Raw genomic sequence first — 817,815 nt, forward strand, 5'->3', positions numbered from 1 at the left:
ATTGGCAATTGGGTTCTTTACCTCTAGCCCCACCTGGGAATACTTCACTACAGGGTCAAAATTCTACTCAAACTAACATATCTGAAGCTCACCAGTCACGCAGTCATTAAGGATTTATTGGGCACACAGGATGCTAGGCTCCAGGGCAGAGAACTGAACAAGAAAGTCATCATTGTGCCCTTGAGGAGCTTAGAGTCTACCAGGGCTGGGGGAGCAGGGAGGAATCACCCAGTAGCTTAATCGATTAATAACCATTGTGCAGATGGCTATAAAAAAGAGTGAGGATACGGCTGATGCCAGCTGGGGCTGAGGCACCCAGCACAGGGCGGGGAACATGACAAGACAGGCTCAGAAGGAGAAGTGGAGGGGACAGCGGGAGTTATGAGAGTCCTGGAATAACAAGCCTAGGAGATTATTCTCCATCCTACAGGCAACGGGGAGTCACTGAATGCTTTTGAGGAGGGAGTTGGCATGACCAGATCTAGGATTTAGAAAGCCCAGTCTGTGTGCAGAATGAAGTGCATGTGGATCAGAGAAGGTAAAGCCAGTGACAAAGAGACTGGTTAGAAGACCACAGCAATAGGGTAAGTGAGAGAGAATATGCAGGCCTGGTGGAGGGAGAGGGGATGTGGAGAGAGTTGGCAGGACATGGTGGCTAAGGGCATCTGTAGGATGAGGGAGATGATACAGTCAGGAGTGATTCACACTCTGGCTGAGATGACTGGTAGATCACAAGGCTAAAATGAGGACCTCACGTGGGGGGATTTTTTTTCTCATGGGAAGAGAGAACCTCTGAGTCTGAGGGTCTTTTGATGGAAAACCCCAGAAGCTGTCAATAAGAGGTTGAAGCTCAGGAAAGCAGAGAAGACTGAACATGTGTTGGCACCTTCAGCCTGTTACAGGGAATTACCAGCCTGTACCCTAGGAGACTGTGAAGCCTTGGGAAAAAAAAAAAAAGATAATTGAAAGTTGGCACCAGGGCAACCCAGCATTTAAGGATGAACAGAGAAAGGGCTCAGTCTAGGGGACAAATGAGAAGTAGTAGGTGAACAAAGAGAGAACAACTATTAAAAGAGAAGGAAGATGGTTCAAAGAAGTGATTGGTAGCATTACCACAAAAGCTAAAAGAGGTAGTCTCTAGATTTGGCCAAGGAAGCCACTGATGGCCTTAGTAAGAATAATCTGGGTCAAGTGGGAAAGACAAAAGCCACTCTAAGCATATTACAGATGAGAAACAGCAAAGTAGAGAAAGCCAGGGCAGCCACGGGAACAGAAAGACATGGGACCATCTTGGGAGAAGGGAGTCAGGGCAGGCCTTTTTAAAGGAACCAGCCCATTGCTGGAGGAGATTAGGCAGACCGGAGAGACTTCGGGGGTGCTAGGGAATCAAGTCCGCTAATGCGTGTGGCAGTGAAAAAGATGACCCCTAAGCCCCATGCCAAATCTGAGATTCCAAGTCTCTCTGGAGCCACGGTCATTCCACAGGGTCTGTCAAAGACAGAGAGCCAAACTTCAGCATCAGCATCAGGATAGCAGGGTTAGAGGGGGAGCTTTCCTGCACATCTTGGACTTGAGGCAAGGAACGTGTCCGTCTTCCCTAAAAAAACACCTGGAGGCCACATGGCTCAGGCTTGAGAAAGGGACGCAGGAGGAAACCCGTTTCCTCCCACTAAGAGAACATCAGCTCTCCCTGGGAGGGATCCAGAGAAATAGGATCAGGCTGAAAGCACCCTGCAGGGCCGCAGAGCTGACCAGCCCTGCCACCTCTGTGCCTCTCCCCAGGGCAGAGGCACCGTTCCCCCAGGCTCCCTGCGAACTGTGCCTCGACCTCCCCGTGGGCCCTGGCCCGGCCAGCTGCTGAGGCAGCCTTCCTGGGAGCCAGCATCTCCGCTGCCCATGTGGTCTCAGCTCTCAACCCTGGAACACAGAGGAGGGAGGGAGGAGGAAAGACAGACAGGGTGAAAAGGAAGCACAAGGGAGAGAGGGAAAGAAACAAAGGCGTGCTGAACAATGAAGAGACGGGCATTTATAACTAGAGGGTTAAGTGCACGTGTGCATCAAAGAGAGAGAGAGAAAATGAGAGCGCCCTGGCTTCTATATCTGACCCTTGAGCAAGTCACTTTACCTCTTTGGATGTTAATTGCCGGATGTGTAAAATGAGAAAAGTGGATTAGAAGATGCCTAAGGTTCCTTTCAGGTGGAAAATCCTGTGTTTCTCAAATTCTGTATCTGTATATATATAGCACCCCCAGAGGCCAAAAGCATTAGCAACACAAAGAAAATATAATAAACCCCGGTAAGGGTGAGGTGCTCACCCGTGTGTGTCTGACAAACACGTGGACACATGCACACGGGCCCGTGTACAAACACACACACACACACACACACACACATACACACACGTGGGGCACACACTGGAGGGTGTGCACTGTTTCAGGGCCTGCCTCTCAGTGAAGGACGTGGTTTAGAGCCCATTAGAGCTCACACATAAAACTTGTCTGATCAATTTACAGTCACGCCTCTTCTACATACTAGGAAATGCTAAATCTCAACTAACCTAAATATTTGACAAATGAATCATTTTAGATTGTCAAGCTTTCTAAGTAGCTAAGGATTTACTCTTCAAATGATCAAAACTAGTTTTAAAAGCCACCCAGAGGGATATATTTGGTTTTTTGTGTGTGTTATAAGCAGACTCTGCCAAACCCGGCTTCACTGTGGCTTCCCAACAGGGCTGCTTGTCCTGCTGCCTGGCGCGTGCCAGGCTGGCCCCTCGGTGGAAGGGCCATCCCCCAGTGCCCCCAGACACAGCAGTAGGAGGGAACAGAATACAGGAGCCTTCCTGATTTGGGGAGAAGAGCCAGGAATGAAGACAAGAAAGAGCAGGCATTCTCACTACACAGCATACCTGTCCCACCCCAGAGCTGGGCCTTAAGCAGAAAAGGGAGGGAGAGAGAGAAAAACACATTTTCAAAGGAAGTTAAAAGCTGGGTGCTGAGCAATACCTCCTGTTTGGGTGGCTCTGAGCAATGTGGAGCCACCGCTAGGAGGGTGCGTGTGAGCTAAGTCGTTTCAGTTGTGTCCGACTCTGCGACCTCATGGACTGTAGCCCGCCAGGCTCCTCTGTCCATGGGATTTTTCCAGGCAAGAATACTGGAGCAGGTTGTCATGCCCTCCTCCAGGGAAACTTCCCAACCCAGTGATCTAACCCGTGTCTCCAGCATTGGCAGGCAGGTTCTTTAACCACTAGCAGCAGCTGGGAAGGGGTTGTGTACAAAAGAGGAGTGGGTTTAGGCAGGAAGATGGGGTTAAACAAATGTTTTCATCCATTCTCTCTCCCTGTCCATTCTACCTGCCTGAGGTGTGGGAGAATTCCAGAAGTTACCTGGTTGCCATCTGGGGTGGGAAACACGGAAAGAAACCTGGAAGCCAGGGTATGCCCCCCACCCCCTGGGTGAGGGAGGGGGAGAGGTTGTAGGTGGGTGTGGTGGGGGGCACTCAAAGGCTGGACCATGATGTCCAGTTGTGGCCTGGTGGGCAGGGGAACTTGTCAGCTCCCACTCTAGGACCCCCAGGATGGAGATCCCCCAGGAGCCCATGGAGGCCCAGACATCTGCACAGGACAGCCCAGGGCCCTCCCCCCCCCACCCCCCACCCCCCCCCCCCCCCCCCCCGTCACAGCATCTCAGATGATATCTTGGCTACAGAGAAGAAGAGAAAACCCTCCAAAGATGCAGAATTTGCCCATATGAGACTGATCACTAATAGTAATCCGAGTGACTGACCACTAATGAACACTCCTGAAGCCTTCCTCTCCCCCTGGCATGGAAGAGCTAGGCCGGGAGAGTCAAACGGCAACTAAAGAAAATAAAGGCCACTGTGTGTTTGCCCCGTCAGGGTGAAGTGAATGCGGCTGCAGGTGGCAGCTGGCGGGGCTGGCTCTGGCCCTGTCCTCACCTGCTGCCCCCACCTAAGGATCTTCCAGCCCTTCCTGAGAGGTCTCACCCCAGGGCTCAGAGCCAGGGACCCGAGGACAGGGGCATTGCCAGCCAGAGAGGCACACCAGCCACCGGGGGAGGAGGGAGGTGTGGGCACCGGTGTGGCTGGAGGCCTCTGCCCCGTCGGAACATGAGCTAGGGTAGCAGAGAGGAGGGAAGGCCGGCTCCTTCCTGAGACACCAACTTCAGGCCAGCCTCGGACTTAGCTGGTAAGATTCGAGGGGCCAGAGCTACCCCCTCAGGCTACCCCCAAACCATTTCCAACAAAGCCCTCTTGCTGAGACAAAGGACTGAAGAATACAAGAGCCTGTAAGAATATTCAGGCAAAGGGTGAGCTGGGAAGCGGACAGGGAGTATCCCCGGGGTGGACTGGGGCCTGGACAGGTGGTGGACCCATTGAAGACTGGGTCCTAAGCATCTGGACCTCCTCCACGGGCAGCCCAGGGCCCAGTGTGACTGCCAATAAGACCACAGCCAGGGCACCCTCTGGACATGGTGGTCTTCAAAGCTCTCAGGCCCTAGGTCCTCTGGCTGATTGTCCAGGAGACCCCTGACTCTGCTCACCACAGACCCCGACAGGCCCCACGGCCCATGGTCACCTCTTTGCTCTAGACCATGTCAACACACACATGGACATACTCACAGACAGACACACAGACACATGCCAAGATGACCAGCACTCAGGATAAGGGGACTCACTCAGAGTCAGGCCTCCCCCTTGCGATCCTGGTCATTTCATTATTAGATTCTCAGGGGTGTGAAAATAGAAAATAGCCTCCATTTCCGGCATCTCTCAGTGCTGGCACAGACCCTGCCTATTGTTTCGCAGCCTAGAAATGGACTTTTGCCACCATCATTGTCATCACCATCACCACCGTGGGGTCAGAGAGATAAACCAGATAGATGGGGGAGGGCGCTGGTCAGGAGCTGCAAGGATCAGGCCCTAGCAGAGACACTCAGGAGGATACAGATCAAAGTTGGGAAAGGAAGATGTGAACAAGGACCAAAGCTCAGCTTTATCCCATCTGCGCAGAAAGATGCTTTATGAATCAAAACAGTGGAGGACGGGTGAGCTGTGCCCACATAGGACCAAGGGTACCTACTTTCAACTCAAGGGCTATAAGGGTCTCAGAGTAGTAGAAACCAATGCCACTGCAGCGGTAGAGACAGCTGTCCGAAGGAGGTGGCACGGAGCAGAGTCCCCAGGGCAGGTTAGGACTTCCACAGAGAGCTGTGGCATCAGTCAACTCAATTTTGATTTTTCACTCTGACTCTTCCTGGCTATGTGACCCTAGGAAAGACACCTAACCTCTCTGATCTTCAGTAGCCTGATTTGTAAAATGCCAACGTCTCCCTCATGGGATGCAGAGAGGAGGCGGAGCAGTAGTAAGCAAGCAGCTGGTAGCACCAGGGAAGGGTAAACAAAGGCAAAGGAGCTTAAACGCGGACAGTGTGCGCATAAATGCAGGGGCCAGAGGACGCGGGGAGGGGATGGCTGGGAACGACCCAGAGGGTCAGGCCCCAGAAAACTGAGGTTCCTGGGCCGGATGAGGGTGTGACTGGAGGGGGCCCCATCTCTGATGAAGCTACAGCCGTGGAGTTGGCGGCCTTCCCAAACAAGTTGTCAGACCAGCCCTTGAGAGCTTTCTTCTCATTGGTCCTGACTGACGGAAATCAGCAGGCCGGCCGTGCGGGCTGGGCAGCGCAACCGACAAGGCCCTGGGGACAGCTTAAGTGGACAATAATTGCAGGTTATTATATACCGGGCTGCAGCCAAAAGCCAGGCGGCTATTAAGTGTGATTGGGAGAAATAATCAGGAGAAGGAGGAAGGATGAGCAAAGCGAGCCGCTCGCCCTCCTCTCAGGGCTGCTCCGAGGCCGGCCGGAGCTGTAGGAAGTCAGGATGGGGTGGGCGGGGCCAGGTAGATGACTATAAGCACCCTACACTCCGGGAAGCAATTCCGTTGTTCCTTGCCGCTGATTCTGCCTGCTTCCCACCCTTTGTGCAAAGCAAGGATTACAGTCCCCATCCCATAATTCAGAGAATAACACCCAGAGAGGGGAAGCACGTGGCCCAATGACAGTGAGTCTTGCCCGAGTTCCACCAGAGCCAGGATTGAGGCTCCCTGTTATCTGACAGCCACAGAAGTGACTCCTGGCATCAAGCCCATCCAGGCTCCGCGCTGCCCTCAGTGGGGTGGCATCATCTCAGAACTGGGACTGGGAACACGCATTAAGACTCAGTGGGTCTTTCCCACTTGTCCTGAGGCAGGACAAGAGCAAGGAACTGGGATATACAGAGGAGGCAGGCTTATAACAATATGATTGATTATTTCTTAGAGCTATATATATTCATTAGATCGTTCTCTGGCATACAGGGAGAAATGTATGTCCATTTTCTAGATGAGGAAACCAAAAGCAATCACATGACTTATCCCAGGCGGGGCAGTGATGCGGTCAAGGGCAGGGCTGGTGTGACAATGCTGGCCAGGAAGCTTGCAGACCACACTCTGGATCTGTCTACTGGTGAAGACCTTGGCAGAGGTTACCTTACTCCATCCTCTGCCACCAGGCCAGGAAGACTTTATCCAGGAGGACTTCATCCGGCTGGTCAGAGTTTCCGATTTCATACTGATGAAAGAACCAGAGGTGGTTCTTTGTTTCCAGGCCAAGGATGACATGAAGTTGCCCTGGTATGATGTGTGGACCACACGTTCCCAACTTCCCACCTCCCACCCCTCCGTTCCTCCAAGCCCACAACTCAGTTTGGATCCAAGAAGAAGGCACCTTCCTCCTTGAAACACAAACACCATGAACAGCTTCAAGGAGACGCCCGGAGACCAAACACTGCCTTCCTTATTTCCTACAGTAGCTTTCGTACAGACAGCCCTGCCCTGATGGGGACACCACAGTGTGGTGGTGGGCGATGGACCAAGCCCCGGCTCCTGCAAGCACAGCACCTCAGCAGACATCCAGAAAAGTCTGCACCGGCTCGGGGCCACCCTCAGGTTCTGACGACCCATCCCTCCCACCACAGACTGCCTCTCCCCAGCCAGGCCCCTTCAACCAGGCCTCCCCAACCCCCCCAACCCCCGCCCCCCGGTCTGGAAATGACCCTGCTTTGGGCCACAGGAGAGCAGGAACCTCAGGCGGGGAGGGATCAATTACACTGTGACTCAGCTACAAGGCACAGAGCCAGGGAGTGAGTCACAGAGGCTGCCCACCCGCTTCTTCCCAGGGAGGGGGTCGATCATGCAGGTCTGTGGGGGAGCCTCCCGGGGTCTGCACACAGATGAGTGGGTTCAGGCTCCCAGGCAGCGGGGGGTGCTAGGTGTGCTACAGTGTGGGCCCTTCCCAAGCCTAAATGAAGTGAGCATCGCTGAACTGCTGGGTGGGGAGAAACCCATGGGGCCCCTCCCTGACTTGGGCTCTGCTCCCCCAAACACCTTCACAATACTACACCCACAACCAGATGCTTATATCACTTTTATCTCCCCAACACACGGGGAGGACCACTGAGGAGAAACCCCAACTGTCCTCTTCCTCAGAAAATACCCATGTCCTGTTACACATGGTCTAAATGCTATTTCCAGCTACAGTTTATATTTATGCCTGGAAAGGAGAGCCTTAGTTTACTTTTTAATAAATCCACTCACAATAATCACAGCTCACTTTTAATGGCAGTGTGGCAGACATGATATATTTATTACCTTTTAGGGCATAAAGATTGCCTCTTTATGACAATCATATGCAATTTTATCATGCCCGTATTTCAGATGAGGAAACTGAGGCTGAGAGCAGGACTTCTGTGGCTGGTAAGTTAAAGACCTGTCTGATTCCAAAGTTCAGACTGTTTCTATATACAATGCATGCACTATGCATATATGTCTCTATAGTCAAAGTCATATACATATTTTAAAGCAATAAATTCCCAGTTGTATTTATAGACTGTGTTTCTTTAAATTTTACTCTGCACAAGATTTATATGAATGTGTCTGCTTAGTGAGAGAGCAGAATTTACATATACAACTTTGCTTAAACACTTTGAAAGACTTTAAACTTATTAAAAGAAGGTTGCCATCTGGAAATTATTTGCTGGGAGGAGGATGGTTCTTAAAAACCTACGACACCTTCTTTAAATATTCCTAGTGGTAGCAAACCTTCAGCTTTTGAATGTAGAAATGACCTGTGGGACATGGGCCCAGTAAAGTGTCCATCCCACTCAGCACATGTCTTGGGCTGGAGGTAAGGGGTGATTTCTTCCTTCTTCATAAATACCCAGTCTTTACCTTCTTTGTCCCGGTCTTGTGCCATCGATAATACGCTTCTGTGTTAACAGATGGTCAGAGAGTTCCTACCCAGAGTCTTTCCTGTGGGCTCAGCCTGCTGCAAACCCCTACCCCATGGCCACCTGCCACCCCAGAGCACAAGCCCACATCCTGCCCTGGCCTTCACTGTGCCATGGGCCCTCTCCACCCACGGCCCATCTCTGCTTCACTCTCCCCAGACCAGACAGCCGCAGATTCCTTGTCAAGCTCTTGTCAGCCCTCAGCTGCTGGGTGAGGCCTCAGGAGGGGTCCACACAGATGGGTGATTCTGAATCCCCTGAAAAACAACCCTGTGAAGAACCAGCCTGATGTAAATGTCCTGCTAGTTCACCTTCCCCATCCCCCTTCCAGTTGGGATCTCCTCCAGCCACCACACTCCAGGTCAGCAGCACAGGTCCACTGCCAGAGAATGCTGGGTTTCTTAACCCCCAAAACTATGTGAAAGGTGCCGTGCCAGCCTGGGAGCCTGGCAGCAGTAGGGCGAATTCAGATGAGAGAGCGCAGATAGAAGCTATCCATCCAGCAACTTTATCAGAGAAATCACAGCCCTGAGAAAGTGACATGTATGCACAGCGCTGGGTGTGTAATAAACACAAGTCACTATTCCAGCTTCTAAAGTGAGCCCAGTGTCTGAAAACCTCAGGGCTCATGTACAATAAATTAACATAATTAAAAACTAATTAGTAAAACATCACAATGAAAAAGACTTGCTGCAGCAACACCTCACAGGTAAGAAGGGGCCGCAGAATGCCAGCAGCTGGTACCCAGGGCAGGCCCCAGGTAGAGGTGCAGATGATGCCTCGCTCACCCTGAAGGATGCCCGCTCCCAGGAGCACCTTGAGAAACAAGCAGGCAGCAAGTGAGGGCACCCACTGTGGGTCCCACTCAGGCCCCAGCTGGAGGGGGCACACCTCCTCCTCTGCAGGATGTGGAGGGGCTTGGGCCAGCCCCTCAGTGCCCCCCTTGCTCCCTACCCACAGCCTATAGTGATGCTCTGACAATACTGGCTGATCAGACATTGATCTAAGCACTTCCCCTGCATCTACTCATTTACCCCTCATCACCACTTAATGAGGAAGCTTCTATTCCTCTTCCTATTTCACACATAAGAAAACAGAGCCACAAACAGACTAAAGAACCTGTCCAAGGTCCCAGAGTTAGTAAGTGGGAGAGGCAGGACTTGAAGCCAATTTCACCTAAACGCAGTCGTAAATACCTGCTCCTGGTGGACTGAGTGCTGGCTCCTTTCTAAGAAAAAAAATTAAGTGTTTAGAAAAGATAAAGAGTAAACTCCCAACCCTTCAGTTCAAATAAGATAACTTTCTCTACACCTTTCTGTCACCCATTTTGACCCTCAATTTCTATTCTTACCGTAACAGTTTTTACGTGAGAAACATAAGTCAGCCTCCCGGGTTCTGTCTCCCCTTCTTGGATGTGATGTGAGGAAGGAAAGGAAGGTGGCAGAAAGGACCCCAGCCTCCATGTTACAGAGGAGGAAGCTGAGACCCAGGAAAGGCATGACTAGGTCCCTCCCACTGACTTCAGGCTGGCCCAGCCCAACTTGGGATGCAGGAAGCAGGATTCCAGAGACAGCATCTCCAGGTCTGTCTGTCCTGCCCTATTTCCTGCCCGCTCTCAGCGAAAGTGAGGCAAAGCCTGGATCGGCATGAAAGCCTGGAACGGGAATCTGGAGGGCACACCCATGCTGACCCAAAGGCGGGAGACTCCCCATGGCATTCCCCGCCCTGCCCAGGCCCAGGGGCTCCCACAAGACCAAGGCCACATGTCCCAAGGGGCTCAGCCAGCCAGGAGAGAAGCCCAGAGGCCCCGGCCTTATCAGCCCTCCCACTCACCTGAGCTCCAGGAAGCAGCCAGTCCCTTCTGGGGAGTCCCTGGGTTTCCCCAAACACACAGGGGACCACCTCCAATTCTCTTCCTCCCTCCAGGGGTTCACTCCCCTGGCCAGGCCTGCTGAGGGCTCGGGACAGGAGAGGGGAGCCCTTTGACCGACACTCTGGGTGGCAGGAGGCTGCTAATTAACTGAGAAAAGGCAGATGCTGTTTTCCTCTTTTTTCCCACCTCAATTATTGTTCCTTATACCACGAAACCTTCCCAAATTATTCAAGGACAGAACCCCTGGGCTTATGAGGAATACAGAAAAACAGACGTCCAAGGCTGCCTTAAGCCTCATCTTGCCCACCCTACCTGCCTCAACACAAGAGCCTCACCTCTTCGGCATCCTGCAGAGCCCAGAGCACCGAGCCCCTTGTCATTTCCAGGCCCGGCAGCTCCACCCACTGCCTCAACCTCTCTCATCTCTTCCCAAGTGGACCCACCACTTCCTGCAGGGCCAGATCGGAGCTCACTCCACCAGCTAGCCAACCTTGGGTGCCACTGCCCACAGCAGCGCCGCCTTCTCCAGGGTCCCATGGCACAACTCTCCCGCACCTTTCCCTCTGGCCCCCGACTGGGTCTCGCCCTTATGTGGTCACCGGGCTCTCTGAATCAGTCTCTTGGCCCAAACATCGAGCAATTGAGCCTCTCTCTCTCTCTCTCTCTCCAACCTCCCCTCACTGCCCTCTGCAGGGCTGGGCAAGCAGTTCCCTCCAGAAGGACTTTAACTGGAGGTCTGGTCTCTGCTGGGGGAGCCCCATCAGGTCGAAGGTCCGTTTTCAGCTGGCTCTCAACAAAATCTTCGAGAACAGACACTTCTTGCCCTCCTAGCCCTAGGGCCAGGCCATCAGCCAGCTCTCTGGCCATCTACCCTTCCACATCCTGCCTTCCCAAGGGCCCGTTTTCTCTCAAGGCTGCTACCCCCAACACAGATCATCACACACAGCTCGGGATCATCCTCTTGTTTTCTCACGTGTAGATGTGGAACTCCACGGCCGGGAAGACATTTAACCATCTGTTGCCGTTTGCTGTTCTGGGGCTTTTCACTTGGGATGACTTTGGTCTTTCTAACAAGATAGCTGGGTCTTCCCAGGTCTGTCGTTTCTCTGCTGCTGCCAGGGGAGAAGAGGATGCGCTGGATCGATGCAAGAACAACTGAGTGGGTGCCACTAAGCCAAGTTGCTATGCGACTTCTACCTTGCTTGTGTCTCACCCTGGGCTTTGAACTCCTTCTGGGAGAGAGTTTGCCCAAGGCCTTGCAGCCCCCCATCCTTAGAGTCTACTTGAATGAACACAGCCTTGCCCCCAAGGGATCTAGAAACTCCACCCTAGCACCTGCTGTGTGCCCTTGCCTATCCAGATGGCTTGGTTCCCGCCCTCCACCAGGTCCCAGTCTCAACTGAGAAAGAAGACTCGCAGGCAGGAGAGCCTGTGCAGGTCTGAGGGCGTGTGGTCATGGCCAGAGCTGCAAACGTGGTTCTGTGGGTACCAGAGCGGGGGGAGTAATGTGCCCCACCTGGATGGGAGCTGAGCACAATGAGGCCCTCTTCCCTTCTCAAGGAGGAGGGGGCAAAAGGAAGTGACAGCAGGAAGCAAGAGGCTACACAAGGATACCCCCTGAGCCAGGATTCCCACCACGTGGATGGGGTGCCTTACATCCCCAAAGATGAATCAGCATCAACATGTAAACCCCAAAGGCAGAGAGCAAATGAGGAGCAATTGATCCCAGTTCCCCTTCCATTTGCCAGCCTTCTCCCTCTCAATGGATGGAACAATTGTGGCCATGAAGTGGCACTTGCAGAAAAAGTTTTCAATCTGTTTAAATGCCACAGTGAGTCATACTTTGCCCCCATCTTCCTCTAATTACATTTCTCTTTGATGATTGAAGGTTAGAAATATTTAAGTCTTTCTAGGCGATCAAGGACAGGAGGCCAAAGCACCAACCGAACCACATTCTTTACTCTCTTCTCAGGGGCCCTTTATGTCCTGAGACACCTGTCTGTGTCATGGTAACCCTATCTTTCAGCTGTGGCTGAAAGGAGGGAGCCGAAGAGATCCTCACTGCGTCTTTAAGAGATCCAGCCTTGGCAGAAGCCGCTCCTGGCCCAGGAAGCTGGGGGGAGGTGGGGTGTTTCACCACACACCTGCCCTGGAGCTAAAAGTTGAAGATAGTGCAAGGGAAGACAGCCCAGATCCAAAATAAGCCATCCTGAGATGGGAGAGAGGGGAGAGTCAGGAACCTTCCCTAGGGAAGAAGAGGCTCTTCAGAGCTTCAGGTCCAGGGTCCGGCTGTGGAGAGCAACCAGGTTGCAGGAGGCAGATGCGCAGAAAGGCACGAGCAAGGAGTCTTTGCAGGCCTCTGAAATAACCAGACGTCCCCCTTCAGTAACAACTCCATGCCCCAATTCACTCCTGCCCAGGGGCTGCTTTTATTTATGTATTGGCTATTATTATTAATAATAAAATATGAATAATGAAATGCCTGTGAATAATTTATTTGAACCTGGAGGGAAGGGGCTGAGGTGGGGTCAGGAAGAAGTGGACCATGAACCTCAGTTCCCTCTTCTGTGTAGGCCCCTCTTTCCCCAGCCCCCCTCAGCTCACTGTCTTTACTTCCCCTGGTCCTCACTTCACTTTGGCAGGTGGGGGGGAGGCAGGGAGAAAAAGAGGCTTCAAGAAGGAATCACTCTCCTAAACTCCCCTTTTACGGCAGAAAATACATTCCACTCTGTCTGCGATTCTGGGAGTAAGTATCAGTGCCACAGGATAATGTTGGAAGTGATGTTTTGAACAAAGTTATTGGCCTCTGCTGATGTGTCCTGTGGGAAAGGGGACAGGGAGGTCTTATCCCAGTGGGTGCACACACACACACACACACACCCAGAGTATAGACACAAACAGGGTCTAGGTACATAACTACACTGCATCCACACAAGCACCCATAATTCTGACAGACATACGCACTCATCTCCCAGCCACCAGCTCAAGCCCTCCGTGTGGCTACAAGGAACACGGTGCTTTATTAGAGCACTTCACAGGCACGCCAAGCCCACAGCCACATGGCAGGGAAGCTCTCCGTGTGAGTTTCTGTTGCATTCCTTCAACTTGGGCCTTTTATAGACCATCAGATAACACTGGATAATGTAAGCCCTGAACCGAGTTATGAACCCACTCTACTTACACAGGATTCCATCAAGCAAAGGCAGGAGTGTCTTAAAATGAAAGGATGAAGTTCCACAATTCTCAGAACTGTACTTGCTGTGAGGGCTGGGCCCCAGATCGTCAAGGAGAGGTGTCCCGGCTGGACTCCGGGCCTGGGGCAGCGAACCTCGGGGCCTCCTCCGGCGCTGGAGCGCTTGGCGGCGTCGTGGCTGTACCAAACGGGCTGGGTCTCGGTTTTCAGGCAGCTAGGGTCTCATTTCCTTAACTAAATTTTTAACATATCGTCTAGTAACGTCACGTCAGCCAAGAGAGAAACCCAAAACACCGGAAAGGGGCCGACGGGGACCAGCCCAGGGTCACACCATCAGCTCTGCCCCCGCAACCCGCGAGGGAGCGGGCGCGTTATCTTAATTGGTCGGGTTTCTGAAGCCGAGAAGAGGCCGTCCTGGAAACGCCAATGTAGGAGAGCATGGGGCGCAGGTAAATATCATTAAAAAGGAAAATCTGCTCTCCCCAATCAAGTTCACCACCAGCCTTGGCTCCCAGGGGCGGGGCTGCTCGAACCCAGCTCCCGCGCCAGCCGCTCCCTCGCCGGCGCAGCCGACGTCCCGGCCACCGCGGGCCGGGTGGGGAACCCGGCGGAGTCCGGGCTGGGCGGCCGGACCCTCGGCCCTCTCCCGCAGACGTGCCGCCCAGCCTCGCACTTCTGGAGCGGGAAGTGCTGCAAACGAAGCCCGAGGGGGGCAGCGCACGCAGCGGGTGTCTGAGTCCGGCCGCAGCCCGGAGAGCGACTCGGGGACTTTATTTCTTTTGATGGTGGATTTACAAAAGAATAATAATAATAATAATTTTTTTTTTTCAATTTGAACCAGTAAAGCAGACAAGGGCAAAATCAAGCCAGTCCCTCATGCTGGCTCACCGGCCACCGCGCCCAGAAGCTGCCTGCTTCCCCGCCGGGCTAGCGGCCGACGCGCCCGGCTCCTACCTTCCTCCCGCCAGCCGCCTGCCGGTGCAGCCGCCGCGCTTCGGGGCGGGGAGGCCGTCCCGGACGGAAACACCCACCTCCAGCCTTCGCGGGCGGGCTGGAACGAGGGTCGGGCCCCGAATCTCTACGCCCCGGCCCCCCGGCGCGGCCCGACTGCTCCCCAGACCCGTCCTCCCCAGGTAGCTCGGTTGGCGGTAGACAGTTTTGCGGGAGGGCGAAGATTTGGGGTTGCTCTGGCAGGTTGGGGATGCGAGGGAAAAAAGCAAAGAGCGCGCGCGCGCGCGAGAGAGAGCTCTTGTCTATAGATTTATCCACATAATATATATTTATGTAGCTTTTTTTTTCTCTCGACACTGATCAATGCGCACTCGGATCGCTGGGCGGACTTCCTCCAAGCCGGCTCGCTTTTTCGAGTCTAAATAAATAAATAAAGGGAACCAGATGGGAGGAAAAGAAGCGCCCATTCTACCTTCGCCGCCGCCCCGCCCGCCATCCCAGCCTTTGCTTCGCCCGCCTGGCGCCCTAATAAGAGCTCGGTGGATAACGCCCCCCTACATACCCACGAGAAAATGAAAATCAATGTTTGTTTGTTTTGTTAAGAAAAGACAAAAAGTTGCACCTGCTGCTATGAACAAAAAGAACCCCCAAAACGCAAAAGAGAAGACCAGCAGCCCCGTTCCTAACTGGCACCCGCTCCCCGCGGCCGCCGGGCCCGGAATCTCAGCGCCTCCCGAAGAGCCATGCGCCTGGCGCTATTTATAGCCGGGGGCCGTCTCGGACTGTACCACCGCCGCTCGCCGGGGCCGCCGACGGGGGAGGCGCGGGGGGCCGGCGCCGCCCCACGCCGCCCGGCTCCCAGCCGCCGCCCGCCGCGCCGGGCCCCCCCCACCCACGCCCGCCGCATCTCACCCTCTCCCGGCCCCGCGCCCCCCTCTGCCGCGCTCGCGCACTCGCCGCCCCCACCCCTGGTCTGACTGCGAACTTGAACCGGTCCAGCCTGTTTAAACGGAAAGGACAGAGATCCTGTCTGTTCAATGTAAAAAAAAAAAAAAAAAATTAAAAAAAAAAAAAAATCAGATCAGACCGAAAGAGAGAGAGAGAAAGAGAGAGAGAGAAGAGAGGGAGGGAGAGAGGGGGGAGAGGAGAGAGAGCGCGAGCGCGAGCGAGAGAAGAGAGGAGAAAGAGAGAGAGAGCAGAGAGCGAGCGCAGAGCGAGGTGTAGAGCAACCGAGGGGGAGAGAACCCGAGTGTGTGTGTGCGTGTGCGTGTGTGAGCGCGAGCGAGCTTGCGAGGGAGAGGAGCGAGAGAGTGCGAGCGAGAAAGAATAAAAGGAAAGAAGATTTTCTCTATGTATATAAAGATGGCCACGTTAGCAAACGGACAGGCTGACAACGCGAGCCTCAGTACCAGCGGGCTCGGCAGCAGCCCGGGCAGCGCCGGGCACATGAACGGATTAAGCCACAGCCCGGGGAACCCGTCGACCATTCCCATGAAGGACCACGATGCCATCAAGCTGTTCATTGGGCAGATCCCCCGCAACCTGGACGAGAAGGACCTCAAGCCCCTCTTCGAGGAGTTCGGCAAGATCTACGAGCTGACGGTTCTGAAGGACAGGTTCACAGGCATGCACAAAGGTGAGTGCACCTTTCCCTCCCAACTTTGCCGGGGAGAAGGAGCGGCGGGCGGGCCGGGCGGGCGGCCGGCGACGAGCGAGCGAGAGAGCGAGCGGGAGACGGCGCGAGAGGGAGCCTCGGGCGGACGCCGAGGAGGGAGGCGCTCGGGCAGCGGAGACCGGGACTGGGGTGCATGGGGGAGCTGTTCGCCGGGGCAAGGCTGGATTTTGGGCAAGAAGCTGATAGACGCGGTTTCGTGAGGAGAGAAGCGGGAGCAGAAGAAGAGAAAGAGAGAGAGAGGATCGAGAGAAATCAGGGCTTGGCTTTTTGGGTCCAGCGACTTGAAAGATTGGGATGGGGACGGCTGCGCCGGCCGAGCCCGGGACGCTGAGCGGACTGGCGGGCTCTCCAGCCGGCCGGGGACCAAGGGTGCTGTCCACCGCCGTGGTGCTGAAAATGCTAACAGGAGATGGTCTTCTCCTTCTCCGCTCCGGGTCAGAGTAGCAGGGAGCGCAGCCGTCTAAAAAGAAGAAAGGTGACAAATTCAAAGAGATATTTTTATTTCGCTATCAATCTGACAGTAAACTCTCCCTGTCGAGCCGTGTGCCTGAATAATCCGGTTGTGGTTTGAGTGGTGGAGGAGGCGGTGGGGGGTTGGTTGTTTGAAGGAAAGAGGGACAAAACCTAAGGCAAGAATTAGCAAGGAACCAGCCATCCCCTGGGTAGAGTGGGGGGTCAGGGAAGCCTAAATGATTCCCCTTCTCAAGAAATCAGGCAGGGCTTCGGGAAAAAATGTGTGTGTGAAAGATAGGCATTTTGGAGGGTGTATCCTAAATTATCCCAAACTCACCGTGCAGAGAGGTTTATAGTACATTATTTCTCTCCCTTGAAGCAATCATTGCTAGTGAGTGCTTGGAGGAGGGGGACTCAAAATGATCAAAGAATTAAAACCCAGCAACTTTTTAGGAAAGTGGTCATGGGAATTGTCTGCAGCCTGCCTGTTTTCTCCTTGTTTTATTACCTTTAAGGCAGAGCCCCAAACGTGTTCAGTTGTAGAATGTGTGTGGGTGGCTGGTGGGTGACGAAATTAGCCCAGTGCTTGCTCCCTAACAGTAATGTATAGGGTGTGCAGCGGGAATTAATCGGGGCTGGAGCTGTGTGGGCAAGTTAAATGCTTTCTGAGAGAGATTGATCGTCAGGCAGAGAGGGAGCACCGGGCTAAGGAAGTTGTAAGGGATGTGTATGGACGTTCCGTTTTTAATAAACAGTAGTGGGGAGAGCTGCTGAAGGTGCTGTGTTAGAGCTGGTGGTTTTAAAGATGAAAACACACACACGCACACGCACACCCACCCACACACAGAGAGCAGCCTCATCCCTGGCCACAAATGGGCTATGAACAGAGCTGATCCTCCGGCACATTAGGTGCAGAGTGCGGAGCTGTCTGGTTCTCTGAGCAGCAGTGGTTTTCACTATCACAACCTCCCTCCTTCTCCAGCCCTCCCTTCATCCGAATACTAAGCAGAGCTCCAAACTCTTCATAGTTGGAGTCCCAGAGAGCAGTTTTTATTGGCTTTAGCATCTTCCAGCTTGCCTGCTGAGGAGTAAATCTTAAAGTTAATGGCATGTTGAGTAGCACAAAAACACAGCAGAATGGAAATATACTGGGTTTGTTGGGGTGGGGTGAGGGTGGGGGCTGTAATGGAAAGAGAAACCAACCTTTATTCAATATGGAGAAAATGTCTGTCTGTTCAGAAGAGAAACTGGAAAGGTGGAATGGGGAGGCAGTCTTCAAAATAATATTTGTTTTCCCCTTTTATCACCCTCCCTCTCAAGACAACCATATCTCTGTAGTTTTTCCCTTTCCAATCAAGCTCCCTAGAAGCTAGTCAAGGTTTGTATCAAACCTTTGTCATTTTAATATGTTCCCAGATTTTAAAATAGCAATAATGAAAATTAAAAAGCAGAGGTAGGGAAATTCTTTGCCCATCTTAATGATAGGTTCATGTGTGGATTTGAGATTTTAAAGTTTAAAAAAAATCAGAATCCACTAGAGGCTAAAAAGACAGTTGTGAAGAACTGAGCTCCCTGTGAGATCTGGGTTGGAGCACTTTCTTTGCTTCTTTATTTTAAATGAAGATAATCTTAAACAATATTCCTTGGTCTTTTCTCAAGACCCCTGCTGGTATCATCACTCTGTTTCTGATGGTTTCAGGGGCTCCCTTTTATTATAGTAAAGACGTAGAATTATCATTATTTACATCAGGAAGGCAGAGAAGGTTAAGATATAGTGGTATCATATGTAACACATCATATATATATACATATATACATATACATACACATATCTGGCCAGAATTCCTAGGTCAAGCCAAACTTCATTTTCTAAATAATTCCTCCCCTAAACTGGCTCAGTCGGGGGCAGGCAGGCCCTTTGGCTCTGGGTGCCTCGTTGTCAAAGCTCACCCTTCAGAGCCTGAGCATATATTTTTCCCTATGAAACTTCCTGCCTCTCCATCCCTTGGATTTTTATAGGCAAGGTTGGGCCACAATGTCCCTAACAGTGCCTGGAAGATCCGAGAGAGCTGAATAAATGAGACAGTTTCCGAGGGCTGGTTTATTCAGTCCTAGAAGAGTTTGAACTCCTCCTTCAGTGATATAGCCTGATTTATTAGCTAATCCTGATAAAATAAGCCTCCGGCCACCTTAAAAAATTACTCGCTTGCCATTGGTGATTAATTACTGTTAAGTCAAAAAGCATGATGAGGCTTGAAGAATGAGGGTTGCATTTGGCTTCTAGATTTCCCCCAACTCTGAATTATAACATGAGGCTAGAGATAGAAACGTGCCTTTGTTAAGCCTGGTTTCAGGGTATATTTGTGGCTTTTTCTTTCCCCTGCTTGAATTTCTAACTTCTAATGAATCAGACTGGGGTAAAATTGAGAGACATGATAGGATACTGGCCTCCAGTGTGGATGGAATAAGTATATTATTGGTTAAGAGAAGAAGAAAAAAATAAGTAAAAATTAAATTAAGTGCATGAGATTTCAGGTGGGTATCCATTTGTTGGCCACCTGCCATCTCTGGTAACTAAAGAAGGAAAGAGTTCTAAGGGTTAATGGAATACCTGCCATGCGTAGAGTGAACCTTAAAAGGCAATTACTCCAGTCAAATTGGGAGTCTGGAGGAGGGAGTAGGTGGGTGTTGTGGAGCAAACTCAGCCGTATCAGAGAAAGGCTGTTGGGCTGGGGAGGCAGCAAATAGCAGTTGTGGACTGGGGTGATTACTGTAAAGGTAAATTCACCCCCTGGAGACCAGAAAGCAAATGGGCAAAGGGAGATCTGGGTGCCAGGCAGAGTGAGAAAGAAAGAAAAAAAGCCCAGAACAATTTGAAGAAACAACACCTAGGAAAGACAATCCAGTTTAATGCAAACTCTCCCAGCCAACTCAGAGCCTCCTTTTCTCCCCTGTTTGAAGCACTTTGAGAAAGATTGTTTTTCCAGGCTCCAAAGAGAAAGACATTGTGCTATTGATTAAAGAAGAGAGAGGTAAACTCCCGGGGTAGCAGCAAAAGTGAGCTGAGGACCAATGTTGCCTCTTCCTGTAGATATGTTCTCCTTTGGAGGAAGAAACAGGTCACCCACTAGTCTAATTCTTCCCTTCTCTCACTTTTTATTTATTTCTCTTTTTTTCCTTGTATTTTCTGGAGAGGAGAGGCAGGGCTGAAAATACATACGCACACATAGTCATGACCGTTAACACACACACATGCAGTTAGTGGATCACACATGAACAAGCCACAATCCATTCATAACTTTGGTCTTGTCTAGCAGGATAGGAGGCAGCAAAGACTGAGTTACTGGGAGACATAAAGACTAGTGCTCTCTGGATAGCCATATTATAATGCATTATCTTTGAAGTCATTTAAGTCCAATTTAAGTGGTATTTAGTATAATATTTATGAATTAATGTAATCTAAACATAGGGCTGTCCCCAAAGGTTTAAACAGCCTTTACTACTGATGTGTGCTTGTTCCCAGAGCCTGCAATGCATTTTAATCTAAACAGCCGAGTCCTCATCACAGTCCCTCTTGTTAACTAGTCAGAACAGATCTGTGGCCTGGATAACCCTTCTGCATTGAGATTTTCCTCAACTACATGGAGGAAAGTATACTCCACTAGCAGCCCCGGGGGCTGCCAATCTGGGAGCCACAGCTTCAGGGACTTCAGCCCCTCATACTTTCATACTACATCCAGAGGGAGGGTGGGGACAGAGTAATGGGACCTTCTGTGAATTGAGCTTGGAGAGTATATCATTTTGAAATATACTCATCGTCAGGTTCACAACCTCTCATTTCAATGGTATCTGAGTAGGAAATTCCTCAGGCCCCTTGATTTGGAGTGCAACTGGGGGAAAGGGAAAGGGCAAGGGTTATGATTATGTTTGGGTGATTTGTGACCAGCTTCATAAAATTATGTCTCATAGTTTTGTGTAAGATGTAAGAAAATCACCGAGTTTCCGCTGCTTGACTTTAGCTGAGAGAGCTCGTTGTTGTTTTTTTCCCGAGGTAGGTGAATTAAAGCCAGTGAGGTTCTATCTGATTTCTGTTTTCAAATGAGTCTAAGACACAGGGAAGCCAAAGTATCAGCATGGTCATCAGCTCAATTAAGATGAACTTAAAAAAAAAAAAAAAACACACTTTGGAAAAATAAAAATTCTGTTCTGTCCAGGGAAAGACACTGGCAGAGTGGCTGGACACACACATCTAGCTTTTAAAAGAAAGATTTGCCTTGTGAGAAAGAGATGGAAAATGAGAATGCTGTAATAAAAAAAAGAAGAAAAATATTTTAAAAAATAAGTTTCACTAAAGAAAATTAGCAATAGTAATCATTGCAAAGTTAAAATAAATCTAAACCACAGCCCCTTTTTTAAAAACCTCCAAATTCCAGATGTTGCTAAGTATTCTATTTAGGAGTAAGGAAAAAAACTACTGGGAAATGATTAGTTTACTTAAGATGCTGGTGGTTATTTGCTGGTTGTGCATGATTTCATTTATCACACTTCCTGAGAATCAACACATGTGTGCACACGCACACACACACAGAGAAATAAATCTGCACATGTGCACGTACATGCATCCATGTGCAAGCATGACTAAGCGCATCCCACACATATGGGAACCAGGGCTGGCCTAGATTTTACTGCAATTCAACAGGGAGATGTTAACACTCTTTTTCCCCCCCACTCAGCTTTAATGGGAATTCTAGATTGGGTTGAAAGAACCCCCTTGGCATACTTTCACTCTCTCCACCTGCTCCAGTTGGCTGATGTTTGTGGCTTCTCAAACAAAAAACCAAAATAAAACAAAAAGAAAAGCTTTTCTTGAATGAAGTCATAGCTTAAAAACAACCCAAAGGAAAACAATTACAAAAATGCATGCCACAGATATGCAAACGTCCCCTCTGTTCTGTGTATTGTAAAGTTTTCAGAGTGCTTTCAAGGAGCTTATTTTCAGGGGGCATTCCTAATACCCAGCGATCTCAGCACACTCCAGTGACTGGAGCAAAGGCCGTCACTGTCATTATTATCACCATCATTCTCGTTATTGTAATTTATAGACCAGGATGGGAGAGGAGTTTCTGAGTGAGGCCTGAGGAGATATCCAAGACACCACCTCTTTGGTTGAGAAAACAGCTGGGTTCATTTGCCTCTGACGGATTAGGGGAAAACACTGCACAACTCACACCTTCCACATCACCGGAAGGTGGTCAGTTTCCAAATGGACCTAGGAGGGATCCCACTGGAGAAGATCTGGAATGAGTACTCCATAGAGGAGAGGAAGAGGCAATAGAAATTAAGTTCCAACATCATAGGCAGAAAAAAAGAAAACTGAAAATTGGGAGGTCCAAATGCCAGTCAGTAGCTGGGAGCACTGGTTTACAGTGGCTGGAACTGCAGCAGCTTCTGAACTTGGAAGGGAAATCCCATGTGACATGCTGAGAGAAGAGCTGGAGGGTGTGAAAACCTGTGTGTGTCTCTGGGTACTGGAGGGCTGGGGGAGGGAAGTTGCTGCAGCCTGCGTGGGTGTTGGTGTAAATGTGAGTGAGTGAGTGTGTGTGTGTGTGTGTGTGTGCAGGGAAGACATGATGAATTCAAGTGGCATGGAGATGATGTTAGGGATAGTTTCATATTGCAAGGCTGTATGTGTGGTCAGGGAGATGGTTGATGGAGAAAAGAGAATAACGCTGTCCTTGTGATTAACGTGCATGCTCCACCTCAGAACTCGTGGCTTGGATCTGTCAATGATCTAAGTTCCAGTGTGGAGGTGTGCTCTTGTTCATCAGCCTGATATCCCCACCCAAATGTCCAGGTCGGGGAGAGGTTTCATCTCCCCTCACTCATTGCTCTTCAAAGGCTTGCCCACTTCTGCTCACCTATTGACTCGTTTTAGAAATGACCTTGCATCCAAGATCTCAGTGGCTAACCACAGAGCCCAGCTCTCTGCAGGGATCACTCCCTCCACCAACTGCATTCTTTACCCCACCTGCTGCCCCTTGGCATCCCAGTCCTTCTTTCCTCTTGTAGTGTTCTCTCTCTCTCTCTCTCTCTCTCTCTCTCTCACACACACACACACACACACACACACAGAGGACTTGGTCATGTCAGTCGAGCTAGGCCCTGGCAAGCAGAGGGCTGCATTTAACCTGAATGCATGCAGAGGTGGCAGGGACCTGGTGGCCCACCTTTTGGGCTCTCTGCAAGGAAAACATGTTCACTTCCTTTACTTTCACCTTTTCTGCAGCCCTTCAAATACACATATCTTCAAGAATCACCGAAAGCATCTAATCCTGCCCAAATAGCCTAGGTGAGGGGAACAGAGCCCCCAGCTCTGTTGAGGCCCTTTTATCATCTTCTTCCATCTCCCTCTTTTCTTTCCCCCCTTGTTACTTAAGATGCGCTCAGAAATCCCACAGTGGGCCTGGAGAGAAAGATCCATGTTCCACTTGGTGACATGAGGGTGTGGTTAAAGATGTCAGGGCAAAAGGACAATGATGGGGTAGAAATAGTGACAGAGGAATTTCCAGAGTTGATGTGCTTGTCCTAAGGGCTTCCTCCATCTCCACTCATCCGATCTCCAGTGGTCCCGGGATGGGTATAAAGCCCAAGCCACAGCTCTGCCCACAGAAACCAACAAAGCAGTCAGTGGGCCGCCCCAGGGCAATTGCCCTCCTTTCTGAGTCCCTCTGGGAGCAGCAGCGGACGCGCTCAGGACCGTGCGCTCACGGGGCTTCTCCCCTCTGCGCGCTCCACCTCTGGTTTCCCTTATCCTCCCTTGTATCTCCCCGCCAGCATGAGCCGACTGACACTCAAATGAAGCGATTCCCAGCAGCTCAGCTGAGGAACAAATCCTACGTGGCTATCTGCAAGATGTAAATAAACCAGTGCCCTCGCCGACACAGACACAGTACTGCTTCTGCGAGGATGGAACAGCCAAAAAATATTGATCAAAGCTTGGGGGGGGAATTGATAATGAACTGGCCTCCAACAAGAGTTTAATTGACGGAGGCTTCCGAAGGCCGGCTCGGGACAGCGCATAAACTGACCGCAATGTTACTTTAGTGCAATACACTCTGCTTTAATTAATTATCACCTTTGTTAAGAGCGGCTCCAGATCAAAGGTTTCTGATTACTTAACAGATCTTGCTATAACAAAGCCCCCTTGCATGAGGCTATCCCACTGCTCGAGGTGAGGCAAGCGACCTTCCTTCTCATTTCCTTTTCTCTGAGCTGTTGCTTCTTCCTCTTTGTTAAAGACAAACACATCTTACTGCATAGCCGCTCCGTCCTAGGATGGGGAGGGAGAGGGGTGTTGCCCACCGAGGGCATGGGGCCGCCGCTGCGCAGCTGTTTCTAAAATTACACCACTGGGACTTAGTTCATCTTCAGATCTATCTGGCTGAAACGGGGAGTGTCAACAGAATAAGAACAGACTTCATGGAAATGCAAAAGAAAAGAAAAGATGTGTGTGTGTATGTGTGTGTGAGTGTGTTTGTGTGTGGGGGCACGTGCATAAGCGTCTATGTGCGCATCCACATAAATATTACGGGATCGATACATTTCACATCCGCTGCCCACACCTCTTAACTTCTCCCTCCTGTCTCTTGAGCACCGTGCTACTGTCATATTTCACTCTGAGAAATGCTCACAGCCAAAGCGTGCATAGATGATGCTGTATCGAACCAAGCCATTGTTTGGATTTGGTGGTAGAATCTGGGTGCCCGCTGAAGAATGGTCCTTGCCTGGACTAGTTGGTGCCTAATGAGTCCACTTCTCAAGGTATGACAGGAACCTCACTCTCCAGAGTCCCCCAAACCTATAAACTGACAGGTGACTTACTTGAAAGCAACCTTTGGAGTTGTTCTAGGCAGATTTGAATGCCATACATGGCTGTTTGTTCATTATTCTAATTTAATGATGCAGTCACACCTAATTAATCCATGTCTGGTTTATTCATACACTATGTCTGAGGATCCAAAAGATCTCTCTAGCTAGCTGGCTCCCCTTTACAGGGGCAAGAGAGGGGGCTCCCCCGACAAGTGACTGTGTCTGGGTCCAAACAGGAACGGATCAGTGTAGACAGATTTGATGGAGGCACTGTCCCTGACACGCTGTCCACCCACGTAGGAATGACAGAGATGACAGCAGTTATGGAGAGACGCGATGAGATCTGTGTGCCTCTGTGCACACACACGTGGGCACACAATACGTGCATTCTACCAGGGCAACCTTCTAGTAGGCAACGGGCCACACTCCCAGTGTGTATGGAACATCAAGGCCTTATGGAGTGTCAAGCATTCCCCTGACTGGGAATTTCCGTGCAGAAGGCTGGGAGGCTGAGCTGAGTCAAACTCCCTCTCTGGCCTGAAGCAAGCCAGATGCATTGCTGCCACTGCACAGATTCAGAGACCGAGGCTGGGAGCAGCAGGGCCCCAAAGTCCAGTTTGCAGCGTGGCCCTCAGGGAACCTCCCCGTGGCTGCTTCTGGCCAGACTGGTCCCAGTGAGCGCTGCCTCTTGCCTGGCAGGTACAGTGAGAGAACGAAGCATCAACCTAATAATATCCTTATAAAGCCAAGCCTCCTGCGCTAGTCCTAGGAGACAAGAGGCATCCAAAGATCAAACACTACATCACAGTGTATTTGTAGGCACTCTCTGATTCTGCTACCTCCCTATAATGCTCTAATTGACTATTTGATCAGCTCTAAAAGGGCCGGTGTTCAAGTCAGACACACGCACATCCACACGCACACTCACACACGCATGTCCACACATACATACACTCACCACACGAGCACACACCTGCAGACTCCCTCTTGCACATGGCATCGTACCCATACCAGCTCACCCAACAAGGGTAGATTTGCACAGGAGATACTTGAAGGTGAGTGAAATCACACACCTAAGATTGTACATGCCCTTCCAGTAATGGGCTTATCAATACCTCTTAAAGAAATGTGACAGCCAGCCCAGAGTGATTCAGTTGTGTGGACAAAGGTCAGCATATAGATATCCATTATTAATAATATCAATATCTTGGTTGACCAATATAACCAGAAACTGTATCATGTCACTGCTGATGGGCGAGGCTGGGAGGACTCCGTGGCAAAAGCAGGAAATTAGGCCCATGTAAAATTAATCATATTGACTGGTTCTAAGAATATATGGAGAGGCGAAGACGTCGAGAGTGTTTGCCGTGGTGGGAAAGGGGGACCTTGCTCCCAGAGGCTCCCTGGTCTTGAACCCTTGGAAGGAGCCCAGGGAGATGGAGGTGTCCCTGAGTGACCGGTGAGCACACTTTCCTTCATCCGGCCTCTGCTTTCCAACAGGGTGAGGTGGAGGAGAGGTGTTCTCTGAACAGGAAAAGAAAGAAATAGGATCCCCTCACCATTATCCACCTAACATATCCATATCTTTCTGTCAAATCGATACTTGGCTTGGTTTGGTCTCATCAGATGGAGCACAGTGAGCATCCTTGAGCCTGCTGGGTGAAGAGGTCCATCTCTGAGGGGCGGTGTGAGCCTGGAGCCGCATCGCCAGGTACATGGCGGGGACGTTGGCCCCCAGGGGATGTCAGTGTGTACCCTTTGCAGCTTAGGGGGTCCCAAGGAAAAAGACACCCAATCCAACCAACCTTGTGACTAGCTTCTTGAGACCAGAGGAGCCAGAGGCTTAAGGTCTTGCTTCACCGGCGTTGCCGGTGGGGTTGGAGCGGTCTGGACTGTAGAAGGTTCCTGCTCACTGAGGCTCACCTCCAGGCACAGTGAGCAGGAAGAAAAGGGAAGGCCGTGCGTCCCTGACCTTGGAATCACTGCAGGCCCGCCCTGGCCCCTCACGGCCTTCCTGCCAGAGCCCAGGTCACACCATGCATGGTCTTCCTCGGCCATCCTGGGCAGCACCAGGGCGGATGTTCTGGGGAAGGAGTGGACAGCAGAGACTCCAGTGGCTGGGGGCTTGGCTAAGAGAGAACAGAGCTGACATTTCGGCTCGTTTCTTTTCTCTGTTCCCAGAGCCTGTGGCGGCAGCTGGAAGGGAGACTGCCTTAGAGGCCGGGTCCCTGAGTGGGGTGACGGTGGATAACAGGAAAAGAGCCTTGCAGGTGCAGGGGAGATACCTTTGATGAGGAGGAAGGAGAGGAAGTGGTTCGGGTGGCTGGCATGGGAGCACCTGGGCTCAGCAGACAGGCCACCTGTCTCCCCGTCCTGGCCTCAGGCACACTCAGAGCCCGGCCAGGCGCTTACTCCCAGTCCCTGGGATCAAGGGTTTTGGCCAGTCTCTGCTCAATCACCCACCCACCCCCCGGGGCTAACGGCCTTGCCTCGTTATTCTAGGCTACCTTGGACAGTTCTCAGATCCCCACCTTGCTCTCCACTCCCATCTCTGACCCTACGAGGCACTGGGTGTGGCCACAGAGGTGCTGGGGAAGACAGGTCGTAGCGCCCAAGGGCACCCCCGCCTCGCTCGCAGAGCCTCGTCCCCTCCTGGGCCCCAAGGCCTCGACCAAGGAGCACAGCCCAAACCCAGAAGCTGGGCCTCTCCTGTAGACTTTCCCTACTTGGGGGAGGAGCCCCCAAACTGTGCTTGTGGGAGGGCGCCACACTCCTCTAGCGGCTGCCTGCCCTCTTCCGACTCTCAAGCCGGGCCCCTGAAGCCCAGTCACCGATCCTGCCACAGTCCTGACTCGACCCCGTACCCCACTCCTTACCCCTACAGGATGAGGAAAGCTTGCCTCTTACAGGGGGGGAGCCCCGTGCAGGAGTGGGCTTCATGGGACCCAGAGCCTGCACCTAAGGGTGCCCGTCAAACAGCATCAACGTGAAATAAGAGGAGAATCAGAAAATCCAGAGAAAGTGCTGCAGTTCTGTATGCGTGTGTGTTTTGTTTCGTTCCAAACATGAATAACTAGTGTATGGTTTAGTATGGGTTTTATTCTTCATTCTGTATGCTGGGACACCAGAATCTTTTCCATACTTTGGGGTCTGATGCGGGTCCAGCTCTGAATTGTTATATCTCTCAGCTTCCGCAAAGGGCTCCCCAAATGCCCCCCAGAAGACACACTGGCACACTTGACCGTGTTCCTGACAATCCAGGCCCGGCTGCAGGGCCAACTCACGAGTGATCATTCAGTTCACCCGCCCCCTCAGGTCCAGCCGAGACCCCAGGGCACCAACCGAGGTCCCATCAAGCGAGGGGCGCAGAGCGGGAGCCACCACTGGCTTCTTGCCAGGCCTCATTTCCTCTTGCAGTTTTTAAAATTCTTTTTCGGGAAAACCAAGACCTCCTCTTTGCTCTCATCTTGATGATTTCAATAAGTGAGTTATTAGATTTATTCGAGTCAATTCTGTTGTGATTGTGTTGGGCAGCTTTGAAAGTCCACTGGAATGAGGAGCAGAGGGTGAGGCCTGGGGCTGCAAGGGCCGGAGCAGGTCCCCAGAGAGAGGAGTGCAGCAGAGATGACCAGGCAGTGTCTCCACAGGGAAAGCGTGCCCAGAGGTGGCAGGGAGGGGCCACTCTGCAGATCAGGTCACAGTGGCAGACGACTGGACCGGGGGAGGAGGGGAGAGATGGGATCAGGGGCCCAGGTGGCGGCCACGGAGCTGAGCAGGGGGCGGCCAGGCTCCGGCTTTCATCTGAGCAAGACCCTCGTCCTTGACTCACGCTGTCTCCAAAGCCTTGGTGTGTTTCTCCTGAGTTTCTCAAGTTTCTCAGTCAAACGGTAACTCTTGAGCGTTCTGACCCGGGTCAGCAAAGCCGGGCTGGTCTGCAGCAGAAGCTCCGTGGCCAGGAGAAGAGGGTCCCCTAAGGCTGGCAGAGGATCCTGCTGGGGCAGGAGCAGGGGTATGGATCGGCTCCAGTCGGCTGCTAGGATGACGACCAGAGACCAGCCCCAGGAGGAGTACGGGGTCACACTCCCAACCTTGGGGCTGGGGGCAGCCTTCTGCAAAGCAGAGGGCAAGTGTGGCATTCCAACTGGGGAGCCACACCATGCCCTGCACCAGGAAGAACCTGGGATGATGGGGCAGAAACAGGGCTCCCTCGAGGAGGCAGATTCACACGTGACTCAGGTGTCCAGAGGGTCAAGTTCTCTCCCCAGAAGGTGAAGCTCCACCGTCACCACCATGAAATAACTGTGTGTGTTAGGAAGAAGCAGACCAACAAAGAGAGGAGACTACCCAATGTGGGTGTCCTGCATGGGGAACGAAAGCAGCCCTCCGCAGGGGAGACATCAGATAAGGATACCAGCCTCCTGCCCAGGGGGCTCGGCCCAGGCTCCCAGATAGAGAGGGTGGGGACAGCCGGGCTGGGATGCTGCGGCTGAGTCGGACAGGGAGGTTGGCTCGCTGACGGCCTGCTTGTTTTGTTTCGTTTTGTTCCATTATGTTTCGGTTTTGTCCCACTGCAGTGAAGTCTCATTCTCTGGCTGGTGGATAAAGGAATGTCTCACTTTGAATAAATCTGGACCCACTACCAGCTCGGCTGAGGGAGAAGAGATGGGGGCAAGGGTAGGTAGGGGGGTTGCAGATACGTGTGAGGGAGCTGGGGACACACACAGGACCTTCAAGGACAGGCCTCACCTGCTTTGGGGCTGCAGTGTCCTTCAGCTGTCCCAACAGCAGCCCACTTGGGCTGAGAAATTACTCATGAAATATTTCCACCCTTGCCCATGTTTCCTGTCACCCAGGCAGGAGTCCAGACTGTCCCCCACAGGCTTACTCAGCTGAACGCCCTGACAGGTGAACTGGGGGTTCCAGAGGTAAGAGTCTCTTGCCGGCCCCCCCACCCTTCGTCTGGGGGGGCCCCCAGTTCAGGAGTGGCTGCAGGCAGCCAAGCAGTGGGAGGAAGCCGAGGACAGCGTTTCCTGGGGGGACGCTGGTCTTGTGGCCGGAGGAGTCTTGGCAGACTCCAGGAGGAGCCGCTCCCAGGGTGGACAGCTCACCAGGGCAAGGGCGCCAGGCTCCCCAGGCAGCACATTTACTGCAGAGGAGCAATCGGGGCACCTCCTTCCTCTCTGGGAGACAAACCCAGCCCAGAGGAGCAGGAAGAGACGAGGTGACCCGTAGGGGCCCGAATGCGGCTGTGTTTGTGACCCACTCTTCAGGGGAGGGAGACTCCTCCTTCAGGCCTGCCATAGAGCTTGGCCCTGGCATCATCCCGACCCCTGGGGCTTCTCAGGAAAGGATCAGAACTGGGTTCTGCCAGGGAGCTGGAGTAACTGCACACGGCTGGCTGCTCCCCGCAGGGACGTGGAGGTCAGTGACACGGTCTTCCGGTGCCCTCCCAGGTCACTGTCACCCAGCCTCCTCTGCATTCCCCTGAGCCCCTCCAGGGGACAAGCCCCAAGCCCCAGGCTCTCAGGGGACAACAGTCCCCTACCCAAATGACCTCCCTTTCATGTCCCTTCCAAGTCCTGCCTCTTGCTGATCTGACAAATCAAACTGGGCAGATGCACCCCTAGCGGCTAATGGACCTTAATGCGTCACCATCATTGGTGACATGTGCCTCATTCGGAGACCTTTGAGAGCCCAGGCTGTAACCCTAAGAAACATCCCTAAGGGGGGAATTTCCGGCACAGGCCAGACCAGAGAGAGACACTGTGGGGCCAGGAGGCCTCTGGTTGCTCCCGGGCATGGACCAGCCTGGCTTAAAACTGCGTGGCCAGGACATGGACATGGGCCCCCCGCCCCCACGCCGCAGGACCCGAGGATGTAGGCAGCAGAGGGGCTGAGACCCTGCCTGGCTCCCGGCAGGGCCTGCGCACCCAGGAGGCTGCCAAGCCAGAGGTCTAATCAAATATTAAACACAGTCAGTAAACTTAAACCAGCGCCGTATCTGGAGCACCAAGTCCCTCCCGGAGAGCAGCCCAGCTCCAGCCCGGGGACGCTGCCAGCTCAGCTTTGCCTGGGTGTGGGGCCGGGGGCTTCTGGACCCAGACCCTGCTGTGGGCAGGGAAAGGGGAGACCCACAGCGACCATGGCAGGGAGGGAGGCTCATGGCTTTTCTCCTCCATTCTATTATTCATTTCCTCTGATTTTTATCTAATCTCTCCTGATTGTCCTGGTGAAACTTAATAGACAAAGTGAATTTTTATTACATCATCAATATAATCTCCAGCTAATCAGCAGACTCGGGGGCCACGGCAAGCCCTATAGCTCCTCATCTGGCCTCATAAATAGTAGGAACAATCACTGCCAAGCAGGCCTCCTCCACCTCCTCCCAAGAGGCCCTCTCCCCAGACCTATTCTTGGGGTTTCTTCCGTCCCACGGACCCCCGCCCTGTGGGCCATGTTGCCGGTCGATGGAGATGTCTTCCCCATTCATATTTTTAGTTTTCGCCATCCCAGCTTCAGCTGTTAAAATCGCAAATCTGGGGCTGGTGTTTTGAATGCCGAAATAGCCTAATGTCGACTGATTTTTATTCTACTTTCCTCTGTGCTAGGAATGTGATATGTCATAAGGTATTATATAATCCAACAGATCACAGTATGTACTCTAAATCATGTTATATACCAAATTAAGTCCTATATCTTACCATTTACCATACGTATATAACCTATGTGCCAAAGGTGTTTTGGTCATTTAAAGTCAGACCTTGCATCTTATAGACTGTATCATGGATGTTAAATTATATATTTCATTTATGTTTTACTATGCCTTCCATTTATATAGCATTTTAATCCGTAAAGTGCTTTCTTGTCTATTACCTCTTTCATCCTTCTTGCAATCAGGTACAGTTGATACCTTTTTTATAAAGAAAAATGAAAAAGGGATCATGAAGGAAAATTACAACCTGGTCAAATCCTGCCAGGGTTCAGCAGAGCGGCTCAGACTCAGAACGGGCGCTGGTGAGCCAGGGAAGGGGCCCAGGCAAACCAGAGGGGGCAGAGGCCTGGCTGCTAGCCAAGCAGGCAGATTCCTGGGGCCTGGCCTGCTGGGCAGCCGCTGGCCGAAGGGCAGCAATGATTTAAGGAATGGCCGTTCGGTTTGTTTGTTTCCCTACCAACCTGTGCAAAGTTAAATGTGCAGCTGAGTGCATCTTCTTGGGAGACTGAGTCCATTCAGTAACTCCAGGGCATCTGCTCCCCTGCCCTTGGGGCCACACCACTCTGCTCTGGGGTGGTTTGGATTTGGGGAAGCCAGCAAGCATCACTTAGAGTCAAATCCTATACATGAGGTGGGTGACACAGCTACTGAATCTGGCCTTGGCCATCCACATGGGGGAAGGGGGCATCTGCTCCTTACAGGCAGATCGGAGCCGACTCAACGACTGACCAGCCATGATTCCTTCGTGATTCCTCCGAAGGGTAGAATCGGCCGCCGGCCACCTCCTCTGATTCTGTGCAAAAGGCTCCTTCTTTGAATCTGTCCAGTAGATGGTCTCTGTGCTTTGGGGGTCTTGAGAAATCTCCTTTCCTTTGGCCCTGACAGTGCAAGAGAGCCCAGATCCTCTGAGGGGGGCCCTGGGAGCAGGCAGTGTTTGGGGCCCTGGACACTGCCCACTGCAGAAGTGGCCGGCGTGCCAAACATGGAGCTGGACACCTGGGCCTCGCCCTGTCTGGATGCCCCGCTCAGAGCTCTCTCCTCTCTAGAATCACGGCAGTGACCCCTGCTCACCCCACCTCTTAGGGTCGTTGTGAGGTTGGAAGGAGCTGAAAGGAGGGGAAGCGAGGTGTGAAAGTTAAAATCTCCAGGCTCAATGTCATGTCATGTCTTCAGTGCCGGCACCTGCATCAGACCACAGGGAGCTCTGAAAGTCCTGCTCCGTCAGAAACAGGCTGCTCGCGCTGACCTCAGGGCCCAAGGATGGACAGGAGATACTATTGACAAAGGACCTACCACATGGCACGCATAGGACTTTTGCTTATTTTATCTCATCCGATCCTCGTGACGAAACTGTGACTGAGGTGTCACGGTGCCCCTTTGAATGCCAAGGGAACGGAAGCTCGGAGAGCAGCAACTCGACGGAGCTTACACGCTACAGAGACACGGAGCCAGGATTTGCAACCAAATCTGTCATATTCTCAAGCCCACCTCATTTCCATGACTGCAGCTCCCTTTATGGAAGTAAATAAAAAAATCATCTCTCCCATCGCCGTCACTTTACAGATGGGGATGCTGAAGCCCTGTGACATTACAGGCTAACGTTTTCTTAAATCATTCCACACCATTTTTCACAGAGGCTCTGAAAACACGTGCACACACACAAGTACACGTACACATTACAGACACACAGAGGTAACTCACACAAATACACCCTCTTAGAGATACACATATACACAGACACACACATATACAGACACACAAAGAAATATACACTCACGGACATACATAGGAACACACTTGAATATGGATCCCCTGGAGAAGAGATAGGCAACCACTCCAGAATCCTCGCCTGGAAAATCCCACTGACAGAGGTGCCTGGTGGGCTACAGTCCATGGGGTCACAAAGAGTCGGACATGACCGAGTGACTGAGAACAGACTACACACACCCCAAAATACAGGTATAACAACATATATAAATACATTTCTCAGATGCACATATAGAAACACACAAAGACACACACGGACCCATGTAGAGATGCACAATAGAGGTATGCACACAGACATAGATGCATGCACTCACATGGAAGCACACACTCGAAAACACCAGACCTCAACAAGGCTTAATTAACCACAAGGCCACAGGCACAATTTAGCCCCATACCTCTTGAGCAGGAGAATTAAAACCAGCTGGTTTAGAGAAAGGGCTGACCCAGGCCCAGCGCACAGGCAGGGAGGGGACCCGCTGACCCCTCAGCTCACCTCTCAGCCTTCTTAGGCCAAAGGCCAAAAGTCCTCAGTGCCTGTGTGGCCCAGGAACCTCACAAAAGTCCAGGCCAAATCCTCATTAGAAATCAGCAAATCCACAGAAGGCATTTGCTGAGAACACTCCCTCTGCCATTGCCCTTCCGTGTCCACCTGCAGGAGCCTGGCCAAGCTTCCTTTCATCTGACCAACACCAAGAAAGGTCCTGGAGAAGTATGGAGCAGACCTTACAAGGACCCCACTCCCCCTCCACCCCTCTAGCCCCATATATCTGCCCTGGACTGGTCTAGAGCTGCTAAAGCCAGGCCTGTGAGCAAAGAGGTGCCTCCAGGAAACAGTGATTGGAAGGGATCAGACAACAAGTCTAGGTTGCAGCCGGTCTGTCCTGAAGGCTAGCATTCAGGCTGCCTCTTCTGTGGCTCCAAGCGACGTGGAAGGGTGTCTTCCCACAGCGAGCCCTCTGCTATCCAGCCAGGCCTGTTCCTGGCCTTCAGGGCTCTCGTGGGTCTATGGAACCACACTTGTTCCAGGCTTGGCAGACGAAGTGGCCCTGTGCATCCATATTAAGAGAATACACACACACCCATGCCGTGGAGCAAAGGGTTAGCAATGACAAGGAGCTCATCAGAGAATGGGAAACTTATGGTTTTCTCAAGGATAAAATCCTGAGGAGTTCTCTAAGTGTTCACCACCTGGACGATGAACAAAGCATATGGAAACTGAGACTTTGCCAGAATAATGGGGTGGGGCTTCGCTTCCATGAAGAGACGTGGGCCGGACCTTCTGGACAGGTGACGCTGTGGGCTGCCCTTGGAGGCCATGTGTGTGTGTGTGTGTATGTGTGTGTGTGTGTGTGGTGTTGCCCCATTCCATGTGACCTTAATGTGCAGACGGGCTGCGAGGGGTGAGGCTCCGTGCGCAGCTCTGGGGATCATGGAGACGGCTGTGAACGGCCGCGGTGTGGCAGTTGCTGGCGTGTGGTGTCCTCTGGAGGAGTGCTGCGTGGATGCGTGTTGTCTCCTTGTGTTTGGCGTTGCTGCATCCTGTGTGCATGTAACCCGTGTGCTGATGTTGTGTGGGTCGTGTGTGTGTGTGTCTCAGCTGTAGAGACCTGTGGTCTCTGCCCTGGCTCTGGAAAGGGAAGGAAGAGAGCAGCGGGGGCTCTCGCTTGTTCCTGCACGGCCACAAAGCTCCCTCATCCCAAAACTTGTGCCCAGGAGGCCCCCCCTTTCTCTCAGCCCAAGGGGATCTCACAGCTGGAGCATCTCAGCTCCCAGCCTGAGGCTCTGGGTCTGAGCAGAGCACTGGGATCTGGAGCCCTTCCCTGGAGCCGCTGTGAGAACGGGGTGTGTGTGTCTATGTGTGTGTCTGTGTGTGTGTGTAAATACATGCATGCACACCACCTCCATGTAAGCACACTGCAGTCTCAGCTAGGGAGGCCCAGGCCAGGAGCTGTGTGGACGTGCGTGCTTGGATGTGCTGAATGGACGCGAGCATATGGGGGCTGTAATGGGCCCGGGTGGGCCAGTCTGTAAGTGACAGATTATAAGCCTAGGACTAGAGTTTCTACCAAGTGCATGTGAGAAACAGCAGAAAGGTGGGTCCAACTCCCTGGCTGGGCATTCCTGCAGTTCTCTGCCAGTGTGCGTGGGGGAGGTCTCTGTGGGGCCTCTGGCCCAGGTATGGGGGATGAGTGAGGAGGTCAGGGGGGAGGCAGGGTCCCCACCCAGGCGGTGTGGGCAGCCTGAGGCAGTGGGACGCCAAGGGAAACTGTCCTCCCAAGACCTCACTGCTTCGTGGCTGCACGACTGGGCCATCTGTGGCGTTTTTCTCACATTCTGCCCACAGCTTCCCCAGGTACAGCCCTGAGCACCCAGCTCTTCCTGGAGACAGCCGAAAGTGTGGGGCGGTGTGTATGTGTGTGTGTGTGTGTGTGAAAGAGAGAGAGAGAGACACAGGCGGGGAGCTGGGGTGGGGTGGGGTCGCAGCTGTGTGAAGAGACCGGGCCCCCTCCCCACTGCCTCCATCTGGGTGGGAGCAGACGGCACTCCTACCCCACCAGCAAGGCCAGAGGCAGCGCTGAGAAGGAAGGAAGCAGTGAGTCCTGAGGGAAGGACAGCACGCAGGAGGCCAGGGTGGGGCTCCCAGGAAGTGCTCCTGGCTGAATGCTCCTCTGTCCGGGCGTGCAGAGTCCCTGAACCCTGCCCTTGCATCTAGCTGCAGGGGCCCAGTTCTTTCGCCTCATCTCTGGGCCACTTGGAGTGGATCCAGCTCCTGGGGTGCAGGCAGGAAGGGCAGGCTCTCTGTAAGCCCAGCCCCTGTGTGAACTCACTTTGCTCCAAGGCCAGGCAGGAGGAAGGCTGTCCTTGCTGCCCCCAGGCTCCGAGGTCTTGGGCTTATCTGGAGGCACCCACAGCCCTCTGCCCACATCCAGGGTCGTCATCTGGATTTTCCTGCACGACCCGCAACTGGCAGCCCCCGCGCACACCGAGCCCTCAGGAGAGCCTGCCTTGTCTTCCCGCACCCAAGGCCAGACCTCCACCCTGCCCAGCCTTTCCCAGGTCACCTGCATCCAAAGTCCCGGGAAATCTGATGAGGAATGAGGATCCTGGCCTCCACCCCAGACCTCAGAATTCCCTGAAAATGGGGCAGACACTCTGCAGCTGGAGGACAGCTCGGGGGTCTCCAGAGCTGCCTTGTGGGGACCCCCAGCCAGTGGTCAGTACCCAGCCCAGATTGCCACTCCCTCCTGCCTCGAAGCTGGACACCCTCCCAGCCTTCTTCCCCAGGGGACGACCTCCCCACAGCCAGGAACACGTGCTTGGACATAAGGCCCCCACCTCAGACTGCTGCGTGACTGCCAGAGCCCCATGACTTCCCCACCAGTTAAAAAAGGGTCCTGACCAAACAGTGTCACATTTTCCCTTCACACACTCACACATGTGGGTGCACACACAGATACACTCATCCAGACATAGGTGCACACAGGTGCAGTGACACACAGACACACACAGACACAAACAGACACACACACAGACACACAGACACACACACACACACACACACACAGAGACACACACATAGACACACAGACACACACACAGACACACATAGACACACACAGACACACACAGACACACAGACACACACACAGACACACACACAGACACACACACAGACACACACAGACACACATAGACACACAGACACACACACACAGACACATAGACACACAAACACACAGACACACACAGACACATAGACACAGACACACATAGACACACACAGACACACACAGACACACACAGACATACAGACACACACAGACACACAGACACACACGGACACACACAGACACACACACAGACACACATAGACACACACAGACACACACAGACACACAGAGACACACACACAGACACATACAGACACACATAGACACACAGACACACACATAGACACACAGACACACACACAGACACACACATCAACACAGAGACACATACATAGACACATAGACATACAGATAGACACACACACACAGAGATACAGACAGAGATACACAGATACACACAGACAGACACATAGACACACGGACATACTCACACAGACACAGAGACATACAGACACACAGAGACACACACATAGACACAAAGACACACATAGACACACAGATACAGAGACATACACATATACACGCAGATACTCAGAGACACACACATAAACACACAGATACACACACATAAACACACAGATACACACACAGACACACAGATACACACATAGGCGCACACAGAGACACACACATGGGTGACACTGTTCTGTTCCCAAACCTCTGCTGTTGGTCATGACTGTGCTCAGCACCTCCCCTGGCTTTCCAGCCCCCTGAGATCCCGTTCAGAGAGGGTCGAGGTTCCAGAGGTGGCCAGGGGCTGTGAGACGGGCAGTCCTGAGGTCACACCCCAGCTGTTCCATCAACAAGGTAGTCACTTTACTTCCTGGGCCAACCTCAGTTTCCTCTTCCAGCAAATGGGAACCTATAAACTGTCTAAATGGGTTTATTTTGAGTATGAAATGCGGTAATCTAGGCAAAGCGTTTGGCACCGTGCCTGGAACACAGTAAGCCTGAGATGAATTGTAGCTGAATAACAAGCGAAAAAGAAAAAGAAGGGAGAGAATCCGCAGCCCGGACGCTTGCCTCTGGCCTCGCTGCCCCTCCGCTTCCTGGGAGACCGGCTCCAGCTCTGCACCTCTGCTCAGACAGTCCCCGCCCTGTGACCCTCTTTCCTCCACCCCGCTCAGCCCAAAGCCTGGCCCTCTGCAGAGGATCATCCAGGAACGCTGGCTCCCTCAGCAGCAGCGCAAACCTCCACCCGGGGCCTCCGATCTACGGCGCCAGCCCCCAGCCAATGCACGTCCATTGGGTCCATCCCACCTCTGCTTCCCCTGTGAGCTCCCAACAGACTCTCCTGCAGGCCTTCACCAGACACACCTCCAGCACACATCCATGGTGACCGCCTTCACTCACCTGAAGGCACTGTCCCCCTGGCCCTGGAACAGGCCAGTCGCTTTTTTTAACATTAAGTTTACTATAAATGTTTCCCATTATGAGCAAGACTCATAGAAAAAATTAACACGATGGGGACGGAGAAGAAGAAAAGGCGCCCGTGGTTCCATTTCCCAAAGATGCTCCTGTGAATGTCACGGTGATTTTCCTTAGGTCTGGCTGACAGTTCCGCTCAGAAGCAACACACACCGAGGTTACTTGTCTCCAGCCCGCCCAGCGCTGGGCTTCATGTTGTGTCACAAGCCGAAGAAGAGCCACAGCCCCCGGCTACAGAGGCTCACAGTCTCGAGAGGAAATAACACTGGGGAAAATGACACCCGAAGCATATGAAACACAGCCTCCCCGCACCGACAACCACCAGCAGCCGATAGCACTGTGTGCCTGGTCAAGGGGGCTGCACACAGCTCCTGTGCTCAGGGTTTGGAAGTGGGAAGAAGGCCTGGGTTCTGGGGCAGGGACCCCTGCAGGAAGTCATTGGGTTTTTTAGATTTGCACTTTCTCACCCGAGAATGGAGATGAAACCAATCGCCTCTGAGAACACCTCCTGTTTCGCAGTATATCAGCCACGAGGCAAAGCTCAGGCTGGATTTAAAGCCCAGGGTTGCACAACTACGAGGGACTCTTGGAGGCGGATGGGCAAACGTGGGAAGATTTGAGGAGTTGCTAAGAGACCAGTCGGGGGTCGGAGGTAACTGGCCGTGATGAGCCCACAGAGGGATTGAACTGCTTGTGACTGGGGCTTGGTCATAAGCTGAAATGGAAACGGAGTGATGGTTGGCCGTCACTAGCGCCAGCTTCTCCCAGGGAGCTAGAGGAGGCAGTGGTGGCGCCATGGAGAGAGCACTTCAGCTGGAGTCCAAAGACTTGAGTTTTCATGCTTGAGCGGTGGATGATGACCACAAGTCTTTTATTTCCTGAGCGCTGAGCTCCCAGCCTGTAAATCGAGAATAACAACACAGGCTCCACGGGTTATCGTGGCAATTAAATGAGAATATATAGAAACATCTAGAACAGGCTTGGATAACGGTAATAAGCGTAATAATAATAGGATAATAAGTGAAATGGTTAACAGGCCTTCATCATTTACCGAGCGCTCAGCACGAAACCAAGCATCTCGGCTGTGTTGTGTGATTTCGTACTCCTGTTTCTCCTAGAAGGAAGGTTCAGTTTCCATCTTTATTTTGCAGACAAGGAACAGAGAGTTTAAGTAACTTCCTAGGTCACACACAGAGGAAATGACAGAGCCAGGATGCCAAGCAGCACCCCCCAAGAGTCACAGGCTTGGTTAAGGGTGCCCATCCCGGTTGTGGTCAAGTCCCCCATCCAGGGATGGGAACTTCTTCACGCATAAACATGATGGAAGATGAGGAGAGCCAGTTCCTGAAGTTCAGTGGATACACAGTAAGCACTCAATAATGAGTGTTTATTTATTGCTTCTGTTTACAGCTCTATTCCCAAAGTGAATTGTTTGTTTAAGTAAGGAGCATTTACCTTTATTACAGTCATTGGTAAATAAAATTATATTTGCATTTCCACAAATATGTATGAGTTTAATTAGTCTTGCAATTCGTACACAAGAGCCGGTCCAGGAAACACATTCATGAGCTCACACTTCTACCCCAGGCAAAAAGCCTTCTCAGACAAACACCATCAGGATTAAATAATTCATTCATTCACAAATAGTTATCGATCACCCACCCTGTGCCAGGCACAGATCTAGCTGCTGGAGACACAACTCCTGGCTCTCCTGGAGCTTATATCTTCATGAGAGGACTTAGATGACAAATTAAAAAATAAAAATTAAATGCCATGCTGAGGATTAAAATGTATGGATGATGTATGGAGTGACTGAAGCTGTTCCACACTGTGTGAGCCAAGAGCATCTCTACCACAGGATCTGACAGTGAAGCTGAGCTCCAAGTACCAAGTCAAGATGGAGGGAGAGAGCTCTTTGGGCAGAGGAAACAGCAGATGCAAAGGTCCAGAGGCAGGAATGTGTGCAAGGAACAGGAGGAAAACCACTGTGACTGGAGCATTGTGGGGGTAATGGGGAGGGGGATGTGGGAGGGGAAAGTGGTGTTGGGCTTGGCAGGTTGAGTTCAGTTCAGTTCCGTCGCTCAGTTGTGCCCAACTCATTGCGACCCCATGGACTACAGCTAGCCAGGCTTCCCTGTCCATCACCAACTCCCAGAGCTTGCTCAAACTCAGGTCCATCAAGTTGGTGATGCCATCCAACCATCTCATCCTCTGTCATCCCCTTCTCCTCCCGCCTTCAATCTTTCCCGGCATCAGGGTCTTTTCCAATGAGTCAGTTCTTCATATCAGGTAGCCAGAGTATTGGAGTTCCAGCTTTAGCATCAGTCCTTCCAATGAATATTCAGGACTGATTTCCTTTAGGGTTGACTGATTTGATCTCCTTGGTTGAGAAGGGGTCTGAATTGTATTCTAAGTACAGTGAGAAGCTGGAAACTGTCTGATCTCACAGACATTTCACAAAGATCTTTCTGACTGCTATGGGAAACCAGCTACTCTTGGAGAGCAGACGGGGAGGCAGGGAGCCAGGGGAGTGATGATGAGGGTGTGTATTGGACAGTGATGGTGAGAGAAATAGATGGGTTCAGGGTGTGTTGGGAAGATAGGGGGTCCCAGGATTGGTTGATGGATTGGATGTGGAGCGAGGGGAAAGTGAGAATGATTTGAGCCACTTGATGGCTGGTGGTGCCAGTTACCAGGAAGGAACACCTTTTAAGGGCGGGAGATCAAAATCCCATTTTGGCCAGGTTGAGAAGAAGATGCCAATTAGACATCCAAGTGGCAACATTAAGAAGACAGGTGGATTATGATCCTGGAGCTGAGTAAAGATCTGGGCTGGCGGTATAAATGTAAGAAAGTGAGAGTGTGGAAGTGTTAGTTGCTCCGTCGTGTCTGACTCTTTGCGACCCCACAGACTGTACTGTCCATGGGATTCTGCAGGCAAGAATGCTGGAGTGGGTTGCCATTTCCTCTTCCAGGGGAATCTTCCCGAGCCAGGGATCAAACTCGGGTCTCCCACATTGCAGGCAGATTCTTTATTGTCTGAGCCACCAGGGAAGCCCATACTTAAAGTTATTCATTATACGACAGATTAAACAAGACTTCATAGATGTGATTATCGTTTTTCCTCGGTGTGGTCTGAGCAGCAGTGAAGTCACTACGATACACACCGAGTCAAACATGCCTGAAGCCTGAGACAGGGTCTTGGGAGACCCCTCCTCCCTCCACCCCTCCCCAACTTCTGAGCAGGATTTTACTACCGTGCCAGACACCTCTGGTGCTCAATTAGTCATTAACAAACGCAGCAAAGGAGACTGTTCCTCTTGCCTCGGTTCCCCCTCGGACCAGCTCACAGAGCTTATCTTGCATCTGTCCTTCTCATGCTCCCACTTAAATCCCTCCTGCTGTAGTTCCCTCCACTCTGGCTTTTGCCAAGGCCACTGCCACTGTCCTTTTCGGGAGTGTCTCCTTCCCAAAATGCCACGGTGGCCTCCCACCTGGGATGGCGAGCAGGAGCTGTCCAGGGTGAGTCAGCCGGACTCTCTGCGGAGATGTAGGTCGCCCGGCTCCCTCCTCCCTGCTGCTGCAGTGGCTGAGTCGCCCTACCCTGCCTGCCCCACCAACCACGTCCTTGTGGCCTGCACACCCACCAGCCCAGCCTCACTCGTGGCTGCTCCGAACCCCTGGAGGAGAAACACCCTGCAGGGGACTCCCATGTGGCCCCCAGAGCCACCGCCAAACACCTGAGACAGACTGCTGGCCCTCTTTTCTCTCTTTGAAAGCTAAAAACTAACAAAAGCAACGCACAATGGAAATAAGCTGATATTTTACTTACAGATTAGAGCTGAACTATTCCCCAGGCACCTGGGAGTCTCTGAGAGCCTGGATCGGGGTGAAGGAGCCTGTGAGTGGAAGGGCCCCCCAGGGCCACAGGCTGCCCTCCCCTGGCCTGCGGCTCCCGAACAGCTTCCCTGGGGGACCCCAGAGTCAAACCCCTCTTCCTGTCACCATCATAGACATGTCTGGGTCAGAGCCCCCTGTCAGGAGGGTGGTCTTCAAAAGCCCCCTCTAAGAAAGTGATGGGTACAGTCAAGCAATCATCCTTCAATTAAAAATAAATTAATTAAAATAAATAAAAGTAAAGTAGAGCATTGAAAAAAAAAAAAGAAAGTGATGGGTGGCTAGATGGGAGGACAGGTGGAGGCAGAGTTGACCCACGCATCAGCGCATCACTAGCAGGTGGTAACAGTAAACACGCTTCTACTCTGAAGTCCCACATGGTCCTACAGAGTCCTGCATCCTCTCAACCACCCCACGATGTCACCAGCTGGGCCGTTCCCAGCCACGTGTGGCTATTTCTGTGTCCATTTATTAAAGTGTAATTAAAAATGCAGTTCCTCAGTCGCTCTAGGCACATTCCAAATGTTCAGTAGCCACAAGTAGCGAGTGGCTACTATGCCAGACACTGCAGACGTAGAACCTGCCGTGCCGGGCCGAAAATCCTATCAGATGATGCTGCTATAAACTACTGCAGGCAGGTAAGGAAGCGAGGGTGTCACGTGCACATGCCAACCTAAGTGTGTGTTGGTACGTGTGGGCTTCACTATGCCGTGTGTGTGTGTGTGTGTGTGTGTAAGTGGGTGGGTGTCCCAGAGGTGCCGAGCCCTTGTCTACCACCCCAGGCCTCCTACCACCATGAACAGTGTTAAGAACACAGACTCCAGAATCAAACTGCCTGGATTCAAATTCTCCCTCACCCCCTCTCAAGCTGTGTGACCTTTGACAAGTGGCTTAACTTCTCTGTACCTCAGCCTTCTCTTCATAAAACAAAGATAATAATAGAGCCGTGGCAGAGGGTTGTTAGGAGCATTCCGTGAGATGATACACACACACAGCTCTCAGCGTGGCTCCCGGCACACTGCGAGCTATTAATAAACCTTAGCTGGTACTGCCGTTTCCAGGAGGCAGTGTGTTTGCTGTGCTGGGACAGCCTTGGAGAAGAGTCACGTAGCGGGGGGACTCTGATGACACATGAGGATCACCTCACACTCGTGCAGTTCAGGGGCTGGGGAATGAGCTGGTGAGAAGTTGCACAGGATGGCCCTGTGGGTGCGGTGACGGGGGGGTGCAGATTAGGAGAGGTGCGTATGGAAGAGGAGGTGGGTGGAAACAGAAAAGGAATTGGACCTTACACGTTCTTTACAACCTAGATTTTTGTATTTTGCTCTAAAGATGTCCTGCTTGGAAGGGAGAGAGAGTCGTGTGCATAACTGTTTTGCAGTGTCAAAACTGCTTTCTCTCTTCACTGAAGCAGCAGGACAGATATTCCCTCACACCCTGCCCTCCAGGATCGAAAGTCTCACCTGGGAGATGAGACCAACCCACACGCGACAATTGGAACGAAAAAGAATCAGCGTCGGGGTGGCACCTGAGGGAATTTCTGGTCCAAGGCAGACATTTTAACAGAAATCATTTCAACAGGTATTTGTGGAGTGCCTGTTGTGTGTCAAGCCAGCTTGTGGGAGCTGCAGGGGATTCAGAAAGAGAAAAGATATGAAAGGATCTCTGCCCTCAAGGACTGGAGGGCCTGAGAGAGAGATCCCAGCCCTCAGCCACCAAAGGTGAGACGGACGTTCCAGGGTGGCCGGAGCCCTGTGTGGGGGCGACCACAGTCAGGGACCGGCGTGTGAAATAGGCTCTGAAGGGTGGCCAAGACCTGACTGGGCAAAACGGGGTCCCGAGAGGTAGGGCGGCTTGTCCGGGACCTCACGAAGTCCCAGGCACGAAGGTCCTTCCCCCAGGGAGAGACGAGAAAAGGGGTCCTACCCCTAAGCGTGTGGTTCCGAGAGCGAGGCCCTCAGCGAGGCCAGGGCGAGACCAGAGCCATCCCGCCCGGCCAGCCCTGTTTGTCCTGCAAGCCTCCCTTTCCGACGGCCCCGCCCAGACGCGGGCGGGAGGCTGCGTTTTCAGACGCGGCCAGCAGAGGGCGTCAGGACTACTGCACAACCTGGACTGTAGAGGGGCCGCCCGGGTTCTGCATCCAGAGCCTGGGGCCCTCAGGGCGTGGGCACAGACCTGTCCACACTCACACATCCACACAGGGTGTGCCTGCCATGGGACACCAGACGGGAGAGCTACCCAAGCGGCTCACCGGGGCATGCTTGGGTGGGCGAGAGAAATCTCATGGCCCGCCCCGGCCCCCGCCCCCTGCCCCAGAATCAGGCACGTCCACAAAGGTGGCACCTGCAGTTAATAAAACAGGTTCCTCCCAAGATAAACCTGAGCCTGGTTGTGCATAAAATGAGGGTAGTTTTAAGTAGTTTCTATTTGGAGAAGGCAAAGGGAGGGGACCTCCATCTGTCACCACCTCTGGGGTTCATTCCCCAACCCCCCACAGCCAACCAAGAGGGTAGAAAGAGCTCCTACCAGCCTCTGTGGAGTCGAGGTGGAGAGAGGAGTCTGAAACGGGCCCCAAAGACTTGCCATCTGCATGTCCTTTTGCAGACAGGGGAGCCACGTCCTCGTCTACAAACCCTACTGGAAACCATCCTTCCTGCCCCAGGGAGAAGGGCCTTGGGCAGTTACCACTTGGGCTGCTCTTCTGCAGATTGTTTCGTTTTCACGCCGTGCAGGAGGCTAGCGTGAGCCCATGCATGCGTGCTAAGTCACTTCAGTCGTGTCTGACTCTTTGCGACCCCATGAACTGTAGCTCACCAGGCTCCTCTGTCCATAGGATTCTCCAGGCAAGAATACTGGAGTGGGTTGCCATGCCATTCTCCAGGGGATCTTCCTGACCCAGGGATCAAACCTGTGTCTCCTGTAGCTCCTGCACTGCAGGCAGATTCTTTACCACTGAGCCACCAGGGAAGAAGACACCCCCAAGGACCTCCCTGGGACCCCCAGTCTCATGAACAGAGGCACCATTCCCAATTGAGGTGCCCAGGTCTTCAGAGCATCTACAGACCCACCTCCGCCCAGCCTGGGTGAAAGTCAAAACTCCAAAGGATGTGGGTCTGAATTCAGCTTCTCTCCTCCTGGCTCCGAGCACCAGCATATGTCCTGTTCGGGAGATGACAGTCTGGAGACTCATATGACAGAGATGATCGAGGGGGTGATACCTGAGTGCAGAGCCGGAGAGGCGAGGGGAGAAGGGGCAGAGATGGAGGGCCAGGTAGATGCGGAGGGGAAGGAGCACAGGGGCCGGGGAAGGGGGACCGAGTGACCAGAGGAGCTCAGGAACACCAGGCTGGGGGCCGGCATCAGCCAGCCCTGCTGAAGGGCGGTGCCAGGCCCACGAGAGCAGAGCCACTGCAGACCCTGTCGGCCCGTGTCGGGCCACGTCTGTCCTGGTGTAAGCGTCTTAGTCTCGGGAAGTCAGTCACCTGGCGAGGCCTGCCTCCTCCCTACCCCGCAGCCCAGGCAGCCAGAGTAACATCCCCCCACCCCTCGGAGCTGTGTGTGCAAGAGCTGTATGTGCATAAGCGAGGCCGCGAGCCCCAGGGAGTGGCCGGGGCTCCGTGAGTTGGACACGCATGTCTGCAGGTTGTGTGCAAAGGCATCGGACTTGCCAGCTGGGGGTCAGGGGTCGGGGTCCCAGGCTGCCATCCTGTCTCGCTGACTCACCCCCTGTCTCGGGCGGATCACCACCTCACTATGGCTCCTCCCAGGCCTCTGTGAATGCAGTCAGAAACCGCTGCCTGGCTAACCTCACACAGATGCTGTGATGCTCAGATTAGGGAAAGAGGTATAGGAAGCCACAGGCCCACGCAGGAGCCCACGAAGGCCATGAAGCTGGAACACCAGCTGAGCCCATGGCTGCTGCCCAGGGTGGAGTGGGCAGCCAGGAAAACACGCAGAAGCCGGTCACGCTGCAGGCGAGGAAGAGTCCCTGGTGGTCCGGGCTCCGCCCCACCTCTTGCCCTAAAGTCTGTCTGCTGGGCTCCCTGAGCAACAGCAGCCTCAGCCCACAGGCCGGGTGGCCTGCACAGTGCTCAGCGTTCCCTGGGGAAGGCTGCTTGCTCCCATCCCCACCCCTCCCAGCGCCCCTCTAGGGAATATCCTCCCACCTCCCCCCTTTGCTGCAAACAGCTGTGATTCAGAGAGAGAGTCATTTCCAAGGAAACCAAAAAAAAAAGAATTCCAGGCATCGGGGGAAATTTCAACCACAAAGCAAGTGGTTCCAAAGGAGCATTGACAGCACCCAGGACGCAGCTTGGGGCTCCCGCTTTGTCAACACTGTTCTCCAAGTAAGGGACATATGCACAGGGGTGTGGGGAGGGAGAGGAATGTGTCCCCCGAGTGGAAATTAAAGTCATCAATAACATTTTGTTGTCATCGTTGTTTAGCCACGGGGTCCCTGCAGCTACGGGAACTGAAAAAGAGCTGAGCAAAAGTTAGCAAGGGCCTGCTCACCTGGGATGAATCTGGCTGTCCCTTGGGATGTCAAGAAGGGATTCAGACGGGGCCCAGCTCAGCCTGCACAGATCCCTCGAAGCAGGGCTCACCTAGGCTGGCTTCTCAGGGTCCCCCTGTCCTGGTGCCTGCCTCACCCTCTAGGCTCAGGGCTAGTTTGGATCCCACAGGCACGACCTTGGTCACTTACTGTCCCTTCGGAGCTCACAGCACAAGTATACACTCAAAAAATTCACTCATAAATTATCCACCTATAGCCCATGCATGGGCTTCCCTGGTGGCTCAGTCAGTAAAGAATCTGCCTGCAATGTGGGAGACCTGGGTTCAAACCCTGGGTTGGGAAGACCCCCTGGAGGAGGGCATGGCAACCCACCCCAGCATTCTTGCCTGGAAAATCCCCATGGACAGAGGAGCCTGGCCGGCTGCAGTCCACAGGGCTGCCAAGAGTTGGACATGACTGAGCGAATAAGCGCAGCACAGCACAGGCCATGCGTGGGGCTTCCCAGGTGGCCCTAGGGTTAAAGAACTCACCTGCCAATGCAGGAGACATTAGAGATTTGGGTTCTATCCCTGGGCCAGGAAGATCCCCTGGAGGCGATCAACCCACACTAGCATTCTTGCCTGGAGAATCCCATGGACAGAGGAGCCTGGCTGGCTGGAGTTCATAAGGTTGCCAAGAGTCAGACACGACTGAAGTGACTTAGCACACACACACATGGCCCATGCATGCATACACAGGCATGCATGTGCGTGAGCATACACACGTACACACACACACACACACACACACACACACACACACACAGGAGGGTGCATGGCACCATATCAGGTGATGGGTTCCATTAACTTGTTATTCCCACTCTCATCCTATGCTAACATGATAAAGTGAGTCAGGTCCAGGATCTCGCCACGTGCATCAGCAAGTCACGTGGGGACTGTCTTCTGGTTGGCAAGCCTGCTCCTCAGAGCCTTGGGGCCACTGGTCTTCAGAGAACGGGAATAATTGCCTTCAGAATTTGTCCCGGATGGTGGCGTTAGTCTCATTTCTGTGATGACCAACTAGGAAAAAACAATGAAAACACTTAACTCAATACGGTATATACTCTCTTGTAGCTTTGAGTATAAAGAATTGGATTCAGCCTCATCCAAATCACACAGAGATGTTCGTTTGAATTCTAGAACTGCTGACTGTAGGCAGAAAGGCTTGCCAGCAGGGTATTCCATCCAGGAGAAGGCCTGCGTTTGAGGAAGGAGCCACAGCGCAGAGGCAGTTTCCACCAGCCCTGCTGGGGGCGCTGCACCCCGACCCCTTATTGCCGAGAGTGTTGTAAGCGGCTGAGCCCCTGCGGCTGTGGAAGGGGTTCTGCAAACACCCGGGCTTGTGGGTTCTGTGAGGCGTGTCTCCACTTCTCCGAGGCTGAAACCCTGCAGACAATAGGCCAGCCCGGGAAGTGTCTGCATTCATATTCAGTCCTCCGCTTTCCCTCCCCTCTTCTCCCCTCCCTCTCCTTCCCCTCTGGCCCTGGGGATGTATTTTGCATCCTTTAAATGATCTTGTTTATTCTATGTGTCGGAATATAGTTATCTGAATATTAATTATGGCTTTAGTGAAGTTCATCGGTTGAACGCAGGAATTGAGAATTCCTCCTTCACTTTCAGCCACCTGCTCTGATTTCTCTGTTTATCTGCTTGACTGAGCTGAAATCAGTTTCTGTAAGTGAAAGTCGGCTGCTTGGAGCAGATGTTTTCGCTCAGAAATAGTGTACGGTCTGCTATTAGCATAAGTAGCATGATGCTAATAAATAGAGGTGTGCAACGCTGGTGGCGGTGGGAACCGAGGGACAGTGGCCTGCCCGGGGACGGGGCCTGAGCGCGGCCTGGAGCAAGAGCGAGAGGCCCAGCCTGGTTGCGGGCACCTCTCCGCCCCTGCCAACCCCGCCCTCCCATCCCCGGCACCCCAGATGCAGCCGACTGGGGGCCGATGATTAATGACGGCTAGGGCTGTAACCAAATTGTAGTGCCATTAGCACCAAGTCACGACTGACAACTAGATACATCATCTCTGAGGTTTCTATCCAGCTAACTAATTTAACTATGTGAATACGGGAAACGCGGCACTGATGCCATAAGGCAAATATTGCCAAAGCCGGGAGCCCGTCAGTAATGAACCAGAGGGGAGGAGCTCACCAGGACCCAGTGGCCAGGTCCGTGGTCCCGGCAGGGTCAGCAGCTTTGTCTTTGGAAAAACTCCGCCATAAGCTCCATGGAGCTGGCTGGGGGCTCCACACCCCATGGGCAGCTCACAGTGGGGAGTCGGCCAATGCAAGCCCTGCTGCCCAGATCGCCCCTTACTCCCTGCCCCTACCCCAAGCCGGGAGGTGACAGGTTTCCTCCAAGCCAGAGGACGAGAGATTCCATCAGAGCAGCACCTCTCTTCCTGTCCCCCAAGTTTTCTTCCTGTCTCTGCAGCTCCCCACTTTCTCCAGGAGAGGGACTTGCAGGCACTTTGATGAGAAACAGGTGGGCCTCACGTTTCATAAGTGCTGCTCCTGAAATAGTGAATGCAAATTGTTATTATCTTCTTTTCTGTCGTCTTCCTCTTCTTCTCTCTTTTTTTTTTAACAATGAATCCCGTTTGAAATGTGCTGTGTTTGCTCATCAGAAGAGCCTTGTAAGGAATCCTTTTAGAAAGGAGAAAATCATCTGCCGTGTGTATAGTCACCCTTAATTCATCTGGTTTATGAGCTGAGCGTTCCCACATGACCGTGTTTCTTAAATCCACCCCCTGAATTACCAGGTGATTGGTTCTCTGAATCAGAAATCCCTCACTCCGCTCATCGCCCCTACTATGCAGGTCAATGGTTGGGGAGGTTTGGGGGCAGGAACATCAACTCCATGAGAAAAACTCTCCACCCTCAAATGTCTCACCGTCCACTCTGGAGGCAGAAGAACCAACCCCACAGGCTTTGTGAGGCTCAGCAAATTCGGCCCCAGCCAGGGATGCATCCATGGGATAACGTCTGTGAAAGCAGACATTTCAGAAAATTCAAAGTACTGCATAAGCAAACGTGTGGTTCTGCCTCAAACTTGCATCCCCAGCCCCGGCTGCAGGGCGTGATGTCTGGAGTGGCTGAGCCTGCTTGCTGGAAGGCTTCACGCTGGAAACGGCTACCCATACCAGTAAACTCAGAAGAAAGAGATGGCAACAGCCCAGACCGTTCTGGGAAATTTAACTTCCATGAGAGTGATCCAGATAATGGAGACAGGAAAAGGGACTTGGACGCCTGAACGATTGTGGGGGCACCCCTCTTTCCAAAGGATCCCAAAGACAATAACTTTAGGTGATTCGTAATCATCTAAACAGACACTACACGTCCATGGGTGAAGCACTTTCTCCTTCACAAAGTTCTCTCTTCACTTTTCTCTCATGCACGATTTGTAACTGCCCGGTGATTGGGCTTCCTTGGTGGCTCAGTGGTAAAAAATTCACCTGCCAGTGAAGGAGACCACCTGCAATGCAGGAGATGCAGGTTCGATCCCTGGGTCCCCTGGAGAAGGAAATGGTAACCCACTATAGTATTCTTGCCTGGGAAATCCATGAGTAAGCAGCCAGGCAGGCTACAGTCCATGGGGTCCCAAAGGAGTCACACACAGCTAGTGACCACTTCACCAGCACTACCACAGTGGGGTGGAACAGAGATTATCATCCCAACTGGCAGATGAGAAAACTGAGTTTGAATATCAGGGTCGAGGGAGAAGGGTAGTTGTTTCCATAGGCAAAAGGCTAGGTTCATTTTTGTTAGAAAATTAACAAAGTGTCACTCAATTTTTTTTCCTGCCTTATCTTCCAGAAATAAAAAAAAAGTTAAAATCGTGACCAGGTACTCTAATCTTCTTGTCTCAAGTACAAAAGCACATATTTCCTCTGTGTCCCTCGAAGAGGCTGTTCTCATTTCCCTCGAAGGCCAGTTTCTTAATCTGAAAGCTACTCCAGATGTAAATGGGGTACAGTCTCCCCAAAAGAGAGCCTCCACCCCCTCCATCCATTATTCCACATACTCTGGGCAGGGGTTAGAGAGGTGACTGAGATTCAGTCTCTGCCCTCAAAATACCTACAAAGAAATCAAGTACAAAGCCTCATTTTCCCAAACTGCCACGGGAACACACGTTCAAAGTGCCGGGAGCATTCAGAAGAAGAAAGGCCATCTCCTGAGGGATGGCTTGGGGAGCTGCCGCACGGGATGTCCTTCGATATTGGCCTTGATGAATGGATATGATTGTGAAATGCGGAGATCAGCAGGAGTGCCCTCCACAAGGAGAAAGCAAGTTGAGTAATGGCGGGGAGGAGCCAGGGCCTGGCTGGGCCGGCCGACAAGCCCCTGGGTGGACCAGGCAGAGGGGAGCTGGCATGCTGGCGGAAGTGGTCCAGGGCAAGGAAGGCGGGCTGTCGTCCATCGGCAGGGACCACACGCTCAGGCCTGGCTCAAGGAGATTTCCCAGGGTTAGCACGCCAGAGATGAAGGCCAGAGGCTAGAGGGAGGGTCCGAGGGGGCTGGGGTCATGCATCTGTCACCCCACAGTAATCAAAGAGGACCAAACCCTCCCGAACCCCTGTGCTGCTCTGGATCCCCCGGTGCTGGGGCCTGGCTCCCCTCATTCCGTGCTGCATCCTATGTCTTGAAAGCCTGATGGAACTGGTCCTCTAGCCCCAGCGCAGGAGAACACCAACTGCATCATGGAAACCCTTCATTCCCCAACTTCTCCCCAGAGAGACCCTCTACCAGTCCCCTCCCACCCCACTTCCACCCCCACCCCGGAGTCCTCCACTTTCTTAAAGGTTTTGCCTTTAAAACAAACTGCTGTTATTAAATAAATAATTGATTCCCATCCCCATTTTTTATTAATCAAAGGCTAATCAGAGCTGCGGATCGGCATGCGGCAACCAGTGTTGGCCCCACGGAGTGGATATAATTCTCGCTAAAAGCAGCGAGGTGCTATTTTTATTTTCCCTGTGCAGACTCATCAAGGGGACATGTGCAGTCTCCATTAGGCTTGGTGAAATACAGAGAAAGAGCTCGGGCCCTGGCCCTTGGCTAGGTTGCCAAGCTCAGCCTAATGGTCCACACCCTTGAGGGATCTTGGGAACGTAGGAGATGGCAGTTTGGGGACCCGGCTCCTGAACATCAGGGACTAGCTGCTGGGAGAGAAGAGTTTTTGCCAACTTGGGAGGGTGTACAGGACAGGCAACCCAGGACTCAGAACCTTCCTGGGCCAAAATTCAGGCTGGAACCTGGTCTGACCTGAGGCTGAGGGTCCTGGGGCCTCAGTCACCAGCTCCCCTCCTCCACCGGCTCCGGAGCTGAAAGATACCACTGGCAACATCAGGGTTCTAAGACCTGGACCAGATTCTTATCAGCTTTTTTTTTTTTTAATCCTGCTGACTTCTTTCCTTCCTTTTTTTCCTCTCTCTCTCTCTGTGCTTATTGATCCCAAACGAGGAAAAAGTCTATTAATCCTAAACCCAGAGAAGATTAGAGATAGGGCCAAAAGGGCTTGTCAGGACAGAACCACGCGGGCATTATCTCCTGGGAAGGTGACCACATCACCAGCAGGAGGAGGAAGGGGAACAAAGGAAGGGAAACAAAGAGTGGCTGCCCCAGGGTGCAGATATGATCCATCCATCCATCCGGGTCGGGAATCCAGGGAGGGGTTGGGAAAAAAAATCGGAGATGGCCATGCCCACCCCCTGCCGTTCTCAAAGCATCTTGCTGTGCAGACAGAGACAAGGCTTTCCTATCCTCTGGAGCTGCAGAGTTGGTCTCTTGCCTGAGGAGGACCACAGTCAGGGACAGCCAGGCCGCTCCAATATGGGGAGGCCTATTTGGGTCCAGGGGTCTGCGGGAGTGGCACTCGGCAAGGGTACTGTGGAGATGGGTGACCCACCAGAGACCTTAGCCAAGTTCCTGAACCCCTTTCTACCTCGATTCCCTGTACCCCCACTCCCCACCGTAAAACAGACACAGTAATTGTCAGAACCTTAGAGGGTCATGGTGAGAATTATTTGAGATTATCTGTAGGAAAAGCCTGAGTGTTCGTCTTATTATGAATAAATAGTCACTATTACACCTTCATCTGGAGGAATGAGTCTGGCTCACTGGCCTCTTTGTAAGATGGACTGGGTACCGGCTGGGGCGGGGAGATGCAGTCTTCAGAGACAATAAGACAGTTAGGCAGTGAGTCAGCTCTGATGTAACCAAAATCGTCTGGATCAGTGCACTGACTGTCATCCATTCTGTGATTGGACCCCATACTAGAAAACCCACAAGACGGTCTCCAGCAGCCTCCTGGGACCCAACTTCATGTCTCAGCCCCCTGCAGGCCCCATTCGGCACTGACAGAATGAGAATCCCTGGAGGTGAGACCCAGGCACCTGCATTTTTCAGCTGGAGATACCAGGAGCGAGTCAAATTCCTACCCAGGCCCCAGTGGTTGCTGGGTGGCAGCTGAGTGCTGGACACCGCCCCCCTCAGGAACAGAATCTAGTTTCCTTTCCTGCAACCAGTATCACACCACAATCTCTCTCCAAAGGTCATCCCGACTTGTCCAGAAATCTGCCAGCTGTTTGCAAAGAAAAATCCAAAAACCTAGGGCTTCCCATGCCTGGGGGAAGGTGAGGCAACCAGCTGTCTTACCTGCTGGAGTGTCTGTTCCTCCCTTCCCCACCCCCTGCCCCTGCCCTTATTCCTCTCCCCACTTTCCACCACGCGGGAGCAGGTGCTGGGTTCCTTGGCCGTGCCCTTGTTTATCGGCTTCCTTCCTGCTGAGCGGCGTCCAGCCAGGTCTGAACTCCCCAAGGTCAGAGACAGTGTCTTCAAGTTCACGGGCACCTTCTTCCCGTGGTCTGGGACAGGGCAGCGGACAGAGGGGAACTCTGCTCCTACTTACCTAGGATCCTGGAAATGTGATTATTCCCATTTTACAGATGAGGAAGCTGAGGCACTGAGCACGTGAGGAACCTGCCTTGTAAGTACTGGGCTGGAGATCCTGGTTCTTAACTCTACTGCACCTCCTCCACATGGGGTGTACCACCCTAGAGCTTCAGTTCCCTGAAAAAGCACAATTTGGGGCTTAAAAAGAAAAGGGATGAGCTAAGAGCAGATGGCTTGTTTGTTGTTTATTACCCGCTTGAAACTGGGCTTCCCTGGCGGCTCAGACAGTAAAGAATCTGGAGATCAGGATTCGATCCCTGGGTCAGGAAAACCCCCTGGAGAAGGGAATGGCTACCCACTCCAGTATTCTTGCCTGGAGAATTCCATGGACAAAGGAGCTTGGCAGGCTACAGTCCATGGGGTCGCAAAGCACTGGACACAACTGAATGACTAACATAAACACACACCTACTTGAAATTATGACACTTAGGCTTCAAGTTACCAATTTACAGAATAACAGCAAGAGAGGCAGCTTGGTACAGTGAAGGGAAACACTGAACTGGAAGACTGTGGTGTTGAGGCTTTAAATCAGTATTATTATTATTATAAGAATAACACACGCACATGGTAAAAAGTGCACGGGCTACACAATGAAGTGAGATTCTCCCTCCCACTCGAGACCCCATCCGACTTGTCAGAAGGAGTTGTTTCCTGTGTATTCTTCTAGAAATATGTCAAGTACAGTCAGGTAATGCAGACACAACCATGGACACTTCCTATTGTGGAGACTGGGATGTGTTCCCCACACCGCTGTGCACCTTGATTTCTGACTCTGCAGTCCATCTCGGCTCTTTCCAGACGGACACTCATGTGGATCCATTGTATTCCATTTAGTAGCTGTGAGGATTCAGTTGGGCTTCTCAGGTGGTGCTAGTGGTAAAGAACCTGCTTGCCAATGCAGGAGTCTGAAGAGACATGAATTTGATCCCTAGTTCAGGAAGATACCCTGGAGAAGGGCATGGCAACCCACTCCAGTATCCTTGCCTGGAGAATCCCATGGGCAGAGGAGCCTGGCCAGCTATGGTCCATCATGTCACAAAGAGTCAGACACTACTGAAGCGACTTGGCACGCATGCCAAGTATTCAGGTATCCAGATATTTACTAATTAATGTGGCCAGGCCCCACTGAGAGACCTTTCCATTTCTAGTTCTAGTTCTGTGTTTTATTTTGTTACAAAGCACACTCGCTGCTATCTTTGTGTACATCAACTGCACACATATGTGATTCCACCTGTAAAATAAATTCTTACAAGTAAAATGATTTCTGAGCATCCCACATTTGATTGATATCTGCTTCCAAAGAGATTGTACCAAGTTAAGCTCATACTAAATCTTTTTTTTTTAAATCCTGTCTTCCCAACCTCCTTACTAACATAGTGTATAATCAGAAAAATACTCAATATTTGTTGAGCCTTGGGTTTCAATTCCTGCCCTGACACTGACTAGCTATGAGGCCTTCAACAAGTCACTCTGCATTCTGGGCCTCAGTTTCCTCACCTGTGAACCGGAGGTTGAATGAGCTGATCTGTAAGGATCCTTCTAGCTCTGTCTGTCCGATTGTAAGCACCCACTGTGTGTTGAAACTGTCTGAGACCGATGAGTTCTCCAAGCCCAAAAGAATCTAAAACCCAGTTGGGGGGGGGGGGGAGATTCAGGGGAACACACTCATGAAAGATTTAAGGAGAAACATGTGACCTTCTGAAATCAAGCACAAATTTGTGCTGTTTAGGCTGAGAGCTTGTGGAAGGTCACAGGAGAGTGACCGAGGGGCCGTGGCTGGGGCGGCTCCTTGGAAGAGGCAGAACTTGCATGAAATGAGCAGGGCAGTGCCCGGATGTGGCCTCTTGGACAAAATAATAGGAAGCTTTTTATCCCACCCCTACCCAGAGCCAGCCTGGAAAGCCAGCCTGTGTCCTCGCTCCCCCAGGAGCCCAGAGTCTGCCTCTTTACCCACCAAGAGCTGAAACTCAGGGAAACATCAGGGTTGTCTCGGTTCCAGCTCAGCGAGGATCCATTCCCATCCCAGCACTTTCACTAAGTACTGTGTTCTTTGTGGAGACATGGCTTCAGTGTACTGTTCTAGGGGGAAAAAATTACTGCATATAAACCTTGATTAACCCAGGTTCTCGGAAAAGGGAGGATTCTAATTAATTCTGTTTTCTGGGTAATGGAGGGTTAAAAAAAAAAGTTTGCTGGAGGCTTGAGCTCCTCTCCCGCTTCGGTCAACCCAGGTGGGTGACCCTTCTCTGGTGCAAGACTCAAAACCCCAGGATCCACACCCATGGCCTCCATGGAAAGGCTTCCTGTAGCCAGAGGGTCGCAAGTTTGATTGATGGTGATGAGCTGATGTTAGGGAGCTCAGCTGTCATTTTTTGGCATTTGATGGGCTCTACAAAGCACAGGGCTTGCTATTTTTTTCTTGAGACGATTGTGTTCATTTGTAGGCAGACTGGCTCATCTTCCTGAGAAGGGGGTGGGGATGGTGGGAAGACCACTGCAGCAGGCTGAGGACTCTGCTAAATTGATGTTACGCCGTTTGGGGCTTATATTCATTAAAAGTGTTAGCTATGGTTTGTTACAGCTCAAGAGGCTCCTGGTTCCAACTGGTCACTTATAGATAAGGAAACTGGGGCCCAGAGACACTGGTTTCTGAATTCCAGTGGTGACCTTTACAATTCGGGCTCTTTCATGACATTTCGGTTACAGGACTTGTCCAAGGTCCCACACAGCCCACTAGGGAGAGAGTTGGGGGTTCAAACTATAGCCATCCTTCTATGGAAGCTCTGGAAGACACCAAAGCTTCATCCTTGAGATCCCCAAGGTCCTGGAACCTCCTTCCCCCTGGACTTCGGCACCAATTTGTCAGACAGGGGGCCTGGGAGCCTGTATTTCAAAGGACACCTGTCACAACCCTGAGGTAGGCTGTGGGTGTAAACGATACAGCTCTACAACAAGCTGCTTTTAAGCTGTTTTTCAAAGTAAAAAAAAAAAAAAATCAGTCTTAAAGAATCATCCTGCTTTCCAATGTAAGTGGTTATACCCCCAAGTTACTTCCCCAAGTGCCAAGGCCAGAAGGGCCTCAAAAATCCAGAACCTTGCCAGCTCACACAGGTCATAAGCAGACTCACAGCCAGGCAGATGCCACATCTCTAAACGGAATACTTACCTCCATAAAGGGGTGCTTGTGCCGTGAAACCAAATGCCCCTCTGATACCCTTAAAGCCTTCCTCACACTAAAACCAAGTCCCAGCCCTCTGGCCGAGCGAGGGCTGTCTACCACCATTCCTCCAGAGGTGGAAGAATCATTTCCACCCACCTATCTCCAGCGGAAACTGAGGTCAGCGGTGTTCAGACTTCAGGGCTCTTCAGAGTCCCCGGGGGGGCTTGTTAAACACAGATGGCCGGGTCCCTCCCCCTGAGTTTCTCATTCAATCAGTGGGTAAGGCCTGAGAACCTGCCTTTCTAACAGATTCCCAGGTGAGGCCCATGACCCCATATTGAAGGTCTGGGGCCACTCTTGGAGACCTATGAACAAGAGAACTTGTGAAAAGGAGTGCTTTTAACTCTTCTAGATTTTGCAAAGTGCGGGATTTATCTTTAAAATAGTAAAAGTATGACTTTTCCCCTCCAAAACCATATCTTACAAATTTGAGCTTTCATGCATGCCATTTGTTTGTCTAAGAAGCTGTGGAAGTTTCAGGAAATAGTATAGATCAGTCAACCAATCCCCAAAGGAGCGCAACAGCTCATCCCCTCCTTGCCCCTCCCCACCCCTAAGAAAGGTCAGCTCCAGAAGAGAAACTTTAAACAGTGGCTCAAGTCCACAGCCTGCCTGCTCCCACCTGCTGGCCTCCACCTGGTCACAGAATCACAGAACCCCCACCCACCCAAATACAGACGGTGGCTCCCACTCTCCTCCACCCACCCCAGAAACCCAGCGGCCAAGGGCCCTGTCTTCCCAAGGCGTAGCCGTTCCCGATTCGATGTGGGGGTCCTCCGCTAACGTGGGGCTATTGTCTGAGTTAGAAGGGACACATGAACACTGGGAAGGGCTGCCAGAAGTCCCTGACCCCAAAGCAGAAGGGCTTGATGTGGGTTGCTAGGGGTGAAGACAGATGGTAAGGGTCATGAAATCCGAAGCGAGGGACCGCCCCCCATCCACTGTCCCAGCCTGGCTGCGGCTGGTCCAGTGCCCGAGGGGCTCGGAACACACTGGGGGGGACGGGAAGCAGGAGCCACCCTGTGGCCGACTCAGGAAGAAGGGAGAGGCCGACAAAAACAACGGAAGGGTGGTCCGAGGAGCTAGCCAGCTAGCCGCACCGAGGCGGGGAGGAGAGGTTATAACAAAGAGAAGGAGGCTGGGGGCTGGAGAGCGGGATCCCAGCGAGAGCGCGGGAGGTGCAGACAAAAGAGAACGCCAGCCCGCCCCAGCGCCGGACCAGCCCGCGCGCGAGACTCCGCGCCACCCCGCCCGCCCCGGCCCCCGGGGTCTCCCCGGCAGCCCACTGGGGTCACTGACGCTGACCGCCGGGGGCCGCGGTCGGAGCGGCGCGCGGGCAGCCCAGCGCGGGAGGCGGCTCCGCACCCCCAGGGGGCGAGGCCCGGCGGAGGGGTGGGGAGCCCCGTCTTTCCTCCGCTCCCTCCCGCCTCCCTGCCCTTAATGGCTCGGTAATTGATTGGCCCCGCGTCCTATTTTCACCGCGGGCGGCCGGCGCCAGAGGTCGGCTAATATCAATATTTCCCGCGGCAGCAGGATCCCGTGTGGACCCTGCTGCTCCAGGCCGCCCCGCCGGCCACCAAGAATTTACCTTTGGTTTCAACGAGAAGTGGGAGCTGAGTCAGGGATTAGGGCTTGTCGAGTCAAGTCAACACAAAGTTTTTTTTTCTTGAAAGGAGGTGGGGGGTGGGGAGAGACATTTGTCAACGCGGGAAGCAATCGCGACAGCCTGGGGTTAATTGTGGGAAGGAGGAGGGAGGAGCGGGAGGCAGAGACCGGCGGGGAAGGGAAGAGATGAGTGAGAGGGGAGAAAGAGATTTTAAAAGGCGAGACTCCTTACTCCTGGGGTTGGCACTGAAGCCATTTTCCTTCTTCCCACCCACCCGGTCACCCGCGACCCTCACCTCCAGCCAGCAACCCCACAGGTAACCCCTCTGCAAGACCCATTTCCTTACCTCTCCCTCCTCCATATTATCTGGCCCTACTTTAAGTGGTATATTTTTTTTTCTCCAGCCTGATGAGACTCATTCAAGGCAGAGAGAGGAAGCAACATTATGTCATACAACATACCGCTGTTCGCTAGGCACTGGGCCTGGTCATCACCAACAAGTGAAGTCTAAAGTGAAGTCGCTCAGTCGTGTCCGACTCTTTGTGACCCCATGGACTGTAGCCTGCCAGGCTACTCTGTCCATGGGAGTTTCCAGGCAAGAGTACTGGAGTGGGGTGCCATTGCCTGGTGATCATCAAATAGTGGCTCATTTAACCTCCTCAGTAGCCCCAGAAGACAGGTTCCATGGGTGCCGGGGCAAGTCTGTCTCCTCCCCCCGCCCCAGCCCATCCACAGCACCCAGAGAAGCCTGTGTAACTCAGAGTCAGTAAGAATCTGTTGAAAGACAATTGAAGATACAAACGAATATGGCAGTAACAGTAGGGCAGGTACTGTGGACCCTCAGCGAGCCTGAGTGAGTTACCCAAAGTCACTCGCTCTCCTCTTCATCACTCTTCCTCTCCAGTCTTCACCTCTTGCTGACTGATTAATTGTAGATGACTGATCATCTGATACATTAATACACTGTAGAGATTCAAGTTTTACATGGGGATGAAGGACTGGAAGGTATTTGTGGCAAGAGACTCATTGAGACAAAGGGTAGAGGAACCAAGAAAGCTCTATCGGGTGGGGTCCCCCTCCGCAGGCCATGGGGTCTCACCGTCTCCCCCAGGACTCATTTTGCTTGCTGCCTAAGCTGCAGGAGAGAGCTGATGAGCATCCTGTGATGGGCCTGAATTTCCCAGAGCCAAGCTGGGCCAGTGCCTGCCAGCCGGCTCTCCCAGCAGTGGTAATCCTCCTCCTGCAGCCTGTCTCCTCCGCCTGGGTCACCAAACTTCTTACCCTTGGTCAGGACTGCAGGTGTGTAGCTCAGGATCCCAGGGCTGGGGGTGGCGGGGGGCGGGGGAGGCGGGCAGCCCAGGAGTAGGGACACAGAGGCACAAGTGGTGAACAAACGATGGAGCTTCCTCCAGGCCATCACCCTGCAGGGGAGGTAGGCGGTGTGAATGGACTTTCTGATACCCCAGAAGAACTTCTGGGATTCCTCTGAACCCTGCTCCTGGCCCCCAAAGAGACTCAGAGGAGTAAGTCTAGGACAATTCTGACCTTTCCTTTTTAGAGATGCCTGACAAATGAGCCTCTGAAGACTTCTCCAGATCCATGGGGTCTTCATGTCTGTGCCAGCTCCCATCCAGAGTCTTGAAGGGTCCAAACCTGCACATGTCCCTGGCCACACGGTGAGCTCAGGGGATCAGAAAGAAAGACACAGTCCCCACCCACCACATTCTCAGTCTAGCTAGGGAGCACAAATCTGTCCACTGCCAAGCAATTACGGAAGACTACAAGGGGGTGACCAGGAACCTTGTCCTTTGGTTCTTCACACTTGAAATCATGCAGTTCGGAAACAGAAGCCCTCCATGTGGCTGGCCTGATATGGGAGGGTTTTGTGAAGGAGGGTGAACCGGGAAGCACTGAATACAATGCTGGAAACTTGAGGAGGCTCAAACAGATGGGTCAAACCTCGGAGACTGGATTTTGCCTGCCCAGGTGGGCTCACAGAGACTGGAAGGAAGAGAGTGCTCAGAAATACGGCCCCAGGACCTAGCGTGCCGGCAGATTCACGGTGAGGGTAGGGACCACTGAGATGGCCTGGAGCTCTCTCACACAAACAGTCCTGCACCTGTTGAAAATTCCTCTACACCACTTCCTCAGCTCTCCTGTCAGCCTCACTGTTAATTTAGTGAGAAGGATAATGCATTTTCCAGGCTCACTTCATCATCCCCCTGCAACACACTCACATGCACACACACACACACGACTATCTAGTCGGACCCAGGAGAGTCTCAGCAGAGAGGTGACTAGATGTGCCCGCCTGCAGTTGACTTCTTTGTCCCAATCTCACTCCATGTCCCATTCTGCTCCAGCTGGGTCCTAGGCCAGGACTGGGAGCTCAAGGAGAGGCAGGAGTCCATCCTGGAGCTCACATCTGGCACAGGACAGACGCAGAGAAGAAGCTGGGATGGTCAGTGTGCTGAGAGGTAGGATCTGTACAACAAGGGCAGGGATTTAGGGACAGGAAGGACTGTAGGGGTCAGAGAAAGTGGGACTTCTTTAGAAAATCTAAGAGCTACCCTTTAGTGATGCATCACTCGGTGTGCAGGCCACCTGGCTTCTATGAGCTCATTCAGTCCTCACATTTCCACCGGGAAGGAAGTCCCATTTCCTTTCTCTGGTTACAGATGCAGAAACAGGCTACGGGAGGTTAAGAACATAGGTTAGTGGCAGAGATGAGGTTTGACCCAGGGCTGCCAACTCAAGAGCCCCATCTCTTAAACTCACGGGGTACTGAGGGATGACAACCGGCTGTACCCAGAGGGGGTAGAGAAGACATCAAAAGTGCTTCTGTGACTTAAGAAAAACGGGAAGCTGGAGTCTTCTGTGTTCCAGAGGGTACGTGAGGTGGCGTCCAGCTCTCCATGCCTGTCACTCCTCAAGCCCTCCTGCCTGCTTGGCAGGATGAAGGACAGGCTTTCACAGCAGACAAGAGAGGCCAGGGTCACCGCCGGCAAAGGCGCACCCAGCGCAGTTTCTGCCGCCTAGACGGGTGCTCTGATCCTCCGCTGGAAATGTCACGCGGGAGACAGGCAGGCTCTGATCTTCAGAGAGCTGTGGAGCATCTGTGATGACATGTGGGCATCAGGATTTGCATATTTATTATAGATAAGCTGTCAAAATGTATGTTGTCAATTTCACCTTATACTCCAGATTTAATGGTGCGCGTAAAGGACAGAAAATCTTTAATATTAATATTAATATGATTTTAGATTATAAGACCGCATTGTAGATATCAATCAGCCAACCCTTAAGGACATGTCACTCAAGTTGATATAGTTTATAGAAAATTAATGTAATCCATCCTGTATGATCTATTACAGGGGGGCATGAAGAGAGAGAAGAATGTGTGTGTGCTTGGGGCGGGGGGGCTGGGGGGCCATTATTACTCATCCACAGTTTTCCACACGTGCTAATTTGTTTTCGTGCCTGAAACATCAGAGGGGGGACATCTGCATATTTTAGGCTTAGCACAGACCTCAGATATCAGCCATGCCAACTCCTTCGCTTTGCTGTGAGGGAGCCAGGGGAGAGACAGGGCCACAGTCACTGGGTAACTTGCTGGCAGAGGTGGGCTAGAGCCAGGCTTTGTCATGGCCAGCCCTGCCTTTCTGCCCACTCTGTGCCCTGGGCTCCAGAAGCAGGAGAGGGTCCTTGGTGCAGGCCCCAGGGCTCCTACCCTGGGAGTCTACCAGACTCCCAGAATCCCATCCCCAGCACCCAAGCCCAGTGTGGGAGGCTGCCTGGGCAAATGGTTTCTTAAACTGTTTCAAAGGATCCCAAGGGTCTCCTGATTCTATGAAGGACTCATCCACATGACCAGGGGCCTGGAGGGCTGTAGAAATGTGGTTGTAGATGGGCCAGGAAAGCCCCCAAGCTCCCAGTGCTCACTCACGTGCATCCCAACACCTGAAGCCTTGGCATTGACCCTCTACTTATTCAAACCCTGGACTGAACATTCACTAGGGCCATGGCAGCATGATGTGCCACCAAGAAATGTGTGATGTCATAAGACTCTTGCCTCTGAGTGGGAAGGGATGATCCAAAACACATCGTAAGATTGGGCTGAAGTCTCTGCCCTAGCCCAGGTTTGTGCCAGCAGCTCTAGGCAGGCTCCGAGGTATTTGAAAAGGGCTTTTGGGTTCCAGGAAGCCGGCCAGGCTAGAAGGTATGGACAGAGAGGACCAGTGACTTCTAGGCTCTGCTCTCAGTCCCTGTCAACTGCCTGCCCATCCAGGCCCAGTTGGCTTCAGTTATTCAGGGAAAAAATCTGAAGTCTGTCACCCTCCACCTGCCAGGTCCATAGGTAACCCAGAGGCCTTCTGGACCAGAGAAACCAGATGCAAAGCCGGATCCAAAGCTCTCTTTAATGCTTGAACACACTGGCTGACCCAACAGTCCTCTCTGGGCCTTCTTTTCTACGCCCATAAGATGTCCTCCGAAGGGTGCAAATGCCCATAGCACGCTGGTGGGCTTTCTGCAGCCCCAGGCCCGGGCCTCTGCACTGCTGGCCTTTGCCCAGGAAGTGGGCAGTGAGGAGAAGCTGCCACTAGGAGCTTGGGCCAGGGGAAGGGGCAGCCTATTCTTCTGGGGTGGGCTCAGCCAATGTGAGTGCCCAGGAAATGAGGGCAGAGAATATAGACCTGGCAAGGTGAGGGGTGGTCCCTCCTTCATGCCCCCAACTTCCTTGGGGGCCAGAGATCTCCAGAAGCCCTAGTCTTACCCAAGGAAGTGAGGGCAACAGCATCTTGTTGCCTGAGTATCCACTGAACCTCCTCCCCCTACCCCAGGATTCTCCCAAGGTTTCAAGAGAACACCTGGTCTCCCACCAGTTGGCCGGCCTCCTTACTTCAGTCCCCGGTTCCTGCTCAGGCCCCCTGACTCGCTCTCCCTCTTGAGGACAGGAAACAGGAAAGTCCAGGCTGGGCTGGTTCATGACTACTGGAGCTTACATGCATCCATGCTTCTTATCTGAAGTGAGACAAGGCCTGGCGGGGCTCCATAAATCACAGTAGCGCAGAGGGCGGGCAAGGCCCAGGCCAGCTGGGGAGACACTTGTGCTGAGGATCCTCAGTGACCCCTAATAGACCCAGGGAGCCAGACCCGCGTTGGGCTGCCCACAGATCTCAGCATGTTATTTACATACTGCTGCAGACTGACAAACACCTGAAGCATTTTTCATTCTGTTCAAACTACAAAAGACTCCTCGGGTACTTCTGTGTTCCTGCTTGCACACAATGGCAAAATGCTGATAGGAGAAATTTTTTTTTCTTTCTTTTTTAATCTTCAACTGAAGCCTCCAAGAAAGATGACCCACGGAAGGGGGAGAAAGGAATAAACAAGCCAGAGGAAGGCGTGGCGGCCCCAAACCTGCTTCTTCCTCCCGGGAAATACAGGGAGGGTTTCAGTCTGGGAGAGTGTGGCCACCCCTAACCCTGTCAACTCAATTCACCCCAGCCCTCTCTGGGTGAACCTGTCAATTCACCCCAGCCCTCCCTGTGAGGCAGCGTCTTCTGGGTCCCAGCTGTTAAAGGTTTAAAGCTGAGTGGGTGGGGACAAACCCCAGTGTCCAAGAAGAAAGGAAAATAAGGTGGGATCCAAAGGGCACCCCCTCCTCCATCCCGTGGTCAGACCCTTAAAGGCTGCCCGCCTCTCTGTGGGCTCCTAGCACCTCCAACTAGAACAAGAGACAGGTCTTGTTCCTCCATCTCCAAGATTCTTCACCTGAGGCTCTCAGTCCCCTGGGGAAGGGAGAAGCCATAATCAGTTTTCAGGGATCCAATTCCGCTCCCCCCCAAACTGTATGCAAAATGTCTTGTTTGTGTGCATAGCTTGTGGATGCATTCAGGCACACGCACGCACTAGGCACCTTTTTCTAGGAAGAATGCCTTCAGCGTCCATCAGATTCTCACAGGCCGAGAGGCGCCTCTGAAGCATTAAGAAACCCACTGGGCTGCCCCGAAGCTGCTCAGCCGTGGAGTCAGGGCCTCCTGAGGCAGTGGACTGCCCGGCGGGGCAAGTGCACACGCCGAGGCCCTGCACTTAGTAGATCACACTCCAGCCTGAACAAATGGCCCAGGGCTGGCAGGGTCAGCGTGCTCTCCCGGCCCCAGCAGCCATCAGAGGTCAGGGGCCTCCATGCCCTGGAAGGGAGGCCAGGAGGGCATCCAAGCTGGCTGTGGCTCCGGGCACGTGGGCTCCTGGCACCTCTGGTCTTCCATCCCCCGTTGCCTGCTCAGAGGTTATTTTCTCTCCCTGACCCTGTCTGTTTATTTCTGTGTCACCAATGTCTGTTTTATGTATTCTCGGGCCCCCTTTCCTCCATTTCCTCCATTAATACTTCTCGTTCAGGGCAGGATAAATAGGGTCATAATCACACCATAAAGTGAGCCATGGGCTGCGTGTCGCTTATTGCCCAGGGGTCTGCTAATTGGAATTTATAAAGTTCAATAAAAACTATAATCCAATAAGGCCTGAAACTCTTCTTCATTTATCTTAGGGGTAATATTCAGCCTACCCGCCCACCCGCCTGCCTGCCTGCCAGCCAGCAGTGGGAGGCCGGGGAGCAGCCACCAAAAGGACCTTCCCCAGGGGCCACGGAGTCCCCAGGGGTGGCCAGCACTGAGTCAAGAGCTGGGTGGCCAAGCAAGTGAGAGTGGAGGGCCTGACGGGGCCCCGTGATGGCCATGCTCTAGAGGCCTGGGGACCCCCACAGTCCTAGCATTGTCTCTTACATCATTACAAGATGCAAATCCCCCAGTTACTGCCCCCACCTATGCTTGTAATTGCCCTCCCCCATGCAACACCCCATCCAAAGCCTCTGGGAGACTCAGGGGGCCTGCTTCAAAGAGGTCTATGTAAGGGTGATGGATCTAAACCTGGACTGAAGGTGCTGTCCCTGGCCCCAGGGGGTCCACAGAGCAGGAAGTCATCACACAGTGTACTTAGAGCTGTGCTCCATCACCCAGTTGTACGCCATTGGGCACCCATGACAAGTCGTTTCCCAGACTCCCTACCAGTGAGGGAGGCAAGTGAAGGTGGAGGGGAGGTGTCCCCAGCCCAGCTGAGGAGCTACACCCAGAGACACTCAGAGGAGTGTGCTGGACAAGAGGGTGACCAGTTGTCCCGCTTTGCCTCAGACTGAAAGGGTCCCTGTATATGTGATATTCTGTGTTCAAAGTGCAACAGAAAAATGTGACTAAAGAATGATCCTTGCAGTGGGCTGAGTGGTGGAGAAACCCAGTGGAGCTCACCTCTCCTGGGCAGTTCCTGGGAGGATCCGGCCGGCCCCTTTCTGGCAGCCACTCTGGGAACAATACTCTTTTCCCCAAAACACCTCCTGCAAAAATTGTGGAGTTTCCCATTACCTCCCAGGAAGCCCTCATTTAAAAAAGTAGAGTGTATTCCCTCCAGCAAAAATGCCCATGAGCCTGAATCCCAGATGCAAACAGCTGCCCCCTTGCTGGACATTCTGTGAGTGGTGAGAGGGAGCAGGGCATTCAGTGAGCCAATTCCAGCCTTCCAACCCGGACGAGGGGGGAGTCACTCATTTTCAGAGCATTTCTGGCTTGCTCAGGGATGGGTGGAAGACAGAGACCTCCAAAACCAGCTGCCCCGCCCCAGTCCCCGTGCTGGGATGAGATGTGTGTGCATGTGTGTGCACCCAGGCCCCGTGCTGGGATAGGATGTGTGTGCATGTGTGTGCACCCCAGTCCCCATGCTGGGATGAGATGTGTGTGCATGTGTGTGCACCCCGGTCCCCATGCTGGGATGGGGTGTGTGTGCATGCATGTGCACCCCAATCCCCATGCTGGGATGGGGTGTGTGTGCATGCGTGTGCACCCCAATCCCCATGCTGGGATGGGGTGTGTGTGCATGCGTGTGTACCCCGGTCCCCATGCTGGGATGGGGTGTGTGTGCATGCGTGTGTACCCCGGTCCCCATGCTGGGATGGGGTGTGTGTGCATGCGTGTGCACCCTGGTCCCCATGCTGGGATGGGGTGTGTGTGCATGGGTGTGTACCCCGGTCCCCATGCTGGGATGGGATGTGTGTGCATGTGTGTGCACCCCGGTCCCCATGCTGGGATGGGATGTGTGTGCACATGAATATGTGAAGGGTGTGTGCTGGGATGGGGTGTGTGGGCACACGAGTGTGTGACGGGGGGTGTGATGCCAAAAGGAGAAGGCACAGTCCCCACAGCCTCTCAGGCCTCCACAGTCTCACATGGAGACGATACAGGCCTGTTATTGTCCTAACACATCCCCCGAGGGAAGGAAGGTTGGTGAACAGGTGAAGCTGCTCAGGTGCCGAGCTCTCTGCCAAGGGCGGTAGCAGGATCCCACCACCCATGTCACGGCCACTGTGGCGTGAGCTGCCCTCTCCGAGTCCAAGGCCTTCAGGACTAGAAGTGTAACGGAAAGCTCTGAAGCCAGATCTGCCTAGGTTCTAAATCAGCTTTCTGTCTTGTCTATGATGTTTAGCCTTGAGTCAGTCATTTACCAGCTCCACCTCTCAGCTCTTACAAAATGCTGACTGCCATGCCTGGTCCACGTGTAGTTAATTCTAGCTACTGGTGAGGGTCATTTATGTTTTGTGTGAAATGCCCAAATGGGATAAGGGTTCATCTGTGGCAGTGGTCAGGGCGGCCCTATCTTCCCCTGGGTCTCCTTTTACTGGCCGGGAGCCAGGTTAGAGTCAGCACCAGGATAGAAGGGAATGAGGACTGGAGTCATCCAGGTATCTGACTTGGACTTTGGGATCAAGCAGGAATCCCAAGAGGTAGTAATGTCTAAAAGTGGTGGAATAAAGATCCAGGAGGGGACAGAGTCCTCAGCAGAGGGAATATGAGTACACAGGCCTGGAAGGGAGTAGAAGGGACGGCCTGGTGCACCAGGAAGGCAGGGTCTGGGGGTCCTGTGCTTAGGGTGATGGGAAGTCAGGAAATGTTTGTTTGCTTTTGTAGAAGAGGCAGTTTGCCATTTGGACCAGGAAAGGTCTAACACACCTGAACCCCACCAATCCATCTTCAGCCTCCCCGACTTTTTCCCTTCATAGCCTCAATCATTCATTCATTTATTCACTCCACCAAAGTATATCAAGTGCCTCCAGGCACACTGTCCAATCCAGGTAGCGGGGAACTGAGTGCCTGCTTTCCCATGGGATGAAGTACTCCCATCCCGTCTGGGTCTGCCTCTGCCCTGGAGCTCTTTCCTCCCCTCCACCCAGTCCAGTCCATCAGGCAGGGCTGAGGTCCCTCACCCACTTTGTGGTCATCACCTCTGCTCTCTTCTTGCGGGGAGGAACGAGAGCAACAACATCCCAGGCCTGAGCGGGGCCCAGCAGGGAGGGCAGCTCTCCACCTGGAATGTCCTCAGTTCACTGCCGAGGTCCTGATCCAGCACCAGCCTTTCGTTCCCATCCCTTAGGTTGGGTCTGCTCTGTCTCCAGGGCAGACGGTGAGCGCCACAGAGCTGGGGCCCTGCCTCCCTCCGGTGTTAGGGTCCCCACGCTTCCTCCTTTTAGCTGCAGAGATAAAAGACCCACACGTAGGCCCCCACTGGAGGATGGGTCGAGAAATGCCTGTCCATCTCAGTCCTGTGCAGGAAGCCTGGGTCTGCAAGAGACGGGAGGAGGGAGAAAACCCTTAATGGGATGGGGTTCTCCAGGAAGGAGGCCGGGCTAGGGAGAAGTCTAGGGGGCAGAGAGAAGCACGTGGCCGAGGGGGAGGAAGACTTGTTGCATCAGAAAGTGGTGGAAAGCAGAAAAAATAAAAAGACTGAGGGGAGCCACGGGGGAGGCGAGAGGAGCGTGATCTAAACCGCAAATCCGCCTCCTCCGGGCTCCGGCAGGCTTCACCATGCTATAAGAGCCACCGCCGAACAGCAAGACTGCTCGATGACAAAGAGAGATAATTGGTTCTCATGCAGATTTAAGCCCAAAGTTATCAAATAATAATGGCACGCAGAAAGAGACACAGGCAAATGGGCCTGGAGTGCCCGCTTCTTCCAGGGGAAGAGATTTGTTCAAAGTATCTAAATTATGCTCCTGCAATGGAACAGGGAAATGGGGCATTTTTTTTTTTAAAAAGATTTTTCTGGTACTGCTTGGATACATTTTTTAAAGTTCTTTTATAATTAGGGCCGTAATTTATATAATTTATTTTAAAAATATCCTTTTTTTAATTTCCACCCGGTCCAGTTAAAGTTGAACTGAAAAGCCCAGAGTAAATGATTTTTTTAATAAAACCGTTTAAAGGAGCCCCAACCTGAAGCAAAATAGATATGTGGATTTTCAGAGGAGAAAGGGAAAAAAATCACATATTGAAAAAATAAATTTCCTAACCCATTTTACACTCCAGATTTTATTACCACCGGAAGGTTTTTAAAATTCTAATTCCCTTTGCTTTCCTTAAGCTGTTTATTCACCACAGGGCCTCCTGGGGCCTGGGCCTGGGGCCCAGTGGGTTAATGTCAGATGAGTGGCCAACACAGTTTCACTACAATTTGACTGTTCATGCATCAGCTTTGCTTTTCAGGTGAACTCTGAGCTCCCTGAGGTCAATACCATACCCAGGGGAAAAAAATCTCCCTCTCCCTCTCTTTACCATCTAGCACAGGCCTATGCATACAGTAGGTGCTCAATAAATGCTTGTCAATGATGTGTCACATGTAGAGAAGCTAGGATCATGTGAACACAGGCATGGTGGTGGCAATGAGCGGGTATGACTCAGGAGCCGAATTGCATAGAATAACCTAGTAGATGAAACAGGAGAGAAAAGTTTGGTCATGGTTAAGAAGAGTCTGGGTGAGTGAATGTAAGAATAGAGAAAATCAGACACATTCAGTAAGAATGGTCCTCACCTTGCCAATGGTTCTGGGAGCCTTTCTTTGAAGGAAGGCTCCAAATGCAGGAAGCCCACACCACAACCCAACCGTGGACACGTTTGCTGAACAGCCACGAGACTGCGGAGGAGCCCATGAGGACAAGGCTCGGCCCCACTCCCAGGCTGCTCCCACCCTGTCTGGGGGTCTCCCCACCTCCCAGACAACAGACAGGCCTTAAGGGAGAGAGCCCGGCAGGCAGAAGGGGAGGATGGGCCGTTCGAGTTGGTGCAGCCAGAGAAGGCTTCTTGGAGGCAGGGAGACCGGAGCTTACCATTGGAGGATGAAGGGGTCCACACGGGGGGCCAGGGAGGGAGGCCTTTTGTCCATCTCAGTCTCCACCGGACCACACGCAGCCTGTCCAGTGGCTGGGAGGTGGCGAGGAAGATGGAAGTTCCCTCCTCTCACTTTTGCTTGGGTCCCTGTGCTAGCGAGCCACACCAACCCTCTCTCAGCCCTGGGCACCCCCACACATCTCAGAATGCCCATTCCCTCAGCCTCCTGCCCCCACAGAACACAATCCTGGGCCCCAGAGGCCAAGTCCTTCTGCAAGACTTCCAGGGAGAAGTGCATTTCTTGACAAGACAACAGCAAGAAAGGACAAGGAGGTGGAGGAGACAGTTACCTCCTGGAGCTAAGCCCCGATGGTGAGGAAAAATGGCTGGGAGGGTAGCCAGCCTGGAGTGCGGGTCCTATAGATGGCGCCTCCCACCATGCTTCCCATGGAGATGCTAGCCACTTCCTGCCAGGACACGGGGCTGGAAAGTAGGAACTGCAGCTCAGACACCAACGGGAAACAATCAAGGTGGCTGAGGAGTGACTTGAAAACAGATCCTCCTGCCAAATGCCACAGGAGGGTGGGAAACACCCTCCCAGCTGTCCCTCGCCTCCCCAGACCCAGGAAGGATGCCGGAGTCCAGGACCCCCAGGCTGCAGCTTCGTTGCCAAGGAGACAGCAATTACTCTGTGAGTTGGGTAGGGTTTTTCTGCCTGCCTTTCTTTCTTCCTTCTCAGTTTGTAAATGCTGGGCCTGATGAACTCCGCTGGCCCGGCTGCCCCCGCCTCCACCTCACCCCCAGCCGCTGACTCTGCATTCAAGGTCGGAAGGGCTGTACACAGTCGCTTCCCAAATGACAGATGCCCCTGCTTGGGGTAAGCATGGCAGCAGAGAAACCATTTGTCAAAGTATTTATAAAGTGGGTGGAGATGCTGAAGTTGTATTCCCTCCAGGTTAAAAAAAGAAAGAAAGGAAGAAAACGGCAGAGAGCCATGAGGAAAAGAGGAATCCAGCTACTTAGCTCACAGAGCGACACTCCTTTTTTTTTTACCAGCTGGAGATATTTATTGAGTGTTGAGTGCTGCAGTGGGTATGGGGGTGGAACGATATCTGTGCCCCCTGCCCTGCCGGGGCTGACAGTTTGAGGAGACCCACACCTGGGTAGTCAGGTGTGGGTGAGACCGTGAGCATCCAGCTAAGCTTCTGGGTAGTCAGAGGCTGTACACGGGGTAAGAGAGATGTCAGCCAGGGTGTGAGACCAACAGGGTCCCAGGCTGAGCTGGAGGAGAGCGGGTGTGGGGTGAAGGGTCTGGGCCTCATGCGCTGAAGGAGGCGCAGGCTGAGCGGGGCGCCAAGAGGAGAACACGGGAAGCAAAGCCCTTGGGTTGAGAATGATGGCAAGAGCCCTGGGCAGGGCTCCCGGAGGTGGGGTGACCAGTCCCTCTCAGGGTGTTTGGTGCACCCTGGGAATCCAGACTCAGGCATCGGTCACCCGGGCTGTGCACAGCGGGAGCGGGCTCAACACGGTGCTTGACTTAGGAGAGCAACTGATGCCTGGGTGTTGGAAAGATGGATGAATGAGTGACTAAGGAACTTGTAGTTCTGGCTCTAAACATATGTATTTCAGGGAACGTTGAGGTTGGTGAGCACTTCCCTCACCACCCCCTTCATTTATTCATCATTAGGAAGCCCTGGTAGCTCAGATGGTAAAGAATCTGCCTGCATTGCCGGAGACCTGGGTTTGATCCCTGAGTTGGGAAGATTCCCCTGGAGAAGGAAATGGCAACCTAGTCCTGTATTCCTGCCAGGAGAATTCCATGGACAGAGGGGCCTAGTGGGCCCCAGTCCACGGGGTCGCAAAGAGTTGGACACGACTAAGCGACTAGCACACATACCAGTTCAACAGATAGTTACACTGCCTGGGAACTGGGAGCAGGAAGGCTGGGGAGCCCTCCATGACCAGGAGGTGGGATGGTGAGTGGCAAGCGGTGCCCCTGGTCAAAGACCAGAGGCTGGACTACATGCAGAGCCATTCCCAGGGAGCCACCCTTCCCCCTACCTCCCTTTCAGGTCCAGCCTGGGGTCTGCTCCGACTGGTCACATCTTCTTGGCTGTTTCAGTGCTGTGATGGGAGGGGTGGCATGTGCGCAGGCCAGGGGGGAGCATCTGGGAAAGGAGGGAGGGCATTTCCAAAGAGAAAACAGATGCCCAGGGAGGAGAAGTTTCTGTCATACAATTTCACAGGGAGGCACCTTGGCAATGTGACATCTACCCCTCAGTCTAGAGGGCGAGCGGGAAGGCTGAGCCAGGGCCAAGGGCAAGCCAAGTCTCCTTCTCCAAGGATGGAGTTTCCGTTAGCATCCAGCTAAGCTTCAGGCTTCAGACATCCTTGTGGCAGAGAGCGGGCAGCTCATAAAGGCTTTCCACTAGGGAAATGGGGACACCTCTTTGGCCAGAGCTTGAGCTGTGGCTGAGGGAAGTTTGCTAGGGTCACTAAGGAAGCCTGGAGGAGCAGGGGAGCCCCAGAGCTGGGGCTCCCCAAGTGCCCAGGAGCTAGGGACCATGGACCCTGGCTAGCACTGGGGAAGAAGGTCAGTGTCCCTGCAGTAGTTTGGCCAGCAGGCCTAAAGAGTGTCCGATTCTAGGGCAAGGACGTGCCTGCTGTGCACGGAGAAGCCCAGCCTGGAGTTTCTGCTCAAGCCTGAGCGGGAGGACAGAGGTCGTGTGCTTTAATGTGCTAATTTCCCCCTGGTGCTTTCTTTCCTCTTTTTTTTTTTTTTTCAAGTTAACCATTAACCATTTTAAAGTGTACAACTGGGCATCATTTGGTACAATCACTGTTGTACAAGCATCACCTCTATCAAGTTCCAAAATGTTTTCATCACCCCAAAAGGAAACCCCATCTGCCTTAAGCAGTTAATCCTCATCCCCACTTCCTCCCAGTGCCCAACCACCACTGGTTTTCTTCCTGTCTCTTTGAAGTACATATTCCAGATGTTTCACACAAATCATACGATATGTGACCTTTCGCACCTGGCTTTTGTCACCGTGCATAAAGTTTTCAAAGTTCATCCACATTGGATGGATCAGAATTTCCTTCTTTTTTCTGGGCTGAATAATATTCCATTGTGTGGGTATATCATACTTTGTTTATCCATTCATCTGTTGACATAAATTTGGGTGGTTTCTACTCTGGGGCCGTTGGGAATTGCGTTGCTTTGGATATATGTGTACAAATATTTATTTTGAGGCTTGTCATCATTTCTTTGGAATATACAGCTGAGAGAAACTGTTGGATCATATCAAACTGTTGGATATCATCTTATTTTTTGTAAATTTTCAAGCTGGTTTGTGTGTTTCAAGGTCTCCACTTTGACCCAGTTTAACTCAACACTTAGTACATGCCTACTGTGTATCATGCCCTCACTGGTCTGAGGAGCTATCCTGTCTAGTAAGTTCTATTCCAGTTTACAGGTAACAAAGTTAAGGTTCAGTTAGATCAGGTCTGCCAGTCAGCTGACAAAGGTCTGTATGGTCAAAGCCATGGTTTTTCTGATAATCATGTACGGATGTGAGAGTTGGGCCATCAAGAAGGCTGAGCGCTGAAGAATTGATGCTTTTGAATTGTGGTACTGAAGAAGACTCTTGAGAGTCCCTTGGACAGCAGACAGGAAGGGGATCAACCTAAAGGAAATCAACCCTGAATATTCATTGAAAGGACTAATGCTAAAGCTGAAACTCCAATACTCTGGCCACCTGATGCGAAGAGCCGTCTCATTGGAAAAGACCGTGATGCTCGGAAAGACTGAAGGCAAACTGAGACAGGGGTGGCAGAGAATAAGACAGTTAGATAACATCACCAACTCAATGGACATGAATTTGAGCAAACTCCAAGAGAGCGTGAAGGACAGGAAAGCCTGGTGTGGTGTAGTTCATGGGGTCACAAAGAATCGGACACAACTTAGCAACTGAACAACAGCAAAGATCAGGTCTGAGGGGTGCCAGACACTTAGGTACTGTTTTCTGTATTTCCCTGCTGCTCTACATAGCTCTTCCACACAACCACCTAGTACCTAGTACCTAGAGGTTCCAGCTTCACAGTGCTCACTCCAGAACTCGAAATATCCAAATACTTCATTCTATATGAAATCGATATCCTCCACATTCTACCATGGACAGTTGCAGGTGCTAATATTTTTTTAACTGGAAGAGAGGACATGAAATGGATAACATTAACATTTTTCCATCAAGTTTATGTTTGTATAAGTGAGTTGGGGAAAGCTAAGCTGAAGTCCGTTTCAATGGCTGATCCCCTCTGCCCCACCAGTAGGAGAGAGAGGGAGACTGCTATCCCAGAAAAGACAAAACGGGGCTCTGGGGTGTGAAGACCACATCAGGGCAGGAGAAAGGTAAGCAGGATGCAGCAGAGATGTTGGGGAAGCTGGAGAAGTGACCCCAGGGGCAGGAGAGCTGCAGACTGCAGAGGTGGCTGTTCTCACCCCGAGAAGAGAGACTCTAATCTCAGGGTTTAGGTTGGCATATGCACAGTTGAGAAAGCTTGACTCTGAAGGAAAGGACCCTCCCCACTTCCCACATCTGCTTCCCCAGCCAGGAAGAGACGGATAGCTAAGGGGACCCATCAGTGGCAGTAGGGGGCTCCAAGCCTGCAGCCCACCAGACCGCTTGAGCTCACAGCGTGACCTTGAACATCCCATCACAGATGTGATGGGAGCAGCTGGCTCACGTCCCCTGCGGCTGCACCTGTGGCATTTGTCAGCCTGGAGAACAGGCATGCCCGACCTGTGCATACCTAGTACCATCTATCATCCCAGCAGGAGGTGGGGAAGGGGGCAGGGTGCCACTGCACCCGACCCCCCACCCCCACAAAGACCTCAGCTGCTGAGTGTGTGATGAGACCACAGCCCAAGTCCTGGACACCTGCCCTGTAATTCTGTCAGGCAATTAGCACAGCAAATGGGCCCAGAGGAGCCTGCCTGTGGGGAGTCGCCCACCTGACTCCAAATGCTTTCTGCTGCCTCATCCCACGTGCTGGTCCCAGGCGGACAGCGTGCACACATCACTCCCCCGCCCCCGGGGCTCAACAGCCACAATCTCCATTGGCTCCACGACCCTGACCAAACCCACCCTGTCTCATTTGCCAGGGCAACTCAGCACCAGATTTCAGCCAGATCGGGGAAAAGAAGTAGGAGACAGGAGAGGCCCCGAGGAGGCCTGCACAGGAACACTGGGATGGGGTGGCCACTCTTGGGAACTGCAGGAGAGAAACGCAGCTGGTGATGACGAAATCTGGGCCTGGACAGGGGCAGAATGGAGAGGAGATACCCACCTTGGCAATGACTTCAGAGGACATCAAGATGAAGGAGGAGGCAGTGCTCCCTACTTTCTGGCTTGGGATCCAGGAGAATGGGTCCAGGAATGGGCAAAATTTTGGTCATCTGATGTGAACAGCTAACTCATTGGAAAAGTCTCTGATGCTGGGAAAGATTGAGGACAGAAGGAGAAGAGGGCATCAGAAGATGAGATGGTTGGATGGCATCACTGGATGCAATGGACATGAACTTGGACAAGCTTGGGGAGATGGTGAGGGACAGGGAGGCCTGGCATGCTGCCGTCCATGGGGTCACAAAGAGTCAGACACGACTGGGTGACTGAACAACAACAATGAGCAAAATAATAGTCACTGCTTTGCACAAGTTAAACCCCAGGCACCACAAGCCCTCCAAGCAGTGATGCTCAGCGGATAGTGGTGTGTCTAGGAGATGGACACTGGGCCACTGTGGCTTAAGGGGTGTGGGGGAGCCACTGAGACTCCAGGTGAAAATAGCAAAGGGGAGGGCCGACCTGGTATGAACCTAGATCGGCTCTCAGACGGTTGCCTTCTCACCATGGAGTGAAGGTTTAAAGTAATTTCTCCAACGTCGAGACCTGAGAGATGGAGAGACCAATGGCACCAAGGAGGCAAGGCTGAGAAATAAGTGCTGATCTTAGAGGAAATCGGAAGTCACGGAAGCTTTCAAAGCCAGGAAGTGACAGATCAGAAGCTGACCTCAGGATGATCGCCGTGCTGGCCTGAGACAGACACTGGAAGCCAAGGGACAAATTAGGAGGTTGTTGTTAACAGCCCAGACAAGAGAAGATGAGCGAGGAGATAGCAGACGGGAGCTCAGAGGGGGAGATCTGAGATTTCTGTCCTTAGAAATAACTGGATAAATGCTCCTTATCTAAGGGGGTGGGGTGGGGTGAAGAAGAGGCTTCCTCCCCACCCGGGGCCCAGCTGTCATTCAGATGAGGGGAGGGGGTCTCAAGGACCTTCGCCAGGGTCCCTGGGAGCAGAGTAGGCCAACAATGCGCTCAACGAGGATCCAGGCTGGTGACTTGAGTCATCCAGCGCAGCAAGGAAGGCGAGACATAGCACCCGGGTCAGACCCAGAGCTGCCTTGCTGGTGACTCTGATCATCTGCAGTGTTTCTTCACCCTGGCCCCTCATCCCCTGACCCTGAGACCATCCCTTCCTCACTCCTTTCATCTGTCACTTGGAAACTTCAGGGTGCCTGACCCTCCACCTCCCAGAAAGCGAGGAGCACTGGGGTGGAGGAGTTGGACATGTACTCAGGGAGGAAGCAGTTTTCAGAGTTAGAAGGGCCGGGGAACAGGAGACATTGGCTGTTTCCCCCATTTCCCAGGGAGGCTCCACATGGTCCGGGCATGCTGACTCCTCACTGTGCGCTGGGCGTCCATCCTTCCGGGCTGGGGAGTTTGAGCAGCGAAGGCAGGTGGGTGGGAGAGGGAACGGGAACGTTCCAGCCCACCTGCGGCCCCAGCCCAAGTTCAGGGAGGTTGCCAAGGCCATGTGATCACATAGACTGCCCCCAACCTCCCCACATAACTGCCTCCCTACCACCTGCCTCCATGGGATGGCCCGAGTGGAGGTTGTGGATGTGTTCTGAGAAGTCACCCTGGGCCCAAGGGGATGGCTTGTCCTGGCCACGGCACTGGGCCCTTCCTGGAGGATCCGAGTGAAGAAAGCGATCCTGAGAGAGGGTCTCACAAGGGACCCCTCCGATGGGCCAGCCAGGGGCTTGACCTCCGCAGAGCCGGTCCAAGACTGCCCTGGCCTTCAGACACTGTGGGCTTTTTGGTCGGCTGTGTTTTCCCCAAACAAGCTCATACAATTAGTTTCTTCTTGTTTCCTAAATTATTTTTGCCACTGCTAATTATTTCACACTCCATATACAAGAGTTATTGGGGTGGGTAATGGGAAGCAAGGGATCGCTTCGTGGTAGCATCGCGGGCTCCAAGACATGCAGGCAACTTTGATTTGTTTTTCTGCTCAGCTGCCTGCCTGAAAGAAGGAACAGAGAATGCTGAAAGAACAGGGGGGCGGCAGCGGGTGGGGAGGGGAGGGGGAGACACAGACGTGGGCTGAGGCTTTGGAAGGCGCAGCGGGCCCACAGCCCAGGAGGGAACCCCTACCAACAGGGCCAAGGCCGCCACCCTGGTGTCCCAGACTTGTCCCAGGGCAGCACAGTCCAGAGGACACCCTTGCTCAGTGGCATCACGAAAAACACGTGAGCACCGCACAGGGAGCTTCACATCTGTTCCAACAGGCCTACATCAAATCCATTGTACAACATGGAAAGTGGGGCTCAGAGAGGTTAAGTAAGTCACCTGAGATCACACAGCCAGGACGCGGTAGAACCCAGACAGGGACCCAGGTCTGTCTGATACCAAAGCTTGTCATCTCTAACTGCCCTGCTCCCCTGCCTGCTTCCAGGATTCTCTTTGCCGCCCCCCCACCCCCAAGGATGCTCCCTGGTGGTGCTTCCCTGGGAGGAGAGCACTGACCTTAGATGGAAAAGGCTTGGCCCCACAGCCATCCCCACCTGGTCCCCAAGAGCCCACTGCACCTGCGCTCCATCCAGGACAGACGTACCTGCTGCCACACCCGCCTTGGTCCAGCCTTTGTGATGGGTGCTTAGCTTTGTTCTGATGAAGGGAGGTTAGGATTTTATGAAAGAAGATAAACCAGGAATCTAAGTGGGGAAATGAAACCAGAACACACAAGAGCTATAGAAAGGAAGGGTGTGTGGAGCCCGGCTGCCTTCCCTGCGCTGTGGGTCGGCCGGGCTGGCCTTCATCAGGCTCAAGCATCTTGGCCCGGTGAAGCCACCCAGACTGAAGGCTGGTGAGAGGATCCCAGTCCCTGCCAGGAGAGCTGGCTCCCTCCTCTCCTCGACCAGAAACCTCCAGATCCTCCCTCACCTCAGCAGGCTTAACCCCGGGGGCCCTTGGAGCCTGAGGACCGCCGCCCCTGGGGGCCCCAGGCCTGGTGGTCACCGGCCTCCCTAGCAGCTCAGGTCGGTCCTCTGAGGAGTCTCTCACAACAGCCAGATGCTGGGAGCTGGGACCGGCTCCGTAGATGCCAAGTGAGGCAATGCTCTGGTCCTGCCTCTGGGAGTCCACGTTTGCACACACGCACACACACACACGCACATGCGCAGACATGCACACACGCACACACACAGGCACACACGTGCACACAGGCACACATGCACACACAGACATGCACAAACACGTGCACGCGCGCGCATACATGCACACGTGCTCACACGCACACATGCACACATGAACACACACAGAGACATGCACAACCATGCGCACGCACGCACACACGCACACATGCACACACGCACAATGAAAGCAGAACTACTCTACTAAGCGAGGAAGCGCATGCACGGTGCTCACCGGGACGCACTCCATCACTGGCCAGGACCATACGGCCTACAGATGAGCAGACACTGCCCATCGCACTGACCCCACACCGGCACAGGTGTTCTCATTTAGCCCTCAGCAACCCAGAGAGGCAAGCGTTCTTAGTCTCCCATTTTACAGGTGAGGAAACTGAGGCAGTTCCTAAGAAACCTGCCCCAAACCACTGCTAAGGTGACAGAGCAAGCAATGTGGGAGCCCCACTCGACACCCGAGAGGGAAAAGCCAGCGATCACCTGGTCCGGTCCCATAGCTCTCCTCACGAATAAGGCCCCAGGGTCTTACTTTCTTGATTTTTGGCCCAGGGGTCTCTTAAGAGAGAGTTCTTCCGGGGGTTCCTCTCCCCTCCTCACCCGCGCCCCCTGCTATGGGAGGTCTCTCAGCTTCAGCTAGAGAGGAGAGTGAGCTCTGACATCACCCATCTACCCTGGATGGGTGGGTGGGGTCAGGAGGGTCCAGGGTGAGCATGAAGCTGGGTGTGTGGGACAGTGGCCTTGAGGGAAATGACCAACATCCAGGTAACACTACTGTCATCTCCAGTGATGCCCCTGCCACACACACAACTCCATACCGCCACCCGGGTAAGGGAACCAGGGCAGGCATTGTTGTGCCCATTTGATGGATGGAGAAACTGAGGCCCAGAAAGGTGAAGGGATTCACCAAGCCTTGGTGGCATAACTGACTTTGGGAGGGTGCCTTATCCTGGGCTGTGGGTCTCAGAAAACAGAAGTTAAGGGATGTGGGAGAGGTGATTTATGGACTGGGATCGTAGTGCAGTGTGTCCCTCAGCACAGAACACAGAACGGGCTCTGCCAAGGGAGGGAGCAGCGCTTCTGCTGACAGGGCCAGGTTGGTGCAGCGTGCCATGACCCTTGCAGGCTCTGGGGGCCTCTCTGACTTTATTGGCTAGAGTGCTGGAACCTGAAACATGGCCAGTGATCACAGAGCTCTCTGGGCCTGCCCCAGACCTTGAGAAACCTCAGCGGGAAAGTTCTCCTGCCCTTTAGATGCAAGCACTCTGAGAACCGGGGCTGAGTGCACAGTCCTGGGCTCGCCTTTGACAGAGGTGGGCGGGAAGCAGATAGTGCCCCCAGAACTGTGCCAGGGGAGCCAGAAGAGAGCGCACAGCAGCATCTGACCTTGGGATGCAGACTCATGTGGTTTAAGTCCCAGCCCTGCCCCTTCCTAAGTAACAAATGACCATGAACATCCTCCTTGAGCTCTCTGAGAAAAAAAATCAAGAAGGCATTTAATCTCAGGGGTGTGGTGAAGCACCCAGAAGGACCTGCCCTTGTAAGCTACCCACCTAACTTTAGTGCCCACCCCTTCCTTGGCAGTCAATGTGCAGACTTCAAGGGGGGGCAGAGAACAGAACAGACCCCACCCACTGCTGGGTGCCTGGCACAACCCCTGGAGTTCAGAATGGAGGGATTGGTGCTGCCTAGCGGGGTCAAGGAGGCCCAGCCTGGCCGAGACAGGATGGTACCCAGGCCCTAGATCATGGGAGGAACTCATCAGGCAGCCATCCTCAGTGAGGCGAGACCAAGGATGCTAGGCATGGGCCAGGCCTGCAGGAGTACCAGGGAGGCTACGGTGGGGAAGGCGGGAATAAATACTGGAGAGGCTGGGAAGGGGGACTCTGTCACCGCAGTGCCCAGCAGTGGACAGAGGGCCCTGGCCAGGCTCAGACAGCCAAGAGCCCCTCCTCCCAGGCCACCGCGCCATCTCCCCAGTCCCACCTTTCCTGAGTGCTGATTACACCCTTTCTGCAAAATAAAGAACAGAAGGAAGACGCCTGGCCCTCTCCTCGGAGTCCTCCCCCCCTCCCACTCTCCCCGCATCCCTCCTCTCTCCCCGCCTCCCACCCGCTCCTGCTCTCCCGTTGCTAAGTCGATGGTAGGTTTATTTGCGGCTGTCGGTTCCCAGCAGAAAAATTTCGTCTTGGAGAGCCGCCTAGATGGAAATGGCTTCAGCGCCGATTTCATGGAGAAGGTCTGTGCAGTAATTAGTGTTCATGAGGGAGGAATTGGACTGGCAGGCTCCCAAGAAAACTACTCCCCAAAAGTTAGCTCGAGTCCAGAGGGCTACATCAAATCCAATTCCAGAGTGTGCATCTCCATCGCTATATATAGACCCGCGGACGAAAACAGCCAGCTCTGTGGTCCCCGGTTCAAGGGGGAACTGGCCCTGGGAGGCAGAGGCGGCCTGCGCCCCTGGAACCAGGGGGGAATGTGCAAAGTCGAGCCCCCATGTGTCTACCCCACTTCCTATCCCAGTTTGGCGGGGAGACACCTGGTGATGAAGGGAAGGAAAGAAGGGGAAGGGAGGAGAGAGCAAGGCTGGGCTACACCCGTGGGGCCCAACACAGGGTACCACCTCACTTCCGGTGCCCGCTGCCCCGCGGGCCCCACACAGAGCAAGCTCGCTCCTGGCACCAGGGATGGCATGCCCCCTCCTTCCCCATCCTTCTGTAAAGGCCCAAGGGTGCATGCCTGCCTCCATGAGGGCCGCCTGCTCCCCCATGCTGTCCGTGGTGGTCCCCCGGCCACTGGGTGGGATGCCACCTTTCTCAGCTTCCTCCATGTTCCTCTGTTCCAAGCTGGGTGGTGTCACTGGGGTCTGTCTAGCAGCCTGTCTTCCTCTCCTGTCCTCGCCTCCTTCCCGAAGCCAGTCTGGGCAAAGAGCAGGTGGTGCCCGTAGACACTGAGGGAAAATAATTGAGGGCCGCCGGCCCCAGAGGTCTGCTAGGACCTGGGGGCTCAGCCACGTCCACCTGGGCCTTCAGGGTGATGGAGGCACAGGGTGAAGCAGGATTAGCACCCAGAACTCTGCATTCGGCCTCCTGTCTTCATTCCCGGGAAGTTTGTCAGCAGGAATCTGGGGCTCCTCCAGGATCTTACAGGCAGGGAAGTCGGGGTCCCCAGAAGGCTGGCGACCTTGTCTGGTCTCTGATCCAAGTTGCAGGGCCCACTGGATCCTTTCGCACTTCGTGCTGAGGGGCCTTTGCATCCAGGGTCTCCGTCTGTATTCCTGCCTCTCTTCACCCCAGTCCTGGACCCCCTGTTCTCACCCAGCCTGACCTCTGGGCCCCATGTCTGGCACCGCTGGGGACCTCTGAGGCCAATTCCCCAGCGTGCGTCTCCACCGCTATCTACAGACCCACAGATGAAAACAGGCAGCGCCCACTGGGAGCAGGGATATCAGACCCATTTCACAGAAAAGGAGACTGAGGTCCCGAGAGAGCTGGTGACTTGCTGGAGGCTGGGGTTTACCTATCCAGAGGTTGCCTTCGGTCAGTCGGCATCCTGATGTGAAACCAGTGTCCACCCCTCACCGGGTGTGTAAAGCAGGGGGCAGGGTCCCCTGCTCAGTGGCAGAGGGGCCACCGCTGCTGGGGGGTGGGGGGTAGGGAGTGGGCGGCCCAGCAGACATTCCTTTAACCACCCCAAGGCTCCAACTCTCCTTCTGGGCCTCAGCTCCCCAAGCTGGCCTTCCTGACTACAGGGTTCGGTCAGCTCGGCCAAGCAAAGGTCTAAAGGACATTTCTAGGAAGCCAAGAGAAAGGGGAAATCTGAGGGTGCAAAGACTGAGGCACGGGCAGCTGCCAAGTCAGCCCCGTGATGGAGGTGACAAGGCCAGGCCTCAGGCTGGTCCCACCTGGCCCTGCTCACCGAGCCCCCATGCCCTCCCGAGGGCAGTGAGAAGGGAAACTAGAACCATGCATGCCTCTAGGACACAGGAGCGGGTCAGGCCTCACCTCCGCTTCCCCCGGCCCTGCCGGCCGCTCCCCTGTCTCCCAGATTGGGGCCGGGTGCTGCGTGGACTCGGCCCCCACCCGCTCGCATGAGTCTGCTCTCCCTGTTCCCTTCCACGTGCTGCAAAGTCTTGGCGACACTCCTGCGTCTGCGGACAGTCTGCTCCCTGCGTGTTCTCTCTGGGACCTTCCACGCCCAGCACCCAGCCTTAGCCTGCTCACCCCTGCAGGGCGGCCCTCTCACAGGCTTACCCTCCAGGAGGCCGGGTGGTGGGCCTGAGCTGTTTCCCTTGCCAACCAGCTGTGTGCTCTTGGGATGGGAGCCTCACCTTGACTTCCAGACGTGTCCCTCTCCTCTCCTGTAAACGAACGAGGTACACTGCCCGCTCTCTTACCTTCCCCATTCATTCAGTTCAGTTCAGTTCCGTCGCTCAGTCATGTCCAACTCTTTGCGACCCCATGGACTGCAGCACGCCAGCCCTCCCCATCCATCACCAACTCCCGGGGCTTGCTCAAACTCATGTCCATTGAGTCGGTGATGCCATTCAACCATCTCATCCTCTGTCATCCCCTTCTTTTCCCGCCTTCGATCTTTCCCAGCATCAGGGTCTTTTCAAATAAGTCAGCTCTTTACATCAGATGGCCAAAGTACTGGAGTTTCAGCTTCAACGTCAGTCCTTCCAATGAATATTCAGGACTGATTTCCTTTAGGATAGACCCATTCATTCACTTACTGACAAATCCATCATATACACCAGAACCTGCTTTGTACCGGACTGTGCTAATGCTGGAGACACAACTCATGGTCAGGGAAATCAGACCCATTTCACAGAAAAACAGACTGAGGTCCAGAGAGAGCTGGTGACTTGCTGGAGGCTGGGGTTCACCTATTGCGAGATTGTTTTCGGTCGGCATCCAAATGTGAAACCGGGGCACTTGGTGTTTCCAGCCACTGCACGTGCCGGGAGCAGGGCTTACCAGGGTCCCTGGTGAGCAGGTCCGCTCTGCCATCAGAGAGCTCACAGGGCCCTCAGAGAACTGAGTGAGGAACACGGATGAGAGTGCCCAGTCCACAGCCATCCTCTCCCCACCAGGGTGGAGGAGCCCATGCCCACCCTCGGGAGTGGGGGGCCCACTACCCGCCATGGCAGGTCTTGCACCACTTCTGAGTGAGACACCCCCCACCCCCGACTTCCTCTCCCCGGTTCTCCCAGCTCACATTCCCAGGTCTTAACAGTTACTCTCACAAAAAAAACAATCGACACAGAGGTGCCTCTTTGGGGAAGCATGAAGCCAGCTCTTTGTCACCCAGGTCCCTGCCAGCTCATTACTGCCTCCCTGTCATTAGCATATTAGATCCATGAGGTAAACAAAACACACTCACATCCCAGGCTGTCAATGCCAGCCATCAGTCAGCCTGCCCCCGGCGAGCCGGCCTGTGCCGGGGCCGGAAGCACACGTGGGGTCCCCAGTCCCTGGGAGTGTCTACGCGGGGGACGCGCAGGTCCCACGCAAAGCCAGCAGACACCAGCAGACAGTATAAATGCCAAAGCTATTTTTCACACCGTGGGGAATCTTTAGCATCACATCACAACTGCTGCTACTGAAAATGGCAGCAATAGTAATCCTCCCCATTAATTGTATGCCAGGCACTCTGCTGGACACCCACGACCCCGGCAGATAAGCGTCATTGTCCCCACTTCCCGGGGAAGGAACCTGAGGCCGGCGGCGGGGATACACACACGGCCCAATCCCAGGGGGCTTCAAGAAGAAGACAGAGGTTACTGCTGGAACCAGATCCTCAGCCGTCTCCCAGGATTCAGACATCCTGCTGATGGAGGCCGTCAGGCCACAGGGGTTAAATGGTTTTCCCAGAGGCACACCCCGGGGTCAGATGTGACCGCTGTTTCCAGACGGAAAAAAATGGTGTATCCTGGAGGAGTCAGGATGGAAATTGAATAGATGGACAGGAGAAAATAAGGGGCCCCAGTCGTGGGGCCAGAAAAGAAAGGAAGGAAGGAGGGAGGGTGGATGTTGGAAGTGGGGGTGGGGGGTGGGGAGAAAGAAACAAGGAAAGGAATGAAGGAAGGGAAAAGAAAAGAGAAGAGGAAAGGAAGAATAGACAAGGGGGAAAGCCAAGGAAAGGTGCTGGGAAGGTGTCTGGGGGAGCTCTGAAGGGGCCCTACCCTCAGAGGCTCCAGCCTTCTAAACAACTCCGGAGGCCCCAGACTCACACCTCTGCACACACGTCTGCACCTTTGCACACATGTGCTAAATCGCTTCAGTCGTGTCCTACTCTGCATAACCCCATGCACTGTAGCCCTCCAGGCTCCTCTGTCCATGGGATTCTCCAGGCAAGAACACTGGAGTGGGTTGCCACTTCCTCCTCCAGGGGAACTTCCCAACCCAGGGATCGAACTCACGTCTCTTATGTCTCCTGCATTTGCAGGCAGGTTCTTTACCACTAGTGCCACCACATAGAGCTCTTTCCTAGCACATCTTTCGCTGGAGGTCACTCTGGGTTCAAGAGTCAGGAGGCCTTGCACAGTGTCCCCCTCCACGAGGGTCAGAGCCCATGGCTAAGGTCACAGATGCAACAGGCAGCCTGCCCAGCTCACAGCCCAGCTCCACCACGGACCTGACCACAAGACCTTGGGCAAGTCTTTCATCTTTGGGTGCCTCAGTTTCCTCATCTGTAAAATGGGGAGAATTGTACTACATTGTACAGTTACTGTATTAAATGAGACAGTACATGTAAAGCACTCAGAACAGTGCCCAAGATACAACCCCAAATCACCAAGTGTTTGCTGTTATCATTTATGCCACTGCTGAGCCCTACACCAACCTTGGTCGAGAGGGTATTCTTATTGCAGGCATGCTACCTGGCCTTGCAAGTGTGTTTACCTGGCAGCTCCTTTAAAGCAGGAAAGAAAGAAACAAGGGAAGAAAGGGAGGGAGGGAGGAAGGGAAAAGAAAGGAGAAGAAGAGGGAAGGGGGTATGTCTTTCATCATTTGGCAAATGATGGTCTATCCATAAATGGTCGTGGACTGAATGAATGAATGAGGTATGAAGCAACTTTTGCTCCATCCACAGACGACAGTACCCCGATCCCAGGCACAGGGTTTGTTGAGTCTTGAGTACCAGTGAACCAATTAGTTAGTTCAGCCTTCTTTCTTGTTGAATTCTGTGGGTATGTGGGGTGGGGGTCATCCCAGCCTCGATGCTCACACACTGAAGCCAGCATCCCAGTCACATTTGCTGACTACTTCCTGGCTACAGCCCTCAGGTTAAATATTGCTAAATGCCTGTGACTGAGCCTATCTTATTGACGTTGGGTGAGGCCCAAAGCCTGGCCAGAAGAGTGGCTTAGGTGACCGGGATCATGAGGGAACAGCGTCCTCCACCGAGAGCTGGACCATGGCCTGCCTGCACTGGATGAGATTGTTTTTCTGCTTTTAAAAAGAAAATCACATTTTCCAAACATTGATCCTGTTAATATAGGACTCCTGGCTATTGGTCTTTTCAAAATAGCCTGTCTTGGATGCTGAGGTCGGAATTTCTTGGTTGGTGTGCTTCTATTTTTTTTTTTTGGTTGTTGTTGTTGTTCTTTAAGTGAATTAGGGCCTGTTAGGAAGGAGCCGGAGAAGAGAGGTGAGATTAATTCACCTCACTGGTGGATCCTGGGTGCCCATTTGCTATCAAAGTGGTGCAGCGCTCCCTCCCCCTAACTCTGAACAGTTCAGCTGCTCTGGTGAGGCCCCCATCCCAGGGCTTGCCATGGTTACAGGAGGAGAGACACAGCCCCATGAGCTGCAGTCTAGCTGGGGAGAAGTTCCCCAAATGAGAACAGCGGAAAGCTGTTCAACCTCACTCTTGCTTTCATGCTTCAGACACTTGGACGTGAAAGGGCCCGTTGCGGGGAGGCTGCGGAGGGTTCTGATGGCCGGCGGGTCTGGAAGAGGACCCAGGAGCAGGGAAGGCAGCCTGGGGGGTGTAGGGAGGAGCAGGAATAAAGGCCCAGGGGTGACATGACACCCGCTGTGGGGAGCGTGGCTCAGGATGACCCCCGAAGGGACCAAGGGGCTTGTCAGCTCCCTGCCTGTCGAGTCTGATGGCCTCTCCTTCAGAGGAGGAAGGAGTCAGAGAGGTTGACCCCCACCCCACCGGACATCGTGGGGGTAGAGAGCTGTCTGTGGGTGGGCTGGGGACAGCTTCGGGCTGGGGGCCCGGGACTTTGGGGTCATGCCAAGGAGGGATTCCTCTGCATGGGGAAAGGGATCCTAGGGGGGAAGTGACCCCGCCCCACCCCGCCAATTTATCCTGTCCAAAAACCAGGTAAAGCTCCAACAAGGGGAGTTCTATGCAGCTCAAAAAGTATTCACCTGGCTCCTCTGTGGGCACAGAACCTGTACACGTCCGGCAAACACTGGGGATGCTGGGGGCTCAGTTCCATGTCAGCCCCGCACCCTGAGGAGTCCAGTGGGTCAGCAGCAAGGCCAAAGTCAGCCAGCGAGGCTCTGCACTTCTGGCCAAACAGGCTAAGAGGGAGAGGCGCTCAGAGGCAGGCAGGCGTGGAGAGGGGCAGGCAGAGGGCAGAGGCAGAGGCCGGGTCTGCCTCTCAGGTAGGTCAGACGGACTCGCTTTCTCAAGGGCCCTACCCCGCACGGCTTAGCTACTGCTGGGGTCACAGCAACAAGGTCCTGGAGAGCCCCTTTCACGTGGGGCCCGGTGAGCAGTGGTCGCTTCCCACGGAGTCCCACCTAGCGTCTCAGCAGGGGCACCCTGAACTAAGAAAATTCAAAAGCGGGAAGATCTAAGCCAGGTTCATCAGAAGCGGGCAGAGTTCAGTTTCTCAGCTCGCGCTGTTATCTTGGTGTTTGTAGAAGGAAGGAATACCCCATGCTCATTTCAAATCCGACCTTGATGCTCAGATAGAGCTGTCTGTGGAGGCGCCCACGACCTGACTCTTACATTGGAGACGGCACCCAGGGGTTAGAGGGAGGTCAGGGGTCGTCGGTCCAGGGAGCCCCCCAGAGAGCCCAGCTGTCTCCCCTTGGGTCCTTAGAGGAAGAGAAAGAAGATATCCCTGAGCCCCTTACCCCAAATCCCGGTTGCGAAGGGGAAGGGGCGTGGAGGGAGGACATCTCGCATCGGGGCCCCCAGGGCCCCCACTCACACTTCCTGACACCCTGCCCAGGGGCTCAGAAGGGACAGGCAGGATCTGAGCCGCAAACCAGGTCTCTCTCCCATCACCGGACGGGTCACATAGGCTCGCCCAGCTTGTCAGATGCTGATAAAACCCCAGACTGCTCTGAGGTGTAAGAATCACGAGCGCGCAGGCATGACAGCATGGCGGAGAGTTAAAAACTCCCTGCAAGACCAAAGGGGAAATTGGTGCATCCTGGGCACAGCGGGCGCTGCCAGCCCAGAGCCGGGGCCCAGGGGCAGCCGCTTGACTGCGCGAGCAAAACCCAGCGCATGTATCATGAAGCAGGTTGGACTTGACTTGAGGGTTGGGCCTTAGAAGGGCTGACGGACACCTTCCCGGGACCCGTCCCCAACCCCTGAGCCTCGCGGCCCGTCAGCTCCAGCCACAGACCGAGAACTGTTTGCTGAGAAAGGGGAGAGGCCATCAATATGTCATGTCCACTCCTTGTCCTTTTTCACAGTGCCATAAAGATGTTGCAGCCAACACCAGACATGTAATTCTCCAGCGCTGAGAGCGTAAACAAGGGTTACTGGCAGGGACAGGCACTTGGCAAAGGCCTGCCCGCTGGGCCTTCATCCTCCAAGGCCCACAGCCCGTTAGGTCCTTGGGTCTGAACTCACTGGGCCTGGCCCAGTGCCCGCAGGAAGAGAGAGAGGACTGGTCCCATCCCCTGGGGCTCCCCAGTCTAGGTCTGGGGAGGTCCCACAGCCCCGTGCTCACATGCATCTTGTGGCTGCAGAGGGCAGGAGAGCTGAGACAGTCACGGGGAGCCAGGCCCAGTCCCTCACACCACACCACCCGCTTAGCTCCGAGAAACGTTTGAACTCAGAGCTCACCTGAGTTCAAACTCCTCCGCAGTCTCTGGTGTAAAGAGAGTTGACGCAGGAGGGCAGTGCTGAGCCCGGAAGCAGGCTGTGGGCCAAGGGTGGGGTTTCAGTGCTGGAGGGCCCTGCAGAAGGGAGCAGGCCAGCACCCTGACTCACTGGCTGAGGGCACAATCCACCTCCCCTGCCTGCCAGTCTCCCCATCGTCCCCACCCCCCAGGCCTCCTCGAAGGAAGACGGATGGCTCCTGCCCAAGCTGGGGCGGGGGGAGTCCCATCTAAGACCCATTCCACACAGTTTTTCCTGCAGTCAGCCATCTCCCCACTCTCACCCAGCCAGGCCCACAGTGGGTTTTAGTAACCACTGCATTCAGTGATGTCTGTCACTGCAAGGAGAAGGGGACCCTGGAGTTGGCAGCTCCTAGAGTACACTATTTCCCCACGGACAGACACATATAAATGTGAGAGAGACAAAGATGTGTCTTCTAACTGCCAAATGAGAGGGGCCATTGCTAAGGGCTTTAAGAAATGTTGGTGTAGTCAAGGAAGGCTTCCTGGAGGAAGGGAGGCTTAGTCACTCCTGGAAGGATAAATGAAAGTGAAGTCACTCAGTTGTGTCCAACTCTTCGCGACCCCATGGACTGCATGGTCTACCAGGCTCCTCTATTCATGGGATTTTCCAGGCAAGAGTACTGGAGTGGGTTGCCATTTCCTTCTCCAGGGGATCTTCCCAACCCAGGGATCGAACCCAGGTCTCCCGCGTTGTAAACAGACGCTTTACTGTCTGTACCACCAAGGAAGTCCCCTGAAAGGACAAGTGAGGTCCAAAGGAGGGAGGCGTGGAGGAGGCAATAGTGGTAAGGGTGTGGTTCTGAGGCTCAGGTTTCCCCTGATGGAGGTGGAGAAGCAAGAGCGTCATGATGTGGGTGGACAATCATCGTCCCTCTCTTACGGAGAGAAGAGAGCATCAGAACTCCCTGGGGGAGGGGGAGGGAGGGAGTAAGGTCCAGATGGAATGACTTGAGGAAACTGGAACGGATAGAACAGGTCCTGGGGCGATGGCAAAAGGAGCCAGCCCGTGGCTGGGCACTGGGAAATAGAGGCAGAGACCGTTGCAGGGCCAGCCCCGTGGTTTCTTTCTCTGTGAGCTCTGGAGGAGCTCACAGACTCTTAAGGCACTCATAGATCAGAGGGGCAGATGGGACTCACCCTTGGGGCAAGTCATGAATAGTGGTCAAGGGTGCAGCCGCAAAGGAATCCACAGAAGGTGAGACCACGAGGCGGAGGTAGGCTCTCGGGGCCTCGCTGAAGAGCAGGACACAAGCTCTGGGTCTTGAAGAAGGCGCAGACCCAGAGCAGGCCCAGAGCCGGGGGGAACATCCCCAGGGGCAGAGTGTGTATGCAAGGACCGGCCCTGCAGGTGTCTGTCCCACACGCGGGAAGGGGGCATCTGACCCAAGAGGTACCCTAGAGGCAGTTCTTGCCCACCCAGAGCAGGGCGGGCAGGGACTAGATGGAGGGACAGACCTGCTCCCAGAAAGCCAGTAACCCTCTTTCCAGGGAAGCTGGAAGACATTCCCTCTCGCCCTCGCTCTATCCACCCCCAGACAGTCTGCCTCGATTTCTCTGAGGTGGGGCCCACGTCTGTTTTGTGAATGCTGGGAGGAGAATCACCAAGGAAGGATGCGCTGAGGGTGGGGTTTCAGGCACCACCGCAGGCGGATGCGTGGAGATTCCGGGCCGAGAAAAATCACTCCGAACAGGGAGCCCCTCCTTGACCCTTGGGTCTACCTGGTTGGTTGGTGGGCTTCAGTTTCCCGTCCCCGTCCCTGGCCCCTCTCACATCCAGCTTCCCCTCGCTTCCTCCAGGCCAGCCACGTGCAGGGCCTGAGGATCTGATGTTTTATTAAAGTCCAGATCATCCTATTCCAGGGCCACCTTCCTCTGGCTAATTCTGTAATTCAATTAGTAGGAAGCCAAGGCCCGGCTGGGGTGGGAGGAGGTGCGCCTCGGGAGTGTGCCCTTCCGCAGCGCTTACACCCTAGGCAGGCGTCAGCCCTGTTCAGAGCTGGGCAGGAAATTGTACTTCCTTCACTTCACAATGACAAGGCCTTTTATCCCCGCACACGGGGGCTTTGTAAATGACTGCCATCTCCGTGCAATTAATTCTGCGGCGCTGTGTTTTTCCCTCACGTGGGAGAGCACCCAACCCCGCCCAGCTTCTCAGGAATCAGCTGCGCCCTTGCACCGTCAGCGCCGGCTGCCCCGCTGGAGCAGGGCGTCTGCCACCCTCCTGAGCCGCCGACGCCCACTCCGCTTGCCTCCCCAGCTGGCTCACCTCCTCCCCCGGGGCCACACCCTTCTCCTCCTCCACCCTCAGCGCTTCCTGCTTTCTCTGCGGAGCCCCAAACCTTCAGTCGCGTTCCCCCAGCCTTCTCAGTTCCCTCGGGCTAGAGGCTCAGCCTCCCTGTAGAAGAAGCTGTCTCCACCCATCACGGAGTTGACAGCCTCTTCAAGGATACGGGACATGAGGCTGCTGGACAGAAGGACGAGTAAATCAGGACGGTGAAGGAACAGGTCAGAAGGCCGCATGAGGAAATGTGAGCGTGGACCCGTGTCCAGCGCACACAGTAGAACCGGGAGCAGCAGAGGAGACGCAGGTCTAGGGGGGCCAGAGGGGTCCTTCTCCTGCAGGGAGGCCAGGGGATAAGCAGCGGGTGCCCGCACTGGGCGTGACTTTTCTGCAAGTGTGACACTTGCCTGCTCCCACGCCCACCCTGATGAATTCCCAAAGCTGCTCCCGCCCTGCTAGGCTGCAGTTCTATTCCGCTCACTCCCATGTTCAGGAGGCTGTGGCTAGAAAGCGCTGATTCTGAAGGGTGGGAGAGTCAGGTGATGAGCTGGAGCTGGGACAAACATCGCAGACCGGGGGATGGAGAAGACAGGGGCTGAGGGGAGAGGAGGTCAGACCTCTCCCAGAGGTTCTGAGTCACTCCCGCAATTTTTCACCTCAGATCCCACCATCAGCGCCACACATCCGGTTGGGTCTCAGATAAACTGGAGAGCGGGCCAGGTATGGGGAGAGGGAGGCCTCTATGTCCTAGCATGGAGTCTATCCTCAGACCAGCCCAGATACCTTCTGGGACTCAGGGGCCACAGGACCCAGACGAATACCATGTACAGCTTGCTGGGCGGAGAGAATCTGCTTCGAGTCCCAGAGCTGAGAGGAAGCTTTGACCCAGGGCCATCACAGGACCCACCATGATAATGCCTTTCATGAAGAACCTGCCAGGAGGCTAACGTCCAGAGAATTTTGTCCATCTCCTCGAAACGGGTCCTGCCTCCTGTCTGGCTCACTCATTTCCACCCACCCCCTTTGCACTCCATCTTCCTCTTTCAGCAGAGTTTCTATTCTTTAAAGTTAATTATATAAGTGACATTATGAATACATTCTGGGTCTAAATGTGTCAAACAAAACAAAAAATGTTGAAGTCATGAGAGACACCCGCTACCCCCTTCGTCCCTGTTTTCAGCTTGGCGGGAGTTCTCGCAGACCTTGTGCTATGGCGTAGGCACAGATACGGGTGCGTGTGGGAGTCGTGGAGATGTCTCTGATGTACACACGTGGCGTCCGCTACTGTGCAACTTGCTTCTCCCATCTGACAATGCGCCTTTGCACATTGGACATTTAGAACCATTTCGTCTTATTGACTGTTGTAGAGTATTCCACAGTTTAAACATAAAAGCATTATGGCACTGAGAAATCTTTAGATGGTTTTCAATTTTATTGTTTCTCCAAACAACAACAGGGGATCCGTGTTCCCTTTGCTGTGAGCACAAGGATATGGGCAGGATCAGGCTTGGGAAGGCAAGTGTTGGGCCTGAAGGCAAGGTTAGATGTCTGTGCCACCAGCCCCATCCCTGGGAGGGGCTCTCCATCATCAGAGCTTCTCAGCCTTGAAGTGCAGAGCCTGGTACCAGCCTCACTCTCCCCTCCACCCACCAGTCTTGGATCAGAACGAGGCTGTTTCCCTGAAAGAACCCCATTTCCCAACTAGACTGAGCATTCCCAAGGGGCCTCACAGGGCGTGTCTCTGGGGATACCTTGGCTTCTTACAGGAGGTGAGCCTGGGAGATTTAGTGACTCCCCTCACAGCTCGGAGCCCCCTCCTCAGTTTCCTGGGAGAAGCAGTGATGAGGACAGGAAGTCACAGTTCAGCAAATGTCCAGGAGGATGGCTTGGGACCCTTCTCCCCCCTGGCCACCAAGGGCCCCCACCTCGACCTCTACCCAGGCCCACTGCACTCTGCAGTATCCTGTGAAGGCAGAATCCCCACCTGAAGCCCCATCTCCACCGAGCAGCCGCTCCTGGGGTTCTGCCCCCAGCAAGGGAGCCAACGAGGTCCTTTCAAGCACCTGGAGCCAGCAATTAACACCTGCACGTCAGTCTCTGAGTTTTTTATAGAGCTGTAGTGAGATGGTTCTCCTAAGAGGAGACTATCAGACAGGGCACCTGGTTGGCCGAAGAGATGGTTTGAGCAGGCCGGGTGGGTGGGCACCAGTTGGCCCCCATGTATGACTGGTCCATCCTCACAGAGGTGCAGAGGGCCAGGAGGGACTCTGCCTCTCTGAGTCCCCGCTCCTATCCACCAGAGTGACTATGTTTTCACCGCACTCTGCGATCAGAGAGCTCTGCAGAGATTGTTAACGCTCGCTTGTTGTTTAATAGTTCTCTCCACCAGCCTCTGAAGGGAGTTAGAGATAAGACGACTGGGACTCAAGAGAGAGGAACCGGTAAATGAGCCCTGGCCGAGCACAGCTTCCTGTCTGTGTGTATCAGCCCCGTCAGGGGTGATGATCTGCTGGGGATAACAGCAGGACCACGATGGCAACCACGCTGTCAAGGGCCTGAGCAGATGGGCTCAAGGAGGCCTCGGGAACAAAAGTCTTCCTGCCCGGGCCACCCATCAGCTCTCACATGCAACCTCTGACCCCCTGGTATGGAAGTCCAGTGTGGCTCTAGGTCTTCAGGGCCTTGATCAGCTCCCTGCACCACTCCCAAGTCTCCCCATCCTCTAGCACCCCCAAAGTAGCCGATGTGTTCAGGATTCAATGCTCTCAACAGACATGCATTGAGCTCCTGGCCCCTTTCTGGGAACTCAGAACCAAGCAGAAACAGAACAAAGTCAAGTCCTGACCTCATCTGAGCCAGGGAGACACTAATCAAGGAACAAACAAACAATGTTAATATTTCGGGGTGAGGGCTGCCAAAGAGAAGCACCAGCAGGACGAGGGGTCAGAGAGCAAGAATGTGTCCTGTGGGGCTGAGGGGTGCTGCGTTCAGTGAGGCTGTCAGAAGAGATATCCTTGAAGAGGTCACATGTGAGCGAAACCCAAGGGGAAGGAAGGAGACGGCCATGCAGACAGCAGACCGGGCTCCTTCTGGGCAGAGGGAACCACAGGTGCAAAGGTCCGGGGGCACAGTGTGCCTGGCAGGGCGGAGAGGCAGGAGAAAGACGGGTGAGTGAGCAGGGGAGCAAGGGGAGGAGGTGAAGTCAGGAGGTGGAGACGACAGGGGAGGTCACGCGGGGCCTGAGGGTCCCTCACAGATTCTGCTTCACAACACAGCTGTGAGCTCTCCCTCAAACGAAAAGAAAAAAACTGTGGCAAGAATTCCTGGAAGCTGGACAAAAGCAACAGATTCTTGTTTTTTCTTTCTCTTTTCTTTCTGGAATCCTTTCCTTGGTATCCTGGGCCATGGAGACAGTGTGGCCATTTCCTCTCCTTCCCCCTCCTCCCTTTCCTCTCCTGCCTCCCTCCTCCTCCCCCAAACCTGCCCCTGACCTTGTCCTGAGCTGGCTTGCCGGCTTGCAGCGAGACAGCGGCCGCCTCCCGGCTGCAGGCAGGCACAGGCGGAGGACAAGGCCAGCGAGGGGACAAGAGGAAAGAGGCCCCGGGAGAGACAGGCAACAGCACAAGGGCCGACGTCACGGGGGCCTCTGACCGCTATTCATTTCAGTCCCCAAGTGTCTCCATCAATAACCGTCTGCCACGACCGGGGAAGGAGGAGCGGGGAGCGGGGAGGAGGGGTGATCCAGAGTCTGGCTGGGGAGGGATGACATGCAGTGGACAGAGGCTCCGTGGTACTCACAGCTCCTCCCAGCTCCGGACAGGCAGGAGGAGGAGGATGGGAAAGTGGAGAGCCCCTGGGAGCGCAGAGCTCTGTCTCCCTGCTTCCTTCTCCCCATCTCTGTGTCTCCCTCACACATACAGTTCCTTCCATCTCCTCTCTGAAGCTCGGAGGGAAGGGAGGCAGGACCAGTTTTTAAAATGGAAGAGGAGGATACCCGTGTGTGAAGTCACTTCAGTCGTGTCCGACTCTTTGCAAACCCATGGACTGTAGCCCACCAGGCTGCTCTGTCCATGGGATTTCCCAGGCAAGAATACTGAAGTGGGTTGTCATTTCCTTCTCCAGAGGATCTTCCCGACCCAGGGGTTGAGCCCATGTCTCTTGCGTCTCCTGCGTTGGCAGGCGCTTTCTTTACCACTAGCGCCACCTGGGAAGGGAGCTTTTTACTGGGTGATGGGGAAGTCAGCAACTGCAGAGGACGCTGGGAGCACTTTATGCCCAGGGAAATGAGATGCTACATGGAGCCTGGTGATAAGGCTTCTACCAGCCTCTTGTAAGAGGGCCTGGGCTCCTGGACCTGCCACAGAAATTGCCACAAGGACGCTCAGGAAATAATTGTTAAATGGCCATGAGAATGACCACTTGGCCAGCTGTGGGCAGTTAAGAAGGGAGGTTGACTTAAACTGGATCAGACCAGTCAAGGTGGCTGCCTGGAGGAGGTGGACCTTGACCAGATTCTTGAAAGATGGATGGGATTGGGAGATGTGAAAATGCAGAGTGTGTGAGAAGACTGTGAGAGCAAAGGAAAGGTGGGGACAGTGGTGAACTCAGATGGTTGGGCGGTCAGATCATGGGGAAGAGAGTGAAATATGGGAGAGAAAGAAGAGAGTGAAACAGAGACTGTGGCCGGTTTGCAGGATGCCTTCTCTGGGGCCTCGGGTAACTTTGGAAAGTTTGAGGCCACTGCGCCCCCATGAAACTCAAGCCTGCTGTTGGCTGAAGTTGACTTTTTGACCTTCCATAAGGCCCTAAGTGCCCTAAGACACCCTCAGCCACGTCTGCAGGCACAGGGAGAAGCCTTGACACGGAGAAATTTGAGGGGACTCTCCCATCCACAGGCGTTCTCTTTGCCTTGTCTCTGGGCCTGAAGGGCCAGCATTAAAAAGTCACCCCTTGAGTAAGGCACGGTGCTCTGTAAAATCCAGATTTCCTGGTAAGGTGCTGTCAGAATCACGCAAGGGGAAAACGCAATGGGACTTTGCAGACCCTTTAGTCAACCCCCTCTGTTCACATGAGGGAAGACTGAGGCAGCAGAGTGCGGCTGGAGTCTCCTAGGGAATTAGAGACAGGGGGTCTGGTCTCTAAGCCCTCCAGGAGGGGGGTGAAGATAGCACTGCAGACCCGACAGCCGACTGGGGCGGGGGACACACGGACAGCCCGGTTCACTTCATTAGGAGCAGCCTGGCCTGGGATCCTCCTTACAGATGGAGCCTTTATTTGAAAGACCTGGAGGGTCCCTGACTCATCCCTCCTAAGGGGGCCAGAACAGGAGGAGTTCGTGATCAAGAGTGACCAGAGGTGCTGGGGGTGCGGGGTAGAAGCTGCCCCTTTCTGGGAGGTATGGGGCTGGAGCTGAAATAGCAGAGCACCCAAACGGAGGCAGGCAGGCCCCCCCGGGGCGCGGGGACCGTAAGAGACCCGCGGGGAAAGGGGGCGTGGCAGGGGGGGATGCTGAGTGGGGAGACTTCGCCCAAGGACCGAAAGAGAAAAGCAACGAACGAGAGGGACGAAAAGCAGGCACCGGGGAAAACGAGGAGGCAGGAAAGCTCGAGTAGAGCCTACGGGAGAGAGAAGAGAGGTGGGGAGAGGGACGGAGAGCGGGGAGGGGCCGGAGCCGGGCGGGCGGGCGCGTGGGCGGCCGGGGGGCGCCCCCACTGACCCTTCTCGGCGCTTGCTTCCCTCCCCAGGCTGCGCCTTCCTCACCTACTGCGAGCGTGAGTCAGCGCTGAAGGCCCAGAGCGCACTGCACGAGCAGAAGACCCTGCCCGGGGTAAGTGGCGCCCGGCGAGGCGCGAGCGACGGGCGCGCCGACAGGGGGCGACTTCGGGAGGCCGGGCGGCGGCGCGGCCGGCGCGGGGAGCGAGGGCCTTCGCCCCGGATCTGGCGCGCCGCCCTTCGGGCCCCCGGCGGCCGCGAGGCGCCGGGCTGCGAAACGGCCGCGTGGGCGCCGAGCCCGGACCTCGCCTGGCGGCCCGCGCACCCGGCCGTCCAGGCCCGACGGAACCCCGGGCGGGGGGGCCGAACTTGGCCGCTGCCGCGAAGCCCGGGCGCGGCTTCTCCCCTGGCGCTCCCGGGCGCCGCCGATCGGGCTTCGGCTCCGCGCGCTGCCGGCGCGGGCGGCCCGGGGTGGGGACGCAGGATGTCCGGGCCCCCTGAGCGGGGCCTCCGGTGGCGGAGTCGCGCGAACACCCGCGGATCTCCGTCGGACAGTCGCGGTTCCTGGGGTGGGGGCCGGGCCGGGGCGGGAGGGAGCGCCTACCCGCCCGGGCGCGGCGCCGCGAGTGAGATCACCGCGGTTTATTTAAGGAGCCAGCCCTCGTCTTTGATAAACTATCGCGCCTCAGCCCTGGTTTATAGCTTCTGTGCGGGGGAGAAGAGAATTATTTATGGCCCCCCTAACTGGGTGTGATATCAGCCATGGCTATTATCGAGGCTAGTTCATCACCATAAAATAAGAAGTGTAGACCGGGTCAAGGGTCTGCGCGGTCTCTCCTGTGGGTTCAGAGAGATGGGGGCGGGGGCGGGGGCGGGAGAGGGGGAGATATACGGCTGGCCGAGTATCTAAAGATAAATGGAAAGATGTGAGCGTTTGTGGGCATAAAGAATTTTAAGATGTACCTTGTTTAAGCTTATACAATGGACACTGCAGGGAAGCACGTGTGTTCTATATGTATGCTCACCAATATTTACACATGCATGTTTACATTCTTACCAAGCAAACCGTATGTAAACACACGTTTCTATTTCTGCCCTGCAGCGGGAAAGGTTAACCAGGTAGACAGAGAGAAAGCCCAACCCGGGTCGGGGGCAGGCTTCCTTTGCATCAGAGAGCCTTCTTTACCCGTTTAGGGGTGGGGAGGGCCTTCCTTCCATTAAGACAGCCTTTGTACTGTGTTTGTTATTTGTGATTGCAAAGCACGGGGCTGAGTCATCTTAATAATACACCCGCGGATGCAAATGTATGGAAATCGTGCCCCGCTCAGGTTTTTGTGTGGAGCCCCGCTCTGGCACGGTGGTCGTTCCCCAGTTGGTTTTTTAGTGGCGCGGCTACATGCACATATATTATAGTAATTACTTTCTGGGTGCCCTCTGTAAGATGGCAGAAATATGCTCCACATCGCCCCATGTTATGTGTGAGGCATAAAGCCATATTGTAAGATAATCAAAGGCTTCTGAGAAAGGCTTGTGCTGATTAATAAAGTGTTTATGGTACTTTGTTTTGGGGGAGATTGTGATAGATATTTTAGAGCCACCCAAATGGAATAGAAAATACCACATTGTTATGGGAGGCCCTTCATCAGCTTGAGAGAGATTGCTGGGGAGTTTCGTGATGGCTAAAAGCCTGGAATTAGATAGGGAAACAGAAAGAGAAGCTGGGAGGGGGGAGGCTTAGGGTTTTGAAGAGGGAGAGGCTGGGAACTGGGAGAATTTCAGTAGCAAGTGTGGATTGTTCAGGATCTAACATTAACTTGTGGTTGTTTATTTTACATATAATAGAATAGCTAAATGATGGAGTGTATTAGTTCTTTAATAATTTATAGAAATACTTTGATGTTGCAGTAATTACATTAAAGGTCACATATCAAAGGTAATTTGGTTGAGCAGCTGTGATGGTTTCTCAGAAGCAATCAATACCACTGTCCGTGGTGCTGATTTCACCAAGGGGCCTGCCAGATTAAAGAAGGCTTATTACCAGACAGAAAGGCCCAGGGGAAATCAGCAGCACATTGGAGCAACGCGCCTGCCCCCCTTCCACCGATAATTAACACTGTTCCCCATAATCTGTGCTAATCCTTCATACTGGGAGATCCAGTGGCATTTTTCTGAAACCACAAAGACAAGTTGGGCAAGTTTGGAAGAAAGGAAAAAAAAAAAAAAAAGTAAATGTATGTTGGGAGGTGGGAGGGGTGAGGAGAGGCCACCAGTGGAACTAAAACACAGCCCAGAGTCCCCTGGCGGTGCCTGGAAAGCTGTCCTTTCTTCAGAGGCCTCACAGGAGACTGGGAGACGCGAGGCCTCAAAGACTCCATCACAATTCTCAGGGCAGGCACAGCCCACAGCAGGAGGGACGGGGAGAAAAGGATTGCAGCTCAAACTTCCCAGGGCACATTGTCTGTGCACAAACTCACATGGAGATTAATGAAAAACAAAGTGACCAGATTTTAAAGTGGAGTCATTTGGATTCCAGAATACAGGACTTGGTGTCATTATTGAGATCAGAGAAAGTGAGCCGCTGGCAAATGCTGGGACAGGACCAAGCAAAGTGCTCCCACCCAACCGTATAATGGGTGTCACCATCAGCTGAGGCAGGCTGACTGGCTGCTTGGTTAGGGAGCAGAGAGAGGACTCTTCTTGTCTGGAGTCACCACCCGAGGTGCCCTGGTGAGTGCACTCCTTGTCTGATGAAGAAGAAGAGAATCGAAAAAAAAAAAAAGAACCTGGAAACTGGTAACCTCAGCAATTTAGGCATTTTTCCAGACTTCAAAATCCATTAACATCAATCAATTAAAATCAGTCCTCCACTTTCTCACTGGAGAGAGGCAGAGGGGAGGAGATGGGACTGGCAGTCCATTCTGTTTCCCAGCAAGTTGCAGGGCTAGTATCCTGTTGACAGCAGGGAACACTGCCTTGGTTGTCATCTGTGGGCACACACATGCACACCTCCATCACCAAAAACAATAACCAAACAACAGAGACAGAGCTAGAGACACCCCTCCCACATGTCCTCGTGTGGGGACTGGGAAGAGGAGCTGACATTACTGTTAGGATCAGTGGAAGCTCAGAAACCACATTACAGTGGCTGTTTGTACAAGTCAGAGGTCAGTATCCCTGGGAACCAGCCTAACCAAAGCCTCTGGGATGGCTGATGGAGTCAGCCCTGGACCAGTGTTACAAATGGATTATTGTTTCTTAATTTGGCATGCCTTCAGTAAAATGAGATTACTGAGCCACAAAGCCTCATCAGGGTCCCTTCGAGCAGGGTCTTCTGCCAGCATCCAGGAAGTGATTCTGCTTTTCTGAAACTCTCCACCTCTCCCTCACACTCAACTTCACTCTCTCTCCTGACCCCTTGCCCTCTTCAGCCCACCTTCTTCCATCCCCAGTGTATATTCATCATTTATAGGGTAACCGTCCACATGGTTTCTCAACCTATCGACAAGAATTTCCTGTGTGTGTGCCGAGCACTGTGCTAGGCATCCAGGCAGACACGGAGATAAGAAAATTGCATTCCCACCTCTCTTGGAGCTGTCCATCAAGTTGGAGACAGAAGTCACACATACATCAGTGATACAAGACAGCATGCTATCATAAAGTGGGCAGAGTAGAAAATAGCTCAATGATAACAGTTAATACTTATTAAGCACTTAACTATCTGACAAGTGTGATGCGAGCAGGTTACCCCCATTACCCCATTTTATCTTCACAGCCTCCCTGTGGGGAAGATGCCATGAGTATCCCCCATACATGAGGAGACCCCAGACTAGAGAGATTAAGCAGTTTGCCCAAGGTCACACAGTCAATAAATGGTCAAGAAAGGACCATCACCAGCTCTGCTACCACAACCCAGGATATCTACGTCTCCTTTCTAGGGCCACCAGTTGCTTTAGAGGGTACCCGGAAAACTATGGGGTCATTGTTAGTCACTCAGTCATGTCTGATTCTCTGCGACCCCATGGACTGTAGCCCACCAGGCTCTTCTGTCCATGGGATTCTCTGGTCAAGAATACTGGAGTGGGTAGCCATTCCCTTCTCCAGGTGATCTTCCCAAGCCAGGGCTTAAACCCAGGTCTCCTGCATTGCAGGCAGATTTTTTACTGTCCAAGCCACCAGGGAAGTTATCAGGAGTTGCTCAAAAGTGTTCAGGATCTGGGCAAGGTGGCACTAGAAAGTTGGAAGGAAGGTGAGGGTGTCAGATAAGAGCAGTGGTCTGAGAACCAACCTAAAAGACGAGGTGCCCACGACAGGCCAGGAGCCGTGAGCCGGGCAGGAGAGGTCTGCTTGGACGGCTCCCTGGGGCCTGAGTAGGCACAGGAGGCCTCGCAGAAGAATTCTGTTCCTTAAAATAGGCCCGTGCTGCTCAATTCCAGCTCCCCCTGCCTTTGGGACTTCACCGGGAATTGTCTTCCAGGAAGAGCCCATATGTTTCCAAAGTTGGGATTGCAGGCCCTCTGGGAGGAGACTCTGATCGGGGAACCAGGCTCCGTGGGCCGCAGACCAGGTTCCTCGCCAGGGCTGCCGAGGGGCCGTGAGGTGGTCCAGTTAGCAGGAGCCTGGAGCAGGGAGAAGAGGGGACGGGCAGGGGGAGGCAGGCAGGGGCGAGTGGGAGCTGTATCTGCTTGGTAAACATTAAAGTTCCAATTCACTAGTTAAAGATTGGCTTTTGTGCCCTGACTCCAGCAACCTGAGAATACAAAGCAAGCCCGAACACTCCTCCATGGCCGTCCCCCACCCCCACCCCGGCCCCGGTTCAGCCTGGTCAACAAGCGCCATCGCTGCCATCACACCTCCCCATTCGGGTCCCTGCTGCTCAGGACGCGTCATCTCCATGGACATTCAATGTGACCTTCTTTGAGTTTGCCAGGAAAGATGTTAAAATGGAAAATTAAAAAAGGGAAAGACTCAATTGGACTTCCAGAACCGTGGTCTTGGGGTGCCCTCCTTGCTCCCCCTTCCTCCCGTGTTTGTTTCCTGGAGGCCCATCTTCATCTTTCTGTTTGTGCCTGTTTCCTCCTCGGTTCTGTCCCTTCTGGTCACCTTCCTCCTCTTCTTCCCTCTCACTTCCCATCCTTTCCCCTTTATCCTTCTCACTGGCCTCTCCCGCACACCTTCCCTCTGACTCCTTCTCCCCACTCACCTCTGCCTCCAACACCCATAGGGGGCTCTCATGGGACTGCCACCAGCTCACCTGGGACTTCCCTGGTGAGGCCCATCTCCCTCCTGACAGCCCCACCTGGGAAGGATCCGTCTAATTTTATGTATAACTGTAAAGATGAATGATAAGTAGAAAGGATGCAGGCAAGAACAAGATGAATAAATTATAAAGGGCAAATGATGACAAGACAGGGGTCCCCAGAGACAGTGATATGATAACAGAAACTAAAGATGAATTTATGATGGATGTAGGTAGCATGTACGGGGCAGTTTTACAACTTCTAGCGATTGGCACAAAGCGTTTCATTTTAGAGATGTGATGTATTTCCACTTGTCTGTCCTGTAGGCTCAGTCTCTATATGGTGAGTTTGGGTCCCAGCAGCATTTGTCTCTGATTTAGATGATGGGATCACAAGCCAGGTCCATGCATCCCTCCAACTCCCTTGTCCAGTGGTCCTTCTTGCTACTGGTTTGGGGGGCTGTTGTAACAAAGTCCCACAGGCTGGATGACTTAAAATGACAGAGAGGTATTGTCTCACAGTTCTGATGCTAGAAGACCAAGATCAAAGTGTTGGCAGGGCTGATTTCTTCTGAGCGCTGGGAGGAGGACCTGTTCCATGCCTCCGTCCTCACTTCAGGTAGCCTCGGGGGCATTCCTGGGCTGGTAAATGGTGTTCTTATGCCATCATGTGAATTTCCTGGTATGCATGTCTATTTCTGTATCCGAATTCCCCCATCTGATAAAGACACCAGTTGTATGGGATTGGGGCCCAACCTGATCCCTCCTCCTCCCAGCTTGATTACATCTGCAAAGACCCTGTTTCATATAAGGTCACATTCACAGGTACTGGGGGTTCGGTCTTCTGCATCTTTTGGGGGGAGGGGAGGATGCAATTCAACCTATAACACTGAATTAAGGGCAGCCCTGTGGCCCTTCCATGGCAGAGAGAGAAAGGTCTTCAGCAGTGTTTAAGTCACTGGGTGGGGTGGGGGGATCCCACCAGCCCTTCCTCTGCTTCTCCCCACCGGCCTCATGCTCTTTTCTTTTTCTCTCTGGGGGAAATGAATGACGTGTCTTCTCTCTTTCCCCATATTCTCTACAGAAAACTCTTCATCTGTCCTTTTAGGGCAGTGGGTCTTAACAGGGAGCACATTTGCCCCCAACAGGACCTACGGACATTGTCTGGAGATGCTGCAGGTATCTAAGTAGAGGTCAGGATGCTGCTAAACATCTCACAGTGCACAGGACAGCCCCACAACAAAGAAGCATCTGACCCCGGAATGTCAGTGGTGCCGAGGGCCCTGTGCTGGGACTGAGGGCAGTTGGAAAATGCACAGTGAGGCCCTGCGGGGAGCTTCCGTCTCTCTTTCTCCTTGCTTCTCAATCACCTGGGGGACAAGCGCCGGGGTCCTCAGGGTGTTAGAGGTGGGAGGGTTCGTCGGGGGGCACAAGCTCAAACGGCGTAAGCACCGAGCGGACAGTGGGCGGCAGAAGAGGACGAAGGCTCCCCTCCAGGCTGAGAGGCATTTCTGAGCAGCCATTCACGCACTCCTCTCTGCAGGCTGTCCGGTCTCAGCACCGACGTGTCGCTCAGTCTTCTCGTTTTACCCACACGGAATCTGAGGTCAGGTGACATGAGTTGCCGTTCACTTGTGACAGAGCTGGGGCCAGAATCCAGGCCTCCCTCACCCACCCACGTGTGGGGGTCTCCAGCCCCCCATTTTGGAAGAGTCCCCATCCTGACCGGAAGCGGATCGGGCAGGCGCGTCTCCAGCCAAGTCACCCCTCCGCTCCCCGCAGACCACACCGCAGGCTGGGGCAGAGCTGAGCCCACAGGGTGTCCTCCCAGGGCTCTCCCAGCAGGAGGGAGCATGGGCTTCCAGGAGAGAAGGCAGAAATGCCTGAAATCCGGAGCTACGTCTGCATCCGCAGCACGCTCAGCTTGCCTGTCCTCTTCACGCCGGGGTCCCGGGTCCCACCTCCCTCAGCTTCCGTGGGGAGTCTTCCCTGCCCTCCCCTCCTCCCAGGTCGCGAAGCCCTCCTCCTGCCAGAGCTGTGCCCTGTGTCTGGGTGCGCCCTTCTCTTTGCTCACCTGGGTGTGGGGGGTCCCCAGTTTTCCAGGGAGTGACTCTCACACCCACCCTGCGACCCCCACAACAGAACCCAGGCCTGGCCATGGGCTGTCCTCAGCAAGACTCTCTCACAGATTTGTCTGAAGGACCCAGAGAGCCTTGTGTCCACAGCCACCATCTCTAAGTTGAAGGGATAAATAAGAGGCCACGTGAGGTGATGGTCAGAGCCTGGGCCGGCGTCAGGGAACCTGGGTGCCAGGTCCCACCTGCCGCAAACAAACCAGGTACTTTGGGGCAAAACGCTCAGCTCAGAGCCACCCTGAGCCTCCACCTTCTGGACTGTGGAAGGGGGTGTGGTCTAGAGGGGCCTCTGGACCCTCTGACATTTTCTACAATTCTGAGACTAATAGACTTGGCATTACTCACCTTGCTGAAGCCAAGAGGGAGGGGAGGGGAGGGCGAGGGGAGGAAGGTGTCTCCTGGCCTCCACAGCCCGACTCCATCTGTGACAAGTGTAATAAAGCGAGGATCAGCTCGGGGTCTCCCCGAGGCAGAGCGGCCAGACTGCCCACCCTGGAGGGCTGGCTCCAGGACAGCTTCAGGGAAGGGCTGCACCCCCGCCTCCGTGTACGTCCCTGCCCCTGGGCCCCACGCCTCCCCCGCTGCCCTCTGCTCAGGTTTCTTCCTAAGGAAACCAGGCAGAAATTCCTCCACTTTCTTCAGCACTCACCCAGGTATCGTTTGGCCCATGACTGCCATCAGCCCAGTCATCAGCAGCAGTGTGTACAGGTTACCTGCTTGTGCCCATTTCTTTTGAGGGAGGGGGGCATCAGACAAATGAGTAAGACACAGCTGAAGCTTTGGGAGGCACGTGTGAAGACCGCTCGTGATCCAGAAAATGGCTTTAGGTGACAAAAAGTGGCAGTGATGGGAAGTGCCCAGGAGTTCAGCTGCGAGAGGCCTTAGGACAAACCAGCGTGTCCTGGAGGAGCCTGCCCCGTCCCACCGCGGTGGCCGCCCAGTTCCAGGCTCCTCCCCCTCTGACGTGCTTCCTAGACTGGCCCAGTTGTCGTGGTGACATAAAGACTGACCGCCTGCCTGGAAACCCCTCGGGCTGCAGTCACCCAGGGGCCCAGCTGAGCGCAGCTCCCTCACCAGCCACAGGTCCACCAGCTCTCAGCCAAGCACCTGGCTTTCTTTCAGCCTCCTCTTCCTGCCCAGCCCTTTGCTTCCAGGCTGCTTCATTGTCTGATCCCTGGGTCGGGAAGATCCCCTGGAGGAGGGCATAGCCACCCACTCCAGCGTTCTTGCCTGGAGAGTCCCATGGACAGAGGAGCCTGGTGGGCTACAGGTCATGGGGTTGCAGAGTCGGACACGACTGAGCAACTAACACACAGCGTTAACCCTGCCTCTCAGGGCTTGGAGTCCCACCCCCCAGTGCTCTCTGTACCCGCTCTCTTGCCCAGAGCTGATTCACAGCTGGGCGGTGGGCAGGGGCAGGGGACAGCTTCTCTTTCTACCCCTTGACCTCGCAGGCCTTGGCAACACCCAGAAGCATTCCAGCAGATCCATTCTCAGGGCTCCTCTTCCATCCACATCACCCCATGCCCCGCGGCTCCCCAGAAAGTTTTCAGCTTAGCTCAACCTGCAGGGTTACACTTGATAAGACAGGATAAGCCTGTCTGATAAGCCTGGAGGAAACACTGTGTAGAAGGCTCTTTGGCCTGGCCAGTGGCAGCTGGCACGCGTGTGTCTGGGCGGCCAGGAGTGACCGGAGTGAAGGGGTTTCCCCACACACGTGTGTCAGCTGCAGGGGTGGAGGGAGGGGGTCTCAGTGGAGTGCCTAGGTGAGACCAAGCGAGGCTGTTTGAGGGTTTGCTGACCTTTCACCAGAGCACGAGGCAGGGAAGCGGGTTCCCTGTGTGAACTCCTGCTGTGGGAATGGATGTGTTTTAGGACTGGCAGGGTTTCCTCTATAGAGGGCGTGCGTGGGCAAGAATAAAGAGCCAGGCGTCTGCGTTGTGGGCCTGCATCGTTGCAGAACGGTGGGCTGCCAAGTCCCGTCAAAGATGGGCAACCGTAGGTGATGATGGCGGAAGACACTGTGGTTATTTGTTCTTCAGATCTTCCTGAAAATAGTCACAAAGAGAAAAGGGCTGGAGTTCAGGGCCCCAGTTCCCTGTGGCCCTAGTGTGTGTTTTGAGCGAAGGCATTTGTGGTATGTTCTCAATGAGACCACCAGGGGGCGCCATGCAGGTGGGCTCCTGCTCTGTTGGCTGGGTGGACACAAGGCAACCTGTAAGACTGTGGTGTCCACTCTGCGCCCAGCAGAATGCTCTGCTCCACCTTCCAGAGCGCTTACAGCCTGTGGGAATGAGAGCAAGCTGCTGGATGACTTGGGACGAGCCTCATGACCTTCCTGGGCCTGTTTCCTAGTTCCATAGTGAAAATCTTGTGTTGTGTGTGCTGTGGAGTGCTGTAAATCCAGGGATTGCCATGAAGGACAGAACAGTGATGTTGGGTGTGCTTGACCAGGGTCCTCTGGGACAGTAACCTCCAGTGGCTCCTAACTCATTCATGAGATAGTTTCAGGACGGTAAAATTAATGAATGGTCAACGGTGTGATTTGAATTCTAAGCCTCACTACATCTCAGAGAGAAGGACTGTGAGGACCCCGTGGACAGGGAGACCATGAAGGACCCCGTGGACAGGGAGACCAGCCCAGGTGTGCATCAGGGAGAGGAAACTGGAAAGGGAGTTAGGGGGCAGACTTTGGGGAGCCAGGATGGTCTGAATTGTCCTCCCAGAGTTAGGGGTTGACTGGAGAGACTATGTTGGGAAAAGCAGCAGGCCTTTCTCACATTGCTGCCCTTCAGAATGTCCAGCCCATACAGCCTGCAGGCCTCAGTCAACTCCAGGCAATGGGTCCTGGACATCCTGCTCGCTTAGGCGTGTTTTGGGCATTAGCAATCCCTAGCCTCCCTCCTCCCTGGGAAGGCCCTGCCTCCCCCTGCCCACCCACCCCAGTCCTCCAGGGCCTCTGGACTTAGCTCCAAGCCCTACCATCGTCTAGGAAGCTCTCCTAGGCTGCTCTCCTAGGACACATCGGTCTCCCCTTGGTCTGAGCAAGGTCAGCAGAACTGGAGGTCTAAGCCCTGGCTAAGTGTGGACCTGGGCCCAGAGCATCATCACCAGGTGCCTATTAGATGCTCAGAGTCATCAGCGCCACCCGGACCAGCTGAGCCAGGTCCCTCAGCCTGCACCCCAAGGCATTTTAACAAGATCGCTAGGAGAATCATGTGCACGAAAAGTCTGGGGACCACTGGCCTAACTTGAGGTTCTCAAAGACACTTTGTTTAAGTATTCCCAGAAGCAGACTTCAGAAAAGCATTTGAATGCAAGTGGGTTTTTTCAGATGGTGACCCCAGAAACACAAATGGGAAGTGATGAAGTACCACAGGGTGACAACCACCACTCACTGAGGACTCCCTGAAGGCCTGACGCTTCACAATATTCTCTCATTTATCTGTCAAAACAGCACCACATGGGCGCGTTCTCGTGTAAGCAACGCCCGCACTGTTTGATGGATGAGGAGACTGAGGGGGAGGGGCTCACTCACCAGGGAGGGGTCTGGCTCCAGGGCCCACTCCTCTTCCACCGCATCCTGTGGGGCCAAGCCTGTGGAAAACCCGAGCATCACAAGGGCGGGAATGGGGTCACCTTCTTCTGTTTCTGTCACTCCAAAGTCAAGACCAGGCTGCTCCCATAGGAGGCTCTGGCGTGATTGCTAGACTCCCTGGGGGGCCACGTGAGGCAGGGCAGTGGCCCCACAGCCGTCACCGCACACCAACCTGCCTTTGGGTTGGAGAATCTTTATTCTGCATGGGGAACAGAGTCTAATTCCAGCCCCAGTTCTGCCTGGAGCCTGACTGTGTGCCCTTGGAGAGTCACTTAACTTCTCTGAACCTCAGTTTCAGTGACTGCCCTGTTAGTTAGAAATGTGTTTGGCAGCAGTGGCTTCAACAAGTGGAGCTTTGGATTTTTGCATTAGCATGGAGTCAGGATCTGATGTTGGCTTGGCAGGATAACGTCAGCATCAGTCTCTTCGCTCATGGTTATAAAATGGCTGCCTCAGCTCCATGCGTCATACCCACAGTCCAGCAGAGTTAAGTCCAGTTGTGTCTGTCCATTTTATCAGGAATGCAAAAGATTTCCCAAGGCCTCTCCCCAGTAGAATTGTGTGTGGGTCTCATTAGGCAGAACTATGTCCGCTAGTGGTAAAGAATCTGCCTGCCAAAGCAGGAGACATAAGAGTCATGGCTTCAATCCCTGGGTCAAGAAGATTCTCTGGAGGAAGGTATGGCAACCCACTCCAATATTGTTGCCTGAAGAAGCCCAGACAGAGGAGCCTGGCACGCTACAGTCCGTGGGGTTGCAGAGTCAGACAACTAGACAGGAACTCACATGTCCATGACCACCCTGGCTGCAAAGGAGGCTGAGAAAAGGAATATCTTGCCACGAAAGAGGCATATATCTGCCATGATCAAACCTGCTTTGGTCAGTAAGGGGGGAAAGGGGATGGATAATGTGTAGGAGCCAAGAGAGTCCCCCCCATTAGCCTCCTAGAGATGGGTGGGGTTACAGAAGGGCAGGCTGGGCAGCGTGCAGAGATCCTGAGCTCAGATCCTGACCTGACGCTTGTGTGAGGAGGCCGACTCAGAAAGAGGGTATCCTAAGAACTGCTTCTTCAACACAGCACTGCTGACTCAGTGCGTCCATCCAACTATTGACATGGTTTCTAATTCCATGAAATCCTTCATGGGGGATGAAGATTTCAGTCCCTTAGCTATCATATTTTTATCTTCTACATCTCTCTTGGACTGGTATCCTTCTGCACCCCTGTCTGTGGCTTAAATACTAGTCAGAAGCCACCGTGCCACCCCCCAGCTGTCCCCACGTCACGGGGATCCCATGGTCAGATCCCCATGCTCACTTTGGGGCCTGGGGGGTGCATGCCTTCTGAAAGAGCCCCGCTGGTTTTCGGGGTGACGACTTGACTTTTCAGAAATGGAAGCAGCCGTACTTCTGGCCTGTTGTTGGGGGTGTGGAGTGAGGCGTGTGTACTCTGTGCCAGGCTTACCTGAGGAGGAAGGATGTGCCCGCATGATTAACTTCCACCCGGCTGCACTGAGCATAGGGAGGGAAGGGGTGAGAGACGCCCCCGGCTGGCCTGTGTGGCCCTCGACTTCTCAGGCCCTCCGTCTGGGCTCAGCCTGCAGCACCAGAAAGGCCCACCCAGCCCTCGCCACTCCCCAGGGCATGGGCTGTCCCAGGAGGGAGTGAGCCTCCCGCCATAGAAGCATTCAAGCTGGGACTGAGTCCCTGGAGGTGGGGGGTGGGGAGGGGGAACAGTGGGGGAGACTCGGGAGGAGGACAGCGCAGGCAACCCCACGCTAGACGGCTCACTTCTGGGAGGTGAGCCAAGACTGTGATTTTAAATGGCCCCGCCGCGCATCAGTGCCAACCCAGTCCTCAACCCCAGCTGCACCCGTGACCCGCGCTGCCAGCCTGCTCCCAAGAGGAGGGCCGCCCAGCCCTCCCAATCTCTCCCTTCTCTGAGGACACTCGGGACCCACCACATCTCTGGGCAGGTTCAGGCCCCAAATTCAGCCAACCCAGCTCCGCCACTCTGAGCGCTGTGACCCTGCACAAACCACTTCACCCTCTGTGCTGCGGCTTCCTCCTTGTAGACCCTGGGCTGCCAACAGTGCCTCTCCCCAGGGCCTGCTGCATGAAATGATGCCAGCAAAGCGATGAACACCCTGTGTGCATGTGGCAACTCCATAATGGGCGCCCCCTGTTGCCACCATTGCTGTAGCCATCACCTGCACCCCCACCCTGCCCAGGAGGGAGTCCCCTGGTGTGGCCCCCTCTGTCCATCCCCACCCCTCCTGCCCTGGCCTGGCAGAGAGCTGGCCCAGGGCGCACAGCTCCATGGCTGACAGAGGGCCGGCCACGTAGGGGACTGACGTACCTCAGTGAGAGGAAGCCAGGTGTGGGAGTGGTGGGACCATCCCTCAGACCCCGGTCCTGTTCCGGCTGAGGCCTGGCCATGCTTGGAGGGGGAGGTTCCTGCCCCTTCCTGCCCCTCAGTCCCCAAGAGGTGTTAGTGAAGTCCGTGCTGACAGTTTGCACGATCCCGGCATCCATGTGGTTTCGGATGGTCCAGAAGGCCCTTCAAGGCAGGGTGACCCAGGGATCTGAAATGAATATGCATTTGGCTTCTCCCAGCAGCTCTGACAGCTGGCATCCAACAGCTGGGACCGTTCAGAGCCTGAGAGAAGGTTTTTCATTCAATTGGTGTTTCCTGAGCACCCATCAGGAGCCTGGCCCTGTGTAGGTGCTGCTTGGCGGGTGGGCACGAGGAGAGGGCAAGGACCCCTCTGCCCTGGGGCTTCCCCTCCTGCAGAGGGGAAATGATGTATATGCCATGTGGTCAGGGGACAATGGGTTGGAACCCTGGGCTGAAGTGTAGAGCTCTGAGTAGTCAGGGAGCTTTGCAGAGCTGTGTCTATGGGGTGCCTTCTCTGAGCCTCGCTTCCCTGAGCACCAGGGCCGCTGTCCTGGGAAGGACTGGCAGGATTTGGGTGGATGGAGAAGGGCTGGGCACAGCATTCCAGGGAGGTGATGCACATATTGAGGAGGACGGAGGAGGGAGACTGCACTCCTGGAGCTCTCAGAAAGAGGTTGAGGGGTCCTAGAGTTAGAGGAGGCTTGGGACCCCAGTGGGGAAGGTCTTGAACATCTCACTGAGCAATTCAGTCTCTTCGGGTACTTGGGAGCTATCGAAGCTTCCAGGGTAGGAGAGTGACAGCCTCAGGGAGTGCAGCTGGCACACCTCAGGCCTGGGTTGGCAGGGGCTCCTCTTTGGGGTTGGGAAGGCCTGCTGGAGGGGGGTTGAGGGGAAATTGGCTTCCTCTGGACCCTGAAGCTGGTGAGGGGAACTTGACTTCCCCCCTACACAACCACTTGGAGGGCTTGTCTCATCTGAAGGAGCGTGTTGAAGAGGTCCCCAAACCACCTGGCTGCACATGGAAGTTTCTGAGACATTCAAGTTTGTTACAAGTGCAGGGCATAGAGGTTTAATCTCTCTCTCTCTCTCTCTCTCTCTCTCACACACACACACACACACACACACACACACACACACGCAGAGGCATGAGGTCAGGGTGGGCCTGCAAATCCCCATGTTACAAGGGCTCCTGCCATGATCTGAGTGCCCATCCAACTCTGGCAGCCCTGGGCACCCACACTGTCTGTCTGGCATTGTTGGAAGACTTTCATTCCTCCTCTCAGGCTAGAGGAGTTTGATCCATGAATGAGATGCTTCTCTACCATTATGTTTTCTTCCTGACGGCCAGAGACCCTCAGAGAAGTAGAAGGGGTAATGCCTGAGCACCATCCTCTCCCCACCATTGTGCGTGGGAAACACAGTAGCCCAAAGAGGGTACGTGGCCTGTGAAGGTCTGTGGACAGTGGGCATGGCTCTGCCCAGATGCCACATTCGGGTCCTTTCTCATTTACAACACAGCTTTTATCACGACTGATGAATCTGGTCATCTGGTCAACCCGGCCCAATTCAGCAGCACTAGGGGGACACCCATTCCCATTAGCATCCATGTGACAGGGTTGCTGAGTGCAGTTTTATGGCTTCTGAGTAGACTATCCAATAGTGCTTCCAAGTTAATGTCCTGCCAAGCCTGCTTTAATGAACAGATACAAAGTGTGTGTGATTAGCACAGCCATGGTGTGACGGTGGAAACAGCCACTTGTAAATGCTGTTGGTCTCTTAGGTAGACAACATATTCCTACAGACAGTAATATTGTCTACACTCTTTATTTGTTGCTTAAAATGTTTTATGCTATAGATTTTGCAAAGACTGACTTCTCCTCAAGTCCAGATTACCCCTTCCATTCTGACTTGGTGGGTTCAAACTTTAGTGCTCTGTGTCAAGCATCTCACACAGAAGGAACTTTCAGTGCGTGGGTCACTGCCTCTCTAGAAAGCCTCCCCTGATGGAGTGAACCCCATTCTCTATATTCCCAGGGTGTCCCTGGGGATTCTCCTGCATTGTGAACCTGCAGAGCAGACTAGATCCCACTGATGACCCTCACGCCTCTCAGACCCCGTGGAGCTTTCCCACTGTTTTGTGTGCTTCAGCCCACACCCCACCTGGATGTTCTGCAGACATTTCCAACCCTGTTAGATCACTAGGCAAGAACCTGATCAGTCACCCATCAGAGAATCCCACTGTCTGACCGCTATTTGAGCCCCCCTGCCTCCTGCCCATAGGTCCTGAAAGACAATACGTGCTGTCTCCCTCCATTCTTATTAAAGGACTTATCTGGGGGAACTTAATATTTTCTTTTAGGATAAACTGAGCTAATGCGATGTGCTTGTTTTAATTTGCGAGGTTAACTGATCTAATTATCTGTGGCGTTTAGTTAAATCCTTGTGCCTGGGCCGGCTGCAGGTGTGGGCTTTGAATCCTGCCAACAGGAAATCTCTTAAAGCGAGCTGATCTAACACAGCGTGGTCTGCTGGTATGAGGGATTTTGTAATAATGCATGAATTTATTAACATCCAAAGATAAATAGAGGGTGTATTTACATTAAACAAATTCACAAGGAACTGTCTGTTTTTTCCCTGCCTGCCTTCTAATGGAAGCACCCCCAACCCCCATCACTGTGCCATCCACTCCGTGGAGTCCAGAGCAACCTCGGGGGTCAGTGAGACTACAAGTTAATACTCCACCGTAATGACACTATGTGGGGAGCTGGTGTGGCAGGGGTTAAAGGCTTGGAGTTTTAGTTGACCCTGAGAAGGGAGCCACTGGTGTTGCCCAGATCCCTAAGAGTCGATACCATCTTGCCAGGTGAATAGGTATCTCTCCCCAGTAGAGGAAAGCAATGTTCCCTTGTCCGTGGCCTGGGAAGGGAGTCCTGGAAACCTGGGTTTAGAGCTGAGAGCTACACCTCCCAAAGGAGAGTGTCAGGGAAGGTGACAAAGGAACGAGAAGGAAACCCTTCCATCTGAAGCCAGTTGATTGGCTGGTGCCAACCAGCCTGAAGGTGAGGGGCAGCCCCGTCCCCACAGGATGTATCTGGAGCAGCTCCTGACTTCCTGACCCCACCCATGCCTGACTCTCCAGGAGCTGTTCCACTGCCCCTGTACAGGGCTCCAGAGTCATCTCAGAAGCTGGGCTGCAACACCAGCGCTGTCCAAAGGAAGTGGAATTCCAACTCCAGAAATTCCACTCTGCTCAAAAATACGGCTGGCCTGTGTTGTCTGGAAATCCGAGTTTGGGATGAAGCCAGGCCACTGTAGCTGCCTCTGAAATGCATTTCCCATGACCTGAGGCCCAGACGCCCTGACAGCCCGAGTCATTCAGCCCTGACCTGTTTTCATCCCACGTCCAGCTACCCCCGCTTCCACGTGAGTGCTCCTGGATGAAATCACACTTGCAAAGGCACGTGAAGAATAAGCATGCACGCGCGAACTGTCCGTGGGCATGCAGAGACAAACACCCACACTCACCATTCAAAGGTGCCCACACACGTACACCGGGGTGCCTGGCATGTGTGTGTGTGTGCAGGAAGCTCTGTACCCATACGAGATGCATGTGTGTATGCATAAACATACATACAGGAAGGCGTGCACACTCTGGCACCCAGGCACACGCCCGCGTGTGGGTGCACAAACACACATGTGCATGGACGCTCTCCTCTGGCTCCTTTTAGAATTAAAAGGGAAGGTTGCTCTACAGGGACAGCTAAAGATAAACTCTTGATTTCTGATTTCCAGAGTAGTTTGGACAAGGTCCTCTGAAATGCATTAAAATGCTAATCACAGCATCTGTCTGAACCCTGGCAGCTGTGTGACTTGGGGGGAAATCGACGCAGAATGGATTCTGGAGCCGGCGACAACTCTTCGACTCTCCTTGCCTTGCTCTCTCCTTTGTCTCCTGCTCCCCTCCCTTGCCTGTCCCCCCTACCAGCCTCCACCCAACACCAGCCTCCCTGCCACGTCATCCCCAGCCTGGGCCACAAGGGGATCTTGCCTTTGCTGGACTGTGGGTCCCAGAGTGTCGCAGCTCCCCAGAGCTAACAAACAAAGCCTCCGCTAGGATAGCCGGAGCCAAGAGAAATGGCCTCCCTCCACTTGGACCCACCGCTCCCCTGGGTACCTCCCCACAGCTGCCAGGCTCCAGGCCTCTGCCCTCAGGGGAGAGCAGAGAAAGTGCCTGAGCCCTCAAGGATGGATGCTGAAAGCGCATTGTGTTTAACCCACAGAAGGGCACTCGGGGTAGACCAGGGAGCGGGACTGGGTAGATCTGCAGCCACACTCCCAGTGAACAGGACAGGCCCTCCCCCAGCCATCCCTGACTTGGCCCAGCTCGTCTCCGCAGCTCCTCCCTGGCACCAGGGATACCCCAGGGCCCAGGAACCCCTGGCTCTCTGCTTTCTGCACAGCATCACACCCCATGCTCTGCTCTGTTGCTCCCCTTTGCCTGGCATCCCCCTGTATCCCAAGCCCTGGTCGACACTCCAAACTCAGCCCAGCCATTGGCTTCTCCAGGAAGCCTTCCCCAGTCTGGACAAGGCTGGATAGGATGCTCCCTATCTGGGATTCCCAGAAGTTCCCATGCGTTCCTCAAATTCCATGTTGTGACATGACCTCTTGGCCAGTCCCTCACCCTGGACCACTTGCTCTGAGAGGATACGGGCTGGGCCCCGCCAATCCCTGTGGGCACAGCGTTGGCACAAGGATTAGCCTGCTAATTTCTCAGAGGCTGGGAGGATGTTGGAATGTGTGGGTGGATATGCCCCTGAAACCTCAGGACCAGAGCTCCTGTAAGGGACCCCTCCCAGACATCCTGGAGGTGTTTCTCCCTCACTGCTGGGACCCGGAACGGGCTCTGGGCAGGCCTCTGTGGGCACAGGTCTCACATGGGGTTCATATGCCCCCCCTTCACCCCCACCCCACGAAGATCGAAGCTCCCAGCATCCCACGGTTCCATTTTTCCTCTTAAGCACCAAACTGTCATTTCACTAAACACCATCTGGAGACTCCTGGCTTCAGCCCCTCACTTCTCCCCAACTCTTATTAATGTGACGGGTGTTTATTCCTTCTTCCTCCCCTTCCACTTCCTCTAGAGCATCGCAGCTCTGTGGCCTGCAGACATTCATCTTATCTTCGGGGAGCTCAGCTCTGCTGGGGAGGTGGTTGCTCAGGCTTGGCTTTAAGCAGCTGACAGTGATAAAGAGCAGACAGAGCAAGGGGGAGCTGTGCCCCCCCACCTTCCTCCCGAGCCCAGTCCCTGGCGGCCTGGGCAGGGGAAGGCAGGCAGGAAAGGACCTCGGGTAAACCTGCTCCGCAGAGGCTTCAGCTCTGCCATGCTGATCTCCCCAGACCTCCGGGACCCTCCATGAGTCGCCAGTGCTGCCAAGCACAGCCCAGATTCCCACCCCAGCCCTCGGCACTTGCATCCTCTGGCTGTTCCCAGCATCAGTGTCAGCCCCTGGGCACCCATCTCGGCAGCCAGCTCACTGCTCCTCCCTCCCTCCCTCCATGCCTGGGCCCGTGTTGTGACTCTCACCTGAATGCACTCACCCTCATTTCTCGATTGTCTTTAAAGGAGGAGCTCATGCCTTCCTCCTCTGGGCAACCTTCCTGGACTCCCCGTCCGCCCCCGCCCCCCCCCCCACCGCCTCATATCAGGAAACTTCCCCGGCCCTTGCTACATGATTTCACTCATGCTCTAACCCACATCGTACTCATGAATCGTATCTCCCAAAACAAACACCAGACTCCCCGGATGGTGCCCACAGCACCCAGTACACGACTGGACACACGGGTCAATCCCTGATGACTTGAGTCAAAGAGAACCCACAGCAGTGACCCCATCGACATGAGCCCCAACTCCTTGGGGTGACTGGTTGGCACTGGGGGGCTCACGGGTGGAGCCCCCGCCCCCAGTGTCCACACGGAGACCCACCCATTCCAGTTGCCGCTGTGGCCCAGGCTGGCACTCAGAGGCCACCCTGCTTCCCCTGGTAAAGCATTAAGCTAATGCGTGTTGTGTCTCATTAGTGGTGTTCTGTTTGTGCCAGGGCCAGGCAATTTGATGGATAGTTGATTGGCTATTCTGTTTATTTATGGCAGGAAAAGCGTTCTTTATTGAGGACTGGGCAGCACATTTCTGTCCCTATGGCGCTAAGATCCTCTGGCAATCATGCAATTATAAATTAAGACTAAATAAATAATATATAATAAGCAATAAAGACGGCACGCCTCCACGTAAAGAACTCTCCTCGAGCAGGCCCCGTGGTTGGGACCAGAGACCCAGCAGAACCCCAGCCTGAGAGATAACTACCCTCCCGAGCTCTCAGCCAGCTTCGCCGTTGCAGTGAACTTGAGCATCCACATGGCTCAGCCATCACCCCTGGGAGTGGGGAGCACAGCGGCAGCGATCAAAAGCCTGTAATATTCTACTGCCACTGACCCCACAAAACCTTGAGGAAGAGGGGGTGGGGCAAGTACTGTTATCAACCACTGATAGGCAGGGAAACTAGGTAAGGCCCATGGAGGTGGAGAGAGCTGCCCGGGCGCCCGGATCATGTTGTCTTGCCCTGGGCTCCGTGATGTCTCATGGGTGGGTCAGGCTGGGGGATGGGAGGCGGAGCCTCTTCCAAGGACACAAGGCTGGTGCTGCCATCCTTCCCAGGGCCAACTCAGAGCCCACCCTTGGTTACCTGGGGGTGAGAGAGGAGAGCAGACTTCCAAAGCTCACCTCTGCCGTCAGCATCATGCTGGGGCCCCCTCCCCCCCACCATCGAGAGGATGCAGCTGAGTGGGTAAGAAGTCGCCACCATCACTCTGGTTAGGCCTGGAGGGGCAGGGGTGGGTGAGTGAGGCAGAGGGGGCCGGTCCAGCCTTCGAGCCATGGCTGGGGATGGAGAACTGTCATGAACCCGTCAGGGTGGCACCAGTGGGAAAGAACCTGCCTGCCAATGCCAGCGCAGGAGACCTAAGAGACACAGGTTTGATCCACGGGTAGGGAAGATCCCCTGGAGGAGGAAATGGCAACGCATTGCAGTGTTCTTGCCTGGAAAATCCCATGGGCAGAGGGGCCTGGGGGACTACATTCCATGGGGTCGCCAAGAGTCGGACACGACTGAAGCTGTGTGGTGTTACTGGTGCTTCAGGGGACATGCCGGCCCCCTGAGGTGTGGGAGCAGAGAGGGGAGAGTGCCTGGCAGGGCCTGGACGGGGTGGCTGGAGGGGTCCTGGGGGCCTTGGGAGGGTCCACAGAGAAGTCTCTGGGGACCTGTTCACGCACTGGGAATGCACACCAAGCAGGTGGTTATCGCCAGACTGTCTCTGAGGACAGCAGGTCAAGGTTCTCCTCTCAGCCCGTCACCCACGTGGAGTGGGAGGAGCACGCTATGTTCTGAAAGTCTGGCGACGACGCTGTCACCCCGGCCCCGTGTGCACCAGCCTCGGCGAGCTGCAGCCGGGCTTGGATGGTCTCCAGCCGTGAGACGCCTCCCCTCGTGGGGCCGCTGGGATCCGGGGTGCCAGGAGCCCTGGAATGCACAAGGGCTCTGAGTCCCTGCCAGCTGCTCTGCAGGCCGCGTCTCCACGGCAGAACCCCGGGCCAACCAGAGTCCTGAGTCACAGGGCAGATGTGCACAAACACAGTGTCTTCCCTGAGGGCCCAAGCGCGATCCAGAGCGTCTCCGTGCAGTCTTCCCAGCGGCCTGGAAGGGCCCGCCTGAGTGTATACTGAAGCCAGAACGTCCTGGAAAGGCAGGGCTGCGCCTTGCTGGGTGGGCTGTGAGAGCCTCGGCTACCTGAACGCATCTGCCTTTCCCTCAGTGCACACCCCTGTCCTGACACCCCATCCCCACCCCGCTCCCCACAATCTTTCCCTGCTCTCCTCCACTTCCTCTTCGCAGAAACTAATTGTCTGTCTCACCAGCCAGCGCCCAGCGCTTCCGAGAGGGTTCTGCACGAAACTAATTATGCACCACTAATTTGGAAGCTCGCAGCTTTCCCAGGAACGTTCATTCGATTTGGGTTGTTCTGCTGAGTGGCATTTCTGTAAATGTGCCCCGGGGCTGGGGGGCCTATCAGGGAGGGGTAACTGGAATTTGGGGTCAGGAGGAGGGGCCTGGGGGCCTGGGGTGGCACCGGCCGTTGTGTGTCCATGTCAGGGAGGGGACAGGAGATGCCATTACCACCAACCGTGGGTGGCCTCCCCAGGGACTTGATGGCCCTGCAGGGATGGAAGGAGGAATCCCATGTTGCCTCGCACTCAGCTGGCAGGGGCACTGGGGGGCAGAGGTAAATAAGCGCTAGGTTGGCAGGATCACTCAGGGGCCTGAGTGCTGAGCAGGGTGGGAGCTGGGACTGCCCTGGTCTCAGGGTGAGAGCGCTGGGCAGGTCTGGAGAGGGTGGAGGAAAGCAGAGGCCATTGTCCTTCGAAGCTCCTTCCAAGGAAAAATCCAAGCCCCAGTGGGTGATCCCAGTTTGGTCCTGGAGGGTCAGGGAAGGAAGGGGGTGGGCAGAGCTGGGGCACAGCAGAACGGTTCCTTTCCTGACCTGTTCTTCCCCAGTCAGCTTGGCGGGCAGGTGCCCCATGCTCAGAGAGCCAGCACTTGACTCCATGCTCTGCTGTCACCAGTTCTAAATTCTTAGTAATTTCGCAACAACAGGTTCTGATTTTTCACTTTGCACCCACAAACTATGTCCCCACTCCTGTCAAAACCATCAAGGACAGTCCTAGGGGACTTCTGTGTATTCACTGTGCCTGCTGGAGCAGTGGCTCCCTGAAGACAAGGTCTGGGTCTTCTTCCCGCTGTCCGCAGAGTGTAGGCAGGGCTCCCCCGAAATGCTCTGCAAAGAACTGTGGGGTTTAGCCTGGGTCTTCCATACCGTGCACCCCAAGTTGGCTGAGATAAGTCACATCGGGCCATCTATTCATGCACACAGGCTTTTTTTTTTTTTTTTTTCTCCCATCTCCCTGCAGCACACTGCCATCTCTCAGCAAAACGGGTGCCCCAGGTCCCAGCTCAGCAGAGAAGTGTGGATGCTAGTGGCGCCTTGCTGCAGCCTCCGCTCTAGACTCTGGCGGCCGGGAGCTCACCCAGCTGTGCCTTGGAGATTTCAGGGCACATGCACAGGGGGAGGGTTGGCAGAGAAGTCAGGATGCCTACAGGGCTCATAGATGGCCAGCCTGACAGGAAGTCCTCCAGGGAAGCAAGGAGGAGGGTGGAGAGAAAAGATGTGGCACCAAGGTCAGCAGGGGGATCCCCAGCTTCCTGCTCGAAGGGAAGTGGGGCATGGGGGCCACTGGACCCCTCTCATTTTCCCTCCTGAGATGATCAGGTAGTGCCAGAGGAGCCCTTGTGATACAGGGGAGACTAGATGGCTACAGGGCAACACCCAGATCCCCTCCCACTTCCACTGGGCTCTGGGAGCTCCCCGGAATCCAGCACTCAGTAGTCAGGGTGAAGCTTATTGTCGGCTCCTGCTCTACTGCACACACACTGTGGACCAAGCATCCATCACTGACCAGCCATACTCCCCTCTCTGGTGGAAGGAATTTGGCCATGCCAGGAGCTGTTTCAGCAGTACCACTGAGACCACCCCTCACTTATCCCCAACCCTGCCTTGTCCTGAGTGCCTTCACCAACAGACATACATGAAAGCTAATTCTAACCCAACCATGTTGCTTCAGAGGTAATCTCTTAAACTGCTCTGACTCCTTGGCTATAAAATTTGCCTCCTTTGGGCTTCCCAGGTAGTGCGAATGGTAAAGAGCCTGCCTGCCAACGCAGGAGACATAAGAGATGCAGGTTCAATCCCTGGGTCAGAAAGATCCCCCAGAGAAGGAAATGGCAACCCACTCCAGTGTTCTTGCCTGGAGAATCCCAGGGACAGAGGAGCCTGGCAGGTCCACGGGGCTGCAAAGGGTCAGACACAACTGAAGCAACTTAGCACGCACTCACATGCCTCCTTTGGTGGAACCCTCAAGACAAGGTGGTAATGGCAACCTCTGGCGGAGCAGAGGCTCCCGCTGTGTCTCGGTAGCCATTCTGATGTACGACCACACAGCCTGGCAGGCGTTCTGACCACCTTCCTCCCGCCTGCACTAAAATCGGTCCCAACCTTGACTCTAAAGCTCAAGCCCCGACTTCTCCAGGGGACCCCAGTGAATCCCTCCAGGACTCAGCAGTGAATCAGCCCCCATGCCTGTGGGTTAACTGGCTGCTTCTGTGGGTGGCTCTTGTTTTACAAGTCACTTATCAGCCTACATCTCATCCTCTGAGTCTCACACTTCGCCAACACACAGGAGACAGCCAGGAACGAGCTAGCCACAAACGTACATACCTCTGCATTACCCCTTGGCCTTCCACACGAACTCCACAGTGTATTATGTGGTATTTGTCGCTGGTTTTTCCTTCCCCCGATGAGATCGGACTGTCATTTTCCAGCAGGCTTGTTCCGTTCCCACAGTCAGCCTTGGGAGGCCCACTTCCCATGTGGAAGCAGCGAGAGGCTGTTACTTGACGTTGTCAAGGGTCCATTAGTTTCCGAGTCTGCCTAAGAGGCAGGCCTCCTGCTGAGCCATACTGACCAGCCGTCTGCAGTAACCAATGCTGAGTAATGGTTCGAATGGTAACCAGCATTAGCGAATAGTTCCTGTGATAATTGCAGCCTAATTTGTGTGTGCGCACATGAATTAGCATGCATCTGTATGCCATTAGCACTCTGAATTATCTCCTGAGCAGCGCTTGCCTCGGGCCTTGTGGACAAAGCCAACAGTGCACTGTATCTAGAGCTCATTTTCTTCTAAGAACAAAGGACAGAAAAAACGGAGCTTTAAGGAAGGGAAAGCGTTTGCTTAAGCCCCATCCATGGATTGTGGATTGAGGGTCATTGGTCCAGTGAGGTCCTCAGTGGCAGCCTCCTGGGGTCTCTGGGGCAGAACTGAGAGCTGGTCGGGAACCTGTCACAGCCTAAGAGATGGATGTATGTAGCTGGCCTATGGAAAGGAGTGTGTTCTGTTTCAAATGTATCCAGGAGTTATTTGACAAGCTCCTTATGAGCTTCCCTGGTGGTTCAGATGGTAAAAGCGTCTGCTTGCAATGCGGGAGACCCGGTTTCGATCCCCAGGTCAGGAAGATCTCCTGGAGAAGGAAATGGCAACCCACTCCTGTATTCTTGCCTGGAAAATTCCATGGATGGAGGAACCTCATAGGCTATAGTCCATGGGGTCGCAAAGAGTCGCACACAACTGCACAGTTTCACTTTCACTTTATGTAAAAGGAGTGACCACCTCTGACTTGACTTTTGGTAGCACAGATTTCCTAAGAACAGACACCCTTGGTGTTAAGGTCTCTACCTGGACTCACTGTGTTCAGCTGTGGCAAGTCCTGGGCAATGGTGATACTGAGGAAAATCCCTGAAGAAATGCTGGTGACATCAGGGTCAGTTCCTTGTACTTCATCACCCTTGCTCACTGCTGTCTATCCATTTACAATGGGAACTGCTAGATTTCAGTAAGAAGAAATTGGAAATTGCTATTTGATCTTCCTTCCAGTTTTCTGAAAAGTCCCTCCATGTGACAAATCATGCCTCCAAACTCTTCCGAGGACAGGTGTGTTTAAAAGACTATGTCCCCTTAAAAAAAATAAACACTCAGCCCAGGACTTCCCTGGTGGTACAGTGGATAAGAATCTGCCTGCCAATGCAGGGGACCTGGGCTCAATCTGTAATCTCGGAAGCTTTCATATGCTGTGGGGCAGCCAACCCCAGGTGCCACAACTACTGAAGCCCATGCACCACAACAGGAGAGGCCACTGCGGTGAGAAGTCCATACGCTGCAACGAACAGTCACCCCCACTTGCCACAACTGGAGAAAGCTGGCACACAGCAGCAGAGACCCAGCACAGCCGAAAATGAATAAATAAGCAAAAACACTCAGTTCAGCACAGGGGTCCTAAGTTGGTATAGTTTTACAGATTGAATGTGTCCGTGGGTGACCAGGACTGGTTGGGGCATGCCAGCTGCAGCCAAACATAGTGTATTAAAAAGCGGAGACATCACTTTCCTTACAAAGGTCCATCTAGTCAAAGCTATGGTTTTTCCAGTAGTCACATGCGGATGTGAGAGTTGGACCATAACAAAGGCTGAGCACTGAAGAACTGATGCTTTCAAATTGTGGTGCTGGAGAAGACTCCTGAGAGTCCCTTGGACAGCAAGGAGATCAAACCAGTCAATCCTAAAACTCTAAATCCTAAATCAACCCTGAATATTTATTGGAAGGATTGATGCTGAAGCTGAAACTCCAGTACTTTGGCTACCTGATGTGAAGGGCTGACTCAAGATTGAAGGCAGGAGGAGAAGGGGGTGGCAGAGGATGAGATGTTTGGATGGCATCACTGACTCAATGGACGTGAGTTTGAGCAAACTCCAGGAGATAGTGGAGGACAAGGAAGCCTGGCATGCTGCAGTTCAAGGGGTCACAAAGAGTTGGACTCAACTTAGCAACTGAACAACAACAACAACAGCTATACCTAAGGACAGTCTTGCTCAAGGAGCACCAACAACCCCCCTCCCAGTCCCAGAGGGGCACAGAGGCCCATAAGGCAGCTCTGATGAACATAATCATGAGTTATCCTTCCAGTTTCTGAGGCCAAATTCACAGGGCTTTCCCCCAGGGCCTGGAATCGACCTCATATGTGACACAGATGCCCTGCTTCTGTCTAGTCCTTACTCTTTCATTGCAGGATGTCACATCCATGAATTCTGTGTGTGTATGCTGTGTGCTCAGTCGTTCAGTCATTTCCAACTCTATGTGATCCCGTGGACCATAGCCCATAATGCTTCTCTGTCCATGGAACTTTCCAGGCAAGAATACTGGAGTGGGTTGCCATTGCCATCCCCAGGGGATCTTTCTGTCTCAGGGATCAAACCTGCATCCCTTGCCTCTCCTGCATTGGCAGGCGGATTCTTTACCACTGCTTCACATGAATTCTATAAACATCTGAGAATACGAAAACATTAGGTCTTTATGCTAAGGAGAGCACATAGGCTAAAGGACATCAGATCTTACTGAGCCAATAATGATGAGAACCCAGGCACCTGCCTGGAAGTTCAAGAGCTCTGAGCAAAGATGGAAGAGTTGATCATACAGACTGTTAGCTCTGAGAGGGAGAGAACTCAGAGCATGTTGGTTTTGGAGAGGAAACTGAGTCTGGTCATTGAGCCAAGATCATGGGATACCTGGAGACCAGAGGGAATGATGTGGGGTCTCTACATGCCAGGCATCTTGGAGAGAATCCGAAACCCACAAGTGCAAGAAAACACTTCAAAACCTGAGGCTATGGACACTTGTCCTTAAAAATTCACCACAAGGTGGATAATACAGGCATAGGAAATAGAACCAGAATGTGTCCCAAGCTCTATTATCGGTGGTGAACCCTGTAAGCAATGTCAGACTTGCCAACAACCCCAGGTTCTCTGACCAAGAGAAGCTTTGTGGGCAATGATGTTTCTGCAAGTAGAGCAAGCTCAGCAGACAGCAGTAAGCTTTGTAGCTCCTGATGAACTCAGCTTACAAAGCCAGCATCCGCTAAAGACAACAGATCCTAAGGACAGTACCTGGTTCGAAAGTGGGTGAAGAACTCTGCCAGCAAGGACTGACTCTGCAGACCACAGGCTCTACAAACTGGTCTCAGTTCTGCAGATTCTCCTGAGCTTTGCAAGCAATATCAGGTTCCACAAACTCCAAGAAACTTTACAAGTGGAAGCCAGCTTTGGGGCTAGTAATGAGCTCAGCTTATCAGGCCTGGTTCTGCTAACCACAGACTCTACAAACAGCAACGGGCTCTAGAGCCAGCGATGAGACCTTCCAGAAACGGCTGACTCTACAAGCAGCAGAGGGCTGTGCAAATGTCAGTCGGCAGAGCCGAGCTCTGCAAGGAATAACAGAGGTGCTGCAAACTGCATCAAGGTCTCCCCTGTCTTGGTCTCCAGAAATAGCAGGCTGAAGAAAGCCGTATCCATGCTGGGAGAGCTCTGTCCAAACCGAGTCCTGTGGTGCTCCCTTCATGTGAGCTCCTGGGGGATGAGAGGGGCCTCCCTCCAGCAACACCTGGGTGGCCAGTCTCCTCCATGGAGAAGTCTCTTCTGCGGGTGCATCCTTTTAAGGGCAAAGAACACTCGCAGATGTGGGAGTGTGAACATGCACTTGGAAAACTCAGAGGTGCTGCCAGGGGTGGGTGTGGAGGTGGCCAAAGCAGATGCTTAGATATTCACATCTGTGGCAAAGAAGCTGTACCCTAATGGGAGGAAAAATTGCCTAGGATAGAGCAGACTCGGCCATAGTTACAGAAAGAGGCCACCCCTACTCCATGATCTTAGTGGCCATGGGGAAGAACTCCTGACCAAAAGGATTCTGCCGCCTAACCTTCCCTGTTGCTGAAATCCCACCATTAGAGCTTACACCATTCAAGTCAAAGCGTGAACTTCGTTTAAATGAAATTACCACCCACGCACTCTCCCAACACCATCAGCCCACAGCCTCGGTGTGAATCAGCTCATCATGTCCTCTCCCTGGTGATAGACGTCCAAGAGCAGTGTTGGAAGGTTGTGTGGGTGCCCGTGCGCGCCTGGATCCTTGGAGCATCTATGATGCCCGTGAAGGCTGGGCACGGTGGGCAGGGAAGGGAGCAGGAAGACAGCTCATGGGTCAAGCCTAAAAGCCGAAGGGTCAAAGTTCATAACCCTGCCAGGCCAGAGCCTTGGAAAGCTGAGGTCAGGGGATGGAATGGCCTTCTTGGCATCTCCCAGGTCTGCAGGTACTGAGTTGGAAGAAAGAAAGGAGGGGGAGGGGGAGCTGGGAATGGTCTTCTGGCTGCAGGATGTGAGGTCTGCTCCCAGGCCGAGCTCCCAGACCTTGTCGATAGCAGGAAGCCTTGCTCGGTTAATTAATGAGTTATTCAGGCTGACCCTTGATCTCTAGAGCAAATCAAGGGCTTTGTGTGGCTCCTATTAACTCCCTGGATTTGCTCAGCAGCTGCCTGGGAGGTGGGTTGGCGAAGCCTCCTCCCCCTCCTCTCTTCAAGCTCTGATCACACCCAGAGAGCTAACAGGACTCTTGGCCACAGGTCTTAGGGCACCCCTGGAGGGGGCTTCCAGGAGAGGACACCCCTCAGAAGAGGAGGAAGACCAGCAGATTCAACAGTCGTCCAGGGCTCACAGAGGGGCCACCATGGGCCGTCTGCTGGAGGCGGCACCAAGCAGGCTATAGAGGTGACAGTGGTCACGTGGAACCAGCTCCTCTGCCCCTCAAGGAAAGCCACAAATACCCAGAGGCCCTACGAGTCCCCAGGAGACAGCCTGGCTTCTGCAGCATCCAGTAATAGAGCCAACTTCTTGGCACTCACACTGTACCTTTGCAGTGGGGGCAGGTCTCAGAAGCTCTCTCAGGAGAGATGCCACCCCAGGAGAGATGCTCCCAGGAAGGGCCAATGACAGAAGGCCTCGGAAAAGGAGCCCTGTGATCCAGGCTCACTCTGTAGGCCTCTGAAGATGGCTCACTGTCCATCACATCCAAGGATGAGGAATAGAGTGGAGAAGTGAGATGGAGGCTGGATCCCAGAACATGGAGCCCTGGAATAGGAGGAGGGTCCCCAGGCCGGGTTGCAGGCCCTGCCCCTTGCCTAGTGGAAGAGATCCCTGGATGGGCAGCTGAGAGAGGAAGTGTGAGTCTCCATCCCTCACCCAGGCATTACTGTGGTTCATCAGGAAGAGGCCCCAGAGTGAGCATCCACAAGAGGGCACAGTCCTGGTTCTTCTCCTCCCAACTGTGATCACCTGATCACCCACGCCTCAGCTTCCCCACCTGTAAATGGGGGCTAAGAAGACCCTCCCTCCCCACCTTTGACCCAGGAGGATCCAATCAGAAGAGGGCAACAGAAGCCCTTTGGCAAGACATAGTCCTGTCTTCAAGTTCTTCAAGGAGCCGGGTGGCCCTGAGCCCTTGGAGAAGGTTTCCTTGGCAACCCCGTGTGCTGTCAGAGTGCAGGGGTGGGGTTCAGGGCAGGACTAGCAGGACGCTAACCCAGGGCCCTGCATGGAGACGCTCAGCCTCACCCTTCCTTGGTCCGTCCAGGGAGGGCGGAACCTAGGCTGGAGGAAGCCAGCCTGTGTCTTCAACAGACCAGCACCTGCTCTGAGTGTTTGTGGAAGAAGAGGCCTGGGCTGACCGACCAGGAGGACGAGGAGTGAGATGGAGAAAGTGCTGGCCAGAGTGAGTGAAGTCAGAAACAAGGCCTAAACGGGCCAGGCCCACCCCCATCCAGCCCCTTCCTTGAGTTCCTACTGAGAACCCTGAAGGAGGGTGTGTCAGGATGTAGAGATGGAGACGGGGCCTCAGGAGGGAAAAGGAAGACCGAGGTAGCTGCCCGGAGAAGAACTTGAGTCCAGACAAGCCTCGGGGAAGGTGGGCAGCAGAAGAGGACGGTGCTGGCCCCGAAGCAGGCTGGAGGCACAGGGTCCCTCTGCCACGGGTGCCAAGGGGAGCTCCAGACACTCCAAAGGCCTTGAGCAGAAGCCTCAGGCTCAGAATCAGCCACAGGACTCTCCCGTTGCAATTCGTGGCACTAGAGATACAAGAGGAAAAGAGATGCCCAGCCCTTGGGGAGCTTCCGGTCAGGAGGGGGAGACAGATTGAAAGGGAGGGAGGAAACCACAAGATCCAAGGGTGGAGAAACTTCCAGCTCTCTGGGGTTCAGGAGAGGCCTCCCCACAGAGCCCTGGGGAGGTGGGCAGCCTTTCCCAGCTGAGTTTATGATCAGCCACTTCTCCGAGGAAAACCCATGACCCTGTGACCTGAGATTCCCTCTCTTGAGAGGGGTCTGCACAAGGATCACCGTCTGTCCTCCACCTCATTACACAGCTGCCAGTTCTGAGACCCCACCCGCAGACGAGCCATGAGATGGGGGCAGAAGCAGTAGCAGCTCTGGGCTCAGAGCTCCAGCCCCGGTTCCTCAGATTCCAGGGCTTGAAAGGGAAGGGTTCTCAGCCCTTGGGGAGACCCCACCCCAGGCTTGGTCCTTCCTGCCAGGAGAGTGGCACTGAGGAGAGCCTAGTTGTGGCCCCAGCTCCTGGCCGTGTTGTCCCAGGAGGATAAGGAAATAGCAGGGTGAACAGCAAGGGGAATCCAGGAACGAGTCTTGGAACCGAGGAGGGGGGAAGGGAGAAGACTGGGTAGAGAAACTTTTAAAAGGGGGAATCTCACTCACCAGCATCCTCAGAACAAATTAAAATCCTAAGTCTTAAGATGAAAGGAGGGAGGATGCATTTTTGCCCAGCTTCTGTATCCTGTGCGCCAGGTACATTTCATCCTTTGGAGGGTGTGAGCAGGTAGCCTGAGAAATCCACCGCCTCCTGTCCGCTCCTCCCACCTCCAAAGGCTTTAAATCCATCAAACTAAATGAAAGCAGCTGCTGTTTTAAGGAAATAAAAGGCTCTCATATTTAAAAGCCCAGAGATTTTTGAGTGGAGAGGCAGAGAAATATATACGAATGTAGATATTTTTCTCCCAAAGTACCACTTAGCAATGCAAACCCTGAGCAGCCCTGGAGAACGCTCTCACCAGCAGGGGTGGGAAGGGATGCTGGCCCTGCAGGGACTGACACCAGAGGTGGGTGCCCGTGTCCTCCCAGCGTGGCCACAGCGAGGGACGGGGTCAACGGCTGTGAGTTAACTGATGGCTGCTTTCCTCCTTAAGGTCCTTAGCACATCCAGAACCTGTTCTGTGAGCCTGGTGAGATGTGAGGGGCTCGCTGCTCTGAGACAAGTGCTAAGGGTGCAAGAAGGAGACCTGCAAAGAGCTGCGGTACCTTGTCCAACCAGGAAGGGGTCACTGGGGAATCAGGTGGTCTGACTGGCACCATTCGAATACAGTGAGCCTCCAGGGAACCAGGCTCCCCTGCAGAACACAGTCACTCCGCCTGCCTCCCAGCGCCGTGTCCAGGTGTGGCTAGGCTTCTGGCACCTGCCAGCGTCTTTCACAGTGAGAAGCTGCTTTCCACCCAGTGGGACTTACTTTTCTTTTCTTTCTTTCTTTTTTTTTTTTTTTTTGCATCCTAAGGGACAGATCTTTGCAAAGTTGTTTCTGCTTTCTGTTTTGTTTTGTGTTGTTTTCGCATGAATTACAACCATCCCTTTCCTAATGTGATTGGTTTGTCTGGAGGCAAGGAAATTGGTTTTTGGCTAGAAAGACAGATGAATGGAGAGGAAAGCGTGGGGTGGGGTGGGGGCACGATGTGAGCTCATTGGACAGCAGCCTTCCAAGGTCTCCCCGTCCAAGTGCAGGCAAGGCCCAAGGTCAGCCTGACTGAGAGCAGATGGGGGGTGACAGAAAAAGAGGAGGGGGAGAAAATTGGGCCCTATCTTTGAGGAGTCCATGATTCCTTCTAGAGAAATGAGCTTTTCTATGTTGCCTTATTTATCATCAGGAGGAAAAGTGAGGCACAGGCTCCTCCAGGCATTTTCTTTCAGCAGCCACCCCTGTTCCCAGGCTGCAATCCATCCGGTGATAACCAGTGCCTTGGAGCTTTGGTGGTCCTACCCTCAGCCTCCTGGCCATCCGAGGCTGGCCGACCTGCTCCCTGTCAGTCACCCTACATTGTCCCACCTCCATGACATCGCCCCAAGGGTCCCTCCACCAGAAATGACCTCTTCCCTCCAAATCTTCCCCAGTTCACGTGTCAGCCCTTTGTCCTTAGAATCTGGACAGCACCTTCAGACCAAGCGAAGGGTTCTGGCAGGAACTGGTTCTCCTCCAGAGAGCAGGGCATGCCACCTCCACCTGGAATCCCCTCCTATAGCTCCGAGGGCTGACCCGGGCTTGGTTAGAATCTTAGTGCTGAGCTGAGAGTTAGGGAGGACCCCAGATGTGTGGCCTGTCTTCTCTGGACGCCCCTCGATGTTCATCTGTTCATTCAGCCAATAGCAATAGCACATGGCATTAAGGTGGTCAGTTTAGTAAAACGAATGCAGTAGGAGGTGCTGGCGACTAAGTGAGACCAAAAAGGAATATTATTTCCATAGAGCAAAAGAGGAAGGGTGGTCCAGGCAGAGGAAGCCTTGAGGTCAATGGCCAGCTGTAGGAACCATGTTGAGGAAACAGGAGTATTCGAGTGGAGGCAGGGGCCCGGTCTCCTCCAGAGGACCTGGACTGGCCTGGAGGCAGCATGGTCCTTCTGGAGCCTAGAGCAGACTTGAGCAGACCAGCCACACCAGCCCTGTCTCAGGTTCACTCAGGCTGTGGAGACCTGGCTTTGGACTGTGTTGGGGTCTCAGCTGGGCAGAAAGAGAGGAGATGAATTCTGTAGTCATTGCAGGGGTGAGATAAGGGAAGTCAGGTTGAGGCCCCAAGTCAAGACAAGAAGTACTGGTCTTTCACGCCTTTACTTACTTTGTTGTTGCTGTTTTCCAGTCACTAAATTGTGTCCAGCTCTTTGTGACCCCATGGACTGTAGCATGCCAGGCGTCCCTGTCCCTCACCACCTCCTGGAGTTTGCCCAAGTTCATGTCCATTGAATCAGTGAATCTATCCAACCATTTCATCCTCTGTCGCTCTCTTCTCCTCCTGCCTTCAATCTTCTCCAGCATCAGGGTCTTTTCAGTGAGTCAGTTCTTTGCATCAGGTGGCCAAAGTACTGGAGCTTCAGCTTCAACAGCAGTCCTTCCAATGAATATTCAGGGTTAATTTCCTTTAGGACTGATTGGTTTGATGTTCAAGGGACTCTCAAGAGTCTTCTCCAGCACCACAGTTTGAAAGCAAATATTAATGGAAAATCTCCTAGCGTGGGGTCCGCGAGAGAGAGGATAACCCGAGAGCAGCATCCAGTGGACTCGAGGTTAATGGTGGGGCGGGCACTTGGATGGTGGGGGCGTTGTTGACAGAGAATCATGCAGAAAGCCTTCCTGCTGCTTCCAACACAACCCGCATGTGGTCTCACTGCAGGAAGGAGGCGCTGGGCCTAAGAGCCCAGATCCTGGGTAAACTGCTCACCAAAGGCTGGGGTGGCACAGATGTGGACTCAGGGTCCACCTCAGGGTCCCGCACACATGGCCATCGAGAGCACAGTGGCCTTGGTTAGGCAGGTGATGTGTTTCACATTTGTGTGACATTCACAGTCCTGGCCTCAAGGACTGGCCATGGTGAGTGTGCAGTTCTACCCACTGTCCCTCACACGTGGCCGCCACTTAATAAGCAGGAGCTATCGCTACTCCCACTGCTATGATTACTGTTATTATACCCCCAGCGGGGCTAAGGGTGGGGTGCGTTCCATTGTCACCATCACTGGAAAAGAGCAGGGCCACCAAAGATGCTCCGTGCCGGGCATCTTGGCTGGTATCTCCCTGGGCTCATCTACTGGCCGCCAGGCAGGTCATACATGCCACCCAGGGAAGGGGCCAGGGGTGTCCAGTCAGAATCCAGGGCTCTGACATAGACCAGAAGGAGGGGCCTGGCCCACCTGCCTGCCTGGCAAGAGGAGAGCTCAGACAGAAAGTGCTGGGACACCCCCACCTCCAGGTCTGCCAAGGGTTCAGAAACCTGACTTCGTGTAGGTCTCATGAGACCAGAGCTGGGCTTGGTACCCAGAGGGTGGAGTGGTGATGGAAGAGGACCAGGGCCAGTGGCAGGTCTCCCCGGACTGGTTAGAGCAATCCCACTTCGCGTTTGCTGGCTCCTCAGGGTGTGCTGACTGGGGTGTTAAGTATGCTGCCCTCCCCGAGACCCCTGTCAGGAGCCTCTGAGCTGTGAACACACAGTCTAGTGTGGTCCAGCTTGGATGCCAAGGGAGGGTGGTGTGGAGGGGAGTGTAAAGCAGACATGTGGATGAGGTCACACACATGCACACACAACACGTGTGCACACAGAGCAAGTATGCACACAACACATGTGCATCCGTGTGTGCACATACAGCACGTGTACACACAACACACATGCACTCAACATACATGCACATGCGGCACTCAAGCACACAACACGCATGCGCACACACCCCACCACTCTGTATAGGGCTTACTTACCTGGACCACAGGGTGCCCCTCAGGCACCAGAAGGCACATCCTTCTGGGGTGCCCCTCTCCCCCTGAGGTGCCCAGTGTAGGCACCACCCTCCCCCACCCTGGTCTTCCACAGCGGGGCTGGGGCAGCCTGATTCCCACACCAGTCCCTCTGCAGAACTGTGCCACCGTAGGAAGGGGCTTTGGGTCCACCCCCTTGCAGTGCCCACCACCTTCGTGTGCCCAGGGGCTCTGCAGATGGGAACTGCAGTGAAAAGGCTGCTTCGTGTTGACAGCTCTTGTGCTCACCCCGGGTGTGGCTGTGGCACGTCTGCAGGTCGGGGGTGAAGCCGAGAGCACAGCGCTCTGACCAGGGTCCCTCCCACCCCTAAAACCCGGGCCTAGGTAGTGACAGAGGAATGCTTTGTCCTCGGCCAGGAACATGTGCATTATTGCTCTGGACCCCAGAAATGTCCCGAGGAGTAACCAAGACCAGGGTGGGGGAGGGGGAAGGTGCTCGGGGCCACCTCGCTGCCCTGCCAGGGTGCCGCGTGGGGGCAGCTCCGGGGCCAGCAAGGCTGCAGAGCCCGGAGGCCCCAGCAGGGAGATCGGAGGGCAACATTCCAGCCACGGAGATCATCAGGGATCGCCATGGCAACGGGGGTGCAATTAAGGCCCGTTTCAGCTGGGAGCAGCTGTGTGCACTTTATCTGCCTTGAATAAGGAGCAGAGAAAAAACCTGGGGAGGGAAAGGGGGTGGGGAGGCGGGCGGGAGGGAAATCGCAGTTCTTTTGCAGGCCTCTTCCTGTTCTGAGAGAAAGAGGAGAGGGGGGCGGGAGGAGAGAGGGAGGGAGAGAGAGAGATGGAGACTGAGGGAGACAGAGCCAGCCAGACAGAGAAAGAGGCACCGCGGGGAGACTGAGAGGCTGCAGGCGGCTCGGAGACGGGATGGAAGAGAACCAGAAAGAGACATGCACGCAGACTCACAGACTCACTCAGAAACACAGACACAGGCACAGTAGGAATCGAGGGCTAACAGAGAAGGGACGAGGCCCTTCTAGAACATTACCACCCCTCCCCCTTTCTTACAGGGGAATTTTTTTCCAGCTGCCATGGGGCCTCTTGGCTTCTCCTTGCTCCTGACACACACACACACACAGTCATCCATCCCCTAAGCCTTTGCTCCTCTCTTGCCCCAAGCCTGGCCACTCCGAAGGCTTACACTCCTTGGGGCCCTCCTCCAGGAAGCCCTCATGCCTTCCTCCCCAAGACTCCCTCCACACTCAGGGACTTCAGCTCCCCTTCTGTCTTCCCAGGGGATAGGCCCAGAGTCCTGCACATGGAGGAAGGAGCAGTGGGCAGAGAAAAGAGCCTCACACTAAATAAGGGACACACCTTGAGGTTAAGAATTCAGAGTCATATTTTTTCCCCTTCTTGGCTGTGCCCAGATTCCAAATTCCATGTTTGGATCACCCTTCGGCAAAGGCGTCTCAGCTCTCCTGCCTGGGGGAGGGGGAAAGATGGGAGCGTGAAGGCAGGAGAGGCTCTGTTTGAGGAAGTTTGATCTTGGGGTAGTGAGCTGAGACACTCTTGTGACACACTTGGTTCCACAGGGTGTAGACGGCTCTTCCCCCAGCCAGCCCAGCACACCTCCGCCTCAGGGCCTTTGCACTTGCTCTGCCCTCTGCCTGGAACACTCTTTTTTCCACCCAATCACTTGGTTCTTTCCCTCATTTCCTCCAAGCGTTTTCTCACATGTCACCTTACCAGAGAGGCCTTCCCTGGCCATTCAGTATAAAACAGCTATGCCTGACCCCAGGGCCACCATCCTTTTCCTGTTCCTCTGCTTCACTGTGTCCACCTCCACCTGACCTGTCCCATCCTGACCTGCATGCTGACCTCTCTCCATGTGCTTCAAGGGAGCAGGAAACTTGTTCTCTCTGCTCTTTCTGGATCCTAGAACAGGGCCTGCCCCACGGTGTCAAGGGGCCACTCCATAAACCCTGCATGGCCGTGGCTGGTGGCAGAATCTCTTCCACCCGCTGGAGTCACACTGGCAGCCTCATAGCAGAGTCGAGATTGAGTTTCCAGTGCCTTGACATCTCTTTCCCTGGGTTCCATATAATCAGAGCCCACCCTCTCCCTTTCCTTGTTCCTCATGGGCACCCCTGTCCCAGGCCTTACTGTTCTGCTCAGTGGTGCTCAGAGGTAACCCATTCATCCCTGCGTCCTGGGACCAAGCCCCGCCTCTTCTCTCAGAGGGGTTCAGGTGCCCCATTCTCTCTGGCGCCCTGCCCTCTTCCGGCCCCAGAGTGTCACTTTTCCTGCAGACGCCTAGGGCTCCTGACTGGAGTGAGGCGCTGTGGTTAGTGGCCAGCTGTGAGTGAGCAAGCACCTCATCTCCCTGACTTGGTTTCTGGGCCACGAATCCAAGAGGTACAGCTCCATCAATAAGGGCTCCCGCTCGGACAGACCCACTGGGTGACTGGCCAGGGTGGTGGGGGGCTGAAGTTTGGTGGCTGAGAGGTGGCCGGGCAGCGTTTGCTGGGCTTTCATGGGATACGGCTCTGCACATTCCGAACAACCCAGCACGCGGCGGCATCCCACGGAGCCTTCACCTGTATGTCGGCTGGGACGCTCCTTGGGAAGTGCACAGAAAGGCTGGAGAAAGGGCAGGCTGAGGCTGCCAGGCCCACGCGGGCGGCGGGGTGGCCGCATCTATTCCTGGCAGTGCCCTTGAAGGCGGTCAGAGCGGCTCGAGGCAGATGCTGGAGCTCGGCTGGGGGCCACGGCCTGTTCCCGGGGCCCACGCGCAAGAGGAGGGGCGTGCGGGCGGCTGCCCCTCCTGACCCCGCCAGCCAGCGAATGCCTGTCAGCGAGACACCCCCCTGGGGGAAGCGAGCAGAATGGGGGAAAGAAGAAAACCTTCCTGAAGAGACAACTGCGGGGCTTGGGGGGTGGCAGGTGGGCCGAGCCGGGGCGTCAGCCATGGAGGGGGCTGCCCTGGCCTGAGAGGCTTCAGGGAGGCGGCGGGGGGTGGGGGGCGCCTCATCCCATTCTCCACAGACGGGCCTGGGACCTCCCAGAGGACAAATAAAAGGTCCCTGAGACCTGCCCAGGCCTCAGGCAACCACCGTCATCACTGCCTCCAGGTCTCTGCGAGAGGACTCTGGTTCCTTCCCGTGAGCCTGAGGCCGGAAGCGGATGCGTGGTGACGCCATAGAGCCTGGAAGTTCTTTACCAACCATTCCAGGTTCTACCCAACTGGCCATTTGGCAGCCTCACAGCTCTGGCTAGTTCTAATGTGGGATTCGCTGAGGGCCTCACGTGCGGGCCGGGAAGACACGTTCCTGTCAGCAGAATGGGGGCGGGGGGCCCGGGAGCCTGGGGGGACGTGGAGCTGCCTGTGGCGGGAGGTGAGGGGGATACACACCCGGGGTGCTGGCGGTCGAGTGCGCAGTCAGCCCGTACGGAGCACGTGGACGGGGGTGGGATGACGGGCTGAGGACCCGATGAGGCCCCCAGAAAAGACAAGACAGTCAGCAAGGTTGGGAGCACTGCTCCCGACCTCACTTGGGGTAGATGCAAATCAGAAGAAATGGTCAAATGCCAAAGGGAGGGAGGGTGCAGATACCATCACCCGCCCCCAGGGCCCCTGGAACCCCCAGGCACCACAGCTGAGCTTCACAGAGGGTTCTGCTTTTTCCAGGGGCCAAGGATGTACTGGGGCTGCCGGGGCTGCTCAGGGGCCCCCTGAGGATGGGGGACGAGCTGCCCAGGGAGGTGAATGGAAGCAGTCACCCCCCCATCCAGCTCCTGGAGAAGAAAGCCCGGGTGGGGACAATGGGGCCTAAATGGAGTCCTAGACCCAAGGGAGGCCAGGGTGTCGTCCCGGCTGTGACAGTCACTGCAGGGGACTGTGGGTGAGACATGTCGCTCTCCGTGTAGTGTCCACAGGAACAGCCGGGGACACTCAGCCCCAACCCGGCTGCCTCCCAGAGCTGTTGAGAGATGCAATGAAAAAGGCACACAAGGCTTTTCATAAACCTTGACCATGAGGGTGAGAGTGAATCCTCTCTGTGATAACACCAGGTTGTGTAACTCAGGATCTGTGTGTCTGCTAATTGGCTCCTGGGTTCCGGAGCCCCTTGGCAGTGGCTGCACAGGCGCCCCTATGGTGTGACATTAGCCTCCCAAGAAGGGGACCCTCCCTTTATGAGGCTGAATCTTTTATTTTACTCCACTTCTCATGCCCGGGCAGAATTCTACTCTTGTTTCCTCACTCCTGCAACTGATCACACCCTGCTAGATCACTGATGATCGTGAAGGAAAGCTTAGTGGTCAATGAATGAGTGAGTGAGTGAAAGTTACTCATATATGCCCCATGTTCCTCCTATTTGGTAGAAGCTCCTTGAGGGGAAAAGAAAGTCTAACTAACATGCCTGGTGCTGATCACAGGGTTCTGTAGGGAAAACGCTCAGGAATGTTGAACTGAATTAATTTGGCTCCCTCTTCCTCACTGCCCCGTGGCCTTCCCATGAGTGGCTCCAAGCATAGCAGAGGCACAGCGCCTGGAGACCCTCTGAAAACAGGCATGACAGTTTGAGGGAGAGGGGATGGGGCTAAGGAGTAGGGAGAGAGGAGGTGTGAGAAGCCAAAGCAATGATGCTCGTGATTAAAGAGATGTCAGCAGATATTTACCGAGTCTTGCTGTGTGCCAGTGGAGAAGGCAATGGCAACCCACTCCAGTACTCTTGCCTGGAAAATCCCATGGACAGAGGAGCCTGGTAGGCTGCAGTCCATGGGGTTGCGGAGAGTCGGACAGGACTGAAGCAACTTAGCAGCAGCAGCAGCAGTAGCAGCTGTGTGCCAGGACCGAGTGCATCACATGGACTCTCATCTGATCGTCCACCCTGGAGGCTGGGACCATTTCAAAGGCGGTGAAGCTGTCTCATAGAGGTTAAGGACCTTTCACTGAAGGTACACAGCTGCTGAGTGGCAGAGCTGGGACTCAGGCCCAACCCTGTGGATCGGCAGCCCAAGGCTTTCCTGCCTTCCCCCACACAGGGAGCCTGGCGGTGGTGAGACCCACAGCCTCACTGGGGAGTAGCGAAAAGATATTTTCTCTTCCCAGTTCTAACTGGCTCCTTGTCCCCATCCTCCCAGGGGAGCACCCCAAGGTGAGGGCTCTGGGGGGCTGGCACCAGTCACCCAGACCTGGGGTGACCCCTTCAGGCTGGGGCTATGCAAGGGAAAGGAGGGGCAGGAGCAGCCTGGGCTACCACCTCTACCTGGCCTGGGACATAAAACCCAAGGTTTGCACTCTCCGATCTATCCAGCACCTGCAAGTGGATGGTGAGAGGTCAGAAGTAAATGGGGGGCTGTGGTATTTGAACTGTCCTGGCCCCCTCCTCACACACACATGCCCACCTGGACAGACCCTCGCAGGCCCAGTTTGGTCTCTTCCTGCTGAGGCAAACTGTCCGTGTTTGGAAACTTCTGTGGAGCAGTGAACAAGCCTAAGGGGAAGATGGTATTAGAAAGTCGCAAGTCAGAGCCCCCCTTCCCCTTTCTATAAAGTGGAGATCTTCACACCAGCTTTGAGGTAGGGATGTAGGAGGATAAAGGCTGGCGCACATGGGGTGCCTGGCACGGCTCAGATACTCAAAGGGTAGATAGTAATAGTGAGGAGGAGGATGGTGATGTGGTGACAGACCAAGGGACCCCAGAAAGCTCCCCGGGCATCCTAGCTGCCACCGTCTCTTCTCCACCATCGTCTCTTCTTCAGCAGATCCTCTTTCAGCTTCCAAGAGAAGCTCTGTGGGTGACACGGAATGAATCCGACTCACCCCTCCCCTTTCTCCCTTCTTTCCGAGTTCTCGTCAGTATGTCTGTCCCCGCTGCCAGTCTGTCTGTCCCTCTGCCCCACTCCCTGCCTCTGTCTCCCGGTGTCTGTCACCCCGCCTCTCTCGCCCTGTCCCCTCACTCTCTTCTTGGCTTAGCCACCTTAATCATTGTGCCCTTGTAACTCAGCCCGGCTGTCTGGCGGTAGCAGCGTCCCGCGCGGGGACAGCCCCGAGTTACACACCCGCACCTGGATGCCAGCTCTGACCACTGGACCCCAGGCCCCTCCTCAGCTGGCCCCACACATTCCTTGGGGACTCAGCCTCCTGATAAGGCTGTTCAGCCCTGCCTAGTCCTATTTCTGTCCCCAGGGGAGGGATGGAGTGGGGCAAGCCCTCGTCATGCTCACTGGGGCTGAGAGCAGCCCCAGGGGCCTCTCTTTGGGTGTGAGTGGGAGTAGATGGGGGGGGCTGTGCCATAGTAGGGTCTCATCCACCCTCTCTCAGCCTGCCCTCGGCGGCCACCTGAGTCAGCCTCTCAGGAAGCCGCTAAGGCTCCCGGCCCCACCCTCAGGCTTGCTGCATTTTTAGCGAGTGCACCAAAGTTAGACCCATCTGCAGGGTCCCTCCTGCTTCCCGCAGGGCCGGGCCCAGCCCAGGGCTCTAACCGGCCCTGTGTGCCTGCTGCAGGCCCGCCCAGTGCCTCCCACTCCCAGGATGTTCCAACAGCTCCCTCTCCTGGAAGCTCCCTCTCTTGTTTGTAAAGTCAGACCCCACTTGCTTGGGGAAGCCGTGCCTGGTGTGTCTGAGAAACTGGCAGGGGAGGCAAGTCGGGGGAGCCTGCAGGCCAGGACACCCCCTCCCCATGGAGCCAGGGGTGAGGAAACAGCTGCCCCAACCCCTGCACTTCCCCCTCCTCCTTCCCCCTCAGATACTGCAGGTGTGAATGTGAGTGTGAGTGTGTGTGTGTGTGTGTGTGTGTGTGAGAGAGAGACAGTGTGTTTCTTCTGGAGAAGGGCAGCTTTGTTTATTTGGGCTGTAACCTTGACTTTTGGGTAGAGCAGGGCAGCGGGACTCTTCGGAGCCTGGAGCAAAGAGTTTAATATTCATAAGTGACCTCCCCGTAAATGGACTCCAGTGCTACAGAAGGACTCAGAGATGACACCCTCCAGCTCCCCGAGCAGTGGCCTTTCTCAGGGAGCTCATCAGCACCTCAAGCAGCAGCTCCTGATTGACCGTTTGTGGTGTTCCCAGATCTGACCCGGATGCTGGTCTCCTCCATGCTCAGGGGCTCCGTAGGGCTGTGAGGGCCCTGCGTGCAGGGTAAACACCACAGGGCCCAGGGCGGTGGGCTCAGCATCTCACACACAGCAGGAACCCAGGAAACGACAGTGTAATAGGTCAGGTCTAACATTCAGTTGACACAGTGGCTCATTTCACAGATGGGAGTGATGAGGCAGGGAGAAGTTAAGTAATTGGTCCCAGGTCACACCAACATTGGGCTTCCCAGGTGTCTCAGCAGGTAAAGAATCTGCCTGCAATGCAGGAGACTCAGGAGATGCGGGTTTGACCCCTGGGTCGGGAAGATCCCCTGGAGGAGGGCATGGCAACCCACTCCAGTCTTCTTGCCTGGAGAATCCCCATGGACAGAGGAGCCCGGCGGGCTACAGTCCATGGAGTCACAAAGAGTCGGACACAACTGAAGTGACTGACTACACATGCCTGCAGCACCATAAGTGGCAGAGCTGGGATTCAAGGTCAGGCTTTACAGATCAGAAGGAGAATCTCACGGACACACATGACTGTGTCATCGGGCTATATTCAGTTACATAAACCTCTCAATTTTAGCATCTGTTTTAGGCTCTGCTCTCAGAATATGCAGGCATGAATGTTTGTTGAGCTGACAGCTTGCCGGCATCTTGTGGTGGGCAGTGCATACCTGGTAGATGAAGGCTGGATGAAACTGGACCCACACGGGTCTGGGCTTGTGGGTGTGGGAAGAGACTCGGCCTCCATGTTGACGACCCCCACCCCCGCGGGGAGCCGTGGGTGCAGAGGGCTCGGGTTCTGCTCCCCACTCTCCCAGATTGGGGCAGGAGAGCTGACTCCTCTTCCTGAGGGTTTCAAGGGACAGAGCTTGGTGGCCTGTCTCCAGCCATTGGGGAATTGACGCCTCATCTTCCTCTTCTTACCCACTCTGTGTGCTGGCACTGGGGTCAGGTAGGGGCAAGGTAGGGGTGCAGCTGGAAGACGTTGCTCATTAACCCAGAGCTGCCTTGTGCATCTACCTTTAAGCAGAAGGATGACTCCCACCTTGTCTTCTTCCACTTCTGTAAGCAAAGGAAGGAGAAGAAAGAAATCCCAGGAGGTGTCCAGGCAGATACGGGTGAGGATTCACCCCCTGCATGGCCTCATGGTCTGGCACTAACTAAAATCCACTGGGGACCCAGCTTCACAATGCACCAGGGTCCACAGGGGACACCGGGTGTCACAGAGAGCCAGGGTTCTCACCCCCTGACTAGCTCACAGTTGGGGGGACAGACAAGAAGCAGCCCAGTGTTGGGCCATGTGTGCCTTAGGGCCATGTGCTGGGGAGTCAGGGGGGGCTTAGGGACCAGGTAGAATTTTGGAGCATGGAGCAGACAGGAAGATAGGTGTAAACCAACCCAGCACCTCAGGAGACAGAGACAGCTCTGTGATTGGTAGCGGGCACTGTGCAGGCGACGGGGAGAGCTTAATAGAGCAGGCAAGGGAGATTATGGAGCCTGGCCCAGCGGCTTCTTGAAGAAGTCTGAGATTCCAAGTCGCCTGCAGTCCTGTGCACATAGCTCCCACCCCTCCCGCAGCCCAGGCTACTGGCTGCCCAGCCACTTCTTAAGGAACGTCCAGAGACGCACAGCACGACCTGTTTCCTGGCATTTGGACTTGGGCTCTGTCGACCGAAGGCAGCCTGTCTGGGTTCCTTCTCCTGCAGGGTCACTGCTGGGCCCTCTCACAGCACACCTGTGGTTTGCGTCTAGCTCGGCTCAGCAGTCTCTGGCCCCGTGAACCCATCACCCCAGCCAGACCCTACTGCTTCTCCCTTCCAGGAGGGGCTTTTGGCCCACCCAGCCATTAATTTGCAAAAGGGCCATTTTCTGCTTCAAAGGAAAGATGTTTTCCCTCTGAGATCTGCAGTTTTTTAATATTCTCAAATGACTAGCCATAATCGATCTAAGGTCGAGTTTGGTGCATGTTGAGTGTGGATTCTCAGTGTCTGTTTTCATTTGTTTACAGCAAGACCCAGTGAGCAGGCAGATGAATGAGGGGCCTGAGGCTTGGGGCCCCACGGAGCCCTTGTCACCTGGATTTTCCAATTTCTTCCTTCAGCTGAGCTGCTGATGATTTTTATCCCTCTCCTCCTCCCCAACTTCAACCACTTTCCTAAAGCACCCCCCACCCTCACCCCCAGATGTAATTGGTCCTCCTTTCCCAAGTCTGCGAGCCCAGCAGCATGACCAGTCCTGTGCCGGGCACTAATGGGGAGCCCATCACTAGGAGAAGCTCGGACCTCTAAGCTGTGTGGTCAAGGGTCTCTGCAGTTCAGACTCAGAGATCCAGGAGGTCTGAAGAGAACACCTGTGAGTTGCGGTAGTCAGGAGGGCTTCCTGAGAGAGGGCGACTGACTGGGACTTAAAGAATAGAAGGCTCCCTGGGCCAGGGCCACGTGTTTCGTGCTGGCTGGGGAGGTGATCTGGCTGCCACTCCAGAAACCCTGGGCGAGGAGATGTCCGCTTCTGTTTCATGCGCGCCTTCCCCGAAGGCGGGTGACTTGTGAGACAGAGGGTAACCGCAGGTAGACCGCCCGGTTCAATAGGACGGCCCCCAGGCTGCCCCCAGAAATCCCCCGGATGGACTGGGCCGCTCCAGCCAAAACCACCCTGCTCACTGGGCACCTCCTTCCTCATTGCCCCATTACTGTAAATATCTTCCCATCTGAACAATTAGCCTCCTGGTTCTAAAGCTCCCAGTTTGTTTTTTTTTTTTTTTTTCTGGTTCTGAGGCCCTAACGTTGGAAAATACAAGCACAACCAGCACCTGTCTGCGGTCTCCCTCCAACCTGCCGGGCCATTAACGCTCTTACAGCCCCCCTCCCCGCTTTGCTCCTCCTCCCGTTGCCGCGTTCTGGGAGGGGGAGGGGCCAGCTGCCCTGCAGGGAGGAGGCGGGGCAGCTGAGCTTCCTCCAGGATCTGCCCCGCCCTGCAGGCCTGAGAGGAGATCTTTAAAACAAGTTCCCAAGCCTCCTTTCCGTGGATGTGCAGAGTCACCGGTCCAAGGGAGGGGAGAGTCGGCCAAGATCTCAAGTCAGGAAGGGTTTAGACAGCAGCAGCGTGGTAGTAATGGTAACAATCGTTAATATACCCACCGTCTGATATCTGTATTCTTTGCACCACTTGCCAGAATCGTCCTCAGGTCCATCAGATCCTTTAACAAGCTCAAGAGGAAATCAGGGGAGAATTCTTATCTCCATTTCAGCAGAGAAACTTAGGCCCAGAGAGACTGCATGGTTTACCCAGGATCCTAGGAGAACAAGCAGATGGATGGCTAGTTGGGTGGGTGGGGAGTTAGGTGGATGGGTATTTAGCTGGGTGAGGTAGGTGTTTGGGCAGCTGGGTACTTAGGATGACAAGAAGACTAGCTGACTTCAGCCAACAGCCATGTCTCCCCTCCTGGCCACTCAAACAGTAATCACCTGCCCCGTAGGAGGCAGTTAGTTGTATTTTGATTAAGCCAGTGCTATTCACTAATTATTCCCTGCAGGTCTCACGTCCTCCCTGGAAAGGGAAACAGCTTCTCCTCTGTCTGTTCCCTCACCTCCATGTGTGTGTATTTTTGGAGCTAAAACTCGGGACATCTGGTCCAATAAGGAGGATGAGCTCCTAGACGGTAGGAGACGCGAAATCAGGGCTGCCCGGGACTGAGAGGTGAGCTGGCCTGCTGCCCTGCTGGGCTGGGGACAAACTGGGCACTCAGCCATAGCCAGCAGGGCCCGCCGGGGCTGAACGGGAGGCAAGGACACGCCTGCCCTTCCTCCGTGGTTCTCCAGGATGTCCTCAGAGCTCCAGGGGGAGTGCACAGCCCAGCATCCACCTCCCCCCCCCCCACCCCCAACCTGGTTGTCAGTTCCAGCACGTTCCCCCTTGCTGAGGCCCCCCAGCAAAGGCTGCCTGAAAAACTCCACCGGGAGCATGTACAGGACACCTTGGGTCTAATGTAACATTTAATGGCCAAATCTCCTCAGGCCCCTGCGTTAATACAGAACTATCTCACTGGTTCTTACCAGACAGAGTCACACTGCTGATGGCTCCAGGGCTAAACCTAGGCAAGAGGGAGGGGGTGAAGGAGGCAGTGATCACAGACACCTTGCAATAGCCAGGAGAGGCGGAGGTCTGCCCTTGACCTCCAAAGGCCGGGCCCACAGCATTCATCTCTCACATCCCGGGAGCCTGAGGTTGGGTTGTGTCCACGTCCTTGGACACCAAGGGGCAGGAGGAACTGTACCCTGGCCAGCCAAACATTGTCGGGGCCCCATCCATGCCCCTCTGCTCCGTCAGGTAAAATGGAGCAGGCCTCCCGCTGGCACTCTCTCCAGTCAGACCCCCGTCCAGCTCCGCCTCTGACCAGCTGCTCAACCTTGCACGTGTCGCTTTGCTTCTCTGAACCTCAGTTTTCTCGTCTGTAAAATGAAGGACGGCCCGGAGAGTCCCCGAGGCCCTCTGCAGCTCCAGCCTCGGACTGCAGGGCCGCTGGCTCTCAGGTGGAGGCAATTTCCCAGATCACTGAGCCCCACCTGGCCACCATCGTGTGAGGGCCTCCCCTGGGCACCGGCCGTCTGGAAGCACCGCCATCCATCTTTGTGAATATCTGGTTAAAACACTCACCTAATCCTAACCTAATCCTTTCAATTTGGGGAGAGAATTGAAGGGGAAAAAAAAAAAAAAAACGCAAGCAGCCTGAAGCCTGAATGCTAACAGATGGGTAAAAAGTATGTATAAATTACACCCGCTGCTGTCAATTCAAGCTCTCCAGATAAAGTGATATGAAAGGTGTTTCATTTATAGGGGAAATTAATTGCCAGCTGTATGACTGGATGGTGCAAAGAAACCACAGCCACACGATGTGTCCCATATATTTTTCCTGGCTAGATTCAATACTGTCTGTGCCAAGGGCACCCACTCGATTCCAGACCTTGGGGTGGGAAGCACTAGGGTAAACATGACCCTAAACCGACCCTTCCCGAGTTAGGATGCAGCCAGGGCAGCTTCAGACGTGGAGGCACATGGCATTGCCTCCTCCCCTCCCCCAGGAGGGCTGGTGGAGGTCATATCCATGACCTCGTCGTGGTCCCGCTTTCCTCATCCTTCAGGGCTTGAGTTGTATCTATTCTATGTGTGAAGAGACACCTTCTACCCTGTCAGGGCTCTGAGCACAGGACCAAATGGCAGTCCTCTTGTGCCCCGACACGGGGCACTCCCAAGGTGGACACTGACTCCTGTGTTAGCATGCAGCATGGTACCTGGAGCACCAGTCGCATCATTTATTCTGTGACCACCCACCCCCTCTGCAGCCAAAGGGCAACACTTGACCTCTCTGGCCTCAGTTTCCACATCTACAGAGAGTAACTGTCTTAGTCAGCTCAGGCTGCTATAATAGAATACCACAGACTAAGTGGCTCGAACTGAAGAAATTTGCTTCTCATGGTGGTAGAGGCTGAGAAGTCCAGGATCAAAGTCCTGATGAGACCCCCCCCCCCCCAACCCTCCCTGGCTTGCAGATGGCCACCTTCGCACTGTGACCTTACCTGGCAGAGAGGGATGGAGCTCTTGTCTCTTGCTGTTCTTACAAGGGCACTAATCCCATCATGAGGGCCCCACCCTCATGATCTCATCTAAATCAGCCACTCATCAAAGGCCCCTCATCCCATTACCATCACCTTGGGGTTTAGGGCTTCAAGGTAGGAATCTGGGGAGACACAATCAGTCCATAACAGGCATGCCTAGAGGAAGGCCCACAGTTCCTTTCCTGTGCTGATCTCAATGTTAAGGGTCTTATTATCACTGTACGTGCTGTGGAGATCAGGCGGCCAAGAGGACATCTCTGCAGGAGGTGGTAGCAGCAAGGATGAGCCTGAACTCCTCTTTGCTAGAGACTGTTGACAGAGGAGGAGGCAGGCCTCACAGGAAGGGGCCCCCTAGGCCTTGCCTGGGTCCCCTGGGATAGGGTGGGGAGGCAGAGTGTTGGTAAAGCCAGGACAGTTTGCACCCCACACTTCTAGTGTCTGTAGGACCTCCCTCAACACAGCCAACTCCACCAACAGCTGTCTCTGGATTGTTTGGTGATGAAGTGTGTTGGTCACTTAGTTGTGTCTGACTCTTTGTGACTCCATGGACTGTAACCCATAGAGCTCCCCTGTCCCTGGAATTCTCCAGGCAAGAATACTGGAGTGGGAGGCCATTCCCTTCTCCAGCAGAGTCTTTCAACCCAAGGATCAAACCCGGGTCTCCCGCATTGCAGGCAGATTCTTGACTGTCTCAGCCACCAGGGCACCCCTGCTGACCAGGTCCTTCCTTAGCAGAACCATTTCTGAGAAGGGCAGACTGAAGTGCTAAGAGACTTCCCAGCTCTCAGACCACAGTGCCCTCTGCTGACGGACACCCAGAAGCTGTCTCCTGCACTCTCACCCTGCCCCCTCACCCCATCCTGTCCAAACAGCAGGGGTAGAGCCTCCAGACTGAGAAACTTTGTGGCTCCTGCATTCCCCGCCTGTCCCTTCTTTCTCCCTTGGGCAGAAGGCCGGGCCTGTGTGGAGAGGGCTGTGTAGGGCACACACAGGACCCTGCATGTGCACAAACCCGCCTGTGCACCCTGGGGTCTAGAGCCACCCCCCCCCCCACACACACACCTGCCTGAGGGGGTCTTTCCATTCTGATGGGGGGAGGGGTGAGTGGGAGGATTTCCATCCTGTGCCACCCCCCCAACGTTTATCAGAACTATTAAGACAATGAGCTAATATTCTATTCAGATTTAAATAATAAATTAATCTGCATAATACTGAGGAGGCCTGAGAGAGACTTAATTATCTAGTGTACTTTAGGGTGGAAATGGAGGGTGGGGATCGTGCTGGGAATAGACAAACTTACCGGTGATCACACTGAGGCTGGGTTGAGATGCCGGCCCCTGGGCCGAGGTAGGGAAGTGCCCCGGCTCCATCTGGCCCCGAGAGACTCCCTCCAGTGGGGAGGATGCCTGCGTCTCTGACCACCCCGCCAGGAGCACCGGGGATGTGGGTCCTCACACCACTTGCCCTCCTGTGCAGGAAGCAGGCAGCAGCTGGGAGACAGCAACAGAGACTGGAGACCCTGTGCAGCCTCCAGTGTTTGCTGGGGAAGCTCTGGGGTCTTGCTAAGTCATGTCTGACTCTCTGCAACCTCATGGACTGTAGCCCGCCAGGCTCCTCTGTCCATGGGATTCTCCAGGCAAGAATGGGAGTGAATTGCCATTTCCTTCTCCAGGGGATCGTCCCGACTCAGGGATCAAACCTGCATCTCCCGCTTTGGCACGCGGATTCTTTAACACGGAGCCACCAGGGGGGCCCGGTGTGACCGTAAGCAGGCTGATTAACTTCTCTGAGCCTCAGTTTCCCTCTATCAAATGAGGGCACTGCCACCTGTGTCCAGAGTAGAGGTGCCCGGGTGTGCAGCTTCTAGTTCCCAAGGACAGGAAGCCCTCAGGAAACAGAGAGGCATAGAGGGTTGCCGTGAACTGTGTAGAGTGAGCGTGTAGTCCCCCCAACATCTTAAAACTCAGCAGTAAGCAGGGCGGCAGGGTTGACGCTTGTGTTCCTCAGCTAGGCAAGCAAGCGCCAGACCTGTGGTTAATTTTTCTCTCTAGCTGGTTCCTGCTGCTCCCTGGGAGACAAGCTTTTCACACCCCGAGCCAGCGTGCCCTAGAGAGGACTATTTTCAGCGCAGCAGCTACAGCAACAAAGATGTGAAGTCACTCCTGCTGCCTTCAGCTCACTCTGCCCGCCCTCCCCAGCTCCTGGGGGAGGTGAGGGGAAAGGGGGGAGGCCAGGCAGGGGTCCAGAGCACTGCCCACCCACCCTCCATCCCCTGCATTCTGTGACCCCCCCCTTCTGGGGCCCATTTCCTCCTATCCACTAGTTTTCACCTCCCCTCCCTGCAGGTGGCCTTAAGGCTGGGGTGGGGCTCTGCCTGGGAGACCAGGGGTCCCGCTGGGCTCTCCCTGGGAAAGACACACTGGGATGGGCTAGCTCGCTGAAGACCAGGGTGTCAATCAAGACTGAACCCAAGGGAGCGGCTTCCTCTTCTGGGAGTCTCCAGGGAGCGGGGACCTGGTAGGTGTGTGATGAGGTGGGGGCATGGGGGAGGCACCTGAGTGATGAATCATCGCAGAGGACCCAGGCAAGTGGGTGTTGCTGAGATCTCGAGCTGAGAAGAGCTTGATCATTTGTTAAGTTCAAAACCTGTCAGTTGTCTCATTCAGCTCGGCAAAGAGAACCGAGGATGGGAAACCTTCCACCACAAGGGAGAGAAACTTAGTGGCCAAGGGAGCAGACACCAGACCAGAGGAGCAGGAGCTGCCACTGGCTGTGGAGAGGGGAAAGCGTGGCAGCCTTACCCAGACCCAGACTAGAGCCACACACGCAGGGCAGTGACGTGACAAACACAGCCCACAAGCCAGGAGCACCCCCCAAAACTCACACCCCGTCCAGGTCCAGGGAATGAGGCAGCGGTAACCAGTCAGCCTGCCGATCCCTGGGCCTCCTGCAAGATATGCAGTCCCCATGGTTTCTAGTTGCTCCTGTTCCTCTCTTGGAGAACATGCAGCTAAAAAAATACCCCCTTGTCTCAGCTCGGCTAGTAAGGAGTTCTGTTCCCAGGCAGCCAGAATACTGAGGATCTAAGCCCTGACACGTGGGATGCTGTGAGAGGCAGCACCCCCCAAGCACCCAAAGAGGGGCCAAGGGAAGACCCAACAGGGGCTGAGGGAGATGGGAACCCTTACAAGTGAGGGCAGGGCCTGGTTCTGGCCCCTCACCATGCCCCCTAGAGTTTCCCCTCCTGTGGACTGGTCATTCTTCCCACCCGGGGTTTCAGAGGTGGTGGTCCAAAGATCCAGATCCATACTGCCAGCACCAATGAGCTGCCATCCTCCCCCAGGGACAACAAGAAACAGCAAAGGGACACAAGCTTGTTTTCCCTGCTTGGGGCATCAGCTGGGATATGAAGGTGGGGGCTGGAGGCTGGGTGGCCTGTTCAAGGGTGAGCTTATGAGCTGCCTTCCAAACCAAGTGTGAAGACACTCAAGGCATTGGCTACAGGGAGCAGAGTCCCCTCCACACCCTCTCCGCTGGGACAGTCTGCTGGCTGTAGGTGTTTGTTGATTGCAGCTGGGTCTCCTGCCATCCACAGACCAGCCTGTAGGAGCCAGCCTCTCCACTGCTCCTTCAGCCCCCTAGGGAGAGGTACCAGCCTGCCCCAGGTCCATGCCACACCTTGCTGGTGTAATGAGGCGCAGACCTCACACCCAGAGGCAGGCAGGCATGGCAGGGAAAACAATGGCCAAGCCCCTTGATTGTCACTCTGCTCTAGGGACAGGAGCCACAGACAGCCACTCGGGTGAAGAGGATGGGTGATATGCCCCTCCCCCAGGGAAGCCACAGGAATGGCTCAGGGCTTTCCAGCCATCAAGGGGCTCCCCTGGATGGTCCCTGGAAGTCAAATACCTATGGTCACAACTGCAGTTAACAGACTGAAAATGCTGGAAATCAGCCTCCAGAGCTTTGCACGAGCCCTGCAGCCAGAAGTGGGTGCCCCCTCCTCCTCTGGGTAACCCCAGGCCTTGTTGTCTACACCCGTCATTGGGTGGTTAATCGTGTATGACCTTGAAACACAGCTTCTCTCTTTATTCTGAACTCTTCGTTATTAATTTGCTTTTATGGTTTATGTTTCAGAGTTTATGGGCAGCTTCTCTTCTCCCCAACAAAACTGTAAGCTCAGTGAAGTCAGACACCAGGCCTGGTTTTTCTGTCTTACCCTTGGCACCTGGAGAAGGAAATGGCAACCTACTCCAGTATTCTTGCCTGGAGAATCCCATGGACAGAGGAGCCTGGTGGGCTACAGTCCATGGGGTCACAAGAGTCAGGCACAGCTTAGCAACTAAACCACCACCACTTCCACCCTTGGCACCTAGGATGATAAATAGCACCTCCTATGTCCTGGACACTCAATTTAACATTTCTCTATTTAAAGCCGTCCGAACTCTGCCTCTCACTGGCATTTCAAGTCTTACACGAGCTGGCCAATCTCAAGGGCTGGTTTCAACACAGCAAGCCATCTTCCAGGGTTCCAGACACAAGTCACCCTACCAATTTCCATCTGTCCCTTCATGCTCAGAGGGGCAGGATCATAAAACCACGGAGAGAATGAAAGTTCAATATTCTGTGGTCCCACCCCCTGTGCTCTAGGAATCCCTCCCTGGCATCTCTCACCCATGGTCACCAGACTTTACCTGCACCCGCCTTCCTACAGGTTTACTTACTCCCCACTTGCCAGGTGGCCCATTCTGTTGTTGGCTGGTACTTATAGATGTTCCCAGACAAAGATAGTCATGGCCAGGACATGGCATTTTAAGATAATTTCCCAAAACAATGGTTTTGATGTTACTAATAGTTGCCTACCTGTGTGTTCTGTGCTCTGTGGGACACTCTGGGGACACAGACAGAAAGGAAGATGTGATCCTGGCCTCAGGCCGCATCCAGTCTAGTCGGGGACCAGACAATGGAAAAAGGCTGACCCCACAGAGGAGAAATCCTCACCTGATACACTGTTTTGGCAAGACCAGAGCCCAGGTCTGCAGGCGGGCCACCTCTAACTGCTGGGTGAGCTAGATCCTTCCCTGGACAGCCCCTAGTGTCCTTTCCTGCAGAAAGAAGGCGTGGGCCCACAGGGTCTCTAAAGCCCACCCTGGTTCTCACATCCCTGGGAGCACAGTCACCTCCCTGGACAGATGAGCATGGGAGTTATTGATTGTGGAGGTGCAAGGGTGGCACCCCACTGGCACACTTTACATCACTCCTCACCTCTGAAGGCAGTTCATGCAGTTCACTCAATCCATTCGTTAGTTTTACCGAGTGTCAGAAATACATGTACATGGCAATGTCATTACTATGTTGTACAGCCCATGATTAGAACAGGAGCTGGATGTTAGAAGGAAATTTGGCAGTACTTACAAGTTCACATCTAACCAAGAACAAATCAAAAGAGCATAAAATATAAAGAGTATGAAGGTGCCGAGAGGATATGGTAAGAAAATCATCAGAGGCAGGAGGTCGATCTAAGAAAACTTCCTATAAGAAGGTATGTTGAGAAGAGTGTGAATCAGAAGGAAGGGCTGACCACAGGTCTGGGGCCCCAGAGCCCGTCTCTCTGGGGGGCCACAGCAGGGTACCCAGGCATGGCTCCTGGGGGCTGTCCTCAGGGGCTTCCAGGAGGAGTCCAGGACCCTGCCTTGAATGATGCCACTGACCCTGAAGCATTAATGGTCATTCTCAGTAGGACATGGATACACAGTCTTGGTCAGACACTTATGTCAGACTGTGTGAGTGAGAACAAGTTATATTCTCCCCTGCATTTGCCATCTAAAAATGCCTGTGTGGCCTCTTACAGCTCATCTCCACCCTTCTGCTGTGGGGGGTTTGCTTGGCTGGGCCACGCTTAGCCTTCATCGCACTGTTTATTGTTGTTTATAAAGATGGAGGACAGTACCGCCTGCCCTGATTTCTCTTATTTGTTGAATCCTTCTTTCTCTAATTTAGTCTTTTCAAATAATAGATAGGAGCACAGAGGCCCTCTTTCCTGTTTCCCGTCTCCCTCTCTGGGCCCAGGTGGGATGAAGGGGTGAGGATGGGGGGCTCCTGGGATGGGACCAGTCTGGGTGAACTCTGGAGCCTTCCCCAGCACCCCCAGATGGGGTGCACAGGTGAGAGCTGGGGTCCACTGCAGTGCTGGTTGCTCTTCAGCCACTGTGTCAGGGACCCAGGAGGAGGGAACCCAAAGGAAAGACCGGGTAGAAGCCAAGACTAAGCGCCAGGTGTCCCAGCCTCCCTGCCCCTGCAGAGGCTGCAATGGACAGGCATCATTTGTGCTTCTCACTCCTTGCCATCAGTGGAAAATTAAACATTCACAGTGGGGAGACCTATTTCATGCCTCTACAGCTTTTCCCTAGCACGGCAGCCTAAGACTCAGGAGGCCTAATTATGTGAGCACAGCCAAGCCTCTCGGGACCTCAATTTCCTCATCTGTAGATTGGGCATGATGGTGCCTGCCCCGACAGCCTTGCGGATGTGTTAGGAAGATGAGAGATTTAATAAGATGGCACTTTGCAAAGTATAAAGTGCTAAGCTCACCTGCCATGGATGTTTAATACTTTAATCTCATTACAGTGACTGGTTTATGGAGGTTTCAGGTAACTTAAAGGAGGCAGCAGCTGTCTCATGGAAGGAGAATGGGACACAAAAATCAGAAAGGGACGGTAGCCCTCCAGGATAAAAAGTACCTGTCCTCCACAGAATGACTTTGTAACCAATCAGTTGGCCAGCTCTCACTGGGTACCTACTGTAGGTCATGGAGTGACTAGACGGTGGGCAGATGATGAATAAGGAGAGAGCTGTCCCAGGGCAGAGGAGCATGGAGGGGGCCCCTGGCACATGACTCACACTGACGCCCAACAGGACTGGGGTCTGGAGACCTTTCTGCCCTTCCTCATTCCTGGACCCAGGCGGGACCCAGTGCCCAGGCCTCCAGTAGCTGGGCCCAGGGATACGTTTCCTGAACCAGGGCTGAGGGGGAAGCTGGCAGCAGAAGAGGCCTCAGGGAGGCAGCCCCGCCCAGACACCTGCAGCTATAAAAAGCTCCTGTCCCACCTTCTGCACAAGTGAGAGCTGCTAATGTGAGCGCCCAACAAGCTCCCCAGGGTGAGGAGAAGCAACGAACACCTCCTCTGGGGAGCGGGGTGCCCAGGAGGAGAGCAGCATGGGTGGGGCATCCTGAAGGGGGGTCATTTTGGCTCAGCCCCTGGGATGGGGGCATCTCTGGCAGAGGCCAGGGGGTGATATCTGCTGTGGAGCCAGGAAAACAGGCTCCCCGACTCCCTGCTTATCACCCCTCCCATCACTGCACCCCCACCCCTGCCCGCAAAGTCAAGACACATCAACCGCTTCCTGTATCCCTTTGTTTGCCTTAAACCTTCGTTATCTGGGGTCAGTCTCTCTCTGCGCTGGCTTTGGTTTCATGCCTGGCTTCAGGTTTTGTTTCAAGTCCCTGCGGGCTTGAGCTCAGGGGCGGCTGTGCTATACACCATCCTGCCTGGCTCCGACCTTCCCCTCCCCAGGTGTGTGCGGGGTGGGGGTGGGGACCACGGCAATGCTATTACAGTATTTGCATTTATATGAGGCACAGACCCCAAGTCTCCGGTCTCTGGATGCTTTTACAACCCTATGTATACATAATTTATTTTTGTTGCTATTTAATCAGTCTCCGTGTTGAGATGAAAAGTTTCCAAGGGGCCCCAGGTTATTAGGCAACTTTCAATTCCAGCAGCATTGACTCAGAGCATGGGCCAACCCGCACCCCCCCACCGCCCCCAGCCTCCGCTCAGCTGCAGAGGTAGGGGCAGGGGCTGGGCAGGAGGTCGTGTGGTTCTGGCCCGCAGAGCAGGCTCAGAGTGAGGCTGGGGGTGTCTGGGGACAGGGTGCAGAGCCAGGGGTGGACAGGAGAGTGAGCGTCCCGACCACAGTCCCGGAGGTGGGCAAAGAGGCTACAGGAGGAGAAGTATGGGGCAAAGGGCGCAATCTTGGGAGGAACCAGCTGGCCTGGAATTTTTCAGAGTCAGGAGGCTGAGGGGCCAGGCAGGTTGCTGGTGGCTAAGTGGGGAGCAAAAACTGCAGGTGGGTGCCTGACTCAGGAGGCAGAGGGAGGGAAGGATGAAGTCAAGGGTGTTGTCATCAGCAGAGATGAGGTTGTTCTGGGTTCCTGGAGTAAGCCTGAGAGGGCAGCCTCTGTGTCAGGCCAGAGGGGAGCCCCAGACTAATCAAGATCTCCACCTCCGACCATTTGTGGAATGTGGTGGGTTATAAATAAATAACCAAGCAAAGCCGCTGTGGTGTGAGCTTAAGTTCTTGCCTCTGCCTGGTGGGGCTGAAGCCCTGGGAAGGGGGCAATCCTGTGGGGGGTGGCGCTGCCCACCTGGAAACTCCAGGACCCTTGTCATACAAATGCACACACACACACACACACACACATACTTGTGGACACATGTAGCTATTCAATGACACAAGCACACATTGGCCTGCATACACACAGACTTGCATACATAAACACAGGTTTAGAGACACAAATGTACAAACACACGTGTACACACACCTTCCCAACCCTTGGCTTCGCTCTGGAGCAACTCACACCTGTGGCAGGCGGCAGGTAGGGGGTTCCGTGAGAACACTGTTTGCAGTGTGTGTGGGAAGAGGGAAACCTGAATCAGGGTGCTCTCCCTGGAAAAGCATCCAGTCGTGAGTCCTAGGTGCCCACCGGCAGGGTAGACAGTAACCTGTCCAGCAGACTCCCTCTCCCATGTGACCCACTCACAGCAGGTCTTTCCTCCTGGGCGTGCAGATTTAAAGTTTGTACCAAGCTGAGATTATAGGGAATTACATGAGCCTGTTCAGGAAAACCCAAGTAGTGAGTCCTTCCAAAGGCCTATGTGTCCCAAGGACTGTTCTGTGGGTGCAGTACAGTCCATGGGACAAGAATACAGTCCAAGCTCTTTTGTCCCAGCGCCTGTGGGCTGACACCCTGGAGACATCCTTGGGAACATGCCACAGCCCAGTGGATACGCGCAGAGTAGAACTTCTCTGCTTAGCTGCTTCCTCCCACCCCTCCTTCCTCACAGTCGGAAGTCCATAGAGAATGGCCCCAGGGGCCCCTCTCATTTTATAGATGAGAAGACTGAAACCCAGAGCAGAAGTGTGGTGTCAGCCCCTTTACCCGACCCCGGCCCATCCTGGGTTCCTTGCCCGAGTGAGGACTGGCCAGGTCCAAGCTCCGGACCCAAACCATCCCTCTCTTTCCCCGCATTTGTGAGGACTCAGTCACTGGCTGAAGCTTTTATTTTCCTCTCATCACCCTGATTATTCCCTGTTTAATTAAAATTTGTTTCAGCTAATAGGCCTTAAATTAGTATTTTCAAATATTGACATCTACAGGACCCTCATTCATTATTTTCGAAAGCTCTGGGGCTAATCGCTTTATCACCCTCCAATTAATTACTCATCCACTGGACAGGTAGCCGGTGCCCCCAGAACATGGCTGGACACACTCACAGACAGGCGAGGTCATGTACAAAACAGTTGTGCATAGAAATGCATGAGCACAAACACACCCACACACACCACACACACACCCCTCACACACCCACCCCCCCACACACAACACTCACACACCACACCCACACACACACTCACATATACCTCCCATACACACACCATACACACCCACACACACTCACACACACCCCACACACACGCACCACACACACACACACCCCACACACACATACCCACACACACACACATCCACACACCCACACATCCACACACACCCACACACACCACACACACACATCCACACACACCCACACATACACAAACACACATCCACACACACACACATCCACACACACCCACCACTCACACACCACACACACACTCACACACACCCATACCACACACACACCACACTCACACCCCCACACCCCCACACCCACACATCCACACATCCACACATACACACACCCCCAACACCTACACACACACCCCACACACACACCACACACAACACACACACACCCCACATACACATCCCCACACACCCCAGACACACACAAACCCCACACACACCCACACCCCACACACACAAACACATCCACACACACACCACACATACACACACACCCACACACACCACACACACATCCCTCACACACCACACACACCCACACCACACACACACCCCACTCACACCCTCACACACACACCCCCACACATACACACATACACACACACCCACACCCCACACACACAAACACATCCACACACACACCACACACCCCACACACACCCACACCCACCCCAACACACACACCACACATACCACACCCCCACACCCACACACACACACACACCCTGGATATGTTCCCCAATAGAAGTCAAGCCTGGCAGAGGGGTCTGGGGAGTCTGGAGACCACGAGGAAGCAGAGCGTGGCATAGCAGGTCTCTGGTGGCAGGCCGGCCTCTATCAGTGTCTCAGCAAGCACTCTGCGGTACCGAGGCTCTCCGGGTCCCCTCCTTTGCAACTGCACGAGGCACTCAGCTCCCCAGAGGGGCCCAGCTGGCAACACCTGCAGGTCCATCATGGCCTTGGGCATCCACAGAGCAGCGGCCCGAGCAGCCCTGGGGGGAGGGGGTGGGGGAGCTGAACATCGGCCTCCCTCCAAAGGGCCTCCTGTGCTGCTTCCCACCTGGGTTGCCGAGATCTTTAGGGAAAACCAGGAATGAGTTCAGAAAGTCAGCTAGGACCCCCAGTCAGCTAAGGCCTCAGCAGAACAAGGACCTTCCCCAGACGCCCACCGGGGTGGGCTCCAGGCTGCTGGGGCCAGGGGCTTCACCTGTGGGGCCCACCTTCTCAGTCTCTCCGTGTCCCTGCCAAGGCTGAGCCTTGAGGGGCAGGACTGGGAGACGGCGCTCAGCTCCATGTGAGCAGGTTTTTTTTTTTTTTCTCCTTGTAAACAGTCTGGAGTGATTGGGATTAAAGTCTCTGCAAGTTACTGGTATCGCCTTTCAGAAGAGCCAAGTAATCCACGGGGATTAAAGAAGCAGCCGTGCTCATCTCCCACAAATGAATATCTGTCAGAGGCATTGACCTGTTAAAATAATGAATTTAATGTGCAGCAAACCGCACAGGCGGTGACGCAACTCGGCCTGGCCAGTTGTTGTCCACGTGTCCTAATGAGAGTCTCAAGGAAACAGGACCCCCATCAGGCTGCCCTGCCCCCTGCCCTCCACACCCTGCGACCTCCTTCCTCGCCTCCCTGAGCAGAGAGGTTCTGTGGCCTTTCAGATGGAAAAAGGAAGGTGGTGCTCTAGAAGCCATCAAGCCCAGCCTTGCTCAGCCTGCTTGGGAAGCTAAGTTGTCCCTCTCAATTTTCTGCAGGTTTGCTGTTGTTTTTGTGGCCATCGTGGCTTCCTCCGGAGCTTTCCAGGGGGCACTAGTGGTAAAGAACCTGCCTACCAAAGCAGGAGATGAGACGTAAGAGACACAGTTTTGATCCCTGGGTCAGGAAGGTTCCCTGGAGGAGGGCATGGCAACCCACTCCAGTATTCTTGCCTGGATAGTCCCATGGACAGAGGAGCCTGGCAGGCTGCAGTCCATGGGGTCGCAAAGAGTCGGACACGACTGAAGTGACTTAGCAGGCAGGTGGCCCTCCATGGGCCCTCCCATAGCTCAGCCCCCACTTGGTCACCAGGAAGGTCTTTGTGTTCCTGAGTCCCTCTTAAGACTCTGTCACAGGACAGTCTGTCTTCCTCCACACCCTGGGCCTGTCCAGCCCCTAACCCACCACCAAAGCCTAGGACCAGGGCTGGGAGCTGAAAAGGCGGGCGCCTGGGGCCAGCGCTCTCCTTTTACAGAAGGGGAAACTGAGGCCCGGAGGGGGGCCTGGCTTCCCCTCAGTCACCTCGAGTGCCCGTGGCAGGCAGAGGACCAGCGTCCCTGGAGTCCGTCTCCCACCCAGTTCGCTGTCCACGCCCACTCTTCCGGGGACACTGAAAACGGCGGTCGGGGCTGCCGTCCGACAGCTCACCTCACAGCACACTACCGCGTCTTACGGTGGTTGAATCATGGAGCGGGATTCAGGAGCGGGAGCAGGGGGCCAGGGAGCCTGCCTCTCCCCTCGGCCAGGTTCCATGTCTGGGGGCAGATCGGGCTGGGAGGTGAGGTATTGAGAAGGGGGCGGGCAGCCACAGAGAGCGGGGACCACCTTCACTCGAGGGCAGGGGCTGTGTCCACTAGCGGCCTGCCGTCTGTCCCTCCACCGCTGACAGTGCCCTCACCTGCATCCTCTCTGAGGGATGGAGCCCCCGCTCCCAGCACCCAACAGAGAATCGACGTACAGACCAAAGCCCCCTTGGCAGGCAGCCCTGTTCTGTGCTCCGGGCCGTGCCCATCTTCCACCACGTCCCTCGGCTGGCAAGGACAGCGGCCCCAGCTTGCTTTCACCAAGCAACTTTAGCTGTTGCTAATACAAATGGTCTAGCCTTTGCCAGGGGAGCCGGTCCCTGCCCCTAGAGCTCTCCCAGGGAACCCACACTTTTCCTTCTTGAATATCTATGAGATTTCTTTCCCCATGGACAAGTGCACGGTGCCCACTCTAATTAGGTAATTATGAACAACTCGGTGGAAAGGCAATGCACTTTTTTTCTCCTGTCCTTTCTTCTTTAAAAAAAAATCACGTGATTATGAATTTTCTAGGTCTCGGGTATTCTAATCTAGGAGGTACTGATAAAGCCGGGGGGGCAATTAAATAAAGTCGGGTGGCAAGCTCGGAGGTGAAGTTGGAGGAGGGGGCTCAGGAGGCACGCAGGGAGATGAGGTTGGGGGGGTTCAGGTGGCAAACTGGGAGATAAGGTGGGGGGGATCTCCTTGAGGTAGCTGTTCTGAGACCCCTTTAGTCATCCTGGCTGAGGCACAAGGAAAGGGTTAGAACCCGGAAGGGCCTTGTCTTTGCTGCAAAGCTGAGATATTAATAGATGTGTACACAACTTCCGCATTTTAACTTGAGGGATTCTGCCCGAGTCACCAGCCCACAAGGGACAGGTGACGTCATGGTCAGATGATTCATTTTCCCAGTCACGGGCAAAGCATGTTCAGGTGCCAGCCCTGGCCGTACCAGGATGGGAGGCCCAGATAGCTGGAATAAGTTGTCTTTCTCTTCCGGAGTCCCACGGTCACACCTGACAGCTGGGTCCCACGACAAGACAGGGCGAGACCGAGTGTCCAAAAAGGAGCCCAGACTTTAAGACAGAGGAGTGTTGGGCATGGAGGGCCAGCCGTGTGAACCGCAGTGGTCAGAGGTCAGAGGACGCTCCTGGGGAGGGCGTGAGGGGACCTGCCCGGGATGAGGGCCAGACGTCGGGGGGAGAGAGGATTCACATGGGTCTGAAAGAACAGAGGACGCCAGGGAGGTGGCCAGTGACATCAAGGTCACGGAGCAGGAGAGGGGTCTCTGGGGCCCAGGCCTCGGGAGTGAGTGGGGAATCTGGACCTCCTCTTCCAGCCAGAATGGAGAGGGTATGTGAAGGGGCAGGGGCGGGAGACAGCGGGGGCTTGGGAGTGAGGATGGGGCAGACCATCCTAACCGCCAGGCTGGGGGAACTGCAGGGGATGGCAGATGTGACCCCTCATCCACAGCCACGAGAGACCTGCCCCCATGGTGGCCATAGGCATGCCTACCAAGCAGCTGGGAAGCCTTACCCCAGCTGCAAGGTGACTGCACAAACCCTTAGTAATAGCCCGGGCAATGTTGCTTGACGAAAGTGTTAGTCACATAATCACGTCCAACTCTTTGCAATCCCGTGGACTATAGCCCATGAGGCTCTTCTGGCCAAGGGATTCTCCAGGCAAGAATATTGGAGTGGGTAGTCATTTCCTTCTCCAGGAGATCTTCCCAACCCAGGGTAGTCCTCCTCGCAGGTGGATTCTTTACCATCTGAGCCATCACTTTCATTTTGGGCTTCCCAGGTGGCTCAGTGGGTAAAGAACCCACCTGCAATGCAGGAGACCTGGGTTTGATCCCTGGGTTGGGAAGATCTTCTGAAGGAGGGCATGGCAATCCACTCCAGTATTCTTACCTGGAGATTCCCAATGGACAGAGGAGCCTGGTGGGCTACGGTCCATAGGGTCACAAAGTGTCAGACACGACTGAAGCAACTCAGCCCACAAGCATACAATGTTGCTTGCACACACTCATGAAGCTCAGAGTACCCCAGGCAAGAGGTGCCAGGTTCTAGAGCCAGGCCAGGACCGTCCAGGGTGGGAAAGAGGGAGGCACATTTCCCTCTTCATCTCCCTCTGATGCTGACAAGCCTAGTGCTTGTTCTGAGTCCCCCTGCACCTCTTCCTCCTGGGCAGAGCAGTCGCCTCCATTCCTTCTAGATGTCACTACTCCCCAGAGCCTCCCATAATAGCCCACTGCTCCTTGGCATAGCATATGTTGTGCACAGCTGGGCTGTGTCTTAGATCTTGTCACTTTACTGTTTAGGCCTTCTCGGGATAAAGCCAAGAACATATCATTCCTGGGCAGAGAGTACCAGCAAATCGGAGCTTTGCAGGAGCCACAACCTTAGAGAAAGTTGTGACTTGGGACCATCCCAAGTTCATGGAACGGGGAGTTGTCTCAGTAGGCCAGGCACCATGCCTCCTGGAGGGCTTCTCAGAGGAAGAGATTTAGGAGGGTGGAGGAGGGGAACACTCAGAGAAAAGGAGAGGGTGGCCTGGTATATGAGCAGCCTGGCATCTGACCAAGAGGTGGACAGGGAAGCATGATGAACCCCAGCAAAAGATCCGTGACAGTCTCAGCCACGGCCAGTCTCCTGGAAGCCTCCCAAAGCCATTCCCCTGAAGGGTTTGAGTGGCGACAAGGAGAAAGGAAGACAGGCAGGCTTCCCTGCTTTTTCAGCGGGCCTTCAGGAGACCAAGGCCGCATCTGTTGCCAGGACTACGGGTACCCCCACTAGTCTGATTTCTCACCACAGTAGTTTCACCCCGTCTCCCAGCTCGGGGCCTGGAGGAGGACAACAGGCCAGTGACCAGAGGAGACACGTGCCAATAACAGGGAGAGAATAGAAAGGCAGGCGTCTCGTGCTCCACCAAGGATGAATTCAAGGGCGCTGAATTCAGGCCCCACCTCTGCCCACAAGGTCTCTGAACCCCACTGCAGACTCATCTCCAGCCCCACCTCCAACCCCACCTCCTCCAGGAAGCCTTCCCAACCCAGGTTGGTCCCACAGGGGACTCCCTTCCCTGTGAGAGCCAGTCCTCCCTAGAGTCAGCACCCTACAAGACCTGAGAAATTCTAGTCAAATCCCTGGTGCCATTTATTTCACCAGGAAAACCTGCACAGCCCAATCAGACCTGGATGAGCCAAGGTCAGGACCCACCCATGTCGGCTTCCTTTGCCCCCAGCCCACCTTCTAGAACTCTCAGCACTGCCCTGGGGCACTGCATAGGCTTGTCTTGGCTGATGAGCAGCCGGGGGTGTCCATTCTACCTGAACGACCGGCACACTGGGAGCACCAGCTGCTCCTGGATCCTTCCCAGCCCTGTCGAGTATCCGAGAACGTGGCTTGGAGAAAGAAGATACAGGGTAGGGTACTGCATGTCCTATGAAAAGCCCAGAAGAGGTTTGTGGGGTGGCTGTGCTCACTGCAGAAGCTAGGAGGGTCAGGAGCACATGTGGGTCGTTTCTGCTGGAGAAGTAAAGCAAGGGAGTAGCTTGGGGTAGCTCTGATCAGTCTCCTTGACAAAACATGGCAGGATACAGGCTTCTCTGTGGCCATGAACATCACCAGGGCAGCTGGAAAAGGCAGCATCCCCTAGTCACAGGACTCTCCCTCCCCACCCCTCCCCACGTGCGGGAACACACACATCCACACTCGCACACATTCACTCACATGCTCCCACGCGCAATAACACACATTCAGTCTCACGTTCTTTGGCTGCAGCTGCTCCCTCCCCCAGGCTCCAGTCTCCACTCCCAGCTTCCCCACGTATTCCTGACACTTGCAGGAGCAGCTTTGCCTTTTGAATGGTGCCCTTCATAAAGGCAGGGCTTTGGAGTCAAAGCTACAAGGAGTGCAAGGGTAGGGGCCACTGGGAGCCAGCTGGCTCCTCCTTTCTCCCCGGTAAATATCCTGTTTGTTTCACGGGCGGTCTGGCTGGCAGCAGGGAAAAAACAACTCTTTTCTTAATGGGCCACAGGGGTCACCACTGCCCGGCCATCCCAGGGTGAGACAGCCTGCCAGCTGCACCGCCCTGCGCTTGCAGATGGAGGGAGGGGTGCTAAAGAGTTTGGTCCCCGCTCAGGCACCAGCCCCTTCTGTAATCTTGAGGCAATCCCCTGCCCCCAGACTCAGTCTCCCCACCTATCTAATGGGCATAGTAATTTGTCGTCCCCGGCATAGTGGCATCTCTTACAGCAAGAGGGCTTTGAATTAGACACAAAGGACTAGCTTTTGGAAATGAAAGCTCTTAAGGGCAAGGATCCAGGAATATCTCCTCCGTGTTTGCTCACACTCTGCTAGGTTCTGAAAAGACACTGACGTGGGTGACCGGGGGGTGTGGGGGAGGCGTGAGGATTGCTTTCCATGGAGAGAACCAGGCCACAGTCATCCACATGGACCCAGGGAGGCTTGAATTCACATCAGCTGTTTACAGTTCACATTCCAGAGGCTGCACGTGACTGTCCTGGGTTTGCCGGCCCGTTAATTTGCTCCAGGAGCGCACTGTCTACACAGAGAGCAAAGGTTGACCTCAATCACCCTCACGCCTGAGTCTCCAATCCATTTATCACTCACGGCTCCCGCTGAGTCCCCACTGTGCGCTCGGGCCACGGGGCTCTGGAGGAAGGAACACGTGGCTGCCGCGGCAGGCGGCCAGGTCACTGTCTGGCTGGGGAGACATGACTCACACACATGACACAATCAAGAGCAGGGGTGGCCGTCGATCAGAGCCGGAGGACTCCCAAGGCTGCCTCCTCCTTTGCAGGCGGAGATACTTGAGCACTGATGTGGTTAAAGAAAAGCTTTAACCCGGGGTAGCAGCAGAGAGGCCCCCTGCATTTCAGAAGGTGGCAGAGACCCCACTGCAGTCTGCAGCCAGGTCAGCCAGAGTCCAGGGAGGTAGAGAAGGATGCACTTTGTCTGGGGAGCCAGCGAGCCGTGTTCTGGTCACAGCGCTGCCTGTGCTGCTTTCTCGGAGCTTTCGTTTCTACCTCTGCAAACTGGGGGTACAAGGAGATCCCACCCCCCACCACGGGCTGGGAGGCAGAATGTCAGCTGGCACACAGCCAAGAGAGCGTGGTTAGAGTCAGGAAGGTCAGGACCAAAAATCCAGCAGATCCTACACTTGGATAAAATGGTGGAAAAGAAAACAAGGAACGAGTGAGTTGGGGGAGGCAGGGACATCGGCCAAGGAAACTGGGACGGCCCCAGACTCGAGCTGGACCAGAACAGGGCTGTAAGACATGGCACAAGGCTCTTCCTGGGGAAGGCTAGGCCCTGCAGTCCCTCACAGGCTTCCAGACACTCGAGGCTCCATGGAGACCAGGAGACAGGCGGGGAGCTGGGGTCACTGTGGACACACCTCCTCCTAGTGTCGGGTGCTCCAGGTCTGCAGTTTGTGCTCGGAGAGTTCCCTTCGTATGTTCAAGAAGCCGCTGATCTGCCTGTTGTCTGAAGCACTCATATACCTCTGGGCAGGTCCAGCCTCCCAGGCTCAGGGCACCAGCGGGGGACCCTGTTCTCTGCCAGGAGCTGGGCCATCCTGAGGGTGCGTACACCACCTGGACCCCTGCCTGGCTGAGCAGAGCATCCTGGCAGGAGCAGGGGGACACAGCGCCCCCCACAGGACTCCCAGCCCATCCCATCTCCTCACTGAGCGCAGGCAGTTCCCTGCACTCCCCACTCTGGCCACGGGGCGCAAGTCCCACCTCCTACACACAGCCTTCCCCGAGGATCCCGTCCACAGGCGGCATCACACTCTCAGCTGCTTCATTCACTCCTCCTCCTCGCAGCCCTCTGAGCTAAGTGCTGTTACCCCTTATGTGCATGTGTGTGTGTGTGTTAAGTCGCTTCAGTCGTGACCGACTCTGTGCAAACCTCTGGGCTGAGACCTTCCAATCTGCTCTGTCCATGGGATTCTCCAGGCAAGAATACTGGAGTGGGTTGCCATTTCCCCCTCCAGGAGATCTTTCTGACCCAGGGATCGAACCTGCATCTCTTAGGTCTCCTGCATTGTCAAGCAGGTTCTTTACCACTAGCGCCACCGGGGAAGTCCATTATCCCTTATACCCGATAAAGAAACAGAGGCGCCTAGAAAATGAAAGTGCTGCCTGGAGTCACGTGGCTGGTGCAGGGTGAAGTCAGAATTCCACCCCTACTGGGTTGGCTCCAGGGTCTGAGCGGGCACCCTGAGGTCACACGGCCTCTCCCAGCGGGTGCGGGACATCGGGCACCAGACGAGAGCAGCCCCTGCAGCTGCTTCCGTTGTTTGGAGGGCCTGTGCCCCCCGCCCCCCGCTGCACGGCCGGCCTCCTTCAGGCAAGATCAGGACTTAAAAAGTCTTCTGCCCACTCCCCACCCCCAAGCCCGCCAGCGGGGTGCCAACAGCTGGTGGATCAACGTGCTGCTGGACTAGGGGAGACGCTGGCTCCTGTGAGCTCAAGACAGCAGCTGCCAGAAGCTGGGAGTGGCCGTTTTGTGAGTCCTCTGCAGAGGACTAACACTGCCCCTGTGCCACCGCAGGGCGCAGTCCCTCCCCCAATCCTTCTGTGAACTGGCCCTGCCCCAGGGACCGTGAGAAACAGACGGGCCAGGAACCCTGCAGGATGGGGTCTCTCTTTGCCCTTAATCCTGCAGGGACCCTCCCAGTGTACTGTTGGAACCTGGGGGCTTTCTGGTCTCCACTCTGCCAGGTAAAGGGTGCCCAGCTGACTTCCTGACCAGCGGTCCAGGCAACAAAGGCCACCTCCCTCCCCTCCCCGCCCTGAGCACAACTCAAGGCAGCTCCTCCGGCCTCTCCCCTGTAGGAGCTCCAAGCTCTCTCTCTGTCTGACCGCTCCCTTTGGAAAGGGTGGGACAGGGGCTTCCACGCATCCAGCAGTGCTGCAAATCCTCAGGCTTGGCCTCCACTCTAGCCCCCCCAGCAGCCCTGAGGCCAGGCCCCTGGTAGGAGGTTTTCCTGGGGTCACAGACCGCAGCCCTAGCCCGTTTTCCCAAGCCTCTTGTCCTGATTCCCAGAGGGCCTGCGGTCCCCCGAGTGGAACATTCCAGAGAGATGAAGCCCCTCCCCAGTACATCTTTCTTGAGTTGCAAACACAAAGATACTTCTCGAATCATTTTAAAGAAATGCAGTTTCATCACTTAAACATGCGATTCATTTGTTAAACCCGTGTAATCAAACATAGAAAAGTAAAACCAATATTGATTAGCAATTAGCCTATATGTTCCATCACATTGATTGAACTCCTCGTGGGTGTGAGGCCCTGCACTAGGCGTTGAGGAAAGAAAGAGGAACAGGGCACTGCCTGCACTTGAGGACAGAGGGGCCCGGCAGCCCAGGGACTCAATGGCTGGACCCTGAGCTGCAGCCTCGTCATCACAAGGATCATCACAAGGATCCAGCAGGTCCCTTCCATCCACGCCCCCACCCCACCCCACTCTGTGCACCAGCTCCATGCCAGACACCGGCTTAGCGTGCAAGTCAGCCGAGACTTCCAGAGGATTGTCAAGCGCAGCTAACCTTGGCCCGGAGGTCAGTCTGGCTCTCAGGGTCTGACCCATGTGCTCCCTGACAGTGGGCGCCCAGCCAGCGGCTTGAGAAAGCTATGCGTCTTTGGAGGTTACTGAGTCTCTCTGGGCATGAGTTTCTCCTCTAAAAAGACTGTTCAGTGGCCTTCCTCCTGCTTGGGAGATGATTTGCAGCATTTTTTTGATTATCCTCACAGTGACCATATGAGGCAGGCTGGGATAGGTTTTTATCCCATGTTAAATTTTGAAAATGGGGAAAAGGTCAGTGAGGTGACGAGCTCGACTTGGCCAACACAGTGGGGGAATGGAGCCGAACCCAAACCTTCTGGTTCCTTCTTCATGGCTCCTTGGGCGTAGGGTTAGGTGATCCCTAAAGTTTCTTTACTCTGAAAATCCTATGACTCCAAGGGATTAGGGAACAAGCAGAGCCCAAGTCTAAGAAAACTGGGACAATGTTTAGAGGCTCAGAGGAGAGGGTGGTCCTGAGAAGAGTGAGCAGAGCCTACAAGAGTGACCCCCAGGACAGCCTGAGTGCTCAGGGTTTAGGACTCTGGATAAATCAGACCCACCCATACTTGACCAATGCAATAATTGGATTTTTCAAAGATGTTCCCCCCTGGTTTATTTGTTGTTGTTGTTGTTGTTGATGTTGTTTAGTCATTAAGTCACGTTCGACTCTTTTGAGACTCCCTGATGCAGCCCACCAGGCTTCTCTGTTCGTGGGATTTCCCAGGCAAGAAAATTGGAGTGGGTTGCCAGTTCCTTCTCCAGGGGATCTTTCCGACCCAAGCATTGAACCTGAGTCTCCTACATTGGCAGGCAGATTCATTACCACTGAGCCGCCAGGGAAGCTCCCTTGTCTATTTCTCCAGTGGTAATTAGCACCAGAGGAGCGGGGCACTGGGGCTGTTGGCATCCACAACCACACCCTGACTGCTGCCTCCCTGCTCTGTTCAGGGGGCACAGGAGAGGCCAGGAGGGTACTTGGCTGGGGTCCTTGGTCAAACCACTTTGCCTTGAAGGAGAGATAAGTTTCCATGATAGCTCTAATTGGTGGTACTTCCAGGAAATCACATACACCAAGGGTGTGGACAGGTGCCAGCCATTGAACTGAGGGGTTAAGAGGAAGGATTTAGAAACTTGGGACTCAGTTGGCCCCAAAACATCCTGCAGACCATCCTTCAGATAACTTATCACCCACACAATTCATTATGAGCAGGTGACCCTTCTTAGCCAGGTCTGGGCTCTAAGTGGTCTTTGCAGAGAGACTGGGATGCCCAGAGGGTCTGACAGGACATCTGGGTGGGGTTGCCAGGGTCCAAAAGGGGCTGAGATTAGGATCGGACTGGGCTCTGGGATCCCTGTAACCCTGTCACCTGTAACTCTGTCCTCCTAGCTTTATCTCTCTCCTGGTTTCCTGGTGGGCTCTGGGGCAGGGCATTCTCCTGGGAGAGGATTCCAGCCACTGGTCAAGGAAGAAACACCCTCCTAGGTCGCTGCTAACCCCCTGGCCAGCAGCAGGTGTTCACTGGGCTTGCTGTCTTTTGCTGGCAGGGCCCCGGGAAGATATGGGAAGGGACCCTAAACCCAGGAAGAGGAGACTCCTTCCCTTGTGGCTCAGCTGGTAAAGAATCCACCTGCAATGCGGGAGACCTGGGTTCGATCCCTGGGTTGGGAAGATCCCCTGGAGAAGGGAAAGGCTACCCACTCCAGTATTCTGGCCTGGAGAATTCCATGGACTCTATAGGCCATGGGGTCACAAAGAGTTGGACATGACTGAGCGACTTTCACTTCTACTACTTCCACAGGTCGAGTTAGAGAAACAGGGACGAGAAGGGGAAAGTGGGGGCTATCCTTGGGCTAGGGAGTGGCTGGGGGTGACTCCCCAACTCCACTCAGCCGGAGCCACCCCTGCCGATAAGCTTGTCCACTCCCAGACTTGGCTCCTAGCCTAGCCCCTCCTCCCCTTGAAGCCCAGTTTCTCTTTCCAGAAAGCTACAACTGAGCTGGTTCACCAGGGATTATGGGCAGCCTCACCCGATGGGGGTGGCTTCTTTATTTCCTCTTTCTTTCCTTCCATCCTTCCTTGTTTCCTGCCTTTCCTTCTTTCCCCCTTTCGTGTTTTTCTTTACTCTTTCTTCTTCTGTACTTTCTCCTTTCCTTCCCCTCCTCTCTTCCCATTCCTTCTCACCCTCCTTTTTATCCTCTTTACGTCATCCTCTCTTCCCCTCCCTCCCTCCCTCCTCCCCTCTCTCTTCCCCAGGGAGACACTGCCGCCTTTAGCATTTCCACCTGCCTTGCTTCTGAGCCTCCCTGATCCAGAACACTGCGCTTCTGCCTCCTCAACACCAAGCACATGTGTTATAGCAACAGGGAACGTGCAGAGCAAGGAAGAACCACAGCCTGTTAACAAGCCCTGGATGAGCAGAAGTCTATAGCCCCTCAGCTGCCTGAAGGCCCAGCGCTGGGCGTGGTGCCTGAGAAGACAGAGGGGGCGGGTCTCAGACTGGCCCAGAAGCATGCCCAAGGATTCCCTGGGTCCTCTTTTAAAGGGCTGACTCCCAGGCCCCAGCCCCAGAGGTCTGATTCAGTGTGTCTGGGGTGGGGCTCTGGGATCTGCCTTCTTAAAGAACAGACCAGGTGGTATAAAGCAGGTCCCAAGATGCTTTGAGGAATTTTGAACTAAGGAGTCAAGACAATTCAAGTGAAAGCTGTGTTCAGTCAAGTGTGGATACATGTTGAGTGAAGGGCTGGAGAATTCTTGGAATAGGAGCTGGAGAGTTGGAAAATCAAGGGTAGGGGGGTGTCCTGGAAGTTGATCACTTGAGTTGGGCTCTGACAATTGGAAGGGTGTGCATGGGTTGTCAGAGGAGGGAGGATTACAGAGCCAAATATTTGAGTCAGATACTTCAGATGGCAGGCAATAAATTGGAGGGATGGACAGATGGGTGGATGGATGGATGGATGGATGGATGGATGGTTGATGGGTAGGTGGGTGGGTGGATGGATGGGTAGGTGGGTGGATGGGTGGGTGGGTGGGAGGGTGGATGGATGGATGGATGGATGGATGGATGGATGGACAGATGAGTGGATGGATGGATGGATGGGTGAGTGGGTGGGTGGATGGGTGGGCAGATGGGTGGATGGAAAGCTGGATGGATAATTGGATGGATGGAGTGGATGAGTGGGTGGATGGGTGGATGGATGGATGGGTGGGTGGATGGGTGGATGAATGGATGGATGTCCTCAGTTGGCCCTGACCGACCTCTAGGCTCTGCACTGCTCTGTTGTATTGGATGTCTGTTGTTTCAGAACACAGCTCTGAGGGGTGTGAGATGCTCCCTCTAATCAGACTTCTCACTTGCCATCACCCTTAGCTGTCCTTCCACATTCTAGAAGAGTCCAAACCAAGGAATGAAGGTTAAATCTGGCTGTTCCCCCCCCCCTCCCTATCCCACCCTGGGTCCAACATTCAGAGAAGAGTTAAGTGACAGAGCCTCATTCTCCTGTATGAATTAATAATTGATTTGGTAACAAATCACTAATATTGCAGTAGTCGTGGTGAATAAGATAATGAATGTGTTCTGTCCAGGGAGTGTCGTGTTGTGAGGATTCAGCTGAAATTATTCATAAATGTGCTACTTTTCCTCATCTCCAACTGCTGCTAGTTTAGCTCCTCTTTTTAATCTTCCCAACCTGTCACATTCGATGGTGGAAATCGTCAGGCTCCATATACAGCAGAATATTAAGGGGGAGCTGCCAAGGCATTATGTCAAATTTCAATAGGTAATAGAAACAAAGTGCTCACAGACCCTTTCCCACTTCTCTTAAAGTTAAAAAATAAGACTTTAAAAACTTCCTGGATGGATTCTTTATCTCACCATTGAGAAGGAGACTCCAGGTCATTGGGTCCAGAGACTTGGGTTGTGGTCCCCACTTTGTCACACACTTGCTGTGTGACTTTGGGCTAGATGCTCAACCATCCTGGACCAAGTTTCCCATCTCTGAAAGACAGACGATAGTGCCTCTCTGCTTTTGAACTAAGGTTAGTGAGAGAACTGCAAGGTGATGGGAAAGAAAGTGCTATAGGCCACGAATGGGTAGTTGGGCTGAATTTTCTCCACTGCTGCCCCCTACTTGTCCATGCTCTTACCCAAACATGCTTCCACGCACCCAACCAGAGAGGGCCCCTTCTTTTTTCCTTCCTTCCCCATCTGACCAATCTAGTCGTCTGGGCTCAGTTCCACTCCCACCACCTCCCTCATGAAATCTCTTCTCGCACAGGCTCTCTTCCTCCAAGTCCTTCCCAGAGCACCCTGGCTCTTTCTTACCCAGCTCTTCCCTACACACCATCCTCGTTAGTAGGCTGAAAACATCTCAAGAGGCGAAACTGCCTTTGAGTATAGTAAGAAGGAAAAATGTAAAATGAACCCATGGTAGGTGGGTGGATGGATGGATGAAGGAATAAGATGCTTGACTATGCCTTTGAATATAGTAAGAAGGAAAGAAATGTAAATGAACCCATGGTAGGTAGATGGATGGATGGATAGATGAAGGAATAAGATGCTTGAAACTGACGACACACTATTTCAGTCAATGAGCCAGTGTTTGCTGAGCCCCTGCCATGCATGTAGGGTTGGTGTTTACCTCTGCTGTATCAGGCTGGAAATCAGAAAAAGTGTCAATGACCCAACACATATGCTTGGAACAGGATAACAGTGATCAGACTGGACTGGAGAGTAGGAATCATAACATTACAGCTGACAGACCCTAGGATAGGCCTTTCTGAGGTCTTACTTTGCCCCCCTACCCTACAAAGATGACTAGGGTCTTACTGTGGCCCCCTACCCCACAAAGGCGACCTAGGGTGTACAGAGCATGCAGGCACTTAGCTCAACCACACAGCTGGTGGTACTGGGCCAGATCCTGGGCCTCCTGAGGAATGGGGCTCTGGAAGGTTGCAGGGCTTGAGTGGGAAGGAAGCACTTGTCCCAAGGGGTGGATGCTGATTCTGCCAAGAGATGGAAGGGGCGAAGTGCTCTCTGAGCTCCCCGAACACGTCCCAGTCAAATCAAACCTTTCCAACACACCCCACAACAGCCTCACAAAGCTGTAACCACACGATGAGACAACACAGCACTTCAGAGCAGATGCTGACACACACAGACGCTCACTGACACAAGTGAAAACACTACCGACACCCACATACACAAATGCAGAGACACACCCCAGGCAACACACAAGTCCACACATGTGGGACACACACACGAAGAAGCACACGTGCTCATCCAAGCCTTCGTTCTGAGTAAGTTATTAAAAATGTAGACATCACTGGCTCCCAGGGTCAATATGTTGTTTTTAAATTTAAACATGAATTTCCATTTCATTGAGCCTCCAGGGCTAACAAGATGTGCTGTGACAGGAGCGGCTAGCTGGAAAAGGCATGATTGAGGAGCAAGCCAATAATGTGTGTGCACAGCCTGGGCTGGGAGGAGAGGCGCCTTTGCCCAGCTCCCACCCCCTGGGAAGAGCCGGGGGCGGGCAGTGAGTGTCGCTGCTGGCACCCGACACTGAGTCCTGACCTGGTTGAGCAGTCCATGCTTCCAGAGCTGAGAGATCAGAATGAGATATAAGCAACATCCACCCACCCATCCACCCATCCATCTTTCCACCCATGCGTCCATCCATCCATCTAGGGATCCATCCATCCTTTCATAGTCTATGAAAACCCAGACAGATCTGGGATAAGGACTGTGGAGGTGTTGGCAAGAAGAAAAATGCTATCCTTGCTGCCGCCTGGGAAGCTTCCACTCTGACTGGGATTAGGTGTGTGTCTCAGGGACCTCCAGCCTGGAGACCTTCTGTGTGTTCCAACCATCTCCCCATTCCCATATTAGAAATGGCACCAGACATTCCGGTTTATAACCACACCATTAGCTATCTGCACTAGGTTATAAATTCTGTGAAAGGAGGTACCCTATCTGTCTTGTCCAGCAATGGACTCTCAGCACCTAATCCCCAGTAGGTGCACAATGAATGCTTGGTGAACATGTGTGAGATTGAATTGAAGTTCACCCTTTCTCACTCCCCAGTACCTGGCTGGCAGCCATGTGTATGGTTGATCAGGGTATGATAGTTACAGGGCTGAGTGGCTTCCTAAGTGGCTCAGGGGTAAGGAATCTGCCTGCCAATGCAGGAGACTCGGCTTGGATCCCTGGGTCGGAAGGATCCCCTGGAGGAGGAAATGGCTACTTGCTCCAGTGTTCTTGCCTGGGAAATCCCATGGACAGAGTAGCCCAGCAGGCTACATATAGTCTATGGGGCTGCAAAGAGTAGGACACCGCTGAACACCATCATGAGCACAGGAGTGAGCGAGTGGGAAAAAATCAACACACAGCAAGGAAAGGGGTGCTGAGTGGCCAGGACTTGCTCCTTGAAGGAGGCAGATGACGAGGAGGCACCCTCATTGCACCAGTCCACTGGAACATGGAGAAACAGTGGCTGGGAGAGGCGGCATGAGCAGAGCTCCTGGCTGGGAGCAAGGGCCAGTCAACAGCTGAACCCACCCCTGAGGGCAGTGACCTAGGCGCGTGGGGAGGTTGGCCAGTCCCTCATCCATCCTAGCCCCAAATCTGGCTGCCCCTCTGAATACTCCCTGGTGGCTCAGATGGTATAGAATCTGCCTGCAATGCAGGAGGACCCGGGTTTGATCCCTGAGTCGGGATGATCCTCTGGAGAAGAGATCCCACTTGAGTATTCTTGCCTGGAGAATCCCATGGACAGAGGAGCCTGGAAGACTACACAAAGAGTCAGACACAAGTGAGCAACTAACACTTTCACTTTCTGGATAAGACTGGGGCAGAGCTCTGCCTCAGGGCTGGCTGTTCTGGATTTCAGAGACTTTCAACCTGCTGGACCTGGTAGACACTGTAGGACTTCACATATCTCACTCTCCTAAGTGTCAGTCAACTCCCAAAGTTGTTCACCCACCAGAGGGGTTAGTGTGAGAAATAGAGAGCAGAAGTGACCCCCTACAGACAAGTCAGGCTTCCCTGGTGGCTCAGCTGGTAAAGAATCCACCTGCAATGCGGGAAACCTGGGTTCAGTGTCTGAGTTGGGAAAATCCCCTGGAGAAGGGAAAGGCTACCCACTCCAGTATTCCGGCCTGGAGAATTCCATGAACTGTGTATTCCATGGGGTCGCAAAGAGTCGGACATGACTGAAAGACTTACACGTCCACTTTCACAGACAAGTTACCCCACAGCCTTGTGTCCTGGAGATGGTTTGAGCAAAGCTGACCTTCCTGTCTCCTCCTTCTCCACACACACACACATACACACACACACACACACACACACACACACACACACACACAGACATGACCAGGAACCACTGGCTGTCATGGGATCAGCTTGTACCAAACTCACAGTCTCACGTGCACACAGACACACACAGCTGTCACGTTTGGGGACCATCTTTCGTATCTTCTAGATTATCTGCACTCAGAAGAAATCCCAAGACTCTTTCCTTCAAGTGTGGGCAATTTGGTTTCTGTCTCTGGGAGCACAGCCCCTCTTGAAATCTCTGGATGTCACAGAACCAGAAGTTCAGGAAGAGGGCACTCCCGCCGGCCAGCTCTGCCAGGCCGCGAGGCCAACCCCTGCCAGACCCTCCTCACTCAGCTCACATACGGGGATGTGAACATTCACTCACGTACTCCTTGATTCACACAGTCACACCTACACACATGTGTACAAAAGACCATTGCCAGGCACACACAGAGCCTTCACGTGCCACATCCACGTCTCCCAAATGTGTCCACAGAACTGTGTGTCCAAACTGTGTACAGATCTGTGTGCTGAGACAGTGTCCACCAGCACACACCCGTGCAGGGTGCCCACATGTGTCCCCCAAGCACACCGGAGGTGTCAGGCCCCATCCTGGGGTCATCAGTCTGAGGTCCTGGCAGCACAGCGAGGGGGCAGGCAGAGGGCAGGGCTTACCCCCCAACACCTCCCTGCAGGACCAGACCTTCGGGTGCCCTGGCACAGAGGCCCGGGCCTCTGGCCCTTTAAACATCCATTTAAAGTCTCATCTCTCAAATAATTCAGCAGAGGCATCAGCCAAAAGGGCACACTCTCCTTCCCTCATCTTCAGAAGCAGGAGAAGGAAGGAGACAGGGGAGAGTGGAGATTAATTGGACCTGGAACACGGACCAGGGATTGTGTAAGCCCGAGCTGCCAGGGACGTGGGGGGGGCAGGGGGGCTGTCCACAGCTCCCTTCTCTTATCTCCTCCTTCTGTCCTTTACTCGTCACACTCTCCCAAGGACCTCACGCACATCTTCACAGGGAGGGGCAGCCCCTGGCCAGTCAACACCTGAAAATGTCCCCGAGGCCGCCTCTGCCTCCCACGGCGTTGCTCGTCTCCAGGACTAACAGCCAACCACCACGGCTTTCAGGCCCAGCCTGAGCAACATACTCTGCCAGGGTGCGCGTGGCCCTGATGTCCCGCAGATGAAGGGTCGTAAAGCTGTGTGTCTCAGTTGCCCAGGAGGAGCCAGGGAGGGCTGGTGGTCTGGACAGGGTAGCAGAAGGAACGTCTGTAAACTGAAGCTCTGTCCCAGCAGTGGGTCTCAGGTGTCGGCCAGTGTCTCTTATGTCTGTCGTCCCCAGCAGACCCTCACTCTCCGTCCCTCCTGCCTGTCACCGGCCATGAATGGCCCCACTGTTGGGAATCCAAAGGGAAGCTGGGAGGGCATCGCTGCCCAGGCCCTGTCCCCACACCCCCTGCCCCCTGCCATCCAGCCCCTTCCAGATGTAGCCCCCACCCTAGGCTTTCTGAACCTCGATGGCTGGGTAAGGTGGGGTCTGCCTGGCCCTGATCGTGGGCCAGGGTGTAGGAGGGAGGAGCGGGCGGAGCTTGCATAGAGCAGGGATGTCCCACGGCACACAGGTGGCTTCCCGTGCAGGGATCAGCTGCCCCAGCCTGGAAGCATCCACATGGGGGCCCACGAAGTCCCCACGATTCCTCCCAACTCTCTGCGTTGCCCGTCGGCCCCAGTTAGCCCCTCAGTGGGATCCAGCATATCCCACCGCATGCCTCTTATCAGCCAGCAGCCCCAGGTTCTCAGAGAACGGAGGAGCAGAAACTGCTTTGTGAGTTCGGTCCAGTCACGTCTGAAAGTGGGAAAGTGCTTGCGTGGAAAATCCCTGGGGAGAGTCACGTTCTTCAGGATATAGGTGTGCAGGTCAGGTGCCGGATTCCTCCTCATGACCTTGGACTTCCGAGGAGTCAGCCAGGCCCCCTCCCGAGCCTCCACTGACAGTCAACCCATGTGTCCTGACCAGGGTGGCCCCATGGCAAGTCCTCAGGCCAGGGTGCAGGGGGCCTATGGTGAATCCTCAGACCAGAGTGCAGGGGGCCCATGGCGAGTCCTCAGACCAGGGTGCAGGGGGCCCATGGCGAGTCCTCAGACCAGGGTGCAGGGGGTCCATGGCGAATCCTCTGACCAGGGTGCAGGGGGCCCATGGTGAATCCTCAGACCAGGGTTCAGGGAGCCCATGTCAAGTCCTCAGACCAGGGTGCAGGGGGCCCATGGTGAATCCTCAGACCAGGGTGCAGGGGGCCCATGGCGAGTCCTCAGACCAGGGTGCAGGGGGCCCATGGTGAATCCTCAGACCAGGGTGCAGGGGGCCCATGGCGAGTCCTCAGACCAGGGTGCAGGGGGCCCATGGCGAGTCCTCGGACTGCTCCCGTCTGCTGTCCGGAAGGGCCCATGTGGGGCTGGGTTGTGGCTACTGCAGCTGCCACCCTCTCATCTCACCCCCTCAGTTTATCCCCTGTAGCCAAGAGGCCAGAGGAGGGCATAGCAACCCACTCCAGTATTCTTGCCTGGAGAATCCCACCAACAGAGGAGCCTAGCAGGCTACATTCCATGGGGTTGCAAAGAGTTGCAGCTGACTGAAGCGACTGAACACACAGCCAAGAGACCAGCTCTGGGGACAGGGAGCACAGGGAAGGGGCAGAGACAACCCCACACACCATGGAGCCAGAAGCAACGGACACTGTGCGTCAGGAAGACCACGGGACCCCACCAGCCATCCCGGGTCGGGGGAGAGAGTACCCAGGCCTGAATCCAGACCCTCGTGCTTATTAGCAGCTGCGGCCTGTGGACGAGTGACTGGGTATGCTGAGCCCCGGTCTCCTTCATCCCTTCTGTGGATACTGATTACCCCTGCCTGAAGTCTGGGGAGAAGCCCAACCCTACATCACCTATCACACCCCTCCCATGTGGTTGGGACTCAACAAACGGGAGTCCAGGCATTCCCAGCCGGGCCCCAGAGAAAGGAGCCTGGAATCTGGGTCTTCCGAACTCTGCCTGCACATCTGGAAAACAGGAAGAACCAAACAGTGACATGTGATGAGGTCTTCAGATCTGCCAAGCCTTCTCCTCTGCTATCCACCCCTAGAGGAAAAACAAAAAACAAAAACACCTTGGTTTTTCCACGAAGGACACGTGTTTAGTCAGGGCGGAAGAGAAGCACCCGGGGGTGGGGTGGGGGAACTGGGGCTCTGGGTCCCTTGCGCAGCCTCTGAAAGGGTCTTCTTAAGAGGAAGGCAATGGCCCCAGATAAATGAAGGAAGCTTCCAGAAGGATGGGCACCTTACACATAGTTCTTACCATGCCTGGGATAACATTCCAATGAACAGTCCTGCTTTCTAACAAAAACAAAGGAGCCACGTGATCCCCCCACCGCACCTCCCCGCCCCCCACCCCGCCCCAGCTCCTCAGTCTAAGAGCAGAAGAATCTGGAAAAGAAGAGGAAAGGAGTGAGGCGGGAAAGAGGGAAGGTGGATGGAGCAGGGGCTTTTCCAGACCCCACTTGCTGCCCTCCAGCTTCACTCCAGCCCCTTCCCCTTGCCCATGACTCTGCCAGCCAAGTTTCCTACACATGGCAATGTCAGCGTAACCGGGTCTTTTTAAAAATCCTTTTCTTTCAAATCAATGTAAAAATATTCTGCAGTACGGAGCCGATTTGATTAAAAAGGGGAAAGGTTGCCTGAAATATGCCCAAAAAAAAATCCAGCTAATGGGAATCTCATTCATTATTTAATCTCCTGCTTATCAGAACAGGACCAAAATGGAATCTAATATGGCATATGCATGGTGTTGTCCTGGAGAGCAGACAGAAGGTAGGGAGCAGGAGGAGGCAAAGACGGATAAAGACTTGCCATTTCACTTAATATATTAAACCAGGCTGCAGGCTTTGAATCAGATTAATAACAGTAGTGGGCCTGAAAATCCCAATAAACCTGTGCACACGTGTATATATAGATAGACACACACATCCATATACATTTATCTGGTATCCATTCTTGTGCGTTACACTGTGATTCACACACTGCCGCATTACTGGACTTTATTAAATACAAATGAAAGACACCTCCCCCGGCAGCGGCCCGGGAGACGGCAGGCTGTGGAAAGGCCGGGCAGCGCTGGGTCCTGCTCACTCGTTCTGCACTGGCAAAACCTGCCTGGTTTTCAAGAAGACCTGGAGGGGCCTGGAGCAGACGCCCTGCAGTGCCCTCCCTGAAGTGATGCTGGAGGCGGGGACACCTGCCAAGTCCCTCTGCTCCCAGTTTTAGGTTTGTGGGGTAGCTCCAGGCGTGGGTGCATGCTAATGCCTCAGTTGTGTCCGACTCATTGCAACCCCATAGACTATAGCCCACCAGGCTCCTCTGTCCTTGGGATTCTTCAGGCAAGAACAGTGGAATGGGTTGCCATCCCCTCCTCCAGGGGATCTTCCCGACCCAGGACTTGAACCCACATCTCCTGCACCTCCTGCATTGCAGGCGGATTCTTTACCGCTGAGCCACAGGGGAAGCCGGGGGTAGCTTCACAGGGTCCTCTAATCCCCATAGTAACTCTGAAGACAGTATCATCCTCGCTATGCCAGTGAGGAAACTGAGGCACAAAGATGTAGGAAAGCGGCCCAGACCCACAGAACAGTGAGTGGTAGATCTACCCACCCAAAGATCCGTGTCCTTCTCCCTAAGCCAGGCTCCTTCCCTGAGGGGCATCCACGTGAGGCTGACTCTGCCTGGACGGATGAACTGGAAGGCGGCTCAGCAGCAGATGTTCATTTTGTTCAGACTGGTGTCTCTCACCAACCCCCAGATATGCCCCCCTCCACTCCCTGGCTCACCGCCTTCCCCCTCCCACCCCTCAAGACCTATCCCGGCCTCTCTTTCAGAGATACACCTTACACCTCGCCTCCCCAGCCCACTGAGCACCTGCCGAATACGAGGCCTGGAGGGCCCTGCACAGAGGGCCACATTCCACAGGCAGCTTTGCTGGGTTCCCTTGCCTTCAACACTGACCCCCAGGGGAGCATTGGCAGGAATACTCTCTCCTTTCAACCTGCTTTGTGGCCGGGCTAACAAATGGGTCAGCTGTGTTGGCACAACTTCCCAGTAAACAGCTACCTTCCAAGTTGTCCATCTGTGGATTGTCTGTGATTCAGGCCCTTGGAGGCCCCATGGATTAGGCTCCCCAATATCCCATCCCCCTTCCCTCCCAGTCCCAAAGGGCCCACAGCACATGATATCAGTCTTAGCCAGAAGATAGGGACATATGTGGGAGGCAAAGGATGCACTTTCCTTCTGGCCCAGACAGTAAAGAATTTGCCTGCGAAGTGGGAAACATAAGAGACACAGGTTTGATCCCCAGGTCAGGAAGATCCCCTGGAGAAGGAGATGGTTACCCACTCCAGTATTCTTGCCTACAGAATTCTATGGACAGAGGAGCCTGGCGGGCTGCAGTCATGGGGTCACAAAAAGGTCAGACCCGACTTAGCAATTAACACACATACACATACACACACGAAAGGAGTGATTTAATGACCTATATCACGTGGTGGATCCCACTGACCAAATCTGGAAGTGGTGTGGTGGCAATATGTGGGGACTCCTGGGGTGAGAAGGGATGGGTGCCATCAGCCCTGCTAACTTCTTTTCCCTCTTTAATGCCAACCAGAGATATCTCTCCTTTACTCTCATCTTCTTTGAAATTCAGCTTGAGCTGTAGGGGAGTAAAGGAAAAAAAAAAAAAAAGAAAACCAGAGCCAGGCACCAAACCATCTACAAAACAACTCAGCAAGGCAGTTTCTCTAGCAAACCTGCGTCTTATATCTCCTGTGACAAAAAGATTTATAGCAATTTTTTTATTAAAAAAGAGAGAGAGAGAGAGCTGCAGATAATCAGATCTGAGACACAGAAATGGGAGCGTGGGGGTGTTTTGCGTGTAAGTTATTTTAAAATATATGTTAGGTGCGTGATGGATTTTTCCACTCCTGACTGGAGGGGGGCCAGCCAGCCCCCTCCCCAGCCCCACTCTTGACTAAAATGATGGAAAGGACATGTGAAGGGAAGGACAGGGACAGACGGGGGTCCAGAATCAGGAGCTCAGCTCACAGTGCTCTTCATGCAGGGACTCTGCTCTTAGACTTCACCCCTGCCACAGGCCCCTCCCTCTACGGGTAGGGAGAGAGGAGCGCCAGCTGCTTCTAAGAGGGGAGGGCACAGCCACAGGCTCTGAAAACCAGAAGCAATCGTAGGACCCCCACCCCCACCCACCCAGCCAGTGTTACGCTCTCCACCTGGTTTCATAGATGAAGGAAATGATGGTGGTAAAGAGAAAGGCTTGTTTTGCATTTGGGAACACAGAGAGGGGCCTCACTGGCCTTGCCTATAAGAGACACACCCCTCTATCTTCGTTCTCAGGGTCTTCTGGGTCTCCTTACCCCAGGGAAGTGCCCCCACCCTGGACAGGGTAGACACAGGAACTGGTGTGCATGCCACATGGGAAGGAGGGGGTCTGTCCCAGAGTGGGCAGCTTGGTCCTGAGGCTGCAGACCATTGGGCTACCTGATGGGAAGAGTCAATTCACTGGAAAAGACCCCAATGCTAGGGAAGATGGAGGGCAAGGGGGGAAGGGGCAGCAGAGGATGATGGTTGGATGGCATCACCGACTCAATGGACATGGGTTTGAGCAAACTCCGGGAGAGAGTGGAGGACAGGGAAGCCTGGCGTGCTGCCGTCCATGGTGTCACAAAGAGTCATACACAACTTAGCAACTGAACAACAACAACTGAACCAATGAGAGGGGATTGTCTCCATGGAACAGGCCCCCACGTGAGGAAATCCCCCTGCCAACCACCAGGACACCCAAACCTATGGGACCTCTAGACAGCACTAAAGTGATGAGACATTCAATGGCTGGTGAAAACGACCTGATGGTACGGTGAAGGAAGTACCTGAAAAACAAATCCCACGAGGAACAGTTCATAGGATCTACCGGAAACAACCGGGGGAGGCATGAGCCCCGCCTTCAGATACCGGCCTAGCCAGCTAAGAGCAGGGAGGAGTCCCCGTGGGCCAAAGGGGCGGGTACAGGCGCTGAGGCCTGGACAGGAGGGCGTGTTTGGTGGGACAAATAGAAAAGGTGTTTCTGAGGGTAGAGCAGAATGAATAAAAAATACTGCAATACCGAAGAAAGGAAAAGCACAGTGCAAGGGATATGCAGGGCTTCCCGGGTAGCCCAGCTGGTAAAGAATCCGCCTGCAATGCAGGAGACCTGGGTTCGATCCCTGGGTTGGGAAAATCCTCTGCAGGAGGGCATGGCAACCCACTCCAGTATTCTTGCCTGGAGAATCCCCATGGACAGAGGAGTGGTGGGCTGCAGTTCACGGGGCTGCAAAGAGTCTGACATGACTGAGCTACTAAGCACTGCAGAGCACTCGGGATAGGCAGTGCTTTAACCTCAGATTAAGTGCCGATGGCAGTGTATCTGCCACCAGGGCAGACTCACAGGGCAAACACTGGGAGGGCAGGGGCTTCCCATGTACCTCAGATTTCACACTCTGCGTGTCCTCATTGGCCCTGGCTGCAAGGGACACACCTCCATCCTAGTTCTCTGAGCCCTCCCAGGACACTGGCAAATCCTCTGTGAGCCCAGCTCCCCGAGAACCAGAGGGTGAGGGGTGATGGGCACATGCAGCCCAAGTGTGCAAGGACCCTTGGCTCCTGGGCATCCAGGTATGCACACACTCCAACCGGACAAAGCCAGGCCCCCTGCTTTCCAAGTCTGCTTCCCTGACTCCCATCCCCAGACCACATCCAGCCTCTTTGTCAGTGAATTAATAACCTGAAAAAAAAAACACACAAAAACTCAACTCCAGAGACACCCTGCTCAAAGGAATCCCGGGTGAGTTATTCAGAAAAGGGAGCGTCCTCCTCTATGGGGTGAGATCCAGAGAGCAGAGAAGCCCCCATCCCTTGGCTGGGGCCCTCTGCTTCCCGTCGGGCAGTGAACTGGCCGGGAGCTGGGCAGGAGCGCGGTGGGTCCGCCTCACTGTCCGCTAGCACGTGCTGTGGCCTCTTCCTGTTGTCACTGTCTCTCGGTCAGCTGCACCTGGGTGGTGGGGCTGCTGTGGGGGTGAAGGAGGTGAGGCCGGCAGGCCTGGCCAGGCCCTGGGAGCGGACGATAGAATGAGCGAACGGTGGTCAAGATCCCACTGGAGGAGAAGACGTTGTTGGCTCTGAACCATCCTGGGCTTCCTGGACAGGTGGCCTCCCGGCAGGGGCAAGGCTGAGCAAGGCCAGCCATTGGCACCAGAGCCGAGGTGGGGGAAACAGGAAGGGAGAACTGGGGCCAAATCTGGGGGAGCCTGTAGCCAAGACCCGCTCCGAAGAGGGGGTGACGACCTGTTTCTTGAGGACAGTTGCAGCCCAGAAGATCTGGGCACTGCTTTCCCCGCTATGATGTCCGTCTGTCCATCCTTCTCATACAGTGTTCTATCACACATCGTTTGAATGTGTACTGATGGCAACACTGACACGTGTCACACTTTGCCCAGCGCCACGCCCTCTGCCAGGCAGAAACACACAGGACAGCACCCACGCCCCCATGCCTGCGTGGGTCACCTGCCCCTGCCCGGTCACAGCCCGTCACAAGCCCACACCTGGAGGGCGGCACTCACAGGCAGGGCCAGGCCTCCCAGCTCTGCACCATCACACACCTGCCCAGCCACACAGGCCACCCCAGCAGCCCACGCACGGCCCCGCGGCCCCCGTGGCGCACCACATCACGTGCAAGCACTGCTCCCCACCCTCCGCTCCAGCTGTTTGTCGCCAGCCCCTCTCCTGGGCCTGGCTGGCCTAGGGGAGGGGTGCAGAGAGCAGCAGGAGAGGAGGTGGACTCGCCTTCTTGGAGGGTGACTCCTTGCGGTATTTTTAAGCTTTTCCCTCATTTGCTAAATGAGGCTTTCGCTCTGGCTCCCTCTCGCAGCGGCTGCTCCTTTCACGGCGGGGAGCGGGGAAGCGGTGGCCTGACAGATGCTTAGGAGATTGTGGGTGAAACTTGCTGACTCAGGCCTGAGTCCCTGGCTGTCCCGGGACTGTGTCTAGTCACCTTCCTCTTCCTTTTCTGGCCTCCCCATTTCTGCCACCCTTTCCCCCACCCCTCCCTGTCTCTCTGCCCTTGCTCTTTCTCTGTCTGCCTCCTTCCCTCCCTGGTACCCCTCCAGCCCCCTGCCCAGGGAGGCAGAAGACGCCAAGCCACTCCAGCCACGGGAAGTGGGGTGGACGTCTGGGTGCTCTCGGAGGGCAGGGAGGTCCCGACAAGGTTGGGGCAGGGGCTGGAAGAGGGGGCCCTTGAGTTAGGCCTGGAAAGGACTTTAAACTTGGTAGGTGGTGGAAGGGCACACAGCTGCCCAGAGAAGGAGCAGCATTGCTGTGCCCAGGGTGTAATGAACTGGGCAGAGAGGATGGTGGGGGGAGTTCTGTAGAGGAGGCAGGCTGACCATTTTGAATTTTAGAATTTCCCTTTGACTTGAGCTTCGATTTCTCTCTTATTTATTGTCTTTCCTCCTCACCTTTTCCCTCACCCAGACCCTGGCTCTTTGTTGAAATAAAGAAGGACAAAGAGCTTTTTCCCTCACCCCAGCCCTTACCCACATGTCCCTGCCACTTCCGAGCTGCAAGGATTGGGAAAGGGGCTCCTGCTTAGGCCACAAGGAGAGAATGCCAACCCCGTGGGACCTAAGGGCAAGAGGGGTCAAGGAGGGGGCAGCAGGATGGTGGGGCGGGGGGGGGGGGGTACCAAAGGTGGTGGTTGGCCAGAGGTGGGGAGCCAGGTGTCCATCCCGAGCAGTTAGAGGGGCCAGAGTGCTGAGAATTAAGAGCAAGAGTCCAGGGGCTCAAGTGCCTCTTCTCTACGTGGGCAACCTGAAAGGCAATGCTAATCAAACTTGATGCACATTAAAATGGTCCAAATCAAACACTTAAACACTCACCTTGGCAGCCTCCTTGCTCATTCCTACTAAAGCAGGAGACAGGACTGGCCCCCTTTCAAGTGTCCCTGCAAATAAAATGGGAAGGAAGCCCAGAGCCCAGGAGTCCAGATGCCCCAAGCCTGAGGCCTGGAGAGATGCAAGCATTTGTCCCAGGCCCCCAGCAACCTGGGAACACTCATAGTGAGGTTTAAAGGCCAGGCCATGGCCAGGGTGGAGAAGGCAATGGCAACCTACTCCTGTACTCTTGCCTGGAAAATCCCATGGACGGAGTAGCCTGGTAGGCTACAGTCCATGGGGTCTCGAAGAGTCGGACACAACTGAGCAACTTCACTTTCACTTTTCACTTTCATGCATTGGAGAAGGAAGTGGCAACCCACGCCAGTATTCTTGCCTGGAGAATCCCAGGGATGGGGGAGCCTGGTGGGCTGCCCTCTATGGGGTCGCACAGAGTCGGATGTGATTGGAGTGACTTAGCAGCGGCAGCAGCAGCATGGCCAGGGAGTGACATACCTGGACAGGCAGGGAGACCTGGGGCCTGGTTCTGCTTCCTCACAGGGCACCGAAGGCCCTGGTCAAGGCAACTCCAGGCTTGAAATGTGAAGTTCTCATCTCTTTACAGGGCTGGGGACAGCCACAGCACCAGGGAGGTGGGACACGTGGTCGGTGAGAGTATGGTCAGTGGGAACGAGGCTGAGTTGTTTCCTCCTCCATCTCTCCAATCATCTACAAGTACCTTAAAGGCTGGGGGCTTTCTGGGCCTTGGCTGGTGCCAGGGAACCCCCAGATCCTTGTCACATGGGATCCGGAGCTGGGCCCTGTGGCTCACTGGCTGGAAGGTCTTGGACAAGCACCTGGACTCTCCCTGGCTGTGTTGTCTGTGAAACTGGCTCACAGGGCTGTTCTGAGGGTTAATGAGCTAATGCCTGGACAGCACTCAACCCGTGATCAGGGCTAGGTCAACACAAGTTAGTATTAGTTCCCAAGATGGTCCAGCTCACGCCAAAAGGTGCTTTTCTGAGGTCTTCCCCAATAAATGCAAAGCCCACTCTTTCCCATGATGCTACACCCAACGGGAGCCGGGACAAGGCCTCCCCAGTTGCTTGCTGAGCCACCAGACACAGCGCCTACACAACACGGTTCAATTTTAAAGGAAAGAATGGCCTGAAGGCAGAAGGGAAATTGTAACGACCACCATCTCTATTTCCATCACTCTTCTCTGATTGGAGAAGACCCGCCTGGGCCCACCTGCTGCACCCCTTTGGAGCTGGATCATCCCAGTGGCTGGCCAGAGTGCTCATCAGGGCCTCTCCCACAGCCTCTGGGAACCAGTGGAGCCCAGCAGAATTAGCCACGGGAAGGTCTCCACCACCAGTCCCTGCCCAGAGCCAGCTCTGCGTCAAGACTGCCCCGGACCTGCTGGGAGCAAGCTGTTCCAACAATGAAACACAAATCAGCCGCCCTCGGCCCTGCCATTTGCCAGAACCAAATTCATGATCCTCTGATAAATAATTCAGGTTTCTCCATCTGTGGAAAAGTTGGATTTGGCCTAATTTCTCTCATAAACAAAGAACATCATCTGCTCGGAACAGTAAAATAGATACCAGTCAAATTTTTTTTAAAAATATAGCCCAGCGAACCTCATGCATTCGAGGTCTGGGATCACGGAATCCAAGTTGCCTTTAGGAATCTGAGCAGATGGAATGGACTGAGAATTCCAAGTCTGGCCTGAGAAACGGGCTGGACGTGCAGCCTGGTGAGGAAGAGGACATATTTAAGAGCAACCGTGAATGAGTCTCCATTACTGAAGTCCTCCTGATTTGTTTCTAAGTATTTGCAGTCCCTTGGACTGCAAGGAGATCAACCCAGTCAAACCTTAAAGGAAATCAACCCTGAGTATTCATTGGAAAGGCCAAAGCTGAAGTTGAAGCTCCAATACTCTGGCCACCTGATGCAAAGAGCCGACTCTTTAGAAAAGACCCTGATGCTGGGAAAGATTGAAGGCAGGAGGAGAAGAGGATGACAGAGGACAAGATGGTTGGATGGCATCACCGACTCAATGAACATGCATTTGAGTAAGCTCCAGGAGATAGGGAAGGACAGAGAAACCTGACGTGCTGAAATCCATGGGGTCGCAAAGAGTCAGACACAACTTAGCGACTCAACAACAACAATTTGCTGAAAGAACATCAAAACAAGAAATGCATCTCTCTAAAGGGTTCTTGAGCCCTGAGGTATCAGCAGTGTTCTCTAGAGAAACAGAACCAATAGGAAATACACACACATACTCACATACATAATCTATATTGTTGATTAGTCTCTAGGTCATGTCCGACTCTTTTTGTGACCCCATGGACTGTAGCCCACCAGGCTCCTCCATCCATGGGATTTCCCAGGCAAGAATACTGAAATGAGTTGCCATTTCCTTCTCCAGGGGATCTTCCCGACTCAGGGATTGAACCTGCGTCTCCTGCATTGGCAGGCGGATTCTTTACCACTGAGCCACCATATATATTAATATGTATTAAAAGGTCTATTTCAAGAGATTGGCTCAGGCGACTGGGAGGGTAATGCTGGGTCTGAAATCCGTGAGCAATAGTAGACAGAGGCTCTCAGGCGGGAGGCATCATCGGTGTCTTGCAGGATATTCCTCCTCCTCAGGGAAAGCTCCACTTGCTCTTAAGGCCTTTCAACTGCTTGGATGAGGCCCACCCACATAATAGAGCATAGTCTCCTTTGCTCAAAGTCAATCCATGTGGATGTTCCCCACGTCTTCAAAATGTTGTCACTACACCACCTAGATGCGTGTGTGACTGGCTACCTAAGTGCCAGAGGCTTGCCAAGCTGACCTATGAATGAACCCCCTCTCCAGTCAGCTTCTGACAGTTGTTATTTCCCTCGGCATCTCCGCCCCCAAGTGACCTAAAGCAGTGAGGCTCAGCTCACGGGGCAGGAAGCAACGCGTCAGGGAATGTAGGAAACCGAGCAGACGCCCCGGAGGATGTGACTGGTGAGACCGATGCCAAGAGCTCGAAATTCATCTGCCTGGGGTCCCCCGGCCACTTAGACGAGCAGGTGTGTTCAGGGGTCAGGATCGCAGTGTTCCCACCGGCCACCCAGACGAAGCTCTCGCACCCGCCTGCAGGTCATGGGTGGGGTCATGTGCTTAGGAAGGCAGGTGAAGTGCAAGGGCTCCAGGGGTGCGGCTCCGCGACACACCCACCGTGGGCCAGTGGACAGGGGCTGGAGGGTCTCGGGCGCCCGGTGTTCCCGTTACTTAGGGCCTTCGTAGCAGACAGTCGTCCGGTTGTTACTAGAAGCCCTGTCCGATGCCCAGCTTCTTGCTGGCAACTGAGTATTTCTGAATGAGAAATAGCTGTGAACTGTTGGGCTCATGAATCAGCTCGGACGCTGTCGTCTGGCCCAGCGCCTGGTGCAGAACGACGGCCTCACAGATGCTGACCCTAAGGAGGGTCTCCTGGAGCGAGGGGAGGGGCAGGCCTACCGTGGGGGAGCCCCCCAGAGGGGATGTGGTCCCCGCCTCGCACGGTTGAAGAGCACGGGGCTGCCTGGCTCATGTGGCAGTGGGCGGACCGCAAGCAGGCGGTGCCCTGCCCACCAAGCCCTCCTCCCCTCGAGGCCCCCAGCCGTGGAGGCGAAGGCCAGGGACGGCACGCAGTGTCTGCATGGACTCATTTCTGCCCCTTTCCACCTACCCGTCCTCGGGAGGACCCCTGCTGGCCAGGGAGGAGGGGGTGGAGGAAACTGGCCACCGCTCTGTAACACAGCTAAACGCCTCTTCCCATGGATCCTGGCCCAGCCTCTAACTCAAGATGGAAGCAGGTCCTCTCCCCACGGCCCCTCACAGTCCAGAGCCAGGCCACGGAGCAGCCCCAGGTGTGGGGCCACGGCTGGGCAGGGAGGACCCCTTCTCAGCAGAAGTCACCACCCAGAATAGAACAGCCCTCTTGCTTGAGACGCGCCAGCCCCGCCTCCCTTCCTGGTCAATCCTGCCGCTTTAGCTAACATCTCCCGGCCCCACCTCCTGCTGACCTCCACAGTCCAAAACTGTAGAGGAGGAAGCAGTTTTTGGCCAGACTGTTATTAACAGGGAAGGGGGTGGTGCAGGCCTCCGGGGCCATAAAAGCGCTCCCTGCTTCCCAGCGGTGGGGCCCGCACACTCGTCCTCTCTGACGCACCTGCCCTTCACACTCCGGAGGGGCCCGGGGCCCCTTTACAGCCCTGCTGTCCAGCCCAGGCCTGGCGAGGAGGGACCGGAGGGAGGACGCAGCCTAAGACCAGGACAGAGGGCCCGAGAAGCCCCTGCTGCAGAGAGCAGAGCGACCTTGGGTCAAAGCAAACACGTCCAAGGTTCCTGCCCCCCATCTGGGGTCAGTGCCCAGGGCTCCCAGGAGCTCCCGGGGCTCAGAGACAGACCTGGGTTCCAGTCCCAGCTCAGCGCCCCCTCCCCGCAGCTGACGCTGCAGCTCTTCTCTGACGAAACGCCAGCAGTAACTGCCTCACCGGTTTCTTCCACAGACATTATTTATGACCAGACAGTGTCTCCCCATCCTGGGCCCCCATTTCCAGACAGCTTGACCCGTGCATGCAGCTCAGCAGGAAGTGGCCAGAAGGGACTCAGAGTCCAGACTGTGCCTCTGTGGATTCCCCAGAGCCCCTCGAGACCCACTGTGTAGATTCCAGCCAGTGCCTTCAATCTGCAGGTGAGGAAACTAAAGCCTACAGAAGGCAGGAGACCTTCCCTGAGCTACCCAGTTGGGCCTGCCCCCTCCCAGTTTAGACTGGAAACTCCCAGAGTTGGGGCTTTCCTGGGATCATGCTTTGTCCAGCCCAGCATACCACAGTATACCCACAAGCTTCCCTGAAGGAGTGAAGGGTCTACCAAGATTCCTTGTGCACAGATGCACCTTGGGCTCCTCGAATGAGGTGAGGTGCTGCCGGCACTGTGGGAACCCAGAAAGTCGGGGTTACACCCAGGTGCCCAGTGCTGACAGCCACTCTGCATCGCAGGGGGGAGAGTGGAAGGCCCAGTAAGGTTTGGGAGGGGTGAGGGTTTGCAGGAAGCTAAAGGTGATGAGGCTTCCCTGGTGGCTTCACAGTAAAGAATCTGCCTGAAATGCAGGAGGCACTGGTTTGATCCCTGGGTCGGGAAGATCCCCTGGAGAAGGGAATGGCAACCCACTCCAGTATTCTTGCCTGGAGAATCCCATGGACAGTGGACTCCTCTGTCCATGGGTCGCAAAGAGTCGGACACAACTGAGGGACTAACATACACCCACAGAGGTGACGGGGGCAGCAGGGAGAACTGTAGGCTGAGTCGCAGTGGGTCAGGGCCCTGGCATGCTTCTCTCCACTGGGTCTCATGAGCCCCAGCATCCAGCTGCCAACGCAGGCAGGCACAACAATGGCACAGCCGAGATGAAGACATCCAGACACGAGGCTGCCCCTTCTGAGACGGAATCCTGGCTCTTGCTACTTTAATTAAGAAAAACAAAAGACGTGAGCTGGGCAAGTGTGCCTGGGAGATGCCAGGGGAGGTGAAAAGGATGGGTTCTTGGCTTCCTCCAGGAGGGCTGTCTGCAAGGAGCACTCGGTAGCCTGGCCCTGCCGTCAGTGATGCTGAAGTTGCAGTGCAGAACGCACAAGGCCCCGGGAAAATGAACCCTAGTCAGCTATCCCAGACTGACGCCAGCCATGGCCTCCAAGTGACCCTTGCTCTACCCGGCCACCGTCCTCAACTCTGCCGCCTCCCAGAAGGGCCACTGCATTCCCTCCACCAGCGTTGGTTAAGTACCTACTAAGCTGAGAGCCAAGCAAGCTCTGGGCACTCAGAGCGGCTCATTCCCCGCCCTTCGGACCTGACTCATCCTTGTTTATGTTTGCCTGTTTCTAGTCCTTTTCAGAGCTTCTTCCCATCCACCATCTTGAGCATGTTCTCAACAGCCAAAATGTACAGATGGGAAAAGGGCAGCACAGCTAGGACAAGAATTTGGGTTCCCGTCTTGTAACTGCACGTTCTTGGAACCTCGCAGCACGTTCTTATGGTTGCAGCCATGGGCTGCTCAAGGGAATCTGAGGTCAGGAGTCAGGGGGTGGGGGGTGGGGAAGAGTGGGGAGAGCAGAGGGGCTTCCAACCTCACAAGAGACATCCCACGAGGTCACACAAAGGCATCTTGGCTGGGTCCCAGGGAAATGTGAGAGGTCAGGGGCCTTGTGCTCATGGTCTGAATGGAGAGAAGGAACCAGCCTTCACAGAAAAGACAGGTCCATAACCTGTCCTGGAGGGGTGAACTGGGTTTACCTAGATAGGCAAGGACAGCTTCCCAGGTGGCACTAGTGGGAAAGAACCCTCCTGCTAATGCAGGAGACATAAGAGACCCGGGTTCGATCCCTGGGTTGGGAAGATCCCCAGAGGAAGAAATGGCAACCCACTCCAGTATTCTTGCCTGGAGAATCCCATGGACAGAGGAGCCTGGCAGGTTAAAGTCCACAGGGTCGCAAAGCATTGGTCACTACTGAAGTGACTTAGCACCGACGCAGACAGACAAGGCCAGGGAAAGATGGAACAGCAGGTGGAACTGAGGTGAGCAAAGCTTCCAACGAAGAGTGAGGAACAGTGGCTGGGGTCAGTGAGGCGGCAGGGCAACAGGAGAGCAGGACGTGGGGTGGGGTGGGGGCCCTGGCTCCCAGGCTGGCACCCTGGGCTGCAGGGAGCACTGAGGGCAGAGATCCTTCCTCCTCTGGTGGGAGCGTCACCACCACAGCCAGGGGCATCAGAACCGGGTCTGGTACTGGTGTGTGATACCCGAACCCCCTCGCCCGCCCAGCCGGCAGAGCTGGCTCCTGCCAGCCAAGCAGGCTTGGGTGAGCCTTCAGCACCTGCAGCAGCTGAAGGAGTCTTCCCCCCACCAGTCTGAAAACCCCCAGGGGATACCATCACACTTGGAGACAGGGACCCTAGTGTTCACCCCTCCCTGACCTGACCTCTCTGGGGGTTGATGTTTTACAAGCGGAGCCCAGAGAGGGCCTCCTAATCCCAAGATGATGAGTCCCTAGTGGGAGAAACCGCTCATTCTGTCGACACATCACCAGGTGAGCTCCTAGTATCCACCAAGCATGGGGCGCAGTTACAGGAAGGATGCAGAGAAACCACCAGAGTGATACCCATCCACCCCTGTGCTCAGCTCTGCTGAGAAGATGTGTAGACCTGCATGTGGGCAGAGAAAGAGTGGGCGAGGCCAGGCAGCTGGGATGACCCCCATGGCCAAGGGCTGGACAGCTACTTTCCATTATGGAAGAACATTCATCAGTGCAGACTTGGGGGACTAGAGTTTGGGGATTATATGAGAGGAGCGGCAGAGGCCTTGTGAGTGGTGGTCTGGCTCGCAGGCTCAGGCCTTGGGAACCGGCAGGGAGGGTGGGAGGGAGTGAGGGACCATGGGAGGGGCTCCAGGAGCAACGCTGGGGGCACCCACACAGCCCAGAGGCTAGGCCGTGGCCCAGTGGGCAGGTCAGGAGCTCCCAGGTGGGGAAATGTTGTTGTTGTTGTTGTTGTTTGGTCGCTAAGTCGTTTCCAACTTTTTGCGACCTCATGGGCTGCAGCACGCCAGGCTTCCCTGTCCTTCACCATCTCCTGGAGTTTGCTCAGATTCATGGGCCACACACATTTGGGGCCTGGAGGTGGCCACCCTGCTGGGCCGGCACCTCTGGGTGGGGGAGGGGGTCGCTCTCTAGTCCCCCCACCCCACCCCCTGCACCCCCACCTGTCTGCAGAGGTGTGGAGTAGATGCTGGAGCTGCCCTGGGAGGACACTGGCACAGCGTTATTAAGACATCTGTGTCTCTAATGAAAAGTTACCCGTTGCCGGGCAGGGGAGAGACACAAATCATTATGAATCAATTTAGCTCTGACCAGCCATCTGCCCGGGCCTCACGTGGGGGGAGCCAGACCCAGGCAGGGAGGGGCCGGCGCGCTCTCCGCCCCAGCCCAGCCTTAGGGACGGAGGGGCAGCCCTGCCCATCGGCGGGCACGCGAGACCGAGGGCCGCCTGTCGGCGGGGACCTCATCCCACAGCCCGCCTGGGGTGGGCTCCCGCGGTGCCCCCGTGGTGTGCCCGAGGGAGCAGGCCAGGTCAGGGGGCCAGGCGATGGACTGTGAACCGGAGGAGAAAGAGGGGCAATTCTGCCCCCTGGGGGATCTGCGCCGGGCTGCCCCGCCCACGCCCTCAGCCCTGCCCTTCCCGCGCGGGGGCCGCGGTCACGACTGCCTTGGCATCGCGGCCTGCCGCCCAGGTCCCGAGCATCTGCCGCGGGCCCCTCCTGAGGCCCCGGAGCCGATCGCTGCCCGGAGAGCGCGCCAGTTGTCGTGAGCGCCCCGCGGCCTCCGACAAGCTGGCAATTTGTTGTTGTTTGTCGAGTGCTTTTGTCATGCAAATCCCAGAGCCGGCCGCTGGCGCTGGGCTCTGAGGAGGTGGGGTGTTTTTACCTTCTTTTTTTTCCCCTTCCCTTGGCCTTTGCTGTGGCAATTGTGTTGTTTCCAAAAAGAAAGAAGAAAAGAAAGAAACAGCATATAGAGGAATATCATTTATTTAATTTTATTTGCACTCAGCGTGTGTGGCTCCCCAGTATGCAGCTCACCTTCAGAGGATGCCAAGGCTGGGGTAGGGAGTGACAGGAGGTGAAGGAGTCTAGAGGGGCGCCCCCATCCTGGAGACAGACTCAGACCCTGGTTTAGGCACCCAGGCCCAACTCCAAAAACCAGTCCTCTGGCAGGAAGCCCCTGCCTCCCCACCCCCACCCACAGTCCTCTTCTGGTGGGTTTGTGCCCATGACGAGGGTCTCCATCCATATGCACTGTATTCTCCTGGGACCCCGAGCAGCCCAAGTCCAGTCTTGCCCACTCTGACCTGGACCTGGGTGCCCAGAGCTCTGGTTCCTGCCAACACCCCCTCCCCCCACCTCCTTCACGTGGGGCTGGACAGCACTCCCTGATGGTGAGAGTCTGACCCCCAAAGGTCAGTTTGTATCAGATTCCCATGTAAGCAGGGAGACAGCTGATTCTCCAAAGGGATTTTTGGTGAATTCTTGGCCAGCCTGACAATCTCTGGAAAGCAAAGACTGTCCCCTTTGTATAACATGGATTGTCATGATTCTGAATGGTTTTGAGCAAGTCTCCAGAACATCCATCAGGACAGGTCTGGGGTCTGGGGTGGGCTTCCTCTGCTGACTGCTGGGCTAAGCTGGTCACCCCTTGACCAAGAGGTCATGGGAGAACACGAGGGTCTTCCTGAGAGGAACAGAGCTGATCTCCACACCTTTGTTCTGTTTCCCCCAATCCGCATGTTCATTTAACACATAGCACCTGCATCAGTCAGCTCAGGCTGTGTAATAAAATACCACAGACCTGGTGGCTGAAACAAAAGAAAGTTTTCATTCACAGTTCTGAAGTCTGAGAAATCCAAGGGCAAGGTGCTGGCGGGGTTGGTTGCCCGTGAGGACTCTTTCCCTGGGTTACAGACGGCCACCTTCTCACTTCGTTCTCACATGGCAGAGAGAGAAGCAAGCCCTCTGCTGCCTGTTCTTGGGCACTAATCCCATCGTGAGGGCCCCACCCTCAAGGTCTCGTCTAACCCTCATTACTTTCCAAAGGTCCTCCCTCCTAATACCATCACAAAGGATGAGGCAGGTGTCAGGGCAGAAAGGGAAGGGGCAGTTTGAGCTGAAGTGGCAGGGAAGTCCCCTCTGAAGTGACTTTGGCCTGAGACCTGAAGGGCCCCAAACCTCCTGATTAGCACAGCAGGCTGCTTCTCTTCTGCCTCCTCCCTCATCCTCACCTCTCTGAACCCTATTGTCTTCTTCAAAGCTCACCTTCTTCAGGAGGGTCTCTCAGATGGACCAAATCAGAGACCCCAGCTTACTCTGACTGCAGAAGATGCAGTGTGAGGGGTGTGTGTGTGTGTGTGTATCTGTGTACCTGTCCATGTGTGTGTGCCTACACACATCACTGTAACAGACAAAATGGGTCTGAGTCTGTACATTGCAGAATGTGTTCTTGCACATTCAGGTCCAGTTCTTTGGGGACCAGAAATTCCTGGGAAATGGCCCACTGGGAAGAGTTGCCAGATCCCACTGAGCACAAAGGAATTTTCTAAGTGCAGGAAACAGCCTGCTGTTTTCAGGAAGGCAGACCCCGGCTTTGCAGTGGGCTCTGCTCTCTTCTTCGCTCAGCTTAGCTGGGTTCTTAGGGGTCAAATTCAACAGGATGTGGGTCAGGCTCCCACAGTGTCTCTCACAGCCTGTGCACATAAATAGGAGCCTTTCAACAGCACCTTCAGGGGTTGCCTGTATGCAAAACGATGGCCAAGTGCAAACCCAGGAGTTAAAATGAGGATGGCTTGAGGGTGGTGCTCTAAGCACTTTCTTGTGCCTCCTGAGTGAGACCTGGTGGGGAGGGGGACAACAGGGATCTTGGTCCCGTGGCGATGATGCAGCCCCTCCACCCCGCCCCCGCACTGAACTCAGCTTCCAGCCTGTTCTCTGGGAAAATCTTTATTTCCCCTGCTTCCCCCACCACAGTGAAGAGCAGATCTGAACACTCGCAGCTGAATCATCATCACAGAAGTAATTCTAGTTGAAGGGGAGCAGAGAGGCCCACAGCCCCCGGGGTCCCCCAGGTTCGATTCCTGTGACCCAGTTGCAGGCAGCATCACTGAGTCCTCCCTGCTGTCACTAAAAGCAGCCCTGGGACCAGTGATGCCCTGGATACGGCGCTCAGGGTGCGGCGCAGCAGGCAGGATGATGCAGCTGGGAAAGACCTCAACTGCCTGCATCCTATTTGCCCAGCTCCGTCTCTCCCTCCCTGCCCCACCTCACCTGAGTCCCATCCTCCCCCTGATCCTCACCCGGCGCTCAGGAGACCAGCCCTGCCGCAGCCCGTACTGTGCGCCTGGCCCCAAGCAGAGCCCAGGGGGCTCAGGAGAGGAGCGCTCGCCCCCGAAGCCCAAGGTAGTTGGGCTGCAGCCGGGTTCCGCCTCTCGTGCTGAGAGTCAGGGCCTCGAGAGGAACAATTCAGGGAAGCCCTGATCTGATGGGAGAAGTGGGCGCACCAGCGGATCACAGCAAGGACAGGAACGTTCCAGGCCGCCTAGGCCAGAAGGCAGGACCGCTCGAACCCAGAGACTAGCACAGGGGTCCTGTCCTATGTGACTCAAAGCCTGGAAGGCGGCCCCCTGAGTTCAGAGTAAGCAGGACAGACGCTACTGTGGGGCTTCAGAGGGCAGAGAGGGACGCTGATTCCTGCAGGCGTGGGCAGGGGCTGCGCCTCCAAGGGGGCGATTTGCCTGAGGATGTGTTCGTGTGTCCTGATGGTTAAAAGAAGGCCTGGGGTCACTGCCTCTCTGCCTGTCTCAGGAAACAAGTGTTGAATTAGCGGATCGGGGACTTTTGTCCAAAAGCCTCTCTCTGCCTGCTCCTTAGTGCTTTGTCTCCGGCCACCTACGGCTGTGGTTTGGGGCCCCCTCCCCAGGTCATCGGTTTCCTGCCCCCCTCCGCCTCGTGTCCCCCTGTCTGGTGGCAGCCCGTCCAGCCAGACGAGACCAGACATGACGGAGGCGGGCAGCCGGTGCGTTCCGGGCTGCCGTGACAGCTGACGAAGTTACAAGGACGGGGCCGGCAGGGCGGACGGGCGGCCCGCTCCCTCCGGCGGCTGCCCCTCTGCCGCATTCCATTAGGATTGATCAGGCTGGGTCAGGGGTCTGCTGGGCCTGCACCGGTCACCTGCAGCTTTCACAATGACTGATGGCAGCCCTGTGGAGGCGGCCCCCGCCCCCTCCCCCAGCCCCCACTTCCACCTCGCTCCTCTCCGTTAGTCCGCGTCTGGCCCCCTCCCACCACGTGGTCTGGCTCTGACGGCTCCTTCCTTCCTTCCCTCTTTCCTTCCCTCCTTCCATACTTCTGCCCCATCCCACTCCCTGCTCACCAGCCGCTCTGCCACCGCAGCACAATACAGGTGCCCTCAGTCACCCTGCAGGGGGCTTGTCCCAGCCCACCAGCCTTGACTTAACCGGGGGCCATGTGCCCAGCAGAGGCAAGGAGAGAGGAATAATGCCCACCCTCACTCCTCTCCACGATCGCCTGGGAACAGTTGCCCTCCAGGTGGGGTGAGAAGACCCACCTGCACAAAATTGGAAAATCAAACCCAACCTGGGACGGCCCAGAGATGCTGTGTGTGCATGCCAGAGCTGTGGGGCGGCCACTGGTGTTTTCCAGCTCTCTCATTCTTGGGGCTCCAGGGGCATCAGGGTATCATGAACGAAGAAGAGAAAGAACCCAGTGGAGAAACTGCCACACTGCCCCGGGCACCTCCCCCTGCCACACTGCGGGCACCCGCACGGCCACGCCTCCTGGACAAGTGCCCCCAGCTCACCCGGAGGGGCAGGCAGAGGCATCTCATGATATGTCCTGGGGCGATGGCTGGACCAGAGCAGCCAGTTCCACCCCCACCCCACCCCTCACCCAGGGGATAAGGCAGGCTCAAGACCCCGAGTCCCGTGCAGAAGCGAACCCCAATCCCCAGATCACTCCATGGGCCTGCCCTGAGGGAGAGAGCTCCTGACAGGGTCCTGACAGTGTCCTCTGCAAGGCAGCCGTGTGAGACTCTCCGGGGGTGTGTGTATGTGTGTGTGTGTGCACGCGTGCACGCCTGTGTGTTTGGGACCAGGGTGGATTCCCTGCACGTGGCCCGGGAGACAGATTGGGTGTGGGTGGGGCCGAGTGTTTTGCTGCTGTACTTCAGGCGATGTCTGTAAATATGTCTGAGCATGTGTGTGAGGGTGAGCGCCTGTGTGCGCGTGGGCGTGGGTGTGACCGTGACGGCAGGGTGCGGGTTGACGGGAGGTGACCGCACTGGGCGGGGTGGGGAGGAGACATCTGCTCTCTGCTTTCCGCTGCCTTCTGCCTCCCCTGGGCACCCAGAGGTCCGGCCACACGGAGCAAAATCACAGCCCAGCCCCCTGCTCCCACACACGCTTTTAATCAATTTGGTGCTTTCTTGTCAAGAAGACAAGCTAGTTGCTTCCTGAGGATCAGATGGTGACGGATGAAATATAGGGAATAATTAAATTAGCAGTGTAATGGTGGTGCAAACCTCAATTAAAAAAATATTTCCATTGTCATAAAGTCTAGCCATAAATTTTAGGAGCCTCGCGTTCCTGTGGCCTGCCACGCTCGGCAGCCGGACCGGCGGCGTGCAGTGTGGGCTCGCCTCAGGGGGCAGGGCTGGGCAGCCCGAGAGAGGTTTGCACACCGCTTTCTCTGCCCCTGCTGCATCTGGGGGCGTGGATCCGGCCAGGTGTGTCACTAGTGCTCACTCTTGACCACCGCCTCCCTCCACCTTTAAGCTCTCTCTCACTTTAAACTGGCCATCAAGGGTTTGGGAGGCCAGCTCCCACTCTGTTTCATTCCAGGTTGACTGTGCTCCGGGACACGGGGAGGGGGAAGGCTGGGAGCATCACCCAGAGCTCAGGAAGGCTAAGGGGGGAGCCAGGTGCCCCGGCAGACACCCCGGAAACACCTGTCCACTGACGAACAAAGATTGCCCTCCAGGGCGCCAGGGATGGTTTCCTGGGCCAGAGGGGTCAGGATGGAGAATGCTGAGTGCTCTGGGCAGAAGCAGAGGGTACTGGGAGGAAGCGGTGGAGAGGAAGAGGGAACCCTTGGAGAGGAGAGGGGCCCTTGCGTGCCTCGTGGAGGTCCTGGGAAGCACCCCCACTCCTGCAGAGTTCCTCCGCTTGCTCCTTGGAAGAAAAGCTATGAGAAACCTAGACAGCGAACTGAAAAGCAGAGACATCACTTTGCTGACAAAGGGCCGTCTAGTCAAAGCTATGGTTTTTCCTGCAGTCATGTGTGGATGTGAGAGTTGGACGATAAAGAAAGCTGAGCACTGAAGAATTGATGCTTTCAAACTGTGGTGTTGGAGAAGACTCCTGAGAGTCCCTTGGACTGCAAGGAGATCCAACCAGTCCATCCTAAAGGAAATCAACCCTGAATATTCGTTGGAAGGATGCTGAAGCTGAAGCTCCAATACTTTGGCCACCTGATGCGAAGAGCTGACTCATTGAGAAAGATGCTGGGAAAGATTGAAGGCAGGAGGAGAAGGGGGCAACAGAGGATGAGATGGTTGGATGGCATCATCAACTTGATGGATATGAGTTTGAGCAAGCTCCAGGAGTTGGTAATGGACAGGGAAGCCTGGCAAGCTGCAGTCCATGGGGTCGTAAAGAGTCGGACAGGACTGAGCGACTGAAAACAACCCTTCCAACAGGTATTGTGTGGCCTGCTATGCTAATAAATTCCAGCAACAGGCCCTAAAGGATATCTGTAGCCGGAGGGGAGGGGCCCCAGCCTCGAACTCAACCAGATTGAGGTCACCTCTGGGGCCCAGGAACTGTTGGTACCCTGTGGGAGGAAGAGCAGGAAGAGGGAGGAGAAGGGAGGAGGATGGGGAGCAGAGAGGGAGGAGGAAGCCGGGAAAGCAGAGCAGCAGTCAGAGGTTGGTGGGCGGCCATTCAGAGTGGTTGTTGTTCAGCTGCCCAGTCATGTCCGACTCCTTGCAACCCCATGGACTGCAGCACAGCAGGCCCCTCTGGCCTTCACCATCTCCCAAAGTTGACCCAAGTTCATGTCCACTGCATCAGTCATGCCATCCATTCAGAGAGGGGGACCGTATTCCCCCCACTGCCACCTCTGTGCACAGCTTCTGGCACCCTCAGAATCAAGCCTGACAAATGGGCCCTGCTGGCCTGGGCAGCCGATCCCCACCTTTTTTTAAGAACATCCCCATTTCCCACCTCAGAGATCCCTCCCCTTGTGAACATCAGCCCCAAAGAAACTACCACCTACCTCACCGTGATCCCCAGGGGCTGTTGCATTAAAGCAGGGACAAGGACAGTAAGTAAGGATGTGTACTAAGCTACGTCAATCGTGTCTGACTCTTTGCGACCCCATGGACTGTAACCCTCCAGGCTCCTCTGTCCATGGGATTCTCCAGGCAAGAATACTGGAGTGGGTTGCCATTTCCTTTTACAGGGGATCTTTTTCATTCAGGGATTGAACCTGCATCTGTTGCATCTCCTGCCTCGGCAGGTGGGTTCTTTACCACTAGCGCCACCTGAGAAGCCCAATGTAAGGATGCAGAGCATCGTCATCTGATGGGAAACAGGAGGCTGAGGGGAGATAGGACTCTGCTGGACTCTAGGGTCAGTGCCCCCCACGCCCACCCTAGGCTCCCTTTGGGGAGTGAGGTGTGGTGAAGGCACTGATCTTCGGGGATTACAGCTGGAAGGAGCAGAGGGCTGGGATGGAAAGTAGAACATGCTGGTAGTCTGCTCAGGATGCTGCAAAAAATGAGGTCCAGCCCACAAGGAGCAGCCAGGTACAAGAATCTGGAGTTTCAACCAGGTGGACCTTCCACCAGCCTCTTGAGGCCAGAAAAGCTGCCAGTCCAGTGTCCCTGGGTTTCTAGCCAGCCTCTGGGTCTGTCCAAGGAGGCTGAGCATGAACCACTGCACCCAGTCCTGGAGGGCAGGGACCTGGCTCAGACTTAGCATCAGGGCGGTGGCTGGATTGTGAACCTCCAGGATTGAGCACGAGCATCTGAGTGGCAAGAGGGGACTTGGAGGTTAAGGAAGCAGTTGACTGGCTGTAGTCTTGGGCATCCAAAGTCCCGATCTCAGGGGCAGGGCCCAGCCAGTGCTCAGGGGACAGATTCTGAGGGCCCCTGCCCCACTGCTGCTGGGGGATGCAGGGCCTGGCCCAGACATATGGGTTCAGCTTCACAGAGGGGCTCAGCTGACCCTGACCTCCTGGCTGCTGGCACGGTGGAAATTAGAAGGGCAGGAAAGGAGGGATCGCCTTCAGCTTTCTGCTGTAGAGTCTTGGACACAAATCACGCCCAGGACAAGGGACCAGAGCAACTTGCATTACTGAACCAAAACTTGGGTCCACTTATCCAATCTACTGACACTAGGTTGTAGGGAAGGAAAGTGCAGCCTGTATTGCAGGGCACCAAGCAAGGCGTTCTGGAACAGCTAGTGCTCGAAACACCCGCTAACGGGCTTCAGCAAAGCATTTCTAAAGGCAAGATGAGGGAGGGACATCCCAAGTTACGTGGTCAGCTTGTGAGCAATTGTCTGATTGGTTAATGGTGGGGTAACTGGATGGTGTCGCAGGGCTTAATGTTACCAATCCTTAGACCTCTGTAGGTCTGGGGGCTCCATGCTCATGGTCATCAAACAGTTAATTTCTTCCATTTGGTGGGGATTTTATTAATAGCATCTCTAAAACAGCTCCGGAAATGTGAATCAGGTACTAGGAGCTCAGAGAGGATCTAAAGCAGAGGTCGGGGGGTAAGAATCAGCCCCCAGAAGGCCTCATAGGGTCCTGCTCTGTTACACTCAGAGTTGTCTCCCTGCCTGTGCTGTTAGAATCTGTGCCTGGGGCAAGGGCCAAAGCATTATCCAGACATCCCCCAGGGAGGTCCCCAAGTGCTCTTAGCTGCAGATGCAGCCCCAGGGACCCCATCTCTCTGATGTCACCAGTTAAACTAGGAGCTGAGAGAGCCCCAGAGCCAGTTGAGAGGCACGGTCTTCATTTTTCTCCACTGGTGGTTTTTTCTTTAGGTCACTGCTAGAAAGTGCAGACTTACCCCATCAGAGGCAATAGCAGCTTTTTATTGCAAAGAGAATTCACAGAACCCAACTGTAGCCACCCTGAGGTGTGACAGTGGACTGAAAGGTGAGCCCATAGTCAAGGGTTTCTTCGTGACACCCTAGAGGGGAAACAATTTAGGGAAAACAGGAACTATTTAGGACTATAACAGTTAAAGATTATTGAGAAAGGGACTAAATTGTACCTAGGTGGTTTTTTTTTTTTTGCTTTATAGGCTTGTTTTCTAAGACTTTCCAATCTCCTGTTTAATGGCGCCATGTTCAAGTTAATTTAATCCAATCAAAAGTTCTACTTTGACTTTTGCTGAGGACAACGAGTGGGAAAGCGCGTGTTCACTCTTGGTGAACAGTCGTCATCACCTGCGCTGCCTCCCGACCAGGACAGTTCAGTGTGGTTCGTTCAGATTCTGCCTCACCCACCCCTCCCTTCCTTGCCCTTCCAGCCCTCCCTCCGGTTCCCAGGCTGGCCTCTCTGCATCTCTGCATCACCATCCTCCTTCAGTTCCCGGGACTCTGCAGCTCCAGCTCAGCTTCCAAGCACTGAAGGCTGGCACATTCAGCTTTCACCCACTTTCCATCTTCGTGATGGGCTCCACACTGCCCACGCAGGAGGGAAGGTGTTTCAGGCTCACGGTGGTCCCGCTCAGGAGCTGCTGAAGACCCTCCGCTCCTGCTCTTCTTCCGAGAACGCTCTCCCATCAGCAACATCCCTTCTCATCTCTCCCGTCATCATCTCTAATCCTTTATACACCTTGACCTCTTCTTGCTGAAAGCTCCTTCCTTTCCGTGGACTCACACATTCCTGGAAAACTCTGGTTTTCTTCGTACTTGCTTAATTCTGATGTCACCTCCTCTGTGAAGGCTTCTCCTTCTTTGGCTGATTATCCCTTTTTCTAAGCTTCTAGAACATGGTTTATTTCAGCACACACCACAAGATTCTATCATCCTCTTTGTCCATTTGTCAGTCTCATAGTAGACAGTCTTTTGGGGGTGGGAGTGGACATGCCTGTAGCATACAGACAGGTAAATTAAAATTGTAGAAATGTGAAAAACACAAATACATTCTTTGTCTCCAAAAAAATATGCTCAAAGCAGAAAGGCTGTACCAAATGCACATATCACCACCTGGTGGCCATCCTCAGAATTGCAAGTTTAGTTTATTTTGACAAAGTAAGTGACTCCTCTTGGAGAAGACTCGAGAGTCCCTTGGACTGCAGGGAGACCCAACCAGTCCATCCTAAAGGAAATCAGCCCTGAATATTCATTGGAAGGACTGATGTTGAAACCGAAACTCCAATACTTTGGCCACCTGATGTGAAGAGCTGACTCATTTGAAAAGACCCTGATCCTGAGAAAGATTGAAGGTGGGAAGAGAAGGGGATGACAGAAGATGAGATGGTTGGATGGCATCACTGACTCGATGGACATGAATTTGAGTAAACTCTGGGAGTTGGTGATGGACAGGGAGCCCTGACGTGCTGCAGTCCATGGAGTCACAAAGAGTTGGACACGACTGAGCGACTGAACTGAACTGAACTGAAATGAATCCTTGGGCTTCCCAGTGGCTCAGACAGTAAAGAATCTGCCCACAATACTGGAGACCCAGGTTCAGTCCCTGTGTTGGGAAGATCCCCTGATGAAGGAAATTGACAACCCACTCCAGTATTCTTGCCTAGAGAATCCCATGGACAGAGGAGCCTGGTGGGCTATAGTCCATGGGATCACAAAGAGTTGGATGTAACTGAGCAACGAACACTTTCACTCACTTTCAAATGAACCCCTAAATCTAAACTTGTGAAGTAACAGTAAATATGCTTGAGCACTATGAGTTTAGTGTCTGGAAGTAACAGTGAGGCCATTCCACGGGCTTGAGCAAAAGTGAAAGGTATTAACTGACAAAAATGCTTTGGAAAACGGATAAGTGTATGTTTAACTCAGACCACATGTCTGGTCCCTGCCACAAACTGGAGAGTAGAGAACTCCCCATGTAGCTAGAGAAACAAGATTCACACATGAAGCAGAGAGGCATTCAAAACTGCAGGTGGCTGGCACAGGGGGACACAGAAAGAAACCTTCTGGGCAGGGTGTCGATAGAGTTTGATAGCACAGAGCAGGGTTTGGAGAATGAATCTTCTCAATACATAGCCAGGCAGCAGGAGGGTGTGTTGTAGGTTGGGGGAGTTGGAAGGGATGGGGCACTTCAGTTCAGACAGCCACTGGCCTGTCTGATGACCCGGGGATATGGACCAGCTAAGGTCGGAAGAGGCCACTGCACCCCGCTCCCACTTTTCTCTTGACATCCCATCACTGCTGCTACCACCATCGCTGAATCCATTAAAAGTGACCATCACTTTCTTAACATAAAAGTCTGACACTCAGTCCGACAAATGTAACTGTACTTACAGGGACAAAGGGAGAGAAGGTTTGGGATGCAGTTGACCCAGCAAATTTAGATGAATGGCTCTGAGCTCATGGGTGCAGAATGGGGGCTAGGAGTCCACTGCAGAGGGCACAGAGAGAGAGGAGGCCAGCTCCCTGGGTGTGGAGGATGGGCCCGGGTCCAGGAAGGGACAGGTCAATCAGGAGTGCTCCTGAGCCCCTCCTCCGCCCACAAGATGCCCATTTCCCTGAATAGGACCACGACAGCCCTGCCGGGTCCTGTGGTGTGCCCCACTTATCCCTCCTACCACCTTCACTCTGAGCTGTCAGTGTCAGCATCCTTTCTGAGCTAAGGCTTCTGCAGCCTCCCTTTCCTCTCGTGACTCCTGACATAGCCCTGAGGACTTCAGGCACCCGAAAGGGCCAAAGGCCAGAGCCGGGTCCTGCCTTGATCATGGGCTGAACTTGCTGAACCAAGGTGAATCCCCCTCCCTCTACTGCAGGCCCCCCTTTGTCAGGAAGGGGCACCAGGCCCCCTCCAGCCTGCCCCACCTAGCTCCTCCCTCCCCAGTCCCCATTCCCAGCCCCACCCGCTCCCGCCTCCCGCCTCCCCCCTCCAGCGGTGGCCGGCCTGAAGACAGATATTAATGTGCAAATTAGCACAACCCGACTGGGTCCAGATTGCCACTTAGAATTTGCATATTAATAAATGTTTTTGTGACAGCATTTAGCAGCTCAGGAAGGACAGTCTCCCCTCCCCCACCCCCATAAGCAAGCTAACCAGACTTGAGAAGCCAAACTTGTCCCCCCCTCCCATCCCCTAACCTGCACAACTTTTCTCTCATCAATCCATCTATCATCTCCCTATCTATCTATCCACCTACCTCTCTCTCTCTCTCTCCCCGTGTTGTGTTCACCCACCCTGCGCCCAGCATGGAGCCTTTCTGCCCATCTCACAGTTAGCTAGAGGAGGCAGGACCCCCTCAGAACCAAGGAAAGGCTTTGCAGAGCTCGTCAGAAGCAGCCAGAGTGGCCAGTTGTCTGGAAAGTCTGCCAGAGATGGGAGGAACCACTTGGGCCCCCAGACAGGACAGGTGTGGCGGGCTAAGGTAGAATTCACTCTCTGCTGAGGGTCCTGCCTTCCTGGTCAGCAAGGAGAGAGACTCAGGAAGGAGCACAGGCCCTGGGCTGCAAGTTGGGAGCCCTGGCTCCATGCAGATCTGTCAAGACCTGGGGTCCCTCATATAAGAACTGGGGTCTCTTTGGGCCTCTGTTTCATCTTCTGTAAAATAATAGGTTTCTACCTGACTTCCCACATCACGGGACTATCACGGGAATCAGACGAGATAACGGATGTGGACGTGCTTTGAAAAGTAAGGAGGGGTTTACAGATGCCACATGGCATTTGGCATGGGAGGAAGAAATCCTGGGGCTGTGTATTACAGACTTCTGTATTATACATGAACCATCTGGAAATTAAGGATTACGTATAATAGAGTTCTCAGCTGGCTGGAGATTGCCGCCTTCAAGCATTCAAACTTTTAAACTTTCATTTTAACTATTAGGAGGAAACATCTTCCTAAAATGCATTCCAGTGCCATTTTCTTATTCAGTATAAAAACATCACCTGAAGTTTTCCTCCTGACTCGAGTATGCTTTTTGCAGGGTGCTATAGTCAAGACTGCCAGCGGGTGTGGATCGGTCTCTGGACGTCAGTGGCCACCGTGTGGTCTGAAGGTTCTTGCTTCTCCTCGCGGTGGTGGCTCTTGGTCCTTCGTTAAACCAGTTGTTCATCAGTTTTGGTGATGGAAACCAGAATCACTAGGCTTCACTGAGTTATCCAGGAGTATGAATCCAGGTTCCATTCCTGGCACGGGCGATAGTAGTGACTCGATGCTGGCTCTCACCTCTCTGGGGAGGGGAGCGGGGAGCAGCTTGTCAACACTGTTTGTAAACTAGTGGTTAATAGCCCTGGAGTGGGTTTTCCATGAGCAAAGCGCACAAGAGTTTTAATACATGGACCGTAAATATTTTACATTTGTCGAATCAATGAAGGGATTAATAAACCTTAGGGCCCCTTATGACCTACTTCCTGGTTCTCTTGTGTTCTCAAGAGTGGAAAGCATGCTTGCTAGTTGCACTGCAGATGGAAAAGGCATTACACATGCATGAACGTGCACACGTGGTGTGTGTGTGTGTGTGTATAAATTCAGTGGCTTTTGCACCATTGGAAGGAATAAACAGGACCTCTGGAAACAGTGAAACTTCTCCCAAGCCCAGGGTACAAGGCAGAGGGGAGGAGCCCCAGTCTGTGGTTGCCAGGCCTGAGGTGGAGACTGCTTGGGTTATGGACCAGCTGTGACTGTGGGGAGACCCTGAACCTCCCTGGATCCATGGTTCCCATTTTCAACAAATGACTTCTACCAACACTTTGCAATCCCATGGACTGTAGCCCGCCAGACTCCTCTGTCCATGGAATTCTCCAGGCAAGAGTACTGGAGTGGGTTGCCATTTTCTTCTCCAGAGTACTTCCTGACCCAGGGATGGAACCTGGGTCTCCGTTAGTGCAGGCAGATTCTTTACCAACTGAGCTACTGGGGAAGTACATGACTTCTACCAGGAGAGATGAAACAGAAGAGTGGGTAAATGTTCACCCAGGCTTGACTGCTGATGCCAGCTCTGTGGGCCTGGACAAGCTGTCTCTTCTCTGTGTGTCTTGGTTTTCCTATCTTTGAAATGGGACAGTAGTAGTCCTCATCTCATCAGTACGAGGCTGTCCTCTGACAACTGGTGCCAAGTACTCAGAAGTCAGTGTCGGCACATCATGAGTTCTAAGTAAATATTTCTGCTTTTTTTTCCACTTGAACATCCTTAGCAGGTCATTTTAAAGACAGCAAGATTTAATGTAAAGAATGGTCTTTCAGTGCTGGGTATGACTCTGGGCCACCCCTCAAGCCCGAGGCTCCTGCTCCCAGGTTCTTGGAGCAGGTGGTGACCTCCTTCACAAGCCCCTGGGTTGTCTCTGCCCTCCCCCTCCTTGCCTCCCCTGGACCCATCAGTAAGTATCCAGTCAGTGTCGATAAGTGACAAAGAGCTCAGGCTGAGACTGGGGCAGGACAGGATCTTGCTGTGAATTCTTTAGGTGTAAGAAGTGGGTCAAGCAGGAGGAAGGGTTTAGGGACCAACAGGAATCTGAGTCTTAATCCATTTGGCAGCTGGGGGTCAGCAATCAGTCACAGGATATCCCATGAGCTCATTTAAAACCAACTCTAACATCTGAGTCCTGGCCTGGGCAGTGGGAAGTGATGTGGAGGAATAAAGGGCATCACTCTGGCATCAGGAAGATCCTATTCAAATGGCAGAGGCAAAACTTTCCTTTCCCTCCTGTTAAGGGAGTGCTAGTATGATGGAGGGGTCCGCCCTTACTTGAGGGCACTGGCAAGCCTCCTCCACCTAAGGGAGCTCACCTGCCTTCTGGAGCTCCCATGTGGTATGATACAGCCTTCAGCATTCCAAGAGCGTGGAGCCTGGAGCCTGGGGGCCTGAGCTGAGCCTAGGCAGAAGGTGAGTTGTCCTTTAAAGCTCCTCTTCTCCAGAAGCCTTCCCTGACTTTATGACATAATCACCTAATAGATTATCTACATTGTGTACTCTAATGTGGTCTCCTGAAGACTGGGACTAGACCTATCCCAGTACCAGTGCAGGGCCCAGCATTATGTATGGCCTCAGTATGGGTTGTTGGATGAGTAGATAGATGGATGTGGATGGATGAATGATGGATGAAGCCTGCTTGGGTGCATAGACACATGGATGGATGGATGGATGGATGGATGGATGGATGGATGGATGGATGGGATGGATGGGTGAGTGAATGAGTGGATGGATGGGTGGGTGGATGGTTGAATGGGTGGATGGGTGGATGAATGGGTGGGTGGATGGACGGGTGGGTAGATGGGTGCATGGGTGGATGGATGGATGGATAGATGGATGGGTGGTTGGGTGGATGGATGGATGGATAGGTGGATGGGTGGTTGGGTGGATGGGTGGATGGATGGATGGGTGGGTGGGTGGGTGGGTGGATGGGTGGGTGGGTGGATGGATGGATGGATGGATGGATGGATGGGTGGAGGGTGGATGGGTGGGTTGATGGATGGATGGGTAGGTGGATGGATGGATGAATGGATGGGTTGATGGATGGATGGGTAGGTGGATTGATGGATGAATGGATGGGTTGATGGATGGATGGGTAGGTGGATGGATGGATGAATGGATGGGTGGATGGGTGGGTGGCTAGGAGGGTGGATGGGTGGTTGGATGGGTGGATGGATGATGGGTAGATGGGTGGATGGATGGATGAATGGATGGGTGGATGGGTGGGTGGCTGGGAGGGTGAATGGGTGGTTGGATGGGTGGATGGATGATGGGTAGATGGGTGGATGGATGGATGGGTGCGAGGATGGATGGATGGGTGGGTGGGTGCATGGGTGGATGATGGGTGGATGGGTGCGTGGATGGATGGGTGGGTGGATGGGTGGATGAGTGGGTGGATGGGTGCATGGATGGATGGATGGGTGGGTGGGTGGGTGGGTGTGTGAGTGCATGGATGTATGGGTGGGTGGGTGGATGGATAGATGGGTGGCAGATGGAGGGATGAAGGAAAGAGTCCTTGCAAAAGAGTGTCAGAAATAGCCAGGTAGAGAGAAGGATGTGGGTGTGGAGTTGGGAGAGGACACGGGTGTCAGCTTGGTAGGAATAGTGGGGAGAGGGAGGCTGCACACAGACCTGTAACCCAAGGCCCAGGGCAGAGACCTCAGCACCACACGGTGCTGGGGAAAATGGAAATTTCCCCAGAGAGTCAGTAGCAGGCTAAGTGGGCAGAGGGCAATGGTGGTTGACAGGCTGGGAGAGAGAGGGCAGCTGGTCTAAGGAGGAGGTGAGGTCAGGAGAGTTTCTCTGTGCATCTCTGAAATCACACCAGTTTGGGGAGGGTCCACCTATCACCAGTGGCTCACCCTCAAATTCAGATCCTAGGATTTGCCCAGGGTGTAGAGATAGTGAAGGGCTTTTCTGGCTTCAGTGGGGCCCCAGATCTTGCCAGCTCATTCAGGAGCAATGGGCTGTATTTTTTTTTTTTTCTCACAGCCTCTTATTTGTGATGCCAGAGCTGGCCATTATGGAGGTGATTAAATTTAAAGACACTGCAGTAAACTCCAGCCTACGAAAGGCAAAAGGCAGCCAGCATCATTAACACGTAATTAGAAGCTGAGCTTAATGAGGTACGAGAGGAAAAAACAGCCCCCAGTCCTTTTTCGGATGACCACTGCACCTCCAATTCTGCCGCCCTGCATCAGCAGTGCCGGCTACGGAAGTCAGGACAGCAGGTGCTGAAGAGCAGGGTGTCATGGTCAGACACAAGAACAGGAAGACCAAGGGGGCTGAGAAAAGAGAGTGGGAGGTTAGTTAGTGGGGACTCTCCGGAGAAAGAGACATGTCAGCCTCAAAGGGTGCAAAGGACGAGTTTGTGCCATGAAATCAGGAGGTATTGGCTGCCCGGGGCCATCCGGTTTTCCAAAATCCCCATGTTGCCCCCTGTGCTGACATGGGGGCTGTGTACCCCACTACGCCTCTCCTGGGTGCCCCCTCACTGTGTCCTGGGAGATCTGCTCGCCCAGCATCTGTGGGTTTTCACAAGACTCTAAAATCTAAAAGCAGGGCTTACCCCCAAGTGCTATTTCCCTTTAATTTGGAGTTTATAATATATGTGTGTTTATTTCATGGCAATGAATGCTTCCGAGGGACTTGCTCATTGCGAGCGTCGTCTGATTTATTTCCTCTCAACGTTCCAAGAAGGATGTGGTTGTTAATAACAATAATGCCGCCCATCTTACAGCACTCTCTGCTTTTCGGGGCATTTTAAAATCCATTATCCTATTTAATAGAATTGTAGACTCTCAGGGAAATTGTAAAGCCAGAGGAGTTTGTCCTTGGCCACCCCTATGGCCAGCCAGTGCCCACCTCCCTCCCTGGGCTGCCCGCTCACCCTGTCCATCTGCCCCACTCCAATGGAACCTCGATGAGGTGAGGCCAGACCCCACGTCTTAGGACCCAAGCCAGGGCTGGCCAAGAATGCCTTCCTCTCCCTGTCTGCCCTCCTTCTGTCCCCCACCCTGCCCTCGTGAATGAGTGCTCCTTCCTCAGACAGGGGAGGATGGGGGAGGGTGGTCCATCTCTAACCCCAGAAGCATTTGGCTTGAATAACTCAAACTATTAGCACACCTGCCTTTTCCCGACAGCCCAGTCCCAGGACTTGGGTTATCAGCCCATTCGTGCACATTGATTTCATTTTCTCCATTTCCTCCCTCATGGCTGTTTTCTGGTGCCTCTCTCTCATTTTGAAGACCTTCAGAAATGAGTCTTCAGCCAGCACCGCCCGCCCCTCCCCCCATCCTGCACCCTGCACGCCGAGGAGCCGAAAAGCGCTGGAGGCCAGGATCTCTGAGGCCTCCCTGGAATTCTCCCGCACCCATCACTGGACCCTCGGAAGCCTTGACGGCCAGAGAAGGACGGTGCTTTGGCCAGATTGGTGGGAGCAGGCAGGGGCACGCTATGCGGGGCAGGGTTGCAGGAGACAGCCGGAGGAACAGGGGGGCAAGTTTGCAGAGGTGCACAGGCTGGGCTGCAGCAGAGATGCAGCTGACGCCCAGGCCAGGGAGGGACATGGGGCTGAGCACAGAGGAAGGAGGACTCAGCTGATCCCATGGGGTCAGGGAGCCCTGGAAGCTCCCGAGAAGTAGATGGCCAAAAGAGGTGACATGGTCTGAGCAATGGGAGGCTGCCAGGTCAGGAAAGTGCTGGATGGGGTTTGAGGGGTAAGGATGCTGTCCTAGTAGGAAGTGGTAAGGGCCGATGGGGAGGGGTATGAAGTGGGTGTGCTGCTGAGCCCGCTGGACGCTTCGGGTACCCTCCTGATTAAGAACCCCCTCTCTGCTTCTGACTAACCTGCCCCCGAGTCCAGGCTCAGTAAAGGAAATTGATTACTTTCCATTGCAATTAACATCTGGTCCCAGATCACACCGTTAGGATAATTTGTTACAGGAAAAGCAAAGGAACTAGCTCCCAGGTAATAAAGTTCTTGTGGACCCAATTAAAGAGGCTTTCTCCAGCCCGTGGGCAGGGCTTGTGTGGGACAGGGGCTGGGAGAGTTAGGTGGGGAGTGGTCATCAGAAGCAGATGTTTGAGGGTGAAAGAGTAAGGGAGCTTGGCTCCAGCCCCAGCTCCTCGCCCACACCCAGGCCTCCAGCTCCAGCCAGACCACAGGCAGCAGTCAGTACCTGCTGGTAGGAGCCAGGTCCAGCCTCACGCACACCTGGGTTTGCATCCTGGCTCCCCGACCCAGGGAAGCCGCTTCCCTCTGTGGTCCTCATCTCATGGGATGTGGACAACTCAATGAGCACTTTGTTCAGACAGGGCAGGCGGTCAGGGATGGCTGGTTCTGGTCGGATGATTTGCGCATCCACCCCTTGATGCCAGCACATTTCAGTCTGCAGGGGGCGGGCTCCATCTCCACAGGCTGGGAGTCCCTCTCTCCTCACTGAGGGGACCAGCCCTGAGGGGACCCCGCTGCCTGCCCTGAGACCAGACCCCGTGGCTTCATCACCCTAATTCTCCCTTCTTTCTTCAACCCCATCCCTGCTGAGCACTTTCATAAAGACTCCCAAAGTTACGCTTGCAATTCATTTGTTTGCCAGGCGGGCAGATTTATGGCAGGTATCTGTATAAATATTTATACTCTGCGGCAAGGAGGTTTTAGAGGTCACACACCCACACACACACACACACACACACACACACACACACACACACATGGGTCTTCGTGACCCCCCACCCCGCTCTGGGCAGCTGCAGCTAATGAATGAGTGACTGCCGCCCTGTACACTTGATCGACCTGAAAACATGTCCAGGGCCTGCCAGGACACACCACCATCACACCCGCTTGCACAGCTTGCACAGCCGGCCCTGTGCCACCAGCTTACAACCAGACACCAACTCACTCTGTCTCTGTTCCACAGAGGAGGGCCCACAGCTCAGGGAGACAGGGCTGGACCCAGACAGGCCCAGTAAGAAGCAGAGCCAAGGTCTGAGGTCAGCACTGGACAAAGTTAACACTACTCTGTGCCTTCCTCGCACTGGGGGTTGCCCTCTGCTGGAGGGGCAGGAAGGGGCACACTGGCCTTCCTGAGGCCTGTCCATCAGGATTAACTCAGAACAGTCCCTCCCCGAGACTTCGGGAGCACCTTTGTGCCCCCAAGGGCAAGACCAGGGAGACCCCAGTTCTGCAACTAGCCTGTTATGGGCAGCACTCCAATCTGGGGGCAGGCAGGGATCCTCGTGGTGGCCAGAGAGCAGGGAGATCAGAGACCAGGCCTCCTGCAGGTGAGGGTTCAGATGAGTTGTGCTCAGTCTGTCTGACTCTGCAACCCCATGGACTACACCTGCCAGGCCCCTCTGTCCACGGGATTCTCCAGGCAAGGACACTGGAGTGGGTTCCCATTTCCTCATCCAGGGGATCTTCCCGACCCAGGGATCGAACCTGCGTCTCTTGAGTCTCCTGCCTTGCCAGGCAGATTCTTTACCCGGGAAGCCCTTAAGATGAGTTAGGATGGTCAATTTTATGTGTGTGCGTTTCACCACATTTTCTTAATTTTAAAAATAAAAAGCCTGCCATCGGGGGAACTTAAAACGATGATCTTTAAAAAGAGAAAGAAAGAAATGTAGTTTTGTCGAGCCTGCGAGAGGCTGGACTAAAGGCAGGGGGCAGGGTGTGCGTTGGGGGTTGCTAGGACGGCCGGGCCGATCTGTGGTTGGGAGCTGACGGCTTGGCAGTGGGAACGGCTGTCTCTCTAGCATGTAAATTGCTGTAGATTTGGGTAAAACGCACACTCCCCATCCATCGCTCACCTCCCACGTTCTCTTCTGGAATTTTTCATTTGGCGAGAGCTGTTGTACAGTGGCTCAGCACTCCCCAATATTATTGTTCGATTAAAGCAGGCCTTTAACCCGGCAGCTGTAGATCATCGCCGTCAGGGAGCCCACGGGCAACTCACCCGAGGCTGTGGTGTGGGGACGGGCCCGCCCACCTGGGCCTCTCTCGTGTCCACCAGCAGCCTGGCAGGGCCACTCATGCCTGGGCACCCCCACCCACCGGCTCTCAGCTGGCTGGATGCCCCAGCTGGATGGCCTGCCAGCGCCTACCCATCCTGATGTTTCGGCCTCCTCCCCTGACGCCCCTGTCCCTTGGAGGCAGGGAGGTGCTGGGATGCAGTGGGCTCTGGGGCTGGGTGTCCTTGGGTTGGCCAGTGAACCTGTCTGCACCGCAGTTTCCTCATCTGTAAAGTGCTGATGCTAAGTGCCGCTCTCCTGGAGAAAATCAAAGGAGTAAATAGTCAGATCTGCTGATCGTCGGTAACGAATCATCACTGTTACTATGACAACATTCCTTGTTCCCACCAACATCCTCCAGGAGCAAGAGGCTCTGCCTCGTGGGTGTTTGCTTCCGTCACGTGGCTCTTCAGTGTCTGGATTCGGTCCAGAGCCGTTGCCTTCTCTGGTCCGTGGGTGGGCGGGGTGTGCGAGGCACGCCACTTACCAGGTGGGGTTCAGTCTGGCTTTGGTCTCTCAGGATCGCCTAGTCATCCTCACCTGTAACCTGGATCCTCTTTTCCCCGTCTTCCCGGCTTGTTGTGCGATGGAGGGAGACCAGTGACACACCTCGAAGTATCCAGCAAAGGGAGTGTAAAAGATGTCTTGTCGATGGCATCTCCTCGGCTGAAACCCTCTGATACTCGGGGCTCTCGCTCAGCCCTGGCACATCCCCCACTCCCGCTGTCAACAGGCTGCAACCAATCGCTTGCTCCAGCAGGACCCTGCCCCCGAGAGAATGCATCTCTTTCTAAGACTATTTTTTACCCTGGTGGCTCAGATGGTAAAGAATCTGCCTGCAGTGCAGGAGACTTGGGTTCGATCCCTAGGTTGAGAAGATCCCCTGGAGAAGGGAAAGGCTACCCACTCCAGTATTCTTGCCTGGAGAATCCCCATGGACAGAGGAGCCTGGCGGGCTACAGTCCATGGGGTCGCAGAGAGTCAGACATGACTGAGTGACTATCACTTTCACGTCATTTACCCAACTCCAACTGCACCCTGGAATAAAGCACATGCTTCTAACGGTCTGAACAGTGCCTGGCCCCAGGCCAGTCATGTGACCTCTCTGGCCCCGACTCTTGCTCTCTCTGGGCCCCTGAATCGGGTGGACGTCTCAGTCACCCTGGGTGCCACCCCTAGGGCCTGGCACTCCCTGAGAACTGCCCTGGAGATAACCGAGGGCCTTGGTTGCCCCCTCCCAGCTTCCAAGATCCCAGGTCCTGGTAACAAGACCAGACTTCTACCCTCCAACCCCACCCCTTCCACCCCCATCCACTCAATACAGTGACAAAGCAAGAAAACCCATACTCAGATCCTGGCACTGCTCAGTGAGTTTTCTACACTCAGATCGTGAGAGGTCTCTAGCTGTTCAGCATGAGGACCGCATGGGAGGAGGGGTCTTTCCATCAGGAGAGGCATGGCCACAGACTTTTGAGCAAAGGGGACATCGGAGAAGCTGTCCACATAAAGCCCACTCCAGGAGGGACCATGCGCATCCTCAGAGGCCAGGGTCGAGGGCTTCTGGTCAGCAGTCAGGCCCCAAAGGACCCGCAGAGCACCCCAGAACCTTGCTACCACCCAGGCCTGGTACCATGAATTTGGGGGCTTAATACTGCCTATTCCTAACAAGGGTGGTAAGTGTTTGTTGACTGAATTCTTGGTTAATGATCTCTTGAGGAGTCATGGCAGGTGGGAAAGATGCTGTGAGGTCATGCAAGGCAAGTGTAAGTCTGATTTCCACCAAAGAGAAGGGAGAGTCCTCAACAACACACCAGTGAGTACATGACGTATCAGCTCCCAACATGATCCCAGAAGAAATGGCCTGTGGACGCTTAGAGAAAGAAGCAGTAAGCCTCAGGTCCTACCACGGACACCCCAAGGAGCCGGGCCAGACAATTTGTCTCCCTTGTGGGCAGGTCAGTTTGAGTTGGGGGACCCTCTGCCAGTTTTCTCCTGAGGCTCTTGTGGGCAACCGACAAAGTATAGTCTGGAATCGGCTGAAGACCCGTTTCTAGGGCATAGTGACAATTAGGAGGGTCACAACCCAGGGAGATGCCTCCAAGATAAAGTGGCTGCCTCTGGCCTGCTTCCTGGCCTGAACCATGTTGTTATCAGTGACTTGACTGCTGATGTGTTGGCCAGGTGGCTTAAAACTGAGAGGCAAGAGGACAGAATAAGAATGCAAAAATATGTCAGCAGATGAAAGTGATGGGCAGATTCCAGCAAAATCAAGTTCAACAGGGAGAAATTCAGGACCTTTCACTTGGGGCTGACGTTCTAACTGCAGACGCACGGAAAGGAGAAGGCGCAGCTCCTACCGGGGTGTCCCAGGTGGCACTAGGAGTAAAATATCAATGCAGGAGACCCAGGTTCGATCCCTGGGTCATGAAGATCCCCTGGAGGAGGGCATGGCAACCCACTCCAGTATTCTTGCCTGGAGAATTCCATGGACAGAGGAGCCTGGCGGGCTCCAGTCCATGGGGTCTCAAAGAGTCGGACGTGACTGAAGTGACTTAGCACGCACGCATGCACGCAGCTTCCAGAAGCTTTGTTAACTCCCACGCAGTCTAACTCTGCTGCCCTGGAATCCAGGAGCACCTAAGGCTGTGTTAAGACAAGCGAAGCATCTGGAAGGAGGAAGTGTTGGTTCCACTCCACTCTGTGCTGTTGAACCAGGTCTGGGGCCCAGGGAGACGCAGGTAAACACTCGGTAGGCATGAGGTAGGACATGGAAGAATTTACAAGCATGACCCATGACACTCACACGCGTGGCGCCCTTGAAGGACCATTTTCTTTCCCATGGGTGAGCCCACGGAAGAAGGTTGTTTCCTGTGCCTCCAAAGGATGAAATTAGGACCAGTCATGGAAACGCTCGGGTCAGATTTAGGGTAAGCACTGAAAGCATGATAGCTTTCCTTGCTATACAAGGAATGCGTGGCCACTGTGGTGGCGGTTACTGTGCGTGGCTGACCTGGACACTTCAGAGTAGGGGTCATTTAGTGAGGACTTACGCTGAGCAAATGGAGAGGCCAGATGGCCTCACAGGGCACCTAGGCTCCTCGGCCCCTCCTGAGTGTGGAGAAATCTTAGGGACATCTCCACACTGACATACGGGCTTCCCAGGTGGCGCTAGTGGTAAAGTATCCACCTGCCGATTCAGGAGACACAAGAGACGTGGTTTCAGTCCCTGGGTCGGGAAGATCCCCTGGAGGAGGAGATGGCAACCCACTCCAATATCCTTGCCTGGAGAATCCCATGGACAGAGGAGCCTGGTGGGCTACCATGAGTGGGGTCGCAAAGAGTCAGACACGACTGAAGCGATCCAGCACACTTGCACGCAAGCACCCTGGTGTACACCTTCTAAGAAAAATTGTTCCGATAAGATCCATGGGGCTGGCGGGAAGAGTGGAACCCCCACCCATGCTTCAGAGCAGCGGAACGAGTCCATTAGCATATAATCCTGGGAAGATGGCCCCACCCTGGATGGCGCTAGGCAGCCATCCTCTCCTGCTTCTCCTTAGGCTCAGAAAGGTGGGGTCGCTGGTCCTCCAGAGGAAGGAATGACAGGGCTCTATGCCCAGAGACGCTTGCCAGGATGGCACCTAGTGGACAAGAAGCTTCAGGAAGCTCCAAGAAACGTCATGGGCCCTCAGCTTGTAGGCTCTGGGGGTCCAGGCCTGGGGTCTCCCTGGCCTGCTGCTCACTCGTCTTTGTCTCCCAGGTCTCGGGCAGGAGGCGCTGTCTGCTTTAGAGGAACACCTAATGGGATCGGGCAGCTCTGCAGAGAGAGAGCAAAGGGGAGGCGTGGGGCTAAGGCTCCCTGCAGTCTGCACAGCCCAAGGCCCCAGGGCACAGAGCAGCCAGGCAAGGGTCTCAGGCAGCGGACACAGAGCGCTGGTGCGTTCCCTGGGCAGTGTCCCTCAGAATAGGCTGTGGTCTGCGATGGCTGGGCCCCCCAAGAGCCCAAGGCCATGGCCTTTCCTGGCTGTGGCAGAAGCTGTGAACAGGGTTCGAGGAAGCGGTGATCCTGGGCGAGTCACTGGGACCAGACCACAGAGGGACCATGAATGCCGGCCTGGAGGATTTAGGGCTAATCCTCCGGCACGGCGGAGCCCAGCATCTCTTTGAGCCGCTGAGTGAGCAGTGCAATCAGAAAGGAGAGGACCTCGGGCAGCGATGGTGAGACTGGAGAGGAAGGGGCAACTCCAGCAAGGAGAGAGGGGGCTCATCGGGGGACCACCCTGAGACTTCAGAAAACCCAGGGGAAACACACACCCATGTTGTTCCTACATCTCTCTCCCTCCCGCGTGGAGTCCCCAGGCCACTCGTAGATGCTTCCAGAAGTCCAGAGAGCCAGTCCTCCGAGAGATCAGGGTGGAGAGAGTCAGCATGGGCCTTGAGCCACTGCTGGGTGAGAGTTTTGGTCGCACCCAGCCCAGCTCCCTGCTGTAGCTCGTACCCCACGGCAGCCTGCAGACCCCTTTGGGTGCTGGGGGCCTGTGTGTGCTGGGGTGTGTGCTGCAGACCAAGGCAGAGCTCAGCAGCAGAAAGGGCCTGGGGGGTCAGGAGCTTGCGTCTCCCTGTGGCAGCATCTCTAGAGGAGCCTCCCCCCAGCCTGCCCCCCTCTCTTCTTAGCGCTGCTCAAACAAGCATAGGGCCCCCCGCAGAGGCAGGTACCCCTGAGGTTTGCTCAGGCTCCTGTGTGCAGACCCGGGCACTGCAGGGACCGCGTGTCCGCCCACAACAGGGGCGCCCCAGGGTTTACCCGGGTCCTCCGAGCCCCACACCTGCTCACACACAAATGATGCTGGCCCACCTACACCCCAGAAAGCACCAGCAACGCAGATGTGTGCGTGCATTGCCATGCAAGGGCCCTGCAGACGGGCAGCCCTGAGCTCACACGCTGGGGGCGGGGCGGGGGGCAGGGGGCGGTCATAGCAGCCTGCTCCCTCTGCGGCCAAGGTGGCCCCAAACCCTGGGGTCAGCCTGGAGAAATGACTTTGCTGGCTGAAAGTGACGGAGGCTGGCCGCCGACCCAGAGAGAGAGGAAGTTTTATGGCAGAAAATTGGATTTGAAATCAAACCAGGTCCCTGGGCAGAGAGCCAGTCCGAGGCCACAGCCGTCAGGACAGGCAGTGGCTGGAGAGGCCAGCTGGGGGCAAGGGTGTCGGGGGGAGACAGTGCCCGCCCCACCCACCCCCAGTCCCCTTCCCCGGCCTCCCCTCCCCGGGGAGCCAGACCCTGCTGTCTCCCTCCTGGTGGGAAGGATCAAGACCCCAGGGCCGAAGAGGCAGGAAGGGCTGAAAGAGACATTCGTGTAAGATGAGTTCCAAGGCGAGGGGTCAAGAAAAGGGAACCCGTCAGGGAGGCCAAGCGGGGAATGGGGCGCACGTGTCAGGGGGGAGCTCCTCCATCATCGCACACTGTGTGGGAGTTATGGGTGGGGAGCGAGGGGGAGGTTGTGTTCTCACCTAACAGGTGGATGAGTAAATGAATGAAATCTGTATCCTGGGACATATCTCGTGTCACTGCATCCAGGTCACAGACAAGTCTCCGAGACCCACAGGCTGTGTTAAGCAGGGGGGCTGGAACCCGGCTCTGAGAATCCCAGGGCTGGCATCCCTCCCACATCACCCAGCCCGTGTCCCCGTCCAAGGACCCGCCCCAGTGGCCCACCTCTTCACCAATCCCACCTTCCCCTGACCTGCAGGAAGGCTGACGCACACACACGTGTGTGTGTGTGTGTGTGTGTGTGTGTGTTTGTATGTGTGTTGGGGGGGTGTTAACGCACCCAAACAATTAGCCGGAATTGCACAAGGGGGAGGGAGGGAGCCACAGTTGGCGTAGAGAGAGATGGATGAACTTTCCCACTTCACCGGCGCCACGGAGCTGACAGTAAATATCAGAGGTAATGATATTGACTTTAAGGTATTATGGCTCCAAATGTCACTTGTACTCTCGTTCTCTTTCTCTCTCTTAAGGAAAAAAAAAAAAAATAGTCTCCCTGACTTGATTTACATTTTTCCTTCCTCTGCTTCCCTGTTTCAAGAGGAGGGAGGATGGAGACAATCCAGGATTTTGCACCCGGTGGGTGGTGGGCACCCAACCCCAGGGCCCTTAGGAGAAAGTCGGATGTGGCTCCCTGTTCCTTTTGTCCCAAGTGTCTCCTGCAGGACAAGAGAGATACCTCCAGAGTATCTTTACCCTCTCCCTCCCAGCCTGGCCCCAGCTGGGAACCCTGTGCCACCCCCCAAGGCTGCGAGAAGTAAGCTCAAGAGGCTGAGAGAGGCCCAGCCCCCGACTCTTTGCAGCGTCGAGGCACTGGGCACCCTCTCTCCCCTTCCGATGGTTGTTTGCAGTCAGGCCCCATCATTCCCACCCCCATGACTCGGCTGCTTCCTTCCAGTCCACCTGCCCTAGCCTCTCCATCTCTCAGGTCACACCTCCTCCAGGAAGCCCACCACCACTATTACCCAAGCCCCCTCTTCCTCATTTCCTCCAGCAAACAGCCTGGGACGCCCTCGCCTCCTGCGACACTGGCCCACAGCCTCCCAGGTTTCCTCCCCTATATCTCATCTCTTAAGTCATCTCAAGATTTCTGAGAGGCCAGTATCCCAGCTCCCCTACTTCCAGATCCTACAGAGCTTAGCATTTTCACTGGGGTTTTCGATCAACCCCTCTTAAATGGGAGACCAGTAAGGAGCCAACCACGAAGCCCCATGGGGAATAGGCAGACGGGTGCAAGCAGAAGAAAAAAGAAGGGAAGGGTGGGGGTGGGGCACCAGATCCATCCCAGACTGAGAGGCTCTGGGAGCAGCAGGAACAGCTGAAGCTTGTGAGGTGGGCAGGTCTCAGTCTCCACGCCCAGGGGCTCTGGGACCCCAAGGATGCTGTTCCCTTCTCCAAGTTCAGCCTCTTGGTCTTCCATTGGGAATATCCTTTCCTCCTCTACTGGCTCCATCTCCATGGGAGCAAAGCTTCAGGTCCCATAGAGCCAGGAGAGGACCAAGCAAGGGCTCCAGGCGGGAGCGTGGGGAAGATGGGATGGGGCAGACGGCAGCCCACTCCGCCTCTGCCTGCACATGAGCTTCTCAACTCTGAGCCTCAGTTTTACTGTTTGCAAGAAAGCGATAGGGATCTATCCTGAGAGACTTGGGTGGGGTTTTGAACTAGCAGGTAGAAGTCAAGAGCACAGGGCCCGGGACACAGCAGAGCTGACATCTGGGCATGACTTGGGCGTCACTGTGGGTGTGCTTCGTAACCAGGATAATACAAAGGCCTGGCCAGGGGGTACTTTGTCCTCCATGCATGCTAAGTCTCTTCAGTTCAGTTCAGCTCCGTTCAGTGGCTCAGTCATCTCCGACTCTTTGACACCCTATGGACTGTAGCCTGCCAGGCTCCTCTGTCCATGGGATTATCCAGCAAGAATACTGGAGTGGGTCGCCATGCCCTCCTCCTGGAGATCTTCCCAACCCAGGGATCAAAACTGCCTCTCCCATGTCTCCTGCATTAGCAGGGGCGTTCTTTACCACTGGAGCCACTGGGAAGCCCTATGGCACTCTGCCCTAGACCCAGTTTTCCGGGTCCACCCTACCTCTGTCCCAGTTTAAGCCTTGTTCAGATGGACATCTCAAGATCTGGTTTGGGGAAAACAGAGACCGTCCCCCTTGGCAGGGTCTTCACGGGACTTAGAACTGAAGAACATGATGATAGTTTTTGCGCCACCTGCGACCTGTCCTTTGCAAACATTTCCTTTTGCAACATGGCCTTTTCAAGACGTTCTGTTCCATGGTCAGACAGTTTTCAGGGTTAGAAAGTTCTTCCTTAGGCTGAGCTAAAGCCTGCCTCCCTCTAAATTCTGACTGCACCACATTGTCATGTTCACACAGATCACAGTCAGGAGGGAGCCCACAGTCACCCAGCTGACTCCCTAGACCCTGGGTGGGATTTTACTGTCGTCCCCGTGAAGTGCCATTTCTTGAGAGGGAATCTGGTGTCCTGCTGTTGGCTTAGTTTTCAAGGTGTCCTGTCCGCCTTCAGGGAAAGCGAAGGAATCGCTTCTGCTCTGTTTCCACAAGACCCTCCCCAGGCCTTGGCTCCCAACCTCGGTTAGAGGATGGAGGACATGCTCCTCCTGATGAGGGTTTCTGCTGCCAGCAGGGTGGGCAAGGGGTGGTCAGGACGTGGACCGTCCACCCTCCAGGAAGAATTTCACAGAACAAAGGAAGCCCCGCGGGGGCAAGGAGCCCGCTCCCTTTGTCCCCCTTCTCAGGCTCCTCACCCAGAGGGGTGTGGAATTTAGATGCGGCGTATTCCTGGAGACTCGGCGACAGTATGAGGCCCCACCCTGACCGTCCTTCATACACAGATAGGGGGCCACGTGGAGGAGCACGGAGAAGGGGGAGGTGCTGAGCACAAGGCTGGTGCCCTAAGCAGGTCTGCGAAGTGCCCAGCAGTGGGAAGGGGCTGGTCACCATGCAGGAGATGTTTCCAGAGACAACATTAGGGCCCCAAACCCCATCTAGAGGCCTCTGTAAGAGACTTAACTTTGAATCACCCAAGATAGCCCTGATCACTCCCTGTAAGGTGGTTGGCAGCTGCCAAGTTTCCACTTCTACCAGGTTCCTCTCTCATCACACCTGCAGCCCCTCTAAGTCTTAATTCCAGGCTCTTGTATGCTGAGAGCTCTTGTATGTTACAATTCTGCCTAAAGTAAGAGTTATAAAGCTCTAAGAGAAGGCCTGAGAAAATCTATGATATGAAAAATGCTTTGTACTTAAAAAAAAAAAAACCTTGTAACTTATTTTCTTTATGTTGATTTTGGATACCTGGAAAAATGTTTCCTCCTTTCCTATTTCTTGTCTGTGTCCTGGTAGGTGATAAATCCCTGTACATAGAAATATTGCCCGAGTGAGAAGTTCCCTTCCTTTGTTGCATGGCTCCTAATGGCTTTTTCGAGGCACAAAAGCCAGGCTCAGCATCTCCCAACCTCACCCAGCTGGGCATCTTCTCCCCATGAGCACACACCTGCCCCACCATGACCCTGCGTGGGCTGGTTCAGGGCCCCGAAAGCCCGGCAGTGTCTGCACCCATGGGCATCTCTGTTCTTGTGGCCTCCAGCCAGCCACTGGAGAGGTGGGATTCCACCCTCTGTGGACTTGAAGAGAAAGGATAGAGTTTCAGAGGGAACCGGAGGAGAAAATGGAGGGAGAAACTAGCGGAGTCTAGAGAGGACCCTACTGGCCACCAGGCTCACCATCTCCATCATCCAGACCGGGGGCTGCCCAAACCGCTGCTGAGCCCTGAGCGCGTGGGTACCAATGCCCAGAGATTTGGTGGAGTGAGAGAGGAGGGCCAGAGAGGCCAGGAAACAGAGAGCCGGCAGGTGATGGACAAGAGGTGGAGGGGAAGGCCATGGGAGACATAGGACAGAGGGGGACGGTCAGAGAACTGGGGGAGGGACCACAAGGAAAGCAGGGTCCAGGGGGCCCTATGGGCACCCCTAGAGAAGTCCAGGGTAAGTTCGCTCCAGGCCAGGGCAGCCCCGAGGTCTTCCCTGCGTCCTGGCAGCAGGGTGCCCAGCAAGGCGGTCTGCACCTGCTCCCAGACCCCACCCTGTCCCTTCCTAAGAGCCAGGAGCCTGGCCAGCCCCAGGCCCCGGGGTGAAGGACCCCAGGATTTGCCAAGCCCAGCTCAGGCAGGGCGGCCTCTCAGGCTCAGCCTTGACCTTCGGCTGCCGGCTGCGTGGCAGCACCCTGACTTGATTAACATTTAAATGCCATTTGGTGTGAGGAGGAGGAGGAGGAGGGCTGCGTGGCTGGAACAAACAAACCTCGGAGCTGGAACAGAGAAGAGAAGGGCGGCGTCTGGCCCGAGGAGCCTGCTCAGCGGACTCGCAAGTGAAGAGCTTTCCTGGTCCTGGGGGCCCCAGGGGCGAGGAGAGCCATGCCTCTGTCCCTCCTCGGAGCTCCCTGCCTTTCACCAGGCCTGAGGAGCACTGCCCTTCACGCCCACCTGGCACAGACTCTTCTCCGTCCTCTGTCTGACCACGAGTCCAGGTGGGGTCTGACCGCGGGGCTTCTCCGACCCTCTGGCTTCTGCTCCCCTGGCATCATGGCCTGGCCCGATCTTCATGCCCCTGGGCATCAGGGTGCTCACAGCCCACCCTCTGAAGCTCCGCCTGGGTCTGCCCTGGCCTCTCCCTGCCCAGCGGGTGTCTCAGAGGCCGAGGGAAGGAGTCCTCCCGGCCCCTCCCAGCCCCTCTCCTGCCCTCCCGTGGGGCCTGCTGCTAGAGCAGCTCTAATGGGCCAGGTTGCTCTCGGCTGGGCATCTCCAAGGGGAGCCTGAACGTGGAGACGTGAGCCAAGGCTTTAAAAGCCACTTAAAGTGTCCTTGATGAGCAGGAGTGACCCCTCAGGAAGAAAAAAGGCCAGAAGAGAGCGCAGAGCTGAGGGGAGCCGAGGGGCAGCCCCCCTCCCCCTCGCTGCCCTGGGGTCTACCTTCCCTGGGTGAGGACCAGCCTCGGCTCCGGGGTCACACCTCTGAGCCAGCGGAAGCCCAGCAGGCTAATTCTGCGAGCCCCTAGGGCTTGATTTGCACATCCAGGAGGTGTGCGGTCCTCAGAAGTCATCAACACAGGAGTCTAAGTAACGTCACTAACGGTCAGCCTGTGTTTGCCAGACCTCAGAGCTCTGCCTGTTCCCCTGGTTGAGCCTGAGCCACTTGGGCAGCTGCAATAATGGGGTGAGGGGGTCAAGTTCCTAAAAACCCATTTAGCAATTTCAGGTCTGGCGCATCCCTTAACCCAAGAGTCCCAGGCGAGTTCTTGGTGGAACTCTGCCCCTCGGGTAGAGGAGTTTGCTGAGCCTGATCCAGGACAGGGATGCAGCGCTTCCAAAGATTGACACCCCTGTGCAAACGATAGTCACAGTCCTGCACTAACGTCGCCTTCTCAAGCTGCATTTTTCAAGGCCTAATCTGGGCCCTGGTGGCTTAGTGGTAAAGAATCTGCTTGTCAGTACAAGAGACGCAAGAGACGAGAGTTTGACCCCTGGATCCTCTCTTTCATCTCTGGAGAAGGAAATGGCAACTCACTCCAGTATTCCTGCCTGGAGAATTCCATGGACAGAGGAGCCTGGTGGACTACAGTCCATGGGGTCACGAAAGAGTTGGACACAACTTAGCGACTGAACAACAACAAATCTGTGCCCTGCATTGCTGGGGCCACTGTGAGGGCTGCTAGTAATAGCTGGAATTAAGCGAGCCCCTGAAAAGATGGGCCAGCCTGCACTAGGCCCTATTGTATAGCACGTGTCCTCATGGACCCTCAGCCCATGGCAAGGAAGGCAGCACCATTCTCACCTGCGATGACCCATGGAGACCCACGGATTGAAGCTAAGAGTCAACTCCAGGCCATCTGGCTGCAAAATCCAGGCAGTTCCCATGGCCTCCCCCTGATGATCCCCCAGAACTTAGCCACAGACCTGATGCCTGGCCAGAACCCAGACATCAAGCCAGCAGGGTCCTTTCCCTCCTCCAGAAGGACATCATGATCACTAAGAGCACGCGCGGGAGCAGGGCCGCCTCTTCCAGACAGCCTCCACTCCGACCAACTGCTTAGCTTTAAGTATGTGATTTCTGCTGTCTGGGCCTCAGTTTCCTCATCTGTCCAATGGGAATGATATCAGTAGCCCCAGTCTTGAGTGGGGCTTGGTTCACAATGTTATTAACAAGAGAGTACACGGGGATTTCTCCACTAGAAGAGCTCCACAAGAGGAGGGCTTGTTACTGTGTAGGTGTTGGCAATGTTGGGGGTGAGGTCCCTGGCCCATCAGTGAAGACATGGTGCTAACCTGGAGCCCTCAGCTCTCTGCTGCCCCTGAGGCTCTTGAAACCATGCACCTCTCCCTGGGACTTGAACCCAGGGTCTTTTCACTGGAATCACTCACCTTGGGTCTGGACTTACTGAGGCTCAGGTTCTTTGTGTCTAAGCACAGAAGGAATTCAGTGAGAGGCAAAATGATAGGCAAGAAGTAGATTTATTAATATAGGACACTTGTGAGAGTTGCAAGCAGGCAGACGAGCTGGCTCTGCCCCGAGGATCAAGTGAGCTACATTTTTATAATCAAAGGAAAGTGAGGGAGTGGGGGAAAGACCACCTTCTTCCTCATTCTTTCAGTAGACATCAAGCTTGCATCACTAGCTCCTCCTTTGCATCTGGCAGGAGAATGTCTGACCCTATTAGATCAAACTAGGGCTGTCATAGCACTTATTCAAATCAGCAGAAAGGTGGTAACACTTTTTCTTTCACATGACCTGGGGCATATCTCACGCTTTTACAGTTAAGCCAACCTGCTTGGTTCCGATAGCTTTCTCGAGCAATCATTAACTTACAGTGGTCTCCCAATGTTCCCTGGATTTCCCTCCCTATCTATAATCCCCTACTGGGACATCTACAACTATCTGTATTCTATCTACAACCATCCTATTCTATTCCTATCAGCTCCATCCCTGGGTCAGGCCCAGATGGCGTGGCTGGAGATTGGAGAGGGGAGGTAGGCAAACCTGAGCGAATGTAGCAGAAACCTGCAACCTTGAAGGCAACAACTGATGGCTGCTCTGGGGTCCAGACAGCCTAGGGCTGCTCAGCTCCAGGCTGGGAGAGACCCACTGACCAGCTCTTCCCAGGGTGCCTGGCCTTAAATCCTTCTCCTTGAGATTCACCATCCCTTCACTCACTCAACAGGTCTTTCCTGAGCTCCTACTGTGTGGCAGGCCAAAGTGAACAAGGCAGGCACACTATGTGCTCACCTGGAGCCTGCGGTCCATCAGGCAACTCGGAGCTGACTGCGCACAGCCTGCAAGCAGGCGGGTCAGCCCTGGGGGGGCCTGCGGCCCTCCCGCCGCCCACCTGTGCAGGACCACTGCGCCTGTGTCCGGCCAATTCAAAGCCAGATGTAATGTATACCCGGACAAAGGGGAGCACAGACAAGGATAATTTGGGAGGGGGGGGCAGTCTGCCTCCCTGCCAGGCTCCCCTGCCCCACCTCTGCCCTCACCCGTCCTGCTCCAGCCTTTACCCTCCTCATCCTTGCATTGGTTATTCCCTCACCTGGATGCCCTTGGACTTCAGCTGATTGCGGGCCCCAAGTTCAGACCTCAGCTCCTCCGGAAGCCTCCTGCAACACCCTTAAGCCCTGCTCTAAGGCTCCCATCATGGTCCTCATTGGTATTTCAGGCCAAAAAGACATCAGATCACAAAAGCACCCAGTATGACCCAGGGGGACCAATGACTGGAGCTCAGGGCAAGTGGGAGAAGAGATGGGAGAGGGGCTGGAGGCAGCCGGGCCAGAGGTCCAGCGAGAGGGGCAGCATGGAGGCCAGCAGAAGGGACAGAGGGGGTTCCGAGGGCCCACGAGGAGGCTGCTGTAGCCACTCAGGTGAGCTGTGTGGACGGGCCAAGGCCCTGGGGTGCAGAGCAGAGGTGTGGGGTGTGAACACCTGTGCAGAGAGCCTGGCACGGGCCCGGGTGCCAGCTGGCAGAGAAATGAGGGTCAGGGTCAGCAGGAGCAAGGTCGGAAGGTGGCTTAGCTGGAGACCTGAGCAAGTTGCCAAAACTCCAGGCCCCCACGCTTCTCTCCTAGAATAATGCCCTTCAGGACCTTGGAGAGGCTTCCGCCAGAATAGGCAGAACAGGCACAGACTCTGCTGGGCCTCAGGGGCCCTCCTGGGTGAGGCCCTTCCAGACACGAGGGTCCCCCATGTCCTGGGGTCCGGGCGCTGTCTCCTCCACTCCCTTTTCTCTCTGCCCTTCTGTCCTGCCCCTGTCTCTTTCCACGTCCATCTGTCTGCCTGTCGGATCCTCTCTCCCAGCCCCCGCTCCACACACCTCCCCGCTTTTCTCTTCGCTGCCTCCCGACCCTCTTGTCACTCTTCTTTCAATTACCATAACCCAGAACAGAAGAATATTTTATTATTTGGTGTCTTTATTAAATCAAATTTTATGTCCCCTGTTTTTCATTTTTAAAGTGGATGAGTGCCACACTATATTTTCCCATTAAAAAGGGAAAGCTGAACAGAGTGGTCAGGATGGCCCCAAGGTGATTTCACCCACAGGTCGGTGCTCCTTGAGAAGGTGGGGGGGTGTTCTCCTGGGCCAGGGGGATGCTGCCTGAATCAGAAAATCCGGAGTCTCAGCACAGCTGCGGCAACATTTCCAGAGAGGCCCTGGGACTAGGCCCTGTGCTGAGCTGGGCGCCTGTGGCCAATGGAGACAGACTGCGGCATAGGGGGAAGGCCTGGGCGGGCCCCCTTCACCCTGGAGCCCGGGCCTGGGACCTCCACCACCATCACAAGCCGCAGGGTGAAGGGTCAGGGATTCAGAAACCAAATGAATCCTTGCAGCCTCCAATCTCAGAACCTGGCCCAAAAAGGCCCAGGGATTTGCTGAGAGAATAGGCACATTTTTACCTACTCACAGGGACCAGGATGTTTTCTGGTTTACATTGTGTGTTGCCACTCACAGGCCCATGGAAGAAACATCCTCACGGAGGGGTCTCGAAGTTCCCCCAGATGTGGGTGGAAATGTCCAGGTCCACTGCAGCCCGCAGTCTGATCACACACCCCTCAGTCTGCAGTGACCCATCTCCCCCACAGTGAACGCCAAGCCGGGCTGCATCCAGTGAGACCAGGCTTGTTCTCTCTACTCCTCAAGACCTTCATAGGCTAATCACCAGACTCAGTTTGACTGTCTGTAAAATGGGACAAGAACACCATGTCTCCTACAGTTATCGGGAGGGGAATTAAGCTCTTGGTGTACTGCCTGGAATGCAGGAGGTGCTCAGCAAAGCTTGGGTCCTCCCCTAAGAGTTTGTCTTAAAAAAACAATTTCCAAACCCACATTCCTCATTCCAATCACCATCCTAAGGAAGGTCCAGTCTCCACCACCCCCCTGGTCCATTTGACATTTGCACCTTAAATCTTAGCAGACTTAAACTCGAGCTCATCACCTCCCCCTCCTCCCTGACCCTCGCCATCCGCCCTCCTGATATCCGACTACTGTCCATGATGTCACTGCCATCAAGCCTTTGAGTCCCCTTAGATGACTCCTGGTCCCTCCTGTTGGTGACCCATCCCCAGTGGTCCTTCCCTCGCCCACCTCATTGCTGTCAGCAGCTCCAGGCCCTGTCAGTTCTCCCAGGACCACACGCCATCATCTCAGATCCCTCCCAGGAGCCAACCTGACTGCTCCACCACTGTCCCCTGGGATTGCTCAGTCTGCCCCGTAGGAATTGTACTCTATCTGTAAAACCATATACCCAATGAAGTTTACCCCGGCCCCTTAGCCCCCTGAGAAAGGGTCCTTTGTGATGCATCCTTGTCATCCCCGCCCCTGGCACAGAATCACACCAAGGGCAACATCCTTTCCAACCCCGCCTCTGCGCCATAGCTTCTGTCTTTCCCTGCATTTCCAGGTGCCTCCCCTCTGCTGGCGGAGTCACACACCTCCTTCCAGAAGTCTTTCCTACCTGAGGCTCCCATCACCTGAGTGATGAGCTGAGTGGCAGCTCCCATCGTCTGAGCCAGTTCCCCACCCTCCACCAGCTCTGATCCCGCTCCCAGACTCTGACCTGAATTAGGCTGCTGAGAAGGGTGACAAAGGGCGCACCAGCTTTGGAGCCAGGCTGCCTGGGCTCCACATTCCTTTTCTGTAGAACAAGCAGCAGGTGAGGTGGGAAACTGAAGGAGTGGAATGTGTAAGCTCTGAGGACGGTCCTGGAATGAGATGAACACTCAGAACTGGCAGCTGTCATGGCCCCTCTGTCTGGTGACTTGCGTTGGTGGTCTGCCCTGGCCTTGCCCAGACAGAGCCCCACCTACAGAGCCTTGGCCTGGCCCTTGCAGCTACCAGGACCCTGATGTGGAACCCAGGATCTCAGTTCACACCTGGACATTTGAGCAGGAAGGAAGAGGGCTGCTGGCAGCATCAGATAACAGACAACCCTTGTTCGGACTGCACCGCCGGCCGAGCCTTTAGAATCTTGCTTTGTGTCCAGACTGTTTTCGCTATCCTGACTTCATCTTCGGACCACTCCTTTGGCCACCTGGAGCTTTACCTGAGCAGTGAAAGTTCTTCTTGAAAGTGCTCTTTCTAGACACCAGCTCAAACTCGGGGTAAAACCAGTCCCTTCGAATCACAGGCAACCCATTTCGGCAACTGGTCAATGGCAGTTGAGGACGCAGGAGACACTTTGGAGACCTGGGCGGAGGTTTGGGGCAGGGGGAGCCGAGTGCCGGGGTCTACTGGGCCGGTGGCACAGGCAGGAGGAGAGGGGGGAGATGCCGTTTCTTGGAGAGGAACCGCATGTACATAATGTGTATAAATGTATATAATAATCATTAGCAGCGATTCAGCTGTCTGCCGCTGGTTTGCAAGATAAATTGCATTAATCAACACGATGCCTTCAGAACTTTTGGCGAGCCGTTTCTTATGCTAATTGGGCCACTTAAAGTAGACTTTCATTGCACCGGGATCTCCGGCTGTCAAGACAATTACTGGCATATGCAAGCCCCACCCTCCCAACCTCCTCTCTCCCCCACCTTCACCTTTTCTTTTTTAAATATAATATTAATGAGAAGAGCTATGCTAATTACCTGGCCAAAAATAAAATCTTGAAAGAAGAAGGGGGGAAATGGGTAAAGATGTGACCGACAGGAAGACTCAGGTCACCTTGAAGGCAGTAGGAAGGAGCCCTCTGGGTGGAGGAGGTGGTTAAGATCAAAGATCAGGCCTGCAACCCTGCTGGGGTAAACTCTTGACCCAACTTCCTACCCCTGGGTGACCCTCAGGACTCAGGTCAGACACAGCATGAACCCTGGAAATGGGGATCCCAGAATTCTAGAGTCTCAGATGAGAAATGTTACAACTGCAGAACCAGACATTCCAAATCTTCTGGACTCCAAGATGGCAAAGAATTCTTGAAAACCATGTGATTTCAGCCTGTCTCCCTAAAAGACTAGTGGAATAACCCACTGATCATGCAAAGCCAAGTCCACTGCCCATCATCCTCATGGCCTTAATGCTATCTCACAAGGGGGAGGCATTTATAAGGTCAGGGGTTGGTTGAAGGTGGATCTTGCAATGTGGAAACCCGATTGGGATTGAGAAGGGCTGTCAAAATAAAACTAGAGCTGGACAGTGCTTAAAGCAGTAAAAGCAGATTTTATTTCCGGGACTGTTGCAATGGGAGACAAAAGACTTCAGTTTAGACCCGGGCTCAGATCCAAAGATAGCACGGGCAAGCGGGGGTTTTACAGTCAAGCAAGGAGCAGGGTCAGGGGGTGGGCACAGTGGATGGAAAATTTCCAAGGGGAGCCAACAGGAGTAAAGGGGATTCTGACTTGACAGGACTCCTTTTTTTCCTCTTCCAGAATATTTTTCTAAAATTAATTTATTTATTTTTAATTGGAGGATAATTGCCTTACAATAGCATGTTGATTTCTGCCATGCAGCAACTTGAATCAGCCATAAGTATACACATGTCCCTTCCCTCTTGAACTTCCCTTCCACCTTCTACCCCATCTCACCTCTCTAGGTTGTTACGGAACCTCAGGTTTAAGCTCCCTGCGTCATACAGAGAATTCCCACTGGCTATCTATTTTACATACGTTAATATGTATGTTTCCACGCTACTATCTCAGTTCATCCCACCCTCTCCTTCCCCCACTGTCCACACGTCTGTTCTCTATGTCTGCATCTCCATTCCTGTCCTGCAAATAGGTTGAACAGTACCATCTTTCTAGATTCTGTGTGTGCATTAGTCACTCAGTCATGTCAGACTCTTTGCAACCCCGTGGACTAAAGCCCACCAGGCTCCTCTGTCCGTGGAATTCTCCAGACAAGACTATAGGAATGAGTATTTGACCCAGGGATCAAACCCAGTCTCCTGCATTACAGGCAAATTCATTACCATCTGAGCCACCAGGGAAGCCCCTCTAGATTCCATATATATGCATTAATATATGGTATTTGGTTTTTTTTTTTCTTTCTGACTTACTTCTCTCTGTCTAATAGGCTCTAGGTTCATTCACTTCATTAGAACTGACTCAAAAATGGGAAGGATTCCTTTTTAAGGCTGAGTAATATTCCACTGCATATATTATATGTACCATAATTTCTTTATCCATTCATCTGTTGATGGACATCTAGGTTGCTTCCGTGTCCTAGCTACTATAAATAGTGCTGCGGTGAATATTGGGGGTACATGTGTCTTTTCAATTATGGTTTCCTCAGTAGTGGGATTGCTGGGTCATATGGTAGTTTTAAAACTAGTTTTTTTTTTTTTTTTAAGAAATATCCATCCTATTCTCCACAGTGGCTGTATCAATTTACATTCCCACCAGCAGTGCAAGAGGACCCCCTTTTCTCCAAACCTTCTCCAGCACTTATTGTTCTGACATGACAGGACTTTTGATAAAGGCAGACTAGGGCAATCAGAGGGCTTCCCAGGTGGCTAGTGGTAAAGAACCTGCCTGCCAATGCAGGAGACATAAATGACCTGGGTTCAATCCCTGGGTCAGGAAGGTCCCCTGGAGGAGGGCATGACAGCCCACTCCAGTATTCTTGCCTGGAGAATCCCATGGGCAGAGGGCTATACAGTCCAAGGGGTCACAGAGTCAGACATGACTGAAGTGACTTAGCAGGCATCCTTGATTCAGATTAAGGCAAGGAGAGCAGAAGTCATCTTAGGAAATGGAATAACGCAGATTTCCCCCCACCCACCCACTTTGTCTTGGCCTTTCCTGGCGTGGATTCCATGAAGTGAGGTCCCATCTGCCTGTGTCCAGCCTTTCTCTCCTACCCGTCACCCACCGTGGCACAGAACTTTCCCCCGGGGCTCTCTTCACGGGCACAGACACACCTTCATACGAGGTTACTCCTGGGGCTCTGGGCAGCAGGGAGCACCATGGGGGCTGGGGTTTTCCGCCTCTCCTGCCCATCCTCACCCTCTCTCCCTGGGGACAGCAGCTCTCAGTGTCGTGCTGCCCCAGGGCTGCCCTCCCGTCTTCCTGGAGCAGAAGGTGGGCTTACGCCTCACTTTAGTGTGTGGGATAGTAAAGCATCTTTGAAGAAGAGAAAGGAAGGAGGGGGTGAAAGGAATGAAGGGAGCTGGGGACTGACTGGTCCTGGGGTCCTGGACTGTTTGGGATGCTGAGAGAATCCACAGAGGAATTCCGCCCCAGACTTTAGAAAGCCCTGGTCCTGTCCCTTGAGCTCTGGGCCCAGGCAGATGGAAAAGGGGAGGGAGATGCAGCCTGGCCCCCCTGGACTCCGGGGCCTTCGTGCTGGGAAGCATGGGGGCTGTAGAGTGAGATGGACCTGCTGTGGGGATGGACAGGACCGTGAGGAGCCAGTCGGGAGGACAAACCCTAGTGGGAGGACGACTTTGGACAACTTTCAGAGGGCTCATGTGTGTCTCATCTGAGTTTCGTGTCACCCAGGTAAAGGTCCTGGGGTGTTGCCAGGACCCACCCCCAACCTGCAACCTACTCTAGAGTCAGACCCTGCACACCCTTGCACCCCAAATCCTCAATGGCACCGGTCCTACTTCCTGTTGAGACTCCTCTCCCTGTAGGGCCAGGGAGGTCTGGCAGATGTGGGGTGGTATAGGGCAGGTGTGGACATGTATGGGCAGGTGTAAGACAGATATGGGCAGGTGTAAGACAGGTGTAGGACAGGTGTGGGCAGGTGTGGGCAGGTGTAAGACAGGTGTAGGGCAGGTGTGGGCAGATGTGGGCAGTGGTAATACAAGTGTGGACAGGTATAGGACAGGTGTGGACAGGTGTGGGCAGGTGTGGGCAGGGGTTGGATAGGTGTAGTCAGGTGTGGGCAGGGGTAGGATAAGTGTGGGCAGGTGTGGGCAGGGATAGGATACGTGTGGGCAGGTGTGAGCAGGTGTGGGCAGGGGTAGGATACATGTGGGCAGGTGTGAGCAGGTGTGGGCAGGGGTAGGAGAGGTGTTGGCAGGTGTAGGATAAGTGTGGGCAGGTGTGGGCAGGGGTAGGATAAGTGTGGGCAGGTGTGGGGCAGGTGTGGGCAGGGGTAGGATAAGTGTGGGCAAGCATGGGCAGGGGTAGGGCTGGCTCTGAAGATCCCAGGTGGAAATGAGTGGGGGCAGGGCCAGGAGGAACCCCCAGCAGAGCGTGTGCAGCGGCTCTGGTCCTCTCTGCGGGTGAGGAGGACCTGCCCAGTCAGAGGGGGCAGAGCCACCCTCTCCAGGACAGTCTCCACGATAGGAGCAGATTCTCAGGCACAGAGAGGCTGGTGCAGGGCCAGGGCGGCTCCTGAAACTCCTTATTGGTAAATGAGTAATTGGCATCGCGTCCCCTGATTGATGAGCGTAGCAGTGTGTCAGCATTTCCCATGTGAGGCCACGGATGAAGCTTCGCTGCCTAGCTGCTGTTACCAACCCACGTGGCCAGCGGGGTGGAGACTCCTGGTGCACCCTGAGTGCTCTTGGCTCCCCCTCCTCTTCCATCGATGCCTCAGAGACTGCAGGTCTCTCTGCAGCCCCCACTGCTGGGCATCCTGGCAAGTCCCTGAGGTCTCCTCTGAAGGCAAGGGCTGAGGATGGAAACTGCTTCCTCGGGCAGTAAGCCCTCCATCAGCAGGTCCTAGAGACCCATCTCCAGGTCACCTTTCACCCCCCTCACTCCCCTCCCACCTCCCCTCCACTGCATCCTCTGCAGCTCAGGTCAGGTGCCCCCTTCACACTCATTAAGGACTCCCCATCAGGGACTCCCCACTGGGGACTCCCAGTCCAGTAAGGACTCACTGGGATGGCATCCTGGGGCCCCACTGATCTCAGCCCAGCCCCAGCCTGCTGTCCCCCCCCCAGCGGCCCCAGTCTTCCTGAAGCTCCTCAGTCCTGCCCCCCACCCCACCCCTCCCTCTGCACAAGCAGCTCTCGGTTCCCCAAGAGCCCTCCCCTCCTCCCCCTGCCCCCTCACTCTCAGTATCACCACGGAGATGCCTTCTCCAACTGCCCGATCTAAACTGCCCCCTAACACTTTTCTCTGCCCAGCAGCCCTTTCACAGTTCACCATCATCTGTACACAGTTCACTTTTATGCACAAGGTCCACCTCCTGTCCTGGGGGAGATAGGACGGTCCATCAGGGCTGGGCCCTCCATACCTGGCCCACAGAAAGTACCCACCGCACTGTGGTCATATGATGACTAAAGCAAGTCAATTCCAGGAGGCTGGCTAGGAAACTGACAACTGTCGAACTCATTCCCTGCCTGAGTTCAGCTCCTGCCTCCTCCCTAGCGGCCCCGAGCCCTGTCTCCCCTGGGCCTCCGTAGAGGCACCTTCCTTCTGATGCGCCAGTTCTGAGCGCATCTCCTAGCTTGGGGGTGTGCGTTCAGAAGTGGACTCGAAGAAGGGGACTTGTGACTCATCCGGTAGGTGACGCTCGACTGGTGTGATGTCAGGCAGCTGGTGGGCCAGGCGGAGGAGGTGGGCACTGTTCTGCATTGGAGGGAAACCCCCTCCCCTACCTGGCAGAGGGAGGTGACAGTGGGACCTCCCTGCCCCACGCCCCAGGGATGGCGTTCACGGTGGGCCCGGAGGACAGGCACTGCACGCCTCTCCCCGGGAAGGCGCCATTTGGAGTAATCAGTTTTTTAATTACTAGTAATTAAATGTGTGTAACCTGCCCAGCTGCCACTCCAGGAACTAGGACAGAACTCCTGGGGGGCAGCGGGTCAGGCACACGCTGGGAGGGGCTGCGCGGTCTTCAGCCCGGGTGCTGCGGGGGCTGGGGGCGTGATAGGGAATAAGCGTGAATCCCCGGGGGGGCTCAGGTTGGGGTGGGGGGGTGGATGGGGGGAGCTGGAGAGATCTCAGCCTCCCGCAGGCTTCCTGCATTTCTGTCTTGGGATCCCCAGCCTTCTTGGATCCTCTTTCCAATTTCCCTTCACCCAAGAGCAGCAGGAGATGCCTGCCCGAGTCCTCCCAAAAGGCAGGTGCTCGCAGCGGTGTGGGGGGGCCCACCCCGTGGTTTCCTCCGCTTCCAGCTCCCCAGGAGCCCCGCCCCTCCCCAAGGAGTCGTCCCGGGGATTCCCCGGGCACCACTCCACGGAGCAGAAAGCCGGCCCCATCCCCTCACCGAAGCACTGGGTGAATTTAAACATCTGCGAGGCACCCTCCACCGCCCCGAGCGCCACCCCTCAGGGGAGCCCCCCACCCGGTTGAGACCCAGGCCGGCGGAGGCCACGCCCTCCTCTCAGGCTCGCCCTTCGCTCTGCCCTCGCCCGCCGGCCTCTCGGCCTCACTCTCCCTCTCACTTTCTCCGGCGCATCCCTCTCTCTCAACTTCCTGTCTCCCGCTCCCCCACTCGGTCTCCCACTTAGAGACTTTTGCAGAACAATTAGGATACAAAGAAAGGCAATCTCTCTGCTCTCCTGCAGTGCCCTTTTCCGGGGGCGGGGGGTGGGGTGAAGGGGCACCTGCTGGGAGGCCGGGACCGGATGCTTCGAGGAGCTCCACGTGCCTGGGACTCCAGTCTCCTTGGAGACGAGCCATCCATCTTCCCAGGGGCTCACACTTCACAGGCCCTCTGCACCCCCTTGCTTCAGTTCTCCCCTCCTCACCGCATCTTCCACACCTGGGCTTGTGCAGACTCGGAAGCAACAGGAAGAGGGCTCCAGCAGGTCGAACTGAACGTGGGGCGCTGAGCACCGACGGGGTGGGGAAAGACACCCTCCCCTCTCCGAGCCTTCAAATCGGGGAGTTGCGGGGGGCAGGACCCCTGGGTGCCAGCCCTGGGGGATGTCGTCAGGAGGCTGCAAGGCCACTCCCAGGCGAACACCAACGCCCCCACCCCACCAGCCACAGGCCCCTCATGCGGGAACGGTGACTGCGCCTGTCTTCAGGTTCACTAGCGGCCGCGCGCCTCTGCAAACCCTCTGCCAAAGTGTGACGCGGGGTCAGCGCACGGAGAGCAGACACAGCAAAACCTACAGAGAGCATCGCGATGGCGACACGGCCGCCGCCGTGAGCTCCCAGAGCTCCCACCCAGCCTCCCCTGTGAGGACGCGTCCTCCAGAGTCTGACAGTCACCCCCCTGCTGCAGCTAAGGAGCACTGCCCCCTTCCCTCCCCGCCTAGAGAGCCGACGGCCCACCTCTGGGTCTTAAAAACAGCCCCAGGAGCCCACCACTCCACCAGACCACCTTCGCCTCTCCCTCAGCACCCCAGGGTTCAGCCGCAGCCGAAGTCACTGGGCCTTGTGGCCCAGGGGCCGCTCGAGGGGGTCCTCCCACAGTCGGTCCTTGGCACCAGCTCCCTGGGACCCTGTGCGGCAGGCAAGCGGGGGAAGTGTGCCCCTCGGTGACCTGGCTTTTCACCTGGCTCCTCCTCTGGGTGCCTGGCTCCGGACTGCACACCATCCCGCCCTTGCAGGGCTCAGCACCTGGGGAGAGTCAGGAACGGACCCTCTGGAGCAGGCAGCTGGGCCCAGCACCCCGCCCGGCGGCGGGCGGAGCCGGGGGTCAAGCCGGGGAGACCTGCTTAGCTTCCTGGAAAAGGGGCGCCAAGGCGGAAGTCTCTGGAGCGCACGGGTCGAGGTGGAGGGAAACAGAGCCTTCTTGGCAAGGCGAACAGTTTTGGTCCTGGGGAAAGGAGAAAGGGACAAACCACGCTGGGGGCAGCCTGGCCGCGGTAAGAGGTGCGCGTCTGGGAAGCGGGAGGCGGGTGGGGTCAGCGTAACCCACCTGCAGCCACCAGCGTGTCTGCCCGCACTTTCGGGGGAGCCGGCGTCACAGAGCATGTGCGCGCACAGGTGCCAGGCCTGCGATCAGGTGGTCCCCCCGTGAACACACACACACACACACACACTGACACCACACACCACACACACGCACACACCGCACACACACACGGACCACATACACACAGACCACACACACACACACATACTGACACCACACACACACCACACACATGCACTGACACACACACCACACACATCACACACACGCACACACCGCACACACACACGGACCACATACATACAGACCACACACACACACACATACTGACACCACACACACACCACACACATGCACTGACACACATACCACACACACCACACACATACACACACACACACTGACACCACACACCACACACATACACCACACACACGCACACACCACACACACGCACACACCACACACACACACACCACACACACACCCCCACACACACCATACACACACACTGACATCACACACCACACACCACACACACACCCCCACACACGCACACACACACCACACACACGCACACCACACACATACACACATCACACACATACACACACCACACACACACACACCCCACACGCACACACCACACATGTACACACCCACACACACACAACACACACACAGCACACACACACCACACACATACACACAACACACACAGACACTGACACCACACACACACACACCACACACACACACCACACACACACACACACACACACGCACACACCCCACACGCACACACCCCCACACACACACCACACACACACACCACACACACACTCCCCCACACACACACACCACACACCCACAGACCACACACACGCACACACCACACACACACACCCCACACCCCACACACACACCACACAGACACACACAGACCACACACACAGACCACAGACCACACACACACACCACAGACCACACACACACCACACACACACACACCACACACACACACCACACACACACACACACACACACCACAGACCACACACACACCACACACATACCCACACACACCACACACAGACCACACACACACACTACACACATGCACACAGCACACACACCACACACACAGACACACTGACACCACACACAGACACAAACACACACACCACACACACACAGTCATACACACAGAATCACACACACACACACGGTCTCACACACAAACACTCACACTCTCTCTCACACACACACACACACACACACACACACACGCTCCCCACCTCTGTGGGCACGGGAAGGCCCACAGAGAGACATGGAGAAGAAGGAGGCCCACAGGAGGACCTAGGAGAAGGTAGAGAGCCTACCACATGCCCCTCTGTGTGTGGCTCTGTGTGTGTGTGAGGCTGAACACAAAGCCCGGCCTGGCCCAAACCCTCAGAGCTGAACCCTTAGACTGCACCCGGCCGCCATCTGGTGGTTATGTGGAACACTGCACCCTGTGAGGTTTCAGGCTCCTGGGAGCCTTGGGGATGTCACACGGAAAAGGGACACCCCTGCTCCTCACACACACAGAATCATCGCTGGCCAGTCCTGACACCATGGCCCAACTCAGATGCACACGGTGCCTCACAATAAAACTCCAGAAGACACATATGGACACAGAGGCAGTCATTTGCATTCACACTTCTTTTACCTCTTCTCACCAAAGAAAATTTTTAGGAAAGAAGGACAGAAAACACTATTCATAGCTCAGCACAAACATAATCACGGCAAATGCCTTCTGTGTGTTTCCACTCAGCCTTGGTCTGTTTTCAGCACACCATTCATTCTCTCCTGTGGTCACACTGCACCTAGGTTCAAGCTCACACATCTAGATGTGTCCACGTGATTCCAGGACTCCCTCCTTTGATGTGAGCCCCAGGATGGCGCCACAGGCGGCCTCCACCAGCATGCATGCTCACACAGACACACACACCCTGGGGACCACTTGGGGGACAGGACACTGGGGGCCCCTCACGTAATCCACCCCGTGCTTCAACCCAAGGGGCCTCCTCTCACTAATAGGAATGGTAAAATTAAACACACTCTCTTGCATTGGTTTTGTCCCACGAGACTCACAACACATGTTTATATACACTAGCTCAAACAGTAGCTTTTATCTACCCCCCTCCCCATTATTTCCCAGATGAAGGCACGGAGTTTCAGAGAAGATAACTCGCCCAGGGCCACAAGACCAGGAGCTGGCTGCAGTGACCCCAGCCTTTCTCCCCCAACTCTAGCCTGTGCCTCCTGGGAAGGGCAGGGCTCCCTGGAGGGCAGGGCTCCCAGGACATGTCCGGTGCAAGGAGGGTGGGCAGAGTGTGACTGCAGAGCCTGTGGTGGGCAGGAAAGGATGCTTGCTCCTCACTGCTCCCCGGCTCTGCCTCCCGGAGGCTTTCCGGATCCGGTGAGGCAGGGACCCTTCCCCACCAGGGCCGCCACAACAGAAAAGAGAAGTGAAGTCAGTTATTCTGTGAGAGGGGAAGGCTGCCCCTGAACCAGCAGGGCCCAACCAAGCTGAAGCTGCTCAGAGAAGGTTGCTGTCACTGAAGGCCCCCAGGGACTGCTAGCAAGAGACAGGAGGACCTAGGAGAAGGTAGAGAGCCTGCCACATGCCACTCTGTGTGTGTGTGTGTGCATGCATGTGAACACTATTATTTTCCCCTAGTCTAAATTCCTGTATGTGGCCATTTTGTATGTGTGCAAAATGGCCACAACCCTCTCAGGACAGAATAACCAGGCTCTTGGAAGCTGGGCAGAGGGGGATGAAGGAGAAAAGAAGCTGAAGGTGGCACCTAGGGTGAGCTGCAATGCTCTTCCATCCTCTGAGACTGGGACACACATATACACACCCACACACACACACGCACCAAGCCTCGACAGACAAAGAGAGGGTGCGAATATCAGCAGAGAGACACAGATTGCCCCAGAGGGGTGGGATTAATCAGGGCAGACTTCTTGGAGATGGAGGATCTTGAGCTTAGTGGCCTCAGGAATCCATCAGAGAGATAAGTACCTGCTCTTAGGCAAGCATCGTTAGCAGCTTCATGTGAATATCTTATTTACTACTCACAGCAACCTTTACTTGTAAGAATCATCATTTTCCTTTTTATGGATGAGGAAACTGAAGCTTAGCATTCAAGTAAGCCATTTAAGGTCACACAGTCAGTAAGTGACAGAGCTGTGATGGAAACCTTAGCCTCTCTGGCTCCTGGGAGCAACTTTCTTTCATCATCATCATACAATCCTAATGTCAGAAGGAATGAAGTGGCTGCTGGGCCCAACTGAATGTGTGTGCAGACACAGCCAGGATCTCCTGGAGCCCTCCCAGGGGACAGGTGGCAGTACCCTGGCTGCCAGGTGGCTGGCCCCTTGTTGGAGCAGGACATTCCTGCCACATCCTGACACCTTCCAGGCACCACTTCCCAGCCCTTTGGAGAGGGTGTGATGCCCCCACCCTGCCCCCAACCATCCTCATGTAAGTTGCTTCCAGACAATGTGGGTCCAAACAGGTGGTCTTGCCCCCTATGTGAGCACCCTGCCTATTTCCACTGGAATGTCTGCACCCCATGGCACAGACTTCCCCTCCCGTGGGCAGCAGTTAGAGCCCTGAGCTGGTGGCGTGAGTGGATGCTACCCCTCTGCTCCTCTGGGACCAGCAGGGCCACTGATTTCCCAGGGAGAGCCCAGCCTGCCAGACACACAGCCACACCACAGAGCTGGGCATTCGCACACAGGTGTTTCCTGTAGGATACAGTCCCATCTGCAGACACCTAGCTTCCTAACCCACCGCATCCCACTGAGACCCCACCCCAGGGCGTCCCAGAGGCTGGTGCTGCTCCCTAGTCTCCAAGATGGTTCTCACCATCACCTCTACTTTGACAAGTCATCATTAAGAAGAGAAATTAGGCATTTTCTGTACAAAAGCAGGGGGTGCAAAGGAGGGGAAGCTGCAAGTGGCTCAGGCTTTGGCTTGACATCCATGAAAATGTATTTAGTAGAGACATCAGACTCATGGGTGGAGTGAGCACCCCATCATGGGAGGCATACAAGCTGGGACTGACTGAGCCCTGGAGGGTGCCGTAAGATTGCCATCAGTATCTCATGGGTGGTGGGCTTAGACGCCCATCATCTCCTGAGTCGGTGATTCACCATCGCCATCATCTCCATCAGCGAGGGTACCTTCTTCAAGAACCAGACGTGTTTAGCACAACCAGCTGAGAAAACTCGCCAGTTCCCCACCCAGGGATCTCAGTCCAGCAGGCCATGGTGCAGACAATGGAGAGGGTGCTGAGGTACCCTCTCTGGCCTGTGTGCCTGGTGGACAGGAAAGGGCACTTGACTTGGGAACACTTGTTAACTGGGTGAGTAGGTGAGTGAATGAACAGGCAGCCGCAAGACCACATCTCTGCTGAATCCTCCCCCAGCTCCAAGGCCAGGCCCCACTGCAGAGAACCCGTAGCATCTCCTGGGACTGTCCCCCCACGGGGCACACCCCAAAGCCTCTTGAGAAATGCTCTGATGCTGCACCCGGGACCTCGTATCTTTGTCTCTCTCCTGAGGGGCCCACAGTTTAGTCAGAGCTGAGCCCAGCCCAGCTGGCAGAGGCAGAAGCTCCAAGACTCAAGAGAGCCATATTACCAGCTTCGCCCTACAAACAGATGCGGCATTTCTGAGGTCAGAAAGGATGCCCTAGCCAGGAGTTGACTGCATTTCCTGAGCCACAGCTTTGTAGAGAAATGTGTGCTGACACCCACCTCGCCAGCCCAGATGTCAGCACGAGGGTTGATGTGAGATGCATTGTACAAGAAGAACCCCGGGACTCCCAGAATCCCAAGTCATTGGGAACCCCGAGACTAGGGCGGCCGCACCTCAGGAAGCTCAGCACAGACCTCCCCACAGCCTTCCCTCCCCACTGCCCCCTGCCAGATGTCACTGGCCAGAGCATCACGTGTCCACACGAAATACGCCAGAGAAGAAAACCTCCAAATCTTTGCACACACGTGACTCATGCGCACATATGTGTCTACGTGTCAAGGTGCAAGGACCTTCACATTCAAGCTTAGGTGAGTTCTCTCCCGAAGCTCAGCAGGAGTCCCTGTGTTCCATAAAGGGGTCCATTTGGGGGGACAAACGGTCCCCTCCCCCCCACAGAGGGAGTGGCTTGGCTGCAGGGTAAAATTTATCATCATTATCCTGATATCATCTCCAAGTTTGACAGTGGCAGCCGCTAAAGAAAATACCAAGGCTTAACTCGGGGCATGCGGGAGAGCGAGGCAGAAGATAGGAAATATGATTTATGATGGAAATCAATGCAATCATAATACTCTGTGCTTGTGAAATTGGGCTGCACCACCCGCGCCCACAGGCCCACTTCAGCCCTGCCTGTCACAGGGTGTGAGGGACCCTGGAGTCAGGACCCAAGGTGGGTAGAGGGGCCTGAATGACTGGGACCCTGCCCAGCTCCTTTCCCTGTCTTCTCTGGGGAGAAGCAAGGGTGCAGGGCATTGTCTAAACATGGAAGGAAACCAATTAACCTATGTCAGGCCGTGTCTGGGGCACATAGTTGTTCTGCTCACAACATATCCTGTGAAGGTAGGGGAGTCTATCCTGCATTTTCCAGTCCATGAAACTGGAGCACAGAGAGGTTAAGTGACTGAGTTAAGGTCACACAGCTAGTCATAGCAGAGCCAGTTGCACTGTTCATGACATCACATGAACAAAAAGGTGTCAAGGGCTATCTATGCCATGTGGTGTGAGGGGCCCCAAGAGAGCTCCACCTCACCCCAGACATCCCCTTGCCTGTCCCAGCATCCAAAATTCCACCAGTAGTGACATCCCTTGGAATTAAGCCATATCCTATTCGTATTTGTAAGATGCGGTGGTGGTGGTGATGGTGACAATAATTGAGGCGGTGATGGTGACAGTGATAGTTTTCAGACACGTTTTTCACAAACATAGGGCAGGGGGTCAGCGTAAAATACGGTCAGGGATTGCAGGGGACAAGCATTTCTACTTCACAACTTCTCTAGAAGAACTGAACCAAGAATTCCACACTGTGGCCTGGGAGACCCAGAGGCGTGTGGTGCCGTCTTTCTTCCTGGCGGGTTTGGACATGAGCCTTCTTCTGTCACTGAGGGGGAAATCCCTTCACTTCTTGACAAGCCACTTGTGCTAAAGGTGTGGCAGGGCGGGGAGGTGGGGTGGACAGGAAGGAAAAAATGACTTCCAAGGATCCCCCAACTCATCCTGCCGTCCAACCAGGGGAGCACCAGTGACTGAGGGAGTGTCCTAAGAGGGGCACTTTCTCCCTAGGTCCTCTGAGAACAAAGTGAAAGTGAAAATATTAGTAGCTCATTATTAGTATTAATCAATATTAGTAGCTCATTAATATTATTAGTCGTGTCTGACTCGTTGCGACCCCATGGACTGTAACCCACCAGGCCCCTCTGTCCATGGGGTTCTCCAGGCAAGATCACTGGAGCAGGTTGCCATGCCCTTCTCCAAGGCAGGGTTTAAATCAGAGGTGTGAACCGATGAGTGAATGAATGAATGGATGAATGCTGTCAGGAGCCGCTTCCTCCTGGTTGCACTGGTTGAGTTTAGAGGCTGGGAAGGAAACTGGAGCGGGTAAAGGATGGCCTCAAGGGAGCCAGGTCTCTGGGCAAACAGGCTGGAGAGGGCCTCTGCCAGACGCAGGTGGAGTCCAGCCCCTAGGAAGCTCAGAGGCCAGGACGTCTCAAGAGGGAGCCTTTCTTAAATCAGGCTCTGATGAAGGTGGGGAGAATCCTGAGGAGGGGGTGTGGGGCACAGGTGGTCTCCCCATCTCTCCACTGCACCCTCCTTTCTGCACACCAGGGCCCAGGCCCGCTCTGCCCACACCCTCAGCTTTCTGTCCACCAGACTGGGGTGGGGGCCCACTGCACGCCCCTTTCTAACCAGCTCTCCAAGCCACCTGGGAGGAAACAGGGGCGATGTTGCCTCCTGAGTGCAAAGGGATGCAAGGAGAAGGAAGATATTCCAAGGGTCCAGGGACACCGCCAGGCCAGCGACAGGAGGAGGGTAGGCGGTGATGCAGCTGGGGCCAGGGAGACACAATAAGATGGAGAGAAATGAAGCGGGACCCTGCCCGAAGCCAGGGGTCGCGGGGCAGGTCTAGAGGGTCGGCTGGGGAGGGGTGGGGGGGTCGGAGGGTGACAGCTCTGGCATTTCGAAGGGCACCCGGGGGCCAGCGCCTGCCTTGATGAGACCTCGGGAGCTCAATAGACTTTCCAAACCTAATTAGTGTTTAATGGTCTGGAGAGACGCCACATCCGCCATCACCGGCCGCACCACGCCGGCCGGCTTCAGATTCTTAATTAACCTTTAAGGAGACGATCCACTGTGGCCGCCTGGGGAGGCCACGTCCATCCCCATTGGCGCGCGCATCAGGGGCGCATGGCTCTCTGCGCAGAGCGAAGCGCCCCGCGCGCAAGGCTGAGGGTGACTACAGCCTTCTGCTCCGAACCAGGTTTTCTTTTGAGAAGGCTCTGGAGCACGCACCCCACTGAGGCTGCCGGCTCAGAATTACTGCAAGTCAGGGAGGCAGCTCTATGCCGTGCTAAGTCGCTTCGGTCATGTCCGATTTTTTGCGACCCTATGGACCCCGTGAACACTTAGGATCAGGGAGAGGGGAGCCGCGGCCACCATCCGCGGTCAACAGGGACCGCCATCTGGCAGGGAGCTGTCCCAAGAGCAAGGCAGGCCCGTGACGTCGAAGCTGCCAGAGAGGCAGGGACCATCTGACCAAAGGGGACTTTGTCTCCTTGTGAGGGGGTGGGCTTTAGCCCCTGGGTAGGGAAAGTCTCTGAGGAGTTCCCAGCAGCTCCTGGTTCAGAATCATCCTACTTCCTGCAAGGAATGTGGGGTGAGGCAGAGTGAGGGGACCGTCCGGGTGGAGGTCAGCAGTGCCTGCAAGAGGGTTGGGTTCCAACCTGCCCTGCCGGTGCAGAAGCTATTGGAGGCTGTGAGCCTGGCCCTGGGCAGAGGCGGTGGTGGTCCTGGTGCCAGACAACCCAGGGAATCAGCTTTGGGCTGGAGGTCGTGCGTACCTTGGGGACAGCCAAGGGCCAGAGACCACAAGGACCCAGGATGCAAGGGAAAAGAGGGGGGTGATGGTGAGAGGGATTCTAGGGTTGCCTCCGTGGGGTGCAAGTTGAAGAGAAGGGGCTGGGCGAAGTCTCCGAGGAAGGACAGGGGAGGGGAGAGGGGCCAGGGGCTCCTGGGAGAACCCCACCATCAGGGGGACAGGGGTAGGCAAGCAGAGGGGCACAGTGCCAGCAAGGGGGGCAGGCAATAGAGTGGAGAGCGAACCCCTGTACTTAGCACCCCATCCCCAGACACTGACAGACACCCACCCACACCCACACCACACGCACCATCCCCTCTGCCACCCATTCCCTCCACACACCCGCAGTCTTGCATACACACTCAGGTGTTCACCCCCATCAGGTGCCCCAGTGCCCACACACACGTGATCACACTCACACCTAAGCCTGACACACTCATGGGCAGTGCCCGTGACCCAGAGACCCTGGCGTGTTCCAGGAGGAGGGCCATGATCGATGCTTATTAATGAAGCTGCCCCGGAGATGGCTAATTGATGGCGGTGTGCGGCTGTTGTCTGGAATTTAACCTGATTCATCATTTAGCCTGTTGGAGGCTGGAGCGCTGTGTTAATTAATGCCAGGAAAACAGACTTGGATGAGCTGGCGGTGCAGGCTCGTATTAGCAAACGGAGAGCAAGGGGCAAAGGCAGGCGGTGGGGGGAGGGGGAGAGAGAAAGAAGGAATGACTAAATCTAAAGCCCAGAGACAAAACAAATTCCAAAAAGCCAATGTCGGTGCTGTTTCTAGGATGACTCAGGTTTGCGCTTGGCTGGCACCGTCAGACTGTGGTGTGGGACTAAGAGCAATTTCCTCTAGATTTGTCATTTTCGTGGTGTGGGTTTTGTTGTTTTCCTTTATCTTGCCTGGGGACTGTCCTTCCAGGCCTGAGACTGAGCCCCGTGAGACAGGGAGGAGGGGTCCCCAGCTGGGGGAGAGCGATGCGGAAAGCCCCCTTTCTGCTCACGGGGGTAGGTGCTGAACCTGGCAGCAGGGTCCAGAGTCCAGGGTGGCCTGGTGGGGCAAGTGGTAGAGGAGGACTCAGCGCATCAGACTCAGGGGTGGGCTGCAGGGAGATGGGGGAAGCAGAAGGGAAGGTGGGCCATGGGTCACACAAGCCGGGGTCTCCATCCAGCCCCCAGGGCCAGGCTGCCCACTCCCCTTCTCATCCCTGCCCGCACAGAGGAGGCCAGGTCCAACACAGGAAGGCAGTGGCCCCACGTGGGCTGGGAAAGGTCAGACCCAGCTGGACATAGCTGCCTGTGGAAGGCCCAGAGCCCCCGAGCCGAGGGCCCTGGGGAGGTGCGTGCATGCTCAGGGTTGGATGGTGCGCACAGCTGAGGGAAGCCTTGGGTGGTGGGCTTGCCTTGCCCTATGGAGCTCTGCTACCTGGGCTGATGAGAGGAAATGGAGGGGATGGGGGGCTGAGAACACTTCCTCTCTGGTCACTAGAGCTGGCCAGGGCAGAACTGGGGCACCCGTGCAAAAAAAAGCATGCCCCACTGCTGTGGTGTGGGAGCAGGTACTGAAGAGCCCCTGCCAGAGCAGAAGAAGGGACTTCCAGGTGGTGGGTCCCGGCCAAGTGCAGGGCTGAGGGGCTGAGGGGCTGAGGGCAGAGGCGCCCTGCGTGGCTGCAGCCCAGGAAGAGTGGGCTTGAATGCCTTTCAGCAAGGCCCTTCTGCAGACTGGGCAGTGGGCTCCCCAGGGAAGGTCTGCTGTGCCTCCTTGTGCGGGGAACAGGGCAGAGAGGGCAGAGCTGGGGCAGGTGGGGGAGAGGCTCTGGGGGATGAGGAGTCTGGGGCGGGGGGGGGGGGGGGGGGGGGGGGGGGGGGGAAGGTGCCATTGTGTGTTTGCTGAGCACCTACTAGGTGCCGGGCCCTGTTCTAAGAGCCTCACAACTGCGGGGCTCTCCACACTCCGGGGATGAGACCCTAAGAGGTCAAGTGACGGTCCCACCTCATGGCACAAGTAAGTGGCAGAGCTAGAATCAACATCCAGGCCTCCCAAAGAAGTCAGGGCTCGTTTCATCCAGAATTATCCATCTATCCACTGCGGTTTTGTTTTTTTTTTTTCAAATCACACCCCCACTCCCCCGAAGAGGGTTAGCGACCCAGCCTGGCCCTGCAGGCTAATGAGCTTCGTTTCCGCGGCAGCGGACTGTAATTAGGACCACAAGGGTCCTCCCACCCTAGCCAGGGCAGCTCCGGCGCCTTGGTGGGAGCGGGTGAGACGGACGTGGGGCTTGGAGACAAAGAGACCGGCTGCCCTTGGCCGCGTGGACTTGGGAAGCCCTGCCCGCTGGGTAGGGGCTGAGTCCAGCCGCGCTATTGCATCTCCGGGATCTCTCACTGCGCCCCCTCCCCCAACCTCACCTGCCACAGCCCCGAGGAGCATCCATCCACGCAGGGGGGACCTAACCCCCACCCCACGGGCAGTGGTCGGGGGTGGGGGGGACAAGGGAAATTAAGAACTGACCGGGAGCCCCTCCCTTTGGAAACAAGCAGGAGAGACCTTTGACCGGCCCAGGGGAGGGGGCACCTCCTTTGTTTGTACCCAGTGGGTGAGGGGAAAGCATTCTGTAAACTTAGATTCCAGAGAGCCGAGAGGGCGGAGGCTGGGAGAGAGGCGGGGGAGAGAGAGAAGAAAGCGGAGGGGAGGGGAGGGGGCCGCCCCAGGCAGTCCCACCAATAGGCTCCGTCAGCGCCGCCGCTGTTCGCTGGACACTGCGGAGCAGAGCAGCCTGTTGCTATGCAACTGCCGGGGTCTGTTTGTGGGGCTGGACCACGGAGGAGGTGCGGGTTGTACAGGCTCTCGCGTCCTGCCCCACCCCTCACTGCGGGCGTGAGCGCTCCCCCCGCCCCCCCCCCCCACCTGCCCGCGGATGGGGAGGAGACCCGATGCCGAGACAGCGCAGGCCGTTCCTGATCTAAACGTACACCCCGATCGGCGCCGCTGCCCTGTGCCCGCGCTGCGCCCTTGCTCTTTCCCAGCGTGGCCCTGCTGGAATGCTGTTACTGCCAAAACCTGACGGGGTGGAGGGAGGGGACACCACTGCCCACAGCACAGGCTCAGACCCTCCTGCGTCCACCTGACCTGTCTGCACATCGCAGTCCCTGCTGCCTGGCGCCCGGCTGGCTCTTCTCCGAACTCCACCGGCGTGGTCCGCGATTGTTCCTGCCCTGAACCCCTCCCCTCCCCCCCACACCCTCCCCACCCCTTGAGTTTTGTTCCCCTGGCTTATCTGGTGTCCCAGAGGATGGAGGGAGGTAAGCCTAGGCGTGTGGTCAGCCCCAGGTCTGGAGTTGAGGAGGACTTGAGAACTGTCATCCGCCGCGGTGGCACATGCCTCCCCGTCGTACATCCAGGCACATGGCGGAGCCCACGCAGGTCCGCACACACTCCTGTCCTGACGGGCATTAAGACACTCGGACCCCTGTGCTGCTTCTCCATCGCCCTCCTTCATCCCCTCCAAGGCCACTTTGGACGGCAGCAGACCACAGTGAGTCCAGAGGCCAAGACTGGCAGAGTGAGAGTTGTGCCTGGGGGGATCCTCAGGGCAGTCCCCCTGGCAAAGGGCGCAAGGGCTTGGGACTCTGTTTTTCAGATGGATGAGTGGAGGTGAGGATGAAGCTGAAGAATGGGAAGGATGAGGGTGCGATGTCCCTATGGGTGACCCAGCGGTGACTTCCCGTGTTGTGTCAGGGCACGAGCTGGGGGCCTTGGGTGGCAGGCGGCCCCATTGCCACCACTTGAGGGGCAGCCGTGAGCTGGACCATCTAAACGAGGAGAGGGGTGAAGAGCTGACAGGGCCTACATGCCTGACCCAACAAGCATCAGATGGCCTCCTGGAAGCGGGGAGTGGGAGCAGAACCAGATTTATTAAAAATCTTATCTGGAGGGTTTGCATTTCAATGGGCTGTGGATTTGCATATTTTAACAATAACCTCCGGGTTCTTCTGTCTGGTCTGCGCTCACTGGCTGTCTTTCTAAACCATGATCACTGCTTCAGTAAACCCTTCCTAATCCAAAGGTACAACATCACCACTTTGCTGGAAGAGGGAGGATTAAAGGCCTTTCTCTCTGGACCAGAAATAGGGCTGTTCGGCGGGTGACCACTTCTGGCTTCTGGACCCTCCTGCCGCCAGGGCGTGTCTGAGGAAGGAGGGAGTGATGCTGGTGACAGGTTCATTAGAGGGCAAATGCTGGTGGCTCGGATGGTAAAGAATCTGCCTGCAACACAGGAGACCCAGGTTCGATCCCTGGGTCAAGAGGATCCCCTGGAGAAGGGAATGGCTCCCCACTCTAGTATTCTGGCCTGGAGAATTCTATGGAACAGAGGAGCCTGGTGGGCTACAGCCCATAGCGTGGCAAAGCATCGAACATGATTGAGCGACTAACACATTGATTTTTCATCCATTTGCTCGGTGAGCATCTGAACACCTACTGCGTGCCGGGCGCGGTGGGAACAGATCCGTGTGGGCCTTCCCTCATAAAGAGGAGACAAACATTAAACAAATAAATCTACAAATTGAGAACCATACTGCTCATAACTGTCCTAAGTTGTGGTAAGGCAGTGAAGAAAGGGGAGCTTGAAGCGACCCTTCAAGGTAGGGGCAGAGTAGCTGAGACCTGAAGGAGGTATGGGGGGTGGGCAGCAAGCGCCCTGCACCCACAGGCGGGCTTGGGACCTGCCCTCAGGCCCTGGGGACGGTACCACCGTCTGGCCTGACCAGAGCAACCTCAGAGTCTGGCCCACGGTCAGGGGCTCCAGCAAAGGTCACTCTGCAATCACTGCTGGGTGTCCTTGAGTCAAACTTTATGATGACAGCCAACAGGATCTCTTGACTCTCTCACCCCTCTCTATGGAGTGAACCATATGCAATTTATTAAGGAGGTGATTAGAACAGTGTATTTACAACAAGCTGCAAATAGTGTGTGCCACTTCTGCCAGGCCCCTTCCATGTCTCGAGGGGACTGCAGGAGCCCTGGAGCAAGGGATTCATCCTTTCCTTCCAAGGCTACTGAGGGCCTACTGTGCACAGCCTGGGGAATCCAGGAGCCTGGAATTCAAAATCTGCCCTCTGGGGCTTTAAAGAAACAATCCCTCCATTCATTAATTTGTTCATTATGAATTGCTAAGAGTGGCAAAGGCAAAATCCAGGTGGAGGGCAGGGTTGCTGAAGAGCAGCCCACCTGTGGTCCCCACAGACCCATTCAGGGGTTCTCTTCTCTATCCGTACTGGATGATTGCCTCCTCATTTATACCAGAGGCTGGAAATTCTCAGTCTATCCTCCACAAATTACCCAGAGGTCATCTTTAAGAGATAAATCTTTGAGTAACACTCTCTGTTTCTGGAGCTTGTGCACAGTTCCACCTGAAAACACGTGATGGTCAAGGAAATGTCTGATGCCTGGAGATAAGCTTGCAAGGTGATGGGGACGCAGAAAGGCACCGTGTTCAGGGCAGCCTCACCGGCAGCCCCCACCCTGTGCTGTCACCCAGGCCTCCCCCCTCAGAAGGGTCCCATCCTTGGGGTTTAGTGCTCTGAGGTTGCCACCTTGAAATTCTTACAATGTCATCCTTGAACTTGGGTTTCATAAGTGTAGTCCGTGGCGTGAAGAAGCCCGTGTAGGGGGGCTTGGGGACTCTGCTTATGATTGATTCTGCCTCCTCCCTGCCTGATCCACATACATCCTGGCCCCCACGTGCAATCCTTCTGCTTTCTAGGCCAGCCAGCAATGGCCTGGGTGGGGTTTAGGGAGGGTCAGGTCAGGCCCACTATCTCTGTGGGCCCCCCCTCCACCCCTGGCTCAGCGCTGTGACATGTCTGGTCAACAGAGCCCTTATCGTAGCAAGTAACTAATGCACCTCTGAAACAGACTTTAAAATACCCTTGAGGGTCACCTGCCCACGTGGGTTAGGGCCATGGGCGCAAGTGAAGTGTGGCCTGAGTTCCCAGGGCCCACCCTGGGTTTGATTGTACCAGGTTGGTCTGGAGTCAGTGGAAAGGGGAACCCAGCCCACCCCCAGGATACAGCACAGGGCTCTGGGTTCCTCTGAGGGTCTCAATGCCTGAGGGGACCTCCTCTTTCTTCTTAACCTTCCTGAGTCTAGCTTACATTTCTCTCCTCAAGGCACCCTCCAGGCATGAGCCACAAAAACGGAAATTGTATAATTTTGGTGATTCTGCATAGGAGTTAAATGTTCTGATGTTTGCATTTAAAACTGGCATCACACAAAATAAAAATGAATGGTAGAATCCATGCTAATACTTTAAATTTTATATTTTTCTTTACTTAAAATGACATCAAATAGCTGAGCAAAAAAAAAAAAAAAAAAATACCATGACAAGTCAAGAAAGATAGAAACCATGAAAGAAAGGGAAAGCTTTATATTTTAGTGCTCTAATGATGACTTTTCCCTTGCTTTATGAATAAGTGAAAGTGTTAGTCGCCCAGTCGTGTCCGACTCTTTGCAACCCCATGGACTGTAGCCCGCCAGGCTCCTCTGTCCATGTGATTCTCCAGGCAAGAATGCTGGAGTGGGTTGCATTTCCTTCTGCAGGGGATATTCCCAATGCAGGGATAGAACCCAGGTCTCCAGCACTGCAGGCAGATTCTTCACCATACGAGCCCTGCAAATTGTCTCTCTTCCCAGAGCTGCGATGCCACTGGGGTTGGGGCACAGATGTCCAAACAAGCCCAGAATGCAGGGTCTGCTTCTTCACCATTTCCATGGCCATCGTGTGTGCTAGGGTGGGGGACAGACAGTGTAAAAGCTGAGTTCTCTGGGAGGATGAGAACAGATGGGGGACAGAGGAAGAGTAAGGGCCAGGTTTGAGGAGTGGGTGGGTGCACACAGAGCTAAGAGCTGCCTGCTCTTAGCTGGCAGGCTGCGGGTTTGGGCAAGAGGAAGAATCAGCATTACCAGATGGCTTCCTGGTTTGAGGAGATGTGAGCCCTTCGGGTAAGCAGGGAACAGCGTACTACCAGGTACCCACACACCCCGAAAGGAGCCAGAAAGGACCCTTGGCTTTGAGGTTTGGACACCCACCCTGAAAGTACATCCAGGGGTTCAGCTGCCACTGGAGAGCATACTGACCATCTCCACAGGCCACCACGGTGACCCTGCCACCCCTACCATCCTCCCCCTCCCCTAGCCTCATGCAGGGCACTGGCCCAGACCTTTTCTGGCCCACAGATTGGCAAACAACAAGGAAGCAGACGTTTGTGAGACCACTGCACTAGTTTCCTCTCTCATCTCATTTAATTCCATCCCTAACCTGAAGAAATTCCTTCATGAGGTCTGTGATGTCACACAAGTACTACTCAAGCATGGGCATGGGTGCATTGTGTACACACACACACACACACACACACACACACACACACACACACTCCAGGAGACAAGAGTCCTGAGTTAGAGTCTGGGAGTCTGGGAGTAGGAAATCGGGTCCCTGCTGTTGTTTGAGAAACAAGTGACTTTCCCAGTCTGTCACACTCACACACACACACACACACACTCCAGGAGACAAGAGTCCTGAGTTAGAGTCTGGGAGTCTGGGAGTAGGAAATCGGGTCCCTGCTGTTGTTTGAGAAACAAGTGACTTTCCCAGTCTGTCACACTCACACACACACACACACACACACACACACACGAGAGAGAGAGAGAGAGAGAGAGAGTAGGATAGGCCACGTGTGGCCAGGGAGCTGAGAGATAACCAGTGAAGTCTTACTGGAAGGACAAGAAGTCTTGTTGAGGAAAAGGAGGGTGTGGGTGGCCATTCCCTGGTGGCTTGGATAGGTAAGGTAAAAGATTAGGTTAGGTAAAAGATTCACCTGCAATGCAGGAGACTTGAGTTCAGTCCCTGGGTTAGGAAGATCCCCTGGAGGATGGAATGGCAACCCACTCCAGTATTCTTGCTGAGAGAATTCCAAGGACAGAGGAGCCTGGAGGGCTACAATCAATCCATGGGGTCACAAAGAGTTGGACACGACCGAGCTACTGACACTTTCACTTCACTTTTTTATTTTTTTTATTTTTGGAGGAGTGACAGGGAGCTTTCCTGGCTCTTTTTTATTTCTGAGACAGCTCTCAGTCAGCTCACTGGGGCCTGGTGTGAAGCAGGGGGCTCGGGGTCCTGAGAAGACAGGTGGAGGGGAACCCAGCTCAGGGGCAGGGGGCCCAAGGGAGGCTGCGGGCAGTCAGGGCTGTCCCAGCGAAGCGGGGCCCTCGCCAGCACTGTCTTAGGCAAGGGCTGGACAGTAAGGGACATGGGAGGGGGGGACGTGGGCTCAGCTCTCCCCCCAAAACCTCCATGCCAGCCCTCAGGAAGGTGATCATTGCAGAAGCAAAGCTGGGTGAAGATAGCCCCTCTCTGGTCTGATGGCAGAACACCTGTGGGCACTCAGGGGCCCGTGCTGCAGGCTGGCCCTGCTCTGGTGTGGTCTCATCCCAGCCTTGAGGAGCCCCTTGCAGGGCCAGGGAGAAGAGACACGGGGGGGCAGGGGGGCGGGCATGGCTGCCACACAGGAACAAGCCCAGAAGCACAGCTGGAGTTGTACCAGGAGGACAAGGGAAAGGGTAACCAAAACCACAATGGTTAATCAGGGCCGGCTTCCCAGGTGTGGAGGGAGGGCCCAGCACCGTGGCCCACAGTGGGCAGCAGAGAGCCGCAGGGTTCGGTGAGAGGACCACGTGGGCCCCCAGAGCAGAGATGAGTGGGGTGTGGGAGGGCTAGAGGGTGTCAGGAAAGATCTGGCTGGTCTGTCCATCAGTCTTTTTGTCTGCCCACTGGCCACAGGCCTCTTCTTCCACAGGGACCCGCGCTGGACAGACAGGTGAAGCCCTTGGACTAGCTCAATCATCATATTTATTCTAATTGTATCGTAATCGTCCCCAAGGAGCCCGGTTCAAATGAGCTTGACATTATTAAAATTTTAATGCCCAGTTTTCATAGCTGAATGAATATTTAAAGGGTATGTCCCAGCTTAAGTTATGATGATGAAGAAATTAATGGAATGTCTTGTTTAATGCATGGATATGTGTTGACGCAAAAAGTGGCAGAGATGGGGAGGGGGAAGGGAGACCCAGCCAGAGCAGAAGGGGCCTGGGAGGGAAGAAGCCCTGCCGCCCACCCTTGGCTACAGCAGGACAGGGAAGGCCCCAGTCCTGGGCCAGGACCACTCGTTCCCCCTGAGGGTGCCCCCCGGGCTGGAAGCAGGAACGCAGTTGATGACAACAAAAGTTAGCAATGTCCCTGGAAGGGCTGACCCTGGAAGCATGAGGGTGGCTTCATGCTTGACCTGTCCTGCCGGCAGCCCAGCTCAGGTACCAGGAGACCCAACCTGTCCTGAAGGCCACAGGGTGCATAGGGTGATGACCTCCAGGCTGACGACCCTGCCTCCAGCCCCAAGCCCACCCAGAAGGACAATATCATGGCTGAGAGGGACGGCTGGACAGAGGAGCAAGGGATGGTTTAGAGGAAAGACACAGAGACTTAGGCTCCAGCATCCTTGACATTCACTTACAAGGGACACCCTGGGGCTCATGTGGCTGAGAGATCCAGAGGCCACGGTCAAAGTTAGAAGGGCAAGGAAGTGGCCACTGCCCCTTCTGCCTTCCTCCCAGTATCCTCTCTCCCCCTCCTCACCATTTCTGCCTCGCAAGGCCATCTCTGTGACATGGTCTGGCCTCCTCTCCCCAAGACAGAGGCAGGCTTAGACAGGGCCTGAGTCTGGAACAAGGAAGAGAGACACTGGCCAAAGAAGGGAGGTCTCCCTTCAGGCCCGAGGCGTCAGTACAGAGCCTGCTAAGAAATCTTCCCGGCTGATCCTGACACTTTATTTCTGCTGAGAATTAGGAAAGCACAGACCATATTTTCTCTCTCCATCCAGCCAGGCACTCCCTGCCATCCCCGCGAAGGCTGTGTGGATGCTGACCATCCCTAGATGTAATGGGATATGAAATATGACCCCGGGAGCCACAGGTCCACGGGAGCCAAGTCAATTCTGCTCTACCGCGGGTGCCTGGCCCATGGCCGAGGGCAGGTGGGAGGCTGGACAAGCCCCTGGGTCCCTGCTGCCAGGATCCCAGCGATGGAGGAGATCTGGGAGCACCGTCCAGGGCTGGCCGGCTCAGGGAGGGCTTGTGGGGGGCAGCGGGGGGCTGAAGGGGACCAAGACTGAGTCCATGATCTGGGGCGGAGCATTCACAAACGCCCAGGTACCAAGGACAGTGGGCCCAGTGGCTGGCTGCCTGAGGGTGGGGCGCTCCCTCAGGGGAAGGCTCCAGGCACAGGCAGATTCCATTTGCCTTGTTTACTTTACCATGGAAAATGGGTCTCCTCACAACAGAAATAGTTCCCCCCGCCCCAGCCCTTGTCAATCCGTAGGACTCACCCCCTCTGCTCCCACAAAGAGACAGCTTGCCGCGGGACTCAGAAACAAACTGCCAGGGAAAACGCCCTCCTGGGTCCCCTGACCTAAGCTTTCGGAGGTGGCTTGGGCCTGCTCTGGCCCCAGGGATGAAGTCTCCTCTGTGGGCTCCTCCCTCCCTCGTCTCCACAGCTACCGAGCTCGGCTAACTCTGGTTCACACACCTCCGCCTGCCCCTGCTCACCCCAAGTCTTCCCTGGAGAAGCCTGCATCACCCCACCCCCATCCCCACCCTGCTCTTCTACTTTGAACTTTCCCAGACCTTCCCCAAGCCTGTCAGGCCTGATTCCCAGCATCTTTGAACACGCAGCCCAGTGTCCAGAGTCCTGGGCTCATCTTGATAACCATTGACCACCTGTGTGACCTCAGGAGAGTTTCTTAACCTCTCAGAAACTCTGTTTCCATGGCTAAAGATTCTCTATTTGCATACACCCTAGGGGAAGTGGTCATATTCCGACAATATAATTTTGGAGCAGCTGCTTGTGTTCATGTAGGTGTCACAAAGCAGTGGCCCCCTTGCAACTCAATGCCCGATGTTGACTGTACCTTCTATATGGAAAAGGGAGAATTCCTGCAGGGCCTTTCCCCCTGGAGTACCAGGAAGACTTCAGGTTCAAGGGCAAGAGGCCGGCGGGGCTGTGGGAGAGAAGCTTTCAGGCCAAAGGAACATACAGGGGAGAAAGGGCTGGGCCATGAGGAATGAAATAATACAAGAGGTGGTGGGGCCCAGATTTGGGGGGCTAGGCTGAGGAAGTTGTAGTCAATGTGATGACCCACTCGCCCCTTGCCAGAAGGACATCTTCCCTTCATCCCCTCCTTTCAGAGCAGCAGTGCAGTGTGCCCACTCAGTCGTGTCCAATTCTTTGTGACCCTATGGACTGTAGCCTTCCAGGCTCCTCTGTCCATGGGATTTTCCAGGCAAGAATACTGGAGTGGGTTGCCATTTCCTACTCCAGGGAATCTTCCCAACCCAGGGATCGAAACTCCATCTTTTGAGTCTCCTGCATTGGCAGGTGGCTTCTTTACCACTGCAACACCTGGGAAGCCCCACTTCCAGGACAGCTTGGGGTCAAATGAGATGAAATGTATGAAGGCCAACCCACCCTCGTCGTGTTAACTCCATGCCTACCAACCCTGGCTGCATCCCAGACCTCCCACTCCTGGGGCTTAGCTTTTCATTAGAAAAAGAGAGAATAATACCTTCCTCAGAGAATTATAAAAATTACATAAGCAAGAAAGCCATAGAAATTCATCCAGGAGAGTACAGTGGCCAGAACTGGGTCCAGGTCAGCCGTGGAGCCTTTCTGGAGTAAGAGACCATTGAAGCTCTGGGGGTGGGGGTGGGGGTTGTGAGCCAGGGGGGGAAGGGGTGTTCCAGAAGAGGGGAGAGCCCCGGAAAGGGGTGGGTGTGAAGCCTCCAAAGGCATAGAATGGAAACCGGGGAGAGAGCCCTTCTCCCACAGTCAGATGCCTGCTCAGCCTCCTGGATCTTTTTCTCAAAGACTGGAAAGGAGGTGGTTTATGAGGGAGCCAGGGCCCCTGAAAGGAAGCTGGGAATTTCCTTATGTCCCTCATTCTTCTCTGTGATCAGAGGTCCCCGTACTGCACGCTTAACTCTGCTGGCCGAGCTTACATACCCAGCACCTTCCTTTCCCTTGGCTCCATGAGGGGCGCCGAGTGGGGACCTCCGAGCAAACGGTGGCACCCAACCCCTCTCAGTGGGCCAGCCTCCCAGCATCCTCTCCTGCCCCCGGCCACCCGAGCTTCCTGGTCCACTGCTCCGTGCCCTGCCTCCCGCCTCTGTCCTTCCTCGAGTGACTCTGCCCTTCCCCGGCTTCGTCTTCACCTTGCTGAGTCATGGGCCCCCACGCTCCCCCACCCAGTCGTCCTGTCGCAGCCAAAACTTGCTCAGAATCCTAGACCAGGAGGAAGCTTGCCACGGGCTAGTCCAGCCTCCTCCAGACACTAGAGGAAGTGGCAATGAAAAGTCCCCTGGTGCAGAACAAAAAGCCCCCAAATAGCCCTGGCAGACCCGGGTTCTCAGGCACGTCCTGGCACTAGTCAGCCCCACCTCGGTTTCTGCATCTATCAAATGGGGCGTTTAGTACCTGCCTGCCTCTCGGGGTGCATTTGGGAGAGGAATGCAGGTAGGATGAGGGATCAGGGAGGTACGTGACACGCAGAAGCATGGGCAGAGACACAAAGTTCGATTCCATTTGCGCGATTCCTCCTGTTTTTATTGTCTGAAATATCTTGGGACCTCAGGGCCTCCTAGCCCATCCTATGCCTCCGGCAGCAGGAGGATTAAAAACAGGCTGCGGAGCCTTGGATCCTTGGAGTTGCGAGCCCCCTAGTGGCCTGAATGAGGCATTGAACGGATCCTCCCGAGAGGCCAGCTGCTGGGAGATGGGGAGGCAGGCGGTGCCCCCTGCTGTCCTCCTGGCACCCGGACATCACAGGAGACGAGTAGCTGCCCACCCCGCACATACCGCCCTCACCCCGCCGAGGGGACAGCCTGACTGCAGTCTGGAGCCCCAACCCTGAACTCTGCTCCAACCAGGAGCTGCGCAGCCCAGAGCCTCAGGCACCCCTGGGACCCACCCTCGGCGTCTGGGGGACAGCACAGTAGGTGGGGCGCAACTCGCTGCCAGGCCCCAAGCCAGGCAGGAGTCAGTTTCGGCCGGAGACCGACTCGGGAAAGCCAACTGTGTCCTGGGTGGACCGACGTCGCAGTTAGCAAGAGCCGCTCACGGCTGGCAGGCGACACTCCAGGGTCTTCAGTCCTGAGAAACCCTCCTGAAATCAGGGGGGCCCTGGGGGCCGCACTGGGGAGGGGAGGGGACGGGGCTTTAGTGAAGACCCTCACGTCTGAGTCTGTCGCTGCGCCGGTGCTGGGGGCGCGGGGTCGGCGTCCGCGGAGTGGGCAGTGTGCCGTGTCCCTCGGACACCCGCGCACCTCGGGGTGCAGGCGAGCCTGCTCTAATGCTGCCCCCCTGTGTTCTGTTACAGATGAACCGGCCGATCCAGGTGAAACCGGCGGACAGCGAGAGTCGAGGAGGTAGTAGCTGCCTGCGCCAGCCCCCTTCACGTGAGGGCCCACTTGTCTCTGCCCCTCCCTCCCCTCCATTCCCGCCCCACCTCCACCACGGGAGGGGGTTGCAGCGACTCCCTGCCGCTGCCTCCAGCCCCCTGGGGACCTCGTGGCTGGGGCTTGGGATGGGCCTTTGGAGCCCTGGGTGGCTGGTGTGGGGACAGACCGAAGAGGAGTAGAGTGGATTGGGGTCTGCATTTTGCTGGGGTTCCTTCCTCTCTGTGAGTCAATGGGCAGGATGTCCTGGGCGCTTCACTGCCCCCTTTAAGACACCTCCATGTCAGGAAGGAGAACCCCACTGTGATGGGACTGGACTGGCTGAAAGGGCGCCAGGATGGGAGGGAGGAAATGTGCTTCAATCCTTCCCCAGCCTTCCCAGGTGGTGCCCATGGTAAAGAGCCCGCCAGCCAATGCGGGAGAGGGAAGAGATGCGGGTTCAATCCCTGGGCGGGGAAGATCCCCTGGAGCAGGGCATGGCAACCCACTCCAGTATTCTTGCCTGGAGAATTCCCCTGCAGATTATCCCTGCAGACAGAAGAGCCTGGTGGGCTACAGTCCGTAGGGTCGCAAAGAGTCGGACACGACTGAAGTGACTTAGAACACGCCTGCGGTGGAAAGTTCAGGCCAGAATGGGCAAGTCTGAGGCGGGCTGCCCTTGGGGGTGTGGGGCCACTCCGGCCAAGATCCGGACCTAGATACAGGCAGACAGGCTGATGTCTGGAAGGGACAGAGCAGAAGGACACACACAGCCTCACCCACACACGCAGGCCCCCGCTCCCTGAGGGGAGGCTCTGCTGTCTCCACCAGCGTGGCCTCACCCCCACTGTACACAGAGGCTGGACCAGGCCAGGCTCCAGCTTCCTCTGTCAAGCACCCACCATCCCGGGTTCTGACTGGCACCATGCCCACTCCATGCCCACGCCAGTGCCCTCTGCCCCTGGGCCCTCCCTGAGTGGGCCTGGACAGTCACTCTCAGCTCAGCTCAGCTGGGCACTGAGGAACATCTCTCTCCCTATCCCTCCCTCCCCCCAAATTTTCCAGGAAGTTAAGAGCCTGAAGGCATATAGACAAAAGCTACTTGCAAAGTTGAGAGGCGAGCTCCTTGTCCTGGAGTGTGGCCACAGGTAGCCTGCCCACCCTGGGGAGGTGTGTAGGGTCCCTGCAGCACAGGTCGCTGCCCTAGGGTGGGGGTTGCTGTCTAGGGTCCCTCCAGCACAGGTCGCCACCCTCGGGGGCCCAGTAGGTCTCCCACCTGGGTACAAGGCCTCTGTGGCCCTCCGGACCCAGGCCTCGAATCACACCCGACAAGCCTAACCCGCGTCCTGGTGCTGCCCGAAGAGGCCCCATGCCCCAGGGCACAGGCCCGCGTCCCCGTGGCCCCCTGAGGGCGTCCCGTCCTGGGGACCCACATCGTGGAGGTGGAGACAGGTCAGTATGTGAGCAGAAACGGTTTGGATGCGAAGGGTTTGTGCAGAGATCACCTGATTCACACTGCTGGCTCCTGCCCCCTCCAGGCAGCCCAGTTCCTCGCTTTTCTCTGCCCACAGAGGCTCCTCAAACACCCAGGGCCAGGCCTCCAGCAATGCCCCTGCCATGTAGGGAACCCCAAGGAGTCAGCGGAGACCCTGGCCCTTTGGGGGACACCTGTCATGTAAGGGAGGGAGCTCAGAAGGCAGGCGGCACCCACACCCCCAGAGGAGGGGTCCCTGAGGTGGGGGCAGCCAGAGGCCTCACAGGAGGTGGCACCTGAGCTGATTGAAGGAGGGGACATTCCACACCTGGGGACGGTGGAGTGGCCGGAAGAAGGCCCAGTGCGGGGAGGGCCTTCCGCCACCACCACCAGCTCAGAGTCCCACCCGTTTACCCCAGGCTCATAGCCAAGTGTCGGGAGGCCCGCCGCGCTGAGCTCCAACACAAACCATTTCTCTCTCACTTGCCTTGGAGGCAGTTGCTCTCCGACTCCAAGTTGCTAACCTCATCTCCTTTCTCCCATATATCTCCCATGTTGACACTTGCCCCAAACCAGATTAATCAGCTTTTTTATCCTTCCTGCGGTAGCAAGGGGGTGGGGGGTGGGGGTGGGGTGGGGGAAAGAGAGCCAAACCTAAACATCTATCTATTAATTGCATATTCAATATTAGACAGTGAGATGATCCTGAGTCAGCATCATCACCAAGCTCTTTGGAAAAAAAAGAAAGTTTAAAATAATTTAATATCCATTAAATACTTCTTCTGCGGAGGGAGGGGAATGGGGGAGAGGTGGGCATTAACAAAGATGAAACCAATGGGAACAGGAGACGGGAGATGGAGGCAGGGGTAGGAGGGGGAGGGGAGGAGAAATCCAACAGGAAAGGAAGAGCCCAGAAAGGAGAAGGGGAAGGGGCAGAAGGCAGAGGGCGGCCTGGGAGAAAGCAGGTAGGGAGGAAGATGGCTGGGAGCCGGGGAGACTTGGGGGGCACAGATGTGGGAGCGAGAGGAAGGGGTCCCGGAGGGAGAGGGGGGTTTATCCCCACCCTGGTTCTCTTCATCCCCGGTTACACAGGCTAGGTGCTTGGCCGGGGCTCCCCAGGAAGAGTTACAGGATGGCAGTTCTTGTTCTGGTCCTGGGTTCTAGCCCCACCTTTGTGCAAAATGAGCTCTGGCCTGGACACCACTTCTCTGGGCCTCCACGTCTTCACCAAAGGATGGGAGAGCTCACTTCCCAGGGAAGCTGGTGTTTACAAAGCACCCACTGAGGGCCAGCATTTATTTTGTTTTATTTATTTTCCTTTTGGGAGCACCATACAGCTTGTGGAATCATAGTTCCCCGGCCAGGAATTGAACCCAGGCACTTGGCAGAGAGAACACAGAGTCTTAACCCCTGGACTGCGGGGGAATTCTTAAACAAACACACGTAACCCATACAACAACTCTGGGGCGTGGAAGTTATTGGCCCCGCTTAAAGGTACAAACAAAGGCCCAGAGAGGCCAAGTAACTTGTTCCAGATCACACAGCTATGTGGCGGCCGAGCCAAAATTCAAAGCCCTGCCTGTCAGTCAGCAGCACCCAGATGCTCTGCGTTCCTCAGACCCCTAGAATAGTCTTTCGGACTCCGGGGACAATGGGAAGGTGCCACAGGCATTTGTCTCACCTCTGGGCTCATTCTCAAGGTAAATGAGGGAGGCAGGTCCCGGCTGGACAAGGAGCTCCGGGACCTACCCATAAGACGTGAGAGACCAGGGCTGCAGGGGTCAGAGAAGAGAGCACTCACTGAGGAGCAAGCAGGGAGGGTTTCCCAGAGGTGAAAACTGGACCCAGAGGTGCAGACGCGGCAGGAGACAGGGAGGGCACGAAGTGATAATGGAGCCCGAGCACACGGCCGAGGGGGGCGCGCGCGTCTCCGTCAGAAGCAGGAGCCACTGACCCTGTGTGGGGACCTGGCGGAGAGAGGGCATCAGAGCTCTAATACCCCTGGGCAGGAGGAGAGGAGGCAGCCCCCAAGACCTCCAAGAGCCAGGGGTCCAGCTGTGAAAGAAAACCAAGGAAGAAGGAACCACCCCGACTGCAAGGAGGATCCTGTTAACCCCACAGAGCTTCCTGGAGCAAATTGTATTCAGCTTAGATTCACCCCCAGCCCCAAAGAAGCAAGCCAACAGGGGAACCAGGCAGGCCGGGGACAGCGAAACACCAGCTGGGCCCCCCACCCCCGCCGGTACCTGCCCTGACATTTCAGAGGCCAGGATGCTTCCTCGCGCATGCCCCGTGATGTCCCAAGTCTCCCAGCAGAGCGGCTTACCGGCCCTGAGAGGGGCTTCACGGTCAGCGTCTCCGCGGCCTCGGGGGCCCTCTCTCAGTTTCGAGGGTGGTGCCCGCAGCCCTGACCCCTCCCATCCACCCCGCTCTCGGTCCAGGGTGAGCCTTACGGCCCAAGACAGGACGAGCCCCCACCCAACTCCAAGCCAGGCTCCTGTGGACAGGTTGTGGGGGCTCCTTTCAGGAAAGAAGGCTCTGGGCAGCTGGCCCCAGGCAGCAAAACTGCTGGGGACTCCCTGGACTGAACTGGAGGAGGCTGGGGCTGGGGTCTACCCCCACCCCCCAGGGGGCTTTCAAGAGAGTCAGCAGGCAAGTAGGAGCCCTTGAGGTGGGAAGGAGTGGCTGAGACCTGAGCCAGCAGAGTGGACGTTGGCCAGACCCCCACCCCACTCCTAGACACACTCCAGCAGATGTGAGCTGTCCCCTGGGAACCACCCCCTGCCAGGCTTGGCCCCATAGCCAGAAACCACCCCCACCTCTTCCCAGTAGCCGGCTACAGGTCAGGAGGTTCAGCAAGTGGGGCCCTCATCCGGCCTGTGTAAGGAGGAGCCCCTAGCGGGGTGCACTCACACGTCTTCCCACCATCCGGCTGTCCACCCACGCCGACAAAGGCACCCCCACACACCCAGCTCCACACCTGCTCCCAGCGAGGCGGGAACTAAGTTCCCCCCAGCCCATCCCAGGATCCAGTGACTGGGGGTGGGGCACAGACAGGGTTCTTCATCAGGTTTTATCTCATCAACATGAAATGACAGGAAGAAAACAAACAAACAAACAGCGAGATGTCAGGCTGAAGGGTTGGAGAAGTTAGAAATCAAGAGGGCTTGGGAGGGAGACCTGCAGAAGGGGGGACTCTGAGACCCAGGGGGCCGCCCCCTCAGAGCGAGCAGGGGCCACCAAGGAGCTCTTGCGGAGGTGGGGACGGAAGCAACATCGAGAGCGCCTTGCAGGGTGGCCACCACACTCTCACCCCTCCAGGACTTGAACGGGAAACCACAGAGGCACATTCCAGCCTCCAGTGGGAGGCCGGAGCTGGGGGTGTGGTCATGCCCGAGTGGGGACCACCGGGGGGCTCCCCCAGCCCCTCCCTGGTCCTTCGGGCATGTTTTCTGGAGGGGGCCTTCATCAGATCCAAGCAAGGGAGGCCAAGGGGCAGCTTAGACTGATCCGGAGAGGGGATGCTGGATGGAGGCCAGTGATCTCGGAAGGGAGGGTACGTGCAGAACAGCAGGAAGGCTGAGCGCCCCGTTATAGTTATAAAGTCCTGTGTCTCCCGCCGTCTTCAGGGCCTAGGGAGACTCCAGAGAGGTCAAGGGGAGTGGCCCTGAGCCTCAGTCATGACCCCCCCACCCTGACATAGGGAAACTTGGAGCCTGGGAGCCGACGTCTGGTCTCTCCACCAGCCCGATCCCCCGCCTATCTCAGTCTCTCTCCAGCAGGGTGAGGAAGGCAGGGAGAGTTGGAGGCAAGTGTGACAGCCCCTCCGTGAGATGTTCATTTCCACTCGGTGCAAAGCAGGTGCGGGCCAGTCGCTTAGCCCTGCGACTCGTTGAGCCTCTTGCTGCTCCCTGTCCATTTACCAGCGTCTTCAGGGCCCCTCACCACGCCAGCGCGCGTGGCAGCAGCGTCCCGCTGGGCCAGCTAATGAGGTTGGACCTGATGCCTGTGGATGGCTCCGAGACCCTCCCCGAGGCCACATTCCCCACCACAAAACCGGGGCTGACTCGGTCCTCCACCATCTGTAGCCCCATCGGTTCCTGCCGCTTTTAAAATCCTATTAAGTTCCGCATTTCTCCTCGGAGCATTATTTTATTTCTAAACAGACCCAGGCCACGTGCAGTTGGGAGGCCTTGGAGGATCCACGGGAGGACCAGCTGAGGGGTGTGGGTCTCACCTTCAGGTTCTGGGGCCCCGGAGAGCCAGGGCCACCCTGCTGACCCCCCGATGCTGGGTTTCTCACGTCCAGACTTTTCTAGCTATTTAGTCCCATACTCTAGTTAGGCAGTTTCACGAGCGGCAGATGAAATGGCTCTGCTTTCGGAAAACTCAATATACAGAAGTTTCCATTTTTCAGTCTCGAGGGGCAACAAATGACTCCCTCGACCAAAGCTTCCAGGGAGACAGAGGCCCCTCGGGGTTCTGCTAGGTCCCAGGTGGGAGGGGGTACACGAAACATGAGATGAAGGCCAGGGGCCACAGCATCTTGAGGATTCATCTGAAATGATGCCAAGATGGTAGGAAACAAGATTTTAAAAAATGGTGTTACTCCAGATGACCTGACCCAAGGTGCAGTTTCGGGGGGTGGCGGGGGGAGGGTGTCAGGAAAGGCTTGGAGGCAGGTGTGAACCCTTGCAGAAGGTCCTGGGTGAGGTTCCCCTGGGGGTGGGGGTGGGCTGGGCAGAGACTGCAACCCCAAGAACCACCTCATTTCTGCCACAGCCAAGCTACTGTCTGGAAGTCGAGTCCCAGAGCAAGGGCGCCACCCCACCTGGGCCCAGTCTCTCCACTTTGGGGCATCAGGAGTGTCCGCCCAGGTTCAGCACCTCCTGACCTCTACTCTGGGGCTCTTGGGTGGTACCCCGCCAAAGAGATCTCAAAATGAGTGGAGGCTACCTTACCTCAGCCAGAGGATGGGACACTGCGCTGAGAAGGGGTCCGGTGACTGAGGCCCCAAGCAGCCACCTAAAGGAGAGGGGTCCACAGCTCAGAGCAGAAGACACCCCCTGCCCCCCGCACCTTTTTGTGGCCCCACAGAAGCCCCTGGGGGTAGGCAGTGTGTGCGCTCTGCTGTGGGCTGCTGACCGTGTTGTGTGATGGGGGTGCACCGGGGTGCCTTTCCTTACCACAGCCCCCAGACCCTGCAGACCCCCACATCCTCAGCTCCTCAGTCATCAGGTTCAACACCATGCTCCCTTCTCACAGCTGTGTCTGCCCCCAGGGCCCCAGAGCGAGGGGTCAAGGTGAACCTTTGGCTGGGGGACAGCTAACTGCCCTGGTTGGCCAGGCCAGGACATAACATGCAGTGCCCTGGAGGGGTCTCAGGGGCCATTGTGTCCAGCCACATCCCCCTCGGTCCCCCCGCCCCAGTCCACCTCTCACACGGCCCTCCTGCTTTTAAAAACCATCCAGAAGGAAAGTCTCCTGGCCTCTCTCAGCCTCCTTCAGAGCTCGGAAATCCTGTTTTGTCAGCCTGTCCTGCCCTATTCCCTCCGGAATTTCTTGAGCTGTAGATTGTAATGTTTTCCCTTGAATGCTAGCCCCAGAGTTGATACCCCAGCAGATCTCTCGTATCCTCACGTCACTGATTTATTTTGGACTGATGTTTAAAGAAAAGGCATTACAATGTTCAGCTCAGGAAATTCGTGTCAGATCTAAGCCAGCACGTCCCCACTTCCCAGACAGTGGTGGTACTCAACGAGCAGCCTGGGGCAGGGGCCCTATGCCTTTGGGGAGGACTGAGGATCAGACATCTCATCACCAGGCCAAGTGCCCCACCCAGGGCTTGGTTTCTTTGGTGGACAGGAAGTTCTACCACATATCTGACCGTAATCTCGCTTACTTTTGTTTAGGAATTTCCAAGCTGCTTAGTCGCTAAGTCGTGTCTGACTCTTCGCAGCCCCATGAACTGCAGCACATCAGGCTTCCCTGTCCTTCACCAACTCCTGGGGCTTGCTCAAATTCATGTCCATCGAGTCGGTGATGCCATCCAACAAACATCTCATCCTCCGTCTTCCCCTTCTCCTCCTGCCCTCAGTCTTTGCTGGTGTAAGCTTCCTCTGTCCTGGGGTTTTATTCTCCATAACGCTTGTTCCTTCTGACTTAAGAGGATCTTTGCCTCCTTTCTTTCCCAGGCTGCTTTTAAAAAGAAAATTTAAAACTCCAAAAAGGTCCTCTTGTTTACACAACTGAACCCAACAGCAGCTGCATGAAGACAGGTCTTTGTGGCTGGAGAAGGAGAGTGGCTGTTGGGAAAAAGCGTCCCTAGAGAGGGCCCCCGTGGGGCAGACGCACATTATAAATACCTTGGTAACTCCTGCCATAGGTGCGAAATTATAATTAACTGCAAACCTGCTGAGCTTAAATGGACTTTAGGTTTGCAGCTGGGGGAAGGGGTGTTGATTGATCTGCATTTTGTTGTTAAAGTTCTTTTAATCCATTCGGCAAGTTAAGTGGAGACTCGTGGCTCCTCACCAAATTCCCTCTGGCCCCCGGCTAATTTAGCAAAGGGCTGTTTCAGGGGAAATGGGATATTAATCATTGCAAATGGGCTCCTGGATGATATTTAAAAGCTGCCTCGCGTGTGCCCAGGCTGAAGGGACCGACAGCAGGAACAGGGATGACAGAGAGAGGGGACCACGGCCGCCTGTCTCCCGCGCTGTCCCACGGAGTGCTCTTGCGGGCAATGTGTGCACAATGTAGAAGGTGGATGCACACTTCCTCAGGAGACCGGCAGAAGGTGAGAGAGGATGTCACAGGCAGTCCTTCCTGGACCAGGTAGTCCTCAGCGCAGCCTCCAGTGAACCCCGATGCAGGCAAGACCCATCCAGTGCCCCCCTGGGCCCCGACACACCCCACTTGAAACAGCCTGATAGCAACGTGGCAGCAGTGAGGTTGTGCAGGGGGAGGTGGAGGGTGAGAGGCAGGGAGAGACAGTGAAGACCAGAGAGATTAGAAGGGGTGACCCCTGCTTGACCTTCATGGGGAGAGGATTTGCAGGAGGAAAGGCAGAGTTTCCCAGGTGGGAAAATAGCCCAAGCCAAGGATAGCTTCGAGGATCCCGAGAGGCGGGAATGAGGGAGGGCAGGATATAGGAGCAGTGATTTCCAGAAGGTGCTTTAAACTGACACATTTAGGTGAAGGGAAGCCATCTAAGGCTTTGGGGCAGAGGGTGACAGGAGATATATATATATATATATATATATGTCATGCTTTCCAAACAGTAGGTTAGGAAGACTCAGCCGGATGTGGGGAGGGAGCTGGAGCAGAGAGACGGGCAGAGATGGTGCTGGTCATCACACCCACACATCCTGCCCCTCCCACAACAATCTCTCACCAGCTCCTATTGCAAAGGGGATGGTGACACCCCCTCGGAGCTGCCATAGGTGGAACGCAGTTGGTTAGCTGTGGAATATTCCCTGATGACAGCTGCTGTGGTTATTCTATTCTTGCAGTCAAGTCCTCGGGCGGTGAGAGGTGATGGGGGTGAGGACCGTTGACAAGGTGTGATCAACAAAGTGCCAAGAGAAATCATACTTCCCAGGGCCAGGGCTGTACTGTGCGTGTGAATGTACCAAAACAGGGTGAGCCAAGGAAGGCTTCCTGGAGGAGGTGATAATTGGGATGACAGGTTTACCAGGAGGTAGCACCTGGACTGTGCCACAAAGACATGAAAACAGAGGCAGAGGAGGCAAATATGTGGCATCTTAGATCTTTTTAAAAATAGAGTTGGTTTGGATGCAGAAGAGGGTTCACTCCCTGCAGTAAGACCAGATGTGGTGCACTGTGGGTCTCCCTGCTCCTCGTATTCCAGGGCACAGAAGTCCTGGATGTGGCGCATGGGCAGTCTGAATCTGGGGCCGACCTGTCTCTTCTCACCCTCCAGTCCCAGTTCACCAGGCCCATCCCAGGGCTTGTTTCTCTACCAGAAGCCGCTGCCCAGTCTTCCTGATCAGACGTGCCTGTCTGCTGTTAGGAGCCCTGCTCCTTCCCCACCCAGTTCAGGACAATACACACGGGATCTAGGCAGTGTCTGCAGCGGCTGCTGCTGAAGCCATGCCCAGACTCTGGAAGGAAGATGGAGAGAGCCAGCAGGGACCTCAGTTCTCCCATTAGGCCACCCAGAGCCTCCAGTAAGAGCACACCAGTCTTGGCCCTGCAAGGTGGGCCAAGCGTCACCCCTATTCGCCTAGAAAGGAGAGGTGACTTGCCCAAGATCATACAGTCAGTAATCAGCCTTCACACTCAGCCCTTCAGGCAGGACCTTGCTGCCTTCTCTCAGGCCTGGCTGTGATGCTGAGACCTAGAGAATGCTAGCCCAGCATCCATGCCTCAGAGGCACAAAGGATGCAGTTGGACCACAGCCTTCAGAATGAGCTTTCCAGCTCCTCACTCCCCTCCCTGATGCCCTTTGGGAATGGGGGGTGGGTGTAGGGGGATTTGGGGAGGGTCCAAAGCTGAACTTTCTAAGGTGCAAAGGCAGCAACAAGATGAGCCTATCTGTGGTCCTTCTCAGCACCGAGGGTTAGCTGGGAGGGGCAGGTGGAGACACTCCACGTCTGCTGGCAGAGGAGAGCCAGCCTGGGCACTCAGGGTCTTGTCTGCTGGGCCTGGAGAGGAGGAAGGCTTGGCAGAGGCTGGAGGGCAGCAGGGACAAGCCAGCATAGATTTTCTTTTCGATCACATCAGAGACAAGCCCATGATGCTGACTCATGGATGTCTTGTCCCAGATGCCACATCCCAACTGGATAACAGGCCCAGGTGACTTAGGAGGCTTAAGGTTTGGATGTGAATGGCTGACTGCAAGTGACTCAGAAATGCAGAGAGATGATCCCCGCCCCTGGAGAGCTGACCATGAAAGACAAATGTGTGGGGGATTCCAGAATTCTTTAATCCAGATTCTTTAAGTCTTTGCTGAGCTTTGGGTCCTAGAGAAGCTCAATCTGGTGAGGAGATCAGCTTAGACCTCAAGAGCACCAGAAGGGTAGTGGAGACAGCAGGCGCCATAGCTGGCAGAGGGGAGGAGCTGTACGGGTGGAAGCAGTCAGGGAAGGCTTCCTGGAGGAGGCTCCCTACCGGAGGGAATTCAGGCTGAGAAACCAGTGACACCAAAATGCAGGCCCTGTGGCATAAACCCTATCCAGGGAAAATGAGGAAGCCAGGTGACTCAAGAAGAGGGTTCTAGGGAATGCTCTGCTAAAGAGCTGGGGGTCTTCTGGAAGATGAAGGGAACTGGTGATTGGTGAAAACTGGACACGGGAAGGCTGGTCACCTGCAGCGGGCCGGACAAGGTGTCAAGAAGACTCGGGAGAGGCTCTTCCGGCCTCCAGCTGTGAGGGGGTTGGGCAGGGGGCATGGGAATTAAATGCTTAAGTTCAAGAGTCCTTTTGTCACTATGAAATACAAGCCCCAAAGCCATCCAGGCCCTGCCCAGAAAGATGGCCCTTTCTGGCTCAGAACGCCTCTCCTGTTCTCTCTCTCTGAGCTGCAAAGTCAGGCAGTGGGTGTTAGTGTCTCATCAGGGCAAGTCTGCCAGCCCGGCCTCACAGGCCAGCCTCCCATTCGGCTCTCTAAACAGGAACTTTCTCTACCTCTCAGCTCTCTGCTGGCCGAAAAAGCAGCCCCCTCTTACATCTCCCCCACCCCAGGCCCTCCAAAGCCTGGTCCACAGGCAGGGGGCAGCCGTGGGCAGCGGGGCGGATGCCGCTGACATTGGCATTCTCCTTGCAGTGCGTCTTAATAATTTAATGGCTATTAGCAGGGCCGCGGTGGTAGAGGGGGAGGGGGCGCAGGGGGAAGATTTATAGAGAGAATTCACTCCAGGTTGGGGTTTTGTCTTCCTCTGTTTTCCTGGCATTTATCATGCATGTTTTAATTTGGATCGGAGAGTTGCTACCATCTGGCCATTATCGCAAAGAAATATTCATTTTCACTGAGTGACACGGGCTCCATTCATCACAGAGCGTGCTGATCGCCCCGGAGTGCGGGGCTGCGCTTTCTCCTTCGCTTGAAATGAACCCTGGGCTGTGAGCAGGTCCAGTTTGCAGGGAGCAGAGACACAGGCTCCGCGGCTGCCCATGAGCTCCCAGCCAGGTGGGCAGGGGCCACTTTGGGGGATGGCCAGGGTGGGGGTGGAGGGGAGCAAGCCCCCTCCTGCCATCACAGTCTTGCCTCCCCTCACCTCCCCTGGGGTGTTGGGGGAAGGGCTCTGGGTGGCCCCCGCACCCTCCCCCAGGCTCCTGACAGCCAATCCCCCACCCAGCCTGCTGTCCGGGGCGGCCCCCAGTCCAGACCAGAAATGGCTGGGGTAGGCCCCCTGCTCGGGCATCAGCATCTGCTAAAGGCAGGGACGCTGTCCCGCCAAGGGCATCTCTCCCGCACAGGACGTCGCTCGAGTGGTGTCATTTCAGGTCAGGGCTGTGTGAGGGACAGAAGGGCCTCTTCACTCTCTCATCACGCTGTAGTGGTACCATCGGGGTGGGGCCTGTGGGAAGAGACGTGTCTGCCTCCAATTGGGACATTTCTGGAGCGTCACCCTCGTCTCCACACACCGCTCACCGCCCCGTCAGGGGCCGCTGGAGACCTCTCGTCAGCAAGGGGAACCCAAGCACGATGCTGGACACCCAAGGGGGGCGTTTCAGAGCATCCTCAATCAGGCTGAGCTCCACTTTAAGTCCACTCAGTAAGCAGGCCTCCAGATCTGCCAGACAGAGAAAAGAGGAGAAAAATCTCTTTTCATCCATTTTAAATAGTGAGTTCAGGGCACCCAGACCTTGCCGGTCCCCGCTTCTGTGTTCCCTGCTGGTGGGGCTTCAGACTCCACCTCACCCCCCAGCCCCCGCATCCAACACTCCGGGAGAAGAGCCAATGAGAGGCAGAAAGGGCTTCTTGGGGAAGGTGTGTGCTTTGCCAGAAAAGCAAAATTAGGCAGGAGGGTTTTCACCTACCAGAGTTCTGCACCCCCGGAGCCACCAACTTTCCTGGTCTGTGTCCTGGAAACTGCGGCCAGACCCTGAGCCTGAGGCCCTGACCACCTACTAGGATCCAGGTACTAGGATCCACCTACCAAGACCCAGGGGGCAGTGCTGAAGGAAGCCCAAGGGGAGGACTGTGCGAGCTTCGCTGCCTCTTTCCCATCAGAGAAGAAAGGCCCCGAAGTCCTACCCTTACAGTACCCCCCACCCGGCTCTGTTCTGTAAGCTCTGATTGAGCATCCATTGTATGCATCCCACACCTCAGACAGATGAGCCCCGCTAACACGACTCTTGGCTGAAAGTGAAACTCGTTCAGTCGTGTCCGACTCTTTGCAGGCCCCATGGACTATACAGTCCATGGAATTCTCCAGGCCAGAATACTGCAGTGGGTAGCCTTTCCCTTCTCCAGGGGGTCTTCCCAACCCAGGGATAGAACCAGGGTCTCCCGCATTGCAGGCGGATTCTTGGCTGGGACTGGGGTGAAATCAGTGAGACCATGAGGAAACTGGAAAAAACCTCTAATACACTAAGCTGACCTCAAGTGAGGGGGGTCAGGTGCAGTGCAGGAAATCCACAGGCCTGAACCCCTCCCTCTCTGCCACGGGCCAGGTCCTGCCTGTGGGTGACTTGTGTTTCCCCTTCTCCCAACTCCGAGGCTTAGGTAATACTGGGCATTGGACAGAAGAGGACATTGAAGCCCAGAGGGTCACTTGCTGGGGTCACCAGCTGGTGGGTAGTGCACCTGGAAGGAGCCTAGGACCCTCTGATTTCCAGCATCAAGCAGTGAGTGTGGAAAAACCTAGGACAGCTTGGAGCAGGAGGTGGCATTTCAGCTGGATGCGGTGGGAGAAGTGGCATTCTAGGCAGGGAGCCCTGCTTGCCTGCCCTCTGCCCCTGGTTTTCTCTCTTGGCACTTGTTGAGCTAAATTAGCTGTCCCCCACCACCACCCCGCGGGGTCCCCCCTCCCGCTTCCGGCAGCCCGGGGAGAGGTCCCCACCTCCTAGGAAGGCGGGGAGTGTTGCTGAGCGCGGCTGAAGACCCCTCCCCGCCCCTCTCCCCAGCTCGGCGCCGCCCCCTCCCCCCTTGGAGCTCATTCCGTGACACCAGCAGCTCTGAAACATCTGCTCCTCTATCCGGGACCCGCAATTTGAATAAATTACCCCGACGTGGCAGCAGCCTGTTATTAATGGCTTGAGTTTTATAAGATGCTTTAGTTTAATAACACTGTAGCCCAGCGCCGCACTTCTCGCGGATATTTTTATATTTCGCCTCCTCCTGCCTTCCTCCATCCTCCGCGCTGCCTACAGGGCTCTGGTCTGAGAGCCAGGACTCCATCAACCCCCTCCCCGCCGCCCTCCGGCTCCTCCCTGGGAACCAGGGGACCACCAGCCCCCACCTGCGCGCCACAGCCTTGCGGAAGAGGAAGGCGGGGCGATGCGCGGAGAACGTGGTCCCGGGCAGGTTCTGTGCTCCTAACTCGAGAGCCAGCCGGGGCTTTGCTGCTTTTGGGGACCCGCAGAAACCTGGTGAGCGAACCTGCCTCTCCCCAGTTGGGCTGGCAGTGTCCGCAGCTAGCTGGGAAGCAGAGGCCACAACTTATATCTTTATTCACTGCCCTTGGCTCTTCATTATTTTGCTGCTTTGCCCATGTGCTCATGCCCTTCACACCTCCTGCAGGAAGCCCTCCCGGAATACCTCCAACAGCCCTTTCTGCTCTTCCTACAAGCCCAGACACCACCCCCCCACCCCCCGCCGCCCCCCCCCCCCCCCACACACACACACTTCTCCACTGCCCTCCTTCCTTGTCTCTTCTCCCCACAGCCTGCCTGCCAGTCTTCTTCAGGAACCCCCTGGGGCCAGGCCAACCCTTTCAGAATTAACAATAGGCACTCAAACATGTGTGTGGCTTCCACAAGCTTGTGCATCTGTGTGGGTGAGGCTTCCTGCAGAGAATGGGTGCAGTCACGGACAGGAGAAAAGTGGGCCGAGGGGTGGGCGGGCTGTTCCTTGGGGATGTAGGATAGAAAGCGGTGAGGCTTAGCCAGTGTAGTCGTGGCCTCAATCGGTTCCCAAAAATGTAGACAGCAGCCATCGTCTAGAAGGGTGGAGACTGGGCTCCTTGCGGGAACATCCCTCCAGCTCTGGGAGTGGAAGCCATGGAGTCATCTCACCAGCAGGCCAGGGGGGATTGGCCCCAGGGTAGGCCGGGGAGCTTGCCAACGGGAGGCCCCCAGAGCCTGGAAGCAGAAGGAAAGGCTATCCCTTGTGTGGGGGGGATGGGTAAGACAGAAGGGGGGCCAGACCCCCCAGTGTCTGCCACCACAAGGGTTCTGGGAGCCAAGAAGCCCAGAGGGTGCCCTCCGGGGGAGGGGCTCAGAGGACCCCTCCGTGACAGGGCCACATTTAACTGTGTAGTCCCCTGTTCCTGGGGACCCCATGGTGGTGATCCTTGCACTGACTCTAAAAGGGAGGGTGCTGTGCCCCCTTCCGTCCCCCAGCCCCGTTCTGAGGCTTCCAGGGGCGGTGGGGGGGGCAGGCTCTCGCCGCTTCCCGGTTAGACTCTTAACTCCTGTGGGACTCTGCCTTTTGCTAAGAGCCCCACCATTATAACATAATTACTGCTGAAAATGACCTTTAAAATATATTTTAAATTCAAAATGTCTTTAAACCCTTCACTGAGCACCATTTTTCAATTTCAACGACTGTTTTCCTTTTTGGAGGGGGATGTGAAGGGTAGGGAGTGAAGGAAGGAGTCCTCGGAAAGGATTTGGAATGTTAACCTCTTGCAGGTACAGGGAAGATGGAGACGGCTGGGCACCGCCTGGGAGCAGGGGGGGTGGCTCAGGGTGGGCAGGAGGAGAGGATGGAGCGATCTGGTCCTGATGCTCTGCCCTGCCCACCCCTGCCCCTTGCCTCCAGCCTGACCGGCTCTCATTCACCCCAGGGCGCGTGCATGGGAGACTTAAGGAAGGGGCTGAGAACCCTGGGGTGGTTGCCTCCAGCTCCTGACAGCCCCCTCCACCAGCTTTCTTTCTCCTCTGTTCTTCCAGAGGCCATCCACATATGATGCTCCGAGGTTCCATTCCCTGCCTGCTCACCCCCTTCCTGCAGGATGGCGCCCCCTCCCCACTCTGCACCACCCCCCCCACACCTCCATTTCATGCCCGCTTGGCCCTGACCTGGCTAGTACATCTGGTCCTCAGACAGCTGTGCTCCTGGCTGCCTCATGCCAAGGCCTCCTGGGAGGAGAAGGGATGAGGAAGCCCAACTGGGAGAGGAGGGCTGTTTGCAGCCCCCAGCCCCGCTCTCCCGAAGACTCCCAGAGGCAGGTCTAGGAGAAGGATCTAGCCGGCTGGCCCCACCACAGTCCTGCTTCTCCACATCTTCAGCCCCCAGGAAACTTTGCTGTGCACCACCAAAGTCCCCGTGCTTCTGTCTCACTAGTCCTGTCCCTCTCTCCCCCATCTCTCCCCCACACCACCTCCGGAAACCTGGGCGGGGGGTCCTATGCTGGCCGGTGTCACCTCAACCCCTGCCGACATGGTCCCTGACTTGCGTCCTCCCTCCTAGGCCGTCTGCCAATTGCTCAGCCTGCTTCCCCATCCGAGCTTGACGTGTGTGCTGATGGGGGGGCTGCCTGCCGAGGTGACCGCGAGGGGCGTGATAAGGCAGTGTGAGCCTCTGACCCCCTACATGGAGGCTCGAGTCCTTCGCAAACTTGACAGAGCTCCACGCTCCCCATCCGCTTCCAGTGGCAGGAGAGGGTAGAAGCAGGGGTGAGGGAGAAGGCTCTGATGTGGTGGGGTGTTATACGGGTAGCTCCATGCAGGAGACCCCAGTTCGATTCTTGGGTCGGGAAGATCCCCTGGAGAAGGGATAAGCTACCCACTCCAGTATTCTGGATAAGCTACCCACTCCAGTATTCTTGGGCTTCCCTTGTGGCTCAGCTGGTGTCACCTGCAATGCGGGAGACCTGGGTTCGATCCCTGGGTTGGGAAGATCCCCTGGAGAAGGGAAAGGCTACACACCCCATATTCTGGCCTGGAGAATTCCATGGACTGTTAGTCCATAGGGGTCGCAAAGAGTCGGACACCACTGAGCGACCCTCACTTTCACTTTCACTTTCCATGAAGCTTCCCCAAAAAGGAGGGGCCAGCAGGCATCAGACAGTCCTTCCAGTGTATTCTTAAGACTATTTCTAGAACGGCCAAATTCCCTTAGCATCCAACATGCTCGGTATGAAAGTCGGCATATATTTCAAAGCTCAAGCAAAATAACATGCACACTATCCAAGTCTGTGGATCACACGATTTTTTAGATTGTCTGTAGTTTTGAATGACTTTTGCCCTCAGCCATGGAAACTAGACCCTTGAAGATGAGAGCTCATTTCAGCTGCTGCCCCTCCTGGAAGGGTGGCAGCTCCTTGACCTCCCACAAAGGTGTTCAGGACTCAGGGAGGTAAGAGAGGTGAGAAGGGCTCTCAGAGGTCAGAAGAGGGGGCTCATGGGGTGGATGCAATGGGATGGCATCTATGAGTAACTTTGAGCCCAAGTCCAGCTCTTGGAACCCTGGCTACTGCTGGAGAAGGCCTCTAGGAAGGTGGGTGGAGGCAGGCAGGCATGAGACCAGTCTGAAATGATGAGGCTGCTAAAGCGTGTGGTGCCAGAGGGTGGGGCGTGGGGGTGGAGCACCAGCAACCATCCTGGCTGGGCGTCTCCACCTCCAGCTCCTCCCACGATGACACCCTACAAATGAGGCATTTATGGTTCAATAGGACTAAATTACATGCCCGCAGCCACCCAAAAATTAAAGGGTAAGGACTAGATTGAAATCCTCAGCTGCATGATTCTACGCACCTCCCACGGATCAGAATTCCTCAAACTAACCTGATACTCTGAACCCAAACTCAAGAATCCATTGGGTTGGCCAAAAGGTTCATGTGGGTTTTTCTGTAAGATGTTCACAAACTTTCTGGCCACCCCAACAGAATGTTTCCCTATTTCCTATTCCCTTGGACTGACCTTCAAGAGCCCCCTCAATCTGGCCCCAGCTGTTCATCCCCTCCAGGAGAGAACAGGGTGGGCACAAAGAGACTTAGGAAGAGCCAGAATGAAGAGCTCTATTGCAATTCACCTTATTGTGTGGCCACTCTAAGAGAAGCATTAGTGTCCAGAATAGAGGAGGTGATGTCTCCACTTTAATGATAAGATCAGGGGCCAATCTTAGAAATGAGGCAGGCACTTACAGTTCTTTAATTACTTGCCCGTGCATGCATGCTAAGTCGCTTCAGTTGTGTCCAACTGTTTGTGACTCTATGGATGGTAGCCCACCAGCCTCCTCCGTCCACAGGATTCTCCAGGCAAGAATACTGGAGTGGGTTGCTGTTTCTTCCTCCAGGAGATCTTCCTGACCCAGGGATTGAACCCGCATCTCTTAGGTCTCCTGCATTGGCAGGCAGGATCTTTACCACTAGTGCCACCGGGGAAACCCATAGCCGCACAAAACTTAAATGGTTAAGGACTGGATTGGACTTTGTGACTCCAAAGTCTTGGCTCTCAGCCCTTGTCTCTTCATTCTTTCTCCAAGTCCTACCCAGACACAAAGTCCAGCTCAAAGCCTCCCTCCTCCAGGAAGCCTTCCCTGCTGGCACCAGCTCTCCCCAGCCTCCTCGGGCCTCTGTACACTCCTTTCTGTGTGTGCTGTGTGTAGGTATGTGTTTGTTCCTCAAGAAGGTCGTAAGTTCCTGAGGGTCAGAGTGTAGCCTCAGCCCACACATCTTCCCAAGCCAGACCCGGGGGGAAGTACCAGGGCAGGCCCACCTTCCCAGACACACCGCCTGCTTTTTCCTGTGCCTGCCTGGGCCTGAGCAGGCAGGAGGTCTGCATGGTGGTGGCAAGGACAGCAGAGCGGGGAGAAGGCCAATGGTGGAAGGCTTGCATGTCAGAGAGACATGCATGCCCCGTGATGCACAGTGACCAGAGAACACATTGTTTCCAATATCACAGTTATAACGTCAATTAAATGCCTGTGACTTAAATCATCTTTAATAGAGATATGGCCACTCAATGAACCATTAGCAGAGTCAGCATCTTCTTGCTCCCAGCAGGGTCCGACACAGAGCGATGGTTCAGGCTGGGCTCAGGCTGCCGGTACCTCCACAGACAGGCCCCTGGGGCTCCTGGAAATGGAGGAGGGGCCACTCAGAACAGGAGAGTCAGGCAAGTGCTCGGTCAGGCAAGGCTGAGCTGGGAGAAACCATCTGGTCCAAGCCCCTGTTGCCTGAAGCCGCTGCGGGTGCGGTGGGATGGAGGGAACACGCCTGTCCTCCGGGGCTCTCCTGAGCCCTGGGTGAGCACTGAGTCTGGGCCGTGGGGAAGCGATGGCCGTGCCCTCTGGGAGTGCCGTGCTGGGGGCTCCCTTGCCTCCTCAGGTCTGGTGGAGGACAAGAATGAGGAATCAGGCAGGGACAGGAGTGCCTGAGGACGCCAGGGTGGTGGAAGCCCGGGGGTGGCCCCTCATTCTAACTGAGGCCCTTTCCCTCCACCCCCTGCCCAAGATGAGCCTCCCCTGCCCTGATAGCTTCTTTCCACCTCCTCGCCTCCACCTTGGCCTCCTCAGCCCACTCCACGCAGTGGTCCCATCAGAGCCCGTTTCTCCACTGTGCATCTCTCCAGAGGCTTCCTGTCATCCCACTTAAGCGAGAGTCCAAGGCCCTTACTTTCCCTGGTCCAGTCGTCCTGCAGCCTCCATGACTCCACCTCCGCTACCCCTTCCCTCAATCCCTGGTGCTAGCTCCCCTGGCCTCCTGGCTCTTCAGACATCCTTGCTCCGGCCTTTGCACCAGCTGTTCCCTCTCCCCCATAATCACTTTCCATCACGTCTCAGCTTACCCATCCATCCGTCTCATCCAGGCCTGCCTGACTTGCCAACTGAGATCGCCCCAGATGCCCCAGCTGCTACCTTGTTTTATCTTATCCCTGGCACAGACCACTGCCCTGATCTTTTCTCATCCACCGTCCTCCTCTCCCCACTCAGAGGTGAGCTCTGAGCTGGCAGGGGCTCTATTTGCTCTTCTCTGTACCTTGGCATCCTGCCCTGTGCCTCACCAGGAGCAGGGGCTTGTTGTGGGTGTCTGGGGGTAGAGGACAGGGACCACGCAGATGATGCTGTGAAAGTGCAGAGATGGGGGATCCTTGCTTGGGATCCTGCAGTCAGCGACGATCCACAACACAGGGGTTACATTTACCAGGCCCAGAGGTCAGAGGTGAAGGGGGAAGGCCCCTCCTTCAAGGAACCTCAAGGAGTTCAAGGGTAGCCTCCAGGTTCAGGTTTCTCCAGGCTGGGGACGGGAGCAGGCTCCAAGCTCAGGTCCTGAGAAGCCTGACAGCAACTGGGAGAGGAAGGGCCCCAGGAGGATTTATCTAGAAGGTGAGACGTGGCGGGCGGGGGAGCGGGAGGCAGTGTGTGGGGGGGTGTCACCGCATAGGAATCTGGAGGGGGAGGGTCAGGCACAGAAGCATGGGGCTGGAAATGCGACTCCCTGGCCTGGCCGGCTTCCAGGAAAACTCTGTGCAATCAACCAGAGAAGCATATTTGAGAAAACGGAATTGTGAGAGTAACTTGGAAGCCTCAGTTGCCATGGGAACATATCTGTAAATACTTAACTGCAAACATTAAGTGACACGCGGGAGGGAGCGAGGGAGCTGGAGTCCAGCAGGGACCGCGGGAGCCGGCCAAGTCCACCATCTCGGTCCTCAGCCAACCTGCCTCCCAGGAGCTCAGTCCCGGGACCCGAACCCTGGCTCCTCCTGTCTCCACGAGCCACACACTCCAAGGGCAAGGATTCCAAGGGGTCCCCGAGACTCCCAGGTCTTCTGCCTGGTCCCTGATCCCCACTCCAGACCCCAGGTCACTTGATCTCAGGAATTTCCTAATCCGGGGATGCCCAGGCCCCCAGCCATGCCCTCAGCACCCCTCTTCATCCACCCCACTTCTATGAGTGGGGGCAGGAAAGTGAAAGTGAAAGTCACTCAGTCGTGTCCAACTCTTCACGATCCCATGGACTATACAGCCCATGGAATTCTCCAGGCCAGAAAACTGGAGTGGGTAGCCTTTCCCTTCTCCAGGGGATCTTCCCAACCCAGGGATCGAACCTAGGTCTCCCGCATTGCAGGAAGATTCTTTACCAGCTCAGCCACCAGGGAAGCCCAAGAATACTGGAGTGAGTAGCCTATCCCTTCTCTAGTGGATCTTCCCGACCCAGGAATCAAACCAGGGTCTCCTGCATTGCAGGTGTATTCTTTACCAACTGAGCTATCAGGAAAGCCCCATGGGGACAGGGAACCAATGTAAATCAGGGAAGTCTTCGCAACAAGTGCATTTAACAGCCCCAGAGGTTTTGCCTTCAGCAGCTCCTAGCCTCCTGTTCTGAAAAGGACAGACCCCCTTTTTGCTTCACCGTGCCTCCTCTTGTCTGCTTGGCCAGGCCTGTCCCCCGGCCTCTCTGCCCCCCACAGGGAACCCTCTATCCTTGGCCTGGCACTGACCAGGCTGCTCTGGTCCTGCCTAGAGGTTCTTAACCTTTCTGGGTCATGGGGCCGCTTGGGAAGGCGAGGGAATCTTTTCATTCATCCGTTCCATGTGTCAACACAGTTAATGAGCACCACCCGGCCCTCTGCTAAGAACTGGGCCGCTGTCCCAGGACTCACGGCCAGGGGACGGGCAGACAGTAACAAGAACCCTAATCAAAGGCATGGCTGCCGGTTGTCAGCCGGTGTTCAAGGTCAGGCCGGGGCCGGGCCTGACTGCCGCGGGACGAGTGAGGACACAGGAGGAGTGGCTGGGGAGGATGGGAGCAGAGCCTACGCAGTCTCCAGAAGACCGTTTAAAAGGCTTCGGATGTTACTCAGAGCCGAACAGGGAGCCCTGGGTGGCTGTGAGCAGAGAAGGGCCGGGTTCAGCCGGTGCTGGCTGCTATTGTGGAGGCAGACGATAAATGAGGGCGAAGCAGGGGACAGCTCGGAGGTCCCACGGGGACAAAGGAGAGATGGGTGTGGCTCGAACATAGGTGGTGGGCGACACGGTGAGAGACACTACAGTCTGTCTCCCTGGAAGAGGGTGCATCCTTCGCTATTTTGTGCACCCTCTCAACAAGCTTCCAGACCCCAGTTCTCACCCACCGTCCCTCTAAGGTCCTGTGGCCCTGGGTTCAGAGCCCACCCTCCCGGGCCTCTCACCCTAACGGCACTGGACACCTCTGACCCTTTGCCCATCTGCGGAGCTAAGGCGAGCCGCGTGTCAGCCAGGGTCCCCTTCCCGGCTCCCCAAGAACCATTCACCATCTCTGGCAGCCTGGAGAGTGTGAGGGAGGTGTGGATGGGTCTTCCAGACATTACGCTGAGTGCAAGGAGCAGATCCGCATCAGCAAACTATGAATACAGTTCTAGAACAGTTTGTCCCAACTGTGGCGAAAAAAGTCAGGATACTGCGTGTCTTCGAGGAGGCCGGGCTGCTGGAAAGTGTCTCAAGAGAAGCCTCTGGGGAGATGGGGATGGTCTGTATCTTGATAGGAGTGTGGGGCACATCAGGGTTTGTGTATGGCGAAGCATATCAAGTTAGGACTTCCCTGGTGATTCAGTGGTTGAAGACTCCATGCTTCCACTGTGGGGGGCACAGGTTTGACCCCTGGTCAGGGAAGTTCCACATGCTGCATGGTGCAGTAAAAAAAATTTTTTTAAGGATTACAATTAAGATATATATACATTTCCCTGTTGGTAAAATTTATCTTAAAAAAAAAAATCTAAGAAGAATGCTGTGTTCCAGAAAGAACCAGGAAGGGTCAGCTGCCTAAAAAGATGCCTGTCTCGGGGGAACATCCCCTGCTTCCACCATCGTCAAGTGCTCTGAGGCAGCTGCAGGCAAGGGGAACGCCATCTGATAAAGGCGTGTGTGTTGAAGTGTTAGAGGCTGACTACAGGGGATGAGAGACTTTGCATTCTAGAAGAGAGTCCTGAAGACAACAACGCTTACCCCAATGAGATGAACCTGATGATGGGATCCAACACCCCTTGGCCAGCAGTGGGTAGGTGTTCCCAGTGCCCTCAGCCACACGTTATGCCTCGCAGACCATCTGCCCTGTGAATACGATGGGGGAAAGGGAGAGAGAGGAGTCTATAATCATCTCTCTCCTTCCTGCTGACTTTCCACTGGCCTCTGGCCCCCTGGCTGTCAGCCTTTGATTTCCCCTGCTCCCTTCTTATCTTCCCCTTGCTGTCGATATCGCCCTAATTGATTTCTGGTCCAGGTCAGAGCTCTTGTGTCTGGTTTCTGTCTGGTGTGTTTCTCCCCCCATTCACACAAGGCCCTGGGTCTGTAGGAAGAGCCTGGAGGAGAGATTGTGCTCTTGATTTAGCCTTTGGTTGGGGTGGTGTTTGTGGGGGGGCAGTGCTTTCCCATACATTGCTGGCTTACAGATCCCAGAGCCTCCACCCTGCCCAGTCTGAAAGGAGAAAGACCCCCTTAAGAAAATGATGCTACACCGTGAGTGGAACCAGAGCCAGGGGCTGTGCCCTGGGGCGGGGGGCGGGGGGGGTCATTGGTGTGGACTGGAGCAGTCAAGGAGGGCTTCCAGGGAGGGGTGTTACACAGGCTTTCAAGATGGGGAGTGCAGAGATCAGTAGGGGGAGGGAAACAGCGTGAAACTAGGGCACCCAGGAGTCCCAATGCACCAGAACAGGTCCAGAGGTGTAGATTCTCCTGTACTAATTGTGAATAGTATCCCCTTTCAACCTAACAAGAGTCCCACTTTGAGCAATAAATTATAGAGTCACTCAATACATTAAAAACCAACAAACAAAACAGATAACTGAATGGCACAAGCCCAGAGGCAGGTTTGCCTGTGTGTTTGCCAAGTGGCTGGAGGGAGGGGTCCTCTAGGAGGCAAAGAGTGAGCAGGGAGGAACAGAGAAGGGGCTGGGGGTGTTCCTGGTGTCCTGAGTGCCCTGAGGCTTCAGAGCACCTCACAGGGCCCCTCCCCATGTCACTGGGCCTCAGCAATCCCACACGCCTCTTTCCAAGAGAAGACAAAGGCCCAGAGAAGTGACTGCACTGGACGCAGGCCACACAGCTCCAGCTCCATGGCGATGCATGAGGGTAGAACCCAGACTCCTCTCCCATACCCCAGCACCCCATCCTTTCCACTTGGGGAAAGAGTGAGAGCTGGGTGTCCCACTCCTGCCACTGGTGGTGGAAGACTCCCCAGGCCCTACCTAGGTGTGGGTACAGATCATAAAATTCTCCTTCTTACTCACTGTGCAGCTGTGGGTGAGCCTCTTAATCTCTTTACGTGCCTTTGTTTCCTCATCTGCAGAGCAACCATCACCATAGTAATGTCGTGCATGTTGCAGGAACTCCAAAAATAGGCGATGTCCTCTCCCTAAACCTCCAAGAGAGCATCCTTTCCCTTCGCACTTTCTGGGCCCTCTCTGAATTCAGTGTTCTCTGACCTGTGCCAATATGTTTAGCTTCATCACAACCCTCCGTGGGGCCCTGCATGAAGGCTTGCTTAGTTGTTTGGTTGTGTCCAATTCTTTGCAACCCCATAGACTGCAGCCCACCAGGCTCCTCTGTCCATGGGACTCTCCAACAGGAATACTGGAGTGGGCTGCCATGCACTCCTTCAGGAGAATCTTCCTGACCCAGGAATGGAACCTGTGTCTCTTACAACTCCTGCACTGCAGGCAGCTTCTTTACCACTGAGCCGCCAGGGAAGCCTCCGTGGGGCCACTGGCATTGAATTCATGGAGTGCTCCTCAGTTACCCCCAAAGTAGTCCTTTTAGCTTGTGATTCACTCCCTTCATCCCAAACTCGGTTGCAGTTCCTTCTTGAAAAGTTGCAAGTCTGGGCTTCTTAGGCACCAGTGACCACTGGGCAATGTCCTTGAGGAAACAGGAGGTGGAAAGCTGGGTCAGTGAGTCCTTCTCAATCAGGGCCTCTGGGACAGACATAGGGATGGGCCGAGCCATCGTCCAGGGGAGACACCTGCAAAGAAGGGGGCACAGCATGAAGAAACGCCTCCCCCACCGTCCAACTGCAAGTGGAGCCCCAGAGATGGAAAGAGGACTGGCGTTCACCGAAATACCCACATGGCACAGAAAGATGGGCACCGCCAGGGCTACAGGGGTGCCTCTGGCAGTGGGGGCATGCAGGGGGTGGCCGGTGGCCTTCCTGCCTGAGACTCACCTATTATATCTGCTTGGAAATCAAACTGTAAACTGATGTCTAAGAGAAAACAAGAGTTTAACTTCTGCATCTCTCCCATCTTCTCCAGCAAGGAGACTGGCCTTCAGGATGAGAAATGTAGATAAACACTGTAAAAGAGAATTAACACCCAAACGAGGCAAGGCCAGCAAACCTAGCCCCGTAAGTTAGACTGGCTCTCGGGTTGGAGCCAACTGTGAGCTGCAGCCCTGGGAAGACAGATGAAACAGGCAAACCGGCTCTTGGAGCAGCCAGGGGTCATCTCTGAGGCATCATAGAGCCTGGAAAGGAACAAGGCTCAAGTTTTCAAAAGGTGAAGAGGCTGGATTCCAAAAACTGGCAGCTTATCAATCTTGAAAAGAACCTTTGGCAACATTCTAGAATGAATTTGTCAAACTAGGGGAAAGTGATGGTGAGTTAGGAACCCAGAATGAGGTAGGTTGGGGGCTGGGCACCTGTCTTAAGTGAGTGCTGCTGGGCCTAACCTACATCATGTCACCTACTGGGGCATTATAGAGCCTGAAAATGAACAGGGTTCACGTTTTCTAAAGGTGAAGAGTCTGGATTCCAAAAATCATCAGCTCATCAGTCTTGAAGACAGCCTATGGTGAAGGTTGCCTTAGAGCTGGACGAATGGGGAAGAAGGTACCTGGAGACATCGATGGCCTTCATCTTTGTGCCCTTCTGTTGAATATTTTTATTTAGGACCTGGTTGGGAGGGGAAGTCATAGAAGCTGAATTTTAAGTGAACTCATGACCCACAGCTGGTCTGGAGGATGAGATGCTGGACTGTACATTCACAACCCGAAGACATCTCCCCAGCGAAGGTCTCATTCCAGATGTAGTGTTGCGTGAGCCGCTGCGTCTTCCCCCTGCCTCTGCCATCATATTGATGATAGTACCAAGGTTCCAACAGCTTCCTTCCTGAATCCCGAATCCTACACCGTACACACTGTGTACTTGTCGGTTCTTTGTCAGATGCTTGGTTGATTAGTTTCTGTGATCCCTCCCTCCATGACCCCTACATACTTTGCATGGTAATGAGACAAGAATCCACTGGGGTCTTTTGAGAATCTGATGGAAGCTATGAACCCTCTCTCCAGGAGAAATACTCATAGATATAAAATGGTGCTGACCACTTCAGGGGGTCCACAAACCCCCTTTAGCCTGTCAGAGAACCTCCTAGGAAACCATGAATCTTCAATAGCCAGCCCCCACTTCATCTGGCAGGTTCAGCCCCTCAGCCTGACTCTGTCTATCCCTTCCTTCCTGGGGAAGGAGGGGGCAATGAGCACAAAAGGCCCTGGTGCCTGTTGTGGGTTAAATAGTGTCCCTCCAAAGTTCATGTCAACCTGGAACCTCAGAATGTGACTTTATTTGAAAATAGGGTCTTTACCAATATAATCAAGGGCAGATGAGGTCATGTCAGATTAGGATGGACCCTAGATCAACTTTGCTGACAAAGGTCCATCTAGTCAAAGCTATGGTTTTTCCAGTAGCCATGTATGGAAGTGAGAGTTGGACTATAAAGAAAGCTGCGCACCAAAGAATTGATGCTTTTGAACTATGGTGTTGGAGAAGACTCTTGAGAGGCCCTTGGACAGCAAGGAGATCAAACCAATCAATCCTAAAGGAAATCAGTCCTGAATATTCACTGGAAAGACTGATGCTAAAGCTGAAGCTCCAATACTTTGGCCACCTGATGCAAAGAGCTGACTCATTGGAAAAGACCATGATGATGGGAAAGACTGAAGGCAGAAGGAGAAGGGGGCGACAGAGGATGAGATGGTTGGATGGTATCACCGACTCAATGGACATGAGTTTGAGCAAACTCCTGGAGACAGTGAAAGACTGGGAGGCCTTGGAGTCGCAAAGAGTTGGACATAACTGAGCGACTGAACAATAACAACATGGAGCCAGTAGGACTGGTGCCCCTGGAGGAAGGAGGGAACTCAAGCACAGAGACACAGAACATACAGAGAGGACGTCACTTGATGATGGAGGCAGAGACTGGCGTGATAACCCTGCAAGCTAAGGAGAGCCAAGGATTGCTGCCGATACACACCAGAAACTGGGGAGAGGCCAGGAAGTCTCCGTCCCGACAGCCTGTAGGGAAATCACAGCCCTGCCGATGCCTAGCCTCCAGAACTGTGAGAGAATAGATTTCTGTTGCTTTAGGATGCCCAGTTTGTGTGCTCTGTCGTGGCCACCCTAGGAAACTAAGACAGTGCCTGGAGACAGCTGGGAGTTCCCTCCCTACTACATCACAGGTTTCTGTTGGTCCAGACTGTCCACCTGAACCACTGCTACTAGGCAGGCCCCGGGTTTGCCCAAGAGAGGTTTATAGGCCACTTGAAGAGAAGTTAGCAATCCGAGCACATCCATCTTAATAAGTTTTATTATAGCCTGCCGGTTTAGACTAATGACTAATTTATTGTATAAAATACCAGCAGTATACTTTTTAAATTTTGTTAATTAATTATCTCAAACAAAGGTGAAATTTATAAAAGTGTTCAGAATCGGTGCACATTAGAAAATCGCCTTGCAGCAGGAGATGAAATTATTACTAATATGGGATCAAATTATTACTGTATTGACTTAGTTACTTTATGACTCTGTAATGGATTTCTTCATTATTTTCTCGGGACTGTGGCATTCATGATTGCATTAAAGTCTGTTAATCTATGCAAATATCATTAGGCACCGCTAATAACCAGGCAACTTTCCTCCATCTCAAGGGCTGTGCTAAGGACTAGGTCTGCGTGGGTCACTTCCGGGCGGCAGGGAGCGGGCATCTCGCTGGGAAGCCCTCTGCAAGCTCAGCCCCACCCAACGCAGAACCGATGGGCGGTTCCAAAGGGTGGTTTGAGGGTCTTAGGAAGGCCATCTTGTCTTAAGCCATCACACATCTTCCCCCTGCTGTCAGAGGTCCTGACTTGTCACCGTAGACCTCCTAGTCCTTCGGTTAAGGCTTTGGAGGGCTTTGATAACATGCTTCTGTCCTGGAAAGCAAGCCTCTTCCTCTCAGGGTCCACCGTTCGCACTCTAGAAGCCGCCGGTTCAAGGGGAGCACAGGGCCTTTGCCATGCTGGGACAAGAGACTGCGGACAGCTTTTTACGAAGATTAGAAAGAGGGCTGGAACTCATCATGGGTGCTCCCCGAGTAGAGCTGGCCAAAAAGGATGCTCTCAGGGACACCTTCGGACCCTGGTGACCTGGAAGGAATGTCCCCAGTGTGGGGGGGTGGGCATGGAAGCAGGCAGAGGAGCACAGGTAACTACCCTCGGAGCAGCTCGATGTTCAAAGAGATTCTTCTTCTTATTATTATTGGAGTATAGTTGCTTTACAATATCGTGTTAGTTTCTGCTGAACAGAAAGTGAGTCAGCCAAACATAGACATAAATCCACTCTTTTAAGGTTCTTTTCCCACATAGGCCTTTGCAGAGTGTTGAGGAGAGTTCCCCGTGCTGTACATTGGGTCCTTATTGGTCATCTGTTTTATGTATAGTCACGTGTACACGTCAATCCCAGTCTCCCAGTTAATCGCTCCCTCTCCTCCTTCCCATCCACCCCCGTAAACATGTTTGTTTTCTGTGTCTGTCACTCTATTTGTGTTTTTGTAAATAAGTTTATTTGTATCATTCTTTTAGATCAGAAGCAGTCTAAATCCCCATGACCACGGTCAGCACACCACTGCAAGCCCAGTTACCCCACAGCCCAGGAGAGGCGATGCGACCAGGCTGAGCCCCGCCCCCATCAGAGCTGATCCCAGCCGCGCATGCGGGCGTGCGAAGTGGCTTCGGTCGTGTCCAACTCTTTGTGACCCCATGGACCGCAGCCCGCCAGGCTCCTCTGTCCATGGGGTTCTCCAGGCAAGGATAGTGGAGTGGGTTGCCATGCCCTCCTCCAGGGGATCTTTCCAACCCAGGGATCGAACCCGCATCTCTTAGTCTTCTGCATTGGCAGGTGGGTTCTTTACCACTAGCGCCACCTGGGAATTTCCGAATTCCCAGCCAGTGGGAACAAAATCCAGGCCTCCAGCCACTAAACCCAACGTGGGTTCTTATTTTATCTTTGCTGAAAGTAGACCCTGGTCCTGCTGGGTGTGGGAGGGAAAGAGACATGTCTATGTGCGCTCAGACTATGTCTCCTCATGAATAAGTGGGTCACAGTTATTCATTCCGACAACATTTATCAAGTGAGCATGTGCAGCTGGGGCACTAAGCTAGGAACTTCCTGCCGTGAAAAGACAGCAAGCTCCCTCCTGGCATCGACAGAGTTAAACACCATCCACTCCCAGTTTTTAACTGGAAGCTGCTGTGGGTCTCCACCACCATTCCGGCTCTTCTGGATGCATCAAAGGATGAGCTTGAGTTTTCCTAACTGCAGGTGCTGGGTGCTCCCCGCATCCACTGTGCTCCCCCTTCCCTGGCCGACAGCACTGCTGTTTTGTGAATGAGCGCTACGGGGGTGGGATTCGGCTCCTCCAGCTCCCGCTGCCCTCCCTGGATCAGCATGCCCAGACTTTTCAAGGTTAAGAGCCATTTTTAACATCAAAAATTCATCAGCACCCCTCCTTGACAGATGTTTTACTTTGGGTATCCATTGTTTGAGAGAATGCAAAATGGCAATAAGCTACCTTGAAGCCGGCAGTGCTTTTAAATGAATTGCAACTTTTTAAATCACAACAGCATCTATACGCATTTGAAAAATTGTCACATCTACCCAGAGGTGAAGCATTTTTTGATGCAGTCAACAGACAAAGCTTGAGGTGCCTGGGACCCCAAGGTCAGCGGGCACCACTGCCCTACACCATTTGGCTGCTGGGAGCTGGGAGGAGAGAAAGGGGACAGGGGCACGGGGCTGGTACAGACCTCTTCCTGTGACCACTAAGGCAGCACCTAGGCTGAGAGTCCGTGTCTTTCCCTGCTCCTCTTCCTTCTCTATCAGCCTTTCCAGCCTCCTCTTTCTCACCTTAAGCCCAGGGTTGGAGGTGAGGGGCCCCTTTCTGGGGCTGCTGTAGCAAATGGAACACACACCTGTCCCCGCTGCACATCCTGCCACGTTACCTGCCCCTCTCCTCCCAGCCTGCCCACCCTTGGTGCCTCCCCAGCTCAGCACCAGCATCACCCCTCTCCCAGCCACCAGCCACCCCTCCCCCGGCCCCTCTCGACCCCCCCGACCCCGACCTCCCAGCCCTGTGCCTTCACGCATCTCCTTTTCCACTCTCAGGCCTAAATGCTTATTGGGTCCCTTTGATCATAGGGCACATTTTCTAGTAAAAACATTCCTGTTGAGGTGACATAAGCAACTACATTTCAGAGACCTCCCCGAAGAGGGCAATGCTGAGTCCAAGGGCTGAGAACCCAAAGGACAGAGTTCCAGCCCTGGGGTGGGAGGGTGGGAGTCATATTCCATCCTGTGCTCCAGAGCTGGCAGAGGCCTGTGGTTCTGGTCCCATGTCTACCACATACTGCTCCAGTGAGTGGAAGCCTGTTCCTCAGCCTCTCTGAGCCTCAGTGGACTAACCTGTCAAATGGGGTTGTGAGCATGTTTTTACACAGCACAGCAGTGAGAAGTGGGCAGAATGCCAGAAGTGCCCAGGCTGCACCAGCCCTTGCAGAAGAGTCTGGCTGTGGCCAAGTGAGGAGGACTGGGGGCCGGCTAGGGGGCTGCTCCAGCCAGCAAGCCAGGGTCTTCACCCTCCTCTGCTTCCAGACAGGCCTGAATGAGCCCACAGTGCTGGTGCTTCCAGCCACAGCCCCTCCCAGACCTGTCAGTGGGCGGTTTGTGTCTGGCTTTTCAAAACACAGTTCTGCAGCACACAGGCCCTGGAGTTGAGTCAAATTCTTTGCGTTCTCTGCTCTGTGCTCCCATCCTGGGTTTCCTTCCTTTTCCTCACCCACCCACCCAACTCTTCCCGGAGGAGGGAGGTGGGCACCTCAGTGCCCGTGGCCTCAGTGGTCGTGACGACCCACCTGGGCAAAGTCTTCATGCTCTGCAGTGCAGCTGCCCCTCTGTCAGCCCCCGGCCTGCTCTGCCTACCCTCCATAGGCCAGTCCCGCCCCGATTTGGAAACTCTCTTGCTCAAGGGTCAGATCGACTCCTTTTATATCTCCCAGCACGATACCTTGCACACAGTTTGTTGACTGACTGCATGACTGACTAGAAGATAATAGAAGGGGTCCAGGGCTGTCACACGGTCACCAAGTCCCACCAAGCTCAGAGGCCCCTTTGAGTGACAAGAGCAGGGTCCTCTGTAGTTAGCAGTGCCAGCCACACACCACTAAATATGCTGCCACCCTTCAAAATAATTTGTTCTCTCAAGGAAACTGACACTCCCCTCACAATCTCATTACTCATTAGAAATAATGACATCTTGCAAATCGGGCAGCTCTTCCCAGTTCCCAGAGCCATGTTCCATCCTGAGCCCAGCAGAGCCTTGCAACTCTCCGGGAGCACCAGGGGTGCCTTCTGCATGGTAGATGAAAGCTTGGGAGCCAGACGACCTGGGTTCAAATCCAAACCCTGCAGTTAATAGCTCTGGGACCTCCAGAAAGTTGCCAAACCTCTCTGCTTCAGTTTCCTCATCTGAAAAATAGGGGTGACTGTGGTACCCACCCCATAGAATTAAAGTGCTGGGAGCAGTGCTTGGCTTGCAGTGAGTGCTTCAGATGAGTCAGCCCTCATTGTCCTCTCTGAGGGCATGGGTCCCAACGGAGGGAGTGAATGGATGAATCTGCAAGTGCCATATGGGCTAACACCTGCCATCTAACTGCAGGGGCCAACTCAGCCTGCCCCACTCCAAAAACCAACCTGCTCTGAGGAGTGGCCTTGGCCTTTGAGGAGCATGCATCCAGGGGAGGGGGGAAACAGACAGGAAGGGAGGTCCTGCTGAGGTCACTCAGGGGCTCAGGAGGCAAAGCATCAAAGCTTTGGCTATCCCCAGGAAACCAGCCCCACTGCAACCTATGCTAACATCAAACCCATCAGACAAGCAGAGGTTTAAGACAGGTCTTGAGCAGAACAGGGCTCCTTGCTCCTCTGAGAGCTCATACCCCAACAGGTGTGAGTGACCATGAGTAGTTTTCTCACCTTTTACATTTCAACCCCATTATCTGAAGTCCTCAGAAACATCTCAGCCATCCATCCATCCATATTTACCTATCACTATTTATGTACCATCGATCATAAATCTATCTGCTTTCTGCAATCATTTTTCTCTCTGTGTATCTATCTATCATCCAACATTTAATCTGGGTATCTGGCATCTATTAATCATGTCTGCCATCCATCCATCTCTGTGTCTATCTGCAGTCCATTATCAGCCATGAGTTAATACAGTGAGTAGTCCTGTACTTAAGCCTGGACTATCTTGTTCCAAGGGGAAGGGGGTGGGAACAGTGGTGATTCCTGGAGGGCTCAGTGGCGAGAACAAAGATGGATAGGAAAGAAACTGCAGGGTTGATGAAAGAGGTGCCTGGGACCTTCCTCTCACAGATGGGCTGGCCTGATGGATGGAGGGGAGAGGGGCACAAGAGAGGAGAGAAGGAGGGAGGGAGGCCTCCTAAGCCCGCTAATCCCTCCTCATCCTACCTTCCTATGCATGCGTGTTAAGTCACTTCAGTTGTTGTCTGACTCTTTGCAACCTTATGGACTGTAGCCCACCAGGCTCCTCTGTCCATGGGATTCTCCAGGCAAGAATGCTGGAGTGGGTCACCATGCTCTCCTCCCAACCCAGGGGATCTTCCCAACCCAGGGATCAAACCCACATCTCTTACATCTCCTGCACTGGCAGGTGGGTTCTTTACCACCAGTGCCACCTGGGAACCTGCCCAGATTAGAACAATGTCTTTTCAGGATAACCCCATAAGGGATGGCAGGATGCCCAGGTTCAGGTGTCAGGGCAGAGAAGGTGGGTGCTACCGTCCCCCAGCACCAACACACACAGAACCCTTTATTCTGAAGGGTTGAGCTCCTGCAGGCAGGCTGAGAGCAGAGATGGGGTGCCAGAGAAGACATGACCAGGAGCAGTCTGGAGAAGACTCATCCCAGCCCTTCCCAACTCTGAGTTTGTGTTGGTATCACCTGAATAGCTTTTGAAAAACACCAAAACAAAAACACAGATGCCTGGACCAATCTCTGTCTCAGGGGCTGGCTGGGCACATCTGTGTTTTGAAACCCCCCAGGTAAATTTTATAGCAGCCAGGGCTGAGAACCAGCATCTTGCAAGATCCAAGACTCCTGCTGTTATCCTTGGAAGGCTGTGCTTTAAGCGGTTCTTCAGGGGCAGGACTCTGTCTGGGCAGGGTCTCCAGGGAGCAAAAGAGGGAATTTTCTTCCAGGTTGCCTCCCGAGCCTGACATGGGAGGTCAGAAGATGGGGTCTTCTGCCAGGGTGTTCAAGCAGTGTCATCCCCACCCAGGGTCACCGGAAGTCCTTGTCACAGTGCCAAAGAGTGGGGGCTGGGTTTGGGGGCTGCAGCCTCTGGGTTTAGGCGTGACCCTGCTGTATTAGACTAGTGAGGTTGACTCTGAGGTGACTGCACCTCCCTGGGAGGACAGGCAGCTCTTCCCATGTCCCGTGGGAAGTTAAGCCCAACCCTCAGGGTGAAAAACGTGCCATGAGTCAGAGAAGGGGGAGGTTGTTGGGCACTGCACGCTGCGTTCTGTCTCTGGGAGTGGCAGAGGGTAGGGGATGGGGTGGGCCCATGAGCACCACCCTCTCCGTGAGGCTGTGGGAAGATCTGTGGCCAACGTGAGGGTCAGCCCGCAGCCAGGCTTAGAGGCTGTGCAGCAGACAGGAGCCCCCTCCACGGTTAACAGAGTGCGCGGTGTTACTTCTCCCCACCATCTGCAGCTGCCTCTGATTCTCTACCCCTCAACGAGATGTTCCTTGGTCTCTCCTCCTCTTGTCCCCACTCCCCTGTGGACCACCGGGCCCCTGCCCACCCCCTGCAGAAACCGCCCCCCTTTGCTGGAATAAAGCCCGGCTTTGTCTGTCTCCTTGAGAGCTGAGGACAAACTGGTCATAATTTATGCTCCTGCATGATATAAAGGAAAAAAGGTGCCATTATGCTATAAATTATCCTGTGATGGGTGAAATGCTGGAGAGCGCGCCAGACGCCAGCAGAAACCCCACCAGACAACTGGGTTCGGCTGCAGAAGTCCCCGCAGAATGCGGGGCCGTCTGTCGTGCGCCGCGCCTGGGAAGGATAAGGTAGCAGATCAAATGTATAATCAGCTACCTGGAGAGCCAGCCTCGCTGCCGCCCCCGTGAAAGGTGACTTCTACTCAGCACCACCCTGGGCCCCAGGCTCCTGCTGGGAGGGCCTGGTGCAGACTCACAGATACGGGGGTCAAGGGCGGAGGCCCAGAGAAGGAGGCAGCGAGGGATGTGGGTATGGCCTCCAGACCTTCCACCCAAGCCTGCCCATCCCCTCGCAGAGGGCAACAGAAGAGGGTGCAGGGGCCATCTGTGCCCCGTGGGATGGTGACGGCCCCCAGATTCCAGTTCTGCCTCCTCAGACGTGCTGCAAGCCCCCAAGGGCACAGAGCCACTCCTCTGTCCCGGGGAAGGCACCAGGGCCCGGAGGGGCATGGACTGCAGGTCGAGGGGATCTTGTCAGCAGGTCTGAGACCTTGCGGCCTAGATCCCAGGCAGAGGAAGGCCCGAGGACTCATCAGGACAGAGCTGACTTCTTTAGTCTCCCGGGAGACTTCCAGAGGGCTCTGTTCTAAGAGGAGGGGCGAGGGGAGCCGGGAAGGGACTGTGAGTTGTGTCTGAGGGTCTCTGGGCAGTTGGGACTCACTGGAGCCTGCTCCATCTGAGCTGAGCAGCAGCCTCTGAGGGCCCCAGCCTGCCCCACTTCCAGACTCTGATCAGAAGCCCCGGCCCACGTAGAGCAATGAAGGTTTTAGGCCTTTGTCCTCTATCTGGGCAGACCCGGAGGAGTGGAGGAGAGACAGAGATTTCCAGATCGCATTTCCTGGTCTTCTACCAAGAAGGAGGGTGACCTGAGAGCTTGGCTCCGTTCAGACCATCTGGGTCTGAGTCCTGGCTTCCCCCAGTGACAGGCTGTGTGTTCTTGGGAAAGATATTTAACTTTTCTGAGCCTCAGTTTCTTCATCTACACAGTGGAAATAATAAAATATTCGTTATACCCGCAAAGGGTTTATTTCTGTGCTGGAGGTCCAGTAAATGGGCTTCCCAGGCGGCGCTAGTGGTAAAGAACCTGCCTAACGCAGGAGACCTAAGAGATGTGGGTTTGATCCCTGGGTGAGGAAGAGCCCCCGGAGAAGAGAGTGGCTAACCAATCCAGTATTCGTGCCTGGATAATCCCCATGGACAGAGGGGCCTCGCGGGCTGCAGTCCCAGGGGTCGCAGAGTTGGACACCAGAAGTGACCGAGCACACATGTGCAGTAAATACTTGCTAAATGAGAACCATTCTGTCAGTACTGTGCCTCCTATAACCACCTCCTGCAGTGAGTGAGTCAGAGCTGTGGCCTCCCTCGGGCAGGGGCACCGAGGAGCCCCGAGAGGGAGCAGTGTTGTCGGGGGGCAGCAGAGGCTCTGGTAGAGGGAGTTGGGGCCACTGGCTCTTGTCATGAAGACACTGGGGTGACCATCGAGGTGGGTGACCCTCGGCGTCCAGCAGGACCACAGAAGAACCCCTGGTGCTATGACTTAGGAGCTAGGCTGAGCCAAGGGAGGACGTGGTGGGCACTGAGGATGGACACGGGTGAGGAGGAGCCTGCGTGCAGAGTCTGAGTCCCAGGCTAGGCTTCCTGTGGTCAGCGGTCAGGGCCCAGGCTGGGGTCTCGGGGGAAGTGTTGGGAATGTGGTGGGTGGTGAAGAGGAAGGAGGGAGGGGGTGTGTGTATCACCCCGACTCTTCAGCCTGTGCCTGTCACATTCCCTGCCTCTGCACATGCCTCTTCCATGCTGCAAGCCCTGCGTGTGAATCCTCTAGTGCCCGGGCTCAAGCCTTGTAAACTCCTTCCCCCTGCCATGCCCGCAGAGCTCTTCACGACAGGCTCTGTGCCCACACCATGGCTGCTGCCCACTCATTCCTGCTTTCGGAGGACTCCTGGAGTTCAGCATCCTGCAGATGCCAAGCACACAATCTTGGGGACAAGAGGAGGAGGAGCAGTGTCAATGTCCTGGGGCAGGGCGTGCAAGGAGCATCCCTGAGACTTCACGAGACCTGTGTGTGTCTGAGCAGAGGCATGGAGGGGTCGGGGGAGTCAGAGTGCGGGGTGCCCCTGCAGCCCCTCACAAGCCTTGTTTTCGGTGAGACGGGAACCCCTGCAGGGTTTGAGCAGGAGACAGATAGGACCTGCCTGGATTGTAACTGACACTCGTGTGGGGCTGTGCGGAGAGCAGCCGGCAGGGGCTGGGTGCCTGTCAGGAGACAGTGAGGAAGGGACTCTCATAGCCCCAGCCCCATCCCGAAGCATTTGGAAGGCAGACTCCGCTAAAGGAATAAGAGTGGGGGAGAGTGGCTGAGTTCTTCCTCCTCCAGCCCCCGACATCAGAGGTATGTGTCTGCAGGGAGCTTGGCAGATCAAGGCCCTGCGCCGCCTCCCCTGGGGTCTGGAGCAGCTGAGGGTCCTCATTTGCATCCCCGTGGAGCGGGAGCCCCATCTCGCCCCATCCCCAGCAGCCTTTGATCTGGTTTGATGTCTCCTTCAGCCTTCTTCCCAGGCAGGAACGCTTTTATCCTCCGCTGCGCGGGGCTCTGGCTCCGACACTGTGTGTTGTGGGAATGAAGGAGGGCTCACACTGCTTACTTACAGGCTTACTTCACGTGCGGAGCTCTCTGAGGCCTGGCCCATGACCTGGTGAAGGGACTGGCTCTCAGGGGGCAGGCGACCTGAACGCAGGGCTGCAGAGAGACCCAAATCCAGGCCTTTACCCCTGTGTGAATGGCGATGCTGCAAACTCCCGATCCCCCGAAGGAAAGCAGGCAGCCACGGGCCCCCTAGGCAGGAGAGGAAGGGGGCGCAGACCCAAAGCCCTGCCTGCTGCTCCCCTCTTTGAAAGGCAGGTGTGAGGCTGCATGTTGCCCACCCCGGGGCTGGCCGGAAGGGGGAAGGGGAGGCCTCCAGACTTGGGGTGGGGTCGGCAGCTTTGAAAATGACACAGATTTCAATTTGGATGTCTGGTTTGACGCTCCTTTCCCCCTTAGGAGCCAGGGTGTTTGATGGGTTGGGGCTGTGGAAAGGGCCCAGAGTAGGGTTCGATGTAACTTCAAGGAAATGACTCTTGTTGTGAATCAGTCTAGGCTGGGGCCTGGAGGATGATGGGGAGCATCTCAGAGATTGCCCCAAACCACTGCTGTTTAGTGGGGGTATACCAGGCTTCTCAGGCTGACCCTCAGGCAGGTGTCTGATCAGTGTCCCTGGGGTCCGCTCCACGCCCCAGGGGTGGGGTGGGCCTCTCCATCCCAGCAGAAGCCGCCCCTGTGGGTGAGCAGCGGTCTGGCTGAAACCAGCACAGAACTGCACTTATTCTACTTGTCCTGGGCCCTGGGCTAAAAATCTCAGGTACCTCAACTCATCTCATCCCCGAGGTGGGTGAGATTACTCTCCCCTTTTATGGATGAGGGAATGGAGGCCCAGGGAGGGTGCGTGACTTGCATAAGCGGGCCCAGTCAACCAGGATTTGACACACAGCTTCAGCTACTCCCTGGAAGATGCCCTGGCCCCTCCCTTCCTTCCCCCCACCATCCTTCCCCCTGCACCCCTCCCCCAGCCGGTCCCAACCCCTTGTCAAGTCTATGTGTTTTCTCTCAAGGTCTTCCCTGATCCACGGGTGAATTCAGGGAGAAGGAACCCGTCTTTCCCCTGTGGGACCTCAGGCACAAGATCACTCCCCAGGGAGAGCAGATGGTCCTGGGATCCAGGAGGCACTCTGGGAAGTCCCCTGGTCCCACAGTGAACAGCTGAAGGGATGATGAGGGCCCGGCATGGCCTCTGCCAGCAGCCAAGGGGCAGGTGCATGAGCACCTGGGGCTCTGAGCTCTGGCCCAGTCCTCCCCACCCCCAGGGCCAAAGGCGCAGGAGTGGAGACAGTCCTCTGACTCAGTCACTGTGAATGTCTGGAATTTTCTTCTCAGTCCCCAGACTGCTGCCCTCGGGCCTCCAGGGGCCCTGTGGAGAGCATTCCCTACAGCTGTGGTCCTACAAGACCCACCCAGCCCGGTTCTCTTGGTCTCCTAGCAACCCCCCTGCCCACCCCACTAGCCACAGAACTCAAAATCAATGTTTCCCCACCGTGGCCCTGGGCCTCCTGGTTCTCTCCAGCTCAGGTCCCCCACAAACCCTCCCTCGGCAGCTGCAGGGAAGAGAACAGTAAAAGTCTATTGCAGCCATAAAAGGCATTAGCCATCTGAGCACTCGTCCACGGTGCCCCGGCAGCCATCTATCCTTAAGCAGGAAATATTGTTTAATGCCGATGGTAATGAGCGAATCAAATTTTGAAAATTAAACCGGAATTGGAGCATTAGAGCCAGGGCGCTGGCATTTGGCAAGTCAAGTGTTGCGGCTGCCACCCGCCTCCGCCCCGCTCAGGGCCCCTCATCCTGCACAGCCAGCAAGATGCTTCCCCGCACGTCTGGGGCCCTGAGGCACCACCCTGAAATATGCCCCATAGGAGCCTGTCCTCATCTTGCCATCAGAGTCTTGCTTCTCTGTTTTCTGGGCTCTCCTTTTAAAATGCAAAGCCTTCCAGCCAGAGCCCCATTCCACCCGGATATTCTGAGTGGATGAGAGAGGAGTCTGTTTCCCTCCTGGAGGGGCTGGAGCAAGCATGATGTTGTTGCTTCCCAGTCACTAAGTTGTGTCCAGTTTTTTGCTGCTCCACGGACTGCGGCACGCCAGGCTTCCCTGTCCTTTACTATCTCCCGGAGTTTGCTCAAACTCATGTCCGTCTGAGTTGGTGATACCATCCAACCATCTCATCCTGTCGTTCCCATCTCCTCCTGTCCTCAATCTTTCCCAGCATCAGGGTCTTTTCCAAGCATGAGATCCTGGCAACTAGACTCCTCTGCCTTTTCACTGGCACTTAAGGCTTCTTGGAGGTGTCCCCCAGTGCTAGTAGGCTGGGAAACTGAAACTCAGAATTAGACTGAGGTTCTGGGAAAAGGAATAAGACTCCTGAGACCAGAGGACTGGGAGACGTGTGTGTTGGGGGCAGGGTGGGTGTAGGGTAGGCCAGAGGCACCTGGGAAAGCAAAGCCCAAACTTCCCCACCCCTCCCCCGGACCCCCAGGCAGGAAGCAAATGAAAAGAACAACCAAAAAGGGCCCTCTCATCTTTCAGTCTTTGCTCACATTCTGTTGTGAGCCTGGTGATCCTGCTCCTGAGCCTTGGACATCGTAACTCCAGGCCACCTCCTCCAGGAAGCCTTCAGGGTGTTGCCACAGCCCCTTCCCCGACTAGCCCCTACAGACCTGCCAGAAGTTGGAAGGTGAGCTTAACACAGCCACCTACTCGGCTAGAGACCAGCCTCCTGTGTCCCTGGAGGTGACCACTCCCACACTGTCTCAGCGACTTCACACTCAGGGACACCTTCAGTCCATTTACACCCTGGCCCTGAGGTCTTTCCTGGCTTAACCTTCCATGAAGGTGGCCTTTGTGGCCCAGTCCCAGCAGCACCTGCCTGAACATCTCCTCAGAGAAGCAACCACAGCTTCACACCCTAAAATGGGCTCAGGCTGAGGGTTAGCCCCGCCGTCACCCAGGGACCCTGCGTCCCTCAGGCAGGAGGGCTCTGGGCAGGGACTTCTCAGCGTGGCCCGGGACACAGGAGTCTGTGTAGATGATGGCGCGGGTAGGGCAGTGGCCAAGGAAATGCAGTCACCCTCTGAGACTCCCCCTAGGTTGGCATAAGGTCCGAGACAGCAGCGCAGTGGTGTCATTGGTGGTCGTCTGACACAGTCTGAGGACAGCACCTCGGGAAAGTGGCTGGAGAGGTGGGGACACAGGGAGAGGCTGTCCATCCCAGCTGGGCAGCCACGGCCCGGGTCTGCTGCAGTCTGTCACTTCTAGCCCTCCTCCCCCAGTTGTGGAGCCTCTGGTCTCCCCTCTGCCCCCCACTGTGACCTCTGTCGCCCTGAGTCAGGGCCGGGGGAGCTTCATTTCCTCTTCCTCTTGGATAGAGAACCCCAGGTCAGGGTCATCGCCGTTCTACTACTGCTGGTTGCTTCATTCTGCGGCACATCCTGGGAGTCTACCATCCACATGAGGAGGGCCTAGTTATTCCCATTTCTGATACCGAGGTAGGTAAGAAGTATGTAGCCGAAGGCAGCAGGGCGGGAGGGTGAGCCAGGGGCCTGGGCCAGAGGAGACTGACTCTCAGACTCAAGAGTCTTTTCACTCCCTGGTCTGAAAGACAAGCCTTAGAATCACTCACCCGGTGCCAAAGCCAACTGGAAATAAAGAGGAACCTAGAAACAAATAAACCTTTGCACTGGGTGGGGTCAATCCAAGATCACCCAGAAGTGAGCCTATAGCCAGGTTTCTTTGGTTCCTGGTGGCCTTCCAGAAAGGGAGATTTGAACAGTCAGGAAGAGGGGAAGCCTGGCCCCCTTCGCCTTGAGAAGGACCCAGGTTTAGGATGGAGAACCAAGAATCGGCAGTAAGGGATGACTTCAGGGAGGGAAAGAAGGAATTAGGAAAAAAAAAAAAAAACAAAACCTGGAAAAGGGAAGTGGCTGGCTAGAAAGGCACGTGGGGATTTAATGAATTTTAATGCAACCAGAAAGCTGTCATAATGAAACCAGAGGAACACATTCAGAAGTCAGGAAAGGAGATGCAGTCGCAGCATCTGAGTCTGGCTCCAGGGAGACTGGGCCTTCTCTTCCCTCCCAGGTCCTTCCTGGGAGGCAGTGTCTGAGCAGGAAGGTCAGGCATGAGGAGAGGGCAGGTTGCCACATCTTTGTCTTCCCAGCAATCCCATTAATTCAGAGTCTTTAAAAGGTGCTGGGAGAGGGGGAAGACAGGGATGACCTGGGAGCAGAGTTTCAAGGCTCCACTGAAGGCGTCAAAACTCAGTTTACTTCCTGTAAAATGTCACTGTGCTTCTGGGAGCTAAACCTAAGTCCCTCTCCCTCCCACTTCTGTCTCTGCCGTTTCCTTCTGTCCATCTCTTCTCTCGGCTCTTTATTTCTAACTCTTTTTCCTCTGTCTCTGCCATTTCTGTCCCTCCCTTTTCTGTATGAATCCATCGCCTTCCATCCCTCCTCAGTTTCACCCCTTCCACTCCCGCTCAGGCCCCCAGTCTCTGCTTCCCCCAGCGCACAGCTTGGAGTTGGTGAGGGCTGGAGATGGGGCGGGGGTGTGCCCCGCCCTGCCAGGGCCTGAGCATCTGAATGGAATCCAAGCCCAGAGCTTTAGCTGGAGCCCCCCACCCTGATGGTGGAGGTCCAAGCCTGTGTGTCCTGACCCAGCCCTGGTGGCAGGAACTGGCACTGATACCGTGTGGGCATGGAAGGAGCACCTCGTCAGGGAGAGCTTGCCCAGGGCTGAGTGCTCCAGGCTGGGGGTACCAGTAGGGCAGCAGTCAGCCTTCCTGAAGAGGAGGACTCTAGGGTGGCCTGTGAAGCCTGGTAGGACCTGGAGGTTTCCTCTGCTCCAGAGCCCACTCAGCCCCCATCTCTACGTGAACTCTCCTGGCAGTGTGGGTGATGGGAGTGCTTTGGGACAGGAGGTACCAACCACCCTGGATCCAGAAGGACACGGGCCTGGACTGCCCTTGCATTCTGTGGAAACCATGAACACATGGCTGTCTGCAGTTTTGGAGTGTGCATTTCTGCAGCCTTGGCTGTGCATGTCAGTCACTGAATAGTCAACAAACATCGAGTGGGTGTCTGCCACCACGAGGACCAAGTTCCAGCAAACTATGGCTACTTAACAATTCAGCCCCAAATGGAGTGGTGTAAAACAACCATTTCCTACACTCATGGATTCTGTGGGTCAGGAATTCAGGCTGGGCACAGCTTGGAAGGCCTGTCTCTCCTCCAGGCTGTCTGGGCCTCGGCTGGAAGACTCACGGGCTGGGGGCTGGAATCATCTCAGGACTCATTCACTCCATGTCTGATGGCTAATGCTGGCTGTCAGCTGGAGGCCTGGGCTCCTTTCCGTGTGGACTCCTGGTGTGGGCCAGTTAGGGGCTCTTCCCAGCATGGTGACTGGTTTCCACAGAGCAACCATCCCTGAAAGAGCAGAGAGTGGAAGCTGATCCTTTTTATGACCCAGCCTTGGAAGGCATCTGGTGTTACTTCTGCCATTCTTTATAGGTTAGAACGGTCACAGCCCAGCCCAGATTCAAGGGGAGGAAACATAGATCCCATCTCCCTGGGAGGAGTGAGAGTCACAGGGCAATAGGAGCTTGTGGGATGGGAAACATTTTTGCAGTCATAAGCTACTACAAATCCACACAGCCTAATGTAATCCCTGTCACCCTAAGCTCACATCTGAGTGTTGTCAACAAACCATTTGGTACTCAACACAATTGTGGGGGGGGGGGGGGGGGCGGGTGTCTGCTGAGGGAGCCCAGTCTTCAGAAACTGGGTCCTCCAAAGCGCCCAGGACTGAATTTTGTAGAATGAATAGGAAGGGGCAAGAAGAGGGAGCACCAGATGGAGGTAAGAACATGTGAGGCAGAAACGAGGCTGCCCCTCGGATGCAATCATTCATTCCATAGCTCAGTCCTGTGGGCCTACTAGGTGCCTCTACCACCACTCCAGCAGAGGCCTAGCCTCTTCGCTAGGGGAGCCTACTTTGAGGGATGGGGAGCTAGACAGAAACTCACTGCTCAGGCGAAGCAGTAAATAATTGTCCTTGGAATTTTGCACCAGAAGACGGGTTGAGACAGAGAATGAAGAAGCAGAAAGAGGGGTTTTGATGAGAAAGCAATATTTAAGCGGAGACCTAGGATTCAGCTTTGTGATGTGGAGGCCACTCCAGGCAGAGAGAAGAGCGTGTACACAGGCCCTGTGGCCCACCTGCCAGTTGTGAATTAATTTTGGCCTCTGGGGGTGAAAGTGGCTGAGGAAGACAGTGAGTGTCTAACAGGAGGGAGGAAGAGGATGCAGGGGTGTCCAAAGGACCTGTGGGCCACAGCTGAGCAGCCAGCCCATTGGCCCGGCCCTCAGGCCGGAAGGGGCAGAGTCGCTGCAATCCCGCCCCTGCTCAGACGCAACCCCTCCCGCCTCGCCCCACCCTCTGGCTCTGCCCCCAACCCCGCTTCGTCCATCCCCTCACCTGGTCGTTCCTCCCCTCGAGCGGTGCCCCACCGCCTCCCACCCGTCTCCCTCTCGCTGTTATCCCTCCCCTCCGGCTGTGAGCCCCCTTCTGCCCCCTACCCGCTCCTACCCTTCCCCTCCGTAACCCTTCCCCCTCCCGCGGGCCGACCCCGCGCCTCCGGGTCTTTGGCCCGGGTAAGCATCTCCTAATTTTGTTCCAGAAGATAGAAAACTCTTCGTGGGTATGCTCAACAAGCAGCAGTCTGAGGACGATGTGCGCCGCCTCTTCGAGGCCTTTGGGAACATCGAAGAGTGCACCATTCTGCGCGGACCCGACGGCAACAGCAAGGGTGCGTGGGGGCGGGGCGAAAGGGTGGACGGGGCGGAGCTAGAGGTGGGTGGGGCGGGGCGAGAGGGGGGCGGGGCGTAGCCAGACGTGGGTGGGGCGGCAAGAGGGTGGGCGGAGCTATAAGTGGGAGGGGCGGGCGAGAGGGTGGGCGGGGCGGAGCTAGAGGTGGGTGGGGCAGGGCTAGAGGGTAGGCGAGGCGGGGCAAGAGGGGCGGGGCGAGGGGGCGGGCGGGGCGAGGCCTCGGGTCTCTAGCCAGCCTACTAGCAGAGTCCAGAGCCCCCTGGAGCTGGCCTGGTTTGGCCAGCGGGGAAAGGCTGCTTAGAAGGTGCGAAGCTGTCAGGCCTGGGAGGAAGGAAAGGCCGCGATCCGAGTCCAGACTGGGACCGGGCCAGTTAAGGGTCCTTTGACATCCTTGGCCGGCCCAGGTCTTTCACTGCCTCTTTGTGTAGCTCTGTGTTTGTCGGTGTCTCTCAGCGTTTCTGGGTCTCACTCTGCTTTCCTCTGGGAGGCGCCCTCTCCCCTCGGCCCCTCCCGTGCCGCGTCTTTCACTCCTCGCGCCTCTCTGACCTTTCTCTGGGTCCAGTTGCCTTGGCTCAGCCTCTCCCGTCCCCCCAGGGTGCGCCTTTGTGAAGTATTCCTCCCACGCTGAGGCACAAGCCGCCATCAATGCTCTGCACGGCAGCCAGACCATGCCGGTGAGTGTGGCCGACCCTGGGGAGTGCGAGACGGGGCAATGAGGGACCCAGACATCTCTGCCATCCCACACATCCTCAAGACCCCGCCTGCCCTGGCGCCCGCTGGGCCACACGGTGCCAAACGCGTGCCCGGAAAGCACGCTCGCAGCCTCCCCAGGAGACAGGAAGGCATTGCCAAATCCCATTTCTCAGACAAGGACACTGAGGCCCAGAGATGCTAAGGAAGTAGACCAAGGTCACCTAGGTAGAAAAAGCCTGCAGGAAGGTTAAGCTCCAGACTCCTTGGTGAGGCTTGGTGCTTGTTACCCTGCCCCCTTCCCCTCCCCCGCCCCCAAAGCACCCCGTGGAGAGGATCGGGTGGGCCCAGGCCAGGGAGCCTAGGCGGATGGGGCAGAGCTGGTGGGCCTCACGTGCAGTCCCGGCTGCAGGGAGCCTCATCCAGTCTGGTGGTCAAGTTCGCCGACACCGACAAGGAGCGCACAATGCGGCGAATGCAGCAGATGGCTGGCCAGATGGGCATGTTCAACCCCATGGCCATCCCCTTTGGGGCCTACGGCGCCTACGCACAGGCAGTAAGTGGGGGCCCAGCGGGGCGGGGCCGGGGGTGGCAGTTCTCCGCAAATCCTTGGAAGCGCTGACTGGAGCAGGGAGAGAGGCTCGAGGTCTTGCTGACTCCACCCCACCCCTGCCATCACTCAAGGGAAGGGTGTCCTTCCACCTTCTGGTTACTCCTAGCAGGGATCCTGTGAGGTGCTTTAAAGCACCCCTCACCCACACTTCCCCTGAGGTCCTCTCAGGCCCATTCTCCCACATGGGGGCGGGCTCTGCCAGCATCGCCCCTCAGCTGCCTCCTGGACTTGTGACCACAACCCCCACACCGGTGGCACTAAGGTAGGCCAGGGCTCTGGTTCTAACACTGCAAACTCACCTCGCTTCTTCAGCAGTGTCCAAATGGCCAGTTTCAACCAACTTCCCAGTTCCTGCTCACCTCTGGGTTTCATTTAGGATGCTCCTGTAGCCTCTACCCTGCAGACTCGAAGTTAGGACCATCCCGAACAGAAACCTTGCCAAGTTAGGTCTACAGCAGCTCATCCAGGTGTCTCTAGAGCTTTGGATGTCACATCTCCATGAACCGCAGGACTGGCTGGCACCCTTGGAGCCCTGAGAACTAGGGAAGGTGTGGGGAAGGCTCAGGGCTCTCGGAGAGGGGAGGAGAGACATGCATCGAGCTCCCTGGGATTGATGGCCTGGGAGCTGGTCTCCAGGAGCAGGAGCTGAATGACCCCTTGGTGGGGAGGGCCGCCCTCCTGGAAGCGCATGATATTTTTTCCACTCCCTCTGCCCCAGCTGATGCAGCAGCAAGCGGCCCTAATGGCGTCAGTCGCACAGGGCGGCTACCTGAACCCCATGGCTGCTTTCGCCGCCGCCCAGATGCAGCAGATGGCGGCCCTCAACATGAACGGCCTGGCGGCCGCACCCATGACCCCAACCTCAGGTGAGTGGGCAGGTACCAACATGAGGCCTGGCCTAGCAGGAAAGCTGCTGAACCCAGGTTGGTACCTTGGTTTGGTGAATTTCGGCTACGAACGGACCATCCTGGGTCAAGAGCACCCGGTGTCTGGGCCCAGTGCCGGCATCATCCTTGAGCAGTTTGTCTCAAAAATGTTCTAATTCCTGAGGACCCATGGGAAGATGGGATATGGAACCCCTGCTATCCACAATACGATTTCAGTGTGGCGACAGTTTCACTCGAGTTGTTAAACCATGTCAGGAAGCAGTTCATGTTGATCTGTAGTATAGAGGTCTGGAAAGAAATTGACATGAACACATCTCCCTTTGAGGTCTGAGGGAGAAGAGCCCTGCCCACTTTGTGGCCCTGTTTGGTCCCTGGTCCAACCACAGAAGGAGCCCCATTTTTCATTTTCCTTTAACCCAACCTGGATTCACTGATTTTTTCCAAGACAACTACAGAACAAGCAAGAGAGAACTGCAAGAGTTGCTAAAGGACAGAGGCGTTGAAAACAGCTCTACTTAACAAAGCATGTTTTTAATTGGATCTTGGCTGTTATCCAGTTCAATGATTCTCAACCAGGGCAATTTTGCCCCTTGCCCCCAAATATCTGGCAATGTCCTGAGACATTGTTGGTTGTCACAACTGAAGGAGTACTGTAATCTGATAGAGAGCAGGGATGCTGCTAAATATCCTGTGATGCACAGGATAGCTCCCTTCAAAGAAATGTGTGGCCATAAATGCCAATAGTTTCAAAGAGAAGCATCCCTGTCTAGCTCCAAGGGCTGGGCTCTCATTCATCAAGCTTCCTTGGCTTTCTGTTCTCAGGCCATAGTAGCAGTATTCCCAATATCCAGGAGCTATTCCTTTCCCAGCTAAAAACTATAAAAGGCTGTGCCATCTCTAGCCTCAACTTGAGCACCACCCCACAGCTCTGATCCCCAACCTGGAGACACTCCTGATGACCTCAGGTCCTTATCCACAGAGAGACCCTCCCTGCTTCCTACATGAAGAGGAAGGCCCTTCCCAGCCTCTGGGGCCTCAGTACAATAAAGACGCTATCCACACCTGGTGTAGGGAGGGCAGTGTGCTGTCATCTAGTCCCAACTTTACCCTCACCGTAGTGACATCACCATTGTCTTAACTGGAGGTAGCCAGGGTGTCTAATTTGTATATGAAAAGGGCTGAATCTGAACTCTGCAAAGGCCTTTCTCCCTCAATGCAAGAAAGTACCACAATTAAGACTCCCTCCACCTGAGTATCAAGACTCCCTCATGGGAAGGCAGATCAGCCCATCAGTGATCCAGTCAAGATAGCAGAGAGCAGAGCCACAGCTTAGAATCCCCTTGGTGGCCAAACAAGGACCAGTCCATCCTGACTTAGCTGGCGTGAGCACGAACCATTGAAAAAGACTAAAAGAAGACCGACTGTGGTCAAAGTCATGGACACTTAGAGGTCTATGTGCTGCAGCTCCAAGGTTGAGCAGTCAGTGGTCAGAGAAGTCTTTGTAGAGAAGGTGGGATTTGGACTCCAATTTGAAGAATAGATACAGTTGGGATGAGTAGAGTCGTTACACATAGGGAGATAACCCAAGGCCTGATTCACAGGTCGGACTGAGTTGATGTGTGAGGTCCAAGTCTGTGCCCGGGCCCTTGGAGCCAGGGGGTGGAGATCCGTGGGTTGACCTTCATTGCCTTTGTTCTGCCTGTCTCCCCTCCTCCACCCCTCATCACCTCTAAAACCAGGAGGCAGCACCCCTCCGGGCATCACTGCACCAGCCGTGCCTAGCATCCCGTCCCCCATTGGGGTGAACGGCTTCACCGGCCTCCCCCCACAGGCCAATGGGCAACCCGCTGCAGAAGCTGTATTTGCCAATGGCATCCACCCCTACCCAGGTAAGCACATCTGGTCCCCCTTCCTTCTCCATGCGGCATGCTCCTCATCCTTTCCTGTCCCTGCCCTCACTGTTATCACGGGAATGTGTGGCTCCTTCCCTCTGTCTGTTCTTTGGTGGAACCCCAAATGTGATCAGGGAGAGATCCTGCCCTCCTTCAGGGAGCTTCTGATGGGAGAGAAGACAGATCCATGGGTGTTTGTCGGTCTGATGGGTGAGAAAAAAACCATTTCTGGGACTCCCTCAGGGGAGAGAAGAGAATAGATGAGTTGTTCAACCAGGTAGAGAGAGGCTGCTACACTGCTACATCACTTCAGTCGTGTCCGACTCTGTGTGACCCCATAGACAGCAGCCCACCAGGCTCCCCTGTCCCTGGGATTCTCCAGGCAAGAACACTGGAGTGGGTTGCCATTTCCTTCTCCAATGCATGAAAGTGAAAAGTGAAAATGAAGTTGCTCAGTCATGTCTGACTCTTCAAGACCCCATGGACTGCAACCCACCAGGCTCCTCCGTCCATGGGATTTTCCAGGCAAGAGTACTGGAGTGGGGTGCCATTGCCTTCTCCAAAAGAGAGGCTAGTAACTGCAAATTACTTGAGAGTGAATTTGACCCAAAGAAGTGAGGGGATAGATGCTAAAAGAATAATTATATTTAGTTTTAAGTAGGAAAAGACTCTTCCAGGAAGGAAGTGGAGGTATATAGATTGCTAGACTGGTTAGTACCCACCACTTCGGTCCCTTGCTGCATACCAAAACTGTGGTCAGCACCTTGAACAGAGGACCAGAACCTTGGACAGCTCCTGGGTCCTGCTTGAATTCTGGCACACAGGAAGATCCAGGAGGCCTGCCCTTGAATAACTTTCAGTTCAGTCCAGTGGCTCAGTCGTGTCCGACTCTTTGTGACCTCATGGACTGCAGCATGCCAGGCGTCCCATTCAATCACCAACTCCTAGAGTTTACTCAAACTCAGGTCCGTTGAGTCAGTGATGCCATCCAACCATCTCATCCTCTGTTGCCCCCTTCTCCTCCTGCCTTCAATCTTTCCCAGCATCAGGGTCTTTTCCAATGAGTCACTTCTTTGCATCAGGTGGCCACACTACTGGAGTTTCAGCTTCAGCATCAGTCCTTTCAGTGAATATTCAGGACTACTTTCCTTTAGGATTGACTGGTTTGATCTCCTTGCAGTCCAAGGGACTCTCTCTTTGTTCCTCTAAAATTTGAATAACTTTGTTCCTCTAAAATTTGGCAGTTCTGTGGTAAGACTGCCCAGTTGATTTGAAGCAGGGCCTCTTTCTGGTCTTGAGGGTGGACTTGCATTGGCACAGGAAAGGTGGGCCCAAAGCTCTAGAGCAGACCGGTAAGAGGCAATGCAATAGGATGATGAGAGCTGTGTCCTCCTTCTTGGAGGGCAGGTGATGAGGTCACAGAGTCCCCATAAACCCAAGTTAGTGCCCAATCTGTGACAGATGAAAGGGGGGGCCCCAGAAGGAGGGCAGGATGTGGTCTGATCTCTGAGGAGATCAGAATCCAGGCAGGAGTACAGTATGCATCGACAGAATATGGTACAGCAGTTTCCTCAAGAGTGAGTGTTCTCTGACTTGAGATGCTTAAGTATTCAAATGAAGGGAGAGTTCATTGTGCACGGATGAGCAAGGAGCAGTGTGCTGTGGAGGGGCCGTCCTGGTAGGGCAGAGGGTGTAAGGACGTTGGCCCAACTAGAGCAGAGGAGGGCAGCCTTGGGGGGCACATTAGTGCTCCGCACTCTTATTGCCCGCCAGAATCTACTGTGCAAACCCACAGACGCCCAGATTCTGATTTCAGCATTCTGGAGTGAGACCCAGACACCCAGAGAATATACAAGCTCCACCAGCAGCAGAGGACAAGGTTACCGAGCCAGAGAGAAATGGAGGAGAATTTCCTGACTTTGAACTTGGAGTTGCTGTTTATCCCCTCCCCGTGTTTTCCCACACCTCACCCCTCAGTGCATAGCAAAGAGGTCAGAGAAGCCTAGAGGATGAAGTGACAGGGCCTAGAGGGGAATCTGGAGAGTTGTTGAAGGGTGAAGGCTCCAGGCTGGGAGGGGCTTGGCAAGCTGGAGGTGGGAGAGACCCCACCCATCTCAGGTTTCTGGGCTCCTCCTCACTCAGGCTCGTGGGCTGGGAGATACAGTCCCCAGCACATCTGAGTGGTTTCACCGCCCCCTCCCCTCCCTGCCCACAGGCCCATCTGGATCTCTGGATTTTGACAAACCTGTTCTTTCCCCACCCCCACCAACATCTGTGTACTATTTCCCTCATGGAATTTGGAAGGGTTTCTCTCCCCCATTTGTAACAATCTGGCACATCCCATAAACAATCCCCTGCCAAAGCAGGAGGGAGGGATGAAGGGAAGGAAAGAAAAAAAGTAGTACATTAAAAAAATTAATTTACCATCTTTAAATGTGGAGTTTGGAGCTGCTATAATGAGCGAGATCCTTCAAAGTGTTCATTCTTTGGCAGTTACTAATGAGGCCATTAAGCAGAGAAGTAGAGAGGAGGCTCTGAAATGCTTTTCTCCACTACCTAGCCCCAGGTAGCATCTCTACTCTCCCCTCTTGCCCTCGAGATCATGCTGGAAGCACACAGTGTGGCCTTTTCTGCCACATAACACCATGAAGGGGTGGCTTTTGAAATGATAAGGACTGTTCATTCCTCTCTACGTCGCACTATTTGCTGAGCACTTGCTGTGATCCTAGCATTGTTGCAGAGGGACCTGCATATAAGTCGTACACATTATGTTCTGCGTAGGGCCCAAACTTTGCCCAAAGAAGAGATATCTTTTTTCTGGATGGTATAAAGGCCAGTTCCGGAGCTGGGTAGACCACGAGGACAAGCAAGATAGCTCTCTCTCTCCAGGGAGCTAGGGCTGGTGCAAGAGTCAGGTGGGGAGGGAGCAGGCGGTCACGTGGCCAACCACCACTACCACCACCTCTCCAGTGTCCACCCTGGGTGAAACAGAGGGATAGGTTTTGTCCTGGACAACCCCAGGTGGGAAGGAACCTGCATCCTTACCCATCTTTAGCTCACCCCTCTGAGCTGTGCCCTCCCCCGAGGACCTCTGGCCCAGGACTTTCCCTTGCCCCCCTGACACCCAGTGCTATCATTCTGGTGTGACTTTACTGGGAGGTGCAGGGGAGGGAGCTCAGACAGGAGGATTGGGAATTCTCCCTGGTCTACTGGCCCCAGAGCCTGGCATGGCCAGTTAGCTTGGCTAGCTTGGGTCACCAGGCAGATAAACCTGGATGGTTTCCTTTCTATCTCCCTGTGTTCTCCAGCTGGTCTCAAAGGTAATGAGGCTGGATATTTCCCCACCCACCTCCCTGGGCCCCCAAGGCCAGCCCACTCCCACTTCGGTCATCACTGACCTGCATCACCAAAGGCAGAGCTCACCGTTGGTCCATGCATCATCCAGACTTTTGCCCACCACATCTGCAGACACCACAAAGGCAACAGAAGTGAACCAAGCCTGTTCCCTGGCCCAGCTTCCCCGGGTTGCTTGCCAAAGTATCAGCCTCTGGTGCTCTGGCACTGGGCGGTGGATATCCACTCATGAGATCGGGTGTGATAAGGCCCTTGGTCTTCTGGTTCCCCGGTGTCTGTGGACAGACAGATATCATTTGTGGGGCAGATCTCAATTGTGTGGTCGGTCCTACCACGGGCGTGCCCGGAAGTGGAAGACCTGTGTGCCTCATGCAAACTCCTAAAGAATTTGGGAGGGGCTCCCTCTATTTGAGCAGGCGTGGGTGGCCCAGAGAGAATGTCAGGATGAGGCCTCCATGCTCTTTCAGGTTCTGCCCCCTAGTTCCACTGGGGACTAGGGTTAAGTGAGGAGGAGACCACCCTCCTGACAGCCTCTGGCCCCCTTGCCTGTTCTCACACAGGCCTTCTCCAGGACCAGATCCCTCAGGTGTCCCCCCACCCAGCCCCTCATGGTTGAGCCCCCCCTGTTGTCTCCTTCCCCGCCCTCCCCAGCCTTCTGCATGAGCCCCCCAAACCTTCTGCTGCCCCCCAAAGCGGCAGCCTACAGCCCCCAACCAGGGGGAGCAGCCCACCACCCTTCTGAGGGCCCCAGGCTGGGGAAAGGGCCGCCCCCTCCCAGCCATTCAGGGAGCCTGCCTCAGATGTCCTGCTACAGGACAGGGACTGCGGTGGCCGGGAAGGCAGTGTGGCTGCAGCAGCATCTCCAGGGGCGTGGTGGGGGAGGGGCTGGTTTGAGCAGGCATTGCTGACCTCTGCCCTTTGGCTCCCCTGCAGCGCAGAGCCCCACGGCCGCGGACCCCCTGCAGCAGGCCTACGCCGGAGTGCAGCAGTATGCAGGTCGTTAGTATCCACGCGTCCCCACGGTGGTCCCCACGGTGGTCCCCGGCTGCAGGCACCTCCCTGTGCCTGGCACCAATGCCCCACCCCACCCAAGCCTGGGCTTAGCAGTATGGGGGCTCGGGGGAGTGGGGAGGGACTGACAGGGAGCTGTGGTCCCTCCACCAGGCTGCCTCGCTCTCTACAGGCCTCCTTTGGTGATCAGGCCGAGCTTACCTCACCCTCATTCATCCTGGCAGTGGTGGGGGGTCAGAACCCCATTTGAACTGGTGAGCTGGGCTAAGCTTTAGCCTTGCTGTGAAGCGGCATCTCTGAGGCCAGATGTCCCGCCCCCACGGTGCTGCCAGGGTCTGTCCAGGGGCACCAGTCTCCCAGCAGCACCGCGTGAGACTGGAGCTGGGGGGCCACTGGCCCAGAAAGCACAGATGACTGTTTGAAGGAAGGGAAGCAGCTTCCATTCCCTCCAACTCCCAGCCACACACAGGCAACAGGAGTGGGGCCCGAGTGAGGAAGACAGGGAACGTGGAGGACAGGCCGCCAGAGGTAGAAAAAAGGAGAAGCGGGCAGGTGGCCTCAGGTCACTGAATGGGGAGGTGATGAGCTACTGTGGGAAGCCCAAGGTCAGCTGTCAGCCAAGCTTCTCTCCTGCCTCTGGGCTGGACAACACACATATGTGTGCAAACACACACACACCCCACAATCATCTCTGCCAGCCAGGGTCCTGTTGTCTGGCCCCATCAGGGTCCCTCCTCGTTGCATTCAGATGAGCTGGCAGTGTCTCCCCGGAGGGTAATGGGGCTGCCTGGTATATGGGGCTCTGCATGAGCTGGCTGTCACCTAGAGTCCAGGGGAAGCTCTCTTCCTCACCTGCTGAGCCCCCCGAACGCCTTCGGGAGCCAGGCCAGGCTGAGGAGGGTCTAGCCAGTCCTGTGCCTCCTCTGACCCTTTTTCCATTTGAATATAGAAAGCATCAGATTTGTTCAACTCAGTCCTCAGCCTCTGGGGAACCAGCCACTGGCAGGATCCCAGAGGCCAAGCTCACACCTAGGGTGACTCCCCACCTCCCACACAGGTGCCATCTGAGCACGGGTGAGGTGGTGTGAGCCCAAGGCAGCTAGGGCTCAGAGAAGGGGAAACCTGGTGGGTTCCAGGTGGTGTGGGGCCATCCTTTCCATTCTGATGTTTTTGATTATCCGTTATTGTGGATTATCTGCACATGTGGATTGTTCCTTGTAGCAGATTAAACTCACCTCCCCCATGCACCCACCAGCATGCACACACACATTTATACACCGGCATGCACACACACATGCATACACCAGCATGCACACACATACATGCATACACCGGCATGCACACACACATGCATACACCGGCATGCACACACATACATGCATACACTGGCATGCACACACATACATGCATACACCGGCATGCACACACACATGCATACACTGGCATGCACACACACATGCATACACTGGCATAGACACACATACATGCATACACCGGCATGCACACACACATTTATACACCGGCATGCACACACACATGCATACACCAGCATGCACACACATACATGCATACACCGGCATGCGCACACACATGCATACACCAGCATGCACACACACATGCATACACTGGCATACACACACATACATGCATACACCGGCATGCGCACACACATTTATACACCGGCATGCACACACACATGCATATACCAGCATGCACACACATACATGCATACACCGGCATGCATACACACATGCACACACATGCATACACCGGCATGCACACACACATGCATACACCAGCATGCACACACACATGCATACACTGGCATGCACACACACATGCACACACTGGCATGCACACACCAGCATGCACACACACATGCACACACCAGCATGCACACACACATGCACACACCAGCACTCACACACACATGCATACACACATGCACACACACATTCATATACCGGCATGCACACACACATTTATACATAGGCATGCACACACACATGCACACACCAGCATTCACACACACATGCATACACACATGCACACACACATTCATATACCGGCATGCACACACACATTTATACATAGGCATGCACACACACATGCATAAACACATGCACACACACATTCACATACCGGCATGCACACACACATGCATACACACATGCACACACACATGCACACACACCAGTGCACGTATGCAACTTCTAGACTTCTCTTTGCTGCTTCTCCTTCATTACTGCTAAAAACCGACGTTATGTTAAAAGTGCATTTTTTTCACTGGTCTGCTTTGACTGCTCACCACTGAAACTTCTCTCTTTCTTCCTGCCTCTTACCCGTCTCTCTTCATGTAACTGTCACCGTCTCTCGCTCTTGCCTCTTCCCTTGGGTCCTCCAGCAGCCGCCTACCCTGCTGCCTATGGTCAGATAAGCCAGGCCTTTCCTCAGCCACCTCCAATGATCCCCCAGCAACAGAGAGAAGGTGAGTCTGCCAGTGGGGCTCCTACGCCCCTCCCCCTTCTCCCCCCAAAGAGGCTGCTCCCCCAGGCCTTTGGCGGTGGTGTTCTGTTGGCACAGTGACCACATCTGCGTTGTGCCGAGGGTGAGGGGGGTTGCGGGACTGTGAGAGGTGGAGCGGAGGTGCATGTCACAGGCAACTCTGCAAACCCCAGTGGAGGGAGGTCAGGACGGTGGGGGCCTGGAGGAGGCAGGGTCCAGGAGTCGCCCCTCCCACAATGGGCAGTGTTTGTCCAGCGGAGAGGAAGGGGAGATATAGGGATGCTTATGGCTGGGGTGGTGGGCAGGAGCGGGGAGACCAATTCCATCTAGGACAGAAGCTATGCCCTCTCGGTGAGCAGGAGAGCCCACCTGGAGCTCCCAGGGCAGGATCCAAGGGTGGGTGAGGGGATGGGGTGCTCTGGTGTAGGCCTAGCAAAATAAGGGGATCCCAGAAAGCCGGCTTTGAGGCCCTGCTGTGAGCAGGGCAGCAGGCCAATGGGCCTCAGATGCTGGAACCTTCTAGAGACCCTAAGAGTCCTCCCATTGCAGAGTCTGGAGCCCCATGGGGACTGAATAACAAGTCCAAGTTCACAGAGACCAGTTTGATGGGGTCCTGTCTCCCACCACATGAAAAGGGTCACTCTGCCAGTGAGGCCACCACACCCACTCCAGTAGCCCACATGGCTAGAAAGGTCCGGTGGTTTCCAGATTGCTGGTTTGTAGTCCTTGCAGCAGATGATCCCAGAGCTATGGGAGGTGGGCTAGTCCTGGAAACGACCTAGGGGCTGTTAGTCCAAAGCTCTGTGGTCCCAAACAGGCCCCAGAGCCTGGACAGCTGAGAGCCTGGTCTTTGAAGCGAACCCTTCTAGGTTCGAGTCCTAGCTTGGCCTCTCCTCTCTCAGCCTTGGCGTCCTCACCTGTAGAATGAGGACAGTGGCAATCACTCCCTGGACGGGTGTGAGGATCACCTAGCTCAAGACTGTCTCCAGACTCCAGCAGTCACCTGCTGATTTCTCACTGTGCATGCCGCCCTTCTCTCACCAGTTGGTCACCCCCTCCAAAGTTGTATGTGAGGCATTCTCTCATTTCACGTGCAGGGGGCCGCTCCCGAGACCTGTGTCACCATCTTCCCAGGGCCCGTGAAGATCAAGCCGCAGGAACCCAGCTGGGTGCACAGCGAGGCCCCCTGCTCGCTCCTGCAGCCACGCGCTGCTGCAGCTCCAAGTCACACCCGAGCCCATCGGTGAAGTGGGGGTGGGGGATAGGGCATCAGCCTGCCTCTGCCAGCAGGTCCCCTCCCTGGGCTGTGGCCCTGGAGCCTGCCCTGCCCTCCTCCCTCCAGTCTGTGCCTTCCAGCACCAGATCAGTCAGATCAGAGTCACAAGTGGTGGGGTCCAGCTTTGCCCATCTCAGGCCCAGAACTGTGCCCAAGGGCCCTTACTGCTTTTGTCACCACTGTGACATCAGGCTGACCCACCCTTACCTTGTAGTCAGTGCCCTGCATCACTCTGGCCTGTGGCTCAGAGGTCTCTACACACAAACGCACACACACACACAGCTGCAGATCAGTGCTGCTTGCCCCAACACACATGACAGCCCCTACCACTGGCGTAAACCCATCCCCTTCATCTGCTCCCTGTCCTACCCACTACCTCACACTTTGTACCAGCCCATGCATCTAGCTCTGAACTCTTCCACGTACCTTCTCTCCATTTCAGAGCAGCATCAGGCCCTCCCACCCACATGCCCTGCTCCCTAGAGCAGACCCTGTGTCGCCACTCTGGCGACACCAGTCCCCACTCTGGCCTCCCCTCAGGCAGGGGGGCCTCCCACTGTTGTCCTCATCCTCCCTGACTTTGGTACCCTGGGGGAGCAGGGAAGAGGGAGGGGTGAGATGTGAACCTAGATCTTTAGAGAGGTACACTGCATACAGGGGTGAGCTCACGGTGCTGGGAGTGGGGTCTTTGGGGAATTCTTTGGGGTCCTGAAGTCTTCAGATTTGGAGATGGGGAGGTGGGTATCCAAGGCAGGGAGAACAGCAGGAGCAAAGGCAAGGCATGGGTGCTGCCAAGTATGAGGTGAGCCTGGAAATGGAGTGGGATGGAGCCAGATGAAAGCCATGTCCAGTTTTGCATGAGGCATGAACAAGAAGGTTGTGTTCCTCCAGGCATGCCAGTGGTTAGCTTCTTTCCACGTGGTCACCACCACTTGTGTCAATGCCATTGAAATACCAGGACATGCTGGCTGCTGGGCAGGAACCACCTTCCAGCTCCCTTGTCTTTGAGTTGACCCTGAGAACAGATGCCTGAAGCCCCCGAGGATGCCTGCCCCAGACCACCTGGGTTGTTGTGCCAGGGGACATGGTGCACTCCAGGCCCATCACTTTCTGTCTCTGGAGCTCCATTTCTCTTTTCTCCGAAGGCTGGGTTGAACCAGATTGATATCCAAAGTCCTATGGTTGTGCCATCTGGATGCTCGATAATCTGGGAATTAGAGAATGCACTGAGGGCTCCAGGGTAGCCCGAGAATGACAATGTGTAGGCCCACTGTTGGGGGTGAGGGGCAGGGGGCTAGCCTGGGACTGGGAGAGCTGGCCCTGTGGGGCTCAGCCACACACCATGCTGAGGGGACTGAATGCATACGCTCTGCCCCTCGAGGCTCCTCGTCTCTTTTAAGGAGAAGAGAAATAACATCCAAGCAGCTTGCAGGATTTGAGCTTGTAGGGAGGCCCCCAAGTTCAAGGTGGGTGTCAGAGTGCAGGGAGAGCAGAGTAGGAGTATGGGGAAGGCAAATGCTCCTGCCCCCTAGAAAGTGCCCCCTTCTGGCTGGAGAGAAATCTTCCCAGACCTACTGGAGAAAGAGCCTCAGTATTGCCCAGAATATGGGCTGTGGGAGCCCCAGAGCTGTGGGGACTCACATCTAGCTGGGAACCATCAAGGGACACATCCATAGGGTATGAACCAGTGAAAACATGCCATGGTTGGAGGGGAAGGGAGGTGGGTGTGGTGGGGAGGAAGGGCCACCAGGGCTTGGGGAATTCTGCACCGGGACCCCTGGCAGTGGGTGAGGGAGCTCGCTTGCACCTGTTCTGAAAGCGCCGTCCAGGGAGTGGAGGCCAGAGAGTAGGGATGGGCAGATGGTGTGGGGCAGGGACCAGGGGCAAGGAGCTCATTGGTTCAGAGGGAGGCTTTGGTGGTCAGAGGACTCTTAGCTATCAGCTATGACCCTCAAGGGCACAGAAATAGATGAAAGATGTAAAAATAGAAGTCAGAAGTATGTCAGAAGTAGTTAGGCTTCGCAGGTGGCTTAGTGGTAAAAAGTCAACCTGCAATGCAGCAGACATAGGTTCCATCCCTGGGTCAGGAAGATCCCCTGGAGTAGGAAATGGCAACCCACTCTAGTATTCTTGCCTGGAGAATCCCATGGACAGAAAAGCCTGGTGGGCTACAGTCCATGAAGTCACAAAGAATGGGACACGACTTAGCAACTGAGCGCACACACACACAGTTTAAAAGGTCAAGTTTTATGTGGCACACTTTATTTTAGATGCAAGAAAAAGAGGAAGCAGCTTGGAGAGATTTCTCATTCAAAGAGCTAAAACTCAGCCTTTTGGTCACTTAAAAAGAAACATGTAAACTGAGCTGTAACTGAGCTGTAACATGGGTCTGGCATTTAAACTGAGCTGTAACAGAGCTGTAACACTCTTCCGTCTGAAATTTTTGCTGCAGTGAGACAGAAATGAGGAAATTACATACTCCCCCATCAAATTCATAATTAATTTTGAAAGAAACTGCCAGTATGTTTTAATTTTTATTTAAAAAATTATTTTAAAAGAAACATGTAAATCTTTACTATCTGGAAATTTAGCTATCTGGAATCCAAGAGGATTCAGGATTTCTGGGGCACTGAAATTTATGATCAGGAAGTAGAGAGAGAGGAGGACGCAGACCATGGAGACAGACAGCCTGGGTCTGGGTTCATATCCTGGTTGCATCACCTTCTAGCTACGTGACTTGGCAGGTGACTTAACCTCTCTGGCCTCAGCTTCCTTATCTGTGAAGTGGGGATGACAGTAGCCTCAAGGCAGCTGTAAGGATTAAGTGAATTAACATATACATAAAGTGTACAGAGCAGCCTGGCATGCAGTTAGCACTACAGAAGTGGCAGGGCTCTGATTGTTGAAATGGGGAGTCTTTTATATGATGAAGCTGGTGGTACCCTTGCTTGTGGGTGTCCCATCACGAAACCTTTCTATGAAACCCTTTCTGCTCACCTGGCTTGCTGGAGCAGGTGGGATAAATCTTGGTTTCCACCTTCAAGATTAGGGCTAACTTTAAGGTTCAGGGCAGCGGAGGTTAAGGCCTTTGGGATCAAGTGGGAAAGAGTGGCTGCAGGCCAGGACAGAGGATGGGCATTCCAGGCCCCAGAGTCCTGCCTTTGGCTGGGGGACAATGGGGAGTGAGGCTTGCAGAGACAGGGCTGCCCCCAGCACTCCCCTCCATCCTCCCCTGTGGGGGAGGTGCTGGGCAGGTCTCCCTACCCACTGCCTCTCCTCAGCATCTCTCCTCCAAGACTAACCAGGCACATTCACCCCATTCACTTGTTGCATACACCCCTGGAGTCCTAGAGCTGCCAGGCACCCTGTGATGCAGAAAAGACCATTGAGGCACAGAGAGGTTCAGAGACTTGCTCGAGGGCAGAGTGGAGACCAGAGCTCAGACCCGGGGCTCAGCAGCTTCCCACTTTTCCGTGGCCGCTTTTGGACCTTGGATGAGACCCCCCTCCTAACCTCGCCCCTACCCCTCCCTGCTGCCGCTGCCTAACTCGCTCACCTCTCCTCTGTCTCTCTCTTCCCCCACCCCGCCATCCCTCCTCCCCCGACCCCCTCCCCCCCCCCACCGCAGGGCCCGAGGGCTGTAACCTGTTCATCTACCATCTGCCCCAGGAGTTTGGGGACGCTGAGCTGATGCAGATGTTCCTCCCTTTCGGTAATGTCATCTCCTCGAAAGTGTTTGTGGATCGGGCGACTAACCAAAGTAAATGCTTTGGTGGGTAAAGATAACAAACCAACTTCACCTAGGACAGGGTGGTGTTCGCACCAATTTACCGGTGTCCAACTGCTTTTAACATGCTTCTTCACATCGCCGCGCCCCCACTCCCAAGTGCTCCTGTGCCCAGCCTCCAGCCTCCATCTCTCACCCTTTTCTCTCTTCCGTTCTTTGGTTTCTTGGCTTTCCCTGCCCACTCCCATCCAGTCTCCTACCCACCACCCTCAGTCCAAGGCAGAGCCTCCTCTCCCAGCCCCAAAGCTCAATTCCCACCAACTGAGAAGGGAAGGGACCCGTCTTGGGCAGGAGGAGGAGGGGCAGGGAGCAGAGCCTCACAACAGCCATTCTCCCAGCACCCTTCTCCTCTCAAGGCTACAGTGGCCCTGGGGGTCAAAGCTGAGCATGATCCTTGGGGTGGGGGGTTCACCCAACTGAAGTCCCTACCCCACTGGCCCCTTGGCCTCCTCTGTCCATCTTTCTGTCCTGCGCCTGCCCCCCTTCTCTGTCTACCCTGCTCTTTGCTCCCTTCTTGCCATCCAATGCACCGTCCTCCCCGAACCCCCACCCCTCAGGCCACCAGAGTGAAACTGTCGAGGAATCAGGAAGAGGAAACTGGTCCCTGCCCTCAGGAAGCCCCAGGTCTGAGCTTAGATGAAAATCATATCTATTCAATGGCAGTGAGATCTGCCAGGCACCAACTAATGGAGGAATGAGACAGGCAGGTGGATGCAAGCAGACAGAAGGGGAGGGAATTCCAAGCAGGGGGAAATAGAATGGATGCGCATATGGGGGCTGGGATGAGGAGAGTCAGAGGCTAGTGGATGAGGAAATTGGAGGCTTTGGAGAGAAAGGAAGGTTCAGGGGAGACCAGCTGTGAGGGCAAGTCTGTGCCTGGGAGCGTTTCAATCATTCAGGTGAGGATGCTTCATATGGTGCTGTAGGCAGTGGAAGATGAGGGAGTAACGGGATGAAGATACCTTTGGGAAATTCTCCTGAACAGAGTGTTAGATGGGAGACAAAGGACTTGGGAGGATCTAGGAGTATGGCTGTCAGATAAAACACAAGATACCTAGTTAAATTGGCATTTTGGATAAGTAACAGATACATTTTTAGTATACACATGTCCCAAATGGGTCTTCCCTGGTCGTTCAGAAGGTAAAGAATCTGCCTGCAAGGTGGCAGACCCAGGTTCAGTCCCTGGGTTGGTAAGAGCCCCTACAGAGGGGAATGGTAACCCACTCTAATATTCTTGCCTGGAGAATTCCATGGACAAAGGAGCCTGGTGCGCTACAGTCCATGAGGTCACAGAGTTGGACATGACTGAGTGACTAACACACACACATGTCCCAAATATTATGTGCAATGTGTCCCATGCAATATTGGAGACATACTAAAAAAGTATTTATTGCTTATCTGAAATTCCAGTTCAGCTGGGCTTCCCGAGTTTTAGTTTGCTTCAGACCTCCTGGAAACCCACCTCATCACCACACCTCTCCTCTCCACTCCACCACAGCTCCTCTCCCACCTCTTCTGCCTCCATGAGAGCTGCTTTCTCAGGTCTGATCTACTCCTGAGTCCCCCAGAATTGAGGATTCTGGTCCCCAGACAGCCACACATGGAACCAGAGTTGAGTCAGCCCAGCACCTCCAGGATGACCCCCAGATTCAGGGGCTATGAGGACAGAATAGGATCCTTATTTGACCAGGGAACCTGGGTCCCCTCTTGGGGATGGGGGAGGGGGAAAGGTACAAAAGTGCAGAAGTGCCGGAAAGCATGTGTTAAGGAGATTCCAGTTTGGAGATCAGTTCTCCAGGTCCATGAAGGGCTTTGGGGTGGAAATGATGCTCCCCAAGGCAGTCAAGATCTTTGCACAGTGTCCCTTCCCTTCTAGCAGCTGCCACTAAAAATCCGTGGTACTTCAGAGGCATAGAGTTGCCCAGCAGCTCATTTCTCTGGGGGGTGGGAGAACAAGGCCAAAGGAAAAACCGGGGTGCACCCCTCCACTGTTTGGTGTTTCTTCTGACAAATTACAGTTAGGTATGTAAAAACAGCAGACTGGAGATCAGCTGCATTTGGTCTCTAAGTAAGCCTCAGATGTTCCATAAGTCAGAAGAAAACTGCAAAGAGCCCAGACTTGCTGGGTACCCAGGCTGCAGCAGGCTCAGTCTGCAGCCTTTTCCCTTGGCATCTATGCTGTGCCACTCCCTCCAGTCAGCCCCAGATTATCCTTGCCGTTAGCTCATTCAAGTTCTCCAGCAAAGACTTGCCCTACTTTTCTGGAAGTCCTCCCCCGTATACCTCTGCTTTGGTTCTTTCTCTCTTCCTGAACAAACATCTAGCACTGAACACCCACCAGCCTTGAGAAAGGCCAGGATCCCGCCCAGCGGGCCGGCCCAGTGGCTCCTCCTTCAGTCTCTTGGATTCCCTCCCTTGCTTTGGCAGCCCAGCCTGTGCTGTCTCCCCAGCATGCACTCACGGGCGCGCTTACTCTCTGGGTCAGTGTCCGCATTTGTGGAGTGGGGATTTCAGGGGTCAGCTCTCAGTGATGCTGTGAACGTTACACAAGATATTCCATGTGACGGACCTAGTCAGAGTGGACCTTCAGGAGGTGCTAGGGCCCCTTTTATTCCCCCTAAAAGGGCTATTTTGCTCCACACGTGGTCCTCTGTGAAAATGAACTCCTCAGAGTCTTCCCTTGCTCTTTATGACCATAAACAGAATCTTTTGGAGGCCTTCGTGAACCTCACAAATGGTTTTTACGTTGGAGGACGGGCTGGAGGGCCGCCAGGAGGGCATCCTGCCTGCACAGCCTTCATGGTCTGGGAGGCGGGCGCCTTCTCAGGGGTGGGAGGAATGGGGCAGAGGGCTCTAGGAGACAGGACACAGCCCTGGAAACCAGGTACATGGGAGATGGTGCCCAGAGCCTTGCCGAGGGGGCCAGCGGGGAGATGCTCCCTGCCCTGACTGCTAGCCAGTTAAGAACGTTCAGGAAGAAAAGTTCCTTGAGCCTGGAACCCTTCCCAACCCCCAGGCTTCTAATACTCAACCTGAAGCTGGGCTTCTTGCCTCCTCCCAGAACTTCTCTCTCTCCTTTTATACCTTCGCCCTACACAGCATCTCCAGCCCTTTTTATCTTTGTTCCGCCTCTTTCCTACTTCGCCCATATTTGTTTGTTTTTGGGGGAGGGATGGGGGAGGGAGCTGTCACCAACAGTTAGGTTATCTTGTCCTGGTAGGAAGGGAGGCTTTTAGCTTGCCTAAAAAGAGAGCGATGTAACAGATGCACCATTCACACATTTGAAAACTGCTCTGCTGACAGCTTGACTGTAGTTTTGTGGGGAAGGGATGGGCCAGGAGGGCATGAGAGGGGGAGGTGTAAAGATGACTCACACTGATTTCTAACTACGGATAATCCGAAATCCTTCCTGTGTATTTAGGTGTATAGATGAATACAGATGTTGGATATGTTGCCCTGGGCCCAGCTGTGACCAGTCTCATCTGAGCTCACATGCTAGCCCTCTTCGAGTACACTCACATGTACCTGCACACATCCCTCCCCCGTCTTTGATGATGCATGGTTGCAAGAGAAAATGTGCAGAAATGCAGGAGGGAGAAACAGAAAAGAGGCCAGAAGAGGTAGTGTCTGGGTGGAGGTTAAGGTGAGAAAGGGTCACCACATGGGGAGAGTGAGGGGGGGGTCTCAGGCAGGACCGTGGGACCACAGATAGTTAACCAAGAAACAGCTTTCTACCTTGGCAGGGTCTGTACGTCTATCCCTTATATATCTAATGGCCATTTGGGGACAAACGCCCCAAATAAGGCACATTTGCAGGATGGCCAGGAAACTTTGCCAAGCTTAGTTTCATGTTTGCAGGATCTAAGTCCATTTTACTAAAGAAACGGCCTCCAAAGTCAAATAAATTCCAGAAAATACAAGGCTTAAAAAAAAGCCATAAAGAAGAGAGAAGTTGGGATGGGAGGGCGATGTTTTTGTTGGTTAATGTGCCAGGAACTGTTCCAGAGTGACCTGGCTGTAAACCCACCTGACCACAGAAAGTCCTTTCTCAAGGAGCACCGTTTAGAGCCGTTTTGGGAAATGCTGATGTAGTGTAGTCTATAAATAGGAGATGCATTCGAAGTTCCAAAAGGTGTCAACTTTGGGAACATAATCCAGTCCCACCTGGGAGCTGCTTGCTTCAGGTGACTGGGAGCCATGAATGGTTCTATATCCTTGTCCTGGGATGTTGGGAGGAGTGAACATGTGACAAGCACTTCTGCAGCCTGTAGTACACGGAGAAGGCTCTCAGCGAACTTTCACTAATAGGGTCAATTTGTACTATTACTGTTACATCATTATCAGTGCTGAGTGGTTCATAGGGGACGCGTCAAGTGGGCGCGTGCTTAGTCCAGGGCAAGAGCCGCTGCTCCCAGGATGGAGCTGTACTAAACATAAAAGGGTGGTGCGACCGGCCTCTGGGAGCGAGGTGGCGTTTCACGCGAGCCAGTGTGGACTCACCCGGGTGGCCACCCGGAGCCTGGCTGGCGTGGGGGGGAGGGGGGGCGGGCGGAGGGGCGGCGGGGACCCCGCCTCGGCCCCGGCCCGCGGCCGGCGGCGCTCGCTACGGGGGCGGCTGGGATCGGCGGCGGCGACGTTCGCTCCGGGGCGCCTCCCCTCCCTCCCCTCGCACTCCTCTCTCTCCCCAGGCCGGCCCCCCGTGCCCTCCCGCTGCCAGGCCCCCTCCTGTCAGGGAGGACAGTGTCCAATAAACTCCTCCGCCCGCAGGTGTGTCCGCCCTCTCCCACCGCAGGCGGGGGCTGAGGTGCCGGGGCCGGCCGGGGTGGGGGAGAGGGCGCCCGGGACAGCGGCGCCGCCGAGAGCCGAGGCGGAGAGGGGGCGGCCTGCCTGGGCCCGCGCGGGTCGGGGAGCCGGGAGCCTCCTCAGCGCGGGCCCCGGAAGTGGCCGCGCGCACGAGGCCTGTGAGGGAGGGGTGCGAGGCCGGGGCCGGAGGGCGGGGGCCGAGAAGAGCGGAGCCTCTAGCCCCGCCCCCGGAGGCTCGGCGGGAGTGGGCGGGGTCTCCGCCCGCCCCGCCCCCCGGCCCTCGGCGCCCGCCCTTCTCCCCCTCCCCTTCCCGCCCCCTCCCGGCAGGGGCGGCCCCGTGGAAACCCAGGCCCTCGTCCCTCGTGTCTCGCTAGGCTTCGTGAGCTTCGACAACCCGGCCAGCGCGCAGACCGCCATCCAGGCCATGAACGGCTTCCAGATCGGCATGAAGAGGCTCAAGGTGCAGCTGAAGCGGCCCAAAGACGCCAATCGCCCGTACTGAGCGCCAGCGGGAGCGTCCCCCGGGGGAGACCAGGACTCGCACAGGTAACCGGGATCGGCCGGGGCGCGGGGACGGGGGAGGTTGGGGAGGTTGATACCGGACGGACCCGCCGCCTCCTCTGGCCTCTGTTGCCAGGACCCTCGTTGTGCCTTGGACCCGCTGCGCCCAGCTTGACCTGCTCTCTGGGAGCAGGCGCAGAGCTGTGGTCATCCCAGGCAGAAATGGGCATGGCCAGCCCCCTGCTGGAAAGCCAAGAGGGGGCAGGAGGGAGGGAACTGCTTTGAGAAGGTCTACACTGGCAATCTTGTTTGCCAGAAAATCCTAGGGTGAGCCGATGGCAAGCTCAAGGCCAGGCGAGTTTGGGCGACATAGGCTTTGTGGTGGGGAGCTATAGACATGTGCTGGGGCCTTCTCCCAGATTCCCTGGCTCTCCACTCTCCAGCTCTGGAGGCCTGTCAACACTTGACCACCTCACCCCTCCAGTTCCCCACAGCTCAGTCTGGAGAGGAGGGAACAGGACTTTTCAAAGAGAACTTTACCAACAAAACAAAACAAGAGGGGACAGAGGCCGAGGAGGGTGACTGTATGTACGGGACTGGGGCCACTTACCCTGCCCACTTCTCAGAGCCCGTGATGAGTGGAGGTGTCACTTTTCCCAGCTCTTTGAGTCCTGCCTTAAAGCTGGAGGCACCATCAGGCCACTCCTCCTCCAGGCCACATACTCCCCTGGATGAAGCAGCTTCCTGGGGCAGGGTCGGGGGCAGGGGGAGGTGGGAGATTTGCCTGGTCATCAAGAGTTCACCCCCAGCCTGGCTTCCCCCACTGCGGTGCCCTCCTGCCATCCCAGCTTGCTCCCGGGCCAGGACCAGGCTGCCAGCCCTCTGCCACTTCCACAGTTCTGTGCGTCAGCTACTGTTAGGTGCTCAGCATGAGTGATACTGATCAGAATCCTTGTCCTTAGCAAGGGAGGCAGATATCAAACAAGGACATACGATCAAAGAGTAAATTATATAGGGTATTGAAATTGTTGGTTACAGTTAAATCAGGTAGTCAGAGTAGACCTAGCTGAGAAAGTGATATTTGAGCAGAGATCTGAAGAAGGGAAGGCAGGGAGCCGTGCCAGGGTTCAGAGGGGTATGGTATACAGGCTCCAAGGTGAGGGCAAGGTGGTGTGTGCAAGGACCAGCAGTAGGCCGAGATGATGGAGAGCTATGGCAGGTTGGGGGCTGGGGAGCAGAAAAGGAGATCCCAGGGGTGAGGAGGGCCACCTCGTGTAGGAACCCAGTCCACTGCATGGACTTGAGCGTCCCCGCTCAAATGAAGGGCTAAGGGAGCCACTGGAGAGCTCTGCGGGGCAGAGGGCTGTGGGTGACTTGCATTTGAGTAGGATCGCTGGCTTCTGTGTTGATAGACCGTGGGGCCACAAGCAGAGGTCTAGTGCCTGGACCGCTCAGTCCAGGGGGATGGCAGTCACTCGAGGTGCTGTGAAGGAGCTGGTGCTGTTCGGAAGGAATTCAAGGGGGTGTGAGAGAAAGAGGGTTAGGATGGCGCTTGGATTTCTGGCCGGAGGGGCTGCAAGGGCAAAGTAGTTGTGACCTGAGATGGAGAGGGCTCACGAGAAAGGTCAGTCACGTGACAGTTACACCTCCCAGTGAAGGGTCAGAGTCTGGAGTCTGGGAGGGAGGGCTCCAGTTTCCCAGTCTCCTCTCAGATCCCCGCACTGCCAGTAGGACCCCTTTTGTCCACCTGGGAGCAGCCATACTCACCTTCTCTCCAAGAGGTTTCTTGAGCCTCTATTCACAGCAAGACTGGAAAAGCAAAGTCTGTGTCCCTTGCTTCCTGAATTCCTGCCCCTGCCCATCTCTGGTCTGCATGAAATGCACATGAGCACACGCGTGCGGGTGCGCACACACACACACACACACAAATGCGCATGCGTGCACACACGCACACCCATCCATTCAGAGTGTGGGCACTTTCCTGTGCTCAGTTACGGGAGGCAGAGATGCATGTCACCATCCTGCCCGCGTGGAGCTTCTGGCTCTATGGCAGCCAGCAGATGGTGCAGAGGGCACGTTTCCAGAGGAGGGAGGACCAGTGCAGTGGAAGTGCCCTTTCGTGACATGGAGCACATTTTCTTCAATAGGTTAACTCTGCCATCAGGGCATGACCTGGGTCAAGGTGCTTACCCTCTTGGGCTTCCATTTCTCCAGTGATGAAACCCAGGTGCTGGAGCCATCAGAAGTTTTCAGGTGGGGGCATGCTGGGGGCTCATGCCCTGGGATTCTGTGGCTCCCTTGAAAGCAGCCTGTCTTAGCCTTGTAGACCTCGATGCAAGTAAGACGCAAGGAAGGAGGGGACATCTAGGTCAGAGGAAGGGGTGAGGGAGGCGGATCTGTTTGGGAGAGAAGGTAAGAAGTGGCCCTCAGGGTAGAACCAGTTAGCAGTCGTAATTGCGGCGGGGACTTGAGGGGAGTAGTTTAAAAAGTAGAGTGGTTCTTCCACCAGGGAATACAAAAGCCAGGAAAGATGAGAACCGCAGGTTTTCCCGCTATGCTCACCATGCACGAGGCTTTGTTCTTCTAGGTGGCAACTCTGAGACATAACTGTATACTTGTCGCTGCCTATAAGGTAGGCAGTGTTGTTATTCCCGTTTTACAGTTGGAGCACACACAGATTAAGTCACTTGCCAATCAGCTACTGAGTGGTTGAGTCGTGATTTGGCGGGAGGCTGCTTAACCCCTTCCTTCAAGTAGGGAGAATGATAAACCCCCCTGTATCCTCGCCCCACTCTCTCCTACCCCAGAGTTTCCTGACTACCAGAGGGGACACATCACGACATCTCCTTTCTCTGGGGTCAGCCATCTGACTGACTACCCCTTCACTAGGCAGTCCCCTACAGACACTGTGATGTCACATAACCCCTATGCTTCCCTGGTGGCTCAGTGGTAAAGAATCTGCCTGCCAATGCAGGAAATGTGAGTTCGATCCCTGGGGTGGGAAGATCCCCTGGAGGAGGATATGGCAACCCACTCCATAATTCTTGCCTGGGGAATCCCATGGACAGAGGAGACTGGCAGACAATAGTCCATGGGTCGCAAAAGGGTTGGACGTGACTTAGCGACTAAACAACATGTAAGTCCTACATTCAAGTTGACCTTTTGGCTGCATTCACGGGATTTTAACAAATGGCGCATTCAGGCTTTCCCAGCCCAGGGCTGTTAGAGGCTGTAGCAGAAGGTAGGTGCCAGCTAAGGGCCAGACTCGGGGACTGCAGTGGGAAGTGGCTGCTGCCAGCAAGGGAGGGAGGAAGCAGCTATAAAAGCAGCTTAAAGTTGCATGATTTTACAGACCAACAAGGGATGTTTACAGATGATGAGTTCCGGTTGCTCAGAAGGACAGAGGTCAGCTGAGCAGGGGCTCAGGGGACATGGCTAGGCGTGAAGAGGCCCGGGGAGGGGGATCTCCGAGCCAGTGGTGAAGACAGAAGGCTTAGAGGTGGTCAAATCAGAACTGGGGTGAGGGGGGTCTGGAGAAGGAGAGGGGCCCTGGGAGGGCGGCTGCGGGCAGGGAAGTGTGGTTGGGCTCTGGTTCCCTGAAACGAGGCCTGGGTAGGATGCAGTCTGTGCCTCCTGTTAGGTGGGTTCCTGGCATCCTTGCAGCCCCTGCCCCTTATCTTGTGCTAAGATGAGAGTTTCTCCAAGAAATCTTTACTGGGAATCTAAGAGGAAGGAAACAGGCAGAAGCATGAACATGATATCCGGTCCAGGAAGACACCCAAGTCCCTTGTCCCACCTTGGAGCACGCTGAGCTTGAGCTGAGGGCAGGTGCCTGGCTGTGCAATTCTGCAGGGGGAGAGCTGAGGGGGAGAACGTGCTGAGTGGTGGGTCTGACTCCCTGGGAGCCCCGTGTCTTTGGATCCTGGGAGCCCCGTGTCTCTGGATCCGGGGAGCCCCGCCCTGTGTCTCTGGACCCTGGGCTTAGATCTGAGTGTGCTTTTGCACAGCATCTGCTCCGAGCTTTGCAGGCACGGGTGCCTCAGGTCAGACCTGCCTGGTGCTGGGCTGTGGTTTTGGGCCTGAGCCTTCTCTGGCCAGAGGCCAGCTGTGTTTATAACCTGGCATCTAAATTGGCTCAACTTGACCATAACTTCCTCACCCAGGTCATGGGGTGGGGGGTGGGGGTGCTTCCCAGGCCTGATTCAAGTTCCCCACGCTGGTCAGTGACCCTGCTGCCATGTCTAGGGCTGGGCCCGGAGAGGCTGTTCCAGAGGGCAACCAGGCAGGGGTCACGGCGGGCAGAGGGGCCACTGTTCTCACGTGAAGGGAGTGGCCAGCCAGCGGAACCCGGGGGAGCCTCCCTAGGCTAAGTGTGAGAGTGTGTTTACATGCTGGGGCCAAGTGTGTGTGAGAGCTGTGGGGAGGGGCTGTGTGGAATCCCCAGCGTCGGTCAGAGGCAGGCACTGAAGGGAGGCTGGAGGCAAGCTGGCGGCCAGCGAAGGAACACCACGGGGCGGGGAGGAGTGGGCATCCCAGGACTGGGTGGGAGTCCCTGGGCGCCCCTTAGTTACACTTGCGTGGTGACACCTGGTGCCTCTGTGCCGCGTGGCTTGTGGGATCTTAGTTCCCCCACCGGGGATTGAACCTGGGCCCTGGGCAGTGAAAGCACGGAGTCCAAACCATGGGACAACTAGGGAGTGCCCCCCCACCACCGCCCCTCAGTTCTGAGGCCTCTCCTCCCACCCCACCAGCCTGCCAGTTGGCTCTCGTGGGTGCTGGGTCTGCAGGTTTTCCTTGTGGAGGGGCTGGGGCTGCAGGCGGGGCTTGGTGGGCCCTGGTCTCAGGGAGGAAGATCTGCTGCAGGAAGAGCCAGCCGGCCGGCTGGCAGAAAGGCCCTGGCTCCTCAGAGAAGGCAGAGCCGGGGGCCAGATTTAGGCTTAAATTGTCACCTCTCAGCTATGTTGCATCTTATCCTCAGCAACAGGTCACAGTCTCAGGCTTCCCTTCCACACAGCCTGAGGGAAACCCAAAGATGAGAGCAGGAGCCGCTGCGGGTGGAAGCCGGGGACATTGGAGACCAGCCTGGTACTCAGGCTTAGCACAGGCCGGGGTGCTGCAGGGGACCAGGGGCTGGGGAGCGAGCTCGGGGGTAACCAGGAGGAGGGGTGGGGCCGGGGACCCCCAGGGCCCTGGGTGGAGGCAGAGGATGCCAAATGGTGAATGAAGCGTGTTCAAGACAACGCAAATTGGAGTAACTGGATGGTGCTTCACCGAGAGGGGGATCTCAGCCTGCACCAGTTAGGGCTCCATCAGTAAAGAAGACAGTGAGAAGGGTCAGTCCAGAAAGTCATCCGTCGGGGGGGATGTGGGGTGTGAAGAAGCGGAGAAGGGGGAGGTGGGGGAGGCGGGGGAGGGGGGGAAGCAGAGAGCACGGTGGCGGCAGCAGCAGAGACCAGCAGGGAGCCAGGCCCATAGCTGCCCTTCTCCAGTGGACTCTCCTTTTCCCTGCAACCTACCCTCCAGGGCGCCCTAGCCTCCCCGGTGACCCTTTCCTGGGTCAGAGCTTCGGGACCCCGCCTCGCTTTGGGCCCCCTTAGGAGCAAAGCAGAGTGAGTAAGGCAGCCGTGAAACACGACATCAGCCATGCCAGGGTGTGTTTGTAGAATTCCGAGAACACTGCCGTGATGGACTCTAAATCTCCCCACTGAGAGTGCTGGTTCCCTAAAGGCTCTAAGGACCGAGGGTCAAGGCCAAGCGGCAGGGGGCCGGCCTGTGGCCTCCCGCAGCTTCCCGGTGCTCTTAGCAGGGACGCCCTTCCCTGGGGATGGTGGCCACCGCGGGCCGGGCCGGGTGGGAGGCCGGGTGGCCGTGGGTGTGGAACGTCCCGGGCAGCCGAGTGTTTGCTGGACGGACCCCCGGACACAGCGGTCGCCTTAGGCAGCCTCTGACCCACCCGGCAAATGGGAGCCACCCGGTCAGGCTCCCCTTGCTGACCACAGGCTGCAGCCAGGAAGGCTGGGGAGGCGAGGCGCGCTCGGCCCCTGGGGGAGAGAGAAAGAATCAAGGAGGGGGTCAAAGCAGAGAGCGTGTCCCCCTGACCTGCTCGCCGGCCAAGGTGGTTTGAGGGGCTGTTTTCTTTTTTTCCGGCCCCCTCGCCAAACTGCCGACGCCCTCCCGCCTGTTCCCCGGAGCATGACGGATGCCCGTAGTGGCCCTGTGTGAGGTTCTGCTGTTGTTCACAGTGTATCACCTGTCTGCATCAGCAACCGTGTGTGCGTGTGCGTGCGTGCGTGCGTGTGCGTGTTGACGTGCCCATGTCGTTCGTCTGCCGCTTCCTCCATCCTTTTGGGTTTTTTTCCGTTCTCTTATGATTTGACTGCTGTTCTCTCATCGAGCTTTTAGACTGATGCTGTGGTCTGGTGCTGTATAAATATTTTTCCTTTTAATTTCGTTTTAACTTCTTCCTTGCCCGTCTTCACCCTCAACCCGACTCTCCCTGTCCCCCTACCCTGCTCCCCACAATCCCCGACCCCTCCCACCCTTCCTCCTCCTCCCCCGCTTACCCACACTCTTGTCCTCTCTCTCTTTCTCTCTCTCTCTCTCTACATATATAAATATATATATAAATCTTTTCTTCTTTTGTCATTCAATCAAATTCCAACAACCCAACCAGGGCCAGTCAAATCCACCACAGTCTCGCGCTGAGCTAGGAATAAAGTTCACGTAATCACATGAGAGTGGAGAAAACAGTCCCCCATCCGTAAGTTCAAATCAACTCAAAGTTCACAGTGTGACATGATGGCGTCATGTAACAAGGCTAAGAATCGGTTGCATGACAATTGCCGTCAAGTTTCGTGGAGGTGCTGTGATTGGAGCGTTTTTCTTGGATGTTGTATCAGTTGATGATTGGCCAGTCATGATCACACGTGCATTTTCTTGACTTTTGTGCTGCCACAATCTTTTTTGCTGTGCTCATTTTCGTTTCGTTCTTGGTGCTTGCAGTGGTTTTACTTTCTGTTGTTTGGTTTTTCTTGTTCAGCGTTTTTTATGCTTCTCTAGATGTCACATAGAGAAAAAAAAAAAGAACAAAAAAAATAGTAAAAATAAAGATGAATTCCCGAATTATCGGACATGGGATCATTTAACTGTGCAAACCATTATTTTTTTTTTTCTTAAAAATAAGGAAAACACCTTAAAAGTATCTATGCGTGGTTGATTTACTTGCACTTGAAAATATTGTGATTTTATTTTTTTCTAGAAATTTGGGGGCCTTTTTCAATTGACACTTTCTAGGTCTGGTCTTTTTCAAGTTAGGCTATTTTAAATCTCACTTCAAAAGGAAAAACAAAAACAAAATCTCTACAGTAACAGAATGATAAAAAAAAAAAAAAATTCTAAACCAAAAAACTAGAGCTCAAAGCCCGAGGCCTCTGAGAGAGAGCCCGGTCACAATTGTAAGGTTTGTATTGTAGCTACTTCTGCTAAATTAAATGTGTGGAGGGGAGGTGGGGGACCTGGGGCTTGGGGAGGGCTTTTTGGTTGGTTTGAAAAAACAGTACTGACAAAAGCAAAATGCACTTTTTTGTTTACAACTGAAAAAGGGTCCTTGACAAGTGTTTTTTAATTTTATTATTATTTTATTTGGTGTTGTAATTGTTTAGATTGCTGTGTACGGTTTGCTGTTTGTTGAATCAACAGTGTGAAAAACCTGCCAGCATGGATTGATATACGCATGACGTTGTCCCCTCAATTGGGGGCTTTGCAGTTCTAACTCTCTTGATGTAACCAGTCACCCCCATGTATAAGTGGAAGCTGCTTGCTAGAATGGAGACGAGTCTCATTTGTTAATTCACAATGGTTAAGCATTCTCCTTCTGATTCTAGTCAGATCATGATTTTTTTTTCTTTGAAATGCAAAACAAAACACCAAAAAGCCACCATTCAAAACAAAATCGAGAATTGTCTGAGTTAATTTAACTTTGATGATTAAATCCGTTCTAACTTCTTTTAGGTTCTCCCATCCACTTCCTCAAAGTGCTGACTTTCCTCTAAATTCCCTGGCATGTATGAGAAAAACATTACGTGTGTGTGTATGTGTGTATCTATGCATATACATACACACATATCCATGTATATCCACATATGTGCAGGTGAATATATTCTACACATATATCCAGATATACATATATATACATAGCCTCGCAAATAGTTACTGACCTTGGAAAAGAGGCGGTTCGCTTGGAAACTGGGCAAGGGTTCTACAAAATTCATGTCACAGATTGTGGGGAGGAGCGGGCTGGGCTGCTAGATTTTTGCCATCTTGTTTGCTAGGCTTCTGTATACATATTGTATCTGGGCTAGATCCCTCAGAGGTCAGTTTAATGATGAATTCATACCCCACAGTCACAAATTCTTCCCTTAGATCTAGCCATCCCCCAATCCAGAACTCTAAAGGAACCCAAATCAAAAACCCTCTCCTCTGCTACAGCCATCACCTATAGCCCTCCCAGTGGTTTCTTACTCTGAATACAAGAGTCAATTTCTTTTTTTACGTATCATGATCATGACTAATTCTCATACTGGTCTCTTCCCTCCCTCCCGCCATCCCCCCCCCCCCCCCCCACCAGAGCTCCCACCCTAACCCCCCCAAGGCAGGTTCCTTTTGGTGTTTGGATGTATTTTGCATTTCCTCTCTTGGCTTAATCAGCCCCGATTTTCTTCATTTTAGGGCAGGATGCTGAACGGGCTACATTAAAAAACAAACCTCTCTCTATATATATTTATAAATGAGAACTGTTGGATGACACCTTTGACATATCAGCCAATATCAATCAAGCTGAAGACTCCAGACACACTCTGTGACTGTCACATTTCTTCAAGGAAAGTATAGCGTCTATGGAGTTCAGAGGGCACGTGTTTGGGGGAAAAATATATATATGACAAAGAGAAGAAGAAGATGAAGAAAAATGAGAAGAAAAAAAAACAAAACAAAAAAGGCAACTTTAAAACAAAATAACTTGAGACAAGGTGGGGAGACTGCAGGGCTGGGAACTGGGAAGGGCCGCTGCTTCCCGATCCCCGGGGCTTTTCCAGCCCGTGGGCGCCTGAGGCAGGCTGGGGCAAGCGGTGTGGCTGACGGGGCCTGGTCCCCAGGGGGGGCGGCTGGGAGGTCGCCGCTGAGCATCTCTATCTGTCATTCCTTTAGCTATTTAGGGACCAAAGGACCAAACTTTTTATTGCAGATGTGTAGCTCTAGGTCAAATAGAGGGGGGATGGAGGAGAACCTCCTTCCTGCCTCATGGCTGTTCTTGAAACAGCTTAGAGCGATTCTATGAAAAAATGTAATTAAAAAAAACAAAAAAACCACAAAAAACAAAAAAATTAAAAAAAGGAAAAATAATGCTTCAATGCTTTTAAAACAGCAAGATAATAGTTCTTTGATACTTTGAGAGGCGCTTTGATTACCCTCATTCAAGTCTATGACACTTTCCTACGGTTTTCTGTATTATATGTCAGGATGGAGCTGTTAAGATGAACAAATTGGTGGATATTTGGGGAAAGCAACAAAATACGAAAACTCCTTAACTGTGAAGTGTGAGAAAACGAGGGGAACAAAGGGGACTGACAAGGCAAGATAATTGTTGTGAAAAGTCTGTAAATGCTTCTAACTTTTCCCCCCCTCTTAAAATCATAATAGTTGTACAGAATTTTAAAAAGGAGAAGTTTAAAATACCTATATAATAGAAGAAAAATTAGAGGAAAGCAAAAAAGAAAAAAAAAAAAGAAAAAAAAATCCTATAGAAGTTAGCGTTATTGCTAAAATCCCAGATGTTGTAGGACTGTACTTTTGTAGAGTTTAGACTGAGCATCAATCCCTTCTCCCTGCGAGTGCTGTTGGACGCCGTTGACCCCGAGGGCCAGGCCGGACCCGCCCAGAACCGTGGGCCTCGGGCTTGCCCACCGCCGGTGGAGGCCGCGCCGCTGGCAGGAAGGCCCGCCGCCGCCGCCGCCATCCCCGCCTCGCTTCGCTCCGGGAGCTGCGCGCGCTCGCCCGCTCCGCGCAAGCCCTGGACACCTCCGCTTCACTCGCCTTCCATGCTTGCTCCAGAGACTTTCCGGGCAAGGGAGACCTGGGAACTTTCATCTTAAAACAACTAAACAACACACACACACACAAAAACCTTAACAAGAGAGAGAAAAAAAAAAAAAAAATCTTTGAAGAATTTCTGAAACTGTTTACAAGGAATTTTGAAAAACAGGGATGTTTAAATGATGCCGGCTCTGTTTTTCTGTAAATAAATTTGCATATTTTGTAGGACTTTTAATTGTAATGATAGAGAAAAAAAACAAGGAAAACTATTTAATGAAAGCACGATATTTATCTTTGGTAAATGACTTTAGAGCAGTTAAAAAAGACATTGCTTAAAAAAACTCAGAATCAGAAAAAAACACTGAATTATTTAAGAACACATATATTTTAAAGTATAACATATTTATTATAATTTATTTGCACCGTTGGGAAGACTTGCTTTGACCTTCTGCCTTGACACCCTCCTCACTGACCTCTAGCTCATCTGGAGGCCTGGCGGGGAGGCCCTTGAACCTACCATGTTTTTTAATTTTCTGCTTTAGAACATCTATCTGGTTCCGCTCAGGCCTTCTGCCTTTCCTTTCTTTCTATTTTGTTGGTTAATTATTATTTTGTAAAATTTTATTTTTCTTTCTCTTGGCTCCTTCTTTTTAGGATGTCCAGATGTTGTAAAAAAAAAAAAAAAAAAAACAGCTGCAGTTCAGTACAACTGCTCTTTTCACACTCAACTCCCTAAAGCTCCTTGTAACCTTCTGTAACTATTGGATGACGCTTTCTCCAGCTTAGCCCTAAATAAAGCACAGTTTAAAAAAAAAAAAAAGGCTCTTCCTTGGTGGTCTGTGGTTCCTGGAGTCTGGCCAGCCGAGTCTGTGCCCTTGGGCTGGCCCACTGGAAGTAGCTTTGGTTCTTTCCTGCACGCAGTCAGTCTGCTGCCTGGACCTTCTAGAAAAGTCTCTCTTCACTGGTGTGCACCTCTGAAAGTCTCCACCACATGCCCATTCCTGGCTTCCCTTGTAGGATTGGCCACAGGGCCCACACCCAGCAGGAAGGAGGACAAGCGAGAACACCTTGAGCTGGGGTGGGGGGACGTGCTCTGAGGAGGCAGGACCTACGGTAAGGGAGGGGAATACGCAATCCCAGACACCCCAGACTTGCCGTGGGGCGTTTTGTTCTTCATCTTGCACCTTCCACTGCTCTTGACATTTCTCTGGGTGGAGAAGACTGAGGTTCTAGGTGATCCGCAGAGACGGGGCTCTGGTGGGAGGAGCCTGGAGTGCTGCCATCTCTGTATCATGAGAGGGAGGCAGGGAGATGTCCACACCCGGAGTGCCACAGGAGGCTTGCAGGAAGGTATGGGGTGGGGGAAGGTTACCAAGGCAGGAATGGGGGAGGGGAAGTAGGAGGGAGGGAGCAGGTCCTCCTGAGACCCCAGGTGCACAACAGCCTGGAATGTGAGGCTTCGTCTGTCATCCTCCGTCCTGGGACAGCCCTTTCTCGCTAGTCCATTGTCCCCAGGGCCCAGCCTCTAGCCTTGCAGACCTGTCTAGGAATAGGCAGGCCCCACCAAGGGTCTCCCATCTCCTCCTCGTATGTGATGGGATGGGGAGATGACGGGAGTCCTGGCAGGCACAGGTCTGTCTGTCTGTCTGTGCCCTCCTGTGAGAGGTGGGGAATGGCTTCAGCTCCCAGTCCTCTGTGGGGGCGCAGTGGCGGGGAGCAGCACCAGACCCTGCCTCCCTCCTCGCCCCGCACCTCAGTCCCCAGGCAGGGCCCTCTCCCATGCGTCCCACGCTAGCCTGGGGAGATGCTAGCCTGGGGAGAAAGGGCCTTCACTCCTCGGGACCTGGGGCAGGCCTTCAAGCCTTAACTTCAGCGTGGAGATGGTTCTAAGCTGAAACCCTCCCTGTCCTCTGAAATAACCCACACTTAACCTGCCAGTTCTGGGGAACCTCTAGGGAGCTGGACTTCTTGGAGGAATTCACTGCGAGGGGTAGATGTCACACTGGGAGTTACGCGACCCTGTGAGGAACAGGAAGGTATTTTCTACGAAATTCTCTGGGTTTTGAGCCTCAGACTATTCAAAACCATGGTTTCTGTTGGACATTCGCAGCTGAAAGCCACTGTGCCTGCCAGAGGATGACAGCTTCAACCACACTGCCTCCTGTCACTCTCTCAGACCCCAGGGAGCCCCACCGGCCTCCCCAGCCCTTCCCCGCTGGGTCCCCTTCTCTCTGGCACAGCGTACCCCCACCTCCAGTGCTCTGGCTCAGCGGCAGTGGGGCCTCGGGGAACTGTCCCCAAGGAGCTGTCTGTGCAGTGGGTTGGCCTCTTTAGCTCTGTTCCAGGCATGGCTAACTGAGAAGAGAGATGAAAACACAGGGCCCAGGTGTGAATACGCCAGTTCTAGAAAGTAAACCTTTATTTAAAACCACCCACCACACATTTAAGAGGGAAGGTAATGTATTAGCCTCTGCGGGGTTGAGGGGGCGGTATGGGGGGCACCAGAGGTTCCTTGAAAAGTTGCTGCAAACTCTCGGATCACTTTGCACATGATTACCAGGAGTTCAGGGGTCCCACAGCCCATCCATCACCCCCTGGTTAAGAACCCCTGACTTGCAGTGTTATTTAAGAAAACCCAAGACATGGTTCTCATTCATTTCTGCTTATATTCTATGGTTTCTGTTCCTCTGGTAGTACAGTCATCCCTTGGAATCTTCAGGTCATGGGTTCCCCGACCTCCACAGATAAGCAAAGTCTGTGGATGCTCAAAATGGCGCAGTACAGTCGGGCCTCTGCTTTTGTGGGTTCTTCCTCCGTGGATATGGAGGGTCGGTTATATTCTACCTACAGTGTGTGATTCCTTCACCGCTTCCCTATTTTTTTTTAAAGACTTTTTGTTTATTCTTATAAACTGTTTATTTCACACATAATGGAAATAGAGATAATTGCATAGCAGCCCCCTGTGTACACCGCACTTGGCTTTAACACGCATCGATTCCCTGATTATTTTGAAGAAAATCCCAGTTATCAAGTCATTTCATTGGCAGACACCTCTGTTTCCCATCAGTGTTGTTGACGCCACACTGACACTCTCTGGCCTGTCGGGCAGCCGCGCCCCTGCTGTGTAAGCCTGGGGCCTCCCTGTGGCCTCTCCCAGCCTCACGCGCAGGTGGGCACTGGTGCCCCGGCCTCCCTCCAGCCCCTGCCCTGGCAGCACTTTCAAAGGCCTCTCAGCTCTTCATCCACCCTTCTGTACTCACATCTTCTCTCTTACTTTTCTTTCCTTCTCTCTCTTTCCCTTGCTTTCTGTGCAATGTTAATATGAGAAGAATGTTCACTGAGACCTCTGGCGTCCCTAGTAGCTCAGACAGTAAAGAATCTGCCTGCAATGCAGAAGACCCAGGTTTGATCCCTGGGTCAGGAAGATCCCCTGGAGAAGGGAATGGCAACCCACTCCAGTATTCCTGCCTGGAGAATTCCATGGACAGAGGAGCCTGGCTGGCTGCAGTCTGTGGGGTCACAGCGTCAGACTGAGTAACTAACACACACACACACACACTGAGTTAATAGCTTCCATCTCCTTTGGGCTTCCCTCATAGCTCAGTTGGTAAAAAGGATCCACCTGCAATGCAGGAGACCCTAGTTCTATTCCTGGGTCGGGAAGATCCGCTGGAGAAGGGATAAGCTACCCACTTCGGTATTCTTGGGCTTCCCTGCAGGCTCAGCTGGTAAAGAATCCACCTGCGATGTGGGAGACCTGGGTTCAATCCCTGGGCTGGGAAGATCCCCTGGAGAAGGGAAAGGCTACCCACTGCAGTATTCTGGCCTGGAGAATTCCATGGACTGTATAGTCCATGGAGTCGCAAAGAGATGGACATGACTGAGCGACTTTCACTTCACTTCACACTTCATCTCCTTCTGGGTTTCTATAAAGATCCAACATTGTCCCTATTCTGAGCTGGATCCCACCCACTCCTCACACAGGACACTGGTACAGCCACACATGGATATCCTAGAGTTTTCCCACCCACACGCATGCCTCCAAGTCCAACATCCATCTTCCATGTTCTGCTGCCCCCAGACCACGTGAATCTGCAGCTCCTCCTGGCACAAGGTCTGCAGGGCCAGTGTTCGAATTACACCCAGTTGAACCCAAATGGACATTTCCCAGCTGAATAAGATGGTAAGGGGACATCTGGGCAGCACGGTCATGGCCCCAGCCCTGCCTGAAGTGGCAGCCCTAGCCCTGCCTGAAATGGCAGCATCAGCCTTTATGTGAGTGCCATTTGTCTCTCTCCCAAAGTGGAATTCCCCCAAACAGAAATTATTAGCTACCATCGATATCCTACCTTCCATAGACTGTTCACTCTAGTCAGCTAAACGTTCAGTCCATGTTGATCCACTGCCTGCAGGGATGAATGAGTTAAGGAAGGAAGGAAGGACAAATTGCAGGCAACTGAAAGCGTGTTCCAAAGAGGTAGGTGTTCTGCAGACTCTTTAAAGGAATAAGAGGACAGTTGGAATGAGTGGGTAGCCGACACTCCCTTTCCTCTCAGCTGAATGTCAGTTTTTTACTTTCTAGCTTTCTCTTTCTACTGCCCCTCCTATTTCCCTAAGCTGTGCTCCCTTCTCCCTGTAGATCCTCCCTTACCCCATCAGTCTCTGGTCTTTAGCTCTCCCAGATCCCAGGCTCCCAGACCTGGCTAGTGGACAGCCAGCACCCCAGAGCCCTCCTTATCACCCCAACTTCTTTTCCCTCACACTAACCTAGCTCCTCTTCTCTTCAGGGAACCCTGATCGTCTCCATCCTAGGTTGTATCTTTGTGGACATCTAGCCACGATCTGCCCAGACCAGGAGGAGGGTGGGAGATTGCATGTCAGAGTGAAAAAGGCATGGGCTTTGAAGTGATGCATAGACCCCTGGTTTCATTTTGGAAAACTGACCTAACCTCCCTGAGCCTCAGTTTCCTTATCTCTGAAATGGGGATACCAATACACTCCCACCCCCAAGAATTGTAAGGAGTAAAGAAGACAAAGCCACACACAACCATGCCCCGTCCCGAGTTGTAAATTCTTGAATAGTACAAATACTCAGAATGAGTAATTCAGGCTCTGAGCCCCTCCTCCTTCCCTTCCCTTAGTCCCATTCCACTGACAATTCACGTCCGAACCAAGTGAGCTTGAAGTTGGTACCAGACCACTTCCCATCATCTTCTCTAAGTTCAGTGAGCCTGTGATACCCCCAGAGAACTCGTCATGTTCAGGTGCACACCTCTCTGTCTCTCACTGCTCACCCACCTTCCTGGGGATCCCTATTCACGGATGGTCCTCTGCCCCTTCCTCTCTCTCTGCCCTTTCTTTTCCCCATGAGCCTCCCCAAGACCACTGTGGCTGTCAGTGTCTGCAGGCATCCTCTCCCGGTTCACAGAGCCTCAGGCTGCATGTTAGTTTGGTCTTTGCGCTTAAAAAATTTTATCTAGTTTTTGGAATAGATAACATAAGATATATTTCAAGATTCAAAAAATATGAAAAAGCGTATGATAAAAAGTCTTTCCACCCCTGAATCCAGTCACCCGTTCCTGTCTCCAAAGGTAGCCAGTGTTATCAGATGTCTTGTTTACCTTGGTCTTTAGGGTGCAGATGTGTGTGCGTTGGTGTAAGGAACTCAGTTATCAGTAAAGAGACCCAGAGTCTGGCAGTGCTGTTCCCAGGCCCAAAGCTGGCTGGTGGGGTTCCCAGGAAGTGAGCCCAGGCGTGGGGTTGCTCAGAAGCCCCTGGCTGAGTAGGGGAACCAAGTCCTTTCCAGCACACTCAGCAGCGGGGCGCATCCCTTTGAGGCATGGGGGAGCCGTCACTGCTGAGGTGCTGAGCCAGACACTGTGAAGAGCTGCTTATTATAATCTCATCCAATTCTCTGAGGCTGCTGTTATCGCCCCTATCTGACAGATGCGGAGCCGGGCTCTGAGAGGTTAAGTCCCCACCAAGATGACCCAGTGGCGGGGTTCCAGCCCAGGGCTGTCTGCAGAGCTGGGCTTAGTCTCCGTGTCTTGTCTCCCTCGCTTGTAAATTCTCCGCACAGTTGCTTCCCTTCACCCCTTCTCTCGTGTCTCTCTTGTCCTGTCCCTCCTTCTCACTTTTTTTCTCCATAATATTACTTTTACCTTTAGGAAATGGCATCGCCTCTATTGACACAGGTGCCAGTCCTTTTCTTCCTGCCCCCCTGGATTGTCTGGGTTGGCCCAGTGCTTGTACAGGTGAGGGCATGCAGGGGGTGCCCCTCCCCCCTGATGGTGGGGACAGTGGAGGGAGAGAGGAAAACCCCAAAGGCCTGGTTAGCTTTTATTATTAACAAGGAGAGGAAAGTAAATGGAAATAAATGGAGCATTTATTAACATTTTATGCTGCTACCTGAAGTTCAAAACCCTTTTGAGCTGTGTCAGCTTGGTTTTCCCCAGCACGCTAAACTCTGGATAAAACTATAAGCATGTTGTTAAGATAAATGCAAATTGGTTCACCATCACTCCAAATCAAGGGGAAAGTGTGACCCTTTCTGAAGGTGCCCGACTCCACTAACTAAGGCACAAAGATGCCCCTTGTCTCCAGAGTCTCCACATGAACCCTCTTGGCCATTGCCGTTCTCTCCCACCTCATCCTGGGGCTCAGCTCTGGGCATTAGGGTGGCAGGAAATCCAGGGCATCTGGGTGCTGTCCACCCACCTCCCTTCTGCCTCCCGCTCAGGGCCCTCTTGGGGTCCAAAGAGGGGCTTCGGAAGCAAGGCTCCTGTGGGGCGTTTTCGCTCTGCACAGGCAGCCCCTGGAAACCAGCGTGAGGGCCACAGGGCAGACCTCACACCCCTGCCCTGCTGCACCCCTGCCCCACTCAGGACCTCAGAGCCTGTCATTAGGCCTTTTACTTTGGGTGAGACCAGGGCCTCCCTTGGGTTGGGAGTGTATTTGTTCCTTTAGAACTCAACTGAGTGCACACATCCAGTGCCCGCTCAGTGCTAAGGGCCAGGGGTGCGGTGATGAAGACTACATACGCAGGCACCTTCCAGGCACAAGGCCAGGTGTGTTGTGGGCGTGCCCTTGAATCCCGGACATCATCCTGTCAGGTGCTATGAGATGAACAACCCGAGGCTTGGGAAGGTAAGTAACTTGCTGCAAATCACACTGCACGTCGCTGCTCTGTATTAGATGGATCGCCAACGAGGAACCACCGCATGACGCATGGGACTCTGCTCAGTCTTCTGTGGCAGCCTGGAGGGGAGGGGAGTTTGGGGGAGAATGGATACATGTATATGTACTGCTGAGTCCCCCTCAACAGTTTCAGGCTATTCACCTGAAACTAACACAACACTGTTAATTGGCTATACCACAATACAGAAGTTAAAAAAAAAAAAAAAAAAATCACACTGCAAGCAAGTAGTGGATCCCAGCTTCAAAATCAGCTGCAATGTCCCCTCCCACAGGTTCCCTGACTGGTAAGGACGGCTGCAGGACAGCCCAGTGAGTTGTGCAGAGGCCCGGTGTAGCCCTGATGAGACAATGCCAGTAGCCAGACTAGTGAGGAGGAGACACTTGGGCGAGTGTAGCAGGGTGAGCAGGGGTTACACAGATCCCGAGGGAGAGGGTTATGGAGGAGCAAAGGACCCCAGACATGTTAAAGAGCTGCAAGATGCCTCAGGTAAGCGGGGAACATGCTCGGGAAGACACAGGGCCTTGTCTAAAAAGAAGCCATTACTGATAGACCAGGCAGCATCCTGGCTACTTCACTGACACCATCCCAGGCAACCTTCCCAACCAGCCTACACCCCGTTTTACAGACGGGCTTAAGCGACGTGCTGCAAGTCACCTGGTTTGACAGAGCTGGGGTTTGAGCCCAGTCCCATATAGCAGGTCCCAGGCTTATAACCACCATATGACTTTGGAGGGAGCTACCTTTCCAAGGCACAGGTGTAAGAAGTCTTCACGCAGAAGCCTCTGACTGACTGTATTTCTAAGCCTCAAACAAAGAGGCAACCTAACCACAGGGCAGAGGCGTGGAGACAGGACCGGTGTGGAAAATCTCAGACCTCCGTGTTAGTTTCTTCCTCTGCAAAGCGAGGTATCCTGGGTGGATCTCAAGGACTCAGCCCAGTCCCTTTGTGTCCAGAGCTCTCTGCTAAGTGCTAGGAGGGGAAAGAGGGGGTGCAGAGGAGGGAAGGCCCGAGTGCCCTGAGCCAAGCTCTCAACATGAGCAGCACGTGGATGAGATGACAGCACAGGGAGGAGCAGGGTTTTACCCGCCACTCCGCTCTGCTCTCAGCTGGGTAGAGGACCCCTGCGATCCTGTCCTGAGAGCTGGGGGACCTGACGAGGCCTCTGGGCCTGCAGCATCCCCTTTAATCAGAACTACTTGAGAGTATTTTGTACTTTTAGCATTGAACTCAGTGTCCGGCACATAGTCAGTGCTCAGTGATGTTTGCTGAATGAATGAGAAGTGGCGTGGAGTGGCGGGGGTGGGGAGCTGCCTCCCAGGAGCCCTCCCAAAGCACCCCACACCTGTGCCCACTGGGAAAGGCCCCTGTGCCTCAGCTCCCCCAACTCTGACCAGGAAACACAAGGAAGCCTGGTGGTTCTGGTCTTCTTAGTACCCGGGGAACTCCGGAGATGACAGGGACCCTCCTGGGATTCTGGTCCTACTGGGGCCCTCAGAGATGGTTTATGGACACAGAGTCTCCTGTTTTCCCAAGTTTCTGATCATTCAGATTCTCCCGCCTTTGGTTCAGGTTCCATCTGCTTCAGAAGTCTCCAGCTCAAACTAAGCACCTATTTCCTGACCTCCTGCTGCCCTCAGGGTGGAGACACTTCACTGGCCCTTGCTTACACTGTTCTGTGATGCTCTGAGTCCTTAGCTCCCTCTCCAGCTGAAGGTCCTGAGGACAATAATTGTCTCCTTTTCTAGCCTGTCTCCTAGCACTGGGACCATCAAAGAGGGTGGTGGGAACACAGCAGAAGACTAAGGATTTAAATGGCATGTAGCTGTACCCCAGTGTTCACTGCAGCACTATTTACAATATCTAGGACTTGGAAGCAACATAGATGTCCATCAGATGAATGGATAAAGAAACTATGGTACATATATACAGTGGAATATTACTCAGCCATAAAAAGGAATGCATTTGAGTCAATGCTAATTAGGTGGATGAACCTAGAGCCTATTATACAGAGTGAAGTAAGTCAGAAAAAAACAAATCATATATTAATGCATATATATGTATTCTAGAAAGATAGTACTGATGAACATATTTACAGGGCAACAGTGGAGATGCAGACACAGAGAACAGACTTATGGACATGGGAGGCAGGGAGGAAGGAGAGGGTGGGATGAATGGATATAGTAACCTGGAAACACATACCCTGCCATATGTAAACTAGATAACCAATGGGAAATTTCTGTATGACTCACGGAACTCTAACTGGGGCTCTGTAACAACCTAGAGCAGTGGGACGGGGTCAGAGGGGGTTATGGAGGGAGGGGACACATGTATACCTATGGCTGGCTCATGATGATGTATGGCAGAGGCCAATACAATATTCTGAATCAATTTTCTTTCAATTAAAAATAAGTAAGTTTGACAAAGAATTAATCTCCAAAATATACAAGCAGCTCATGCAGCTCAATACCAGAAAAATGAACAACCTAATCAAAAAGTGGGCAAAAGACCTAAACAGACGTTTCTCCAAAGAAGACATACAGATGGCTAATAAACACATGAAAAGATGCTCAACGTCACTCATTATTAGAGAAATGCAAATCAAAACCACAATGAGGTATCACTTCACGCCAGTCAGAATGGCCATCATCAAAAAGTCTACTAACAGTAAATGCTGGAGAGGGTGTAGAGAAAAGGGAACCTTACACTGTAGGTGAGAAAGCAAACTAGTACAGCCGCTTACGGAGAACAGTGTGGAGACTCCTTAAAAAACTGGGAATAGAACTGCCATACGACCCAGCAATCCCACTGCTGGGCATATACTCTGAGGAAACCAGAATTGAAAGAGACACATGTACCCCAGTGTTCATTGCAGCACTGCTTACAATAGCTAGGATATGGAAGCAACCTAGCTGTCCATTGACAGGTGAATGGATAAGGAATTTGTGGTATATATACACGATGGAATATTACTCAGCTATAAAAAGGAACACATTTGAGTCAGTTCTAGTGAACCTGGAGCCTATTATACAGAGTGAAGTAAGTCAGAAAGAGAAAGATATATATTGTATGTTAACACACATATATGTAATTTAGACAGACAAAACCAACGGTCCTACACGCAGGGCAGCAAAGGAGACAGATGTATAAAACAGACTTTTGGATTCTGTAGGAGAAGGCGAGCATGGATGATTTGAGGAAAGGAAACCTAAAAAATTAAAAAAAAAAAAAGGAAAATTGGAAAAATTTAAATCTGGTCTGCAGATTAGAAAATAGTGCTCTATTTATGTTAATTTCTTGATTTCAATCATTGTCCTGTGGGTATGGAAGAGAATGTCCTTATTTTTAAGAAATACATGCTGAATTATTAGGGGAAGGAAGAGTAGTCGGTCTGCAATTTACTCTCCAATATTTGAGAAGAAAAGTAATAATACATGTATGAGATATATGCATTATATATGTGTGAGATAGAGTGAATCTGAGTTAAAATGTTAACCCTGGGGAATATGGGTGAAGGGCGTTCATGTACAGGAATTCTTTGTATTATTTCTAAAACTTTTCTGTAGGTCTGACTTCAAAATAAAATGTTTGAAAACAAAAATGTGGCCAGTTTTCAGCTGGGTCAGCCTGAGAACTGTCAGCCATCTAGACTGGGTGCTGCAGGGACCACCCCCCGTGCCCCCTCCCTTACTGCTTACCCTTACTCCCCTGGGAATCTGAGAGGACAGACCCTCCAACATGGAAGTGAGCAGTGCGTGTCATGGGTGGTGAGATGGGGCCACCGTGGTTTCTGCTACCCCATCCTGGCTCCTGGGGGTGCCTATTCCCACCCCTACTCAGGAACAGCCTGATTAGCAAAGCAAGAAACACAACATCTTTAGTTCTGAAGAGAGAAGGGACAGATTTGAAAATCCTAGAGGTGGAGAGTGGAGACAGGAGGGGAGAAGGAAGGGCTGTGGGCAGCCCGCAGGCGCCCCTGATGGAGGTGCATGGACCACAGCTCCAGGGTCCCTGCTCCGGAACCGTTCTTGACTCAGTCTTCTCTGGACCATCCTCAAGGCCGGGATCCGATTCTGCACAAGGGTATGAGGTGGTGATGAGAGCACAGTCCCGATTCTGGGGAAGGCAGCCCAAGCTGTGGAGAGAGATGGAGGTAAACAGCATTCTGAAACGGGCAGGTGTTCAGTGGGCTGCCCTCCTGGAGGCAGAGAAGAGGGCTGGGAGCACCGCCTGGGGTGGTGGTGGGCGCAGGTAAGCGCCAGGTAGGGAGTGGGCCGGGCTAGCTTTGCCTGGTTGTCATGAAAGCCCCAGGTCTCCACGCTTCAGAAGGCCCATCGCCCCTTACCAGCCATCAGATAAATGATAAAAGCACCTGATGTTTAGGAAGTGCCTCACAGTTGTTCACCCAGCAGATACCCAAGCATCCTTTCGCTGTATCCCCACGTCATCTGTGAGCCGGCTGTGCAGGTGTGCGCTGTCTACATCTAGCAAGTCAGTCACTGAGTTTGCACTGGTGAAGAAAACTGCACGTGTCACATAGTTTTGGCGGCAGAGCTAAGACCTGAAGCCCAGCCTCTGGCGGAGCCCTGGGTAAACGGGAAGCTCTTGCTGCATACTGGAATCTCAGCTGGTCTCTCTGCACTGGGTCCTGCTGCTCTCCAAGCTTAACCACCAGAACTAGCCTCCAAGGCTGTCCATGAGCTCACTTACCTTGGGGTCTCTGTCTCCGTGCTTTTGACACTCTTCCTCGGTCCAGGGCATCTTCCTTTCTTCCTTCCAGCCCTTGCTCAGCAATAAAATCTTATATTCTGGGAAATGCTGTCGGAAGTCCCTGTCTCAGGGGCTGCCGTTCAGGCCTCTGGGCCTGCCTCCACCTCTGAGCGCGTTAACTGCGGCTTGACATAGTTCCCGGGTGCTGCCGGGACCACGCCTTTGGACTTTGTCTGGTACCTAGTGGACAAAGATGCTTCTGAGTTTCCTGAAGACCTGTGATTCCTGAATTCTTTGGATTCTAGGGTCCTTTGAGAATCTGATGAAAGCTGTGAATCCTCTGGTCCAGTTAGGCATCCAGGTGAGGAGCGGGGTGAGGCAGATGATGAGAGGATTGTGGACAGGGGAGCTTTCTAGCCAGACTGATGCTTCTGGAAGGGATTTCACATCATAGGGAGAGAGCTTTCATTTCTCATAGAGCCTCATCCCAACACCTCCCCTTGGACAGGACAGAACAGAAAGCGACTGGATTTCTGGCTGAATCTCTCTGTTCAAAGGCTCAGCCAGGAGATCATGCGGAGGCGCCCCCCAGCCAGGTCCTCCCCTGCTGTGGCTGCACGTGGCTGGGGAAGAAGCCAGCGGACACGTGAGAGAAGTTCAGCGTGGGGGTCACGCTCCCAAGTCCCTTCTCAGACTCATCGCTACTCAACATTTTTTTCCCCCTCCAAGTCAGTAAATCTTCTATTATTCTCCAAGTTGATATAGTAAGCTGTGTCATTTTGAGAAGAAATACATAATGGTATATTAGAGGAAGCATGGATCTTCTCATTCATGCTTAGAAAAAATTTATTACAATGTAAGAAAGTCTGAATAGCATGGATTTATTATAATGATTTAACACTTCTGCACTTGAGTTAAAAATGCCCCTCCATAAATAACTGTCCCTGGAAAACATAGCAAATTTACACAGTTTACCGTTCCTCAGTGTTATATAAATCCAACAAGCTTAAATCACTTCCAGCTGGGAGGGGCATGCCACCAACCCGGCCTGGGGTTCCTCCTGTCTCCACCGGCAGCCACAAGAGGCAGGGAGTGCCTTCCTTTCCTCTAGCCACTCCCCTCGGCACCAGACAAGCCCCCGCAGAACCTGGTCATGGTGGTGAAGTCGCTCAGTCGTGTCCGACTCTTTCAACCCATGGACTGTAGCCCGCCAGGCTCCTCTGTCCATGGGATTCTCCAGGCAAGAATACTGGAGTGGGCTGCCATTTTCTCCTCCAGGGGATCTTCCTGACCCAGGGATTGAACCCATGTCTCTTACATCACCTGCACTGGCAGGCGGATTCTTTACCACTAGCGCCACTTGGGAAGTGGCTAAAATATGGGGAAGAGAAGGACAAAGTTTACAACTGCCGCACGTGTGCTGCCCGTGGGCCTCAGGCCTCCCGGCAGCCCAGGCCACGGCTGTGGTCTCTGCGGCAGTGCCAGCCACGTGCCAGGCACGGTCGGCAGCTGTGGACTGTGGAGGAGGGGCGGGAGAGGCCAGCGCCAACGCCCTGTCCAGATCTCAGGCGAGGCCCGGGCTTCGAGCCAGCCACCTCTTCTACTGCTCACAAATCCAACAAAGCACTTCCCTCCTGGGCCTCCCGGTTCCCTCTCTTCCAAGGAGCCCCCTCTCGGAGCCTCCTCGGACTCCTCCGGACACCCTGCCTGCCCTACATTCATGGACAGTTTGGCCTGATCGTCTGGCTTTCCCCTGGGCTGGTTTCCAGGGCTAGGTCAGCATATCAGGCACCAAACTTGTAAGGTAGGGATGGCATCTCCATTTTTACAAATAATCCTATAAATTATCACGTGGGAGGCTTAGTGGGTGTAAGTAGCTTACTTAAATGTATATAGCTCACAAGCGGTCACTGTAGGCTGCATTTAGACACTTAACATTCCAACAGACAGATAAGCAGTCCACAGAACAATACAGCACAGCCGGAAGGTGGGCTGTAACGGAAGCGCGGAAAGGAGTTGATACTGGAGGGAAGGAGTTGAAAGAAAGGACTGCCTGGAGGTAAGGAGTCAGGAAAACATGGCGGCAGAGCCAGCAGAGGCCGGTCTGGAAAGATCCATCGGAGAGCGAGGGGCTCGGAAGTCACACAGGCAGGAAGAAGCAGTGTGTCTTCGGGAGATGCCCAAAGGCTGCGGGTGGCAAGGGGGGCAGAATGCAGGGAGGGAGGGGAGGTGGAAAGGGATGCGGGTGAGGTGCGGAGAACCTGGGGTGTCTCTTTCAGGGGTGTGCTCCTTGACCCACAAGCACTGCAGACTCCTCTGGACTTGAGGCCAGGAAGTTACAAATCTCAGATTTCTTTTGGAAAGAAAAGGCTCATCAGTGTGGGGGTGTAGTGGCGGCATCCCAGGCCCCACTCTCCCTCGTGAGAGTTGCGAGCAGCCTTGAAAAGTGCCAAGAGGGCTGGACTTTGGAAACACAGCTCTGTTTCATGTCTTTCCTCCCTCCCTTCCTCCCTCCCTCCTACCCATCCTCCCTCCCAGCCCCTTCCCTGTCCATCTAGCTGAGAAACAAGGACTGAGAGCCTGCAGGTGCCAGCAGCCACGCTGAGCTCTAGGGAGTCACTGATGAAGGAGACTGACATCCTCGTCTGGCCGTCATGCAACCTTTGCCTACAGGAGGAATCAGATACATAGGCAACCCAGCACAGTGCCACTGCGTACACACGGCCGATGTGTGCCCATGGGCCAAGACAGCTCCTAAGAAGGTCAGGAAACGAACATTATAGTGCCTTCAGGCGCTAAGGGAAGCTCACGGTGGTTGGAGCCCAGAAGTCAAGAGAGAGAGAGAGCGGGAAAAGGGGGCTGGAGGTCTCCAGACTGTAGCAAGCCAAATCACCAAGAGCCTTGTGCGTTGTGCTCGAAGTCCAGGCTCTCAAAGGGCGATAGAAAACTACCTCTCACGTGAGCCAGGCTGTGATGTGATGACAACCCTGGTAGTTTTCTGGAGGAGAGTCATAACAGGTTACCCTCCCTGGGCACTGATTTATTTTCTGCCAAGCGCTCTCCAGAAATTCATTTATTTAACCTTCACAATAACCTTGCGAGGTAGGTTCCATTGCGATCTCCATTTAAAGATAACAGTGAAGCAGAGAGAGGTGAAGTCACACGTGTAAGGATGAATCTGGGCCACTGAACAGGAAAGTCAACAAACAGACCATTGTACTAGAAAAGTGAGCAGTGGGCAGGCCAATAAGTAGAAGAACTCGGGGCTACTTGGAGACTGAGGGTAGGACAGCAGAGACGTGAGAAATGACCCTCCCAATCCTCTTTCCAAGTCTGCACTCTTTACTTGGGATGCTCTACTCGATGCTCTGACGACCTTGGGTAAGTCTTGTTAAAACAAATGCATTATTGGTGCCAATGATGTCACCCTCAAATTTTAGGTATACACAGATGTGTGCCTAGTCTCATTCCATTAAGGATTTGAGGTAACTTACAAGAAGAACCCCATGCAGTAATTTTTTTAAAGTATGAAAAGAGGCCACTGAATAAGATCCTCAGGGCCCAGCCCTGAGTCTGGCCCATGGGAAGAGCTTCATGAGTTTCTGAGGCTTTCCTGGCACCCCTCCTGGCCTCTACTCCACAAGCCCGAGGTTTTGTACACATTCCTCCCTTTCTGGTCCTTCTTCCCTGGCTCTTTCTGCCCCTCCCGCATCATTACCCTGCAGTGACATTATTTTTGTCCCCTATCGCAGTTTCTTCCCATCCATGGCTTGGTTCTCTCCTGTTACTAACAGTCCCTGAATTCTGCATCTCCAGGGAGCTCCTCTGATGATTCCCCCATGCACCCCATGTAGGGAAACAGTTTCCTGAAACGCATATATAGATTTATATGCATGTTTATTAAGCACAGATTCATGCGTTGTGATAAAGATATGCCACAAATCAGAGGTGACTCCCCCCCCCCCCCCAACAATAACCAAGGGTATCACATCCTGACAGAGTGACTTCCAGGTCAACATAAAGGAGTAATAAAGATTACTTACTTATTAATTACAACATAAAGAAGTAATACAGATGGCCTGTGCAGCTTTTCTCTGCAGACACAGAAGGTTTCCACCAGTCTTTCTCAAATCATGAAAATTGCTCATGGATTCTTGGTAACACCTTGCGGGACCAGTCTGGGAATCGAGGGGAGGCCCCCCTAACTTGGAAAAGCTCCCTGTAGCTGATCCGAACTTTCTCTTCCATCAGCTCTTCTGGTCTCTCCTTCCTTCACAAGCTGATTTCTAAGATGAGCGGTTGTGGATGCATCGCTCTCCCCAACACCTCACAAATCTAAGCTTTCACTCAAGCCATTTCAGAGCCTTGGAGATGAGGTGTTTGCTCGTGACTTTCCAGCACTCCTTGCCACCCAGTAACCAATGCCCCAGGACATTTCTCTTGTGGTAGCTTTATGTGATCTAATTCATATACCATATAATGTACTAATTTAAAAAGTACAGTTTAGCCAGTGATTTTTTAGTATAGTCACAGTTATGCAACCATCACAATAAATTTTTAGAACGTTTTCATCACCCTAAGAGACATCCCACACTTTTTGGCAGTCATTCTCCATTACCCCCATCCCCTACCACCCTAGGCAACCATTAATAGACTCTGTCCCTGTGGCTCTGCCCATCTGGACTGAAATCATACTATACGAGGTCTTTTTGACTGGCCTCTTTTACTTAGCTTTATGCTTTCAAGGTTCATTCATGTTGCAGGTTGCATTTCTCTGCTTTTTATTGCCAAATATTCCACGTGTCCATATGCTACATTTTGTTTATTCATTAATCAGCTAATAGACATTTGGGTTGTTTCTACCTTTTGGTTATTATAAATAATGCTGCTGTGAATATCCATGAAAAAATTTTTCTGTAGACCCATGTTTTTATTTCCAGATGTTTGAGCTGAATTTAGAAAAGGCAGAGGAACCAGAGATCAAATTGCCAACGTCCATTGGGTCATAGGAAAAGCAAAAGAATTCCAGAAAAAATACTACTTCTGCTTTATTGACTATGCCAAAGCCTTTGACTGTGTGGATCACAACAAATTTTGGAAAATTCTTAAAGAGATGAGAATACTAGAACACCTTACATGCCTCCTGAGAAACCTGTATGCAGGCCAAAAAGCAACAGTTAGGTCTGGACATGGAACAATGGACTGGTTCAAAATTGGGAAAGGAGTGTATCAAGGCTGTATATGTCACCTGTTTATTTAACCTATATGCAGAGTACATCATGCTGGGCTGGATGAACTCCAAGCTGAAATCAAGATATGCAGATGATACCACTCTAATGGCAGAAAGCAAAGAGGATCTAAAAGCCTCTCGATGAAGGTGAAAGAAGACAGTGAAAAAGCTGGTTTAAAACTCAACATTCAAAAAATGAAGATCATGGCATGTGGTCTCCTCACATCACGGCAAATAGGGAAAAAGTGGAAGCAGTGACAGATTTTATTTTCTTGGGCTCCAAAATCACTGTGGATGGTGACTGCAGCTATGAAATTAAAAGATGCTTGCTCCTTGGAAGGAAAGTTATGACAAAGTTAGACAGCAAATTATAAAGCAGAGACATCACTTTGCTGACAAAGGTCCATATAGTCAAAGCTATGGTTTTTCCAATAGTCATGCACGGATGTGAGAGTTGGACCATAAAGAAAGCTGAGTGCGGAAGAACTGATGCTTTCAAACTGTGGTGCTAGAGAAGACTCTTGAGAGTCCCTTGGACTCCAATGAGGGCAAATGCAGTCAAACCTAAAGGAAATCAACCCTGAATGTTCATTAGGACTGATGCTGAAGCTGAAGCTACAATACTTTGGCTACCTGATATGAACAGCTGACTCATTGAAAAAGACCCTGGTGCTGGGAAACATTAAGGGCAGGAGGAGAAGGGGACAACAGAGGATGAGATGGTTGGATAGCATCACCGACTCAATGGACGTAAGTCTGAGCAAGCTCCAGGAGATAGTGAAGGACAGGGAAACCTGGCACGCTGTAGTCCATGGGGCCGCAAAGAGATGGACAAGACTTTAAGAGTCAGACACGACTTTGCGACTAAACAATGTTTTTATTTCTCTTGGGTCTATACCTAGGGGTACAATTGCTAGTCATATGGTAACTTTATGTTTAGCTTTTTGAGGAACTTACAGACTATTTTCCAAGACAGCTGTACCATTTCACATTCCCTTCAGCATAGTATGAGGATTCGTAGAAATTTCTTATTTTCCTGTAAGATCTTCCTCTTTGATATCACTATTGCCGCTACTGGGGTTCAGCATCTTATCAACCCTCCCGTCCAATGTTTCCATGAAGCGAGCTTCAATGGAGCAAGTCCTGACTTTTTTCTGTGTCCCATGCTCATCACTTCCTCCTTAATGCTCTGTTATTTATCTTTCCAGCCAGGGGCAATCTGACTTCATTTTGTGCACATTCTCAACAGAGCAAGGTTGATTTAAGTATTTCATTCAAGGTCTTTCTTTCCAACTCAGTCCCTGGCAAGCGACATGAATCCTAGGTTGTCTGATCTACCGTCCCAACTCTCCTCTGGGTGGGCTGTCCCACAGTCCAATCTTGGGAGGTGGTATTAGGAAGCCTGATCCTAATAGCAGCATCTCCACTCTACAGTCTTCTATCCAATCCTAGGATGGAGTGACAGTTCTCCCAGCACCTCATGTGACCTGTGCAACAGCTGTCTCTGCCTAAAGTGCTCCCTGCTTAGGCTAGAGGAAGACTTGTATGGAACAAGGAGTACACCCATAGAACTTGACACTTGTCTCCCAGCCCCTTCTAGCTCCACTGTTTAGCAGTTGAGGCCCAACACCTAACCTCTCCAAGATCAGTTTCCTTATCTCTAACAGGGGGATATTGCCACCCAAGTTTTAGGATTAAATGAGGTAAGGCATCTACAGACCTTGCTCAGCACTTGGTAGGCACCCAGTACTGGTTTCCTTCTTTCCCTTTCTCATCCACACCACCGCTCCCCCACAGAGCCTGACACTCCTGCATGGGAGATATTTCTGAACAAGTGATTCTAAAATAGTTCATGGCTTTTTGTTGAAGGATGGAACTCCAGTGCCTGGCATCCAGCAGTCTTCACAATTTGGGCCTGGCCTATCTCTCAGTGCATGCCCATGTGTTCTTGTCTGGAACCTCAACTACTAGCTGGGACCACCAAGGCATTCTTTCAAAACATATCTTGAGCTTTCTCGCCAATGAGCATTCAGCTTCTGTATTTTCCCACCTACCACATCTGTCCCCATCCTCCATCCATCTTAGATATTCCTCCCAAGCCCAGGTTACAATTCCCTCCTTTTTTGCCTCCTCCCACAAATTCTAAGTAAACTCAGTCCAGCAATTTGCTATCTGAAACTATAGTGTTTACCAGTCACTGGGAAATTTACTGAGATAACTCTTGTTTATCAGTCAATCCTAAAGGAAATAGTTGAAGCTGAAACTCCAGTACTTTGGCCAAATGATGCAAAGAACTGACTCATTGGAAAAGACCCTGATGCTGGGAAAGATTGAAGGCGGGAGGAGAAGGGGATGACAGAGGGTCAGATGGTTGGGTAGCATCACCGACTCGATGGACATGAGTTTGAGCAAGCTCTGTGAGTTGGTGATGGACAGGGAAGCCTGGTGTGCTTCAGTCCATGGGGTTGCAAAGAGTCGGACATGACTGAGTAGCTCACATACATTATCTCATTGAATTTTACTCTTATAACCTTCCTATGAGGCATGCATTATCTTCCTTATTTTACAGGTTAATAAATTGCCTAAGATTAATCAGCTAGGAAGCAGTATAACTGAGATTTGGATAAGATCTAATTAGTTCCATGTGCTGTGTTTAGTCGCTCAGTCGTGTCCCACTCTTTGTGACTCCATGGCTCCCCTGTCCATGGGGATTTTCCAGGCAAGAATACTGGAGTGGGTTGCCATGCCCTCCTCCAGGGGATCTTTCCAACCCAGGGATCGAATCCAGGTCTCCTACATTGCAGGTGGATTCTTTTACCATCTGAGCCACCAGGGAAGCCCAATTAGTTCCATAACCTGTGCTGTTACTCTCTTCCTTTGTGGGGTCAACAGCATGTGACACAATGATGGGTCCAGGGGAGCCACTCAACTGACTGAAACCACCAATGAAGACAAGCGTGGGTTTTGGCAGGTCATGGTCAAAGTACTTGGCTGCCCTATTGACAACGTATGATATAGGTCATTCCTACTAGTTTTACATCTACCACTTCCCCCAGCCAGTTGAAGGTGGACCTCACTCTCATTTTGCCAACTGTCTTTTTAGAAGAAGTCCTAACTAGGGCTGTAATAGCCTTTATTATTTACAGAAGACAGTGATGTCCATTATGCCACCTGGAGAGATTTAGCTTTTTCCCAGGGATTTTCTTTAATCTTCCCATGGCTTCCACCTCCATGAACAGAAAGAAGTTCTAGACGGTGGCATTCACTCCTTGAGGGTTACCAACCTAAATCCCCTGAAGAAAGGACATGCTGTGTTTCTGCCTGCTTTGGTCCAAGCAGTCTACAAAAGCTCACCTCACAAGAGATGGCGGTGGAATGTTCAATCCTAGTTGAGATTCTTAAAAATGTTCATCTTCGAACACACATCAAAGGAGTGATGTCCTGCAGTGGCGGAGGCGGGGCGGGGGGTGGGGTGCGGTCCTTGCTTGGTGGCCAGACCTACCACTGGCAGGATATGACAGCTCACTTTTCTCTGAACTTGATTCATCTGTAAAATCAAAGTGATGGATTTTATGGGCTCTAAGGTCCAATCCAGTCACAGACTTCTGTGACTCTGGAAGGTGATGGAATTGTGATGAGGAGAGCAGAAAAGGACCCAGGCACATTTTCCAGGTGCTTGCTCAGTTCTGAGCATGTATGTGGTGGAGCTGGATGTGAGTGAGCTATGAGGCTGAAGCCTGAGAGGGTAAAAGGTCCCAGATCTGAATGGAACAATGGAACCCTAGGGGCTCAGGAACAACCCACCTTGAATAGCAAATCTGAGAAACTCAGAAGGAACTGTGCGGCTGGTTACCAACTTATGAAGCGGGCTCTCTCACTGTGTTTATTCTTCCTCTGAGGATCAGGCCTTGTTCCTAGACTCAAGAGTAATCTTACTTCAATCGGGTCAAACACTACTTAGTTCATTTTCAGCTTGGGAGCCATTTGAGTGATGACTTTGCTCTCATCACTTCTGTCTCTGAGGAGCAGCTGCAAAGGCTCCTGGTTCAGAGGGAGGTGCCAAGCTGGCTAGGGGAGCAGGGACAGGATAGGGCCTTTAGCTGTCTTAGTTGAATCCACAGATGTGATCTCAAAACTCAGCACTTCAGGCATGCGAGCCCTCGCTGGTGTTTTCCCAGCACCTAAAGCCAACTGTTTGCTATTTAGTTGCTAAGTCGTGCCTGACTTTTTGTGACTCCATGGACTGTAGCCCACCAGGCTCCTCTGTCCATGGGGTTGTCCATGCAAGACTACTGCAGTGGGTTGCCATTTTCTCCTCCAGGACTATTTTTCCTGTGTCCAAGTGCCAAGACAGTTCTTTACTGAGCAGTTTTGTGAAAAGGGACATAGAAGGGGCTCAGCAGTACACAGAGATTGAATCCTCCATTCTAGTGACCACATAGCCTTAGTGTTTATGTGATGGGCATGAGCTGGAGTCAGCCAGGAAACCTACAAGACATGGGTTTCTTTCAATTGGCCATAAGCTCCTGTTGCTTTAACAAATACTAAGTGAAATGATAACCCAAGGCTCTGTTTTTGTTTTCAAGCTAAACTCCACTTATCTGATGAGGGATGTTCAAGGAGCAATTCAGTATCAAAACCACATGGGGAAAATAGCCATACAGATAATTTATTACCATAAAACCTCATAAAAAGAAACATTGGCCCACATTAAAAATAACATACCCTGAGGTGGGGATAGAGGGTGAGTTAGGGGGAGTCTGTCAGAGCCCCCACCCTAACGATGGTAGTCTTCATCTGGCTCTGCTCCTTAGGCCTGGCCCCTCCCTGGCATCTGAGACCAGCAAATCTCTCGTATGAGAGCAGAGTCAAGGGAAAGGAGGGCCCCTGGAGGAGGAGGGAGCCCCTTCCTCCCACAACATTCGGTGTGCTCTAGACCAGCCCCCACCATGGAGGTCAGGTTTGTGAACACAAGTGTGCCTCCAGGAAGGGTGACCGCCAGGAAAACCTTTCCCTTGGCAGACTTGGCTTTTGAAATCACGCACCTTGGGCCCTACTTAAGGAGCGTCTGTTGGCATTTGTCCTTCCCCATTTTGCAAATGTTGACTGGCGTTTCTCTCCTAGAATGGTGGGAGGCAGGGTGGGGAAGTGGTAACAGCAGCAGCAACCCCCGCACATGTCCTGTCCAGCCTTGCTTTGGGGAAGTGGCTGGAGGCTGGGTAAGTGCATCCCAGTCACTGTCGGGAGCGCTTACTGAGAGAAAAGGCAGATCCCTGTGTGCCGACCCTCTCCCTTGGTAGCTTAGTCTGCAATTAGGTTAAGCCTCCGGGCTCCACAAAAGCCTCGAGGCTCTACAACAACCTTTTCATACATATATATATAGATCTCAAAGTGAGACACAGATTGAAATGTTAACATATACTGTTCAATTCATAATGAAGACATTAGACCAGACACAAATTCACATCCTATTGCCCTGACATCCAGGAAATGCCTACAGGATAGAGAAAGGCAACTGGTGGGGGACTGTGGCATATGAAAAACAGGTTGATTGATGCTCTGCTGAAAATCCATCTTTGCTGTTCCAGATTGCTCATTCAGGAGAGGTAAGCAAGCAGTTAAACTCCATTTTGTGGCATGTGACCCCCAAAGCCTTTAGTTTAGAGCCTACTTATGATTCTTGTAAAGGCAAACAAGTTTCTTGAAGACATCACAGGCCTTTTCGTGGTCTTTCTGGCATCCTCTCACTCCAGAGAGCAGTAAGGACACTGGTGTCCAGGAGGGGAAAGTGTGGTTGTGGATGATTTGAAGGATCTGGGTGTACTTAAGGTGGGCATGACACACGGAGAACAGAAAGATAGCTCAGAAATCTAACTTTAACTGAGAAAGTGGCCAAGGGCTCTCAGCTTGTTTTCACCCCTCCCCCTTTTTTTTGCCACACCAAGAAAAGCCTATTTTCCAAAGGCTTTTGGAATGGGATGGCACTGATTCAATTACTTTCACAGGGGTGAACTTTCAGAGAAGACTGTAATCTGCAATAATTTTCAACTGAATGACTATAGCTAGTTTGTTCTGACCTGATATTTCCCTCAGATTGAGCATATGGAATTGGCAGGCTATATTCCTTCCTCCAAAGGACAAAAAGATGCAAGTGAAGGAAGGCTGGGCCGAGGTGAGAGGGCCCAGTCTGAAAAGACAATGAGATCTGGATTTATCCAGACATGGAAGCTGTTCTGGAAGGCTTCTGTAGGCTGAAATAATCTAGTTTTGATAAAGACTTCAAGGAAACCACGTGTCTCACTAATTGCAGGCTGCCCTGCATGTTCTGACCTTGGCTACTAATAATGACTGACAGTCTCAGTTCACGTCTGGGGCTGGTGAAAGGGAGAGTGAGAAAAGCAACACCCCCTACACCAAATAAAGTCATTGAGTAATACGCATCTCCCCCCCTGCTTCCAAGGACTTGAAAGTTTTCAATTCACTGGCTCTACCAGGCTCACGATACTGCCCGTCAGCTTGGGATGCTGCTAGAGTCCACTAAAGCCCTCTGTAAGCAGTGCAACCCAGCTCAAGAGCTCTGTCAAACAGGAGAGCTGAGAATTGGAGTTTTGGGTGTAATTCTTCCACAGGCTTTCTCTGGGGGGCCCAGTGGGATAGCAGGGGGGAACATTATCTGGCAAGAGGAGGTGGTTCTGTGGGGCCATGAGACAGTGGCCTTGGGCAGAGCACACGCAAGGCCTGGTCGACCAGGGCTCTGGCTCCTCATGGGGAAAGAGGGGAGGCCAGGAAGCTTATGAGCCTGCAGCCACTGACGGACGTTCACGAGGGTGAATAAGACAGACACTTGGATCAAGGAAAGATACCGAGAGACTGCTCTAACTTACCCAAGGAAATGGCAGATGGGAGAACAAGCATTTTGGCCGGCGCCTCCACTAGGGTAGCACTCTCTTATGTAATCTAATGCCAGTTTCCAAGGGCTGGGGTGCGGGGGGTGGATCTCTCTAGCTCATTAAGCACTCTAGGGTATGGGGCGGGCAGCTGCCAAGGCTGATGACTACAGGGGCTGACTCACGATTGGCCCTCAGTGTTGCTTGTGATGGGAAGGGCACCGACTCCAACTTCAGAATTAACTGACTGCATTGCAAAGAGGTAGGTGGTAAGAAAACAGGGGGGAGAGGTAAAAGGGTCTACGTTTTCAAAACTGCTTATGTTACAAAGGGGCTATGTTGAAACCAGAGGCATCTTTCAGTGGAAAGGTTTTCCCTGTGTACAAAACACAGCCCAACTTTTCCAGCAAAATACTGAAAAGGAAACACTCTTGAATGAGGCTGAGTAAACAATGGCCTCTGCCATGCCTCTGTCCTTTGTTAATTTTCTAATCTCTGCTTAGCACACAAAGGCTACTGCCCTCCACCCTCACCCACCCTTAATGTGTTACCTACTGACTGGTCTAATCAGAAACACCCTGGGTTGTTAGAATGATTTCTAAATTCCATACATAACAGGATACTAGTGAGATAGGTCCCTGTGAAAGGAGAGACACAATTACAGTTAAATAATTTAAAATCCTATATCGGTACATAAAGACACCCACTCATTTCTGATGGAAACTCTGCAGCACATGCTTCAGCATCAAATGAAAAAGATATCTTCAAGAATCTGATTCTCCTCCAGGTCTTCGGGGGTGCTGCCGGCCCTGGTCTTGTTCCAGGTTGATTTCAGAGGACTGAGTCGGCAAGTACTGTGATTCCATGATCCAGCTTCTCTGGAGCGATGGGGCCGCGGTTTCGAAGCAGTCTTTGGACTCAGAGATTGAACCAAATCCAACAGAGACGTCTCATACCTGTAACACATACAAGCCAGACAGAAAATGATCAAGTTGGCAGAACATTAAAATCCAAAAAGACCACAGAGATGGGCTGCCCAGGATAAGAATCAGATCACAGATCACATCATACACAAGAGGGCCTTCTCTGGGAACTTTAGGGAAGGTAAACACCAGAAGGGCCTTGTTGTCTGTCTGTCTCTAATAAGCCCTTCTTTTCTACTGACTACTAACCTGTGAAGAGAGACTGTGGAGTGGGCAAGGTAACATGGTAGCAGTAACGATATTAGTAGAGACATTTGCCACCAATTTCAGGCTCTGTTCTCAGCGCTTTACATGTTATCTTCCTTTCATTTAACCCTCTACACAACCCAATGAGGTAGGTCCCCGTTAGTTATATGAAGAAACTAAGCTTCTGAGAAGTAACTTGTCTAGCAAGAAGCCACTACCCGCTGAGTCAGGATTTGAACCTAGGTCATTTGCTTCCAGCATTCACACACAGGGCACTTTTAAAGCTGCCTCTCAAAGTCTTTGCCGTCAGAGAGACTTGCTAAAATCTCTCTTTAAGACCACCTTACCTGTCTCCTGAGAAACCTGTATGCAGGTCTAAAAGTAACAGAACCTTACAAGGAACAACTGACTGCTTCAAAATTGGGAGAGGAGTACGACAAGGTTGTATATTGTCACCCTGCTTATTTAACTTATATGCAGAGTGTTTTTGTTGTTCAGCTGCCAAGTCAAGTCCAACTCTTCATGTCCACAGAGTCATGTGCAACTCTATGGACTGCAGCATGCCAGGCCCGCCTGTCCCTCACTGTTTTCTGGAGTTTGCCCAATTCACGTCCAATGAACTGATGATGCCATCCAACCATCTCATCCTCTGTTGCCCTCTTCTCCTTCTGCCTTCTATCTTTCCCACCATGTGGGTCTTGATGTGAAGAGCTGACTCGTTGGAAAAGATCCTGATGCTTGGGAGAGATTGAAGGCAAAAGGAGAAGGAGGCAGCAGAGGATGAGATGGTTTGATAGCACCACCGAATCAATGAACGTGAATCTGAGCAAACTCCAAGAGATAGAGAAGGACATGTGCTGCAGTCCATGGGGTCACTGAGTTGGATACAACTTAGTGACTGAACAATAACAATAAATCAACATGTGATAAGTATTCAATAAATGCTAATTTCGCCCTGATATACTACTCCCACTTTCTCAAGAATCTTGGAAAAGGAACTCTTACTTGAAACTAAAGAAATCCCCCTAAAGAAGGAGTGCCTTAATGTCTAGAATTTTTATAAAAAAGTAAACTTAGAGCAGTTTAGAGGCAGAGAAACAAATTATGGTCGATAACATCTCATCCACGTCTCACTGTTTTTATTTCCAGTATTGGAAGCCAAAGGCACAAAAGGATCTCCCTCCACATTCATTCACACGAAGGGTCACACATCATTTCTATGGACAGAACGTGAAGCCTAAGCAGGGCATGTGTGACCTGCAGAGCTGCACGGGGCTCCACGCCCGGCTCAGGGCTCTGCTGTGGCTGTCTTGAAATTCTTAGTGATCTTACCTCTGACCTTGTCTATCAGAAATAAAGTCTGATGGAACAAGGAAGCACGCATGTGAGAGAGGAGTGCGCTGGGCAATGTGTGGGATCTGGCCCGCAGCACTGTGTGTATGCCAGATAGCCGGCTCCTGCCCGTGTGCACCTTCCCGCCAGAGCAGTGTGGGGGTGCTGGTGCAGGGCCCCAGATGAGTCACGTGATGCTGACAGAAGGGGCAGTGGTGGTGGCGCGGGCGGGAGGCTGGCTTGCCTTCTTCCCAGAGCTTATTCCCAAGGTGAGAATATTAGCTCTCTGGCCTGAGCATGGAGTTAAGAACTGCCAGTGCTTAGGCAATAAACACCAGTAAATTACAAAATAAAAGCATGCATGTGGACACTGTAACATAGCATATCAAAGTGATACTAGGATTCTTCAAAGAGTTTAGAATCTCTGATGTTAAATGCTGTTGCAACATTGCAAAGCAAATATCCACTGGTTGAGAAATAGAAATTAAATATAAAGATGACTGCATTTGATGGAAAAGAACATTGTTTTTATATGCAGCTTCAAATGAACAGATAAATGAGGAGTACAGTTTTAAAATTCACTTTTCTTTGTAATTTAAGATACGGTAATAGAAAGAATAATAGGCATTTTGAATTATCTATAAACCATCAAGTGACTTTTGGTCTCTTGCATGACCTCTACAAGTTACAAGAAATGCTAGAGAAAACATTAAAATGGCATTGTACAAATTTAAATTGATAAACACATATGAAATTAATGAAGAGTTAAATCTTTAAAAAATTTTTTCCATAAGAAGCATCAGCTTTAGACATACTAAAATTTATATTTTGAAATAATTTATTAGAAATCTATCCAAATGGTGTCATAGTCTATAAAATATTCTTAACAGTTCCAGTGTCAGTTGCATCAGCAGAAAGATCCTTCTAAAAATTAAAAATCACCAAAATTTATGTGTGATCTTTCATTTGCCAAGAGCAACTAATCTGCTTTTAATTATATCACTTAAAATAAAGTTGCTAAAAGTATAAACTTTGATGATCTAATAAATGAATTTGAAGAAATGTGAACCAGAAAAATTTTATGATCAACCAAGTTATCACATTAATAGAGTATTACTATTTATTATATAAAATTATGATATCAAAATATACTTTTTTGCTAACTGTAGGTTTATGATATTATTCATATATCACGTGTTTTTTAAAATTTTTAATTGAAGGATAATTGCTTTACAGAATTCTGTGGTCTTCTGTCACACATCAACAAGAATCTTCCACAGGTACACCCACGTCCCCTCCCTCCCGTCTCCCAGCCCGCCCCGCCCGTCAGCCTGTGGCAGAGCCCCCGTCTGAGCTCCCTGCGTCAGAGAGCAGGTTCCCACTGGCTGTGTGTCACACACGGTGCTGTGAATGTCATCTGACTCTCCCCACACACCCCCCTCCCCTCCTCTCCTCCCACTAGTCCACAGGTCTGTGCTCTATGCCTGTTTCTCCACTGCTGCCCTGAAAATAAACTCATCAGTGCCAACTCTTCAGACTCCATATATATGTGTCAGTATACAATATTTATCTTTCTGACTTACTTCACTCCGTATAACGGGCTCTAGTTTTGTCCACCTCATTAGAGCAGATTCAAATGCATTCCTTTTTATGGCTGAGTGGTATTCCACTGTGTGTATGCACCACAGCTTCTTTATCCATTCATCTGCCGATGGACATCTGGGCTGCTTCCATGCGCTAGCTTATGTAAATAGTGCTGCAGTGAACATTGGGGTACATGTGTCTTTTTCAGTTTTGGTTTCCTCAGGGTATACGCCTAGGACTGGGATTGCTGGGTCATACGGTGGTTTTATTCCCAGTTTTTAAAGGAGTCTCCATACCGTCTTCCATAGTGGCTGTATCAGTTTACATTCCCACCAACAGTGCAAGACCGTTCCCTTTTCTCCACACCCTCTCCAGCATGAATTGTTTGTAGACTTTTTGATGATGGTCATTCTGACTGGTGTGAGGTGGTATCTCATTGTAGTTTTGATTTGCATTTCTCTGATAATGAGTGATGTTGAGCATCTTTTCAAGTGCTTGTTAGCCATCTGTATGTCTTCTTTGAAGAAATGTCTCTTCAGGTCCCTTTCCTACTTTCTTCTTAAAGGAAATTAAATTTCTTCTTAAAGGAACATACTTTGTGGTTTAGTACCTTTAACCACATTTTTTATCCTACTTTTTGAACAAAAGATTTTCATTTTGTATTGATCTTGTAAGTTATATAGCTGACCTGGCCCTTAAGTCTCAGCCAAAATCAGACTAGCATTTCAGGCATGGAAATGTCATATTTTTTCTATGGTATGAAAATCTATAAGTTGAAATCCTTTCTAGTAGAAAATTTTCTTTTTTAGTAGAAAATTTTTTGCAGCTTTTATTCACATAGCATTAAGCCAATGTTTCAATACAATTGCTTCTATCATTCAAAACAACGATTTCTGCGTTCAACTAAAACATCTTTATTTAGGGTGCAAGCCAGTGAGTGAGTTGGATACCAGCTTCTGAGAAAGTTTGTTTACAAGCAAGACAGACCTACTTCATGCCCAAGGAACAGGCTTTGTTTGAACTTTCCTTGGAGGCACGTAACAATGTTGTGCTAATATCCATCTCTTCATATAGACCATTAATTTAGTTTAAAATCAGAAACAATGGGAAGCCTATTTTTAAATACAATTTCAAATTTTTGTTGTCTACAAAACAAGGAGAGATAGTCTAAGTAAACAAATTAAACCAGTTGCCTTTTCTATTAAAAAATAGAACTAAAATAATTGGGGATTAGGAATTACACCAGAAATCAATCAATTCAGAGATGCAAATTGAAATTCAGAGTAACAATAAAACTTTGAGTTTAAAGACTGATTTTAAAGGTACCAACTTATTAATCATTTGAAAAATAGTTGTGGGCTTCAAATTTCTTCAAAGTATTTTTATTCAGATGCAATATAGTAAAAAAATATTTATAGAATGATTCACAACAGCACTGAGAATTAGATCTGCTGTATTAGTTAGGATAAATTAGGTTACACAGCAGTAACAAATTAACCTCAAAATTCCAGTGGCTCAATACAATTTAAATACATCCCATGCTTATGCTATGTGCTCAAAGCAGGTGCAGGCAGACAGTAACTCCACTGTCTCACGAGGTAACGTGAGCCTCACTGTTGTCTTGGCAGGGACAAGAAGCTGAAGAATCTTACAAAGATTCTCCATAGCCACGTAGGATGTGATATAACACTTCTTCTTACATTTCATTGGCCAGAGTCAGTCATGGATTGGAAGAGAGGAGAACTGGGTATTGCTAAACGCCAGTAACGCCCACCACTGAAGAATGGGTCTGAGACATAATTTGGAATGATTCTCTCATTTTACCAATGAAGAAACTGAGGTTCAGAGAAGCAGAAGTCAACTGCTGCGAGTTACAAAGCAACTGGGTGGCAGAGCCAAGTGTTCTTTTAACACAGTTTCCTCGACTTTCTAGACTAGTTTATCTTTAATCTTTCCATCAAGTTAAAAAAGATGTGTAACCAAAGGAACAGTAAAAGAAGAAAACGGTTGCTGTTTCCAACTACAGTAACTCAATGGCTGATTCATGTCAATGTATGACAAAACCCACTTCAATATTGTAAAGTAATTAGCCTCCAACTAATAAAAATAAATGAAAAAAAAAGTATAGTAGGATTAATTATAACTCAGTGTGAACACTGCCATACTCCTATTCAGTGGGGCTATCTTCACCAACAATTTCATCTACCCTAAAGTACAAAGGCTTATCTTCATGGGTTTGCTGTCATCATAAAAATTCCATTTCTCTTGAAGCCACATTCAGTCATGGATTACACTGCGGCAGAAGAACCAGGAAGTCTGCGGTAGGCAGGGACTTGGATTTCAGTGACAGCTCACAGCTGATTTTGTTCAGTAAATATTTTCATAGTACTTTTGCTATCAGGAAAGACCAAATAATCCGGCAGATTAAAAAGCAACAAAACAGCAAGGATTATATTAAACACCAACACTTGAGAAGTCACCCAACTTTACGCCAGAACTATATATGCAATAAAGCAAAATAAAAAGTGAATTCCCATGGTATTTTGTACTAACTACCAATAAAGAGCAGTGTGTTTGCTGAGGTGACATGTGACAGGATTTGATTACCCTGGCCTGACCCCGATGGGGACGTTTTGTTTTCAAATAATGTAAAGGGACATACAACTTATTCAAATCAATAAAATACCATCCCTTGACAAAATCAGACTATATGTTAACCACAGGCATGATGATGTTGACCTTTCTTGCCCTGCACCTCACAGAGCCAGTATTCATGGGTCACCTAGGCACACAGGTTGACTTTAACAGTTTCATTATGGAAAGGTGTCAAGCAGAAGGCTTATTTGGTTTGTTGTGCCAGTCCCATCCAGGAAGCAATCTGAACTTGGCCATACCGGAATTAATCTATCTACCTAGAGCTCTCTTCCCTGTTTTGTTTGCTTCTGACCTAGCAGGACATTTAGATATCCGGGGGAGGATGCAGCCTCCGAAGCTCTGACTTGGCTCCATGCCACCAATTTAAGAAAGGGACGGTCTCACATGGTGTCTGAGGATATTAGCACAAGGCCAGGAAATGAAACAATTTTACAGTCCATCCCATAAGCTGCACTGGGTAGAAAGCGAAGCATGATGCAGGAGCTTTCCCCTTTCATTCTTTTTTCATCTTTGGTGATTTCAGTAGGCCTCTCCTGATTACCCTTCTCTGCTCTTTTCTTTTAAATGATGGAATGTCCCAGAGATTAATCCTCAGCTCTCATGTCTTAGGTAATTTCATTCATCCTCATGACTTTTTTTTTAAATTTTTTCATCCTCATGACTTTTAATAACATCAATATATCAATGACTCCTAAATGTATTGCTCTAACATTAACCTTGCTCTCAAGTTCCAAACTCATACACCAAACTGTTGCCTGGTATCTCCACTTGGCAGTGTGACAGGCCTCAAAACAGAACTCTTCTTTCTTTTCCCTCCAAATCTTGTTCCTCTCCACCAGCCCAGCTGCGCAGGGTTGCCCCAAACCTACTGTGATGCTTGACTCCTACCTCTGGGCCTGTGTGTGTGTTGAATTCTCTCCTTTGGACACTCTTCACTCAGATTTTGCTTATTTGCTTTTCTCTTTTAACAGTGATGAGAATCGGTCATTATTCTGTTTGTGTTATTATCTCCAGGGCCAAGAATGGGATCTGATATAATGTAGGAGCTAAATATTTGTTGACAAAATGAATGGTTCTGTGGCTTAAGTTTAGCACCTTCCTCTATAAGCAGCATTTTCAATCTTTGAAAAGCCAGTCTTTTAAAAAATTACAACATACTGCAAACATTATGAAAGTATTACTCATCCATCTATTCTTGTTTTCCTTTTGTAAAAAAGACAATATACATATGGACTGTGTAAACTACTTTTTCAGTTAAAATGTTGATAATATTTTTTCTGTATAAATTTTTTATAATATCATTTTTCATGACTTCAGGTTACTTTGTCTCCCAGATGCACTCTAATTGAGTTAACCAATCCCCCACTGAAGACAGCTTAGGTTAGGTCCAAGGTCTTCTGAGACTTTAATACTTTTTTTAAAAACACGTTGCTCAGTCATGTCCAACTCTTTTTGCAGCCCATGGACTATAGAGTCCATGGAATTCTCCAGGCCAGAATACTGGAGTGGGTAGCTGATACCTTCTCTAGGGGATCTTCCCAACCAAGGGATCGAACCCCAGTCTCCTGCATTGCAGGCAGATTCTTTACTAGCTGAGCCACCAGGGAAGCCCAAGAATGCTGGAGTGGGAAACGTTTCCCTTCTCCAGGAGATCTTCTCAACCCAGGAATTGAACTGGGGTCTCCTGCATTGCAGGCAGGTTCTTTACCAGCTGAGCTGAACGGAAGCCCCTTCTGAGACTAAATCAGCTGTATCTCTCATTCCTTTTTAAATTATTCAATGCCCATAGGGTATTCTCCACTCCAACTCATCCCAAGTTAGCAGAGCACTGCTATCCCTATATGTTTTATAGTTTTACCCTTTTTACCCAACACTTCCCATGCCCCCACGGCTTCTGGAACTTTCATCTTATGAGATACTCAGCTGTATTTTGTCCTCCTCTTAGAGTACTTCCTCCATCTCCTGTTTTAACTGAAACCTGGCTCTTTCCTGAGTTCAATGCCTCCCCTACATTCTTCTCAGTGAGAACTGCTTATACTTGATGTACCCTATGAATTTTAGGGTCAAGAGGTAGTATTTGGACCATCATTGCTTCCATTTTTGGTTTTTGATCATTATTCTCCTGGTCTCTCATTAAACCTCTACTGCTCCGAGGATCCTGTCATCTGCTATACCACCCTTAACCTTTCTGCATCTATGTCACCCATCTACCCACACACTCTCAATCATGATGATAACACTTGATTTAGTCTTCTCCTTCAGTTCAACTGTTACCATCACACTTGCTAACGTCAACATTACATGAATGGCACTCAACCAGTACTCTTAGTTCTTTGACCTCTCAGGTCAAAGACTTTCTCAGGGAATTCCCTGATGGTCCAGTGGTTAAGACTTGGTGCTCTCACTGCCATGGGCCGGGGTTCAATCCCTGGTCAGGGAACTAAGATCTCACAAGCTGTTGGGTATGGTCAAAAAAGGAAAAAAAAAAAAAAGATTTTCTCAGCAAATCTTTCTTTTTATATTCTGGAGCTTGTGAACAGCCTCTCTTCTGAATTGAGTAATTCAAACATCCCACTACTTCCTGACACCCACATCTTACCCTCAAGCTTGTTTTTTCAGCTACTCCTACCATCTCTGCCCACTGGTCTCAATGGACCATTAATTCAAACAATCATTGTTCTAAGAACTGGGAACAAAGTGGTGAACAAGACAGCTCAAATTTCTGTCCTGGTGGGACTGTTAATAGCATACATTCTTCCCAACCTTTTTCTCTCTTATTTAACTTGAATTTCACGGCCTAGCATTCCAAAAACTCTTTTGACAATGCTTCTAAAAACACATCCCCTGTATTTTTATCCACCCCCGACATCTGGCAAAATCATAACACTGCATGAACCAAATGTCTGTCTTTTCTGTGACTTATAGTTGGTAAACTTAGTGTAAAAAAAACAAGATTAAAGAAACTAGCCAACATACAAACAGCAGATCCAATATAGATTCCCAGTTACTAACCTTAAGTGGGTGCTAAACATTGTCTGCAGAGCTACTGTACTTCTCTAATCAGCTGCTCTGCCCTTCCCATTTCCCTTTTCACAACTTAGGCTAAACAGATGGTCTTGCTTCCCATTTCAGAGAAAGGGGTCATAAAAGAAAAACTGTCTTCCCTTTGTCACTTTCCAAGTGTTTCAGCATTTATCATTTCCTCCTTTTACATGAAAGGAAGTGATCCTTCTCTTAGACAGGGCTAATCACTCCATCTGTACTTCTCAGGAACCTTTTAGTATTGACTCTCCACTCTAGAACCTTCAATCTTTTCCTGTTTACTAGATAACTAAGAGCACTTAGGACATTTACACATTTCCATAACCACACCACTTCTCAATTTTTTCCAACCTGGCTTTCATCTTCTACTACTCTACTAAAATTGAACTCAGCAAATTCACCAGTGACTTCTGTGCTGCTAAATCCAATGGACATTTTATAGTCCTTGTTTTACATGTCTCTCCAGCATTCAATGTGGCTGACTACTTCCTTATAAACTTTAAACTGCTTTATTGAAGTAAAACATACATACAGAAACGTGATCCTATTTAAATCATTACAGCCAAGAGGTTTTTAGTTTAACAGTGTTGTGCAACTATCATAATTTGAGAACATTTCCTTGCCTGCCCCCTCCCAAGAAACCTTGTAGCCATCAGCAGTCACTCTCTATCTCACTCCTTGTGGTTGCCAAATAACACGCCACAGTATGGATATACCAGGCTTCCCTGGTGGCTCAGCAGTAGAGAATCTGCCTGCGATGCAAAAGACGCAGGACATGCAGGTTCAATCCCGGGGTCAGGAAGATCCCCTGGAGGAGGGTATCGCAACCCAATCCAGTATTCTTGCCTAGAGAATCCCATGGACAGAGGAGCCTTGGCAGGCTACAATCCACAGGGTTGCAAAGAGTCAGACACAACTGAAGCAACTTAGCATATACACAATCATGGATATACCACATTTTATTTATCTGTTCATCACATGATAGATATTGGGCTGTTTCTTTCGGCAACTGTGAATAGTGCTGCTTTGAACAGTCATGTATGTGTTTTTAGTAAACACATGTTTTCATCTCTCTTGGGTGGATACCTAAGGATTGGATTATAAACTCTATGGTTAACTTTTTAAGGAACTGTCACACTGTTCTCCAAAGAGGATGTGTCATTTTATTTCAGAATTTGGAGGTCTTTTCTCTGTGACGATTAAGCTTCTTGGAAAAGAGACTTTCAGTGTTCTGGGGGAGAGATTCGGTTTACTTCTGGAACAGGGAAGGAGGGCGACCTTTCTCCATTTGTAGACCTTGAGTTCATCCCCTTTTCAGTGCTACCTGTACATGCTAGATCACTTCAGTCATGTCTGACTCTTTGCAACCTTTTGGACTGTAGCCCGCCAAGCTCCTCTGTCCATGGGGTTCTCCAGGCAAGAATACTGGAGTGGGTTGTCATGCCCTCCTCCAGGGTATCCTCCCAACCCAGGGATTGAACCTGTGTTGCTTATATCTCCTGCATTGGGGCCACCTGAAATCTTCCAAAGTCCTCTCTACTGAATTTATGCAGAGAATTCATCTCCAGTCTGTTGTCTGGGACTCATATTCCATACATGGACTGGAATACTAGGAATACTAGTGGCAGGAGTACTAGGTTTTTGGATTCTTGCTTCAGAAGTCCACCTCATACTATGTTCAGTTCTACCCCACATCACCACTCTTTATTGTTCACGTTGCTTCTAATTCCCAAACTTTTCAAAGTTCTGTGACATCAATCTCTCTTCATTTGTAAAGCCTTCTCAGTGCTTTCTCTGTGGTAGTTTCCTCTGTCCTGTCTAATAAGTTACTAATCCTCCATTCATTTTCCATTTTCCAAAATGTATAAAAATCTCTGGTACATTGATGACTCTTCTCCCATTTCTTTTGTGGATTTATGCCTTTAAATACATTCATTTACTCTCATCTTACTGGCGTCTCAGGAAATAGCAGAGATAAATACAAGTGTTCAATGAATCATCTCAGCTAGGAAATACATTTGCAGGAAGTTTCCATAAATTTCCAGGTTTATTATTAGACATTTCTGAGTTTTTTCACTGCTATTATAAATGAGCTCTCCCTTACCCATTATATTTTTTAAATAGCTAATGTTGGTATCAAGATTTACAGTAATTGAGTTCTGAATATTGTTGAACTCTCTTAATTTTTAAGATTATTTTTTCAATAGATTTTTATGGGTTTTATGGGTGAACAGTTATATCGAATATAGATAATCATAAGGTTTATCTATTTTCCCATATTAGTATTACCTTTTCTTATATTATTGTATTGGCTAGAACTCCCAGGGAGTTGCTAAAACTACAATTTTCATAGGCACCTTTGTACAATTCTGATCTAATAGGAATTATTCTATGTTTTTTGCTATTAAGTATTTCCCATCTAGACATTCTTTATTACATTAAGAAGTGTTTTCTCTTTTGGCTTACTAAAATCAGAAATGAAAAGTTAATTCTACCAAGTAAACAACTTTTAAGTATAGACTGAAATGATAATATATATTTTTATCTTTGATATACTGTTGAGATATATTCTATTTCTGGCTTCCAAAATATATAGCAACCATGTTTTAATTCTTAGAATATATTCTGCTTGGGTACATAGAATTATTCTTTACACTTACTCTTAAATTAGACCTGTATGATTACTTTAGGGTTTAAAACATCTATATTTATGGGGAATATTTGTTTATAATCTTTCTTATGTACAAATGGCCAATAAACACATGAAAAGATGCTCAAAATCACTAATTATTAGAGAAATGCAAATGAAAATGACAACGAGGTATCACCTTGCACCAGTAAGAACTGCCATCATAAAAAAAACCTGAAACAATAAATTCTGGAGAGGGAGTGGAGAAAAGTGAACAATCTTGTACTGCTGGTGGGGATGTAAATTGATACAGCCACTATGGAGAACAGTATAGAGACTCCTTAGAAAACTAGGAATAAAACTACCATATGACCTAGCAATCCCATTACTGAGCATATACCCTGAAAAAACCATAACTGAAAAAGACACAAGTACCACAATACTCAGAGCAGCACTACTTACAATAGCTAGGACATGGGCAAATAACCTAGACATCCGTCGGCAGATGAATGGATAAAGAAGATGTGGTACATATATACAATGGAGTATTATTCAACCATAAAAAGGATGAATTTGAGTCAGTCTAGTGAGGTGGATGAACCTAGAGTCTGTTATACACAGTGAAGGAAGTCAGAAAGAGAAAAACAAATATCATATTGCAATGCTTATACATGGAATCTAGAAGAAATGCAAAAAGGCAAAATGGCTGCCTGAGGCAGCCTTACAAATAGCTGAGAAAGAAGAGAAGGGAAAGGCGAAGGAGAAAAGGAAAGATATACTCATCTGAATGCAGAGTTCCAAAGAATAGCAAGAACAGATAAGAAAGCTTTCCTAAGTGATCAATGCAAAGAAATAGAGAAAAACAATAGAATGGGACAGACTAGAGATCTCTTCAAGAAAATTAGAGATACCAAAGCAACATTTCATTCAAAGATGGGCATACAAAAGGACAGAAACGGTATGGATTTAACAGAAGCAGGATAGATTAAGAAGTGGCAAGAATACATAGAAACACTAATCAAAAGAGATCTTAATGACCCAGATAACCACAGTGGTGTGATCACTCACCTAGAGCCAGATATAGTGAAATGCAAAGTCAGGTGGGCCTTAGGAAAGCATCACTATGAACAAAGCTAGTAGAGGTGATGGAATTCAAGCTGAGTCATTTCAAATTCTAAAAGATGATGCTGTGAAAGTGCTGCACTCAATAGGCCTGCAAACTTGGAAAACTCAGCAGTGGCCACAGGACTGGAAAGGGTCAGTTTTCATTCCAATCAGAAAGAAAGGCAATGCCAAAGAATGTTCAAACTACTGCACAATGGCACTCATCTCACATGCTAGTAAAGTAATGCTCAAAATTCTCCAAGCCAGGCTTCAATAGTACGTGAACCATGAACTTCCAGATGTTCAAGCTGGATTTAGAAAAGGCAGAGGAACTGAGACCAAATTGCCTGCATCCACTGGATCACAGAAAAAGCAAAAGAGTTCCAGAAAAACATCTACTTCTGCTTCATTGACTATGCTAAAGCCTTTGACTGTGTGGATCACCACAAATTGTGGAAAAATTTTAGAGATATGGGAATACCAGACTACTTTACCTGCCTCCTGAGAAACCTGCGTGCAGGTCAAGAAGCAACAGTTAGAACCAGACATGGAAAAGTGGACTGGTTCAGAATTGGGAAAGGAGTATGTCAAGGCTGTATATTGTCACCCTGCTTATTTAACGTATATGCAGAATACATCATGTGAAATGCTGGGCTGGATGAAGCACAAGCTGGAATGAAGACCGCCAGGAAATAAATCAATAACCTCGGATATGCAGATGACACCACCATTATGGCAGAAAGTGAAGAAGAACTAAAGAGCCTCTTGATGAAAGTAAAAGAGGAGAGTGAAAAAGTTGGCTTAAAACTCAACATTCAGAAAACTAAGATCACGGCATCCAGTCCCATCACTTCATGGCAAACAGGTAGGGAAACAATGGAAACAGTGACAGACTTTATTTTCTCGGGCTCCAAAATCACTGCAGATGGAGACTGCAGCCATGAAATTAAAAGATGCTTGCTCCTTGGAAGAAAAGTTATGAGCAACCTAGACGGCTTATTAAAAAGTGGAGACATTACTTTGCCAACAAAGGTCCATATAGTCAAAGATATCATTTTTTCCCAGTAGTCATGTATGGATGTGAGAGTTGGACCATAAAGAAGGCTGAATGCTGAATGATGCTTTTGAACTGTGGTGTTGGATAAGACTCTTGAGAGTCCTTTGGACTGCAAGGAGATCCAACCAGTCAATCCTAAAGGAAATCAGACCTGAATATTCATTGGAAGGACTGATGCTGAAGCTGGAGCTCCAGTACTTTGGCCACCTGAAGCGAAGAGCTGACTCATTAGAAAAGACCGTTATGCTGGGAAAGATTGAAAGCAGGAGGAGAAGGGGACAACAGAGGGTGTGATGGTTGGATGGAATCACGGACTCGATGGACATGAGTTTGAGAAAGCTCTGGAAGTTGGTGAAGGACAGGGAAGCCAGGCGTGCTACATTCCATGGGGTCTCAAAGAGTCAGACACAACTGAGCAACTGAACAGCAACAACCTATTTGCAGGGAAGGAGCAGAGACACAGATACAGAGAATGGACTTGTGGACAAAGTGGGGGAAGAAAACACTGGGATGGATGGAGAAAGTAGCATCGATATAGATATACACTACATTTGTAAAACAGACAGCTGGTGAGAAGTTGCTATATAATACAGAGAACCCAGACAGGTGGCTCTGTGATGATCTAAAGGAATGAGATGGGGCAGGGGAGGGAGGCTCAAGAGGGAAGGGATATAAGTTTTATGGCTGATTTGTGTTATTGTACAGCAAAAGTCATCACAACATTGTAAAGCAATTTTTCTCCAATTAAAAAAGAAAAATAAAAGAAAAAATTTCCTTCTCATGATTCTTTGAGGTTTCCCTGGTGGCTCAGATGGTAAAGAATCTGCCTGCAATGCAGGAGACGTGGGTTCAATCCCTGAGTCAGGAAGATCCTCTGGAGAAGAAAATGGCAATCCACTCCAGTATTCTTGCCTGGAAAATCCCATGGATAGAGGAGACTGGTGGGCTACAGTCCATAGTGTTGCAAAGAGTCAGACATGCCTGAGTGAGTAACACTATGATTCTTTATATCCCTATATATTATTCTTACCTCAGTGGGAGAAAAGGAATAGTACCAAGAAAGAATGAATTCATAAAGAAGGTAGAAGGATAACCAATTACCACACTAGGCTAGGAGTCCTAGAATAGGTCTTTCTTCTCAGGAATCCTAAAAGAGTTCCTCTCAAAAGTTTTCTACTTTTTAACTGCTAAAGCAAACCTAGGCTGGCATTCAGGTTTCTGAAAAATAGAAGATACGGTGTATTTTTTAAGTGCTTTACAATTACTTGTCAACCATCAAGACAAAGGGTGATTAACTGAACTGTATACTTAAAATGGTTAAGTTGATAAATTTAAGCTTTATACTGCTTTTCCACTATTTAAAATGAGGGTCCTTTGGAATGGACATGTACACTTTGCTATATTTAAAAACGGGTAGTCTACTGTATAGCACAGGGAACTCTGCTCAATGTGATGTGACAGCCTAGATGGGAGGGGAGTTTGGAGGAGAATACATACATGTATATGTATGGTTGAGTCACTTTGCTGTTCACCTCAAACTATCACAACATTGTTAATCAGCTACACTCCAATATAAAACAAAAAGTTTTAAATTAAAGAAAAGAAAAACAGGTAGTCTTGAACGTGCCTGTGAGACTGCAGATCTCATAGGAGAACTACTCACATAGATGCAGAGACAGATAGGTGCAGACACAGGATTGAGGGTAATACTCAGAATCTTACCTTCTATCTCTTGTTCTCCATTCAGCAGAGGTGCTATCATGAAAGGATTCTGCTAACCCTAATTTAATATATTTCTTCTTGAAGTGCATATAAGTCATAGAGTGAATATTATGCGAAGTCAGTGCAACTTGAAGGGAGGCTAAAGAATTTACCAGAACATCAATGAGTATATGGGAGACCCTCTAATCAACAATTTTGATATAACATATTAAAAAGCAAACATAACAAAGTAAAATTTCTTAGTTATGTTATATATGTCTTTCTATAATATTTACCTTTTCATCTGAGACTCAGTTTCCCACATAGGAAGAAGAAGGAACTAAAACGGTCACAATAATTTTGAAGAAGAAGACAAAATTGGATAGCTCATACAACATGGTTTTAAGACTTACTGTAAAGCTACATTAATCAAGACAATGTGGTATTAGTGAAGAATGGATATGCAGATTAACAGAAAAACATGAGTCCAGAAATATATCAAGACAAAAAATATGATCAACTGAGGTTTTTACAGATGCAAAGTCAATTGAGTAGAAAGGATAATCTTTTCAACAAATAGTGTTGCAACAACTAGACATATGTGAGCAAAAAAAAGAACTTGTAGCACAAATCTCACACCTTAACATAAAAATTAACCTTACATTAACCAAGAAAGACCACATTCTGGGCCATAAAATATATGTTAACAAACTGAAAAAAACTAGAAATCATATAAATCATATGCTGTCTGCCCTCAGAACATAATGGAAGTAAATTAGAAATCAGCAACAGAAAGATAACTGGAAAATCCCAGAATGCACAGAGTAATAAACTCCACACTTCTAAATAACCGAAGGGTCAAAGAAGAAATCTTAAGATAAAATTAAGTAAGTTTTGAATTAAATAAAAATGAAAACATAACATACTAAACTTTGTGGGATGCAGTGAAAGCGGTGCTTAGAGGGAAATTTATAGCACTGAATGCATACATTAGAAAAAAGAAATCTAAAATCAGTCACCTAAGTATCTACTTCAGGAAACTAGAAACAGAAGAGAAAATTAATTCTAACGTAAGCAGAAAAGAAGAAATAATATGACGTAGAGCAGAAATCAGTATAACTGAAAACAGAAAACAATAGAGAAAAATCAGTGAAACAGAAAGCTAGTTCTTTTAAAAATCACTAAAATCAGTAAGTCTTTAGACAAATAATTAAGGGAAAAAAACAAAACAGATGGAAGAAATAACTCACACCAGAAAGGAAAGACAATATATCACTATAGACCCTGTGGACATTAAAAGGATAGTCAAAGAATATTATGAACTACACTCACAAGTGTAATAACCTAGATGAAATGGAGCAATTCTTTAAGATGCAATCTGTCAAATCTCAAGATTTGGCAAGAAGAAATAGAAAACTTGAATAGGCCTTAACTATTAAATAAATTGAATTGATAATTAATAAGATCTTCTAAAACAGAAAGCATAAGGTCCAGATGGGTTCACTGGTGAATTCTAGCAAACACTTCAGGGAGAAATTATACCAACTCTCTACAACTTTTTTCAGAGGATAGAAGCAGAGGGAATTCTTAACACATTCTATGAGGCAGCATTACTATCATATCAAAACCAAAGGCATTACAAAAAAACCCACTGTAGACCAACCTCTATTATGAACATAGATGCAAAAATCCTCAATCAAGTGGGATTTATCTCAGATATGCAAGGCTGATTCAACATTTAAAAAAAAACTATAAATGTGGACCACATCAATAGGTTAAAAAAAATTATCATAGCAATAGATCTGAAAAAGTATTTGACAAATTCAACAGCTATTTGTGATAAAAAAAAAAAAAACCCTCCCAGTAAAGTAGGAATGGAGGGAACTTCCTCAACTTGATATGAATATCTACAAAAAATCTACAGCTAGCATCATACTTAATGTTGATAAACTTGAATTTTCCTACTAAGTTCAGATACAAGGCAAGAATATCCTCTCACCACTCCTTTTCAACATCATATTGGAAATGCTAACTAATGTATTAAGACAAGAAAAGTAAATAAAAGGTATACAGACTGGAAAAGAAGAAATAAAACTGTCCTCGTATACAGAAGATACGATTTTCTATGTGGAAAATCCAAAAGAATCAACAAAATCCTCCTAAAACTAATAAGCAATTATAGCTAAAGTTGCAGCATACAAGACTGACAAAAGTCAACTGCTTTCTAGTACAGCAGAAACCAACAGATAGATTTTTGAAATAAAAATACTATTTACACTAGCACAATGCAAAATGAAATGCTTAGGTATAAATCTTAGGTAGAAGATATATATGAGGAAAACTACAAAACTGATGAACAAAGTAAAAAAAGAACTAAGTAAATGAAGAGGTATTCCATTTTCATGGATAAGAAGATAGTATTGTTAAGTTGTTAATTCACAATTTTAACTACAGATTCAACATAATCCCAATCAAAATCCCAACTTGATATGATAAACCCACAGCAAACATTATCCTCTATGGTGAAAAATTGAAAGCATTTCCCCTAAAGTCAGGAATAAGACAAGGGTGCCCACCCTCACCACTACTATTCAACATAGTTTTGGAAGTTCTAGTCACAGCAATCAGAGAAGAAAAAGTAATAAAAGGAACCCAGACTGGAAAAGAAGTAAAACTCTCACTGTTTGCAGATGACATGATCCTCTACACAGAAAACCCTAAAGACACCACCAGAAAATTACTAGAGCTAATCAATGAATATAGTAAAGTTGCAGGATATAAAATTAATACACAGAAATCCCTTGCATTCCTATACACTAACAATGAGAAAACAGAAAGAGAAATTAAGGAAACAATTCCATTCACCATTGTGATGAAAAGAGTAAAATACTTAGGAATAAATCTACCTAAGGAAACAAAAGACCTATATATAGAAAACTATAAAACACTGATGAAAGAAATCAAAGATGACACAAATAAATGGAGAAATATACCATGTTCATGGATCAGAAGAATCAATATAGTGAACATGAATATACTACCCAAAGCAATCTACAGATTCAATGCAATCCCTATCAAGTTACCAGCGGTATTTTTCAGAGAACTAGAACAAATAATTTCACAATTTGTATGGAAATACAAAAAACCTCAAATAGTCAAAGCAATCTTGAAAAAGAAGAATAGAAATGGAGGAATCCACTTGCCTGATTTCAGATTATACTACACTACAAAGTTACAGTCATCAAGACAGAATGGTACTGGCACAAAGACAGAAATACAGATCAATGGAACAAAATAGAAAGCCCAGGGATAAATCCATGCACCTATGGACACCTCATCTTTGACAAAGGAGGCAAGAATATACAATGGAGAAAAAACAGTCTCTTTAACAAGTGGTGCTGGGGAAACTGGCCAACACCTGTAAAAGAATGAAACTAGAACACTTTCTAACCCCACACACAAAAATAAACTCAAAATGGATTAAAGATCTAAATGTAAGACCAGAAACTACAAAACTCCTAGAGGAAAACAGAGGCAAAATACTCTCTGACATAAATCACAGCAGAATCCTATATGACCCACCTCCGACAGTAACGGATATAAAAGCAAAAATAAACAAATAGGACCTAATTAAACTTAAAAGTTTTTGAACAATGAAGGAAACTATAAGCCAGGTGAAAAGACAGCATTCAGAATGAGAGAAAATAACAGCAAATGGAGCAACTGACAAAAAATTAATCTCAAAAATATACAAGCAGCTTATGTAGCTCAATACCAGAAAAATAAACGACCCAATCAAAAAATGGGCCAAAAAACTTGGCAGACATTTCTTCAAAGAAGACATATAGATGGCTAACAAACACATGAAAAGATGCTCAACATCACTCATTATCAGAGAAATGCAAATCAAAACCACAATGAGGTACCATTACACGCCAGTCAGAAGGGCTGCTATCAAAAAGTCTACAAACAATAAATGTTGGAGAGGGTGTGGGGAAAAGGGAACCTTCTTACCCTGTTGGTGGGAATACAAACTAGTATAGCCACTATGGAGAACAGTGTGGAGATTCCTTAAAAAACTGGAAATAGAACTGCCATATGACCCAGCAATCCCACTGCTGGGCATACACACCAAGGAAACCAGAACTGAAAGAGACATGTGTACCCCAATGTTCACCGCAGCACTGTTTATAATAGCCAGGACATGGAAGCAACCTAGATGTCCATTGGCAGATGAATGGATAAGAAAGTTGTGGTACATATACACAGTGGAATATTATTCAGCTATTAAAAAGAATGCATTTGAGTCACTTCTAATGAGGTGGATGAAACTGGAGCCTATTATACAGAATAAAGTAAGTCAGAAAGAAAAACACCAATACAGTATATTAATGCATATATATGGAATTTAGATAGATGGTAACAATGATCCTATATGTGAGACAGCAAGAGACACAGATATAAAGAACAGACCTTTGGACTCTGTGGGAGAAGGCAAGGGTGGGATGATTTGAGAGAATAGCATTGAAACATGTATACTATCATATGTGAAATAGATGACCAGTCCAAGTTTGATGCATGAAACGGGGCACTCAAAGCCAGTGCACTGGGACAACCCTAAGGGATGGGATGGGGAGGGAGGTGGGAGGGGGGTTCAGGATGGGGGACACATGTACACCCATAGCTGATTCATGTCAATGTATAGCAAAAACCACTACAATATTGTAAAGTAATTAGCCTCCAATTAAAATAAATAAATAAAATTTAAAAATTCCCAACATGCTATTTTGTGGATATTGAGAAACTGATTCTAAAGTTAATGTGTAGAGGCAAAAGATCCAGAACATAAAACACAGAAATGAAGGAGAAGAACAAAGTTGAGACCAATTCTATCTGTCTTCAAGACTTACTATAAAGCTACAGTAATGAAGAGAGTGTGGTATTGGCAAAAAGAAATAGACAAGTAGATCAGTGAAACAGAATACAGAGCCCACATAAATACAATCAATTGATCTCCAACAAAAGAACACAGGCAATGAAATGGAGCAAAGATAACCTTTTCAATACATACTTGAAGATAGCCTTGAACAACTAGATATGCAGAAAAATGAATCTGGACACAGGCCTTATACCTTTCACAATAATTAACTCAAAATGCAAAGTGCAAAACTATAAAGCTCCTAGAAGATAAATAGGAGGAAATGTGAATGACCTTGAGTATAATAATTACTCCTTAAACACCACACCAAATCCACTATCCATGAAAGAAATAATTGATAAAATGGACTTCATTAAAATGAAAAAACATCAGCTCTGCAAAAGACAATGTCAAGAGAACCGGAAGATAAATCACAAACTGGGAGAGAATATTTGCAAAACCCATATCCAATAAAAGATTATCAAAAATATACAAAGAACCCTGACAACTCAACAATATGAAAACAAATGACCTGATTAAAAAAATGGACTAAAGATCTTAGCAGACAGACATATTTCTTTTTTTTTTTTTTAGATAGACATATTTCTAAAGAAGATATACAGATGGCGAATAAGCATATGAAAAGATGACCACATCTATGTCATCAAGAAAATGCAAATTAAAACAATGAGATACCACTCCACACCTGTGTGTGTTTGTGTGTTAGTCGCTCAGTTGGGTCTAACTCTTTGCGACCCCATGGTCTGTCCATGGGATTCTCCAAGCAAGAATACTGGAGTGGGTTGCCACTTCTTATTCCACCACACCTATGAAAATGGCCTAAATCTGGAACACTGACAAAACTCATTGCTAGTGAGGATGTGCAGCAGCATGAACTCTCACTTATTGCTAGTGGAAATGTAAAACGGCACAGCCACTTTAGAACACAAACTGGCAGTTTCTTAGAAGACTAAACATATTCTTAGCCTATGGTCCCATAATCATGCTCCTTGACATTTACCCAAAAGCTTAAAACTTGTGTCCACACAAAAACTTGCACATAGATGTTTACAGCAGCCTTACTCATAACAGATAAAACTTGGAAGCAACCAAGAGGTTCATTAGAAGGTAAATGGACAAATAATGATGTGAATGAATGTGGTACAACCAGACAAGGAATATTATTCAGCACTAAAAACAAATGAACTATCAAGTCATAAAAAAAAAATGGAGGGAGTTTACATATATATTACTAGGACAAAGTAGCCAATCTGGAAAGGTTACACACTGAATGATTCCATCTGTATGACATTCTAGAAAAGGCATAACTACAGAGACAGTAAAAAGATTGCTGGCTGACAGGAGCTGGGGGAGAGGGATGAACAGGCAGAGCACAGAGGGGTTTTATGGCACTGAGAATGCTCTGTATCGTACTATAACTATGGACACATGCCATCATAAGTTTGCCTTAATTCAGAATGTAAACCACCAAGAGTGTACATAATGTAAACTATGGACTTTGGCTGATAATGATGTGTCAATGTTGGCTCATGCATCAGTTATAACAAACATACCTCTCAAGTGGGGCCTGTTGATGTGGGCTGTGTTGATAATGGGGGAAGTTATGCAGTGTAGGGGCAGGGAGTACGTGAGAAATATCTTTATCTTTCTCTTAATTTTGCTGTGAACCCCAAACTGCTCTCTGGTATTTATAACATGCTGCTGCTAAGTCACTTCAGTTGTGTCTGACTCTGTGCAACCCCATAGACGGTAGCCCACCAGGCTCCTCCATCCCTGGGATTCTCCAGGTAAGAACACTGGAGTGGGTTGCCATGTCCTTCTCCAATGCATGAAAGTGAAAAGTGAAAGTGAAGTTGCTCAGCCGAGTCCGACTCTTGTGACCCCATGGACCATAGCCCACCAGGCTCCTCCGTCCATGGGATTCTCCAGGCCAAGAGTACTGGAGTGGGTTGCCATTTCCTTCTCTGGGAATTTATAACATATGTATAAATTAAATGTACAATAACAATAGCACAGAAGCTGGGAGGGGGAAAGTGAGAGTATACTGTTGTATGGGTCTTATATGTTGTTGTTTAGCTGCTAAGTTGTGTTTGACTCTTTTGCGATCCCATGGACTGTAGCCCACCAGACTCCTCTGTCCATGGGATTTCCCAGGCAAGAATACTGGAGTGGGTTGTCATTTCCTTCTCCAGGTTATCTTCCTCACCCAGGGATCGAACTCATGTCTTGATTCCTGGCAGGTGGACTGTTTACCACTCAGCCACCAGGGAAGCCAGTGGGTCTTATACCATACATTAAATGCATTAATATTACTTAAAGGTAGACTGTTCTAGTTATTTGAAACTATTGTGAATGGCACTGTTGCATTAATTTCAGTTTCCAATTGTTCAGTGTTAGTATATAAAAGTACTATTGAATTCTGAGTTGTTGGTCTTTTATCCTGTATCCCTTAATAAACTCCCTTAGTTCTAGGAACTTTTCTGTAGAGTACATGGGATTTTCTATGCAGATCATCATTTCATCTTTGAATAGGGACAGTTTTATTTATCTTTTTCCAATTCTTCATCTGAAGTACTAGCATTTCTTATAGAGCAGGTCTGCAGGTGGTGAATTCTGTTTCCTTCATCTGAGAGTGTCTTCATTTCTTTTCCCCTCAAAGATATTATATTTCCACCAGAGCTAAAATTCTGAGTTGATCTTTCTTTTCCCTCAGCCCTTTAAAACTTCTATTATTCTTGGTTTCTGATGAGAAATATATAGATTTGAATTATTGCTCCCATATATGATATACACCATTTTTTTCCTGGCAATTCCCAGTATTGGAATTCTTTCTAGTTTTTACAAGTCTAATTATGATGTGTCTAGGAGAGATGTCTTTGAATTGATCTTGCTTGGGTTTGCTGAGTTTCTTGTTTTCTAGTGTCCTTTACTGAATATGAAATATTTTATTCTAATTTCTTTTTCTCTTTCTGGTATTTTTACAGGTCCATGAGGTTCTCTTTATATATCTTTTCCAGTCTTTTTTCTTCTCTCTGTTGTCCACACTAGATAATCTCTAGTGATTTATCTACAAGGTTAATAACCCTTTCCTCTATCATTTCTATTCTGCCATTAAGCTCATCAGTGGATTTTAAAATTTCAGTTACTCTTTCAGTTCTAAAATACTCATTTAGCTCTTTATATTTTCTATTTCTATGCTGAGATTGTCTATCTTTCCATTGTTTGAAGTGTGTTTGCCCTTACTTCATGAAGCATGGTTATGACAGTTGCTTTAATGCTGTCTAATAAATCCCAAGGTTTGGCATCTATTGATTGTCTTTTCTCTTGTAAGTTGAGATTTCCAAAGTTCTTCATATGCTGAGTAATTTCAGACTGTGTCCTGAACATTTTGAAAATTTATGTCATCTGGCTCCTGTCTGTGCTCAATCTCTCAGTCGTGTCCAACCCTTTGCAACCCCATGGGCTATAGCCCACCCTACTTCTCTGTCCATGGACTTTTTCAGGCAAGAATACTGGAGTGGGTTGCTATTCCCTGCTCCAGAGGATCTTCCTGACCTAGGGATCAAGCCCATGTTTCTTGGTTCTCCTGCACTGGCAAGTGGATCCTTTACCACTTTGCCACCTGGTAAGTTGGTTTTGTTTAAATTCTAAAGAGACTGTTGATTTTGCTTTGTTATGTTCTTTGTAGCAGGCATTCAACCAGGATTGGTTCAGGACACGGTTCCAAATTGTTTTCACAATTTTTTTTTTTTTTTTTTTTTTTACAATACCAGTTAAAATTTCAAAGTATTTGCAGTGCTACCTGGATCAGTCCCATATATGTCCTACCCAGCAAGCAGTGTGGAACCTGGGTAGTGGTCAACACTCTAGTTCAAAGCCTGTGATCTGCTACCTAGAGAAGCTGTCAGAAATGTTTTTCTGTAAAGAATCAAATAGTAAATATTGTAGGCTTTGCTAGCCAAGAAGCAAAATTCATGAGAAGACTTTCTTCTACAACAAGAGAGAAAACAAATTCCACAAAGTTTTTATTGACAAAATTTAAAATGGAGTAATAATTGAGTATACTTTTTTCTTTTTCATTCAGGCCCACTAAGGAAAAGAATTCTTTTTTGGGGAGGAGAGAATTTCATTTAACTGGTGTTCAAAGTTAATGTTTCCTATCATCCAAATTTAAAATGTTCATTTGTTAATGCTAATCTACAATGAGATTTTAAAATATATTTCATATGTGAAAATGCAGATAGGTACCATTAAATAGTGATATTAATGTACAAGAATATGATTTTAATTGATAATACATAGAATTCGATTTGGTTCTTCTCTTAATATTTGCCTTTTAACATGTCATTACACTAAAGATTAATCACTCCAATTGATGGTTAGGTAGACCTGCACAGTTAAATTTTGCAACATAGAAATATCCTTTCTTTGCATTTGCATCCAAGACAGAAGAACATTCCTGGAACTGTAGGTTGAGCTCAGAAATCACATTCATTATAAATTTGTATGAGAATGAAGTTCTTCCTTTTTTTAACTTTTGACAGCATGAGAAGTATAAAAAAACCCGGTATTTTTTTGTGATTCAAACGAAGTTAGCTGTCACTAAAATGACTATCAAAGGACCAGTTTATATATAAGCATCTGTTTTGCCTTATCATTTTAGGTTGAATTCATTAAGAAACATTGTCAAATATGCAACAAAAGCTAATTTTCAAGGTGAATCAAGTGTTCAATAATATAGGTCAAAGGGGATTTTTCTTGTTCAGAAAAATCTCAATCTGTGTCCCCACCCCTGAAAATCGCAAAACTAAAAAAAAAAAATCACAAAGTCCTTACCACTTCTAAGCCACTGAACTACTGTGCGGCAAGTCAGGATATTCATTCTTTATATCAAAAACTCATGGAACTGATGGTGGTTAAGGCCATGAGAAAAAATATATTTGGCTATTGACACCACTGATTCAATAACACATAATTAATTAAACTATTTTCCTCAAAGTAGCTGCTGACATATAAAAGGATAAATAACCACATTTTAAATACCTTATTTTTTTTACAAGCTTTGTAAATAGGGTTAATTAAAATCTTTTTCAGCTCCACACATAATTTGCCACCATCAGCTGTAATACATCTTAGCAGATTCTACTTCAGGAGGTATTGATGTAGCATTTTCTTGAAAATATTCTTGCCTGTAATTGTTTCCCATAGATGTTCATGTTCACGGGAGGTAATTCTTCAGTCACTGGTATGGATTTGGCACTGACTCCAACTGAACCATATCCAAAACATCAGTCAACTCATTGAGTCAAGGAAAACCACCTGAAATCATTTGCCTTGTTTTTAAATTGAGTGTTGATGCTCCTCCCAGTATTAGCTTTTTAAGCAATTTTAGACACTAGAGATATCTAGAGTGCTCTCTTTTTGTAGCTCTCTCCTATCCACTCCTCTGCCCTGCAAACACTAGCCACCTTGGCATCATCAGGATTCCAATGCTGCCTTCTCAAGTCAGTGAACTTGTTGGGATCCATGGAGGTTCCTGATTCATGGTCTAGAAATGTAATTGTAGAGCTAACCTCACTTATTTCTCCTCTTTTCATGGATAACTGTCCTTGATATGCAATATTTGAAAACAGTTGTTTCATGTCTTTTGTCTGCTTGTTTACTCATTCAGGTGGGAAAATGAATTCAATCCTTGTTGCTCCATCTTGGTTGGAAAAGGAAGCACCTTGATCTAGACTTGGATTTCAAAAGCAAGCTTGAAGAACATGCTCTAAGTCACATTATATACAAAAGTAAACTCTAAATGGATTAAAGATGTAAATGTAAGACCTGAAATCATAAACTCCTAGAAGAAAACATAGGCAATACATTTTTTGACATCATTCTTAGGAGAAAAAAATTTTTTTTGATATGTCTCCTCAGGCAAGGGAAATAAAAAGAGTTAAACATTTTTGATAGAGTAATATAAATCAATGAATATGAATCTCTTATATATTAGTTAAAAATAAAATCACTTGCAATATTAAAAAAAGCAAATATAAACAAATGGGACTACATCAGACTAAGAAGCTTTTGTACAACGAAGGAAACCATCAACAGAAGGAAAAGACAGCATACTAACTGGGAGAAGATATTTGCAAACATATCCAATAAGAAGTTAATATCCAAATACACAAAGAACTCATGTAACTCAACATTAAAAAAAACAACCAATTAAAAAATGGGCAGAAGATCTGAACAGACATTTTTCCAAAGAACACCTGCAGATGGCCAACAGACACATGAAAAGATGCTCAACCTCACTGATCATCAGAGAAATGCAAATCAAAAGCCCAATGAGATACCACCTCACACACCTGTCAGAATGACTATTAACAAAAGTACAACAAATAGTTGAGTATTGGCAAGGATGTGTAGAATGCACTGTTGGTAGGACTGTAAATTGGTGCGGCCACTATGGAAAACAGTATGAAGTATGTTTTCATACTTCAGTATGGAAAACACATGAAGGCTCTTTGTATGATACAGCAATTCCACTCTTGGGATTGAGTGTTTACTCAAAGAAAACAAAAACAGTTATTTGAAAAGATATATATATGTACCCTAGTGTTCACTGCAGCATTCTTTAGAACAGTCAAGATCTGGAAGCAGCCTAATTCTCCACTGATAAGATAAATGGATAAAGAAGATACAGTGCATGCATGTATATATAGATGTACACGCACACACTATATCTTTTATATATATGTGTATATGCATACACACACACTCAGACACTTATTCACAATGGAATGTTACTCAGCTATTAAAAAATTGCCTCTAACAACAACATGGATGATTCCAGAGGGCATCATGCTAACTGAAATGTCAGACACAGACAAATACTGTATGAAATCATTTATATGTGGAATCTGAAAAACAATACAAACAAAACAAAATGAAAACAGAATCATAAATACAGAGAACAAGTGAATGGGTGTCTGAGGGGAGAGGGGTGGATGGATAAAACAGGAAAAGGGGATTAAGAGGTACAAACCTCCAGTTATAAAATAAATAAGCCACAGGGATGTAACATACAGGATAAGGAATATGGGCAATAATATTGCAATAATGTTGTATGGGGGCAAACAGTTATTATACTTACCAAGGTGTTCATTTCATACTATATGCAAATGCCAAATCACTATATACTACACCTGAAACCAACATGATATTATATATCAACTATATTATAATTAAAAAAATAACATGCCTTAAGAGAGTACCTTGCTTCCTTATGGTATTTATGCTTTGCCACTGGAGCTGTTTAACCTTGCCTGAAAACAATTATTTTGCTTAGGGTTTAGTAACACTTTTGGAAATATACTTGGGATTTGCATTCTAGAGGTGCCAGAACGTAACACATTTATTTCCCAAAACACCCAGAATAAAGTTACAAGAAAAAAGTTGCATGTATTCATGTATGGCAATCCACACTTCCAGTTTCTCAGGGACCAAATAGACAAGTGAGATGTTCACAGGGTAAAATAAATCTCAGAGGCAAACAACCACACTTTTAAAAAATGTTTATCAATGTGATCCAAGTCAACATCAAGAATTAACTAACAAAAAGGGTAACAGATATATCAGTTGTACAAGTCACACTAGTCATATTGGAAATACCAATGATTCTATTTCATTCTTATATGTCAGATAAGTAAGCTTAAGTCTTAAAACAAATTCTACCTTCAGGTTTGATTTATATTGTCTTCTTAAAAGAGGTCCCCATAGCACATGCAAATTAAAGGTAAAAGGAACAAACAGGGGGTAACAATCTAACCCACCAGGGTGTAGTATATAGTGTGGCTCAGGTGTAGTACAAAGTGATTTGGCATATACTGTGAAATGATCACTATGGCAAGTCTAATAACCATTTGTCTCCATACAATGTTAGTGAAAACACCCTCTTCCAACAACATAAGAGACAACTCTACAGATGGACATCACCAGATGGTCAATACCAAAATCAGGCTGATTATATTCTTTGAAGCCAAAGATGGAGAAGCTCTACACAGTCAGCAAAAACAAGACCTGGAGCTGACTGTGGCTCAGATCTTCAGCTCCGTATTGCAAAATTCAGGCTCAAATTGAAAAAAGTAGGGAAAGCCACCAGGCCACTCAGGTATGACCTAAATCAAATCCCTTATGATTATACAGCGGTGGTGACGAATGGATCCAAGGGACTAGATCTGGTAGAGAGAGTGCCTGAAGAACTATGGATGGAGGTTTCTAACATTGTACAAGAGATGGTGACTAAAACCATCCCCAAGAAAAAGAAATGCCAGGAAGGCAAAATGATTGTCTGAGGAGGCCTAACAAATTGCTGAGAAAAGATGAAAAACCAAAGGCAGAGGAGAGAGGGAAAGATATACCCAACTGAATGTAGAGATCCAGAGAACAGCAAGGAGAGATAAGAAAGCCTTCTTAAGTGAACAATGGAAAGAAATAGAGGAAAACAATAGAATGGGAAAGACTAGAGCTCTCTTCATGAAAACTAGAGATACCAAAGGAATATTTCATGCAAAGATGGGCACTATAAAGGACAGAAATGGCAAGGGCATAACAGAAACAGAAGAACTTAAGAAGAGGTGGCAAGAATACACAGAAGAACTATACGAAAAAGGTTTTAATGAACTGGATAACCACTATGTGTGATCACTCACCTGGAGCCAGGCATCCTGGAATGTGAATTTAAGTGGGCCTTAGGAGGCATTACTACGAAGAAAACTAGTGGAGGTGATGGATTTCCAGCTGAGCTATTCCTAATCCTAAAATATGATGCTCTTAAGGTGCTACACTCAATATGCCATCAAATTTGGAAAATTATAATAAAAATAAATGAAAAAAAAAAAAAGGAAAAGTCAGCAGTGGCCACAGGACTGGAAAAGATCAGTGTTCATTCTAATCCCAAAGAAGGGCAATGCCAAAGAATGTTCAAACTACCACACAATTGTGCTCATTTCACTTGCTAGCAAGGTCATACTAAAATCCTTCAAGCTAGGCTTCAACGGTATGTGAATCAAGAACTTTCAGATGTATAGGCTGGATTCAGAAAAGGCAGAAGAACCAGAAGTCAAATTGCCAACATCTGCTGGATCATAGGAAAAGCAAGAGAATTCTAAAAAGACATCTGCTTCATTGAGTATGTGAAAGCCTTTGACAGTGTGGATCACAACAAACTGTGGGGAATACCAGACTACCTAACTTGCCTTCTGAGAAACCTGAATGCAGGTCAAGAAGCAACAGAACTGGACAAGGAAAAATGGAGTGGTTCAAATGTGGAAAAGGAGTACATCAAAGCTGTATAGTCACCCTACTTATTTAACTTATATGCAGAGTACATCATGTGAAATGCTGGACTGGATGAAGCACAAGCTGGAATCAAGTTTGCTGGGAGAAATATCAAAAACTTTAGATACACAGATGATATCACTCTAATGGCAGACAGCAAAGAGGAAATAAAGAACCTCCTGATGAAGATGAAAGAGGAGAGTGAAAAAGCTGGCTTAAAACTCAACATTCAAAAAACTAAGATCACGGCACCTGGTCCCATCATTTCATGGAAAAGAGATAGGAAAAAAGTGGAAACAGTGACAGATTTCATTTTCTTGGGCTCCAAAATCAATGCGGATAGTGACTGAAACCACAACGCTTGCTCCTTGGAAGAGAAGCTATGACAAACCTAGACAGAGTATTAAAAAGCAGAGGCATCACTTTGTTGACAAAGGTTTATAGTCAAGGCTATGGTTTTTCCAGTAGTCATGTATGGATGTGAGAGCTGGACCATAAAGAAGGCTGAGGGCCAAAGAATTGATGCTTTAGAACTGTGGTGTTGGAGAAGACTCTTGAGAGTTCCTTGGGCAGCAAGAAGATCAAATGAGTCAATCCAAAAGGAAATCAACCCTGAATATTCATTGGAAGGATAGAGGCTGAAAGTTCCAATAAATTGGCCACCTGATGCAAAGGGTCAACTCATTAGAAAAGGCCCTGATGCTGGGAAAGATTGAGGGCAAGATGGAAGGGGGCAACAGAGGATGAAATGGCTGGATGGCATCACTGACTCAATGGACATGAGTTTGAGCAAAGTCGGGGAGATAGTGAAGGACAGGGAAGGCTGGCTGCAATTCATGGAGTCACAAAGAGTCAGACACAACTTAGTGACTGAACAACAACAACCAGGGTGGAAGGAGAATGCCTTTTTTTTTTAAAAAGAATGAAGTTAAAATCTCAGGAGGGAATAGAGAACATACAAACAGAATAGTGTATTGGAACAAATTCTTGATTTCTTCTTCCATCAAAGAGGTTAGCTTTCAGGAATCCTTTTGAATGATAAGATTTTCAGGGAAAAATAATTTTAGTTTGACAGGCTCCAATAAAGCCATTGGTTTTACAGAAATTTTTTGTTTTAAGTTTTCTTTAACATAAAAGCAGAATTAAAATTTTGCTCCCCTACTTCCTTCCCCAATTTCTCCAGACCTTAGTCAATGACTTTGCTGTATACTTCACTGAAAAAAATATAACCACAGGGAACTAAGGGAACTAAATTACTCTTCTGACCACCCAATTACCAGTTTCCTTCCATCTGCATTCACCCTTCTACCCTCCCTTATAATGGAAGGAGTGGACCGTCTCCTAACAAAAGCTGATCCTTCCTTACCTGCTCTGAATCCCATTCCCTGTCACCTTCTTGGGGACTGTCATCATTTGATGATCTCTTTCCTCTTCTTCAGTATCAGTTTTTCTCTTTCAATTAAGTAATTACCAACAGCATTACCTGGTACAATTCAATATTAAAAACAAATCCTTAAAGTCCTTCTGTATAGAAAAATCATATCTTATAAATGAAGAGGGAATAACAATAGAAAAGTCATCATTTTGCAGCCTCTAATCTAGTTAGCAATCATCAGTGGCTGCTAAATCCCTAAGTGAAAGGTCAATAGTGACCTTTATAACAGATGGATCAGGATGACATCATCTAAGTACACTGATTCATCTTAGAATCACGAAAATAGGACAACTAGTAATTATGTTCTTCCTAATATATTACAACAGGAAGTAAACAGCATCACCTATGAAATATTTTTACTAAAGAACAATTAAACTTTAATCAAATCTCTAGATCCAATTTGTCAATTCACATGAAATGTAAAGTACAGAGGAAAAGGCTAAATGATACAAGGATATAATTACATAAATCCCAGAAAGTGTGGAATTCTACAAAAACAAATGACTCAGTTATTTCAACAAATACACGGCATTAAAAAAGAAGGGAAACTTGTTATAGATTAAAAGAGATTTAAGAGATCCATCAACCAAATGCAGCATGTAGACTTTAACTGAATAGTGATTTTAAAAAAATCAATGCTAAATATGTACGCTTGAAATGAACAAAAACTGAGTGTGGATAGAGTATTAGACAATATTAGAGAATTTTTATTTTGTTGGGGTGTGTAAGTGGTACTGTGGTTATGTTTTAAAACATCATTATCTGTTAAAAATACATATTAAAGAATGTATTCGTAAAATTATATGATATCTGGGCTTAAGAGGAAATAGTGAACGATGAAGGTTGCTGAAACTCAGTAAATCATATGGGTCGATTATATTCTCTCTATTTTTGTGTGCATCTGAAAACTTCCACAGTACAAAACTAAAAAGAAATCCTCACTTAACCCACATTCCCTTCTGCTTCTATAACAAGCTTTTTGAAATGGTAGCATGCACTTCACTTTGTCTCTTCTTTGTCACCTCTTGTTTGTTCTGCAATCAAGTCAACTTGGCTTTCTCCTGACCACTTTCCTGAAATCATTCTTTCCAAGGTCACCAGGAAAACCTCCATTTTGGCAAATCTAGCAGACATTTCAATTATTTTGAACTCTTAAACTCATTCTACAGAATTGACCATATTTGCCCTTCTTGAAACACTTTTTTTCTGTTTTTGTTTCTGGGACATTACAACCTCCTGAATTTCTTCTGGCCTTCTGGGCCACTTCTTAAAATAACTTGCTAGATCTTTTTCTTCTATCCAACTTAAAAATATTGACATTCCTCACTGCTTAGGTTAGAGGTCTCTTTTCTGCTTTTCTTCTCTTTTCTTTTTGAGCCACTCTGAGTATTTTACATAACACCTGTGTCAATTCTCAAAATTATCATCTTCATTTCAAGCTGAAAAATCCAATCATTTACATGATTTCTCCACTGGGACATCCTGAAACATCTCTAATTTTGTTGTTGTTCAGTTGCTCCATCGTGTCTCTTTGCGACACCATGGAATGCAGCATGCCAGGTTTCCCTGTCTTTCACCATCTCCTGGAGCTTGCTTAAAATGAAGTCCATTGAGTCAGTGATGCCATCCAACCATCTCAATCTCTGTCATCCCTTTCTCCTCCTGCCTTCAGTCTTTCCCAGTATCAGGGTCTTTTCTAATGAGTCGGCTCTTCACTTCAGGAGGTTAAAGTATTGGAGCTTCAGCTTCAGCATCAGTCCTTCCAATGAATATTCAGGGTTGATTTCCTTTAGGATCAACTGGTTAGATCTCCTTGCAGTCCAAAGGACTCTGAGTCTTCTCCAACATCACAGTTCAAAAGCATCAATTCTTCGGCACTCAGCCTTCTTTATTGGCCAACTCTCACATCTATACATGACTAGTGGAAAAATCATAGCTTTGACTAGATGGATCTTTGTTGGCAAAGTGATGTCTCTGCTTTTTAATAAGCTGTCTAGGTTGGTCATAGCTTTTCTTCCAAGGAACAAGCATCTTTTAATTGCATGGTTGCAGTCACCATCTGGAGTGATTTTGGGGCCCAAGAAAATAAAATCTGTCACTGTTTCCAGTGTTTCCCTATCTATTTGCCATGAAGTGATGGGACCAGATGCCACGATCTTAGTTTTTTGAATGTTGAGTTTTAAGCCAGCTTTTTCACTCTCTTCTTTCAGATCTCTAACTTAACTTTCCCTAAACCAAAGTCTTCATCTTTGCCCCATACCTATCGTTTCCTCATGGCTAAATCTGGTTCCTCCTCTTCCAGTTTTCTCATTTCAACAAAAGTTCTTTCATCCACTCCATTAGTAAATGAAAACCTTACAGTCATCCTCAACACCTCCCTCTCTTTACGCTCCTCTTCCCTATGAGGTCATGTTGGTTCTGCTTCCTAAATATATTGTCGGTTTGATTGTTCCTATTCCATTTCAATCCTTGGGTCCCAGTTCCATCATCTCTTATCTGTATTACTGCAATAGCCCCAACCATTTCCCATTTCATGCCTGCTCTCTTCCATAGCAACCAGAGTGAACTTTTATAAAGTCAAAATGGATCCTGTCAATCCCATTCATAGATGTCCCCTTGTACTTAAGTATAAAACAGCTCACATGGGCACTGTAATGGGTAAGTACTATGTCAGCCTGGCTATGATATAATACCCAACTGTTTGGTCTAACAGCAGTCCAGAAAATACTTTTTAGATCTAGTTAACATTTTACCAGTTGACTTTAAAGAAAATTATCTTCTATAATCCTGGAGAAGGGAATGGCAACCCACTCCGTTATTCTGGCCTGGAGAATTCCATGGGCAGAGGAGCCCGGCGGGCTACAGTCCATGAGGTTACAAACAGTAGGACAAGACTGAGCAACTAATACACACACACATACACATCTTCTATAGTGTGTGTGGTGGGGGGAGAGCTCATTCAATTCACTGAAGGCCTTAAGAGAAAGGATTGAGGTTCCCTAATGGAGAAGAAATTCTGTCTTCAGACTGCAGCGTAGATATTCTGTAAGAGAAGGAATTGTGTTAAGACTGCAACATAGCTATTCTGCCTGAATTTTCAGCCTGCTGGTCTGCCCTATGGATTTCAGTGTCCCAGCTGCAAACATCAACTCTTACCTGAATTTCCAGCCCTCATAATTTATGAATTCCTTAAAATAATGCACACATACCCTCTCTCTCTCTCTCTCCTAATTGGTTCTATTTCTCTGGAGAACCCTAATACAGGTAACAAGACCCGGAATGTCCTTTCTCCCACCTGTTTCTCCTTTCTCATTTTACATATGACTTTCTGCTTCAATCATTATAATCCAGCTACAATGGTCTTCTTTCTATTTCTGGAATGAATAAGTTATTGCCTGTCTTAAAACCTGCATATTTTCTATTTTATCTATTAGGAATGCTTTCCCTCTCTCATTCTCTTTCCTTTCTCTCTTTTTTTTTCCTTCTTACTTTTTAATACAGAAGAGTATATATAATACATATGAATAGTTAAGAATATTAACAAGATAAACACTTGAATATCAATCTATTTTTCTCCTTTTAAACTGTAATTCATCCTACTAGATATCTACTGAAATACCACTGCTTCAGAAAAGCGTTCCTTAACTCCACTGTCTAGATTACTGTAGCTCTTTTTTTCTCATAATAATCTGCTAGTTTCCTTCATTGCATTTATCACAATTTGGAATTATTTGTTTAATGCCTGTCTCCCTCACTACACTGGAAACTATAAGGGCAAGAAACATTGCAATTTTTACAATTTATTTTTTATTGGAGGATAATTGCTTTACAATTTTGTGTTGGTTTCTGCCGTACAACAAACAACATGAGTCAGCCATAATTATACATATGTCCCCTCCCTCTTGACACTCTCTCCCATCCCCCACTCCATGAAACATTGTATTCTTAATCTAAAGTACTGGATAAAAAAATGAATGAAACTACTCTGTCACAACAGTTTTCTTAAAAAATATAATTGCTCAAGTAATTTAAGAGCATGTTTCCACTATAAAAATTTAAATATATAGAATTAAATAGAGAAAAATAAAATTCCCTTCAACCCTTCATCTCCTACCCAAATACAAATCTCATTCCCCTTCCCAGAGATCACCAGTTTAGTATATATCCTTCTAAACATTTTTTATATAGTTACATGCTTATACATGCATATACAATTAAACATACATTGACACACATGTATTTAAAAACAAATTGAGCCAAGTTTATCTACTGATTTATGATCTGCTTTTTTACTTAATAAAATATTCTGGAGATAATTCCACAATAATGCACAGAGATCCACACAATTCTTGTAGGTAAACTACAGCAGTATTATATTCTATGAGATGCCATTGCTCTAATTTTAAAGAATCTCCATAGCTTTAGTCTTACTCTAGCTATATTTTGTATTTAGTATTCCTATTCTGTTACCTTAAGGAAGAAATCAGTATTTGGTCACTAGTGTTGATTTAAGGACAGTTAATTTGAAAATATTTCCTTTAAAGTATGCTTTTCTCAAACTTCCTTTCTATTAAATTCATACAAGATAATGTTAACATAACTGGCTTTGATGAGCAGAAATAAGATGGCAAAACACAGTGAAGGCTTCAGGAATTCTGAGATAAAATAGCTCAAATTAGGTTTGCTTTTACCATGCCATAATCTAGCCAGGTTTATAAAGATCTATCTATCTTTCTTTCTGAGATACTATGAATTCAGATAAGTATCAGTGATCTTCACATGATATGTACTGTTTTCTCACATTCATGACAACCAGTCCCCACGGATTACAAGCAAGGTGTGGAGAGTCCAGGCATCACTCTGACACAGGAACTGGAGAAATTAAGACTTCCTATAGTTCTCTCCTGCTTTCTCAATGCTATTAGTCCTGTGGTATCATATAGGGTTGCACGGAGTCGGACGCGACTGAAGCGACTTAGCATGCACAGCGTCAGTTAAACTGAAATGTTGGCTGAGAAGTTTAACTCCTATTTTTAAACCAAACTTGTGGTCTCAACATCTAGATCTACAAGGTTAATATTGTCAGTTGTGCTGGGGCTTTTAAAAATGAATACAGCTGATGAAACTGTTACTCTGATAAGTCATTATCAATTAAATAAAGTTGTAGCTAGAGACTTTCGGCAAAGTAGAACAATTCATTGTGCCAAATTCACATGGATATATATTTCAAATAGATGGCCATTCTATCTTATCTATTTTCAATGGCATAGCTTTACTGACACCAATGAGAAACAGGCAATAACAAAGTGAATAAATACGTTAACAATTTGGGAATCTTCATGCTCAAGACTTTGCTTTTCAAGGAGAATAATACCTTAATCATCTTTATAGGGCTGATCATTACTGTAGTATTTCTGGTAATAGCTCCAAATTTATATTCTTTATAAAAACACTTTAAGGTAATGTAAGAGCTCAGGCTCCTAAGTCTGATGCTATATTTGAACCCTGGTTCTACCAGTTTCTAACTGATTTGGGGCAAGATGCTTAGTTTTTCCAAGCTTCAGTTGCCTTATCTTTGAATCGGGGACAAAGACAATGTTTATTTTGGAATTATGATAATGTTTGCAAAGCATTTAGCACTATGCCTGGCATATAAGTGCTCAATAAATGAAAGCTAAGCAGAGACATCACTTTGCTGATAAAGGCCTGTATAGTCAAAGCTATGGTTTTTCCAGTAGCTATGTATGGATGTGAGAGTTGGACCATAAAGAAGGCTGAGCGTCCAAGAATTGATGCTTTTGAACTGTGGTGCTGGAGAAGACTCTTGAGAGTCTCTTGGACAGTAAGGAAAGCAAACTAGTCAATCCTAAAGGAAATCAACCCTGAATATTCATTGAAGGACTGATGCTGAAGCTGAAGCTCTAATATTTTGGCCACATGATGCAAAGAGCTGACTCACTGGAAAGACCCTGATTCTGAGAGAGATTGAGGGCAAAAGGAGAAGGGGGCAGCAGAGGGTGAGATGGTTGGATTGCATCATCAACTCAATAGACAAGAGTTTTAGCAAACTCAGGGAGATAGTGAAGGACAGGGAAGCCTGGTGTGCTGCAGTCCATGTGGTCGCAGAGTCAGACATGGCATAGCGAGTGAACAACAACAACAATTACTATTACTACTAATTTTGAATTGTTGTTAGGAGGCAAGATATAGGCAGAGAAAGGGAGATTAGCTAGAAAGATCAGAAAAGAACTCTGGATAAATGTGCCATTTACGCTATCATAACAAACTATTACATGAATGAATGCAGAGTGACATGACTAAAGACAAATCAAAAGTAGAACCAATTGAAAGGGACCTGAACATTTATTGGCATGAGAGAGTTTTCTGCATGGGGAAAAAAATGTCATAGAAGCCAAGTTAAAAGATGATAGAGAAGCTGGGGAGAATGCTTGTGACATATTACAAAAGGACTACACTTTTTTTAACATATAAAGAAAAAAGACTAACATATTGGTGAAAAAAAAATAGAACAATAGTTTGTAGAAAATACAAATGACTACAATATAAAACGTCACTCATGACAGGGAAAATGTAAATTATAACTAAAAGATACAATTTTCACCTCTTAGATTGGCAAAGAACTTTATGATTATACTCTTTGAAGTATAATAAAATAGGCACTTTCAAATAGGGCAAGTGGGACTATAAGTTGTACAACCTCTATTAAAGCCATTTAGCAATATCTATAAAAATTTATAGTGAATTTATCTCTGACCCACAACTACATTTCTAGGAATTTATCTTATAGATATCCTCACAGATGTATAAATGACATATATAGCAATATTCATTGCAGCATTATACTCTGCAATCATAAAAGACTGAAAATAACTCAAATATTCACTCATTAATGGGCTGGTTAAATTCACTGTGGTACACTCATACAGTGGGACATTGTATAGATTTAAACAAACAAGGTAAGTTCTACAGTGCACACATTCATACACACAGTCAAGACTATACCTGTGTATCTATCCCTGAAAAGACACACAGGAAACTGAGAGGGCACATCCCCTGAGGGCACTTGGCTGCTGGGAAACTGGGGTGTGAGAAAGCCTGTTTGTCACGAAATAGCCCTATGAATCTTTATTTCTTGAATAAGACAATAATTGTAAAAACAATTTAATTTAGCTCTCTGTCTCTGAATATTTAACTCAAATGGATTTGAAATTCCTTACTGAGCTCCTCCTGAAATCTGTATAGCCTCTGTCTCAGAGAACAATATGAAGAAATAATTTAGAGGAAAGCAGAGACAATGCCTTTTATGGGGATTTCTGAACTAGGAATAAATAAAATAAAATGTCCAACAGTGATGATGCTGGCACAGAATCCTTATCTGTAATTGTAAAATCTTAAGATTAATAAAAAGTGAAAGTCTTTTAATAACCTTTTTGGTAGCAATATCTGATCTAACTCAAATTTATTTTGTTGTAAAATCTGACCTGAACTTGTATGAGGCAATTTATATGTATTGTTTATTACATTTAATGTGAATAATCATACATTATACTGTATCCAATATAGTATATAAACCATGTTACTTTAAAATTTTGCGAATTCTGAAATACATTTGGCTCTAAGAATTTTGGATGGACGACTGTGGACCTGTAATGATTTTCTCTCCTGGCTGTCAGTCCTGAGTTAAGTTTTCACACAAAGATATTACCATTAACAGAAAGAGCCTTCTGACAGTTACCCAACCCTCTTCTTCAACAACTTACCACTTAAGGTTTATGAAATGCCTTACTCCTGGCCTTTTGCTCTTGCTCTTTGGCAGTTCTCATTAAAGACTATAACTTTGCAAGCAATGTGGGCTTCCCAGGTGGCGCTAGTGGAAAAGAACCCACCTGCCAGTGCAGGAGACATAAGAGACGCAGGTTGGATCCCTGGCTCAGAAAGATCCCCTGGAGAAGGGCATGCCAACTCACTCTAGTATCCTTGCCTGGAGAATCACAGAGAGAGGTGCCTCATGGACTATGGTCCTTAGGTTCGCAAAGAGTCAGACTCGACTGAAGCGACTTAGCACACACACATGCACGTGCAAGCAAAGTAGTGGATCTTGGAGATTTTGATATGGAAAGAAAATTTGGGCAAATCTGATAATATATGCAACTATAAAAATAAAATTATTTAAGAAGAATTTCTTTTATTCTGTCATTGTAACAAGAGCTACACACAGCTCCCCATGGCTCTATTTTTCAGTATTGGGAAACTTAAAATATCTTAATTATTTTCTAACATCTTAATCATTTTGTGAAATCATGAAGCTGGATAATTGTCATTTAATATAAAATGTCCTTTTTTCTATGGAATTGTAGCTTCCAACTAATTATGAATTAAAGCCTAATTGAATATGTCTGGAAGCCAGAATGACTAGTGAAATTTATAGACCCCAACCTTGGTTATCTTGAGAGAAAAGCACTGTTGGACAGTTTGAAGTTAAAGAACGTTACCTGCAAGGCTCCAGCTGCAGAAGCAATAAGCTGACTTCTGAGGAGCACAATGCAGAAACTAACACTGAAAGGAGAAATGCTTGCTTGTGAACTCTTCAGGCCAGAATGATGCCAGGTTACCCTGCTTATTAGCCTGTGCTTTAAAAAGTTCAGGGCACATATGATATGCGTTTATCCCATTTTATGCTACACATTATTGAAAAAACATTTTATAATATAAATAATTCATCAGTACATTGTTTAGAATTTAAGATTACATGACTAAACGGTAGTGTTTTGTTTTATGGCTGTCTATACTTTCAAAAAGAAAGACAAGATGGATAGATGGACTTCCTAAACTTCATATATACCTGTAAGGGAGAACAACCCCACACAAAACAAAACAGCCCCACCCCTAGACACAGCTTCCCTATGTGTATGCCACCGGCTGCGACCTTTGGTCTAGGCAAAACTCAGTGTCAGTGGGGACAGCATGAGCTCGAGATTAAGGTGTACTGCTTGCTCTCAGTGCCACAGTTGAAGCTGGGAGACTTGAACTGATTGGAAGCAAGCTGGTATGAAAGTTCTTTGAAGAAAGGGTCCTCAGATTCTTTCAGTTTAACTTAACAGATTATACCTTTCCATCCTCTGGTCACAAAGGAGGTGATACAGGTCGGTGGAGGGCAAAGTTGTGAAACAACAGAAACTGGGGGACATATAGTTAAAGAGCTCACCTACTATGTTGATAAGTATAGGTGTCTCCCAGAAACGTCACCACTTCAATGATTTTTCAAGACTGTGGACTCAGACTGTTTCCCTAGTTCTGGACACAGCTGCATAGAGAGGTACCTGTTGGTTAATGTATGACCCCAGACTGGTCATAGTCTGTGACAGCTTGGATAAAAATTAGAGGGGGGAACATCCAGCTTTTTGGGATGAGTAAGAGCAACAGTAAGCAGTATGTACCCTGAAAAAGGCAACTCCCCTACTAAATGGAATGTCACTGGTGGAACAGCTGATATGCTTGAATACAAGTCATGTTTGCCTGACATTACAGTAGCCAGGAAATCCTCCTAATGAAAATGTCTCTGACCCAGACCACTAAAATAGATGCGATTAGAGTGCATCAAGTGTTCCTGCCTCTATGCTGTGCTATTGGGGAGGCAGGTGTGGATAAGAAACAGTGCAAGAAACTATATCTGATTTACTTCTCTAACTTCTTTCAGTGGGCTTCACTGATGCTAGAAAAATTAGAATGGTTTAGTAGAAAGAAAGGAAGAGAAGGGGAGTCAATAGAGGAGAAAACAAGGACAGCCAAAGAGGGTGACAATATTTCAGTTGTAAACACATGGAATGGAAAAAGCAGAAATTAAGGGGGAAGAAACTGGAGTTTCAACAGGATCACCAAGACTGGGGAGGCCACTGGCTCTGGCAGTAACAAGACTCAGACGGATCAGCAATCTATCCTAGTTTGGAAGAATTTAGAAAACTGGATGGCAAGGAAAAGTACCATAAATTTGATACTGAAATATAAGCAGTGTCAGTAAGAAAGACTGAAGACTGGTGGAAAGGGGAAGATCTTCTGGTTCATTGGAGCTGGCCTGGGGCCAGCACAGTACCTAAGCCTGATGTCCCTTGTTTCGGTCAAAGTTAATGATAAATGGAAGGAAGGAGGTAAAAGAATAAATAAATGGGGTATCTAAGATGCAAATCCAACTTCACTTTGGTGTCTTAAGAGAGGCTTGGGGCTTAGCTTGAGCTTCTTAGCTCAAACTCCAGATGGCCACAAGGTAAAGGGATATGGCTTGTCAAAGCTGCCTCTAATCCTGAAAACTGACAAAGCAGAATGGCAGTGGGCAGACAGGAATGGAGTGTGCATGCTATGTCACTTCAGTCATGTCTGACTCTTTGTGACCCTATGGACTGCAGCCTGCCAGGCTCCTCTGTCCATGGGATTCTCCAGGCAAGAATGGGTTGCCATGCACTCCTGCAGGGGATCTTCCTGATCCAGGGATCAGAAGCGCATCTCATGTCTCCTGCATTGGCAGGGTCTTTACCACTAGCACCACCTGGGAAGCCCAGATAGGAGTGGTATACTCCAGCAAAACTTGGTCTTGCAGTACTCCTAACCAGGAAGATCACACTTGATCATTTTTTTTTCTTTTACAAAGAAATTCATTCTAATTGTATGATTTAACTTTAATACATATTTTTTTCATCGAAAGGACAAATATAAGAGTCATGTTTAGAATATGCATATATTTTATATCAGCGATTTATACTTTGCATTAAATTTGTGTATCAATCCAATAAAGAAAAAAGAAGAGACATTTTATTGGAAACAATCATATCATAGCATCTCTAAAGTAACTTATGAGAGAAACATGTACGTTCTCATTCCAACAATCAATGTTGCTGACAGGTCTATACAGGTGATTTTATTTAGCACTGCTAATTTTCATGGGATGATTAACACAAAGAAGAGTTTTTGCTTTTAAACTTCCAGATATTTCACCATTTAGAAAAAGTTAGTTTAAAAAAAGAGAAGTATATAAGATGTAAAAGAAAAAAAAGGACTGGAAGGAAATACACGAAAGACTAAAATATTAACAGTGGTGTATACAGTGGGTGGGAGGATTATAGGTGGTTTAAAATGTCACTTGAAAAAATATATATTATCACTACAACTGTCCCAACTAAGCGTAAATGTTGAAGTGATTGCTGCCAATCACTGGTGTCAGTTCCTTTAAAAATTAATTAGCAAACAGATTCTCAAATGGCTTTCCCTGCCCCTACACAATGGCCCTCTGGGGAGGACAGATGGTATCATGAGGGAGTGGGAGTTGGGTGCCCGAATCATAGCCAATTGAGTTCATTTGGCAGTTCAACCTTACTGGGGCCACAGGCTGAAGGTGGTGGCAAGAAGGTAAATTTATAGGTCACACAGTATTTCATACTTTTTGCAAAGGTTAAATGAATATATCTCTTAGCAGTTAACATTAAACAATTTATGATATTAAGATATAACTCTAATTCTGGGATATCTTTGATCTTGAGTCTTGATATGGCAAACGTCCATATGTAAGGTTTTTATTTCATTTTAAAAATTGTTTTAATCAAATATTCAATTTAAATAATAAGTTCTGATTTGTTTCTACCTTGGTTGCTATTAACTTATTCCAGACATTTCCTAAAACTGACAGCTTTCTCTACTACAATGTTTCCTTCTCTCTTTCAAATCAACAGTTGTTTGAAGGAGAAACTTTAATTTCTTTGCTAGCAGTGACTGGTTAAAAACAGATCTTGGCCCCAGCCTGATTTTTATGATACCTAAACACTTGAGGACACCTTGTGTTTCAATCAGTAAAGTCAAAAGATAATCTGTAATAATGAAATAGGACCAGAGGCCAACGTTAACACAGAAGTTTTTTTCCTCTTTCGTGCCTTGAGACCAAACTCATCCATATGGAAAGCCATATTAGCTGAAAATAATTCTTTTTTTCTTTAATAAAAGCTTTTTGCCTATAGATTTTTATCTGTCTTTATTTGGAGATCTCAAATGGATCAACTTTATTTTTTTCAATGTAAGCTGAACGGGACACAGGGATTTACCCTTTATGCCACAACAGAGGCAAAGAGAGCACAGAAGACCATGAAGTCTGCAGGGTGTGAAGCTGAAATCCTCACGTTGATACAAAAGACTTTGCTGAGGTAATGACACAGTACTCTGGTCGTAGCATGAAACCTTCTGGGTTGAATAAAAGTCAGTGCCATGTGACCTATAGCTGTATATCCGTAGAAACAATTCGCTGCTGACAAAAATATTTATACTCAAAGCGGGCAGATAAAAGAACTGAGACAAGCTGGTGAAGCTTCAGCGGACTGGAGGGACAGGTCTGGAGAAGCCACTGGGCTCCAGTCGCACCTGGATGAGTGAAGTGAAAGTTGCTCAGTCGTGTCTGACTCTGTGCAACCCCATGGACTGTAGTCCATGGAATTCTCCAGGCCAGAATACTGGAGTGGGTAGCCTTTCCCTTCTCCAGGGGATCTTCCCAGCCCAAGGATCGAACCCATGTCTCAAACATTGTAGGCGGATTCTTTACCAGCTGAGCCACAAGGGATGAGGAGTGATGGGAAAATGCAGCCTGGCTCAGGGTGGCTCATCTACCGCATCCCAGCGATGCCGCCGACCCCTAACTCTCCAGCTGTTCAGGGTGCCGTGGCTCCCACTGGCTCCGGGGCCAGCTCCAGTCTTAGTTCTGCCATTAGTTAGCTTGTTCCTTTTGTAAACCAACGGCCTGTGTGACAATTAGGATCTGTCCCTGAGATGCAGCAACACCTCAGCTCTTACCAGAATCTGGCTCTTGCACAATCACTCTGTTTCTTCCCAATGCCCAAAGACAGGGGTCGGTTGTGCGGTGTAACAGCGGGTCCACGGAGAAGTTCTAGTTTAGGAGCAGCTCGTTTCTCAGTCAGGAGCGGAGATAGTGAAGACAGCAGACATGGGGCTGGACAGGATGAAGACACACTCTGACTGAAAAGTCTCCGAGCTGGGGCACACTGCACCACCAACTCCACATGCAGGAGGGCACGGATTCATTAACGAAGAACATGTAGAGGCAGCTGAGTGACAGTCCACACAGAATGCCACTTGTGGTGATAGGTCCATGCTGCACCTGGTAGGACAAGTGTCCCAAGGCCTGACACTTCTAGCATTTATCAGGTTATACCATGTGCCAAGTACATGACCGCGCCGACTTTTGTTGTACACATTTCTTCCAGGGTGAGGGGAAGAGACAGCCCTCAACAAGAAAATAAACTTAACATCCTTTTACTCATTGTGAAATGGCATGGTGCACCAGCTCTAGCTTTTGTTCTGGCTCTTAAAAAATGCCTCAGTAGGTTTACTCTGGGCTTCCCTTGTGGCTTTGCTGGTAAAGAATCTGCTTGCAATGTGGGAGACCTAGGTAAGATCTCTGGTTTGGGAAGATCCCCTGGAGAAGGGACCGGCTACCCACTCCAATATTCTGGCCTGAAGAATTCCATGACTGTATAGTCCATGGGGTCACAAAGAGTCAGACATGACTGAGTGATTTTCACTTTCACTTTCTCAGGGTTACTCAGACTCACAGAAAGAAGACAATCCCTAGGGTACAACTTCCATCACCCTTTATTTATTTACTAAATAAGATTTAAAAATAAATCCCTGGGTCATATGGCAGTTCTATTTCCAGTTTTTTAAGAAATCTCCACACTGTTTTCCATAGCGGCTGTACTAGTTTGCATTCCCACCAACAGTGTAAGAGGGTTCCCTTTTCTCCACACCCTCTCCAGCATTTATTGCTTGTAGACTTTTGGATAGCAGCCATCCTGACTGGCGTGTAATGGTACCTCATTGTGGTTTTGATTTGCATTTCTCTAACAATGAGTGATGTTGAGCATCTTTTCATGTGTTTGTTAGCCATCTGTATGTCTTCTTTGGAGAAATGTCCCACTTCTGGGCATACACACTGAGGAAACCAGATCTGAAAGAGACACGTGCACCCCAATGTTCATCACAGCACTGTTTATAATAGCCAGGACATGGAAGCAACCTAGATGCCCATCAGCAGATGAATGGATAAGGAAGCTGTGGTACATATACACCATGGAATATTACTCAGCCGTTAAAAAGAATTCATTTGAACCAGTCCTAATGAGATGGATGAAACTGGAGCCCCTTATACAGAGTGAAGTAAGCCAGAAAGATAAAGAACATTACAGCATACTAACACATATATATGGAATTTAGAAAGATGGTAACGATAACCCTATATGCAAAACAGAAAAAGAGGCACAGAAATACAGAACAGACTTTTGAACTCTGTGGGAGAATGTGAGGGTGGGATATTTCAAAAGAACAGCATGTATACTATCTATGGTGAAACAGATCACCAGCCCAGGTGGGATGCATGAGACAAGTGCTCGGACCTGGTGCACTGGGAAGACCCAGAGGAATCGGGTGGAGAGGGAGGTGGGAGGGGGGATCGGGATGGGGAATACGTGTAAATCTATGGCTGATTCATATCAATGTATGACAAAAAAAAATAATAATAATAAAAAAAAAAAAGAGAAAAAAAAATCCCATGGCTAACAATCCCATCCATTTTATCTTTTATCCTTTATTTATTATTTTTATTTAATATGAGCATTAATCCAGGTGATTTTTAAATTGTCAAAATGTGGAAAGGATGAATTCTCCAAGAAGCACAACTGCAGGCAGGCCTTTTATATGATATGTGATTACAAACAAGATCTGTCTGCTTTCTACTCCTTGTCCTGGTCTGGAATGTCCTGGTCTGTCCTTCTCGGCTCTAATGATTGGCTCTGGTTTTCAAGTAGCTCATGTCCTATGACAGGGAAAGCTTGAAGCAGGGTCCCTACTCTAATACAAGTCACAATCCACTTCAGAATTTCCCAGCTTTCCCAAAGGAAGAAACACCCTCTCATGTGTACTACTAATCATGTTCCCCTTGCTGGCCAAGAGGCTTACCTTCCAGACAAGTTGATCATTTTACAGCCATTTAGGGGTGGGTACAAAGCAACGAGATGATGAGCTTTCAATCTTAGTAACAGTCTTATTTCAGTAGGCACCCACAACAGAAAGAAAATCAATGAAAATCTTGGTAAGTAAATATGTAATGCACTGGCCAATTACTCTTGAGCTTCAAGACCAACTTGGACTTTTTCTTTCATGGGTAATATTAGGATTTGTACACCAAGTGGCCCATACATATTTCCCAAAAAGGTGTATTAATGCTAATAAAAATAACAATATTCATGTGTTTCCCTTTATTATTTACAAGAAATTCCTGTGTACCTGTCTCAAGTTTTGTGGTTAGACTCACAAAAATTTGTAGATAATGCAAAATGCTAAAATCTATTTCTCCATAAGAAATAAAGAAAAGATAGGTTGAAAGTTAAAAAAAAAAAAAAAAAAAGGACTGTAATTTCTTTTTTGGGGGAGGGGCCTATTAATATCAAAAGCAAATAGTTTATGGGAAAATATGAAAAATGTTAAATATATTAAAAGTAGTATATATAACATATATGGAGAAGGAAATGGCAACCCACTCTAGCATTCTTGCCTGGAGAATCCCATGGACAGAGGAGCCTGGTAGGCTACAGTCCATGGGGTCGCAAAGAGTCAGACACGGCTGAGTGACTTCACTCACTCACTCAATATAACACATGTATATATTTGAATACATAAACAGTGTGCAAAAATGTCCAACTGAGCTGAAAATGCATTAGTCAGTGACTATTAACTGCTACATTATTCTCTGTCTTTTTCATAGCAAGTCTTGTTGTTGATACTGTCTTTGATTTTACTCAGTGGCATACTTGGCACCATCACACACAATCCTGACCACTCTTGTTCTAAGACAAAGTATGTAGTCTACACTAATACCCAGTCACCTTTTTCAGCATGATTAGTGACCTTAATTTGGACTTCAAGGATACTAACTTTTTTCTGTTTTACTCCGAGTGTCCTTCCTAAAGTAAAGTCTAATGTTTTCCAGATACAATTTCATTTAAACCTCAAAAAAGAAAAAAACTTCAGATGTAAACACATGTTCACGGAGCTTACTCTCAGGAAACGTAGATTACACCTGGCCTCCTGTCACTAGGAAGGCCAGCAATACCCATGGGTTGTTTGTCCCTATGCTTGGAATGATGTGGAGCCAAGCTGGTTTATCTCCTTAGCATTTCTAAACTACTAGCCAGCAGGAAACCCAAAGATTTTAAAGAGAAGTTTAAACTATGTTATTCTGAAATCAATTATTTAATTATTTTTGAAAAAATACTCATCTCTCCATTACTTTATCCTCAAAATGTGTAACTTACTCTGAAATCAAGAGACAGATGTACATGTTTCCATTTTGATCTCATCTCTAATCGGAGGGTATGGTTTAGACATAGGATGGACAGCTGGAAAACTGAGGTCCATGTGGTTGAGTGTCCATGTTGTCAAGGTTTTGCTACTGCTAGGGAAAGAGGCAGGATGAATATAGGTCTTTGGACCTTAATTCTCAAGGCCTTTCCTGTAAGCCATGCTGCTTGTCTGCATGTAAGGATATTAACTTGAGGAAACCAAAACAGAAAACTAGCCGCAGGCCTAAGCACAGCTTTAGAAGAAGCTCTAGGATATGGATGAACACAAGATAATGGAGTGGTATACACTCTACGTTCACTTAGCGAAGATAATTGTGAGATGTTAAGGAAGCAACAAATCCCAATGCAAAGAACATGCCAAAACTGGTCACAATTGAGAGCTTGCTGTCATCCAGTCTGCAAACCTCCTGACAACCTAAAACATTTCCAATTCTCATACAGTGGGAAAATCTTCAAGTAGATGAAAATGTGAGGAAGTTCTGGGAAATAAATGAAGCACAACAAATGTATTAATATTAGCTGGGTATAAACATGATTCTTTTGTAGCTATGGAGAAGAAATGAAGGAAAATTGTTGTCTACACTAATGTATGAACTGATAAATTTAAAAGGAAACATTCATTTTGGGGGATTCCTTGGTGGTCCAGGGATTAGGACTTGGCACTTTCACTGCCATGGGCCTGGGTTCGATCCCTGGTTGAATAACTAAGATCCCAGGAGCCACATGGTGTGGCTGAATAAATAAATAAAAGGAAACATCCATTTTGTGATCATTAATTCATTCTTTCATTCATCCAATAAATATTTTATTGAATGTCTATCATGAGCCAGGCCCTGCTCAGCATAGGGATGCAGTAATGAATACAATAGAAATCTTTATCCTCATGAGTTTATGTTCCATGTGACATAGGTGAGGCAGATGACAAAATTTATCAGTAAGTTATACAGTATATTGGAAGGTGATAAGTACTGTGAAAAAAGGATAAAGCAGAGAAGGAGAAAAGTGGCAGAAAACATTAGGAATTATTTCCTTAGGCATCTTTCTCCTGTTTGCTGAGAGTTCCTTCACAGGTAGAATGATGTGTCCATATACTTCATAGAGAAGAAAGCCATCAACAATATGTCCCAGTGATTAGTCTCCAATTTCAACAATTGAGATTGGTGAATGGAGTTCTTCAAGGGCTTCTTAATAATTTTTTTTCACTGCAGGCTTACCAGTGTATCCTGATAGTCTCTTGGGGCGAGAATGACAATTGTTACAGAAAATTGCTGACGGACGGGAGAGGCCCTGGGACAGGAGAGGGGCAGAAAGGAGAAAGGGAGAATGTCAGTGTGCAGGGGTTGGGCAGTGAGAAGATGGGCAGCTCCAGAGTAGGGCTTCCAAATGTGTGTCTTTAGACCAAGTATGTCGGAGTCATCCGGGAAAATAAAAGTTGTACATCACTGGTGCCCATTCCTGGCAATGCTGGTTCAATTAACCCAGGTTAGGCCTAGAAACTGCTACTTTGACAAAGATTCCTAAGTGACTCCAATGTGCACATAGATTTCCGAACCACTGCTCTAAAGGGAATTAAGCCCTTTCAGAATTTTTACAAAGGGCTAATTATGGAAAGAAATCCATTATCAGTAACTGTGAACGCAGGTTATTCAGCTGGCTTCTAAGCCACATTTCTGTACAGCTCTGCCACTCGGTGTGTTTTGCAAGGGGACTCTCTGTCATTCACATATACTGTGTTCCAAGTACCCCCCAAAATCCTGCTGCCCAAAGCACAGAAAAGGAAGCTAACACTGAGGGCATATTGTTACCCAGCCCCAAGTTAAGGCTTTGCATATCTAGTCATGTTTAATCCTCTGAGCAAATTGGCAAGGTCGTTATTAATACTCTTATTTACACATGAGGAATCAGGCTCAGGTAGTTTGCAAGAGCATTTACATGGTAAATATTAAAAAATGCAGCAGTACTGCCCACTCTCAGATGAGCCTAACCCTATTCCTAACCTTTTGTCAGGGAATTCACACAGAGTTTGGAATTATAACAGCAAGGTCCAAATCAGAGCTCTGTTTCCTATTGCTTGTGTGGTGCTGGCAAGTTCTACAATGACAGCTTCTATTAGCCATGTACCAGGACCGTGCTTGGTACTCTATGTAATATATCTTGCTTAACCATTATGACAAGCCTATGAGGGAGATATTATTATCCCCATTTTATAGATTAAACTAAGGGATTTGCTCAAAACCACACAGGCTAGCATTGAAACCTAGGCCTACTAACCTGGGTGTTAAAATTATTATCCCCTGGCTCTTAAATGTTCTGTAATTGCTTCTCTGAGCTTTACTTTTTCATGATTGTGAGGATTACATTAGGCCCATATATCATTTTTATAAAAGCATTTAAGTGACTAGGACAGGAAGTAACACTCAACAAATATTTCTTAATACAGAAGTGAAGGGAATTTGATGACCTTGGACCAAATGAGCAAGTCTAAATGAGGCTCAGAACTGAAATGATAAAAGAAACTGAAAATACTGAACAGATATCACTAATCACAGCATTTTCCACAGTTCAGTCCCCGAGAGAAGACCCACCGAGGAAGCATAATCCTCACCTACTGCTGGCTCAACAAAGGAATAACAGAATTATGTCATATGTTCCAAGGATAACAGGTTTTTTGCAACTACTTGGCACTACAGAGTGTGAAATAATGAAGTGGGTTTCCCTCCTATGAATGTATGCCCTTTGTTTTCTTTTAAATATTGTTTTCAAAATTACCTAAGTAATACATTGTTGTTATAAAACATATAGAAAATATAGAAACATATGAGCAGTAAAATAGCTCTTATAATCCCTTCACCTAGAATTTACAGAGATTTCCTGAGACAAGGACTAGAACTCTAAGTGGCTAGTAAACGTAAGCTGTTATGATGTGTACTTTCTCCGTACTGTATGTTCCTTCTATGTCAAGAATGTATTGACAGGTTTCCTCAAGCTGAATTCATTTCTTGGAATTAAACTATGTCTTTATTATTTCTATTTAGCCTATTTGTTTCTGTTTTCTTAATTTACACACTCTATAAGCAGTGTGTACAAGAGGAATGGATGATTATATTAATGGCTTTTAACAGTGGGAATTACAGTAACAGCCCCAAATCATGGCTTAATTAAAAGCAACATCTCTTCATCAAACACACAAAAATTTCCATGCATGCAACTGTTCTTGGTATTAATGCACCTGCTAGCACGGAATTTCAATTTATCAACTTGGCTTAAATAAAAATCCTTTTGAATGGCTGAGCTTTTCATCTCCTGATATGGAAGATAAATTTATAACTTCATATTTTCTTTTACATATTCAACCAATTCTTTTCTAAAGTTTCCACATTATCCCTCTTTATTTGTCATCATTTTGTGCAGTATTTCATTTTGTTGTTCAGTTGCTAAGTTGTGTCTGACTCTTTGCAACCCCATGGACAGCAGCATGCCAGGTTTCCCTGTCCTTCACTATCTCCTGGAGTTCATTAAGTTTTGTTTTTATTTTGTTATTTACAAAATACACAAAATGAAAATGTTATAGTGAATGGTGCTTTATGTGTACTGTGAAAGTGTTATTCTGAGGGTAGACAAAGTTAAAATAATAGTCCTTGGCCTAGAAGTTCACACTTTTGGAAATCATTTTGAAAATTCTAAGAGAAATCCAATACTTTGAAAATGAGTTTTAATAGTCATTAAAAAGAGCTTTACAATGACATGTAATTTGTACGAACATATATTGTGAAAGGACATATCTGAACATGCCCAACACAATACCTGATACACAACAGGCATCCAATGAATAGAAGCCAGTATCGTCACATACAGTCACCACTCATCTGCTCTACTGTATAGAGGCAGTGAGGTCTGCTGTTCAAACAGACCACATAAAGCCAAGTAGTGCCTGCAAGGCTCTAGTTTGAGGTTATGGATTTTAGTTTAGTTCTTCTCTCTCCACTTTGGCAGAATAACACATTTTTATGTGCTAGGCACATGAGGGGATCTGGCTAGGTACTAAAAATATATGTGTGAATGTCTAGGTGAGGAAAAATTCTGATTTAAAAAAAAAAAGATTTTGTGATAGGATTCTGGGCACAAGTGCAAGAAAGTGTTGCAATCTGGCCATTGTGTGTGTGATAGAAACACAATCCTTTCCCTTCTCTTAGATTAACTTCCTATCAAGTTATAAAAACAAATTCCGACCCTTAAAGTCAGTCTGTCAGATTCTTAATCTAAATCAGAGTTTTATGGGCTTAGTGCCTATACCTCAGAACTAAATCCAAGCTTCACACAGTGTGAATGAATGAAAAAACACTGAAATTTGGGATCAGAAAATAGAAAAAAAGAAGTAAAAGTCATCCAAATAGTTAAGAAGCAACGCCTGGGTCCCTCAATCTCAACTTCAGTGGATGAGTCTCCACAATTGACTTTCAAGTCAGCTGCGTGTGAACAGTAGCCTGTGAGCACAAGTGTGTCTTGGTAGTTGCTCTATAAAAAGCTCGGCAAGGTGGAAACTTACAGCAAATTTTTTGGAACACATTAGGCATATGGTTACAGCAAAGGGCCAAGGCCGCAAAAAAAAAAATTCAGCTTATTATTATTTTTTTTAAGTTTCCCCAATAAGCTATTAAGTCCTTTAAAGCACATACACAAATATTTCCCATCCTCCCTCAACGAAAAATAAGCTCTACAAAATCATCTCCCATGACATACATCAAAAAACAAACCAAACAAAGTAAAACAGAAAACTTCAACTTGCTGTTGTGATATAAACTAATCTTTCTGAAAAAAACCCTAGATTACTGGGGTGAATAGTACATCCTAGAAATAGGCTAACCACAGCTCCAGTTCCAAAAATTCACTAATTGGCCATGATTTGGTGAGATCTGTCTTTCTCTCATCACATCTCAGAGGGGGGGGGGGGGGGAGTTTAAGAGTACTGGCCTTAGCTCTTCTGAGTCAGGGAAGAACAGCAAGAAGGGGGCCTTAGTAACCTTTTACTTCAGGGACTGAGTGACTAACACTGCTGCTGCAGGCCTGGTGTTTGTCTTTATTTATCAGTTTAACACAATCATCACTGAGTTGTCATAAGACCGATGGAAACTCCACCAATACTTTAAAAAGTGACAAGACTTCTGTTTCAATGAACAGCTTCACAAGATATTGTCTTCATTTTAATATAAAATGTTCCAGATATACATATCTGAATAGAAAAAGATACCAACATTTAAAAAATATATAGCATGTAATAGACTTTTCTCCTCAAATCTGAAATAAAAGATTTGAAGATTCAAAGTTACATTAATGCAAATATCTGCCTGTTGCAAGTATGCTTTTTGATTAAATTGGCATACATCAAGTACAATTAGAAAGGTTATTTATAACGAAGAAATACATAATTCTGCATCTTAATGGGGATGACAATTTCAGCTGACGGTTGCTAATTAACATTACTTCTTCTGCTCTGGATCTCAGATATTTCTTATATGATCTTTATGCTGGCAACAGACACAACTAATTCTAGAAGGCCCCAAAGGGTTAATTATCAGCAACATTTCTGCTTATAACAAATTCACTGGTAACTTGCCCAGCTCTGGCTCCTCACTGGAGACCAGAAGATCAAGCAGAATTGGGTAAACTCTGACTCAGAGTCGTGTCAGGAAAAGTATTTATTCAACTTTCTTTGTGAGCAAAGGTGCACCTACCCACTGGTATTCAGAATGACCGGGAGAAAAGTCCCTCCAGTCCTCTCTTCAGGTGTAATGGTCTAGGGGTGTTGCCTGTTCCAGTCCAGCAGAAATGCATGGCACTGTTTAGTTCAGTGGTGCACCTTCTTATGCCAAGATGCCCACTTTCTTGGACACCTCAGGGGTGTGTGATCAGCGTTGGAGGCCAGATGTAAAACAGAAAGACAGAAGCATTGCCACTCTCAGCACAGAAAACTATAAAGCCCTCTTTGCTTGTGCTGTAAATTACATATTTATTTTGTTAGCATGAGATAGATGAATATTTTCACACACAAAGGTGCCCTGCTAAAATCAGGATAAGTGATATTAATGTCCTATGGTCAGTATTATTGAACCTCAAAAGCAATAAACTTTATGCGTCAATAAATATTACATTTGCAACATAGTTAACATTCCTTTACTGTCTCTAGCACTTATTACACATTGTAACCACAAGTCTACAATACATTATTCATATTTGGGGTGTCACCAAGTGATGGATTGCTGTAGGAGAGGCTGTCCTTTAAATAAATCAACAAATAAAAATGCAAATGTTAACATTTTCAGCCACAACTTTCCCCATCTTGAATGGGGAATGAAAATTTCACATTATACTGACAGGCAGCAGAGAGAACAATTAACAACCTACACTGTGAATGAGAAAGATGATTTTGCCACGCTGGGTTTTATCACCTGCACATGGACCCATATGGGACTCTCCTAGGTGTTAGCACTTTTCAGAGAACAAAGGAAAAACTGTCTCCCATGGCCCCTGTTCCATTCCCATCCTTTTCTGCAGGTCTTGACAATTCTTGGAATTTTGGGTAGACAGGGAAAGGGCTTTTATTCTTGTTCTTCTCAGTACTGTCAAAGGTTTCTTGGAATGAAGAATAACGGGCTTTCCTTTTGCATTAAAAGCTTATATGTAAAAGTAGTCTATAAAAATTCATTTTCTACACTTTGAAATAAAAATAATTCAAATAATCTTGATTCTGAAGTCTGGAAAGCAACCACTGTGCTTTCTTGGTAACTGATTTTCATAGTACGAATCTTTTCTTTTCAACTCTGCACTTTGTATTGCAGACCTATAATATGCCATCACGCACTGTTAAGGATAAAATCTGGGGTGCTGCACATTGTTTCATTTAGCCAAATGCTCATTATTTAAGAAGCTTCTGAGAATCTGTATCTAGCTCATCTGCAGCATTAAGAACTAACAGAGAAAGAATCCTTTTTTTAAAGTCTGTAGATACGAGTCTTCACCGTGATTTTAACCTGGGCTTGTAAAACTCCACAAAGTTGATATGGTCATTTCAGAAAATGTGTGCTGAAGATGTTCTATAAAACTCTTACTGGGGAAACATTTTATTCTTTTTCATGCCTCTCACGAAATTGAAGTGCAATCATCAAAAACACATTAGAGTAGTGTTTAAGATCTGATCCAAGATCTTAGCCTCAAAGATAGGGAAATTCATTTGAAAACCCAGACTGCCTTTCCTCTTTACCTTAACTCTTCCATTACTATTATCCTCTGTGCTGAGTCATTTCCCAAAAGTTCTTTAAAATTAAGTCTTAAAATCTATATTTACTGGATAAGATGCTAGGAATTTAAGTGCTTAAAAAATCATATCCCCAAGGAAACACAAACATGCCCTTTTGGTGTTAATGTTTATATATTCAGCCTTAAATGTATAATATAGGAGTTGGCTTACTAGACATGAGAAATTTTAATAACATATTTCTTTTCTTGACTGTAGAAAAGGCCAATCAAAGTATTAGCTCCTCAAATGTCTCTGCTATAAGTAAATGTTGACAGTCATTTAACTGTAGTACAAAACCCACTATGGTTTTCAGTATCAATTGATTCAGTAAGTTAAGCTTATAGTCCAAGTATATAACAATTTCAGGATAAATTGGGTAGGACCTGCTCCTAAACATTTTCTGATGAAAGGTAAGATTAGCTTTGTGTTTCCATGGAAACCCTGTCAATTACCATTACCAATTAAGGACAAGCATGGACAAAGGAAAGGGCTCCTGGAGTTCTACCTGGTCGTATGTAGACGCTTCCAAATAAGGGCCTCTCTCTTGAGTTGGAGACATTAAGAACTGTTAAAATTTTTCACTCTTTGTTAAATAACTCAGCAGAAGTTCTCACCTGGAGAATGGTAAGGCAAAGAACCCCTGAAACTCACCGGGAGCTGTCATGTTGGGAGGATGACGTAGCTGGGATCACAGGCTCCTTCTGGCTCCCTGTTGTCATAGGAGACGTGGACGCATCTTTTCGAAATTCTGCCACTGTCCCTGCATGTACAATAAAGGAAATAATTTGGGCATTCAATAAAAGAAAATGCAAGAGTCTATCATGAATAATATATGAGAGATTAGAGGAATCTCCAAGCTTTAGAAGTAAGCTCTCTTCCCCTCTGAAATGCAACAATGGCAGATGGAAAGCTCGGTGGGTTGTTTTGGTTTTATAAACACCGGTGGTCCACAATATCTTGTTTTTAAAAACGTGGGTGTGTGCAATAACAGACTAATTAGAGATTTGATTGGTAAACCTGATGATTAAAGTCCTGATGATTTGCATTTAGGGTAAAAACGCCCAAGAAAGTAGATTGCTTTATTTTGCTCCTTTTAACTGTCATAAGAAAAGTTCTTTCCTCTCCTTGACAAAATAGAATATAGAAAATTTGTACCTTTAAGCCCTCCAAATTAAATTGATTCTACCCCCAGAAAACTTTCAAGGTAGGCATAAATTGTGAACGCTTCTTTTAAAGAACTCAACATTGGGCTAAAACAAGTAAGATGCTCAACTAACCATTCCAGGGCTGATTTGGTTTCTGTTTCTAACGAGCAAGGTTTAGTTGGTAATTACGTTTTACTTTTGGAATACTAAGTAATAACATGGCATGGAAAGAAAAATCTTTTGTTTCTGTTTTTTTATTATTTATTTAATAATTTTCTCCTCTTTTTAAAAACATTTTTAACAAAAATTTCCAACTTTTATTAAAAATATAATTGAGCTTTTTCACATATCAAATTCTCATGATAAAGCCGAAAAGGCCTTGCAGATCATCTCTTACATCTCTTAGCATCATCTTTTTGATAGATTCTTTTTATAGGAAGAGCTCTGGCTAATGTTTCATTTTTTAAATATGTTTTAAAAAATTTAGTTGGTCGATAATGCTGTGTTAGCTTCTGCTGAACAGAAAAATGCATCAGTGGTTACGTATTCATAACTCGCCTCTTTCAGACTCTTTTCTAATAGGTCACTGTGGAGTACCGAGAACAGTCCCCTGTGCTGGACAGCAGGTCCTTACTAGTGATCTGCTGTACATACAGCAGTGTGCACACGCCAATCCCAGTCTCCCAGTTCATCCCTGCCCTCTGCTTCCGCTTCCCCTAGTAAACCATAAGTTGTTTTCTAAATCTGTGACTTTGTTTCTGTCTTGTAAATAAGTTCATCTGTGTCAATTTTTTAAGGATTCCACATATTAGTAGTATCATATGTGTCTTTTTCTCTCTGACTTACTTCACTCAGTATGACAATCTCCAGGTCCGTGTTATTTTTTCCTTTTTTATGGCTGAGTAATATTCCATTATCTATCTGTACCATATCATATTTGTGCGTGGATGATTTCCCACATTTACTGTATGTTTGCCTTTACTAGGCAAATGAGCTTTCCCATTTTTAATTTTCTTCTTTCTATTATAGCTGTGGTCTCTTTTTGTTTTCTTTTCACCCTGCCTAGAGAAGTTTCTTTAGCATTTGTTGTAAAGCTGTTTGGTGGTGATGAATTCTCTTAGATTTACTTGTCTGTAAAGCTTTTGATTTCTCTGTACAATCTGAATGAATGCCTTACTGGGTAGAGTATTCTAGGTTGTAGGTTTTCCCCTCTCATCACTTTAAATAAAGCATGCCACTCTCTTCTGGCCTGCAGAGGTTCTGCTGAAAAATCAGATTATAACCTTACAGGTATTACCTTGTAGTATGTTATTTACTGCTTTATTATATTTTTCTTTGTATTTAATTTTTGTTAATTTGATCAATATGTGTCTTGGCATGTTTCCCCTTGGGTTTATACTGTGTGGGACTCTCTGAGTTTCTTGGATCTGACTATTTCCTTTCCCATGTTATAAACCCTTCAAATATTTTCTTAGGCCCTTTGTCTCCTGGGACCCCTACAATGCAAATGTTGGTGTGTTTAATGTTGTCCCAGAGGTCTCTTAGACTGTCCCCATTTCTATTCATTCTTCTCCTTTATTCTGTTCTGCAGCAGTGATTTCCACCGCTCTGTCTTGCAGCTCACTTCTTTGCGCTTATGCCTCAGTTGTTCTACTACTGATTCCTTCTAGTGTATTTCACATTTCAGTTATTGCATTGTTTACCTCTGTTTGGTCTTTAAATCTTCTATCTTTTTGTTAAACATTTCTTGTACCTTGCTGGCCTGTGTCTCCATTCTTTTTCCAAGATTTTGGATCTTTCAGTTCAGTTCAGTTCAGTCATTCAATCATGTTAGACTCTTTGCGACCCCATGAACCACAGCACGCCAGGCCTCCCTGTCCATCACCAACTCCCGGAGTCCACCCAAACCCATGTCCATCAAGTTGGTTATTGCCATCCAACCATCTCATCCTCAGTCGTCCCCTTCTCCTCTTGCCCTCAATCTTTCCCAGCATCAGGGTCTTTTCCAATGAGTCAGCTCTTCGCATCAGATGGCCAAAGTATTGGAGTTTCAGCCTCAACCTCAGTCCCTCCAATGAACACCCAGGACTGATTTCCTTTAGGATGGACTGGTTGGATCTCCTTGTAGTCCAAGGGACTCTCAAGAGTCTTCTCCAACACTATAGTATAAAAGCATCAACTTTTTGGCACTCAGCTTTCTTCACAGTCCAACTCTCACATCCATACATGACCACTGGAAAAACCACAGCCTTGACTAGACAGACCTTTGTTGGCAAAGTAATCTCTCTGCTTTTTAATATGCTATCTAGGTTGGTCATAATTTTCCTTCCAAGGAGCGTCTTTTAATTTCATTGCTGCAATCACCATCTGCAGTGATTTTGGAGCCCAAAAAAATAAAGTCTGACACTGTTTCCACATCTATCTGCCATGAAGTGATGGGACCGGATGCCATGATCTTAGTTTTCTGAATGTTGAGTTTTAAGCCAACTTTTTCACTCTCCTCTTTCACTTTCATCAAGAGGCTCTTTAGTTCCTCTTCACTTTCTGCCATAAGGGTGGTGTCATCTGTATATCTGAGGTTATTGATATTTCTCCTGGCAATCTTGATTCCAGCTTGTGCTTCTTACAGCCCAGCATTTCTCATGATGTACTCTGCATATAAGTGAAACAAGCAGGGTGACAATATACAGCCTTGGCATACTCCTTTTCCTATTTGGAACCAGTCTGTTCGATGTCCAGTTCTAACTGTTGCTTCCTGACCTGCATAGAGGTTTCTCAAGAGGTGGGTCAGGTGCTCTGGTATTCCCATCTCTTTCAGAATTTTCCACAGTTTATTGTGATCCACACAGTCAAAGGCTTTGGCATAGTCAATAAAGCAGAAATAGATGTTTTTCTGGAACTCTCTTGCTTTTTCGATGATTCAGCAGATGTTGGCAATTTGATCTCTGGTTCCTCTGCCTTTTCTAAAACCAGCTTGAACATATGGAAGTTCATGGTTCACGTATTGCTGAAGCCTGGCTTGGAGGATTTTGAGCATTACTTTACTAGCATGTGAGATGAGTGCAACCGTGCGGTAGTTTGAGCATTCTTTGGCATTGCCTTTCTTTGGGATTGGAATGAAAACTGACCTTTTCCAGTGCTGTGGCCACTGCTGAGTTTTCCATATTTGTTGGCATATTGGGTGCAGGACTTTCACAGCGTCATCTTTCAGGATTTGAAATAGCTCAACTGGAATTCCATCACCTCCACTAGCTTTGTTCGCAGTGATGCTTCCTAAGGCCCACTTGACTTCACATTCCAGGATGTCTGGCTCTAGGTGAGTAATCACACCATTTTGATCATCTGGGTCGGGACGATCTTTTTTGTACAGTTCTGTGTATTCTTGCCACCTCTTCTTAATATCTTCTGCTTCTCTTATGTCCCTACCATTTCTGTCCTTTGTTGAGCCCATCTTTGCATGAAATGTTCCCTTGGTATCTCTAATTTTCTTGAAGAAATGTCTAGTCTTTCCCATTCTGTTGTTTTCCTCTATTTCTTTGCATTGATCGCTGAGGAAAGCTTTCTTATCTCTCCTTGCTCTTCTTTGGAACTCTGCATTCAAATGGTTATATCTTTCCTTTTCTCCTTTGCTTTTTCGCTTCCCGTCTTTTCACAGCAATTTGTAAGGCCTCCTCAGACAGCCATTTTGCTTTTTTATTATTATTATTTTGATGCTTTTTCAGGTAGACTATATCCTCTTCATTTAGTTGTTCCTGTAGGTTTTTATCTTGTTCCTTCATCTGCAACAGAGACATATTTCTCTGTTGACTCATTTTGTCTAACTCTATTTATGGTTTCCCTTCCACAGGCTGCAGAATCATAGTTCCTCTTGCATCTGGTACATGTCCCCTGGTGGGTGAGGTCCATTCAGGGGCTTGTGCAGGCTTCCTGGTGGAAGGGAATGTTGCCTTGTGGTGGGTGGAGTTGGGTCTTGTCCTTCTAGTGGGCAGGGCTGTATCAGGGAATGTGTTGGGGATGGCTGTAAGCTTAGTATGACTTTAGGCAGCCTGTCTGCTGATGGGTAGGGCTGTGTTCCTGTCTTGCTGACTGCTTGACTGGAGGCGTTCCAAAACTGGAAACCACAGGTTGTTGAGTGGTTCCAAAATGGGGATCATTGAGAGAGCTCACACCAATTAACATTCCCTGATGCCTCCGCTAACAACGTCCTTGTCACCCTAGTGAGCTATGGTCGATCCCTGTCTCTCCAGGAGATCCTCCAAGACCCCTGGGTAAGTATAACCCAGGTTCCTATGGAGGTATTGCTTTCTGCTAGGTACCAGTGAATGTAAAATCTTGTGTCCCCTTCAAGAGTGGAGTCTCTGTTCCCCCCAGCCCTCTGGAGCTCCTTTACCTAAGCCTTGCTGGCCTTCCAGACTAAATGTTGGCAGTTCTTCCACCCCATTCCAGACCCTCAGACAGCCTTAGAGGGCTATTTTTCACGTGTGTATGTGTGTGTGTGTGTGTGTGTGTGTGTGTGTGCGCTGCTTGGCGAGAGGGCTGTTTTCAGTATGCATGTTTGCCACCTCTTTGCTCACTGTATGCTGGCCATTATCCCCTTGGTAGGGGAGTTTGGCTGGTGTGGTGACCAGAGCCTGCCCTGGATGCTAAGCTTGGGGGGGCTCCCCTTTGCTCTGTAGTCGTCACTGCTCTGTCAGGGGCAGGGTCTGCTCCCGAGCTGCTGTAGCAGAGGCCCCAGATCTTATTCTTGCTGTGCTTCTCACCTGTGGTGCAAGGCAGGCAGGTCTGGGGCACTCCCACTGGGAGAGAAGTCACTGAGAATCCCTCCTCCGGAGCTGTTCATCCGTGGGTATGCTTTCTCATGTCATTTTTCACCTGCTGCATGAGCTCCCAAGTTCCTGTGTTGCTGGCACTGCTCTCAGCCCTACTGTAACAGTGTGGATGCCAGCAGTTGGCCCTGGTGTCTTATCAGGCTTTGTCTTCACCAGGCCCTCAGCATAAATCCACTCAAGTCAGGTCTCAGGATTGCAGGAATCCTGGATCTGGACCCACTGCAGGCACTACGGGGGCAGCTTGGACTCTGACTTGGTCCACTCCTGAGTGTATGTGCCGACAAGTTCCACAGCTGCTACAACCAGACCTGTCTCAGTTGTGGGAGTACCTGTCCATTCAGCTGTTCCACAGGTGCTGAATTTATGGAGACCATCTCAGGTATTTAATCTGTGGTTTGTGCAGCAGCAGGGAGAGATTTCAGACCTTCTTCCTTCCTTGCAAAGTCCCTGGGGTTCAGCTTGGGTTTCACCTCTGTGAAAAGGTGGTACTGTGCATGGGCCACCCACAGGCATCTGCTCTTCACCTAAGTGAGAGGGGGCAGAGGCAGCAACTGAGGTGCACTGGCGCTTCGGTGGGAGGGGGCAGAGGTGGCAACTGACTGGGGTGCATGTGCTCACCCAGGCAGGAGTGGGGGAGGCAGCAGCCGACTGGGATGAGGCTGTAATGGCAGCTCTCCCCTTCATGCCTAACTCAGCAGTGGGGCTTCACTTCTATGGCATTCTGGGCTTCCTCCAGGAGTATTCCTGCTTGTGGAGCTCCTCACTCCTGTCCCCTCAGGTTGTCTTCAGTCCTTTCCTCGGGTCTTTTCTCCAAACCCCACATTCCACACCACATCTGCCCCCGTCCACATCGGCAGACGCATGTCTGAGGCTGAGGTACACAGGGTTACGCACAGCCCGCCTGTGGACGTCTCACTCTGTCCCGCCTGCCACAGACCGGCTGCGGCACTCTCCTCCAGGCCCCAAGCCCCTCCTTCTGTCTGAGCTGATCTCCTCACAGTGAGGAGGATCCCCTGGGTGCAGGAACCTCTCCTCTCCTCCAGTTCCTCACCCCCTCAACCCAGACCCACAGATCCTGTCTGGCTTCCTCTTCTTTCCTTTTCTCTCTTTCATTTTAGGTGTCCAAGGTCCTCTGCCAGCGTTCAGCAGGTGCTCTGTGACTGTTCCATTTGTAGATGTATTCTTGATGCCTCTGTGGGAAGACGTGAACTCCACATCCTGCCACTCCGCCATCTTATCCTTCTCTCTCCTTCTTCTTGTTATTTTCCACATAATATTATGTGGAATATTTTGTGTATTCCAAAAATACACAAAACATTCTTGTATTTTTCTTGGAAGACTATAAGAATCTCATTCACAATTTTCTTCTGGTTCCTAGGAAACTGTTGCCCAAACTGCTGAAAGAAGTTACTTGGGACGAGTCACTATCTCTTTGAGGAAATGGTGAATATTCAAACGATCTGAAAAGACAGCTTTGATGTGTTAGAAATACCAGATCAGGAATACCATATGCTAACTCAGGGAATGGCAGGGTTTAGCTGTGACCAGAGAAAACCAGGCCTACATCTGTAGAGATTAGCATCAAAACAATTACCAAAATCCTGGTATTTAAAAGCCATACTCAATATTGACTGTTCTCTATCATGTAGAGATGTAAAAGACCAGCTGGCCAAAAGCACAATTCAGACTTCTTATACACAAACCTGTGGGACCCTCAACCCAAACCAGTACTTTCTAATAGTGGACATAAACTCCAGCAGTTCATACAATTCATGAGTCAGTAAATGTTTACCAAGTACCTAATGATGCACAGGGGATAGTACCAGGATTAAATTCAGGCTTAGTTTACGGAGAGGGGAAGGAAGATGTGAGTAAGAAATGAGACACTCTGAACAATCTGGTGAAGAACCATAAAAAACTCAAGGCAGCATAAAACAGTATAAGGTATTAAAAACAGCCAACAGGTAACAGTATGCTTAGTATGTGTCTGTTACTGTTCTAAGCCTTTTCCATATACCATATATTCATTTTGCTTTTTTAAAAAATTGCTTCATTGAAGTATAATTTGAATACCATAAAATGTACCCCTCTTAAGTGTACAGTTTGATAAATAGTAGTAAATTTACATAGCCAGTTTTTAATATTTTTGTCATGCATTTACTTGTTTTTGTAATTCAATTTTAAAGCATTTCATCACTCCAAAAGTTTTCCTTATACCCATTTATAGTCAATCTCTTCTCTCTGACTGTTCTGCTCATATCCCCTTCCAGCTCCATCTGTATAGTTTTGCCACTTCTAAACATTACTTACGTTTATCCTCATAGAAACCCTCTGTGACATATACTATTTCTTAATATCTAATTTACAGATGGGGAAAATAAACTGTAGGGGACTTAAATGACCTGCCCAAGGTCACAAAGCTAGTAAGTGACCAACATTTGCTCCCAGAGTTTTCACCATTATGCTAAACTGCTGTAAAATATAATATGAAAAGTCTGAGGAATTAAGAAGTGGGAGAGATCACATCTAGCTTTAGGGTTAGGGAAGATCTGATGCAGGAGGTGGAATTTTGAAAGAAAGGAACAGGGAGCATGGAGTTCACAAAAGCATTAAATTAAAAAACCTTATAGCTAAATATTTAATAAATTCAGGAAACAGTTCTTGAGCTCTATGTCCTTTGTTAATCAGTTTAAATCACTTCGCCTGTATTATCTTATTAATCTTTATGTGTGTGTGTGAAGTCGCTCAGTCATGTCCGACTCTTTGCGACCCCATGGACTGTAGCCTATCAGGCTTCTCCGTCCATGGGATTTTCCAGGCAAGAGTACTGGAGAGGGCTACCATTTCCTTCTCCAGAGGATCTTCTCCACCCAGGAATTGAACCCAGGTCTCCCGCATTGTAGGCAGATGCTTTACTGTTTGAGCCACCAGGGAAATCAAAATGCAGTTAGTAAATTTTATTATTGTCCTCATCTTATAGATAAGGAAGTGGAAACTGTGAAAAGGGCAAGCAGCCTGTCCAATATCACGCAGGCTGGTCAGAACAAGGCTGGGCTTTGAATGCAGTTAAGGTCTATTTGATTCTGAATTGCAAACTCTTAAACACTGAGTTAGTTGGGCTCAAAAATAAAACAAAGCAGCAACAACAATTTAAAAAAATCCACACTGATCTTTTGAGAGATTATTCTTGTAACAGAGCTTAGAACAGAATGGAACAGAGAGAATGGAGGCAGGAAAAGCAGTTCACCATGACTACAACTACTGGCTGGAATCCTGGGTGATGGAAGGGAAGACATGGAATTTAGAAAACTGGTACTGATGAGCCTATCTGCAGGGCAGAAATAGAGACATGGACTTGTGGACACAGTGGGGGAAGGAGAGGGTAGGACGCACTGAGAGAGTAGCACTGACCTACATGCACTACCATGTGTAAAACAGAAAGTCAGTGGGAAGCTGCTGAGTAACACAAGAAGCCCACCTGGGGGTTTTGGGACAACCAAGATGGGTGGGACAGGTGGTGGGGGTGGGAGGGAGGCTCTAGAGGGAGGGAATATATATATACACATATATATGTATGTATGTAGATACACATACACACACACTTAAGGCTGATTAGTGCTGTTGTACACAGAAACCAACACAACATTGAAAAGCAATCATCCTCCAATTAAAAATTAAAAAATACACTTATGATGAACATCAGAGCTTAGCCTAGCCTTGTTTAAGTGTGCTCAGAACACTGACATTAGCCTATAGCTGGGAAATATCTAAAACAAAGTCTATTTTATGATAAAGTGTTGAATATCTAAAAAAAAAAAAAAGTAATAGGAAGAGAAACAACTGGGAGGGATTTGTGGCTGAGGCAAGGGGGAAGAAGAAATGCCTGGTAGTAATAAGAGAAATAACTTGTTAGTCACTATTACAGAAAACTTGAACATTAGTCTTTTTATCTCTGTTTTGATACTTCTGTCAAAATCTTGGTTGAGACAATTGATATTTGATGGGAAAAACTTTTTAAAGAAATTTTAATAGAGTACAGGGACTTCTATATTCTTCATAAAAACACAGAATTATGTGTATGAGGAATCCCTCATAATTATAGGCACAATAATGTATATATATATATATATATATATATATATGCTCATTCATTTTTCTGGTTCAAGGGACCATACTTTTCATTAAATTCTGAAAGAAACCCCAAAAAGTTAAGAATGATTGCTCTAAGGCATAGGGCAAATTTACCTCTTTTTGTTAATTCTTTAAGCTCTATTCCTTATTAAGTTTACAGAAAGCTATTTATCAGCTTTTAATATTTATTCCTTCTATAAAATTTGATTTAATATTAAGTATACCAACAATTTTTATTTAACTTATATGCAGAGTACATCATGAGAAACGCTGGGCTGGAAGAAGCACAAGCTGGAATCAAGATTGCCGGGAGAAATATCAATAACCTCAGATATACAGATGACACCACCCTTATGGCAGAAAGTGAAGAGGAACTAAAAAGCCTCTTGATGAAAGTGAAAGAGGAGAGTGAAAAAGTTGGCTTAAAGCTCAACATTCAGAAAACTAAGATCATGGCATCTGGTCCCATCACTTCATGGCAGATAGATGGGGAAACAGTGGAAACAGTGTCAGACTTTTTTGGGCTCCAAAATCACTGCAGATGGTGATTGCAGCCATGAAATTAAAAGATGTTGGTCCTTCAATGGACCGGAACCTGGTGGTCCTGAGTCAACGATGAGAGAGTAAAAGAAGTAAAGAGGCTAATATTCCCTGGGTCATGCAGCTGGCTTCTGTGCTCCAGGGAATCAGCCAGAAATAGAGAGAGAGAGAGAGAGAGAGAGAGAAAGAAAGAAAGACACGGGGACCAAAGCTCTGACGGAGCAAAGGTGTTTTAATCAACATGGTGTGGGCATATATACTGTCTTACAAGGTAGTTATTCTCAGCAAAGATTAAAATTCCAGATTTACAAAACATAACATGATTCCTATCAAAGAGAAAGTTGCAAACAATCTCCTTTTACCATATGGTTCATAAGAAGGAAGAGGGTACTTATCACCATAATGAGAAATGCCTGGATTCCTCAGCCCCGGGAAAGGCGTGCCTCTCCTCTTAATTCCTGAATTTTCAGGAATTAATAAGGGCCAGAGGGTTCCTGACAGATCCAAAACAGCACACAGGAAGCCTCTTGTTAAATGCTTCCTGACATAAAGACACTTACTCCTTGGAAGGAAGGTTATGACCAACCTAGATAGCATATTAAAAAGCAGAGACATTAGTTTGCCAACAAAGGTCCATCTAGTCAAGGCTATGGTTTTTCCAGTGGTCATGTACGGGTGTGAGAGTTGGACTGTGAAGAAAGTTGAGTGCCAAAGAATTGATGCTTTTGAACTGTGGTGTTGGAGAAGACTCTTGAAAGTCCCTTGGACTGCAAGGAGATCCAACCAGTCCATCCTAAAGGAGATCAGTCCTGAACATTCATTGGAAGGACTGATGCTGAAGCTGAAACTCCAATAGTTTGGCCACCTCATGCGAAGAGTTGACTCATTGGAAAAGACCCTGATGCTGGGAGGGATTGGGGGTAGGAGGAGAAGGGGACGACAGAGGATGAGATGGCTGGATGGCATCACTGACTTGATGGATGTGAGTTTGAGTAAACTCCGGGAGATGGACAGGCAGGCCTGGCGTGCTGTGGTTCATGGAGTCGCAAAGAGTCAGACACGACTGAGTGGCTGAACTGATACCAACAATTACATATAGTTAATGCATATTCATAGAATGATATATCTCTCTCTAAACACACACACACATACACACACATACAACGTACACATTTTAAAAACAAAAGTGCTGTTAAGACTATCATCCATTAGGCTGATACTTTTCACACATAAAGGCATATGTTTATACATATGTAAATATATGTGAATATATTTATGTAAATAAACACATATATCTTTGCATACACAGATGGAATTGAATATAATGCATCATGTCCTATTTATACAGAGCTGGGGATATGTCTGCTCATCCATCAATCAACATCTTATGATAAGAGAACTTGAGTTCAATGTTTAAGAAAACTCCATTTCTGGGCCTTTGTTTCATTTTGCATTTTTAAAATAGTTGAGTTATATTATAGTATTCAGTACAGTTTAAAGAATAAACAGTAAAAAAACACCAGGGTAAGCTCTTTCTAGATCAAGAAAAAGTACTGGCGGCATGCCACCTGGAAGCATCACCAATACACATCTCTGATTACAATCTCTTTTTGCCTCCAAGAGCCAGCCACTACTCTCATAATTATTCCTTTTCTTCTTTATAGTTTTACCACTTTAGGTATGCATCCCAGAATGTGGCTTAGTTTTGATGCTTTAAAACTTTTTACAAAGAGAAATATATATATATATATATTCTTTTTGAGACTTCTTTTGCTCAACATTATGTCTGTGAGATAAGTCTGTGTTGATGGTTTACATACCTGCAGTCTGTTTCCTTTGCTATACAGTATTCCATTGCATGCATTTACGACTTATCTCCTTTGTGACTGATAGGCATTTGGAGTGTTTCTGGTTTGGGGCTATTTTGAAGAACCCCTACTTCTCCTTGTTGACCTTCCATGGCAGGGCCAACAGTTTCTTACACAAACTCTTTTAGGAAACAAAGGGAGAAAAGACTTTCTGACTTATTTAAAAACAAAATTGTGGTAAAAAAACATATTTACCATTTTAACATGTACAATTAGGGGCTTTCCAGGTGGTGCTAGTGGTAAAAAAAACCTCCCTGTCAAAGCAGGAGACACAAGAGATGCGGGTTTGATCCCTGCGTCAGGAAGATACCCTAGAGAAGGGCATAACAACCCACTCCAGTATTCTTGCCTGGAGAATCCCATGGACCGAGGAGCTTGGTGGGCTACAGTTAATGGGGTCACAAAGAGTCAGACACAACATAAGCGACTTAGCATGCATGCATGCAATGGGTACAATTCACTGGCATTAGGTGCATTATAATGAATGTTGTGTAACCATTGCAGCACTCTAGTTCCACAACCTTTCACTACTCTAAATGGAAACCCTGTACCAAGTAAGCAGTCATTCTCCATTTTCCCTTCTCCCATAGCTGCTGTGAACCACTTAATGTCCTTTGTCTATTTTGGGTATATAAATAGAATCATACAACATGATTCCATCAACATGGTCTTTTGTGTCTGACTACTTTCACTGAGCAAGATATCATTGAGGTATATCCACACTGTAGCATGGATAAGAAGTTTATTCCTTCCTATGGTTAAATTATGTTCTACTGTATGGATATATTGCATTTTGTTTATCCATTCATTTGTTCATGGACATTTGGGTTCCTCCCACCTTTTGCATATTATGAATAGAGTTGTTATGATCATATGTGTGTAAGATTTGCTTGAAAGCATTTGAGTGGAACTGACAAGTTTTGCGGTAATTCTATGTTCATGCATTGAAGAATTATCAAAGTGTTTTCTACAATGCTCCTCAATTTTAAAGTCCCAGCAGCAATGTATGAGGGTTCTGATTTCTCTACCTGTTCTCTAACTTTTCTTTTTCTTGGCATGAATAAAAAATACATTTATTATTTTAATTTTGGGGGCATCCTGGGTATCTCAGCTGGTAAAGAATTCACCTGCAATGCAGAACACCCCCGTTGGATCCCTGGGTTAGGAAGTTGCCCTGGAGAAGGGATTGGCTACCCACTCCAGTATTCTTGGGCTTCCCTAGTGGCTCAGATGGTAAAGAATCCACCTGCTATGCGGGAGACCTGGGTTCAATCCCTGGGTTGGGGAGAGGGCATGGCAACCCATTCCAGTATTCTCGCCTGGAGGAGCCTGGAGGGCTACACTCCACAGGGTTGCAAAGAGTTAGAAATGACGGCGTGACTGAGCTCACAGCACATTTTAATTTTTGATTTCTTGACTATTCTTTTCACTGGAGCACAGTTGTTTTACACTACTGTGTCAGTTTCTGTTGCAGGGCAAAGTGAATCAGCCATATGTACACACATGTTTGGTGTTTCCTTGGTGGCTCAGACGGTTAAGAATCTGCCTGCAGTGGGTTTTGAAATGTTGTGAAGTAATTAGCCTCCAACTAATAAAAATAAATAAATAAATAAAAATGAAAAAATGAAAACAAAAAAAAAAATACTCTGCCTGCAATGGAGGAGACCCAGGTTCAATCCCTGGGTTGAGAAGATCCCCTGGAGAAAGGAATGGCTATCCACTCCAGTATTCTTGCCTAGAGAATTCCATGGACAGAGGAGCCTGGTGGGCTACAGTCTACGGGGTTGCAAAGAGTTGGAGATGACTGAGCAACAAACACTTTCACTTTTCTTATATAAATTGCCTCCTTTTTGGATTTCCTTCCCCTGTGGGTCACCACAGATTACTAAGTAGAGTTCCCTGTGCTACACAGTAGGTTCTCATTAGGTATCCATTTTATTATTATTATTTTTTTTTACTTTTAATTTTTAAATTATTTATTTGTTTTACTTTACAACATTGTATTGGTTTTGCCATACATTGACTTGAATCCGCCATGGGTGTACATGTGTTCTCCATCCTGAACCCCCCTCCTAACCCCCTCCCCATCCCATCCCTCTGGGTCATCCCAGTGCACCAGCCCCGAGCATTCTGTATCATGCATCGAACCTGGACTGGCGATTCATTTCACATATGATAATTTACATGTTTCAGCGTCATTCTCCCATATCATCCTGCCCTCGGCCTCTCCCACAGAGGCCAAAAGACTGTTCAATACATCCGTGTCTCTCTTGCTGTCTCACATACAGGGTTATCATTACCATCTTTCTAAATTCCATATATATGTGTTAGTATACTGTATTGGTGTTTTTCTTTCAGGCTTACTTCACTCTGTATAATAGGCTCCAGTTTCATCCACCTCATGAGAACGGATTCAAATATATTCTTTTTAATGGCTGAGTAATATTCCATTGTGTTTATGTACCACCGCTTTCTTATCCATTTGTCTGCTGATGGGCATCTAGGTTGCCTCCATGTCCTGGCTATTATAAACAGTGCTGCGATGAACATTGGGGTACACGTGTCTCTTTCAGATCTGGTTTCCTCAGTGTGTATTTTAAACACAGTAATGTATATATGTAAATTCCAATCTCCCAATTCATCCCACCCATCTCCTTTCCCCCTTGGTATCCATACACTAGTTCTCTATGTCTGTGTCTCTATTTCTGCTTTGCAAATAAGATCACCTTTATTATTTTTCTAGATTTTATATATATACATTACTATACAACATTTTTTTCTTGCTGACTTACATCACTCTGTATGACAATCTCTAGGTGAATCCATGTTTCTGCAAATGACACAACTGCATTCCTTTTTATGGCTGAGTAATATTTCATTATATATATGTACCACATTTTCGTTTTTTGTTTTTTTTTTTTTAACTAGAGGGTAGTTTCTCCACAATGCTGTATTGGTTTCTGCTGCACAACAACATGAATCAGCCATAAGCATGTATGTATGTGTATATACATATATCCCTTCCGTCTTGAACCTGTCCTCCCCCAATGCCACCTCTCTCGGTCATCACAGAGTGCCAGGCTGGCTGAGCTCCCTGTGCCGCACAGCAGCTTCCCGTCAGCTATCCACTCCACACACGGTAGTGTATGACGTCAACACTAGCCATCCTTTCGATCTGTCCCACCCTCTCCTTCCCCCATTGTGTTCAGAAGACCCACCTCTACACCTGTATCTCTATTCCTGCCCTGAAATATGTTCATCAGTACCACTTTTCTAGGTTCCATATACATGCATTAACATACAATATTTGTTTTTCTCTTGGGTTCACCCACCTTATTTCAACAGACTCATATCTGTTCTTTTTTATGGATGAGTAACATATATATATACATACCTCAACTTCTTTATCTATTCATCTGTTGATGGACATCTAGGTTGCTTCCATGTCCTGGTTATTGTAAATAGTGCTTCAGTGAACATTGGGGTACATAGACCTTTTTCAATTAGGCATTTTTTTCTCAGGGCATATGCCCAGTAGTGGGATTGCTGGGTCATATGGTAGCTTTATTCCTAGTTTTTAAAAGGAATTTCCATACTGTTCTCCATATTGGTTGTATCAATTTACATTTCCACCAACAGTACAAGGGGGTTCCCTTTTTGCCACACCCTCTCCAGCATTTATAGTTTGTAGAATTTTGATAATGGTCATTCTGACTGGTGGGAGTTACTACCTCATAGTAATTTTGATTTGCATTTCTCTAATAATGAGTGATGTTGAGCATCTTTTCATGTGTTTGTTGGCCATACGTATGTCTTCTTTGGAGAAATGTCTGTTTAGATTTTCTGCCCATTTTTTGATTGCATTGCTTGTTTTTCTGCTATTGATCTGGCTTGTATATTTTGGAAATTAATCCTTTGTCAGTTGCTTCATCTGTGATTATTTTCTCCCATTCTGAGGGCTGCCTTTTCATCTTGCTTACAGTTTTCTTTGCTGTAAAAAAGCTTTAAAGTTTAATTAGGCCCCATTTGCTTATTTTTTTTTTTTATTTCCATTACTTTGGGAGGTGGGTCAAATAGGATCTTGCTGCAATTTATGTCAAAGAGTGCACTGCCTAAGTTTTCCTAGAAGAGTTTAACAGTTTCTGACCTTACATTTAGGTCTTTAACCCATTTTGAGATTATTTTTGTGTATGGTATTAGGAAGTGTTCTAATTTCACTCTGTTACATGTAGCTGTCCAGCTTCTCAGCACTTATTGAAGAGGCTGTCTTTTCTGCATTGTATATTTGTCTTTGTCTAAGATAAGGCGCCCACAGGTGTGTCGGTTTATCTCTGGGATTTCTATCTTGCTCCATTTGACCTATATTTTTGCTTTTGTGCTAGTACCATACTGTCTTGATGACTGTACTTTGTAATACAGTCTGAAATCAGGAAGATTGATTTCTCCAGCTCTGTTTTTCTTTCTCAAGATGGCTTTGGCTATTTGGGGTCTTTTGTGATTCCATACAAATTGTAAACTTTTTGGTTCAAGTTCTGAGAAAAATGCCATTGATAATTTGACAGGGATTGTGCTGAATCTGTAGATTGCTTTGGGTAGCATAGTCATTTTCACAATATTGATTCTTTTAATCCAATAATATCGTATATCTATTTGTGTCATTCTTGATTTCATTGATCAGTGTCTTATAGTTTTTCTGCATACAGGTGTTTTGTCGCCTTAGGTAGTTTTATTCCAAGGTATTTTATTCTTTTTGTTGCAATGGGGAACATGAATGTTTCCTTATTTTCTCTTTCTGATTTTTCATTTTTAGTATATAGGAATGCAAGGGGTTTCTGTATATTAACTTTAATACAGATTTTACTAAATTCATTGATTTGTTGCTATTGTTGTTCAGTCGCTAAGTTGTGTCTGGCTTTTTATGATCCCATGGACTGCAGCATGCCAGAGTCCCCTATCCTTCATTACATCCCAGAGTTTGCTCAGATTCATGTCCACTGAATCAGTGATGCTATCTAACTATCTCATCCTCTGTTGCCCGCATATCCTTTTGCCTTCAATCTTTCCCAGCATCAGGGTCTTTTCCAATGAGTTGGTTCTTTGCAGTAGGTGGGCAAAATATTGGAGCTCTAGCTTCAGCACCTGGAGAAGGCGATGGCACCCCACTCCAGTACTCTTGCCTGGAGAATCCCATGGACAGAGGAGCCTGGTGGGCTGCAGTCCATGCGGTCGCAAAGAGTAGGACATGACTGAGTGACTTCACTTTCACTTTTCACTTTCATGCATTGGAGAAGGAAATGGCAACCCACTCCAGTACTCTTGTCTGGAGAATCCCAGGGACGGGGGAGCCTGGTGGACTGATGTCTATGGGGTCGCACAGGGTCGGATATGACTGAAGTGACTTAGCAGCAGCTTCAGCACCAGTCCTTCAAATGGATATTCAGGGTTGATTTCCTTTAGGATTGACTGGTTTGATCTCCTTGCAGTACAAGGGATTCTCAACAGTCTTCTGCAGCACCACACTGCAAAAGCATCAATTCTTTGGTACCCAACCTTCTTTATGGTCCAACTCTCATATCTGTACATGACTACTGGAAAAAGCATAGCTTTGGCTATTTGGACTTTTGTTGGAAAAGTGATGTCTTTGCTTTTTAGTAGGCTGTCCAGGTTTCTCAAAGCTTTCTTTCCAAGGAGCAAATGTCTTTTAACTTCCTGGCTGTAATCACCATCTGTAGTGATTTTGGAGCCCAAGAAAAAATAATCTGTCACTGCTTTCACTTTTTCCTCTTCAATTTGCCATGAAGTGATGGGACCAGAGGCCATGACTGTAGTGTTTTAAATGTTGAGTTTTAAGCCAGCTTTTTCACTCTCCTTTTCCACCTTCATCAAGAGGCTCTTTGGTTCCTCTTCACTTTCTGCTTTAGAGTGTTATCATTTGTATATCTGAGGTTGCTGATATTTCTCCTGGCAATCTTGATTCCAGCTGAGCTTTATCTAGTCTGGCATTTTGTATGCTGTACTCTGCATATAAGCTGTATAAACAGGGTGACAATAAACAGCCTTGTTGTACTCCTTTCCCAATTTTGAACCAGTCTGTTGTTCCATGTCCAGTTCTAACTGTTGCTTCTTGACCTGCATACAGGTTTCTCAAGAGAGTTTAAGTGGTCTGGTATTCCCATATCTTTAAGAATTTTTCACAGTTTGTTGTGATCCACACAGTCAAAGGCTTTAGCATAGTCAAAAAGCAGTAGTTGTTTTTATAGAATTCCCTTGCTTTTTCTATTATCCAATGGATATTGGCAATTTGATCTCTTGCAACTGTTCAGTGTACAAGTCTTGCAATCTTGGTTAAATTTATTGCTACATATTATATTGTTTTGATGCTGTTATAAATGGAATTGTTTTCCTACTCCTTTTCAGTAGTTCATTACTAGCATATACAAATACAACAGATTTTTGTGCTAAATTCTATTCTGAAACTTTGTTAAATTCATTTATTAGCTCTAACAGCTTTGGTGCAATTAGTCCTAGTAGTTTTTTTTTTTTTTTTTTTTTGCACTCTATAGGATATTTTCTATATAAAATCATGTCATCTGCTAATACAGTTTAAATTCTTCCTTTCCAATTTGAGTAGGTTTTGTTTCTTTTTCTTGCCAAATTTTTGTCGATGTCTTCTTAAAAAATAGAAAACTTTCAGTAAAATGTTGAATAGAAGTGGCAAAAGTGGCAATACTTGGCTTGTTCTTGATCCTGGAGGGAAGTCTTTCACAACTGAATACAACATTAGCTGTGGGCTTTTCATAGATGTCCCTTATTATGTTGAAAAAGTTTCCTTCTACTCCTATTTTATTATTGTTTTTATCATGGAGTGTCAGATTTTGTCAAATGATTTTTCTGTGTTAATATGATTATATTTTTTATTTTTATTAATATGGCATTTTTATTATGAAATACCTTTTAATATGATAAACCACCTGTATGATGAATTCCTGGGCTAAATCTTATTTGATCACGATATGTAATTCTTTTAATATGCTGCTGCATTCAGTTTGCTTTTATCTTGTTGAAGATATTTTCATCTATATTCACAATGGATTTTGGTCTATAGTTTTCTTGTGATGTCTTTGACTTTGCTTTCAGAATAATGCTGATAAAATGATTCACTCATTTTAATGAGTGAATAAGTATTCCTTCCTCTGCTATATATTTGGGAAGAGTCTGAAAAAGATTTGTGTTAATTCGTCTTTACTATTTGGTAGAATTCACCAGTGAAGCCATCCAATTTTGAGCTTGCTTTTGTTGGGAGCTTTTTGATTACCGGTTTAATCTATTTGCTAACAGGTTTATTCAGATGCTTTATTTTTCTTAAGTCAGTTTTGGTACTTTGTGTATTTTAGGTCTGTGTCCATTTCACCTAGGTGTGTTGGCTTTTACTTGTCTATTGTTTGTCTCAATTGTTATTTCTTACCCCAGGTGGCAGTGGTGTTTTCATTTGGCTTTCAATGTTTTCAGGGAATGTCCTACATACAGCTGATTCTCTGTCTTGAAAAAGTTTACATGTAGGAAAAACAAAGGTGGTCTCCATGTATCAGCCCTTTGGGAAATCCACAGACAGGTTGAAACAGATAAACATAACTCCTTGAGAATAAGGTCTGCTTCCTCTGGGACCAGGTGCTCACACCTAGAATTCGGCTGTCATCTGTAAGACTGCCGCTACGCTGTAGAAGGGAGCGGGGTGAGGATAAATTGAAACTTTGTTAAGTTCTCCTACCATGGTTCAGGGGCCTTTTTCCCAGCTAAGCATTTGCTTGGTTTCCATAAGTCATTCACCATCTTTCAGAGCTCTGGTAATGTGGGTTCTGACAGTATGTGCCAGGCTTTCCAGTGTTTCTGGGGAAGGACAAGCTCCTGGAAGTCCCTATGCTGCCATCTTGCTGACATGCTCCTGACTCATTCATGATGCTAGCGTAACTCTAATACCAAAACCTGACAAGGTCATTACCAAAAGAAACAAAACAAAAAAAAAAGGATGTTATGCACCAGTATTTCCCAATCAGTGTAATTCATCAAGTTAACAGAATAAGGAAGAAAACACATGATCATCTCAATAGGTGCAGGAAAAAAAAAGACTTGATGAAATTCAACACTCATTACCAGAAAGGCCCTCAGCAAATGAGGAGGAAACTTTCTTAACCTGATAAAGGGCATTTACAGAAAGCCTACATTTAGATCATACTTAATGGTGAAAGACAGTCTGCCTTCCCTGTGACGCTGGGAACAAGGCATGAAGTCCACCTTTACCATTTTATTCTACATGGTTAATAGAATCCTAGAGAGTACAGTGAAATAAGTAAAGCGTATAAAAAGATTGGAAAGAGAGTAATTAATGGACTGAATTGTGCTTCCGGCCCCACCCCACCCCACCGCCCCAGGCAATTCAAATGCAGAAGTCCTAACCCCCAGCACAGCTCAGAAAGCGACTATGTTTCAAGACAGGGCCTTTAAAGAGCTATGCGCTGTGTGCTTAGTCTCTCAGTTGTGTCTGACTCCTGTGACCCCATGGACTGTAGCCCGCCAGGCTCCTCTGTCCCTGGGAATTCTCCGGGCAAGAATACTAGAGTGGGTTGCCATGCCCTCCTCCAGGAGATCTTCCCACCCCAGGAATCGAACTCAGGTCTCCCACATTGCGGATGGATTCTTTAGCATCTAAGCCACCAGGGAAGCCCTTTTAAAGAGGTAGTGAAGGTCAAATGAAGTTATATGGGTGGCCCATAATCCAGTAAGACTCTGTCCTTATAAGAAAAGGGAGACACACCAAGGATGCACATTCACAGCAAACAGGGCATGTGAGGACGCACTGAGAAGGCAGCCACCTGCAAACCAAGGAGAGAGGCCTCACGGGGATGACTGGAAAGGAACACAGGGAAACCCTCATGAATAATGGAAATGCGCTATTTCTTAACCATGTGGGTATATATAAGTGTCAAGGTTTATCAAATTGCACTCTTCAGTCCTATGCAATTTTATTGCATAAAAATTAAATCTCAGTTAGAATAAAAGAAACTGAAGAAAACCCATAGTATTCTTGGCTCTCAAGCAGTGCTTTTTAAGACCCCTACTTCACTGACATCTCTGATATTACCAATCAATCAACATAAGGGCTTTGAAGGGACCAGCACGTACACTTCTTAAACCACTAAATCATTGTAGGCACTGAGGTCAAAGATTTCATTGATTAGATCCTTGTTGTGGAAAAATAAGGCAAAGACACATATATATATACAGCTGACCTTTGAAAAACGTGGGTGTTAATCCAAGTATAACTTAGAGGTGGCCCTCTGTATAGACAGTTCTTCCACACTTAGAGATTCAATCAACCAAATACTGTGTAGAATTGCAGTATTTACTACTGAAAGGATTCCACACGTAAGGGGATTCTGGCAGCTCAGCCCTGAGTAGTTTAAGGGTCAACTGTAATATATTAATTCATTAAACAAATACATTATGAGCACCTACCATGTGTTAGGTGGCAAGAATACACAGAAGGACTATACAAAAAAGATCTTCATGACCCAGATAATCAGGATGGTGTGATCACTCACCTAGAGCCAAACATCCTGGAATGTGAAGTCAGGTGGGCCTTAGAAAGCATCACTATGAACAAAGCTAGTGGGGGTGATGGAATTCCAGTTGAGCTATTTCAAATCCTGAAAGATGACGCTGTGAAAGTGCTGCACCCAATATGCCAGCAAATTTGGAAAACTCAGCAGTGGCCACAGCACTGGAAAAGGTCAGTTTTCATTCCAATCCCAAAGAAAGGCAATGCCAAAGAATACTCATGCTACCGCACAAGTGCACTCATCTCATACGCTAGTAAAGTAATGCTCAAAATTCTCCAAGCCAGGCTTCAGCAATATGTGAACCATGAACTTCCATATGTTCAAGCTGGTTTTAGAAAAGGCAGAGGAACCAGACATCAAATTGCCAACATCTGCTGGATCATCGAAAAAGCAAGAGAGTTCCAGAAAAACATCTATTTCTGCTTTATTGACTATGCCAAAGCCTTTGACTGTGTGGATCACAATAAACTGTGGAAAATTCTGAAAGAGATGGGAATACCAGAGCACCTGACTCACCTCTTGAGAAACCTCTATGCAGGTCAGGAAGCAACAGTTAGAACTGGACATGGAACAACAGACTGGCTCCAAATAGGAAAAGGAGTATGCCAAGGCTGTATATTGTCACCCTGCTTATTTTACGTATATGCAGAGTACATAATGAAAAACCCTGGGCTGGAAGAAGCACAAGCTGGAATCAAGATTGCCGGGAGAAATATCAATAACCTCAGATATGCAGATGACACCACCCTTATGGCAGAAAGTGAAGAGGAACTAAAAAGCCTCTTGATGAAAGTGAAAGAGGAGAGTGAAAATATTGGCTTAAAGCTCAACATTCAGAAAACTAAGATCATGGCATCTGGTCCCATCACTTCATGGGAAATAGATGGGGAAACAGTGGAAGCAGTGTCAGACTTTATTTTTCTGGGCTCCAAAATCACTGCAGGTGTTGATTGCCGCCATGAAATTAAAAGACGCTTGCTCCTTGGAAGGAAAGTTATGACCAACCTAGATAGCATATTATAAAGCAGAGAGATTACTTTGCCAACAAAGGTCCGTCCAGTCAAGGCTATGGTTTCTCCAATGGTCATGTATGGATGTGAGAGCTGGACTGTGAAGAAAGCTGAGAGCCGAAAAATTGATGCTTTTGAACTGTGGTGTTGGAGAAGACTCTTGAGAGTCCCTCGGACTGCAAGGAGATCCAACCAGTCCATCCTAAAGGAGATCAGTCCTGGGTGTTCATTGAAAGGACTGATGCTGAAGCTGAAACTCCAATCATTTGGCCACCTCATGTGAAGAATTGACTCATTGGAAAAGACCCTGATGCTGGGAGGGATTGGGGGCAGGAGGAGAAGGGGACGATGGAGGATGAGATGGCTGGATGGCATCACCGAATCGATGGACATGAGTTTGAGTAAACTCCGGGAGTTGGTGATGGGCAGGATGGCCGGGCGTGCTGCGATTCATGGAATTGCAAAGAATCGGACACGACTGAGTGAACTGAACTGAACTGAACTGACCATGTGTTAAGCAACATTCAAGGAGATGTGGAAACAATGGTGAACATAAGAAGTGCTTATATTCTCTTGGGAGAAGACACAAAACATACATAATAAGTAAGTAAATTATGTGGTATTTTGAGATACTTCTATCACAGAGGATAGGAAATGTGGAGCCTCTGGCTTAATGGACTATTCAATACATAGCAACTTCAGCTCTGAATGTTGGTCTCTTGTGATTGAATTTCTTTTCTGAGTGGGCTAGGCAGGATGATTTAATCTACGTGGTTAGGTTTATTCATAGCTCTGCAGTCTGCTTGTCTTCTGTGTTCTGATGATGAAAGTATCAAGTTTTAACAAATCTGTTTTCTCAGACTACTGGGAACCAGGAGTAAGGTATTGTGGCATCCTTTCTAATGATTAGACATATAATAATAATGCTAATAATAAAAGAAACATAAATAAGTGCTCCTTAGGGGCAAGATGGAAATTGTTTCTGTACTTTAGATACTCCCACTTGCTTATTTTTAAATCAGGACCTCCATATTAATCCAACATGGGCTGCAAAGAACACTTAGATCATTGCAAGCATGGGCTTACTTAGAGGGAGAACTAGGAACTTAAGAGATTATTCCTCATTTGGGATTATTCCTTCACTTCCAGTAAAAGAAAAATGCATTTGGGAGTCTCTCAGGGAGTCTCAACCAGTGATAGCTGCTATATATTATATAAACTAAAAAACTGAGAGACAAAATGCAGGGCATGGACAATATCAATCAGGTAAAGCCAACTTACTCTAGATGCAGTTCACTTCAGTCGCTCAGTCTTGTCCAACTCTTTGCGACCCCATGGACTGTAGCACACCAGGCCATCCTGTCCATCATCAGCTCTCAGAGCTGCTCAAATTCATGTCCATTGAGTCAGTGATGCCATTCAACCGTCTCATCCTCTGTTGTCCCCTTCTCCTCCTGCCTTCAATCTTTTCCAGTGTCAGGGTCTTTTCCAAGGAGTCATTTCTTTGCATCAGGTGGCCAAAGTATTGGAGTTTCAGCCTCAGCATCAGTCCTTCCAATGAACATTCAGGACTGATTTCCTTTAGGATTGACTGGTTGGATCCCCTTGCAGTCCAAGGGACTCTCAAGAGTCTTTTCCAACACCACAGTTCAAAAGCATCAATTCTTCAGTGCTCAGCTTTCATTATAGTCCAACTCTCACATCCACACATGACTACAGGAAAAACCATAGCTTTGACTAGATGGACCTTTGTTGGCAAAGTAATGTATCTGCTTTTAAATATGTTGTCCAGGTTTGTCACATCTTTTCTTCCAAGGAGCAAGCATCTTTTAATTTCATGGCTGCAGTCACCATCTGCAGGGATTTTCGAGCCCCCCCCACCCCCCCAAAATAAAATCTGTCACTGTTTCCACTGTTTCCCCATCTATTTGCCATGAAGTAAGTGAGGGGACTGGACGGCATGATCTTAGTTTTTTTAATGTTGAGTTTTAAGCCAACTTTTTCACTCTCCTCTTTCACCTTCATCAAGAGGCTCTTTAGTTCTTCTTTACTTTCTGCCATAAGGGTGGTGTCATCCGCATATCTGAGGATATTGATATTCCTCCTGGCAATCTTGATTCCAGCTTGTGCTTCATCCAGCCCAGCATTTCGCATGATGTACTCTGCATACACATTAAATAAGCAGGGTGACAAAATACCGCCTTGACGTACTCCTTTCCCAATTCTGAACCAGTCCATTGTTCCACATCTGGTTCTAACTGTTGCTTCTTGACCTGATTTCTCAGGAGGCAGGTAAGGTGTTCTGGTATTCCCATCTCTTGAAGAATTTTCCACAGTTTGTTGTGATCTATGCAGTCATAGGCTTTGGCATAATCAATAAAGCAGAAGTAGATGTTTTTCTGTTATTCTGATTTTTCAAACTGCCAGAACTGAGTTTGAGTGTCTCCTGCAGAGGTACGGGTCAGCAGGGTCCCGTACCTGCAGGGGCAGGGGCTCTGGGTGCAGCTACCTGGGTCACACAGCCTGTGGCATAAGCCCTCTTGGAGGAGGTCGCCATTAACCCCACCATAGAGCCACAGAGCAGACAACCCACAAACTGCAGAACAATTATACCAAAGAAATTCTTGCACTGTTAAGGAAGTTCTAGGACCCACAACAGATTTCCCAACTTGGGTATCTGGCAAAGGGACTGAGAACCCCCACGGAATTTGACTTTGGAGGCCAGTGGGATTTGATTACAGAACTTACACAGGACTGGGGAAACAGACTCTTGGCAGGCACAAACAAAAACCTTGTGTGTACCAGGACCCAGGAGAAAGGAGCAGTGACCCCACAAGAGACTGACCCAGACGAGCCTGTGTGTGTCCAGGAGTCTCTGGGGGAGGCATGGGTCGGCAGTGGCCCACGGGCAGGGTCAGGGGCACTGAGTGAGGCAGTGGGTGCACGGGACCTTTTGAAGGAGGTCGCCATTATCTTCATGACCTCCACCATAGTTTGGTCTCAGGTCAAACAGGGAGGGAACACAACCCTGCCCATCAACAGAAAATTCGATTAAAGATTTAGAACAAGACCCATTAGAACAAGATCCAGTTTCCTCCAGTCAGTCTCTCCCAACAGGAAGCTTCCATAAGCCTCTTATCCATATCAGTTAGAGGACATACAGAATGAAAACCACAGTCACTCTAGGTTCGGCCTTTCTCAAACCCTGTCAGGGTGTCAAGGGGAGTGAGAAATTGATTACAGAGAAACAAACAGGAGCTAGCTCTAAATGCAGTACTGGGCTTTGGAGTGGCTTTCCAGCCTGACTCCAGAATGAGAATCAGTGATTGTTCAGGAAGGAGAGGGTCTAGGCAAGCTAGGAGAGAATAAAAAGACTGCTGAGTAGGGAGGAAAAAAGAAGAATGAAGAGTGTTTTTAAATTTATACTTTTGGCTTAAAAGTTCTTTTTTTGTAAATTATGATTTTTTTTATTGGAAGATAATTATTTTATGATATTGTGCTGGCCTCTGCCACCTTAAAAGTTCTTGATTCAAGTCTGGATTTTCCTTAGTAAGTCTCCTTGTTCCACAGAGCTCAACAAAGGCAACTAAGAACATTCCAAGCATTGATGATTAAAACACAATTTACATCTCAAGCATAATTCTGACAGTACTGTACTGTACTGATATTTTCACAATCACAAGGTTATTTCTTGAGATAAGAATCAGGCCTTTATTTATTTTTTTTAATGTGTTTGGTATTAATAAAGTTGACAGAATGGTGAGGCGGATAGGAGAGGTAAGGGAGTAAGAGACTGATAATAAAGATTAATGGTCCTGCAGTAAATGTCCTATGTAGTACTTAATGATTAAAGGACAGCAAAAGTAACAAAGGATATGAAACAGAAGAATAATATGTTTAAAAATTCAGACATGCTAAAGGGGGGAAAGCAATTAAGGAGATGCTAAACCAAGCAGTGTAACTTAGGCAATTAGTGTTAGGTCATTGGCCTTATGCTAAACAGGGTGTCTGATCCTGCTACCGCACACCTTGGGAAAGTCTGTCTCTCACTGCAAATGCCAGTGCAGCAACCTTGCCCTGTACTGTGATCTGTGTGTACCACCAGCCCTGCAACGGGCAGAACAGCTTGAGGGGGCAACTTCAGCTCCTTAGTGATCAGCGATACCATCATTTTACTTTTCTCTCCATATTAAAATAAAAGAAGGGAAAAATACAAGACAGCATTTCTTGCGAGTAGAAGAAAAAGTTAATAATTGCTGTGAATACCTTGAAGCAGAACTCTTTTAAAAAGATGAAAAATGTTCTATTTTTCTCACTATAATGCAATAATCCTCCCCCACGACCCCTCAAAAAAAGGGGAAGGAAAAAAAAAGAGTAATGAAAAAAATAAAACCATGAGTGAAAACTGTGCCTGGAAACTGCAGAATTGTAACAGCTTTCTCTTGGTTAAATTGATTGGTCTAGTAACATTATAAAATGACTATTAGGATTCATTGTGCACAACAGAAAGTGCTGAAATGTCAGCAGACTACACAGCAAAAAGTAATGGGTTCTGAATCCCTGTTAGTCAAAAATGATTTTGTTTCAAATTAGAAATTGATTTTTTCTTTTGGGAGGGGGGACAGAAGCCCTTTGTAGACTTCCGGCTTCTGTAGCTGGGCCTGGGAGAGATGAACCTCCACAGCGGGCCTGGCCTGATGACACCTCTCTCAAAGTGCCTTTTCAATTGCAGCTTTCTAATGTTGCTGTGGTCTCAGCTAATAACACAAGTTATTTGTCCCTTTGCTATTACACTACATTTTTCTCATATTGCTATTTTATTTTAGTGCTGACACACAACACAAGTTTGTTGTCAGTTTAACAGAAGACTGTGTTGAGCCTTGTGGTGTAACCACCACAGCAATTTTGACTGGTTCTCCACTCTCCAAAGTGCAGTGACTAAGAACAGAAGAAGCCAAAAGTAAGAATGCCCCATCTCTGAAGGATGACTAATAGACAAAGTAGACAAGATTCCATCTCAGATACAAAGTCTCCTCAGTTTCATTTCTGTTTCTGGTAGCAAAGTCTAAAAAGACAAGAGTTGTTCCAAGTTGTCCTAAAACAATAGAGGTCTGCAGAACTTTTGTCCTATGCCAAACGAAATGTATCTTTGCTCTTGTTTCAAACTGTGGATAGTCTCTATTGTGAAACTAGGACTAATTACCTTCTTTTAATGATCTGGGAGAGGACTAAATGGTTTTTAGATTAATCATAATTAAAACAAAAAACATGACAAAGCTGGCAGTTGATGAGCAAAGGGAGAGAGTAGTATACCTAGAAGATCTCAGAAAAATGAAAGTATTAGTTGCTCAGTGGTGCCTGACTCTTTGCAATCCCATGGACTGTAGTTCTTCTGTCCATGGAATTCTCTAGACTAGAGGACTAGAGTGGGTTGCCATTTCCTTTTCCAGGGGATCTTCCCAACCTAGGGATTGAACCTGGGTCTCCTGAATTGCAAGTAGATTCTTTACCATCTGAGCCACCAGGGAAGCCCCAGGAAGATCTCATAAAGCACTGTCCAATTCTCAAATAAATAAATGTGAGAGTGACTAGAGAGATTATGAAAAGTCGGTTGGTTAACATTAGCAGTGGACACTGCTAGCTAGCCCAGGAAAAAGAGGTAAACAAAGAGGAAATCGAGGTTAATGATTGTGAACAGGAAAGAAAGATGTCTGGGAAAGAGGAGTGAACAGAAGTGGGCTCTGAGACCTTTTGGGGCCCTTTGCTTTCTGCACATCTTCTGACCAATGAAGCTCAGACTTGTTCCATTCTGTCCCAGAGTCTTTCCTTTAATGATTCCAGGAGAGATTAAACCAAAAGTCACTTCAGAAACAACTGGGATATGAAATTAAATTTAACTGCTTCACTTAATATTCCATATAGTTATTTATAACTGATTTCTCTTAAAATATCTACCACATATAAAATAGAAAGAATTACTGGTACTTCAAAGACTACTAGGCAATACAGGTTTAAGATTTACGAGGTTCTGTTTTAGCCACAATGACCTCTCTTTCACCCTCCTCATATTTCTAATTAATTGAGGATTAATTGCAGTTGTAGAGTTTACTTTCCCAGCAAAGATTTATGTTCAATTTCTGGTCCTCTTTGTTTGTTTTAAGTATTATTTTGTGTCTATGACCATATTTACTGCTGAATAATTCTTACAGTTAGCTGCTTGCAAAAAGAGGGACACATTAGATAGTTTCTCATGAGTGTTCTAAGAGGAACTGTTGATGCAATTCACTGATCCAGGACACGTGCTACCTGTGGCCTTGCAGGTGCATGCTGGTTTGTAACATGTTTAACTCTTGCTCCAGGGTTACAGGAAACCATCTGGAGTTGATGGCTAGCGGCCACTAGCAACCTGACCCCCAAAGCTCCCCATTTTGCTACTGCAGATGCTGAGCTCACCTCTTTGGGGTCGACATGCATCTTTCTTCTGACTGGTCCACAGGGCATCATCTTCCATCTGCGATTGAAACCCAACTGTCTTCTTATCCCTTCTATTTCCTCCACTGTTAGTGGAGTCTTGGCACTTTTTGCTGGACGATGATGTTCCAAGTGTCCAGTCATCACACTCTGACTTCAATAGACTGAAAAGAATAAACGTGAATGAGTTATAGAGAGCACAGAAGGGGGAATGGACCGCAAAAAAGCATATAAATTCAGCATGAGTTGAAATGCAATTCATGGCACTAGAAACTTTTTCTTATTTTTTATTGATGTATAATTTAAAAATTTTACTGAAGACCTGTTCTATGTCCTGCCAAAACAATTCTGTAGATGTAGTTTTTATCCTCAAAAGTTTATATTTGGAGTTGGGGAAATAAGCGTCAGACTCATGAAACTGCTAATAAAGCCATAGACTATGACTAAGAACCAGAATATCTGTAGAAATAAAAAGTGTGCTAAAACAAGACTTGCATAACTAAAATGTTTCTGAGTACTAAAAATGAACATAGGGATTAAAATATCACCAGTTTGCTTCAAAATGTATTTGTGTTTCTTGTTTTCAATTGTTATGGTATATATTATGTACTCACAGTATATGAGTAATAGTACTATAGTGCATGTGGGAGAATTGGTCTCTGTCCTCATATAATTTCATTATAAAGTCAACAAGGCAAATATGGAGTAAAAGAAATTTTAATGAAAATAAACACACATGCATATGTTTTTCTCTCTAGTAAAATATGTTCCCACCATTAGCACAATTCCTTTTGGAACATTTCATTTTTTAGAGAGAAATGTTATAATGATGTGCATCTCTTACTATTTTACCAGTCTATTCCTTCTAATTGAAGCTCACCACAATCTCATGATACTTTCGTTTTGTCTTCCCTATGACCATAAACAATGTGAAAATTAAAATGAAGAAAAAGAATTTATTTAAAGAATAATATTCTAAAAACTAGAATATTTAAACTTCCCAGAAGGAGAGGCAATCTTTAGACTAGAACAAGTTGATGGAGTATTACTAGATCCATTATGAATCCCAAGAGGCACTTGACCAGGATTCAAATCACATAAACCTGTCAGAGTCACTGAGCTTGTTTTGTGTGGATCAGAAATTTTAGTAATGTTTGCTCACATCATAATTTATTAATAAAAGTCAATACATTATATAGCTTTATGTTCAGAGTGGTATAAAGAAACTTAAACTGTTAGCAGTATGGTTTTATATGGGCATAAAGCAGTGTATTAAATTTATGAGCTTAAATTTTTTTTTTACCAGAACCCAAGGGTCACTTTTCCTTATTGACCTGCCAATGGACGTGTATCTTAGCTCATAAAACTACTTTTCATGTGGCAGGAAGATAGGGAGAATAAAACTACATCATTGTGAATGTAAGATAAATTTACCTCAAGCCAGAAGTCCTAAATCCTGGCAAATTCAACAACTACATCTCTACTTGTTCTTACAGAAAAGTTAACATCACCAAGACTACTGGATTCCCCCAAGACATACATTCTCAGGCCACTCATGCTCCCGATACTAGTCAGTGTTGATCATTCCCAATACTGAATCCTCCCTTCCATTTTACACAGAGGTTTGTCTGTACCTTCATTCCAAATCCCATCTTAGGAACCTGGATTCTAATTTCTCTGAAATAAAGATGACTATACAAAAATTTTCTTCTTTCATTTGCATTTACTTCCAAATTTACCCATCTACTATTCCTCTAGTAACATCTCTGAAGAGGGGGCTTCCCTGGTGGTTCAGTGGTAAAGAATTTGCCTGTCAATGTAGGAGACACAGGTTTGATCCTTGATCCAGGAAGATTCCACATGCCGTGGAGCAACTAAGCCCGAGCACCACAACTCCTGAGCCTACGCTCTGCAGTGAGAAACCCGTGAGCCACAACTAGAGAGCAGTGCCTGCTTGTCGCAACTGGAGAAAAGCCTGTGCAGCAATGAAGACCCAGCACAGCCAAAAATAAAATTATAAAAAAAACCTCAAAAAAAAATCATACCTTTCACTCATACTCTTGGTACCATTTGACCCATGCCCTCTGTGACTACGCCCTGCCAATCATCTCCTTTTCTTATTACTTACAAACTTCTCTGTGCTTTCCCAGGATTACAAATAAGACCGGATGTTTCATTAAAAATAAAAAACCTAAATCCAAAAACTGTTCCCTTAAGTGGGAAGGTTATAATAATACTCAGTGTCAGAGGAAGTGTGGGCATGAGGATTTTATTATAGCACTGGGGAAACTGCAAATTGGGATAACCCTTTGGTGAGTGATTTGTCACTACAAGGTAAAAGTGCACCTAACCTCTTACAACTGTACTTTTAAGAAGTTACCCCACAGAATTACATAAACAACAGTGGAATTAGAAAAATTTCTCACACTATATACAAAAACTCCTAGAAGAAAAACAGGCAGAATGATCTTTGACATAAACTGTAGCAATATTTTTTTTGGATCTGTCTCTTAAGGCAAACAAAATAAAAATAAAAATAAGAAAGTGGGACCTAATTAAACTTATCCCTGGAGAAGGACATGGCAACCCACTCCAGTATTCTTGCTTGTCCATGGACAGAGGAGCCTGATGGGCTACAGTCCACGGGGTTGCAAGAGTCAGATGTGACTTAGTGACTAAACAACAACAGCCATTAAACTTAAAACCTTTTGTACAGCAAAAGAAACCACTGAAGAAACAAAAGACAACCCACCAGGTGGGAGAAAGTTGGTGGGAATATAATCACTATTTTACAAATAACTTGGAATTCCCTTGTGGCTCAGCTGGTAAAGAATCCGCCTGCAATGCAGGAGACCTGGGTTCGATCCCTGGGTTGGGAAGATCCCCCGGAAAAGGAAAGGCTACCCATTCCAGTATTCTGGCCTGGAGAATTCCATGGACTGTATAGTCCATGGGGTCACAAAGAGTTGGACACAACTAAGCAACTTTCACTTCACTTCACTTTTAAATGAAACATAATCTATAAAAATTTTGAATCACTATGACACACACCTGAACTAATACAATATTGTAAATCAACTATACCTCAATTAAAAAATAAGTAAAATAAGTGAAAAAAGAGAAAAAAAGAATGAGGTAGTTCTCTACACGACTGTGAACAAACTTCAAGACATAGTATACAGTTAGAAAAAAGCAATTTGCAATAACAGAAGGTATACTGTGATCTCATTTTTGTAAAAAAATATACAAAAATATTTTCTAACTTCTGGATGGATAAATAACAAACCAGAGAAGTAGAAATAGAGTTACCGAGGGAAAGATTTCTATAATCTATATTTTTCTGAATACTTGAATTTCTTACAAAATGCATGTATGTTTGCAATTATAAAACAAAAACTTTCACAGTCTCCTTTGTATTACTATAATCTCTCTCCATCTTTGTCAAGCTTCTAGAAAATAATTTTAATAGATGTGCCTACTAAAGCTATATTTTAGAGAACAAGTCTAGTGGCATTTTCTCTTTGAACCATCTTGCTTGTTACAAGACCACACGACAGCAACTGACTCCTTTCTTAAAACTTATTTCCCTTGGAGTTCATGACATACATCTTGATTGGTTTTCTAGTTCTAGGAGGCTGCTGCTCAGTTCTTTTATTGGGAAAACTTCTACTTCCCTCTCTGAAATGCAGACATTCCTGATGATTCTGTCCTTGTCTTTTTTCTTTTCCCTCTTGGTACTTTCTGAGCGATCCTTGCCACATCATCGTATCTTCCTTCAATTATGACTTATAAATAGATTCATCTCGCCCACAGTGCTCTCCAAAACTGTTGACCTGTTCAAGAATCTGTCAAAAAGCTGTGAAGGGATGTCTTTTCCTACCTCTCCAAAAACCAACTCATGCTGAAGCAATAAATAATCTTTATCTTGAAACTAGTTCCTCTCTGTTTCCATTCTCATTTAATGTATCACCATCCTCCTTGTTATTAAGATGAAAAACCTCAGCTGTTTCAAATTCTGCTTTCCTTATTCCTCTTCAATAAATTGCTAAGTCATTCATTTATATATTCGTTAGATATCTATTGAGGACACAGTCATATATACAACAGGGCTAGGGTTGGCAAATATGGAAAACAAACATTTACTGAGGACTTGCTATGTGCTAGGTGCTGGGTGTACAAACACGAGCAAGACCTGGTTCCTGTTCTCAAAGCGATTTTATTGGTGGAGACAGACATGAAGACATACGCTTTTTTTTTGGCGGGGGTGGGGGGGGGGTGGGGTCAGGCTGTGCGGCACACACAACTTTCCCAATCAGAGATCAAACCCATGCCCCCTGCATTGGAAGTATGGAGTCTTAACTACTGGACTGACAGGGAAATGCAAAACAGATCATTTTTAATATGATATGATACATGCTATGATTCAGGAATATGCATGGTGTTTGTTGTTGTTGTTGCTCAGTCGCCCAGCTGTGTGACCCCATGTGACCCCACGGACTGCAGCATGCTACGCCTCCCTGTCCCTCAGCATCTCCCGGAGTTTGCCCAAGTTCATGTTCACTGCACCAGTGATGTCATCCAGCCATCTCATCCTTTGATGCCCTCTTCGCCTTCTGCCCTCAGTCTTTCCCATCATCAGGGACTTTTCCAACGAGTCATCTGCATCAGATGACCAAAATACTGGGGTTTCAGCTTTACCATCAGTCCTTCCAGTGAATATTCAGGGTTGATCTCCCTGAAGATTGACTGGTTTGATCTCATTGCTGTCCAAGAGACTTTCAGGAGTCTTCTCCACCACCATAGTTCGAAGGCATCAATTCTTTGGCATTCTGCCTTCTTTATGGTCCAGCTTTCACAGCTGTATGTGACCACTGGGAAGACCATAGCCTTGACTATACAGACCTTTGTCAGCAGAGTAATGTCTCTGCTTTTCAACGCACTGTCTAGGTTTGTCATCGCTTTCTTGCCAAGAAGCAACTGTCTTCTGATTTCAAGGCTGCAGTCACCATCTGCAGTGATTTTGGATCCCAATAAGAGGAAATCTGTCACTACTTCCACCTTCTCTCCTTCTATTTGCCATGCAGTAATAGAGCTGGATGCCATGATCTTAGTTTTTTTTTTAATATTTACTCTCAAGCTGGCTCTTTCACTGTCCTCTTTCACCCTCATCAAGAGGTTCTTTAGTTCCTCTTCGCTTTCTGCCATTAGAGTGATATTATCTGCATATCTGAAGTTGCTGATGTTTTTATCCACCTATCTTGATTCCAGCTTGTAACTCATCCAGCTTGGCATTTCTCATGATGTGCTCAGCGTATAGATTAAACAAACAGGGTGACAGCAGACAGCCCTGTCGTACTCCTTTCTTGATCTTGAACAAATCAATTGCTCCATACAAGATTCTAGCTGTCGCTTCTTGAAGAGAAACCTAGAGACAGGTAAGATGGCTTCTCAGGAAACAGGTAAGATGGTCTGGTATTCCCATCACTCTAGGAGCTTTTCACAGCATGGTGTTTATGGGGGCACAAAGGCAGGGCATTTAACTCTATCTGCATAACTGAAGAGAAATTCCTGAAGCATTTAAAGTAAATCTTGGTGGATAAGTAGGGGATAAGGAAGGACTTCCCTGGTACTCAGATAGTAAAGAATCTACCTGCAATGCAGGAGACATAAGAGATGTGGGTTCAATCCCTGGGTCAGGAAGATCCACTGGAGAAGGGAATGGCAACCCACTCCAGTATTCTTGCCTGGAGAATTCCATGAGCAGAGGAGCCTGGCAGGCTATAGTCCATGGGGTCGCAAAGAGTTGACTGAGTGACTAACACACACACACAAGGAAGGATAGGAGGATGGAAAGATATAGTATTAGAAGGAAATGGTATTAGAGAATATACTAAATATCAAAACTTCATAATATATTTTGGGCAACTTAAAAAGTTTGGTACTGTTATAGCATTAAGTTTGCATATAGGGTATGCACAAGTGGAGGGTGACGCAAGACAGATGGGGAGGGTAAGGTCATTAAAGGTTTGGTTTTTCATATCATGGGGCTTGAACTTTATCTTGTCAGCAAGATGGAGTCATTAAAGGGCTCTAAGGAGAAAAATGACATGCTCCAACTTGAATTTATGAAAAATTACCCTGGCACAGTTTAGAGAATGGACTGGATGAGTGGGAAGGTTGCTGAAACAGCTCTGATGAGAGATGATGAGAGTTTGAAATAGAGAAGAAGTAGTAGAAATGGGAAGGAGGCAACTTTTAAAATATATTTAGGATTTAAAATTGGTAGAATTTGATAAATATCTGAATGTGAAAAGTGAGAGACAGGAATGACTTAAGAATGAATGGCAGAATTTGGGTGGATAAGCAGTAGAGAGAAGGTGGTGGGGGGATGGGGATTAAATGTAGTTTGAGGTGTCTATGAAACATCTGGAAAGATAGTTCAAGAGAACAGATGGATCAATATAACCCTGCAGCTTTTTGCTTATTGGCTGACTGACTTTAGGGTTGTGGAGTTGAGAGAGATAGAGTTGAGAAAGTACGTGCTTTACTTTCAATTTCGCTGGTGAAGGAGGAGGTAAATCCATTCCTGTGAGTGAAAGAAATGGGTACTGAGGAGAACAATAGTGATTTAGAGCCAGTATCGAGGGAATTCAAGGTAAAATGACCAAGAACAACAATAACATTGTCCTGCCATGTTGACAGCCTAACAGAATTAGAAATCATAAATTTGCTTTGGGGCTCAGGGGCATAGATGTAAAAGCAGAGAAAGCAGCCTGAGAGCTTGATCCAGGGTTAGGATTCTATGTGGAGGGTACTTCACACTAGAGGTCAAGGGAAATTTGTATACTGATAAAAGAAGAGTTTAGGCCAATCATTTGGTCTAGAGTGTACATGGGGAAAAAAAGAAGACAAAGAGGGGACTGAAAGACTGGCAAAAAAGTGGAGAAGTGAAGGGTTTAGATGTCTCTTTAAGGTAAAACAAAGACAAAACAAAACAACAAGAAAAGCAAACAAAACTTTTGGTATAGTCCATGTGAGAAATGAAAACATGACTAGACTCAGGGGAAAGAGGTGGGGTATAAAGGGAGTGCCAGTCAGTGATTTCTGTGATGGAAACGCAGGAGGGGAGAACAAGCTCTGGACATGGCCATGGATGATATGGCTAAAGAAAACTGGAGTGAACTGTGGATGACAAATCTCCTTAGCTATGGCAACAGAGAGATCAACCACAGGGATACTGGAATCACACAGAATGGGGTTAGGAGATGTGGGTGGGAGGCGACTTTGAGTGGATGTCAAGTTCTTAGTGAGTCGACAATAGAAAACAAAGAAAAGGAAGAATGGGCTGTAAGATCAGATACTCTGAGATTCACATAGAGGAGGAAGTTTGCTGCAGAGTAAATTATAGTTAAAAGTTTGAGATGTTGGTTCAATTAAAAAAAACAAACAAACTGTGAGCTTAAAAAAAAAGTTTGAGGTGTTGGAATGAGGAAGACGGGAAATGCTGGTACTACAGTCTGCGTGGTTTGCCAGATATGACAGAAAAAATGGCCTGGAGAGTAACATTCTCAGAAAAGATGCCAAATTGAGGCATTGATTCACAGCATGATACACAATTCGAATTATCTGAGAAACATTTTAGAAGAGTGATGGGCGGTCCTTCCCACTCTTAGAAATGGAATGAATCTGTCTGGAGTGAGTCACATGGCATGCCTCCCTTTCTCCTCCTTTAAAGCTTCACAGGTAATTCCACTGTCCAGCAAGTACTGAGAATCACTAACTATGGCTAAGAATGGGAGAAATCATTTCTCACGTGTGAAAAGGCTGAGGATGAGAAGAGTTTAATGTCTGTGAGACAGGGGTTCTGTAAGCCACCTTTATAAAATGCTGGGGGGCAGAGGAAGGAAAGGGGTGCTATGGTATGATGAAAATTAGGGAAGGGAAGGTAGATTTTTAAGAAAATGAAAGCACAAGAGAGAAAATCAATACAAATTACTCAAATTTTGGCATGAGTCATTTAACAAAACTTGATTTAGAAGCTAGAATAGGGAAAGATACCTATGAAATCTTTTCTTCCTTTCTCCAGTGGCCAGTTTAGGTACAGTTTAGTCATTCTATCTCTAAATAATTGCTATATTGTCCAATTTCTGGTTCAGTTATGGAATAAGCCATTTCTTCAAGGAGATCTGATATTAATATCTTTTAATTTTTTTTAAAGCTGATAGAATTGAATTATCACTGTTCCTCAGTTCTCATAGGGTAAGAGACTATATGCATGTATGAATGTACATATGCATTAATTTATGTATCTAGGTAAACATATTGAAAATCATGAGTTTACACTAGTATCTCCAATTCAAACCCCAAACCAACAGGGTTCATTTCAGGTTTTTAACCTTTCCATATATGTAACTCCATTCTGTAACAGAGAAGAAACTTGGCTACCATTTCCTTAATATAATCATTTACTTAATTAGTCCTCTTGTATGAAAATATCCCATCACCACTGTCATAATCCCTAGCCATCCCTCCTGTGCCAATCACCACGACACTGCTCTGGGTATTTTCACCAACATACTTCTGTACAGGCACTCTCTACACTAAGTTCTGACTGGGCTACCTCTGCTGTGAGAAAGTCTTCTTCCTTGGAAGAAAAGCTATGGCAAACCTAGACAGCACATTAAAAAGCAGAGACATCACTTTGCCTACACAGGTCCATACAATCAAGGCTATGGTTTTTTGAGTAGTCATGTATGGATGTGAGAGTTGGACCATAAAGAAGGTTGAGCAGTAAAGAATTCATGCTTTCAAACTGTGGTGTTGTAGAAGACTCTTGAGAGTCCCTCGGACTTCAAGAAGAACAAACCAGTCAATCCTAAAGGAAATTAACCCTGAATATTCATTGGAAGGACTGATGCTGAAGCAGAAACTCCAATACTTTGGCCACCTGATGTGAAAGAGCTGACTCACTGGAAAGGACCCTGATGCTGGGAAAGATTGAGGGTAGGAGGAGAAGGGGGCAACAGAGGTTGAGATGGTTGGATGGCATCACCAGCTCAATGGACATGAGTTTGAGCAAACTCAGGGAGATAGTGAAGGACAGGGAAGCCTGACATGCTGCAGTCCATGGGGTCGCAGAGTTAGACACGACTTGGCGACTGAACAACAACAACGACAGAGATCTTATAAGCAGTATTAAGCTGCCTAACAACCATTACTGAAGTTGCAGAAGGAGAAGAGATAGAAAATGAAATAGAAAAAATATTTGAAATAGTATGTTAAACAAATAATGGAAGGTTGTTTCCCATATATGATGAAAAACATTGACCCACAGATCACAGCCAAACTGTTGAAAACCAAAGACAAAAATGATTGCAAACGACCAGATAAAATTTCAATTACACACAAAACAATGATTTTGACAGCTAACGTTTCATAACAACAATGAAAGCCAGAAGATAGTAGACAATATCTTCACAGTGCTAAAAACAAAAAATCAAGAAAACCTAAAATTTCTTAGAATTCTGTATCTCATGAAAATATTCTTCAAAAAAAGGAAGGAGAAATAACATTTTCAGATAAACAAAAACAGGGAAAATGTGTTGTTAGCAGACATACACTACAAGAAACAGTATGTTTTTGAGGTTGAAAGAATTAGTTAGAAACCTGGATCTAAGAAATGAAGAGCATCAGAGATAGTACATATGTGAATAAATATAAAGCTCTGTATTTTCTTATTCTTCCCTTAATGTCATTAAAAGATATTTGTGTGTGTGCTAACTCTTTTCAGTTATGTCCAACTCTCTGCGACCCCATGGACTGTAGCCTGCAAAGTTCCTCTATCCATGGCATTCTCCAGGCAAGAATACTGGAGAAGGTTGCCATTTCCTTCTCTAGGGGACCTTCCCGACCCAGGGATCAAATCTGCGTCTCTTGTATCTCATGCATTGGCAGGTGGGTTCTTTATCACGAGCACCACTGGGGAAGCCCCATTAAAAGGTAAATGCATGCTTAAAGAAGAGAATTTATAATACACTGAGCTGTAATATATATGACAATAATATCACAAAGAATGGAGAGGTAAATATATAATACAAAAGTTCTTTAGTCTACATAAAATGACACAATGTTAGTATTATATAGACTTTAATATGTTCAGTTCAGCCCAGTCGCTCAGTCGTGTCCGACTCTTTGTGACCCCATGAATCCCAGCACGCCAGGCCTCCCTGTCCATCACCAACTCCTGGAGTTTACTCAAACTCATGCCCATCAAGTCGGTGATGCCATCCAGCCATCTCATCCTCTGTCGCCCCCTTCTCCTCCTGCCCCAATCCCTCCCAGCATCAGGGTCTTTTCCAATGAATCAACTCTTCGCATGAGGTGGCCAAAGTACTGGAGTTTCAGCTTCAGCATCAGTCCTTCCAATGAACACCCAGGACTGATCTCCTTTAAGATGGACTGGTTGGATCTCCCTGCAGTCCAAGGGACTCTCAAGAGTCTTCTCCAACACCATAGTTCAAAAGCATCAATTCTTCATATGTTAGGAAAGCATATTATAATCCCTATAGAAGTCACTAAAGGAAATCAAAGAGCTGTAGCTAATGAAATAATAGAGAAATTGTTTAAAAATGGAAAAAGATTACTATTCTCCCTTTCTCCTCCCCAAAAAAGTAGAAAAGGAAAAACAGAGGAACAGAGAATAGATATTAGCAGGAAGGAAATCCAATAGTATCAATAATTAAAGTGAATTAAACACTCACATCAAATAGAAGGAAGATTGTTAGGCTACGGAAAAATGCAAAACCCAAGCCACATATTGTTTACAAGAGTCATACTTTAAATGTATAAGGGTAAATAGGCTGACACAGAGGATGGAAGGAGGTAAGCCAAGCAAATAGTACACATGGAAGGCTAGAGTGGTGTATGATCTCAAATAAAGTAGATGTTAAGAAAAAGAGTAGAACCAAAGATAAGAGAAATATTTCATCATTAAAATATTTCATCGTGATTAAAGGGACAAATCATCAGATATACATAGCATTCCCAAGTAATATGCATTATCTAAAACAGTTTCAAAATACACATAGAAAACTCATAAGAGGAAGGAAAAGGTAGAGAAATGCACCATTATAGTTAGAGATTTTACCCTCTCCTTGTCAACAACTGACAGAAACAGGGAAAAAATTTAGTAGGCTACAGAAGATCTGAATAACATTACTCATCAGTTTAATTTTCATGTACAGAACATTATAACTCAATAGACTATAAATGTTTAAAGGTACACTTGGAATATGACCAAGACAAATCAGATGCTGAGTCATAAAATAAAATTCAATACATTTCAAAAGGATAAACACCTATAGAATATGGAACTATAATGGAGCTAAATTAAAACCAATATACAAGATATCTAGAAAAGTATGAAGTATTTGGAAGTTTTCTAACATACTCCAAATAACTCATGGGTCAAAAATTCACAACAGAAATTAATATGCATTTTGGAATAAGTGACAACAAAAATACAACCTATTAAGATTTAAGGGATACAGAAAGTAAGTGCTTAAATCCTTTTTCTAGAAAAGAAGAAAAGTTTAAAGTCAGTGACATAATGGGACTTTCCTGGTGATCTGGTGGTTAAGATTTCATGCTCCCAAAGCAGAGGCATGGGTTCGATCCATGGTCAGGGAACTAAGATTCTGCATGTCACAAAGCATGGCCAAAAAAAAGTCAATGATTCCATTTTACACAGCTAGAAAAATAAGAGCAAACTAGATAGAAGGCAAGTAGAAAAAAGGAAACAATGAAGAGTAGAAATCTATGAAATAGACAACAATAAAAACATAAAAGCCAGTCCTTTGAAAGTCATAAAACCGATAAAACTCCTAATCCAAGACAAACTAAGAAAAAGAAAAAAACTTATGAATACCATCAACCAGAGAGGGGATATCACTGCAGATGGTACAGATAGTAAAAGAATATTAAGGCTATCTCATGAACAACTTTATGCCACCATATTCAATAATTAAGATGAAATGAAATGCACGCATCTCTTGAAAGAAACAACTTGTTAAAACTGACTCAAGAAGAAACAGGAAATATATGAATAGTCTCATATCTATTAAAAGAACTGAATTCATAATCAAAACATCCCTACAAAGAAAGCTGATCAGATAACTGGTATCTTTTATCATATTTAAGGAAGAAATATTACTAATTTTATACAAGCTTTCAGTAACTAAAAGAGGAGAGAACTCTTCTCAACTCATTTCATATCACTATGTGATACCAAAAGCTTATTAAGTTATTACAATAAAGTAATATTACAAACTGGTATCCCTTGTGAACATAGACACAAAAATCCTCAACAAAATAATTGCACATCAAATGCAGCAATATATAAAAGGTACTACATAATGGCCAAATGAGTATTTTTCTAAAATAAAATGTTGGCTTAACATTAGAAATCCATGTAAATTGTCACATTAAAAGAATAAAGATTGGCTGATTCATATCAATGTATGACAAAACCCACTGAAAAAATAAATAAATAAATAAAGGAAAAAAAAAAGAATAAAGATGCAAAGCCATATGATTATATCATTAAATGTAAGAAAAGCCTTTGAGAAAATAAAAACTAAGCAAACTAGGGAACTTATTTACCATGAAAATTCAGTTATATGTTACTATTACATACATATTTAGCCATACATTACTAGTCCTACAGTTAACGGATACAACCCTTCTGGAGTGTTACTTGGTAATAGCATCAAGAATTATAAAAATGTTCAAATAAAAAAAATGGAGCTTACTTTAATCTGATAAAGAGCAACTATCAAAAATCTATATTTAACATTATATTAACTGGTGAATAAATGAATGCCTTTTCCTTGAGCACAAAGCAAGGATGTCTTCTTTAATCACTTCTCTTCAAAACTGAATTAAAAGTTCTAGCCAACACAGCAAGTTAAAAATAAGAAACGAAAAGCATGAAGCTTGGAAAGCCTGAAAGCTGTTGTTATGGCCGTTCACCTGACTATGAACCTGAAAATCCTATGAAACCTACGAAACAAACAAAGAAAACAAGCAAGCTCTGCTAGAGTGTGTGCAGTTAGCAAGACTGTAGTATATAAAGTAAATATTAACAATGCAACGCTCTTTCTATATACTACTAATAAATTCAGTGAAAAAGGTGCAAGATTGTTACACTGAAAACTATATAACTGAGGTAAATTTTTAAAAATCTAAATAAACTTAGAGATATACCATGCTTATGGATTAGAAAACAATATTTTTAGGATATCGATTCTCCTAAATTGATCCAATCACAATTTCACTTCCTTAATAGAAATCAATAAACTAAATCTAAAATGTAAAGAAAAAAACCGAAATAGCTAAAAAATAATTAATAATTTTCTTCTTAAAAGAAAATTATTATTAAATAATTAAGAATTTTCTTATTAAAATAACTTTTAATAAGAAAAATAAGTTGGAAGACAATTTATTTCAAGATGTTCTATAATGTTAAAGTAATTCAGACTGTGTGACATGGCCAGAAGACTGGACATGTAGATCAATGAAATAGAAATCCATAAATGTGTGATCACTGGTGTACATATTCAACTGATTTTGAAAAGGCATCAGGCAATTCAATGAAGAAAAAAATAGCCTTTTTTTTCAACAAATGGTGTTAGAATAATGGTATATCTGTATAGAGAAAGAATGAACCTTGAGTCCTACATTACACCACCCACAACTTCTGTAAGAAAACAAAGAAAAATATCTTTTCAACCTTCATTAAGAAAAACGTCTTGCTCTTCAAAAGACTATTAAGGAAATAAATGAACAAGTTACACACTGGGAGAAAATATTCACAAAACACATCTGATTCAAAATATGCAAAGAGTTCTACGTTCAGTGATTATTTACCCAATTAAAAAAAGGATTGAAAGATCTTAATAGATACGTTCCAAAAGAAGATAAACGAACGGCCAACAGCAACATTAAAATATGGTCTTCACATTCTTTGGATTCATTGGAGAGTATATAACTCCACTGCTAACATTAGCAAGCAGGTACTCTTTCTACCCCTTTTGATGCCTATGTCAGAAGCTTTCTCTATCTCCTTTATACTTTAATAAAACTTTATTACACACATACACACAAAAAATATGGTCCTCATCATTAGTAATCAGAGAACTGCATATTAAAACACAATAAGGTACCATTTAACAGCCACCAAAATGGTTGAAATAAAAAAGTCTGACTATATCAAGCCCTGGCAATGACATGATGTAAATAGAATTCTGATACTTTGGTGGTTAAGACTGCAAATTTATACAACTTTATAAAACAGTTTGGGGGTTTCAAGTATAGTTAAGAATAAACTTAGAATATTATACATTCTATCCCTATCTGGTTACTTAAGAGAAAGAAAATATGTCTATAAAGGACTTGCACACAGATGTTTACAGAAGTTCAGATTTTCTGTTTTCTGCCCAAATCTGGAAACAATGTAAATGTCCATCAACAAATGAATTGATAAACTTGTTGTGGGGTACTTATACAATGCACTGCTACTCAGGAATTAAAAAAGTAATGGACTAACGAAATATGCAGCAACAAGCAAAGATCTCCAAAACATACAGTGAGTAAAAGATGCCAAATATATGCATACTGTATGATATCATTTGTATGAAAATTTAGAACATGCAAAGCTGTCTTAAGTGACAGAAATTAGATCACTGAGTCAGGGGTTTGTGAGGGGCTTACTGGAAAGTAGAGCAAAGTACTCTCTGGAACAATGGATACTTTTTATATTAATTGGGCTGTTACACAGCTATATTCATTTGTTACAACACAAACTTCTCGTACATTTTAATTAAATGTATACTTAAAGTTGATAAAAAATAAAGTTAAAACAGCAAAAGAATTACCAAAGAAACTTTTCCATAGATATGCTGAGATAACATCAAAATTATAAACTATATTTTGTTTTCAAACCTACATAGAATCCGGTACTAAGCTGAAGAACCACTCACTGTGCACACATTTCGGACCATTCATTTTCTGTGTGAGAGACCAGAAAGCCAAAACCTGTCAGATAATCAGTGTTTCTCACACAGTCCAGATAAAATGTGAACAAAATTCACTGAGGGTCTCTGTCTAATATAAGACATCATTCACTGATATGATGAAATTACTAGAAATAATTCTCTGCTGTTCTTAACTGGTATCTGTTGGAGCTGTTAAAGTGATGGTAAAATGCTCAAAATCAAGATAGCAAATGCCTAAACTCATGGCATTTAGGACTGTCACACTGTATAAGTCATTCTTAAGTTATTAAGATTTTATTGAATTATATTTCCATATTTCAATCTTATAAAATACTAGATGGGAAACTCTGAGTAGCTCCAATTTAGGATGGGGAAAGAAAAACACATTTTCAGTTCTTCAAGTTCAGTAAAATTCTAGTAATCCAATACTCCTTGAACTTTTCTATTTTTCCCAAATCTAATATCGCGATAGTCTGCCTGAACTTCAATAGTAAATTTTAAATGTCATTCAGGACCAATTGAATACCACTTGTATTTGCATTCCTTAAAAAGCAGAAAAACATTAACCTTTTGTTTTATTGAATTAAAATGCCACGGAAATGCTGATGTAGTCTTGAGAGACTGGAATACTTTTACAAAGAAGAGCTGTCACTTATTAAACACAAAGAACAATTACTTGATAGGATGCCTTCTGACAAAAAGCAGATTGGTATTCTCATCATAGAAAAGGCATTATAAAAAAAAATCTAGCCGAGACCTCTGAGATTTGAATAATTTAAAGCTGCATTTGGTGCAATTTGAATTTTTCTTTAGGGAGGCAAAGTTAAATACCTTTAATTTGTTCTAATTATTTCAAATTTGCAAGTTAATTATGGCTGATCATTAAATAACAAAAAGGACTATCGTCTCCATAGAGTTTTACCTCCTACCCTCTGAATTACTTAAGCTAGATTTTAGTATGCATGAATTAACTTTCTAAATAATCACACGGTTTGACTAAATGGCTCAGTAAAATGAGCTCTGATCCTCAGAATAAGCATTAATGGACATTAGAAATGCTACTGGGACTCATGTTACTTACATTATAAGTATTTTTAATGGGGCCTTATTTACTAATCTTTATGTACTGTTCAAGTTAGAACACCATATAGATACATTATTCTACTTTACTAGAGGAAAAGTCCAATCTTTGAGACAATAAAAACAAATGTCTGTTTAATATCAACTAAATTCATTTTAAAATTATGCAGGGATGTGATGATGGATTTTTAACTTGTTTCAGCTGTTCATCTCAATGAATCAATCCAGCAAAAATGGTCTGCTTGGTCTGTAAATGGAATATTATGGATCCACTGATGTGGTAAATGATTCTGAAACAGGAGTAGCAAAAGGAGGTCCAGTAAGATATCATTTAATTCCACCTGCTATTTCCAAAGGAAGAATTCATGGTTTCTTATTTTGTGAATTTCTAGTTAGCATTTCTCTGCATACTTGGCTACCAATGAATGTGAAGCCAGATGGCATATAACCCTAATGCTTATAACTCTTAAAAATAATTTTCCTCAATGTCGCAACTAAATTGTCATATTCCCCAGAGACGGACTTGTCAATGAACAAAATATTTTGAAACCAAATAGTTAAAAGAATAAATTTACAAAAATGAAGTATTTGATATACTGTCAGATCTTTATATGTTCCCACTCCAAAATCACAGTACAAATTTTATTTCCATACATCAAGTAAATATTATCTGAGAGCCTACTGTGTTTCAGTTGTGTTTGGGTATGGAAGTACACGAGGGAATAAGTGACTACATCCTTGAATATTTACAGGTAAACAAGAAGAGACAGCTAGCTCAACAATGAGCACACAATGGCAGGTGTTATGTTAGCAGTATAAGCGAAGTGCTTTCCTGATAGCTCAGTTGGTAAAGAATCTGCCTGCAATGCAGGAGACCCTGGTTCGATTCCTAGGTTGGGAAGATCCACTGGAGAAGGGAAAGGTTACCCACTCCAGTATTCTTGGGCTTCCCTGGTGGCTCAGCTGGTAAGAATCCACCTGCAGTGTGGGAGATATGGGTTCAATCCCTGGGTTGGGAAGATCCCCTGGAAATGAGAAAGGCTACCCACTCCAGTATTCTGGCCTGGAGAATAGTCCATGGAGTTGCAAAGAGTCCCAACACAATGAGTGATTTTCACTTTCACTTTTCACAGGGAGCTGAAAAATAACAAGAAGCTTCCAAGAAGGGAGTGAGGGGTCATGAATCAGATGAGGTAAGAAGACAGTTAAAAGATAATTTAACAGCATATACTATACAGCATACACACACACACACACATATACTGAGAATACCAAAACAGCTTATCTGCCTCCTGAGAAATCTGTATGCAGGTCAAAAAGCAACAGTTAGAACCGGACATGCAACAATGAACTGGTTCCAAATTGGGAAAGGAGTACATCAAGGCTGTATATTGTCACCCTGCTTATTCAATGTAAATGCAGAGTACATCATGCAAAATGCCAGGCTGGATGAAGCACAAGCTGGAATCAAGATGGCTGGGAGAAGTACCAGTAACCTCAGATATGCAGTTGATACCACTCTGATGGCAGAAAGTGAAGAGGAACTAAGGAGCCTCTTGATCAAAGTGAAAGAGGAGAGTGAAAAAGCTGGCTTAAAACTCAACATTCAGAAAATGAAGATCATCACATCTGGTCCCATCACTTCATGGCAAATAGATGGGGAAAATGTGAAAACAGTGAGAGACTTTCTTTTCCTGGGCTCCAAAATGACTGCAGTTGGTGACTACAGCCACAAAATTAAAATATGCTTACTCCTTGAAAGAAAAGCTATGACCAACCTAGACAGCATATTAAAAAGCAGAGACATCAGTTTGCCAGTCCATATAATCAAAGCTATGGTTTTTCCTATAGTCATGTATGGATGTGAGAGTTGGACCATAAAGAAGGCTGAGTGCCAAAGAATTGATGCTTTTGAGCTATGGTGCTGGAGAAGACTCTTGAGAGTTCCTTGGACTGCAAGGAGACCAAACCAGTCAATGCTAAAGGTAATCAACCCTGAATATTCATTAGAAGGACTGACGCTGAAGCTGAAGCTCTAATACTCTAGCCACCTGATGTGAAGAGCCGACTCATTAGGGAAGACCCTGATCCTGGGAAAGACTGAAGGCAGGAGAAGGGGATGACAGAAGACAAGATGTTTGGATGGCATCACTGACTCAATGGACATGAGTTTCAGCAAGCTCTGGGACATGGTGAAGGACAGGGAAGCCTCGTGTGCTGCAGTCCATGGGGTTGCAAAGAGTTGGACATGACTGAGCAACCAAGGACATACAAAAGGCACTGGCTTGGTCCCTGGTTCCAAAAGATGTAGCCATCCTCATATAGAATTTACTTATGGAAGGATATCCAATCCCTTAGGTATGTTTGGTAGAATAATGATGTCTAGAAGACAATAAATAATTTGCAAGCAGAAAACACGTAATATAGATCTGTACGGCGTAAGAGAGAGAGAGGGTCTGGCCCTGGTTAGCACAGTTTAGTAGTTTAGTATACTAGCTTTGGTCACACAGCACTGGCCACTCTACAGCTATTTATCTGATAGACTTGTTAAATAAATTACTAAAGTTACTGAGCTGAATCGCCTCATTTCTAAAATGAGGTAAGTAACAGTGTGTAGGGTTGTTGTGAGGATTAAATGAATTAACACGTAAGATACACAAAGGTGTACTCAGCACATAAGTACTACATAAATGTTATCAACCGCATTTATTATCATTATTTCTATTATAATTAAATGAAGCATTTAAAATAGAGCAACATCTAGTACATTGTAACTTCTCAATAAGTTATTACAGACTAGCTAAATAAATGGATGGTATAATCACTGAAAATGATGGAGAAAGAGTAGGTCATTGGTGTAGTGGGAGACATAAATAGTTTGAAAACCTTGAATTTGAGGGACCCTATGTTATTTGGGCCAGATAACTTTACCATGCAATTATAAGGACAGTTTTGGTCCTCAGGAGGGAAAAGCTGAGACCTGAGATAAAGATTTTAGAGTTATCAGCATAGAAATATGAGCTAAAGTCACTTGAATGAATTAAACTTCCCACAGTGAGAAATAATACTGATTGGAGGGAAGAGAATGGAATTGTCACTACTTAAACAGTAGGTAGAGGCAAAGGAAAAGTAAAATACTCTATGGGAGTGGGGACGCAAAAGCAATAGGGAGAGAGTTTCCAAAAGGGAGAAAAGCAGAGAAAGAACAAATAGTATAAAGAAAGCAAGGGACTGAAAGAGATGTCAGAAAGGTTGGCTGTGAAGCTAGGTACTGAGAAGTCAAGTAGGATGAGGAATGAAAAGAAGTAAAAAGATTTGGGAATTAGGAGGATACTCTTGACCATGATTCAGTAGAAGAGGACTAAATGGAAAATAAGGAAGCAGAAGCATAGACCATGTAGATTATGCTATTAAAGATGTTTGGAAAAAGATAAGGCAGTGGTTCAATGGCAAGGCAAAGATGAGCAGTTTTTGTTGTTTTCTATTGAAGGATCTTTAAACATATAGAGAAAGAGCCCAAAAATGTCTGAGAAGTATTGATACTGTGAAATTGTTGAGAAAATAGGATGGGAATGTGAACGAGGCACTGATGCAGGAGCTATGTGGGTCTGAGATACACTACTGGACCATGAAGTGGTTATGCTTGATGGGTTTTAAACTAAGAACTCTGGAGAGAGGTCAGTGTTTCACACAAATGTGGGATCTTCACCATATATTTAGAAATTGGGCTTCTCTTGTGGCTCATCTGGTAAAGAATCCACCTGCAATGCGGGAGACCTGGGTTTGATCCCTGGGTTGGGAAGATCCTCTGGAGGAGGGAAAGGCTACCCACTCCAGTATTCTGGCCTAGAGTATCCCATGGACTATACAGTCCATGGAGTCACAAAGAGTCAAACACGACTGAGCAACTTTCACTCACCATATAATTAGAAATTAGGGCAGACCTCATTTTTAGTGAAGGTATGCTTTGTACTTGAAGATGTCACTAGATTACAATTTGCTCCCTCACCAAAGGGAATGTAGCTGGAATTTTATTAATTATAAGATGTTCATTTTTATTCTTCCCAGAAGCAGCAAGAACTGAGAGAGAGTGAAGAAAAAGAGAATGGTGATGAAGCTGTGCTAAATAGAACACTGTGCTGTATCCATTACCAAACCACTAATTGAGAGTTCTGTTGCAGTGATCTTAGAAATGTCTTCAGAATTTCTCTGTGGCCTTCAATAAGGAAAATAGCTCTTGAAGCTAATTAATGCACATTTTAATGTGGAATGTGCATTTTTTAACTTTTTAAAAATATGTTAAAAGAAGACTGACAGTTGGGAGGATGAAAATGTCAGTTTAATATAAACGAAGAAACATTGAGTGCCCATTACACAATCCGTTTCCTAAGGGCAGTTACCATGTTCTTCTCTTTTCTGTACCTCCAGCAATGCATTCAAACTATGGGGGTGGACATCGGAGAGGAGGTCCAACACACATCTACTGAAGAGACACTTATCATTGGAAGACATTTGTGGAATGAAAACAACAGAACTCTGAGTTAGTTCACTGCTACCTCTTTCTTGGCTTGTGGACCATTCGTAGTCATTCCTTGATCTATAATCCATAATTTCATCAAAGCATGCACTTAAAAACCTTCAAAATCTGGTATAAGATGAGAAAAGGAGGACACATTTATAGTATGCCAAAAAATCTTGCCAGTGAGCTGTGAATACAAAATTTTAAAATAGACCAATCCAATCCAAGGTACTAAAGATCAATAAATTTATCAGAAATGTCAAAAAACCTTATGGTGACCAATTAAGGACTGTGGTTGAAAATATTTCTTTAAAAAAACACAAGGTCTAATGGTGACCAGAGTATTACTAAAGATGCAGGGTGAGGACAAGTCCACGTTTCTGCTATCTCTAAAGCAGTGGTTCTAAAAGTATGGTCTGAGAACGTAAAAAGTATTTTCGAAAATACTAAGATATTATCTATCTTTTTCACTTTCATTCTCTCACGAGGGTACAGTGAGAATACCTAACATGTGACATCACAGCATACTGAATGCAGTGAGAAAACAGCTAAACGTTAAAGAAATGTGCAAAAATGTAAAGCAATGATACTTTTTGCACTAAATTTTTTTGCTGTGGAAAATACATTTTTTATATGCAATGAGTTTACTTACTATTATTATTATTTTAAATGAATGTTTATTTTTATGCTTTTATTTCTAGTACAGTAATAAATATAACCCACATTAAATGAATTTAATATACATAAAAGTTCTTTGGGGAACTCCATAAAGTATATGGCTGTAAAGGAGTCCTGAGATCAGAATACTTGAGAACTGCTACTCTGTGTAGCATGATAAATGATGAGTTCATGGAAATAATTACCAACATGCTCTTCCAGCATCAATATGGAAGATTCTAGAGAATCAATGGCAGGAAAAAGTTTCCTGCAAAAATTTTTAATGAAAAAACTTAGTATACAGTAAAATTGACCTTTGTGGGTAAGGTATATTATTCTATGACTCTTAACACACGTGTGGATTCTTTAAACCATCACCACAATGAAGAAACAAAATTGTTCTAGCACGCTAAAAAACTCCCTCTACTATGAAATTCACATGCAGTCACTTTTCCCACCCCTAACCTAACTCTGGCAACAGCTGGTATATTCTCTATCACTATTGCTTTGTTTTTTACTGAATGCCATGTACATAAAATCAAATAAGATTCAGTTTTTTTTTTAAGATTCAGTTTTTTTTTTTTTTATGGCTTCCTTAATTCAGCACATCTTTGAGATTCACTTAAGCTTGTGTGTGTATCAATATTTCATTCCTTTTTATTTCTGAGTAGTTTTCCATTGTGTGGACTTAGCACACCTTTGTGTGATTTCCAGGTCTGGGCTATAGGAAATCAAGTTTCTGTGAATGTGTAGCTAACCAAAGGAAGCTCCTGAATTTCAGTCTGAGGGTAAAGCAGGAAGTCTTCTGGCTCTTACCACCGATAACAGCATGGATTAAAAGGAGCCTAGTCCCTGCATTCTCGACAAAAGTTTTGCGACAAACTTCAAAAATATCATCCAAAATTTCCGAGATCAGACTCTATCATTTACATTAAAGAGAATTCCTATTCTCCATTTATTGAAGTAAGCTTGCCTTCCAATAAACACCTTGAGAATTCATCAGGAGTTCCAATTCCAAACTGCCCTTCACTTTTACTCATTTAAGAAACTCACATTAACCTCGCCTGATCAGCAATCATCACAAAAATAACCCATTTTCTGGCATTTACAGAATCATGTGTTTGGGATCTGACTGTTGAGTAATATCAATTAGCAAGAGGTCATCAAAGGCTTCCTCATCTCCTTGGACAAACAGAACAAAGCATCTCCCTCTAAGGCTTTGATTATGGTTATATAATGAGACAACCAAACTGGTAATGTGAGATTTAGAATCAACAAATTTTCTATAAAAATCCCAGGCACATCAGCATACTACAAGATCTTTTATGTTTTCATACACTTAATATGACTGTAAGTATATACACACCATTCTTCACCACAGGGGTCTTAGAACTGGCTCATAGCCACTGATAGCAGGAAGCTCTGGGTAAATGAATAACAATTTTGAAATCCCTCCTTTTTTTTTTGCCAGTGGGTACTATTCATAGAACCATCACCCGCTGAAATAAATGAGAATGTAATAAATAGAAAGCTGGGCAAAAAGAAAAATATAGCATTTTAGAGAGGTTTAAAGAAAACAGTTAAAAGGACCCATAATTAGAGCAGCCAGCTTTGAGCTATGAAATTGTGGTTTTATTATAGTTTGTATGGGCCATGGCCTAGCACCCATTTGACCCAGAACCCTCCAACAGTATGAAAAGTCCCAGAGTATAAGGATAAAATGAAAGCCTTTAACTACCTCAGTATGACTCATTTAAAGAAATCAATCAAGCTACCTTAATGTTAATAGTTACATATAATTTACACAAAGTCCTTCGCATGCTTTTCCCAAATAACGTTTATTGCTATTGGCATTACTGTATGGTTACCAGATGAACCATAGTTCTAAAATTCTGTTAAATTGAAAACTAGTCTCTGTTGAGTTGTGCTGTTTGGCAAAAAGGCTTCTGTGCAGTGTGTTTCATCAAAAACCTCACTGCTACGTGTCACACTGGATTGCTTGTTGGAGAAAAGTGAGAGGCTGGAGTGGGGAGTTGCTAACTATGAATATATAATAGCTACTTGGTCATGAAAAACAAATCATGACAGCTTATTATGTCTCTTAGTTCATTCAGTTAGAGATGTGAGCTCCCTTCACACTACTCAAAGGCTCTGCAAGCACAAAATCAAGGGATGAGAAGATGGCTCCAAAGACTGACTTCAGATAGCACTACTCAGCCACCTTTGGCACACACCTGCTCTGGAAAGCAAAGGCAATTCTGACATAACTTGGAATTTCCAGTGGCCATAAAAATACATAAGAACTATTTGCTAGAGATAAAGACAATAGCATAATAATAAAATGTTTACTGTACATCATTTATAGTATAGTAGAACATGTAGGAATTCTGAAGTAATTCACACGACAGGCACCACTTGAACACAGAAAGGGTTCTGTCTAGTCGGTTCTAAAACCAGACATCTGAATCTGCTGGGAGCTTTCCAGAAATGGAGATGCCTGAGCCCCATCCACAAAAATGGTGGTTTAATAGGATGGGGTTAAATATCCTTTGCTTCTTCCATTATTTCTGTTATAACATGGACTTCAGTACCCATAGCTCCATGAGAGGACTAACTAACATCTATAAGATTCCCTCTTTGTTGTTCAGTCACTCAGTTGTGTCCGACTTTGCGACCCCATGGACTGCAGCACGCCAGGCTTCCCTGTCCTTCACCATCTTGCTGAGCTTGCTTAAATCCATGTTCATTGAGTCAGGGATGCCATCCAACCATCTTGTCCGCTGTTGTCCCCTTCTCCTCCTGCCTTCAATCTTTCCCAGCAGCAGGCTCTTTTTTAATAAGTCAGCTCTTCACATCAGGTGGCCAAAGTATTGGAGCTTCAGCTTCAGCATCAGTCCTTCTAGTCAATATTCAGGGTTGATTTCCTTTAGGATTGACTGGTTTTGTCTCCTTGCAGTCCAAGGACTCTCAGGAGCTTTCTCCAACACCACAGTTCGAAAGTGGTGCTCAGTTCTTTAGCGCTCAGCCTTCTTTATGGTCCAACTCTCACATCCACACATGACTACTGGAAAAACCATAGCTTTGACTAGACAGATCTCTGTCAGCAAGTAATGTCTCTGTTTTTTAACATTCTGTCTAGGTTTGTCATAGCTTTTCTTCCAAGGAACAAGCATCTTTTAATTTCATGGCACCATAGGTTATTGTGATCCACACAAAGGCTTTACTGTAGTCAATAAAGCAGAAGTAGATGTTTTTCTGGAATTATCTTGCTTTTCCTACGATCCAATGAATGTTTGCAATTTGATCTCTGGTTCCTCTGCCTTTTCTGTATCCAGCCTGAACATCTGGGCGTTCTCGGTTCATGTACTGTTGAAGCCTGGCTTGGAGAATTTTGAGCATTACTTTGGTAGCATGTGAAATGAGTGCAATTGTGTGGTAGTTTGAACATTCACTGGCACTGCCCTTCTTTGGGATTGGAATGAAAACTGACCTTTTCCAGTCCTGTAGCCACTGCTGAGTTTTCCAAATTTGCTGGCCTATTGAGTGCAGCACTTTAACAGCATCATGCTATTTTATCTGCATCCCACTAGTTTTTATATGCTGCACTTTTTACCTTCATTCAGTTCTACATGTACAATTTTAATTGTGGAGTAAGTCTGGCCTACAAAATAATTTATATTTTCACAGATATGCATTTTGTTACTTTCCTTGCAGCCCTACAGGCACGGGTGCTATCATTCTTTAATTTTTGCCAATATACAAAATGAGAAGTGACAGCTGACTGCTCTTTCCTTGATGAATAAGAAGTTAATCATGTAAGAATCTAGTGACAGACCAGTCCAGGCACAGTAAACAAAGGGTCTGGCATGAAAATCAGCTTAGCATGTTAGAGAAACTGAAAGGCCACTGTGGCCGGAATATCCTGGGCAGAGGGACAGCTCTGTACAATGAGCTCCGAGAGGCATGCAAGGGCCGCGTCATGGAGGGCCTGGCAGAGCTTGGGTCTGTGTTTCAATATGATCAGAAGCCAGTACAGGGTTCTCAGCAGAGGACTGAAAAACGGATGATTCTAGAAGTAGGGTCAACAATATTTATTAGTGAACTAGATATGGAGGGTGAAGAAAAAAGGGAAATAAAGTCAAGGTGGTTTTATGCAGTTTTGGTTTTGAGCAACAGAGCACAAATGCATTTGAAAATGCCTAAGCTTGGGTTTCTCAATCATTTTATTTTGTCATCTTAGTGGTATTCTGTAGGAGAGAGTGGTAACCACATATTCAATCCAATTTCTTAGATCATAAATCATTTTATAATTAAGAAACATGTTCAGAATCAATATCTAGTTCATTGGCATCTAATATGCAGAATTCACTCTCTAAATTTTCTTTTCTTAATGAAGTTTAACCATCTATCCTCCTGGTACCTCCACAGTTTTCCATAAATCTTCAAGGTTACCAACAAATATTCTTACTTAGAGTGATTTTTACTATCCTGAGATGCAGATAAACTAAGCTAGAAGGGTTGATTTTAATATGTCTATATCAAAGTATATATGTAAACTCCTCACCTATCTTTTGCTTCAGCTTTCATGTACCAGTCATTGTTCAACTCTTTATAGACCAAGGATAATTCGTCTTGAGAAGAAAAATAATCACATGGTAGAGTGTTAACACATCATGTGTGTTAGTCACTCAGTCGTGCCTGACTCTTTGCGACTCTGTGGACTATAACCCACCAGGGTCCTCTCTCCACAGGATTCTTCAGACAAGTATACTGGAGTGGGTTGCCATTCCCTTCTCCAGGGAATCTTCCTGACCCAGAGATTGAACATGGGTCTCCTGCATTGCAGGCAGATTCTTTATAGTCTGAGCAACCAGGGAAGCTCCTAACACATCATAGGTCCTAAATAATAAGGCTGTTCTTGGTTTGCACTTAATCCTTTAAACAGTATCAAGTCAGTTACTCCATTTATCCATGACATGTTTTAAAATCCTAAACCTATTTTGGCTCTAGTATGTTCGACAGTTTCCTGCTTTTCTTTGAAATTGTCTTAAACCTTACTCTTCAAACATATCTTTTATTTTTGCAGTGATGATCTGAAGAACCCTCTCTAAATTCTTCAATTAATTTATGTTTACATGGTTAGAATTATCCTTTGAGTTTCACAGCTCTTTCAACTCTCACCCTTTTGAATCTCAGCTCAGAAGATCACGCTTCTCTTTTCTTTGCCTTTCTTAACTTTTGGTTACATCTTTAATTATTATCAATTTTTCATTTGTCAGAAGTAGGATGAATGTGTCAACTTTATGATTGTCTTCATCTCCTTTCAGGATATGAAACGCTAACAAGAGGCAGTCAAGAAGACTTCTTAAGAGTGAAATAAAATTTCCAGTGGTCCTTTCTCCTTGATTTTATCCAAATGCTCTCTAGTGTAACAACAAGTGAGAGTTCCTTTTCTCTTAAATCTGACCTATCGTCATATTTTCACACCTAGATGAATAATTTGACTCAAAGAGTCTCAACAGGCTTTTTTTTTTTTTTTTAAATAACGATATAGACAGAGGTTTTAATGATGGCATACTTCTTTCTTATGAAGTATGTCAGGCCTACATGCCTCCACATGGGTATAAGAGAATCATGAAATACCTAATGAACTCCATTCTCATAGAAGACAAGAGTAGATTTTGTTGATTCTGCTAGAACTTAAAACGTTTTCTTTACTGTTTTTGTGATTTAAAATTGTTGGGCATATGTCCCTAATGGTAATTGAATTTATTCTTTTCTTTTAGATTACACATTGATAAAATGAGACTTGGATTTTGCCTCTACAGTTTCTTTAAACTCTAAAACTGTGAAATTTCATCTTCATATTATGGTTTTTATTATTTACTTATGACTTTTCAAGAGCACAATCTCTTTCTCAAAAAAATAAAAACAACTACTATATGACTCAGCAATTCCACTCCTGGGTATGTATCTGAAAGAAACAAAAATACTACTTTAAAAAGATTCATGCATCCACTCTTCACAGCAGCATTGTTCACAAAATTGCCAAGATATGGAATCAACCTAAGTGTCATCTGTTGACAGATAATGGATAAAGATGTGGTATATATGTATATGTGTGTGTGTGATATATATATATACCCACACACATATATATACACACATAATGGAAACTAATCAACTGTAAAAAAGAACGAAATTTTGCCATCTGCGACAACATTGATGGACTCAGAGTATTATGCTTAGTGAAATAAGTCAGAAAAAGACAAATATTGTATGATATCACATATATGTAGAAGCTAAAAAATACAACAAACTAGTGAATATTATGAAAAAGAAAAAGACTCACATATATAGAGAACAAATTATCGATTACTAGTGGGGAGAGTAGGAGCATGGGGTAGAGGACTAAGAAGGACAAACTATTTTGTATACATTAAGCTTTAAGGATACACTTCACAACAGGGAACAGCAAATATTTTGTGACTCTAAATGGAGCATAACCTTAAAAATTATGAACCATTATATAGTACATGTACAACATACAATATTGTATATCAACTATACTTCAATAAAAAGTAATAATAAATTTTAAAAATCCCCATGGGAAAGCCAAGATAAGAATGTTGATTATCTGGCTCATGTGGAAAAAAAAATGGTGTATAAAAATACTGATTTCTTCCAATTCTAAAACATACATTTTAACCTTAAAAAAGGTACAATTTATATTGTGTAAGTATGTAGACTATAGACTCTTTTTTCTGTTTATAGCGACATATTTTTCTATTCGCCACCTACCTGACAGTGCTTTTCCCATTAAGAAAGCCTGAAATTTCTAAAATCTACCCACTTGCTCACAGTCTTACACTTCCAGATTCCTTTTATATTAGTTTCTTCATTTTTTTTTTCTAGAAATGCATCAACCTTTCTGCTGAGGTGGAGTTTAAAATGGTATCCTTTTCCACTTTTTCCTCAAAGACACCTGTTTTCACATAAAACACTTACGACTGAAAGACAAACAGAGCAAAATTTCTGCAGTTTATCAGAATAGTAAACTATCTCGTGGGTAAAAATTTCACTTTCATGTAGAACTAGAGACTTTTCTGGTTCTCTTTGTGAGTTTCCTGGCTGGTTCTCTGGATGAACTACAAGACCTTTTGATTTCTTTAATAAAACCATTACTTTCTTGCACCATCCAGCATTTTTGCCCTTCACTTCATTAACAAAGAATAAGGATTATATAACCTCACACCAAACCACAAGGAATTCAAAATAACTACTCATCCTTCTCATCTTCCATGAGAAATAAACCCATTTTTTTTTCCCCATTCCAGCTTAGCCAAAGTAATTTCTATGTATCGTTTTATAAGGAAACAAAAAAGCAAATAAAAAATAAAACACTTGAAGTTAATATTCTATGGAGGATATTTTAGTAGGTGTCATTGAGATTCAGTGCACTGAAATTCTCTTTACAATCCCATCATTTCTTATTGCTGTAGTAGTGCAGCAACTATGAGATCACACTAAGTCACAGTCTAGTGAATACATTTTAAAATCAAGATTAATCTTCTAAAAAAACTATGTTTTCTGTGTTTCATTTGCTTGTTATTATGTCTTTATACTTTCCTGTTTTTAAAAATATAGTTTTTATTTTGGAAGGCTTTTAGATTTCCAGTAAAGTTTCAAAGACACATAGACCAATGGAATAGAATAGAGAGCCCAGAAATGGACCCATGTTTATATGGGCAATTAACCTATGACATAGAAGACAAGAACACACAATGGGGAAAAGCCTCTTCAGTACAAAATGTTGGGGAAACTGAACAGCTACATGCCAAAGAGGGCTTCCCCAGTGGCTCATTGGTAAAGAATCTGCCCACCAATGCAGGAGATGTGGGTTCGATCTCTGGCTTGGGAAGATTCCCTGTAGAAAGAAATGGCCACCCACTCTGGTATTTTTGCCTGGGAAATCCCATGAACAGAGAGCCTGGCGGGCTACAGTCCATGGGGTAGCAAGAATCAGACATGACTTAGAGACTAAACAACAACATGGTCAAAGAAACAAACTGGATGATACTTTTCACACCATGCACAAAAATAAATTCACAATGGATTAAAGACTTAAATGTAAGACCCCAAATAATAAAACTTCTAGAAGAAAACACAGAGAGTATGCTCTTTGACATCAATACTACCAATATTTTTTTTTGGATATTTGCCCTCAGGCACAGGAAATAAAAGCAAAATTAAACAAATGGGATTATATCAAACTGAAAACCTTTTGGACAGAGAAGAAAACTATCAATAAAATGAAAAGGTCACCTACAGGATGGAAGAAGATATCTGCAAATGAATAGCTGATAAGGAGTTAATATCCAAAATATACAAAGAACTCACATGACTCAACATAAAAAAGCAACCCAATGAAAAAGTGGGCAGAAGACCTGAATAGACATCATTCCAAAGAAACACACAAATGGCCAATAGGCAAATAAAAAGATGCTCAACATGGAAATGCAAATCAAAACCACAAAGACACTGCATGTCACACCTATCAAGATGGCTATTAACAGAAGATGACAAATAACAAGTGTTGGCAAGGATGTGCAGAAAAGGGAACACTTATGGTATTGGTGGGAATACAAATTGGTGATGCTGCTATGAAAAACAGTGTGGAGATTCTTCAATAAACTGAAAATAGAGCTACTATATAAACAACCAATTACACTTCTGGGTATATATCTGAAGAAAACAAAAACACTATTTAAACAGATACATGCACCCCTATGTCCACTACAGAACTATTTACAGTAGCCAAGATATGTTAAACCCAAGTGCCCATTAATGGATGACTGAATAAAGAAGTAATCTATATCATGTAGATACAGAGAACAAACAGGTGGTTGTCAAAGGCAGGTAGAAGAAATGGATGAGGGAGATTAACAAGTACAAACTTCCAGTTGCAAAATAAATGAGGCACAGGTATAAAATATACAGTATGGGGAATCTAGTTAATAACTATGTATGGAGACACTGTAACTACACTTATTGTGGTGCTCACCAGAACCTGAACGTGCGGATGCTCTGATTTCACATTTCCAGCTTCTAGAACTGTGAGAAAATATATTTCTTTCATTTAAGCCACCCAGTCTTTGGTATTTATGGCAGCCTGAACAGACTAAGACAATACATAAACATGTATATATACTAACATCTCAGACTCTATTACCACAGCATTCAGTCTAGCCTTATGCCTTTGTTTAGGTTTAATTTCTCCCTCTGACTTTTTTCAATTTATAGGTTGTAGATACCTAGTATTAGTACCTGCCATGGGGTTGGAGATGCATCTTACAGGAATAGACATTTACTCTGGCTATGGATTTTTCTTTTGTGCCCACAATACTTACACCAAAATTACCATTCATGGACCTACAGAATGTCTTATCCAGCATCACGATATTTTACACAGCATTGCCTCTGATAAAGGGACTTACTTCACAGCAAATTAAGTGCTTCAATATGCTCATGCCTATGGAATTCACTTGTCTTAGCACATCCCCCACTATCCCGAAGAACAATGAAATGGCCTTTAATGACTCAGCAACAGCACTGGCTAGAAGGCAATACCTTGTCAGGATGGAGAAAGGTCCTCTAGAATGCTCTAAATATGCTTTTAATCAGTATCCAATATGTGGTGCTGTTTCTCCCGCAGCCATGATTCACAGGTCCAGGAAAGGATAGACTGGAAGTAGTTACACTCACTATCGCCCCAAGTGATCCATCAGCGATTTTTCTGCTTCCTTTCCCCATGACCTTAGGGTCTACTGGTCTAGGAGTCTTTGTTCCAAAGGCAGGAGTGTTTCCACCAGGTGACACAGCTGTGATCCCACTGATCTGGAGGATGACACTGCCACCCCCCCACTCTGGGCTCCTCATGCCTGTGAGCTATGGGATTACTGTATAGGCTAGGGGAATTGATCATAATGTACTACTGGAAAAACCACAGCTTTGACTAGACTGACCTTTGTCCACAAAATGGTATCTCTACTTTTTAATATGCTGTTTAGGTTTCTTGCTCCTTCTCTCCAAGAAGGAAGCACTTTTAGTTCCGTGGCTGCAGTCACTAGCTGCAGTGATTTTGGAGCAGAAGAAAATCAAATCTGCCACTTTTTCCACTTTTCCCCACCTATTTTCCATGAAGTGATGGGCTGAATCCCATAATCTTAGCTTTATGAAAGCTGAAATTTAAGCTAGCTTTTCCACTCTCCTCTTTCACCTTCATCAAGAGGCTCTTTAGTTCCTCTTTACTTTCTGTTATTAGAGTGGTATCATCTGCATATCTGAGGTGGTTGATATTTCTCCTGGCAATCTTGATTCCAGTTTGTGATTCATCCTGCCCAGCATTTCCTATGATATACTCTGCATATAAGTTAATTAAGCAGGATGACAATATACAGCCTTGATGTACTCCTTTCCCAATTTGGAAATAGTCCATTGTTCCATATCTGGTTCTAACTGTTGCTTCTTGACCTGCATACAGGTTTCTCAGGAGGCAGGTAAGGTGATCTGGAATTCCCATGTCTTAAAGGCTGAGTGCTGAAGAACTAATGCTTTTGAACTGTGGTACTAGAGAAGACTCTCAAGAGTCCCTTGGACAGCAAGAAGATCAAACCAGTCAATCCTAAATGAAATCAACCCTGAATATTCATTGGAAGCACTGATGCTGAAGCTAAAGCTTCAACACTTTGGTCACCTGATGTGGAGAACTGACTCACTGGAAAAGACTGATGCTGGGAAAGATCAAAAAAACCTGATGCTGGGAAAGACCGAGTACATGAGGAGGAGAGGGTGGCTCAGGATGAGACAGATGGATGGCATCACCGACTCAGTGGACATGAGTTTGAGCAAACTGTAGGAGATGGTGAAGGACAGAGAAACCCGGCGTGCTCCAGTCCATAGGGTCACAAAGAATGAGACACGACTTAGGGACTGAACAACTGAGAGGGAAATGAGTTGCTATTACACAGTGGAGAAGAGGAATCTGTTTGGAATGCAGGAAGTCCCTTAGAGTATCTTATGATGAGAAGTCAATGGCAGGTGACAGAAATCCAGTTCAGGCATGACTGTTAATGGCCCACCTCTTTAGGAGTGAAAGTTTGGGTCACTGCATCAGACAAAGAGCCATGATTAGCTGAAGTGTTTGCTGACAGCAAAGGGAATTATGGAATGGGTGGTAGAGGAAAGTAGTTATAAATGTCAGCTATATCCATGTGGTCAGCTGCAGAAATGAGGACTGTAATAGTTAAGAGTATTTCTTCCTTTTTGGGAAGTATCTTTCTGTACATATATTAACCTAATTTTTTGGTTTTCTTTCTATTTTATCTCTTTATTATCTAATGTAAGATGCATTAATAATAATTAATTTTACATTACAGCATTGAAATGAAAGGATGTCATGGAGAAGAGTGACCATGACCCAAGAACTTCACTCCGCTTCTGGGGAAAGGATGTTTTCAGTTGTATTGGGGAGGGTTTTATCATGTTAGGTGGGAGTATGCCTTTTTTATTATCTCTATTTAGAGATTAAGTATAATTTAAGATGAGTATAGGTGCCAAGTTGACAAGGGGTGGACTATGACGGTCTTTTTTTATATGTCAACTTGGCTAGGCTACAGTTTCCAGTTCATTAATCACTAAACTAAGGTATTTTACCGATGTGATTAAAATCCATTAAATCTTAGATAATCTAGATGGCCCTGATTCAGTTTCTTGAGAAGTCTTCCAAGCAGAGCCAAAGTTTCCTGAAAAAGAAAAATGTCCCCACTGTGGACAGAAGATTCAGCCCTTACCTGAGAGTTCCAGCTTGCCCTTCCTGACAGCCTGCCTTCGTGACTTCAGACTTGGCCTAGCCAACCTGTGCAATTCATCGCATACTGGTTCTGCTTCTCTGGTTGACCCTGACCGATACAATCTTTTACCATGCCACATGATACAACAAAGAAAGATTCTCTTTCCACCAAGTAGCCGAGGGTTCAGATTCAAGGTTATAGGGTTAAGGCGTGTACACCCTACTTACCAAAAGAGAGCATGCCAAACAGCAAAAGCAACACAGAAATCAGTCCTCTTCACCACAGGAGCAATGAGGAAATCAAACGAGTTGAGTTCAACATAAAAATTTTCACTTTAGGGTTATCAATTAGCACCGTTTCATATGAAATAGCCTTTTCTTCTGAGAAAGGCATCCACCTACTGCAAACCACCACAGAATAATTAAGATCACAACCATATTCTCAGACCCTTTATGATCAAAATGTATGCTCAGAAACACAGTCCTTATTTCTTTTCATCTTCCCTTCAAATACCTACCCGCTCCCCCCGCCCCCCGCCCCCCGCCACGCCTGCCTGTTACCATACCTATCTAGGAGTTCCTATGGACACACTTCCACAAATGAAGGAATGCTTTGATTTTTAAACTTTTGCATTTATATGTGTTTGTTCTGTGCATATCCAATTGTTCTGAATCCAAAAATCACTTTTTAAACTATATCCAGGCACTTAGAAAAGCCAACTGAAACTGTGTTAAAAATTAAAAATTTTTATGGCACCTAAAAACTTTATATCCTTTCAAAGAGAACTCTTGGGACTTCTGAAAATAAGAATAAATAAACGGATCCAACAATCACTTGTCTTAATCCTGCTGCTTCCTCTCTTTTGCAGGCATATAAAAGCATTATATGTCAACGTGATGTTTTTGGGAAATGCTTTTGGTTTCTATCCATTTCTGTCTTAGTTCTTACTCCCTGTTCCCAGTGTAAAATAACTTATATGCAAATACTTCAGTTGTACAAATGAAACGTGACAATATATTTACAGATTCTTTTCACAGAAAAGGCTTATATATTTAATACTTGTAGAAAGAAACATGGAATCAAGGCCTGGATACATTTTATCAATTGGGTCATAAGGCTAATAGTTTTGCCAAGAAAATGCACTGGTCATAGTAAGCACAATCTTCCAGCAACACAAAGAGACTCTACACATGAATATCACCAGATGGTCAATACTGAAATCAGATTGATTATATTCTTTGCAGCCGAAGATGGCGAAGCTCTAAACAGTCAGCAAAAACAAGGCTGGGAGCTAACTATGGCTTAGATCATGAACTCCTTTTTGCCAAATTCAGACTTAGATTGAAGAAAGTAGGGAAAACTACTAGACCATTCAGGTATGACCTAAATCAAATCCCTTATGATGATACAGTGGAAGTGACAAATAGATTCAAGGGATTAGATCTGATAGACAGAGTGCCTGAAGAACTATGGATGGAGGTTTGTGACACTGTACTGGAGGCGGTGATCAAAACCATCCCCAAGAAAAAAAAATGCAAAAAGGCAAAATGGTTGTCTGAGGAGGCCTTACAAATAGCTGAGAAAAGAAGAGAAGTGAAAGGTAAAGGAGAAAAGGAAAGATATATCCATCTGAATGCAGAACTCCAAAGAATAACAAGGAGAAATAAGAAAGCCTCCCTCAGTGATCAATGCAAAGAAATAGAGGAAAACAACAGAATGGGGAAGACTAGAGATTTCTTCAAGAAAATTAAGAGATACCAAGGGAACATTTCATGCAAAGATAGGCACAAAAAAGGACAGAAATGGTATGGACCCAACAGAAGCAGAAGATACTAAGAAGAGGTAGCAAGAATACACAGAAGCACTGTACAAAAAAGGTCTTCATGACCCAGATAACCATGATGGTGTGATCACTCACCTAGAGTCAGACATTCTGGAGTGCAAAGTCAAGTGGGCCTTAAGAAGAATCACCATGAACAAAGCTAGAGGACGTGATGGAATTCCAGTTGAGCTATTTCAAATCCTAAAAGATGATGCTGTGAAAGCACTGCAATCAATACGCCAGCAAATTTGGAAAAGTCAGCAGTGGTCACAGGACTGGAAAAGGTCAGTTTTCATTCCAATCCCAAAGAAAGGCAATGCCAAAGAATGTTCAAACTACCACCCAAATGCACTCATCTCACACACTACCAAAGTAATGATCAAAATTCTCCAAGCTAGGCTTTGACAGACATGAACTGAGAACTCCCAGATGTTCAAGCTGGATTTAGAAAAAGCAGAGGAACCATAGATCAAATTGCCAACATCTGCTGGATCATTGAAAACGCAACAGAATTCCAGAAAAACATCTACTTCTGCTTTACTGACTCTGCTAAAGCTTTGAAGGTGTGGATCACAACAAACTGGAAATTCTTAAAGAGATGGGAATAACGGAATACCTGACCTGACTTCTGAGAAATCTGTATGAAGGTCAAGCAGCAACAATTAGAACTGGACATGGGACGACAGACTGGTTCCAAATTGGGAAAGGAGTACATCAAGCTGTATAATGTCACCTTGTTTATTTAACTTATATGCAGAGTACATCATGTGAAATGCCAGGCTCGATGAAGCACAAGCTGGAATCAAGATTGACGGGAGAAATATCACTAACCTCAGATATACAGATGGCACCACCCTTATGGCAGAAAGTGAAGAGTAACTAAAGAGCTTCTTGATGAAAGTGGAAGAGGAGAGTGAAAAAGTTGGCTTAAAACTCAACATTCAAAAAACGAAGATCATGGCATTCAGTCCCATCACTTCATGGCAAATAGATGGGGAAACAATGGATACAGTGACAGACTCTTCTTGGGCTCCAAAATCACTGCAGACAGTGACTGCAGCCATGAAATTAAAAGATCCTTGTTCCTTGGAAGAAAAGCTATGACCAACTTAGACAGCATATTAAAAAGCAAAGACATTACTTTGCCAACAACAGTCCATATAGTCAAAGCTATGGTTCTTCCCATAGTCATGTATGGATGTGGGAGCTGGACCAAAAAGAAAGCAGAGCGCCAAAGAATTGATGCTTTTGAACTGTTGTATTGGAGAAGACTCTTGAGAGTCCCTTGAACTGCAAGGAGATCCAACCAGTCCATCCTAAAGGACATCAGTCCTGAATATTCATTGGAAGGACTGATGCTGAAGCTGAAACTCCAGTACTTTGGCCACCTGATGTGAAGAACTGACTCCTTAGAAAAGACCCTGTTGCTGGGTAATATTGAGTGCAGGAGGAGAAGGGGATGACAGAGGAAGAGATGGTTGGATGGCATCACTGACTTGATGGACATGAGTTTGAGTAAGCTCCAGGAGTTGGTGATGGATAGGAAGGCCTGGCATGCTGTAGTCCATGGAGTCACAAAAAGTTGGACATGACTGAGCAACTGAACTGAGTGATCCAGAAACAGTCATTTGTATTCTATAAAAGATTTGACATGATAATTAAGTCTGCAGTTGTAGGCCTCATACTAATCTCTATTTAATGGGGTTTGTAAAAAATGCTAAAAAATAAATGATTTTTTTAAACCAACTGGCACCTCTAAGACTACTGCTTTTCTTTTTTCTGGGAAACAATGTTCACTCTCCAAGATGCCACCTCTGTTCCATATTGTGACAAGCACCCATATGTTTCAAATTGGAACAGGATAGGCAGTTACTGTCTAAAAAGAAATCAAACAGCTCTTATTCCAAACAAATCTGGGAATGAGGTTGTCAAAGCAAACTGCACTGAAACTTCTAACTCCCCAATCCTGCTAATATTGTTGGCTGGGAGAAAATTACTTTCACAGAGCTTTCTGTAAGTACCTTAGAGTGAAAGATGAAAAATCACCATTTTATTCATTTCAGTGCAGCTGATGAAGTATAAACATTTGTGCAATTTATTATTCAGCTCCCTGTATTTAACCAGTAGCAGAGGCAATATTCTTTAGGAGATTTTTCTAATTTCTATAGACGTTGCTCTCTATCCTCTACCACCATGTACATGTAAACCAGACCTTGGGAAAATGCTATGAAGCCCCATTAACTAACACTGAAAAATCTATGCCTTTCCAGTTCAGAAAATATTTATATCACAAATGTACAAAGATGATAAATGTGATTTAAAAATAATCCAGAGCCAAGAACAGGTATATACTACACATGAAGAAATAATAAGGTTATGTTATACCATGTACAGTGGGCAAATGTTTGTCTTTTCACATTTGAGTGCCATTAATCTGCAAAGTAACAAAGCATGTGTAGACAATAGCTTGGGAGAAATCTAAGCAGCCTTATGTTTCCATCTATTAGCTATCTTTTGAAAACCTGTCTGTACCAAGGGAAGAGAAGGGAGGTGCCCTAGTATGGAATATGAGAGGTTAGCTTTTGAAGGTTATGTGAGGTCATGATAAGGCAAAGACACATGGTAAGGCATAGACGGAACAGGCACCATATTGAAGACATGCTTCCATCCCATAATGCTTAAAATTAAGGCAAAAGAAAACTTGCTTTAATAAGTTATATATTGATCAAATTTATCTCCTAAAATTGTTGGCTCTTTATAGTTTTTAAAAATAAAACTGTCATTCACCAAGGACTACGTCTCATAAATAGGATTTGAATAGTATTTGCTCCTGCTTGTCATATAATTTTATCTGTTATAAATACAGAATGGGATGTCACCTTAGAGAATTAAGTTTTAAAAACAATTCCCAACTGCAGGAAGGGGTAAATGGAAAGAAAAGTCTTGAGGAACAAGAGAGAAAGGCTGATGCAGTGTGAAAGTAAGCAAAGCTTTGTACAATTTCTTTTATTCTTAGTTATCTTTGAGTATTGCATAAATACTAAAAAAAGAAGACACTTTTTTGAAGTTCTAGTGAGATAAACAAACTATAAAATTTCACCCATTTAAAGTACTTCTTAGTATGTTTAGTAGGTGCACTTACTAAGTGCAACCATCCCTACAATCTAATTTTATAATAGCTCCAAACCCCCAAAAGCAACCTCATGGTTTTTGCTGTTCATCCCCATTCTCACCACCCATACAAGGTAATCATTAATTCATATTCTTTATTTATAGATTTGCCTTTTCTGGACATTTCGTATAAATGGAAAGACACAATCTGTGGTCTTTGTGACAGCCTTCTTTCAGTAAACGTTTGCAAGGTTCATCCTTGCTGTAGAGTGTAACAGTATTTTGTCCCTTTTTTATTGTCAAATATTACATTGAATGGATCCATGACATTTGTTGGCCTGTTCACCAGCTGCTGGACATTCAGCTTGTTTTAACTTTTTGGCTATTCTGAATAATGTTGTCCTGAGCAGTCACACAGAAGTCTTTGTGTGAATGTACGTTACCCAGGAGTGGAACTGCTGGGTCATATAGTGATTTTAAGTGATGATTTTTACATTTATCAAAAAGGCAAAGGATCTTAAAAGATTAAAATGTGGGTCTAGAGGAAAGTACTGAAGAGGAAACAGATTTTCATTTTACAGCTCAAAAAAGAAAAAAAAATTGAAAGAGGACAGGAAGATCACTAATCCCTGAAAATTTCTCTATTTTCAAAGCTGTGGAACATTCAACTAATAGGACAATTTTTCTCAGTTTAGTTTAGTTTTGCTTTATACTGTGGTACCTCTGAGTTCTATTTTACAGTTTTACTGATTTTCTCTAATGTGCCCAAGGAAGATGACAGTAATTCCCATCCACGTTAGTCAGTAATGTTGTTGAAGGGTTTTGAAAGAGAAATCAGAGAAACACTCTTTTTTTGTACAAGCAATTCTTTAGGCCAACAGGTTATCTATGAGTTACAAAGAGCAAAGAAATGAAGAAAAGTTAGAAGGTAGGGGAAGATAATCAGAAGGGGAGTTGCTATTCCAATCAGCATTCACAGTAAAAAATAATTGTGAACTGGCATTGCCAAGCTGACCGCCAAAGCGGCTCCAGCAATTTGTACTCTTCCCAGCAGTGTTAGAGATGGGAAACTTAATAAAAATCAAGTTAACTCTCATTCATAAGCAAGGAGGGTGAGGCACACAGCACGATCTTTAAAGTCACATGGCTAATTACTGGAAAGACAAAACTTGGAATTCTTCATTCTTATTCCACTGGTCTTCAAAATCAGCTTTATCATTTTTGTCAAAAAATCAGTTCTTTTTCATTACTTTTTTAAAATTATTCCAATCATACAGGTCCAAACTCCTCAGTTTGATATTTAAACCCTTTCATCTAATTTACTAATGTAATCATTTGTCTCACTTTCCCTAACTCCTAAAGTGTCACACTGAAGCGTATCTGATTCTGTGCCTGACTTGGGACTGCCCTCCTCTCCTGAGACTCTTTCCCCGTCTTCTCCCCTCAGAAACACACACACACCCCCACAACATACACAAACACAAACACCTATAGATATTCCACAGCCTACCACAATTCTGTCCTATATTTTAAGACTTATCTTAAACATTACCACTTCCAAAAACCTTCTTCTTAACTTTTTTGTATTTCTTTTATAAAGCTCTTCTAGTAGGAAATGGCAACCTGGTCCAACATTCTTGCCTGGAAAATTCCATGGACAGAGGGGCCTGGCAGGCTACAGTCCATGGGGCCACAAAGAGTCAGACATGACTGAGCAACTGAGCAGAGATTCTTTACAGATGATAAATATTTACATATTTGCCTTACTCTACTACTAGGGGCTTCTTATATTTCCTACAGTATTTAGCAAAGTCAGATTTTTTTAAAAAAATAGCAGGTATTTAATACATTTTTTGTTGAGTTACTCACTGTTATATGAACGTACAAAAATGGTAAGATTTTTAGAAATCTGCAGAATTACAAAAAATGTTCATTTGTAAGGGTCATCTTTGCATAGTCAACAAAAACATCAAGCAAACTAAAATCAAACCAGAGAACCTATATGCAATCAGAACTGCTTGTGACTTTTTAAGTCATTAACATCTTTCATGTGATAGTTATCTTCCAATGGTTCAGCTCAGCTGTGCTCTGCTATTTGCTCTTATTTATCATTAAGTCCTCACATATTTATTTATTCTCATTCTATACCATTTATGTAGGAAAGCAGCAACGTAAGCTCCCTTGACTGTGATTTTTTCCACAGATAATAGAAAATAAATTGCAATTACATTTTGGTAATGGTATATAATTAACTCAAAATGAGCTGTTAATTATAAAAAATATGTTTTTCACTTTCTCATTATCTCATTTATTTTAGTTCCAAATTTTTAATGCCTCACTTGAGTAAGTTTAATACTTTAAATACACAGAATATTTTTATACTTAAGATAATTTAAATTTCCAAATAAAGAAAATTCAGCTTAAAATTAAATTTTATCTAGGGAGTTCTGCTGGCAAAATCAAAGAGCCTGCAAGGTAGAAAGAAGGTCATTTCCCATAACACTTCTTGATTACATTTTTAAAGTCAGCAGACATTTTTGTTTAAATCACCCTATTAGGTTGGTGCAAAGGTAATTGCAGTTTTACATTGTTGAACTTTGCCATTTGATAATGGACTACATTCTTAAATAAATGTGGTTACGTTATACATCATTTTAATGTGCATTTCTTGGTTTATGTTTTTTTGCTAATGATTTATTACTTACTGTTTATTTTATATTTATTTTAGATTAAAGAAATGATGTAGCAAAAAGCAAATTCAAGCAACTTTTTTATTCGAGTTCAAAATAGGCTGTAAAGCAGCGGAGACAACTTGCAACATCAACAATGCATTTGGCCCAGGAAATGCTAACACGTGTACAATGCAGTGGTGGTTCAAGAAGTTTTGCAAAGGAGAGAAGAATCTTGAAGATAAGGAGCATAGAGGCTGTCCATTGGAAGTTGACAACGACCAATTGAGAGCCATCACTGAAGCTGATCCTCTTATATATACACGAGAAGTTGCCAAAGAACTCAACATCAACTCTTCTATGGTTATTCAGCATTTGAAGCAAACTGGAAAGGTGAAAAACTTGATAAGTGGGTGCTTCATGAGCTGACCAAAAATCAAAATAAATCATTGTTTGTAAGTGTCATCTTCTCTTATTTTACACAACAATGGACCATTTCTTGATTGGATTGTGATGTGCAAAGCTAAGTGTGTTTTACACAACAATTGGCAATGACCAGCTCAGTGGTTGGATACAGAAGAAGCTCCAAAGCACTTCCCAAAGCTGAACTTGCACCAAATAAAGGTCATGGTCACTGTTTGGCGATCTGATGCCTGTCTGATCTACTACAGCTTTTTTGAATCCTGGAAAAACCATTACCTCTGAGAAGTATGCTCAGCAAATCGATGAGATGCACTGAAAACTGCAGTGACTGCAGCTGACATTGGTCAACAGAATGGGCCCAATTCTTCTCCATGACAGTATGTTACATGACCAATGCTTTAAAGTCGAACAAATTGGGCTACAAAGTTTTGCCTCGTCTGCCATATTCACCTGATCTCTTGCCAACCGACTACCACTTCGCCAAGCATCTCAACAACTTTTTGCAGGCAAAATGCTTCTGCAACCAGCAAGAGGCAGAAAATGCTTTCCAAGAGTTTGTTGAATCCTGAAGATGGATTTTTACACTACAGAAATAAACATATTTCTTGTTGGCAAAACTGTGTTGGTTGTAATGGTTCCTATTTTGATTAATAAAAATGTGTTTGAGCGTAGTTAAAATGATTTAAAATTCATGGTGTGAAATCACAATTACATTCATACCAACCTAATGGAAAGGTGGCTCAAGGCTGTATGCAATTCTCCCTTGACTCACCTCCAACTCTTTCTGGGACTAGTGGAGACAACATCATTTCTACAGCCAAGTGAATCAAGGAGACAAATGAACTCATTGCCTATACTTCTTTTAATCTCATATTAGATTAGATAATTTAAGGACTGTTGAATGAGAATTCTTGGTTTTCCAATGACAGTCAGACTTCTGAAACCATTGCCAGAGTTTCTTCAAATTTTTAGGCGGTGTATTAAGATCTTAAAAGATCTACGGTCTTATTAAAGGCATATTAGGAAAGATTTTTTTGGAAGCAGTGCATAGTCTTTCCTTATTTTTTTGTCATAATTACTTGAATGTAGGACATGCATGCCCAGATACATCTAAACTTTAAAACATGCCCATCTCTTAGACTGAAGCACTAGTTTCCAAAGCATTCACTACACCTACCTAGAGAGCAGTAATGAACACTTTCATAAATTGCAAGTGTGAGTATCAACTGCTACAACCTTTCGGGAAAAAAAAAGTTGGCATTTGCTGTTCAGTAGCTCAGTCGTGTCTGAATATTTGCAACCCCATGGATTGCAACACATCAGGCTTCCCTTTCCTTCAACATCTCCTGGAGCTTGCTCAAATTCCTATCTATCAAGTTGGTTGATGCCATACAACCATTTCGTCCTCTGTCGCCCCTTCTCCTCCTGTCTTCTATCTTCCCAGCATCAGAGCCTTTTCCAATGAGTCAGTTCTTCGCATCAGGTGGCCAAAGTATTGGAGCTTCAGCTTCAGCATTAGTCCTTCCAATGAATATTCAAGATTGACTTCCTTTAGGATTGACTGGTTTGATCTCCTTTCAGCTCTCTAGAGTCTTCTCAACACCACAGTTCAAAAGCATCAATTCTTTGGTGTTTAGCCTTGGTTATGGCTTCACATCCATATATGACTACTGGAAAAACCATAGCTTTGACTATATGGACCTTTGTCGGCAGAATAATCTCTGCTTTTTAATATGCTGTCTAGGTTTGTCATAGTTTTTCTTTCAAGGAGCAAGCATCTTTTAATTTCATGGCTGTAGTCACCATCTGCAGTGATTTTGGAGCCCAAGAAAATGAAGTCTGTCACTGTTTCCATTGTTTCCCCATTATTTGGCATGAAGTGATGAGACTGGATGCCATGATCTTAGTTGACATGGATTATTATAATTTATAGTTGTACATTACATAAAATACACTTACGTAACAATAGCCTTTGACCTAGCAATTTTGTTTTTGGAGATTTACCCTAAAAAAATAAAAGGACCAGAACACAGTCTAAGTACAGCCATGCTTATTATAGCACTCTGTGCAGTGGTAAAGAATTTGAAATAATCTGAATGTTCAACAATAGAAGTGCTGAAAAAGTTACAGTGTCTACAGAAGCCATGAACTATTACCCATTTATAGGAAATAAGTTAGGATTTGTATTAGCTTTCTCTTACCACTATAACAAACTACAAGTTTACTGACTTAACACAAATGTATTACTCTATAATTCTGTAGGTCTGACTACAGACAGACCTGTGCGACACAGGTCTAACACCGAGGTGTCAGCAGGGTTATGTTCCTTTCTGCAGGTTGTAGGGGAGGATCTATTTCCTTGCTCACTCAGGTTTCTGGCAGAACCTTTTTCTTTGTAGTTTGAGGACTGGGATCCCTATTTCCTTGTGGGTTATCAGATGAGGACTGTTCCAAGCTTCCTTGGCTGGTCCTTGCAATCCTTGGCTGGTCACACAATGTTCCTCCATCTTCAGAGCCAACAAGGGCAGGCCAAGTCATTCTCAAGCTTCAAACCTCTCCACCTCCTTTTGTCTTATCTCTCTGATACAGTAAGGAAAGGTTCTTTATTTTTCGGAACTCATGTGATTAGAATGAGCAGCCTACCCAGATAACCCAGGATAATCTCCATCTTTCAAAGTCTATTCCATCCATCATACCTGCAAAGTCTCTTTGCTACGTAAGGTAATATATTCAGAGCTTCCAGGGATTAGAACACAGATGTTTTTGGAGGACAATTATTCTGCTTACCACAGTTTTACAAAAACTCTAAGAATCTGACAAATGTCCATTAAAGCATCATTGCTGCTGCTGCTGCTAAGTCACTTCAGTTGGGTCCGACTCTGTGCATCATTAAGTGGAATTAAAAAAGACTAATAAGTAATGAGTTCAGTTTGATCTCAATGTACATAGATGCTATAAATATTAAAACAGGTTTCCCAGGTGGTGCTAGAGGTAAAGAACTTGTCTGCCAATGTAGGAGACATAAGAGATGTGGGTTCGATTCCCAGGTTGGGAAGATCCCCTGGAGGAGAGTACAGGCAAACCATTGCAGTATTCTTGCCTGGAGAATCCCAAGGACAGAGGAGCCTGGCTGGCTGCAGTTCATAGGGTTGCAAAAAGTCAGACATGACTGAAATGATTTTTAGCACAGCACACATATTAATACATGTAAGCATAAAAAAGGTACACCTTTTTTATGAACAATCAACACTAGAGTGCTAAGACTAATTCTACCAAGACAATCAGGATAGGGAACAGGATAGTGAATGAAAGATGACTGCTTTTTTCTTAATGTGTCTTTGGATGTTTTACTTTTAATAGGAAAAGTGCTGTTCTTTTGAAATTTAGGTAACATTTAACTAAAAATTAGGTGAATTATAAGACAAAATGTATAATATAAACATGCATCACATACTTTAAAAAATAAGACCTAGAAGCTACATACTAGGATTACCTCTAGATGATATCATGGGTATGTTTTATTTCCTTTGGACTTACTGGCATTTTATATACTTTTCCTACCACAGCAAGCAAGTAAATATATGAAGATATAGGTAAACACGAGTAGCACTAAGAGTAAGTATGGAATTATTTTAAGTTAAAAACAAATATAATAAAAGTTCTTACACATCAACTAAAGAAGAAATATAAAACCCCTACACAGAAAATACAGAGATAGGAAATAAAAATTCTACAAAGAAACACAGTGTTAATAAATATGTAGAAAACATTCATCTTAACTGATTACTGAATAATTGAAAATTACAATAGGATTCCATCTTTCTATTAAACTCCCAAATATTCCTTAACTATACAAATCAACATTGGAGAGCCAATTTACATGGCTGATTGAAAATAAACCTCTACTCTTTTCTGACATCTCTAAAATAATTGTAAAAGGACAAAAAAAGAGAGACACAAAATAATGAGGTTATAGAAAAATAAAGAGGAAAGGACAACAAATAAAGAGATATTGCAATATTTTAAAAGCCCAGAAATCAGACATGTAAGTTCAAATTCAATCAATTTGAAAAATCAAAACTGAAGTATTTGCTGGCTAAATGGTTGGTGTTGCTGTTGTTCAGGTGCTAAGTCATGTCCACCCTTTGTGACCCCATGGACTACAGCATGCCAGGTTTCCCTGTCCTTCAGTATCTCCCAGAGTTTGCTCAAACTCACGTCCTTTGAGTTGGTGATGCCATCCAACCATCTCATCCTCCTCTGTCACCCACTTCTCCTGCCCTCAATCTTTCCCAGCATTAGGGTCTTTTCCAACGAGTCGGCTTGTCATAGCTGGTGGCCAAAGTATTGGAGCTTCAACATCAGTCCTTCCAGTGAATATTCAGGGTTGATTTCCTTTAGGATTGACTTGTTTGATCTTCTTGTTGTCCAAGGAACTCTCAATTTGAAAGCATCAATTCTTCGGTGCTCAGCCTTCATCATGGTCCAACTCTCACATATGTACATGACTACTGGAAAAAACACAGCTTTGACTATTGGGACCTTTGTTGACAAAATGATGTCTCTACTTTTTACTATGTTGTCTATGTTTGTCATAACTTTTCTTCCAAGAAGTAAGCATCTTTTAATTTTGTGGGTACAGTCACTCTGTGCATTGATTTCAGAGCCCAAGAAAAAAAAATCTGTCACTTTTTTCACTTTTTCTCCATTTATTTGCCATGAAGTGATGGGACTGGATGCCATGATCTTAGTTTTTTAAATGCTGAGTTTTAAGTCGGCTTGAAGTCCATCAGTTGACAAGCCCTGCTTATATATACTGAGAACTTTCAATAGCTTTCCACTGTTTTGTTTGCAAATATAACTGGATCATCAGACATATGCGGAAAAAGGAAACCTAAACTTGTTGAAAATAGACACAATGATCCTTAGAAGAAAAAGAAATTTTAAGAACTATTAAAATCCTCAGAGATAAGAAAAGACATTGCAAGACGGATGGGTTTTATTTTTTTTTTAATTTCGGTAACAAAATGTTCTTGGAAATAATAGTACAAAAAATTTAACATAAAGATAAAAAAATAAACTTCAAGAAGTCTTCCAGAAAGTATAAAAAAGAACACAAATATGAAAGACAAGAGAAAAAAATAAAATGAGCAACTCCAAGAGATTCAACATCTGGCTAATAGTGTAACAAATGAAAAAAGGCCCAACTGACACACATCAGCATTAATTTTTAGAATAATGCAAAGAAAGATAAGATTTTAATAGTGTCCATGGAGAACAGTGAAGAATAGGTCACATAAAAAAGATAGAGAATCAAACTGCACCAACTCTTAATGGTAATACTAGAAACTAGAAGATAATAGAATATAACCTTCAATCTCCTTGGAGGAACATTAATTACCAACCAAGAATTCTGCATGCAGCTAAACTATACATTAAATGTGAAGAAAGATGTAAGGCATTTTCTAGAGGTAGAAAGTCTCAAAAAATTGTTGCCTCTGTACTCCTTGTCAGCTATTGAAGGACACGATTAATGAAGACGAGTATAAACCAAAAAGTGGACATGTGAACCAGCAAAAGAGGAATATAGTACAGAACAGTAAAGAAAACTTCCAGGATAATGGATAAGGAAAATTTCAGGATGAAATCTCTAAACAACAAGCTTAGAGAAAAACCAGTTCAGAATAGAGCAGAACTATGGAAGGGCCCAAGAGGAAATATTAAAAAAAATAAAGAGATATGATAGAATAACTGATACATCTGAATATATTCAGATAATTATACATTCTGGGTAAATTCGGGAATGGAAAGACACAACACTTCTAAGGCCAGAAATTTTGGTGTTTTGTTTACTGTTATATTACCCCAAAGTCTTGAAAGTGCCTAGAATATAGTGAGAAATATTACGAATATTTCAGTGGATTAATAAATGAATGAGTGCATGGAAAATTAAAGCATTTCTAAACTCTGGAAAAACAATTATATAAAAATTAAATTTAATAACTGCAAAGTAGCTGGCTCAGGTATATAGAAAATATCTATAATTTTATTGCAAACAAATTGTGATATAGCTATACTGAGTGGACAAAAGAAATAGCATGTGTGTGGGTATGTATGTGAGAGAGAGAGAGGAAGGGGAAAAGAGTGAAGGAGAGAGAAGGAAGGGAGGGAAAAAGGAGAAAAGAGGGAGACGGCATGTAGATCGTTACCTGTGAGAGCTAACATCTTTCATAGCAGAAAGTCAATACTTACTGCCTGCTTTAGTCTGATATTTTAAAATATGGATATAAATATTAGAATAAATAGATTAAAAAAATCCAAAGCAGTGAAAACTTTTATCTCTAATGAGTGGAAACTGAGAGTAAGAAGGAGTGGTAGTTCAGTTCAGTTCAGTCACTCAGTCATGTCCGACTCTTTGCGACCCCATGAATGGTAGAGCACCCCACTATTTCTGCATAAGCCTTCTTAAACAACTGACTTTTTAAACTATGTACATGCTTGATTTCAACAATAATAAAATAAAATTAAACTACAGCAAGCCACAAAAAGACAAATATTGGGAACCTATCTCAACATAACAGAAGCCATAATAGAACCCACAGCCAACATCATACTCAATGATGAAAAGCTGAAAGCACTTTCCCTAAGATCAGGAAAAAGACAAGGATGCCCACTCTCACCACTTTTATTCAACATAGTTCTGTAAGTCCTAGCCACAGAAATCGGAGAAGATGTTACCAGAAAACTGCTGTTCAGTTGCCAAGTCATGTCCAACTCTTTGCAACCCCAAGGATTGCAGCATGTCAGGCTTCCCTGTCCTTCACTATCTCCTGGAGTTTGCTCAAGTTCATGTCCATTTAGTCAGTGATGCTATCTAACCATCTCATCCTCTGCTGCCCCCTTCTCCTTTTGCCTTCAGTCTTTGTCCACATCAAGGTCTTTTCCAAAGAGCTGGCTACTAGACCTCATCAATGAATTTGGTAAAGTTGCAGGATATAAAATTAATACACAAAAACATGTAGCATTTCTATATATGAAAGGCCAGAAAGGGAAATTAAGAAAATGATTTCATTTCCCATCACATCAAAAAAGATAAAATACCTGAAAATAAACCTATTTAAGGGAAAAAAAAGACCCGTACTCTGAAAACTGTAACACGCTGATGAAAGAAATTGAAGATGACCAAACAGATGGAAAGATATAAAATTCTCTGGGTGGAAGACTCAGGGTCATTAAAGTGACCATCCCACTCTAGGAAATCTAAGAGTCAAGGCAATTCTTGTTAAATTACCAATGGCAATTTTCAGAGAACTAGAACAAAAAATTTTTATAATTTGTATGGAAACACAAAAGACCTCAAATAGCCAAAGCAATCTTGACAAAGAAAAATGGAGCTGGAGAAATCAGAGTCCTGGGTTTCGGACTATACTACAAAGCTACAGTAATCAAGACAGTTTGGTGCTGGCACAAAAACAGAAATATAGATCAATGGAACAAGATAGAAAGCCCAGAAATAAACCCATGCACCTAGGGAGAACTAATCCGTGACAAAGGAGACCAGAATATACAATGGTATAAATGCAAGGCTGGACAAGATAAGCTTTTAGAGGAAAACATTGGCAGAACATGCTCTGATATAGATTATAGCAATATCTTTTTGGATCTCTCTCCTAAAGTAATGAAAATAAAAACAAAAATAAACAAATGGGACTTAATTAAACCCAAAAGCTTCTGCACAGCAAAGGAAATCAGAAAAGGCAACATACAGGATGGGAGAGAATATTTGCAAGCAACTGACAAGGGATAAATCTCTAAACTATACAAAGAACTCATACAGCTCAATATCAAAAACGAACCCAATCAACAAATGGGCAGATATAAATAGACATTTCTCTGAAGAAGACCATTGTATATTCTGTGACAAAGGAGACCTTTCAGGTTTCCCATCCAGTGAAAAACTGATGTATTAACATTAAGATATTGACCTCTTTATCATCCTCAAAAGTGGAAAGCAGGTGCCTGTGAGAATCTGCATGTCTTAAAGAAATCCATGTCAGTTTCTAATGTAATCATGAAATTTAAGAAAGATGACTATATGTATATATATCTAAAAAGAGAGCTACCATATGACCCAGCAATCCATCCCACTCCTGGGCATATACCCAGAGAAAACCATAATTCAAAACAATACATGCACCCCAATGTTCATCACAGCACTCTATTTACAATAGCCAGGACTTGGAAGCAACCTAAATGTCACCAACAGAGGAATGGATAAAGATGACGTGATACATATATACAATGACACATTACTCAGGCATAAAAAAGACATAATAATGCCATTTGCAGCAACATGGATGCACCTAGAGATTGTTATACTGAGTGAAGTAAGTCAGGCAAAAAGAGACAAATAGCATATGATATCACTGATAGGTGGAATCTATAAAAAGGATACAAATGAACTTATCTACAAAACAGAAATAAGTGACAGATGCAGAAAACACACTTACGGTTATCAGTGGGTAAGAGCAGGGAGTGAGAAACTGGGAGACTGGGACTGACATATACACACCTGCTATGTATATAAAATAGGTCACTGATAAGGACCCACTGCAGAGCACAGGGCACTCTATTCAACACTCTGCAGTGGCCGAATGGGATGTATGTACAGGTATAACTGATTTACTTTGCTGTACACCTCAAACTACCACAATAGTGTAAATCAGCTATACTCCAATAAAAATTTAAAAATTAGAAGTGATATTAACAGTACAGAAAAGAAAGGATACATGTACCCCAATACTCACTGTAGCACTATTTACAATGGCCAAGACATGGAAGCCATCCAAATGCCCCCTGACAGATGGATTGATAAAGATGTCTACTATATACCACATCACAGTCTCTCTTTCTCTCTCTCACACACACACCAGAGTATTACTCAGCCATAAAAAAGAATAAAATAATGCCACTTGCAGCAACATTGATGGACCTAGAGATTATCATGCTGAGTGAAGACAGTTAGAGAGGAACAAATATCCTATGATATTACTTATATATGGAATCTAAAAAAATGACACAAATGAACTTATTTACAAAACAGAAATAGAGTCACAGATGTAGAAAACAAACTTATGATCACCAAAGGGGAAGGTGCCGAGGAGAGAGAAATTAGAAGTTTGGGAGCAACATATAAATATGTTTACTATTAATGAACAGTAAACTAAAAAATGGGTGAGATGGCAAATTTTACGTATATTTTACAACTGAAAAAATTAATTATAGCAAACTGTGCAAAAACGAGAATTCTTTGGTTCTGCTCCTGATAATGGTTGAGGAGCTTCTACAGGGCCAAATCTCCTACATTTAACAACTAGACAACCTGGGAGGAAAAAAATAACGAACATACTGAAAAGCGGTGTGGCCAGCAGCAGGCAGAAGCTGCCAGAGGATCAGCACTTGAAAGAAAACAGTGGCTCTGGGTGAGTTTCCAAGTTTTTTAATGGTTTTTAGCTGAAAGCAGGCTTAAAGAACGAGAGGATAGAGTATAGGCTGACGAAAGGAGCTAAAAAGTGAAAAATCTTGGAGAGAAGAGAAATAGGAAAGCCTTAAATTCTATGTAACAATCCTGCCAGTTCAGTTCAGGCTAACCCCTGAACTTATACATGATCAGAGCAGACTAAAGCATCCTGAAAAATGAAAGTGAAATTCTCTCAGTCTTGTCCAACTTTTTGCAACCCCATGGACTATTCAAATACTGAAAGATGATGCTGTGAAAGTGCTGCACTCAATATGCCAGCAAATTTGGAAAACTCAGCAGTGCCCACAGGACTGGAAAAGTTCAGTTTTCATTCCAATCCCTAAGAAAGGCAATGCCAAAGAATGCTCAAACTACCATACAATTGCACTCATCTCACACGCTACTAAAGTAATGCTAAAAATTCTCCAAGCCAGGCTTCAGCAATACGTGAACTGTGAACTTCCAGATGTTCAAGCTGGTTTTAGAAAAGGCAGAGGAACCAGACATCAAATTGCCAATATCCGCTGGATCATTGAAAAAGCAAGAGAGTTCCAGAAAAACATCTATTTCTGCTTTATTGACTATGCCAAAGCCTTTGATTGTGTGGATCACAATAAACTGTGGAAAATTCTGAAAGAGATGGGAATACCAGACCACCTGACTCACCTCTTGAGAAACCTGTATGCAGGTCAGGAAGCAACAGTTAGAACTGGACATCGAACAACAGACTGGTTCCAAATAGGAGAAGGAGTACGTCAAGGCTGTATATTGTCACCCTGCTTATTTAACTTCTATGCAGAGTACATCATGAGAAACGCTGGGCTGGAAGAAGTGCAATTTGGAATCAAGATTGCCGGGAGAAATATCAATAATCTCAGATATGCAGGTGATAGCACCCTTATGGCAGAAAGTGAAGAGGAACTAAAAAGCCTCTTGGTGAAAATGAAAGAGTGAAATGAAAATGAAAGAGTGAAAAAGTTGGCTTAAAGCTCAACATTCAGAAAAATAAGTTCATGACATCTGGTCCCATCACCTCATGGGAAATAGATGGAGAGACAGTGGAAACAGTGTCAGACTTTATTTTTTGGGGCTCCAAAATCACTGCAGATGGTGATTGCAGCCATGAAATTAAAAGACGCTTACTCCTTGGAAGGGAACTTATGACCAACCTAGATAGCATATTAAAAAGCAGAGACATTACTTTGCCAACAAAGGTTAGTCTAGTCAAGGCTATGGTTTTTTTAGCGGTCATGCATGGATATGAGAATTGGACTGTGAAGAAAGCTGAGTGCCAAAGAATTGATGTTTTTGAACTGTGGTGTTGGAGAAGACTCTTGAGAGTCCCTTGGACTGCAAGGAGATCCAACCAGTCCATCCTAAAGGAGATCAGTCCTGGGTGTTCATTGGAAGGACTGATGCTGAAGCTGAAACTCCAATACTCTGGCCACCTCATGCGAAGAGTTGACTCATTGGAAAAGACCCTGATGCTGGGAGGGATTGGGGGCAGGAGGAGAAGGGGGCAACAGAGGATGAGATGGCTGGATGGCATCACCGACTCGATGGACATGAGTTTGAGTAAACTCCGGGAGTTGGTGATGGACAGGGAGGCCCGACGTGCTGCAATTCATGGGGTCGCAAAGAGTTGGACACGACTGAGCGACTGAACTGAACTGAACTGGACTATACAGACCATGGAATTTTCCAGGCCAGGTACTGGAGTGGGTAGCTGGTTTCCTTCTCCAGGGGATCCTCCCAACCAGGGATCGAACACAGGTCTCCCACATTGCAGGTGGATTCTTCACCAGCTGTGCTCCGAGGGAAGCCCATGATGAGGGCAGACTCAAGCATCGCAATTAAAGTTAAAATAACTCAACAGTGATTATCATCACCACTTACTCCAGCGACACAGAACTTGGATTGGAGTTCAGTTAAGTTAACTGCCCACACGTACACAAAATGTTATCATTGTTCAGATAAATACAGGCATACTTGAAGACATTGCAGTTTGGGTTCCAGACCACCACAATAAAGTCAATATTGCAAAAAATGGAGTCAGACAAATATTTTGGTTTCCTGGTGCATATAAAAATTATGTTTACATTCTGTTAGTGTACTAAATGTGCAGTAACATACATCTAAAAAAATGACAAGCTTTAATTAAAAAGTACTTTATAGCTAAAAAGATGCTAAGTTAATCATTATCTGAGATTTCAGCAAGTCATAATTCTTTTGCAATAGTAAAATCTAAGTTCAGTGAGCACTATAACAAATATAATACTACTACTATTAGCAAGAAAAACAGTAATAATGTTAGCAACATTGTAAGAATGAGCAAAATGTAACACAGAGACACAAAGTGGTGGACGCTGTTGGAAAATGGTGCTGAAAGACTTGCTTGATGCAAGATTGCCAAAAGCCTTCAATTTGTAAAACATAAAATTATTTGTGAAGCTTGATGAAGTGAAGCATAAAAAATGAGATATGCCTATATAACTGAATTCTAGAGTTATTCACAATGACCAGGAAATGATCCAAAATTACTAAACATATAAAGAAACTGGAAAACATGACCAACTCAAAGAAAATTTAATCAATGGAGACAAACCTCAAGATGAACCAGGTGTTAGAATTAGCAGACAAAGAGTTTAAGGAACAAATACACCTGTAATGAATAAAATAGAAAACTTTAACATAGAAAGTATAACAAACATACAAATGGAAATTCTAAACCCAAAAAATCCAGTATCCAAAATTAATTTTAAAAAAAGATCTCTGTATGGGCTTACAAGCAAATTAGAAACAACAAAAGCGTTGATGAATTTGAGGACAGATCAATAGAAATTATTCAATACGAATAAAGAAAAATAGGTTTTAAAAAGTTAGCAGAGAGTTAGCAATCTGTGGGACAATAACTAAAGATCTATGGTAATATACATGTAAACAGAGTTCCAAAAGGAGAGGATAAAGAGAATAAGGAAAAAAAATGCATTTGAAAAAATAATGGCCAAAAATTCTTTATATTTCATGAAAATAGCATTCTTAAACATTGGTTTGGGAGTTTGAGTTGATTTAACTTTCATGAAAAGCCATTTGGCAATGTGAATCATGCATTTTAAAAGGATTCACATGTACTTTAAGCTAGTAGTTCTGCTTACAGAAATCTATGCCCAGGAAATAGGTGGAGATAAGGTAAGAAATGTATTTACAGAAATTTTCTTCAAAACGTAATCTATAATGAAAGTGAAAGTAAAAGTCACTCAGTCATGTCCAACTCTTTGAGACTTAAAACCCTGTATTATCTAGTAACAGGTTAATTGATAAATACTGAGTAATAGCTGTCACACAATAAATATTTGTTATATGAATTAACATCAAGTTTTTCATTAAAAAGGACATCAGAAATTATGATACACTGAAAAAAGCAAAAAATAAATTCTGTATAAGCATAATCCCTACCGTAACATAGAAAATAATGTCATAAAAGAGACAGAATGGGAAAAAGGGTTCAAAGGACTGTCTCTGAACGGAAGGATTATGAAAGATTTTTATTTTCTTCTTTACACTTATCAATATTTTTCAAAGTTTTATAATGTGAATATATTTATACATATGATCAGAAAACTAGATTCACCAGTATGAAGCTATAAATATATACCAAGCATATCCTTAAGATCTGTGTCCTATATAGTGTGCCTTCACCGACCGCCCAAATTTACCTTGGTCCAGAGCCACTCCCATTCACATCCAGACTGAGCTCTTGAGGTTTAGTAATCTCTTTATTAGCAACCAGTTCTCTTGACTTAAATACAGCTTGAGTCCTTAACCTGTAAAAATAAATTTAGACATAGAAATAGACCAAACAATCTTAAAATCTGTATGGACCCACAAAAGAGCCTGAATAGCTAAACCTTGAGAAAGAAGAACAAAGATGGGAGGATTACATTTTCTGATTCAAACTCTATTATAAGCTATAGTCATCAAAACAGTACAAGCATACAATTCTGCAATAAAACACCAAACCACCAGGTTAAAAAAAAGCAGAGGCTCTGAATAGACATTTGTTCAAAGAAGACATGCAGATGGCACATGGAAGATGCTTAACATCACCAATCACTAGGGAAATGAGAATAAAACCACACTGAGATACCACCTCATACCTGTCAGAAGGGTCACTGTGAAAAAGAAAACAAATGCTGGTAAGGATGTGAAGAAAAGGGAATACTTGTGCACTGCTGCAGGGAAAGTAAATTGGTGCAGCTGCTATGGAAAACAGTATAGAGATTCTTCAGTAAATCAAGAGATTCCTCAATTAATTAAAAATATAACTACTATATGATCTAGCAATCCCACTCCTGGTATTTATCTGAAGAAACTGAAAACACTAATTAGAAAAGATATATGCATCCCTGTTTTCACTGCAGCATTATTTACTCGAATAGCCAAGATATGGAAGCAACATAAGTGTCCATCAATAGGTGAACGGATAAAGAAGATGTAGTATATGTATACAACAGAGTATTATCCATAAAAAGAATAAAATCTGCCATCTGTAACAAAATGGATGGACTTGGAGAGTATTATGTTAAGTGAAATAAGTCATACAGAGAAAGATAAATACTGTACGATTTCACAAAAAAAAAAACAAAAGAACAAACATAACTAAACAGAAACAGAGTCACAGACATAGAGAACAGAGGAGAGAAGGGTCACGGGAGGTGAGAAAGAGGTGTGGGAGACTGAGGTAGAAATTTTCAGTTGCAAAATAAATGACTCATGGCTATGAAATGCACAGTGTGGGGAATATAGTCAATAATTATGTAATATCTTTGTGTGTTGACAGATGACAATGAGTTGATTCACTGGAAAAGACCCTGATGCTGGGAAAGATTGAAGGCAAGAGGAGAAGGGGACGACAGAGGACGAGATCGTTGGATGGCATCATTGACTCAATGGACATGAGTTTGAACAAGCTTTGGGAGTTGGTGAAGGACAGGGAAGCCTGGCATGCTGTAGTCCATGGGGTTGCAAAGAGTCAGTCATGACTGAACAACAATTACCTTGATACCAAAACCAGACAAGGAAAGTATGAAAAAATAAAACTACAGACCTCAGAAATATTGACGTAAATATTCTCAACAAAATATTAGTAAAAAGAAATTGTTAATGCACATTATTTGTCGACAAAGGTCCATCTAGTCAAAGCCATGGTTTTTCCAATAGTCATGTATGGATGTGAGAGTTGGGCTATAAAGAAAGCTGAGTGCTGAAGAATTGATGCTTTTGAACTGTGGTGTTGGAGAAAACTCTTGATAGTCCCTTGGACTGCAAGGAGATCAAACCAGTCCATCCTAAGGGAAATCAGTCCTGAAAATTCATTGGAAGGACGGATGCTAAACCTGGAACTCCAATACTTTTGCCAACTGATGGGAAGAATTGACTCATTGGAAAATACCCTGATGCTGGTAAAGACTGAAGACAGGAGAAGGGGACAACAGAGGATGAGACAACAGAGGTTGGATGGCATCACTGACTCGATGGACATGAGTTTGAGTAAGCTCCGGGAGTTGGTGATGGATAGGGAAGCCTGGTGTGCTGCAGTCCATGGGGTCACAAAGAGTCAGACATGACTGAGTGACTAAACTGAACTGAATGCATAGAAAGTATTATACACTATAACCCAGGAGATTTACTCCAGGGATATAAGGCTAGGTCAATATATATATATATATATAAAATCAATCAATGCAATCCACTGTATTGGCAGGCTAAAAAAGAAAAATCAAACAACCATGTCAATTATCCCATAAAAGATACTTAACAAAATGCAATGGACATCATAAAAACTTCATGCAATCTAAAAGGAATAAAAATAAAAAATGAACTGTTATCAAAATTAAAAACTTTTGTTTTGTGAAAGATCCTTTTGAGATTGAAAAGAAAAGAGACTAGGAGAAATTACTTGCAAATCCACCTACCTGTCTGACAAAGGACTTACATCTTTTGAATATATAAAGAACTCTCAAAACTCAACAGGAAAACAATTCAAACAATCCAGCTAGACTATGACAAGCGATACTAAAAAGAATACCCAAAAGAATGGAAGAAGGGCAAACTAGCAAATGAAAGGATATTGAATATCACTAGCCATAAGGAAAATGCAAACTAAGATGACAATGAAATATCACTACACACAGATGCAGAACACATCAAATAAAAATTTGTGACACAATCAAATGCTGACAAGGGTATGGAGAAATGATCTTTCTCATGTTACTGGTAGGAGAAGTATTTTAAACTAAATGAAAGTGAAGTCACTCAATCGTGTCTGACTCTTTGAGACCCCATGGACTATAGCCTACCACACTTCTCCATCCTTGGGATTTTCCAGGCAAAAGTACTGGAGTGGGTTGCCATTTCCTTCTCTAGAGGATCTTCCTGACCCAGGGATCAAACCTGGGTCTCCTGTGTTGTAAACTAAATGAGTAAAAGCTAAATATGATCTCTTATATGATTTAGCAATCATACTCCTAGTTCTCACTTGTAGAAACAAAAAACTTAGGCCACACAAAAACTTGTATAAGAATGTACATGGAAGCTCTATTTGTAACTGAAAAAAACTGAAAACAAGGAAACTGTCTAATAGATAAATGGTTAAACAAACCACGGTATATCTATATCATGGAATAGTACTCAGAAGTCAAAAGGTATAATATACGTAACAATCTAAATGGATCTTAGCATTATGCTGAATGAGAAAAGCCAATATCAAAATTCAACATTATGCATAATTCCATTTACATAAAATCCTTAAAATAATAACAATCTAGAAATAGACAAAAGATTAGGAGATCCCAGGGTTAGGCACAGATGGGGGCGAAGAGTGACTCTAACAGCATAGTTCAGGGACCTCCCTGGTGGTCCAGTGGCTAAGACTCCACGATCCCTATGGAGGAAGCCCAGGTTCCATTTCTGGTCAGGAAACCAGAATGCCACAACCAAGAATTTGCATGCTACAACTAATAGTTCAGATGCTGCAACTAAGGATGCCTCACATCACTCAAAGATGGAAGATCTCATGTGCCACAACTGAAGAGCCAGTGAGTGAAGTCGCTCAGCTGTGTCCGACTCTTTGCGACCCCATGGACTGTAGCCCACCAGGCTCCTCGGTCCAAGGAATTCTCCAGACAAGAATACTGGAGTGGGTTGCATTTCCTTCTCCAGGGGATCTTCCCGACCCAGGGATGGAACCCGGGTCTCCTGCATTATAGGCAGACGTTTTACCATCTGAGCTACCAGGGAAGTCCAAAAAGTAAGTGTAGTCACTCAGTGGTGTCTGACTCTTGGCAATCATATGGACTGTAGCCCACCAGGCTCCTCCATCCATGGGATTTTCCAGGCAAGAATACTGTTTACCATCTGAGCCACCAGGGAATCCCAAAGAGCCAGTGCAACCAACCAAATAAATAAATAACACATATTAAAAACAGATGAGGACATAGTAATAAGCTAATCAGGAAAATAATTTGAAAAAGAAAATACACATCTATATGTGTATTACTTTCCTATACACCTAAAACTAACACATTGTTAATCAACCATGCTCCAATACAAAATTAAAAAACAAAACAAAAAAAACCCAGCATAGTACAAATGAAATCTTGGTGGTGCTGAAATAGTTCTGCATTTTGACTGTGGAGGTGGTTACACAAATTCACATGTGATAAAATGACACAGAAACACACACACACACTGTACCAATGTTAATTTACTAGCTTTGACAATATATTATGTTTGTATAAAATGTAGCTGTTGGGAGAAACCGGGTGAAGGCCACATAGAATCTCTGTACTATTTTTGCAACTCCTATCAATCTGCAATTATTTCAAAATAAAAAGTTTTAAGAAATCTCTATACACAAAACTTGTTCAAAATTTGTGTTTCATAGTGCTTTCATCTAAGTTAGGGTGATCAAGAGAACAACAAGCACTTTATTATCATTAAGGAGCATTACTTGAATATACAATGCTGTTCAAATGAACATGATGCCTAACATAAAATTATCCATTCTCCCCTGCTAGACTGTGATCTCTTTAAAGTCTGCATTTAATTCTTTTACCTATCTCAACTACCTAGAACCATTCCTCACATAACATAGACATTCAATAAATGTTTGTAGAATGAAGTTCTCAGGAGAAACTACACGTTAACTGGAGAATTAGAAATTGGGGTCATAAAATTGAAGCAACATTTCAGCCTTTGGTGACAAGCTTGTTACAAGAGGCTTCATTTTCACTTACTTTAAAAGCCTCCAGGTTCAACAGTGAAGAATAAAATTGATCATAAAGGAGGAGAAAGGGGAAGATCACATTTGCTTCCCAGGGAAGTCGGCGCTGAACTGAAGAAAACAAGTAAGACTGAACTTTCAAAGACATGAGGATTTAAAAACATGGAGCAGGATCTGAAAGTCAAAGACAACTAACTCCAAGAAGGAAAAGAAAATAACACTAATACTAGATGTGCAAGGATCAACATGTCTAAGAATGTGTACAAAGGGGAAAAGGTATGCTTGACCAAGAAAATGGCAGGGATACACACACACACACACAGATACACACACCCTTTCCTTGAAATTTACTTATAAAAAGACATAAATGCCATATTTTCTTATGTTTAAATACAACGGCATTTGATCTATTACTATTTTGAAATTAAGATAACAAACTTTGACTTTGTATGTAAAACTATAATGAACACAACATGATATTAAATAGGGCTTTAGCTTTTAAAACATTGTTCTGGTGGGAGGGGGGATCGGGATGGGGAATACATGTAAATCTATTGCTGATTCATGTCAATGTATGACAAAACCCACTGAAAAAATAAATAAATAAATAAATTAAAAAAAAAAAACAAAAAAACATTGTTCTTAGGGAAAAATTGTCAGAGGAAGAACAGTTTAAATATGGGAAGGTGTATAATAATTGGCTATTGAACAGGTTATGCTTCGTAACCAGAAAAGGTTGAATTTAGCAGGTTCTCTTTGTTATATGGAATGATGAAACCTAGTCACAGTGAGTCTCATTTTACATCCTAAAATTTTAAGTTTTTACTTAATGCTTAATATTCTCTACAATGACATCAAATAACAAAGTATTTTGTGTAATGGTAACATTGTTGAAAAATACTGTCTTTAGAATCCAGCCAAAACTACACTGGACAGGTAAGAAGTAGATATTCTAAGCTAACATTTTGGAAGACAAGGTAATCTTTCAGTTCTTTCCCAAAAGACTGCAATTTATTTGTAAGTCATAGCTGCTATGCATCTTGAGCAAGCCAAGATTCTGAGGAACTTCTGTTCCTACATCTGTTAGAGTAACCCAGCTGTCATTTTATACTGTATTCTCCAAACTACAGGTACAGCTGAAAAAACAGACAGAACTCACCAGTTATAGTCCAGTCGAGACTGATGAAGCTGCTGCTGTTTCAGGAGAAGTTTTGTCTCCTGCTGGGCCAACAGATGCTGAAGGCGCTCCTTTTCAATTTCCAGCTCCATTTTCTGAAGCATAAGTTGCTGCCTTCTATCTTCGGAGAGCTGCTTTCTGACATCATTTTCATTAGGTGGCAGTGCCCCGTGGCCATGCATCAGAGACGCCCAGGAAAGCCCACAAAACCTGCATGAGTCCAGGTGTGTCTTGGAATGCAGAGGGCCCATGTTTGTTGGATGGCTCTCGTGAACATGATCTGCATTTTCAGAAAGTCCATGGCCACAACACTGACTAGATGGAGGAGTCTGAAGGTGCTGGCATTCCTTCATCTTCAGTTCTTTGGGAGTGGCTTTCTCTGTTGGGACTGCGTCTACTAGTTTTTTCCCTGGGGATCTGTAATTACATGCTCTGGTCAATGAGGGCACCTTGCTCATATCCTCTTTGGAATAATGAAAGGTTGCTGGTTTCAAAGAATTATTCCTAAATTCCACAAGGGATTCCAAAGCTGAGTCCTGATTTGCAGACTTAGGCCTCTGCTTGGTTTGAGTGTGGATCTGTGGTTTGGCTACACTTAAGTAGGAACCATCCAGTTCCATAGATGTAGACAGGAGAGTGCTTTTCCTATTGGATACCTAAAAGGAACCACAAGATCACTTGTCAAATAAGAGCACAATAGAGGGAGTTCTTTTGACTCTTCAGAAATCAGTGACACATGTTTACCAAGCCAAAGCTGTGTTTTTGTCTTCTTAATAAAGATAGTATTCACAGCTAAACAGATATGTGCCACAAGGCTAAACTCATTTTCAAACAATCTATATTTCAGTAAATTCACAAAGAAGAGAAAAAGAAAGTGTTGCCACTCACTGCTTAAGCAAGACTTCAGGAGTTGCAAATAATAAGAGTTATATAACATCTACTTTGAGAAGAAGAAAAACATTAAATGTTAATGTCTTAAAATGTTTAATTTTGAATACTAAGCCAAGAAATTCATTCAGCCACCTTAAATACCTTTTGATTGGCCATTACACAGCATGAGAGTTGATGTAAAACATTTCACCTTATACTGAATAGGATGTTAGTTACTGCTAGAAATTTCATGAGTTTTTATAAACATCTTTACAGTACACAGATAAAACCAACCACTTTCCACAAAATATGATTCTAATCAAAAGTAGTTATTTAAATATAAAACATATTTAATTTCAGCTATAAACACAAGTGATTTCTCAATTAGGCTGTTCAAGTGATTACAGTCTGACAGAAGTCAGGCGGAAAGGAAGCAGTCACAAATTACCTTTGACAAGCCGATAGAGTGAGCTTCCCCAGCATTTTAGCCTCAAGCTTGTTCTACTGGGAGAGCAAAACTGAGTTTTTAGCAATGATGCTCAAACTTTAGCATGAATCAGAATCACCTGGAGGGCTTGTTAAATGTGAATTGCTTGGCTCACTCCCTAGAGTTTTCAGTTCAGTAACTCTGGAGTAGAGCCGAAGAATGTGCACTGTTAACAAGCTCCTGGGTGGCGCTGCCAACCTGGGGCCAAACTCTGAGAACCACTGGTCTGCACCGTGGGCCGTTAGACTCCTCTGTCCTTCCTGTAAGGACCATGCTAATCACATCAGGCTTACCCATGGACTCCTGGATAATTTCATCACCTTAAGTTCCCGAATGGCATCTGTAAAGTCTCTTGTCATACAGAGCCTCCGTGCCATATAAAGTGACATTCACAGGTTCCAGGAAAAAGGACATGGACGTATTTGGAAGGACATTATTCAGTTTGCCACAACTTTTAAAATAAGGACTAACTCATAAACAGTTGAGATGGTTATGTATTCTAGAGATATAGGAAGAATGAATAATCGAGATCCCTAGCAGAGAGGGGAGGGGAAATCCCACCATTTTATTTTGCAATAGTTGAAAATGAAGAACTAACTGGTAAAAAGTATCAACTAACAGATATATAGCAATGCCATGTTTCCTAGCCTATAATAAAAGAGGGCTAGTACAATGACTCAAGCTTTCAAGTGAGGTTCTAAAACAATGTTAAAGGAGTTCTATTTAAATGAAAATCAGCCACCTATGTGGAGATGACCTGGGTCTCTTCATAGAAGGCATGCAATCTTGTATACCGAGCAGATGACAAACTACATAAAAGGAACTAGTTCTGGGGCAAAATTTATGATAAACTACCTCATAAAAAACTAACCTTATTTTACACCTAAGGAAGAACTCTAGTCCACATTAATCTCCCCTATTCTGAACTTCTGTAGCACTTACTGTCAACAGAAATGTTTACCATCTGCTACTCTGTATGATAAATTGACTTTTTAAAGGTTATACTTTTAAAATGACAGATACATGTTTTGAGTCCAGAAACATAAATCACCTATTTTACATCATCATATATTTTCTAATCCACGTATCATTAATATAACAGTAGATACCATGTATGTAGTATTTTTTATTCATGTTTTTGTTCCTTAACATTATTTATATTATGTGCATTCTTAGGTACTAACAAAGCTTACACTTACTTTAATGGTGCTGATTGTTACATTATTCACAAAGGATCGGTATTTGGAAGATTTCGAAAACAAATTTTTTTTTGGTAGTTAGCATCTATGTTTTTGAGAGGCACTTCGATGTGAAGATTTCCATGCATGCTTTGCTCAAAGACAACACTGCTTTGCCAATTACCTGCTAGGGAACTGTGCGTATCACTAAGCAAATTCTAAGATGGTCCCCAAGATCTCCATCATCTTGGTGTCCCCACCCTGTATTATCTCCTCACCTTGAGCGGGGTAGAACTTGTGAATATGATCAGTGATCAATCCTGTGGTTATGTTACATACATGCCAAAACAGACTTTACATATATAACTAAGGTTCCTTACCAGCTAACTCTGAATTAACAAAAAGGAAGATGATTTCATGTGGGCCAGACCTACTCATGTAAGCCCTTTCATAGCCGGTCTGGTGCTCTCCTCAAGGTCAGTGATTCTCCTGCTGGTCTTGAAGAAATAAGCTATTGTGTCATGGGAGGGTTTTTTTGTTTTTTGGTAGATTTTACTGAACTATAGTTGATTTACAATGTGTGTTAATTTCTTCTGTACTACAAAGTGACTCATTTATGACAAAACATAATGGAAAAGAATATGAAAGCCAATACTCCTTTTCATATTCTTTTCCATTATGTTTTGTCACAGGATATTGAACATACTTCCCTGTGTGAGACGGCAGGAACTTGTTTTTGCCCATCCTATATGTAAGAGTTTGCCTCTGCTAACCCCAGACTCAGTCCTGAATATTCATTGGATGGACTGGTGCTGAAGCTCCAATACTTTGGCCACCTGATGCGAAGAACTGACTCATTGGAAAAGACCCTGATGCTGGGAAAGATTGAAGGCAGGAGGAGAAGGGGACGACAGAGGATGAGATGGTTGGATGGCATCATGGACTCAATGGACATGAGTTTGAACAAGTTCCGGGAGTTGGTGAAGTCTGGTGTGCTGTAGTCCCTGGGGCTACAAAGAGTCAGACATGACTGAGGAACTGAACTGAGCTGAAGAGAATCCCAGACTCACAGGTATAGAGAGCAGACTTGTGGTTGCCAAGGGAGAACAGACGTGGGGAGTGAAGGAATGGGGGGCTGGGATCAGCAGAGGCAAACCATTATATACAGGGTGGGAGGGCTTATGAACGGGCTCATATGGCAATGACCTCAGGAGCAGAAGGCAGTTTCCAGGCAACAGGGAGCAAGAAAACAAGGCATCTACCACACACATACAAGAAAATAAATTATGTGAAAAACCTTGTGAGTTTGGAAGAGGACCTAGAGCTCTCCGCTGAATACAGCCCAAATGACACCTCGACTGCAGCCTTCTAAGACCATGAGCATAGCATCCAGCTAAGCTGTGCCAGACTCACAGGCCCACAGAAACTATGAGGCTGCAAATGTGTGCCGTTTTAAGCTGCTAGGTTTGTAGTAACTTGTTATACAGCAATAAAAAACTATATAGAATATTATTCAACTTACCCGAACCTCAGGTTCCTCAACAGTAAAATAAGGATTAAAAATAGCACCTACATCAAAACTGAACACTGTGGTGAGACAGATGAGCAGTTATCAAGAGTGTTTATCTATAAGGGTACTAATTTACAAAAAGGAAACACAAACCTTCTATTTACCCAAACTTCTTTCAGGCAGAACACTGTGGTGCATGTGCGTATGTGTGTGTGTGTTGGGGGTGAGATCACCCTAGGGCATGTTCAGTTACAACAGATTATCTCTAAATCATCTTAAAAGAGAATGAGTTCAGTTATCAATCTTTATTTTACTATAGTGAGGTTTTCAGTAGGGCCAGAGTTGAACTTCTTGAGATAACGGAGAGGTTCTCCATCTTTCTCATTCATACAAAGGATGTCAGTCTTACACTAACATCTTGCCCTGTCTCTTAGGGTTGTTGTGATGATTAGATAATTCATATACAAAGTGCTTTGGACAGGGCTTAATATAAAGTTCATGTATTTAAAAAGTTTCCTAGGACTACTACTGTTAAGATCACTGACTTCCCTGCCACAACAAATTCTGAAGGCAGGAGGTGTATATGTATATGTATATATATATATGTATACGTATAGCCCTGGGGCTTGCACACAGCAAGTGCATTCTCAATAACTCTGGGCTTACTGTATCAGCTTAGGAGAAAAATTCAAATTGGGTTACAGGTCACAGTAACTAAAGAAAAGAAAATCACAATCCATGATTAGGCTGAATCATGAGCTACTAAGGAAGAAGAGAAAAGAAATAAAACTTCCTGTTGGAATATGAATATAAGAAATTATTTTATTAGTGGAGTTGAAAAACATTGCCTCTGGAACACATGCAAGTCCCAGTGGGCCTAAATGAAACAGATGTATTTTTCTTTCTGCTTCATGCTTTCTATATATTTACAAATATAACTTCTCTTAACTAAGGTTTAAACTAACAATGAATCCCAAACTGCTGTCTCTAGCATATGGTTTTTATATGAATTTTTCAGATATATAACACTAACTTAAAAACCATTAGGTTTTTTTTTAAAAAATGAAGGCATAACATGCATAATAAAATGCATAGATCTTTACTTGCATTTACCCATGTAATCATCACCCAGATCAAATTATAGAACAATTCCAACATCCTAGAAAGTTCCTTTGTGTCCTTTCTAGTCAATATCACATCCTCATACTCCCAGGAGTAACCATATTCTGACTCTTATGATCACAGATTAGTTTTACCTATGCTGAACTTAAATATAAATGGACTTATACTGCCTGCTACTCTTTTGTACCTGGCTTCTTAAGCTCAATATAATATTTGAGTATTTTCTATGTTGCTTTGTATATCAATAATTTATTCTTTTCTCATTGCTGCATAGTACTTCATTGTATGAGCTAAGCAAAATTTGTTTACCCATTCTTTTTATTGGATTAGGTTTTTACCAGCCTAGGACTATTAAAAATAAAGCCACTATGAATATTCTCATACAATACTCTCTCTTTTTTGAAGTCATGTAGCACATATTTAACTTTGTTAGAAACAGCCAATAAGTTTTCTAAAGTGATCATTCTGTTTCACATCCCCATCAGCAAATTAAGAGAGTTGCAGTTACTTCACATACACAGTAATACTTGCTAGTGTGTTTCATTTTTAGTCTATCTTGTGTATGTGTATTGAAATATCATAATGGCTTTATTTTCCATTTCCCTGATATGTAATGATATTAATGAACATATGATTGCTGGTCATTTGGATATCTTCTTTTATGAAGTTATTGTTGGAACCAATATATTTAAATAATTCAAAGTAATTCTTAAAGGACTGAAAATGAGAAATGAAAAATGAAGGTTGGAGAAGACAATTTCATGCAAACTATTTCTGATAAGCCTACTTAGCTCTAACTGATCACCTTCACTGAACACTAAATGCAGAACATGCTCCCAGAACACACTGTCACTTTGACTGTTTTCAACTCAGAGTTTACCATACACTAAGTTAAACGTTTTACATATTTAACCTATTATTCTTAACAGCAATTTTGTAAGGTATTAATTGGCATTTTACTCATGAGAAAATGAAGTTCAAGGAATCAACACAACTTTTCCAAGCTCATGTCAATACTCTACATCAGACATGCGGCTATGTCTCACTGTAAACCCTGAGACTTACTCCAAATACTTACACATTACTTCCTGTTGTAGATTTTAAAACATTTCTTTAGTATGAAATACCATAAACATAGAAGTACACAAAACAAATAAGATCAGCTTAGTGAATAATCACAAGGCAATGCCCAATGTAATAGAAGATGACCCTTCTGTACACAGAAGACCTCTGATGACCTGAGCCATCACCACTCTCTACCTTTCTTGCCAAAACAGGGAATGATTATCTTGACTTTAATCAGAATTTTTCCTTTGCTTTAATACTTCTCTGCTGAAATACATAGTAGAGTTCAGTTGTACTTGGTTATTTTTGAAGTATAAATAAAACCATATGATATACATTCTTTTTTGTTTAATTTCTTTCACCCAGCATTATATTTGTCAAGTTCATACATGCTGCATGTGGCTATATTCTCATAGCTATATAGCAGGGGTCAGCAAGTTTCCTCTGCAAAGGGTCAGACACCTAACATTTTAAACTTTGCAGTACATACTGCTTTTGTACTGTGAAATCAACAGCTATTCTAGAAAAACCTTATTTGTGGATGCTGAAATTTGAATTTCATGTAATTTTCTCATTTCAGGAAATAGTCTTTTTTCCTCTAACCATTTAAAAAGTTAAAACCATTCTTAGTTTGTGAGTTGTACAAAACAATGCAGTTGGCTAGATCTGGCATGCCATGGTTTGCCAACTGAACTTGATAATTATGTTGAGTGCTCTTCCAATTAAAGGAGTCTATGAATCTCCTGGGATATGCTCAAAACTAAACAAACTGAACAATATGACTTGGGACATGCTATCTGTTTATATGTTTTCTGTGTGATGAAAATGAGTTGGATCGACTGCTTACTCAGAAATAAACAGGGACTTCCCTGGTGGTCCAGCAATTAAGAATCCACCTGTCAATGCAGGGGACACAGGTTCGATCCCTGGTCTGGGAAGATCCCACATGCTGTGGAACAACTAAGCCTGTGTGCCACAACTCCTGGGCCTGCAATTACTTGAAGCCCAAGTGCTCTGGAGCCTGTGAGCCACAATCACTGAAGCCTCAGTGCCTACAGCCTATGCTCAGCAACAAGAGAAGCCACAATGGTAAATATGTGCAGCAGTGAAGATCAGCACAGCCAATAATTAAATAAAATTATAACAAGAGAAATGAATGGGATGATATTTAGCAGAAAACCATGTAGAAGCATATACTTAGGAAAAACATGTCGTATAAATTAAAAAAAAAGTTTAGACAGAAAATGATCTATGGAAAACAGTAAGTTTAAAATAGTAGCATATTAGGATTTTTCTTATACAAAATGTACCACAATCTTGGCTACATCTTTAGACTCTAGATGTGGCAGAAATGAAGCCAATAAAATCTTTGACAAGGCATGCTGCGGGATTCACAGCACAAAAGAAAGATGAGGAGAAAATGCTGGCAACACTTGGCTTACAACAGAGTAGAAGCATAACGTGCCTTAACTTGGGTAGACACAAGTCAATGAGTAGATTAAAAAAACACCAACGAGAAATGTATAAGGTTTAAAAAAAGTGTGACAGACTTATATGAGATACTAAGAATTTTCTGATACTGAAGATTGGTAAATTTCTGAGTTGCATTTTCTTTAAGATCCCTTGTTAAAATGTGACAGATATTTTTTAAAGACTTCATAGAAAATAAAGGATGTCTTTTTTACAAACATTTATGATATGACCTTGTATACATGCATGAAAGCATACACAGATGTGTTGTACATATATGAATATATACATTCCTAGGATAATCTAGGGCTTTCCCGTGTTCTCACATAATAAAAAATAAAAACTACAGTATTATTTCATGAAAATAGCATCAATAAGTAAACAGTCATGTTTTATAAATATGCCCAAATCATTTTTACGAGCTCAGCCAATCTTTGCTATGAGCCATAAGGAGAGAGGCAAACTAAACTGCAATAATTATTTCCTGCAACAGGTTGTTATTTACTTTGCATAATTAGGAAGAGATTACTTAGAATGCATTTATGAGTTGTTAACCACAGGATTAGCCAACAGTACCAACAGATCTTATTGGTATTCATTTCTCTAATGGTAAATAATAATTTACTATCCTAGCAAACACCCTATTAACAAACCTCATATTCTCACTGATAGCCTTATAAGAATAAAACTCATTTTGTAACTTCAGAATTTCCCCCTTTGTTCTTCATTTTATGATGATATCAGAAATCCAGAAGCGAAATATTTCTAAACTTAAACTACTGTGTGAGAGGCAGGTCACTGTATTATCCAGAACATTTGGAGTTAATATGGAGTAAGGCACAGAACGACTTGCTGCATTTTTAGTGAGCTTACAAGAACCAGTTGTCAAGCTGACAGAAGCTACGTAATGCAACAGCTGCACTGTATGGTTTGCCAAAGTCTCATCCCAAATAAATGTTCCTTCTCCCCAGTGCAATTAACTCTCCTACACTGGCAGATTCTGCTAGAAGATCATCAAGGTAGATTACCTTCTAGCGTTATGAACTAAATACTTACAGGTGTTATATCATCAGTTATAACTTACAAACTTTTGCATTTAGCAAGACATCCAGGCAAATGAATCATCTAATTGATGAATTATTTATAAGAAATTCTCAGCATGCTCCTGGCGTCATCCATGGCCTTTTCCAGGTCATATGACACCAATTAGAGCTGAATTTTAAATTATCCAATAACCTGAACTCTCTTGTCATTTAACATATAGATATCAACGCAGTAAACAAGTTAAATCTAATGGGCCCTCGAGGTTTAAGCTTCTCCACTGCACAGCCGCTGAAGCTGCAGGCCATCAGTGGAAGAGAAAAATAACAGAATGTGGCAGTCAAACACATTTGCAAGGCTCTAATAACTTATTCTAGTTCCCACAGGGACTGTGGCACAACCTAGGATTATTGAATCTGAAAGACATTAAAGTCAATAATTATGAGATTTACAAGAAGATAGGCACATAAGATTGTACAAAAGACAAAATACTAGCAACAGATACCAAACGCTGAACCAATACTTAGGATACACCATGTGTTGTTCAGTCCCTCAGTCGTGTCCACCTCTTTGCAACTCCATGGACTGGAGGACTCTAGGCTTCCCTGGTCTTCACTATCTACACCATGGGCCTGGCAAAATTTTTAATAGTAATTATCAGACTCAGAAAAGGCTAAACCCCATACTCTTTAATCATTACTGCATTTTTTCAAAGCTGGCATGTGTTGACTTGCTATAAAAATGAATAGAGAGCACAGAATAATTGACAGTATACTTGAGGTCAAAAGACCTTGATTAGAATTCCAGCACTGCTACTTAGGAGTTCTATTATTATTGGTAAACCATTTTACATCTCTTAGATAATTTTAAATGTTAATAAAATGGTTGAGTTTGATGATCTCTATAGTTTATGCCATCTTTAAGGGCTGAAAAACCCAAGGATTGGGTTGCTATACCCCAAGGGAATGAAAGAAAAGAAAAAGATAGATGAGAAATTGTACCTGTCAGTACATGTTCACTTATCAACCAACAGACATACTGCAAAGTTACTAAATGCCCCTTGGTTCTAATTTTCTTAGCAAATTCTGTCTTAACACTACTGCTGTATTTGGCTCATATGCTCAAGAATTTACATCAGCAACTAAATTTATCAATCTGCTCACTCAATCTGGGAGAGAAACAAATAATATTGAATAAGACAAAAATATGGTTGTGAGGCGAGTCCTAAATATTTTGATGGGATGGGACAAACATTCACCATAGGAATACATCACAGTAGTACCAACTCAAATCACTTCCACATATATGATATTAATCACTAAAAGAAAAAAAAAAGCAGTTTTGTACATGGCTTTCTTAATCTACAAGAGGAAACATGCATAAGGCTAGTTTTAATTACTTAGTAAAGATCAAAAAACAGGCAAAATAGTTTTATAGAGAAAATGAGACAAATTAGAAGTGGTGAGGATAATCTTCACAGGTACAAAATGAAAATAAGACATAGTGAATAATAAAGCCCATGGTACTTGATTTCAGTGAGGGATGCAGCACAAGAAAATGGTCTATTAGAGCTTTACACCAACTATCGTCTTGCCCCGCCCACTGGCATTACCTTTAGACAGAGTACCCGGGGCTGCTAATAGAGCTCCCCTGGCGCATTCACTGTCCTCTCATCCACCCCTTCCGTAACAGTCAGGCTCAAAAATGGAAACAAAAACAGCATGCAGGTAGATGTTTCAGTGTACATTTTCTTCTTTTAAAAGATGAAAAAAGACTAGTTTGCATCAAACGAAGGAAAGCTTTAACAAAAAATTCCTAACACACTGTCTAGAAAATATAAAAATACTATTTGAACATGATCAACTGTCCCTTTAGGGAAAGGCAGAATGCATTTATGTTGTTGGTTGAGGGAAAAAGCATTTGTGTTGTATTTTTGAGACTAGAAAATAACTATCTTAAAAAAGAGCATTTATGAAATATCAAGAAATATTAACTATAGTTTATTTGTAGGAAATAAGAGGGAGGTAAAACCAGGCTCTTTGTTATATTAAGATTTCTCGAAGTAAATCACAGTCCTTTTACTAAAGATTAGGGTCTTCCACATTCATTTTTCCCTCCATATAAACATCTACATATCAAAAATGTTTAAAAAATCCAACGATTTCTGAATGCACAAGGAACTACCAAACTGCAGAGATTTGAGTTTTAAGAGGGCAAGCTCTTCTTTGGGAACTCAAGATTTTTTAGAATTCTTACTACTTTAATTCAAAAAACTATTCAACATTCAAAAAACTAAGATCATGGCATCCGGTCCCATCACTTCATGGCAAACAGATGAGGAAACAATGGAAACAGTGACAGACTTCATTTTCTTGGGCTCCAAAATCACTGTGGACAGTGACTACAGTCATGAAATTAAAAGACACTTACTCCTTAGAAGAAAAGAAATGAGAAACCTAGACAACATATTAAAAAGCAGAGACATTACTTTGCTGATAAAGGTCTGTCTAGTTAAAGCTGTGCTTTTTACAGTAGTCATGTACAGATGTGAGAACTGGGCAATAAAAATGGCTGAGTGCTGAAGAACTGATGCTTTCCAACTGTGGTGCTGGAGAAGACTCTTGAGAGTCCCTTGGACAGCAAGGATATCAAACCTGTCAATCCTAAAGAAAATCAACCCTGAATATTCATTGGAAGGACTGATACTGAAGCTGAAGCTTCAATACTTTGGCCACTTGATGCGAAGAACCGACTCTTTAGAAAAGACCCTGATGCTGGGGAAGATTGAAGACAGGAGGAGAAGGGGATGACAGAGAATGAGATGGTTGGATGGCATCACTGACTCAATGGACATGAGCTGGAGCAAGCTCTGGGAGCTGGTGACGAACAGGGAAGCCTGGCCTGCTTCAGTCCATGGGGTCGCAGAGAGTCAGACACGACTGAGCGACTGAACTGAACTGAACTGATGCAAAGAGCTGACTCATTGGAAAAGACCCTGATGCTGGTAAAGACTGAAGGCAGGAGGACAAGGGGACGACAGAGGATGAGGTGGGTGGATGGCATCACTGACTCGATGGACATGAGTTTGAGCAAGCTCTGGGAGATGGTGAGGGACAGGGAGTTCTGGTGTGCTGTATGTAGTCCATGGGGTAACAGAGTCAGACATGACTGAGCAACTGAACAACAACCAGTCCTCTAATTATATAGTACCAAATCCCAACTTCTAAAAGTTCAGTACACTTTTTACTAGTTATTTTAGTTTATTGTAAAAAATCATGAGAAAAGATTTCACTTAGGAATTAATAAAAGATAAAATTAGTGATACAATTTCCTGGTACTCAAATGTCCTAACTCCTTTTCCTAAGCTTTGAAATTCTACTCATGTTTTAAGGCTGGCTTAGTACCACTTCCTTCCACTATAGTTCCGTTTCCCCAGCTCACATGAGCTGTGCCTTCCCTAGGAGACACCCCAGGACTACTGTGTTCAGTCCCTTATTGTATTTATTTCATCCTGCTCCATCATAATTAGTTGTTTTCACATCTCTGTGTTCCTTTGTAATGTGTAAGAATGTACACTTCTCCTTGTGGAAACAATGAAATCTTTGAGGGCAATGACCTCAAAAGATACATTACTATTGTTCATTGCTATATCTCAGTAAGAGATAATAGGTGCTTGACAAATATTCTTTGCATATACTTTCGCCATCCCCAGTACATTGTACAGAACTTGAGGAGAGTGGCAATATTACTTTCAATCTCATATTTCAATGACACTGGTCTTTATAAATAAAAGATACTTAAAGTAACAAATATTTGTGGAACACACAAATATGCAGGAAGCAGGAGCAGCATCAGCTCAATGACCTAACTTGTATCCTAAGGAATTTGATAACTTAGTTTTACCTACTATAAAATGTGTTGTAGTTGTTGCAGGAGCCACTTACTTTTTACATAAGTACTTTCTTCCAATAAGTCTTTAAAGGTTAATAAAAAATTCTATAAGTGCAGGGAAAATTCCAACATTATAGAGAGTCAGCAAAAATAGGGATCTCGGTGTCTATTTGGTTTGGATCTGTGAAACAGGTGGTGCTAGTGTAAAGAACCTGTCTTCCAATGCAGGAGACATAAAAGAGGCAGGTTCCATTCTGGGGTTGGGGAGATCCCCTGGAGGAGGAAATGGCAACCCACTCCAGTATTCTTGCTGGAGAACCCCATGGACACAGAAGCCTAGTGACTACAGTTCAGAGTTGCAGAGTCGGACACAACTGAAATGACTTAGCACACACACGCTGTGAAACAGTAAATAACAAGAGCACCTTTTGCTTTTGAGATGAAAGTTTAAACTTGAAGCAGATCACTGTACTACTGTTCCATGAAAAGGTTTTAAAACAAGAATCTATACTGAAAGACTACAGGACGTGTGCCGTATCAACCTCTATTAGGGATAGGCAAACAGACTGGTTATAAGCGATAATACCTGAATAAAAGGCAACTGCCTCAGGAATCTTACTTTGAGTTATTAAAAAAAAATCAGTCTTGACATAATTGACTTTCATGTCATAAACAAGGCTGACATATTTTGAGAAAGACAACATTAGGTTCAGAAGAAAGATTTATGAAAATTTTGGACAAGCAGGGTTTTCAAAAATGGAAACTTAATTGTGTTTTCCCCAATCTTTTTTCTATTAATGGTGTGCTGCAATGTGTAAAAGATACTCTCAAACAAATACAGTTCTAGAACTATTTTTAAAAATACTTAAAATAAACTTATTTCCCTTTTCTTCCATGCTTTTGAGTGCTGCTCTAGTGCTAAATATGAGAAGAAAAGGTTAGGATACATTTTGAGAAGAATGATCAATTTCTTAAAAGTCATTAAATGTGAGATACATGGGAATAAACAAAACCTTTGCAGCTAAAGCTGTATTTGTTTAACAATAGAAGGAAGAGTATTTATAAACAAAATGCTATGGATAAAGATATTAGGTATTATCATCCTCCTCCTGCTCTATAATTTTACCCAAAGGTATAGGCTAGCAATTGGAGTGAGGGGGGAGGATGAAGATCTGGAAGTATCTGTGAGTTACTGCCCTAGCTTCCAGGAGTACAAAGCTTGGTAAGAGTCTCAACATTCATGGCCCCCAAATTTTGGCTAAGGAGGAAAATATTTCGTGTGATAAGATTGTCATTGCAAAGAGATGAGGATCATTAATGAGGTTACTTTTGTCATTAGTAGGGGAAGGGCAAGTTGGTAATTTTCATAAAAGATGGGACATTTAGACTAAATTTTGGAAGACAGATTGGAGATCATTCATGATAAAGGTATATGTGAGAGTGTACAGGGTATGTGGGACAGAACATCTCAGCAAGTTTGTAAAATAGGATGACAAAAGCCTAAAATAAATATAATTATAATATTAGAAGGAGAAGAGAGAATGGAGAATATTTGAAGAGAGAATGCAGAGAATTTTTTGAAACTGCTATCAAGCCAAAAATTGAAAAAGTAGTGTGAATCCAAAGGAGAATAAATACAGAGAATGCAAAAATCCATCCACAGAGCACATCATAGTAAAACTGCTCAAAATCAAATAAAAAATAAAAAATTCTGAAAAGCCAACAGAAAAACAGGCACTTTATCTTCAAGGAGACAATAATAAAACTTACAAATGATTTTTAAATTTAGAATAATTCTATTACCTAGAAAAAATACTACAAATGAAAGCGACAGATTTTTTTTCATTTATTTTTATTAGTTGAAGGCTAATTACTTTACAATATTGTAGTGGTTTTTGCCATACATTGAAATGAATCAGCCATGGATTTACATGTGTTCCCCATCCTGAATCTCCCTTCCCACCTCCCTCCCCATCCCATCCCTCCGGGTCTTCCCAGTGCACCAGCCCTGAGCACTTGTCTCATGCATCCAGCCTGGACTGGCGAGCTGTTTCACACTTGATAGTATACTTGTTTCAATGCTGTTCTCTCAGATCATCCCACCCTTGCCTTCTCCCACAGAGTCCAAAAGTCTATTCTATACATCTGTGTCTTTTTTTCTGTCTTGCATATAGGGTTATCGTTACCAACTTTTTAAATTCCATATATATGCGTTAGTATACTGTATTGGTGTTTATCTTTCTGGCTTACTTCACTCTGTATAATGGGCTCCAGTTTTATCCACCTCATTAGAACTGATTCAAATGTATTCTTTTTAATGGCTGAGTAATATTCCATTGTGTATATGTACCATAGCTTCCTTATCCATTTGTCTGCTGATGGGCATCTAGGTTGCTTCCATGTCCTGGTTATTATAAACGGTGCTGCGATGAACACTGGGGTACACGTGTCTCTTTCAGATCTGGTTTCCTTGGTGTGTATGCCCAGCAGTGGGATTGCTGGGTCATATGGCAGTTCTATTTCCAGTTTTTTAAGGAATCTCCACACTCTTCTCCATAGTGGCTGTATTAGTTTGCATTCCCACCAACAGTGTAAGAGGGTTCCCTTTTTTCCACACCCTCTCCAGCATTTATTGCTTGTAGACTTCTGGATAGCAGCCATTCGGACTGGTGTGTAATGGTACCTCATTGTGGTTTTGATTTGCATTTCTCTGATAATGAGTGATGTTGAACATCTTTTCATGTGTTTGTTAGCCATCTGTAGGTCTTCTTTGGAGAAATCTCTGTTTAGTTCTTTGGTCCTTTTTTTGATTGGGTCATTTATTTTTCTGGAATTGAGCTTCAGGAGTTGCTTGTATATTTCTGAGATTAATACTTTGCCTGTTGCTTCATTTGCTATTATTTTCTCCTATTCTGAAGGCTGTCTTTTCACCTTGCTTATAGTTTCCTTTGTTGTGGAAAAGCTTTTAAGTTTCATTAGGTCCCATTTGTTTATTTTTGCTTTTATTTCCAATATTCTGGGAGGTGGGTCATAGAGGATCCTGCTGTGATTTTTGTCGGAGAGTGTTTCGCCTATGTTCTCCTCTAGGAGTTTTACAGTTTCTGGTCTTACATTTAGATCTTTAATCCATTTTGAGTTTATTTTTGTGTATATTGTTAGAAAGTGTTCTAGTTTCATTCTTTTACAAGTGGTTGACCAGTTTTCCCAGCACTACTTGTTAAAGAGGTTGTCTTTTTTCCATTATATCCTTACCTCCTTTGTCGAAGATAAGGTGTCCATAGGTTCGTGGATTTATCTCTGGGCTTTCTATTCTGCTCCATTGATCTATATTTCTGTCTTTGTGCCAGTACCATACTGTCTTGATGACTATGGCTTTGTAGTAGAGCCTGAAGTCAAGCAGGTTGATTCCTCCAGTTCCATTCTTCTTTCTCAAGATTGCTTTGGCTATTCAAAGTTTTTTGTATTTCCATACAAATTGTGGAATTATTTGTTCTAGTTCTGTGAAAAATACTGTTGGTAGCTTGACAGGGATTGCATTGAATCTATAGATTGGAAAGCGACAGATTTTTGCTTCCAGTTCTGAGTAGGTCAGAAACTAACCTCCAAACTTAAATAAGAAAAACTGATAAAATGTAGGAAAAACCCATTTCAGAGAGTAGGAAACAAGTAGCAGAGAGAAAAGAAATGTGACGTCTCAGAGAAAAGAAACAAAATTCAGGGAATTCAACAATAGCCTAGGTCTCCTGCTGGAAGGAACTTATGAATTGCAGCACAGAGAAGAAAGAACACAAATGGAGCTGAACAATTTTACTGAGTTGAGGAGTCAGAGACTAGAGCTGGGCAAGGCAGAAAATGGCTAGCAGTTGAGGGACTATGTACCCAAGGGAGCATAAGGGTCTCCTTGAGTCTTTGGCTGAATACCAATCTGTGCATGTGAAGAATGAAAACTCATGAGGAACTCCAGAGAAAGAATAATTGTGGAGATCTGCAAAAAGAATAATTCACAAAACTCAAGTGAGGCAGAATTCATACCAGACTAGAGAGTCTCATGAATACAACAAGCACTCAAAACATATCACAAAGGGGCCACACCATCAGTTCCGTTCAGTTCAGTTCAGTCGCTCAGTCGTGTCCAACTCTTTGCGACCCCATGAATCGCAGCACGCCGGGCCTCCCTGTCCATCACTGACTCCCGGAGTTTACTCAAACTCATGCCCATCGAGTCGGGGATGCCATCCAGCCATCTCATCCTCTGTCGTCCCCTTCTTCTCCTTTCCCCAATCCCTCCCAGCATCAGGGTCTTTTCCAATGAGTCAACTCTTCGCATGAGGTGGCCAGAGTATTGGAGTTTCAGCTTTAGCATCAGTCCTTCCAATGAACACCCAGGACTTATCTCCTTCAGTATGGACTGGTTGGATCTCCTTGCAGTCCAAGGGACTCTCAAGAGTCTTCTCCAATACCCCACAGTTCAAAAGCGTTAATTTTTCAGCGCTCAGCTTTCTTCACAGCCCAACTCTCACATCCATACATGACCACTGGAGAAACCATAGCCTTGACCAGATGACCTTTGTTGGCAAAGTAATGTCTCTACTTTTTAATATGCTATCTAGGTTGGTCATAACTTTCCTTCCAAGGAGTAAGCGTCTTTTAATTTCATGGCTGCAGTCACCATCTGCAGTGATTTTGGAGCCCAAAAAAAATAAAGTCTGACACTGTTTCCACTGTCTCCCCATCTATTTCCCATGAGGTTTTGGGACCAGATGCCATGATCTTAGTTTTCTGAATGTTGAGCTTTAAGCCAATATTTTCACTCTCCTCTTTCACTTTCATCAAGAGGCTTTTTAGTTCATCTTCACTTTCTGCCATAAGGGTGGTATCATCTGCATATCTGAGGTTATTGATATTTCTCCCAGCAATCTTAATTCCAGCTTGTGCTTCTTCCAGCCCAGCATTTCTCATGATGTACTCTGCATATAAATTAAATAAGCAGGGTGACAATATACAGCCTTGACGTACTCCTTTTCCTATTTGGAACCAGTCTGTTGTTCCATGTCCAGTTCTAACTGTTGCTTCCTGACCTGCATACAGGTTTCTCAAGAGTCAGGTCAGGTGGTCTGGTATTCCCATCTCTTTCAGAATTTTCCACAGTTTATTGTGATCCACACAGTCAAAGGCTTTGTATGGCATAGTCAATAAAGCAGAAATAGATGTTTTTCTGGAACTCTCTTGCTTTTTCGATGATCCAGTGGATATTGGCAATTTGATCTCTGGTTCCTCTGCCTTTTCTAAAACCATCTTGAACATCTGGAAGTTCACGGTTCACGTATTGCTGAAGCCTGGCTTGGGGAATTTTGAGCATTACTTTACTAGCGTGTGAGATGAGTGTAATTGTGCAGTGGTTTGAGCATTCTTTGGGATTGCCTTTCTTAGGGACTGGAATGAAAATGGACCTTTTCCAGTCCTGTGGGCACTGCTGAGTTTTCCAAATTTGCTGGCATATTGAGTGCAGCACTTTCACAGCATCATAGAATTACTTTAAAACAGCTTAGATGTAGGCCCTGAACTAATCAAACTAATCTTAAAACAAACTTACTGCTGTCCAGAACAAACCTCAATACTTTGCAAAAGAACACAACCAAATTCAGTATGGAGACAATGGAAAATTCATAATGTATGACATTAAATTCTTAGACAAATGAAGAAACAAAAATGTGACCCAGAACCAGGAGAAAATCAATCAGTAGAGAAAACTGAAAGGTCAGTTTTCATTCCAATCCCAAAGAAAGGCAATGCCAAAGAAGGTTCAAACTGCTGCACAACTGCACTAATCTCACATGCTAGCAAAGTAATGTCCCAAATTCTCCAAGCTAGGCTTCAACAGTACATGCACCAAGAAATTCCAGATGTTCAAGCTGGATTTAGAAAAGGCAGAGGAATCAGAGATCAAATTGCCAACATCCGCTGGATCATAGATAAAGCAAGAGAATTCCAGAAAATTACCTACTTCTACTTTATTGACTACGCCAAGGCCTTTGACTGTGTGGATCACAACAAACTGTAGAAAATTCTAAAAGAGATGGGAATGCCAGACCATCTTACCTGCCTCCTGAGAAATCTGTATGCAGGTCAAGAAGCAACAGTAAGAACCACCCATGGGACAATGGACTGGTTCCAAATTGGGAAAGAAGTACATCAAAGCTGTATATCACCGGCTTGCTTATTTAACTTACATACAGAGTACATCATGCAAAATGCTCGGCAGGATAAAGCATAAGCTGGAATCAAGATTTCTGGGAGAAATATCAATAACCTCAGATAAGCAGATGATACCACCCTTATGGCAGAAAGTGAAGGAGAACTAAAGAGACTCTTGATGAAAGTGAAAGAGGAGAGTAAAAAAGCTGGCTTAAAACTCAACATTCAAAAAACTAAGATCATGGCATCCGGTCCCCTCACTTTATGTCTAATAGATGGGGAAACAGTGGAAACAGTGACAGACTTTCTTTTCTTGGGCTCCAAAATCACTGCAGATGTTGACTGCAGTCATGAAATTAAAAGACACTTGCTCCTTGGAAGAAAAGCTAAGACCAACCTAGACAGCATGTTAAAAGCAGAGACATTACTTTGCCAACAAAAGTCCGTCTAGTCAAAGCTATGGCTTTTCCAGTAGTCATATATGGATGTGAGAGTTGGACCATAAAGAAAGCTGAGTGCTGAAGAACTGATGCTTTTGAACTGTGGTGTTTGAAAAAACTTTTGAGAGTCCCATAGACCGCAAGGAGATCCAACCGGTCCATCCTAAAGGAAATCAGTCCTGCATATTCATTGGAAGGACTGATGCTGAAGCTGAAGCTCCAGTATTTTGGTCACCTGATGTGAAGAACTGACTCATCTGAAAAGACTCTGATGCTGGGAAAGATTGAAAGCAGGAGGAAAAGGGGATGGCAGAGGATAAGATGTTTGGATGGCATCACCAACTGATGGACATGAAGGTTCCAGAAGTTGGTGATGGACAGGGAAGCCTGGTGTGCTGCAGTCCATGGGGCCGCAAAGAGTTGGATACGACTGAGTGACTGAACTGAACTAAAGGATAACTGATGGAATTATTTAAAATGGACCTTGCATACTAGGTCGATTCAATCATGCCCAATTCTTTGTGACCCTGTAGATTGTAGCCTGCCAGGCTCCTCTGTCCCTGGGATTTTCCAGGCAAGAATACTGGAGTAGGTTTCCATTTCCTTCTCTAACTGAGGGATCAAACCTGCATCTCTTACATCTCCTGCATTGGCAGGCAGGTTCTTTACCACTAGTGCTACCTGTGAAGCCCAAAAAGGAGAACTTAAATGAGTTATTACAAATACATTCAAAGATATCATGGGAAACATGAGAGAAATGTAAAAAAAATATTTTTTAAACATGGAATTTCTAGAGAAGAGAAATACAATGTATCAAATGAAATTTTCACTTCATCAAATTAATATACTAGATACCCACACAAGAAAAGGTCTGTGATCATGAAGATATAGAATGACAAACTATCCAAAATGAAGCAGAGAGAGAAAGAAGATAAGTGGGTCAGTGAGAGAGAGGGGAGAGGGGAGAAGAGAAAGAAACAGAATACTGGAATATTTGGAAAATATCAAACCACCTAATGTTTTTATGTATTTGTGTTTCCATCTATACACATACATGTATGTATGCATGCATGTATACACAATTATACTTACTGGAGTATCATAAATAAACAATGGGGGTGGGGGTGGGACAATAGAAAATTGTCTTGAAGGAATAGTGGCTTAAATTTTTTCAAATTTGATGAAGAAGTTCAATAAAGCCTGTGTGGGAAAAAATATTAAAACAACCATACCCAGGTGCTACAGGTTGTCAAAAACCCGCCTGCCAATGCAGAAGATGTAAGAGACGTGGGTTTGATCCGGGGTCAGGAAGATCCCCTGGAGATGGCCGTTGAAGCCCACCATTCCAGTTCTTCCCTGGTGGCTTAGACAGTAAGGAGTCTGCCCTCAATGTTGGAGACCTGGGTTCAATCCCTGGGTGGAGAAGATCCTCTGGAGAAGGAAATGGCAACCCACTCCAGTATTCTTGCCTGGAAAATCCCATGGATGGAGGAGCCTGGCAGGCTACAGTCCATGGGGTCTCAAAGAGTCAGACATGACTGAAGTGACTTAGCACTAGCACATCAATGCACATCATAATAAAACAACTGAAAACTAGTGAAAAGAAAAAAAAAAACTCAGTAGTAACCACAGAAAAAGGAAACATTACTTACAGAACATTAACTATGGTAGACTTCTTACTAGAAATCATGCAAGCCAAAAGGCAAGGTGACAAAGAGCTAATAAAACTGTCAACCTAAAATTCTACATCCAGTAAAAATATCTTTCAGAAATGAAGAGGAAATGATTTTTGATTCCTCAGTAAAACAAAAGCTATGATAATTCACTGACAGCAAACCTGTACTACATGAAATGTCAAAGTTTTTCAACACAGGAAAATTACACCAAAGAGAAATCTGAATCAACTGGAAGAAAATTAAAATGGTACAATTAGTAACTTAGAGCAAATGATCACTAAGATAATATAAAAGGCTTTCCTTTCTCATTAATTGATCTCTTTAAGAGATAATCGATTGCTTAATGCAGTAGTAGGAGAAGGCAATGGCACCCCACTCCAGTACTCTTGCCTGGAAACTCCCATGAACAGAGGAGCCTGGTAGGCTGCAGTCCATGGGATCGCTAAGAGTCGGACACGGCTGAGCGACTTCACTTTCACTTTTCACTTTCATGCATTGGAGAAGGAAATGGCAACCCACTCCAGAGTTCTTGCCTGGAGAATCCCAGGGACGGCAGAGCCTGGTGGGCTGCCATCTATTGGGTCGCACAGAGTCGGACACGACTGAAGTGACTTTGCAGCAGCAGCAATGCAGTAGTAATATAATGCATTTTAAGTATATGTAGAAGCAAAATGTTTCACAACAATAGCACAAGGAAAGAAGCATCCTGACATAAGGTTTATATATATAACATGGAATAACAGTATTTGAAAAGTAGAATGGGCTTCCCTGGTGGGTCAGATAGTAAAGAATTCACCTGCAATGTAGACCCAGGTTCAGTCCCTTGGTTGGGAAGATCCACTGGAGAAGGGAATGGCTACCCACTCCAATATTCTTGCCTGGAAATTCCATGGACATAGGATTCTGGGGGGCTATAGTCCATGGCATCGCAAAGAACTGGACATGATCAAACGATTAAACACTTGGTGCCTAATACATTGTTGAGTGTAATAATAAATACATAAAGTAAAATGTAGTAAGTTAAAGGTGAACATGGTAAAACTTAGAACCACTGGAAAACAAAATATAGAAGTACAGCTAATAAGTCAATATTGGAAATAAATCCTAAAGCATAAAAAATTAACCTAAAGGAAAAGAACAAAAAGAAAAAGTACAGATAGGGCAGAGAGAAATCATATCAATATCAATATTGATACATATCAATATTTACTATATCAATAATTACTATACATATCAATAATTACTATAACAAATGTAAATGAACTTAAATGCTCCAAATCAAAGAACAAGGTTCTTGGACTGGATAAAAAAGCAAGACTGCATTATATGTTGTCTACAAGAAACTCATACAAAATATAAAGACAGGGAAAGATTAAAAGTAAACTTAATAGAAAAGGGTGTACCATTCAAACTCAAGTAAAAAGAAAGTTGGAATGGTTTTGTGAATGCTAGACAAAGTAGACTTGAGAACAATAAAACCGCTAGGGAAAAATGCAGACTTCTCATAGTGATAATGAGTTCAGTTCATCAAAGTATCAAAGCAAGCCAAAGGAGTATGCACCTAGTAACAGAGTTTTAAAATAAGAAGGAAAAATGACAAAAATAAAATTGCAAAATAGAAAACAAACAATAGAAGTTAGAGATTTCAACACTCTCAGTAAGTGATAGAGGAAGAAGACAAAAAATCAATATGGTTATCAAAGACAAATGAGACTATCAATTCTGTGCTCAGTTGCTCAGCGGTGTCCAACTCTTTGTAGCCCCACTATGGATTGTAGCCCACCAGCCTCCTCTCTGTCCATGGGATTTTCCAGGCAAGAATATTGGAGTGAACTGCCGTTTCCTACCCCAAGGGATCTTCTCAACCCAGGGACCAAACCCACATCTCTCAAGACTCCTGCATTGGCAGATAGATAGGTTCTTTACCACCTGGGAAGTCCGACTATCAACTAATTCAACCTAATTCATATTCATTTGAAGTATGCTTGAAAAAAATACCAATATAACTTATACATTGAACCAATAAAAACAAGTTTCAACAAAACAAAGGAACCGACATTGAGACAAATAAGCTAAATAAGAAATCAATAACAGAAAGCTATCTGGAAAATCACCAATTATTTTAAAATTCAGCAATACACTTCTAAATAGTATAAGGGTTTAAGAACCCATAAAGGAAATTAGAAAGTATTTTAAACTGAATGAAAATGAACACATAATACATCAAAGTTTAGGGGATGCACTTAAAATGGTGTATAGAGGGAAATTTATAGCCCTAAACACCTATTTTGGAAAACAAGAAAGATCTCAAATCAATAACATGAGTTTCCATTTTAGGAAGCTAGAAAAAGAAGAATATACTAAACCTATAGCAATCAGGACAGAAATAATAAAGATCAGAGCAGAAATGAATGAAGTATAACAGATAGATAAAAAATGAAAACAAGAGCAAATTCTTTGAAAAGGTGAAACTTTCCATAGACTGATCAAGAGAGAAAAACTATAGTATTAGAAATGAGACATACCACTACACATCCAAGTCATTAAAAAGATAGCAAACAAATATGAATAACTTCATGCCAATAAATTTGACAACCTAGGTAAACAAATTGCTTTAAGGACACAAATTGCCAAAACAGATCAAGAGAAAACAGAACACTTATTTGCTCTAAATCAATTAAACAAATTGAATTTGTAACTAAAAACTTCTCAAAAAGATAACTTCAGGCTCAGATGGGTTTATTGACAAATTCTCTCAAAATTTAAGTAAAAAGTAATGCCAACCTACACAAATTCGTTCATAAGGTAGAGGAAAGAGGAACATGGGCAACTTTGTGTGGCTGATAAAAAAACTAAAGACATTATAAAAAGCTTTAATATAGAAAGCTATAAAGCAATATCCTTTAAGAACATGAATGCAAAAATTCTTATTAAAATGTTACCAAGTTAAATATAACAATAAAAAAGAATAATATAAATGACCAAATGGAACTTAGAAAAGGTAGATGGGCCTAACAATTGAAAATCAACCCACTATTCTAATACGAAAAAAAGATAATTAAATGATCACATTGATAGAAGCAAAAAAAGAATTTGAGAAAACTCAACAACCATTCAGCAAACTATAAGAAAGAAATTTCCTTAATTCGGTAAAGGGTACTTCCACAAAATCCATAGCTACAATCAGACTTAATGATGAAAGAAATAATGCATGTCAGATGAGATTGGGGAAAAAAAACAAAAATGCCCATTCTTAGCACATCTCTTTGCATCTCGTCAGCACTGTATTAGAGATCCTAGCCAGTGCAATAAGGAAAATGAATGAATGGCATAGAGCTTGGAAATTAGGAAATAAAACTGCCAATATATAAAGACAGCATGATCATATATGGAGTAAATCATAGTTTAGCAAGGGAATAAAGACAATATATACAAATAAGGTATATTTCTATGCTAGAAAATTAACAATTTTAGAAGTTAAAGAAACAATACTATTTTCAGTAAAATCTCAGATGTGAAATAATTTAGACAGAAGTTTAACAAAATATGTACATTATCATACCATGAAAATTAAAAAGTACTGCTGAGAAAAATTGAAGAAGACCTGAATATATGGAGAGATTATATCCATGGATCAAAAGACTCAATACAGTTAAGGTGTCAGTTTTTCCCAAATTGATTTACAGTTTCAATGAAATCCCAGTATATTCATTAGTAGATGTTGACAAGTTTAATCTAAAATCTATATGGAAATTCGATGGAACTAGAACAGCAAAAACAATTTCAAAGACAAAGAATAAAGCTGAAGGACTTATACTGCTTAATTTCAGAATTTATTATAAAGCTATGTATTGAAGGCATTGTGGCACTGGCATTAGGATTAGAGAGAGAACTGGAAAACGGTAATAAGTCCAGAAATGGATTCACATATATGTGATCTATTGTCTTTTGACAAACGTACTGTATTTGCTTTCTAATGTTGTGCAACAGATTAACACAGAGTTAGATGTTTAAAACAACATATTCTCATTATCTCCTAGCTTCTGTTAACTGAGTGCTCTGCTGAGAATCCTAAAAGGCTGCAATTAAAGTATTGGCCATGGTCAAATATGAGGCTTGCAGTCCTCTTTCAGACTCATGTAGTTGTTGGCAGATTCACATCCTTGCAGTTGTAGAATCCATGGAGGCTTGCTTCTTTTGGTCCAGCAGGATAAAGTTCTTTACAGAGAGGGCTCTCTCTCTCTCTTTTAAGGACTTCTGCTTGGTTAAATCAGGCTACTCAGGCTCTCCTTTTTGATTAATTCAGATCAACTAATTTGGAGCCTTAAATCTGCAAAATTCTTTGACCTTTGTCACATTCTGTTGGCTGGATGCCAGTCACAAGTTCCACTCCCATTCAAAAGGAAGGAACTGTACAAGGATATTTTACATCGGTGGTCACCTTAGTGTGTGTCTATCACAAGGAGGAAGGTAACTCAATGGGGGAAAAGACAGCATATTCAACAAACGATCCTGGGCCACAGAAGAGCCGTAAGGAAAAAATAAAATTTCAACCCTTACATCACTCCACACACAAAAATTAACTCATAAGGAACTATGGACCTAAACATAAAAACAAAAACTAAAATTCTGAAGAAAATATGAGGTAATCTATGCATCTATATAGTAGGCAAAATATAGTCTTCATATTTGCTAAACTATTTTTAGTAAATAAAAATACAGGACTCCTAGTTCCCTGGTGGTCCAGTGGTAAATAATCTGCCTACCAATGCAGGAGAAATGGGTTCCATCCCTGATCCAGGAAGATCCCAGATGCTGCAGAGCAACTAAGCCCAAGAGCCACAACTGCTGAGCTTGTGTGCTACAACTACTGAAGCCTAAGTGCCCTAGAGTCCATGCTCCACAACAAGAAAAGCCACTGCAATGAGAAGCTCCCACACCACAACTAGAGAGTAGCCCCTGCTCACCACAACTAGAGCAAGTCCGAGCAGCACCGAAGACCCAGAATAGCCAAATAAACACAATTTTAAAAAAATACAGGACTCCTAATTAAATTTTAAATTCAGATAAACAAACAAATAACTTTTTAGTATACATATGTCCCAAATAGTACATGAGATACATTTTCCCTTCCCTGGTGGCTCCCGCCTGCATTGTGGGAGACCTGGGTTCGATCCCTGGGCTGGGAAGATCCCTGGGAGAAGAGAACAGCTATCCACTCCAGTATTCTTGCCTGAAGAACCCCCATGGACAGAGGAGCCTGGCAGGCTACAGTTTATGGTGTTGCAAAGAGCTGGACATGACTGAGCAACGGAGCACGGTACAGCACACACGGGTTATTAGTGGGCTCCTCTAACTAAACTGGACACCAGCTATTTCATGCATCTTTCAAGAGGCAGGTCAGGTGGTCTGGTATTCCCATCTCTTGAAGAATTTTTCACAGTTTGTTGTGATCCACACAGTCAAAGGTTTTGGCATAGTCAATAAAGCAGAAAGAAATGTTTTTCTGAACTCTCTTGCTTTTTCAATGATCCAACGGATGTTGGCAATTTGATCTCTGGTTCCTCTGCCTTTTATAAATCCAGCTTGAATATATGGAAGTTCACGTACTATTGAAGACTGCCTTGGAGAATTTTGAACACTACTTTACTAGCGTGTGAGATGAGTGCAATTGTGCGGTAGCTTGAGCATTCTTTGGCATTGCCTTTCTTTGGGATTGGAATGAAAACTGACCTTTCCCAGTCCTGTGGCCACTGCTGAGTTTTCCATATTTGCTGGCATAGTGAGTGCAGCACTTTCACAGCATCATCTTTTAGGATTTGAAATAGCTCAACTGGAATTCCATCACGTCCTCTAGCTTTGTTCACAGTGATTCTTCTTAAGGCCCACTTGACTTTGCACTCCAGGATGTCTGGCTATAGGAGAGGGATCATACCATCATGATTATCTGGGTCATGAAGATCTTTTTTGTACAGTTCTTCTGTGTATTCTTGCCAACTCTTCTTAATATCTTTTGCTTCTGTTAGGTTCATACCATGTCTGTCCTTTATTGTGCCCATCTTTGCATGAAATGTTCTCTTGGTATCTCTAATGTTCTTGAAGAGATCTCCAGTCTTCCCCATTCTGTTGTTTTCCTCTATTTCTTTGCACTGATCGCTGAGGAAGGCTTTCTTATCTCTCCTTGCTATTCTTTGGAACTTTGCACTCAAATGGGTATATCTTTCCTTTTCTCCTTTACTTTTCATGTCTATTCTTTTCACAGCTACTCACAACCTAGCTTATTTTACTGATATTGCTGGTTATTATTTTTTTTTAACTGATTTTTACTACTTCCTTGCAAAGTAGAAACCCAACATGGTCTTCAATGGCAGATTGGACTGAAGAGCAAAAATGAATGGCAGTACTTGGGAAGAGCAATGTCACTAGGGATTATATCATATTCCATATCTTCAATAAAATTTATTTATGATGATTGTGATACTGCATATCTGTGAAAAATTAACATTGAACTTTTCTCAAATTAGATGTTTCAAATTTTATTTTCCATCAAAAGAAGATCCATGTATACTTAGAAAATCCATTTTTTTAACTGAAAGAATTTCAATTTAACTATAGTTTTAAAAAATTGTTGAAACTGGTTAACGATCAAGGAAATATACCACCACTTTCTTTGTTCTGGACAAAAAGTTAAAAGTTAGGGATGAATAATCTAAGCCTATTGAAAATGCTTTAAAATCTTTTCTTCCATTCCTAGCAGTATTATGTGATATTTCTCTGAGTGTTAATAAAAGAAAACAGAAAGAATTTAAATACATATTGTTACCTGTGAGTATCATATTGCCTCTGCAAATAAGACTGCACAGGTTATGAATGAAGGAGTAAGCTTATACATCATATTAATAATGAAAACTTTCAAAATTAACATAGTATTATTGATATAGCTGGCACTCATTCAAAGTAAGTATGGAAACTGTACTTTCACATATACATTTTTTAATGTTATGACTGCAAACAAGAAAAAGTGACATAATAGTCATTCTCTTAATCATCTGTACACACACTTTTGATGAATTTTTAAGAAAAACTTAGGTTGTGTCTGTTCAGATTATGTTTACTAAAATATAATTTGTCTATTGAAACTTTAAAGAAAAATTTTATGTCACATTTCACTGTATAGTATTTAATTTTTATTAAGTTTTAAAAGTTTTTTAGTCCATAGAGATGAACAAAAATAATGAAAACTGGTTCCTTTAATCACAGACAGTTTATTTAGGAAGTCCTGATCCAAATCATCTGGAACAGGGGTCTCCAACCATTGGGCCACTGACCACTGGTTTGTGGCCTGTTAGGAACTGGGCCACACAGCAGGAGGTGAGCGGCAAGCAAGTGAGAGAAGCTTCATCTGTACTTATAGCTGCTTTGCATCACTCACGTTACTGCCTGAGCTCCGACGCCTCCTGTAAGATCAGCTGAGGCAACAGATTCTCATAGGAGCATGAACCCTACTGTGAACTGCACATGTGAGGGATCCAGGCTGCACACTCCTTATGAGAATCATCCCAACACCATCACCCCCCACTCCCCGAGATCATGGAAAAATTGTCTTCCATGAAACCAGTCCCTGGTGCCAAAAATGTTGGGGACTGCTGATCCAGAATACAGCCAGTCTGTTATAATACTTTTTTGGAAAGTTTGCTTTGTCCCAACATAATTTATATATTAGGGAATAATCTATGCAAGTTTCATGTTCGCTTCTGAACAGTTCTTTTTGTGAAACCCATATCTGAACACAGAAAACTATACCTAGCTGAACTGAGACACATAGGAATTTATAAAATGCACACACCTGAAACCACCACCAGTTACCTCAATTCCCCAAGGGTGTAACATTACAATGCTGTGCTTCGCTATCCTTTTGTTAATATATTGTGGACTTATCAACATAAGAAAACAATTAACATCCCCCAAATGTCTAAGCATCCAGGCTCAAAAATATCAAGCAGTACATGCAAAAGCAAAGTTTCAAGTATTGAGGAGCAGACTGATATAATAAAGTATTTGGAAAGAAACAAGAGAATGTGCCATCCCCTGAGCAAAATAACTATAAAGGAATCCACACTGAGGACCATCAGAGACAATCTGCACAATATCAGTCTATGGCTGATATAACTTTAAGTGCTGCAAAGTCACAAAGGACACAGCCTAAAACTGAAGGAACTGAAGGCCAAACACCAAAATAACCAAAAACAACCTTCTTGACAAAGAGAAAGCACTATCTATCAATATACAATGATCTGCAATGTGAATCACCAAATCCATGTAGAAATGGCTCCCTTTCATGCTAGTTATGGCTGACTTAATGCTTCCAACCATCACTTTATCTGTCTCACAAAGTTCACAAATTCAGGGACTACTGCTATATATTTTAAAGATGAAAAGGGATACTTTGTAACTGAATAATGGTATGTCTAGGAAATCTTCTCTTCTTTAAAAGTGAATGTTATATAGAGTTTTATATGAAGTTAGGAAGCAAAATGCTTGAAATGTTACAGTGCATAAATTTACATTACTATTAGCTCAGGAAATAGCAACATGAAAAGGTATAGCAGAGTGTAAAGGATTCCCGACTCACAAACAGATCCATTAGCAAGGGGTGGAAGCCATGCTGACTCTGTATTTGAGCACATGTGTCAACAATCATTAGCTATTTGATAACTGTGTGGACTCACCACTGTCCCCTATGACACACACGCAGGAGAGATGCATCCAACAAAAGTAACACAGGTGAGTCACAAAGCAAACAAAAAGACAGCAGCAAAAATAACCTTCAAGAAGCCAGATTTGCTACAATATGTTATATAAAACATCCAGTTTTAAATGAAGAAACTACAAGAACTGCAAAGAAACAGGAAAGTGAGAGAGTTAACTCTTGGGTGGTTAGTTAACTCTTAGGTGGTTGATAAGGAGTCCAGGGCCCTTGAGGGGGAGAAAGGGGGCTGGGGTTCTTGAGGAGGAGAAAAGGCCAAATCAATTTTTCTACATTCCTTCATCTTAATCATATAAAACATTTTTTTCTTTAATCCCAGAGCTGTTGATTACACAACAAAACAACTCATCTTGCTCATGGATATGTTTTTCCTTAAACTCTGTACTAATGATTACATAACAACAGTGTATCCTGATTGAGGACAAGTTTCTCCTCTGACTAATCCTGTCATCTTAAAGTGTATGTTGAGGGAGTGGGTCTGGTAAGACCTTTACAACCTTGAGACATTCTTTTGATTTTTTGCTAATAGCCAATTGAAAAAGTATATAGCTCCCTTGCTAAGACTAGCAGGTGGGATACTCTTCATCCTCCTTCTGATGTCTATGTCAGAAGCTTTCTCTGTCCTTTTTTTTTACTGTAATAAAACTTCTGCCACACAAAACCTTTTGAGTGATCAAGCCTGGTCCCTGTTCCCAAAGCTAAATCTTCGGAGATCACGAATCCGAGACCGTTCACTGTAAGCTATCAAAAGGGTTACCCATGCTAAGAAAACAAAACAAAACAAAACAATTGTCTCTGAGGGAGCTGAAATATTGGACTTAAAAAGAAGTCAAAAGAGCTATTATAAATGTTGAAAGACCTAAAATGAAATATGTTTAAAGAATTAAAGGAAAGTAGAATATTGACAACAAATGGATAATGTCAGAGGGAAAATATATATATGAAAAAACCAAATGGAAATACTGGAATTGAAAAGTGTAATAAGCTAAATAAAAAATTTAATAGAAGGGCTCCTCAGCAGATGCAAAGTAGCTAAAGAAAGAAAACTAAACTTAAAAGTAGATCAATAGAGATAATCTTATCTGAAGCCCAGGGGAAAAAAGGAGAAGATTTAACAGTGGGGAACTAGGACTCCCCTGGTGGCTCAGATGGTAAAGAATCTGCTTGCAATGTAGGAGACCCAGGTTTGATCCCTGGGTCAGGAAGATCACCTGAAGAATACCCACTCCAGTGTTCTTGCCTGGAGAATTCCATGGACAGAGGAGCCTTGCAGACTACAGTCTGTGGGGTCACAAAGAGTCAGATATGACTGAGTGACTAACACTGTCACACTTTCAGGATTATCTACTTACAGTAAATGGTAGTCCCAGAAAGAGAGAAAAGAGGAATGGGGGGGGCAGGGGGAGAAAAATATTTGAAAAAATGAGTCAAATATCTTTTTGATGAAAAATATTAATCTTCACCTCCGAGAAGCTCAACAAATTCCAAGGATAGACATAAAAAATCTACACTTAGACAAGTTATGGTCAAGTTATTTAAAGTCAAGGAAAAAGAAAATCTTCAAAGAAGGAAGGGGGTTGACTCATTACATGTAGGGAACAAGAATATATTTAACAAAAACAAAGAGATTGAGGAAGACACAAATAAATGGAAAGATAGCAGGAAAAAAAAAAGAGAATACATTTAACAACTAACAGGTCATCAAAAACTGAGCAAAAAGGCAATGGAATGGCACAAAGTCCCAAAAGAAATTAACTGTCAACCAAGAATTTCATATCTAAACTATTCTTCAAAATGAAGGCAGAGTAAAGATATTCCTGCGTTTAAAGCAAGCCAAAAAAAAAAAAAAAAAAAAGAGAGAGAGAGAGAACAGTTGCTGGTGGACCTATTAACTGGTGAATTATGAAACCAAATGTGATGTTATCTATAAGATGGAATACTATTCAGCAATAAAAAAGCAAACTACTGATAACATGTTCCAACATGGATGAACCTCAAGAAAATGCTAAGGCAAAGAAACTTAATCCAAATAGCTCTCTATTGTATGACCCTATTTATATGAGGTGTCCAGAAAAGGCAAATGCATAAGACAGAAAGCAGATTAGTTGTTGCCTAGGCCTGAAGGTAGTAATAGGAATGGCTGCAACTAGGCCTGAGGGAGCCTCTAGCAGGCATGGTCCTTAATGGACCAATGCTGGTCATAAAACTGGACTGTTGTATACTCCAGATGTACACTGGATGGTTGTACACTCTATTAATTTATTAATATCATCAAATAGTACACTTAAAATGGGTGAATTTTATAATAAAAATACAACATTAATTTATTAACTACCATTTATTGAATGCAGACTTCCCTGGTGGCTCAGACAGTAAAGCATCTGCTTACAATGCGGGAGACCTGGGTTCGATCCCTGGGTCAGGAAGATCCTCTGGAAAAGGAAATGGCAACCCACGCCAGTACTCTTGCCTGGAAAATCCCATGGATGGAAGAGCCTGGTAGGCTACAGTCCGTGGGGATGCAAAGAGTCGGACACGACTGAGCGACTTCACCTTACCCTTACCCTCTCTGAATGCATACCATGGACAAAGCACTGATCTAGGTACTGTAGTACTGACCTAAGTACTGGAGTCATCAGGAATATAAAGAGCTTGCTGTAATGAAAAGGCACCTTTTAGTGGAAAGAGACGAATTAGAAACAAATGACAAGGTCATCTGTCATTTTATAAGTAGCATAAGACTAAAAATAGGGCTATTTGATGACGAATAATTGGGGTAAGTGACAGAGGCTCAATGTACCCTTTCCACTTCTTTACTTGTGTCAAGATTTCTGTCATCTTTACAAGTTTGATTTTGCTATGACAGAAACATGTCATTAATATGGGAGAGCCAAAATTCAACTTATCATGTTGATAGGCCTTTAGAGCCTATTGGCTGAAAAGTAATTTGATTTGGGAGAGATTTATTGCACAAAGTCCTAAATGCTTATGGCAATATGTAACTAGTAAACAGTACAATTTGTAGAAAATAGGTAGAAAGAGGTAAAGTTAGCTATAAGAAAAAAGAAGAAAAACAAGCATTTCAAATAGTGGGTCAGATGTTGCTTTCTTCTCCGCTAAGAGGGAGTAACAATTAATATTCAAATGAAAAATTAATTATGGAAAGTTTATAATAGTTTTTTTAAGGTCTGGAAATCATTATGACTTATTGTATATTGAAAATTTTTGGACATTTTTTTACTGAGGTCATAATTAGGATGATTATTTTAGATGGAAACAGTCTACAGAGCACAAAAGTTTAAATCAGCTCTTTAATCTAGACAAAGTCTAAAATGTAGGAGAAGCCCTGATCACTGAAGCCTGTCCTAAAATGCTGCTGCGGATAGGAGGGAAGAGGTACGTATAGCAACAACACAAAGCTGAATTCTCTGAGCAATTTTCCTGTGAGATAGAAGGGAGAGAACTCAGGCATCTTAACCAGGTGGTGACCCTGGGTGATGATTCCAATTACAAAGAGCACGTGCCTATTAGCAGAGACTGGCCTACTGGCAATAATCTTCATGTTTCTATATATCTCAACAAGAACCGATCAAGTCAAATTGCATGGAATGTCTATGCCTGCCATCATCTGTTCAACATGGTCCATGTGTCCAAATGAACTGTATGTAATGAGCATCCACCCCTCAGTCTCACCGAGGAAGACTGGCACAACTTTAGTAGCACAGACAGCATCCAGGTCAATCAAGCATATTAGCTAAGTCCTAACCAGACTTTATTTTTCTGGGCTCCAAAATCACTGCAGATGGTGATTGCAGCCATGAAATTAAAAGACACTTACTCCTTGGAAGGAAAGTTATGACCAATCTAGACAGCATATTAAAAAGCAGAGACATTACTTTACCAACAAAGGTCCATCTAGTCAAGGCTATGGTTTCTCCCTGAGAGTTGGACTATAAAGAAAGATGAGTGCCAAAGAATTGATGCTTTTGAACTGTGGTGTTGGAGAAGACTCTTGAGAGTCCCCTGGACTGCAAGGAGATCCAACCAGTCCATCCTAAAGGAGATAAGTCCTGGATGTTCATTGGAAGGACTGATGCTGAAGCTGAAATTCCAATACTTTGGTCACCTCATGCGAAGAGTTGACTCATTGGAAAAGACCCTGATACTGGGAGGGATTGGGGGCAGGAGGAGAAGAGGATGACAGAGGATGAGATGGCTGGAGGGCGTCACCGACTCGATGGACATGAGTTTGAGTGAACTCCGGGAGTTGGTGGTAGACAGGGAGGCCTGGCGTGCTGCGACTCATGGGGTCACAAAGAGTCGGACATGACTGAGCGACTGAACTGAACTGAACTGAACCATCTAGTGATTTAAATGACATCACAGTCCATGCATTTTGACTAATCTCTGAATAAAAACTTTCTCTTAGAGAGAAGGACAAGGCAATCTGCTTCTTGAGAAAAACCACTGAACCTGCAAATCTTGCTGCACTAATAAAATATTAATCATAGTTAGAGTTCTTCTCCCACTTAATACTTTTCAGGTTGGTGCAATGGGTGTCCAGTGTAAAGTATGGTTACTAGTCCATAAGATATTTAATGTATTTCTTAGAAAAATAAATGAACAACTGTACATGTTTGTTAACTTGGTTATGAAAGACTGCTAAAGTAGCCAACTTCAGCCCACAAGAAAGGCATTTTCCAAAGTTGTCACAAACAATATTACCTTTTTATGTTCTCCAGAAACCACTCTGATCAAGTGTGGCTTCTGTCACAGGGTAGCTTTCTAAGCAAAATTGTTAGGCAGCATCAAACACATCTGTAATCAAGTGCTTATGAAACAGACTGAGAATTTTTTTTTGGGGGGGGGCAGGGTGCTATTAAGAAAATAGAAGCATTCATTAACATAAGACCTTCCTAATATTCATAAAGCCAAACCTCTCTCTATACACAAAATCTCTTTTCTCTGAAGGCATACTCGGAGGGAAAGGGAAGGGGAGAAAGCTGAGGTGTTATGGAGAAGTAGGGGGCACAGAGAGGAGCAGGGAAGAGTAGAGAAGAGAGGAAAAAAAGAGTAACATTTAAAACCAGAAAAACTATAGTAAAAATAAATCACTTTAGTACAGTTCAAATGGGTTTTTAAAAATTACTTTCAGCTTGAAGGACGCATCTTTGTGCAAAAATTTGCATATTTGATTATCTCACTCTAAAATTAAAATTAGTTTAAATCTATCTACACAGAAAAATCATAAAAAAGTACACAACAATGGCTAAAAATGATGACAAAGAAAGAGGCTTGTCAGTCTCCATCTTACAGACTTTCTTGTTTTCTAGTACTTGTGTGATTAGGCACACTCATTATTTCTTCAAACAGAAGATATTTCTAACCTATCTATACCAAGAGGATAATTTAGGAAGATGTACTTATAAAACTCAGCAGTGGCCACAGGACTAGACAAGGTTAGTCTTCATTCCAATCCCAAAGAAGGGCAATGTCAAAGAATGTTCAAACTACCGCACAGCTGCACTCACTTCACATGCTAGCAAGGCAATGCTCAAATTCCTTCAAGCTAGGCTTCAACAGTATGTGAACTAAGAATGTCCAGATGTACAAGCTGGATTTAGAAAAGGCAGAGGAACCTGGGATCAAATTGTCAACATCTGCTGATCATAGAAAAAGCAAGAGAATTCCAGAAAAACATCTCCTTCTGCTTCACTGACTATGCCAAAGCCTTTGACTGTGTGGATCACAACAAACTGTGGAAAATTCTTAAAGAGATGGGAATGCCAGGGCACCTTACCTGCCTTCTGAGAAACCTGTATACAGGTCAAGGAGCAACAGTTAGAATTGGACACAGAACAACAGACTGGTTCCAAATTGGGAAAAGATTACGTCAAGGCTATATATTGTCACCCTGCTTATTTGACTTACATGCAAAGTACGTCATGTGAAATGTTGGGCTGGATGAAGCTCAAGCTGGAATCAAGATTGCTGGGGAAAATATCAACAGCCTCAGATATGCAGATGACACCATCCTAATGGCAGAAAGCGAAGAGGAATGAAAGGGCCTCTTGAGGAAGGTCAAAGAGGAGAGTGAAAAAGCTGGCTTAAAACTCAACATTCAAAAACCTAAAATCATGGCATCCAGTCCCATCACTTCATGGCAAATAGATGGGGAAACAATGGAAACAGTGACAGACTAATTTCTTGAGTTCCAAAATCACTGGGGACAGTGACTGCAGCCATGAAATTAAAAGATGTTTGCTCCTTGGAAGAAAAGCTATGACCAACCTAGACAGCATATTAAAAAGCAGAAACATTACAAAGGTCCATACAGTTAAAGCTATGTTTTTTCCAGTAGTCACACATGGTTGTAAGAGTTGAACCATAAAGAAGACTGAGAGCCAAAGAATTGATGCTTTTGAACTGGGGTGATGGAGGACTCTTAAGAGTCCTTTGGACTGCAAGGAGATCAAACCAGTCAATCCTAAAGGAAATGAACCATGAATATTCACTGGAAGGACTGGTGTTGAAGCTAAAGCTCCAATATTTTGATGGGAAGGTCCAACTCATTGGAAAAGAACTTGATGCTTGGAAAGACTGAAGACAGGAGGAGAAGGGATGACAGAGGATGGGATGGTTGGATGGCATCACGGACTCACTGGACATGAGTTTGAGCAAACTCTGGGAGATGGTGAAGGACAGGGAAACCTGGCATGCTGCAGTCCACGGGGTTCCAAAGAGTCAGACATGACTGAGCTACTGAACAACAAATTTATAAAACACTGCATGACCTAGGACTCACTAGAAGTTTGATCAACAGAAGACATTTATTTCTATTACACGAGCACTGAAATCCTCAAACCTTACAGTTCATAAGAAGAACCTGGCTGCTGTTGCTGTTCAGTCACTAGGTTGAGTCCAACTCTTTGGGACCCCATGGACTCCAGCACACCAGGCTCCTTGGTCCTCTACTGGCTCCAAGAGTTTGCTCAAATTCTACCCATTGAGTCGGTGATACTATCAACCATCTCATCCTCTGCTGACCCCTTCCCCTTTTGCCTTCAATCTTTCCCAGCATCAGGGTCTTTCCCAATGCGTCAGCCTTTCGCATTCGGTGGCAAAGTATTAGAGCTTCAGCGTCAGCATCAGTCCTTCCAATGAATATTCAGAGTTGATTTTCTTACAATTGACTGGTTTCATCTTGCAGTCCAAGGAACTCTCAAAGAGTCTTCTTCACCACCACAAAAATCACTTGGAGGGCTTATTAAAATGTATATTTTTGGGACTTCCCTTATGGTCCAGTAGCTAAGACTCTGAGCTCCCAAAGCAGGAGATCTGGGTTCTATCTCTGGTCAGGGAACTAGATCCCACGTGCCACAAGAAAGAGTTCATGTGCTGCAACTAAAGATCCTGCATGCCACAATGAAGATGAAAGGTCCCGTGTGCTGCAACTAAGACCCAGCACAATCAAATAAATAATAAAATATTTTTAAAAAATTCAGATCCCTGGGCCCCACTGCCAGAGTTGCCAATTCAGTAGGTGTGAGTTGGGTCCTAAGGATGTGCATTTTTACAAAATATCCCCAGTGATGTTGATGCTGCTAGTCTAGGAGACACATTTTGAGAACCAATGTGCTAGCAAGTGTCTCCTGATTTCATGAATGGATTCCACTGGCTGTGGGGAGTGAGGTGTCAACTACAAATTGGCACTTATCATTTACCTCTACAAGGATTAAATCACAAGCTGCTATAACTGCTGGCCTTCAATACTCCCTGAAAGCAGTTCAGGGTGGAGGGTAGTAATGAGTCCCTCTGTGCTTGGGGAAAAACTGGCGGGAAACATCTTCAGATAGTTAGATATTTTCAGGAGAGAGTTAATAAGCCCAATTCTTGTAGCTCCCTGCATCTAGAAAAACACTAAAAATACTTCATGGTGATGCCTGTTCCTTGTGACTGGCAAAAGCTTCATGAGATTACCAGAAATCTTTTGGAAAAGTATGTGCTTGACTGCATGTACTCCCCCTTCATCAAAATCTCATATATACTGACCTTCCGCTCTGCTTCTTCAGGGCAGTTTCTCAGAGCTATCTGAGGTGCCGTCGTCTCGCAGGCTGCGGTCCTCATTTTGCCCCGAATAGAACTTAACTCGCAGCTCTCACATTGTGCCCTTTTTAAAGCCGACAGAGTGTTCAGATGTTTTCCATTTCCTTACTTCATTCAGTGGGCCACACAGAGTTTCCTTTCCTGCTCTGGCTTCTTTCTCCATGACTGGTTAAGCATCAATCATTGATCTTCTTTTTGTAAATATTGGAATAATTCACTTCCATTACAGTAGGTACCTTCTGTTCATAAATTATCTTTTCCTTAAAGCCTCCCTCTGGTCTACTTATATAACTAACAGAGGAAAATATACTTGGAGTTCTTTTCACTTCTGTTGCAGTCCCCTTTATTCTTATTTTGTAGCAACTACTTTTCAGCATTTTTAGCCCAGCACAGTATCAGATGTACCTGCTTCAGCTCTTTTGTTCAACAATGTTGATTAAATTTTCCACTTTCATACTCATCTGAATTTGCTTTTAAGATCAGATCTATTTATTACAAGAGACACAAACCTTTGGGATACAGAGGATTACTGTCCTATCCATAACTACATTTCATTTCTCTGTCCTTTCAGGGATTAACAGATTTCCACAAAGCATTGCATCATGAAGGCACATGAAATATATGATAAGAGAATCTTTTAGTGGGTGAAGTCAGAGTTTATTTTTGTTGAGTTAAATATAATTCCTATAAGGATATGTTAATAAAGCTAAAAGACATGCCCAAAGTAACTGCATCTAGAGTCAAAACCATGAAATTTGGTTTCTAGCCTGAAAGCCAAGACTTTAGGAAATATTTATATTTCTGTAGTTCTTATTTAAATCTCTATACCCTTTTATTATTATGGACCCCCAAAATAAGTATTCTTCACAAGGTTCCTATTATACATCCATTCGGGCTCTCTTTAATTACAAGTTACAATAAATCTGACAAAAATGTAGCTTCTCTTCCCTTAAATTTTCTCATTTAAGTATATTTTTGGTCCATGAGGTTAAATTCTTACCTTCTTTAAAAGAGCAAAAGCCATTCAATACTGTATCTCCTACATGTTTTTGTTAACTGTGCACTTATATTATTACACTCACAATATATTTTCTCCCTCCATAAAGCCTCTTTGTTTTCTTAAGAATGCCATTAAATTTGCATGCTAAATCTAAAAACCACATTTAAAAGACAGTTTCCATAAAAAATTCCATTATGGGGTATTACAGAAGGGGATACACTTACCTGTCCACTATAAAGTAGAGAAAATATATAAAACAACTGTTTTCAGACATTGGACAACAGGTAGTAAAGGTATATGATCTCTGAAAAAGGAAATAAATGAGCTAAGCCATACAATGTCCCTGGATTTCTATTTGGACAAACATTCTAGACTATGTGGCAGGGAGGGGAGTCTGAAGCAGAACACAAAAGTCTTGGTGAGTTATGAAAACAGAGGTCAGAGTTCAGGGAGGCTGAGGTTGCCAGAAGTTACAAAACAAAGTACCGGAGGAGACAGAGCTGCTCAGGAAAACAGTGGAGTAATCTGCACATTTGAGTTTTTGCTGAATGCCAAGACGGCACATGGGCAGAATGCAACTGCAATAGCCTGGGATAAGAACAACAAGGGAGTTGTAAGCAAAACAATTTCCAGAAGTCACACAGAACAGGGAGATGTACAAGTTTTGACTAGTCATAGCTGATCCCAGGACACTCACTCAGTCCTACTGAGAACACAGAAAGAGCTAACAGAAAGAGCTAAAACAGTTACTAGAGAAAAAAGACCAGACTACAGACTAGTCCTAATAAAACTAAACATAAGCTTCTAAAAAGTCAAGATCTACCAATAACTTAAATGTCTGCTAGGACATTCTGTAAGGGAAGACAACAAAATACTCATTAATGTAACATATATACCAATGAACAACCAATAAAAGATTATAAGATATATGATGAAATTTGATTAGTCAATTAACAGAAAAAGAATGCAAACAACAAATGATGAAATTAGCACATGACACTTTTTAATAATCTATTATAAATAAGCACAACATTGTTTTGGTTTTAAAGAAAAACATTAACATAATGACAAAAGAAAGATACAAGTAATAACCAAATGACAGTCAATGGATGAAAAATTACAAACCTAAATTGGTAACTCCCAAGCAGAGAAACACAAAGAGCACCAAGGAGCAGCATTATCAACTTGCTAAAAACTAGTGACAGAAAGCTTTTGAGTAGGAACAGTAAAAAAACACATGACAGACAAAGAAAGAGAATAAAGGAATCTTATTTTAAAATCTCATTAAAAAAAAAAAAAGCCAACCAGAAGAAATTATGGAATATTTTTAAAGTGGTGAAGAGAAAACAAAAACACCTGGGTAAGCCAGAACTGTATAAAAATTTCCTTTAAAAATTGAAAGTGAAATAGATATTTTCAGATAGATAAAAGAATTTATTACCAGTAATCTATATGGCCATGAACAAACAAACAAATAAACATATATCTTCAGGTATAAACAATACTAGACAGAAACTTGGAAACAAACTTCCAGAAATAAAAATATAAGCATTTTTTTTTCTTATTTAAAATGTATCTAAAACAAAGAGCCCAAGCACTCCCCGTGGAGGCCTTCTCCTCTCCCTGCCATGGCATGTGCTCATCTCTTGATAACCAGAGTTCTCTGAAAAGGAAGTCATCTGGCAAAAATGTCACTTCACCTGCTGTGTTCAAGGCTCTCATTAGACTAGATATTGTGAATTTTGTTCACATCAACTTGCACAAAACAACAGACAACCCTACACTGTCAATGAATTAGCAGGTCATCAAACCACTGCTGAGTCTTTGGGTGCTGGCTGGGCTGTGGCTCCAATTCCCAGAGTTCGAGGCAGTGGGACTCACTGTTCTGGCTGGGGTTGCTTTTGGAAATATGTATCATGGGGCCACATATTTGTGCCAACCAGAACCTGACAACATCAGCATCACAGAGCAAACACAACACAGAAATGATATGTCATCTGCTCTGCCCTGGCTGCCTCGGCCTTACCATTTTGCTGGTTATGTCTAAAAGTTATCAAATTGAGGACATTCCTGAAGTTCCTTTGGTGGCTGAAGATAATGCTTAAGGCTATAAGAAGACCAAGGAGGCTGTTATGCTTCTTTAGAAATTTAAGGCCTGGAATGGTATCATAACAGTCTATGCTTCACAGTTAATGAGAGCTGGCAAAGCCAAATGAGAGTCTGTCATCATCTCTAGTATAGCAGACCCCACGTCATCTATAATGAGGATAAGGGTATCATCAAGGCTGTCAGAAACATGCCTGGAATCACTCTATTTAATGTAAGCAAACTGAACATTTTTTTTTCATTTATTTTTATTAGTTGGAGGCTAATTACTTTACAATATTGTAGTGGTTTTTGTCATACATTGACATGAATCAGCCATGGATTTACATGTATCCCCATTCCAATCCCCTCTCCCACCTCCCTCTCCACCCAATTCCTCTGGGTCTTCCCAGTGCACCAGGCCCAAGCACTTGTCTCATGCATCCAGCCTGGGCTGGTGATCTGTTTCACCCTAGATAATATACATGTTTCGATGCTGTTCTCTCCAAACATCCCACCCTCGCCTTCTCCCACAGAGTCCAAAATTCTGTTCTGTACATCTGTGTCTCTATTTCTGTTTTGCATATAGGGTTATTGTTACCATCTTTCTAAATTCCATATATATGCATTAGTGGTACATATACACCATGGAATATTACTCAGCCATTAAAAAGAATTCATTTGAATCAGTTCTAATGAGATGGATGAAACTGGAGCCCATTATACAGAGTGAAGTAAGCCAGAAAGATAAACACCAATACAGTATACAAACTGAACATTTTGAAACTTACTCCTCATGAGTATGTGGGATGTTTCTACATTTGAACTGAAAATATTTTTCACAAGTTAGATGATGTGTATGGCACTTGGTGTGAAGCTGCCTCTCTCAAGAGTAACCACAACCTTTCCATGCACAAGATGCTCAATACAGACCTCAGCAGAATCTTGAAAAGCCCAGAGATCCAAAGAGCACACGACACACAAGAAGATTCATCCCAGAGTCCTGAAGAAGAATCCCCTGAAAAACTTCAGAATCATGCTGAAGCTAAACCCATATGCAAAGACCACATGCTGGATGGAACACCATTCTTCCCCAGGACAAGAATCACAAACTCTGAATGGATAAGGCAGCGGCAGTGTCAGCAGCCAAATCAGATGAGAAGAGGGTTCCAGGGAAGAAACCTGTGGTGGAGAAGGAAGGAAAGAAGGCTGCTGGTACTAGGAAGCAGGAGAGGCCTTTTGTGGGCTAAAATGGCAAGTGACCAAAAAACCACCAGCTGAGTAGAAGCCCACAGAAAAGAAACCGACCACAGAAAAAAGCAGTCTGCTGAATGAACTTATATTGTGCATTCCATAAGGGTCAAATCATTTTATACAGCTAATTATGAATAAAGACCTGATCAAAGAGGCAAAAAAGAAAAAAAAAAAAAGAGCCCCAAGTGGAGATAATGCTAAAACTATTTAATCAAAAGAAGGCAGGAAAAACTAAAGAAAAAATGGTGAAAAATAGAAAGCAAATTACAAGATGTTAGATTTAAGCACAGTCACTAATAGTCGTATGAAAACTCAGAGATTGTAAGATAGGATAAGTCCAACTATATGCTACGTATGAGAATCTTACTTCAAAGACAAATATAAGAAAAAGCAGAAGGATGGAAAAGAATACACTATACAAATACTAATTACAAGAAAGATGAGTGGCTATATTAATGTCATACAAAGTATTTCAGAACAAGTAATATTATCAGGGATAAAGAACATGTTTCAATATGGAATAGCTTAAGGCACCAAGAACACATTATAAACCTAAACGTAAAGGCATCTGATAACAGAAACTCAAAACATGTGAAGGAGAGATGGGTAAAAATAAAAAGAGAAATGAACAAATCCACAATCACACCTGGGGCTTTCAAAGCTCTCAGTCAACAATGGAAAAAGCTCACTAAAAATCAGTGAGTATATAGAAGACCTAAACAAATACTAGTAAAAACATTAACCCAATTGCTACATTTTGAATATTCCACTCAGTAATTGAAGATTAGGTTATTTTTCAGTTCAGTTCAGTTCAGTCACTCAGTCGTGTCCGACTCTTTGCAACCCCACGAATCGTAGGACACCAGGCCTCCCTGTCCATCACCAGCTCCTGGAGTTCACCCAAATTCATGTCCATTGGGTCGGTGATGCCATCCAGCCATCTCATCCTCTGTCGTCCCCTTCTTCTCCTGCCCCCAATCCCTCCCAGCATCAGGGTGTTTTCCAATGAATCAACTCTTTGCATGAGGTGGCCAAAGTACTGGAGTTAAAGCTTCAGCATCAGTCCTTCCAATGAACACCCAGGACTGATCTCCTTTAGGATGGACTGGTTGGATCTCCTTGCAGTCCAAGGGACTCTCAAGAGTCTTCACCATCACCACAGTTCAAAAGCATCAATTTTTCGGTGCTCGGCTTTTATTTTTACATGCAGATAAATATTTAGCAAGAGAGTCCATATCACAGATGTTATAAAACAAGTCTCAATAATTTCGACACTGAAATTGTGGAGAGTCCATTTTCCTCAGAAAGCTATCTGAGAAATCTGAAAATATTTGAAATTAAGAAAAATTTATAAATGATTATAAAGTGTTCAAAGAGAATTAGAAAATATTTCAGGAAAAAAAACTTTACAACATAAAAAGTGTGGGATATAGGTAAAGGCATTCTCAGAGGGAAACATAACTTTAAATGCTTATATTTGAAGAGAATAAAGTTCCAAACCAACAATCTAAATGCCAATCTTGGAAGTCAGAAAAAGAAACGCAAACTAAAGCTGAACTAAGTAGAAGGAAAAACAAACATAAGAAATAAATGATATAGAAAAAGTAATAAAGAGAATCTAGTAAAAGCTCTTGTTAAAAAAATCAGTAAGATTGATTAAGAAAAAAAGATACAAATCATCAAAATAAAAAATGAAAAACAAGCACACAGATGTAGATGCCACAGACACTACCAAGTTATAAAGAAATGAACAACTTCATGCTACTTATATGACAACTTACGACATGTAGAAATTCCTTAAAAGACAGAAATTACCAAAACTGATGGAAGAAAAAAGAGAACATCTTAATAGTTCCACGTAAAGAAACTGTACCACATCAATTAAAGAAATTTCTACCACAAAAGTAGAAAATAGAAAAACGAAGAAACAATTTCCAACTCATTTAATGAAGTCAGAATTACCTTAATACCAAGCCAGATAAAACTATTACTAGAAAAACAAAACTACAGATAACCTCACAAACAGATAATGTTAAACTGTAGGGGAAAACAAGACAATCAGAGACAACCAAATGGTCACCTCTCTTTGACACCCACTGCCAAAATCTCCACACACAATCACTGTCAGCTGTAGACCAGTAAAGCCCAGAGGTTCCCAGGTATTCAGAGTCAAACACAAAAAGTCTTTCATCAGAAATGTAACATCTAAAGGGTTTGAGGTAGAACTAAGAGAGGTAAATACCAGAATTCAGTGAACTCTTTGCTACCTTATCTGCAACAAAGATTTTAAGTAGTCTCCCACTGGTATAAAAAAGTATGGTAACCATCTGCCTTTAGATTACAGGAGGAAGAGAGTGTGACTTTATCAAATGTTAGCAGAGGTATTCAAAGGACTCAGAATTCACTTGTTTACTAAGAGAGCCATACAGCAACATGATCAAATTATGTGCCTGATGGGCTATGGAAACATTATCCTAAGCCAGTAGAATATGTAGGATGGCTTAGATTTTCATAACTATTTTTTCATCTTAACTATCATCTCCCAAAACAAAAAGTTAATTTAATGAGAACAAAACCACACCAGGATACTCTCTATTTCTTACATTCAGATTAAAAATACAAAGTGACAGAAGTAAAGGAGTAAACTTGGAACTCTGACAAGTCTCCAGACTCCTTAAACTGCCATGTTTTGATAGTACTACGAACCAAGTGAAAGCATAAAGTGTCTTTTAGGAGATTTCCTCTGGAAAATACATGCAATTTAACATCCAAAGGTCTCTAATTTTCCATGGCATTATTAAATAGCAGCCTTCTCCCAGGCACTTTGCTCTCTAAACAGGACACAGCAGCAGAAACAACGTGCCAACCTCTGGACAGTGGTGTCCTAAGACTGCAGTACCAGGCTGAGACTTAGGCACCTTTCATTTTAAAGCCATCATTCTAAAATTTCAACAGCAAGTACAGTGGGTGATTAAAGATCACCCTTTATGGCTCACTCCTAGTAAATTCTCATCATTATATACATTTTGAAAAATTGAAATCTACTGTTGTTGCTTCAGTTGCTAAGTTGTGTCTGACTCTTTGCAACCCCATGGACTGCAACACACCAGGCTACCCTGTCTTTTACTATCTCAAATTCATGTCCATTGAGTCACTGATGTGATCTAACCATCTCATTCTCTGCTGCCCCCTTTTCTCGCCTTCGATCTTTCTCAGCATCAGGGTCTTTTCCAATGAGCCGGCTCTTCGCATTATGTGGCCAAAGTATTGGAGTTTTCAGCTTTAGCATCAGTCCTTCCATCGAACATTCAAGGTTGTTTTCCTTTAGGATTGACTGGTTTGATCTCCCTGTAGTCCAAGGTACTCTCAAGAGTCTATACTCCAATAAGAAATTTAACCAGAAATTCTATACCATTAGAAGAGAAATGGTGCTGAGTGTCAAAAGCAGTTCTGACATCAATTTCATTGAGGCACACACCTGAGTGAGTCCCTACTAGGTCAAGGGCCAACTAAATTCTTCAATTAAAAACAAAAAAAGCATTTAAGGAACATTTATGCTTTAACTGCTGTAAGGTAACTTTCAGAAACTATCTTAACACCAAAACAAACACAAAGAAATCCTACCAAATAGGATTTTTTAGAAGCTATGAAATGACACCTCTAGAGTCAGAAGTTGGTAGTTGTACTAAGGACATTTTTCCTCCTCAAAAAGAAAAATTTCTTATACAATAGGTTTCATTACAGGAATGTATTGATTGAAACTAGTTTCACTGCCACTAATGTTCTGCTTAATTTTAAAGATAACATAATATTGAACAGAATAATGTGTTCTATTAATAACATTTTATTGAAACAGTAAACTGATTTATTGCAATTGTTTGTCCAAATAAGCACCCAGATCATTTGCCATAAATCTTCCTGAGTCTAAACAGAAGGCCAAGATGCAACTTGATAAAAATAAAAAGTTATCATAAAACATAATGAAAAATCCAATTTGAAAATTTAACAGTGCACTACCCCGCTTCATGCTTTGTTTAGGGTCTGAAGCTTGCAATGAAGATGAAAGAGCTGCTTTAGGTTACTTAAAATGGCTATTCTGAGTCCTCATTTGGGAAAAACTATAAAAATAATTAAACTCTATTAAAGGAAGTCTGGCCATTTAGCTTTGGAGGCAATTCACTCTCATCTCATTGCTCCTACACTTTAAAATAAAACAGCTTATTTTTTACTTAAAGATACTTTTTAATTTGAACTTTATTCTGTGGGGGTGAAAGAGGGCAGAACTTAACAGGCTTGTGTTCACAAACTAAAATACTTTGCCCTGGAGCTTTAAGTTTGCAATGAGTCTACTCAAACCCATTCTGGAGGGTGTATGTACACACAGGAGCATGTACGTACACCAGCTATCCAGAAGGCAACATGTGAGGGGACATCAGGGCACACCTCTAAGAACAGTGACCTCACACCACTTGGAAGGCAGCACTTGGGTTTCACAGTCAAGAGAGAAGGCTGTGTTCTACTATGTATTCTATATAAACTTAATCCTTTATCTGTAGTTGATTTCTCTCATGTAAAAAGTTATTGAAGATCTCCTCTATATTTTTTGCCATTTAAAAAAAAACTCTTTGTTTTCTAAATTTATGTATGGCATTCTGGGTATTAGGAAGCTTAACTTGTCCTGTAACCTTTGAAGTTAATTTTGAAAAAGAGAAGTTAATTAACTATTTTCAAGAGACAGCAATATTTGCAACACAAATTTAAAAGTAGGATTATAGAAACTGCAATATACTGACTTCAGTATAGATTTAAGAGTTCTATACTTAAATCACCAGAATTTATTAACCAAAATTCAACAGTGCAATTACATACTGCAGCTTACAGAATAACTGCCACCTGGGTCAATCCTCCATCTCCTGTATAACACACCGTAATTCATTAAACAGTCCCTTACTGATGGAAGCTTAGATATTGTGCTGACCACTGAGGCATGGCTTACTTCACCCTCCATTTATTGTTAAATGTGAGAAGCTACATATTCCCTTCTATTAGTCAGGGCTCTAGATGTCAATTAGGTTCTGCTTATTTCACATGATTTTGTTTGTCTCTGCTGGCAAGGACAATGGTGAAGACATGAAAATTCTCTCCTGCAGTAACAAAATAGGGAACGTTTTTCAGTCTTTTGGGGCTAAGAAGCAGCAGTGGCAGGAGCAGAAGCACCAATGGCTGGTTGACCTGCCTCCCTAACCCCTCGGTCTCATTGGTAAGAGTCTGTTCTGTGGTTTCCTGGTTGTCCAGAGACCACTGCAGTAGATGCAATGTTTCTGATTCCAGCGCAGTTCCAGGGATGGTCTCAAAGGGTCATGCTCCAAGTACACTAGTTCTACACTATCCTGAAGTCATCACCAGAAGTCCAACATAAACCTACTTCTTAAGCCTTATCAAAGCTTTTATTCCTAGTATAAAATTCCTTCTTGCTTAAAATATCTTAAGTGGTTTCTGTTTCCCATACAGAACTCTGAATAAGAGTCTTTTGCTATTACAGACAGATAATTCATTTTTTTCTAAATTAAGATATAATTTACATAGAGTAAGATTCACTCTTCTTAAGCCTATAGTTCTTCAAGTTTTAAGAAATGAGTACAGTTGGGGAACCACTATAATAAATCAAGAAATTTCCATCATACCAAAAAAGCTCCTTGTGCTTTGTAGTCAGCCCTACAAATTCTCTAATTGCTTCTGTCTCTGTAGTTTTCCTCTTCAGAAAGTCATACAAATGGACTCACAGTTTGAGTCCAGCTTCTCTCACTTAGCATGATGCATTGGCGATTCATGCATGTAGTGTGTTCATCAGCACTTTGCTCTTTTTTTTGCTGAGTAGAGCCATGTGGATTGTCTTCAGTTTTTAATAAATCGTAAACATTCAAATGTAGGTTTTCATGTGAATATAGGTTTTCGTTTCAATTGGGTAAAAATCTAGGAGGTAATCCTGGTGAAAACTGGACCTGAACCAGGGTGGGAACAGTGAAGGCGGTAAGCAGTGGTAGTCATTGGGATATATTTAGAATGGGTTGCAAGTGGATGTGGGGTGAGAGAAAAAGAGAAATGTGAATTATGACTTCAAATATTTTTTTTCCCCTGAGAAACAGAAGGAACAGGAATGCCATTTACTGAGCTAGACAAATGAGAGAATTACAGGTTTGGAAGGGAAATTGAGAATTTAATTTTGTGCTGTGCTGTGGTTAGTTGTTCAGTTGTGTCCTACTCTTTGCGATCCCATGGACTATAGCCCACCAGGCTCCTCTGTCCATGGGGATTCTCCAGGCAAGAATACTGCAGTGGGTTGCCATGCCTTCCTTCAGGGGATCTTCCCAATCCAGTCATGGAACCCAGGTCTCCCACATTGCAGGCAGATTCTTTACCGTCTGAGCCACCAGGGAAGCCCAATCACATTAATTTTGAGACGACAGTGTACAGACCCAGTATATGTTTGCTGTTAGCTTCATTAGATTGAAACCCTTAGATACAGATCTAAATCTTTTAAAATCTTTAGATACACACTATAGGGTAAAATCTGTATCTTTTACTGACACAGAATTTCCCACAATACTAAGAGGATGGATTAGAATATTTGAGGGTATTTTTAAGCTTCTCTGATAGTTCAGATAGTAAAGAATCCATCTGCAATGTAGAAGACCTGGGTTCCATTCCTGGGTTGGGAAGATTCCCTGAAGGAGGGCATGGAAATCCACTCCAGTATTCTTGCCTGGAGAATTCCAGGGACAGAGGAGCCTGGTGGGCTACAGTCCATGGGGTCACAAAGAGTCAGACATGACTGAGCGATAACACTTTCACACCTAGAATTCTCCAGTGAGAATCAGGCTGTCACAAGTATAAATTTACAAGTGCCCTAAGCTTCCTGCATCCCAAAGATGGCTACTTAAAGGGCTCCTATATAGGTGAGTATGGCCTTACTCTGCGACAGTTTCAAACAAGCATTTCTAAAGCAAAGAAATACCATCTTCTTGAGAACATGAAGCAATTTCATGGTTAGGGGCTTTTTTATGTTGAATTTTCCATCTTTTGTTTCCAGCAACTATTACTATACCTGTATCCTCTTTTTGTTCAGAACAAACAGCTTTAGTTCCTTAGATAGTGTGGCATGATCTCAAATGACAACATCATTTTAATTGAGCTCCAAGGCTAGAAATGATGTTTTAGCTTTGATGTTACCGCCATAATCAGAAAAGATCCCAAAGAGCTCAACCAATGGCTACCTCTTATCCTTCCACAGTGAATACAGTGCTTAACCCCCATTACTTTTCCTTGAATGGAACTGAAGCCCCAGGCAATAGAGACTAAAGCAGTTAAGTCCCTTTGTGATCCAAGCTAACTACAGATAGAGTGGAAGTTCAGGTGACCAAATTCTAGCACAATGCCTTTAAAGATAGCTTTAGTTTTTCAACAACAGGCAAAATTATAACAATAATTCTGACATTTCCCAGATTTTTGGATTCTACTCACCACGTGTACTTTCTACACCTCTTTTCCCAGGTATTCCATGCTAAGCTTTTTTCCTATTCTCTTCAATGCCTGAGACCTCTTCAAGACTATTTATATTTTAGTTGCCCTAGTTTTTATGACTAACAATTTCTAAATAAATACTCTATCAGTTAGTAAATGTGTAAGAGAAAGAAAGGTCCATTAGCTTAAATAAATTAGGTGTTTTCTCTTTCTTGTACGAGGCCTCTGGAAGAAACAGTCTGTGGCTGTGATAGCACTGTGTGCTGTCATCAGGACTTCAGTTCATTCTAGATTTTGGTTCAGCATGGACTTGTTACCTTCTACTCACAAAATGGCTCTTCAATCTCAACATCAGGTCAGCATTCTATAAAGCAAAACTTCTCAACTTGACCTCTTGACGTTTGGACAAGATGATTCTTTGTTGTGGGAGACTGTCCTGTCTACTATAGGATGTTTACCAATATCTATGGCCTCCACCTACTAGACACTATTAGCAACTGTCAGTTATAACAACCAAAGATGTTTCCAGACACTCAAATTTCCCCTGGGGGTCAAAATCACTCCTGGTTGAGAGCTGCTACCATGGTGAAAAGAGACTGGACACAGGATAAAAAGAGGCATAAAAAAACAGTGCAGCACAACGAAGCAAACCATAAGCAAAGCGAAAAGGCGGCCTTCAGAATGGGAGAAAATAATAACACATGAAACAACTGACAAAGAATTAATCTCCAAAATATACAAGGAGGTCATAAGCTCAATACCAGAATAATGAACAACCCAATCAAAAAAGTGGGCCAAAGAACTAAACAGACATTTCTCCAAAGAAGACATGTAGATGACTAATAAACACATGAAAAGATGCTCAACATCACTCATTATTGAAGTGAAGTGAAATTCACTCAGTCAGGTCCAACTCTTTGTGACCCCATGGACTTTGTGACAGTACATGGAATTCTCCAGGCCAGAATACTGGAGTGGGTAGCCATTCCCTTCTCCAGGGGATCTTCCCAACCCAGGGATCGAACCCAGGTCTCCTGCATTGCAGGCAGATTTTTTACTAGCTGAGCCACCAGGAAAGCCCAAGAACACTGGAGCGGATAGCCTATCCCTGCTCCAGCGGATCTACCGGGCCAGGAATCGAACCGGGTCTCCTGCATTGCAGGCGGATTCTTTACCATCTGAGTTACAGAAATGCAAATCAAAACCACAATGTGGTATCATCTCATGCTGGTCAGAATGGCCGCAATCAAAAAGTCTACAAACAATGCTGGAGAGGGCGTGGGGAAAAGGGAACACTGTTGGTGGGGATGCAAACTAGTACAGCCACTATGGAGAACGGTGCGGAGATTCCTTAAAAAACTGGAAGTAGAACTGCCATATGACCAGCAATCCCACTGCTGGGCATACACACTGAGAAAACCAGAACTGAAAGAGAAACATGTACCTCAATGCTCATTGCAGCACTGTTTACAATAGCTAGGACACGGAAGCAACCTAGACATCCATCGGCAGACAAATGGATAAGGAAGTTGTGGTACACACATACAATGGAATAATTCTCAGCCATAAAAAGGAACACATTTGAGTCAGTTCTAATGAGGTGGATGAAACTGGAGCCTATTATACAAAGTGAGGTAAGTCAGAAAGAGAAACACCAATACAGTGTATTAATGCATATATATGGAATTTAGAAAGACGATAATGACGACCCTATATGCAAGGCAGCAAAAGAGACACAGATGTAAAGAACAGACTCTGTGGGAGAAGGCAAGGGTGGGAAGATATGAGAGAATAGCACTGAAACGTGTATATTACCATATGTAAAATAGATAACCAGCCCAAGTTCAATGAAATGAACAGGGCATTCAAAGCCAGTGCTCTGGGACAACCCAGAGGGATGGGGTGGGGAGGGAGGTAGGAAGGGGGTTCAGGATGAGGGGACACATGCGCACCCGTGGCTGCTTCATGTCGATGTATGGCAAAACCCACAGTATTAAAAAGTAATTATCCTCCAATTAAAATAAACAAAATTTTTTTTTTTTAAAGAGTGTAGCAGACAGTGGAGCCTGCTGTATTCTCACCCAACCCCACCCCCCGGCTCTCTTAAGGGCATTTCTTAGAGGGAAATTGTTGTGCCCCATGAGACAACTTCTATTTACATCTCACCGGCCAGAACTGGGTCCCAGGACCACCCCACTGCAAAAGAGGCTGAGTAGTGCAGATTTTATCCGGAGACACTGTTACTCTCAATAAGACTGGCATTCATTTAAGAAGGAATAAGGACTAATAGATAACAGGTGGGCAACTAGCAATCTCTGTGAGAGAAAATGTTTCAGTACTTTATTTTCAAGACAATTTTGTGCAAACTGACATTCTTGAGTATATCCTTGCAAAGTATAACCTTTAAAATCCCAAGATTTTTAAAAAAAGTTTACCCTGATTTGTATCTTACATAAGGCTTATTCTTTTTTCTTCCTTAAGAATCAGTCATTCTGGCTGCTATCCAAAAGTCTACAAGCAATAAATGCTGGAGAGGGTGTGGAGAAAAGGGAACCCTCTTCCACTGTTGGTGGGAATGCAAACTAGTACAGCCACTATGGAGAAGAGTGTGGAGATTTCTTAAAAAACTGGAAACAGAACTGCCATATGACCCAGCAATCCCACTCCTGGGCATACACACCGAGGAAACCAGATCTGAAAGAGACACGTGTACCCCAATGTTCATTGCAGCATTGTTTATAATAACCAGGACATGGAAGCAACCTAGATGCCCATCAGCAGACGAATGGATAAGAAAACTATGGTACATATACACAATGGAATATTACTCAGCCATTAAAAAGAATACATTTGAATCAGTTCTAATGAAATGGATAAAACTGGAGCCCATTATACAGAGTGAAGTAAGCCAGAAAGATAAATACCAATACAGTATACTAATGCATATATATGGAATTTAGAAAGATGGTAATGATAACCCTATATGCAAGACAGAAAAAGAGACACAGATGTATAGAACAGACTTTTGGACTCTGTGGGAGAAGGCGAGGGTGGGATGATCTGAGAGAACAGCATCGAAACATGTATATTATCAAGTGTGAAACAGCTCGCCAGTCCAGGTTGGATGCATGAGACAAGTGCTCGGGGCTGGTGCACTGGGAAGACCCAGAGGGATGGGGTGGGGAGGGAGGTGGGAAGGGGGGGTTCAGGATGGGCAACACATGTAAATCCATGGCTGATTCATGTCAATGTATGGCAAAAACCACTACAATATTGTAAAGTAATTAGCCTCCAACTAATAAAAATAATTGGGAAAAAAAAATAAATAAACCTTCCAACTGAAGAGGCAAAAAAAAAAAAAAAAAAAGAATCAGTCATTCTTTCCAGCTTTTCTTATGTATTATTTGTCTTCCTTCTGGGAATAAATTAGGTTTCAAGGCTCTATTCATTTCTTTTTCTCCAATCTTTTCTTCTGTTTTAAAAACTGAATAATTTCTATTGAAAATTTAGGTTTAACAACTTTTTTTCTTCTGTCACTCCATTATGTTAATGAGCCCAACCAGTGAACTTGAATCTGAGACATTCTATTGTTTGGTTCCAAAATTTTCACTTGGTTGTTATTAACAGTTTCTATTTCTCTGCTGAGAATTGTTATCCATTCAAAGTGTTTACATGTGTGCCATGGAGACTTGCTATAGAAGCTGTTTCAAAGTCTCCTCCTGATAATTTCAAAATCTGGGTCACTTTAGGGTTGGTATCTATTGTCCTTTCCCTTGAGAACTGGTTATAATTTCCTGGGGTTTTGTAGGTAGCGTAATTCTGAATTATACCCCCGACATTTTAAATGTTACGCTGTTTGACTATCAATCCTTTGCCCTTTTATAATCTGCTAGAGAACTTGTTTTGACAGGCAGTCAGGTCAGCCTGATGCAGACAAGCTCCCTCTCGTCTCCTCTGAGGAGTAGCTCTGACTGCACTCCACTTCTCAAACGCCGTGCCGTGCTGCTGCGGGTCTGTGTGACACGCACAAACTAGCACGTGTGCTGGATACTCACAAAATGAGGCGACACCCTACCCAGCTCTCTTTTTTTATGACTTTTCCCCCAATGTTTATTGGTCTCCTCTGTTTTCATCACAGAGGTAACTTTTCCTGGGTTATTTGGCAAGAAAGATAGGGTGTCTTTTGTAGTACCTCTACTATAGCTGCAGCTTTGCAACTGGGTCTTAGGAACAAAGCTGAGAAATGTAGGAAAAACGTAAAGATTCTCCCTCAAACTATTCAAATGAGGACCCATTTTCTTGATTTCTCTGGATAGAAAAACGAGGTTTATATCAGTTTTAACTTCCAGAGCCACTGTTGTCCATCTCTATAACTAGGGGAAAAACCACAGGGAAAAAAGGAACAAAATAAAATAAAACACTAGGAAACTGACCCACAAACTGGTTCCCCCTTCAGGTTTTAATTTAACTCATCCTTGAACTGGTTGCCCCTTCAGGTTTTAACTTCCCACCATGAACTGTCGGATTTTGATTACTTAAATAGTTACTTTTGTATTTTTGCCCAGGTTTTAGTTCTAATAGTGGGCTTTCCTCAATGTGGCAGGAGTATAAACTTTCTAAAATGTCTTTTATGAGTCACAGAAGTAGACCCTTCTATGAAAGTCAGAGGAACCAGCTGCACAAATCACAAAATCTTAATAAAAAACAAAAAATAAAGGGAAATTAAATTTTTTCCTAAATCAAAAGTGTTAAAATAATCAGGGTTAAAAAGGAATTTTTCATGGCCAAGTGTCTGAATTTATAAAGTCAGACTGTCACTGGGTAAAACTGAAGAAAGAGACCAAAATACTTCTATTATTATTCTTTTTAAAGCAACTTTTTGGGAGAGGGAGTAAGGGAATAAGGGGACAACATTAATAAGAAGCAAGGAATTTAATACTGGAAAGTAAAAGCATCAACCAGGAATCCCAGAGTGGCTTCCTCGTATCTGAATGTCCCACCGTGTCACAGACCTAACAGGAAGGCACATCCAAGTGTGTTAGTCCAGGTTAGACACAGACAGGGCTTGAATAGATCCGAATATCTAACTCTAGACATAGGATTTTTCTCCTAAAACCTTGCCAAGGTAATGAATGCTCTCTTCAGCCTCCTGGTTTAGTTAAAGCTGAATGAAATATATATTATAATCCCTCTTGGAATTAGAAACATCAATGAGTACAGAAAAATAAAGACACTATTTCAGAGAAAATTCTTGGGCTTTTCTCAGTCTGCAAATGTTAATGCCAGAACTCTAATATAGAATCTAGTATGAAGTATGTACTATATGAGTACTGGCTATTGTTGTTATTAAAATAGGTATGAATTTAATAAAGTGGGAAAGTGGGAAAAGAATGAATTTTAGAGTCATTTGATAACGTCTCCAACACTAACTGTTTAACTTTGGGCAAATTACTTAACCTTAGAAAAGTTATTTCATCATTTATGAAAAGGTGTAGATAATAATTACTTACGGTATTTTGAGGATTAATAAAAGATAGTGTTTATAAAACAAATTACACACAAATGATCAATACATAATAGCCACTGTTATTATCACCATCATCCAACTTCTCCTGAAACAATAAGGAATTCTCCTGCCTTCTGTAGATGTTATACATTTTACTTTGAGTAAAGATAAACCAGAGAAAAGTAAATTTAATTTCACTGAAAACCACTAGATAAGGGAGAACTTTCTTATAGTCCAAAAAAGGAAAAATAGGAGAAAGGTACATTTTAAGGAAATCTTTGAACAAAAGTTCACAAAATGTTTATCAGAACTACCAACAAAGCAGCTTCATCATATGTGCACTTTTCATTTTAAGAGCTGTCACTTCATGTTGTTGTTTTGCTAATGTATCAGTGATTCTTCGATACTGGAATGGATTTTTATTTGACAAATATAAAAATAAAACCAGGGCTTTGATTAAAGTTGGTGGATTGAACAGTAAAGGAATGGCAGGAGAGGAATATAAAAAGTCACAGGCACACCGGGATAAAAATATTAGAAAATACTGATAAAACTTTGGATGTTGAAAAGTAATAGATGGATGATTCAGTAACTGATTTAGCATGAACAAAGCCAAACCTAATTCAAAAGTAGGCTGACTGGTATTAGTTCAGGCATGAGAAATACTGGGTATTACTAAAAATACCAAGTTATAGGAAGTAAAATGAAAAATAAAAACATCTCTGATCCCTATTACTAATTGCACTCCTCAGACATAAACTTTCTGCTCTATTTATGACTTTAGTTATTCAGTCAAACTTTAAACTCCACAACTTTTAAATTACATGTATAGACCTCTATGTCTTGAATCACAGCTACATGTTAAGGAAGATACAGTATATTCCTCACTATGAAAGATATACAATTCAGCTCACTTACACTACATCCTTTAAAGTTTTCCTTCAGTTCAGTTCAGTTGCTCAGTTGTGTCCAACTCTTTGTGACCCTATGGACTGCAGCACGCCAGGCCTCTCTGTCCATCATCAACACCTGGAGTTTACTCAAAGTCATGTCCATTCAGTTGGTGATGCCATTCAACCATCTCATCCTCTGTCGTCCCCTTCTCCTCCTGCCTTCAATCTTTTCCAGTGTCAGGGTCTTTTCCAATGAGTCAGTTCTTCCCATCAGGTGGCCAAAGTATTGGAGTTTCAGCTTCAGCATCAGTCCTTCCAATGAATATTCAGGACTGATTTCCTTTAGGATGGACTGGTTGGACCTTCTTGCAGTCCGAGCAACTCTCAAGAGTCTTCTCCAACACTACAGTTCAAAAGCATCAATTCTTCGGTGCTCAGCTTTCTTCACAGTCCAACTCTCACATCCATACATGACTACTGGAAAAACCATAGCCTTGACGAGATGGACCTTTGTTGGCAAAGTAATGTCTCTGCTTTTTAATACGCTGTCTGGGTTGGTCACAACTTTTCTTCCAAGGAGTAAGGGTCTTTTAATTTCATGGCTGCAGTCACCATCTGCAGTGATTTTAGAGCCCCCAAAATAAAATTTGCCACTGTTTCCCCATCTATTTGCCATGAAGTGATGGGACCAGATGCCATGATCTTAGTTTTCTGAATGCTGAGCTTTAAGCCAGCTTTTCACTTTCCTCTTTCACTTTCATCAAGAGGCTCTTCAGTTCTTCCTCACTTTCTGCCATAAGGGTGGTGTCATCTGCATATCTGAGGTTATTGATATTTCTCCCAGCAATCTTGATTCCTGCTTGTGCATCATCCAGCAAAGAGTTTCTCATGATGTACTCTGCATAAAAGTTAAATAAGCAGGATGACAATACACAGTTTTGACGTACTCCTTAGCTTTGTTTTCCTCAGCTGTGTTTTAAATCTTTAGTTCTTCTGTTCAATACCTTTCTAACTTTGAATAATAACTATAATCTCTACTTCATCCATTACTTTAGCTTGTATCTCTATAAAATGAGAAAGTCAACCACCATACTTCCTTTCACCTCCATGCCTTCCTTTTACTATCTAATAGTAAAGGACCAATAAATAAATATAAAGAACAAGAGATAAATCCACGAACCTATGGACACCTTATCTTTGACAAAGGAGGCAAGGATATACAATGGAAAAAAGACAACCTCTTTAACAAGTGGTGCTGGGAAAACTGGTCAACCACTTGCAAAAGAATGAAACTAGAACACTTTCTAACACCATACACAAAAATAAACTCAAAATGGATTAAAGATCTAAATGTAAGACCAGAAACTATAAAACTCCTAGAGGAGAACATAGGCAAAACACTCTCCGACATAAACCAAAGCAAGATCCTCTATGACCCACCTCCCAGAATATTGGAAATAAAAGCAAAAATAAACAAATGGGACCTAATGAAACTTAAAAGCTTTTGCACTACAAAGGAAACTATAAGTAAGGTGAAAAGACAGCCCTCAGATTGGGAGAAAATAATAGCAAATGAAGAAACAGACAAAGGATTAATCTCAAAAATATACAAGCAACTCCTGCAGCTCAATTCCAGAAAAATAAATGACCCAATCAAAAAATGGGCCAAAGAACTAAATAGACATTTCTCCAAAGAAGACATACAGATGGCTAACAAACACATGAAAAGATGCTCAACATCACTCATTGTTAGAGAAATGCAAATCAAAACCACAATGAGGTACCATTACACGCCAGTCAGGATGGCTGCTATCCAAAAGTCTACAAGCAATAAATGCTGGAGAGGGTGTGGAGAAAAGGGAACCCTCTTACACTGTTGGTGGGAATGCAAACTAGTACAGCCGCTATGGAAAACAGTGTGGAGATTTCTTAAAAAACTGGACATAGAACTGCCATATGACCCAGCAATCCCACTTCTGGGCATACACACTGAGGAAACCAGATCTGAAAGAGACACGTGCACCCCAATGTTCATCGCAGCACTGTTTATAATAGCCAGGACATGGAAGCAACCTAGATGCCCATCAGCAGATGAATGGATAAGGAAGCTGTGGTACATATACACCATGGAATATTACTCAGCCATTAAAAAGAATTCATTTGAACCAGTCCTAATGAGATGGATGAAGCTGGAGCCCCTTATACAGAGTGAAGTAAGCCAGAAAGATAAAGAACATTACAGCATACTGACACATGTATATGGAATTTAGAAAGGTGATAACGATAACCCTATATGCAGAACAGAAAAAGAGACACAGAAGTACAGAACAGACTTTTGAACTCTGTGGGAGAATGTGAGGGTGGGATATTTCAAAAGAACAGCATGTATACTATCTATGGTGAAACAGATCACCAGCCCAGGTGGGATGCACGAGACAAGTGCTTGGGCCTGGTGCACTGGGAAGACCCAGAGGAATCGGGTGGAGAGGGAGGTGGGAGGGGGGATCGGGATTGGGAATACGTGTAAATCTATGGCTGATTCATATCAATGTATGACAAAACCCACTGAAAAAAAAAATAATAATAATAATAAAAAAATAAAATAAAATAAAATTATGTAGCTTAAAAAAAAATAAAATAAATATAAAGAACAGATATGAATGAGAAACAAGCTGTTCAGTCACTCAGCTGCAGCACTCCAGGCTTTCCTGCCCTTTACTATCTCCCAGAGCTTGCACAAACTCATGCCCACTGAATCAATGATGCCATTCAGCCATCTCATCCTCTGTCACCCCCTTCTCCTGCCCTCAATCTTTCCCAGCATCAGGGTCTTTTCCAATGAGTCAGCTGTTTCACATCATGTGGCCAAGTACTGGAGCTTCAGCATCAGTCTTCCCATGAACATTCTGGGTTGATCTCCTTCAGGATGGACTGGCTCCATCTCCTTGCAGCCCAGGGACTCTCAGCAGTCGTCTCAAGCACCGCAGTTCCAAAGCGTCAGTCTCTCAGTGATCGGCCTTCTCTGCAGTCCAGCTCTCACATCCACACACGACTAACGGAAAAACCACAGCTTTGACTAGATGGGCCTTTGTCGGCAAAGTGATATCTCTGCTTTTTAATACACTAAGTTTGTTACAGTTTTTCTTCCAAGAAGCAAGTGTCTTTTAACTTCAAGGCTGCAGTCACCGTCTGCAGTGATTTTGGAGCCCAAGAAAATAACATCTGTCACTGTTTCCATTGTTTCCCCATCTATTTGCCAAGAAACGATGGGACCAGATGTCATGATCTTCATTTTTTGAATGTTGAGTTTTAAGCCAGCTTTTTCACTCTTCTCTTTCACCTTCATCAAGAGGCTCTTTGGTTCCTCTTTGCTTTCTGGTGCTTGTTGGTGTCATCTGCATATCTGAGGTTGTTGGTATTTCTCTCTGCAGCCTAGATTCCAGCTTGAGCTTCATCCAATCTGGCATTTGCATGATGTACTCTAAAAGTTAAATAAGCAGGGTGACAATATACAGCCTTGACATACTCCTTTCCCAATTTTGATCTAGTTCACTGTTCCACGTCTGGTTCTAACTGTTGCTTCTTGACCTGCACACAGGTTTCTAAGGAGACAGGTAAGGTGGTCTGGTATTCCCATCTGTTTAAGAATTTTCCAGTTTGTTGTGATCCATAGTCAAAGGCCTTAGCGTAGTCAAGGAAGCTGGAGTAGATTCACTATTAAATGTTTATATAGGAGCTACCTCAAATGAGTGCAAAGCAAAGGTTACCATTCCCATTGCTAGTATCTATAATTAATATATGAATTACTTTTATCTTTCAACAAGTAGCTCTAATTTGTCAATATCTACCACTTAAATTTTTAAAAAATTTTCTTCAAGCACACATTTCTACTTTAGGGAATAGAAATACTTGTAAGCATACTAAAAATTATATGTACTAGGATAGTTACTGCAGTATTCGTTGTAATAGAAAATTAGAAATGACCCAAATATGCATCAATAAGGAGTTGATTAAATAAATTGATATATCCATACACTAAAATGCTAAATGAGAATAAAAGATGCTATTCATATATACATATAATCCACTGGAAAGTATATGATACATATTATCAAGTAAGAAAATAAAAGTTCTAAAAATTATATGTATAGTATTAACCTACCTTTCTAAAAATTAAAGTATCAGATATACATAGAAAAAAATCTGGAATAATATACAAAGTTAACAATAGTTATTGCTGAGGAAGGAGAATACCGAGGATTTGTAATTAATATGTTTATTTCTGAATTGCTTGAATATTCTAAGACCAGAATATATTAGCTTAACAATAACTAAGAAACAATAAACCATCTTAAAACGTAATATACTAACAATAAACTATCTTTAAAATCTTGTTTTTCCAGGCTCATGTTCACAATGACTAAATACTAATCTCTCCAGCTATTTCTGGAGTTCTTGGGGTAGAACCTCTCCTCTAAATGATTTTTAAAAAACAAAGAGCCATGTTTGAATGAAAATAAAAGCAGGAAAAATTAAAACAAAATCTGGGCAGGGACTTCTGTTAGTTCTTCTGGATTTACTGATGTTCTCTCCTTGAGAACCTGTGGAAGATCAAAGGCTAGTCGAGATGGACCACAGATCTAAGCTTAACCCCCAATTCTGATGAACTCAAATAAGAGTTGAACATAGCAATTCATTTTAGAAAGCACCATTTGCCTTTGTGCCTTAAAGCAAATGAACACTGGTGGTTACAAAAATTTTATTGCTAGAAGATTAAAAAGAAAACCTTCATTCACCAATCTCAATTTTATTTTCAAAGCACTCAATTCTGGTGAATACAGTACTGCAGGACAAACAGAAATAAAAACAAGATGTGATAATACATAAATTGACATAATAATTCAGACTGAATGTCATTAAATACGAAAGATGAATAACTAAACAGAAGGTCATTCCCAAACAGATGACATTTTTGGTTCCCACCAGAACTTACTGCACAATCTCAAGAAAATCAATAACAGTAACTGATGAAAACAACTGGGAAATTAACTGTTACATATTACAGTAGAGTAAAATTCTCCTTGCATTTATTAACTTTTCAATCCTGAAAGATACTCTGTTAGATGTGAAAGTGAAGTAACTCAGTCTTGTCTGACTCTTTGTGACCCTATGGACTGTAGCCTGCCAGGCTGCTCACTTAATGGGATTTTCCAGGCAAGAATACTGGAATAAATTGCCATTTCCTTCTCCAGGGGATCTTCCCAACCCACGGATAAAACTCAGGGCTCTGGCACTGCAGGCAGACTCTTTACAGTCTGAGCCAGCAGGGAATACTCATTACATTTCACCCATCTTGCAGATGAGGGAACTGAGGCTTACTGATGTTAAGTATTAATAACTTGCCCAAGGAGGCAGAGTTTAATGTATGTAAACCCAAGCATTCTGGATCCAAAATTCATGAGTCCTTGAGGAATGAGCAGAAAAATACCTTGTCCACCAAACAACAAACCCTAGAGCAAGACTATAATTATAAATAAACACCCCTAGGGGCTTCCCTGGTGGCTCAGTGGTAAAGAATCCACCCCTCAATGCAGGAGACGCGGCTTGATCCCTGATTCACCACATGCCATGGTGCAACTAAGCTCCTGCACCACAACTATTTCACCCACATGCTGCAGCTACTAAAACTCGTGCACCCGAGGCTCCATGCTCCACAGCAAGGGAAGCCACCACGAGAAGCCTGCACACTGCAATGAACAGTAGCCCCTACTCGCCACAACTAGAGAAAAGCCCATGAGGCAACAAAGACCCAGCACAGTCAAAACTAAATCAATAAATTTTTAAAAAAGAAAACACCCTCAAATATGGCTTAAGCAAGTAGAATGCTATAGCTTGTCCAAAGGTCACTCATAAAATCTTTCACATTCACACAGTATTTAAAAAGCAAGAAGTATATTCTAGGGTATAGTCAACATGCTTAACATTTCTCACAGTGATAGTTGTCTATTTATTAGTGAGAAGGGAAGTAATTTATTGCACAGTCAACAATGAAGTATGCACAATAGCTAGCTACATCATGTTAATAATTATGGTAAAAGAGAACTGAAACATGGAAATCTCAGGTTATATTTACTTCTTCAATCTATATGTACTTATATAAACATGTCACAGTTAAACACATTTAAAATCCAAATCATCTGGAGAAAAGATTCATGTGAAATTTATTTTTAGAAAACGATGTTCAGCCTTTTGCTAACGAAGTTCACTACTCTTAGACGTAAACTTCATTTAATCTTTCACATGTGTGAAAATACAAAGACTGGCATTTAAAGCCTGTGTAAGGAGTCATAAAAATGAAATTCAAATGGTAACACTTCTACTTTGTGAGGAATATATACTTTGTTAGGATAGTGGCTATACTAATTGCTTCCAAGTTTATTTTGTGAGCACTAACTATATGATGAACTGTTAAAAATATTCAGTTCAGTTCAGTCGCTCAGTCATGTCCGACTCTCTGCGACCCCATCTGAACCGCAGCACGTCAGGCCTCCCTGTCCATCACCAACTCCTGGAGTTTACCCAAACTCATGTTAATTGAGTCGGTGATGCCATTCAAGCATCTCATCCTCTGTCGTCCCCTTCTCCTCCTGCCTTCAATCTTTCCCAGCATCAGGGTCTTTTCAAATGAGTCAGCTCTTCGCATCAGGTGGCCAAAGTATTGGAGTTTCAGCTTCAACATCAGTCCTTCCAATGAACACCTATGAAATCAGATTGCTTATATTCTTTGTAGCCAAAGATGGAGACGCTCTATACAGTCAGCAAAAACAAGACTGGGAGCTGACTGTGGCTCAGACCATGAACTCCTTATTACCAAATTCAGACTTAAATTGAAGAAAGTGGGGAAAACCACTAGACCATTCAGGTATGAGCTAAATAAAATCCCTTATGACTATACAATGGAACTGAGAAATAGATTTAAGGGACTAGATCTGAGAGACAGAGTGCCTGATGAACTACGGACAGAGGTTCATGACATTGTACAGGAGACAGGGATCAAGACTATCCCCAAGAAAAAGGAATGCAAAAAAGCAAAATGGCTGTCTGAGGAGGCCTTGCAAACAGCTGTGAAAAGAAGAGAAGCAAAAAGCAAAGGAGAAAAGGAAAGACATACCCATTTGAATGCAGAGTTCCAAAGAATAGCCAGGAGAGATAAGAAAGCCTTCATCAGCGATCAATGCAAAGAAATAGAGGAAAACAACAGAATGGGAAAGACTAGAGATCTCTTCAAGAAAATCAGAGATACCAAGGGAACATTTCATGCAAAGATGGGCTCAAGAAAGGACAGAAATGGTATGGACCTAACAGGAGCAGAAGATACTAAGAAGAGGTGGCAAGAATACACAGAACTGTACAAAAAAGATCTTCCCGACCCAGATAATCATGATGGTGTGATCACTCAACTAGAGCCAGACATCTTAGAATGTGAAGTCAAGTGGGCCTTAGGAAACATCACTACGAACAAAGCTAGCGGAGGTGATAGAATTCCAGTTGAGCTATTTCAAATCCTGAAAGACGATGCTGTGAAAGTGCTGCACTCAACATATCAACAAATATGGAAAACTCAGCAGTGGCCACAGGGCTGGAAAAGATCAGTTTTCATTCCAATCCCAAAGAAAGGCAACGCCACAGAATGCTCAAACTACCGCACAATTGCATTCATCTCACACACTACTAAAATAATGCTCAAAATTCTCCAAGCCAGGCTTCAGGAGTATGTGAACTGTGAAATTCCAGATGTTCAAGCTGGTTTTAGAAAAGGCAGAGGAACCAGAGATCAAATTGCCAACATCCTCTGGATCACTGAAAAAGCAAGAGAGTTAAATATATTATAGGGGAAAAGATAAAACTGAATCAGAGCTGGAGAATTTGTTTTGACCCCAATGAGACCAGGCAACTAGAACTTTAAAGGAAAACCATGCAGTTAAAAAAAAAAAAAATTGCTTTAAAAACGTGATGTACTCTAAGCTTAAAACTTCTCCTATTCTGCTGTTCAGGGAGACACTGCTTTGGGAAAAATTACTAATGTTCTTCCTAGTCACTGCAAGTAAAAATAAACCTTCCCTTCGCCTGATGTCTGGCTTCATTTTGTTTACTTGCTTGAGACCCACCAAGAGGTGAACCCAGTTTTCAGGTAACAAGTACATCTGGTGTGACTCCACTTTGACAAAATTCTTTTAAGGTTGTACATGATTTTCTCCAGACTTCACACCATTTACCTTTTCCCTTTGTAGAGTCTGCTCTGTATCCTTTCATTGCAATAAATCTCAGCTGTGAATAGGACCATATGTGGAGTCTAGTACGTCCTCCTGATGCCAAGCAGGGTCCTGTGGGGTTCCTCGGCATGGAGGCCTTTTTATCCCCCATTTCTTACAGCCAAGACTCCAGTTTCCATGACCTGAGTTCCAAGGGGCAAAATAGAACTCCCACAAAGGAGGAACAGTCAGGAAACTACCTGAGGCAGGATAAAGGGGCCAGAGATGTTCATCAAGATTAGGAGACCTTAAGATCCTGCACACACTCTAATCTTGTCAGCAACCCCACCCTTTTGAAACTGTGCAGAAGAAAGAAGGGATGCAAGAGTATTACTGCCTTTATCCTTTATCACATTCCCCTGCCTGACTATATAAGCTCTCCCTATTCACAAGGGAGGGGGGCTCAGTTTTTAAGGGGTTAGCCTACTGTGTTCCCCTTTTGACTGGGAAAGTAATAAAGCTATCTCTTTCTATTTCACCTGAAACTCTGTCTCCAAGATTCAATTTGGCATCTGTGAACAGAGAAGCTGAGCTTTTCGCATCACAACTAGAACAGTGTTACTCCCAATGCCAATGAAAGGTCTTACTGATACACAGTAAAAGACAGGAACAACAGACTGAGAAGTTTCAGTGCTTAGAGTGCTGTATTCAGAAAACACACAAGTTATCTTTATATTTCCTTCTAGCTTATTCTCTCAACATACTGCCTTTATAAGTAGTGTATTAAAAAGCATCTCAATCACTTTTTAAAAAGCTATCAAAGTAACCAGGAAGATACCGTACTCTAGAGAGTACAGTATTTATCAGAGCTTTCTTTTAATGAATACCCTGTTTGAAATGAAATAAATGTACTTAGCAATACAGAAATCATTCATATGGTTTGGGAGATTACAATCATATAACAAAACCAGTCAAACATTGAACTCCAAATCCTAAATTAATCTGACTGCTCTAGTCTCAGAGATCTCCTCCTGCTCAGTAGTCTTAAGATTTAACATCACAGAAGTTAGAGCTAGAAGGAACCTTAGATAACATCAGGTCTGTTCACATTTGATAAAAGAGACTTAATGTAACCCTCCTGCGGTATTTAGAATAGAATACCTGGCATTGTTTTCTGGTCCATCCAACAATCCATCTTTACTTCTCTTCTTTCCTCTTTTATATCCCCATGTATCCAGTAAGTCTCTTTAATCAGAGTAAGTCAGTAAAACAGAAGTCTTGCATCTACTTTGGGTTTTCGGTGGCAAATGCTATAAATTGTAAAATGCAGAATTGCAATAATTACACTTAATTTTGACACTGCAGGTTTCATTGGGTTTGATTCATTATTACTCAACACTAAATTTTTACTAGTATAGTTAAAACATAGGCAATAACATCAAAGAATCTTTCTGAAAAGGACAGATCTTACTTAAGCTAGTTAGGCCCAACCATGGCTAGCTCATCTCTTTAAATAATCAGCTTATTGATTATGGGAACTTATAAACTTCTCATATCAAGGTATTAATCACCACACCCAAATGGCACTACTTACTATGGTAGTCATTAGCCATGTGTGTCTATTGAAATTACACTAATTAAAATTAACAGTTCAGTTTCATTACCCACATTTTAGCAGTGGCCACAGGATTGGAAAAGGTGTTTCACTTCAATCCCAAAGAAAAACAATGCCAAAGAAATGTTCAAACTACCACACAATTGCACTCATCTCACATGCTAGCAGAAGTAATGCTTAAAATTCTCCAAGCCAGGCTTCAACAGTATGTGACCTGTGAACTTTCAGATGCTCAAGCTGGATTTAGAAAAGGCAGAGGATCAAATTGCCAACATCCGCTGGATCACAAAAACGGCAAGAGTTCCAGAAAAACATCTACTTCTGCTTTACTGACTATGCCAAAGCTATTGACTGTGTGGATCACAACAAACTATGGAAAATTCTTAAAGAGATGAAATACCAGAGCATACTACCTGCCTCCTGAGAAATCTGTATGCGGGTCAAGAAGCAACAGTTAGAACCATACATGGAACAATGAACTGGTTCCAAATTGGGAAAAGAGTACATCAAAGCTGTACTTGTCACCCTGCTTATTTGACTTCTATGCAGAGTACATCATGAGAAGTGTCAGGCTGGATGAAACACAAGCTGGAATCAAGACTGGTGGGAAAAATAACAACCTCAGATATGCAGATGACACCACCCTTATGGCAGAAAGTGAAGGAGAACTGAAGAGCCTCTTGATAAAAATGAAAGAGGAGAGTGAAAAAGCTGGGTTAAAGCTCAACATACAGAAAGCTAAGATCACGGCATCTGGTCCCATCACTTCACAGAAAATAGACGGGGAAACAGTGGAAACAGTGACAGACTTTATTTACTTGGGCTCAAAAATCACTGCAGATGGTGACTGCAGTCATGAAATTAAAAGACGCTTGCTCCTTGGAAGGAAAGTTATGACCAACCTAGACAGCATATTAAAAACCAGAGACATTACTTTGCTGACAAAGGTCCATCTAGTCAAAGCTGTGGTTTTTCCAGTGGTCATATGTTGATGTGAGAGTTGGACTATAAAGAAAACTGAGTGTGAAGAATTGAAGCTTTTGAACTGGGGTGCTGGAGAAGACTCTTGAGAGTCCCTTGGACTGCAAGGAGATCAAACCAGTCAATCGTAAAGGAAATCAGTCCTGAATATTCACTGGAAGGACTGATGCTGCAGTTTAAACTCCCATACTTAATGGCCACCTGATGCAAAGAACTGACTCCTTAGAAAAGGCCTTGATGCTAGGAAAGATTGAGGGCAGGAGGACAGAGGATGAGATGGTTGGATGGCATCACTGACTCCATGGACATGAGTTTGAGCAAGCCCTGTGGGTTGGTGATGGACAGGGAAGACTGGAGTGCTGCAGTCCATGGGGTCACAAAGAGTTGGACACGACTGAGCGACTGAACAGAACTGACCCACAGCTCGAGTGCTCCACAGCCACGCTCATTTTGTGTTACCATGTTGGAAAATGCACACTAAGAACAGTTCCGTTAGCACAGACAGTTCCACGGCACAGAACTGCTCCAGCTGTTCCACTTGTTCTAGTAAATAGGGTACTTGGACTCACAACTCATTTCTCAGTCTGTGTGTGTTTTACTTATATTCCAGGATGTGTCTAGCCCAGAGGTTTTCTATCATGAAAAACAGTAAGCATATATTTAAGATACATATAAAAATCATAGTTGCAAAAATAAATAGAATATTTAAAGTAGCCATGTCATAGGACTTTAAAATTATTATTTCTATAAAAGATATAAGATTGGTCATTAATTCTGAGATAGACAAAGGCTTTAATTCGTCTTAAACATTTTTTTAAATTGTAAAACTTATTTAGAAACTATCATTTGGGTGAAGGTGGTCAAAAGGGAAAAACTTCCAGTTACAAGATTAGTAAGTTCTGAAGTTGTAATGTATAACATAATATGGTTAACAATACCATATCTGAAAGCTGCTAAGAGAGTAGGTGCTAAAATTTCTTATAATAAGAAAAAAAATGTAACTATGTGAGGTGATGATATCGATTAAACTTAATGCAGTAATCATTTTGTAACACATACATATATCAAATCATTATGCTGTACATTTAAAATTTATATTTCATGTCAATACATCTCGAAAATGAGAAAATGAGTAACAGAAAAAAGGAAATGATATTAAATGATAAAAAAGTGTAAAAATAAAGTACATTAACACTTATATGCCCTTTACCCAGATTTACACACTGTTTACATTATACCTCATTTTCTTTATCATTCATGGATTCAAGTATTTACATCCATACATATGTAATATTTTATGAAGTATTTGAGAGTAATATATATATCATGACCATTTATCCCTAAATACTTCACTGAGCAGTTCTTAAAAACAAGAATTTTCTTACATGTGTAACTACAATACAGTTATCAATGTCACAAATTTTTATCTAACCTATCAGCCACATAATTTTATCAGTTTATCTAATAATATCCTTGAACTATACACCTCCCAACATGGTCAGACACTTCATTTAGTTTTCATCTCTTAATTCTTCTTTAATCTGAAAGAGTGCCATCACCTTTGTCTTTTATGACATTTCCATTTTTGAAATATACAGTCCCTTCCCTCCTTTATTTAGAAGAAAGTTTGTCATTTTCTGTTTGATGTTTCCTTGAGATTTAGATTCAGGTTGTGGGCTCTTGCAGAGAATACTGAATTGGTGACGTGTTCTCAGAGTTGAACACCTGGAGACACGATCTCTCCATGTGGTGTAATTACTGTTATCTTTTCTTTTTCTTCCTTACAATTAATAAGCAGTCTTAGGGGAAACACTTAAAGACCATGAAAATATCCTGCTCCTCTTCATTGCGCTCTAGATTTAGCAGCCACTGATAACTCTTGCTTGATGCAACCTTTTCTATAATGGTTTCAAACTAATGACTTTCCCATTTAAGCACTCCTATCACATTTACCAGTGGGCCTTGTAAAATTTTACTGTAAATAACAACCCTTCCTCCCCAACTACCCAAGTATATAGGTATATATGTATCTGCCTATCTATTTATTTCTATCACTGAAATAGACTCATGAAAGTCTATTCTTCCCATAAAAATATAAAATTCAGCAATTCATTACTGTTCTTAATTATTTAGTTAAAGTAAGTTCTTATTAAGTATGAGAATTCCTATATCTGGGAATATAGGAAGTGGCTCAGTGGTAAAGAATCTGCTTGAAATACAGGAGGCACTGGTGATGTGGGTTCAATCCTTGGGTGGGGAAGATCCCCTGGAGGAAGAAATGGCAACCCACTCCAGTATTCTTACCTGGAGAATCCCATAGAGAGAGGAGCCTGGCGGGCTACAGTCCACAGGGCTGCCAAGAGTTGGACACAACTAAAGCAACTGACTAGATCTGATAGACAAGATGAACTATGGATGGAGGTTCATGACACTGTACAGGAGACAGGGATCAATACCATTCCCATGGAAAAGAAACGCAAAAAGGCAAAATGGCTGTCTGAGGAGGCCTTACAAATAGCTGTGAAAAGAAGAGAAGCAAAAAGCAAAGGAGAAAAGGAAAGATATTCCCATTTGAATGCAGAGGTCCAAAGAGTAGCAAAGAGAGATAAGAAAGCCTTACTCAGTGATCAGTGCGAAGAAATAGAGTAAAACAACAGAATGGGAAAGACTAGAGATCTCGTCAAGAAAATTAGAGATACCAAGGGAACATTTCATGCAAAGATGGGCTCAATAATGGACAGAAATGGTATGGACCTAACAGAAGCAGAAGATATTAAGAAGAGGTGGCAAGAATACACAGAAGAACTGTACAAAAAATATCTTCATGACCCAGATAATCATGATGGTTTGATCACTCACCTAGAACCAGACATCTTAGAATGTGAAGTCAAGTGGGCCTTAGAAAGCATCACTACGAACAAAGCTAGAGGAGGTGATAGAATTCCAGTTGAGCTATTTCAAATCCTGAAAGATGATGCTGTGAAACTGCTGCACTCAATATATCAGCAAATATGGAAAACTCAACAGTGGCCACAGGGCTGGAAAAGGTCTGTTTTCATTCCAATCCCAAAGAAAGGCAATGCCAAAGAATGCTCAAAGTACCACACAAGTGAACTCATCTCACACGCGAGTAAAGCAATGCTCAAAATTGTCCAAGCCAGGCTTCAGCAATATGTGAACCGTGAACTTCCAGATGTTCAAGCTGGTTTTAGAAAAGGCAGAGGAACCAGAGATCAAATTGCCAATATCCGCTGGATCATCGAAAAAGCAAGAGAGTTCCAGAAAAATATCTATTTCTGCTTTATTGACTATGCCAAAGTCTTTGACTGTGTGGATCACAATAAACTGCGGAAAATTCTAAAAGATGGGAATACCAGAACACCTGACCTGCCCCTTGAGAAACCTGTATGCAGGTCAGGAAGCAACAATTAGAACTGGACATGGAACAGACTGGTTCCCAATAGGAAAAGGAGCATGTCAAGGCTATATATTGTCACCCTGCTTATTTAACTTATGTGCAGAGTGCATCATGAGAAACACTGGGCTGGAAGAAGCACAAGCTGAAATCAAGACTGCCAGGAGAAATATCAATAACCTCAGATATGCAGATGACACCACTCTTGTGGCAGAAAGTGAAGAGGAACTAAAAAGCCCCTTGATGAAAGTGAAAGAGGAGAGTGGAAAAGTTGGCTTAAAACTCAACATTCAGAAAACTAAGATCATGGCATCTGGTCCCATCACTTCATGGGAAATAGATGGGGAAACAGTTGAAGCAGTGTCAGACTTCATTTTTCTGGGCTCCAAAATCACTGCAGATGGTGATTGCAGCCATGAAATTAAAAGATGCTTACTCCTTTTATGGTATGTTTTAAGTTATGATCTTTTATGTTTTAAGTTATGACCAACCTAGATAGCATATTAAAAAGCAGAGACATTACTTTGCCAACAAAGGTCCGTCTAGTCAAGGCTATGGTTTTTCCATTAGTCATGTATGGATGTGAGAGTTGTACTGTGAAGAAAGCTGAGCACCGAAGAATTGATGCTTTTAAACTATGGTGTTGGAGAAGACTCTTGAGAGTCCCTTCGACTGCAAGGAGATCCAACCAGTCCATCCTAGGAGATCAGTCCTGGGTGTTCACTGGAGCGACTGATGCTGAAGCTGAAACTCCAATACTTTGGCCACCTCATGTGAAGAGTTGACTCATTAGCAAAGACCCTGATGCTGGGAAGGATTGGGGGCAGGAGAAGGGGATGACAGAGGATGTGATGGCTGGATGGCATCACTGACTCGATGGACATGAGTTTGGGTAAACTCTGGGAGTTTGTGATGGACAGGGAGGCCTGCCGTGCTGCGATTCATGGGGTTGCAGAGTCGGACACAACTGAGCGACTGAACTGAACTGAAAGCAACTGAGCATGCACCCATGCATATATGGTGATATTATTTAAAAATGAAGTAATGGCTGGTTTATTAACACAGTCCCAAGCTAGCTAGAAATGTTAGGCCTGATTGTGTGGAAGGGGAGAAGAGGGTAAGGAAGTCGGAGAAGGCTGGATGGTGTGGAAGTGTTCTCACACGGACATCAGATTTATGAAAGAAAAGTACCAGAATTAAAGCAGCCACAGGCTTTCCAACTACACCTCCTAGCCACAAATGGAAATGTCCTGTTTTACATTTTGAAAAGTGGCTTCTATTTAAGCGAAAGTGCATGGTTAGTGATTTAAGCTTCTGTGCAAGAAAATTCCTGAGAAATGATGATGCACAACCAAATGGGGTTAATATAAATGTAGAAGAATGACAAAGTGGCAGTGTGAGTTGAAGATGAAGAGCATCAGGATTACAGGGCAATATAAAAACAAGGTTACAGCTACTCTTGTACTCAGCACCTCCACAGCTAGTTTTTTCCTCACTAGGACTAAAACTGTGCAGTACTGCCATGCACCCTTCCCTCAACCATACAATTCCATCAGTGCTCAAACAGACTTAAGGACATGGCTGGGTGGAGGGGGAAGAAGGAAGGGGTAAGATGTTTGGAGAGAGTAACATGGAAACTTACTATATGTAAAACAGAGCCAATGGGAATTTGCTGCATGACTCAGGGTACTCAAACAGAGGCTCTGTAACAACCTAGAGGGTGGGATGGGGAGGGGGATAGGAGGGAGGTTCAGAAGGGAGGGGACATATGTATACCTATGGCTGATTCATGGTGATATTTGGCAGAAAATAACAAAATTCTGTAAAGCAATTATCCTTCAATTAAAAAGAAATGTAAAAAGAAAAAAAAAGTTAAAAAAAAAAAAAGAAAAAAGTTCTAAAGAAATGCAATTTTTTCCAACGATTACTTTGGAGCTATAGAAAAGGGCAGACTTGTCATTAAATAACTACCCTTGAATAAGAGAAATCTCAGGGAGTAAAAAAATGAGAAGACAACTATTTCTGCCTGTGCAAATTTAGAAGTAAGTTTTCTAGCTGGGTATGTTCAAGATGACAACGATAAAAATTGATTTTCAGTTTTAGAGTATGGTGTGCTTTAGAAACAGAAAAAAAACAGAACTGTAGGGACATCCTGCTGGTGGGAAGACAGGAAAATAGGGCTACAGTCAGCGAGGAATGCTCAGGAGAAATCTAAGAGTTTGTGAGGTACACATGTCACTCAATAATGACAACTTTTACACAACTTGACTCACAAGGAGAGCTCACCGGTGGTAAAAAGAGAAAAGAGGGGAGAAAATTGCTGAGCAAAGGGCAGGAAACATGAAGAAGCACTGGAGAATAAGAAAATAATAGAAAGAATGAAAAGCCTTAGAGTCTTACCTCTCTTTCAATCTACTTTCTCATTTTCCATCTGAGAAAATGGAAGATCAGAGAAATTAAATGACTGAATCAAGTTCACATAACTGAATAAGAAGAGCAAAAATTAGAACCCTAAACTCATTTCAACCAAGCAGTTGGAGTAGAACAAAAAGAGCACTGACCTTCAGATGACCAAGTATGGGTTAAGTCTTTACTACCACTGGCTCACTCTATGGGCCTGGACAAAGTCATGGCATTTTATGAACACTTTGAAAGAAACTCCTTGGTAGTCTAAGAAAAGTGAATGGATAGAGATTTCTGGAGTAGAGACTAGGGTAGCATTAGCAGCTGGAAGTCAGTGCTAAGTGGTCACCAACACTGAGCTCTAAATCTAAATGGTATGATATATAGAAACTAAAGACAACCTGTTACCTCATTGTAATATAACAGACAAAACATAAGAGACAAAATGCCATAGTATTGAAGATATTTTAAACAGGGTAAATATGGAAAAAATTCACTTGCATTTTCTTCCCCATTCTCTCTCCCTTTGAAAACCAACAAAGATCTACAAGCAGTAAAGGGCTAGACTCTTAGTTCCTTTCCCTAATGTTGAGTTTTGAGAGTTTGTCATATATTTTGGATATCAGATATGTGATTTATAAATATTTTCCTAGAGTCTGTGATTTGTATTTTCATCCTCTCCAAAGTACTTTTAGAAGACTAGTTTTTACTTTTGATGAAGTGTAATTTATCAATTTTTCTTTCATAAATCATGCTTGTGGTATTGATTCTAAGACATTATTCCTTAACTCAATGAGAAAAAGTTTTTTTTTTTTTTAATGGTTTCTTCTAGAAGTTTTATAGCTTTGGATTTTACATTTAAGCTGAGGTATAATAGATAAGTAGGTCTAATTCTGGATGCTGTATTTTTTTTTTTCTCCTATAGGGTCCTAGTTCCCTGACCAGGGGTTGAATCCCAGCCCCCTGCAATGGAAGCGTGGAGTCTTAACCACTGGACAACCAGGGAAGTCCCTGAATGGATGTGTTCTGATCCACTGATTTGTTTATCTTTACATTACCACACTGTCTTAATTACTGTAATTTAAAAGTATGTCTTGTCTGACTCTTTGGATTTTAAGATGAATTTTTGACTCAGCTGTTGATTTCTATAAGAAAAGCCTGCTGGAATTTCAGCTGGTATCAGCTGACTTTATAGGTCACTTTGGAGAGAGTTGACATATTAACAATATTGGTTTCTGATCCACAAGCACAGTATGTCTTTCAAAGTATGGGGTGCTAATCTTTTGCAGGGCAGTTGCTACAGTACAGGTCACATTTATCCCTAAGAATTTCATATATTCTGATGGTATTATAAAATAATTTTACAATTTAAAAACTTAAAATATTGGTACTTGATATCCTGTTAAGGAAAGCTGCTCCAAATTTTAAGCTGGAAAGTCACTGGAATAACTGTTAAGAATCACAACTACATGATATTTTAGATTTCTGGTACGTATGTGAAGAATTGTGTACAAATTGAAATGTCTGTGTAGTGATCCTCAAAACAACCAATAAAATCTCAGTTATAAAAGAAAAAAATTAAAAAAAATAAAAAAAATAAAAACTTAAAATGTTTTTAAGTTTTAACATCTTACTTTTCTGTTAAAATGCAGACACATAGTTGATTTTTAAAAGTTTATCTTGGTAAAATGCACATAAGATTTTCCGTCTTAATCATTTTTAAGTGCAGAGTTCGGTGGTATTAAATACATTCATAATGTTGCTCAACTGTCAACCATCCATATTCATAGTTGTTTTCATCTGGTAAAACTAAAACTCTATAGGCATTAAACAACAGCCTCCCATTTCCCCACCCCACAGCCCCTGGCAACAACTCTATTCCCTATCTCTGTGATTTTCACTACCCTCAGTACCTCATATAAATGCTATATAATTGGTTTCCATAAATTGATTTGTACTTTGCAAACTTCCTAAACTCATATAACTTCTAGTAGCCCCCACCCCCTTTTTTTGGAATTACATAGAAAGTCTGATAGCACACTTATAGTTTATGCAGACTTACATTTTGATCATGACATCTTCAAGTAAAGATAGTTTTAGCTCTTTTACACTCTGTATGTCTTTTTCATGACTTATTGCACTGGCTAGACCCGCCAGTACAAAGCTGAACAGAGGTGAAAAAAAATAACCCTGCCTTATTCCTAAACTGTCACTATCTCATGATGCCACTTGATCTATTTCGTTGACTTATTAGCTATAATGGTCACTGTATTATTTCAGGGATTGATTTAGAGTTCCTAACATATATCTTTGACCTATCATAGCCTACCTTCAAGAGATATTATGCCATTTTCTTTTATTTTTATTAGTTGGAGGCTAATTACTTTACAATATTGTAGTGGTTTTTGTCATATATTGACATGAATCAGCCATGGGTTTACATGTATTCCCCATCCAGATCCCCCCTCCCACCTCCCTCTCTACCCGATCCCTCTGGGTCTTCCCAGTGCACCAGGCCCGAGCACTTGTCTCAGGCACCCAACCTGGGCTTGTGATCTATTTCACCCTAGATAATATACATGTTTCGATGCTGTTCTCTCGAAACATCCCACCCTCGCCTTCTCCCACAGAGTCCAAAAGTCTGTTCTGTATTTCTGTGTCTCTTTTTCTGTTTTGCATATAGGGTTATCATTACCATCTTTCTAAATTCCATATATATGTGTTAGTATACTGTAATGGTCTTTATCTTTCTGGCTTACTTCACTCTGTATAATGGGCTCCAGTTTCATCCATCTCATTAGAACTGATTCAAATGTATTCTTTTTAACGGCTGAGTAACATTCCATTGTGTATATGTACCACAGCTTCCTTATCCATTCATCTGCTGATGGGCATCTAGGTTGCTTCCATGTCCTGGCTATTATAAACAGTGCTGCGATGAACATTGGGGTGCACGTGTCTCTTTCAGATCTGGTTTCCTCAGTGTGTATGCCCAGAAGTGGGATTGCTGGGTCATATGGCAGTTCTATTTCCAGTTTTTTAAGAAATCTCCACATTGTTCTCCATAGCGGCTGTACTAGTTTGCATTCCCACCAACAGTGTAAGAGGGCTTCCTTTTTTCCACACCCTCTCCAGCATTTATTGCTTGTAGACTTTTGGATAGCAGCCATCCTGACTGGCATGTAATGGTACCTCATTGTGGTTTTGATTTGCATTTCTCTGATAATGAGTGATGTTGAGCATCTTTTCATGTGTTTGTTAGCCATCTGTAGGTCTTCTTTGGAGAAATGTCTGTTTAGTTCTTTGGCCCATTTTTTGATTGGGTCATTTATTTTTCTGGAATTGAGCTTCAGGAGTTGCTTGTATATTTTTGAGATTAATCCTTTGTCTGTTGCTTCGTTTGCTATTGTTTTCTCCCAATCTGAGGGCTGCCTTTTCACCTTGCTTACAGTTTCCTTTGTTGTGCAAAAGCTTTTAAGTTTCATTAGGTCCCATTTTGATTATTTTTGCTTTTATTTCCATTATTCTGGGAGGTGGGTCATAGAGGATCCTGCTGTGATTTATGTCGGAGAGTGTTTCGCCTACGTTCTCCTCTAGGAGTTTTATAGTTTCTGGTCTTACATTTAGATCTTTAATCCATTTTGAGTTTATTTTTGTGTATGGTGTTAGAAAGTGTTCTAGTTTCATTCTTTTGCAAGTGGTTGACCAGTTTTCCCAGCACCACTTGTTAAAGAGGTTGTCTTTTTTCCATTGTATATCCTTGCCTCCTTTGTCGAAGATAAGGTGTCCATAGGTTCGTGGATTTATCTCTGGGCTTTCTATTCTGTTCCATTGATCTATATTTCTGTCTTTGTGCCAGTACCATACTGTCTTGATGACTGTGGCTTTGTAGTAGAGTCTGAAGTCAGGCAGGTTGATTCCTCCAGCTCCATTCTTCTTTCTCAAGATTACTTTGGCTATTTGAGGTTTTTTGTATTTCCATATAAACTGAGAAATTATTTGTTCTAGTTCTGTGAAAAATACCGTTGGTAGCTTAATAGGGATTGCATTGAATCTATAGATTGCTTTGGGTAGTACAGCCATTTTGACAATATTGATTCTTCCAATCCATGAACACGGTATTTTTCTCCATCTGTTTGTGTCCTCTTTGATTTCTTTCATCAGTGTCTTATAGTTTTCTATGTATAGGTCTTTTGTTTCTTTAGGTAGATATACTCCTAAGTATTTTATTCTTTTTGTTGCAGTGGTGAATGGTATTGTTTCCTTAATTTCTCTTTCTGTTTTCTCATTGTTAGTGTATAGGAATGCAAGGGATTTCTGTGTGTTAATTTTACATCCTGCAACTTTACTATATTTGCTGATTAGCTCTAGTAATTTTCTGATAGAGTCTTTAGGGTTTTCTATGTAGAGGATCATGTCATCTGCAAACAGCGAGAGTTTCACTTCTTCTTTTCCCATCTTGATTCCTTTTACTTCTTTTTCTGCTCTGATTGCTGTGGTCAAAACTTCCAAAATTATGTTGAATAGTAGTGGTGAGAGTGGGCACCCTTGTCTTGCTCCTGATTTTAGGGGAAATGCTTTCAATTTTTCACCATTGAGGGTAATGCTTGCTGTGGGTTTGTCATATATGATATTATGCCATTTCAGACATCATATAAGAAATCTTACAAATCCTCACTCAGTCTTTGTACTACTGTTAAATAGTTTGCTTCTATGTACCTTATAAGCCCCACATTATATTACTTTTCTCAAATGAGTAAATGGTCTTTTAAACAAATAAATAATATGATTTGCCTGTAGCTCAGATGGTAAAAAATCTGCCTTCAATGCAGGAGACCTGGGTTCAATTCCTGGGTCAGGAAGATCCCCTAGAGAAGGAAATGGCAACTCACTCAGTATTCTTGCCTGCAGCCTTCCATGGACAGAGAAGCCTTGTGGGCTACAGTCTATGGGGTTGTAAAGAGTCAGACATGACTGAGTAACACAAAATGAAGAAAATTATTTTATATTTGCTCACAAAGCTACCATTTATAGTGTTCATTATTAGTATAAATCCATATCTCTACCCAGTATCATTTATTCTTGTCTAAAAGACTTTCTTTAATAAGTCTTATAGCGCAGGTTTGTGGGTGAACAATTTTTTGAGCTATTATAATTGGAAAGAGAATTTCACCTTCATTTTTGAAAGATATGTTTTGTTCAGTATAAAATTCTCGCTTGATATTTTTTTCTTTCAGTCAGTTAAAGACAGTTTCACTGTTTTCCCACTTTTTCTCTGACAAAAAAATCTGCTCGCATCTTTATTCCTCTTTATGTAGTGTTTTAACCTTCTGGCTGTTTTTATGAAATTTTCTTTATCACTGGCTTGATTTTAAGCAATTTGATTATTTGATTTGTAAGAGCTTTCTCTATGTTTCTTGTGATTTGAATTCATTCATCTGGTTACATCCATGGGTTTATAATATACATCATACTGGAAAAATCAGGATCATATTTCTTAAAATATTTATTTTCTTTTCTCCTTAACTTCATTCGGAAATTCCAGTTTCACATATCTCAGACTGCTTGAAGTTGTTCTACAGCTCACATATGCTCTATTCCTTTTTTGTCTTTTTTTGTCTCTGTTTCATTTTAGGTATTTATATTGCTATATGTCCTCATTTTACTGATCCTTCCTTCTGCAACATTAAATTTGCTGTTAATCCCTTTCAATGTATTTTTCATTATAGAAATTTCAGTTTTTCATCTTTAGAAGTCTCATTTGAGACTTTAAAAAATAAGTATTGTTTCTATTTAATGTGCTCATATTTCCCCTACTTCTTGAAAACATGCAATTTTTGTTTAGTGTCTTTGTCTATTAATTCCATTGTCTCTGTCATTGCTAGGTTGCTTTTATCCCATTTTGGGTGACATTCTCCTCCTTCTTTACAGGGATGGCCACTTTTTTTTGGATGTAAAACACTGTGTCTTTTACTTTTTTGATTGTTGGATATTTTTGTATTTATACTTGAGCTACAAATGTGCTTATGCTTTGTTCTGGATATAGTTAACCTACCTGTAAACAGTCTGATCCTATCAGCTATTACTTTTAAGCTTCGTTAGGTATAACAGAACAAAAGAATCCCTTTAGTCTAGGGTTGTTCCTGCCCATTTACTGGGGCAACACCCTTCTGAGCACTGTACCTGATCCAATGTGGCTGATAGAAACAGGATCTATTTCCAGCCTAACATAAGTTCTTTCTTTTGGCAGTTCTTTCCCCAGACTCGTTAGGTTTTCTCTTACTTACATATTGATCATTACTTAATTTAAAACTTGAGGCTCTCTGATCATCTCTGGAGCACTCTCAAACTGCAGCTCTCACCTTGCTAGTATTCTGCCCCACCTCTCTAGTATTCACTCTGTCTTGGCCTCTTCACCCTCCCAGCTCAAGGAGACCACCAGTCTCTGCTTGGGTTTCCCTCTCTGCCTTGCCAGTTGGAATCTCTCTCTAGGTAGCATCCCCAGGCAATTGTATTATTCATCTAGTTTGTTTCTCCTCTTCTAGGGATTGCTCTACTTCAGTGTCTGATGTTCAATACTTTGAAAACCTTTTGTAGAATATATCCTGTCCAGTCATTTATTTAAGGTAAGTGCACATGTTCAGTTCCAGTTATTCTATCCTGTCTGGAAGCCCTAGGAAGACCATTAAACCAGGAATGATAAAAAAGTTTTGTGTCAACTCAGAATGATTGACTAATAGTGGCTACTGGGATTATGATAAAGATTATGAGGTCACCTCAGTGTAACAGGGGAGAAGGCAATGGCACCCCACTCCAGTACTCTTGGCCTGGAAAATCCCATGGACGGAGGAGCCTGGTTGGTTGCAGTCCATGGGGTTGCTAAGGGTTGGACACAACTGAGCGACTTCACTTTCACTTCTCACTTTCATACATTGGAGAAGGAAATGGCAACCCACTCCACTATTCTTGCCTGGAGAATCCCAGGGACAGGGGCCCCTGGTGGACTGCCGTCTATGGGGTCGCAAGGAGTCGGACACAACTGAAGTGACGTAGCAGCAGCAGCAGTGTAACAAGTAACAGCAGGATGTAAACCAGTTGTTTATTCACAACTGTACACTGTATAAGAGTAGATTCTTAAATTATGTGATTATAAAAGTGGATACAGAAAATGACTCTTAACTGAAGAGAAACCAAGAAGTGAAAATATGTGATTATAAAAGTGGATACAGAAAATGACTCTTAACTGAAGAGAAACCAAGAAGTGAAAAATGTCAGGGATTGCCACCCCAAGAGAGTGTGGCATCAAAATAACAGCAGTGGAGTTAATGCAACAGTTATTTAAGTAATTCTGTCATATAGTCACAGGTGAAAACCTCTACTTAGCAAGCCTTCCATCTGCAACTGATATAAACAATGTGAGTTTCTCCACATGAGTAGGAAGACTGATGGGAAGGTGGAAAGAAGAGCCTGAGAGAGGGATCAGAACTTGAAAAGCATCTAGATATTTCAAAGGAAATAAGGAGAAGTCAAAGAATGAAAGGGGAAAAGAGAGAGAAACAAGAAATAATGAACAATAATGCAGAAAGTTTAGTAAGGGACCAGAGAGATGTTACAATAAAAGGGAATGCAATGGCCACAACAATTATTGAAATGAGCTGACAGCTACATAGATATGGCTTCAGAAAAGAGGTGAGTGAACTGGATGAGTCTTCGCAGCTCTTCTCAGTCACCTGTGACTTCTGCACAAACCCTCTTCTATTGCCCTAGTTTTTGTGATGGTCATGTATTTTCTGCCTGCAGTTAATTATTTGGAGATGTCATCTAACAGTCTCATGACTTGTTTATGCACTTTTCTTCTTACTGTTTTTTATTTCATTTACACAGCCATCTTATATCTCAGCTTTACTTTTTATGTTTTGATGTTCTCAGAAGGTTCAGTCATGTATTCCCTGCCCAATCATTTAACACAAAGCACTTGTCATTATATGAAATTTCAAAAATTTAATTTTTTTCTTTTGTTGAACTGTCTTTGAGATTATAAGGTCCTTGAGGGTAGGATGTATACCCAGAGAACTCAGAACAGTGAGCACATAGTAGATGCTCTATAAACATTTGTCAAATAATTTCATCTTTACCTACTGTTTCAAGTTTCTTTCTCTCATATAAGGAAATTAATCTTTATAGATTTAAACATTAAAATCTCTAATCAGACAGTGAGTATTATTACTATAACTACAGGATTAACCAAATAATGAACTAAAGCTCAAAAAGCACATTAATTTGAAAAAAAAGCAACAAACAGGCTAGCAAAGGTTCAAAAAAGTCAATAATTACGGGAATAAATAACATCTATTGAATAATAAAAACTGTAAAAATCAGGTGGCAAAAGTATTTGAAATTTAATTCAGCTAAAAGGCACCTGAAAGAAGATTAAGTTATAAGAAGGTTTGACTCCATAGACAGAAGCAATCAGACATTATATTTTAGTATTTACCTGCACAAAGGGAAGTGAAGTCGTTCAGTCGTGTCCGACTCTTTGCGACCCCATGGACTGTAGCCTACCAGGCTTCTCCATCCATGGGATTCTCCAGGCAAGAATAAGTGGAGTGGGTAGCCATTTCCTTCTCCAGGGGATCTTCCCCACCCAGGGATTGAACCTAGGTCTACCTGCATTGCAGGCAGATGCTTTACCCTCTGAGCCACCAGGGAAGCCTCCTGCACAGTGTCTGTCAAATTGGTTTGTCAGTAATATCTGATATATGAATTTCAGTATTCCCATACAAAATGCGTGGCAGTATATTTAGGACTTCTTCCAGCTTGTGCATGCTAAATTGCTTCAGTCGTGTGCAACTCTCTGTGACCCTATGGACCATAGCCCGCCAGGCTCCTCTGTCCTCAGGATTCTCCAGGCAAGAATACTTGAGTGAGTTGCCATGCCCTCCTCCAGGGGATTTTCCCAACCCAGGGATTGAACCTGTGTCTCTTAGTCTCCTTAGGTGGGTTCTTTACCACTTGGGAAGTCCTTCCAGCTTAGAAAGGCTCTTTGATCAACAGCTTAGGTTGAAAGAGTTCAGACTGATATTTAAAAGATATCAGAAAGATATCAATGTAGTATTAAAGACTGGTCTAGATCCCATTCCATTTCTTATCTCAGCATGTTGATATTAACTCTGCAAAATCAAGTACTACCAACGTAGCTGCTTATACATACAATAACAGTGTTTCTATATTAAGTCTTTCTATTGCATGAGTTAACATGCATTCACACTTTGGCTGAGACTATTTTTAATTGTCAAAATCACCAACATAAAATTTACCATCTTAACCGTCTCAAATCTATGTACAGTAATGTTAACCATATACACTGCTATATAACAGATCTCTAGAACTTTTTCATCCTGTAAAAGTAAAACTCTATATTCATTGAAAAGTGAATCCCCTTTCCAGCCCCTGGCATCCACCATTGCACTGTTTTTAAGAATTTCACAATTTTAGAAACCTCATATAAGTAGAATCACGAAATACCGAGACAATCTGTTGAGTACTAGATTCCCAGCACATGATGGTCTGTTCCAGGTGGCACAGTCTTAGAGCCAAAGTTCATTTGAAATAAATGAACAACATAATAGCCTTCTGAGATCTAGGATGGGGAATCAATGTCAAATAAGGAGTCAAATATAAGGACACACATTACTGGCTCCAAAAAGAGTGATCATGAACCTAAATTTGTTCAATGCATTTTAACCATTGTATCCCAATCATACTTAATGTAGAGAACACACAAAGTTAATGTTATTATCAGTTTAAATACTTTTCAGATTTCATTTCAACTCTATAATCTACTAGTATAAAACAAATTTCTTCAAGTCAAAAACCAGACAATAATGTCTAGACTGCATTTTTCAATAGATTTTCTGGTTTGAAAAAATATTTGTGGAGTATGCAAGTATATATAAAACTGTACACCCACTATCAATTATCAATGTGACTTGAAACAATTAACATTAAGACAATAGTAAATACATGTCTATTATACTGCCTTGGCTTTCAACTAGCATGTTCTTGTAGTATGTCACCAAATAATTATTTATTAGTATTATATTCAGCTTGATTTGAAGATTTGGAGTAGGTACCCATGACTTTTAACAGAGTATACAGAGGCTGATCCTTTCTCTCACACTGGTATCAACTGGTCTACAATAATTTGTGTTTAGGTGTCCCAATAAATAATAAAAAGGCAATGATAATAACAGGTAAAATATACAGCAAAGTAAAATATTTAAAACCTGGTAATAATAATTCATTCCACAGACTGGTCAGCTACCATAACAGCATCTTCAACACAAAATTCATATACAGTTGACCTTTGACAAATATGGATTTGAGCTACACAGGTCCACTTCTACGTGGATTTTTTTCAATAAATATACTGGAAAAAATGTTCAAGAATTGCAACAATTTGACAAAACAGAGGAAACAGCCTAGAAATACAAAAAAAAATTAAGAAAAAGGTATGTCATGAATGCATAAAATATATGTAGATACTAGTTTATCATTCACTACCATGAAATATACATTTCTATCACAAAACATTAAAATTTATCACAATTTTATCAAATTAAAAAAATATGATTTGATAAAAAATTTGATAAAATTTATCAAAATACACAAACATACTGTACATGGCACCAATCACAGTTGAGAGAAATGTAAACAATTGTAAGGTTCAGTTTTAAATCATAACTGCATAAATCAACTGTACATGTGTATTACTGTAATAATTTCACAGTCACCTCCTAATGCTATTGCGATGCGCTCCAGTGTTACAAGTACGAGTGTCTGCTTAGAACACCATGTGATGCTCATCATCTCTGCATGAGCAGTTTGTCTCTCCAGTAAACTGTGGAACTTTTAGTAAAAAAGTGATCTCTTGTGGTTCTCATGTATTTTTCATCATGTTTAGTGCAATACTGTAAACCTTGAATAACTCCATGGGACCCATACAAAATGCTACTAATGATCCCAGAAGTGGTCCCAAGAAGCAGAGAAAAGTCATGACACTACCAGAAAAAGTTGAATTGCTTGATATGCACCTTAAATTGAGGTCTGCAGCTGTGGCTATCCACCATTATAGGATAAATGAATCTAGCGTTAAGGACCATTGTAAAAAAGAAAAAGGAAATTTGTAAAGTCATTGCCACAGCTATTCCAGCAGACGCAAAAACCTCATGCTTTTTGTGAAATACCTTTTTATCTCATACTGAAAATGCAGCTTTTATGTAGTTGCAGGATGGTTATAAGAAAGGCATACCAATAGACTCTAAGATGATTTTTTAAAAAAGAACTCATTATATGACAACTTTAAGCAAAAGGAAGGTGAAAGATCTAAAACTGGAGAATTTAATGACAGCAAAGGATGGTTTGATAACTTTAGAAAGACGGTTGGTGTGAAAAATGTCAAGATAACAGGAGAAGCAGCTTCTATCATCGAAAGGGAGCAGATGAGCTCCCAGATGCCATTAAAGAAATCATTGCGGAGAAAGGATATCTGCCTGAGCAGGTTTCTAATGCAGATGAAAGTGCCCTATTCTAGAAAAACTGCCAGAAAAGACATCTATTAGTAAGGAAGAAAAGTGAGCACCTGGAGTTAAGACAGGAAGGAAAAAGCTAACACTATTGTTTTGTGCAAATGGTAGTGGGGTGTTTGATCCAGACTGCACTTATCTATAAAGTTGCTAACTCCTGGGCCTTGAAGCTGCCAGTCTTTAGGGTGCACAAGAAGACCTGGATGAGAACTCTTTTCTGGACTGGTTCCATTGATGCTTGATCCCTGACCTCAGGAAGTATCTTGCCAGTAATGGACTGCCTTTTAAAGTTCTTTGGATGTTGGACAATGCCTCTGGCCACTCAGAACCCTACAAGTTCAATAGTGAAGCCACTGAAGTAGTCTATTTGCCCCCAAATACAGGTGAACATCTCTAATTCAGTCTCTAGATCAGGAGGTCATAAGGACCTTTAGGGCTCATCCCATACAGTACTCTATGAAAAGGCTTGTCAAGATTATGGAAGTGAACCCTGATAGAAGACTATGAAAGTCTAGAAGGATTACCCCATTGAAGATGCCATCATTGTTACAGAAAAAGTCCTAAAAGTCATCAGGCCTGCAATAGTAAATGCCTGCTGGAGAAAACTGTTCAGATGTTGTACATGATTTCACAGACTTCATGACAGAGCCAATCAAGAAAATCATGAAAGACACTGTGGATATCAGGGGTGGGGGGAGTGGGGATGAAGGGTTTTAAGACAAAGATCTTGGAAAAATTCAAGAAATAACAGACACTGCACCAGAGGGATTAACAGAAGACAATTTGATGAAGATCAGTTGTGTCAGAATCAGAGGATGAGTAAGAAGATATAGAAGAAACAGTGCCAGAAAACAGATTGCATTAGACAATCTGGCAGAAGGGTTCAAACTATTCAAGAGTGCTTTTAACTTATTTTATGACATGGACCATTCTATTATTCAGACACGGAAACGAATGCAAACAGTAGAAGAATTAGTACTGTATAGGAACATTTTTAGAGAAATGAAAAAGCAAAAAAAAAAATTAGGATATAATTCCTTAAAGTTATACTGAGTCTGCCTGCTTCTCCTGCCTCCCCTTCCACCTCCTCCATCTTTTCCACCTCCACCACCTGAGACAGCAGGACAACCCCTCCACCTCCTCCTCCTCAGCCTAGTCAACAGGAAGACCACAAGGGTGAACACCTTTATGATGATCCACTTTCATTTAACAAATAGTAAATAATCATCAGAGTTAATAAACAAAGCAATCTGGGGTGTGTGTGGGTATGCTCATGTGAAAATCAAATAATTGTTCAGTGAGCACTGTGTGAGACCTTTTTGGGTCATCATCATAATCCCCTAAGTTTTCATTATACAGAATATCATGTGCAAGACTTGTGTTGGATAGCCTTTCCTCACATAGGCATAAGGTGTGTGATATTTAATATAAAATTAATAATGTGTCAGTTTTCTCACTATCTTATAATTTTGCTTTCACAGAATTAATTACTGTCTCTCATAATTCAAGAAACTGTGTTATCAGTCTATTATCATAGGTAAATATTTTTATTTTATTTATTTTTCCCCCAATTATTTTTATTAGTTGGAGGCTAATTACTTTACAATATTGTAGTGGTTTTTGCCATAAATTGCATGTATATTATCAAGTGTGAAACAGATCGCCAGTCCAGGTTGGATGCATGAGACAAGTGCTCGGGGCTGGTGCACTGGGATAACTCAGAGGGATGGGATGGGGAGGGATGTGGGAGGAGGGTTCAGGATGGGGAACACATGTAAATCCATGGCTGATTCATGTCAATGTAAGGTAAATATTTTTAAAAGTAACAATATTTTCAATATTGTATTATGAAGATGTAATACTGTATGCAATAAGAATTTTATTTGACAATGATTCATTCTTTGGTGTATAGACTAGGCAACCACAAAGCAATCATTAACAATTACACTAGACTACCATAAACAATCACACTGTTGCTTCTTCATTAAAAATGGATGAGTTGTTAAACCTGATCAATTTCTTTTTCACATCTTTTCATTTTAATGTCTAGTGCTAGTGTTTATATATATGTAACATCTACAGTGTTTTATATTATATAAGACAACGCTGATATACGAACTGAATGATAGCCAATTCATCTTGTAAACAGATGTAAACTTACAGTATTGATATTACAGTACTATACATGTACTTTCTCTTTTTAAGATTTCATCAATAGTATTTTCTTTTCTCTAGCTTCCTTTGTTATAAGAATATGGTATGTAATAAATATACAAAATACGTCCTATTCAGCTGTTTATGCTATCAGTTAAAGGTCAACAGTGGGCTATTATTAGCAGTTAAGTTTTTTGGGAAGTCAAAATTTATATGCAGATTTTCAACCTTGTGGGGGTTTAGCACAGTTTGCAACCAAACAAACTTGGGACCAGAATGTAGAGAGAGTAGGATGTGGCCAGGCTGGAGTGGCCCTGCCCTGGTTTAAACTCTGCTCCAGCCTAACAAGGAAAAACCAGCTGATTTGGGGTCTCTGCCTTTAAGTTCTGATATGACTCGAATAAAATTTTTTAAAAATCTAATTTTCACATTGTTCAAGGGTCAACTGTGCTTAAATACCAGAGAAATCAAGTATCTAGAAAACAGAAAATAAAGATATAAATTTCCATAAAACAAAGTAGACTTAACTAGAGAAATATGTCCTGAGAATTTAACTCATTTCCAGATACTCAAATCCCACTATGGCATACCATTTGCTTAATTTCTCCTGTAGCAGGCGGCTTCTCAGATGGCCCCAGTGATCGCAGCCCGTCCCCTGCAACTTGTGTCCTTGTGTGTGAACATCGCCCCTGCACACAGACAGGGGCGTGACTTGCTTCTATTACAGCAAGGGTGATAAAATGTCACTCCTACAATTAGGTTATACTGTAAAAAACAGGAACTTCTGTCTTGCTAGTAGATGCTAATGCCTTCTTGGCTTACCTGTTTTGATGAAACCAACAGCCACAGTGGAGAGGTCTACATGGCAAGGAACTGAGGTTGGCCTCCAGTCAGGAGTCAGGTAGGAACTGAGGCCTGCAGTTCAATAGCCCACAAGGAACTGATTCTTTGCAACTACATGTGAGCGTGGGAAGTGGATCCTCAACCAGGCTGTCAACACCTTTACTGTAGCCTGCAGGAGACCTTGAAGCAAAGGAAGCAGCCAAGACTTGACTGGAATTCTGAGCCACAGAAACTGTGTGATAATAAGTGTGTTTTAAGCTGCTATCTTTTGAAGTAATTTGTTACAGAGAATAGATGACTAATACATCATCTTTAAAGTAGGTGTATCTGAAAGTCTGGTTACATTAATTAAATGACTTATTAAATATGTAAAACTAAATTGCCTAAAATACAGATGTTATATGGATAGCTCAGCTCACTTGTGGTATTCCAATCAATATTTCAGAGAAGGTAGTTTGTTTAAAATAGAAAATAAATCTTGGTAGCAAATAACTTCAGAGTAACTTAAACTATGTACTTTACTTTCATTGTACATTTTAAATTAACAGACTTTTAAAGAGCAGTTTTAGGCTTAAAAATTGAACAGATAATTCTCATTTATTCCCTCACTTCTCCTCATGGTTTCCCTGATTTCTTAACATCTTCCATTAGTGCAATAAATTTGCTACAATTTATTTAAATTACAATTTATTTAAAAGTTTTATTTATTTATTTGGCTGTAGCAGATCTTAGTTGTGGCATGTGGGATCTAATTCCCTGACCAGGGATTGAACCTAGGTCCCCTGCATTGGGAACAAGGAATTTTAGTCACTGGACCACCGGGGAAGTCCCATGGATTTGTTACAATTTATTAGTCAATAGTGATAAATTATTATTACCTAAAGTCCATAAAATCAACAGTGTGCATTAGGGTTCACTCTTTGTGTCTCTGTGTTACACAGCTCTATGGATTTTGACAAATGTTCTGGTTATATCCCCCTTTCCATCTCCCTGACTGCAGGCAACTAGAGATCATTTTACTGTCTGTGTGGTTTTGCCTTTTCACTATACTTAGGGTTCTGATCTCTCACAGTGATAGAGCTTACTCTTTCCAGACCAGATAATATATAATGAGTCAGGGACAGTAAGTGTGAATAAGTATTCATGCTTCATGTTCCCCACTAGAGTTGAGAATTCTCATCTTTATTAGAGTTATCCTCATTTACATTCAGCTAATTCTTCTGCATTTTGGTAAAGCATTACTTTCTTTGGTCAGTCTCTCTCACATTCTTTGTATCATCTATTTTTCTACAATAAATACAAGTTTAAATCATCAAATTTTAAGTTTACTTCCTGGGTGAAGGACATTACAATAGCAGACAAGCTGAAATTCTATTTACTGGGCTTAAGAATGTATCTGATTGATGGTGGTGGGAGACACAGGAATTGGCTTTCTAATTGTTTGCTTAGCTCAATCCCCATAGTGACACAAAAATTCAATAGGCATAGTCATCTTAGGATTCAAAATTCACATAGCACAGTATGCTACATGCAGACCACACAGCCTTGCCTGCACCCACGACCTTTGCTATGATGATTCATACCACAGGACCACATTTTAAATAAATCTATGTCAAAATAAATCCTACAAACACTTTTAATATTAATTTCCCTTAAACCAAGAATCTTTGCAACATAACTGATATAATACCAGATTTATTAGGTTTACCCATCTGTCAAGGGTAGTATTTCTTATTCTGTTTCCTTGGCTATCAAGAGTATATATTTTATTGACTAGCATTGTTTATTGACTTAAGGGTACAGCTGTTAAAGTGATCTGGCAATCAATCCTACAAGCACAGTGAATTTACCAGCAAGATATCCAGACATTTCAAAACGGTCTTAATATTATGGTTCCAAAAAGCAAAGCTTCAGGCACTATTTTAAGATCTCTTGATTTTTATAGTTACTTGAATACGAGAACATTCACTGCTTTTTGTTTTTTTTCTTATTAAAGATTTCATGTACCATAAAAGCAATACTTTATTCTTCTTAATTAAAGGCAGTACTTCTGGTTACTATTAATTACATAAGACTAATTGAAATACTGTGACCAATATTGAAGTTCAGGTGGTCATTGTAATATGCATAAAAAACATTGCACCTGAAGAACAAAATCTGACATTGAGAAAGATCAATATATGAAGTTAGGTTTAGAAAAATGTGTCTTCAATGTTCAAATAATGTTGAAGTTAATTTTGGTGCGTGGTGTGAAGGGTTTAAATTCACCTTTTCTGCACATGTCCAATTGTCCTATTGATGCCTGCTGAAAAGATTATTTTATACCCATTGGATTGTGTTGGCACCTTTGTTGAAAATCAACTGACCATAATTGCTAGAGTTTATTTCTGAATCCACAATTCTGTACCATTGATCTAAATGTCCATCTTTATGGCAGTACTACATTCTTGGATACTGAAGTTTGCTATTTCTGTATAACAAATTACCACAAACAGCAATTTACAATAAAACAAATTTACTACCTCACAGTTCTACAGGTCAGCAGTGCAAGCAAGTTTGACTAGGTTCTTTGCTTAATTTCTCACAACACTGAAATCAAGGTGTCAGCTAGGCTAAGCTCTAACTGGAAATATTTGATGAAGAACTTGCTTCCAAGCCCAGGTTGTTGACAGAATACAGTTCCTTGTGGTGGCAAGACTTAAGTCACTATTTCCTTGCTATTGGTCAGAGATAATTTTCAGCTTCTAATCCTTTCAATCTTCAAAGCCAGCAATGGTATGTTGAATACCATTCTTATGCTTCAAACCTCTCTGACTTCCTCTTTTGCTCCTGGCTGGGGAAAACCCTCATTTTTCTCATGTAATTAGGTTAAGGGCACCTAGATAGTCTCCTTTTTACTATAATGCCCCCAAAAGATGTCCCTTTCATTACAGGGAACTGGAAAGCAAAAGGAGGAAGTCAAGAAACACCTGGAGTAACAGGCAAATTTGGCCTTGGAGTACAGAATGAAACAGGGCAAAGGCTAATAAGAGTTCTGCCAAAGGAACGCACTGGTCATAGAAAATACCCCCTTTGAACAACACAAGAGAAGACTCTACACGTGGACATCACCAGACGGTCAACACGGAAATCAGATTGATTATATTCTTTGAAGCCAAAGATGGAGAAGCTCTATACAGTCAGCAAAAACAAGACTGGGAGCTGACTGTGGCTCAGATCATGAACTCCTTATTGCCACATTCAGACTTAAACTGAAGAAAGTGGGGAAAACCATTACAGCATTCAGGTATGACCGAAATCAAATCCCTTATGACTATACAGTTGAAGTAACAAAAAGATTTAAGGGACTAGATCTGATAAAGTGCCTGATGGAACTATGGATGGAGGTTCGTGATACTGAACAGGAAGACAGGAATCAAGACCACGCCCAAGAAAAAGGAATGCAAAAAAGCAAAACGGCTGTCTGAGGAGGCCTTACAAATAGCTGTGAAAAGAAGAGAAGCAAAAAGCAAAGGAGAAAAGAAAAGATATACCCATTTGAATGCAGAGCTCCAAAGAATAGCAAAGAGAGATAAGAAAGCCTTCCTCAGGGATCAATGCAAAGAAATAGAGGAAAAAAACAGAATGGGAAAGACTAGAGATCTCTTCAAGAAAATTAGAGATACCAAGATACCAATGCAAAGATGGGCTCGATAAAGGACAGAAATGGTATGGACCTAAGAGAAGCAGAAGATATTAAGAAGAGGTGTCAAGAATACACAGAAGAACTGTAACAAAAGATCTTCATAACCCAGATAATCACGATGGTGTGATCACTCACACTCACCTAGAGCCAGACACCCTAGAATGTGAAGTAAAGTGGGCCTTAGGAAGCATCACTACAAAGAAAGCTAGTGCAGGTGATGGAACTCCAGTTGAGCTATTTCAAATCCTAAAAGATGATGCTATGAAAGTGCTGCACTCAATATGTCAACAAATATGGAAAACTCAGCAGTGGCCACAGGACTGGAAAAGACCAGTTTTCATTCCAATCCCTAAGAAAGGCAATGCCAAAGAATGCTCAAACTACCACACAAGCGTACTTATCTCACGCGCTAGTAAAGTAATGCTCAAAATTCTCCAAGCCAGGCTTCAGCAATACGTGAACCGTGAACTTCCAGATGTTCAAGCTGGTTTTAGAAAAGGCAGAGGAACCAGAAAGCAAATTGCCAACATCTGCTGGATCATTGAAAAAGCAAGAGAGTTCCAGAAAAACATCTATTTCTGGACTATTTATTGACAAGAGTCATAGACTATTAGACAATAGATGACAAAAACATCTATTTATTGACTATGCCAAAGCCTTCGACTGTGTGGATCACAATAAACTGTGGAAAATTCTGAAGGAGATGGGAATACCAGACCACCTGACCTGCCTCTTGAGAAACCTGTATGCAGGTCAGGAAGCAACAGTTAGAACTGGTCATGGAACAACAGACTGGTTCCAAATAGGAAAAGGAGTACGTAAAGGCTGGATACTATCACCCTGTTTATTTAACTTATATGCAGAGTATATCATGAGAAATGCTGGGCTGGAGGAAGCAAAAGCTGGAATCAAGATTGCCAGGAGAAATATCAATAACCTCAGATATGCAGATGATACCACCCTTATGGCAGAAAGTGAAGAACTAAAAAGCTTATTGGTGAAAATGAAAGAGGAGAGTGAAAAAGTTGGCTTAAAGCTCAACATTCAGAAAACTAAGATCATGGCATCCGGTCCCATCACTTTATGGCAAATAGATGGGGAAACAGTGGAAACAGTGACTGACTTTATTTTTTTCGGCTCCAAAATCACTGTTGATGTTGACGGCAGCCATGAAATTAAAAGATGCTTACTCCTTGGAAGGAAAGCTATGACCAACCTAGACAGTATATTAAAAAACAGAGACATTATTTTGTCAGCCAAGGTCCATCTAGTCAAGGCTATGGTTTCTCCAGTAGTCATGTAAGGATGTGAGAGTTGGACTATAAAGAAAGCTGAGCACCGAAGAATTGATTCTTTTGAACTGTGGTGTTGGAGAAGACTCTTGAGAGTTGCTCGGACTGCAAGAAGGTCCAACCAGTCCATCCTAAAGGAGATCAGTCCTGGTTGTTCATTGGAGGGACTGATGCTGAAGCTGAAACTCCAGTACTTTGTCCACCTCATGGGAAGAGTTAACTCTTTTGAGAAGACCCTGATGCTGGGAAGGAGAAGGGGACGGCAGAGGATGAGATGGTTGGATGGCATCACTGACTCATTGAACATGGGTCTGGGTAGACTCCAGCAGTTGGTGATGGACAGGGAGGCCTGGCATGCTACGGTTCATGGGGTAGCAAAGAGTTGGACACTACTGAGTGACTGAACTGAACTGAATAACATAACACAACATGGGAGTGAAGCCACTTCATCAGGGGTCAAAAGACATGCAAATCAAGTTAAAATTCTATCTACATACTGTACCTTTAGAGTAAAGATTAAAGTTAGAAACAGTGATCTTATACTTTGCTGTTCTTTCACAAATTATTTCTATTAGTGTCCCTTTGCATTTCCATATAAATTTTAGGATCATCATCAATTTCTGTGAAAAAGCAATCTGCTGGAGTTTGCAACAAACCTATAAACTAATTTGGGGAAAATTACCATCTTAATAGCATTGAGTCTGCAGTCCATGAACATGGAATAGTATCTTAGATCTCTAATTTCTCTTAGCAATTCTTTATTATTTTCAGTGTTTTGTTGCACTGCTTTTCTTAAATACATACATTTTAGAATTGTTCATTGATACTAAATAGAAACAGACTCGCATACTAATCTTGTATCATGCAAACCAGCTGAACTCATTTATTCTATCAGTTTGCGTGGTGTGTGTGTGTGGATTTCTTAAGATTTTCTACATATAAGATTATGTTGTCAATGAATAGAGACGGTCTTATTCCAGTAATACAGAGAAAATTTCCTCCAACAGAGCTCCCTTCTTCTTCCCTGTGTGCAAGTACACACACATACACACACACACAAAGACTTATATCTTATAAGCTCAACAATACAGTTTTATAATTGTTGTTTTAGTCAGGTGACTTTTATGTTGTCTATTTAAGAAAAGAAAGATATATAATTACTTTTAGCAGTGTTCTATTTCTCTATGTGAATTTGAGTTACTGTCTATGTCATTTTCTTTCATCTGAACAGACTTCTATTAGTATTTATTGTAAGGCAGGTAAGCCAGCAATAAATTCTCTCTGTATTTATTTAGGAAAGTCTTATTGTCACTTTCATTGTTGAAGGATAGTTTTACTTGATTGCCAGTTTTTTTCCCCTTCAGCTCTTTGAATACACCATCCCGCTGCCTCTTTCTTCTACTGTTTCTGATGAGAAGTTAGCTGTTAATCACATCTTTTTTCTATCTACAAATCTTTTATTCCATGAAGAATTCTGTAGTACACTTGAGTCAAACATGTAACAGATATCCAAAGAGCATGACATTTTTGATTTGGCTTCTTTGTCAGTTAGAAGTGTGGTGACACTTCTGGACTGCCAAGAAAATCTGGGCTTATATAACAAATTCAAAGATATCTTAGTATAGACAGAAATAAAATAAATATTACATATTAAAATACATAAGTAAATCAGATAGAAGGTACTAGAAGAAGAAGAATGGTAAGGAGCTTTATTACCGCATGCCTATATGTGGTAGTTAAACAAAAAATTTTAACCAAAAGAATATATGAAAATAATCACAGTATAGGAAGTTGTCTCAAGACATTGTGGTCCAAAGTGCTACAAAACTCTTTTAACAAACTGTAGAGACAGCAGTAATAGAAACACAGAAACAATTAAACATGCACTCAGCAGTGATTTATCTTTATTATGGTTCAGATTCTGTCTAGTCCATGACCCAGACCTAAATAGAGAAACACAGAACAAGTAATCATGGGAAAAATTTCTATAAAAGGCCCTTTACCAGATCAGAACAACAGAGATTCATTAATATCCACTGCCCATGGCTAAAAAGTAATGGAGATTTTATCCATTTGGTAGAAAAGGGAGAAATCTCAAGATGATTCCAAATCTACCTTTTAATACCCACTTGGCAAAAAAATGAAGAGTTGAGAAAAACAGTAAGGCAATCTTGCATAGGGACATTTTCAAACTTCAGTGGGAAAAGCTACTCAACATGCAGCCTAGGTTTTAATATAAAGAGTTCTGTGGAAATACTATGCCATTCCTGAAATCATACAGCTTATCAAATAAGATTAAAATAGAGGACTTCCCTGGTGGTCCAGTGCCTAAGACTCCATGCTCCTGATGCAAGCAGCTTAGGTTGAAATCTTGGTAAGAAAACTAGATCCCACATGCCACAACTAAAGGTCCCACCTGCTGCAACTAAGACCCAGCACAAATAAATAAAAATAAATATTTTTATAAAAAGATTAAAATAGAAGTTATAAGCATCATAGTTTAAGGTGACATTAAGTTCAGATTCACAGAAAAAGAAATTAACACTCACCTGTGACAAGAACAGCTATATTCTAAAATGTACACTGATCAAAACTACGGTTACTGGATCCTCCCATGTCCAAGCACCAAGGTTATATTTGTTAAGTACTGTTTCTTAAGGATCAGGAAATGTAGTAACAGACACACATCAGTGAGGTGTCTCAGTCTAAATAGAGTAAGTGAAACATCTTTCTAGATTCCACAGTGAAGAATTTGTAAGGCTGAATAAATTACAAGATGAATGGAGAATGTAAATTCATCTTTGAGGCAAAGAAAGAAAGAAGACTGGGGAAAAGCAAGGAAAAAAATTTACTTTGTAAATGGAGCAACTTCTTTTCAACCAAATGGCAGAAGTAAAAAGAAAACCATAAGCTAGGGCATTCTTCTTAAGAACTGAAGATTTAATAAAACTATACACAAAACCTATAATAAGCAACTTGAGCCACATGGCAACCAACACAAAGAAGAAACTGAAAAAGTCTCTTAAAGTCAAATGAACGTCTCATGAAAAATGAATTGCTGCACCTCCATCACAAAATCTAAACATGAGTTTAAGAAAACCTTACTTTGAGAACAAATAAAATTTTATGTCTACCTAACATTATGGCTACTCACAGAAAAATCAAACAGTGTTTCTCACCATCTCTAGTAGATTTGTACTCTGGTGTTCAAAAAACTGGATTTCAGATTAAGACCCAAAAGAGGGTTAGTTGTAGAAACAAGGGCATTTAAAGGAAATTTTCTATACATATATATTTTTTAGCTATCTCAAGTTGTTCTTGTCTTTCTCTCAAGAAAATACAGAGTCAGGTTGTTTGGGTTCATATCTTGATTTCCCAGGGCTTCCCAGGTGGTTCAGTGTTAAAGATTCTGCCTGCCAAGCAAGAAACATGAGTTCAGTCCCTGGGTTGGGAAGATTCCCTGGAGAAGGAAATGGCAACCCTCTCCAGTATTCTTGCCTGGGAAATCCCACAGACAGTGGAGCCTGGCGGGCTATAGTCCATGGTGTTGCAAAGAGTCAGACAAAATTTAGTAACTAAATAGCAGCTGCTTGATTTCCCAACTTGCTACCTAAATGACTTGGACAAATCTCCTGCTCTGCCTCGGGCTCCTCCTCTGTAAAATAACTTCACTGGGCTACTGAGGGACTAAATGTTTTAATGTACGTTAAGAGCTAAAACTGCAAGGAGATCCAACCAGTCCATCCTAAAGGAGATCAGTCCTGGGTGTTCATTGGAAGGACTGATGCTGAAGCTGAAACTCCAATACTTCGGCCACCTCATGCGGAGAGTTGACTCATTGGAAAAGACCCTGATGCTGGGAGGGATTGGGGGCAGGAGGAGAAGGGGACAACAGAGGATAAGATGGCTGGATGGTATCACCGACTTGATGGGCAAGAGTTTGAGTAAACTCCGGGAGTTGGTGATGAACAGGGAGGCCTGGCATGCTGCTATTCATGGGGTCGCAAAGAGTCGGACACGACTGAGCGACTGAACTGAACTGATGACCCCGTTGCCATTTACTTTGTTATTTTGCATTCGAGTTAAACACCCGTTTTGTGTTTCCTATCCAGAGAAGATCCTTTAGCATTTGTTGAAGAGCTCCACCAAACCAGCTTTACAGCAAATGCCACGACTGAGCAACTGAACTGAACTGAACTGAAAGACCTAAAAACAGTACCAGTACATAGCATGTACCATATTAAATTTTGTTAAATAAAATTAAGTATTTATTAAGCTAAAATATATTAGTCTCTGTGTGTACAAAAACCAACAGGACACTTGTTTTCAAAAAAGCTTGGTGAAAGATATGGATGAATGAACAGTGATTACAAAAGAATAAGAATGGTTCTATGATAGAGATGAGCAGTCTATTTGTGAACACATAAAGAGGACATCTAACGTCAGCACATCCTCACTCAGAGTGCTCACAATGAATGATGCCCTTACGGACAGCAAGTAGACTTGTCCACCAAATTCACCCAGGTTCCAAGACGCTGAGTGAGAAAGTGCTTACCTTGGTTTAGCTAAAAGAAGCCTGTCACAAAGAACAATCAGGTAATATAGGTGACAACTGCCACATGGAGTTCAAAAGGAAACTTACTTTCCCCTCCAGGTTCAAACAGTAGAGCCTACAAGTGGTATGACCACCGGGCACTTCCTGAAAACACGGTTTTAATATTTTCTCATGATAAAGTTAAAAGGAAAATTCAAAAGTATCTCCTTTTGAGAATATACTTTCTCTATACCCTTGACCAACAATTTATAATATTTGTGTTTTTCTTTTTTTTTCAGTTTTGTTCCTCAAGTTTAAGGTTAAGTAAGAGAGGCAGTGTTAACTATGACTGGCTGCTAGGGAAACATCCAAGAATCACTAGTTTAAACATAAAACACTATTCCTTGAGGAAGTTTTACTCCCTCCCGCCTCATTTTCAGTTCACTTCAGGTCAGTCGCTCAGTCATGTCAGCTCTTTGTGACCCCATGGACTGCAGCATGCCAGGCTTCTCTATCCATCACCAACTCCCGGAGCTTGCTCAAACTCATGTCCATTAAGTCCAGGATGCCATCCAACCATCTCATCCTCTATCGTCCCCTTCTCCTCCTGCCTTCAATCTTGCCCAGCATCAGGGTCTTTTCCAATGAGTCAGTTCTTCCCATCAGGTGGCCAAAATATTGGAGTTTCACCTTCAGCATCAGTCCTTCAATGAATATTCAGGACTGATTTCCTTTGGGATTGACTGGTTTGATCTCCTTGCAGTCCAAGGGACTCTCAAGAGTCTTCTCCAGTACAATTCAAAAGCATCAGTTCTTCAGTGCTCAGCTTTCTTTATGGTCTAACTCTCACATCCATACACGACTACTGGAAAAACCACAGCTTTGACTAGACGGACCTTTGTCGGCAAAGTAATGTCTCTGCTTTTTAACATGCTGTCTAGGTTGGTCATAGCTTTTCTTCCAAGGAGCAAGTGTCTTTTAATTTCATGGCTGCAGTCACCATCTGCAGTAATTTTGGAGCCCAAGAAAATAAAGTCTGTCACTGTTTCCACTGTTCCCTTATCTATTTGCCTTGAGGTGATGGGACCCGATGCCATGATCTTAGTTTTTTGAAAGTTGAGTTTTAAGCCAGCTTTTTCACTCTCCTCTTTCCAGAAGTATACAGAATAAGGGCTGGGCCTCCTTACTCTAGATGTCTTTAGAGTCTCCTAATGACTATTTCTTGACTCTCAGTCTCTATATTTGTGTGTGTTAGTCACTTAGTTGTGTCCGACTCTTTGTGACCCCATGGACTGTATCCCACCAGGCTCCTCTGTCCGTGAGATTCTCCAGGCAAGAATACTGGAGTGGGTTGCGTTCAGTCTGTATCCTTAACTACTGGCGATTGGAAAGTCCCTCTGCCTTTCCTCCAATACCCTGGTCAATGTTTCTGTGCCCTGTAACACCTATGTCATGGACAGGGAGGGAGTGGAAATGCAAAAGCAGAGCTCAGAAGTCTGAACTTCATGCTATAGTTTTCTCTAGCCCACTCATGAGAGCAATAGACAAGGGCCACCTTAAAATACACCTGCCCTTTTGTAAAGTGGCAAAACAAATCCAGACAAACATTAGCTGCTACCTTCTCTGCCTCATTTTATAGCCTAAGTTTTCAGGAAACAGAACCAAAGAAAATTTTTCAGAAGTTAGAATACAAATAAACTGCTCACACTTTGGTTTTTTCTTATAAATATTGTAGACTTCAAAAAAAGGGGGGGTATATTAAAAGTCTAAGATATACCACATTCCAGCAAAGTTATTATTCTTTCTTTTTACTTGCTTCCTAGGTGTCACTAGTGGTAACGAACCTGCCTGCCGAAGCAGGGGAAGCATGAGATGCAGGTTCCATCCCTGGGTTGGGAAGATCTCCGGAAGGAAATGGAAACCCACTCCAGTATTCCTGCCTAGAGAATCCCATGGACAGAGGAGCCTGGCGGGCTATAGTCCACAGGGGTCGCAAAAAGTCGGACACAACTGAAGTGACTCAGAACGCAGGCAGGCATGTCGAAACCTGAGGTTCAAAACTGGAGTTTTCTTGACCAAAACTGTTAACCCACCTGAGACAGGTGTCTTTAGGTTGAATAAAACTTATAAGGATTACAGAAAACCACTCAGGACTTGTTACTACTCAAAGGGAAAGGATTATCCTTGCAATCAATACAGAACCTGAACCTGTACAATTTAACAGAAAAGACAGGATGATCCTTCTGAAAGTTGTCCATCCGTGCATAAATGGAAAATGAACCTGGATAATGAAGAATTAGTAATAAAGTAGCTGTGCTCAACCTACTGAGCCATAACCAGGATGGAATCTACACTGACAATGGGTACATTATCAATGTCTTAATACTAAAATGAGTGACTTTGACCCTACTATATACAGAGCTTTTCTCCTACAGTGTTTTAATACAAAAGGTATCCTCATCCATTTGAAGATTTAAATTCATTCGGATGTGAAAAAGACATCTGGTGTCACTTGCTAGAGAGAAAGAAGCAGATCTTCAGAGCTTGTTTCACATCACAGCTGGCAGGGATCTGAACTTTCATTTAGCTAGGTAATATATACTATTTGATAATAGGTATACAAATGTTAATGCACACTCATATATACTTATGTGATTAATAAGTATATACAAATACTAAATCACATTAACTATTCCAGTTTCTCTAATTAAAGCTTTTACAAGTCACCAAGACACTTTTATTATGTTAAAACTCTGAACACGAATTAGAAGAGGTTTATGGGTAAAAAAAGAGACCAGCTGATTGTCACTAAGTAACAGAACACTGGGTTTTCTTTATCACTCCTGCTGTGCTTCCATACAACCAGGAGCTTCCCTTCTGATGCAGAGCCTGGTCAAGAAATCATTCCTAACCTCTGGGCCCCAGAACAGGAGAGGAAAAGGAAACAGGGAAGTAGTTTAAACCAACTCAATCATACACTGTAATCGCACATCTAAAGACACTGTATACAGTGAGACAATTAAAGTAAAAGGCCAAATGACTCTTCTGACATCTGGTTGATCCATTAAAGAACAAGGTAGGAAGTAAGACACTTACCTGTTGTTCCTGCATTTTAGCAGCACCAAGTTCTGAGACAGACATAGTGAGCTTCTCCTGCTGTTCTGACAGATACTTCTGATAGAGACTTAGAAGTTCTTGGCATTCTTTATATTGTAACTGAAGAGGTGAGATTGCAAATTAAGGGAAAAAACTAATAAATGGATTTAAACTGCATCCAGCAGGGTAGTATTTCAGATTTCAACAAACAACACAGAAGCAGAAATGCAACCATACTTGGTGAGAGTGCAGGTGAGTGTAGTCCTCAGATGAACACAGCACACGTACCCCCCTCAAAATCGTGACACAATATTGTTTCAGAGAGTAACAGTGTTCATCCTATTTAAATATTTCTTTCTCAAATCTTTAAATTTGAATAAATAAGAACAAATGCAAACATATGCAAAAAAAAGTTGGACCCCCACCTCACACCATAAATAAAACTAACTGAAAATGGATCACTGACCTAAATGTAATAGCTAAAACTATAAGCTTCATAAACGCAAAATCTTTGTGACTGTGGTTTAGGCAATGTCACCTAAAAGCACAGCAACAAAGAATAAATAAATAAATTGGAGTTAAAAATTTAAAACTCTGTGCTTCAAAGGACACTATTAGGAAATTGAAGAGACAACATCTAGAATGATAGAAAATATTTGCAAATCATCGTGGGGTCTCAAAGAGTCAGACACAACTGAGCGACTGAACTGAACTGAACTGAACAAATGGTAAAGGTCTGGTATCCATAAATATGAAGATGTTATGTGTATGTGCATGCTAAGTTGCTTCAGTCATATCCGAGTCTTTGTGACCCCATGAACTCTAGCCTGCCAGGCTCCTCTGTCCATGGGATTCTCCAAGCCTAGAATACTGGAGTGGGTTGCCATGTCCTCGTCCAGGGGATCTTCCCGACGCAGGGATGGAACCTGCATCTCTTACATCTCCTGCATTGCCAGGCAGTTCCTTACCACTATTGCCACCTGGGAAGGCCATGAAGGTGTTACGTAACTCAACAATAAAAACTATCACCTAATTAAAAACGGGCAAAGGACTGTGACATTTCCCAAAAGAAAATATACAAATGTCTAAGCAGTGTAAGCAAGGATGCTTTACATTATTAGCCACTAACTACTAGGAAATGGAAATCAAAACCATACTGCGATACCACTTTGCATTTACTACGATGGCTATCATCAAAAAGACTGACAATAACAAGTGCTGGCAAGAATATGATGAAATCAGAACCCTCCTACACAGCTGAGAGTAATGTACAAAGCTGCTGCATTGGAAAATAATTTAGCAATGTCTCAAAAAATTAGACACAGTGTTTCTGTAAGACCCAGCAATTCCACTCCAATTCTCCAAGAGAACTGAAAATATAGGTTCACATCAAAAACTTGTACATGAATATTCAAAGTGGCATTATTCATAACAGTGAAAAAGTGAAAACAACTCAAATGTCTAATCAAGTGATAAATGGATAAACAAAATGTGGTACACCTATAAAATGAAATATTTTTCAATCATAAAAGAAACAAAGTATTACTACATGCTACTGTATGAATGAACCCTGAATACACTATATGCTAAAGAAGTAAGACACAAAAGACTACATATTTTATGTATGCTACGGTTGCTGTTTAAAATATACCTTCCAATGAGCCAGGGAAAAGAAAACTTAATTCCAAGTATGTGTGTGTATTTGTGTGTGCTAAGTCACTCAGTCATGTGGAAGTGACCCCATGGATTGAAGCCCGCCCAACTCTTCTGTCTATAGAATTTTCCAGGCAAGAATACTGGAGTGGGTTGCCATTTTCTACTCCAGGGGATCTTCCAGATCCAGGGATCGAACACATGTCTCTTGCGTCCCCTGCATTGGCAGGCAGATTCTTTACCAATTTTAAGTATACCAGATCACAAATAAGAGCTATATTTATCCATGTTTATTTCCTGCCCCCTTCTCTAATTTTCTGAAATACTCATTATATGTGTTAAAGGGCAGGGAGATAAATGTCCATAATAGGCAATTCCATATAGGCAGAAAGTATATTAGTGGTTACAAAAGATGAAGAAGGAAAATAGGAAGCAACTGCTGATGGGTATAAGTTTTGTGGGGGAGGTAATGAACATGATTTGGAATTAGATAATTGTCTTTGCACACCTTTGGGAATATACTCAAACCACTGAACTGTATACTGCAAACAGGTGATTTTTATTGTATGTGAATTATAACTCAATAAAGCTGTTAACAAAAAATTCAGAGTAGAAGTGATGAAACTGTTTTGGTCAAAGCAATCACTGCCTAATTTACATAGAAAGTTCTAACTATACTAAACATAATAATTAGATTTGGCTCTCTTTGGTTTTGTATGTCAGTTAAGTCAATACTTCATTAATAAAAGCAACATCAGAAAAATTTTTTCCCATATACGTGTTTTACAGTCTAGCATGTAGAACACGGCAACCTAACCTGAGGTTACTCTCTCCCACAGCTTCTCAAACTTGCAAAATACTCAAGAAGAAGATACTCAAACTCATAGATCAGGTATCTGGGAGACAGGTAATTTTATTCAAGGGTGAGTTCTCTGTTCCCTACTTCTCATTGTGGTAATTTCTTCCCCAGGCCCATTTTTCTTTCAGATCATTTCTGAGTCTCCCTTCAACACCTAATTATGAATGCTATTGATATAAAATTACTGTCCAATGAGATTAGTCTGTATAAATACCTTTATAACAGGCCATCATGATTAAGGGTGGGAATAGTATTTCTTAAATGTCAAAAATGGTGACTGGCTTCAGTATTCTTCTTAACATTTTCATAACCTAATCATTGCTCCTGGGCAGATTCCTATTCTGATAATTTCTGCCAATCCTGACTGCATAAATAACCAATTGCTTCATTATTCTCATTATTAACCTTTAACAAAAAAGGAGCCAGAGATGACTTGTAGGATAGGAGCTGGTTCATAATGAAAGGCTGGTTACTAAGCTAAAGAATATATTAAACAGAAGAGAATGTTTAACACTCAGCATCTTAAAAAACAACAATGACACAATGAACAGTGGTCTAAATAAGCTAATATCCTTTCAAAGTCAATCTACATCAAACCAGGTTGGTTTTACATTCCCACACTTTTTCTCAGCAGTCTCAAAAACACAGGAATGATTTGTGGTGGTCCCAAGAGTCTCTGCCAGCTATATGATGTATATAAAAAGAATTTTTTTATTCTAGCTGTTACCATAGGCAATAATGTTTATAGTAGATGAACATATTAGCCTGGACACAGAATATGAATTTTATTTGTGAAAAAGTTAGCACAATTATACAGCCTAAGAGTTAAATGTCAGCATTTGAAGGCAAATTATAGGCAAATTCATTTAAATACATGCTATGTGGCAGAATATAAAACAGGCAGTCCTAACTTTATCAATTTTTTATATCTGTATTGATTTACCAGATTTTGAAATGCCCTCCCCTTTCCTGTAAAATCCAAAATATATGTACATGCAAAACAGTAATTCTCCTTCCTCCTGAGCACAATGGGACTACAATCCTCCATCTGTAGAGAGAGATTTATGTGAGGAAAATGTGGGTAAAATGCATTCTTAACTGATGGTGGGGGGAGGGGAGATACCGAGAAAGAAGACATATTTAACTCAGTCCTGGCCAACAGACAGGGCAGAATGCAACAGATGGATGAAATTCAACCTAAGGGAAGGTGTGCACCATGATGTGAACCCAGCACTGCAGGTCTGCTCAACTGTGATTTAAGAACTGAGAGAAACAGCAGTCCTCACGATCTCATCAAAGAAATAAAGCCTCCCAACAGAAAAATAAATTAATATTAAGCACTATCATATCAAAACCTAAACATCAAATTAATTTGCTGAAACAGCTGCTGGAAATGGTGATTTTGCAAAGCTTAAAGCCTTTAACCCCCAAAACGCATTATATAGAAAAATACTAAAACTAGAGATTGAGGCAAATGAATAGAGAAATGAAAGATAAAAAAATTCTGCGAGAGAAAAGGGTGGAAGGAGAAGGACCAGAAGACAGCATATGCTACTAGCATGTTGCCTAAGCAACTGTCTTAAACTGGAAGAATTCTTCTGGTGCAGCGGAGACCACTCCCATTACCCCATCCCATCCTTGCCTCAGATGTCTAGGACACCTGAATCTGGTGGTTTACTATGTAATTCCTGATCTAATACAAAATGAAATTAAGAAAGGTCTCCAGGAGAGGACAAAACAGAAAAAAAAAAAAAAATATATATATATATATATATGTATATATATATATATATTTAAACAACTCCTTTTTAGGGAACCAAGACTCCTTAGAAAAAAGGCTGATTTCAATGGCTGGGACAGGGAAAGTACAAAGTAATCTTTAAACCCTTATTCTAATGCAAGAAAGTGTTTGAAACAAACAGATGCGGGCATACCAAGAGAAGCAGCAGCAGATCTAAAGGAGACTCTCAGTCCCTCTCAGCTGGGGCTTTTTGGCCAAATCTGGGATAAACTGAGAATCAGAAAGAATGACTCATTAGTAGCAAATTAAGTAAACAAAAACCCACCAGTCTACTGTGATACTTCACAAAAGAAGAAAAGAATGAAAGGGGGAAAAATTAAAGTCCTTTACAGAAAAATGCTAATTATATAGAAGGAATGGTCAAATTTTAAAAATCACCATTTTTGTAATCCCCAATGTAATAACTTAATTCAGGTGAGGTTCATTAGTTGATACTAAAATCAGTAGGTAAAAGGTTAATAAATAAGAAATTCGTATGGTGTTAAGATTAATTATTTACAGCAAAGAAGAAAATGACCTTTAAATGGTAAAATTTGGTAGTCATCACCTAAACAAAGTAAATTAATTTAGGATTACTAGTAGTAAAAAAAGCAGAAATTATGTGCTTCCTAGTGTCTGAACCAGGCAACATCACCTAAGAAATAATTTTGCCAAGTATGCTTTACTTGAATCCAACCAAATCTGAAATCTAACTTCAATGTAACAGAAATTGAAAGAAACAAAGGAATAAGTTACACCACATGTAAACAATCAGACAAATCCACAATGTGGGAGATTTTGCAAAGCACTTGAACTCTTCAAAAAGTCAAGTCATGTGGAAGAAAGAGGGAAGGACTACTCTAGATTAAAAGATCAAAGACACAACCAAATACAACCCATCAATCAGACTGAATTTTGGCTCAGCAAGAGAAATAGCTATAAAAGACATTCTTGGGACAATTAGGAGAATTGGAATATAGACTCAGGAAAAGTTATAGAATTACTGCTTATTTTCTTAGGTGGTTTATAATATCGTTTATAAAGAGAAATATTATTCTTATGAGTGTGAAATATTTAGGGTGACATATAGCAGCTACCACTTTAGGGAAGAAAAAGTGCAAAATAAATTTTATATCTGTAAGTAAATTTATTTATATAAATATATAATAGAAATAAAACATAAATATGTACATAGATTTGTGTACATATATATATACATATATAAATATATATATGAGGAGGCGAAGCAAAAAGAGCAAAATGTCAACAAGTGTGGAATCTAGGGAGCAGGTATAGGGTGGTTCACTGCACGAGTTTGTTAACCTTTCTATATATATGAAATAGGTTGGTAGGTGCCCAATATGCTACTGGAGAAGAGTGGAGAAATAACTCCAGAAACAATGAAGAGATGGAGCCAAAGCGAAAACAACACCCAGCTGTGGATATGACTGGTGGTCCGATGCTGCAAAGAACAATATTGCATAGGAACCTGGAATGTTAGGTCCATGAATTAAGCAAGGTAAACTGGAAGTGGTCAAACAGGAGATGGCAAGAGTGAACATCTCATTTTAGGAATCAGTGAACTAAAATTGACTGGAATGGGCAAATTTAATTCAGATGACCATTATCTCTACTAACGTGGGCAAGAATCCCCTGTAAGAAATGCAGATGACACCACCCTCATGGCAGAAAGGGAAAAGGAACTAAAGAGCCTCTTGATGAAAGTGAAAGAGGAGTGAAAAAGCTGGCTTAAAACTTAAAACATTCAAAAAACTAAGATTATGGCATCTGATCACATCACTTCATTGCAAATAAAAGGGGGAAAACTGGAAGCATGGCAGATTGCTCCATAGCTTTAAAGCTATGACAAACCTAGACAGCATATTAAAAGGCAGAGACATTACTTTGCCGACAGAGACATTACTTTGCCGACAGAGGTCCATTTAGTCAAAGCTATGGTTTTTCTGGTAGGCATGTATTGCAAATTGGACCATTGAGAAGGCTGAGCGCCGAAGAATTGATGCTTTTGAACTGTGGTGTTGGGGAAGACTCTTAGGAGTCCCTTGGACTGCAAGGAGATCAACCAGTCAATCCTAAAGGAAATCAGTCCTGAATATTCATTTGGAGGACCAATGCTGAAGCTGAAGCTCCAATACTTTGGCAATCTGATGTGAAGAACCGGCTCACTGGAAAAGACACTGATGCTGTGAAATATTGAGGGCAGGAGGAGAAGAGGACGACAGAGGATGTGATGGATGGACATCATCACCGACTGGACGATGCCATGGACATGAGTTTGAGCAGGCTCAATGAGCTGGTGATGGACACGGAAGCCTGGCGTGCTGCAGTCCATGGGGTTGCAAAGAGTCGCACACACCTGAGTGACTGAACTGATATATTTGAAAACTCTCATAATAAAAAGTTGTAAAAAAAAATCTTCACTGTGTTCTTTTTGTTTTCATAGTACATTAAATGAAACGAATTCTGGAAAAGGAGTTTACAGATGCACAGGGTAGGAAGGAAGGAGAGTACCCTTGGCTGAAAGGTCATCCGGAGCAAAGGATAGAGAAATGAAACCGATTTGCACATTAAGGGAACTGCAAATATGACAGCATGCGTGGCTGACTGGTTGAGAGTAAGGAGAATGAGTGAAGAGGCTGCAGAGACAAACAGGGGCCAGCTCTTGAATGTTATACTAAGTTATTTGAATTTTATTTTTATGGAACCCATTGACATCTTGCAACCAATTTGTATGTTGTAAAGATCCCTTTAGTAGGAATGTGAATGGTGGATTGGAGGGCTTGAAGATGGAATGAAGGCAACCAGTTAAGAACTGACTACAACAGTCTAAAGCAACAGATGAGAGGGGTCTGAATTAAAGTAACAATGGTAAGAAATGGTGGGGATTTGGCTGAAGAGGGAAATTTAAGACAAAATCAACTTATGAATTGAGTAGAAAGTTGTATGATGCACAGTTCCATTTATCAAGATAGGGAATGAAGAACAAACAAAAGGTATGGGGGAAGGGGTGGAGCTTTAGACATACTGAGTTGGAGATGTTTGGGGAGCAATTCGCTGAGATGGCCAACTGGGACACTTGAAGCCCTGGGCCTGGAATTCAGAGAAGACAGCTCAACATAAACAGAGATTTGGGAGTTAACCATTTTGTATGTGATGGCCAAAGACATGAGAGTGTTTAACACTGTCTAGGAAAGGATTCAGTTTTGTTTGCTTCTTCCTTCTTTCATTCATTCAACAAATAAGCACCATGAGGGCAGGAATACTTGTTTTGTTTACTGCTGAATTTCTTAGCCTACATAACAGGTGCTCAATAAATATTTATTGAACAATATTTACTGAGTACATTAATACCCCAGACTGTGCCAGGTACTAGACATACAGTGATGAATAAGACCGACACTGTCTTCTGCAGGGAGCTTGTCATCCAACGAGGAGGGCAGGTAAGCAAGCACATACTTAAGATAACAAATAATGAAAGCAACAGAAAGAACATTAATGTAGTCCTATGCAAGTACTTCCTAAGGGGACCCAAATAACTGAGGAACCAGGAAAACCCTCTTGGAGAAAGAAATGTTCAAATTAAGAGAAGAAGGCCAATGTAACAACAATATCTAAAAGGCAGGCAGAGAAGAGGGACTGATAAAAAGATGTGTCAACTGGGCAATGCTGCAGAGGCCACACCCATTAAAGACGATGTTAAGGCAGCTACAGTGACTCTGGCCAGAATATAAGTCTGTTCACAATTTCCCCCACTGTTTTGACAGATTCTATTTCACTTCAGAGAGAAGATCCTGGAAAGAAAGAGCTGTTTTACTCAGGGTCACCTTGTGCCAGCCATTAGTCCCAAGCTTTCAAGGGAATCTAGAACTCAAAGATCTTCACTATGGCAGGGACTCCCTTCACTATGTACCCCAACATACTATTTAATACATAAAGACAGCACATACTGTATATTCTGCTTAAAATGCTTTGCCTGATTCCAATTCTATGAAGTTCCTCCTTATCCTTTCAAACTTAGCTTTATGTCACCTCTTCCTTCTAATTTTGAACTTTAGGCAGAGTTAAGTACTTTTATTACAGTAAATAGATATAGCTAAAACTATATGATTATATTACTATCCCTCAAAGTGGCCTGTGTGTTTCTGAAATCATAGTATATTAATCTTGCTATCTCTCTAGTACATAGCAGTCATTTTAAAAATGTTAGAGGAATGAATAAAGGCATAAAAGTAAAGGAGTAAAGGAGGGCCTCGATTTCATGTGAGGTTTGGATTGGAATCAAAACAAACCAAAGATAGGCTGTGTGGTCTGTAGCCAAGAAGACATCTAAAAATACAAATTTATTAAAAACTTTAAATTGTTCTGACATCACAAGATTTTCATATCTTGAAGCAAATATGGTTTCTGACCATGTTATATTTCTCAGTCTACAATCATTACCTTATTTCCCTTTTCCAAAAAAGGGGCACATTTCCCTAGATAAACACTGAAGTCCAAATTACATATCTAGTTTGACACTCAATGACAATTTTTGCAAATGAAAACAGATTTATTGGTAAAAGGAAAACTGATACCAAGATGAGCTGACTAGCAGAGCCAGACAAGAATTTCACACGAATACTGATACCCTTTTATTAAATTGTGATCTGTGCTGGGGCACAACCCACTGATACAAGTCTGAAATTTTCCATCTAATTAAAAGAGAAATTCATGGCAAGTTAAGTGCATGGCCACAGTGTTTTTCAATTTCCTGACAGTAGTAACCTGTTAGGAAGGGAAATAAATCTCCAAATCAAACAGGGGAAAACTCAATGTTATGGACACTTACAAGTGAAAAAAGAGTCAAATGCCTCACCCATTTTCTTCTGGACTCTACTTGTTCAGTTTGAAAAACTCAAGCCATTAAAAGATATCTAATTAGAGTATACGTTAATAACTAGCTTTATGGGAGTTTTCTTAGCATTATAGTCTTTACCTTATTTCTTGTAGAGTCACAGAAAATGAGGCAGAGAAAGACTTGGAACTAAGAGGCTTTATATCATGTCTTTGCTCAGATCACTGAACCCTGAGGTTTTTCAGAAAATCAGTTACGTAAATGAAGACCCAAAATTTATTTCTACAACTTTAAAACTTATTTAAAAGTTCATATGCACATACCTTAAAAAGCAGGCTATCAATGTACTAGGTTGCTTAGAATTTTAATTTCTTAATACCAGTTTCCTTTCCACATATTCCTCTAAGGATATATGTTTTTTCAGGAAATCCTGGTAAATGTTAAAGACAAGGTTGCAAAAACATTTCTAGTGAAAGTCACACATTTTATCTTTCTTCTAACCTGCTTAAAACATATCTTTTGTGTAAAGGTTCCATGTTGCAACTAGACCTGCAGGATAAGTATTTAAAGCAGCCATTTGAAAGGTTGCTTTAAATCAATACAACCTTTCTTGAGTTATAGGAGCCAGCCTGCTGCTGCTGCTAAGTCACTTCAGTCATGTCCGACTCTGCAACCCATAGACGGTAGCCCACCAGGCTCCCCCGTCCCTGGGATTTTCCAGGCGAGAACACTGGAGTAGGTTGCCATTTCCTTCTCCAATGCATGAAAGTGAAAAGTGAAAGTGACGTTGCTCAGTCGTGTCCAACTCTTTGCGACCCCATGGACTGCAGCCTACCAGGCTCCTCTGTCCACGGGATTTTCCAGGCAAAAGTACTGGAGTGGGTTGCCATTGCCTTCTCCAATAGAAGCCGGTCTAGAACTGTAGAAAAAAAGGTTGTTATCACACCCCTCCCCTCACCAGAAGCTACTTTAATAAGGCAAACTATGGTAACAATGATGAACACTTGAAAATTTCAAATTTCCAAAGGGGTAAATTCCTGACAACACAGACCACTGAAAAGAATTTGCACACTAAGCTCCCTAGACTGACGCGAATAGGCTAAAAAGCACCTTAGAAAGAAGTCATCTCATTCTGCTCCCTACTTTCAAGAAGAGGAGTTTTGTTCTTGTCATTAAATTAAAACCCTTCATGAACTATCAACATCAATATATATGACACGCCTCTCTCTCTTCATATGTCTTTATTTGTCTGCTTGAACTATTTATGCTGCTGTGTAAGATCATCCACTTCTGAGTGGATGTAAAATGACTGTAGGAGGTCCCTTAAATCTCTTTTCCACACGGAGTAATCCAGGGGCACTATGCTTCCAGCTTGTATCGGCTTTGTGCTTCTCATCTCTCCCTTTTTCAGGTCCTCATTAAGTTCTTTTATAAGAGTCAGACAGACCACCATCACCTATTGCACAATTAAATGCTTACAACCAGGAATAGATACCTGAATTAGAATATCTGAAGACATTTCCCGAGATAAACACTGAGGTCCAAATTATATATCTAGCTTGGCACTCAATGACAATTTTTGCAAATGAAAACAGATTTGTTGGTAAAAGAAAAACTGATACCTCAATATAACCTCTGCTGGCGTGTGGGACACTTCTAAGTGCTTTAAAGAAATTGTCATATTTAACCATCATCAAAAGACAAAAAACAAACTACTATTAGTAGTCTTATTTTACAAATAAATTTTCAGCCCAGAATGGCTAAACACTTACCCAAGGTTAGTCACTCTGCCAGTGAGCTGAGGTTTGGATTAAAGTATTGTACACAGGAATCACCTGTGAATCTTGTTAGAAAGCAGATACTGATTCAGAAGATCTGAGGTAGGGCCTAAGGTTCTACATTTCTAACAAGCTTCTAAGGGATGCTATCGGTGGTCCAGGGACCACACTGTGCATATCATCTCCAAGACCCTCCCAGACTCCTTCTTTACGTTGAAGTGTAATACAGTATTCAACTTCTGTGCTGCTTCTCTTTAATCTATCCTTACAACATGATGCTTTTTCTCTTTTTGGTCAATTGTTTCAGTATTCTTGCCTGGGAAATCCCACGGACAGGGGAACTTGGTGGGGTATAGTCCATGGGATCGTAAAGAGTCGGATACAACTGAGCGACTAACACTTTCACTTTTGTTTTGGGAAAAAACTATACAGAAATACATTTCTACTGTGGCTGACTACTGAAGTCATAACAATTAGCAAGTATTATCTGTAGGGACTAAGAATTTATATTGTAGGAAAGTCCACAGAAAAAAAATGAACAACCACATTTTGTCTCTTCTACTTTTAAACAGATATCCATCCCCATTTTTAAGACTTAAGTCTGCAGTATAACTTCTGAACTCAGTTTAACATTGTAGACCATTAGCTATGGCCTTGGGGATGAGCACCCTCACCAAAGATGCAAGCACTTTTTAATGTAGTATGAAAATATGACTAATACAATAACTCAAAGTAAAAATCAAATGATTTCCATAAAATATTAATAGTATTCATGACTAGAGTAAAAAAGGAGAGTTCTTATAGAATGGAATCACATCTAACATTTTAAGGTTAAATTGGAAAAAGTAGTAGGAACATCTCATTTCTTCCCTCTTTGAAAATTACTAGGGCTACTGCTCACAAATGTAAATTATTGCACAGAGAAAAATTAAGTAACTTCTATGTGCAGGTTTATTATCTAAACCCAGCAAATGCTGCAAAGACTCAGGGTAATAAAGCGTTTTATGAACAACTTCACTTCACTGGTTCCTAATATAATTGAGCTTATGTGAACTGTTTAGCAGAATGGCATTTTAAAAACTGGTAAAGAACCAGATTATTTGCTTGACCCTCCATTCAAGAAGTTATAGAGAAATAGCCCAAAATATTCAAGGAGAAAAGTTTTATAGTGTCAATAAAATCAAGGAGTCAAGTTTCTGATTTACTATTTTTTAACAATATTGACCACTAAATAAATTAATCCAAGAGGAAACATTTAAAAGAACAATCCCTGAGACCTAGGATTTTACCTACATATGCTTAACAACAGAGAACTGAAGCTACCATAAACTTCAAACGTAATGAGCTGAAGAGCCAATGATTTCTATTCAGTTCTTTGACTATTTTAAGCAACTCCACTAGGAGGCAGAAGCTTTATATATTCAGTCCGTCTAGTAGTGATCTTTTATTTTTGAAAAATCAGTCTTAAGATAAATCAATTCACCCATGTCTGCACTGGAAGGGGATATACCATCTTATGGACAAAGGTAAAGCATCTAAATGGGCTTCCCAGGTGGTGCTAGTGGTAAAGAACCTGCCTGCAATGCAGGAGACATAAGAGATGTGGGTTCAATCCCTGCGTTGGGAAGATCCCCTGGAGGAGGGCATGGCAACCTACTCCAGTATTCTTGCCTGGAAAATCCCATGCACAGAGGAGCCTGGGGGGCTATGGTCATAGCATCGCAGAGTCGGACATGACTGAAGCAACTTAGCAGCACGCACACAAAGCATCAAAATATAACAGGATATGTTCCAAAAATTAAGTGAATGTACATAGCCAGAAAAAACGTTTTTTAAGAGTAAAATTAAAGTTAAGTACAATGAGATTTCTAATTCCAGACAAGATGAAGTAAGCATAATTTACCCTATTTGTCTCATTAAGTATAGTTAAAAGTATGGTCATGACATACAATATAAACATAAGTGAAAGTGAAACTGAAAGTGAAGTCGCTCAGTCGTGTCCGACTGACCGCCTGCAACGCGGGCGATCTGGGTTCGATCCCTGGGTCGGGAAAAGCCCCTGGAGAAGGAAATGGCAACCCACTCCAGTATTCTTGCCTGGAGAATCCCATGGACGGAGGAGCCTGGTAGGCTACAGTCCACGGGGTTGCAAAGAGTCGGACACGACTGAGCGACTTCACTTTCATTTTCATGGAATATAAACATAAGGAGACTCTAAAAGATGGAGAGATGGTAGACTGGCTGAGAGCCTCAGAACCGGGGTAACGACACAGAGGAGAATTGCCTAGTTTTGTTTTTACTTTGTATATCTGGGACTGTGTTGTAGAAAACAATTCAGAAATGACAATGGCCACTGACAAAAAGAAAAACCCAAGAGAAGCTTACTTTTATCAAACAAACAAACAAAAAAAAAATTGGGATGAGGGTTGGTGGGAACCTAGCAAAATGAAAGGTTTTTAGATAAGAACTGCCTGACTTGAGCCAAACATCACATAAATGACTGCAATGCCACCACCACATCCATCAGCAACAGCTCAGTAAGGAGCTCAGACTTCTACTGCCCCATCCCTCTCTGCTGGAGAGGGCTCAGAGAAGACTGAATGGGAAAGACTGACATTAATGACTCCCTCCCCAACTTCTTCATCCTCATGATTACTAACAGAGATCTCTTAGCTTGAAGTTCCACTCCCATCTACCTTTAATGAGAGATCCCTCCCTGCTGGGGTGATGTCAGAGGAAGCTGAATGAAAAGCCAAGAATTTCACAACATATCAGCAATAATAGGTTGGAGGATATGTAGGTCAATAACAGGTCAATAACAGGATATGGAGGCCAATTGGGAAGCCCCTGTCCACAGCTAGGGCGGCATCAGCAGAGCTCTAGTACACTGCTGAACGTCTATCCCTTACCCAGAAGTAATTAAGTGCCCACCTCACCCTGATGAGGCTGAGTAGAGACCCTGAACTTCCACCTTCACCTAAAAGTTATGAGGTGGAGTCTCCTCTTTCACCACTGCTGTGATGTCAGAAAACGTCTGCTAAAAGAGATCGTATAAATAAGACCACAAGATAATACCTACCCAAAACGTCTGGAACACAGTTAAAAATCATTCGTAATACCAAGAATCTGGATAATCTAAACCTCAATTAGAGAAGACACACAACAGATGCCAGTACTGAAATGATACAGATTTTAAAAGTGCAATCATGAAATGCTTCAACAAGCAATTACAAACATGCTTAAAACAAATGAAAAAAGTCTCAGTAAAGAAACAGAAAATATAAAGAACAATCAAATGGAAATTTAAGAACTGAAAAATATAAAATCCAGAATAAAAAGCTTCCTGGATGGGCTCAACAAGAGAAAGGAGTGGACATAGGAAAGAATTAGTGAAGCTGAAGACAGAACAATACCTTACCCAGTTTGAATATCAAAGAGAAAACAAACAGAGAAAGAAAATGAGCAGATTCCTTGGGAATCTGAGGAGACTACAGTAAAAGATCCAGCATTCCTGCCACCGAGTCCCAGAAAGAGATCGGAAAGAGGGTGGAGCTGGAAAAAATATATGAAGAACTGACACCTGAAAATTCCCCAAATTTGGCAAGAACTGTAAACCTACAGTCAAGAAGTCAAGCAAACCCCAAACCAGATAAAATTCCCCAAAATCCATGCCAAGACACATTATAATCAAACTTTTGAAAACTACAGACAAAGAAAACTCTTAAAAGCAGGAGAGAAGCAACCTCATTTAAAGAAAAAAATGAATGATGGTTGATTTTCACCACAAAACATGAAGGCCAGAAGGAAGTGGCCCATTTTTCACATGCTGAAAGAAAAGAATTATCCACCCCAGAATTCTGTGTCCAACAAAAATATCCTTCAGAAATGCAGGAGAAATCAAGAAATTCTCAGACAAAAGACAACTAAGACAATTTATATCTATTCTAAAAGACTGGCTACAGATTTTCTAACTAGGAAAGAATTTTGGAACATCAAGAAGGAAGAACAGAAAGAATACAAATACGGATAAACAGACTTTCCTTTCCCCTCTTAAATTTTCTGAATTATGTTTGACAGCTGAAACACAAATTATAACATTGTCTGATGTGGATTTAAAAAGACTCACAATGGAATGATAATACCTTAAGCAACTGCATCTGCAAGCAATCAATTTACTCATTTTTAAGTACATCCTATTTCACTGAAAAGGCAGATGGCCAACATGACCTTGTTAAACATTCCCAGCTTTCATCTCAATACATCATCCCCTCATGTCTTTGCATTCAATAAACGCTGAATGAATGAGTGAATGAAAGAATGCTTTCTAAGACAAATTTCTCCACCTATATTTCTAACTGCACCCTCTTCTATATGATTCAGGTTCTATTAATTATACTATCTTTCTCATGATCTCAACAGATTCTGGCTCCTTCTCATAAGCCTTCAACTAAGTGCATCCTAAGAAACTCCCTCCTCACATAAAACTTTCTTCCTGAGGAGCCAATTAGCATTACCAAAACACTACAAAATTAATCCATAATTATTACCTCTAATTCTTATGTCCATTTCAATTCTGGCCTAAAACCATGTTTTCCTGTCCTGTCATTTTATTTGTACTGTGTTCTTGACAAGTATCCTCTAATTTATTAATTGCTAAATATAAAAATGACTCAATGGACATGAATTTGAGCAAACTCCAGGAGATAGTGGAGGACAGAGGAATCTGGCGTGCTGCAGTCCATGGGGTCACAAAGAGTCAGACATGGCTCAGCAACTGAACAACAAGTGTAACAGCCTGATTTTATCTTCCTTGCTGGCCACTTTTCCCCTCTTCTGGTCTCTGAGTTATTGACCCATTCAGCTTTTTCTTTATCAGTTACTCCTTTTAAAATCTCTTTCACTGACTTGCCCTTACTTTATCCCCATTAAATGCAAATATTCCTTAGGATAATGTCCTGGAACCTATTTACTACACCTTTTCCCATGACCTTATATAAAACCATAGCTCAAATACAATATATATGTTGGTGATCCCCAAGTTTCTGTTTTTCAACTAGTCCAGCAAAGTGACTAAGGTTCTATAGCAGTAGAGTGCATGCACATATTTGACCCTATATGTTTTATAAAATGTAGGTAAGACAATTGTTAAACCCCTAATTTCTCAAATCACTTTCAGTATTTTCAAATCATAATGTTGAGTTTTTAATTTAAGTAACCAAAGTCAATATGCTCCAAAAGCTTTCATCCCACTCTCAGGTAGAGCACCATCACAATGTTGCTGAATGATGTCACTTTTTATTTCAAAATGCTAACACATATCAGTTTCATGTGAAGGAAACATGAAATTTACCAAACAATAATAGTGCATAATCAGTTCCTGACTTGATTACACTTTGAAATGAACCCAAAATGACATGCTATACTGCAAGTGAAGGAAGGGTACCACAGACAACAAAAAGAAATCACAATGAATAAAATTAAGGACTATGTTATCCATCAATGTAAAATTTCTTCTTTATTTACAACTAGCATCAATAAGATGACAGTAATACTCAGTTTTATAACCCCCAAACGAACTGTTTTCTCCCGCCATCTATACCACTTGTGCAACAACTGTTTTAAAATGACTTAAAAGCAATGACTCTCCACTCTGGCCTTTCACACAGGTGTGAAGTATCGATTATCTCACATTCCCTTTGCATACACAAGTCCCAAACAACCAAGGAAGGCACTCTGCACATCTTTTGTCTGGCACATCCCTTCAATTAAAAAAAGGGCTATATGTATAGATGTAGATGGGCATGATGCCTGTAACCAGCAGGCACTCCAAGTAGCACCAAATTCTGATGGGGTTCAGGGAAGTACATGTGCTTTGACATCATTTCTAGAGATGGCTCCTGGAATAAAATCTGAGACTGTTCTAGCTCTAGGAAATGGTAGAAGATTTTTAAATTTATGTATTTTTCAATCCAACTGCCAGCAAAATCTCCTTTTTAATAAGCAGTAAGAGTTATGATAATGTTGCTGAAAACATTCACGCCCCAGAATACAAACATAACCTCTCAGCTATATGCTTCACTTTCTATCATACACAAGAAATCTGTTAAAAACGAAATGCTAGCTCCACGGGGTGGCACACGACTAAGACACAGGAAGGGCTACTCCTAGTACTAAAAATTATTCTGCCTTTTGTTTCCTCATTAAAAAATATATATATTTAGATTACAAAATTAAAACAAATAAAAGTAACACTGCATAATTTAGCTGTTGTTTTCTACCAAATTGCTTATAACTGTAACCATAAAATGATAATAATCTACCATATGTGCAGCTGCAAAACTAAGAAAAGCACTGGTCAGTGCTGCTGCGAAATGTGAACCTACTACTCCCCCTGGTGACTGTGCAACTGAATTGCAATAAAATAAAAAGTTTTTTATTTCTCCAAGAAAAGTGTCAAATGTTATATACTGTTGGTTCCGATGCTTGTTTTGAACACACAGATTTATTTCACCGCATTTTATGTATTTGAAAATAACTTAAGCACAAGGTGACTCTCACCCATGAGAAACGCTAGATGCAGGGAGAAAATGGCAGCCAACTAGAAATACACAAAAACACACCAACATGCCTCACGCCCCAAACATCTACCAGCCAAGGCAGTTAACCCAGCGTTATGGCCACACCCACCCACATCTAGTGTTAAAAGTTTCCATCCAATCTCAGCACTGTTCTTCGACCACTTGACCATACCTCAGAAGCTACAGTCCCTTTCAGTGTCCACTTTCACCAGCACTGGCTGCTCAGTCACACCTGACTGGTCGACTCTTTGTGGCCCCACGCACTGCAGCCCGCTAGGCTCCTCTGTCCATGGGGTTTTCCCAGCAAGAACACTGGAGTGAGTTGCTAAGCCCTCCTCTAGGGGATCTTCCACTAGCATACTTCAGGTATTTTCAAGGTAAAGTGCCATATTTATTGTAGTATTTATGCATTTTGGGCTTCCCTGGTGGCTCAAACGATAAAGAATCTGCCTGTAATGCAGGAGACCTGGGTTCAATCCCTGAATTGCGATGATCCCCTGGAGAAGGGAATGACTATCCACTCTAGTATTCTTACCTGGAGAATTCCACGGACAGAGGAGCCTAGCAGGCTGTAGTCCATAGAGTCACAAAGAGTCAGGTATGAATGAGTAACTAACAAAGAGACATATTTATGCATTTATTAACTATAAAAAAGGGTTGAACTGATGAACTTTTTGAGTGTTGTACCTCTAAATGTAGTTTTTTCCCATAAGTGTGGTTTTGGAGGTATGATTTTGCAGTGTGATTTTTAGGAACATGTATGTCTTTTAGCAGAACTGTATCATAAATAGTAAAACGCATGCCTCTACTATATTTGTGTATAGGACAAGAGTAATCATAAGTAATTATCTAAGTTTTGTAACTTAAAAACATGTTTTATGTATTTATTTTCATGGGAGTATTACTAACTTCTATTTCCTTTTAGAAAGGCTCTCTTCTCTGTTATAAACCATTATTAAGAAATCAGAAGGGGAAAATTTTATATACATATGTAACACAAAATTTATTATGCATACACACACACACACATTCTGCCATTTTTCCTATTCAAGCTATTAATCATACCAAATAATTTGTGCCACTGCTCTGCCTTGACAACCATATCTGGTATTTCAGCTGATACCACTGCACTGGAATCAACTGAGAGCTTTTAAGAAATGGAAAATCCCAAGACCCTCTCCAGATGTGGGTCAGTCTGCATTTTCTCAGGCCACACAGGTGACTGACACACGCTACCGTCTGAGAAGCAATGGTGTGAACCACTCTGACAAAGGCCCAGGCTCCACCTCCACCTATTCTGCACTTCTGTAGAGTTAAGAAAAACCACCTTCCTGCCACCAAAGTATAGGTCTTTTACAGTGAATTAACTGGAATGCTTATTTACAAAAAAAAAAAAAAACTGCTGCTATTTTGTTAGTCTTTCTAACTTTATTAGAACACAATCTGCTTGGATCACAATGGATAACAATAGAGAGAATGGCCACAAAAGATAAATAAGATAAAATATGACTAAATGTTAATTCCTAAAAAGGCAGGATGTTATATATACGTAAGTTTTTATATATAAAATATAAGACTGTTTTTTCATTGACGTGTGTAAAACAGCATGTGTGTACAATAAACACCCTAGCAACTCATGCTATATCGTATACCTGGGACATATATATTTTATTAGACAAACATTTAAAAAACGACAGAGAGTTAATGTTTCTTTCTCAATTGTATAAAAAAGCACTAAAGTGAGTGTCCTGGTTACAGTGACTTACAACCTGCAGAAGAAATGGTTTGATGATGGTGCCTTTATAAGATCCGCTATGATAGGGTTATTTATCACAGATTTCTACTGAAAACCAGTGTGTAACCTATTAATATATGTATATTGCCACATAATAAGTGCCAAGCACCCAGAAATTCTCTGGTAAAATGTTCCCTGTTCTCTCAGCTATCTCCACTGACATCTAAATAGGCACATATAGTATGCACTTGACACAGACTAGCCTGGCTGCTTCATGGGGACAAGGGGCTGCAAAGTGCTGAGCCTCCACTTTCTCTATTGTGTGTGTGTGTGTGCACACTTTTATTTTTTAACTAAAGTATGTGTGACATATTACACTGTATAAATTTAAGGTGTACAAAAAATGTTAATTTGATACCTTTACATATATTGTAATATGACTGCCTTATAGCGAGACTTAGCACCTCTATCATGTCAGATAACGATTATTTCTTCTTTGTGGTGAGAATAACTAAGATCTATTCTCTTGGCCAATTTAATAATTATAATACAGCTTTGTTATCTAAATTAATCACACCGTGCAATAAAGCTCTGGGACTTCTTTCTCTCACAGTCAGAAGTTTTCCTCTTTCTTTGATCTGTTTCTTACAAGTCCATAACAAAACCATAACAAACTAAAATGAAAATCCCAGCTAATCAACTATATGGTTCCAGATAACATAATGCATCAGATGGTCATATGCTACCTGGAATGGCAAAGATGGAGTTATCTGGGTATCTATTCACGAGTGGGCAGATGCCCTTTTCCTTAAAATATAAACTAAAAGGCTTATACCAAAAAAGCTCCAAATTTGCAGTTTTTAGTAAGGGACTTCAAGTCTGGATAAGTGGGAAAAGGGAACTGGAGAGCAGAATACAGGAAAATGCAGCAAGGAAGAAGATATGTATGCTCAGGCAGACAGACTGGCCAATAAAGTTTAAACATAAGCATAAATGCAAAAGTAAAACAAAAGTAAATTTCCTCCTAATTTACCAAGAGAACTATAATGTTTTGCTTTCCTCAGAAAGATAAGGGTACAAATTCTTCAACTGAAAAGCTGGAATTCCACATATAAGCAGTATTAAACATCAGAATCAGCAAGAGAGGAAAAACAAAAGAAATTATGCTAGGTAATAAAAGCACAACAGGTTAAGACAGAAAAGGGAGACTGTTTGGACCTAGAGATTTCATTTAGGGTGGATAATTACCATGTAAACTTTGGCAAACTTCTTCTAAAGGTCCAGATAGTATTTCATATTTTGTGAGCCATTACAGTGTAAAAGTAGCCACAGAGAATATGTAACCAAATAAGCATGGCTGTGTTCCAAATACGCTTAATAAACAAAAGCGGGTGTAGTCTAGATTTGACCTGCAGGCTGTAGTCTGCAAAGAGCTTAGCTGAGAACTAGAAAAACTATGGCTGCAAATTTCCTTGGATTTTAAGAGAAACTAACTTGGACTAATATTAAATAAAAGCACATAGTTATCACAGATTTACTTTATCATATTGCAATGACATTTCCCTAAGCTTCCATATTGTTACTTTCACTGATTTACTAAATAAAAAAAACAAACAAATTACCACTGGAAGTGACAGCCAGAGCAATCAGGTAAGAAAATGAAATATAGATGGTCCTCCATATCCACAGGTTCTATATATGAGAATAGAGGGTCAATTATACTGTCGTATATAAGGGACTTGAGCATTGATGTTATCTACAGGGATTCTGGAACTAATCCCCCATGGATAATGAGAGCTAACTGTAAAAGGCATCCAAATCAGAAAGGAAGAAGCAAAATTCTAAAGGTGTCACCAAAAAAATGTAAGAACTAACAAATAAGTTCAGTAAAGTTACAGGATACAAAATCAATATACAAAAACCTGTTGCATTTCTGCACAATACCAACAAACTATCAAAAAGAGAAATTAAGAAAAAATAACTGCATTTACTATAGCATGAAAAAAGAATAAAACACTTAGGAATATTTTTAATCAAAATGGTGAAAGGTCTGTATACTAAAAACTATAAGACACTGATGAAAGAAAATGAAGACACAAATAAATGGAAAGTATTCCATTTCACAGACTGAAACAATTAATATGGTTAAAATGTCCATACTGCCCCAAGCAAGCTGTAGATTCAGTGCAATCCCTATCAAACTTTCAATGGCATTTTGCACAGAAATAAAACAATCTTAAAATCTGTATGGAACCACAAAAGACCCCAAATAGCCAAAACAATCTTGAGAAAGATGAACAAAGTTAAAGGCATCGTGCTCCTTGATTTCAAACTATATTAGAAAGGTATCATAATCAAAAGAGTATGGTACTGGCATAAAACCAAACACACAGGGACTTAAGTGGTGGTCTAGTGGTTAAGAATCCACCTGCAAATGCAGGGGACATACAGTCAATTCCTGATCTGGGAACTAAGATCCCACATGCTATGGGGCAACTAAGACCATGTGCAACAACTACTGGTCCATGCTCTATAGAGTCTGTGCTTCTCAACAAAAGAAGCCACCACAATGAGAAGTCCACGTACCACCAACTAGAGAGTAGCCCCCAATCGTCCTAACTAGAAAGAGTTTGTGTGCAACAAAGACACAGTGCAGCCCCAAATAAATAAATATTAAAAAAAAAAAAAAAACAGACACACAGATCAATGGAACAGAATAGTGTCCAGAAATAAACTCATGAATATATGGTCAGTTAATTTATGATAGAGGAGCCAAGAATATACATGGGAAGAGGACAGTTTCTTCAATAAATGGTGTTGGGGACACTGGACAGCCACATACAAAAGAATCAAACTGAACCACTTATCTTACACTACACACAAAAACCAACTCAAAATGGATTAAAGACTTGACTATAAGACCTGAAACCATAAAATTCCTGGGAGAAAACACAGAGATAAGCTTCCTGACATTGGTCTTGGCAATGATGTTTTGGACCAAACACAAAACCAAAAAACTCAAGACTCTACCAGACTTAAAAACCTTCTGCACAGCAAAAGAAACCATCAACAAAATTAAAAGGCAACCTATGAGATAGGAGAAAATATCTGTGAACCACATACTCAATAATGGGTTAACATAAAAAAAAAACGAAAAAAAAAAACACAAGAACTCATACAATTCAATAACAACAACAAATACACAATTAAAAAATAGGCAAAGAGCCTAAATTAGTTCAGTTCAGTTCAGTCGCTCAGTCGTATCTGACTCTTTGCGACCCCATGAATCGCAGCACGCCAGGCCTCCCTGTCCATCATCAAATCCCAGAGTTTACTCAAACTCATGTCCATTGAGTCGGTGACACCAACCAGCCATCTAATTCTCTGTTGTCCCCTTCTCCTCCTGCCCCCAATCCCTCCCAGCATCAGGGTCTTTTCAAATAAGTCAACTCTTCGCATGAGGTGGCCGAAGTATTGGAGTTTCAGCTTCAGCATCAGTCCTTCCAGTGAATACCCAGGATTGATCTCCTTTAGGATGGACTGGTTGGATCTCCTTGCAGTCCAAGGGACTCTCAAGAGTCTTCTCCAACACCACAGTTCAAAAGCATCAATTTTTCAGCGCTCAGCTTTCTTCACAGTCCAGCTTTCACATCCATACATGACCACTGGAAAAACCACAGCCTTGACTAGATGGACCTTTGTTGGCAAAGTAATGTCTCTGCTTTTTAATATGCTATCTAGGTTGGTCATAACTTTCCTTCCAAGGAGTAAGCGTCTTTTAATTTCATGGCTGCAATTTCCGTTTGCAGTGATTTTGGAGCCCCCCAAAATAAAGTCTGACACTGCTTCCACTGTTTCCCCATCTATTTCCCATGAAGTGATGGTATCAGATGCCATGATGTTAGTTTTCTGAATGTTGAGCTTTAAGCCAACATTTTCACTCTCCTCTTTCACTTTCATCAAGCAGCTTTTTAGTTCCTCTTCACTTTCTGCCATAAGGGTGGTGTCACCTGCACATCTGAGGTTATTGATATTTCTCCCGGCAATCTTGATTTCAGCTTGTGCTTCTTCCAGCCCAGCGTTTCTTATGATGTACTCTGCATATAAGTTAAATAGGCAGGGTGACAATATATAGCCTTGACGTACTCCTTTTCCTATTTGGAACCAGTCTGTTGTTCCATGTTCAGTTCTAACTGTTGCTTCCTGACCTGCATACAGGTTTCCCAAGAGGTGGGTCAGGTGGTCTGGTATTCCCATCTCTTTCAGAATTTTCCACAGTTTGTTGTGATCCACACAGTCAAAGGCTTTGGCATAGTCAATAAAGCAGAAATAGATGTTTTTCTGGAACTCTCTTGCTTTTTCGATGATGCAGCGGATGTTGGCAATTTGATCTCTGGTTCCTCTGCCTCTTCTAAAATCAGCTTGAACATCTGGAAGTTCTCGGTTCACTTATTGCTGAAGCCTGGCTTAGAGAATTTTGAGCATTACTTTAGTAGCGTGTGAGATGAGTGCAATTGTGTGGTAGTTTGAGCATTCTTTGGCATTGTCTTTCTTTGGGATTGGAATGAAAACTGACCTTTTCCAGTCCTGTGGCTACTGCTGAGTTTTCCAAATTTGCTGGCATATTGAGTGCAGCAGTTTCACAGCATCATCTTTCAGGATTTGAAATAGCTCAACTGGAATTCCATCACCTCCACTAGCTTTGTTCATAATGATGCTTTCTAGAGCCTACCTGACTTCACATTGCAGGATGTCTGGCTCTAGATCACACCATCATGATTATCTGGGTCACGAAAATCTTTTTTGTACAGTCCTTCTGTGTATCCTTGCCACTTCTTCTTAATATCTTCTGCTTCTGTTAGGTACATAGCATTTCTGTCCTTTATCAAGCCCATCTTTCCATGAAATGTTCCCTTGATATCTCTAATTTTCTTGAAGAGATCTCTAGTCTTTCCCATTCTGTTGTTTTCCTCTATTTCTTTGCATTGATCGCTGAGAAAGGCTTTCTTATCTCTCCTTGCTATTCTTTGGAACTCTGCATTCAAATGGGAATATCTTTCCTTTTCTCCTTTGGTTTTTGCTTCTCTTCTTTTCACAGCTATTTGTAAGAGCCTAAACAGACCTTTTCAAAAGATATACAAATGGCCAACAAGTACACAAAGAGGTGCTCAACATCACTACTCATCATGGCAATGGAATGATCCCTTATTTGTGGGCAGAAACACAAATATCAGTGGCAGAGAAGGGTAATTATGGGACTCTAATAAAAAAAACTAGGGCTTCCCAGAGGGCGCTGGTGGTAAAGAACCCACTTGCTAATGCAGAAGACTTAAGAGATGGGGGTTCCATCCCTGGGTCAGGAAGATCCCCTGGAGGAGGGCATGGCAGCCCACTCCACTATTCTTGCCTAGAGAATCCCATGGATAAGGAGCCTAGCAAAGCTGGCAAAGAGTCAGACATGACTGAAGTGACTTAGCATGCCGGCAATCATAAAGCTGTATCAAACAAAATGACTTAAACACAGAGATTAGGAAAATCCCGCAAAGCTGGAAGAACAAAGAAGAGACTCTGTTTATCCATCACTTCATCTCCACTCTAGAAAATAAATAAAATTGGCCAAATTAAAGAAATCCTGCTTCGTTTTTCTTTCTTATTCTTGTACCCTCAATTTTTGACTGAGGTCCTGATGCTCTATACTGAAGTCTAGACATCTGTCCCTCTGAGGTCAAAAGACAAATGAAAAGGGCATTAAAATACCTAATGCAGACATAAAACATATATACTCGAGTGCTGAAAATCCAAGGGTGAACATACTTTGATCATTTTTATATACTGATTAAAAAGTAGAATCTGAAACCAGTTCCAATATCATTAACAGTTTTCATCTTCTAGTAATTCTGCAGGCAAAACTCACACAAGACAGAGCACCTCAGCTTTGTTCCTGTTTCTGATGTCAGAGCAAGTGCTTCAGAATATGCTGTGGGACTACTTTCCCACATTCACTGTTGAATTTAATTTCCCTTTCAGGGCTTTGAAAGTGAAAGTATCAGTAGCTCAATCGTGTCCCACTCTTTGTGATCCCAGACTGTAGTCCACCAGGCTCCTCCATCCATGGAATCCTCCAGGCAAGAATACTGGAGTGGGTTAACATTCTCTTCTCCAGGGTATCTCCCCGATCCAAGGATCAAACCCGAGTCTTCTGCATTGCAGGTGGATTCTTTACTGCCTGAGTCACCAGAAGTTAGGTAATTACAATAAATGTCAGTCATAGAAATACTTGAATAAAATTGCAAACTTTTTAATGAAAATCAAAAGATTATTATAAATGTTTATGGTCACTAAGGTATCTAATATGGTCCAGTTCATAAAGATAATAAGATTATAATCATAAGCTCATTTTCAATAAAACTTACTTTTGTTCATACTATATATATTTTCTCCTATGTTCCCCTGGTAAAATAAACTGATAGAACAGTTATATCGTGGATATAAAGTAGGGAAAGGGGACTTACTTTTAAATGCATATGGTTTAAATTTTTTATAACTGATTTTCTTAAATTATACATCACACTTTCTGTGTAATATAATATGCAAGGTAGAATTCTAAGGAGAAAAGCCATTCTTATAGAATATATAAAAGTGTGAGTAAACTGTTACATGTTAAAACTACAATTTAAAAGAATAAAATAGGTAGGCTGGGTAATCTTCAAAAATTTATATCATAGTATAGATTCCCTAAAGCAAAGAACAACAAAAACACTGCAAAACAGAAAATTATTTACTACTTTATTTCTGGTTTAAAACAAAATCTAGAGAATAAATAAATATTTCACAATTCTGAAAGTCAGAGAAAAACAAATCTTCAAACGTGTCATCAGGCTAAGCTACCTCAAGAGTGAAGCCAACCAGAATCAGAGGTCCTCTTAACACTTGCAGAGGAAAAGGTCAAGATGTCTTGAACTGTCTTTATAAATCCAAGTCCTAGATTTGTTTTTTCTTTTCTTCTTCTTCTTTTTTTTTTTTTTTTTTTGCTTTTTCACTGGATTCATGTTGGAAAGAAAAATCCATGTGACAGTATTTACAATCAATGGGGAAATACACATAATGGCATAAACATAAAGGCATGAGATAGCAAAACTGATAACTCTGGTGAAGTGTAGGGTCCCAACTTTGGAAAGAAGTTTTTTTTTTTTACTTTAATACTAGCAATTATTGTGAGTTGCTACGGAACTATTATAACATTGAAACTCTACCATAATATTCAGATTCATTTTGAATGGCATCTTTTTTATTCATCCTATATTTAAAATAGGAGAACTAAAGAAAAATTGATTTGCCATTGCTTTGATCTGATGTAATAATCTGTGGAACACTAATTATAAAAGTGGATTCCATATCTACAGGCAGAGTACAATAGGCGGTCTACTCTTTTAACACCACAGACTCAAAGTATCTTGGCGCACAGCTCACCTCATCACACAGCATACTTCGTAACATCTCTTTGTGGGACTCACCTTGCCTGTTAAAAATAAGCTCCCATCCATTCATTTCAGCATTGCTACTACTATTTTAAAACCTACTACTATTAGATTCAAAGTTAGAAAAGGCAATTCTATATATGAAGTATTTTTTCTTAGAACTATTTAACTCCTGTACAAAAGATGTTATCATGATTATAAGCGAGGTCCACTCTGCTTAGAATGCAGGAAGTTTCAAGAGAATGTTGCTCCCACACTAACAGTGAGAAAGAGCCAGGGAATCTGTAGAACTATTTTGGGCCCATCAGAGTTCAGGTCACAAGATAATCAGGTGAAGTGAATTCCAAAGGGTGACAAGCCTCTTTAAGGAGAGACAGGACACAGAACTCAAAGGAAGTGGTGGTCATTATGAAAGGCAGATAAAGAACACCTGAAAAATTAAATGAGATGGATGAAACTGGAGCCCATTATACAGAGTGAAGTAAGCCAGAAAGATAAACACCAATACAATATACTAACGCATATATATGGAATTTAAAAAGATGGTAACGATAACCCTATATGCAGGACAGAAAAAGAGACACAGATGTACACAACAGACTTTTAAACTCTGTGGGAGAAGGTGAGGGTGGGATGATCTGAGAGAATAGCATTGAAACATGTATATTATCAAGTGTGAAACAGATCACCAGCCCAGGCTGGATGCATGAGACAAGTGCTCAGGGCTGGTGCACTGGGAAGACCCAGAGGGATGGGATGGGGAGGGAGGTGGGACTGGGGATCAGGATGGGGAACACATGTAAATCCATGGCTGATTCATGTCAATGTATGGCAAAAACCACCACAATACTGTAAAGTAATTAGCCTCCAACTAATAAAAATAAATGAAAAAGAAAAAAAAAAAGAACACCTGAAAAATTAAAATAAAAATTTAATAAAGGTGGTGTGTGCATGCTCAGTCACTTCAGTTACGTCAGACTCTTGGTGACCTTATGGCCTGTTGCCCACCAGGCTTCTCTGTCCCTGGGATTCTCCTGGCAAGAATAGTGGAGGGGCTTGCCATTTCCTCCTCCAGGGGATCTTCCCAACCCAGGGATCAAACCCACATCTCCTGCGTCTCCTGCATTGCAGGCAGATTCTTTATTGCTGAGCCACTGGGGAAGCTCCAGTAAAGGCTGAGTGTGGGCTGATGTGACAGCTTACACATCCCTGGGAGCACCAGTCACAGAAGAGTATGTACTCACTCACCAGATCTTTCACACAGGCGTCTATCAGGGTCTCATAAGACATAATAATGAAGCAAGACACCTAAGAGAGTCCCCACTAGTGATGCATATGTACAAACTGCCCTCTTTCTGGACCACGGTCTTATACAAAGCAAATGCTAGAAGCTTCCAGGAGGTCAGGAAACACTCCTGCCCTACCTATACCCAGAGACCAGGAACATCAGGAAAACTGTGCCAGTACCCCAGAACCCACAATAAGTACACAGTAGCAGAAGCCCACCGCTGGAGAAATTTCAAGTCCAGTAATAATAAGACACAAATCCAACTCAACAACTGACTGGAATGACTCAAAGTGGATACCAACTGCCTGCCTGACAGAGGAGAGAGGTGCCATTTCTGAGCATAAATACTGTTTACCTCAGTCTCCAGTGTTCTTTAACACACAATGTCAGGCATTAAATAAAAGATAAAAAAAATTTCTCTGATGGCTTTATTAGCAGCCTGTATACAGCACAGGAAACAGTCAACTTGGAAGTAAGGTAGCAGAAGTTATCCAAAAGGAAATACAAAGAAGATAAAAAGGACAGAACATTCCAGGTCTGTGGTATCATATCAAACAATGGAAATCCCAAAAAGAGAAAAGAGAAGGAGATGGAAGGAATGTCTGAAGAGATCATGAATGGTCAGGAACTTTGCAAAATGAATGAAACACAACAAACCACAAGGGCTTCTCTGATGGCTCAGCGGTAAAGAATCTGCCTGCAATGCAGGAGACACAGGAAACACAGGTTTAATCTCTGGGTCAGGAAGATACTCTGGAGTATGAAATTGCAACCCACTCCAGTATTCGTACCTGGAAAATTCCAGGGACAGAGGAACCTGGTGGGCTACAGTTCATGGGTTCACAAAGAGTCGGACATGGCTGAGGATGCATGCATAGGTCACAGGCATGCTGCTGCTAAGTCACTTCAGTCGTGTCTGACTCTGTGTGACCCCATAGACAGCAGCCCACCAGGCTCCCCCGTCCCTGGGGTTCTCCAGGCAAGAACACTGGAGTGGGCTGCCATTTCCTTCTCCAACGCATAAAAGTGAAAAGTGAAAGTGAAGTCGCTCAGTCATGTCTGACTCTTCGCGACCCCATGGACTGCAGCCTACCAGGCTCCTCCATCCATGGGATTCTCCAGGCAAGAGTACTGGAGTGGGGTGCCATTGCCTTCTCCGAGGTCATAGGCATAACCACACACAAAATATGCTCAAACAACTCCAAGCAGGATAAACATACACAGATACACATGCACACAAACACATACACACACAGACACACACACACACACCCCTTTCTACACATATCATAGTCAAATTGCTAAAAATCAAAGCCAAAGGAAAATTTTGAAGACAGCAGGAAAAAAATCATTTTAAAGTATTTTAAAAAGCATATCATGGCAGTTATATTCCACACGGTGGCTTGACAGTTACAAGTAATAAAACAACAGGAATAACTAACACTTACTGAGTACTTATTACATGTCAGACACTGTTCTAAATTTAATACCCCTTTAATACCTTAAATTAATACTGAAGATATTAAATGAGGTACATTTAACACTTTATTTTACAGATTAAGAAACTGAGATACAAAGAAGTTAAATAAATTCCTCAGGATCGCACAGTTAAAATCTGTGGCATCAGGGTTTGGGTCCCAGCAGTATGGCACCAGGGTCCATACTCTTAATCACTCCATCATTCTGTTTTGGTCAAGACCTTTATCTCCATCCCATGATGGTACTATAAACAACCATAATTAATACATCATGAGTACCACTACCATATATATCTTGCCCCATCTGTGCTCCTAAAAGCAACACTAATGGAAGGAAGAAGAGTAACTTCTTCTATCATACTGGGGTTGGCCATGAATGTTAGCCTAGTTTATACAATTCCTCCTGAATTAGGTAAATACTTCTGGGCAAGAAGCAATCTGGACTTTAAATGTACTGCATGAACTGTTGGTGCTGAACCGTACCTACTTGTCCCTACAAGGGCACTCCCTTTAGAGACTAGTTCTCTCCTTTAAAGGGCAATGAACATAATAGTATCAAGGGGAAAGTTATTACTATTTCTAAATTGTCTCTGCTCACAGCAGGCAGTCTTCAGGCAGCAATTCTGCCACAGCATTATGATCAATTTATTTTTAATAAGCTTTATTTTAGAATAATCTTAGATTTGCCAAAAGTTACTAGAGTTCCCCAATATCTCTCATCCAGTTTTCCTTATTGTTAATATCTTATATCACTGTAGTGTATTTGGCACACCTAAGAATTCAACACTGTTACATTACTATTAACTAAACTCCTGAGTTTAATCAAATTTCACTAATTTTTCCATTCATGTCCTTCTTCTATTCCACAGTCCTATTCAGGGTACATTGAGTTATCTCCTGAATTTTCTGTAGTTTGTAACAGTTCCCTTGTTTTCTGTGACTTTGAATATTTTGAGGAACAATGGCCAGCTTCCAGTTTGAGCTTGTTGGACGCTTTTCTCATTGCTGCAATGGGATGATGGACTCTGGAAAAGCATAGCACAGAGGCAGCAGGCGCCAGTCTCACCCCACCCCAGCAGGGCTATCTGAGAGCCGCAAGACTGCTGGTGTGAGCCTCCATCGCTTGGTTAAGGTAGTGCTTGCTGTTTCTTCACTGCGAGGTTACTTTTCCCTTTCATCCCCTATTCTCTGAAATGCAAATAAATGAGAGTATCTTAGGAGCAGAGGATGGAAATTAAGCTCCACCTTTTGAAAGAAGGAGTAACTACATTTATTATTTGAAATCCTTCTGTAAGAAAGCATTGTCTCTTCTCCCCCATTTGATGAATTTATATTTACATTATTATTTAATATGGGGTAAAATGATTAGACAAAGTACATGTTTTTAGCTGAGATTTCACTCTCTTAATGTCAAGGAACAAGTTCCTAGTTCACTTTTCAGTGAAAAGAAAAGAAACAAATTTAAAGTGTCACAGCTGAGTAATAATTTTGCCCAGCATCTGTATAACATTAACCGTAGGAAAGAAGAAAAGATCATCCAAGGGATGCGCTGAATGAAGGAATACAGAACAGGACTTAGTATGTTCATCACTGTACAACCACAGTGCGTCCATCTGCCTTCTTCCCTCTGTCCCCCTTCCTCTCTTCTCCTTCAGCATAGAGGGTGAGCAGGGTGGAAAGAAGAAAAGCAAGCGAGTGAAACTGGTGTTCCTCTTTCCTATTAACAATGCAAAGACACTGCGTACGGTTGTCTACTAGATCTGCCAGAATTTACATCTCTAGAGGCCAAAGAAGTCATGATAACCAGATATGCTAAAATAAGAATTTCAATTATTCTTGATCAGATTATAATAATTTCTCAGATAATCTATCCTTCTATCCAATCAGTTAGACCCCAGAAAACAGAATGTCTTGGAACAAGGAGCTCACCTCATGGTAAAATGAATGTGAAAATGCCTAGGAAACTCCACACCCAGAAGACCTGCCCTCAAAAGCTACAAAGGATGAGGGTTTCAGAGAACAACTAAAACAAGAGAAAAGGGGGTTCAGAAAACTATTAAAAGGAGAAGAAATCAAAGGGATGAAGAAACAGAAGGAGAAGGAAAACCAGATAACCTTCACAACTATTTCAAAGAAATCATATGTAAGAAATGTGTTGTCAATTTTTTTTTTTAAGCAGGCTAAATTGTAACTACTGCAACTAGTATGAACATATCTAAGGAAGAGTGATCTGTTTGTACAGTACAGAAACAGCTTCAAACCTTTTTAGTGTCTAGATTTGCCCAGGAAAAAGGTATCAATCAAATGGTCTGCTAATCACAAATATTCTATTTCTTTTCCTTGCTCAGCCCAGGCCTACTCTTTCCTGGCTCATAACTCCACTGTTCATACAGTTCTAACTGGCCCTCTAGAATTTCTAACATTCTATCATCATATGTCTTTATGTCTTCTGGCTTCACCTAAAATCCTCCCTCCCATCTTCTTAACCTTCAATTAAACATAGGTTTCACCTAAAAGTAACCACAATTCTGTAAACTTAAAAGAAAGTTAATTTTAGGGTTTATAAGATACTTTTTCTCTTATTCTCTCACTTGACCTTCATAATAGTTAAAACACCATAGTGTATTATCATCTTACAGATGAAGTAAGGGGAACTTACTACGTGGCTGAAGTTACCATAGCTGTTCTGTTACTCCTAAGACCTTTACAAATTTACCTCAAATGAAGATCTGAATTCACATGGTAGTTCAGGGTATTATAATTTCTAACAATACAGGAATGAATATGAAAATGCCTAGGAAACTCTACACGTATTTCTCCTTCAACAAATTCAATATATATTTTATGGTTCTCCTACATGACTTCTCTGTACAAGTAATTCTTTTGAAATGCTATCTTCCTTCAGCTTCTTCTGACACACTCTTTATTAAGACTATTCCTTTGTCTCTAGCTATTCCTTCTCATTCTCATTCTAAGGTCCTATCTTTTTACAGCTAATAAGAGTTAGGGTCTGACTGTGACTTTTACCTCTCTTCATGTTATATGTTCTTCCTGGGCAATCTCACCCAAAGTCTAAGCTTCAATTATATTCTGACTCCCAGAAGCACATGTCTGGTCCTAAATTATATTCCCAACTCCAGACTCTTTTTTTAATTAGCTTGAACTTATATTCAAAATTAGTGTGGCTAAAATTAAAGTCATAATCTTTCTATGTTTTTAAAACTTGCTTTTTCCCATGTATCTCCTATCCAATCTACCTATCCCATTTATCTACCCATGCCTAATTCAGAAATCAGAGTCACTCAGATTCTGTTGGCTCTGCAACAAATCATCATCCCTACTCTACCTCTAAATAGCTATCAAGTCTGTTTCCTTCTGTCTCTCCTCATCACCTCTGATGTAGCTCAGATTTTAGCATCTCTCCCACCTGAACTCCTGCTCTACTACACAGTAAGCTTCTGAACACTAATTTCACCCTTTAATCTATCTTTTGTCTTGCTGCTGAAAAGATTCTTTCACAACACCAAGCAGATCAGTTTACCAGGCCCTACCCTCAATTATCAAAACCGAACACTGAGAGCACTCTCCTGCCCCCAAGCTGATATCCCACAGGGTAAGTCCAAAGGCCTTTGCAACTCAAGACCCTCAGTGATCTGAACTAAGGTTATCCTTCCAGCATCATTTCCTTCCACTTTGCTTTACAACTTCCACTTTACCGCTGCAACCCGTACTTTCAGTAAATCAAACTCCTGAAGTTTCTTAAACACATAATGACAGTGCTATCCAACAGAACTTTCTGTGATGATGTGCATGTTCTGTAGTCATCCTATACATACTGCTGGTCACATGTGGGTAATTGGCAATTTAAAATACAACATGGTGACTAAGGTACTGAGTTTTTTATTTTATTCAATTATAATTAATTTAAATTTACATTGTCACATGTAGCTAGTGGCTTCCATTTTACAGAGGGCGACTCTTTATGTTCTCTGTATCTCTGTATCTTGGGATATGTCCCTCTGTCCAGAATACTCCTTTATCTTTCTTTAGCCCTTTACTTGCTGGCATGGTAATTTTCTATTCATCTTTCAAGTCTCAATGCAATGACTTTTTTTATACTAAGTCTTCTTTGTCTCATCAACTCTTGCAACCCTCCTTCCCAAAAGAAGTACCATTTATCATATTGTGCATATTATGGTCATTCTTTCAAGAAATATTTACTCAGTATCTGTTATGTGTTAAATACTGTGCAAGGCACTGAGGAACAGAAAAAGTAAACATTTTATAGAAAAAGTTTAAGAACATTTAAACATTTAATAAGAAAATCACTGTTCACTAGGATAAACAACTGCAAGCTGATTAACAAGTGCTATACTGCAAGTATCCACCAATACTAGTCTCTGAACAATGCCACACTTGTTTACATCTCGATGCTTTTTCACGTGCTTTTCCTTTTGTCTAACATTCTCTCTTTTGCCTTCTCTACTAGATAAAGTCTTTTGTGCTTTAAGATCCAAGTCAAGAGTCAATTCCTCTGATAAGTCTTCATTAATCCCTAGTGAGCCTCTTCTCCGCTCTGTGAAGTCCCACCAGAGGGACTAAAAACAAGGGATACTGGCTCGCAATTTACTTTTCTTGTATTATCTTTACTGAACCTGGGTCTCCTGCATTGACAGGAGGGTTCTTTACCACTAGCGCCACTGTGTGTATGTATGTGTATGTGTTATGAAGGGCTTCCCTGATGGCTCAGATGGTAAAGAAGCTGTCTGCAATGCAGGAGACATAAGAGACATGGGTTTGATCCCTGGGTCAGGAAGATCCTCTGGAGGAGGGCATGGCAACCCACTCTAGGATTCTTGTCTGGAGAATCCCATGGACAGAGGAGCCTGGCGGGCTACAGTCCATGGAGTTGCAAAGAGTCAGAAATCACTGAAGCCACCTAGCACACACACAAGCATATATATACAACTCTGACTTTTCACCTGAGTCTTATAGGCAAATTTCCATTTACTATTTTGGTAAATGGACATATTCCAAAAGACCTACATGCAAGCCAACTGAACACATTCACAACGTATTTAACTTATCCAAAAATACCTGAGCCATCTCCTGGGTCCCTGTCTCTTTAGGGGACCAATACCTACAGGAGAAAAAAAAAATGTTTTAAACATTTTGAAACCAAGTACCATAAATGTTAAACATGGTTCACTCTTACTCAAAACACTACAGTCACCTATCATTATTTTAATCTTGCACCACTTCTCCTCTTAAATCAAACTAAACTTAAGAATCATAACAAGACCACTTAAAAAATTTGGTTATATATACTCAGAAGAGTTTTAAACCAAAAAGACATTAATATCTTTCAGCGAGTTTCACAGAGCAAAACCAAAATTACTCAAAAGTTTCTAATACATTACTTTTATTCTGTCTTATCCCATTATTCACAATGCCTATATAAATATAAAATTAAATGCAACAAATGATACCAAAATACCAGGAGGAAAAAAAAAACAACATATGGATGATATAATAGTGTCCTGCTCCCAAAAATGTATTTGTTGCATTGAACTGTGAAAGTTCCATACAAATATGAAGGTAAAGAATCATAAATGAACTTAAAATGATGATCAGGAGTTCTACTTCCAACTTCCAGGCTGTTTCTAATCTTAAGTGGAAAAGTATAAAGTCTTCCCACTTAAGTATGAGTGCCAATTTTTCATTAATACCCTAGAAGAGGTTAACGAAATTCTGTTTATAGTTGGCAGAGGCATTTATAGGACAGGGATGTTGAATTCTGTCATATTTTTTCTCTACCTATTGAGATAATCATATAATCATATTATATGATGTGATAATGAGATAATGAGATATGATATGATATGATAATGAGATAATCATATAGTTGTTTTGTTTTGGTTAATATGGTGAATTACAGTGACTGATTTTGGAATCTTAAATAAATCTTGCATTCTAGAAAAACATTGGTCATGATAATTACATATATTCTATATTATTCGATTTAATCTGCAAATATTCTGTTGAGAATTATTGCATCTATGTTAATAACAAGGAATACTGGCTTGAAATTTACTTTTCTTGTAGTATCTTCATCAGGCTTTCCTGTCAGGATAATGTAAGTAATAATTTGGGAGCTTCTAGAAAAAATTTCAGAAAAAGCTTGTGTAGGAACATGTACAGGCTTAATTTGCTCAAATCTTGTACACTTCCAGAAGTGTCTGATTTTGTGACTGGCTCTTGGGAACTGAACTCTTAGAATGTTCTAAAAAAGTTGTTTTGCACATTTGGAGCCTTGAACTGCACTGTACCAATTTGATTTGTCTAGACAGTTGGTGCAAACAACATGGTTTATAGTGAATACTTACTTTCAGTAACTACAGTGATCCCAGTAAAAACCCTAGATTATTAGAATCAAGCAAGATTCCCTGGTAGATAATACTTATACATACTGCTTTTGCTTTTGTATAGTTTGCTGTTTTTAAAAAATGTAGGTGTGAGTATGACTTCCGGGTCCTGTGGATCCATCTAGCAAATCACTAAACCTGGGGGTGATCTTGGGGACACCCAACACAGTGTGATACTGGGGGCCGTCAATAGACACTAGCAGTGGTTTTTCCTTACAAACTTGGCATTGTTCACCAGTGAAGCCATTTGGGCTTGAAATTTTCTTTATGGGAAGTTTTTTCTCCCTTAGTTAATAGACTTTATCTTTTAGAGAAATTTTAAAGTTTATAGAAAAATTGAGCAGAAAGTTCAGAGAGCTCTTCTACAGAGCCTCCCTTTCAAGTTTCCCCTATTAACGTAGTATTAACAGGTTGCATTAGTGTGGTACATTGCTACATCTACAAACAAATCTTAACACATTATTTCTAACTAAGATTAATAGTTTACATTAGAGTTCACTCTTTGTGTTGTACAGTTCTATGGGACTTAACAAATGCATAACATCATCTATCCACCATTTATTCATCATACAGAAGAGTTTCACTGCCCTAAAAATCCCCTATGCTCCATCTATTCATCCTTCCCTCCTTCTCAAAGCCAAGTCCCTGGAAATTATTGATATTTTTACTGTCTCTACAGTTGTGTATTTTCCAGATGCATATATTTGGAATCACACAGTATGTAACCTTTTCAGATTGATTTCTATCACTGGGCAATACGTATGTAAAGTTTTTCCATGTCTTTTTAAGGCCTGATAGCGCATTTCTTTTATCAATGAGTGATGTTCCACTGCATGAACATGCCACAATTTGTTTAGCTATCTGCCCAATGAACAACCTTTGGTTGCGTTCAAGTGTTGGGAATTGGTTTCTGTGTGGATATAGGCTTTCAATTCATTCAAGTAAATAGCAAGGATATGATTGTTGAACCACATTTTAACACTATGCTTAGCTTTCTAAGAAACTGCCAAACTATATTCCAAAGAGGCTGTACCATATTGCATTCCTACCAGCAACAGTTCTTGTTGCTCCACATCCTCATTGGCACTTGGTACTATCAGTGTTTTAGATTTTAACCATTTTAATAGGTGTGTAATAGTATTTGTTTATGTTTACACTTGCAATTACCTAATGACATAAAATATTGAGCATCTTTCCATATATGCTTATTTACCACCACTGTATCTTCTTTGGTGAGGTGCTGGTTTGTATCTTTTGCCAATATTTAAAGTTGAGTCCTTAGTTTTCTTCAGTTCAGGTGCTCAGTCGTGTCCGACTCTTTGCGACCCCATGAATGGCAGCATGCCTGGCCTGCCTGTCCATCACCAAATCCCAGAGTTTACCCAAATTCATGTCCATTGAGTCGGTGATGCCATCCAACCATCTTATCCTCTGTCGTCCCCTTTGCCTCCTGCCCCCAATCCCTCCCAGCATCAGGGTCTTTTCAAATAAGTCACCTCTTCGCATCAGGTGGCCAAAGTACTGGAGTTTCAGCTTCAGCATCAGTCCGTCCAATGAACACCCAGGACTGATCTCCTTCAGGATGCATTGGTTGGATCTCCTTGCAGTCCAAGGCACTCTCAAGAGTCTTCTCCAACACCACAGTTCAAATGCATCAATTCTTCAGTGCTCAGCTTTCTTTATATCCATATATGACCACTGGAAAAACCATAGCCTTGACTAGACGGACCTTTGTTGGCAAAGTAACGTCTCTGCTTTTTAATATGCTGTCTAGGTTGGTCATAACTTTCCTTCCAAGGAGTAACCGTCTTTTAATTTCATGGCTGCAATCACCATCTGCAGTGATTTTGGAGCCCCAAAAAATAAAGTCAGTCACTGTTCCAACTATTTCCCCATCTATTTCCCATGAAGTGATGGGACTGGATGCCATGATCTTAGTTTTCTGAATGTTGCGTTTTAAGAGTTCTTTATACATTCTGGGTTTAAGTCCTTTATCAGGCCCTTTCATTCTCTTAACAGTGTCTTTTACGGAGAAGTTTTAAATTTTAATAAAGTCCCAGTTAATGATTTTCCTTTAATGAATTATGCTTTTGGTGTTATATCTTAAAACTTGCCATGCAACCAAAGATTACATAGATTTTCTCCTATCTTCTAGAAGTTTTGCTGTTTTGCATTTTATATTTAGGTGTATGACCCATTATTTTTATAAAAGATAAAAAGTTTATGTCTAGATTCATTTCTTTGCATGTGGCTGTCCAGTACCATTTATTGCAAAGACTATCTTTTCTCCACTGAACTGTCTTTGTTCCTTTGTCAAACATCAGATCACCATATTTGTGTGAACCTATTTCTAGGCATTCTCATTAGTTTCGCTGATCTATTTATCTATTGCCAATGCTACAATCTCTTGATTACAATAATTTTATAGTTAGTTAAGTCTTGAATTTGGATAGCATCAGTCTTACAACTTATTCTTCTTCAATAACATGTTTGCTCTTCTGGGTCTTTCACCTTGCATAAACCTTAAAATTAGTTTGTAAACACACAAAAAATAACCTGCTCGGTTTTTAACTGAGATTGCATTGACTCTATAGACCAAACTGGGGAGAACCAATTTCTCCAAAATATTGTCTTCATAGCTGAACACAGAACCTCTGTTTTTTAAGTTCTCCTTTGCTTGTGCTCATCAGAATTTCACGGTTTTCTTCACTTAGATCTTGTATGTATTTTGTTAGACTTATATCTAGGAATGCATTTCTTTCTATTTCTCTTTTTCTCTAGTCATGAACATATTGATTATTGTTACTGTTGTTGTTCAGTCGCTTAGTCATTTCCAACTCTGTGACCCCATGGACTGCAGCATGCCAGGCTTCCCTGTCATGCAGCATCTCCCAGAGCATGCTCGAATTCATGTCCATTGAATCAGAAATGACATCCTAAAGGAAATCAGTCCAACCATCTTGTCCTCTGTCACCCCCTTCTCTTGCCTTCAATCTTTCCCAGAATCAGGGTCGGTTCTAATGAGTGAGTTCTTCACATCTGGTGGCCAAAGTATGAGAGTTTCAGCTTCAGCATCAGTCCTTCCAATGAACATTCAGGACTGATTTCCTTTACAATTGACTGGTTTGATCTCCTTACAGTCCAAGGGACTATCAAGGGTCTTCTCCAACATCACAGTTCAAAAGCATCAATTCTTTGGCGCTCAACCTTTTTTATGGTCCAACTCTCACATCCACACATGACTACTGGAAAAACCATAGCTTTGACTAATCGGACCTTTGCTGGCAAAACAATATCTCTGCTTTTTAATATGCTATCTAGGTTTGGTACAGCTTGTCTTTCAAGGATCAAATGTCTTTTAATTTCATGGCTGCAGTCATCATCTGGAGTATGATTTTGGAGCTCAAGAAAATAAAGTCTCTCACTATTTCCACTGTTTCCCCATCTATTTGCCATGAAGTGATGGGACTCGATGCCAGGATCTTCATGTTTTTGAACGTTGAGTTTTAAGCCAGCTTTTTCACTCTACTCTTTCACCTTCATCAAGAGGCTCTTTAGTTCCTCTTCGCTTTCTGTCGTAAGGGTGGTGTTATCTGCATATCTGAGGTTATTGATATTTCTCCCAGCAATCTTGATTCTGGCGTGTGCTTCATCCAACCTGGCACTTCCATGATGTACTCTGCATCGACAAAGGTCCATATAGTCAAGGCTATGGGTTTTCCAGTAGTCATATATGGATGTGAGAGTTGTACTGTGAAGAAAGCTGAGTGCCGATGAATTGATGCTTTTGAACTGTGGTGTTGGAGAAGACTCTTGAGAACCCCTTGGACTGCAAGGAGATCAAACCAGTCAATCCTAAAGGAAATCAGTCCTGAATATTCATTGGAAGGACAGCTGATGAAGCTGAAACTTCAATACTCTGGCCACCTGATAGGAAGAACTGACTCCTTGGAAAAGACCCTGATGTTGGGAAAGATTGAGGGCAGGAGGAGAAGGGGACGACAGAGGATGAGATGGCTGGAATGGCATCACCGACTCGATGGACATGAGTTTGAGCAAGCTCCAGGAATTGGTGGACAGGGAAGCCTGGCAAGCTACAGTCCACGGGGTCACAAAGAGTCAGAATGAGCGACTGAACTGACCTGACTCGACACAGAAGTTAAATAAACAGGGTGACAACATACAGTCTTGATATACTCCTTCCCCAATTTGGAACCAGTCTGTTGTTCCATGTCTGATTCTAACTGTTGCATCCTGATTTGCATAAAGATTTCTCAGGAGGCAGGTAAAGTGGTCTGGTATTTCCATCTCTCTAAGAATTTTCCACAGTTTGTTGTGATCCACATGATCAAAGGCTTTATCATATATGAAGCAGATTTTTTTCTAGAATTCTCTTGCCTTTTCAAATGATTTTAATTGCTAATTCAATTTTCTAATTCAATTCTCATTGCTGGTATATAGAAAGCAATGGACTTTCACATAGTAACCTTGTGTCGTATAACCTTGCTATTAGATTACAGGAATCTGGAGGTAGATTCTTCAGAATTTTCTACAGGGACATTCATGTCATTTTTGAACAAAGACAGCTTTTTATGTCTTCTTTCCTAATATGTATACATTTTCTTTTCTTGTCTGATTGAACTAATAAGACTTCAAGACTTTAAAACTCTGTAAGAGTTTTAAACTACAAGTTCATTTCTAAAAATATTATAGATATAGAGCTTGGTGGAATTCCTACCTGTGAAGTCAGCTGGTCCTGGACTTTTGTTTGTTGGCAGTATTTAAATTATGGTTCAATATCAGTACCTGCAACTGGTTTGCTCATATTTTCTATTTCTTCCTGGTTCAGTCTTGGGAGACTGTACCATTTTAAGAATTTATCCATTTTGCGGGAAACCTGGGTTCATTCTCTAGGTTGGGAATATCCCCTGGAAAAGTGAAAGACTACCTACTCCAGTATTCTGGCCTGGAGAATTTCATTGACTGTACAGTCCATGCGGTCACACAGAGTAGGACACGACTGAGCAACTTTCGCTTTCACTTCACTTTCTAGGCTATCCATTTTAGAAGTAACAACTAGAACTGGACATGGAACAACAGACTGGTTCAAAATAGGGAAAGGAATACAACAAGGCTTATATTGTCACTCTGCTTATTTAACTTACATGCAGAGTGCATCATGCAAAATGCTGTGCTGGTAAATCACAAGCTGAAATCAAGATTGCAAAAAGAAATATCAACAACCTCAGGTATACAGATGCATGCATGCATGCTAAGTCTCTCCAGTCTTCTCTGACTCTTACTTTGTGACCCTATGGACTATAGCCCACCAGGCTTCTCTGTCCATGGGATTCTCCAGGCAAGAATACTAGAGTGGGTTGCTATGCCTTCCTTCAGGTGATCTTCCCAACCCAGGGACTGAACTTGCATCTCTTATATCTATTTACATTGGCAGGTGGGTTCTTTACCACTAGCACCACCTGGGAAGCGCCAGATATGCAGATGATACCACTCTAATGTCAGAAAGTGAAGAGGAACTAAAGAACCCCTCAGTGAAGGTGAAAGAGGAGAGTGAATAAGCTGTCTTAAAACTTAACATTCAAAAAACTAAGATCACGGGATCCAGTCCCACCACAACATGGCAAACAGAATGGAGGGAAAGTGGAAGCTGTGACAGATTTTATTTTCTTGGCCTCCAAAATCACTGTGGACAGTGACTGCAGCCATGAGATTAAAAGACATTAGCTCCTTGGAAGGAAAGGTATGACAAACCTAAACAGCATGTTAAAAAGCAGAGACATCATTTTGCCAACAAATGTCTGGTTTTTCCATAATCAAAGCTATGGTTTTTCCAGTAGTCATGTCCGGATGTGAGAGCTGGACCATAAAGAAGGCTGATGCTTTCAAACTGTGGTGCTGGGGAAGGTTCTTGAGAGTCCCTTGGACAGCAAGGAGAACAAACCAGTCAATCCTAAAGGAAATCAACCCTGAATATATATTGGAAGGACTGATACTGAAGCTGAAGCTCCAATACTTTGGCCACCTGATGTGGCAAGTTCACTCACTGGAAAAGCCCCTGATGCTGGGAAGACTGAAGGCAAAAGTTGAAGGGGGCAGCAGAGGATGAGATGGTTAGATGCTATCACCAACTCTATTGACATGAATCTGAGCAAACTTCATTAGATAGTGAAGGATAGGGGAGCCTGGCCTGTTGCAGTAGATGAGATCACAAAGGGTCAGATACAACTTAGCAACTGAATAACATAGTTGCCTATAGTAGTCTCTTGGGGTCCTTTGTATTTCTGTGGTGTTGGTTGCAATTTATTTTTCATTTCTAACTTGATTGATTTGGCTCCTTTCCCTTTTTTCTTGATGAGTCTGGCTAAAGGTTTACCAATTTTATTTATCTTTTCAAAGAATCAGCTTTTGATGTTTGCTACTATTTTCTTCATTTCTATTTCATTTATATCTTTACGATTCCTTCCCTTCTACTAGATTTGGGTTTTGTCTGTTCTTCTTTCTCTAGTTGCTTTAGGCATAAGTTTATGTTGTCTCCCTGAGATTTTTCTTTTTTTTTTTTCCCCTTTGCTTTTTATTTATTTATTTATTTTTTATTAGTTGGAGGCTAATTACTTCACAACATTTCAGTGGGTTTTGTCATACATTGATATGAATCAGCCATAGAGGTACACGTATTCCCCATCCTGATCCCCGCTCCCACCTCCCTCTCCACCCGATTCCTCTGGGTCTTCCCAGTGCACCAGGCCCAAGCACTTGTCTCATGCATCCCACCTGGGCTGGTGATCTGTTTAACATAGATAATATACATGCTGTTCTTTCGAAACATCCCACCCTCACCTTCTCCCACAGAGTTCAAGAGTCTGTTCTGTACTTCTGTGTCTCTTTTTCTGTTTTGCATATAGGGTTATCGTTACCATCTTTCTAAATTCCATATATATGTGTTAGTATGCTGTAATGTTCTTTATCTTTCTGGCTTACTTCACTCTGTATAATGGGCTCCAGTTTCATCCATCTCATTAGGACTGGTTCAAATGAATTCTTTTTAATGGCTGAGTAATATTCCATGGTGTATATGTACCACAGCTTCCTTATCCATTCATCTGCTGATGGGCATCTGTAAGATGTCAAATTTAGCGCACAAAGTTGCTTCTTACTATTCTTTTAGTATCTGTAGAATCTGTAGAAATGAGACCTATCTCATTATAGATTTTGTAATGTCTTCTCTTTTTTGCCTGATCAACAGTATGAATAAAGTTTTACCAATTTCATTGCCTTCTCAAAGAACCATGTTGGCTTCACTAATTTTTATCTATTGCTTTTCTCTTTCATTGATTTCCTTCTTGATCTCTACTATTTCTCCAGAAAAGTTCTCATTTCATTTGTTTTTCTTTTTCTACTTTAAAGTAAAGGCTGAGGTTACTAACTTGAGACTCTTCTTCTTTGCTAAGGTAGGTGTTCATTGCTAAAAATTCCCCTCTAAGTATTGCTTTAACCGCATCCAAGTGATTTTAATACACTGTGTTTTTATTTTCATTAAGTTCAAAATACTTTCTAATTTCCATATGAATTTCTTCTCTGGCTCTTGAGTGTTTAGAAATGAAAAGTAAGGTAAGAGGGGGAAAAAAAAACTCAGCTGTAAATTTCTACATTACTCTTTGACATAGAGGAAGCACTAACTCTATTAAAAAAAAAAAAAGGTTAAGAATGGTAGGGAACCCTCTTACACTGTTGGTGGGAATGCAAACTAGTACAGCCGCTATGGAAAACAGTGTGGAGATTTCTTAAAAAACTGGAAATAGAACTGCCATATGACCCAGCAATCCCACTTCTGGGCATACACACTGAGGAAACCAGATCTGAAAGAGACACGTGCACCCCAATGTTCATCACAGCACTGTTTATAATAGCCAGGACATGGAAGCAACCTAGATGCCCATCAGCAGATGAATGGATAAGGAAGCTGTGGTACATATACACCATGGAATATTACTCAGCCATTAAAAAGAATTCATTTGAACCAGTCCTAATGAGATGGATGAAACTGGAGCCCATTATACAGAGTGAAGTAAGCCAGAAAGATAAAGAACATTACAGCATACTGACACATGTATATGGAATTTAGAAAGGTGATAAAGATAACCCTATATGCAGAACAGAAAAAGAGACACAGAAATACAGAACAGACTTTTGAACTTTGTGGGAGAATGTGAGGGTGGGATATTTCAAAAGAACAGCATGTATGCTATCTATGGTGAAACAGATCACCAGCCCAGGTGGGATGCACGAGACAAGTGCTCCGGCCTGGTGCACTGGGAAGACCCAGAGGAATCGGGTGGAGAGGGAGGTGGGAGGGGGGATCGGGATTGGGAATACATGTAAATCCATGGCTGATTCATATCAATGTATGACAAAACCCACTGGAAAAAAAAAAAATAAATAAAAGTAAAAAAAAAAAAAAAAAAAAGAATGGTATTCCAAGACTTAATATAGTTTCTTTCACTATAACAAAGTTCTATATCTAAATGTTACACATACACTTTAAACCAAGATAACAAAGGTATGTTCACCAAATAGCACTTAAACAGCAAAAAAATCTGTAACAGGGAACAAAAAGAAAGAGGTCAAAGAAGAGTGCAAAAATATCAGATGAGTTTTACCTCATGAGGTATGTGGGGGTAGGCATGACAACAGGATATTCTTTCAAAATAATTTACACACACAAGAATAAACAAGGGAGTATGAAAAATGTCCAACAATCAATCTGTAAATGCATTAACATATCTATATATTACAATGCTATGCAAACATTAAGAGTAGAATTATGATAACCAAACCAAAAGGAAACAAGACTCCTTTCAGAGCAATGTGTAAATTGCTTCGGAAATAATCTATTATGAGAAATACATTTCCAACCTAACAGACTTAAAGGATGAAACCTGATATGCTCATTAACTCAACACTTGTGGTCACCATTAAACATGTAACAGTCTAACTTATTTAGACTTCTACTGAGCTAAAAAGAAACTGTTCCCTTTTATAAAGGCATGCATAAAAGGAAGAAATATTACCTCAACAGGTCCAAATGTAAACATTTTAGATGTAATCATTTCAGAAGGTCATTCACAGGCCAGCTTACTACAGCTGAACCAATGAAAAAGCCATCTACTAAGTCTTAACAGCGAACCACATAGAAACCCTACAGGGATGAAAACAGGCAGCATTCCCATCAGTCAGAGTACAGAAACTATGTAACACAAAAGGCATTTGACAGGGTCCTCAGAGAGGTCACGCCTTAATAATAGGTCTAACTTAACCCTATAATAAAGACTGATAGACACATACTCCAATGAAACTTCAAAGCAAGAACTGAAAAACATCACCCGCTTCCAAATAACTTGTTTTAGTGTCTGAACAAAGACTAAAACTTTTTGTGATCTCAAAAACTAAAATTAAGGTTCACGAGTAGAGTGTAAATGTTATTCTACTTTTGCGAGGTTCCTTTGATAAGATATAGAACAATACTGACTCTATGTAGCTTTTGATAATTTAAACTTCATATTGTAATTCTTAGAGTAACTTAAACAATAATGTAAAGTGATAAAGCTAAAATGCCAATAGAGGAAGCAATATAACAGACTGAATATTCAACTAACTCAAAATAAGACAAGAAAGCTGCTTCAGAGACAAAACACAACTATAACAAAGAATAAACAAATAGTACAGTGGAACACCTAAATTCAACCTTACCATTAAATAAATCAATAGAATAGACTAAGCACACATGATTAAAATACAGAGATTGTTAGACTAAATAAAAGAATACCCAACTGTATGTGCATATAAGAGACGCACTGGAAATAAAAGTAACAAGATAGAATGAACATAACATAAGATATGTTATGCAAACAGTAAGTTTAAAAGAGTTGTGACCATATCAATATCAAATAAAACAGCTTTCAAGAGAAGTACTACCACCGATACATAAATTTTCATAATAAGAAGAGAAAAACAGCATGCACATATAACAATAATAAAGGTACATATACCAAGTAACACTGCTTCAAATGATACCATCAAGCACCTTGATCCAACTGACAATTAAATTTATGAAATATTACTTCAACAAATGTAAAATATACATTCTTACAAATGCACAGAATGTTCTCCAACATACACCACATACTGGGCTGTAATACAGGTACACCTCAGAGATACTGGGAGTTTGGTTCCAGACCACCACAATAAAACAAATTAATGCAATAAAGCAAGCCCAACAAACTTTTTAGTTTCCCGTTTCATATGAAAGTTATGTTAACATTATACTGTAGCCTATTAAGTGTGCAAGAGCATTATATCTTAAAAGAAATAATGTTAACTATACAAATTAAAGCATACTTTGTTGTGAAAAAATGTTGACCATCATCTGAGCCTCCAAGAAGTCCTAGTAGTAGAATTAAAGATCACAGGTCACCATAACAAATATGACAATAATAAAAAAAAAGGTTGAAATACTATGAGAATTATCAAATGTGACACAGAGAGATTAAATGAGCAAATGATGGTGGAAAACCAGCACTGATAGACTTGCTCAATGCAGACTTACCACAAAATTTCAATTAAAAAAAAAAAAATGCAGTACTTGTGAAGTGCAATAAAGCAAAGTGTAGTAAAATGAGGTATGCCCATGTAAGTCTCATTACATTTTAAAGGGTAAAATTATATAGAGCATAAAGAAATAGAAAATATAACAATATACTTTTAAATAACTCACATGTCAAAAAAAGAGAAACTTTTAAAAACACATTTCAAACCCAATGATAATGCAAATACAGAATTTCACAATTTGTGGAATGCAGCTAAATCAGAGCTTAGATAGATATCAGTGTATTTAAATGCTTATGCTAAAAATGAAGGAAGGCTTAAAAACAATGATCTCAGTTTCCACCTTAAGGTGCTAGAAAATGATTAAGAAATTAAGGCCAAAGTCAGTGGAGGGAAAGAATAAATATAAGAACAGAAATCAAGAAAATAGAAAACAGACATTAAGAAAAATTAAGAATGCCAATTGTTGGCTTTCTGAACATTATTTAAATTGATAAGATCTTTGCAAGACTAGTAGGAAAATGAAAAAACACTAATTACTAACAAGGAATAAAAGGTATCACTATAGATGTTATATAAGTCTTAAGAAAAGAAAATCCCATTTTCTATAATGGTGAAGTAGTTTGATTTGAACCAACCCTCCTACAGATAACAATTTAAAGTTCCAGATGTCAAGATACTACACATATATATATATATATATGCGTGTATGTGTATCTATATATATTAAACAACTATCTCAGATGTCAAGATACTATATATACTTTATATACATACATAAATATATATATATAATATATATACTATATTATATAAAATATAATATATAATATATGTATTATATATAAAATATAACATATATTTATATATATTATATATAATATAAATTATATATATTTATATATATATATAAACAGCTATTTCAAGGCACTAGAGGTTAACCAGAAGGAAAACTGGAAGAGAACTGCCATCTGGAAAAAGCAAATGAGAGTAATGGGTGAATTTCCTATTTTTAAGGCTTTTTATCAGAGTGTAGGGACTTCCCTGGTGGCTCAGACGGTAAAGCATCTGCCTACAATGCGGGAGACCCGGGTTCAATCCCTGGGTTGGGAAGATCTCCTGGAGAAGGAAATGGCAACCCATTCCAGTATTCTTGCCTGGAAAATCCCATGGACGGTGGAACCTGGTAGGCTACCGTCCATGGGGTCGCAAAGAGTCAGACACGACTGAGCCACTTCACTTTCACACCAGAGTTTAACTTCCAGTAGATGCTCAGCAAAATGGCTGGATTTTGAAAAAACAGTCTTAGTTGCTGTTAAGTTAGACAAAAGAATTAAGGATGACAATGGCAGCTGGAAACTGAGGAGGAATATTCTAGGAAGGAGAAAGGAAGTATACAAATTCTATGTATTAAACTATGCTTAAATCTCTGGGCTGACAGCTAAACTACACATATAGTATCCAAGCAGCCTAGTGAGGACAAGACAAACTGAGCAAAGATTTCATCTACTGTCCAGTGTGAAAAAGACAGTTTAGGCAAAACAAAACAAAATTCAAAACTCTCTAGAGGAATACAACAGAATACAACCTGTCCACAATATATCATTCACAATATGAAGGAGATAACCCAAAATTACATTAAAATGTGGCCAATAAAGGTAATCACTGCAGATCTGACCCTAATATGACCCAGACATTAGAGCTATCTGACATGGATTTAAAGTAGCTGTTATGACTATATTCACAATGAACAAACAGATGAGGAAATCTGTACAAAGGAGGAGAAAATAAAAAAATTACAAAACAGATGTATTAGAATTGAAAATTTCAGTCTCTGAAATTAAAATTTCACTGGGCATTAAAAAACAAATTAGAAATGTCAGAAGAATGAGTCAGTGAGCTTCAAGACATATTACTGCTACTGCTAAGTCACTTCAGTCATGTCCGATTCTTTGCGACCCCATCCCTGGGATTCTGCAGGCAAGAACACTGGAGTGGGTTGCCATTTCCTTCTCCAATGCATAAAAGTGAAAAGTCAAAGTGAAGTCGCTCAGTCATGTCTCTACCTATTAAATAACAACCCACTCCAGTATTCTTGCCTGGAGAATTCTATGAACAGAGGAGCCTGGTGGGCTATAGTTCATATGGTCACAAAGAGTCAGACACAACTGAGTGACTAACACACATTCATCTAAAACGCAGAAAGAAAAAATGAGTTAAAAAATTAACATAGATTCAGTGAACTATGAAATACTATTAGGAGATACACAAACAAGTAAATTGAAGTCCCAGGATAAGAAAAGTGAAAGAAAACCTTTTTGAAAAAATAATGGTTGAAAATTTCTCCAATAATTGAAAAATAGAAACGTAAATATAAAAATACAAATGAGGTTCAAGAAACTCAGTGAACTCCATGTAGGAAGGCAAGTCATATCTAGACACAGCAGAGTAAAACTACTTTGAAAAGAGAGAAAGGAAAAGAAAAATTACATGCAAGTAAAAAAGGATACAAATCATAACTTACTTCTTATCAGAAACAATGTAAGTCAAAAGAAAATAGAGTAACACCTTTAAAGAACTGAACTAAAAGAGTAATGGAATATTATGAACTATGTATGCTGAGGAATGCAACAACAGAGATAAAAAGGAAACTCCTTAAAAACACAACTGATAAAAACTAAAACAAGATAGATTAAAAAATATAAATAGCTTTTAATATATCAAAGGAATTAAATTTTTTATTAATTTCAATAAAGACAACTTCAGGCTAAAAAGCTTCACTGGTGAATTCCATCAGTGATGGAAGGAATAAATAAAATCAATCTTACAAAAACTTTCTGGGGAAAGAGAGGATGAAGGATATTTCCCTAGCCACTGTATTAGATTTCTATAACCACACACCAAAACTTAAAAAAGTATTTTAAAAAATTACAGAACAATATACTCCATACATTACAATAAAAATCCTAGGTATCTTCAATCCAGGAATCTTTAAAAAGATACTACATCATGATCAGCTAAGAATTGTTCCAGGAATACATTTCAAACTTATATTTGAAAAATCAATCAATGAAATTCACCATATTAACTGAGGAAAAGACAAACATTATATGATACAATCTAGTAAATGCAAAATAAGCCTCCAGTATAGTTTGATATCCATTTACAATAAAAAAATATTTAGAAAACGAGGACTAGGAGTTACTCAACCTGATAAGAAATCTATGAAAAGCTCATAGCTAACACCATAGTATATAACGAAAGATTGAATGTTCTCACTAATACCGGGAAAAAAGGAAGAATGTCTGTTCTATTCAACAGAGTACTGAATGTCCCGCCAGGAAAATAAACTATAAGAAAAATTAAAGGCATACAAACTGGTAGGGAAGAACTGCTTCCATTTGTAAACCACAGACTATTTAGGTAGACCATGCCAAGAAATCAACAAATAAACCTGTTAGTACCATTAAATCAACTGAAGAAGGTCTCAGTATACAAAATCAATAGACAAATATCAATTATGTTTTTCTTTGCTAACTGCAAACTGGGAAACAAAATAAAAAAAAAAACAAGTCCATGTATCACAGGGTCAAAAAACAAAGTACTCAGGAATACATTCGGCATAAGGCATGCAATACCTTTACACTGAGAGCTTTAAAACACTGGTGAGAAAAATAAAAGAATAAATGAAGAGATGTTAATATTTTCAGAGACGGAAGACAATATTAAGATGTCAATTTTCTGCAAACTAATTTATGGATTCAAGTCTCCCAGTCATAATCCCTGCAAAGTTTTCTTTTTTAAATAAAAAATGTTAGGCTGATTCTGAAATTTATATAGAAATGGAAAGGCCTAGAATAACCAAAACAATCTTGATAAAAAACTAAATGAAGGATTTGTATTACTTTATTTATTTGGACATTTACTATAAAGCTATAGTATTCAATATAGAGTTGTACCAGCATAAAAAAAAAAAAAATACCTCACACAGAGTCCAGAAATAAATATTTATCATCAGCAAAGATGACACAGCAACAGTGGGTAAAGAGAAATTTATCCATAAATGGGGTTGAAACAACAGTACAGCTATACAGAAAGAAACCTACCACAATCCCTATCTCAGAGCATATATATAATTTTATATCAAGATAATTTCTTAGCCCAGACATAAAAGCCAAAGCTGTACAACTTTTACGAGAACACCCGGCAGAATACTTCTATGACCAACAGGTAGGTAAAGACGTCTCACACCGATCTTAGATTGTATCAGCAGCAAGTACGCCTGACTCAACACGCGTCACAGGGTCCACAAAACAGAAACAGAGCTTACCTAATACACTCATGAACTATCTTCACAGAATGTATACTCATGTATTTAAGCACTTCACATAAAAAGTTCAGAGCTCCCTATTTAAAGTTGCTTACTTTTCCTTTTTTGTCCTTTCCTACAATGAAAGGACTGAGTAATTCCATGCTATCTGAAGAGTTAGTTATCTAAACTAAGAACTATGGCAGGAAAGGACTCATCCAGTAACTACTCACTGTTACAGCAGAACTCCATGTCCTTGAACTGTGGGTCATGCAATCACAGATTAGCACTGCTTTGAGATTTGTGTATAACAATGGTGTGTTCTTTTTATTGCTGAATAATAATTCCACCAAATGGTTTGCAAATTCATTGACTCCTTGAAATGTATTTGAGTTGCTTCCAGTTTTTGACAGTTACGAATAGTGCTGCTCTATTCATTTGAACTGTGTTGTTGCAGAATACTCTTGAGAGTCCCTTGAACTTCAAAGAGATCAAACCAGTCAACCCTAAAGGAAATCAACCCAGAAGATCCCATGAAAGGACTGATGCTGAAGTTGAAGCCCCAGTACTTAGGCCACCAGATGCGAAGAGCTGACTCACTGGAAAAGACCCTGATGCTGGGAAATACTGAAGGCAGGAGGAGAAGCAGGCAACAGAGGATGAGATGGCTGATGGCATCATCAACGTGAAGGACACAACTTTGTGCAAACCTGGGAGATGGTAAGGACAGGGAAGCCTGGCCAGCTGCAGTCCATGGAGTCGCAGAGTCACACACGACTGAGTGACAGAACAATTCATTTACATATGAGATTTTATGCTGTAAGTTTGCATTTCTCTGGGAATGTCTAAAAATAGGATTGCTGAGACATACATAAAATTATGTGTAACTTTATAAAAAACTGCCAAATGTTTTCTAAAATGGCTATACCATTTGCATAACCACCAGCAATTTTTGAGAATTCCAGTTCCTCTGCATCACTGAGACCACTGACTTGTCAGTATTTTAAAATTTTACCCATTCAAGTAGGTGTGAAATGGTACTCACTGTGGTTTTAATTTGCATCTCCCTAGTGAGCAAAAATGCTGAACATCTTTTCATGTTTACTTGCCGCTTGTATGCTATCTTTGGTGATGTGTCTGACATGGTGTTCAAGACATGTTGCCCTCAAACGTAACACCCTGACATATTGAATATTTCAAGCTGAATGAATCTGAGATATGAAATGCACAGGAACAACTTTTCGACATTCCCCTGAAGCAGGTCACCTTGTGTGAAAAGTGCCATTCTTATACCTAGAGGGAGAGAAAAGGCGCAGCCTTATTTCCAAAGATGAGGGACCACAGAACACAATCTGAACAAAGAGGCCTTGCTAGATTTCCCCCAGTTTGCTACACTTGGTACAATTCTGTTCTATCACATTTTCCCAAGACTTTCCACACTTCACCAAACCAAGAATAAAAACAATCAAGTTTAATCATTTCTGCAGGTCTTCATGTCTTGAGGAAGGCACCTACACTGTATAAAACTAACACTCAGAACATGAATTCCTTATTGCCAAATTCAGACTTAAATTGAAGAAAGTACGGGAAACCACTAGACTGTTCAGGTATGACCTATATCAAATCCCTTACGATTATAGTGGAAGTGAGAAATAGATTTAAGGGACTAGATATGATAGACAGAATGTCTGATGAACTATGGACGGAGGTTCATGACACTGTACAGGAGACAGGGATCAAGACCATTCCCATGGAAAAGAAATGCAAAAAAAGCAAAATGGCTGTCTGAGGAGGCCTTACAAATAGCTGTGAAAAGAAGAGAAGCAAAAAGCAAAGGAGAAAAGGAAAGATATTCCTATTTGAATGCAGAGTTCCAAAGAATAGCAAGGAGTGATAAGAAAGCCTTCCTCAGCACTCAATGCAAAGAAATAGAGGAAAAAAACAGAATGGGAAAGACTAGAGATCTCTTCAAGAAAATTAGAGATATCAAGGGAACATTTCATGGAAAGATGGGCTTGATAAAAGACAGAAATGGTATGGACCTAACAGAAGCAGAAGATATTAAGAAGCGGTGGCAAGAATACACAGAAGAACTGTACAAAAAAGGTCTTCATGACCCAGATAATCACGATGGTGTGATCACTCACCTAGAGCCAGACATTCTGGAATGTGAAGTCAGGTGGGCCTTAGGAACCATCACTATGAACAAAGCTAGTGGAGGTGATGGAATTCCAGTTGAGCTATTTCAAATCCTGAAAGATGATGCTGTGAAACTGCTGCACTCAATATGCCAGCAAATTTGGAAAACTCAGCAGTAGCCACAGGACTGGAAAAGGTCAGTTTTCATTCCAATCCCAAAGAAAGACAATGCCAAAGAATGCTCAAACTACCACACAATTGCACTCTTCTCACATGCTACTAAAGTAATGCTCAAAATTTTCCAAGCCAGGCTTCAGCGATACGTGAACCGTGAAATTCCAGATGTTCAAGCTGGTTTTAGAAAAGGCAGAGGAACCAGAGAGCAAATTGCCAATATCCGCTGGATCATCGAAAAAGCAAGAGAGTTCCAGAAAAATATCTATTTCTGCTTTATTGACTATGCCAAAGCCTTTGACTGTGTGGATCACAATAAACCGTGGAAAATTCTGAAAGAGATGGGAATACCAGACCACCTGACCTGCCTCTTGAGAAACCTATATGTAGGTCAGGAAGCAACAGTTAGAACTGGACATGGAACAACAGACTGGTTCCAAATAGGAAAAGGAGTACGTCAAGGCTGTATATTGTCACCCTGCTTACTTAACTTATATGCAGAGTACATCATGAGAAACACTGGGCTGGAAGAAGCACAAGCTGGAATCAAGATTGCCAGGAGAAATATCAATAACCTCAGATATGCAGATGACACCACCCTTATGGCAGAAAGTGAAGAGGAACTAAAAAGCCTCTTGATGAAAGTGAAAGAGGAGAGTGAAAAAGTTGACTTAAAGCTCAACACCCAGAAAACTAAGATCATGGCATCTGATCCCATCACTTCATGGGAAATAGATGGGGAAACAGTGGAAGCACTGTCAGACTTTATTTTTCTGGGCTCCAAAATCACTGCAGATGGTGATTGCAACCATGAAATTAAAAGACACTTACTCCTTGGAAGGAAAGTTATGACCAACCTAGATAGCATATTAAAAAGCAGAGACATTACTTTGCCAACAAAGGTCCATCTGGTCAAGGCTATGGTTTTTCCAGTGGTCATGTATGGATGTGAGAGTTGGACTGTGAAGAAAGCTGAGCGCTGAAAAATTGATGCTTTTGAACTGTGGTGTTGGAGAAGACTCTTGAGAGTCCCTTGGACTGCAAGGAGATCCAACCAGTCCATCCTAAAGGAGATCAGTCCTGGGTGTTCACTGGAAGGACTGAAGCTGAAGCTGAAACTCCAGTACTTTGGCCACCTCATGCAAAGAGTTGACTTATTTGAAAAGACCCTGATGCTGGGAGGGATTGGGGGCAGGAGGAGAAGGGGACGACAGAGGATGAGATGGTTGGATGGCATAACTGACTCGATAGACATGAGTTTGAGTAAACTTCGAGAGTTTGTGATGGACAGCGAGGCCTGGCGTGCTGTGATTCGTGGGGTCGAAAAGAGTCGGACACGACTGAGTGACTGAACTGAACTGAACTGAACTGAATGCTAAATAAATCTGTATGCTTTTCTTTTGTTAATCTGGCTTTAGTTATAGTGGTACCAGTTGAGAACTCAAAAAGATAGAGGAAAAAGATACTTCAATTCAAATCTTTAACCTTTAAAAAATGTTCTTATTGTTAGATTTTGATATGGCTTTATATAGTCTGAATACTATATATCCCCCTTTACTGGATATGTGACTTTCAAATGTTTTCCCCAGTCTATTGTATTTTTTTTCATTCTCTTTATTAGTGTCTTGCACAGATAATTTTTTAATAAAGTCTAATTAATCATATATTCTTTTATGGATGATTTTGGTGTCATATCAAAGAACTCTTTCCCTAACTAAGGTCACTACTGCACCTCTGTCAAAAATCACTGTTCATACTGTGCGCGTCTAGTTTTATTCTGATCTACTGATCTATGGATCTGACCTTTTGCCACTAATGTACTAGATGACTCTAGCTAAACTAGGTAGTGGAAGTCCTTTTTTAAAAATTTGTTTTAGATATTCCAGCTCCTTTAGCTCTCCACATAAAATATTAGAATTTCCCTGTCTCTGATCTGCAAAGAATTTTACTGAAAATGTACAAGATTTTGATAGCAATCTGTAATTCCAGGATATTTAACATCTTCACTATGCTGAATCTTCTACTCCATTAATATGGTTGGTCAATCCATTTATTTAGGTTTCCTTCTGATTTTTTGTGTCAGTATTTTGTAGTTGGTAGCATATAGATCCTGCATATACTTAATACCTGTTTCATTTGTGGAGAAGATATTATAAATAATGTTATTTTTTAAATTTCAGTTTCAATTGTTCATTGTGATAGACATTTTGTATCCTGTAACATTTTAAATTCATTTAAGCAGTTCCAGAAATTTAAAGAGTTTAAATTTAAAGTTAAAAAAAATTTAAAGTTCCAGAAATTTAAGCAGTTCATGAAATTTAAAAGATTTCGTGAGATTTTTATGAAGATAAAGTATTAGAGTTTAAAGATAACACCTAACCTTCTCTTTCATAATTATGTCCAGGATTTTTTGTTGTCTCATCAAAATGCCTTTCCTTATGGAATACACACTTACAAGCTTTGGCACACAAAGAAAGAGACAAACTCAACTGAGCAGCCTTTGTTTCTTATATTTCTTTTTTCGTATTATAATACATTTGTATTATACTCTAAAGATACTATGGCATGAAAATGAAAAGCTCAACTGACTCTACAGGATCAACCAAATAGTTTGTTATCATGAGGCAACCTTCTTGTACATTTTCAGCGAAAATTTATACTACTCAGCTGGTGTAAGATGAAACTCCAGATTATAGAGAGCACCCAAAAGAGAGCTGAAAACAAACCCAAATCTATATTGGAAAAACCTAACTTGATCACAAACAAACCTCAAAGAGTTCCCCAAAATAAAACTACAAAGCAAGTAAGTAATTTATAGCTCCAAATTCAGTAACAGCAACAAACACCAAGAGTTAAGAATCAGCAAAACAACAGACAGCAGATAAAGGCTTACAAAGGCTTCACATTTTGAAATAATTTCTCATGGAATGTAAAACAAAACATATTTAACATGCCTAATGGAAAAAAAAGATGAAAGTATAAAGGAGAGGAGAGAAAACATAGAGGAGAAATACAGATGAGAGAAAGCAATTATACCTGAAAAGACTTGAGGATCTAATAATACTTTTTAGCTGCAAAAATACAATGACTGAAATTTAAATTTTCAGTTAATCTATTTAACATAGTAACTTAGACAGAAATAAAGAGACAAATAGATTTCGAGAAAACCCTGAAAAAGTCAGAACGCTGCATAGAGAAACAATAATATGAAGAGAGATGAAAGGATAGGAAGCATGGAATGAAGTGATCTAAAATAAATCTACTAAGTTTCTTGAAGGCAAAGAATCAAAGAAAGGAGCAACAGCAATACCTAGAGAAATAATGAATTTCCACTAGGAAATTTTTGTTAGCAAAAACTTTTTTGCTAGCAAGGAAAAGAAAAGCTATAAGCTTAAGATAACAAATGAATCTTAAGCAGAATAAGTAGAAATTCACACCTAGAGTAATCACAAAGAAGTCACAGAAAAAAACAGATAAAGGAGAACTGAGAATTATGCAAAAAAGACAACTCTATGAGAACAAAATGGAAACTGAAGACAGTGGAGTGGTATGTTCAATGAGCTGACAAAATGTATCTGTCAATGAGCATTTTGAGAATGAAGATAAAATAAGAACATCTGAAGACAAAACTGTGAATAAACACCAGGAAATCCTAACAAAAAGAAATGGTAAACAACATACTCAAAACAGAAGGTAAGTGACAAAGGTAGAAAGTCTCAGATGGAAGAAATAATTTGTGGAGATATTATTAAGCTGTAACTCAAAGAAGCTTTAAAAAAAACCCTAGATTTCAAATATGTAACAATGACAACATATAAATGGGAGAGCAGTTAGTAGAATTAATGTGTTCTATTGGTGAAGAATGAAGAAAAAGGATATTAACTTCAAATTTTTGATAAGTTAAATATATATGTGAAAATCTGTACAGGAATGAGTAAAAAATAAATATGTACTTAAAAACAAACTGCAGAACTATTTTCATGCAAAAATATTTATAAGTACACACAATTCTGCATATATAAGCAACTAATAAAATATTTTAAAATAAGGCAAAAACATCTCCTAATAGTGTGAGTTTTCTGTTGTTCAGTGGCTCAGTCGTTTCTGACTCTTTGGGATCCATGGACTACAGCATGTCAGGCTTTCCTGTCCTCCATGTCCCAGAGTCTGCTCAAACTCATGTCCACTGAGTCAGTGATGCCATCCAACCATCTCATCCTCTGTCGTCCCCTTCTCCTTCTGCCCTCAATCTTTCCCAGCATCAGCATCTTTTCCAATGAGTTGGCTCTTCACATTAGGTGGCCAAAGTATTGAACCTTCAGTCAGCATCAGCCCTTCCAACCCTGAATATCCAGGATTGATTTCCTTTGGTATTGACTGGTTTGATCTCCCTGTTGTCCAAGGGATTCTCAAGAGTCTTCTCCAGCACCACAGTTTGCAAGCATCAATTCTTTGGCACTCAGCCTTCTTTATGGTCTAACTCTCATATCTGCACATGACTACTGGAAAAACCATAGCTTTGACTAGACAGACCTTTGTCAGCAAAGCGATGTCTCTGCTTTTTAATATACTGTCTAGGTTTGTCATAGCTTTTCTCCCAAGGAACAAGTGTCTTTTAATTTCATGACTGCAAATCACCATTTGCAGTGATTTTGGAGCCCAAGAAAATAGTCTGTCACTGTTTCCGTTGTTTCCCCATCTATTTGCCATGAAGTGATAGGACTAGATGCCACAATTTTTTTTTTCTGAATGTTGAGTTTTAAACCAGCTTTTTCACTCTTCTGTTTCAGCCTTCATCAAGAGGCTCTTTAGTTCCTCTGCACTTTCTACCATTAGGGTGGTGTCATCTGCATATCTGATGTTACTAATATTTCTCCCAGCAATTTAGATTCCAGCTTGTGCTTCACCCAGCCCGGCATTTTGCATGATGTACTTTTCAATATAAGTTAAATAAGCAGGGTGATAATACAGACCCTTGACGTACTCCCTTCCCAATTTTGAACCAGTTCATTGTTCCACGTCTGATTCTAACTGCTGCTTCCTGACCTATATACAAGTTTCTCAGGAGACAGGTAAAGTGGTTTGGTATTCCCATTTCTTTCATAATTTTCCAGTTTGTTGTGATTCACACAAAGGCTTTAGCATAGTCAATGAAGCAGAAGTAGATGTTTTTCTGGAATTCTCTTGCTTTTTCCATGATCCAACAATTTGATCTCTGGTTCCTCTGCCTTTTCTAAATTGAGCTTGTACATCTGGAAGTTCTTGGTTCACATATTGTTGAAGCCTAGCTTGAAGAGTTTTGACTATTACCTGGCTAGCATGTGAAATGAGTGCAGTTTTGAGGTATTTGAACATTCTTTGGCATTGCCCTTCTTTGGAATTGGAATGAAAACTGACCTTTTTCAGTCCTGTGGCCACTGCTGAATTTTCCAAATTTGCTGGCCATATTGAGTGCAGTTTTTTAACAGCACATCTTTAGGACTTGAAATAGCTCAGTTGGAATTCCATCACCTCCACTAGCTTTGTTCATAGCCATGCTTCCTAAGGACCACTTGACTTCACACTCCAGGATGGCTGGCTCTAGGTAAGGGACCATACCACTGTGATTATCTGGGTCAGACCTTTTTTTGTAATAATGTAAGTTAGGGAGGATTAATTCTTTTTAGCAGGGGAGAGACTTAGCTTGATACAGAATAAACATTGTTGTAGAATATAAAATAGACAATAACATGAATAAATAAAAAGAAAGAAAATGGGTTAACTAAAGAGAAGACTTATTTCAGGATAAGATGGCTATATAACATGGAGTCAACTAATACAAAGATAAATTGACAGAGCATAAACAAAAATAAGTCAATAAAGTATTTGAAACCATGTAAAACTGACTTTTAGGCACTTAATGTACTAAGTGACTATTAGTATATAATGGGACTATTATGATCTGTAGCTGACCATATGGCAAAGACTGCCACTGAAACATTAATCTTTTGTAGTAACTCTGGAAATTAGAGGAAAGCCTACTTACACATTATTTTTTTTTGAGTCATGGAAAATAAAATATGTATATACACATAAAATTACAACTGACTGGAACACCTTATTTCACTACAATACATAAACTATGTTACCTTTTAAATTTCTTATCTCAAAACCAACTGCTTCTTTAGTATTAAAAGTGTCTCTGGTAAATTGGATTCAGCAAGCGTCGGATCCAAACCCAGCTGGAATACTAACTAATTGACTGACCTCAGGCAAATTAGATAACTTCTGTGAGTTTCACTTTTCTGAGTTATAAAAATAATATAATAAGGAGTCACTATTCTTGTCCATCTATCCATTATTCATTCTTATCACCATAGGTAATCTTGATACCTGGCTACTTTCTTTTACTTCTCAAAGTCACATCATAAAAATGATTAAATATATTAGATATTATCAGCCTGGTAGGAAAAAAGGCTGAGAATAGTCATACACAGTGTTTACAATCATAAAAATGACAAATTGCTTCCCAACTCTGTGCACATGAAACTAAGAAACTGTTCTTAAAGTTTGTAGCAGTAACAAATGCTTATAGAAAATAATAATTGATTACATGCAACCTTATTGCACTCTTTAAAAACTGTTACAACTACTCTCCCTCAAATCACTGCAGTGAACATCTACTACCAAGTAATAACTTAATATTTCAAAGTAGGATTAAAGGCTGAAAGTGCATTAGCTGCTGAAAAGATATTAAGTACTAAAAATATATTTCATTGTTGGTAAAACAATGGTAACCAGTGCTAAAGGAAAGAAATGCACCAGAAAAGAAAACAAAAACTTGCCAGATGTTTACAAAATCAGACTGACTAATGGGAGGCTTTAAAATATTTGGTGGCATTTTTGGATTATGTCATAAAATTTTGGAAAATAACATTTGATGAAGCTTAGATAAATTAAAACAAATTTGAAACTAAGTATAAAAATGTAAGTTTTTCAGGTTTTCCCTGGGAATCCAATGGTTGAGACTGTGCTTCCAGTGAGGAGGAAGCAGGCTCAATCCCTAGTTGGGAAAGTAGGGTCCCACATGTCATGTAGTGAGGCAAAAAAAAAAAAAAAAAGCGAGTCTTTCAATGAGAATTTATTCTACTGAGTACAGTACCAGATAAAGCAAAAAGAAAGCTAAATTAAGACACATGAAAACAACAGTTTAAACTTAAAAGCCTAAAATGTAGTTAAATAAATCATGTGCACCCTAAGTAACTTATACAAATATTTTAAATTCAGATAAAGCAAATTCATGCTTAAATGTCATAGGAAAGTAGAACTGTACCCTTTAATTTGGACTAGAAGTATAGATGGGCAGAGACGAAGTTATTTCCATTATGTTAAAAAATGAATGTAACTGGGGCCAGAAGCCCAAGATAACAGACCCAAAATATATTTACTGCACTACTGAATAACAGCTATCATGACATGACATGATTTGATTGCAAGTATGTATATACATATATATATTTGTAGGTATATATAAATATGGGCTTCCCTGGTGGCTCAGAGGTTAAAGTGTCTGCCTGCAATGCGGGAGACCCAGTTCAATCCCTGGGTCAGGAAAATCCGCTGGAGGAGGAAATGGCAACCCACTCCTGTATTCTTGCCTGGAGAATTCCACGGACGGAGGAGTCGGGTAGGCTACAGTCCATGAGGTCGCAATAAGTCGGACACGACTGAGCGACTTCACTTTCACTTTCGTATACACACACACACACACACACCATATTATTATCAATGTCCCCGGACTTTAAAAAACTTGAAACACAATACTATGGTAGGCATAATAATGCTTCAGCAGCAGAAAGATGTTCATATTCTAATCCCCAAAACCTTGAAAATGTTACATTAAATAGCAAAGGGGAGTCTACTCAAACACATGGATGGGCAACATTTTGGTGGTGCCTTGGGAGGATCAAAAAGTCATAGTATTCAGTTAAACAGAGGGATCTTAGAAGAGAGTATGCATGTGACTCTGGACTCCTGCAGTCACTGAAGTAGAATCCAGGTACGGAGATGGGATCACACAGGAAAGATATGTGGAGAAACCTCTGGTCTAATAGAATGAATCCCCAAGACATACACAGGAAACACACAGGTTCTTGAGACTGCCATATGAACAGAAACACTGTCAACTTACTGAAAAGGACAGAGAGAAGACAAAATAAAAGAAGGTTCTGGATTCTCAAAACAACACAGGCTGGACACAGCCTGATGAAGCTACTCAGCTGAAAACATGCACTACCCTTCGTGAAAAAGGAAGGGTGATCCTAAGGGCAGAGACATGAGTGCATAAGGGTGGAGCCTCAAATCAAAGAGGATGTTTTTGTCCCTAGCATTGAAGGCTAATGGAACTTGCCAGACAGGATTTCAAAACTGCCTGAACCTGGTAATTCCAAGTCTCTTTCCATTTCCTATATTTTTGAGAGACAGTCTAATTTTCATCTTGCCCTATGATTGTCTTTTGAGAGCTGACAACTTATTTCTTGAGTGTTACAAGTTCACAGATGGTAGAATAGTATGTTAGAAAAAAATTATACCCAAAGCCTCTCCTATGCCTAATTTACACGATGAGATTTAGAAGAAATTTTGGACTTTGAGTTGATACTGTAATGTGTTGAGATTTTGAGAATGTTGGGATGACGTAAATATATTTTCATATGGTACAGTCATGAATCTCTGGGGGCCAGAATGTTGAGGATAGTAGGTAGAATAAGGGTACATTCAAATTTCTATGTCCTAATTCTATAATCTGTGAATATGTTAAATACATTACCTGGAAAAAGTGACTCTGCAAATCTGATTAATTCAAGAATTCTGAGATGGGAAGATTATCCTGAATTATCTGGGCATGCCCAATGTAATCACAGGGGTTCTTATAAAAGGGAGGAAAAAGGAGTCAGAGAATGAGATACAATGACAGAAAAATAGGTTGGAATGACACAGTCAGAAGCCAAGGAATACTGGCAGACTCTAGAAGTTGGAGAAGAAAATACAAACAAAGGAGTATCCCCAAGAAACTCCAGAAGGATCTAAGCCATGCTGATACCTTGATTTTAGCCCACTAATAATTTGTCACAGCAGCAACAGAAAATGAATGTGAATATTTTAAAGAATTCATTAAAACAAAGATTTACCTATAAGATTGTTGCTTTTGTTCAGTAACTAAATCGTGTCCAACTCCTTTGTGACCCAATGGACTGTAGCCCACCAGGTTCCTCTGCCATTGGGCTTTCCCAGACAAGAATGCTGAAATGGGTTGCCATTTCCTACTCCAGGGGATCTTACCAACCCAGGGATCAAACCCACTTCTCTGGCACGGGCAGATGGGTTCTTTATCACTGAGCCACCAGGGAAGCCCAACTACAAGATTAAGAGAGATTTAAAGGGAAAAGAGTATTTCAAGGTCTTAGCAGTAATCTACTACAATTCAAGAAATTAAATTCTAAAATGTATAAAGCAAAAAAAAATATTTTTATAAGGTCTTCAAAAACGAGATTTTCCTATTCTCAGTGAAATATTTAATAGCAGTAGCAGTAATTAAAACTAATGACAGTGATGATAATGGTATCATCATCAGCATCAAGGAGCTTTTTCTGAGTGCTTATACTATCAGATTGGCCAAAAAGTTTATTTGGGTTTTTCCATAACATCATACAGAAAAACCTGAATGAATTTTTTGGCTAACTCGATATGTACCAAGCATTATGCTAAGCCTTTATATGCATCCATTATCACATATAACCTTCTCAGGAACCATATGAAGTAGAATATGTTACATATTCATGGAATATGGATGGAGAAAATGAAGCTTAAAAAATAACTTGATAAAACTCATACAGCTAAAATGGAACATGTCCTTGTATAGAATCCAAAATATATTTTTTTCAACCACTATACTACACAGGCTCATATAATTTATTTGGGTTTGTGTTTCTTGACTAGATGTTTTAGAGCGCAGATGGCTTGCTCTACAAGAAAACAAAGCAATTTTAAAAAGCAGGCGAAATACTCTAGACTTTTCTGTACAAAGTCACACTGAGGTAACACAGAGAGAAAAACAAAAATTGGTTCATGTGGTGGCAAGAGAGTCAGACACAACTGAGAGATTAATCAACAACGTAACTCACCACATTAACAGGATAAATCTGCAAAACTACATGATCCTATCAATTGACACACAAACAACTTTTGACAAAATTCAACATGAATTTGTGATAAGGACCAGCAATGTAGGAATAAAAGAAAATTTCTTTAACCTAATTAAAGGGTACCCATGTATAACCTACAGTTAAAATCATAATTCATGGTGAGAAATTAAATGCTTTCCCATTAAGACTGGGAACAAGGCAATAATGTCCTTTAGCATCATTTTTATTAAACATCATATTAGAAGTTCTACTTAGTGCTAGATAGCAAGGAAAAAAGCATATAGATTAGAAAGGAAAAAATGAAACTGTCTTTATTTTCAGACAACACAATCACCTAAGTAAAAAAAATTCCAAAAAATCTACAATAAACTTCATAAAATTGGTAAGTAAGTTTAGCAGTCACAGGACCCAGAGACAACATACATACTAAAGTTAACTGAATTCCTTTATATTGGCAACTAAAAAGCAAAATCTGAAAAATTTAAATAACATCAATTAATATTTTTAAATTACTTGGGTAAAATCTTAACACAATATGTGTAAGATCTGTAGATGAAAAACTACAAATTCACAGAAGAAATATAAAAGATCTAAATGAATTGAGGGATGTACCATGTTCATGAATTGGATGATTCAATAATATTAAGATGCAGATTCTCTCTAGTCTGATACATTCATTCAATACAACCCCAATTAAAATCCCAGTAAGCATTTTTGTAAATATCAACAAGGCGATTCTAAATTGATACTGATAAACAAAGTAACTAGAAGAGCCAAAATAATTCTGAAAATGAAAAATAAAGTTGTCCTTATAGGATTTCAATATTTACTGTAAAGCTGCAGTGATCTAGACTGTCCGAATTGGTGAAAGAACAGATACATAAATCAACAGAACAGAAAGAGCCTAGAAACAGACTGACACAAATATAGTTGACTAATTTTTTACAAAGGGGCAAATGAAACACACTAGTAAAAAGACAGCCTTCCTAACAAATGGTGCTGAAACAAGTGAATAAAAAACTGAACCGGGACAGAGACTTTACACCCTATAAAAGTTAACTCAAAATTGATTATAGCTCTAACTGTCAAATACAAAGTAATAAAACATTTTAAGGAACACATAGGAAAAACTATGCATAACCTTGGACTTGCTGATGAGTTTTTAGATACAATATCAAGAGCATGAACTATGCAAGAAAAAAAAACTGATAAAAGTGGAATTCACCAAAATTAAAAAATTTTGCTCTGCTAAAGACACAGCAAGCAAATGAGAAGACAAGACAAAGACTGAGAAAAAAAAAATTTGCAAATCACATGCCTGGTAAGGGACTTGTATCCAGAATATATATAAAGTTCTTAAAACTCAAAAATTAAAAAAAATCCAATTTAAAAATAGGCAACAGATATTACCATACACCTCACCAAAGAACATAGACAGGTGGCAAATTAACATATGAAGACATGATTAAAATCAAATGCCATTAAGGAAAGGCAAATTAAAAACCACAGTGAGCTATAACTGCATATCTTTTAGGATGGCTAAACGCCAGAACACTGAAAATAACAACAGCTGGTGAGAATGCAGAGCAAGAGTAACTCTAATTCATTGTTGGTGGGAATTTAAAATGTTGCAGCCACTTAAGGGAGAGAACTTGGCAGTATCTTACAAATCTAGTTTTACCATTCAATCCAACAAACATTCTCCCAGGTGTTTACCTAATTGATTTGAAAACTTATGTCCACACAAAACTTGAACGTGAATGTTTACAACAGCTTTACTCATAATCACCCAAAAATAGAAGCAACCAATACATCCTTTAATATACGAGTAGATTAACAAACCATGGTACTGCCATGCAATTAAGTACCATTAAGAGATAAAAAGCAATGGAGTATTAAGTGAAGTGAAAGTGTTAGTCACTCATAGGTGTCCGACTCTTTGTGACCCCATGGACTGTAGCCCACCAAGGCTCCTTTGTCCTTCACTATCTCCTGGAATTTGCTCAAATTCATGTCCACTGAGTTGGTGATACTATCTAACCATCTTATCCTCTGCCTCTCCTTTCTCCTTTTGCCTTCAGGCAAATAATAAATGTCAATGGAAGTTTATCAAGCAGGAGGAAGTGGTAGGGAATACACAAAGAGCACTGGTAGTGATAATTACACAGGTAAATGTATATTTTCTTATTATATAAACCTTCTTAAAGATAACTGATTGTCTAACAAAAAGAGTAAGGTATAAGGATAAAATTAAAATGTATCTTGACAGCTGCACAAAGATCAGGGAGTAAGAAATAGTATTATACTATTGTAAGGTAGTTAAAATGGTAGACTCCATCACTGGAAAGTCGACTGCTATTAGTTAGGTGAATATATACTTCTTAGTGTGAGTGAAAGTCATTCACCTGTGTCAGACTCTTTGCGACCTCATGGACGTCCATGGAATTCTCCAGGCCAGAATAATGCAGTGGGTAGCTGTTCCCTTCTCCAGAGTTTCTGCCCAAACCAGGGATTGAACCCAAGTCTCCTGCGTCAGGCAGATTCTTTACCAGCTGAGCCACCAGGGAAGCTCAAGAATACTGGAGTGGGTAAGCCTATCCTTTTTCCAGCAGATCTTTCTGACCCAGGAACTGAACTGGCGTCTCCTGCATTGCAGGTGGATTATCTACCAGGGACGCCCATATACTTCTTAGAGTAACCATTAAATACCAAGAAGAACAAAGTGATAAGCCAAGAAAGGAGATAAAAATTTTTAATATTCAATTAATCCAAAAGAAGGCAGGATAAAAGGAAAAGAGGGACAAAGACCAAACAAGACAAACTGCAAAATGATAAACACAAAAGCAACATATCAAGAACCACAAAATGTAAATGGCTTCAATTCTCTAATAAAAGGTATAGATGTCAGATTGGATTAAAAAGCAAGAGTCACCTATGTGCTGGCTACAAGAAATGTGCTTTAAGTATAAAGACAGAATTAGGTTAAAAGTTAAAGGATACAAAAAGACATACCATGGTAACACTAATCAAAAGAAGCTACACTGACTAAGCTACCATAGTCAGTGTAGATTTCAGAGCAAAGATATTACCAGGAATAAAGCAAGTTATGTCACAATGATAAAGGGGTCAGTTTATCAGGAAGAAATAACCATCTCCAACTATATGCAACTAAAAACAGATCTTTCAAATATGTGAAGCAAAAACTGATAGAACTTCAAGGAGAAATGGATAAATCCACAATTATACTCAGAAATTTCAATTCCTCTTTCTCAATAATTGATAAAATAGGTACATAAAAAATCAATAGGCATAGAGAAGCTTTACAGTACATATCTGACACTTGCAGAATACCCCACCTAAGAGCAGCATGATACAAGTTAATACAATGCACTCCTCTCATACACACATTCCTTCACTATCCAAAGCTATAAAATGGAAAGCGAGAACTTAGAAAATAAAGTGAAAGCTTTAATTTCTCCACTGCTCAACATTTCTTACTGCAAGAAATTAGTACAAACACTGCTCTACCATACAGGGATCTCATGAAAATGTAGATTCTGAAAAAATAAAATCTAGCATGAAGTCTAAGACTGCATTTCTAACACATTCCCAGGTGTTGTAGGTGACGCTGACACTACAAATCCACGGAGTGAGCTTGCAGCAGCAAGGGACTACAAGATGAGAGGAAAGCGAGTGAAGCAAAGCAGGGCCACTTTAGCATTGCCCACTTCAAGGAAGTAAACGACAGATTACATAACAGTGTTTGAGTGATTAATGTGGCTACTCACATGCACTATTTCATTTAATCTTCAAAACAACTCTTCAAAATAAATAGTATTATGAGTCTCACTTTTCAGAGAAGGAACCTGAAGTTTCGGAGTTAATTATACACATCCCAGAGCTATCTAACCACTTGGCTTAATAAAGCACAGGTGTTCTGAGCACTAAATGAATACCATAGAAATTTTCTTTTCCCAATATTTCCCTTAAAATCATATCAATTGCAGATTTTTCTTTCTTTTGGGTCATCCCTCACCCTCCTCACTTGAAAGCAGAACCACAGAACTGAGCAGAGAACTTCTGCAAATACATTACACAATTGAACTGGCAAGCATTACTGTAACTATATACCATTAAATATCTTTTGGCTGACTTTTCTGTTGTGTTTAAAACATGTTTAATATTTTGCCTTAAATAAAACATAACTGATACAAAATTAAAGGCAAGAGCTCTGAAAAATGCTTTCACTTAATGTCAGATTAGACCTACTTGCAACCATTCAGCTACTCAAGTGATGATTAAATGATGAACTAGGAAAACAAAAATATGCCACACTGATGAAATCAAGAATGAAGCAATATTCTGATAGTCCATAATGTACATGTATTGTTTTTAAAGTCAGGAAAAATAGGTTAATTTTTTAATTAAATAAGGCATTAATTTTCAAGTATTCCCAACATTCCTCCTGTGACCTCAAATATTAGAACTAATCATTTGAGGAGCAATGAACAGATATATGTTTGTAAATATATATCTGTCAGGCTAGACAATTTTAAGAGTAATTACTATCCTATCTAGCAATGGAAAAATAAAATATGTGAATTGAAAAATCAAATACCTTAAAGTTTCCTTGCGGAAACAGTGGCTGACTTTATTTTTCTGGGTGATTGCAGCCATGAAATTAAAAGACACTTACTCCTTGGAAGGAAAGTTATGACCAACCTAGACAGCATATTAAAAAGCAGAGACATTACTTTGCCAACAAAGGTCCATCTAGTCAAGGCTATGGTTTTTCCAGTAGTCATGTATGGATGTGAGAGTTGGACTATAAAGAAAAGTGAGCTCCAAAGAATTGATGCTTTTGAACTGTGGTGTTGGAGAAGACTCTTGAGAGTCCCTTGGACTGCAAGGAGGTCCAACCAGTCCATCCTAAAGGAGATCAGTCCTGGGTGTTCATTGGAAGGACTGATGTTGAAGCTGAAACTCCAATACTTTGGCCACCTGATGCGAAGAGCTGACTCATTTGCAAAGACCCTGATGCTGGGAAAGATTGAGGGCAGGAGAAGGGGATGACAAAGGATGAGATGGTTGAATGGCATCACCGAGTCAATGGACATGGATTTGGGTGGACTCCAGGAGTTGGTGATGTACAGGGAGGCCTGGCATGCCGCAGCTCATGGGGTCGCAAAGAGTTGGACAAGACTGAGCAACTGAACTGAACTGAACTGCGTGTGTTCAGTTGCTCAGTTGTTTCCGACACTCTGCGACCCCATGGACTGAAGCCCGCCAGGCTCCTTTCTCCGTGGAATTTCCCAGGCAAGAATACTGGAGTAGGTTGCCATTTCCTTCTCCAGGGGATCTTCCTGACCCAGGGATCAAACCTGCGTCTCCCACATCCCCTGCATCTCAGGCAGATTCTTTACTGCTGAGTCACTGGGGAAGCCCAAAGTTTCCTTAAACAGGTGCAACACAGCAGATGCCAAAAAGTCCCTGCAGCTTTGCAGAAAACATGGCAATCAGCATCTCACAGTGCTCGACATTTATTTCAAAGTACCTGCACCATTACTAAAAGGTAGTGGTAACTGTGCTCCCAGAGCCATTAAAGAGAAAATAAGTAAAACCAAACAGGTAATATCCTCTTACTTGCGGGCACATTACGGAAAATACCTGACTTTGTCTCAAATTTTTAACTTTATAAGAAACCTACAGAGAGTGTCCAAAAACAGCATTTAGAAATCTTCTATCCTTCTGAAGCCAGGACTCAGACACCAGTCACCTCCTTTGCTACACTGAAGGTAGTAAAGTTCTATAGCAAAAGAGATGCTCAAGGGCAAGTGGTCCAATTAAATACCATGACACTTTAAAACTGAATAGGCAGACAAAATTTTCCTTTTGATGTTAAACCTCTTGCCATCAAACAGAGAGAAATGAGAACAGGGAGGAAAAAGATAAATAATATTTTTTGGTGACAGGGAATGTATTTTTTTAGTTTGGTGAAAAACTGCACCCCACCAAAAGAAGCTTCCCTCCTGAAGAATGCAATCATAAAAGCAGCTTTACAAATAGTTGAAAATATTGCCTTGCTTAAAATAAGACTAGATTTTAAGAACTTTCTAAAAGTTTTCACATACAATGTCTACCTAGCAACTTAGATAGAAGAGCATGACCAATGTTTTTAATACCGTAGTTTAAAGGATTCCATCACTGTGAGAAGGACTAATCTCAGACTATTTTAAGATACAGTACAGGAAATTCATTAAAAAGTTCAGCTATGAAATTCAACCTCTTTAGTAGTTTCTTCACAACCCTTATCATATTTCTTCCCTGGAAATTCCCCAAAGAACAGAAGTCCTTACAAAAATTTCAGTTGCCTCCTGACCTGGTAAGCCAAATAACATTTATATGCAAATAATCCTTTTATGCTGCATCAGTTTTATGCTCTATCAGTTCTAAAATATTTTTAGCAAGTAATTTGGGGCAAGAGCTCTTAAAACTGTTTCTTTAGCCTATCTTGCCAGAATGCCAGCCTTGCATTTTGAACTTTGCAGAGTCAGCTCTGGCACCGCAGGTCCAACTAAGCGTCAACAGTAAAATGCTGCCCTGAGCTGTAAGAACACATGAAAAGAAGGTGCTGGGGAAAAAACCCCAAGAGTGGTGGTCCCAAGAAGACCTGAATCAACTCCCAAAACAATCCTTTAGTTGGTTGCTCGTTTAAGCTTTTCCAGTCATCCAACCGACAAAATTCACAAAAGCATCCACGACGTTGGAGAAACAAAAGGTAATAGAATGTACAGATGTCCAAAAGGCACTGAGTTTCTCCAGAAAACCTGTCCTTTCAATTATTTGTTCTGTGACTTCACTGACATGCTTTCGGCATCCTACCCTGTACCCTGCTCCCACCACATGACAATTTTTTACACTGAACAGTTTCTAGGTGCATTCAAAAAGCTTAGATACCCAACAGCATTAACATAACAGCTTCCACCATGAGATATTACAATCTAGGTTCAGAAACCAAAGGAAGAAAAACATAGGGAATACTTCCAAACTAATGCTGTGGCGTGATATATTCAAAGGCACTGAAAAGCATGCATCTGAAGATTAATATTTCAGAAACAGAATTCTAAATATTCACATGCAACAAGATCTTTACTAAGACTCGTTGCCTCATTCAAGATAACAAAACTAAACTTAGGTAAATAGCTATTCATAATGAAGTATTTTGAAGAGAAAATCAGATTATAACATTTAACCCTAAAAATTTTACTTCATAGACCTATTTCTATGGAGACAGACTCTATATCTAAAAGTGCAGATTTTAAAAACTTGCTCTGCCATGTGGAGGATGGAAAAGCATCCCTGATTTGTATATTAAAGCACTAGCATCTGTCCCACTGATGATATTCTAGGGAAGCACATTAGCATAAAATTTAACGATGTCAAATAAGTGGATGTGAAATAGGGACTGTGTAAAGACACTATTTCCAAGGCTGACAGAAACATCACTGTTTAGAAATGCAAATGAAACCATTATGTTCAATAATTATATGAAAATATGAACAGTTCAGCATGTTTTCCAGCCCTGATGGCGGTTAATGGGATGTACGCTTATGTAAATAACTACTATTAAAGCTAATGCTGAAAAAAACTAATAAATTCATACTAAAGCAACTGATTTAGTATGCTTTTAAACCCCAGCAGTGCTCACTTATTAGAAAAGAGTGCATTATTATGTTTAGAACTCATTACTGCTACAAGTCACTGCAACTCCATCAATTACCATGCATTAATGAAAATGGGACACATACAAAAAAAATTATTGCCTCTCAGCAGTTTTCTTTAACGACAAAATCTTGGGGTATTACCATCATGGGGCCTTGTAGGGAACTTATCCACACTATAATCTTTATTACTAAAACAGTACTCCCAAAACTATCACCCTAGGGTATTCTGATCATAAAAAGGGCTAACTTTTATTCCAAAATATCAGTATTTTACAAAACTGACCATTTAACATCAATAAGAAAGTTTTAATATTTGAAGTGCATTTAAAAATGTATCAAAATATACGTGGCACATGGTTTTTCTTTTTGAAGGGAGCCTAAGGAGAGAAAATACACATTGGTCAATCATACAGCATACAGGATAGACAGTTTCATTCCAAGATGCCGCATAATAAAAGAGATAAATCCCACTCAGTTCTACATTTACATCTCAGTGAATTCTGTAATTTCTACAGAATTAGTTGGATTGGATATTTAAAAACAAACCTAAAGTTTCCTTCTTGGCCCTTAGGTGGATTTTGTTGCAATATATTAAATATTTAGTGCAAGAGATTAACAAGCTGGAAAATCCCTGTTGTTTAAAATTCAGGTTGGCTAACATCTAAGAGCAAGGGAATGCTGACTGAGCATGAATGCAAATACAGAAATGCCTTTGCTCTCACCCTACTCGTGTCAACTTTCACAATTTATTTTGTGTCTTTAACATAAGTAATTAAGCTGATCCTTCATCCTTTCCTAGCATCCAGGAAAAGAGAAAATACTTTAACACCTACCAAATGTGAAAAATATTTGCTAAATCTCAGAGACAGTATTGCTATACATAATGAATATTTATTTATTTGAAATTGTAACTGTCACATTAGTCCATCATTTGCAGTTTCAGTTCTCATAAGTTTATTCACCTCCCAAGCTTTTACTGCAATTTAGATACACTATCACCAGGTGGTGGTAGAGTGCTATGATCGTGCAGTTTTGACAGTAAAGTACAAGTTTTCAGAGTCTGATCAAGTAACTCACAGATGTTTAACAATTTGTTCATGTAACAAGTATTTTTTCTTTTGAGTACATACAGAGTACTAAGTATTATACAAAATTCTCAATGCACAATAGTGCACAAGACAAAAATGATTTCCCATGAGGGAAACAGACAATAAATAAATATGTAATCAAATGTCAAGGGCTATGAATAATCAATATCCATTCACAACTTAAAAATGAAAAAAAAGAAACTTTAGGAAACTAGACATAAAATGGAAACTCCTCAGTATGATAAATAGCATCTATTAAAATCCTATAGCTATTTATAGCTAAATCAATCTTAAGGATGTATTAATATTTCCCACTAATATGTAGAACAAGACCAGGATGTTCTCACTCATCACTTCTATTAAATATCTAGCTGGGGGTGCTGCAGTAATGCAAAAAAAAGAAATAAAAGGCAGACAGAGTAGCCAAAAAACTAATCGCTTTCATTTACAGGTGACATAACTGTAACATAACATAACATAACTTTGGACATATAAAATCCAAAGGAATCTGTAAGACAACAATTAACAAATCAGAATTCAGCAAGGTCAAAAGATATAAAGCCAATATACAGAAATCAGCTATATTTCCAAATCGAACATTGAAAACTGAAATTTAAATTGAGAACAAACCTTTCAAAATTATTAATAACACTCCATCCTGTGATTAGAATGTGCACGTGATGGCTGAAACTTAGAATGCCAAGATAAAAAAATCTAGCTCCCCCAAAATTTATGGAGTCATCATATCTGCCTCAAATTGCCAAAACTCGGATGTCTTTTACATGAAAAATAAACAAACATATACTTTGCTTTGGTTACTGTTAACTTGATGTTTCTTGTTATATACAAGGCAGATTAATCATGACACAGATTCATAAAACATCCTTAAGTACGCTCCATCCAATGCTAGCCTTTTCAGCTTTGTTTCTACACTTCTTTCCTTGTGATCTCTCCTACACCTTGTCAGAACATGAGATTCCTTAGTAATTCCTACCTGATTTCTCGTAGCAACAAGCTTCCTTAAAATTGCTTTAAAAATTTTAAAGGATGCTCACCCATATGATCAAAAAATATTTTGCTTCAAAAACTATACTCTTCAAAAACTAGAAACCTAGCCACTCTGGGTAACAGAGATTTGAATAAGAACTCTAAAGATAAACAACAACAACAACAAAAACTTCAAGTAGAAGACAGCATTTGAAATAAAAGGCAATTTTTGAAAGCTTTATTAAATAGAATGATTTCAGAAGCATGGCAGAATGAAAAACTACCTTTGTTCCCCCACTTTAATCTACAACCAGTAAACATCCACAACTCAACAAAGGTGCCTCTGCCCAATAGAACAGGATGCTGGATAACTCTGTACATCTGGACATCAAAAAGCGGGTAAGCTGAAACACATAGAGCAGGCAGAACCAAGGGAACAGCAGAGATGGTGCCTGCAGTCCTGGCCCTCTGACTATGGCAGCAAGGCCCACAGGTACAGAGAACCCAGCACCAGTGGGGAAGGTGGTGCACACGACTGTGGCCACCAAACTGCGCCAGCGCCCACGGCTGCAGGTAACTGGGCAGCAGTGGGGTGCGGCCTGGGACCCTGCCCCTCCAGTGTTGAGGTGCCCATGATTCCAGCCTCTACCCCCACATCTACAATGGTGGAATTCACAAGCTTTACAACCATGAACATGGCGCAACCCCAGTTGCCTCATCATTGCACCCCTCACCTCACAGCAGAGCCTGTCACATCACTCAAGCAAAGAGCCCACCATTCTAACGGATCACAGTGGCTCTGGAAGAAGCAAGGCAGCAACAACCCTGGTGGCACAAGAAGCAATAATGAAGGCAAGGAGCCATACCTCTTACAGAGATGGTGGAGGCTGGAAATTGCCACTCTAAAATATAAAGGCAGTGGAGGTAGAGAAGCCAAGAGCTTGTGTGATAGTGCCACCTACCAGAAAACAAAAGAAAGGAAACTAACTCCTAACTTGTCAGTTAACATAAATGAGAAGGCAGAGGAACAATTCAAGCAACATGAAGAACCATAGTAACACCACACCACAAAAAGAAAGCGCCAATTCTCCAGAAACCAAACTTGAGTTACGGAATGATGAGATCTAATTGACAGAGAATTCAAAATAGCTGTCACGAATAAGTTCAACAAGAAAACTCAGAAAGGCAGCTTAATGAGCTCTAATTAATTAACAACTAATTAATAAGAGGAATACTTTACCAATGAGATTGAAACTATAAAGAAGAATCAAAACAAGAATCAATCAAACAAATTCTTAAGCTGAAGAACACCACAACAAGATTAAGAATGTTACCAGAAAGCACTAGAAATAGAGCAGACTACATAAAAGAGAGGATCAGTGAGCTGGAAGATAGAAATACAGAAATGATACAAATGGAAAAGGAAAGAGAAATAACACTTAAAAAAATAAATGAGGAAATCCTACAGAGCTGTTCATTTTGCAGGAAGGGCAACATTAGGATAACTGAGTATCCCAGAAGAAGAGAAGGGGAAGGGAGGAGAGTTTATTTAAAGAACTTCCCAGACTTGGGGAAGAAAATGGACATACAAGTCCATGAAGCTAAGAAAACACCCAATTACCTCAATGCAAAGAGATCTTCTACTAGAGATTTAATATTAAAATTGTCAAAAGTCAATGACAAAGAATTTAAAAGGAAGCCAGGGAAAAAACGATGATAACCTACAAGGAAACCCCCATTAGGCTATCAGCAGATTTCTTAGCAGAAATCCTATGGGCCAGGAGGGAACAAATGACACTCTCAAAATACTGCAAGATAAAACTTGTCACCCAAGATTCAGAAAAACTGTCATTCAGATATGAAGGAGAAATAAAGACTCTGTCAGACAAATAAAGCTGAAGGAGGTCATCAACACTACACCTGTCTTACAAGAGATGTTTACAGGAGCTCTTCTAGCAGAAACAAAACAGGAAAAATACATAAAATGCTGAGCAAGGTGATAAACGGAACCTGAAAATTGAAACTATCAGAATAACTTTTAAAGATTTTATTAAAATATAAAAATTAATGGAAAAAAAAAGAGAGTAAAAGAATGACTATAGCTATCTCCATTTGGTAACAAACTCACAACATAAAAAGGGATAATTTAAGACAACAAAAACATAAAAGTGGAAAAGAATGGAACTCCCATAGGTAAATAAAGACAAGATGCTATCAGCAGAATAAGGACTATTTTAAACATGAGACATATTATACAAACTTCAGGTCAATCATAAAACATATATATACAGGCACAAATATAAAAAAAAGAGGAAACTAAAAAAAAAAAAATGTAGAAAATCACCAAACCAAACTGGCAGTCAGAAATACAAGGGAAAAGAAACAACGGAGATACAGAACAACCATTAAACAAAAGATAAAGAGGCAGTATTAAGTCCTCATCTATCAAAATCACCCTAAATGGAAATGAATTGAATTCATCAATCAAAAGACACAGAGTGGCTCAACAGATTTAAAAACAAGACCCAACTCTATGATGCCTCCAGGAGACACATGTCAGTTCTAAGGACAAACAAAGGATAAAAGTGAAGGAAGGGAAGATGATACTCCAAACAAACAGCAGCCAAAAGAAGGAAGTGTTGCCATACTCACGTTAGCAAAATAGAATTCAAGTCAAAAATGGTAATAAGACACAAAAAATGGACGGTGTATAGTAACAAAGGGGCCAATTCATTGAGAAAACATTGAGTGACTAATATATATGCACTTAACAAAGGCGAACCAAAATATATAAAACAATTATTTATTACCAATTCTAAAGGGAAAAACTGACAGCAACACAATAAAAGTAGGGGACTATAACAACCCACTCACCTCCATGGATAGATCATCCAAACAGAAAGTCAACAAGGAAACCCAGGCCTTAAATGGAACACTAGACTAGATGGATTCTATACATCTGTTAGAACATTCCACTCAAATGCAGCAGAAGACAGTTCCTCTCAAGTACATATGGAACTTTCTCAAGGATATACTATATACTAGGACAAAAACATGTCTCAATAAATTTAATAAGATGATTGTATTAAACATATTTCTTGTTCACAATGGAATGAAACTAGAAATCAGCCACAAGAAGAAAACTAGAGAAATCACAAACATGTGGGAATTGAACAACATGCTACTGAACAACTATTGAATCAATGAAGTAATCAAAGGAGAAACCAAACATTACCTGGAGACAAGCAAAAATGAAAATATGACATATCAAAATCTATGAGATACAGTAAAAGTGGTACTAAGAGGGAAATTTATAGTGAAACAGGGCTACTTCAAGAAATAAGAAAAATCTCAAATAGACAATCTAAGCTCACGTCTAAAGAAACCAGGAAAGGAAGAAAAAAACTGAAGTCCAAAGTTAATAGAAGGAAGAAAATAATAAATATCAGAGCAGGTATAAATGAAGTAGAGACTAAATAGACAGTAGAAAAGATCAATGAAGCAAGCTGGTTCTTTGAGAATATAAACAAAACTGACAAACCTGTTAGCTACACTAAACTGAGAAAAAAAAAGAGTGAATGCCCTTAAAATCAGAAGCCAAAGAAGAAAACCAACAGTAAATACCACAGAAATACAACAGATTATAAAATAATATCATGGACAGCTACACATCAACAAACTGAATGACCCAGAAGAGATGGATAAATTCTCAGAATCATACAACCTTGCAAAGACTGAAAAATGAAGAAATAGAAAATCTGGATAGATCAATCACTAGTAGGGACTGAAACAGTAACCAAAAAGCTCACCACTCCAAAGAAGTCCAGTCACTTCACAGATGAATTCTATCAAACATTCAAAGACTTAGTACCTATTCTTCTCAAACTATTCCAAAAGAAAAAAAAATTGAGAAGAAGAGAATACTTCCTAACTCATCTTATGAGGCTGACATTACTCTGCGAAAACCAGACAGAGACAACACAAAAAAGAAAATTACAGGCCACTACATCTGATGACCATAGATGCGAAAATACTCAACAAACTATTAGTGAACTGAATTCAACAACACATCAAAAAGATCATGTGCCATAATAAAGTGAGATTCATTCCAAGGACACAAGGATGGTTCAACACCCACAAATCAAAATGACACACCACATTAACAAAACAAAGATACAGGAAAAACATCTGACAATATCTAACACACATTTATAATAAAAACTCAATAAACTAGATATAGAGGGATGCATCTCAATATAATAAAGGCCATATATAACAAGTCCATCATACTCAATGGTGAAAAACTGAAAGCATTTCCTCTAAGATAAGAAATAAGACAACAATGCCCACTTTCATCACTCCTATTCAACATATTATTGACAGTCCTAGCCAGAGCCATTAGGCAAGAAAGAAATAAAAGCTGCCCAAGCTGGAAGGGAAGATGTTAAACTGTCACTATTTGCAGATGAAATGACTTTATATATAGAAAATCCTAAAGACTTCAACAAAACTATTAGAAATAATAAATGAATACAGTATAGTTGCAGGATCACAAAAGCAATATACATAAATCTACTGTATTTCTAAATGCTAACAATGAGCTAGCTGAAAGAAAACTTAAGAAAACAACAGCATTTATAATTGCAAAAAACATAATAAAATACTTAGGAATAAATTTAACCAAGGAGGTGAATGATTTGCACACTGAAAATTCTAAGACATTATTGAAAGAAACTGATATTTCATGCTCCTAGACTGGAAGAATTAACATTACCAAAATGTCCTCATTACCTAAAGCAGGGAAATATTGAGGGCAGGAGGAGAAGAGGGCAACACAGTGAGAGGGTAACAGGCAGGAAGGGCAGGGCTCTTCCAAGGGAGGAAATAGGCTGCAAGTGTCAGACATTTTTTATCTCTCTCTTTAAACAGCAGGAGGAAACAAAATACAAGTGTTAGATTTTTCCCCCTTCTCTACGCACATTTAAAAAGAGGCTTCTTTTAAAATTCTGTGTTGCCATAAGGACACCTGGTTTCACCTGAACTTTTCTCGAACCTTGAGCTAACCAACGCATTTTTCTTATGGAAATGTTTTTCTTAAGCTATCTTAATAAACTATGTATTTATCCTAGACTCTGTCTTCAAGTTGGTTCTGCCTAAGACTCAAAAGTGACTTGACAAACCACTATGTTTTACTCATACAAATATTCTCTTAAGTTATCTTAATGAGACTATGTATTTGCTTGGAAACCTGCCTTTCTTCAAGATTCATGTCAGTCATTTTATGGCCCAGGACAACCCACCTTGTGACATGTTATCCCAAAACGCATGCTGTGGGTGAGCGGCCTGGTGCCCGTCTCTTGAGTTCTGAGACGTTTCCTTTCTCTAATCACCAGCCTGCTAGTAGCTATATAACATCTGGCTAAAGACTAGCAGGGGGCACTCTTTCTGCCCCCTTCTCATGTCTATGTCAGAAGTTTCCTCTATCTCTTTTACACTTTAATAAAACTTTATTACACAAAAGCACTGAGTGATCAAATGTCGTCACCGGCCCCAGACTGAATTCTTCTCCTGCGGAGCCCAAGAATCCCGGCGACCTTCACAGCTCAGCGACAACCTTTCAACAGGATGAGATGGTTGTATGGCATCACTGACTCAATGGACATGAGTTTGAGCAAATTCCAGGAGATAGTGAAGGACAAGGAAGCCTAGCGTGCTACAGTCCATGGGGTCGCAAAGAGTGAGACATGACTTAGTAACTGAACAAAATCAAATAACAAGTGTTGGAAGGATGCGGGGGAAAAAAAAGAACCTTCATAAACTGTTAGTGGAAACATAAACTGGTAAAGCCACTATGGAAGACAGGATGGAGATTCTTCATATATGATCCAGGTAGTCCACTTCTGCCTATTTATCCAAAGAATATGATAACAGAATTCAAAAAGATACCTACACCCTTAGGTTCATTCCAGCATTATTTACAATAGCCAAGATATGGAAACAACCTAGTATCCATTAACAAATGACTAGATAAAGAAAATATGAAATATAGATAGATAGACAGATATATCCTAAGTGAAATAAATCAGATAGGGAAAGGAAAATACCATGTGATGTTACTTATATGTGGAACATAAAAAACCAATAAAGAACAAAATAAATGAACAAACCAAACTAAACAAAAAACAGACATGTAGATATAGAGAATAAGAGTACTGGTTCCTGGAGAGGAAGGGTAAAACAGGCAAAGGGGATCAACTGTACGGTGATGATGGAAAATAAACTTTTGGTGATGAGCACACTGCAACATATACAGAAGTAGAAGTATAATGTTGCAAATATAAGACATACAATGCTACAAATCTGTATTAGTTCAATAAAAAATAAAATATGAAGTAAAATATATATTTTTATATATTTTCAATATAACTTGAAAAAGAATCATAATAGCATTTGCCTTGGTACAAAAAGAGGTTCATTAAAATTCACAGAATGCTTGAAATGATAACATTTTTAAATGTGTGAGGGAATAAAGAATAAAATAATCATATATTATCTTCATATTCATTTGTACATTATAAAACTTTTCAGAGCGAGAAAATATTTTTGTAGACTTTAAATTTTTATAGAATTTTCATAGTCTTGATCACCTTTTTTGGAAAAGAGTTCAGATGTTATTAACATGTTAAACATGATAAAATTCAGACTTGCAGACGTTAGTTTATCCAAGGTCATATATCTAGTTTAAAGGCAAAAATGAAGTCATGATTTCATGATTTTGGTGTTCTTTCCAAAATACTAGTGTTTTTGTTATGTCACATACTGAGATAACTCATATTTGAGACATCCAATTTCTAATTAACTAGATAGAAGTTTACAAAAGCATTTTTCGCATAGATTTTTCACTTAAAAAACCATCTCAGACTACTGCATAATACTATGTTAAGAAGATACTTATAAAGGCTGTGCTATCTCTAGATGATTACACCTACCATCACACTAAAACTTCCCCTTATTCCCTTTGCCTCCAGAGTGTTAAACTACTCCCTGCGCTTTCTGTCTGGAGCACTGATGCCATGGGGTTATTATGTGAGACAGAGGTAGATGTTTAGCAGCTTTTCCTGGCACTCAACTAACAACTGTTCACTTCTATCAGCATATCGCTAGGCTCTCTTCTCAACTGTCAAACTTTCTCTAGTGCAAATTTCTCATTAGGATAATTCCTATTATTTCCTTCTAACCTTCTTTTCTACTGGTTTCATTTCTTTCTTGTATTCTCCTCTTCTTATTGCCATTTTTCCTGTGTTTAACGGCCTTTGTGTAGATTAAGGTCTTTTAAAGGGATGGCCAAAAAATGACACACACATTATAACTACTATTTGAAAAATTGACCAACTAGAACACCAACTGGAAGATAAATCAGTATTATCTTTAGATATTTGCATTTTCTAGGTCATATTTATTTAGAAATTCAAGGACTGTGTAAGACTTCTGATAGAAAGGATTCTTTCTCCATTTTTCACCAGCCTGAGCATTCAGGAAAACAGCTGAATAGCCTGGGATTTCTCTATTAACAAAACATAATGAAATCAGGAGAAACTGACAATCCTTACCATCTTATCTATTAGGAGATTGATTTCAGATATTCAGTTAATTTTCTTTTCATTACATGACTATACCATAACTATATTTACTACATCTGAACAATTAAAGTGCTGGAAATGTAAAATCTTGGACATGACAATAAAACTAAAAGTGGAAATGCTATTATGTAAGTCTCTACCAGAGGTGAGAATAGTACCATCTGAATCATTTAATCATTTAACTATTCGAAAGTGAAGGCCTCACTGAGGTTAAGAACACCAAGAAAGACACTTTGCTATTGGTGAATAATAAAGCCATTCATCATATTCTTCAAATCTAAAGCAATTAGAAGCTGTGGTATGGCAAATGGATTTAGCCAAAGAGATTACGTCAGAACAGTCCTTTAAAGAAGATGAGTAATGTAAAAGGCTAAAAGAAATAATGAACTCTCCCCAACAATAATTATTATGCAGTTGATTTATAGAAAGCCTATTTCTTCATGCAAGAACTGGTGAAACTTCCCAAAGTAATTTTAAATTATGCCAAACAGATTTAGTATCTTTTATCCAGTATAGAACTAATACTAAAAAAAATTAAACAGAAATGTAGAAAATCCGTATTTTTGAATTTCAGTCTGCTTAGCTTATTTACACATGGGCATCAAAAACAAGTGACTACTTGAGGCACTCAGGCTCTTTAGAAGCCCCAAGGCACATCTATCTGAACCCCAGTGTCACCCACACAAAGCAACACAGAAATCACTCTATGGAGGGGCTCAGGCTTCATATCTAGAGCCTTCAGCAAGTCAAAGAAACCAAAACACTATACAAACCAAACCTGAAAAGTAAAGCTGTTTTGATTATAAAATAGTACACCACAGACGTTAAAAGGATCTCAAACAGTAAGGTCAAAAACTCTTTAAAAGCAAATCTCATTAAAAACTGCAAAATAATACTTTAAAAATTACTGTTCAAAGTGCATTAATATCCAACCAGGAGATTAAAAATAAGAGAAAATTATCAGAGAATGATATCTGAAAACATACCAATTATTTAGAAATTGAGTGTACCCTTCTACAGATAAGCCAAAAGGGTTTTTTTGATATATACATACAATAAAAATACCAAAGAACTAGTTATGTCTGACTCTCTGCAACCCCATGGACTGTAGCCTGCCTGGCAGCCACTCCATGGAATTCTCCAGGCAAGAATACTGGAGTAGGCTGCCATTCCCTTCTCCAGGGGATCTTCCCGACCAAGAGACTGGACCCGGGTCTGCCGCATTCCAGGAAGAATCTTTACCATCTTAGCCACCAGGGAAGCCCCCAAAATAAGAGAAAATTACCAGAGAACGACATCTGAAAACATACTAATTATTTAGAAATTTAGTGTACCCTTCAACGGTACACCAAAAGGATTTTTCAACATATACATCGAATAAAAATATTGAAGAACTAAGGACATATTAAATACTATCTAAATCTGCTCAGGCTGCCATGACAAAATACCACAGACTGGGTGAAATTTATTTTCTCACCATTCTAAAGGCTAGAAAATCCAATCAAGGTCCCATAGGATTTGGTTTCTGGTGACAGCTCCCTTCTGGTTTTCAGACGGCCACTGTGTCCTCACATGTGGGGGATGGGAAGAAGGGAGGGAGAGAGATCCCCTTCTCTTCTTATAAGGCTAGAGTCCTACTGGATTACAGCCCCATTCATATAGACATCATTTAACCTTAGTGAAGTGTCAGTAACTCAGCAGTGTTAGACTCTTTGCAAGTCCATGGACTGTAACTCACCAAGCTCCTCTGTCCATGGAATTCTTCAGCCAAGAATACTAGAGGCTCGCCACGCCCTCCTCCAGGGAATCATCCCGAATCGAGGATGGAACCTTGGTTTCCTGCAGGGCAGGCTGATTCTTTACCATCTGAGCCACCAGGGAAGCCCTCACTCACCCCCTGAAAACCCGTCTCCAGGTGGCTACATCAGGGGGTTAGGGCTTCAACACATGTATTTTTAGAGGGACACAAGTCAGTCCATAGCAAATACAAAAATAACAAATACAAACATACATAAACAAATAAACCTTGCTAAGCCCAAAATAGAGGGCAAGTGGCTGAAAAGCACAATCTCATATTTCAGTACTCCAAAGCATATAAGCTTAACAGTTAGATAAATTTATCAAGATTTCTTTAAGACTTGTTTCATTTTCACAGAAAGAAAAGCTAAAAATCAGAAAAGGTACTATGAGATGGAAAGCAGATCTTAATCATGTCCTAGCACATTTGTTTCAACATATAAATATACTTCACATTCTTTTCCAGCCTTAAAACAAACCAAAAAACATTTTTTCAAATATAGATCCCCTTTGGCTAGACAATATCTTCTTTTCTTCAAAGCCTTCGCTTCTCTACTACTCAAGTCTAAAGCAACTGCAAATTATTCTTCTAAAATGAAATTGAAATGCTCTTCCATTCAGCGACTGCAGTAGAGTCAGAAAGGGATAAAGTAGCTGGCCCAAGACTGACGTCAACTTTCTTATTCAAAATCCAGCACTGCTGAAAGAACACCACAGATGCCCAAGGAGCTAGCTATAAGATGCATAAGTTAGGGCTGTTGGCATAGGTATGAATAGTTAAAGAGATCTAAGAGTCAAATACTGCTAAAAATTTTTCATAAAAAAAGTCCTAAAGTCTTAAAGAAAGCTAGCAAAAGGAACAATGACAAAGAAATACAAACTGCAGTAAGCGGGGGGGGGGGAAAAAAAAAAAAAACAGTGAGATTTTCCTATCTAGTATGTAGGTGCCACACAAATCATAAAAGTGAAGGTAACATATATTACATGGCATCAGAAACAGAAGGCTTTAATGTCAAAATTAAGAATACATATTTGATACTTTAGGCCATAAGAAGCCAAGGCAAGTTATTAAAAAGCCAAGTGATGTAATAAAAATAGTCCTTAAGAAAGATTAACCTGGCAACAGTGATAAAATGAAGTCAATCAAAGGACAGCGGAAGATAATGGAGATGGGCCAAAGGATACTACACAAGAATGCAGTGATGTGTCAGTGAAAACAGCAAAAGACAATCACACCTTCTTTATCCACATATACAATGTAATATTACTCAGCTATAAAAAGAACATAATAATGCCAGTTGCAGCATCATGGATGAACCTAGAAATCCTCATTCTGTGTGAAGTCAAACAAATATCATGATATTGCTTATATGCAGAATCTTAAAAAAAAAAAAAAAAGGCTAGAAATGAACTTATCTACAAAACAAAAATAGAGTTACAGATATAAAAAATAAACCTATGGTTACGGGGTGGGGTTGGGGGATGGGGTAAGGATAGACTGGAAGGTTGGCACTGACATATACACATTGCTATATACGGACAACTGGGACTTCCCCGGTGGTCCAGTGGTTAAGAATCTGCCTTGCAACACAGGGGATGCAGGCTCAATTCCTAGTCAGCGAGCTAGAACCCCACATGCTGCAGAGCGGCTGAGCCCTTGCACTAAAACTGCTGAGCCAGTGTGCTCTAGAGCCCACGTGCCACACCTGGAGAGCCTTTGCGTTGCAACTGCTCAGCCCGTGCACCACAGCTAGAGTCTGCATCTACAACAAAGATCCCACATGATGCAACGGATATCCCACCTGCCACAATCAAGACCTGATGCAGCCAAATAAATTTATATCAAAAAAAAACGATAACTACTAAGGGGCTACTGTATAGCACAAGGAACTCAACTCAATACTCTATAATGGCCTATATAGGAAAAGAAGCTAAAAAACAGTGGGTAACAGATTTGATTTGTTATACACCTGAAACTAACACAATACTGCCTATCAATTCTACACTAACAATTTTTTTTTTTTAAAGACAGTGGGTTAAGAGTAATATTTCAGAGGGAAAATGATAAAGACTTGGTGACTGAATAGAAAAGCCAAAATACAAGTGAATCTCAGGAACATCCCACATATCTGGGTTTCTGAATAATTAGGTTACACTCTAGTATGTACTCCGCCAAGCACCCCCAGCCTGCCGCCATTTTTTTTTTAAACCAACTTTGGAAAAAAAGCACTGTAAAATATATTATAATTTTTGTTTGTTTGTTGTTGTTTCTTTTTATTTTTTTCATTTATTTTTATTAGTTGGAGGCTAATTACTTTACAATATTGTAGTGGTTTTTGCCATACATTGACATGAATCAGCCATGGATTTACATGTGTTCCCCATCCCGACTCCCTCTCCCGCCTCTCTCCCCATCCCATCCCTCTTATATTACAATTTTTTAAATAAAATTTTGCTTTAACTATAAATCAGGCTAGAAAAGTAAGGCCTATTGTTATTTGCATTGTTCACAGCTGCAGAAATAATTTGATGTAAAGATATTTCCTGTCATTAAGATTTCACTCTTAACCCTACAATGGGCTGTATCTTTATCTGTAAAAAAACGAAAAAGAGCATCAGATTCACCTATCTTAACCAGGTTATTGTGAAGATTAAAAAGTATAAGTTTCAGTGCTCTGTAAATAGAAAAGTCAAAGTGAAGTCCTCAGTTGTGTCCAATTCTTTGCGACCCCATGGACTGTAGCCTGCCAGGCTTCTCTGTCCATGGGATTTTCCAGGCAAGAGTACTGGAGTGGGATGCCATTTCCTTTTCCAGGGGATCTTCCCGACCCAGGGATCAAACCCAGGTCTCCCGCATCGTGGGCAGATCCTTTACCCTCTATGGGCGGAAGCCCATACACAAATGTAAGACATCTTACTAATAGAAGTACTAGACATACATAAAAAAGGCAATGGGATAAAAACAATTTGCCATTATTTTAATGCCTCAGAATCAGGCATCAAATTCGTTAACAGAATTACGAATGTTAAGCAGTGTGCTGCATTTCATACAGGATGGTCTTGAGATACATCTAGGTGGGGAGAAGTTCTAGATTGCTGTACATTTTCAGTTTTTATATGGTTTTTAATAGTTTTAATAGCTAACTCTGTCAGCTTCAATATCCTCACTGTAGCTTCTTTCCCTACTTCTAATTTTCTGCTTTTAATGGACTTACAAACTAGATCCCAAACAATGAGTTTAATATTATACGTGTGATAGCCTCAAGAATTTTCATGTGAGAAAAGTGCATTATTTAGGGGACCAGAGCAGGTAAGGAGTACTTCTTTTTACTTTCATCTTGGATGAGTCCAGAAAAGTAATGTGTAAATATAACTCACTACAGAGTAGTGTAGTATAGTAGTATAACAGAGTAACTTAAGCTCTAAAGGCTTATTGAAATGAAGTACATAGATAAAATTTTATATAGTTTTTTACTTCCTGCAAACATTTATCAACAATTTCTCCCTTCAGTTAGCATTAATATCTAAGTATTTTTAAGAGAACAAAATAATATTCAAGAACAGCTCAGGCAACAATAATACCAGTAATAACTAGTTCTTTCCTTAAGCATGATTATTTCTTCTTAACACAATGGTAAAGGGTTATTTAATCTGTTATTATGATTTACAATGACAATATTATCCTGATAATATACAATAATAATGGTCCAAAACCTGCTAAAGTTATACAGCACCACAGAGCAAATAAAACAGCCCCCAAAAGTACAACTTACACAGTATTAGAGATAGTTATTAGATTAGTAAAGCAATATTGTCTAGGGCTTGCTAAATGGAATTAACTGACTTTATCCAAGTATGCCAAATATATCCTATCACCATAATTCAATTTGTAAACATAAAAAAAAAACAATATTTATTCAAAAAGCCAAGATTCATCAAAGCTTATGATAAGGTGTCTGGCAACACACTTTGCTATATTCATATGCCACAACCACACTGCCAGGCACCAAAATACCCTCTCCTCTGCCTATAGGCATCTTCACTAAGTTTACATTTTTAATTCTCCCCAAACTGTTTCTAAGACTGGAGAAACTCCTGCCTTTTCTTATGAAGGACCAGAAATTTTAATTAGAAAAAGAAGACTAATCCTGTCTTTTGAAGTTCATTTCCTTTCTTATGAAACTTATTTCCATTTATTATCCTACCTACTCAAGACCTCTGCACCAGATCTGTGATAGAATTTCCTACCGTATGGTTGTTATTCTTGGCAAAAGTCTATCAGATCATGGTAGTCTGGCTCATGTAGCAGAGATGCATATAGTTAAATAGAAAGCTTTGAATACCCCTGAAATATTACTGCTATTCAAATAAATGATTTCTTTTTATAAAATTAGATGACATTCTTGTGAGTTTTCTCTAGCCTAATTTCAGCACAGATATACTAAGATCTTTGGCTCATTCTAAAATATTCCTCAAAAAGGGTAAGGCTGGTTCCTTTAAAACTCTTTCTTCCCAGAGCAAGGTTTTTAAAATGACCTCTGATATAGTGGCCTCAAGGATCTAAGCTTTAAGTACCTCTAAACCTCTTCAATTGACTAAGTCTCAGTCAGAGAGATAATGGAACAGATCAGAAGGAAAAGAAAACAAACACTCCTGTCAGTCTGGTTTCTGGGAGAGGGAAGTAAAACCTGATTTGCCCTTGATAAGCACCCAACTGGTATAAATGAGACAGAAAGATCTCCTCCTTCATAGAAACAGAAGACAAAGCACATTGATTTCACTCTCCTGAAAAACCAAAAGTGTTAGTCGCTCAGTTGTGTCTGAGTCTCTGTGACCCCACAGACTAGCCCACAAGGCTCCTCTGTCCATGGATGTGGAATTCTTCAGGCAAAGATACTACAGTGGGTAGCCGTTACCTTCTCCAGGGGATCTTCCTGACCCAGGAACTGAACCCAGGTCTCCTGAATTGCAGGCAGACTGTTTACTCTATGAGCCACCAGGGAAGTCCTTTCACTCTCCTACTGGGCCTCTAAGCAGCCTAAGCATCTGCTTAACCAAATGAAAACCATCCAAAACCGACTGAAGAAAGGAAGAGTTGAAAAACAAAGGAGCTAGTCAACTCACTCCTCATCTAAATTAATCATAGTAATAAGGAAAATTGCTATCTTTGTTTCAGTATTCCAAAGTAAGAAACACTGCTAGATTCTTTACACACATAAAGAACCTACCAAATTTCAACAAGCCTACAAAAAAAGGCATTATTAGCTATCCATATATTATAGATGAAAAAACAGTCAGAAAAGTTCAGCAGCTTTCCCAAGGTCAGACAGTTCATCAGTATTAAAACAATTTTGACTCTAAAGCCCATTGTGCTTTCTTGTCTGTCACTTCCCTTGCTCTGTCAGTTAAAAGAGGGAAGTCAGCAAACATCAGCCTTTACTTTCCTTCTGTAAGCTTTTGATACCATCCTGACCTGAGACATATATTCTGGAATTACAATCAGCTCAAATATTAATCAACATTTATAATGGCTACATCCTCTGTGTCTTACACTATTACATGCTAACATGTTTCAGAATTATTCCTGTTGGACAAATTATTCTGTCCCTTTCAGATTTACCTCCCCATTCATACACATTTAGTTAGGGAAAAATCTCCTAGGTTCATCAGATTGCTAGACTTTGTAAATGACATATTCATTTACATAGCTAATTTCTCAGGAAACAAGTTTTCTTTGTTCAAAGACTGAAAACTACTAAGAGTATTTATGTTTTAGTAATAAATTCTCTAATTAGCATAAGAACAAATCCTTCAAAAGTTTGATCCAAATGAAAACATGTAAAATAGCATCACTCTTTTCTACTAAGGGACTGGTCTGGGTTCATACAATTAATCAATAAATCCTATTATTAGGACTTTTACAACAAAAGAACCCCGTAAATTAGGATAGCACATCATTAAAATGCCAAAAATCAGAATCCATATAGTTCCTCATGCAGAAAAAGGTTTTAAAATAATTTGAAATTATCTCATTTCATGTATGTGAATCTGAATCATTCATGTATGATAGGTAAATGTATCTGTAGTTAAAATTATATTGTTTTAAATTATATCCTTGTTTTATGTTTCTAAGTTTTACAGAGTTTTATGTACAGTAAAATCACCTATATTAACCTTTGACAGGTTTATACTGGTAAAGGAGATTCATACTCAAAAGAGCAATCTACTTGGGAAAAAAGACATGGATATCTCACTGTTTTTTAATTGTATCTTCCTTTCTCTTTTCTTTGACAAGTTCCACAAATACCACTTATCTTTAGGTGATTCGAAAAAATCTTAAACCAATTACACTAAACTATTTTAATTTTTGAACATGGTCTACATTTACTCCAATCTTCACTCACAATAATAATACTCAAGTCAAATCTTTTTATCAAAAAGATCAATCAATCTTTTATCAATCTTTATCAATCTTTTATCAAAATAGGTCTAATATGACTCATGTCTAAGTCTTTGACTGTATTTTCCTTTACTTTTTAATCTTACAATTTAGATCGGAGTAAGCAAACTTTTCTGTAAAAGGTTAGATAGTAAATATTTCAGGCCACAAGATCTTTATTGCAACTGCACCACTTGCAGCTGCAGTGGAAGCACGGCCATGGAAGATATATAAATGAATGTGTGTGGCTGCACTTAGCTGGCACCTGACAGATTTGGCCCATGGCAGTGGGTTGACCTACGTGCTAAGAAAAAATGGAAATACTGTGTCACTACAATCACCTGAGGGTATCTTAACATTCAGCCTGACAGAAGAAATTATTCTGTCCATAATCATGCTGAATGTAGACTGCTTCGATATTACAAACAATTAATCTTGACCCAGAGAGTGCTAATTGTAATAGTTCACCAAAGTTAAACTGTGCTTTACCATATAGCCACACATTTGTTTTTGTTAGGCTAGCACCAGATAAACAAGGTCCCATTCTAACTGTAGCCAGGCTTTCTAACTTATCTGTGATCTCTTTCATCTCTCATCTCATTTCTCAGCCCAATTCCACTGGACACAATACCTTTTTTTTCCTCCCAGGAAGATCAAGGTATCACCACCTCCTCCGTATACAAAAAGTGATTTCAATCTCCCCTACTTTTGCTACCAGAGTTGAAGGCTGACTTCATTTCCAACCCCCTTCCCTGCTGCCTCCCACTGTATAAATTGGACAAGCTGAATGCTCACTTTCTCAGCCTCCCCTGCAGATTAGCATGCCCACATGATAAAGTTCAGGACAACAAATGTCTCATGAAAGACTGCTGGGTGGCAGCGTAGGGGGAAATGCCCTGACAAAGACTGCATGTGTTCTAAAAATGAACAGGGAGTCACAACTACCAGAACGGCTTCCTTCCTTTTTTTTTTCTGCCTTAATGCAGACATAATAACTGAAATTGGAGCAACCATCTTGCAACCTGGAATCCCACAATCATTTGAAGAAACTAAGAGAACTCTATAGACCCATCGCTGAAAACTTTAAGCCACTACAGCAATGCCAGTGGCCACTTATCTTCAGAACTGTTACATGCAAAGTAACAGACCTATAAAGCGAGCTTCCGTTACACATAAAGGCACTCCTGGTCTACCTTTTCTTGAATGTGCTAGGGTCCTGAGTCACTACTCCTTTTGCAGAGTGAAAGATTAACACTGGCTGAGCACAGTTGTAAATTCTGACTAAACAGTGCTGTTTCAATCAAAAGAAAAAAGCATCAAGATGAAAATCACCAACAGGGGACTGCCTGAGAGTTGACAACCCGGGCCAATAGAGTCAATGAGAGCAAAGAAAAGCGAAGGCTCAAGATCACCCAAGTGCCAAGAACAAATATAACTGGAAAAGTACTCCTTTGAACTGGGGGGGCCCATAAAACTAACAAATGTCCTACTCCACAAATCAAATTGGAGAATTCTGATTATATTAATCTGCAATCACACATTCCCACTGTTTGAAAAATGCAACTTCAGATCTCAGTTTTAATAGTTACTTTTTGTGCATTTTTACCCAGTGAATTAATTTTTCTTCATGCTTCTCTTTGCCTTGTTTTCACAAAGGTATAGTTACTGTCAATATGTGATCATTTTTGACACTCAAAGAATCTTCAAAATAATTATTAAAATCACATAAATTATGATACTGACAATAAGAACAATGGTTCCTTCAGGAATTCACATAGCCTGGCAGATCCAGGATCCTAACTTTAGGGACAATCACTTCTCTTTTTTGACAATTGCCAGTGCAAAAACGCCCAAAGATAAGCAATTGAACCCAGTCAAAACAATTTCAGCAATATACTTATTTCAACTCCTATATCCCTTAAAGTACAATCCTTAAGATAAAACTTCAGTTTTTACTTTATTTTCTTACAAATAACGCAATCATACGTATTTACACTCACACACCCCTCTAATTCTACACCCAATAGTTTCTCTTCCACGAAAACAGTTTGGTGGTATTATGCTGCAGTATAAATGTCTATCAATTACAACATCTATAACCTACAACGGATTTTTTTTAACGATACTAGAGTAGAATGCCTTAGAACTGTCAAAGCTTTAGCCAGAAAGAGTACTAAAGACAAAGATGTTTTGGGCTCAATTACAGTAGTGGACCAGAATTTAATAAAGTTCCAGCACTACATGTTAATGCCCAGCTTCCTGACTGTCTCTCTGAGTTGACAAATGCGTGCTCCACCGTATAGCAGCAGGGGAACAGCTGGGCGGCTGCATCAAGCACAAAGGGAGCCTCGCCACATGCTGCCAAGTGCCGTTCTGATTACCGCGAAATGGCAGCCCATGCAGATTTACACTCGGTTATAAATTAGAACAATTATTTCTCTGGAGTTTACGTTTTCTTCATGAAAGAGTCAAACTTTCTGAATGTTAAAAAAGAGGACTTTCAAAAAAGGATATCTTCCCTTTCTTTGATGATCAATTCATTCTGTTCTTCCAACTGCCTGATCTTCTTCTCAAATGATTCCTGCTCAGCTTTGAGTCTTTCTTCTGTCACTTCCTTTTCCTCACTTACTCTGAAAGAAAGGTAAATGAAAAGAAAATGCCCATGAGAATAAAATAAAATATGTGCCGACAGCTGTGGTTTACCAAAACTAGATTTCTTCCAGAAGTGTGCTGGTTTTTTCGGGGATACTTTATGTCTTTAAAATTTCTTCTCAAATTAACCTTTCAGAAGGGAATCTTCCAAACCTTTGTAATAAAATGTGTATGTGATTTTTACATTAAGAATTTTTGCAATAGTCAGAACTGCCTTAAATATAGAAAGTCCTATACTTTATGGGTTTCCAATTATGATCCAGGACAGAAAAATATTTAATACAAAGATTCCATCTCTTCATTATCAAATAGGCACAATTTATATTGATTTAGATTTTTTCCATACTTCTATTTAAATCCCAACAATAAAATAAACAACATACATATCACTTAAATATTTCACTAAATATGCATGGGCAATTTTACTTTTTCCTGGTACTATATCCTGCAATCCTCAGTAACATATAAATGACTGGACTGGAATTTTTAAATGGAATTAACATAAAAAAGGTCTGCACATTTATTCTTAGTTCAAAAAGGATTGTGAAGTTAATAACACTGACCAAAAATATGTATCTTTAATGCTTAACTCTGAAAAGCATCCCAACCAAAAAAAAAAAAAAAAAAAAACCTAAACAACAACAACATTAAAACTTACCTTAACAGAGGACAACCTTAATTTTCATGTTACTCTATGAACAGAAATGTTGGTTCTGAATTTATGTTACTGGTGATTAATTCTCCAAAAAGAGTACAATACATTTTAACCTGTAAGATTACACTGGGATATGGGTAAGTGAAATCCACAGGGAACCCAAATCTTTTCTCTGAGCATCTAAGTTTATCTCTTCCCTCACCTGTGTTCTATCAGAACAGCTTCTGAATAACATGGACCCCACAGCCTCTCCTTTGTGACTAGATGGTGATAAGATCAGTGAGATAACAGAAGGAAAATTAAAATTCTGAATGTTCAAGAGTTGACTGCATCTTTGAATTCATTTGTGTGAAAGTGCGTGGCATACAATGTTTTAAAAAAATAGATTTATTTTCTCTTGCTTATCATGACATTCAAATCATTTTCCCAACTCCTATCATTTACATGTAGCATACTACTAGGCTCATGAATGGGACTCAGGACCTTCTTTCTAAGAGGATAATCTCTAGTACTGATACAATTACAAGGAATCCAGAAAACTAAACAACGAACAAATACATATATACACAGAGGATTTATACTCTGGTTTCAGGTTATCCTGCCTCTCTTGTTGCCATCTTTTTACAATGCCTTCCCTTTTCCTGTCAGTATTCTCAACCACATTTGCAATAATATGTTTCACAGTAATTTTCCACTGCCTCTAAGTTTTTTCTAAAACTGTCAAACATTTGAACCATTAATTAATTCTACCATCCAAATCACTCCTCTTCAATCTATCAACCAGTTCCTGAAATGCCTTTGTAGGAAATTGTTCCAGATCAAATACACCCCCAAACTGTAAATCAGAAAACCACATATATATAGTGACTGTGGCAAAGCATGCTTATTTCTCTGAGTATCAATATTCCCACTTGTAAGCAAAAAAGGCTAAACTAGACAATTTTAAAAATTCTTTCAAAAAAAAATTCTTTCCAGCTTAAGTTCTATAATTTCTTTCACTATACTATAAATATACTGAAACTATATATGTCCTTTACAAACATGGAGGGCATTTGCAAAGAAATAAAAAAGAAGTCATCAAACATTTGGTTGGGTTTATAACCAAGGCATATAACACTGTAATCTATGCAAAAGCCATAGTCAAAGGCTGAAAGAGGCAGTGTCAAAGGATAAGAGACATTATAAACTGTAAAAATGCAAAATTTAGCATGAGGTTAATATAAAACAAAACAAGTGATGAATCTGTAGAATTATGCATAAAATAAAGATGAAATAGGTACTGCTATATACTATAAGCAGAGAATAAACACTTTCAAGGTGAGAAAATATGTGGACAAATCTCTCCCTTTAGATTGGTAAGATCTTGAAGATAAGGCTGAGGAGGAAAATCCTTAAGGAGGTAAGAGAACATTTATTTTCATTTGCTTATTAAAAAATATTAGCCAAATACCTAATATAGGAAAAAATAATCATAGTAACTTTACCCAGTTATGAGATATCCAAAAAGAGCCTCATAATGGTCCACTGTCATTTCAATCCCATTCATAAAAGCCATAGAAATATGAGGAATGACCACAGACTTGTTTCTTCAAGAAAGCAAGGCTTTCAAGGTCATAAAAATAGTAAAAAAAAAAAAAAAAAAAAAGTCCACTATCGCATTGACCTAACATCAAAGTAAATTCACAAAATATGTCTAGAGCCTGCTAGGTCAGAACATCTACCTCAACATTTACTTACTCCCTTTGCTGAATGTAAAGAAAATCCATGAAAACTATAGGGATCACTAAGGGCAAAAAATGATTGTACATATATTTCATAATGCCAGTGGCTATGATGAGGTTTCCCCAAAACTTAAAATACTCTATCTAGAAAAACCACTCTTTTCTAAATTTAGTTTCCAGAGATGTTTGAAAATATTGTTGCTACACTATTCAAACAGAGCTTTTTAAAAAAAAAATAAAATCTTTTCTCTTATGCACTATGATCAGACTACCCCTTAGTGATTATTATGTTCTGGAAGGCTATAAAATTAACAAGCTGTGTTAAGCACAAAAGCCAACACTTCTATAGGCCTATCTAAAGATATGCATGGCTTCTCTGTGGCCTATTAGCATAGTTAATAAAAGCAATTATATTAATACAGTCTTAAATGCTGAGGGCTTGCCAATAAAACAAACTCAAGATTTTACATCCACTCTAGAATATGTCTTCCCATTTAATTTATGTTCAATATTTCCCATGAGGTGTATAGATGAGTAATTATCCAGTATCATGACCTACATTTTTTATCAAAGCATTCTCAGACCACAAAGTAACATAAAAATACCTAATATTCTATCTAATTTAGAGTATAGCAATAAGCTAGTTAACAAAACAAGAATCTAAATATACACAACAAAGGGAAATATTTGACTAACAGGGATAGAAAAGTTAAAAACTCTGGACAAGAGGATATTCCCAGTGTTGGTTTGTTAATTATTCACAAGAAGGACAACAGTCTGTTCATAAAGTAAGAAATCACCATTTCAACATTTGTTTAATGTCCCAGAATATTTCTCAATAATGTCCACAAATTGTACTTCTTTTATCTAATAAGAACAGAGAATTCATACACTTAAGAGTTGCATGGTTGGGCTGAAAACTATGCCAAAAGGCCTGAATTTCTTTGAAGCCTTATGTTTTAGCTTAAACATCCCTAAATATTTTTTTTATTTTACTCAATAAAACAATCTTTTCTGTTTTAATATAAAAAATTTCCCCATGTTCATCTATTCTTTACTTTTTAGTAAAACTAATGTTCAAGAAAGAGATTTACTTTATGGTTTTATACACTCCCAGTGTCTTCCAGGTACTCCATGAAAAGGTACTTTCACACTAATATGAAAGACAAGGTGAAGGCAGTAAAGTTTCTAACCCAAAGAGAATTAGTTAAGGCTCACGCAATGGTCAATCAAATAAATTTCTTTCCCTGATTGATATCTCACATTTCAAAGCAGAGAATGCTGGTTACATTTCATAAATTCTCAGTATTAACTTAGTGGGTAAAATTTAGAGATGAGATATCCTAGATTTCACAGGATACCTAGCAGAGAAAGGGATATATTGTTTTTGAGCAAATGTAAATGCATGGTGAAAAAGAAGGGTTTCCATCACTAAATACATACATATACACATACATACACACATGTACATAAAAGACTGCACTTTTCTCCTATGATCACAAACAAGTCAAGAAATGTCTGCTCCTACCACTTCAATTCTACTTTATATTAAGAGATTATAGTCAGCAATTCAGTAGGGAAAAGATATAAAAGGTGTCTAGATTATAAAGGAAGAATTCAAACCATTTATATTTTATATGACATGATTTTATATACAGAAAATCTAAAATATCCACTTAAAAACTATTAGAGCTAAGAAAGGAGTTCAGTGAGGTTACAGGATAAAAGATTAATATACAAAGTCAATTATATGTTTATACACAGGCAATAAACAACCTCCCAAAAAACTAAGGAAAAAATTTCTTGAATATTTGCATCAAGAAAAATAAAACACAAAGGAATAAATTCAAGAGAAGAAGGAAGATGTGTCTACTGAAAACTATAAAAATATGGTGAAAAGAAATTAAACACCTATAAAACTGGAAAGACATTCCATGTTCATGACTGGAAGACTTTATATTGTTAAGATGGCAATATTCCCCACATCAGTCTTCAAATTCAACTCAATCTCTATTAAAATCTCAGCAGGATTATCTGCAGAAATTGACAAACTGATCCAATCCTAAAGCTCATAGAGAAATGAAAGCGACTCAGAATACCTAAAATATTCCTGAAAAAGGAAAAAAACATGGGAATTTCATACTTGCCAATTTTAAAACTTACTTCAAAATTGCAATAATCAAGAGACTGCAGTACTGTCATTAAGAACAGACATATAGATATACAGAACATAAACACTTTTATAGTAAACTGAATTTTCAATCAGAGTACCAAGAAAATCAAAGAGAAAGAACTGTCTTTTCAACATGTAGTATAGGGACAACTTTCTGTACACATGCAAAAAAATAAATCTGGGCCCCTATAACTCAAATCGCTTACAAAAATTAACTCTAAATGAATTAAAGATCAAACTGTAAGAGCAAAAACTATAAACTCTTATAAGAAAACATAGGCATAAATCTTCATGACCTTAAATTAGGCAATGGTTTCTTTGATATAACACCAAAAACACAAGCAACAACAACAACAAAATAAATAAATTGGACTTTATCAGAATTAAAAAACAATGCAAAGAATGGGATCAAAGTTTTGCAAATAATATATCTGATAAAGGACTTGTAAATAAAGAACACTGAGAAGCCAAAAATAAGAAGATAACCCAATTTGAAAGGATCTGAATAGATACATCTTCAAAAAAGATATACAAATAGGCAAAAAGCACATGGAAAGACGTTCAACACTATCAGGTAAGAGGACAGATGAAAATCTTCATAGATTTCTGGTGGAAATGGAAAACAGTGCAGCCACTCTGGAAAATAGTCTGGCAGTTCTTCAAAAAGTTAAATAAAGAGCTACTATTTCAACCAGCATTCCTAGATATATACCCAAGAGAAACAAAACTTATGTCCACAGAAAAACGTATATATACATGATCACAGCAGCACTACCCATAAAAATCAGAAAGTACAAATAACCCAAATGCCATCAACAAATGAATAGATACGTTAAATGTGGCACTGTCTATGAAATTTAATATTATTTGGCAATAAATAGAAATGGGGTACCAATACATGCTGCCACAGGAATAAATCTTGAAGTCATCATGCTAAGTTAAAGTAGTTTAAAAAGACTATATATTATACATATATTATCTGTATAGCCAAAGTTATGGTTTCTCCAGTAGTCATGTATGGATGTGAGAGTTGGACCATGAAGAAGGCTGGGTACTGAAGAACTGATGTTTTCAAATTGTGGTGTTGGAGATGACTCTTGAGAGTCTGTTGGACAGCAAGGAGATCAAACCAGTCAATCCCAGTGGAAATCAACCCTGAATATTCAATAGAAGGACTCATGCTGAAGCTGAAGCTCCAATACTTTGGCCAGCTGATGCGAAGAGCTGCCTCAATGGAAAAAACCCTGATGCTGGGAAAGACTGAGGGCAGGAGGAGAACAGGCAACAGAGGATGAGATGGTTGGATGGCATCACCAACTCAATGCACAGGAGTCTGAGCAAACTCAGGGAGATGGTGAAGGACAGGGAGGCCTGGTGTGCTGCAGTTCATGGGGTCACAGAGTTGGAGACGACTTAGCGACTGAACAACAACATATTATATGTATTGTATAATTCCATTTATAAGAAATACCCAGAATAGGCAAATTCACTGAGACAAAAACTCAGTGAGTTCTGTTGTCTAAACAAACCTAGAGTGGCGGTCTAAGGCCAGCAAGGTTGGTAAGAAGTGAGAATGACTGCTAATGGGTATAGGATATAATGGGTACATGGATTCTGATATAATGAGAATGTTATAAAATTGATTTTGGTAATGACTGTACAACTCTGTGAATACACTAGAAAAAAAATAGAAAAAGAAATCAGAGGAATCTAAATTGGGAAGAAGTAAAACTAGATGACATGAAAATATATAGAAAATCCGAAAGACATCACCAAAAAAGTACCAGAATGCATCAATGAGTTCAGTAAAGCTGCAGCATACAAAAATAATATTCCAAAATATGTCACATTTCTATACACAAAAAACAATCAGAAAGAGAAAATAAGGAGAAACTCCCATTTACAACTGCATCAAGAGATTTTTAAAGAGCAGGAATAAACCAACCTAAGAGGCAAAATGGGGCTTCCCTGGTGGCTCAGTGGTAAAGAATTCGCCTGCCAAGGCAGGAGATGCGAGTGTGATCCCTGAGTCAGGAAGATCCCAGGGATGTGACCTTCCCTGGGAATGGCAACCCATGCCAGTCTTCTTGCCTGAGAAACCCCATGGACAGAGGGGCCTGGTGGGCTACAGTCCATGGGGTTACAAAGAGTTGGACGGACTGAGCAACAAAAACAATAAAATGGTTTCTGTACTCAAAAAAACCGTAAGACACTGATGAGAGAAATTGAGGACAACACAAACAAATGGAAATATATGCCATGTTCACAGACTGGAAGAATTAATATTGCTAAAATGACTGTACTACCCAAGGCACTTTACAGATTCAATGCAATCCCTATCAAAATACAGAGGGCGTTTTCAAAGAACTAGAACAAATAACTTAAAAAACTGTAAGGAAACACAAAAGACCTTGAATAGCCAAAACAATCTTGAGAAAGAGCAGAGCTGGAGGCAACACGCACTCTTACTTCAGACTATACTATTAATACAAAGCTACACTAACCAAAACAGAATGGGGCTCGAAGAAAAAAATACACACAGACCAATGCAACAGAATAAAGAATCAATAAATAAACCTATGCACTTACGGTCAGTTAATCTACAACAAAGGAAGCAAGAATAAACAAAGGATAAAAATCAGTCTCTTCAGTAAATGGATCTAGGAAAACTAGGCAACTACATGCAAAACAAAGAAATTAGAACATTTTCTAACACCATATACAAAAATAAACTCAAAATGGATTAAAGTCCTATATGTAATACTGGAGACCATAAAACTCCTAGAAGAAAATATAGCCACAAACTCGTTGGCATATATCCTAACAATATTTATGGATCTATCCTCTAAAACAAAAGAAACAAAAGCAAAAATAAACAAATGGGATCTAATTAAACTTACAAGCTTTTGCATAGCAAAGGAAACCATCCACAAAATAAAGACAGTTCACTGAATGGGAGAAAATATTTACAAATGATATACCTGATAAGGGGTTAATAATCAAAATATATAAAAAGCTCATACAACATTAAAAAAAAGGGCAGGAGATCTGAATAGATATTTTTCCAAAGAAGACATACAGATGGCCAAGAGGCACATAGAAAAGATTCTAAACATTGTTGATTATCAGGGAAATGCAAATTTAAGCCACAGTAAGATATCACACTTTTCAGAATGGCTATCTTCGAAAAGAAAACAAGTAACAAAAGTTATCGAGAAAAGGGAACCTTCATAGACTGCTGGCAGAAATGTAAATTGGTGTAGTTACTGTACAAAAACTATAAAGGTTTCTCAAAATACTAAAAACAGAGCTACCATATAACCCAATAAATCCACTCCTGAGTATATATCTGAAAAAAAACAAAAACACCAATCTGAAAAGATACATGCACCTCAGTGTTTATTGAAGTGCTATTTACAAATGCCAAGATACGGAAGCAACTTAAGCATCCAGAATGCATAAATAAGACATGGTAAATATGTATGAAAAAAGTGAAAGTGACAGTCTATGTTATCACTTGACTATCAAAACGGAACACTATTCAGACATAAAAAAGCATGCAACTTTGCCATTTCCAACAACATAAACAGATTTGGAAGATATTATTCTAAGTGAAATAAACCAGAATATGACAAATACTGTATGATATCACCTTACATGTGGAATCTAAAACTAGTGGTTACCAATGAAGAAAGGGAAGGGGAGAGGGGAGGGAGGAAGGGCAAACAAGGGGTAAAGGATTTAGAAATACAAACTATTTTTAAAATAAATAAGCTACAAAGATATACTGCACAACACAAGGAATTATAGGTAATATATCGTAATACAATAAAGAGAATATAACCATTAAAATTGTGAATCACTATGTTGTACATTTGAAACATACAATATTGTACAGACAATACCTCAATTTTAAAAAGTGAAAAAACAGAAAGTCTTAAAAAGAATCAGGATTTCCCTGGTGGTCCAGTGGTTATTGTCAGGAAGCATTTAACAGGAGGCTTCCTGTGTGCTGTTTCCTATCTCTCTTGAGCCCTCTGTTTCTTATCAGTCCATGTCAGGCAAGAGGAGCAGGACAGAGATCAAAGAGCTGGGATGCTTGCATAGGATTTCCTTCATTAGCTTTTCCATACAGTGAAAACTAACTATTTATAACCCTCTTTTCATATGGATCACCTCTTGCCCTTATGGCCTCTATTGCTCCTTGCTTCCTTTGTAAACTTGTAAAGTCTGGTCTCTTGATCTTTATCTAAAGAAGTTACTGGTATATATACTCTTACAGAATTCAATAAAACACCTTTGCTCCATCAGAACTTGGGTCCCCGTGTATTTCTTTCTTTCTTCATCTCTCTCTCTCTCTCTAACCCTCTATTTCTGGCTGATTCCCTGGAGCGCGAAAGCTGGCTACGTAACCCAGGGAATATTAGCCTCTTTCCTTCTTTCACTCTCTCATTGTCGACTCCAGACCACCAGGTTCTGGTTCATTAAAGGACCAACAGGTTATGAATACACCTGCCAATTCAGGGGACATGGGTTCGATTTCTGTGCTGGTAAGACTCCACATGCCATGGGTCAACTAAGCCCGAGCACCACAACTACTGAACATGTGCTCTACAGCCCACAAGATGCAACTGCTGTGCCCAGGTACTGCAATTCCCGAACCCCGTGAGACTACAGCTTGTGCCCCACAACAAGAGACGTCATCGTAATGAGAAGCCCACGCATCACAACAAAGAGTAACCCACGCTCACTGCAATTAGAGAAAGCCCGTACGCTGCAGTGAAGACCCAGCACAACCAAAAATAAATAAGCAATTAATTAAAAAGAGTTTGACTTTAAAAAAGTAAATGAGAATTGAACTGCATATTCTATTCCTATTAAGGAATGACTTTCTTTCCCTTTAAGTATAAGTGGTTAAAGATTCTAGGTGAACTAAGAAATCTGAGATAAAAGGTAGAAGACATGATTTCCTCTAAAATTAATATAATAGTTAGACATCAAAAATGGAAATGACAAAAATGAATCTGAATACAAGATGAAAGATTAGGTAGAGAGAAAATTAATAAAAATTCATCTTTTAAAAGACCTAAAACACATTTTCCAAGGAACAAAACATAAGAGGCAATACGATATATAACAGAATAAAGGAGAAATATTACATGATCATCTCTAAATGAAAAAAAGGCATAAAAACTCTTCTACAATTTAGGAACTAAAGAAATTTCTTCATTCTAATAAGGAATACCCGTAAAAAACCATATCTGTTGTTGTTCAGTTGCTAAGTCACGTCCAATTCTTTGCGACCGCATGAACTGCAGCACACCAGGCTTCCCTGTCCTTCATTATCTCCTGGACTTTGCTCAAACTCAAGTCCACTGAATCAGTAATGCTATCTAACCATCTCATCTTCTGCTGCCCGCTTCTCCTTATGCCTTCAATCTTTCCTAGCATCAGGGTCTTTTCCAGTGAGTCAGCTCTTCTCATCAGGTGGCCAAAGTATTGAGCTTCAGCATTAGTCCTTCCAATGAATATTCAGGGTTGATTTCTGTTAGGATTGACTGGTTTGTAACGCTCAAAATTCTCCAAGCCAGGCTTCAGCGGTACGTGAACCGTCAACTTCCAGATGTTAAAGCTGGTTTTAGAAAAGACAGAGGAATCAGAGATCAAATTGCCAACATTCACTGGATCATCGAAAAAGCAAGAGAGTTCCAGAAAAACATCTATTACTGCTTTATTGACTAGGCCAAAGCCTTTGACTGTATGGATCACAATAAACTGTAAAATTCTAAAAGAGATGGGAATACCAGACCACCTGACCTGCCTCTTGAGAAATCCATATGCAGGTCAAGGAGCAACAGTTAGAATTGGACATGGAACAACAGACTGGTTCCAAATAGGAAAAGGAGTATGTCAAGGCTGTATATTGTCACCCTGCTTATTTAACTTATATGTAGAATACATCATGAGAAACGCTGGGCTGGATGAAGCACAAGTTGGAATCAAGATTGCCAGGAGAAATATCAATAACCTCAGATATGCAGATGACATCATCCTTATGGCAGAAACTGAAGAACTAAAGAGCCTCTTGATGAAAGTGAAAGAGGAGAGTGAAAAAGTTGGCTTAAAGCTCAAATTCAGAAAACTAAGATCATGGCATCCGGTCCCATCACTTCATGGCAAATAGATGGGGAAACAGTGGAAACAGTGGCTGACTTTATTTTTCTGGGCTCCAAAATCACTGCAGATGGTAACTACAGCCATGAAATTAAAAGACACTTGCTCCTTGGAAGGAAAGTTATGACCAACCTAGACAGCATATTAAAAAGCAGAGACATTACTTTGTCAAGAAAGGTCCGTCTAGTCAAGGCTATGATTTCTCCAGTAGTCATGAATGGATGCGAGAGTTGGACTACAAAGAAAGCTGAGTGCAGAAAAATTGATGCTTTTGAACTGTGGTGTTGGAGAAGACTCTTGAGAGAGTCCCTTGGACTGCAAGGAGATTCAACCAGTCCACGCTAAAGGAGATCAGCCCCGGGTATTCACTGGAAGGACTGATGTTAAAGTTGAAACTCCAATAATTTGGCCACCTGATGTGAAGAACTGACTCATTTGAAAAGACCCTGATGCTGGGAAAGATTGAGGGCAGGAGGAGAAGGGGACGACAGAGGTTGAGATGGTTGGATGGCACCACTGACTCAATGGACATGAATTTGGATAGAATCTGCGAGTTGGTGATGGACATGGAGGCCTGGCGTGCTGCAGGTCATGGGGTCGCAAAGAGTTGGACACGACTGAGCAACTGAACTGAACTGAACTGACTGGTTTGACCTCCTTGCAGTCCAAGGGACTCTCAAGAGTCTTCTACAGCACCACAATTCAAAAGCATCAAATCTTCGGCACTCAGCCTTCTTTATGGTCCAACTCTCACATCTGTACATGACTATTGGATAAACAAGAATAACACTATAATATAGTTCTTCTGTGTATTCTTGCCACCTCTTCTTAATCTCCTCTGCTTCTGTTAGGCCCTTGCCATTTCTGTCCTTTATTGTGCCCATCTTTGCATGAAACGTTTTCTTGGTATCTCCAATGTTCCTAAAGAGATCTCTAGTCTTTCCCATTCTATTGTTTTCCTCTATTTCCTTGCATTGTTCACTTAAAAAGGTTTTTGTATCTCTCCTCGATATTATATAGAACCCTGCATTCAGTTGGGTATATCTTTCCCTTTCTTCTTTGCCTTTTCTCTTCTTTTCTCATATATCATATCGTATATACATATGTATATGTACAAAAATACATATGTTTATCTACATATATCATCTCATACATACATATCTGTAAGGATGAAAAAAAACCACTTTGTCCCTTTCCTTGTACTTCAGGAATAAGTCAGGAGTGTCAACTATTACTACCTCTGTTCAACAATGACTAGAGGTCATAGCCAGTGCAATCATTAAAGAAAATATAATAAAATGCATACAGATTGGGAACAGGTAAAATTTTATGTGTCAGTGATATGACTGTATATGTAAAAATATTAAAGAATCACAGACAATATATTAGAACAAGTAAATTTAGGAAAATCACAATGTTACTGTGGTAGCCAGCCTCTAAAATGGGTCCCAGTAATACCTGCGTCTTGTTATTCTTTAATTCCCTCCCCTTGAGTATGGGCTGACCTGGTGACTATTAAAACTGACTAAATATAACCTCTGAAATTAGGTTACCAAAATATAGTGATTTTTGTTTTTGATTACTTTGGCTCACTCTGATAGAAGCCAGTTGCCAAGTTGTAATCTACCATGTGGAAAGGCCTTTGGAAAAAAAAAAACTAAGCAAGGCCTCTAGAAACTCAGTCCCAAAGAGACATACCTCGAAACTGCAGGAAGAGAAAGTATGACATGTGATGGCAGAAAGTTTACCAACCTTAGAAATAGGGAAAGGAGGAAATGTGCCTAATAAACTGAGTAACTGATCTACCTAAGGAGACTTCCAAGTAAAGTGTTCAAAGTGCTAGCTGGCTTCTTCCTTGTGTTTACAGTAAATTGGGAGACGAGAGAGAGAGACACTGAAGGAAAGGCTATTTAAACAAAAATGAGGCAGGATTTTCATAGTTTCAAAAACGCTCAGCCTCTCCAGAGAGCAAAACTGCTAAAATTAAATGTTATCTTAGTAGACTGAAAAACCAGGACACTGCCAGGAAAAACAAGCTCTGGAGATACAGCCAAGGTAATAACTTCTGTTTAAGACCTCAGAAAAATCAAAGTTGATGCCTCAATAGAGTCAAACAAAAAGCACTTTAAAAAGATTAAGACTGGTTCTCACAAATCCTCTCAAACAATAGGGCCTCTAGGAAGCTTACTAGTATTCTAAACTGCTAAAATTTTATGATTATGTTAGGCAGCCATAGATAACTAATACAGATTTTCACATATTAATCAGTCATTTTGAAGTCCTCAGATCATTCCACCTGCATCTGCTTCTTCTGTTGCTTTATCTCTTTCCAACATGATGCTTTATCTTGCCTTTTCATATACTCACAGTTTTACTGGTATCTGGATATCCGCAATAGGACAGTAGAGACTGAGGCAAATAATCTCTATGCTTAGTAATGGGCAGACTTTTCCTTTGGCTAGGTGTTTAGCATAGGGGTTGTGTTTATTTAATCATGTTAGGCAGGTTTAAGGTTTACTGTTGCCGTGGTTACCCTCAGTATACCACAGGCTTCAAATTTCTCTAGGGATACACCCCCTCAGGTGGACCACATGTTTTCTGCAATGTCTGCTCCATGCTTCGCTTTTGGTCTTCCCTTCTAGAGGGGTCTGTATCTTGTGAAGTTCTCATTAGTATTGAATTGTTACTTTTATTAGATACTTATTAGTCTAGACATGGGAGTCTCTATTATTGGAGGGGTGTTCTCTATTATTCTGATTAGGCTTGTGCTAATCAGACCCTGCATACCTGAGTCTTAGAAGTGTCTCTGTCTCTTTTCCATAGTTCTGAGATCAGCATGTAACCCTGTCCTGCCCCCAAGTTATTTTCTGCCTATCCCCAGCTTCAGTGGTTTTTACCAGTATCATAAGGACTGTATTTTAAGGAATCCCTCTTCCTAAACTTATGGTTATTGCTACATAGAAAAGATATAGGAGAAGGATCCAGGAAACATTCTGTACCCTTTCCATAACCACTGCCGTTCCTCCTCCAGGGCCTGTGCCAAGAGGGATAGGTCAACAGAGCTCTCATCAAGTGGGGCCTGTGGAGAAATTCTGCAAAAGAGCCCAAGCTGCTCCTATATTTGCTGCCAAAGGAGGCTCCCCATTCTAACCTGCCCACATCTGGCCTCTACCAATTTGCTGCCTATGTAACTGAAATGTTCTCACCCATTTTCAGAGGCGTCTGCCCATATAAGCTAATGCTCAGATCTCATCTTTTCCTGTAGGCCTGCGTCTCTCTGGAGATTTTGAGTTAGTTGGTTAAATTGAGCTCTGTTTTAAGAAATGTTCAGAGCTTGCATTTTGTTCCACCTTATTTTTAAGTGTAAGGTTGGGAGCAACAATCTCTACAGCCATTTACACTTAGCTTTGCAATTATTTAAACATATTTATATATCTGGTTTGTCTCCTGTTAAATAAATTACCCAAGGAGGCCATTAGACTGAGGTGCTTCTAGTACCTTAGCAGCCTACTTAAGCAAGCTAAACCTATGCCTATAATGCCTCAAGGTGAAGAAATCAAAATCTAACGACACTCTATCACAAACAGCCATCTACTTTCTCCAAAATAAGGCAACCACTTAAGCTACAGTCATGTAGCTCATTTGGTAAAGAATCTGCCTATGATACAGGAGACCAGGGTTCAATTCCTGGGTTGGGAAGATCCCCTGGAGAAGGAAATGGCAACCCACTCCAGTATTCTTGCCTGGATAATCCTATGCACTATAGTCTTCCAGGCTCTTCTGTCCATGGGGTTGCAAGAGTCGGACACGACTTAGTAACTAAACCACCACCACTAAGTTACAGCCAATCAAACACCTACCTTGCTTTGCTTCTGAGTCTGCTCTATAATAAAGTCTCTCCCCTCACTCTTGAGCATAAAGGTCTCCTCACCACTTTCAGTTTAGGGCTTCCCTATTGGATTTTTGCTCAAATAAAGTCTTAAAAATATAATATGTCTCAATTTATTTTTGAAAACTCTTATTATTCTCCTAACATCTCCCAATTTTCAAAGCTGGAACAATTTTAACAACAAAATAAATAAGTTTAGGCAATAACCCATAAAACTATGATATTTATTAATGTTGAGAAATAAACTGAGGCATTATTACATTACCCACAGGAGCTAGGAAAGAGATTTTTATGGAGAGGAGTTAGAAGCCAAGCAAGGGGAGTATTTTCTTGGCTATAGTGTAAGCAACTGCTTTATTTAGGAAAGCCTAGGTGGCTGTTTGTGATGTGTTGCCCTTAAGTTTTGATTTCTTAACATTAAAGCACTGATGCATATACGTTTTGGTTAGATTATTTAGGCTACTGAAGCATTAAAGTCTGCTAAGTCTAATGACCTCCTTATTTAACTTAGTATTAATTTAAAAAGAGAAAAACTTAACAGTGGAAAAACCTGGCAGAAGCCACCTTAATCAAGTTCAGTTCAGTCACTCAGTCGTGTCGACTCTGTGACCCCATGGACTGCAGCATGCCAGGCCTCCCTGTCCATCACCAATTCCTGGAGCTTACTCAAACTCATGTCCATCGAGTCGGTGATGCCATCCAGCCATTTCATCCTCTGTTGTCCCCTTCTCCTCCCGCCTTCAATCTTTCCCAGCATCAGGGTCTTTTCAAATGAGTCACTCCTTCACATCAGGTAACCAAAGTATTGGAGTTTCAGCGTCAGCATCAGTCCTTAATCAAGTGATCAAGGTTAGTATCATCAGAAAAAAGACATATCAATTTCAGGTAGCCCCTGCTATGACATACTGGAAAGGCACATCACTTCTCTGGTATTTTTGCAAAAAATGCATAATGTGAATCTAATAAAGAGAAAACACTAGACAAATCCATATTGAAAGACAATGAATAAAATATCTGATTAGTGTCAAGGTTATGAAGGATCAAAGAACTATCACAGATTAGAGAAGACTAAGAAGATGTGACAACTAAATATGATGTGAGATACTAAATGTTATGTGAGCTACTGAATGAGGCTTCCCTAGTAGCTCGGATGGTAAAGAATGTGCCTACAATGCAGGAGGCCTGGGTTTGATTCCTTGGTGGGGAAGATCCCCTGGAGAAGTGAATGCCAACCTACTCCAGTATTCTTGCCTGAAGAATTCCATGGACAAAGGAGCCTGGTGGGCTACAGTCCATGGGGTCACAATGAGCCATAGATGACTGAGTGACTAACACAGTGAACTGTATATTGGATCAGAAAAATGCTATCAGTGACATGACATTGGTGAAATGCGAATAAAGTCTATATTTCAGTTGATAGTATTGCACTACTGTTTATTTCTTAGTATTGATAACTGTACTATGGTAATGCAAATGTTAATAGTATGGAAAGAGGAGTAAAGTATATATGGAAATCCTACCTTTGCAACATTTTTCTAAGTCATAAATAATTTCAAAATGAAAAGTTAAAAACAAACAAACTCTATCCAAACATAAACAGTATGGGTATGGGGAATGACGGGGAGTGTCAAACAGGGATTTTATTTTATTGCAGCTTTTTTATAACAAGATGATAGTTTTAATAGTTGTTTAATTATTCAATATATTAAAATTAAAGGGCAAGATATACCATGGAGTGAATAAAGATGTAATTTCTGGCTCTGTAAGAGCTAGCATAAAATATCACTCAATATTATCCAGTTCCCTTTGTTGTGTCTTAAGCAACTACTTTCGAAAGTACTAGAAAAAATGAAGTATAACATATTATGACAAAAACTGATTATCTCTTCCACAAATGCTTTGCAAAAGTAGATTATCATGTAGCAAATACTCAACAACTGCTTTCAATAAAAGCCATGTAATTAAAATTAAAAGTTTAAAAGTTTAAAGTTAAAAGTTTAAAAAACCCACATAATTAATATAACCCTCAGTTATAAAGCACTACGCTGATAATATCAAAACTCAAATGGTGTATTTCAAACTGTAGTTCCAATTTTGAGACAGCAACCTAGTAAAATCTTAATATAAGAATTTATGGTAACCTATGCTCTTCACTCTTCCCTTAACTCAATGATTTTCTTTCTCCTATTAAGATCTAATAAATCTGAATCCATTTCAAGAGGCATATAATATAAAAATAAACTATGAAAGAAAATAATCAGCATATGTATAACCCATGGGTTAAAAAATGTAAATTGCCCCCCAAAAAGACCAAAAAGCAACAGCATATACATACGTATCACATATACCAACAATTGCGGCCTTTCAACTTTCTATAAGCAAACTGTGACCCAAGCAAAATTCTACACAGGTCAAGCAGGCATAATTCTGAGTATATTCAGCAGGATCAGACAAGCTTGGCCACATTCATATGGCACTGTACACATTTCCAGAGGTCAAAAAGAAGGAAAAAAAAGTAAATGCTACAGAAAAAATAACCTCTTTTAGTAAGGTGTTTCTGGCCAGAACCAAGAGAAAGACTGTTGAGAGCACGTGAGGCACTCAAAAAATATTCTTTCAACTGCACATCTCAGAATCCACAATCCGAGAATGTATCTTGAAATACTAACTGATTTACAGCATCAAGATACACTAAAGTTTAGAGAATGCCTTTCTACCTAAAGCAACTTAAGAATTCCTTATTTCTTTTTTTGAAATTTACTATATAACCTATTATAAATTCTATTTGTGTGTATGTGTATATGATTCTCTGTCTTGATGAACTGTCCATTAGTGTGAGTGGGGTGATAAATACCCTTACTATTGTTGTGTTACTCTGGATTTTCCCCTCTTATCCCTGTAAATGTTTGCCTTATGTATTGAGTTGCTTCTATGTTATGCTTCTATGCATAAATATTTACAATTGTTATGTCTTCTTCTTGGATTGCTCCCTTGGTCATTATGTAGTGTCTTTCTTTGTCTTTCATAATATTCTTTATTTTAAAGTCTATTTTTTCTGAAATAAGGATTGTCACTCTGGTTCTCTTTTGGTTTCTATTCACATGGAATATCTTTTTCCATGCTTTTACCTTCTGTCTATATGTGTCTCTAGGTCTGAAGTGAGTCGCTTGTAGGCAGCATATATATGGACCTTGATTTTGTACCCATTCAGCCAGTCTGTATCACTTGGTTGGTGCATCTAATCCCTTTACATTTAAGGTAATTATTGTTATCTTCAGGACTTTCCATCCAAAAGGAGAAGAATACACTTTCTTCTCAAGGGCACATGGAACATTCTTCAGGATATACCACATATTGGGCCACAAATTAAGCCTGAGTAAATTTAAGAAAATTGAAATAGTATCAAGAATCTTCTCTGACCACAATGGGATGAGGCTAGATATGAACTACAGGGGGAAGAAAAAAAAAACCAAACTCATGGAGATTAAACAATCCATTACTAAATAACAAAGAGGTTACTGAAGAAATAAGAAAGGAAATCAAAAGATTCCTAGAAACAAATGACAATGAAAACATGATGACCCAAAAGGGATGGGATTCAGCAAAAGCAGTTCTCAGAGGGAAATTTATAGTGATACAGTCCTACCTCAAGAAACAAGAAAAGCACTGAACAGACAACCTAAGTCTACATCTAAAGCAGCTGAAAAAAGAAGAACAAAACAACCCCGAGTCAGCAGCAGGAAATAAATCATAAAGATCAGAGCAGAAAGATATTAAAAGAAAATGAAGAAAACAACAGCAAAGATTAATAAAACTAAAAGCTGGTTCTATGAGAAGATTAAAAAAACTGACAAACCACTAGCCAGACTCATCAAGAAAAAAAGTGAGAAAAATCAAATCAACAAAATTAGAAATGAAAAAGGTGAGGTTACAATAGACAACACAGAAACACAAAGCATCACGAGAGAATAATATGAGCAACTATATGTTAATTAAATGGACAACCTTGATGAAAAGGACAGATCCTTAGAAAAGTTCAACCTCCCAAGAATGAACCAGGAAGAAACAGAATTTATGAAAAACTCAATTACAAACATTGAAATCAAAACTATGATCAAAAATCTCAGAAAAAACAAAAGCCCAGGATGAGACAGCTTCACAGGGGAATTCTATCAAACATCTACAGAAGAGCTAATGCCCATTTTTCTGAAACTCTTCCAAAAAACTGCACAGGAAAGAACACTTCAAAACTCATTCTCTGAGGCCACAATCATTCTGATACCAAAATCAGGCAAAGATAAAACAAAAAAAGAAAATGACAGGCCAATATCACTGAAGAGAAAGAATGAAGAGATGGAGCCAAAGCAAAAACAACACCCAGTTGTGGATGTCACTGGTGGTGGGAGTAAAGTCCGATGCAGTAAAGAACAATACTGCATAGGAACTTGGAGTGTTAGGTCCATGAATCAAGGTAAACTGGAAGTGGTCAAACAGGAGCTGGCAAGAGTGAACATCAAGATTTTAGGAATCAGTGAAATAAACTGGACTGGAATGAGCAAATTTAATTCAGATGACCACTATATCTACTACTGTGGGCAAAAATCCCTTAGAAGAAATGGAGTAGCCCTCATAGTCAACAAAAGAGTCTGAAATGCAGTACTGGATGCAATCTCAAAAATGACAGAATGATCTTCATTCGTTTCCAAGGCAAACCATTCAATATCACAGTAATCCAAGTCTACGCCCCAACCAATAATGCTGAAGAAGCTGAAGCTGAATGGTTCTATCAAGACCTACAAGACCGTCTAGAACTAACACCCCCAAAAGATGTCCTTTTAATCACAGGGAACTAGAATGTAAAAGTAGGAAGTCAAGAGATATCTGGCATAACAGGCAAGTTTGGCCCTGAAGTACAAAAATGAAGCAGGGCAAAGCTTAATAGAGTTTTTCCAAGAGAACGCACTGGTCATAGCAAACACCCTCATCCAACAACACAGGAGATGACTCTACACATGGATGTCACCAGATGGTCAATACTGAAATCAGACTGATTATATTCTTCGCAGCTAAAGATAGAGAAGTTCTATACAGTCAGCAAAAACAAGACTGGAAGCTGACTGTGGCTCAGATCATGAACTCCTTATTGCCACATTCAGACTTAAATTGAAGAAAGTAGGGAAAACCCCTAGACCATTCAGGTATGACCTAAATCAAATCCCTTATGATTATACAGTGAGAGTGAAAAATAGGTTCAAGGGATTAGGTCTGATAGAGGGCCTGGAGAACTATGCACGAAGGTTCAAGACATTGTACAGGAGGTAGTGATCAAGACCATCCCCAAGAAAAAGAAATGCAAAGAGGAAAAATGGTTGTCTGACGAGGTCTGACGAGGCCTTACAAATAGCTGAGAAAAGAAGAGAAGCAAAAAGCAAGGAGTAAAGCAAAGATATACCCATTTGAATGCAGAATTCCAAAGAATAGCAAGGAGATGAGAAAACCTTCCAGAGTGATCAATTTGAAAAAAACAGAGGAAAACAATAGAATGAGAAAGACTAAAGATCTCTTCAAGAAAATTAAAGATACCAAGGGAACATTTCATGCAAAGATGGGCACAGTAAAGGAAAGAAATGGTATGGACCTGACAGAAGCAGAAGATATTAAGAAGAGGTGGCAAGAACACACAGAAGAACTATGTAAAAACGATCTGCATGACCCAGATAACCATGATGGTGTAATCACTCACCGAGAGCCAAACATCTGGGAATGCAAAGTTAAGTGAGTTTTAGGAAGCATCACTGTGAACAAAGCTAGTGGAGGTGATGGAATGCCAGTTGAGCTATTTCAAATCCTAAAATATGATGCTACGAAAGTGCCACACTCAATATGCCAGCAAATTTGGAAAACTCAGCAGTGGCCACAGGACTGGAAAAGGTCAGTTTTCATCCCAATCCTGAAGAAAGGCAATGCCAAAGAATGTTCAAATTCCCACACAATTGAACTCATCTCACATGCAAGCAAAGTAATGCTCATTCTTCAAGCCAGGCTTCGTGAACTTCCAGAGATGTTCAAGCTGGATTTAGAAAAGCCAGAGGAACCAGAGATCAAACTGCCAACAACCTTTGGCTCATTGAGAAAAGCAAGAGAGTTCCATAAAAACATCTACTTCTGCTTTATTGACTATACCAAAGGCTTCAACTATGTGGATCACAACAAACTGTGGAAAATTTTTAGAGAGATGGGAATGCCAGAACACCTTACCTGCCTCCTGAGAAAGCTGTATGCAGGTCAAGAAGCAACAGTTAGAACTGGACATGGAACAACAGACTGATTCCAAATCGGGAAAGAAGTACTTCAAGGCTGTATACTGTCACCCTGCTTGTTTAACTTATATTCAGAATACATCATGCAAAATGCCAGGCTGGATGAAACACAAGCTGGAATCAAGACTGCCAGAAGAAATATCAATAACTGCAGATACGCAGATGACACCACCCTTACGGCAGAAAGCAAAGAAGAACTGAAGAGCCTCTTGATGAAAGTGAAAGAGCAAAGTGAAAAAGTTGGCTTAAAACTCAATATTCAGAAAACTAAGGCCATGGCATCCAGTCCCATCATTTCACGGCAAATTGATGGGGAAACAACGGAAACAGTGAGAGACTTTATTTTGGGGGGCTCCAAAATCACTGCTGATGGTGACTGCAGCCATGAAATTAAAAGACAATTGCTCCTTGGAAGAAAAGTTATGACCAACCTAGACAGCATATTAAAAAACAGTGACATTACTTTGCCAACAAAGGTCCACCTAGTCAAAGCTATGGTTTTTCCAGTGGTCATGTCTGGATGTGAGAGTTGGACCATAAAGAAATCTGAGCACCCAAAAACTGATGGTTTTGAACTGTAGTGTTGGAGAAGACTCTTGAGAGTCCTTTGGACTGCAAAGAGATCAAACCAGCCAATCCCAAAGGAAATCAGTCCTGAGTATTCATAGGAAGGACTGATGCTGAAGATAAAACTTCAATACTTTGGCCACCTGATGTGAAGAACTGATTCATTGGAAAAGAGCCTGATACTGGGCAAGATTGAAGGCAGGAGGAGAAGGGGATGACAGAGGATGAGATGGTTGGATGGCATCCCCAATTCGATGGACATGAGTTTGAGCAAGCTTCTGGAGTAGATGATGGACAGGGAAGCCTGGCATGCTGTAATCTATGGGGTTGCAAAAAATCAGACATGACCTAGCGACTGAACTGAACTGAATCACTGATGATCATAGATGTAAACATCCTCAACAAAATTCTAGCAAACAGAATTTTAAAACACATTAAAAGGCTCATACACCATCATCAAGTCCAGTTTATTCCAGGGATGCAAGGATTCTTCAATACATGCAAATTAATCAATGTGATACACCACATTAACAAATTGAAAGATAAAAACCGTATGATCATCTCAACAGATGCAGAAAAAGCGTTCAACAAAATTCAGCACCCATTTACAATAAAAAATACTTCAAAAACAGAGCATAGAAGGAATCTACCTCAACATAGTGATGGCCATATATGATAAGCCTACAGCAAACATTATTCTCAATGGTGAAAAACTAAAAGCATTCCCTCTAAGAACAGGAACAAGACAAGGGTGTCCACTCTCACCATTATTGAACATAGTTTTGGAAGTCCTAGCTATAGCAATTAGAGAAGAAAAAGAAATAAAAGGAATCCAGATCAGAAAAGAAGATGTAAATCTCTCACTGTTTGCAGATGACATGATACTATACATAAAAAACCCCCCAAAAACTATCAGAAAATTACTAGAGGCAATCAGTGAATTCAGCATATTCGTGGAATACAAGGTCAATACACAGAAACTGTTTCCATTCCTATATACTAACAATGAAAAGTCAAAAAGAGAAATTAAGGAATCAATCCCATTCACCATTGCAACAAAAAGAATAAAATATCTAGGAATAAACCTACCTAAGGAGACAAAAGACATGTATATGGAAAATTATAAGACACTGATGAAAGAAATCAAAGATGACATAAATGGATGGAGAGATATTCCTGGGTAGGAAGAATCAATACTGTGAAAATGACTATACTACCAAATGCAATCTACAGATTCAGTGCAATTCCTATTAAACTACCAATGGCATTTTTCACAGAACTAGAACAAAAAATTTCACAATTCATATGGAAACACAAAAGACCCTAAATAGCCAAAGCAGTCTTGAGAAACAAGAATGGAGCTGGAGGAATCAACCTTCCTGACTTCAGACTATACTACAAAACTATAGTCATCAAGACAGTATGGTACAGGCACAAAAACAGAAATATAGACCAATGGAGCAAGACAGAGAACCCAGAGATAAACCCACACATCTATGGTTACCTTATTTTTGACATGGAGGCAAGAATATATATAATGGGACAAAGATGTCCCCTTCAATAAGTGGTGCTGGGAAAATTGGACAGCTACATGTAAAAGAATGAAGTTAGAACATTTCCTAACCCCATACACAAAGAGAAACTCAAAATGGATTAAAGACCTAAATGTAAGACCAAAAACTATAAAACTCTTCAGAGGAAAAAACAGGCAGAACACTCAATGACATAAATCAAAGCAAGATCTTCTATGACTCACTTCCAAGAAAAATGGAAATAAAAACAAAAATAAACAACTGGGACCTAATTAAACTCAACAGCTTTTGCATAGCAAAGGCAACTACAAACAAGGTGAGAAAACAACCCTGAGAATGTGAGAAAATAGTAGTAAATGAAACAACTGATAAAGAATTAATTTCCAAACTATATAAGCAGCTCACAAGTCAATATCAGAAAAAAAAAAACAAAAAAACAGCCCAATCAAAAAGTGGGGAAAAGACCTAAAAAAAAACCTTCTCCAAAGAAGACATACAGGTGGCTAACAAACACATGAAAAGATGCTCAACATCACTCATTATCAGAGAAATGCAAATCAAAACTACAATAAGATACCACCTCATACCAGTCAGAATGGCTATCATCAAAAAGTCTACAAACAATAAATGCTGGAGAGGGTGTGGAAGGAAAGGGAACACTCTTGCATTGCTGGTGGGAATGGTAAACTGATACAGCCACTATGGAAGAGAGTATGGAGATTCCTTAAAATGCTAGGAATAAAACCACCGGATGACCCAGCAATACCACTCCTAGGCATATACCATGAGCAAACCAAAATTGAAAAAGACACATGTACCCCAATGTTCACTGCAGCACTATTTACAATAGCTAGAACATGGAACCAACCTGGATGTCCATAGACAGATGAATGGATAAAGAAGCTGTGGTACATATACACAATGGAATACTACTCAGCCAAAAAAGGAACACATTTGAGTCAGTTCTAATGAGGCAGATGAACCTAGAGCTTATTATATAAAGTTAAGAAGAAAGAATGATTATGTATAAAAAAAAAAATAAATTAAAAAAAAAATAAAACCTCCAAAAAAAAAAAAAGAAGAAGAAGAAGAAGAAAGAAAGAAGTAACTCAGAAAGAGACATAAAAATATCATGAAAGTCACTCAGTTGGGTCCAACTCTTTGCAACCCCATGGACTATACAGTCCATGGAATCTTCCAGGCCAGAATACTGGAGTGGTAGCTGTCCGCTTCTCCAGGGGATTTTCCCAACCCAGGGACTGAACCCAGGTCTCCCGCATTGCAGGTGGATTCTTAATATACTTATGCAAATATATGAAATCTAAAAAGATGGTACTGACAAATTTATTTTCGGGGCAACAATGAAGAAACAGACACAGAGAACAGACCTATGGACATGGGGGTAGGGGAGAAGTGAGAGGATGAGATGTATGGAGAGAGTAACAGAAGTTTACAATACCACATGTAAAATAGACAGTTGTGGGAATTAGCTGTATGACTCAGGGGCTCTGGGACAATCTGGAAGGGTGGGATGGGGAGGGAGGTGGGTGGGAGGCTCAGGAGGGAGGGGACATGGGCGTAACTATGGCTGATTCTTATTGATGTATGACAGGAAACCACAACATTCTGTAAAGCAATGATCTTCCAATAAAAAAAATAAAGAATAAAAGAATACTGGAGTGTGTTGCCCTGTCCTTCTCCAGGGGATCTTCCCGACCCAGGGATTGAACCTGCATCTCTCACATTGCAGACAGATTCTTTACTATCTGAGCCACCAGGGAAATCCCCTAAATTCTTTTTTATACCCTTCTAAATCCATAAAGGCTTCAAATGGGAAAACAAAAAACTGAGTCACTGAAAAATTAAAGTCTACCTTTCATATTGGACTGTAATGTACTTTTAATTATGAACAAAAAAGTTATGATTGGTTTTAAAAAATAAAAGACCAGAATAAATATAAAATAATGATGATCTACTCATTTTACAGTGGAAACTAATGGTGCTACACTTTCTATTTTTCTTCTAAGAAATGTCAAGTAGAAATAGCAAACTGTCCTCTGGGAAAAATCAGAGTATCTGAGCTTAAAAAAGAACTCTGTCCTCAAATGAGTTAGTGCACAAGTATTCACTAGGGAACAATGCATTCTTTGACAGTGTGGGCTCAGGACATGAAATAGTGGAGGTTTTTAAGGCGTCTTAGAATATGGCTCATATACATCAAAGACTGCAGTTGTGGCCTAGAGTATTTTAAAACTTTCTCTTTCCTTTAAGGAATAAGCTATAATACACTTTGTGCATTAGTCTGTGGTACCCCTCCTCACCTTAAAAATCTCAGTAAAAAAAAAATGCAAATGCATAAACAAGGAACTGTCACCATCTTTCAGCACAAACTACAATATTTTGCAGAGCCATTCATTTTTCAACTCTCTATAAATGATACAACTTTTTCCATCCATTAAAACAATTCATTAATTTTACTGTAAGACTTTCTGAGGTTACTCAATTCAGCAATCTTCAACAAAAAGACTTTTCTCTAGCCTAATATCTCTTACAAAAATTAATCAATATTCCGCTTATCCTTCTGCAAATGTAAATCAATGCTGGACACCTCAGGGAAATACCTTCATTTACTTGAAACCTATGTATAAAGTTATCTTTTATACTCTCTTCTACAAACTAAATAACATAATATTTCTAACTTATCTCTGCAGTATGTATTATCCATTAGCTTGTAAATTTTGATTTGTATCTGTATTCGATTATTTTATCAGCATAGTTAACAGAAATGAAAAAGTTCTCTGAGCACATACAGATTATTAAGATGGCATCTATAGATTAAAAACTCATACCAAGTGCTTTTATCTATTTGTTTTCTTGCCAAACAGCATAATATTGCTTGCTCATGTTTAGGTTAAATTTAACTAAGAACCATGTTTGTTTTTTTTTTTTTCCATTAATTCCACTAGGCTTAACCAGTAAGCCATTCTCTAAAATGAATTTCTAATTTATTTTTATCCCGGACATTTAATAACCAGTACTTGTCACCAGTCTTCTATCCTGTTTGAATGAAACCATTTTGCAACCTCTCATACCAATTCTGAATTTTATTTATATCTCCTATTAACATTTATTTTCATTTAGAAACAACAATAAATCATGCAGAAATCTTTTTGATATCATATGCACGAGAGCACACATAACACCAATGAAGATACCGACTAAAAGGGACCTCACAGCCAGATTCTCAATGAACTCCTCCAAGATACAGGTAAGTCAGTCTTGGAATCTGGATACATTTGGTTTTCCTACTTATACTGCTAAAGTCAAGGCCATGTTTTTATTTAAAAAGGCTATGCTTTTGTAAGAATACTTTTCATCTCAAAGGAAACATTAAAAAAAAAAAAAAAAAAAATCTCCTGCCATTGTAGGAGATGCAAAATTCCTGGGTCAGGAAGATCCCCTGGAGTAGGAAATGGCAACCCACTCCAGTATTCTTGCCTGGAAAATTCCACAGACAGAGGAGCCAAGTGGGCTACAGTCTATGGGATCGCAAAAGAGTCAGAAATGACTCAACATACATGCATGCATGTTCGTTAACAAATATAAGCATCAAATAAACTATATAATTAAACCAAAAAAAAAGCTACAGCTATCATTTTGCCCTTATATTGAATGTCACTCTAATTGAAAACACACTACTTGCTTTGTATGTTGTACTGAGAGTTCATGAGCATTACAGAACTATGAAAATATGCTTGCTGATGGTCAACATTGTATACTAAGCACCCAGTGACTTCTCTTCAAAACAATGTTCATAGACTTGCATAGTGGCTAAAATTCTTAAGCATGCTATACTTGAATATAACATATGAATACGTAAGATTTCCTAAATCTTCCAGTGCTTTTCCCATTTATCGAAACAACCTCTCCATTCTTTATACCTAATTTTCATTGAAAAAACATGAATGAAAACAACTTTCAAGACTTCAGCCTCCTAATAACCTTTTAGTAATACTTTTTCATTCTTCTCTATTTATTCAAAAGCATACTAGTTTAAAAAAAAAAGGCAAGGTAGGCAGAACACAAAAGAATCAGAGTTCTTGTTATATTTTAAGGGACACAAGTTGAAAAGCAAAGTATATAAATATAACATCTAAATGTCCTTTATTCAAAGAGAAAACTTATTTCTCTTCTAAAGTAAATGCTGAGCTTTCATTACCTATTTCTCCTCTTCATTTTCAACTTTCCTTTTCTTCCTAAACAATTAAGTCCTAAAACCACAACACAGGGCAGAGTCAGAATCCTCTAAGTAAGGTCAAGAAGTGCAGAGAAGGACTGCCCAGCGGGTATCAGTGGCCAAGCTAGCTGAGAAGGGTGCCAACAAGGCAGGGTAAGCACAGCCTCAATAAGGTGAGAAGAGCAGCCACGTGGAGGGGTAGCCCAGCATGTGTATCAGAGCCTAAGTGTTTGAGGTGGGTATCCTTCCAACGGAGTGGAAGTGATCCAGCATCAAGATTCAGAGTCCCAGTATGGTGAAGAGTGGTCTACACCAGGGATTGGTGCTGGTGTAGAGGACACAGGGTGAAGAGAGCATCCACACAAAGGCTTAACCTGAAGTAGGTTATCACAACCCAAGGAGAATGAGAAGGATGCACAGTCAGAAAGCAGCCCGGAGGGCAGTACCCAAGCCCAGGCAGAGTGAGAAGGGTCATCCTCAAGAAGGCACAGGCTGGTGAAATGCAAGAGCCTAAGGTGAGGGAGAGGGCCTCCACACAATGGAGAGGACCAACACGTGGAGGTCAGAGCCAGAGAAAAGTAAGGAGGATGAAACTGCAAAGGGGTGGCTTGGTGTGGGGTATCAAAGCCTCATCAGAGGAAAGAGGAGCGGACATCTAAGAAGTGGCAACGTCCCAACAAGGAGAGTCAGAACCAGAGTGGAGTGAAGAGGACATGAAGTGGAGTGAAGAAGAACTCCGCACCAGGTGGAGTTCGGCCTGGACTGGTGTGCTGGAATACAAGCAGAAAGAAAGGGGGGTCCACGAGAGGGAGACTGGTGGACGGAAACAGAGTCCAAGTTCCGGCAGGATGAAGCAGCTTCTGTGTAGCAGAGGGAGCAGTGCAGAGATGGAGGATTACATACAGAACGGTTAGACAAAATAAGGAAACATACTAAAGATAATACAAACTAGGCTTTTCAATATCAACTAGGAGTATAATTACACACCTTTTTTTCAAGCGTTCATGAACACCCACCAAGATCAACCATATCTTGGGCCATGAGACAAACCTCAAAAATTTTTTTAAACTTTTCACTTAGAATAAGAGAACCAAACTAGAAATCAATAATAGAAAGACAACAGTAAAACCTCCAAATGTTTGGAAATTACACAACAGTTCAAAAAATCCTTGAGTCAAAGAGGAAGTCTCAAATGAAATAATTTTTAAAAATACACAAAAGGGAATGAAAATGAATATGTGAGATGCATCGAGAACAGTAACAAGAGAGACTAAATATTAGACTACTAAAAAAACAGTATCAGGTTCCTATTTTAAGAAACCAGAAAAGAACAAATAAATATAAAATAACAAGATGTAAGAAAATAACAGATAAGAGCAAAAAACTCAATAAAATTGAAAACAGGAAAAATAGAGAACAATCAATGAAACAAAAACCTGGTTCTCTGGGGAAAAAAATCACTAATACTGACAAACCTAGCAAGACTAACAAAAATAAAAGACAGAATGTACAAGTACTACAAGTAATGGTGCACTCCAGACCCTGCAGTCATTACAAAGATAACAAGGAAGTACTACTAACAGCTTTATGATGACATAAATTAGAAGAAATGGAACAATTCTCAAAAGCCTCATACTCCCAAAACTCAACCAAGACAAAATAGACAACTTAAATAATCTTGTAACCATTAAACAAATTGAAGTTGTAATTAAAAAGCTCTTTAAAAAGGAATATCTAGGCCCAGATGGTTTCACTGGAGAATTCTACTAAATAATTAAAGAATAGCTAACACCAATTTCAAACAATTTCTCCTGGAAAACTGAAAAGGAGGGAACACTTCTAACTCATTTTATAAGGCTAGCATTACCAGGATACTAAAACCAGACAAATGCAATTTAAAAAAAAAAAAAAGAGAGAGAGAAAACTGCAGTCCAATACCCCTTAGAAACTTTGATGTAAAAATTCCAAACAGGCAATTCCCTGGTGGTCCAATGGCTAGGACTGCTTTAACTGCTTTACCTGCTGGGGCCCAGGTTCCATCCCTGGTTAGGGAACTAAGATCCCACAAGCCATGCATGGCCAATAAATAAATAAATAAAAATTTCAAACACAATACTAGAAAAGCAGGCCTAGCAATATAGAACACAATTATAAGAAGTGAGGTTTATGACAAGCATACAAGGCATGCCCAACATTTAAAAATGAATTAATATAAGCCACCAAATCAACAGCTAAAGAAAGCTCATATGATAACTGAGGCAGAAAAAGTATTTCACAAAACCAAGTAGGCAATCATAGTCAAAACCCAGCATTGAGGGAAACTTCTTCAACCTATATCTAACATCACACAATGATGACAGACTTGAATGCATTCCACATAAAATCAGGAACATAGTAAATATATCCTCTCTTAACACTCCTATTCACATATCACTGGAAGTCCTAGACAGGATCATAAGGTAAGAAAAAGCATACACATTCGAAAGAAAGCAGTGAAACTATCCCTATCTGCAAATAACATGCCTGTCACTGTCCCAAAGAATCAACAGTAAAACCTCCAGAACTAGTGAGTTCAGCAAGGCTCCGGGAATAAAGATAAACACAAATTTCAATCATATTTTAAAGAGCAAACATATATGAAATAACAAATCTGAAAATAAAAATTTAAACCATAACACTATCTATAATTGCTCCAAAGAAAATTAATTACTTAGATATAAGTGTGAGAAAACACATATATGATTTATATCCTGAAAACTATAAAATGCTGATGCAAGAAATCAAAGAGCTAAGTAAATGGAGAGTCCTGCCATATTCATAGCCTGGAAGATTCAACATAGTAAAGATGTCCATTCTTCCCAAAATTGATCTATAGTCTTAATGTAGTAGCTATTAAAATACTAGCAGAGATTTTAAACAGACATTTACAATCTTATTCAAAAATTATCATGAAAAGGCACAGAACTAGAAGAGCTAAAATAATTTTGAAAGGGAATGAAGTAGGATGAATCACTCTATCCAATATTAAAGCTTACTATACAGCAAGAGAAATTAAGACAATTGGAAGAAGGATAGAGACATAGATCAGTGGGTCAGGAAAGAGAATTGAGAAAGAGACATATGCAAATGTGTCCAGCTGATTTCTGACAAAGGTATAAAAAATACTTTAACAAATGGTGCTGTAACAATTGAACATCAGTAGGCAAAAGAAAAAGAAAAATAAATTGCAACCTAAGCCTCATACCTTATACAGAAATTAATACAAAATGGATCATGCATTTAAAACAAAATACAAAACTTACAGAAAAAAAAAAAAAAAACCAGCAGAACATCTTCAGATAGTAAGGCTAGGCAAAGAGTTCTTAGTCTTTAAAATAATAGCATGGTCCACAAAAAGAAAAAAACTGAAAAACCGGACCTAGTTAAAATAAAAAATGTTTGCTCTATGAACAGCCCTGTGAAAGGGATGAAAAGACAACCTACAGGCTACTGAAAGGTATTCGCAAACTACAAATCCAACAGAGGGCCTATATAAAGGACACACAAAGAATTCTTAAAACTCATCAATTAAAAAAAAACAAACAGTCCACAAGAAATGGGCAAAAAGGATGAACAGATATTTCTCTGAAGATGACAAATAAGCACATGAAGCAATATCCAACATCAATAAACATCAGAAAAATGCAAATTAAAACCACAAATGGATAACACTAAATAGCTATCAGAATGGCTATAATATAAAATATATTACATATTTGTAAAATAATTACAACAAACGTTGGCAAAAATGCAGTGGATGCAAATTTCTCCTGCACTGTTGGTGGGAATGTAAAATGGTAAATTCTTCTCGAAAATAGTTCAGCAGTTTCTGACAAAACTTAAACATGCATTTATGACACACTACTCCAAGAAAATGAAAATACTATGCTCACACAAAAACCTATACATAAAAATTCACAGTTTCATTTATAACAGTAAAAAGCTGAAAACAATCCTTTAACATGCAAAATGCTTAAATAAAATGTAGTACATTCACAGCATGGAATATTATTCAGGAATAAAAGAAACAAACTATTAATACAGGCAACAACCTGGATGGATTTAAAAAGAACTACAATAAATGGAAAAAAGCCAATCTCAAAGGTTACATACTGTTTATGATTCCATTTATATAGCATTCTTGAAATGACAAAATATAGAAATGGAGAGTAAATCAATGGTTGCTAGGGATTAGGGAAGGAGAAAGTGATAGGAAAGGAAGCATACAAGTTTATAAAAAGACAGCATGAGTGACTTATAACAAAACTGTTTTGTATCTTGATTACAGAGATGGTATACAAATCTACACCTGTGGTACAAAGCTGCACAGAACTGAACAAGTACATGTGAAATCTATACAAGGCTGATGAATTCTATCAGTATCAATTTTCTGGTTGTGATACCGCACTTGTTGTTCAGTAGCTAAGCAGTGTCTGACTCTGCGACCCCATGAACTGCAGCACACCAGGCTTCCCTGTCCTTCACCATCTCCCAGAGCTTGCTCAAACTCATGTCCACCGAGCTGGTGATGCCATCCAACCATCTCATCCTCTGTCGCCCCTTCCTCCTCCTGCCCTCAATCTTTGCCAGCATCAGTGTCTCTTCCAATGAGTCAGCTCTTTGCATCAGGTGGCCAAAGTACTGAAGTTCAGCTTCAGCACCAGTCCTTCCAATGAATATTCAGGGTTGATTTCCTTTAGGATTGACTGGTTTGATCTCCTTCCTGTCCAAGGAACTCTCAAGAGTCTTCTCCAGCACCACAATTTGAAAGCATCAATTCTTTGGCACTCAGCCTTCTCTATGGTCCAGAGTTCAAATAGCTAAAGAGGAGAAGTCAATGCCTGGCTTCAAAGCTTCAAATGACAGTCTGACTCTTATTACAGGGTAATGCAGGTGGTGGCCTGAAGTTGAAGACAATTCTTATTTTCTATTCTGAAATCCCTAGGGCCCCTAAGGATTGTGCTAAATCTCCTCTGCCTGCACTCTATAAATGTATCAATAAAGCCTGAATGACAGCGCATCTGTTTATAATGTTAACTAAATATTTTAAGCTCACTGTTGAGATTTACTACTGCTCCAAAAAAGATTTCTTTCAAAATATTACTGCTCATTGATAATAAGATTGGTGACCCAGAAGTTCTGATGGAGATATACAAAGATTAGTGTTGTTTTCATGCCTGCTAACACAACATTTATTTTGCAGTAAGGAGTCATTTCAATTTCCAAGTTTTACTATTTAAAAATTACATTTTGAAAGTTGCCAAAGACAGTGATTTCTTCAATGGATCCGGGAAAAGTAAATGAAAACCTGTGAAGGATTCACTCTTAAAGTGTCATTAAGAACATTTGTGTAAAGTATCAACATTAGCAGGAATTTGGAAGAAGCTGATGCTAACCTTCATGGATGACTTTGCAGGGTTCAAGACTTCAATAAAGAAAGCAACTGCACATGTGGTAGAAACAGCAAGAGAACTATAAGCAGAAAGCAGCCTACAGACGTGAGTTAGTTGCTACAATTTCATGATGGAATTTTCAAGGAAAAAGAACTGCTTCTTATGAATGAGCAAAGAAAGTGATTTCTTGAGATGGAATACATTTCTAGTAAAGTTACTGTGACGACTGTTAAAATGCCAACAAAGGGTTTAAAATATTATCTAAACTTAGTTGATAAAGCGGAGAAGCGTTTGAAACAAGGACTGATTCCAATTTTCAAAGAAGTTCTACATGCAAAAAATGCTATCAAACAGCATTGCATGCTACATTACAGAGAAATCAGCACAGTAGAAGGAAGAGTCAACTGATGCAGCAAACTTCATTGCTGTCTTACTTTAAGAATTGGTATATCCACTCCAATCTTCAGTGACCACCACCCTGAAGTCAGAAGGCATCAACACTGTGCTAAAATCCTTCACCAGCAAAAAATTATGACTTACTGAAAGTTCAGATGATGGTTAGCATTTTTAACAATAAAGTATTTTTAAATTAAGGTATATACATTCTTTTAAGACACAATGCTATTGCACACTTAACAGACTGTAGTATAGTATAAATATAACTTTTATGTGCACGGGGAAACCAAAAAGTTTTTGTAACTCACTTTATTATGATACTTGCTTTACTGTGATGGTCTGGACCCTGCAATAAGTCTGAAGTATGCCTGTATATATATATACACATATATGTATGTATATATACTCACATGCATATACACATACATATCCATATGTGTAAAGCAAAATGGTACTTCCTTACAAAAAATTATTTTAAATATAAGTGAATTATATTCATCAAATGAAAACAGAGGTTGGCAAATGGATTATAAAAAAAAAACAATAATTCAACTGTATGTTGTCTACAAGTGACTCACTTTAAATCAAAAGACAAAAGCTAAAATATGGAAAAAAGCTATTTCGTGCAAATAACATGCAAATAGTAACCAAAAGAGAAATGAGTTTCTCTTTTTTTTTTACTAACATCAGCCAAAATAAACCTTCAAAAAACAAAAAATGTTACAAGACAAAGAGACAGATGCCATAGATTGATAAATGAGTCAATTTCTTAAGAATATATAAAAAGTATAAAAGCAAAAATACCGAACATCAGAGCCCCCAAAATATATAAAGAAAACATGGACATAATTGAAGAGAAAAATAGACAGTTTTACAATAATAGGTGGAGACTTCAATAATCTACTTTCAATGGACAGAACATTGAAGTGAAAAATCACCAATGCAAAGAGAGGACTTGAACAACACTATAAACTAACTAGATCTGAAAGACATATAGAAAACACTCCACCAAACAACAGTTGAATCAACATGTTTTTTTCAAATACACACGGAGCATCCTCCAAGATAATCATCAGTTCAGTTCAGATCAGTTGCTCAGTGGTGTCCAGCTCTTTGCAACTGCATGGACAGCAGCATGCCAGGCCTCCCTATCCATCACTAACTCCTGGAGCTTGCTCAAACTCATGTCCACCGAGTCAGTGATGTCATCCAACCATTTCATCCTCTGTTGTCCCCTTCTGGTCTTCTGTATCCCTTTCTCCTCCTGCCTTCAATCTATATTGACTACATATTAACACATGACTAACATACTGACTACATATTAACATATGTTAGGTCAAAATACAAACCCCAATACATTTAAACAGGATTAAAGGAATACAAAGTATTCTCTCCAGTACAATAGAATAGAGCTAAAAATCAAGGAAAAGAAAAATGGAAATTCATAAATATATGGAAATTAAATAACACAAATGGGCAAAATAAAAAACAAGAAAGAAAATTAGAAAGTACTTTGAGATGAAATGAAAATGAAAAGCAAACATACCAAAACCTATAGGGGGTAGCAAAAGCAATGCTCAGAGGGATATCCACAGCTGTAAATGCCTACATTAAAAAAGAAGAGAGATTTAAGGACTTCCTTGGTGGTTCAGTGATTAAGATTCTGAACTTCCAATGCAGGGATAATGGATTTAAACCCTGGTCAGGGAACTAAGATCCTGCATGTCATATGGTATGGTCAAATAAAAATTATTTTTAAAAAAAACATAATATATAAAATTATTACAACAAAACAACAGATAATCCAATTAAAAAGTGGGCAAAGGACTTGAATAGATATTTCTCCAAAGAAGACACGCAAATGGTGACATCATTAGCCACTAGAAAAACGGCAATCAAAATCACAAATAAGATACCACTTTATACCTACCAGGATGGTTATATTCAAAAAAATGAAATACAACAGGTGTCGGTGGGGATGTAGAGACATTGGAATCTTTGTACATTGTTAAAGTGGTTCAGTTCAGTTGCTGAGTAGTGTCGGACTATTTGCAACCCCATGAACTGCAGCACGCAAGGCTTCCCTGTCCATCACCAACTCGTGGAGTTTACTCAAACTCATGTCCATTGAGTTGGTGATACCACTGAACCATCTGTCATCCCCTTCTCCTCCTGCCTTCAATCTTGCCCAGCATCAGGGTCTTTTCCAATGAATCAGTTCTTTGTATCAGGTGGCTACAGTATTGTAGCTTCAGCTTCAGCATCAGTCCTTCCAATGAATACTGAGGACTTATTTCCTTTACGATGGACTGGTTGGCTCTCCGTGCAGTTCAAGGGACGCTCAAGAGTCTTCTCCAACATCACAGTTCAACACCATCAATTCTTTGGCACTCAGCTCTCTTTACAGTCCAACTCTCATATCCATACATGACTACTGGAAAAAACCATAGCTTTGACTAAATGAACCTTTGTCAGCAAAGTAATGTCTCTGTTTCTTAATATGCTGTCTAGGTTGGTCACAGCTTTTCTTCCAAGGAGCAAGCATCTTTTCATTTCATGGCTGCAAGTCACTACCTACAGTGATTTTGGAGCTCACGAAAATAGTCTGTCACTGTTTCCATTTTGTTTACCCATCTATTTTCCATGTAGTGATGGGACCGGATGCCATGATCTCAGTTTTTTGAATGCTGAGTTTTAAGCCAGTTTTTTCACCCTCCTCTTTCACCTTCACTAAGAGGCTCTTCAGTTCCTATTCACTGTTGGCCAAAAGTTTGGTAGTTCCCCAAAAAGTTCAACACAGAATAACTAAGACCTAGCAATTCCACCCCTGGATGTATAACCAAAATAACTGAAACGTGTTCAAACAAAAATTGTACATGAATATTCATAGCAGTGGCACTTCCCAGATGGTGCCAGTGGTAAAGAATCCGTATGCAAATGCAGGAGATGTAAGAGACATGGGTTTGATCCCTGGGTTGGGAAGATTCCCCTAGAAGAGGAAATGGCAACCCACTCCAGTACTCTTACCTGGAGAATCCCATGGACAGAGGAACCTGGAGGGCTATGTCCATGAGGTCGCAAAGAGTCAGACACAACTGAAGTGACTTAGCACACATTCATAGTAGCACTACTCGCAAAAGCCAAAAGGTAGAAACCCAAATGTCTACAAATGAATGGAGAAACAAAATATGATGTATCTATACAATGAAGTACTTTTCAGCCAACATTGAAAACAGTATGCTAAGTGAAAGAAATCAGAAGCAAAAAGCCACACATTGTATGAATCCAGTTAAATATCAGGAGTCAGCAAATCAATACGGACAGAAAACTGATTAGCTACTGTCAGGGGTTAGGGTGAAAGTGAGAATGGGGAGCAACTGCTTAATGGGTACAGTTTCCTTTAGGGTGAAAATGTTCTAGAGCTTAAAAGTGGTGGCTGTGCAAAACTGTGAGTGTACTAAATATCTCTTCATAAACTGTAATCAAGATTTGCCCAGAAAAAAATCAACACCTCAGATACAGAGATGACACCACTCTAATGGCAGAAAGTGAAGAGAAACTAAAGAGCCTCTGGATGAAGGTGAAAGAGGAGAGTGAAAAAGCTGGCTTGAAACTCAACATTCAAAAAACAATGTCATGACATCTGGTCCTATCACTTCATGGCAAATAGATGGGGAAAATGTGGAAACAGTGTCAGATTTCATTTTCTTGGCTCCAAAAATCAATGTGTATAGTGAATGCAGCCACAAAATTAAAAGACACTTGCTCCTTGGAAGAAAAAGTATGACAAACTTAGAGAGTGTATTAAAAAGCAGAGACACCACGTTGTTGACAAAGCTCTGTCTAGTCAAAACTATGGTTTTTCCAGTAGTCATGTATGGATGTGAGAGCTAGACCATAAAGAAGGTTGAGCGCCAAAGAACTGATGCATTTGAACTGTGGTGCTGGAGAAGACTCTTGAAAGTACCTTGAACAACAAGGAGATCAAACCAGTCAATCCTAAAGGAAATCAACCCTGAATATTCATTGGAAGGACTGGTGCTGAAGCTAAAGCTCCAATACTTTTGGCCACCTGATGCAAACAGCTGACTCACTGGAAAAGACCTTGATGCTGGGAAAGATTGAGGGCAAGAGGAGAATGGGACGACAGAGGATGAGATGGCTGGATGGCATAACTGACTCAAAGGACCTAATTTTAAGCAAACTTAGGGAGACAGTGAAGGACAGGGAAGCCTGGTGTGCTGAAGTCCATGGGGTTGCAAAGAGTTGGACAGAACCTAGTGACTAAACAACAACAACAACAAATGTCTCTAAAGATCAGTTTTATATTATACGTATTTTACCACAATATGGTACTAGAACAGTAAAATTCACAGACAGAATAAGTAGAATGGTGATTGCCATGGGCAGGCAGAGGGGGGCACTGGGGAATTTTAACGGGCATAGAGCTTTAGTTTTGCAAGATGAAAAGTGTTCTGGAGACTGGCTGAACAACAATGTGAATATCTTTAATAATACTGAATTGTACACTTAAAAAATGGTTAAGATGGTAAAATTTCTGTGCATTTTACCATAATCAAAACATAAAATTTAATAAATACATGATGGCATTTCATGAAAACTACTAGCATTTCTCATGATACAAAAATCTTTCATAAGATATTAGTAAATCAAATTCAGTAACACAGAAAAAAGAAAACCAAAAACCACCATGACCAAATGAGGCTTAGACCAGGAAAGCAAGGTAACTTAAACACTCAAAAACCAACGTATTTTATCACAGTAATAGAGGAAAAAAGAAAAGACATGTTATCAGCATAGTACATGAACAAAAATCATTTGACACATTCTACTCCAATTTATGACAAAATAAAAAAAAAAAAATCCTCACCAAACTAGGAACAAAAATAAACCTCCTCAACCTGATGAAGGACATCTACAGAAAACCAACAGCTTACATTGTACTTAACAGTGAAAGGGGTAAGATAAGAAAAAGAAGGCAAAGATGTCCCTCTTCTCACTTTCATTTAGCATTGTCCTGGAGGTCCCAGCCAATGCCAAAGAGCAAGAAAAGAAAGCAAAGTACCTATCGGTAGGAAAGAAAAAACTGTTTAGATAAGTAGATGACATGATGCTTAATGTAGAAAATACAAAACACTCTGCAAAAAAACTACTATAACAAGTGAATTTTAAGAAGTTGAAGGATACCAAGTCAATATTAAAAGCTCAATTCTGTTGCTTTCAAATTAGAAATGAAATTAAGCATACAGTATAATATAAAATTAAAATTACATGATTTAAAGTAGTATCAAAAACATAAGATACTTAAGAATAAATACTATAAAATATGAGCATATTTTATACTCGTACCTGAAAACTACAAATCATGCAGGAAAAAATAAATGAAAATTTAAAAAAACAATGGAGACATGACACATTCACAGATTAGAAGACTCAGTGTATGTCAGTTTTTCTCACTTTGATCCGCAAATTCCATATGCATGCATGCTCAGTCACTCAGTTGTGTCCAACTCTGTGCGACCCCATGAACTGTAGCCCACCAGGGTCCTCAGTTCATGTCATTCGCCAGGCAAGAATACTGGAATGGGCTGCCATTTCCGCCTCCAGGGGATCTTCCTGAACCAGAGATCGAACCTCTGACTCCTGCACTCCTGCATCAGCAGGTAGCTTCTTTTTTTTTTCCTTGCTTACTGTATTTTTAATTTTGATTAAAAAAAAAAAAGACGTGATTACACAGAAAAAGTCATCCGTCGCAGAACCATAAACTGAGCCAATGCAATGGGAAACACGTGTCACCGCCCCTTCCGGTGCCCTCCTACCACTGACTCCCCTGGACAGAGCTCAGGAGCGGTAGTACTCAAGCAGCTTCTCACCGGAGCGGTAGTACTCAAGCAGCTTCTCACCCGTAGGTTTCAGAATCTTCTTGTCTGCCATGTTCACCACCCATCCTGGAGCCAGACCAAAGAAAGTCTGCTGTGGATCCTTCCAAGTACGGAGCATTTTGAAGAGTTCGTCTTTAGTGATGTCGGGTAAAATACAGCCGTACTTCTTGGCGAGCTCCAGTCTTGCTTCAGGAAATCCGGCGGGATCCGCCAAGTAGCCTCGGTTTCTAGCATCAGTGTAGTAGGGCACTAGTGCCTTGGTGGGGGAGCATCTGCCTGGGAATGGGTTGCCCACGGAGAAAGAATGGGATGGGTTTGCACAGAATTTCCAGGCTTCACTGGTCGTAGAAGGCGGTCGTGACGACACCCCCATTCAGCTCGATGGCGGCGATGGCCAGCTCAGAAGCTAGCTGAACTTCGATGTTAACTTTTGCCTTAAAGGTGTCAGCGCCCTCCTCTACCAGCTGGACTCCATAGTCCCTTTTAGATGGCTGGATGATAACACCTCGCCCATTGACCAGCTGAGTTAAGTCAATAGGTTGTGTGGGATCAACACGGCCCAAGTCAATCAGGTACTGAAGCCTGTTAAGACTCAAAGGCTGATACTGGCCTCTGAAGCTGTGTCCTTCATTAAACCCGTGTTTTGGGATTCGAAGGTAAAATGGAGTCTGGCCTCCTTCAAAGCCCAGCTGGGGCCAGGTTCCTCTCTGATGTTCTCCCTTGTGGCCCCTGCCACACTTCCTACCTCTTCTCTGACCTCTTCGTCCTCTTTCCAGTTTCCTGGAGCCTGGGTTCGGCCTCAAGTTAGCCAGGCTCACACGAGGCAGAGCCCAAAGCAGGTCCAGGGCCCTGGGCCTTGCGCCCCCCACAGGGCCAGCCATGACCCGCTTGCATGAGACGCTGCAAGGGCGCCTCAGGCAGGTAGCTTCTTTACCACTGAGCCACTGGCTTCCCTGGATCTTCCCTGAAGTAAATTTCATATTTACCTCAGTCACTCAGTCGTGTCCAACTCTTTGCAACCTCATGGACTATAAAGTTCGCAGAATTCTCCAGGCCAGAACACTGGAGTGGGTAACCTTTCCCTTCTCCAGGGGATCTTCCCAACCCAGGGCCTGAACCCAAGTCTCCCACATTGCAGGCAGATTCTTTACCAGATGAGCCACAAGGGAAGCCCAGGAATACCGGAGTGGACAGCCTATCCCTTCTCCTGTGGGTTTTCCTGACCCAGGAATTGAACAAGGGTCTCCTGCTTTGCAGGCATATTCTTTACCAAACGAGCTATCCGGGAAGCCCGAATTCCATATACTTCACACAAAATTCCAGAAGACAATTTTCTTTTAGTAATTAATAAGCTGACTCTAAAATTTAGTGGCATGCAAAGGACCTCAAAGAGCCCAAATAATTTTCAAAACAAACAAAAAAAAATCAATGAGATTTCAAGACTTAACTGAAAAAATAACAATAATTAAGTTAGTATAGTATTGGCATAAGGGTACACGTCAATGGAATAAAATAAAGTGCCCAGAAAGAGATCATGCATATATGGTCAACTGGTTTTTGACAAGGAGGCTGAGGCTAACTCTGCAAAAAGATATAGGAAAAACATTTTGCCACCACGGGATGGCAAAGGTTTCTTACATGTAACACTAAAAACATGAATCACAAAAGAAAAATTGATAAATGAAAGTTGAGCAAAATTTTTAAAAATTGCTTTTCAAAAGAAAATAGTAAGAGAATTAAAAAGCAAGCTGCAGGATGGGGGGAAAACCAAATTCTTGACAACTTACATCTAGAATATATAAAGAACTCTAATACTTCACTATCAAGAAGGAAGAGGGTAAGTGGGTAAAAAAAAGGCAAAAGATGTGAACAGACACTTAACAAAAGAAAACTGGCCAATGAACACATTAATCACTAAAGGAACACAAATTAATCCCACAAGGAGATATCACTATACTCATTAGAATCATCAAAATTTAGAGAAATGACAATACTAAGAGTTATTGAATATGCAGAATGATGGAATGCTCATACATTCCTAGTGGGACTGTGAAATAGCAAAACCATATTGGGAACCAGCTTGGTAGATTTTTTTTTATAAAAAATAAACACTTAACATATAAGAACTGGAAAAAAAAAACATATAAGAACTGTACAAAAAAATCTTCATGACCCAATTAATAATGATGGTGTGATCAATCACCCGGAGCCAGACATCCTGGAATGTGAATTCAAGTGGGCCTTAGGAAGCATCACTACAAACAAAGCTAGTGGAGGTGATGGAATTCCAGTTGAGCTATTTCAAATCCTAAAAGATGATGCTGTGAAAGTGCTGCACTGACTATGTCAGCAAATTTGGAAAACTCAGCAGTGGCCACAGGACTGGAAAAGGTCAGTTTTCATTCCAATCCCAAAGAAAGGCAATGCCAAAGAATGCTCAAACTACTGCACAACTGCGCTCTACTACTGTGGGTGAGAATCCCTTAGAGGAAATGGAATAGCCCTCATAGCCAGCAAAAGAGTTTGAAATGCAGTACTTGGGTGCAATCTCAAAAATGACAGAAGGATCTCTGTTTGTTTCCAAGGCAAACCATTCAATATCACAGTAATCCAAGTCTATACCTCAACCAGTAATGCCTAAGTTGAACAGTTCTATGATGACCAACAAGACCTTCTAGAACTAACCACCCCCCCCCCAAAAAAAAAAAAAAGATGTCCTTGTCATCAAAGGAGACGGGAATGCAAAAGTAGGTATCAAGGTATCAAGAGATACCTGGAGTAACAGGCAAGTTTGGCCTTGAAGTACAAAACGAAGCAGGGCAAAGGTTAACAGAGTTTTGCCAAGAGAATGCACTGGTCATAGCAAACACCGTCTTCCAACAACATTAAGAGAAGACTCTACACATGGACGTCACCAGATGGTCAACACCAAAATGAGATTGATTATATTCTTTACAGCCAAAGATGGAGAAGCTCTATACAGTCAGGAAAAACAAGACTGGGAGCTTACTGTGCCTCAGATCATGAACTCCTTACTGCAAAATTCAGAATTAAATTGAAGAAAGTAGGGAAAAACCACTAAACCATTCAGGTATGACTTAAATCATATTCCTACAATAATACAGTGGAAGTGAGAAATAGATTCACAGGATAAGATGTGAGAGATTGCCTGAAGAACTATGGACAGAGGTTCGTGACATTGTACAGGAGGCAGTGATGAAAACCATCTCCAAGAAAAAGAAATGCAAAAAGGCAACATGGTTCTCTGAGGAGGACTTACAAATAGCTGAGAAAAGAAGAAAGCCTAAATGCAAAGGAGATAAAGAAAAATACACCCATCTGAACGCAGAGTTCCAAAGAATAGCAAGGAGAGACAAGAAAGTCTTCCTAAATAATCAATGTAAAGAAATAGAGGAAAACAATAGAATTGGAAAGACTAGGGATCCCTTCAAGAAAATTAGAGATACCAAGGGAACATTTCATGCAAAGATGGGCACAGTAAAGGACAGTAATGCTATGGACCTAACAGAAGCAGAAGATATTGAGAAAAGGTGGCAAGACTACAGAAGAACTATACAAAAAAGATCTTCATGACCCAGATAATCACAATGAGAACCAGACATCCTGGAGTCCAAAGTCAAGTGGGCCTTTTGAATCATCTACTATGAACAAAGCTAGTGGAGGTGATGGAATTCCAGCTGAGTTATTTCAAGTACTAAAATGTGATACTGTGAGAGTGCTGCACTCAGTGTGCCAGCAAACTTGGAAAACTCAGCAGTGGCTAAAGGACTGGAAAAAGCCAGTTTTCATTTGAATCCCAAAGAAAGGCAAAGCCACGGAATGTTCAAACTACCACACAATTGCATTCATTTCACATGCTAGCAAAGTAATGCTCAAAATTCTTCAAGCCAGGCTTCAATAGCACTTGAACTGAGAATGTTCAGATGTTCAAGCTGAATTTAGAAAAGCCAGAGGAGCCAGGGATCAAATTGCCAACATCCACTGGATCATAGAAACAGCAAGAAATTCCAGAGAAACGTCTACTTCTGCTTTATACACTATGCCAAAGCCTTTGACTGTGTGGATCACAACAAACTGTGGAAAATTCTTAAAGAGATGAGAATACCAGAACACCTTACCTGCCTCCTGAGAAAGCTGTATGCAGGTCAAGAAGCAACAGTTAGAACTGGACATGGAACAACAGACTGGTTCCAAATTGGGAAAGGAGTATGTCAAGGCTGCATATTGTCACCCTGCTTATTTAACTTATATGCAGAGCACATCATGTGAAATGCCGGGCTGGCTGAAGTACAAGCTGGAATCAAGATTGCTGGGACAAATATCAATAACCTCAGATATGCAGATGATACCACCCTTATGGTAATTAGCAAAGAGGAATGGAACAGCCTCTTGATGAAAGTGAAAGAAAAGAGTGAAAAAGTTGACTTAAAACTCAACATTCAAAAAACTAAGATCAGGGCATCTGGTCCCAACACTTCATGGCAAAATGATGGGGAAACAATGGAAACAGTGAGAGACTTTACTTTCTTGGGCTCCAAAATCACTGCAGGTGGTGACTGCAACCATGAAATTAATAGCTATGATCGACCTAGACAGCATATTAAGAAGCAGAGATAATACTTTGCTGACAAAGGTCCATTTAGTCAAAGATATGGTTTTTCCAGTAGTCATGTATGGATATGAGAGTTGGACCATAAAGAAAGCTGAGCGCTGAAGAATTGATGCTTTTGAACTGTGGTATTGGAGAAGACTCTTGAGAGTTCCTTGAACAGCAAGGAAATCAAACCAATCAAATCAAAGGAAATCTGTCCTGAATATTCATTGGAAGGACTGATGTTAAAGCTGAAACTCCAATACTGTGGCCACCTAATGCGAAGAAATGACACACTGGAAAAGACCCTGATGCTGGGAACTACTGAGGGCAGGAGGAGAAGGGGACGACAGAGGACGAGATGGTTGGATGGCATCACTGACTTGATGGACATGAGTTTTAGCAAGCTTCAGGAGTTGGTGCTGGACTGGGAAGCCTGGATGCAGTCCATAGGGTCGCAAAGAGTTGGACATGACTCATCGACTGAATTGAACTGATCGTGGTAATGGGGGTTTTTAGCAGTCAAATTTGTAGTAATCTTGTACTAACACACTGAGACTCTACCAAGAATTTTACACTTTGCTAGAAAGCAGAAGTTTACTGAAACCTAAACAATATGCTCTAAGATGTCAAGTGTTCTCTAAGCCTGGAAGCTGAACATGTATCAGAACAATAAGGCAATGCTGCTGCTGCAGCTGCTAAGTCGCTTCAGTAATGTCCGACTCTGGGCAACCCCATAGACAGCAGCCCACCAGGCTCCTCTGTCCCTGGGATTCTCCAGGCAAAAATACCGAAGTGGGTTGCCATTTCCTTCTCCAATAAGGCAATTCAGGACTATTAACATATGATGTCAAACTAATTGTAATAGCTGCAAGGACATTCACATCCCTCTCCATGGTAAAAAAAAAAAAAAAGGAAAAAAAAATGCCTTGTAAGATGATCATAAATTAAATGTTTAAGAATCAAATGTTTTCTCATTATAAAAAACACTACTTGAGATAATGAAAAGTCTACTTCAGGGAGCAGAATAGTCAAAGAATTCCAGTTAAAGAGGTTACTGCTTAATCAAGTGGCATATCAAATTCAGACTAAGGCAGTACTTTGAATTCTCATACTCTGTAATCTAATCCCCCAAATATCATTGTTTTTGTCTTCTATACCTGTGATTCTACGATTTAATAAGGTAATTTTTAACTTCAGTCTATCTAGAACATCCTCTACAAACATTATTAAGGCCTTAAGATGAAACATTTCATGTAGCTATCTTTAATTTAAAAAAAAGAAAGAAGAAAAAAGACCTACTATATTCAAACATACAATTCAATGATAAAAATTAGTACTATTTTATCAATGTTTAGGTATGGCCTTCCTCTAAACTTAACTTTTATAATTTATATTATAGATATATTTATATTTTATATATACAAACATCTTCATTTATTAAGATCTCAAAGCTTGACATGTATGTTAAGAAAAAATTATACAAAGTAAATATGCTTCAAACACATCATTAATAAACTGGAATAATACGTCCAAACAGCTAAGAACTCTCTCAAAATTGAAAACCCCTTATTTGAAACTATCAGAAGTTAGCAAACTGACAAGTATTCTTGTGAAAGATGACAATAAAATGAATGTTCTCTTCCATTTCAGATGCTAAAGCAAAACCAAAAGTAACTGCTATGCCTCTGATTACAACAATATCAACCTACATCAACAGAAGAGCTAAGTTTCAAAATGTTCCCTCTTGATACATGACCGCTGCAGATATTTCTATGAAACAAATGGGAAATTGAATAAACCAAAAAACACAAATTGGAGAGTGTTTGTTCTGCTGTTTATTTCTTTTCCATTTTATGTTTGTGTGTGTGTGTGTGTGTGTGTGTGTGTGTGTGTGTGTGTGTTCTACTTTTCTTTTTGGCACCACAGAATATTATTTTTTCTAAAAGTCTTTGTTCCCATAAGACCAATGACAGGATGACATCAGAACATATTTTTAATTTTCTATTTTTAAAAAAATATTCTCTCTCACATACTAATACACTTCATATAAGGCTTTGTCTCACCTGGCCAGTTCTTTAATTAAGTTTGCAATGCGTCTTTTGTCTTCAAGACACAAATCCTTCAGTGATGCACTCTTTATTTCTCCCCTGCAGAAACTCTAAAACAAACAAACAAAAATCATTCTGATTAACTGTCACAAAAAACAATTTTCAAGACTTCAAGAAATTTCTTAAAATTAGCACAGGAGATGAAATTTCTTGGATCTCTTTTATTTGTTAGAAGACTATCTATTTCATTTAAAACTACTGTGAGCTCAAAACAGGTTAAGGAACGGCTGTCCACCAGGGGACATCATGAAATTTACACAGGAAAAGCAGAGAGTAAGAACTCACAGGCACAAATGTGCCTACTTAAGTATTAGGGAATAATAAGGAAACAACTTTCCCTTGGTGAATGTCACAGAAACAAACACCTAATGGAAGATACTGAGATCCCTTCTGACACCACAGTCCCATGGCTGCTTGAAGGTATACTAAGGCTGGCAGCAGAGACACCAGTCTCTAAGCTCTCAATATATCCCAAGGTTCATTCCAAAGGGTATTAGATCAAAGAGTAATAGTAATACTAGGTAACATTATATCTAGTGTTATTAGGAATATTCTAAGTATTTTATGCTTATTAATACATTTCATTTTCACCACAATGCTATTAGGTAGATATTATTCCTATTCTATAGTGAGGGTACATATCTTGCCTAGGAATATAGCAGTTAAGTAGCAAAATCGAGATTCAAGCATTGATTCCACAGTCTATGTTCTTACCCACTGTACTATCCTACCTCTTAAACTATAAAAAGTTCTCCTAGTACATGAACATCAAAGAGGGATCTTTAAAGCCATGAAATCTAGGAATTCACAAGGTACCCGCAGGTAACACATAAAAGGGATGTTTAAAAAAATAATCTTTGGCATTGGCAGTTATACAACCACAAAGTAAATCAGTCCAATTACTTCACGTGGCCAAGAATAATCCAAGACCCCTAAAATGGATCCTGGAAGCACTGTTAGCCAAAGATGGGAAAAATAAGGGAGAAAAAGGAAATGGGAAACAAGATATGGTTAAAAAAAAAAAAAAACATTTAATGAATTTGGTTTTAGATTTTAGATATGGTCAGTTTGAGATGCCAGGAGGACATTCATGAGGAAATGTTTAGGCAGGAAGCTGGAAATGTGGGTCTGGATCTCAAGTCAGAGAAAAACATAAAAATTTAAAATTCAGCCATATGCTGCTATCCATAATGTTTAGATTTTTATTATTTTCTTTATATTTTTCTATGTTTTAAAATTTTCCTTAAAATTAAGAAAAAATACTAGTTTTTAAAAATCAACTCCTAATCCAAGAAAATAAAACTGGTAACTTAAAAGACAAAAGGAGGATCAGAAGCATACAATATTGTAGGAGAAAAAAATTTTAAGAAGAATGTGGGGTTAACAGTGGTAATAATCAAAAAACAGAATATTAAAAGGAGTCACTGGATTTGACAAAGGGAAAAATCGCTGAAAACCCATTAAGAGATTTCAGTAAACAAAAAAGAGAAACTCTTGCAAATAGGCAAGAACTTCAGCAGCATTGTGTTCAGGCAAAAACCTGAAAACACAAATGTTTGTCAACCAAAGTTAAACAGTGGTATGTTTATACAATGGAATTCTGCAGCTACTGATTGTTAGTTGACATTAATCCATCTTCAAACTCACCCTACCCTGCTTTGCTTTGTGAGGCTGAGGCTCTGGAAACTTCAATTCTCCTTTGCCACATCATTCTCTATTATACTGTGCTTAGTCGCTCAGTCATGTCCAGCTCTTTGTGAGCCCATGGACTTACAGCCTGCCAGGCTTTCCAGTCCATGGGAAATCTCCAGGCAAGAATACTGGAGTGGGTTGCCATGCCCTCCTCCAGGGGATCTTGCCAACCCAGGGACTGAACACAGGTCTCCCACATTGCAGGCAGATTCTTTACCATCTGAACCACCAGGGAAGCCTGTTCTCTACGAAGCTCTACCAACAGGGAGAAGGAGAGGCTCTGAGAGGAAGAAAGGACACATTCCTTTCTATTGCTTTCTGTCTCTCTCAGTGTTGGCCCTGCCAGAGATCCTCACCCTGGCAAGAACAACCCATTCCAGTTGGTGATTCTTCCAGGCCTCACAGAACCAGCCTTTGTTACGTCTTCTTGGAGACAGCAATACCCCTTAGGCTAGTTCCCCATCATCAAAGGTCCAAATTTCAGCTCTAAGTGGCCCCTCCTCTAAGTTTCGAGGTTTTAATAATTCCGATTTGTTCTGTTTTCCCAACTCTAGAGATGGTGGTTGTGTCTTGCTGTTATTACGTACATGATAAATTAGTGTGGCCCTTTTTGCCTTTCAGTTCTCCAGCACCAGTTTAACAAATTTTTATATACTAAACATACTCTCAGTTGAAATAACTGAGTAAACCCTGATTGAAATATCAGTGAAAAGAAACTAAATATGACAACATGCAGCATAAATAAACCTCAGAAACATAATACTGAACGAAAAAAAACCAAATCAGACAATATGATGAGAACGTTCATAAAAAGTTGGAAATATACTTAAAACTATGGGATTCCCTGGTGGCTGAGAAGAGACCTCCTGCAATGCAGGAGACGTGGGTTCAATCCCTGGATTGGGAAAGATCCCCTGGAGAAGGAAATGGCAACCCACTCCAGTATTCTTGCCTGGAAAATCCCATGGACGGAGGAGCCTGGTGGGCCACACTCCATCAGGGTTGCAAGAGGTGGACACAACTTAGTGACTGCACCACCACCATTGTTTGAAAAACAAATACGTGTTTACACCATATAGGACAGCAGTTGATAAACTACGACTGCAAGCTAAATCTGGCTGAAAGCTTATTTTTGGAAAAAGAAGTTTATTAAAACACAGCCATGCATATTCATTTATACACTGACATACATATGGCACTTTCCACACTATCATGGTAGAATTAAATAATTAAAACAGAGGCCATGTGTCTCACAAAGGCTAAACATTTACCATCTGGCCTTTTACAGAAATAGTTTGTCAACCCCTGATAAAGAGAAACAACAGAATGATAAACACAAAATTAGAGATTACCAAATAAGATGCTATGCTATAATAAGGGAAGAATAATACATCTTTCATATATTATCTCAGACTGCAAGGAAGTCTGAGGCTCTTCCCTGCCAATCTTTCTTTCCTTCTCCTCTCACAGATGCCAGACTTGTAGTGAAATCTTAAGTCTCTCCTTGATTTATAATAGCATCATGGCAATTCAATGCAGAAATGAATGGTTCCCTCAATAATCGGTACTGAACCAAAAGACTATCAGTATGAAAAAACGATTTGGAATAAGGTTTGTCACATTTTTAAATCTCTTTACAAGACAACTGAAATAAAAGGAATCCGAACTGAAAAGGCAAATGTAAAACTATCTCTATTCACAGATGGCATAATCTTGTATATGAGAAATTGTAAGAAAATCACCAAAAAGCTATTAGATTAGAACTAATCAATGAATTTAGAAAGGTTACAGGATAAAAAATCAACTATGTTTCTAGCAGTCAAAAATCCAAAAATGAAATTAAGAAAACGATTTCATTAATAGTAGCATCACAAACTATAAAATACTTAAAACTTGAAAATAAATTTGGCATGTACACTGAAAACAATAAAACATCACTGGAAGAAATTAAAGATCTAAATAAATAGACAACTTACACACCATATTCAAGGTCTAGAAGACAATATTATAAAGCTGAGAGTACTCTCCAAATTGATCTAAAGATTTAACACAAGGTAGGGGTAGCAGAGTAGGAGATACAAACTATGGGGTGCAAGGCTCAAGGATGTACTGTACAATACGGGGAATACAGACAATATATTGTAATAACTGTAAGTGGAAAGTAACCTTTAAAGTTGTATAAAAAATTAAAATAAAAAAAAAGATTCCCAATCAATTTATGGGATTAACATATACAGAGTATTATATATAAAATAGATAACCAATAAGAGCCTACTGTATAGCACAGGGAACTAGACTCAATATTTTACAATAATCTATAAGGGAAAAGAATCTAAAAAGAAAATATATGTGTATATATATACACACATACATAATTATAAACACGTATATGTAAAACTGAATCACTTTGATGTATACCTGAAACTAACACATTATTGTAAATCAACTGTATTTTTCAACTTTTTTTTAAAAAGAGTCAACACAATTTCTACCAAAATCCCAAGCTGACTTTCTGCAGAAACTGGCAAGCTGATTCCATAATTCCTATGGAAATGCAAAGGACCCATTATAGCCAAAACAACCTTGAAAAAGAAGAACTTGGACTATTTATACTTTCTGATTCCAAGACTTCTGCCAAGCTACAATATATTAAAACAGAGTGGTATTGGCATTAAAACAGAAATACAGATCAATGGAATAGAACTGAGATTACAGAAATAGACACTTACATTTACGATTAAAAGATTTTTCAACAAGGGTGGCAAGACAAAGAATAGTCTTTGCAACAAATGATACTGGGACAAGAGGACATCCACATGCAAAAGAATAAAGCTGGGTCACTACCCACACCATCTACAGAAAGTAAATCAAAATGGATCAAAACTTAGATGTAATATCTAAAAGTACAAAGCTCTTAGATACTGGTATAAATCTTTGAGAACTTGGTTTAGGTAATGATTTCTTAGACACGACAGCAAAGCACAGGCAATAAAAGAAAAACATTGGTAAGCTGAACTTCATCAAAATTTAAAACATTTAAGCTTCAAAGGACACCAATAAAAAAGTGAAAAAAAACAACCCACAGAATGGGAGAAAATATTTGCAAATAACGTATCTGATAAGAGACTCAGAGGTGGAATTTATAAATAACTTCTTACAATTCACCAATAAGAAGACAAATAACTCAAATTGAAAAAGATCTGAACAGACATTTCTGTGAAGAACACACATACAAATGGCCAAGAAGCACATAAACAGATGATCATTACTGGCGTGTGTGTGTGTGTGTGTGTGTGTGTGTGTATGTGTTATGTCCAACTCTTTGCAACCCCATGGACTGTAGCTCACCAGGTGTGTGTGTGTGTGTGTGTGTGTGTGTGTGTGTGTTATGTCCAACTCTTTGCAACCCCATGGACTGTAGCTCACCAGGTGTGGGGGTGTGTGTGTGTGTGTGTGTGTTATGTCCAACTCTTTGCAACCCCATGGACTGTAGCTCACCAGGCTCCTGTGTCCATGGAATTCTCCATGCAAGAATACTGGAGTGGGTTGCCATTCCCCTCTCCAGGGGATCTTTCCCACTCAGGGATCGAACCTGGGTCTCTTGCATTGCAGGTGGATTATTTACCATCTGAGCTACCAGTGAAGTCCACTACTGGCCATTAGGAAAATACAAATCAAAACCATGAGATACCACTTCAAATTTACTACAATTATAAACAAAAAAAAATGGATATAGAGCATTGGTGAGAACGTGGAGAATCTAGAATTCTCATACATTGCTAGTAGAATGTAAAACAGTATAGCTACTTTGGCAGTACATCAAAAGCTTAAACAGAATTACTACATGCCCCAGCAATTCTACTTCTAGATATGTACCCATGAAAATTGAAAACAGAAATCCATACAAAAATCTGTGCATGAATGCTGATGGAGCATATTCATATTAGCCAAAAAGTGTAACAATCCAAATGTCCTTCAACTGGTGGTTAAACAAAACATGCACTGAGCCATAGAAAGGAATGAAGCAATGATTCATGATACAACATAGATGAACCTTGAAGTGAAAGAAGCCAGTCACAAAAGACCATAAAGTACATTATTTCATTTATATGATATATTCAGAACAGACAAATATTCAGGGATTAAAAGCAGGTTAGCGGTTGTCAGCAGCTGAGATTAATGGGGAACAGCTTTTGTGAAGTGGATATACTGGGGATATAAGCAACATAACAGGACTTTTGAGCTCAGTCATGTCCTTGTGACACCATGGACTGCAGTCTGCCAGGCTCCTCTGTTTATGAGATTTTCCAGGCAAGAATAATGGAGTGCGTTGCCAGTTCCTCCTCCAGTGAATCTTTCCAACCCAGGGACTGAACCCACATCTCCTGCATCTCATGCATTGGTTCAGTTCAGTTGCTCAGTCGTGTCCGACTCTTTGCGACCCCATGAATTGCAGCACGCCAGGCCTCCCTGTCCATCATCAACTCCTGGAGTTTACCCAAACTCATGTCCATCAAGTCGGTGACGCCATTCAGCCATCTCATCCTCTGTCGTCCCATTCTCCTCCTGCCCCCAATCCCTCCCAGCATCAGGGTCTTTTCCAATGAGTCAACTCTTCGCATGAGGTGGACAAAGTATTGGAGTTTCAGCTTCAGCATCAGTCCTTCCAGTGAACACCCAGGACTGATCTCCTTTAGGATGGACTGGTTGGATCTCCTTGCAGCCCAAGGGACTCTCAAGAGTCTTCTCCAACACCACAGTTCAAAATTGGTAGGTGGATTCTTTATCCACTGAGCCACCTGGGAAGCCCATGCAAGATTTGAGCTAATCACAGTTAAATCCTGTAGATAACTAAACGTGATAAGTTGACCCAACGTGTTAAGTTGACCCTTAACAACGTGAGTCTGAACTGCACAGGTCTACTTATAAGCAGATTTTTTTCAATAAATACACTGGAAAACTTGTTGGAGATTTAAGACAATTTGAAAAAACTTGTAAATGAACCACACACCCTAAAGAAATATATAAAAATAAATTAAGGAAAAAGTTAGGCATGTCATGAATGTGTAAAATACATGTATATATACATATAACACTCAAAATATGTGTAAACTATGTTATCAGCAAAGCTTTCATTCAACAGTAAGTTACTAGAGAAGTTTTGGAGGAGTCAAAAATTATATGCAGATATTTGACTGCATGGGGTTCAACACCCCTAACACCTGTGTTGTTCAAGGGTCAAGAGTAACAAGTAACAAAATTAGACACTGAACATTTCCTCAAGAACATAAACCAGGTACTGCAAAACATTTTTTTTTTGAAAAACATTTTTTTATAAAGAGTTCAATAGTAAAGGATTTTGGCTTTGTAGGCATACATCTTTACAGCACCTCTGACACTGTAATACGAAAGCAGCAGTAAGATGACATTAAAAGAATGTTAAGAGAAAGGCTGTGTTCCAGTAACACTTGACTCACAAAACAGGGAAAAGCAGATGCCTACAACTCATAGACTGTCAAACCCTGACTTAACCTCTGGTTGAGAAGACAAAATATAAAGTAAAATAACAGGGAAGGAAATGGCAACCTACTCGTATATTCTTGGCTGGAGAATGCCATGGACAGAGGAGCCTGGCAGGCTACAGTCCATAGGGTTACAAAGAGTCGGACACGACTGAAGTGACTTAGCACACATGCAAAGTAAAATAAATGAACTAGACAGGGCACGTACCAAAGGAATGCAGAGACACTGTTAGAGAGGCAAAGACAGACAAGGGAGAAATAAATGACTGAGCGATAAAAATAAAGTCTTCATGATAGTATTTGACAAGTGAAGGAAATAATAATAATAATAATATATGCTAATTTTAACAAAGCGTTTTCTTATATGCAAAGGATTATTTATCAACTAACATATTTACATGAACAAAAATCATAAAGAATACCTAATAAAATTTAAAAAACTGCTGTCAATTTGATTTACTAACACCACACAGATCAGGATGTAAGTTTTCTGAAACTTATGAAAACAATAAACGTTTCTTAACTTAGGCTTAAAGTAAGCCTGAACATTCTGTAACAAAAGCTTTGAGTAATATATATACTTTATATTCATACTAAATATTAATAAAGCATCCCTGAATCCTCTGTATCTTTTGAAAATACTTGTAGATCACCTAATGTTCTTTCAAGGACTCTTCCACACTGACCTATCAGTCATTGGCCAGCACAGAAAAATGACTCATTGGCCAGTGTTTATAAAGATTGGAGAATAAGGAAAAAAATAAAACAGAAAAAAAGAAATTACTGACCTGTTCATCAACTGAATCTCCTGCACCTTTTAAAGACTCCGTGGAGACTGGAGTAGCAGTCACCCTGGAGGTCTTGACTTTAACATCAGCTTTTGGATTCAGCATCTTGTGTCTTGACCTGATATTTCCTTCTGTAGAAATTCCTAAGGATTTCCATCAAAACAAGATTTCAAAATTATATCTTTTCATTCTTTTAAACCCTCCCCCTAGCAACCTTTTCCTTGATACCCTCTACTGTATGGCACCTGATAGGCAAATCTCTTTATAAACTTAATTTTAAGGCTCTGGCACTAAATAATGAGTCATGAAAAGACTGTGTTGTGAATGCATTAGAGATTCAACTGAAATATTTTTTAAAGGGGATGTGAACATTTGTAAATCACATTAAAACCAATAAACTACAACATGCCATATGTACCTTAACTTATTGGAAACTAAAAATCTGAATTTTCACCTAATTAGATGTGCCTCCAATGGTTCAGTTTTACAACTCATCTCATAACAACCAGTAAACTTCAAAGTCTGTTACATAAAACCTACATCATGAAGTTTATACATTTTCTTTGAAATATAAAATTTAGACTATTACTTGAACATGAAAAGTAACAAAAGAATCTGCTAATCCATGAACGAAGTATTCTATAAATTCATCAAAAGCTGACTTGCCAGCCAGACCCTAAAATAAGGCAATATTTCAAATCTTAGTGGGGTCACACCAAATATTAAAAAAAGAAAAAAAAACTAGGTTCTGATGAACTGTTCTGCATCTACTTATACCTACAAAGTTGTCCTAATGTTTTATTTTCTTCTAACTCTTAAGAAGCAAAGAAGTTTACCAAATTAATATAGAAAATCATACCTGGAACATACACTACTGACTGTTCTTCATCAGAAACTATGCAGGAAGGCATAAAGGAAAATACTAGAAAAGATTATCCAACATCCAAATGCTGTTGTTCTGTACTTCTGTTGTAATTTGCAATTTCTTTTGAGCTAGAAGTTTGTAACTAGCTTTTAAAAACAAAACTAGGAAGTAATGCAATCAAATGTAGCAAAATTAATAATCTTTTAAAGTTCATCTTTATATATTCACAACTATCTGCTTTGTAAAAATGCTGGAACGCCTTGTTCCATTAAAGTTTTATCCATGCTTATTCCCAAATGACATACCCAGCACTATAAATTCTGCTATAGTTTCCTCTCATTTTCTTTCCTTTTGTAAACAAGGAGTTAAACACTCCATCGTGCTCATCTTTGGTGAACTGACAAGTTATCTGAGGCATGAATACGTAATTTCAAAATGAGTTTTAGCTTTGAAGAACAAATACTGTTTAAGAGCAGCTCAATTATGCAAACACAGAAATATTTTTTATTCTTCCACAGTACATTCATGAAATGTCTCAAGAAGCCCTACTATTTAACAAGTGGAAGAAATTTAAGACAAAAAAGAACTATTTCGAATTTCAAAAGGAGAAATTTTGAAAGGGTGAAAGTGAAAGTCGCTCAGTCGTATCCAGCTCTTTGCGACCCCATGGACTATACAGTCTATGAAATTCTTCAGGCCAGAATACTGGAGTGGGTAGCTATTCCCTTCTCCAGGGGATCTTCCCAACCCAGAGATCGAACCCAGGTCTCCTGCAATGCAGGCGGATTCTTTACCAGCTGAGCCGAACACCGATATAGAAAGGGAACCAATATAATAAAGTTTACTTTTCAGAAATAAAATGTTATTCAGAACTAGATTTAAATCCAGGTATGTCTACCATTTGATAACCTTCTATTACACATACAGGAAGCAGGTGTCTAAACAATTATTTTTCAAATGACATAGAAAAGTCCAAAGTTTTGTATTACTTTATGAAATACTGTGTTTTCCAAAATTTGTAGACACATCAAATATTAACTATTTCCTCCTGGGAACAGACAGGAATAAAACAGTGGATAAAACATGTTAGAAAGCCAATATATTTCAGTTTAGAACCAATTCTAGAAATGGAATCTTTTCAAGGAATGTTGACTGGAAATGCCTAGAATCCCGGAGGAAATTAAGGAACACAGTGGTGGTGCTTACTGTCTGACCTGCTAGGTGGTTCAGAACTCCTCAGCAGCATATGCACTGTCACAGCTTCAAGACTTTGGCTGGTACCTAGTGCCTCTAAAAACTTTAAACTTCCTCAGACATCAGGGATGAGCACAGAAAATTTCAGGAGGCATATAAGACAAGTAAACAAACAAAAAATTAGACCTACTAGTCCAAGGAAATTGACTGTAACTAATACTGACTGGAGTGGAGCATTTCCAAATTCACTGACACCCAATCCAAAACAAAAGCTTTACAAGCTGAAATTGTGCAGACTCTTTAGCAGCAGATTCATTTTTTACATCCTCTGGGACTCCTCAGTTACTGTTTAATTATTTGCTGTTGGAAATACACACATGGGAAAAGTACAGAGGGGAAAAATTTCAAGATGACTCAGGACATGCTCCATAAGACAGAGTCCTCAGTTAAAATATAAAAGAGGGATGAATTTGCAGAATATTCTCCATCTCCAAGGATGACCTATGGAAAGACTGACATAACTGAGTCCTGGAAAACATACTACACTTCTCTAGATCATCCACAAAGGAGTCTGCTCGACTCAGAAGCTCATCAAATATTTTATACTTTCTCTTCCCTCCTTAAACCTAATACCATTTCCCCCGTCTTTACTCTAAGCTAATAGCTTTGCTTCCTATTTCTTTAAGAAAAACAAACTATAGAAGCCTTTGACAAACATGCATTTGCAGATGACATGATATTACATACAGAAAACACTAAAGATTCTACTGAAAAACTGTTAGAATAATCACATTCAGATTGCTGATAAACAGAAGTTGCAGAATACAAAATCAATAAATAAAAATCTATACAAGAATAACCATCAGGAAGACAAATTAGGAGGAAAAAATCCAATTTAAAATTGCATCAAAAAAAGAGTAAAAAAAATCTAGAAAATTTAACAAAAGAGGTAAGAGACCTGTACGCTGAAAAGTATAAGACACTGACGAAAGAAACTGAAGAAAAATGAAAGAAATTCATGCTCATGAATTAAAAGAACATTGCTAAAATGTCCATAAAGCAATCTACAGATTCAAAGCAAAATTCCAAAGTCATTTTTCACAGAAATACTGTAAAATAAGCAATCCTAAAATTTGGATGGAACCACAAAAGACCTTAATTAGTCAAAGCAATCTTGAGAAAGAAGAACAAAGCTGGAGGCATCACAATTCCTGGTTTCAAAACACTACAAAGTAACAGTTATCAAAACACAAAAGACCCCCATGACATTAACAGCTACCCTCTTCCTGCTTTATTTTTCTCCATAGCACCCATAATCATATAATATTATTTTACTTATTCATGAACTAATTTCATTTCACTAACATGTAAGCACGAAGCCAGTGAAAACCTGCATTGTTTTGTTCAATGTTGTATCTCTAAGATCAAAGAATGCCTGGATCATAGTAAACCATCTAGGAACGAATTAAATTGGTATTTCTTTAATCCCATGAGGCACTGTCCAACAACTCTCAATGCTGTCTTTCTCTCTTTGTCCTATGCAAAATATGCACACAAACCCCACTAGTTACACCCACACCAAATTTCTTTTTCAAATATAAGACCACTAAATAAACTGACCTTAACAAAAGTTTTTATAAATAAGACAAAATATTTGAAATTGCCTCCAACCAACCTATACTTTCTAATTGTTTGTAATCTGTCTTCACCTCATTATTTTTGAGAACCCAAATATTTACCTTCTTCAAATACCAATTCCCAACAAATGTATATTTCATGGGAAAGTTAAAGAGACACAATTTGGACCTCTTATCGTGTTCTCTGTGTCACCTTGGTTCCACTTGGTTCATCTGGAAGTGCCTCAATAGGATAAGTACAGCAAGTTATAAAGAGTCTTTAACACCCAAGCTTCCGAAATTAAAGTGGCAAGCAGAAACCCAAGCCAGAAGTGGTAGGAAGAAATAAATATACCTATTTCTAGAGCAACAGGATGTGAAGAAAATAAACTTGGCACTTCCCATTCTGCGATAACCTTGTGAGTGTGAATCACTTATCAGCAATATATGTATCATCATTACTAACCATAATGATTTTCCTGACATATATGGTTTTTCCAGCAGTCATGTATGGATGTGAGAGTTGTACTATAAAGAAAGCTGAGTGCTGAAGCATTGATGCTTTTGAACTGTGGTGTTGGAGAAGACTCTTGAGAGCCCTTTGGACAGCAAGGAGATCCAACCAGTCCATCCTAAAGGAAATCAGTCCTGAATATTCTTTGGAAGGACTGATGCTGAAGCTGAAACTCCAATATATTGGCCACCTGATGCGAAGAACTGACTCATTTGAAATGACCCTGATGCTGGGAAAGATTGAAGGTGGAAGGAGAAGGGGACGACAGAGGATGAGATGGTTGGATGATATCGCCAATTCAATGGACATGAGTTTGAGTAAACTCCGGGAGTTGGTGACAGACAGGGAGGCCTGGCGTGCTGCAGTCCATGGGGTCGCAAAGAGTCGGACACAATTGAGCAACTGAACTGAACTGAACTGATGTTATTTTAACATCAACATAAAGTCCCTATTTAATTGAAAACTCAATGGCAGAGATTATAGCTACTGCAATGCTTTGACCAGGTCCTTTATAGTTCATATTTGTTAATATCAAGTTCATAATACTGCTAAAGATAATACACTTAAGTGCACTTCAGCAATCAAATTCAGATACTGCAAAAATATTAATTTCTTTTGATATTACCAAGGGCTATAATGAAGAAGGAAAGCAGTTTATGGCCAAAGTGGGTATATTTCACTTGTAGATTTAAGCCATAAAATGACAACATGGCATATCACTGTTTACACACTGGGTATAAAGAAATACCTTGTGCAAAATAGCACTGCTGAATCATACTGTGCAGGAGATACACAACTCATAAAAACAACAATATGAAAAGGTGACCTTCAGTCAGAGATGACCTGTCCTCACATGATAAAAACATCTAGGAATGGAAATCTCTCAATCATACTTCTCCAATTGTTTAGGTGAGGCACTGAAAATCTCTGAATAGTGTGAAAAGAATACCAGATTACAGGTATATACTTTTTGGCACTTTTCTATTGAAAGTTCTAACTATAAGAACTTCAGGGGTGGTCTGGGAAGCCATCAGTGTAATGAGAAAAGAAATCAAGATCAAAAGACATTCCAATAAAAATTTTTTTACAGAAAGATCAAAAGACACATGACTAAATCAAATGATTCATAATTATGTTTTTTAGCAAAGATTCAGTAACAAATTCATATATGACATTGCTTTTAAGTCCTAGAGATTTAACATGAAAATATTTAAGGCTGGATATTAATTGGTCATTACATGGAATAGGGAGGTAAACAGGTGATACTGGTAACCTTGAAATTCCTTTCAAACATCTGAATTTCTACAGAACGTAATCACCACCATTTCCCCCAAATAACTTCAACTCCTCACTTTCACTGCAAAGATGAGTATTTTACGTTAATTTTCAGAGTAAGGGAAAATGTAAGAGAAAAGGAAGGCTATACGACATCTATATGAAATACGGAGTAATATGATTACATAAATAATTGAGTACAACGCTGCTAAGACCAAGAGCATAGATTCTGTTTACACACCTATTAACTTAATCATACCCACTGCAACCGACTGTCTCCCCTATCCACACCTCACATACATTCTACTATACTTCAGAACAATATCCTTATACATTTTGTATCAGCACAATAGCATTGGTTATACAGAAAGTTAAGGAATAATAACGAAAGCCACATAGATGGTTATAAAAATGATTACATTGAAGAAGCACACTGTAAGTTAATAATCTTCATATATCTCTATCAGAAAATTCTAACATTGCAGAGGCAATGTTTCACGAGAAAGACTCATCCCAATTTCCTTACTTCTAATTCAGTCCAGTTGCTCCCGATGCACATATTCTCCTGACAGGTAAAGAAAAAAATATTTAATTTTCACAGTGTATCAGTGTGCTTTTTATCCACAGTGTAGGATCACGATTTCACTTGATGCTCACCAACCTCTCATACACAAATGGTAATAATGCTAAGAAAGTCCATAACACCAAACGCTCAGCAGCAAGAAATGCAAAAATACTCCACTCTTCAAGGCGTGACACTTTAATCTTAGTAATCCAACAAGGGGAACTGATAACATAACTTCTTAAGTTTTACTAACTAGCTAAGTAGAACCTGCAAAGAATGATTCAGAAGTTAACAGCAATGCCTCTAACAATGCTATGGCCAGTCCTAGCAAACAGACAAAAAGGCTTGCCTCCGTGGGTATCCAACACACTGAATGCCCTCCTTTCAGGTAACTCTCCTGGAACATGAAGCAAGTTACCAGGGCCAACGATCAATCTGGAACAATATACCTAAGGCAGGGAAAAGAACCGGTTTTGTCACACATCTCATTACTCCAAGGGTAAAAGCGCCACCGTTCTCTACCATAAAACTATCGAAGAACTGATTCAACCCTGCTAGCGGCGACCCGCAACCTACATACAAATCAACACTACTCCCAGGCCCTAAAATCTGCATCGCATCTGATTCCATCATCAGCATCACCAGATCACGTCCGTGTGAAAACAAGTCCCACGATTCTCTGAAGATCTAAGTATGAAAATACATCGTCACTGCCAGGCTTTAGAAGTCCGACGAGGTCCTGACCTGCTCCTAACAGTGCAGTCCAGGGATACTCCTAAACCAAGACGAAAAGATCCTGGACCAAACAGCACCATGCCCTCCTCCAACAAGCTCACTCCGCACAGACCCGGCCGGCCGGAGGTCGCCTCAGGCAGAGGGCCCCTTCCAGCCCCCGACTCTAGGCCGTCTTTCCGGAGCTCACCGCCAAGGAGGGCAGGGAAACAGCTTGGGTCGAGTGCCCACGTCTACAACTCCAGCCTGGAGAAACAGTGCAGGCTCTCTGCCACCTAATACCCAAGCAAGGGGACTGCCCGGCGGCCCGACAGCACGGCCCCGCCCCCGGGGTCCGCGGCGAACTTTTCCCCTCCGCTTCGAGTCCCTCGCGACCGCTCGCCCCGGGGAAGGCGCCGGCGCCCCCTGTCAGGCGGGCAAAGGATACAGTCCCGGCTCCAGAACGCCGCCGCGCCCGGGCGGGAGGGGCCCGCCACGTCCGCCATCTTGAAACAACCGCCACTCGGGGCGTCGTGCCGGGGCCGCCCCGCCCCGGCCCCCAGGCCCGGTCCGGATTGGCCACACGACATAGAGGTCCGCCCCCGCTTGCGCGGCCGGCCCCGGCGGGGCGGGACGGTCCGGCCGGAGGGGTCGCTGGGTCCCGGCGGCGTGGCGTGGAGCATCCGCCGGGGCAGTGGGAACAAGCTCCTCGGGGGACTACTACCGCCCGAGCAGCCAGGGCCCCTCATCTCCGCCCCGTAGCCCTCTCAGGCGCCGAGCACTACAAGTCCCGGCATGCCGCGAACTTGACGGCCGCGCCTCCCGGGCGGTGTCCGGCCCTCCGGCCCGCCCCGCTCCCCCGCCCGGTCCCCTCCCCTTCCCCGGCCGCACGCGGAGCCGGGACGCGAGACATGGAGGAGACGCCGCCCCCGCTGCTGGGCAGCAGCAAGCCGCACCTGGAGAAGCTGACCTTGGGGGTCACTCGCATCCTAGGTGAGTGGGGCGGGGCGGGGGGGGGGGAGCGTGAGGGCGACTGCGGGACGAAGGGTGTGCCACGGAGGCGCGGCGGGAGCTGGACTGTCTAGGCCAGTGGACATCGCGGCTGTTAAGTCCCGTTGTTTAGAAGGTGCGTTGACTGGGCCACGGAAGCGTTTGCCGGGAGTGTGGATGCAGAGACGCGAAGCCCGAAGGTCACCCCATCCGAAATCCCACCACAGGGCCCAGGAAGGATGCGGGAATAGATGTGCTAAGGGGAAACAGCAGGCCCCTGACAGTGGGAGGCTGGCTGTCCTGAGAAGCCTTCTTGGCCTCAGGTGGCAAGAGAGAGGTGGGGAAATGTTGCAGTCGACCTCCCAGGGCAACCGGTACCCATGCGCCTCCGTGTGAATGGTACCTGAATTGGTCCAGAGAAGTGAAGGTTTGCACCGTTGAATGGGTGGTTTTCCTTTATGGAATCTTTCTTTACTACCTACTACTACGTTAAATTTTAGAGCTACTCTACAATGAAATGAGACACACACACAGTTCAGTCATTCGTTATTGCTCAGAGGTAGCACACAGAAGGAGGCGATTCATATTATCTGGAGATAATATGTCCCACAGGAGATGATGCTGACTTTGAAAGACAAGTGGAAGTTAGCCAGATAACCGAGGAGGAGAAAGGCAGTCTAAGCAGGCCAAATAGTACATTTCAATACCTTCCTTTGGCATTCATAATAAAATCTAGATTTTGTGTCATGACACACCAGTCTCCTATAATTTACGCTCAGCTGTCTTTCTGACTTTACTTTCACTCTGCTTTTGTCACAGTCGCCTCCTTGTTGTACCATAAACCCACCAAGCTTGTTCCCACGTCAAGGCTTTTGCAATTTACTAGACCTTCCATCTGAAATTCTCTTCCTCTGAATGTCTCTCTGACTTCATTCAGATCTCTGATTAAATATCACAACCTCGGAGGAGCCTTACCCGAATACAGTTCCAGTAACACCGTTCCCTATCACTGTCTTCCTTTATCCTACTTTTTTTTAATCCTCATGGTCTTGCCACTGTTTGAAATTATGTATTTATTTGTTTGTTTTAATTTGTCTCTTTTCTGTAGTTGAAGTCAATGAGATTAGGATGTTTGTATTATTCTTCCCTATATTCCTCAGTTGGATGGCATCACCGACCCAATGGACATGAGTTTGGGTAAACTCCCAGAGTTGGTGATGGACAGGGAGGCCTGGCATGCTGCGGTTCATGGGGTCGCAAAGAATGGGACACGACTGAGTGACTGAACTGATATTCCTCGGTGCCTAAAACAGTAAATGAGGTGTGAAACATCCTGATGTGTTTGGGAGAAGCGATAAGTTTTAGAAATGAAATTAGAGTGTCGGGCAAAGAGAGAGCTAATCACCGAGACCACTCATATCTTATCTCCTTATTCTTACCCAGACTTCTGCCCTATTGCTTCTTGTACTTCTGGACTTAGGCAGGTCTTGCTATACCACAGACACACTTCATTGTTGTTGTTCTGTCACTTAGTCACATCCGACTCTTTGTGACCCCACAGACTGCAGCATTCCAGGCTCCCTGTCCTTCACTGTCTCCCAGAGTTTGCTCAGACTCCTGTCCGTTGAGATGATGACGTTATCCAACCATCTCATCCTCTCTAGCCCTTCTCCTCCTGCCCTCAATCTTTCCCAACATTCACTCTCTTTGCATCAGGTGGCCAAAGTATTGGAGCTTCAACTTCATTAGTATCTTTATAAATCTAGAAAATTTTCTCTAAATAAATTATTTCCTTTTAATAAATGTTTAATCTACTCAAGTCAAGCTAACTAAATGTCCCTTAAACTGTCAGTTTGATTTAAAGGCCTAAATAATTAATGTCTATAAATATTTTAAATTTCATTGATGCATTTAATATATTCTATTATGTATTTCAGATGTCTGGCAAACTGCTAACAGTTACAAGTTAAAACCTACCTAAGGAATTAAACAACTCTGGTAATTAAATTTATAGGAAGTCTAGCCTCCTGTAAGCAGTCTATTTATAAATGTAGTCAAAACCTAATAATTTCAAGTTAGTAATCACAAGTCAAAAATCATTTGCAGACATACCTCAGAGATGTTGGGAATTAGGATCTAGACCACTGCAGTAAAGTGAATATCCTAATAAAGTGAGTCTCACAAATTTTTGGTTTCCACATGTATAAAAGTTATGTTTACACTCTATTAAGTGTGCAATAGCATTATGTCTAAAAAATGTACATATCCTAACTTTAAAATACTTAACTGCTGAAAAATACTAAACATTATCTAACAATGCTAGGTTGCCACAAATCTTCAATTTATAAAATAAGAAAGCAATATCTGAGAAGCACAATAAAGCAAAGCACAGTAAAACGAGTATGCCTGTATGTTTTCACATTTCTTTCTTGTTTGAAAAGACAATATATTAAGAGGATTTTTTAAAGCAAAGCAGCTGAAGTCAGTGGTGGGTATATGGTAAGCAACCTCCCAAAAATCTCCTTCCAAAAATATATGCAGTAACTCTGCAACTACATTTTTATCCAAAACCAAACTCTCAGTGTTGCTTAAAGACAGAGAATACCAAATGTGCAAAGTAACAGATTAAAAAGAGAAAAGGCAACAAACCATAGGACCAGACCATAATTTTTCCTGCCCCACTCTCTCACCGTCAGAAGAATCCTTGGCAAGCAAACAGACCCAGAAATGATTCTAGCCAAAGAGGCTAGCTGCAGCAACCAACAGAAATGAGAAACTAGTGTCACTAACCTAGAAATCTTTTTAAATGACACCCTATTGCAAAATGAAGGAGAGAAAAGTAAAACCCATAGAGAACTAATGCTGGAATCAGGAAATAAAATGTCAAACAGACAACTGAGGAAGACTCTTCCCAAAAAAGAACTGAAGTAGAAGAAAACTTTAAACTCCAAACAAAATTAAAATACATGAACAAGTATAGAAAATTCAGTGAAAGAACATGTGAGCCCAGAATTTAATATCTATCCAAACTGTCTGTCAAATAAAAGATCTTCGGAAATTCTCCACCCATGAACCCATCCTGAGGAATCTACTAGAGGACAGATTTTATCAAATATAGATTGGGGAACCTTCTGCAAAAAGACTTCTGCTGAGCATTATTTTCATATAGACTAATACACACAAACATACATAAATACATGCACATAAGACTAAACCAAAGGTGGGAGGAGAGTTTAAGAATGATGTACCAGTTATTTTCTGTTATGACAAAAGTATGTTTAAAAGGATGTAACTATAGAGTAACTAGTGGGCAGATTTCTAAGATGACCCCCAGTTCTCAGTTCAGTTCACTTCAGTCACTCAGTTATGTCCGACTCTTTGCGACCCCATGGACTGCAGCACTCCAGGCATCCCTGTCCATCACCAACTCCCAGAGTTTACTCAAACTCATGTCCATTGATTTGGTAATGCCATCCAACCATCCCATCCTCTGTGTCCTCTTCTCCTCCCGCCTTCAATCTTTCCTAGGATCAGGGTCTTTTCAAATGAGTCAGTTCTGCCCATCAGGTGGCCAAAGTGTTGGAGTTTCAGCTTCAGTATCAGTCCTTCCAATGAATATTCAGGACTGATTTCCTTTAGGATGGACTGGTTGGATCTACGTGCAGTCCAAGGGACTCTCAAGAGTCTTTTCCAGTACCACCGTTCAAAACCATTAATTCTTTGGTGCTCAGCTATCTTTATAGTCCAACTCTCACATACATATATGCCTACTGGAAAAACCATAACTTTGGCTAGACGGACCTTTGTTGGCAAAGTAATACTCTGCTTTTTCAAATGCTGTCTAGGTTGGTCATAATTTTTCATCCAAGGAGCAAGCGTCTTAATTTCATGGCTGCAGTCACCATCTGCAGTGATTTTAGAGCCCAGAAAAAGAAAGTCTCTCATTGTTTCCATTGTTTCCCCATCTATTTGCCATGAAGTGATAAAACCAGGTGCCAGGAGCTTAGTTTTCTGAATGTTGAGTTTTAAGCCAACTTTTTCACTCTCCTCTTTAATTTTAATCAAAAGACTCTTCAGTTCATCTTTGCTTTCTGCCATAAGGGTGGTGTCATCTGCATATCTAAGGTTATTGATATTTCTCCCAACAATCTTGATTCCAGCTTGTGCTTCATCCAGCCCAGCATTTCTCGTGCTGTACTCTGCATATAATTTAAATAAACAGGGTGACAATATACAGCCTTGACCTACTCCTTTCCCTATTTGGAACCAATCTATTGTTCCATGTCTGGTTCTAAATGTTGCTTCCTGACTTGCATACCTGTTTCTCAGGAGGCAGATCAAGTGGTCTGGCATGCCCATCTCTTGAAGAATTTTTCCACATTTTGTTGTGATCATACAGTCAATGGGTTTTGCCTAGTCCATAAAGCAGAAGTGGATGTTTTTCTGGAACTCTTTCTTCTCTCGATGATCCAGCGGATGTTGGCAATTTGATCTCTGGTTCCTCTGGCTTTTCTAAAACCAGCTTGAACATCTGGAATTTCACGGTTCACGTACTGTTAAAGCCTGGCTTAAAGAAATTTGAGCATTACTTTGCTAGCATGTGAGATGAATGCAATTGTGCAGTAGTTTGAACATTCTTTGGCATTGCCTTTCTTTGGGATTCGAATGAAAACTGACCTTTTCCAGTCCTGTGGCCACTGCTGACTTCTCCAAATTTGCTGGCATATTGAGTGCAGCACTTTCATAGTATCATCTTTTAGTACTTGAAATAGCTCAGCTGGAATTCCATCACCTCCACTAGCTTTGTTCATAGAGATGCTTCCTAAGGCCCACTTGACTTCGTATTCCAAGATGTCTGGCTCTAGGTGAGTGACCACACCATCATGATTATCCGGGTCATAAAGATCTTTTTTTTATAGTTCTTCTATGTATTCTTGCCACCTCTTCTTAATATCTTCTGCTTCTGTTAGGTCCATCCCATTTCTGTCCTTTAATGAGCCCATCTTTGCATGAAACATTTCCTTGGTTATCTCTAATTTTCTTGAAGAGATCTCTAGTCTTTCCCATTCTATTATTTTCCTCTATTTCTGTGCATTGATCAGTGAGGAAGGCTTTCTTATCTCTACTTGCTATTCTTTGGAACTCTGCATTCAAATGGGTATATCTTTTTTTTTCTCCTTTGCCTTTTGCTTCTCTTATTTTCACAGCTCTTTGTAAGGACTCCTCAGACAACCATTTTGCCTTTTTACATTTCTTTTTCTTGGGGATCGTCTTGATCCCTGCCTCCTGTACAATGTCACAAACCTCCATCCATAGTTCTTCAGGCACTCTGTCTATCAGATCTAATCCTCTGAATCTATTTCTCACTTCCACTATATAATCCTAAGGGATTTGATTTAGGTCATACGTGAATGGTCTAGTGGTTTTCCCTACTTTCTTCAATTTAAGTCTGAATTTTGCAATAAGGAGTTCATGGTCTGAGCCACAGTCAGCTCCCAGTCTTGTTTTTGCTGGCTGTATAGAGGTTCTCCATCTTTGGCTTCAAAGAATATAATCAATCTGATTTCAGTGTTGACCGTCTGCTGATGTCCATGGTGATGTTTAGTGCTACCTGTACCTAGCGCTTCCTTTACTTTTGAGAATGGGCAGGACCTGTCAGAAGGAGGGATGTCATGCCATGGCTTAGGTTACATGATATGACAAAGGCAAAGGGTTTTTGTGTATGTAATTAAAGTACCTAATCAGTTAACTTTGACGTAAAAGGAACATTATCCTAGGTAGCCTGACATAATCAGCAGGGCATTCTATAAGAGAATATAGAAGTCAGATGGATTTCCTCCTGACTTTGAAAAGCTAAGCTGCCATGTTGTGAGAAATCCTATGAGAGGACCAATGGCAAGGAACTGCGACTAGTCTGTAGGAGCTGAGAGCAGCCCCCTAGCTGATGGCCATCAAGAGGATAGTGTCCTCCATCTTAACCACCGCTATATTTATGGTAGTTTGTTATGCAGCGTAGTAAACTAATGTATATATTTCGTTACCTGGAAATGGGTTCTCCTGTGACCTATGTGGAAGCATCTTTGAGACTGAGAAATGAGTGGAAGCTGGTAGAATTTTTAGGAACTTCATAGAGGAAAGTCTAATAAATGCCAATTAACAGACTGATATTAGAAATTGACTATAGCAATGCTGAAAATATTGCTGGTGAGGACTCAGAAAGAAATAACATAATGGCAGAAATAAATCCTACCTCATCAGTAGTTACATGTAATATAAATGGACTGAACACTTCAGTGAGAAGGCAGAGATTGATATCCGATTTTAGAAAAGCAAAAACATGATTCAAATATACCTAGTCTGCAAGAGACACATTTTGTATTTAAAGACACAAACAGGTTAAAACTGAAAATGGGGGAGGGGGGGTGGAATATACCATGCAAATCGAACTCAAAATGGAGCTTGAGTGGCTATACTAACATCAGATAAAATAAACTTTAAAACAAAATTCATTATTTGAAACAAATGAGGACAGTTCATAATGATAATAAGTATCAGTGCCCAGGAAAACAAAACAATTATCATATATGTACCTATGAAGGTCCAAAATATATGAAGCAAAAACTGACAGTGTTGAAAGGAGAAATAGATAATTCAACAATAATAGTCTCAGATGATACCTTACTTACAACAGTTGATAAAACAGCTGGGCAGAAAGTCAACAAGGAACTAGTAAACTTAAGCAACACTAAATTGACTCTACCTAACAGACATCTGTAAAACACTATCAAAAACAGTCTAATAAAAATTCTTCTCAAGTATACATGGAGTAACCTCAAGAATAAACCATATGTTACACCATTAAAGAAGCCAAAATAAATTCTGAAGAATTTATATCATACAAGGTATGTTCTCTGAAGACAGAACATACCTGAATTGTGAGATAGAATGAAAACATAAAAGCAAAAATCGAACTTCCTCAAGCTGATGAAGGGTATCTATGAAGATCCCACAGCCAACATTTACTTAATGGTGAGACTCTGGATACTTTCCCAGTAAAATCAGGAATAAGACAAATGTTCATGGGATCCCCAGCACCACACCAAGTTGAGGTTACAAGACTTGAGAGGCAGTCGTGTTGTGATTTATTACACTAGAAGCAAGGGGAAAGGCACATGTGGGGACATTAAGTAAGCCAGATATAAGTTTTCAAGAGTCTTCTCTTGGTGGAATCACATGGGACAGCCTTAATTATTCCAGCAACATGTGACAGTACCTCTGAAATGTCTACTAGGGAAGCTCATGTGACCCAGTCCATACCTTTTATTGGAAATCCATTATGTAGACACCCTCTACCTAATATGTACCAAATTTGAGACTCCCAGAGGAAAGCAGGTGTTCAGCATAAACCATATTGTCTGCAATAACAGGTGGGTACAGTGAGCTATTCTTACCAGGGAATGGTAGAAATCCTCTTGAAATCCAAGTTCCCAGATGCCAACCAAAGACCAACCTTACAAGCAGATGTCTCTAAATATTGCAGTCTCGGGTATGCTACATCTCTCTTTTCTGCAAAATAAGAACACCCCCTTATCACTTCTATTCAGCATTTTACTGAGATTCTAGTCAGGGCAGTTAAGCAAGAGAATGAAATAAAAACATACAAGTGGGAAGGAAAGAAGTGAAGAGCTATTTGCAGATAACATGCTCCACATATTTAAAAAAAAAAAAAAAAGTCCTAAGAAATCCACAAAAAAAAACAAAACACCCTATAGGTTAGCAATGAACAGTCCAAAAATAAACCTATAAAAACAATTCAATTTACAATTGGGTCAAAACAATAAAATACTTAGTATAGAGTTAAATTAACAGAAGTAAGGCATAAATGAATAAATTAACAGAAGTGCATGACTTGTACACTGACTACTACACACACACACATTATGTCAAGAAATTAACATCTAAACAAACTGGAATACATGTTTTTAGTTTGGAAGTCTTAATATTCCTAGAATCCCATACACTGAAAATTGATTAAATTTACAATCCCTATGAAAACGTCAACTGCTTCTCTCTCAGATATTGACAAATAACCCAGTCCTGAAATTGAAAATGGAGACCCAGAATAGCCAAAACAAGTTGGAAAAGAGGTACAAAAGTTAGAGGGCTTAAACTTCACTATTTGAAAGTTTACTACACTTGGAATAATGAAAATGTTCTGTAGATGAATAGTGGTGATAATTATATAACAATGTCAAGTGTACTTAACTGTACACTTTAAAATAGTTAACATGGCAGATATCAATGTATATATTACTACAATAAATTTACTCCAAATCTACAGTAGTTTTCACTGGGGCAGTGATATAAAGATAGAAGTATAGATCAGTGGAATAGGATGCAGACTCCAGAACTAAACCATCACATTTATGGCCCTGTGATTTTCAACAGGGATATCCAAATAACTCAATGAGGGAAAATGTCTTTTCAACATATTTTATAATTGGATAGGCACATACAAAAGACCGAAATTGGACCCCAACCTCAATTCAGATACAAAAATTAACTCAAAATGGATCTTAGATTAAATGTATGTTCTAAAACATAGGCCTTGAATTGTTTTTTTAATGATTTTGGATTAGGCAGTAGATTCCTGGATCTAACACCAGAAGTACAAGAAACAAAAAAAACTAGCTAAATCATGGTTCATCAATATTTAAAATGCTTGTGCTTTTAAAGATACCATCAAGAAAGTGAAAAGACTCCACAGAAAAGGAGAGACTGCAAATCACATATGTGATAAGGGGTTTATGGGTGAAATCTCTTAAGAACTCATATGACTCAACAAAAACATCAAATAATCCAATCCAAATACCACTTCACGCCCTCTAGGATGCCTGCTTAATAAATAACTAAACCTAAGTCTTGGCAAGGAATTGGAGAAACTGAAATATTCATTCACTATAGGTGGGAATGTAAAATGGCACTGCCACTTTGGAAAGCAGTTTGACACTTCTTCAAAAAGCTAGTTACCATATGACCCAGCAATTTCACTTCTGGATATATACCCAAGAGAAATGAAAACATTCACATGCAAAAACGTGTACACAAATATTCTTAGAAGCGTTATTTGTAATAAAGTAGAAACAATCCATATGTCCATCAACTGATGAATGGATCTGAAAAATGTGGTATGTCCATACAATAGAAAATGTTGGCAAATAAAAGAAATACAGTACTGATCCATGCTACAATATAGATTAACCTTGAAAACTAAAAGAGTTACAAAGGCCATGTGTTTTATGATTTCACTTATATGATCTATAGTATGTACAGATGTAAAGTAAACTGCCAGAATGCTTAGAGTGGGGAATGGAGGATGGTACAAAGGATGCACAACTTTGTGAACATACTAAAAATCACTGAAGTATACATTTCAGTGGGGTGAACACTTTATGGTGTGGAATTATATCTCAGTAAGGCTATTTTTTTTATAAAAAGGAATCTCAAAAATAGCCCTCCAAGGTTTCCTGAAGTATAACACCTGTGATTTGCTGTGTGAAATAGCAAAAAGGGAGATTATCCTTAACTCCATGAGCACTTTACGACAAGCTGTTAACAGAAGAGGAAGTCAAAGAGATTTGAAGCATGAAAAAGATTTGTTATGCTGTTGCTGGCTTGAAGATGGATGAGAACTCATGATAAAGTATATCATAAAGGCCTCTGAAGGCTGAAAATGTCCCCAGCTGACAGCAAGCAAGGACTAAAGACTTCATTCCTACAACCACAAGGAGTTGAATTCTGCCAGTAACAGGAATGGAAGATGACCTGGAGCACCCAATGAGAATATATCAGCTGACACTTGAGCAGTCGGTTTGCCTGGATGGATAGAAATATAGATCAATTATTTCAGCTGATTTACGAGCTACAGAACTGTGACCTGGGTGCTGTTTAAAGTTGCTAATTTGTGGTAGTTTATCATGAAGCAATAGAAGGCAGTCCATTCCCCAAAATATTTTAAAGAAAAGAGCAAACGATACACATTTCAAAAAGAAACATAACAAGTGTAATATAATACGTGTAATTACAAAATATAATGATAAGGCTGAGACCAAACATATCCCTTGTAAAAATAAATATGAATGAGCTTAAGTCACCTAGTAATAGAAAAAGATTTTAAATCTGGCTCACAAAACCCAACTATTTGCTATTTCCCAAAACATAACTAAAGCAAATAAAACATATTTAAAATGAAGAGGTAGATACGTTTCTGGTGTCTCACAACTGTCCACAAGTCTCAGTGATTCATTAAAAGGACTCACAAGACACAGGACTCCCAGCTATAGTTTATTATATCAATCAGTTGGACCCTGGAAATCTGACCTTTGACATATCAGGTAGTATCCAGAGGAAGCCATGTATCAGCTTCTGAAATTTTCCCACCGGTGAGTGGTCACATAGAGCACACTCCTTCTTCAAGTGGTGAAATGCTACAATATGTGTGCAGTGTTTCTGACCAAGGAAGCTGGCCTAAGACCCAAATTCTAGGGGTTTTATTGCGGGCCACTCATGTAGGCAAAACAATCAGCCTTTTGTTGTTACCAACCCTTTCAGGTTGGGCCCCAAAAAGAGTCTTCCTGCCCAGTATCATTAGAGCCGGTAGGATGAGACTGAGTTTGGTTCAGAAGCAAAGGAAAGTTTTATTTGATCAAAGAATAGAAAGAAACCAGCTCACACTCCAGAGTCTAACTCTCTCCCACAGCCAGGGGCGGGGCTGCTTTGTAGGGTTCTGGTTGGGGAGGGTGAGTGGAGTACTCACCAGGCTGCCCCCCTTTCCCTTCAGATCTCAGTGCTGGTTGCACCCTCTCTCTGGAGGTCTACAGTCCTGGGGTCCCGGAAGAGTCCAGCGCGACTCAGCAACTTGGAGACTCAGACACACTTGGTGACTAAATAACAAACTACTTCAAAAGTGGCAATTGAGTTTTTTTGGACTCTTTGTATCTTCTGTTTAGAATTTGCCCCAAATGCACATGCACACAGTTATTTTTAGTCCCTTATGGTTTCTATGTATTTTGTTGCTCAGGGAGCAGTGTGTCCAGGTACAGACATTGCAGCACTGCAGCAAAGGGTCCTAGTTCCCAGCCTGCTTTATTACTTTTGGAGGCAAATGACTTCAGACAGTGTAAGACACATGGCTGAAGAGAACAGTGGTTATGTGTCAGATGACAAAAGAATAATGGTCACATGTCAGATTTTTCCTGAAAATGTAAGTATCTTGGTTTTCTGCCTATGGCCAAGTGTGCCCTGATGTTGAGGCTCACTGCTGGGGCTGTATCTCCCTGGTCATCCTTTGATTGTTTTTTAGAAGAGAAGCTTCAGGTCTTAGCATCACAAGTCATCAAGGGGGCCATTGCCCCAGATTGTCTCTCTACAGGTTGGGGCTTGGGGGCCTCTTCCCTCAAGTACAGTGTCCCCGTGGAGTGATGCCTACAACATCAAGGCAGAGTGAGTGGTTAGGGTCACCAAGGAGAGTCTGTTCTACTTAGGCATGAGCTGGTTTTTGAGATTTTTTGGTTCACCCAGGCTCCTGGCTGGAAGAGGTGGAGGGCCAGGCCAGTGGGTGCGGGCACCTGGTCACCATCTTCTGTGAGAGCTTTCATGGTTTCTCCTACCTGGGGGGCATACTTGAGTTATTCCATTTCAGCGGAGTTAAGGTGTCCCTTCTCTTGGGATTGGGAAATGGGTCTACTATGTGTGTGTGTTATAAGTTCAAATACACTTAATTTTAATTTATCCCCTGGGGCTAACCACATGCAGACTAGGGCCAGTTTTCTTGAGTTTCCTGACATACCTTGGCTAAGGCCCATTTCAGGGTCTGATTGGATCTCTCTTTGACAGTTTGGGTGGGGAGGGTCTCCAGACTGAGTACAAGGTCCATTTTATGCCCAGGGCACGCACTTCCATCATCTCTTGAGACACAAATGCTGGACCATTATTTCTTTGCAAGGGTCCTGGGAGCCCCAACCTGGGGATTATATCTTTTAGTAATGACTTAGCCACGTCAGCTGTCATTTCAGTTCTAGCAGGGAATGCTTCTGTCCACCCAGGAATTGTGTTTTCTAGTGCCAGGAGATCCCTGAAAATGCCCAGTACTCTTGCCATGACAGTGAAATCAATCTGCCAGTCTTCTCCAGGATATGTCCCTCTGGTCTAAATGGCCCTTGTCTAGGGGCTCTGGAGGGTCTGGTCTGGGGAGTTGTGTTCATTGTGCAAATGGGCATGTCTCATCTATCCAGCTGATTGTAGTTTTCATACCTGGAGTTAACTATGAGCTCAACTGACCAATTATTTAGGACCTCCCTCCTGTGGTGAGTCTTGATGAACCTTCCTGATGGCTTGACAAGCTGCAGTTTGGGAAAAGAAGTGTTGCCTGTGTTCATTAGCTAGCCACCACGGTCCTCTAGATCTCTACTGAAGCCCAGTTTTCAGTCTTTATCTAAGTCTTCCTTTCTGTAGATTGGGGAATGATTGCATGGATCTCACCTTTGAGGCATGAGGGGTGGTCGCCAAGTTGCAGGCTCTGGGCCGCCCTTTTGGCAGTTGTATTCGCTTTGTTTCCCTTTTTTAACTCTGTATTCCCTTTGTATGAGGCCTGCAATGAATCACTGCCATCCGTTTTGGAAGCTGTACTCCTTCTAAGAACTTCAGTATGCTTAAGTCACATTTCACACATTTACTCTCTGCAGTAAGCACACCTCCTTCCTTCCAAATGGCCCCATGTGTGGGTAGGATGGCATATGCATACTGGGAATCTGTAAACATTGAGGATTTTCCCTGTCCCATGCTGAAAGGCTCAGGTGAGGACTGTCAACTCCTCTCCTGGGGCAGGAGCCCCAGGGGTATCATCTCACTTCTGTAACTTGGGTCTGGGAAGTTCTGCATATCCACCAGACTTCCCCCCTTCTCATAAAACTGTTCCCATCTGTGAGAGGCTAACTTCCTCAGTTGGGGCAACTGGAATAGATCATGTCTATGATTTCTATATGATCCTGCTCCAGGGACCCCGATCCTGTGGGTAGCAGGGTGGCAGGATTTAGTGTGTGACAGGTTTTAGGGTAACCACTGTGTTGTCTAAAAGCATAGCCTGAACTTGAATCGACTTTCCAGGGGATAACTACTCTGTTCCCTTAGAACTTAGCAAAACCCGAACCTGATGTGAGAGGCAAGCTAAAGTGTTAGGTGCAGTCACCTTGCAAGAGGAACTGTGATCTGAAGGGCCAGGTACAAGATCTCTGCACATGGTATCCTATAAGTAATGAAACTAGACCAAGGCCAAAGGGAAAAAAAAGTTAGACTTTATCTTATTATTCAGATTCTATTTATTTCCTGGGAATTATGAGCTTTGCCCATGACACCATGCAAATTTTAGACTCTCAAAAGGAAAGCAGATTTTCAGTGGTTTAGGCAGATTGACAAAAAAACCTCATCAACATAGAATATATGCAGAGGCCAGATTCCCAGCATCAGTCAGAGATGAACCCTACAAGCTGGTCCTTCTAAAGAACCTCAGGTTGGCCATGTACAGTCTACTCCACTCTACACGCCCACCCCCAAGCCCTCCAGATGCCTCACCTTCAAGCCCTAGCATCATGTATTATTATCTTTACCTAATTCTTGATTTGTGTTATAAACTCTTGTTCTTTGAATAATCTTATATAGACTTAAGTTTTCTTTTCTGTCTCTAAAGACCTTTAACAACTTTGGAATCTTGGGTTCCAGAACCTCTACTACTTTTTGTCTGGCTCTATGGCCACAATTTTTAAGTCATATTAATGACCATTTCCTCTGATCTGCACACATTCATTTGTCCTGAAGGTGAACCCACAGATGCAAACTCTTATCTATCAGGATTGTTAGTGGCAGACCATAGAATACATAGCTTGTTAAAGGCTAGAAATACACTCTAGCTAGTTAAGGCAGGAAGGACTTAAGAGGCGTTAGCCTATAAAATCATTGGGAGATTAAACAGAGCAGATTCTAGGCTGAGAACCAACCAAACTGTGAAAAGGGGATGCTAAATGGGGCATCCCTGCAGCTAGGAAGCTGTAGAATTGAGAATTTGCTGCTGCTTCTGCCACACTACAACTCTCAATCCCATAAGATCAAAATACCTTTGCAACTATGCTTGTAAAAAGAGCCCATCTCCCTACTTGCCCCTCTACCTCACCTGCTCCTTCTTTCCTTCCAGGTTTTATGCCAGCGGGTTTCCCTGCAGAAAACTTGGCCTCCAGAGGGCGCCTAGCTTCAGTGGAATCTGGGAAATGTAGTCTTTAGCCAGCAGTCAATAAAATACAGGAAAGCACGCTAGGAAGGAGCAGGAGTAGGTATTAATCAAGCCAGTCTGCAGGAACGGCCGTGCCATCCTTCAGGGCCCAGATTAGCTATGCATAGTTTATGGCATTTCCATCACTTTTCCCGTCTTTATCTACCTCCCTCCAACTGTAATTCCTATGACCCACAGGGTCACTATATTACCCAAGTTAATATGTAATATTATTATCGTGAAGTTTTCACTGTTGATTCATGTTTGTCTAACCAGGCATTGAATTTCTTGAGATAGTTTCTCCTTAAATTCCTAATCTCTGGCAGAAATTTTTCCCAAGCTGAGGACATACCAGGTCCTCATTAAATATCTGAGATTGTTGACTCAGAAACTGTTTTCTAGTAGGGAGTGAGTTCCAGTTATTTATTCCTGGGTAACAAACCACCCCAAAACAGTGGGTTGAAACAGCAATTTAGTCTCTCTCCCAGTCCTGTGGGCTGACTGGGCTTAGGTGGGACTGTCTGCATTTCGCGTCTCACGCGTTTGCAATGAGATTGCAGCTAGGGCTGGAATTACCTTAAGGCTCAACTCGACTGGAAGTCCAGTATGGCTTCAGCACTCACATATCTGGCCCCTCAAGGTTCCCCAGCATGGCCTCTTTGTCCAGAAGAGTAGCTTGGATTCAGTTTGTGATCGCTCAGAGCAGAAAGAGAGGAAACAGGAACTGCCAGCCATCTTGAAGTCCAGAACTTGCATGATGTCTCTTTGCCATATATTATTGGTCAGGGAAGTGACAGGCTAACCCCTGTTAACCTCTCTTCACAGAGGCAGAGAAATAGACTTCACCTCTCAATAGGGAACTGATATGGGTGGCAGAGAAGGAAGAAAGTGATAGCACCCAACTTTGGAGTAAGTTACTACAGAGAGTATTCATCCGTGGCATGCCATAGGTATCTAGAGCAAACTATGCTGTGTCTGAAGACCTGACTTTCTTCATTCAGTATTTCATTTCATACTTTGCCATATGGATTGTTCCAGCAGGCAGCTCATAAATGCTTGTCATTGGTCACAAAGGCAGGAGAGTAGAATTGTCTATGTCTAATTGCTGGGTCTGTGCAGCACTCCCTTTTTCATTAGTTGAAAGCTTCCCATGGTGGGTTTCTGTGTTTCAAGGAAAGGACTTTCTTCTTCAACTCTGTGAATTCCTTCACCAGCAACAATCATATGTGACACCTCTTCTTGATCTGATGACATCTAACAATCCTAAAATGGACTGGTATAACACATTGTACCTTAACTATGAACATAATGTGACTTTTAATTTTTATTATATTTTAACTTGGTTTAATGACTCTTTTGCCTTACATCAGTAACTGTATATTGGGGTTTGTTTCTAACAGTCTGAAAGCTTTTATGTTACAAATGGTTGTTAAGCTCCTATGAATGCCACAACCTCCTCCAACTATACTTGGGGTCCCTGGATCAGAGACCCTCAATATGAGGGTAAGGAGATTATGCCACCAGAACAATTTAGGGCCTATGCCCCTGGCCAGCAGGAAGTAGCTGCAGAATGAGAGCAATACCCCTTTTCCCTTGGCAGCCATGTTCTCCTAGAAAAAGAAGGGGGGAATGAGAGAGTTAATTCTTAAGTAGGTTGATGAGGAGTCCAGGGCCCTCGAGAAGAAGAAAGGGGTATGGGGCTCTCAAGGAGAAAAGGACGAACTTTTTTTTCTACATTGTTTTGTCTTGGTCACATAAGACATTATTTTCTTTAAGTCCAGAGCTAATGATTACACAACAAAACTCCTCTTGCTCAAGGGTATGTTTTTCCTTAAGCTCTGTACTAATGATTATATAATAACAATGCATCTTGCTCAAGGACATTTTTTTCTTCTTAACAAGAACCTGAGTGGAACAGTCTCTCTCCCACTTCTGATGTCTATGTCAGAAGCTTTTTCTGTCCTTTTTCACTATAATAAAACTCGTGCCACAGAAAAGCTTTGAGTGATCAAGCCTGGTACCTGATCCTGAAGCTAAATCTTCTTCTTTGGAGATCACAAATCCAACATCATTCACTGTTAGCTATCATCTTGGGGACTCTGCAGATGACACCACCCTTATGGCAGAAAGCAAAGAGGAACTAAAAAGCCTCATCGTGAAAGTGAAAGAGGAGAGTGAAAAGGCTGGATTAAAACTCAGCATTCAAAAAACCAAAATCATGGCATCTGGTCCCATCACTTCATGGCAAATAGGTGGGGAAACAATGGAAACAGTGACAGACTTTATTTTCCTGGGCTCCAAAATCACTGCAGATGATGACTGAAATTAAAAGACACTTGCTCCTTGGAAGAAAAGCTATGACAAACCTAGACAGCATATTAAAAAGCAGAGACATTACTGACAAAGGTGTGTATAGTCAAAGCTATGGTTTTTCCAGTAGTTATGTATGGATGTGAGAGTTGGACCAAAAAGAAAGCTGAGTGCCGAAGAATTGATGCTTTTGAATGGTGGTGTTGGAGAAGACTCTTGAGAGTCCCTTGGACTGCAAGGAGATCCAACCAGTCCATCCTAAAGGAAATCGTTCCTGATATTCATTGGAAGGACTGATGCTGAAGCTGAAGCTCCAATTCTTTGGCCATCTGATGCGAAGAACTGACTCATTGGAAAAGACCATGATGCTTGGAAGAATGAAGGCAGGAGGAGAAGGGAATGACAGAGGATAAGATGGTTGGAAGGCATCACCGACTCAATGAACATAAGTTTGAGTAAGCTCCAGGAGTTGGTGACAGACAGGGAAGCAAAGAGTCAGACACAACTGAGCATCTGAACTGAGTCAGATACTACTTCTCATGTCACATATTAATAATAAACCAAACACAACTTGTTATTGCTATTATTTCTAAATATCCTTATGATGTTTTGGTTATCTGTGGTATTATGTTTTATAATATATATTTAGACTGTGTCACTGCTTCAGGCACAGAGTTCCTAAAACCCCTGGAATTTCCTAAGTGATAAAAGAAGGTGCCTTTTGTTAATGAGGTGACTTTTGGAAAGCCCTCGTGTAACCTAAAGATGGGGCCAGTTCCCAAGGGAACCAACCAGGATTAGAGGGTTGGAACTTTCACTCCCCCACCTGATTTACATGGAGGGGAGAGAGTCTGGAGGTTGAGTCATTTGTCAATGGCCAGTTATTTAGTCAAGCATGCTTGTGTAATGAAGCCGCCATAAAAAACCAAAAGGAGAGAGTGCAGGGAGCTTCCAGTCTGTTAACCAGACACTTCCTCATGCCATTGTGCCAGGCCCCAAACTCGACAAGGACAGAAGCCCCTTTGTTCAGGACCCAGCCCTACATATCTTATCTCCCTGTTGATCTGTAATAGCCTTCAAAATAAACCAGTATTCCAGTGAGTAAATGGGTTTCCTGAGTTCTGTGAGCCCCTATATCAAACTCATCAAACCCAAGGGAAAGATCATAGGAACTCCTGATTTATAGCCAGTCCGTAAGAAGCACAGATAACAACCTAGACCTACGGTTAGCATCCAGAGTAAGGGCAGGCTTGTGGGAATGAGCTCTTAACCTGTGGGATCTGAGGCTTTCTCCTGGTAGAGTCAGGGTTGCATTGAATTGTAGAACATTCAGCTGATGTCTGAGAATTGCTTGGTGGTGTGAAGAAAACTTTCCCTCATGTTGGAATTAACTACTAAGGCAATACAGTAGAGAAAACATGAGGCTTGCTACCTGCACCTGTGATCAGAGGTTTAGTTCTGTGAAATGATTAATTTAACATCACCGAACCTGTTTCCTTATCTTTAAAATAAAGTAATGATGCCTGCTTCACACGATTGTTGAGTCAGTGAGATAACTTATACCAGTTCCCAGAAATACAGCATTATAGAAGTGGAATTTATTGTATGTCCCTGTCTTCCTCACCCCCATACCTCCTCCTTATCAGTGCTGAAGTTTTGGATAGCAGTCTCTGCAGTGGGTACTTCCTAAGCAACTTGTTATATGAAAGTTTTTAGAGTCAGTATCTTGTCCTATCCTGGAGATATACAAAGATTAAAAATGATATGTTGTCATCTGTGCTACATCACAGCAGTTCTGTCTGAGCCTGTAGCCCTTCCACATAGGTCTGTTACAAGCTGAAGAGTGGTGTGTTTGTGTCTCCCTCAGCCTACTTACTGATACTGTTGCTGTCGGCTAGGAAGACCTGAGGCGCTCATCTAGGCCTGTACTACTTGAAGAGCCCCACAGACATTTCCTGGACTGAAGCTGATGTGATTGGACCAAACATTGTGGCTTTTGTTATGACTGAAGATACACTGCAACAGCAATCACTGGAGAACCTTGAAAAAAATTTTTTTATTATACACAGGTCCTGGAGGGTACATGGTATGCCCACAGCCACACAGCCAGATAGCTGGGAGTGAGTGAGCAGACCTGGGTCTTTGCCTTTGTTAGGGCCGCAGAGTTGGGTGTCTAGGGTTCTGCAGGTTTACACTTAATTGGTGGATTTAAAACTTCAGAGGGGGAATTAGGACACCTGAAGGGAAAAAGGTGGCTCATTCAAGTAGTCAGTTATCCAGGTTACCCAGGGCTTTCTAAAAGGGGAACTTTGTGAGTGGGGGGTGGCCTCATTCCTCATCTAGTTGTTTAGTTAGTAACTGTGTCATACAACTGGCAGTTTGTTTATTCAAGATGAATGTATTTGAAATGGATGCCTCAGCAAAACTTAATGTCAGGTATTTACATTATGTGTGTGTCCTCTTATAGCCCTAGGCCTTAGATTGCGCTGAGTATTGTCAGATGACATCCCTCTGTAACCAGCTGTGTTGTAGACCAAGAATTCTGTATTCTTCAGTCCTATTGCAGGTGGGTGGTGGGTTGCCAAGACTAATTAAAGTTAGACTCTGTATTTGCGTAGGATAATTGCTGTAACGGGCTATACCAGGGGGCATGTAGTGACTTTTGAACGTATTCTTCATTTTTCAACTAGACCCATACTTGGAGTCAGAGGATTGGCTTTGTGGTTTAACCTCTCAACCTTGGTGTCCTTGCTGTAAAATTGAGTAATGGCATTTATTATCTACTGTCTTAGTTTTGGTGGAACAGTGCCAAATGAGACCACCCTTAAAGGGATAAAACAGTGTCTTCCATCCTAACCAGTCAGGGTGCATAGCAAGGAATCACCCCAGGTCAAATGGCTTGAAGCTCACTGGTTTTCTACCACAGTACCGTGCTTCCCAGCACGTTAGAAAGAACCTTGAACAGAAGGCAGAAGAAAAATTGTGTATATGGTACTTTTTACTTTTACAAAGTATCTTCATTTCTGTGTCCTCTTCTGTTTCTTCATTGCTGTTTTTACTTCACATATTGAGGAAAGTATTGTTGTAATTCTTGTCTTACTGAATGCAGAAGGAAGTGAGCACTCCTCTAAGGTCACACAGCTGGTGAGTGCATAAAGCGTGACTAGGATGGTGGAGTCCCGATTTCTTAGCTAGTGTATTGGGCTGTTGCTGCATCCCAAGATTTGACTCTTCTGAAAACTTGAGGAAAATTTTGGTATGTGAAAAGGATACTGGCATAATTATCACTAGAAGACTACATGGTCTTAGCTTATGGGACCGACTGCTTTTGAGAGACCAGCTGCTTTTATTACAGGGGTAACAAATGCTCCCCAGAGGGATCTGGTATTCCTAGAGCAGACTTCAACAGTTCATCACCCTTTCTGGTAGAAATATGTGAGAATGGAACAACTACTCTACTCTCTGCTTCCTCTTCCAGAATCATCCCCAGGTGTGACAGAGGTGACCATCATAGAAAAACTACCTGCTGAACGTCATATGATTTCTTCATGGGAACAAGTAAGTGTCACCCTGTTGAATCCTCACCTCCCAACAATGAGTGGTCACCTTAAATGCCCCTGAGAAGGAAAGAGTGGACAAGAAGCTTTTTCTTATCTCAGGCCACAGCCACCTTCAAGTTAGAGTTCATCTTTCTCTCTGTTTCTGTTCAGAGCATTTAACACTCCCTTCCATTCCGTGCCATCTCTCCAACATGGAGCATCTCCTCTGAGCCTGTCTTAAGGAGGCAGTGGAACATTTGAAGTTGTATATATACACAACAAAGCTGAAAATCCACCTAGGAAAGAAGGAAATTAAATATTAATAAGCATGCTGGGCAGAACGTGATTAAGTGTTGCAGAGAAGTACTAACCAGATTAATAGCGAATGCTTTCCAACCCTCCTCTGAACTTTCATTCATTCATTTATTCAGTAAAAGATTTAAGCTCATAAAATGGGCCAGGCATTGTGCTTGATGTTGAGCCCTAGAGATTAGGGGTAATCAATAAAGAACACAGTTTCCTACCTCTTGATCTTGTCTGAGACATAGTATAAGTCATCCCAAGTATAATTACAAAGCAGATCAAGCTCTGTAAAAGAGAGGTTAAGGGAGCATTGTCAGGAGGCCTGACCTAGTCTGGAGGTTGAGGAATATTTTTCCCGAAGAAGTTATGAGAAGTTGTTAACCGGATAGATGAGATATGTGAAGAAGATGCTTTGAGCCTGTGTGAAGGCTTCAGGATAGGAAGGATTACACTTTTGAGGGCATAAATATGGTCCGCGTGTCTAGGGCACAGGAGAATGGAGGAGAGAGGTGGACAGGACCAGGACATTCAGGGCTTCTCAGATCATCAGGACTTTGTTCTTTCCATTTACCAAGGGAAGCCACCGAAATGCTTTAAGTAGAGAAGTCAGATTTCTGCTTTGGAAAGTAACTGTGGCTGAGTAGCAAGCAGCAAAGGGATCTGACTAGGTCACCTTGTCACTGAGTGAGTGCTGCTGCCGTATCAGGTGAATTATTTCATTTAATCCTCATAATAACCCCGGCAAGATCAGTGTCGCTATCTCTGTGTTATAGATGAAAAATCTGAGGGTCAGAGAGGTAAAAGACTCTGTCCTGGACCACATAGCCACCAAGTAGCAGAGCCTGGATTGTCTGCCCCTAAGCACATGCCCTTTCTGCTCTACCAGACTACCCCTCCTACAGAGGGCAACACCATGGCAGCCTTGCCCTCGCCAGCCAAGCAGCCCCCAGGAATGTGGGCATGGTCAGTCCCTGCGAAGAGCTCCCACCCTCCCAGGGCTGAGCAGTGGCTTCACTGGCATATCAGTAGTTGGTAATTAAGGTTTTTCTCCATGACCTCTGCTCAGCAGCACCCCAGCTCTTAGCATGGACTCACTCAGCTCCCGCTCCCATTTTTACTCACAGTACCTAAGAGAAAACGAAATTCCAGAGCAATGTCTACTGTTAAGTTCTTACTAGCTGATGGTGCTGGTACAGCTGTGGCTATGCCAGCCAGGCCTGTAGACTTCGTGGATTACATTCCTTCTGATTCTTAAAAGGTTTGAGTCAGGCCTTTAGGGAGAACTGCCTTGAAACTCAGTAAGAATGAGAACATTAAGTTTTTCTGTCTGCTGAAGAGGAGATTCTTAGCTTAGAAACCCAGGTTCATAGGTCAGGATGGGAGGATGAGAGGACAGGAATGCATTTTCTGGGGTGGAACACCATTAAAGCTGTGTCATATTATGTCACTTATTTATTGAGGTAGTTTTTGAGGCATAGTCTTCTTGTGTCTTATACTGGATATTTCCCAGAATTCTCTAAGATGACTTGGTGCATTTTTCCAGTTTTACTTATGATATCTTAGTTTATTCATTTGTAGCATGCCTTCCATGACTGCTTTTTATATCTAGTGACACTGGGAACTAATCTGCCTCCTGGACAATGCAACTTTTTTGAGTTCCCAGTTAGCTTAGAGTGACATTGAGGAGATTACAGATGTAGAGCTGGATAAATAGCCGTCAACAGACTGGAAGAATTAAAGGGTATAGTATGCACGAGAGAAATAGATTTCTAACTAACTGAGACAGCCAATGGGCCATTTTCTTCAGACACAGTGAGTTGGGGGAAGCTTCGCAGTGATTGCAGCGCGCGGCCTCAGTAGCTGTGGTGCACGGGCCCAGTTGCTCTGAGGCACGTGGCATCTTCCCAGACCAAGGGTGGAACCTATGTCCTGTGCATTGGCAGGCAGATTCTTAACTATCTCAGACCACCAGGGAAGTCCCTGGGTTTTGTTGTTGTTGTTGTAGTTATTGAGCTGTGTGAGCTCTTTGTATGTTTTGGAATTTAGCCCTTGTTGGTCACAGCATTTGCAAATGTTTTCTCCCAGTTTGTACCTAGGTTGTCTTTTCCTTTTGTTTATGGTATTCTTTGCTAGGCAAAAACTTTTAAATTTGATTAGGTCTCATTTGTTTATTTTTGCCTGGGGACACCTCAGAAAACATTGGTATGATCTATTCAGAGAATGTTTTGCCTATATTCTCTTCTAGGAGTTTTGTTATGTCGTGTCTTACAGTTTTAAGTCAGTAAGCCATTTTGAGTTATTTTTGTGTATGATCTGAGGGTGTGTCCTAACTTCACAGATTCACATGCAGCTGGTTGTTCCATTTCTCCAACACCACTTGCTGAAGAGACTGTCTTTCCCCATTTTATAGTCTTGCCTCCCTTATCAAAGATTAATTATCTGCAGGTGTGTAGTTTATTTCTGGGCTCTCTATTCTATTCCATTGATCTATGTGTCTGTGTTTGTGCCAGTCTCACATTGCTTTGATTACTGTACCTTTTTAGTATTGTCTGAAGTCTAGAAGGGCTATGCCTCTTGCTTTGCTCTTTTTCCTTAGGATTGCTTTGGCAATTCTGAATCTTTTATGGTTCCATATAAATTTTAGAACTATTTGTTCTTGCACTGTGAAAAATGTCTTGGGTAATTTGATAGAGATCAGATTGGATCTGTGGATTGCACTTGGGTAGTATAGCCATTCTAACCATATTAATTCTTCTAAACCAAGAGTATGGGATAACTTTGCAGTTTTTTGAATCATCTTCAGTTTCCTTCACTAATGTTTTGTAGTTCTCAGCATATAAGTCTTTCACTTTCTTGATGAGGTTATTCCTAAGTATTTTTTTTTTTTTTTTGGATGTGACTTTCAAAGGGACTGTTTACATTCCCTTCTCTGATATTTTATTGTCTGTTTAAAGAAATGCAACTGATTCCTGTGTCCTGCTACCTTGCTGAATTTGTTTATCAATTCTAGTCTTGTTTTGTGTGGTCTTTAGGGTTTTCTGTATATAGTATCATGCCATCTGCATATAATGACAATTTTATCCCTCCCTTATCAATTTGAAATGGGCTTCCCAGGTGGCACTAGTGATAAAGAACCCACCTGCCAACACAAGATGTGAGAGATGCAGGTTTGATCCCTGGGTCAGGAAGATTCCCCGGAGAAGGGCATGGCAACACACCCCAGTATTCCAGCCTGAAGAATCCCATGGACAGAGGAGCCTGGCAGGCTACAGTCCATAGAGTCGCAGAGAGTCAGACATGACTGAAGTGACTTCGCAAGCACCAGTTTGAATTTTAATTCTTTTCCTTGTCTGATTGCTCTGGCTAGGATTTCCAATACTGTGTTGAATAGAAGTAGTGAGAATAGGAATCCTTGTCTTCTAGAATTTAGTGGGAATGCTTTCAGGTTTTCACTGTTGAGTATAGTACTAGCCATGGGTTTGTTGTAAATAGCTTTTATTATGTTGAAATATGTTCCCTCTGTACCCACTTTGGTAAGAATTTTTATCATGAATGGGTATTTAATTTCATTGAATGCTTTTTTTCATCTATTGAGATGATTGTGTGGTTTTTATCTTTCCTTTTACTGTGTAGTATATCACATTGATTTATTTGCATATGGTGAACCATCCTTGTATGATTTAATCCTTGCATGAACCCAACTTTGTTGTGATATATGATCTTTTTTATGTGTTACTGGATCTGGTTTGCTAATATGTTGTTGAGAATTTTTGCATTTATATTCATCAAAGATATTGGCTTATAATTTTCTTTTTGTACTACCTTTTGTCTGGTTTTGGTATCAGGTGATGGTGACTTCCTAGAATGTCTTTGGAGTGTTCCTTCCTCTTTGATCTTTTGGCAGTTTGAGAAGGATCTATGTAAGTTCTTCCTTGCATGTTTGGTAAAACTCGCTTGTGAAACCATCTGGCCCTGGACTTTCTTGTAGGGAGTTTTTTGTTTTTTGTTTTTTTAATTACAGACTCTATTTCATTTCTAGTGATTGGTCTTTTCAAGTCACCTGTTTCCTCTTGATTCAGTTTTGGTGGGCTGTGTGTTTCTAGAAAGTTGTTCATTTCTTCTAGGTTGCCAAATTTGTTGACATATAGTGTTCATATAATTGACATATAAATGTTCTCTTATAGTTTTTTGTCTTTCTGATGTATCATTTCTTATTTTCACTATTTGAATCTTCTCTCTTTTCTTCTTGGTGACCCTGGCCAAATATTTGTCAGTTTTGCTCAACCTTTCAAAGAACCAGCTCTTTGGTTTCTACTGACTTTTTTCTATTGTTTTTTAATCTCTATTTCCTCTCTGATATTATTTCCTTCCTTCTGCTGACTTTAAGTTTTGTTTGTGCTTCTTTAACTAGTTCTTTTAGGTGGTGGATTAGGTTGTTTGAGATTTTTCTTGTTTCTTAAAGTCCTGTATTGATATGAAATTCCCTCTAAGAACTGCTTTTGCGGCACCCCATAGATTTTGTATAGTTGTGTTTTCATTGTCACTTGCCTCAAGTTATTTTTTTTTAATTTCTTCTTTAATTGTTGACCTGTCGGTTTTTAAATAGCATATTGTTTAGTCTCCATATAACTTTTTTTTTTCTCATTTCTTTTTCTGTGGTTGAGTTCTGGTTTCATACCATTGTGGTCAGAAAAGATACTTGAAATAATTTCTGTACTCTTAAATTTGTTGAAGCTTCTTTTGTGCCCTAGGGTGTAATCAGTCCTAGAGAATGTTCCATGTGCACTTGAAAAGAATGTGCATTCTGCTTTTTTTTAATGAAATGTCCTGGAAATATAAACTAAATATAACTGTTCTATTTTGTCATTTAGGATCTCTGTTACCTTGTTGAGTTTCTGTCTCAAAGATCTGTCCATTGATGTGAGTAGGGTGTTAAAGTTCCGTAGTATTATTGTATTGCCATCAACTTCTCCCTTTAAATCTGTTAGTATTTTTATGTATTTGGGTGCTTCTATATTGGGTGTTTAGGTGCTAAAATTACTGCAGATGATGAGTATAGCCATGAAATTATAAGATGATTGCTTCTTGGCAAGAAAGCTATGACAAACCTAGACACTGTGTGACAAAGCAAAGACATGACTTTGCTGACAAAGGTCCTTATAGTCAAGGCTTTGGTCTTTGTAGTAGTCATGTACAGATGTGAGAGCTGGATGGTAAAGAAGGCAGAACACTAAGGAATTGATGCTTTCAAACTGTAGTGCTGGAGAGGACTCTTGAGAGTCCCTTGGACAGCAAGGAGATCAAAACAGTTAATCTTAAAGGAAATCAACCCTGAATACTCTTTGAAAGGACTGATGCTGAAGCTGAAGCTCCAATACTTTGGCTGCCTGAGGCAAACAGCTGATTCATTGGAAAAGACCCTGATGCTGGGAAAGATTGAAGGCAGAAGGAAAAGAGGGTGACAGGATGAGATGGTTGGATGGCATCACTGATTCATTGGACATGAACTTGGGCACACTCTGGGAGATGGTGAGGGACAGAGAAGCCTGGTGTGCTGCAGTCCGTGGGGTCATGAAGAGCCGGACACAAGTTGGCGACTGAGCAGCAACATCATATTGGGTGTGCAAGGAGTCGGACATGACTGAGCATGAGCGTACAGTACATAGGTTGGGTGCATACATGTTAACAAGTATGATATCCTATCCTTGTATCGATCCTTTTATCTTTATATAGTGTCTTTCTTTATCTTTCTCTGTAGCCTTTGATCTAAAGTCAATTTTGCCTGATAGGAGTTTTATGACCCTCGCTTTCTTGTAATTTCCATTTGCACAAAATGTCTTTTTTCTTCCCCTCACTTCAGTCTGTGTTTGTCATTTGCCCTAAAGTGGGTCTCTTGTGGACAGCATATTGTAGTCTCTTATTTTTTTATTTAATATGCCACTCTGTGTCTTTTGACTGGAGCATTTAGCCCATTGACATTTAAGGTAGTTATTGATAGATATGTATTTATTGCCATATTAAACCCTATTTTCATGTTTTCATATTTTATATTTAAATTTTCCTGATTTTATATTTCTTCTTTGTCCCTTTCTGTTTTTTCTTTTGTAGTTGTATGATTTTCTTTTGTTTTACACTTTTGTTCTCTTCTCTTTGGTGTTTGTGAATGCATTGTATGTTTTTGCTTTGTGGTTACCCTGTTTTCAAGTTTGTTAACTCCTTGTACTTACTTGCCTTAAACTTGTAGTCATATAGACTCAAACACATTCTTGGAAAAAAAAGATCTACATTTTCTTACTCTTATTTCCCACATTTTATGATTTTGACCCTCTTTTACATCTTCATATATATCCTTTTGCTGTTCTTTATGTTTATCACTTTCACAGAAATTTTTTACTTTATTTTTAAAATCAGTGTACTGGCTTATTTAAGTGATTTACTCTTTCCTGTAGATTCTTACTACTTTCTCTATTTAGAGAAAATCTTTTAATATTTCATTTAAGATAGGTTTAGTATTGCTATAGTCTTTGAATTTTTGCTTATCTGAGAAATCCTTAATCTCTCTTTCTATTCTAAATGATAATCTTGTTGGGCAGAGGATTCTAGATTGCAGATTTTTCCCTTTCAGGACTTTGAATATATCTTGCCCCACTCCCTTTTGGCCTGCAGCTGTTTCTGTAGAGAAATCAGCTGGTAGCCCTGTTGGGGTTCCCTTGTAATTAACTCTTTGTGTTTCTCTCGCTGCCTTTAGAACTGTGCCTTCATCTTCGGCCGTCTTTATCATGTCTTGGTGGAGGTCTGCTTGCATTCCCTTGTTCGGGACCCTCTGTGCTGCTCGTACCTGGATATTGTTTCCTTCTTTGTGTTTGGGGTGTCTTCAGTCACACTTTGTTCAGATATGCTTTCAATCCCCTTTTCTTTATCTTCTCCTTCTGGGATTCCTATCGTGTGTACATTGGCATACTTTGTATTATCCCGTAGGTCTCTTATATTGCTTTCATTTTTTTAAATTTGGCTTTCTGTCTGCTGTTCTGACTGGGTGATTTCCATTATTCTATCTCCGAGATCATTTATTCATTCTTATGCATTATTCATTCAGCTTTTCATTACCTTTAGCTCAGCTTTTGTCTCAGTGAGTGAATTTTCTAATTTTTCTTGGCTCCTCCTTATAGTTTCTAGTTTCCTTTTACAGTAATGTGCATTTCTCTCGATAGTCCTTCTTAACTTCTTCAGTATTTTTATTATCTCCTTTTTGAACTCGTTGTCTATTAGAAAGAAGAGGTCTGTTTCATTGCTTGTTCCTTCAGGGGAATTCTCTTGATCTTTTATTCAAGAGTGGTTCCTCTACTTCATTTTGCTTATATTTCTCTTGCTATATGAGTTTAGGAGAAACAATTATCTATTGTGGTCTTGGAGGGCTATTTTTGTGGAGGAGCATCCCTATGTAGCCTGTGTAGGTTTAATACTTTTTGATGTGAGAGCTGTTTTTGGTGTTGATTCCTGTTGCCTCTTTCCTCAGTGTATGCTGGCCACTGTCCCCCCGATAGGAGGAGTGACTGGTGATGTGGCAGCCAGAGCCTGCCCTGGTTATTGATCAGGGCTTCCTCCTTGCTCTGTGGTTGTTGCCGCCCTGTCGGGAGCTGGGTCTGTTCTCCCGCTGTTGGAGTGGAAGCCCCAGGTCCGTTTCTGAGCTCTGGGGGGAGGTGGATGGGATTGGAGCCCTCGCACTGGGAGAAGAGCCAGAGCTGTTCTCCACGTGAGTGCACTTTGCTGTGTCACCTGACACCTGCTCTGCCGCCTTACAAAGTACACTGTTGCCAGCACTGCCCTGGGCCCCATCTCAACCTTGGGAATGCCAGCAACCGGCCCTGGGGTCCCCCAGGCATTGTTTCCACAGGACCTCCAGTGCAGATCAACCAGAGTCAGGTCCCGGGACCACATCCATCACTCATCTGGACCACAGCGGGAGCTACAAAGGCAGCGCAGACCCTGGCCCAGCCCAGTCTCCAGGGCACATGCCCACAAAGCCCATGACTGCTGATGCCACACCCGTTCCAGCCATGGACACACCCAGTGTCCACTCTGATGCCCTACCGGCACTGAATTTACAAAGCCAGTGGCAGAGGTGTAAGGTTGTGGCTTGCACAACCACAGGGTTAGATTTCAGCCCTACTTCCCAAGTTTCATGGCCTCTGAGGCTCAGCTATGGTTTTAGCCCCACCTCTGCGAGTGGGCAACCTGCTGGCATTTACTCCCAGCACCCCCAAAATGGTGACTGGGCCACAAGAGCCTTTGGAGGCAGGAACCCCTGAGGCAGCAGCTAGGAAGACATGTTCTCACAGGGCCCGCGGAAGCGGGGCCAGTACACAGAGAAAGAGGCTACAATGCCAGCCTCGCCCCCCACCTCATGCTCCACTTAACAGTGGCGCTTTGCTTCTGTTGCCCACCTGGGTTTCTTCCGTGCACACCTCCGGTTGCAGCTGTACCACACTCCAGCCGTTTCAGGCTATCTCTGCACAGCCAGCAGCAGTCCCCTTCCCGCATCTGTTCTCTACACCCCAGGTTCTGGTGCCAGCCCCACTCACACCAGCAGACCTGCGTCTCAGGCTAGGGCGCGCAGGCAGTGGTGCGGGCCCTCTGCAAGTCTTGCTGTCCTGCCTCTCGCAGCCTGATTGCTGGGTTCTCCTCTGAGCCTCTGAAGCTCGCTCTCTGTCCCGGCTCCTCTCCCTGCTGCTTAAGTGGCTTCATCCTGTGGGAACCTTTCCTCTTCCCCCACACTTCCCCCGCCAGGGGTGCAGGTCCCCTCCTGCTCCCCTTCTCTTTTCTTTTTTCTTACCTGGTTACGTGGGGCTCTTTCATGTCCTCTCAGGGGTGTGAGGTCTTCTGGTAGTGTTCAGCAGGGGTGCTGTGAGAACTGTTCGATTTGTAGATGTATTTTTGATGTACTTGTGGAAGGAGGTGAGTTCCATATCCTTTTACTATGCCGTCTTGTTTAGAGCTAGTGTTATAGAAAGATTCATCCACTTCTAATATTTCATGATTCTTTGCTGCAAATGTAGGAAGAAAAGGTTAAAACTAAACCCTAAATGGCTATCTACACCTGCTGCAGTCTCCTAAAATTAGAAAAAAAAAAATGGACAACCTCCTCTTTTTATTTTAATGTATCTCACTTTTTTGTTGTTGTTCTTTAAACAATAGTTTCAATCTGCTTGGTTTTGTGCAGTTTTATGATTCACATTCCCTGTGCCTGCAATCTGCCTTTTATAATGATGGTAGTTCGTGGAATGTCTGCACCAAGCTTTTCATCTTTTGTGCACTGTGAAGGCGTCTGCCTCAATTCTCATAGCATCCCAGCGTCAGGAGAGTTCTGTTTTTAAATATTTCAGTGACATTTCATAGTTCCAGAGTGCAGTACAATTCTTGATTGGTTAGACTTTTCAATTTCCAGATAAAAATTCAGTTTACTAATGATGAAACTATGGCCCAGGAGACCAAACAGTTTGGCAGAACATCATCCCCTCTCTTTTTAGCCTACTTTTTCTACAGTCTTCAGGGTGGGTTCTGAACCTTCTTGCAGACGTGGCCCTCACATGCCCCTGCTCTGAATGCGTTGTCAGCATCCCAGATGGGAGAGAGCAGCCTGCAGCAGCTTGTCACGATGGCCCCTCACACTGTGCGCTCACTCTGCCCCCAAGTTCTCCTGTGACAGCTAAGTCCCCTCCCGCTCTCCAGTGCCTCTCTTCCTCCCTCCAGACCGGCAGCTGCCTGAGAGGGTCTTGCCCATCTCTTCAAAACTAAGAACAAAAATAAAACTTTCAGCCTTACGTGTATTTTGAGAGGGAGACTGATGGTTGTGTGGAGAAAGAGTGGCTGCCTCTCCTCTGAGTCTTCAGCAACTCAGCTCTGTCCCCAAACTTGGATACCCCAGCCACCAAGACAACAGGTTCTGGTTAACCAGGCCTCCCCCTCTCCTTAGGAAGGAGTTTGAGAATGCAGTGGAGAGTTCTCCGGGATCTCACCCCATCCTCCCACAGCCCTTCCCCCTGGAGGAGTTTCAGTAGGTGCAGGCGTCCCTGCCTCAGGTTTCCAGGTAGGTCTCAGTGCTCCTCCTCAGTGGCCATTCTAGGCAGCCCTTCGTCTGCTTCTGCTGCACATGGACTCGCAGGAGCCTGCCCACTGCGGATAAGCACCTACGGAAACAATGATTTCCATGTTCTGGCTGTGGCTGTTTGCTGAACTGATCCTTCCTCCCCGGCTGCCCCCACCTCCTAGTGAAGTGGCCTCTGGAAGACAGGGAACGAACGATGGGGCACAGGATTCTGAGAAGTACAGCAAGTGAGCAGGAGGCCATAGACGGGCTCAGGCAGTGCTCAGGAAGGCTCCAGGAATCAAGCTGATGACTCCCAAAACATCAGAGTGGCTCAGTCCGTCCAGGTGATGAAGTAGTAACACAGCTTGTGGTGGACTTTCTAGCAAAGCTTAAAGAAATTATTGTAAATAGCCTCCTCAGGAGGCGGGAAAAAAAGCAGAAGCTGGGAATTATGTAACCGAGTCATCACTGGGATAAAGGGAGATTGCAGTCCCGTGGGGATGCCTCTCTTACTTCACATACTGGTCAGCAGAGTTATTCTCCCTTCCTGACTTTCTCTCGGATCCTCTGTCATCCTTACACTTCGACTGCCATTTGCTTTCTGCCAGTCTTTCTCCTTCCCCTTCTTTTTCATCCCCTAAAAATAGAGACTGACCCTAAATCTGGCAAGAGAACCCTTCTGAAGTGAGTAGATCTCTCCCTGCAGAAGAGCAGTCTCTTCCCACATTGTGCAGGAGAGAAATGAAAACGGCAGTATCTCTGAGCTGCCGGCCAGGGCATAGGAGCCACCCACACGTGATGCCCCTGCAGCTCAGCCCCTTGTCCACAGAACACACCTGTCCCTCCCACAGCCAGCCTCTGCCATGTGGAATGGCTGACATCTGCAGGCTCTTTCCTGTTTTTCTCCTTCATCTGCCCTCACTGAAGCAACTGGAGACTTCAGTTACTCAGCCAAGCATGAAGAGAGAAAGCAATGATAATTTGGTCAGTCTTCTATATCCCACTGCTCATGATAAAACACTCTTAAAATAAAGAATGATGTAATTAATAAATATATTAACAAAATTTTTTTTAAATGTTTTAAGTAAAAATAAAGGTGGCTTCCGCCGTGGAAGCCGCGCTCAGAAGGAAGGGCTGGAAGTACTGCAGGACCCGCCACTTGGGCTGCCAGGGGTAAGGTCCACAGCAAGGAGGCGGCCCAGCTGAGGCCACAGTGATTTCTGTGAAAACGAGAGCGTATTCACTGTTTCTCTGAACTTGGTCTGCTTGACATTTTGCTTATTTATGTGAGTATTTGAGATGTTTTAAACACTTTATTTCACTGTTTTTTTTTCTATTTTTATGAATTTTGAGTAAGTTTTTAAAGTATTAGCATAATAAATTTCTTTTTTGAGTGAAATAAATACTGTGTGTTATAGTCACTACTATTGAAATTCTCCAGCAGAACTTAAAGGTGAACAATGCCCCCAGACCTTCTCAGAAGGGATCTTACAGAATCTGGGTTGAGAAGTAGGTTCCTTGTGTCCACCACTAGATGGCACTAGTGACCAGCATCTCATATTGGATGCTGACCTTTGGGGATGACAGAAGGAGCAAGAACTTTGTCAGAATACTGATAACTATCGACTTCCTGTACTAGGATGCATGGGTCAGGAGAAAGGTATTTTGCATGCACACTTTTCTCTCAGAAAGCACAGACAGTGTGCAATACTGGAGTCATTAGGAGAAAGCCGTAAACTTGAAATAACTTACTAAGCAAGAAAAAAATGTTTAGTGCAAGGAGTCAGAGAATTCTTTATGTTACCCATCTCTGAAATTGAGAACTTGATGGTGAAGAGAAAAAAAAAAACAAAAATGATCAGAATGCATATTTTAGTTCTTAGATCAAGAAAATGAAAATCCTGTTTCTTTAAAATGACAGCTCTTGTATTGTTGTTGTTTAGTCACTAAGTTGTGTCTGACTCTTTTGTGACCCCACGGACTGTAGCCCGCCAGGCTCCTGTGTCCCTGGGATTTCCCAGGCAAAGAATTCTGTACTGGGTTGCCATTTCCTTCTCCAGGGGATCTTCCTGACCCAGGGATTGAACCCACGTCTCCTGCATTGACAGGCATATTCTTTACCACTGAGCCACCAAGGAAGCTATTGTGTTCTTAATAATTTTTTTTTCTTAATAATTTAAAAACATTACTTAAAATTACCTGCAAGCTTGAAGCTTGCCTCTTACATATCTTCAAGATACTGTACCCTGAAACCATAGTAATTACCCTAGTTACCTAGTCTTCTCTCTTCCTGCCAGATTCCTAACTTCTCCCACCTCCAGTCTTTTATAGACTCAATCTTAGAGATTCTTCTTAAACCTGGATTCACAGAGTTTGACAGTCAAGGTCACTCAGCTTGTTGCAGAATTGGGAAGTAAATTCAGATCGTCCTGTTACATTCAACTTCTTCACACATTGGGTACCTGGAATTGACTGACAGTGTGACCTAAACAAACCTGATACAAGCAATGTTCAGTATCATATCTCAAAAGGGTCCAGTAAGCAGAAAGTTTGGAAATTGCCCCTCTGCATGTGTAAACATGACAAGAAGAAAGAAAAGTAATTGGAGAACTCATCCTTCTGTGTTCAGTAGTTTGATTGGCTAGAAAAGACTGGCCAGATGCATGCAGAGGTGTGAGTTACTTAGAGTTTAATGGGTGCTCCTAGTACCTCCTGAAAGGAATCACAGCTTTTTTGGATGATTTGTTATTCATATGAAATATTTGTTTACATTCTATTGTGCTTCTTTTTAAGAACTTTCAGAACTATTCAATTCATTGCATTAAATCTCTAGAAGTATATACTTTTTACTTTAATCAGTTCTCACTGATCCAATAATTTGTTTTAGGAAATAAGTTATGAGCATGGTTCTGAAATTTACACAAGTGATTGCTTTGTTATAGCATCATCAAAACTAGAGGGTCTCTCTTACATGTTCCTATAGGTTTTAAGTGTGCAGGTCTTTCAGCTCCTTGGTGAAACTTATCCCTAAGTATTTCATTCTTTTTGATGCAATTGTCAATAAGATTGTTTTCTTAATTTCTCTTTCTGATAGGTGGTTATTCTTGGTAGAGAAGCAACAAAATTTTTATATTGATTTGGTACCCTACAGCTTTACTTAATTCATTTGTTGTTTTAAAAGTTTTTGGGGGGAGTCTTTAGGAGTTTCTCTATGTAATACCATGTCATCTGCCAATAGTGGTGATGTTACTTCTTTTCTGATTTGGATGCCTTTTGTTTCTTTTTATTGCCTAATTTCTCTGCTTAGGATTTGCAATATTGTGTTGAATAAACTTAGCAGGAATGGCCATCCTTGTCTTCCTGATCTTAGTGGAACAGCTTTCAGCTTTTAACCCATCAATATGATGTTTCCTGTAGGCTAACTTATGTTTCCTCTCTACCTCATGTTGAGAGGCTTTTTGTTTTTTTTAAAATCATGACTGGATGTTTAATTTTGTGAAATGCTTTTTTGACCTCTATTGAGGTGATCATATGCTGATTTTAGTGTGTGTTTGTGTTCTGGCTGCATCAGGTCTTAGCTGAGGCGCATGGAATCTTTCAGCGCGGCCCATGGGCTCTGTAGCTGCCGCGCACGTGCTCTCTAGTTGAGGCCTGTGGGCTCTGCCGTCGCAGTGCACAGGCTGTTGCCCCATGGCCTGTGGGATCCTGGGCTTCCCTGGCTCAGATAGTAAAGAATCTGCCTGTCAATGCAGGAGACCCAGGTTTGATCCCTGGATTGGGAAGATCCCCTGGAGAAAGGAACGGCTACTCACTCCAGTATTCTTGCCTGGAGGATTATATTATTATATATATATATATAAATATACATATATTTATATATATAATAATAAATATAATAATATTTAATTTATTTTATTCATATTTATATTTATAAATATATTTATATTTATTTAATTTATATATATATAAATATATTTATATTTATTTAATATATTTATTTATATTATATATTTATTTATTTATGCATAAATATTTATTTATAAATATATTTATAAATATAAATAAATATTTATATTTATTTATATTTATATTTAAATATAAATATAAATAAATAAATATTTATATTTATTTATATTATATATTTATATATAAATATATATTTATAAATATATAAATAAATATTTATAAATAAATATTTTTATTTATTTATTTATATTTATATATAAATATATAATATATATTTATATTATATTAAATATTAATTTATTAATATTTAAATATTAATTAATATTAAATATTAATGTTTAATTTAATTTATTTAAATTGATTTGATTACTATTAAATGTTTGATTTAATTAATTAAATATTAATGTTTAAATATTAGTTAATATTAATATTAAAATATATTAATATATTAAATATAAATATATAAATATTAAGTGTATTTATAAATAAATATTTATATTTATTTATATTATATATTTATATATATAATATTATATATTATATTATATATATTATTCCTTGGACAGAGGAACCTGGTAGGCCACACACAATGGGGTCACAAAGAGTTGGACACTACTGAGTGGCTAAGATGTCATATGTGAGATCTTAGTTCTCCAACCAAGGATTGAACCCGCGTCCCCAGCTTTGAAAGGTGGATTTTTAACCACTGGGCTACCAGTGAAAGTAAAAGAGAAAGTGACAGTCGCTCAGTACTGGCGACTTGTACTAGTTTTGGTCTCAGTTTATCCCTTTTTCTCTGGTTCCTTGAAGCGTAAAGTTGCATTGTTTGCTTGAGAACTTTCCTATTTCCTGATACAGGCACTTACTGCTATGAATTCCCTTCTAGCACTGCTTTTGCAGCATCCCGTAAGCTCTAGTGTATTGTATTTCCGTTTTTATTTGTCTCAGGATATTTTTTAAAAATTTCCCTTTTGATTTCTTCCTTGACCATTGGTTATTCAGTGGCATGTTTTTTAATTTCTACATTTTTGTGAATTTCCCTGTTTCCTTCCTATAATTGAGTCTAGTTTCATACCACTGTGGACAGAAAAAGATACTCAATATGATGTCAGTCTTAATTTTGTTAATAGTTTTGTGGTCTAACCTGTGATCTGTTATAACTATTCCATGTACACTTGAGAGAATCTAGATTCTGCCGATTTTCAATAGAATATTCTGTAAATGTTATGTCCATCTAGTCTAACATGTCTTTATATCCATTGTTCCATTGTGTTGCTGTTTCCCCTTTAGGTCTTTTAGTATTTGCTTTATCTGTCTTGGATGCATAAATATTTATAAATGCTATATCCTGTTGTTGGATTGACCCCTTTATACTGCCCTTCTTTGTCTCTTATAGGACTCTTGTCTTGTATAACTATCCCAGCTTTCTTTGATTTCCATTTACATCCATCCCTTCACTTTTAGTTTATGTGTTATTACATCTGAAGTGAATCTCTTGTAGAAAACATAGTTCCATAATTTGGCCTCCTTTCTTATTCATTCAGTCACTCTTTGTTTTTTGATTGGAGAATTTATTTCATTTGCATTTGAAATAATTGTTGATAAATACTGCCTTACTGCTATTTTGTTCATTGTTTTCTAGCTATTTTATAATTCTTTTGTATTTTGTTCCTTCTCTTGCTTTCTTTCTTTGTGATTTGATGATTTTCTGTAATGGAGTGCTTAGACTCCTTTCTCTTTATCTTTTTTGTGTCTGCTATAGGTTTTTGCTTTGTGGTCATCATGAGGCTTATATTTAAATGTAGCAATCTAAACTGATCACCGCTTGTTTGAATGCATTTTAAAGCTTTACAATTTTACTCTCCCCACCACACATTTAAAAAGATGTCACAATTTACATTTTTTCATCTTGTGGATCTGTTAACAAATTATTGTAGTTATAGTTACTTTTACCACTAAACTATAGTGTGTTTTAGTGCTTCTAAGTGTCCTGTGTGTGCGTGCTCAGTCACTTCAGTCGTGTCCAACTCTTTTTGACCCTGTGGACTGTAGCCCACCAGGCTCCTCTGTTCATGGGGATTCTGCAGGCAAAAATATTGGCGTGGGTTGCCATTTCCTCCTCTAGAGGATCTTCCCAACCCAGGGATTGAAGCCACATCTCTTATGTCTCCTGCACTGGCAGGTGGGTTCTTTCCCACAAACACCACCGTTAGTACCTTTACTGTGGTCGTTTGCTACTTTGTCTTTGAATCTTCATGCTTTGTCTCTCAGTGATTAACCCACTGCCATGACAACATTATTCTGAATATAACTATACTTTAACTTTTGCCTGTGAGATTTATACTGTCATATTTTTTCCTGTTACCAATTATCACCCTTTTGTTTCACTTGAAAGAAGACCCTTTAATATTTGTTGTTAAGTTCAGTTCAGTCACTCAGTCATGTCCAACTCTTTGCGACCCCATGGACCACAGCACACCAGGCCTCCCTGTCCATCACCAACTCCCGGAGTTTATCAAAACTCATGTCCATTGAGTCGGTGATGCAATCCAACCATGTCATCCTATGTTGTCCCCTTCTCCTCCTGCCCTCAATCTTTCCTAGCATCAGGGTCTTTTCAAATGAGTCAACTCTTCGCATAAGGTGGCCAAAGTATTGGAGTTTCAGCTTCAACATTAGTCCTTCCAATGAATACTCAGGACTGATATCCTTTAGGATGGACTGGTTGGATCTCCTTGTAGTCCATGGGACTCTCAAGAGTCTTCTCCAACACCACAGTTCAAAAGCATCAATTCTTTGGCACTCAGCTTTCTTTATAGTCCAACTCTCACATCCATACATGACTACTAGAAAAACCATAGCCTTGCCTAGACCAACCTTTGTTGGCAAAGTCATGTCTCTGCTTTTTAATATGCTGTCTAGGTTGGTCATAACTTTTCTTCCAAGGAGTAGGCATCTTTTAATTTCATGGCTGCAGTCACCATCTGCAGTGATTTTGGAGCCCCAAAAAATAAAGTCAGCCACTTTTTCCACTGTTTCCCCATCTATTTGCCATGAAGTGATGGAACCAGATGCCATGATCTTAGTTTTCTGAATGTTGGGCTAAGCCAACTTTTTCACTCTCCTCTTTCACTTTCATCAAGAGGCTCTTTATAGTTCTTCCTCATTTTCTGCCGTAAGAGTGGTGTGTCATCTGCATATCTGAGGTTATTGATATTTCTCCCGGCAATCTTGATTCCAGCTTGTGCTTCTTCCAGCCCAGCATTTCTCATGATGTACTCTGAATATAAGTTAAATAAGCAGGGTGACAATATACAGCCTTGACGTACTCCTTTCCCGATTTGGAACCAGTCTTGTTGTTCCATGTCCAGTTCTAACTGTTGCTTCCTAACCTGCATACAGATTTCTCAAGAGGCAGGTCAGGTGGTCTGGTATTCCTACCTCTTGCAGAATCTTCCACAGTTTATTGTGATCCACACAGTCGAAGGCTTTGGCATAGTCAATAAAGCAGAAATAGATGTTTTTCTGGAACTCTCTTGCTTTTTCAACAATCCAGCGGACATTGGCAATTTCATCTCTGGTTCCTCTGCCTTTTCTAAAGTTCTGGAAGTTCACGGTTCACATATTGCTGAAGCCTGGCTTGGAGGATTTTGAGCATTACTTTACTAGCATGTGAGATGAGTGCAATTGTGTGGTTGTTTGAGCATTCTTTGGCATTCCCTTTCTTTGGGATTGGAATGAAAACTGACCTTTTCCAGTCCTGTGGCCACTGCTGACTTTTCCAAATTTGCTGGCATATTGAGTGCAGCACTTTCATGGCATCATCTTTTAGGATTTGAAATAGCTCAGCTGGAATTCCATCACCTCCACTAGCTTTGTTCATAGCAATGCTTTCTAAGGCCCACTTGACTTCATATTCCAGAATGTCTGGCTCTAGGTGAGTGATCACACCATCGTGATTATCTGGGTCATGAAGGTCTTCTTTGTACAGTTCTTCTGTGTATTCTTGCCACCTCTTCTTAATATCTTCTGCCTCTGTTAAGCCCATACCATTTCTGTCCTTTATTGAGCCCATCTTTGCATGAAATGTTCCCTTGGTATCTCTTATCATCTTGAAGAGATCTCTAGTCTTTCCCATTCTATTATTTTCCTCTATTTGTTTGCACTGATCAGTGAGGAAGGCTTTCTTATCTCTCCTTGCTGTTCTTTGGAACTCTGCATTCAAATGTTCATTTGTAAAGCTGTAAAGCTGGTGGTGTTCACTGTAAAGCAGGTCTAGTGGTGATAAACTCCCTCAGCTTTTGCTTGTATAGAAAACTTTATTTCTCAATTTTTCTGAAGGACAGCTTTTCCAGGTAGAATATTCCTGGTTGGCACATTTTCTTTTCTCTTCAAGCACATTGAATATATTGTGCCACCATCTTGTGGCCTGCCTAAGTTTCTGCCTAGAAATCTCCTGACAGCTTTATGGGGGCTCCCTTGTCATTAAGTTTTGACAACTTAGTTACAATGTCTCTTTGGATTCTTCTTTTTTGGAACTCTCTGGGATTCCTGGATCTGTTTCCTTCCCCACTTTAGGGAAATTTTCAGCCACTATTTCTTCAAATAAACTTTCTGCCCCATTCTCTCTTCTTCTGATATCCCTATAAAGGTGTATAGTATTGATCAGCTTTATGTTGTTCTATAATCTCTTAAACTCTATTCACTCTTTCTCTTTGTTTTTTGTTTAAAGCTGATCTGATTAGATGAATTCCAGTACCCGGTCTTCTAGTTCACTGATCCTTTATTTCACTTCATCTAGTCTGCTGTTGAATGCCTTTATTGAATTTTTCAGCTCAGTTGTTATATTATTCACCTCTGTGATTTCTGCTTAGTATTTTCTTTTTGTTGAAATTCTCACTTTCTTCATGTATTGTCCCCCTGATGTCTGTAAGCATCTTTAAATTACTTATCTTAATTTCATTAGGTTTTTTCTTGGGGTTTTATCTAATTCTTTCACTGGGAACACATTTATCTGTTTCTTCATTTTTCTTGACACTCTGTTGATTTCAATGCATTAGCTACAACAGCCAGTCTTGAAGAAGTGGAGTGACCTTATGTAAGAGATGAACCTTTTTAATCCTGCCCTGGTTCTTGGTTGTCTATCAGACCTTTCTGAATGTTCAGCCTACTTTGCTCTTAGTGGCTCCCAGTAGTTGAGGGTATAATATGACCTGTCAGTGTCCCAAAGAAGAGAATTTCAGCACCTTGATGCAGGCTCATTGGAAACTGGGCATTCAAACAGTAGCTTAAAATATGCACGTACGCCCTCTTTCAGGGGAGAACTAAGAGAGGGCATTCTGTCTGCTGCCTCTGCACTGAGCCCTAGGTGGATAGCATGTTAAGAACTGTTTTTTCTTTGTTTGCTACCATCCTGTTGCACCCATGAACACAAGCCTTGCTGCTCACCACAGCCAGTTATCAAGGGATGTGTCCTCTGAGCAGCAGCCACAAAAGCTGGAGCACCAGAGGTTTGCACAGCCTCCTTCCTAGAAACACTGGTGACCTGGGGCAGGACAGAGACAGAGTGCAAAGGTGGCCCCCACTGGCCTCTGCAGTCTCTGGAGAGGGTTTTAGTTGGCTCATAGATGTTAAATTATAAACTTGAGGCTGCAGTTAAGATCTCCAAACAGGCCTCTTTTCACAGAAATACTGGGTATTTCAATCTGCTGCCTCTGCCCTGTGCCCTGGTGGGATAGCTTGTTTATTAGAGCTCTTTGGGACCTGGGAACATAAGCCGTGTTGGCCAGCAGAGCCAGGCAGTCAAGTGTGTCCCCTGGGCAGCCCCTGGGGTGCCAGGCATGTGTATAAGCTCCTTTCCAGACGATATCCATGAGGCAGAAGGAGAGCATGAAGATGGTATGGTGCCCACTGGCCTCTGTGGTCTCTGGAGAGGATTACAGTTGGCATCTTAATGCGTGCTAAAATTAGAAGCCTGCTCCTCAGGCCAAAGCTTTTAAGATAAGCAAATAGGCTTCTTTAAGGAAAAGACTGGGCATTTTAGTTCTACTGTCTCTGCACTAGACCCTGGGAGTATATGCATAGTAATGTTACTGAATCACAAGTGTGTGTGCCCGATGCAGAGTGAGGCCCATCCATAGTAAAATATTCGAGTTTGGAACAGAGAACGGTTTATTACAGATTCATACAAGGAGATGGATGGCTCATGCCTTAAGACCCCAAAGTTACTGAAAACTTTCAGCAAGCCCCTTTAAAAGCAAAAGGTGAGAAAGGTGACTGGAATCGCTTCCCTAACGGTCACTCATTGACGGTTGGTTGCTTGGGGTGGGGGGTGCCCGCTGAGGCAGCAGTGAGCTCTGACCAGTGCCTGCTGCCTCGCTGCAGTGTGGGGTAATGAGACAGCAGGGGCTGCCTGCTAAGGGCAGTGCTCATCCCGCTGCCACAGTAAGTCCATAGCAGCCCATTGAAAACTGTTCTTAGCTCACTGTGGCCGTGTGGGTCTCTTGGATCCAAGCCCGACTGGCGTTCAGAGCTAGATTTATGGAGGCCCATCTCTCACGTAGAAGTCTTAAAAATTGAGGTGTCACATGCAGGGTCCAAACCCTTTGCTCAGGGAGAATCTGGGAGTTGTGAGTTCCTCTCCTGGTTGTGTGTTACCCTTCCAAGAGTGGATTTTAGGGTGAGACTGTGATCAGCCTCGCATACCCATTTCAGTATAAGTTTCTTCGTGTTCACCCAGTGGGTATGTAACAGTGCAGGATGAGCACGGCCCTTAGCAGGTGGCCATGCTGGGCCTCATTGCTCTGCACCCTGTTACTGGGCCGCAGGCCTTGCTCAGCCGTTGCTCGGTGCCTCCGTGGGTCCCGCCCACAATCAACTGTCAATGAGAGACCGTTAGTTGTCCTGCTCAGCTATTGGTCAGCACCACAGTAGGCCCTGCCTACTGGTAACTGTCAGTGAGGGACCACTGGGGAAGTAATTCAGTCAGTGATCAGTAGCGTGGTGGTCATCAGTGGAGAGTGAGGTAAGAGGCAGATTCAGGGCGCCTTCCGGAGGCCCTCCAGTTCACCCAGCCTTGGGCCAGCGGGTGAGCTGAAGGGCCCAGGAAACAGACTAGGGGATACGTCCTGCAGGGCTCCAGAGCCCTCGGTAAGGCCCTCTACTAGCCCTGGCCCTGGCTTTGAGGCAGCAGTGACCCTCTTCCCACATGCTGTCTCTGCTATCTACTAGCAGTGACCGTCTGTCATAGTCTGAGACCTGGTCTCCCCATTTGGGCAGCCTGAGGAGACTGAGGGCCAGTTGGGTTGGGTGCCTGACTTCCTCAGGGATGACAGCTAGGCGGGAACCTGGCCCTGAGGAGCTGCCAGCTGAGATCTGCCTCCTCTTAGCCAGGACTGGGACCTTGGAGGGTGAAAGTTGTGCCTTGCAACTTTGCCCTTTCTGGTCAGGACAGAACATTCATCTGTAGAGATAGGGACATCATTACCTGATCATGACCTGACCTCAGGAAGCAAGGATCTGAACAAGAAGTCTGCAACAACTCACCACGCCCAGCCCTCACCTTTTGCTTTTAAAGGGGCTGCTGAAAGCTTTCAGAAACTGTGGGTTTCTTAGGCCATGAGCTACCCATCTCCTTAATGAATCTGTAATCTTTCTCTAATGTTTTAGTATTGATGGGCCTCACTGTGCGTTGGGCACACAGACTTTCAATTTGGTAAACAGGAGTCACTCAGCTAGTTTCTGGGTTTCTCTCAAAGGGAATTATTGTTCAGTATATAGCTGTAGATTGTGTGTCAGTGACATGAGATGAGTCGAGGAGCCTGCTTTGTGGCCATCTCATCCCAGAATTCTCCAGTTTTAGAGGTAATTACTCAGTTTTAGGGATCTGAAATAGTTCCCACGTGCTTTGAGGCATAGCCCTACACCCTCCTTCAGCCCTGACCTAACACTCAGCTGCTCTGTGGTTCTAGAAGAATAACTGTGTGCTGCCTGAGGATCTGAGGAACTTTTACCTGATGACCAACGGCTTCCACATGACGTGGAATGTGAAGCTGGATGGTGAGTCAGCCTTCTTGCTGTGAAGGAACACTTCCCTGGCTGAGAGCTTAGGGGAAATGATTCTGGGGGCCTTTACAACTCAGGAGTCTGAATGTGGACAGTGTATGGGGGTATCCAGACGCTGTGATCATCTCCCAGCAGTAACCTGTGCCATCATTGCCTCACCCACCACCTCTGTGGCCCCTGTGCCAGGGTCTGCCCAGTACCTAACCAGAAGCTAAAGTTAGAGGCTTCCTATTGGCCTGAGATGTTGGGAAAAATTAAGCACTACACAAAAATCCTGAGCTACCTTGAAATTAAAGCCTTGGAGGAGTCCGCTTTGGAGCTGTCTCCTCAGGGTGAGCTGCAGTGACAGTCTCTGGTAGTCATAAGAGGGGCTCCTTCCTTCATTCCTAGCAGGCTGGAGATCTCAGGGCTCTGACCTCTCCCTCACATCTCCCCAGTCTAAGTTATCCGCCACCTCAGTTCACAGGTTATCATCCTGGTATTTAATACATCCAGGATAAACACTTCTGTTGTAGATGTGGGAACTCACAACTTGGTACATGTAAGAGATTCAGGCATTATGCAGGCATGAAGGTCAGTGCTACACATTTAGGTGAAAGCACTAGTAACATTTCATAATGCTGGGGAATCCTGATCTAGCCACTGGGGTACAGCTCATTCCTGACAGACTTCCCTGTCCTTAGGAGGACTTTATAATCTCCAGACTCCAGCCACATCCCCAGATCTGCTTTGATCCTTGGGAATCACCCTGCACCTCTTCTTGCTGCCACTAGGATGAGTAGTTTCTGCAGCCCAGCAGATCTACAGAACTGACCCTTCACTGCCTCTACCTCCTGAGTTCACTTTTTTGGTGATTCTCCAAACCGTCCTGTTTCTCTCTCAGCTGACCAGAGGCACACTTTATAACTTACTCCTAAGCATTTAACGTGAACTTAGAATCATTACCTCTCATGGTCTACAGACCATGGTGTCGCCAAAAGACAGTGGCCAGAGGCTGGAGTGACTGTCAGATCCTCCCTTGCCCACATCATAGAGACAGGCTAACCCTTTCAGAAGCCTACTTCAGAAAAGAAACATTTCATGAAGGTTTTATGAGTCCCTATTCATTATTAATACTTTTTCTAACTTAATCCTCCCAACCTATTTTCTTATCCTCATCCCCATTGCCATACCCGTTTTTTACTGGATGGCCAAAATCATTAACAGAAAACCTAGCACCGGCAGCTTCTGATGTTTACCTCCTTCCTTAGTGGTCTCTTCTTCTTGGACATTCCAGGCTACACACTAGCTGTTGTATTACCTTTAGTCATTCCAGTATTTTAGCAGTCATATGTCCAAGTCTTAGTGCACCACCCCATGCCCAGCACCTGTATTATGAAGATTCTGTATGACAGATAAGAAAAATAGATCATCTTTATTGTGCACATGAATCACAGAAAACTGGAACTAAGCAAGAAGGCTTTCAAGAAAATTTGCTCCATTGAGTAAAAAATGACAAGTAAAGGGGGAGATAGTTTCCACAGTGAAAGCTTATGACAAGAAGGGTAGAAGTGGTCAGTTATATAATTAAAACTGTTACTTTGGAAAGTATAATCCTTCATTCTGGATGGTGAGAGCAAAAATATTTTTCAGTCCTTTGATCTTCAAACAGGCTCCAACCCTAAAATTCACAGTTCCTTTTGAGAATCCCCTCTTAAAATTTCCTTTGGTGCTCCACCCTAACACATGCAGTGGGGACTCTTCACTCAAGGCCCCAGCTGTTTTTTTGGGGTTTTTTTTTTTGCATAAAAGATGAAAAAGTCTGGTGCTTCAGAGCATGTAGTACATTGATTCTCTTTTTTCCACTTTCCATTCAATTCCTCAGCCCTGGGATCAAATAATAACTGGTCTTAAGTTAGTCAAGCAGATGCCCTTTTGTTGACCATGGTAACTAGCTTATTATTCCATTTAATTCTTTTTGTTAACATTCCCATAGAACATACCATTCCATTGGGCAGCATGGCAATTAACAGCATCTCAAAACTGACTCAACTCAACCAGTCTTCCATGTACTCACTTCCTAACGCACCAACTCTGGCAGACCTGGAGGACGATATACAAGAAGGTAACTGGGGGAACTTCTGCTTTGAGTTACAAATCAACCTGCTTGTTTCCATTTTATAATATTGAAAATAATAGAAAGACATTGTAGCATTGTAACTTGTTCCCCTAAACTCAAAACCTTCCCACTCATGGCTTCTCTGAACCATGGAGTAAGGTTAAAAACAAACAAACAAAAACAAAAACAGCCTGTGTCAAAAAAGGAAATTTTCATCAAGAAAATGCCAGGGTTGGAGTCTTTGTTTTGTATCCAGTACCCACTGCAGTCCCTGCCACATAGTAGACAGTTAATGAATTCTGATAAGTGAATGAATGTTATGGATTAAACTTCAGCCCACATTTCAGTGTTGAGACGTTTCAGGGACTGTGGCAATCTCAGTGCAGCTTCCTGTCTCCCTTCAGGCTCTTGGCCACTTCTGATTGAAATGGCTTAAATTCAAATGGCTGCTAAAGCTATAATCAATTATGTATAAGTGAGGACTTCTTCAGTCAGAATTGTGTTTGGCTGCATATGACAGACCCCCATTACAATGTTTAAACTAAAGAGGAGTTTATTTTTCTCTTAATAAGAATCTGGAACTAGGCTGGTATAGTTGTTTGAGAAACTCGATGATAAAGTCTCCTCTGGATTCCTGGCACACCAGCCTTTGGGTTTGGTTTTCATTCTCATGGTTGAAGAATGTCAGTTCTACCTCCAAGCTTCAAGTCTGTGTTCCAGGCAGGAAAAAGAAGAGTAAAGGGCAAAATAACTGTCTCTTGGCAGAATATTTCCTTTTTTGTCAGGAAAATGGTAGTTTTCTCAGAAGCCCCTCCCAATAGCCATTGGCCAGAATAGAGTCAGAAGGTTACCCATCCCTGCAAGGGAATTTGAGGAGGTAAGTATTTTTAGCTGTGTAGTAGTGCCTCTTCAAATTGAATTGGAGTAGAACTAGAGTTCTAAAAGGGAGAATGAATATTCAGTAGATAACTATAGCATCTCTAGTACTAATACCTTGGAGTGCATCGAAGTTCTGACAGAACTGATGATAGTCTTTCTCCTTCAACTGGACAAGCAGCTGGATAATCAGAAGAGGAATCCAGGGGCTGAGACTGGGAAGTTTTGGGCCCTGAGAAGAACCTGCACTCAGAAATGTATGGAATCCTCATGAGTGGGAAGAAGGTCACATTTTCTTTGTGTGTGTATATTGGGGCTCTCTACTCCCTCAAAGGCAAAGACGCTGATAAATAAGGGGAATGGGTGTACCCTGCCCTTGAGGCTGACAGGCAGCAGTAGACTAAATGACAGAAATGATTTCATGGGACCTCAGCATAGGACTTGAGCTGGGGTAGAGACCACATTGTCCTACGTATTCATGGGGCTAAAAGTCACTTGGGCTTCTGGCACCTTCTGGGTTCATGCTTTATCATACAGTTCAACAACTCTAAGTTTCATTAAATTTAAAAATGCTAACTTTCCTCAGGAGACTTAGCAGTTAGAAAGAGGACAATCAGGAAGAAATATTAGAATATACAACCAGAGAAGTAACAGTGCTAGAGGACACTGATGAACACCTAAATAAATACAAGAATAAGAACACTTTGACATTTAAGACAGCACAAACATTTCCTATAGAAAAAAATTAAAAACTCTTGATTAAACAACTGACTAGATGAGTTGAATAAGAGTATAAATATTGAGACCTGAGTTAATAGCCTGAAAAAGCAAGTGCAAGAATATCTAAAAGCACAGATAAAATACATTTTAAAATGAGAAATGACAGGAAAAGTGGAAGGATAAGAGAAACAGAAAATACAATCAGGTGACCTTCCAGTGGAATTCTAGGTGCTTAAAAAAGGGAAAAAGAATAGATGCAAAAGGAATAACAAATAAGCAGTAATAAAGGAAAATTTGTATTATTCAATCTGCAGATTGAAAGGGCTCTCCTGGACTCCAATTGAATTCAGGAGAAAACAGAAACCTAGACATTACATGATGCAGAAAAAAAATCACACGCTTCTAGGCAAAAATAACAACTTATAGAGAAAGAATAATCAGACTGACACCAGTATTCTTACCTGCAACAGTTGAAAACTAGAAGATAGTAAGAAAGAAAAAGCATAAACAGGTTGAGAGAAAAGGAGTGAAAATCAAGAGTCCTATATATATAGACCAAATACAGCTCTCAGATTATTAAAAGAATATTAAAGTTTGTGTAAAACTTCAAGAACATAAATACTCTAACCTGAAGACAAATGGAATGGAATGGAGATCTCTAGATGTGGCTCTATAAAGAGGAAAGGAAACAAGACATTAGTGAACCTCCTATGAAAGAGACTGGGCTTCCCTGGTGGTCCAGTGGTTAAGTCTGACTTGCAATTCAGGGGACACGGGTTTGATTCATGGACAGGGAAGATCCCACAGGCCATGGGGCAGCTAGGCCTGTGTACCACAACTACTGAACCCATGCTCTAGACCCGCAAGCCACAACTACTGAACTGCACGCTTTAGAGTCTGTGCTCCGCCACAATAGAAGCCACCGACCACAACTGGGAGTCAGTGTGTTGCTGCTGGAGAAAGCCCAAGCACAGCAGTGACAACCCAGTGCAGCCTGAATAAAGAAATATGTAAATTAAGGCTAAAAAAAGAAGACTAAATTAAATGTTACTGTTCAGGAACATAACCTTACCACCAGACCACCTTACCTGCCTCCCAAGAAACCTGTATGCAGGTCAAGGAAGCAACAGTTAGAATCAGACATGCAGTAACAGACTGGTTCCAAATTGGGAAAGGAGTACATCAAGGCTGCATACTGTCACCCCACTTATTTAACTTATATGCAGAGTTCAGTTCAGTTCAGTCACTCAGTTATGTCCGACTCTTTGCAACCCCATGAATCGCAGCACGCCAGGCCTCCCTGTCCATCACCAATTCCCAGAGTGTACCCAAACCCATGCCCATCGAGTCGGTGATGCCATCTAGCCATCTCACCCTGTCATCCCCTTCTCCTCCTGCCCCCAATCCTTCCCAGCATCAGGGTCTTTTCTAATGAGTCAACTCTTTGCATGAGGTGGCCAAAGTATTGGAGTTTCAGCTTCAACATCAGTCCTTCCAATGAACACCCAGGACTGATCTCCTTTAGGATGGACTGGTTGCATCTTCTTGCAGTCCACGGGACTCTCAAGAGTCTTCTCCAACACCACAGTTCAGAAGCATCAATTCTTTGGCGCTCAGCTTTCTTCACTGTCCAACTCTCACATCCATACATGACCACTGGCAAAACCATAGCCTTGACTAGACAGACCTTTGTTGGCAAAGTAATGTCTCTGCTTTTAAATATGCAGAGTACATCATACAAAATGCTGGGCTGGATGAAGCACAAGCTGGAATCAAGATTTCTGGGAGAAATATCAATAACCTCAGATACGCAGATGGCACCACTCTTATGGCAGAAAGCAAAGAGGATCTAAAGCACCTCTTGATGAAGATGAAAGAGGAGAGTAAAAAAGCTGGTTTAAAATTCAACATTCAAAATTAAGATCATAGTATCTGGTCACATCACTTCATGGCAAATAGATGGGGAAACAGTGGAAACAGTAAGAGACTTTATTTTCTTGGGCTCCAAAATCACTGAAGATGATAACTGCAGCCAAGAAATTAAAAGACATTTGCTCTGTGGAAGAAAAGCTATGACAAACCTAGACAGCATATTAAAAAGCAGAGATATTACTTTGCTGACTAAGGTCAGTCTAGTCAAAGCTATAGTTTTTCCAGTAGTCATGTATGGATGTGAGAGTTGGACTATAAAGAAGGCTGAACACTGAAGAATTGATGGTTTTGAACTGTGGTTTTGGAGAAGACTCTTGAGAGTCCCTTGGACTGCATGGAGATACAACCAGTCAGTCCTAAAAGAAATTAACCCTGAATATTCATTGGAAGGACTGATGCCAAAGCTGAACTCCAATACTTTGGCCACCTGATGCAAAGAACTGCCTTATTAGAAAAGAACCTGATTATTGGGAAAGATTGAAGGCAGGAGGAGAAGGGAACAACAGAGAATGAGATGGTTGTATGGCATCATCGACTTAATGGACATGAGTTTGAGCAAGCTCTGGGTGATGGTGAAGGACAGGGAAGTCCATGGGGTCTCAAAGAGTCGGACACAACTGAGCAACTAAACAACAAAATTCAGGACTGTATACAACTTTCACATAAGAACTCTTGGAAAAGAGACGTACGTAGTGCATGGAATATGTTTAAATGTACTGTCTCAGCTAAACCTAAAAAATAGGACAAAAGCAAGATATTAAAGCGTTATGGGTTAAATTGTGTCAAATATTCATGTTAAAGCCCTAACCTCACTACCTCAGACTGTGCCCTTATTTGGAAATAGGGTCATTATATTAATAGATCTAAGTAGTTCGGGTGAGGTCATACTGGAGTCAGGTGGAGCCCTAATCCAGTATGACTGGCAACCTTTTAATAGGGGAAATTGGGAAATATAGGTACATGAGAAAGTCATGTTAAAGATGAAGACAGAGATGGAGTCCTGCTTTTACATACCAAGGAAAGCATAAACATAAAAATAAAAGTTGCAAGCAAACTACCAGGAACTAGGGGGAGACACAGAACAGACTCTTCTCCACAGCCCTCAAGAGAAACCAACCTTGACCTGGATCTGCAGCCTCCAGAGGCATGGGACAACAAATTTCTGTTCAAACCTTTCAGTATGTGGTACTTTGTTACAGTAGCCCTAGCATTAATACAAAGAATGTTCCAGAGAGTCCTTACAGTAGAAAGTATAGGACAAAGAGGAAAGGAAGTACAAAGTGGAAGGTCTCATCCTACTGGAGGAAAGAAATAGTACACTTTGGGGGAAACAGAGTGTCTTTAGTGTCTTGGTTTTCTTTTCCTGTATAACAGATTACCACAAATTTACTGACTTGAAACACTACACATTTCCTATCTAACAGTTTTCATGAGTTAAAAATTCAGCTACAGATTAGTAGAGTCCTATGCTTAGAGTCTTAACAGGCTAAAATCAAGGTGTCAGCTGGTGCTGTGAATCCGCCTGAGGATAGGGGCCTCTTCCAGGCTCACTGGTGGTTGACCTTACGCAGTTCCTTGCAGCTGTGGGACTTGGTCCTTGTTTTCTTGTTGGTTGTTGGCCCAGTGTCACTCTCAGCTCATCGAGACTGCCCTTAGATTCTAACCACATGATTGACAACATGGTAGCTTGCTTGTCAGTCAGCTGTCTGCTACAGTAGTCTCATAATGTCACCTAATCAAGAGAATGATCACTCCTTTGTTACAGGCCCTGACTACTCTCAGGGGAGGAGGTCATACAAGGTGTGTATATCAAGGAGTAGGACTCTTGGGGGCCATCTTAGAATTCTGCTCACCACGCTCGGTTAGAGAAACAGTGGCCTATTATTTTCAAATAAAGGTAGAATCGTATGAATCCAGTCATGCAAGCATAACAAAAAGGAAGATAATCACTAAAGGAATTAAAGATTACTTTAGAATCTCTAACCTAATAAAGGTAGTGTTGAATCACATGAGTAAAAGTAAGAAAAAGGGAAAAGAAACATTATAAAACAGGCAACAAAACATTAAGAGGAATAAAATAAAACAGATTGATCATTATATTAAGTGTGCTGGAATTGAATTTCCCTTTTAAAAAGCAGAGACTATCAGATTGATATAAAAAGCAAAGCTCACCTATGTATTATTTTCAGGAGCATACTTAGGCTGATGAAGAGACCTCCTGGTGAAGGCAGATAGGTAATTCAGAGCAGCCTTCTTGCTGAAGACAACTGAAAAGTAAGGCAACACACAAAAATCACCGAAGAGCTAATAAGATGATGAGGTAGCACTAGATTAACATCCAGAAGAAGACAGAAATCCAGGGAAGAGGCTCAGTGTTTGGGGTTGCTCTTGCCTAGGATACACTACTCTTTTCAAAAGAAGCAATGAGGCTATGAAAGGCTGAGAATTGGACCCATATCTGAGACTAGGAGAATAAAACGGAGTGTAGGACCTACAAACTAGAGCACCCATAAAAGCTACCCTATCCTTTCAGTTAGCACGGGGGGAGCTGTACCTTAGGAGACATAATGAACCAGAAATAACCACTTTTCACATGGACTGAAGTCCAGGTGTAAGTCACACGTGCATCACAGAAAATGTTAAATCCCCAAATTGCACTAATTTGATTCCAGTATGAATATCCTAGGGTGCCTGGCATTCACTCACACACACACATTCACTCTAAAGAAATGTTGGGAAAAGTGACTGTCAGTGGTTGCAAAGCTCAGTCCGTACACTAAAAACCATTGACTTGTACACTTCAAATGAGTAAATGATATGGTAGATGAATTATATCTCAATATAAAACTCATAAAAAGCAAACTTCTTCCCTAAAAGAAGAAAACATTATCCTAGACCCCATTGTTTTTATAAACAATTTTTCAAAAATAATCCTCCTGAATATGAACCAGGAACATGAATAAACACAACACCATGAACAAGAACTAGCACCAATAATGTAACAGGAGGAGATCCACTGGTACTCCCAAGGATGAAATTATTAGGCACAAGCTATAAGACAATGTGCTAATGTGCAAATGAAGATAAAACTAAAAATTCAACAAAGAACTAGTAACAGGGATATTGTAGATTTGACCTTATGATTCTGGTCATAAGGCATATTATCTTTCAAACAGATCAGGACTTGTGCAAATAATACTCTAAACTCTGAGGAAATTTTTAAGATAATTACTTAAAAGGACTAGAGAGTAACCAGATATAAGCAGAAACTGGAGTGGCATCTACAAATGGCAGAAGGGAATCACACTGAATGATTTTCCTATTTTTGTAACTTTTTGCCTGAGGGTAAACCCCAGATAGCATCAGTCAGGGCTGCTAAAACTTGGTAGGAGCCTACAGTCTGAACTTTTGATTTCATCCAAGATGAAATAGCAGAGACCAAGCTTCCCACCTGAAACAAAAAACAAAAACAAATGTAAAAAAAAAAGTAAAACAATGGATTTCAAGATAGCATCATGCAGGGAAGGATGATGAGTTCTGAATGATGGGAAACAAATGAGGTGGCCCCTAGCTTATTATCTGAAAGTTTCCGGCTGACGGCATAGAGAACGAAACCAAGCAGAGCCTGTTGTGCCTGTTAACTAGGAAGAGAGAACTAAGAGCCCAGCTGGGTGAAGACAGTTCACAGGACTGAGTAACGGGGAGGAACGAGCTGCATAGAGAACTGCCGAGGACCCTCCTCCAGTATTCAGCAGAGAACTGATGAGCACCCGCATGTGAAGATACTGCCCGAGGCCCAGGGACAAGACGGCCCCAGGTGATGAGCGGGAACAGCGCCTGGTGCTCACACAGGACCAGGCCTAATGCCTGTTTGTACCAGCCGGGCTGAAACACCTCACAGCTTACCCAGGTAGAGTACTCTGGAGGGTCCCGCCTCAGGAATGGGGGCAAAAATAGCCCTAGGTTAAATACTGTCTTGGGTTCTGCCTGACAAATACTACGACCCAAAAGTATCTATTTTCACATAATTTAACTATCACAGAACAAAGCTCAATGATATTTGTAGAAATATAAAAATATAAAGCACTCAACAATGCAAAAGTAACAATTTCTGGCATCCAAAGATTAGCAGGCATGCAAAAAAGAAGGAAAAAAATAACTGTAAGGAAGAGAAAAACTGATTAGTTGAAACCAATCCAGATTTGAGACACCATTTAGAATCAGCAGATACAGACTTTAAAACAGTCATCACTATATTCAATATGTTCAAAAACTTATACAGACATAGCAGTTAGGAAAAAAGAAATCCAAACTTACCTTTTATAGATGAAACTAGTGTCTGAGATGAAAAATACACTGGATGGGACTAACAATAACTTAGACATTGCTAAAGAAAAGACTGGAGAACTTAAAGACATAACAGTAGACAATCCAAAATAACACAAAAAAATTAAAAAATTATTTTAATGAAAAGAACATCAGTTAACTGAGGGACAGCAAATGGTATATGTCTAACTGGAGTCCCTGTAATTGGGCTAGCAAATAATATTTCAAGAAATGGTGGCTCAAAACTATACCAATTTCATGGAGACTTAAACCGTATCTAAGAAGCTTAACAAGCTAGGAATAAGAAACATGAAGAAATAATAGTAAACATAATCAAATCGTTCAAAATCAAGGATGAAGAGAAGATCTTCAAAGCTGTTAATGGGAAGAGACAGTTCCATACAAAGGAAAAAGATAAGGATAATGGCATATTTCTCATTGGAAACAATTCAGTCAAGATAAAATACTGGGGAGTGGAAGGATAAATTGGGAGATTGGATTGACACACACTACTATGTATAAAACAGATGACTAATAAGGACCTATTGTTCAGCACAGGAAACAATCAGTATTCCATAATGACATATATGGTAAAAGAATCTAAAGAAGAGAGGATAATATATAACTGATTCACTGTGCTATACACCTAAAACTAACAACATTGTAAATCAACTATATACCAATTTTAAAAAGTTATGAGAATATTCATACTGCTAGACCAGAGGACAAAATAGATACATAGAAAAATAAAAGTGTTCTTTAAGCAAATTCAATTGGTTAAAAAAAGATAAAATACTCAGAGGAAAAAAGTGTCAACCTAGAATGCTAAACCCCTTTCAGACATTCCAAATTTTTTCAAAAACAAAGGCCTTTTCAAAAAGCAGTCTAGCAATGTCCGTTCTACTGTGTGGGTGTCTGTCCACGTAACAAAAGTACTTGATCAAAAGGGATGTGTACAGAGATGATTACTGTAGCATTTGCAGCAGAATAATGTTGGGTGAACGCCTATCAGTAGAGGACTGGCAGGGTAAATTAGGGGACACCCACTTTCAGTCAGGCAGCCATTAACACATTAGAATTACAAACCTCAGAGGGCTTTCCACATGGTACTGTTATATAGAAGGTAAGATTTAGGTAACCTGTATGGTATCCAATTTTTATATAATAAACAATCTTGAGAAAATTTAGATGTATACCTATATGTTTGTCTAGGACCATATGAGATGAGGAAAGCCATGTTTTAAAAAAGAAAAACCTTTTTAGTTAAAAATGTAAATACTAATGCACTTATATAAAATTATATATACATAGGTTGGAGAAGGAAATGGCAACCCACTCCAGTATTCTTGTCTGGAAAATTCCATAGACAGAGGAGCCTGGCAGGCTACAGTCCATGCGGTTGCAGAGAGTCGACTACGACTGAGTGCCTGTGCCCACACACACAGGTGTATGTGCAGATCACAGACACTATATACTCTGTTTATCCAATCTCTCCTAGGTTTGTAGACCTTCTCCACCCAGTCACTAATACTAATCTTTATGCATAATTGCTGTAATGAAAGAAGCAGGAGAGGCTTCTGATGCTTCCATTTCTAAGAATTCATCTTCTTTCTGTTACATCATGATATTTGGTTTCTAGGCAGGTATTTCTAACAGAGCCAGACTTAGCATTAATTATAATGTTATAATTATAATATGGGCTTCCCTGGTGGCTCAGTGGTAAAGAATCTGCCTGCCAATGCACAAGACAAGGATTTGACCTCTGGGTTGGGAAGATCCCCTGGAGGAGGAAATGGCAACCCACTCCAGTACTCTTGTCCGGAGAATCCCATGGACAGAGGACCTTGGTGGGCTGTAGTCCATGAAGTCACAGAGAGTCAGACACAAGTGAGCACACACACACACAATTATATCATACTTATGTGTGCTTAGTCGCTCAGTCATGTCCAACTCTTTGTGACCCCGTGGACTGTAACCCACCAAGGTCTTCTGTCCATGGGATTCTCCAGACAACAGTACTGGAGTGGGTTGCCATTTCCTCCTCCAGGGGATCTTCCCAACCTAGGAATCAAACCTGGGTCTCCAGCATTGCAGGCAGATTCTTTACCTTCTGAGCCACCCTAGGACTCGTGTCCTTAACTAATACTGTTATTAATTAATGACAGTAACTAATATTTATTGAGTATGGGATTTATATAAAATTTCTGACAGTCCTCATGAAAACTCTATTAGGTACACATTATCACTTCTTAAAAATAAGTAATGTAAGGAACTTAGACATTGCATAATTTGCCGAATGTTGTATAGTCAATAATTGACAAAAGGCATAGACACAAAATCCTTTAATAGGGTCATAACCGCAAATATACATTTTAGACATAAGAAACAAGATTCTAATCAAAAGATCATAAAATGCTATAAATGAGGGGAAAGCAGTTATCTGGGGAAGAAGAAATTGTTCCGATTCCTCTGACTTCACGTGTCCCAGGAAGTTCACTTTGTTGTCCTCACGCCACCTACCCCTGGATTCCATGACACTGTCCGTCGGTAACAGCAAAGCCCTGACAGAAGACTTAGACCAAGAACAAGACCCAGGACATTTAGAGTGGACAATACATTGGTCCACATTTGAAAATGATAGTTAAGAATATGTTTGAGATAAGGTTTTTTTCCCTCTCTGTTTTTTTCATCCTAGCAAAGCTGGATGAGTAAGTATGTTTGAGCTGAGTGTGTTTAAACATTACCATTAACTTCTGGATTTGCAGCCAGTGAGAACCAGCCAGAGAAGCCTCACTTTGATTCTCGCAGCGTGATATTTGAGTTGGATCCTTGCAACGGGAATGGGAAGGTTTGCCTTGTCTACAAAAGAGGGAAACCGGGTAAGAATCATGGCAGGCGCAGTTCTGTAGTCTGGGAATGGCCTTGGCTGACCTTGCTCTCCAGCCATCACACAGAAGACATGCTCCTCCCTGACCTGAGATGCTGCAGGGTCTCAGGTAGACGCCAAGAGAAAGCCCCTTAGGTCCTCTCTGAGCATCCTCCCTCCAGGTCCATTAAGTCTTTTTAAGGTACTGTCATTTGCAAGTTACTGCAGAGTAATAAGATTAGGATAATAAGTGAATAAAAAGTAAAAGAAATACTCTGTTAATAACTCCTCTAGCTGGTTCATGTGTTAGAAAAGCATCCAGGAAAAGCACTGTCTTATACTTCTTTATGGAGGCAGTTTAACAGCAATAAAAACCTGAATTACTAAACCTCAGTCTAAGAGGGAAAGGCTCTGACCTCCTATGCAGTGGCTGCCACTGGACATAGGCCACCCCTGACACCAGTTCAGTCCAGAGGTGGACAAGGTCCAGCCCTTTTCAGGTACCTCTCTGCCTGCAAGGGGTGAGAAGACACACCAGGATTTACCTCCGGGGGAAGCAGAGACCATCTCCTGCTGGAGGAGTCTTTGTGAAGCAGCCTTTGAGCTGCATCTTGAAATATTGGTTGGAATGAGATATGGGTGGTGAGGGTGGGGCAAAAGAGGGCATCCACGCAAAGAGATGGGTAACAGCCATGCCATGGGACACTACAACTGATTTGAGGGAAATGACAGGTAATTTTAGTTCATTGACCACTGGGTTCATCTTGTGGATGAGGGGAGATGATGCCAGAAGCCCTTTGTGCCGAGTCCTGAAAGCCAGGTGAGGGAGTTTGGCCATTCTGTGGAAGTATGGGGGGAGTCAAGGTTATTTAGCACAAATACGGCAGGATTCAGGTGAAAATGTGACCACGAGTAGAACTGGAAGAGGAGGCTACTGGAGGATGGATGCCATTAGAGAGGAGAGGAGATGAGGAAATGAGCTAGGAGAGACCTCCACAGCAGTAAGGATGGATGGGCAGAAGCACGTGTGAGGCAGGAGCTGATAGAGCAGTGCTTCAGCTCCACCAGCACAGCACACCACTGCACAGGCAAGAGTCCCAGGAGAGGGGAGCCTTCTCAGACCTCCTGAGAAAGCCAGGGCTCCTCAGAGTGTCTCCATCAGGAAGGCTGAGCCCACAGCCTGTAGCTGTTGGGGGAAGGGAAGCGTCGCATCCACACAGGAAAGCAGCACTCCTTAGGCAGCCTGAGGGCACGGATGGCCAGGGCCCAGCGATAGGTCAGTTGACTGACTGATCAAGAACTTGTAAAAGAATACCAGAGAAACCTTGACAGTGGCCACTGGAGAACGGAGCTGGGAGGTTGGAGGGGAAAATGGGAACTTTTACATTCCTTTTACTGTTGAAATTTGTTTTAACCATGAGTGGATGTTGACTTTATAGATAAAAGGAAGAAAGTGTTAAGCCGTCCCTTTATGTCTTCTGTCTGCTATTTCAGGACTAGCACAGGACACTGAGATCTGGTTCTTGGACAGAGCGCTATACTGGCATTTTCTCACAGACACCTTTACTGCCTATTACCGCCTGCTCATCACCCACCTGGGCCTGCCCCAGTGGCAGTACGCCTTCACCAGCTACGGCGTCAGCCCCCAGGCCAAGGTAAGGAAGGACTCCCTGTCACCTCAAACTGCAAAACGTATCAGAATCTTCTGAGGAAATGCCTAAGTTGCAGAGTCCCTAAGTTGCAGTCCCTCATCTGATTCTGCAGATCTGGGTAGAGCCCAGGAACCTGCATTTTCAATAAACAAAGTAGGTGCTTCCAATTCAGGTGGACAACAGCACTTCATACTAATCTAGTTAAGTGGTTCCCAGCCTTGGCTAGTCCTCAGACTCATCTGGGGAGTTTTAATTTCTAATGAACTGGGGAGGGGGCAGGGCTTAGGTTTGATGGCTGGTTTTGGATACACAGTACACGCACACAAGAACAAAGAACAATCAGTCTCTTATTCTCTGGCTCCTCGTCCATCCACTTCCCCACCAGCAGCCGCTGTTGGTGTCTCCTGTGCCCTCACTGAGCTATGTTGCTGGATGGAAAGCACTCATGCATACAGTTTGGGGTTCTTTTCTTCTAAGTCACAAGTGTGACCCTGTTCACATTGTTCTGCACCTTCTTTTCACTTAATTGCACATTGGAGCTCATTCCCTATCCATATATAGAGAGCTGTCTCTTGCATTGATATTTGGTATTTCAAAATATGGATGTGCCTCATTTATACTATAGATCTAGTTACCATTTTAAACATACAGATGTCAGATAATGCTGATAGACTGCCTTGTTTGAGAACACCAGGTGTGTCAAGAAGAACTTTTGCCCGGGTGGCAAAAAATGAGGGACTCAGTTCCCTGTATGTATTCATCAAGGGGACCTCACCTTGCTCAAATGGCACATGATAATGACATCATCCAGGCAACATAGCGGGTGGTTATTATCAATGAACATCAATAAGTGTAGATGCCCTTTGCCTTCAGCTGCCCAGGAAGAGAGCAGGCAGCTTCCCTCAGCAGAGCCGGCTCTGGTCTTGGTCTGCTCTTTCCCCATGGGAAGGATGCTACTCAATCCACCCGAGGGGCAGAGACCGGTGTGAGGGCAGAACAGTTAGAAGGACACTATACCCTGTACCTTGGGGACCTAGTATCCCAGGCTCAGGGCTCACTACGTTAGAAGGAAGCACATTTACTCAGATTCTTCATCCTCATCCTGCTCTACTTATAGGTCCATTTATAAGACCCCATAAAGCAATGTGTGTCTTCCTTTTTACCCAAAGGAAGTGCTGATAGATTTTAGAGGCAGTTTTTCATGAAAACTTTTACTCACTGCCTCATCTCCCCAGCTCTCTACCCCTCTATCTCCACTAAAGAACATGAGCACATGCTTGTCTCCTTTGAATTGTGACCGTCTCTCCCAACTCTGCCTTTCAGCAATGGTTCAACATGTATAAACCCATCACCTACAACACAAACCTCCTCACTGAAGAGACAGACTCCTTTGTGAACAAGCTGGATCCTAGCAAAGTGTTCAAGAGCAAGAACAAGACCATAATCCCCAAGAAGAAAGGGCCTGCTCAGCCTGCAGGCGGCCAGAAAGGGCCCTCAGGTCCTGCTTCCACCTCTAAATCCTCCTCTGGGTCTGGAAACCCTGTCCGGAAATGAGCATCCCCCTCTGCCTCCCCACAGTGGTGACGTCCATGCACAGATGCCCCGGGCATGGCCCAACCTCAGAGTCTGTGTGTGGAACCACAGTCCTCTCTCCATCTGCACTTGATCTCAGCCAAAAGGCTGAGACGCGATTCCTCTCCCCATCTGAATGACAGAATCCTAGGTCTTTTACTCCCATTGGCCTGAGCCAGGAGTTGGAAGGGCATACTCAGGTCTCCCCAAGAATCCTTCCTGCATACCCATTACAGCAGGTTGTGCCATCTACTGCTCCTGGGAGCTGTGAGGAATGCAAGCTTTTATGTAGGTGACTAAGTAGATCTGTTAAGAGCTTTCTTCTCTTTCTACCCCAACACCCCCACTCGTCAGCAGTAGTTACAGAGGTTCCCCAAAGAAACCACTGGTTTTGACCTAGGAGGCACTAGAACGATGCTGTTCAAGTTGGTAGCCACTTTTAAAGCCGCTAAATTTAAGCCATATTAAAAATTGAGTTTTATTAGCCACATTGGGTATAATATATTCATGTGGCTAATGGATTCTGTATTTTGATGAAACATTTGTATCATCACACAAAGTTCTGTTGGGTAGCACTACATTACAATATTTTTGCATTACCCTTACTCAGATCAGTTCATTTTTGTTAGAGAATATTAAACACTCATAGTTTGATGGGTTATAATGTTCCTTGTAAAATCCTGAAGATACATTTTTATGTTTTTTATATCCTTCCCCACAAGCAGATCTTGCTTTGCTCATTTTCAATTTTATATAGTTTTTCATCTTCATCAGTTTTCTATAAAGTTTCTTGTTTCCAGTTTTGTGATGTGATATTTGCACAGTTGCCAAAATTATCTTTCTCACATTGTTTTAAGAAGTGATTCTACTGTACCATGAAAACAAGGCCTCCCAAGCATTGCTTTGCCAGGATTCTTTGTGAAGAGTTTGGATGGAATCAGTCGCTGTTGGCAGGAGCTTCCACCTGCTCTGCCTACTCACAGCTGCTCAGCAGTTCACAGAGTGGCAGAAGAGGGCAGAGAGGAGCCCAGGTGACAAGGATAATAGTTAGTCTTCTGCAGTATTTTTCTTCCAGAACTCATCAGAGGGAGAACCAGCAGCGCCAGATGAGAGAGCCCAGCATTTGGCTGCTTCCCCAAGTCAAGGCTAGAAGGGGATTGAGAATTTGTGTTGTCTGCCAATGTGGTGGGTATCCTAGTGCTTTTGGAGCCCCTGAATTATTTTGCGTCAGTCCTGGTCCAATTCTGAATTTCACAAATGAAGCAGCAGGGGAGCCACCAAAGCCACGGTGCCCTTCAAGCCCGCGACAATCAGCTGGAGTCCCCAGAGGGCTTGCAGACAGAAGTGGCTTCCACTGTGGGGAGGTTTGAGATCGCCTCAGGAGGGGCAGACCAGTTAAGAGCAAGGCTGGCTCCTAATACACAGGGCCCAGTGCAGAATTAGGGTGTGGGGCCCTATCTCCAAAAATCCAGTAGGCAGTACCACGAAAAGCACGAAAATGTTTTCCCTTTCTTCTCACAACTTGTTACAGATTTTTTTGTTTGATACTCAATGCTATTCCAGGAAAAATTAAAGTTTTAAATTATTACAATTTTATCATTCATCTTTCTACTTTTGGGCTATTGCAGTTTTAAATGTCACTATAACAGCATTTAATTCACATTCAGAAAGCAAAATCACACAATTATTTCATATCTGTTGTATGTATATATATGTCTCATTCTTACCAAAACAGTGGAAACAACACACAAAACTAGCTCAATCTTTATTTCACTCTTTGATACGTACACAGTCTCAACTTAGCGGGGAGTAAGGAAGGACTGAAGGAAAGAGAAATTAGGAGCTGCCCTCGGTTTTCCTTTTCTTCCGTGTCCTCATTTCAGTGTAAGTGGCTGGCTATTACAGGAAAGTAACATGAGTAGGAAGGGAAAGGTATGGGTTCCACGGTCACTCACGGTTCTTAGAATGCCATCACCCTCTCTGTGTATTTGAATGAAATCTATTTCAGATAGAAAGCACGACCTCTGGGGCCTCATGTCCTCACCTTCTCAGCTGTAGACATGACAAACTTGCCTTAAACTCTGAATCTCTTCCTGTATGGTAGGCCCACTGGAATTCTGTTCTCCTGGGAATCACAAAGGCTGTAAGTGAAAAGTGGTAAGAACAGGGGACAAACACATTGCACGTATCTCCTCTGCTCACACGTACACACTTCTGTCTCACCATACCTTGACTTACACAGTTCAAAGACAAAACAAGGAATTTCAAGGCAGTGTCAGGAGAGCGTTAAACCAAAAGTGAGACCGTCTGAGTGTGGGGCCCTTGCATGACTGTACAGATCACACACACGTGAAGCTGACCCTGGTGAAGGAGGAAGGGAGCACTCCTGGTGAAAGACTCCAGACAACAGGTTAAGAGGATTACATGGGGGAAAAGCTCACCAGGATGTTAATATTTTGAAACTAAAGCAATTAAAATGGCAGTAGGCACTTCTATAAATCACCCACTCAGGAAAAAGAGTCTGTGCTGGAATCACAGAATAGGAATAAAAGCAGGATGCTTCACGAGGCACTGATGTAGCTCAGGTTGTACATGAAATGCCACATCATCGTGCTGCTCACGTCCTGAGGCAGGGAGGTACCCAGGCCAAGGACAGGCACGACAAGGGGCAGCTTGCAGAGGCTAATCCACAGAACACCTCTTGAAGCTGTCCTCCCCAAATGTGGGCATGCATCAGCGTCACTGGGGTTGGGTACAGAATACAAGATGCCCAGTTCTCCTCCAGACTGCCAAAATCAAAATTGCGAGGAAAGATTCCAAGCATCAGGACTTTAAATCAACCACAATGATGACAATAATGTTCACAGACTGTCAAACTTTCTACTTAATGGGTCTGGGTGGTTTTGCTTTCATTGCGTGGAGAACTCAAAATATTTTCAGTCCAGTGACGTGTACACAGTGATTGTAACAGAAGAACCATGGGAACTTTTAGTTTCTGTTTGAAATACATCCATTTTAAAAGCTTTCATCATGGAGAGTTTTAAACATTTACAAAGAATAGTAATTCATTTACAATGAATCCCCATCTATCCATCACCTGGTTTCAACAATGACCTATGATCAACCATATTTTACCTATACCCATTCTTTACTCCTTTAATTTTTAAATAATTCCATTTTTAACTTAGTTGTTGGTTTTTAAGTTATACTTCTTTGCATTCTGTTTTAGCAGTTGCTCTAGGGATTACAACACGTATTAACTTTTCTGTTCAGGAGACATATTGTACAATGTCCCCAGTAGCCACATTTGTGTAGTTAACCCTGCCTCCTTGACCAGAGTTGATGACATTGGGTGAGGACGAGTTGAAACTGGGATGCTGTGATGAATTTCCTTCTTTGGCTTAAGCCAACCCAGACGGGATTCTGTCTTACCACCAAGCATTCTCTGGTTAACGCATCAGCCTTCATTACGGAGTTATCATGAAGATTAAATACGCAGGTGAGAACGCAGAGGCTGGTTCCTTCCTCCAGTGTGACGTGGCTGCAACCTTTGTAGCCGTTAGCGTTGTACGAGCCAGCCTCTGCCTACTGCCCCGCTCACTTTCCTTCCAAAACACCAGTGTGGTTCCCCCTTCTGTGACTTTACACCTGTAGTTTCCAACCTGCAGTGCTGGCCAGCCATCTCACGTCTTCCTCCCCAGGTCCAGCTCCAGTCCGCCTCCACCTCGGAGCATCTGAGAAGCTGAGTCCTCAAGGAGAGACCACTCCGGGGGAGCGCTTCACACCCAAACCACTCCATTAACCTGATCGTCTTGCCTTGTTTCCTGTGTCCTCAGTGGTTGTTGGGACAGAGGGTTACCACTGCCAACCATGCTGCTTCGTGTGGAGCCAAATGAAACAGTAGTAGATTACACTTAAAATCAATTAGTTCACAGTTGTGTGCTGAATTAGGAGCTGCCACATACTTACATCCAGGATAGACCCAACAGAAACAGACTACCCAATAATGAGGGGAAAAAAGCTGCGGAAACACTTATATATTCAAACTCTCAAAATGCAACCACTGCTGTATTTTAGAGGCAGGACATCCGCATCCAGCTCAGAAACCACCTCTTTCAGAAGCCTCTGTCACAATGAAATATGTTGCTTATATGCCCATGTCTTGACATCCAAACCACATCTCCTAGCCTGCCTCTTGCACCCACTGGCTGTGACTCGGAAGTCTTGTTTATCAGTGTCCCTTCTGGTTTCAGAAGTGGGATCTTTGTGGTTACACATCCTTACATTTCCTACGGCACCCAGCACCTGAGCCTTGACCAGTACGCACTCTGGTAAATGCAGCACTTACCAACGGCCAACCAGTTCATCTCACATAGATAATATCTATTGAGAGCGGGCCTGAATGCAATAGTGAGGACCATGGTGGAAACAACACAAGAAGTGAAGTGGTGCTTTGTAAAGCTTTATTACAGGGTGGATTTGGCTGTTGGAGATGTGTGCTCAGCCATGGCATACATCCCTGGGTCACACACACAGGCCTGATGTGGTCTCTGCCGAGGAGACGGTGCGTCATCTAGGTGGGATGTGTTGGGAGAGAAGAGTGAGTATTTGATGGATGGCAGTGAATGCCAATCACAGAAGTCTCCACCAAGGACAGGGCCCCACAAGGCTCAGAACACAATGTAGGCAGGCGATGAACATAGCTTCTTAAACACTGATCTTAAGGTCTTGATGAACAGTACCTCAAAGCAATTTTATACACAATTTCACATGAAAAACTTTATACAGGATGATAAACAGCAACAAGTACATAACAATATGTGTTCTTTCAGACCTGTGATGTCCAGTACAGTCGTGACTAGCCACAGATAGCCATTAAACTTCAAAATTCTGCTCTTGTCATATTCCAAGTGTTCTGTATCATGTATGTCTAGTGGCTACCATTTGAATAGGGCAGACATAGAACATTTCCATCATCACAGAATGTTCTGTTGGGCAACCCTGTCTTGGACTATGCATGGCTTATTTTCACAATTCTCAGAATAACTGCCGCAAAGGCCTTTTGTAACATGCTATATTCAACAAAGAGTTTCCCTGGGGGCTCAATGGTAAAGAATCTGCTTGCAGTGCAGGGGATGCGGGTTTGACCCCTGGGTTGGGAAGGTCAAATGGCAACCCACTCCAGTATTCTTGCCTGGAGAATCACATGGACAGAGGAGCCTGATGGACTATATATCCATGGGATCACAAGAGTTGGACACAACTTGGCAATTAAACCACCACCACCACCATATTCAACAAAGAACAGGGACATTTACTCAACTTCAGATACTTTTCTAAGATACAGCACCCTTTAACACTTTAAAGATTCTTTTTACAACCTCTGGCTCACAGGGCAAGCCCAGGATGAGTCAGCATGTCACTACGTACCTTGGAAAAGGGCCCACAGTCCTGGCTGCAGAACGGCCTGTGTGGGTTCTGGGCTTTCCCCACAAGGGCCCGCAGTCCTGGCTGCAGATCGGCCTCTGTGGGTTCTGGGCTTCCCCCCACATTGGAGACAAAGGCCCCAAAGCAGCTCAGTTTCTAGGGCTGTACAGTGTCTCCAGCGTGGAAAGCTGCAGAATGTGAAGGAACAGGTTTCCTGCATCTTTTTTAAAAAAATTTTAATAGCAAAAGATGTTTAGCCTGCACCTTAAAGCACTTCGTCTCTTCCGCCCTCCCAGGGAGCAGGTGGGCCTGACTGAGAAACGCTCCTGAGCTCACAAGTAACCACTTGAGAAGTGACATTTCTCACATCACCTGCTTTTCCTCTGGGGATCAGTTGCCTCTTTCTTTTCTCACGCAGAAAGAGTATCTTGGAGATCCACCAGAACAGGAACCCAAACAACCCTCAGGACAGTTCCAGGCCAACAGAGGGAGAGACCTCATCCCTCAAGACAAAACTGCGAAGTGAGGACAAGATTAAGCCTCTGGAGAAACAGCTTACCTTTACCAAGGCTTCACTTCCCAACTCAACACTTGTGAATGTTATTATTTTTTTTTTTTTGTGAATGTTATTTTTAAGTGAGGCCACCCCTTGGGTGAGATGGAGCTCTAAACTGACCTTGAGGGTCTGTGTTTCAATGTCTGGGGGCTTCTGAGGCACACCTGCTCCCACAGGTGGCTCAGGACCGTGTCCACACAGGTTCGAGACGGAGGGTTGGGATTTTATTGATAGAATATATGCTTACTGAATCACTTAATGAGAAATGCTATTTTCCTTTAAACATGTGATTCTAAAACAGACTGCTGAGACCTTAATTACTTCTTCACAAAGCATGTTTTTGGCCACTGAAACACTGGGAAATCACCTTCAACATTTTTCTATAAACACAAGCTTGTAAAGTTTACTTTCACCCAAAGGTGACGTTCTATTTTCTGATGTTAATTTAGGAAGTTGTTTAAATTTTCATAACCTTTACAAACTTGAGAACAAGTTTTTCATCCACAGAGAAATAGACAAGCTTTTTTTTCATACCACATACTGACAGGCTGTTGAATTAGAACCCATTTTCCTCCACTGAGACTGCATTTCTGAGGATGGTTTATACCGGGGAAACGTGTATTGTGTTAGTCACTCTGTCATCTCTGACTCTTCGCAACCTCAGGGACTATGAGCCCACCAGGCTCTTCTGTCCATGAAATTGGGTTGCCATTCCCTTCTCCAGGAGATCTTCCTGACCCAGGGATCGAACCTGGGTCTCCTGCATTGCAGGTGGGTTCTTTATCATCTGAGCCACAAGGGAAGCCCAAAGATGTGTCTTGTCAGAAGTGGGATTGTCACTTCCAATCTCATAGCTAATCTTCTGAGCTGGGAAGCTCTCTGATGTTGCCTAAATCACTCTAATTCTGTAGCCAGGTCTACCACTCAAGATGTGTGCTGAGCTCCAGTCAAAACGACCTCAACCAGCATACCATCAAGGACACCTGTTTCTCAGGGGCTGGATACAGCAACTCCAAAAGTGTCCCCAGGCAGCCATCTCTCTATACAGCTACCTTTCAGATTCTTACTTGAAACTTGGGGTTTACAAAAATACAATTATTCTACTGTGTACTTGATTCAGACATTTTTGGGGAAGGATGACTGTTTCTGTTTCCTAGCCCACAGCCCTGCCCAGAAGCATATGACTGTCACCCAGTGGAATCCCCTCCCACAAAGCAGAGCAGTGTTGAAAGTCCCACTAGGCAGAAGCTGTCAAGGAGTCTCTGAAGGGAAATGAGCTTTCTGGATTTTTTTCTGATAGAGCAAAAGCCTGGGTCTCTGCTTAGCTGGGCCAGGTGAATGGTCCAGGTGCTGCAGGGACCTGTCACAGTCCAAGAGACCTGCTGCTGAGATAGGGACAGAAGGTGTCCGCTTACCTCTGGTGGATTCATGCCGTATCTGTCACGTGTTGTGCTCGGCCTCTGTGGAGTATCTTTTCTTCCAGTTTTACTGAGATACAATTGACATATAGCCCTGTATATGTTTAAGGTATACAGTCCAATGATTTGATTTTCCATACATCACGAAATGATTACACAGTAAGTTTAACCACACCCATTTCATGTAGATGCAAAATTAAAGAAACAGGAAAAAGTATTTCTATGATAAGAACTTCTAGGATTTACTCTCTAAACAACCTTATATATAGCATACAGCAGTGTTAATC

At 45.3% G+C, this 817,815-nt stretch overlaps 3 protein-coding genes, 1 non-coding gene and 2 pseudogenes across 28 annotated transcripts; 4 read left to right on the top strand and 2 right to left on the bottom strand.

Annotated features, from left to right (window-relative positions):
- Nucleotides 1-15,554: 15,554 nt before the first annotated feature.
- CELF4 (CUGBP Elav-like family member 4) lies at nucleotides 15,555-329,748 on the top strand. 14 transcript variants are annotated; one of them, XM_061130753.1, is made up of 14 exons: nucleotides 15,555-15,999; nucleotides 96,046-96,128; nucleotides 254,099-254,177; nucleotides 297,398-297,523; nucleotides 298,138-298,217; nucleotides 298,646-298,789; nucleotides 299,565-299,712; nucleotides 301,473-301,622; nucleotides 305,913-305,978; nucleotides 308,395-308,478; nucleotides 313,400-313,483; nucleotides 318,247-318,325; nucleotides 318,736-318,907; nucleotides 327,590-329,748. In XM_061130753.1, exons 1-14 carry the CDS (start codon nucleotides 15,714-15,716, stop codon nucleotides 327,614-327,616), a joined length of 1,608 nt encoding a protein of 535 aa, XP_060986736.1. In that variant the 5' UTR covers nucleotides 15,555-15,713; the 3' UTR covers nucleotides 327,617-329,748. The 14 variants fall into 14 exon arrangements, with proteins under 14 accessions (XP_060986736.1, XP_060986737.1, XP_060986733.1 ...); XM_061130754.1 differs by having other exon boundaries at nucleotides 308,398-308,478; XM_061130750.1 differs by having other exon boundaries at nucleotides 254,099-254,147; nucleotides 297,395-297,523.
- A 15,079-nt stretch (nucleotides 329,749-344,827) lies between these two features.
- On the bottom strand, nucleotides 344,828-751,039 carry KIAA1328 (KIAA1328 ortholog). 7 transcript variants are annotated; one of them, XM_061131341.1, is made up of 11 exons: nucleotides 750,955-751,039; nucleotides 744,626-744,661; nucleotides 743,767-743,909; nucleotides 735,720-735,814; nucleotides 689,905-690,020; nucleotides 598,383-598,510; nucleotides 498,433-499,106; nucleotides 492,706-492,813; nucleotides 438,266-438,447; nucleotides 409,324-409,432; nucleotides 344,828-353,930 (listed from the first exon to the last, which is right to left on the bottom strand). In XM_061131341.1, exons 1-11 carry the CDS (start codon nucleotides 751,010-751,012, stop codon nucleotides 353,720-353,722), a joined length of 1,860 nt encoding a protein of 619 aa, XP_060987324.1. In that variant the 5' UTR covers nucleotides 751,013-751,039; the 3' UTR covers nucleotides 344,828-353,719. The 7 variants fall into 7 exon arrangements, with proteins under 7 accessions (XP_060987324.1, XP_060987327.1, XP_060987325.1 ...); XM_061131344.1 differs by lacking the exons at nucleotides 744,626-744,661; nucleotides 750,955-751,039 and adding exons at nucleotides 745,846-745,935; nucleotides 750,718-750,872; XM_061131346.1 differs by lacking the exon at nucleotides 344,828-353,930 and adding an exon at nucleotides 387,642-387,994 and having other exon boundaries at nucleotides 750,955-751,014.
- On the top strand, nucleotides 362,082-362,154 carry TRNAE-CUC (transfer RNA glutamic acid (anticodon CUC)). The gene has a single exon. It is a non-coding gene; the product is annotated as a tRNA-Glu (tRNA).
- LOC133047679 (large ribosomal subunit protein uL4-like) lies at nucleotides 538,902-540,710 on the top strand (annotated as a pseudogene).
- LOC133047429 (large ribosomal subunit protein uL15m-like) lies at nucleotides 729,001-729,922 on the bottom strand (annotated as a pseudogene).
- A 317-nt stretch (nucleotides 751,040-751,356) lies between the features above and the next one.
- TPGS2 (tubulin polyglutamylase complex subunit 2) lies at nucleotides 751,357-811,723 on the top strand. Of its 6 annotated transcripts, XM_061130731.1 has the most exons (9): nucleotides 751,373-751,499; nucleotides 769,994-770,195; nucleotides 770,594-770,692; nucleotides 771,605-771,684; nucleotides 793,992-794,079; nucleotides 796,061-796,189; nucleotides 806,803-806,916; nucleotides 808,398-808,558; nucleotides 809,879-811,723. In XM_061130731.1, exons 4-9 carry the CDS (start codon nucleotides 771,664-771,666, stop codon nucleotides 810,107-810,109), a joined length of 744 nt encoding a protein of 247 aa, XP_060986714.1. In that variant the 5' UTR covers nucleotides 751,373-751,499; nucleotides 769,994-770,195; nucleotides 770,594-770,692; nucleotides 771,605-771,663; the 3' UTR covers nucleotides 810,110-811,723. The 6 variants fall into 6 exon arrangements, with proteins under 6 accessions (XP_060986711.1, XP_060986714.1, XP_060986710.1 ...); XM_061130727.1 differs by lacking the exon at nucleotides 770,594-770,692 and having other exon boundaries at nucleotides 769,994-770,212; XM_061130733.1 differs by lacking the exon at nucleotides 770,594-770,692.
- The last annotated feature ends 6,092 nt before the right edge of the window (nucleotides 811,724-817,815 follow it).

The sequence above is a fragment of the Dama dama genome, chromosome 27 (assembly GCF_033118175.1).
Source record: "Dama dama isolate Ldn47 chromosome 27, ASM3311817v1, whole genome shotgun sequence".
NCBI lineage: Eukaryota > Metazoa > Chordata > Mammalia > Artiodactyla > Cervidae > Dama > Dama dama.

Excerpts from the sequence above, each read along its gene's own strand:
- CELF4 (XM_061130748.1), top strand. The coding sequence starts at position 15,714 with ATGTATATAAAGATGGCCACGTTAGCAAACGGACAGGCTGACAACGCG. Across the intron at positions 96,129-254,098 it reads AGCAGAAGACCCTGCCCGGG|ATGAACCGGCCGATCCAGGT; the intron begins GTAAGTGGCGCC and ends GTTCTGTTACAG. Across the intron at positions 297,524-298,137 it reads ACCCGACGGCAACAGCAAGG|GGTGCGCCTTTGTGAAGTAT; the intron begins GTGCGTGGGGGC and ends CCGTCCCCCCAG.
- TPGS2 (XM_061130727.1), top strand. The coding sequence starts at position 770,128 with ATGACTGAAGATACACTGCAACAGCAATCACTGGAGAACCTTGAAAAA. Across the intron at positions 770,213-771,604 it reads CAGGTCCTGGAGGGTACATG|AATCATCCCCAGGTGTGACA; the intron begins GTATGCCCACAG and ends TTCCTCTTCCAG. Across the intron at positions 806,917-808,397 it reads CTACAAAAGAGGGAAACCGG|GACTAGCACAGGACACTGAG; the intron begins GTAAGAATCATG and ends CTGCTATTTCAG.
- KIAA1328 (XM_061131341.1), bottom strand. The coding sequence starts at position 751,012 with ATGGCGGACGTGGCGGGCCCCTCCCGCCCGGGCGCGGCGGCGTTCTGG. Across the intron at positions 735,815-743,766 it reads GAGATTCAGTTGATGAACAG|AGTTTCTGCAGGGGAGAAAT; the intron begins GTCAGTAATTTC and ends TGTTTGTTTTAG. Across the intron at positions 492,814-498,432 it reads TCTCGACTGGACTATAACTG|GTTAAGGACTCAAGCTGTAT; the intron begins GTGAGTTCTGTC and ends TTATTTTTACAG.